Here is a 1153433-nt window from a genome sequence, read left to right on the forward strand (position 1 = left end):
GCAACAGGTTATGTTAATTGTTCACTAGATAACATAACACTATGGAACGTCTGCAAAATAACAATGTCTATTGAAGCTTGTTGTTTGAAACCACTCAGAACTGGATCACACAGTGGATATTGTTGCAGAAGAAACAAACCTTTATTGCCACTGTAACCACAGGAAAATTCATTAGTTATCGGCTGTAATCTGTGTCTTAATAAAAGGGACCGGCTTTGCAGGTCTTTCTTTGTATGGTTTGCTCCACATTCCAGGCAGTGTTTCACCCAATCCCCATGGCTCTGAAAGCCTTCACCACCCATTATTCCAGTATAATTCAAAACACTCAGGGCTTGGTTATCCAATACCACCAGCCAATGAGTGTCACACACGGCATTCTTCATAACGTAGCCATTGAGAGATTGTCTCCTCACAGATTGGACAATGTGTGGCGCTGCCAACAGTGTCAACACCAGCTTGGACAATACCACTTACTAATGTGCCTTGCCAAACTTTAAAGGAGGACTTCCCAATTCTTTTAGCTCCACCCAGACAGATTCCACATCATGATTCACTGAGCCAATATCTTTTCTCATTATTCTATTGATTTCCTCCTTTACAGACCAGTATCATTGGTGAGATTCTTCCAGCCACTCACACTGGTGAGATCTCCCAGTCCTGTCAAGGGCACGTCCCAGCTCTGGGTTTCCCAGTGACGAAGGGTGCATTCAAAACAAAATTCCATCGACAATGGCAGGGCCAGAAGATCCCGCCACTGGCAGGTCACCTCCACCACCGCAAAACATCCGGAGGAACCAACTGTGTGAAAAATCCAGCCCATTGCTCATCGGGTTCACAGGATTTGAGGGAAGTCCCAGATTGACTTGCTTTACGCTGCCCAGAGTTTGTTGTAGCGCAGGGATCAATCCCTCTTTCCTGATGTCCGTGTGCTGCAGCAAGAGCTCACCTTGTATGTTCACTCCAGCTGAGGCAGAGCGGTGGCTTGGTGCTAATGGCACTGGGTTAGTAATTGAAGTAAGGCCCAGGCTGAGGGAGTGAAGTGGGTTCAAATCCTGCTATGATAGCTGGTGAGGTTTAAATTCAGTTAATAAAATCTGGACTATGAAGCCACTCTCAGTAATACTGACAGTGAATCAGTTATTGTTTGTCACTCTTGGTTTGAATGTGCTTTAGGAAAGGAAACAGGTCAAACTTCCCCTGCCTGGGCTATAGGTGATTCCAGACTCACTACAATGTTGTTGACTCATATCTGAAATAGTTTAGTGAGGCACTCAGTTAAAGGACAATTAGGGATGGGCAAGACATCTTCCTGACCTTCCCAGCAATGCCCATATCCCATGGAAGAATTTGAAAACAGGCACAATGCAGTGTTAAAAGTGAACAGTGCTAGATTAATAAAAAGCTACATATTTGATAACTGTCTGAAGTAAACCATTAATTTCCATACCAGTCCCAGGTTATTTTTTTTAATTCTGTCACTGGCTAGACCAACACTTGTAACTCATTCTTAATTGCCCTTCGGAAGGTGGTGCTGAGCCACCTTCTTGAACTGCTGCAGTCCATGTAGTGTAGGTACGTCCAGAGCGCTGTCAGGATGGAGTTCCAGTCACAGTGAAGGAACGGTGACATACTTCCATAGTGTGTGACTTGGAGGAGAACCTGCAGGGGTGGTGTTCCTAGGTATCTGCTGCTCCCAAAGGAACTTTTCTGCAGTGCATCTTGCAGGTGGAATATTCCTGCTATTGTATGTCAGAGCTGGAGGGGGTGAATGTTTAAGGAGGTGGAAGGGGTGATAATCAAGCAGGCTGCTTTGACCTGGATCTGACTTTGTGCGTCCCCAGTGAGCCCAAATAGAGTGATTCTGGATCCGCTGCCCATTTGACACCCCATCACATGTTCGTTTTTGTTCGAGACATGGAATACTGAAAACACTCAGCAGGTCAGACACCATGTTGGAGAGAGAAACAGAGTTAATACTTCAGCTCTGTGACCTGTGATCAGTGATTAAGTCACAGGAAAAGTTAGAAATTAGTTAACACCTTTCCTGATTTTTAATTCCATGTCTCGAAGTAAAATTAAAATGTGATGAGCTGATCCGATATTACTCTACTTGTGCTTACTGGGAAGGCAAGGGGAAATGGTACTGTCACTGGGCTAGCAATCCAGAGACCCTGGGCAAAATCTAGGGACCTAGGCCAAATCGCCACTGCAGATGGTGAAATTTGAATTCAATGAAAATCTGGAATTCAAACATCTTTTTATTGTGAGAGAAAACCATGCACACGCGGGGAGAATGTGCAAACTCCACACAGTTGGCTATCCAAGGCGGGAACTGAACCCGGATCCCTGGTTAACCGTGCACTGCTCTTACCCAATCTGGCTTATGTGTGATTCCGGACCCACGGCAATGTGACTGACTCTTAAATGACCCTCTGAAATAGAGGGCGATTAGGGCTGGGTAATAAATGCTGGCCCATCCAATGACACTCATGTCCTGTAAAATTGAATTTCAAAGAATTGCTGAAAGACAATATTTACTCTGGTGTGGGTATCAGTGCCTAATACTCTATCCAAATTTTCATCAACTTTGCAATTCATGGAAATAAAATTATGGAGAGAGGCAACATAGCCAGCACCTCACTAACATCTAATTTACATGATCACAGTCAAAACTACCCCAGACTGTGTGATGCTGGAAGTTTGAGTTTCATGATGTGTTCCTTTGGTTAATAACTGTTAATGGATTTCTCTCGTTGTGTAATTAGACTACTCCTGTTGTTCGGGAGTGTGTTACCTCATGAACAGACAGGTAACAATGGTTATTATGGAATGTTGAGTGGTTAATAACTGTTTCAGAGATCACTTAACAGAATAAGAGTGTCATGTTGTCCCCGGCTTGTGCTCTGGTGCAGGATCTCTGAAGCCTGCTTTTTCCTGATTGTTATATCAAGCTCTATTGTCTGTTGGTCTGCTCACAATGTGGAAAAACATAGCACAGCAGCAGTTTTCAATTTCATCGCTTCTCTGTGCTAATGTGACCTCTTTAAAAGCATCCAACCCCAGGAAGAAATGTGCTAAGACCTCTAAAGGTCTGTGTTGTGCCTTTCTGTGGAACCTCAGCCTGATCCAGTTGCTGCATCCACGGGGATGTGTTTTCTGATTGGCTGCTCAAGTTATTTCCAATAACGATGGTCATCAGACACTGACTTTAGCTGCAGCATGAACGCTTTACTGAATTCAAACAACATTTCAGGATCTCTGCAGCCAGAGAAAGGTTATGTGTTCAAGTGTAATGGCCCATAGTAAAGTTAAATGACAGAGTATTTCACAAAAGTAGATATCAAATGCAACTTCAGAGACATAAGTTTGAAGGATGAAAGACAAAGACTTGCATTTATAAAGTACCTTTCATGACCTTAGGATATCTCAAAAGTCCTTGACAATAAGTCACTGTTGTAATATTGGAAATGTGGCACCAGTTCAGGCATAGCAAGCTCTCATAGACAGCAATATATGTGTTCATTTTAAAAAATATATTCATTTGTGAGACATGGGCATCGCTGGCCCATTCCTAGTTACCCTTGACAAGGTGGTGGTGAGCTGCCTTCTTGAAATGCTGCAGTCCACATGTTGTGGGTTGACCCACAATGCTGTTAGGAAGGGAATTCCAGGATTTTGACCCAGCGGCTGCAAAGGAACGGCGATATATTTCTAAGTCAAGATGGTGAGCGGTTTTGAGGGAAACTTGCAAGTGGTGGTGTTCCCATGTATCTGCTGCCCTTGTCCTTCTAGATGGAGGTAGTCATGGGTTTGGAAGGTGCTGTCTAAGGATCTATGAATTGCTGCGGTGCATCTTATAGATAGTGCACACTGCTGCTACTGAGATAGATTGCAGTATTTTCTAAATGGAAAAAGCTTAGAAACGGCACAGGTTCAAAGAGACTCAAGAGTCCAGATACATAAATTATTTGAGTGCCATTTTCAGATACAGAAAAGAGTCAAAAAGACAAATGGAATGCAGCTCAGTGAAAATACAAGATTTCCAATGGGGGTACCATAAGCATAGACATGGGTCAAGGGTGGAGGAGAAAAAACACATTGTTAAGATGGCGGCGCGGGCTTGTTGGGCCGAAGGGCCTGTTTCCCATGCTGTGTTGTTCTTTGTTCTCTTTGTTTTATCATGCTTCAGATGTACAAAGCCCTGGTTAGACCACATTTGGAGTTACTCTGAACATTGTGCGCGCCAGTCCTTAGGATCAATATACTGACCTTGGAGAGAGTGTCGAGTGTCAGGATCACCTGAACTCGAAGGGTTAAGTTCCACGTAAAGATCACAAAACTGGGCTGAGCTCCTTGCAATTTAGAAAGTTAAGATTGACCAAAGTATTTAAAATAAGCTGGGTTAAATTGGCTGTTTCTGTTCTTTCCCTCTGGATCGTACATATAGGAAAAGGAGCTGATAGGTGGAGAGAGAAATTATTCCCACTGCTTAGGGAATCTAGAACAAGGGGGCATAAGTCTACAAATTAGAGTCAGACGTTTCAGGGGAGCAGATGGGAAACACTTTAACACAGAATAAAAACGATAAAAATTTGAAATGGTCTTCAGCAAATGGCAATTGATGTTTGATCAACTGTTAACGTTAAATCTGAAATTGTTAGATTCTTATTAACCAGAGGTATAAGAGAACATCGGGCTAAGGCAGGTGTATGGATATAGGTCGAGATCAGAAACAAACGGCAAGACAAGCTTGAGGGGATAAATGACCTTCTCTTGTTCCTGTGTTCCGGTGTTCATTGAAGTTCATTAGCTGTGAAATACTTTGGGATACATTGGGGCCATGAAAGATACTATAGAAAGACAAGCTTCTCCTTTCAAATGTATGAATAATTTTGAAGCAGCCTGTCCTTGACTGATGATAGTGAAGGTGAACACTTCCATTATAATTTATATTGCAGACAATACTTTGAAACTGTGGCTTTGAAGTAGGTTTTGATCTCAAATGACGTACGTGATACATATTCTCAGCAGCCTCTCTGAAATAAAAATTAAAATCTGAACAAACAGCTTTACTTTGAAATCAGTTTAGTTATGTAGAAGAATAACCAACATTTCTGTAACTGAATCTCATCTCAGTAATGTTGAGATTTGTACCTTGGCTTTCAGACACAAGGCCCACAATTACCCCTTTCGTTCTTTACGATGATGCTTTCTTTTTATGAGCTGTGTCACTACTAAAGAATTCTGGGCAAACATTGAGCTTGGTTAGAAATCCTTGTATGTATCCTTGTGGTAAGATCAGGGATAGTGGATGTTGGTGAGGTAATCGAGAGCTTGACAGTTGTCAGGACTTCCATTTCAGCCTCTTTCACCCTCTGACTTAATTGGGGGAGGTTTCCCTGCTGCTGAGAGACTGACATAAGGCCTTTACCATGTGAATCCAACTGATTTGACAGGCTGCATTTCCCATGTACAACTTTTAAAAACATGTAGTTGTTGAGTTGTTGGAAGTAGGAGTGGATAACAATGCAATGAGGGCAACAGGGTAGACAATAAAACAGTGTATCTCATTCAGTAATGTGACTAAAGGATTGAAAAATTAACCGAGAAAGGGCTGAGAAGGTGAATTCGATGTCAGAGCAGGTAGAGGAAGGAAAAAGTGAACAGAAAACGAATGTTGGATTTGTGAACAGTTCACTGTTGGTTCAGTGAACTTACCTGGGGGTGAAATAAAAATGGAAAATGCTGGAAAAGCTCAGCAGGTCTGGCAACGTCTGTGGAGAGAGAGAGACAGAGAGAGAGTTAATGGCCAAAATTTTACCGCCTTGTCCACCCCAGAATCGGGGCGGGCGACACTTGCAGAATGGAATTCTCCATTGGCCTCAGCTGGGATTTTATGAGCCTTGCCTGAGCGAAGTCGTAAAATCCTGCCCAATGTTTTGAGTCCAATATTACTCTTATTTGGGACTAAGAATGAAAGATAAGTCTATTCTCAGTCATTCTGTAATTAGGCATCAATAAGGTGGGGATGAGGTCTGTCAATAATTGCAGAAATTGACCTTGGTTCACGTTCCTGATTTTTAAAGGAATTTTCAGTAGGATAAACATTTTCTGATGACAGAGGATAATTGTTTGTATTGATGCCTAGTTACAGAATGACCAAAAATAGGTAACTTTTCCTTTTTCTGGGCACTGTTGACTCATTTCAGGTCTCAATGACTTGGTTAAGATGAGGACGAATGTTCAGATGGGATTAATCAATGTAATCGACTGTTAATGGGGTAGATACTGATGAATGAGATCCACAAGGGTGACCTTGGAGTTGTGCATTCAACCTTGGTCTTCACCTCTTAAGAAAGTACCTGGTCTTCATTTGATGTTTTTCCATCGGAGCACACAAAGTCATCAATAACGATGATTTTAGTAAGAAATAATGGGGCTGGAAGCTGTATTAAAGTCACAGATCCTGGGAAGAATTTTCGCACCTCAGGAAAATGATGCCCTTTCCACCTGACTTTCACTAACGATAAATAAGAAAGAAGCAATTAAATTAACTGTGATCTGAATGAATAATAGGCAATGGTTTATTGGTCGCACACAGACCATTGTCAATATTTCACACACAGTGATATTTAACATTTAAATTTATACAGTCTGTACATTCAGATTAAGATAAAATATCTGGAGAAATGTAAAGGAACAACATTTTTCATAATATTTCTAAGTGGAACAGCAAAGCAAATCACAAAGGTCTGTTAGTTGGGGTTTAACTTGAATAAATGTGTTCAAACCAAAGGTGGCTCAGTGCAGTATATGCTGGGTACAGCATAATGTGATGTTTCTGTTTAATCTTTAATTTGCTATATGGAGAGAGAATTTTGTTTCACTATTTCTTCCTGTCACTCCACACTCCTTGCTGATGCCATCATGCTCAGCTCTCAAGGTATAGCTGTTCCACAATGATTTGCTGGTTGCTGTCAATGTCCGTCCTTGGTATCCAGCACATGAGGTACTGGAAGGATGCAGAAACCACTGCACCAACTTCTTTTCATTCATTTAGAGTAGGTGAGGCTTATACAGAATACCACAAATACAAACAGCAGGACCATGACTCTCCATTCTTCTGTCCTAAGACAAGACACCTCAGTAAGACTTTGTGTGTTAGTGTAAAATGAGAGTTATCAAATTAGCATTGCTTTCATTTTCTAATGAATTTAACCTCTGAGTACAATTGCCCTGAAAGATTTACATCATATCGATGGGGATTCTTAAATCACATTGTACTGAAGGGTTGAATCTCTATGGGTGGAAATTTGCAATTGTTTCAAATGGATCCAATTCTGTGGCATTGTACAGCGTAGATCCTTCAAAGGTCAAAATCCAGCGAGTGCAGGAAATAAGCCTCCACAGGGGAACTTGCTGTCCGAACTTGTGTAGTAGTCATGATGTGGAGATGCCGGCGTTGGATTAGGATAAACATAATAAGAAGTTTCACAACAACAGGTTACAGCCCGACCAATTTATTTGATAGTAAACTCACAAGCTTTCTGTTATATAACTCTGTTATATGCTCTGTCTGAGGCCAGAACTCTCCATTCACCTGACGAAGGGGCAAATCCCGAAAGCTTGTGAGTTTACTATCAAATAAATTGGTTGGACTTTGATCTGGTGTTGTCAGACTTTGTACAGTACTTGCGTAATCAGGGCTTCTTTCTCTACCACCGGATCTGTCATAAATCTTTCTTTGTTTCTCCATCATTAGTGTGCCTCCTGCTATGCTGTACGCACTTACCCACCCGCAACCCACTTCCCACTCCCACCCAACCCACTCACCACCCATCCGCACACCCCCCCTTCACCACACAAATAATCATTGGCTTCTCTTAGGATGCACTGTTTTGTCAAGATTGTTTAGGGAATAAAAGAAAAGCCTGTATATGAGTTCAGATTTGTGTGAATTTCTTTGTAACATTGGACCCAGCTGGAACACCGCTCAGCCAGTTCAAAGATATGAATCTTGTTTTGAGCAGTGACACAGGCTGATGAGCCTCTGCTGTGACACCAGTTCATTAAGCTAACAGGAGCAAGGACATTTCAAATTAAAATACTTCTTTCAATTTGCTGCTCCCTTTGAACTTTTACAGGAGTCAATTCAAAATTATTTTAATACATATGAATATTAAACAGGCGCAAGTATGAGGAAATGATGTGGGAAAGAATAGATATCTACTCAATCGAATTGCGTTTAACTCCAAGAGAACCAATGAAGCCACTGTACAGTGTATAACATCCACGACAATGGCCTCGAGCAGTGAACATATCCCCAGTGCCCTCTCAGCCCTCCAACTCATTACACCACCAAAACATAGCTTCATGTCACATGCAATGAATGTATTTTCAGATCCCCTGCAGTTACTGCGAATAGATTTAATCCAAACTGCTTTCAGAGGCTGTCACACAGTCTATGTATTTCATCATCAATTGTCTAAAATGCACACAATGACCTAGTTATTGAAGCACAACACTGTGGCACAGTGGTTAGCACTGCTGCCTCACAGTGCCAGAGACCTGGGTTCAATTCCCAGCTTGAGTCACTGTCTGTGTGGAGTCTGCCCATACTCCCTGCCTGTGCTTCCTCTGGTTTCCTCTCACAGTCCGAAAGGCATGCTGGTTCAGTGCATTGGCTGTGTTAAATTCTCCTTCAGTGTACCCGAACAGGCGCCGGAGTGTGGAGACTAGGGGATTTTCACAGTAACTTCATTGTAGTGTTAATATAAGCTGACTTGTGACACTAATAAATGAACCTTAACTTTGAAATCATGGCTTGAATACTTTATTGCACATTGTGATTGTAAATTTAACACCATATGAAAAACATTTCTCCAGATACAAATGGTATATGTAGGTTGTTATAGTATTCCTGGTTCAAACCGTATTCCAAACTATATACCATTTGTGGAGCATACCTGCCATACCATATTAAGCATCCTGGATGCTGAAGGGTTATTGTTGGGAATTTCAAAAACTATGTTCGTACAATTGTAGCCTGTTGGTGTTTTGGTTTATAATTATGCTTGAAAAAATCAATAGGACTTAATTGAAATGCAGGAATGAAATATTTGTACATCATTTGGAATAACCAATAAGATGAGTCTCGTTGTTACAGGACAGGGGAATTTCAGGAGTTGATGTTGAATTACGAGTATTTGAATGTACGTGTAGCTCATGATTTGCTGACCAAAGCAATCTTCTGTAAAACAACAAAAGGTTGGCTCAACAGTGACTTCCATCCCATTAATCACAGGGACAATTGGAGCAATATCAACCCTTATTTAACCTCCAATGTAAAGGATAAAGAATAGGCCTAAAAACAAATCATCAAGAACATAAGAGGTTATTGCAGTCCTTGGTGCTTCAGGTCAGATTGTGAGTTTGAAATGAGCTGTAAATGATCCTATCTTGGACAGCTTGCAGATCAAATAACGTATGGCATTGCAAGAACTTTTCGCATTTTTCATGATACAAACTTTATTAGTAAGCACATGTATAATCAAGGAGGGGAGACGGTGACATAATGGTATTGTCAGTGAACTAATAATCCAGCCATCCACAGCAAGACTCTTTGGACCTGGATTTGAGTCATTCAATGACAGATGGTGAAATATGAATTCAGTAAAAAATCCTGAATTAAAATTCTAAGAATATCCAGGAAACCATTATCGATTGTTGGAAAAACCCATCTGGTTCACTAGAGTCATAGAGTCATAGGGTAATTGAGGTTTACAGCATGGAAACAGGCCCTTCGGCCCAACTTGTCCATGCCACTCTTTTCTTTAAAACCCCTAAGCACATGGATTTGGGCCAATGTCTGCGGGAGTTTGCACATTCTCCCTGTGCTTGCGTGGGTTTTCTCCGGGCGCTCCGGTTTCCCCCCACACCCCAAAGATGTGCTATTAGGCTGATTGGTGGTAATAAATTGTCCCTAAATTAGTTTTCCCTCAATGTGGAACGCCATAAGCATAGATAAGGGTCATGGGTGGAGGGGGGATTCGTAATGTTAAAATGGCAGCGCGGGCTTGTTGGGCCAAAGGGCCTGTTTCCCGGGCTGTTTTTGTTCTTTGTTAATCCTAATGGCTCATATTTGGCCCATATCCCTCTATTCCCATCGAAACCATGTAATTATCTAAATGCTTTTTAAAAGATAAAATTGTATCCGCCTCTACTATAACCTCTGGCAGTTTGTTTCAAACACTCACCACCGTCTGTGTGAAAAAATTGCCCCTCTGGACAATTTCCTTTAGGGAAGGAAATCTGCCATCCTTACCTGGTCTGGCATACGTATTACTCCAGAGCCATAGCATTATGGTTGACTCTTAAATGCACCTGTTAAACAGCCTACAAAGCAACTCAGTTGAAGGGCAATTTGGGATGGGCAATAAATGCCCAGCTAATGATGCCCACAATACATCAAAGAATTAAAAGAAAAAGGATCTAATGTTGAACTTGTATAACCAGCCTCAGATGCACATTACATCCAGGTGTGGGTGGGTTGGAGTGAGATTGCAGAAAAGATTCATGAGAATGATTCCAGGAATGAGGAACTTCAGTTAAGTAGATAGATTGAAGAATCTGGGACTGTTTCTCTGAGAAGGCTGGGAGGAGATTTGATAGAGGCATTCTGAATAATGTGGGGTCTGGACACAGTAGATAGAGGGTAATTGCTCCCACTTATGAAAGGAACATAAACAAAATGACACAGATTTAAAGTAATTAGTAAAAGAAACAAAAATGACTTGAGGAATTTCTTTTCACACTGTGAATGGTTAAGGTTTGGAATGCATTGCCTGTGAGTGTGGTGGAGGCAGGTTCAACTGAAGTATTCGAAAGGGAATTAGATTGTTATCTGAAAAGGAAGAATGTGCAAGGATAGTGAGGAGGCAGGAGAATGGGATTGAATTAATTGTTCATTTGGAGGCAACTGGGGAGCTGATTAGCCTACTTTTGAAGAGTGACTATTCTGTGATATTATACAAAGAACAAAACAGCCCAGGAAACAGGCCCTTCGGCCCAAGGAGCCCATGCTGCCATTTTAACATTATGAGTCCCCCGTCCACCCATGACCCTTGTCTATGCTTATGGCATTCCACATTGAGGGAAGACTAATTTAGGGACAATTTGTACAGCAATCAGCCTAATAACACATCTTTGAGGTGTGGGGGGAAAGCAGAACGCCCGGAGAAAACCCATGCAAGCACGGGGAGAATGCGCAAACTCCCGCAGACACCGGCCCAAATCCATGTGGCTGCACAGCAAACAGTGATAGTCACTGAGCTGTCGTGTTGCCCAGCATCTGGTCCAGTTTAAGCGTACACTAATGACATGAAGTACTAGGCTATTCTTGAAACAACCAAGAGCAGCCCTCGTATGACCCATTGTGTGTATGCCCCTCGTTGGACAACAAGGCGGGCCAAAGCACCTATGGATTAAAAGAGAAAAACATCAGTATCATCCACATCCTTATACATTCCCAGGGACATCCCAAGGCTCCTGAACCTTATTTAAAACAGTGTCCTATATCCCTCCATCTTCATCCCGCTCATGTGCCTGTCTAAGTAACTCTCAAACAACTCCAGCGTGCCTGCCTCCACTACCTTCCTTGGCAGAGCATTCCATACCCCCACTACCCTCTGTGTGAAAAACCTCCCTCTAACATCTGAATTATACCTCGCCCCCCTCATCCTAAGCCCGTGGCCCCTTGTAATGTGCGTTTCCAACATAGGAAAAAGCTTACCACTGTTAACTCTATCTATATCCTTCATAATCTTATATATCTCTATTAGATCTCCCCTCAGTCGCCATCTTTCAATGGAAAACAGCCCCAATTTGCTCAATCTTTCTTCATACCCTAGTCCTTCCATACCAGGCAGCATCCTGGTAAACCTCCTCTGCACTTTCTCCAGGGTCTCCACGTCTTTCCGGTAGTAAGGCGACCAGAACTGGATGCAGTACTCCAAGTGTGGCCTAACCAACATTCTATACAACTGCATCATTAGACTCCAGCTCTTATACTCTATACCCCTTCCTATAAAGGCTGACATACCATAAGCTTTCTTCACAGCCTTCTCCACTTGTGCTGACACCTTCAAAGACTTGTGCACTTGCACCCCCAGGTCCCGCTGCATTTCTATACTCTTTATAGGTCTACCCTTTATCATATAACTCCCCCCTACATTATTTCTGCCAAAATGCATCACCTCACATTTATCAGGATTAAACTCCATTTGCCATATATCTGCCCAATATTCCAGCCTATCTATATCCTGTTGAATTGCCTGACACTGCTCCTCACTGCCCGCCAATCCAGCCATCTTAGTGTCATCTGCAAATTTGCTGATCACACCACTTACTCCCTCTTCCAAGTCATTTATGTATATTACAAATAGAAGAGGTCCCAGTACTGAGCCCTGCGGCACACCACTAGTGACAGACCTCCAGCTAGAAAAGGACCCCTCCACTACTATTCTCTGTCTCCTCTTACCAAGCCAGTTATCAATCCATCTAGATACCTGGCCTTGTATTCCATGAGCCTTAATGAAATTTGCATGTTCTCCCCTTGTCTGCATGGGTTTCCTCCGTGTACTCCAGTTTCCTCCCACAGTCCAAAGATGTACAGGCTAGGTGATTTGATCTTGGTAAATTGTCCCTTCGTGACCCAAGATGTGTAAGTTAGATGGATTAGCTATGGTAAATGTGCAGATTATGGGGAGAGGATGGGGCAGGTGGGCTTGGGTAAGATGCTGTTTTGGAAAACTGGTGCAGACTTGATGGTCCAAATGACTTCCTTCTGCACTGAAGTGAGTCTATGGTTTTATAGCTGGCATGCAGGTCAAATTCAGCAATTTTAGTGGTGGCACAAAAATGAGGTTGAAAGCTCATTTTAGGATCAAGGCTGAATGGATTGTTGCTGGAGAATGGGATGGAGTCAGTAAGGATTTTGAAGTGGGAACTAAAAACAATGGTTTCACTCTTCCCAATATTTGATTGGAAAAAATTTCTATTCATCTGGTAATAAATGTCCAATAAGCAATCGATAATTTAGTAACAGTGAAGGAGTCATGAGAGATGATGCTGAAGTGGATGTTGTAGCATGCAGGTGAAAGGCTGTGTTTTTGGATGATGTTACTGAGTTTATTAGTGAGAAACAGGAGGCTGGCAGGATAGCTCCTTCAGAAACAGCAGAGGTTATGGTGCAGGAGCAGGAAGAGAAACATTGAAGGTAATTCTCTGGTTACAATAAGACAGATTAGAAGGGAATCACAGAGATCTGAAACAAAAACAGAAAATTCTGGAAAAACTCAGCAGTTCTGGCAGCATAGCATCTGAGCAAATAGAAAATAGAGTTGAAGTTTGAGTCTGTATGACTTTTCTTCACAGACTAGTCTTAACCAATTGGAGGACAGAGAGGGGAGTTGAAAGAGGATGCTATGGTCAACTGTGACAACAGATGCTGGCAGGTCAAGAAGGACAAGAAAGGAACGTTCACCTCTGTCACAATCACATAGGATGTTAATTGCGACATCCAGTTCTGGTAAAACTAACTGATCAATGGTGCCCCCCAACCCCCCCAAGGATGTTAATAGTGATGGAGTCAGCAATCATAATGCTGTTAAATGTCAAGGGGCGGTAGTTGGATTCTCTAATGTTGGAGATGGTCATTGCCTGGCACTTGCAACTTTCAAGCTAAGCCTAAATACTGTCAAAGTCTTGTGAATATAGGCACAGACTGCTTTAGTATCTGAGGAGTTGCAATTGGAACTGGACATTGTGCATTCATCAGCAAACATCCCCACTTCTGATCTCATCACAGAGGAATATCACTGATGAAAGAACTGAAGATAGGTGGGCCTAGGAAAATATCCTGAGGAACTCCTGCAGTGATGTCCTGGATTGACCTCCAACAACCTTAACCACCATCCTTTGTGCTGGGTACAATGCCAACCAACGGGAGCGTTTTGCTAGGGCTCCTTAATGACATACTTGGTTAAATGTGGCCTTGATATCACTCTCACCTCTGGAGTTTAGCTCTTCTGTCCATGTTTGGAACAAGACTGAAATGAGGTCAGCAGCTAGGTGGTACTGGTGGAACCCAAACTAAACAATGGTGTCTAAGACATTGCTGCTTCAGTGACACTTGATAACACGTCAGTGACACCTTCCAGCACTTTGCTGATGGGTAAAAGGAGACTGATAGGGTCATAATTGACTGGATTGGATTTTTCCTGCTTTTCTGAACAGGATCTACCGCGGAAATTTTTCATATTGTCAGTTGGATGCCAGTTCTGTTTGTCCTGGAAGAGCTTGGCTATGCTTTCGTAGGCAGTTTGCCAACTTTAATACATTCAATCTCGGGCTGCAGGTCTTGCTAACAATAACCCCAAGTTCAGTCCCAGGAGAGAGCAACTACTGAGGTAAGAATGGTGGGGCTGTGAAATCTGAGCAGTTCTCCTTCATCTCCACAAGATTTCTAAACATTATTTTCAAAGATAAACATCAATGCAACATTGGCTTTTACAGCTGAAGAACTCTGGGCAAAGTTAGCCCCGATTGTGCTTTGAGCATTGCCACTAATTGTGACAAGGGGTCCTAAAATTTGCAATGGGCTCTCATTCACATATGTAATAGTGATTGCCAGGGACACTGAACAAATTTAGCTTGTAGCCTATAATGTAGTTGTAAGATTTGCCATTGACTCTCCTGCCTCTAAATGTGGCATTTGTTATTCTCATCAAACAGCCAAGAAATGGTTGCACTTCATTGCACTTTTGATGCCAAAATCTTTAGGAGGAAAATTGACTACTGCTGTAGTTGAAGAAGATGTTTATCTATGTTACCCAACCCACTTGTGGGGCAAGAATCTGAACAATGCAGATATAAAATTTTCAGCCCGAATAGCGATGACTCGGGAAAAGTAATGAGAAGAACCTGATTTATCTTCTGTTCAGCCAAATGAAGGTTAGGTTCAACTCTTATCAAGTAAAATGCCTGGAAAAGTTAAAAGGAAAATCTACATATGTTAGTTATCTGAAATCATACATTGTGGAAGTACAAAGCAGCCCAAATAGCACCTTAAATACAAGGTGAAGTATTAATTAGTGGCTTGACCTGAAACTCAAATAACTTTTCTTTCTCAAATATCTATCGGTCTACTCAAATTCTGATTAATTTTATAGTATTTGAACCAGTGTATGGAACTCAATGGAGCATCAATTGCAATTAAAAGCAATGGTGGGACAATTAGAATAGAGGTACATACACAGGCACCCAGGAGAGGTTTCATCAGTGCTCCATATACAGCAGAGAAAGACTGAATTGTAAAATCATAGCTAAACCTCAAATTACACAGGGTACAGGAATCAAACTGTGTGCAAAATTTCCTTTCTATTTATGGGATGCAGCTGCCGCTGGCAATCCCAACATTTATTGTCCTTCCTTAATTACCCTTGAGTACGTGGTGGTGTGCTACCACCTTGAATATAACTGAGTGGCTTGCTACACCATTGCAGTTAAATCAACCACATCTTTGTTGATCTGGAGTCACATTGGGCATCAAACTGGGTAAGGATGGCAGATTTTCTTCCCTGAAGGATATTTATGAACCAGATGGGTTTTTACAACAATCTGATAGTCTCATGGTGACAGTTATGGATATGAGCTTTTTAAGTGTGAAATAGAGTTTTTGTAAAAGGACTGCTTTTTAGACAGAATACTAAAGTTGGGAATTTATTGCAAGTGTGATTTTGGTGCAGAGGGGGAACAAGATGATTTTTAAAACTCTTTTTGTTTTATTTCCAGTAGCTTGTGAGTGTTTTTCCTTTGTTTTAAACTATAACTTGCTTATTACTTTACTAAACTGGTAACTAATCATCTGAATAAATATATGAAGTCAGACAGACATGACAGTGTAGTTGATCTGCTGTAGCTGCAACATATGGAAGCTAGTAGAGAGCTGTGTCATTTCAGACAGACATATCTGCGCAAATGTCTGCAGCTTGAGTGACTTTGAACCAGTGTTACTGAACTGGAGAATGAGCTGCAAATATTGTGGGCATCAGGAAGGGGGAAAGATACCTGGATACTGTCTTTCAGAAGGTTAAGTATGTAAAAAGAGAAAGATTAATGAAGACAAGTATAGGTCCCCTATAATCTGAAACAGGAGATCTTATAATAGAGAACAGCAATTAATCAACTACTTTAGTTCTGTCTCCACAGAGGAAGACACAAATAATTTCAGGGAATCAAGGATCTAGTGAGAAGGAAAATGTGAAGGAAATTAGTTTTACTAATAAATAGTGCTTGAGAAGTTAATGGGACTGAAAGCCAACAAATCTCCAGAATCCGATAATCCATGAACTAGGATACTGAAGGAGGTGGGCATGGATATAGTTGGTGTGTTGTTTGTTACCTTCTGAATTCTGTAGATTCTGGAACAATCTTGGCAGATAAGAGTTGTAAATGTAACCCCACTATTTTAAAAAGGAGGGAGAAAAGAGAGAATTACAAACCAGTTAGTCTAATATCAGTAGTTGGGAATCAGTAGTATGGAATAGCAGTAGAAAGGGAAATATTAAGGTGTGTTATAAAAGATGTGATAACAGGACACTTACTAAATAGCAAAAGGATTTGACATGGATTATGAAAGGGAAATCATATTTGATGAACCTACTGGAGCCTTTGAGGGCATACCTAGCAGAATAGATAAGGGAGAACAGTGGCTGCGGTGTACTTGGATTTTCAAAAATTTTTCAAATATTATCAATTTTGATAAAGCCCCACCTAAGAGTTAGTATGCAAAGATAAAGCACGTGGATGGTGGGGGAGTGGGGGTAATATATTGGCATGAATTGAGAATTAGTTAGCAGACAGGGAATTAGTATTTTATGGAGTGGCAGGTGGTGACTAATGGGGTCCGCAGGGATAGTGCTTGAGCCTTATCTATTCTCAATAGATATGAATGATTTGGAAGAGGGAACCAAATGTAATATTTCCAAGTTTGCTGAGAACACAAAATTGGTGGAATGTGAGTGCTGAAGAGGTTGCTAAAAGATTTCAAGGTGATTTGGACAAATTGAATGAGTGGGTAAATGCATAGCATAATGTGGATAAATGTGAAGTTGTCCATTTCGGTAGAAAAATCAAAATGTCAAAGTATTATTTAAATGGTAATAGATTGGGAAATGTTGATGTACAAAGGGATCTGGATGTCTTTGTACATTAGTCATTGAAAGCATGCATGCAAGTGCAACAAGCAGTTAGGATTGTATCATAGAATCATAGGGGTTTACAGTATAGAAACAGGTCTTTGGCCCAACTTGTCCATGCCATCCTTTTTTTTAAAAAAACCAAAGCTAATCCCAATTGCCTGCATTGGCCCATATCCCTCTATACCCATCGTACCCATGTAACTATCTAAATGCTTTTTAAAATATACAATTGTACCCGCCTCTACTACAACCTCTGGCAGCTTGTTCCAAATACTCACCACCCTCTGTGTGAAAACATTGCCCCTCTGGACACTTTTGTATTTCTCCCTTCTCACCTTAAACCTATGCTCTCTAGTTTTAGACTCCCCTACGTTTAGGAAAAGATGTTGACTATCTACTTTGTCTACGCCCCTCATTATTTTATAAACCTCTATAAGGTCACCCTACGCTCCAGAGAAAAGACTCCCAGTCTATTCAGCGTCTCTTTATAACTCAATCCATCAAGTGCCGGCAGCATCCTAGGAAATCTTTTCTGCACTCTTTCTAGTTTAACAATATCCTTTCTATAATAGGGTGACCAGAATTGTACACAGTATTCCAAGTGTGGCCTTACCAATGTCTTGTACAACTTCAACAAGACGTCCCAACTCCTGTATTCAATACTCTGACCGATGAAACCAAGCATGCTGAATGCCTTCTACACCACTTCGAATGCCTTCTTCACAACTCTGTCCACCTGTGACTCCACTTTCAAGGAGCTGTGAACATGTACCCCTAGATCGCTTTGTTCTGTAACTCTCCCCAACGCCCTACCCTTAACTAAGTAAGTCCTGCCCTGGTTCAATCTACCAAACTGCGTCACCTCACATTTGTCTAAATTAAACTCCATCTGCCATTCATCAGCCCACTGGCCCAATTGATCAAGATCCCGTTGCAATTGGAGATAACTTCCTTCACTGTCCACTATGTCACCAATTTTGGTGTCATCTGCAAACTTACTAACCATGCCCTCTATTTCTCATCCAAATCATTAATATAAATGACAAATAACAGTGGGCCCAGCACTGATCCCTTAGGCACACCGCTGGTCACAGGCCTCCAGTTTGAAAAACAACTCTCCACAACCACCCTCTGGCTTTTGTCAAGAAGCCAATTTTGTATCCATTTAGATACCTCACCTTGGATCCAGTGAGATTTAACTTTATGCAACAACTTACCATGTGGTACCTTGTCAAAGGCCTTGCTGAAGTCCATGTAGACAACATCAACTGCACTGCCCTCATTTACCTTCTTGGTTACCTCTTCAAAAGACTTAATTAAATTCATGAGACATGATTTTCCAGTCATAAAGCCATGCTAACTGTCCCTAATCAGTCATTACATCTCTAAATGCCTGTAGGTCCTGTCTCTCAAAATACCTTCCAACAATTTACCCACCACAGATGTGAGGCTCACTGGCCTGTAGTTCTCAGGCTTTCCTCTGCAGCCCTTTTTAAACAAAGGCACAACATTTGCCAGTCTCCAATCTTCAGACACCTCACCTGTGACTATCGATGATTCAAATATCTCAGCTAGGGGACCCACAATTTCCTCCCTAACCTCCCATAACGTCTTGGGATATACTTCATCAGGTCACAGGGATTTATCTACTTCGATGCACTTCTAGCACCTCCTTCTCTGTAATATGCACACTCCTCAAGGCATCACTATTTATTTCCCCAAGTTTCCTAACACCCATGCTTTTCGCAACAGTAAATACTGACGAAAAATATTCTTTTAGAATCTCACCCATCTCTTGTAGATCTGCACATAGATGACCTTATTGATCCTGAAGAGGCCCTACCTCTCCCTTGTTACTCTTTTACCCTTTATGTATTTGTAGAAGCTCTTTGGATGCTCCTTTGCCTTATCTGTCCTCTTTTTTTGCCCTCCTGATTTCTCTCTTAACTCTACTCCTATACCCCCTCTTCAAGAGATTTACTTGATCCCAGCTGCCTATGCATGACATGTGCCTCTTTCTTCTTCTTGACCAGGGCCTCAATATCCTGAGTCATCCAGGGTTCGTGACTTCTGCCAGCCTTGCCCTTCACTCTAAGAGGAATATGTTTACCCTGAACCCTGGTTAACACACTTATGTTGGGCTCATGTTGGGCTTCATTGCAAGAAGACTTGAGTACAGGAGCATTACAGTTGTACACTACACTGCAGTTGTACAGGGCCTTGGTGAGACCTGGAGTACTGTGTGCAGCTTTATTTTAGGAAGGATATAATTGCCATCGAGGGAGTGCAGCGACCAGACTGATCCCTGGGATGGCACGATGGCACAGTGGTTAGTTCTGCTGCTTCACAGCGCCAGGGGCCCAGATTCGATTCCTGGCTTGGGTCACTGTCTGTTTGGAGCTTCCCTGTGTTTGTGGGGGTCTCCTCCAGGTGCTCCAGTTTTCTCCCACAGTCCAAAGATGTGCAGGTTAGGTGGATTGGCCATGCTAAATTGCCCCTTAGTGTGAGGAGGACTAGCTAGGGTGAATGCTGGGGCTGTGGGATAGGGGTTGGGTGGGATTGTGGTTGATGCAGGCTTGATGGGCTGAATGGCCTCATTCTGCACTATACGATTGCCCTATGAGGAGAGATTGGGTCGACTCGGCCTATAGTCACTGGGATTTAGGATCCAATTGAAAATTATAAAATTTGGACAGGACTAGACAGGCTGGGTGCAGGGATGTTGTTTCCTCTGGCTGGAGGTATCTAGAACGAGGAGTCACAGTCTCAGGATATGGGGGCAATCAGTTAGCACTGAAATGAGGAGAAATGCCTTCACTCAGACGATGATGAATCTGTGGAATTCTTTATCTCAGGAAGCTGTGGAGGCCAAGTCACTGAATATATTTAAGATGGAAACAGATAGATTTCTAGACCCTAAAGACATCAAAGGCTATGTAGAGGCCATGGGAATATGGTGTGGAGATAAAAGATCAGCCATGAGCGTAGAGAATGATGCAGCAGGCTCAACAGGCCAAAAGACCTAGTCCTACTCATATTTTCTATGCTTCTAGAACTTGAGGGTTCGTCAGGGACAGGAGAATGCAACTGTGTGTCAGGCAGGTATGGGAATCGAGGATATGGTGAAGGAGGAACCTCATCCTTTGGCTCTGACTAACAAGTCTGACATATTTGTTATGCGTGTGGATGAGAACAAGGACTATAGATTGGATAAACAAACTGACAAAAGCACCAAAGTGCAGAAACTCATTCAAATAAGGAGAATGAAAGGGAATGTGGTGGTGATAGGAGAAAGTATAGTCAAGGTTATAGATAATGTCCTCTGCAGCCATGTTTGGAAATTCTGAATGGTGTATTGCCCGCCTCAGTGCAGTTTTGATCTTCATATTTAAGGAAGGGTATATTTGCATTTTAGAACGTTGCATTGAAGGTTGATTCGGTTGGTCTCTGTGATGAGAAGATTATGCTATGGTGAGGTGCTGAGTAAATCAGGTGCACAGTCTTTGGTGTTTGGAAAATTGAGAGGTGATTTTATTCAAATCATTCGAGATTGTGAAACAGCTTACTGAAAGGTAGTTTCCCCTGGCTAGGTGGAGAATCTAGAACAAGTGGGTACAGATTTAGGATAAGGGTCCAATCATTTGGATAATTGGGAGTCATTCTGGGGTAGGTGGGACCTCTACACCTGAACCTGAAGGATACCAATATCCTGGGGGGAGAATTTTCTAATGCTCTGTGGGAGCATTTAACCTGATTCAGCAGGGAAATGGGAACCTGAATTACAGCTCCAGTGTACAGGAGGTTGAGAGTGGTGAGGTCATGAATAAGGTTTCAAGATTGCAGGAGTGTACCGGCAAGCAGGAAGATGGTTTGAGATGCCAGGAGCATCCGGAATAAGGTGTGTGAACTTGCAGCATCAGTTGATACCTGGGACTTCAATTTGTGGCTATTTTGGAGACATGGATAGAGCAGGGACAGGAATGGTTGTCAGGAATGGTTGTTGCAGGTTCTGGGATTTAGATGTTTCAGTAAGATCAGGGAAGGTGGTAAAAGAGGGGGAGGTGTGGCATTGTTAGTCAGGGAGAGTTACGGTGGTAGAAAGGATGTTTGATGAGGACTCGTCTACTGAGGTAGTATGGGCTGAGGTTAGAAACAGGAGAGTTCACCCTGTTGGGAGCTTCTATAGGCCTCCAAAACATTCCAGAGATGTAGAGGAAAGGATTGCAAAGATGATTCTGGACAGGACCGAAAGTAACAGGGTAGTTGTTATGGGGGATTTTAACTTTACAAATGTTAACTGGAAAAGCTAAAGTTCGAGTACTTTAGATGGGTCAGTTTTTGAACAATGTGTGCAGGAGAGTTTCCTGACACAGTATGTAGATAGGCCAACAAGAGGCCACATTGGATTTGGTACTGGGTAATGAACCAGGCCAGGTGTTAGATTTGGATGCACTTCGGTGATAGTGACCATAATTCGGTTACGTTTACATTAACAATGGAAAGAGATAGGAATAAATCACAGGACAAGAGTTGTAGCTGGGGAAAAGGAAATTATGATGCGATTTGACGAGATTTAGGATGCATAGGATGTGGAAGGAAACTGCAGGGGATGGGCACAATTGAAATGTGGAGCTTGTTCAAGGAACAGCTACTGCGTGTCCTTGGTAAGTATGTACCTGTCAGGCAGGAAGGAAGTGGTTGAGTTAGGAACTGTGATTTACTAAAGAAGTTGAATCGTTTGTGAAGAGGAAAAAGGAGATTTATGTCAAGATGAGATTTGAAGGCTCAGTTAGGGCATTTGAGAGTTACAAGTTAGCCAGGAAGGACCTAAAGAGAGAGCTAAGAAGAGCCAGAAGGGGACATGAGTAGTCTTTGGCAGGTAGGATCAAGGAAAACCCTAAAGCTTTCTATAGGTATGTCAGGAATAAAAGAATGACTAGAGTAAGATTAGGGCCAATCAAGGACAGTAGTCCAAAGAGATAGGAGAGGCGCTAAATGAATATTTTTCGTCAGTATGCACACAGGAAAAAGACAATGTTATTGAGGAGAATACTGAGATACAGGCTATTAGACTAGACGGAATTGAGGTTCATAAGAAGGAGGTGTTAGCAAATCTGGAAAGTATGAAAATAGATAAGTCCCCTGGGCCTGATGGGATTTACCCTAGGATTCTCTGAGAGGCTGGCGTGAAGATTGCAGAGCCTTTGTCTTTGATCTTTAGGATCATTGTCTACAGGAATAGTGCCAGAAGACTGGAGGATAGCAAATGTTGTCCCCTTATTCAGGAAGGGGAGTAGAGACAACCCTGGTAATTATAGACCAGTGAGCCTTACTTCTGTCGTGGGCAAAGTTTTGGAAAGGATTATAAGAGATATGATTTATAATCATCTAGAAAGGAATAATTTGAATAGGGATAGTCACAAAGTTTTGTGAAGGGTAGGTCGTGCCTCACAAGGGCAGCATGGTAACACAGTGGTTAGCGTTGCTGCTTCACAACTTCAGTGACCTGGGTTCGATTCCCGGCTTGGGTCACTATCTGTGTGGAGTCTGCACATTCTCCTTGTGTCTGTGTGGGTTTCCTCCGGGTGCTCCAGTTTCCTCCCACAGTCCAAAGATGCGTGGGTTAGGTTGATTGGCCATGTTAAAAAAATTGTCCCTTAGAGTCTTGAGATGCATAGGTTAGTGGAATTAGTAGGTAAATACGTAGGGATATGGGGGTAGGGTGTGGGTGGGATCGTGGTCGGTGCAGACTCCATGGGCCAAATGACCTCTTTCAGCACTGTAGGGTTTCTATGAAAAAACCTTATTGAATTCTTTGAGAACATGACCAAAGAGGTGGATAAGTGTAAAGCAGTTGATGTGGTGTACATGGATTTCAGTAAAGCATTTGATAAGGTTCCCCATGGTAAGCTATTGCAGAAAATATGGATTGAGGGTGATTTAGCTGTTTGGATCAGAAATTAGCTAGCTGCAAGAAGACAGAGGGTGGTGGTTGATAGGAAATGTTCATCCTGCAGCTCAGTTACTAGTAGCGTTTCGCAAGGATCTGTTTTGGGGCCACTGCTGTTTGTCATTTGTATAAATGACCTGGATGAGGGTGTAGAAGGATGGGTTAGTAAATTTGCGGATGACACTAAAGTCGGTGGAGTTGTGGACAGGGCAGAAGGACTTTGCAGGTTACAGAGGGACATAGATAAGCTGCAGAGCTGGGCTGGGAGGTGGCTATTGGGAGTTTAATGCAGAAAAGTGTGAAGTGGAAGGAGTAACAGGAATACAGAGTACTGGGATAATGGTAAGTTACTTGGTAGTGTGGTTGAGCAGAGAGGTCTCGGTGTCCATGTGCATAGATCCCTGAAAGTTAGCACCCAGATTAATAGGTTGTTAAGAAGGCATATGGTGTGTTAGCTTTTATTGGTAGAGGGATTGAGTTTTGGAGCCATGAAGTCATGTTGCAGTTGTACAAAATTCTGGTGCGGCCGCACATGGAGTATTGCGTACAGTTATGGTCACTGCATTATTGGAAGCATGTGGAAGAGGTGACTTAATAGAGGCATATAAGATGATTAGAGGATTAGATAAGGTGAACAGCGTGACCCTTTTCCCTCGGAGGGGACATAGCTTTAAATTGAGGAGTGATAGAGATAGGACAGATGTCAGAGGTAGGTTCTTTACTCAGAGGGTAGAATGCCCTGCCTGCAACAGTAGTGGATTTGCCAACATTAAGGGCATTTAAATGGTCATTGAATAAACATATGGATGACATTGGAATAGTAGGTTAGACAGGCTTTAGATTGATTTCACAGGTCGGCACAACATTGAGGGCCGAAGGGCTTGCACTGCGCTGTAATGTTCTATGTTTTGTTTAGGACTGAGATGAAGAGAAATTTCTTGACACAAAGGATTGTGAATATTTTAAAAATCTCTACCCCAGGGACCTGGGATGTAGCATAATTTAATACATTCAAACAGAGCTAGGCAGCCTTTTAGTCTCAGGGAATCAAGGCAGATGGATGGGGAGTGGGAAAGTGGATCTGAAGGCCAAGATCAGGCATGGACAAATTGAGCCTGCTCTCCTGCCAATCAACCAGCTGTATGTCTTCCACCACGCTGATTTCTTATGTTCTAGAAACCAGCAAAAGACAACTAAAAATTGATTTAAAAAAATGAAAAAACTGAGAAAATGAAAATGAGGTATGCAAAATGGAAAGTAGCTAACATAAATGTTGTTCCCTTCGAGGCAGAGACAGGAGATATTACCATCAAAAGTGTTGAGATGGCAGAGGCATTGAACAAATATTGTGTGTCTGTCTACACAGCTGCAGATACAAATTATATTCCAGAAAATAGGGGTAACCAAGAGGTTAATAATCGTGAGAAACTTAAGGTAGTTCATATCAGTAGAGAAACTATTAGGGAAACAGCCAATACCCAGGACCTGATGGTCTATATCAAAGTGTTCTAGAAGAGGTAGCTGCAGAGATGGTGGTGCACTTATGGATACAGCTTTTCAAAATTTCCTACGTTCTAGAATGGCCCCAATGGTTTGGAAGTTATGAAACGTAACTCTAACATAAAGAAAGAAGTGGGAAAACAAGGAGTTACGGACTCATTAGCCTTCCATCAGTTGTTGGGATAATGCTGGAACCTAGTATTAAAGAAATCATTTGGTGATACTGAAAAAATAGACACGTTATCAAAGCTTTTCCTTTTGCACTCATCAGGACAGATTCACTAGTACACCAATTCTAAAGAGAACAATAACTTACACGACATGACAACAGAGTGCTGATTGGTTGTGTCTTGGATCTGCCTAGTGACAGCAGATCCAGCGTTCAAAGGGGATGACAAGATGTGACCTTTCCCAGTAACGGGATGAGCAGACAGAATGAGGTGTGTACAGCTACCATTATGAAACAGCTGACCAAGATAACTAAGAGATCAGTTTAGGTATGCAAATGATAATTTCAAGATTCACAGATTGTGAGAGATGCAGACAACCCAAAATACACAAAGGCAAACCAAAGTATAATTTCCAGCAAAAGCAGGCAGATTAGTTTGACATCTCACATCCGGTTGCCAGCTTAACATTGAGCAGCCAAGAAAGCATTATTAAATTTGATTTAATCTAATGTAATTTATTATTGTCACATGTATTGGTAGGCAGTGAAAAGTATTGTTTCTTGCATGCTATACAAAGCACATCATACATAGAGAAGGAAAGGAGGAAGTGCAGAATGTAGTGTTACAGTCATAACTCGGTTGTAAAGAAAGATCAAAATGTGAGTAAGGTCCATTCAAAAGGCCGATGAGAGCAGGAAAGAAGCTGTTCTTATGTCGGTTGGTATGTGTCCTCAGACTTCTGTATCTTTTTCCCAATGGAAGAAGGTGGAAGAAAGTACGTCCAGGGTGTGTGGGGTCCTTGATTATGTTGGCTGTTTTATGAGGCAGCAGGAAATGTAGACAGTGTTAATGGATGGAAGGCTGGTTTGAGTGATGGATTGCGTTTCGTTCACGACTCTTCGCAGTTTATTGCGCTCTTGGACAGAGCAGGAGCCATACTATCTGTGATAAAACCAGAAAGAATGTTTTCTATGGTGCATCTATAAAAGTTGATGAGAGTTGTAGCGGGCAAGCCAAATTTCCTTCATCTCCTGAGAAAGTAGAGGCGTTTCTTAACTATAGTGTGGTGGGACCACGACAGGTTGTTGGTGATTTGGACACTTAAAAATTTGAAGCTCACGACCATTTCTACTTCATCCCCATTGATGTAGACAGGAGCATGTCCTCCACTATACTTCCTGAAGTCGATGCCTTTGTTTTATTGACACTGAGGGCAAGATTACTGTTGTTGCACAATACAGTATTGTAGACAGAGAAAGAACAACTGCAGCAATGATTTAACAACAATAATGGCAATAATGGCTTCAAAATGGCTATTCTGGTGAGAGTTAAGCAGGCTGAGATTTTTGGTCAACTTATAATTAAAGCCAGATGCAGGTCGTAAAGTTACTGAGTCAGTGCTCTGGACTGGAAACTGTGATTTGGAGATTCCTGCGTTGATTAAATAAGGGTAGTTGTTAACTTTTGAATAGACACGGTGGCATTGAATTTTATTGCTGTTCTGTGAGGGACATTTCACCTGAACTGAGCATAATGGCATCGTTTACATGTAATTTCATTGACTGTTTGAACCATCTGATCAGTTTCTAGTTACACAATTGGCTGGATGACAGAGAATCTTCTGGGAGCAAGTGAAGAATTTGTAGATAACAGACATGGGCAGTCCTTTGTTGCCAGCGACAACTCTAAGAGATCCACCGTCACAGAAAAATGCCCTGAAAGAATCTTCAGAGAAGAGATAGATTCTACATCGGGGATATTCTTGGCCCAGCTTTTCCCTTAACCCAGTTGTATCTATTTTCAGTTAAACAATTAAAGTTAATATTCAGTTAGAATTAAAGTTCAGTAAAAGAGTTAATAACTTGCAACTGTTTCAATTTAAGTCAGTACCTGAAGTGCTAAATAAAGAAAGAAATTGTTAGATTAATTAAGAATCAACTCATGTTCATGTTTGTCTCATTAAACTGGAATGTTTGGTGGGTGTTTAGATTAGTAGTTGAATAATAACATCTAAGAGCTGGGGAGGCCGGCTTTACAGCTGAGAGTCTGAGCAGCCATTTTAACTTCTTAGAAGAAGTCTTATAGTGAAGATAGTGCAGGAACCTTTACAAAGGCAGTTTTATTATCTTTGCTGGACCATGAAACGATGTTCCCCAGATCTAAGCTGGATTTGAGTTACTGATTTATTTCATTTAGATATTGTTTGGTAAGGGGATGTCTTCAGGAGTTCAGGGACCACAGATATTTATATTTTGGAACAAGGGGTAATTTCTATATAAACTGTGTGTGTGTTTAGTAATTCATGTATTTAATTATGGGAAGGGAATTAGAATAGGTCTTATGAGGAAAGGTTGAGGGAGCTGGGGCTTTTCTCTTTGGAGCGGAGGAGGATGAGAGGTGACTTAATAGAGGTTTATAAGATGATGACAGGGATTGATAGAGTGGACATGCAGAGACTATTTCTTCAGGTGGATGTAGCTGTTACTAGGGGGCATAACTATAAGGTTCATGGTGGGAAATATAGGAGGGATGTCCGAGGTTGATTCTTTGCTCAGAGAGTGGTTGGGGTGTGGAATAGACTGCCTACTGTGATAGTGGAGTCGGACACTTTAGGAACTTTCAAACGGTTATTGGATAGGCACATGGAGCACTCCAGAATTATAGGGAGGGGATAGCTTGATCTTGGGATTGGACATAGCTCGGCACAACATTGAGGGCTGAAGGGCCTGTACTGTGCTGTAATGTTCTATGTTTCTATGTAATACAAATATAAGAAAGTCTTGATGCAATTATCTAGGGGTTTGTTGAGACTACATCTGGAATCTGAACAGTTTTGGCCTCAGTGCCAAAGGAACAATATACTTCCCCTGGAGAAGATATAGGAAATGTTCTCTAGCTTGGTTCCTTGTATGACAGAGTTATCCTATAATGAGAGGCTGAGCAAATAGGCCCTATGCTCCTTGGCATTTAGAAGAATGAGAGGTGATCTCATTGAAGCTTGGAGGATTCTAATAGGGTTTAGGAAGAAAGATATTGAAAGGTTGTTTCCCCTGGGTGGATAATGAAGACATTGGGCAGAATTTTACTGGCTCTACCCTGCAGGGCGAGTCTGAAAAATCGTGAGTGCCGAGAAATCAGGATCAGGTTACCTAACAGAAAGCAAAGAGTGGGGGTAAATGGGTATTTTTCGGGTTGGTGATCAGAGTAGTGGTGTGCCTCAGGGTTCAGTGTTGGGACCGCAATTATTTACAATTTACACAGATGATTTGGAGTTGGGGACCAAGTATAGTGTGGCAAAATTAGCAAATGACATCAAGATGGGTGGAAGAGCAAAGTGTGCAGAGAAAGTCTGCAAAGGGATATGGATAATCTAAGTGAGTGGGCGAGGGTCTGGCAGATGGAGTACAATGTTGGTAAATGTGAGGTCATCCATTTTGGTAGGAATAACAGCAAAATGGACTATTATTTAAATGGTGAAAAGTTGCAGCATGATGCTGTGCAGAGGGACCTGGGTGTCCTTGTGCAGGAATCTCAAGGAGTTGGTTTGCAGGTGCAGCAGGTATTTAAGAAGGCAAATGGAATTTTGTCCTTCATTGCTAGAGGGATGGAGTTCAAGAACAGTGAGATTATGTTGCAGCTGTATAAGGTGCTGGTGAGACCACACCTGGAGTATTGTGTACAGTTTTGGTCTCCTTACTTGAGAAAGGATATACTGGCACTGGAGGGGGTGCAGAGGAGATTCATTAGGTTGATTCAGGAGTCGAGAGGGTTGGCTTATGAGGAGAGACTGAGTAGACTGGGGCTATAGTCATTGGAATTCAGAAAAATGAGGGGAGATCTTATAGAAACATATAAGGTTATGAAAGGAATGGATAAGACAGAAGCAGGGAAGTTGTATCCACTGGCAGGTGAAACTAGAACTAGAGGGCATGGCCTCAAAATAAGCAGGAGCAGATTTAGGACTGAGTTGAGGAGGAACTTCTTCACACAAAGGGTTGTGAATCTGTGGAATTCCATGCCTAGTGAAGCAGTTGAGGCTACCTCATTGATTTTTTTTAAGGCAAGAATAGATACATTTTTGAACAGTAAAGAAATTAAGGGTTATGGTGAGCAGACGGGTAAGTGGGGTTGAGTGCACGAAAGGATCAGCCATGATCTTATTGAATGGTGGAGCAGGCTCGAGGGCCCAGATGGCTTAGACCTGCTCCGAGTTCTTATGTTCTTTATCACGCTGATTTCTTGGCTCTTGTAATTTTATGAGCACCGGATTTCCTGCGAGGTCAGCTTCTTGCTGGAAATGAGCAAAAGGCTGATTAATTTATTTAAATGCTGATTATGTCTGTCTAGCGAGCCTTGCGCTCAATCATCTGGACTTGCCTGCCTTTATGGCCTTGCTGGGAGAGGTTACCTCCAGCGAGGAAAGCACCCGCTCCCCATGAATGAGGAGCAGTTGTGTTGGCCTTGCCAGTGGAACTGGAGACCAGTGAGCCCTCCTAGGAGGCCGAGGGCAAGGTGGTGGTGCCCCTGGGGCAGTGCCAGACTGGCATTACCACCCAGACACCTTGGCACTGCCAGCCTGGCATCCAGGCAATGCCCATTGGGTCCCTTGGCACCATCCACCAGGCAGTGCAGGGGCAAGGCCAATTTGGGGGGGGCGGGGAGGAGGTGGTTGAGGACTGGAAGTAGGGTCAATGGTGGGACCAATGGGGGACAGGGAGGCCTGCTACCACTCTGCCTGTGATCGGTAGGGGAAGGAATGGGACCTGTTGCCACTCTGCCTGCGATCAGTGGGGGAGGGAACGGGGACTGCGATCGGTCTGGACACAGGCCTGCTGGTTGAGGCTGTCTGTAGTAGCATGAGATCGACAGCTCTCTCTCTGTCTGTCAGACCCCTGCTACTGCTAATGCGCATGTGCAGCATCAGAGGTTTGTACATGCGCAATACCTCCCTCTATAGGCTGTCTGGCGAATTAAGCCCAACCTACAGAGTCCAGTGGCTCGAAACTGATTAGCTCATCTTTTCAGAGACTATGGGCATAAGATTGGGCATGAAAACTCACCCCAAAAAACAGATCAGAAACTCTCCCGTTTTCACGCTAGCTGGGCACAGAATCAATCTCATAAAATTCTGCCATAATCTCAGGATAAAGTTTCCGACATTTAGGGCTGAGATAAGTAGTAATTACTTCACTCAGTGTGACTCTTTGGAATTTTTAAACAATTTGGTTTTGGATGCTCCAAATTGAATATATTTGAGATTGGGATAGATAGTTTTTTTATGTACCTGGGGAGCAGGTGGGAAAGTGGGGTTTAGGTGGATGATCATCTATGATTGTATTTAATGTCAGAGCAAGCTCCAGGGACCATAAACATAGTCCTGCTGTTACTTCTTATTTTCTTATTCCAGATTTATTTAATTGAACTTAAATTCCCCAGTTGTCTTGGAGTTATGAACTCACATCTCTGGAGCATCAGTCTAGACCTCTGAGTTACAGGTCCAGTATAACCACTATGCCGCTCTACCCCTGATGTCTGAAGGAATCGTGAAATTGCACGCAGGTTTCACAATTAAAAAGGAGACAAGCTTTTGTTTAATCCAAATCAAAATATTCTCCATTGGTACAAAAAGCTTTCCCATGGGCAATCATTTATCCTTTCTTTTTAAAGTAATCAACGCTATTCCTGTAGTGATCCAATTTACTTTATTGCATTAAGAAATCTAAAATACCACACAGTCAATATCCTAATATTTTCCAGTCTTCAAACAATATTTCTGGAGCAATCTAGTTTACTATTTCTTCAAAATTATCTGAAACATACCAAAAAGATTTTCTGTTTTTCATTCCACATCAATTGTTCTTGACATCAAATCTCTCTCTCTCTCTCTCATTGTTATATATATGAAAAGGTCTTGCATGTTACACAATTTCTCTGTTACACTTTGGGTGTCACCTGTCAGGCACGTCACCGGCACAGGTGCGCATTTCTGTCATACCTGCATCTGATTGGCTTGATTTTCACATTCATAAACAAACAAAATATAACTGAACAGGTAAGAATTATACCAAGCAAAAGCAGCTACTTATTGCTGTATAAATTACTGTATGAAAACCATCGAACAATAATGAGCACTCAGCAAAAGCTAGCAATAATAAAAACTGGGTGGACCAACTAGCTGATGAAAATGTTTGAACTATTTTTTAAATCACTCCTCAGGATGCAAGACCAACTTTTATTGTTCATCTCTAATTACCCTTAAGAAGACGAACTTTCTTGAATGGTTACATACAATAAATGGCAGAACCCTTAAGAGTATTGATAGGCAAAGGGAACTGGGTGTACAGGTACACAGGTCACTGAAAATGGCAATGCAGGTGGAGAAGGTAATCATGAAGGCAAAAGGCATCTTGCCTTCATCGGCTGGTGTACTGAGTTTAAAAATTGGCAAGTCATTTGCAGCTTTATAGAACCATAGCCCACATTTGGAATATAGTGTTCAATTCTGGTTGCAACACTACCAGAAGGATGTGGAGGCTTTGGACAGGATACAGAAAAGATTTATCAGGGTGTTGCCTGGTATGGAGGGCATAGCTATGACGAGAGGTTGGAGAAACTCGGTTTGTTCTCACTGGAGCGACAGAGGTTAAAGGGAGACATGATAGAAGTCTACAAGATTATGAGAGGCAAGGATAGGGTGGATAGTCAGAAGCTTTTTCCCAGAATGGAAGAGTCAATTACTACAGGACACAGATTGAAGGTGCAAGGGGCAAGGTTTAAAGGAGATGTATGAGCCAGATATTTTACAGAGAGAGTAGTGGGTGCTTGGAACTCATTGCCAGGGGAGGTAGTGGAAACGGATACGGTAGTAACTTTTAAGGGGTGTCTTGACAAGTACATGAATAGGATGGGAACAAATGGATATAGTCCCTGGAAGGTTACTGGGTTTTGGTTAAGTCAGGCAGCATGGTCGGTGCAAACTTGGAGGGCCGAAGGGCCTGTTCCTGTGCTGTAATTTTCAGTGTTCTTTAGTTAGTGAAGATAATTCCACTATTTTGGAAGGTAGGGAATACCAGGATATTGCCCCCTCAGTGATGAAGAAATGGCAATACATTTCTAAATTAGGCTAGTGTGTGACTGAAGGGGAACTTTGGAGGTTGTAGTGTTTCCATGTACCTGCTGCCCTTGTCCTTCTACATGGTGGTAGCTAATGTTTTGTGAGGTGTTGCTGAAGAAACTTATTCAATTTGCTGGAAGGTCTTCTGTAGATAACACACCACAGCCATGGCACACCGGTGATGGAAGGAGTAAGCATTAAAGATGATGGATGGGTTGTCAATAAAAGTGGCTGCTTCATCCTGGATGGTGTTGAGCTTGTTGAATGTTGGTGCACTTGCAGTCATCCAGGCAAATGGAGAGCATTCTATCACATCCTGACTTGTAGATGAAAAAGAGGGAAGTCCAGTGAGTATCTCACCAGAAAACCTACTCTTTTGGATATCATCTTGATTTTTGACTAAACTGAGAAACCTAGCCCTATGAATAATGTTTATGATATAATAAAAGGCAAGAACATAACTTTTACAGAAGGGTTATATTTTTCTCATCCACTGCAACTCAAAATACAAGTTAAAAATTGATTGGTTTCACAGACATAAAAAGGCTGATCGCTCCAAAACAGAACATTTGATGCGTGAAGACAAGGAATTAAACTGAGTGAAGCAGCTTAGTGCCTTGTTTACCTTTTAGTTGCTTAAGTATATTAATTATATGATGGAATGGGCAGCTGTGTGAAAAATGGAGTTAAGTGAGGGTACGTTTGGTATGAGTATTATGAAAAGCTAAAATACTATAAATGGTACAACTTTGAAAATTGCAGATGAGCAGAGAGATCTTGCTGTCAATGAAGACAACTCATTAAAAATGTGGCAGGGCAAGTTAAATAAGCAGATAGTCTACTTGGGCTTATAAACAGAGGCTTGGGAATAAAAACAAAGAGATCATAACCATATAAATCAACAGTTAGGCCACAATTAGATAACTGTGGACAAATGGAGAAGCATACTTCAGGAAAGGTGTAAAGACCTGAGAAAGAGCCAGGCTCAGAAAGAAGGCTTCCAGGATATAACAGGCATGATAGACTTCACAAATGAGGGAGTTAAAAAAAACTTAGGCATGTTCTCATTGGAGGACAGAGGGCTAGGAAATGATCTGATAGAAGTTTTCAAGATTATGAGAGTTTTGAAAGAGTATCATAAATCATAGCATTGGTACAGCATAGATGAAAACCATTCGGCCCATGGTGTCCATACTGGCTCTACTAACAGGAGCAGTTCATGTAGCCACTTCCCTTACTCACTCCATATCTAAGCACATTCCTCCTTTTAAGGTACTTAGGAAATTTAGGAAATGTGCAATTACAGAAAAAAAATTCCCTCTGCAATTGAGTCAATAACTAGAGGTCATTGATTTAAGATCACTGGCAAAAGATCCAGAAGGGTGAAGTGGAGAAATGATTGTACTGGGGGAATTGCTAAGATCTGGAAAGCTTTACCTGAAAAGGAGGTAGAAGTTGATTTCTAATAATTTCAAAGGGAGTTAAACAGGTATGTGAGGATGAATAACTGGCAGGGCTATAGACAAAAAGTTGGGAAGTGGGACAAAGTATGATTGCTCTTCCAAAGTACCAGCACAGTCAACACAAACTGAATGCTTTTTTAATTCATTCATGGGACATGGGCATCACTGGCTAGGCCAGCATTTATTGCCCATCCTTAGTTTACATTGAGTAGATGGTGGTGGGCTGCTTTCTTGCATCACTACGGTCCATGTTCTGTGCATTGACCCATAATGCCATTATGGAGGGAATTCCAGGATTTTGACTCAGGAACGGTGATATGTTTCCAAGCTTGGAGAGGAACTTGCAGGTGGTGTATTTCCATGTATCTGCTGCCCTTGTCCTTCTAGATGGAAGTGTTTGTGGGTTTGGAAGGTGCTGTGTAAGGATCTTTGGTGAATTTTTGCAGTGCATTTTGTAGATAATACACACTGCTGCTATTGAGCACGGTGGTGAAATATTTTTGATGTGGTACCAATCAACTGGGTGGTGTCAAGCTTCTTGAGTGTTACTGGAGCTGCACCCACCCAGACAAATGAAGAGTATTCCATCATACTCCTGACTTGTGCCTTGTAGATGGCAGGTAGGTTCTGGGGAGTCAGGAGGTGAATTACTTGCCATAGTATTCCTAGCCTCTGACCTGCTCTTGTAGCCACTGTGTTTATGTGGCGAGTCCAGTTAAGTTTCTGGTCAATGGTAACCTCAAGGATGTTGACAGCAGGAGATTCAGTGATGGGGTCATGAGCTGAGTGAGTAAAACCCAAACTGGGCATCATTGAGCAGGTTATTGTGCCGTAACTTCAATGATTCTAAGAATATTAGACTGGATAAAATAATATGAAGCAGACAGAAGCAGCACTGCCTCAGCCATTTTGGGGAGCTTAACCAGATTTTATGTCCATCAGTTAATGAGCTGCTGACATGGCCTGTTAAGGGACCAGAGTTGACCTGCTGGTGTCATGAGAGGTTTGGGAGCTCTTCACTCTAACATTGCCAGCAGGAGCAGTGACCACTACTGACACTGTACCTAGGTAAGAGAAGGAGCATTGTTTTATCTGTGAATAAGTAGTGTTGGGGTTACCCTGACCAGTCAGATTGGGCTCTGAGCCTCCTTGTATGACCAGCAAGCCAGGTCTGTGTTAGCGATTCCCACTGGTATGACATCTTGCCTGAGAGCATACATGTTGAACATCCTAATGATAATGAAATTCTGTCAATATCAAGCTGATAAGCTTTGTGCAAATCCTTTTAGCTTTGCACGCTGTTTTCCCAGCTCGCTGTGCTGACTGCCTGGCGTGGCGAGGTGGGAAAATCATGCCCCTCAATAGCTGTTGGAGGGGTGGGCCACCTTTAACCTGGGCAGACGAACCTCGCCTGGGATGTGATGGCAGCAGCAGTCACTGCCAGCAGCTTGACAAGGAGGACCTTGTCAGAAAAAAATGAGTGATCTCATATAAGCTGCAAAGGTGAGTGACTATCTGTCTCCTCCTGACATCAGTCCCATCCGTCACCCCTGGAATATCAACACTAATCCACTCCCTGCTACCTCTCAACCAATCAACACATCTTCCTTAGAAGCCCCTTGGTATGCCTCATCACAACCACTTCCTGTTTCAGCACGGTGCTCACATATGTCATTTTTCGTAGACCTCAGACATGCCAGTCCAGCTCACAATGTCATCCTTGTGTCCCACAGGGGAAGAAGCCTTAATGAAAGGGAGAGGGAGAGTTGCAAGTCCTTACCCATTACAAGGAAAGGGTGCTGCAGATGGTGAAGGACCAGGAGTGAGTTGTGACTGACAGTGGGGTTGGCCTGTGCTAGAGAAGTGAAAACCCACTGCACCTTCATCTAGATGACCAGTCTCAAGTGAGTTGTCTATTTCTTTAACTCTTGTCCCTCCTAGTCTTTGTATCCATGTCCGTAATCTTGCAGGATCACCATAAGATGAAGCAGGGCCATCTGCAGTCATTGCTCCCCCTGCAATCCTGGACAGCATCTTGGAGGAGGACATCAGTCACTCATCAATGTTTTCACCCGCAACAGCTACCAGCTCAGAGACACGCACCTCAGTGGGACATATTCATGAATAGGCTTCTGGGTCACGATCTGGTGCATGTCACACTGATGCACATCAGGTGGAGGCAGAAACTTCCACAGGATTAGGAGACATTAATTTGCAGGACTCCAGCAGACAATCTGGCCCCCAACCAGATGCCGAGCCTCTGGAAAGGTTTCTCCCAGAGCTGTTGGCGGTGCAAAGGCAGAGCTGGGAAATCCAGATGTGGATGTCAATGACATTCCAGCAACTGCAAAGCCACTTGGAGGAATCCCAAGGATGTCATTCGCAGGAGATGTCACCAGTATGGTGTGGCACCCAGGCCAACACTGCAAGGCAGGCATCCGCAGTGAAAAGCCCGGTCAATGGTGGAGTCCAAGGCATGGATCAGTCTTTGAGGACCATTGCTTAAGGGCCTTGAGAGCATTGTCCAGACACAGATTGCTGAGGGGCTCCAGAGCTTGGTCCAGGCCAACAGGGACATTGCTTAGGGCTTCAACATCACGGTACAGACAATTTTGGACCTCCAGGATGTCCCATGGAGTAGCCTGGGGCCCATGAGCAGGAGGATGAAGTGCTGGAGCCAATCCTGGACTCTTCCACCCACGCGGCCATGGCAGTCTCTGCCCTTCTGAATGTCTCCTTCCTCACACTGGCACATCTCCTGGGCAGCAGGTAGAACAAGGTGATACCAGTGACATCCAAAAGTTGAATGGGGCTCTCAAAGTCTAGGTCCCCAGAGAATACGTGCTAGAAGAACTCGTAAGCTACAGGGTGTGGAAGGCAGAAGACATCTCCACTTCTTTTGTGCAGCCAGGGAAGACACCCATACACAGCATTAGGCCAAGTTACTGGTGCATCAAGTGGGCACAGGCACACACTATCGTTTGGGGTGGTACCTACCTGTCTAAATGTCTAATGTGGAAATAATCAACATTTATAAATCTTTCACCTCAGAGCCACAACTCTTCAGTGTTTGACCTCTCTCCCACAGGGAGTTCATCCTCCATCTGAACTCAGATCCTCCTACAGATTACCCAACAAGGGGAATTAAATTGAATGTAAAATAAGCAGTTCAAAGATTTCCACCACATCAGGGGAAGACTTACACACACATCTGACAGATCCTTCAGCTTAACACGTTGGGAGACAAATCAAAAGGTTTCAAGGCTACACAGGGATGACTTGCCATACAACACTTGGAAAAGGCCCTTGACCCATGCCCCTCCACGTCAGCCCGAGCACATCCCATGACAGCCACTTCCTTAGAGGATCCCCTAGGCACCTGGGAGGTAAGTGTAGGGACAATACTCGCCCCCTCCACTGATTCTCAGAGTGCATCTCGTCTGGTCCAGACTCGTCAGGGCCAGTTGTAAATGGCGCCCCGTTGGTGGTTTGGAAAATTGCACGAGGGCAGAAGATTTGACTTTAAACTTGCTAATGATATTTAATTATATTAGAATGCAATCAGGTGCATCACTCTGTCACCCATTCTTGGCGCATTCCAGTTCACGCTAACGGGAACGGACAGGAAAATTGCAAACTTGTTTGCGGCTAGTGTAAAATCTCCTAATTAGGCTCGCATGGAATTTTCTCAACTTAGTGGGATTGGAGCTGGGCGCAACACTGCCAGAAAATTGCCCCCTTTATGAGAACAAACCTTTATTGACAAGCTGATGAAAGGGATCATATCACAATGGTCAGAAACCTGTGAAAGGATGCCTTTTACGAATTGGTCACTTTGTGGGCAAAATAGGTGTTCGGTCTGCTCGATGCAATCTTTTTTAATTACACCAGTGGTTACTGACGCAAAGTGAGTTTTTGAATTAGAGCAAGGAGGAGCAGAATAAAATGGATGGATTAAATTTCCCCACTTGTATTTTTAGGACATAGAAAAACTACAGCACAAACAGGCCCTTCGGCCACAAGTTGCACCAATGATATCCATACCTATAACCCTTAATTCTATTAAATCCCATGTACTCGTCCAGAAGTCTCTTGAAAGACCCTATCAAATTTGCCTCCACCAACACCGACGGCAGCTGATTCCATGCACCCACAACCCTCTGAGTGAAAAACTTACCCCTCATATCTCCTCTGTACCTACTTCCCAGCACCTTAAACCTGTGTCCTCTCGTAGCAACCATTCCAGCCCTTGGAAATAGCCTCTGAGAATCCAACCGATCTATACCTCTCAACATCTTATACACTTCTATCAGGTCACCTCTCATCCTTTGTCTCTCTAAGGGGAAAAGACCGAGCTCCCTCAACCTATCCTCATAAGGCATGCCACCCAATCCAGGCAACATCGTGTACATCTCCTCTGCACCCTTTCAATAGCTTCCACATCCCTCCTGTAATGAGGTGACCAGAACTGAGCACAGTATTCCAAGAGAGGTCTGACTAGGGTCTTATAAAGCTGCAACATTATCTCCCGACTCCTAAACTTAATCCCTCAATTAATGAAGGCCAGTACACCATACGCCTTCTTAACCACATCCTCCACCTGCGAAGCCGATGTAAGAGTCCTATGGACCCCGACGCCAAGGTCCTTCTGATCCTCTACACAGGGTCTTACCCTTGATATTATACTCCTTCATCCTATTTGACCTGCCAGAATGGGCCACTACACATTTATCTGGGTTGAAGTCCATCTGCCACTTCTCCATCCAGCCTTGCATCCTATCTATGTCACGCTGCAACTTCTGACATCCCTCCAAACTATCCACAAAACCATCAACCTTTGTATCATCAGCAAACTTATCAACTCATCCCTCCACTTCCTCATCCAGGTCATTTATGAAAATTACAAACAGCAAGGGTCCCAGAACAGATGCCTAGGGCACTCCACTGGTGATTATGATTCTGATGTAACCAACAAATCACGTGACTATTCAAAAAAACTGAAAAATGTTTTTGAAAGCATTGGTTTTGCTTTTTATTGACAGCTAGTTTACGCCTGCTGTGTCTTGATTGATAGTTCTTGTTCCTACTTACTACTTGTTGGTTTGTATGCTTAAAGACTGTTCAGTTATGATTTGTTGGTGGTTTGTGAAAATCATATTGCAATTAATTAGATACATTTGTGATGTACACTTTCATATGTGACACTTGGAAGTGTGACAGGCGTGCTAAATGCAAGACCTATATATATACATATATATATTTATAATATGGAAATGTGTTGCATTCATTTGTGTTCATTTAACATATCTATGAAATATCTGCACAGAACGAAAACCTAATTGGATCACATTTTCTAAGAACAAATAATAAAAATTTACTTTACCATCTTTGAGCACATCTCTCATAAACATCATGCGAAATCTGTTCACTGGTCATATGGTCCAGCTCCCATATCCAAACCTCTGCACACACTCCTCTTCTGAAAGCCTGATCTCCTATGAGCAATGCTACAGAGGATCTGTGCATATTTTTTAAGTGTCAAGAACTTGTGGAGAAAAAAAGCTCTGCATTTATTTATAAAAAGGACACAATATTTCTGACCATGAACTCCTTTAATGGGAAATCATTAATAAGGTTTAACAATGATTTTACGATTATGATAGAGTATGCTCTCCAGAGACACCTTCACTGGGAGTCAATTTAACCTAACTGGCAGGTCAGAAGTGCACAGGATCAGACAGAATACTGGTTTTACTGTCCACTTGCTGTTCTCTTGTTTTAATGTTGGGCTATAAAACTAGGACTGTATTTTATCTCATTAGTTTATTGATGGGCAGATTATGTAAACATTTCCCCCATAGTTTTACTGATGCTGTACCAACTAGTTCTATCTCCAACATGAATGTACGCAAATAATTTTGAGAGACTCTTTCCTCAGAAGAAAAAAGCCTCAGGAGACATGAATATGTTCAAATAAATTGCACTATAATGTCACTGATCTCATTGTGACCTCCGCTTGTGTCTAGTGTGGCTTCACACTGAGCACAGAGCCTCACACAATTACCCCCCTTAATCCATTTTCAAAACAGTTGGACACAAAAAGTATTATTGGATATGGGGAACAGCAAGAGACAACGGAAAAGTCAACAGAAAGAGCAGCCATTGCAAAATCCAGGTCATAAGTCACAGTCTTCACAAAACAGAACTGCTGCAAAGCTGTGACTGACAAAGCAAATACAAAGTATTCTTAAAAATAACTGTTGCTTGATTGTCTTTTCCAACATAAGATAGTGAGACAAAAACAATATAGCCTGACTGAAAATAAATTTCATCTTAAAACTTATTTTTGCCAACTAGAGATTTAGTGCCTGAATCCTTTTAGTCTCAGTTGTGGATTTCACACAAGCACATCAAAAGAAAATCATATGGGAAGCAGAGTCTTCAGTATGTAGATCTGGGATGTTGTTTCACTGATTCAGTCTTGCAGTCTCACCTAGCAGTCGTATTGAGAAAGTTGAAAATAAGAACAGAGTGCAGGAGAATTCCACTTTCTGATTGAGAAATGAGGATTTGTTCACAACAATTCAAAGAATAGTCAGGGATTCAACACAGAAAAAATTCTTCTCAAAGCATCAGTGTGAAAATATATATTTCAAGCTTGTTGTTTCTGTTATTTAGTTTGTTTTTACCTCTGAATCCTCTTTAAACTTCGGTTTGAAAGTCTCCTTCAGATGTATCCAGAGGAATTGAGGCAGATGTTTCCCACTCTGGCGAATGAAGTTCTAAATTTTCCTGGGTATCTAAATGAAGTGTGTTGGGTGCTGTGGTCTTGAAGTTGTCCCATGATTGTTCCACAGGTGTAGTTTGCTCCTGTGAACAGAATATTTGTAACTCAGTCTTATTTCAGTGATCCTGATTTTGCCCAGTTTTACTTTTTTTTCTATACGTGCCTATCCTCATTGAGATTCCTGTACGTGAGCAGAAAGGCTACCTAATTAATAATGAGCTTAGCCGTACCAAGGTCAATTGCTTCACTTCCTAATACTTTACTAGCTGAGACCAGCTAATTCAGCAGACTGGTCCAGACTAGCTTGCATGGCACATGGTGCCGTTTTCCACTGGACCATAAATAAAATTAGCTTTGGTGTTTTGTTGACTAGTTCAGCATTTGAATAATCAATTTGTTCATTCCAGTATAAAAGTGTGATGACAGAATTGGAGGAAGGTTTGACAATTTCTAAAAAAAAAATCATTAAGCTGGTAGGTAATGCATGGAGATGACAGTTTTAGAATCAAGTTAAACTAATCAGGACATTCTGTTATTGTGGACAATTGGGCTGGAATTTTCAGACCATTCACACTGGCTCAGCTAAATCGCCATCCAGAGAATCCCACTGGCGTAAAGGGCTGGTAAATTCCGGCCTTGATATCGGGTTTTGCTTTTTTAATCTCTATACTGAATTCTGGAAAATTCCACATTTAGTTTTAATTTGAGATTTGACAATATTATTCATTGATGCTGCTATGGATGAAGAACAAGTCATCAAACTTCAGCTGCATCTGAAAGGCTTGAATGACTCATTCATCTTATTCTGCTACCTGGACTGGCATTAGTAAATAGGGTGAAAGGCACTATCCCAACAGCTTCACCACAATTACTGATGCTTCCAATTGTTTTAAGGTTAGACATTCACCCCTATTTTGGGAGCTGTCTTGAGAGCTGCCATTCAAAAGGATGGCCAGCAGCCCTATAGTTCCAGCAGTGCCCACTGCAATCAGTGGCCACTTACACTACAGGCAGTCCCATCATGTTAAGGACTCCAGGTAAGTATGGAGTCAGGAACCTCAGAAAAAGGGGTGAACTGGATGGGGTTTGGGTACAAGAGGCCAGGGGAGGGTTAAAAGGGGAAGGATGGAAGACCTTGGGTGGATGCCTCTGATGCGCCCAGGAAATCCACAAAGGAGGTCCTTTCCACCTCGTCTGACACCAGTTCATACAGCTAAAGCTATTGAGGTTCCTGCATGGCATGAGTTTCTTCCTGTTGTAAGTAAAATGCTGGCAGGGTGGGATGAACATAGAACATTACAGCGCAGTACAGGCCCTTCAGCCCTCGATGTTGTGCCGACCAGTAGAACCAATCTAATGACCCTCTAACCTAAACTATTCCAATGTTATCCATATGCCTGTCCACTGACCATTTGAACGCCCTTAAAGTTGGCGAGTTCACAACTGCTGCAGGCAGGGCATTCCACGCCCTTACTACCCTCTGAGTAAAGAACCTACCTCTGACATCCGTCCTATAACTACCACCCCTTAAATTAAAGCTAAGTCCCCTTGTGTTAGCCATCACCATCCAAGGTAAAAGGCTCTCACTGTCCACCCTATCCAATCATCTGATCATCTTGTATGCCTCAATTAGGTCACCTCGTAACCTTCTTCTCTCTAATGAAAATAACCTCAAGTCCCTCAGCCTTTCCTCATAAGACCTTCTCACCATACCAGGCAACATCCTGATAAACCTCCTCTGCACCCTTTCCAGTGCCTCCACATCTTTCTTATAATGTGACGACCAGAACTGTACGCAATACTCCAAGTGCGGCCGCACCAGTTTTGCACAGTTGTAACATGTAGGATGAGATCCTAAACTTATCATTACTTGGCTAGTTCAGCGACTTTAGGCCCAAGGTTGGATGGCCACCCGATGCCTCCTCCGGCCACCCGATGCCTCCTCCAGCCACCACCCCCCACCCGCTCCCCACCCCATTGGTCTGGGTGTGTAGGTAGTGGGAAGGTCACCTGCTGGATTTTACATGCACGTCACCTTCAAATCAGTGGCAGGGTAGTACAAAAATCCATCCCAATAGGTACATCCTTCTCTGGGTAACTCCTTTTATAATTAATGCTATATTATAATAACCAGTTTGAATAAACACTGCACCACTGTAACGTGAGTACCCATTAACACTCTCAATTATCTAATTCCTGCATTTCCTGTGACTTTGTACAATTTCACTCACTATTTTTCCTGTGTAGGTCAACTATTTTTATAATGCCCTGCATGCTGATCTTTGTACTTTTGTGTATTTACGCAGAAATGTTCATCAAATTGCTTGGAGTACCCAGCCTAGCTCCTTCAAATCACCAACTGCCCAGTATTCATTCCTGCACAGTAACTGGAATAGCTGCCCTGTTATACTTACAGTTGGCGTGCTCTTTTCAGCTTCTGCTGAGGAAATGCTACATTGCTTCTCTTGCTGTGAAAAGAAATAAAACAGAAAATATTGTCATCTATGAATCACACTGAAGTTAGAATGCAGAAGCCAATTGGAATTATGTGCTGCATTAGATGGTGTCTTTCTATTTCCCCTCTGTGTTCCCAAATTGAATCTAGACAGTGAATGTAACTGCAATGGGCATCACAGTCAAGCCCATCTGATGTGGTTTTCAGTCGGGTTGCAAGATCATGAACAGGAGAGCAAAGTCTGAAGGGTTTCACCTCCCTAACTCAAACTGAAAAGACTAATGGAATACTGGCCTTTATCTGAAGGGATTTGGAATACAAGTATAGATACAGAGAAATAATTCTCTCTAGTGAGGAAATCAACATCTGAAAATTACACCGAGGAATTTTGGAGGAAAATGAGGAAGAACCTTTCACAAAAAGACTAGTGGAAGAACTTACTACCCAAAAAGGCTGTTGACTGGAGATTTCAAGATAAGATTGATAGTGTTTGCTTGATCAGAACATCAAGCGATATGGAACTAGTGCAAGTAAATGGGGCAAAATTCAGTTATGATCTAATTGAATGATTGAGCTGGCTCGAGGAGCTGTATGTATAGACAGTGAGGAAAATTTTATCACTATTAAAATTACTATAAGGAGATCACTGAACTCAATACAAACTTAGCATCAAACCAAGGGTCGGGGGCTCTGAGGGTGAGCTGTGTACTGTCAGACCCAGTGGCACCCTCAGCACATAAATTCTGACAGCGTTATATAATTGTCTTTTCTCAGACAAATAATGGCTGCCTGACTCTTGGAAGGTCAGCAGGTATGCCATGAACCATGTGAGTAGAACACTGACTGCTTGTCAACAGCATCTGGACTTCTTGATTAAACTAAAGCTTTGATATGTTCCCTGCTATATTTTGCTACACAATGTATATAATTTGTGGTACCTGCTGCTGTGCGTACATAATAATTTTAATTGATATGCTTACTGAACACTTTCTCTATGTTCTGAAGGTGAAGTCACGGGATTTTCTCACATCCTGTGGAACAACCTGTGTGCACTGCTAAGCAATAAAAAAGATCAGGCAATCACACTGGGACATATGTTCTGCCTGTTGACAATGTGGATTTGGACACGTGTCAGATTGGACAGGTTGGGCTTGCATTGCCAACCATCTTAAGCCATGCAGTGGGATTTACAGTTAAAGTCAGGTAGCAGCATACTCTCTGAAAAAATCCTCACAAGTGACCAGTGGACTATTTTGTAACTTCATGAATATTGTGGCACAACAATGAAAAGTACACAGACTGAAAAATAACCACCAACACTATCAATTTCAACAAGTTTTACTTTTATAGTACTTTTATGTTAGAAAACATCCCATGCACTTTATAGGAGCACGATAAACAAAATATGACATAACCCACACAAGGAGATGATAGATCAGATGACTCAAAGCTTGGACAATGAGGAAGGTTTTAAGGAAAAAAATGAAGTAGAGAAGCAGAAAGATGTCAGGAAAGAATTCAAGAGCTAAGAGCCTACGCAGCTAAAGGCACAGACACCAACAGTGAAGAAATTGAACTGAGGTATTCAGGAGACTAGAATTAAATGAGTGTAGCTATCAGGTCACAAATAGTGACATATGATGGCCAGAGCAGTTTACATATTATTTAATGAAAACAATCAATGTCAGATGCTTGAAAAATATATCCAATATGTAAGCACAATTTTACTGTGAAGGAAGGATCATATCAACATTCATGGTCAAATGTATAAACTTAGTAATAAAATTTAGTTTTGTATCATGTAAGATTAAACCAATGTTGGCAAACATGTCAGTGACATGTGGATAACTGAAGTCAATGCAAATAAAAATTGGGAGAATCTGCCACTTGTTTTACATCATCATATAAGATAGATAGATAGATAGAACATTACAGCGCAGTACAGGCCCTTCGGCCCTCGATGTTGCGCTGACCAGTGGAACCAATCTAATGACCCTCTAACCTAAACTATTCCAATGCTATCCATATGCCTATCCACTGACCATTTGAATGCCCTTAAAGTTGGCGAGTTCACAACTGCTGCAGGCAGGGCATTCCACGCCCTTACTACCCTCTGAGTAAAGAACCTACCTCTGACATCCGTCCTATAATTACCACCCCTTAATTTAAAGCTATGTCCCCTTGTGTTAGCCATCTCCATCCGAGGTAAAAGGCTCTCACTGTCCACCCTATCTAATCCTCTGATCATCTTGTATGCCTCAATCAGGTCACCTCGTAACCTTCTTCTCTCTAATAAAAATAACCTCAAGTCCCTCAGCCTTTCCTCATAAGACCTTCCCACCATACCAAGCAACATCCTGGTAAACCTCCTCTGCACCCTTTCCAATTCCTCCACATCTTTCTTATAATGCGGAGACCAGAACTGTACACAATACTCCAAGTGCGGCCGCACCAGAGTTTTGTACAGTTGTAACATAACCTCATGGCTCCAAAATTCAATCCCTCTACCAATAAAAGCCAACACACCGTACGCCTTCCTAACAACCTTAACAACCTGGGTGCCAACTTTCAGGGAGCTTTGCACATGTACCCCGAGGTCCCTCTGCTCGTCCACACTACTAAGAGTCCTTCCATTAGACCTATATTCTGTACTCCTGTTATTCTTAACAAAGTGAATCACCTCACACTTTTCCGTATTAAACTCCATTTGCCACCTCTCAGCCCAGCTCTGCAGCTTATCTATGTCCCTCTGCAAACTGTAACATCCATCCTCACTGTCTACAACTCCTCTGACCTTGGTGTCGTCAGCAAATTTACTAATCCATCCTTCTACACCGTCACCTAGGTCATTTATAAAAATGACAAACAGCAGTGGCCCCAAAACACATCCTTGAGGTACACCACTTGTAACTGCACTCCAGGTTGAATATTTCCCATCAACTACCACCCTCTGTCTTCTATCAGCTAGCCAATTCCTGATCCAAACTGCTAAATCACCCTCAATCCCATGCATCTGCATTTTCTGCAGTAGCCAACCATGGGGAACCTTATCAAACGCTTTCCTAAAATCCATATACACCACGTCAACTGCCTTACCCTCATCCACCTCTTTGGTCACCTTTTCAAAAAACTCGATAAGGTTTGTGAGGCACGACCTACCCTTCACAAAACCGTGTTGACTATCTCTAATCAATTTATTTCCCTCTAGATGATTATAAATCCTACCCCTTATAATTCTTTCCAAAACTTTGCCCACAACAGAAGTAAGGCTCACTGGTCTATAATTCCCAGGATGGTCTCTACTCCCTTTCTTGAACAAGGGGACAACATTTGCTATCCTCCAGTCTTCCGGCACTATACCTGAAGCCAATGACGACATGAAGATCAAAGCCAAAGGCTCTGCAATCTCCTCCCTAGCCTCCCAGAGAATCCTAGGGTAAATCCCATCCGGCCCAGGGGACTTACGTATTTTCACACTCTCAAGAATTGCCAACACCTCCTCCTTATGTACCTCAATCTCATCTAGTCTACTACCTGGTATCGCAGTATTCTCCTCGACTACACTGACTTTCTCCTGTGTGAATACTGTTGAAAAATACTCATTCAGTGCCTCACCTATCTCTTCAGGTTCCACGCACAACTTCCCACTGCTGTCTCTAACTGGCCCTAATCTTGCCCTAACCAATCTTTTATTCTTAACATACCTATAGAAAGCTTTAGGATGTTCCTTGATCCTATCCGCCAAAGTCATCTCATGTCCTCTTCTGGCTCTTCTTAACTGTCTCTTTAACTCCTTCCTGGCTATTTCATAACTCCCCAGTGCCCTAACTGAGCCTTCACGTCTCATCTTTACATAAGCCTCCTTCTTCCTCTTCACCAGAGATACAACTTCCTTAGTACACCATGGTTCCCTCACTCTACCACTTCCTCCCTGACTGACAGGTACATATTTATCAAGGACTCGCAGTAGCTGCTCCTTGAATAAGCTCCACATTTCAGATGTTCCCAGCCCCTGCAATTTCCTACTCCACCCTATGTATCCTAAATCTTGCCTAATAGCCTCATAATTACCTTTCCCCCAGCTATAACTTCTGCCCTTCGGCATAAAGTCATGATGTATCCGGTAAATCAAATACACCAGTTTATAAGGCAAAAGCAATTGGTCATTTTACATATATATTGTTTTTCTGCCAAATTTAATCATTAAATAAATTCTGTATGAGAAAGACTGAATATCAGGGATTCCAGATAGAATTTTCCGCTCTGAGGTTTAAGTTCAATAGCAGGCACGGAAGTGGGAGTGATTGAAGATCTGAGTGCCATATTTAAACGCCATCCAGACAGCCATTCACAACCAGCAACTCCAGACAGAAACAGCTAAAAAGAAATCAACCTTTAACCCCAGCGGCTCAGCAAAGCCTCCCTTGGAGACTTTCCTCCAGCAATCCAGAAAAAGCTGGAGGTGCTGTTTCCCAGCATTCTTCCCATCTGACCATGACAGTCTGGGAACAGGTTAATGGGGTGGTCAGTGTACATGGGGCCCAAAAAAAGAACCAGCCAACATTCTGTGAGGTAATGAATGACCTGCTGTACCACCAGGTTAAGTGCACTGTCTGTTCATTGCAAACTAACATTCTCATAGGGGTATCAAGTAGTCATAGAATCAGAGAATCACAGAAACCCTACAGTACAGAAAGAGGCCATTCAGCCCATCGCGTCTGCACTGACCACAATCCCACCCAGTCCCTACTCCATATCCCTACATATTTACTCACTAATCCCTCTAACCTAAGCATCTCAAGACACTAAGGGTAATTTTAGCGTGGCCAATCAATCTAACCCGCACACTTCTGGACTGTGGGAGGAAACAGGAGCACCTGGAGGAAACCCACGCAAACACGAGGAGAATGTGCAAACTCCACACAGACAGCGACTCAAGCCAGGGAACTCAGGTCCCTGGAGCTGTAGAACATAGAACATTACAGCGCAGTACAGGCCCTTCGGCCCTCGATGTTGCGCCGACCAGTGGAACCAATCTAATGACCTTCTAACTTAAACTATTCCAATGTTATCCATATGCCTATCCACTGACCATTTGAACGCCCTTAAAGTTGGCGAGTCCACAACTGCTGCAGGCAGGGCATTCCACACCCTTACTACCCTCTGAGTAAAGAACCTACCTCTGACATCCGTCCTATAATTACCACCCCTTAATTTAAAGCTATGTCCCCTCGTGTTAGCCATCACCATCCGAGGAAAAAGGCTCTCACTGTCCACCCTATCTAACCCTCTGATCATCTTGTATGCCTCAATTAGGTCACCTCGTAACCTTCTTCTCTCCAATGAAAATAACCTCAAGTTCCTCAGCCTTTCCTCATAAGACCTTCCCACCATACCAGGCAACATCCTGGTAAACCTCTTCTGTACCCTTTCCAATGCCTCCACATCTTTCTTATAATGCGGTGACCAGAACTGTACGTAATATTCTGAGTGCGGCTGCACCAGAGTTTTGTACAGTTGCTACATGACCTCACGGCTCCAAAATTCAATCCCTCTACCAATAAAAGCTAACACACCATATGCCTTCTTAACAACCTTATCAACCTGGGTGCCAACTTTCAGGGAGCTATGCTTGTCAACACTACTAAGAGTCCTTCCATTAGCCCTATATTCTGTATTCCTGTTACTCTTACCAAAGTGAATCACCTCACACTTTTCCATATTAAACTCCATTTGCCACCTCTCGGCCCAGCTCTGCAGCTTATCTATGTCCCTCTGCAAACTGTAACATCCATCCTCACTGTCTACAACTCCTCCGACTTTGGTGTTGTCAGCAAATTTACTAACCCATTCTTCTACACCCTCATCTAGGTCATTTATAAAAATGACAAACAGCAGTGGCCTCAAAACGCATTCTTGAGGTACGCCACTTGTAACTGAACTCCAGGTTGAATATTTCCTATCAACCACCACCCTCTGTCTTCTATCAGCTAGCCAATGCCTGATCCAAACTGCTAAATCACCCTCAATCCCATGCATCTGCATTTTCTGCAGTAGCCAACCACGGGGAGCCTTTTCAAACACTTTGCTAAGAGCAGCAGTGCTAACCACTGTGCTACTGTGCCACCCAGTCAGATGGTTCAGGTGCACATGGATGTCATACAAGATCAGCAGGTGGAATCAGCATTGAATGTGTGCCAGCCATTCAATGTTCTCAATCTCCTGTCAGTTAGAGGACACAGGTTCCTAATCAGTAACTGACTGGGCAGGGCTCAGAACTGCCATAGACCTGAGTGCTCCAAAACTGCTCATGACAATCCATTCTTTCATCCTTCTGCAGGAAAACAATGTCCACAACAAGAGGGAATTGACCAAGGCCAGACGGGAAATGGCAGACCTCCAAGTTTGCACCCCTTATGAGGAACAGGCCACTTACATAGTCAGTGAAGACCATGACTGTGCTTGTTCTGAAGGCAAGATAGGATTCCCCCAGAAGCCAGTGAGGATGCACCCAGTCAGCAGTTGTAATTTGCTCACACTGACTGTGAGATCTCTTTAATTTATGAGCCTGCTTAGTCAATTACTAAATCTTTTATTTCCTTATTTCAGGGACCAGAAAGAGAAGAGGGAAGACTGCCAAGTGCACATACCATAGCCTCAGCCCCAAGCCCACTTTTCAGGGAGATCCCTCATCAGGGTGTTCACCTGCACCATCCACCAATGCAGGTACAGTCATCTTGGTGAGTCCAGGTTCTAGGGTAGGTTTGGAGGTTGCAATCTGGGGAGCACATCACTGACATGGGTCCACAGCTGGTACAGAAAATGACAGCCGAGGTCTCTGATATTGGCTTTGCTGGAGACCAGACCCCAGCTCAGCCCGAGCAGGTGATGAGTCTCTGGACTCAGCACTAACATACCTGTTGGAAATGCAGAAACAAGCAGGGAAACATCAGGCAGGACTGCCAAAGGCCATGCGTAGCCTGGACTGAGGGCTGGAGGAGTCCTTCCACATTCTGTCTCCAGCACGTGAAAGCTGGGCTGCCACCAAAGAAGGTGACATGACTGCTTTGGAGACCCAGATCCATTAGAATGCACAGTGGCTGCTGGATGTGTACTTGGACTGCACGCCATTGCTCTAGACATGGACGCAGTGCAGCAGTGACTAGGCAAGAGGGGAATAGGACTTCTTGACCTTGCTCCAGGTGCCCATTCTCAACGAGTCACAGAGATGCTTTCAGGCACCCATAGGGAGGGAAAGCGCTTGTCAGACACTCTGGGTGCTTCATCCCAGGCACTCCAATAGTGCCTTGCCACTCCACTCCCCTGTGCCAATGATCCTATCACCTCCTGCAAGTCAGACCAGAAATGGTGCACTTGTGGCAGAGGAGGCACTCAGCAGGCAGAGGTCCTCAAGAACTTGAGCCACCAGTGGACTCTCCACTCACCTGATGAAGGAACAGCATTCCGAAAGCTAGTGGCGTTTACTACCAAATAAACCTGTTGGACATTAAGCTGGTGTTGTGAGACTTCTTACCATGATTAAGATGTTCAGGGATATATATTTATAATGTGCAAGTGGTGATTGGGATGCAGGGACATGATAACCCTTATCAGTCTGCATTGTGGAGTGATTCCAAGGAGACAAATGGTACTCTCATGTTGCTCCTCCCTATGAATCCGTATTTCTTGTTCTGTCTTTGGGGACAGGTGTGAGTGTGACATGAGTGCATTCATGGTGACTTCAGAATTTAAACAACTTTCAAGCTGTTTTGGGTTTAACTGCTCCTTGACACCAGTTCTTCCTCTACACTCTATACAATCAGGATGACTGCAGAGACTCCTAGAATGCTCCCCGGTGAAGTCTCTCTGCCACGTCTGCTGGATGTCATTGGACATTGGATGTTATTGAGTATCAAAACCGCAAGAGCATTATTCAGTTGAGTCTGGTTTCCCATGGAGTGACCTAATAATTAATAGGCTGCACCTTCACTTGGCCAAATGATGAGTCAATAAGAGCTCCCACTTGTTCTGAGGACCCTCCCCTATTGATTGCTTATGAAGTTTCAGTAACAACTCAACAACTTTTAGATATTGAAAGTAGTGCGTTTGAGGTTTGGTAACACTTCAAACACATTCTACCCTCCCTCCGTTACCCAACAAACTGCCCCTATCTTGCTCCACAATCACTAGCTCCTAATTCTTTTCTCTCCTGTAATCATACAGACACCACGCACCCTGCATTAGCCTGGATCCTATTATTATTTATGCTGACACTCTTGATCTCTGTGCTGTTCTCTTTCCTGTTGACTTGCCCATGTCCCTCCTGACCCTTGCTGTTAAGCCCAGCTGTATCCTGAATTTCTGAGACCACACCATCTTTTCAAGGCCATCCATTACCCGCCACCCCGCCCCCTACACCACCCCTCTACCACAGCCTGTTGCATGAGCCTTGCACTTCCACCAACTTTCTCCTTTGATTGTGACTGTACCCTGTGACAATAGCCTCCTTTAAACTTCTACCAGCAAATTCAGTAACTCATAGACCAAATCTTTTGACACATCTCTAAGAAACTCACTGCCCAGAGAATACTTTGTATTAGTAATAGAAAGGTTTTTTTTAGCAGTGGCAAGGCTAATTAATAAATAATAATAAATAATAAATAAGAATGGCTGGCCGCTCCAACCTCAAAAGTGCACATCATGTGCAATGTGGGATGTCCAGGACACTTCCCATGCCCTGGACAACCATTTGTGCAGGAAGTGTCATCAGTTTCAGTAACTTCATCTCTGGGTTTTGGAACTTGAGTGGCTGCAGGTGTCACTATGATGCATCCATGAGGCTGAGAGCTATGTGAACAGCACATATGTAGAGATGTAATCACCCCATAACCTAAAGTATGCAGGAAGGGGTGGAAAGGGGAAGGGGGAGTGTGTGGGAAAGGGTGAGCACTAAGCAGTCAAAAAGAAACAGGCAGGTAGTTCATGAGTCCATTCAGTGCATCCAATTCTCAATGAATATTCAGTTCTGAATACTGATGGGAGTGTTGGTTATTCTGAGATCTGCAGCTAGAGCCAGGTCCATGGTATCACGAGTGGCTCAGCTGCTTAGGAGGGGTACAATAAAGTCTATAAGAAAGACTAGGTGATTTGATAGCTGGGGGCAAACTAGCCATTTCAGTGGCTACAGGTGTGAACCCAGGATGGTTCGTTGCCTCCCTGGTGCCAAGGTCAAGGGTAGCTGTAGACCACATTGACAGGGGAGGGTGAACAGCCAGCAATTGTGGTCCGCATTGGCACCAACGACATAGGTAGAAAGTCCTATAGTCAGACTTTAGGGAGCTAAGTAGAAAATTAGCAAGCAGGACTTTAAATGATTTAGTTTTAGATTATCCCCAGTCCCATGCATGAAAGAGTATAGCAATAAGAAGATAAGAAGGTTCATGTATGGCTGAAAAGGTGGCATAGGAGGGAGGGCTTTAGATTCTTGGGACATTGGGATTGAGTCTGGGAGAGATGGGGCCTGTACAAATCGGATGAGTTGCACCTGAACAGAGCCGGGACTAAGTTTCTCACCTTTTATGATGAAGTGCTGAAGGATCAGTAGACCAGGTCATGTGTGTAAACTATTTTTTATTATTATTTACTGCTAAAAAGCAAAGCCTACAACAATTTGGGAAGCAGATAGCTGCAATTAGTTGAACAATGGAGCTTTCTACAATATAAATTAAACTTTAGGATGTAAAACTGAGCCCCGGTTACGAATAGTGAGGAGGTGTAATTATGGTGTGACAAGTTGACATAGGTAACATCCATTAAAAATGTAGATAAAGAATTTTGAAAAGGAAAATTTGGTATGAAATATGAGGATACACAAGACTTTCAACATATTTTAGATTTTCATTCCTGCTTTATAAGGCCAAAGAAAACAATTTGCATGAATGTTTGAAACATTTGTTCAAGAACAGTGCTTATTGTAATGTATACCTTTACTTATCTAACATTGTTGTTTTGTCATGGTTTGGAATCTGGATTTAAATCTCAATGATCATGATTCAAAGCAGGCCTCTGATATCATTTAGCAAAACAGTGCTAATTAAAATTAAAAAAAAACAAGGACATGCAGAATTCTGAGGTACATTAACTTTCCTCACCTTAAATCCTGAGTGTTCGGGATCTCGGAATCTGTCCAAGGTGTGGAATTTCTGATTTAGTTCATGATAGAGTTCTGAGTGACGCTTCCTTGTGTGCATGACTTTCTGCAAATCAGAATGTTAAAGAATTAAATTGATGACTGAAAATCAATGAAACAATTATGAGAACTATGTTCTTACCTTTGGTATAGGTAGATTATGACGTGGAGATGCTGGCATTGGATTGGGGTGGGCACAGGAAGAAGTCTCACAACACCAGGTTAAAGTCCAACAGGTTATTTGGGAGCACGAGTTTTCGGAGCACTGTCTCTTCATCAGGTGAGTCATCAGGTGACTCACTTAATGAAGGAGTAGTGCTCCGAAAGCTCATGCTACCAAATAAGCCTGTTGGACTTTAAACTGGTGTTGTGAGACTACTTACTAGGTAGATTATAATGGAGAAGTGACAATAATGGGATAATTATAAGTGAACTCACTGGGTGGAAGGCCAATTTTATACTCCCCTCCAATACTCTTCCATGATAAACAAAACCAGGAGTAAAATCAGCATTCTACCCAATCTTGTCACTTCCAATGGACAGGTTAAAAATGCTCCCTTAAACTCTGGAGCTGAATCTTACTGCATCAGGCTGTGTGAGAATACTCTGCCAGCAAGGACACCTCTCATTACTTGGGTTTGATATTGTACAAATGAAGATTTTAAGTGTAATGAAATTGTAAATGTTTTTAATGAACCAGTTACAATTTTATTATACAGCACAGGGGAATACAATTCCATTAAACAATTTAGAACAATGCTTTAGTGATCCAGTGGATCTCTGGGGAAGTGAAGCTGTGTGCTTTCCCACTGCCATGAGTGTGCAGACATTCCACTTGCAGTTTCAAAATATGAAACATGTATTATATTGGAATGAAGACCCAAGCTTGATTTTAATTCCTTGTGGCATTTACTTGGGGGCCCCTGTGTAATTCACATCCATCGGCTGCCCATGATGTAACACAGCATTGCCAGTTGCAAACAGTATGCTGCAGCTACAGGATCAAACTGGCAGCACAGGGTAACAGCGCCCTAAGACATCATCATACTGACAAAAATGCACGCTTATTCAAAACCGTAGTTTTCACAATGAAAGCAAATCCAAATTGTCACATTCTTTCCTTAATATTATTTCCCCCCCCATCATTGTTCAAACTAAAGTTCAAGGGCTTGTTTCAACAATCAAAATAATTTGTCTTGGCTTAGCCCTCAACTCAAATAAAAGTAACTCTTTTATTGGGCTCTTGGTGGCCCATTTAGATTGAAGGACACCTGGTAACATATCCCTTTCCCCTCAATCTGTCCTATTTTCCAAAATGTACTTGTTTCTCCAGTACAGGAATGGGAAATACAGACAACAGCTATGCTGCAAGCATTTTCTGAAGACTTCATCCATCATTTTTCTCCGCTCTCTCTGTCACTTATTTATATGTGTGTATCTTGAGTCTAGAAAACATAATGGAGAAGAAAAAGAGAGAGAATGAAAGTGCTTGGAAGAGATAGAAGTGATGAGAGAAGAGGAGATAGGATGAAAGAGGCAAAAATTGGAAAAAAGGATTAGAAAGAGAATGGGCAATGGGGAAAGGAGACAAGATAGAAATAATGAGAAGGAAAAGAGAAGAGGATGCAGAGAGAAATAACAGGAAAGAGAGACATGGGAGGAATTTTGACCTCAAGGATCCCATTGATTTAGGTGCATGTGAAAACATGCGAGTTCAACTGGAGCCATATTGGGTCTGGTAACTTGCGTGCTTAATTAGACTGCTGTAGGCTGATTGCATTCCCTTTGGAAGTGCATTGTTGTCTATTTATAGATGCTAATCACTCAATTGGTGCAATATTTAAGCTGATCGTTAAATTTAATGGCCTGTCCACAGGTTTCCAGGCTCCTTGAAAATTATTAGTGAAAGTAAGGTGAGAACTTAAATAGCAATTGAGGACCATGATTAAACTCATAGACAGACTACACAATCTGTACTCACATCTGTTTTCGATCATCTTTGTGGGAAAAGGTTTATTCATAAGAGTTTTGCTAAGATTTATTTTCTTCACTTTAGAGGTTTTCTGAATCTTAATACAAGAGATGGTACTTTGGCTGCCTTAGACCGGAGCAACAGCAACAGGCTGCTTTTGAGAGAACTGTTTCTGGGAACACAGATGGAAGTAGTAGCATAGTGCAGTTCAGAGAAGATCTATTTGGAGCACAGTTTCCTTGACATGTTGGAATAGTTGAAAACATAGGAAATAGGAGCTGGACTATGCCTTTTAGCCTTTTGAGCCTGCTTCACTGTTCAACAAGATATTTGATCATTTATCTTGACTCTACCTGGCAACATTATTCCCATATTCCTTAATTGTCTTAATACAAAGAAATCCAACACCCTGTCTTGAATATGCTCACAACTGAACATTCAAGATAGAGAATTCCAAAAATTCACAACCCTTTGCCAGTGAAGACAGTTCTCCACAACTTGGGTCTCAGGGATTTGTCACCACATAGACATTTTTCTAGCCTTATTTCTTTACTTATTCTGATTTTTTTTTAGTTCCTCACCCTTCTTGGACCCTTGAAGCCTCACTTTTGCAGGAATATATTTTGCATCCTCTACCATAAAAAAGATACAAAATATGTTTAATGTTTCCTACAGTTCTTTATTCTTGCCTCTGCCTCTCAATGATCCACTTTCACTGAAGCTAATCTATTTCATTAATCGTTCCTAATATTAATCTATCACATACCTGTAGAAACATTTACAATCTATTTTCTGTCTCTTGCTAGTTTAGCTCTTCCATCCTTATCGATACCTTAGTCCTACTTTACAGAACTGTAAAATCCTTCTAATCCTCAGGTTTACCATTCTTTTTGGCAAAATTACTAGCCTCTTCCTCTGATCTATCATTATCCCTGATTCTCCTTGTTAGCTACTTTTAACCTTTTTTTCCAGTAGAATTTTTGTGACTGTCTGTCTGCCATCAAATCTCTCAATGCAGTTTCCTGATCTGTCTTAGCCAATTTGCTCCTCAAATTTGCATGGATTGCTCTATTTAGATTTAAGACACCAGTTTTTTCCACCTGCTCTTGGTCACTTGTGAAGTGTGACTCACCAGTTGAAACCAAACTAGCATCTTACTGGTCCCATTGAAGTGTGAGTATCTGAGATGATGTATGTATGATAAGTATGAACCCTGTGATAGTGTACCTTCAGAGGAAATTAGCTCCATTGAGAATTTATGACTGCTAGTGCAAGTGTGGAGATTCTGACAGAGGTGTTGGTGAGCTTTCTTAAATATAGCATCGGCATGGAAGGACCACGACAGGTTGTCGTAACCTGAACACCCATAAACTTGAAGCTTTCAACTATTTCCACTTCATCCCCATTAATGTAGAGAGGGGCATGTTCTCCACACCACTTTCTGAAGTTGATGACCAATTCCTTCATTTTACTGACACCAAGGGAAAGATTATTGTTGTCATACCAATTCACCAGATTGCTTATCTCTTTCCCATACTCTGTCTCATCATTGTTTGAGATCTGACCCCTACAGTGGTGTCATCAGCAAACTTGAAAATTGAGTTGGAGGGGAATTTGGCCACACAGTCATAAGGGTGAGGAATACTGTAGAGGGCTGAGGACACAGCCTTGTGGGGCACCGGTACTGAGGATGATCATGGAGGCGGTGTTGTTACTTATCTTTACTAATTGCAATCTGTGGGTCTGTGGAAGTCTAAGATTCAGTTGCAGAGGGAGGACACTCGTCCTGACGCTCGTTGTGGCACAAAGGACCACTACATTAATTGCGATGTTGGAGAGCCATTGCCTGTCTTTGATTTTGTTCAATTCACTAGGCAGTAACATAAACATATACACCGACATTTCAGGGGCAGAGTTCAGCAAGAAGACTTAACCTTCCTTGACTGCAACTATTAGTCTTACATTGTTTTCAAGCTGTACAAGAAATATTTAGAAAGAGGTGTCCAGCCTGGTGCAGCACCATCAAATATTATTCCATATTTCAAACTATGATCTAGAACATTATGCAGTAAAAATTAAAAAGCATGGTAATTCAGAACAACAGTATTTACTCGACCATGCCATGATAGTCTTCATCCTACTTACTGAAAGGAATCAAGTTCACCTACATGTTGAACATATCAATCGTATTCTTCCATATTTGTAACTTATGAAAATATGGTGTGACAACAAATCTCGGGGTAGAAACTAACCAATGTTTAAATGTATCTTTACATGAGAGCTTAGAAAAAATAAGTCATTCATAGAACACCTTGCCACATCCTCTGAAATGCCCCAAAGGAATTTGCACATAATGCATTCTTCTGAGATGCTGACACTGTTACAAAGGTGAATGCAGCAGTCATTTTGTGAACAGTTAATATCCCACACATTAGATCAATTGCCAGCAAGTCTGTTTTTGGCTTAATATTTGAGGGAAAAAGATGATCAGGGCATTGGGAGAACTCTACAATCATCTCCAATTAGTGTCATGGGATCTTTCACAATCAATTTAACCACTAGAGCAAGGGGAAAGGCTTTGCTTTAACAAATGACGAACTCCTCAATGCTGCACTGGAATGCACAAGCTTTCTGACTGAGAGACCAGAATTCTTGTAACTGAAACAAACTAACAACTTTACAATAAATATGATTAAAAAGAAACAAAACCTGCTCAACCTCTTCTTGCGTAATGCTCAGTTGTTTAAAGTGCCTGTGCTGTACATTGTTAAATATATCATAATCAGCTGATTCACTGGCACTTTTATTGGTTGAGTCATGAATCACAAGTGTAATAGAAAAGACCTAGATCTATATAGAAGTTTTCATGATCACCAGATATCCCAAAATGCCTTACAATCAACTAAGTGCTTTTGAGGCTGTAGTCACTGTTACAAGGTAGGAAACAAGGCAGTCAATTTCCATAGAGCAAACTCTCACAAACGGCACTGTGATGATGACAAGAAAATCTCAAGAAATGCCCGTTGAGGGTTAGGTATTGGCCAGATAACGGGGTTCTTCTGTTCTTCGAAATAACGCCATGGGACGTTTTACATCCTCCCAAGCAGGCAGATGGGTCTCAGTTTAACATTCATCCAAAAGGTGAAATTTCTAATGCAATGCTCATTCAGTGCTCACTGAAATGAGTGCCTTGATTGTAGTACTCAAGTCCTGGATTGGCAAAGTTCCATCACAAAACTTTGTGATGGAAAAGAAAGAGTTTTACTAACTGAGACACTGCTACAATTACCACAACTGCAAATTCTTTAATGCAATGTCCTCTTCACTTTCACTGGCTGAAATCATAGTTTAACTGAAAGGGATAATCAACTGATGATTGAAGGATTGTACTGGAACTTGCCATTTTATGGCTGCTGAAAACTTGAGGAGGGGAGCGTTAAGACTGCTCTTGTGAGGTTATGGCTATGAAGTTTGGATTCAAAGTGCCACTGGATATGGTGCTGCAAAAACTAAATGCTCTCCTGGGGGCAAGTGTGTTGTATCATCAGCCACTTTTGGCATGGGCTGCATAGCAAAATGAGAAGGGCAGTCAAACAGGTGCCAGAAGCATCTGAAGTGGTTCTATCATGAAGTTGCACAGGTGCATTAATTGACATGATATTCAAGTACCAAATAATTCCATTGAATAACTTTCATTCACCAATCATCAAGCATCTGGCTGCTGATGCAAGAAGCCAGTGCTACTGATGCAAGTGCCAGCCAACAAGCTGCAGGTGAAGGTGTCATACTTTTTGTACTCGTGCTTAAGCAGAATTTGTCCAAAGTATTGCGCTATGCCTCCAGAGGTGGATTTTGTCAGTTGGTGCTTATGATCAGGGAGGACAGAAGAATTTGTGACTGAGATACAGGGGCAATGGTGAAAGTAATTACTGATCTAGAGTATGACCACAAAATTTGAGCAAAAGAAAGAACTCTCCACAGAAGACTCTCTTCACCATGAGTTTTCCCGAGAGCAGTTCTCGTACCTAAATGTAGCAAACCACAGGTACCAGTGCCTGAAATGATGCAGATTCAAAAAGGCAGTCATGAAGGTAATCTATTCTAGACAACAGTAATAGGTTATCTTTATGCTGAAGAGCTTCAAGCAGGATGAAGGTATATATGACTTTGCCAGGATAGCAGGATTCTGGATGGTGCAGGATGCCATCATTTGCAAATATGTGACTCTGCTGTGTGACCCTACCAAAACCATCATTTCAGTCAATGTCCACTATTCTGGCAGCAAACGTGAGGCTTTTGTCTTGTACCAGCCTAGCCATTGTACTTGGCCCTGCTACTTGAGGCAGAGGCTGACGTATCAGAGACAAGGGCTCTCCCCACTCTTCTATATATGGCTGATGACAGCTCCCTGCCATCCACCATATGGGTAGTGTGAACATTCAGTGAGAGCCAGGAAAGCCCTCTGAAAATCATTGAAAATGCAACTGGACTCCTCAAATAATGGTTCCTCTGCTTTGACTGCCTGAAGTGAGGGTTAGGGATATGGTAGCAGGGAACCAAACAAAGTCTCAAAGCTTGTGACAGTCTGCTGTGTCCTCCATAACCTCAGTGACCATGATGAGGGCACAAACAGTGAAGTCTAATCTTTCTTTTTGATAATTCATATCTGTTACTGTTTGTCACAATCATGTCTCGGATTCTTTGTAGACTATCTTCTGTCTGCCATAATTATTGTCACAAAACGGCACAAAATTAGGATACAAGGATTGATGATATTATATCAGTTTTGTGCTCCAGAAATAGTTTTACTCTTAGCCAAGCTGTTCTAACATAGCTACAGTACTGGCATCTACCAGATAATATGGAAAATTGCCCAGGAATGCCATGTCCACAAACAGCAGGATAAATCCAACCCTGCCAGTTACAGGCCAATCAGTCTACTCTCAATTGTTAGCAAAGTGACTGAAGCGGTCATTGACAGTTCTGTGGCACTTACTTGACATTAGCCTGATCACTGAGTCTCAATTTGTGTCCATCAGAGCCACTCAGCTCCTGACCTCATTATAGCCTTGGTCCAAACATAGACAAAAAAATCTAAACTCAAGTGATGAGATGCAAATGGGATTTTCCCAGCTGATAGGCGCTGCTAATGCCAGGTTTCTCGCTGGCATGGGGCACCTGGAGAATTGCCCCCAAAATATTTATTGGAACCTCTTTGATGGGAAAAAGACACATTCATGAAAGCCCATTCAAAACATGTGATGGCCTCAAATACTTAATTATTTATGAAAACAAACAGACTTCTGGATCCAGGTCCCACCTACCAATTTGGAACCTGTGTGAGTATTCAGGCTCTAGAGTCTGGATAGTATGGCTCCTTTGTCCATAGTTTCAAAATTTAGAGAAATTGTCAATAAAACCATTAAGTAGTTGATAATCCCTTGTTAATAGGTCATGACAAGGATTATTTAGTATCTCTAATCATGTGAAGGACAAACTGAAATTAAAGTATGAGGCAAAAAGAGAGGGAAAAGAGAAAATGTTCTTCGAGCCTCATAATGAATGAGATGAAAAGACTGAAATCATTGTCAAGTACAGTACCACAAATAGTACTGCCTGATAGTCAAAACAAAATACTGTGAGTGATTCTACCATTTATGAATCAAATGTTATTTCTGGATTGTGTATACCCAAACCACTTAATATTCACAGTTACAAGACAACAAAATGATATAGATCACATGCTTCACAGATGCTTTCTATTAATCTCAGAGGGATGCTGATTTGTGGTCTCACATAAGATTTGGGTTCCACAATACTTTTATTAGCATAGAACTCATAGCATAGAAATACATACTGATATAACTGCAGGGGTCGGTATCCCTTCACCAGATTCCCTTTATTTACAAACTCTACTCCATTCATAAAGTGCTTCTGGTACACGGTCACAGTCCAGAGTACTAGAAGACCTGACACTCCCATTTTTATATACAGATGAGACTTGCTGGTTGGCAAGCAATTCTGATGTCAATCAGGGAACTCTTTTTATTACAAAACGGTACAAACTACAGATGCAAATGTACATTACAAGTTATAAAGATTACATTTAACAATCAATTAATAACCATGTTAATTACATTTAACTACAATGGTACAAACAAAGCACCATGATAGACAGCTGGCATGTGTTGCAAGTTGTAGACAACTCACAACAGCATATAAGCCAGCAAACTTCTGTACAAATTATTACCGATGGCTAATGCCATCTATGAGCCAATAACAGACAAGTACTACCCTTTGTTAAGAAAGGGTTCATTATATGCTATCTTTTGCAGTATATTGCCCTCTAAATACACCCCTTAAATTATAACCATCAAATAGTTTCATCACAGTATAGCAATTAACTATCAACCAAAAAAAGAATTAAACATTAAAACTCATTTGTTACGCTCCAGGGCATCGCCTCCCAGATTTTTACCCTGCCGGGGGAGGGAGGGGGACAGCCCTCCGGATCTACTTGTATCTTACGGATGTTCAGCCGGAGGGGGAAAACTGGAGGGGAGGATGGGGGGGTGTGCCACCCCGAACATGCTCTGTCTGGACCTTCCCTTCTGGATTTTTAGGCCGGGGTGGTGAAGCGGGGGGGTGGGGGTGGAATGGGCAGCTCTCTGGGGGACCTCAATTAGGGCACTCATACTCCAAGAGGCCAAACTCCTGAGCCTCGTTGAAATCAATACATATACAGCTCAGGAACAAGCTATTCAGCTCAACCAGTTCATGCATACACACGTTTCACTTGAACTTTCCGCCAAATTCTTTAACTCTATCAGCATAATTATCTATTCCCTTTCTTCATGTTCTTTTTTGTTTACCTAGCTTCTTCTTAAGAACATAAGAACATAAGAAATAGGAGCAGGAGTAGGCCATCCAGCCCTTCGAGCCTGCCCCGCCATTCAATAAGATCATGGCTGATCTGTCGCTGCTCAGTTCCACTTTCCCGCCCTCTCCCCATAACCCTTAATCCCCTCCCCTATCAAAAACCCATCAACCCGTGTCTTAAAAATATTTAGCGAGGCAGCCTCCACCACTTCAACGGGCAGAGAATTCCAGAGATTCACCACCCTTTGAGTGAAGAAGTTCCTCCTCAACTCTCTTCTAAACCGCCCCCCTTTTATCTTGAGGCTGTGCCCCCTAGTCCTATTGTCTTTTTTGAGCGGGAAGAGTCTTTCCACCTCTATCCTATCCATCCCATTCATCATCTTATACGTCTCAATGAGATCTCCTCTCATTCTTCTAAACTCTAACGAGTACAAGCCCAGTTTATTCAGCCTCTCCTCATAGCTCAACCCCCTCAACTCCGGTATCAGCCTAGTAAACCTCCTCTGCACTCCCTCCAAGGCCAAAATATCTTTGCGCAGGTGCGGCGCCCAAAAATGCACACAGTACTCCAGTTGCGGCCTCACCAATGCCCTATACAGCTGCAGCAAGACCTCCCTACTTTTATATTCAATCCCCTTCGCTATGAAGGCCAGCATCCCATTCGCCTTCCTGACCACCTGCTGCACCTGCAAGCTGGGTTTTTGCGACTCATGCACAAGGACCCCGAGGTCCCTCTGCACCGTCGCCTGCTGCAGGTTTTCGCCTCGTAAGTAATAGTCCTTCCTACCATTTTTCCTACCAAACTGGACCACCTCACATTTGCCAACATTAAATTCCATTTGCCATTTCCTGGCCCATTCGCCCAGCCTATCTAGATCCTTCTGCAGACTCTTCACACCCTCCGCACAATTTGCCGTTCCCCCAATCTTGGTGTCATCAGCAAATTTCGACACTCTACACTCGGTTCCCTCCTCCAGATCATCTATATAAATGGTAAAAAGCTGAGGCCCCAGCACCGACCCCTGGGGCACTCCACTAGTCACCATCCGCCAATCCGAATAGCACCCGTTGACCCCCACTCTCTGCCTCCTATTCTTAAATGCATCTATATGAATCACTATGGTCTTCCTCACTTCCAACACTCGATGGGTAAAAAGTTTCTTCTGGATTGCCTATGTGATTTATTGGTGACTCTCAGGTTCTGATGAACTTCAGTTCTGCTCATTGAAATAGGTGAGGTATTAAATGAATACTTAGACTCAGTATTCACCAAAGAGAACAAACTGGTGGACGATGAACTGGGGAAGGATGTGTAGAGTTTAAGTCATGCTGAGATCAAAAAGGAGGAGGTATTGGTGTTCTTGAGGAACATTAAGATAGACAAATCCCCAGGGTCTGATGGGATATACCCCAGAATACGGAAAAAATCAAGGGATGAAATTACTGGGGCCTTGAGAGAAATTTTTGTATCCTCATTGGCTACAAGAGAGGTCCCAGAGGATTGGAGAATAGCCAATGTTATTCCTTTGTTTGAGAAGAGGAGCAAGAATCATCCAGTTATTACAAGCTGGTGAGCTCAACGTCAGTGGAAGGGAAATTATTGAAGAGGATTCTTCGAGACAGGATTTACTCCCACTTGGAAATAAGTGGACGTATTAGCGAGAGGCAATATGTTTTGTGAAGGGGAGATCATAAGAACATAAGAACATAAGAAATAGGAGCAGGAGTAGGCCATCTAGCCCTTCGAGCCTGCCCCGCCATTCAATAAGATCATGGCTGATCTGTTGTGGCTCAGTTCCACTTTCCCGCCCTCTCCCCATAACCCTTAATCCCCTCTCTTATCAAGAACCCATCAACCCGCTTCTTAAAAATATTTAGCGAGGCAGCCTCCACCACTTCAACGGGCAGAGAATTCCAGAGATTCACCACCCTTTGAGTGAAGAAGTTCCTCCTCAACTCCGTTCTAAACCGCCTCCCCTTTATCTTGAGGCTGTGCCCCCTAGTCCTACTGTCTTTTTTGAGCGGGAAGAGTCTCTCCACCTCTATCCTATCCATCCCATTCATCATCTTATACGTCTCAATGAGATCTCCCCTCATTCTTCTAAACTCTAACGAGTACAAGCCTAGTTTATTCAGCCTCTCCTCATAGCTCAATCCCCTCAACTCCGGTATCAGCCTAGTAAACCTCCTCTGCACTCCCTCCAGGGCCAAAATATCCTTGCGCAGGTGCGGCGCCCAAAACTGCACACAGTACTCCAGCTGCGGCCTCACCAATGCCCTATACAGCTGCAGCAAGACCTCCCTACTTTTATATTCAATCCCCCTCGCTATGAAGGCCAGCATCCCATTCGCCTTCCTGACCACCTGCTGCACCTGCAAGCTGGGTTTTTGCGACTCATGCACAAGGACCCCGAGGTCCCTCTGCACCGTCGCCTGCTGCATATCTCACTACCTTGATCGAATTTTTCGAGGAAGTGACAAAGATGATTAATGAGGGTAGGGCAGTGGATGTTGACTTCAGTAAGGCCTTTGACAAGGTCCCACGTGGCAGTCTGGTGCAGAAGGCAAAGTTGCTTGGGATCAGAGGTGAACTGGTAAGGTGGATACAGAACTGGCTCGGTTATAGAAGACAGAGGGTAGCAGTGGAAGGGTGCGTTTCTGAATGGAGGGCAGTGACATGTGGTGTTCCTCAGGGATCTGTGCTGGGACCTTTGCTGTTTGTAATATATATGATTTGAAGGAAAATGTAACTGGTTTGATTAGTAAGTTCGTGGACGACACAAAAGTTGGTGGATTTGCGGATAGAGATGAGGACCATCAGAGGATACAGCAGGACATAGATCAGTTGGAGACTTGGGCGGAGAGATGGCAGATGGTTTGATTTGTAAGTTTGCAGACAACACAAAAGTTGGTGAATTTGCGGATAGAGATGAGGACCATCAGAGGATACAGCAGCACATAGATCAGTTGGAGACTTGGGCGGAGAGATGGCAGATGGAGTTTAATCCGGACAAATGTGAGGTAATGCATTTTGGAAGATCTAATACAGAGAGAAAACATACAGTAAATGGCAGAACCCTTAAGAGTATTGATAGGCAGAGGGATCTGGGCGTATAGGGACACAGGGCAATGAAAGTGGCAACGCAGATTGAGAAGGTAATCAAGAAGGTCTATGGCATGCTTACCTTCATCGGCTGGGGCATTGAGTTTAAAAATTGGCAAGTCATGGTGCAGCTTTTTAAAACCTTAGTTAGGTCGCACTTGGAATATAGTGTTCAATTCTGGTTGCCACACTACCAGAAGGTTGTAGAGGCTTTGGAGAGGGTACAGAAAAGATTTACCAGGATATTGCCTGGTATAGAGGGCATTAGCTAAGATGGGAGGTTGGAGAAACTTGGTTTGTTCTCACTGGAACGACAGAAGTTGAGGGGTGACTTGATAGAATTCTACAAAATTGTGAGGGGTGTGGACAGAGTGGATAGTCAGAAGCTTTTTCCCAAGATGCAAGAGTTAATTACTAGGGGGCATAGGTTTAAGGTGCGAGGTACAACGTTTAAAGGAGATGTACAAGGCAACTTTTTCTTTTACTCAGAGGGTGGTGGGTGCCTGGAACTCGCTGCCAGGGAGATAGTGGAAGTAGATACGATAGTGACATTTAACATTTGGCATCTTGATAAACATATGAATAGGATGGGAATAAAGGGATATGGCCCCCGGAAGAGTAGGAGATTTTAGATCAGTCAGGCAACATGATCGGTGCAGGCTTGGAGGGCAGAAGGGCCTGTTCCTGTGCTGTAATTTTCTTTGTTCTTTCTCACAAGTTGAAAATCTCACTCTTTGTTTAATCTATGAAACGTTTCAGAATCTTAAAGACCTTGATTAAGTCACCCCTCAGCCTTCTTTTTTCAACAGAAAAGACGCATAGCTTCTTCCTTCTTCCCTGATTATTATACGTTGAAGTTCTGGTTAACTCCAAGTTGAATCTTTTATTTGCAACCTCTCCAATACCTTTATATCCTGACATAATGTGGCACCCGCAACTGTACGGGATATTCCAAGTGTGGCCTCAGAAGGTTCATGAGTTTAGTTTAGCTTAATGTTATAACCTTTAAACTCAAAGGGTTAGATTTCCATCTTCCAAAGATGATGTAAATCATGTAGTGTAACACTGAACTTGTTTTCTTACTGCAAAACAATTTTTCTTTGCCTCCCAATCCTATGCCAATTTTGCAGTACCTTTTTTTGTGGGTTGGGAAAGCCTTGGGTGCAAAACACCCATGCAACTCTTCTGAGTTCATGGTCCACATTGTGAGAACTACTGGAATTTGTTTTCTTCTTGTGCTGTATTTTCACATGCTGGTGTGAGTTTTGGAAGCTCTAAAAAATTTAGCTTGGAGGAGTCAGTGACCACTGGACAAGGTCTGATGGGCAGTCAGCAACATTCAGCATTTAAAATAATTCCCACTGATTTGAATTGCTCCTGAGGGCTGTAATAGTGGATACCAGGTGAATGTCTATAGAACATATATGGGGATATGATGGCATGGGAGTCTCTGTGGTCATGGAAGGGGTATGGTGTCGTGTGCTGGTTGAGGAGACATAGGGAATTTAAGGTGGTGGTGCAGTGGTATACAGTTGAGAGAAAACTGCCCTGGGGGCCCTCAACATGGACTCAGGATCCCATAAAGTCTCATGGCATCAGATCAAACAGGAGCAAGGAAACCTCCTGCTGATTATCATGGAGCAGGAAAGAGGAGGAGCAAGTGGGTAACTAGGTAACTGAGAGATAGGCTGGAGGGAAAGAGATCCGGAGGTGTCCAGAAGCAAACATCGAGTTAACTTATATCATGGCTGTTTGTATATACATGATTATGTATTAGCAATAAACAGTTAATGTTCACCATTAGAGACTAAGAACGTCACCATGATGTCTACTGAACATACATGTCAGATGTTAAATCATAGGTACTTTGAAATAAAACTTGCCATTATGTTTCATAGACTCAACAGATGTTCATAAGGGACTTTAGCTGGACCTGTTTTTGACATCATCTGAAACTCTTCTCTGAGTTGTGAATTTCTGATCATGTGATACTGAATTTCACTTCTCTGTTCTGTGCAGTCTCAGAACACTTCAGGATGTTATTGCCAAACAAGTGGTAACATCATTATTTTACTAATTGTGGTTAATTATGATAGTTCATACCTCAAAATCAAGATCGGAGTACCTCAATCTTTTCCTCTGTGAAAGTAATAAACAAATGAAATTAGTTAACACAAAAGAATTTATAAAGGTATTTCTGAATTTATTAATTACACTCTCCCTCCCATGAAGTCTCCTCAGGTTTCCTTGCATAATGCATAAATTCCAAGACAGCACACAGACAATCCATGACACTGGGATATGAATAGGTGCATAGGCCTGAAACCTTTTCAGCACCTGCTCCTGATGGCAGAGGTAAGGTCGAGAAGCTTAATATACAACAGAGCAATAGTGTGCATCACAAGGTTTTAGAAGTGTTGAATTCAGTTATACATTTTGCCTGCTTTCTCCTTGCTTTATAATGAATGGACTTCCTCATTAGATTTGTTTGCAACAGCCTTCTGAAGAATATGTCTCAGCTCATCACAACAAATTCACCTGGTGATATTTTAAGCTGTGTCACCTGCAGCACAGCAGAAACTGTCTCAAGGGGAAGAATACAATGCAGTGGATGCTGTCTCACAGCTGTATAGAATCTATGGTGAAACTTGGGTTGGGGGGGCTAAAGGAAATAAAATCAACTGGAACAACTAAAGTTTATTTAATGCAATATGCATATTAGACAACAAATTAGCTGGGTATAGTGAAGCAATTATGTTGTAGGAAGACCTGTAACAATGCTAATCTTACCATGTTCCTCCCTTTAACTGAACACATCCAGGAACTCACTTCCTAACCACCTGCCATTTTTCAGACTTTCTCCATTCTATCCCCAGTTTCTGGAGTTTTGCCTTTCCCACTTGAAAAGCACAAGTAGGAAACAGAAAACTCAAGAGCAGGAAGAGGAGAAACACAGAGAGAAGGAAGCAACAGTGAAGGATGGAAGAAATAAAGATGGAGAAAGAAAGAGAAAAACAGGCATAGAGAGAAGAGCAAAATATTGGCAATGTGGTTGCCACAAAAGATATGACTGATTTTCTGTTAGTGTTTCCTGTGATATATGTGACATTCTGACCATCACTAATCGATACTTTAACAAGACTTTAGCATGACACAATTGTACTTCTCCTGTACTATACTTGCTATAATGACTGTAACAATTGGAGTTGTCAGTTCTCCAAACAAACATTTGTGTTAATTAATATTTGATTATTCAGATGGAATATGTTATATCTGAATGAAGTTCCATATTGTTATTGTCATTAGCTTTTCTCATATTACCTCCCGGGAAGCATACTAATCGACTGGTGCAAAGGCAAGTGACAGAGGTTGAGGGGGACACTGAACAACGTTTGATTTTGGAACATTCTTCGATCTATTGATTGGTGATTGTTCCTAGGTGATTGCTAATTCTTCCCTTAAGTGGCCGCTCTTCATTTGTCTGGCTATATGTGCTGAAAGGTTTATTTGGTAGCGTTTTTATGTTATCATAAAATAGCCTGATACTTTTGATAATAGACATTGAGGCAATCTAATTTTCCAGAACAGATCAATGAACCGCGAGCTGGAATGCAAACCCTGAGTTTTTTTCCCACTTTATATCAGGAACACTGAGGCTAATTGCAGCATCCTCGCTGATACCAAGATCAGCTATTGCAGCTACAAATTTCAACTTTTACCGACCTGCATAACATGACGTTGCACATGCCAGCTTCTTAACCATGGAGGGACAGAACGATCAATAGTCTTAAATATTCCCTAACAGTGAATTTCATTTATGAAAAAGCACTTCAGAGGAGTGAATCAGGGGAAAATTGATAGTGAGGAAAGATAACTAAAAACTGGGTCAAAGGTTTCAAGCAATATCTAAAAGGAAGAAAGCTGAGGAGGGAAATAGGTTTGGAAATGGAGTTCCAGGGTTTAGGGCCTACACTGCTGATGACACTGCCATTAATTGTGGAGAAAAAGAAGTGGGGGATCCACGAGGGGCAAAATTTAGAGGAGCACATAGATCTTGAAGAATTGTGGGGCTGCAGGTGGTTACTAAGATAAGGAGCTAAGACCATGAAGGGATGTGAATATGAGGGATTAACTATTATTGTGAGGGTCCCCTAACCAGTAGGATTGACGTGGTAAAGGAGAAGGAGTACCGGCAACTTCTCCGGGCAATGAGGAATGGACAATAAATATGGCCTTACCAACGTCAGCCACATCCCAAGAACAAACAAAAAGTCACACACACTCTGCAGCTGTGAACTGCTCAAGTTGAGAATGAGAGATTGGATCGGCTGACGTGCCCTGCCCTCTCCACCCACCCCATCCCCATGATCGCCAGCCTCCCGATTGCTGGCCCCAACTTCTGATGGAGGCCTTGGCCTATGATTGCCCCACCCCCCCATGCAGTGTTCCCCATTCCCATTTGGCTCCGCCCCTTCTGATACCCCTCCCCTAAGACCCCACAACCAAGGTAGGCAGTTCCAGGATGCACAGCCCAAGGGGCACAGCTCCTCCTGGAGGGCCTCAATGGCCTCTGGTCCCACCAGCGAGGTCATCACACCTGGTCTCCTGTTGTTGGGTAGCATATCTGATCCCTACTGGTAGGGGTTGGAAACAGAAATGAGCCTGGATGGTAATGTCTTGGGCTCACTGAATAGATTTAAATGAAGCAATGAATATTGTAACCAGCCTCATGCTGTTCCATGGCACGATTATGTCAGAAAAAAGAGCCCAGGTCAACGGCCAGAAACAATTCCTATTTTTGGCCTCCTGCTTAAATTTCCTGCCCCACTATGCTACTCAACCGGCGTAGTGGGATGAGAAAATCTTGTCCACAGTCTCCTGAGTCACCAGCAGTTGCTGAACTGAGGCAACAATTTTAGGCAAAGTTGAAAACTATCTCAACAGTACTGGAGACAGCACTTTGCCTGAAGATCACTGCAGAATATTTCAGTCTACCTGGATCATGGAAGGACGGGCTTATCCTTACAGCTGGCACTGCCTTTCTGGTTCAAGCAAGCTATGTCATGAAAAATGGAAAATGGTTTGTGCTTCAAATAGTTTAGAGGAGAGACCAAGGGTGGGATTTTCAGCTCAACTGGCCACCTGTTTTGCATCAGCAGCCCAGCGTGAAGTTCTCGATCCACAGTTGCCAATGGGGTTTCCTGCTTAATCATCACACTGCAGGGAAACCCATACTGGTGGTGCGCTGTCAGCTACATTGGAAGATCCTGCTGAAAAGATGGCTGGGAAATTCTGGCCAAAGTAATTGAATCCTGGTAAAATGGTGAGAGTGAAGATCAGAACTAAAGGTCACTGCACTCAAATGGACTCAATAAATTCATGTAATTCATCATTAGATCTCAGGGTAAGCACACCTGAGAAACACAACACTAGAATAAGGTATTTCCAATCAACAAAAACATTGAATTTATATAACACATGTAGCAGTGAAATTCCCAAGGTGTAATGTGCCAAAAATCTATCACAAAGAGAAGTTAGGACAGGTGACAGAAAGAATGGTCAAAAAGGTAGGTTTTAAGAAACAGCTTGAAAGAGGAGAATGAGATAAAGAAGCAGAGAAATATTATGATTCCAGAGTTTAAGACTTTGGGAGCTGAAGACATGATCACAAATAGTGGGAAAATTGGGAGTGCCATGAAACCAAATTGCAGGTGGTCATAGATCCATATGGGTGGTTGGGCTGAAAGCATTTATTTACAGAGACAGGGAGAGCTGAGGCAATGGAGGGATTTAAAAACAAGGATCATTCCCACTCCAAGAAGGATAAAGAATGATGGGCACAGATTTAAAGTAATTAGTAAAAGAACCAAACATGATATGAAGAAAAGCTTTTTCTCACAGTGAGTAATTCGACCTAGAATGCAGTGTTTAAGAGTGCAGTGGAGTAAGTTCAACTGAACCATTCAAAAGGGAATTAGACTATTACCTGAAATGAAGAATATGCAGGGTTATGGGCAGAAGATTGGTGATTGCTCATTTGAATTGCAGTAACTAAACAAAAATCCAGTTGGGGTGGGATGGTTGGTGGGGAAGTAGGACATCACTGGTAGGAAAACATTAAGGATCTGCTGTAAATAAGAGGCAAGGAACTGAGAACAAATTTTACAGTGAGGCTATATACAGAGGAAGGGCAGCAGGTTATTTGGACTCTGCATAATATGTTTCTTAAAGGGCTTGTTACATAAACGACACACAATAGGCTGAATAAATGAAGAAATGTCATTAAGTGCTAGTTGAACTTGGCCATTTGACTCTTGAAGATCTAACTGTGGGGATCCAAAAGTGATGGCAAATACCACTTACTCCAATTTACTATGAAAGTCACAGAAGTATTTGGTTTTGTGGGTATATGAGATCCCAGTTTCGAGGAGGGGCTGATTGTGGACAAGTCCCCAGGACCGGATGGAATGCATCCGAGGGTTCTGAAAGAAATGGCGGAGGTTATAGTGGATGCCTTGGTGGTTATTAGTCCCCAGGACCGGATGGAATGCATCCGAGGGTTCTGAAAGAAATGGCGGAGGTTATAGTGGATGCCTTGGTGGTTATTTTCCAGACGTCGCTGGATTCCGGGGAAGTGCCGGAAGATTGGAAAACGGCTAATGTTACGCCGTTGTTTAAGAAGGGTGCCAGGCAAAAGGCGGGGAATTATAGGCCGGTTAGTTTAACGTCTGTGGTAGGTAAAATGTTAGAATCCGTCATTAAGGAGGAAATTGCGAGGCATCTTGAAGGGAATTGCTTGATAGGGCAGACGCAACACGGTTTCATTAAAGGGAAGTCGTGTCTGACAAATTTACTGGAGTTCTATGAGGATGTGTCTAGGGCAGTGGATAGAGGAGAGCCGGTGGATGTGGTCTTTCTGGATTTTCAGAAGGCGTTTGACAAGGTACCTCACAAGAGGTTATTGCAGAAGGTCAGGGGACATGGAGTTGGGGGTAGGGTGTTAGCGTGGATAGAGGATTGGTTGTCAAATAGGAGGCAGAGAGTGGGGGTCAATGGGTGCTATTCGGATTGGCGGTTGGTGACTAGTGGGGTGCCCCAGGGGTAGGTGCTGGGGCCTCAGCTATTTACCATTTATATAGATGATCTGGAGGAGGGAACCGAGTGCAGGGTGTCGAAATTTGCTGATGACACCAAGATTGGGGGAAAGGCAAATTGTGCGGAGGGTGTGGAGAGTCTGCAGAAGGATCTAGATAGGCTGGGCGAATGGGCCAGGAAATGGCAAATGGAATTTAATGTTGGCAAGTGTGAGGTGGTCCACTTTGGTAGGAAGAATGGTAGGAAGGACTATTACTTACGTGGCGAAAAACTGCAGCAGGCAACGGTGCAGAGGGACCTCGGGGTCCTTGTGCATGAGTCGCAAAAACCCAGCTTGCAGGTGCAGCAGGTGGTCAGGAAGGCGAATGGGATGCTGGCCTTCATAGCGAGGGGGATTGAATATAAAAGTAGGGAGGTCTTGCTGCAGCTGTATAGGGCATTGGTGAGGCCGCAGCTGGAGTACTGTGTGCAGTTTTGGGCGCCGCACCTGCGCAAGGATATTTTGGCCCTGGAGGGAGTGCAGAGGAGGTTTACTAGGCTGATACCGGAGTTGAGGGGATTGAGCTATGAGGAGAGGCTGAATAAACTAGGCTTGTACTCGTTAGAGTTTAGAAGAATGAGGGGAGATCTCATTGAGACGTATAAGATGATGAATGGGATGGATAGGATAGAGGTGGAGAGACTCTTCCCGCTCAAAAAAGACAGTAGGACTAGGGGGCACAGCCTCAAGATAAAGGGGAGGCGGTTTAGAACGGAGTTGAGGAGGAACTTCTTCACTCAAAGGGTGGTGAATCTCTGGAATTCTCTGCCCGTTGAAGTGGCGGAGGCTGCCTCGCTAAATATTTTTAAGAAGCGGGTTGATGGGTTCTTGATAAGAGAGGGGATTAAGGGTTATGGGGAGAGGGCGGGAATGTGGAACTGAGCCACGACAGATCAGCCATGATCTTATTGAATGGCGGGGCAGGCTCGAAGGGCTAGATGGCCTACTCCTGCTCCTATTTCTTATGTTCTTATGTTCTTATGAATAGGATAGCACTCTCATTGCCAATGAGAGATGGACCATCATCTCAATATCAATGCCTTCTTCCTCTGTATTCTCCCTGATACATTTGAAAAATGTGACCTGATCAGCATTACCATTTTAACTTACTTCTAAGGAACCTGTGGACACTGCTGAACTTGGTTTGTTGCGTGGCATGGTTCTGCTCCTGTCAGCAAGTTCTGATGCCAGAATGTGCCTCACTGAAGGGTGCTGTTTGAGGGGTACACTCCGTGGATGATTCAGAGTTCCATATGGTTGATTTATGTTAACGTTGATCTGATCGACTGCAGCAAAGTTAGGATAAACCTCTGACTCGACTGGCTGATTTTCAACAATATTGTGCCTGTTGTCATCCACATTGATATTTAACTTGCTGTCCTCTTTAATGAAAGGCTTCAAGCTGACTGTGCGTCTTGGGAGCACCATGTAGTCACCTTCCAGTGGCTGCTCCTGTGCCCGTCTCCACTTCACATCCACTGGTTTCAATGTGTTCTCTGTGCACAGATACAGTGTTCCCCTCAACTCACTGTTGGTTTCCTTTTTGGCTGGCTGCTCATTCAGTTCATTTATACCAGACATCATGTTGCGCAGCTGATGCATAGGAGGCAACTGAACCAAGACATTTCCTGGTGGGATGTTTCCTGGAAGGGTTGTGAAGTTCATCCCTTCATTACTTATATTCAGCTTTTCCTCTTCCTCATCATCCAGTGAAATGCGAGACAATGTTCCGGTAATTGTTGCAGGATTACAAGTGTTAACTTCTTTGAAGAGAACTAGGGATGTAGAAACAATAAAAGAAATGTCAGCTGCTAAGAAATGCTTTACGTCTTTTTCAGTTTGTTATATTTTTAAGTTCATTCATTTAAGTTGCTTGGACCTATACTTGCTTGATTCAGTAGATGCATTTATTCAGTTTAGAGGTCAACCATACTTCAGCAATCACACTTTCACCTGTGCATCAGGGTATAGGAGATTGTTAAATAAGAGCCCATGGTGTTAAGGATAAGATCCTGGTATGGATAGAGGATTGGCTGACTGGCAGAAGGCAGAGAGAGAGGGTAAAGGAATCTTTTTCAGGATGGCAGCCAGTGGCCAGTGGTGTGCCTCAGGGATCGGTGCTGGGACCACAACTTTTCACAATATTCATTAAGGATTTGGAAGAAGGAACTGAAGGCACTGTTGCTAAGTTTATACAAAGATATATAAAGGGACAGGTAGTATTGAGGAAGCAGGAAGGCTCCAGAAGTACCTGGATAGGTTAGGAGAATGGGCAAAGAAGTGGCAGATGGAATATAATGTAGAAAAATGTAAGGTTATGTGCTTTGGAAGGAGGAATGGAGGCATAGACTATTTTCTAAATGGGAACTAAATGCTTAGGAAATAAGAAACAAAAAGGGACTTGGGAGTCATTGTTCAAGATTCTCTTAAGGTTAACGTGCAGGTTCAGTTGGCAGTTAGGAAGGCAAATGTCGAGAGGGCTAGAATACAAGAGCAGGGATGTACTTCTGAGCTCTAAAAGGCTCTGGTCAGGCCCCATTTGGTATAGTGAGCAGTTTTAGGCCCCCTATCTAAGGAAGGATGCGCTGGCCTTGGAAAGAGTCCAGACGAGGTTCACAAGGATGGTCCCTGGAATGAAGAGTTTGTTGTACGAGGAACAGTTGAGGGTTCTGCGTCTGTACTCATTGGAATTTAGAAGAATGAGGGGACATCTTATGGAAACTTACAGAATACTGTGAGGCCTGGATAGAATGGATGTGGAGAGGATGTTTCCACTAGTAGGAAAAATTGAACCAGAGGGCACAATCTCAGGCTAAAGGTACAATCCTTTAAAACAGAAATAAGGAGGCATTTCTTCAGACAGAGAGTGGTGAATCTGTGGGACTCTGCCACAGGAGGCTGTGGAGGCCAGGTCATGAGTGTCTTTAAGACAGATAGATAGATTTTGATTAATAAGGAGATCGGAGTTATGGGGAAAAAGGAGAATGGGGATGAGAAAAATATCAGTCATGATTGAATGGCGGAGGAGACTCAATGGGCTGAGTGGCCTAATTCTGCTCCCATGTCTTATGGTCTTATTGAAGCTTCAAGATCTTCACCAGTGATTTGAGCATATAATCGAGGCTTATATTTCAGCACAATACTGAGAAAGAACTGCAATTTAGAGATACCATATTTCAGATGAGACATCAAATCTTGGCTCCATTTACCCTCTCAGGTGTACAAAAGGAGCAGAGGATATAATCCTTCAGTCCTGGCCAACATGTATCCCTCAGCCAATATCTCTAAACCAGGTTTATTATTATTGTAGTTTGTAGGATCTTGCTATGTGTAAACTGAGCCATTGCATTTCCTACATTCTGGGCTGTTCTTTTCACTGAGCTGGGATGTCTGATTTTGAAGTACCTTTTCAGGTTGCGGATAGATTTCTGTTAAAACCTGCATTTGGCACTCTTGACTTGGCCAGCTACATTGCAGAGATAAGTATCTTGATGTTTGTGAGGAAGTTAGATGTGGTGGCAGTAACGGAGACGTGGTTACGTGAAGGGCAGGATTGGCAGCTGAATGTTCCTGGGTATAAGTGTTTTAGGTGTGACAGAGGAGAGTTGAAGAGCGGTGGTGGGGTGGCGTTGTTAGTAAAGGATCACATCACAGCAGTGCAGAGGGAGGACAATATGGAGGAGTTAGGGATTGAGTCGCTGTGGGTGGAGTTGAGGAATAAAAAGGGAGAGATTACGATGCTAGGGGTATACTATAGGCCACCGAACAGCCCGAGGTCAGTGGAGGAAGGTATTTGCAGAGGCATTTTAGATAGGTGCAGAAAGAATAAGGTGGTTGTAGTGGGTGACTTTAATCTTCCTGGAGTGGATTGGAAGGTGCCTAGAGCTGGGGGTACGGAGGGAGAGGAGTTTGTAGAATGTGTGTTGGAAGGGTCCCTGGAGCAGTATGTAACTAGCCCGACTAGGGAGGGGGCTATACTGGATTTAGTGTTGGGAAATGAGCCGGGGCAGGTGGTTGAGGCTGAGGTAGGCGAACACGTGGCTAACAGTGACCACAAGTCTGTCTACTTTAGGATAAAAATGGAAAGGGATGAGTGCCGTCCGAAGGGGAGGGTGCTGAACTGGGGGAAGGCGAGCTATAGCCGGATTAGGAGGGAGCTGAAGGACACTGATTGGGAGGGGTTGTTAGCTGGCAAGTCCACGGTTGGTAAGTGGGAGGCTTTTAAGGGCAAACTGAAAATGTTGCAGGAAAGGCATGTGCCGGTAAAGAGGAAGGATGGGCAAGGCAGGATTACAGGGGGTATCGAAGACTTGGTCAGGAAGAAGAGGGAGGCATATGTTAGGTCGAAACAACTGGGAATGGAGAGTGCGCTGGAGGAATATAGAGAAAGTAGGAGGGAGCTAAAAAGGGGAGTTAGAAGGGCGAAAAGAGGGCATGAAATGGCTTTGGCTGATAGGGTTAAGGAAAATCCAAAAGCATTTTACTCTTATATTAGGAGCAAGAGAGTGGTTAGAGGGAAAATTGGTCCTCTTCGGGACAAAGGAGGGGAGCTATGTATCGAGTCTGAGGGAATGGGGGAGATCCTGAATGAATACTTTGCGTCGGTATTCACAAAGGAGAGGGGTTTGGTGTCGTGTAATGTCTTGGAGGGAACTGTAGATCAGTGAAAGGAAATATCCATTACGAGGGAAGAAGTGCTAAGGTTTTTAGGTAGCAAAAAAACGGATAAAGCTCCAGGGCCTGATGGTATTTATCCCAGGCTGCTTAGGGAGGTGAAAGATGAAATTGCTGGGCCTCTGACGCAAATCTTTGTCTCTTCTTTGGACACAGGTGAGGTCCCAGAAGACTGGAGGATAGCTAATGTGGTACAGCTGTTTAAAAAGGGTAGTTATAGACCAGTGAGTTTGACATCAGTGGTAGGAAAATTATTGGAAAAAATTCTTAGGGATAGGATGTATGAGCATTTGGAGCGTTGCGATCTGATTAGGGATACGCAACATGGCTTTGTTCGGGGGAGGTCTTGCCTTACGAATCTGGTAGAATTCTTCGAGGAGGTGACAAAAACGGTTGACGATGGGTGAGCCGTTGATGTCATCTATATGGATTTCAGTAAGGCGTTTGACAAAGTCCCTCACGGTAGGCTGGTAGAAAAGGTTAAGGCACATGGGATACAAGGACAGGTAGCTAGGTGGATTGAGAACTGGCTGGGCAATAGGAGACAGAGAGTAGTTGTCGAAGGGTCCTTTTCTGGCTGGAGGTCAGTCACCAGTGGTGTGCCGCAGGGCTCAGTACTGGGACCTCTCCTCTTTGTAGTATATATAAACGACTTGGAAGAGGGCGTATGTGGTGTGATCAGCAAGTTTGCGGATGACACCAAGATGGCAGGATTGGCAGATACCGAGGAGGACTGTCAGGTGACACAGCAGGATATAGATAGGTTGGTATATTGGGCAGATAGATGGCAGATGGAATTTAATCCTGACAAATGCGAGGTGATGCATTTTGGAAGGAATAATGCAGGGAGGAGTTACGTGATAAAAGGTAGACCGATTAAGAATATAGAAATAGAGGGACCTGGGAGTGCAGGTGCACAAGTCTCTGAAGGTGTCAATACAAGTAGAGAAGGTTGTGAAGAAAGCTTATGGAATGCTAGCCTTTATAGGAAGGGGTATAAGAGCTGCCGTCTAATGCTTCAGTTGTACAGAACATTAGTTAGACCACATTTGGAGTACTGCGTCCAGATCTGGTCACCTTACTACTGGAAGGACGTGGAGACCCTGGAGAGGGTGCAGAGGAGGTTTACCAGGATGTTGCCTGGCATGGAAGGACTGAGTTACGAGGAAACTGGGGCTCTTCTCCTTAGAAAGACGGAGATTAAGGGGGGATATGATAGAGGTGTATAAAATACTGAAGGGAATAGATAGAGTCAACAGTGGTAGGCTTTTCCCTAGATTGGGGACAATTACGAGAGGTCACGATCTAAGGGTGAGGGGGGAGAAGTATAATTTGGATATGACAGGAAGGTTTTTCACACAGAGGGTTGTGGGGGTATGGAACGCGCTACCGAGTAGGGTGGTGGAGGCAGGCACGTTGGACTTGTTTAAGGTTTACTTAGGTAGACACATGAGCGAAACAAGGATGGAGGGTTATAGTAGAGGGTGTTAAATAGGGTCAGAGCCTCGGGACAACACCGGAAATGTAGTATTACATGTTAACGTTTTGTCTTTTTATTCCACAGGTGTCGGTCCACCTTGTTGTCAAACGAGGGGCATGCACATGGTGGGTCGTGCGTGGGCTGCTCTTGGAGGTTCCGGGAGTGGCCTAGCACTTCGTGTTGTTGTGTGTGCTTAATCCTGGACCAGCAGATGGGCACCACAACAGCTCAGTGACTATCACTGCTAGCCGTGCAGATACATGGATTTGGGCCAGTGTCTGTGGGAGTTTGCGCATTCTCCCTGTGGTTGCGTGGGTTTCCTCCGGGCACTCCGGTTTCCTCCCACACCCCAAAGATGTGCTCTTAGGCTGATTGGTGTACCAAATTGACACTATTCTCCCCTGAACCTGGCTACATTAGGGGTTCCACTCACATACACACAGGACAGGGTAGGTGTAGGAAGATGCGGCGGCGCGGGCTCGTTGGGCCGAAGGGCCTGTTTCCCGTGCTGGGTAGTTCTTTGTTCTATCTCCAACTCCTCTGCCACTTTTGATGGAAGCAGACCGGGTTTTTAAAGCGTTTCGGTCTACATCCCCTCAGAGGCATCATGAATCCTCATCTGCTAAAGGGCACCTTTTAAAATGCAAGGTAAAAATGTCACCCTCATGCCCTCTATGCTAAGTTCTGCCCTTTCACACATCCCCATGTCCCTCATAGCCATTGACTTATGGCACTTCCACACCCATTGACTCACTACATTTTCTAGAACCCTATAGTATATGTGGCACCTGTAAAAAAATGCTTTGCAAAATAGTAATGTGATACGAACTATGTTTAAAAACAAGTCTAGATGGCAAGCTAATAAAGGGAGAAGGGTGGTATTCTCCAGGGCTGCTAGCCCCTGGCTGGAATTGTGGTCGCCTATTGAATTGGGTGTAATGGCAAAAACAGGATTCTTGCTGGGTGTCTAATCCGTTGCGAGTCTTCCTGCCTGCTGCATCAGCTCCTATCAGATTCCTGAACACAATGGCAGGAATCTGATAAGTCTGGATGGTCCCTTCTTGCCCTGGGAAAAGCGGAGATCACTCTTAGCATGGTGATTTCAGGCAGCTTTCTGTTCAAAATTTTCGTTCTTGTCTGTGTACTGTAAAAACATTGAATTGGCCTGGTCATTTTAATACCCATGTCCCTGGACACCTGGAAGCCATAAAAATCACAAAAGCACCCTGTTCTACTCTCAGAAGCACCAGGTGTGAGCAGACCCCTTTGAAGTTCTCTGACTAACAGGAGAAGGCAATTTCACAGTGGGGATTCCCTTTTGTAAACTTGATGAGCTATAGGTGCAGCCTGGAGACTTTGAACTGCTCTGATTGACAAGGTAATGCTGACAGACTGATTGACAAGGCCGGAGCAGATCAAACAGTTCATTGTTGATCTGATCCAGTAAGCCTCAAGTACTTCCTCTTTCACCACAGCTGGTCACTTAAACTTTCCTGCCCTTTAAATCTTTGAAAACAATAGCTGGAAATCTCTAGCAGTTCACCACACTAACACCCGCCTCCCCCCCGCCCCCCACCCCTCACCCCCCCGCCCCCACAACATTCCACCGCTGAAATTGAGGACAGAGAATTTGGCACTTAGCCAAATCTCTGTTCACTGCAGAGGGACCAGAGAATTGCACTGGCATGAAAAGCCAGACAATTTTGGCCAATGTCTGGAACTTAGCGTGAAACAGCAAACAATCATTTTTTCAATCTGTTGACAAAAGCCTGAGGATTTCTATTACTAGTTTGGCACTGCATAACTGATTTCAAGCCATCCATTATCATAGCAGGGTGGCTGGCATTTCACGGTTTGATCTACAGCTACATGTGGTTAGATTCTTTGATGTGGGACGATGAATTCCAATACTCGCCATAACTGTTTGAGCATTTGAATAAAACGTTTGTTGGGTTTCATTTAGTTCAAGGAATGTAAATGTAACAAATGAAATTTCTATGAATGAGAATATGTTTTAATATAGTGAGGTCTGTACTAAAAATATACAACTTTATTTCATCGGACTTTATCTCATCTTTGCATGGATCCTAAGGTTTGACCATAGAGAATGCTAGGTGAAATGACATGATTGGTGTAAGGACAAAGGGTCATGGGTGTGAGCACAGATTGTAATGAATTTGCACTGCTAGCATGGAGCTTTATAAATGGGATGGTGCATGGGCATTGGTTGGCATAGGGCATGAGGAACTGCAAGTGTTGCTTCTGGCATACCTTGGCATGAGAGGCCATTTGGGTGGATGAGAACATAGCTAAAAGTGTGTGTGTGTTGGTAGTGGGGAGGGGGGGGTGGTGTTGCTGCTGAAGCGATGTTTCATGCTTTGTTCTTTATTGTTTGGATACCTGTCGGTTCCCCAATGCAGGTAATCCATTTCTGTTCCTGGCAGTCTCCTCAGATCTTCCAGGCTTGCCCACCTCCATTTCTAATCCAGCCTGCCACCATTCCCATGGCTGAAAATTCAATGTTTGGTCATAATGTTCAGTTACATCTCTGATTTTCAGATTAAGTTAATAAAGTTTGAGCTGTGAAATTGCTATTTCTTTTCACGTGTGATTGATTTTTGTTTTCCATGCTTGACCGACTTGTAGCTGATTTATAGACCAGTAAAACTGCAGTTAATTCAGTCCTCTGTTCTGTACTACTTTATGACAGTAGGCAGTTGCTAATTGTTACAGGTGGACTCTGGAGTTGCAGATTGAAGACATTAGGACAAATCACACAAAATAGTTGTATATTCAGATAAAAGGTTTTAGATGTGGCAAGAAGCTATGAAGTGTAATGTTGTTCCAAAAAACTGGAGAATCATTTATTCATTTCTGAATAATTTTCCCCTTCTGAAACTATATAGCTTCTAAGAGCAGATAGCACATGGGATGGAAGGTTGGAGAGCAGCTTATGCATTTTCAGCAGGGACCAATTGCTTTTTCCCAGGCAGGCAGCCAGGGAGCAAGAGAAAGAATAAACAGAACAGATTTCTGGGAAAAGTAAATGTCAGAAATACATAAATGTTAGCTCAATTTCTGGAGCTCTGCCAATTATTCTGGGGCAGCCAATTATTGCGAACAGCTTCTGCCAATGAAAAGAGCAGAATTGAAACAACATCACTGATGGGGAAAATGTACATTGTGCTGTTACTGTACCCATTGAAAGTTACATTTTGTGTGTTGCATGGAGGAAGACTTGCATTTCCATAGCACTTTTCACAGCCACATGGGTCTCAAAAGTCTTTACAACCAATTAACTACTTTTTGACACTGTAGGAAGCTCAGCATGCAATTTGCACACAGCACAAAAAACATGATAAATGACCAGAAAATCCATTTCTGCTGATGTTGTTTGAGTGATAAACTCTAACTTTTTGGTTAGCGTACTGGGGAGAATTCACCTGTCCTTCTTCAAAATAATGCCACAAAATTGTATATGTCCACTTGAGAGAGCAAACAATTCCTCAATTGCCATCTCATCTGAAAGAGGACTAAATCTTTTGCCAAGTTTGAAAGTTGTGTGAAATCTTCTTGTTTCAAACTGTATTTTAAATGATCGGGTCTTGAGATTTTTGTTTACCTATTTGGATCAGAAGGTATTTTAAGTTAATTTTGGTTACAGAGATGGAGCAAAAATCTTACTAATTGTCATGATCGCTATCGAATCAGTCGGGGGGGGGATTTTCTATCGGTGTTCGAGTGAATGAAAATGGTGGTGTCAGCAAAAAATCCTGGGAATGAGAATTTTGGTGGTGAGATCTTACTTGAAATACAGGGGCCAATGTATTAGACTAAGAGGTTAGGACTAAGATGAGGAGGAACTTCTTCATTCAGAGGGTAGTAAATCATTGGAATTTTCTACTCCAGGAGGCTGAGTTGTTGAGTATGTTCAAAGCAGAGGATGATAAAGGAATTATGGGGATAATGAAGGAAAATGACATTGTGATAGATAATTAGGCATGATCTAGTTAAATGGCAGAAGAAGGCTTCATGGGCCAAATGGCCTATTCCTGTTTCTACGTTCCTCACTCATTTTTGACCCAAGACTTAATGATGAATGACCAGACACAAGCAGGAGGCCAGAGGACTGATGGAGAAACAATCTTTGGGACGTATCATTTGGCTTGTTCTTACTGGCCATTGGTCTAAAGACAGTTTAGTTGAGCAAAGACATCAACATCAAAGCTCATCGATGGTGATCCTCAGGTTGTCCTAGAAGGTGGAGGAGAGATTAGTGCCTCTTGTGGAGTTAGAGGATCATTCCACAGAATGGCCACTTTACTTTCCTTATGCTTCTCCTACACTTCACAACAAGTTTTGTAAGTTGGCTCTTCAACAGGCTTTAGGCTCCTATCTTACATATTGGGGTAGCTTAAAATAGGATGGCATGAATCATTTGCGACATGACTTAATCAGCCAAATGGTCCAGTCCTATGTTGGGACCAATTCCTGCGAGGCATTTTATCTTCTGTCATATTTGAAATAGAGGTACCCACATGTGCCAATTTCTACTTCACAGTCTTATAAGTAAGTGCACGGGTAATGATGTAGCGATGGTAATGATAAGGAGAGATGATAATAGCATAAAAATAGATGATAATAGGATCCAAGGCAAGTTGGCAAATTGGATCCAAAATTGGCTTGTTAATAGGAAGGAAAGGGTGATAGTGGAGTGTTGAATTTGCGATTGGAAGCAGTGGTGTACCACAGGGATCAATGCTGAAACCCTTGTTGTTTGTTATCAACTTGGATGTGAATGGAGAAGATATAATTAGCAAGTTTCTAGATGACACGAAAATTGATGGTGTTGTTGATAATGAGGTGGATACTCTTAGTCTACAGACTGATACTGATGAGCTGGTAAGTTGGGCAGAGCAATGAGAGATGGTATGTAATCCTGAGAAGTGTGAGGTAGTGTATTTTGGGAGGTCTACCAAGGGTAGGATATAAATAATGAATAGTAGATCCCTAGAGAATATTGAGAAAAAAGACCTTGATATACAAGTCAATAGATTCCCGAAGGTGGCAGCACAGGTAGATAGTCTGGTGAAGAAGGCATATGGAATGCTTGCCTTCAGTAGCCGGGGCATAGAATACAGGAGCAAGGAGGTCTTGTTACAACTTTATAAAATGCTGTTTAGGCCACAGATGGAATATTAGGTGCAGTTCTGGACATCACACTATCGGTAGAATGTGATTGCACTAGAGAGGGTGCAGAGATGATTTACCAAGATATTGCCTGAAGTGAAAAGTTTGAGCTATGAGGAGACACTGGATAGGCTGAGTTTGTTTTCTCTAGAGCAGAGGAGGCTAAGGGATTTGATAGAGATATCCAAAATTATGAAAGTCATAGATAGGTTAGATTGTAAGAATCTTTTCTCCATGGCAGAGATGTCTAAGACTAGAGGACATACGTTTAAAGTGAGTAAGGAGTTTAGAGGGGATCTGAGAAAAAAAAATCACCCAGAAGATAGTGGAAATATGGAAAGCTGCTGTCGATGGTGGTGGAGGCAGGTACTCTCGCAACATTTAAGAAGCATCTGAATGAACACTTAATCACCAAGGCACGTTTGGCCGTGGACCAAGCACTGGTAAATTGAATTAATATAGTTTGGTACTTGATGGTCAGCACTGATATGGTGGGCTAAAGTGTCTGTTTCTCTGCTGTATGACTATATGATTCTATGACACTTGAGAGAGGCTGTTGCTCTTGTGGCTATTTGTGATGATGTGAGAATCGTGTGGGCTACTGACGTGTTGTGAGATTGCGTGCAGTTGGAAAAATCATAAGTTGCTGACATATGAGGGAATTGAGGATTTTAGTGGGGTTAATTAGGAAAGAACTTACATGTTAAAGTAAATGGAGAAATAGCGAGGTGTTGAGGAAAGTTCTATGGATAGTGAGTTTTTGAGGAAATTAGGGTCCCCATACTTTATGTGGGCTGTGTTGAATAGTCGTAATTTAAGCAGGGACTGTGAGCACTTGTTCATGAAGTAGTTAGTGGGATAAGGTAGAGGGTGTGACTGCAGTGAAAGTTGCGGGAGTGAGAAATGAGCATTGAAAGATAGGACGGTCTGGGAAGCAGTGGCTATCAATGATGTAATATTGGATATTTGGAAATTAGGAAATTGGTTGAGGCAGTTTATAAGATGAAATTTATATGAGGACTGCTCTCTGAAAAAACAATACATGAATAGGAGCAGCTGGAAGGAAGAGTGAATATAGTGGAACAAGAAAAAGTAGAGAGTCTAATTTTACCTACAAAGCTGTCATTATTTAATTAATCATTTTGAACACTCACCCCTCCCCCTGAAGCCACAGACGAACTGTTTAGTTTATTTAATTAATTCAAAAGCCCACGCTTCCAAAGTCTAATTTCATGTTCTCAGCCACTATTCATTTACTTAATTAATTTGTCAAAGCTCAGTTTCATCTCATTAATATAGTTGCTTGCTGTCCAATTGCAAGCCAAGAGGTCAAATAAAATTGACTTGTAGTTTTAAAAATACTTAAAACATTAGAAAATACCCTACAGCTAGCAGGAAAAGAGCTCGCTGAACTCAGGGAGCAGAAACGTGGGAGCCAGAGTTCAGAGGCACCGCAGTGTCATCAACCAGTAGGAGGTATGAATAACAACTAATACATCAGTACAGGAAAATTTTCAGGCATTTACACAGAACTGACAATATCACAACATTAACCTTGATAAAGTCTTGTTGATATTGGAATTGGGTGTGATAAACAGTGGGTGCATCCAGATGCAAAACTTATAATAAGCCACTCGCGACCTTGGGCAGGCTGCAAATTGGAGGTCGCTGATCATGGACTAGAGACATATTCTTATCATCACAAAGGAGACTAAAAATTCTTTAAGGGAGTATGGGATGCACTCCAGTTCCTCTGGTCTACAGGAGGTTTATAAAAGGCACTTACCTGCTGCACTCAGTACTTCATGCCACCTTTTTGCTCCTGCAGTTCCCAAGCCCTGGGAAGCTGATGTGACAGTTATTAACTGTGTAGTGGATTTAAATATGTTAATGAAGTGTCCTGTCACTCCAAAACTTGCTGTAAAAGGTGATCGCAGTTTGGGTCTTGTATCATGTTATTTAGGGTTTAACTTCTAATCTATTGAATCCAAATATTTAAAAGCAGGAGACATTTAGAGTAACTTGATTTTTAAGGAGGCTGATGGATACGCCTTTGAACTCGGGTGCCAGTGACTCTTTAACCTCCGTATCAGTTTGAATATTTCCAATAAAGAAGAAAACAAGGAAGCTGCTACATTACTGGGAAATTTATAGAAAAAGTTCCATAGCTACCTTCGAGATTGTTAAATATTTTAAAGGATTGCAGGACTGAACATAGAACATAGAACATAGAACACTACAGCACAAACAGGCCCTTCGGCCCATGAGTTGCGCTGATCACATCAACACCTACCAATCCATAGACCTATCTATAACCCCCAATCCCACTAAATCCCATATACTCATCCAGAAGTCTTTTAAAAGGCCCCAGCGAGTTCGCCTCCACCACCACTGATGGCAGCTGATTCCATTCACTCACCACCCTCTGAGTGAAAAACTTACCCCCAACATCACTTCTGTACTTGCCTCCCTGCACCTTAAATCTGTGTCCTCTCGTAGCAACCATTTCAACCCGGGGAAATAGCCTCCGAGAATCCACCCTATCTATTCCTCTCAACATTTTATAAACCTCTATCAGGTCGCCTCTCAACCTTCGTCTCTCCAGGGAGAAGAGTCCCAGCTCCCTCAACCTATCTTCAATAAGGCATGCCTCCCAATCCAGGCAACATCCTTGTAAATCTCCTCTGTACCCTTTCAATAGCTTCTACGTCCTTCCTATAGTGAGGCGACCAGAACTGCGCACAGTACTCCAAGTGAGGCCTGACAAGGGTCTTATAAAGTTGCAGCATTGCCTCCCGACTCCTAAACTCAATCCCTCGATTTATGAAGGCCAGTACACCATACGCCTTCTTGACCACATCCTCCACCTGCGAGGCCGATTTAAGAGTCCTGTTGACCAGGAACCCCAAGATCCTTCTGCTCTTCAACACTACTAAGACTCCTGCCCTTGATAGTGTACTTGTTCATCCCGTTGGTCCTGCCAAAATGGACGACTACACATTTATCCGCGTTAAAGTCCACCTGCCACTTCTCCGCCCAGTCCTGCATCCTATTTATGTCCTGCTGCAACTTCTGACATTCTTCCAGACCATCCACAACACCACCGACCTTCGTGTCATCGGTGAACTTACTAACCCATCCCTCCACTTCCTCATCTAGGTCATTTGTGAAAATGACAAACAGCAAGGGTCCTAGAACAGATCCCTGGGGCACTCCACTGGTGACTGACCTCCATGCAGAAAAAGACCCATCCACAACTACCCTCTGCCTTCTGCAGGCAAGCCAGTTCTGGATCCACAAGGCCAAAGCCCCTTGGATCCCATGCCCTCTCACCTTCTCAAGAAGTCTTGCATGGGGGACCTTATCAAATGCCTTGCTGAAGTCCATGTACACCACATCTACTGCACTTCCTTCATCAATGTGTTCAGTCACATTTTCGAAGAACTCAACTAGGCTCGTAAGGCACGACCTGCCCTTGACAAAACCATGCTGACTATTTCTGATCAAGCCAAACCTCTCCAAATGCTCGTAAATCTTGTCCCTCAGAAGCCTCTCCATCAGCTTACCAACCACTGAGGTCAGACTCACCGGTTGGTAATTTCCCGGGCTATCTCTGTTCCCTTTCTTGAAAATAGGAACCACTGCTTTAAGAGGAGATCACAAGATTGTGCTTAGGCAGTTGTTTTGCTTTCAGTTTTATATTCTGCAGTGTAAAGAGAGCTGCTCTTCAATAAAACTTGTTGTTACTTTGAATCCATGTGTACAAACCACAGCTTTCCTTTCTGTGAAAAACCTACAACCTCTAACATAGTTTGGACATTAGACAGATATTGATCCCAAAGTGTATATTAGCTTATAACCAAGGAGAACAATTTTGGCCCAGTCTGTCAAATGGCCCAGACTCACTTCTGGGATTGGCAGGGAGGTAGGAATTGTGATATCGGTCAGGCTGAGCTTATTATCAAGGTAGGAAAGGGTGACAGTTAAGGAAAGGAACACGAGGTAAGGGCACGGGCCCTAGAAACAGAGAGATGCTGGAAAGTTATGGTTATTGAGAAGCAACGAACTGGGTGGGGTCAGATAATGAGGGATTGTAAAGAAAAGCTTGACTTATGGCTGCAGTTCCTGTGGTACTGCAAAAAGACTTGGGGTAACAAAGAAAGAAGTAAAATGAGAGTTAAAGTGATGAACCAGTCATGGGACTGAAACCATCCCTAGGGATTTAGAGCATATGTAAGTAGATGAGTAAGAATAAGGATGTAATTTTAATGAATTGGCAACGTTATAAATATTTATTTTGATTTGTATCATAATTGTTCAAAAGCAGTGTTTTAAAAAAGCTTTAAAAATTGCTAATAAGCTAATCAGTGAGGGAAATGTACCTGTGAGAAATGTACCTGCATTTACTAACACACAGAATTGGATTTAATGGGGGCAATCAGGATCTCATTTATTAGCTGTCCAACAGGTGGGATTGTCCTGTTACCTCTTTTAGGGGAGACCCACTGAATTAAGTGCCACTCAAACAGTTCCTTTGGAATAAAGGAACCCAGGGGTTGCAAGTCCCGCCTGTTTAAAGTTGAGATGGCAATTCTGCTGAACAGCAGAACCACTGGGGGGGCGGGCAGTGACTGTTGTTGCTTTGACACCTCCACCCTCCCACACTATCCCAAAGCCATTTATCATCACTGCATCTCAGGCCTCATGTGAGTAATGACTGGTTGGGGGGGGAAGGGGTCCACATTTGTAGGGTAGCGGCTCACCCTTCCCAATAGCAGACCCTTCAAGTGCCTTAATGAGGGAATTCCCACTCCTGGGAACATGGGTTTGCTTGTCATGCTGCCCACATGGTGAGCCCCTGTCCACTGCTGGACTAATACCAGCGACAGCAGGATGAGGCACTTAATTTTCACTAAAGGGCCTCAATTGGTGGCAGGACAGCAAGACTTTACTGCTCCAGACTTAAACTGAGCGGAGGCAGGAAGATGGCAGGGTCCCCACCTGCTCACCTGATTAAATTCCCTCCCCCGATTAAATTGCCTCCCCAGCTTCAAACCCGCTGAGAAAAGGATATTCAATTTTGCCCATGGAGTGCGAAATAATAGACGACAAATGTATCCACATATATTATTTTATATTAAAAATGAATCCATGAAAGCCTTTACTGCAAATGGCTGTAGAGATTGAGTCACTAAGTATGTTCAAGCTGAGATAGATGCATTTTCAATCAGTGAAGGAATCAAGGGTTATGGGGATAAAGCGAGTAAGTGGAGTTGAGGATTATCACATCAGGTCAATCGTGATCTCATTGAATGATGAAGCAGACTTGATGGGCTGAATGGCCTACTTCTGCTCCTATGTCTTATGGGCTTAAAAAAAATACAATAGATATTGGTTAATGCATATGAGTACCAAAGTTAACTCAGTCTTGTTATCACTCGTATTAATACTCAGTTGTTGACTTTTTCTACGGATAGTATTAATCAGAGTGACAGTAGGACAAAGTATTAATTGCTTGTGCTGGAGAGAGGATTTGTGAGTTATGCCACTCTCGGATCTAAAGCACTTCTTACCTGACTGGCAGGCCAGGTCCACGTCCTTTTCAAAATCTGTCTATAAAAATGCAGCAAAAAACAAAAGAATATAATAAATTAGAAAGAGAAGTTTTCAGATGAAGGAAATAAGACTATTCCTAAGTACCCATCCCTGGTTTCCAGAATAGACACTTGAATGAAAAGTCAGTGAGAATCTGTCTGCTTGATATTTGAGAGATTTGAAATTCTAGCCCCCTCCCGCTGGCTCTGAAACTTGCTAACTGCCATCTGATAATGGAACATGGTCGATTTGGCCTTGTGTCCTGCTGTTCTAGCTCTGGCCACTGGATGAGGGTAATCCCTGTAGTGTGTAGTGTTACAAATTCTAAAATGCCATTTGTCGCTTTATAGACCAAACAGTGGCATGTTTGTGCCAATTTGGAGGCTACGTGAGACAGCCTAATAAATTTATTTTTATTCATTCTTGATATGTAGGTATTGCTGCAAAGCTTGCATTTATTGTCAAACTCTGTTTGCCTTGAGAAGATGATGGTGAGCCAGCTTCCTGAAACATTGTAGTCCTTGTGGTGAAGTTACTCTAACAGCACAGCCAAGGAGACTCTTAGCAATGATATTATTCTTTGCAGCAATTTGGTACAACTGATTGGCTTGCTAGGTCACTTCAGAGAGCTGTTCAGAGGGAATCACATGAATGAAGAACTGGAGTCAATCTCTGTAGTTCAGACCGAATATTCACATTAACGAACAAGGAAAAATCTGACATGCTTAACTTTTTTGCTATTGGAGTCTCAAAATTAAACTTCTCCGTGACAGGTGGCAGAAGATCAGAGGATAAAAAACTGAAATGTGTGATCTCTACTCCCATCTATCACATGCTACCATTTTTACTTTGGCACACATTAAGGTGTCCGAGTCATCTGACGTGGAGATGGGAAACTTACTTAAAGGCTTGCACACTACAAAAGGAACGCTGATTCAAAATTGACTGTTGTGTGGATTTCTCGGGGGTCAGGAAACTTGGCAGTGAAAGGACAGTGGGAGTTACTGACTCCAGAAGGCTAACTGCAATCCAGATGACCAGGCTTATGCTCTGAGGACACAGATTCAAGTCCCACCATGCAGCTGGTGGAATTTAAATTCAATTAATAAATTAATAAATCTGCAATAAAAAGCTAGTCCCAGTAATAGTGACCTATTACTATAGTCAATTGTTGTAAAAACCCATCTGATTCACGAATACCTTTAGGGAAGGAAATGTCCTGTCGTTATCTGGTCTGATCTACATGCCCAGACCCACAGCAATGTATTGGACTCTTAAATGGCCCCTGAAATGACCAAGCAAGTCACTCGGTTTTATCAAACAGCTATAAAGCCTAAAAAGGAATGAAACTGCACCACCCAGCACCAACTGAGACACTGAGAATGACAACATCAAACCCAGCTCTGCCTACCCTTCAAAGTCCTCCTTACTAACAACTGTGTGCTTGTGCCAAAGCTGCCAAGTAACAACCTGACATAGCCATACTTTTAGAATCATACCATAGAGTTAATATCCCAGATATCACCATTATCATTTCTGGGTTTGTCCTGTCCCAATGGCAGGAGAGACCAACAGAGTTGTGAAGGATGGGAGTCTTCAACGTTGACATCAGACCCCTTGAAATCCCATGGTATCAGGTCAAACAGGTCAAACCTATCTTCACCTTTGCTTTTAAATTGGAACTCCTCCATGTTAAACACTAATTGGATTGTTTACCCTCAAATCTCCATTGGGTGTCAACTAACGTTGTAAACAAAGAGACACTATACACCAAAGTCTCAAACAACTGAACTTTTATTGATAATCTAAACATAAGAACAATTAGCATTCGCTCAGCTGCTTTCTACTCCACCACCATAGAACCATAGAAAATTACAGCTCAGAAACAGGCCTCCTGGCCCTTCTTGTCTGTGCCGAGCCATTTTTTGCCTACTCCCACTGACCTGCACTTGGACCATATCCCTCCACACCCCTCTCATCCGTGAACCCATCCAAGTTTTTCTTAAATGTTAAAAGTGACCCCTCATTTACCACTTTATCCGGCAGCTCATTCCACACTCCCAGCACTCTCTGAGTGAAGAGAGATAGCCGGAATAAGGTTGGACTTAGATATTACTCTTATGAGGCGAATTGATCAGGCTCACATCAAAGGGTTTTGGTTTTTTTGCAGCTCAGCGCCTTTGTACTTATTCATGGTGTCTCAAGCCCCTCATAACCTAAAGGTCTGACTGTTGGTTCGGTGCCTCTGGTTAACAGCACACATCTGCTCTGTTGTTCCTCTTTTCTTTGTTTAGTAACCTTGCTAACTGCAGGGTTTCATGCTGAGTGTCTCTGACTGCATGAAGTTTTGCTCAACCAGACAGATAATCCATTACTGCAATCACAGCTCTTTCCATAGGTTTAAGATCAACCACAGGTTGACTGCAAGACTGACTATTAGAACATAGAACATAGAACATAGAACATTACAGCGCAGAACAGGCCCTTCGGCCCACGATGTTGCGCCGACCAGTTACAAAACAATGACCCACTAACCTAAACCAATCCCTTTTCGTCCATAAACCCATCCACGGATCTCTTAAACGTCCCCAAACTAGGCGCATTTACAACTGCAGCAGGCAGGGCATTCCAATCCCTCACCACCCTCTGGGTAAAGAACCTACCCCTGACATCTGTCCTATAACTACCACCCCTTAATTTAAAGCCATGCCCCCTCGTGCTAGATTTCTCCATCAGAGGAAAAAGGCTATCACTATCCACCCTATCTAAACCTCTAATCATCTTATATGTTTCAATAAGATCCCCTCTTAGCCGCCTTCTTTCCAGCGAAAACAACCCCAAATCCCTCAGCCTCTCCTCATAGGACCTCCCCTCCATACCAGGCAACATCCTGGTAAACCTCCTCTGCACCCTCTCCAAAGCCTCCACATCCTTCCTGTAATGTGGGGACCAGAACTGCACACAGTACTCCAAGTGCGGCCGCACCAGAGTTGTGTACAGTTGCAACATAACGCTGCGACTCCTAAATTCAATCCCCCTACCAATAAACGCTAAGACACCGTATGCCTTCTTAACAACCTTATCTACTTGATTCCCAACTTTCAGGGATCTATGTACACATACACCTAGATCCCTCTGCTCATCCACACTATTCAAAGTCCTCCCGTTAGCCCTATACTCGACACATCTGTTATTCCTACCAAAGTGAATTGCCTCACACTTCTCCGCATTAAACTCCATCCGCTACCTCTCGGCCCAGCTCTGCAACCTGTCTAAGTCTCCCTGCAAACTATGACACCCTTCCTCACTATCTACCACACCTCCGACTTTGGTGTCATCAGCAAATTTACTAATCCACCCAACTATACCCTCATCCAGATCATTAATAAAAATTACAAACAGCAGTGGCCCCAAAACAGATCCCTGAGGCACACCACTCGTAACCGAACTCCATGATGAATATTTACCATCAACCACCACCCTCTGTCTCCTATCCGCTAGCCAATTCCTGATCCAATTCCCTAGATCACCCCCATTCCCATACATCTGCATTTTCTGCAGAAGCCTACCATGGTGAACCTTATCAAACGCCTTACTAAAATCCATATACACCACGTCCACTGCCTTACCTTATTCTGCCTTATTCTGTCAGCATGCTCCGAGAAACCTAGCAGTTTGACCATATGGTTACTGACACTAAGGGTGGCAAGAGCACAGAATTTATGGGTGGGCACTTTAATGCCTGTCACCAAGAGTGGCTCAACAGCATGAATGCTGAGCAAGCTGGCCGAGTGCTTAATAATGTAGTTGCTAGATTGGATTCTGGATAGGGTGATGAGGGAACCAGCAAGAGAGGGGAAACCTTGTTGCAGATGCATCTGTGCCCGACAGTTTTGAATATAATATAGCACTACAACCAAGTGAATAGATAGGTTTTGAAGTGATTGAGCAACTCAAAACTGAGCATCCATGAGGACTGTGGGATCCTCTGTAATGGTTTGCCCAGTTAAATGGCGTCATTTAATGGTATTTCTGCCTAATTGAACTAATTGTGCTATGCTTTAAGCTAATTTGGCCACATTTTAAAACTCAGCTTGAAATTCTGGTCGAGCCTGGAAATTTAGCTACATTCTCTGAAAGTACAACGTAAGATAAACAAGTTTTCTCATAAAGTAAACAGAAACTTCCATGGCCACAGCTGCAAGTGTTTTGATGCAGCTAGAGACTACTTGCACCCAGCTCTTTAATAACATAAGTATTCTGTTATATTGTAGACACAGATCGATGTTTAGTTTGTTTGATTCAGACTATGTTTTGAATTGTTTGATCCAGCATTGGCTTTTGCTACTTTTTTCTCTCTCTCTCTTAAGTAATCCTTATTTCACTTTCTGTAAAATGCAAAGCATAAAGGACACTTAATAAATAAGTTTCCACTTTGAACCAGTCATGCTCAAGTTTATTCTGATACTACAGGCACTGTGGGCCACTAACCCCAGGATCATGTATTCTAGTTTTCAGCCAATTTGATTCACTCCACATTGTATCAAGAAATAGATAAAGGCACTAGATGCAGAAAAGGTTATGGATCCTGACTACTTTCTGGCAATAGTACTGGAATCTATGTAGCAATGTGGAAAATTGCCCAGGTATGTCCTGTGCACAAAAAGTAGGACAAATCCACTTACCAACCATCAGTCTACTCATGTTCACCAGCAAAATGATCGAAGGTGTCATCAAGTGTTATCAAGTGGCACTAACTCATCAATAACCTGCTCACTGCCACTCAGTTTGAGTTCTGCTAGTACCACTCAGTTCCTGAGCTCATTACAGCCTTGATCACAATACAGACAAAAGAGCTGAACTCAGGAGGTGGAAGTGAGGGTAAATGCCCTTGACATCAAGGCAGTATTTGACTAAATGTGACATCAAGGAGTCTTAGCAATACTGAAGACAGTGGGAATCAGGGGAAATCTCTCCACTGGTTGGAGTCATACCTGACACAAAGCAGGTGTTGGGGATAGCAAGCATCTGAGTCTGAGCCATTGCGTCATGATGTGGATATGCCGGCGTTGGACTGGGGTAAACACAGTAAAAAGTCTGACAACACCAGGTTTAAGTCTAACCGATTTATTTGATAGTAAATTCACTAGCTTTCGAGGTTACCCTCTTCGTCACCTGACGAAGAGGGTAACCTCGAAAGCTAGTGAATTTACTATCAAATAAATCGGTTGGACTTAAACCTGGTGTTGTCAGACTTTTTACTCTGAGACATTGCCGCAGGAGTTCCTCAAGGTAATGTCTTCGGCCTACCCGTCTTCAGCTGCTTCATCAATGACATTTTCTCTATCATAAGGTCAGAAGTAGGGATATTCACTATGATTCCACAATGTTCAGCACCATTCATGACTCCTCAAATACTGAAGCAGTCTGCATCCATTTGTAACACGATCTCGACAATATTCAGGCATGGACTCTAACTGGTAAATAATATTCACTCCACAGCTGCCAGGCCATGACCATCTCCAACAACAGAGAATCTAACCATCTCTCCTTTACATTCAGTGGCATTGCCATTGCTGAATCCCCACTATCAACATCCTGGGCATACCATCGACTAGAAACAGAACTGGACCTGCCATATAAATACTATGGCTACAATAAGTAGGAGGTTGTGTACCCTGTGGAGAATATAAGTCAGAAGCGTAATGGGACACTCTTCATTTGCCTGAATATAGCTTGCTATGGCTACTGCTTTATCCAAGACTGCAAGAACCTACGAAGTGCCGTGAATGAAGCCCAGTCCAACACTCAAACCAACCTCCCAGATATGGACTCTCTACACTTCTCACAGCCTCAGATAAGAAGCTAGCATAGTCAAGGACCACACACATTCTGGACATACTCTCTTCCACCTTCATCTGTCGGGAAAAAGATAGAAAAGTGTAAGACCACATACCAACTAATGGAAAACAGCTTCTTCGTTGATGCCATCAGACTTTTGAACGGACCTACATCACAGTAAATTGATCTATCTCTACACCTAGCAATGACTGTAACATTACATTCTGCACTCTCTCCTTTCCTTCCCTATGCACAGTATACTTTGTTTGTGTAGCGCGCAAGAAACAATACTTTTCACTGTATACTAATACACGTGACAATAATAAATCAAATCAAATTAAAAAAGTGCAGCTCCAATACTCAAGGAGCTCAACACCATTGAGGACAAAGCAGCTTAGTTCCCCCCCACCGCTGCAGGAGGCAGCCCTCAGCAGACCCCCCCAACAGTCAGACTCCCTCTTCCCCTAGAGACAGCCCCCCTGTGATCAGACACCCTCCCAGGAGGCAGGGCCCCCCCTCGGTAGAGCACATCCTCCAACCTACCTCGATTGTTGCTGTCCCTCCACCATGCTTCTGACCTGCACGCGTTGATGTGGGGATGCTGGCGGTGGACTGGGATGAGCACAGTAAGAAGTCTCACAACACCAGGTTAAAGTCCTGTTGGACTGGTGTTGTGAGACTTCTTACTGCACTCGTTGGACAGCCTGCAGCACCTTCCTGGCCTTCCTCTGGCGTCCGTCAGAAGCGGGGGCGGGCTTAGATGGATCTCTTGTTGGGGAGGGGGGCAGGCTCAGATAGATCTTTGGTTGGGGAGGGGGGCGGGGTCAGATGGATCTCTGGTCGGGGAGGGGGGCAGGCTCAGATAGATCTTTGGTTGGGGAGGGGGGCGGGCTCAGATGGATCTCTGGTTGGGAGGGGGGTGGTGGTGGAGATTCTCCCAAGTCTACCCTCACCTCGTCCTCCCATACGCACGCCCCCCCTCCCCTCCCCCCAACCAGAGATCCATTTGAGCCCGCCACCCCCCTTCCGGTAGACACCAGCGGAAGGCCAGGAAGGTGCTGCAGGCTGTCCAACGAGTGCAGTAAGGAGTCTCACAACACCAGGTTAAAGTCCAACAGGACTTCTTACTGTGTTTACCCCAGTCCAATGTCGGCATCTCCACATCAACGAGTGTAGGTCAGAAGAATGGTGGAGGGAGAGCAGCAATCCAGGTAGATTGGGGTGTGGTCTGCCGAGGGGGGCCTGCCTTCTGGGGGGGATCCGATCGCGGCTCATCCTTCCCCCATTCCACCCCCTCCCCCTCACAGCTTTCTCTGTTTTGTCTTTCGCACCCTGGCGCGCTGTTTCAGTTTTTTTTCGAACTGCGCATGCACAGTTCAGAGCTCCAACTGCTCTGGCAGTGCTAAGCCCAGTCCCACAGCGTGGACCGGACCGGAGCTGGCAAAAAACGTATGCGTGCGCTGGAACGAGGATTCGGATCAGTCCGGATCCGGCACTCAGCCTCCGATTGGTAAAATCTGGCCCTTTACCTCATACATTTTTTCACAAAAGCTGATATCGCTGGGCATATCCTCAGGAGCTGAATGACTGATTGTGCAATATCCTTCAAAAACACAGGTTAAGGACCTCTTAAATATTGGTTCTTCTGCTATAATGGAGATAGAGATTACTCAGTTTATATTGAAGCTAGCACAAAGCACATTAAAAGCAATGGCATAGAAATATCCAGTGTCTATTATAGCTCTTTGCTATAGCAATCCAAAACTAATTCTGATCTATCTTCATAGCCTGGTATTTTTCTCTGCTTTAAATGTTTGTCTGACTTTCCCTTAAAAAACTTGATGGTTTGTTATGCCTCCTTCAGTCCCTGTGGTAAAACAGTTCATGCTCTAACAAATATTTGAATAACTAATGTCAGATGTGAGCCAGTTTTTATTTTTGCTTATTTTTGACCAATGTGAATTGGTCCTTTACTCACCATAATCTGGACTTGTCCATTTTTGTAAGAATCAGGTGAGTTTTCATTCTCTTCAGTTTTGCAACTTCCTGTTCGACATTTTACAACATCCTGAATCTGTAATGAATTGCAGAAAGCAGACTTAGAAACATGTTAATATAAAACAATGATAAGGTAAACAATGTGCATTGATAATAACCAGTAAGATGCAGATGCCAACTCTATGTTCCTCTCCACTCTTCTCTGGCCATGCCTTTTTAATTTTTCCAGTGTTTGCTGTGTCCTCTCCTATCCATTATAAAATACAGTAAGATTTTCTTCCATGTGCGGAGTACTGTCCTAATACTATCTGTGTCTGACTTTATTTCTTTTTCCATGAATGAATAGGTCCCTTGCTTTTGATAACCTCTACTTTCCAACAGCATGAATCTTCCTCCATTTTGATCTGATTATGGCTCTACTGTTTACATCTGGCCACTTCTCTCTGGTAACACCTGACTTTCTCATTTCAAAGGATACTTTTCCCCACAATGTTTTTTTGTTTTTTTTCTATGTTTCCTGGACTTTTGTTGGTGACCAAGCAATCCAAACCTATATTCCCATCGACACCACTCTATTGTAGCTGCTCTAAACAGTGCCAATTTGCTACGTTTGCTAACTTTCACCTGAACTACCTCCCCCTTTGTACTCATTCATGATTTGGCCTGCTAAGAAACTGCACTGATACAGAACAGGGAGCAGAAGGGCATAGGTATTCAGACTTGGGCTGATATGTGGCTACATTTGCACTTCACAGATAACAGGCAATGACCAGCTTCAACCATCGAGAATGTAACTATCTCCCTTTGACATTCTATGGTAGTACCAGCAGTGGATGCACACTATCATATTCTTGGGGTTACCAATGACCAATCAGACCAGAAACTTAGCTGGACAATTCATATAAATACTGCAGCTGCGAGAGTTGGTCAGAGGCTGGGAATTCTCTGGAGAACAATTCAGCTCCTGACTCTCCAAAGTCAGTCCATTACCTCATAGATAAAAGTTAGAAGTGTGATGGAATACTCTCCAATCCCTGGATAAGTGGAGTTTCAACAACCTTCAGGAAACTCAACATATCCAGGACAACATGCTTGATTGCCATCCCATCCACACCTTAAACATTCACTCTCTCCACAGCACACATGATTTCTAGCACACAGAGAAACAAGTGCAGTAGACACACGGGAACCATATTATGCGCAAGTTCCCTTCCAAATCACACAACATTCTGACTTGGAACTATATCATCATCCATGCACCATCACGAGGTCAAGATTCTGGAACTCCTTAATAGCACTATAGGTGTAACTACATGATATGGTACGAGAAGGTAGCTCCCTATCACTGCTCAAGGGAAATTTAGAATGGAAAATAAATGTTGTGCTTGCCAGTGGTACTCACATCCCATGAATGAATATAAAACAAAGCCGCCAGATTGAACATTTCTGCATTGCTCTAGAATTCTGCTGGTAGCTATATTGTTGACTCTGACGAACAGCACTCAAGATTACTCCACCATTCCCCAATATAATTCAACGTGGCCAACAGGATCCAGGAGTCTAACAGTAGCAGTCCTGATATAAAGAACTTACCTGGAATATCAATGCAGGTGAGAAACTCTGGTGAGATAGTACAAGATTAACCTATATCCAAAGCTGACAGTTCAGCAACATTATTATTGTGTGAGTGTATAAGGAGTTAAGAGTACTGAACTGAAGGCCCAGACTACAAATACTACCATATTATCCAAGAACAGCTTTTATAGTAAGCATACATGTCATCACTATTCAATTTGAATAAACTAGGCTTGTACTCGTTAGAGTTTAGAAGAATGAGGGGAGATCTCATTGAGACGTATAAGATGATGAATGGGATGGATAGGATAGAGGTGGAGAGACTCTTCCCGCTCAAAAAAGACAGTAGGACTAGGGGGCACAGCCTCAAGATAAAGGGGAGGCGGTTTAGAACGGAGTTGAGGAGGAACTTCTTCACTCAAAGGGTGGTGAATCTCTGGAATTCTCTGCCCGTTGAAGTGGTGGAGGCTGCCTCGCTAAATATTTTTAAGAAGCGGGTTGATGGGTTTTTGATAAGAGAGGGGATTAAGGGTTATGGGGAGAGGGCCGGAAAGTGGAACTGAGCCACAACAGATCAGCCATGATCTTATTGAATGGCGGGGCAGGCTCGAAGGGCTAGATGGCCTACTCCTGCTCCTATTTCTTATGTTCTTATGTTAAATGTTGAAGGAATTAATTATTTTGATACAGTAATCTCATGATTAGGAAAAACAATGCAACTTTCATCTCATGCTAGGTGTGCAATAAAGAATAGAGCAACAATGGGGATGTCCAAATTAGAAAAGAACAGTAAAGTGAAATTAAATCACTCCTCAACAGGCTCACACTCACCCCATGGATTCTGTTAGCAGTTCAGCTATCGCCACCCATCTCCACAGTTCCTCCTAGAATGCCTATTCATAAGTGAACAAGGACCAGGTCACCCATTTATTGCAAGGGGGATTGAGTACAAGAATAAAGAAGTTTTGTTGGAGCTATATGGTGCTTTGTTGAAGTACTGCTTTTGATCTCCTTACATAAAGAAAGACGTACTTGCCTCCTTAAGTGGAGCAAGAAAGGTACATTGGATTGATTCCTAGGATAGGGGGGGATTGTCCTATGAAGAGAGATCAATTAGAATAAGTATTGGGGTTTAGAAGAAAGATAGGTGATCTAATTGAAACATCTAAAATCCTTCAAGGACAGAACAGATGTTGAGCAAATTTTTTCCCCTGGTTGGAGAGGCTAGAACTAGGGATTATCATCTCAGCATAAGGGATCAGTCACTTATGAATGAGATGAGCAGAAAGTGATTCACCAAGAGGACTGCAATATTTGAAATTGTCCACCCCAGAGGGTGGATACTCACTCACTGAATATATTCAAGCATGAGATAAATATATTTTAGATACTAAGGGAATCAAGGGATGTGGGACTCAGGCAGGTGAGTGGAATTGAGCTCTCACTGAATGGTGGTGCAGCTTTGAAGGGCTGTATGGCCCACTATTGCTCCTATTTCTTGAGTTCTTATGAGTTTATTGTGGTTGTATTGGTGGAAACTTGACTAAGGCATGATGACACCCTTAATGAAGCCTCACTGCCTGGCTAAAACTTCCACTATTTGCTGCTGTCAAACCACGTGGGCGTCTCATTTTATTCTACCTCTCTCCCCTTGCATCTAAAAGTAATTATTTGCCGCCCAACCATTTGGCACACCAAATTTCTCACAGATTGTCTTGGATTTCCTCCCTAGCTAACTGCAACCTCCATCCTAACTTGTGCTGTCTTTCCTCTGAGTTTATTGGCCTCCTGTTATCCCTTAATCTCTCCCTCCATATAAACTCTACCCATATTCTCATATAATCCCTTGGCCTTGCCATCTCATGCAATATTCATTGTTCAATCACATATAAGGCTATATTTGACCACTTCCTTGTAGTCCTCTCCACTTGCACCCTCCCTTCCCAACCTCACTTCCTCCTGTGTACACCAGGGAAAAACTCTCCCCAGTCATTGAGAACTGCATGTTCAAATTCCCAACTATCTGGCTTTTGGTCCTCCATTCACAGCATTTCTGCAGCTATTGATTTGTTCAGTCACACTCTCACCTCTACTTTGTTACTCTATTCCCCAGTAAAGCCATTACAGGAATACTCTTTCTCACTTTGAACATTTCATACAGTACAGCCCTTACCTTTGCTCCTTTCAGTCTCAGGAATACAGACTTGAAAGCCTATTGCAGATAGGCCACCAATCACCAGATAGCCACCAATCACCAGATCTGGCTGGACCAGAAAAAAAACACTATCGGGTAAAAGCCGATGTCACTTTAAGCTAACGTGAACCGGGTGCTCCAAGATTCTTGTGTACCAGTTAGTTGATGTTGAAAGGAATTTTTTGGTCTATGCTAATGAATAATAAGTATGAACCCGCCACAGGCCTGCATGAGGCCTGTATGCCACAAAATGACTTCATTTTGGCATTTCAACTTGCCATTTGGAAATCAAAACTTCAGCTCTTGCCTCATTCAGTCCATCGCATGGCAAATTTGCCTCTCTTGCAGTCTCCATAAAATCTCTGCTGTGAGTCTCTCCTTTCAGCTTTTAGTGATCTTCACTGGAAGGTTGTTGCCTCTCCTCACAGGTGATTTCAGAAAAACAGTGATGCTAGTTTTCTATAAAGCCTAACTTTCTGCCAAGTTGAAGTTAATATTTTTCAAGAATGAGAATTGGAGATTGGTTTTTAAATGGATAAATTTAGCTTTTTTATGGCCTTGAAAGCTGATTTAAATTTTATAATTCAATAAATGTAAGCAAGTATTCTAGCTGATGTCAGTGGTAATGACAGTGAAGATGAATTGAAGGCAAATCTATTGTGATGTTCATGCTTTTAGAACAACTGTTTTTGCCAACTCAGTATATGATGTGAAGTTCATATCACCCTGAAAGTCCCATCCATCACAATGTGAACATGGAAGAAAATGGCTGTATTGCTTATTCTAGCTTATCCATTAAGGAAAGGTTCACAGTTTCTCTTCACAGCACCAGCACTTTAAGCAATTCCATGATTTATGTCTCCATTACCTTATCCAGAAGTCAATTCCATATGTTGATCACTCATGTATGAAGAGCATCCTGACATCCATCTTAAATTTCCCTTACAGTAGTTTGAGATTGTGTCTTTCTGAGTCCTTTAATCTTTTGATTTCTCTCACAAGAAAGTGGGGCGGCATGGTAGCACAGTGGTTAGCACTGCTGCTTCACAACTCCAGGGACCTGGGTTTGATTCCTGGCTCGGGTCACTGTCTGTGTGGAGTTTGCACATTCTCCTTGTGTCTGGGTGGGTTTCCTCTGGGTGCTCCAGTTTCCTCCCACAGTCTAAAGATGTGCGGGTTAGGTTGATGGGCCGTGTTAAGTTGCCCCTTAGTGTCCTGGGATATGTAGGTTAGAGGGATTAGTGGGTAAAATATGTGGGCATGTGGGGATAGGGCCTGGATGGGATTGTGGTCGGTGTAGACTCGATGGGCTGAATGACCTCTTCCTGCACTGTAGGGTTCTATGAAAAAAATCTAATATATCTTTGAGACTCCCACTCAGTTGGCTCCATTCTAAGATGAAAAGCCAAGGCTGAGAATTTGCACCTGTGTTCGCGACAGGTGCAAATGGCAACATGGGCACAAGATCTTGTGAGAGACCAGGAACATTTTAGACTTTTAACATTTAAGAAAAACTTGGACAGGTTCATGGATGAGAGGGGTGTGGAGGGATATGGTCCAAGTGCAGGTCAGTGGGACTAGGCAAAAAATGGTTCGGCACAGACAAGAAGGGCCAAAAGGCCTGTTTCTGAGCTGTAATTTTCTATGGTTCTATGGAACGCAACACTCACTGGTGAGATCTCAGGACATGATGGTCCTCAGTCTCAGACAGTGAAAAAATGAAGTTTCTGCCCAGAAACGTTGAGAATTTCACTTGAACACATCGAGGTGGGATTTTACCACCACTTTACACCTGTTTTGCAGTGTGAAAATGGCGTAAAAATCGGGCGTAAAGCAGCTAATGTGAATGGCACCGGTTTTCGCTACTGATGAGAGGCTGGTTGTTTTATTGAACTTTATTTAAATAGTGTTTTGCATCTGTTTAGTGAGCCCGGGGCGCAATTGTTTGGGCTCGCTTGCCTTTGTGGCCGTGCTAGGAGAGATTCTCTCCAGCGAGGAAAACACCTGGGGAACAATTATGTTGGCCTCACCAGTGGAACCAGAGGCCAGTGAGGCCCCCCTTGTGAGGCTGAGGGCAAGGCGGTGGTGCCCCTTCGGCGGTGTGAGACTGGTTATGCCACTCTGGCACCTTGGCTATGCCACCCTGGCACCTGGGCAATGCCCACTGGTCAGTGCCAGGAGCATGGGGCCTGTGGGGGACAGTGCCAGGCATGGGTGGGGTCAACGGGGCAAGTTCCCGCTGCCACTCTGAATGCGATCGATGGGGGAGAGCAGCTGGGCCACGAATGGTCTGCATGGCAGTAGGTGCGGGGTCTGCATCTTGGGCCATGGACGTCTGCAACTGGGGGTGGAGGGGTAGCGAGGAGCGAGTTGAGGCTGCTTGCAGAAACAAAAGTCTGACAGCTCTCTTCTTGTCTGTCAGACGCCTGCTCTGCACATGTGCAATACCTCCCTCTACAGCTCCACCCACAGCCTTTTGAAGTGGGAAACGGGCTCACCCAAAATTTTACAGCGTGCATAAGACTGGGCCTGAAAATGCACCCAAAAAGTGGATCTGGAACTTTCCCAGTTTCTCGCCTGCCCGACACTTAGAAAAAAATCTCTTAAAATTCCACCTATCATTTAATTAGCGGATAGTTCCACCATAATTGCCTCTCCCCACCCCCATTGCAATTTCTAATTGCACAGCGTGATGGAGTTCACAACAGGATTTAAAAATGGCAACTTGGCAACCTCACCTTTGAGGAAGGTATTGGAGGCCAACCTGTTAGTGGCCTCTACTATCCATCAACGAATCCATGGGGAGAGCGGATAAAGATGGGGGGAGGTGTTAGGCAGAGCACCAGCTAAGGGGGCTGTGTTGCATGGAGGGGTGGGGGTGGATGTTGGGAGTGCCACGAGGTTGCAGTGGGGCCACAAGTTTGTGGGGGGTGAAGCCTTAATTTGGGGGAGGGGATGACAATGTCAGGGGGAGGCACAAGAAGCTAGCCACACAATGGGGCAATGGGTGTTTGGGAGGGTTGAAAGACTAGCAGGGCACCACGGGGTTGAGGCCATTTCAGCACTGACAAACCAGAGGGGTAAACAGAACTGGGAGGGGAGAATGGGGCAGGGTGTCACCAGGGCAGCATAGTTGGGGAAAGGGCAATATAAATAAGTGGGGATGGGGGGTGCAGTTGTGCGCGGTCCACCATTGGTCTGACTCTGAGAAAGGGGGTGGTTTGGCCCTTTCAACGGGTAATGACCTAGTGACCAGAGGACAACGATGGCACTTGTAAAGCTCACCCACCCTGAGGCTGCAACCCCCAGCTGAAGGGCCTCAACCTTCTCCAAGGACCCTGGTACTTTCTTCCCATGCAGTTAGTAGAGAGATACAATCATGGAAGTAGCAGAATTGGCAGTAATCTTTCTTGTTGTGTCAACATCAGGATCCTCAAAGATAGAAAGATGGCAGGGCCTCCTCAGCTGCCAGAAACAGGGGCACAGAGAGTGACTGTGCAGAGATGCTATCATTGGCCCCCAGTATATAGCTGGCGATTGATTTTTCTTATTAATGGGTGAGAACCAGTGCAGGAGGAGAATCTGGATAATGCAGGGACACTGTTGTGCACCTTTGCCAGGTTCTTCAAGGTTTGGTGTCACATGAACTGAGAGGTCACTCACTGTCTATCACCTAAAGGTCACAGCCACCCTAAACTTCTGTGTCAGTGGTTCCTTTCAGGGATCCACTGATGACCTTTGTGGTATCTCCCAGGCTTTCACACACAAGTGCAATAGGAAGATCCAGGGCACATTCTTCACAAAAGTTGCAAAATTGAGCATCATGTGAGCATTCTTACTATCCGTGCTAAGCCTGGAACAGAGGTGTATGTCTGCAGGGTGTTTGTGTTGGAACAGGTTTTTTTTGTTGTTAAAGTTTATACTACATCCTGGTTGTTTTGTTTTCTTGTTTGCAATTGGTAAAAGTTATTGTTAATTGTCTTATATATTAATAGTATTCTTAAATAAACTTTATTTGATAAAAGCTCCCTAGTGGGTCATTTGAATTATACCTGGAGCGAAACATTTTATGCTTGCCCGTACCAAATTCAAAGTGCAAAATTTGTGACTTTGGCTGACTTCATAAAACAACTTGGGTTATCACACTTTGATGTGGAGATGCTGGCGTTGGACTCGGGTAAGTACAGTAAGAAGTCTCACAACACCAGGTTCAAGTCCAACCTGTTGGACTTTAATCTGGTATTGTGAGACTTCTTACTATAACAGTTTGACCAGGGTAATATTGGGGTATTGATGCACAATCAGACCCATCTCCCTGACGCAGGCTCCTCCTTAGTTTAGACTGTCAGTGGGGATCTGTTTTGTCACTGGTGCCACAGAAGCAGTTCTCACAAGTGTGAAGCCATTGGGTTCCTCGTGCTGAGATCAGACTTACCCAAGTGACTGGGGTTGAGTAGCGCGCTTGACTGTTGGGATGGGGTTAGGGTTGGGAAGTGGGGGGGAGGGAGTTTCTTGTTACCAGTATATCCTGGCATGACGTGTCCTGTTGCTGTTACGGAACACCAACCAGTAAGTTGACATCCTCACAGACAAATGATGGATTTGGTGCTGATTATCAGCATCTAGCATTTACATGTTAGATGGACACTGCTGTATATGCCGCAGGTTTAACACAGTACAAAGGTGTTCAATGCTTAGATATGTACAAATACTCGCTATGTACAAATAGCTAACAACACCCATGCCCATGCTGTCCAACTACAATTTCTTAACCTTCCTACTGCAGCCACTACATCTTGGTGTATCCCCAGCATCTTTAGCTGAGGTGGAGATGGTCTGCTGCCTGCCACGCCCTGTTGTCCGAGATGACCTTGACAGGTGTCCCCTAGAAGACCGAAAACTGGAAAGCCCGGGCTTGCTTGCAGGCTGCACAAGTGTGGTGGTGCCACTGTCTTGAGCTCTGTCAATCACAGGAAGAGGGCATTCAGGTGGGTTGGACACCCAAGGTCTCCTGCATGGAAGTGTCTTGGGCTATGCACCAGCTGACCCTCCTCCCTAAGTGTGCATAATGGTCCCTGGGTTCCACCTTGGGAGAGAAGAGCAGCTGGAGTGAAATCCAGAAGCCCCGTTGTGTTCTGATGCTGGCACTGTGGAAGCCCATAAGGATCTGATGCCCTGAACCATGGAGTTCATGCCCAGAACAGCCCCCATCATGGAGTGAACATCCTGCACCAAGATTTCCAATGGGGACACCACCCTTGCTGCGTTGGCTTGGTTGCCTCAGAATGTAAGGACAATCTACTCAGACATAAGGTGATGGGACTCTTGACATTCCGAGGAATACAGCAGACATCCCTTCCTCAAGGTTCTGTTTCTGCCTTTGCAGCTATAGCAGCTGAAGGCTGACTGAGTTCAGAGGCATAACATCTGACTCGGGCTCTGCAGTGTTGTCACCTCCAGTAGTCCTCTAAGACCAGGTCCCTGGGATATTCCAGCCTTTGCCTGCTGTGGGTCATCAGAAGTGAGGTGTTCACCAGTTAGTGACCCAGAAGCCTGTCTGCTAATAATTTCCATTGAGATGAGTCTTTGCGCTGGTGGAGTATACAGGTGACAGCTGTGAAGGCTGTTCCATTGGAATGTCCAAAAACACATTAGAGTTGCTTCTGTGGCTGCTGTTCAAATGTCATATTGGTCGAGGGCTTCACCTCACAACTGTTTTTTCCTGCAAGGAAAGAGGGATGGCAGTACATGGCAGGGGCATAAGGACGGCAGAGATGGATGATTGTGTTGTGGGTCCCCACTTTATTCTCTTGTGCTCCCCTTGCCTTCAGCTGAGAAGGGTTCTCTTCCTCTTCAGTAAGCTGGAAGACCCTCTCCTCAAATTTCGAGAGGAGTTTTAGTTTGGATATGCTTCCACCCACCTGTACTGATTCTTTTTTGTGAGCCAGCTTGTCCTACATGGAGAAGAATGGGGAGAGTGTAAACAGGTTACACATCAAGTCAGATGGTAAGAATGCAAGGCATGGGAGCTGAGATGTGATGTGATGAGGAAAGGAGCTGCAGGGAATCTGAGGAAGCGTGTGGGAGGGTGAGTGGTGGGGCTCTGTGGGGTGGTAGTGGATGTGCGGCAAGTGTGAAAGTGGTGACCATTGAGAAGAGTGACTTATCCTGGTTGCACAGATGAGGTGAGTCATTTTATTCCTGTAATAGATGGCTGTCCTCTTGTGTAGGGAGCTGGTGCTTACCAACACAGCCACCACTTCCCATGCAGCTGGAGGGTCTTTGTCCCACTTGAGGATACAGGGTGTCCTGCCTCTCCTGTACCCCATGCAGCATTCTGATGAGTATTCCTTCAGAAAACCTCAGGCCAGTCTTCCAGCAGCCATCCTCTTAACTGGACTTGGAACAAGTGTGGGGAGGCGTTTAAATGATTGACCCCCAGATTGAAATGCTGAGGTGATACCTGCGCAGGCGAATCAAAGTCAGTTTGCCTAAAAGTTGCCAACAACATCAGCAGATTACTCACTGCTTTCCTTACCCAAAAGGAAACAGCCAAAAAGGGGGAAAACTCCACCTGAAGTCTTTCCTCATGATTCAGTCCTCTGACATTACCATTGCTGAATTACCCACTATCAATATACTGATGGTTACAATCAGCCAGATGGAACAACATTATGGTCATTTTGGCTATAAAAGCACACCAGAAGCTGGAACATTTGTCGAGCGTGTAATCCATCTCCTGACTTGAAACTATCCACAATCTACAATGCACAAATAAGGAGTGTGATGGAATACTCTCAATTTGCCTGGGTAAGTGCAACTCCAACATTATTCACAAAGTTTAATGCCATCCAGGAGAAAAGAGCTGCCTGATTGGCAACTATTCCACCAATTGAAATGTTTCTGTCCCTCATCACTGGCATACCGTGGCAGCAATGCGTGCTATCTACTGGCAGTACTGCAACAGTTCCCAAGGATTCTTCAAAGGCCTTCAAACCTGCAATCTCTATTAACTAGAAGAACAAAGGATACAGGTGCATGGGAACACCTGAAAATTCCCCGTCAAGTCACGGGGCGGCACAGTGGTTAGCACTGCTGTCTCACAGCGCCAGGGACCTGGGTTTGATTCCTGGCTTGGGTCACTATCTGTGTGGATTTTGCATGTTCTCCCTGTGTCTACGCGGGTTTCCTCCAGGTGCTCTGGTTTCCTCCTACAGTCTGAAAGATGTGCTGGTTAGGCACATTGGCCAAGCTAAATTCTCCCTCAGTGTACTCAAACAGGCACTGAAGTGTTGTGACCAGGGGAATTTCACAGTAACTTAATTGCAGTATTAATGTAAGCTTCACTTGTGACTAATAAATAAACTTTACTTTTACTTTACACCATCCTGATTTGGAACTATATTGCAGTTCCTTCACTGTCTCTGGGTTAATATTCTGAAACCCCCTCCTCTCCCGGCAGGACCATAAACGCGATTCAGCAACGGGCTCACTAAAAAGATAGAAATTCACATTTAAATATTTTAAATATTTCTGGCGAGAGGCTGACCTCATCAGAAATCTGGCTCTCGTAAAATTGTGAGAGCTGAGAAATTAGGCATGATCCTGATTTCTCGGCTCTCGTGTGATTTTACTGGCTTTAATGGGCAGGGCGAGCCAATAAAATTCTGCCCATAAAGTCAGCTTCAATGTTTCAGTCTTGCCACTGGCCATGGTCTCAGTCATTGCTGCTCTCATATGGTGACTACCATCTCTTCCATTAAGGTGAGGATATATGGTTGTTAAGCATTGCTGGCTTTGATTATGCACCACCTTGTTTTGTGAGAGAAAGGGAAGTGTGTCAGTGAGGGTGGTGCAATCTGTTTAGAGATTGCACGTTGCTTGCATTGCAATACATGGGTGAGATTAGTCATGCATCACAACCCATGCACTCATTTTATCCAATCTTTGTCCATTTAATTTCATTAGTGACCCAAAAACAGGACAAAAATGGTGCACAATTTGCTTCGTCCCTTTGTCTATTGCATTCCAATGTAAATTTCCCATGATTGGAATTCCTTTGGAATTACTGTTTCACTGCTGAGTGCATACATTACAATTAGAAATGCACTGCAAGCTTAGTTGGTAAGTCATAGAATCCCTATAGTGCAGATGGAGGCTAGTCAGTCAATCGAGTTTGTATTGCCAACAATCCCATCCAGGCCCTATCCCCGTAACTCCACATATTGCAACCAAATTGGAAACTAGATGCAGGAGTAGGCCATTCAGCCTTTCGAGCCTGCTCTGTCATTCATCATAATCACAGCTGATCATCGCATTAAATATCCTGATTCCCCCTTCCTCCCATATCCCTTGATCCCTTTAGGCCCAAGAGCTGTATCTAACTTCTTCTTGAAATCAGACAATGTTTTGGCCTCAAGCACATCCGGTGATAGTGAATTCCACACATTCATCACCCTCTGGGTGAAGAAATTTCTCCTCACCTCAGTACTAAAAGGTTTATCCTCTTATCCTAAAACTATGACACCTAGTTATGGACTCCCAGCCATTGGGAACATTCTTTCTGAATCCACCTGTCTAACCCTGTTAGAATTTTATAAGTTTCTATGAGGCTCTAAGAACTCCTATAAATATGCCACTGTAGTGGAGTGACATTCTCAGATATTAACCTCCTTCAGGTTTAAAGGCTTCGCCACAATATTGGATTTCCCTTGCCTTAATGTATGATTCAGACCTTTCCAACCCCATGCCTGGTCTCAGGGCAGGAGACAAACAACCTCAACTTCCAATCCCTGTTCACCAGCTTGAGCCACATGGGACATACTTGTGCACCAGAGAGCTCCACTGTCAGCCAGCCTTAGCACAGGCATTTTTCAAAAATGTTGCTTTCATGGTTATACCTCTGAGGAGTGCAATTGATTTGTAGAGCAGAAGTTTATCATGTGACTGTACATACCTCTCGCCTCAGGAAGCAGTGGACTGTGATAATAACAAAGCCTTGAATGGAGTCAAAAACAGCAAACAGTATTTGAAACAAAATCGATCTCCTGTCAGTCATTGCCAGAACTGCTGACATCCAGGTCAGTGCCAGCAATGGCAGAACAACGCACGAGCTCCACAGGGATGCCCTTGAGGGAGAGAGAAGAACGGTAGTCTTAATTAAAATGGTAAATGTGATCAATTATATTCAGTATAGACAGTCACCAGCTCACAGTTTAGAAGAGTGAGATTTGAATTCTGTGCCCAAAGTTTTTTTGAGATGTAGTGTTAAGTTCTTAACTTAAACAGCAAATCAAACTGGACTTTCAAACTGGGATTCTCACAGGGTAGCAGTTCTGCAAGATGATTCAAGAGGTCACTGAGATCATCAGAGTGCTGTATATGCTGACTTTCTAGTTCATTTTTTTCTGGCAGCACTGTGGCACTGTGGTTAGCACTGCTGCCTCATAACGGTGACCGGATTCAACTCTAGCCTTGGGTGACTGTCTGTGTGGAATTTGCATTTTCGCTCTGTGTCTGCATGGGTTTCCTCTGGTGTCCCAGTTTCGTCCCACAGTCCAAAGGTGTAGTGGATTAACCTTAGCAAATGCTTGGGGTTAAGTGGATAGAATGTGGGAAAAATGCTCTTTCAGAGACTCAGTGCAGACTTGATTGGCTGAAAGGCCTTTTCCTGCACTGTAAGGATTCTAATATTTTCTGCAATAATTATCCTTCAAGTTGTTGATGCAGTCTTTCAGAAACTGGCATGTCCCCTACTCACATTGTAAGATTGTGACTGTATTTCCTCAGTAATATGGGGCAGGATTCTAAGGCTGTTCATGCCAGTGAGATTCTCCCATCCTGCTGCAGTGAACAGAGATTTAGCTGAGCACCAAATTCTCCGTACTCTCTGGCAATGGCAGCTGGCATGAATGGCTGTAGAATTCTGGTCATATTGTCATTTGTTGGTTCCTGAGAGCATGTCAATACTATAGGTGTCTCATTATTAGGATATTTCATTATTTCCAATGATTCCTTCAGCTTTGTCAATGTTACCAGATTTCCAGTGGTGTGACAATATTAACAGAGGTCCCTCACAGTGTAAATAATGGCAGGAGGTCCCTGGACAGTCTGTTGCCAGAGGGTTCCTGAGAATGTTACTATTCAGACAGAGACCTGAGAATGTGCTGTTATATGCAGGAAGTATATAGAGATGATTTCAGAACCACTTAAGCAATTTAGGACTGTGCACTAATCATTGAACTTTCCCGCTAACTAAAACAGCCTATTTTCACTTCCACAAAAATGTCCCCTTCTACCCTGCCCAATACCTCCTTATTGTGGTTCGCTGATATATTTTGTTTGATAATACATCTCTGAAGTGTCCTGGAATATTTTACTATGTCAAAGACATCAGATAAATACAAGTTGTTGATTTCTAAAGCTCCATGATGTCAGGGCATTTGTTTCTCACAGATCAGGTCTCTTAACAACCTCACTCTAATTATATACTTGCTTCAGCCAGTTTTCATGGTTTAATTTGAAGTGTTGTGAAGACTAAACTGTAATGCTCACAGCTGTGCAGTGTAAAGGCAATAAGCTGCCAATATGGTAAGCTTCTCTGTAAATGCCTTTTGAATGATCTTTAGAACTCTGACTTGCTCCAAAACTTCCTCTAGTGCAGTAGATATCTGGTTACCCAGACCAGTGGATATGTATCTGGTTTCATGGATAAGGATATATTGCAGAGTATTCTGGCCCTGGGGCCAATTACTGATGTATCATTGTGTTAAGTGCCAGTTTGGTTCAGTAGGCAGAGCTCTGAAATTTGATTTGAAATGTCATGGGCCAGAATTTTTCAGCCCCATTGTGGTGAGGATGAGACCTGAAAATGCAGCGAGCTGTTCAAAAATCTGTTGACTTTGGCAAGACTGGAAAATCCCACTCACAGGAAGGGCCATAAAGTGCAGCTCATGGGTTTAAATCCCACTACACAGCTTAAGTCCATAATGTAGGCTGACAACTCAGTGCAGTATGGTGACAGTACTGCATTATCAAAACTGCTTCTTTCAAATTAGAATGTTTTCTGTCTGCCCAGATGGACATATACTACCCTCTGGCACTAAAGAGTAGGGAGTTATGCTGGTGTGTTGTCTAACATTCCTTCCACAATCAGTGTCATCAGAGTAAATTTAACTGATAATTTAACCATTTGCTTTTGTGTGACTTTACGCACAACTGGCAAAGTTACTTATATAAAAATGAGTACAATTCAAAAACAATACTTTGGTTCTGAAGTGCAGTGGGATATTCTGTGGACACAATAAGGAGCTATATAAATTATTTCTACGCATGTGGAATCAGCAAGATTGCATTTACGTTACTGTTTGCAACTAGAATTATATGAAAGCAGTAGTTCTAAGAATTATTGCAGAATTGTTAGAAATAACAGTTTTGGAAGAAACGCTAAAGCAATAATTCTTAGTCCCAAGTTTACAAAAATCTGTAGCCATGGTAGGAGATAACAAAGACTCAAGCCAATTATCCATTGCTATCCAGAAGGATGTTAGCTATGTCACAAGCCTTCATGTACGTATTCCTGTGCCAGGTAAGATGAAGCGTCATGCCCTCTTAATAATGTTATACAAGAGAAGCAATGGAGTAGTGTAATGGTCTAGTAGAGCAGAGGTCCTGTCTAATGCTTTGGAGATACAGGTTCAAATTCCACCATGGAAGCTTGTAGAATTTTAATTCAATAAATTCCGGATCATAAGACTGGTCTCTGTGAGGGTGACGATGAAACTATCATTGGCTCGTAGAAAAAACATCTGGTTCACCAATGCCCCTTTAAAGAAGAAAATTGCCATCCTCATCTGCTCTAGTCTACGTGACTTCAGATCTGCAGTAATGTGGTTGACTCTAAACTGGCTTCTGAAATAACCCAGCAAGCCACTCGGTTCAAGGGCAATTAGGGATGGACAACAAATGTTGTCCTTGCCTGTGACACTCACATCCAGGAGCAAGCTGAGGCTGGAAAAAGAAAGGTATATACAAGGATACTTGTATATTGTATATACTTGTCTGTTGCTTAGTAATTGGAGATTTGGTGAGAAAATGTGGTTTAATGACTGATTAGTTTGAGAGGTCCACAAGCCCTCTGTAAACAAAGTATTGGGTAGTCAAAAAGAAAAAAAACACTTTGGGCAGAAGCCTGAAATGGATCTATGCTGGCTCCAGTTTAACGTTCTACTCTCAAGAGAACAGGAGAGACTGACACTATCACCCTGCTTCATTTGCCCTTGCATCTGATTTGGAACTGGTAAACCATCTCATCTATTATAGGTTCTATGTCTTTCCTGTCTATTAAACTGATGGTTCTTAATAAATGGCTTTAAACCACCACTTGTGACTTCAATCCCCTTTTTAGTAGTGTGCAACTCTTGGATTAGTGTTCAATGGAAAGAAGTGTGAGGTGATTCATTTTGGCAGGAAGAATATGGAGAGGCTGTAGAAAATAAACTAAAACAAATAGTAGGGTGGCACAGTGGTTAGTATTGTTGCCTCACAGCACCCAGGCCCATGTTCAATTCCAGCCTTGGATGACTGTCTGTGTGGAGTTTGCATGTTCTCCCTCCATCTGTGTGGGTTTCCTCCAGGTACTCCAGTTTCCTCCCACAATCTAAAAATGTGCAGATTAGGTGGATTAGCTATGCTAAATCCCAAAATGGGTAAATTTGGGGGATTAGTAGGGTAAATATGTGGGGTTATGGAAAGGGCCTGGATGGGATCCTCTGTTGCTGCAGACTTGATGCCTGCATGGTCTCCTTCTGCATTGTAGGAATTTTGTGATTCTAGAGGTGGTGCAGGAACAAAAGGATCTTAGTGTATACGGACTGGTGTAATTGAAGATGGCTGAGCAGTTGGAGAGAGCTTAGATTTTATTAATAAGGGCATTCAGTACAAGAGCAAGAAGTTATGTTGAACTCATATGAGACACTAGTCAAATTTCATGTGGACTTCTGCATCTAATTACAGTGCCATACTTGAGGAAGGATGTGAAGGTACTGGATAGAGTGCAGAGGACATTCACAAGAATGATTCCAGGGCTAAAGAATTGTAGCTATGAGGATAGATTGGAGAGGTTGGGAATGTTTTCCTTGGAGGAAAGAAAGCTGTGAGGAGACTTGATAGAGGGATTCAAGATCCTGAAGGGATCATTCAGCCTCTTAATGAAGCTTTGAGAAATGCACATGTGCAGAATTTCTGTTTGTCTGTCACAAAGTTCACACTTTTCTCATAGAAACACTCACCTTACTCAAATCCAAAAAGGAGAGGAGCAGATTGGCAGAACCAATGCTTTGGTAATGCTGGTGTTTGTGGTATACTGCTGAAATTTAGCCAGCTAAAATTGCACAGATGTAGCACTACAGAGCATGTTTCTTGTCCAAGTTGACACTGGTTTGCAGATTTACCTGAGTAATAAGTCCATTCCTCCCAAATGCAGCAGTGTTAGACCAGCTGATCAATGATTTACAGTGCTTGGCTTAGTTATCAGATTATCAAGTCTATCATAACAGTTGTTTTAGTTTAAATTTCAATCACTGAAAGTGTCATCTTGACACTACACTAATTCCAAGAAATACCTTAGCTTCCTTGCCTCTCACTCAGTGGATATCACTAGGCAATAGCCAATTGTGGATTTGAGCCCCAGATAGGAGGACTAAAGTCTCCTCAGAGCAAACATAATAGTAGAACTCACCATTAAAAATAAATCCAGAAACATTGTCCATCTGACATCAACATGAAAAAACATGATCCTACTTCAGCTATGTGATGGATATTTGTCTTCAGTGAGGTGAGACAACCAATCCATGAACTTGCATCATGCGAGATATGATGACTCCTTTTATGCTTTATGATTCTATACCCTATTTCAGTGCTGTACACTATCCTTCTATTTTATGATGAATTGGGTAGGGTAGTTTTCTTTTCTTTAAAAAAGATTTGCCTCACAGAACATTTCCAGGACAGCGAAAATGATCCAGACGTAAGTGAAAAACAAGATCTCACCAGTGAGATTCTTATCTTCCGAATCTCATGATGTTTTGCATCCGCATTCGCTTCGAGCTCAAATGGCATATGTAGGCGCAGTATTGCAGTCTTTACTTCTCCATACCAGACAGCCACATCCAAGCCTGAAGCGAAGCCTGTGGTGTTCTACTTTAAGCTATCTCCTGAAGGTTTAGATTTGGAAGAGCATCTATCCTATAAACGTTCCCTCACTGAGGCCTCTAAGAGACTTGTAATTTCTGGTCTGTAAAGCTGTCTTTTCTCAATCACTAACACCCAATTTCACAGCAGTTTTAAGAAGTAAGGAGAAGGCTTACATCTATGTAACAATGTTCACAATCTTGAGATGTCCCAGAGTGGATTACAGCCAATTAAGTACTTTTAAAGTGTAATCACTGTTATCCTGAAGAACATTTTGCATAATAAACTGGAGGCTTTTTCAGGTATTTTAACAGTTTATCTCTTGACAATTCAAAAGATTGAAAGTATTTCAATTTCAATAGCTAGCTTTGTGTTGGAGATGGCCCACATTTACATTAAATCTAGAACAGTTAGCCTCAGGACAAGGGGTTCATAATTTAAGACTCATTATAAAAAATTTCTTCATGCAAAGGGTTGAGTATCTTTGGAATTATCTACTGCAGGAATTTGTAGATGCTCCTTCACTTACTATATTTAAGGCTGTGATAGATTTTTGATCTCTCAGGGGAATGAAAGAATAGTGAGTGGGAAAGAGAAGTTGAGGCAGAAGATCAGCTATTGTCATAATGAATGGAAGGACAGGTGTGAGGGCACATATGGTCAACTCCTGATCCTATTTCTTATGTTCTGAAAACTGGGCACAGAAATTGGTGCACCAGATTTGCATTGATTCCAGTTTTCTAAATCAACAGCTAATCCACTGAACCACAGAAATCCCCTCAAATGCAACTTCAAATTGTACTTGTCTGATAAAACTAGAAACAGAAAACAATGTGATTTATGCAAGTGCACCTTATCAGTACATTTTACAACATTGATAAAGAAGTGCAATAGAAAGCTGTGGAGAGCACTTTTCATTGGAGCTGAAACATACAATGATATATCTTGCATTGTTAATCACAAACTGCTGTAGAAATATCATCTCATACAGACTTACAGAATAAAGATCCAGTATCCCTTTGAGGTGGGTCTGCACCAGTCTGTGCTTTAGATACACTGAGAATCATGAAGTAATATATTTAATAAAAGCCTTAAACAACTCATTTGCCTGCCTCTCTTAAGCAACAGGTAAAATACATGTATCTTTTTAAGTCAGGCATATCTGACTTCAAAATAAAACATTTTTTTTTCCAAAAAAAATCAAAGGTACAAACATATAGTTGAAAACACAGAGGTTTTGTCAAAATTTTTTTTTACAGTACTGAGGGAAGTGATTATTTGAATTATGAGACTCAAAAATATGGCTAACATAACACACAAGGGAAAGGGAACAATATATTACTCAGGCCAAAGGAAAGCGACTGGTTCATTAATGGAAAGATGGAAAAGTAAATGATTCATACATCAGGACGAGAAAAGGTAATCATTCAATGCAGAGAACAAGGAAAGGCTACTGATTTAACACTGAGGATAAGGAAAAGTGATTTGATTTAATCACAGGGCATCCTCACTGGAGGTGGTGGTACAATGGCACACAGTCAGAAAGGATTGGTCCTGCGAGCCCTTAACATTGATTCTGGACCCAAAGAAATCATAAAATCCCTACAGTGCAAAAAGAGTCCATTCAGCCCATTTAGTTTGCCCTGACTCTCCAACAAAGCATCCCATCCCAGGCCCTATCCCTGTAATCCTACTTATATATCCCATTAATTCCCCCAACCTACACATCTTGGGGCATTAAGTGACAATTTAGCATGGTCAATCTCCCTAATCCTCACACCTTTCGACATTAAGGGGTAATTTAGCATGCTCAATCTACCTAACCTGTACATTTTGGGACTGTGGGAGGAAACTGGAACAGCTGGAGGAAACCCATGCAGACACAGGGAGAACTCAAGGCCAGAACTGAACTTGGGTCTATGGCACTGTGAGGCAGCAGAACTAGCCATTGTGCCGCCATGCACATCTCATGACACTAGATCAAACATGGACAAAGAATTTTCCTGTTAATTACAACTTCTGCTTTCCCTCAGCTGATGAATCAGTGTTTCTCCATGTTGAGCACCAATTGAAAGAGCATTGAGAGTAGTAAGGATGCAGAATATACACTAATGTCTATCACTACTACTGAGAGTGCTAACTGAGCCCTGAAGATTATATCTGCCAGACTGGACCTGTGGCAGATGATGATATAACCAACAATGGGGAAAAACCCATTTGATCTCTATCAGTCACAAATGCATGTGTCCATGACTGTAATGGTAGGGGTGACCATCACACAGTCCTTGCGGAAGCAAAGTTGTGTTTTCACACTAAAGACACCTTACAAATGTTGTGTGGCACTATCGCCATGCTGAATGGAACAGATTCAGAACAGATCTAGCAGCTCAAAGCTGGGCATCAATGAAGCATTTTGGGCCAGCCATCATCATCAGCAGCAGAATATTATTTCATTATATTTTTAAATCAATCTGTAATGTCATGGTCCAGACTATCCCTCATTCTACGATTATCATCAAGTCAGGGGACTAATCCTCATTCAGCTATGAGTATAGGAGAGCATGCCAGGAACAGCAACTGGTATACCTAAAAATGTGTTAACCTGATGAAGCTGCAACAGAGGAAAACATGTAGATTAAACAGCAGAAGCATCATGTGATAGACATGACATCATTCAAACTAATGGACCATATCTGACCTCCGCAGTCCTGTCAGATCCTGTTGTGAATGGTGGTGGTTAATTGAACAACTGACTGGAGGAGGCGGCTCTACAAACATCCTAGTACTCAGAGATGGGGGTCCGAGTATGTCGGTGCAAGAGACAAGGCTGAAGCATTTGCAATCATTTTCAGTCAGAAGTGTCAAGAAACTGATACGTTTTGGCTTCCTTCTAATGTCTTCACCATCATGAATGTGAATCTTTAGAAAATCTGATACACTCCAGATGATATCAAGAAATAGCTAATGGTATTGAATATGGCAAAGGCTTGGGTCCTGACACCATTCTGACTGTAGTAAGAAGACTTGTGCTCAAGAAATAGCTGTACAATTCGCCAAGTAGTTGGAGTACTGCCAAAGTAGAGGAAAATGTGGTAAATTGTATCGGTATGTACAGTCCACAAAGAAGGAAAAATCCAAAGTGATCAGTTACCCATTCCTCAATTTTCTCGCAATTATCAGCAAAGATGTCATTGACAGTGTTTTCAAATGGTGCTTTCTCAGCAACAACCTGATTACCTATGTTCTGTTTGGTTTCTGCCAGGGCCACACAGGTCCAGATGTGGGCTGCACAGTGGCAAGCACTGCTGCCTCATAGCGCCAGGGACCTGGGTCCAATTCTCAGCCTGGGTCACTGTCTGTTCAAATCTGCAGGTTCTCCCTGTATCTGCGTGGGTTTCCTCTGGGTGCTCCGGTTTCCTCCCACAGTCCTTAAGACATTCTGGTTAGGTGCATTAGCCATGCTAAATTCTCCCTTAGCTTTTTACTTCTTTTTTAGGCTTACATTAACACTGCAAATGTACCTGAACAGGTGCCAGAGTGAGACGACTAGGGGATTTTCACAGTTACTTCATTTCAATGTTAATGTAAGCCTATTTGTGACACTACTAAATAAATTTTATATCCAGACACCACTTGCTCCAAACGTGGAAAAAAGAGCTGAACTCAAGGGCTGAAGTGAGAGTGACAGTACCTGACATTAAGGGATCATTTGACTGAGTGTGTGGCATCAAAGATTTCAAGAAAAGTGAAAAAAATGGGAATCAAGAGGAAAATGCCACACTGGTTGGAGTTATTCCTAGCACAAGTTAAGTTGGTTGTGCATGCAGGAGGTCAATCATTTCAACCCCAGGATGTAGTTGCAGGAGTTGCTCAGGGATGTGTCCAAGGTCCAACCATCTTCAGCTGCTTCATCAATGTCCTTCCTTCCAACATGAAGTTAGAAGAAGGATGAATAGTCTGTGCCCGCAAGTAGCAAGAATTGGATAATGTTCAGGTTTGGGCTGATCAGCAGCAAGCAATATTGGTGCTACAATGCCAGACAATGATGGTCTCCAACAGAGAGAAATTATTTATTATTTGGCCTTCAATGGTATGGCCATGCCACCACCAACAACATCCTGGGGGTTGCCAGAAACCTAACAGGGTCAGCAATATAAATAAAGCAGGTCAGAGATTGGGAATTCAACAGACAGAAACTAACCTCCTGACTCCCTGAAGCCTGTCCACCATCTACAAGGCACAAGTCAAGACTGCGATGGAATACTCTGCTCTTGTCTGGATGAGTGCAGCTCCAGATAATATTCAATAAGATTAATACTATCGAGAATAAAGTAACCTGCTTGATAGGCACCCCATCCACCATCTTTAATATTCACTCTCTTCACCACTGACATGCAGTGTGTATCAGCGTACAGCAGAGTGTACCATATACAAGATGCACTGCAGCAACTTGCTGAGGATCCTTTGACAACACTTTCCAAACCCTTAACCGCTGTCACCTTGAACGACAAGAGCAGCAGTTGAATGGGGACACCATCACCTACAAGTTCCCTTTATGCGCTATCCAAATTTGGAAGTATATCATCATTTCTTCACTGTTGCTTAAACAAAATCTTGGAACTCCTTCTCCAAAATCAGTGGCTGAAGAAGGCAGCTCACCACCTGCTTCTCAAGGATAATTAGGGATGGAAATTAAATGCTGGTCTTGACAACAATGCTCACATCCCAAGAACGAATGAAGATAAACTACTGGGAACAAGAAGTAATTCATTAAATTCTGGGAGGAAAAATGACTGATCGGTTAATACCCAGTAAAGTGAATGAATAGCAATGGAAGTGGAGCAAGTGTCAGGAAAGTGAGAGTGACAAATTCAAGGCTTGAGACAAAGGCTCACCATGTCTAGGCAAAGAAAATGGATCAATTCAAGCTAGAATTGGATGATGCCACTGACTGAACAATAAGGACAATAGCAATTGTTTCAACACCCAGGATGCAGGTTAATTACTTGAACAACAACTAGAGCAAATGGAAATGATTTAGTGCCTGCACCAAAGGATATCAAATAAAAGGGAAGTTGCCAATTTATTGGTCATGAAACTTTTGAATAGTCAATGTTTCTCATATTAAAATGCAGTGCAGTCCAAAGGTGCACACAGAAATGACAGAATATGAAGACTGAAGAGGTGACATGCCTTTTTAATAAAAAGTAACTTGGCAGATAATTTCACATATAGTGGTGTGCTGTCACTAAAGCAGCATCATTGTTAACAAAAATGTTTCTGACTGAGCTATCCTTGAAAATGAGAATTACTCAGGTGAATAACCACTATGAAAGACAGGCATGGAAAGTGGGACAGAATAAACTAATTAAAACAGATCTTCTTCACTAAGTAAAATGGGTAGTTTTATTCTGGTTTCCACCCATTCTCCAGAAGATGCTGAATCATGCTGAGCTATGGATTATGCTGACACAAGCATAATCCAAGTGTCCATATTACTCCTGAACCTTATAGGAGGCTCTTTGACAGTGGGTGGCACCACATGCAGATTTAATCCTGTCAGCATCAGGTGATCATGCAAGGGTCACTGGATAGTGATCAGGAGCAGGAATGCGGACTGATTTAAATAAGGAGTACACGCATACAGACATATGGGGAAAGAGTGGGGAATGGGATTAGGATCAATTCAATAGCTCTTTCAAAGAGCTGACACAGGCACAATGGGCTGCAAGGCTTCTTCTGACATTTAATATTCCAAAGTATATACATTATCACATATCTATTATAGTTACATTTATTTTTTGACATTTGAAACAGGCCAAGAAAAAGGGATACTTTCTCTTTTAAAGTTACCCATGATGCAAGAGTTAGAGATCAAATGGATGAGACTAACATGGCGTTACTGGTGATGGTGGCAGATAATGCTGTAGTTGAAACAACTCCACACTTGGAACATTTGAGCATCAAACCGCTACGGGCTTCACTCGCCTGACTTGAAACAAATGCAAAGCAAAAATGAGGACAAATAAAGACTCCAAGTTTAAATGCAGAGAAAACAAACAGTTGAGAAAAGCAGCACAGATGTAATTAGCTTGCAAAATTTAGAATGCGAGGAGTTGGAATACAATAATTAATCAATTCCAATCTTAAAATCTGTAAAGAAATTTTAGTTTACAGATTCAGGCTTCCTTTTGCAAGATGGAATCATTTTCCTTGACCCATCTCTGAACTGCACTAGTTTTGACTGCAGCCTCATAATTGTGTCCATTGTGTCCTCAATTCCAGGGATACAAGGCATGTCCATGTGTTGCTGGCACGCACCATTGCTGATAGTTCAAAGTGGACAGAATTCATTTTTAAAAAATTGGTTCCCTTGCCACAACTGATCAATAAACCAACACATGCAGAAAAGAAATGCTTAGAAAAAAACAAGCAGGTTTTCTATTCACAACCCATGTAGTCTTGTGCTGTGCAAAAACGCTACTCTGTCCCATCCTCCAGGGGGAGATGTCCCAAATTGACTCTTCATGGATTGGGAGATCCTTGGCCTTAAGTAGTGTAAGGAGTGAGACTGTGGATGGCTGAAAGTCCTCTCATCTCATAATTTTGCCATTGGAACAGAACAAGAGGAAATCTAGAATCTTGATGTCAGCAAGTGTGATCAACTGCAGATAACAGATCAAACAAGCCCAATCTTTGTGTCATGATATCCATTCAACCCTTCTAGCAGGTGATCGTTGGAAGCCACCTGTACTATTAAACAGGAAATGGGGTCAGAGTCACTTTCCAAACAGTTTGTGAAGAGAGGTCTTTATGACTTTGCTATTCCTGCTATACAGGGATGGAGTAAGGGCGGCTGTGACATTCTTCCATGGATTGAAGTATCACCATTTCATGAAATGTAATCAGTGAATGTGGCACAATTGTTCTAGTGCAGAAATACCTGCCCATACTGACATCTATGTCATATGAAAATCAGCAATACGTTTGTACATTCCTCAGTTTAGGGAGGAATTACAGAACTTGATGAATAAAGAGAATAGAAAATAAAGGTGATATTTAAATAAAAATAGTTGTACCAAATACTGTTGAGTCAGAATATGTAGCTGAACATCAGTCAATTCCTGACCATGATTCCATCTTTCAAATTAAAGCCTTACTTTTTATTTTAGTTCTGACCTAAATAAAAATTACGGAAAATTTTCCAGGAAAATTTTTCAATACCTCTCATTCTGAGATTCAATACATAGACAATACAGAATTTAAAAAGTAAGTTTAGTAATTTCTAATTCTATTTATTCAATTAATCAGGGTGAGGGAACCAGTCTGATTGAGGATTCACCTTTTCCCTGTATACTGATAAATATTAAAATAAGCATTTTGTTTAAGTTATGTAAAATAAAGTTTTTTTTGAAGTTAGAAGTAAAAGTTCATCTTTTGCATTTGTGTGGCAAGAAGACATCAGGAAATCAGGGTAAAGCACTCCATTCAAGCACCTTCTGATCATAAAAATTAACCTAGCTGAATTCCCATGAATATAGTACATCTCAATCTCAACCTTCCTCTTTGATATTGTGCAGCTATTTAATACAGTATGTTCTACCCTATAGGTCACCCTTAAATCTGTCACATTCCTTACCCATCTAATCCCCCTGATAAGTCACATTCTTCACTAGGCTGTACATCTTTAATGTGTCATATTGCATATTTGATATTGGGAAGCAAAATATGGGTATGATTTACATTGTGTTTGCAACAATGTTATTTTAGATGTAACTAATGTTATTAATTACAGAATCACATAAGTGATTACTCTTCATTGATAAGATTTATTGGGATTTTCAGAAGGCGTTTGACAAGGTACCTCACAAGAGGTTATTGCAGAAGGTCAGGGGACATGGAGTTGGGGGTAGGGTGTTAGCGTGGATAGAGGATTGGTTGTCAAATAGGAGGTAGAGAGTAGGGGTCAATGGGTGCTATTCGGATTGGCGGTTGGTGACTAGTGGGGTGCCCCAGGGGTCGGTGCTGGGGCCTCAGCTATTTACCATTTATATAGATGATCTGGAGGAGGGAACCGAGTGCAGGGTGTCGAAATTTGCTGATGACACCAAGATTGGGGGAAAGGCAAATTGTGCGGAGGGTGTGGAGAGTCTGCAGAAGGATCTAGATAGGCTGGGCGAATGGGCCAGGAAATGGCAAATGGAATTTAATGTTGGCAAGTGCGAGGTGGTCCACTTTGGTAGGAAGAATGGTAGGAAGGACTATTACTTACGTGGCGAAAAACTGCAGCAGGCGACGGTGCAGAGGGACCTCGGGCTCCTTGTGCATGAGTCGCAAAAACCCAGCTTGCAGGTGCAGCAGGTGGTCAGGAAGGTGAATGGGATGCTGGCCTTCATAGCAAAGGGGATTGAATATAAAAGTAGGGAGGTCTTGCTGCAGCTGTACAGGGCATTGGTGAGGCCGCAGCTGGAGTACTGTGTGCAGTTTTGGGCGCCGCACCTGCGCAAGGATATTTTGGCCCTGGAGGGAGTGCAGAGGAGGTTTACTAGGCTGATACCGGAGTTGAGGGGATTGAGCTATGAGGAGAGGCTGAATAAACTAGGCTTGTACTCGTTAGAGTTTAGAAGAATGAGGGGAGATCTCATTGAGACGTATAAGATGATGAATAGGATGGATAGGATAGAGGTGGAGAGACTCTTCCCGCTCAAAAAAGACAGTAGGACTAGGGGGCACAGCCTCAAGATAAAGGGGAGGCGGTTTAGAACGGAGTTGAGGAGGAACTTCTTCACTCAAAGGGTGGTGAATCTCTGGAATTCTCTGCCCGTTGAAGTGGTGGAGGCTGCCTCGCTAAATATTTTTAAGAAGCGGGTTGATGGGTTCTTGATAAGAGAGGGGATTAAGGGTTATGGGGAGAGGGCGGGAAAGTGGGACTGAGCCACGACAGATCAGCCATGATCTTATTGAATGGCGGGGCAGGCTCAAAGGGCTAGATGGCCTACTCCTGCTCCTATTTCTTATGTTCTTATGTTCTTATGTCCCTGATGGTTCATCCAATAAATAGTTGGTCCATAGAGACTGGAATGACTACAGTTTGATCTCTGAGCTGTACAAGTTCAGTTGACTTTACAGGGATATGGGTGGCATTCCTACACTAGGATTCAATGATCCCTAGTACAGTGAAAGGAACAGTCAAGTTTCTTTTGATCACCATCCAGTCAAATCTGCTGGAGTACACGTGTGAATGGAATGCCTACTGCAGATCAGCAATCTAACAGCATTCAGCACCTTGGCTCAGAAACAAAAGTTCACTTGAACGAGCTATCAGAGCGTCCCCAGAACCCACAGAACTATAACTATATCAAAGCATATGTATTGTTCTAACAGAACTGGTGAAAGTAAGTTTTAAAAAAAAATCAAAAAAGCAACAGCGATTTTAACCATTGTCTGTTAATATATCTCCTTTGGTAGTAGAGGGGTTAATTTATTTCAGCATTTCAAAATATATTCAGAGATCAAAACTTGTCTATGATGTTAATAGCCACCAGTTTGATATGTATTACTTCAACAGGATGATCAATAACCACTTATTTCTCATCAATAGTTCATTCAATAAAAAGCCTGAGCACTACCCTACGGCTTGGCTTAATGTTCAATCTTTAATTAAACATCCATAATTTATCTTTTTAAAAACCACAGAAGATCTTTCTCCACAATTACATGATTATTTATACACTTAATCATCTGACAAGGAAGCATTAGTCCTCTTTGAAAAATGCATACTAGTTTCTACTCTTACAGCATGTCTGAATTGTGAATTTTACAGATGTTAGGAACAATTTGCAATCCTTACTTAATAACTGAATTAAATACCAGCTGTCAAAGGGAAAGAATGTCAATAATGTAATACCACTTAACATCCACCTGTCTGGCATCCATTTTAAATGTATTTTACTGACCTGGCTTTCAAGTTAGTTGTTATATTTTGTAATGACACTGACCACAATTAATATTATTCTGATCATAGAGACATAGAACATAGAACATTACAGCGCAGAACAGGCCCTTCGGCCCACGATGTTGCGCCGACCAGTTAAAAAAGAATGACCCTCTAACCTAAACCAATCCCTTTCCATCCATAAACCTATCCACGGATCTCTTAAACGCCCCCAAACTAGGCGCATTTACAACTGCAGCAGGCAGGGCATTCCAATCCCTCACCACCCTCTGGGTAAAGAACCTACCCCTGACATCCGTCCTATAACTACCCCCCCCTTAATTTAAAGCCATGCCCCCTCGTGCTAGATTTCTCCATCCGAGGAAAAAGGCTATCACTATCCACCCTATCTAAACCTCTAATCATCTTATATGTTTCAATAAGATCCCCTCTTAGCCGCCTTCTTTCTAACGAAAACAACCCCAAATCCCTCAGTCTCTCCTCATAGGACCTCCCCTCCATACCAGGCAACATCCTGGTAAACCTCCTCTGCACCCTCTCCAAAGCCTCCACATCCTTCCTATAATGTGGGGACCAGAACTGCACACAATACTCCAAGTGCGGCCGCACCAGAGTTGTGTACAGTTGCAACATGACGCTGCGACTCCTAAATTCAATCCCCCTACCAATAAACGCCAAGACACCGTATGCCTTCTTAACAACCTTATCTACTTGATTCCCAACTTTCAGGGATCTATGTACACATACACCTAGATCCCTCTGTTCATCCACACTATTCAGAGTCCTACCGTTAGCCCTATACTCGACACATCTGTTATTCCTGCCTAAGTGAATTACCTCACACTTCTCCGTATTAAACTCCATCCGCCACCTCTCAGCCCAGCTCTGCAAAATGTCCAAGTCTCCCTGCAAACTATAACACCCTTCCTCACTATCTACCACACCTCCGACTTTGGTGTCATCAGCAAATTTACTAATCCACCCAAGTATACCCTCATCCAGATCATTAATAAAAATTACAAACAGCAGTGGCCCCAAGACAGATCCCTGAGGCACACCACTCGTAACTGAACTCCATGACGAATACTTACCATCAACCACCACCCTCTGTCTCCTATCTGCTAGCCAATTCCTGATCCAATTACCTAGATTACCCCCAATCCCATACATCTGCATTTTCTGCAGAAGCCTTCCATGGTGAACCTTATCAAACGCCTTACTAAAATCCATATATACCACGTCAACTGCCTTACCCCCATCCACCTCTTTGGTCACTTTCTCAAAAAACTCAATAAGGTTAGTAACGCACGACCTACCCGCTACAAAACCATGCTATCTCCAATCAATTCATTACTCTCCAAATAACTATAAATCCTATCCCTAATAATTTTTTCTAAAACCTTGCCCACAACAGAAGAAAGACTCACCGGTCTATAATTCCCGGGGAAGTCTCTGTTCCCCTTCTTAAACAATGGGATAACATTCGCTATCCTCCAATCTTCCGGCACTATACCTGAGACCAACGATGACCTGAAGATCAGAGCCAGAGGCTCTGCAATCGCCTCTCTTGCCTCCCAGAGAATCCTAGGATAAATCCCGTCTGGCCCAGGGGACTTATCTATTTTCAAACCCTCAAGAATATCCAGCACATCCCCCCTATCAACTGCAATACTGTCTAGTTTACACCCCTGTAACCCAGTGTTCTCCTCAGCTACATTTATGTCCCCCTGCGTGAACACCGAAGAGAAATATTGGTTCAATGCCTCTCTAATCTCTTCCGGTTCCACACACAACTTCCCTCTGCTGTCTGTAACTGGCCCTAATCTTGCCCTAACCAACCTTCTATTCTTAACGTATCTATAGAACGCCTTAGGATTCTCCTTAATCCTATCAGCCAAAGCCTTCTCATGTCCTCTTTTAGCCCTTCTTAACTCACTCTTCAACTCCCTCCTAGCCAATCTAAAGCTTTCTAGTGCACTACCTGAGCCCTCAAGTCTCATCCGAACATAAGTCTCCTTTTTCCTTTTAACCAGCGAATCAACTTTTTTAGTGCGCCACGGTTCCCTAGCTCGACCAATTCCTCCTTGCCTGATAGGGACATACCTATCAAGGACTCGCAGTAGCTGCTCCTTGAAAACACTCCACATTTCGGACGTTCCCAGTCCCTGTAGTCTCCTAGTCCAACCTATGCTTCCTAATTCTCTCCTAATAGCCTCATAATTACCCTTCCCCCAGCTAAAACTACTGACCTGAGGTTCATGCCGATCCCTTTCTATCACTAAGGTGAACGTAACCGAATTGTGGTCACTATCACCAAAATGCACACCAACTTCCAAGTCTAGCACCTGGTCTAGCTCATTTCCCAGCACCAAATCCAATATAGCCTCACCTCGAGTTGGCCTATCTACATACTGAGTCAAAAAACCTTCCTGCACGCTTTGTACAAAAACTGACCCCTCTAACGAGCTAGAGCTATAGCAATTCCAATCAATATTAGTAAAGTTAAAGTCCCCCATAACAATTACCCTATTACTTTCACTCCTAACCAGGATCGTCTCCGCAATCCTTTCCTCAACCTCTCTAGAACTTTTAGGAGGTCTATAAAAGACTCCCAACAGGGTGACCTCTCCTCTCCTATTTCTAATCTCCACCCATACTACCTCAACAGACGAGTCCTCATCAAACTTCCTCTCTGACACTGTGATACAATCCTTGACTAATAATGCTACCCCTCCCCCCCTTCTACCTCCTTCTCTGCTCCGACTGAAGCATTTGAACCCCGGGACCTGCAACAACCATTCCTGACCCTGCTCTATCCTTGCCTCTGAAATGGCCACAACATCAAAGTCCCAGGTACTGATCCACGCTGCAAGGTCATCCACTTTATTGCGAATACTCCTCGCATTAAAGTATACGCATTTCAAACCCTGCTCCGCCCCACCCCACGATGCCGTGCATTGCAGTCCCCATCTATGCCCCCCTCACTTTCACCCCCTCTACTCAGGATCCCACCCCCACTCCGAATCAGTTTAAACCTCCCTGCATAGCCTTTGCAAATTTACCCCCCAGGATATTGGTTCCCCTCTGATTCAGGTGTAGACCATCACTCTTATAGAGGTCCCACCTTCCCCAGAATGAGCCCCAATTGCTCAAGTACCTGAACCCCTCCCTCCTGCACCATCCCCTCAGCCACGAGTTCAAACTTTCCCTCTCTCTATTCCGCTCTAAACTATCCCGTGGCACAGGCAAGAGTCTGGAGATAACCACTCTTTCTGACTTGGCCTTTAGTTTCCACCCCAACTCCATAAATTTCTGCTTAATATCCCCTTCCCTTAACCTCCCCATGTCATGCGTCCTCACATGAATTATGACTTGGGGTTGATCTCCCTCTCCCCTAAGAGTCCTGAATACCCTCTCCGCTACATCCCGGACCTCAGCCCCTGGGTGTCAGTATAGCATGGGTGTCAGTATAGCAGTATACATGTCAGTATAGCATCCAGCTTCAGCTGTTCTTTAGAAGATCAAAGTGTTTCTATTCTTTCAGAGTGCAGAATGGAGATTTTTGAGCATTGAAGACCCATAATGGATGAGGTCACGTTTTTCACATGCCGTAAGATAGTCAAGGTTCATTTATCATAAAAACAGAAGCAAAAGGTTGAAGTGACAACAAATAAAGTACTTCATCATATGTATTACATATATGTTAGACTCTTAATTCCATGCTATCGGTGTCACAAAATCACCGTAACATCAGGCACGAATTCTACAATGGGGATGGGGCCTCCCCACTACCAGTGTAAAAGTCAAAGTAAAGTGTGAGCCCACTTGACCTGGTAGACCTGCCCTTCAACAATTTAAATGTTGTCAGAAAAGGTATGTGAGGAGCTAGAGAAACAGGGCAGTGGGGAAGGGGAGATGAGTGCAGGGGAATACCTGGGTACCCCCAATGAGCATAAAAGGCCTGGAAAGGAGGCACCAGGCAGGCAGGACACATAGTGCTTCCCCCATCTACCAGCCTATTCCTAGAGCATCGAGGGGCTGTAGAGTTACAGCCATCATTCCTGAATGTAATAGGATATAAAACATAGAATACATTATGGTATGTGAGGCCATTTGGTCCATGATGTCTGTGCTGGTCAAAAAAGGTCCATAAAATCTAACACCACTTTCAGCTCTTATTCTATAGTCCTACATTTTCTCAACTGAATATTCAAGCATTTTTTAAATGCCACTGCTAACCTTTAAAGCAATGAGTTCCAGACTCCCACTACCCTTTGGGTGAAATATTTTTCCTCAACTCCCCTCCAGTTCTTCTGTCAATTACTTGAAATCTATATTCCTGTATTGACCATTCTGCTAAGGGAAATTAGTACTTCCAATCAAATCTAGGATCCATTATCATGAGCCTAAGCTGCTGCTAAATTTATATATCTCTGTTGGGGTATTGCATCAGCTTCAATAGAGGGCAAATGATTCAATGCACGTCTCACAGTGCTTTTAGTATCTGCATAGTATACAGTTCAGTAGTGGAGGGGAGATTCAGTGTCTTGAGGTAGCACTTTAAAAAACTGACATTACACTGGGGTATTTGGATTGAATTATCCCATGTTATTCACCAATCTATGAGCTCTTAAGTTTAGATAAGAAATTTGAAGAGGTGTGAGGGCCACGGGCACAAATCTGTGAAGGAGTTGCTTCTGATATGTATAAGAATAGCACAAGGTGTATGGAATAGTAAAAGCAGGAGATAACAAGTTAAGTAAGGATAAAAGGTACAATACAAAACAGTAAAGCATCACATTCATTCAGATTTGGGGGAAGAAACTGTCAATCCCCAAAAATGGACAGTGTAATCTCGCTGTTTGATTAACCTGTGCCTGTTGTTTCCAATGCAGGCAACAGACAAACCTCATGGTCCCCATTAATTTGTACTGTGGGGAGGGGAGGCGAAGGCTTAGGGGTTCATGAGGGTCCAACACCACTTAAAGCCGTCAACATATTTTAAAGGCAAGGTGCATTCTGAACGTAGCACTTATTGAAAGTGGCTGCAATCTTTTCAGGCCTGCAAGAAAGATGACTAATGGCACAACGGGGAAGAGCAAATGTTCCAAAGTTCTCGGGCATTGCAAGAGAATGAATGACTAGTGCAGGAAAGTGTGACAAAAGAAACACAAGGCATACCTAAAAATGAGGTATCAACCTGCTGGACCTACAACTCAGGACTACTTGCATCCAACAGTGAAGGCAGCTTGCAACTGACAGAAATAAGTGATCCCACAACCAATCCATCAGGTCTAAGTTCTGCAGTCCTTCCACATCCAGTAATGAATGGTGGTGGGCATTTAAACAACCAACAGGTTGGGAAGGCTACACAAATACCCCATCCTTAAAGATGGAGGGGCACAGCAGATCCTTGAAAAAGATAAAGCATTCGCAATCAGCTTCCACCTGAATTTGTGTGTGAATGATCCACCTTGGCCTCCTCCTGAGGTCCTAGCATCATAGTTGCCAGTTTTCAGCCAGTTTCATTCACACCACATGATTTCAAGAAACTGCTGAAGGCACTGGAAACTCAACAGCTATAGGTCCGGACAACATTCCAGCAATAGAGGACTTGTGCTCCAGAGTGAATTGTGCCCTTAGCCAAACAGATCCCTGACTGCTACAACACTGACCTCTACCAGAAAATGTGAAACATTGTTCAGGAATGTTCTGTCCACAAAAATCCAACACAGCCAATCAGTCTACTCTTGATTATCAGCAAAGTAATAGATGGGGTCATCGACAGGGCTATTAAATAGCACTCATTCAACAATATCCTGCTCACTGATGTTTAGTGTGGGTTCCGCCAGGGCCACTCAATTCTGGATATCATTACAACCTTAGTACAACATGGGCAGAAGAGCTGAACTCAAAAGTGAGGTGAGAGTGCCTGCCCTTGACATCAAGGCAGCATTTGACTGAGTGGGGAAGCAGCCTTAGCAAAACTGGAGTCAATGAGAGTTGGAGGAAACTCATCACTGGTTAGAGTTATACCTGACACAAAGGAAAATGGCTGTGGTTGTTAGAGATCAATCGTCTCAATCCCAGGACATCATTGCAGGAATTCCTCAGAGTAGTGTCCTAGACCCAAACATTTTTAGCTGCTTCATCAATGATGTTCCCTTCATAATAAGGCCAGAAGTTGGGATGATTGCTGATGATCACACAATGCTCAGCCCTATTCACGAGTCCTCAGACAATGAAGCAATCTGTGCTCATATGAAGAAGAACTGGACAACAGTAACTCTTGAGCTGATAAGTGGTAAATAATGTTTGTGCCACACAAGTGCCAGACAATGACCATCTCCATCAAGAGAGATTTCTGCTGTCTCACTTTGACATTTAATGGCATTACCATCACTGAATTTCCTGCAATCAACATACTTGGGATAACAACTGACCAGAAACTGAACTAGACCAGCCGTATAAATACTGTGGCGTCAGGAGCTGGTCAGCAATTAGGAAATCTGCAGAGAATGATTTTCCAAAGCCTGCCCACCATCTTCAAGGCACAAGTCAGGAATGTAAGGAAATACCCTCCGTTTACCTGGACCAATGCAGCTCCAACAACACTCAAGAAACTCAACACCATCCAGGACAAAGCAGTCCTGAATGGTGCTTAATTAATACTGCATCCGCCACCTGCAACATTCACTCCCTCCACCACTGATGCACAGTGGCAGCTTTGTGTAGTATCCACAAGATGCACTGCAGCAACTCACCAAGGTTCCTTCAATCGCACCCACAGCCTCTACCACCATGGAGGACCAGGGCAACTGATACATGGAAACACCACTGATTGGAAGTTTCCTTTCAAGCCACACAATATCTTGACTTGGTACTATATCACTGTTCCTTCACTGTCAAAATCCTGGAACTTTCTCTCTGTGGGTATATCTACACTACACATACTTCAGCGGTTCAAGAAGGCAATTCACCACCACCTTTTCAAATGCAACTAGGGAACTGGTAATGAAAATACTGGCTTAGCCAGTGACATCCATGCCCTGCTAAAGAATAATTCCAAAAAGGCCTTGGTGCAAGAGGTTGAAAATAAGTCAGAAATTTTTTTTATTACTCCATCCTTAAAGTTATAAAGCCAATGCTCAGAGTGGACTGAGCAAACCCAAATCTATTCCTTGCTTGCTCCAAGAACCAAATTCAAAATCCAGTTGAATCCAATTCATGATCCACATAAAAGACAACCAAGATCCAAGCTGATAAGATAAAGCATTGCCTCCATTTTGGGTTTGATCTGACGCTTGCTCTTAGTCAACAAGCTCAGAAACAAAAGCAGCTAAGGGGTCCTTTATCCATAGGAGGCTCAAGAAAGAAGACCTGTATCCACAGAGCACCAGGAGCCTTCCAGATACACATAGAAAGGCAGTGGGAGCAGACAGCGGGAGCAGCCAATGCCAGGTTTCTAGCCTTGGATGCGATGCTGTGAGATGGTTATCGACATCAAACAAATGGTCATGGTCAATAAATTAATCTTCCAATGTCATATTTTACCAACTGCACATTTAGCCTCAGAGACTGCTCAATTCACTACACCCCAATTTCTCAACTATCAACAATCTCTCTCAATCAGATCTCATACCTAACATTTATATAGTGTCATTTCACTCTCACATCCTAACACTGACACAAACCACACTTAATATATCTAACAGCCCTTCATACAGAACCAGATATTCAACCACGTCTAAGGAAGGACACACTTGCCTGAAAGGCTATAGACTGGAGGTTTGCAGGAATGGTTCTTGGGATGAGAGGCTGAGCAAATTGGGCCCATACTCTGCGGAGTTCAGGATGAGGTAATCCCATTGAAACATCCAAAGTTCTTTGCGCATTCTTCTTTTGTCTGCGTGGGTTTCCTCTGGGTGCTCCGGTTTCCTCCCACAGTCCAAAAATGTACAGGTTAGGTTGATGGGCGGCATGGTAGCACAGTGGTTAGCACTGTTGCTTTACAGCTCTAGGGTCCTGCGTTCGATTCCCGGCTCGGGTTACTGTCTGTGTGGAGTTTTGCACATTCTCCTTGCGTCATATACTGGAGATGAGGGGGTTGGGCTATGAAGAGAGACTAAATAGACTGGGTCTGTACTCGTTGGAGTTTAGAAGGATGAGGGGGGGATCTTATAGAGACATATAAGATAATGAAGGGGATGGATAGGGTAGAGGTAGAGAGATTCTTCCTGCTCAGAAAGGACAGCAGGGCTAGAGGGCACAGCCTCAAGATAAGGGGGGGGGTGCAGTTTAGAACGGAGTTGAGGAGGAACTTCTTCACTCAAAGGGTGGTGAATCTCTGGAATTCTCTGCCCGTTGAAGTGGTGGAGGCTACCTTGCTAAATATATTTAAGTCACGGGTAGATAGGTTTTTGGTAGGCAAGGGAATTAAGGGTTATGGGGAGAAAGCGGGAAAGTGGAACTGAGCCACGACAGATCAGCCATGATCTTATTGAATGGCGGGGCAGGCTCGAAGGGCTGGATGGCCTACTCCTGCTCCTATTTCTTATGTTCTTATGTTATGTTCTTATGTTCTTATGTCTGCGTGGGTTTCCTCCGGGTGCTCTGGTTTCCTCCCACAGTCCAGGTTAGGTTGATGGGCGGCATGGTAGCACAGCGGTTAGCACTGCTGCTTCACAGCTCCAGGGTCCTGGGTTCGATTCCAGGCTCAGGTCACTGTCTGTGTAGAGTTTGTACATTCTTCTCGTGTCTGCGTGGGTTTCCTCCGCGTGCTCCGGTTTCCTCCCATAGTCCAAAGATGTGCAGGTTAGGTTGATTGGCCATGCTAAGAAATCACCCCTTAGTATCCAGGGATGCGTAGGTTAGAAGCATTAGTGGGTATAATATGTAGGGATATGGGGGTAGGGCCTCGGTGGGATTGTGGACGGTGCAGACTCAATGGACCGAAGTGCCTCTTTCTGTACTGTAGGGTTCTATGATTCTGAAGAGGTTTGAAAGAGTGGACACTAAGAAGTTGTTTCTTCTAGCTGGGGAATCTAAAACAGGGCACAATTTCAGGCTTAAGGGCTAATCATTTAGGACTGAGATGAGGAGAATTTTTTTGAAAAGGCTGCGAACCTTTGGAAATCTATCCCTCAGGGGATTGTGAATGTTCCATTGTTAAGTATCGTTATGGCTGAGACAGACAGATTTTTTGTTTCAGGGAATCAAGAAATACGCTAAGCAGTGGAAAAGTGCAGCTGGGGCACAAGATCAGCCATGGTTGTACTAAATGACGAAGCAGGTTTGAGAGGCCATGCACTCTATTCCTGATCTTTATATTCTTATGATAGCCATATGATCCAAACAGACTGCACCACACTTGCTGACACACTTGCTTCTCTCTTGCAGGACAAGGTGGCTTTTAACTGATGCAAGATTTACCTAAGTGGCAGGGGATAAGGACAGCTACCCTGTCCTCATTTACCCTTTGGAGAAGATGCTAGTTGCCAATATTGCAGCAGCCAAAGCAGTGACAGGGAAAAAAGTATTGAAGGTGATTTCCCTTCATCTTTTAATCTCTCCTGATTTACAAACTTCAGGTGGTATAAGCATGCACTTCTTGTTTTCCATACATGCTGTTATCATAATCCTATCTTTGTGCATTTCTCCATTCAGCTGGTGAAGAATTACAACCAAAGGGTAGAAGAGAAACTAGAAAAGCAGGAAGACAGCAATGAAGTAGAAACACATGCAGACATCAGTTCAGATGCCGTATTGCATGTACTTTAGAGGATAGCTTAAAGGTGGAATCTGCATGTGCTGATACACTGGGCACGAGTATCTAGGGCTGGGATAGGGTAAAGGTAGAGAGATTCTTTCCACTTAGAAAGGAAACCAGAACTAGAGGGCACAGCCCCAAAATAAGGAGGGGGGGTGGGCAGTTTAGAACAGAGTTGAGGAGGAACTTCTTCTCTCAGAGGGTAATGAATCTCTGGAATTCTCTGCCCATTGAAGTGGTGGAGGCTACTTCATTGAATACATTTAAGTCAAGGGTAGATAGATTTCTGATCGATAATGGAGTTAAGGGTTATGGGGAGAAAGCGGGAAAGTGGAACTGATCCACTTCCGATCAGCCATGATCTTATTGAATGGCGGGGCAGGCTCAAGGGGCTAGATGGCCTACTCCTACTCCTATTTCTTATGTTCTTATGGAACAAGGTTAGTACAAGAGCCAGCTTGCTGGAGGATCAGATTGACTATTATTTCTGCTGTAATGGCAGAGCATCATTGGAGTGGCCTGCAGCAGGAGGTGGATTGATAGGCCTATAGAAATGTTTTGTGCCTGGTAGGCATTCTGGAAAGTCTGCGCTCAATGTCAATGAGCAGGGAGGAGTCTGGAGCACGGGCAGAGAGCCTGGAACCCACCCTCAGTAGTGTGGAAGTGGTTACAATATCCATGATAACATTTGCTGATCCATTCATGACTTACAAATTTGATCGTATGGTGGTGGGGGGGGTTGGATCCCAGTAAACTTTGTTTATTTAAGCAAATTCCAAAAATCTTTTGACAAGGGTACTACAGAAAAATCATCCCTACAAGATTGTATCTCAGATATCAGGGCATTAGCGATAATATATTGGTCTGGATTGTGGTTGGCTTGTAGATCAGGAAGTAGTTAAAGACGTCTTTGGATTTCTTTGGAGACCTGTTGCCAGCAGTGTTCCATTGGACCCAACACTGAGCTGTTGCTCTTTACTTTTTTTAATTAATGGTCTAGTTGTAGGTGTAAAATTGTAAAAAATATACAAACATCATGTGGGAATGTTAGGAATGTAGATGGTGCTCAGGTAGGTCTTGATGTGTTGGGAGATTAGGTTTTTGTATGATCAGTGAAATTTAATTTGGAAAAATGCAGCATTTCACGCATGTGGGCAGTTGAATGCTAAACATAAATACACCTCCAAGGAAAAGCATTAGAACATAAGAACATAAGAAATAGGAGCTAGAGTAGGCCATCTAGCCCTTCGAGCCTGCCCCGCCATTCAATAAGATCATGGCTGATCTGTCGTGGCTCAGTTCCACTTTCCCGCCCTCTCCCCATAACCCTTAATCCCCTCGCTTATCAAAAACCCATCAACCCGCGCCTTAAAAATATTTAGCAAGGCAGCCTCCACCACTTCAACGGGCAGAGAATTCCAGAGATTCACCATCCTTTGAGTGAAGAAGTTCCTCCTCAACTCCGTTCTAAACCACCCCCCCCTTTATCTTGAGGCTGTGCCCCCTAGTCCTACTGTCCTTTCTGAGCAGGAAGAGTCTCTCCACCTCTATCCTATCCATCCCATTCATCATCTTATATGTCTCAATGAGATCTCCCCTCATTCTTCTAAACTCTAACAAGTACAAGCCTAGTTTATTCAGCCTCTCCTCATAGCTCAACCCCCTCAATTCCGGCATCAGCCTAGTAAACCTCCTCTGCACTCCCTCCAAGGCCAAAATATCCTTGCGTAAGTGCAGCGACCAAAACTGCACACAGTACTCCAGCTGCAGCCTCACCAGTGTCCTATACAGCTGCAGCAAGACCTCCCTACTTTTATATTCAATCCCCCTCGCTATGAAGGCCAGCATCCCATTAGCCTTCCTGACCACCTGCTGCACCTGCAGGCTGGGTTTTTGCGACTCATGCACAAGGACCCCGAGGTCCCTCTGCACCTTCGCCTGCTGCAGTTTTTCGCCATTAGAGCTGCAGGAGAACAGAAAAAGAGATCTGCGTGTTCTAGTGCATAGATCTCTAAAGAAGCAATGCTGTGAAGCATCAATTAGGGTGAGACGAAAACTATTTTATCCTTGCATCCTTGGTCAGGCTTGAGTGAGAGTATATATCCGGTTTAGGTCTTCTCGTGTATATCAACAAAAAGCAGAAGAAATCCTATCTAGCCAATTATTGTCCCCTTAATCCATTCTCAATCATCAGTAATCAATCTCATGGAGGATGTAATTGACAATGGTGTCAACTGGTACTTATTCACTAACAACCTGCTCAGTCAAGTTTCTGCTAGAATGACTTGGCTGCAGGTCTCCTTACAGCTTGGGTCCAGAATCAAATGCTAGAGATGAGGGGAAAGGAACTGGCCTTGTCTCCAAGGCAATATTTGACCCAATGTTGCATCAAGAAGCCCTTGTAAAATTGAAGTCAATGGGAATCGAGGAAAAAACTTTCCACCGGTTGGAGTCTCATTTAGTATGAAAAATGCTGGTTGTGACATGTCCAAGTATAATCATCTTCAGCTCAATGATCTTCCCTCCATCATAAGGTCAGAAGTAGGGATGTTCACTGATAATTGCAGTTTTAGTTTCATTGACAACTCCTCAAATAATGAAGCTATTAACATCTGGACATTATTCAGGCTTGGTTTGTAACATTTGCGACACAAGTGCCAGGCAATGACAATCTCGAACAAGAGAGAATCTAACCATCTGCCCATGATATTCAACAGCATTACTATCACTGAATCCCCTACTATCAACATCCTGGATGTGATGTGAAAGGGTCAACAATGACCAGAAACATTAGTGGACCAGCCGCAGAAATACTGGGACAAAGGAACAGGCCAGAGCTCAAGTAACCCACTTCCTGATTCCAGAAAGCATTTTCACCATCTACAAGGAACAAGTTAGGCGTGTGATCGAACAGCTGGGTGAAGCTCCAAAAACATCTTGAAACTATCCAGGATAAAGTAGCCTAATCCCTTAGTTACCAACTTAAAGACTTGCTCTGTCCACCACCACTCCAAGTGGCAGCAGCATGTACAATCTAAAAGATGCACTGCTGTAACCCATCAAGGCTTCTGTGACAGTACCTTCTAAACCTATATCCTCTACCACCTAGAATGGCAAGGGCAGCAGAAACATGGGAACACTACCACTTGCAAAATTACACACCAACTTGGCTCAGAACTACATCGCCATTCTTCCAATGTTGCTGAATCAAAATCCTGGAGCTCCATTCATAAAAGCACTGAAGGTGTAACTAAACATGCAGACTGCAGTGCCTTTCACCACTTTCTTGGGGTAATACGGGATGGACAATAAAGGCTGTCTTGTCAACAATGCTCATATCATGTGAATGGGTTTAATTTTTACCTTCATCCCATTTCCATTTGTTTTACTTTATTTTGTTTCTTACCATTCATCCATTTTATCATCCTTCTTTCTCATCTCCATTTTTCCACTTTCCACTCCAGCTCTCCTTCTTGCACCCATCCTGGCAATCCTTTAACAATCTGCACCTCTGTCCTGCTATTCTCGCATTCTGATCACTGAATGAACACTTTTTAGCACCTTCTCAGCCTTTTATATTTCTGTACCCTCATTTACATTCCCTTTGTCCCATTCCAGCCACACCCTGCCCCACATCCATCCCCCGAACACCCCATGCTCATCAAGTTTTACTGACTCTCTTTGCTCTCAGCTTTGACAAATGGTCATCCAGACTTGAAACATTGGCTTTATTCTCTTCCCACAGATGTTATCAGACCTGCTGAGATTTTCCAGCATTTTCTGCTTTTGTTTCAGATTCCAGCATCTGCAGTATTTCGCTTTTACATTGCTCAGCAAGTGCCACTTGCTCTTAATGACCACATTCATCATTTAACGATGACTGAGAGGTTGGTATTGTTGAGGTTTTTGAAAGGATACAGAGAAGTGGTACTAGATTAATTCCAAGCAAATGAAGAAAAACATCTTTGTTACTCATAAACATACAGATGGAGCTGAGGAGGTATCATGTAGAGGTGTGTAAGATAATGAGGTGAATAAGGGAATTTGCTTAGTTTGAATTAATAGTTAAATATTAGAAGTGGATACATTAAAACTTGTATGAAGTCAGATCTAGGTGAGGTGTCTGCAGAAGGTTCAATTAGAACATAGAACATTACAGCGCAGAACAGGCCCTTCGGCCCACGATGTTGCGCCGACCAATTAAGAAAAAAGCAATGACCCTCTAACCTAAACCAATCCCTTTCCATCCATAAACCTATCCACGGACCTCTTAAACGCCCCCAAACTAGGCGCATCTACAACTGCAGCAGGCAGGGCATTCCATTCCCCCACCGCCCAATTCCCAGAGAAGAGTGGATTTCTGGAAGAGGTTGCCCCTTCAGAAGAGAACTAAATCTCTTTCTGGTTGGGTGAAGATGATCTGGTGAAAAAGGTAGGTACGGCATTGAGTTGTCAAGGTTAGTGTTGTAGTGTGGACTTGGTTTGGTCACCTCGTGAGTATCAGAGAGGAATTTACTAATCAGGCCTAATTTAAAGACAACTGGAAATTTGTTCTTGCTTGTATTTTGCTGTCACACAAGTTGATTATAGACATCCACCCTGCCCAACCACCACCCTCCTGAAATCATCACAAAGAGAGAGGCCATTGGAGTGGTGCAAGCTCCACACCTGACCCACATCTGACTTAACTACTCTAATCGCTTTCTCCTGCCATTCTTTATTCTGTACAGTCTAATTGTGCACTTGTACTATTCAGTTCAAGAAAGCTCTTTGATTTCTGGCAACTTAAGAATGTCAGACATATCCTTAACTTAACTTTAATTGTTTTTGTTCAATGTGACTTGGTTCACGGTTTGCTAATAGTTGTAATGACAGGTTGAGACTGCATCATTAGTTTACTAAATTAGGAATGAGTCTTGTTGGCTTTTTCAAAGCTTTGATTGATTTAGTATTTGTCATGCTCTGTGGGCGTTCATTCTGTAAATTCACAATTTAAACTGTGAAGGAGATATGCTTTATTTTTGTGTTCTCTTCTAAGCAAAAAAAAAAAATTCCTCAGGTCCTTTTTCAAAGCTTTTCCAAATAGGGAACACACACTCTTGTTATGTTGCACCGTTCCTAACCTATCGCTGCCATGTGGTTTCCGGATATTAAAGCTTACATGATACTTCCAGCCTTCACTATAACAATTCCATGTGTTGTACACAGGTGGTCACATTTCTCCATGACTGTACTTTACATGGCAGTCTGCAACTTGTCTTGGTGACATCATTCATCTGTATTGTTCTCTGCTGGGTGAAAGTCATGGTGACTTTCAGTTGGTTGTTTACCCTGAGCATGCAGCACAATTTTCCAATTGTACAGTTCAAAATGGGAAGTCAGTTGAGCTTGCGATTCCTGAAAATTCAGTCATCCTCAAAGACCTCATGGGTTTGTATTCGTTGGAGTTTAGAAGGATGAGGGTGGCTCTTATAGAGACATATAAGATAATGAAGGGGATGGATAGGGTAGAGGTAGAGAGATTCTTCCCACTTAGAAAGGATAGCAGGACTAGAGGGCACAGCCTCAAGATAAGGGGGGGTCTTCTTCACTCAAAGGGTGATGAGTCTCTGGAATTCTCTGCCCGTTGAAGTGGTGGAGGCTACCTCGCTAAATATATTTAAGTCACAGGTAGATAGGTTTTTGATAGACAAGAATTAAGGGTTATGGGAGAAAGCGGGAAAGTGGAACTGAGCCACTTCAGATCAGCCATGATCTTATTGAATGGCGGGGCAGGCTCGAAGGGCTAGATGGCCTACTCCTGCTCCTATTTCTTATGTTCTTAGAAATGGGGTCTTTATAAATTTTGAGCCATTCTAAGGGACCCTGGAGTAAGGCAATTAGGTATAAACATTACTCTTGAAATCAATCTGATCGGTTTCAAATGAATATTGAGGAATTTTAATTAACAGAATTACAAACGAGAAAATAAACTTTACAGACAGTAAAAAGATAGTTGACAGGTGCAGTGTAGTGGTCATTTCAAATGTGACATTCAATATCACAAAATAAAGTGCAAGCTAAACAAAATAAAATATGTCACATTACAGTAAAAACACAAAAGTCAATACCTACCCAGCTCGCTGCTTTTTGGACTTATCTGAAATTCCATCACGGGACATAAGTTTGTTGAATACTATGATCCCAATGAGCATGTTTACCTTGTAAATGAAAACCAAGAGTAAGGAGGCAATGCATTTCAGACAGTTCTAATCAAGAAGCATTTCTCACAATTGAAGCGAAGTCCACATTTTCTCCAGGGGAAAACAAAATTAAGCTCATTCAGGCTTTAATTCAGTTTACAAAAATTGCATTGCTCTGCGTCACTTGAAGATTTGACAAACATGTTGTGTTCTGGAGAATCATCAGTTTGTAATGTAATGTGCGAGAGTAGGAGGCGGTGGTAGTAGTATTGTTATTGGGCTTGTAATCCAGAGACTCAAGGCAATGCTCTGTAAACCTGGGTTTCATTCAGTCAATGGCAGATGGTAAAATTTGAATTCAATAAAAATCTGAACTTAGAAGTCTAATAATGACCATGAAACCGTTGTTAAAATTGTCATAAAAACCCATCTGCTTAACTAATGTTCTTTAGGGAAGAAAATCTGCCATCCTTACCTGGTCTGGCCTACATGTGACTCCAGTCCCACAGCAATGTGGTTGATTCACAAATGCCTTAGCAAACCACTCAGTTCAGTGGCAATTAGGAATGGGCAATGAATGCTGGCCCAGCCAGCCACATCCACATCTAATTAATAAATAAAATTATTTTTGAGCTCCATAAATTGAGAGGTTTCACAGATGGTGTTTATATAAAATTGGTGGTTTATTGATCAACTACTTTGAATCAAATTGATAAAATAATAATTAAAATATTTGTCCACATTCTCAAAGACCAGTTAGTTCTAAAAGATCCTAATGGAGGTAGTCTGACTTCCTTTTGTTGCCTTGTGTATCAGTATGCTAAAGAACTGCTAGTAAATTTCCTCTGGTCAATAACCTATGCTTTTTTAACATGTTTGTTCAAAATACAGAACGCAAGAATTGCTTAATAGAAATACTGATAAAGCAACACATATTCATTTGTGTATAAATGAATCCAGAAAAGCCAACAGTTGACAAAATTTGGGGATCAGAAACTCAGAGTTAATAACTTGTTCCTACAATTTCCAAAATAAAGCAAGTGCAAAGCACAGATTTCTATAAACGATCTCCATGACTTATGGCATGCATCCATGTAAAACTGTTAATATTCAGTTACATGATCTGGAGATGCCGGTGTTGAACTGGGGTAAACACAGTAAAAAGTCTCACAACACCAGGTTAAAGTCCAACAGGTTTATTTGGTAGGAAAAGCCACTAGCTTTCTGAGTGCTTGCTGCCCTTTCAGCAGGTGAGTGGGAGTTCTATTCACAAACAAGGCACTCACCTGACGAAGGGGCAGCAAGTGCCTCGAAAGCTACTGGCTTTTGCTGCCAAATAAACCTGTTGGACTTTAACCTGGTGTTGTGAGACTTCTTACAATATTCAGTTACATGACATTTGTCCAAGTCATGTAACATGCATCATTAAAAATACAATTTACCAATACAATGATTGCAGCCGGTCCAACAAATGCGTAAAGGAGGCCTCCTTCCAAAGACAACCAGCAGCTGGAAACAAGCAAAAAACATAATCAGTTTCAAAGGAACATATCTGTTATTGATAAAAAGCAAAAAACGGTGTTTTATTAAACTGTAAAGAGAAACATGAGGGATATGGGTTGACTCCCAAGTCCCTTTCTTCATTTCATTAGAGGGCATTGTTTCCTGCTCGGTAATCCACTCCCTTTGGAAAAAAAACTGAAATGCCATTTGCCTTCTCAATCTATGCTGTATCTGCTAACTTGCTGTGATCCTTGTACATGCCCACCCAAGTATCTCTAAACATCACCACTGATAAGTTCATGACTTGTAAAAAGTATTCATTTTTCTATCCTTACTACCAAAATGAATAATCTCATGCTTGCCCACAATATATTCTGTCACCTTGTTGTCCATCTATCAACATCCTCTGTCAGCCTCTTTTTGTCCTAGCTTTTCATGAACACCTTTAGGTATATTGCTCTCAATTTCTCTTTCACAGCTGAAGCCCCAGCACTCATCCTTGTGACCTAGTTATATCCAGCCAATTTGAAAATGCCACAATGTGCCTGTACTTTGTTTGCTGTCCATTAAATAATCATCCACCCATGCTAATATATTGGCTTATCTCCGGAAGCCCTTATTTTACATACTAATCTTTTGTGCGACAATTTATCAAACTCCTTTTGGAAACTGACATATATTGTGTCCACTGATTCCCATTTATCTACTCTATTAGTAACAAGAATCACAGAGTGTAGATTTGACCAATCAAATTTACACTGACACATCAGAACCACCTGACCTACTTACCTAATCCCATTTACCAGCATTTAGTCCATAATCCTGAATGTTATGATGTATCAAGTGCTTGTCCAAATACTTTTTAAAGAATGTGAGACAAATGACCATCACCCTCACAGGGAATACATTTCAGACCATCACCACCCTCTGGGTGAAAGAAGATTTTCTTCACATCCCCCTAAACCCCCTGCCCCTACTTTTAACCTGTGTCCCCTCATGACTGATCCTTCAACTACAGGAAGAATGCCGCCATGTCCATGTCCCTCATAATCTTGTACACCTTGATCAGATCGCCTCTCAGTCTATTCTGCTCCATCAAAAACAACCCAAGCCTATCCAACCTCTCTTCATAACTTAAACATTTCATCCCAGACAACATCCTGGTGAATCTTCTTTGCAGCGCCTACAATGCAATCACATCTTTCCTATAATGTGGTGACCAGAACTGCACACAGTACTCCAGCTTTGGCCTCAGCAAAGTTCTATACATAAGAAAGTAAGAACTAGGTCTGCTCTCCCATTCAACAAGATCATGGCTGATCTTTTCGTGGACTCAACTCCACTTATTCTTCTGCTCACCATAACCCTTAATTCCTTTACTGTTCAAAAATTCATCCATCTTTGCCTTAAAAACATTTAGCAAGGTAGCATCAACTGCTTCACTGGACAGGGAATTCCACAGATTCACAGCCCTTTGTGTGAAGATGTTCCTCCTCAACTCAGTCCTAAATATGCTCCCCCCTATTTTGAGGCCATGCTCCCTAGTTCTAGTTTCACCCGCCACTGGAAACAACCTCCTTGCTTCTATCTTATAAGAACATAAGAAATAGGAGCAGGAGTAGGCCATCTAGCCCTCAAGCCTGCTCCGCCATTCAATAAGATCATGGCTGATCTGATAGTGGTTCAATTCCACTTACCCGTCTGCTCCCCATAAATCCTTAATTCCCTTATTGGTCAAAAATCTATCAGTGATTTAAACACATTTAACGAGTTTCTTTACTGCTTCAATGGGCAGAGAATTCCAAAGATTTACTACCCTCTGGGAGAAGAAGTTCCTCCTCAACTCTGTTCTAAATTGACTCCCCTGTATTTTGAGGCTGTGCCCCCTAGTTCTTGTTTCCATTTTAAGTGGAAATAACCTCGCTGCTTCTACCCTGTCTAGCCCCTTCATTATCTTATATATCTCTGTAAGATCGCCCCTCAACCTTCTAAACTCCAATGAGAACAAGCCTAGTCTACTCAATCTCTCCTCATAAGTTAACCTCCTCATCTCCGGAATCAACCTGGTGAACCTTCTCTGCACCCCCTCCAAAGCCAATATATCCTTTCTTAAATAAAGGGACCAAAATTGTACACAGTACTCCAGATGTGGCCTCACCAGTACCATGTACAATTGCAGCAAGACCTCCCTGCTTTCACACTCCATCCCTCTTGTGATAAAGGCCAACATTCCATTTGCCTTCTTGATCACCTGCTGCACCTGCAAACTGAGCTTTTGTGATTCATGCACAAGGACCCCAAGGCTCCTCTGCACAGTAGCATGTTGTAATTTTTCACCATTTAAATAATAGTCTATTTTACTATTATTCCTTCTAAAGTGGCTAACCTCACATTTACCAATGTTATACTCCATCTGCCAGATTCTTGCCCATTCACTTAGCCTATCCAAATCTCTCTGCAGACTTTCTGTGTCCTCCACACAATTTGCTTTCCCACTCATCTTTGTGTCATCAGCAAACTTTGTTACCCTACACTCAGTACCCTCCTCCAGATCGTCTATGTATATGGTAAACAGTTAAGGCCCCAGCACCGATCCCTGTGGCATGCCATTTGTTACCGTCTGCTAACCGGAAAAACACCCATTTATTCTGACTCTCTGCTTTCTGTTAGATAGCCAATCCTCAATCCACACTAACACTTTACCCCCAACTCCGTGGACCTTTATTTTATGCAGCAACCTTTTGTGAGGCACCTTATTGAATGCCTTCTGGAAATCTAAATATACCACATCTACCAGTTCCTCTCTGTCAACTGCACTTGTTATATCTTCATAAAATTCCAGTAAATTCGTCAAACATGACTACCCTTCATGAATCCATGCTGTGTCTGCTTGACTGAAGCATTCTTTTCCAGGTGTCCTGCTATTTCTTCCTTATTGATGGATTCCAGCATTTTCCCAACTATGGATGTTAAGCTAACCGGCCTGTAGTTATCTGCCTTTTGTCTACCTCCTTTTTTAAATCGTGGCATTATATTAGCTGTTTTTCAATCAGCTGGCACCTCCCCAGAGTCCAGTGAATTTTGATAAATTACAACGAATGCATCTGCTATTACTTCTGCCGTTTCTTTTAGTACCCTGGGATGCATTCCATCCGGACCCGGGGACTTGTCTACCTTTAGTCCCAATAGCCTACCCAGCACTACCTCTTTAGTAATAGTGATCGTTTTAAGGTCCTCACCCGCTACAGTCCCATGATTGTCAATTATCGTATGCTATTTGTGTCCTCCACTGTGAAGACCAACACAAAAAAACTTGTTTAAGGCCTTGGCCATTTCATTGTTTCCCATTATTAAATCCCCCTTCTCATCTTCTCAGGGCCCAACATTTACTTTAGCCACTCTTTTCCATTTTATATTTTATATATCCATTTGTAAAAACTTCTCCTATCAGTTTTTGTGCTATCATATTTTGTGCTAGTTTACTTTCATAACCTGTCTTTCCTTTCTTTATTGCTTTCTTAGCCGTTCTTTGTTGTTTTTTAAAGCTTTCCCAATCTTCTCGTTCCCCACTAATTTTGGCCACTCTGTATGCATTGGTTTTTAATTTAATACTCCCCTTTATTTCCTTAATTATTCATGGCTGGTTATCCCTTTTCTTACATTCCTTCTTTTTCACTAGAATATATTTTTGCTGAGTACTGAGAAAAATCTCCTTAAAAATCCTGCACTGTTCCTCAACTGTCCTACCATCTAATCTGCGTTCCCAGTCTACATTAGCCAACTCCACCCTCATCCTATTGTACTCCCCCTTGTTCAAGCAGAGGACACTGGTTTGGGACCCTACTTTCTCACCCTCCATCTGTATTAGAAATTCAACCATATTGTGACCACTCATTCCAAGTGGTTCCCTCACAAGGAGATCATTAATTTTACCTGTCTCATTACACAGGACCAGATCTAAAATAGATCGCTCCCTCATAGTTTCCTCGAACAGTATATTACAGAACCTATCTCAACAGCATTCTAAGAACTCTTCGAGTCCACTGCGTCCGACTTGAGTTGACCAATCAATATGAAAGTTAAAATCCCCCATGATTCCGTTTTTACACGCATCTGTTATTTGTTTGTTTATAGCCCGCCCCACCTCAAGGTTATTATTTGGGGGCCTATAGACTACTCCCACCAGTGACTTTTTCTCCTTACTATTCCTTATCTCCACCCACATTGATTCCACATTTTACTCCTTAACGCCTATATCGTTTCTCACTAAAGCCCTACTCTTATCCTTAATTAACAGAGCCACCCCACCTCCTTTTCCTTCCTGTCTATCCTTCCGAATTGTCTGATACCCCTGGATATTCAATTCTGTTCTCTTCAGAATTTTATGTTTCTATAAGATTCCCCCCTCATTCTTCTAAATTCCAATGAGTATAGTCTCAGTCTACTCAGTCTTTCTCATAAGTCAACCCTCTCAACTCCAGAATCAACCTGGTGAATCTCCTCTGCACCAATAACAGCACATCCTTTCTCAAGTAAGGAGACCAAAACTGTACTCAGTACTCCAGGCTTGCCTCACTAGCACCTTAGGTGCAACATAGCCACACTGTTTTTAAACACTATCCCTCTAGCAATGAAGGACAAAATTCCATTTGCCTTCTTCATTATCTGCTGCACCAGTAAACCAACTTCTTGTGATTCATGAACAAGGACACCCAGGTCCTGCACAGCAGCATGCTGCAATTTTTACCATTTAAATAATAGTCCATTTTGCTGTTATTCCCACCAAAATGAATGATCTCACATTTACCAACATTGTATTCCATCTTCCAGATCCTTACTCATTCACTTAAACTATCTATATCCCTCTGCAGACAAACAACAAAGAAAATTACAGCACAGGAACAGGCCCTTCGACCCTCCAAGTCTGCACAGACCACTTAATCAAAATCCCTTAAACTTCCGGGGACCATATCCCTCCATTCTCATCCTATTCATGTATCTGTCCATGCCTCTCAAAACTCACTATCGTATCTGCTTCCACTACCTCCCCGCTAACGAGTTCCATAACAAACAATAGGGAGCCCAACACAGATACCTGTGGTACGCCACTGGACACTGGTTTCCGGTCACTAAAGCAGCCTTCTGTCTCCTACAACTGAGCCAATTTTGAATCCACTTTATTTAATTATTCTGTATCCCATGTATGTTTGCCTTCTTTACAAGCCTCCCATGCGGGATCTTGTCAAAGGCTTTGCTGAAATCCATATAAACTACATCGACTGCACTATCCTTGTCTACACACTAGGTAAACTCCTCTAAAAATTTAATTAAATTTGTTAGGTGTGACCTCCCCCTGATGAATCATGCTAGCGAATCATGTTAAAAACAGTGTGGCTATGTTGCACCCAAGGTGCTAGTGAAGCAAGCCTGGAGTACTGAGTCCATGATCAAGTTTTGCCTCTCTATGTTAAGATAGATGCTCTTCTTTAGAAGGTTCTCTAATAGTTTCCCTGTCACTGACGTGAGACTCACTGGTCTGTAGTTCCGTGGTTTATCTCTACAAGCCTTCTTAAATAGTAAAACCACATTAGCTATTCTCCAGTTGTCTGGCACCTTCCCATGGCCAGAGAGGATTAAAAATTCGGAACAGAGCCCCTTCAATCTCCTCCCTTCACTCCCACAGCGGACAAGGGCAAAATTCTGGACCTGGAAATTTTTTCACTTCTAAGGCTGCCAGCACCTGCAATACCTTGTCCTTGCATACATCAACTTGCTCAAGAACCTCACACACTCTCTCCAAATTCCACACCATTGTCCTCATTCTCTGGGGTGAAGATAGATGTAAAGTATTCATTCAACACTCTACCAATGTCCTCTGGCTGCACCCACAGCTTGCCCCTTTTGTCCTTAATGGGCCACACTCTTTTCCTGGTTATCCTATTCCCATTGAAATACTTATAGAATATCTTTAAATTTTCCCCACTTTTACCAGCCAGAACTTTAATCATATTCCCTCTCTGCTCTCATAATTGCTTTCTTAAACCCTACCCTGTATCTTGCCTCTGCTGATTGGTTCAAAAAACTCTAATGAATTTCTCGTACACGATGGGTGGGATTTTATGGCTTCGCTTGAGCGAGACCAGAAATTCCTGCCCAAATACTACAGACATTTCCATTGCCTGCCCTTCGCCCGCTCTGATTCTGTGGTGGGCAGAGCAGTAAAATTCCAGTGGATTTTTCTTTTGTAAAACCATGCTGACTCTGACTGTGTGATGATTTTCTAAGTGAATTGTTCAAATTTTCTTCAGAACAGATGCCAATGATTGTTGTCAGGTTAACTGGTCTGTAGTTCTGCTCCCCCCCTTTCTTAAATACAGATGTTAAATAAAGTTTAAAGTATATTTATTATTGTCACAAGTAGGCTTACATTGACACTGCAATGAAGTTACTGTGAAAATTCCCTAGTCGCCACATTCCAACACTGTTCGGGTATACTGAGGGAGAATTTAGCATGGCCAACGCACCTAACCTACATGTCTTTTGGACTGTGGGAGGAAACCGGAGCATCTGGAGGAATTCCACGCAGACATGGTAAAAACGTGCAGACTCTGCACAGACAGTGTCCCAAGCCAGGAATTGAAACCGGGTCCCAGGCACTATGAGGCAGCAGTGCCACCATGCCATCTAACTTCCAAATTGTTGGGACAGTTTTAGAATCGAGGGAGTTTTTCAATGTATGTGCTTTTCTTCGTGCCAAGGTTATTGACCTAAACATTACTTGGAGGGGGGGAGTCAAGGGGTTGGTTGGGTCAGGTCTGAGGGAAAGGGGAATCTGCTTGACTCAGGTCTGTGGTGGCCTGGGGGAGAGGCGGGGGGGGGAGGGGAGCTGCTGTCAGGTTGGGAGTTGAGTGTGGAATGGGAATATCCAATAGTCCCAGTGGCACGGTGGAGGTAGAGATGCCAAGACATAATGGGGGAAGATCCTAAGTGGGTTGGGAGGGGTAATAGTGAGGTAATTAGTAGCAGGGTGGTGGTGAAGTCATATGGGTAGCTGGAAGGGTTATGGGGAACAGGTGGAGGCAGTCCTGTAGGCAGATGGTCAGAGGGCCTGGTGTGGAAGAGGAGACACAGGGGTGGTGTCAGTGGTGTTAGTGGGTGGCAGGGGAATTCTATTGGATAGTGTGGAGGAGGTGGCAGTAGGGTGCAGGGACTTGGGGGTGACATGAGGAGGGAGTGTCCCATAGGTGGTCAGGCTGAATCAATGTTAGAGTCACACAGAAATAATTATAATTCTTCCAACCTTTTATGGGTAATTATTGGTCTAGGACAGTCCGCATCATTCAAAATTTGCCATTTGAACTGCATCTTCCCAAAGCATGGCAACTGCCCTCCGGAAGTTTAAAGACTGCTGGGTAGCTGCTGCCCTTCTCCCAATGTTTGTTACAACAATGTTTGTTACAAACTCCAATTATTTTTTGCTTAATGTCCTACTCAAGAGCAAAGCTACTGTTCGGAGGCCCTATAAACCATTCTTACCGACATTTTATGACCTTTGTTATTCCTAATCTCTGTCCACATTGATTCTATTTCCTGATCTTCTGAGCTAAGGTCCTTTTTTAAGACAGTCCTTATGTCATCATTTACTATCAACCTTTTCTTCCCATTCTCCTCACTTTCTGAAAAGTTTTGTACCTTGGAATATTTATTTCCCAGCTTTAGTCACCTGGTCACCATGTCACTATAATCCAAACCATTTATTTCTACTTGTGGCATGAGTTCACCCACCTTAAATAAATGCTTCACACATTCAGATAAAGAATACTTCACTTTATTTTTACTACCAATTTTTGCATCCTAATTTGCTATTACACTTTTACTGGTAAGTCTAGTAAGGTAGAGACATGTTTGGCACAACTTTGTGGGCTGAAGGGCCTGTACAGTGCTGTAGTTTTTCTATGTTTCTATGTTAAACCCTCTGACTCTTCCTGTCCACTCCTTTTTCTTTATCCAAATCAAAAATCTGATCTTCGCCTCTGCCTTTCCTTTGAAATTTCTAATTTTTGGTTTAAAGCCCTTCAATTCACCAGGACATGTATCTTTGCTCTATTTAAGTAGATCCCATTCCAATGTAACAGCTCCCCCTTTCCCCAGTGTTGGTGCCATGTCCCATGAATTGAAACTTCCTCTTCCCACAATACTCTGTGAACCAAGTGTTTAATTCTCTAATTTGTTTCACACTTTGTCAATTGATGCATGGTTTAGATGATAATCCAGAGATTATTATCTTTCAGTTTGTGTTTTAATTTGGAACATGACTTTTGTAGCTGAATGTCATTACTGGCTCTTCCTATGTTGTTAGTTTATATTTGGATCACTGGATACTCCCCCTCCCATTCCAAGTTAATTCCAACCACAAGGATATGTCATTAATCCTGGTACCAGGCAGCATCACAGTTTTTGGAACTCCTGGCTGGGGCTGCAGAGAACAGTATTCTATCCCACTAACTATACTGTACTCTATCAGCACCACATTCATGTTCACTCCCCCAAAGCAGAAAAATGAGGGAAAAAAACATACTGGAAAAAGATGTCGCCATTTGACTCTCTCCAATCTGTTTTACTATTCCACTATATTAGAAGCTGATCTGTGCTTCAATTCCATTTACCCAATCTTGTCCTATAGCCTTTGGTATTCTTGCCTAATATAAACCTGTCAATGTCATTATTTTCTAAAATGCAGGGGTTTAGGTGGCTGAATGCATTTTCAATGTTGGCAGGAAAGGAAGAGAACAGTTGTTAAGAGTTGGCAGGGCAAAGTGTTTGTGCTGGGATGTAGATTTGGAGAAGATTGCAGTACCATCAAGTGGTTTGAAGATAATGCTGATGATTTATTAGATGACCTTCTTGGGGAGGGGGAACAACTGAGATGGTAAAGCTCATGCATAATTAGACATGTGAGATAATAGATAGGCCTTGGAGTTCTGTCCATGTAGGTTGCAGCTGGAGAGGTTGGGTAGAAAAGTGAAGAAGTCAAGCTTTGAGGTGACAAAGGCAAAGGTAAGGATTTCATGGTGTGTCAACATCCTTTGGGTTACCACTGACCAGAAATTCGACTGGACTCACCACAGAAACACAGTGGCTACAAGAGCAGATCAGAGGCTAGGAATATTGGAGTGAGTAACTCACCTCCTGACTCCCCAAAGCCTGTCCACTATCTACAAGGCACAAGTCAGTGTGATGGAATACTCCCCTAATTACCTTAATGGGTGCAGCTCCAACATCACTCATAAAGCTTGACACCATCCAGGACAAGCAGCCTGCTCAATTGGCACCACATGCATACACATCCACTCTTTCCACCACCGATGCTGAGTAGCAACAGGATGCACTACAAAAATTCACTAAAGATCCTTAAACAGCACCTTCGAAACCCGCGACCACTTCCATCTAGAAAGACAAGGGCAGCAGACCACCCCACCACATACAAGTTGGTATCAACTGAGAACAACTGAGATGGTAAAGCTCATGCATAATTAGATATGTGAGATAATAGATAGGCCTTGGAGATACCCATTGGTATCAATGGGTGCTATCCTGATTGGCGGTTGGTGACTAGTGGAGTGCCACAGGGATCGGTGCTGGGGCCTCAGCTATTTACCACTTACATAGATGATCTGGAGCAGGGGGCTGAGTGTAGGGTGATGAAATTTGCTGATGACACGAAGATGAGTGGAAAAGCAAATTGCGTGGAGGGTGTGAAAAGTCTGCAGAGGGATCTGGATGTTAGATCGGAGTTGAGGAGGAACTTCTTCACTCAAAGGGTGGTGAATCTCTGGAATTCTCTGCCCGTCGCTAAATACATTTAAGTCACGGGTAGATAGGTTTTTGACAGACAAGGGAATTAAGGGTTATGGGGAGAAAGCAGGAAAGTGGAACTGATCCACTTCAGATCAGCCATGATCTTATTGAATGGTGGGGCAGGCTCGAAGGGCTAGATGGCCTACTCCTGCTCCTATTTCTTACGTTCTTAAGTTCTCCTCCAAGCCACTATCCTGACTTGGAAATATATTGCCATTCCTTCGCAGTCGCTGGGTCAAAATCCTGAATTTCCCTTCCTCGCAACTTTGTGTGTCAACCCACAGCACATGGACTGCAGTGTTTCAACAAGGTATCTGACCACCCCCTTCTCAAGGGCAACTCAGAATGGGCAAATTGTACATGGGTGTGCAGTTGAATTGTTCCTTTTATTGAATTCAGCTGTGACATCCGTGGGTGGAATGCAATCACTACCCAAAGGCAAGGGAGCATCATTCCATGCACCTCTTGTTGTCTATTAGCAGCCAGTTTTCGAGAAGCCTTTGTAAATTCTTCAGAATCAGACTATCATTCACCTCTGAGAGACCCAAAGAAGGGAATGAGAAGGAAGTATTTTACTATTTTGTCCTCATTATGTTAATGAACAATAGAATATGAGTAGTGAAGACATCTAAAATTAGCAATAACATTTAAGGTTGCCATTTAAAATGCTGTACCTTTGAAGCTACATGTAATTAGGGCTTTTATCTCTGAGCATGAGTTTCTCTGTTTAATTTGGATCGGAGATCTTGTTTAACAAGCTTTGGCATTAATTAATGGCCAACAAGGATATCTGATTGCAATTCAACAAAACAAAGTGAGATTCTTTATTTTCTAAAACATACATCATTCTCTGCACTTTAAAGAGGAGAATTCATCGTTAGTGATCTTTTAAAAAGCTACAAATAAGTCTATTAATTTACTAATCCCCTTTTGATTTCTCTTTATCTCTGATAATCATGAACACTATCATTGACTCTGGAGTGCTTCAGTGAGTGTGTCATTTCAGGGTTGTGTGTTAATTGAGGCTCATGTTGTTAAACTCAGTAATTCTTCCACTGAAGATATTATTAAATCAGGTCATTTTGCCCTGAGAAGAACTGTACTGTGTTGCAGTACCACTTTCAATGAGTGCAACTAATTGAGAATATACATACCCAAAACTAGGAAACTGAGAAAATAACAACGTCAAGGATCTCCTGCTGAAGATATCTTATTAGGAGAAGTGTTGTGGGACACAGTAATGATGTGAAGTGAACTAGACAAAAATGTCAGAGCAGGCACTGGCAGCTGGTTATTCGGTCAGATGAAAAGAATGCTTTATAATTGAGAGGTTTTATTGATGTAAGCTAGAAAAGGCAATAATAGGCTTCCTCATTAACATGAGGTTTTAGCATAGAGCATTTTTATCGTAAAATGCACTCTTTAAAAAAGGTTTCAAAGGCAAAACAGCCTCTATAAAAAATTAGAAAGCACCTGGAAATGTGAAATGGAAACATCCTTAAAAGAACTCTATTGGGGAGAAATTGTATTGGTGAGACATATTTAAAAGAAGCACTGGAATGAAAAGCTTCACCATGAGAAAGAATCCTAATGGTGAGAAACATTTTAAAAGGAGTCCAAAACTTTGATTTTATAAAGTGTTCATGTGAGAGGAATCTCCCAATTTCTGCATCCCATTTTTGATTCTAAATACTTAGATACTGTATTATTTGATAATTCTCTTCCTGATTGCACAGTTACCTACGAATACATCAGGATTGATCCGAAATCCAATCTTATTTCTCATCTACCTGCTTCCCCTTCTGATACTCAATCTTTCTCTTTTGGAAGGTAGGCGTACTCTGATATCTGCTTGAAACTTGTTCATCTAAACAAGTTACAGATTGGGATATTGTTCCCAGCCACAATTTAATTCTCTCTCTTGACTCTAATCCATACTGAAAAGTGTCAGTGGTACATGATCATCTATTGCATACACTCCATCCCTCACCGTTTTCCCGCTCGTCACGTTCTCACTCCTGCCTTCACCCGTTCTTGTCCAAAGATGGCCGCTTTGCCTGCTCTCCCTGTCACTCCCGCCCATTCTCCCCATCGCTCCCACCCACTCAACCCATGGCTCCGCTCTCTCCGTCACTCCTGTCCTCCCCATCACGCCTGCCCCCTTTTAAAATTCCTCTTCATCTTTGTCTTAAGTGATTGACCTCTTATTCTGAGATTATGTCCTTTGGTTCTAAAAACTCCCCAACCAGGGGAAAGATCCCACCTGCATCCCCTGTCAAGCCCTGCAAGAACTCTATAAACTTCAATTAACTCACCTCTCATTCTTCTAAGTTCTAGAGGATACAGGCCCAGTCATTCAACCTCTCCTCATAAGACAAACCCAACATCCCAGGGATTAATCTCATGAAACTTTCTTGAAGGCCAATATAACCTTTGGCCAGTATTTCCTTCTTTACATAAGATCAAAATTTCACTCAATACACCAAGGCTCAAGGCAGCTGCAGCTAGACTTTCTTATTCCAGTACTCAAATCCCCATGCAATAAAAGCTAACATACCATTTGCCTTCCTAATTGCTTGTTGCACCTGCAATGTTAGCTTTCAGTGCCTTATGAACGAAAATATCCAGGTCCCTTTGGATATAAACACTTCCAATTTCTCTCCATTTACTCTGCATTTTGATTTTCCTGCTGTAATGTAATAACTCAGGAAGCCTGACAGGAAAGGAATGGTATTTATTGTTAAACACAAAGAAAAAGCCGTCACTCTGTGGCGTGCATACACAAGACCCTGCTAGGATAAAGGTTCTGCAGACCCTTACCAGTGTCTGCCATATAAAGGGCTCCATCTGGGCAGATAATTGCCTGTTACCAAGGGAACAAGCACAAGGCAATCCCAGGGAGATAATTGGAAATTCCCCATGGAACTCATAGGGACTATCATACCTGCCAAAGTGGATAACTTCATATTTTTCCACATTATAGTCAATCTACCATCTTCCTGTCCAAATCCATTGAATTCACTTTGCATCCTTCTCACACTCACATTCTCACTAAGTTTTGTGTCATCAACAATCTTGGAAATATTACATCAGTTCCCCACATCCAAATCATTGCTATAGATTGTGATCAGCAGGGGACAAAGCAATGGTCCTTGTGGTACTCCACTAGTCATAGCCTGCCAATCTGAAATGATCCATTTATCCTTAAGTTTTGTTTCATGTCCAGTGGAAAATCATCATCAAATATTAGCATATCCTATTTGTCCACACTTTATACTATACCCCTCAGGCACATCATCCAAAGGCAAGGTGTTCACACATGTACACTGATGGCAACCAGTATCACCTTAACTAGTCTAATGTTGCGAAATCGTGAGACAAGTGCAACATGAACAGAAATTTCCTTCAATTAAATATTGGAAACGGTGATGCCCTTGCTTCCGGTCACTGCTCCACATTCGACTCCCGAGCTACTGGCTCCAGCCCTCTCCCTGCAACAGCCCAAGATTAAGGCAGTCTGTTTACGGGGTCACACTTTGATCCTGGGATGAACCATTCACGAGGTCGCCTAATTCCATCTCCAAATCATCATGTAATTTTGCCCTGTCGCAGCTCACCTGCTTCCTAAACTTTGATTCTTTCAACCCTTCATTACCTCTAGACTTGACTATTCTAGCACCCACCTGGCTGGTCTTCCACATTCAATCCTCTCCTGTGAAAAATTGAGGTCATCCAAAATTCTGCCGCCAATGTCTAAACTTGCAGCAAGTTCCGTTCCCTATTAGCCCAGTGCTCGTTGACGTATATTGGTTCTTGTTCAAGCAACATCTTGATTTTAAAATTCTCATCCTTGTTCTCAAATCCCTTCATGGCTTCACCCCTCCCTATTATTGAGATCGTCAACCCCACATGCTTCCAAGGTATCTGTGCTCCTCTAATTCCGGTCTCTTATGCATTCCCAATATTAACTGCTCCCTCACTTGCGACCATGCCTTCAGTTACACTAGCTCAAAGCTGTGGAATACCCTCATTACATCTTTCCACCTCTATGTGTTACTTTTAAGATACTACTTAAAACTTACCTCTTTTGGTCATTTACCCAATGTCTCCTTGTGCAGCTAAGTATTGCAGCTAGGTATCATACTTCGTTTTATAGTGCTCCTGTGACATTTCATTATGCTAAAGATTCCACACAAATATAAATTTTTGTTGTTGCTTATTCAATAATAAAACGCTTCATTTTCGTCTCACTATTCCTCTTCATTTGTGCTGTTGTGCACACCATTGATATGAAGCATTCTTGGAAAAATCAGGTTATAGCCTTCCATAGCTGGGACTGTTTGTGAGCATGTACAAAATCACCGATGGAAGTGAACAAAAGATTGGCCTGTTGACCTGGATAGAACCAGAGACCACTTTCTGTATTATTTATCCCTTTATACACATCGCTTCATTTACACAAATTGGTGTCATTTATAGATTTTCAGATGATATCAGATAACAAACAAGAATAATTGGTGAGAAAGTATTTGTGTGCCACTCAAGTTCATTTAGCCATCTAAAAGGTGAAAGCAACACTAAAGAACAATTAGAAAGTTAAAAGCTGCAGGTCATTAACTTCTTCGGTCTCAAGTACTACTTTTGAAATAGTTTATATCTCAGCTTCCTGTAGCTCAGGGAATAATCTGTGTGAGTAAACAGGGCAAAGTAAGCCTAGATGTAATATTACAAGATCAGCATTGCAGCAGAACCTCTGGGGCTGAATTTTACATTGCAAAACCGAGTATGTCATCGACCTGCAGAACTGTAATATCTGTATGATGTTGTTGGGTGGCTATTCCAATGTCATCATGTCAATGCACATGAAACAGTAGGGAGAGGTTCCAAAATCGCCAGCCCATCTAACATTTTGAAATTATTCATTAAAGGTCACGTAAACACATTAATAATCCAACTGACTATAATAAATTCCAAAGCAATAAGGTACGTGTATGTTTTATGTACAGTGGGAAGCACAATATTTTCTGGGTTCTCATGAAACTTTAAATCAGGTTTATGAAACATTCATTTAAGGATCATAATCAGGGCTATCCCTCCGGGGAGGGTCAAAATAATTGGTGCTCTGGTCATCTTTGAGCATGGCAGCATGTAGGACAAGAAGGGGAAGGAAGAGGCTACTGTCCAGGGACAGGAGTGACATGAGGTGCAGGAAGGTGGGCAAACTGCTGAGGAGTGAGAGGCTGCAGAGGGTAGACAGCAAAGGCAATCAGATGAGGGCGAACCCTGTCAACCCGATTTATAGGGGGCGAATGTCATATCTTCAGGTAACAAGGTGATCAGATATTGACTTTCACAAAAGACTGTTACATCAATTTGTGACATGTTTGCGACAGCATAGTCTCCAACTCTGTGGGTGACTACTTGATGCTTGTGGTATTCAAAGTGACAGCTGCTTTAACTTCTTTGCCTCAGGATCATTTCAGGGTACCCGTGGAGATTTGAGTGGGATCCTCAGCCTGCAGCACATCACAGCATAAAGATCTTCATAGATGTCATGAACATAACATAAAAAAAGGAGTAGATCACACAGCCCATCGAGTCTGCTGCATCATGTTTTGGTGTGCACATTGATATATCTCCATTACTACACACAACAGCAGTCAACTGAAAAGAGCCAGAGGATTTGCTAGTTTCCCATATGTGCAAAGGGTCATTAATTGTATCAATGCAGCCATCAAAGCATCAGCAGGATAGCCAAGGACTTCTATCAACTGCAAGCATACTATTCCACAAATATGCAGATTGTGTGCAACCACAGTCAAAGAATCATGCAGGTTTCTGTAAGGTACCTGGGGAGCAACCACAAAACGTACAATCTCAGACATTTCCGTGTGCCAGGCATGCTTTGGATCGATTGCAGCTCAGAGGCAATGGAATTCCCCTGATTAAGTGGCTGATAACACCAGTTCAAAGTGCAAGGACGGAATCTGAGCACCATGGATATGAAAGCAATGCAACAACCATGTCCATTTGTCTGCTCTTGTGATTGAGATGCAGTACAGATCAGGTGCAGTGTCCTGATATGCAGCAGAGTCTCAGTTATGGTAGCAGTCTGGTCAATGCTGCACAACCTAGTCCATCAAGAGGGGAAACCCTCCAGAAGTGGAATTAAGGGAGACTGCCCAGACCTCTGATGAGGAGTCAGATAAAGTACTGCATCAGGTAGATGTCCAAGCCAGTCTCAGTTAGAGTCTGATGGCTATGGCACAAGGAAAGCTCTGATCATCAGGAGATTCCAAAGGATGAGTGTCTCTGACTTAATGCACTACCTGTCCAGCAATATCTTATCTGTGTAGCTCCATGACATGAACAACAGTGCTGCATGTGGGCAATGTTACTCAACCAAACAATGCCAATTGCAAGAATGCAATTAATCACAGAATCAAACCAGAGCAACATTTGAATCCTTTTCCATACATGCACACACAATTAAGGAATGAATGCAGCCAGATAATATTTTGAAAATGCAATCATTGATGTACCATGAAAATGTGCAAATTGCAAAAATAAGGAAGAAATTCATGTGTAAACAAATGTGACTAATGTGGGGTTTTCTTGCATATTCCCCAGGTGCTATAGTGTGATTTGATTTATTGTCATGTGTATTAACATACAATGAAAAGTACAGTTTCTTGCGTGCTATACAGACAAAGCATATGGTTCATAGAGAAGGAAATGAGAGAGTGCAGAATGAAGTGTTACAGTCATAGCTAGGGTGTAGAGAAAGATCAACTTAATGCACGGTAAGTCCATTCAAAAGTCTGACAGCAGCAGGGAAGAAGCTGTTCTTGAGTCGGTTGGCAGGTGACCTCAGGCTTTCCTATCTTTTTCCCGACGGAAGAAGGTAGAAGAGAGAATGTTCGGGGTGCATGGGGCCCTTAATTATTCTGGCTACTTTGCCGAGGCAGCCGGAAGTGTAGACAGAGTTAAAGGATGGGAGGCTGGTTTGTGTGATGGATTGGGCCACATTCACGACCATTTGTAGTTTCTTGCAGTCTTGGGCAGAGCAGGTGCCATACCAAGCTTTGATACAACCAGAAAGAATGCTTTCTATGGTGCATCTGTAAAAGTTGGTGACAGTGATAGTTGACACGCCAAATTTCCTTAGTCTTCTGAGGAAGTAGAGACATTGGTGGGCTTTCTTAACTATAGTGTTGGCATGGGGGAATCAGGACAGGGTTTTGGTGATCTGGACATCTAAAGACTTGAAGCTCTCGACCCTTTCTACTTCATCCCCATTGATGTAGACAAGGGCATTTTCTCCTTTACACTTCCTGAAGTTGATGACAATCTCCTTCATTTTGTTGACATTGAGGGAGAGATTACTGTTGCCACACCAGTTCACCAGGTTCTCTATCTCAGTCTCGTGGTATTCTCCCTTGCTGCTAGCTGCATTGGAGACAGGCTACTGACCCTTATGCCTCCTTGTCTGCAATGACTTTGGTGGCCATCCTCTGGTCACTTGAAGCTGAGGGCTCTAGCGTGCTGGGAGTCCTATGTACAATTGCTGGACACCATGAAGGAATGTGTGCCAATGGCAGAGGGCAGTAGTGAGGTTGTTATCATCAGAAGAGTACTGAGACTTGTCCCCTATGACATCAGTTGCTGTTCATCCACTATCATGAGGTTCAATTGGCTTTCCCTGCTTTCCTGAGAGTGACCAGGAACAGCATGTGACTCCACATTCCTCATCTCTCTCTTTCATCATGATGCTGGGCCCTAAAGCTGAGAGACAAGGCAATGGAGTGCATTTCAGGACACAATATCACTATCACATCAGCAATTTGCTGAGTTTGGCCCTCCATGACAGTTGCCAATTTGTCAAAAGAGGAAGCCATACATTCTGGAGAGTGGGTGATTGCAGCACTCATGATTGCATGGTCTGGATGTAATCCTCCAAAGTCCATGTCAGAGTGCACAACCTTTTTCTGCCACATCTTCACAAACCTCACATCGTATGTCCAGCACCCAGAAACTCACCATCAGTATCTAGGTTGGCTCCAGCAGCTCCCCCCAGTGCCAGATGCCTGTCCCATCTCAGTCTCTAGCAGCTGTATTTGCGACTGTGATGTGCTTTCACCAGTGTGCCTTTCCCTTACATTCGAGGCCCATATACCCACCGAGGTGCATGTATTTGTGCTGGTGCTGGGGTGCAGATGTGACACTGCACTCCCTGAGGCATCCCCTTCTTCCTCAGTGGTCAACATCAGTTTCTTGGAGCAGATGCATGTAGTTGCCAATGTTGCATCTGTGTAGGAAACAAAAGAAGGAGTGTTAGGGACTCCTTCAAGGTGAGTGCTCTGAGACAAGTTTCCTCATTGCAAGCACTGAAACCTCTGGGAGATGTGACTCAGTGTTTGAATCTTACTTTATTCAACATAGTGTACACATCCCTCCCTGATGCAAATAAGCCTTGAAGTCACAAATCATCAATGCTTCATTCTGAAGAAGAATCATACAGACCTGAAACATTAACACTATTATCTCTGGACAGATATTACCAGACCTCCTTAGCTTCTGCACCATTTTCTCCAACACCTGCCGTATTTTGCTTTTATTTTAATGTGTCATTCTTGACAGCTTCCCCACCCTCAAGCACCTTCCCTTCCCGAGCCCTCCTAATAAATGTTTAGTGGAATTATAAAAGTGCTGCCTTGAAATCTCATCATTCCAGGGCCACCCTCCTATTTTGCTTTGACTAATGGCCCAGCTCCACTCATTGGCAGCCATCTGCAGCACTCCACTTTAATGAGAATCAATATGGCTAGTCTTGGCACACCACCTCTGGCCCTCTTTATCTCTTTGTCCTGTAGTCAAAAAGGGAAATTGTAATAACAAAGATGCTGTGTGACAATCCTGTCTCACATGTAAGGTCACTATGTACTCTGTCAGCAGAAAACTTTTCTTAATGCTCTTTGCCAATTAACAGATGTTGCATTCTGTCTCCCACACCCTCTTCAGAAATCCTGTTGCCATGATGAATGTCATGGGGACATGCTGCCTTAAACACTTGGGAAAACACAGAACAATCTCAAAACGGACCCAGAACATAACGTTCTGTATATGCACATTTCAAGAATGGTGACAAATTCACACTTGCAGATCTCAGAAGATCACTGAGCCTTTTGTAGAATGGAAGTCAGGTTCAATGAACGACCTCAAGGCTGCACATCTCTTCCGTGTCCAGGCTACTCTGGTTGAGAGATTTCTGCCCATCAGTTGGCATGAGGGCCCCCTACCTATCATTGATAGTCTGGAGGAGGGAATCAATGCCAAACTTTGGGCCATCCTTGATTGTTTTCACTTCCCAGCTCCTGGCTCTGTTCTCTCAGTCATCTTTGGAGAGACACAGAGAATTAACAATCTGTTGTTCGTTATCTCCCTAAACATTCATTGTTCATCAGAGTAATTACTCAGCTGTATTCCAGTGCTGAACGCTGAATACTTCCCAACTGAAAAAACGATCATATATATTTAAAAATTAACACTTACCTATGGAAATGATTGAAATTAATTCAAAATCTCCACCACAGAATTCTAATGTGCTGAACAATTTTTCCTGATGCAGATGCCACATTTCCATGTTGGGGGCCTTTTAAATGAGTGGCTGTGATTACCTTTTGGATACAGCTTGCACCCTTTGTTCCAGGACGTACCATCTTCAGTGGCTAATTAGGTGTGCTTCCCATCATTGTCCGATGCTGCTGGCCTGTTTTCCACCATGCAGCTGTTAATTGGTTGCTACAAGTATTATACAGGATTCTATAAAGGAGTCAGCATTTTTTTGACTTCTGGAATGGACTCCCACCCATTACCTAAATGTAAAATTCAGCCCTCAGTGTTAAACTGAAAATATCTTGTACATTACTCATTGCATTACAAACCTTGTTATTCTTATCATTATATTAAAACTATCAGATTTTGTCATTGTAACTGGTGAATGTGAACTGGCTGAGCAGAGTCAACAGCTCAGAAGAACTATAGCATTACGTTATGTACATACCTAACTTGGATGAGAAAAGACCACAACTGTATGTTAGAATAAATAATTCAGCATCAAGTCTTGGATGGTACAGTCATAATACAGCAATATTTGGAGGGAGTGCTTTTCTACATATACTCACTAATTTGCCGTTCCATATCCTTTGGCTTTTGTAAATCCTACAGAAATGGCTACAATCAGGGCAGGTAAACCTGAGGAATAATAACACAAACATTTATGAAAGCTAGTTCTTGTACCATACAATTCCACAGCCCCACACCTAGAAAGAAAAAGATGCAAATCATTCTGACAAAATGGATTTTAATTCTCTCTAGTAAAAAAAATGGAATCTCTATGATTGATCTGCAACGTCCTCGAACAGAAATTTTATATACTCTCGTACTATTATATAAACTAACATAAAGAAACTAGATTTTCTTAGCTGTGTTTCTCTCTCCACAGATGCTGCCAGACCTGCTGAATTTTTCCAGCATTTTCTGTTTTATATGAAATATGAAAGACCCCACTTTGCAGATGTCTTCCATCATCTGATTCTATAGTAATTCCTATCCAATCTCACTGGCCCAATGTAACATACCCAACCCTTGAGTGTGCAATTGAATTGATGTGCCCAAATCATATTATGTGGTGAAGACACACTAAGGTGGAATTATATGTAATAGCTAAGGCTGACAACATCAGGTATTTTAATGAATGGTGCAATTAGTGGTAGAATTGATTACATTGCTCAAAGTACCCCAGCATGCTTTATTTTAACATTTTAGCTCAATAATTGCTGTGCAAATGTGTGAGCAAAGCCAGTTTGGAAACTAGATGAAGGATGATAATCATCCAGAACAAGAGATGGCCCTTATCAATATAAAGGGCTTTCTGAGAAACCACAGTAAGAGATGGTATCAAGCAGTCGAAGTTAAACAAAGTTGTAGATCAGGGATGAAGGTTGAAAGATTAAAAATGGATTAACATCTGAATACATGACCTTAGCATCCTTGCTCCTAAGCTGTTGTACATATTCACTACTCAAGCTAGCTGAACAATTTAAGAGTGGAACATTTTTCTTTCAAAAAGTTGATGACAAGAAGTTAGAAAGTTCTCAGGGCAGTCAAGAAACATGCAGCTGGGCAGATGACCTGGGGTCTGGTGCTGGGAACTAGGCTGTGTGGATGTCGTGAAGGGGTGTGTAGCATTCAGAGGTTAAACAAACATCACACAGGCAATCGAGAAAGCCAAAAATGATTCTCCGGACCTAGGAACCAGTGTGCCTTATTTGTATGATATTCTTGATCTAATTATGCCAGCACAGAATATTCATGAGGTGTTGAAATAAAGAAAACTCTGATATTAGCAAGAACCATCTTCGAGTCGCTGCAATTTGCAATGAGGTCTACAAGAGAGAGCAAGATCATGTAATGTTGCATCACTTCACTGTGTGGTATATTGGGTGGAGCTTTATGACTCGATTGGGCAAGATCATAAAATTCCACCTGAGGCCAACGGAGATTTCCGTTCTGCGAGCCTTGCCCGCCGCCGATTCCAGGAGGGCGAGGCGGTACAATTCCAGCCATTGTGTTTCATAGAACATAGAACATTACAGCGCAGAACAGGCCCTTCGGCCCACGATGTTGCGCCGACCAGTTAAAAAAAAAACAATGACCCACTAATCTAAACCAATCCCTTTTCGTCCATAAACCTATCCACGGATCTCTTAAATGCCCCCAAACTAGGCGCATTTACAACCGCAGCAGGCAGGGCATTCCAATCCCTCACCACCCTCTGGGTAAAGAACCTACCCCTGACATCCGTCCTATAACTACCCCCCCTTAATTTAAAGCCATGCCCCCTCGTGCTAGCTTTCTCCATCTGAGGAAAAAGGCTATCACTATCCACCCTATCTAAACCTCTAATCATCTTATATGTTTCAATAAGATCCCCTCTTAGCCGCCTTCTTTCTAGCGAAAACAACCCCAAATCCCTCAGTCTCTCCTCATAGGACCTCCCCTCCATACCAGGCAACATCCTGGTAAACCTCCTCTGCACCCTCTCCAAAGCCTCCACATCCTTCCTGTAATGTGGGGACCAGAACTGCACACAGTACTCCAAGTGCGGTTTCATCAGCATATCAATTAAAATTAACCCTTGTATATCTTCCCCCAAATCCATGATTCTCCCCATTATATTATACTTCTCCCCAAGTATCTGACTTCAATTTATTTTGTTATAGGGACAACCATTGTAGTGGTTTCACTGTTCTACATGAATGGATCTCTGCTCCTTTGGGGATTAAAGCTAAAGTTTAAATTTATTTATTAGTTTGACAAGTAGGCTAACATTAACACTGCAATTAAGTTACTGTGAAAATCTCCTAGTTGCTACATTCCGGTGCCTCTTCGGATATGCTAAGGGAGAACTTAGCATGGCCAGTGCACTTAACCAGCACATCTTTCAGACTGTGGGAGGAAACTGGAACGCCTGGAGGAAACCCATGCAGACACAGAGAGAATGTGCAAATGCCACACAGACTGACACCCAAGTTGGGAATCGAACCCAAGGCCCTGGCGCTATGAGGCAGCAGTGTAAACCACTATCCTGTAGGATTGGGGTCCCACAGGTGATTCTCCAGATTCTGTTGAGCAGAAAGAGAACTAATAAATAAATCAGGTTTGATTTGCATCAGTAGCTGAATGCAACAACTCTGGTCTGTCTAATGTGATAGAGAACTGTTTTGACTAGTGCACATCTGTTCCAACTCAGCATACATGGAAACACGCATAGAAAATAGAAGCAGGTATAGACTATTCGGCCCTTCCAGCCATTCATTATAATTATGGCTGATCAAATTCCATATCCTGATCCCGCTTTCCCCCCATATCCCTTGATTCTTTTAGCCCCAACAGATATATTTAATTCCTTCTTGAAATCACACAAAGTTTTGGAGTTCAACTATTCATTCCTTGAATGCTTGCCATATCCTGTCCACTGTCTTTCCTTTCAGTAATGTTTGCCAATCTATCATAGCCAATTCACGCATAGTTACCTTTATTGAGACCCTGGTCTCAGAGTCAACTTTCCACTATCCATCCTGATAAAGAATTCTATCATATTAAGGTCACTCATTTCCAAGGTTCACAGCAAGATTGCCAACGAATTCCTTCTCATTGCACAATACCCAAGATGGCCCGCTCCCTTGTCGGTTATACACTCCAATTTCACCCTATTTTACTGTGACTATTTGATTCATCCAATTTACATGCAGTTTAAAGTCACCCATAATTGGAGATGTTCCTTTATCACATGCATCACTGAGTTCCAGTTTAACGATTTTCCCAACATTACCACAACAATTTGATGGTCTGCATACCACCCCCACAAATGTTTTTTGCCCCTTGGCGTTTCTTAACTTGACCCATACAGATTCCACATTGTGCTAATATCTTGCCTCAATATTGTGTCAGTAGTCGAAATTTGGCAACTTCCTGCACGCTGTGCCCAGAATACTTTCTAATTTTATCTTTTACTCTTGTTCTATGCTTCTCAGCATTCCAATTCTTTTAAACTCTCTCATGAAGCTGATCTTTCTCTACACCCTATGACTGTAATAGTACATTCTGCACTCTCTCCTTTTCTATGTACAATACACTTTGTCTATATAGCACGCAAGAAACAATACTTTCACTATATACTAATACATGTGACAATAATAAATCAAATATTTAATCTACAATGCAATGCCACCATCTTTTCCTTTCTGTCTGTTCTTCCTAAACACTGAATAGCTCTCAGTTTTTAGTTCCCATCCTTGGTCACCTTAGAGCCATGCCTCCGTGATCCCAACTATATCTAACTTTGTATATCTAGCTGCACAACTAATTCATCCATTTTATTTTGAATGCTTTGAGGGTTCAGGTACAAAACCTTAAGGCTAATCATTTCAATGCTCTTTTTCCCATTCCTATTATTTTTACTGTGCCTTATCTGTTTCTGGACCCTGATTTCTCTGCTTATCTCTTTTCTTATTTTCCTTGTTGTCTTTTTCTCTTGTTCTTGATTCCACCTGCTCCTTACATAGATTCCCATCCCCTGCTACATTAGTTTAAACCCTCCCCAACCACTCTCAAAAGTACCATGCTATTATCTTTTTAGGTGAGTTAGGATCTTGGATGTGGTGTTTGTTCAATCATCCATTGTGAGCTTGGTCTCGGATCCAAACCGTCTCTCCTGGTTGGGAGGCTGGCAGGTAATGTCATATCTGGCTGAAAGGTACTTATCCTCTTTCTCCCTCATCTTGTCCAAAGACATGTGGGTTAGGCACATGACTGGCCATGCTAAATTGCCACTTAGTGTTAGGAGGACTAGTACAGTAAATACGTGGGGTTACAGGAATATGGCCTGAGTGGGATTGTTGTTGGTGCAGGCTCAATGAACTGAATGGCCTTCTTCTGCACTGTAGGGATTCCATAATTCTAAGTTATCAGTTGTTTAAAATTCTTATATGGGATGCAGGTGACGCTGGGCCAGGATTTACTGTCCATTCCTAACTGAGTGGTTTGCTAGGTAATTTCAAAATGCATTTAAGAGTCAATATTGTCTGGAATGCCCTGCAGACCAGGCCAGATAAGGACAGCAAATTTCCTTCCCTAAAGGACATTGGTGAACCAGATGGGTTTTTTTTAAATAACAATCATAATCACTGGATTTTTAATTCCAGATTTTTAATTGAACCTGTGTCCCCAGAACATTTTCGTATGTCTCTGCACTATTGCCTCCCCTCAGCTGATACACTCAGCATATGCATGTGTATGGGAGAGATGGGAGTCACATTCACAGTCTTCTTCTTCTTGAGGAATTCAAATGATGTTAAGTCCCAGCCAAAATCCTACCCACTTACCTACCCTTTGGCTTGTTAAAGACCTTTAAACCTGGCTGGAACTTTAAACTTGCCTGACAGGATCAAAAAAAGTTAAAGGTAAGACATTGATTCTGATTGCCACTCCGTGAAAGTTCAAGCCTAATACCAATGATTCTTTTGTCTCCTGATGATGAATAGCATAAGTAATACAGTTTTTTATAACTTCTTCCAAAGACTGAGACCCATAGCCATTAAAGAGAGTAATTTTCCCCGGCTCGACAATTTGTGATGTCTAAATGTCCTTGGTGTAACTGTTGCAGTATATTAGGTCTCAGAACTCTTGGCGCAACCACTCTCTCATCATAGGTGTCTAAGTCATCAACTACACTGAAGTGTCTTCTCTGTTCAAAAGTGCTGCCTGGGAAGGGATTCTGGCACGTATGCTGGCCATTCTTTGATGCAATACTCTCAGACCTGAGTGCATTCTTCATTAGATTTTGGCACATCTTAGATTTAATTCAGTCACTGAGTTGTAGGTAGAGCTGTGGTTGTTGTTGATGTCAAAGTTTTTACCTCTTCAACAAGGGCTGTGTCACCTTGTTCAGGCCTTGTTACTCAGATTTAGGACAATGCATCTGCAATGAAGGACTTTTTAGCAGTTGAAGGCTCTCAGTATAGTCGTGTCACTACACAATACTATTCTTCGTGATCTGCTTGTGCTCTTCAGTGTCTAAGATCACTTACAATTACATAGCAATTTTCAATACCAATTAATTCCCACATATGAGAATAAATGTTTTGCAAAACTAGCATAGATCAGAAGATTGTGGACTATGCTTTTTCAATAATGATGCAGCAGGTTGTCACAAACTGGTGCTTTGTGTTACATTTATATTGCAGTGAGTAATGTATAAAATTGAAGCACATGGGATTGGGGGTGGTGAATTGAGATGGATAGAAAACTGGTTTCCCAGATCATTCTCTGGTTGGGCTTTTCCAACCCTCCTGCTGGTGGGGACTTTTGGTCTCTCTGAAGGCAACCCAGCAGCATGGCCAGCAGGCAACAGAAATGGCCTCAACTCCAAGCAGGAACACAAGATCTCACCAGCAGCCAATGGTGAATTACTTCCACATCTGGGGCGGGGGAAAGACAGGAGAGCAGAAAATCCCAGCCTCTGCCTTTGCATCAAACATCATCATCTGAAGTCTGAAACTTCGTACTCATTGGGGCATTTTTGCCAACTAGGGTTTGTGGTCAGTCTCTGTGTTGAATTGAGAACACAAATGTAATCTGCAAACATTTCACATGCACTTGTAGCAACCAATGCTTCTTTCTCTATCACTACATATCTCTGTTTGGTCATTTGTCAATTAACGGTATGCATAGTAAGCTGGTCAATACTTTCCATCAGTGTGTAACTGAAAGATTCCAGTCCTTTTGAAGTTTGCAACAATGGGTCATAGTAAGCTAAAATGTCAGATGATATCAGCACCTCTTTGATTTTCTAATAACAGCTGTATAGTGGCTCCTCCCCATTATCTTGTAACAGCTGACATAGTGGCTTATTGATAATGACTAGTTTAGGCAAGGGCTTTCCAACTTGGTTCACCATATTCATGAATCTCTGGAGCTCAGCCACATTGGGAGGAGCTGGAAACACCTTATTGCTCTTGTCTTCTATGGATGAACTCCAGATCTATAATATGCCCAAGGAACTTGACAGTTGGCTGTGACAATTCACATTTGTTGTTAAATGTAATACCTACTTCTTGTAGTCAACACAGGAATGTTCTGTCTGAGTGGATCAGGATATCATCCATGAGACTAATGACTCCATCCAGTCTTTCTAGGATGTTCAACATTGTCCTCTGGAAGATTTCTGGCCTGATGTAATGCCGAAGGGTAATCCGTTGAAACAAAAGTTCTCAAAAGATGGAATGAAAATTGTGAGCAACTTAGACACTTTAGTGAAGCATAGTTGCCAAAAACCGTTATTTGCATCTAGCTTCATGAAGATTGAAGTCTTTCCCAATTTTGCGGAGCTCTTATCCAGACGGCAGAGAATGAAATTCACATTCATCTGCTTTGTTTAGCTGGATAAGGTCTATACAAATTCTGCTAGACACATTGGGCTCTGGCACTGATACTATCCTCAGTGGGAACCAACCAGCTTGTTTGCTCTATCACAGGTGAAATAGTCTCTTGCTTCAAAAGAGAGTAAAATACCTTTCTTATCTTTGCAAGAGTGGATGAGAAACTTGCATGCAAAAAGGCATACTGGCTTTGTTTCTGGACATAGAGTGATGTGGTATGCGGTCTTCAGCTTTCCTGTGAACAGCTACGGAAATTCAGCTCTGAATTTTTTAGGCTGATCTTGACTTTTCTTTCCTTCTGCTTTGCAAGTCAGATGTAAGTTGGCAAGTTTTCCTGTGTAAGAAGAAATGACTCTGGTACAGGATCACATTTAAGGTCTCAGTGACTTTTCTCTCTTTATGTTGGAAGGTTGCATTCAGTTGTCTTACAACCATAGAGCCATAGAATCCTACAGTGCAGAAAGAGGTCCTTCGGCCCATTGAGTCTGCACCGACCACAATCCCACCCAGGCCCTACCCACATATCCCTAAATACTTTACCCGCTAATTCCTCTAAGCATCTCATAGCATCTCACCTTGAGTGCTGTACCTCTTAGCTTCTTGTATTACATCTGAGGAAAACTTTTCTTTAACTATGGTTCAGCATCAAGAACCACCGAAACTGCTACACCTGTGTCCAACTTAAAATGAGTCTTATTCCTTTGACTAGGATATCGGTGCTGCAACAATTCCCGCTTGGTTCCTGGATCTCTCTAAGGAAAGGTATGTCAATATCATTGATATCTTTGACTTCTCCCAATTATACTGCAATTTGCATGTCATTTCATATAATGCAATCGCATAAAATCTAATATTGCCAGCAGTTAGTATAAATAATGTTTATTTGGGCTAGAATTTGAGAGGACTAACAATCATTTGTTGCAAATTGGAAAAATCTACTAACACTAGGGTGAACCCCTTTGTCATCTCCATTAAAATATTTTAAAATAATAAGTGAATTCTAACAATTATAGAAAATACAATACCAATCTCAATAGCTACTTTCTTTTGTAACAAATATAGGGTTTGCAACCCATGTCACAACATCACTAAACACAGTATTACCAAAGGCTCAAGAGTAAGAATGGATGATAATTTAGTGTGTATTTGCGCAGTAGTGATGATGAAGGCCATGTTTCCATTCTTTTATTTTTAGCAGTTGAAGGCTCTCAGGATAGTCGTGTCACTACACAATACTATTCTTCGTGATCTGCTTGTGCTCTTCAGTGTCTAAGATCACTTACAATTACATAGCAATTTTCAATACCAATTAATTCCCACATATGAGAATAAATGTTTTGCAAAACTAGCATAGATCAGAAGATTGTGGACTATATTTTTTTCAATAATGATGCAGCAGGTTGTCACGAACTGGTGCTTTGTGTTACATATATATTGCAGTGAGTAATGTGTAAAATTAAAGCACATGGGATTGGGGGTGGTGAATTGAGATGGATAGAAAACTGGTCGGCAAAACAAATGGCAGGCAGTAGTGGGGGAACCACAGGAACCCAACAATTCACTATGTATATTAATCATTTAGTTGAGGAAACTAAATGTAATGTCTTCAAATTTGCTGAGTGCGCAAAACTAGGTGGGAGATTGAGCTGTGAGAAGGATGCAGAGATCCTTCAGTGTGATTTGGAAAAGTTGAGTGAGTAGGCAAATGCATGGCAAATGCATGATAATTTGGATAAAAGTGAAGTTACTCACTTTGGTAGTAAAAACAGGCAGATTATTATCTGAAGGGTCATAAATTAGGAGAGGTGAATGTGTAACGATACCCTTGTATACCAGTCACTGACGGTAGGCATGCAGGTGCAGCAGCCAATAAAAAAAGGCAAATAGTATGTTGGCCTTCATAGCAAGAGGATTTGAGTGTAGGAACAGGGATATCTTGCTGCAATCATACCGGGCCTTGGTGAAGCCACACCTGGAATATGGTGTGAAGTTTTGGTCTCCTTATCTGAGGAGGGAAGTTCTTGCTCCAGAGAAAGTACAGAGAAGATTTACTGATTCCTGGGATGGCAGGACTGATATGAATCGGTTTGGATTGTAATAACTGGAGTTCAGAAGTATTAAGGGGAATCTCATAGAAGCTTATAAAATTCTAACAGGACTAGACAAGGTACATGCAAGAAGAATATTCCCGATGGTGTGGGTGTCCAGTACCGGTGGTCACAGTCTAAGATAATAGGCAGATCATTTAAGACAGAGATGAGGTGAAATATCTTCACCCAGAGAGTGGTCAGCCTGTGGAATTCACTACCATGGAAAGTAGTTAAGGCCAAAACATTGTATATTTTCAAGAAGCAATTAGATATAGCACTTGGATGAATGGGATCAGGCAACTAAATTAGATGATCAGCCATGATCATAATGAATGGTTGAGCAGACTTGAATGTTGAATGGCCTCTACCTGCTCCTATTTTCTATGTTTCTATGTGACTGGTTTCAGCTGTGATACCTATCAAATTAAAGCTCAGAGAAGGTAGGCGGCAATGTGAGCACTGCCTAAGCTCAAAATTAACCATCTCAGCTCCAGTTCCACAGGCCAAAGAGGGTGGCAGTACCACACAGTAAGACCCCAAAAGCAGGCTGGAACCCTTCAGGCCTTGGCCCTCTAGAGATTATCACAGTCAACACGGATGTAGCAGAAGGGTAAGAAAGGTGAAGAAGGTCTAGTTGGACAGCGTGGACACACATGTTAAGCATCTGTGAATTGCTTCCACCTCTGTAAATAAACTTATTTATTGCATCTTGCTCCTTGCTTTGATGAAATGTTTTCCTCTAGTGCTGACCAGACAACTTTGAGGATCTATGCATTATCCCCACTGCAAATTGTCATCATCCTCCTGCAATAGGACGATGGGAAAACGCTCTCTCCTCATGGTGTGAGCCTTATCAAAGAACAAAGGAGATGTGAGAAGCAAGTTTTTTTACAGCACAAGAATCAGCCCTTTGGCCCATCACGACTGCACCATCACATGACACCTTTCTTAACTAAAGACATTTTGTGTCAATGTGGTCCATCTCTCTCTCTTCACCACCTCTTCATTTATCTGTCAAGATGCCTCTTAAACATTGCTATTGTACCTGCTTCTATTAAGTCCTCTGGCAGTGCATTCCGGGCACCTCCTTTAAACTTTCCCCCTTTTTATGGTAAACTTATATCGCTTAGTAATTGATGTCTCTACCCTGGGAAAAAGACTCTGACTAGGCATTCTATGTCTTTCATACTTTTGTAAACAGGTCGTGTCCTTAGTCTCCAACGTTCAAGAGAAAATAAACCAAATTTGTCCAATTTCTCTTAATACCACCTCAGGGTGGCACGGTAGCACAGTGGTTAGCACTGCTGCTTCACAGCTCCAGGGACCTGGGTTCGATTCCCGCTCGGGTCACTGTCTGTGTGGAGTTTGCACATTCTCCTCGTGTCTGCGTGGGTTTCCTCGAGGTGCTCCGGTTTCCTCCCATAGTCCAAAGATGTGCAGGTTAGGTTGATTGGCCATGATAAAATTGCCCCTTAGTGTCCTGAGATGCATAGGTTAGAGGGATTAATGGGTAAAATATGTAGGGATATGGGGGTAGGGCCTGGGTGGGATTGTGGTCGGTGCAGACACGATGGGCCGAAGGGTATCTAATACCGACCAAGCCAGGCGACATCCTGGTGAAGCTTTTCTGTATCTTCTCCAAAGTCTCCATATCCTGCTGGTAATGTGGTAGCCAGAACTGTACACAGAATTCCAAATGTGGCCTAACTAAAATTCTATACAGCTGCAACATGACTTGCCAACTTTTATATTCTATGTCCTGACTGATGAAGGCAAACATGCCATATCTCTTCTTGACCACCTTATCCAATTGTGTTGCCACTTTCAGGGAACTGTGGATCTGTATGCCTAGATTCCTCTGTATGTTAATGCTTTTAAGGACCTTTCACTGTATTCTTCCCTCCTGCATTAGACCTTACAAAATGCATCACCTCTTTTGCCCAGATTAATTTCCATCTGCCATTTCTTCGCCCAAGTCTCCAGCCTATCAGTATCCTGCTGTATCCTCTGGTGATCCTCCTCACTCCCTGCAGCTCCCCCAGTCATTGTGTCGTATGCAAACTTATTAATCAGACCACTCACATTCTTCTCCAAATCATTTATAAATATAACAAACCACAGGGGTCCCAACACTGACCCTGCAGAACACGACTGGTCACAGGTCACCAGACAGAAAAACATCCTTCCACTGATGATCTCTCTTTTACGACTAAGCCAGTTCTGTATCCATCTTACCAGCTCACTGCAGATCCCACGTGACTTCACCTTCTGCATTTGGCTGCCATCTTGTAAAAGGCCTTGCTAATATCAATGTAGACAACATTCACCACCCTGCCCTCACAAATCATCTTTGTCACTTCCGTGAAAAACTCAGTCAAGTTTGTGAGACACGATCACCCCTTGTACAAAGCCATTCTGCCTATTGGTAATAAGTCTATCTTTTTCCAAATTTGAGTAAATCCCTTCCCGAAGAAATCAGTGAGGGTATATGCTGTCGGCAGTCAGATAGAAGAGGAATGTCCATAGAAGGGGCACAAGAATGATAGGATGTCCTCAGTCGTTCATCTCATCACTCTCCATGAATCACATGGCAATGAGGAGACCCAAAGTCATCTACCCCGTCTGGCCATTGTCACTGCCCCAAGGCTAATATCCTCTCCCTCTGGGATCTTCTCTTCCTCATCCATCTCAAATTCCTCCTCATTCTAGGAAGTGTACCACTTCTCCAAATCTTCCTCAGGCAGTTCCTCCCCCCGGTGAAGCACCAGCTTGTGAAGGAGCAACAGATGACCACGATGCACAATACCTTCTGTGGACTGTACTGCAGACTGGTATTGGGACCAAAATGCCAATGATCTGCTTCAACAAAGTATGAGTAGCAGTATGAGCCTCACTGTATCTACTTCATTGCTGCATTCTGCAGTCTCTACAAAGGTGACATCAGCAACATCCTCAATGGTTATTGCCTGTCTCTGAGAAGCCAACCCATAGCCGCCATGGACCCTCAAACACGCCAGGGATCTGAGAGCAGTTTGGAGTATGTGAATCGTGTACCCTCAAGACACGCCTGGAAGATTCGCTTTGTGTGGCTGCAGACCAGCTGAATATTCAAGAAATGGGAGCCCTTGTGTTTCATGAAATGCATTTCTTCATGCCACAGGAATTGGAGAACATGTGAATTCAGACGATGGTACCTGCACCTGTGAAAAACCAAATATCCGCACGAATCCTCTGGTTCTAGCCTGATCCAGCTTGAAACAGACAAAGCTTTCTGCCCTAACAAAGAGCGCATCTATCATCTCCTGGATACATTTACACATGAAGGTTTATGGGATCCTGCAAAGGTCACCCATGAAGCCAGGGAAGGATCCAGATGTGTAAAAGCTAAGGTGTTTGAATTTCAACACCACAGACAGTTGATGTCCTCCAGTCCCCATGCTGCCAAATCCTGCAGAAGGATGAATAGAACATAGAACATAGTATAAGTGAGCCATCAGTTTCCTTGCCAGATGTCTTTGGTGACACTGTTTCTTGCTCCTTTGCATAAAGGCCAGGTGCTGTAAGTAGTCCATGGGTCAAGAAAGGTGGTCTGAGCAATCACTATCGGGGCTATCTCCTGTGCCTATAGAGAAGCCCTGCTACACCTTCTTCCTCAAGGTTCTTCTTGGGCCTGTGGAAAGTCAAGTACCTTTGCTGATGTCTTCTCTCCTCTCTGAACCAGAACAATGGTAGTCTGTTCCACAGACTCCATTTCTCCCTCATTCAAATCATTAAAAAATAAAGCAGACACTTCACTCGAAGCTTGTGTCTCCTAAGTTGCACTGTTTGCCCAAACCCCTTCAGGAGCTGTGTCTAGATGACCAGTAATTCATATGCTGGCTATCACATTGAAATTCCCACCCCACCTTGATCAAGTGGCCATAGCTTTGGTTGTGCTGCGGCATCTGGGGCTCTCATCTCAATATCCTAAGCTTGTCTCTAAGGCCTTGTGTACAGCCTAATCGAAAGGGAGCACCTGTCAGAACACACACAGCATACTGGCTGGAGCAGTCACCTCAGCCAGTGTGCTCTTGCTAACCGTCAAAGGGAATGTACGTACTTACCCAGTTAGAAAATGGTGCAAGGAGACCTTGGTAGTCACTGAATTTGGTAGTTACTGCACCAGGTGCAGAGTGGCATTCAGTGACATTCACTCATCAGTGGTGATTTAGTGGGCACAGTTGAGTGAGCAGTCAGACTATAAGCATGTTAACTGACTAAGAAGGAAGTTACTGCATAAGCTGGAATCTGAAACGTAATGAGAAAATGCTGGAAAATTGTAGCATGTCTGACAGCATCTGTGAAGACAGAACAGAACAGGCGTTCAGTTTGGATGACTCTTCATCAGAGCTGAAGACAACTGGAAATAGGATGACATTTGTGGGGGCAGGAGTGTATGTTGAAGCTGTGGGGCTTGATAGAGGGCTACTGATAGGTGGAGGCAAGTGAGAGATGGACAAAAGGACGAAGAAATTGATGATGATCATGGCCAAGAAGTGTTTTGATAGTGGCACATTAAGAGATCAGAATGTATTACTGGCAGAATAAAGCTGAGCAGTGTGACAAAGGACAACCTGAAACAGGCAACAGATGGCCCTAGTTGGTGGAATGGTGGGAGGGGAGACAGTGCTAAAGGAAAAAAGATGGAAAATGATTTAAGAAAAGGGGAATGGAAAAATTTATGGAAGTAATGAAAAAAATTGATGAAAACGGGGCAAAGGGAGAGGAGAGAGTTCACAGTCTGAAGTGCAGGCAAGGGAACTCAACGTTCGTTCAGAAAGCTGTAAAGCGATGAGGTGCAGTTCCTCCAGTTTGTGTTAGGCTTCACTGGAACATTGCAACAGGCCAAGGGTGGACATATGGATACGAGAGCAGGATGGTGTGTTGAAATGGCAAGTGACAGGAAGGTATGGGTCCTGCTTGCGGATGGATTAAATGTGTTCTGCAAAGTGGTCACCGAATCTGTGTTTAGTCTCTCCAATGTAGAGTAGATTGCATTGGAAGCAGCAAGTGCAATAATGATAATTCTTGTGTGGAGGCCCGATAATGAGATGTTGATGTATTGAAATAAGGGACCCAACTTGCATGGTGGGAAACATGGCCCGCCACTGACAGGGGGAGGGGACAATCATAACATTCTGGCCAATGTAAAATGCAATCTGGGCTTCTCGTGAGATTTTCCTCTCCTGTTGCCAAATCTATCCAAAAAAACTGGAATGGAAAATCTTGGCTATAGTGTCCAACATTAGACGTAATTCTGTCATTGGACAACATTTGCTACATACTCTTCAGAGTGCTAAGAATTACTTTGACAATGAATTTAAAAGCTTAAAGTTTCTTTATTATTGTCACAAGTAGGCTTAGATTAAAACTACAATGAAGTTACTGTGAGAATCCCCTAGTTGTCACATTTCAGCACTTGTTTGGATACACTGAGGGGGAATTTAACATAGCCAATGCACCTAACCAGCAAGTCTTCTGGATTGTGGGATGAAACTGAAGCACCTGGAGGAAACCGATGCAGACACGGGGAGAACGTGCAGACTCCACACACACAGTTGGGAATCGAACCTGGGTCCCTGGCACTGCGAGGCAGCAGTCAGGCTTGCATTATGGCATGTATATGTACTGAAAGCTACATATATTAATACAGAAGATCCTATCCTTTGCACACTGATAGAACATGTTTACACACTGCATCTGTTTCAGCTGAACAAAGTAGATGACGGCCATTATTTGATTCATTCCTCAGGGCAATTCCTTGATCAATTGGTCAAATCGCCCAGTTTAAATTTCAAACGAAGCTTGGCCGTTATTTGTCAGCCACATCTGCTGGTGCGTTTTTCATCATAGCACCTCTACTAATCAGAGTCCACCTGCCAATCCAATCAGCATTCTCTTCTCACAGTATAAATTGTTGCTTTCCCCTTTTATTCTGTATATTGTATTATCAAATGACAACTGTCTCTTACATCAAGCATTTAATGGTCAATCAAGTAACTAGTTTCCTGATGTCATACTTGTTTCTTTTCTCTTAGTTTGTTCAATCTCAGGATCCTGCTTTATAAGCCTTCTCTTTGAACTCTGTGCTACTTGATGTACTCTCTTTCTCTCTCTGAATTTCATGCTGCATTATGGCTCCTCTCACTCTCTCTCCGAATTGCTTCATGGGCTTTTGCTCTTAAACGTCTTTATAGGCTCTGTACTCTCTCCAACTACTCTTTGTTTCATGGACTTGCTCTCTCCAACTCTATGCTGCTTTATTGGCTCTCTCTGTCTCCAAATTCCGTGCTGCTTTACGGACGCGCTCCAAACTTCATGCGGTTTTATGAATTCTCTCTCAAAACTCCATGCCACTTTATGGACTCTCTCTCTCCAAACTCCATCCTGCCTAAAGATCTCTCTCTCCGAATTCCACGACGCTTTATGGTCTCTCTCTTTCTCCAAACTCCACACTGCTTTTTGGGCTCACTCTCTCTCTAAACTCCACGCTGCTTTTTGGGCTCACTCTCTCTCTAAACTCCACGCTGCTTTTTGGGTTCACTCTCTCTGAACTCCACACTATATGTGCTGTCTCTCCCATCCAACTGTATGTTGTTTTATGGGCTTTCTACTCTCTCCAGCTAAGCTTCATTTCATGAGCTCTGTCACAAAATACACAAACTGAATTGTAGCTGTTCTCTGATCTACACTGTGGGCAAGAATTTCTAATTCGATTATGCAATTCACCTCACATTAATGTAACGTGTGCAACATATTGTGGAATTTTAAATGCATATTGCATTCAGCATAACTTGAGCTCTGTTGTGCAACCTTAAACCTTTGCATACTAGAAGCTGCCTCCACCCATAAAATTGAAGATGTCCCGAGGTTGACTTAATCACCATTATGAGTTTCTGCAAAGTGTTGTTTGTAGATCTTCATGGAGACTGCAGATATTAAGCTTATTCTTTTGGGCACAGGGATGATAAAAAGGGGACATTTTAAAAGCTTTTGAATGTAAATTTACATTTAATAAAATGACTATTGCACCACAGTATGACTAGCAAACGGTTTTGAAGATGCTTTAGAAATTAGGTTACTTACAAGTGGTGGATTGACATTGAATAATTAATCCTTTTCTTATATAAACCGATTTTCAGTTGGATTAATCAATCTATACAAAGATCCATTTCTATAGATATGAAAGAATGTACTTGAAAGCAATTTGCTTAAAAAAGCTATGTTTAAAATGCTGCCCAATTTGTGCTGGTTGATGGCACATAAGAACATAAGAAATAGGAGCAGGAGTAGGCCATCTAGCCCTTCGAGCCTGCCCCGCCATTCAATAAGATCATAGCTGATCTGTCGTGGCTCAGTTCCACATTCCCGCCCTCTCCCCATAACCCTTAATCCCCTCGCTTATCAAAAACCCATCAACCCGCGTCTTAAAAATATTTAGCGAGGCAGCCTCCCCCACTTCAATGGGCAGAGAATTCCAGAGATTCACCACCCTTTGAGTGAAGAAGTTCCTCCTCAACTCCGTTCTAAACCGCCCCCCTTTATCTTGAGGCTGTGCCCCCTAGTCCTACTGTCCTTTCTGAGCAGGAAGAGTCTCTCCACCTCTATCCTATCCATCCCATTCATCATCTTATACGTCTCAATGAGATCTCCCCTCATTCTTCTAAACTCTAACGAGTACAAGCCTAGTTTATTCAGCCTCTCCTCATAGCTCAACCCCCTCAACTCCGGTATCAGCCTAGTAAACCTCCTCTGCACTCCCTCCAAGGCCAAAATATCCTTGCGTAAGTGCGGCGACCAAAACTGCACACAGTACTCCAGCTGCAGCCTCACCAATGCCCTATACAGCTGCAGCAAGACCTCCCTACTTTTATATTCAATCCCCCTCGCTATGAAGGCCAGCATCCCATTAGCCTTCCTGACCACCTGCTGCACCTGCAGGCTGGGTTTTTGCGACTCATACACAAGGACCCCGAGGTCCCTCTGCACCGTCGCCTGCTGCAGTTTTTCGCTGCGTAATAGTCCTTCCGACCATTATTCCTACCAAAGTGGACCACCTCGCACTTGCCAACATTAAATTCCATTTGCCAGTTCCTGGCCCATTCGCCCAGCCTATCTAGATCCTTCTGCAGACTCTCCACACCCTCCGCGCAATTTGCCGTTCCACTAATCTTGGTGTCATCAGCAAATTTCGACACCATACACTCGGTTCCCTCCTCCAGATCATCTATATAAATGGTAAATAGCTGAGGCCCCTACCAGCTGTCCAGCCCATTGATCAGTGTGGTGAGCTGGGAAGTTGAGAGGCTAAAAATCTGATTTGCACCTTCTCTGTTTTACCAGTGAGAACGACTTCCCACCCAGAAAGGATGCAAAGCTCATTACCATTTGATTTGATTTGCTTTGATTTATTGTCACACGTAATTGTATACAGTGAAAAGTGCAATTCAGACAAAGCATATAGTTCATAGAGAAAGAAAGGAGAGAGTGCAGAATGTAGTGTTACATTCATAGTTAGGGTGGAGAGAAAGATCAACTTAATATAATGTAGGTCCATTCAAAAGTCTGATGGCAACAGGGAAGAAGCTGTTCTTGAGTTGGTTGATACGTATTCTCAGACTTTTGTGTCTTTTTCCTGAAGGAAGAAGGTGGAAGAGAATATGTCCGGGGTGTGTTGGGTTCTTGATAATGCTGGCCGCTTTGATGAAGTGTAGACAGAGCAATGAATGGGAGGTTGGTTTGCGTGATGGACTGGGCTTCATTCATGACTCTTTGTAGTTTGTTGCAGTCTTGGACAGAGCAGGAGCTATATCAAGCAGTGATACAACCAGAAAGAATGCTTTCTATGGTACGTCTGTAAAAGTTGGTGAGCTTCGTAGCTGACATGCCAAATTTTCTTCGTCTTCTGAAAAAGTAGAGGCATTGGTTGGTTTCTTAATTATAGTGGCAGCATGGGGGGACCAGGACAAGTTGTTGGTGATCTGGACACCTAAAAACATGAAGCTTTTGACCATTTCTACTTCATCCCCATTGATGTAAACGGGGACATATTCTCCACTGCTTCTTGAAGTTGATGACTATCTCCTTTGCTTTGTTGACATTGAGGGAGAGATTATTGTCGTTGCACCAGTTCACTAGATTCTCTACTCATAAGAACATAAGAAATAGGAGCAGGAGTAGGCCATCTAGCCCTTCGAGCCTGCCCCGCCATTCAATAAGATCATGGCTGATCTGTCGCTGCTCAGTTCCACTTTCCCGCCCTCTCCCCATAACCCTTAATCCCCTCTCTTATCAAAAACCCATCAACCCGCGTCTTAAAAATATTTAGCAAGGCAGCCTCCACCACTTCAACAGGCAGAGAATTCCAGAGATTCACCACCCTTTGAATGAAGAAGTTCCTCCTCAACTCCGTTCTAAACCGCCCCCCTTTTATCTTGAGGCTGTGCCCCCTAGTCCTACTGTCTTTTTTGAGCGGGAAGAGTCTCTCCACCTCTATCCTATCCATCCCATTCATCATCTTATACGTCTCAATGAGATCTCCCCTCATTCTTCTAAACTCTAACGAGTACAAGCCCAGTTTATTCAGCCTCTCCTCATAGCTCAACCCCCTCAACTCCGGTATCAGCCTAGTAAACCTCCTCTGCACTCCCTCCAAGGCCAAAATATCTTTGCGCAGGTGCGGCGCCCAAAACTGCACACAGTACTCCAGCTGCGGCCTCACCAATGCCCTATACAGCTGCAGCAAGACCTCCCCACCTTTCATTCCTGTACTCTGTCTCGTCATTGTTTGAGAGCCGACTCACTATGGCAAACTTGAAAATCGAGTTGGCGGGGAATTTGTCTACACAATTATAGGTGTATAAGGAGTATAGTAAGGGGCTGAGGACAAAGTCTTGTGGGGCACTGGTGTTGAGGATGATCATGGAGATGTTGTTGCCCATCCTTACTCATTATGGTTGTGGGTTAGAAAGTTCAGGATCCAGAGGCAGAGGGAGGAGCTGAGCCCCAGGCCATGGAGTTTAGAGGTGAGTTTCATAGAAATAATGGTGATGACGGCTGAGCTGTAGTCAATAAACAGGAGTCTGACATAGGCATCTTTGTTATCTAAGTGTCCCAGGGTTGAGTGTGGGGTAGTACTGTTAGATTATCTGGATGTCCATGAAATTATTGAGTCTATCACAGCTGCTTCTGCCCATCTGGAGGCTTCCCACCTTGCCAGCGATGCGTCAGACTGATGAAAATAACTATTGCTCCTCAGTTGCAGTGACCATGTGCCATGGCCATGTCGGGGGTAAACTGGAGGACATTGAAGTCTTTAGGTAGTTGGGCATGGCCAGATACTGCCCATCAGGCACTGGGGGGGATGGGGTAGAAAGAGATCTCCCGGTTCACTGGCAGATTGGGGTGCCCTGCGGAATGGCGCCCGAATGCTCTGAAGCTAAATTCACTGATGTGCGTAAGTTCCGCACCCCATTGGCGGAAAGATCCCAGTCGTCAAAAAAGTGACGGAGTGTTGGAAGGCTGTCAATATCGCTGAAAAAACCGGCGCAGCAGGCTCCTGTTTTCTTGCCATCATGACACTGAGTTTTTTGGTGAAAATTCCACCGTTTAGGTCAATAATATGCAAATTAGCTTGTGGAAATACGAGAAGAAGGTTGGGGAATCATTTCAAAGCAGGCAAAGTATAATAGGGGGCTGAGGACACAGTCTTGTGGGGCACTGGTGTTGAGGATGATCATGGAGATGTTGTTGTTGCCCATCCTTACTCATTGTGGTCATGGGTTACAAAGTTCAGGATCCAGAGGCAGAGGGAGGTGCCTGGAGTGCTGACAAAGCCAAAGTGGAAATTCCACTCCAAGTGAACAAGATTTGACCTTGCGACAGAGACAATATATATTGGCAACCATTAAGGCATCAAACACACAAATAGCTGCAGTTATGAACAGTGCCAAAACTACTTACAATTTTCCTTCACTGCAGCCAATGGTCCCCTCAACGAGTGCTCCAAATTGCCACCGGCCAAATTCTACTGCCCAGGTTTGACTGGTGGGTGCAGAGACTCATGGAAGCAATATAAGCCAAGATGAAAATGAATTTGGAAGGTCATAATTATGTCATTTTAAGAATCATATGTTTACAGGGTATGTGCATTGCCAGGGAGGCCAGCATTTATTGCCCATAACTAACTGCCTTTGAGAAGTTGTGTTGAGTCACCTTCTCGAATTGTGGCAGTCTCTGTGGTATAAGAACATCCACTCTGCTGTTAGGGAAGCAGCTCCAGGACTTTGACCCAGTAACAATGTAGCAATGAAAATATATTTCCAAATCAGTGGAAATCAGCTGCTGTCCTTGCCCTCGTAAATAGTGGTGATTGCAGATATAGAAGGTTCAGTTGATAAGAAAGTTGTGCCAATGTTAAAGGAAGTGAATATTTTAAGGTACTGAATGGGATGCTAATCAAGTGGACTGCTTTGTCAGAGCTCCTGCAGTTGTTCAAGCTGTGCTCATCCAGACAAGTGGAGCATATTCATGACACTCCTGATTTTTACCTTGTAGATGATGGAAAAGCTTTGGAGAGTCAAGAGGCAAATTACTTCCTCAAAATGCACAGATTGTGTCCAACTCTTAAAGCCACAGTATTTAACTTCAGTTAAGTTTCCGGTCAATGGTGACCACTGGAAATTATAGGTTGGCGATTCAATGGTGGTAATTCCATATAATTTCAAGAGAAATATTGGAGAATAGATGAGAGGTGACCTTATTGAGACATACAGGATTCTCAGGGGCGTGACAAGATAGATGCTGAGAGATTGTTTCTTCCATTTTACATATACTTAGTGATTTGGCCCTTCCACAGCCTTTTGTTGATCATGGGCTCTGTCTATTGCATGCTACGTCTGTTGTTTAGTTTGTCACCTCAATTTCAGTTATGTCTTGTGCTGCCCCGTCACGCACTCCTACACTGTACATTGTAGCGGGGCAATGATGAAGTGAGGAATATGCTGGGCCCTAAAGTGATGTAGATTGTGGTGGAATACGATTTTGCCACTGCAGATGGCCCAGAGCGCTCATTCATACCTAGTTCTAAGCTTTTATTACAATTGTGAATATATCCAACTGAGCACAATGATAATGCCAGATAACTTGTTGGAGGGTGTCCTCAGTGTGAAGAAGGATCTTTGCCTCTACAAGTATTGTGTGACAGTCACTCCTATTAAAAGTGTCCTGGACAGATGTATTTTTGACAGATAGGTTGGTGATGACAAGGTCAAGTAGGTTTCTTCCCAGTATTGCTTTATCACTATCACAGGTCTGGATGGTAGGTATGCCCATCAGGACGTAATCAGCTTTGTCAGTTGTGCTCTGACTGAACAACTCTTGGTGAAGGAAGATTCAAATCTCCCATTCAGACTACATTCTGTGCTCTTGCTATCCTCAAGTGGTTGAGTGGTAGGTGGAAGTTAACAGTAAGTTTCTTTGTCCATATATGACTTGATACTGTAAGATTTTATGGGAGCTGAAATTACTATTAAGAATTGCCTGGACATCTCCTTTCCAATTATGCCACAATATCCACTGAATATTTCCTACCGGTGGGTTAGGACAAATCAAAAATGGTGATCGAGGAATCTGGAATGGTATCTAAAGAGTTGGATTTGGTATCTAAAGAGTTGGATTGGAGAATAGATGAGAGGTGTCCTTATTGAGACATATAGGATTCTCAGGGGCGTGACAGGATAGATGCTGAGAGATTGTTTCTCCCATTTTAAATGTACTTAGTGATTTGGCCCTTCCACAGCCTTTTGTTGATCATGGGCTCTGTCTATTGCATAAAGTCAGAGAATTTGGTGTCATGGGACGAGAGACAGAATGGATTGCCAGCTGTCTTAAGGGGAGAAGGCAGAGGCCAGGATTTTGCGTTGCCGCCACAGCATGTCTCCCCTGGGAGATGCATACGGCCATTTGAATTGCCATTTACTTTGGTGGGATAGTAATGTCCTGCTAGATGAGTGGGGCCACAAATTCCTGGCTAGAAAGTTAGGGGAGTGCATCTGGAATAAATACTGCACTATCTTACTGGAGAATTTAAAGAACTCACCAGGATAAAAACAGTATTTGGTCAGGAAATTTTGCTGAGGTCCCCTGTCCATAGAATCCCTACAGGGCAGAAGCAGACAATTAGGTCCATAAAGTCTGCATCGACTGCCTGAAAGAGCATCCTACCTCCATAATCCTGTGCATTTACCATTGCTAATCCATCTAACCTGTACATTTTTGGACTGTGGGAGGAACTTGGAGTACCCAAAAGAAACCCATGCAGACACAGTAAGTACATGCAGTCTTCACACAGTCACCCAAGGCTGGAATCAAACCCAGGTCCCTGGCACTGGGGCAGCAGTGCTAATCCCTGTGCCACCGTGTCACTTTTTTTTTTACACTGAAGTCAAGCTTGACTGATGAAACCTGACAAAGCCAGATTGCATAACTTTGAATTTAAAACATAAATAGTCCAGAACAGCAGGAATGGGAACATGGTCATGCAATAGTAATGATCTGATTAGCACTTAGACCTATGCTGAAAGTTAAAAGTCACTGTTGACTTGCAGTTTGGCATCAATCACTGAAGTGATTCCTCAACATTGATCACAGCTCATTTCAGGAAACTGCTGACTTACACATTTGTCCCTGACATGAGTTGAGCCGTTCTTTTTACTCTTGAATCTAGGAAGTTGGGCTTCTACAATGTTACAGTGAAATGGTAATATTTCTTCTATTATAAGAACATAAGAAATAGGAGCAGGAGTAGGCCATCCAGCCCTTCGAGCCTGCCCCGCCATTCAATAAGATCATGGCTGATCTGTCGTGTCTCAGTTCCACATTCCCGCCCTCTCCCCATAACCCTTAATCCCCTCTCTTATCAAAAACCCATCAACCCGCGTCTTAAAAATATTTAGCAAGGCAGCCTCCCCCACTTCAACGGGCAGAGAATTCCAGAGATTCACCACCCTTTGAGTGAAGAAGTTCCTCCTCAACTCCGTTCTAAACCGCCCCCCCTTTATCTTGAGGCTGTGCCCCCTAGTCCTACTGTCCTTTCTGAGCAGGAAGAGCCTCTCCACCTCTATCCTAGCCATCCCATTCATCATCTTATATGTCTCAATGAGATCTCCCCTCATTCTTCTAAACTCTAACGAGTACAAGCCCAGTTTATTCAGCCTCTCCTCATAGCTCAACCCCCTCAACTCCGGAATCAGCCTAGTAAACCTCCTCTGCACTCCCTCCAAGGCCAAAATACTTCAGGTTATCCAGCATACAACATAAAAGGATATTATAATCGACTCAAATGCAGTGAACGCTTTAAGTTTGAAAGAAAAATAGAAAATGCTGGAGGCAGCAGGACAGGCTGAATTTGTAGAGCAGGGTGTCAGCTCTGATGAAGCATCAGCTGAAACTTTCTGCCTTCACAGATGCTACCTGTGCTACCTGAACCACTGAGCATTTTCAACATGTTCTGAATTTTTATTAGTGTTCCCTTTAAACTAGTTATCCTCAATTATAATCTCCTGTTCTTTTGAACATTCATTACTGCTTATAAAAGGCATACAAATAGAGTTTAGATTTTGCTCAATGCTTTAAGAAGCTGTTACTTGATACATTCAAAGAAGCTTTCCTCAATCTTAGCTTCTGTACAGCAGGAATCCAGAGGTAATTATTATTACGTTAGAATGACAATAAAAGATTTTCAATGAAAATATTAATTTGTCTGATTTCTTCAGGTGTTAAGGAAATTGCTGTATATTTCTAAACATTGCTAAAAGGGCACTGAAACATGGACACTGGTGAAAGAAGTGTCCAGGCTCTGAGATGCATATTGGAGACACATGCAGAAGGTAAAAGGGATAAAAACTAAATGAATAAAGTGCTGTTGGCAATGATATCAGAAAAATCAAGTTTGTTTGATGTTATTAAAGAGGAAAATTAATTACATTGGGGATGTTTTGACATGGAATAAGATGTTGACAGAGGAAAGGAAAAAGACCAAGTCGATTCTAGATTTTGTGAAGGATAGATCATGCAAAAGTCAAGCAGAATACAGAACACTTTGGAGAAGTGACCTAGAACCTTCCTCAGGTGGACCACTGGTGGTAATGATATAATAAAACTGATGTTCGATTTCTTTTTGTTGTGCTAATTAGGTTGTCCAATTTGTTAATACTGATAATAATTGAAATGTCAACTATCCACCAGATATTTGGACTGGCAGGTTAATGTTTTATCCCATTTTGAACCTGTTATTTTAGCTGATAAAAATACATTAAGTTATTGGTGGCAGATAGCAATTGCAGAAGAAATCATTGTAATGAGGAGATATTTGTAATATTAGCACTCTTTTCACTGGAGCAAAGAAGGCTCAAAAGGCAGTGAATGGAAATGAAGGTGAACATTAGAAAGACTATTTACTTTAATTTGGGAGAAAGATCATCAACTTTGAACTTGAGAGTAAGGAGAATTTAGGAGAAATTACAGTTCTTAGAATTAGAATCCTTTGCCACAGAGAATGGTCTGATGAATTTGTTGAAGGTAAAAAATAGATAAACAATTGAACCAGGAGTAAGTACAGTTTTATTAGGCAGAAAGAAAGTCAATAATTTAACTTTAGCTAGCTCTAGTATACAGAAATTTTTAGCCAAATCATTTTTCTGTGCTGCAAACTTTTATGGTTCAGTATTTATTTGCATATGAGTGTGACAGGATGATAGCCAAAAACAAAACAAATTCATTATAAAAACAGTGACCGTGTTGAATCACATATTAACTGACAGATAGTTGCTTCATTCGTGGATTTTCTTATTGAAGCATGAATATAATAGAGCATCTCCAAGGGAAACAAAATTTGCTGCAGAGTGATTTTGACAATGTAATTAGTATCAAAAAACAGTCAATGTATTTGGTCAGATCTGAACCATTTGCTTTGAGTTTAGAATTTTAACAGTTCCTTTGCAAATTGCACATGATATGCATTTTATTTGTAAAGACAGTCACATACCCCAGCCAAGGCAGAGAAAGCGTTTCCTTATCAGCCTGGTCCTAATTTTTCCCAGCACAGCAAGATAGGACTGCCAGGCTTCTGTCAACACCCAACAGAAGGATGAAAGGAAAAAGAAATGCAGAAAAGCTGCTGTCATCATACACACACCCTGGAGAAAAGCAGGAAAAATGTTTTAAAGAACATTTGAAGCAGAATGACAACGCCTTACAAAGCCAACAAGGGTATACTCTGTGGGGATCCTGTACAAAACAGGCAGAAATCACCAAGACTTTTTTCATATCTTACTGAAACACAAGCTGGTTGATTATAATTTGCAAATTCAGTTCAAAGTACTACAGAGTGAATTTGAGTTTACTCCCAGTTAGAACATTTACTTCTGCCACATTTAGCCAAATGAAGGAAGAATTATTTTGAATATTTTGAGTATTGCACATATAATGGACTCATGTGAACATATTAAACAACTTCTATGTCCATTTATGTATAAATTGCTATCAAAATTCTATAGATACAATTTTGGCTAGCATTATGATATTTCACCTACCTATTTAAGGGATACAGAACTAAGTAAAAAAGCACCAAATCTTACATTTTACACCTGTGTCAACATGATAAACAGAATAGGACTTGGTGATGGGGAAAAGTGATATTTATCTAATAGCTCTGGTACAGTACTGTAGTATAAATAGATGTTACCTGCACGATTATACCATATGTCTTATTCAAATGTCACACAGACAGGGCAGTTGATTTGAGGCAATATGACAATCCATGTCAATTCCCATAAATTGCAATTTAGTGATTGTTCTGTCACACTTAACCTGAAGTTTAAACATGTAATGTATTTTACATAAAATCTGGTTTCAATGTTTCCTGTTCTTTCTTGTCAAATTGAATTGCTGCATGAAAACACCTGTTAGGCAGAATGAGAAATCGACTTCTTTCAAGGGCAATTCACATAAATTCCACAGCAGAACAACAGACCAATTCTTCCTATCTATGTATTATTCAGAATTCACCTTTGTTCATGTATTAAAGGATTTGCAATATCCACCTTACAACAAAACATGTTTCTAATCCCTCAATATCATCTTGTTTACATAAGATTAACACTGCACACATTTTGTTTCCTTTTAAAATCCTGTACAATTCTACAATTTAAATAAATCTTTAAATATATTTAAGAACTGTTTAATTTTGAAGCACTTGCAGCAAATGTCATGAGTCGGCCAGTATGTGAAGACACGTCCATCTTGCATTACAAAATTGGAATTAGCTGCAACATACCCACTGCTGGAGTATTCATTAACAGGAAACGTCATTGACTGGATTTTCAACAAGGGCCAGCAACCCAACACCCAACTAAATTCTGGGCCTTGATACTGCACCTGAACTATGTTGTTCTTGTAACACCGTTTTTAAATGTAAATGGACTGATTGGGCAAATTGGACCTCCTGCCCAATTAGAAACACCTTGAGGAGCTGGAAGCTACCAGGCTGACAGCAGCAGTAAAGTCAGGAGGCAGTCATATTGGTGGCTGCTACTGCTGTGTCAAGGACAGCAGGCAACTCATGAAGCGACAAGGAGGATAAAGGCAGCGCAAAGTGGCCATGAATGATAAGTTGAACAACCGTGTTCGACCTTGGCACGGATTAACCATTCAAATTTCAGAAAAAAGCACCAATGGAAACAGACTTCCTTTTGCCCCGTGTCAGCACTGACATCTGCGTATTAATGTGCATTAGACAATCTGGCTTCATCCGCAAAAAGACTGAAAATCCCATTCTGTAGCAGACAGGCTGCTTAACATACTCCTTAAGAAACTTAAGGGGCTGTAAATTGGTAGAGAACTGGTTTCCTGTTCCCTCCACCTGCTGGCCATTTGAAAATTACAAACACTTTGAGGTGGTGGAATCCAGTGCCGCCCTTTTCAAATTGGACCTGCATCCTTTCCTTACTCACTGGCAATTGAAAATCCAGCCTCGTCAATTTAAGCACTCAACATGCTTAACACCTAAGCAGGTGTTCTATAGAAAGAAATTACCACATTTTAGAACATTAGTTGTCTCTATAAAAGAAAACAAGCACTTGCAGAGAAGCAATTACACTTTATAGATGTGGCCCACACAATCTGAATCGGAGCAGCTGGTCAATTTAATAAGAAGGCTGCACTAATGCGGTTCCACTGGGGTACTTAATAGCTACTTGTGTCACACCACATTGAAACAGCTTTCTCAACACATCACATTATTTTTCTATTCTGGATCTTTGTAGCCAATGGTGAAGAGGAGAATCTGACCGAATGCATTACTTTCAGAAAATGGTAGTTGGGAACCAAATTGGAATTACATGGGATGAGAAGGCACCATGAGCGATATTCAGTTGAACACAAAAATATACTAGGTTTATTGTCTTCAGTACTGGCTACATACGAGTAGAAAAACAATGTGTTTGTCTCAGTTGCCAGAAGTTTCCCTACATTGGGAACCAATTATATTCTACATCACAGATCATCTAAATTTTGATAAGGAAAATGTGAATTTGGTTGCAAGAATATTCACAGTGTAAAGATTCAGGTCTACACTTGCGTGTTTATTAAATCTGAGAAGTGAACCATGTCGTGTGTAAACAGCACTAATAATTACAATCTAGTTTTTTAATGGTTGAGGCTAAACCATCTTCTACCCCAGACTGTAATTGAGGCCTTTACCAGCATGCTTACTCTGCGAGGAGGAATGTAAGAGCAACCAACCAGCCAGTTTTCATCTCTTCATATAGAGATACAACTAATCATTGCTTACTTCCTCCCAGCATGTCTGAGCTTGAGAATGAATGGTGTGAGAACTGACACTGTGCCACTTCATTGCTGTTCTAATTCTAGCTAATGCTAATTCTAACTCAAAAGATATGACCAAACTGCAATCATTAAACGTCAATTCAGGTGTTAATCAATTTATTGTACTTGCAAAATTACAGGTTAGTGTTATCAGTGTTCACTAACTAGCAGGGTGAGATCTACCTTACCTAACTGCATTCCCATCTATGTTGTCATGGAGAAGCTCCTGTAATAACTTCTCTTTCCACATCTAGATTACAAAGAACAAAGAACAACACAGCACAGGAAACAGGCCTTTCGGCCCAACAAGCCCACGCCGCCATTTTAACATTGTGAGTGCCCTCTTCTAACATGACCTTTGTCTACGCCTATTGGACTCCACAATAAAGGAACCATAACCAGATTGAGGGACGACTAATGTAGGGACAATTTGTAACACCAATCAGCCTAAGAGCACGTTTTAGGGGTTTGGGAGGAAACTGGAGCACCCGGAGAAAGCCCATGCAAGCATGGGGAGAACGTGCAAACTCCCACAGACACTGGCCCAAATCCATGTGTCTGCACAGCAAACAGTGATAGTCACTGAGCTGTCATGTTGCCCGTCAGCTGGTCCAGTTTAAGCGTACACTAATGACGTGAAGCACTAGGCAACTCTCGAAGCAACATCCAAGAGCAGCCCTCGCACGACCCACCGCGTGTATGCCCCTTGTTGGACAACAAGGCAGACCGAATCACCTGTGGATTAAAAAAAAGACATCAATCAACATGCACAACTTATACAGACATTCACGGAATCCCCAGAAGCTCAGGCGTAAGTCAAGTGAGCCATAAAATATGTTGGACAGTCCATAGGAATCAATTGATTCCCAGGAATGTCCTAAGGCTCTTGATGCTTATCTAGAACAATCTTTTGTATCCCTCCATCTCTAGTCCGCTCATGTGCCTATCTAAATAAGCCTTAAACAACTCTAGCATGCCTGCCTCCACCACCCTACTTGGCAGTGCATTCCAGGCCCCCACAACCCTCTGTGTGAAAAACCTCCCTCTGACATCCGAGTTGTACCTCGCCCCTCTCACCCTAAGCCCGTGGCCCCTCGTAATTTTTATATCGAACCTAGGAAAAAGCTTACCACTGTTCACTCTATCTATACCCTTCATTATCTTATACACCTCTGTTAGATTCCTCTCATTCTCCGTCTTTCTAAGGAGAACAGCCCCAATTTGCCCAATCTCTCCTCATAGCTCAGTCCTTTCAGACCAGACAGCATCCTGGTAAACCTCCTCTGCACTCTCTCCAGGGTCTCCACATCCTTCCGGTAGTAAGGCGAACAGAACTGGACGCAGTACTCCAAATGCGGTCTAACCAACGTTCTTTACAACTGCGACATTAGACGCCAGTTTTTATACTCTATACCCCTTCTTATAAAGGCATGCATACCATAAGATTACTACCCCTCCTACTTGTTAACTGCACAATGTCGCTAGCCTCATCAACTGGATACTTGGAAATAGTTATACGATTGGGTAGAGGCAACATGGATTTATGAAGGATAAATTATACCTGACAAACTTGGGAGTTTTTTGGGGCTGGTGATCTGTAACATCGATGAAGGAAGACCTGCTGATATTGTGTATTTTGATTTTCAGAAGGCTTTTGATAATATCTAACTCGAGATTAGGAAACAAAATTGGAGCACATGGGATTGGGGGTAATGCACTGTTTGGATTGAAAATTGGTCAACAGACAGAAAACCGAGGAGGAATAAATGGGTCATTCTCAGGTTGGCAAACTGTTACTAGTGGGGTAGTGCAAGTACAGTGCTGACAACAGCTGTTCACAATCTGAATAAATTATTTTGATGTGGAGACCAAATGTAATATTTCCCAAATTGCTGATGTAATTTTAAGTGTTTTTACTGTTGGACATTAGAAATGAATTTGCATATATGGGGTTTTTTTGGTTTTATTTTAAACTATCTCCATTGCGGTGAGTTTGTGGCATGAATTGAAAACAAGCGCTTGGAGAAGGAATGAGTTGTTGCTAGCAACCATGGGTCACCTTTTAGATTGGAGTTCAGTTTTAAACTGAATTTATAGTAGAAGAAACTTAGCAGCAAGACAGAAAATAGCTCTCAGCTTAGCCATATGCAGAACAATGAAGTAATGGGCAAGAAAACAAGTTCCAGATAAAAGACAGTTAGTTCTAGAAACTAGAGAACGATGATTTCAGGATTTCCAATTGTCCTTTTAGTAATCTCTTTGTCTTGAATCACCACGTGTTTTGAAGATTTTCACAGTCTCTAAGATACTCAGTCCCTAACCAAACACTATTGAATAAGGAAAACAGAAAGTGTAACTTGAATAGAATACTGTTCACTAAATCTAAAGGCAGAATATTTCTTAAATGGCGATGTTGGCTTATTTCCAAAGTTAGCATGCAGTTATAGCAAGTCATTAGGGAAGCAAATGGTATGTTGACCTTCATCACTAAGGGAACTGAATATAGGAGTAAAGGTGTCTCGTTGCAATTGTATAGAGCTTTGGAGAAAATATTGTGTGCAGTTTTGGTCTCCTTATTTGAAGAAGGGTATATTCTTACAGAGGAAGTGCAATGGAGGTTAACCACATTAATCCCTGATTGCACTGAGGAGGTCTGCATAAAGTAGTCTGTATTCTCTATTTGGAAGAATGACAGGTGATTTCATTGAAACTTAAAATTAATATAGCCTGACATGGTATAAATAGGATGTCTCTTGCTGGTGAGTCTAGAACCAGAGGACATGGTCTCAGAATAAGGTACAAGTCATTTAGGACAGAAACGAGGAGGAATCTCTCCACTCAGAAGGTGGTGAATCTTTAGTATTCTCTACCCCAGGAGGACTGTAGAAACTTAATTATTGAGCAGATTGAAGGCAGAAATCGATTTCTGAACACTAACATTATTAAGGGATATAGAGATAGTGTATAAAATGGTGATAGAACAGATGATCAGCCATGATCTAACTGAATGGTAGAGCAGTCTCAAATGGCCAACTCCTGCTCCTATTTCCCACTGTTCCAACTTCAGATTCCATATTTACGCTCAAAACACCCAGCTCTACCTAATCATCACCAATCCAGACCCCTTTGTTGCCTATTGTTACAGAATGTCATTTTGAGTACAGTGTGTTCTTATACGTCATTTTTCCCCCTATGTAATTGTTTTATTAGCATCTGATGAGGGTTCTGAGCGTACGGGGCTTTTGGAGGGTTTTTCAGTCTGCAAATGTTCTGCAAATGAGACTGTTTTACCTGTGTTTCTGTTTGCATAATTATTATTATTCTGCTGAGTTAATGTTATTGTTAAATTCAGTTATTTATATAAAGACCATTCTTTGAACACCACATTCAAATATCTTACGTATCCAGTATTGATGAACAGAAATTTCCTCCAATTAAAATTGGGAAGACAAAACATGATATTTACTCCCCTGCAGAAATTCTGGTCCCTAGTCACTGCCTTCCTTGGCAATGTTTGAGGCTGGACTAGACTGTTCCCAATCTCAGAATTTGATTTTACTCAAAACCCTGATCCATGCTTTTGTCACCTTTGGACACAGATATTTCCAGCGCCTGCCAGGACAGTCATCTACTTTCTAACCTAAAAACTTGAGCTCATTCAAAACTCTCCCTGTACTCAATCTCATACTAATTCTCAGTCACCCAGTATCCCTTCTCTCTCACACCTATATTGGATCATGATTCAGCAATGCCTTGATTTTAAAATTAACATTCCAGTAGGAAACTCCCTGCATGGCATCTTCCTCCCTATAGTCTCGCATAGCTCTATGATTCTCTATAAACTCTGCATTTCTCTATCCTGGCCACTTTTGCATACTCAATTTGAATAATTTCAGCATTGCTGGTGTATTTTTAGTTGTCTTGACTCTATACTCCGGAATTTCTTGCTGGCACCTCTTTGCTCACTACACCTCACTCTCTCCATAAGATGCTCCTTAAAATTTAACACTGACCTAACTTTTGGCCACCAAAGCTAATAACGCCCTGATGACTTGATGCTGGATTTTGTCTGATAACGCTACTGTGAAGTGTCTCAAGATATTTTAGTAGGGTTTTGACCATTTAAAGACAGTCTGAATCAAGTGCATCCTGATTTATCCTCACACTCAACTGAAGAGATTTTGAGGATTTGATTAACTTATGCACAGTTGACACTTGGATCACAACCACCTCCCTCGGCTCTTAAACTTTCAGACTGTTTTATCTGGATAAAATCCCTACAGTACAGAAAGAGGCCATTTGGCCTATCGAGACTGCACCAACTCTCCAATAGATCATCCCGCCCAGGCATGATCCTTGTATCTAATGTAGTTACCTCACTAACCTACACATCCTGGGACACGAAAGGGCAATGGCCAATCAACCTAACCTACACATCTTTGCATTGAGAGGAAACCCATACAGACACAGGAACAACATACAAACTCCACACAGTCACCCAAGATCAGAATTGAATCCAAGTCCCTGGAGATGTAAGGCAGCAGTCTCCACTGTGCCATTGTTCCGCCCAGCCACCACCTCCCGCCCCCCCACCCCCGATGTCATTAGTATTATACTGAAGGAGGCATTCAGCTCAATGAGTTCATGCCAGCTCTCTGTGCAGCAGCTTATCCGATCTATCCCTACAAGTGATCATCCAATTTCCTTTTAAATAATTCAGCTGGCACTGGAATTTCTCTTGTTGTTTCCTCATATTTGCCATATCCCTATATCCCTTGTTATCCAGGAAATGTGGCTTTGATTTCTCCACCTTCCCCCTCGTGGGGCAATATTAGGATGGCCAAAGCCATTGTCTTTGGTCCCAGCTATAAAAGTATTTTTCTACCTCCTGACTCTATTGCTCTCCCTAGCAGTTATCAAAGGCTGAACCAGACGATGCAAAATGTTGGTGTCATACTTGACAACTAGCTTAGCTTCTGATCACTTATGTGCTATCATTAAGACTGCCTATTTCCACCTTGAATCATTACCCAATTCTGTCTCTGCTTCAGTTATCTGCTGCTGAAACCTTATAGATGCTTTTCTTACCTCTAGACTTGACTAATCAATGCATTCCTGGCCAGACTTCCACATTATTTTCAATACCTCAATTTTAAAATCTCTTCCTTGTTTCCAAGTCTTGCCCTTTCTATGTCTGTAATCTCCTCTGGCCCCATGTTCCTCTGAAATATCCACGTGCCTGTAATTCTGGTCACTTGAGCCTCTCCCATGAGGGCCTTCAACTGCCTAGTCTCTGAAAGTCCCTTCTTTAACCTTACCAGCTCTCTAACTATCTTTCCTTCTTTAAGGCTCTCCTTAAAACATATTCCATGGACCACACTTTTATCCATCTGCCAAAATATTACCTTGGCTATCTGAAAAGCACCTTGAAAAATTTTGTATAATTGGTCATTGTTGTTGATGGTTTATTCTTCCAAATGCAAACTTCTTATTGTAAAACTTTCACCTTGATTCATTTTAAAACATGTAAGCTGAACCCTGTATCCAAAAGCACCACTTATCGGAGAAGGTCGGTAGATGCAATCCTCCAATCAAATCAGGATAAAACTCTACAATTTGAATTTTGCAATGATCTTGGATCGTTATGTTGGTTAACACTCCTTGACTACAATTCATTTCTCTGAACCACAAATACTCCCCTTTGGTCTTACCTTGCTGTGTATCTGTGTTTGACCAACCAAAATTAGGATGTTAGATGCCATTATAGATAAGCAAAAGTTGAGTAGAATAATGGATCGCTCTGATTTTATGAATCTGTGGAAACATAATTCAAAAACCACACAAATTATATAATATGTGCTGCATACAATTACAAACCTCTATGCAATTGAATATTTACATAGAATTATGTTGATTTTACAGCATAAAAAGAGATTATTTAATCCAACAAGTCCATGCTGATATTTGCGCTCTATTTAAGTCCAATAATGGTAAATGAAAGAATGAGTTTGAAGCTTGCCTTTAATCTGAAACAAGTTTATTCTCAGAACATAACATAAAGCTTTGAAAAGTAATGCTGACACAAAACATCAACTTGGTTTATCTCGCCACACATGCTGCCAGGCCTACTACAGAGCTTAAAGGCACGATCCTACCCAAAAAATCTGAAACAGGTTTCACACCTGGTTTTTGGGCGAGTTTGGCACTGTGATCTCACTACACGCTGTCAGATTTTTTGACGACAAGGAGATTCACATCGGCTGGAGGGGTGGGCATAACCTAAGCTCACTGGGGAAACCAGCTTCAGACTGCTTGGACACCATGGACCCAATTTTACCATTCCGCACTTGCCTTCACACCGGTTCTCCCTTTTCCAAGGTGCGAAACTAACAGTGATTGGCTCGATTGGGTGCGACGGTCATTTAAATGCATTCATTTAAATTGCCTTAATGAGCTGCATGCCCAACTTTAACCATCACGTTCACCCATCCGGAATTGGCACGAAAAAGACATGATCCATATAAGTCTGATTTGGGTGCTCCGGTCAGTGAGGAGGTAAAGGCTGAGCGGGGGGAGCAGTGGGGGGAAGCACTCCTGGTTTCAAGTCTGCCCAGCACTTAGAGTCAAATTGTATAACAGGACCCCATAGCACAGGATGTCCTGCTCTCTGAGGAACTGGGAGACTTCCTCCCAACCCCCTCCCCACTGTGGACATTGAACTCCCCCCTCACCACCATTGGCAGCAAGTTCTAACCCACATCAACATGTATCACCAGCATCAGGGCATCAGGAACCTTGTGATAAGATCCCTGTCAGAACCCCTATGCCTTTCCCCACATGGTCCCACTCCACTCATTACATAAGAACATAAGAAATAGGAGCAGGAGTAGGCCATCTAGCCCTTCAATAAGATCATGGCTGATCTGTCGTGGCTCAGTTCCACATTCCCGCCCTCTCCCCATAACCCTTAATCCCCTCTCTTATCAAGAACCCATCAACCCGCTTCTTAAAAATATTTAGCGAGGCAGCCTCCACCACTTCAATGGGCAGAGAATTCCAGAGATTCACCACCCTTTGAGTGAAGAAGTTCCTCCTCAACTCCGTTCTAAACCGCCTCCCCTTTATCTTGAGGCTGTGCCCCCTAGTCCTACTGTCTTTTTTGAGCGGGAAGAGTCTCTCCACCTCTATCCTATCCATCCCATTCATCATCTTATACGTCTCAATGAGATCTCCCCTCATTCTTCTAAACTCTAACGAGTACAAGCCTAGTTTATTCAGCCTCTCCTCATAGCTCAACCCCCTCAACTCCGGTATCAGCCTAGTAAACCTCCTCTGCACTCCCTCCAAGGCCAAAATATCCTTGCGCAGGTGCGGCGCCCAAAACTGCACACAGTACTCCAGCTGCGGCCTCACCAATGCCCTATACAGCTGCAGCAAGACCTCCCTACTTTTATATTCAATCCCCCTCGCTATGAAGGCCAGCATCCCATTCGCCTTCCTGACCACCTGCTGCACCTGCAAGCTGGGTTTTTGCGACTCATGCACAAGGACCCTGAGGTCCCTCTGCACCGTCGCCTGCTGCAGTTTTTCGCCACGTAAGTAATAGTCCTTCCTACCATTCTTCCTACCAAAGTGGACCACCTCACACTTGCCAACATTAAATTCCATTTGCCATTTCCTGGCCCATTCGCCCAGCCTATCTAGATCCTTCTGCAGACTCTCCACACCCTCCGCACAATTTGCCTTTCCCCCAATCTTGGTGTCATCAGCAAATTTCGACACCCTACACTCGGTTCCCTCCTCCAGATCATCTATATAAATGGTAAATAGCTGAGGCCCCAGCACCGACCCCTGGGGCACCCCACTAGTCACCAACCACCAATCCGAATAGCACCCATTGACCCCCACTCTCTGTCTCCTATTTGACAACCAATCCTCTATCCACGCTAACACCCTACCCCCAACTCCATGTCCCCTGACCTTCTGCAATAACCTCTTGTGAGGTACCTTGTCAAACGCCTTCTGAAAATCCAGAAAGACCACATCCACCGGCTCTCCTCTATCCACTGCCCTAGACACATCCTCATAGAACTCCAGTAAATTTGTCAGACACGACTTCCCTTTAATGAAACCGTGTTGCGTCCGCCCTATCAAGCAATTCCCTTCAAGATGCCTCGCAATTTCCTCCTTAATGACGGATTCTAACATTTTACCTACCACAGGCGTTAAACTAACCGGCCTATAATTCCCCGCCTTTTGCCTGGCACCCTTCTTAAACAACGGCGTAACATTAGCCGTTTTCCAATCTTCCGGCACTTCCCCGGAATCCAGCGACGTCTGGAAAATAACCACCAAGGCATCCACTATCACCTCCGCCATTTCTTTCAGAACCCTCGGATGCATTCCATCCGGTCCTGGGGACTTGTCCACAATCAGCCCCTCCAGTCTGTCGAGCACCACCACTCTAGTAACAGTAATGTCATTAAGACCCTCCAGTCCTACCACCTTTCCATCGCTAACACCCGGCAAATTATTCACGTCCTCCTCCGTGAAGACAGAAACAAAAAAGTTATTCAAGACCTTAGCCATATCCCCATCTCCTACCACTAGGTCCCCTTTCTCATCCTCTAAAGGACCAACGTTCACCCTAGCCAGCCTCTTCCTTTTTATATATTTATAAAAACTCTTGCTATCCTTTTTTATATTAAGTGCTAGCCCAGCTTCATAGCTTCTCCTACCCTCCTTTATCAACTTCTTTGTCAATCTTTGTTGACATTTAAACCTTTCCCAATCCTCTTCTCGCCCACTGCTCTTAGCTACTCTAAATTCCTCCGCTTTTAATTTAACACTTTCCTTCACCTCCTTCGTTATCCACGGCTTATTACCTCTCCTCCTACGGTCCTTTTTGACCATCAGAATAAATTTCTGCTGAGCACCAAGAAAGATCTTCTTAAAGATCCTCCACTGCTCCTCAGCAGACCTACCTTCCAACACACTCCCCCAGTCCACATTCGCCAATTCTTCTCTCATCCTAGCATACTCCCCTCTATTCAAACAAAGGACGCGTGTCCGGGAACCCACTTTCTCCTCCTCCATCTGCAACAGAAACTCCACCATACAATGATCACTCTCCCCAAGAGGATCCTTCACCGCAAGGTCCCTAATTCTACCCGCCTCATTACATAACACCAGATCCAAGATAGCTCGCTCCCTCGTCGGCTCCAACACACACTGTTCAAGGAAATTATCCCGGCAGTATTCCAAGAACTCCTCCTCGAGCCCACCTCGTCCAACATGGGTCGATCAATCAATATGCAGATTGAAATCCCCCATAACTACTGCCGTCCCATTCCTGCACGCCGCACTTATTTGCGTGTTAACAGCCCGCCCCACCTCCAGATCATTATTCGGGGGCCTATAGACGACACCCACCAGCGTCTTCCTCCCTTTGCTGTTCCTAATCTCCACCCACAACGATTCCACTTTCTGCTCTTTGGCTCCGATATCATCCCTTGCTACCACCTTGATACTCTCCTTAATCAGCAGAGCTACGCCACCCCCTCTTTCCTCCTGCCTATCCTTCCTAAACACTTGATAGCCCTGTACATTCATCTCCCAGTCCCTGTCACCTTGCAGCCACATCTCTGTAATGGCCTCCAGATCGTATCCATTTGTGTCGATCTGCGCCACCAGCTCATCCACTTTATTCCGAATGCTTCGTGCATTCAGATAAAGCGCTTTCATCCCGGCCTTCACCTGGACCCTATTTGCCGTAACGCCACCAATTGGGACACCCTCGGCCTCTTCCCTTACCTGTACCCTATCCTTAACTTTAGACCTCGTAACGTCACCTACCCTTGCACCCTCCCCCCCCCCCTTAATTAGTTTAAAGCCCTGTCTACAGTCCTCTTTACTCGATTCGCCAGCACTCTGGTCCCAGCACGGTTCAGACCAACCCCATCCCGCCCGAACAAGTCCCACCTACCCCAATACTGGTGCCAATGCCCCATAAATTCGAACCCATTCCTCCCACACCAATCCCTGAGCCACCCATTCACTTCCTTTATCCTGTCAACCCTACGCCCGTCTGCACTCGGTTCAGGCAGTAGCCCAGAGACGACCACCTTGTCGGTTCTACTTTTTAATTCCATTCCCAGCTTCTCATACTCCCTCCCCAGATCCTCAGTCCGCACTTTGCCTACGTCGCCGGCACCCACATGTACTACAACGACCGGGTTCTCACCCTCCCACTCCAGATTCCTCTGCAGGCCAGCTGCGACATCCTGTACCCGAGCACCAGGCAGACAACACACCCTTCTGTGCACTTTGTCATTGTGACAAAGGACAGTGTCAATACCCTTCACCCCACTATCCCCAATCACTACTACGCTCCTTTTCCCCTTCTCTTTGCCTATGTCCTGCTGCATCACTGTACCGTGTGCAGTTTGCTCACCAACCTCACCTGCCTTGTCCTCTTCCAGAGTGGAAGCAAGAACCTCAAACCTGTTATGCAGATTAAGAGGCTGAGGCCTCCGCTCCTCACCCCCCTTCCTCCTCCCAGCAGCCCCCTTTTGTCCCTGACCCTTAGATTTAGCCAGTCTAGGGGGGGTGGATGTCACTTGCACCCCATTGACAATGGCAAACTCTCTCCCCCTGATGAGCCTCAGTGTCTGTAGCTCAGAGGCCAGCTCATCCACCTTGAGCTGGAGCTCTTCCAGCAACCTGCACTTACTGCAGACATGGTCACTGGGAAGGACCCTGGGGTCCACCAGTTCCCACATCATACAGAAACCACACATCACATGCCCCTCCATTATTCACTGTAATTTTTTATGGGGAAAAATTTTTTTCCTTGTTTCCTGCTGTAGTAGTTTTGAAGAAATTTTTTTTTCCTTGTTTTTTCAAAAAATCTCACCTGGCCTTTTTTCCTTCAAGCCCTTTTTGATATTAAGCCCTATTAGCTCACTCTGCTTCCCACTCACTCCGCTGCCCTCCACTTAGGCCATGCCCCTTGACAATGCCTCTGGCACACTTAAGGTGTTCAATCAGAAAGAGCCAGGCTGGCACTTTCCAGCCCAACCACCCGGGGATTTCAATGGCCTTCAGTCCCCCCGGTGTTGCCATTACACTTGGTCTTTGCTGATGGTCGACTGGTGCAGTGAGCCGGTAAGGCTGCGGTCTAAAATGGAAAGACTTTAGGAGATAAAGATTAAAACGGAAAGACTTCGGGAGATAGATTTTAAAACTGTGGGTCTGGGGGATAAGAGGTTAAAACAGCAAGACATGTGAGGGCGAAGGAGGGTTTAAGACAGCAAGACTTAAATCCGAGCAACTTCGGAAGAGAAAAGTGGTTTCTCTTCGCAAGAGAGAAGTGGTTTCAGTGAGTTTAAATGATGGTGAGAAGAGAGGAACTTCAGAGTTGAAAGGAACACAAGAGGAGAGCGGCTTCAGCAAGATTAAAGGAGTATGAGAGGTGAGTGGCATCAAAGAGTTTAAAAGAGTGCAAGATGTAAATGGAAAAATGGCTTTGGTGAGTTGAAGAATATGTGAGAAGAGAGTGGATTTGGATAGTTTAAAAGAGTGTTAGATGTGATTAATGTACGTAAATGATATGTATGCATATTGTGTTTTTTTATGTTTCAGGAGAATGTTGTGAAGTTCAGCTTTTTTCCCACAGAAAGCCAATAAGTTTGGGAGGAATACAGATCAGATGCTAGAAGAGCAGAATAATTACTCAATTCAAACTTGCAAGTAGTTATGATAAGTAGAGTTAATGAACATTTTACTCTTGTTCCCATGGGGTTTCAGATTAGAGTTAATGTGATGTTGGATACTGAATCCATAACAAAAAGAAACAGGCTTTTGTGGAAAAGAGTAAGAATTTGGCTGTTGTGATTGAAGTTAGGAGAGTTTTGCAGGTTTCTGAAAGCTCTATTTTTCTCAGAAAACTCCAAGGCTGTTTACATTCATTATAGCAAGTATATTTGTGATTGCTAACTATATTAAAGTAGGTTTTAGAATGTTGCTGATTTGGAACTGAAATATTGATAAGTTAGAAATTAGAGTTGTTTATCTTCATGTTTTAAGTTTGTTCAACTATTAAGAGTTAAACTGCTTCACAGTGGCACAGTGGCTAGCACTGCTGCCTCAGAGCGTCAGGGACCTGGTTCAATTGTGGCCTTGAGTCGATGTCTGTGTGAAGTTTGGGCGTTTGCCCCATGTTTGCTACAGATCCATTATCCAACATCACATTAACCTGTCAAAAGAATGGGTTTCCTCAGGGTGCTCCTGTTTTCTCTCACAGTCCAAAAAGCAGTTTCAGAGAGTTTAAAAGATACTAGGGGACAATGGTTGGTTTTAGTGAGTGTGGGAAAGCAGTTTTGGAAATTTTAAAAGAGTGCAAGAGGACAGCGGGTTCAGACAGTTGAGAAGAGCAGCTTCAGAAAGCTGGAAACAGCCGAAGAGGAGAGTTGCCTTCACAGAGTGAGGAGAACAGTTTCAGAGAATATAAAAGAAGCGAGAGGAGAGTCTCTTCAGTGTTTAAAAGAAAGGTGTCAGAGAGTTCAAACAATGAGAGAGGAGCATGAAAAAGGTTTAGAAGAGCAAGGGAAAGCAGTTTCAGGGAGTTTAACAGAGCATGAAAAGACAGTGCCTTCAGAGAGTTTAACAACACTAGACGAGAGCAGCTTCAGAAAATTTAAAAGAGAGCTCATGAGAGTGGCTTCGGTAAGTTTAAGAATGTGAGATGAAAGTGGCTTCAGAAAGTTTAATGGTGCGAGCGGAGAGTAGCTCTGGAAACTTGGAAATAGTGTGTGAGCAGAGCAGCTTTGGTACACTGAGAAGAGCGCGGCTTCAGAGACTTTAGCAGAATGCGAAAAGAGAACATCTTCAGAGTGTTTAAAAGGGAGCAGGAGGAGAACAGCTTGGAAACCTAAAGCAGAAATTTAAAATTCCTTGCTGCAGCAGACATTCTTTTGGAAGGCTAACTTCATATGTTAGAGTGTAGTGTCAGTAGGGTGAGTCAAATCTTTTAAAATTCAGGCTACAGTAAGTTGTGAGAATTCTTTATAATTCGGAATACTAAGTACAGTTTGAAAAAACAAACTGGTGAACTGGCTCACCATCTTGAAATCCAAAAAGCTTTTAAAGCAGAGTCTACACATTTAAAATTTTGAACGCAAATCAAACTTCCACATTTACAAATTAATTCAGACTAATCCCAGGCCAAAACCAATCACAAAATTGGGGACTTTGGAGGAAAAGATTTTTAAGATAGAACTTCACTTCAGGTTTAATAAAACTGTGAAATGGACAGAAGGCTCAGAGATTATTCACTTGGTCAAGATTGCAAACCCAGAAGATACATAACCATGCTCCTTGCGTGAGATCAAATACTTGGGTTCTCATTTTGGCATATAGACACTTCAGTCAATGGCCATTTAACAACTTTTTAAATTAGACACAGGGGCCAGCCTAAAATTCCTGTTGGATAAAGATTCCTTCTTTACTGTAGGGATTCTATGATTTGTGGTTAGAAGACCTGTGGCTTCAAACAACTCAATTCTGTGGGCTCAGAGGCATCCAACTTCCAGTCTTTGGTATGATCCTGGAACCACTCAGCACTCATCTCTGAGTTGATATATGTCATCCATAACCAGCCTTTCATTCTCCTGAGCAAGGGTGCCTGCATGGCCTTGGATCTCATCAAAACTGTAAGATGAGGTAAAGCCATCTTTTAATGGACATTAATACAATATGTGGAATGTGGACCAAACTGGCTGAAATATAGATAAAAATTCTGCGTTTCAAAACACATGGACTTAAAATGGTTGCAGACAAGACAACAAGACATCGACAAAGAGATACGCAGCCTTATCAAATCCATCTAGGAGTTGCTTGAGCAGACAAAGGATGATGAGTCATGGCAAAACTAACCTGCTAGTTATGCAAAACTGGCCCTTCTGTACCTGGCTAACAATGCCACCCATTACAACATCTATGGATAATACACATTATAGACTCCAAGTTGTCTGCGAAATCCAACAGGTTTGAACACAGGCTGTCTTGCAAAACCATCTCAATGGGAAAGCGATCAACAAGTCCTGGTACAATCAAACCCATTTCGCACCTCGTCAGCCGCAAACACTCATCTAAATTCAACTGAATGTTGTGAGAAGTCTGCCAGAAATTCAAAGGCTGCATCTTTTTAAAATTGGAAAAAGACAAAAGACAAGAAATTCTTTTAGCCTGAGCATATGGGCAATTCACTTCTCCTCAAATACAGCTACTCTTCTCCAAGCAGAAAAAAACAGCTTTGATTGAGCCGCAGCCTTGTTCCTTATCAAAAGACTCTAAAACTACTCTTGAACTACCAAAGAAAGAAATTCAACAAGTATTTACTAGCAAGGGTCCAGGATACAAGAAATTGCATTTTCAGACACAACCCCAGGCTGAAGGCCTGGGCTGCAATGCAAAGATTTTTATACCTACCTGACTACACGACCAAGGCGAGTGTCCCTTGAAGGCAAGATGGCCCTGACCTTTTCTTAAAGACAGCACTGCTTCTTTGACTCCAGGAGTGGTGATTATAATCTACAGTCTCCAGAAATTCCTAATTGGCCAAGTGTTGAGGAAGGGTGGTTGGTATTTGTATAAAATTGTGTAAACCTAAAAATATTTGTGCGTCATTATATCTTTTTCTTCCATAGCATAGTAACTGGTTGTGCGTGCATGTTGACAAGTGTGATTAATTTCATTCCCTCCTGAATAAAACTTGGCATTCTGTGTCACCCACTCATCTCTTTTTTCTTGCTGGTGTATCACCAAGTTAGAATATCATTTTTAAATCTAGAGCTATGGGGGTTCAGGCACCTCACGTGCTCACTCAGGCTGGTTCGCTGGTCAGGTATAAACATTGGATCACTTTCTCTCTCCTGCAAAGTTGTCCCAGTGTGACATTCCACCATTTCCTCCTTTTGCAGGAGAGAGACACACATCCAAGAGTGGTAGAGGAGACCCCCTACAAAATGGTATTAGATAGCAAGACAACCACTATCATTAACCAAACAGAACTGCAAGTTTCTGAGTACTCAAAGTGATACACACCCTCTGTCAAAATCAAACTGAAGAGGTGGGAGTCATCTGACATATCCCCTTAGCTATAATATTGCCTTGTTGTACTAAGAAACCTCAGGGTATCATTTTTATGATCTGCAAGCAGCAGCACAGAAAAAAGAGTCTGTCCAGCTTGCCTGCCCATATCTACATACTTTCAACTGGAACTTCTGTACTATTACCCGAAAGGTTGATACTTCTTTATGTGCCTTTCTTAATGTGGAAGTCAACTCTACTGGAGATATGAATTATCCAACATCAGTTCAGCCTGCCAGTCTCTGTGAATGAAAACACCAATGGACTTTGTCTCTGGACACACGTGAAACAATACTCTTTTCTCTGTGAACTTTGCCTTGTTCTACCTCTATCGCCCTATTATTGGGTGAGTGCATAGGGGCAACATAGCAACCCACTGCATTTTGAGTGTGTGCAAATAAAGTATCCCTTAAAGGAGAAAGCAACTCAAAACATCTTTTTGTTTTCTGAAGGGATTATGAAAGCAGAAATCAGGGCTGTTTAAATTAAGCCCCCCTTTTGTATCCTCTTTAGACACAGGTGAGGTACCAGAAGATTGGAGAGTAGCTAACATTTTCCTCTGTTTAAGAAGGACAGAAGAGGCAATCTGGGAAATTACAGGCCTTTGTGCCTTCCATCAGTGGAGGGGAAATTATTGGAAAAGATTCTTAGGGACAGGATGTCCTCACATCTGGAAGAGAATAGGCTTATTAGTGACACGGTTTTGTGAAGGGGAGGTTGTGTCTCACAAACTTGATCAAGTTCTTTGAGGAAGTGACAAGAAAAATTGATCAGCGCAAGTCAGTGGATGTTGTATACATGGACTTTAGAACATAGAACATAAGAAGTAGGAGCAGGAGTAGGCCATCTAGACCTTCGAGCCTGCCCCGCAAAAGCAGGTAAAGCCTTCGATAAGGTCCCTCATGGCAGGCTGATACAGAACATGAAGTCATATAGGATCCGAGGTGAGCTGGAAAGAGGGATAGAAAACTTGCATGGGCACAGAAAGCAGTGAAAGGGTACTTTTCTAAGTGGAGGTCTGTGACAAGTGGTGTTCCATAAGGATCAGTGCTAGAGCCTCTGTTTGTAATATATATGGGAGGAAAATGTAGGTGGTCTGATTACTAAAACTGGAGGAATAGCGAATTGTGAGAATTGTCAGAGGACATAGCAGGATATAAATCATCTGGAGATCTGGGCTGAAAGATGGCAGATAGAACTTAACCCGGACAAATGTGAGGTGATGCAATTTGGAAGGTTTACTGCAGAAAGCAGATATACAGTAAATGTTAGAGTCCTTAGAAATATTAGCATACTGAGAGGTCTAGGCATACAGATCCTCAGTTCTCTGAAGGTGGCAACTCGGGTGGACAACGTGGTCAAGATGGCGTATGGCATGCTGGCCTTCATCAGCCGGGGCAATGAATATAAGAATTAAAAAAATCATGTTGCAGCTGTATAAGACTTCGGTTAGGCCGCATTTGGAGTATTGTGTACCATTCTGGTCGCCACACTATTGGAAGGATGTTGATGCATTGGAAAGGGTGCAGAAGAGATTTACCAGGATGTTGCCTGGTTTGGGAGATATGGTCTATGAAGAAAGGTTGAACAAACTTGGATTGTTTTCATTGGAGCATCAGAGGATGAGAAGGGGGACCTGATAGAGGTTTTCAAGATTCTAGGCTTGGATAGAATGGATGGTCAGAGTCTTTTTCCCAGAAGGGTCATTTACATAGGTTGAAAGTGAGAGGGGGAAAGGGGCAAGTTTTTCACATAGAGGGTGGTGAGTGCCTGGAGTTGGTGGTGGAAACAGATTCTATAACAATGTTCATGAGGTATTTGGATAGATACATAATTGGAAGGGAATAGAGGCAATAAAATATTAAATTAGGGAGATTAGATTTAGCCGACACAAACTTGGTAGGCCAAACGGTCTGTTCCTGTGCTGCATTGTTCTTTTGTCCCCTGAGGAGTTTCATGTGAGGTTGGATCCCAACTCCATTAATGTCACACTGGTTACAGTGTCACTTTCTACTGGACAGACTTGGTGGTTTATTGTGGACATGACATCCCATTAATAGTAACAAGTACCAAATCTGGCAGCTGCTGCCCAATCATGGGAGCTTGGCAGAGATAACACAGCTCCTCACTGCATGAGCTCTGCTCCCTACAATGGCCACTGGTCAGTGGGTGAGAAGCACAAGGGTACTTCTCCATTATTGGCCTGAACTTCAAGCTATCCCAAGAAGGCAGTGCATCAGATATCTGGGTGCATGCAGGTCAATGCTTCAAGGGTTTCCAGTGGGTTCCATCTTATAGCCACCCTTATACTCTGTGAGACGAGCGGAATGCAGAGCCTAAACTGCACATGTTGCAGTGGTCTTGAGGATCCATATCTGGGGGGCTACCCATCTGAAGGGGCAGGCTCATGACTCACACCAATGACCACTGTGCTGGGTATGCAGAATGGATTGTGCATGATGCATTTGTGATGGTGCCTGGTTGGCAGCGTCCAGGATCTTGGGTACACAGGTTGTTGGAAGAGATTGAAGGGATTGGGATGAATAACCTTATGTACTATCTTACACTTCCTCTTGGTGACTCTACAATGTTTTAATCCTATGTGGCCTATTGCTACGTCTAGGTGCCCCCCCCCACCCCTCCCCACCCAGGAAGTGGTCGGCTGTATTTTACGCACCATGGCCTGTGATGCCCTTGATGGGCGTCCCCTGGAGGGTTGGCACCTGGAAGACCTCAGCTAAGATGTAGAGTCATATAGATACACAGCATGAAAACAGACCCTTCAGCCCAACTCATCCATGTCGAACTAATCCCATTTGTTTGCATTTGGCCTATATTGCTCTAAAACCATTTTTTCATCCATGTACCTGTCCAAATGTCTTTTAAATGTTGTATTTGTACTCACCTCTACCACCTCCTTTGGCAGCTCACTCCATGTACAACCATCCTTTGTGTGAAAAGATTGCCCCTCAGGTCCTTTTTAAATCTTTCCCCTCTCACCTATCTCAGATATTGGTCCCTCCCTTACACTGAACCACATGTCTTCTTTTGCAGGATCAGAACCTGATGAGATCAGGCCCTCAGAAGTCAGCTCCTCTTGTGGCCCCAATCAACTCCTTGGAGGAAAGCACTGAGTAGGCATCACCAGCACCATCCACCAGCTCAACTACAGCCACCTTGGTGGGTCACTTGTTGATGAGCATCATATAGCCGTTGATGTACATCAGGTGGGGGCGGAAATATCTGATGGATCAAGAAAGCGGAGGTCTGCCAGAGCCAAAGAAACAGCTGGCCCCCAGCCAGATGCTGTGCTGCTGGGAAGTTTCCCAGAAGCTGCTGGAGATGCTGAGGCAGAGCTGGGTATTGCAGGACTGGGGGTGAGCTGCATTCATAAGAACATAAGAACATAAGAAATAGGAGCAGGAGTAGGCCATCTAGCCCTTCGAGCCTGCCCCGCCATTCAATAAGATCATGGCTGATCTGTCGTGGCTCAGTTCCACTTTCCCGCCCTCACCCCATAGCCCTTAATCCCCTTGCCTATCAAAAACCTATCAACCCGCGTCTTAAATATATTTAGCGAGGCAGCCTCCACCACTTCAACGGGCAGAGAATTCCAGAGATTCACCACCCTTTGAGTGAAGAAGTTCCTCCTCAACTCCATTCTAAACTGCACCCCCCCCCCCCATCTTGAGGCTGTGCCCCCGAGTCCCACTGTCCTTTCTGAGCGGGAAGAGTCTCTCCACCTCTATCCTATCCATCCCATTCATCATCTGATATGGCTCAATGAGATCTCCCCTCATTCTTCTAAACTCTAATGAGTACAAGCCTAGTTTATTCAGCCTCTCCTCATAGTTCAACCCCCTCAACTCCGGTATCAGCCTAGTAAACCTCCTCTGCACTCCCTCCAAGGCCAAAATATCCTTGCGTAAGTGCGGCGACCAAAACTGCACACAGTACTCCAGCTGCGGCCTCACCAGTGCCCTATACAGCTGCAGCAAGACCTCCCTACTTTTATATTCAATCCCCCTCGCTATGAAGGCCAGCATCCCATTCGCCTTCCTGACCACCTGCTGCACCTGCAGGCTGGGTTTTTGCGACTCATACACAAGGACCCCGAGGTCCCTCTGCACCATTGCATGCTGCAGTTTTTTGCCATATAAGTAATAGTCCTTCCTACCATTATTCCTACCAAAGTGGACAACTTCACACTTGCTAACATTAAATTCCATTTGCCAGTTCCTGGCCCAGCCTATCTAGATCCTTCTGCAGACTTTCCACACCCTCCGCATAATTTGCCGTTCCATCAATCTTGGTGTCATCAGCAAATTTCGACACCATACACTCAGTTCCCTCCTCCAGATCATCTATATAAATGGTAAATAGCTGAGGCCCCAGCACCGATCCCTGGGGCACTCCACTAGTCATCAACCGCCAATCCGAATAGCACCCATTGACCCCCACTCTCTGCCTCCTATTTGACAGCCAATCCTCTATCCACGCTAACACCCTACCCCCAACTCCATGCCCCCTGACCTTCTGTAATAACCTCTTGTGCGGCACCTTATGAAACGCCTTCTGAAAATCAAGAAACACCACATCCACCGGCTCTCCTCTATCCACCGCCCTAGACACATCCTCATAGAACTCCAATAAATTCGTCAGACACGACTTTCCCTTAATGAAACCGTGCTGCGTCTGCTCTATCAAACAATTCTCCTCAAGATGCCTCGCTATTTTCTCCTTGATCACGGATTCCAACATTTTACCTACAATAGACGTTAAACTAACCGGCCTATAATTCCCTGCCTTTTGCCTGCCACCCTTCTTAAACAACGGTGTAACATTAGCCATTTTCCAATCTTCCGGCACTTCCCCAGAATCCAGCGAGGTTTGGAAAATAATCATCAAGGCATCCCCTATCACCTCCGCCATTTCTTTCAGAACCCTTGGATGCATTCCATCCGGTCCTGGGGACTTGTCCACAATCAGTCCTTCCAGTCTGTCGAGCACTGCCTCTCTAGTAACAATAATGTCATTCAGGCCCTCCATTCCTACCATCTTTCCATCGCTAACACCCGGCAAACTATTCACGTCCTCCTCCGTGAAGACCGAAACAAAAAAGTTATTCAAGGCCTCAGCCATTTCCCCATCCCCTACCACTAAGTCCCCCCTCTCATCCTCTAAGGGTCCAATGTTCACCCTAGTCAGCCTCTTCCTTTTTATATATCTATAAAAACTCTTACTATCCTTTTTTATATTTAGCGCTAGCCCAGCTTCATAGTTTATCCTACCCTTCTTTATCAACTACTTTGTTATTCTTTGTTGATATTTAAACCTCTCCCAATCCTCTTCTCGCCCACTACTCTTAGCTACTCTAAACGCATCCGCTTTTAATTTAACACTTTCCTTTACCTCCTTCGTTATCCACGGCTGATTATCTCTCCTCCTACGATCCTTTTTAACCATTGGAATAAATTTCTGCTGAGCACCAAGAAAGATCTCCTTAAAGATCCTCCACTGTTCCTCAGCAGACCTACCTTCCAATGCGCTCCCCCAATCAACATTCGCCAATTCCTCTCTCATCCTATCCAGCAACTGCAAAGTCGCTTGGAGAAATCACACACCTTTCACAGATTGTGCCAACACTGCAAAAATGATGACAACAGTAGAAAGCGCGGGGCAGGAAATGGTAGATGTGGGCTATAGGGTCCAAGACATGGCCAAGTTCCATGGCTGAGGGCTCCAAGAGCATGTTCGAGGGTCATGATTGTGAGCTTCAAGAGAATAGCCTAATCAGAGGACTGTTGCTGTACGCTTCAAGAGATTGGCCTAGTCTCACAGGGCACTCCAGAGCTTCGTACAGACTCAGAAAGCCATAATTGAGAGCTCACATAGTATGGTGTAAACACAATTGGGCCTCCCAGACTGCCAGCACCAGGTGACAGAGGCTATTGGAGCTCACTTCAACTGCTCTGCCATCCCATGAAGTGACCCAGGGACTAACAAGCATCCTGAGAAAGGAGTAATTGCTACAACCCATGCCTTTCAACCAGGAGACCCCACCCATCCCAAGTCCTTCTGAATTTCCCACTGCGTCCCAGGCTACAATGCTGTTCTGACTCTTAGGTTGTCTGTCCTCTGAGATTCGTGGCATTCATCAGTCATCCAAGCCCTCCCACTATAAAAATGGGCTGATCTATGCAGTTTCATTCACCTGGCATGACTTTGTGTACATTATTAGTACAAAGAACAACAAAGAACAAAGAACAGTACAGCACAGGAAATAGGCCCTTCAGCCCTCCAAGACTGTGCCGCTCATTGGTCCAACTAGACCATTCGTTTGTATCCCTCCATTCCCAGTCTGCTCATGTGACTATCCAGGTAAGTCTTAAACGATGCCAGTGTGTCTGCCTCCACCACCCTACTTGGCAGTGCATTCCAGGCCCTCACCACCCTCTGTGTAAAAAAACGTCCCTCTGACACTGAGTTATATCTCGCCCCTCTCACCTTGAGCCCGTGACGCCTCGTGATCATCATGTCCGACCTGGGAAAAACCTTCCCACCGTTCACCCTATCTATACCCTTCATAACTTTGTACACCTCTATTAGGTCTCCCCTCATTCTCTGTCTTTCCAGGGAGAACAACCCCAATTTACCCCATCTCTCCTCATAGTTTCCAAATATAGCTCTTTCCCCTTGCTTAATGGTGCACGGCTGTGGCCACTTGGGACTACTCATTCACCTGGAGCCTCCATTGTGCCATGTTCCTCGTAGAGGCTCTTTCAGTGGGCGAAGTGTTGAAAGATTGCGATGTGGAGCTCTCCTGAAAGACTGGTGCAGAACACTCCATTATTCTTTCCAATTTGGCACATAATGCTGAATTAAGTCTGGCCATCCTTCAATTATGATTTCCCACAGTTTCTGTAACGTGGAATCTTTTGCTGTTTTTGCTTTGCACAATTAACAGATGTGCTTTTGCCTGTAAGCCTAATTTGAAACTGCCAATTTTATCAAAACGTTCTTGATATGCAAAAGAGAAACAGAAAATGCTCAATTAACTCAGCAGGTCTGTGGAGAGAACACAGCATCTGTGAAGAAAAAACACTCTGGACGGGACTTTCCAGCTGTGGTCACCCAAGACTGGAATATCCCACCCAAGTTCTTTAGACCTTTGCCTGGTCCGCCCTCATCTGCTATGATTCTCGTGGTGGGTGGGACAGAAAAATTCCCCTTCAGTTTCTCTTCACAGATGCTGCCAGACCTGTTCAGCATATTCAACATTTGTGTTTTTATTTCAGTTCTCCAGCTGCTATTGCAGTATTTTGCTATAGATATTTTCATGTTTGGTTTTGATTTGATTTATTATTGTCATATGTATTTGTATAAAATGAAATGTATTGTTTCTTGTGTGCCATACAAAGCATACCATAAATAGAGAAGGAAAGGAGAAAGTGTAGAAAGTAATGTTACAGTCATAGTTGGGGTGTAGAGAAAGATCAACTTAATATAAGGTACGTCCATTCAAAAGTCCAATGGCATCAGGAAAGAAGCTGTTCTTGAGTTGGTTGGAACATGACCTTAGACTTGAATCTTTTTCCTGTTGGTGGAAATGAGTATGTCCAGGTGCTTTTCCCAGTCAATGGATGGGAGGCTGGTTTGAGTTATGTACTGGCTTCGTTCACAACCTTTCATAGTTTCTTGTGGTCTGGGACAGAGTAGGAGTCATACCAAGCTGTGATAGAACAAGAAAGGATACTTTTCATGGTGCATCTGTAGAAGTTAGTGAGAGTTATAGCGGACATGCCAAATTTCCTTAGCCTCCTGAAGAAGTAGAGGCATTGGTGGGCTATCTTAACTATAGCATTGGAGGGACCAGGACAGGTTGTTGGTGATCTGGAGACATAGAAATTTGAAGCTCTCAGTAAACTGAGATGATTTCTGTGGTTGATCTGCCTTGTGATATCCAGCTATTTCCATGGATTGTTACTAGTGCAAAGTCAAGGCATGCCAGTAGACCTACAATCACTGGGTCTTTAGTTTCCACACTATAGAATATCTGTGATACGCAGGACGATTAATCACACACTAGCAATATGAATCCTGCACATGGAATTAATGAACTGTTGTATGTTTTAAGTTGCGCCGCGACAGGTTTCACCATGCTGGATTTGCATGTGTAGTATGTTGGCAGTTGCCCCTATGCCAATCTTTATCAATAATGAATAGCTGACAATTTTCTTAGGATAGATTATTTGAATTCTAACAAACATCTCGGATGGTGTCACGGTATCGAGATTTTCCATGAGACTGACAGTGTGAAACATGTGTTCATTGCTCTTTCTTTTGTCATGCACATCACCATCACTTTCTGGTTTCTCAATTAAATGTTTCTGACTGCATGCCAGTGTTCATTCTTATTGTTTGAAGATACCAGTTGTGTACAAACTGTATCAGTTCACGGTTCTTTTGTAGTTGCATCAGACTTTACTGTGGTTCACTGCTGCTCCAATGGCCTTTTCTTTCTGGGCATTTCTTTGTGCATGTAGAAGACCACATCTTCCACATATCTTGCTAGGTTTAGGTGTTCAAGTAATTGGAGTTGTACTTTGAGTCTGTAAGCTTCATCATCATGCGAGGATCACTTTGTACTTTTATCCATCCTTGACTAGCTCTTCAATGCTAAATATTTTGATTTATCTAGCAGATCTTTATGGAGTTCTTCCATGCGAGTGGATGCAATCACCGACTCAATTTTGCCTGTTAGCTCTGCGTTTGAAAGAAAATCACTGTACCAAGTGTTTTCACTGGATCTGCCCAAAGTGGTCTGTAGATTCTGTACGCTATTATCGAAGCGCCATGAATACAGAAATTTAACCTGATACAAGCTGGTCTTCCAATGCAGTCTGTATCTTTAGGGGATCCTTTAGTTTTTCTGTTGTTAACCCTGATGTATTCAGCCTGTGCAGACCTTCATTCCCATTCACTATTTGGCATACTTGAATCAAGGAACCACGGGTGGGATTTTAAGGCCTTGTTCAAGCGAGACTGGGGATTCCTGCCCAAAGTCAACAGACATTTCTGTTGACTGCCCCCTGCCCACTCCAAATCCTTGGCTCCATGTGCTGTTTAAAGCTTTTTAGTTCAGGTTATTGGTCCGATGCATCACAATACAAACTAAAATTTTGTAGACATTTTAACAATATCCCTTTTACTTTCTTTCATGTTTTATTCAACTTATTGTTCAGCAGCTCTCAAAGCTACCCATAATGATCACAACTTACACAATTTTGTTTGTCTTTTTGTTTGACCTCCACTCAATTGCTATTGATACAGCCAAAATCCTGGTCACTTGCCTTTACCAACTGAACTAACCCAGTGCTGGTCCTCTCGTTGCGCTGTTCCACTCACTGAACTGACAGGCTATGCACTGCAGTGTCACCATGAGGATTCTTTATCTGGGAACTATCCCATCACTGTGCACTCACCATGCCGAATTCCAACACTCTCCGACACTAAAGACTCATTGTGCTCTGACCAAAAGGTCATGACACTTTTTATGCCATGTAGCACAATCTAAGGCTGTTCACCAAGTCTTGCTGCCAGGTCTTTTGACCACCGCTAAACACCATGTTTTTGTAATGGTATAAACACTCAATACATTGTAGGTTCATTTATTTAAACGAGGCACATGAGAACATATATAAACGGATTAAAAAAAAAGGTGAACACATCAGCAGCAGAGGTTTGTGTGTGTTGCGTTTTGCTCACAGGCCAAAAGGAAACTGAGACTGGATCAGATGATACACTTCCCTTCTAAAGGAATACTACATCACTGCTATCAGGAATATTGCTATTCAGGATTCCTTTCAACACAAGCAGAAAGAAAATGATCTTATCAGGAGTTACTATCTTAATTGGGATTGTCAAAACTTAGTTTTGTGAATTTTTTTAATTAAAATACTGTCTGTGGATGAAATTATCAGAAAAAAGCGGTTGGCAAATGTGGCCAGGTTTATTGATGTGAGAGAACTGAAGCAAATGCAGAGATAGAATGAAATGATCGTTGGAGACTTAAGTTACCAACCTTCTCTTTATTGATGTTAATTAAATTGTTTCATGCTTCTAGTCTCAGAAACTGTTCTCAAACAATTGGGCTCAGCTGTCGGCTGTCCAATTTTACCAAGTAAAAAGTCCGACAACACCAGGTTTAAGTCCGACCGATTTATTTGATAGTAAACTCATTAGCTTTCGAGGTTTCCTTCTTCTTCACATTCACCTGAAGAAGAGGGAAACCTCGAAAGCTAGTGAGTTTACTATCAAATAAATCGGTTGGACTTAAACCTGGTGTTGTCAGACTTTTTACTGTGTTTACCCCAGTCCAACGCTGGCATATCCACATCAATCTTACCAAACCAGTACTGAACTCTGGAACTCAATGTCCCCTGATACCAAATTGTATGGTTTAGCTATCCATGAGATAACTATGCAGAATCATCAACAGAGCTTATTGTTCAAATGTAGAATGAAAATGCATTGCATTTTGCAATTTCTTGCAGCTTCCTTAGAGCCAATGCTGCTGAATTACCTCAGGTAATTTTATTTCTGCCCTTTTTCATGCTTGTCAAGTAACCACCGAAATGAATATTTCCTTCTGGCAGGATGGTCAGTAGTTTTCAGCTATACAGAGACAGCAGGAGGCACCAATTTGTTGGAGCACCTCCCACTTACTGAGAACTTGGCAAGTTGCCCAATAGGCTTAAATCTTTATCTTTCGGATACACAAACTCATTTCCCATTGCATAATTATTACCCATTTAAATAAATGAATCTACATGATATATTTGGATATCTATAAAAATACACGATCAAATTTTGGTCCAGATTTTGCTACTAAAGCCACAAGGCTAAAAATAGAATGGCAGAATCAATCAGCAACGTGGTGATTTTTGATTTGATCTAATATTGTCACATGTATTAGTATACAGTGAAAAGTATTGTTTCTTGCACGCTATACAGATGAAGCATGCCATTCATAGAGACATTGAATGGCACCAAGACCACAAGAAACAACATGAATGTAGCCCAATCCATCATGCAAACCAGTGTTCCATTCATTGACTCTGTCTACATTTCCTGCTGCCTCGGCAAAGCATAATTAAGGACCCCAGGCACCCAGTTGGGAGAAAAGTACAAAATTTGAGGGCATGTACCAACCGACTCAAGAATAGCTTCTTCCCTGCTGCCATCAGACTTTTGAATGGGCCTACCTTGGGTTAAGTTGATCTTTCTCTCCACCAGAGCTATGATGGTAACACTACATTCTGCACTTTCTTCTTTCCTTCTCTATGAATGGTATGCTTTGTCTGTATAACTCGCAAGAAACAATACTTTTCACTGTATACTAATACGTGACAATAATAAATCAAATCAAAAATCACCACATTGCTGGTTGATTTTGCCATTCTATTTTTAGCCTCGTGGCTCGCCACCACATACTTTGGTTATGTGCTCACAAAAGAGAGCACAAATAACCTCCCAAAAGGGTTTAGAGAGAGGACAGAATTGAAGGAAATCAGTATTAGTAAGAAAATGATCTTATCAGGAGTTACTATATTAATTGCGATTGTCAAAACTTAGTTTTGTGAAGTTCTTTTAATTAAATACTGACTGCGCATGAAATTATGAGAAGAAAGTGGTTGGCAAATATGGCTAGGTTTATTGATGTGAGAGAACTGAAGCAAATGGTGCTGGGGAAATTAATGGGCTAACAAACTACCAGGGCCTGATAATCTACACCCTAGAGTATTAAAGGAGGCGACCCTGGAAAGGTTGGATGCACTCGTGGTCAATTCTATAGACCCTTGATTAGTTCCTACAGATTGGAAGGGGGCCTACTATTTATAAAGGGAGAGAGGAAAAAAAAGGGAGAAACGCAGACCAGTCAGCATGATGTCAATAGTGGGGAATATGCTCAAGTCTATTATAAAAAACATCAGACATCTGTTAGTGGGTAGATCGGCACATGCACCCCAGCCACCCATTACCAGCCTCCCAATGGCCTCCCCAATGTCCAGCCCTGACCTACCCCACCGCCAAACTTGATTGCCGGCCTCCTCCACCCCACTGGCTCACCCTTCTCACCTCCTCTCTCCCTCTCCCACCAATCCCTAATGCAGGGTGTGCTGCATTTCGCTGCCATCACTGAGTGCCCTGCCTCCACAGGCCCCACCGTCTTGGCGCTGCCAGGATGCCAGGCTGGCATTGCACAAGGGGCAACTATCCTCCTAAGCGGCCTCATCATGCCTGGTCCCCGTTGATGGGAGCCAGCTTTAATACCTGCTAGTGGGAATCTCTCCTGGTGTGGTGGTGGTGGCAGGCTTGCTAATGACATGGAATCAGCCTTGAGCTGATTTCCGACACGAGGCTGAAGTTTAAAAAAATGGTTTAGGAAAGTTGTGATCCACTGGATGCCGGTCGTGAATCCCACTGACATTTCCTACCCCACTGCAGTACTCGAGCAGCACAGTGGGAAAACTGTGTCCATAAAGTTCTAATAGGGCTAGACAGACTAGATACAGGGACGATGTTTTCCCTCGTTTGGCAGTCTAGAACGAGGTGTACAGTCTCAGGATATGGGGTAGACCATTTAGGACTGAGATGATGAGGAAAAATATCTTCACTCAAAGGATAGTAAACCTGTGGAATCATTGAATATATTCAAGAAAGAGAGGTATTTTAATGGCATGGGGAGAAAGCTGGAACATGGCATTGAGATGGAGGACAACCATGATCACCCTGAATGGCAGAGAAGGCTCAATGGGCCAAATGGCCCACTCCAGCTCTTAGTTTTTGTTTTCCATCTGTTTTATGAAATTGCTGTATTTGCATACTAATCACCAATTAAACTTTCTGCAGCATTTAGGGCAGTTACTTAGAAGCGTTAAGACCCTTTTTTATTTACAAGATTTATGTCCCTGCAATATAATCTCTTCATTCCAGAATAGGAGTTGAATTCCGATAGTGAGTAAATTATTAGAGATTTGTCCATTTTTATCTTATTTTCTTTTTTTTGCTAATTCAAATCTTTTCTTCTCTCTTTGCATTTTTCTTCTGTACTTGATTTGACTCTGAATCACCCTATCACTCTTTCAATTCCTCTGTTCTTTCTCAATCTCTGAGTTTTTTATTAAGCATCACTGGATCCAGTGTTCACTAAAGTCCCCAGATATCCTATCAGCTCAAATTTCCAGCAAAAAATATTTGAGAGAAGAAGTCTAATGGGGCATCACTGAGCAAATATCTGGGCCAATATGCCTTGCAAACTGATACAGCTATATTTATTTAACTTGATGATCCATGTTGTCCGAGTCAAAGGAAAATAAAAATTCCAGTTGATTTGACATGAAGTAATTCAGCCTCAACTGAGATTATGCATTCATTTCTGAATGCCACAATTCAGGAAGGATTGAAAGGTTTTAGAGAGTGCAGTAAAGATTCTCAAGATTGGTTCCAAGGATTAGGAACTTCAGTTACATACAGATTGTAAATGTTGGGACTCTTTTTTCCCTTTGAGAAGAGAAGATTGAGAGATTTGAGGTATTTGTGACAGGTCTGGCCAAAGTAGATAGGGAGAAACCTTTCCCACTGGTGAAATAACCAAGAACAAGAGGACACAAATCAAAAGTAATTGGCAAAAGAAGCAATGGGGGTAAGAAACATTTTCATGCAGCAAGTGGTTAAGATATGGAATCCATTGCCTTTGTGATGGAGACAGGTTCAATCGAGGCATTCTAGAGGAAACTGGGTTGTTATCAAAATAGGAAGAATCTAGTTAGCCTCCCATATGTTGGTTCTACCTCACTGACTACGCAGTATTCTCAAGTTAGTGGACATAGAAGTCCAGTGCCCACCTGACAACCTGGCATTGCCCATTTGCACACAAGTGGGCCAGGGATAGTACCAGAGTATGGTGGGAGAATGATGGCGGCCTTATGCAGAGGGTTTGCTCGACATAGGTGCAGGTCGGCAAGGGGGGTGGTTAGCAAAGGGAGAGGTCAATCTTCGACTGGGGCATAGCATACCAAGCTGTAATACAATCAGAAAGAATGCTTTCTATGGTGCATCTGTAAAAGTAGATGTTGACCTTTCAGGACAATATGAGAGATGGAATTTTCCCCAAAAACAGCAGGATCTTACAGAGTAGTCACGCCGGTCTATCACCATAGCAAGCATGGAAGATCGCGTGTGAGGTCAAAAATCTGATTCGTATCCTTGCTATCTTCCCCACCCCATTTTGCTGGGGAGAACAGCTTCATGTCCTTTCCAGGCATGAAGCCTATTAGCATAGAATTGACTATATTTAAATGTGGTTATTGAGTTCAGCATAGCTCCTTCCACCCTTGTCAGTGAGATGTCTTGCTGGCAAGATTCACTACCACCCTGCAGTAGCAGAGACCAGGCGCCATACCCGAGCTGGGGAGAGTTGGAGGCCATTGAAGTGCTCATTGGGTGATGCCAATCTGGCAGTGTCCACCTGACACCCTGGCATTGCCCAGTTGGGCACAAGTGGGCCAGGGATGGTACCAGAATACAGCGGGACAATGATGGTGGCCTTATGCAGAGGGTTTGCTCGACAGAGGTGATGGTCGGCAAGGGGGGTTGGTTAGCAAAGGGAGAGGTCAATCTTTGACTGGGGCATCCTGTGCAATGGCATCTGAATGCTCTGAAGCCAGCTTCATCGGCAGACATAGGGTCAGCTACTCCACCAGCACAAAGCTCCCAGCTGTCAAAAAAAATTGACAGTGCCAAAGGTTGCAGTGCCAAGCTTACCCAAAAGGCTGATGCTCCTGTTTTCACACTACTGTGATATGTAGGGCGCGATCCTACAACCTCATCCCACCAGTTGCTTGGTGAGGCAAGGTGGCAACGATATTTCAGAAATGTACCTGTTTACAGCCAGTTCCCATTATTATCAGCCATTTTTTCCAGGCTTGATCAGCTTCATTCCCAAAATGTCCGAAGATGGCAATTTGCATGCATTTGAATGTCATTAGTGAAGTGTCAGAGGGTGGATCGAGATTTGTAAGCATGACGTACGGGACTGATGGCAGGACAGAATGGACACTCACCTTTGCACCAAATGAGATCATTTAGTATCTTCCAGCACTGGCGGCCAGGCCTCTGTGCCAGTATGGGCACTGACTTCTGCCGCCAACATCGTCTCCAATGACTTGTTGCCAGCACGATCCCTGGCTTGTTGCTCATCCAGAGGGAAGAAAAGGTCCCTTCTCACCTCCAAAGCATTTAGCAGATGGCCCAGTTTTCTCCATGAACTTTGGGGCTCTTCATCTAGCAGCCATCTTCCTTGCATGACAGTTAGCGTTTATATGCAGCTCTCTATTGTTAACGGTATAGTCACTTTGGGTGAGTCACAAGCCCAGAGAGTCCATGATGATGAGAACCACATTGAGGTTCTTTTATTGCACAAAGTGCCTTAAGATTGCAACTCATCTTACCAAATAAAAACAGTGCCATTCACTCCCGTTTTCTTGCTCCTTTGGCATGTAGAATTTTTTTTATAAGATCATGCCCTCAGAATTTTTCTGGGAAAATCCCACCTTAATGGCCTGATTTAGCAACACTGTGCAATTTCAGAGTGCTAGCACACATCATACAGCCAGCTGGAAGGGTGAGGCCTAAACACATTGGCAATGTCAGGATTCTGAGACTGGGGCATAATTTTTAAAGAGCATCCCAATCTTGAAGTATAATTAAAGACACCCTGCAGCCCCCAACGCCCCCCGCCCCCCCTTCCACAACAAACACACCCACCTCCCCCCACCCCACCATGCAGGCAAACTGTTCCATAGACAGAAGGGAAAGCCCGCCAATGGAGGAGGATAGTTCCACATCACTGTCCAGGGGGCAATACCCAGGCATTTCAACTTGAGGGAGCTTCCGCAGTCCCTTCTCTGCTCATTATCACTGGTTTTAATTTTTGAAAACCAGCAATGAATCGTGCTAGCATCCACACCACCAGGAGGGTCGGATACTTCATGGTGGACATTATAGCATCAACCCTTTAATAACGTTAAAATATTATCATATATGGAAATCAGGTTTATGCATTTGGGGACTCAAACAGATCTTGCTGCCTGCTAAATCCTGTTCCGGCTGCTCACGGGATTTAATAGCCATTATGGGATTTGCGCTGGTGGCTAGCAAGGTCACTAGATTGTGGTCATTGACTCAAGTGTAGTTCCTAACCATCCTTGGTCCAAAGTGACATTCGACCTTTCACATCCATGGCATTGGCTTTATTGTCATCATCACTATTTTACCATTATTCGATAATTGTCGTGCACACTTTAAATTCTATTTCAGTTTTTTGGTGCGCCCAGACAGATCATTGCGGTCTGCAACCTACTGGTAAGCCATTTCAGGATGTGTGAAAAGTGCAATGTTGATCACACTATTTCTCCTCATTACCCTAGGTTTAACAAATGCTGAACATCCTGAAATGCCTCATTCCCCAGTGTTGACAGACCAAGCAAGACCTACACATTGTGATTTTACATTTGAAAATGACACCTTTAAGTACAACAATTCCTTTAGCGGCAGCACTCCATGTTCAGCAGAGCAATGTGGGCTGACTTAGCTACTTTTGCCCATTTCTACACCCTCAGAAGCTAATGATCAACTTCTGAAACTACAAGAGAAGACAAGTTTTTACAAATATATAAAAAGGAAGAGGCTGGCTAGGGTGAACGTTGGACCCTTAGAGGATGAGAGGAGGTCTTAGTGGTAGGGGATGGGGAAATGGCTGAGGCCTTGAATAACTTTTTTGTTTCGGTCTTCATGGAGGAGGATGTGAATAATTTGCCGGGTGTTAATGATGGAAAGATGGTAGGACAGGAGGGTCTCAATGACATTATTGTTACTAGAGAGGCGGTGCTCGACAGACTGGAGGGACTGATTGTGGACAAGTCCCCAGGACTGGATGGAATGCATCCAAGGGTTCTGAAAGAAATGACGGAGGTGATAGTGGATGCCTTGGTGGTTATTTTCCAAACGTTGCTGGATTCCGGGGAAGTGCCGGAAGATTGGAAAACGGCTAATGTTACGCCGTTGTTTAAGAAGGGTGGCAGGCAAAAGGCAGGGAATTATAGGCCGGTTAGTTTAACGTCTGTTGTAGGTAAAATGTTAGAATCCGTCATCAAGGAGGAAATAGCGAGGCATCTTGAGGGGAATTGCTTGATAGAGCAGACGCAGCACGGTTTCGTTAAGGGGAAGTCGTGTCTGACAAATTTATTGGAGTTCTATGAGGATGTGTCTAGGGCGGTGGATAGAGGAGAGCGGGTGGATGTGGTCTTTCTTGATTTTTAGAAGGCGTTTGACAAGGTACCTCACAAGAGGTTATTGCAGAAGGTAAGGGGACATGGAGTTGGGGGTAGGGTGTTAGCGTGGATAGAGGATTGGTTGTCAAATAGGAGGCAGAGAGTGGGGGTCAATGGGTGCTATTCGGATTGGTGGTTGGTGACTAGTGGAGTGCCCCAGGGATCGGTGCTGGGGCCTCAGCTATTTACCATTTATATAGATGATCTGGAGGAGGGAACCGAGTGTATGGTGTCGAAATTTGCTGATGACACCAAGATTGGTGGAACGGCAAATTGTGCGGAGGGTGTGGAGAGTCTGCAGAAGGATATAGATAGGCTGGGCGAATGGGCCAGGAACTGGCAAATGGAATTTAATGTTGGCAAGCGCGAGGTGGTCCACTTTGGTAGGAATAACGGTAGGAAGGACTATTACTTATGTGGTGAAAAACTGCAGCAGGCGACAGTGCAGAGGGACCTCGGGGTCCTTGTGCATGAGTCGCAAAAACCCAGCCTGCAGGTGCAGCAGGTGGTCAGGAAGGCGAATGGGATGCTGACCTTCATAGCGAGGGGGATTGAATATAAAAGTAGGGAGGTCTTGCTGCAGCTGTATAGGGCATTGGTGAGGCCGCGGCTGGAGTACTGTGTGCAGTTTTGGTCGCCGCACTTACGCAAGGATATTTTGGCCTTGGAGGGAGTGCAGAGGAGGTTTACTAGGCTGATGCCGGAATTGAGGGTGTTGAGCTATGAGGAGAGGCTGATTAAACTAGGCTTGTACTCGTTAGAGTTTAGAAGAATGAGGGGAGATCTCATTGAGACATATAAGATGATGAATGGGATGGATAGGATAGAGGTGGAGAGACTCTTCCCACTCAGAAAGGACAGTGGGACTAGGGGGCACAGCCTCAAGATAAAGGGGGGGCGGTTTAGAACGGATTTGAGGAGGAACTTCTTCACTCAAAGGGTGGTGAATTCTCTGCCCATTGAAGTGGTGGATGCTGCCTCGCTAAATATTTTTAAGACGCGGGTTGATGGGTTTTTGATAAGCGAAGGGATTAAGGGTTATGGGGAGAGGGCGGGAAAGTGAAACTGAGCCACGACAGATCAGCCATGATCTTATTGAATGGCGGGGCAGGCTCGAAGGGCTCGATGGCCTACTCCTGCTCCTATTTCTTATATTCTTATGTCCTTATGACCAATGTGGATGATAAAAATGAGGGTACAGAATTGCCAAGTTGACAGTTGGACAACAAGTTAACATCCAGGATCCCACAGAAGGTTAGTGGCAACCAGGCAACATGACAAGGATTTTTCCAGAGCCAAGATCCTATGGAATCAATGACGGGAATAATTAAATGCATTATTAAACTGCACTGAACACAACTCAATCTGCTACAGTGAAAAGAGGGCAAATCAGGTCCTTCTAGCTCCTCAACAACCATGCAGTCCTTCTGCATGTGGACAGGATCCAAAATGCAATCAAGAAAAACTTCCAAAAATGACAATTCCACAGCTGAGCAATTACAGACACCTCCAGACAAGGTTGCCATTGTAAGATCTCGGCTTACCAGCAACTCACCTCTGCACTTTAGAAACTCAGTTTCATCAGTTCTGTACACCTACATAATTATAACTGTATATGAAATGTATTGGAAGGTGGGGAGAAAATATCTGTTGAAAAAAAGAAACGAGGATGTTGTAACATTCCTTGATGGCATAGTAACATTTCATCACCAAAAGGGAAATTTGTCATGTGATCCAGTCTCAGTTTCGCTTTGGCCTATGAAGAGAATACAGCACACAGCTTCCGGCTTTCTATCCAAGAATATATGTTTTCGCGTGCTTAATTTTAAAAAATGAACCAACAACAAGTTTACAAGATTGGTGTCTTTATATCATTATAAAAACACAGCAAGCAACATGTACTCTTTAAAGAGATTAATAGCAAACCGTTGCTTAATATCCTGATGGTCAGACAGCAGTTATGTTTTTGCACAACGGGATTGTTATATTACTTTTGTTTAGTGGCAATGACCATTCCTACATGTCCTACTTACCTTATCTGCTCATTGTTTAGGTACATGTAGTGAGAACCAGAGTCATTGAACATAAAATACTTATCCCTGTATTCTGTTTTATTGCAATATACATCTGTCTCCAAAGGCCAGATAAATAAACACTCTTCTCAAACTGAGGCATAGACTCTAAATCCAGAAACAAATCTATTTTACAGTGAGCAGATAAATGAGTTGCATTCAGTGCAGTTTTAATGATGAACTTAATTATTCTCCTGAAACATAATCACTCTCTACATCTCTCATGAGTACCTTGGCTGTAATTGATAGCTTGGCTCCATTCACTTTGCAAAATCTATCATGGTTGGAAATAGTGCAAACAGCTATCAAAAACTGTGGGCTAGATTAAAACCAGTGAATCTGCATTCGATATACGTGAGCATGTTAAACTCTCTTTGTTGCAAAGAAACCAACCGTCAGGCTGTAATATATATTCCTGTAGGTTGAAGGAAAGTAATAACTAGATAACAAAATAAGAAAAAAATTAAACTTCTTTTCTGTCATGAGTGCATAAAAACATGACTTCTGGTTAAATGAACAACTATAACATTTGATAGCAGAATTAATGAATACTCCACTGCCTATTTTGTAATCAGAACACAGTGAAGAGGACTGCACAGAGCAATATTATTATGGTGCAGTTTTAACAATTGCTATTTTGCATGTAATTACAACATTGATGTACAGTACCTCCAAAAAGCAGCATATACAGCCAGCAATGTCAAAAGAGCCATGCAGGCAATTCCACATCCAATCATTAGTGGGACAGATGGCACTCCTGTAGATTCCATGCTCTGAAAAGTAAATCAAAGATTTTCTCAGGATACAGCAACACTGCTACTGTTTCTGTGTTTGCACAATTGTAAATACAGAATATAAATATTTGCATTATATGGCAATTTATCGCGTTGACACATCTCAGAGTACATCACAAAATTCATTTATTTCAAAATGCACTGATTTTTATGAAGTAAAATGGAATAACATACCAATTCTGTGCATGCACAATTGTGCACAAGGTTGCAATCTTTATGAGGGAAGTGTGTAACAGGGCGCATGCACGATCATCACTGGCCTTTCAATTGCTAAGATTACAGCACTGGCAACATCAATCTCATCCCAAACCTCACAGTCAGGGCTGGAAAGAGCAAGTGGCAAATGGAGCACACTTCCTCTGCTGCCACCCATCCTAACCCCCAATCCCAAATTAAAATGACACATCTCATTGGTGCATTTGTAGAAATTTATTACACAAGAAATATTGAGAGAATTGGCAGGGGAGAGAAATCAGGAGAAACAAGACAGGGAAATGGCTAGGCCCCAAGTGCTCCCCTGCTCAGGGCTCAAGAAGTGTGGAATTGTTGAGGATTGGGATGCTAGTTGTCTAGTTAGCCAGGTGTTTGGTGAGGGTTTAATGTATCTAATATTTCCTGGGTAACTATCGAAATAAGTAAGTTGGAACTATTTGGAGTCTACCCAGTATGTGGTATGCAAATTTAAAGCAATCAGATAACTAGACATGAAATACATAAAGATCTTCTAATAACTTGAAATAGGGTAGGTACATTGGAACACAGCTGAGTATTTTACACCTTGAGCCTGTTCCTTATTCATTGAACATAAGAACATAAGAAATAGGAGCAGGAGTAGGCTATCTAGCCCTTCGAGCCTGCCCCGCCATTCAATAAGATCATGGCTGATCTGTCGCAGCTCAGTTCCACTTTCCCGCCCTCTCCCCATAACCCTTAATCCCCTCACTTATCAAAAACCCATCAACCCACGTCTTAAAAATATTTAGCGAGGCAGCCTCCACCACTTCAACGGGCAGAGAATTCCAGAGATTCACCACCCTTTGAGTGAAGAAGTTCCTTCTTAACTCCGTTCTAAACCGCCCCCCCTTTATCTTGAGGCTGTGCCCCCTAGTCCTACTGTTCTTTCTGAGCGGGAAGAGTCTCTCCACCTCTATCCTATCCATCCCATTCATCATCTTATATGTCTCAATGAGATCTCCCCTCATTCTTCTAAACTCTAACGAGTACAAGCCTAGTTTATTCAGCCTCTCCTCATAGCTTAACACCCTCAACTCCGGCATCAGCCTAGTAAACCTCCTCTGCACTCCCTCCAAGGCCAAAATATCCTTGCGTAAGTGCGGCGACCAAAACTGCACACAGCACTCCAGCTGCGACCTCACCAGTGCCCTATACAGCTGCAGCAAGACCTCCCTACTTTTATATTCAATCCCCCTCGCTATGAAGGCCAGCATCCCATTAGCCTTCCTGACCACCTGCTGCACCTGCAGGCTGGGTTTTTGCGACTCATGCACAGGACCCTGAGGTCCCTCTGCACTGTCGCCTGCTGCAGTTTTTCGCCACGTAAGTAATAGTCCTTCCTACCATTATTCCTACCAAAGTGGACCACCTCGCGCTTGCCAACATTAAATTCCATTTGCCAGTTCCTGGCCCATTCGCCCAGCCTATCTATATCCTTCTGCAGACTCTCCACACCCTCCGCACAATTTGCCGTTCCCCCAATCTTGGAGTCATCAGCAAATTTCGACACCATACACTCGGTTCCCTCCTCCAGATCATCTATATAAATGGTAAATAGCTGAGGCCCCAGCACCGACCCCTGGGGCACTCCACTAGTCACCAACCGCCAATCCGAATAGCACCCATTGACCCCCCACTCTCTGCCTCCTATTTGACAGCCAATCCTCTATCCACGCTAACACCCTACCCCCAACTCCATGTCCCCTTACCTTCTGCAATAACTCTTGTGAGGTACCTTGTCAAACGCCTTCTGAAAATCAAGGAAGACCACATCCACCGGCTCTCTTCTATCCACCGCCCTAGACACATCCTCATAGAACCCCAATAAATTTGTCAGACACGACTTCCCCTTAACGAAACCGTGCTGCGTCTGCTCTATCAAGCAATTCCCTTCAAGATGCCTCGCTATTTCCTCCTTGATGACGGATTCTAACATTTTATCTACAACAGACGTTAAACTAACCGGCCTATAATTCCCTGCCTTTTGCCTGCCACCCTTCTTAAACAACGGCGTAACGTTAGCTGTGTTCCAATCTTCCGGCACTTCCCCGGAATCCAGCAACGTTTGGAAAATAACCACCAAGGCATCCACTATCACCTCCGTCATTTCTTTCAGAACCCTTGGATGCATTCCATCCGGTCCTGGGGACTTGTCCACAATCAGTCCCTCCAGTCTGTCGAGCACCGCCTCTCTAGTAACAATAATGTCATTGAGACCCTCCAGTCCTACCATCTTTCCATCGCTAACACCCGGCAAATTATTCACATCCTCCTCCGTGAAGACCGAAACAAAAAAGTTATTCAAGGCCTCAGCCATTTCCCCATCCCCTACCACTAAGTCCCCCCTCTCATCCTCTAAGGGTCCAACGTTCACCCTAGCCAGCCTCTTCCTTTTTATATATTTATAAAAACTCTTGCTTTTTTTTATATTAAGCGCTAGCCCAGCTTCATAGTTTATCCTACCCTTCTCATTGTGATCATGGTTGATCTGTATTCTAACTCAGGGTACCAGCCTTGGTTTCAAATATTGTAACTATTAATTCCACTAGCATCCACTGCTTTTTGTGTAAGACATTCCACACTTCTACCCAACTTGGTGTGAATATGTGTTCCCCAACTTCTCCTCTGAACGTCCTGGCTCTGATTTTAAGGTTATGTCCCCTTTTTTTTACCTAACATTGTAAGAGAGTGTTCCAACTTGAAACATTAGTCTCATATGGTGTATTTCTTTTGTATTTTGTTAGGTAGAAACACTTGTGGAAACTGAGAGAACTCAGACCTCTTTTTCTTTCAACAATAAAAATATTTAGTAAAGTAGCAGAAAGATCTTGAAACATGATCAAGCACTTGGTTGCTCGCAGAAGACAAACCCAAAAGCATCTAGTTCCCCTGTAATCTTGAACACCACTGAGATCCGTCCGTTCCCAAACAACATCCATAAATCTACTGGTCAAATCTAGCCAGTGACTATCATGCTGTACAGCTTAAATGACCAAGACTTGGGAATGGTTTTCAGTTCAGCAAAGAAAATGATCTTTTGTCAAGTGCTTCAACTCTGACTGAGCTGTTTCCTGAGATGGCTGCCCTTCTCTCTTCTGCTGTTGCTTCTTCAGCTCAATCTGTTTACTGCTTCCTGAACACAACCCTCTGACGATTGAAATGTATCAATTGCAGAGAACACCCTGTTCCCTTTGTCGTTGCCCAGGTATGGTTTTAAAACATAGATTTTGTAGTTCGATTTTACTTTTGCACAAAATACAATTGTTTTGTGCAATACAATACAAAACAATTTTAATAGCATTCTAACATCTTGTGACAACTTGTCCTAGACTCTCCACTAGTGAAAAAGGTTTATCCGTATCTATTTCATCTTTAACAAACAGAATCAGATTACCCTTAACCTTCTATATTCCAGGTAAAACGAGATGAACCTAATTTATGGAATATCTCATCACAATCATATTGAAATATTGTGGGGAACTTGAACTGTATTATTTTCTAATGTGTGTTGTTCAGATCTAAAAAGAGTATTCCAAATGTAGTTTAACCAGGGCTTTGTATAGCTTTAGAAAGACAAGGCTCTACCATTTTGTGTTCTAGCCATCGAGCTTTAAAGTTTAATTTTCCAATTGTCTTTTTTATCCATTTTTGTATCTCACCAATACACTCTTGCGATCCATACACATGGAACTCCTTAATCTCTATAGATCGCCATAGTTCCTGGCTTTTCCACTTTAAAAATTACATCAGATATTTCCTTGATTCTAAATCAGGCTTGTTCATCCTGCAGTACACAAATTCTCCCAATGTGGCCCCTGAAGGCACTTTACAAGCTGCTGGCAAATGGAGTGGAAGAGTTTGAAAGGAACTGTTTCTCCAATTATTTGTGATCCTATCTGCAGTAAATGTGAAGGAGCAGTGAACACCAGCATCACTGGTTTGCTACAAGGTTTTCGGGATGGGGGAAAGAGTGACTAGTTGGAGGACACGTTGAGGGGGAAGATGGTGCTCAACTGGGCCAGGCAGGTTGGATGGGAGAGGAAGGGAAAAACTGTCAGTCCTGGTGGGAAGAGGCTGACTATGGTGTTGGGGTAGTGGCGTATAGACTCACTGCCTTGGGTGTGACTGTGGGAGATAGAGGGAGTAAGAATGTGTGCATGATTTTTCAGTCGCGCTCACCCCAAGACTGGAAATTCCTGCCCGAGGTCAACAGACCTTTGTATGGTCTGTGTCCTGCCTGTGGAGATTCCCATGGTGGACAGGATGTAAAAATTCCACCTGTGTCTGGTTCACTTGCAATCTTACTCAGTGACTCAGCCTCACACAACTACAGTTGCGTCAGGAGATTGGGTGTGAACAGATCACACACACTCTTACCTTCTATCTTTCAAATGGTCATCTTTATTAATGGCACTTTTAAAATTATCAATTTATTTCTTGGACATTGTAATATATTTTCTCAGCAAGTTGTTTCTTCATTCCTCAACTTTATTTTGAAATGCATGTTAATATTGTGCCAAACCTTATTTTTCCAAAATCTGCCCATTGGCCTCTTGAGTGAGGAAAAAAATTGAAATGTCACATGCAAAAAAGGTATGACAAGCTTATTATAAATGAATGGCCTCACACTTACCTATACTGGAACTTATCTGCCAAAGTTTTGCCCACAGTCACACCCATGCAGGTGTACCCATAAATGCATGGAAACAGAATACTTTAATTTGTTTAAGAACAGCATGGTGAATTAATAATTTGCATTCTAAAAAGATGGAATAAAGGGCATTAGGTGACCCTCCTCCTTGCTGCAAATATATTTGAAACTGCAAAACTTGCAAAATCTCACTAACTGTCCTGTTTGGAGACAATACACTTCTCTTTAACCTGTGCTTAACCCTCTCTCCACTTACATTAGCTGTACCTTTAAGACTTGATTACCTGTGAAGACTTGTATTCCAATCATTATTTTGTAAATTGAGTTTGTGTCTTTATATACCCTGTCTGTGAACAGAATTCCTACTCACCTGATGAAGGGGCAGCAAGCACTCTGAAAGCTAGTGACTTTTGCTACCAAATAAACCTGTTGGACTTTAACCTGGTGTTGTGAGAATTCTTACTGTAAATGCTTTGTTGTCAGGAGAAGGCACTGTGAATTCATCACCAGAGCCCTCCAACCTATGTTTTCTCAGTAAAAGAAATTGTCAGGCTTGTAGTATTTCCAGCTTTTATCTTAAAAGTCAAGAGTAATGGTAACTTTTTGAATACTTTTAAAAACCTAAGTACATGTCACCTCTTTAGAAATCACCTTCTCTTGTGTGAGTCTGTTATTATAATTACATTTGGGTATTAAAATTAAACATTTACTTATTTTTTAAATTCGTGATAAAATACTTTTTCTTTAAAACACGACTTGTTACGGTTAGTCAAGATGGAAAAAATGGGAATCATTTTATCACCCTTCCCCTGCCCGTAACACCACTCACTTAATCTATCAACATCACAGTAATTTTAAACTGCTTTCTACATTACTCTGCCACTAAACCATGTACCATCATTAAACTTTGATAAATGGCTGTCTGATGCATTATCTAAATCACTAAGTATACTGATTAGTTGAAACATCTACATCGATCCTTTAGTAACACCACAAGTCATTTCCAACCAATTCAAAAATATAACCATAACCTTTAATCCCTGTCAGTAGGGGTGGCACATTGGTTAGCACTGCTGCCTCTCAGCACCAGGGGCCTGGGTTTAATTCTGGCCTCGGGCAGTGTCAGTGCAGTGTCTCCATATTCTCCCTGTGTCTGCGTAGGTTTACTCTGGGTGCTCTGGTTTCCTTCCACAGTCTGAAAGACATGCTGGTTGGTGCACTAGCCATGCTAAATTCTCCAGCAGTGTATCTGAACTGGCGCCAGAGTGTGGCAACTAGGGGATTTTCACAGTAACTTCATTGCAATGTTAACGTAAGCCTACTTGTGACACTCATAAATAAACTTTAACAAAAAAATTGTCTTCAATTTTGTGGGCGTTAATTTTAGCTCATGGTGTCTCATGTGGAACCCTTACTGAATATCTTCTGGAAGGCCATGTAAGGCTACATCCAGAGGCATTTCCCTAACTACTACTTCATTTAGTTTCTCATAACATTCAGACAGCTTTGTTAGGGGTGACCTATGTTTATAAATCCATGTTGCCCTTACTAGACTGCTTAAATTTCTCCAAGAATGCAGTACCCTATTTTTAATTATAGATACAAAGAGCATCCCCAAAACAGTCATTGACTAACAAATCTATAATCTATCTACCTTTTCTTCTCTTTTACTGTACTTAAATAATGGATTTACATTTGCAATCCAAACAGACAATTCCTAAATTGAAAGAAATGTGGAAGATTATGGTTGAAATAATTACTATTTCACTATCTACAGCCTACAGCCTTTTAAACCATAAGGTCTTGGAGCTTTGTCAGTATTTAGTGCTATCATTTATTTTTAAAACTGCTTTCTTGCAAAGTTAACTGTACTGAATTCCAGTCCTTGACTCATTATTAGTTTCCCCTAAATGTCATATAGCCTCTTCGTCCACTGTGATGACTGATGAAAAATAATAATTTGACAACTCTGCCACTTTATTTTCAGTTATTTCAGCCACATTTGTTTTTAAAGGCTGCACATTACAACTGCTTCATCTTTTTCTTCTAATGTATTTGTAAGAAGCCCTTGTTGTTCAGTTTCAGCAGTCCCTACCACTGGACCAGAAGCTCTAGGTTCAAGTCCAATAAAAAGTCTCACAACACCAGGTTAAAGTCCAACAGGTTTATTTGGCAGCATTAGCTTTTGGAGCCTCAAGCTTCTTCTTCAAGTGAGTGAGGACTTGTGTTCACAAACAGGGCATAAACATGCTCTGATTGTGAACACAAGTCCTCACTCACCTGAAGAAGGCACCTGAGGCTCCAAAAGCTAGAGCTGCCAAATAAACCTGTTGGACTTTAACCTGGTGTTGTGGGACTTCTTACTAAGCTTACCCCAGTCCAACACCGGCACCTGCATTTCAAGTCCAATGCCAGTACTTTTTATTCACAGAAGGAGAGTTCACTGCAGTTCAACAGGCTGACAATGTGCTTGGTAATGCTTCCACCACTTGCCCCACTATTCCCCAAAGGGTGTGTGAAGATATACTATATTTATAACTCTTTTGCCTGTGAAATTGGACAGGGTCTGAAAATGGGTGAAGGTATTGTAATGTGTCATTAACTTGTGCCCATTACTTCCAATCAGGTAGCTTGGCAGGCTTGGTGCTGCCTGCTCATTTGAAGAGTTGCTTACAGCAAGCACCAAATGTGCTACTGAGTGACTCACCAGGGTGCCCAAGTTTGTGTGATACAAGCACCACATGAAGCCAGCCTGCACATCTTAAAGTATTCTGACTGGTATAGGTGCTGGAACCGGTTACAAAAGGTAGTCAGCAAGAACACTGAATTATAGCACAGTGGGGCACAGCATATGCTCCAAGGTTCTCTGACATTTTGCTGATGCCTTTGTGGAGCCGATAGACAGTAGGTAACATGTCTTCTATCCACAGGGGGCACAGGAGGCCCTCCAAACTATGCAAAAGTAATGCAAGTAGATAGCAATGTCAGTCAATGTTCAGAATGTACATTAAAAACATTGATGTACTGCAGAAAAACTTGAACAAATTCACCAGTGGTGTAGATGTGCAAAGTCATTCTTTTAACAACCACATCCATACAGACATTGGAACACGCTGTTGGACAAGGGGAACACTCCGAAACCCCAAAACGCACAAATGGATCCATCCCACCAAATTCTTCCCACCCATAGAAAAGGAGAACAAACTCCCCCCCAAAAAGAATAAAATTTCCTCCCTGCCCAATGGAGGAGAATTACCTCCTGCCTGTGCGCCTGGAATGCCCATTTACCGTACCCCTTGGCATATCCCTCAACCTCCAGGACTGAAGGAACCTCCATGTCCCCTGAATGGTCATCATGAATAATTTTCACTCTTTAAGCCAGTAGTGGTTTGCTCTGGCATGATTTTATGGTGTCAATTTTTGTATGGTTACACTTCTGAGAAACAGCTTGGGACATTTTTCCATGATAAAAGCCATATATGTGGCAATTGTTTTCACCGAACACACAGATACCTTTTTCCAGGAAAGATGCAAGTCACGCTACCTGAACTCATGCTATTAGAACATACACTAATCAACATGGAGGCGTTGTACAACAGATAGTGATTAAATTGACTTACAAAGGTCCATATCTTGGGGTTAAATGCTCAGCAAATATGTATTCCTTTACAACACAGCATGGAGAAAAATTTTTATTTCCCAGAACAAAGAACATCTCCCAAGCAGGATTTCACCCGAACAAACATTACTGTTTTTTTCCTGCATTGATAATACCAAAATTGTACCCAAGATTGCTTCTCCTTGAAAAGATAGAATACACTGCAGTACATCATCATCACAGCATCCTAATAATGATATCCAGTAGCAGTTAATGAGACTGAATTAACCTTGCATCTAGCCACTGTGCGTATAATACGATGTCAGGAGCTACACTTCGCATTAGCAAACCAATTAGCCAGAATGTGTTTTATACTGTTGCTAATGTTCACACATTAAAATCATCAAGAATCATGCAACAGCTTTCAGGAATTTTTGCAAAGATTCTAAATGGTACTGTTGTTAAAACAAAACTTGTTAACTTCAGATCTAGGGCCCGATTTTACCATTTTCGTTCTAAGTGCTGAATCTGGGTGCAATTCAGATCTGACTTGGAAATCTGTTCTCAGGCGCCTCTATACGCACTTAGCTGGAAAAAAAATTGCAGGTCTGAATTGCGTGTGAGCTGGGCTTATTGTACCGGAAATGATTGGAGCTCTGAACTGCACGTGCGCAGTGAGAAAAAAATGTGAAAAACGCGTCCCTGTCAAATCACTCCCAGGTCGCAAAAAGCAGATAAAGCGGCCCAGGAACAAAAAGCGGGGGCAATGGCCCTCACAGGCATTGCCCCACCCCCACAACATAGCTGCCCCCCCTTATCCACCCAACACCCCATCCCTGTTACCCAGACCGATCTTGACCCTCTATCCCCTTTGCTCCCACCGATTTCCCGCAGAGTGGCAGCTCCTCCTCCCCCCCACAAACGCCACCCAATCTCTATCCGCACCAGAGAGCGATCTGGCCTCCCTCTGTCCTTTCTCCCCCCCACTAACCAGACAACAATCTGGCCTCCCTCCCGCTCCCCAGAGAATGAACTGGCCTCCCTCCTCCCCATCCACCACAGAATGATCTGTCCCTCCCTCCACCACCACCCCACCCCCCGACCAGAGATTCACCTGAGTCGTCTCCTCCTCCTCCCACCCCACCAGAAAATGATCGGGCCTTTCATCTCTTCCCCCACACCCCCACTCTCCTCACCAGAGAATGAACTGGCCCGCATCCCCCCCTCCTCACCACTGATCCAACAGAGAGCCGTCGGAAGCTCTGAACCTACCTCTTCAGAAACTGGAGCGCTCAAAACAGACCTTTGCTGAGCAGGTCTCTTTCGCGCCAAATCTAGGTGCGCGAACGTGATGGTAAAGGGGGAAATGCTGGTAAAGTTGGACGGGCAGCCCATTATTTCAATTTAAATGCAGCAAATGCATTTAAACTGTTTCAGGCGCGAATCAGATCGTGGCCATTTTCGGGCATTGATAAGTTGGGCATCTGTGTGGAAGCCAGCACTGATCGCATTAATGGCCTCATGCCCAACTTTACCACGTTTTTGCACCTGCTGCAATGATAAAATCGGGCCCATAGTGTACAAATGAACATATTATTTTATGAGGATTAATAGAATGGAAAGTGACCAGTACAAATTCTGTAAATTTTTCTGACAACCCACTCAACTTCATGTCTAAATACAGGAGATATCAGTTGTTATGAAGTTCTACTTCAGCTTATTCTTGCCCCAGGAAATGGAGTTCTTCCTATCTTCTTCCTTTTCTTTCCCTCTTGCTCAGTCTCTTCACACCTCAATCTGCAACTTTTCTGACAGCCTTTATCATTTTAACATTTGCCAGTTTCCTGGAATGAACAACATATTTTTTGCAATGGGCATTTAATTTCCCTGTCAAGATAGTGTGAGGGCCCTCAACATCCCTTGAATAGAAGTACAACCAGTCTCCATCCACAACCACTCTCCTTTACATGGTTGAAATTATTCTTAAATTGAAGTACTTGCACTCATTTTCTTCGAATGAAAAAAATTCATTTTTCTCATTTACTTGAGAACCCTATTTATGGGCCCTATTTATGCTTGCCTTCCTGTGGAGTATGTAGAACCTTTTCTTGTAATCCTGACTAGCCCTCCCTCTTCCATCTCTTCTTCAGGTACATTGATGACTGTATTTCCTACGTTCTTTCTATCAGAAAATCTAATCAAATTTTCTTCCTATTTCTATCTTTCTCCCATTCTTCATGTGCTCAGCTGCCAACTTTTCCCTTCCTCAACTTCTAGTGAACTGGTTTCTACTTGAACTCAGTTTCACTGAATACACTTCACCGCACCCCACTTCCTGTAAGAACTCGATGCCATTTTCCCAGTTGCTCCATCTCCATTCTCTATGTTCTGATGGCATCATCTTCCATATCAATGCTTCCAACGTTTTTCTTTTTTCTTCAGTTGACGAATTCTTTCCAACATAGGACACCATGGGCCTGATTTTACCATCATGTTGTGCCCATTTTCAGGTGCAAAAACTTGAAGTCAGGCATGTGGTGAGTAGCACGATCCGCACCCACCTCTGCGCCAATTCCCCCTTTAGCAAGGCCCAAAAATGGCTGCGATCAGGATAGTGCCCATAATGGGCGTGACGGCCATTTAAAATGACTTAATGGGCTGGACATTCAACTTTACCAGCACTTCCCCCTCTTTACCACCGCGTTTGTCCATCCAGAATTGGAACGAAACAGACATGTTCCACAGCAGTCTAATTCGGGCTCTCCAATTATGAGGGGAGGGGGTATCCGCTGCCATTCTGCCTGAGATCAGTGAGCAGGGGGTGGGGGGATCCACTGCCACTCTGCCTGAGATTGGTGGTGGTAGAAGGGGAAGGGAAGGGGCCCGCGGTTGGTCTAAGTACTGGGGGAGGCGGGGTGCGGGGGGAGGAGATGTCTGTGGGGACAAAGGGACACATTATCTGGCATGGGATCAATGTAGAAGTTTTTTATTTATTTGTCACAAGTAGGCTTACATTTATACGGCAATGAAGTTACTGTGAAAATACTTTAGTCTCCACATTCTAGCACCTGTTTGATGTGGCAAGAGAGCTGCATTCTATCATTTTTCTTTCTGCACATGCTCAGTTGGAGGCGGTGATTGAAGCTGCAGGATTTCAGGTATGTTAAGCCCCACCCACAGTCTTCTGCAGCATGATTCGGAATTGCTGATATTTTCAGGCAGGGTGTGTATGGGGACGCCTGAGTACGAGTCTAAAAGTCAGATCTGAACCACTCCCAGTTTCCAGTCACCCAGCACTTAGAATCAAAATGTTAAAATAGGGTCCAGGTCTTCAACTGTGTCCATCCTACTAACTGCAATTATACTTTGAACTCTTCCCCTTCCTCTGAGAATCAACATTTCCCTTGTCCTTACCTTCCTTTCCAACAACCTCCACATTCAGTTGATCATTCTCCACCATTTGTTGGAATCTTCAGTCTGATATTACCATTCAGTACCTTTCCCTCCTCTCTCAGCATTCTAAAGTGAATACTCCTCCTGAACATCCAAGACTAATGGTATTCAGACATTTTTGATTACACATCATTTAGGCAGGGCCGATCTTGTAATACTTGCTTGCCATTGCAAAAGAGCCTCAACAGAATTAATAGGAAGGCACGCTTTTGATGAGGCACTGGTGAGGTGATGTCTGGTTCAAAATTGGAGAACTTTAGTCTCATATCAGGTTCCATGTTGTTTGTTCCTCCAACATTTAATCTCACAGTTGTATGTCATTGAGGATGGTAGCAGGTGCTTCAGAGCTGCATTGGTGAGTCTCCAATATTTGGACCATACTTGGAGACAAAGGTTTAGAACATAGAACATAGAACATTACAGCGCAGAACAGGCCCTTCGGCCCACGATGTCACGCCGACCAGTTAAAAAGCAATGACCCTCTAACCTAAACCAAACCCTTTCCTTCCATAAACCTATCCACGGATCTCTTAAATGCCCCCAAACTAGGCGCATTTACAACTGCAGCAGGCAGGGCATTCCAATCCCTCACCACCCTCTGGGTAAAGAACCTACCCCTGACATCCGTCCTATAACTACCACCCCTTAATTTAAAGCTATGCCCCCTCGTGCTAGCTTTCTCCATCCGAGGAAAAAGGCTTGTCAAACGTTTCTCTCTGGAGACTAGTCTCAATGCTTTGCATTGTACAGCAGTCTACAAACCACTTGGAAGTCTCATCAGGACCACAGACCACTGCCCTGGTCTGCTCTTTCAATACTTCCAACATCCTCTGTGTTGCACAGCCCTTCCCAAGCAAGCACAGGTGATGCAGAGTCTGTTCTTTTACATCAATATTGTTCTTTCCTCCTCAATCAATTTCTATAGGTGTACACTTACTTAAAACCAGTCACATCGCTAACTTGTACCAGCTTTGTCAAAAGTCATTTTTCTGAATTTGTTTCTCTTCTGCCGATACTGCCTCAACTGCTGAGTATTTCCAATGGTGTTTGTTTAGGCTTTTGAGCACCCACAGTATTTTGTTTTCCGATTAAGTCATGAATGAGCTGTTTTTAAATCAATGTTGTTGGAACTGAAGTAATTTTATTTAGCTCGTGTCAGTCAATATATTCTTCCAGTGTTGTGACAGTTTTCTTTACATTCACAGCATTGTCTCCCGAACTTCCCTGCACTACTGCTCAAACCCATATCCACATCAGGAGATAGCTTTCAGCAGCTGTGCTACTCCATTCTGAAATTTCCCTTCAAACACATGAACTGGAGCAGGGGTATATCACTTGAACTTTTGAGCCTGCTCTGCCATTCAGTAAGATCATGGCTAATCTGACTGTAACCTACTCCCTTGTTAATCAAGAATCTATCACTTCTGTCTTGAAAATATTCAAAGACTCTGTTTCCACTGCCTTTTGGGGAAGGGAGTTCCAAAGACTCCCTATACTCTGACAGAAATCATTTCTTCTCATTTCTGTCTTAAATAGACAGAGAAGAAAACAGTGACACCTAGTTCTAGATTCTTTCATAAGAGGAAACATCTTCTCCATCCTGTCAAGTTCCATCAGGATCAATGAAGTCACTTTAGCAGATACAAGATTAGCCCATCCAGTCTTTCCTCATAATTGGCCCATTTCTTGTATAACTTCAGTTAACTTTCTCTGAACTGTTGCCAATGCATTTATATCCTTCCTTAAATGAGGAGGCAAGTATGGCACACAAATGCGGTCTGACCAGTCTCCTGTACAACTGAAGCATAACTTCCCTATTTTTATATTCAAGTCCCCTCACAATAATAGTTTGTTAGCTTTTCTAATTACATGCTGTACCTGCATACTAGCTTTCTGTGATTCATGCATGAAGTTTGCAAACTCACTATTGCCTAATATGCATATTTTTTATTATTCGCGCCAAAATGCAACAAGTTTACATTTTCTACATTATGCTCGATTTGCAGGATCTTTGCACATTTGCTAGATGAAATCGTACCATTGAATAACAGAATGTTGTTTCTGGTATGTTTCTCTCCAGATTCTACCACACTTTGCCAAAGCTAATCAATGTAGTGAGATTCATGCCATCAAAGAACATAGAACATAGAACATTACAGCGCAGAACAGGCCCTTCGGCCCACGATGTTGCGCCGACCAATTAAGAAAAAAGCAATGACCCTCTAACCTAAACCAATCCCTTTCCATCCATAAACCTATCCACGGACCTCTTAAACGCCCCCAAACTAGGTGCATCTACAACTGCAGCAGGCAGGGCATCCCATTCCCCCACCACCCTCTGGGTAAAGAACCTACCTCTGACATCCGTCCTATAAGAGGCTTAAACATGCCAGTAAAAGCTGGCTGCTCAGAGATTGGGGTGCCATCTTTAAAGGGCGCCCAATAAAAACACCAATAAACTTACTCCACCCTGCCACTGAGGCCTTGTGTCCCCCTTCACACCTCCAATCGGAGTGAGCTATAAATCTGAACCTCCATTCACCCCAAATTCCATTTGCCTTTGTAATTACTTGCTGCACCTGCAAATCAACTCCTTGAGATTCTTGCTCAAGGACACCCAGATCTCTGCACAGCAGCATGCTGCAATTTTTTACTATTTAAATAATAGTCCATTTTGCTGTTATTCCTACCAACATGAATGACCTCACATTTACCCACATTGTTCTCCATCTGCCAGACCCTCACCCAGTCACTTAGACTATACCCCTTTGCAGACATTCAACATCCTCTGCACACTTTGCTCTTTCACCCATCTTAGTATCACCAGCGAATTTTGAAACTACACTTGGTTCCCAACTGCAAATCATCTCTGTAACTCGTAAACAATTGCAGTCCCGACACTGATCCCTGAGGCACCTCACTAATTACTGATCGCCAACGAGAAAAACACCCATTTACCCCCATTCTTTGCTTTCTGTTAGTTTACCAATCCTTTATCCATGCTAATATATTACCCACAACACTATGCACCATTATCTTATGTAGCAGTCTTTCGTGTGGCACCTTGTCAAATGCCTTCTGGAAATCTAGATACACCACATCCAGAGTCGTTGAGCTGGAGACTGAGCTGCAGACAGTGTGAAGTGTCCACTGTGCACATACGTTCTCAAAGAATTCCACCCAATTAGTCAAACATGACCTGCCCTTTGTGAACCCATGCTGCGTCTTATCAATGGCACAATTTATGTAAGAACATAAGAACATAAGAAATAGGAGCAGGAGTAGGCCATCTAGCCCTTCGAGCCTGCCCCGCCATTCAATAAGATCATGGCTGATCTGTCGTGGCTCAGTTCCACATTCCCGCCCTCTCCCCATAACCCTTAATCCCCTCGCTTATCAAAAACCCATCAACCCGCGTCTTAAAAATATTTAGCGAGGCAGCCTCCACCACTTCAACGGGCTGGGAATTCCAGAGATTCACCACCCTTTGAGTGAAGAAGTTCCTCCTCAACTCCGTTCTAAACCGCCCCCCCCCCCTTTATCTTGAGGCTGTGCCCCCTAGTCCTACTGTTCTTTCTGAGTGGGAAGAGTCTCTCCACCTCTATCCTATCCATCCCATTCATCATCTTATATGTCTCAATGAGATCTCCCCTCATTCTTCTAAACTCTAACGAGTACAAGCCTAGTTTATTCAGCCTCTCCTCATAGCCAAATTACATTCTCCCCGTGTCTGCAGGGGTTTCCTCTGGGTGCTCTGGTTTCCTCCCACAGTCCAAAGATACACAGGTTAGATGGACTGACCATGCTAAATTGCTCCTTAGTTTCCAAAGATGTATAGATTAGGGGAATTAGCAGAGTAAAAATGTGCTTTTATGAGGATACGGAGTGGGGGGGGGATGGGCCTAAGTGAACTGCTCTGTCGGATAATCGGTGCAGACTTGAAACAATTTTGTGATAACCCAGAAATTATTTGTTTTTGAAGTTCTGTTTTTCCAATTTGGTGCTCAACTTTTCATTCAATGCAGAACCTCTTTCCGAGTTCTACCTATGTCATTGTTATCTATGCGGATCACGACAACTGGGTATTCCCCCTCCTTTGCAAGTTCCTCTCCAGCCTGTGGAGATGTCCTGAACCCTGGCATGGTGCAAAAGCATTCTGGATTCTCGCTTGCAAAGAAGTGTCAAGCCTCCGCAGCGCACTGTCCCCCACTACCACTCTAGTGCTTTTTACTCCTGCCACCTGAGTGGCTTCCATGGTATCATGGTCAGTCTGTTCATCCACCCTACAGCCACCACTCTCATCTGAACCTCAAACCTGTCAGACAATTGCAAAAGGCTGTGTTCCTGCACTCCTTACCCCTTTCACTCACAGTGGAGTGAATACTTCTTGGAACAAAGCAACCAGGTAACTTTCCCCCTCCCTGATGCTTCACAGTGTCTGCAGCTCAGTCTCCAGCTCAACGACTCTGAGCCAAAGTTCCTTGAGCTGCAAAAACTTACTAGAGACATGTTTGCCTTGGATCATACTGCCATCCAGGAGCACCTCCATGCTCCAGACTTAGCACATCACCTGCCATCACAATGTGTTTTAATTAATTACGTAATTATAGTTTTCACATATTTATAACTTCTGTATAAAATATACCTCTACTACTAACTAGATTCTTACCAGTTAGCTTCTACTCATATTGTTAAGCAAGAACCAATTCCTAAAGGGTGAAAAAATTAGAAGAGACAAACGCAAAGAGCACCTGTTTCCCCTCTGACCCTAACTTTCCAATCATTCAACTCCCAGTGCTCTCGCCAAAGCTCCATCTGTACTAAAGTTATCACTCAGCATTTATGGCCAGAAATCAACCTCAAGTCCTAAAATGACTTAAGAGGAGGCAGGAGAGATTCCTTAGGAAACTAAAACAGATAAAGAGGTGATGTGGGAAAAGACGGGACTGTAGTGTTGGGTCCAGCAATTCTGTGTAGGGATTTTGATGCAGTGATAAGGATGTTAAATTTGATAGGTTAAGGGGACACAGAGTCATGGTAGATCAGTTACAACAGAGCTGATGGATGAGTGGTATTTACTGAGGGGCAGAATACATAAGCAAAATTAATAAAAGTTGAACTACATGGCATAGTGATTGGAAGAGGAGTGGAAAACAGTGGAATTGGCATTATAATTCTTTCCAATTATAGACATATTACTTCTCTGATGTTCCTCCTCTCCCTAAGTTACATGTACTGTTCCCCTCTCTACACTGTTTGTCAAGAACTATTCCCTACCAAGATGACAGAAAAGTGTCCTATTGCAAATATCCACTGATTTGTAAGGAGTTGCTATGGGACATTCAGGAACATACACAATAACCCCTCAGGTAATCTCACCTACTCGCTGTTTGAGGATCTGCCCTCCACTCACCACCACAATCTGTTGATTCAACTGGCACTGAGATCATTTTGTACAGATGTTTCAAATTCTCCCACTCACTATCTTGTGTAGCCAGGATATTACCATTCTGTAAGCCTGCTTTTCAGTGCACTTTTTCCAGCTTCCACAGACTTCGCAAGTGGCAAAAGATTCACTGTTGCCATCAATAACAATTAAACATGGCTTAGGATGCTCGTTTCCTCCTTTCTCTCTCTCACCTCTGCTTGAGTAAAAAGGTTAGTGATTCCTTACATCTAAGACAACATTACTTCCCCCTCATAATGTAGTAGATTGAAAAGACATCATTAAGTTATCTATTATTCCTCCACTAAGATCCACTTCATCCAAGAAAATTCCCATTTTGTTTATTCTCAATATGCCCACGTAGAATATTGGAACATAAATGAATCACCCATTATTGCTTGAATGACAGAATGACATTGCTTAAAGGGCTTTTGGAGATGTGTAAATCATTAACAGAATGAACCAATGATCAATTCAGTTTACAGCTTATTACTATGTCATTAGTGCTAAGACAATTCAAGCTACTGGGAAGTGATTTTGTACGACAATGGTCAACAAGCAACCTTGAGGGAGCTGGGAGAAATGGGAACTGCATGAGGGCACTTCTACTCGTCGGTGGATAAATAGAGAGTGAGGCTTGGGGCCTTCACTATCTTCAATCAAGAAGAAACTGGATCTACATGGTCCACGGGGCGGCATCGTGGCACAGTGATTAGCACTGCTGCCTCACAGCACCAGGAACCTGGGCTCAATTCCCAGCATGGGTCACTGTCTGAGTGGAGCTTGCACATTCTCCCTGCGTTTGCATGGGTTTCCTCCAGGTGCTCCGGTTTCCTCCTACAGTCCAAAGATGTGCAGGTTAGGTGCATTGGCCATGTTAAACTCTCTCACTGTATCCAAACTGGTGCCGAAGTATGGCAACTCGGGGATTTTCACAGTAACTTCATTACAGTATGAATGTAAGCTTATTTGTGACTAATAAATAAATTTTACTTTACCTTTACATGAGGGTATCTCCACTTGGCAGCAGATAAATACAGGGTGAGGCTCAAGGACATCACTATTGTTACGGATGTCTGTCACTTTAGGACAGTACAGCAGAAGTGAGTCACCCGACTGGAGAGACCAATGGAAACTTAGATTGAGTGATGGATAGTCTCAAGTGGATGTATCTGGCAGTCATGTAGTAAATATGAAAAGGCTGGAGCGTTGTGTCTGGCAGCCATTGGGCTGCAATCAATTGTACATAATTTCTTATTACTACACCTTAAAGAATATATTTTAGTCATGTTTCTGTGCAGGATGATCCATTTTATCAGTGCCATTCTGTTTAAAATTGACATCCTCTCTAGTTACTGCAGCAGCATAATTGATCTTAATTGCTACAATGTTTGTTTCAATCTGGACTAATGCTATTCTGTTGTTTTATTCTAGGATTTTGCAGAGTAGGATTTGACTAAGGTTGAATGACAGATAGGATCATATGACTGGGTAAAACTGGGCTCACACAGAGAATTCAAGCTTAATTACTTTTTAGATGCTGCTTGGAGTTGAGAAAGAGCAGTGTCTCTCTTTTCTCCCCACTCTGAAGGTGGAATCTGCCAAGAGATAAATCTCAGAATCACATACAGATTCTGCTGTATGAGAGTGTTTCTTTCCCTGAGAGTTATTGTTTGAGGATATATCCTTCTCTGGAAATTGCTGCCTGGATCTCTGTCCAAAAGTGTTAAAAGTCTGGAAATCTAGCACCACATTGATTTTGTGCTAACGAATTCTGAAGTAGAGTGTATGTCCATGGAGATATTGTCTCAAATTGGAACCATAGAGATTGCTGGCTGTTAAGAATACTTTGTCAACTTCAAGTATTTGAATTGGTAAAAATTATACTAATTGTTTTTGTTATATTCTAAATTGTGTTGTTAAATAAAGTTTGTTTTGGGAAAATTTCCTTGTCAGTTAATTGCATCATACCTGAGCAAAACACTTCTTGCTCACCTTAATGCCAAAATCAATTGAAAAAGTTGGGGTCTAGACTAACTACATAATATACCTTGGAGCTTCTGGTTGATCCCTAACATTATCAATAAACATATTTTTTCTGAACAAATCCTGAAGTCTTTTGGCAACAATCAAAGTGCACCAAAGTATTACAACCCATCTTCAGGGATCTGGGGAGCTGGACCTCTGCGAGGGAACATCTACTCGGCAGCTGGCTGAGTTTGAAAGAAATCTGCAACAATTCTAGGAGCCCTCACTAACATCATGAGCCATTTCTTCAAAGGGTAGGTAACCCTTATCATACAGAAGCCAACCATCCAGGACATGAGGTCTATTAAACATGTCAGGCACCTGGGAATTCCAGAGAATGTAGGCATTGTGGCTGTTGCCTAGTACCTAGTGTAAACCTGCATGTGATAGTGGTCACATACCAAACTGGACTGTTCGACATTCCTGTTTATACATGAAGAACTGCCCTTCTGGAGCCTTTGTGGTGATATGAGTGCAACCTATTGCTCCCTGAAGCCTGGCAAAGTCTGCTATTGTCGGAAAGCCTCAGACTCATTCAAGTTGAGTATGGAAAATGTACGTCCTTTTATGACATAGCATTGGTAAAAACTGTGATGCAGTGATTGATGTTTAATGGCCACTGAGCTCTCTACAGACTGTCTGAAAAGATCTAGTTGCAAAGAAATTCAGTGACATGGTGAATTTGGCTACTGGCATTGGAGGAATCCTCATGTAGTTGAAAATTATGTCCCCTGCCAGCACCTCATGGGAGAGGTCATCATGGCTCTGAGTCTCTTCCGGCACTGTGTTTCATATATTTGAAGTTAACTTATTCTCTGTCTATATACTCAATTGGGTGCATAGGTTCCTTGCTCTACACCTCCCTTGTTGCAGTCTCCTGCCTCCTTCAGCTATTTGCTCCAGTGCAGGGTTGCTATCCTCATGTTTCTACATCCGGCTTTCTCCCTCTCATTCTTAATATCCTCCTCCACCACCACCTCCTCACTTTAAAGATATATCTCTCATAGGCACCACTATTTCCATCTTCTTAAAACCAAACAGACTGAGATGCAGATAAGGCACTAACTGCACATTTTTGCAGCCTCATTCAAGTCTTAAAACCACAAAGATACAGCCTGGAACCACACCTTCCAATAGAAAATTACAGGAACACTCACAGCAGCCAGGTCTGTTGTGGTCAAACAAATAACCCAGCTGCTGCCTTTAAACCTACCTTTACATTAATTAATTGCAAAAAAATGATTCTTTGCCTGGCATGCTTAACAGCTTTTACTAGTATTACAGCATCCAGCACTTTTTACTGCAGTCATTTGCACTATTAATAAGCTTAACTATTCAATTGTCAACAATTTGAATATGTGGGCAGGCTTCCAATTTCCAGGGCTGCCCACCTCGTATTATTGCATTCTGGTGTGATGCTGTTAGGAATGTCACCAGGCATCATTGCACTTAATAATGTTGGCACTTAGGTGCGATACAGGCCAATTTTAATCATGTAAATTCAGCCCCAGGTCTTGTAATGGTGATTCAATTTAAATCATTTACCTCTATTTGTGGCGTTAGTTCATCTATCTTATTGCAGATGCTTTTTGCGTTCAGATAGCGAACCTGTAGTTTACACTTTTACTTCTATTCCCTGCAATGTACTCATTTGTTGATGTAAAATTTTTGTTCAACTCTGTACCTCTCTTACTGTTTGTTTTCATGGAGCAGCCTCAAAGGGTCGAATGGCCTACACCTACTCCTATTTTCTATGCTTTCTATGTTTACCCACATTGTTAGGCTGTTTGGATGCCCAAACCTTCCTCTTTCGATTTTTAAACCACCCCCCCACCAACCCCGGCCACACCATAGCCCTAGTTACATCATTGGCCAGAACACTAGTTCCAGATCTGTTCAAGTGGAGCTCATCCTCACTCTTCCCTGAGTATTGATACCAGTGCCTTATATATCAAAACGTCATCTTCCCACACCACTCTTTAAGTGCTGCTTTAATTCTCTAATCTGCCTGACACTATATCAATTGCCACATGACTCAGGTCACAATGCAGAGATCATTACTTTTGATACTGTGTATTTTAATTTGGTACTTAACTCAAATTCCCTCAACATAACATTATTCCTGGTTCTAACTATGCCTTTGGTTCCCATGTGGTTCCTTCCCGTCCCACTCCAGGTTCCTCTCCAGCCAGATGGCTTTAACTCTGGCATCACGCAGGCATCACAATCTTCAGAGCTCCTGGTTGCAGCTGGAGAGAATAGTATCCATTCCCTTAAATAAACTGTTTCCTTTCACTGCCACCTTTCTCTTTGCTTCCCCCACTTGAATGGTATACTTCACTATGGTGCTATGGCCTGTCCACTCATGCACCTTGCAGATCTTCCTCTCATCTACACTTGCAGCAAGCCCCTCCTACCTGTTGACAAAGTCTGGGGCTGAGACTCCTCCATCACTGCATGCTTGCAGAACTCCCACTGCCAAAACATGCCCCATTTTGATTTGAGGAGACACATGCGAAGCGGGGAAAGGAGGATTGGCAATGTTGGGGCAAAAGCAGGGTAGTGTAGGCTTGTATAGAAAGTAAGAGAGATGTGCAAGGGACTCTTTGCTTGGAAATCCTATTCTGGCGTTGCAGTCAAGCCTTTGGAACAATGCTTCTGGCATTGCTCAACCTACTCAGCCTACTCCATTTCTTCTGGCTCATTTAATGGGAAACCTGTTACTGAACCAGAAGTCCTTCTTGTTTCTTAGTTTGTCCATGAGTACGCCTATAAGTGAAATGGACAAATAGATAGATGATGTCATGCTGCCTGCATTACTCCGATTTGGATCAAAATCCTGGAACTTCCTCCCAAAGAGCACTGTGGGTGTTCCTACACAACATGGACTGATGTCATTCAAGAAGGCAGTTCACCACCACCAAGAGCATTTAGGGACGGGTGATGACAATCCTAGCCTAGCCAGTGATTCACACATTCCATGAAAGAATTAGTAAAAAATTGTCCATTAAAAACTGAATTTCTCTTTAAATACTTAAGTATTACTGCCTGCCATTATGCGATGACCACCTTCCTATTTGACAAGTTTCATATAGCGAGCATGATTAGCACTGTCAAGTTGCTTGTATTCAAAGGTGATGCTATAAAAATAAAGGAGTCTCTTTCTGCTGCAATACACTACTATATATCCAATGCGTCTCCGCTTGAAAATTCACTCTTGGGAAAATGAAAAGATTTCGTAGAACCTGACTTACAGTAAAATCGCACGCCAGTCAAATACTTATGCCCCAGTGAACAGTACATACCCCAGTGCCTGACAGCAGCAAAAACCCTCCAACAAGGCCTTGGTTGCTTACTTTTGGGACAGAAACTGAGTCAAAGCACAGCATGTCTTGTTTCATAGAATCATAGAATCCTACGGTGCAGAAGGAGACCATTTGGTTCACCAAGTCTGACCAACCACAATCCTACCCAGGCCCTATCCCATAACCCCATGCATGTACCCTAGCCAGTATTCATAACAAGAAGGGACAATTTAGCATGGCCAACCTACCAAACCTGCACATTTTTTTGCAATTTGGGAGGAAACCCATGCAGACACAGGGAGAATGTGCAAAATTTACACAGACAGTGACCCAAGTCAGGAACTGAACCTGGGAACCAGGTGCTATGAGCCAGCATGCTAACCATTGTGCCACCATGCTGCCCTTCTGGGTGAACATTTAATAATAAACTGTGCTGTAGGCAAGATTAGAAATTAAACAATTTTCTGTGTACTGATTAATAGTGTATAAATCTGTGACTTGGAGGGGAGTGCAGTATTCGAGGAGGGTGCTATATTATCTAAGACAGTGCACTCCATGCTTGAAGCTTGAATAAATGATTGTAACCTGTACCTTTGGTTCATTCGTAGAAATTCACATAATGGCCTGTTTGTTTTTTAAATTATTCAGAATGTAAAATTACATTTGTAATGACTTAATACACAGATGCTGGAAAGCTGCACATACGCAGAAAATGCTGGAAATACTCAGCAGTCAGGCAGCAATTGTGGAGAAAGAAATAGAGTGAATATTTCAGGTTGGTGAACTATTTTTAACATTTTCTGTTCCTATTTTTGCCTAATATATCATTATTATTCACCCCTGTTCACAACATTGTAAAGCTCAATGTATATGTGAATAAAACTAAACAAAAGATATGATTTAGGTACGTAAGTAAGATCTACAGAACTCTGTAGCATTGTCCTGGTTAACTAAGCATTGGGTAGTTCAACTGGTTTTCGACATTTTCAGAGAATCTATTCAAGTGGGAATGTTATCAGTTTTTTTCCTGAACGGTTTGAATTTTGCACTATCGTTGCTTCCCATTTATACAGAGCCAAGAGATTTGCCAGTAATTATAACAATATTGATTTATTCAGTTATTTTGTAAAAATCTGTATAATTAGAGTAATTTGACACCAGCCTCTGGAGGAACAGAGTCTGAAGATGACCATTAATTAATCTATCAACCATGCAAACTCAATTTGTTGTTTTGCAACAAATTGCATACATATTATCTGATCTTGATGAAAATGTCCTCCGCCAATGCAAAGTGTGAAAATCCAATGGGAGTCCCTAAATGGCTTTTATGCCAGCAGGATTTCCAGCTGAAATTGTTCCTGCCTTTTGCTAAGGATGTTCTTGCCATGAAAGATCGGGGATCCCATTACCACACACTATAGTAGCAGGCGTCCCATTACAGGGTTTACAACAGTTCTGGAGAAATGGGGACATGGCGAATGGCCTCTGCTGCGTTGCATAGACAAGTGCAACCAGGGAGGAGAGATTATGTTGAAGCAGTACCCTGGCACTCCTCCTTTTCCCACCTGACTTGACACATTGTCAAATAAGAGAAAATTCAGCCCTTTACGTATACAAGTTAACATCTCCGTTGTAATCCTTCATCAGGACTCACACATTCAGCAGGTGTACCTACCCTACAGTGGGGATCTTAACGGCTTGTCAAGACAGTCAATCAGGGTGGCAATCTGGTAAGATCGCGAGAGATTCACCCCCAGTTGCAATCTTACTGGCACTGAATTGCCAGCGTGATCAATTTTAACGTTTGAATTTGTGTTTAAATACATTGTGAGCCCAAGATTCTATTGTCTCGGCTCACTTGCTTTAACGGCCTCACTGTGGAGGTCCTCACCAGTGAGGATCATGTATGGTCCCCAACAACGGGGACCAGACATGATGGCTTCACCGGTAGGACTGGAGGCCACTGAGGCCCCCCTGGATGGTCAGGAGCAGGGGGGCAGTGGCCCTTATGCAGTACCAGCTGGATCCCTGGCAGTGCCCAACAGACACGGCAGTACAAAGAGGCGGGGACTTGATGCGGAGGCGGGGGGCTGCATACTATGTTGTGTACACATTTGTACACAGGACACTGTGAGATCAAGATGCATGCAAAACAGCACCCCTTACTTCAGCAACTGGCTTCCTAGCGAGAATAGACTCTGTCCACTCCCCCTAGTGGTGAGAATCACACTTTGCCTCTTTTTCTGCACTAAGCAGCACAAGATTTCATTTGGGAGCTCGCTCAAAAAAATGGGTGTGATTCTCTCCTGCTTTCACGTTTGTTTGGTGCTGAGAATTGCTTTGGTAAGATCACCCCCAACATGTTCTAAAAGGCAGATCACCTCCATTTCTCAAGGCAAATAGGGATGGGGAACAAATACTCTCACAGCCAGCAATGCCCACGTGGGGTAAAATTAAAAAGTCTGAAATTCCAATGCGTTATCAGAATTGATGATTTTCAGCTGTTAAACAGAGGCTCAATTTCCCCTCTCAAGTGGACTTAAAATATTACTTTTATTTTAAACAGGAATGTGGGCGACACAAATGCACAGTGACTGCTGCAAGAGACCAGGGTTCAATTTCAACCTTCGATGACTGTGGAGTTTGCATGTTCTTCCTGTATCTGTGTGAGTTTCCTCCAAGTGCTTCGGTTTCCTCCCACAGTCCAAAGATGAGCAGGTCAGGTGGATTAGCCAAGCTAAATGTGCACAGTTATGGGGTAGGGCAGGGAGGGTCTGGTGGGATGCTCTTCTGGGGATTCAATGCAGAGTCAGTGGGCCAGATGGTCTCTTTCTGCATCATGGGGACTCTATGTTTCTGTGGAATACGGGACTTTTCCCTGGTGTTCTGGCCAGTATTTATAGAATCATCAAGGGTTACAGCACAGGAAGAGGTCATTCAGCCATTATGCCTGCAAAAGCAACTCTCTGCAAGAGCAAGCTTCTTCCACTCCCTTACATATTCCCTTTGGGCTGTAAATAGTTTTTGGTTAGGTTGTTAGCAAATTCCCTTTTGACAACAAAAATTTAATCTGCTTCAACCACTCTGACTTCCAGACATTATTTGCATAAAAAGCTTTTACTCACATTGCCTTTGGCCCTTTTACCAATTTATCAAGAAGTTCTGGTTCTCAAGCCTTTTTACGATGGGAGCATTTTCTGTAAAATCTATCTAAACCTCTTATGATTTTAAACACCTCTATCAAATCTCCTTTCAATCATCCCTAAGAAGAATGAACCTCAATGTCTCCAATCTATCCATGTAACTGAAATGCCTCATTCCTGAAATCTTGTCGTAAATACTTTTTGCACCCTCTCTCCAGCATTAATATTACTCAAGTGTTGTCCCCAAAAATGGGCACAGCACTCTGGTTAAAAAGAATTCATGTTTTATAAAGGTTCATCAAAACTTTCTTGTTTTGGTATTCTGAGCCCTGATTTATACAACCTGGGATTCCCCATACCTTTCAAATCCATTCTCTATGGCTATACAGATATTGTGCCAGGTCTCTCTTTTCCTACCCTCCTTTAGAATTGTGTCCTTTATTTTGTATTGTATGTCTGATTTAGCTTGCCATATTTTGCAAGCCAGTGTATTATGCATCGCAGGATCTGTGTTGTTGCAAATTTGGTCGTTGAGGCAAAGTAAACAGAAGCTGGAATGTTGAATCACCTCCATGCCTATGATATCGATTAATCCACTAGTATTAAAACATAATCAACTGGTGATGAGGATGACAGACCTTTGCAGTAATGTCACTCAAAAACAAAACTAAAGTAAGGAAGCTTTAATTTTCAACTGTGAACATGTTGGATTTGAACTGTACTGCAGAAAAAAGGTGGCAGAGTCAAATAAGTTTAAAACAAAAAGAATCCTGCCGTTTTAAAAATGAAAGGAAACCGCAGAGTATAATAAAGGTTTAAAAAATATTTGGTGCTGTTCAGAAGATTTGGGGGAAAAAATGGCAATCAGAAGCATAGTGCTTCAAGTTAAAAGAAACATTAAAAGTAAAAATTGCATTGTAGTCAATTTCCAAAGCCCAGAGAGCAAGATCAGTTTTTTTAAAAGGAGAAAACCTTTAAAAACAAAGCACCCACCACTCTGAGTGAAAAATTTACCCCTGATATCTCCTCTGTACCTACTCCCCAGCACCCTAAACCTGTGTCCTCTTGTGGCAGCCATCTGCCTCTGAGAATCCTCTCAACATCTTATACATCTATCAGGTCACCTCTCATCCTTCGTCTCTCTAAGGAGAAAAGAATGAGCTCTCTCAACCTATCCTCATAATTCAATCCAGGCAACATCGTTGTAAATCTCCTCCGCACCCTTCCTATGGCTTCCACATCCTTCCTGTAATGAGGCAACCAGAACTGAGCACAGTACTCCAAGTGGGGTCTAAGCAGTGTGGGTGAGCCCACCAAAACCCGAAAATCCAGAGACAGACAAGTGAAAAAAAAAATCGATGACGGCATAGACAGCTCTTAAAGTGGCAAGCATTTGAAGCAGCAATACAGTAACTGATGGAGCAAAGAAAAAAGCTGGAAAATTACTATACTTATGACTGGACCCACAAGATCTTTCGGTGAAACATGGAAGTCCTACACTGAGTGTTTTGAGTTTTTGTCCTTACAAACGGAATTGAAAATTATAAAAAAGTTTGCAACTTTCTTAGTGTGATGAGAGGTAAAACATTGTATAAGGATGTTGTAAAGGTCTTGGAGCCACTTACCATAACAAAAAGATTTAAGTTTCACAGAGGAAATCAAAAAGAGGGATAAACAACAGCACATGAATGTTGCAGTATTGAAAAAAGCTCATCAAATATTGTAAATGCAACGACATACAGAATCATATCCTCTGTGACAGGCTGGTCTTTGGTCTTTTTGGTGAAGCAATCCTGATAGAGGGTAACCTCACTTTGCAGAATGTCATAGTGATTGAAGTTTCCATGGATCTGGATTCAAAAGAAGCCTAGCAGCAAATTGCATCACCTGAGCATACACAAGATAGCAAATAGGCAAGAATGAAATCCAGGTCATCATCCATTTGAATATTGATGCAGTGACGTTGAATACCAGTAGTGTGGCAAGTAGGGACACATTGAGCATGCTTGAAAGAATAAAAAAAAGCAGTGAAGCAAACTAGAGAAAAAGAAATCTGTAGTCTGGCATAACAAGAATAAATGTTGCACAGCAAGAACAGGAGGATCAGAATGACACCAAGTCTGAAGAAGTGCCACTCCACATCTTGTCAATTGCAGGGCTAATGGGTAACACCACCGCTGGAGGGCAAACTAATACATATGGAACTTGATGCAGGGGCAGCAGTTTCCCTGGTCCCTGCTGTGTATAATCTGTTTATATATTTGTATATATATGTGTACATTTGTTTCTTCAAGAACACAGAGATTCAAAGTTAAAAAAAAACATTGTGGGTCTCATTCTTTGAATATTGGAAGGCTGATGAAAATTAACAACAGGATTAAAGACTGAGGTGCCAATGAAGGAACACCAAGTAAGAAGAAAATAGAAAAAATAGAAATATCGCATTTCTTATCAGAAGAAAAAAAAATCGGGGTTGGATCCTTTAAGTTGCACGGTCCATGCAGTGTGTAGTAGCAAGACAGGATACTCACGATGTGGTTGAAAATGAGCGGAAGCTCTTTGTGTGGTTTTATAAAAAGGGATTTTCAGCTCAAAATAATGTGAGATTCTTGGTAGTATTTGGCATATTTGAAAATGAGGGACGCTCTGCTCTGTGGTTGGTGCCATTTGAAAAGAAGGATAATTATGTCAAAGGTCTCCATGGTAAAAATGGAAGTACTGGGAAGACAGTAAAAAATATATATGCTCAACAGTCTCAAATTGCTAGTGCCTGCAAGGGAAATGGCGAATTCTGTAGTAATTTTCAGCACTATTTGGGAGATCATGGTTGGAGAAGATAAAGCTCAACTTCAGCACTCTCAACAGACTGGTTGATGCCAAAGCAGACCTACAACACCTTCTGGTTTAATACATGAGTGGATTCGAAGATGCACTTGGGTCAATGAAGAGAGATCAAGTGAAACTCAAAAAGAAGCCTATTTGTGGTGATTTTAGAACAAGGGAGGCGAGGGAATAGATTGCAGAGCCTCTGGCAATGATCTTTGCATTATCAGTGGAGACGGGAGAGGTTCTGCAGGATTGGGGGATTGCGGATGTGGTTCCTCTATTCAAGAAAGGGAGAAGAGATAGCCTAGGAAACTATCGACCGGTGAGTCTAACCTCTGTGGTTGGTAAGCTGATGGAGAAGATCCTGAGAGACAGGATTTATGAACATTTGGAGAGGTATAGTATGATCAAAAATAGTCAGCACAGCTTTGTCAAAGGCAGATCGTGCCTTACGAGCCTGGTTGAATTTTTTGAAGATGTGACTAAACACACTGACGAAGGAAGAGCAGTAGATGTGGTTTATATGGACTTCAGCAGGGCATTCGATGAGGTCCCCAATGCAAGGCTTATTAAGAAAGTGAGGGGGCATGGGATCCAAGGGGACATTGCTTTGTGTATCCAGACTGGTTTGCTCACAGAAGGCAAAGAGTGGATGTAGATAGGTCTTTTTCTGCATGGAGGTCAGTCACCAGTGGAGTGCCCCAGGGATCTGTTCTGGGACTCTTGCTCTTTGTGATTTTTATAAATGACCTGGCTGAGAAAGTGGAGGGATGTGTTGGTAAGTTTGCCGATGACACAAAGGTTGGAGGTGTTGTGGATAGTTTGGAGAGATGTCAGAACTTGCAACAAGACATAGACAGGATACAAGACTGGGCAGAGAAGTGGCAGATGGATATTAACATGGATAAGTGTGTGGTGGTTCGTTTTGACAGGTCAAATGGGATGACGGAATATAATATTAAGGGTAAGTCTCTTAGCAGTGTGGAAGATCAGAAGGATATTGGGGTCTGTAGGACGTTCAAATCAGCTTTGCAGGTAGAGGATGTGGTTAAGAAGGTGTATAAGAACATAAGAAATAGGAGCAGGAGTTGGCCACCTAGCCCCTTGAGCCTGCCCTGCCATTCAATAAGATCATGGCTAATCTGATAGTGGTTCAGTTCCACTTACCCGCCTGTTCCCTATAACCCTTAATTCCCTTATTGATCAGAAATCTATCTACCTAAGACTTAAACACATTTAACAAGGTAGCCTCCACTGCATCAATGAGCAGAGAATTCCAAAGATTCACTACCCTCTGAGAGAAGAAGTTCTTCCTCAACTCTCTTCTAAATTGACTCCCCCTTATTTTGAGGCTGTGCCCTCTAGTTCTTGTTTCCTTCCTAAATGGAAACAATCTCTCTGACTCTACCCTGTCTAGCCCCTTCACTATCTTATATATCTTATATGTCTCTATAAGCCTTCTAAACTCCAACGAGTACAGGCCCAGTCTACTCAATCTCCCCTCATAAGCCAACTCCTCATCTCCGGTATCAACCTGATGAACCTTCTCTGTACTCCCTCCAAGGCCAATATATCCTTTCGCAAATAAGGGGACCAAAATTGCACATAGTACTCTAGTTGCGGCCTCACCAGTCCCTTGTACAATTGCAGGAAGACCTCCCTGCTTTTATATTCCATCCATCTCGCGATAAAGGCCAACATTCCATTTTCCTTCTTGATCACCTGCTGCACCTGCAAACTGACTTTTTGTGATTCATGCACAAGGACTCCCAGGTCCCTCTGCACAGTAGCATGTTGTAATTTTTCACCATTTAAGTAATAGTCCATTTTACTATTATTCCTTCAAAGTGGATAACCTCACACTTGCCAACGTTATACTCCATCTGCCAGATCCTCGCCCAATCACTTAGCCTATCCAAATCTCTCTGCAGAATTTCCGCATCCTCCACACAATTCGCTTTCCCACTCATCTTTGTGTCATCCGCAAACTTTGTTACCCTACACTCAGCCTCCTCCTCCAGATCGTCTATGTATATGGTAAACAGTTGAGGCCACAGCACTGATCCCTGTGGCACGCCACTAGTCACCAACAGCCAACTGGAAAAACACCCATTCATTTCAACTCTACTTCCTGTTAGATAGCCAATCCTCAATCCACGCTAACACTTTACCCCCAACTCCGCATACCTTAATCTTTTGCAGCAACCTTTTGTGAGGCAGCTTATCGAACGCCTTCTGGAAATCTAAAAACACCACATCCACCGGTTCCCCTCTGTTAACCGCACTCGTTAAATCTTCATAAAAATCCAGCAAATTTGTCAAACGCAACTTTCCCTTCATGAATCCATGCTGCGTCTGCTTGATTGAACCATTCTTTTCCAGGTGGCCTTCGTCAATTGAGGAATTGAGTTTATGAGTGGGGAGACAATGCTGCAGCGTATAAGATCCTGGTCAGACCCCACTTGGAATACTGTGCTCAGTTCTGGTCGCCTCATTACAGGAAGGATGTGGAAGCCATAGTAAGGGTGCCGAGGAGATTTACAAGGATGTTGCCTGGATTGGGTGGCATGCCTTATGAGGATAGGTTGAGAGAGCTTGTTCTTTTCTCCTTCGAGAGAGACGAAGGATGAGAGGTGACCTGATAGAGGTGTATAAGACGTTGAGAGGATTCTCAGAGGCTTTTTCCCAGGGTTGAAATGGCTGCCACAAGAGGACACAGGTTTAGGGTGGTGGGGAGTCGGTACAGAGGAGAAATCAGGGGTAAGTTTTTCACTCAGAGGGTGGTGGGTGCGTGGAATTGGCTGCCAGCAGTAGTGGTGGAGGCGGATTCGATAGGGTCTTATAAGAGACTTTTGGATAAGTACATGGGATTTAGTAAGATAGAGGGTTATAGGTAAGCCTAGTAGTAGGGATATGTTCTGCACAACTTGTGGGCCAAAGGGCCTGTTTGTGCTGTAGTTTTTCTATTTTCTATGTTCTATCTTACATACTGTGTATCTTGTCCAGCTTTGTGTTATTTTCAAGCTAATGCATTATGGGATTGCAAAGTCTACATTTTTGCTAGTTCGGTAGCTTTGCAAAGTAAACAGAATCGGCAATGTTGAATCAATTCCTTACCTACACATATTGATTAATCTACCTGTGTTAAAACACAACAGGTTGGATTTTCCGGCTGTGCCTCCTGGTGAGACCTCCTGGATCGACCAACAGCACCCTCTGCCGCAGGCTCTCAGCATTGGAGGGTATGAACAATAGGAAACCAATTGCCAAAAGCAGGCTGCCTCCACTGCCAGAAAACAAGTGGAGGCAGGGGATGGAAAATCCTACCCAACATGTTGCTTCCCCCTTCTTTGCATTAAATTTCATCTGCCACATGTCTACCCATTCCACCAACCTATGGTTGTTTTCTTCATGTCTATCACAGTTTACAGGAAGATGTTGGCTTAGTGGAGGGAAAATAGTGGTACAGTGGTAATGCTGCTCTTCTAATACTCCAGGGGTGCAATCGAATGTCCTGAAGGTATGGGTTCAACCCTCATCATCTGCTGGAATTCAAATTTAATTAATAAATCAATGGACGAATAAAAATCTGGAATCTGTAATTGTGCTTTGAAGTTATAGAACATAGAGCATAGAACATTACAGCGCAGAACAGGCCCTTCGGCCCACGATGTTGCGCCGACCAGTTAAAAAACAATGACCCTCTAACCTAAACCAATCCCTTTTCATCCATAAACCTATCCACGGATCTCTTAAACACCCCCAAACTAGGCACATTTACAACTGCAGCAGGCAGGGCATTCCAATCCCTCACCACCCTCTGGGTAAAGAACCTACCCCTGACATCCGTCCTATAACTACCACCCCTTAACTTAAAGCCATGCCCCCTCGTGCTAGCTTTCTCCATCCGAGGAAAAAGGCTATCACTATCCACCCTATCTAAACCTCTAATCATCTTATATGTTTCAATAAGATCCCCTCTTAGCCGCCTTCTTTCTAGCGAAAACAACCCCAAATCCCTCAGTCCCTCCTCATAGGACCTCCCCTCCATACCAGGCAACATCCTGGTAAACCTCCTCTGCACCCTCTCCAAAGCCTCCACATCCTTCCTGTAATGTGGGGACCAGAACTGCACACAATACTCCAAGTGCGGCCGCACCAGAGTTGTGTACAGTTGTATCATGACGCTGCGACTCCTAAATTCAATCCCCCTACCAATAAACGCCAAGACACCGTATGCCTTCTTTACAACCTTATCTACTTGATTCCCTACTTTCAGGGATCTATGTACACATACACCTAGATCCCTCTGTTCATCCACACTATTCAGAGTCCTCCCGTTAGCCCTATACTCGACACATCTGTTATTCCTACCAAAGTGAATTACCTCACCCTTCTCCGCATTAAACTCCATCCGCCACCTCTCGGCCCAGCTCTGCAACCTGTCTAAGTCACCCTGCAAACTACGACACCCTTTCTCACAATCTACCACACCTCCGACTTTGGTGTCATCAGCAAATTTACTAATCCACCCAACTATACCCTCATCCAGATCATTAATAAAAATTACAAACAGCAGTGGCCCCAAAACAGATCCCTGAGGCACACCACTCGTAACTGAACTCCATGACGAATATTTACCATCAACCACCACCCTCTGTCTCCTATCTGCTAGCCAATTCCTGATCCAATTTCCTAGATTACCCTCAATCCCATACATTCGCATTTTCTGCAGAAGCCTACCATGGTGAACCTTATCAAATGCCTTACTAAAATCCATATATACCATGTCAACTGTCTTTCCCCCATCCGCCTCTTTGGTCACTTTCTCAAAAAACTCAATAAGGTTAGTAAGGCACGACCTACCCGCTACAAAACCATGCTATCTCCAATCAATTCATTACTCTCCAAATAACTATAAATCCTATCCCTAATAATTTTTTCTAAAACCTTGCCCACAACAGAAGTAAGACTCACCGGTCTATAATTCCTGGGGAAGTCTCTGTTCCCTTTCTTAAACAACGGGACAACATTCGCTATCCTCCAATCTTCCGGTACTATACCTGAGACCAACGACGACCTGAAGATCAGAGCCAGAGGCTCTGCAATCACCTCTCTTGCCTCCCAGAGAATCCTAGGGTAAATCCCGTCCGGACCAGGGGACTTATCTATTTTCAAACCCTCAAGAATATCCAGCACATCCCCCTTATCAACTGCAATACTGTCTAGTTTACACCCCTGCAACCCAGTGTTCTCCTCAGCTACATTCATGTCCCCCTGCGTGAACACCGAAGAGAAATATTGGTTCAATGCCTCACCAATCTCTTCCGGTTCCACACACAACTTCCCTCTGCTGTCTGTGACTGGCCCTAATCTTCAATTGCTGTAAAAAACATAGGGTGCAATGTGGTCTCTGGCAGCAAGACTGGCTTCTCAGAGGTCAGGTTGCCCTTTTTAAACACACCCCGATCTCAAAGAAAAGTGACAGACCACACCACCCCCCCTCCCAGTCTATGGTTATCATGACTGTCCCCATGGAGAAAAGGAAAGCCCCCAACCTTTGACCGCAGTGGGGCAATCTGACCCCCACCAATAAATGTTCAGGTCAAACCACCATACCACACAGGCATCAGGATGTCCTGACCCACCCTCCTCAATCTTCACCGGTGGAGTGGGGGGGAAAGGCCCTGACGAGAGCACTTCCAGCCTAGCCCTAGCCTCCCCACAACTCCCACCTCCCTCTTTGCACCTTGGAAGCAGATGCCTTGCATTTGGACAGCCTGGAGGTAAGTGGAAGCGTACTTACCTCCTTGCTCCCCACTCAGAGTCCATGACACTTACTCTCCACTTTTAAGGACCTATAGTGATTGGTGCGCCAGTGATTTCCCGCTGTGGGGGGAGGGTTGCGGGGAGTGGTACATACTGGGAGATTGCTGCATTTGACTTTACTCTAATAAGATTAAAGTGAACACAATGAGTTTGGATCATCTTGATCACATCAGGTAGAAGGGCAGGAAGTGTCAGAAACTGTTTAATGCCCGGGGAAAATCCCCAGGCCTTCTGCCAAATTTACCAGCCCTAATGGGACCAGAGAATCGCTCACATAATGTCCTTCAGGGAAGGAAGGAAGTCTGCCGTCCTTACATGGTCTGGTCTCTGTGTGACTCTAAATTTGCAGCAACATGGTTGGCTAGTAATGGCCCTCTGAGACGGCCTAGTAAGCTTATCTGTTGTTCTGAACTGATACATAAAAGTTGAAAAGGAATAAAACGGGGGGAACCATCCTAGGCATCAACTTAGGCACTGAAAACAACAACAGTCCAGCCCTGTCAACCGCACAAAGTCCTCCTTACTAACATCTGAGGGAACCAACAAGAGGGAAAAATTAATTAGACCTTATCCTCTCTAATTTACCTATTGCAGATGCATCTGTCCATAACAGTACTGGCAGAAGCAATCACTGCATAGACCTTGTGAAGGCAAAGATCTGTCTTCACACTGAGGATACTTTCCATCATGTTATATGATGCTCATAGAATCATTGAACGCTACAGTGCAGAAAGAGGCCCTTCGGCCCATCAAGTCTGCACCGAACACAATCCCACCCAGGCCCTACCCCCATATCATACCCACTAATCCCTCTAACCTATGCAGCCCTGGACACTAAGGGGAAAGTTCTTAGCATGACCTATGAACCTAACCCACATATCTTTGGACTGTGGGAGGAAACCAGAGTACCCAGAGGAAATCCAAGGAGAATGTGCAAACTCCACATAGACAGTGATCCGAGCCAGGAATCGAACCCAGGACCCTGGAGCTGTGAAGCAGCAGTGCTAACCACTGTACTACCACGCCACCCATGTTATTGCCAATGGAATAGATTCAAAACAAAGCTAGAAACTCAAACTTGGGAATCTATGAGATTTAGTGAGCTATCATCAACAGCAGTATTGTATTCAACCATAACCTCATGGTTCCACATGTCCCTCACTCTACCATTACTAGTAAGCCAAGGAACAAACCCAGCTTCAATAAATAGTGCAGAAGCACCAGGCAATCCTAAAAAACAAAATTTTGATTTGATTTATTATTTTCAGATTTATTAGTATTTAGGATATACTGTATTGTCTTTTGTGCGCTATACAGACAAAACATACCATTCTTTGTGTACAGAGGGGAGAAGGAGAGGTGCAGAATGTAGCGTAACAGTCATAGCTGGAGTGTAGAGAAAGATCAACTTGATGCTAAGCAATTAACTATAACACAGGAGTGTAGGTTTGAATAAGAGTGCTGAGAGTTGAATAAGTGAGGGAGTTCGGAGGAGGATATGTTCCTTTGCTTTTTCTAACTTGATCACTCTGAGGAGTTGGTTCTCTAATTTAGGGGAAAAAGCTAGCTGCTTACTGAGGAGTTGGTAAGTATCAGTTAAGTGGTTAAGGTCCTCAGGTTCTATTCCTCAGGTTTAAAATAAGTATGAGTGGCAGGGGAATAAAATATATTTTAAAAAAGGGAACAAATTAATTGAAAATAATTACGTAGTTAATTAAAACACATAATAAGATGTAGGACTGGTGATGTTTCAAGGTTTTGACATTGTGATCCAGGGCAAATATGTCTGCAAATGTTTGCAGCTCAAGGAGTTTCAGCTTCAGCACAGAGTCATTGAGTTGAAGGCTGAGCTGCAGACACTGTGAATCATCAAGAAGGGGTAAGTTACCTGGAAACTTTGTACCAGGAAGTGCTCACAAACCTTAGAATAGGGTTTTCTGATTTGGTCAATGGTCACGGACAGAAGAGTGTGACTGTGAGTGAGGTTGGTAAGGGGACTCAGAAGGCACCCTTTGCCATTGGCCCACAGGTCAGAGATTCCTTCAGTTTATTGGGATGAGAGTGGGGCTGTAGGGTGGATAAGCTGACTGACATCAGCCGATCTGTACAGGAAGCCATTTAAGTACTAGACAGGTCAGGCAAAAAACAGGCCAGAGAGCGAGGGAAGTCTAGATTAAACTGCATTTATTTCAATGCAAGAGGCCTGATGGCAAAGCAGATGAACTCAGCGTATATGCGATTGGGATATTATAGTTATTACTACAACATGGCTAAGGGAGGGACAGAACTGACAACTCAATGTTCCAGAGTACAGATGCTAGAGGAAAGACAAAATAGGAGTGAGAGGGGAGAGGGAATTGCATATTTGTTTAAGGAGGACATCACGGCAGATTGAGAGGGGACATTTCTAAGGGTTCCCCCACTGAGTCTATATGGGTAGAACCGAGAAATAAGAAAGGGAAGATCACTTTGACAGAGTTGTATTATTGGTCCCCAAATAGCTAGCGGGAAATTGAGTAATAAATATGTAAGAGGTTATTGACAGCGTCGAGAAAAATATGGTGGTAAGTGTAGGGGAATTTAACTTTTCCAACATTAACTAGGACAGCCATAGCATTAGGGGCTTGAATGGAGGAAAATTTGTTGACTATATTAAGGAGGAATTTCTCATTCAATAGCCCAACTAGAGAGGGGGCAAAACTTGACCTCCTCTTGGGAAGTAAGGAAGGGCAGGTCACAGAAGTGTTAGTGAGGGATCACTTTGGGATCAGTGACCATAAATCTATTAGTTTCAAGATAGCTATGTAGAATAGCAGGTCTGGCCCAAAAATTAAAATTCTAAACTGGGGTAAGGCCAATTTTGATATTATTGGCCAGGAACTTTCAAAGGTTGATGGAGTAATCTGTTGACAGGCAAAGGGACATCTGGTAGGTGGGAGGCTTTTAAAATTGTGTTAACCAGGGTTCAGAGTAAGCATATTCCTTTTAGAATGATGGGCAACGTTGGTAGGTATTGAGAACCCTGGATGACTTAGGAATATTAAGGCCCTGGTCAAAAAGGAGGAGGAGACAAATGATATGCATAGGCATCTGGGATCAAGTGGATCCCTTGAAGAGTATAGAGGATATTAGAGTAGAGATAAGAGAGAAATCAGGAGGGCAAAGAGGGGACATGAGATTGCTTTGGAAGACAAGGCAAAAGATAATTCAAAGAGCTTCTACAAATATATAAAGGGCAAAAGAATAACTAGGAAAAGAATAGGACCTCTTAAGAACCAACAAGGTCATCTATGTACGGATCCACAATAGATGGATGAGATACTCAATGAATATTTCTCATCAGTATTTACAGTTTAGAAAGGCATAGATGTTAGGGAACTTGGGGAAATAGTGACATCTTGAGGAGTGTACGTCTTACAGAGAAGGAGGTGCTTAAAGCGCATCAAGGTAGAAAAATTCCCGGAACCTGATGATGTGTATCTCAGGATGTTGTGGGAAGCTAGAGAGGAAATTGCATGTCCCCTAGCAGAGATATTTGAATCATTGATAGCCACAGGTGAGGTGCCTGAAGAATAGATGGGGTGGCAAATGTGCCATTGTTTAAGAAGGATTGCATGGAAAAGCCAGGAAATTGCAGGCCAGTGAGCCTAATGTCTGTAGAAAGTTGTTAGAAGGTATTCTGAGAGATAGGATCTACAGGCATTTATAGAGGGAAAGATTGATTAGGGATATTCTGCATGGCTTTGTCAGTGGAAGATCATGGCCCTGATTTTACTGGCATGGCTGTTTGAGGCTTGTAAGATCTCACCTGAGGGGAATGCCGTTCTGCGGCCGTCCAGTAAAATCAGGGCCCATGTCTCACAAATTTGATTGAGTTTTTTGAAGGGGTAATCTACAAGGTAGATAAGTGCAGTGCAGTTGTCTACATTGACATGAGCAAAGCCTTTGACAAGGTGCCACATTGTAGGTTTTGCATAACGTTAAATCTCAGAGGATCCAGGGTGGGGTAGCCAATTGGATACAATGTGTGGAGTCTGCACGTTCTCCCCATGTCTGCATGGGTTTCCTCCAGGTGCTCTGGTTTTCTTCCACAGTCCAAAAAAGATGGGCTGGTTAGGTGCATTTGCCATGCCAAATTCTCCCTCAGTGTACCCGAACAGGTTCCGAGTGTGGTGACGAGGACAATATTTTCATACAGAGGGTGTGTCCAGAACAAGCTGCCAGAGGCAGTAGTAGAGACAGCTACAATTTTGCCCTTTAAAAAGCATTTAGAAAGTTACATGGGTAAGATGGGTATGGAAGGATATGGGCCAAACATGAGCAATTGGGATTAGCTTAAATGTAAAAACTGGATGGCATAGACAAGTTGGGCTGAAGGGCCTATTTCCATTCTGTAAACCTCTATGACTTTAAGTGGGGGGAGCAAAATGGAATATAGAGTGAGAGGCATGAAAGCTGTGCTGCCTGCCCAGTGCCAGGTTTATGGATATCTGCTTACACCTGGAGATGAACCTGATGTGGGAGGCGGAGGATCCAGTCTTGGCAGTCCATGTAGGTACCAATGACACAGACAGGACAAGCTTCTGCATAGTCTGTATGAAGACTAGGCACTTTACGTGTACCTCAAATATAATAATCCCAAGATTATACTTGAGTCACGTGCAAATTAGCATAGGGCAGATGAGAAAAACAAATGCACGTCTCAATGACTGGTGTGGTAGGAGTGAGTTCCATTAGTGGGCTGCCAGTGCTGGGAAAAGAGGGGCTGTATCATTGGGATGGTCTACACTTGAACAGTCCTGGGACCAGTGTTCTAGTAAGCGGCATAACTGGAAAAGTAGAGAGGATTTTAAATTAAATAGTGGGGTCCAGGGATCAAATTTGGCAAAATGTAGTAGAGGAAAGAGTAGCGGTATGGCAGGGGAGAAAGGTACAAAAATAGGAAATGTGTGATATTAGCGTACCTTTAAGAAATGTTTGTTCTCTGCAGTTTGTTAAGAAGGCCTTTTGGTTTCATTGTGGCACCTGCTGTCTGTTAAACATCCTTTCATTGCGACTTCGATGGCTTAAATGGGATTTTGTTTATTTTTACTCTGGGCTTCAAGTACTTTCTGGGATTTGTTTTTTGACCCTGCATTGTTAGGAGAAAAACTGGTTGGTAGGTCATGCGTTTTGGATAGTTTTTTTCTTCACAGCGAATTCACAATTTCATTTTCAGTTTGGCTTCTGGCTGCAGTTTTAGTTTAGAAAGGGGTGGACATCAGGCTGAAAAGCAATGGTTTTTTTCCCTCTCTTCCTGGTATTGGCAATTCTGCAGTCCAGCTGGAAACAAGGCTTCTTGCCTTCCTGGGGTGAAATTACTGCTTTTGGTGGTTTTGCTAGCTTGTACCTAGAATTTTTTTCTCTCTTCCTGACGGTTTGGGAAGCTGTTCTGATTTCAAGCTTGGTTATGTATGTATGTATGTCAAGAGAACTGCAGCATCCAACCAAAGGACTAAGTTCCAACATTACATGAGCATTCATATTTTCTGTGCTAAGCCTGTGGCAAGTGTTTTGTTTGATTGAAACATTTCATATATTTTGTTTGTAATTGGTAAAAGTTATTGTTAACTTTCTTTCCATTCATGTTAACTATATTTTTAAATCAACTTTGTTTAATAAAATCTCCCTCATGGGTCAGTCGAATTGTACCTTAAGTGAAACATCTCATGTTCACCCTAGCCAAATTCAAATTACAAAACTTCTAATTCAGGCAGACATCATAGCACGCTTTGGAGTTTCTGACCTGAATTATAATAAGTGATAAACCAATTGTGACAGGAAGGGATAGAGAGTAAAAATCTAGAGTAATCAACAGAAAGGCGGGAAGTTACAAAAGTAATTAAAAAGACAAACTAAAGGCTCTTTGCCTGATTGCATGTAGCATTTGAAACAAAACAAATAAACTGATAGTTCAATTAAATATAAGTAAGTACAAGTTGACAGCCATGACAGAGACAAATGGCTAGAGGGTGACACAGATTAGAGTCTGAATATTGGAGGCAACATAACATTTAGGAAGACAGGAAGCTAAGAACAGGTGAAGGGGTTCGATTAGCAACAATGATATGAGCAGAATAGGAAGGGATGACCTAAGTTCAGGAACTGGACTGCACTGGATGACCTGGATGATTGCTGGCAATGCACTGGAAGTAGTTCAGGAATAATAACTGGAATGGGCCATTTGTCTTATGAGAAACTAGCTAAGCTTGTATCCACAGGAGTTTAGAAAAGTAAGAGGAGTTGATTTACACAAATAAGATTCTGAGGGGTCTTGACAGGGTGCATATGGGAAGGATATTTCCTCTTGTGGGAGAACTGAGAATTAGGAGTCATTATTTAAAAGTAGGCCCCATTTAACCCAGAGATGAAGAGAATGTTTTTTCTCTCAAAGGATTGTGAGTTGTTGAAACTCTCCTCTTCAAAAGCTGGTGGAAGCAGAGTTTTTGAATATTGCTATGTCAGAGCTAGACAGATTCTTGATAAGCAAGGGGGAGAAAGGAATTCAGGGGTAGTTGAGAATGTGGAGTTGTGGTTACAATCCGATCATCATGGTTTATTGACTGGCAGAGTAGGCTTGCGACGCAAGGTGGCCCACTCATGCTCGTATGTTTATATATGTTTATTTGCATGTCACACAGTGGAATTTGAGTCTGATGAACAGATCCCACATCCAATGGATCAGATCAAAGTTTATCCACATCCAGTTATGAATGATGGTGTACAATTAAATCATTAACTAGAGGAAGAGCCTCCACAAATATGCTCATCCTCACTGATGGGGGAATGCAGCACACCATTGCAAATTATAAGACTGAAGCACAGCCAGCCACTTCCGGCGAGAAATGCTGAGGAGATTATCTATCTCAGCCTCGTCCTGAGCTTTGCAGCCTCACAGATGTCAGCCTTCAGTCATTTCAGTTCATTCAAAATGGTATCAAGAAACAGCTGGAGACACTAAAGACTGCAAAGCTTATGGACCGTGACAAGATCCTGGCTGTGAAAGATATTGGGCAGAATTTTGTTCAGATGTCAGATGTTTCACCTGTCAGCTGCAGACCTGAAAAGAGACCCAAGCTGCCTCTTTTCGGGAAGGCTCGGTGAAACACACTGATCAAGCAATGGTGAGGCCAGTAGCTGGCCTTCCCCAGGGTCAGAAGTCTTACCTTCAGAGAGCTATCAACCAATCAGTGTTGCTCAGCAGTGCAATGGAGGAGCCATATCTGCTACCAGAAGGATGGACACTAGAATCCCAGCAGCATGGAGCAACCCAGACCAAAGTTATATAATGTGGACAGAATCAGCAATAAGGACAGGGTGGTGGCTTAAAATGGCCCCACCTTCCTCCCGACACCCAGTCTCTCAATCAGACATTGTCTTTTGACTGAAGGGATCCTTCCCTCAAGATGGTGACAATCTGATCTCACAGTTTTACCAGTCCTGGACTGGCCACCAATGTGCCTCAATTGACGGTGTGGCAGGAAGGTTGACCATGAGACTTCTCATTCAGAACTTAATTCTGGTGGAGGTGGGAAGATGACAAGGTTCTGGCCTAAGTAAATGACCTTCTTACCTCCAAGCTCACCCCCAGTGAGAACAAAGGATTCCAGCCGTTATATAAATGCAAGCCTTTCTTTCTTCAATGCTTACAATGAAAGAGAAGAATGAACTTGTAGTTCATCGCCCATTTAATAAAACATGTACTTACCAGATTGTTCATGCCTTATTATTGAAAGTACATTAAGGCATTAAAAAGACACAAAGATAACTGAAACAAGCAATGAAGAACTTGAGTTTTTTTTAAAGTTAATCAGTCCTACAAAAAAGATATATTAAATTACTTCACGAATAAAGAGGGAAGTTCAAAGACATTTTTACATGATTTATCAGAGAACGAAGCCAGTAATGTTCTGAGCATGAACTAACCGTAGAGTCCCTCTTTTTTAAAGAACATTGACAGATTATAGAGGAAATAATTTAACTCATTCTGATGGAGACAATGGGTGGAATTTTCCCAGGTGCAAGGCTGATCATGTCACAAGAAAATGGTCCAGGTGGATCATGACTGGTTGAATGCCAGGCGCAATTTGGATTTTTTGTCTCTTGCTGAAATTTCCCGCTCCGGTACTGGACCAGCAGAGCAGTCATGATGTGGAGATGCCGGCATTGGACTGGGGTAAACACAGTAAGAAGTCTGACAACACTAGGTTGAAGTCCAACTGATTTATTTGATAGTAAACTCACCAACTTACTATCAAATAAACCAGCAGAGCAGAGCAGGAAAATAGACTTGAATGAAACTAACAAGCCAATATTCAGCCCAAACTATTTTTTGCTAACTCTAAATTTGTTGCGTTAATGTACTGTGAGGTGATGTTGGATATCCAAATCCAAATGCACTGTCTTCTATCAATTACGCCACACTGCGCAGTTGAAAAAATGTAACAGAACACTTACAGTTGGAATAAAACCACAAGAATCCATGTCAGAAATATGACGCTGGAGAAGAACTCAGTGGTATAATTTGAGACCAAGGGCGGTGGGGGGAAGGGAGGCCAGACCAGCTAGGGCCACATGCCTCCCTCATTTCCAAAGCAGTTAAATGACCCAATATGCTCAATTATCCTGACAGCACAAAAATATGGAGGGAAGCAAAAATATCAAAAGATGTGCAAAAGCTTATAGATCATTGACACAATTGGAAGGCTTGCGAGAAATGAAATTTAATACTGAGAAATTTAGAGTTCAAATACAAAAGATAACAAAGCTTTTAAGTACCACTTGATGTGGATCTGAGAATAACGGTAGACATTGTCAATGGTCAGAAAAAGCGGCAAAGCAAATTTACAGAATACTTGTAGACTGCTGCAATAAATAGGCAGATCAGGACACTATAAATGTGTAAAAGTTCATAAAACCTCAAAATAAAAAAGACTTTATATGGTATCCTTCACAACTCATTTCAACGTATCCAGATAAGTGGATAGTTAATTGATCAGTGTCAGACACAGTGGTTCTGACTCCAATTGTAGGTGTTTGTCCAATGCCTCCCAACAGTGAAGCATCCTTTGTGTATGGCAAACCCTAAACTCAAATTCTGGACTGGGAATCAAATCCATAGCTGCTAAGTTAGGAGTTGGGAGTGATTCCAACTGAGCCATGGATGACATGCACTTGTCAGGCCATGATACATGTATACTGGTCCAAAATACCTGCAGCTAGAGAGAGCATCAGTCACTGTTATACTTGAGCTTTGATTGGAAAATGGGTCCAATCTGGACTCTACTATGTATAGTGAACTCTTTTTCATTTTTTGCTGTTCCCCTTTAATGTACTAAATAGAATGGCAACTGCATCCCTAATCTTTTTCTGCATCTTGTTAACAGAGCATGCAAAATGAATGCAAATAAGCATATCTGAACTGAACTGTAGTCAGGTAAATTAAGTCAGCTAAATTAAGTTACGCAGGCAGGCATGATAATCTGTTTTTTTGTGGATGAAAGCTTTGAACCAATTCAGTTTAAAGATGATTGTTCAACACGGTCTGTTTTTAAGAGTCACTAAAATCTGTTTATTGCTTTATTGATTATAAGAAAACTGCTTAGAAAGACTGTCCCTGGTAAATCTCAACTTTTTTTTAAAGAAGTATTGTTTAGATTTAAAAAACATTTAGATGTACAAAGCAACAGATAGAATGAATTGTAGCATAAACATAAATCTGGTAAAGCTGCATGAATGACTGATAAATAAATCTGACTAATCCAGGAGAGATGGTAATAGGACATAACTAACCCCGATTAAAGTGATGTGGAGATGCTGGCGTTGCACTGGGGTGCGCAAAGTAAGAAGTCTCACAACACCAGGTTAAAATCCAACAGGATTATTTGGAATCATGAGCTTTCAGAGCACTGCTCCTTCACTCACCTGATGAAGGAGCAGCAATGGTATACCTCCAGAATCAAGTCATCATATGTGAGCATTTTGACAATGAGTGCCAGTAAGGTATTTGATCACATGGACATCACAGCTAAATTATCAGGAGTAACAACCCTGATTGATTTCTCCTCTTTAACTTTTAGTGATTTATTATTGTCACATGTATGAGGATACAGTGAAAAATATTGTTTCTTGCATGCTATACAGACAAAGCTTGCTGTCATAGACTACATAGAAGAGAAGAAAGGATAGGGTGCAGAATATAATGTTGCAGTTACAGATAGGGTGAAGAGAAAGGTCAGCTTAGCATATGAGGTGGCATGGTGGATAGCACTGCTGCCTCACAGAGCCAGGGGTCCAGGTTTGATTCCCGGCTTGGGTGACTGTCTGATGTTGAGGGAGAAATTATTGTTATTGCACCATTTCACTAGATTCTCTATCTCTTTCCTGCACTCTGTCTCATCATTTTTTGAAATCTACAGTGATGTCATCAGCAAACTTGAAGATGGAGTTGGAGTGGAATTTGGCCACACAGTGATAAGTGTATAAGGAGAATAGAAAAGGGCTGAGAACACAATTAGCTGTGTGATACATATGCTTACTGATTGTGGTCTGTGGGTTAGGAAGTCGAGGATCCAGTTGCAGAGGGAGGAGCCAAGCTCTGGGCCCCAGAGTTTGGAGCTTAGTTTTGTTGGGATAATGGTGTTGAAGGCTGAGTGTTAGTCAATAAATTGGAGTTTGACATAAGTGTCCTTGTTATCCAAGTGTTGATTTGATTTATTATTGTCACATGTATTAATGTACAGTGAAAAGAATTGTTTCTTGCACACTATATAGACAAAGCAAACTGTTCATTGAGAAGGAAACAAGAGAGTGCAAAATGTAGTATTACAGTCACAGCTAGGGTGTAGAGAAAGATCAAACTGATGCAAGGTAGGTCCATTCAAAAGTCAGATGGCAGCAAGGAAAGCTGTTCTTAAATCAGTTGGTTCGTGACCTCAGACTTTTGTATCTTTTTCCCGGTGGAAGAAGGTTGAAGCGAGAATGTCCGGGGTGTGTGGGTCTTTAATTACATGGCTGTTTTGCCAAGGTAGCAGGAAGTATAGATAGAGTCAATGGATGAGACGCTGGTTTGCATGATGGATTGGGCTACATTCACAACATTTTGTAGCTTCTTGCGGTCTTGGGCAGAGCAGAAACCATACCAAGCTGTGAGACAACCAGAAAGGATGCTTTCTATGGTGCATCTGTAAAAGTTGGTGAGAGTTGTAGCTGATATGCTGAATTTCCTTAGTCTTCTGAGAAAATAGAGGCATTGGAGGGCTTTCTTAACTATAGTGTCAGCATCAGGGGACCAGGACAGCTTGTTGGTGATCTGGGCACCTAAAAACTTAAAGCTCTTGACTCCTTCTATTTCGTCTCCATTGATGTAGACAGGGGCATGTTCTCCTCTACGCTTTCTGAAGTGTTCCAGAGTTGAGTATCAGGCTCGTGAAGTGGCGTCTGCTGTGGACCTGTTGTAGCAATAGGTGAACTGTAGTGGATCCAGGCAATCTGGGAGACCGGACTTGATGTCTGCCATGTACTGTCCTTACAGTTCACCTGGTTTCTTATTCCTTTGCATTTTCATTGTTTTGTTTGGTATTACTTCAATTGGTTTTCAGCCAATCATTAACTAATAATGACAAATCAGGTAACTGCTACCATTTGGACTGTGGAACTTATGCAATTCACAAAGAGATGATGGGAACTGCGCTTTGTACTCACATGACTTGGGCACATTCCATTCCAACTTCAGGGCAGGACTGTGACTTCTACATATCATCATCTCTAACCACTTTCCTTGCTACCTACCAACCAAGCAATCTCCTGAGAGGTAAAAAAATAAGATTAAAATAAATGTTAACCAATTTAGGAATCAGCATTCATTGCATATGACAGAATGTGTCCCAGAAGCCAATGACTCTCTAAATAAAGTACTTCCTAACATCTAACTATTTTATCTAGTTAACGTTCATATTCCCATGTCCTTCTTAAACCATCTAACTCAAATATCCTTACTTTCCATTAATTCAACGATTTCAATTCAATCTGTAAATCTCCACTTTTCACCAGTAAGAGCACAGCTCACTAAACCTATCGCAACCTATCACCCTTTAAATTAGGAATGATTCACGTGAATCTCTGCTGAACCATTTTTCAGAGTTTTAATGCCACCTATCATGAAAAGGGATCAAAACTGAACACAGAATTCAAGATCAAGCTTAACCAAGGCCAAAAAAGCATTTTTTTTTTGTTTTGATATTTAAATGTCCTGTCAAACATTCTAAGACTCTTTGCATAAGAACCATGCAACCTCGATCACTGACCTTCAATAACTTGTGCACTATAAAAGTTAATTGCTTTGCCCTCTCAGTAGCTTTGAACACACAACCTTGTTTTGTGTTCTAGGGCAGTAAAGTTCATGGAACTTACACACATAAAGAAGGCTCTATCTTAACCATTTTCATCTTCTGGAGTCATTAAATACTGTGCATAACAATGTATAAGATTGAGTAGCGACTGTGGCGGGACTGCTAACTGCATCTGTGCATCACAGATAACTATATTTCTGAACTGCAACCCATCAGGTATGTGCAATACAATGCTCAGTGCCAGGCAGATTTTGTGCAGAGACTGCTCGCACTGTGAGGACAGCCCTACCAACAGGGGGAGACACAGAGGACAACTGAGACATTTTCCAACAACAACAATGACAAATAGTAACTTTCCTCCAAAAAAATGTGCCAAGGTGCCAAAGGGTTAGCAATAAAAAACCTGGCATGAACCACAGAAAGAGCTAAAAAGGTAAACTTTAAGCAGCATCTTAAAGGAGGATAGAGAGATAAAGAAGCAGAGAAGTTTTGGGGGAGGAATTCATAAGCTTAGGGTCAAGTCATTTAAAAGCATGGTCAGCAGAAGTCAACTGACGAACTTCAGGATAGGCAACATGCCAGAATTGGAAGATTATAGAATTTCAAAGTCCGGTAGTGCTGGAGGAAGTTTTAAAGATAGAGACAGTTAAAGAGGGACACAGAAATAAGGATGTAAACTTTAAAATTGAATGATTGTTGGGCTGACAGCCAGTGCAGGTCATGCATCCAGTAGGAAATAATGAAGCCTATTTTAAGGAGTGGGTTTTAACAAAAAACCCAATTTGTGGGTTTTAACAAAAAAGGATGTGGTTTGCACATATAGACCGCAATTCTCCCATTGCGACACACACTTTTCTGGTGGGTTGGAGTGGGAGGTGTATGTCGCCGGCCTTGTTCCGGGATTTGTGCATGAGCCGGGAATGCATGTGCATCTCCCAAAGCTGGCAAACATTCATAGGCCAGACCACACTGGAAACCAGTGGAAAGGCAGTAAGTAATTTGAATCTGTTTTTAATATGCTTTAAATGTAGTAGCAATGCCCAGGGGGTACTTTGACACTGCCCACCGGGTATGAGGTAATGCCTACTGTGGGCAGGGCCTATTGTGGGCAAGGCCTAGGGGCAATCGGTGGGGTGGTGCTGCTGCCAATGGATCAATCTGGGATGGAGGGCTGTGGGAGGTGTTGTCTTGATGTGGATATGCCAGCGTTGGACTGGGGGAAACACAGTAAAAAGTCTGACAACACCAGGTTTTAGTCCAACCGATTTATTTGATAGTAAACTCACTAGCTTTCGAGGGGATTCCCTCTTCTTCACCTGAAGAAGAGGGAATCCCCTCGAAGAAGAGGGAATCCCCTCGAAAGCTAGTGAGTTTACTATCAAATAAGGAGGTGTTGTCTGTCAGGGGAGTGAGAGATCAATGGACAAACTCACCAAGGTTCCTTTATTCCACAGAAATTCTTAGTGGCATGCCATTTATTGAATACTTCCTTGTCAAATTATTCCTTCCAAATGTATAACCTCACACTTTTCAGCGTTAAATTTCATATGCCACTTATCTTGCTATCTGACCATCCATCTATATTTGAATCCATGTAGCTCAAGACACTCAACCTCATTGTTAACCACTTGGCCAATCTTGTGTTATCCACAAACTTATTAATCCTACCCTCCACACAGACATCTATGTTGTTTATATAAATGCTGAATAATAGGCTACCAGCAGAGATCCCTATGGTATGCCACTAGACACTGGTTTTCTGTCTCTAATGCAACCTTCTGTCATTACCCTCTTCCTCTTACAACTGAGCCAATTTTGAATCCGCTTTATCAAATAACCCTGAATTTCACATACATTTGCCTTCTATACAAGTCTCCCAAGTCAGACTTTGTCAAAGGCTTTGCTAAGCCAATTTAAACTATATCAAACGCACTACCCTAATCTACACCTTGCCTCTCCAAGAGTAGATAGACGCTCTCCTGTCGAATTTTCTCCAATTATTTCCCTATAGAGTGATGTGAGACTCACTGGTTGTAGTTTCCTTGCTTAACTCCACAACTCTTCTTAAATAGAGGAACTACAATTGCAGCTCTCCACTCCTGTGACACCTCCCCCTTGGCCAAAAAGGAATTAAACATTTGGGTCAGAATACCTACAATCTTCTCCCTTGCCTCCCACAGCAGCCTGGAACACAACTCATCTGGAGCAGGAGATTTATTCACTTTTAAGCCTCCAATACCTTGTCCTTCCCTGTGTCAATTTGCTCAAGAACCTCGCAGTCTCTCTCCCTGAGTTCCATACCTTCATTCTCATTCTTTTGGGTGAAGATGGATGTGAAGTATTTATTCAACACTCTACCAACGTCCTCTGGTTCTACCCACAGATTGTCCCCTTCGTCCCTACTCTTTCCCTAGTTATCCTCTTCCCTTTGTGGTGGCAGGGTGGCAGTGTGGTTAGTACTGCTGCCTCACAGCTCCAGGGACCTGGGTTTGATTCCCGATTTCGGTTATTGTCTGTGTGGAGTTTGCACGTTCTCCCTGTGTCTATGTGGGTTTCCTCTGGTGCTGCGGTATCCTTCCATAGTCCAAAGATGTGTGGGTTAGGTGCATTGGCCGTGCTAAATTGCCCCTTAGTGTCCTGGGATGTGTAGAGGAATTAATGAAGTAAATATGTGGGGTTATGGGGATGGGGCCTACGTGGAATTGTTGTTGATGCAGACCCAATGGGCCAAATGGCCTCCTTCTGCACTGTAGGGATTCTATAATATGCTTATAGAATATCTTGGAAATTCCCCAACTTTCACCAGCCACAGTTTTCTCGTATTCCCTTTTTGCTTCTCTAATTGCTTTCTGAAGCTCCAACCTGCACATTCTGTACTTCACTTGCCTTCACTGATTGAAATCACTTACTATAATTACTCCATTATTGTTATTTTACACACCTTCTGAATTGTGCACATATTTGCTCCTCAATATCCCACTGACAATTTGGGTGTCTATAATAAACATTTAGCAATGTGGTTGTCCCTTTTTTATTTCTAAGCTCCAGACACAAATGTTCATTCAATGCCCCCTCCAAGGTATAATCTCTCTTTACTGCAGTAACTGATTCCTTAATTAATAATACAATGCCTCCTTCCCTTTTTACCCCTTCCTCTATATTGCCTAAAGATTCTATATCCCAGGATGTTGAGCTGCCAACCAAGCCCCTCCTCAATCACATCTCTGTGATGGCAGCTATATCACAATTTCATGTGTCAGTTATCACCCTTAACTTGTCCAATTTCCCTGCAATACTCCTGGCATTAAAGTAGAGGCCAACAAGTCTTGCCTTACTCTCTTGAAACTTATTACAGCTGTACTGCCGTTGACTTAATTGTTTTACAGTATGTTCTTATGAAGCTGTGCCCTTATTCTGCTAACAGACTATGTTCCCTTTCCCTGCCAAATTAGTTTAAACTCCTCCCCACAGTACTGGCAAAATGTCCCGCTAGGATGTCAGTCCTGCTCCGGTGCAGATGTATACTGTCCCAATTGTACAGCTCCCACCCTCCCCAGAAATAATTCCAGTAACCCAGAAATCTAAAATCCTCCCTCCTGCACCAACTCTTAAGCCATGCATTCATCTGCACTATTCTCCCATTTTTGTGCTTGCTAGTACATGGCACTGGGAGTAATTCAGCGATTACAACCCAAGAGGTCCTGCTTTTTAGTCTACCGCCCAGCTCCCTGAATTCTTGATGCAAAACCTCATCCTCCTTTCTACCTATCTTGGAAGTTATAATAAAATAAAAACTCTTCACATCTTTAATGAATTTTGAACGCACAGGCAATTCTTTTGTTATGCAATGTGAAATCTTCAGCCAATTAATCAAATCTGCTTAACAGACTTGTTATGTTGCTTTTCTTAACATGTCACACTTTTGAACTTTACTTCAGCCAGCATGTATGGTCTTTGAGCTCTTATATTTTCCTTTAAGAAGTACTGTAGTAGTGATTAATAATCTCTCACACACTGTTTATAGTAATTAAAAATACATTAAATATTCAATATGAATAAAAATCCACATTTTATGACATAAGTGTTATACTTAGTACCTTTTATTTTGAGCACTAAGTGAAATTTTTAACACAAATAACACAATGTTTTCCTAGTGGTAGTCTGTCATTTGTGAATTGAAGAGTATAAGGAATTTTTAAAAATTGGCAGCGAGAAACTGAGTTATTCCATTAAATGATAATTTCCTGGATATTAATTTATTTTCTTTTTGAATTTACTTTCTATAATTCCTGGTATAACGCTCCTCTCTGTCAAAATTTCAATTCAAGACCATTATGTTCAGCCATTTAACAATCAGCCTTTTGGCTCAAGGTGAGATTTCAGTACCCACTGGGGAGGAAGATCCACCTTTGAAAACTGCTGACCAGTTAAATGATCTGCAACTTTCTGATCCCAACAGTGGGGGATGGGGTGATGGGACTGGTTGGGGAGCAGATCTTGAGAGGGGTTGGCACTTTGATGGCTCAGGGGCTCAAACAGGAGGTAGCACTTCTCCTTCGCCCACCAGCAGTGAAAGTTTCTGGGCTTCCCACTTGGCTCTGGTCTTTGCCCACCAAGAGGAAAGTTGACATTAAACTGTATGAAATTTAGTAGGTTTGCATTGATATAAAACCAGTCCAAAATATAGAAACAGACCATTTGGCCTAATTTGTACATGCAGCATTTATGCACTACATGAGTCTCCTCCAACCCCTCTTCATCAAAACCCAACAGCAGACTCTCCTATTCTTTTCTCCCCAAAAGATTCATCCAGCTTCCCTTAAGTGTGTTCATCTCAACTATCTCAGGTGGTAGGGTGAGTGCCACCTTCGCACCAATCTGGGTAAAGAAGTGTCTCCTAAATTCTCTACTGGATTTATTAGTATATTATATTAAAGATTTGCAGATTTGAACTTCCCTTCAAGTGGAAATATTTTCTTTACGTCCACCCTATCAAACTCTTTATTTTCAGGGCCTTTGTCACTGATCAACCATCCGTTTTCTGGAGAAAAGAACTTTCTTTAGCCTGTTCATCCTTTCCTAATAAGTCACTAAGTGTTGGTATCATTATTGTGCATCTTTTCTGCAGTTTCTCAACTGTCACTATATCATTCTTATAACACGAAAATCACAATGTGCTCAGTCCTCAGTATAGTCTAACCAGCTGGCCAATTTTCTGATTACGCAAGAGATAGCAACTCACAAGGTTATCTACAGGAATAAGTGATTAAAAACTGCAGAATAGAACAACGGACCTAGTCCTGCTGGTTCAAGGAGGAATATATTTGGTCAATAGAATATGTGGTCACATTAAATGACAGCAATTATAAAGAACAAAGAAAATTACAGCACAAGAACACGCCCTTCAGCCCTCCAAGCCTTTACGAACCATGCCGCCCAATTGAACTAAAACACCCCTATCCTTCTGGGGACCATACCCCTCTATTCCCATTCTATTCATGTATTTATCAAGACGCCCCTTAAAAGTCACTATTGTATCTGCTTCCACTATCTCCACCTGGCAGTGAGTTACAGGCACCCACCACCCTCTGTGTAAAAAATCTGCCTTGTACATCTCCTTTAAATTTTGCACCTCACACCTTAAACCTATGGCCCCTGGTAATTGACTCTTCTGATTATCGACTCTGCCCATGCCCATCATGAGCTTGTAGACTTCTATCAGTTCTCCCCTCAACCTCCGTCATTTCAGTGAGAACAAACCAAGTTTCTCCAACCTCTCATCATAGTTAATGTCCTCCATACCAGGCAACATCCTGATAAATCTTTTCTGCACCCTCTCCAAAGCCTCCACATCCTTCTGGTAATGCAGCAACCAGAACTGAATACTATATTCCAAGTGTAGCTAACTCAGGTTCTATAAAGCTGCAACTTAACTTGCCAATTTTTAAACTCAGTGCCCCGGCCAATGAAGGCAAGCATGCCATATGCCTTCTTGATTACCTTCTCCATCTGTGTTGCCACTTTCAGTGACCTATGTACCTGCACACCCAGATCCCTCTGCCTATCAATATTCTTAAGGGTTCTGCCACTTACTGTATATTTCCCATATGTATTAGACCTTCCAAAGAGCATTACCTCACATTTGTCCAGATTAAACTCCATTTGCCATTTCCCCGCCCAAGTCTCCAACTGATCTATACCTTGCTGTATCCGTTGATGGTCCTCATCGCCATCTGCAGTTCTACCAGCTGTTGTGTCATCCGCAAACTTACTAATCAAACCAGTTGCATTTTCCTCTAAATCATTTATATATATTATGAACAGCAAAAGTCCCAGCACTGATCCCTGAGCAACGCCACTAGTCAGAAATCTCCGTTCAAAAATGCACTCTTCCACTGCTACCTTCTGACCTCTATGACTGAGCCAGTTTTGTATCCATCTTGTCAGCTTACCTCTGATCCTATGCAACTTCACCTTCTGCACCAGTCTGCCATGAGGGACCTTTTAAAAGCCTTACTGAAGTCCAGGTAGACAACATCCACTTCTCTATCCTCATTAATCACCTTCGTCACTTCCTCAAAAAACTTGATCAAGTTAGTGAGACACAATGTTCCCTTCAGAAAACCACGTTGCCTATTGCTAATACGTCCATTTATTTCCGAGTGGGGGTAAATCCTCTCCAATAATTTCCTTACCACTGACGTAAGGCTCACTGGCCTGTAATTACCTGGATTATACTTGCTACCCTTCTTAAACAAAGGAACAACATTGGCTATTCTTCAATCCTCTGGGACCTGTAGCTAGTGAGGATACAAAGATTTATCTCAAGGCCCCAGCAATTTCCTCCCTTGCCTCTCTCAGTATTCTGAGGTATATCCCATCACGTTTGGGGATTTTGTTTATTTTAATGTTTCTTAAGAGCCACAAAACCTCCTCCTCTTTGATCTCAACATGACTTAAACTATCTGCGCAACCTTTGCCAGACTCACCACCTACCAAGTCCTTCTCTTTGGTGAACACTGATTCAAAATACTCATTTAATACCTCGGCTATTTCCTCTGGTTCCACACATAGATTCCCTCCCCTGACCTTGAGTGGGCTAACCCTCTCCATAGCTACTCTCTTGCTCTTTCTACCTATAAAAAGCCTTGGGATTTTCTTTACTCCTGCTGGCCAGTGACTTTTCATGACCCCTTTAAGCTCTCCTGATTCCTTGCTTAAGTTTCTTTCTCCTTTCCTTAAATTCCGTGTTTGCTTTGTGTGTTCCCAGCCTCATAGCCTTGACAAATACTTCCTTTTTCTTTTTAACTAGGCTCACAATATCTCTTGTTATCCAAGTTCCCAAAACTTGCCATACTTATCCCTCATCCTTAAAGGAATGTGCCAGTTCTGAATTCCTAACAACTTACACTTAAAAGCCAGATGTTGATTTGCCCTCAAACATCTGCTCCAATCTACATTTTTCAGTTCCTGCCTAATATTGTTGTAATTAGCCTTCCCCAATTTAGCATGTTCATCTGAGGATTACGTTTATCTTTATCCATCAACATTTTTACAGCTTACTGAATTGTGGTCACTGTTCCATCTGAGCATGAAGTAATTTTAAGTTACATTTAGACTGTAGAGCTTTTTCATTAAGTGGTTTAAAATGCTGTCTACAGTTCCAGGAACATCCAGTTTCAATTATGCATTTGATTTTGCAGCATCAGATTCACACTTAAATTACTGCAATTTTTAGACTGTAGAGGTGGATGGTGACTTTGTATCAACCAGCAAAAGTGAAACCAATTCATTGCTGTAGGGCAGGTAGTATAATTACTGCTACACAACTCATTACATCTTAAAAACATGGCTGTATCCAGCAATAACTAGTTACATTGCTATCATAAATGGAGCTATTGCTTGTTATTTGAGTGGACCCTAACTTGAAATGCAGAGTAAGAAGTCTCAGAACATCAGGTTAAAGTCCAACGGGTTTATTTGGTATCACAAGTTATCTGAGTGCTGCTCCTTCATCAGATGACTTGTGTTCATAGGTCATAGAACCCTACAGTGTAGAAAGAGGCCCTTCGGCCCATCAAGTCTGTACCAAACACAATCCCACCCAGGCCCAACCCCATATCCCTACATATTATACCCACTAATCCCTCTAAACTACACATCCCTGAATACTAAGGGGCAGTTTCTTAGCATGGCCAATCAATCTAACCCACACATCTTTGGACTGTGGGAGGAAACCCACACAGACACAAGGAGAACATGCAAACTCCACACAGACAGTGACCTGAGCCAGGAATCGAACCCAGGACCCTGGAGCTGTGAAGCAGCAGTGCTAACCACTGTGCTACCGTGCCGCCTGATTAATATGCAGAATAACACAAGCCAGAGCACACTTCACTCTTGTAGTGAATTTTCAGTCCAGGAACATGGTTCTGTCCCCTGACATTAGCGAGACAAAAAGATAGATAGGAAAATCTTCTTAGTGCCGGTGCTTAGACCCCTGCTGCTCGTGAGCCAACCTGAGTTGGCTGAGAACAAAGGCCGAGCAAGTTAATAATGCAAACCTGTGTAAGATAGGGACATACATAGGTATGTGGGTTTAAAATAGTTAGAATCGTCTGAGAATTGTGAACACCTAAAATCTTGTTACAGGAGGGCAGTTAAAGAGCGATGATTGTCTGAGAGTAGACAATTAATATTCATCAGAGTTCATCTTTGATTGTTAACAGGCTATTAGAGTTTACCTCCAGCTGCATTGTAATATGAACTTGACTATGTACAATAGTTAATATGATGGGAAACAATCTCCATTATTTTTTAAAAATTTATTTATTAGTGTCACAAATAGGCTGACATTAAAACTGCAATGAAGTTATTGTGAAAATCCCTGGTTGCCACACTCCGGTGCCTGTTCGGGTACGCTAAGGGAGAATTTAGCATGGCCAATGCATCTAACCAGCATGTCTTTCAGACTGTGGGAGGAAACTGGTGCAGCTGGAGAAAACCCATGCAGACACAGGGAGAATGTGCAGACTCTGTAGAGTGACCCAAGCCAGGAATCGCACCTGGGTTCTTGGCGCTGTGAGGCAGCAGTACTAGCCACTGTGCCACCGTGCGGTCCCTGTATAACTGTACTGTTAGCCATTGCAATGAGTGAAACTGTCTTACTCTATAAAAAAGCTAGATACATATATGTCTTCGTTAGATGTGACTCTGATACAGTCCACATCTCTCATTGCAACAATAATAAAATCAACTGTCTTCACCTCCAGCTGGGATCTCATGGCGTTCCCTCGTTTTCTCAGAAGCACACTAATTTGAGAGGAAGCCCTCAGCAATTAATAGACACTAAGAAGTGTAACTGAGAAATCCTCGTGACACACATCTTAACCTATGAATGAATTATTGTCTCATAATAGGTTCCAGTTCTATTGGGCATCTGTTATTTTCTGTGGTACAAGTATGTTTTTATCAAAGGAATGACTTATTACAGCTCTATTCACATTGGATTAATTACACTACCGATGCTCTGCATGAGATTACCAAAACAGCGATCATACTGTGTCCTATTTATTATGCGGAGATGCCGGCATTGGACTGGGGTAAGCACAGTAAGAAGTCTCACAACACCAGGTTAACCTGGTGTTGTGAGACTTCTTACTGTCCTATTTATTGTGCAAGTCTTCGTAATGTACATTTTACAATATACCAGGATTCTCTTAAGGGATTATACAATGATAGATATGCTTTTTGCTCCTATTGAAAAGAGCATAACATCAGTGGACTATTATGCATTTTTAAATGAACAGTGCTAACAAAATGAGATAGTGATAAGCATAGAAAATTTGTGATAGGTAAATGACTTGGCAGAGATAAGGGGGTTAGTATTCCTCTGGTCTTTGAAACAGATATAAAGCATGCTTTGCAATATTTTAGTGAAATATCGATGAGTCACATTTGGATTTGTCCTTCCTAAATGACAACTGTTTTGAATGCCATTTCATTAGTGGCAGTGAAAAGTGTCAGCCAATCATTGTGGAATGACAGACATATTTTGAATGGGGATGTGAGCTTCCCCCATGCTACTAAGGAACAAAGCACAATATCATAGCAAGCATTAGCACAACAAAGAATCTGATGGGCCACATGACTTCAGCAATAAAATAACACTAAGTTTGAAGTTATAAATAGTAAGTTGATTAAAACAATATTTTACTTTGCCATGGTGGAACAGTGGATGCATTACAGAAAGGAACTTCCACAGACCATATCACTGCATCTAATTCTTTTGCTTTTTGCAGGCAAAACATGCAGTGAAAGGTACAGCATATCACAGATGAATTTTTTAGCTCATTTTTGACAGATAGAAATGCTTTGAGGTATGTTACTTTCTTCTGTCAGTCCATCATTCTTCTCCCTTTTACTATAACAGGCAGATGGCAACTCTGGCCCTCAAAGGAGTCTGTAGATTTGTGGATCTTGAGAATCTGTGAATTTTAATTGCTCCAACGTTGGTGGCTGTACATCCAGTTTCCTAGGCCTTAAACTCTGTAATGCCCACCCCAAAACTCTCTGCCTCTTTAACTCTTTCAAGTCACTCCTCTGACCAAGCTTTCCTTTATATGGTTTCGTGTCACATTTAATTTTGAAAACGATGATCAATGATCCATGCGCATAGATCCATAGAGTCCCCACAGTGCAGAAGGAGATCATTCAGCCCATCAAATCTGTAGCAACTCTCTGAAAGATATCTTAACTAGGTCCACTCCTCTCTCTATCCCCATAAACCTATGCATTGCACAGTGGCACAGTGGGTAGCACTGCTGCCTCACAGCGTCAGGGGTCTGGGTTCAACTCCAAGCTTGGGTCACTCTCTGTGCGGAGTCTGCCTGTTCTTTCTGTGTCTGTGTGGGAATTCTCTGGGTGCTCTGGTTTCCTCCCACAGTCTGGAGGGCATGCTGATTAGGTGCATTGGCCATGCTAAATTTTTCTTTAGTGTATCTGACCAAGTGCTGGAGTGTGGTGACTGGGGGAATTTTCGCAATAACTCCATTGCATGTTATTGTAAGCCTATTTATGACACTAATAAATAAACTTCAAACATGATTACCTACACACCTTTGGCCTCTGAGGGGCAATTTCAGCATGGCCAATCCACCTAATCTCCACATCTTTGGACTGTGGGAGGGAGCCCAATCACCCGGACGTAATCTATGCTGACACGGGGTGGGGGGGTGGATTTGCAAACTTCATTAGGGGGAGGCACTGTGGTTAGCACTGCTGATTTGCAGCACTAGGAACCCAGGTTCAATTCCAGCCTTGGGTCACTGTCTGTGTGGAGTTTGCACATTCTCACCGTGTCTGTGTGTTTCCTCTGGGTGCTCCAGTTTCTTCCCACAGTCTAAAAATGTGTGGGTTAGGTGGATTGGCCATGCTAAATTTCCCTTTCATGTCAGGAGGACTAGCAGGGTAAATGCATGAGGTGACAGGGATACAGCCTGGGTGGGATTATGGTCTGTGCAGACTTGATGGATCAAATGGTCTCTTTCTGCAGAGCAGGGATTCTATGATTCTATACAGTCACCCAGGGCCAGAATCGGACCCAGGTCCCGAGTGCTGTGAGGCAGCAGTGCTAACCACTGTGACTCTGTTTACATACATTTGCATGTGTGAGCTAAGGATGATCTTCCATTTAGAATGGGTGGATCAAAGAGGACACAGTTGTCTAATTATGATTAAATTATTCAATGAAATGAAACAGTTACGCAGGTCAACCAGTATGGAGAGCTGCACAATACCCAGAATCAAAAGGGATCCAGCCAGATTCCACATTGTACTATTCCTGGCAAACACAAACCCAAATTTGCTCAAGATAACAATCCAACCCGTAAGAAAAGTAGGTCTAAAAATGGCTCTGAACAGAATAATTTGGATATCTTTTTGATAATATCACTGACTTCAATGTGAGGCATGCACTGACTCATTGAAAATTAATAGTATAGCAGCAGGAGATATTTATAGTTACTGAATCCTCAGAGGGCTTGTTCAGTATAACCTTTGAAAGTTTTATTTGTATGGAGTTATGAATAATATTCCATTATGATTTCAAAATGTGGTTTCCAAGAATGCTCGCTATATTTTTTCCTCTTTACCACTGTAGCCATTGAAGTTCTCAGAGCTTGAGCACAGCAGAGTTGGGAACAGAATAAGCTTCGAACAGAGTGAGCGGCAACACAATGAAGACTGAAAATTTGTGAGTTGCAATTTATTGTAACACGAACACCAATAAATTTGAAAACTGTTTGAGCATGAAATACTTTGTCCATTGTAGAAGTAGTGAGGTATTGAAAGGTCAGCTGGGTGCCTTCGTCAACAGGAAGGGGTTTCACTCTACAAATGTTCAGATTGCATGTGACCACAAGACCTCGATTCTGTACATGTGTTAAAGGGACCAGGGAAACTTGCACAATAAAAAGTCTGACAACACCAGGTTTTAGTCCAACCGATTTATTTGATAATAGACTCACAAGCTTTCGGGTTAGTCCCTTCGTCAGGTGAATGTCTGAGGCCAGAACTCTCCATTCACCTGACGAAGGGACTAACCCGAAAGCTTGTGAGTCTATTATCAAATAAGTCGGTTGGACTAAAACCTGGTGTTGTCAGACTTTTTACTGTGTTTATGCCAGTCCAATGCCGGCATACCCACATCAAAACTTGCACAATGCATATTTTCTTCACCACTCACAGGCTCTTCTCTGCTCCAGCTCATCTCAACATGTGACTGATTGATGATAAAAATTAATTGCTGAGAAAGCAACTGATGACAGCTTTAGGCACCCAAGAAACGGGGAGAGATACAACCTCTGCCATGTATCCAGGTGCGGAGATGCCAGCGTTGGACTAGGGTAAACACAGTAAAAAGTCTCACAACACCAGGTTAAAGTCCAACAGGTTTATTTATAGCGAAACCACTAGCTTTCGGAACTGGCAGTTCCTTCGTCAGGTGGGTGGGAGTTCTGATCACAAACAGGATCACAATGCAATAAAGCCACCAACTCAATTATATGCCCTGTTTGTGATCAGAACTCCCACCCACCTGACAAAGGAACAGCCAGTTCCAAGAGCTACTGGCGTTTGCTACAAATAAACCTGTTGGACTTTAACCTGGTGTTGTGAGATTTCTTACTGTATATCCACAAGGACAATGGTGGAGAGGTCCATTGGGTTAAGGTTCAGATGCATCAAACAGTGTGGGGAACCCCGCAATAATATTCCATCCCAAGTGAGTGTTGCTCACAGTAGTTGTCTGCTGCATTAACGACCTTTTGTCTCCAGGAGGCAACCTCTTGATCAGGAGGATGCTGATGCTACAGTACTTGCTTCATATTTAGACACGAATGAGGTCTCAGATGCTGATGCCAGACAGAGGGCAAGGATGATGAAGTTGCAATTTGGGGGAAGGGGGCAGGGACACCAGGCATGCCCTGATTCAGCGGTTCTTCAGATAGGCTGGCATGCCCTGTCTTCCCACATCACCAATGGATACTCGAATCATCCCAAACACAACACTCATCTATTCCATGAGTCCATTACATTTCAAATGAAGTTTCACAACCTGAGCATCTCTCAGCAGGTAATGATGAATCTGACACCAATGTGGTACACAGGACATTTCTAGCTTGAGGCAGTAAGTTACTTACGGTGATAAAATCAAAGCAAAATAAATGAAAGCAAATTCGTCAAAATTATAAACCGCTCTTTAAATGAAAATAAAGCAATGGACTCAGAATGCAATAAAACAACCTAGCATGGACTCACCCAGAGGGTTTGCTTAAGTGGCCATGAACTCAGAGGATAGAGCAATGACTGCTAGAGAGAGGGAATAGCTGCTGCTCTTATCCAGAGCTCTTTAAGAAGAGTACACAAAGACAACAGTCACCTCATCCATTATCCTGAGGTGAGTCCTCACTTCCCTGCTCAGTAAAGAATGGCCAACCATCTGTGACTTGTTGGTGCCTCCTTCTCCCAGACAGGAACTGACCTCCTGAGGTCAGTGCCTGTGTGACAGCTTGCAGATCCAACCCTAGTTACAGGTCATTGCGTTCCTGGAGCTGCTTCTCCATGACAGTCTACATTTTTATAACGGATAAGGCACTCAGAACTCAGGGTCATTGCAGTGGTCATGACAAGGGACCACTGGCTCCACAAGGATTCCTCCAAGATAAAGATAGGGCTCTCTGCCAGATCTCCCATGTATCCTGCTGAACATCCATTTGCTGCCTTATGGTCGACTCCAGAAGCTCATCATCTTCCTCAGACTCAACATGGCCCCTGTCTCCAACAGTCAGCTAATTGCTACTGCATTGGTCATTCCCTCCCTCCAATATCTTCCCCACTGAGCAGGATATGCTCCAACTGCTCTGCCCTAACAACACATCCAACACAGTCACGGTCACTGGTGTACCAGTGTCTGTACTGGTACTCGTGTTAAGATACGATGTGTTGCACGTGCATTCTTTGATGTCTCCAGTGTCAAGGGCAGATTGTTTGCCTCTTGGATGGTTCTGGTGGATGGCTCATCTGCAGGATGAAAAAAGAGGGTAAGGTTCATAACTCATATCACAGATTAAAGTCTCAGCACATGCTGACCATTGGCCTCTGTTGGACTGAGGTTTCTCAATGACAACAAATGCATAAATGAGATTGTTCTGATGGACAAAATCTCATTCATTACTTTCAGCTTGTATCTGTCATATTTCAGCCCAATGGACTCTTATCTTCTTCAGAGACACCAGGCAGCCTCTCTGTGACCTGGTGATCTGCTGCCTCACATGCCATTGAACGCCACAGTTCTTAGCCCATGGTTGGTGAAGATAGCCAGGCTTGCCATCAGTGGTAGATCGTTCCCATTGTTTGGCTTTGTTACTCCTGCAAGTCAGTGCAGAGCTCCATTGAGTGTCAAAATCTTCACCCTCAATGCTATACCACGCTTCCCCTTCCCAAACTCAAAACACTTTTCTTCTCGGCCAGCTGAGCTTTGTTTCTCCTTGCCTCTTTCAATGCCCCACAAACAGTCAGCCTCCCAATACCCGAATTGTTGATAGCTGGCTTATAGTTTTCTATGTCGATGTCCATTATCTTTATACCTCCCCTACATGTAGCAGGAATATGGACATCCAGCAGGATGTGACTCCAGTTGTCAGTTCACCATACAGAAGGTCATAGGGTATATGGCTGCTAATCAATCTTCTGATGAATGTGGCTGATCCAGAGCAGATGTCGCTGGCTTAATAATTAAGTTTCTGCTGATAGAATGCGTTAAGTCTATCTAGGTCGAGGACCTCTTGAGTTGATGACCTTGTTTTGTCAAGATATGCTGAGGATACATCTGAGACAGTGAAGGTGGAAAATATTCACCAATTTCTCCTGTCCAATGTTGTCTGGGTGTCACTACTATAGAAGAGTGTTCTGTGAACGCAACTTGGTAGACTTGCAGTTAGTGTCCTTGGTCAGGTCACTCCCCGCTCTATAATTTTTCAGTTTGGACATAACAGCTGCAGCTTTTGAAAATCATGTGTTGATTTCAGCATCAGGTAACAGATTGCTGATGATTATGGAGCCCGGATATCTGAAGCTATCAACAATCTCCAGCAACACATTGTCAATGCTGATTGATGGCAGTATGGTAATGTCCGGTGCAATGATATTTGTCTTCTGGATGCTGATGGCCAAATCAAACTCTTTACAGAAGTGAGAGAGTCTGTCTATTTGCATCTAAAGTTGTTCCTCGGTATGGAATGCTTATGGCATTATCAACAAAGAGCAACTTTCTGATGAGGCTTTTGTCTTGGATTCCAGGTAGACAGGTCAGAACAACTTTCTGTTAATTCCTGTATTTAAGTCAAACTTGGTAGATGAACTGAAGGCATCTGAGAACAGCAAAGAGGAGCATATGCCAGACTGTCACCACCAGAATGCAATCATTGCTGATCGCATTGCAGATACAAAAATATTACAATGTTGCCCCCTCATAGCTGACCTTACCCATCTGGTGTTATGGAAAGAGCAGGCCATACGAGCAGGGTGATTGTCAATGAATTATATGCAAGTTCTTATAATTTCATTGATTGATGTTTAATATACCAGTGGACAATGTAAAATGCAAATATGAAGGCTCCCATCATGAAGTTTTCCTGAAAAATCTCTCTCACCTAATCCTATTTAGAATATTGAAGGTTCACACATGCTCTTCAAGGGTTGCTCAAGTCATTGATAATATTATTGGCATCCTAATCAATAGTGGTTCAGTTTGTAATACTATAAGTTGCTGCAAGTAACTGGTAATTATGTCCACACCTCAGTTTTGCTCTTTACAATTTCCTCTTCATGAAGGTACCATGAATCAAGGGGCACATTAAAAGCTCCTTGAAACAAAATTTAAAACAAAAGGGATGTCAGAGTCACAGTGCAGACATCAAACTACACCCGAGTGAGACATTGGAAATTTGTTTCAAGTGGAAATTTCTGGTAATATTTTCTTTAGTATAAATTTGGATTAAGACTTAGATTCTTACTTTCAAATGTTGTTAGCTGAATAGCTTAGTTAATTTCACTCCATTCTTAAAGATACAGAGCAATGCTCAGTATGGACGGCACGGTAGCACAGTGGTTAGCTCTGCTGCTTCACAGCTTCAGGGACCTGGGTTCGATTCCTGGCTCGGGTCATTGTCTGTGTGGAGTTTGCACATTCTCCTCATGTCTGCATGGGTTTCCTCCTGGTGCTCCAGTTTCCTCCCATAGTCCAAAGACGTGCAGGTTAGGTTGATTGGCCATGCTAAAATTGCCCCTTAAGATGCTTAGGTTAGAGGGATTAGTGGGTAAAATATGTGAGGATATGGGGGTAGGGCCTGGGTGGGATTGTGGTTGGTGCAGACTCGATGGGCTGAAGGGCCTCTTTCTGCACTGTAGGATTATCTTCTGTGATGACTGGGCAAACCTGAATCCATCTCCTTGCTTGCTCTAAAACCCAAATTCAAATTTCAGTTTAATCCAATTCATGGTCCCCACAAGAGAGATAAACAGAATCCAAGCTGATAAGGCATTGCATCCCATTTTGGTTTGATCTTACACTTGATCTTAGCTAAAAGGCTGAGAACAAGGAGCTGCTTAAATGGACAGTTATCTATCAATCAGTTAAAATTAGTCGCCCTAAATTGGTATTACCTACTGCAGCAGAAAGCTGTGATGGTTTCATTAGAGTCTCTATAAGAAGGGGAGGCAATGGGCTAGTGGTATTGTCACTAGACTAACAATGCTCTGGGGACCTCGCATAGCAGATGGTGAAATTTGATTTCATTCAAAATCTGGAATTACAAGTATGTTGATGTCATTAATGTTCACTAATGCTGTCCTTACCTGGTGTGGCCTACATATGACTCCAGATCTACAGCAATGTGGTTGAGTCTTAATTACTCTGAAGTGGCCTAGCAAGTCAAGGGCACTTAGAGATTGGCAATGAATGAAAAAAACAGTGATTTTAAACACACATTTAGAAAGGGACATGTGAGACAACAAGCTATGCCTGAGTAAGACATGAACTGAGTCAGGAGTTGGTAATTTGGTTCAGGTGGGAATTCAGTGTATTTTTTCAGTGGTTGCTAAGCTTTCTTGATTGTCTTTAAGCTGAGTGAGTTGAACTTTATCTGTGTAAATTATCAACTAATCTACTTCCGAGATCGGTAGAATTGAGGTGTGCCATGATTGCAGCATGTGGGAATCTGTGGGTTGCAATCCTGGACAACCATATTTGCATTTAGGCAGCTTTGTCTCCAAGTTGCTGAGATGGAGTTTGTGTTGTGGGCATTGTGGGGCATCAGGAAGGGGAAGAATTACCTGAACATTTTGCTCCAGGAGTTGTCATTCCCCTTGGATTAGGCAGAACTTTTGATTTGGTTAATGTCAGGGACAGGAGGACTTGGTTGGTTAAAGAAGCTGGTAAGGAAAGGGGAATGTGCAACAAGATCTGGTTGTCCTTGTACAAAAGTTGCTGAAAGTATGCATGCAGGTTCAGCAGGTAGTAAAGAAAGCAAATGGTATGTTGGCCTTCAAAGCAAGACAATGCGAGTACACAAACAGAGATGCCTCGCTGCAGTTATACAGAGCCTCGGTGAGACCACACCTGGAATAAATACTGTGTGCAGTTTTGGCTTCCTTATCTGAGGAAGGATGTTCATGCGAGTCAAGGTTTACCAGATTAATTCCTAGGATGGCGGGACTCACATTTGAGAGATTGAGTTGGTTAGGATTATATTTGCTGGAGTTTAGAAGAGTAAGGGTGATCTCACAGAAACCTATAAAATTCTAACTGTAGGTGTAGGAACAATGTTCTTGGTGGTAGAGAAGTCCAGAACCAAGGGTCAGTCTGAGGTTATGGGGTAAACCATTTAGGATCCAGATGAAGAGAAAAGTTTCTTTATTCAGAGAGTGGTGAACCTGTGGAATTCACAACCACAGAAAGCAGTTGAGACCAAAACATTGTATATTTTCAAGAAGGAATTAGATATACCTTGGGGCTAAACAGAACAAAAGGACATGGGGTAAAGCAGGGAAGGCAACTGAATTGGATGATCATAATGAATGGCAGAGCAAGTTCAAAGGGCCTAATGGCCTACTTGTGCTTCTATGTAACTTGCAGGAAGAGGGAGGATCCAGTGGTCCTTGTCCATGCATGTAAGAAACAACACAGGTAAGACTGGGAAAGACATTCTGTTCAGTTTAGTTTTATTTTCAGTTTATTTATTCGTGTTACAAATCGGCTTACATTAAGATTGAAGTGAAGTTACTGTGAAAATCCCCTAGTCATCACACTCCGGCACCTGTTCGGGTACACTGAGGGAGAATTTAGCATAGCCATTGCACCTAACTAGCATGTCTTTCAGACTGTGGGAGGAAACTGCAGCACCCACGCATACATGAGGAGAATGTGCAGATTACACACAGACAGCTACCCAAGTTGTGAATTGAACCTCAGTCCTCACTGAGGCAGTAGTGCTAACCACTGTATGATCATGCAGAGAAAATCAGGAACTAGGCCTAAAATTAAAAAGCAGATCCTCGGCTAAATGCAAATTGGCATAGGGCAAATAAAATTAGACAGACGAATGCATGGATCAAAGACTGGTGTGGGAGAAGCAAGTCCTGGTTCGTGGGACACTGGCACTATAGGGGCTGTACCATTGAGCCATGCTACACCGGAAACATGCTGGGACCAGTGTTCCACTGAACTGCATAACTATGGGAGTACAGTGTGTTTTTAAATAAATGATGGGGGCAAGGGTTCAAATTCAGAAAGGTATGGTGAACAAAGGGCATAAACAAGGCAACAAAGGTATTAATATGATAAATCCCACATCCTACAGTCATAGCACATTACCTCCCTGCTGACCCAATTATACCTTAATGAACTAATTTCATAATTAATTTTAAATTCAATTTATGCTGCTTCAAATGCCACTTCACATGCTATCAGTTAAGAATAAAGAAATGATGAACTCACAAGTTTCTTACTTCCCTTCTGTTAATGTCTCTAAATTAATTATAGGGTAGGTATTTCAGGGTTATTTAAAAGTTTACAATTTTCTAAATACCAGCTCTTCACAGACAGTCCATAACTCACCAGCCAATCAGCCGTGATGTCACTGTTCACTTTTTAAAAACTTTTGGCACTCATGGATTTCTCTCTCTATATCTCTTGCAGGTTGGCTCCTCTCTCTGTCACTCTCTCCAGGCCTGACTACTCAGCCTATATTTATCTTCTCTGACAAAGGGTCATCCAAACTCAAAATGTTGGTTCTATTCTCTCTCCACAGATGCTGTAAGAAGTCTCATAACACCAGGTCAAAGTCCAACTGGTTTAATTTGGTAGCACGAGCTTTTGGAGCACCGCTCCTTCATTGGGTTGACAAACAGGGCATATATAGACACAAACTCAATTACAAGGTAATGGTTAGAATGCGAGTCTTGACAGGTAATCAAGTCTTTACAGATACAGACAACGTGAGTGGAGAGAGGATCAAGCAGAGGTTAAAGAGGTGTGAATTGTCTCAAGCCAGGACAATTAGTAAGATTTTGAAACCCCAGACAAGTTGTGAGCATTACAGATAGTGTGACATGAACCCAAGATCCTAGTTGAGGGCGTCTTCATGTGGAACTTGGCTATCAGTTTCTGCTCAGCAATTCTGCACTGTTGTGTGTCTTGAAGACTGCCTTGGGAACTATTACTCGAAGATCAGAAACTGAATGCCCTTGACTGCTGAAGTGTTTCTCAGTAAGAAGTCTCACAACACCAGGTTAAAATCCAACAGGTTTATTTGGTAGTACATGCCACGAGCTTTCAGAACGCTGTTCCTTCGTCAGGTGAGTGGAGAGTTCTGATCACAAACAGGGCATATAAAGTGTTTCTCGACAGGGAGGGAACACTCCTGCCTGAAGACTTTCAAGCAGTGTCCATTCATCTGTTGTTGTAGTGCAAACATGCGACTCGGCCAATATTATCTATCTCATACGCTGCAGAAAAGGATGTCCCGAGGCCTGGTACATCAGCGAGACATGCAGATGCTACGACAACGGATACATAGACTATCGTTGTCTAGGTCAATGCCAGATGCTCCATCCGGTTTCCATTTTAGATGTCATTGTCATTCGGTATGAGTGAGTAGGTTTGATGGACTAGTTAAGAGTCAACCACAGAGTCTGCAGTCACATGTTGGCCCGAGTGGGTAAGAGCCGCAGATTGTTTTCCGTAAAGAACATTAGTGACCCAAATGTTTTGATTTATTTAAATAACAATCAACAAGTATTTTATGATCACCATTAGACTAAATTTTATTCCAGTGGTGGGATTTGAACTTGTGTTCACAGATCATTAGCTTGGGCCTTTGAAATGCTCATCCAGTGATATTGGTTCCCCCTTCAGACTTGGGCATCCAGGTGGTAGGAAGAACATTGTGCTTGAGGAGGATGCGTAGAGCTTTGTGCCAAGAAAAAGCCAAGTTGAGCACGGCACCTCACATGAGGTGTAAAAGCAACTTTGTGCTGTAAAAGCAACTCAACATGAACAACCCTAGGCCAGAGGGAGGATACCAGTCCAGGAATTAGTGACATAGCCATGGGCACCAGGAAGGAAGAGGAGGTAAGGGAGGACAGCCAGGAATTATCCTGTGGGAAGGGTGTACCAACTTTGGAGGTGACCTTAACATGATGGGAACCAATGCCAAAGATGCCTAAGTTTAAGCCGTGAAATGACTGTGAACATATGCTGAATGATCCAGCAACATCTTGAACTTGAAGTAAGGAAAAGGTGAATGCATTTTGTACCTGAAGGAAAAGGGTTAATGGATTTTGTATCTAGAATACGTCACAAACATAACCCTTCATCATGGCTGATCTTCCCAGGCTTATACTGTTCCTGGCATTAATATAAGTTATTTGTTCAAGTCTTACACACTTTAACTCTCATTTTTATAAAGACAGATAGCTTAATGTGGCTGTTATTTTGTTGCTTTGTAAATCTTACCTATTTGTGTTAGTTGGACATCGTTACACAGATGGTAGTTTACGATAACGGCTTTTGACAACTGCTGATGGCAGATTACGGTACCGGCTTTTAACAGGAGGAGTCCTGCTGGAACAGCTGCAATTGTACAAGTAACTTCAAAGACAGGGATGTCAGTCCTGATGCAGAAGGGTTTTGAATCGTGACCGTGTGTCATGACTGCAGCTGCCAGCTGGACTGTAATTCCTGATTAACTCTGGGGCTGCATCACGACCCAGGAAGGAAGACCCAAAGGTCTGGCCAGAATTGGAACTTTGAATTGTGACTGACACTAAGACTCATGATGTATAAATGCCCACGTGTGTTTGTGTTCTATGAGTAGTCTGTAGTCCTACTTCTCCCAAAATTCTGGAATAAACCCCAGAGTTTTGAAATAAAAACCACTGTATTTTGACTCACTAACAGTCTGAGGTACTATTTTACCTACAACAAATTGCACTCTATCCTCTCCCATGCCCTGTCTGTGGCAGTAAAGGTAACCAGGATGCTCATATTTTATGCCTCTAGCTCTTTTCCAGACAGCAGAAGACCTGTCTGGTATATCCCAGTGAGCAGCACACAGCTGCATAAATACAATAACAGATTCCCTGCTTGCAAATGTGGGAGAGCACATTAACTTCCCTGGTGATGAATTATCTCAGACACAGTGTCCCAGCTTCTACCAAATTAGAGGCGATCCCTCAGGTGGAAGGTGCTATTGATTGCACCCACATCACCAAAATGTTTCTACATCAGCATTTGGAAACCTTCGCCAATCACAATCCTTCCACTGCTTCATGTGTAGGGGGTAACACATTGGTATGTACAAAAGATTGCCTGGCTAACAGGAAACAGAGTTGACATTAATGGGTCTTTTTCTGGTTAGCAGGATATAACATGTGCCATGCCACAGGGATCAGTGCTGGGGCCTCTACATTCTACTATTTATAATGAATGACTGATGAACAGCCTGAAGGTTTCGTTGTAAAATTTGCTGAAGGCACAGATAGAAGAGAGAAATCAGGAGGACAAAAAGGGGGGACACAATTTCTTTGGCAGATATGGCAAAGGAGAATCCAAAGAGTTTCTACAAATACATGAAGGGCAAAACTGTAACTGGGGAGAGAGTAGGGCCTCTGAAGGTTCAACAAGGTCATCTATGCGCAGATCCACAAAAGATGGGTGAAACCCTAAATGAATATTTCTCATCCATGTTTACTGTTGTAAAAAGCATAGATGTTAGGGAACTTGGGTAAATAAAAGGTGATGTCTTGAGGAGTGTACATATTACAGAGAAGGAGGTGCTGGAAATCTTAAAGCGCATCAAGGTAGATAAATCCCTTCGACCTGATGAACTATATCCCAGGACATTGTGGGAGGCTAGGGAAGAAACTGCGGATCCCCTAGCAGAGATATTTGAATCATCGATAGTCACAGGTCAGGTACCTGAAGACTGGAGGCTGCAGAGAAAAGCCTGGGAACTGAAGGCCGGTGAGCCTCACATCTGTGGTGGGCAAGTTGTTGGAAGGTATTTTGAGAGACAGGATCTGCAGGCATTTAGAGAAGCAAGGACTGATTAGAGACAGTCAGCATGGCTTTGTGAGTGGAAAAAAGCATGTCTCACAAATTTGATTGAGTTTTCTGAAGGGTAACCAAGATGGTAGATGAGGGCAGTGCAGTTAATGTTGCCTACATGGACTTTAGCAAGGCCTTTGACAAGGTACTGCATGATAAGTTTGTTGCATAAATCTCATTGGATCCAGGGTGAGGTTCCTAAATTGATACAAAATTGGCTTGATGGCAAAAGACAGAGGGTAGTTGTAGAGGGTTGTTTTTCAAACTGGAGACCTGTGACCAACAGTGTGCCTCAGGAATTGATGCTGGGTCGACTATTGTTTTCCCTATCGATGTATCCACCCAAGTATATATCTCTGTGGGAAACAGAATGAACTTGATTGTTGAGTCGGTTAAAATACAAATACTGAATTACATCAGCATCTTTAATTTCAAAGGTGTGTTGTCTTTTTAAGAAATTATTTTTGCAAAATAACAGGTTTGCCTTGGGAGAGATAAACTTCTGCTTTGAAACTTCAAGAGATCTGGCAGGAATCCAATTCGAACTTTAAGAACATAAGAAATAGCAGCAGGAGTAGGCCGTCTAGCCCTTTGAGCCTGCCCTGCCATTCAGTAAGATCATGGCTGATCTGAAGTTGATCAGTTCCACTTTCCCGCTTTCTCCCCATAACCCTTAATTCCCCTGTCAATCAGAAACCTACCTACCCGTGACTTAAATGACTTTCAAAATACTTGTAGTATAGTTTTAAAAAAACTTAAAAACAATAAACTGAAGACGTATTTTACGGACAGTTCCTTTAAAAATTAAATATCAAACATCAAAAAATGAAAATTAGTCTAAGGGGAAGACGGCTAAATATAAAAACATAAAAACTAGGAGCAGGAGTAGGCAACTCAGCCCCTTGAGGTTGCTCTGCCATTCAATACAATCATGGTTGATTTCATCTTGGCCTCATCTTCACCTTCCTGCCTGCTCCCCATAACCCTTTATCGTGCTGCTAGTTTAAAAACCTAGCTATTTTCTGATTGAAATTATTTATGTTCTGCTGTCCACTGTACTCTGGGGTAGAGAATTCCACAGATTCACGTTCCTTGGAGTGAGATAATTCCTCCTCATTTCTGTCTTAAATCTGCCACCCCTCAGTCTAAAACTATTGTGTCATGTTCTAGAAAGTCCAACAAAGGGAAATATCTACCTTGTCAATCCCCTTTAGCATCTTATATACCTTAATTAGATCTCTCATTTTTCTAAACTTCAGCATCTAAAGACCTAAACTGCTCAATTTTTCTTCATAAGATAAGCCCTTCATCCTTGGAATCAATCTGGTGAACCTTCCATGAACCATCTCTAATGCATTTACGCCCTTCCTTTAGAAAGGACATAAATGTGGACCAAAACTGTGTTGCGGTCTCGTCAATGCCCCATATAGTTGCAACAGCAATTCCCTATTTTGATGCTCAATTTAAGTAACAATGAATGCCAAAATTCCATTTGCCTTCTTTATTACCTGCTGCACCTGCATACTAACTTGCTGCAATTCATGCACGAGGACACCCAGATCCCTCTGTTCTGAAGCATTTTGAAGTTTCTCTCCATTTAGATAATAAGCTACCTTTTCATTCCTCCGATCAAAATGGATAAGCTTACAGTTATCCACGTTAAATTCCAGCCGCCACATTTTGGCCCACTTACCGATTCTATCCATTTCCACTTATAAATTTCTTATTTTCTCACTGCAACTTGTTTTTCCACCTATTTTGGTACCATCTGAAAATTTGGCTATAGTACTTCTATCCCTGTGTCCAAGTCATTAACATGGATTATAAATAGTTGGGGTTTGAGGATCAAACTCTGTGACACACCTCTAGTTATAGTTTGTCAACCAGAAAAAGATCAATTTATCCCCACTCTTTGCTTTCTGTTGGTTAGAACATAAGAACATAAGAAATAGGAGCAGGAGTAGGCCATCCAGCCCTTCGAGCCTGCCCCGCCATTCAATAAGATCATGGCTGATCTGTCGTGGCTCAGTTCCACATTCCCGCCCTCTCCCCATAACCCTTAATCCCCTTGCCTATCAAAAACCCATCAACCCGCGTCTTAAAAATATTTAGCGAGGCAGCCTCCACCACCTCAACGGGCAGAGAATTCCAGAGATTCACCACCCTTTGAGTGAAGAAGTTCCTCCTCAACTCCGTTCTAAACCGCCCCCCTTTATCTTGAGGCTGTGCCCCCTAGTCCTACTGTCCTTTCTGAGTGGGAAGAGTCTCTCCACCTCTATCCTATCCATCCCATTCATCATCTTATACGTCTCAATGAGATCTCCCCTCATTCTTCTGAACTCTAATGAGTACAAGCCTAGTTTATTCAGCCTCTCCTCATAGCTCAACCCCCTCAACTCCGGTATCAGTCTAGTAAACCTCCTCTGCACTCCCTCCAAGGCCAAAATATCCTTGCATAAGTGCGGCGACCAAAACGGCACACAGTACTCCAGCTGCGGCCTCACCAATGCCCTATACAGCCGCAGCAAGACCTCCCTACTTTTATATTCAATCCCCCTCGCTATGAAGGCCAGCATCCCATTCGCCTTCCTGACCACCTGCTGCACGAGCAGGCTGGGTTTTTGCGACTCATGCACAAGGACCCCGAGGTCCCTCTGCACCGTCGCCTGCTGCAGTTTTTCGCCACGTAAGAAATAGTCCTTCCTACCATTCTTCCTACCAAAGTGGACCACCTCGCACTTGCCAACATTAAATTCCATTTGCCATTTCCTGGCCCATTCACCCAGCCTATCTAGATCCTTCTGCAGACTCTCCACACCCTCCACGCAATTTGCCGTTCCACCAATCTTTGTGTCATCAGCAAATTTCGACACCATACACTTGGTTCCCTCCTCCAGATCATCTATATAAATGGTAAATAGCTGAGGCCCCAGCACCGACCCCTGGGGCACTCCACTAGTCACCAACCGCCAATCCGAATAGCACCCATTAACCCCCACTCTCTGCCTCCTATTTGACAACCAATCCTTTATCCACGCTAACACCCTACCCCCAACTCCATGCCTCCTTACCTTCTGCAATAACCTCTTGTGAGGTACCTTGTCAAACGCCTTCTGAAAATCAAGAAAGACCACATCCACCGGCTCTCCTCTATCCACCGCCCTAGACACATCCTCATAGAACTCCAATAAATTTGTCAGACACGACTTCCCCTTAACGAAACTGTGCTGCGTCTGCTCTATCAAGCAATTCCCCTCAAGATGCCTCGCTATTTCCTCCTTGATGACGGATTCTAACATTTTACCTACAACAGACGTTAAACTAACCGGCCTATAATTCCTTGCCTTTTGCCTGCCACCCTTCTTAAACAACGGCGTAACATTAGCCGCTTTCCAATCTTCCGGCACTTCCCCGGAATCCAGCGACATTTGGAAAATAACCACCAAGGCATCCACTATCACCTCCGCCATTTCTTTCAGAACCCTCGGATGCATTCCATCCGGTCCTGGGAACTTGTCCACAATCAGTCCCTCCAGTCTGTCGAGCACCACCTCTCTAGTAACAACAATGTCATTGAGACCCTCCAGTCCTACCACCTTTCCATCGCTAACACCCGGCAAATTATTCACGTCTTCCTCCGTGAAGACCGAAACAAAAAAGTTATTCAAGACCTCAGCCATTTCCCCATCCCCTACCACTAAGTCCCCCCTCTCATCCTCTAAGGGTCCAACGTTCACCCTAGCCAGCCTCTTCCTTTTCATATATTTATAAAAACTCTTGCTATCCTTTTTTATATTTAGTGCTAGCCCAGCTTCATAGTTTCTCCTACCCTTATCAACTTCTTTGTCAATCTTTGTTGACATTTAAACCTCTCCCAATCCTCTTCTCGCCCACTACTCTTAGCTACTCTAAACGCCTCCGCTTTTAATTTAACACTTTCCTTCACCTCCTTCGTTATCCACAGCTTATTACCTCTCCTCCTACAGTCCTATTTAACCATTGGAATAAATTTCTGCTGAGCACCAAAAAAGATCTCCTTAAAGATCCTCCACTGCTCCTCAGCAGACCTACCTTCCAACGTGCTCCCCCAGTCAACATTCGCCAATTCTTCTCTCATCCTACCGTACTCCCCTCTGTTCAAACAAAGGACGCGTGTCCGGGGACCCACTTTCTCCTCCTCCATCTGCACCAGAAACTCCACCATACAATGATCACTCTCCCCAAGAGGATCCTTCACCGCAAGGTCCCTAATTCTACCCGCCTCATTACATAGCACCAGATCCAAGATAGCTCGCTCCGTCGTCGGCTCCAACACACACTGTTCAAGGAAACTATCCCGGCAGCATTCTGAGAACTCCTCCTCGAGCCCACCGCGTCCAACATGGGTCGACCAATCAATATGCAGATTGAAATCTCCCATCATTACGGCCGTTCCATTCCTGCACGCCGCACTTATTTGCGCGTTATCAGTCCGCCCCACCTCTAGATCATTATTCGGGGGCCTATAGACGACACCCACCAGCGTCTTCCTCCCTTTGCTGTTCCTAATCTCCACCCACAACGATTCCACGTTCTGCTCTTTGGTTCCTATATCATCCCTTGCTACCACCCTGATGCTATCCTTAATCAGCAGAGCTACACCCCCCCCTTTTTCCTCCCGCCTATCCTTCCTAAACACTTGATACCCCTGGACATTCAGCTCCCAGTCCCTGTCACCTTGCAGCCACGTCTCTGTAATGGCCACCAGATCATATCCGTTTGTGCTGATCTGCGCCACCAGCTCATCCACTTTATTCCGAATGCTTCGTGCATTCAGATAAAGCGCCTTCATCCCCGCCTTCACCTGGACCCTATTTGCCAGAACACCACCAACCTTACTCACGCCCCCTACTCCCTTTATTATTGGGACATCCTTGGCCTCCTCCCTTACCTGTACCATCTCCTTAACTTTAGACCCCGTAATGTCACCTACCCTCGCACCCTCTCCCCCCCCTAATTAGTTTAAAGCCCTGTCTACAGTCCTATTTACACGATTCGCCAGGGCTCTGGTCCCAGCACGGTTCAGACCAACCCCATCCCACCCGAACAGGTCCCACCTACCCCAATACTGATGCCAATGCCCCATAAATTCAAACCCATTCCTCCTACACCAATCCCTGAGCCACCCATTCACTTCCTTAATCCTATCAACCTTACGCCCCTCTGCACTCGGTTCAGGCAGCAATCCTCTGTTCAAACGAAAAGAATACATGAAATCCTATGGTATTTTGAGTATCAACATATTGTGCAGCATCTTACCAAACGCCTTCTAAAAGTTCGGACACACTACATCTGCAGGGCCCCATCATTTACATTGTTTGTTACATCTTCAAAGAACTCTGTAAACTAATCAAACATGATTTACCCTGCATAAAGCCATGCTGATTCTGATAGATTGCATTTTTACTTTCCAAACATCCAGTTACTACTTCCCAATAGTTTGTTCAGTACTTTTCTGTCCCATTTCTGTCTGTAATAGACTGAAAGATTGTAATCTTATGTCTTTAAGAAGCTGTATTTTCATCAGAGGTCACAAACTGTATGAAGCTGCACTCTCAGGATCTCACAAAGTTTTATAGCCAAAGAAATGCTTTTAAAATGTAGCCATGTTTATTCTGTAGAAAAATGGAAACATCACTAAGTCTACTCTATCAAACCCTTACATAACCTTCAAGACCTCCATCTGGTCACCTTTCTGACTTTTTGCAAGCGCAACCTTGTTTAATTTTTCTTCATAGACCTCAATGGTAGTATCATTCCAATAAGTTTTTTTCACACCTTCCCCTCTACATCCTTTTTATAATGTGGAGACTAGAGAAGTTCACAGTAGTCAAAGCAACGTTCTATTGAAATTTAAGATAACCTCTCTGCTTTTTAATTTTATTCCCAGAAATGAACCTCAGTACATTGTTTTTTAAACAATCTTATTAATGTCTGTCACCTCTTGTACAGATTTGGGTATCTAAACCTTTGCTCTTTTCTACTATTTAGACACTTACTTTTAAAGTTGCACATGGTTTTAATATTCATCTCGTGCTTACCTATGTTTTTAAATTTAACCTTTCATGGCATGTAGACATGACTGGTAGATCAGCATATGTTGTCCATCCCTAATTTTCCTTGAGAGGGTGACCATGAACCACCTTTTTGAACCACTGCTGTCCATGTGGCATAGGTATACCTACAGGGCTATTAGGAAAGGAGTTACAGAATTTTGACCCAATAATAGTGGATAGTCTGTGGCTTGAGGGAACTTTGCAGATGGTGGTGTTCCCAAATGTCTGTTGCACTTGTCATTGCAGGCTGTACAGCTAGCAAGTTTGGAAGGTGATGATTAACAAGTTACATAATGCATCTTGTACATAATACACTGCTGCCACTGTGCATTGGTGGAGGATGGAGGGAACGTTAGAGGTAGATGGGGTTCCAATCATATATGTTACTTTGTCTTGGGTGGTTAAAGTTAAAGGTTACTTATTAGTCACAAGCAGGCTTACAATAACACTGCAATGAAGTGTTGAGCTTCTTAAGTCTTGTGGAACTGCACTGATCCAAGCAAATGGACATTATTCCATCACATTCCTGACTTGTGTCTTGTAGATGGTGATCAGGTTTTGAGGAGTCAGGAGGTAAGTTACTCAGTGCAGAATTTCCAGCCTCTGTCATGCTCTTGTAGCCACTGTATTTATATGACTGGTCCAGTCACATAAATGGCAATGTTGATAATAGGGGATTCTGCCATTGAATGTCAAGGGAAAATGGTTAGATTCTCTCTTCTTGGAGATGGTCATTGTGTGGAACTTGTGGGCATGAATGTTACTTGCCACAAATCAGCTTGTTCCTGAATACTGTTCAGATCTTGCTCTATACGTACAGAGACTGCTTCAGTACTTGAGGGGTCACAAATGGACACTGAACATTGTACCATCACCATCAAACCCCACCGGGCACTGTGTAGGGCATACTGGGGGCAGGCCAGGACACACTGCGGGATGGGGTCTACTGGGGTGGCTAATCGGTGGTGGGGGTGGAGACCCGCTGTCACTCTCCAGTAGAATCAGTGGGGGAGGGAGTGCGGGGGGTGATCAGGGCTGGGAGGGGATTTGGGGCAGGCCTGGGGCGGGGGAGGGTGTCCAGTAGACTGGTGATCGGGGGTTGGGCTCCAGTAACAAGAATAGAGGTTACCAGGTAGATGTCTTAGTTCTTCAGATTTTCGATAGACCAGAAGGTCAAGGGTTATATCGGAGGACCCATGGTCAAATGGACCAGAAGGTCAAGGGTTATGTCGGAGGACCCATGGTCAAGTGGAGATGAGACGACAACTATATCATCTATCATCTTACTGAATGGTGGAGCAGGCTTGAGGGATGAACAACTCTTAAATCCTATGTTTCTTATTGATGATGGATTAGATTTAACTCCTGGTTTTGCTTTGGCAATGAATATTTGCCTGGCGCCTAAATGTTGTGAAGGAGAAATTGAAATACATTTCGTTTCATTTAAGAAAACTGCTACAAAGTTATAGTCGCCACAAGAAATTTAGACAATCCTTCTGCAAAATTTTTCAGTAAGAAAAGCACTGAAGGATTATTTGACTTTTAGATGAACGGTCTGTAGGTTATGATACAGTTAAAATTGCTGTATGTAATGTCTGAGTTTGTTCCAGAAGTTTAGACAAAAATGTAGTTCCTTGAGGAAGAGACAAAATCAAACTTTGATGGCATTCGCGAGCAAAGAGGCCGATGAAAATCAAATAGGTTCTCTTAGAAGTCATTGTTGGAGGAATCAAATCCCAATTATGAGGCCTTTAAGCTTCTAATATAAGGGGGGCAGCTATTTTAGTTGATAGCTATGACTTCTACCACAAATACATAGGAGGCAGCAAACCTTCGTTTGTAAACTTACACAGAAGCTGGAGAGATGAGTTGATAATGCACAGGATACCAATGATCTTGTTAGTATAGTTAACTTCCTCATTAGTATTGCGATTAGTATCCCCACCTATCATGCAGGAGACCGGGATTCAATTCATCGCAAAGTGGCATGACTCAAAACTTGATGTTGGTAAAATTCCTGAACTTCTTTTCACATAGTTCACAAAAAAATGACCTGTACAGGACACTGATGAAACTTGCTTACCTACTGCATCGTGTTGTGTGAATTTTAACTGCAAGTTTGTCAATGGGTCTGCCATTGTAAGAGTGACGTATAAATTGACTTTAAAGTATGATTTTAGGAAATATCGTCACAGATATGGTGTTGCCACCTCCTGGGATGGGAGGCAAATCTACTGAAACTGACAATATACTAAAATAATTATAGACTATTTGTAATCTTGTTCTAGAAAATGCTGTTTTGATTAAAGACGTATCCAGAAAATAAAAAGCACAGCCTTCTAAATGTAAAGGACCTTTGAAACCTCCAACTAACAATGAAGAGTTAAAATCAAATGCAAATAAACTGATTCTGTTAGATTTGAATATGCCTGTACATCCTAAACCACAGGAATCAAGACAGAATCGAGCAGCAGTGCTCCAGACTAATGAGAAAATAAAGAAAGGCAGTGCAGTTGAAAAAATGAATCTGGCTCGTACTGTTATTTTGGAACCACTGGCATATATTAAAGTTTTGAAAAACAAACTGAAACTTCGGAAGGGGATAAAGTATTGCTCTTGTAAAGGGGGAGTTGAGCAAAGTATGTGTCAACTGAGAACAAGAGTTATAAGGGAACTTGCTAAAAGAGAATAACAGGATCTTTTAACTAATCATCGATATCACTTCAGTTAACTTCTTAAAACAGCAAAGGAAAACCTCAATCCTGTGTTTAATCATGGAGAAAAGACTTGGGTTATTGCCTAGCTTAAACATGTTTTTTGAATCTAGACGTTAAAAATCCCTGCAGCCATGGAAGAAAATGGAAATCAAACATGACAGTTTGGGCTAAGTGATTCACAAACTTATTCTAAAAGAAAAAAATATAGAGGGTAAAAAGACAGATCTTCTCAGTCTACAGTTTAAACTTGCTAGCATTCAAAAGCTAGGATAATAAGAAATCAGCAATATTATTCTTGATAAATTTTTCCCGACTGAATCAATTGTTCCATTTTTTAAGTAAGTATATGGATACAAAATAGATTTTAGTCATTATGCGAAAGGAACAACAAAACTATTTGAGAGGAAGGACTTTAATAATTTCCGTAAAAGGAACTTAAAATTGTATCTGTTACATGTATTTGATTTTTTTGGGTTAAAAATCATTAAGTCGGGATGGACTGTTTAATGGACAATGTTACAGCATGGGGGCTCATTGTACTTTATGTAGCAAGTTAATTGTAAGCTGTTGAAGTATATATAATTTTAAAAGTTGTTATATTTTGCAAAATATTTATGAAAACCACCATGATGGTGATGTTTTAATTGTCAGGTTTATAAGATTATTATGTTTTAGGTTAAATGAAAGGGGTCACGTGACCTGTTCTACAGTCTGCCTGACAGTAAGTGTGGGTGACTGTTAGAGATCAAAGGAGGATTTAGATTATTTTACTGAGAAGTGCAAGGTATTTGTGCTTGATGACAATGGTAATAGTCAAGAGATTTACAGTGAGTAAACTGTGAATCTCCAAAGTCCCAGAAAAGTGTTGAGAATGTTGGGTTGTAAACAGTTGTGCTTTAAACTGGTCATTTATTTTTCAGATGAAAAGAAGTTTGGTCAAGAATAACTAACAGTCCTACTGGATACAAGGCTAATGTGTTTCACTTTGCAATGGAATGAAGATAGAAGGATCCATTTCTGGGATCAGGTAACAAGCTTCTCTACAGTAAACATGGCAGACACACAGCCAAGGTTCTGGAGGCGATCTTACTGTTGCACCCCACAAGCCGAAGGGTGGGGCACGACAGTAGGATCGTGAGAGAGCCGAGAAATCAGGTTCGCAGCTGATTTCCCATCTCTCGCACTTTTACCAGCACCAGATATCCGATGCAAGGCTGAATAATTTATTAAAATATATTTAATCTGTTTTGCATTGACTACTGAGCCCAGGATGCTATCTCCAAATGTGCAGATAATACAAAGTTGGGTGGGAGATGGGCTGCGAGGAGGATGCAAGAGATGCTTCTGCATGATTTGGACAGGCTGAGTGGGAATATGCATAGCAGATGTATTACGTGGATGAATGTGAGTGAGCAAACTTGGGTAGAAAAAATAGGAAGGCAGATAATTATTTTAATGGGTGTAAATTGAGAGAGGTGGATGCTCAGCGAGATCCTGTAGCCTCATGTCTCAATCACTGAAGGTAAGCGTGCGGTACAGCAGGTAGCAAAGAGGGCAAACATTTTGTTGGCCTTCATAGAAAGAGGATTTGAGTAAAGGAGTAAGGATGTTTTACTGCAATTGTACAGGACAGTAGAGAGGCCATACCTAGAGTATTGTGTGCAGATCTGGTGTCCTTATCTGTGGAAGGATGTCCTTGCTGTAAAGAGAGTGCAGGTTTAGCAGGCTGATTCCTGAGATAGCAAGTCTGTCATGTGAGGAGAGATTAAGTTGGTTAGGATTGTATTCATTGGAGTTTAGAAGAGTGAGGGGACCTCATAGAAAGTTCTAACAGGATTAGACAGAGTAGATTCAGAAAGTATGCTCCTGATGGTGAGTCCAGAACTAGGGATTTGAGGATAAGGGGTAAACCTCTTAAGATTGAAGTGAGGAGATATTTCTTCACCCAGAGTGTGGTAAACCTGTGGAAGAAGTTGAGACCAAAACATTGAGGGTGATTCTCCCATCTGCTGCACTAATTTTTTAATGCAGTGGGCTGTGAGAATTGGACAGCGGGTTATTTGGGGAGTCCCGCTAGCATCTCCCAGCCCCGGATTTCCGATGGGGTCAGACCACTAGCTCCCCAAAAGTGGAGAGCTAGGGTAATCCCCGCTAGAGTGAAACACTCTGGCAGGCTGGGAGAGGCTACTGGGCCCAGAGAATTAATGAGTCCTAGGCTCATTAATAGCATTTAAATGCAAAATATCACCAGGCATGGGTCAGTGCCAAGGGGTAAAGCCTAATGAGGGCAGGCCTGGGGGTGGGGTGACTGAGCTGGCCAGCAAATGGGAGGCTGACAGTTCGGAGATACCGCATATGCAGAGGTCCGCTGGTTACAGCCTCTTCGGCCAGAATAGTCCCGTCCCCTGAAATCGAATGATATTCACGCTGGTGGCCTCTGTAGTGCACAGTGTGGGAGATTCTAGTCTGAACTCCCACTGAAAAAAAACAACATGAATTACTCCAGTTTTCCCATGAATTCAATGCTTGGAATTTTTTTGGGGAGAATTCTGCCCATTGTGTGATTTCAAGAAGAAATTAGATATAGCTCTTGGGGATAAAGGGATCAAAGGAGATGAGAGGAAGGTTGGATTAGGATGTTCGTTTTAATAATCAGCCATGATCAAAATGAATGGCGGAGCAGGCATGAAAGGCTGAGCAGTCTACTCCTGCTTCTATTTTCTATGTTTCTGTGAAGTGGGAACCTATTGAACGTGGGAACCACTGTGGATTGTTTAGTCATTAGTGTTTCAGTCATGTGTTACAGTTAAAGTTTTAAAGCATGAAACCATTCTTTCATCTAGTAACTGGAAATTCGAATGTATTTTTACAAGTTATTGGTCTTTATGGATATTGTAACAATACTTTTTGTTTCAAGATGATTTTCTGTTACATCTTTGAGTAAGGATGCAATTATCTTTTCTACCACTAATGGTAAATTCATTGGCATATATTTTCCTGGACTTGTTCTATCTCTCTTTGGGAATCACATGAGTTGCCTGGCAGTTCACTGGTCCCTTTCTAATTAATTTATATATTGAAATCTTTCCATCTTGTTTTGATCTCATCTTCCACTGTCAGGTCACCATGTTAATCTATGTAGTAAATAATTGGCAAAATGTATTTAATATATATGTCATTTCACTGTTATTACCTGTGAATTTACCATGTGGTCCTATTTTTGATTTGTCCTTTATGGGTTTTCAGAATATTTTAGTTTTTCATGCTTATTGATAATTTAGTTCTGTAGTATCTCTTTGCCTAACTAGATGTTTTTGATTTATTTACTAATCTTTTTATTTTTCTACATCCTCTCATTTGTTGTCAATGTACAAACTAAACATTAATAAAAAAAACTAAAGCACAACAAAAATCCAATGTGATCTACTTATTCAGCAGCCATGTTCCAATATATTATACAGAATCCCCAAGGCCACAGATCTGGATAATCACTACAAACAGTTTCCATAAGGCGGTCCTTAAAATTCTTCAAGCTAAATTTATGCATCCATTTTAGATTGATCAAACTACCATCACTCATTTAAATAAGGAAAAGACCCAACTAAAGGTGGCACAATCTGTTACGTGCTTAGGTTCATTGGCTTAACTGTGGTACCGGGACACTGTGATTACCTCTAACTGAAACAAATTATTCACAAATTCTTATTCAGCAAATCTATGTTAAAGTCAGAATATTAAAAAAATCTGACTCGAGAATGTCACCGTTAAAAAGTATTTTATTTCATTTTTACTAAGCCTTTACGGCATTTTCAAGTTCTAATCTTTGGTCTATACGTAAATGCCATGTTTCATCGCCAAGCTCAGAAGCTCGCCTCAGGCCATCAAGAGCACACCAAAGGTGTGAAGGTTCATGGTCAACTAGGGTTAGAACGCAAACTGCTACCAGTAGGATGCCAAACATTTCTAACTGCACAATAACCTTTATTGATAATGTTGAAATAAAAACTTAATCCCATGTAACAATTTTGCATGAAATATCTTACTTCGTGATTGTAAAACAGAGATCGTGGTATATACAAAACATGTAATGCAGTATTTGTATAACAAACCCTCAGTAAAATTAATTGTTATTTACGCAGAGACTTTTTATAAGACACATCAGCTAAATCTCACTGTAATCTCTGCAGTATAGGAGACAATATGAATTCCAAAACCGCTTGTAGGTGTGATATGCAATCAGGCATTTTATTTTTTGTTACAATACTCACCGAATCCCTCGGTTTCTGGGCTAAGATGGCGAAAGTGGCCAGTTGATTACATAGACATTTAGTGTGTGCTGCTTGTGTTTGCACTGTTTCACAGCCCTGAGGGTTCCAGCTCCCTGGACCAGAGTCCCTGTGATAAAAGAGACAGGAAGGGAGAGACAGAAACATAACATCAGACTGCAGCTTGCTTAAATGAGTGACCACCTATGCACTGCTCAATGATACAGAGAAGGGAACGGGCAAACGCACATACACTGTGGTGTTTTTCTGTTAATCAAGAGCGGACATGACCCCCACAATCCCCGTAACACCGTAGGGATCGCGCACACGCTACCCTAAGGTAAAAGCTCTTTAATGAAAAAAAATCCTTTCGGATTATATTTCGTCTGAAGATCGTTGTCATTTTTTTCTTCGGTTGCCCACCTCACTTCTCGCAACAACTTCTTTCCCACGTTGACCTCAATGTGAATGAACGCACCGCTTGCAATGCGAACATGTTAGCCGGCATTCATTCAACGCTCAGCGGCAAGCTGCCAAAGCTGCTATCGCTTCTAGTCATCTCCCATCTGGGCTATGGATCGCGCCGCTAGATTAATTCTCAACGCATCCCCCCCCCGCCCCCCCAGCAAATAAATGTCTTTGCAAATGGCCTAGATTCTGGCGCCGCTCACGCTGGATTGAACCAAGTGCTCACGAATTGAAATATCAACAGCGGCAGCGAGTTTGGGGGTTAAATCGAGCAGCTACCGTGCAAGCAATCACCTGTTTCAGTGACGAGGGGTTTCCTGCAACAACCCAGAATATCCGACAGAAGCGAGCTTTTTCTAAACTCGACACGTATTGATTCGTTGACAATAAAATCTGCCCGATTTTAATTTAGCCCTTTTGAAAAACAACGGATTGCGAAGGATCAGGCATCCTTCATTTAGTTTTAACCATGTCAAGAGAAAGACCATGATGAACTTCCAGGTCAGAAATTTCCCTGACCTTTTGTGGTTCAAAGTAATAAACCCACAAATAATTGAGGATGGTACAAAAAATGTCTACTCTGTTTTGGCAGAGGTCCAGTAAAGGTTAAAGGCCAACAGGTTGATTTGGTATCAAAAACCACCAGCTTTCAGAGCGCTGCTCCTTCATCAGTTAAGTGGAAGTTCTGTTCACAAACAGAACACAAACTCAATTTACAAAATAATGGTTGGAATGTGAGTCTTTACAGGTAATCAAGACTTAAAGATACAGACAACGTGACTGGAGAGAGGGTTAAGCACAGGTTAAAGAGATATATACTGTCTCCAGCCAGAACAGTTAGTGAGATTTTGCAAGCCCAGGCAAGTCGTGAGGGTTACAGATAGTGTGACATGAACCCAAGATCCCAGTTGAGGCTGTCTCCATGTGCGGAACTTGGCTATCAGTCTCTCCTCAGCGAATCTGCGCCATCGGGTGCTGAGCAGAGAATGATAGCCAAGTTCCGTACACATGAGGACAGCCTCAACTGGGATCCTGGGTTCATGTCACACTATCTGTAACCCTACAACTTGCCTGGGCTTGCAAAATCTCACCAACTGTCCTGGCTGGAGACAGTACACATCTCTTTAACCTGTGCTTAACCCTCTCTCCACTCACATTGTCTTTAACTTTAAGGCTTGCTTACCTGTAAAGACTCGCATTCCAACCATTATTTTGTAAATTGAGTTTGTGTCTTTATATGCCCTGTTGTGAACAGAATTCCCACTTACCTGACGAAGGAGGAGCACTCCAAAAGCTGGTGGCTGTTGCTACCAAATAAACCTGTTGGACTTTAACCTGTACTGTGAGACTTCTTACTGTGCTTACCCCAGTCCAACGCTGGCATCTCCACATCTTAAGACAGTAAGAAGTCTCACAACACCAGGTTAGAGTCTACATCATCTCCACATCCTGGCAGAGGTCCCCAGCTCTTCCCACTAAGTTAGAATGGACACGCAGGAATCAGAGAGCTAAGGTGGAAACTAGAACAGCATACCCAACACAAAGAGGCCTTTTTTACAACTGTTGATTTCCAAACTTATGATTTCCAAACTTTCAGAATTGTCCTGGAGCATGTTTTGAGGCATTACTGGGAGTGATATTGGTGAATAAAGCATTCAAGTCAATGCAAAAAGAAATAGCAGAAAGTGCTGGAAAAGCTCAGCAGGGCTAGCTAGCAGCATCTGTGGAAAGAGAAACAGAGTTAATGTTTGGAGGTCAATCAGAAGCAAATCATTCTCCTGATGTGTACTGCTTCAAGAGTTCCAAATACAGTCATATTGGACTGGAAACGTTGATTATAATTCGCTGTCCACAGACACTGTTGGACCTGCTGAGGTTTTACAGTCATTGAATATGTTTAAAACAGAGATGGACGGATTTCTAAATACCAATAACATAAATGGATATGGGAAGGTGTAGGGAAAAGCCATTGAATCTCATGATCAGCCATGATTGTACTGAACAGCAGAGAAGACTCAGTGAGCTGAATGGCCTATTCCTGTTACTATGTTTCTCCCGGGTGAGGGGCGAAAGTCTCGCTTCTAGCCTATTATTGCTGGTTAACCAAAAGGGGTGCATTCCCCACCAACTCTTCAGATGAGGAACCTGCTACCCATTAAATTCTGCCCGTGACATCGTCTGAAAACTGCCAGGCCTGGTTTGTAGCCCCTAATGGAAAACTGAGAAACTTCCCCGGCAGTAGAACGTCATTGGATAGCCATCCTGATGAAATGCCTGCCAATTTGATCACCTCCAACCCCAGGAACCCTGATGATACAGCAATCACTCATGGAAGGGGAATATGGAGGGTGGGGCGGGGGGGGGGGGGGGGGGGGAGGTGGGGAGGAGACAGATAGCTCAGTAGGCACTGGGACTGGGAGTGAGTTGGGTGACAGGGTAAGTCTAGATGATAGGAAAATCTCCCAGGAGAAGGAGGATCCGAGTGGGCCTGTAGGTCTTCAGTGCATCTGTTTTAATGCGAGGAGTGTGACGGGTAAGATGGATGAACTTAAGGCCTTAATGTTCACGAGGAATTTAGATGTGGTGGCAGTGACGGAGACGTGGTTCAAGGAAGGGCAGGACTGGCAGCTAAATATTCCTGGATATAAGTGTTTTAGGCATGACAGGGGAGGGTCAAAAAGAGGAGGGGGAGTGGCGCTGTTAGGGAGCACATCACAGTGGTGCAGAGGGAGGATAATATAGAGGGGTTAGGAATTGAGTCTCTGTGGGTGGAGTTGAGGAACAGGAAGGGAGCGATTGCTATGCTAGGGGTGTACTACAGACCGCCCGACAGCCCGCGGGCAGTGGAAGAGGGTATATGTAGAGACATTCTGGATAAGTGTAGGAAGAACGGGGTTGTAGTAGTGGGAGATTTTAATCTCTCTGGGGTGGATTGGAAGGTGCCTAGAGCCGGGAGTTCGGATGGGGAGGAATTCATAAAATGTGTATTGGAAGGGTCCTTGGAGCAGTATGTAGATAGCCCGACTAGAGAGGGGGCTATACTGGATTTAGTTCTGGGCAATGAACCGGGTCAGGTGGTTGAAGTTGCAGTAGGTGAACATGTGGCTAACAGTGACCACAACTCTGTCTACTTTAGGATACTAATGGAAAAAGATGAGTGCTGTCCTAAGGGGAGGGTGCTAAATTGGGGGGAGGCTAGATACAGCCGGATTAGGCAGGAGCTTCGGGATACAGACTGGGATAGGCTGTTGGAGGGCAAGTCCACATTAGGCATGTGGGGGTCTTTCAAGGGAAAACTGAAATGGGTGCAGGAAAGGCATGTGCCGGTTAAGAAGACGGATGGGAAAGGTAGGATTAGAGAGCCGTGGATTACTAGAGATATTGAGGACTTGGTCAGGAAGAAACGAGAGGCATATGTTAGGTCTAAGCAACTGGGAACGGAGAGAGCGGTGGAGGAATACAGACAGAGGAGGAGGGATCTCAAAAGGGGCGTTAGGAGGGCAAAAAGGGGGCATGAAATGGCTTTGGCAGGTAGGATTAAGGAAAATCCAAAGGTGTTTTACTCCTATGTTAGGAATAAAAGGGTGGCTAGCGGAAAAATCGGTCACGTCAGGGACAGAGGAGGGGAATTGTGCTTAGAGTCTGAGGGAATGGGTGAGATCCTGAATGAATACTTTGTGTCAGTATTCACGAACGAGAGGGGCTTGATGTCTGGTACAGTCTTCGAGGGAGCTTTAGACCAATTGAAGGAACTATCCATTACGAGCTTTTAGGTAGCATTAAAACTGATAAATCTCAGGGCCCGATGGCATTTATCGTAGGCTGCTTAGGGAGGCGAGAGATGAAATTGCTGGGCCTCTGATGCAAATCTTTGTCTCTTCTTTGGACACAGGTGAGGTCCCAGAGGACTGGAGGATAGCAAACGTGGTACCGTTGTCTAAAAAGGGTTGGGGGGATAACCCTGGTAACTATAGGCCGTTGAGTTTGACGTCAGTGGTAGGCAAGTTGATGGAGGGGATTCTTAGGGATAGGATGTATGAGCACTTAGACCGTTGTGATCTGATTAAGGATACGCAACATGGCTTTGTAAAGGGGAGGTCTTGCCTTATGAATCTGGTAGAGTTTTTTGAGGAGGTGACAAAAACGGTTGACGAAGGACAAGCCGTTGATGTCGTCTATATGGATTTCAGTAAGGCGTTTGACAAAGTCCCTCATGGTAGGTTGGTAGAAAAGATTAAGGCTTATGGGATACAGGGCCAGGTATCTAGATAGGTTGAGGACTGGCTTGCTAAGCGGAGACAGAGAGTAGCAGTGGAAGGGTCCTTTTCTAGCTGGAGGTCTGTCACTAGTGGTGTGCATAATGTGGGTATGCCGGCGTTGGACTGGCGTAAACACAGTAAAAAGTCTGACAACACCAGGTTTTAGTCCAACCTATTTATTTGATAATATACTCACAAGCTTTCGGGGTTAGCCCCTTCGTCAGGTGAATGGAGAGTTCTGGCCTCAGACCGAGCATATAAAGCACAGACAGTTTAGAGATTACTGATTAGAATGCGAATCCTTACACCTAACCTGAACAGCAGGTTAGGTGTAAGGATTCGCATTCTAATCAGTAATCTCTAAACTGTATGTGCTTTATATGCTCGGTCTGAGGCCAGAACTCTCCATTCACCTGACGAAGGGGCTAACCCCGAAAGCTTGTGAGTATATTATCAAATAAATAGGTTGGACTAAAACCTGGTGTTGTCAGACTTTTTACTAGTGGTGTGCCACAGGGCTCAGTACTGGGAACTCTTCTCTTTGCAGTATATATAAATGACTTGGAAGAGGGAGTAAGTGGTGTGATCAGCAAATTTGCAGATGACACTAAGGTGGCTGGATTGGCGGGCAGTGAGGAGCAGTGTCTGGCAATACAATGGGATATTGATAGGCTGGTATATTGGGCAGATATATGGCAAATGGAGTTTAATCCTGATAAATGTGAGGCGATGCATTTTGGCCGGAATAATGTAGGGGGGAGTTATATGATAAAGGGTAAGCCTATAAAGAGTATAGAAACGCAGCGGGACCTGGGGGTGCAAGTGCTCAAGTCATTGAAGGTGGCAGAACAAGTGGAGAAGGTTGTGAAGAAAGCCTATGGTATGTTAGCCTTTATAGGAAGGGGTATAGAGTATAAGAGCTGGAGTCTAATGTTGCAGTTGTATAGAATGTTGGTTAGGCCGCATTTGGAGTACTGCGTCCAGTTCTGGTCACCTTACTACTGGAAGGATGTGGAGACTCTGGAGAGAGTGCAGAGGAGGTTTACCAGGATGTTGCCTGGTATGGAAGGACTGGGTTATGAGGAAAGATTGAGCTGTTTTCCCTTGAAAGATGGCGACAGGGGGGATCTAATAGAGGTATATAAGATTATGAAGGGTATAGATAGAGTAAACAGAGGTAAGCTATTTCCTATGTTAGAGACACACAGTACGAGGGGCCATGAGCTTAGGGTGAGGGGGGACAGGTATAACACGGATATTAGAGGGAGGTTTTTCACACAGAGGGTAGTGGGGGTATGGAATGCTCTGCCAAGTAAGATGGTGGAGGCAGGCACGCTGGAGTTGTTTCAGAGTTGCTTAGACAGGCACATGAGTGGGTTGGAGATGGGAGGATATAGGAGATTGTTTTAAATAAGGTTCATTAGCATTAGGACATCCCTGGTAATGTAAAAGGATGTGCAATGATACTAATGTTTTTCTCTTTTAATTCACAGCTTTTAAGTCGGTCCGCCTTGTTGTCCAATGAGGGGCATACACACGATGGGTCGTACTTGGGCTGCTCTTGGATGTTCGAGAATAGCCTAGTGCTTCATGTCGTTAGTGTGTGCTTAAACTGGACCAGATGCTGGGCAACACAATATCTCAGTGACTATCACTGTTTGCTGTGCAGACACATGAATTTGGGCCAGTGTCTGTGGGAGTTTGCGCATTCTCACAGTGCTTGCGTGGGTTTTCTTCGGGTGGTCCGGTTTCCTCCCACACCCCAAAGATGTGCTATTAGGCTGATTGGAGGTAATAAATTGTCCCTAAATTAGTTTCCCTCAATGTGGAATGCTATAAGCATAGATAAGGGTCATGGGTGGAGGGGGGACTGGTAATGTTAAAATGGCGGTGCGGGCTTGTTGGGCCGAAGGGCCTGTTTCCCGGGCTGTTTTTGTTCTTTGTAACAAGAGCCATTTACGTTAAGTCCTGAACTGAGGGATGAGGCCACAGTCAGTTTGAACCAGAGGTATGTTGGCGAGACCAATGGATGGATGTGTGGAAGGTTGGAAAGGGGTGGGGAGTTGTGATTGATTTTACTCCGTAATTCATTGGTATTAATTTTGGCAATTTGTCAATGATGTTGATGATAATGTATTTGTATTTCTGGAAGTCAAATCACACAAACTCCCAGACAGGCAGGCTTTTCCCCATCTCCAATACTTTCAGAAGTGATAAATAAAAGTACTCTTTTTTTGTAAAAGCAAAATACAGCAGATGCAGGATATCTGAAATAAAAACTGAACTTCTGTAAAACCTCAGCAGGTCCAACTGTGTCTATGGGAAAGAAACATAATTAATGTTTCCAGTCCAATACGACTCTACTTGGAACTCCTGAAGCAGTACATGAGAACATAAGAAATTAAGATCTCGGAGCACGAGTAGGCCATCTGGCCCCTCAAGCCTGCTTCACCATTCAATAAGATCATGGCTGATCTTTTTGTGGACTCAGCTCCATTTACCCGTCCGCTCCCATAACCCTTAATTCCTTTACTGTTCAAAAATTTATCTATCCTTGCTTTAAAAACATTCAATGAGGTAGCCTCAACTCCTTCACTGGCACAGAATTCCACAGATTCACAACCCTTTGGGTGAAGATGTTCCTCCTCAACTCAGTCCAAAACCTGCTACTATGAGCAACAAGCCCACTTGACCATTGTGGACACCTTATAGTTTATGACCATCATGTGGTAATTTCCACAGAGACCTTAATACAACAATATACTTAAAGCAGCAACACATATAAAACTACAACACTGCAACTGATAAAGAGAAATAAAAGGCTGAAAACGGCCATATTTTCCAGAACTATGGGACATCTTAATGAGACTATTGACACATGGAGTTCCTCCACTGAATTCTTTGAATTTCATGTCCTTACAAATGGAATTGAAAATGATAGAAAAATGGCAAACCTGACACAAAATCATATAAGGACATTGTAAAAATCTTGAAAATACATTTTTCCTTGAGCCACATCATCACAGAAAGATTTTAGGTTTCACAAAAGAAGCCAAAACTAAACAATTGTGCATTATGTTGCAGTACGTAAATAGCTCACTGAACATTCTCAATTCAATGAAGTACTGAATGATATCCTTCTCACAAGTTGGTCTGTGGACTTTGCAGTGAAGCAATCGAAAAAATTCTCTTCCTGACTGAGGCTATCCACACTTTGCAGAAAGGCATAGCATTTGCAGTTTCTAAGGAGCTGGTTGCAAAAGAAGCAGAGTAGTTGAATGCATCAACCCTACTGCCTAATGTGAAATTTGAGCATGCTCACAATTATAGAATCACAGAATCCCTGCAGTGCAGAAGGAGATCCATCAAGCCTGCATTGACAACAATCTTACCCAGACCCTATTCCTGTAATTCCATGTATTTTCCCTAACACCCCTCTGACACTAAGGGGCAATTTAGTTTGGCCAGTCCACCTAACCCACACATGTTTAGATTGTGGGAGGAAACCAAAGCACTCCATGGAAAACCCATGCAGACATGGGAAGAATGTGCAAACTCCATGCAGACAGTCACCCAATGCCGGAATCAAACCCAGGTCCCTGGCATTGTGAGGTAGTAGTGCTAACCACCGTGCCGCTCAAGATACCAAGAAACCCAGAATGCTCCATTGTGGAAAGACTGATCACCATCCATCTTCATGTTGGTGCAGAGATCCTGAATGCCGTTGGTGTGGCAAGAAGGGACACATTGAGGATGCATGTAAAAACAAAAAAGAAAAACTGAATCTCAAATGCAGAGAAAAAAAAATCTGCCATAACAAGAAGAAGAGTTTGCATGTTATATAGCAGGAACAGGAGGACCAGAGTTACACATCTTGTCTGTAGCAAGCACTTCACAGGGTTACTGGAGAACTGGATGCAGGGCTCCAGTTCGTCTGGTCCAAGATGTATAGAAAGAAAAGCTTGAACATCTTTCTTACTCCTCTAACTTTTTTAGGGTGGTAGCCACGTTTTTGAGCTGATCCTCGTCAGTCTAGCCCATTATCAAGATATAATTAAGGTAGCTCTGAACTCCAGGCAAGCCACTCCACTGCCCTTTGAAACAGGACTTGAGTTGGTGCTATTCTAAAAAGCAAACAACAATATTTGTACAGTCACTTGCGTGTTGGAATGGTAAGATATTCTTGTGACTTCCCATCCATGTGCATTTGTAAGTAGACCTGGCTTAGGTTTGCGAAAATCGTTCTGAAAACGCAAGGGAACCTGTACTTATGATGAGCAGAATGGAAGTTAATACGAAATTAAAAAGACGGACTGCTTAGTTACCACTGTTTGTGGTGAAAAACAACCATCCAGCTTTTATAGGACGATCATGGCTGGAGAACATCTGGTTAAACTGGGATGAGGTATATAACATTGCAACAGAAGAAATTGATCTGGCAGCTTTTATACAAAAACATGCTGTTATTTCCAAAGGAGATTTAGGAAGCAATAAGGAAATACAGCAAAACTGAATATCAAAGCTGATGTTCAACTACAATTTCTGAAGGCCAAAACGGTGCTTAATGCCATGCAATAAAAAGTCAAAGCTAATCTAGAGCACCCGATCAAAAGGGAGTCTTGGTACCTGACCCCACAGTGAATGAGCAACACCCATTTTCCAGTGCTCAAAAGAAAGATGGCTCCATACGCATCTGTGGGAATTTCAAGGTTACTATCAACCCCGTGCTGTGTGTTGAACAATATCTATTTCTCTGGATTGAAGACATTTTTGCTTGCTTATCTGGTAGACAGAATTTCAGCAAACGTGATCTCTTTTTTAAATCATTTTACATATCTTTTATGCTTACATGCTGGGCTCTCCCATCATTGAGGGTGGGTATATTTGTGGAAACTCCTGCAGTGAGTTGTTTAGTTGTCCATCGCCATTCATGGCTGGATATGGCAGGGCTGCAACTCTTAATTCTAAAGTTAAAGTTTATTTATTAGTCACACTGCAATGAAGTTACTGTGAAATTGCCCTAGTCGCCACAGTTTGGTGCCTGTTCGGGTCAATGCACCTAACCAGCTCGTCTTTCAGAATGTGGGAGGAAACTGGAACACCCGGAGGAAACTCACACAGATACGGGTAGAATGTGAAAACTCCACACAGATAGCGACCCAAGCGGAAATTGAACCTGGGTCTGTGGTACTGTGAAGCAGCAGTGCTAACCACTGCGCTACCGTGCCCCCCAATCTAATCCATTTGTTGTGAAATCTTTTAGCGTGTCTATTGCTTGCTGTTAATGCTATTTAGCACACAAGTAGTCCTATGTTGTAGCTTCACTAGGTTGACAACTTACTTTTAGTATGTCTGGTGCTGGTTCTTGTATGCCCTTCAACACTCTTCATGGAGCCCCTGGCTTGGTGGTAAAGTATTGCCACTCTACCATGGTACTGAATTCCAGCCTAGCCACTTAGGATCTGCTCCACTGCCCTTTGAAACAGGACTTGAGTTGGTGTTATTCCAAAAGGCAAATGGCAATAGTTGTACAGTCCCTTGTGTGTTGGAATGGTAAGATATCCTTGTGACTTCTCATCTATGTGCATTTGTAAGTAGACCTGGCTTAGGTTAGGGGAGTATGCTGGGTCATTAAGTTACAGATTATGTTTGTGTACAATTCTGCTGCTGATTGTCCACAGTGCCTCATGGTTGCCCAGTCTTATGTTACAAGGTCTTTTTGAAAACTATCCGATTTAGCTCTCTGTGGTGCCAAACAACACGACTGAAAGACATTCTCAATGTGAAGACAGGATCCCGTCTTCACAAGGACTGTGCGGTGGTCACTCCTACCAATACTGTCATGGACAGATGAATCTGTGGAGGGCTGATTGATGAGGATAAAGTCAAGTATGTTTGAAATTGTGAGCTCCCCAGTTACCTGCAAGCCTTCAGCCACATATCATTGCCACTGACCATACTACAATGAAAGTGAAGGAGTTGAACCTTTGAAAAAAACAACGCCAATGCAACAATCCCAAATACACAGCATAGCTGTTGCCATCTTTGAGACCAGACCAGTGAGTCTGGATCCAGGACCAAAATGCTAAAGGCATCATTCCCACTAGCATGGAACAGCCCTGCTCGCATTTGGTCGAGGTGATGTCTGGTACTATCACAAAGCAGAAGAAGCTTCATTGCGCTCACTTCTGCCAGACCACAGGGTTTGGACTACCACAAGATGTGGCCAGACAATGCCTACAACATTGCTGATGTTGGCTGAATATATGGTTGCTAAATATGGTTGATAACATAAAGGTAGGAAGGAAAGTAAATTGTGAAAAAAATGTAAGGAGACGACAAAGGGATATAGAAAGGTTAAGTGAATGGAGTGACCAAAAATTTGGCAAATGGAGTATAACATGGGCAAATGTGAAATTATCCATTTTGGCAAGAAGAATTAAAAATAAGTATTATCTAAATAGTGATAGATTGAAGAAATCTTAGGTTTATGCACTGAATCCCAGTGCATGAATCACAAAAGTTCAGTATACAGGTGCAGCAATTAGGAAAGCTCATGGAATGTTATCATGAGGGGAATTGAATATAAAGTAAGGAAGTTATGCTTCACTTGTACAGGGCACTGGTGAGACACATCTGGAGTACTGTGTACAGCATTGGTCTCCTTATATAAGAAAACATGTAAATATGTCAGAAGCAGTTCAGAGAAGTTTAGTACACTAATACCCGGAATGGGCGAGTTGTCTTATGAGGAGAGGTTGGAGAGGTTATGTGTATTTACTATAATTTAGGAGAGTAAGATCAAAACCTTTAAGATCCTAAGCGGTATTGACAGACTAGATGTGGAAAGGATGGTTCCTCTTGCCAGAGGATCTAAAACTACGGGTCACTGTTTAACAATAAGGAGTCCTCATTTAAGACAGGAATGTGGGGTTGGAGTTACAATCAGATCAGGATCTTACTGAATGATGGAGCAGACTTGAGGAACCAAGTGGCCTACTCTTCCTCCTAATTCATATGTTTGTGTGATACTCCAAGGGATGCTGAGCAAGTTTTACTCGTGTTAGTTATGATGGTAACATATTGAGGTCACTAAAAATGCTGGTGCATCCATGCAACCTAGTGACTAAGACACTTTATCATTGCTGATGTCATTTCTAGTGAGATTCCCTCACTGTTCAGGAAACGGCCATGAAAAAGACACATATGGGCATGGTGTATAATGAGGCAAATAATAACTTTTTGCAAAATCAATGGATTTGCAGTTTACTTTATTCGGGCATTATTACATGCCTGTAATAAGACCTAATGCATTTAATCAGTGTGTTAGAAATATTAGTGTCATCAGATGATAAGAATGAGAGAGAAAAGGCAGAGATGGTGATCTAGTGGGCATAAATCCCATAATAGCTGCTAAATCTCATGAGCAGCTAAAAACGAGGTTTGCGCAGGCAAGTTCTCAGTTTGAGATCATCCCTATGTCCTGCCAGTGACGTAATCAGGTTTATGCCAGTGAGGACATGAATTTCCATAAATTGCCATAAATGTAAATATATTATAATATAATTAATGGGCTTGACTCCATAATGGCCATCCACAATATCTCTTCCTCTCTCCAGCAGAGTGAATCATGAAAGTGCAAATTACTACTGTTTTTCAAAAACGAAAACAAAGTGGGGTCATGGAAGTGCCTGCAGACACCAGGAATTGAGGGACATGTCTGGGCATTGCCCGTTGGCACTGCCAAGGAACACCATCATGGAACATGGACATGGGCTCTGCCATGGGGTATAGCCATGGGGAATTCCTTTCTGCATGTGGGAGTTGGGGGGATGTTCCACTTGTCTGCTTGGGGTCCCGATGATGTCCGTGGGTAGGTGAGGTGGAGGTGGGGGGGGGCGTTGGGGATGGTGGGGACTGCTGAGGTGAGTGTTTAAATGTAACTGTGAGATTAAGGCTTTCTTTGAAAAGTGAATCCTGATCTCAGATTCCTGCATTGTTGGTGTGCTGAGGGCCCAGCCCTCCAACGACCTGTATGATTCTTGCCAGCGCTCTGAAATTGCATAAGGTGCCATTTCATCAGGTGAGAATAGGTGACGGTGAAGTCAGTAAATTTCTCCTGATCCAACACTGCGCAATTTTGGAAAGATTGCACCCAAAGTTTTAATTTTACACAGACCAGTTGCTCACCCTTCTGTTCAAATATTAAAAATCTTGCTAAAAATGTAAGCATGGCTGATGAAGAATACATGAGTCTCAGAAGAGATTAGTACAAGTGTGCAATCTATGAGAAGTGCTAGAGGATGCCACCACATCGTATTGTAAGCATGTGACTTTAATAAGCTAGTTGAAATGGATCTAAAGATGTGGGACCAATAAAAAATATTTTCATTCAACATCTGACAGACATGGCAATCATATTTAGGCTGGGATTCTCCCAGCCCGCTGCATTCCAGGAGACTTCAGCAAGGGGCCTATTGTGGGATTCACAACCGGCATCTCCCAAGCTAAGTATTTTGATGTAATCAGTCCTGTGCCGGAAATTGGTGTGGAGCTGATTACCATATGAAAATCATCATTTTCATATGATTAGCGAGCCTGGATTGGGAGAGGTTCCCACAGCAGGGTTTACATCCATTCTCCACCAACGGGGACCAGGTGTACTCATCCCATTGGTGGGGATAGAAGCCATTGAGATCTCCTCGGGAGATTGGGATTAGGGGCGTGCCCCTTGGGCAGTGCCAGCCTGGCACCCTGGTATTGCCCATTGCACTGGGCAATGCAAAGGGGATGGGCGGAAAGCAGTGGGGCCTATTGGGGGTCAGCGGGGCCTATTGGGGGAGTGATTAATGGTGCAGGGGTGGTGGGGGACTTGTTGCATACACTGCAATGGGATAGTTGGGGGGACGGAGAAATTGAGGCTGGCTATGGGGACAGATGTTGTGTCGGGACTGGTCATGCGGTAGGCCAGTGTGCATGCGCTGATCTTCCCTCTGACAGATTGGAGCATGTTCCCACCTCCCCACCCCTTCCACAATTTTCCGGCATGAATCTCTCCGAGGTACTGTATAAAGTACAGAGTGCCAGAGATTCTTCCGACTAAATACACCCGTTTTCCCATCTTTTGGGCAATTTTTTTTGGGAGAATCCTGGCCTTAATCTTTCTCTATTTAGCACAGTAAGGTCAAAAGGATGATTATAGACAAAATCATGGACAAATGGATAGAGAACCAGACTTGGAACATCTGCTATATTTCTGACTGATAATGGAGGGGAAATCAGTAATGACGAGTTCAGACACATATGTGAAAACATGAACAATATGGTCATGAATACCACAGCTGAAAATCCTGATGAACCGTGCCAAGGTGCCCCTTGGGCATGGGCACTTTGCCCCTTGGGCAGTGCCAGGGGCACAGGCTGGTACTGGCAGGATGCCAATGCCCAGGAGGCACTGCCTCCACACCCGATCCTCTGGGGGCCCAGACTGACCCCATTCACTCCAGCGCGATCAGGCCGCTAGTGGGGAGCTACTCTAAACCCCACTGGAGTGAACCACTCTGGCAGGGGAGGAAGATGTTTTTGGGCCTAGAGACTTCAGTCCCGGGCCCATTAACCACATTTAAATTCTACGCCGATGACCATTTAATGCTTTTTGCACCTCCCCGCCGATTTCTGGTGCGGTTCTGACACTGCCGGAAATCCCGCACTGGGGAATGCTTGCGTGGTACCAACTAGGTGAATTGGCTGATATGAGAATCTCTCAGCCTGCTGCGCTAAAAAATTAGCCCAGCAGGATGGAAGAATCTTGGCCAGTGCATCTTCTCTATAAGATACTACAAATAGTTGCACTTTTTTCTGCAAACTTGAATGGTTTACGAGCACAAGAGTTTTCATCGAGACTGAGGAAGAGCTCGACACCATCTGAGGAAGTATTTAACTCAGGAGAATATGTGTATTACAAAAATGAATGCTATGTGGAATAGAAACACCCTGATAAGATCATAGGTTGTGTAGGAAAGACATTGCTTATTCAACATGACAGTCGAAATGTTAAGATTCATTCCTCATCGTTAATTGGGAGTGATTACAAGAACTCAGAATCTGAGCAGGTGACAGAAGGCAATGAAGCATCTTGTATCTCACGTACTTATGTGTTTTGTCATCATAGTACTGAGGGACAGAGTACAATAAATCAAGGACTCAATCGTGATAAGGTGAGTGACTATGATGTACTGAACAGGGCTATTACATACACAAGCCACCTGCCTGGAGTTGGAACTCAGGTAACATGTATTGCAGAGGGATCCAATGAATAGAGAGTTGCAACAATGGTGGGAATATAAGCTATTGACAAGATTAAATATTGGTTAACTGTTAAGACTGATGGCCAAGAAGTGAAGTCCATGGACTGGCAGAATCAAGAAAAATCATTTTGTTTAATCTATGGAATGTGGATATCATTGTCCAGACCCGCATTTATTGCCCATCGCTAGTTGCTCTTGAGAAGGTGGTGGTGAGCGGCCATCTTGAACTGCTGTAGTCCTTGAGGTGTAGGTATAGCCACAGTCTGTTAAGGAGGGAATTCCAGGATTTTGACCCAATGACAATGAAGGAACAACAATATATTTCCAAGTCACGATGGTAAGTGTCTTGGAGGGGAACTTCCAGTTGGTGGTGTTCCCAGGTATCAGTTGCCCTTTTCCTTCTAAACGGTAGCAGTCATGGGTTTAAAAAGTGCAGATTAAAGAGTGTTGGTCATTCCTGCAGTACATCTTGCAGATAAGACACTCTGCTGCCCAGTGCATTGAGGTATTGGAGTGACTGAATGTTTCTGGAAGGGACAGAATCAAGTATTCTGCTTTGTCCTGGTTGGTGTCGAGCTTCTTTGGTGTTGTTAGAATTGTACTCACCCAGGCAATTGGAGAGTATTTCATCACAGTCGTGACTTGTACCAGGTAGATAGATGGTGGAGAGGATTTGGGAAATCAGGAGGTGAGTTACTTGCTGCAGAATTTGTAGGTTTTGACCTGCTCTTGTGCTCACATGGCTAATCCAATTCAGATTCTAGTCAGTTATAAGCCCAGTATATTGATAGTGGGGGAATCAGTGATGGTAATGTTATTGAATGTCAAGAGGCGATGGTTAGATCCTCTCATGTTGGAGATGGTCAATGCTTGACATTTGTGCAGTGTGAATGTTAATTTCCCCTTGATCAGCCCATGCCTCTAAACTGTCCAAGTCTTATTGCATTTGGACATGAACTGCTTCAGTATCTCAGGAGTCATGAACGATGCTGAACATTGTGAAATCATTTGTGAGCATCCTCACTTCTGACCTTATGGTGGAAGGAAGGTCATTGAAGAAGCAGCTGAAGATGGTTGTGTCTAGAACACTGCTCTGAGAAGCTCCTGTAATGATGCTCTCGTACTAGATAATTGACCTCCAACACAACCATCTTTCTTTGTGCTAGGTATAACTTCAACTAACTGAAGTGTTTCCCCTCTGATTCCATATGACTGCAGTTTTGCTTGGCCTTCTCGAAGCCGTACCCAGTCAAATGCTCCCTTGCTGTCAACAGCAATCACTCTCACCTCTGGAGTCAGCTCTTTTGGCCTTTTTGAACCAACACAGTAATGATATCAGAATCTGATTGACCCTGGCGGAACCCAAGCTGATTGTCAGTGAGCAGGTTATTGCTAAATGCATTTTTAATATCCCCTTCTATCACTTTACCATAATCAAGAGTAGATTGATGGGGCAGTAAATGGCTAGGCTGGGTTTGTCCTGTTTGCTGTGCACAAAACATACCCAGGCGATTTTCCATATTGGTGGGTAGATGTCAGTGTAGCTTGGCTTGGGGCACAGCTAACTCTGGAATACAAACCTTCTGTACTTTTGATAGAATGTTGTCAAGGCCCATAAGCTTTGCAGTATCCAGTGCCTTCTGTTGCTTCTTAATATCACTCGAAGTGAATCAAATTGGATGACGATTGGCATCTGTGATGCTGGGGGTTACTGGAGGAAACATAGATAGATCATCCACTTGGACCTTCTAGCTGAAGATTGTTGCAAATGGTCTGACCTCAGTCTTTGCACTGATGTGCTGGGTTCCTCCATCATTGAGGGAGGGATATTTGTGGAACCTCCTCCTTCACTGAGTTGTTTATTTGTCCAACACTAGTCACAGTTGGATGTGGCAGGACTGTAGAGCTTAGACCTGATCCGTTGGTTGCAAAGTTGCTTAGCTCTGTCGATTACTTGCTACTTTTGTTGTCTGGCACTCAAGTAGTACTGTGCTGTAGTGTCATCAGGTTGACACCTCATTTTAACGTATGTCTGGCTTTGCTCCTGGCCTGCCTTCCTGCACTCTTCATTGAATCACAGCTGATCTCCTAGCTTGATGGTAATGTAGAGTGGGGAATATGCCAGGTTTGAGGCTACAGATTGTGGTTGAGTACAATTCTGCTGCTGATGGTAGATGGGACAGGACATATTCAGGAATGTATGGGACATCATGTAGGCGTGACTCTATTGGTTCGACTAATCTGTGGGACCGTCCTCCCAATTTTGGCACAAGTCCCCAGATATTAATGAGAAGGACTTTGCAAAGGTTGATATAGCTGATATCCCTTGCCTAGCTTGATGCCATGGTGAACCTGAGTCCCCACAGCATTACCCTGGATCTCAGGATTACTAGTTCAGTGGCAAAACCACAACACCACCACCTTACCCAGAGCAAAAGTAAGAAAACACAGTGCGAGTTCTCATAGTGGATCTATGAGTGACACTTGTGTTAGGAAACAATCACACTCTGGATAAAAAAGCCTTCGAATGTGTGAGAGATATCTTATAGTATTAGTTCCAGATGACATTGAAATGCAAATACAGCTCATAGTTTGAATTGATTACCTGATGACATGAGAGCAACAGAACAGCCTTGAGATAGGACCAGCAGTCAAAGTCATCAGGACCATGAAATTTTGGTAGCTGCTAATAAATTGAGAGGCAAAATGAGAGGAAGTAGAGAGTTGGAATATATTTGGAATTTATTCTGAACTCTCAGAAAGGTGCCAGCCAGCCTGGTTGTTTGTTCTGAAAAAGGTCCTTGCAGATGGAACATGCAAGGCTCGTTGTTGGGAGTTTTGAAGAGTGACTGGGGGTGCAGATATTAGAATGGAATCTCCCACAGTGGAAAAGGAATCCTGAAAATATTTTAGCTCTTTTAGCACATTCAGAAAAATCTAGATCAATTAACATAAAAGTTTCTGAAGCATGATAACTTTCAATAAAGTAGTTCTGAAACCACTGAAGGAGGTAAGCAATATAGAAGGAAACTATAGAGATTAAACAAATGCATCGATGGCCTGAATGATGCTTTGAAGATGTGGTAATTTTGGTGAAATCTGTTGCTATAAAAATAGACTGTGTTCAACTAAAGGTATATTCTGCAACATTTTACTGGTGGCATAAACTTTACCTCATGTTATGGTTCAGGTCAGAAACTCCAAATTATTTTATGGATACCTGAATCATAAATTTTGCCTCTTGAATTTGGCTGGGATAAGCATGAGATGTTTCACTTCAGGTATGATTCAAATGACCTACTAGGGAGATTTTATCAAACGAAGTTTATTTAAGAATATAGTCAACATGTATCGCAAGAAAATTAGCGAAAGCTTTTATCAATTGCAAACAAGAAACAGAACAACCACAATAAAGATTTTAATAATTATCATTATTATTAGGGCGGCATGGTAGCATAGTGGTTAGCACTGCTGCTTCACAGCTCCAGGGACCGGGGTTCGACTCCCAGCTTGGGTCACTGTCTGTGTGGAGTTTGCACATTCTCCTCGTGTCTGCATGGGTTTCTTCCGGGTGCTCCGGTTTCTTCCCACTGTCCAAAGATGTGCAGGTTAGTTTGATTGGCCATGCTAAAATTGCCTCTTAGTGTCCTGATATGTGTAGGTTAGAGGGATTAGTGGGTAAATATGTAGTGTTATGGGGGGGTAGGGCCTGGGTAGGATTGTGGTCGGTGCAGCCTTGATGAGCCAAATGGCCTCTTTCTGCACTGTAGGGTTTCTGTGATTTCTATGATAATGTATAACCTTTAACAAATATATCTAATGTTCCAATCAACACCAAGCTTCCTTTAAACAAACCCCTTTAAACAGGTTCAACACAGCAAAGACTAATGTTCACGTGATACTGGCCTTGAGATCTTTGGAGAAGTCTGCAGTTCTCTGGATAGCCTCAGAACAGTTTGAATTCAGAACAGCTTCCCAGACCAGGGACTCTAACCAAGCCACCAACACTGAATCCCCCTTCAGAAATGCAAGACATTGTTTTCAGCTAACTCGCACAATTTTGAAAACCAGGGAGAAAGAGAATTCTTTTCAGCTTGATGTCCCTTCTAAAACTAAAACTCAAAACTGCAGTCAAACAGGAAAAAACCTTAAATTTCCTAGGAAGGGAACAAAAAAAACCCAATCAGAACCCATGACTTTCCTCCTAACAATGCAGGGCCATGAAACCAATCCAAGGGTAAACATAAACAACCTCCATTTCAACCACGTAAGGAACAATAAAAGAATTCATCACAGTCAGCCCGGCAACAATGAAAATACAAACTGAGGCTGCGAGGGGAGAAAAATTGAAGCTGCGAGAGCTGCAGGGATCATTACTTAAAAAACAAATTTTTCTTACAAGTACATTAACATCATTCTCTATTGAGAAAATGTAATGCACATTCTGCTAATTATGATAGATCAACACAAAAAATGATTTAACATCCAAAGAACAGACACAAAGTTACGGAGCTTCATTGGTCAGTTAAACAGGTTGTACAGTCAAGCCAGATAGATGCTAGGTTTCATCTACTGGAATTAAGCGTTATAATAAAATACTCTAAAGTTAAGGATATTTCAAGGGCATTGAAAGGATTGACATTGAATGACAAATAGTCAGAATTTCCCAAAATTGCACAGAGTGCTGGATCTGGCAGAGCAGCAGACTTACAATGAAACACATTGGGCACGATCTTACTGGCCATTCATGCCACATTCTTGCTGCAGCGAGGTGAGAGAATGTGATGGCTAGCCAAATCTCTGTTCACTGCAATGCCATGGGAAAATCCTGCCAGCATGATTTCAGCCATTGTGCCGAGACATAGGGCCCTGGCAATGGAGGGGTCCCATGCTGGCCAGTGGCTTTGGGGCATCAATCATAGCCAACTACAAATGAGCCTATCAACAACCAATACAGAACAACATTGGGCTGTATTAGTGTGCTTCAGCGAGAGGTTTTTAGTGAACTAATCTTAAAATGTCTGCCTCCAGAAGAAGATGCATGGCATGGTCACATGATTACAGAAAGCTTGAGCTGTCAATCAGATTCATTACATTTCAAAACCCAAACATTCATGATTCCATCTCCCATAAAAGTTTTCTTTATTTGGTTGAGTTTTTCAAACAGGATGCACACATTTCACTCAGAATGAGGAAGAATGTGTTATTCTGCGGTTTTGACTGTTTACCATAAGCAGGATGTTTCATGCACTGCAATACAATCATTAATGATGTCATAGTGAAAATGGTTTAATGTTCTTGCCTGCCTAGATTTGTTGTGCCCAAGACTGAATAATCAGCATCCAAAATCTCATAAATCACAGCTTACTGTTGTATGGACTGAGGGATTCTATTGATTATAACCATCTTTATTACTGATATGAACTGCCTGTGGAATCATAAAACATTGCACCTCATAAGATCATGAACATGTCAGTTGAAAATATGGCATTTAATCAATTCATTTAGTAGTCAGGGTACACAGATTACCTATTCAGTTTCGTAACTAATTGTATGAAATGTAGTTTGTACAGATGCCACATTTACCTGGGATCCTTTCAAATAATTGCATAATAAATTCAAAGCCTCAAAACAATCACCATTAGCTTAGAAACTAGTGCAAGTTAGTGAATTCTCCCACAGATTTTATAGCCAGGAAAACAGAAATTACATTAAAACATGGAAGGCTTTATCTTTCTTGACTTACTCATCACCTTTACACCGTTTGGTGAAACCCTGTGTGGCATTGCTTGTTGAATTAACTGAATATATTTTGTATTTATTCAAGAACAGCAACTGAGTCTTGATGAAACAAAATTTTACTTTTTTAGACCAAATTAAACAGAGTACAGTTAAAAATAGGGAAAACTGTTTCCACATGGCTTTTTCAAGCACACAGGTAAGATCCTTCCCAGTACAGTTATAGAACATAGAACAGTACAGCATAGTACAGGCCCTTCGGCCCTCGATGTTGTGCCGAGCTATGTCCAAACCCAAGATCAAGCTATCCCACTCCCTATCATTCTGGTGTTCTCTATGTGCCTATCCAATAACCGCTTGAAAGTGCCTAAAGTGTCCGACTGCACTATCACAGCAGGCAGTGCATTCCACACCCCAACCACTCACTGAGTAAAGGATCTACCTCGGACATCCCTCCTATATCCCCCACCATGAACTTTATAGCACTTTATAGCTCTTTCCATGTTTTAAATACATGTAAATTCCATGCATTGGGTATTTTCAGGCCAGTTTTAGTGTTGACTAGTTGCAGAACAATACTGTATCAGCTCTGCCTCAAGAATGATGCGTAATTCCAACTTAACATGGGCCCCTTCTATATTCCATTTCCACTTATTGCATCAATCACCCTCTGGCTTCAGTGAGATTTCTACACATTGACAAATCATGCTCAATTTGGGCTTTGGACTTGGGTGTTAAAGTGGAATTTATTAAGAAAGGGTAGTCAGCTACAGTCTTCTGTAATTGTGGGCATCACCACTGTATATTTCAGCCATAAGCAGCAGGGAAATGGGACTAGGGCTTTATAAATTTCTAAAGATAATTGAAAGAACTTGGAGGTGATAGTGTCCCCATGCACCTGCTGCCCTTGTCTTTCCATGTAAGGTATTGATCTGGGAGGTGCAGTTGAAGTAATCCTCATAAGTCATTGCAGCTCATCCAGTAGATGCTGTATACTGGAGTTAAGATACTTCTGTATTCAAGGAGTGGATATTTAAAGTTGTATATTGACTGATAATCAATCAGACTGCTTTTTCCTTGTGTAATAAGTCCAGGCAAGTGGAGTGTATTTAATTGCACTCTTGGCTTGTGCCTTCAAATCATAGAATCCCTGCAGTACAGAGGGAGACTATTTGGCCCATTGAATCTGTACCGACTCTCCTGACGCTGCATCTTATCCAGGATATATGCATCTTACTTCAGAATATAAAGTGACAAGATGTGTTCACCCTTGCAACCACTTGTGACCAAAACTTACTAATTTTTCTTGGGCTGCCACCTCTTCTAGGTGCTGCCCTGATACCTGCAGCAGGGGTGGAAACAGCCTGTGAAGTGGTTGGTGCTGTTGCCTTTGATGATGTTGTTGTGTGCTCTCTGGAGGGCCAATGTCTTGAGGGCCCTGGCTTGCAGAAGCTGTTCACCTAAGGGTTGGCTGCAATATCTGCGGTTAGAGGATGAGATTGAGGGGGTCACAGGCAAAATGGATTCCAAGGGAGATTCCTCAGTGGATGACCCATGGCTGTCCAGCTGCCACTCCTCTTCCCTTTGGGTGCTCAAATGCCCCAGCCCGACTCCTTGAAGGGAAGAAACAGCTGGAGGGGTGTCAATTCCCTTTCACCTTACCATTGTAGGAATTAGTCCATGGTTACCATAAAGGAGTGCAGGTATGCACACATCTCCACATTCTGCTGGACCAACATCTCCATGGCATCCACCATCCTTCCCATGGAGACTACCATGAGTGCACATGTAAACACCATTTCATCAGAGAGCAGGCAGATGCACTCCTCCAATTTCACTCTGCTGAGGACTGCCAACAGCTCTGCATGATGTGAGGGTGTGTCTGAGAATTAGTGGTGTTGTCCCTTGAGATGCGAGATCCCTATGATGGGTTTGGGAGTGTGCGTTGATGTTGAAGAGGTTGTTGACTTACCCTAGTGGAATGGATAAGATCATTCATCTTCTTGCACTGAAGGCATGATCTCTTGCTGGCATTGACCACCACTGACACCACTTCCCAGGCCAGACTGGTGACTCTGGTGGACCTCCTGCAGTCAGAGTGAGAGTGAAGGACATCATGGCAGGGTTCAATAGTATCCAAAAAGTGTTCCAATAAGTAGTCACTGCATTTGAGGGCTGGCATCTTTTTGGCTTATAGAGCCATCTGTCATCGAGACCAGTCCTGATCTATGAACTGGTGTGCTTTAAATATTGCACCCAGAGCAAAGAAGAACAACGTTCATGGCATGGAAGGAAAATCAAAACCCACCCTATGTTTCTCCTGAATGCATTATTAATGAGGTGGGACACATCGACAAGCAGACAATATGGGGCAAAAACGTGCCTTTGAGGCCAGCGGGAAATTTTGCAGGGCTGCAGGGAAGGGTACATATTTGGGACAAATTAGTCTTTTTAAAGAAGTGGGCACTAAAGATTCTGCAGCATTGTTCAAGAGCATGAAGGTCAAAATTTATCAACTGTCAACATCAAAATAGATTAAATCATTATTTATCTCATTGCTTTTTATGGGCTTTGCTAATTGCAAATTGGTTGTTGCATCTGACAACAATGATGTAATTCAAAATTAATTCATTGGTTGCAAAGCACTTTGAGATATGCATAAATGCATGCTTTTATATTTTTCTGTGATTGAAAGTCCAGCTGTTACAAGTAATTTACTATACTGTGGCTGTTTAAGGTTTGACAAATCAATTAAATAACTTTATCTTTTGTGCACTGCCTTTCATTCATTATGCTCAAGTGTGAAAATTGCAGCTGATTTTCTGAATGTGTGCTCCTAGTGAAGAGCCTCATGGAGGCAGCTGTTATGGTAAATTGTGGTATAATTTGCCAACATTTAAAATTTAGAGCCTCTGATCACCTTCACCAGTAGCAGCATTGAGAAAATCAGCCAATGGTGAGGTTCCAAACTAATAGGAGTATTCAGGAAATTGGCCCAGTGATGCCTGAAGAATTCTCAGTGAAAATGTAAAATGTGTTATGCTGAATTTTCACATGCTCTAAATATTGTAAAGGGAGAACTGAATACACTTGTTAGTGGTTATCAGTTATTCCTTGTTAATCGTGCTTAGAATGAAAGTTGCTAATCACAGATAGCATGTTAACAGCACTCTCAATTTATACTGTCACTGGTGACAGTATTCTGAACAAATGTCTGCTCCCAGGTTGCCTCTGACCAGTAGTGTTAAGCAGGTAGCAGAGGAAGAAGGGAAGACATAGATACACTAATAAGTGAAAATTTATCTCACTTTATAGCAGTTAGTATTGTGTGCCAACAATTCATCAGAATACCTTTTCGCAGTAAACTTGTTTACTGCTCTCAAACAGGGCAAATTTATCATTTATTTATGATTTAAGTTATCGCTCTGAGATACAATTCTGAAAGTTAACAGCTCCCAGTGCTGGACGGTTGAAAATTTCAGCCTGCACTCAACATTTATCAAAACAATACTCCTTTCTGCTTTCCATACAAGTGGTTCCAATGATCATCATCAAAAGCCAAGCTGACAAAAGTGCAGCTCTAGATTAACATATGAAATCAAGAGTTGAGAAAGCAATAAAAATATGGCAATGCAATCAACAGTAAATGCACATCTAAGTTAAAACCATTCTGTTGGTCTGACATGCAAAGACATCAATGTATTTAAGAATGCCCAAATCAATTTACTGAGAAATCAACGCAAGTAATTTTGCCATTAAGAAAGTGTAAATCTCTTCATAAGTATACATTCCACCGAACACCACATAGATTAGGTGCAAAGTCGTAACTGCCAAGACTTGAGAACATTGAGTTTCTGAGTTATCTGCAGTTGTGCAGTCATAAATCTTCCTCTCCAAGTTTCATTAACAAGCCACGCCAGCTGCTGAAGCAACCGTGCCTCAGAATGCTGCAGGCCTGCACAACTTGGCAATCAACTCCTGACTCCCCAAAGCTTGTCTACCATCTACAAGGCAGAAATCAGGAGTGTAATGGAATACTCTCCACTGCCTGGATGAGTGCGACTCCATCAACACTCAAGAGGGTCGACACCATCCAGGTCAAAGCAATTCACTTTACTGGCCCTCCAAACACCACATTAACGTTCACATCTTTCACCACCACTGCAAATTGTACCATCTACAAGATGTGCTGCAGCAATTCACCAAGGCTCCTTTCTCCACTGCCTAGAAGGACAAGGGCAGCACACGCATGGGGACACTATCATTTGCAAGCTCCCCCTCAAGTCACACAGAATCAGAATCACAGAATCAAAATCACATTATGTTGATTTGGAACGATATTGTTATTCTTTCACTGTCGCTGGGTCAAAATCTTGGCACTGTCTCCGTGACAACACTGTTAGAGGTCTCTTGGGTAACAGAAGTTCAGTTGACTCCTTATACAAATGGCACTGGGCACCATGCATCCAATGAAAGGTCTTTAATTACTTATGCACAAAGAGAACTCTACGACCAACACGGAATAGGTGGAGCAGTTCTTAGGTTACAGAGAAACAGCTCAGCAGTTATAGTCAATTACAGCAAATCAGGAAAAAGAGATTTTTCACATCTTTCATTGACATATATATCCACCAATCACAACACAGCCTTTTGCAATTTCTTATCCAACAGAAAACAACTCCTTTATTAGCATGGTATGTCCCCATATCTTGCTATTTGGCAATCACCACGGTAACTTGTTCTTTGTTTTCATTCTGCTGTCCTAACCTAGAATGCAGTGTTTATGAAACAAAGTTTTAGGTATACTCGCTTATTTTGCGTATGTCAGCTTTGACCTTACTGAAGGCTGAGTTTGGCTAATAATCATTTTCCATTACTTGACAGAGTGTTTTTTGACATTTATAGAACTTTAATTTTCACAATTGTTGTAACTTAACTTCCACAGCACTGTGGGTGTACCTGCAACAGACAAACTGCAATTGTTCAAGATGGCAGCTCACCACCACCTTCTTGAAAGCAATTAGGGATGGGCAATAAAAACACTGGCCTAGGCAGCCATGCCCATTTCCTGTGAAAGAACAAAAAAAACTTAATCTCAAAGAAATCCTGCTTACTAACTCTCAAGGAAGATAGTCACCACTGGTCTTTGGACAATTGAGGAATTTGAATGTAAGTTTTTCCTGGTGAATATCAGGTATCAGGAACATTGATAAGACAGACACCATAACCCATCAAGAAGTTACATCACCAGCTGTATCGAGATATGGAGATTCAGCGGTCTGAGATACCTAGCCATGGACATCTGGGTGCACATTCTCATGCTTAACCTCAAGATTGCTGCTAATAACACAGATTTCAGAGTATCGATTATACACTGTAAATTTAGTGTCTGTGTGAAGAAACTATATCTTGTGACATGGCAATAACCTGAACGTTCTAGTCATCCATGCCCAATACTATGTAGTTCATTGTCTTTCACTGTTATCTGAAAAGGAAGAACGTGTAGGCTTATGGGAGAAAGTGGGGGAATGGCATTAGGTGGTCTGCTCATTCAGAAAGCAGGTGCAGATACGACCTCCAAATGGCTTCATGGCACAATGGTGACACAATAGTTGGCACAATTACCTCACAGTGCAAGGGACGTGGGTTCAATTCTGGCTTTAAGTGACTGTTTGTGTGGAGTTTGCATGTTCTCTCCGTGTCTGCGTGGGTTTCCTCCGGATGCTTTGGTTTCTTCCCACAGTCCAAAGATATGCAGGTTAGGTTGACTGGCCATGATAAATTGACCCTTAGTGTCTCAAGATATGTAGGTATTAGCAGGATAAATATGTGGAATTATGGGGCCAGGTCATGGGTAAGATGCTCTGCAGAGAATTGATGCAGACTTGATGGGCTGAATGGCCTCTCTCTGCACTGCAGAGATGACATGATTCTGCACTGCAATAATTCTGTAATTCAGTGAACAATTTGATCCAAATTTTCATGTGAAGGATCTTGACAGAGACACACCTGTTATGAGACTTCTTTGCTGAAAGTAAGCGTGTAGGTATAGCAGGTAGTAAAGAAGGCAAATAGTATGTTGACTTTCATAGCGAGATAATTTGAGTATAGGGATAGGAATGTTTTGCTGTAATTGAGTAGGGCGTTGGTGAGGCCATACCTGGAGTATTGTGTGCAGTTTTGGTATCCTTATCTGAGAAAGGATGTCCTTGCTAAAGAGGGAGTACAGCAAAGATTTACTAGACTGATTCCAGAATGTAGTTGAGGCCAAAACATTGTATGATTTCAAGAAGAAATTAGATATAACTCTTGAGGCTAAAGGGATAATGGGATATGGAAGGAAGGAGGGATCAGGATATTGAATTCGATGATCAGTCATGATCAAGATGAATGGCGGAGCAGGCTCGAAAGGCAGAATAACCTGCTCCTACTTCTAGTTTCTATGGTTTATGAGTACTATTCTCAACATCAGTGGTGTCCAACACACTTGAGTAAGGAACAACTGAAAAGTGTTCCTGTCAGTAGTAGCAGTCCTGGAGAGTGAGAAATCCTGTCAGCAGTATGCACTCCCGGAGTATGAAAGTATCGGTGAGCAGTGTGCACTTCTGGATTGAGGGTATCCGTGAGCAGTATGCACTCCTTGTGACAATACTGAGCCTTTCGTAAATATATTTGTGCCATGTTTCTTTAGCAGGATTTCTTCTAACAGTTACTTCCATTTATTGGTGCTGCGTTGTCTGTAGCCGGTATCCTCTGTTGTTACAATAAGGCATTATTGATCTTAATTGCTCAAATGTTTGTTTTAATCTGGGCAAGGTTGTTATGTTAGCTTTTTCCTCTAGGGTTTTTCAGAGTGGGATTTGATTAAAGTTTGACAGGAAAAGTCATGTGACTGGATGAGGCTAACCTCACACAGATAAACCCAGTTCAATTGTTACTTGGGTTCTGCAGAGAAGGGACATAGCTCTGTGATCTCTGAAGATTAGATACTGGGATCTGCCAGAAAATAAATTTCTTTCACTGAAATCCTGCTGTTTGAGGATTATCCTTCTCTGCTGTATGGGACTTAGACAACAGGTGTGTTCCTGAACCTCTGTGCAGAGGGATTAAAAGGCAAGAAATCTAGCATCGATGCGAGCATTTCTATTTTGTGCCAATTGATTCTGAAGAAAGATTTATATTTGTGGGGATATTGCTTAAATTGGAACTATGTAAATTGCTGTTAAGAATTATAGCTTGTCATATTTAAGTATTTCAACTGGAAAAAGTCATACCGATTCTCTTCATTATATTTTAATTGTGTGATAAAGTTTGTTTTAATAAAATCGAGCTTGTAGGTCAATAGAATCACAGCTGAAGCAAAACACCCAATGCTTGCGCTAATGCCAAAATCAAATAAAGTTGGGCGTCTAGTTTAACTTCATAATAAACCTTGAAGTTTCTGATCTAGTCCCTGATACCTAGTGAGAATCTGTGAGGAGTGTACACTCCTGGAGTATGAAGGAATCTGTGAGCAGTGTACACTCCTGGAGTGAGGAAATCTGTGAGCAGTGTGCACTGTCAGAGTGTGAGGGAATCTGTGAGCAGTGTATACTCCCAGAATGTGAGAAACTCTGTGAGCAGTGTATACTCCTGGAGTGTGAGAGAATCTGTGAGCAGTATGCATTCCCAGAGTGTGAGGGAATCTGTGATCAGTGTGCACTCCCGGGGTGTGAGTGAATCTATCAGCAGTGAACAATCCTGCAGATTGAGAAACCTTGTTCGCAACAAACAATGCTGGAGAGTGCAATATCCTGTTACTGTTAGAAACATCGTTTGGTTTTTAGTTTAATGCATTTTGTATTTGAGTCTAAAGAAAAAGGAAACCTGGATTTTGTTTCACATAGAGGCTTATGTGAGCTGGATGCAGGAATGTCTCAAACCCTGTTTGTATAATGCATTTTTAATAATATTTCATATCTCTTGAAATATAGAGATGGGTTACCAAGAGGATAGTTTAGTGAAGTTAAAAAGATATAAAGTATAACAAACTGTACTGTTGCCTAATGACATGTCCGGGGACACATAGAGAAACAAGGAAGCAGAGTGAGTCATGTAGCATGTATATATACACCAATGCAAAGGTCTAATCCTTCTAATAAAAAATCCTGCAAGCCTGCTGGGGAACTGAATTTAGGGAACTTATGTGTTTGATCTGAAGTTGAAGTAATCGTGAGCTTAGGCTGCGCTTTTTGGAGTCTCAGGGAGATATGGCAGCTGAAGGAAAACATCTAGTGAATGCTGAGCCAACTCAGCATGAAACTTCAGAGTTGAGACAGTGGTAAATCTTCACTGGTGTTTTGTGCCTCTGAAGGTTGTTGGGATGGAAGGAATGTGATGAGTTTGAATAGTTCTTGGGTATCTTTATTTAAATCTTCCCCATCCTTTTCTCTAGTGTAATATAGTTCATTTTTTTCTTGGTTTCATAAATGTTTTTTCTTTGAGTTAACAGAATACTGCTTGAACTGCAAGCCATTCCTTGGAGCCACTGCACCAGACATCCAGGTGGTTGCATCCATGCTTATGCTTCAAGGATTTTCAATGGGGACCTCTGCACACCGTTGTATGCTTTCTGTGCACCCCCCAAGGTGAGGCTGCAATGACGGTTGCCAACTGTCAAAGTGGCGCATGGCACTGGGGATGGTGTAGGGTTGCCACCATCCATAGTCATGGGGACATGGTTGCTGGGAGGGAGTGCAAATCCCAGGATGGATAACGTCACAGACTGTCGCTCTCCTTCTGTTCCCCATCCTCCCCCACAGAGCAAAGATGGATTTTGGCATGGAGCCAATAGACCTGGCTGTCATTCTTCTGGCTGCTAATGCAGAGGAGGAGGAAGAGGAGGTACATGGCTGCCCACTGCAAAGCCAGCCCAGGCCAGAAGTTGCAGCAGGAGGACAAGGGGCCGTTGGTCAGAAGCAGGATGCAGGCATCTATGGGCCTGAGGGAAGGGGAACAGAAAAGAGGAAATGGAGACCCTGGCTGTTCAGAACATGCAATGAGCTGACGGATGCCATGACGCAGCCTCTGGCTAAGCATGGAGATGGTACCTGTGTCAGATTGTTACAAATGTGCCACTTTGATGGACAAGGGGACATCTGTTCCCAGTGGTGATGAAGGTTATGGCGACTGTCAACTTTTTCGCTATCAGGTCCTTCCAAGCTGCCAGCAGGGACCTCTGTGGGATGTCCGAGTTTTCGGTCATAAGGAATGGCTTGCAGTTCATACAGTATCCGGTTAACTCAAAGAATAAAACATTTATGAAACCAAAAAAAAGAACTATATTACACTGGAGAAAAGGATGGGAAAGATTTAAATAAAGATATCTGAGAACTATTCAAACTCATCACATTCCTTCCATCCCAACAACCTTCAGAGGCACAAAACACCAGTGAAGATTTACCACTGTCTCAACTGGAAAGTTTCGTCGAGGTGACGGGTGCCCTGTTTGCCCGGGCAAGCGAGTACATCAATTTGGACATGGCCCAGGCCTAGCAGGAAGCGTGGGCTGCAGGCTTTTCCACCATCACCAGCTTGCTCCATGTTCAGGAGACTGATGCACATTTCCCTGCGGTCACCAAAATGTCAGGCACTGTACTTTGTAAGTGGGAAGGGGTTCCACTCATTGAATGCTCAACTGGTTTGTGACCATGACATGAATGTCATGCAAGTGTGTGCAGATCACTCAGATACTGTGAAAGATTGCTTCTTCTGTGGAGCTCTGACATTTATAGGATCTTCGAAGACCAGCGAAGGCTGCCGGAATGGCTCGTGGGGGACAAGGGCTACGCACGAAGGGCTTGGCTGATGATGCCAGTGCGGAGGACAGAGACTGATGCAGAGACCCATTACAATAAGGCCCATGCCACTACCTAGTCCATCAACAAGTGACGCATCAGGCTCTTGAAGATGTGATTGTGCTGTTTGGACAGATCTCTACTGCCTCCTGAAGATACACAAGGCCAACACACCTGGCCATCCCATCGTATGAGGTAATGGGATCCTGTGTGAGAACCTCTCTGGCTACATCAAGGGCATCCTGAAACCCATTGTACAAAGAACCCCCAGCTTCTGTTGCAACACTATGGACTTCATACAGAAACTCAGCACACATGCAGCAGTCGAGCCAGGAGCACTCCTCATCACACTTTACACCAATATCCGCATGATGAAATCATAGAAAGAAATCATAGAAACCCTACAGTACAGAAAGAGGCCATTCGGCCCATCAAGTCTGCACCGAACACATTCCCACCCAAGCCCTACTCCCGATATCCATACATATTTTACCCACTAATCCTCTAATCTTTGCATCTACGGTCAATTTAGCATGGCCAAACAACCTAACCCGCACATCTTTGGATTGTGGGAGGAGCACCCAGAGGAAACCCATACAGACATGGGGAGAATGTGCAAACTCCATACAGACAGTGACCCAAGCCAGGAATTGACGATGGCATTGCTGCAACTGCCTCAGTACTCAACGCCGACACCTGCCAATCTCCAGATGCAATTCTACAACTCGAGCTTTGAGAGCATGGTCCAGAAACAGTGGCACATTGTTGAGGGGCTGCAAAGCTTGGCCCAGCCTCAGAGAGCACTTTCTGAGTTTTGCCCAGACTCGGAGGGTCATGCCAAGGGCTCGCACTCCCTGGGACGATCATAGTTGGGCCTCTAGGACTGGCAGGGCCAGGTGATACTGAAGCTTCTGGAGCTCAGTCCAGCTGCTCCGCCATTCCATGAAGTGGCCCAGAGACGACTGGCACCTTGAGTAAGCACTGTACTGGGGCCTTCCACCCAGAAGACTCTGGCCATCATTATGCCTCCTGAATCTCCCTTCCTAATACTGATGCATCTTGTTGGCAGCGGGATGAACAGGCTGGCATGGATACCTTTGAAAGTCAGCTGGGGCCTTCCAATTTCTGGCCCTCGGGGACAACTGCCAATGACATCACATGCCATGAGGCACAGAACGCAGCTAACCGCCTCGACCACTGATGTGGAGGAACAGCTAGACATAGTGATAGACTATGTAAGACTAAGAGCTTCTGAATCACCAAGAAGGCATGGTTGGAGGACTGCAATAGGTTGAGGGAAGTAGATGCTGTTTAGAATCACGTATACCTGTTTTATTGCACTATTAAATATCACCACTTGTCGTAATTGCACTGTCAGTTTCATCAATAAATGTAATTTCACTCCACAACTGTGACTAACCCGTTTGTAATTCGACTCTCAAAGGGATGACAATACCCAAACCACTCTCAGAGGGGCTCAGAGCATTGTTCTGCATGGGAGATGCCCTTTGACCCACTGAGTATGCGATCTCCATTTCCCAACATCTGTGCCAGACCCTTGACTGGCATGGGATTCAAAATGCTCATGCCATACTGTCCCAGCAGTGGGTGTCCTGCAGGCTCACTGTGTCACACAGCTTGCCTTGGCATCCCCAGCAACAGCCGGATTTGGGAATGTCTCCCCTATACCCCCCACGCCACCCCACCCCTCCCCCCGCCCCCCCACCCCCTGCCCAAACTGGCCCACCACCTCTGGGGCATTGAACCCTAGTTGAGCCCTGAGTCTCATTCAGTTGCTGCCCCAGGCACCAGTGTGTGGTCAGACAACAGGTAGGAGCCAGACCAGTGTTGGCACCAGGGCCACATAGAGAGTTTTCATCACCCTCCTGCCTGGACCAGTAACTCGGTAGCACAGCCAACCCAGTCCCATCACCTTGGCATGATGTCAATGGGACTCATGGCATGGGATGTGGATAAGCGTTGGGGAGGGGTGGGATTGCAGGCTCCCTGCCGCTATGCCCTGCTGGAGTCTTGCTGCTGTATTTCCACTGACTCCCTCTGTCCCCTGGCCCCTTCTTGGCCCCTTCACATCCTCATGGGCTCTCTCTTCTTCAGGGGTGTCCACTTGGTCGCCGCCTCTTCCTCCTCCTTCAGGAAGTCTCCCTGCTTCTATGCCAGGTTGTGAAGCACACAGCAGACCACCATAATGCAGGAGATCCTCAGGAGGCTATACTGGAGGGCCATAGTAAGAAGTCTTACAACACCAGGTTAAAGTCCAACAGGTTTATTTGGTAGCACAAGCTTTGGAGTGTTGCTCCTTCTTCAGGTGAGTGAGGAGTTGTGTTCACAAACAGGGCATACATAGATACACCCTCAATTTACAAGATAATGGTTGGAATCAAGGCTTTACAAATACAGACAGTGCAGGTGGAGAGAGGGTTAAGCACAAGTTAAAGAGATGTGAACTGTCTCAAGCCAGGACAGTTTGTGAGATTTTGCAAGCCCAGGCACGTCATAGGGGTTACAAACAATGTGCTGTGAACCCAAGATCCCAGTTGAAGCTGTCCTCGTGCGTGGAACTTGGCTATCAGCTTTTGCTCAGTGACTCTGCAATGTTGTGTGTCGTGAAGGCCTCCTTGGAGAACGCTTACCTGAAGATCAGAAGCTGAATGCCCGTGACTGCTGAAGTGTTCCTCAACAGGAAGAGAACATTCCTTCCCGGCGATTGTCGAGTGGTTCATCCACTGTTGTAGTGTCTGCATGGTCTCCCAGTGTACCATGCCTCGGGATATCCATTCCTGCAGCGTATCAGGTAGACAATATTGGCCGAGCCGCAAGAATATGTACCGTGTATGGTGGATGGTTTTCTCACTGAGATGATGGCGTCTGTATCAATGATCCAGCACATCTTGCAGGGGTTGCTGTGGCAGGGTTGAGTGGTGTTGTGGTCACTGTTTTACTGAAAGCTGGGTAGTTTGCTGCGGTAAGAAGTCTGACAACACCAGGTTTAAGTCCAACCAATTTATTTGATAGTAAACTCACAAGCTTTCGGGGTTTGTCCCTTCGTCAGGTGAACAAAGGGACAAACCCCGAAAGCTTGTGAGTTTACTATCAAATAAATTGGTTGGACTTAAACCTGGTGTTGTCAGACTTCTTACTGTATTTACCCCAGTCCAATGCCAGCATCTCCACATCATGACTAGTTTGCTGCGGACAGTGGTCTGTTTGAGGTTGTGCGGTTGTTTGAAGGCAAGAAGTGACAGTGTGGGGATGGCCTTGGCAAGATGTTCATCTTCATCAATGACATGTTGAAGGCTCTGGAGAAGATGTCGTAGCTTCTCCGCTCGGGGAAGTACTGGACGATGAAGGGTTCTCTGTCAGCCATGTCCTGTGTTTGTCTTCTGAGGAGGTCTGTGAGGTTTTTCGCTGTGGCGTGTCAGAACTGTCATTCGATGAGTTGAGCGCCTCATCCTGCTCTTATCAGGGCGTCTTTCAACGTCTGTAAGTACCTGTTGCGATCCTCCTCATCTGAGTAAATGGCAACTTAGAATTTTTTTGCGAGAATCTCTTTGGGGAACTCCTATGTTTGCTCTGAAGTTGAAAATTTTTTTACACAGAGGGTGGTGGGTGCCTGGAACTCTCTGCCGGGGAGGTAATGGAAGCAAACACAGTAGTGACTTTAAAGGGGCAACTTGACAAATAAATGAGTAGGATGGGAATAAAGAGATATGGCCCTCAGAAGGATAGGGGATTTTTGTTGAAATCAGCAGCATGGTCAGTACAGGCTTGGAGGGCCTGTGCTGTAATTTTCTTTGCTCTTTGAAATAATGAGCTTCGATTATGGTTTTTGAATGCCTCAGGGAGATAAAGCAGCTGAAGGAAAGCATCTAATTAATGTTCTGAAGTCTGACAGCAAAAAACTGTTCGACGCTTAGCTAACCTAAGGTGCTGAGAAATGTAAATTTTTAGTAAGATTTTTGACTGTTAGGGTTGCTGTGATTAAAAAAAAGTAAAAGTAGTGAGAGCCTGAATGCTGACCCAGTCTGTAAAGCCCACATCCAATTAATGAATAAAAACAAAGGATCTACCAAGCCAGGTATCATTCTTGAAATTGACTGGTCCAGTATTAACATCAGCTTGGATGTTAACGTAGCAGTACATGCTCCTGGAGAGTGAGGGCTCCTTTCAGCAGTACATACTCCTGGAGAGTGAGGAGTTTGTTAGCAGTACGACCATTTTGAGGATTGGGATCCTCGAGCAGTAGATGCTGCGGGCAAATGCAGGACCCTGCTGGCGTGTGTACCTGGTGGGTGAGGATCTCACCTGGCACAATGTGCTTCTGGAAAGCGAGGTTACCTGTTAGAGGTGAGCATTCTGCTGGCAGAACACACTCCTATTAGGAAAAGGTCCGTGCTGTTAACAGATATTTCTGACTGGGGAGAGTCTCTGCTAGTGGTATATCTACAGAATGCATGCCTAAAATGCCAACTTAAAATCACAATATCTTTCTGATATCAGTTGGCCAGGTTCACTCTTTAACAGGACTTTTGATGATCAAGTTCTATTTCACTGTTATCACCTCAATACTATTCAAATCATATGAGCATCTCAATTGGTACCTGTGAATTCCAGTGAAAATTGAAGTTGAAAAGATGCTTATCAGGAATAATTGAAAGGTGCTTGAAGAACAACATAACTGATTGCAAAAGTATAACTTTAACATAATTAAAAGACACTTCACAGGACTGTAACCTGAGTATAAAAGGAGAGATTGGGACATGTGATCAAATGCTTGGGCAAAGACTGAAGTTTTAAAGAGTATCTCAAGGGGGGAGAGAGGAAACGGAGGTGAAGAAGTTGAGGGAGAGGATTTCAGAATTCAGGGCCTAGGCGGTTGAAGACAAAGTTGTCAATAGTGAGATGAAAGAAATCAGAGATGCACAAGAGGCCAGAATTGGGTGAAAAGATCACAGAGGGATGTTGGAGTGGAGGAGGTTATTGAAATAGGGATGGTTGAAGTCATGGAGCAAGTTGAATACAAGGCTAAGAATTTTACATCTGAGGCATTGTTTAATTGGGATCCAAAGTAGAGCAGCAAGCATAGGGATAATGTGTGAAAGAGACTTTGTGAGTATGAGCAGCAGAACTTTGGATAAGCTTATATTTGAAGATTGAATACAAACAGAAGGCATTGGAATAGTCAAGTCTAGAGGTAATGAAAGCATGGATGAGATTTTCAGCAGAAGTGGGACTGAACCAGAGTTGTAAATGGGCTACATAACAAAGATGGAAGTTAGAGGTCTTTGCGATGGAGATAATATCATAGAATCACAGAATGATTAAAGCACAGAAGTAGGCAATTAGTCCTGCTGAGTGCATACAGTAAGAAGTCTCACAACACCAGGTTAGAGTCCAACCAGTTTATTTGATAGTCATCCCACAAGTGTTCGGAAACAGTGTCCCTTCGTTAGGTGTGTGGAAGAACGCTGGCATCTCTACATCATGACTGCTGAATGCATGCCAGGTGTTTGAAAGTGCAACTCAGCTTGTCCCACTTTCCTTCCCTTTCCTCATACTTTTTTTCTCTTTTCAGATGCTTATCCAATTTCCTTTTGAAAGGTAGAATTGAATACACCTCCATCAATTCTCAAGCAATACAAATGCAAGTCTGATGGAGGATAATATAGAAATTCTAGTATAAAGGCCTTTGTTTTAAATTTGCTATAGTAAGTAGACTAAGTTAAGGAGGAGATTATAGGGTGCCTTATATATAGAGCAAGGATTCATTATATGCCTTGTACAACAGTCAGAAGTCTCACAAAACCAGGCTAAACTCCAACAGGTTTATTTGGTAGCAAAAGCCACTAGCTTTTGGAGTGCTGCCCCTTCATCAGGTGGTTGGAATGCAAGTCTTTACAGGTAATCAAGTCATAAAGGTACAGACAATGTGAGTGGAGAGAGCATTAAGTACAGGTTAAAGAGATGTGTACTGTCTCCAGACAGGACAGTTATGAGATTTTGCAAGCCCAGGCAAGTCATGGGGGTTACAGATAGTGTGACATGAACCCAAGATCCTGGTTGAAGCCATCCTCATGTGTGAGGAACTTGGCTATCAGTCTCTGCTCAGCGACTCTGCGTTGTCGTGTATCGTGAAGACTGCCTTGGAGAATGCTTACCCAAAGATCAGAGGCTGAATGCCCATGACAGCTGAAGTGTTCCCCAACAGGAAGAGAACATTCTTGCTTGGTGGTCTGTGTTGGAGATCTCTACTGCCTCCTGAAGATACACAAGGGGAACATACCCGGCTGTCCCATTGCATCGGGCAATGGGACCCTGTGCAAGAATCTCTCTGGCTACGTCGAGGGCATCCTGAAACCCATCATACAAAGAACCTTCAGCTTTTGTCGCGACACTATGGACAGAAACTCAGCACATATGGAGCAGTGAATCAGGAGCACTCCTTGTCACAATGGATGTTTTGGCACTCTATACCAGCATCCCCCGTGACGATGGCATTGCTGCAACTGCCTCAGTACTCAATGCCGACAACTGCTAGTTTCCAGATGCAATTTTACAACTCATCCACTTCATCCTGAACCACAATGTCTTCACCTTCAACAACCAGTTCTTCATCCAGACACAAGGGACAAATTGCACCTCAATTTGCCAACATCTTCATGCACAGATTCGAAGGGTGGAGGAGTTTCAACCTCACACAAAGTACTCAATATGTATACAGTAGCTACAACCTAACAAACTACGGTCTTAAGCAGCTTATTTTAGGAGAATAGACAAACGCAACAATCCAGTTGAGAGCCTGAACACATAATGAAATTGAAGAACAACGATAGAGAAACCACTGCACTTCTGTATCTCATCAAGAATCAAGGATCTTCTTTACTGAGCAGGAAGGCATGCATAAAATTGAAGCTAATCTATAAAGTTGATAAAGTTAATGATGACCATTGCAGCATACATTCAGGAATGAACTTCCAAGATTATTTACAGGGTTGGAAAGACTGAAGGGCAATTGCCATATTACCCTTACAGCTGATGTTAAACCAATATGCCTCTTCACACTGAGGAGAGTACCTCAACCACTCTTGGAAAAGTCAAGGATAAAAGTGAGGACACACTACAGCAAGGGGTTATCTCGCTGGTAATCATTCCAATAAAATGATGTCCATGAATTGTCACGGCCCAAAGCCAGATTGCTAAATTAGAATCTGTATGGATATAACTCAATTAAAAACAAATCAGCAGAACAGGAGAACCACCCAAAGCCTCAGTGGATGAGAGTCTTGCCAAACAAACCAACAGTACTCTTTTTACCAAAATAGATGTAAACAGTGGATTGTGGAAGGTGCTTCTGGACAAAGAATCCGGATTGCTGACAAATTTTATTACACAATTTGATCATCATTGCTTTAATAGATTACCATTCAGAATTTTGTCTGCTCCCGAAAATTTCCAGAGAACAGTGTCTCAAATTCTAGAAAACATTGAAGGAGCAATTAGCCAGAAGGATGTCATACTTTTACACGGGTCCATAAGAGAAAAGCATGACCCTGGGATTACAGCAGTTCCGAAAGTCTTGCATAATGCAGGCCTAAGACTGATTAAAAATGTGAGTTCCCCAAAGATATGATTCAATTTTTAGGTCACATTAATTTAGCCTCCGGAATAACAGTCAACATACAAAAAACGAATGTAATCTGAGTTTCCACCACCTAGGAACATTATAGAACTTCAGACATTCCTCAGGCTAGAATATCACGTCTCAAGATCACTCACTGAAAAAGAGAAGAGATATGCTAGCAGCGGTGTAGTGCTACTGGAGCGCACCAGAGTTTCATTTTAGCACCTACTCCTAAGGTTCAGGAATGGGGAGTACAGACAGCTTCAAACATTGGGGCTCAGTGTTTTAAACTGAGTTCTCATCAAGTAATCAAAGGCGGAACCACCTTTATCAATGCCATTAAAAGTGAGTATTTTATGATAGGGATATCCAAAACAGAGTGGGGGAGTGGTGGTGGGAACATAGATAACGATATTTTTAGAGAGAGGGGAGGGGTGGAAGGGAGACATAGAAACATAAGAAGTGCGAGCAACAGAGGCCATTCAGCCCTTTGAGCCCACTCCACCATTCATTATGATCATGGCTGATCATCCAACTCAAAAGCCTGATTCCACCTTCCCCCCACATTCTTTGATCCCCTTCAGCTCAAGTGCTATTTCTAACTGCTTCTTGAAAACATACAATGTTTTGACTTCAACTACTTTCTGTGGTAGTGAATTGCATGGACTGACCACTCTAAGGGTGAAGAGACTTTTCCTATCTCTGTCCTTAACAGGAACTCCAGGAAATACAATCTTAACTGACTCAATCTCTCCTCATACGTCAGTCCTGCCATCCCAGGAATCTGTCTGGTAAGCTTTCTCTGCACTCCCTCTAAATCAAGGGCATTTTTTCTCAGATAAGGAGACCAATATTACAAACAGTATTCCAGATGTGGCCTCACCAAGGCCCTGTATAACTGTATCAAGATATCCATGTACCTGTACTTGAATCCTCTTGCTCCGTAGTCCATTTTCCCCTTAATCAGTCCCTTGGTCAGCCTTTGCTGAATTCTAAACTGCTCCCAATCCTCAGGTCCATTGCTTTTCTTGGCTAATTTGTATGCCTCTTCCTTGGATCTAATACTATCTCTAATTCCCTTTGTAAGCCATGATTTGGCCACCTTTCCAGTTTTACTACTGTGCCAGGCAGGAATAAAGAATTGTTGCAGTTCACCCATGCGCTTCAAGAAGGTTTGCCAATGCCTACCTACTGTCATCCCTCTAAGCATCGTTTGCAAATCTATCATAGCCAATTTGCGTCTCACTGTAGTTTTCTTTATGAATGTTCAAGAATCTAGTCTCAGAATCAATTACGTCACTCTCCATTTTGATGAGAAGTTCTATCATGTTATGAACGCTCATCCCCAAGGGATCTTGTACAACTAGACTGCCAATTATTCCTTTCTCATTATATATTACCCAGTACAGAATTGCCTGCTCTCTATTTGGTTCCTCCATATATTGGTCCAGAAAACCATCCCATGTACACTTGGAGTTAATATCCTTCCTCAGTGCAGTATTAATTTTCTCTTCAACCAACAATGCAACTCCACTGCCTTTTCCTTTCTGTCTGTCCTTTCTAAATACGGAATAGCACAGATTATTGAGTTCCTATCCCTGGTCACCCTGCGTCCATGTCTCTGTAATCCCGACTATATCAGAACCATTTACATCTACTAGTGCGATTAATTGATCCACTTCATTGCGACTGCTCTGTGCAGTAAAGCACAAAGTCTTCAGGTTTGTCTTTTTTAACATTACTGGTCCCATGCCCACTTTTCACCAAGGCCCTGTTTCAATTTCGTCCTTGGTTTCTCTGCCCATCACTTTTCCTATTTCTCTTTCTGCCTATGGTTTTTGTCTTTGATTCCCCCTCCTCTGAATCTTTGCGTAGGTTCCCATCCCCCTGCCATTTTAGCTTAAAGACAGCACAAAGCTTCTTGAATGCCAGAAGAAAACTATACTTGTGAATTGGGTTTCTAGCTTTAAAAACATTACTGAATTTGAGAATTGGAGAAGCCCATTCCAGTACAGTAGTAGCCTGCATGGTAGCCTAGCCTTATTGCTCCAGATGAATGTATCCACTGCTGTTTACACTTCCTGGTAGATCTCATTTTCATCACACATTTTTGTGCTGACATGGGTACGAGAGCAGGGATGGCATGTGTGTATGATCACACCAAACCTTTCAGTTATGTTGTCAGGGAAAGGTGGTCTTTCTGTTGCTAGGAGCCAAATCTGTTGGTGCCAACAAACAGCAGGCAGATGGGATGCAGCAAGACCTTGTGTTGGAACTGAAGGTCCTTGTTGATGAGAACTGTTCATTAAACCAGTCAGACGGCCAGGCATCTAGCTCCTCTAAGCATCACAGACTCACACCGCAAAGCCAACCTATGGCATGTGACCAATTTCTCCCCTAAATCAGTTGGTGTAATCTTGACTATTGCCATTTGACAACAACAACTTGCATTTATATAACAACATTTATATAGTCCCTTTAAGGTAGTAAAACACCTCAGATATAAGGAGGAAATTCAGCTGAACGCAAAGCCAACAAAGTTGGTTTAAGCACAGGAGAGGTCAGATTTACAGTAATCAGTGTGCTGGAAGGGTTGTAGGGCTGGCGGGGGTTACAGAGATTGGGGTGAGGTTTTCGACAGATTTCAACACGAAGATGAGAATTCTAAAATTGATATCGTGTTGCTGATTGTCAAATTATACAAATTATACTGAGTAATCGGCTTTTCAATTCTTTTTAATGATATTACTGCTGGAAATCTCAGAGCCTTTCAAAAAAACAGAATTCACTTAGCAAGCCAGCTGCCATGTATAGTGATGTTGTTGATGCAATCAGAAAGTACAAGAGTTGCACAAATTACGACAGGTTTGGCTAAGGCAGACAAAGAAAATCGGTTCAATTAGCATATAGTAGAAAGACCAGGGGCCACAAATATAAGATATAATACAGAGGGAATGTGAGGAATAACTTTTTATGCAGCAAGTGGTAATGACCTGTAATTGACTGTCCAAGAGGGTGACAGAAGCAGAGGCAATTAAAGACTTGAAATGGAAACTCGGACACTGGAGCTAAGCTGACAGGATGCAGGGATTCACTGGATTGCTTGAAGGAGAGCCAACATGAACTTAATAGGCAGAATGGCCTCCTTCTGTGCCATAAAAGAAAGATAAAGTTTATTTATTAGTCACAAGTAAGGCTTACATTAACACTGCAATGAAGTTGTGAAATGTGAAATTCCCCTAGTTGCCACACTCTGGCGCCTGTTCGTGTCAATGCACCTAATCAGCACATCTTTCAGACTATGGGAGGAAATCAGAGCACCTGGAGGAAACCCACTCAGAGATGGGGAGAACGTGCAAACAGACATTGACACAAGCCAAGAATTGAACCTGGGTCCCTGGCACTGTGACACAGCAGTGCTAACCACCGTGCCACCATACTGTCCTGTGATCACTTTGTGATCATTATTCTTAGCAAAATCATAATATAGTTAGAGCTATTAGAGATATTAGAAACATTAACCAAATTCTTCAGAAATATTTTTACAATGCTGTGACACTGAACAATCTTGATGTATAGAAAGTATTTAAAGCAATATGGATGGGGATACAATGCAATGTTACTAGATACTTTTACTTATTTTTTTGAAAAAACAATTTTAAGAGCAAGCAGACAATTCAAATCCAAGCTGAAATTTCTGCAGAAGTTAAGTCCTATCTCTGGTATTTTGTTTTCAGCTTGAATGGCTGTGCGTGTCTCTGACACCCGCTGTCCAATTCACCTCTCTTATCTGTTTATTTATCTTGCGTTTGGTATTTTGTGTTTCATTCTGCACCCACTTGATTTTTCATTCCAGTGGATCTCAGTGGAATCCACTCCATTAATTGTCTGATTGGATTTTTAATCTGTAGGATTAAAGTTGATTTTAATCCTCATTGCCTCCAATATTGAAGGTACTTACTTCCAGGAATGACACATGCAAGGGGATTTGGCTCATTGATGGCAACAATCAAAACTGCAAAGAAATTTTCTGTCAACTATATGGGGTTGCATGACTTGAGACATAGAAGTGACCACCGCAGGGTCCATGTAAATCGAATTCTACCATATTATTGTCCTAAGGCTGGAACTCAGGCCGGGTGACAAGAATTGACTGAAATGTCTGGAACTCACAGTACAGTGGGTGAATCTGGACTGGAGAAATCAAGGCGTGGTGGAGTAAAGGCTGTGCCCAGGGATCAGGGCCTTACACTGCTGCTGTTGGATGTCTCTGAGTCAATGTGTAACAGCAGCGATAGCAGTAAACTTGTTGTACAGATCCCTGGCTATAAAATTAATACAGACCGTACAATTCCCTGCGCACAGCTTTCTCATAAAAGGCTTCTCAGGCTCCTTGAAGACCAAGCTTCCCAGGATCTAAAGCAGCATTAATATCCCTGAACACACTGCTGTGTTTGCCTACTGAACATTAATTCCTTGGCTGTGAAACTCAGAGTGGTGTTTGTATTCCCTGCCAGCAGGTTTACAAGGAATTCACAACACAGAAGTAGACTATTTGGCTCACTTCATCTGTGCTGGTGTTTAAATTCCACATATGCCTCCATCCACACTTCTTGATTACAGTATCATGGTGACCCTCAGCTTCTTTCAACCTCACGTATTTATTAGGTTACTTGTAGTACCTGTACTAGGATCATGGAATGGTTACAGTACAGAAGGAGGCCATTCAATACAATGGGGGCAATTTTCCCATCCCACCCACCACAGGAATCATAGCACACACTCGGACCATGAAAAGGTCCGTTGACCTCAGGCAGGATTTTCCGGCTGGGGCAAGCATAATCGGACAATCCCATCCCAAGTCTTTGTCAGTTCTCTGAAAAAGCAACTCAGCTAGTCTCATTCTACTTTTTTCCTGTAACCTTGTAACATCTTTTCTCTTAAGATAATTATCCAGTTACCTTTTGAAAACTCGTTTTTCAAGTTTGCTGATGAAGCCACTGTAGCGGGTCAGATCTCAAATAGTGACGAGATGGAGTAAAGGAAAAGGATAGAAAATCTGGTGAAATGGTGCAATGACAATAATCTCTCCCTTAATGTCAATAAAATGAAGATAGTCATTGACTTCAGGAAGCGTAGTGAAGGGCATGCCCCTGTTTACATCATTGGTGGTGAAGTGGAAATGGTCAAGAGCTTCAAGTTTCTAGGTGTCCAAATCACCAACAATCTGTCTTGGTCCCTGTATGCTGACGCTACAATTAAGAAAGCCCATTAACATCTCTACTTTCTCAGGAGGCTAAGGAAATTCGGTATGTGTTACGACTCTTACTAATTTTTATAGATGCACCACAGAAAGTATCTTTTCCGGGTGTTTCACAGCTTGGTATGGCTCCTGCTCTGACCAAGACCACAAGGAACTACAAAGGATTATGAACATAGCCAAGTTCATCACATAAACCAGCCTCCCATCCATTGACTCCATCTACACTTCCTGCTGTCTCTGAAAAGCAGTCAGCATAATCAAGGACCCCACGCACCCTGAACATGCTCTCTTTCACTTGCTTCTGTTGGGAAAAAGATACAGAAGTCTGAGGTCACATACCAATTAACTCAAGAACAACTTCTTCCCTGCTGCCATCAGACTTTTGAATGGACCTCCACATATTAAGCTGATCTCTCTCTACACTCTAGCTATCACTGTAACACCTCTACCTTCTCTTGCACTGTAACACCTGCACCGTCTCCTTTCCTTCTCCCCTTGTACTCTATGAACTGTATGTTTTGTCTGTATAATGCACAAGAAACAATACTTTTCACTGTATCCCAATACACGTAACAATAATAAATCAAATCAGAACAACTCAGCTAGAAAGGAACTTCTAATGGAGGCACTTCACTCCACAGCCCCAAATTCCTGCATAAGATCTAGAATGTAAACTTTTCTATTTCCCACTCTGATCAATCCAAAGCCTTCCAGCCTAAAAATTGAGACTGGGCAGGAAAGATCCTTAAGTGGCCACTTAAGGGCCTTAATTGGGATAAAGGTGGGCTTCCCTTCCAATGCCATGCCTGACCCACTGAAAACCACGTCAGAGTAAGTGGGATCCCAAAGAGAATGCAGTCCATGCAAGTTCCTTTTCCTTTCCTCAAAGCACAGGGAGGTGATTATACAATTGAGGCCCTTTTGTCTTTTTCACAACTTACTTTTCTATTTATCTTGGTGTCAGCAGCAAATTTAGCAACTATACGATCAGTCCCATTATCCGAGTCATTAATATAGATTATAAATAGTTGAGGCCACAGAACTTATTCCTCACACGTTACATCTTGTTAACCTGAAAATGACCCATTTATGCTTAGTTACTGTCTGTTAGATGATGAGTTCCCTATCTGTGTTAATATGTCATTCTGCAACCTTAGAATACTATGTTGCTCAGGCAACCCGGAAACGCATGAATTTGTATGAGAAGACATTGGGCGTGTGTCTTGGCTTTGCCACACACTTGAACAATGTTTCAGCTGATGGATGCAGAGAGTCGGAAGCCTGACCACCAACAATCAGTCACACAAGTCTATCTATTAAGGGGCTAATTAAACACAATTTCACCTGCCATGTCTCTTTTACAGTTGGCAGGCAGGCCAATTGGCCAAGTAGCCTTTATGTTTTAGACCCAGGGCAGGATGAGCTGTCAAAATTGAAATAAAATAAAAAATGACATTTGAACACTGAGGTTTCTATTTGAATGTGCTGACTAGGCACTCTTTGCATAGCTTTTCTGTTGCTATTTATTTTTCACAGGTTTGCAGTTCCCTGAGACAGTTTTGCAACAGCTCATCTCTTGAGGGAGCACAATGGAAAATTACGTACATTTTAGCAGAACCCATCTCTTCCTACCCTTCTCAGCAGTGCTCAACCTTTCCCAGAGCAAATCTGACACTTGCTAGCCGTTAATTGGCCAGCCAATGTGAAATTGCACTCTGGGGCCAACAGCTACCAGGAACATGTTTCATGCCAACCAAATGTGCATGCCTGACACATGAAAAATTCAGGCCCTTGTTTGTGTAGTGGCTATCCTATGATATATACATATTTTTCTATTTGAACTGTCAATTCATCTATTTTGATATGAATGTTATATGCATTCAGATATAGAAATTAGCCACCTTCCTGTCTTCTTATGTAACTAAACTAAATCTCAGGAGACTATGATCACAGTTTCCTGAACATTCCCGTACTGACACTTGATGCACTTGACTGACCCCATTCCCCAGAACCAGTTCCAGCAATGTCACCTTCATGTTCGGCTAGAAATATGCTAATCAAGAAAATTCTTCTGAGTACATTTTAGAAACTCTTCTCTCTCCACACTTTACAGTATTATTACCCCCAATATTAGGGGGTCTATATTAGGATAATTAAAGTCCCCCCTTATCTCTGCAAATGCATTTTTGTATATCTTTCCCACATAGCTGATGGCCTTTTGAATAAACCCAGCACTGTAATGGTATCTGTATTGTTTAACTCTTAGCAAATAGATTCTGTGCTTGACTCCTCTTGGACATTTTTGTCCAACATTATAATATTCTCTGAAATAATATTGCGGGCTCTCCTTTTTTTCCATCCCCATCTTTCCTGAATACCTTGTATCCAGAATATTTAGTACTAAGTTCAGGCTCTTTTTTGAGCCTATTGGACTACTATTGGACTGGACTGCTTATCTCCAGAAGAAAAGATGGATGGCAACTGAAGCACCTGAAAGAAGCCTGCCATTCAGTCAGAGCACTCTATGGGTAGCTGAACTAGTTGAGAATGTACTTCTTGATTTGATCTGATTTATTGTCATATGTATTGGTATACAGTGAAAAGTATTGTTTCTTGCTCATGATACAGAAAAAGCATACCGCTCATAGAGAAGGAAAGGACAGTGCAGGATATAGTGTTATAGTTATAGCTAGAGTGTAGAGAAAGATCAACTTAATGTGAGGTAATTCCATTCAAAAGTCTGATGGCAGCAGGAAGAAGCTGTTCTTGAGTCAGTTGGCATGTGTCCTTAGACTATTGTATCTTTTTCCCATCAGCAGGATTTCCAACCTGAAGAGTTGCTGGCTAATTAATAATCAGCACTACACGAAGTACATATAGGCCCAGGGAGAAGAAAAGATGGTGTTGGCCCCAGGTAAGTACATTTTTTTGGGGGAATGGGGGGGGGGGGGGGTGGTGGCGGGGGGTGCGTTGCCATTGTTGGTCAGGGAAAATGTTACACCGGTACTCAGGCAGGATAGATTAGGGAGCTTGTCTACAGAGGCCCTATGGGTGGAGCTGAGAAACAGGAAAGGTATGACCACATTAATGGGGTTGTATTATAGATCACCCAATAGTCAGTGAGAATTGGAGGAGCAAATCAGCAGAGAGATAGCTGGCAACTGCAAGAAACAGAAAGTTGTGATAGTAGGAGATTTTAATTTTCCACATATAGATTGGGACTCGCATACTGTTAAAGGTTTAGACAGGGTTGAGTTTGTTAAATGTGTTCAGGAGAATTTTCTACATCGGTATGTAGAGGTGCCAACTAGAGAGGATACGATACTGGATCTCCTATTGGGAAATGAGTTAGGGCGGGTGATGGATGTAAGTGTGAGGGAACACTTTGGATCCAGTGAACATAATGCCATTAGTTTCAACCTGATCATGGATAAGGATAGATCTGGTCCTCAGGTTGAAGTTCTGAACTGGAAAAAGGCCAAATTTGATGAAATGAGAAGGGATCTGGGAAGTGTGGATTGGCATAGGCTGTTCTCTGGTAAGGATGTAAATGGAAAGCGGGAGGCCTTCAACGGAGAAATTTTGAGAGTGCAGAGTTTGTATGTTCCTGTCAGGATTAAAGACAAAGTAAATAGGGCTAAGGAACCTTGGTTGTTGAGGGAGATTGTAACACTGATTAAGACGAAGAGAGAGTTGTATGAAATGAACAGGCAGCAAGGAACAGATCAGATGCTTGAGGAGTATAAAAAATGCAAGACGCTATTTAAGACGGAAATCAGGAGGGCTAAAAGAAAGCTTGAGGTTGCTTTGGCAGACAAAGTGAGGGAAAATCCAAAGAGCTTCTATAGGAATGTTAGGAGTAAAAGGATAGTGAGGGATAAAATTGGTCCTCTTGAACACCAGACTGTGTACGGAACCAAAAGAGATGGGGGAGATACTAAATGGGTTTTTTGCATCTGCGTTTACTGAGGAAAAGAGCATGGAGTCTATGGAAATTGGGCAAACAGGTAGGGAGGTCATGGAACCTTTACAGATTAAAGAGGAGGAGGTGCTGACTGTCTTGAGGCAAATCAGAGTGGATAAATTCCCAGGACTGGACAGGGTATTCCAACGGACCTTGAGGGAGGCTAGTGTTGAACTTGCAGGGGCCCTGGCAGACATATTTAAAATGTCAATATTCACGGGGGAGGTGCCAGATGATTGGAAGGTGGCTCATGTTGTTCCATTGTTTAAAAAAAGTTTCCAAAAGAAATCCGGGAAATTACAGGCCAGCAAGTTTGATGTTGGTGGTTGGCAAGTTATTGGAAGGTGTGATAAGGGATAGGATCTACAAATATTTGGATAGACAGGGACTTATTAGGGAGAGTCAACATGGCTTTGTGCATGGTAGATCATGTTTGACCAATCTATTAGAGTTTTTCAAGGAGGTCACCAGGAAAGTCGATGAAGGGAAGGCGGTGGATGTTGTCTACCTGGATTTCAGCAAGGCCTTTGACAAGTCCCTCATGGGAGGTTAGTTAGGAAGTTTCAGTCACTAGGTATAGATGGGGAGGTTGTAAATTGGATTGGACACTGGCTCAATGGAAGAAGCCAGAGAGTGATTGTGGAGGATTGCTTCTCTGAGTGGAGGCCTATGATTAGTTGAGTGCCGCAGGGATCAGTGTTGGGTCCATTGTTGTTTGTCATCCATACCAATGATCTGGCTGATAATGTGGTAAATTGGATCAGCAAATTTGCTGATGATACAAAGATTGGAGGTGTAGTGGACAGTGAGGAAGGTTTTCAAAGCTTGCAGAGGGACTTGAACCAACTGAAAAAATGGGCTGAAAAATGGCAAATGGAATTTAACGCAGACAAGTGTGAGGTATTGCACTTTGGAAGGACAAACCAAAGTAAAACGTACAGGCTAAATGGTAGGACTCTGAAGAGTGCAGTTGAACAGAGGGATCTGGGGATACAGGTACAGAATTCCCTAAAAGTGACATCACAGGTGGATAGGGTCGTAAAGAGTGCTTTTGGTACATTGACCTTTATAAATCGGAGTATCGAGTATAAAAGTTGGAGTCTTATGGTAAGGTTATATAAGGTATTGGTGAGGCCAAATTTAGAGTATTGTGGACAGTTTTGGTCACCTAGTTACAGAAAGGATGTAAATAAGGTTGAAAGAGTGCAGAGAAGGTTCACGAGGATGTTGCCGAGACTTGAGAAGCTGAAATACAAAGAGAGATTGAATAGGTTAGGACTTTATTCCCTGAAGCATAGAAGAATGAGGGGAGATCTGATAGAGATGTATAAGATTTTGATGGGTATAGATAGAGTGAATGCAAGCAGGCTTTTTCCACTGAGGCTAGGGGAGAAAAAAACCAGAGGGCATGGGTTAAGGGTGAAAGGAAAAAAGTTTAAAGGGAATATTAAGGGGATCTTCTTCACACAGAGAGTGGTGGGAGTGTGGAATGAGCTGCCGGATAAAGTGGTAAATGCAGGGTCACTTTTAACATTTAAGAAAAACTTGGACGGGTTCATGGATGAGAGGGGTGTGGAGGGATATGGTTCAAGTGCAGGTCTGTGGTACTAGGCAAAAAATGGCTTGGCACAGACAAGAAGGGCCAAAAGGCCTGTTTCTGAGCTGTAATTTTCTATGGTTCTATGGTTCTATCTGAGGGAGGAACACTGAGGGATGCTATTTCTGTAGGCCAGGTTGGGAAGGAATGAAGCAAACAGGACAACTTTATAGGGGGGCTGGCTTGCTCCCAATGTGCATAAAGCCATCCCTAAAGGATACAACACATTTTCCCACCTTGTAAACACTTTTTTTTTAAATGTGGCCTACCCATTCCCGTCAGCCCGCCATGTCAACAATGTGATAATGGGGGCTGGTATTATCTGGGTCAATTGGTAAATTAACAAGCTCAACTGCCTCTTAATCAGTTATTTAAAAATGGTGGGTGTGTTGTCAATTTTGATGCCCGCCCACTTACTGTGTTATGGGGAATAGCTTATAAGAACACAAGAAATAGGAGCAGGAGTAGGCCATCTAGCCCTTCGAGCCTTCCCCGCCATTCAGTAAGACCATGGCTGATCTGAAGTGGATCAGTTCCACTTTCCTGCTTTCTCCCTATAGCCCTTAATTCCCCTGTCTATCAGAAACCTATCTACGTGACTTAAGTATATTCAGCGAGGTAGCCTCCACCACTTCAAGGGGCAGCGAATTCCAGAGATTCACTACCCTTTGAGTGAAGAAGTTCCTTCTCAACTCCGATCTAAACTACACCCCCCCCCCCACTCATCTTGAGGCTGTCCTGGACCTCCAAATGTCCTGGAATTTAAAGTTCAATTAATAAATCTGGAATTAAAAAGCTTGTCCAAAAGTGGCCCCAAGACCATAATCGATTGGTGTAAAAACGCATCGGGTTCACTAATGTCCTTTAAGGGAGGAAATCTGTTGTCCTTACTTGGTCTGCCCTAAAAGTGACTCCAGACCAAAGCAATGTGATTGACTCTTAAATGCCCTCTGAAATGGCCGTGCAAGTTATTGTGTCAAAACACTAAAAAGTCTACAAGGAATGAAACTGGACAGATTGACCAAGGCACCTGAAATAAGAATGGCATATGCAGCCCTGTCGACCTGCAAAGTCCGCTTTAATAATTCTCAGGGCTTGCACCAAACTTGAATTAGCTGTCTCACGTACCAGTCAAGCAACAGCCTAATGTAAACATAATTATGGAATCATAACTTATAGAAATTGTCCCAGATACCACCATCACCATCCATCTCCCGCCATCAGAAAAGACCTGGCAGAAGTTGCAAACAGTGGTATACAGTTGGGATCCCCAATATTGATTCTAGTCTCCATGATGTTTTATGGCATCAGATCAAATATGGACAAGGAAACCTTCTATTGGTTATTACCTACTGTCCTTTCTCAGCTGATGAATTAATACTCCTCCAAGTTGAACATCACTTGGAGGAAGCACAGATTGTACTCTGGGTGGGGGACTTCAATGTTCATCACCAATAATATTTTGGTGGCACGCTACTTACTGAGCCGACTGAGTTCTAAAGGATAAAGCTGTTAGACCAAGTTTGCGGCAAGAGGTGAGGAAACCAACAAGAGGAAAAAAAGACTTTATTTTAATCAATGTACCTGTGAAATATGTGTTTGCTCATGACAGTATTGGTAAAAGTGACCACTTCACAGATCTTTTGGAAACAAAATCTGTCTTCAAATTGAGAATACCCCCCATCATCTTGTATGGCACTACCACCTTGCTAAATGGAATAGATTTCGAACAGACCTAGTAACTCAAAACTGGGCATCCATGAGATTCTGTGGGCTGTCGGCAGCAATAGAATTGCATAGAACAATAACCAGCGACCTCCGACCCGGCATATGACCCACTTTACCATTACCGTCAAGCCGAGGGATCAACGTTGATTCAACAAAGGGTGCAGGAGGGTATGCCAGGAGCAGCACCAGCCATACATAAAAAATTGTCAACGTGGTAAAACTACAACACAGGACAACTTGCATGCCAAATAGCAAAAGAAGCATGCTAAGCAATCACACAACCAACTGATGATATTTAAGCCCTGAAGGTACTGTCACATCCAATGCTGAATGGTGGTGGGTAATAAAACAACTGGAGAGGAGGCTACACAAATATACCCATCTACAGTGATGGGGGAAGCCTAGCACATGAGTACAAATGACTGAAGCTTTTGCAGCCATCTTCGGCCAAAATGGCCAAGTGGAATTTCCCAGCATCTCAGATGCCAGTCTTCTGCCAATTGTATTCATTCCACGTGATATCAAGAAATAGTTGAAGATACCGGATACTGCAAAATCTATGGTACCTGACAAGATTCTGGCAATAGGCTTGTAATCCAGAACAAGCCTTGCCCCTAGCCAAGCTGTTTCAATTGATGAATCAACTGGCAATGTGGAAAATTGCCCAGGTATGTTGTGTACATAAATGCAGGACAAATACAACATGGCCAATTACCACCCCATCTGTCTACACTTTTTCATTAGCCTGGTGATGGAAATTGTCATCTGCAGTGCTATCAAGCTGAACTTACTCAGCAATAATCTACTCACTGATACTCATTTTGGGTTCCACGAGGCCCCTTTCTACCAGGCCCCTCAGCTCTTGAACTATTGCAATTACGGTCAAAACTTGGACAAAAAAACTAAACTCAAGAGGTAAGTGAGAGTGACTGCCCTTGATATCAAGGCAACATTTGACTGAGTGTGGTAACAAGGAGCCCTAGCAAAATTGAAGGCTTTGAGGATATGACTCCACTTGTTGGAATCATACTTAAAAAGATAGTTGTGGTTGTTGAAGGTCTACCATCTCAGTCCTGGAACATTGGTGCAAGAGTACTTCAGGGTCAGATTCTAGGCCCAAACAATCTTAAGCCGTTTCATCAATTACTTTCCCTCCACTATGAAGTCTAAAGTGGGGATATTCACTGATGATTGCACAATATTCACGCTACTCAGTTACTGAAGCCGCCTGTGTCCAAATGCAGCAAGACCTGGGCAATATCCAGCTTGGATTGATATATGGTAAAATAGCAAAGTGCAAGTACCAGGCAATGACCATCTTCAACAAGTTCCATTAAAAACAGGATGTGACATTTCCCTTTGACATTCAATCGTGTTACCATCACTGAACTCCCACTATCAATATCCTGGGTGTTACATTAACCAGAAACTCAAACAAATGAGCCATATAAGTACCATTGCTCCAAGAGCAGGTCAGAGGCTGGAAACTCTGCAAGGAGTAACTCATCTCCTGAGTCCCCAAATCCTGTCCACATCTACAAGGCAAAAATCAGGATGGTGATAATACTCTCCACTTGTCCATTGCAGCTCCAACAACACTCAAAAACCTCAACACCATCCAGGAAAAAAACAGCCCACTTAATTGGCACCCATCCACCAACTTAAGCATTCACTCCTTTCACTATCAATGCATAGTAACAGCAGCAGGCACCATTTACAAGATGCACAGCAGCAACTCATCAAGGCTTGTTTGACAGCACCTTCCAAGCCCACAACCTCAACCATCTAGAAGGACAAGGGCAGAAGATGCATGGGAACACCACCACTTGCAATTTCTCTCCAAGCCACATGCCAACCTGACTTGTAATTACATTGCCATTCCTTCAATGTTGCTGTGTCAAAAACCTGGCACTTCCTCCTAAACACAATGGGTGTCCCTATACCACATGGATTGCAGCGCTTCAAGGAAGTAGTTCACCACCACATTTTAAAAGGCAATTAGGATGGGCAATGAATGATGCCTTAGCCAGCGAAGCCCATGTCTGATGAATGAATGAAAAATAGGAGCACTGTAAGCCTGAATTAGATCTTCAGTATCCCCTCGTAGTCTGACCCCGTCATTTTGTTTTATTCAGTTATGTGGTGTGGGCATTGCTGGGCCAGCATTTATTGCCCATCGCTCGTTTTTTTATTATGTTTTTTATCCATTCATGGGGCATGGATGTCTCTGGCTGGCCAGCATTTATTTCTGATCCTCGTTGCCCGAGGGCAGTTGAGAGTCAACCACATTGCTGTGGCTCTGGGGTCACATGTAGGCCAGAACAGATAAAGAGGGCAGATTTCCTTCCCTAAAGGAACATTAGTGAAACAGAGGGTTTTTCTGACAATTGACAATGATTTCATGGTCATCACAGATTCATAACTCCAGATTTTTTAAAATCAAATTCAAATTCCACCATCTACCATGGCGGGATTCGAACATTAGTTGAGTTTTTGGATTGGATTGGTGACAATATCACGATGCCATAGTCTAATGCATTTTATAGATGGTATACACGACTGTCACTGTTGTTAGTGGTGGAAGAAGTGAATGTAGCAATCAAGCCGATGCTTTCTCCTGGATGGTGTCAAGCTTCTGGAGTGTTGCTAAAGTGATCCAGATAAGTAAACAGTATTCTATTACACTGCTGACTTGTGCTTTGAAGATGGTGGACAGACATTGACGAGTGAGGAGGTGGGTTTCTCTCAGCAGGATTCATAGTCTTTGACTTGCTCTGGTAGCCATGTGTATTTATATGGCTAGTCCAGTTAAGTTTCTGATCAATGGTACCCCCCCGCCAGGATGTTGATAGTGGGGGAATTCAGTGATGGTAACGTTCAGGGTGATGATTAGATCCTCTTTTGCTGGACATACTCATTGCCTGGCACTTGTGCGGTGCGAAAGTTAGTTGCCACATGTCAGCCCAAGCCTGGATATCATCGAGTTCTTGCTGCATTTGGACATGGACTGTTTCAGTATCCAAGGAGGCATGAATGCTACTGAACATTTTGGAGTCATCATCAAATATCCCCACTTTTAACATTATGATAGAATTACCTTATTATTTCTTTTTCTAGTGTTATCGGTTTCTCCCAATTCTTTGTGCATCTTTTTTTCCTGCCGAATACTACATCCTCATTCTCACCCCCTTGCCAAATTGATTTAAACCTTTCTAAAGGTACTACCAAACCATCTCCTTTTAAGATTCAACCCTTCTGATCTCATTCAGTTCCATGTCCCCTGGATTCAAGGCCAATATCCCAAGAATCAAAATGCCTCCTCATGAATCATTGCTCCAGGCATGCATTAATGTATCCTCTTGTTTCTATACTCACAAATAGGTAGTACTGGGAATAATCCTGGCATTAATACTATTGGATTCCTGTGTCCTATTCTCTCTCCTAGTTCTCTACAGTCTGTCTGCAGGATCTTATCCCACTTTTTATCTTTGTCATCAGTACCAATTGAAACCACACTTGATGGATGCCCCCTTATAATGTTCTGTTGCACTGTGTGACATCCTGATCCTGGCATCAGGAGGCAACATTGTGCCCTGGAATCAGGTCTGCAGCTACAAAAATGCCTGTCTGTTCCCTAACTATAGAATCTCTTATTAATATTGCTTCCCCAAACTTCCTGCTCTACACAGCTGAGCCAGCCATGTCTGCACTTTCTCCCTATGTCTGCATGGGTTTCCTCCCACAGTCCAAAAGACGTGTCAGGTGTATTGGCCGCGCTAAATTCGCCCTCAGTGTACCCAAACAGGTGCTGATGTGTGGCAATTTTCACAGTAACTTCATTGCAGTGCTGATATAAGCCTACTTGTGACATTAATAAATAAACTTTAAACTGAGTTTCTGTTTCACAAGGATATGTGCTTTCCAAATCAAAATGTATTTAACTATTTATGCAGTGGGTAATAATGAGCGAAACAAAATTTACCCAAGTTAAAAAGAGCAAACTTATTAACCAATAACTCACCCCCTCAAAAAAAACAAACAATATCATAAGTTATCATAAAGAATGTTAGAATCTAATAAAAAGCACCAGAAGAATATATGGTTTAATGTTCTTTGATTTTCCTTGAGGCATATATTTTTACATGTTACAGCTGATTTGAATTAACTTTAAATTTAATGGATACAGTCAGATGCAGAAAACATTGCAATTACCATGAGATCTCTGGTCACTGGTAGAATTTTAGTAAAGTTTGCTCCTGTTTCCGTGCCATATATCTCTATGACTTTATTTACCGGATGTGGGCATTGTGTTGCTGGCTGGCCAGCATTTATTACCCATTCCTAGTTGCTCTTGTTCAGAGGGCAGTTGAGAGTCAACCACATTGCTGTGGCTCTGGAGTCGCATCTGCCATGGTGTGATTTGAACCCAGGTCCCTTGAATATTAGTTGAGTTTCTGGATTAATAGTCTCGTGATAATACCACCAGGCCATCGCAGGCTCTCAGCCTGGTTCCTATGCTGAAAACTTTGTTGCAATCTTTCTGTAGTGCTGTAGCCTAGCCTGTTATACATCACCCATTTAGTATTTCCAAGGGGTTTTGAGTGGGTCTGCCTGTGGCAACCACTGTTTCAATATCTAGCACTTTGTGTTTTATTGTCTCTACCTGTAGTGATTGCTTCGATGGGTCTCTGGTTTGTTTTTTAACCTTCACCTTAGAAGGTAGTCTTGCATTTCTGAGTAGTTCTGCCTCATTTCAAATTGCAAAAGTCTCATTCTGTCGAAAGCTGAAAAATCATTTTTTCAAGATGGCGTATAACTTTGTGACAACTTAAGGGACTCCCCCACTGCCTACCATACCTCCTCTACTGCCTGGGGTCACACACTCCCTCTCTGCTTTCACAGCTTTAAGCTGCATGACGGCCAGCTCCAGAAACTTGCTATCTACATAGCTCTTAGCCTCATGAGTTTAACTCAGGGTCACACTAGACACCCGTGTTGCAAATGATACAACCTCAGAGAGAAGCCAAGCAGGGGGATGTAATTGGTGGTGAGGGACCAGTCTGTCTTCAGACCCTTACTAACATGTAAAGAAAGGTCCCATATTTCCTAATTTTACAATAAGACAAGTGATAAACTATTAACACACTTATAGTGATTTACAAAGTAATTACTAAATGATTTCAAGAACTGACCTATAATTATCCTTCTTATAATTACTTTTCATCAAACAATACATTAACTAGTAGCACAAGATTAATCCTTTGAAGTGCTCCATTCTGCTCACCCATGTTCTTTTCTTTACTTATTCATTATTAATTCGTATTTAGTTTACATTATGAAGTCAGATTTTTTTCCATGATTTGTATCAGGTTTATTAAAATAACAATGAGTAAGAACAAAGTAATTAAAATATTACATTTTCTAAACCAAAGAGGTGTAAAGAGACATCAATTTGATAAAATGTGTTAGGGTCACAATAAAAGATTTAGTTCACTTTGGAGTATGTTCCCTCAACCATGCTGATTATGTGCCTCAATTATTGTAGATATCGGTTATGCAGAACAAGATTGTCAGAATGACCTCTACCAGTCATATCAACAAACACACATCAGCACCCAACGTTTAAATTTTATACTGTCTTCTACAGGGGGGGAATGTTGGCTGGTGGGGGCGGTGTGCAAAATTGAATGTCACGTGCACTGTTCCGGGCCTTCTCTGTCTGCCTCACCACTGCAAATTTACACTCGGTGGGGCAAACACTGGAAAGCCTAACTAATCCTGGGTCCACTGAAACCCTGAAGTGGCTACTCTTCCCAATTGTGCCGCAATTGTTCTAATGGTGTGTGGAGGTGGTTTCAGATACTAAGTCCAGCAACTTTTACTGCTTGGGCTGGTGGCAGGACAGTGGGGATATATTCTTTACAGGTTACCTCACCCTCATCTGAAGGGGCCTAGCATCATAGATGCCAGTCTTGAACCAATTCGAACCACTCCACATGATATCAAAAAACGGCTGAAGGTACTGGATACTGGAAAGGCTATAGACCCTGACAATATTCCAGAAATAGTGCTGAAGATTTTTGCTCTAGAACTTACCACGTTGCCTAGTAAAGTTGTTCAAGTACAGTTACAACATTGACATCTACCTAGCAGCGTGCAAAACTGCCCAGATTTGTGCTGTACACAAGAAGCAGGACAAATCCAACCTGGCCAGTTACTGTCCCATCAGTCTGCTCTTGATCATAAGTAAAGTGATGAAAGAGGTCATCAGCAGCACTATCAAATGGGTTTACTCAGCAAAACCTGCTCACAGGTGCTCAGTTTGGGTTCCACCTGGGTCACTCAGCTTCTGACCTCATTGCAGCCATGATTCAAAAATCAAAAAAGAACTGAATGCTAGAGAAGAGCACATCAAGGAGTCCTGGCAAAAGGGAACCAATGGGAATCAGGAGGAAGACCCTCCCTTGGTTGGAGTCATGCCTGGCATAAAGGAAGATGTTCGTGGTGACTGGAGGTCAATCACCTCAGCTCCAGGACATCAGTGCAGGAGTTCCTCAGGATAGTGTCCTAGGCCCAACCATCTTCAGCAGCTTCATCAATGACCTTCTTTCTATCATAAGGTCAGAAGTGGGGATGTTTTCTGATGTTTGCACAATGTTCAGTACCATTTGTGACTCCTGAAATACTGAAGCAGTCCATGTCCAAATGCAGCAAAACCAGGACAATATCCATGCTTGGGCTGGCAAGTGGCAAATAATATTCACCCCATAAGTACCGTCTCATTCTTAAGATGGGCGGCACTATGGTTAGCACTGCTGCCTCACAGTCTCAGGGTCCTGTTTCGATTTTCATGAGTTTCCTCCGGTTGCTCCAATTTCCTCCCATAGTCCAAAAGACATGCTGGTTAGATGCACTGACCCAAACAGGTGCCGGAATATGGTGACTAGGGAAATTTCACAGTAACTTTATTGCAGTGTTAATGTAAGCCTTACTTGTGACCAATAAATAAACTTTAACTTAAAACTTAACCAGGCAATGACTATCTCCAGCAAGAGAGGATCTAACAATCTCTCCTTCTCATTCAATGGCAATACCATCACTGAATCTTTCACTATCAACATCCTGATGGGGCTACCATTGACCAGAAACCATACTGAAACACACATAAATACTGTGTCTACTAGACCAGATCAAAGGCTAGGAATCCTGCAGGGAGCAACTCACTTCCTGACTCCCCAAAGTCTGTCCATCATTCACAAAGGACACAAGTAATGGGATATTCTCCCCTTGCCTAGATGAGTGAAGCTCCAACAATACTCAAGAAGTTTCACATCATCCAGGACAAAGCGCCTTTCACAAATATTCAATCCCTCCACCACCAACGAACAGTGACTGCTGTGTGTACCATCTACAAGAGGTATTACAGGAACTCATCAAGGTTGCCTCGGCAGTACATTGCAAACCTCTGGCCACTACAATCTAGAAGGACAAAAGCAGCAGATACCTGGGTACAGACCACCTGGAAGTTCCCCTCCAAGTCACGACTATTGTGACGTGGGAATATATTGCCATTCCTTCACTGGCGCTGGCTCAAAATCCTGGAATTCACTCCCTACAACAACTGAATGAAATTGCAGATCACAGAGACTATTAAGGGATATAGATTGGCAGATGGGGGTAGAATATGAAATAATGTCAGGTTGGCCCCTTTGAAAAAATAATGGAGAAGCAGAATATTATTTAAATGGTAAGAGACTACAGAATGCTACAGTGCAGAAGGATCTGGGTGTCCTTGCATATGAATGACAGAAGGTTGGTATTCAGGTACAGCAAGTAATTAAGAAAGTAAAGGGAATGTTGGCCATTATTGCAAATGGAATAGTGTGTAGAAGGAAGGAAGTTTTGCTAAAGCTGTACAAGGCATTGGTGTGACTATGCCTGGAGTACAATTTTAATGCCCTTACTTAAGTAGGGTCATATTTGTATTCAAATATGTTCACCAGAAGGTTCATCAGGCTGATTTCTGAGGTGCAGGATTTCTGAAATGAAGGTCTTTCAAGGAAAGTTTGTGCAGGACAGGCCTATACTCTGGACCTTAAGGAATAGTTTTATTCATTCTTATCCTCACATCCATGAAGTACAATTACCGTGTAACAACCTGAATAGTAATCTGTCAGTCTATAAGAACAATCCACTTATAACATGTAACTGTCTATGAGTGAAGGTAAAGTCACCATAGTCTCAGATGACCATACACAGTGACTGGTGGTGATGGGGTAGGTTTCCTGACACAGTATGTGGATAAGCCTACAAGAAGAGAGGTTGTACTCGAATTGGTATTGGGTAATAAACCTGGACAGGTGTCAGATCTCTCAGTGGGAGAGCATTTTGAGGATAGTGATCATAACCCTGTCTTCTTTACACTAGCATTGGAAAGGGATAGGACCAGGCAAGCTAGGAAAGTGTTTATCTGGATTAAGGGGAAATATGAAGCCATCAGGCAGGAAATTAGAGACGTAAATTGGAAGGAGGTATTCTCAGGGAAATGTATCGAAGTAAGGTGGCAGATTTTCAAGGAATGTTTGTCTGGAGTTCTGCACGACAATGTTCTGATGAGACAGGGAGGTTTTGGTAGGTTACAGGAACTGTGGTGCATGAAAGTTGTAACGAATCTAGTCAAAAAGAAAAGAAAAGCATACAAAAGGTTCAGGGAGCTAGGTAATGTTAGGAATCTACAGGAGTATACGGCTTGTATGAAGGAACTTAAAAAGGAAATTAGGAGAGCCAGAAGGGGTCATGCGAAGGCCTTGGCAGGTAAGATTAAGGAAAACCCTAAGGCGTTTTGCAAATACGTGAAGAGTAAAAGGATGAGATGTGAAGGAATAGGACCTATAAAATGTGACGGTGGGAAAATTTGTATAGAATCGGTGGAAATAGCAGAGGTGCTCAATGAATACTTTATTTCGGTATTCACGGTGGTTGTAGTGCAGGCTTGCGGCGGACTGAAAAGCTTGAGTATGTGGACATTAAGAAAGAGGATGTGTTGGAGCTTTTGAATAGCATCAAGATAGATAAGTCATCGGGACCAGATGGGATGTACCCCAGATTACTGTGAGAGGCGAGGGAAGAAATTGCAGAGCCTCCGGCAATGATCTTTGCATCATCGATGGAGATGGGAGAGGTTCCGGAGGATTGGAGGATTGCGGATGTGGTTCCTATATTCAAGAAAAGGAGTAGAGATAGCCCAAGAAATTATCGACAGATGAGTCTAACCTCAGTGGTTGGCAAGTTACATAGAACATAGAACACTCCAGCACAAACAGGCCCTTCGGCCTACAAGTTGCACCGATCATATCCAGACCTACCGGGCCATAGAACTATTTATAACTCCCAATACCATTAAATCCCATGTACTCATCCAGAAGTCTTTTAAAAGACCCCAGTGAGTTTGCCTCTACCACCACCGATGGCAGCTGATTCCATTCACTCACCACCCTCTGAGTGAAAAACTTACCCCTAACATCTCCTCTGTACCTGCTCCTCAGCACCTTAAACCTGTGTCCTCTCGTAGTGACCATTTCAGCCCTGGGAAATAGCCTCCAAGAATCCACCCTATCTGAAGGGCCTGTTTGTGCTGTAGTTTTTCTATGATTCTGTGATTCTTAACCTGAGGATGACTACAACTCAGGCAAGGATAAGAAAGTGGGGCCTTCATGAATACCCTCAGTTAGAACAAGAATACGCAGAAAAGAAGGGTGATGATAAAAGAAGTACTGATAAAATTGCAACTTTAACCAGTTGCCAACCAACTAGGCTAAACTGACCCCATACTCCATGATTGTTTTATGCAGAATCCCATTCTTAAATTAGTGAAATAGACACATGTACATTGATCATGGCAAGTGTGAAAAATTGTTAGTGGCACTTACGTTTTGGAGTCATCCCAAACAACACAGTGCGAGTCAGATGTTCCCTATAAAAAACAGAATTTTTAGAATATCAGATATGACAGAAAACTAAAAGCTCAGAACAAAAATAAGTAATTCTGATGGTTTCATAAACTACACAAGCACAATTAGAATAATCCATGAATATAAGCACAATCCTAACATTCAATTACAATGTTTAATTATCTGTTCTATTTCTCAATCAATGATAAATTGTGCATTTATTATTTTGCCCTTGTCAAGATGAGAGATGCCAGTCAGTGTTCAAAATTAAAATTTTTTGAAGTTTGGCATCTTATGTTAACAAGTAGTGAGGGCTATGTTCAAACCTAGTCCCCAGAGATGGAAGGCAAGATTTTCTAATGCATTTAAGTTCATCAGTTGTGGATGGAAATCTTTCAATATTCATTCATAGTAAGGAATGTAGAGCGTAGGATCCCACCAAATTCAGAACTTTAAAATTATATATAGAGAGGGGATAGCTTGATCTTGGGATTGGACATAGCTTGGCACAACATTGAGGGCTGAAGGGCCTGTACTGTGCTGTCATGTTCTATGTTTCTATGTCTATACCACAAGCCAACTGTGCACATATCAACACAGAAAATAAACAGAAGGGTCGAAGGAAATCATTAACTCAAAAATAATCCTGAATGTATCTATGACAGGTAGAGCTAGATTTTTAAATCACCCAGTGACTGGGAGCAGAAGCAGACAGGAGATAAAACTAACCCTGATAGCTGGCACGCCAATTTCCTGGTTCTGGTCCACCACAAGACAATTCCAGCAGAGATATGTGACCGACAAAGCCCTCGCTTGCACATGGCATGGCAGGTAACTACCAAGACTCATTAAAGACCATCCAGGCCACAAATTGGATTGTGAAAAAATGGGATTTTCCAGTCAGTCTCCAGGATCTTTGGGAGTGGGGATGGGGATGGGGGGGGGCGGGGCGGTGGCAGCTTCAGGTTGCTCTGCTGAGGCTCCCAATCATTGCTGGCCCGACTGCCAACATCTATTTGTTAACTTAAATTTCAAAATGTTGGAGACAGGGTGCATTGCCTTTCATCCTGATGCACGGTCTCTCTTACTTACCTCCCATTGCAATCTTTTTCACCTTTCAAGTCCCCTGATTGGCCCTTCAGTTTGAGAGCATGCCGCCCCTCCTTAATTGAGAGGCGAGTCTGCCCTCTAGCTACTAATTGGCTGCTCCAGAGAAAATTAGAAACAAAGGCTGTTTCGCACACAATGCAGGATTCTAACCCACTTTTCAACCTGCTTTGGAGTTTCAATCCTCGGAGTAGCAATATTTGGTAGGATACAGGTATTGAGTTTCATCTGTGAATGTAGGCACGCAGACCTGAGTCAAAAAATGTTCACTGTGTGAAGCATGATGTAGTGGGTATCCTATTGATCATTTTTCTAACACCTTCTTGGCAAAAGGAACGTTTTTATATGCAATAATAATTTGATGTCACAGTCATAATCAGATTCACATCTAATATAGTGAATGTGTCTGACGTCACATATCATATTGAAAATTCTTGACTCAAACACAGTTTCTGAAATGCATCATTCTCAAATCCTTGACCCAATTTTGTCTTCTCCAAAGCAATTAAATTGTACTCAAGTATGTATCCATCCTCTGGTAGCCTTCCAATTCATCGCACAGGTATCCATTCTTCAAAATGGTGCATTTTCGCTACCTATTCAAGAATGGGGAAGTACCAGAGCAGAAGCCAGTTCTGTCTTCACCCAACACTCACATAAGAACTTTTGACAAGTGGTGGAAGTGCAAAGCCTTGCATAATTTTCCATTTCCTCCGATGGATGCTTATGATGATTGCAGTCCCAATTGCAGCTCCAAAAATGTCAGGATAGGCCTTGGGCTTTTTTGCTTGCTGCTGTGTTGTACAGGATGGATGCAATATTAAGTTGCCTACCAGAATTAGCAGCACTTTTCTGTTACTAATGTATTATGATAGCACAAACAGAGTTACAAATGAATGAAACTATTCATTGTAGCAATAGGATGAGTCTTTCTTACTTACTGAAGTTAATAACCAGTTGGATTAATTTATTGAACAATTTTTCTGCGTTTGAACCTTTGGATTCATAACATTTCATTTTGAAATTTTAATACTAGCACTGTTTTCAACATGCACTTTAATTAAAACAAATTCAATACTGTTCTTTTACTTAACACTTCCAAAGGTTCTGTTAAATCAATTTTTATAGGAGGTGAATTGTCATTGGGTTCAGAAGGTCAGTAATAATGCAATTCCAAATGTGGGTTGAATGTGATAACAAAATTACTTACGTTAATAAGATGAGACAGCTCTACAACAATTGGTTCTGAGGCCTTGGGTTGTGGCCTTACTGTTACTGTCAGTACTTTGGAATTTATTGCCATCGACTTTCTGGAAAAAGATATATTTAACGTTTAAATTAACAAGCAAACTTATTCAGATACTGTCAGGATTAGGCCTAATGCTTAGAATTCAACCACATACAGATTGTGTTACAGATAATAAACGTAACTAAAGATGAACAATCTAATTCATTCAATATCCCCATCCACTGCCGGAGTATTTTACTGAAAACTAGTGCGTTTCATTTTGTATTTGACTCATACTATACATTCACTTATTTTTTGAGGTTATTTAGGCTACATTTTGTTTTAAATATAGAAATAAGCTAACAGCTTCATTCTGTGGGAATTGCCAAGGTACTAGGCTGCTTGTCTGAGAATTTGGAACTTCAAATGTAATAAAGCAGAGGCACATTATTTCTCCAAATTTCCATGTTGCATATTGGCTGCTGTACTAATTTAGCCACATGCCAGTTTCCGTCACCAACATCTTTTATAATGCGCCAAAGAAAAGGCTGCTCCCGTAGCTTACAGTCAGGTAGTTTTCACCTCGGGTTCCACAGCTCCAGTTTGGGTAAAGTTACAGGCTTAAATAAACTCCTGTTCACTCAATATGGCAGCTCGCATTTTGCAAAGCCCATGGGTAGATACTGAAACTCCGAAAGCTAGTGCCAAGTAAACCTGTTGCACTTTAACCTAGTGTTGTGAGACTTCTTACTGTGTTTACCCCAGTCCAACACCGGCATCTCCACATCATAGATACTCGTGAACAGTTTATCCCCAGAAATGGGAACAGCGAGGTCAAGGAAGGGAAGAGAAGTGTCAGACATGGACCATGTGAAAATGATTCACATGGGTTGAAATTGGAAGCAAAATTGATCAATTTTTTTCAAGTCCAGACGAGATCCTGAAATGGCACCGAAATAGTCATCGATGTACTGATAAAGGAGCTGTGGGAGGGGGCTGGAATAGGACTGGAACAGGGAATGCTCCAAATAACCCATAAAAGGAAGGCATAACTTGTACCCATGCAGGTGCCTATAGCTGTCTACCAATATCCATTACAAGCCCACTGACTCCCACAACTACCTTGACTACAGCTCTTCACACCCTACATCCTGTAAGGACTCCAGTCCATTCTCTCAGTTCCTTCACCTCAAACGCATTTGTTCTGATGATTCCCTTTCCAAAATAGCACTGCCAATAGGTCTTCCTTCTTCCATCCTTGGCCTTTTGCAATGTTCTAGTGAACCCAATGCAAACTAGAGGAACAGCACCTTACCTTTTGACTGGGTACTTTACAGCCTTCTGGACTGAACATTGAGTTCAATAACTTCAGAGCATGAACTCTCTCCACCTTTACCCCATTTTCATTAATTTTATTTCATTCCATTTTATTTCATCAATTTTATCATCCTTCTCACTCACCTCGATTTTTCCACTTTTCATTCCAGCTTTCCTTCTTGCACACTACCCCCGTCCCCTACCCTTCCAGGGCAATTGTCATATTCCCCAGGTGGTCCTTTAACAATCTGCACTGCTGTTCTGCCATTCATGCATTCCGGTCACTTAATGGACACTTTTTAGCATCTTCTCAGCCTTCTATATCCCCACTTATACTCCCTCTCCCTGCTATGAAACCTGCTGAAATTTTCCAGCATTTTTTGTTTTTGTTTCAGATCCCAGCATCTGCAGTATTTTGCTTTTAACCTGTCATGATGTGCAGTGTGGTCCTGTAATCAAATAAAAATTGTGCCAACTTAGTCTCCATGGATGCCACTAGCTATTTCTACATGCCAGTTTTAAAAATTTAAACTGCTCGTTCTGCCATTCCATTTGATGATGGTTGATAAGGTGATTCTGGACATGTCAGATACCATTGGAGACATGAAGTTCTGGAAAACGTTGCCCATAAAGCCATGCCATCAGGACTTCCTGTATTCCATGTGTGCTGAAGCTCTGCCGCAATTTCTCAATTATAGCCTGAGTGGTTGTGGAACTCACGCGGTGCACCTCTAACCGCTTAGAGCATGCACCCACCATGATTAAAAACATAGAATCTATAAAGATACTTGCAAACTCTACATATACGTGCACCCATGGCCTTCCAGGCCACTTATGAGTGTAGTGAGGCTGAGGATCTGAGGTTTTGATTTTCCTGGCACAAATCACATTGCTTTACCAAGTCTATCATGTTGGAATCAAGACCAGGCCACCATTTGTAATTCCTGCATTTTTAACAATCCTGGTGGCCACTATGGAGTTCTGTTAAGGTTGGACATCATCCTGGGGACAGAACAATTACTCAGAATCCCCAAAAAATTATCCTGTCTTCAACAGAGTAGAAAGGCAAAGTTTCATTTCTTCAGAAGGACACCCTTGGAATTCCCCATTTAGGATCATGTGCCTAATTTTGGATCAGATTGGATTGTTTTGGGTCCAAGTTTTGATCAGTCTTACTGACTCTGGCAAGGTCTCCAAAACGTTCAGGGTCATCACAACTTCTTTGACTGCTGGTAAAGGAACCAGGCTTGTGGGCACGATGCATATGCATTAACTATTTGGGCCTCAGAATATATTTGTAGGTTGCCAATGGCAAGGCCCAGCGTTCTGAATGCAAGTAATGGGGAATTGCCTCTTTGAAGAGGCCCAGTAAGGGTTTATGGTTGGTTCTTATAAAAACCCATCAACTGTGGACATGGTGGTGGAATTCCTTCACACCAAATATGACCATCAATCCTTCATTGTCAATTTGAGAATATCATCACTCTGTATATGAAAGCGTCCTGGAGGCATACATGATGGGCTTCATTGTCCCGTCTCTCCAGCAATGTGACAGCACTGCACCAAACACGTGTGCCAAAGTGTCGCAGGTTAAAGTAAGTTATTTCTTCAGATCGAAATGAACCTTTTTGATCTCAACATGACTAAACGTGCCCAGACTCATCATCCACCAAGTCCTTCTCTTTGGTAAATACTGATGTAAAGTACTCATTTAATCCTTGCCCATTTCCTCCGGCTCCACGCATAGATTCCCTCCCTTGTCCTTGAGCGGACCAACCCTTTTTGTGGCTACCCTCTTGCTCTTTATATATGTATAAAAAGCCTTGGGATTTTCCTTAATCCTGCTGGCCAATGATTTTCTGTAACCCATTTTAAGAACATAAGAACATAAGAAATGTGGAGCAGGAGTAGACCATCCGGCCCTTCGAGCCTGCCCCGCCATTCAATAAGATCATGGCTGATCTGTCGCTGCTCAGTTCCACTTTCCCGCCCTCTCCCCATAACCCTTAATCCCCTCTCCTATCAAAAACCCATCAACCCGCGTCTTAAAAATATTTAGCGAGGCAGCCTCCACCACTTCAACGGGCAGAGAATTCCAGAGATTCACCACCCTTTGAGTGAAGAAGTTCCTCCTCAACTCCGTTCTAAACCGCCCCCCTTTTATTTTAGCCCTCCTTATTCCATTCTTAAGTTTATTTCTACTTTCCTTGTATTCCACACTTGTTTCATGTGTTCCCAGCCTCCTAGTCTTGACAAATGCTTCCTTTTTTTCATTGACTAGACTCACAATATCTCTCATTATCCAAGGTTCCCAAAACTTGCTATACACATCCTTCATCCTTAAACGAATGTGCCTCTCCTGAATCCCTATCAACTTACACTTGAAACCTCCCACATATCAGATGTTGATTTGCCCTCAAACATCTGCCTCCTATCTACATTCTTCAATTCTTGCCTAATATTGTTTTAATTAGTCTTCCTTCAATTTAGCGCCCTAACTTGAGTACTACACTTATTTTTATCCATCAGTACCTTAAAATTTACTGAATTGTAGTCACTGTTCCTAAACTGCTCCCATACTGAAACATCAACCACTTGGCCATGGTCATTCTCCATTAACAGGTCCAGTATTTGCTTCTTACCTGGTTGAATGATCCACATACTGTTTCAAGAAGCCCTCTAAAAATACTTATTTAAATCAATCCTGATCCATTTTGGGTACAGTGTTGGCACTGATTACTGCTAGCATACAGCTTGAAGCATTTTTAATCTTGAGCATCACTGAAAAAAATGTCAAAGCTTTTCTTCTTGCACATATTGGGACATGCACAAGAATACAAAATGTAAAGGGGACAACTAATTACACATCATTAGAAGACAGTACTGATTGGGGGGCAGGTGGACTCTGGTAGGTGTGTTGCCATGGAAAATGCACCAGTTAACTAATAACTGACAGTTGACTGCCAGAGTTTGTTTAAATTCAAACTCTGCAGGTTGACTCTGATTGGTCAAGGCATTGCCCTGAACCTGACAGAATTGCTTATTTTGTTCAGCAGAAATAGGCATAATGTGTGTAAATGTTTTTTTTGTTTCATTCATTCCAGTGCACTACTGAAAGAGTTCTGCTGCTGTTTTTTGGATGGGATGTTCAATTAAGGCAGTGCCTGCCCTCTCTCTGCTGGAAGATCCCACAAAAGAGCAGGCATGTTTTCCCTTGTGTCCTGACCAATATTTATCCCACAACCATCACCACAAAACAGGTGATCTAGTCAATATCACGCCACTTTTCTAGGAACTTGCTGTGTGCCTCTTGGCAGCTGCATTTCCTACATTACAATAGTGACCACAGCAAATGAACTACTTCTGAAGTGTAAAGCATTTTGGGACATCTGTAGTTGTGAAAGATGCTATAGAAATGCAAGTCTTTCCTTCATCTTTGGATTTGGTGTGTATTCATGCACCAGTTATGAGAATGGCGGCATTATTGTGCTGCTTGTATGGAGCACCTGATTCCTGGTAACTATTTAGTGACAGCTCACATCTGTGCTCTTTAGTTTAACCAACATTCTACATTCTATCTTTAGAGCATGGGGGAGAAGGTTTATAGTTAGTGGTGTTGTTAGCTCTAAGATGGCAGACTAGTGATGGGATTTGGGAACAAAATCATCCTTCTGAAGTCATCTGAAACATGAATTGATGAGATCCAGTGGTCCAGAACAGTGTTCCAGAACAGCATTCATCAAGGATTCAATCCTTCTCACAGAGTTCTAGGTAACACTGAAAACCAACAGTCCAATTATTAGGGTGGTCCAAAGTGAACAGGGTCCAGGACCTTTTTTTTGCCATTAGATACCATATTATTTTCTCCAGTTAGTCTCTATACTGTGATCTATGTGGCTTTATGGAGATAAACTCTATTGCCCCTGATCCTTGGCTTTGCAAGTAACATCTGAGATGGTTGTATTTGGATAAGTGGATTTTTTCCTAATAAAATGTTTTGCCCAAACTGAAAGCACTGCAGAGGTTACTGGAGGCTCGATTTGGAATCTGTAGCATGTTGGTAATACCTACACAGGTCAGACATGTCGCTTATTCAAAAATACACCCTCAATCCGAACAGCTGGACTGTAACAGTGTAATGCTTTCCTATCAGGCATCCATCTGCTCCCTCTGAAGTTGCCAATTTAAGCCAGTAAATGCCAAGCTTCAGAATATTTTTGTTTTGAGCTTATGACTACTGGAAGCGAACTTCAGCCTGTGACAAATTCAAATTAGGTCTCAGAAGTAAAGTGACAGAATGCTTAATTCACTATCTCTCCTCTGCATAACTTTACATAAAACTGTTTTAGTTCTGCAGCTCTAATTTATGCCATAGGTTTAAAGATTCTGAAATTGGAACAAGTTTTTAGATGAGGAAGCTAATTTAGTTCCACAGAGGAGTGAAAATACTTAATTGAAAGCAAGCAATACTTCGAAGACATTCTGTGAATCTGCCAGTCTTTTTCTTAAGTCCAATATGAAAAGCTTCCTGAAATTATTACATTTCCTGGTTTGTAAAAATTTCTCTGGTCGAAATTTGCACCATCTTGTATTGTGGTTAATCATTCAAGGTTTAAAGTAATAGATTTAAAGTTTGGGATCACAGAAGTTGTTGATATGATCCAGTCTTGCCATAAGGAGAAGGTGAAGTATCCTCTAGGCTAGGGAATAGCTGAATCAAAATGAAAAGTAGTGGACAATGGGGAGAGGGCAGCAAGATTTGGATCAGTTTAAAGCAATATAGTAGCTGGTCTGATTGGCCTGTCCTTTGGTTTGATCAGAATTAATATTGAGTTAGTTTAACTACTGTGAATCAATTTACTTCGTTTTGGAAATGCGCATGCTAACCTCCTACTCTTAAATAATGAAATACAAATACGCGGTAGCACATTGGTTAGCACTGCTGCCTCACAGTGCCAGGAACCTGAGTTCAATTCCGGTCCCGAGTGACTGTGCGAAGTTAGCACGTTCTCCCCGTGTCCGTGTGGATTTCCTCTGAGTGATCCAGTTTCTTCCTATAGCCCAAAGATGTGCAGGATAGGTTGACTGACCATACTAAATTCTCCCTCATCTTTGGGGGTAAATAAATAGAGTTATGGGGATAGGGCCTGAGTGGGATTGTGGTTGGTGCAGACTCGATGGGCCAAATGACCTTCTTCTGCACTATAAGGATTCTATCGATGTAAAATAAGCCAACTGTACCATGATTTTCATGAATGAAATTGTCATGATCACGTGGCAGCACTAAGGGCAACTTAGCATGGCCAATCCAACTTATCTGCATATCTTTGGAATGTGGGAGGAAACATAAGCACCCAGAGGAAACCCACACAGACAGATGTGGAGAATATGCAAACTCCACACAGTCACGCAAGACTGGAATTGAACTGCAGTGCAATCTTCAGTCATGCCATAGGCTCTCACTGTTGCTAAGGGTTTGGTATCCAACCTCACAGTTGACTGGAGAATAATTTCTAATGAAGGAGTGACTGTGAGAATGCATAGATGTCCAGTGCTCTGTGCTCACACGTATCAGGAGGCTGTGTGCGGAGCTGCCTTTCAACAGTGTCTGACAGGATCAGTCAGTGCCAATCACGTCAGCTTGTTATCTACCTGAAAGTAAGTATCATATAGTGAGATTGTACTTTGCATTTTTATTATTGTTGTAAACAATTTTTTTTGGAGGCAGAACATCACATTTATATTATGCCTTTACTAGAAATGACAATCCCAGCCAAGTTTTCTCATGATCGATATGTTGCTGAAGTTTTTTTGTTCGATTGACTAATTGTTCACATAGCACAGTGCTGTGACAGAGGATAGATTAACTACTTTTGTATCAAGCTGAGGGAATTTGTCCGCAAGCACTGAAGTCAGTTTAGATTCAATGGTGTGGAAATCTCAAGAAACAATGGTCGTAAAAATTAAGGGGGGGTAGTTATAGGACGGATGTCAGGGGTAGGTTCTTTACCCAGAGGGTGGTGAGGGTTTGGAATGCCCTGCCTGCTGCAGCTGTAAATGCGCCTAGTTTGGGGGCGTTTAAGAGATCCGTGGATAGGTTCATGGACGAAAAGGGATTGGTTTAGGTTAGTGGGTCATTGTTTTGTAACTGGTCGGCGCAACATCGTGGGCCGAAGGGCCTGTTCTGCGCTGTAATGTTCTATGTTCTATGTAATTCCCCATTTTTTTTTTAAACATGGTGGCGGGCAGTCCCAGCTGCACAGTCCTTGCTAGTGGTAATGGTGTGACCACGCACCCGATTCTGCACTTGTTTATGCACAAGTGAGTATCTCTCCAATTCAGAGCGGGGTGGCACAGCAGCGCAGTGGTTAACACTGCTGCCTTAACTGCACCAGAGATCTGGGTTCAATTCCAGTCTTGCGTGACTGTGTGGAGTTTGCATATTCTCCACATCTGTCTGTGTGGGTTTCCTCTGGTTGCTTGTGTTTCCTTCCACACTCCAAAGATATGCAGATAAGTTGGACTGGCCATGCTAAGTTGCCCTTAGTGTTTCAAGGTGTGTAGGTTAGGGGAATTAGGGGGTTAAATATGTGATGTTTAGGGGATAGGATCTCGGTAAGATGTCCTGATACAGACATGATAGGCTGAATGGCTCCTTCTGCACTGTAGGAATTCTATTGTTCTATGAATCACATGGCTGGTCTGGAGCAGTTTTGGCAAGCTACCGTCAACTGGCAGGTTTGAAGGTCTGCAACACTGATCTAGCACACTGACATCACTTTCTCTAGCCTGCCAGTCTTCAAGAGACCAGGAAGATTGCCTGGAACACAGAGGCAACCTTCTAGCAGTCCCTAGAAGTTGGTACCCTGATTCAATCATCATGCCTTTAAGACTGAGATTACAGGAGTCTGGATGCAGAAGCATGTACTCTACCCTGGGAAGGCTGCAGGAAGCACAACAACCTCACCTCGCTGGCTTGCAAGGCTGACGCCCAAGAGGACAGCAACCATGCCAGAAACATTATGCAGTGCAGAAAGTGGATGTATGATCACATCCGCTACACCACAATAAGTCCTTTTGCAGCTCCCTCCATAATGAAACTATCAACATAGCATCATGTACTCAAACAATGACTCACTTCACAGATCTCACACACCCATTAGCAGGAGACACATTTCCTCATGGACACTTTTACATCTATCATGTTGATTACACTCCATCATTTGGTCCTCCTGGAGAGGAGACAGCCAGGCTGTGAAAGGCACAGCAAACTGTGATCATGCATATTGCAGAGGGCCCCTGTGCGGGCAAAGGATTTTGAAATGCATCTTCAGATGTATGGTGGTCCGCTCTATGAGGGAGCTCGTGTAGCTGTGAGCAACATTGTACCTCTCCTTGGCCTATATCTGAGAATGATGCATTAAAGTAATCAACCACTGTTTAGCCACCCCGCCTCCCCACGTCTGTGAACATTTTGTGCAGGATTATCTGGTCCAGCTTCCCTCCCCCTTGTCTTTCCCATGCATTCCATTGTTTGTCATCCTCATTCATCTCCTTACACCTCATGCAACCTCACCATCCACCCCAATCTCATCCCATTCCCCCCACTCTACCATAGGTCTCCTTCATCAACCCACACTCTCATCTTGCACCCCATTCCTGGTCAAACTTCAGTCCGTAGGAGTGGAGGATCCATTTGTGCCCAACACAGCATGGAACTATAAGGCACAAATCAGTCTGCCTCAGCAGAGTGACATTCAGTGCAATAGGAGTGGTGGCAGGCTAATGGCAGGTGGCCTATCTATATTTCACTCACCTGGAAATCTTCAACAAACAATGCAGACCATACATTTTCAAATGGATTTGATGTTGACGTGATTTCCCGCGAGATTGGAAAGCTTGACGTGATTTTGGTGAACATGATGTGGATATGCTGGCGTTGGACTGGGGTAAACACAGTAAAAAGTCTGACAACACCAGGTTTAAGTCCAACCGAATTATTTGATAGTAAACAAGTAAGCTAGTGAGTTTAATATCAAATAAATCGGTTGGACTTAAACCTGGTGTTGTCAGACTTTTTACCTTATTTTGGTGAACAGCAGTTTTATAAAGCATACAAAAGCTGCAAATGGCATTGACATTACCAGGCAGCAGGGGAACAGACCACCATTAACCCAACGTTGGAAGAATTTCAAACTGTTCTTACTCTGTAGTTTCTAACTTTTCGGCTCACATTGGATTTTTCACTTCCACCCACGACCAAACTATTACAGAAGGGAAGAATTCTGCCCAATAATTTGTGATAAAATTAATAGTCACATGTATAAGTTGGATTAATTAAGGAAAGTCAACAGGGATTTCTTAGAACGTAGAATTCCTACAATGTATAAGGAAGCCATTTGGCCCATCGAGTCTGCATCAACAACAATCCCACCCCAGGCCCTATTCCCACAACCCCACACATTTACCCCACTAATCCCTCTAACCTACACATCTCAGGACTATGGGAAATTTAACATGGCCAATCCACCTAACCTGCACATCTTTGGACAATGGGAAGAAACCGGAGCACCTGGAGAAAACCCATGCAGACATGGGGAGAATGTACAAACTCCACACAGACAGTGACCCAAGCTGGGAATTGAATCCGGGTCCCTGGTGCTGAGAGGCAGCGGTGCTAACCACTATGCCACCATGCTGCCCTCACTCCCATAAGGAGTAATCAGCCCTATCCCTATAACACTGCAAATTAACCCAGCGTATCTACCTGACCTGCATGTCTTTGGACTCTGGGAGGAAACTGGAGCCCCAGAGGAAATCCATGTATGTACAGGGAGAATATGCACTCTCTACAGTCACCAAGGCCGGAATCAAACCTGAGTACATAGTACTGTGAGGCAACATGGTAACCACTGTGCCACTTAGAGGGAGAGTAGCCTTGATTTTTTTTTCTTCATTCTTTCATGTGATGTAGGTGCCACTGGTTAGACCAATACTTATTACCTATCCCTAATTGCCATTGAAATGAGTAGCCTGCCAGGTCATTTCAGAAGGCAGGCAAGAGTCAAGCACATTGCTATGGGTCTGGAGTTATGTGTAGGACACCCAGGTAGACCAGGTAAGGATGGCAGGTATCCTTCCCTAAAGAGTATCAGTGGACATTAGCAGATAAGTTAGGTTTTCACAACAATCGACAGTAATTCCATGTTAACCATTGCGAGATTAGCTTTATATTTCTGATTTTAATTGCATTCAAGTTCCACCAGCTGTCATGGTTTGTGTGACCATATGTCCCAAAAGCCTTTGGATTACTAGCTCAGCATCATTACCACTTCAACGTCCTCTCCAGTATTTGTTAGAGAATGTTGAGTCAAAGTGTTTTAGGGATGATTTGTCTGTTGTTAAAATCTAAGAAATCATCAATGATGGTGAGGTATTTTCTCTGTTTGAACTATTGTCAAAGTGTTAGGAGTATAATTCGGCCATCTGTTCTGGCAATATTCTTTTATTTGAATTCATTTGTCATCCTGTCGTTGTGCACGCTTGATTCCTTGAAATTTCTTTTCTCTGGCTGAAAACTGTTTAGCTATGAGAAAAGTACATTTTATTGAAGAAGTATTGACTTCCTCAATAAAAATGTAAGTCTATCACTTGCATTCTTGATGAAGTATCTGCAGCCATCTGGTCTTCCACTGAACATACTCAGTAACAGAATTGTACTTCATAAGTCTCAATCTAAAATGTTGGATTCTTGGTAGCATTGTTGCAATTTCATTTAGGTTAAGAAGAAGAACAAAAGGTTGATTTCACTTTTAAATCTTAACCTCATCGTGACATAATCAATGCATGTTTTGTCTGTATAGAACACAAAACAATACCTTTCATTGTATACCAATAAATGTTAACATATCAGATCAAGTCAAGGAAGGTATGGAGCAAAGTGTTTACTGACTGCATTACAGATGCCTTAAATAGGGAAGAAAGTTTGCAGCTCCTGATGCAATATCTGATAAAAAAATGTGTGCTTTTGGAGAATTATGAAGGGTGGATTACTTTTGACGGGATTAGAAGACAAAAAAACAGTCACTGGAGGAATATATCATAGAATTCGATAAAGGCCATTACAGATGAATGAGATTTAAATTGGAGATTTCAGATGCAGTTTAAGTTCTTGGAATGTGTCTGCTGGTCTCTGATGGATTATGTTCTGATAATGACAGGAGTACAATTTATGGAGACAGAGTCCCTCTTGATCAAATGGTAACATCTTTAAAAATGTTTTTTTGGGAAACAATAACTTGCCACCATTTTTTTCAATACAAATTGGAATGCCAAAGCATCAAGAGTAGAGGATTAATTGGAGCTCAGCTGCATGCTCGATCAAATGGTATATGAAGGCCCCTAAACAGAGACAGTCACATTAATAACAGACCTTATAAAAGCAAATTACTGCAGATGCTGAAATCTGAAACCAAATACATAATGCTGGAAAATCTCAGCAGGTCTGGCAGCATCTGAAAGGAAAGAAAAGAGCTGAGGTTTCAAGTCCAGATGACCCCTTGTTAAAGTTAAAAGGCATAGAAAGTGGGAGATATTTATATTGTAGGGTGAAGGAATGAAAGATGAGTCACAGCTACAAAAACAAGGGGAAAGGCTAAGAGATGCTAATAGCAGTCCATAGAGACATGGCAAGGGCTGGAGCTAGAAGAGTTGGGATTCAAGGGATTGCGACTGGTTGAGGGCTGAGGATGGGCTGATGAGTTGTTGAAGCTTGCATTCCTTAACATCTGTAAGAAACAGGAAAAGTTTCTCATTAACACTTCGAAATGATATGAAGGATGAAATGAAACTGGGGACAGGGCCAGCTGTCTCCTCCATATCGGAGACACCGAATGTAGACTGGATGATCGCTTTGCTGACCACTTTCGGTCTGTGCGCAGTCAGGACCCTGAACCTCCCGTTGCTTGCCATTTTAACACATGATCTAGTCCTTAGCCTGCTGCAATGTTCCAGTGAAGCTCAATGCAAACTGGAGGAACAGCACCTCATCTTCCGGCTAGGCGCTTTACAGCCTTCCAGTCTCAACATCGAATTCAACAACTTCAGATGACTAGCTCCACCCCACCTAGATCCCTTTGTTTTCATTGTATTTAACTGTTCTCTACCCTTTATTTCTTTATTTTTCTTTTCCCTCTCCACTCTTTTCCCCTATCTTATCTCTGTTTTCTTATCTTCTCTCCTCCTTTGCTCCCCTTTTTCTCAATTTTACCCCTCTTCCACCCATCTCCCCCCACTCCCCACATCTTCATCTGTCACAGCTTATGTCTGATTTCAGGTTCTCTGCCATTTGGCCATTCACATCTTCTATTCTCTCTATGGACTGACTGCCATTAGCCTTTCCCCTCATTTTTGTGCCTGTGACTCATCTTTCATTCCATCACCCTACAGTATAAATATCTCCCACTTGCTATGCTTTTTAGCTTTGACAAAAGGTCATCTAGAGTCAAAACATCAACTCTTTTCTCTCCTTGCAGATGCTGCCAGACCTGCTGGGATTTTCCAGCATTTTCTCTCTTCGAAACGGATCTGAAATTGAAACTGGCTATAACTGGTTTGATCATGGAGAAAGAGATGTACATGAGAGGATGATAAAAAACATTTGAACCAAAGAAATGGTAACGGGATGGTGAATCACTGTTTTCAATGCAATCTCCCATATCACGACATAGTGAATCGTCCAAAAAGAAGAACCCATGTCTTTGAAGCCACACGTGAAGCAGAATATATAGAAACGGACAGTGAGAAGAATAAGGACCATTAAGCCATTGTTTTGGTCACAGAAAATTTGAGTCCAATAATGAGTTTACTGATGATAGACTCTTCTAACTGTGCTATGTTGGGTGTGGATGTTGTTCGTCCATCGTCACGAAGAGGACCTCGGCACCATTAGTCATTTTGAGGCTGGATGCGGTGTGTCTGAAGATGACTGATCAGGCCAATTCGGGCACGGAATGTCCTGGCACATATTGGACAGACTTGTATAGACACTGTTGTGTGCTGGTGGCTCTGGACTTGCGCAGCTCATGCTTAAGTTGCGCTTCAGCAATACACCTTGCTTCATAAGCTTGACAGCCTTTGTGGATGAGGCAGTGCCAGGTAGGGCAGTTTTGTGCCAGTGTTTCCCAGGTGGTCGTGTCTATGTCAAGTGACTTCAGGGAGGCCGTGAGTGTGTCTTTGAAATGTTTCTTCTGCCCTCCATGTGAGTGTCTTCCAGCAGAGAGTTCCCCAGAAAGGAACTGCTTGGATATGTGCTCGTCTGACATATGGATGACATGGCCTGCCCACCGGGTCTGCGCTCTCATCGGCAGTGTGTGGACTGATGGTAGGCTTGCTTGAGAGAGAACTTCAGTGTCTGGTACTTTGTCTTGCCATCTGATGCGTAATACTCTGCGAAGACAAGTCATGTGGAAATGATTGAGCTATCTTGCACGCCTTCGATACACAGTCCACGTTTCACAGGCATACAGGAGGGTACTGAGTACCGCGGCCCTGTAGACCTTCAGTTTTGTTGCTGGGCTGATTCCTCGACGTTCCCATACAATGGATTGCAGACTACCGAAAACAGAACTTGCCTTTGCTATTCTGCAGTTAACTTCAGTATCAATAGTCACTGCTTGGGAGAGGGTGCAGCCAAGATAAGTGAACTGGTCCACTGCCTGTAGTTTCTGCCCTTTGACTGTGATTATGGGTTCTGTGTACGGTGCATGAGGAGCAGGCTGGTGCATGACTTCAGTTCTTTTATTGTTGATGGTGAGACTAAAGTTGTCACAAGCCGTGGAAAATTTGTTCATACTGACTTGCATCTCTGGCTCTGAGCCAGCATACAGGGTGCAGTCATTGGCAAAGAGGAAATCTCTCACAACAGTCTCTTTCACTTTGGTAATAGCTTGAAGTCTCCTCAGGTTGAAGAGCTTCCCATCCACTCTGTACTTGAGGCTGATTCCAGCAACACTGTCCTGAAAGGCATTATTCAGCATGGCAGTAACATCATGCTGAACAGTGTGGGTGTGAGCACACAGCCCTGTTTGACACCACTGGTGACTGGGAATGCTTCAGAGGATTCTTCGCCATCCAGTACTCTGGCCATCATGACATCATGGAACTGGCGTACCATTTGAATGAATTTGGGGGGCAGCCGAACTTTGACATGATCCTTCACAGGCCTTGTCGGTTTACAGTGTTGAAAGCTTTCACGTGGTCAACAAAGGTTGTGTAGAGCTCGTGATTCTGCTCCTGACACTTCTCCTGAAGTTGGTGCGCAGCAAAAATCATGTCAGTAGTCCCACGACCTTTGCAGAAGCCACACTGTGACTCTGGAAGCAGGCCCAGCTCCAGATGAGTGACCAGACGATTTAGCAGGACTCTTGTGAGGGTTTTTCCTGTGATGGAGAGTAGCAAGATCCCTCTGTGGTTGTCACATACTTGCTGATTGCCCTTCCTCTTGTAGAGGTGTACGATGGAAGCATCTTTAAGTTCTTTAGGAATGGATCCTTGCTTCCAAAAGGACTGTAACAACTTGGTGAGCTTCTCGATAAGTACAGGACCAGCAGCTTTGTAGATCTCTGCCGGTATGGCATCTGCTCCTGGGGTTTTGCCACTGGACAGCTGGCTGACAGCTTTCGTGACTTCGGCTACTGTCTGTGGGTCATCCATGGCGCTGTTGATATCAACCTGGGGAATCCTGTCTATTGCTTCATCGTTAATAGATGACGGTCGGTTGAGGACGGCTTCAAAGCCTATCTCTGCAGGATCTGAGCATTCTCTGGAATGAGAGTTGTACTACCTGTACTCAGGAGGGGGGAACTCCTGAGAGATTGAGATCCATAGAGAGTGTTGAGGGCTTCATAGAACCATTTCCTCCCAGGGGGTTCTGATCGCGGGAGGGGTGGGGGGGTCTGATCCAGGGTAGGGGTGTCTGCCGGGAGGGCCTGTCTCCCGGGGGAGTCCGATCGCAGCTCATTCCACCCCCCCGCCCCCACCTCTATTTTTCTTTCGCGCCCGGGTGCACTGTTTCAGATCTTTTTCGAAAGGCGCATGCACAGTTCAGAGCTCCGATCGTTCCGGCAGCGCTAAACCCCGCCCACAGTGCGGATTGGATCAGGGCCGGCAAAAGTGTATGGGCGCGCTGGAATGAGGATTCTGAGCTGGGATCCATTTTACACCTGGATCCTAGCTCCGATTGGTAAAATTACAAACAACAGCTTGATGGACAAAAACAAGATTACTTTGAAGCTTCATAAGCAGTTTGCTCATCCAGCACCAAAGACTGAAAGCACTGCTTCAGGGCTCCGATGTGCTAGATAATGGCTATACTGATCTCATGGAGCAAATGTCAGCCCAATGTGAGATTTGTACAAAATACAGAAGGATGCCCCCGCATCCAGTCATGAGTCAACCATTGGCTCAGGATTTCAACGATTTTGGATTTGATGATTTGGGATAAAGAGAAAGGCAGCTGCCTTTACGACACTTTGTGTATATGTCCACCTGGTTCAGCATATCTATGGTGGATTTATAGCAACAGAAAAAAGACTATTGTGGACAAAATTATGACTTATTGGATTGAACAGGGTTGGAGGACCATCTAAATTCTTGATGAACAATGGGGGTGAATTTGCGAATGATAAGTTCCAAGATATGTCTGAAAACTTAAACGTTGTGATGATGATGTACACTTTAGCAGAATGCCCATTCAGCAATGGTCTCTGTGAACGGAATCATGCAGTAATAGATGCTATGGGCATAAGGTTTTGACCGATCAACCAGGCTGTAAATTGCAAATTGCGCATTAGCGTGAGCAGTGCAGGTGAAAAAAATCATTGTCGATGGTGGGGAGGCTATAGACTCTACCAATTGGCGTATGGGAGAAAGTCAAAGTTACCATCAGTATTGACAGATGTTCCTCAGGCATTAGAAGGGAGAAGCATAGCTTCAGTTTTTCTCTGAATGCCACGTACGCAGGGAGAAAGATTTTTGTTCAGGTTGTGGTTTCAAAGTGGATATTATAAGCCCTAAGGAATCACATAAGACCAACATGGGTACATTTTAAAAAAAATGATCTGGTCTACTATAAAAAGGAGGGCCAAAAAGAGTGAAAGGAGCCAGGTAAAGTGATGGGGGCGAATGACAGGGTAGCCATACTACAATATGATAGCCAGACCGTGCAAGACCACTCTTCAAGACTACTGGGAATTGATTATGAATTTGGAGCACTTGAGCAAGATGTGGAATTGACAACTATAAATGAGAGGCAATCTGATGACCAGCTAAACAACAGTGAGGCAGAATATGAAGCCGCTAACCAAAGTGGTTTCGTATATACTTGGGTCAAGTGAGTGGAGGGATGCCACTACAATTGGAAGAACAGGAAATTCTCAGAAAAATACAAATACTGGTTCAAAGTTCAAGTGCAATGACAGAAAGTTAAATAGGTTGGGAAAATAGGGTGCAAGAATGAGATTTAAATTCTGATGGTGAATCAGTGAGCACTTGTGAACCCGGAAATGGTTTTGTGATCAAAATTATGTTAACACAGAACAGCTCTGATAGTAACAACCCTGATAGGGGCAGACATGGCAGTAGAGGCCAGAGTATAATGAGGAAACCACCGACAGTATTAGCAGCAGAAGCCCCTATGATAGGGAAGTTTTAGTAGTTGTCAATAAAATGGAGAGAAGACCATAAGACATAGAAGCAGAATTAGGCCACTAGCCCATCGAGTCTGCTCCGCTATTCAATCATGGCTGATATCTTATGGAAGTAAGAGAGGCCAAACAAAGAGAATTGGACAACTGGAAAGAGTTAGGAGTGCATAGTGAGATGCCAGATGAAGGGTAGCACTTTTCCATTCGTGGGTTTGTACAGAGAAAGTTTTGCAAGATGGGATTTATGAAGCAAAGGCCATATTCGTAGCCCATGGGTATGAGGAACGTTTGGACGGGCAAGTCATTAGGGTTGACTTGCTCACAGTGAAGACAGTGACACTGATTTTTTTGTTTAGCCATCCTAGCCCTAATAATTGCGAATGTAAGTGTTATGTAACGAGGCGGGTAGAATTAGGGACCTTGTGGTGAAGGATCCTCTTGGGGAGAGTGATCATTGTATGGTGGAGTTTCTGCTGCAGATGGAGTAGGAGAAAGTGGGTTCCCGGACACGCGTCCTTTGTTTGAACAGAGGGCAGTACAGCAGGATGAGAGAAGAATTGACGAATGTTGACTGGGGGAGTGCGTTGGAAGGTAGGCCTGCTGAGGAGCAGTGGAGGATCTTTAAGGAGATCTTTCTTGGTGCTCAGCAGAAATTTATTCCGATGGTTAAAAAGGACTGTAGGAGGAGAGGTAATAAGCCGTGGATAACGAAGGAGGTGAAAGAAAGTGTTAAATTAAAAGCGGAGGCGTTTAGAGTAGCTAAGAGTAGTGGGCGAGAAGAGGATTGGGAGAGGTTTAAATGTCAACAAAGATTGACAAAGAAGTTGATAAAGAAGGGTAGGATAAACTATGAAGCTGGGCTAGCGCTTAATATAAAAAAGGATAGCAAGAGTTTTTATAAATATATGAAAAGGAAGAGGCTGGCTAGGGTGAACGTTGGACCCTTAGAGGATGAGAGGGGGGACTTAGTGGTAGGGGATGGGGAAATGGCTGAGGCCTTGAATAACTTTTTTGTTTCGGTCTTCACGGAGGAGGACGTGAATAATTTGCCGGGTGTTAGCGATGGAAAGATGGTAGGACTGGAGGGTCTCAATGACATTATTGTTACTAGAAAGGCGGTGCTCGACAGACTGGAGGGACTGATTGTGGACAAGTCCCCAGGACCGGATGGAATGCATCCGAGGGTTCTGAAAGAAATGGCGGAGGTGATAGTGGATGCCTTGGTGGTTATTTTCCAAATGTCGCTGGATTCTGGGGAAGTGCCGGAAGATTGGAAAACGGCTAATGTTACGCCGTTGTTTAAGAAGGGTGGCAGGCAAAAGGCAGGGAATTATAGGCCGGTTAGTTTAACGTCTGTTGTAGGTAAAATGTTAGAATCCGTCATCAAGGAGGAAGTAGTGAGGCATCTTGAGGGGAATTGCTTGATAGAGCAGACACAGCACAGTTTCGTTAAGGGGAAGTCGTGTCTGACAAATTTATTGGAGTTCTATGAGGATGTGTCTAGGGCGGTGGATAGAGGAGAGCCGGTGGATGTGGTCTTTCTTGATTTTCAGAAAGTGTTTGACAAGGTACCTCACAAGAGGTTATTGCAGAAGGTAAGGGGGCATGGAGTTGGAGGTAGGGTGTTAGCGTGGATAGAGGATTGGTTGTCAAATAGGAGGCAGAGAGTGGGGGTTAATGGGTGCTATTCGGATTGACGGTTGGTGACTAGTGGAGTGCCCCAGGGGCTGGTGCTGGGGCCTCAGCTATTTATCATTTATATAGATGATCTGGAGGAGGGAACCGAGTGTATGGTGTCGAAATTTGCTGATGACACCAAGATTGGTGGAACGGCAAATTGCGCGGAGGGTGTAGAATGTCTGCAGAAGGATCTAGATAGGCTGGGCGAATGGGCCAGGAAATGGCAAATGGCAAATGGAATTTAATGTTGGCAAGTGCGAGGTGGTCCACTTTGGTAGGAATAATGGTAGAAAGGACTATTACTTACGTGGCGAAAAACTGCAGCAGGCGACGGTGCAGAGGGACCTCGGGGTCCTTGTGCATGAGTCGCAAAAACCCAGCCTGCAGGTGCAGCAGGTGGTCAGGAAGGCTAATGGGATGCTGGCCTTCATAGCGAGGGGGATTGAATATAAAAGTAGGGAGGTCTTGCTGCAGCTGTATAGGGCATTGGTGAGGCCGCAGCTGGAGTACTGTGTGAAGTTTTGGTCGCCGCACTTACGCAAGGATATTTTGGCCTTGGAGGGAGTGCAGAGGAGGTTTACTAGGCTGATACCGGAGTTGAGGGGGTTGAGCTATGAGGAGAGGCTGAATAAACTAGGCTTGTACTCGTTAGAGTTTAGAAGAATGAGGGGAGATCTCATTGAGACGTATAAGATGATAAATGGGATGGATAGGATAGAGGTGGAGAGACTCTTCCCACTCAGAAAGGACAGTAGGACTAGGGGGCACAGCCTCAAGATAAAGGGGGGGCGGTTTAGAACGGAGTTGAGGAGGAACTTCTTCACTCAAAGGGTGGTGAATCTCTGGAATTCTCTGCCCGTTGAAGTGGTGGAGGCTGCCTCGCTAAATATTTTTAAGACGCGGGTTGATGGGTTTTTGATAAGCGAGGGGATTAAGGGTTATGGGGAGAGGGCGGGAATGTGGAACTGAGCCACGACAGATCAGCCATGATCTTATTGAATGGCGGGGCAGGCTCGAAGGGCTAGATGGCCTACTCCTGCTCCTATTTCTTATGTTCTTATGTAAGTCTGTGGACATTAAAGTATCATTTCTGCAGGGTGAAGCATTTCAAAGTTTTTTTGAAGCAGGTAGTACACAGTGGAAACTGAACAGATGTATAAACGGATTGAATGATGCATCAAACGTTTGGTATGTTCTGTATAATCCATACTACTGAAGACTAGCTGTGTCCAGTTAAAACCAGATCCTGCTATGTTCTACTGGAAGTCTGAAGGAAAAATGGCAGAAGTTTTCATGATGTTGACTTCATATGGGGTGGCACAGATTAAATTAGAAAGAGGTGATTAATAGGTTAAAGATGTAATTTAAAATAGAGAGTCAAACTGCTGGTGCTTTTCACTATCTTGGTCTTGGTATATGACAAAGCAAATCTAGGGTAACAATGAATCAACAGGGATATCTGGACAGCATTGATCCTATTCCCAAAACCAGAGAAAGGTCAATTCAAAAAAATAGGAACCGGTCAACAAAAAGAAACCAAATTTTTGATGAGTACGATAGGAGAAGTCATGCACGCAGACAAGACCACATAAGAGTTATAATATTCCAGAACTAAGAAATATTTTGAGACATTCTTCAGATCGAGAGATCTTGCAGGTAAATAAAACTTGAAAAAAGATGGAACTAGGTGATGTGTAATTAAATTCCTGGCACGGGGAGAACCAGAGACATGGGGGCGAATTTTCCCATTCCGCCTGCCATGGGAATCTGGGAATCGTAGTAGGTGAGGAGCAGACCATAGAAAGGTCCATTGACTTCAGGTGGGATTTTCTGGTTTCAGAGCAAATGTGGCTGGAAAATCCCGTTCATGAAGTTAGTTGTGTTCAGCGATGCTTCACATGTCAATTCACCAGATAGACACTCAAGCAGTGCCAGTTTCATTATATTCTTGGTCAGTATGAAGGGAAAATGTTGCCCCTTGGCCTGGGAAGCAAAGAAAATAAAAAGGGTAGTCATAAATCATTGGCAGCTGAAACCCTAGCACTACTGGAAGTGGTGGGTATGGGAATATATTTGTCTGACACATCTACAGAAATATTTTTAAGGCAATGTTGGAAAACAAGGTATCAATTCAGTGTTATGTGGGCAAGCAATCTTTATGGGACAATGTTCACTCGACAAAAAGTGTAGCAGAAAAGTGACTGAGAATTGATTTGGTCAGCATTAAACAAATACTGGAAAACAAGGAAGTTTGAAAGCTAAACTGGCTTGGTGAAAATCCATAATTATCTATCTGTTTTATTCAAAGAAGTGTGGGAACAGGAAATTTGTTGAGAATATTGGAGGATGGTTACCTGAATTAGTTTGAAAGAAAAGGGGGAAATCTGCTGTAATGGAACCAATAATAACAGGTTGTGAGGGTCAGCTGACCAGATGGACAAGGTAACCAATGGCATCATTGCTATGGTGGTCAGCTGACCCAGTAGAAACAGGAAGCAGATGAGGATGGGCAAGCACTTATGGTGGTCAAAGCTTTGACAAAGGGTCATCAGGACTCAAAACGTCAATTCCTTTCTCTCTTTCCAGATGCTGCCAGACCTGCTGAGATTTTCCAACATTTTCTCTTTTGGTTCAGATTCCAGCATCCACAGTAATTTGCTTTTATTCCTAGCTTCTGACCTGCTCTTGTAGGTACAGTATTTATATGGCTAACATAGTTAAGTTTCTTGGTAATCCCCAGGACGTCGATCATGGAGGAATTCAGCAATGATAATGCTGCATAGTATCAAGGAGCAATGGTTAAATTCTCTCTTGTTGGAGATGGTCATTGCCTAATGTTTTTGTGGCACAATTGTTACCTGCCTGTTCTTCGCCCAAGCATGGATATTGTCCATGTCTTGCTGCATTCGGACTGCTTCAGTACCTGAGGAGTGCTGAACTTTGTGTAATTAGTAGTAAACATCCCCACTTCTGATCTTAAGTTGGAAAGAAGGTCATTGATGGATCAGCTGAAGATGGTTGGGCTAAGGTCACTACCCTGAGGAACTTCTGCAATGATATTATGGAGATGAGATGACTGACCTCCTAACACCACAACCATCTTCCTTTGTGCTAGGGACAATTCCAACCAGCAAACAGTCCCCCTCACCAATTTGCATTGACTTCAGTTTTGCTAGGGCTCCTTGATACCACATTTAGTAAAATGCGGACTTCAAGGGTAGTGACTCTCACCTCACTTCTACAAGGCACGACACTGGAATGTGATGGAGCGTGCACAAGAACACAAAAATTAGAATTTCTTGAGCCTGCTGCTGCATTCAATAAGATCCTGCCTGATCAAATTGTGGCCTCAACTCCACTTTCCTGTTCTCCATATTTGCCTGGATTGGAGAAGCTCCAAGAATTCTCAAAAGGCTCTACGCCATCCAGGATAAAGCAGCCCACTGGGTTGGCACCTCATTCATCACATTAAATATTCACTCTCTCCACCACTGGTACACATTGGAGGCTGTATGTTTCATCTATAAATTGCATTGCAGCAACTCGTCAATCCTCCTTTTACATCTTTGAGAGCAAACTGTGATTTTACCATCCAGAAGGCTAAGTGCAGCAGATTTATGAGAAGCATGGCAATACTACCACCTAAAAGTTCCCCTCCAAACCACACACAATCGTGACTTGGAACTTCTTTGTTGTTCTTTCATTACTACTGGGTTAAAATCCTGGACCTCCCTCTATAACAGCACTTGGGGTGTACCACTAAAAGGTGGCTCACCTTCTCAAGGATGATTAGGGATGGATATTAAATTCCAGCCTTGCATAACGTCTGGGCAAGTATAAAAAGCACATGCAATTAAATGGTGTTGGCATAAGTGAATAAACACAATTTCTTCAGAAAAGGTGAAGACAACTTTTGATTAACATTTCATGAACAAGTTGTTCTTCGGGATACTTCACGAAAAGTAAATCGTTGTATTGTTAGAGCACTACGTGAAATAAGTACTTGCATTTGCATGGCACCATAACATGCCTCAATATATTACTACAAAATAAACTAGTTTATTTAGAGTCCAGCTTTTATAAATAAATAGGCTAAGCTTGACTGCTCAGGAAATATTCATGTCTTATGTGGTCAGCTCCACTTTCTGTTTAAATGTTAGCTGGTGCTTGCACACTGATGTAGTGTTCTCTATTTCCTTTATCTTCTTACATGTATTGAAGAAAACTAACAAGGCTTGAAAAATCCACTTGGCATAAAGCCCAGAGAAACTTAACAATTTAATGAGCTGAAAAATAAATCAAATTTCTGACTTGAAATAAACAATGGTGCATTTTCCACACCCTTTCCAATATTCAAGCTTTTCTATCTTTATCTCTAACTGCTAAGGGTTTCTTATCTCTCCTGTTTTACCTTGCTATCTTCAATCTGATTTTCTCTATGCTTTCAATTTCTCCCATCTCTTGCCAATCTATCATAGAAACCATAGAAACCATGGAAAATTTGCAGCTCAGAAATAGGCCTTTGGCCCTTCTTGTCGTATAAGATGATGAAGGGGATGGATAGGGTAGAGGTGGAGAGGTTCTTCCCGCTCAGAAAGGACAGCAGGATTAGAGGGCACAGCCTCAAGATAAGGGGGCGGGGGGGCAGTTTAGAATGGAGTTGAGGAGGAACTTCTTCACTCAAAGGGTGGTGAATCTCTGGAATTCTCTGCCCGTTGAAGTGGTGGAGGCTACCTCGCTAAATATATTTAAGACACGGGTAGATAGGTTTTTGGTAGGCAAGGGGATTAAGGGTTATGGGGAGAAAGCGGGCAAGTCGAACTGAACCACTTCAGATCAGCCATGATCTTATTGAATGGCGGGGCAGGCTCGAGGGGCTAGATGGCCTACTCCTGCTCCTACTTCTTATGTTCTTATGCTGAACCATTTTTTGCCAAATCCCACTGACCTGCACATGGACCATATCCTTCCACGCCCCTCTCATCCATGTACCTGTCCAAGTTTTTCTGAAATGTTAGAAGTGACCCTGCATTTACCACTTTATCCAGCAGCTCATTCCACACTCCCATCACTCTCTGCTTGAAGAAGCCCCCCCCCCCTAATATTCCCTTTAAACTTTTCTCCTTTCACCCTTAACCCATGCCCTCTGGTTTTTTTCTCCCCTAGCCTCAGTGGAAAAAGCCTGCTTGCATTCACTCTATCTATACCCATCAAAATCTTATACACCTCTATCAAATCTCCCCTCATTATTCTACGCTCCAGGGAATAAAGTCCTAACCTATTCAATCTCTCTCTGTAACTCAGCTTCTCAAATCTCAGCAACTTCCTCGTGAACCTTCTCTGCACTCTTTCAACCTTATTTACATCCTTCCTGTAATTAGGTGACCAAAACTGTCCACAATACTCTAAATTTGGCCTCACCAATGCCTTATATAACCTTATCATAACACTCCAACTTTTATACTCGATACTCCAATTTATGAAGGCCAATGTACCAAAAGCACTCTTTAAGACCCTATCCACCTGTGATGTCACCTTTAGGGAATTCTGTACCTGTATTCCCAGATCCCTCTGTTTATCCTCAGAGTCCTACATTCACCCTGTACGTTCTACTTTGGTTTGTCCTTCCAAAGTGCAACACCTCACATTTGTCTGTGTTAAATTCCATTTGCCATTTTTCAGCCCATTTTCCTAGTTGGTCCAAGTCCCTCTGCAAGCTTTGAAAACCTTCCTCACTGACCACTACACCTCCAATCTTTGTATCATCAACAAATTTGCTGAGCCAATTTACCACATTATCATCCAGATTATTGATATAGATGACAGCAACTACAGACCCAACACCGATCCCTGTGTCATAGGCCTCCACTCAGAGAAGCAATCCTCCACAACCACTCTCTGGCTTCTTTCATTGAGCCAGTGTCCAATCCAATTTACTACCTCCCCATGTATACCTAGCGACTGAACCTTTCTAACTAACCTCCCATGAGGGACCTTGTCAAAGGCCTTGCTAAAGTCCAGATAGACAACATCCACCGCCTTTCCTTCATCCACTTTCCTGGTAACCTCCTGGAAAAACTCTGATTGGTCAAACATGACCTACCATGCACAAAGTCAATAAAAGCCATAGAAACCAGAGATATCCATCTACCTCCATTCATGCTATCTGCAGCCAAAATATTTCCTTGTTTTTTACTTTCCTGCTGCACTCGAACTGTGATGACCTGTTATGTGACCCTTGCCAGTCTCTAATTCCACATTTAGTTAATGCTAAAATTTGTAAGAATTTAAAATCTATTCCAAATACAGATGTCATGAATATGTTTCCAGTACTCAGAACTTCCATCGCACCATCAACATTGTTTAAGAACTGGAGGCATGTTAGATATTGTCATATCTAATACATATTTATGTAAGAATTGCAGGGTGACAAACACATGGGAGTTGGTTAGCTCTGTGGGTTGGATAACTGGTTCCTGATGCAGAACACTGCCAACAACATGGGTTCAATTCCCACATGAGCTAGGTTATTCATGAAGGCCCCATCTTCTCAATCTTGCCCCTTGCCTGAGTGTGGTGATCTTCAAAGGGGAGAGCAGTCTATGGTCATCTGGGACTATGGTGATTTTATAAACATATGGCACATTCTAACAATGACTGATACCTGACAAACCTTGTTACTAATGATATTGGAAGTAACAATAATGTTTATCTGGCACCACCATTGGTCAGGACTATCAATGATTCATCTACTAGTTCGTGGAATGTAAACAGTATCCACTTACTTTGCAACAGGTAAGATGAGACCCAGCGTCCGGTAAAGCACAGCTCCAATGATGTAATAGGATGAGTCATCTGTCTCTGAAATACATTCAAAAATCATAGTGATTAAAGCTTTCAGGTTTTAAGTCTAACTTATCAGGAAGTTAACTGTTTATGTACCTATAAGCAGTTGAAACATTGCTGAGCAACACATTTTGATCATTTATATTTTGATTGTAGTACTTTAAAACACAACTGATATTCTTATTAGTGAGAGGAGCAATGAGGACCTACATGATTAAATATTCCATATAAAACTCATGAGACCGTGGGATCTGTAGCATGAGATTGATGTGCTCTTTGGGGAGGTTCAAGGAGGAAGTTCAGGATTGTCAATGTTTGTAATCCCTCACAAACCTCCTTTAGGGGGTCAAACATATTCACAAAAACACAAAATATCAATGTGTAATGTGCTGTATGTTCAAAAAAGTATTCATAATCTTACTCTAAATCCTATTAAAAATTAAAAATAGATTTGTGAAATTTGGATTAATTCAAGATAAAGTACTATTATGGGAATGAAGTATTTTTGGCTTTTACCAAGCACCACAATGGTAGAATATAGTGTAGATCAGCTGCAGTAACGCTCCCTCCAAAATTGTCTTTACAATGCTCCAATATAAGAAAGAGCTTGTGTTTATATAGCGAGTTTCATGTTCATTCTAAATTACATACTTTTGACTCTACAGTCACCATTATAATGTAAGAAAACATGATAGCCGATTTGCAGGGAGCAAAGCAAAGTAGTGATAAGGTGAATGTCCAAAGAATTATATGTTGGATGAGGGCTAATTGTTGGCTGGGACCCATTTACGCTTAGAAAAGTGCTATTGGATCTTTTATGCACACCTGAGAGGATACATAGTGACTCACATGTGCTTCAATGGCCTATATTATCTCAAGAGGGGCTGTCATCTAACTCTGCAGGGCGACTTCCAACTGATTTATTAAGACTATATGCAAGATAGTTTACAAGATCGAATAGATATCTTTCACATAAGTACACATGGTTCCTTCTGCTATACAGGTTCTCTATCACATGATTGTCCCTGTCAGAGAGCCTGCATATGCCAGTGGGAGAGACTGCAGCCGAAGTGAGATTTCAGCCAGACTGAGGGCATCGGGAATTTGGAGCTGAGTAGGAATTTAGTGCTGAAGGGAAAGAGGGGATCATCTTTGGGAGAGGAGGATCTGTGAGGGAGACTCGAGGGCAAGTGAGAAGTAGAAGGAAACTGAACTGTGCCATCACAGCCACGAGGTAAGTGATTGGCTGGTGACTGGTAAGTTGTTCTTTCTTTTCTTTTTTTCCTCTTGGCATTATAGTTACTGTAGTTGTACACTACATCGGTGTTTCTGTGTAACTTCTGTGGTTTATAGTTTGTAAAGGTTGTATTTGGCAGTAATGAGGAGCAGGAAAGAAGGGCCTTAGAGATTTGGATATCATCTGAAACAAAACATTGTTCAAAAGTTTAAGTTAAAGGGTACGGCATTACAGGAGAGGTTTATTCATCTTGTTCCATGTGGCAGGCTGGGAACAGTTCCAGTTCTCTGGGTCAGCATCTGCGCAGGAAGTATCCCCAGCTACAGTTCCTGGAAGCTCAACTTTCAAAATGGGAGTGGTAGGGAGACACTGGAGCATCCGTGAATCAGAGAGTGTCGTGGTCACGCCGCAAGCTCAGACTCCGCAGGCAGGCAGGAAGGGAATGGGTGACCACTAGACAGAGCAAGATAGGCAGGTAGTGTAGGAATCTCCTATGATCATTCCCCTGCAAAACAGATATACCACTTTGGATACTGTTGAGGGGAATGACCTCTCTGGGGAAAACAGCAACAACCAAACTGATTGCACCACATTTGGTTCTGCTGCAGAGGGGAGGGGTAAAAAATGTGCCAGTGCAATAGTTATAAGGGGTTCAACTCTACGGAGAATAAACAGGCATTTCTGTGGCTTCAAATGAGACTCCAGGATGGTATAATGCCTCCCTGGTGCTTGGGTCAAGAATTTCTTGAAGCGGGTGCAAGACATTCTGGAGGGGAGGGTAAACAGCCAATGGTCGTGGTACACATCAGTACAAACGTCAAAGGTTAAAAAAAGAATGAGGTCCTAAAAGCAGAATTCTGGGAGCTAGGAAGAAAGTTAAGAAATCAGACCTCAAAGGGAGTGATCTCTGGATTATTGCCAGTGCCATGTGCTAGTCAGAGTAGAAATGACAGAATATATCGGATGAATACGTGTCTGAAGAGATGGTGTCGGGGGAGGGTTTCAAATTCCTGGGGCATTGAGATTGGTTCTGGGGGTGGTGGGACCTGTATAAATCAGACAAGGTTATACCTGAGCAGGACTGGGATTGATATCTAGGGGAACTGTTTCCTAGAGTGGTTGGGGAGGGTTTAAACTCTTACGCCAGGGGATGGACACTTATGTAAGGAGTCAGAGAAGGAAGGAACAAGGACAAAAACAAAGGCAGAAAAGGGAATAAGAAAAGTGATAGGCAGAGAAACAAGGACAAAGTTCAAACAGGGTTATAAAGAAAAATATTGGGAGCAAGGCAAACAATGTTAAAAAGACAAGTTTAAAGCTCTGTGCCTTAATGTGCAGAGCATTTGCAATAACGTGGGTGAACTAATTGCGCAGATAGATATAAAAGGATATAATATAACTGGGATTAGGGAGAATGGCTGCAGGGTGACCAGGGGCGTGAATTTAATGTTCCAGAGTATTCTTATTTAGGAAGGACAGGCATAAAGGAAAAGGTGGTGGAGTGGCACTGCTGGTTAAAGAGGAAATTAACACAATAGTGAGAAAGGATATTTTGCTTTCTGACAACGTGAAGTCAGTATGGTTAGTTGAGAAATATCAACAGACAAAAAACATTAATGGGTGTCATTTATAGACCCCCAAATTGCAGTGATGATGTTTGGAATGGCATTAAACACAAAATTAGAGATGCATCTCATAAGGGAATATCAGTGATCATGGGTGATTTTAATCTGTATATAAATTGGGCAAATCAAATTACCACAATGTCATAGAAGAGGAATTCCTGGAATGTATATGGGATAGTTTTCTTGACCAATATGCGGAGAAACCAACTACAGAGCACGCCATCTTAGAATGGGTACTGCGTAATGATAGGGAATCATTGCCAATCTAGCTGACACCTTGGGGAAGAGTTATGAGGGTGCTGAATCTTAATAAAGGAAACTGAGGATATGAGGTGTGAGTTGGCCTTGATACATTAGGGAGAGTTACTTAAAGGGGTGACATTGGATAGGCAATGGCAAACATTCAAAGAACTTATTGGGGAACTGTGCTGTCTGACACAAAAGCAAAATGGGTAAGAGGGCCAATCCATCGATTACAAAGGAAATTAGAGAGAGTATCCGATATAAGCAAGAAGCATACAGATCAGCCAAGAAAAATAATAGGTCTGAGGATTTGGAGCAGTTTAGAATTCAGCAGGACTTAGAATTCAGAAGGACAAAGGGATTGATTAAGAAGGGGAAAATACAGTACAAGAGTAACCTTGCAGGGAACATAAAGACTGATACTAAGGGTTTCTGTAGATTCATGAAGAGAGAAAGATTGAAGATAAATGTAGGTCCTCTACAGACAGAAATGGGAGAATGTATAATAGGGGACAAAGAAATGGCTAAGCAACTGAATATATACTTTGGTTCGTCTTCACGAAACAGAACACAAATCAGATGCCAGAAATGTTGGAGAATTCAAGATTTAATGAGAGAGAAGAACTGATGGAAATCAATATTAGTAGAGAAACGGTGCTGGGAAAATTGATGACATTGAAAGTGGATAAATCCCCAGAGCCTGATAATCTACATCTCAGAGTACTTAAGGAATTGGCTCTAGAAATAGTGGATGCATTGGTGGTCACCTTCCAGGATTCTATCGATTCTGGAACGATCCCTGCAGATTGGAGTAGTTAATGTCATTCCAATATCCAAAAAGGGAGGTGGAGAGAAAACAGGGAATTATAGACGAGTAAGCTTAAGATCGGTAGTGGGGAAAATTCGCAAATCCATTGTGAAGGAATTTATAACAAGCATTTAGAATGCACTGGCAGGATCAGACAGAGTAAGAAGTCTCAAAACACCAGGTTAAAGTCCAACAGGTTTATTTGGTAGCAAACGCCACTAGCTTTCGGGGCTTTGCCCCTTTGTCAGGTGAGTGGGGAGTTCTGATCACAATGTTGTTTGTCCATTGTCATCGATGAGGACCTCGACACCATCAGTCATTTTGAGGCTGGATGCGATGTGTCCGAAGATGACTGATCAGGCCAATTCGGGCGCGGAATGTCCTGGCACATATTGGACCTACTTGTATAGGCACTGTAGTTGTTGCGCTGGTGGCTCTGGACTTGCGCAGCTCGCACTTAAGTTATGCTTCAGCAATCCACCTTGCTTCATAAACTTGATAGCTCTTGTGGATGAGGCAGCACCAGGTAGGATGTTTTGTGCCAGCATTTCCCAGGTGGTCGTGTCTATGTCAAGAGACTTCAGGGAGGCCTTGACTTTGTCTTTGTGATGGTTCTTCTGCCCTCCGTGCGAGTGTTTACCTGCAGAGAGTTCCCCAAAAAGGAGCTGCTTGGGTATGCGCTCGTCTGGCATACAGATGACATGCCCTGCCCACCAGTTTCGTGCTCTCATCAGCAGTGTGTGGACTGATGGTAGACTTGCTGTAGAGAGAACTTCAATGTCTGGTACTTTGTCTTGCCATCTGATGAGTAATATTCTGTGAAGATAAGTCATGTGGAAATGATTGAGCTGTCTTGCACGCCTTCGATACACAGTCCACATTTCACAGGCATAGAGGAGGGTCGTGAGTGCCACGGTGCTGTAGACCTTCAGTTTTGTTGCTGGGCTGATTCCTTGATGTTCCCATACAGTGGAGCATGGTCTACCGAAAGTAGAACTTGCCTTTGCTATTCTGCAGTTAACTTCTGTATCAATGGTGTGGTGGGGAAAAACCCATAAAGTTGGATACCTGGCATAAAATAGCTGCCCGGCATGGTAGCACAATGGTTAGCACTGCTGCTTCACAGCTCCAGGGACCTGGGTTCAATTCCCAGCTTGGGTCACTGACTGTGTGGAGTTTGCACATTGTTCTCGTGTCTGTGTGGGTTTCCTCCCACAGTCCAAAGATGTGTGGGTTAGGTTGATTGGTCATGCTAAAATTGACCTTAGTGTCCTGAGATACATAGGTTTGAGGACTTAGTGGTAAATATATAAAGATATGGAGATAGGGCCTGGGTGGGATTGTGGTCGGTGCAGACTCGATGGGCTGAATGGCCTCTTTCTGTACTGTAGAGATTCTAAGACACATGAAGGGTTAAAAGACATTGAGCAGGAACTGACTTTTAATGAAGCCAGCTACTTGAAATTTAAACGTACAGGACAGACAGTCATTTGAATTAAACATACAGGGAACAAATACTGCAGGAAGCCGGGCACCTGAAAAGATAAAGTCCTGGGACAATAGGGTCTGATAAGGAGATTACCCACAAGTGTGAACGTGAATACATAAATGCAGGAAAACCAATTACTGTATGAATAGACTGAAACTAAGTCATTGATAAAGAGCAAATGTATCCATTCATGGAACAATGCGATATTGAAATGCTCATGTCTGTATCTGTCTATAACGATGTGTTAAACAATCATTCTCCTACTCGATTACAATGATGTGTTAATGATGTCCGATCCATCTATTGTGTAAAAGATATAAAGATGAACCGCTCCTATTGTATCATTGAGAGAAGGTAGCTGCCCAGTACTGCGGAGTGCCAGTGCCTTTTCTCCATGAAGCTTTGTTAAATAAAACTGCCAGTCTGACTCCAAAGTGGTAATTTCCCACAACAATAGTCACTGCTTGAGAGAGGGTGCTGCCAAGATAAGTGAACTGGTCCACTGCCTGTAGTTTCTGCCCTTTGATTGTGATTATGGGTTCTGTGTACGGTGCATGAGGAGCAGGCTGGTGCGTGACTTTGGTCTTTTTAATGTTGATGGTGAGTCCAAAGTTGTCACAAGCCGTGGAAAATTTGTCCATACTACTTGCATCTCTGGCTCTGAGCCAGTATACAAGGCGCAGTCATCAGCAAAGAGGAAGTCTCTCAGAACAGTCTCTTTCACTTTGGTAATAGCTTGAAGTCTCCTCAGGTTGAAGAGCTTCCCATCCACTCTGTACTTGAGGCTGATTCCAGCAACACTGTCCTGGAAGACATCATTCAGCATGGCAGTAAACATCATGCTCAACAGGATGGGAGCAAGCTCACAGACCTGTTTGATGCCATTGTTGACTGGGAATGCCTCGGACGATTCTCTGCCATCCATTACTCTGGCCATCATGACATCATGGAACTGGTGTACCTTTGGGTGGGTGGGTGGGTGGGGTTGTTGGGTGTGGGGGGGGGGGGAGCGGGGGGTGTAGTGGTGTGGAGGAGGAGAGGGCAGCCAAACATTGACATGATCCTTCACAGGCCTTGTCGGCTTACAGCGTCGAAGGCCTTCACAATGTCAACAAAGGTTGTGTAGAGCTCGCGATTCTGCTCCTGACACTTCTCCTGAAGTTGGCGTGCAGCAAAAATCATGTCAATAGTTCCGCGACCTTTGTGGAAGCCACACTTTGATTCTGGAAGCAGGCCCAACTCCAGATGAGTGACCAGACGATTTAGCAGGACTCTTGCGAGGGTTTTTCTTGTGATGGAGAGCAGCGAGATTCCTTGGTGGTTGTCACATACTTGTCGATTGCCCCTCCTCTTGTAGAGGTGTACGATGGAAGCATCTTTAAGTTCTTGAGGAATGGATCCTTGCTTCCAAAAGGACTGTAACAACTTGGTGAGCTTCTCAGTAAGTACAGCACCAGCAGCTTTGTAATCTCTGCGGGTATGGCATCTGCCCCTGGGGCTTTGTCACTGGATAGCTGGCTGACAGCTTTCGTGACTTCGGCTACTAGCGGTGGGTTATCCATGACGCTGTTGATATCAACCTGGGGAATCCTGCCTATTGCCTCAATGTTAATAGATGACAGTCGGTTGAGACTTCAGCGTGTTCAGTCCATCTCTGCAGGATCTGAGCCCTACTCTGTAATGAGAGTTGTACCATCTGTACTCAGGAGAGGGGAGCTCCCGAGAGATTGAGTTCTGGAGAGAGTGATGAGCGCTTCATAGAACCGTTTCCCTGTATTTCATCCACCTTGGCGCTCAGCCAGGCATCCTGCATTTTACACAGTTTATTCTGGACTGTCCTGCAAGCACCGGTAAAAGCATTTTTCTTGGCAGCTGATGAGGGGTTGCTCTGACAGGCCCAATGAAGACGGTGTTTTTCAACAAGTAGAGCCTGTATCTCCTCATCATTCTCATCAAACCAGTCATGCTGCTTGCGGGTAGAGGGCCCGAGTATCTTCAGTGCAGATGAATGAACAGCATCCCTCAAGCATTCCCAGTCGTCCTCAGTGCTGCCTGCGAGGTGTAGGTCAGCAAGCATGATTTCTAAGTGCTGAAGCTATGCTGGCATTCTTTAGCTCGGCTGCATTGATTCTTTTCATAACCTTGCTTCCTTGTGGTCGTCTCTTGGATCTGATGCGGAGCGTCATTTTGGAGGTAGACAGAGGGGAACCGGTGGAGGTGGTGTTTTTAGATTTCCAAAAGTTTGGTAAGGTGCCTCATAAAAGGTTGCTACAGAAGGTCAGGGTGCACGGGGTTGGGGGTAAGGTGTTAACGTGGATAGAGGATTGGCTGTCTAACAGGAAGCAGGGAGTTGGTATCAATGGGTGCTATTCTGGTTGGTGGTTGGTGACTACTGGAGTGCCGCAGGGATCGGTGCTGGGGCCTCAACTATTCAACATTCATATAGATGATCTGGAGGAGGGGGCTGAGTGTAGGGTAACGAAATTCACTGATGACACAAAGATGAGTGGAAAAGCAAATTGCGTGGAGGGTGTGGAAAGACTGCAGAGAGATCTGGATAGGCTGAGCGAGTGGGCAAGGGCCTGACAGATAGAGTATAATGTTAGCATGTGTGAGGTTATCCACTTTGACAGAAATAATAGTAAGAGGGATTACTATTTAAAAGGCGAAAAGCTGCAGCATACTACGGTGCAGAGGGACCTGGGGGTCTTGTGCACAAGTCGCAAAAACCCAGTCTGCAGGTGCAGTAGGTGATCAAGAAGGTGAATGGAATGCCTGCCTTTATAGCGAGGGGGATAGAATCTAAAAGTAGGGAGGTCTTGCTGCAACTGTACAGGGCACTGGTGAGGCCGCAGCTGGAGTACTGTGTGCAGTTTTGGTCACTGCACTTGCGGAAGGATATTTTGGCCTTGGAGGGAGTGCAGAGAAGGTTCACTAGGCTGATACCGGAGATGAGGGGATTGGACTATGAAGACAGACTAAATAGACTGGGTCTGTACTCGTTGGAGTTTAGAAGGATGAGGTGGGATCTTATAGAGACGTATAATGAAGGGGATGGGTAGAGTAGAGGTAGAGAGATCCTTCCCGCTTAGAAAGGATAGCAGGACTCGAGGGCACAGCCTCAAGATAAGCGGGGGGCAGTTTAGATCAGAGTTGAGGAGGAACTTCTTCACTCAAAGGGTGGTGAATCTCCGGAATTCTCTGCCCCTTGAAGTGGTGGAGGTACCTTGCTAAATATATTTAAGTCACGGGTAGATAGGTATTTGATAGACAGGAGAATTAAGGGTTATGGGGAGAAAGCAGGAAAGTGGAACTGATCCACTTCAGATCAGCCATGATCTTATTGAATGGCGGGGCAGGCTCGAAGGGCTAGACGGCCTACTCCTGCTCCTATTTCTTATGTTCTTATGTTCACAAGCAATGAAGTTGCTGAGAACAGTGATTTCAACAAATTAAAAGTTACAGATGAAAGCTTATAAATTTAAATTATTAAATATAAATGTAATTATTTTGGAAAGTTTCAATATTAGGGCAACAGTAAAAATATTGGTTAGCACTGCTGTCTCACTTGGGTTCAATTCCTACCACGGGTGACTGTCTTGTGTGGAGTTTGCACGTTCTCCCCATGTCTGCATGGGTTTACTCCAGGTGCTCCGGCTTTCTGCTACAATCCAAAGATGTGTGGGTTAGGTTGATTGGCCGTGATAAATGGCCCCTTATTGGGGGGGGTAGTGGTTTACAGGGTAAATACATGCGGTTACCGCAATAGGGCGTGGATGGGATAGTTGTCGGTGCAAGCTTGATGAGCTGAATGGCTTCCTTCTACACTGTAGTGTTTCAATGATTCTATGAATTTAATGCAAAAGAAAAAAGACTTGAAAAAAATGCAGAAGTGAAACTGTGCTGAAAGGTGTGATGTGAATAGGCAATGCTAGACAAATACAAAGCATCATTTAACATTAACTCAACAATATTGTTGATTAGAACACGATGATTAGAATTTGCGCTCCTGTTTGTATTGGGTGTGAATGGAGATGGGAGTGGGAAATTCCGCAGGAAGCCCAACAGCTTTTTACGTCAGTGAGCGTTCTCACTGTGATTGTTCCTTCCCTCCCCCAATAAAATAATAAGATTCCTGTCGTACTCTGTTAGGAAGCTCATAAGTTTGCATTACCTGCCTCGGCACAGCAATCATTCCCTCATGCTCACAGTACTGTGATGGTGGAATGGCACCGTTCATGACTCCTTGGGAAGATGTGGGTGTACCAGCAAGACGTCTTGGGCTGAGTGTGTTCTGGCAAGATGCCTCAGGGTGAGGGGAGTGTACTGATGCATGGGAGTAACAAAGGAGGAGGGCTGGTGTAGGTAGCAAAGGAGGAGGGTTGAGTGGGTAGCAAAGGAGGAAGGTGAGGAGGGGGGATAATAGCAGCAGAAGACCAGTGCAAAAGATGCCAATGCACTGGGCCAGAATTCTGAGGGCATGGGGCTGAAGGCACAGTGGTTGCAGAGGCAATGGAGCCAGGGCAAAGAGGCAAAGGCCTCAGTGCCAGAAGAGGTGGCTCCAGAAAGCCAACTTTTAAACTGACCCTTCCTGAGGCTGCATTCTTCTGCTGCTGGGCCTCTGCCTCTGAGGACATGACACTGAGAAGGAAGACTAATGAGGATGAGGTCAAATAGCTTTTTCCTTCTTGTTGGCTTCCTCACCACCTGCCTGAGATCTGTCCAACAACGATGTTCTTTAGGATCCAGCAAACTCAGTCAGTCGTGGTGAAACTGAGCCTTTCTTGGTGATGGCTGGAGAAAATCCCCCAGCCAGCGTACATTCTGTGTCCTTGCTGTCCTGACTATTTCCTCCAGGTGGTGTTCAACATAGAGGAGTACTGATTCCTCAGCTTGGCGGGGTGGGGGGAGGGGCAGTAATTTGTAACCAGGAGGTGATTTCCTTGCCCATGTTTGACGATGTCACAAGACTTCATGTGGTCAGAGGCAATGTTGAGCATTTCCAGGGCCATTCCTTCCCAACTACATACCACTGAACCACCACCTCTGCAGTGCTGTCCCATTGGTGGAAAGGGTCAAACCCAGGTATATTGATGTTGATGTCTGGAACATTGTCTGTAAGATATGATTTTGTTAGGTTGATTATGTCTGGCTGTTGCTTGACTAGTCTGTAAAACAGCTCTCCCAATTTTGGCATAAGCCCTTTTATGTTAGTCAGGAGGACTTTGCAGCATTGATGGGGCTGGGTGTCCATTGTCATTTCCAATACCATGGTTAATGCTTGCTGGTCTGTCCAGGCTTATTCCTTTTTGTAGGCTTTGTCTTGGTTCGATACAACTGAGTGGCTATTTAGAGGACATTTAAGAGTCAACCATATTGCTGTGATTATGGAGTCACAGGTAGGTGAGCCCAGTAAGGACAGCAGTTTAAAGGACATTAGTGAACCCGATGTATTTTTACAACAATCTGCAATGGTATTATGGTCAACATTAGACTAACTTATTGAATTTAAGTTCCACCGGCTTCTGTCATCGGATTTGAGCCCATATATCCAGAGCATTAGTCTGCCTCTGCATTACTAGTCCTGTGACATTACCACTAAGCAATCACCTTCTTCCTAGTTGAGTAACACAGAATCACTGTATGCAGTTGTAGTTCTTACAAACCCATGTCATAGCAATCCTTCCTTACCCAGTCACAACCAACATACAACATGGTGCCCATGATGGCGGCAGCTGTGAAGGACCCAAAATTTTTAAAAATCAACTTCAAAGAATTTTTCAAGTCTGTCCTGAGAAAGGGTGTTTAAAGCTGAAGACTTTGGTTGGGCAGTTATAGTTCTCCTAAACAGCTCCATAGTAGATAGAAAGTCAAGGAGAGACAGAAAATGAACTGTTCAACTCAGTAAGGGACCCACCAAAGGACATGACGGTCCATGAAAAAAAAACCCAATCCAACAACATCAGAGAACACAGCGATGATTGAGGAATGGTGAGAAGCCCTTTAAAGGACAAAAATCTACAATTTAATGATGCAGTAAGCAAGACCCACTGGGCAGATTCAATTGTTAGTGAGCCCGGGTTTGCATACATCCCACCAGTCTAGGTTCAAGTTTGCTGTCGTTATCCTTGGCAACTACAAGGCAGCAATAAAAAATATTAATTGAATAGACATGATTTCCTACTGGGAGGAAAGCAGACATCAATAGTAACTTCAAAAAATAGTTTTAGAACTATAAAGTTTAAGCTGCAAAGGGCAAAAGGAGTTAGTGACTGCAGCAGGTATTCATAATTTAAAAAAAAATTAGACAAGCCTCCTAGATACTTAGAGCAGCTATGGATTCCAAATTCACATTGCCTGAGAGATTTGGCTATATGGAAGGACCAGATCAAACTCAAAATTGGGCACTTTGGAGAAAAAGATCTTTGAATCTGAATTGAACAAAGAACAACACAGCACGGGAAACAGGCCCTTCGGCCCAACGAGCCCGCACCACCATTTTAACATTATGAGTCCCCTCTTCACCCATGACCCTTGTCTATGCTTATGGCATTCCACATTGAGGGAAGAATAATTTAGGGACAATTTGTTACACCAATCAGCCTAACAGCACATCTTTCGGGTGTAGGAGGAAACCGGAGCACCCAGACAAAACCCACGCAAGCACGGGGAGAATGCGCAAACTCCCACAGACACTGGCCCAAATCCATGTATCTGCACAGCAAACAGTGTTAGTCACTGAGCTGTCGTGTTGCTTCAGGATTGGATGGTAAGTCTGAGATTGAACAAGTCAATACATTACTCTCTTGGAATAATTGTGATGTTACTGCAAAAACAGGCATTAATGAAACATCAGACAAATTTGATAATTATTTTAATATAAAACCATAGAATCCTACTGTGCAGAAGGAGGCAATTCGGCCTACTGAGTCTGCATCGACCACAATCTTACCCAGGTCCTATTCCCATAACCTCATACATTTACTCTAGCTAATCCCCCTGACACTAAGCTGCACATCTTTGGATTCTGGGAGGAAACCAGAACACCTGGAGAAAACCCACACAGATATGGGGAGAATGTGCAAACTCCATACAAAGAGTGACCTAAGCCGGGAATCGAACCTTAGTCCCTGGAGCTGTGAGGCAGTGCTGCATGCCACCATGCTGCCTTTATGAACAAACAGATCTAGTACAAGCCAAATTCGACAAAAAGATCCAGAAAAGTGGAAGAATCAGTAGATGCTTTCATTAATGAATCGTGTGGGTTGGCTGAAGGTTGTGAGTATGGAGACCAAAAACACAGAATGAATATTAGACCATTTTGCATTTGGTGTTACTAATGATTCCCTATTTGACCTTCTGACTCCCTACTGACCTTTGACCAAGGAAAACATAACCTTGGAGAAAGCAAGACAGTTGGTGAGGCAAGCAGAGGTTCATAAACAGAATAGGGTCATACTCGGAGCTGAAGAAAAACCTTGGTACAGAAAACCTCATTTGACATAACAAAATAATGCCAAAGAAATTTCAGAAATCATCATATGGAGCAAAGGTAAGACGCCAGCAAGCCATGCCAGTGATATGGTGCAAAAATGTCCCCAAGGCATGAACAGTTTCTAGCAAGCAATGCAGAATGCTTTTAATGCAAAAGATTTGGATGCTTTGGCAAGATGTTCAAAACTAAAACATCTAAGTATAGCAAATAATGAGAACGTCTTTATAAACATGGCTATCAATAGAGAAAAAAAGGGTTCTGGATTAATAGGGGATCAGGGCTTATGGGGAAAAGGCACGAGAATGAGGATGAAATAAAATCAGCCATGATTGAATGCTGGAGCAGACTCAATGGGCCCAGTGGCCTAATTCTGCCCCCACGTCTTATGGTCTTATCAATGAAATTGAAGAATCTGAAGAAGACAAACAAAACTGCTTCCTGGATGAGTTCAAAGACCCTGGAGACATATTCTGGAAAGTTTGTATCAATGGACATATCAGCAATTTCAAACTACTTACAGGAGCAAGTGTAATGGTCTTATCAGACAAAGAATCATGGCAAGTAACATCGTGCCTGAAGCCAAATGGAATTTTCTGTAAAACATGCAAAGTGTTGCAGTGGGCAAGAAAAGTGGCATCCAGCTGATTTAAAAAAAACTGCCCCAGCAAGATAGTTTTTTTTAAAGATCGGGGCATCCTTTTTAAAGGTCACCTCACTATAAAAGGTTAAAAAGAGATCACCCCCTCCACCATATCCCTCTACATTTCTTCATCCTGCACCCCAACCTTGCGCCACCCTCTGGGGGCCACAGGGAAGTGACCTGGACACGATCCTTTCTTCTCTGACCTATGCACTCACCCCAGCTCCTCTACAGCGTCTATTCGCCAGGTGCACACTGGAGGTGCCCTTATGTCAACATAAACAGCTAATGTAATGAGAGGGTGGTTATCAGGCTTGGAGGCCTGATAATCAGATGTTTATTTATTCTAATGGGGATCCTGATATTTAATGTGGAGAATCCCATTACATCACTGGCGGGGAGGGGGAGTGGGGACAATTGCCTTTATGCCTGCGTGAAACATGATTTGCAATTTTCTCACAATTTTCCGCTCCCATCGCCAATCCTGCTTGACGAAAACAGAAGTATAAAAGTCTCCCTCAAGTTATACAAAGAAAAGTGCAGCACAGGAACAGGACATTCAGCCCTCCAAGCCTGTGCCAATTATGATGCCTGCCTAAACTAAAACCTTATGCACTTTGGAGTCTGTATCCTTCCATTTCCATCCTATTCATGCATTCGTCTAGTTGCCCCTTAAATGCTGCTATTGTACCTGCTCCCACTACCTCCCATATTCCGGACATTCAGCACCCTCTGTGTAAAAAAAACTTGCCTTCCTCAACTCCTCTAAACTTTTCCCCACGCACCTTAAACCTATGTCCCCTAGTACTTCCTTTTTCTACCCTAGGAAAGAGTATCTGAGTATCCACTCTGTCCATGCCACTCATAATCTTGCAGACCTCTATCAGTCACCCTTCAACCTCCGTTGTTCCAGTGAGAACAAGCCGAGTTTATCCAGCCTCTCCTCATAACTCATACTCTACAGACCAGACAGCATTCTGGTAAACCTCTCTGTATCCTCTCCAAAGCATCCATGTCCTTCTGGTAGTGCAGCGACCAGAATTTTACACAATATTCTAAACGGGGCCTAACTAAGTTTCTATACAGCTGCAGTGCGATCTGGCCAATTTTTATACTCAATGCTCCAACCAATGAAGGCAAGCATGTTGTATGCCTTCTTGATTACCTTATCCACCTGCGTTGCCACTTTCAGTGATCGGTTGACACATATGCTCAGATCGCTGCCTGTCAAAAGTACTAAGGGCTCTACCATTTACTAGATGGTCCCAACATGAATTGGGCCTTCCAAAATGCATTATCTCATACTTGTCCAGGTTAAAATCCATCTGCCATTTCTCCCTCTATTCAAGTCTCCAATGGGTCTTTATCTTGCTGTATCCTCTGACAATCCTCTTCACTATCTGTAACTCCACCAATTTTTGTATTGTCTGTGAATTTACTACTCAGACCACCTTCCTCCAAATCATTTATAAATACTATGAACAACAAATGTCCCAGAACTGATCCCCCCTCAAACTATCCAATTGCACTACAGGTCTGGATTGGGATTTCGGCACTGATTTTCTGACACTCTTTACAAAGGCCAATAAGCCCACCAAGAGGAAGAGAGTAAACTTGTTTTCACCAAAAATATAGTGAACCAATTAGACCAACAAGTATTAAGTATGCCCACAATCCTTAATCACTCTGTGGTCCCGCTGAGAGTATTGAAGAAAAACCCCAAACGATAAAATACAGCATTACTATACCACATTCATCTAACAGTGGTAACTCCTTTGTAAGTGCATCCACACCAATCCATCACCAAAAGCAATAGCCAAGGATGCTAGCAGTTAGACAAGTCCAGAACAATACATAGGACCATGCAATGTCCACCTCTTCCATGTTCCAAGACACTGACCTTACTGCGACAACAGAGCTACTTGAATTTGAGGAAAGCCAAGATGCCAAGTGGTTTCTTCAGTTTCACATTCTACCCAAACAATTATTTTCAGACACAGAAGTCCCAGACCATCAAAGAATTCATGAACGAGATGCTATATGTAGTGATCACTTCAGAAGTAAAGAAAATAAACAAAATCGTTAAAAAGAACAAGGATAAACTCAACAGATAAGGATAGAAAACATATGAAATGCAGAGAGGAATAAACCAACAAAATCCAATCGAGAGAGAGAAGTGATCAAGAAAAATATAATGGCAAAGAGAGAAAGAAAAGATTAAAATCCAGGCCCATGTAAGGGACAAGACAGAAAAATAGCAACTATCCAGAAGGATGACAACCAACATACTCCAGAGGTACTCCAAGGAGGAATGCATAAATCTTCTGTTCATCTCTCAAAGGCACCCATCCATCTTATATTTGGAAGAAACAGATGTTAAGTCACAGACTAACAAAGCAGCAGATTCTGTAACTGTCATTGAGGACCAACCATGTCAAAGCAAATAAGTCCAAAGACAGACCACTGATCTTCCAAGTCTCACAAGAACATGGTCAGGGAGAGTCATGAAGCCTCCATACTGATTGAATCTTTAAATTCAGATACTTGGAAGGAGATGGGATTGTATGTAAATACAAACATAAAGCATATATGTGCAAAGACTTGGGGGAAATGCAACATTAGGATGATCAGGTTAAAAGAGTTAATATGTGGGACTGGAGAAACAATATTCACATGATGATGTAAGAATGACATGGCCAAATGTTGAAAGAAAAAGTATTCAAGCATCGTTGGAGTGACAGCTAGTCATGTATATTTACATATAGTCATGTTTATCCAATAAACTAGTCATAGTTCAGACATACCTATTTCTCAGCAATTGTTCCTTAGCCAGTCACAACCAACACACCACACACTTTCTATTGGAGTCAGTAGGAGGAAAGTAGGCTATCTAATGGGCAACCAATTTGACATCCTCGGTTTCACACCTGTATCTTAAATTAAAATGACACTTGATTGAGAACTCTGACGGATTTTCCTCACTATAATCAAGGGCAACTGAAGCTAACTGTAATGTCCCGGAGATTGCCCCAAACAGTTACAGGTGGGATTGAGGCACCTTTAGTTTGCACCTTACTGAATCTAAAACTGCTATTATTGTAGTAATATTGCATAGTGGGGTGAGATTTTCTGGCTGTGCTCATCCCAAAACCGGAAAACCCTGCCTGAGGTCAATGGACCTTTCCATGGCCCATGTCTGGCCCTCTAGATTCCCACGGTGGGCAGAATGGGAAAATTTGGCCCTACGGCTCTAAAGTGTTCATTTCTTGTCTGCTGACACATTTCACTTAACGAGAGGTAAATCATTAACAATTTTAAAGTAAAGTAAGTTGTAACTATCTTGAATAGCTGGACCTCTTGTGGGCCGCAAAGTAATTGCAGGACTCATTCCCTACTTCTTACAACGAGGAGTAGGTAATATGTTACACAGAATTATTGGGCAACTGAGCCAGCAGCAAAATGTGATTCTGATGATCCTTATTCATCTGGGTCACTAAACCATAAGTTTTCCAACTGAATCCTGCACCTCCGGGGGTACTAAAGTCATTTGATTTCTCTCAGTCTGTCATCATGTTTGTTGGCTAGGCAGCAATTTTTCCCAGATGGTCTGTATTAGTGAAGAAACAGTTTCTGAAATAATGGGAACATTTTCCATTATATAAATGCTGTCAAGCATTTGGACCTTAGAACATAGAACATAGAACATTACAGCGCGGAACAGGCCCTTCGGCCTGGGGGACCTAGTCATTATTTGAAGTGTATTTTGAAGAAAACATTAATATTGGGAGGGGTGTCCCAGCAACGCCTTAATATTTGAGGGGTGACCCAACGGTGTCTAAGCATTGGGTGAGGTGACCCAACAGTGACCCAATTCAAGCATGCTGGGGGGAATGGGGCACTTCAAGAGCAATATTTTCCGGGAGTGTGGTTCACAGGCAGTCCTTTCATTTCAGAAATATACATGGTGTACTTTTTAATGTCAGCTTTAAGCATTTTAATTTGCAAATAATTAAAACCTTCCACATCCACAATGTGTACACAGCAGTTTGTTATTATAACTTACAAAAAAAGACAACCATTTCCTGAAGGGTTGATGCAGTAGGTTTTGTTAAATGTCAAATCTTACTGCATTTTGCTGTTAGTTTTCTCTAAGGCTGATACTGATTACATTATTTCTTTAAAATGACATAGTCATTTCAAAAATGCTCTGACTTACTGTCTGAAAGTCACATTGAAGGTTTTTTTATTATTGAAGAAGAAGCTTACTGAAATCCGTCTGTTTCAGTCATAAAATCTCTTATGGTCATCACCATGAAAGTTTAATGTTTGGAGTAGAAAGACAAGTGAAGCTCAACATGCAAATCAGTCTAATTGCTTTTTCTTTTTAGTATTAGCTCAAATTTAACACTCAATAGACTTTGATTTCTCCAGTCTTGAGCACTAATTTCTTTTTATGCTTCCAACTTCACAGTTTCTTTTTGTGTGACGGTCCTGCACTCTGATCAGGTCCTAAAGACAAATGCCTAGTAAAGAAATATTCCAAATTTGTCAAGTTTTTCCTTATTTGGAGTAAGACTCGTTTCTCCGGCCTATTCTGATAGCAAACACATTTAAGTTTAATCACAACTCCACTGGGATGATTTTTCAAATGTATGTGCTTGCCTTGGGGTCTCATTGCTGAGAGCACAAATCAAAAATCAATAGTATATCCACCAAAATATCTGATTGTTCACTGGACACAAATTCCCAATATGCAGTTTCAATGGCCAAAGCACTGCATAGTTGAAAAAAAAACTTTTGATTAAATTGGTTTATGTATATTCTCCCTTCTTTTGATCATTAGTCTTACCATTGCCATTTTCTAAATATTGATCACTGAAAACAAAATTTAAAATGTGTACATAAAGTGGATGGATATGGGTGAATCACTGAAGTCCATGCACATTTGGAAGCTGTTTGAATTCAGTCCAGGCTAATGGATTGGCAGTTCTCTCTCTTGGCTGGAACATTCAGGATGGTTTTGGTATTATTTTAATCCAATTACTCATGCTGCAGGGTCACAGCATAAAACATCCCATAATCTGGACAAATTCACATATAGACTGCAAGCTGTGCAGCTGGATTTTCATCTTAGGAAAATACTTAAGTAAAAAAATGGCACAGCATAATTCATGCCCACCAAATGGAGTTTCTGATCACCTTAACCAGCATCATGGCAGAAAGCACCTGATATTCAAAATGTACCTCATTGCAAGTGTGCCATCTTGTGCAAAAACCTGTGTTTTTTTTCCTAAGCTTGTGTAGCATACTGGATTTAAAGGTCTACAATAACTTAATGTGGTAAAATCCTGAATTTCCAATGTCTCAATTTTTTCAAGATAAGTGTATCTTTAGGCCTCTGGGGTAAACAATAAAGTTTGAGATGTATTTCTCTATGAAGCAAGGCATCAGAAAGATTGCTTGTTTGAAACCCTGCTGTGTTATCCTACAAGGATAAAGCACAACAGGATTAGCAGAGGTGGCCTGGGAAGTCATTACTGACATGACAACATCATGCGTGACATATCAGAGCCATAAAAAATTAATAAGGAAGCTGATACATGCTTGAATCGCTTTAATCCCAGTAAAAGCCTTGTATGTAATTCCTTGGTTCTGCATCTCCATTATGGTCTGTATAGTGGCATCTGAGTTTGAGGCTGCATCTTTTTGACTTTTCTTCAAATGAAAGGACTGAAGACTGGCAATAGATCTTGTTTTGAGTGATTTTGCTTCAAAGCTGAGCAAGTTGGTTTGGGAAAAGACACTGCTGTTGGACCACCTTTCTCACTACCTGATTTGGAGGAACTTGCAAAGACAAATGTAGTATTACATGTTAACGTATTGTCTTTTTATTTCACAGGGTCGGTCCACCTTGTTGTCAAACGAGGGGTCGTGCTTGGGCTGCTCTTGGAGGTTCCGGGAGTGGCCTAGAACTTCGTGTCGTTGTGTGTGCTTAATCCTGGACCAGCAGACGGGCGCCATAACAGCTCAGTGACTATCACTGCTAGCTGTGCAGATACATGGATTTGGGCCTGTGTCTGTGGAAGTTTGCGCATTCTCCCTGTGGTTGCGTGGGTTTCCTCCGGGCGCTCCGGTTTCCTCCCACACCCCAAAGATGTGCTCTTAGGCTGATTGGTGTACCAAATTAACACTATTCTCCTCTGAATCTGGCTACATTAGGGGTTCCACTCACATAAACACAGGGCAGGGTAGGTGTGGGAAGATGCGGTGGCGCAGGCTCGTTGGGCTGAAGGGCCTGTTTCCCGTGCTGGGATGTTCTTTGTTCTTTGTTCACTGCTTGTGGTACTTTCATAGAATTATACAATGCAGAAGAGGCCCATCTAGTCTGCACTGACTTGCGAGAAACTCCTGTCCTTTACTAGCACGTGACCTATAGCCTTGAATGTTACGTCATGCCATTCTGAGATATTGTTGTTTTAGACGAGACAGAAAGGGAAACACAAAGGATTGGAGAGTTGCATTGCTGATTAGGGAGCACATCACAGCTGTGTTGAGAGAAGACATGTTGGAGAGATCTTTCAAGAGATATTATGGGTGGAGCTCTGGAATAAGAAGGGTGAAGTTACAATGTCGGGAGTGGACTATAGACCTTCCAACAGCAGGAGACACCGGAGCAGATGTGTAGTAAGATACTGGAAAGTATTGAAAAAAGCAGGGTAGTTGTGGTGGGTGACTTTAATTTTCCCCATATTGACTTGGACTCCCTTAGAACTAGGGACTTGGCTGGAGAGTAATTTATTAAATGTATCTAGGAGAGCTTTTTGATATGGTATGTTGACAATCCAACCAGGGAGGGGACCATATTGGACTTGGTATTGGGAAATGAGCCAGACAGGTGATGTTTCTGTTGGGGAGCATTTTGGGTTTAGCGACCATAATTCCGTAAGATTTCAGTAGTCATGGATAAGGGCAAGAATGGCCTTCGGGTGAGGGTGCTTAATTGAGTGAGGGCCAAATACATCCAAATTAGACAGGGGAATGTGGATTGGGAACGGCTTTCAGTGGGAAAATCCATGCCGGCATGTGGAGGCTTTTGAAGGCCAGTTGACTGAAGTGCATGACTGGTATATTCATGCAAAAATGAAGGCTAGAAATGGCAGGATTTAGGAACCATGGATGACAAAGGAAATTGTAAGCACAGTCAAAAGGAAAAAGGAAGCATACGATATGTCTAGGCAATTAAAAACTGAAGAAGCCCTTGGGTAGTATAGGAAAAGTAGGAAGAAACTTAAACGTGGAATTCAGAGGGCGATTAGAAGCTTTTAAAGCAGGGTCAAGGAGAATCCCACGGCTTTTTATGCATATATTTGGAGCAAGAGGGTAACAAAAGAATAGGCCCACTCAAGGACAATGGAGGGAAGTTATGCATGGAGCCACAGGAAGTGGGTGAGATCCTTAATGAATATTTTATATTAGTATCCACCAAGGAGAACGACATGATGGATATTGAAGTCAAGGATAGGTGTTTGATCATTCTAGAGAATGTCAATATATTGAAGGAGGAAGTGTTGGGTATCCTAAATTGCATTAAGGTAGACAAGTCCCCAGGGCTGGATGGGATTTATCCCACGTTACTATGGGAGACAAGGGAAGAAATATTTGGGGCCTTAACAGATATTTTTCACATCCTCTTTGGCCACAGGCGAGGTTCCAGAGGACTGGAGAACAATCAATACTGTTCTCTTGTTTAAGGAAGGAAGCAGGATGGCACAATGATTAGCACTGCTGCCTCACAATGCCAGGGACCTGCGTTCAATGGAGCTGCACGCTCTCCCTGTGTCTGCATGGGTTTCTTCTCGGTGCTCCAGTTTCGTCCCACATGTCAAAGATGTGCAGGTGGGCTGATTGGTCATATAACATTGCCCCTTAGTGTCAGGGGGACTAGCAGGGTAAATGCATAGGGTTATGGGGATAGGGCCTGGTTGGGATTGTTGTCGGCGCAGGCTTGATGAGCCAAATGGCCCTGCACCGTAGGCATTCTATGATAATCCAGGAAATTATCGATTGGTGAGCCTGACATCAGTGGTGGCAAGCTTTTGAAGAAGATACTGAGCGACAGGATATACGCACAGTTGGAAGAAAATGGACTAGTTAGTGAAAGGCAACATGGTTTTGTACGGGCAAGGTCATGTCTCACCGACTTGACTGAGTTTTTTGTAGAGGTGACAAAGATAATTGATAACAGAAGGGCTATGGATATAGTTTATGTGGACTTTACAGTATGTGACAAGGTCCCACATGGCAAACTGGTATAAAAACTAAAATCACATGGGATTCAGGATGAGCTGGTTAGATGGATACAGGACTGGCTTGGTCATAGAAGACAGAGTGTAGCAGTAGAAGGGTATTTTTTTTTGGAATGTACGTTTGTAGCTAGTGGTGTTCCGCAGGGATCAGTACTGGGACATCTGTTGTTTATACTGTATATATAAATTACGTGGAGGAAAAAGTGGCTGGTCTGATTAGTAGATTTGTGGATGACATGAAGATTGATAGTGCCGGGGATTGTCAGAGGATACAATAGGATATAGATAGAGTGGAGACTTGGGCACAGAACGGCAGATGGAGTTTAATCTGGACAAATATGAGGTGATACATTTTGGAGGATCAAATTTAGGTGTGAATTGTACGTAGATGGCAGAACCCTTAAGAATTTTAACACACAGACAGATCTGGGCGTGCAGGTGCACCGTTCCCTAAAATAGAAGCCAAGGTGATTAAGAAGGCATAGGGCACACTTGCCTTCATCAGCTGGGGCACTGAATACAAGAGTTGGGAAATCATGTTGCAGTTATGTAAAACCTTGGTTAGGCTGCATTTGGAGTATTGTGTGCAGTTCTGCCGCCACACTACCAGAAGGACGTGGAAGATTTGGAAAGAATGCAAAGAAGATTCCCCAGAATGTTGCTTGGCCTCAAGGGCATTGGCTATGAGGAGAGTTTGAATAAACTAAGGTTGTTTTCAATGGAAAAATGGGGGCTGGGGGGAGACCTGATTGAGTCTAAAAATTAAAAGGCATAGAGAGGATGGATAGTCAGAGGCTTTTTCCAAGGGTGGAAGTATCAATTACAAAGGGAGAACAGGTTCAAGATGAGAGGAAGAAAATGTGCAAGGGAAGGTTTTCATGCAGAGGTGGTGGGTTCCTGGAATACACTGCCAGAGGAGGTGGTGGAAGCAGGTACATCAGCAACATTTAAGAGACATCAGGATGGGTACATGAATATGGAGGGAAATAGTCCAATTCAGGGCAGTAAGTTTTTTTAGTTTAGTTCTGTCATCGTGATTGGCTGTACCTTTTTTACTTTGTTCAAGTACTTATTTGGGTATTTTTTCAAAGGATGTGAGGCAATTTTCCTCTACCACTAACCAGGCAGCGCATTCCAGACCATCACCAACCTCTGGTTTAAAACAAAACATTTCCTCACATCCCCCTAAACCTCCTGCGTCTCAAACTTGTATTCATTCCCTTGTCACTGACCTTTCAACTAAGGGGATCAGCTGCTCACTATCTACTCTGTCAATGCCCCTCATAATCTGGTACACCTTGATCAGTTGCCTCTCTTTGCTCCAACGAAAACAACCCAAGGCTATTCAACCTCTCGTCATAACTTAAATGTTCCATTTCCAAGCAGCATCCTGGTGAATCTCCTCTGTACCCTTTCCAGTGCAATCACATCTTTCCTATCATATAGTGACCAGAACTACACTTAGTACTCTAACTGCAGCCTCATCAAAGTTCTATACAACTCCAACATGACTTCCCTGCTTTTGTAATCTATGCCTCGATTTAAAAAGTGTCATATGCCTTTTTCAACACCCGATTAATATGCCCTTCAATCTTCAAAGATCTATGCACAAGCACACCAAGGTGCCTTTAATCCACAGAACTTCTGAGTGTCATGCCAGTCATTGACTACTTCCTTGTCAAAATACTTCTTCCAAAGTGTATCAACTCAGATTTTCCAGAGTTAAATTCCACCTGCCACTTATCTGCACATTTGACAATTCCGTCCATATTTTCTTGTACTTCAAGACACTCCCACCTCACTGTTCACTACCTGGCCAATCTTTGTGTTATCCACAAGTTTACTAATCCTTTCCCCCTACCCCGTACTCCTCAACATCTATTTTGTTTATATAATTAACAAATAATAGGAGACCCAACACAGTATCCTGTGGTACGCCACTGGACACAGGCTTCCAACCACTAAAGCAGTCTGCTGTCACCATCCTCTGTCTCCTACAACTGAGTCAATTTTGAATCCACTTACCAAATTACTCTGTATCCCATGCACGTTTACTGTCTTTGGGATCTTGTCAAAGACTTTGCTGAAATCCATATAAACTACATCAACTGTACTACCATCATTTATACGCCTAGTCCTCCTCTTAAAAAAAAATCTATTTAATTTGTTAGGCATGATCTCCTCCTAACAAAGCCATGCCTCTCCAAGTGGAAATCGATGCTCTCCTTCAGAATTTTCTCCAATAGTTTCCCTAACATTGACGTGAAACTCACTGGTCTGTAGTTCCCTAATTTATCTCTACACCACGTCTTAAATAGCATTTTGAGGTGTATGCTGTAGGTTGTCCAAATCTCAAAAGCACATAGGAGCATAGATATCACTGCTGCACAGTAAATCATGAATTGAGATTGGGTTTTAAATCTTGATCCTCAAATATTGTTTTCTTCAGTCAGCCCAGGGCAGAGCTGCTATCTATTGAGTGCAGCAAGGAACTTTGTCACCTATATCTGTCTTCAAGAGGAGCTCCCAAAATGTGGAAAATGGTCCATATTTTCACTAATCTCACCACTGATCTTAATCAATGGGGGAGTATTTTGCTGTGGGAGCTGGTTGGACGTGAATCTAGTTTCCTGGTTGATTACAGAAAGACCCATTTTCTCATATGCTTCGGAGAAGGTGTTGACCAGCAATTCCAAACTTGTCAGTGCTTCATTGTAAACAATGTTGATTTCCCTTTTGCCCCAACAGCAAGCCAGTGATATTCTCCCTTGGAAGGGGCATGTAAGAGTGGGATCGAGAGAAATTCATTATCTCAAATATGTAACATGATTGGGCAGGAAATCTTGGTAGATGTTACTGACTGGATGGGTTGGCCCTTAATTGATGAGCTTTGCTTTAAATCAAAATCCCTGATCTGGATATCAAAATTAATGGATTATTAGCTGGAAGACCGAACTTTCTGTTCTTGTTCACAATGGATCTGGCCATGAACAAGACTGGAGAATGCTGCCTGTTAACTCTCTTTCTCTGCAAAGAAGCTGCCTATGCTGCTGAGTATTTCCAAAATTTTAAATTTTTTTCAGATTTCCAGTTTCTTCAATATTCTGCTTTCTATTGAAATGTAGTCCAATAAACTGCAAATAAATTAATTATCTAAGAACCTGTTTTTGTTGACAGCCACTATATCATGCCTGTTCTTACTAGCTACAGCACTGATTATGTGAAATGTAGGGAACAGTATTACACATGCTGGCAGCCTTGCATGAAAATAAACAGTGAAATACTCTCATCTGATTTGAATATGAAACATATCACTGGGCAGTGCCTTTGGACTAACATTTTTCTACAGATTAATGCAGAAGATGTTTTATGAAACAGACTATTTAATAAAAATGAAGAAAGATTTCAACTGATTACGGGGTCTATGAAGTTCTGAGAGACAGGGACAAGGATAGGCTCATCAGCCCATGGTATCACAGTAACAATATTGGTTAGTAACAACATGAATTGCAGGTACCTGAAGAAGAAAGCATGAAAACCTCCTTTGGAATATAAAGTTTGTCTTCTGAGTTTCTTGCCCAATCCTTCATTCCTCTCCTGCCTTTCATTGGGAAGCTGATATCACTTGACACAGCGGACACAGGTTCTCGTTGAATACTAGTAACTGAAAAGAACAGAAACAAAGTTACTGATCCCATCTCACTGAAATTGTATTAATTGGCATCACAGATTCTTATGCAGTGACATTGTGGTATTGTCAATGGATTAATAATCCAGAGGCCGGGTTCAAATCCAGTCAATGGCAAAAGATAGAATTTAAATTCGATCAATAAAAATATGGAATTACTAGTCTCATGATGACCAAGTTGTTAAAAACCCATCCAGTTAACTAAGGCTCTGTGGGGAAGGAAATATGTTGTCCTTACTGATCTAGCTTGTGTGCAACTCCATGGCCCACAGCAAAAATAATTGATTTGTAAATGCACTCAGAAATGGCTTCACAAACCATGATACTGTGCCTTTTAAGAAATGCATTTTAACCATGTTCTTTGCGGCTTTTTAAGCTGGTCTGACATTTTTGGTTTTGGCACCATGATGTCCGTACCCATACGTTTTATTGTTGCTGAAGCAATATAATGGGCATCTTGTTGATTTTCAATCTGAGTATAATGCAGTGTCCTGGAGTTTTGTGACCCTTTCTGAATTACTGGGCGAAGAATCATTGATTGTTCAGATGATATCCTGGGACTGTATTTTTTTCCTCAGGGAAAATCCAAGGGTTAGCTTTAGTTTGTTAGAAACCATTTAGACTGCAGACAGGAAGCAATCCTTTTTGCCTCTCTCTTTGGAAGATTCTGCTGTGGGTGGTTTGATAGCTAGAAACTAGAGGCAAGCAGTGGCTGTCTCTCTGCCTTGAGGTAGAATCATAAGATCCTACAGTGTGGAAGGAGGCCAGTCAGCCCATCTTGTCTGCACTGACCACAATCCCCCCAGGCCCTATCCCCATAACACAATGCATTTACTCGAGCTAGTCCCCCTGACACTAAGGGGCAATTTAGCATTGCAAATCAACCTAATCTGCAATCTTTGAAATGTGTGAAGAAACTAGAGCACCCAAAGGAAACCCACACAGACATAGGGAGAATGTGCAGACTCCACATAGACAATGATCCGAGGCTGGAATTGAACCCGGGTCCCCGGTCTCTGTGAGACAGCAGCACCAATTAGTGGGCCGCCCCGTATGCTGGAAGCTCCAGGACTGGAAAGTCAGAGTTTCAATTCGCCATCCATAGGACTGATTCACAGCAGGTGTTGCAAAGCTGCAAAATCAAACATCACATGAGCACACTTGCTTTCTGTGCTAAGCCAAGAAAGGGATGTATATTTGTAGGCATGTTTGGTTGGAACAGTGTATTTGGCTGTCAAGGTATATACTATATCATGGTTATGTTTTCTTTCTTGTTTGTAATTGGTAAAAGTTACTGCTAATTGTTTTGTTATATGTTAGCTGTATTTTGAAATAAACTTTGTTTGAGAACAGCTCCCTAGTGAGTCACTTGAAACATACCTGAAATGAAACATCTTATGTTTACATGTACCAAACTAGAAGTGCAAAACTTGTGGTCTAGGCCGACTTCATAAAACACCTTGAAGTTCTGACCTGGCTCATAACAGGTCATATGACTAGAAAATCAAATAGGAATTAAACCTGATGGACCACCAAGCATCTGTGTAAGTTAAGAAGTTCAGATTGAAGTTTCAAAGTTTGGAAGTTAAATTGTGCAGAAGTTGTGTTCAAATTAAAAATGCATGCCTTTCTGTACAGTAGTGGAAAATGTTTACCAGCTTAGGGACCTTCGAAAGAAGTCAGTCTCTGCTAAGAGTTGACTAAGTGTGCCTTTAGATTGCTGTTACCCAAGAGAACGCTAACAGTTTTTGGAGGTTCTGCTGACATTGCAAATCCCTGGAGTGTCTACATGGAAGGAAGTGTGGTGCCTCACCGATCAAGGGCTCGGAGACCGCAGCTGCCTGATTTTTGAGTATTGAGTCAACTTGACTAGGGGAATACATACGCTGTCCTGTGTGGATGTTACCGGGGTAAGCAGGTAGTGGCGAGGGTTCAAGTCCCTTGAGGGTACAGCTAAGGTTTGGAGATTGTAGCCCCTGTATAGGCATTTTTTTCAGGGTTCAGGTCCTTGGAAAACTGCAGTCCCGATTTGATTGATTAACTAATTCCAAATTGATTCAAATCTTTTTGCTGTTATACCCTGTTCGGCCACATGATGGTGCTGAGCCAGATGATCTCACGCTGCTAGAATCGTAATGTTTTAACTCTTTGTTAGCCTTTTTTTATTAGTTTGACTGTTTTGTTTGTGTGATTTTATTTTTTATCTGTGTGTCTCACGTCGGCCGGCAGAATAGAACAGATCCCCTCTTTGATCATGGGAAATTCGTTAGGTAAGGCGCATGAGTCTCCTTCAAAAGGAACACCTAGTGCATACATGTGTGTGCACTATGGGCATGAGCCACATTCTGAAATGGGTGAAGTGGGCACAGAGTCAAGGAAAAGAAAGGTAAGAGAGACGTGAGGTAGTCTGCATATATCCAGTGGCGAATGGAGATGCAGAAGAGTCCAGGAGAAGGGGTTTAGAGAATGTTAAAACATTTGAGTAACTAAGGAATTGTTGGTAACTAAGGAGATGTTAATGCCAAGTTTTTGGTTGCAGAGCGTCCTTACAAACAAACAAAAAAAAATCACTCCCTGCTGAACAGGATGATGAGGAGGAAGATTGGTCGCCCCCGTACCTTCCTTTACCAGATCCACAGTCAAGTCCAGCTGAGGCCACACAAAACCCCCTCACTTCCATATGGGTCGACTTCCCTGCTGATGTCCCTGACAGCACTATCACCCCCACCCCGCAGCTGCGAGCCCCTCAGGATTCGTCGCAGCTGCATCTTCAAGAATCCCCGTCTCATCCCAAACCACCCTCCCCCCGATGTGACAACTGCCCCTCTGTGCCTTTCCCAGACCCCGAGGAACACCCTTAGTTCCCTTAGTTTTTTCTTCTGTAGGCTGTATTTTAATAGTCTGCACTCTAAATGTAATTGGCGTAGGATACATAGCATGGTACAGGAATCTGATAAGAATGTATATGTAGAGAAGTTTTGCACAACATTCATGAATTGTTTGGGTATATTTCAAAACGCTGGAATGTCAGTGCTTGTGAATACTCTTATACCAGGTTTGCTGCATCCTGATCTGAAGAAAATGTTTGCAATGACTTGTGTTGGATGAGGGGGAAGACAGGATCTGACAAAGCTTGTTAGAGCCCTCCAGCACTGCAAATGCCAGCTCCAAAAGCAGAAGCTAAAATCGAGAAATAAAGTTACAGATATGCCGGCCAGTTGGGCAGAGGTGGAGGACACGGGCTGGGATAAGGCAATCAGCTGGCTGAGGCAGCGACACAACTGCCTGTTTCACCTGCAGTCTCCAGGGACACTGGTCCCGGGACCAAATCCATAGACTTCAGTCATACCGCCCTGCCTCCCCCACTAACTCCCTTTACCATGCACTGGCATTTAGTTTAGCCATAAATGTCAATATGTGACTTGCTGCTTAAAATATTATCGAATTTATTTGTACAATTTGCTGTGTAATGTTATTTCTGTGATGGCATTTTTTTGCTTGTTTTGATTTTCTTGGCCTTGTAAAGCTTCAGTTTTGCTGTGTTGCTATCAGTAGCCAGTATTATTTTGGAATGTAATTTTCATTTGCTAGCTATCAGCGAAGTCTGTCTTTATTTTCGCAACAGTAACTCTTGTAAGGTTTATGAAATTGTAATTTAATACAGCTGGTAATTTACTTTGTTGATTATTTTAATTCTTGCATTTGATGTATATAATTTTATCTTTATGTGTGAACATTTAATGTGTGAACAAATGTTTATAACTGCTATTACAGAAAAGACGATTACAGTAAGAAAAAATATGCAGTCATTTGGGGAACGGGATTGCTCAGTAAATTGGCTATTCAGATCCCCATGGGAATCAAAACTGTATCCTAATCTTAAACATCAAACATAAATACAAAAATAAATAATCAGAGTAATAATTTAGTTTTAAATGTATAAAATCAATTAAATGGAAAACACCAAAATTAAGAGAATGAAATAAATATTTGGTGTGTATAAATAAATACAATGAAACAATCTGAGGAACAAATGTGATAGCATGATAAGTACAAAAATGTTTCCTCTTGATGCTCAATATTGAAAGATTGGGAGCAATTTGACTTTTGTCATTTGCCTAAAATGAGTGATGTTGGATTTGCTGCTCATTTTACCGCCCTCTCAAAGTCAGGAGAGAGATGTAACTGGTGGTGAACTGTGAATACCCATTTTACACACTCCCCATAAATTCATTTCATTGATTATTTAATTTATTCAGGTACTTGTCAGTCTTGTTGCAGTTGAAATTATAAATAGTGCCAAATTGTGTCACGTATCAAATCAATTGAGTTATATCTTTTTAAGTGTTAAAATAAGCTCCTGTTATTAGCATATTAAGGGTTAATCCAAATAGACCATAGTAGGGACTGGGTTAATGAACTTTGTAATACGTGGAGAATGGTAAAAAGTATTGTACAACTTGTATCCGGCTTGTTTTCATGTATCTCAGATAGATGCAAGATCTAGGTAGAGACATCGAGGCTGTAGCTGTCCTTGCTGTTGTACACAAGTTTATGATAGTACATTCAGAAAACGCTTGTGTCTTTAATTTCGTGGACTTCTGCCTAACATAGTGAAGCTTGCATGCCATAAATATATTCATATATATTCTTTATGTACTGCTTATGTGTCATGTACCAACATATTATATGCTATACAACTTATGAACATAAAATTGCTTTGCCAGCCTGTATGTTAGCTAAGGCTAATCACATCACTGACAATTACGTCCTTGAGATAACCATGAAGAAACACCGAGGCAGCCATGTTCCCACAATGGAGGACAAACCACAGCCTGGGAACCTTCTGAGAATGAGAAGATGCATACGTGAGGGGGGGGGAGAGAGAATATAAGTATGCGCTCTTAATTTGTGTTCAGAGAGAAGCCTGGAGAAGCACTGTTAGGTACCAGGTATATCTCCCAAAAGCTTTTGAATAAACTTGTACTTTAACTTACAACTGGTCTCAGAGGTATCTTTTACCAACAACAAGACATTCTTGAGATCATCCAGGATCCACAATAAGAGCTATATGGTGTTAATTTCAGTTGTTGCCATAATGCTTATCAGTTTGTGTCAAAAGTTCAGTGCCACTGCTACAAAGATTCTATGAAATACATATATAGGTTCATGCATGGATTCCACGCAGTGAAATCAGCCATCCCCTCCAGGACCTCGCCCTCCCCTTGGCCTCTGACCACATTCTTCGGGACTTTCTTTCCCCAGTGAAATGGGGATTACTTGAGAGACAGAGACAGAGGTGACACCAAAGGCCAGCACTGGATTGAACAACTCAAAACATCAATCTGTGTCGATAGTAACTGAATGCTTATATTGATGAAAATTGTGTGCAGGCACAACTTGCTTTGGTGGCCATGAGCAAGCTTGTATACCTTACATTGTACTTCCAAAGAATGCAGCTAAATTCTTAGGCTGGACCCAGAATTCCAGGTTGAGATGGCCAAATTAGCTTAAATTAGCTTAAAGCATAGCACAATTAGTTACATAAGGCAGAAATGCCTTGAAATGAAACCTTTTAACTGGGCAAATCATACAGAAGATCCCACAATCCCTCCTTGATTCAAAGGCCGCTGTAGCCTCTGTACTTGTATTAGTGCTACTAAACTATGATAAGGCCTTGTATCTGTCATGTCCATGAGTAAAATGGGTTCTCCCAGGCTGTACCCACCCAATTTCAGAGAGTGAGATCCTACTGTAGCACTCCTGCCATTGTTTGCCCGCATGTTACATAAGTTTACCAAGCTGGAAAAGGGGGGATAGTGCAGCAGCCAAGGTTAGCACCAGGATTTTCCACTTTGGCAGGAAAAGTTGCTGCTCAATGCCTACTCTGCCATTGCAATAAATCTGGAAAGCTGTCACCAGTGGCTGCAGCAGTAGGCCCACACTGTACACTTTTATGCAGCTGCAAATTGACTTTATACAAATGCCCAAATGTATGGGATATAGCTATGTACTTGTCATTGTATGTTTATTTTCGCAATAGGTAGAAGCATGCCCAACTAGAAAGAATGACGCTGTTACTGTAGCTAAGGTACTGTTACGTAAATATGTTCCTTGATCCGGGGTTCCTGAGACACTATCTAATGACAATGTCCTGAAGCCCTGCCTCTGGCCCGCATGGTCATGCGCTCTCATCCCAATTCTACTACCTCTTTGATACTTTATGAGATTGTAATGGGACTGTCCATGCGCTTATCTATCTCTCCACCTCTCACTATTAAACAAATGAATATCCATTCCATGGATGAAGGAATGATAGACTATTGTATAGCGCTAACCAACTCTCTTAAAGATTTGCATTCCCAGGTCGTCGAGGCTCAGAAGCAAGTCACCAGTGAGGGCTGCCATACCAACCAAGCAAGAGACTTAGTTTTCATTAAGACTTTCCGAATAGCTGCCTGGAACCTTGGTGGGAGGGATCTTAGCATGTCCTGCTGACAACTCACACAGTCGTGAAGGTGGAAGGGAAATCTTGGTGGATACATGCAAGCCACAGCAAGTGGGCACCCTCAGAAGAAGAAACTTAAACAAGACTTGATACTGTTTGAAATGTGATTTTTTAAAAATTGTCACTGATTGTACTACCCTCTGCAGAGACATGGATTAGCAATTCCTTGAGTTGAAGAATGCAGGCTGTTGCTTCACAGGGCAACCAGATCCAATGTTGGATCTGTACTCACCTCCCTGCCCCCCTGCCTGATCAAAAATGCATTTTTGTGCTCCCACTTCAAACCTTGAGTGGTCTGTGGAAGCTACGGTGATTCTCATCGAACATGTGCCTATCTGGAGGCAACACCCTACCCCTGTGGCCATTAAGACACCAGCTTGGTTGTGTGTAAGGAGAAATTATAGCCATGGGGCTATTTGGATGGGTAGTCTTCCACTGAGCTCCGTAACTTATCTTGCTGACTATGACTACCAGGAAGCCTGTTGGTTTCGCTTCCACAATTAGTCCGGTCCTATAACATCCTTTAGGGATTGCACGACTAACAATCCTTCATGCATCGCTCAAACCCCCCACATCCGAGGCTGAACTCCACTGTCCCAAGGATGAGTGTGATTGCCAATGGTCACACAACCTCCCCCTCAATGGTCTTGTTACCATCTAGCCTTCTGACAGCATCTATCCCAAGGGATTAGGACTTAGTAACCGTGGGGATTGGTCCAGGCGTGCAGACCAAGTAGGCCTCAGGGGGTCCACATCTCAGTCAGACTTGTCATGTCCGTTGGTATGCCCCGGAGAAATCTCCCAATACCCAGTATTGGCTTATCTTTTGCCAAAACTCCACATTCTGGTACCTGACCCTTGTTCGCAATGGCTCATTCTGGCTTTGTGGGGATGGAGCCTACAAGAATTTCCTCATCTTGGGTTGATAGGGTTGGCACCTGCACCATAGGTCACATGATCCTTGAGGCCTTGAAGGGTCAAGCGCCTGATCATCCACTTCCTTCACAACCATCTAAGCTTTGTGAAGTGGTCAGTTCCAAATCGCTGGTCACCTGTAACACTGGCTTTCACCTGTTTGTCCCAGCTCTCCTCCCAGGTCTTGACATCTCAGAATTAGAAAAGGCCATTATTAACATTTCTGCTACTATTGAAATAATTGAAAACAGCACCATGGATGCCATTCAGTGCTTGCAGTTGGAGATTCAGTTCGTTTCTAAAATGGTGCTTCAGAACCACATGGCCATTGATCTCTTGTAAGCGACACAATGTGGAATGTGTGTGGCTGTCAATGAGGCATGCTGCTTCTACATCAATGAGGACTGAGACCGATGTGCATACTATTCAGGAACTGGTGCACCTCCTGCACTCAGTTGTTCAGGAAAAGCCCTTTAACTGATGGGGTTGGCTCCCTAACATTGTTAGCGGTTTAGAGGCTTTCTCAAGATTCTTCTCAAATACCTTGTTGTGGGCCTGGCCTTGCTCATTGTCCTGCATGTAGTTGTCCCAACGTGTCCCTTGCAATGTCCGTTCTATTTGCCGCCCTTGTGACCCTATCCACAGCCCAGTTCCCCATCTCTTCCCGGCCTACGAATCGGCTGAGGAAGAATTTTGAAAACTAATGTGCATAGAGCTCATGGAGGGCCCAAAAGATTGTCCTTAGAGGACAAAAAGGAGGGAAGTGTGGAAGTTAAAAAGCACAGATTGAAGTTTCATAGTTTGGAAGTTAAATTGTGCAGAAGTTAATTTCAAATTAAAAATTCATGCCTCTCTGTCCAGTAGTGGAAAATGTTTATCAGCTTACTGACCTTCAAAAGGAGTCAGTCTCTGCTATTTCTTCACAGGCCCCCATAACATTTTCCTTCAGCAGAGGCTGAACAAGACCAGATTTTTTTCCATAACAAATACCAAAGGCAAGATATGAGGATATACTATGCAAATGAAGGATTAGCAGAAGTCAAATTTTTAATCGAATGAGAAAGGGTGAAATTTAATTGACAAGTATGTATCTCAATGAAAGATGTGAAAAGTCTCTTGTTCCTGATTTGCTGTAATTGACTATAACTGCTGAGCTGTATCCTCAGAACTGCTCCAGTCATCCTGTATTGGCCATTGAGTGTTCTCCTTGTGCACAAGTAATTAAAAATTTTGCATTGGATGCATGGTGTCTAGCACTGTTTGTGTTAAGAATCGCTTTTAGATTACTGCTACCCAAGAGAACGCTAACACATCGACCTAGGCACCAGCAAAGATAATAGCAAACTCAGCCCTATTGATCCTGAACAGTCCTTCTTGCTAATATCTGGGGGCTTGTGCATAGGAGAGTTGTTTTGTGGCCTAGTGAAGCTCAACCTTGTATAGTAATACTCAAGGAATCATAACTTGCAGATAGCAACCCAGACACGACCATCACCATCCCTGGATGGCACCATGGTACGTACACACTTGGATGGAGTCGCCCTGGGAATCCTCAACATTGAGTTTGGACCCCATGATGTCTGATCGCATCAGATCCAACATGAGTAAGGAAACCTCCCGCTGATTATCAAGTACCACTACCTCCTGTCAGCTGATGAATCAGTACCGCTCCAGGTTGAAGATCACTTTGTAGAGGTTCTGAAGATGGCAAGGGAGCAGAAAGTACTCTGGATGGAGCGCTTCAATGTCCATCACCAAGGGTGGCTCGGTAGCACCATCACAGACTGAGCTGGCTGAATCTGAAAGGACACAGCTGCAAGACTGCGTTTGCACAGTTGGTGAGAGAACATGGACATCCTCATCAACCTGCCGCAGATGCATTGTCAATGATAGTTTCAGTAGGAGAGACCACCACAAAGTCTTTGTGGAGATGAAGTTCCATCTTTACATTGGAGACAACTTTCATTGTGTTGTGTGGCACTGCCACCATGCTAAATGGGATTTGGTGCACATCACACAACTCAGATTGGGCAACCATGAGGCACTGTGGCATACCAGCAGTAGCAGAATTACACTCAAACACAATCTGTAACCTCTTGACCTGGCATGAACCCCCCCTCTGCCATTACCACCAAGCCAGGGGAACAATCCTGGCTCAATGAAGAGTGCAGGAGAACAAGTTAGGAACAGCACAAAGCATATTTAAAAATGAGGTCTCAGCCTGGTGGAAAATGGAATCTAATCTTAAAATGTGAGGTAATACATAGGACTAACATGGCAAGGGAATACACAATGAATGGCAGGATGCATGGAGGATCAGAGGGACCTTGGGATGCAAGTCCAAAGGTCCCTGAAAGCAGCAAGGCAAATAGATAAGGTGGTAAGAAGGCATATGGGATACTTGCCTTTATTAGCTGAGGCATAGAGTATAACAGCAGGGAGGTTATGATGGAACTGTATAAAGTGCTTATTGGACCACAGCTAGAGTTGTGTGTTTTGCTCACCATACTATAGGAAGCATTTGATTGCATTATAAAAGGCGCAGACGAGATTCACTATAATGGGCTGGAGTGTTTCAGCTATAAAAAAAAGTCTGGGGCTGTTTTCCTTAGAGCAGAGAAGGCTGAGGGGGGGCCTGATTGAAATCTCAAATTATGAGGGACATAGACTGGAAGAATTTTTTCTCCTGGTCGTGGTGTCAATAGCAAGAAGGCATTGATTTGAGGTAGAAGCAGGAGGTTTAGAGAGGATTTGAGAAAAGCTTTTGCACCGGAGGATGGTGGCAATCTGGAATTCAATGCCTGAAAGTTGGTAGAAGCTGGAGCCCTCAGAAACACTCAGCAGTTAGATGAACATTTGAAATGTCATAGCAGACAAAGTTCCAGACTTGAGTAGATATATCTTTGATGGGCCGAAGGGCCTCTTTCTGTGCTATAGAACTCTTAAATGTACAACACTTATAAATAATATCAAGCATGACAGGAGTACCTGTGTGTGCCAAACAGCTTAAGCAGCAAGCAATAGATAGAGCTATGTCATTCCACAACCAAAGGATTAGATTTAAAATCTTCAATCCTGCCACATCCAACCATGAATGGTGGTGGATAATTGAACAAATGACTGATGGAGGCTCCACAAATTACCAAAGCCTCAATGATTGCAGGGGTGGTGGTGGTGGTGGGAGTACTTCAGTGCAAAAGATACTGCTGAAGCATTTGTAAAATATGTCAGCCAAAATTGTGGAGTGAACGATTGATCCATTTCAGTGTCCTCCTGAGGTCCCCAGCATCCCATATGCCATACTTCAATTCACTCCACACAATAGGAATGGACACTGAAAAGACTATGGACCTGACAAAATTCTGCAACAGTGCTTAACACCTGTGCTACTGAACGTGTATCAAGGAATCATACATCACCTATAGTACAAAAGGAGGCCATTCTGCCCATCGAGCCTACACCGATGACAATCCCACCCCGGCCTGATCCCCATAACACCACATATTTACCCTACTAATCTCCATGACACCCCCTTACACTAAGAAGCAATTTAGCGTAGCCAATCAACCTAACCCGCACATTTTTGGACTGTGGAAGGAAACTAGAGCACCCGGAGGAAACTCACGCAGACACAAGGAAAATGTGCAAAGTCTACACCCAGTCACCCAATCCCGGAACTGAACCCGGGTCCTGGTGCTGTGATGCAGCAGTGCTAACCACAGTGCCACTGTGTGTAGTCCGGTATAGCTCCAATACTGGCACCTACCTGGAAATGTAGAAAATTTCCCAGGTAGTGTAACACACAAAACGCAGGATGCCAAATATGTGGTGTTGTGGGGATCAAGCTTGGGTGGGATTACCACCCCATCAGTCTACTCTCAAACATCAGTAAAATAATGGAAAGGGGCCATCAGAAGTGCTATCATGTGGCACTTCCTTCCATAGCCTGCTTGCAGACACTCAGTTAGAGTCCCATTTGGGTCATTTAGCTCCTGACCTCCTTACAGCCTTGCTTCAAATATGGACAAAGCAGTTGAACATGACCTGGTGTCTTGTGACCACTCATCTTGTTCACCCCAGTCCAACACATCCCCATGTCAGCTGCTGAGGTGTGATGAGAGTAACTACCCTGAACATCAAAACAGCATTTGACTGAGTGTGGCATCAATGAGCCCTAGCAAAACTGGAGTCAATGGAATCAGGTTGAAAACTCTCTCCTGGTTGGAGTCACACCTGACACAAAAGATGACTGTGGTTGGAGGACAACATCTTTGCTCCAGGACAACACTACAGAGTTCCTCAGAGTAATATTCGTGGCCCAACCATCTTCAGCTGCTTCATTAATGATCTTCCTTCTATCATAAAATCATGACTGCGGTTGTTAGCTAATGATTGCACAATGTTCAGCACCATTTGCAACACCTCAAGCAGTCCATGTCCAAATACTCATGCTTGGTGATTGGACTCCATCCACAAACATTCATTCCCTCCACCACCAACAAACAGTGGTAGCAGTGCATAATATTTACAAGATGCACCAAGGTTCCTTTGACAACACCTTCCAAATGCTCGACTGCTACCATTTAGATGGGTAACAGATACATGCATCTCGAAGTACCCCTCCAAGCCACTTACCATTCTGACATGGAAATATATCACTGTTCCTCCACTATCGCGGGGTCAATATTTGGAACTCCATCCCTAACAGAACTGTGAATGCACTCTAAACCATCTGGAGTGCAACGGTTCAAAGAGGCAGCTCATCACACTACCTTCACAAGGGCAATTAGGGATGGGCAATAACTGCTGGCCTAGCCAGTAATGTTCACATCCCATAAACTTAGCAATGAACGAATTCTGTGTGACTTCTATTGATGGCTCAGAATGTAATACTTTACAGAATAGTAAAGCCTATGTTTGAATCTTGATTTAAGGCACATTTGTTAATTTCATCCACGCAGCCATCAGACAGAGAATTTCTAAGATGTGGAAGAGAAAATTGCCACCTCTTCCCACTGCCACTTGTTACTTAAGTTAAAACAGTATTGCAATTCACAAAGAAAGAAAGGGTAGGTTTTCCACACTGGCCCATGCATGTTTCACAGCGGTGGAGGCAGCTGGATCAGAGGTTCCCAATGCTGACAGAACCAGAAGATCTTGCTGCAAAGAACAACCAGAAAAATCTAGCCAAGAGTCTTGAGAAGGCTGCCCCATCTGTGATCAAAGAAAGAGAGGATGATATCAAACAAAAAGGTGTATATTGCTGTGAAGATTAATGGTGGGCAAGATAATTTAGAAAATTTTAGAAACCAGCAAAGACTGATAAAAAATATTAGAGGGAGAAATTAAACTGAGAACAAAATAGCAAGAAATATATAAGAACAGACAGTAAGCCCTTCCAGAGCAAAAAAAGGAAAAGAGTAGCTAAAATAAATGTTGGCCCCTTAGTGGGGAATTTAAAATAGAAAACAAGGAAACAGCAGAGTCTTTGAACAAGTATTTTGTATATGTTTTCTCAGCAGAAGACAAAAAAACACATCCCAAGAATAGTAAAAAACCAAGTGAGAAAGAAATGGAAGATCTTAAAATGACCAATTTCGTGAGATAAAAGGTACTAGGTACAAGTCCCACAGACCTGATGGTTTGCACTCTTGGATCTTGAAAGAAATTGTGAATGTATTGGTTGCAATTTTCCAAAATTTACTAGATTTTGGAAAGGTCCCAGCAATTTGGAAAATGACAAATGTAACACCTCTGTTCAAGAATGGAAGAAGACGGAAAGCAGGAAACCATTAGCCAGTTAGTCTAACATCTATCATTCTGCTACATTCCATTACTAACAATAAGCAGCAGGGCATTTAGAGAATGTTAAGATTATAACATTGACTTAAATGGTTTTGTGAGAGGGAAATTGTCTTTGACTAAATAGAGTTCTTTGAGTAAGTGATAAGCAGGATGGCTAAGTAGAATAGATGTACGGGGTGATTCTCCTGGAGTGCTGCGCTGCTCTAGCAGCATAACGGATTAGAGATATCAGTGGAGGCCACTTAGCAGGCTCCCCACTGGGTACCACAGCCTCCATGCTTATCCGTGCCAAAATCTTTTGGAGTCATCAGCTCCCTGCCAGAAATTTCCAGCTGCATCCCATTAGTGGGCTTGGGACTGAAGTCTCTGGGACGTCCAGCATCTCCACCCTCAGTTCCCCCCTCCTCCTTCGCACCAAAGGAATGGTTCACTCCAGTGGAATTTACTGCTGTACCCCATGAACTGGAAACAGGTGCCTCTCCAGCACGCACCCCCTCCCCCCAGGAGGCTGGGGATTAAGGGGAGGGGGAGTGGGGTAGAGGGGGTGGGGCCTATTGGGGAAATCAGTGGGGGAGGGGGTCCCATTGCCACTCCGCTAGAGGATTGGTGGGAGAGGGAGGAAAGAGGATGAGGAGAGGGAAAGGGGAGGCTGGTGATTCAGGTCTGCAGCATGGGGTGGGAGAGAGTGGTGGAGAGAGTAGGGCCATCAAGGCTTGCCCAGAGAGGTTCAGGAGGCCAACAATCGGGGGTTGGTGGGGGTGAGTGTCAGCGATGTGGGGTCATGGAGCCGTGGGGCTGACCTCCAATCGAGCTCATCAGCGATCGAAAGGCCGGTAGTGCAGGGCCATTGCATCGATCTCCGCTCTGACAGATTGGCGCATATGCAATGGTCCATTCAGCACTATGCTGGCAGCCTCTCCAGCAGGAATAGGCCCCACCCCCTTATTTTCAGAGTAAATAGCAATGAGGCACTCTACAGTGTTCAGTCTCAGATTCATTCTGAAAATCCCACTAAAAGAAAATCAGCGGGAGTTACTCCAGTTTTAATGCAAATTCGGCACTTTGAATCTTCTTTGGGAGAACTGTCCCCATAGTGTATCTGGATTTCCAAAAAGCATTTGATATGGTGCTGACTGATTCTATGAAAGGTCAGTGCACAAGTTGGCTGGGCTGATATTAGCACGTAAAGAGGAGTGGCTAATAGGGAATGGAGAGTTGGGAGAGGTCGGCAAACTGTAGTGAAGGGGATCAGCCAAAAGGATCGGTGTCAGACCCTCAACTATTTCTCTACATTATTGACTTGGATAAAGGGACTTTTGGTAGCCAAATTTGCTTATGCTAGAAACATAGCTAAGAAAACAATTCATAGGAAAATACTACAATATCTGCAATGGGAAATAGGTTAAGTGAGTGAGCAAACATCTGGTGGTGCAGTATAACGTTGGAAAGAGGGTGATACAAAAGCAGAACATTATTTAGATGGAGAGGGGCTGTAGAGAGCTGTGGCACAGAGGGATCTGGGTGTTCTTGTACATGAATCACAAAAGTTAGCATACAGCTCCAGCAGGTAATTGTGAAGGCAAATTGAATATTCATCTTTATTGCAAGAAGGATGAAGTATAAAAATAGTAACATCTTGTTACGACTGTACATGGCATTGGCTAGACCACACCTACAGTACTGCACACAATTTTGGTCCCCTTATTAACAGAACAATGTACTTGCATGGGAGGCAGCTCAGAGAAGATTCACTCAACAGCTTCCTGGGATGAAGGGGTTGTCTTATGATAAAAAGCTGAGAGGTTGACCCTATACTCACTGGAGTTTAAAAGTATGAGAAGTGATCTTATTGAAACATATGAAGGACACTTGATGGGATGTTTCCCCAGGTGGAATTTAGAACTAGGGGACACAGTTTCAAAATAAGAAGTCTTTTAAGATTGAGATGAGGAATGATTTTTTTCTTCTCTGTTAATCTTTGGAATTCATTACTTCAGAGAACAGTGGATGTTATTCAATATATTCAAGGCTCAGTGAGCAGACTTTTGATCCACAAGGGAGTCAAAAATTACACATAATATGAAAAACAAAATACGATAGATGCAGGATACCTGAAATTAGAAAATAGAAAATACAGGAAAGACTCAAAAGGTCTGGCAGCATCTATAGAGAGAGAAACAGAGTTAATGTTTTGAGTCCATATGAATCTTCTTCAGAGGATTATGTTGGGAATGGGGGGATTGTGATTTGGCAGGAAAATGAGTTGAGGCCACAGGCAGATCAGCCATGGTCTTATTGAGTGTGGAGTAGATTTCAGTGGTCAAATGGCTTATTCCTGCCTCCATTTCTTATGTTGCATTTGCTATGGTATTTTCCATAGTTAAACTGCCTGTCATCATTAATTATATTACATGACAAATCCCAGCAAAGAACACTTTCACCAGAGGAAAAGGAGAAAACTGAATAAATCAAAACTTATAATTGGAAATAATAATAGAAAAGTGAATGGAGGTGTGGGAGGGTGGGTGGATGGAGTGGGGCAAGACATTGGTTTTCTTTAAAGCAGTGGATGAACTGATAAATGTGTGGGAGAACGCTATCTTATCAATAGGCCAGTTAGTGAACAGATCGGTAGAATGCTATAATCTCCCTCGTACACAGGTCTGTAGATCAACAGATCAGAGTCAACAGACCTTCATGAACAGAAATCAATGGGTGAATAACTATTTCTGCAGCAACTTCTTTTAAAATCTTCAGATGCAAATGATCAGGCCATGGGACTTGTGAACTCTTTATGCCACTAGTTTCCCAGTACTTGTTTCCATGTGATTTTGGTTGTTTTAAGTTCCTTCCTGCCTTTTATCTGTTTATTTTATGCTATTCATTGAATTTTTTTTGTGTCTTCCCTTGTGAAGACAAATAGGAAATATTTGTTCAAATCATTATGGACAGGGGACAAAAGATAGACTGCAAATCCCAATTTCCTTCCATTCTGTACACAATTATTGCAGTTTACTTTTGAAAAGGTAGAAGTGTGTGTTTTTCTAAATCCCTGTTAGTGTGTACGGTCAAATTTAAAATATCAGCAGCAGACTTTTATGGGTTTAAACAAAGAGAATTATTTATATACCCACTTACCCCGAAAGACCGAAACACTGTGTTAATCACATAATATAGCCAAGAAAGATACAATTAAAGAACACACTGCAATACTCTAATTATGTTAACAATCACATATATTTCCAAGTGCAGCAAAGAAGGAAGCTTTTTTCCTCTATTCTTGAATTGGAATTCCAATAAGATAGCTATTGTTGGATGTCAGGAATATTGCAGGATTTACTTGGTGAGAAAGTTGTTTAGCAGATGATGAAGTCGGGCACTTTTGGCTATTGAATCAGGTCCAATTACTTTTAGGTGAACTCAGCATTGAAATCAGGCTGGGAAGTTTTTTAAAATACGTTTCAGTTTTTCACTTCTTAAAAGGAACAGGTCACATAAGCTATTTGCTGCAGCTACTGCCTTGTGGGTGTTATTCCACAGACTGTCCCCAGGTCTCCACTGAATTTTGAGATGAAAGGATTTCAGTATTAGAGAATCTGTTTCAGTCATGTGGTCAATGACATAAACTAAAAGGCAGGTGATCTTTCAGTTTCACAGAACAGTTCCTCTCATTTGTTCAATGGCTATTTCTATACAATATAAGTGTTGTATAGTGTTTCATACTGAACTTGTGGCTAACTGGTCTTGACAGCTTTCCCTTTTTACAGGACTCTAAGTGTCAGATCTGCTGGAAAACTGGAGTAAAACACACAATTTTTTCAGTGGGAGTTCACACTCAAATCTCCCAGCTGGGGCCGATTCACACTGGAAAGGCTGAAATTAGCGGGCCTCTGCACGTGCGCAGTGACTCCAAACTGTCAGCCTGCAGGTTGCTGGCCAACTCAATTGTTGGCCAGCCCAGAACCCCCCTGCAGTGCTGGCCTTCCATGGCCCGATCGCAGCTCTCCCCATTTATTCGCGGGCCAGCCCCTTCTCCCCATCAATGCACTCCCCCCAACGCACCCTCCCCAAAATCCCAGACTGCCCGATCTCCAGACCAGCCCCACCCCATCCCAATCACTGGACTCCCTCCTACCATGACTGGATCCCAATGCAGAATGGTCCATGCCATGGGCAGTGCCAAGATGTCCCTTGGGCATGGGCACTTTGCCCCTTGGGCAGTGCTGAGAGCACAAGGTAGCACTGCCGAGGGGCACCACACCCTGGCCGACTACCTAGGGGGCCCTGATACTCTAGGGGGTCAGGCCTCTAGCTCCCTGAAAGTGAGGAGCTAGTCTGAGCCCCGCTGGAGTGAAATACTCCTAGTGGGCTGCGAGATGCTAGCAGGCCTGGAGAATTCAGTTCTGGGTCCACTAATACACATACTATTTAAATGCCAGCCCCGCCTCCCAGCTGATTTCCAATGCCGCACAGATGTCACCGGAAATCTGAGCCTGGGAGACACAAGTGCAGTGCGAATGCCGTGGGAATCTCACAAATGGGCTGACGTGCGATTCTCCAGCCCACTGTGCTATCCTTTAGCTTTGCCGGATGGGAGAATCACCCCCACAGAATCTAGGAGTCCATTGGTTCTGCGTTTTAGAGTAATGCTCAAGCAATGACAAGCTTGAATTCCACAAAATAATGGTGTCTAGGCATGTCCATTCAAGGGAGAGACCCTCATCCAATCTGTTTTAATTCAAGCTTTCTGAAAATTTGATGGTCTGGGTTCAAGTTACAAGATCACCTGCTGCTTTGGCAGCCACTTTAGTTCATCATTTTCCATTTTTAAATAAATAATGGCAGTTTCAGCAGCTTCCATAAAGGCATAGTCCATGTTAAAAGTTATGAATATGATTGTTTTACTGAGCATGTCAAAAATCTCTACCATTTCCTTATTTCTCAACATTAATTCCCCAGTCTCATCCGCCAGGGGGCCTAAGTTCAGCTACTTTCTTCCCTTTTATTCAGCTAAACAAGCTGTGCCGAAGCGCACAAGTTACTGTCAAAGTTTCCGCTTTAGTTGGGGATAAACAAGCACACTGCTGGAGAAGGACCTACAGTTATTTAATTAGGTATTTTCACTAGCCATCAGTGAATGATTTAGGTCTATAGAATTTCAGCTGGTGAATACAAGTAAAGTAAATCTCTACTATCACTATCCATAGTTTCAGGCTACAACATGTATGTTGCCACAACAACGCAGAGTCCTTAAGAGGCCGGATGTTTCAGTTGGTTGGATGACTGGTGTGGACCAGATTGGTCCACACCAGTGTTGTCTCCAGTTCCAGCTGGGCTGGATTCAGGAAATGCCTCCTTGCCTTATATGTAGTGGAGATTACAGTACTGTGGGTCAGACCTCCATTCAGGCAGAGAACTGGTAGCTTTGACAAGTGCACAAGTAAGCAAGCATGGAGAGAGCAATTCCTGACTGAGTCGAGTTTGAGACAGTGTAAGCTTGAGAATTTGATAAATGAGGGAATTCGGTGCAATTAGGGATGAGGTGCTATTATGATGACCTTTTACAAAAAGGAGTCGTCCATGAGAGGAAGCCAGAGAGCGACGGTGGGATATGGGAACTGAAGTCTGTAAGGATAATTAGGTGAACAGATTGGTGAGTGGTTGATGAGTTTTAAGGTTTCTCTCTAATCTGGCTGGGAGAGGGGTGGGGTAGTAGTTTAGCCTGGTTCTGGGGGAGATTCAAGTACGGTATTGAATTTATAGCTCAATTAGTTACAGCACTTCATATAGCTATAAATAATAATTAAATCATATTTTTAAACCTAACTTTTAAAAAAAAGACAATGAAGATGGCAGGGTAGATGATGTGTTGCAGCTGCAGCATATGAGTCCTGGTGGATATCTGTATGATATACAGCAATTGTATTATGTGGAATTGCCAGTGTTAGACTGGGGTGGGCACAGTAAGTGGTCTCACAACACCAGGTTAAAGTCCAAAAGGTTTATTCGGTAGCACGAGGTTTTGGAGCACTGCCCCCCTCATCAGGTGAATGTAGGATTTGTTTCACAAACAGGACATGCATAGACACAAACTCAATTACAAAATAATGGTTGGAATGCAAGTCTTAACAGGTAATCAAGTCTTTACAGGCACAGACAATGTAAGCGGAGAGACGGTTAAGCACAGGCTGAAGAGGCATAAATTGTCTCCAGCCAGGACAGTTAGTGAGATTTTGCAATCCCAGGAAAGTTGTGGGGGTTACAGATAGTGTAACATGAACCCAAGATCCCAGTTGAGGCCGTCCTCATGTGTACGGAACTTGGCTATCAGTTTCTGCTCAGTGATTCTGCTCAGTGTGTCACAAAGGCCACCTTGGAGAACGCTTACCCGAAGATCAGAGGCTGAATGCCCTTGACTGCTGAAATGTTCCCCGACAGGAAGGGAACACTCCTGCATGGTGATTGTTGAGTAGTGTCCATTCATCCATTGCTCGTAGCGTCTGCAGGGTCTCGGCAATATACCATTCCTTGGAACATCCTTTCCTGCAGCGTATCAGGTAGACAATGTTGGCCAAGTCACAAGAGTATGTACTGTGTACCTGGTGGATAGTGTTCTCACGTGAGATGATGGCATCCATGTCGATGATCGGGCATGTCTTGCAGAGGTTGCTGTGGCAGGGTAATGCGGCGTCGTGGTCATTGTTCTCCTGAAGGTTGGGTAGTTTGCTGCGTACAATGGTCTGTTTGAGATTGCGCGGTTGTTTGAAGACAAGAACATAAGAACATAAGAAATAGGAGCAGGAGTAGGCCATCCAGCCCTTCGAGCCTGCCCCGCCATTCAATAAGATCATGGCTGATCTGTTGCTGCTCAGTTCCACTTTCCCGCCCTCTCCCCATAACCCTTAATCCCCTCCCTTATCAAAAACCCATCAACCCGCGTCTTAAAAATATTTAGCGAGGCAGCCTCCACCACTTCAACGGGCAGAGAATTCCAGAGATTCACCACCCTTTGAGTGAAGAAGTTCCTCCTCAACTCCGTTCTAAACAGCCCCCCTTTTATCTTGAGGCTGTGCCCCCTAGTCCTACTGTCTTTTTTGAGCGGGAAGAGTCTCTCCACCTCTATCCTATCCATCCCATTCATCATCTTATACGTCTCAATGAGATCTCCCCTCATTCTTCTAAACTCTAACGAGTACAAGCCTAGTTTATTCAGCCTCTCCTCATAGCTCAACCCCCTCAACTCCGGTATCAGCCTAGTAAACCTCCTCTGCACTCCCTCCAAGGCCAAAATATCTTTGCGCAGGTGCGGCGCCCAAAACTGCACACAGTACTCCAGTTGCGGCCTCACCAATGCCCTATACAGCTGCAGCAACACCTCCCTACTTTTATATTCAATCCCCCTCGCTATGAAGGCCAGCATCCCATTTGCCTTCCTGACCACCTGCTGCACCTGCAAGCTGGGTTTTTGCGGCTCATGCACAAGGACCCCGAGGTCCCTCTGCACCGCCGCCTGCTGCAGTTTTTCGCCCCGTAAGTAATAGTCCTTCCTACCATTCTTCCTACCAAAGTGGACCACCTCACACTTGCCAACATTAAATTCCATTTGCCATTTCCTGGCCCATTCGCCCAGCCTATCTAGATCCTTCTGCAGACTCTCCACACCCTCCGCACAATTTGCCGTTCCCCCAATCTTGGTGTCATCAGCAAATTTCGACACCCTACACTCGGTTCCCTCCTCCAGATCATCTATATAAATGGTAAAAAGCTGAGGCCCCAGCACCGACCCCTGGGGCACTCCACTAGTCACCATCCGCCAATCCGAATAGCACCCGTTGACCCCCACTCTCTGCCTCCTATTTGACAACCAATCCTCTATCCACGCTAACACCCTACCCCCAACTCCATGTCCCTCGACCTTCTGCAATAACCTCTTGTGAGGTACTTTGTCAAACGCCTTCTGAAAATCAAGAAAGACCACATCCACCGGCTCTCCTCTATCCACCGCCCTAGACACATCCTCATAGAACTCCAGTAAATTTGTCAGACACGACTTCCCTTTAATGAAACCGTGCTGCGTCTGCTCTATCAAGCAATTCCCTTCAAGATGCCTCGCAATTTCCTCCTTAATGACAGATTCTAACATTTTACCTACCACAGACGTTAAACTAACCGGCCTATAATTCCCCGCCTTTTGCCTGGCACCCTTCTTAAACAACGGCGTAACATTAGCCGCTTTCCAATCATCCGGCACTTCCCCGGAATCCAGCGACGTCTGGAAAATAACCACCAAGGCATCCACTATCACCTCCGCCATTTCTTTCAGAACCCTCGGATGCATTCCATCCGGTCCTGGGGACTTGTCCACAATCAGCCCCTCCAGTCTGTCGAGCACCGCCTCTCTAGTAACAGTAATGTCATTAAGACCCTCCAGTCCTACCACCTTTCCATCGCTAACACCCGGCAAATTATTCACGTCCTCCTCCGTGAAGACAGAAACAAAAAAGTTATTCAATACCTTAGCCATATCCCCATCCCCCACCACTAGGTCCCCTTTCTCATCCTCTAAAGGACCAACGTTCACCCTAGCCAGCCTCTTCCTTTTTATATATTTATAAAAACTCTTGCTATCCTTTTTTATATTAAGTGCTAGCCCAGCTTCATAGTTTCTCCTACCCTTCTTTATCAACTTCTTTGTCAATCTTTGACAAGGTGTGGGAATGGCCTGGGCGAGATGTTCATCTTCATTGATGACATGTTGAAGGCTCTGGAGAAGATGTCATAGCTTCTCCTCTCTGGGGAAGTACAGTACGACGAAGGGTACTCTGTCCGCCGTGTCTCGTGCTTGTCTTCTGAGGAGGTCTGCGCAGTTTTTCACTGTGGCATGTCGGAACTGTCAATTGATGAGTTGAGCACCATATCCTGTTCTTACAAGGGCATCCTTCAGAGTCTGTAGGAAACTGATAGCCAAGTTCTGCATGCATAAGGGCGGCCTCAACCAGGATCTTGGGTTCATATCACTATCTGTAACCCTCACGGCTTGCCTGGGCTTGCAAAATCTCACTAACTGTCCTGGCTGGAGACAATTCACACCTCTTTAACCTGTGCTTAACCCTCTCTCCAATCGTATTGTTTGCACCTGTAATTAATTAACTGTTAAGACTCGCATTCCAACCATTATCATGTAATTGTGTTTGTGTCTATATATGCCATATAGCTACAAATAATCATTGAATCATATTTTTATATGAAACAAATCCTACACTCACCTGATGAAAGGGCAGTGCTCCAAAAGCCATACTACCAAATAAACCTGTAGATGTTGTGAGACTACACACTGAGCAATTACATCAGCTGTAAGTATCTGCAGATTGAGGAACTTCAGTTCAGAGTTTATGAACTGCAGCCTATGTGTCAGACTCTGTAATTTGTCAGGAAGCAGAAAAGTTACCAGAGCACTTTGCTCCAGGAGGGTGTCACACTCCCTTAGGCTAAGATTTGGTCTGTGGTCAGGAATATTTTGATTTGATTTATTGTTAACATACAGTGTTAATTTGGCTATACAGCCAAAGTATACCGTTCATAGAGAAGGAAATGAGAGTGCAGAATGTAGTGCTACAGCCATAGCTAGCATATAGAGAAAGATCAACTTGATGCAAGGTAGGTCCATTCAAAAGTCTGACAGCAACAAGGAAGAAGCTGTTCTTGAGTCAGTTGGTACGTGACCTCAGACTTTTCTGCCTTGATCCCAAAGGAAGAAAGTGGGGAAGAGAATGTCCTGAGTGCGTGGGGTCCTTAATAAGGCTGGCTGTTTTGCCGAGGCAGTGGGAAGTGTAGATAGAGTCAATGGATAGGAGGCTGCTTCGCGAGATGGATGGAGCTACTTTCACCTTCTGTAGTTTCTTGCGGTCTTGGGCAGAGCAGGAGCCATACCAAGCTGTGATACAACCAGAAAGAATGCTTTCCATGGTACTTCTGTAAAAGTTGGTGAGAATCATAGCTGACATGCCAAATTTCCTTAGTCTTCTGAGAAAGTAGAGAATAAGAAGATATGACAGGTTTTTTCCACTTATGTGGATGAGAGCAGAAACTGCAGGAAAGAGGAGCAAACTGGCCAAGGAACTGTATTTGCAGGTACCATTCAAGTGTTGACATTCTTAAGAGGGTGAGCAGCCAGAGGTCATTGCATACATTGATAGTAATGACATAGGTGGGAAAAGGGATGTGGTCCTGAAGTGTGAATATAGAGAGTTAGGCAGAAGGCTGAAGTGTAGGACCTCAAGACTGGTAATTTCTGAACTATTCCACGTGTTAACAAGAGGAAGAATAGGAAGATTAGGCAGCTGAATGCATGGCTTGAGACCTGGTGCAAGGAGCAGGGAATTTAGGTTTGTGGGTCATTAGGATCACTTCTGGGGCAGGGGTGACCTGTTCAAGAGGGACGGGTTACACCTGAACTGGAGGGGGACTAATATCCTGGCGAGGGGATTTGCTAGAGCCACTCAGGAGGGTTTAAGCAAGTTTGTCGGGCCGGGGGGGGGGGGACTCAAAGCAGTAGGGAAACAGAAGAGAAGGTTGAGGACAGCACGGAAGTTAAAGAGAGCACATTAAATAGTAAAGTAATCCTCGTACTTGGCAGGTCAGGCAAGAGCAAGGTAGAGCAAGGAAAGTCTCGATTAAACTGCATTTATTTTAATGCAAGAGGCCTGCCGGGCAAGGCAGATGAACTCAGGACATGGATGAGTACATAGGACTGGGATATTATAGCTATTACTGAAACGCGGCTAAGGGAGGGACAGAACTGGCAGCTCAATATTCCAGGATACAGATGCTATAGGAAAGATAGAACAGAAGGTAAGACAGGAGGGAGAGTTGCATTTTAATTAAGGGGAACATCACAGCATTACTGAGAGGGGATATTTTTGAGTGTTCACCCTCTATATGAGTAGAACTGAGAAATAAGAAGGGGGAGATCACTTTGATAGGATTGTACTATTGGGCTCCCAATAATCAGCGGGAAATTGAGGAGCAAATTTGTAAGGAATTACAGATAGTTCCAAGAAAAATAGGATGGTAATAATGGGGGACTTTAACTTTCCCAACATTGACTGGGACAACCATAGTATTACAGGCTTGGATGGAGAGAAATTTGTTGTGTGTATTTAGGAGGAATTTCTTATTTAGTATGTGGATGGCCCGACTAGAGAGGAGGCAAAACTTGACGTCCACTTAGGAAATAAGGAAGGGCAGGTGACAAAAGTGAGGAGTTGCTTGGGACCAATGAGCATTATTCCATTCGTTTTAAGATAACTATGGAGAATGATAGGTCTGGCCCAAAAGGTAAAAATTCTAAATTGGGGCAAGACCAATTTTCATGATATTAGACAAGAAATTCCAAAAGTTGATTTGGAGAGTCTCTTGGCAGGCAAGGACATCTGGTAAGTGGGAGGCTTTCAAAAGTATGTTAACCAGGGTTCAGGGTAAGCACTTTCCTTTTAGACTGAAAGCCAAGGCTGGTAGAAGTAGGGAACCCTGGGTGACTCAGGATATTGAGGCCCCGACGTGTCAGCCTGATAAAGAGTCATCTGGACTCGAAATGTCAGCTCTTTTCTCTTCTAACAGATGCTGCCAGACCTGCTGAGCATTTTCTCTTTTGGTTTCAGATTCCAGCATCTACAGTCATTTGCTTTCATCTTTGATCTAGAGGGATATAGGACAAATGTGGAAAATTGGGACTAGCTTAATGGTTAAAAACTGTGAGGCATGGACAAGTTGGGTCGAAGGACCGTTTCCAAGCTGTAAACCTGTATGACTCTATGTGGGGGAGATGTAGTTGTAGTAGGGGATAATATAGTTGGGAGATGGATGCGATTCTGTGCAACTCATGTGGAAGCTTGAGTCCCAATAGCTTTGTTGTCTGCTGGCTGTTAGAGTTAGAGCTGGGCTGCAGAGGAACTTGGGGGTGAGTGGGGAAAGGTTGTTGTTGTTGTTGTTGTCCATATGCGTACCAATGACATAGGCAGAGTGACTAAGAAAGAGATTCAGCTCAGGGAGGATGAGCAGCTCAGTGGTAGATTAGAAAGCAGAACCACAAAGTAATCATTTCTGGATTATGAGCTGTAAACAAACTGGCAGATACTAAATAATATCAGAAAATTGAGTGTGTCACTTAGAAATCGGTAAGAAGGTAATGCATTTGATTCAAGGACCACTGGCACTGTACTGGGGAAAGAGGAAGCTGTATTGCGGGGCCAAACTTCATCTGAACCCCACTGGGACCAGAGGACTGACCAACCATATAACTAAGGCTTTAAGCTAATGAGGGGGCATTAAATTAAGTAATGGGGGGAGGATTTATAAATAATGGGTCTTTGATTTAAGACTTACAGGAGGAATTTCATCTGAGGATTATTAATCTTTGAAATTCTCTTGCGCAGCGAACCATGGAGGCTGGGTCATTGAATATATTCATGGTTCAGTTGGACTAATTTTTGATTGACAAGGCAGTCAAGTGCAATGGGGAAAAGCAGGCAAGTGGAGTTAAGGCCATAATCAGATCAGTGATGATCTTATTGAATGGTGGAGAAGACTTGAGGAACTGAGTGGCCTACTCTTGTCTCTATTTCTTATGTTCTCTTACTGTCTGTTTTTATATTTCTTTATTCCCTCTTATGCTAATGTCTTCCTCTTTATTATTTGTTAATCATCTTTTGCTGTTTGGAAGGTTTTCCCAATATCATCAACCTTCACAATATTGTATATCTTCCTCTCAATTTGATACCATCCTTAATTTCCTTTGAATGCCACAAATGGTGCATCCTTCTTGCCATCTTTCTCCCTCAATGGAATATATCTTTGTTGAGATATTTTAATATTTCTCCTTAAATGTCTGTCACAGCTTTGCCACTCTTTCACCTTTCAATCTATTATTCCAGTCCATCATCATCAACTGTCTTTATACCTTTGTAATTGTCTTCATTTAAGTTTAATTCACTAACTTCAGAGCCAAGATCACCAAAGGGTGAACTTAACGTATGTAAGAGAGGTACAATCTCAGCCAAAAATAGGCATCAGTAGGTGAACTGGCTAACATGTGCGAGAGCGGTACTCTTTCAAACCAAAGCTATTGGCAGGTGAACTGATCAGAATCTAGAAATCCATTTCAGTCCAAGACAAGTATCAATTGATAAACAGATCAAAGTGTGAGGGAGTGCCACAATCTCAGCCAAAGGCATGTATTCAAGAGTATCTGTTTATTTTCTCCAAGAAAGTCACAGTAGCCTGAAAGTCGCATTGACATTCCAATTTAGTTCAAAAACAAATCACTTGCAACTTATGAACTTACCAAGATTATCTGTCACAATAAGGGCACTCTGAAACACCTTTAGTCCATGACCCACAACATGGATGAAGTCTTCAACCACCTTCATCAAGTAGATTGATCCAGGTGCAACCTATGCGAAATGAATCAACATTATTGCATTAACAGTACTACAGTGAATAATTAGAAAAATTCTTTCATTGAACAAAACATTATTCCAATCGCAACAGTCAAAATATAGTGTAACTCAATATTCATGGGCAGTGAACTGCAAGCAACTCTAACCCAAGTCTGGTACCTAATTTGAACTTCAGAACTTTAGTTAAGTTTTTTGAGTTAAATGAAACAGTTATCTTCAATCCATTGCATTGTTAATTAATAAAAATTTTTTAAAAATTCCATAACTGTTAGATAACTCTGTACAAAGCCTTGATGCCGAAATCAGCACCATGAGTGCCAAGGCTGCAGGTGTTATGTCAAAGTGGAAATGTTGACCATGGACCAACAGCAACTAACTGAAAATACAAAACTCTATGTGTACCTAGCTTGTGTTCTCAGCACCCTTTTTTACGATAGTGATGCACTTACAAGTTATGCAAGAAGCAACTGAATGCTTTTCAACTCCACTGTCTCAGAGAACACTGGGAATCTCCAGGCTGGACAGTAACAAATATAGTAGCACATGAGCATGTGAGGATCATAAGCATATTTGCCCTCAAGTCAGCAATGACTCTATTGGCTGAATCATGTAAACTGGATGATAGCCGCATCCTTAAAGACATGCTCCATGCTGGGCTTATTATCAGCACAAGACCAACAGGTTGCCCATGTCTACAATATGCAAGTGTCTACAAACAGGTTCACAAGATAACAGGATCAAAGTCATAGGAAGTCCTTGCTGCTGACTGGAGTGCCTGGAGATAAGCAGTCACTAAGGGCATGGAAACAGCAGAGCACAAAAAAAACAACCAGATGGTGGAAAAAAGAGCCCAGCAGATGGAAAGAATATCAGCCAATATTCATCTATTCTACATCATTATTCATCTGTGAAGGAACATCAGTCACGAATCAGTCTCTACTGTCACAACAAACGATGTTCCATCCAGAAGTGACATACACTCTAAGTGCAGTCGATCAGCTCCTGAGAAGGAAAGACGTCAGAGTGAGATCTACCGCCAGTTCTCATTGAATTGCAAACAACTCCATGGGAAGTCAAAAACCACTCCCCTGTGCTCTCTAAGCTATTGCTCCCAAAACCATTCAAATTTAAATTTCTCATCCATATGTTAAAATCTATGGTCTTCCTGTAACCTTTGCCCACTCTACTAGCCTGAAAGAACTCTGTGTTCCTCCAAGTTTATCTCTTTGTGAAACCCAAATTTCCATTGTCCCACTTAGCCATCATGTCTTCAGCAAATAATCGCCACCCCAGGTTCTGGTATTTCCTCCTTAAATATCTCCATCGCTCCTTCCCCCTTTAAGATGCTACTTAAGATTAGTTCCATAAACATCACTGCCTCTTCACCTCTCTCTTCTCCCTTAAGCTGCTGCCTCACCAGGGACTGGGGTTTGATTCCCGTCTTAGGTCACTGTCTGTTCGAAGATTGCACGTCCTCTCCATGTCTGCGGGGTTTGCTGTGGTTTCATCCCACAGTCTGAAAGACATGCAGGTTACGTGCATTGGCCATGCTAAATCCTCCCTCAGTGCAGCCGAACAGGCGCCAGAGAGTGGCGCCTAGGGAATTTTCATAATAACTTCATTGCAGTGTTCATGTAAGCCTACTTGTGACACTAATAAATAAACTTTAAACTTTTCAAAATCTGCCTCTTTGACTAAGCTTTTGGTTACAAGTCCTGTAATTTTCTTCTGTGATTTGGTTTCAAATGTTTTCATTGGTATTTCTCTTGTTAAACAACTTCAACGTAGCCAAATATTCCAGTCTTTTTGTCCTTTACTGAGTCTGCCCCTGCATGGGTGCAGGCAAAGCAATCTTTGGTAGATCACTTATGGAATCAATAATAGCTTGGAGAGCTCAAAGAAAAGCCCAATGAATGTAGGCCAAAAGCTCCTTGGTAGTTAAAGGAAGGATCTGAGTAACCTCTGCTAAATCAGCTGAGGTTGCACCATGCAGAGCTGGTAAGAAGGGCAAAGAAATTGTAATTGACTGAGGATATGCATATAAATGCTTGAAAAAATGTCATTGTTAAGTTTCCTTTTTTAATCATGCCACGATTTTTGCAACTTCACCATTTTTGCATTATGAGTGCCGACTCACCCTTTCTCTTAATTCATTATGAATGGTAGTACATGGCTGGAATGGGAGGATGCGCAGTTGAAGGATTGATTCATGAAATGTGAGAACAATGGGTGTCGGTTGGGGGCAGCAGCTGGGACTGGTGGTGACTTTCTTTTTTGTCATAATCAGAATATTTATTTCAACCTTCTGGCGACAATGTCATCCCTGCAAAGCAAAATACCTAGTTGGTCCGGTGAAGGGTGCCTCTCCATCTGCTTCAGTGTTTCCATTCCAAATATGTGTGATAAAAGCCTTTGTGCTCCTTCATCTGTAATGTCTTTTGTTTTGTAATGTTGTTTAGGATGCAGCAGATCACTATCCTTTTGGAGACACTTGCCAGCAAAAATTGACAGGTGCAAAGAAGAATCCAGTACTTTCGCTTTTTCAATGTGCCAGTGGCTTGTTCTACAACACAACGAGTTGTCACGGCTCTGCTTGAAATGCTTCCGTGTCTGACTACTAGGGTTGCCCTTAGGTGTCACGAGCTAAGTTTGAAAAGTATATTCCTTGACTGCTTCAAGCCAACTCTTAAATCTTAAAACTTAAAACTGGAATGAAAATATTTGAATTGTTGTATTGCCACAGTACAAAAGCATCATGACAGCTTGAGAGGAACTTGGCACAGACCTGCATGAACCACTTCAGTGTCTTTACATTAGTGGTATAATATCCTTCACTTATTCTGACTATTGTGTCTCTTAGTCATAAGTTGGCATAACTCAACACCTTGGCAAAAAAATCCATTCATCATCTGTTTCATACATTTATAGACTGCTGACTGAGAAACCCTGGATCTGCAGCTGGTGGTGCTCTTAAAGGAGCAAAAAGCAAAAAAATCAGAGGTTATGGTGACTGTGATGGTGACAGGAATGCATGATCACCAGGTGCAACAAAGAACAGCTCTCCTTGAAGGATGCTGCAGATGTTAGCAATTTCTTTTATTCTCTTCAGTCTTTGGAAGCGCTGTTTTTCAGAAAGGTCTAGGAAGCTGAGCCTTTGTACACCCTCTCACATGGGTAGTGCATCCTGTGGTCTCACCCACTGTGGTCTCCTCCCTACTCTCCTCTTGTCTGTTGTTCCTGCATAGCATGTTATCACTGCTGTACATGATGTCTGTCTTCCTCATCTGATGTGATGTCAGAAACATCTCCTGTCATGCTGAGATCCATTTCATAAACCCTTGCATTCACGATGACTGTCTGCTAAAGGCATCTGACAAAGAGTTAATTCCTTTCTGAAGTTTGACAGTATGAAGTTTAAAAACCTCAGACTGCATCTGAATATTCCCATTCATTGATGGATTTCTCAAGTCCTGTTTTGGGGCTGCTAATTCAAAAAAATGTCATTAAAATGAACTTAATGTCACCTCAAGTAAATTGGTAACCTGCCTGTGCCAATGAACATACGAACTATGGAAAATAAATTACTTGCACATACTCAAACATCTCAATTAAACCAGGAAATCTGAACATTGGATCCAGTTAGATTTCAATCTCATTTGAGTTTTGCTACCCACCTGACTCCAACACATTGCTGCTGAAATATCCTCAATATCCCTGACATACAGCACTGTTTCTGTACCCCACTGAGTGTCAAGTCTTGACTATGTGTTCAAATGCTTGGCATGGGTATTGAACATCCTTCCGATTCAGGGCTGACAATGCTGCCAGCTGAGTTAAACTGACTTGCAGCATTGCTTTATAAGATGAGAATGCAATCTAACCAATCTCTTTGTTTTTGTGGAAACTACAATGAGTAATCTGTAGTATAAATATCTGCATTATCACAGTGGGAGCACTCTCACAAGTTAGAGAGTCATGGGTTAATGATCAACAGTGAGAAGTCTCACAACACCAGGTTAAAGTCCAACAGGTTTATTTGGTAGCAAAAGCCACTGGCTTTTGAAGCGCTGCTCCTCCATCACGTGAATGGGATTTCAGTTCTCAAACAGGGCATATAAAGACACAAACTCAATTTACAAAATAATGGTTGGAATGGAGTCTTTACAGGTAATCAAGTCTTAAAGGTACAGACAATGTGAGTGGAGAGAGGGTTAAGCATCGGTTAAAGAGATGTGTGTTGGCTCCAGACAGGACAGTCAGTGAGATTTTGCAAACCCAGGCAAGTCGTGGGGGTTACAGATGAACCTTGGATCCTGGTTGAGGCCGTCCTCATGTGCGGAACTTGGCTATAAGTTTCTGCTCAGCGACTCTGCACTGTCGTGTGCCAATGAACATACGAACTATGGGAAACAAATTACTTGCACATGCTCAAACATCTCAATTAAACTAGGAAATCTGAACATTGGATCCAGTTAGATTTCAATCTCATTTGAGTTTTGCTACCCACCTGACTCCAACACAGGCAGTGAGGAGCAGTGTCTGGCAATACAGCGGGATATTGATAGGCTGGTTGATTGGGCAGATACGTGGCAAATGGAGTTTAATCCGGATAAATGTGAGGTGATGCATTTTGGCCGGAATAATGTAGGGGGAAGTTATATGATAAAGGGTAAGCCTGTAAGAAGTATAGAATCGCAGCGAGACCTGGGGGTGCAAGTGCACAAGTCTTTGAAGGTGGCAGTGCAAGTGGAGAGTGTGGTGAAGAAAGCCTATAGAACATAGAACATAGAACATTACAGCGCACGATGTTGCGCCGACCAGTTAAAAAAAACAATGACCCACTAATCTAAACCAATCCCTTTTTGTCCATAAACCTATCCACGGATCTCTTAAATGCCCCCAAACTAGGCACATTTACAACTGCAGCAGGCAGGGCATTCCGATCCCTCACCACCCTCTGGGTAAAGAACCTACCCCTGACATCCGTCCTATAACTACCACCCCTTAATTTAAAGCCATGCCCCCTCGTGCTAGCTTTCTCCATCCGAGGAAAAAGGCTATCACTATCCACCCTATCTAAACCTCTAATCATCTTATATGTTTCAATAAGATCCCCCTTAGCCGCCTTCTTTCTAGCGAAAACAACCCCAAATCCCTCAGTCTCTCCTCATAGGACCTCCCCTCCATACCAGGCAACATCCTGGTAAACCTCCTCTGCACCCTCTCCAAAGCCTCCACATCCTTCCTGTAATGTGGGGACCAGAACTGCACACAGTACTCCAAGTGTGGCCGCACCAGAGTTGCGTACAGTTGCAACATGACGCTGCGACTCCTAAATTCAATCCCCCTACCAATAAACGCCAAGACACCATATGCCTTCTTAACAACCTTATCTACTTGATTCCCAACTTTCAGGGATCTATGCACACATACACCTAGATCCCTCTGTTCTTCCACACTATTCAAAGTCCTCCCGTTAGCCCTATACTCAACACATCTGTTATTCCTACCAAAGTGAATCACCTCACACTTCTCCGCATTAAACTCCATCCGCCACCTCTCGGCCCAGCTCTGCAACCTGTCTAAGTCTCCCTGCAAACTATGACACCCTTCCTCACAATCTACCACACCTCCGACTTTGGTGTCATCAGCAAATTTACTAATCCACCCAGCTATACCCTCATCCAGATCATTAATAAAAATTACAAACAGCAGTGGCCCCAAAACAGATCCCTGAGGCACACCACTCGTAACCGAACTCCATGACGAATATTTACCATCAACCACCACCCTCTGTCTCCTATCTGCTAGCCAATACCCTAAATCCCATACATCTGCATTTTCTGCAGAAGCCTACCATGGTGAACCTTATCAAACGCCTTACTAAAATCCATATATACCACGTCAACTGCCTTACCCCCATCCACCTCTTTGGTCACTTTCTCAAAAAACTCAATAAGGTTAGTAACGCACGACCTACCCGCTACAAAACCATGCTGACTATCTCCAATCAATTCATTACTCTCCAAATAACTATAAATCCTATCCCTAATAATTTTTTCTAAAACCTTGCCCACAATAGAAGTAAGACTCACCGGTCTATAATTCCTGGGGAAGTCTCTGTTCCCCTTCTTAAACAATGGGACAACATTCGCTATCCTCCAATCTTCCGGTACTATACCAGAGACCAACGACGACCTGAAGATCAGAGCCAGAGGCTCTGCAATCACCTCTCTTGCCTCCCAGAGAATCCTAGGGTAAATCCCATCCGGACCAGGGGACTTATCTATTTTCAAACCCTCTAGAATATCCAGCATATCCCCCTTATCAACTGCAATACTGTCTATTTTACACCCCTGCAACCCAGTGTCCTCCTCAGCTATATTCGTGTCCCCCTGCGTGAACAGCGAAGAGAAATATTGGTTCAATGCCTCACCAATCTCTTCCGGTTCCACACACAATTTCCCTCTACTGTCTGTAACTGGCCCTAATCTTGCCCTAACCAACCTTCTGTTCTTGACATACCTATAGAACGCCTTAGGATTCTCCTTGATCCTATCAGCCAAAGTCTTCTCATGTCCTCTTTTAGCCCTTCTTAACTCACTCTTCAACTCCCTCCTAGCCAATCTAAAGCTTTCTAATGCACTACCTGAGCCCTCAAGCCTCATCCGAACATAAGCCTCCTTTTTCTTTTTAACCAACGAATCAACTTTTTTAGTGCACCACGGTTCCCTAGCCCTACCAAATCCTCCTTGCCTGACAGGGACATACCTATCACGGACTCGCAGTAGCTGCTCCTTGAAAAAACTCCACATTTCGGACGTTCCCAGACCCTGTAATCTCCTAGTCCAACCTATGCTTCCTAATTCTCTCCTAATAGCCTCATAATTACCCTTCCCCCAGCTAAAACTACTGACCCGAGGTTCATGCCTATCCCTTTCCATCACTAAGGTGAATGTAACCGAATTGTGGTCACTATCACCAAAATGCACACCAACTTCCAAGTCTAGCACCTGGTCTGGCTCATTTCCCAGCACCAAATCCAATATAGCCTCACCTCTAGTTGGCCTATCTACATACTGAGTCAAAAAACCTTCCTGCACACTTTGTACAAAAACTGACCCCTCTAACGAGCTAGAGCTATAGCAATTCCAATCAATATTAGTAAAGTTAAAGTCCCCCATAACAATTACCCTATTACTTTCACTCCTAACCAGGATCGTCTCCGCAATCCTTTCCTCAACCTCTCTAGAACTTTTAGGAGGTCTATAAAAGACTCCCAACAGGGTGACCTTTCCTCTCCTATTTCTAATCTCCGCCCATACTACCTCAACAGACAAGTCCTCATCAAACTTCCTCTCTGACACTGTGATACAGTCCTTGACCAATAATGCTACCCCTCCCCCCCCTACCTCCTTCTCTACTCCAACTAAAGCATTTGAACCCCGGGACCTGCAACAACCATTCCTGACCCTGCTCTATCCATGTCTCTGAAATGGCCACAACATCAAAGTCCCAGGTACTGATCCACGCTGCAAGTTCATCCACTTTATTGCGAATACTCCTCGCATGGTATGTTAGCCTTTATAGGAAGGGGTATAGAATATAGGAAGCCTATGGTATGTTAGCCTTTATAGGAAGGGGTATAGAATATAAGAGCTGGAGTCTAATGTTGCAGTTGTACAGAACGTTGGTTAGGCTGCATTTGGAGTACTGCGTCCAGTTCTGGTCGACTTACTACCGGAAGGACGTGAAGACTCTGGAGAGAGTGCAGAGGAGGTTTACCAGGATGTTGCCTGGTATGGAAGGACTGGGGTATGAGGAAAGATTGAAGAAATTGGGGCTCTTTTCCCTTGAAAGGTGCCGACTGAGGGGGGGATCTAATAGAGGTATATAAGATTATGAAGGGTGTAGATAGAGTAAACAGAGGTAAGCTATTTCCTATAATAGAGACACGTAGGACAAGGGGCCATGGACTTAAGGTGAGGGGGGAGAGGTACAACACAGATATTAGAGGGAGGTTTTTCACACAGAGGGTAGTGGGGGTATGGAATGCTCTGCCAAGGTGGTGGAGGCAAACACACTAGAGTCCTTTAAGAGTAACTTAGACAGGCACATGACTGAGTTGGAGATGGGTGGATATAGGAGATCCTTTTAAATAAGGGTCATTAGCATTGGGGCGGCCCTGGTAATGTAAATGGGTATAGTATGATAATAATGTTTTTTCTCTTTTCATTCACAGGTTTTAAGTCGGTCCACCTCGTGTCCAACGAGGGGCATACACACGATGGGTCGTACTGGGGCTGCTCTTGGTTGTTCGAGATTGGTCTAGTGCTTCATGTCATTAGTGTGTGCCTAAACTGGACAAGATACTGGGCAAGACGACAGCTCAGTGACTATCGCTGATTGCTGTGCAGACACATGGATTTGGGCCGGTGTCTGTGGGAGTTTGCGCATTCTCCCCGTGCTTGGGTGGGTTTTCTCCGGGTGCTCCGGTTTCCTCCCACACCCCAAAGATGTGCTGTTAGGCTGATTGGCAGGAATAAATTGTCCCTAAATCAGTTTCCCTCAATCTGGATGGCCATAAAACATTAGACAGGGGTCATGGGTAGAGAGGTGGATGGGTGGTGTTGAGATGGCGGCGCGGGCTCGTTGGGCCGAAGGGCCTGTTTCCCGGGCTGATTTTGTTCTTTGTTCGTGTGTCGTGAAGGCCGCTTTGGAGAACGCTTATCTGACGATTAGAGGCCGAATGCCTATGATGGTTGAAGTGTTCCCCAACAGGAAGAGAAGACTTGCCTGGTGATTGTTGAGCGGTGTTCATTTATCTGTTGTCATACCGTCTGCATAGTCTCCCGAATGTACCATGCTTCGGGACATCCTTTCCTGAAGTGTATCAGGTAGACAACGTTGGCCGAGTTGCAAAAGTGTATGGACCGTGTACCTGGCAGATAGTATTCTCATGTGAGATGATGGCATCTGTGTCGATGATCCGGCATGTCTTGCAAAAGTTGCCATTGCACGGTTGTGTGGTGTCGTGCTCACTGATCTCCTGAATGCTGGGTAGTCTGCTGTGGACAATGGTCTGCTTGAGTTATGCGGTTATTTGAAGGCAAGAAGTGGGGGTGTGGGGATGGCCTTGGAGAAATGTTCAATGATATGTTGAAGGGTCGGAGAAGATGTTGTAGTTTCTCCGTTCGGGGAAAGTACTGGACAACGAAGGGTACTCTGTCCGCCATGTCCCATGTTCAGCCTCTGATGTTTGGGTAAGTGTTCTCCAAGGCGGCCGTCATGACACACGACAGCGCAGAGTCGCTGAGCAGGTGCTGATAGCCTAGTTCCGCACACACGAGGACGGCCTCAACTGGGATCTTGTGTTCATGTTACACTATCTGGGCTTGGAAAATCTCACTAACTGTCTCCTGGCTGGAGGCAGTACACATCTCTTTAACCCTCTCTCCACTCACATTGTTTGTATTGGTAAGACTTGACTACCTGTAAAGACTCACATTCCAATCATTATTTTGTAAATTGAGTTTGTATCTTTATATGCTCTGCTTGTGAACTAAAATCCCACTCACTTGATGAAGGAGCAGCACTTCGAAAGCTAGTGGCTTTTGCTACCAAATAAACCTGTTGGATTTTAACCTGGTATTGTGAGACTTCTTACTATGCTTACCCCAGTCCAACACTAGCATCTCTACTTAATGATCTATTCCAGAGATTCAACACAGGCTACCACTTCAGTGAACTGCTGAGGAAATTCTGTACTGTTGTGAAGCAGTTTTTAGTTCAACATTAAAGTGAGGCCCCATCCGCTTCCTCGGATAGATGTAAAGGATCCTAAAGTATTAGAACATAACATAAGAACAGAAGAAATAGGAGCAGGAGTAGGCCATCTAGCCCTTCGAGCCTGCCCCGCCATTCAATAAGATTATGGCTGATCTGTCGTGGCTCAGTTCCACATTCCCGCCCTCTCCCCATAACCCTTAATCCCCTCGCTTATCAAAAACCCATCAACCCACGTCTTAAAAATATTTAGCGAGGCAGCCTCCACCACTTCAACGGGCAGAGAATTCCAGAGATTCACCACCCTTTGAGTGAAGAAGTTCCTCCTCAACTCCGTTCTAAACCGCCCCCCTTTATCTTGAGGCTGTGCTCCCTAGTCCTACTGTCCTTTCTGAGTGGGAAGAGTCTCTCCACCTCTATCCTATCCATCCCATTCATCATCTTATACGTGTCAATGAGATCTCCCCTCATTCTTCTAAACTCTAAAGAGTACAAGCCTAGTTTATCCAGCCTCTCCTTATAGCTCAACTCCCTCAACTCCGGTATCAGCCTAGTAAACCTCCTCTGCACTCCCTCCAAGGCCAAAATATCCTTGTGTAAGTACGGCGACCAAAACTGCACACAGTACTCCAGCTGCGGCCTCACCAATGCCCTATACAGCCGCAGCAAGACCTCCCTACTTTTATATTCAATCCCCCTCGCTATTAATTGATGAAGAAAAGGGATAGTGGCCTGGCCTATACTTACCCATCAATCAACATGGTCAAAACAAATGATCGAGTCCTCATTGCTATTTGTAGGATCTTGACTGTTTGAAAAATGGATCAGGTGTTTTTTTTAAGCAGTAACTACACTTCAAAGAAAGTTCATTGACGTTAAGTGATACCTAGAGGACAGGGAAGATACAAATATACTTTTTCTCTGTCTTTAAACCTTACAATATTGAGTTCTTGGGCTTTCAAAAGACACTTGACAATGTTCCACATTAGTAGGTTGAGCAATGGCAGATGAAATTTAATGACAAGTGTAAAGTATTGGATACAGATAGGAGAAATAGGAAGCATACATTTTCTACAATTATTGTTGCAATAGCTGAGGAAGTTGAAAGAGAGACCTAAGAGTCTTCCTAAACTTCATGCTTAACATGTGCAACTGATGCAGAATAATAGTCAATAAAGCTAACAGAATAGTGTTCCATGCCAAATCAATATGTAAGTCAGAGGAAGTCCTGAGCAAGTGTGCAATTGTTAAGACAGACCATGGATTGAGCACAGTAATCTGTTCCATTCTATCAGGAGACAAAGCAAACATTAAAGTGCTGGAAGCAATGAATAGCAGAATTGTATTGGTCTATGTATTGCATGCTGAGAAACTTGATGCTAGATTTTACTTTGGATGTGAACATGAGGTGCTGGGGCCAGGGATCACTTGGTAGTGTCATTGTGAGGCCTGAACCATTTTAATTCTTGGCTTCATTATCTAATGACAATAAATAGATGGTCAGCATGAATAAGCCCTATATCACATGGGAGAAAGCTGATATTGAGCCAAGGGAACGGTTGCTGGCACTAAGGTAAGTGGTACAGGGGATTCTATTGATAACGGATATCTCATCAGAAATTGGGAGCCGTTCAAGGTTCTTCAGTGAAAGCTCACCAATCTGACACTATGTAACCTTATCATTTAATATAGTCATTGACAGAAGTGCTGAATTAAGCTTTATTTGACCTCCATTCTGATGCAAATAACACTGGCCAGTTAAATGCAGTCAGTTGGAAATCTTGAATGATATCCAAGTAGTTTTGCATAGAAAAGACTTACCTGAAGTGCATCATCCCATTTTGCTCTGTTCTCTGCTTCAAGCATGTAGCTGACAATCTGAAAGAACTTCTGGGTGAATAAAAAAGAATGGAAATTATATAATTCCTTCATTTTGTTTTGCAAATTATTTATTTAATAATTTGGTCATTTACAGAACTTTTAGAATATGATGTGAAATAAAAGATCTGCAATTTCTTAAAGGTGTAAAAGATTTTCCACTACTTGGTGGCTTATCGGTGTTAGTGAGCTTTGTGGTGATAAATCCATTGTGCCGTTCAAATAATTCATAACTTCTGACTGAAGTTGCAATGGGTTATTGCTGTTAAAAGGATAAGATTCGCCTGATTCTACTTATTTGCTTGAGGTCATTGTCTTGTCAGGGTGTCATTTTATCTTCACTGATATTCAAGTCAGTCAAGCATGTCACTCTGGGCAGGCGAGTGCCTGCTTTACAGTCAAAAATGATTTTCATGGGAGGCGGTTCTCTCAGCCCACTGCGCTGCTAGCTGGAGACATCAGCAGAGACCGTTTTGTAGGATTCCTGCTGGGCGTCTGGGCGCATCTCCATGACAAAAATTTCTGACATAATCAGCTCTGCACCGCAAATTGGTGCGGAGCTGATGACAATATGGAAATGAGTATTTCATATCATTAGGGGGCCTGCGACTGAATTCTTTGGGCCTGCCTGCGTCCTCTCCTCCCCCAGCGGGGTTTACAAATACTCCCCACTAATGGGGAAGACGCAGCCCAACCCCACTGCAGTGAAGAAAGGCCATTAAAGCACCCCCCAGGAGGTCAGGGGTGAGAGGGGGATTCCCCCCTGTCATTGCCAGCTTGACAGTGCCAGCCTGGACCCCACACACTGCCTAAGAGGCAAACTGGCAATGACCAAGTGGCACCTTGGCACTGCCCACTGGGCATCAGGTGGGGTCAGACGAAGTGCGGCTGATCAGTGGGGCGGTCCTACTGCAATCTGCCAGAGGATCGTTGGCAGAGGGAAGGAAGAGGAGATCAGGGCAGGCCGTCCGGGTGGGGTTTGGGACGGATCAGGAAATCGGGTCTGGTGGGATGGAGGGGCAGGGAGGCCAGAGATTTGGGATTTGGGGGTGGGGGGGGAATCAGAGGAACAGCAATAGTGGATCACAGGGCTGGCCAGTGATTGGGCTGGCCAGCAATCAGAAGGCCAGCAATGCGGGGCCAGTGCACATGCACCAATCTTGGCTCTGACAGATAGGTGGTCAGCACTCTGCTACCAGCCTAGCAGGAGGGAATGGGCCCTGCTCCCTGATTTTCAGAGGGAATCCTGGTCCCACTGACTCTGCAGTGTTCAAGTGTTGGGGATTCAATTTAAAAATCCTGGTAAAAAGTTGGCAGGAGTTACTCCCACGAGAATTTTTTTGGGCGAATCCCAGCCATCATAAGTCATGGGGGAGGCCTGCACTGTATCCACAACAGCTGAACCATAAGGGAAGCAATGATTGGCCAGAAGAAGCCATGTTAAGTTTTGAAATTGATAGGAGTCTTTGCACACGCAACCACAATTTCCAAACTTTTCTCCTCTTGCTGACACATTTTCCCAATTCTGAGGTCGGAATGCTTTGTGCCTGTTTTGTTTTACATCCATAGCAGCACTTAAATCAGTCCTGGATTTAAAATGGCCCGGGCCTCATGCTAACACGTTAGGCAAACTGATCTCTAATTCCCTGGCTTTTTGCACACTTTTATTAAATAGCAGGGTAACACACTCATTTTTTTTATTTTAAATAATTTGTGAATCAAGGAAACATTGGAGGATTATATTTAGGGTATCAGCAATTTTCTCGCCAGACAAGGAATGTCACAGCAGGAGAAAGTGAATAGTAGGATAAGGCTGGTTCTCAACAGCACAGCAATTGTAAGAAACAATATTATAGGAGAAAATAGAAATTCTTAAACCCAGATAGAAAAAAATAGGTATGTCAGCATCTAATTTTTTAATGCTGCATCCAGGACTGAGCAGTTTCTTGACTGACCCTCATGCCATTTAATTTAATAAACATTCTTTCATTACCAGGGGATTTTGGCATCAGTTTGCACAATCCATAAGATGCACCATAGCAACTTGTCAAGGCTCCTTCGACAGCATTTCCCTCTACCACCAAGGAGGACAAAAAGCAACAGTGTCATGGAACATTCAAATCGTTGATCATCCTGACTTGGACATATCTGCTTCTTTAATGTCACCGAGGCAGAATCCTATAATTCTTTACATTGGAAATGCAACACAGGAAAAACCTTGGAAAACCATTCAACCAGTTCATGCCGATGTTTATGCTCTATCTTTCCTGATCCAAATCTATCAAAACCTTGATTTTCTTCTCCCTCATTTACTTATCTAAGCTTACCTTAACTGCATCTAAATTATTTGTTTCAACCAATCACTGTGGTGATGAGATCCACATTCTTACCACTATCAGGCTAACGAAGATTTTTCTGAATTTAATTTCTGGGTGACAATCTGGGTGACTGCTAGTTTTGGTCCTTCCTACAAGTGGAAATATTCTCTGTCTCTCCACTCTATCAAAACCTTTTAAAGACTTAAAAAAACTCAATTTGGTCTTTAAGTTATCCTTCAGCCAACTTTTCAAAAAAAAAGACTTCCATCTAATAGGTAATGCCTCTGGGATTTTTTTTATTCATTTGTGGGACATGAGTATCGCTGGCTGGCTGACATTTATTACCCATCCCTAGTTGCCCTTGGAGGACAGTTGAAAGTCGACCACTTTGCTGCGGCTCTGGAGTCATATATAGGCCAGACTAGGTAAGGACGGCAGTGAACCTGATAAATTTTTCTGACAATCAATAATGGTTTCATAGTCATCAGTAGATTTTTAATTCCAGATTTTTTTTCATTGAAATTAAAACTCCACAATCTACCGTGGTGGGATTTGAATCTGGGTCCCCAGAATATTAGCTGGGTGTCTGGATTAATAGTCTAGCGTTAATACTACAAGGCCATCACCATTCCGCCCCCCACCAAATTATTCCTGTAAATCTTTTTTGCATCCTCTCCAGTGTTTCGATGGGCTGGATTTTCATTCTATCCTGAATGCCTGTGCCTTCCCACTGTATTTTCTATGTCTCAGAATCAGGATGGGTTAAAATCAGGGCTGCAGCCAAACAAGGGAGACAGAGGCAGGAACAAGAGCAGAAACTGTATCGAAAGTGGAGGTGGGACTATCCCCTCTTAGGCCTGATAAAAAGCCCACCTCCTGTGCCACGTTTGTTAAACTTCAATGCATGGAAAACTGTTCAGAAAATGGCTGCAAAAGTTGGTGAATATTCATGAACTGACTGGAGATCTGCAGCAGCATCTTTGACCTAAATATATAGAACATAGAACATAGAACGTTACAGCGCAGAACAGGCCCTTCGGCCCACGATGTTGCGCCGACCAGTTAAAAAACAATGACCCTCTAACCTAAACCAACCCCTTACTATCCATAAACCTATCCACGGATCTCTTAAACGCCCCCAAACTAGGCGCATTTACAACTGCAGCAGGCAGGGCATTCCAATCCCTCACCACCCTCTGGGTAAAGAACCAACCCCTGACATCCGTCCTATAACTACCCCTGCTTAATTTAAAGCCATGCCCCCTCGTGCTAGCTTTCTCCATCCGAGGAAAAAGGCTATCACTATCCACCCTATCTAAACCTCTAATCATCTTATATGTTTCAATAAGATCCCCTCTTAGCCGCCTTCTTTCTAGCGAAAACAACCCCAAATCCCTCAGTCTCTCCTCATAGGACCTCCCCTCCATACCAGGCAACATCCTGGTAAACCTCCTCTGCACCCTCTCCAAAGCCTCCACATCCTTCCTGTAATGTGGGGACCAGAACTGCACACAGTACTCCAAGTGCGGCCGCACCAGAGTTGCGTACAGTTGCAACATGACGCTGCGACTCCTAAATTCAATCCCCCTACCAATAAACGCCAAGACACCGTATGCCTTCTTAACAACCTTATCTACTTGATTCCCAACTTTCAGGGATCTATGTACACATACACCTAGATCCCTCTGTTCATCCACACTATTCAAAGTCCTCCCGTTAGCCCTATACTCAACACATCTGTTATTCCTACCAAAGTGAATTACCTCACACTTCTCCGCATTGAACTCCATCCGCCACCTCTCGGCCCAGCTCTGCAACCTGTCTAAGTCTCCCTGCAGACTATGACACCCTTCCTCACAATCTACCACACCTCCGACTTTGGTGTCATCAGCAAATTTACTAATCCACCCAACTATACCCTCATCCAGATCATTAATAAAAATTACAAACAGCAGTGGCCCCAAAACAGATCCCTGAGGCACACCACTCGTAACCGAACTCCATGACGAATATTTACCATCAACTACCACCCTCTGTCTCCTATCTGCTAGCCAATTCCTGATCCAATTTCCTAGACTACCATATGGCACTGTTACATTGATGGCTGATAAGTTGTTGTCCTTTGAGGGTTAGCCCAAAATCAAGGGTCCCAGAGTGATCTCCCAGCCTCATCCAATCGTCATATGCTGCTTGGGAAAACCTCATTCTGATGAAACTGCTAGACCAGCCTTTTGCTGCTTCTAAATGTGTAGTGGTCCATTTTGCTTTGCTGCTGCTAAAGGCCTGCAGCTAATTAACTGTCTATGTAGCAGCTCACAACACAGCTCCGTAAGTGGAAACAACAACTAACTCAGGTGCTGCATCCCACACTGAGACTTCCACTCCACCACCCTCCTCTGACCTCCTCTGACTGCAACCTCAACAGAAGAGACTAGACATTGAGCCTTCCCATGGCTACTCCCAACCTGATTCACCAGGGCACATATGCCCCTCAAGGAGTTCTGGCTCTTTACAAAGCAGCTGTACAGTCTTAATACATGCTGAGTTGCCCTGCATCCATCAACGATGGTGCCAACAAGCCACTACACAGCAGACTCATCATTAATATGTCAAATGGTTAAGTGCCATTCAATCTGTGTCATGGAATCTTTCTAAATTGATGATGCTCCACATATTTGGACAAGATAGAACACATTGACGAAGGAAGAGCAGTGGACGTGGTTTACATGGACTTCAGCAAGGCGTTTGATAAGGTCCCCCATGCAAGACTTCTTGAGAAGGTGAGAGGGCATGGGATCCAAGGGGCTTTGGCCTTGTGGATCCAGAACTGGCTTGCCTGCAGAAGGCAGAGAGTGGTTGTGGATGGGTCTTTTTCTGCATGGAGGTCAGTCACCAGAGGAGTGCCCCAGGGATCTGTTCTAGGATCCTTGCTGTTTGACATTTTCATAAATGACTTAGATGAGGAAGTGGAGGGATGGGTTAGTAAGTTCGCCAACGATACGAAGGTTGGTGGTGGTGTGGATAGTCTGGAGGGATGTCAGAAGTTGCAGCGTGACATAGATAGGATGCAAGACTGGGCGGAGAAGTGGCAGATGGACATCAACGCGGATAAATGTGTAGTAGTCCATTTTGGCAGGACCAACAGGATGCAGGAGTACAATATCAAGGGTAGGAGTCTTAGCTGGGTTGAAGAGCAGAAGGATCTTGGGGTCCAGGTCCATAGGACTCTTAAATCGGCCTCGCAGGTGGAGGATGTGGTCAAGAGGGCATATGGTGTACTGGCCTTCATTAATCAAGGGATTGAGTTTAGGAGTCAAGAGGTAATGCTGCAACTTTATAGGACCCTTGTCAGACCCCACTTGGAGTACTGTGCGCAGTTCTGGGTCGCCTCACTACAGGAAGGATGTGGAAGCTATTGAGCGGGTGGAGAGGAGATTTACAAGGATGTTGCCTGAATTGGGAGGCATGCCTTATGAAGATAGGTTGAGGAAGCTAGGTCTCTTCTCCCTGGAGAGACGAAGGTTGAGGGGCGACCTGATAGAGGTTTATAAATGTTGAGAGGAATAGATAGGGTGAATTCTCGGAGGCTATTTCCCAGGGCTGAAATGGTCGCTACGAGAGGACACAGGTTTAAGGTGCTGGGAAGCAAGCACAGAGGAGATGTTAGGGGAAAGTTTTTCACTCAGAGGGTGGTGAGTGAATGGAATCGGCTGCCGTCGGTGGTGGTAGAGGTGAATTCACTGGGGTCTTTTAAAAGACTTCTGGATGAGTATATGGGATCTAATGGCATTGGAAGTCACAGATAGTTCTATGGCTTGGTAGGTATAGATGTGATTGGTGCAACTTGTGGGCCGAAGGGCCCGTTTGTGCTGTAGTGTTCTATGTTCTATATGTTAAGAAACATACTGGCCCAAATACTCCTTCCTATCCAATGTCAGGATAGCTGAAAGAGACAATAGCCAGGAGAATTGGTATAGTAACCAGCATCTGGCGGATGGTGAATGCAAGGAGGGACACTCTCTTCCCACCTGGCCAGAAGATCTCATCCACTATTACCAAGAGGGAGTGGTTGGAGAGCATGAATGTGGTGAGCATCTCAAGGAAGCACTGGCATAATGGGTGCAGTGTCACAAGCTCTTCAACGATCTGCTGTATTCTGGCAAGGTGACTTCCACCAAATCATGAATTCTGTTGATTGCAGCATGCAACGTCTCTGGTTGCAAAAGGGTACATGCAGTTCCCCTGCCTTGGAAGAGTCCATGCCCAAATTACTGTTGCAACAGCTACTGCCAAAGTGTGTGGATGCTGAAGAAGAGGTGGTGTTTCAAATCAGATAGTGGAGATTCCTTTCTCCACGCAGCAAAGAACCACCTCATAACACTCGCCCTTGACCATACAGGAGAAGTAGGTGCACAAAGATCTAGAGAGGGAGAGTACATGGGACGTGAACCTCCAACATTGCATTCCATAAGAGGCGTGGAAGGCACAACCATAGAAATCAACAGTTTTCAAATACTTTAAGATGTGGTTGATGATAAATCACAGTGCACTGGTTCGTGGCAGAGGCATTTTCAGGAATAATGTAGTGTTGGTTGTGAGTGATGGATGTTGGGAAATGGTTCTGTTTTGGGAGAGAAGGGGTTGGAGGGTGAAGTGTTGGATGTCTTTGGAAAGTGGAAGGGTGCACTGAATTGGTGAAAAGATAATCTGACAGTGGGCCAAGCATTGGGTGAGGTGAATTCCTTAACTGGTTACCCTCAGGGGCCAAGATAGCAAGATACCTTGTAAGAGGGAAACTTATCCAAGGAAAAATTGTCAGACAAGAATAGCTCACCAGGCAGCAGTGCAAATACATGCACTTTGGTGAATCAAGGCATGGGGTTAGATTTGGGGACATAGGCTGTGGAGCACAGCATCTAGTATGCAGGATGAGGTGTCTGAGGCAGAAATATTTGTGACAGTCCACCTCAGAGTGGGGATGACAGTTACAATAATGCTCTACTAGGAAGTGAGCAAAGGCCTTAAACATCACAGTTGGAGGTTCAGTATTTGGACCTATGGTAGTAGATGTGTGGCAATCTAGCATAACTCCCAGAGGTATTGAGATTTTGTGTTGTAAATTGAGGAGATCATGATGTTGAGGAACTTAATGATGTCTTGGGGTTGCAAGCACATGAGCATCACCTATGAGAAAGTAGCGAAATAAGCAGGAGCATTGAGATTTCCTGTGCAAACTACATGACTGTATCTGGAGTATGTGTGGAATTAGAGACCCTTAACAGGACAATCTTGTAGGTTGTCGAATGATTGAGGCAGGGGGTACCAGAAGCCCCCAGCAGCATATCAAGGGTTGAGGATGATCCCTTATCCTATTTCTCTTCGAGTGCCACATCTCTTTACTGTGCAGCATGGAGCACAAGACCATCTGGCATCCCATAGCTGCTGAGTATTGGACCACCAGAGTAGCCAGGCATTGTAATCTCTTTTTTTAGCAGATATGTGGTCTGCTCAGTGAGTGTCATGGTGTGGAGGTGGCTCTCATTGTTTGTCTGCGAAGGGTCTGTCTGAGTCCCTGAGTGTTGTTAGAAGCTACCTCGTTAAAGGATATAAAAACAGAAAGTGCTGGAAATAATTAGCTTCTTTAGCTTTGATGAGTCATATTCCACTCAAAATATTAACTCTTTCTGTCTCCACAGAATCTGCTAGACCTAGGGAATATTTCCAGCACTTTCAGATTTCCAGCATTACAATATATATGCTTTTTACTTCTTCAGCGTGCATCCAAAAAGTTGTCCAAAATCCATTGTGTAGCAGGCGGTGTGATCGAAGAGTTGAGGTAGTCTGAAGTCCCAAAGTAGCAACTCCCTGAAAAGCAAGCACAGATGTATACATGGTTTTTTTGATGGTTGCGTACCAGCTACTCATTTATTGAATGGTACACTTTCCTGTTGATGAATCGGTCTACTATCTCTGTTGGTGCCTTGATGGCAATCCGAGATGCCTGGATCTGGGAGGATATGACTAGATATAAAGCTAATAACCCTGTGGGGCTGTGAGGCTGCATTTGTTTAAAATCAAACTGTGTGAAGAGGACATTTGTAACAGCATGGATGTATCAAAGGTGTAATTGGGGTATTCCACACAAGTCAGCAGCAGAGCCCTTCAAAGGAACCTGAAGCAAGGAAGTTAAGGGGCAAAGTGACCCTAAGTGCAACTGGCAGCAGATGGCGATGGATGAATCTAGGGACCAGGTTATCAATCAGGAGGACACGCAGGTTAACCACCATCTCCTAGAAAGGTGAAATGACCTCCTTCACTGGCGTTCTGACATCTCCAGCAGTTTGAGTTTCTTTGCAGTACACGTATGTATGTCCAAGGTGATGGTCACATATGAGAATATGCCCAAGGTGCTCTGGGTATTCCTTGTTTGTTTCGTCTTCAGCGTTGGCTGGTGAGGTTGTCGCTCATGTTACCTGGAGAGCCTTTTTTGTGGTACCTGTGGCAGCTGCCATTGTGTCTGAAAGACTTGCAGGTGTAAGGATCCTGTACTCATATCCTGAGGTAGACTTCTACTTGGAGGAAAGACTAGTTAAGCCTGGCTAAAAGAACTGTTCCCCACCGGTGGCAGATTAGATTAGATTTGATTTATTATTGTCATATGTGTTGGTATACAGTGAAAAGTATTGTTACTTGCTATACAGACAAACATGCCATTCATAGAGTACATAGGAGAGAAGGAGAGGGTGCAGGATGTAGTGTTACAGTCATAGCTAGGGTGCAGAGAATGACCAACTTAATATAAGGTAGGTCCTTTCAAAACTAATGGCAGCAGGGAAAAAGTTTTTGAATTAGTTGGTATGTGACATCAGATTTGTGTATCTTTTCCCGACGGAAGAAGCAGGAAGGGGAGACTGGCTAGAGTGAATGTTGGACCCTTAGAGGATGAGAGGGGGGATTTAGTGGTGGGAAATGAGGAAATGGCTGAGGCCTTAAATAAGTTTTTTGCCTTGGTCTTCACGGAGGAGGACGCAAATAGTTTGCCGGATATTAAAGATAGAAGGATGGTAGGGGTTGAGCGCCTGAATGTGATTACTGTCATTAGAGAGGTAGTGCTTGATCAACTAGCGGGACTGATGGTGGACAAGTCCCCAGGACCGGATGGAATGCATCCCAGGGTTCTGAAGGAAATGGCAGAGGTGATAGTGGATGCCTTAGTGAGTATTTACCAAACTTCGCTGGATTCCGGGGAAGTGCCGAAAGATTGGAAAATGGCTAATGTTACACCGCTGTTTAAAAAAGGGAGCAGGCAAAAGGCAGGGAATTATAGGCCGGTTAGTTGAACACCTGATGTTGGAAAAATGCTGGAATCCGTCATCAAAGAAGAAATAGCGAGGCACCTAGAAAAGAATTGTTTGATAGAGCAGACGCAGCACAGATTCGTTAAGGGGAAGTCGTGTTTGACGAATTTACTGGATTTCTATGAGGATGTGACTAGTGCGGTAGACAGAGGGGAACTGGTGGATGTGGTGTTTCTCGATTTTCAAAAGGCATTTGATAAGGTGCCGCACAAAAGGTTGCTTCAGAAGGTTAGGGGGCATGGAGTTGGGGGTAAGGTGTTAGCGTGGATAGAGGATTGGTTGTCTAATAGGAGGCAGAGAGTTGGTATCAATGGGTGCTATTTTGATTGGCGGTTGGTGACTAGTGGAGTGCCGCAGGGATCGGTGCTGGGGCCTGAGCTATTTACCATTTATATAGACGATCTGGAGAAGGAGGCTGAGTGTAGGGTGATGAAATTTGCTGATGACACAAAGATGAGTGGAAAAGCAAATTGTGCAGAGGGTGTGGAAAGTCTGCAGAGGGATCTGGATAGGCTGAGCGAGTGGGCGAGGACCTGGCAGATGGAGTATAATGTTAGCAAGTGCGAGGTTATCCACTTTGGCAGGAATAATAGTAGGAGGGGTTACTATTTAAAGGGCGAAAAGCTGCAGCATGCTACGGTGCAGAGGGATCTGGGGGTCCTTGTGCATGAGTCGCAAAAACCCAGTCTGCAGGTGCAGCAGTTGATCAAGAAGGCAAATGGGATGCTGGCCTTTATAGCAAGGGGGATAGAATATAAAAGCAGGGAGGTCTTGCTGCAACTGTACAGGGCTTTGGTGAGGCTGCAGCTGGAGTACTGTGTGCAGTTTTGGTCGCCGTACTTGCGGAAGGATATATTGGCCTTGGAGGGAGTGCAGAGGAGGTTCACTAGGCTGATACCGGAGATGAGGGGGTTAGGCTATGAAGAGAGACTAAATAGACTGGGTCTGTACTCATTGGAGGGTGAGGGGGGATCTTGTAGAGACGTATAAGATAATGAAATGAATGGATAGGGTAGAGGTGGAAAGATTCTTCCCGCTCAGAAAGGACAGCAGGACTGGAGGTCACAGACTCAAGATGGGGGGGCTGGGCAGTTTAGAACGGAGTTGAGGAGGAACTTCTTCACTCAAAGGGTGGTGAATCTCTGGAATTCTCTGTGCGTTGAAGTGGTGGAGGCTACCTCGCTAAATATATTTAAGACACGGGTAGATATGTTTTTGGCAGACAAGGGAATTAAGGGTCATGGGGAGAAAGCGGGAAAGTGGAACTGAGCCACTTCAGATCAGCCATGATCTTATCGAATGGCAGGGCAGGCTTGAAGGGCTAGATGGCCTACTCCTGCTCCTACTTCTTATGTTCTTGTTGTGCTCTTAAGAGAGTATGTCCAAGGTGCATGTGGTCCTTGATTATGCTGGCTGCTTTTCTGTGAGAAGTGTAGACAGAGTTAATGGATGGGAGGCTGGTTTGCATGAAGGACTGGGCTACGTTCACAATCTTTTGTAGTTTCTTACAGTCTTGGTCAGAGCAGAAGTCGCACCAAGCTGTGATACATCCAGAAAGGATGCCTTCTCTGGTGCATACGCAAAAACTGGTGAGGGTCATAGTGGACGTGCGGAATTTATATAACCTCTGAGAAAGTAGAGGCACTGGTGGGCTTTCTTAACTATGTGTCGGCGTGGAGTGACCAGGATGGGTTTTAGTGATCTGGACACCTATAAACTTGAAGTTCATGACCATTTCCACTCCATCCATGTTGATGTAGACAAGGACAAGTCCTCCACTATATTTCCTGAAGTCAATGACTATCTCCTTTCTCTTACTGACATTGAGAGAATGATTATTTGTCACACCAATTCACCAGGTTCCCTGGGGTGATTCTCCCATTGTGCCATGCTAATTTTTTAGTGCAGTCTGCCAGGAGAATTGCATGTGGGCTGATTCGTGGGATTCACATATGCATTCTCACTGCACGCGCATCTCCAAGCACTGGGTACCTTGTGGGGTTGGGCCAAGCAGGAAACAGGTGGGAACAGCAGGTAATTTGTTTAAATCTTATTTTAAATGTTATTTAAATGTGATTAGCAGGCCCTGGACTGAAGTTTCCAGGCCTGCTAGCATCTCCCACCCCATCAGTACAATTTCAGTCTGTCGGGGTTCAGAGTATCTCCTCACTTTCAGGGAAGAAGCAGGAGACCCCACTGGAGTGAAGGGGGGCAATAGGTGCTCCCCAGGAGGGCTGGGCAGCGGAGTGTGGTGGCCCCTGGGCATGGGCACCCCTGGCAGTGCCAGACTGTACCCCTTTGCACTGCCCAAGAGGCAAAGTGCCCCCGCCAAGGGGGGCACCTTGGCACTGCACAGGCATGGGGCAGTGCCAAGGAGGCAGGGCCTAGGGGGCGAGGCTGATGTGGGCAGGGTCTATGATGCTATCCATGGGGTGGGGGGTCCCACTGCCACTCTGCATGGGGATTGGTCGGGGCTGGAGGGAGCCCAGGCTGGGGGGGTGGAGGTGTCGGCTGTGTGGAGGGATGGCGACTCCTGGGGTGGGGGGTGGGGGGTGGGGAGGGGGGAGAAGGGAGAAGGGGGGGAGCTGGAAATCGGGGTGCTTAGGACGGGGGGGTTTGGGGCTGGCTTGAAAATGAATGGGGGGGGCCACGGTCAGGCCATGGGGTGGAGTGGGAGTTGGGGATGCAGCATTGTGGGCGTCCCGGGCTGGCCAGCAATCGAGCTGGCCAGTAAACTGCAGCCTGACAGTTTGAGGCCTCTGCACCGGAACTGTCAAACTCTGGTGTGAATACTCCGAGCTTTTAATTATATTCCTGATTGTGAACTCTGCACTGCACAGAGTGTGGGAGATTCGGGTCTGAACTCCCACTAAAAGAACAATTGTGACTCACATGAGATTTTCTGTGAACTTAGCACTTAGAACTTTATTGGGAGAATCACTCCCTCTACCTCTTTCCTGTACTCTGTCATTGCTTGGGATCTCAGCCACTATGGTGGTGTCATCAGAAAACTTGAAAATGAAGTTGGAGGAAAAATTGTGCCCAGATTGTGCATTCAGGAACCACATCACTGCTTCCACCTCCTCCCTAGTGCAGATTCTGAGCCTCTCCTAAAGATTTTTTCATCAAGGCTATGCAGGCTATCCTTACTTTCAGGGGTTAAAAAAAAAATCTGAACTTACATTGTTCACGATCTCCCTGAGCACACATGGTTCGTACAACCTTCCAAACTCCACCTGATCACTGAAACTCTCAATTGTTCTGAAGCTCCCAACTACTCAGTGGAAGTCCTGAGGTCTGTCGGCATGTGTATCAAGTTATGACCCACCTCATTTTCCATACCAAAATAGCAAACAGCGGAAGTGACATTGGGAAGTGTGCAATGTCAGGATCTGACATGCTCCGCGTCAAGAGAAGATAAGTAATTTTCTCAGTAATATGGAATCCCTTATTTTTCTTGCCAAAATGTTGTCTCTCTATATTGATTTTTTTGCCAATTTATATTCCTATTCTGCAAGTTTGTTAATATTTTCTTACAGTTTTTTGCAGTTCTCCCGTCTGTATTTAAATATTCCCCAATTTAATGTCAACTGCAAATTTCGAAATTGTGTTTTTGATTCCAAAGTCTATGTTGTTAATATGTACTGTGAACAACAGTGGCCCCAGCACTGATTCTTGTGAAACACTTTATGCCAATCTGAATAACTACGCTTTACCCTACTGTTTGTTTTTTGTCTTGAAGCGAGCTAGCAACCCATCCTGCTCCTTGTCCTGTGACAATACATCTGATGAAAGCTGTGTTAGCACCAATGTGTTACTAACAACTACTACAAATGGAGTGCAGCAGTTAACATCCACTTACAATCACCTTCTTGGGTAAACTGTAATGAGAAATAATGAGCAGACTATATCAATATCACCTACATTCGCAGCACATTATGTGTGATTGCACCTTGCAAGCTCTATTGGTCATCCTGATATGTACACCTTGGATACAATTGGAATGTAAAAAAAATCATTGGTTATTAAGCACAATCCTTACTTGTACGTCACCCGAAGCAGGAATATAGCTGGCTCTCTTGAATGTGTCTGTCACGTTCCGTAGTATGTCTGCAGAGAACAAGAGATCTCCACTGTAGAAATTCTTTCTCTCCATTAAGCCCAGCATAGTCCTTATGACTTGGATCATGCCCTCTCCTGCCAACATCCGCTGTCCTTTAGCCAGGTGCTCTCGGATCTAGATGAAACACACATACAACATACTGTTTCTCAGAACAGTTACATTACCTGAACATTTGCTGACATTTAATTAACCATTAGCAAGATACAAACAGTAATTAGTAATCTATTCACTTTTTCATAAATGATTTTCTCCAACACTGAGAACATATTCATGTTAATTTATTTGCACAGTGATAATCTGCATGTTTACCCACATCTCCACATTTCATTAAGTTAACCCATAGCATTTCTCTGTGAGTCCCAGAGATTATTATATCCTGCCTTTAGCTGCAGTGCTCAAAGTATGCCAAGCTTCCAATTTCACATAATTAATATTTCAAATGCGCTAAATAAAGTGCAGAATAAAACTTGTTTTTTGAAATAACTTCTGAGAGGCTGGTGTTGACTTCATGAAATTCCCAAATTCTTGGCTGATGAAAGACGGTCAATTGTCAGAAACACTTCTGGGATCCTGTGTGTAGCAAAAGAGGTGCAAAGTTTTTCCACTGTTGTCCTTGTACTTGGTGATTCACCCTGTGTACGTCCATCCATTTTGAGTGGGCGTCTACCATTATCAGAAACACTGACCCCCATGAACAGAATGGCATAGTTGACATGTAACTGTGTCCACGCCTTTCCTGGCCATTCACATGGGTGCAGAAGAGCTGCTGGTGCTAGCTTCTGCCCTTGTTGGCATTGCCGATCCTGACCCATGAGCACAGCTATGTCCATACAATCCTGGCCACCAGACATAGTTTCTTGTGAGGATTTTCATTTTTGTCACTCCTGGATGGCTGTGGTGAAGTTCGACTAAGATGGCCAGTGACCCTAGTCTGGGATGACAACTCTGGAGCCCCATAGGAATATGCTGTCCTCCATAGTCAGCTGCTCTCTCCGGCTCCAGTCTGGGTGAAATTCTGGTTGTAATGGTCTTTATTTTTCCCGTCAGTACTAGCTGTTTTAATTTCACAAGGACTGGGTCTTTTTGTGTCCATAACCAAATATTCTTTGCTGTCACTGGGACTGTCTCCAAAAAATTAATCATCATCACTGTCTCTTCTAACGAGGGTACCACTGGTCTGCTAATGGTAACCGACCCAAAGCATCTGAATTGGCTACTCGGTCTGCTGGGTGATATTCCAATCAATAATTGTAAGCAGCCAATAATAAAGGCCATGCTGGATTCGGGCCAAATCTATTGATGGGATCATCTTTTCTTCCTTTAGCTGTCCAAATAGTGGCTTGTGGTACGTGATAGTGACAAATTTTCACCCATATGGGTGTGAATGGAATTTCTGACCCTAGAATATCGCTACCAGATCTCTTTTGTCAATGTGGGCATATTTGCGTTTCGCGATAGCCAAGGTCCCAGAAACTTATGCAATTGGACGTTCATCACTGCTTGGACACCAGTGTGCCAATACCGCCCCAATTGCATAAAGAAACTCATTGCAGATCAGCAGATTTTCCTTGGGATCGTAATGTGCCAGATTGTTTGATGAGGAAAGCTGTTGTTTTACTTTGCTGAAAGTCAAGGATTGTCTGGAAGTCCACTCCCAAGATTGGTCTTTTTTAAGTATTTGGTGTAATAGGGTTAGGATGGAAGCAAGATTGGGTATAAATTTTCTGTACAAAGTTACCAACTCCAGAAATGATTTTAGCTCCTGGATGGATGCGGCAGCATTTGATCACTTGCACCTTGTCTTCCAAAGGTGCAGTCTGCCCTTGTCTATTCTATAGCCCAGATAGATCACTTTGGGGAACTGGAATACATGCTTTTCCCTTCTTAGACGTACTGCCTTGGAAAAATCAACTCAAGGCTTTCTCCAGGTTCTTTAGGTGTTCCTTTCTCGGTTTTCCTGTTATGAGAACATCATCCACAAAAATAAACACCTGAGGTGTTCTCAGATATTTTCCATCATCTGTTGGAAAATTGCACAGGCTGACAATATCCCAAATCTTGTGTATTGGAAAAGGCCTTTATGCATATTAATTGTTGAATATCTCTCAGAATTCTCACCTAGCTGTAATTGTAAGTATGCATGGCTCATAGCACAATGTAACTCACACCCAGGAAAGAACCAGTAAATGGCCTGAATATGGGAATAGATTCAAAAGCTCTGGTGAACTGCTGTCCCACCAGCACATTCACACTGAGGAGAGATCGTTCAGCTGCTCTTGCTGCATGAAGAGGTTTAGATAGTCATCCATATTGCAGCTACATCAGCAATTTCACATTGGGGAGAGGTATTTCACCTGCTCTGACTGTGGGAAGGGATTTGGTAATTCATCCAACCTAGTGAAATACCAAGAACTTCACAAGTGATTACAGGGGTTGGGTCTGTTATTGTTTCTGCTCTCAATTACATCCAGAATTGCATTTTGTTCATTCTCACAGTTGGTCAATGATTTGTTTTATTTGTTTTTTAATACTTGTTGTCAAAGCACAGTGGTTAGCACTGCTGCCTCCCAACGCCAGGGGACCTGGGTTCGATTCCTGGCTTGGGTCACTGGCTGTGCAGAGTTTGCACATTCTCCCTGTGTCTGCACGGGTTTCCTCTGGGTGCCCTGGTTTCCTCCCACAGACCAAACATGTGCTGGTTAGATGAATTGGCCACGTTAAATTCTCCCTCAGTGTACCTGAACAGGCAGCGGAGACTGGTGACAAGGGGATTTTCACAGTACCTTCATTGCAGTGTTAATGTAAGCTTTACTTGTGATATAAATTTACGTGCGATACTAATAAATAAGTTTTTAACTTCTCTCTCACATTCGCTCTCCTTCATTCTCTCCCACATATTCTCACACTCTTGGTCCCCCCAGTCACTCACTCTTTCCCTCTCCCACTCTCACTCACTCTCACCAATGCTTTCTCTCCCACACTTACTCAGTCACTTTCTCTTTCCCACACACACTCTCTCCCACACTCACTCTCTCTCTTGCATGCACTCTCAAACTCATTGACTTTTTCACTCTCCCACACTTAAACATTCACTTTCTTTCCCAGAATTATGTAATTCATAGAATCATAGAATTCCTACACTGCAGAAGAGGCCAATTTGCCCTATTGAGCCTGCACCGACAACAATCCCACCCAGGCCCTATCCCCATCACCTCACATTTTTACCCTACTAATCCTCCTGACACTAAATGGTCAATTTAGCATGACTAATCAACCTAACCCGCACGGCTTTGGGGCGTGACAGGAAACCGGATTGTGCAAACTCCCCATATATAGATATCAGAGGTCGGAATCAAATCTGAGTCCTTGGTACTGTGAGGCATCATTGCTAACCACTGTGGAATCCAATTCCATCTGGATGGAACAATGAGTTCTTCTCTGAGATTCCTTCAGTTTATCAGGATGCTCCCAGTAAAGCCAGTGGTTCCTCATTTTGATTTTTGGCTGGCTATTGAGATGGCTTCTTGTAAATAGCTTAATTGAAACTGATTTATCAGGGCGCTAGATTCTGCTCTACAGATGCTAATCTCTGCCAGTAGAAATTTTGCTCAGAAAATCACATTTAGTTCTTTTGAAACAGCACTCAGCATATCAATGACCTGCAGATATAGCATCTAGAAATCATAGAAAGAATCACTGAAACCCTACAATACAGAAAGAGGCCATTCGACCCATCGAGTCTGCACCGATCACAATCCCACCCAGGCCCTACCCCCATAGCCATACATATTTTACCCACTAATCCTCTAACCTATGCATCTACGGTCAATTTAGCATGGAGGAAACTGGAGCACCTGGAATAAACCCACGCAGACACGAGGAGAATGTGCAAACTCCACACAGAAGTGACCCAAACCAGGAGTCAAAGCTGGGTCTCTGGAGCTGTGAAGCAGCAGTGCTAACCACTGTGCTACTGCACCACAATTCGTTAGGTATACAAACGATGAAAGAGGCCAAAGTGAACATAGGCCCATAAGAGAATGAGACTGAAGAAATAATAATGGGGAACCAGGAAATGGCTGAGGAGTTAAATAAATGCTTTGCATCATTGTCTTTACAGTTGAATACAAGAATAATATTCCAAAGACATGAAATAACCAAGGGACATAGTAGATTGGGGGGGTGGGGAGTAAATAAAACAATAACCATCAGCAGAGAAAAAGTATTAGGGAAACTAATGGTGATAATGGCCAATAAGCCACCCGGACCTGATGGATTGCAAGCAGGGATATTGCAGGAAGTAGCTACTGAGATAATGGATACATTGCTAGCAATTTTCCAAGAATGCTTAAATTCTGAAAAGTCTCAACAGGTTGGAAAACTGCCAACGTGACATCCATATTCATAAGGAGAGAGACAAAAAAAACATAACTATAGGCCTATTGGCTTAACATCTGTCATTTGGAAAATGTTAGAGTCCAATGTAAAGGATTTAATATTGGGCATTTAGAAATACATAACACAATCAAACAGAGTCAGCATGGCTCCATAAATGGCAATCATGTTGGACAAATTTATTAGAATTCTTTGAGGTTGTAACAAGCAATACAGATAAAGGGAAACCAATGGGTGTAATATACTTGGATTTGCAAAAAGTATTCAACAATGTACCACACGAAAGGTTCCTTAATAAGGTAACAGCCTCTTCTCTCAGAGAGTAGTGAATCTGCGGAATTCTTTACCGCTTAGAGCAATGGAGGCTAGGTCATTAAGTAGGTTCAAGGCTGAGTTAGACACATTTTTAATCAATAAGGAAATCAAATGTTATGGAGAGAAAGTTGGAATGTCAAATTGAAGATTATCAGATCAGTCGTGGTATCATTGAATGGTGGAGCAGACTCGATGAGCCGAATAACTGACTTCTGCTCCTAAATCTTATGGTCTTCTGGACCCATAAGTGAGAAGAAAATGAAAATGTTGCCTCTCCCCCTTAGTGAAAAGGTTAAACAAATCTGTTTCATGTCCACCTGATCTGGTAGGAACTTCCATTATGTTTCATGAAAGAGATGCCACCACTCCTTTGATATGCTACTAAATTATCAATTGAAGTTCATTGTTCAATTACATTGCAGAGGTTGGACCTACAACGTTCAGACTCTGAGGCAAGAGTATTGCCAATTGTGCAACTGCTTGTTGTGTACTGAGACAATTACTATTAATTCTTAGTTGCAACATGCTCATTGGAAATGTGATTTCCTAAGTGGGTTTTCCACAAGACAGAATGCCAGCTGAAAACACATTCAGAATAGTTTTTGAATATCATTGAGATGCCGTTCAGTCTGCCAGACAGCCACTCAACAAAATAAAAATAGTATATATGAATATGAATGGTAGAATCGAGATGTGAAAGACACCATTTGGAGAGCCCCTTCAAAATAATACGAAGATTTCAAATGGCTCACCATCTTTGGGTGAAGAGATATCTCTCATCGGCATCCCCAGATATACCGTTTTGATACAGTTGAGGGGATGGTCTATCAGGAGAAAACAGCAGCAGCCAGGGCAGTGGCACCATGACTGGCTCAGTTATTCAGGGAGGGCAAGGTGTGTTGCTTCCCTGGTGCCAGGGCCATGTCTCTGAATGGGCATGGGATATCCTGAAGGGGAGGGCGAACAGCCAAAGACCGTGGTGCACATTGGTACTAACAGCATAGGCAGGAAGAGTGACAAGGTCCTACAAGGGGAGTTCAGAGAGTTAGTTAGTAAGTTAAAAAGAGAGGACCTCTAGGGTTGTAATCTCAGGATTACTTTCTGTGAAATGTGCCAGTGAGGCTAGGAATAAGAAGATAATGCAATTAAGCACATGGCTAAAGAGCTGGTGTGGGAGGAAGGGATTCAGGTATCTTGATCACTGGGACAGGTGTGACCTGTATAAGATGGACAGGTTCCACCTAAACTGGAGGGGCACCAATATCTTGGCAGGTAGATTTGCTACAGTCACTCAGGAGGGTTTAAACTAGTATGGCAGGGGAGTGGCAACCAGAGCAGTAAGTCAACAGGAGAAATAACTGAGGGAGAACTACAGACTAAAGCCAGTACAATTTAGAGGAAGAGCAGGCAAGGAGTAGTTGTTGAACACAATGGGACTGGTGGTCTGAAGTGCAGTTGTTTCAACGTGAGGAGTATAACAGGTAAAACAGATGAACTTAGAGTTTGGAGTTGTATTTGGAACTATATTGTTGTTGCTATTACAGAGACTTTGTTCAAAGAGGAACAGGATTGACAGCTCAACATTCCAAGATTTAGATGTTTCAGGCAGGATGGGGGGGGGATGTAAAAGGGGTTGGGAAGTGGCATTACTGGTTAAAGAGAATACCACAGCTGCACTAAGGGAGGACGCCTCGGAGAGTTCAGGCAGCAAGGCAATATGGGTAGAGCTCAAGAATAGGAAGGATGCAGTGACAATGTTGGGAGTTTATTACAAGCCTCCCAAAGCCAGTGGGTGATAGAGGAGCAGATATGCAGACAGATTTTGGAAAGATGCAACAACAACAGGCTTGTTATAGTGGGTGATTTTAACTTTCCCTATATTGACTAGGACTCATTTACTGCTAGAAGCTTGGATGGGGCAGAATTTGTAAGGAGTGTGGCAAGTATCGGGCCTGGATAACTAGGGATATTATAAGCCTTGTCAAAAAGAAAAAGGAAGCACTCATAAGGTCTAAAAGGCTTAGGACAGATGAAGCCCTTGAAGAATATAAAGAACGTAGGAAGGAACTTAAAGAAGGAGTTTGGAGGGCTAAAAGCGATCATGAAAAGTCCTTGGCAAACAGGATTAAGGAAAATCCTAAGGCATTTTATTATTATGTAACTTGCAAGAGTGTAGCTAGGGAATAGGTTGGTCCAGTCCAGGATAGTGGAGGGAATCTATGCTTGGAACCAGAAGAAATGGGTGAAATACTAAATGAATACTTTGCCTCAGTATTCACCAAAGAGAGGGACTTGATGGATGAGGAGCCTAGTGTAGGATGTGTAGATAGTCTAGGTCATTTGATATCAAAAAGGCAGTGGTGTTGGGCATCTTAAAAAACATTAAAGCAGATAAGTCCCCAGTGCCTGATTGGATCTACCCCAGAATACTGAGGGAGGCAAGGGTGGAAATTGCTGGGGCCTTGACAGAAATCTTTGTATCCTCATTGGCTACAGGTAAAGTTCCAGAGAACTGGAGAATAGCCAATGTTGTTCCATTGTTTAAGAAGAGCAGCAGGGGTAATCCAGAAAATTACAGGCTGGTGAGCCTGATGTCAGTGGTAGAGAAATTATTGGAAACAATTCTTAGGAACAGGATTTACTCAAATTTGGAAACAAATTGACTTATTAATGGTAGCGTGATTTTGTGAAGGGGAGGTCGTGCCTCACTAACTTGATCAAGTTTTTCAAGGAAGTGACAAAGATGATAGATGAGGGAAAGGTAGTAGATGTTGTATATGTGGACTTCAATGAAACCTTTGATAAGATACGTCATGGTAGACTGGTACGAAAGGTGAAATCACACGGGATCAGAGAGCTGACAAGATGGATACAGAACTGGCTTGGCCATAGAAAACAAAGGGTATTAGTAGAGGGGTGCTTTTCTGAATGCAAGGCTGTGACTAGCAGTGGTCCAAAGGGATCAGTTCTGGGACCTTTGCTATTTGTAGTATATATAAATGATTTGCAAGAAAATGTAGCTGGTCTGATTAGCAAGATTGCAAACAACACAAAAATTAGTGGAATTGCGGATAATGAAGAGGATTGTCAGGATACAGCAAGATATAGACCAACTGGAGACTTGGGCAGGAAAATAGCAGATGGAGTTTAATCCGGACAAGTATGGGGTAATGCATTCTGGAAGGTCCAGCGTATGTAGAAACTATACAGTAAATGGTAGAACAGTAGTAGTGCTGACAGGCAGAGAGATCTGACCGTACATGTTCACCAATCTCTGAAAGTGGCAACACAGGTGATAAGGTAGTCAAGAAGGCATACGGCAAGATTGCCTTCATCGGTCAGGGCATTGAGTATAAAAATTGGCTGGTCATGCTGCAGCTGTACAGAACCTTAGTTAGGCCTCATTTAAAATATTATGTACTATTCTGGTCGCCACGCTAGCAGAAGAATATAGATGTTTTGGACAGGGTACAGGGGAGGTTTACCAGGATGTTGTGTGGTCTGGAGGTATTAGTTATGAAGAGAAGTTGGATGAACTTGGTTTGTTCTCACTGGAATGACGAAGGTTGACGGGTGACCTGGTAGAGGTTTACAAGATTATGAGTGGCATGGACAGAGCAGATACTCAGATTCTCTTTCCTAGGGTAGAAAAGCCAAGTAATAGGAGGCATAGGTTTAAGGTGCATGGGGTAAAGTTTAGAGGAGATGTGCAAGGTAAGCTTTTTACACAGAGGGTGTTGAATGTCTGGAGCGTGCTGCCTAGGGAGGTGGTTGGAGCATGATAGCGAAATTTAAGGGACAACAGGACAAACACATGAATAGGATGGGAATGAAAGGATACGGACTCCGTAAGTGCATTCAATTTTAGTTTAGGCAGACATCATGATTAGCGCAGACTTGGAAGGTGGAAAGGTCTGTTCCTGTGCTGTATTTCCTTTGTTCTTTATTCATCCCTGTCCTAAATGGTCTATCCCAAGTCCTCACACTGTTATCCTTGATTCTGGACTCCCTTACTATCAGGAACATCCTCCCTGAATCTACCCTGTTAGAATTTTGTAAGTCTCTATGCGATTTCCCCCCTCATTCATCTGAGCTACAATGAAAACAATCTTAACCTAGTCAATCACTCCTCATATATCAGTCCCACCTTCCCCAGAATCCGCCTGGTAAACCTTCACTGCGCTCCCTCGAGAGCAAGGATATCCTTTCTCAGAAAAGGAGACTAAAACTCCCCACATTACTCTAGATGTGGCCTCACCAAGGCCTTGTGAAATTGCAACAACACATCCCTGCTCCTGTACTGAAAACCTCTCACAATGAAGGCCAACATACAATTTGCCTTCTTTATTGCCTGCTGCACCTGCGTGCTTACCTTCAGTGACTGGTGCACAAGGACACCTAGGTCCCCTCTCCCAACTTACAACTATTCAGATAGTAATCTGCCTTCTTGTTTTTGCGTTGCACAACTAGTTTCTCATATGCCTCACATAGAAGTAAATGCACTTGTAATTAACAGTGAATCATCAAATTGTTACACATTGGTCTGAATTTTCACAAAGCTTGAAATAGTGCCAGAGCCTTTGATTCCAAAAATACTACCTGCCTCCTCCACCTGGAAATCCACTGTATTTGTGCTGGAAGTTGGATTTGGGGGAAACGGTGGGGGGAGGGGCGGAGAGGGGAAAATGGAGACATGGGTCAGCATGTGTTGTTGCAAAGTTGACATGGAGTTATAAAGGATCATATGATGAGTGTGAAGCATGGATTGGTATCGAGGATATTAGAGGCCATGGGAGATGAATTAGTTAATATGGGAAGTGTGTAGGAGGTGAGGGCTTAAACACTGATTTTGGTTTTTATTGTTCTTTTTAACAACTACACAAAGTCCTGGAGCACCGAGGCAGTCATATTAACCAGTCTGCAACTGACAGCCCTCACGGCTGCCTCCAAACTCATTCTGGACCACTTGGGACACTTTCTCCCGAGATGGGTTTGTGAAATCGTAATCTTCCTGACTCCCTGCTCCTAACTCGACAGTGAAACTATGGCCTGTTCACCACACAGTTTATGCATTACAATTTAAGTGAAAAAAAAATCAATGTCATTATTTATCAAAGAATTGATCTATACTTAGATAATTTTAAACTTCCATTTGGGCAACATGGTTTGTTTTGTTTCAGGACTCATGCGAAAGGACCAACTTTTATAGATTGTAAAGTTCTTAAAAAATATATATATTGTGGAGAATTGTCCCATCTGCATCAGAATATCCATGCAGTACAGATTTGGATAACTTGCTAATTTCAGTGGAAAAGCTCATTTAGCTAGTTACTCTGCTATTTAGTCTGACTCTCAACAGGAATGTTTATCTGCCGCAAGCATGATAAAACTTCTAATATACACAGCTGTCCCTCAATAGCACTGGAAATTATTTTATTTAATGTGCTGAGCAATATGATGTTCTAATTGAATGGCTTCAGGGTCTGAATAGTATTCTTTTGTTCCGATGTTCTGTGAATTGGAAAATATGTCATTTCTTCTGAATTTTATCAATAATCATAAGAGCTGAATTCAGAATTTTAGCAAATGGGAATTATTGTGAACTAGTTCAATGCAGTGGAATGCCATGCAGTGGAAACACGTGAAAAAAATTGAATCATTGGAATTATATTATCTGAGGTTGACAACTTCAAAAATGTAATGCTGATTTTTCAGTAGGGGATTCTTCCCGCTCAGAAAGGGCAGCAGGACTAGAGGGCACAGCCTCAAGATAACGGGGGGGGGGTGCAGTTTAGAACGGAGTTGAGGAGGAACTTCTTCATTCAAAGGGTGGTGAATCTCTGGAATTCTCTGCTCGTTGAAGTGGTGGAGGCTACCTCGCTAAATATATTTAAGGCACGGGTAGATAGGTTTTTGGTAGACAAGGGAATTAAGAGTTATGGGGAGAAAGCAGGAAAGTGGAACTAAGCCACTTCAGATCAGCCATGATCTTATTGAATGGCGGGGCAGGCTCGCAAGACTAGATGGCCTACTCCTGCTCCAACTTCTTATGTTCTTATGTTCAGTCACTTTAAACAGTTAAGGAAAATATAAGCTACCTGGCGCCAGTAGAAACAAGGTACTACAATTAAAAATACAGCAAAGTTGCATTCTCTAATAAACATTATAAGGTTCCAGCTGGACTAGTCCCATCCAATATATTTTCAAAACATAGTAAACAAAGTTAAGTATTTGTGAAAACACGCAATACGGATCGGTGTCACGTTTCATGAAAAAAAGATTTAAAATATACACCACAAAATAATCAATGCAAATAGCTTTTATTTATGAAATACAGATTAGAAATTTGATGAGGCCCATGAATGGGAATGTGAATCATAATGCGTGAGGACCTCATGCCCAATCGAAGTGATGCAGATAGCATATAAACAGTCTGCTTTTTTGCATGATTATGCTGTGCAGCTTAGTGCGTATTCAGTAGGAGATCCCAAGCTTGCGTGAGGCTAGTTTGCATTTCTTACAGCCACTCTGTGCCACTTAGAGTGAAGATGTAGTAGCTTGTCTAATTGACTGGGAAACACATTAGGAACAGGAACATGAATAATGGGGCAAAAGATCAAAGACAGAGCTTCCAGAGTGTCAGATGCAATGTTGGCATCTTTAGTGCAAAAGAAGGGGAGAGAGTTGGTTCCACAGGGATCTGAGAAAAGTTTGCTCTGAAGATTGTGAATATGGGCCCGATTTTACCATTGTGTCATGCCCGAAAACATGGTAAAGTCGGGTATGAGGCCATGGATGTGATCCACGCCCATGTCCATGCAGATGTTCACTTTATAACGGCCCGAAAATGGCCATAATCCGAATCCTGTCCAAGGCGGGTGCAACAGCATGCACTTAAATTGAATTAATAGGCTGCCCGCCCAACTTCACCACTATTCCCTCTTTACCACCACGTTCATGCGTCCAGATTCGGCACAAAACAGACATGTTCAGCAAAGGTCTGTTTTGGTTGCTCCAGTTTCTGAAGAGGTAAGTTCAGAGCTTCCAACAACTCTCTGACTCAGATTGGTGGTGGTGGGTCAGATCATTCTCTGGTGGGGAGAAAGGAGGACAAGGCGGGTCAGATGTATCTCTAGTGGGGGGGAGGGAGGCCCGATCATTCTCTGATGGAGGGGAGGGGGGAGGAGGGAGGAAGGTTGATCACTCTCTGATGGGATAGGGAGGGGAGTGGGGGGTAGGGGAGGCCTGATCATTCTCTGGTGTGGGTAGAAGGGTGGGCCCAATCATTCTCTGTGGGGGAGTGAGGGGGGCTGGGAGGAGGAGGGAGGGACGCTCGATAATTCTCTCATGGGGAGAGGGAGGGAGACCCGATCATTCTTGTTGGGGGAGGGCCCAATCACTCACTGGTTGGGGTGGGGAGGAGAAGGAAGGCCAGATGGATCTCTGCTGGGGTGGGGAGGGGGGTGGATAAGGGGGACAGTTGAGTTGTGGGTGTGGGGTGATGTCTGTGGGGGCTTTTTGCTCCCAGGCACTTTATCTGCTTTTTGTGGCCCAGGAGCAATGTGACAAGGGCGCACTTTTCAAATTTTTTTTCACTGCGCATGCCCAGTTGAATGCTCCGATTGGAGGAGCAGCGTTTCAGGCGTGATAAGGCCCACCCACAGCATAATTCAGACTCGCAATTTTTTTCCAGGCTGAGTGCATATGGGGATGCCTGAGAACAGGTTTCCAAATCGGATCTGAATTGTGCCCACATTCAGCATTTAGAATGAAAATGATAAAATTGGGCCCTATGTCTCTCCATGGGCAGCTTGTTTGCTCTTCTGTCTCTATTTCATTTCTCTATAATTCAGTGATCCAAGGGGCACTGTCATTATAGTTCCAATGACTGTGAGTAAGTGTTGTATCAGAGGTCTTTCAAAAACATGTAATTACTTCCAAATGTCCAGCATCTCCCCATTCTGCTTTATAAAACCTCTGTCAGCATGTCCAGGAACACAGTGCTTTCACCAACTTTGCAGCAGCAAATAAATACTCAAAAGTACCTCACCCAAAAGCTGACTGGTGTTAGTGCTGGTGGGTTAGTTGTGCAGCATTTCTATGTACATGAAGAAGGAATAGTAACAGGGGCAGTGTGATCCAAGATGGCAGTATGGGCGTGAAGTCAGCATGAGACGCTGACTCTTATTATGAGTTGCTCACTCTGCAAAATTTCCAGAAAATGCAAAAATTAACTTTCAAAGAAAGAGGAAGTAGAAAGCTGTAGGCCTGCACCTTGTCTAATCCTGTTAGAAATTTAAAAGTTTCAATGAGATCTATTCTCAGAGGGGAATGCTGCCATGTGAAGAAAGCCATGGGCAATATTTCGATGTAGTTCATAGTGATTAAAATGCAAGAAAGAAATAAGGCACAGAAACCTACCAGAATTTTGTCTGTAAGGGGAAATGATCCCGAGTTGTTTCTATAGCTTCAAGGGATCAAGGGATATGAGGGGGAAGGGGGATCAGGATATTGAATTTGATGATCAGCCATTACCAAGATGAATGGTGAAACAGACTACAAGGGTCAAATGGCTTATCCCTGCTTCCAGTTTCTATATTTCTATGAAAGAATCAGGAAAGAAAATTAACATAGTTTGAGAGACTGGTTGTTTGCAGACACTGCTAGCAGGGAAAATTAATTTCCCATGCAAAAGCAGGACACATTCCAGATGATAATGTTAGGGTGAAATCGAAGTCAAAGGCACAAAATGGTTATCTGGCACACAAAATGGACTCTGGGAAGGGACATTAAGAGGCACTGACTTTGGGCACAGACATTTACACAAAGAGTTAAACCTGTAGTGTTTAAATCGCTGCAGGAAACTGGTCAGACCTTAAGACACCTTAAAACTTGAGATAAGAGCAGACCAGAACAATGAGTTTGATAACGAGTTCAGCCACTGATGGGGACACAAGTGCATAAATGTATGTAACAAAGCCAATCATTAATAGAGGAAGGGGTATTATTAGTACATCAGTTACCGGGACTAATTGAACAAGTAGTTGCTTCCACCAAAAAGTGGAGCGAAGATAAAGAGAAGATTAGAGAGTTCGAATCCAGAGTAAGGGAACTGAAGAAACAAAACCGAGTGTTAGAGGAGAATCAATAGGGAGGGGAAACTGTTCCTCTATCCCTTTATGAGTCAACAACAGGGACCAACCGGCCTGCCAGAGGAATTGGAAGTGCTAGAACACAAGTTAGTGCCAGTAACCTGAGGGGAAACAGATGCACAGCCAAAAGCAAATTATAAACCATTCACCCCAGGCGATGGACAGCAGATAATGGCTTCCCTGAGTAAACTACAACCTAGAAGCGCAAACACTAAACTCTGGGAAGAATTAGATACAGTTTGGGTAGGGCACCAACTACACCTGAGAGACATACACCAACTGGTCAGGACAGTCTGTCCAATGGATAAGTGGAGGCAAGTAGCAGGAAGACCCACCACTCCCCCAGCACAGGATGATAGTGGGGGTCGTTGGACACATGTAGTCGCCCTAACAGCAGAAGTAGATGCCCAACAGGCACCCTTCACCCAGTTTAAAACAGAATCCCGAGAGTTTTAGAAAATGTTCCTACTAACTAGAGCAGAGTTACAACGACCAAGCAGCTAAAGGGAGAAGGAGCTTCTGAGCACGGGGAACGGTTGTTCCAAGTATACCAGGAACGCTCAGGGCAAGGGAACCCAGGCCATGGGGATCGAGTGTTCATCCAGGCTTTCAAGGTGGGCTCTCTAGTGCTCACCAAATCATCCTAAAAATGGAAGCGATTATGTCCCAGGATTATGATGAACGAGTGGAATGGGCTAGTGGCATACTGGGAGGCTGAGAGGAAAAATTCCAGACAAGAGTAAGACAAGAAAGAGTAGCCGGTTTTGGTAGTGGGAACAGAACTAAGTCCAAACTGACCTGTCACAACTAGTCACTTTGCAAGGGATTGCGGGGTCCCAAGAAAACAAATTTGGAAGCAGTGGGAAACATTGTAATCACTGTAATAAAAATGGACACACAGAAGCAGCGTACTGGGACAAACATGGGAATCCCCCGACCCGATCCATGACCACAGCAGAATCGGACGAACTAAGGAACCTCTAAGGTCAGCAAGATTGACGGTCTGCAGCCCTCATTCATTAGGGTAAGAAGGAGGGAAGGATTTATGTCTCTGCACTAGTAGGGGCAGGCAATGTGAGATTCTGGTGGACACAGGAGCATCCATGTCTGTCACTGACCTATCCTTACCCACTACATGTAGGATGATTTACCCAACAGGACTAGGAGGGAACAAAACACCCGCCTACCTGGGCGAGACCACATTAGAAGAAATAAATAATTTGTATATACCAATGACGTCGTATGTGTGGAAAAATAACGAGGGTACAATAATGGGAAATGATCTAATGAAGGAATATGAGATTCTGATAGACTATGGAAAGGAAGAATTAATCTCGCCAAGACAGGACGGTCGGAAAAGTAGAATAGGGAACTCACAAATCACCTTGAAACTATTAAGGTGGCCACAGCCACCGCCAGAGATTTGGAATTAGAGACAGGAAAGTTCGGAGCCATCCGTGCCTCCGTCCCTGGAGAATGGGTTAAAACAAAATTAGATACTGGTTTAAGTAAAACGGAGCCAATAAAGATACCTGGACCGGAGCATAAGCCCCACCAACAATACCCAATAAAACCAGAAGCAGAGGCAGTTGTAGTGGAGATAGTTAAAGGGTTAGTGGAAAAAGGAATTCCGAAGGAAACCATGAGTACCACCAGCTCCCCAACATAGCCGGTGCGCAAACCTGACAGAAGCTATAGACTCACAATAGATTACACCGGATTCAATAAAGTCACACCCCATTCTAACAAGCCTCTCGACAATCCTGAAAGGACTGTCAATGGAGCATAAAATATTTATGGTATTGGATATAGCCAATGGATTCTGGTCCCTACCCTTGGATCCCGAATCTCAAGACAAACTTGCCTTTACAGTGGGAGACAAACAGTACACTTGGACTCACCTACCACAGGGATTCCACAATAGCCCCGCTATCTTCCATCAAGTAATGAGTGACATCCTGAACAGGGTAGAACTGCCAGAGGGTAGCACGATCCTACAATATGTAGATGATATCTTAATAGCTTCAGAATCTAAGTCAGGGCATCAGGAAGCACTGTACCTAGTGCTGAATGAACTAAAAGCTGCAGAATTAAAGGTGACACCCAAAAAGCACAAATTGGGAAAACACAAGTCCTGTTCCAAGGACACCTAACATCCTGGGTGCTTAAAGAAATGCCGAATGAAGGCAGTATAACAAATGTCACGGCCCGTCACCGTAAGAGGAATCAGGAAGGTGCTGGGACTGTTTAACTATGGCCGAAGTTTTATTCCGAGATTCACAAAATTGGCAGAACCTATACAAAGACTAGTCGAAGGGGGGAAACCAGCTTTAAGCCCCATAGAATGGGGACCTGAGCAGGAAGAGGCTTATAGCAAATTAAAAACAGAACTGATATCAGCCCCTGGACTAGGATTACCAGATTCCAATAAAGACTTTCACATACATTGTAGTAATGAAGGAGGGTTCTATTCCACAGTGGTAACACAAGATCATGGCGATAAGAGGAGCCCCATAGGCTACTATTCAACAGCAGAAGGACCAATAGTCACCAAACTGCCAAGTTGAATTGCACCACCTGGGCCGTAAAGGTTAGCAAGCTGATAATAATGACAGGGAATATAATCCTCCACACCAACACACCTTGATGGAAATGCTGAACACTGGAAAGCTCAGGTCCATCTCAAATATGAGAAGGGCTAAATGGGAAGCTGTCCTCCTAACCCAAGCAAATCAGGTATAATGATAAGGGACACAGGAGATGATCCAGCTGAAGGAATTTTAGACACAGGAGAGCCACACAATTGTGGGGATATAGATATGGATGTAGAAGAAGGTAGGATAAAGGATGTACCTTTAACAATAGCTGAGGAGACCCTTTTTGTAGATGGTTCATGCAAATATGTGGAAGGATCACCCCGGACCGGGTGGGCAGTAGTAAATGACAGCATAGAAACAGTAAAATCACAAAGAATTGACTGAGGTCCATCCACACAAGTGGCAAAACTAGTGGCACTCACAAAGGCACTAGAGTTATTTGATGGCAAGATGGTAAACATACATATAGATAGCTGGTATGCATACGGGGTAATACACAACTATATGACAGCATGGGGTAGAAAGGGGTTCATAACCATGGGAGGAACTCCTGCTAAACACCAACAAAGGATCGAGGCATTGCTAAAAGCCAGTGAGAAACCCCGAGAAGCCACAGTAATAAAAATTAAAGTGCACCAGAAAGAACCAGGAAGCGATAACCCAGACTGGTTAAATTTCAAAGGGAACCAAGCCACAGTTAGAGCAGCATAATTTGACTTAAAGCAGGAGGCAGTTGGTGAGCTGCCAATAGCAGTAACAGGACAGACAGGAGACAAAATAGATATTCGGGACTTACATGAAGATATCTCGAAAGAGGAAAAGGGGAAGTGGGAAGCACAGGGAGTGAGCAAAGGGACTGATAACGTTTGGAGACAAAATGATAAGGTAATGGCACCGGAGTGCATACAAAACATCCTCTTGGAACTACACCACGGACTCTCACATGTGGGAAGAGAGGCCATAACAACTAGCATAGGAAAGGAATGGTGGTGGAAAGGAATGGGAAGGGACATAGCCCAGCATTGTCACCGATGCATGACGTGTGCGCAAACAACCCTGATCGACCCATAAAAATTAAGATGGGACACCAGCCCCGACCAAAGGGACCCTGGGAACATCTGCAAATGGATTTCACAGGGCCACTACCACAATTCCATGGCAAAACCTATTGTCTGGTTATTATAGACCAGTTCATCAGGTGGGTAGAAATGTTCCCTACTAAAAATTGTACTACTACCACGGTAGCTAGAATATTGGCAGAGGAGGTAATCCCTAGATGGGGAGTACCCCTACGAATTGACTTGGATCAAGGGACGCACTTCACCGAAAAGGTGGTAAAAACAGTGTGCCAACTGATGGAAATAAAACAAAAATTCCACATCCCTTCCCTTACCACCCACAGAGTTCTGGAGTCGTGGAACTATGAACAGAACCCTTAAGAATGCCCTGGCTAAAACCATACAGGAAAAATGTGGAGAGAAGTATTGCCCACTGTATTAATGAGGCTAAGTGCTACCAGAAACCGGACAAACGGATTAACTCCTTATGAACTAATGATAGGAAGTGTAATACAATTACCAGGAAGTATCATAACAGATGGGACCAATGTAGGTCCTCTAAAAGGCAAAATCAAAAGATATGTTTTCAAACTAAGCACCCAATTAAAAGGGATGCGTAAATTAGTAAAAAATAATGAGGAAGAAAGAGAGAGCTTGAAATGCTCCCTGCTGTCCCAACAGCGGGAAGTCGCATCCTAGTAAAAACATTACCCAAAAAAATCAGAATTTGCACCAAAATGGAATAGGCCATATGAAGTTATAATTAGTAGAGACACCTGTGCCTGTCTAGACATAAGAGGGAAAGGTGTATGGAAACATTGGACCCAGCTGAAATTACACAGAGAAATGAATGAATGAATTAAAGTGACCAGAGTGCTTTCCCCAAAACAGGTGATGACTGCAAGGAAGAGTAACTGAAGCGTTCGGGTTGACAATATAGCTTTTGGAAAATTGTATAACTTAAAGAAATAAGATTGACACTTGCTTGTTGCGGACATGTATAAGATCGTAGATGTAAGTGTATTACTTTGTGTTGTCGCAACTGTAAACTTGACAGGGTTAAAGGATAACCTATTTTACAAGGCTCATATACATTTACACGGGAATTGAACTGTATGTTACCCGTTAGCCCAATCTGTAGAAGCCCTATTTGTGACCACCCCTGGATGGGCTCCCCATGACTTATATACAGTAGATACTTCAGATGCATGCTGTAAGGGACAAATTGGCAAATATAAAAGAGGTATACAGGGAAGATGCGTGGAACTTGTAAATCCCACAGTTCCTGTGTGCAGGGGGCTCTGGGGGGTGGGAGGAAGAGCATGTCTAGATAACACAAGCTATCCGCTTTGCTTTTTGGGGCAGAGATAGGGATGTGCATATGCCTTGGTCCCCAAGAATGATTCCTGTGTACAGACACAGTATTTCCGTCAGTACTGTTGGGTAAATGGGGTCAATTTACTTGCACCTGTGATGGGCAGAGATGCCTGAATGTAACTGTGGGGAGGCAACTCATTTGTGGACAGTGTAATAGACTCGTATCAGCTCAGCCGAATGACATACCCGTTTGATACTTACCAAGTGGTGGGATCAAACGGGGAGTAAAGTAAATCGAGCAATTGGCAGTATACACAAACGAATAATCAGGACACTAAATGCTACAAGGCTAAGAAGGAATTTGTATTCCTCTTCAACAGCACCTACACAACAGCAACACCAACCCTCCCGATCCTTTTTTGCAGTAAGAACAATAGAATCACTCACTGTTCCATGTCCTCAGAAGAGGCATATCCGGAGAAAGATAGTAACCCTAACCATCAGCAAAGAATTCTGTGCTAATTGGGAAACCCCGGGCACACTGGAATCATCACTGGAACATGGGTTCCTTGGAGTCCTATCTCTCGGGGGGGGGGGGGGGGGGGAGAGGGCAGCAGGAGTAATTAATGCAAACAATATTAATCATACTATCTGTGGACTAACAGTCCTGGGAACACGTTGTCAACCAAGAAATGGCTGAATTAAGATTGTACGCACAGCAGATCCGATATGCTGTAGGCTACCAGTTCACCCAACGGGGGAGAGGGTATATACAATCATAAGAGACAAATGCATAACACATGTCACAGGCGAATCCTATAATATCACTCAAGTCATTAAAACAAAAGAGAACAGCTTGATAACTTCAGACAAGGACCCAAGAAAGGGAGTAGCTGGTTGGAATAACTAGTGGGGGGATCCTGGGGATCCTATTTAATGCATGGACTGATCATTCTCATTGCAATAGTAATTGTCTGCGCCTAATTGTTGGATGCCTTAATGTCTGTTTCAAAGTAATGGTGACATGAATTGTGCCAACAGCCAGTGTAACCATCAAGGAAGAATACATGATGGGAACACCCGAAGATATCAAAAGCTATGGGGAAGGAAAGGAGAAGGCAGACATCTACCTGTGAAGATGCTGCTGTTGTTGGTCTGCGGATTATTAAATAATAAACCTGAACAAAAGGGGGAGTTGTTAGGTTGAAATCGAAGTAAAGGACACAAAATGGCTACCTGGTACACAAAATGGACTCAGAGAAGGAACATTAAGAGCACTGACTTTGGGCACAGATATTTACACAAAGAGTTAAACCTGTAGTGATTAAATCGCTGCAGGAAACTGGTCAGACCTTGAGGCACCTTAAAACTTGAGATAAGAGCAGACCCAGAACAATGAGTTTGATAACGAGATCAGCCACTGCTGGGGACATAAATTCATAGATATATATAACAAAACCAGTCATTGATAGAGGACATAACTGCATAAATGTATCTACTCTGTGTACAGTGATGTGTTAACTACCGATGTCCATATCTGTCTGCTTATAACGATGTGTTAACTGTCAATGTCCCTAACTGTCTACTCAACTTGTAACAATATGCTAACGGCTGATGTCCGTACTGTCCAGTATCTAAAAAGTATAAAAGATGCTCAGCTGCCATTGTGTAGTTGAGAAGGTGACTGCCAATACTGTGGAATGCCAGCGCTTCTTCCAAAGCTTTGTCCAGATAAAACTGTTTTGTTGAACCTCCAAGTCTGACTCCAAAGTGGTGAATTTCCCACAACAACAGCCAAATAGTTGGAAAAATGCTTGAATCCGCCATCAAAGAAGAAATAGAGAGACACCTGGAAAGGAATGGTTTGATAGAGCAGACACAGCACAGATTCGTTAAGGGGAAGTTGTGTTTGACAAATTTATTGGATTTCTATGAGGATGTGACTAGTGCGGTAGACAGAGGGGAACCGGTGGATGTGGTGTTTCTCGATTTTCAAAAGGCGTTTGATAAGGTGCCTCACAAAAGGTTGCTTCAGAAGGTTAGGGGGCATGGAGTTGGGGGTAAGGTGTTAGCGTGGATAGAGGATTGGTTGTCTAATAGGAGGCAGAGAGTTGGTATCAATGGGTGCTATTTTGATTGGCGGTTGGTGACTAGTGGAGTGCCGCAGGGATCGGTGCTGGGGCCTCAGCTATTTACCATTTATATAGATGATCTGGAGGAGGGGACTGAGTGTAGGGTAACGAAATTTGCTGATGACACAAAGATGAGTGGAAAAGCAAATTGTGCAGAGGGTGTGGAAAGTCTGCAGAGGGATCTGGATAGGCTGAGCGAGTGGGTGAGACCTGGCAGATGGAGTACAACGTTAGCATGTAGGAGGATAATAGTAGGAGGGATTACTGTTTAAAGAGCGAAAAGCTGCAGCATACTACGGTGCAGAGGGACCCGGGGGTCCGTGTGCATGAGTCGCAAAAACCCAGTCTGCAGGTGCAGCAGGTGATCAAGAAGGCGAATGGAATGCTGGCCTTTATAGCGAGGGAGATAGAATATAAAAGCAGGGAGATCTTGCTGCAACTGTACAGGGTACTAGTGAGGCCACAGCTGGAGTACTGTGTGCAGTTTTGGTCGCCGCACTTGCGCAAGGATATTTTGACCTTGGAGGGAGTGCAGAGTAGGTTCACTAGGCTGATACCGGAGATGAGGGGGTTAGACTATGAAGAGAGACTAAATAGACTGGGTCTGTACTCGGAGTTCAGAAGGATGAGGGGGGATCTTATTGAGACGTATAAGATAATGAAAGGGATGGATAGGGTAGAGGTAGAGAGATTCTTCCCGCTCAGAAAGGATAGCAGGACTAGTGGGCACAGCCTCAAGATAAGGGGGGCGCAGTTTAGAATGGAGTTGAGGGGGAACTTCTTCATTCAAAGGGTGGTGAATTCTCTGGAATTCTCTGCCCGTTGAAGTGGTGGAGACTACCTCGCTAAATATATTTAAGTCACGGGTAGATAGGTTTTTGACAGACCAGGGAATTAAGGCTTATGGGGAGAAAGCAGGAAAGTGGAACTGATCCACTTCAGATCAGCCATGATGTTACTGAATGGTGGGGCAGGCTCGAAGGGCTACTTGGTCTACTCCTGCTCCTATTTCTTATGTTCTTATGTTCAAATGACAAACTGGACAGTGTCAAGGCGTGATCAGTGAAACTATTAGTTAACTTGTTGCTAGGCTGGTGATGGTGTGTGTAATATCAAAATATCAAGCTTGCTCATGCAGGACATCGACCTTTTACTAGGTAATATGCATCAGAAGGTGTTACCCCAAAAACATTAAGAATGGTCCAGCAAGGCTGAAAAAAAACTGATAAAAAAGCAAATTATGCTTTATACTATAGAACCATACTATACAGAAAGAGGCCCTTTGGCCCGTCCAGTTGCACTGACCACAATCCCATCCAGGCCCTAACCCCACATATTTTACCCATTAATCCTGCTAACCTAAGCATCTCAGGACACTAAGGGGCAATTTTAGTACCGCCAATCAACATAACCTGCACATCTTTGGACTGTAGGAGGAAACCGGAGCACCCAGAGGAAACCCATGCAGACACGAGGAGAATGTGCAAACTCCACACAGACAGTTACCCAAGTGGGGAATTGAACCCAGGTCCCTGGAGCTGTGAAGCAGCAGTGCTAACCACTGTGCTACGTGCCGCCCACCGATTTATGCTGAAATCTGAAACAAAAACAGAAACAATGGAAAATCTCAGCAGGTTTGACAGCATCTGAGGAGAGGGAATAGAGGTAATGTTTCGAATCTACATGACCCTTTGTCAGAGCTGAAAAAAACTGAACAGTTTCAGCATGATTCTGCAGGTGTGCAGACAGCTGAAAAGCCCTATAAAGATCCTGAAGGTTGAAGTGAATCAGCAAAAGCTCATAGAATTAAACAAGTTGGAGGGAAGTCAGGGGTTAAAACTCAAGTTCACCTCAGAAAGAATTCAGCATAAGAATGGTCCTAAATAGTTAATGGCAGATAACATTGATTTTAATGTTAATTTTAATATGCGGAGACAGCTTAGCAGCTTAACAGACTGAACAATGTCGAATCTCAGAACACAGCGGCAGAAATAGAATTCACTGAACTTAGTTTGAAACACAACTTTGATTTACTGATTTGAGAGTTTAGGGGTTGACTCAAAGGGCAGAATTTTCCTACTTTTGTTGAAGTGTGATAGCGGGCAGTTCCAGTGATGCCAATCCTGCTAGCTGGAATGGCATGAACTTGTGACTTGATTCTGTGCTTCACTAAGTATGCACAAGTGAGTATATCTCCAATTACCTGGCAGGTTTGAAGTTGATCTGTCCACCCACAATCACCTGGCAGGCTTGAAGGTGCAACACACTCAACATTATTGTCTCCAGCCCCCATGCCTCCAATAGACAGATCAGAATGCATGCAACCACAGACAAAAGGCCACCTCCCTCAGAAGGAAGGCCGTACTCCACTTCAGCCACTGGAACTTCAAAACCTTGATTCAAGGTGTCTGGGTGCAAAGGTATGTTCTCTACCCCAAGGAAGCACCTAAATATCACCTCTTTGGACTGGGGGTTGGGGGCGGGGGGGTCGGGGGGGGGCGGTGTCATTGCATAGGTCAGTGTAGAACATAAGAACATAAGAAATAGAGCAGGAGTAGGCCATCTAGCCCTTCGAGCCTGCCCCACCATTCAATAAGATCATGGCTGATCTGTCGTGGCTCAGTTCCACATTCCCGCCCTCTCCCCATAACCCTTAATCCCCTCTCTTATCAAAAACCCATCAACCCGCTTCTTAAAAATATTTAGCGAGGTAGCCTCCACCACTTCAACGGGCAGAGAATTCCAGAGATTCACCACCCTTCGAGTGAAGAAATGCTTCCTCAACTCTGTTCTAAACCGCCCCCCCTTTATCTTGAGGCTGTGCCCCCTAGTCCTACTGTCCTTTCTGAGCGGGAAGAGTCTCTCCACCTCTATCCTATCCATCCCATTCATCATCTTATACGTCTCAATGAGATCTCCCCTCATTCTTCTAAACTCTAACAAGTACAAGCCTCGTTTATTCAAGCCTAGTTTATTTGTACCTAGCAGCCACATCAGAAATACAATGCAGTGCAAAAAGCGGATGCGTGAGCTCATCTACTCTGGCAGGGTAATTCCTCTCTCAGCTCTCTTCACTATGAAAATTTCATCACAGCGTGGTGTACTCAAATACCTACTCTCTTCATGGATTTCACACATCCATTAATGGGGCACATACATCAACATTTGTTCTTTCACAGCCACTTTCACATTACCACCATCCCATCTGTCAATTTTGTTCACAATCTATCCTCTGGCCCTTCTGGGATGGGCTTACCACACATACAGGGACATACATTTCACCCATCCTCTCTGATCACATGCTGTTCCTAACTCTTCATTCAGGCCAACCTGGTGCACAACTGGGATGGATGGTGAAAGGTACTTACATTAACTGAATATGAGGCTGCAGCCAGCCTTCCTGAAGAGGTCAGGATCGCCCCTTTGGAAAACGGAAGGTTGGCCTCTCCCAACAACCTTGTATGGATAAGCTCTATCACTTCATCAGATTCTGACAATGACAGTGAGTCAAATGGACTCTGACATAGCTTAAATGCATCCACCAAAACTCTTTTACATTATTTGCAGACATTAGCAGACTGCAGCTATCCATACAGCTGAGCAGCAGCCACAGCCCCCAAAGCACATCTGAGGTTGAGGGTGCTCAGAAAGAACAATCACACATTCACAAGCACCCTCCACAATCACAGAGGTACACATCTCAGAGAGGTGTTGCTCTAGATTAGACTCATGGGCCTGGTCCTCTGATCGCACCTGCTGCTGTGATTCACCACTCCTGCTGCAGTGAATGGAGATTTAGCTGAGTGCCAAGTTCTTGCTGGCAACAGTGGCAGAGTGTGAACAGTCAGAGACTTCCAGCCAGGGTTACTTCCTGGAGAACACGTGTTCAGGTACCAGATCAGAAACCCCAAGGTATGTTATCAGGCCTGACTCGGCCCTAATTTTTTTTCTATTTTGGCATTAATGTGAGGACAGAGTTTCACTCCAGCTACTGACAAACTAAGGACTTTTGATCAAAACATACTTTATTTAACAACACAGTTTAATTATAACTAATGAACTAGCTTAACAATTGAAAAATACTGTAACATGACAAGTTATAATTCTGAACTATTAACCTATCATTATTAGTTCCAATCAAGCAATATTTCTCTTATAGACTTAAACCCCTCTTTAAAATTAGTTAGCGAAACACAGGCATACTTGCTTGTGACTTAGGTTAACTGTCTTGGAGCTTCTAGAAAGCCCCTGGTTAGAGAGAGAGAGAGAGAGAGACTCCTTTCTTCTACCAGCGCTCGGAAGTAACCACTCTTGGTTTCTAAATGAAAATGAAACTGTTCTTTCCTGCCAGCTTAGCTCCTTCCATTAACCACGTTACACTGTCCCTATCAATCAACCCTAATCAAAAATCACATGACTCTGAATAACATCAACCTAGTCAAAATCTCACATTATTCCAAACATCAGCATAATCAAAAACTCACATGACTCCGAATACCTAACCTAAAATCTCAGGAGAATGTAAGTAAACAAAAGATCCATTAACTTTACAAATTAACACATTCATAGCTAACATCAGTTATTATCCTGCACTCTCAGCATTTGAGCTGCATGTTTTCCCAGACAAATTAACTCTTGTAACAAAACACCGTTGCTTAAAGTACTCCACCTAAAACATAAAATATAACATAATAGCAGGGTCTCATCAAGCATCTCACAGACACATCATTGCAGCAGTCTGAAGCCCACATCTCTGGCACTTAAAGGGTTAATGGAGACCAACCACGTGCTCAGTCCCAGGCAGATGATGAGCTTCCAGAAGCAGCTGTCAGTGAAATGATGGAGATGCAACTGTAGGCAGCGGGACAACAGGCAGAAGTTCCAGAGTTTTTCAACAGACAACAGCAAAATGATGGAGGATTCCATCCATGTCCTGTCTGATGTTATGGTTCCAAAAATTTCCATTTTTTTCCTCTAAAGCAGAAGTTATGTCACAGGTCTGTAATTGTGATATGAGAAATTTTTAAGGTCACCTATTTTAAAGGTACACTTTTCACTTATAAACTTTTAATTGGAGGTTAAAAGTCTTTTCCAAAATGCAAGTATAGGCAGACATCCTGACACCTTTTTGTGTTTGCTGATTTACTTTGTCAGACTCTGTTATCTTTACAGCTTACAATTGGTTATGATGAATCATTAAAATGTAAAGACTCCTCCAGAAATGTCCATTGAATCTTCTATACATAAATAAAGCCCCCATGCTTTCTGAGAGAACAGGAAACATAAAGAGACTTCAAGGACCTCAACACAATTAACTTCTTTGCCTGATGGAACAATGAATCATCTAAATTAACATTGCAGCACTTTTGTTTTGTTTGTGATAAACACAGGCTGCAAAGGCCATTTTTGTGCAAAACCCCTTGAAGAACCTTGAAAGATGTCATCACAGATGGTTCTCAGCCAAGGGAGAACAAAGAGGAAGGAACCCAGAAATAAACTACTGTTCTGCTGAAATGTCATAACAGCAGAACTAGTGAAGAGCAGACTCCCCTTCTCTCTATCCCAAAACCTGTTTGACCTATTCAGTCCACTTGAAAAGACAAACACTAATGAATCCGCTACAGAAGCCATTGCAGCTACTCAAGACAACAATTTAACTTCAATCTCTCACTCGAGACAACAAGTATTTCAAATGCAAGCCATTGACTGACCTGCAACAACATCTTAAATGACTGAACTAAATTACATCTTTCTAAGCATCTTTTAGCCTTATCTGCATTTATTCATTGTATGTATGCAGTTAGTAACTTTATTACTATTACTTAAGTAACATACAACAGTTGTTTTATAATAAACAAACCTTTACATAAGAACATAAGAAATGGGAGCAGGAGTAGGCCAACTAGCCCTTCGAGCCTGCGCCGCCATTCAATAAGATCATGGCTGATCTGTCGTGGCTCAGTTCCACATTCCCGCCCTCTCCCCCTCCGCCCTCTACCTTAAGATGAACGCTTTGCTGCTGATTATTTTTAAACTGAATTACTTGCAAAGAGGCAAGTAATTAAGAGGAGGCTACAGAAACACACAAATTCTTAGCTCATGGGCCACTTTGAGGAAATGCCTTTTACACAGTTGTGACAACGGGTTAATGCCCAAATTAATAACAACACACAGAGGGATCTAGTAGATTAAATAGTTGCCTGGAAGCAACACCAACTAGAAAACATACCTTCATAACAGCAATTTCAAATTGCAAATAAAGGAATAGTAATAAAATCAGAAGAAAATTATATAACTGCTTTTCCTCTCTGTTGTTTTACTCTTTCATTAAACTTCACAAGCACACCCCCTGAAAAAACACAACGTTCTTCGATTGCCAATGGACAAGAAAATGTGATGTTGCTATTACGGCTCTTTTAAGAATTGCTAATAAGTTCAAGCTTGAACACCTGCTAATGAACTATATTAATCAAAGAAAAATGCTGTAACAAAATTAATTTTCTCTGAAGTTCAAGCTTTGTTTTTGGGGGAGGATGTAGTGTGGCAGTCAGGTTGAATGATAACTTGAGTGAGTCTAAAATCTAATTACTGTTCAGGTTAGATTGCACTGGAGTCAAGAAATGGATTGGTTGTGAGGAGGGAGAGGAGATTGTGAGGAGCTGCAAGAAGGTAAAGTTATATCATTTTCCTGTAACACACAGCAGAAAAGTGTTATGATCACTGAAGTAGTCTCAAGTAATAATGTTCTAAGTAAAATTAAAGGATGTAACCCATTTTATAGTGCTTTAAACAAAGAAATTGGAGACCGCTGAGAAACATTCATATCCATTATGTAAAGAGGATGAGTGATGGCTCACTAGCAAACTCTGCTTCTCCATTGCAGACTAGAGTAAGGCTGAGAAATGAAAATAATGTTGTCCCTGGTGAGAAATAACACTTGTACTAAAACAACAAGACAGATGTTGAAGTTATGAAAGTGATGTGCAGTTGAAACCATGAGTTGCAGAAGTGCCATGTCATACAGAGAGGCACAGATTTTTCATTTTCTTTTCCAGCTAAGTTTCAACTTTTTCTGCAACCATTACACCTTCCTCTTTATCTGTCAGGTCTAATAACTTATCAGTCAAGGGGAGAATGCATCCTATTGCCAATGTAGGAAGTCTTTGCATTCCTAAGAGTGAGAAGGAGGTACCTCATTCACCAGAAGTACACTTTCAAAATGTGTATGTGTAATTTTTCAGATCTTTATATAAATGGTCAGAAAGTCTGATATGCAGCATTAGCTTGAATCATTGTTGTGTACTCCCTCTGGGTTATGCTTCTCCCAGAAGAGTAATTTATCCCTGAAGTTCCATTAGTAGATGCATATGTTTGAGAGCCAGGCATGACAAGAGGCATTGGAAACATACATACATTTGAGAGAGAAGACAGACAAGTGAGAAACTGATAGATAGTGTGAGACAAAAATAATAGTGATATAAACTCCTCTGTCCTCTGGATCAGGGATGACCTGCTTGCGCTTTGTTTTGATGAGTTTTGAGATGGCTGGTAAGTCCAACGTGCGATTGGCAGACTATGCGACATAGGGACAGATAGTTCTTGAAAAGTTGGATGGATGAGTTGTATGGAATTTTGTGCAGTTGCTGCAAAGCCTCAACTGCATCTCTGCATGTTCCAACAAAGTCTCTCAATGCGCTTGGTGTCTTCTTGAATGAACCTTCCCCACACTGGTCAGTTAGAGGGCAGGGACTCCCCTGAGTTAGTGGGAATCTTTGATCTCATTAAGGATACTTGGAAAACAACACTAAAATATTTCTGCTGTCATCCTGGGAGTCCCTGTCAGGACTGAGTTTTGGATAGAGCAGTCGCTTTGGGAGTCTGGGGTCTGACGCATGAATGATATGAAATAAAAGCAAAGTGCAGAATAAACTCAGCAGGTCTGACAGCATCAGTGGAGCGTGAAACAGAATTAACGTTTTGAGTCCAATATGACTTTTCTTCAGATTCTGCTTTTATAATAATGATTTGTCCTGCCTAGTTGAACTGGTTTTGAGTGATTAACTTCAGTATTCGGCATTTTGGTTTGAAAGAGGATACTGTTGTTGGACCATTTTTCTTGTCACCAGATTTGGGGGATTTTGCGAAGATACAGCTGGTGGTTCTTCTCCATTGCTTTAAGGACCTGCTGTAGGTAGTTCAAGTCACTGAAGCATGCAGGAGTAAAGTGATCACTGCTGCCTGGTAGACCATGATGCTAGTCTTAGGATTGAAATCCTAGGCCTCAAATTTTTTTTTCCCTCAGTTGACCAAAGGCTGAGCTGGCAATGATGAATTTTGTCATCGATGTCTGCATTGGCCAAAAGGGGGCTTCTAAGACATGGAAAATGCTGTACATTTTCCAGGGTTTACCATTCATCTTCTTTGAGGGGGAGAACTGTTGTGCTTTAGAAGCTAATTGGAAGAGAATCTTAGTTTTCTGAGTGTTTAGTGAAAAACCCATTTTCTCATATGCTTTGGAGAAAGAATTGGAAAGACTTTGAGCTCAGTTTCTGAGTGAATGCATATACAAGCACTCCGCTGTATACAGGAGCTCAATGACTGAGGTTTGGTGATACAAACATCCCACCAAGTAAAAGTGCAATGACATGGTTGCTGAAAGCAGCAATGTAAAATCATTCAAAGTGCACGGAAAAGAGCTTGCAGTATCATTGCTGGCACTAATTATCATTGCTACTCACGTTTTAGACAACTGCAATCTGAAATCACTAAAGATCAGTTAATTCACAAGATATCAGTAAAAGTCAAGATTTCATAATTTTTTTGCCCTCAAGCAAGTCTCATTATGGCTATCAGCTATGGAACCCAAAACAACTAACTGAACTAAGATGTAAAATAAAATGGATGCGATTCCCCCAGCGCGCTGCATTGCTCAAGTAGCTTAGTGGGGTGGGAGATATCGGGGGAGGGGTTGGGGGAGGGGCAGTATTCTCCAGGCTTGCTAATGTCTCCCAATTCGCCAGGAGAGGTTCCCATCAGTGGGGATTAAAGCTGGTCCACATCAATGAGGACTACGCATGATCATCCACTGGTGGTGGCAAAGACCACTGAGGCCAGGTGGGGGTTCCCTTGAGTGCTGCCAGCCTGGCACCCGGGCACAGCCCAACAGGCACAGGACAGTGCCAAGGGGGCATGACCCAAGGATGCGAGACCTACTGGGAGCTGGACTGATCGGTGGTGAAGGGAGGGGAACCTGCTGAGTATTTTGCATAAGGAATCGGTGAGGCTGGTTGGGAGGGAGGGGGCCATCAGGGCTGGACATGTGGGGGTTCAGATTGAACATGGGGAAGGGGATTGGACTGGCCAGTGGGTTGGAGGTCAGGCTGTACATAGGGGGTGGGTCACAGAGGCCAGAGATCAGGGATGTGTGTCATGGAAGCTGCCGATCGTGGGAGGTGACAATGTGGCAGCGATTGGAAGTCTGACGTTGTGTGGGTGGGGGGGGGGGGGGGGGGGGGGGTGCCAATGTGCTTATGCTGATGTCTCCGCTGACTGATGGGCACATGTACAGTGGCCCACACAGTGGTCTGATGCTGGCCTCTTGAGCAGGATTAGGCTCTCCCACCCCCAACCACTGGCGTGAATCCCCTTGCAGCACTCTGTGATTCATCCAACTAAATACACCAAATAATGAGTGGGAAAAACTCCCGTTTTCTCACCTGTTGGGCACTTAGTTTCTTTTGGGAAAATTGTTCCCAAAATGTTTTCACTTTTTTTTCAAAAATATACTTTATTCATAAAAATCTCAAATTAACTATTGCAAATCTACATGGCTTTCAATTGCAAACAGTGCAGAATCAAAACATTTTTACATTTTTATACAAATTACAATCAATACATTTCAATGCTTAAAGCTATATACATACCTCAATAAATTACTGTGTACTTTTATTGCTCAGGTTGGCACACAGTTACGCAGGTCGAGTGTATTCTGCAGTTCCCGGGCCCTCGGTCTACCTCTGTTAAAAGGCCTTGTAGTGTGGCCTTTCCCCATTGTGCCTCTGCGGCGGCTGCCTCAAGCTTCAGCGCGTCCCTCAGCACGTAGTCCTGGACCTTGGAATGTGCCAGTCTGCAACACTCGGTCGAGGACAGTTCTTTCAGCTGGAAGATCAGCAAGTTTCGGGCGGACCAAAGTGTGTCCTTCACCGAGTTGATGACCTTCCAGCAGCAGTTGATATTTGTCTCGGTGTGCATCCCCGGAAACAGCCCGTAGAGCACAGAGTCCTGCGTCACCAAGCTGCTCGGGATGAACCTCAACAAATACCACTGCATCTCACTCCAGACCTTCTTTGCAAAGGCACATTCCACAAGGAGATGTGCGGCCGTCTCATCAGCCCCGCAGCCGCTTCGAGGGCAGCGTGCGGTGCTGTTGAGACCTTGAGCGTGCGTGAAGGATCTGACGGGGAGTGCCCTTCTCACCACTAGCCAAGCCAGATCTTGGTGCTTGTTTGTCAGTTCTGGTGATGAGGCGTTCTGCCAGATGAAACTGACAGTCTGCTCAGGGAACCATCCAACAGGATCTGCCATCTCCTTATCTCTCAGGGCCCCAAGGACGTTACGCGCTCACCACTGCTTAATCGCCATGTGGTCAAAGGTGTGTTTATGGAAGAATTTCTCCATGAAGGACAGGTGCTGCAGTACGGTCCAACTACTTGGAGTGTTCCACGGCAGCGTGGCCAGACCCATCCTTCGCAACATTCGGGACAGGCAGAACCTCAAAAAGTAGTGGCACTTGCTGATACCGAGGATCTATGCACAGCTTGATGCAGCCGCACACAAAGGTGGCCATCAGGATGAGGGCGGCGTTGGGAACGTTTTCCCTCTGTTCTCTGGAGATTTGTGCATCGCCTCCCTCTGGACGCGATCCATCTTTGATCTCCAGGTAAACTTGAAGGTGGCCCGCGTCACTGCTGCAGTGCAGGATTTGGGGACAGGCCACACTTGCGCCACGTACAACAACACAGACAGCACCTCGCACCGGATCACCAGGTTTTTTCCTGTCATGGAGAGGGAGCGTTGCTCCCACAGGCCCAGTTTCTGCCTGGCTTTGGCGATGCGCTCGTCCCAGTTTTTGGCACATGCCCCTGCCGCTCCAAACCATATCCCCAGCACCTTCAGGTAATCTACCCTGATGGTGAAGGGGACAAAGGATTTGTCAGCCCAGTTCCCAAAGAACATGGCCTCGCTCTTACCCTGGTTGACTTTGGCTCCCGAGGCCAGCTCAAACTGCTCGCAGACCTGGAGGAGCCTGCGAACAGACGAGGGATCTGAGCAGAAGACAGCCATGTCATCCATGTACAGGGAGGCTTTGACCTGCGTGCCTCCGCTGCCTGGGATTGTCACCCCTTTGATGCCTGGGTCGCTTCTGAGGGCCTCGGCAAAGGGTTCAAATGTTTTAAAATTATTTCATGGGATGTTGGCATACCTGCCCTTGAGGTAAGTGGCTTAGTTAGGTAATTCCAGAGGGTAATGAAGATTGAATCACATTACTGTGGGTCTGGAGCTACAAGTAGGCTAGGCCAGAGCAGCAGGTTTCTTTCCCTGAAGGACATTATCAGATGGATTTTTATCACGATTATTTCATGGTCATCAACAGACTTTTAATTCCAGATTTTCATTTATTCCACTCTCCACCATGGTGAGGTTCAAACCCAGGTCCCCAGAACATTTCTTTGGGTCTCTGGATTACTGGTCCAGTGACAATACTATTACGCCACCACCTCAATGCAATTCAAACACTCATCTGCACACTGAATTAATTCTAAGGTGAATAAACTCTAATAACTCTAAAATACTCATGGCGGAAGACACCAGTGGTATGCCAGAGCTCTAGGAGTGTCATGGGGCACAGATGAGTGTAGTGGCCGTCAAAAAGGAAAAGGTTCTGGGGAAAATGAATGGTCTGAAGGTGAATAAATCACCTGGACCAGATGGACTACACCCCAAGATTCTAAAAGAGATAGCTGAGGAAATTGTGGAGGCATTGGCATGATCTTTCAGGAGTCACTGGAGGCATGTAGGGTAAACACGGTAAGAAGTCTCACAACACCAGGTTAGAGTCCAACCAGTTTACTATCAAATAAACTGGTTGGACTCTAACCTGGTGTTGTGAGACTTCTTACTGTGTTTACCTGAATCCAACACTGGCATCTCTACATCATGGCAGGCAGGGTCCCAGAGGACTGGAAAGTAGCTAATATATCACGCTATTTAAGAAGGGAGGGAGGCAGCAGATATGAAATTATAGGCCGGTTAGCTTGACTTCAGTCATTGGCAAGATTTTAAAATCCATTATTAAAGATGAGTTTGCAGAGTATTGAAAATGTATGATAGAGTAGAACTGAGTCAGCACGGCTTTGTCAAGGGGAGGTCATGTCTGACAAATCTGTTAGAGTTCTTTGAGAAGGTAACATGGAAATTAGATAGAGGAGAACCAGTGAACATGATTTATTTAGATTTCCAGAAGGCCTTTGACAAAGTGCCACAGAGGAGACTGTTAGGTAAGTTAAGTGCCCATGGTGTTAAGGTAAGATCCTGGCATGGAGAGAGGATTAGCTGATGGCGAAAGGCAGAGAGTGGGGATAAAGGGATTTTTTTCAGGATGGTAGCTGGTGACTAGTGGTGTGCCTTAAGGGTCAGTGCTGGGACCAGAACTTTTCACAATACACATTAATAACTTAGAGATAGGAACTGAAGGCACTGTTGCTAAATTTGCAGATGATACAAAGATATGTAGAGAGATAAGTAGTATAGAGGAAGTGGGGGGGGGGCGGGGTGTGGTGGTGCTGCAGAAGGACTTGGAGAGTGGGCAAAGAAGTGGCAGGTGGAATACAATGTGGAAAAGTATGAAATTATGCACTTTGGAAGGAGGAATGGAGGCGTAGACTTTTTCCTAAATGGGAAAATGCTTAGGAAATCAGAAACACAAAGGGGCTTGGGAGTCCTTGTTCAAGACTCTCTTAAGGTCAACGTTCAGGTTCAGCCAGCAGTTTGGAAGGCAAAATGCAATGTTACCATTTCAATTTTTTGGCTGGGGGGGTGTCCTGTCTTCAACCGTTGAGATTGGGGTCCTTTAAAAAAGTCTCTCAAAACACTGAACAGCCAAATTGTCTAGTTGCTCAGGGTGCATAAATTTGTATCCATCAGGTGGGAGAATCACACCTGATAGATGCTCCAAGTACCAATGGAAAACACTCTGGTTTCCCTGCTGCCATGGGCACTTAGTCAGAATTTGCAAGAATTGTGGCCTCTATTTTTATTGAATAATACACTTGTCAAGAATGGAATTTACTTGATTCAGACAGCTGTTTCCTTTCCATCAAGTTGTGGGCATGACAACATAAACAGAGGTATAGACTCATCCCTTATCAGTTATGTACAACTTTGCTTTAGTGCATTTATCAGTGAAAGGTTATGATGAGGTTTGTAGTTTAATTGTTAGACCTTTGGTATTCTTTCTCACCTCCTGTATATTAATCAGGGATTACCCAACATTAGATAACCCATCCAGTAGTTACTCAAAGGATTCAAGTGGTAAGCTAACTCAAACTTTTTGTAAAAACATGCATCCGATCCACCAGTTTCCGCTGAGTCAGTTAGTTTTAAATTAATTTTATAAATGCCATAAAAGTCGTTCATCGTAATCCAATCATCATAAAATTGCCTGCAGTACATACTGAGGCCTGAGGAGCTGTTTATGGGTAATGTATTTTCATATATTTTTGCGTTTGCTAATGTTGCAGAGAAGTCTACAGTCTGGAGTTCTAATGCACAGGCCAGCACTATAATTAATTAAACAACAACTTGCACCTTTGACATAGCAGAACACTCCAGGGCGCTTAGCAAACACTATCATGTAACAACTTTAATTTGTTTATGTAATGTGGGCATCGCTGGCAAGGTAAATGCCCAAATGTCCTTGAGAAAGTGTTGGTGAGTCACCCCCAAAAACTGCTGCAATCTCCATGCTGTTTCATGGGGAATTCCAAGGTTTTGATGAAGAAAATTTGACAGTAAGCCACATGAAAGATGTACTTGGTATAGAATACCAAAAGCTTTTTTCAAGAGGAGCGTTCTCATGAAGGGGGGAGAGGTAGTGAGATAAATAGGTTTGGGAAGGGTGTAAGATAGGGAAGGACAAGGCCATAAAAGGATTTGAAAATAAGGATAAGAATTCTTGAATCTAGGTAGTAAGGCTTCAAGAAGCAGAGAAAAGTTAATTGTTCTGTTTCAAATACACTGTCAACAGAAAAGTGGTAATAAGAACTGCCTAGCAAGAGGCTGACTACAACACAATATTTTAGTTTATATTTGCATACCAATGATAAATGTTTGCATCCATATGCAAATCTCCACAGTCTTACACCTCTTCTAATGATTGCCACAAACATTCTAACTGCAGGGTAACACAAAAGAAAAAAATCTAAGAATTTTATGTCAAAAATTATCTACATCATACCTGTTCATTGCAAACATACATACACACAATGGGCTATACTTCAAGATATTCTTGATCTTGGTCCAGATAGCGCTAATGCCTTATGTTTAGGAGGCCACAGAGCTACATACATCAGGCTTTTGGAAATCATGGAATAAGGATGTATGTTAGTGGTCTATTATTTTATTATTAAACTGCTGAGTGATTTATGTTACAATTGTGCCCTATTACAGCCACACGGAGGAAAAGCAGTGTTGGAGGATGGTTTGATCAATTGTGTTGAACAAAGGTGAGACACTGAAGTTGGTGAATACACAACAGTCAGGCTAAGAGGATATGAAAGTGGTCCCAGTGCCCTGAGCAGAGTAAAAACTGGACTGGAAGGATTCAAAGAGGAAATTGTGGGAGAACTCAGCACAGAACAGCAAGGACATCAAAAAGAAAGAGATGTTAGGAATGGGGCAGCAATTAAAGTGAACAAAAACGGTTAACAGTGAATGCTTTGAGAAGTAGTAGGATGACTGTGATTTTCATATCAAGAGGAATAATCCCTAAACAAAAGAACACAAAATGTAGAGGGAGATTGGTGAGAAGTAGTACAGTAATGTAAAGTTTGGCTGAGTGAGGACAGATTGAGGTTTTAAAAAGAGGCAGGAATAAATAATTGGTGCAGCAATTATGAGAATACTTCAGTATACAGGGTGAAGACATCCATGAGTTTTTTCAAACAATGATAAAGGGTTAGATGGAAGGGGATTTTATGAAGTCAACTGTCAGACAGAAATGCAAGTTCTTCCTTTTTTTGAAGACAGAACATGTTTAACATTTCAGCTGTGACAGTCATATCTCAGCAGATGAAAGTCTACAACAGGGGAGAACTTACAGAACCTATTGGTGATGGAGATGAAGGGAGGGATTTCCAAAACAGAGGGTGGTGGTATTTGGAATTAAGTAGGTGGTAGGGAGATGAGAAAATAGATACACATGATTGAGACCTGACAGCAGGAGACCAGATGGCTATAGATATAGAAGATATGAGATTTTAATAAATATTTTATGATTTAAAAAATGGTTAAGAGACAAATATAGATGATCTGAAAATAAGTAACAAAATAATGACAGATACATTATTAACAAATACTTTAGGGTGGATTTTTGCTATGAGGCAGGTACCTTGAGCCAGGAAATCTGACACAGCAGACCTTCCTCGGTAAGGTGCCCCTTTACATGCTATTTTCACTCTGAGGATGCAGGACAGAATATTCAGGTACACTGCTCCCTAATGCAGATCAAAGGGCATCACATGTGGGATGGTTAAAAGGCTTGTTGCAGCTCTTGGGGATTTAATACCAGTTGTTCTTTTACATTCTAGGCCCTCTAGCCTTCACCCCTCATCTCTCCACTCACATGCCATCTCCATGTTCCTATGCCAATTCATGCTCCCATCTGATTCCCAACGGCCGTTCAAACTCTTAGTGCTAATTCATGGCCATTCTATAGTCATTCATCTACTATACACTACATACAGAACCAATTAATCCATAAAAATGTCAGTCAAATAGAACATGAAACTATCAATAACAGAAGGTTAAACATTTTACACCTCTTAACCTTGTGTGAATAACAATTCAGTCATTGACACTGACAAAAGAGCTCACAGAAAATAACTAACTTCTTATCACCTCAGAGAGATGTCAATCAAGAAAAATCAACACTTTTTGCACCTGTGTGAACACACCAACTCATATATTCTGAGAGTTTTGGCTTGCATGTTTAGCTAGTATGCTAATAAACAATTGAAGATAATGAATTGAGCTTGTAGGGTTACATTGGGTAGAATTTAATGACACACGGGAACAAACTGGGAGGAGGCGGGGGCTGTTCAATTGACAGAAAGGCATCCAGAGGAAACCCTATCACCTTCCCAACTCTCCCTGATGTGGGGCATGAAGGCTTAATGTCAGCTTTCCCATTCCTTGGCCAATTGCGGCCCTTAAGTAGCCAACTGACAGCCACCAGGTATACTCTGGACAAGCTGTTAGGTGTGCCCCGGCAGCCTGTGTGCAGGCTTGGGTTGGCAGTGAGGGGGAAGCCCCTTCTGATCAGGCACTCTTGCCTCATGGAGCACTCTGCTGTGCCTTCTGTGGAAAGACCGCCTACTGCTTGCCATACTGACCCACCTCCCTCAAATTTTCAGGACCTGTCTGTCTGTCTGATCCCAGCAAGCCAGCTCCATTTACATCAACTTCTGGGCCTGCAGCACGGCTACTGCCTTGTTCTAATGCAGTCCCAGCAGTGGCCACCCGACCCTGTGTCGCGGCCGGGACTGAAAAGCTGTTGACCATCAGATTGACTGGCAATTTTCAGAAGGGGGATCTCTACCTCCAAAGGCACGTGAACCCTGACAGCAAATAATGAAATGCTTGAAAAGGATTCAACACCGTTGGGCTCACCTGAAATGGTTGTGACCGTGTTTCCACCAACTTCCCAGCTGCTGGATGGGGGGACTAACACACCTATTAAGGTTTCATAAGCTTGGCTTGTCTTATCTTGATTAATTGCAGAGATACTGAGCGGGATTCTCCCAAAGATTTTCTAAGTGTCACAACAATGAGAATAATGGAGTGATCTGCAATGGTCTCTTCAGCGAGCTCCGCACTGTAAACGCTCAGTTCACTGAAAGGGATGTTACTTGAAAGACATTGTTATGCAGTCTCCAGACACTTGACTCACCAAAGTGGCTGCTGTTATGTGCCATTAACAAGGCGGAGATGCATTTAAATACTCTTCCTGTACTCACAGCCAGTTATGCCAGGCAGATGGCACCATATAGACCAGGAGAAGATACTGCATAACTGCAGAGAGCAGAAGACAAGTGGTGGAACCCCTGAGTTGCATTAGCTCACACGCTTTGAAGAACACAAGGCGGATCTCACATGAGAGCCACCTAAGAGGGCTGAGAGGATTGTGATGTTGCAGTGTGCCATAGAAGTGAGGAAATACAAAACCTTTATCCATTTATATCTTTCTCATGTAAGTGCCAAGTTGCCCAGATACTCATCTCTCCCTAAAACCTACTCACTGGATGAGGCCAGTTCCTCAGGAGTCAGTGCTCTCCCCTCCTCCAAATACCCCCGCGACCCACCACAACCGAGCAAACCACCAACCCTGGAATCAGAAGCATCGTGATGTGGATATGCCGGTGTTGGGCTGGGGTAAACACAGTAAAAAGTCTGAACTGAGGCTAGAACTCTTCATTCACCTGACGAAGGGGGTAACCTCGAAAGCTAGTGAGTTTACTATCAAATAAATCTGTTGGACTTAAGCCTGGTGTTGTCAGACTTTTTACTATCAGAAGCATCAGCATTGGGGAGGGGTTGTGCAAAATTGGGGAGTGTGGACAAGGGTTCTGGAAGAGAAATTGCAGGGTTGCTGCTAAGGTTTGGAGGTGCCAGCTCCGCACCTCCTTTTGAGTGAACCTAGCAGCGATGAGGGCCTCCCAGGTCCTCTTGGCATTCTGAGCCATTGTCACCATCACCGGTCCAGCTCCCTACAGGTCATCCTTAACCTTGTCCTCCACACCATCCTGGTTTGCCTCCTCCTCAGGGGCTTCTAGTAGGAAGGGTCAAGAGCTTCAATTTTTAAGTGTACAGATCACCAATAATCTGTCCTCATACCCCAATGCTGACACTATAGTTAAGAAAGCATAACAACATAAGAAATAGGAGCAGGAGTAGGCCATCTAGCCCTTCGAGCCTGCCCCACCATTCAATAAGATCATGGCTGATCTGAAGTGGATCAGTTCCACTTTCCCGCTTTCTCCCCATAACCCTTAACTCCCCTATCTATCAGAAACCTATCTACCCGTGACTTAAGTATATTTAGCGAGGTAGCCTCCACCACTTCAACAGGCAGAAAATTCCAGAGATTCACCACCCTTTGAGTGAAGGAGTTCCTCCTCAACTCTGATCTAATCTGCACCCCCCCCACGCCCCCCCCGCTTATCTTGAGGCTGTGTCGTCTCGTCCTGCTATCCTTTCTAAGCGGGAAGAATCTCTCTATCTCTACCCTATCTATCCCCTTCATTATCTTATATGTCTCTATAAGATCCCCCCTCAGCCTTCTAAACTCCAACGAGTACAGACCCAGTCTATTTAGTCTCTCTTCATAGGCCAACCCCCTCATCTCCGGTATCAGCCTAGTGAACCTCCTCTGCACTCCCTCCAAGGCCAATATATCCTTCCGCAAGTGCGGAACCCACCAACCCCTCTTTTTTCTCAGAAGATAAAAGAAATTTGGCATATCAGCTTTGACTCTCACCAACGTTTACAGTTGCACCATAGAAATTATTCTTTCTGGTTGTGTCACAGATTGATATGGCTCCTGTTCTGCCCAAGACTGCAAGAAACTACAAAGGATCGTGAATGAAGTGCAATCCATCATGCAAACCAGCCCAAACCATTGACTCAGTTGATATTTCCCGCTGCCTCAGAAAAGCAGACATTATAATTAAGGACCTCACACACCCCAGACATACTTTTTTCCACCTTTTTCCAGCAGGAAAAAGATTCAACAACTTGAGGTCATGTACCAACTAACTCAAGAACAGCATTTTTCCTGCTGCCATCAGACTTTTTTGTGGACCCACCTTGCACTAAGTTGATCTTTCTATACACTCTAGCTGTGACTGTAACACTACATTCTGCAGTCCTTTCCTTCTCAAAAATTGTATGGTTTGTCTGTGTAGCATGCAAGAAACAATTAGGGGAGGGATTAGTGGGTATAATATGTAGGCATATGGGGCTAGGGCCTGGGTGGGATTGTGCTCGGTGCAGACTCAATGGGCCGAAGGGCCTCTTTCTGCACTGTAGGGTTCTATGATTCTATGATTCTGTGAGTACTTTTCAGTATTCAGTAATATATGTGACAATAATAAATCAAATCAAATCAAAGGACGGAGAATCACTTAAAGAATAAAGGCAGAAAGAGATAAGACATGTTAATATTCCCTGTGGAGGTTGTTTGCCAAAACTAGTTTAGGAAGGCAGGACAGCTCCTTTATTGAACTGATAAAAATAAAAAGAGAAAATAGCAGAGGAGTCCTAAATATACAAAATACACTCACAATGATAGCAAAAATGTAGCTAATGACTTATTACTCTGTAAATTGATCTCGAAAATGTGGAAAGAAATTATACAATTGCTGAATTATAATCAATGGTCAGCCAGTGAAAGGCTGTTCGGAAGACAAGAGATGAAAAAAGCAACAATGTTGAAGGGAACATGTCGGAAAGGAATAGAAGGCAGCTGATGCCCAAAGTTCTAAAAAGCAATGTTCAAAGTGAAGGATTGAAGAAATCCCAAAAAGATTAGGTAGACAGGTAAACTTAGTGACAGTGAGCTTCTGAAGTTGACACTGCAGCACCACAGCTGTGATTTTCAGGCATGAGAGGCAAAACTTTGCAGAATAGTGTTAATTTGATTAGACAGCATAGAAAATGTATGAGTGAGAAAGGGGAGAGTAGTTGATGTAATTGAGCTACAGGACAATCAGAATTATGCTTGTAAGCAGAACAAAAATAGTTGTCATGCCACAGAAGTGTTAGGCAATGGTCATTCCCAACCAAAGAGAAACTAATCTCTGACAGTCAATGGCATGATATGACACGAGTGTACCTTTAAGGAATTTTTTTTTAATCTCTTTCGTATGTAAGCTGGCCTTTTAGTTTCATTGTGGCACTGGCTGTCTGTTAAACACTCTTTTATTGCTGCTTCAATGGCTTAAATGGGCTTTTGTTCAGTTTTACTTTGGGCCTCAGGTATTTTCTGAGATTTGTTTCATGGCCCTGCATTGTTAGAGGGAAGACTGGATGGTAGATCATGTGTTTTGGACAGTTTTTTTTTCTTCATAGTGAATTTAAGGTTTCACTTTCAGTGAATGGCTGCTAGCTGCTGGTTTAGTTAGAAGCTGTCCTGGTTGTCAAGTGGAAAGCACTGTTCCTCTCTCAGATTACAGAGTCTGCTGGCTACCTGGAAGCTAGGCTTTCCTGGAATGGAAAATCTGCTGTTGGTGGTTGGCCTGCCTGGAGTCTCTCATTCTCTCTGGTGTTTTGGGAAGCTGTTCTGACTTCAAGCTATTCTGGGTGTATATCAAAAGTGTTGTTAGAAGTTATAAGTCAGAGTTTCAATTTTTCAGTCAAAGGACTAAGTTCTAGCAAGAAGTGAGCATTCATATTTTCTGTGCAAAACCTGTGGCAAGGGTTTTATATAGGAAAGTTTGTTTGATTGGAACATTTTGTATACTTAAGGGTTTATACAATGTCATTTTTTTTGTTTGGAATTGATAAAATTATTGCTAATTTTCTTTCTACACATGTTAGCTGTTTACTTAAATAAACATTGTTTGCTAAAAGCTCCCCAGAAGGTGAATTGAGTCATACCTGAAGTGAAGCATCTCATGCTCACCCTAGCCAAATTCATAAGTGCAAATCTTGAACAGCTTAAAGTCTGAACAGCTTCCCAAAATATCAGGAAGAGTGAGAGACTCTAGGCAAGCCAACCATAAATAACAGATCTTCCACTCCAGGAAGGTGAGGAGACCTGCTTCCAGCCAGCCAGCAGACTCTATAACCTAAGTGGACTTCATAAAACCCTTTAGAGTTTCTGACCTGAGTTATAACAATGACCATAATTAAATCTTCTGCTATTCAAATCCTGGGGGGGAGGGGGGCAGGTCCCATGGAAACTGAACTGGACCTGCCATATAAATACTGTGCAGGTCAGAGGCTGGGAACTCTGTGAGGAATAACTCACATCCTGACTACCCAAAGCCTGTCCACAAGGCAAAAATCAGTCATGTAATGGAATACTCTCCACTGGCTTGGATGAGTGTAGCTCCAACAACATTCAAGAAGCTCAATACTATTCAGAACAAAGCAGCCCATGTGCTTGGCAACTAATTCAGCACCTTGAATATTCACTCCCTCCTCCACCTGAACCTCCAATGACAACCTCATGGGTGCCATCCACGAAACATACTGCAATACACTTCGGCCCCTTCCAAACCTGTGATTTCCACAATCTAGAAGGACAACGGCATGATGCAGGAGAATACCATTATCTGCACAAATCCCACTAAATCAGGAAAATTCAGTGAAAGCCCAAAAACAGGATTTTCGTTGGTTGCAAAGCAGCTTGTAGTCTTCCCGTACCCTTCCCGCTGGCATGAACTGGATCGCACCCAGAAAAGGCGAGAAGGTGATTAGTATGAAGTTGAATGTTCTACTAACATAATCAGCCTCGCGCCTGGCTAGGGTGCAAGGCTGATTTAATTATGTATAAATTTATTTAAATATGATTAGTTGCAGAATGTAATTGTCTGAGCTCACGTACCTTAATGGCCTCACTGGTGGAGGTCTTTGCCAGTGAGCATCATGTACGGTCCCCCACAAACGGGGACCAGGCATGGCGGCCTCACCAGTGGGGCCAGAGACCACTGAAGACCGTTAGGTGGGCAGGAGTAAGCAGTGTCCCTTGGGCATTGTCAGCCTGGCACTGTCAAGCTAGAACCCTGGAAGTGCCAACCTGGCATCCTGGCAATGCCCAACAGGCACTGGATCGTACCAAGCAGCAGGGCGAGGTGGAAGCAGGGCAGAAGGAGAGGAGGTGGGGCTTAAGAGAGGGGCAGATAGGCTCTGGGGAGCTGCAAAATCTGCATCAGGGAGTGCTGGGGCAGCGATCTGCCAGTGGCGGGGGTGGGGGAGGGGGTGTGAGTTGGGAATGCTCCCACATAGAGCTGATCACAGGACATTTGAAGTTGCGATTCAAATGCCTGGACTGCTCAAGTGGCTCTCTGCATGCACGCACGCATACACGCACAGAGGATTTTCTGCATGATCTTGATTCACAACCTGGCTATGCAAAGAAGTGAGCCCTTTCCAGAGGGTGAACTAGGGGAGGATGAGAGTTTCTTGGAAGACGAAGAGTTGCAGGAAACCCAGGGAGCTGTTAAGGGACAGTATGAATACATTGATGCCATTGAGGAGGGAGAGACATGCTTGTGATACATTAATAGCAGAGAGGTTCCAGGAGTTGTAAAATTAAGTTGAATCATCTAGATATATCTCTCTGAGCCCTCCGAGCCATTCTGTGACATTTCTGGAAATAGCTAAACCATTGCTGAGAATGGATCTTCCGTTTACATATTCTGCTTAGAATCATAGAAATCATAAAAACCCTACAGTGCAGAAAGAAGCCATTTGGCCCATCAAGTCTGCACCGACCATTATCCCACCCAGGGACCACCTCCATATCCCTACATATTTACCTGCTAATCCCTCTAACCTATGCATCTCATGACACGAAGGGGCAATTTTAGCATGGCAAATCAACCTAACCCGCACATTTTTGGACTGTGGGAGGAAACCGGCACACCCGGAGGAAACCCAGGCAAACATGAGGAAAATGTGCAAACTCCACACAGACAGTGACCCAAGTCGGGAATCGAACCAGGCCCCTGGAACTGCAAAGCAGCAGTGCTAACCACTGTGTTACTGTGCCGCCCTTGCTCAGATCTCATGACTGCCAGGATTTGATCAGATCTTTGGTCAGTGGTGACCAGCTAATGTGTTCACTCTGTCAATCTGAAGTCCATTGTGGAACAACAACAGCAAAGTAAGACAAGGCTTAATGTTTTTAATGCCATACAATGATTCAAACAGTGCCGTGAATGAGATGTGGACGAGCCTTAGGCTTTCATCTTAAAGTGCAGGTCAGGGGTTTGGATACAGATGCTGCTGTAGTATCATTATTGACAAACTATCCTCAGCCATTTCTGTCTGTTGAGGAATAAGGGTTCAAAATCTCCATGTCCACCATGCTTAGTAAAGATTTAAACATCTCCGAACAATGCACAAGAGTCTGGAGACAAGTTGCACTGTTCTGAGAGGAGGCTGCCAGGGTGTCTCGTTCGCAGTCAACCTCCCTGTGGGCATCATAGGATCTTGACTTTACTCTTGCAGGAATTGGGACACCTGAAGAGAGGTCAAGGTGCCTCGTTACTATGTTGCCTACATCATGATGGTGCCCACCAGGGTATGTGGTCATGGAATGCAGGGCCAACTGCAAATTCAACAATGCCTGCTGGATCAAGGTCTCCATGGTGGTCACCAACCTTCACATGGTAGCCTTGAGGTCAAATATTGAAAGCCACGTCAGACCGAACGCGGATGGTCTTCTCCATCATTCACTCCATTCTGCTGAGACACTCTTGATCCTCTGCCTGATGTTCTGCTGCTTGCCTTTGCCTCTCCACTACTGCCAGCCATTGAATTTAGGAGTCGCAGCGTCATGTTGCAACTGTACACAACTCTGGTGCGGCCGCACTTGGAGTACTGTGTGCAGTTCTGGTCCCCACATTACAGGAAGGATGTGGAGGCTTTGGAGAGGGTGCAGAGGAGGTTTACCAGGATGTTGCCTGGTATGCAGGGGAGGTCCTATGAGGAGAGACTGAGGGATTTGGGGTTGTTTTCACTGGAAAGAAGGCGGCTAAGAGGGGATCTTATAGAAACATATAAGATGATTAGAGGTTTAGATAGGGTGGATGGTGATAGCCTGTTTCCTCGGATGGAGAAATCTAGCACGAGGGGGCATGGCTTTAAATTAAGGGGGGGTAGTTATAGGACGGATGTCAGGGGCAGGTTCTTTACCCAGAGGGTGGTGAGGGACTGGAATGCCCTGCCTGCTGCAGTTGTAAATGCGCCTAGTTTGGGGGCGTTTAAGAGATTGGTGGATAGGTTTATGGACGAAAAGGGATTGGTTTAGATTAGTGGGTCAATGTTTTTTTTTAAAAATAAGACTGGTCGGCGCAACATTGTGGGCCGAAGGGCCTGTTCCGCGCTGTAATGTTCTATGTTCTATGTTCTTGTTTGCTTGCCAGCTTGATTGTGGCCAGCCCTGCAGCCCCCATCGCTAGCCTACTGACCTCCCCACCCTCTGATCACTGGCCTTCCAGATGTCTTAGGGCCAGCCCTGACACTCCAGCTTCCCTCCCCCAAAGCCCACTCGATTCCACACACCCCCCCCCACCCTGCCCCCCGGCCCCCAACCAAAAACCCCAACATATTTTAATTTGCTCCATGCTGATTTCTGGAACGGAACTGACAACGCCATAATTCCGCCGGTCAGAGGCACATGAAAGACATGGTGCCTAGGGGACATCCTGCTAAATGGTCTCTGTTTATGTTTCCCAGCCCGCTGCACTGTTCTAAAAGCGCAGCAGGCTGGGAGAATTGCCTCCAAAGACTCCATTAATTTTTAAGCCAGTGCTTCCAATTGCTCCAAGTACACAACACATACTATGTGTGCTTTCTCTTAGTGGCATAAAGTCCAACATTTAACAGTTGTATCTGCAGAAATATAAATAAATATTGCTAGTTGCGGGAACAAGATCAACGTTGAATGCTAGAGAAATCTTCAGGTCTTTCTCAAGTTCCAACGACTTCAGAAATATTTTTCTTTGCAAATTTATCATCAGAGAATGTACAACTAATACAGCAAAATTCCATGGCCAGCATGGCTAGTTTGTTTTTTGCAATTCTGACTCAAGAGGATATTCAGAAATTGTTTTGTGGTTTGTTTGAGGTGACGTTTCAAGTTACTAGTTTTGTTGTGAATGAGTGAAACATTACAGATAAGACAGATAGGTTTCCTGCCTTCAATAGCGAAGGCAAAATCTTCTATTCTTGTTTAAAACTTTGATTATTTTTCATGCTTGTGATCTTATATTTTTTGATCTTAATGTCATATGAAGACAAACATCTCTATTCTGTAACTAATTGGAGCGATCAATCAAACCACTCACTGAACAGGCACCTCACTATGATAATGTTAAAATCAGTGAGGCAGCATAAATCCTGCAGATGATGACCCTCAGGCACATGTTACCAAATAGTAAAACGACCAGCACTGAGCTTTTTTTCCTCCAGATTTTCTTCTAAAATTTAAAGCCCAGCAGAGTTAAATTCCATGGCATTTTTGACAGTTCCAATTGTAAGTGTGTGTGTGTGTGTGTGTGTGTGTGTGTGTGTGTGTGTGTGTGTGTGTTGGAGGGGTGGGGGGTGGTGGGGAGGGGGGAGAGGCTGGAGGGAGGGATACTTTTTGTTTTCTTTTTCAATCTTTCACATAGGCATAATTTAGGATAGCCCACCTCCACATCCGACAGCCTCTGTACTTGTTCCAGGGCTGACGAGCCTGATGTCCAGCTCACCTACAAGGACAGAAATCCAATCTTATAGGCCTCTTTTTCCTGGTTTGGATCTTGGAGCGGGGAAGTGATCCAGCCCTGTCAAGTGACCCAGGAGCAAAAATCCGGGATTAGTTTAAAATTGGGATAGGGTCAAGCAGTTTAGATAATTAAATGGGTAGCTCAAAAAAGGATTTCAATCATGGGGCACTGGCACCAATAATAGGGAAAGCGGAAGCTGTGACATAGGGATGAGCTCCATTCAAACGATGCTTGGATCATGTCCTGCTGAATCATATATCTAAGATTGAGGATAGGACTTGAAACTAAAAAGGAGAGCTCAGGTGAGTCAAGAGAACAGTGTATCACTCTGGGTAAAAGCAAGCTGAGTGGGTCAGGCAAGGACTGAAAATTTATCAGTGAATAAGGTCCAGATCAATAATAATAAAACAATAAAAATAAAGGCTTTTTATCTGAATGTGCGAAACATTTGTAGGAAGGTAGATGATCTAGGAGCACAAATAGACGAAAATGGTTGGTACTTAATCACCATTACAGAGACATTGGCAGCAGCTGAACATTACATTGAGTCGGCCTGCTCTGGCCCTGGAAACCGCAATGTAATTCTGCGTGGCTCAGCAAATTAATTGCTTAAAAGTCACGGTGTCAGAAGGGAGGCCACAGTTGGGACTGAAGCCAGTCCCTAACTAAAAAGTTTAAGCTTAATTGTTGTCACAAGTGGACCTACGTTAACATTACACTGCAGTTACTGTAAAAATTCCCTAGTCAGCACACTCCGGCATCTGTTTGGGTATACTGAGGAAGAATTTAGCATGGCAATGCACCTAACCAACACGTCATGCAGACATGGGGAGAATGTGCAAACTCCACACAGGCAGTGATCCAAGCTGGGAATCAAACCCAGGTCCCCGGCACTGTGAAGCAGCAGTGTTAATCACTGCGCTACCGTGCTGTGATAGAACATAGAACATAGAACATTACAGCTCAGAACAGGCCCTTTGGCCCACGATGTTGCGCCGACCAATTAAAAAACAATGACCCTCTAACCTAAACCAAACCCTTACCATCCATAAACCTATCCACGGATCTCTTAAACGCCCCCAAACTAGGCGCATTTACAACTGCAGCAGGCAGGGCATTCCAATCCCTCACCACCCTCTGGGTAAAGAACCTACCCCTGACATCCGTCCTATAACTACCACCCCTTAATTTAAAGCTATGCCCCCTCGTGCTAGCTTTCTCCATCCGAGGAAAAAGGCTATCACTGTCCACCCTATCGAAACCTCTAATCATCTTACATGTTTCAATAAGGTCCCCTCGTAGCTGCCTTCTTTCTAACGAAAACAACCTCAAATCCCTCAGTCTCTCCTCATAGGACCTCCCCTCCATACCAGGCAACATCCTGGTAAACCTCCTCTGCACCTTCTCCAAAGCCTCCACATCCTTCCTATAATGTGGGGACCAGAACTGCACACAATACTCCAAGTGCGGCCGCACCAGAGTTTTGTACAGTTGCAACATGATGCTGCGGCTCCTAAATTCAATCCCCCTACCAATAAACGCCAAGGCACCGTATGCCATCCTAACAACCCTATCTACTTGATTCCCAACTTTCAGGGATCTATGTACACATACACCTAGATCCCTCTGTTCATCCACACTATTCAGAGTCCTACCGTTAGTCCTATACTCTACACAGCCGTTATTCCTGTCAAAGTGAATTACCTCACACTTTTCCGCATTAAACTCCATCCTCCACCTCTCGGCCCAGCTCTGCAACTTGTCCAAGTCTCCCTGTAGACTAAGACACCCTTCCTCACTATCTACCACACCTCCGACTTTGGTGTCATCAGCAAATTTACTAATCCACCCAACTATACCCTCATCCAGATCATTAATAAAAATTACAAACAGCAGTGGCCCCAAAACAGATCCCTGAGGCACACCACTCGTAACTGAACTCCATGTCGAATACTTACCATCAACCACCACCCTCTGTCTCCTATCCGCCAGCCAATTCCTAATCCAATTTCCTAGATCACCCTGAATCCCATACATCTGCAATTTCTGCAGAAGCCTTCCATGGTGAACCTTATCAAACGCCTTACTAAAGTCCATATATACCACGTCAACTGCCTTACCCCCATCCACCTCTTTGGTCACTTTCTCAAAAAACTCAATAAGGTTAGTAAGGCATGACCTACCCTCCACAAAACCATGCTGACTATCTCTAATCAATTCATTACTCTCCAAATAACTATAAGTCCTATCCCTAATAATTTTTTCTAAAACCTTGCCCACAACAGAAGTAAGACTCACCGGTCTATAATTCCCGGGGAAGTCTCTGTTCCCCTTCTTAAACAATGGGACAACATTCGCTAACCTCCAATCCTCCGGCACTATACCGGTGACCAACGACGACCTGAAGATCAGAGCCAGAGGCTCTGCAATCGCCTCCCTTGCCTCCCAGAGAATCCTAGGGTAAATCCCGTCTGGCCCAGGGGACTTATCTATTTTCAAACCCTCAAGAATATCTAGCACATCCTCCCTATCAACTGCAATACTGTCCAGTTTACAACCCTGTAACCCAGTGTTCTCCTCAGCTACATTTATGTCCCCCTGCGTGAACACCGAAGAGAAATATTGGTTCAATATTTCTCCCCATAACCCTTAATTCCCTTGTCTATCAAAAACCTATCTACCCGTGACTTAAATATATTTAGCGAGGTAGCCTCCACCACTTCAATGGGCAGAGAATTCCAGAGATTCATCACCCTTTGAGTGAAGAAGTTCCTCCTCAACTCCGATCTAAACTGCGCCCCCCCCCCGCCTTATCTTGAGGCTGTGTCCTCTAGTCCTGCTATCCTTTCTAAGCGGGAAGAATCTCTCTACCTCTACCCTATCCATCCCCTTCATTATCTTCTACGTCTCTATAAGATACCCCCTCATCCTTCTAAACTCCGAGTACAGACCTAGTCTATTTAGTTTCTCTTCATAGTCCAAACCCCTCATCTCCGGTATCCGCCTCGTGAACCTTCTCTGCACTCCCTCCAAGGCCAATATCCTTCCGCAAGTGTGGCGACCAAAACTGCACACACTACTCCAGCTGCGGCCTCACCAGTGCCCTGTAAAGTTGCAGCAAGACCTCCCTGCTTTTATATTCTATCCCCCTCGTGATAAAGGCCAACATTCCATTCGCCTTCTTGATCACCTGCTGCACCTGCAGACTGGGTTTTTGTGACTCGTGCACAAGGACCCCCAGGTCCCTCTGCACTGTAGCATGCTGCAGCTTTTCGCCTTTTAAATAATAATCCCTCCTACTATTATTTCTGCCCAAGTGGATAGCCTCACACTTGCTAACATTATACTCCATCTGCCAGGTCCTCGCCCACTCACTCAGCCTATCCAGATCTCTCTGCAGACTTTCCACACCCTCCACGCAATTTGCTTTTCTACTCATCTTCGTCTCATCAGCAAATTTCGTCACCCTACACTCAGCCCCCTCCTCCAGATCATCGATACAAATGGTAAATAGTTGAGGCCCCAGCACTGATGCCTAGTCAGCAACCGCCAACCAGAATAGCACCCACTGATACCAACTGGAGGCTGTCGAAGGAGATAAATGGGACAGTTTGCAAATCAGTTAGGCAGGGACCATAACAATCAAGAGGCTGGCTGCATGATGGTGATGGGGGGAGCCGGGGGTGGGGGGGAGATGGGCCTGGTCACCACCTACCACAGAATACCAGTTCTGGTGGGAAAAGGGCATAAAATGGTCACTGATTGGTCACTTAGGAGCCTCAATTAGCCCGAAGGGAAACGGGCTGCCCAACATCTCCCCCACTGCTAGTAAAATTCTATCCGAGGCAGACAGGCACCATGTTGCCTGCTATCACACTCAATTTTATGTTCCCGCCAGGGCTATAAGGTGACTGAGGTTCAGAAACACATATTACAGCATATGCAACATTTCAAAAAGTCAGAATAGAAAAGGAGATTAGGAAAAACAGTGTCAGAAAATGCTGGTAGAAGTAGTTCATTGGCCCCTAACAGTAGATATACCACTGGATGGAGCATTAGGCAATAAATAACTGGAGCCCGTAACAAAGGTAATGTAATAATTGAGAGGAACTTTAATGTGAATATAGTCTGGACCAAAAAAAATGCTAAAGATGGTTTGAAAGAAGAGTTTGTAAAATGCCTTGGTGACAAGTTCCTGGGGTAATACATTGTGTCACAATATGTTAGAAACTGAACATTTAAAGAAAAATTAGCTGAAACAGCTTTGTCAAAAGATTTCACATTTTTAAGTGAAAACAAACTTTGTCTAGAAATAGGAATTAAACCCTGCCACAGTGATGCCCATGCTGTCAACTGGTCTGTCATCAAGTGGTGCATCAGGCTCTTAAAGATATGGTCCGCTGCCTGGACTCCTCTGACAGCTCTGATGGGACCTTCCAGTACAGCCCCTTGAGGTCTCTTGGATCATTGTGGTCTGCTATGCGCTCCATAGAAATACAACTGGTGCAGCAGTGGGGAGACATCCTACAGGAAGAGGAGGGGGACTGCTGAGGAGGGGAAGGCGGCTCAGAAGGATGTGAAGGACAAGGCCGAGAAGGAGTCAGAGGCTGGAAGGCTGGGACATGGCAAGGGTTCATTAAGGCAGGATGGCAAACGAGGGCTTAATCACCACAAGATACTCCTAATAGTGGACGCGGGATCCATAAGTTCCAACCCTCACCGTCCCACAAAGACCCCGATACACTTCAACCTCACCCCTTGTTCACACCATCTGCCTTGGGTCCCACTGACATTACACCAGAGTGATGAGCTAGGGTTGGCCGGGTTAGCGAGTTACTGGCAGTCCAGGCAGGAGAGTGATGATGACTCGCTATGTGCATGCTGTGAAGCTACCCTGATGCAACACAAATCTGATTCTAACCTGTTGCCTGAGTGCACACTGGCACCCAGGCCCATGTCACTAGATCACTGTATGATCCAATGTCCCAGGATAGGCCGGGGATGGGGGGGTAATGCCAGAGGGGGAGCAGTCTGAGGATCTGGTAATGAGGGTGTCATGCCACGCTGTCTGTCACTACTGGGCCCCCATTGCTGGGACTGCTCTGGATGAGCACTTAGAACACCACGGCAGTCAGGGGTTTGGCACAGGTGCTGGGGGGGATTAGCAATCATGAAATTGGTGGACCGAAGGGCCTCGCTCTTGGCGGGAGATGCAGTTGAGGGCGGGGGGGGGTGCGGGATGAGGAGAGGGGAGCAGGGATGCTAGATGGGCCAGGTGCATTGAGGGTGGTTTCCTGAAGCAAAGCACACAAGATTGAGTGCAAGATGTGACAGGTATCTGGGCAGCATGCCACTTTCTTCAGATATGTCATACGAATTAAGGGTTGGCAGATGTTCATTGCAATGTCCAGTCACAGCCCTGTCCTCCTCCCCCGCCAGATCCAGGGCACTTTCCTCAAAAGAAGTAAGGATTCACAGGTCCGATACCCAACCCCTTGACATTTCCTGTACCCAATGGTTTTGGGCCATCTTCTCCTGTGAAGACAGAAAGGGGGATTTAAAGCTTATTGGCTAGAAGGCACAGAGTGTCAGGGGTGGAGTCAGTTGGGTGGGGTTTGTTGAGGATGTGCCTCAGCAGGGAGGACTTGTGACGGACACGCCAGAAGGGTTACAGCAGGCATCATGGAGTCAAGTGCTGAAAGGCTGCGGATGTCAGAGGGTGGCTTGAAATTTTAGGCATGACATATGGGACCGATGCCAGGATGGGATGGACAGATCCTTACTACCCAAATGAGGACACTCACTTCCTTCCAGCCGGAGTGGCCCATTCTATTTGCCAGTGCTTGGGCACTACTGCCAGCACTACCATCTCCCAGGCCATATTGTCATCCTGATGCCTGGCTCGGTCGTCCGTCCTGGGAGGATGGGTGTGGGAGAGAATAATGTGTCCCTCCTTCACTCGACTGCATTTGAGCTCTTCCTCAGTACACCTTGGTGCAATTCTTCTAGGTACCATCTTCCAAGTGTGACTGTCTGTGCGTCCATCATTAGAGCTTATATGAATCTCTCCCTTAAGGGAATTCAGTTGTAGGTAGTTTGGGTGAGTCACCCACCAGGGGTTCCATACTGATGAGAACCACTGGAGGCTGTTTTGTTGCATTGGGTCGGGGAAGGCAAGGTGAACACTGCAGGAGTGCTGATAGGATTAGAAGGGGAAGAAAGGGGAACTCTGCAGGGGTGGTGATCGGTGGGGGGCAAAGGGGGGGATGCTGCAGGAGTGGTGATTGGGGAGGGGGGAAGAGGGGAAATTCTGCATATGGGTGATTGGGGTGGGGGAGAGAGGGAAGAAACTCTGCAGACGGGGACAATTGGTGTGGGAAGGGGGGTTCCAATGTCTATGGGGGCAGGGGAGGGCAATATCCAGATGGCGGTGGTTTCCCAATATCTGTGGGGAGTGCTGAGGTGGTGGTGGGGGACAACAATTCCCACTATTCATTCACAATCCGAGCGGGATCTGCAGCAAGCAGGGACCTGATGTTGGATCCCGAGGGTCAAGTCTGCACTAGTTGTCCCCCTGACCGCACACAGACATGAGTCTTAACTGACCCAGTGTCACACTCAGCCATCTTCCTCTTCAAACCTCCCACTTACATCCCTTGAGATCCCCCACACAGCCACCTTCCTCCGCTGTCAGGTGGACAGAGCCAAAGTTCAAGGCTCTCAGTGACAGGCTGGTAGTGCCAGGCTGGTACTACCCAGAGAACACTTCCCATCCCTGCTCCCGACCACCAGCGAGCAGGTAGGGACAAGTGAGCCTGAACGATTGCATCCAGACTCATTAATTGGATTTAAAATACTGACAGAGTATCTAAATCAGCCTTGCCTCTTTTCCAACCTTACTGACTCACTACACTGATCGACCAGTGTGACGAACCAGTAAGATCGACCCCAAAGAGTAGGAATAAACTGGTCTTTTACCAAATGGCAGGCAGTGACTAGAGGGGTACTGCAGGAATCAATGCAGGGACCCCAGCTACTCACAATATATATTAATGATTTAGATGAGGGAATTAAATACAATATCTCCATATTTTCAGATGACAAAAAGCTGGATGGGTGGGTGGGAGAAGGATGTAAAGATCTTTCAGTATGATTTGGACAAGCTGAGTGAGTGGGCAAATGATTGGCAGATGCTGAATGATTTGGATAAATGTGAGATTATCCTCTTTCATAGCAAAAACGGGAATGCAGATTACTATCCGAATGGCTATCAATTAGAAGAGGGGAATAGGCAGTGAGACCTAGGTGTCCTTGAACACTCCTCGCTGGAGGTAACCATGCAGGTGCAGCAGGCAGTAAAATAGGCAAATGATATTTTGGCATTTTTAGCAAGGCAAGTACAGGAGCAGGAATGTCTTGCTGCAATTATACAGGGCCTTGCTGAGGCCACACCTGGAATATGGTGCGCAGTTTTGATCTCCTTATGCGAGGAAAGATGTTCTTGCTCTGAAGGGAGTGCGCATTAGGCTTACGGGACTGATTCCTGGGACGGCAGGACTGACGATAAGAAACTGAGTTGGTTAGGACTATATTTGCTGGAGTTCAAAGGAATGGTGGGGGGTTGGGGAGAGTTGGGGAAGGGGGTCTCATAGAAACCTATAAAATTCTGACAACACTAGACACGGAAATGTAAGAAGGATGTTCCAGATAGTGGGGGTGTCCAGAACCAGGGGTCACAGTCTGAACATACAAATGGTTTAGGACAGAGATAAGGAGAAATTTCTTCATCCAGAGACTGGTCACCCAATAGAATTAGCTATCCAGAAAGTAGTTGCGAGCAAAACATTGAATGTTTTTAAGAAGCGGTTAGATATAGCATTTGGGGTGAAGGGGAGCAGAGGATATGGGGAGAAGGTAGGATCAAGCTGTTGAGTTAATAATCAGCCATGATCATAATGGCAGCGTAGGCTTTAAGGGCTAAATGGACGACTCCTGCTCCTACCTGAGCGGGGAGATCAAGGTGCTCTTTAATAAGTGCAGCCCAATCATGGAACATCAGGACTGATCGGCGGGTTGTTCACAATGAGCTCATTAGCATCCCATTTTCCCACCAATGTGGCACTTACTCCCAGTTTGGCAGAATCATGGCCTTAGTCACTTTAGGAGAATGGTGAGTTATGCACCAGTTTTGGGAGAGACAGGACCTAAACATGCAGGTGAGCCTGGCTGCAAAGCTATCTGGTGCCATTTTGAAAGGGCATTCCGATCTCACAGTGCACAGTAAGATTCCTTCCTACCCTCTCCATGGGCATTGGGATCACTATCCCACCCCCAATCAGCATGTTCCCCCTTTCCAGACTCAGATTATCGGCATCAGGAAACTGGAGCCCTCCCAAAGGATTTCCCCTTCAGGACCCCTAACATGTCACCCATCATGCACCACCACTTCATCGCCTCCTCTTCACGCCTCACCCTTTCTGCCTTCCCTTCATGTCCCAATCCTTCAAGATCTCCCTTCATAGCCCCCCAGCATAGGGCTCAACACGTGCACCACCCAATTCAGGTCCCACGCCTTTGGCACTTACTCTGGCACACTAACCCAACCATGGCCCAGACGCCTAGACCTTCAATGACCTCTGAGTCCCCAGGCACGGCCATCATATCTGGTCTCCACCAGTGGCAAACAGCAGTGATTCTTACCAGGTTCATACCACACCCAAGGCTGGGAGCTAGGTGAATTCAGCGTTGATTGGGCTAAGCATATTTAAGTACTACTTTAAATATGCTAATCAGCCTCATGCCACTTCTGGGTGAGATCTGGTTTGCGCCTGCGGCGAGGAAGCAGGATGTTTGCAAACTATCTGGCGCCAGGCGCAAAACCCATGTTTAGGTCCATGCACAATTATCCTGCATCAGGCGCAGCGAGACCAGAAAATTGCCCCAATCTGTCAAGAAAGCTTAAGTTGACTGTCCAAGGTGGGTGCCCACTGCAGGAAATCTGAGTTATCATTCCTCTCAGTCTGCATGGATGAGTTCTTGAACAACTACATGAAGGACATCCTGGTATAGTCTGGATGAAGGAATTAGCATGTAGTTATTTCTGGTAGCTGGGTCTGGGTGGTCAGATAGAAGAAAACATGAGGAGTGTCAATCCTCTGCACAGATATGAAACACACCACCCTGACTCCTTTACACAATTAGGAGTGCCTAAATTGCTATGATAATCATTGCTTGTAGGTTTTTCTGGTCTGTTTGAAGATTATATGTCTTTAGTCATAGTTGATGCATACTCAGAGTAGCCAGAAGTTATTAAGAGATCTACTACAATTAAACAAACCATTGAACACCATTGAAAAACTTGACAAATTTTGACCAAGATTTTGTAAACTGTAAGCATGTTAGCAATAATAATTCACAGATTACTTTACAAGAGTTTGAGGATTATCCTAAAATAAATGGCATTCAGCAAAGAAAATCCATGCCTTATCCATCAACCAACTGAATAACTGAAAGATTCATACAATCTTTTAAACATTTTTTAAAAATCTTCTAAAGTGCAAGGTTTGCTATCAAGTTGTGTGAACAGCTTTTTGGCATCTTTTACAAACACTATTCATGTGACTACCCAAAGTTCACCTGCTTTACTACTCTTAAAGAGAAAGTTGAGAACTATGTTTGATTTATTACCTCCAGAAGCATCAGAGATGGTAAAGTGTCAACAGCAATCTCAAGTTGCTGGAGTAAAAGTGAGGGCAAAACATTTCAACAAGGAGACTGAGTTAGCACGTAATTATGCCACAAGGGAGAAATGGGTACCTGCCAGTATGAGCAAAACAGGTCCAATTTCTTACACGGTTTAAACTGCAAATATGTTAGTTTGGCAAGACCATGCTATCCAATTGTCATCACAAAATAATTTCTTAGAATCATCCCTAGAAGTACCAACTTCCTTCGCCCCTAATGCTATGAATACGACGACAGAAGACTTTATTGAATTGGAGTTGCCTGATGGTTGTCTCTTTGCTATTATACTATGTGAGAATGATGTAGAATTGGGTCTAAGAGAAGAAGTGTCTACTGGGCTTCCAAATTCAAGGGCAATTCCAGACCAATGCCAAAGGCCAATTCCAAAGAGAATAGACATCCTCCTGATCGACTTTCTTATTGACAGTGTACAGTGATCTGTAATATATAGTACTAGAGTTATTTGCTAGAGCCACACAGGAGACTTTAAACCTCTGAGTGGTTCCCAATCCTTCAAGATCTCCCTTCATAGCCCCCCATCATCGGGCTCAATGATGGCAGTTTGGCAGGAGGATCAGATCCAAAGCAGTAGGGAGACTGAAAAGAAGTTTGAGAACAGCACAGAAGTTAAAGAGAGCGCATTAAGTAGTAAAGGCAGTGTCAGTAATAGACAGATCAGGCAAAAGCAGGACAGAGAGCAATAGGAGTCCAGATTAAGCTGCATTCATTTCAATGCAAGAGGCCTGACGGGCAAGGCAGATGAACTCAGGGCATGGATGGGCACATGGGACTGGGATATTATAGCAATTACTGAAACATGACTAAGGGAGGAACAGGACTGGCAGCTCAATGTTCCAGGGTACAGATGCGATAGGAAAGAGAGAACAGGAGGTTAGAGAGGAAGGGTAGTTGCACTTTTGATTTGGGAAAGCATCACGGCTGTACTGAGAGGGGATATATCCGAGGGTTCGGCCACTGAGTCTATGTGGGTAGAACTGAGAAATAAGAAGGGGGAAATCATTTTGATAGGGTTGTACTATAGGCCCCCAAATAGTCAGCTGGAAATTGAAGAGCAAATATGTAAGGAGGTTACAGGTAGCTCCAAGAAAATAGTTGGAGATTTTAACTTTCCCAACATTGACTGGGACAGCCAGAGTATTAGAGGGTTGGATGGAAAGAAATTTCTTGAGTGTATTCAGGAGGAATTTCTCATTTAGTATGTGGATGGCCCGACTAGAAAGGGGGCAAAACTTGCTCTCCTCTTGTGAAATAAGGAAGGGAAGATGACAGAAGTGTTAGTGAGGATCACTTTGGGACCAGTGACCATAATGCTACTGGTTTTAAGATGGCTATGGGGAATGATTCTGGCCCAAAAGTTAAAATTCTAAATTAGGGCAAGGCCAATTTTGATGGTATCAGGAGAAACTTTCAAAAGTTAATTGGGGGAGTCTGGGGGAAGGCAAAGGGATGTCAAGTAAGTGGTACACTTTCAGAAGTGTGTTAATCAGGGTTCAGGATAAACACATTCCTCTTAGAGTGAACAGCAAGGCTGGCAGAAGTAAGGAGCCCTGGATGACTCGGGATATTGAGGCTCTGGTCAAGAAGAAGAAAAAGGCACATGACATGCATAGGCAGCTGGGATCAAGTGAATCCCTTGAAGAGTATAGGGAGAGTAGGAGTAGAGTTAAAAGAGAAATCAGGAGGGCAGAAAGGGGACACGAGATTGTTTTGACAGATAAGGCAAAGGAGAACCCAAAAAGCTTCTTACAAATACAGATAGGGTCCTTCAAAAAGGGTCCAGATAAAGGCTGGGATAAAGACACTTTACCTGAATGCACGAAGCATTTGGAACAAAGTGAACGAGCTGGTGGCGCAGATCAGCACAAATGGATATGATCTGGTGGCTATTACGGAAACGTGATTGCAGGGTGATAGGGACTGGGAGCTGAATGTCCAGGGGTATCAAGTGTTTAGGAAGGATAGAAGGGAGGAAAAAGAGCGGGGGGGTGGGTAGCTCTGCTGATTAAGGATAATATCAGGGCGGTAGTAAGGGAAGATATAGGCTCCAAAGAGCAGAATGTGGAATCGTTGTGGGAGGAGATAAGGAACAGTAAGGGGAAGACGCTGGTGGGTGTGGTCTATAGGCCCCCAAATAACAACTTGGAGGTGGGGCAGGCTATAAACAAGCAAATAAATGATGCGTGCAGAAATGGAACGGCGATAATTATGGGGGATTTCAATCCGCATGTTGATTGGTTGACCCAAGTCGGATGCGGTGGGCTTGAGGAAGAGTTCTTTGAATGCTGTAGGGATAGTTTCCTTTAACAGTGTGTGATGGAACCAACGAGGGAGCGAGCTCTCTTAGATCTGATGTTGTGTAATGAGGCAGGAAGAATGAGGGATCTTGTTGTGAGGGATCCTCTTGGGACGAGCGATCATTGTATGGTTGAGTTTTTGATGCAGATGGAGGATGAGAAAGTAGGGTCCCGAACCTGTGTCCTCTGTTTGAACAGAGGGGAGTACAATAGGATGAGAGAGGAATTGGCGAATGTAGATTGGGGGCACAGATTGGTCAGTAGGATGGCTGAGGAACAGTGGAGGATCTTTAAGGAGATCTTTATCGGTGCTCAGTAGAAATATATTCCAATGGTAAAGAAGGAATGTAGGAGAAGGGATAATCAGCTGTGGTTATTGAAGGAAATAAAGGAGAGTATTAAATTAAAAGCTGATGCGTTTAGAGTGGCTAAAAGTAGTGGGTGAGTAGAAGATTGGAAGAGGTTTAAAAATCAACAAAGAATGACTAAGAAGTTGATAAAGAAAGGAAGGATAGACTATGAAGCTAAACTACCACTAAATATAAAAAAAGGACAGTAAGAGTTTTTACAAATATATAAAGAGGAGGAGACTGGCTAGAGTGAATGTTGGGCCCCTAGAGGATCAGAGGGTGGATTTAGTGGTGGGAGATGAGGAAATGGTGGAGGCCTTAAATAAGTTTTTTGCCTCGGTCTTCACTGAGGAGTACGCAAATTGTTTGCCGGATATTAAAGATAGAAGGATGGTAGGAGTTGAGGGCCTGAATGTGATTACTGTCACTAGAGAGGTAGTGCTTGATCAACTAGCGGGACTGATGGTGGACAAGTCCCCAGGACCGGATGGAATGCATCCCAGGGTTCTGAAGGAAATGGCAGAGGTGATAGTGGATGACTTAGTGATTATTTACCAAACTTCGCTGGATTCCGGGGAAGTGCCGGAAGATTGGAAAACGGCTAATGTTACGCCGCTGTTTAAAAAAGGTAGTAGGCAAAAGGCAGGGAATTATAGGCCGGTTAGTTTAACATCTGTTGTTGGAAAACTGCTTGAATCCGTCATCAAAGAAGAAATAGTGAGGCACCTGGAAAGGAATGGTTTGATAGAGCAGATGCAGCACAGATTCGTTAAGGGGAATTTATTGGATTTCTATGAGGATGTGACTAGTGCGGTAGACAGAGGGGAACCGATGGATGTGGTGTTTCTCGATTTTCAAAAGGCGTTTGATAAGGTGCCGCACAAAAGGTTGCTTCAGGAGGTTAGGGGGCATGGAGTTGGGGGTAAGGTGTTAGCGTGGATAGAGGATTGGTTGTCAAATAGGAGGCAGAGAGTTGGTATCAATGGGTTCTATTCTGATTGGCGGTTGGTGACCAGTGGAGTGCTGCAGGGATTGGTGCTGGGGCCTCAGCTATTTACCATTTATATAGATGATCTGGAGGAGGGGGCTGAGTGTAGGGTAACGAAATTTGCTGATGACACAAAGACGAGTGGAAAAGCAAATTGTGCGGAGGGTCTGCAGAGGGATCTGGATAGGCTGAGCGAGTGGGCGAGGAGCTGGCGGATGGAATATAATCTTAGCAAGTGTGAGGTTATCCACTTTGGCAGGAATAATAGTTGGAGGGATTACTATTTAAAGGGCGAAAAGCTGCAGCATGCTACGGTGCAGAGGGACCTGGGGGTCCTTGTGCATGAGTCGCAAAAACCCAGTCTGCAGGTGCAGCAGGTGATCAAGAAGGCGAATGGGATGCTGGCCTTTATAGCGAGGGGGATAGAATATAAAAGCAGGGAGGTCTTGCTGCAACTGTGCAGGGCACAGGTAAGGCCGCAGCTGGAGTACTGTGTGCAGTTTTGGTCGCCACACTTGCGCAAGGATGTTTTGGCCTTGGAGGGAGTGCACAGGAGGTTCACTAGGCTGATACCGGAGATGAGGGGGTTAGACTATGAAGAGAGACTAAATAGACGGGGTCTGTACTCATTGGAGTTTAGAAGGCTGAGGGGGGATCTTATAGAGACGTATAAGATAATGAAAGGGATGGATGGGGTTGAGGTAGAGAGATTCTTCCCGCTGAGAAAGGTCAGCAGGACTAGAGGGCACAGCCTCAAGATAAGGGGGGGGCAGTTTAGAACGGAGTTGAGGAGGAACTTCTTCACTCAAAGGGTGGTGAATCTCTGGAATTCTCTGCCCGTTGAAGAGGTGGAGGCTACCTCGCTAAATATATTTAAGTCACGGGTAGATAGGTTTCTGATAGACAGGGGAATTAAGGGTTATGGGGAGAAAGCGGGAAAGTGGAACTGAGCCACTTCAGATCAGCCATGATCTTATTGAATGGCGGGGCAGGCTCGAAGAGCTAGATGGCCTACTCCTGCTCCTATTTCTTATGTTCTTATGTTCTTAAAGGGCAAAAGAGTAACAAGGGAGAGAGTAGGGCCTCTTAAAGATCAACAAGGTCATCTATGTGCAGATCCACAAGAGATGGGTAAGATCCTAAATGACTATTTCTCATCAGTATTTACTGTTGAGAAAAGCATGGATGTTAGGGAACTTGAGGAAATAAATAGTGATGACTTGAGGGGTGTACATATGACTGAGAAGGAGCTGCTGGAAGTCTTAAAGCACATCAAGGTAGATAAATCCCCAGGACCTGATGAAGTGTATCCCAGGACATTGTGAGAGGCTAAGGAGGAAATTGTGGGTCCCCGAGCTGAGATATTTGAATCATCGATTGTCACGGGTGAGGTGCCTGAACGTTAGAGAGTGGCAAATGTTGTGCCTTTATTTAAAAAGGGCTGCAGGGAAAAGCCTGGTAACTAAAGGCCAATGAGCCTCACATCTGTGATGGATAAAGTATTGGAAGGTATTTTGAGAGAAAGGATCTACAGGTATTTAGAGACACAAGTGCTGATTAGGGACAGTCAGCATGGCTTTGTGAGTGGAAAATCATGTCTCACAAATTTGATTGAGTTTTTTTGAAGAGTAACCAAAAAGTAGATGAGGGCAGTATAGCTGATGTTGGCTACATGGACTTCAGCAAGGCTTTTAACAAGGTACCGCATGGTAGGATGTTGCATAAGGTTAAATCTCACGGGATCCAGGATGAGGTATCTAAATGGATACAACATTGGCTTCTTGACAGCAGCCAGAGGGTGGTTACAGAGAATCGTTTTTTAAACCGGAGGCCTGTGACCAGCGGTTGGCCTCAGGGATGCTGGGCCCACTGTTATTTGTTATTTATATCAATGATTTGGATGAGAATATAGAAGGCATGGTTAGTAAGTTTGCAGATGATACTAAGATTGGTGGCATAATAGACAGTGAAGACAGTTACCTCCAATTGCAACGGGATCTTGATCAATTGGGCCAGTGGTTGATGAATGGCAGATGGAGTTTAACTTAGACAACTGCGAGGCGATGCATTTTGGTAGATTGAACCAGGCAGGGCTTACTCAGTTAATGGTAGGGCACTGGGGAGAGTTACAGAACAAAGAGATCTAGAGGTCCATGTTCATAGTTTCTTGAAAGTGAAGTCACAGGTGGACAGAGTGGTGAAGAAGGCATTCAGCATGCTTGGTTTCATCAGTCAGAACATTGAATACAGGAGCTGGAATGTCTTGTTGAAGTTGTCCAAGACATTGGTAAGGCCACACTTGGAATACTGTGTACAATTCTAGTCACCCTATTATAAAGAAAGGATATTATTAAACTAGACAGACTACAGGAAAGATTTACTAGGATGCTACCGGGACTTGATGGATTGAATTATGAGGAGAAGCTGGATAGACTGGGATATTTTTCCTCTGGAACGTAGGAGGCTGAGGGGTGATCTTGTAGAGGTCTATAAAATAATGAGGGGCACAGGTCAGCTCGATAATCAATATCTTTTCCCAAAGGTAGGGGAGGCTAAAACTAGAGGGCATAGGTTTAAACTGATAGAGGAGAGATACAAAAGTATGCAGAAGGGCAATTTTTTCACACAGAGGGTGGTAAGTATCTGGAACAAGCTGCCAGAGGTAGTAGTAGAGGTGCGTACAATTTTGTCTTTTAAAAAGCATTTAGATAGTTACATGGGTACAATGGGTATAGAGGGACATGGGCCAAATGCGGGCTATTGGGATTAGCTTAGGTACTTTAAAAAAGAGGCAGCATGGACAAGTTTGGCCGAAGGGCTTGTTTCCATGCTTTAAACCATGCTGTATGACTCTACTGTATCTAGAGTATTACTGATCCTATGTATAATACAATAATTTGCTGTCATGACCACAGAAGTAAAGGGTGAGGGATACAAAGAACAAAGAACAACACAGCACGGGAAACAGGCCCTTCGGCCCAATGAGACCGTGCCGCCATTTTAACATTGTGAGTTCCCTCTTCCACCTATGACCCTTGTCTACACTTGTGGCACTCCACATTGGAAACCAGATTGAGGGGGGCACTAATTTAGGGACAATTTGTTACATCAATCTGCCTAAGAGCACATCTTTGGGGTGTGGGAAGAAACCGGAGCACGCGGAGAAAACCCACGCAAGCACGGGGAGAATGCACAAACTCCCACAGATACTGGCCCAAATCCATGTATCTGCATAGCAAACAGTGATAGTCACTGAGCTGTCGTGTTGCCCATCAGCTGATCCAGTTTAAGCGTACACTAACGACGTGAAGCACTAGGCTACTCCCGAAACATTCAAGAGCAGCCCTCGCACGACCCACCGTGTGTATGCTCCTTGTTGGACAACAAGGCTGACCAAAGCACCCGTGGATTAAAAGAGAAAAACTGTTTTGTGTTTAAGTGGTTGCACAATTGCTTTAAGAGCCAGTGACATGATTTGATTATGATGTCATCGTGATAGTTCCTGTAAACATCCTTAGCTGAAGTGTTTAAGTTACTGCAACAACCAATGCCCAATATTACCACTATTGAAGCTCTTGTTGATTTGAAGTGAATTGTACCTACCGACAGATGTAAGTGCCTGTAATCATGTGAGACACATCTGGCAAAACTCGGTGGTCCCCAAAATGCAATTCCACGAGAATTTAATAAACACTTGCGGCTGGCTGAACCTAAACATTAACAAACACAAAACCAAAACAGTTAATATTATCATAAATTTCTGCCCTGCATACCCTCGTGTCCTGCCAATCCTTTCAGCAATTTGTAAAAGGCTTGCACTCAAGCTGATAAGCAAATCTTGAAGGACCCAACCCTCTTCTTATTATAGGCAATGCAGAGTTGCATAGAGGATAGAGATCCATGTTTTCAGATCTGTGGCATGCTTCTGTCAACTATTTAGGTCAACATAAAGTGGTTTCAGCAAAAACAGGAGTGACACTATTTAAATATTCCAACTCAGAGAACCGCTTTCTACCTACTTAGGATGGATTTGCTACGAATAATTCTTTTTCCCAAATGCAGAATCCAGCTTTTTAAATGACAAGATTTTTTCTACTTCTGTTTACTTCCATTTTTTAAATCTTATGTTGTGCTTTTTTTCTTTTTTTTAAGAAATCTGTTCTTTTAAAAAAATAAGTAGCCCACAACACCATAAATATTTCAGTGGAACTAGAAATTGTTAAATATTGTCAGCAAATTAATTTGAAAGCTGAATACAGTTAATGTAAGTAAAACTTCAACAAAACTCAGAAGAATAGGGGCATAAAAATGAACACATAATATAAACTCCCAAGGATTTTGAAGTTTTCAAATTTCTGGGTTGAAATCTAAAACTCCCTGCCTCAGAGTGTGCTGCCACTGAGCCAAAACTGAAGTTAACATCTTTCAGTTTTGACGTATTACATATAATAGATATAGTGTAAACAGTTTGGAAATAAATAGTGCCATCCATGATTTTAAAACCGAACAAGACCAAACCTAATGCATGTGATTTACATCCAATGTTAATTTTGAATGTAATCAATGAAATAATACAATCTAACATTAATGTCACTTTAAGATAACATCAAATAAACATTTCATAGTTAGGTAGCATAACAAACTGATTAATATATTGACTAAGATGTATACAGACACTTAGCCAACACTGAAATGTCAGCCTTGCAGCTCTCAGCAGCAAAACGGCATTATCTGTGGGATCAAATTTTGAAGGTCAAGTTACTGTTGTAAAGAGCTTTTTCTAATGGATTAACTCATGTTTGCCAAACATTTTCAAGCGAGTTGGTTGAAACGGTTTAACACAAACAGCATGCAGCTTCAGTTCTGATGTTCTTAAAATATCCTCAGGGCAACCTTCCTTATTGCTCGTTTTAAAGAACATACACAAAGCAGTCGTTATTGCCATCCTGGTATTCTATTTGGAAGACTTTGCCCTGCAACATTTCACTCAGAAAAAAGTATAACAGCTTGGAACCAGAGGCTGAGATATTCGATATTCAGGCAATATATGGGAGGTTGTGTTAGATTCCAGAAAATGGCAAGCATTTACCACTATTAACAATTCAACTGTTCAAACGACCAACCTGTCCCGTCATATTAAATAAAGAGAAATTAATGAAGGGAATCAACTGTGGTTGACATTAACTCTCAAAATGAGCAAGGTGTCAATCTGAGCGAAGTTGCTAGACAACTACCATATGTCAAATTTGCAAAGATTGGCAAATTATAAGGGCACAAATTATTCACTTTCTATGCTTTTCATTCACAGTAAACAGCAATAGGCATGTGTACCTCGGTCAAATGCTTCCAAACAACAGCCAAGGTTTTCCATTTCTCATACAATGGGATCAATCTCCAAACTCTGTCGCCTGGGGCTCAGCCCCTCCCTCTGCGACTGGATCCTGAACTTCCTAACCCACAAACCACAATCAGTAAGGATAGAACAAGAACAAAGAACAACCCAGCACGGGAAACAGGCCCTTCGGCCCAACGAGCCCGCGCCGCCGCATCACCCTACACCTATTTTACCCTGCATGTCTACGAATGGGACCCTACTCAGTCAGATTCAGGGAAGAAATAGTGTCAATTTGGTGGAAACCGATTAGCCTAAGAGCACATCTTTGGGGTGTGGGAGGAAACCGGAGCGCCCGGAGGAAACCCACGCAACCACAGGGAGAATGCGCAAACTCCCACAGACACAGGCCCAAATCCATGTATCTGCACAGCTAGCAGTGCTAGTCACTGAGCTGTTGTGGCGCCCGTCTATCGGTGCAGGATCAAGCACACACACCGACATGAAGTACTAGGCCACTCCTGGACTTCCAAGAGCAGCCCACGCACGACCCGCCGTGTGCATGCCCCTCGCTTGTCACGAGGTGGACCTCCACCTGTGGAATAAAGACAAAAAATATTAATCATACAGCCTGCCCTTCCGGTGTCTCCCGAGGTTTAACCCTATTTAATAGCCCCTACCATATCCCTCCATTCTCGTTTCACTCATGTGCCTATCTAACTGCATCTTAAACGAGTCCAACGTTCCTGCCTCCACCACCCTACTTGGTAGCGCATTCCAGACCCCCACAACTCTCTGCGTAAAGAACCTTCCTCTTACCTCCAAATTATACCTCCCCCCCTCACCCTTAAGTGATGACCTCTCGTGTTCGTACCCAGTCTAGGGAGCAGTCTCTCACTATTAACTCTATCTATTCCCTTCAGTATAGAACATAGAACATAGAACACTACAGCACAAACAGGCCCTTCGGCCCACAAGTTGCGCCGACCACATCACCTACCAACCTACAGACCTATCTATAACCCTCAATCTCATTAAACCCCATATACTCATCCAGAAGTCTTTTAAAAGACCCCAGCGAGTTCGCCTCCACCACCACTGACGGCAGCCGATTCCATTCACTCACCACCCTCTGAGTGAAAAACTTACCCCTAACATCACTTCTGAACCTCCCTCCCCGCACCTTAAATCTGTGTCCTCTCGTAGCGACCATTTCAAACCGGGGAAATAGCCTCTGAGAGTCCACCCTATCTATTCCTCTCAACATTTTGTAAACTTCTATCAGGTCGCCTCTCAACCTTCGTCTCTCCAGGGAAAAGAGTCCCAGCTCCCTCAACCTAACTTCATAAGGCATGCCTCCCAGTCCAGGCAACATCCTTGTAAATCTCCTCTGCACCCTTTCAATAGCTTCTACATCTTTCCTATAGTGAGGCGACCAGAACTGCGCACAATACTCCAAATGAGGCCTGACAAGGGTCTTATAAAGTTCCAGCATTACCTCCCGACTCCTAAACTCAATCCCTCGATTAATGAAGGCCAGTACACCATACGCCTTCTTGACCACCTCCTCCACCTGCGAGGCCGATTTAAGAGTCCTGTGGACCCGGACCCCAAGATCCTTCTGCTCCTCAACACTACTCAGACTTCTGCCCTTAATAGTGTACTCGTTCATCCCGTTGGTTCTGCCAAAATGGACGACAACACATTTATCCGCGTTGAAGTCCATCTGCCACTTCTCCGCCCAGTCCTGCATCCTATCTATGTCCTGCTGCAACTTTTGCCATCCTTCCAGATCATCCACAACACCACCGACCTTCGTGTCATCAGCGAACTTACTTACCCATCCCTCCACTTCCTCATCCAGGTCATTTATGAAAATGACAAACAACAAGGGTCCCAGAACAGATCCTTGAGGCACTCCGCTGGTGACTGACCTCCATTCAGAAAAAGCCCCATCCACAACCACTCTCTGCCTTCTGCAGGCAAGCCAGTTCTGGATCCACAAGGCCAAAGGCCCTTGGATCCCATGCCCTCTCACCTTCTCAAGAAGTCTTGCATGGGGGACCTTATCAAACGCCTTGCTGAAGTCCATGTACACTACGTCCACGGCACTTCCTTCGTCAATGTGTTCAGTCACATTATCGAAGAACTCAACTAGGCTTGTAAGGCACGACCTGCCCTTGACAAATCCATGCTGACTATTCCTGATCATGTCAAACCTCTCCAAATGTTCGTAAATCTTGTCCCTCAGAAGCCTCTCCATCAGCTTACCAACCACTGAGGTCAGACTCACCGGTCGGTAATTTCCCGGGCTATCTCTGTTCCCTTTCTTAAAAATAGGAACTACATCCGCAATCCTCCAATCCTCTGGAACCTCTCCCGTCTCCATTGACGACGCAAAGATCATCGCCAGGGGCTCTGCAATCTCTTCCCTCGCCTCCCACAGTATCCTGGGGTACATCCCATCTGGTCCCGGCGACTTATCTACCTTGATAGAATTCAAAAGTTCCAACACATCCTCCTCCTTAATATTCACGTACTCAATCCTTTCCATCTGCTGCAAATCCATAACAAAATCTCCCAGATCGGCTTCCACCGTGAATACTGAGGCGAAGTACTCGTTAAGCACCTCCGCCATTTCTTCTGGTTCCACACAAACCTTTCCCCCCTCACCTTTTATCGGTCCTATCCCTTCTCTTCTTATCCTTTTACCTTTCACATATTTATAGAAGGCCTTGGGATTCTCCTTAATCTTACTCGCCAAGGTCTTCTCATGACCCCTTCTGGCTCTCCTAATTTCCCTTTTAAGTTCCCTCCTACAGTCCTTATACTCCTCAAGATCTTTAACATCTCCTAATTCCCTGAACCTCTTGTACACCTTCCTTTTCTTCCTGACTAGGTTCAACACATCCTTTGTGCACCACGGTTCCCTCGACCCACCAAAACCCCCTCGTCTCATCGGAACGTTGTCATTCAGAGCTCCAGACACACATTCCTTGAATATCTGCCACCTTCCTTCGGTACTTTTCCCTAAGAACGCCTCCTTCCAGTTTATTTGTCCAAGTAACTTCCTGACTTCTTCGTATCTCCCCTTACCCCAGACAAACACCTTCCTAGCCTGCCTGATCCTATCTCGTTCCAACGCAATTGTGAAGGAGATAGAATTATGGTCACCATATCCAAGATGCTCTCCTACCGAAAGATCCATCACCTGCCCTGGTTCATTCGCCAGTACCAGGTCAAGTACAGCCTCTCCCCTCGTAGGCTTGTCCACATACTGCGTCAGGAAACCCTCCTGAACACACCTAACAAACTCCTCCCCATCTATACCCCTTACCCTAGGGATATTCCAGTCGATGTTTGGGAAATTGAAGTCTCCCATCACGACAACTCTGTTATTAAAACATCTCTCCAGAATCTGTTTCCCTATTTGCACTTCAACTTCCCTGTCACTATTGGGCGGCCTATAGATTACACCCAGCAAAGTTTTTGACCCTTTGCTGTTCCTAACTTCCACCCACAGAGATTCTGTAGACAATCCCTCCACGACATCCTCTTTCTCTGTAGCCATGACACTATCCCTGATCAACAGTGCCACGCACTGTAAGATATAAGTATCTTATATACTTCTATCATGTCCACTCTCAATCTCCGTCTTTCCAAGGAGAATAGCCCCAGTCTCTTCAATCTCTCCTCGTAACCCAGTCCCCCCATGCCAGGCAACATCCTGGTAAACCACCTCTGCACCCTTTCCAGAGACTCCACGTCCTTCCGGTAATAAGGTGACCAGAACTGGACGCAGTACTCCAAATGCGGTCTAACCAACGTTCTGTATAACTGAAGCATTAGACGGCAGCTTTTATACTCTAAGCCCCTTCCTATAAAGGCTAACATCCCATAAGCCTTCCTAACAACGTTCTCCACTTGTGACGCAACCTTCATGGATTTGTGAACCTGCACTCCCAGGTCCCTCTGTACGTCTATACTCCTAATCGGCCTACCTTTTATCACATAGCTCCTCTCTGCATTATTCCGTCCAAAATGCATCACCTCGCATTTGTCAGGATTAAATGCCATCTGCCACCTATCTGCCCACTGCACCAACCTATCTATATCCTGTTGTATCACCTGACAATCCAGTTCCGTACCCGCCAACCCTGCCATCTTGGTGTCATCAGCAAACTTGCTGATCACACCACCTACGCCCTCTTCTAAGTCATTTATGTAGACTACAAAGAGGAGAGGTCCCAGTACCGAGCCCTGCGGCACACCACTGGTCACTGGCCTCCAGCCCGACAAGGTACCCTCCACAACTACCCTCTGTCTCCTATTTCCCAGCCAGTTCTCAATCCACCTAGCTACCTGGCCTCGTATCCCATGCGCCTTAACCTTTTCTACCAGCCTACCGTGAGGGACTTTGTCAAACGCCTTACTGAAATCCATATAGATGACATCAACGGCTCTCCCATCGTCAACCGTTTTTGTCACCTCCTCAAAGAATTCCACCAGATTCGTAAGGCAAGACCTCCCTCTAACAAAGCCATGTTGCGTATCCCTAATCAGATCGCAACGCTCCAAATGCTCATACATCCTACCCCTAAGTATTTTTTCCATTAACTTCCCTACCACCGACGTCAAACTCACCGGCCTATAATTCCCAGGGTTATCCCTACTACCTTTTTTGAACAACGGGACCACATTTGCTACCCTCCAGTCTTCTGGGACCTCACCTGTGTCCAAAGAAGAGACAAAGATGTGCGCCAGAGGCCCAGCAATTTCATCTTTCGTCTCCCTAAGCAGCCTGGGATAAATACCATCAGGCCCCGGAGCTTTATCCGTCCTTACGCTACCTAAAAGCCCTAGCACTTCCTCTCTCGTAATAACTATATCCTGCAACTGAACCTCCGCTCCCTCCAAGAGACCGCACGATTCCGAACCCCTCTCCTTCGTGAATACCGACGCAAAGTATTCATTCAGGAGCTCCCCCATTCCCTCCGACTCAATACACAACTCTCCACTCTTGTCCCTAAGAGGACCAATTTTCCCTCTAACTACTCTCTTGCCTCTAATATAGGAATAAAATGCCTTAGGATTATCCTTAATCCTACCAGCCAAAGCCATCTCATGCCCTCTCTTCGCCCTTCTAATTCCCCTTTTTAACTCCCTCCTACTCTCTCTATATTCCTCCAGCGCACACTCCGTACCCATTTGTTTTGACCTAACATACGCCTCCCTCTTCTTCCTGACCAAGTCTTCAATATCCCCCATAATCCACGGCTTTCTAATCCTACCTTTCCCATCCTTTCGCTTAACCGGAACATACCTCCCCTGCAACCATTTCATTTTGTCCCTAAAAGCCTCCCACTTGCCAACCGTGGACTTGCCAGCTAACAGTCCCTCCCAGTCAGTTTGCTGCAGCTCCCTCCTAATCCTGCCATAGCTCACCTTTCCCCAGTTCAGCACACTCCCGTTTGGACGGCACTCGTCCCTTTCCATTTTTATCCTAAAGTAGACGGACTTGTGGTCACTGTTCGCCACATGTTCGCCTACCTCTACCTCACCCACCTGCCCCGGCTCGTTTCCCAACACTAAATCCAGTATAGCCCCTCCCCTAGTCGGGCAAGTTACATACTGTTCTAGCGACCCTTCCATAACACATTTCACAAACTCCTCTCCCTCCGTACCCCCAGCTCTAGGCCCCCTCCAATTCACTCCGGGAAAATTAAAATCACCCACTACAACCACTCTATTCTTCCTGCACCTGTCCAAAATGCCCCTGCAAATTCCCTCCTCCACTGACTTTGGGCTGTTGGGTGGCCTATAGTACACCCCTAGCAGTGTGATCTCTCCCTTTTTATTCCTCAACTCCACCCACAGCGACTCAATCCCTATCTCTTCTATATCGCCCTCCCTTTGCACTACTGTGATGTTTTCCTTGACTAACAGTGCCACCCCTCCACCTCTCTTCAACCCTCCTCTGTCACACCTAAAACACCTGTACCCAGGAACATTCAGCTGCCAGTCCTGCCCTTCCCGTAACCACGTCTCCAGCCACCACATCCAACTGCCTCACAAACATCAAGGCCCTAAGCTCATCCGTTTTCCCTGCCACACTCCTAGCATTGAAACAGACACAGTTCAACCCACAAGTGTCCCTCGGAACCACCTTCTCCCTTATAATTTTCCTTTCACCTGTCTCTCTCCCAGCCACCTCCCCACCCCCCCTCCTTATTAGTTTAAATCATTCCTGAACACCCCAGCTAACCTCCCTGCTAAGACACTAGTCCCCCTCCCGTTCAAATCCTCCCCACCCCTCCTGTACAATTGCCTTTCTCTCCTAAACACCTCCCAGTGATCCACATAAGTAAACCCCTCTACCCTACACCAGTCCCTCAACCATGCATTCAACTGCATGATCTCGTCATTCTTAGCCCTACTCGTACTGGGCAGCAACCCAGACAGTGCCACCCTAGAGGTCCTGCTCTTTAGTTTGGCCCCCAACTCCCTAAATTGCCTACGGACCTCTCCCCTACTCCTCCTTCCTATATCCCCCTCCCCTACGTGTACTATGACCTCTGCCTGGGTCCCCTCCCCTTTCAAAATTCCCTCTACCCTTTCCATTATATCTTTTACCCCTGCTCCAGGGAGGCAGACCACCATCCTGGAGTCGCGCCCTTGCCCACAGAACCTCCTATCAATCCCTCGGACCCTCCCATCCCCTACCACTATCATCTTACCAGCCCCCTTCCGTCCCTCTAAGTCAGTCTCCCCTTCCTTCCTATTTTTCTGTGCCCCTGCCGACGAACCTTGGGGGGCCTCCGGGGAGGCCGGGGGACCCTGACTACTCTTCTTCTTCCTCTTTCCCCTCCTAACAGTCGTCCATCCTCCCTTCTCTTCAGCCCTTGAGACCTCCTCCTGCTCATGTTTCCCAGCCATTATCTCCTTGTTCTCCCTGACTAGAAACGCATCTTCCAGTCGCCCCTCGAGTTGCCTGACCCGGGCCCTCAATCGCTGCAGTTCTAAACATTTACTGCAGATGTGTACCTTGGGGACCCGTGACACCACCAGGAACTCCCACATGTGGCACCGGACGCAACTTACATTCCTCCCTATATTCCCTGCCATGTCCCAACCTCCTGTAAGTGCCCAAAGGTAAAAATCTGTCTCTCACCTTCTCCAAGCCTGCACTCGCCTAAGCCCAGCAAGCCAAAGCCCTTCTCACTCAGTTCCCACTCACTCCGCTGCCCGCTCCCGACGCTGCCCGCTCTATGCTGCTACCCCTTTTTTATACCCCCCGGCTCCCCCTTAACGACAATCCCCTGGCCTAACTTCCGGTACGGAAGTAAACTACACTCTAACAAGCCCCGAGAACCGGAAGTACAGGAAAAAAGCGGTTTTTACTTTAACTCAGTCACTCACCACAGCCACAGCCACCAGGTTCAATGCTCCGGAGAACAATGAGGTGGGTCCCCGGGTGAGTATCCGATTTATACCCCCCGCTCCCCCTTAACGACTATCCCCTGGCCTAACTTCCGGTACGGAAGTAAACTACACTCTAACAAGCCCCGAGAACCGGAAGTACAGGAAAAAAGCGGTTTTTACTTTAAATCAGTCACTCACCACAGCCACAGCCACCAGGTTCAATGCTCCGGAGAACAATGAGGATAGACAACAAAACTTCCTCCATGATCATCCTCAACACCGTTGCTCCATAAGGCTGTGTCTTCAGCCTCCTACTATACTCCTTATACACCTATGGCTGTATGGCCAAATTCCTCTTCAACAAGTTTGCTGATGACACCACCATTTTGAGTCAGATTTCAAACAATGACGTGACAGAGTACAGGAATGAGACAAAGAATCCAGTGAACAGGTCCAACACAATAATCTCTCCCTCAATGTCAACAAAACAAAGGAGATTGTCACCAACTTCAGGAAGCGTAGTGGAGAACATGTCCCTGTCTACAGCAATGGGGACTAAGTAGGAATGGTCGAGAACCTTCAAGTTTTTAGGTGTCCAGCTCACCAACAACTTGTCCTGGTCCCCCCATGCCTATACCACAGTTAAGAAAGTCCATCAATGCCTCTTCTTTCTTAGGAGACGAAAGAAATTTGGCATGTCACCTACAACCCTCACCAACTTTTACAGATGCACCATCAAAAGCATTCTTTCTGGTTGTATCACAGCTTGGTATGGCTCCTGCTCTGCCGAAGGCTGCAAGAAATTGCAAAGGGTCGTGAATGAAGCCCAGTCCATCATGCAAACCATTCATTGATTCTGTATACACTTCCTGCTGCCTCAGAAAAGCAGCCAGCATAATAAAGGACCCCAAGCACCCCAGGCATACTCTTTACTACCTTCTTCCATTGAGAAAAAGATACAAAAGTCTAAGGTCATGTACCAACTAACTCAAGAACAGCTTCTTTCCTGCTGCCTTGAGGCTTTTGAATGGACGTACCTCACACTGAGTTGGTCTTTCTCTACTACACTGGCTATGACTGTAACACTACATTCTGCAATTTCTCCTTTCATAAGAACATAAGAAATAGGAGCAGGAGTAGGCCATCTAGCTCTTCGAGCCTGCCCCGCCATTCAATAAGATCATGGCTGATCTGAAGTGGATCAGTTCCACTTTCCCGCTTTCTCCCCATAACCCTTAATTCCCCTGTCTATCAGAAACCTATCTACCCGTGACTTAAATATATTTAGCGAGGTAGCCTCCACCACTTCAACACGCAGAGAATTCCAGAGATTCACCACCCTTTGAGTGAAGAAGTTCCTCCTCAACTCCGATCTAAACTGCGCCCCCCCCTTATCTTGAGGCTGTGCCCTCTAGTCTGCTATCCTTTCTAAGCGGGAAGAATCTCTCTACCTCTACCCTATCTATCCCTTTCATTAGCTTATACGTCTCTATAAGATCCCCCCTCAGCCTTCTAAACTCCAATGAGTACAGACCCAGTCTATTTAGTCTCACTTCATAGGCTAACCCCATCATCTCTAGTATCAGCCTAGTGAACCTTCTCTGCACTCCCTCCAAGGCCAGTATATCCTTCCGCAGGTGCAGTGACCAAAACTACACACGGTACTCCAGCTGCGGCCTCACCAGTGCCCTGTACAGTTGCAGCAAGACCTCCCTACTTTTATATTTTATCCCCCTCGCTATAAAGGCCAACATTCCATTCGCCTTCTTGATCACCTGCTGCACCTGCAGACTGGGTTTTTGCGATTCGTGCACAAGGACCCCCAGGTCCCTCTGCACCGTAGCATGCTGCAGCTTTTTGCCCTTTAAATAATAATCCCTCCAACTATTATTTCTACCAAAGTGGATAACCTCATACTTGCTAAGATTATATTCCATCCGCCAGCTCCTCGCCCACTCGCTCAGCCTATCCAGATCTCTCTGCAGACTTTCCACACCCTCCGCACAATTTGCTTTTCCACTCATCTTCATGTCATCAGCAAATTTTGTCACCCTACACTCAGCCCCCCTCCTCCAGATCATCTATGTAAATGGTAAACAGTTGAGGCCCCTGCACCAATCCCTGCGCACTCCACTAGTCACCAACCGCCAACCAGAATAGCACCCATTGATTCCAACTCTCTGCTTCCTATTCGACAGCCAATGCTCTATCCACGCTAACACCTTACCCCCAACTCCGTGTCCCCTAACCTTCTGCAGCAACCTTTGTGAGGCACCTTATCAAACGCCTTTTGGAAATCTAAAAACACCACATCCATCAGTTTCCCTCTGTCTACTGCACTGGTCACATCCTCATAGAAATCCAATAAATTTGTCAAACACAACTTCCCCTTAACGAATCCGTGCTCCGTCTGCTTGATCAAACCATTCTTTTCTAGGTGCCTCGCTATTTCTTCTTTGATGACGGATTCTACCATTTTTCCAACTACAGACGTTAAACTAACTGGCCTTTCCTTCTCTATGAGCAATACGTTTTATCAGTACAGCATGCAAGAAACAATACTTTTCACTGAATACTACTACTTGTGATTTTTAATAAATCAAATCAAAACAATTCTGTCCAAAGTGAACAGGCAGAAAATTGCAGCTGGCGACTGCATCAATGGTAAATCACAGCTTTTTCCGCTTGAAGCTACACATTATTAATGCCGATATTAGGTTGTTTCATTAGCATAACCACATCATGAATATTCTGGAGTCTTTGATAGGATCCAGTTCAATTCTCAAATCATGGTGGTTCAGGTGTTACATCACAAAAGCCCACAAGTACTGATATTCTTTCAGTCTTATTGCATAGCTAAATATAAAGTATTCAATCCTCTGGAACTGTTTACCAGCTCTGATATATAAATGGTTACTGCACAAGACAAGGGAGCATGGAATCATTGAGCCCTTTAATGTGCCAATATGGCGGGGGCTTGTTGGCCTAGGGGTATGATACTCGCTTAGGGTACCTCAGCCCAATATGCGAGAGGTTCCAGGTTCAAATCCTGGACGAGCCCTTGTTTGTGTGCAGCACGGTAGCACAGTGGTTAGCACTGATGCTTCATAGCTCCAGGGACCTGGGTTCAATTTCCCGGCTTGGGTCACTATCTGTGTGGAGTTTGCACATTCTCCTTGTGTCTGCGTGGGTTTCCTTCGGGCGCTCCGGTTTGCTCCCACAGTTCAAGGATGTGCAGATTAGATTGATTGGCCATGCTAAAATTGCCCCTTAGTGTGCTCGGATGCTTAGGTTAGAGGGGTTAGCGGGTAAAATATGTAAGGATATGGGGGTAGGGTCTGGGTGGGATTGTGGTCAGTGCAGACTCGATGGGCCGAAGGGCCTCTTTCTGCACTGTATGATTCTATGATAAAATAGATCCAAGAGATGGAATTGTCAATCAAGCAATGTTTTCCTGTTTGTACAGCTGCTTCAATAGACTAATGGATGCCCGGGCTGTCAGCCAAGCCTTTTGCATGGTTACAGGAAAATATGGCAATAACATACACAATTCAAGTGACAATAAGTAAAAGGGAAGGAACAGGAAACAGGGTCTGGATAGATGGGTTATTTTCAGGATGTCAAACTGTCAGAAATGGTAAAGATGATGGGAACCAACTATATGGGCACCAAATCTACTGACAATACAGAGATAAGTGAGTGGCTGACAATTTGGCAAATGGAATATAATGTGGGAAAATGTGATACTGTTTACGTTGGAAGGAAGAATTACAAAAGCTCTCCATGGAGAGAAACTGTGGAACATTGCATTGCAGAGGGATCTGGGTGTCCTTGTATATGAATCACAAACAGAGACTGCAAAGAATTCGGAAGCCAAATGGAATGTTGGCTTTGCATGCAAGTGGGATGAAGTATAAAAGTAGGGGAGTTTCACTACAACTCTGTAGGGCATTGGTGACACTGCAACTGGAGTACTTTGTGCAATTGTGCTCTCCTGGTTTAAGGGGGACATATTTGAATTGGAAGCAGTTCAGAGTGGGTCTGTTGGGCTGATTCCTGGAGTGAAGAGATTGTCTGATACAGAAAGGTTGAGCAGAATGACCCAATACCAAATGGAATTCAGAAGAATGAGTGATAATCTTATTAAATATATAAGATCCTAAGGGAGTTAAGGATCCTAAAGGCAGATGCTGAGAATCTAGAACTAGAGGGAAACAGCTTAAAAATAAGGGATCTTTCATTTATGACAGCAATAATGAGGAATTTCCTCTCTCAGAGGTTCATTAGTCTTTGGAATTCTCTTCCACTGAGAGCAGGGGAGGCTGGTCATTTACTATATTTAAAGTCTGACAAATTTTGATCGACAATGGAGTCAAGAATTATTAGGGAAAGGCAGGAAAGTGGAATTAAATGCTCAATCAGGTAAGCCATAATCTTATTGAATGGTGGAGCAGGTTACATGAGCTGATTGGCCTACACCTGCTCATATTGCTTATGATAAGAACTACTGGCAATTTATCTTTTGTGGTATAGTTGTGGCAGTGTTTGATCCTTTACTTAATGTATTTGGTTTCTCTACTGAACATTTTTTTTCAGTGTTTTAACAGATTTTTAAAAATTTAATATCACTTTAATTTTCTATGTTATTGCCATATTTTCCTGCAGAATGTGGATGCAAAAGGCTTAGCTGAGAGCCCAGATATCCAGTACTTTGTTGAAGCAGCTGTACAAAAGGGAAAACGTTGCTTGATTGACAATTCATTCTCTTGGATCTACTCTGTCATATTGACACTTTAATGGGTTGGATGATTGACATTTTAATCAGGCTATAGTTTTTTTTAAACATGTGAATGAATGCCTGGTTCCGCAAAGCTTTTCCACGCATGCCACTGTTACTGTAGGGTTTAATGTTCTGTACAGTGTCTTCTGGGTGAATTCGTGCAGATGCCAGAGGTTAATGTGGTGAGTATGGGGCATTTCAGGCAGATGAATGGGCATAGGTTGGCATGGTAGGTCTGGGGGCAATTGAGGGTGGGTAGAGGGGCCTCCATTAGTGTGACTGAGGCATGAGGAATGATCTTGGTAGGAGGCTGAAATTTGTGAAGGATAAGGATTAGTTAATATTAAATAAAACAACTGGAATGGAGTTCCAGATCAACAAGGCTGGCTTTTTAACTAGCCTACCTTGGTACTTGGCAAGCCTTGTGGGTGCCTCAGTCTGCAAGGATGGTGTGCTGATTCTAGTTAGCACCTGACAACCCCTCCCGAGCAAAGAAAATCTACCTTTTCAGGCAGTTTCTCCCAAGGGGGCAATGTTGAGCCAGAAAATTTCCTGACTCCTGCCAGCAGTCTGTAGGATGAAAATCAAGGCAATCAGAGCTGTTTAGCTACTAAACTATTTGAGAGTTATTAAAGCCCAGGTGCTCTTGCCCATTAAACCCTCAGGGAATTAGAACAAAAGCTATTGTTCTTACCCAGTAAACTATTAGGGGGTAAAGACAGACCATGCATCACTGTACTCGCCATCAAATAATCAGGTCAGACCTTTATTTACTTATCAAATAGTGATCATAACATGATCGAATTCAATGTGTCATTTGAAAGTGAAAAGCAGTTCACAGAAATAAAAACAGCCATGGACAACTAAAAGAAAGAGCTTACAAAAGTGCAAAAAAAATCACACAGATCATATTGAATGGGAAAGATATAAGGATACCAAGCAAAAAGTCACAAAGTAACTCACAGAGCAACCAAAAGGGATTGTGATGTGGAGTTGCCGGCACTGGATTGGAGAAGGCACAGTTAGTAGTTTCACAACCCCAGGTTAAATGAGCTTTTGGAGCGCTGCTTCTTCATCACCTGATGAAGGAGCGGTGCTCCAAAAGCTTATGCTACCAAATAAACCTGTTGGACTTTAACCTGGTGTTGTGAGACTACTTAAAAGGGATTGTGAAAGGAAACTTCATCAATATCAACAAAAGGAAATGCTATAGTTACATCAAAGTAAAGCAGGTTGGCTCAGTAAAAATCAAATGTGATGTCAATGACAATAGCAGACTTGGTGAATAATTACTTTGCCTCGGTATTTACAGTAGTAAAGAAGTCCAGAGAAAATCAATAGTGGATTGGGGACAGGGTCTAAATAAAATTAGCATAAGTAAAACATTGATAATGAGGAAATTATTGGAATTAAAGAGTGACAAATCCCCAGGACCTAACAGTTTCCATCAAAGGTTATTAAAGGAAGTAGGGGACCACATTGTAGATGCCCTAACAAAAATCATTCAGAGCTCTCAAGTTATGTCCCTGAGGATTGGAAAATTGCTCCGGTCACTCTGCTGATTAAGAAGGGTGAAAAGGAAAATTAGGGAACTACAGACCAGCTAGTCTGACATTGATGGTGGGGAAATTATTGGAGTCTCTAATCAAAGATGGGTGACAAGATGGCATAGTGTTTAGCACTACTGACTCACCCAATTACCCTGGTTCGATTCCAGCCTTAGGTGACAATGTGGAGTTTGCACAATCTCCCCACGTCTTTATGTGTTTTCTCTGGGTGCTCTGGTTTTCTCCCACAGTCCAAAGATGAGCAGGTTAGGTGGATTGGCCATGCTAAATTGCCCCAGAGTGTCCCAAGATAGTGGATGTAAATGCGAAACGTTACGAAAAATAGGGAGGGCTGGAATAAGATGTTCTGTCAGAGCGATGGTGCAGACTCGATGGGGCAAATGGCCTTTTTCTGCACAGTAAGGATTTGATGATTCATTGATACTCGGGGTAGCTGAACACCACAAAAAATTTTAGTTCCTCAGGGAGAGCAGCATGGACTCATGACAGATAGGTCATGTCTCACAAACCTCATTGAATTTTTTGAAGAGGTGACTACGGTGGTAGACAGGTGAATGTCTATGAAGGTTGTTTATATGGACTTCCAGCAGACACTATTAACTTCGCTAGAAGCCCATGAAAATGAGGGCAAACTACTGACATGGATGGTAATTGGTTGAGTGACAGAGTTATAGAAAAATACAGCATGGATACAGGCCCTTTGGCCTAAACCATTCATGCTGACCAGATTTCCCAAACTGAACTAGGGCCATTTGCCTGCATTTGACCCATATCTTTTTAAAATTCTTCTCCATGTACCTGACCAAAAGATACAAAATTCTGAGGTCATGTACCAATTGACTCAAGAACTGCTTCTTTCCTGCTGCCATCAGACTTTTAAATGGGCCCACCTCACATTAAGTTGATGTTTCTCTACATCCTAGTTATGACTGTTACACTACATTCTGCACTCTCTCATTTCCTTCTCCATGCTTTGTCTGTACAGTACACAAGAAACAATACTTTTTCACTGTATACTAATAGATGTGACAATAATAAATCAAAATGTCTTTTAAGTGTTATAATTATAGCCACCTCTACCACTTCCTCTGGCAGCTAATTCCATATACGCACCATTCACTGTGTGAAAAAGTTGTTGCTCATTCCTCTTAAATCTTTCCTCTCTCCTTATAAACCTATGTTCTCTAATTTTGGATTCCTCTACCCTGGGAGAAGATCTTGGCTATTCGCTTTATCTATGCCCCTCATGATTTTATGAACCTCTATAAAATCATCCCTCATCCTCCCATGCTTCAGGGAAAAAAGTCCAAGCTCATCCAATCTCTTCTTATAATTTAAACCTTTCAGTCCCAGCAACATTTTTGGAAATCTTTCTTGCACCTTTTCCATTTTAATAACATCCTATAGCAGGGTGACCAGAATTGTACACAGTATTCCAAATGAGACCTTACCAATGTCTTGTAACCTTCCAACTCTTGTACTCAGTGCTCTGACAGATGAAGGCAAATGTGCCAAATACATTCTTCACCAAACTGTTTATCTGTGTTGCCACTTTCAAAGAACAATCTATCTGCACTCCTAGATCTCTCTGTTTGACAACACTCCCCAGGGCCCTACCATTAATGGTGCAAGTCCTGCTCTGGTTTGTCTTACCAAAATGCAACATCTCATATTTATCTGAATTAAAGTCCATCTGCGATCCCTTGGCCCACTGGCCCAGTTGATCAAGATCCCATTGTAGTCTTAGATAACCTTCACTGTCCACTACACACTAATTTTGGTGTCATCTGCAAATTTACAAACCATAGCTCTTATATTCTCATCCAAATATTTATATAAATTACAAACAACAGTGGACCCAGCACCGATGGCACACCGTTGGTCCCAGGCCTCCAGCTGGAAACTAACCCTGTACCACCACCCTGTCTTCTGCCAGTAAACACAGTAAGAAGTCTTACAACACCAGGTTAAAGTGTTGCAAGACTTCTTACTGCGTTTACCCCAGTCCAATGTTGGCATCTCCACATCACCTTGCCAGGAAGCCAATTTTATATCCAATTGGCTAGTTCTCCCTGGATCCCATGTGATCTAACCCTACTGACCAGTCTACCATGAGGTAACTTGTTGAAGTAAACAACATCTTCTGCATTGCTCGCATCTATTTTCTTAGTCACCCTTCTAAAAACTCTAAAACATGATTTCCCATGTCTTTGTACATGCTGACTATTCCTAATCAGTCCTTGACTTTCCAAATACATGTAGCCCATGGGAAGTGGAGGAACGGATATGTAAGGAGATTCTGGATAGGTGCAGAAAAAATAGGGTTGTTGTTGTGGGAGACTTTAATTTACCTGGCATAGACTGGAAAGTGCTTAGGACTGGGGGTCTAGACGGGGAGGAATTTGTAAAATGTGTACTGGAAGGTTCTTTGGAACAGTATGTAGATAGCCTAACTAGAGAGGGGACTATACTGGACCTAGTTCTGGGAAATGAGCCTGGTCAGGTTGTCAAAGTTTCAGTAGGGGAACATGTGGCAAATAGTGACCACAATTCTGTTAACTTTAGGATAGTAATGGACAAGGATGAGTGTTGTCCTACGGGTAGGGTGCTAAACTAGGGGAAGGCTAACTATAGCCGGATTAGGCAGGAATTGGTGGCCGTTGATTGGGAGAGGCTATTCAAGGGTAAGTCCACATCTGGCATGTAGGAATCTTTTAAGGAACAATTGATAAGGCTGCAGGACAGGCATGTGCCTGAAAAAGGAAAGATAGGAAAGGTAGGATTCGAGAGCTATGGATAACCAGGAAAATTGAGGATATGATCAAAACGAAAAGAGAGGCATATGTTAGGTCCAGGCAACTGAAAACAGATGGGGCTCTGGACGAATACAGAGAGAGTAGGAAAGAACTCAAACGGGGAGTTAAAAGGGCAAAAAGAGGTCACAAAATGTTCTTGGCAGACAGGATTAAGGAGAATCCTAAGGCATTTTATTCATATGTTAGGAACAAAAGGGTTGTGAGGGAAAAAAATCGGACCTCTCAGGGACAAAGGAGGGGAATTATGCTTAGAAGCCAAGGGAATAGGGGAGAACCTAAATGAATACTCTGCATCAGTATTCACAAAGGAGAGGGACGTGTTGACTGGGAGTGTCTCAGAGGGAGGTGTTGACCCGTTAGAGAGAATCTCCATTACAAGGGAGGAAGTGTTAGGGTTTTTTGGGGAACATTAAAACTGACAAATCCCCAGGGCCTGATGGCATCTATTCTAGACTGCTCAGGGAGACATGAGATGAAATTGCTCGGCCTCTGACGGAAATCTTTGTCTCTTCACTGGACACAGGTGAGGTCTCTGAGGATTGGAGGAGAGCGAATGTGGTACCGTTATTTAAGAAGGGTAGCAGGGATAACCCGGGTAATTATAGGCGGTGAGCTTGACGTCCGTGGTAGGGAAGTTGTTGGAGAGGATTCTTAGAGATAGGATGTATGCGCATTTAGAACAGAACAATCTCATTAGTAACAGGCAGCATGGCTTTGTAAGAGGGAGGTCGTGCCTTACAAATTTGGTGGAGTTTTTTGAGGAGGTGACAAAAACGGTTGACAAAGAAAGGCCGTGGATGTCGTCTTTATGGATTTCAGTAAGGCGTTTGACAAAGTCCCTCATGGCAGGTTGGTTAAGAAGGTTAAGGCTCATGGGATACAAGGAGAGGTGGCTAGATGGGTAGAGAACTGGCTTGGCCACAGAAGACAGAGGGTAACAGTCGAAGGGTCTTTTTCCGGCTGGAGGTCTGTGACCAGTGGTGTTCTGCAGGGCTCTGTACTGGGACCGCTGCTATTTGTGATATATATAAATGATCTGGAAGAAGGTGTAACTGGTATTATCAGCAAGTTTGCGGATGACACGAAGATGGTTGGATTTGCGGATAGCTATGAACATTGTCGAACAATACAGCAGGATATAGATAGGCTGGAAAATTGGGCGGATAAATGGCAGATGGAATTTAATCCAGATAAATGCGAGGTGATGCATTTTGGAAGAACTCATGTAAGGGGGAGCTATACAATAAATGGCAGGGCCATCAAGAGTATAGAAACACAGAGGGACCTAAGTGTGCAAGTCCATAAATCCCTGAAGGTGGCAGCACAGGTGGAGAAGGTGGTGAAGAAGGCATATGGTATGCTTGCCTTCATAGGACGGGTATTGAGTATAAAAACTGGAGTCTGATGTTGCAGCTGTATAGAATGCTGGTTAGGCCACATTTGGAATACTGCATCCAATTCTGGTCACCGCGCTACCAGAAGGACATGGAGGCTTTAGAGAGAATGCAGAGAAGGTTTACCAGGATGTTGCCTGGTATGGAGGGTCTTAGCAATGAGGAGAGATTGGGTAGACTGGGGTTGTTCTCCCTGGAAAGACGAAGAATGAGGAGAGACCTGATAGAGATGTACAAAATTATGAAGGGTATAGATAGGGTGAAGAATGGGAAGCTTTTTTCCAGGTCGGAGATGATGGTCACGAGGGGTCACGGGCTCAAGGTGAGAGGGGTGAGGTATAACTCAGATATCAGAGGGACGTTTTTTACACAGAGGGTGGTGGGGGCCTAGAATGCACTACCAAGTAGAGTGGTGGAGGCAGACACACTGGCATCATTTAAGACTTGGCTGAATAGTCACATGAGCAGACTGGGAATGGATGGATACAAACGAATGGTCTAGTTGGACCAATGAGCGGCACAGGCTTGGAGGGCCGAAAGGCCTGTTTCCTGTGTTGTACTGTTCTTTGTAGATCTTGTTTCTCTGAATCTCCTCCAATAACTTAGCCACTACTCACCAGTCTGTAGTTCAATTTTTTCCCTAACTTCCCACAACGTCTTGGGACACACTTGATCAGGTGCCGGGAATTTATATATCTTTATGTGTTTTAAGACCTCCAGTCTCCTCTGTAATATGGACGTTTTTCAAGATATCACTATTTACTTCCCCGAGTTCACTAGCTTCCATGTCTTTCTGCATGATACTGACGAGAAATAGGATGGATCAGGATATTTTCTAGATGGTATGAAGTTAAATATAATGGCTATCCAAAGAGACTTGGGCTCTGGTCTTTAAAATACCACAAATAGGTGCGGACAATAATCAAAACGGGTAAGGAAATGCTGGCCTTTATATTGACAGGACTGTAAAATAAGGACACTGAAGTTATGCTGCAGCTACATAAAACCCTGGTTAGACTCCACATGGAGTACTGTGAGCAGATCTGGGCACCACACCATAGGAAGGATACACTGATCTTGAAGGGAGTACAACATAGGTTTATAAGAATGATTGCTGGATGGTAGAGATTTGCAACTCACTTCCACAAATGTCAGTTGATGCTAGATCAGTTGTTAATTTTAAATCTGAGATAGATTTTTTTGTTAAGCAAAGGTAATAAGGGATATGGGTCAAAAGCAAGTATGATCTTATTGAATGGCAGAACATCTTCGGATGGCCATAGGGCATACCCCTATTCCTATGCTCCCCATCTTCCTATAAACTATTGGAATGTCAGGTTTGGGGACTTTGCTTGGTAAACTATTGAGGAATGCATAGAATTACTGCATATACTCCTGCAGAAGTTGATCTCATGTGAAGGTTGACCCCAGGACTTTTGACTAAACAAAATGTAATTTTTCACATACCTTGTGTAAGCATCATCACTAGCTTTTCAGAGATCAAACCATTTTGCGATTATTAAAAATTACCAGTAATTACTGTAGTTCATTAATGTAAAGGTACGCCTGAGAATCTTTATTTTAACAGCAATCTCGCATCTAAAGAAGACAGCCAATTTGTATGAGTTATCATGATGTCTTCAAGGAAGAATAACAAGTATGTATTGCGATATAGAATGTAAGTTGTAGCATTTATGGAGAGGACTAAAAAATGTGCAGCACCAGTTGAGTTTAGTGCTTCTGAGAAAATAATTCGAGGATATTGTGTAATGAGAAAGAATAATTGTCAATCTAATCGTGCGAGGCCTCTTGGGGATGAGCAGCCATAACATGATAGAATTTGTCATCAAATGGAGAATGACGAGGTTGATTTTAAGATGAGGGCCCAGACTCTTAATAAAGGAAATTACGATGGTATGAGGCACAAGTTAGCAATGATTGATTGAGAAACATTACTTAGAGGGATGACGGTAGATAAGCAATGGCAAATTTTCAAGGAGCGTACGAACGAACTACAACAATTCTTAATTCCTTTCTGGCACAAAAATAAAACTGGAAAGGTGGCTCACAAGGGAAATTAGAGATAGTATTAGATCTAAGGGAGAGGATACAAATTGGCCAAGAGAAACAGCAGAGCTGAGAACTGGGACCAGTATAGAATTTAGAAAGGAAAACCAAGGGATTAATCAAGAGGGTAAAACAAAGTATGAAAGCAAGCTTGCAGGAATATAAAAACTGCCTGCAAATGTTTCTATAGATATGTGAGAAGAAGATTTAGTAAAGACAGATGTAGTTCTCTTACAGTAAGAAACAGGAGAATTTAAAATGGGAACAAAGAAATGGCTGACCAACTGAAAACAAAAACTTTGGTTTTGTCTCACGAAAGAGAACACAAATAAGATACCAGAAACGTTGGGAACCACAGGGTTTAATGTGAGGGAGGAACTAAATGAAATCAGTATTAGTGGAGAAATGGCATTGGGGGAAACTGATGGGATTGAAGGCCAATAAATCTCCAGGGTCTGATAATTTACATCCCAAAGGTATTTGAAGAAATGGCCAGAGAAATAGTACATGCATTGATTGTCATCTTCCAAGATTGTACAGACTCAGGAACAGTTCCTACAGAATACACGGTAGCTAATGTAACCCCACTATTTAAAAAGCAAGGTTGAGATAAAACAGGGAATTATTGACTAGTAAGCCTGATGTCGGTAGTGGGGAAAATTCTAGAATCCATCAAAGATTTTATAGCAAAACATTTTGAAAACAGTGGCAGGATTGGACAGAGTCAGCATGGATTTATGAAAGGGAAATCATGGTTGACAAATCTATTGGAATTCGTCAAGGGTGTAACTAGTAGAGTTGTTGAGAGGGAGCCAGTGGATTGTGGACTTTCAGAAGGCTTTTGACAAAGTTCCACAAAAGAGATTAGCTTGTAAATTAGAGCACACTGGGTTGGGGGTAGTGTATTGAGATGGATAGAAAACTGTTTGGTAGACATAAGCAAGTCCTTTTCAAAATGGCAGGCAATGACTAGTGTGGTAGCGTACGGATCAGTGCCTGGATCCCAGCTATTCACTACATACATTAATGATTTAATGAGGGAGCTAAATGTAATATCTCCAAATTTGCAGATGACACAAAGCTGCATGGGAGGGTGAGCTGTGAGGAGGATGCAGAGATCCTTCAGTGTGATTTGGGCAAATAATTGCCACATGCAGTATAATAAGTGTGAGGTTAACCACGTTGGAAGCAAAAGTGGGCAAGTAGATTAATATCTGAATGGTCATAAATTAAGTCAAGGAAATAAGACCTAGGTGTCCTCATACACCAATCACTGCAGATAAGCATGCAGGTGCAGCACACAGTAAAAATGGGAAAAGATATATTGGCCTTCGTAGTGAAAGGTTTCAAGTACTGGGGCAAGGATGTCTTGCTGCAATGATAAAAGCTTTGGTGAGGCCACATCTGGAATATTGTGTACAGTTTTGGTCTCCTTATCTGAGGAAGGGTATACTTCCTCTAAAGCGAATGCAGACAAGGTTTACCAGACTGATTCCTGGAATTATGTGACTGACGTAAGAGAAGAGATTGAGTAGGTTACGATTGTATTCTTTGGAGTTCAGAAGAATGAGGGGAAGCTCATAGAAATCTATAAAATTCTAACAGGACTAGAGGGTAGATGCAAGAAGAATGTTGCTAATGGTGGGGGTTTCCAGAACCAGGGGTCACAGTCTGGAGATATAGGGTAGATGGTTTAGGACAGAGATGAGGAGACATTCCTTCACCCAGAGAGTCATCAGCCTATGGAATACCTCAAAAAGCAGCTGAGCCCAAAACACTGAACGTTTTCAAGAAGCAGTTAGGTAAAGCACTTGAAGTAAAGGGGATCAAAGAATATGGGGATACGGAGGGAAGGCAGCATCAGACTATAGTGTTGAATGATCAGCCATGCTCATAATGAATGGGGATATGCCGGCGTTGTACTGGGGTAAATACAGTAAAAAGTCTGACAACACCAGGTTTAAGTCCAACCGATTTATTTGATAGTAAACTCACTAGCTTTCGGGGTTAGTCCCTTCGTCAGGTGAATGGAGAGTTCTGGCCTCAGACAGAACATATAAAGCACAGTCAGTTTACAGATTACTGATTAGAATGAGAATATTTACACCTACCCTGCTGTTCAAGTCTTAAACGTGAGTGGAAGGAGCACTGATCACAGGTTAAAGAGATGTGTATTGTCTCCAGACAGTACAGTAAGTGAGGTTTTGCAAACCCAGGCAAGTCACGGGGGTTACAGATAGTGTGACATGAACCCAAGAAGTTCTCAGCCGAGGGCTCAATTTCTGCCCCACCACCAAAATGGACCCCTTCAGTCTCGCAGCAGACACAGGGGAATTCATCAGGCGAATGAGGCTGCGGGAGTTTTTCCACAAACCCCAAGAGGCCAACAGCGAACACAATGAGACAGCCGATGAACCAGAACAGCCGACAGAGAGGTCCATAGTGCAGCAACCTAAGAGGAAGGAGACCAACTGGACTCCTCCAGAAGGCCGCTGCCCTCGACTGGACTTGTATGCCCAAACCATCAGGAGGTGCGTTAACACCAGATTCATCAGCCGCACTCACAAGACAGCCCCGAACATCACCCAAGCACAACGCAAGGCCATCCATGCTCTCAAGACCAACCGCAACATTGTCATTAAACCAGCAGACAAAGGAGGGGCCATCGTCATACTGAACAGAACGGATTACTATAAAGAAGTATACCGACAACTAAACAATGAGGAACACTACAGACAGTTACCCATAGATCCGACCAAAGAACACACTCAACAATCTGATCAAGACCTTTGTTCCGGACCTTCAGAGCACACTCCGTGCCCTCATTCCACGTAATCCCTGCGTTGGAGATCTCTACTGCCTCCCAAAGATACACAACGCAAACACACCCAGCCGTCCCATCTTATCAGACAATGGGACTCTGTGTGAGAACCTCTTCGGCTACGTTGAGGGCATCCTGAAGCCCATTGTACAAAGAACCCCCAGCTTTTGTCGCGACACTACGGATTTCCTACAGAAACTCAGCACACGTGGAGCAGTTGAACCAGGGACACTCCTCGTCACAATGGATGTCTCGGCACTCTACACCAACATCCCCCACAACGATGGCATTGCTGCGACTGCCTCAGTACTCAATGCCGACAACTGCCAGTTTCCAGATGCAATTTTACAACTCATCTGCTTTATCCTGGACCACAATGTCTTCACCTTCAACAACCAGTTTTTCATCCAGACACACAGAACAGCCATGGGGACCAAATTCGCACCTCAATATGCCAACATCTTCATGCACAGGTTCGAACAAGACTTCTTCACTGCACAGAATCTTCAACCGATGCTATACACTAGATACATCGATGACATTTTCTTCCTTTGGCCTCATGGTGAACAATCACTGAAACAACTGTATGATGACATCAACAAGTTCCACCCCACCATCAGACTCACCATGGACTATTCCCCAGAATCAGCTGCATTCTTGGACACACGCATCTCCATCAAGGACGGTCACCTCAGCACCTCACTGTACCGCAAGCCCACAGACAATCTCACAATGATCCACTTCTCCAGCTTCCACCCTAAACATGTTAAAGAAGCCATCCTCTATGGACAAGCCCACCGTATACACAGGATTTGCTCAGATGAGGAAGATCGTGACAGACACCTCCAGACACTGAAAGATGCCCTCATAAGAACAGGATATGGGCGCTCGACTCATAGATCGACAGTTCCGATGCACCACAGCAAAAAACCGCACCGATCTCCTCAGAAGACAAACACGGGACATGGTGGACACAGTACCCTTCGTCGTCCAGCACTTCCCCGGAGCGGAGAAGCTACGACATCTTCTCCGGAGTCTTCAACATATCATTGATGAGGACGAACATCTCGCCAGGGCCATCCCCACACCCCCACTTCTTGCTTTCAGACAACCACGCAACCTCAAACAGACCATTGTTCGCAGCAAACTACCCAGCCTTCAGGAGAACAGTGACCACAATACCACACAACCCTGCCACAGCAACCTCTGCAAGACATGCCGGATCATCGACATGGATGACATCATCACACATGAGAATACCATCCACCAGGTATACGGTAAATACTCTTGCAACTCGGCCAACGTTGTCTACCTGACACGTTGCAAGAAAGGATGCCCCGAAGCATGGTACATTGGGGAGACCATGCAGACGCTATGACAACGGATGAATGAACATCGCTCGACAATCACCAGGCAAGACTGTTGGCGAACACTTCAATGGTCACGGGCATTCAGCCTCTGACCTTCGGGTAAGCGTTCTCCAAGGCGGCCTTCACGACATGTGGCAGCGCAGAGTCGTTGAGCAAAGACTGATAGCCAAGTTCCGCACACATGAGGACGGTCTCAACAAGGATCTTGGGTTCATGTCGCACCATCTGTAACCCCCGTGGCTTGCCTGGGTTTGCAAAACCTCACTTACTGTACTGTCTGGAGACAATACACATCTCTTTAATCTGTGATCAGTGCTCCTTCCACTCACACTGTCGGCCACTTTAAGACTTGAACAGCAGGTTAGGTGTAAATATTCGCATTCTAATCAGTAATCTGTAAACTGTCTGTGCTTTATATGCTCTGTCTGAGGCCAGAACTCTCCATTCACCTGACGAAGGGGCTAACCCCGAAAGCTAGTGAGTTTACTATCAAATAAATCGGTTGGACTTAAACCTGGTGTTGTCAGACTTTTTACATAATGAATGGCACAGCAGACTCGAATGGCCTCCTCTTGCTCCTATTTTCTATATTTCTACGACTCAAAAAAGATATCCAATAAATTATAAAAGATGCTGTCGAATAAATGCGTCAGCAGAAGCAGACCGAGCAAGTTACATCTCACTGAGAAAAAAAATGGCAGAATGGGTTATGGAGCATTGACAAAATAGTCATATTATCACCGGTAAAACCATCTGACACTACACAGTCAGACAAGTGAAGAAAGATGGCGTTCCAGAATTGATGGCCAGTGCCTGATGCTTCACAAGATTCATTACATGGAACAATCACAGAATTTAGTATTCCATCAGAAAACAAAAATTTCACAGCATCAGTCACCTAAACTCAAATCAAAATAAAATTCCAGCATTTTATCATCCAACATTGAGAGAAGAATGCATCTCAATTGGCTTGCACTGAAAACATGCCTAAAACATGATCAACGTCCACATGCCAGCAAACAAGACTGTTATCAAGATTAGTGAAGAAAACCATATGACTAGAAACAAGGAGACGTGATACGCAGTGGTTTGTTTTTGTATAGTGGATGGTATAAAATTAGATGGTAATATTCAAGCAAAAAACTCTCTCTAAAGAGAAATTTCAAAAAGGCATTGCTGTCAATGTTCATGAGAAAGGCTGGATGGATTGCCGTTGTAAGAAATGGATCAAAGAAGTGTGGAACTTGAGACCAGGAGGATTACATAAAGAAACAAGTTTGCGTATCAGTGACACATTCAAATCCCACGTTGTTGATGACGTAGTCAGTGATGTAGGATCTACCAACATCATTGAGAAAGTTATTGCTAGCAGTGTTATGAGTGCTGTTCAGTTCTTGGATGTGTGTCTACATAAACCTCTCAAGGATAGTATCTGAAAAATGTACTCCAGTAATTTGTTTCATCAGATATTTACATAGCACTAGGTGAAATACATATAGGTTGCAATATTATAAATTAAATAAATGCTGGAAAATTAATTTCTTCTTTAGAGTTTTGAAGGCGATTTTGAGCTTGCGGTAGCGGTCCGCAGGATCGTCGATGCAGGCAAATAATCTGTAGAGAATCATGAAACACGAGAATGATCGTGTTCCCATTTTTTCATGTCCTTCACCAATGACATCATGAGCTTCACACCCACAACGGGTGAGAATCTAATTTTAATGAATTTTAACGCATTTATATATAATCAATAAGCAAGCCATTGTACAACTGGGCTGTGTCAATACCTATGGTTTGATTTGGTTTGTTATTGTCACATGTATTAACACACAGTGAAAAGTATTGTTTTTTGCTTATTATACAGACAAAGCATACCATTCATAGGGAAGGAAACAAGAGAGTGCAGAATGTAGTGTTACAGTCATAGCTAGGGTATAGAGAAAGATCAACTTAATGCAAGGCAAGCCCATTCAAAAGTCTGACAGGAGCAGGGAAGAAGCTGTTCTCGAGTCAGTTGGTACATGACCTCAGGCCTTTGTATCTTTTTCCTGATAGAAGAAGGTGGAAGATTCACAAGTGTTCTTCCATCCTACTTCATATGGCGTGATCAACCTATCCTTCCATTCTTTTTTCCCCTCATACATTTCTAGTTTCTCCTTAAATGCACCAATGCTTTATACCGCAATTATTGCTAGTGTAATAAATTCCACCTTCTCACCTCATTAACATTGAGGGGTACATTAATATTTCCTTGAAAGTGGAGTCACAGGTGGACACGGTGAGGAAGAAGGCATTCGGCATGCTTGGATTCATTGGTCAGAACACTGAATACAGGAGTTGGTACTTCTTGTTCAAGTTATACAAGACATTGGTAAGACCACACTTGGAATACTGTATACAGTTCTGGTCCCCCTATTATAGAAAGGATATTATTAAACTAGAAAGAGTGCAGAAAAGATATGCTAGGACACTACCTGGACTTGATGTTTTAAGTTATAAGGGGAGGCCAGGTAGACTGGGACTTTTTCCTCTGGAGTATAGAAGGCTGAGGGGTGATCTTATAGAGGTCTATAAAATAATGAGGGGCATAGGTAAGGTCAACATCTTTTGTTGGTAGGGGAGTCTAAAACTAGAGGGCATAGGTTTAAGGTGAGAGGGGAGATACAGAAAAGAGTTCAGAGAGGCAATTTTTTCATGGAAGGTGGTGAGTGGAATGAGTTGCCAGAAGTAGTAGTAGACAGGGGTATAATTATGTCTTTTAAAAAGCATTTAGACAGTTACATGAATAAAATGGGTATAGAGGGATATGGTCCATTTGCGGGCAACTGAGACAAGCTTAGTGATAAAAACTGGGTGGCACGAACAAGTTGGGCCAAAGAGCCTGTTTCCATGCTGTAAACCTCTATGACTCTATGATCTCTCTTTAGGTAAATACATTTCTACTGAAATCTTTATTGCATTTATTACAGACTATTTCACATTAATATCCCTTAATTTTGGACTCCTCACAAATAGAAACATCTTTTCTCTGTCAACCCTGTTAAATTATTTCATAATGTTAAAGGCCTTTATTAAATCACACCTCAGTGTTCTGTTTAAGGACCAAAGCCTTATTTGTTTCATCATTTCTGATAGCTATAATCTCTTGCTTCTGGTATAATTCTTGTAAATCTTTTTTGGACCTTCTGCAGTGCCTTTATACTGTGACCATAACTGTCCACAGTATTCTAAGCGTTGTTTAACATTAACTTTCTGCTTTTCATTTTCCTCCCTGAGAAATTAATGTCAGAATTTTGTTTTTCATTTTTGTAACCTTGTTAAACTGTGATACTATTTTAATGACATGTGACTCTGTACCTCTAGATTCTAACCTCTACTCATTATTCTGCAAAGCCATTTCCTGTGATTTCTCTATTCTCATAGACTATCACTGACAAGGTCATCTCCAAATACATCTCTTTAGATAAATAGCAGCATGGTGGTACTGTGGTTAGCACTGCTGCCTCACAGCTCCAGGAATCTGGATTTGATTCCTGGCTTAGGTGACTATGTGGAGTTTGTATGTACTCCCGTGTCTGTGTGAGTTTCCTCTGGACGCTCCAGTTTCTTCCCACAGTCCCAAGATGTGCGGGTTACATGCATTGGCCATGCTAAATTGCCCCTTAGTGTCCTGGGGTGTATGGGTTGGAGTGATTAATAGGGTAGATATGTGGAATTACAGGGGTAGGGTCTGCATGGGATTGTCATTGGTGCAGACTCGATAGGCTGAATGGCCTCCTTCTGCACTTTAGTGATTCTATGATTCTAAGATCTTTGCATTCCTCATCACCTTTACCTCCCATGCTTTTCCATGACAATTGTTCATGTCTGCACGAGCAGAAAAAACACTCCTAGGTTATTTACAATTTGAAAACTATGTCACCTATGACTTCCATTCCCTATGAAATGGTGGGAGCTATCTAAGTGCATAATTACTTCCTGACCAATATCTCTGATCCATAAGAACATAATAAGAACATAAGAAATAGGAGCAGAAGTAGGCCATCTAGCCCTTTGAGCCTGCCCCGCCATTCAATAAGATCATGGCTGATCTGAAGTGGATCAGTTCCACTTTCCCGCTTTCTCCCCATAACCCTCAATTCCCTTGTCTATCAAAAACCTATCTACCCGTGACTTAAATATATTTAGCGAGGTAGCCTCCACCACTTCAATGGGCAGAGAATTCCAGAGATGATCCAGAGATCCATCATCTCCTTCAAATTTTTTATTCTATACCTGAGCAGAGATTCTTCCTGGTGTGTTTCTATCTTTGTTCCTGAAGTCCAAGGTGTGAGAAAAGAATGTGAATAATGTTTCAGCCACCTATCATGAGATCTTGCTGGGCTAAGGCCTCCTTCTCCTTTGCTAAAACTACTGACAATTCCAGGAATGCAAAGATAAGCTTCTTTTCTCAATTGTATTGGGGACATTTTAAGGCAAAAGAAAATAAAATCACCAATGGAGTTAGGCTGGCCAAAGGCTGTGATGCATGGGAGAAAATCAGTAGTGTAATGCTAATGTCACTGAACGAATAGTCATCCAGAGGCCCAAGCTAATGCTGTGTGGGGACAAGCACTCAAATCCCACCATAGTGGAATTTAAGTCCACTTAAAAAATGTAATATAAAACTGGTCTCAGTAATGGTAACAATTTCAGCAAGCAGTTAAGAATCAACCACATATGCAATGGGTCTGGAGTCATATGAAGGCCTAACTAGGTAAAGAACAGCAGATTTCCTTCCTGGGTTTTTACAATTGATGAAAGTTTCATGATCATGACCACTGAGACTAACTCTAATTTAAATTCCACTAACTGCCTTGATGGGATTTGAACCTGTGTCCTCAGAGCATGACCCTGGGCCTCTGGATTAACAGACCAGGCATTATTACGATGCCACTGTTTCCCACATCTTTCCTCTCAGCACAAATTCTCAAATGCATGCATCTTTCTGAAACACAACTGCATTGTGCCACGCAAGTTTGTTGTGCCACTCTGTAGAAGAAAGCCAAAATATAAGGGAGGAAGAGAAGTTTATAGGTGGTCCATCACAAATAGTGCAGTTGACATTGCAAAGCAAAAGGTGACAAGACTAAGTGTCATTTTTTTTTTAAATTCTTTCAGGAGATGTGGGTGTTGCCAACTAAGCCAACATTTTATGGCCCATTCCTAATTTCCTTTGTGAAGGTCATGGTGAAGCCATCTTCTTGAATCACTGTAGTCCTTGTGGTGTAGATACACCCACAGCATTATTAGGTAGGAGGTTCCAGAATTTTGACCCAGTTAAAGTGATTGAACAGCATGATACTTATAAGTCCGGATGGTATTTGGTTTCAAAGAGAATTTGCAATTGTTGGCGATCTCATGCCCTTATTGTTCTAGGTGTTAGAAGTCATAGGTTTGGAAAGGTGCTGTCCAAGGAGCCTTAGTGAGCTGCTGCAGTGCATCCTGTAGATGGTACATAAGAACATAAGAAATAGGAGCAGGAGTAGGCCATCTAGCCCCTCAAGCCTGTCCCGCCAATCAATAAGATCATGGCTGATCTGAAGTGGATCAGTTCCACTCACCTGCCTGTTCCCCATAACCCTTAACTCCCTTATCGATCAGAAATCTATCTACCAGTGACTTAAACATATTCAACGAAGTAGCCTCCACCACTTCAATGGGTTTAGAATTCCAGAGATTCACTACCCTCTGAGAGAAGAAGTTCCTCCTCAACTCTGTTCTACTTTTCAAAACTCCCTTGAGAAAGTGCAAAGTTCCTGGCCCAACACCGCCAAAGTGGAAGAAAAGCATCTGGGAAAGAGCTAAACATCTCGGGTTTCATAACCTACAGCAAGCTGGAGCCAAGAGCCCACAGTGAAAGGAATGAGAGGCAACCTGCACATCCTGCTGACCTGCTCCTCCAACTACTGTCTGCACCACCTGTTACAAAGACTGTAGATCATGCATTAGACTCCTCAATCATCTGAGAACTGATTTTAATGTGGAAGTAAGTCATCTTCGACTGCAAGAGACTGCCTAGGTGAATAAGAGAACATACTAAGAGTAGTAGGGATGGGTAAATAAAATCTCTGTAGTTCACTCTATGCACATGGTGTTAATGAAAATGTATTAAGCCCCATTTCTCTAGATATTCTTAACAAAGATTTTTAATTTAAATCTCATTCCAAGTTTTTCATTCCTGCTTGTTGAATATCAACTCAGATTGCCAACTGATTTTTAATGAGTGTGCAGATATGAATTGACAAAAAAAAAATAGATGGATGTGTAATGAGTGAATGGCAGTTTCAGGGCTGCTTTGTGTTATAGAGTCATCAAGGTTTACAACACAGAAACAGGCCCTTCAGCCCAACTTGTCCATACTGCCCAGTTTTTACCACTAAGCTAATCCCAATTGCCCATGTTTGACCCATATCCCTCTCAACCCATTTTACCCTTGTAACTGTCGAAGTGCTTTTTAAAAGGCAAAACTGTACCTGTGTCTACAGCTACCTCTAGCAGCTCACTCCAGTCACTCACCACCCTCTGGACCCTTTTGTATCTCTACCCCTCATCTGTTAGACTCCCCTACTTTTGGGGAAAGGATGTTGACTATCTACCTTATTTATGCCCCATCATTATTTTATAGAGGGTCATAGGTAATCTAGAGAAGATCACTCTTAAGTCTCCTACATTCCAGGGAAATAAAGTCCCAGCCTATTCAGTCTCTCCTTGTAACTCAAAACACTAAGTCCGGTAGCATCTCAGTAAATTTTTTCTGCACTTATTCCAATTTAATAATATCCTTTCTACAATAAGGTAATCAGAACTATACACAGTATTCCAAGTGTTGCCTTACCAATATCTTGTACAACTTCAACAAGATGTCCTAATTCCTATGTTCAATGCTCTGATCAATCAAACCAAGTGTGCTTGCTGTTGGTGGAAGGGATGGGAGAAATGGTGAGTGACATTGGGATGAAGAATGTGATAGTTACTTTGATCCCGTGTGAATGACTATCTGAACTGTCAAGCTATTGAAGCATTCCTAGCATTCTGAGCAGCAATGAGAGCAGCTGGTCTGATACAGGAATTTTCAACTTCCTCCATGTCTCACTCAGAAAGTTCATCAGATAAAGTGTGGTGAGCATATTGTTCCTCTTTCACCGCAGCCTTATGACATCCTTAAAACCCATCCCTTTCACTCACTATTCATTTTCTTCTTCTGAAATGTCTAAGGATGTTTTATTCAATTTAATGATGCTTTACAAATGTGAGTTCCTATTTTTGTTGTGACTGCATATTGTTGTTTTAATGAGCAACAATCATCCATAGTGATCCATTACTTCTCACTCCAAGTACTTTAACCAATTGGCCTTGGCACACTCAATAAAATGCATTAAAATATAACAATAGATACGTAACAGAAACAGGCTTCAAAGCACAAGAGGAAATCATTCAGTAGCACATTAAATTATCAGCTTATGCAGTAAAAACAGGGGCTTCTGATTTTAAATCTTCAATTCATCAATTAACAGACTTTTGTTGTCAAGTAATTGTCCTTTGAATCATTGTTAGCCTGGAATTGCAATAGCCTCTTTTTCATATTTCTAAAATGTGAATGCCTATCAACTGGATTACTGTGATGGAACATGGATTTACGTGCAAGAAATAAACTAAAAAAAGCTGAGGCATTTCCTTGCAAAGAGTGACATTATTGTTGTCATATTACCTGTTGCATTCGGAGGACACTTGTTATAAACCAATCCCCCAGCTGCAGTCCTCTTCCAGGTCATTGCCATGATGTAGTCATCCCTACACATCTCATGGGGAGCTACAGGAAAAACATCCATCAATTAAAATTATTTAAACTCCACTTGTTTAATCTTAAAATTAAAGTCAGAAGCATGCAATAATTTTAGGTTCCTCTGCCATTTTTTGATAGTTTAAATTTCATAATTAAATTTTTGATCAGTCCTAGACATCCTGTAAATTTTAAATTCTGAAAATTGACTGGACAGTGACAACATCAAAGTTTGACACACTGCTATAACTAATGTGAGGAAAGTGCAAAAACTTCTAAATGTTAAAAATAATGACTAACATATAACTTGTCAATGTAAGTAGAAAAACACTTAACACATTTGTGTGACACTGCTGTTATTTTAGTGAGGCATTAATCTATTTAAACTGTTTAATACCCAGCATTCAAACAAATAGAGACTTTTGTGGATATTTACCTATTCACATTACTAATATTGATTTCAAGATTTTAATGTGCATCGATTATAAAAACAGGAGCCACTTCAATAATGAATAAAAATACAATTTTTGGTGGTGGTTAGATTAGATAACGAAAGAAAATGATTCCTTGTTTCTCAGTAGTAAATCATAGAATCATAGAATGATTATAACAACGGAAGAGGCCTTTCATTCCATTCTGTCCATGTTTGGTGTGTGTAAGACCAAATGTAACCAGTCTCAACTTTTTTTGTGACTCTTAATTTGTTTTTCTTCAGGTGCTTATTCAGTTCCCTTTTGACAACCACAATTAAATCTGCCTCCATCGCCCTCGCAGGCAGTGCATTCCAGATCCTTACCACTCGCAGCAAAGTAGTATTTTCTCATGTCACTGCTACATCTTTTGTCAATCCCCATTAATCAGTGTCTTCTCATGCTTGATCCTTCTGCCAATGGGAACAATATCTCTCTGTGTATTTTGTCCAGACTCTTCTTGATTTTGAATTGTAATCTTTCCTTGAAGGAAAACAACCCTGGTTTCTCCAGTCTATCCATATAACTGAAGTCCCTTATCTCTGGAAATCATTCCTGGTCATCTTTTCTGCATCCTTTTCTTGTGATTCGGTATGGCCCCTGGGGAACTGTGGTTTATATCTGGCTCCAGGCTAAAATATGACTCACTAGTGACTACTTTCTGTTTCCTGTCTGACCTGTCCCTTTATTTCATGAGTTTTGCTGAAAAGACCATTATGGGGCATTTTGACAAACACCTTTTGGAAATCCAGAAATATCACATCTATATTCTCATCAATCTTCTCTGTTACCTCATCAGAAACCTCAATTTATTTAAATACAACTTATCTTTAACAAACATGTGCTGGCTTTTCAGTGATTTGTTTATTCTAAGTGACAGTTTATCATTAAAGACTTTCCCATCACTAAGGCTAAAATAGTAATCTTTCCTGCAAACATTCTCAGTCATCCTAGGTATGAATACTATCCGGTGAATATTGCTGGACTGTAGAAAATCAGGTAAGAACAAGAGCAAGTTTGATGGCCCTCATGGTAAATCAATTTGCCAACATTCCTTATTCGCATTATTTTAGGGAATCTATCGGAGTTTGACAACAGAGCAGACTGATCATGAGTGTCAGGGAGCAATATAAGAAAATGATAATTATTGTCAGCTACAAAGGAGAGTGTTGACTAGCAAAGTGTTTGTTTTTAATAAATCTTTGGTTTATTTTTGTTAAGATTAGTTAGTCTAGTAAATAGATTTATTGCTTGGATCCTTCGTCCCACGGAATACACATCCTGGAACAAGTGGGAATTCTAGAATGCTTTGCTTGTCCAAGACAATTGCATGCGAAGAAAATGCCGTTCGCTGGAGAAGTGCCTGCTCCAGTGTTGGAGTTACAGTGGCAGCTGGCATCACTGTGATACATCTGTTAAGAATTATATGTGGAGCATGTTTCTAGATGTGGTTGCCCCTAAGTTTAAGGGGGTGCAGATGAAGAGGGAATGGATGACTGCCAGTCAGTAAAAGGAGGACTAGGCAGGTAGTGAAGGAAAAAAAGACAAGTATTTTGGATGCTGGAAAACTAAAGTAAGCACAGAAAGGGGGGTGATTCTCTCAGCCCACTGCGGTGGTAAGGAGACAGAAGCGGAGGCTGTGTAGAGGGCTTCCAGCTGGGCACCATGGTGTCTCAGGCTGCCAGATTTCCAGCGTCATCAAAAGTGGTCACGGAGCTAATTTAAATATTACAATGAGCATTTGAATGTAGCATTCCACCTCCCACCCCCCGGCCACCGCCACCAGGAGTCTTTAATTCCAGTGGAGTTTACAACAGCTCCCCACTTAGACTGAGCTGGCGGCCCAACCTCACTGGAGTGAAGGGTGGTCCATGGAGGCCCTCCGGGAAATCTGGGGTAAGTGGGGTATGCCCCCAGGCACTGATAGCTTGGCAGTGGGTTGTTGTTGGCAAGATCAGGATTGTTGGGGCAGTTCGGGGGGGAGGGATCACATCCGGGGAGGTTGCACTGCCAGTGATGTGAGGTCGCAGGTTTAGCCCGCAATCGAGCTGGCCAGTGATCAGGAGGTTGGTACTGCAGGGCTGCTGCACATGTGCCAATCTCAGCACTGACAGATCAGCACAATGGACCGCTTGGCACTATGCTGCTGGCCTCTCCAGCAGGAACAGGCTCCACCCCTGGTTTTTCATCTTGATTCAGGCTAGGGCACTCTGTGATGTACATAGTTGGGGAGATTCATTTTGAAAGTCCCACTGAAAAATCCATAAAAATTTTATTCCATATTTTATGCAAATTTGACACTTCAGAAGTTTTTTGGGAGAATTCCACCCCAAGTGTTGAAAATGCATGACAAGGCTGGTAGCATTTGTGCAGAAAGAGATACAGAATTAATGGCTTGAGTTGAATATGACTTCTTCAGAATGTAACTCACGGGCCTTCCCTTTGTTTCCTATTGGGTTGTCCCATTGTCCAAAGGGATATGGTGGCTGCCAAGCAGGCATCACTTTCCAGTTTCTCCATGCAGGATTTGAGTTCAAACAATTGTTGAGTGGGTGCCCTTTCCTGTCAGGAGATGCAAACAGTGAGGGAGGTAGCCACAACAGAGGGGTAGTATTGGGGATGATTATGAGGTCCTGGGGTCCTGTCCTGTTTTGTGAGAGGGCTAGGCTGCAAGGACTGTTTGGGGCATCAATAATGGGGAGCTACCCTCATCATGAGGCATAAAGAGCTTTTCACTTGAGGGAAGGGAAATGCAGTGAAAAAGAAAGCTCATGACTGACACCGTTTTTTGGGGCCCCATCAGGATGCAGACCATGTTATCACTCATTCCCTCAGATGCACTTTGGTGCTATGCAAGGTCAGGATTGATATTATTTTGCGGTAGGTAAGAATGTGGCTGAAGTGTTGGAGGGGATAGTGTGAATGAGAGCAGAAATCCACGTAGGCAATGGAAAGCACTTGGATGGAAGACACAGATGCACGGAGCAATGAGGGTCAGGGCTTTGCGAATCATGAAGCCTATTGAGTTGACCAATGAATCCAAGCATGCCTTCTTCACCATCCTGTCCAGCTGTGACTTCACTTTCAAGGAGCTATAATCCTGTACCCCAGATCGCTTTGTTCCATAACTCTCCCCAGTGCCCTACCATTAACTAACTTGTGCCCTGGTTTGATCCATCAAAATGCATCAATGCACATTTATTTAAATTAAACTCCATCTGCTATTCATCAGGCCATTGGCCCAATTGATCAAGATGCCATTGCAATCCTAGATAATCCTTCATTGTCCACTATGCCACCAATCTTGGTATCATCTGCAAACTTATTAATCATCTCTCCTAAACTCTCATCCAAATCATTACTATGAATGACAACTAACAATGGATCCAGCACCAATCCCTAAACACACCGCTGGTCACAAATCTCCAGTTCGAAAAACAACCCTCTACAACCACCCCCTGTCTTCAGTCATCAAGCCAATTTTGTACACAATTGGCTACCTTACTCTGGGTCCGTGAGATTTAATGTGATGAAGCAACCTACCATGCAGTACCTTGGCCTTGCTAAAATCCACCTAGACAACATCGAGTGCACTGCCCTCAGCTACCTTCTGGGTGAATGGAATCGGCTGCCGTCGGTGGTGGTAGAGGCGAACTCGCTGGGGTCTTTTAAAAGACTTCTGGATGAGTATATGGGATCTAATGGCATTGGAAGTTACAGATAGTTCTATGGCTTAGTAGGTATAGATGTGATTGGCGCAACTTGTGGGCCGAAGGGCCTGTTTGTGCTGTAGTTTTCTATGTCCTTGGTTACCCCTTCAAAAAACTCAAATTCGTGAGACATGATCTTCCACTCACAAAGCCATGCTGACTCTTTCTAATCAATCCTTGCCTCTCTAAATGCCTGTAGAACTTCTCCGTCAGAACACCTTCTAATAACTTACCCACAACAGGTAGTTCCTAGGCTTTCCCTGCAGCCCTTCTTAAACAAAGACATCCTCCAATCTTCATGCACCTCACCTCACCTCAGACATGATTCAAATGTCTCTGCTAGGGGACCTGCAATTTCCTCCCAGCTTCCCACAATGTCCCGGGATACACTTCATCAGGTCTCAGGGATTATATCTACCTTGATGTGCTTTAAGACTTCCAGCACCTCCTCCCCTGTAATATGTACACTCCTCAAGGCACCACTATTTATTTTCCCAAGTTCCCTAACATCCATGTCGAGAGAAATGTTCTTGTCTTGATGAATGGTGGTGGGGGGGGTTTCCTTCCCAACTGGGGCCTCGGGAAGGATTTCCAGGGGTTGGAGGAAGGGATCGCCTGCAGCAGGGTTTCTTTATGTCAGAGACATAGCACAGCCAATCTTACACTCCATGGAAATGAAATGCCAGGTGTGCGCGTATGTTCATCAAGCTTGGTGGCATAAAATGACAAGATGGAGGTTCTGTGAGCGAACAGAATGATTTATTATTTCTAGCTATATACAATGGTGACCTTGCCACACTGGTGCCTACTTTTACCCGTACCAAATAGGTGCCTATCATATCTTACTCTTCCTCACTCTCTCACTATGTCTTTGTGCTTCCTTAGGATCCGCAGCTAAGGTTGAAGAGGTCTGCTGACTTCCACGCCCTGTTGCCTGAGATGACCTTGGTGGGCATCCCACGCAGGACCTGGTCTGCTTTCGGGCAGCATTGGTATTGCAGTGCTGCCCTCATCAGTGTGTTGGGTAGGAGAAGTTTTATTCTCAAGAAGGGGTGACTCAGATGGGCTGAACACTTCCCAGGGTCTCCTGGGTGGAAGGCTGTGACCAAGATTGTCTTCATCCCTTTGTGTGCTGATGGGCCCAGTGGTCTCCCACATGATAGAGAGGTAGCTGGAGTGAGATCCAGAAGCCCGCTGTCCTCTGCTGCTGACTTTTATGGATTCACACCAATGCCTGCACCATGCAGTTGAAGCCCTGTGTGATGGACATGCCCTCAGATATGAAGGTCAAGAGCTGAACCATGGTGTGGACATCCCCTGCCATGGAGTGCACGTCCTACACTAAGCTCTCCAACCCCACAGTGTTGGCCTCATTATGCTGAAATGACAGCAGCATCCCTTTGGACAGAAGGCAATGAGACTTCTCAAGTGCTCTCTCCTCAAATGGCTTGAGGGTTCTGAACTTTGGTATTACGCCAGCAGGGTGTGCTTGTTCATGGTTATTATGGTTGAGTTTGTCCTGCAACGACACAGGTGGGGAATGTGTAGACAGGAGTCCTGACATCTAAGATGGTGATGTGTGAGGCAAGCATGGGATCTGAATGGGAGCTGGATGTGAGTAACATGGCAGTGATTAGGAGTGAACATGGTGATTCACGTAAGGGAGAGAAGGACCTCCATACAGGCAAAGTTCCATGTGGCTGGATGAGAGGTAAGGTTGGAGCTACAAGGAGAGTGTGGGCGGATCCAGAAAAAAAAGTGTGTTAGGCACACTTACCTTGGCTGAGTGAAGGAGATCATTCATCTTCTTGCAGCACCGCTGCAAAATCCTCTATTGCACTGAGTTGGCACTCACTTGGCCGCCACTAGATCCTAGGCAGGGTTATTGACTCTGCTGGAAGGATACCTTCTGGACCAGGGATAGAGTGCATCCTGCATCTGTTGCAATCCATCCAGCAATCTGGTTAGTGCTCCCCCTGAGAAATGAGGTGTGGGTTTGCTGGCTACCATCCCTTGCAGTTGTGAAACAAGTACTGAGGTTTGCAGGGAAGCCAGTTATACGGAGCTCCTCAGTGACTGTAGCAACAAAGTCAAGCCAGGGCAGGCGAATCGGGGGGAGGTCATCGTGAGTATAATGTGATTCTCATGGCCATACCCTCCCAACTCTGTATCTCTCTCCACAGATGCTACTAAACTTAGTGAATATTTTAGCATTTTCTGTTTTTATTTCAGGTAGTTCAGGAGTTGCTTCAGTGCACCTTGCTCTCCAATTAGTATGCAGTTCTGAACACTGGTGAGAGAGATGGTTCTGCTGAGGACTGCAGCTAGAACCAAGTCCATGGTTTAGCTGTATAGGAGGAAGATTGGAAAACAAATCATGATCAGGAATTCTACGTACAGTGGAACATCAATATTGTAGCCATTGATCTGAAACTAGGATGGTACACTTTGGCACTTGTTTGGATACACTGGGGAGAATTTAGCATGGCCAATGCATCTAACCAGTATGTCTTTCAGGCCGTGGGAGGAAACCAGAGTACCCAGAAGAAACCAACGCACACACAGTGACCCAAGTGAGAAAATAAGCCTGGGTCCCTGGTGCTGTGAGGCAACAGCACTAACCAGTGTGCCACTGTGCTGCCTTAATAGGTTCAATCCTGGCACTTAAAAAGAAGTAAAAAGTCTGACAACACCAGGTTTTAGTCCAACCGATTTATTTGATAATACTCACAAGCTTTCGAGGGGACTGCCTCTTCGTCAGGTGAATGGAGAGTTCACCTGACGAAGAGGCAGTCCCCTCGAAAGCTTGTGAGTATTATCAAATAAATCGGTTGGACTAAAACCTGGTGTTGTCAGACTTTTTACTGTGTTTACGCCAGTCCAACGCCGGCATTCCCACATCATGACTTAAAAAGAAATCAGACAGTTTCATTGTAGAGTAACAACCAGAAGGAAGGAGAATGGAACTAAGTGAAATGCTTAGAGAGCCAGTGCAAACACAATAGATCAAATGACCTCCTTCTGTGTTGTAACAGTTCAGTTCTTTTGAGAAAAGGTAAAACAAATAAAACTACAGTAAGAAAGATAGAATAAGATGAAGCAGAATAAAGGTGTTTATGACATGTCAAAATGATAACATAACTAAGAATCAGGCTTATTATTGAAAGCTCAGAGAGGAAGTGAAAAAAGAAATAAGTGCAGCAAAAGTGAGATTGAAAAGAGACATAAGAGGGAATCCAAAAATCCTCTGTAGGCACACAAATAATAAGGGTGGTCAAAACAAGAGTAGGGTCAATTGGGAACCAAAAAGGAGATTTACGCACAGAGGGTTAGACATGGCTGACGTACTAAGTCAGAACTTTCATCTGTTTTTAATCATGAAAGAAGGTGCTTCCAAAATCATTGTGAAAGAGAAGGCAGTTGAGATACTGGAGGAACTAAAAATTGATAAAAAGGAGATAACAGGATGGCTTTCTTGTATAAGTCAGGGTCACCTGACTTGAATGCCTCAGACCTGGCCTTCAGCAAGCATTGGATATCCCTGTTAATCAATGGTTTCCAGTTGGGAAACACACGGATTTGCTTCTTTGGCACACAGTCTTCTACACACTTACTAATGAAGTCAGTTACCGTAGTGGCATGTTCGTTCAGGCTGGTCACAGAGTTTTTAAATACTGATCAATCCACTGATTCCAAGCAGTCCTGTAAGAGATCATCCAATTCCTCAGACCAACATTGCACAACTTTCTTTAATGGATTCTTCCACTTCAGTTTTTGCTCGTAAGTTGGGAACAGGAGCACAGCCTTGTGGTCTGATTTGCCACATTGAGGGTGGGCAATAGGGCAGTAGGCATGTTTGATATTTGTGTAGCAGTGGTCTAGGATGTTTGGGCTTCTAGTGGAACAGGAGATATGTTGATGGTATCTTGGTAGGACGCTCTCGAGCTTGGCTTAATTGAGGTCCACGGCCATGATGAACAAGGCCTCGGGGTGTTGCATCTCAAGGCTAATTGTTGCGTGAATATCTTGTCCTATTTTCTTGACAGCATGGGGTGAGATGTAAACTGTTGTCGAGATTAAAGATTTGAACTCCCACGGAACAGAGTAGCGGTAGCATTTTAATGTTAGTTATTCAAGGTATGGGGAGCAGAAGCTCGTCAGTGTTGCGATGTCTAGGCACTATTAGATATTGATTAGAAGGCAGACCTCACCTTCCCTAGCCTTGCCTGAGGCCACTGTGAGGTCCATTCAGTGGACTGACAAATCTTCTGGTTATAGGGCACATTCCGATAAAGCAGGAGTGAAACAGAGCATGCAGCAGTGCCTCAGCTCCCTTTGAAAAGTGAATCTGGTTTTAAGTTCATCTGGCTTGTTTTCCAGAGATTGGATTTGCAAGGAGTAAGCTGGGGAGGGAGGCCTTGGGATCGCACTGTTTCACTTATACCACTAGTACATGCTGTGCAAGACCAATACCTTGATCACTGGTCTGTCAGATGCCTGAATGGATTGTTGTTTGATAATCTGCAAAATAGTTATGTCAAGACATAATTTCAAAATTTTCAGATGAGGCAAAAATTGGAAGTATTTTGAACTGAGGAGGATAATATTAAACTGCAAAAGACAATGGACAGGCTGGTGAAATAAGTGGATAAGTTTACTGCAATGTGTGGTGACACATTTTGCTAGGAAGAACGTGAAAAGGCAATATAAAAAAAGAGTACAATTCTAATGAGGGTGAAGGAGCAAAGGAACCTTTTTTTTACTCATTGGGCATGGGTGTTACAGGCTGGCCAGCATTTACTGCCCCATCTCCTGTTGCCCAAGGTCAATTGAGATTCAAACACATTGCTATGGCTCTGGACACACATATAGGTCAGACTTCTTTTCCGAAAGATTTCTTTTCCTAAAGGACGTTAGTGAACCAGATGGGTTTCTGTGACAAACAACAATGGTTTCATGGTCATTAGTAGATTCTTAATACAGATTATTTATTATTCAATTTGAATTCCACCACCTGCCATGGCAAGATTCAAATCCAGATCCCCAGAACATTAGCTAAATTTCTGGATTAATAATAGAGCAATAATACCACTAGGCCGTTGTCTCTGCTTGGAACAGGCATTTCCGAATGGTTGAAGATGGCAAGGCAAGTTGAGAAAGCAATAAAGCATGTGGGCTCCTGCACTTCAGAAATACAGACATACAGTTTAAAAGAAAGAAAAACATGTTGAATCTTTATAAAACACTGGCTCAGCATCAACTGGAGAACATTGTCCATTTCTGAGCAATGCACTCCAGGAAGGATGTGGAGGCATTGCAGAGGGTGCAGGAAAGAATTACGAGAATGGTTCCAAGAATGAGATGTTATGGAACAGTTACATAGATTGGTGAAGCTCGAACTGTTCTCCTTAGGGAAGGAAGATTGAGAGGAGATTTGATAGAAGTTTTCAAAATTATGGGATTTTGGGCAGAATAGATAGTGAGAAACAGTTCCCATTGGATCTTTCCATTGTGGATAGATACCAAACAAGATTAGGCACTTCTTCACAGGGACAAATTCAATTAAAGTCAAAGAGAAATTAAGTCAGCCTATATCATTGTCAAACAGTCGTTCCATTAGGATGCTAACATGTATCTTCTCTACTCAAAGGAATAAGAAAATAGACAGTAATACAAACTAAAAAAAAACATTTGTTTCTTGCAATCATAATGTTACGTTAACTCTTATACTACTAGTAATGCTGTGCAAGACCAAGATCTGTAATTTTAATAATGGCTTCCAAAAGGAACTTGGGGCAATGCATCCAAATTACCCAAGTGCTGAATTAATATAGGTCTGTTCCGAAATCTAATGATGTACCATGGATTACAATTGGACAAAATATAATGTAGAGTTTGGCAATTGATCCTTATCTCACTCATTTGTTCTTTGACAATGGCTGAAATGGTTGAAAGCGAATAAGAATTAAGTATAAATTGATGGATGCAATAAGAAACATAATTTTCCTACCTGGGCATCTTTTCTCATTGCAAGTCCTGACCTCTTCACCTGATCCTTCACAAGGATAACCTTTGACACTTGTTCCTTTGCACATTCGGAGGCGTCGTTGCCAGCCACTGTCACACGTCTTGGAACACAAACTCCAATGGTTCCATGGACCCCATTTGCCTTCAGCTGAAAGATATTGAAATACATTTGAGGGATTTTTCAAGATCTGCAGCAGCAGTCTATCAAATAATAAAGCAAGAAACACATGATAATTTTTTTGCAAAGTTCTATCCTTCATATATCATCAAATTCAGGTAATGGTATTGCGCAAAAAAACCTCAGCATTCAACCTGGCAAGGTAACATACACTGAGATGAATGATGAGAATTACTGTCAATACAGTATACAACATTATGAATACTGTAATGTATTCATATGTTTAGAGAATGCCCAGTGCATGTAAGTAAACATATGCGCTGGCCAGCTTGCTGTCTTTACAAGTTCCTCCCAATGTACAACAGATTTTAATAACAAAATGGGATCAAAGGACAAACATTTGTGGAGGAAATGGAGGTAGAGGCAGTGATGCACAAAATAAGTTTGCTCCAAGTGAGCTCCCTGATAGGTTGGAGGAGATTTCCAACCAGATGGCATTGAAACTCATTGGGCCAGGTTTTCATGTCAAAGGTGGAAATCAACAGGAGAGAATAATCCCATCATTGCAATTCTATCGATTTTGAAACTGCCAGCAGGAGGGATCTTCCTTGCAACCAGGCCTAATACATCCTGGAGGCAGGTAAGGCAGCAATGGAGCTGGGCCAAGTCGAAAACGGGCAGGGGGAATAAAGGCCCACCTCCATTCCTAAAATGCCTCAGCTGGGAGCTTCTGAGGCAATCAGCTCCATTCCTGCCTCACCCGCCTCCAGGACCCTACAGGCCTGGGCTTAAGGAATATTCTCCCTGCTGGCCATTTTAAACCTTCTGACCACTTCCCTCACCAAAATCTTTCCGACATTTCTCATCACAAACACTCTCCTCACTCTCACCTCCTCATTCGATATTGACTTTATGAACAAAATTCACAAGCCCCATTATAACAATTAGAAACCATTGAATTGTCCATAAAATCCCAAAGTAAATAAACAGATTTTTCAAAGCAACTATACAAACATGTGGAGCACTGGTAAAAGGATTAGGCAGTTGGATTGAAACAATGAGCCCACAAAAAATCAACAAACGGTTTCTGGGCAGCTCTTTCATTAATTGCCTGAATGAAAACATAAAAGCAATGGAAAAAGAATAATATTTACATAAAATAAGCAAAATGCTGCAGATTCTGGAAATCTGAAATAAAAACATAACATGCTGGAAAAATTCAGCAGGTCTGGCAGCATTTATGGAGGGAAAAACACCAGTTCAAATGACAGAGCTCTCCCTCCCGAGCTCCAAATGAATAAACAAACAAATAAATTAGGAGCAAGAAAAGACCATTTGGACATTGAACCTGCTCCAGATAAGATCAGTCCTACATTAATGCTAATCCATGATAAGCTTTTACCCCCTTGTAAAAAAGAATCTATCTGGCTCTGTCTTAAAAATATTCAAAGGGAACAATTTTACCAGCTTGTCCTGCTAGTTGATCGGCGAAACGAGCAGGTAAGATAGGGTGAGAGGTGAAAAATCAGATTGCACCCGGTTTCTCATGGGCAACACAGTAGCACAGTGGTTAGTGCTGCTTCGCAGCTCCAGGGACTTGGGTTCGATTCCCGGCTCAGGTCACTGTCTGTGTGGAGTTTGCACATTCTCCTTGTTTCTGCGTCGGTTTGCTCCGGTTTCCTCCCACAGTCCAAAGGTGTGCGGGTTAGGTTGATTGGCCACGCTAAAATTGCCCCTTAGTGTCCTGAGATACATAGGTTAGAGGGATTAGTGGGTAAAATACGTAGGGATATGTGGGTCTAGCCTGGGTGGGATTGTGGTCAGTGTAGACCCGATGGGCTGAAGGGCCTCTTTCTGCGCTGTAGGGTTCTATGATTCTTGCCTCTTGTGATCTTACTGGCATTGATTTCCTAGCATATATATTTATATATACACAACATGTTTAGTACAGCGAGTCCCAGATGCTATCGTCCAGGCCCATTTCTACTTACCCTCGCCAGTCAAGGGCCTGCCCGGTGAGGATCATATATGTGCCTCACTAACGGGGGCAAGATGTGACGGCTTCACCAATGGGACTGGAGGCCATTCAAGCCTCCTGGATTGTCGGCGGCAGGACTGCACAGTGCCCTTAGGGCAGTGCTTGCCATGCACCCTGACACTGCCCAGCAGGCAGCCTGTAAATGTCAGTAGGTGGAAGCAGAGAGGATTGGGCCTAAGAAGGAGTTGAGCCATGACAGGGAAGGGAGGGAACTGCATAGGGGTAGGAGGGGTGGCAGTGGGAAGGAAAGGGGTAACTCTGCAGAGAATGAGGCTTGATTGGTGGGGGTAGAGATTTGGGATAGGGGAACTCAGCAGTGAAGCAATTGGCTGGGGGTTGGGATCTCTGGTTGGGGGGGTTGGGGGGGGGGGGGAGGGGGGAGGGGGGGGGGGCATGGGGGGAGGAGACCAGCACAGGGATTGATCAGCGGCAGGCCCCAATGTCCTTAAAGTGGTGGGGGGGGGGGGTGGTGGAGAAAGATTGAAGTGCTTGCTTGTGCTTGACCAAGAGGTCAGCAGCCACCTTCATCGGTGTGACTGAATTCTGCATTTCGGCTTTTTTAAAAAATTAAGCCCCATACAATTGCAATTGGTGCTCACCTAAAGAGTCAGCATAATTCTCTCTCACTTTCAGAGAATTCTTTTCATAAGATTCTGCCTAAAGACTTGACGGGCAATCTGACCAAAAAATTTCTAAGTCCAGAACAAATATGAAAATGGGGGAGTTTAAGATTCATTATTCTGGTGAAGCCACCAGACGAATTTTATGCACTCTGTGCAATAAAGAAAACCCTTGATCTATTTTCTGCCAGTACAGGGAGTGGGCGGGGCCTAAATTATCCAAAAGCTAGCTGATAGCAGCAGAGGCCGCCATTGCGCATTTGCAGGTTTCTGTGCTCAGAACAATCTGGACTCTCCCTCTCTCCTCTGACCAGTGCAGAATACACAGCGCTCCCCACTTCCTGCCCCCACCGATCACTTTGGAGAGTACGCAGTGTTTCCCCCCCCACGGATTGCTGTGCTGAGTGTGCAGCAGATCCCCCCTCCCTCCCTGCACCGATCACTGTACAGAGTGTGCAGTGGGTACCCCCCCCACAATCGACCAGCCCACCTAGTCTAGCTCCACCTCATAGTGGGCCCTGCCAAGGCACCGGGTGGCCACTACAAAGCTGGCGCTGCCCAAGGGCACCCCCTTGCTCCTGGTGTGGTGGGGGGCTTCAATGGCTTACCAGCAAGGCCATCACATCTGGTCCTCGTTGATGGGGTACCAGACGTGATCCTTGCCAGAGAGAATCTTCACAGGCAAGTGAGTCCAGATGATTCCATCCCAGGCTTGCTAATTCTGTTTAAATCAACATTTCAATAAATTTATATATTATAATCAGCCTCTTGCCCGTTCCACGCCGGATATCTGATGCCAATAAAATTGCAAGAGATTAAAAATCAGGCACAAACCTGATTTCTCAGCTTTCCCGCGATCTTATCGGCGCAACCCATCCATGAATGAATGGGATACAATTGTAAGGTCGCCTCCTGTGCCATTTCAGGAACAGACTTTGGGAGACCCACAACCTCCCCTGAGAGAAATAATTTCTCCTCCTCTCCATTTTATAAGTGACACCTCATTTTTAAACAGTGATTCCTATTTCAAGATTCTCTGACAAGAGGAAACATGCGCTCCACATCCACCCCGTCAATACCCCTCAATATTCTAAAGTTGCCTCTTGTTCTCCTAAACTCCAGTGGATGCAAACCAAAGTTTCCCAAAATTTCCTCATAAGACAATCCGTTTATTCCTGGTATTAGGCTAATGAACCTTCTCTGAATTTTTTCTAACACATCTGCATATTTCCTTAGCTAAGAAGACCAATACTCACACAATACCCCAGATGTGGCCTCACCTGTACAACTGAAGTATAACCACCATACTTTTGTAATCAGTTCCCCTCACAATAAACAATGACATTCTATTAGTTTTCCTAATACCTTGCTGTACCTTTTGTGGTTCATGCTCTAGGTCATCCAGATCCCTCTGTACCTCAGAGCTCTGAAATCTCTCACCATTTAGTTAATTAGCTTCTTTTGTATTCTTCCTGCTAAAATGGGCAATTACACATTTGGCCCCAGTATATTCCATTTGCCAGGTTTTTACTCGCTTACCTAACCTATGTTCCTATGTAGCATCCTTACATCCCCTTCACAATTACTTTCCTACCTACTTCTATGTCGTCATCAAATTCAGCAACTATACTTTCAACCCCTTCATCCATGTCATTCAGATAAATTGTAAAAGGTTGAGGCCCTATCACTGTTCCCAGTGGCACACCACTTGTGCCAATCTGAATAAGCCAACTCTGTTTCCTGTTAGCTAGCCAATCTTCAATCCATACTAATATGTTACCCCTGACATCCAGCTTTTATTTTTGTAATAACATTTCATTGGCACCTTACCAAATACCTTCTGGCAATCTGAGTTCATTTCATCCACCAGTTTCCTTTCATCCATCTTTCTTTAAAATATGTCCAATAAATTGGTTAAACATTATTTCCCTTTCACAAAACCATGTTGATTCTGCCTGATTACCTCGAATTTTTCCAAGTGGCCTTTTATAACTTTTAATAGTGGCTTCTAACATTTCCTTCTCTCTTCAGCCCTGGAGAACAGTGATACAGATTTGAAACTGTAACTTTGTTTCTCTCTCCACAGATGTTGTCAGATCTGCTGAAGATTTTCCAGCATTTTCTATTGTTATCCAATGTGTAGGTTAAATGGATTGGTCATGCTAAATTGTCCCTTTATGTCAAAGATATGCAGGGACAGATGTTATGCCAACTGGCCTGTGGTTTCCTGCTTTCTGTCTCCCTCCCTTGGTGAATAAATAAGTTACATTTTCTATTTTCCAATCAAATGGGACATTCTCCAAATTCCCAAATCTAGAGAATTTTGGAAAATTAAAACCAATGCATCAACTGTCTTATTAGCCACTTCTTTTAAGACCTTAAGGTAAAGTCCATCCAAACCTGGAGATTTTTCAGCCCACAAACTCAACAATTTAGTTAATGCCACTTACTTCCCTGATGATTGTAATTTTCCTGAGTTCCTCTCTCCCTTCCATTTCATGATTCACAGCTAATTCCAGGAAGTTACTTATGCCCTTTATAGCGAAGACTGACGCAAAATACCTGTTTAATTCATCTATCATGGCCCTGCTTTCCATTATCAATTCCCCAGACGCACTTTCTGTAGGATCAATGCTCACTTTGCTAACATTTTTCTTATTTTAATATTATAGAAATTCTAACTATCCATTTTTATACCAGTAGCTAGCTTTCATTCAAACTATAGTTTTTCCCTCCTTTTTTGTCATTCTTTGGTGTTCCAATTTGCCCCTCTGTTCAGCAGTATATTTCTACCATCACATTTCTATCTCTCTTCAGCTCTCCAGAGCTGAAGAGAGATAGAAATGTTTCAGACTTGAAACTGTTTCAGTTTCAGACTTGAAACTGTAACTTTGTTTCTCTCTCCACAGATGTTGTCAGATCTGCTGAAGTTTTTCCAGCATTTTCTATTGTTATCCAATGTGTAGGTTAAATGGATTGAACATAAGAACATAAGAAATAGGAGCAGGAGTAGGCCATCTAGCCCTTCGAGCCTGCCCCACCATTCAATAAGATCATGGCTGATCCGTCGTGGCTCAGTTCCACTTTCCCGCCCTCTCCCCATAACCCTTAATCCCCTCGCTTATCAAAAACCCATCAACCCGCGTCTTAAAAATATTTAGCGAGGCAGCCTCCACCACTTCAACGGGCAGAGAATTCCAGAGATTCACCACCCTTTGAGTGAAGAAGTTCCTCCTCAACTCCGTTCTAAACCGCCCCCCCTTTATCTTGAGGCTGTGCCCCCTAGTCCTACTGTCTTTTCTGAGCGGGAAGAGTCTCTCCACCTCTATCCTATCCATCCCATTCATCATCTTATACGTCTCAATGAGATCTCCCCTCATTCTTCTAAACTCTAACGAGTACAAGCCTAGTTTATTCAGCCTCTCCTCATAGCTCAACCCCCTCAACTCCGGTATCAGCCTAGTAAACCTCCTCTGCACTCCTTCCAAGGCCAAAATATCCTTGCGTAAGTGCGGCGACCAAAACTGCACACAGTACTCCTGCTGCGGCCTCACCAATGCCCTATACAGCTGCAGCAAGACCTCCTACTTTTATATTCAATCCCCCTCGCTATGAAGGCCAGCATCCCATTCGCCTTCCAGACCACCTGCTGCACCTGCAGGCTGGGTTTTTGCGATTCATGCACAAGGACCCCGAGGTCCCTCTGCACCGTCGCCTGCTGCAGTTTTTCGCCACATAAGTAATAGTCCTTCCTACCATTATTCCTACCAAAGTGGACCACCTCGCACTTGCCAACATTAAATTCCATTTGCCAGTTCCTGGCCCATTCGCCCAGCCTATCTAGATCCTTCTGCAGACTCTCCACACCCTCCGCGCAATTTGCCGTTCCACCAATCTTGGTGTCATCAGCAAATTTCGACACCATACACTCGGTTCCCTCCTCCAGATCATCTATATAAATGGTAAATAGCTGAGGCCCCAGCACTGACCCCTGAGGCACTCCATTAGTCACTAACCGTCAATCCGAATAGCACCCATTAACCCCCACTCTCTGCCTCCTATTTGACAACCAATCCTCTATCCACGCTAACACCCTACCCCCAACTCCATGCCCCCTTACCTTCTGCAATAACCTCTTGTGAGGTACCTTGTCAAACGCCTTCTGAAAATCAAGAAAGACCACATCCACCGGCTCTCCTCTATCCACCGCCCTAGACACATCCTCATAGAACTCCAATAAATTTGTCAGACATGACTTCCCCTTAACGAAACCGTGCTGCGTCTGCTCTATCAAGCAATTCCCCTCAAGATGCCTCGCTATTTCCTCCTTGATGACGGATTCCAACATTTTACCTACAACAGACGTTAAACTAACCGGCCTATAATTCCCTGCCTTTTGCCTGCCACCCTTCTTAAACAACGGAGTAACATTAGCCATTTTCCAATCTTCTGGCACTTCTCCAGAATCCAGCAACATTTGGAAAATAACCACCAAGGCATCCACTATCACCTCCGCCATTTCTTTCAGGACCCTTGGATGCATTCCATCCGGTCCTGGGGACTTGTCCACAATCAGTCCCTCCAGTCTGTCGAGCACCGCCTCTCTAGTAACAATAATGTCATTGAGACCCTCCAGTCTTACCACCTTTCCATCGCTAACACCTGGCAAACTATTCACGTCCTCCTCCGTGAAGACCGAAACAAAAAAGTTATTCAAGACCTCAGCCATTTCCCCATCCCCTACCACTAAGTCCCCCCTCTCATCCTCTAAGGGTCCAACGTTCACCCTAGCCAGCCTCTTCCTTTTTATATATTTATAAAATTGGTCATGCTAAATTGCCCCTTTACGTCAAAGATATGCAGGTTAGGTTGATTCACCACGGTAAATAAGCAGGGTTGCGGGCATAGAATTGGGGTATGGGCCGGAGGGGTGCGGGGGCGCGGGGGGGGTGGCGTGCAGAGCTGGATAAGACCTTCTTTCGGAGAGTCCGTACAGACTCAATGGGTTGAATGCCCTCTTTTTTGCACTGTAGGGATTCTATGATTCTATTTACACTCAGGGCAGAATTTTCTGGTCGTGTTCACCCCAAGACCAGAAATTCGCACCCGAGGACAACTGATTTTGAAGTGGTCCTTTAAATTTTCCATCATGCTCATAATTATTCTCATGGCAGGCTAACCTGGAAAATTTACCCTTTGGTTATCATAGCTTTCAATAGTGTGAATGTACTCCATGTTTGCATACATTAGATGAACTTTTATTAAACTCATTTGAAGATCCTTCCACATTTATAATCTTGATCTTTCACTTGACAACTTGTCAATTAGCAGAAGTAACAATGTGGCGAATACAATGTTAAAGGAGTAGACATGCCTTCCAATCACAGCACTTTTATAACTCACATTATTGAACACGGATACATGTCATGCTAGTTTTCAGTGATGAACTATAAAAGAGACAAAACCATTTCACATCCCTCCCAACAATGATTCACACCTCCAGATAGCTGTAAGCAAATACAACAGCAACAATAGTCCAGCTGCCTCCATGAAAGTTAAAATATATCTGTGCCAGGCTCCCAATGTGTCTACAACAGTAGTTTCAACTTTCATAGAAGCAAATGGGTTCTGGATACTAAGTTTAGTATCTTTTAAAACAGTCAAAGACAGAACCAGAGATGGAACCTCCTATTGCCAAGGCTAATGGCTATATTTTTCTGGCACTGCCTGTTTGTTACCAATCAAAACCATGAAAACTGCCACATTGTTTCTGAAAATGCATGGCTTCACTCTGTTATTTAGGCTGCTCCTTTGTCCTCATGTCCATTTGATTCAACTATTAACTGCACTAATTTTGATGAGTTTGTACTGATTAGGTTGTCGTAGTTTCTACATCACTGTTACCAGCAGTCACAGTAAAGTGTTTTCTGACTCACTGTAACAACTAAAAATGAGAATATGGCTGCATACACAGGGTATATTAGGAGACTAGGGATGTATGATAGGGTTTGAGAAACATTCAATTCATACACCGAATGGATTGATAAATGTACATATTCTCAAGTATTTGTTCTTCTTTTAAAGTTGTAAGTACAACTATAAATAGTTTCTTGAAGAAAAGGGGAAGCAATGTAATATATTCATATATTCTGAGCAAGCCTGGTATGCAATGGTGTTATAAAACAAGTCTGTCTTTTTAAGTTCCTCTCAATATAAGACAAATACTGAGGGTAATTTAAACCTAACCTAATTGATGACAAACTGAAGAGTGTGCTAGGTTTGCTGCTCATTTCACAATGTATCAAGTCTTTCCCTCTGTTAACTTTGAATATTGAGCAGGATATAAAGGAGTTGGATTGCCCAATCCCATCAGTTTTCCACCAGAGGTAAGTTAGATGAATATCATCTTTCTTTTGGATTACATCTCTCTCAATCCAAGAAGGAGATGTTTTAGGTGAGAAAATTTTAATTAATCAGATTTTCAACTGTGATTTTAGTGTTAATTTTGAAACTCAAGTGTTTTCCTCTATGTTCAGCTTCTCTATTACTATCAGTTACACAGCGTATCCTAAAGTGGATCCGTTGCAATGAGCAAGGTCATTCAAAACAACCTGGTCCCAATAAACCACATCAGGAAGTTATGAAGATGAATCTGAACTCTGAGACACACGTTTTTAGATATTACATAGTCTTCAAATGAATAAGAATGGTTTTTGAGATGTGTGTGCATACTCCTAAATTTACCAGACACAAACTTATTAAAGGGGTTGCATCTAATGACTACCTTCTGTGTAGAGCAGGTAAATTATGTGTTTGACATGCTGAGTTAACATCAATGCTGCCATTTTCAAATGCCATGTTCCAACCTTGCCCATGTGGTTATGACATGAAAGAGAATGAAGAATCCATGACCAGTGTTAGATAAAGGCACCTTGAACTACCATTTACTGGATTGTTTCTTCTAGTTGCAAGTGCAGTCGTACACATTTTTTTAAGCTTCCCCATACCTGTCTTGAAGTTTCAAGAGTCTATTTTAAGTGGTTTCACTGGTTCAATTATACATATTTTTGAAGTTTTCCAATCCTTGGTTCAGGCTTTAATATGTGAGGGAATGATTGATTTAAACGTTTGCGCTGGAACAAAGCTTCCACACTAAGTTAGTGTCAGCCTTTCATCTGGAATTGAGAATGAGTGGCAGAGTAAATAGAAGTCACACAGAGCAGGACGGGCTGAACTGAACAGAAGAACTCCCTTCTTAACAGCAGTGTTGGTGTACCAACTGCTCATGGACTGCAATGGGTCACGGCAGCAGCTCACCACCACCTTCTCAAGGACGATAAATCTTAGCCTGGCCAGGACAATGCCCATATACAATATTGGAATCAAAAATAAGGAGAAAGATTCAAAGGCTCGCAGCAGATGCTGAGAGCCACCTGAAGGTCTTAGAGGTTAACTCTCTTCCCTGAAGTTCAACAATGGCCAATGTTTGACTCATCTGTACTCACTAAAATTGTTGTGACTAACGTTTGCCAACTGCTTCACCTAAAACTGAAACTACAAAGCAAGGCAAGGATTGCATCACCTGCAGCTGTGCAAGTAAATATGGATCTTGACATTTATGCATTTACCTCCTTCAGCTTGCTTCTGGAAACATGAGCCACATTTTGCAATTTGCAATAGGATGCTGCATAAGAGAAACTACCAAGGTTCTCTATTACGGACTTCTCATTTCCTCTTCCTTGCACTCGACCACAGGCAGTGCATCATACAAGCAAATAGCTGAGCATACACCTTAATTGTCCTTTCCCCCACTCTGAGTCCTGTGGACTTGCACTGATTTCTCTCTAATCTAGCCTTCCATTTAAGTGAGTTTATGGCACAGGTCTTTCTAAACGACATTGTTAAGATAGTGAGTGCTGCTTGCTAAGTTTAGTATCTTTTTGCATTCAACATCTGTTTTTGTCTAAAAAATGTGAAATCTATTGGAGCAGTTCTACCAACTAATTATTGGATTTTCAAACTCATTATTTAAGTGTCCATGGTCCCTAATAAGGTAGTCACCAAAAGATGTCTTTAATAGGGTAGTAAAGATATGCAGGTACCTCATCATCTATTTTTATTTTCTTTTCTCACAGGAAGCCAATGCACGTGCCTCCTATAGGGCAAACCTCATCATCTATTGGGGCAGTGGTCTGCAGAAGCTGCGTGAGAGCCCGCTCTTCCGGCCGTGCACACCATTTGTCACATTGTCCTTAAGTTAGTTCGATTTTGTTTATTTGGTTCAATACAAAATATATTAGGGCCAGTCAAGGATAATAGTGGGAACTTGTGCATGGAGTCAGAAGAGATAGGAGAGGCGTTGAATGAATACTTTTCTTCAGTGTTCACTAAGGAGAGGGGACATGTTTTTGAGGATGAGAGTGTAATACAGGCTGATAGGATGGAGGAGGTAGATGTTTTGAGTGAAGATGTATTAGCGATTTTGAAAAACCTGAGGGTTGATAAGTCCCCGGGACAGATGGGATACATCGTAGGATACTTTGAGAGGCAAGGGATGAGATTGTGGAGCCTTTAGCTTTGATCTTTGGGTCCTCACTGTCCACGGGGATTGTGCCAGAGGACCGGAGAGTGGAAAATGTTGTTCCTCTCTTCAAGAAAGGAAATAGGAATGACCCTGGTAATTATAGGCCAGTTAGTCTTACTTCGGTGGACAGTAAGTTAATGGAAAGGGTCCTGAGGGATAGGATTTACGACCATTTGGAAAGATGCAGCTTAATCTCGAATAGTCAGCACAGTTTTGTGAGGGGTAAGTCCTGCCTTACAAATTTGATTGAATTCTTTGAGGAGGTAACTAAGTGTGTAGACGAATGTGGAGCAGTTGATGTCATACACATGGATTTTAGTAAGGTGTTTGATAAGGTTCCCCATGGTAGGCTCATGAAGAAAGTAAAGAGGTGTGGGATAGAAGGAAATGTGGCCGATTGGATAAGTAACTGGCTGCCTCATAGAAGACAGAGGATGGTGGTGGAGGGAAAATTTTCCGGCTGGAGGCCAGTTACCAGTGGTGTACCACAGGGATCAGTGCTGGGTCCTCTGCTATTTGTGATTTTTATTAATGACTTGGAAGAGGGGGCTGAAGGTGGGTCAGTAAATTTGCTGATGACACCAAGATTGGTGGAATAGTGGATGAGGTAGAGGGCTGTTGTCGGCTGCAAAGAGACATTGATAGGACGCAGAGCTGGACGGAAAAGTGGCCGATGGTGATTCATTTTGGTAGGACAAATTTAAATGCGGATTACAGGGTCAATGGCAGGGTTCTGAGGAATGTGGAGGAACAGAGAGATCTTGGGGTTCATATCCACAGATCTCTGAAGGTTGCCACTCAAGTGGATAGAGCCATGAAGAAGGCTTATAGTGTGTTAGCCTTTATTAACAGGGGGTTTGAGTTTAAGAGTCGTGGGGTTATGCTGCAACTCTAGAGGACCTTGGTGAGACCACATTTGGAATATTGTGCGCAGTTCTGGCCACCTCACTATAAGAAGGATGTGGAAGCATTGGAGAAAGTGCAGAGGAGATTTACCAGGATGTTGCCTGGTTTGGAGGGTAGGTCTTATGAGGAAAGGTTGAGGGAGCTGGGGCTTTTCTCTTTAGAGTGGAGGAGGATGAGAGGCGACTTAATAGAGGTTTACAAGATGATGAGGGGAATAGATTGAGTGGACGTGCAGAGACTATTTCCTCGGGTGGATTTATCTGTTACTAGGGGGTATAACTATAAGGTTCACGGTGGGAGATATAGGAGGGATGTCCGAGGTAGATTCTTTACTCAGAGAGTGGTTAGGGTGTGGAATGCACTACCTGCTGTGATAGTGGAGTCGGACACTCTAGGAACTTTCAAGTGGTAATTGGATAGGCACATGGAGCACACCAGAATGATAGGGAGTGGGATAGCTTGATCTTGGGATTCAGACACAGCTCGGCACAACATCGAGGGCTGAAGGGCCTGTAATGTTCTGTACTGTTCGATGTTCTACATACCTTATTGTCTATCGCTTTAATATCTGCAATGAACACCGCCTCAATCATTCCCCATTCAATGGCTGGCTAGAACTGTTCAACAATTGGGTTAAACATGTAGGTGCACCTTTCTTCCTCCAGTTCTTCACTGCCACACCATCCATTGTTACACATCATCTTCTTTTCCAAGAAAAATGAAGGCGTGTCAGTGAGTGTCATGTTTGGATTAGGTGCTTGAATAGCTGCAGGTGTGTGCAAGCTGTGAGTTGTGGGTGCAAGATGAAACCTATGAATGATAGAAGTGTTAAATTTCTGCCTCCATAATACCAATTTCTGATCTCTGTCCCAAAGCTGAACAACCTAGTTTTTTATGTTTTAATTTCAATTCAATCAAATCACGTCCAATTCAGACTCTCAACAAGTTGAGACATTCCCGATCCAAGCTGACAAGACAGGGTTCTCACCTTCTGTCTTGGGCTTGATCTACATGATCCAAGTGATTGGAGTAGGCATAGCTCTTCCTCCAAGGCTTGATCTCATTTGCATTTTAGCCAAAAGACCGAGATGCCACTCTTAAAAATTGCTTCAAATGAAGCTAAAATGTATCCTAATAATTTCAACCAAGTACATTGTGTTGATACTACACTTGGTCTAGCAGCAATTCACTGTTCCTTGACTTGGGAGTGGGGGTCTGGAAAAAGAAGAGCAACAGCAGAGCACAAGGTGTCAATGAGAATATTGTGAGTGAGACCATCCTTAAACCACTGTGAAGAAGGCAGACAGTTTCTTTAGGGTGCCTAGACCCTTAAGAAGCAAGGAGTGTAGGCAAAACTGGAACAATTTGGTGGTACTGGGAGGGAAGAAGGGAAAATGTGAAGTTCTGTATATTGCATTTAAAGTACCTGTGAGTGGAACAAAAGCAATAAGCAGAATCAATTACCTGGAACTGAGCCTTTCAGAAGGATTAATGAAGGGAGAAATGAAAATTATCATGCTTGTCAAAAATATACTAATGCATTGTTCCAATGATTTGATTAGACTGTGTTGCCACGTAGTTAGTGCCATTTAAGACACACTGTACTTACATTACTGATATTTAAGATCAAAGATAGTTTCTGAATTTATTAAAATATTTGCTTATAGGAACACAGGAACTAGGGGCTATTTACTCCCTCAAGTCTGTTCCTCCTTTCAATTACATTATGGTTCATCTGCGATCTAACTCCAAATACCTGCTATTGCTCCATGTCCCTTTGGATAACATAAATCTCTTAATCTTTGATATAAAATTTATAATTGACTTTACATCAATTATAATGCAGTGAGAATTCAAACTCATGCCATCCTTTGTATCTAGAAGTCTTTCCTATTTTCACCAAGGATCTTGCTCTAAAGTTTAGACTCTGTACCCCACCTCACAAACTTAAGACTTCCCAACAATCTACCTATTCCCACTAACATCTTGATAGCTTTCATCTAATTATCTCTCAACTGTCTAATTAGGGGGGAATTGTAAAATTTCTCCTTGTAAATTAACCTTTAAAAATGAAATTCTCCAGTAGTCACGATGTCATTGACATTGAACTCCTGACTACACAGTTCAGATCTATGGGATTACTAGTTTTGTAACACAACCACCAAGCTTTAATTCCCATCTATTTGCCTATGGACGTGAGACCATTTAAAAAAAACTCATTCATGGGTTTTGGGGGTTGCTGAGCCAGCATTTATTGCCATCCTGAATTGTCCTTGAACTGAGCACATTTAAGAGACAACCACGTTTCTGTGGATCTGGAGTCACATATAGGCCAGAATGGGTAAGAATTTCCTTCCATTAAAGACATTAGTGAATTAGATAGATTTTTACAACAATCGATTCATGGTCATCATTAAATATTTAATTCCAGATTCACATTTCACCATCTGCTATGGTAGGATTCAGAACCAAGTCTCCAGGGCTTAATCCAGGGTCTCTGGATTACTAGACTAGTAACAATACCACTACGCCACTGCCTCCCCTAACAACAGTGTACACCAATTATTTATTGTTCCAAAGAACCAAGTTGAAAGCTTAACTTCAACTGTTTGTTATTGAAAGGTGCTACATGCTTTCCAAACAAGTTACAAATGTCACCATGATTGAGATTGACAGATGAAACCATTAAACAGCCTGAAGATTGGACTTTGGGTGACAAAATGAGTTGTCTTCTCTCAAGCAAGTGGGTTGCTGTATTTGCGAGGCAGAAGAATAGAACTGTATATGAGAGGGGATTTATACTTTTGGGAAACTAAATTGAAATGTGCCACCACTATTTACTTTTACTCAACCAAATCACATTTATCTCAAGGAGATCGACATTCTACACTCAACTTTAAAGAAATGTATAAATAATGTGAAATAATGCATCAGCCTTGTCAAGTGATTGTTTCCATTATTGTGCTTCTGCTGTCAGGCATACACTGATTACTGGGTCTAGGCAGCTGCATCACAGATCAGAAAATCACACTTATGCAAAAGGAAGTGTAGTCATCTTCTAAGTCTATGGGTTAAAGTACTTTGCCAAGTTTATTTAGAGAATTCTGTATGCACCACATTTAATGCTTCATGCATCTGACCGTGGACAGCACAGTCACTAAGTGAAAAGCAGATTACTCCATTCCATTATCCTATCAGCCTACACCTTGATAAATGCATAATTACATGGAAAAAATATGAATAGGCCTGGGAAGACTATTTTGGAGGCATAATTTCTAGATTGAGTGTTTCATAATGATCTGTCACAGGCTGGTGATTTCACGGCAAGCAAAAGTAAGAGGCTGAGTACATTATGGTGAACTGGGATGGGATGTGATTGGAAGACGAGCACAAGTTCCTAAATCTACTGCGAAATAGTCAACCTTGGACAATTCTTTGTGAAATATTCAACTCAGGACTGAGCAATATGACATAGTGAGTGTGGGACAAATAACTTGCAAATCTGCTAAAATATCTTATTTTTCACTCAATGCATGCAGAAGAATTTTGGCACTAAGGGCACAAATTTCAGCTCTGTAGCCCCACTCGATCTGGCACTATGTAAGCTGGAGGGTATTTCAGCAGGACACAAAAACTGGTTAATCTGATACAAAGGGCGAGATTTTATGGCCTCTCTCATCCCAAAATCATAAAATCTTGCCTGAGGTCAATGGACCTTTCCATAATCTGCCCCTCAGCCACTCCAATTCCCGTGGCAGGTGGGACGGTAACGTTCCGGCCACAATTTACAAACTTGGACCAGGCAGGCCCATTAAGTCTATTTGCTTGTCACTCACTAAAGAGCGTTTAGACAGCTATAAGAGAAAGACCCAGCAATAGCATCATTTAAAGAACCAGGCCTCCATTTGCACGTAGGGCAAATTAAACTAATTTATGTTGTTGCAAAGCTTCTGGCTATGAGTACTCCAGACTATTTATGAGAGGTGCAATGGGGAGAACCACAAAAGTGTCACAAGTGTCTTCATGATGTGGAGTACCATCTCCTCTGTAGGATTCATGAAATGAAGGCATTCTTGTCCCCCATTGTTTCTACCCTTCTCCTGGTTCAGACTAACGCTATAATTATGTTAATGAAGGGACAGCACTAACTTTTAACTCAAGGGCAATGGATGTGGCTGGATGCATCCCATTAAACTCACATCTGTAATAAATTTTAGTACTGATAGCTGAAGAAAAATCCCAGATATTTCATTGCCAATTATGTGTAGATGATCCAAATCAGCTTTGAATAACATAGAACATAGAACACCACAGCACAAACAGGCCCTTCAGCCCACAAGTTGCGCCGATCATATCCCTACCTACCAGGCCTATCTATAACCCTCAATCCCATTAAATCCCATGTACTCATCCAGAAGTCTCTTAAAGGACCCAACGAGCTCAACTCCACCACCACCGACAGCAGCCGATTCCACTCACTCTCCACACTCTGTGTGAAAAACTTACCCCTGACATCTCTTCTGTACCTATTCCCCAGCACCTTAAACCTGTGTCCTCTTGTATAGACCATTTCAACCCTGGGAAATAGCCTCCGAGAATCCACCCTAACTATACCTCTCAACATCTTATAAACCTCTATCAGGTCACCTCTCAATCTTCGTCTCTCCAGGGAGAAAAGACCTAGCTCCCTCAACCTATCCTCATAAGGCATGCCACCCAATCCAGGCAACATCCTTGTAAATCTCCTCTGTACCCTCTCAATAGCTTCCACATCCTTCTTGTAGTGAGGCGACCAGAAATGCACACAGTACACCAAGTGGGGTCTGACAAGGGTCTTATAAAGTTGCAGCATTATGTCCCTTTGGTTTACTCAACAGAGTACTGGGTTAATAATAAAATGTAGACTGATGAATATAGCATTCACAACTCTGCATAAGATACTGATAGACAAAAAAAACATCAGCATCAAAAGCAAGCTCAAAGAGCACACAGGAGATTTGAGTTAGACATGTTTTTTGCTTTATTATGTTCTTACGTTCACATGTTCTGATCAGTTGGTCCCCTCAGTTCATTATGCCAATTATTCAAACCAATTCCAGAAGTTTCATGTAATCAGTCAAAACTGAGGGAAATGTAAAAAACATAGGGTGGGATTTTACGGCCGTGCTTGTCCTGAAACTGTAAAATCGGGCCTGAGGTCAATGGACCTTCCAATTGTCCGCCCCTCGCCTGCTCCGAGTCCCGTGGCAGGCAGAGTGAGAAAATTTAGCCATAATGTTTCTACAGGACGTAAGTGTGTTAACATATTATATAGCCATATCTGTAATATCTATTTTTAAATGTTATAATGTGGTTGGCTCATTGGTAATCTGAGATCTGGAACATTGTTGCAGCACTGAGCTTCTAAATCAGTCACCATTTTAGAGACATTACTCAAGTGGGAAATGGACTGAATAGGTAAATCTGGATTACCTATCTCCATGTAAACTCATGCAGGGGAAATTTCCTGTTCCAGCCTGCCATGGGGATCACAGCAGGTGGCGGGGGGGGGGGGAGGTGGAGGGAAACCATGCAAAGGTCTGTAGACCTGATGATTAAAGGGCAAAAAGATCACTTAGTAGCATGTCAGGCACTGAATAGGTCTGACATGTAACATCTCCTCTTCAGTCCCTCCCAGGTGCAGACGTCCAACCCAAAGCATCCTCTCTCCCTCTCTGTGCAAGCCCAAGGGAGCAAGACCCTGATGAAAAAGAAGTGTTACACCTTATAAGTACACTTACGTCAGTGGGCCCTTGGACGTGGTTACATAAGGCTGAACTGGGTGATGAGCATGGCACTAATGTCCAGGAGGAGGTGACTGAGGCAAAGGTAGCCTTGATCAGTTCCCCTCGGAGGAGGGAGCAAGATGGAATCCCGCTCAGATGGGCTCTGTCATTAGAAAGGAGGCCACCATAAACAACAATAGGAGATGAGCTCCAACGTGTAAAATGTGAGGCAATGCAGAATCTGGACAGAGAAAGAAGGAGGCCATCCAGCACCATGTTTGAGAGCATCTCCATTGAAAGAGTTTCAAATCACTTGGAAAGCTTCCTAGACACCATTGCGTGCATGCAGAAATTATTCACAGACAGCCACAAGATGCATGAGATGCTGTGTAGTTGCTGAGGCAGAAATCTTTAGAGGGGATGCCAGGTGTGCTCCAGATGGTACTATCATCCAGGCATCTCCAGATCACCTAGCAAGGGCTGAGAATGTCATGGAGGAGAATGAGGGTGCTATATCTCACAGGGCACCTTCCTCATCCTTAGCCTTCTTGTCTCCTCTGAGGTCCCATTTATACAGCAGAGCAAGAAACAGAGTGTGCCATTGGGCAATTGCACAACAAGGATCACTACAACATATATCTCAGCCAGAAACCAAGATGAGCAAGAAGGCTTTCTTATAAATGAAGATACTTTAAGCCACATGTCTGGATCTCTTTTCATTTATACCATAAGAGCAAAAGTGGTAGGAGGTGATTTGCGAGATTACAGGTTCCTCTATGGTGAGGTTAAGATTCTGTGAAGATGCACTGGCTTTATTGACACTAAGTTATAAATGTTTCAGGCTACTTCTTGTATAGATGAGTTATTAAGGGTACAACATACGTAATCTTCAACATGGGGCAAACACAACAGAAATACAGGGAACAGTATCAATCCTTGTACATGTTTGACCTCTCAAAGGACTTCAACATCATCAAGCACAAAGGATTATGGAGCGTCCTTCACCATTTCAGCTACCCTCAAATGTTGGGGACAATCCTCCTCCATTTGTTCCACAATGACATGCAAGACATGATCCTGACCAAAGGATCCACTACAGACCCAATCTGTGTTTGGACTGGGGTCAATCACGCTGTCACTGCACCAACACTCTCCTGGATCTTCTTCACTGCAATGTGTCATCTTAGCCTTAGAAAACTCCCGGGTGGAATGGAGCTAAAATACAGAACAAATGTGAATCTGTTCAGCTCTGCCACCTGCAAGCCAGATCCAAGAATCATCACACCCTTTGTCAATGAACTACAGTATGTAGACAATGCTTGCGCCTGTGCACACTCTCAGGTCGAGCTCCAAGCCATCACCAATACCTTCATCAAGGTGTATAAGAAATGAGCCTTACTAAACATCCAAAAAGCAAAGGTCCTCTTACAGTCTGCTCCCATGACATAGCACTGCTTCTGTAATCAAAACCCAGGGATGATGCCTTCAACAACATGGACTACCTTTCATAACTTGGAAGCCTATAGTCAGCAAAAGCAGACATCGATGACGAGTTTGAGCACCACCTTCAGTGTGCCAGCACAGCTTTCAGTCACCTGAGAAAGAGTGTGTTTCAAGACCATGACCTTAGACCCAGCACCAAGCTCATGGTCTATAAAGCAGGAGTGATACCTATCCTCCTATATGGCTCAAAGACACAGACTAGGTATATTAGGAGAAGTAGTAGCAGCACTTCCTCCGCAAAATCCTGCAAGGAATTGAGAACATCAGTGTTCTCGTTCAGGCCAATACTCACAGCATGAAAGTGCTGAATACGCTTGATCAGCTCTGCTGGGAAGGCCACATCATCCACATGGTTGACAAGAGAATCTGGAAACAAGTGCTCCACTCAAAGCTTTGAGAAGGCAAGCAACCCAGGAGGGCAGACTGAATGCCTCAAGGATACCCTCAAAGCCTCCTTGAAAAAGTGTAACATCCCCACCACCATATAGAAATCCCTGTCCCAAGAGCACCCAAAACGTAGAAAAACCATCCAGAAAAGAGCTGAACAGCAGAGGCATGATTGTCAAGAGCAAGCTGAAGTCAAACATCAACAGCAGAAGGAACAAGTGGCAACTTGCACATCTCCCCATCCATTCCTCCAGCCACTGTCAGCTCCACCTGTGACAGAGACTGTGTATCACATACAACAAAGAACAACACAGCACGGGAAACAGGCCCTTTGGCCCAACAAGCCTGCACTGCCATTTTAACATTATGAGTCCCCTCTCCACCCATGACCCTTGTCTATGCTTATGGCATTTCACATTGAGGGAAGACTAATTTAGGGACAATTTGTTACACCAATCAGCCTAAAAGCACATCTTTGGGGTGTGGGAGGAAACTGGAGCACCTGGAGAAAACCCATGCAAGCATGGGGAGAATACGCAAACTCCCGCAGACACTGGCCCAAATCCATGTATCTGCACAGCAAACAGTGATAGTCACTGAGCTGTCGTGTTGCCCAGCATCTGGTCCAGTTTAAGCGTACACTAACGACAATGAAGTACTAGGCTATTCTCGAAACAAACAAGAGCAGCCCTTGTACGACCCATCGTGTATATGCCCCTTGTTGGACAACAAGGCGGACCAAAGCACCTGTGGATTAAAAGAGAAAAACATCAGTATCATCCACATCCTTATACACACATTCAAGGGAATCCCCAAGTGAAACAAGTGAGCCAGAAAATATGTTGGAAGGTCCATAGGAATCAATTGATTCCCAGGCATGTCCCAAGGCTCCTGAACCTTATTTAAAACAGTCTCCTATATCCCTCCAGCTCCATCCTGCTCATGCGCCTACCTAGGTAACTCTTAAACAACTCCAGCTTGCCTGCCTCCACCACCTTGCTTGGCTTATTGGGCTTCTAAGTCATTTGAGAATTTGGATGCGGTTCTCCCAAAAAATTTCTAACTGTGGTCTCCGGTGGGAAAGGGGGGTGGGGGTGGGGGTTGCTTGATGTGAACACATGAGTGACTGCACTTCCACAGGCTCTGGTATTACTCATCTTTAATCCTTTATTCAATTTTATCATAGAATCCCTATAGTGCAGAAGGACGACATTCAGCCCATCAAGTCTGCACCAACCACAATCTCACCCAACCCCTATTCTCATAGTCCCACATATTTATCCTGCTAATCTCCCTGACACCCTGGGATCAATTTAGTCTGGCCAATCAACCTAACCTGTACATTTTTGGACTGTGGGAGAAAACCTGAGCACCCAGAGGAAACCCACATAGGCATGGGAAGAATGTGCAAACTCCATACAGACAGTGACCCGAGGCCGGAATTGAACCCAAGTCTCTCGCGCTGTGAGGCAGCAGTGCTAACCACTGTGCCACCGTGCTGCCCTAAACCCAATGCGTGACCAGTAACTAATTCACTGACCCCAATATTTATAATGTTTGCAATGTTTTTGGAAAATCCTGGTTAACATTTTTGACTTCAAGGATCCAAATTAAGTCAAAAATATTCTTGTTTGTCAGATGTGGTTGGAGCTGACTCGGGTGGGTCTGGTTCACAGTGACGGTGTCACTGGTGAGCAGGTCCATGCTCAGGAGATGTGGCTGGCAACAATATGAAGACTGTTTTTATGAGTAAAAATACTAAAATGTACTCTGCTCCCCAGCACAGATTATGAGTGCTCACCATTACAAAATGCAAGATATCCTACAGGGGACGAATGATGGGGATATGATAATCATCTCAGTCGAGAAAGAGGTTTCCACATTGTAAGCTTATCTTCGATTGATGAAAGTTCTGCTGCATGGTGTATCAAACGTCTTATTTAAGTCGAGGGGACATAGCCAGATACGGATTTTCCATGAGCTAGTCCCCCCGGGAAGAAGAGGAGTTTTGGGCTGATTTTGAGAACTGGCTGCCATGCTTTCACAATCTTGATTTGAGGGTTCAGCATGTTAAATTCAAAGAAACATAGTTCACCCAATTTACGAGGCCTGGAATTGACTTTTAACCCTGACTACTGGTCTTGTGTTGTCTTGACCTCAATGCTCGTCAAGAGGTTGGAGATGGTCGACCGCGATGGATGTTCCTTCCCACAGGGGGCTAGGCTATTGCTCATCTGGGCTCTGGGATGACAGCATGATGAAGGTGTGGAGACTGGTAATCTGGATGATTCCTCGGTGTTCCTTGATGATTCGGTCATGGCTTTGGGCCTTCTCTAATTCCTTGGATGGCTTATAATCCTGCAGTTTGTTGTTAATCCTGAACTTTGTTCCCTTGTGATTTTATTCCTGATTATATGATGTTGTCTTTGATCCTGATAAGGGCATGTGATGTGCACAGAGGCTTGGGATTTTTTTTTCTTTTCCCTTTCCTGTTATCTTGTAAATTCAGGATCAATATCTTTTATATCCTTGCTGATCACTCTTCCACTGGTGTGCTCTGGTGATGGGAGGCGGGCTCAGTTCTCTGGTTGGAGACACTCTTCTTAATTTTCTTGTCAGGGAACGCTCCGAGTGGGTTGTATGCCTTAAAGGTCATGCTATACATGTTTAATTTTTTTTTAGTGGAGTACTTTCTTTTTCAGTAACTTTGCTTTAGTTATAGAACAGATGAGTAGCGCTACAGCGGAGTAGTGGGTGAACAGAAAGATGTAGATGTGGTTGGTATGGCCTTAAGCCCTCATTTTAATTGAGGAAAGCTCCCCCATTTGAACTATTAGTGTTCTTCATTCTTTTGTTAGCTTACTGGAATATACACAGAATCAGGTGTGGTCTCCGGCAGTGGGAACCAGACATGATGGCTCATCGGTGGGCCCAGAGGCCAATGGGAACTGCCTGGTGGTCAAGGCAGTCCCCTTGGGCAGTGCCAGCCTGGGATCCTGGCACTGTCAGGTTGGCACTACCCACCAGATAACCTGTCACTGCCTACTGGGCACCACATAGTGCCAAGGGGGAAGCCTAAGAGGAGGAGGTCGGGCCAGAAGGGGAGGAGTAGCCCTGAAGGGACAGAGCCAAAGGGAAGGTGGGGCTGTGAATTCTGCAAATGGGGATCAACTGTGGCAGCGATAGGCCAGCAGGGGAGGGGGTGTGGGGGGAGACACATGTGATTCCGGGGGGATGGGGGAGGGACATATCTCCCATTAACTTTGTCAACAATTAGTGCACTGCAAGATCAGCGCTTGCGTAATGATGCCCTTTAGCTGTCAGCAGCTGGCTTCCTGATGAGAATAGACTCCATCCACTTGCCTTACTGGCGTGAATCATAAGTTGTCTCTTTTTTTTGCACTAAGTGACATAAGATCATGTCCAAGAGCTCACGCAGAAAATGGGCACGCTTCTCTCCCATTTTCAAACGTATTTGGCACTTAGGATCTTTTTGGTAAGATCACCCTATTTTGCTCCATAAAAGGGTTTGCCCCATGGTGGCATATTTTTGTGGCCTTTTCCTGTTATCCTGATCCCCGCACTCTCTTTCTGTTATCCTTTTAACATTATACAAAAGGAGGCACTGGCTGCAACATCAGCCATTATGAAGTCTGATTCATTTGAATTATTTGTATTGATCTTTGCTGGTCTTTTCCACGTATATGGTGAAATTATGATATTTGATTTGATTTGAATTATTATTGTCACACTTATTGGGATACAGTGAAAAGTATTGTTTCTTGCACACTATGAAGACAAAACATACCATTCAAAGTACAAGGGGAGGAGGAAAAGAGAGGATGCAGAATTCAGTGATCCAGTCACAGATAGGGTATAGGGAAAGATCAGCCTAAAATGTGGTAGGTCCATTCGAAAGTCTGATGGCAGCAAGGAAGAAGCTGTTCTTGAGTTCTGTACTTACCGAATTCTGGGAATTTGTTGTGTATCATATTGAATATAAAGGTGAAAATTCTCAATACAAACATTATATCAGAAAAAATGAGATTTGGCCTTCACAAATTCCTTTATGACCCCTCTTGTGAGACTCTCCGGTCATAACGGAATTTACACCTGCATGAGCGGGGCCAGATAATCACCACCCCTTCATTTATAGGTTGAAAGCAAACCACCTTTCAACCAGAGGGATTGCCTAAGAAGATGAGCTACTCCTGATATTTCAATGTTTACCATGCCTTTCATCCTGAATCAGGCAGACTTTGGTGAAATGTTCCTGAATCTGATTTTTTAAAAATTAATTTGTGGGATGTGAGCACCGTTGCCTAAGCCAGCATTTATTATCCATTCCTAGTTGCCCTTTAGAAGGACATCCTGATAAGCTCCTGCCACCTCTTTAAGCAATGGGAGGGCCTCTCTATTGAGAAATGAGATCTTGCAGAGTGCAAAGGTTGTAACTATAAAGAGATTTGACCCTACCAAAGGAAGTATTGTTGAAATTTGCAATATGGTTGGAGAATAGAAATGAGAGCTGCAAAGCTCGCTTGATAATAAAGAAACAGGCATGGTTGAAGATGCATCAGTGCCAACCAAGTCCCAGAGGCAGATAGACTTTCCATCCATTACCTCCAACAGGGACATACAGGTAAGCAATGAGTCAATGCAGCTCAACTTTCTCAGTGCTGTTGATCACTCATCAAAATGTGGAGATTGCATACAGACATGAAGTACAGGAAGTAATGGAGATCTCCAAGGAGAACAGAATGGTGGGTTAAATGACAGATTTTTTTTCCAACTTCAAGCTGGAGGAAGTCACCTGAAGTAAACACACAGATGAAGCGCATGACAAACCACTGAACATGGACCCTTTCCTCAATTTATTAGTGACATGGATTGAATGGGAAAATCTATTTGAAAAGTCAAAAGGAAATGAACTGAAAGCAGGTCCAGAACTGGCCACAGTGGTCACAATTCCCAAGAGCTTTGGTCAACAAATTCACCTCCAATAGAAACTAAATCTGGTCAACTGATTCGTCATTGCTCAGAGTTTGCAGATGGCGACGAAAAAATCCAACAGAGGTCACCATCAATCTGTGCAAAATTATCAACCCCAGGCAGTTAAACAGCAATTCTCAATCTGCTGATAATCTTAAACAATGACTTTACTACAGAATCATGTGCAGGACAAAGTAGAACTGATGATCAAGAAAACAGAGATGTGGGCTAAAAGACTTCATAAGTCAAATTACAACTCGTTTGTAAACCTGTCAGACTTTTTGGCCACAGCAGAAATGCAGCAAACAGTGTGATACATGACATAGGAAAGCACTTACAAAGTTTGAAAACACAGCTCTGAGTGCTTCCCAACACAAAGTTCAACTGGAAAAGGAATCCCCTTGATGATGACATTCTCACAAACCTGACCTCAAGAGAGCAAGACTGCCTTGTAGAATTCTGTTTTAAAGCTGGAATTTTCTCAGAACTACCTGACTGATATTTGGCTTGACGTTGCCTCAGCATACCAAGAACTGTCCGACAAGGCAGTGAAGTTTCTAGTCCCTCTAGTCCTGCTGCTCAGAAAGGACAGCAGGACTAGAGGGCACAGCCTCAAGATAAGCTGGGCGGGGGGGGGGACAGTTTAGAATGGAGTTGAGGAGGAACTTCTTCACTCAAAGGGTGGTGAATCTTTGGAATTCTCTGCCCGTGGAAGTGGTGGAGGCTACCTCGCTAAATATATTTAAGACTCGGGTAGATAGGTTTTTGGCAGACAAGGGAATTAAGGGTTATGGGGAGAAAGCAGGAAAGTGGAACTGAGCCACTTCAGATCAGTCATGATCTTATTGAATGGCGGGGCAGGCTCGAAGGGCTAGATGGCCTACTCCTGCTCCTATTTCTTACGTTCTTATGTTCTGATGCTTCTTCTTACAATCCTTCTTTGCAAAACTACATTTTCAGGATTTGTCATATTGAAGACAAAATATCAGAATAAACTTAACGGTGAATCAGATCTTCGCTTGCGATTATCATCCCCGGAACCTGATACACAGCATTTGATGTCTGCAAAACAATATCAGCCGTCTCGAGGTGAGCATTATCTGTTTCCCCTGGCAGGCTTACTGTGCCCTGACGAGTGCAATGTATTTGTGAATGTGCATCATAAACTATTTGAAATAGCTGTGTTTTAATACTTGTTGGTATATAAGTTTGAATCCCATCAGTCGTAGTCTATATAAAAAAAACTTTATAACAGCTTGTATATGTTGTGGTCCACAAAAACTTTTGATGATGATCCAATGATCCGCATCAAGGAAAAGTTGGAGATCACTGTGAGAGTCGTAGCTGACATGCCAAATTTCCTGTGTCTTCCAAGAAAGTAGAGTCGTTGGTGGGCTTTCTTAACTATAGTGTGGGCATGGGGGGGGACCAAGATAGATTGTTGGTGATCTGGACACCTAAAAACTTGAAGCTCTCGACCCCTTCTGCTTCATCCCCGTTGATGTAGACAGGGGTATGTTCTCCTTTATGCCTCCTGAAGTCGATGACAATCTTCTTCGTTTTGTTGAAATTGAGGAAGAGATTATGGTTAGCGCATCGGCTCACCAGATTTTCTATCTCATTCCTGTACGCTATCTCACCATTATTTGAGAAACAATTTTGAAAATCGAGTTGGAGGAGAATTTGGCCACATAGTCAAAGCCGCATAAGGAGTATAGTAGGGGGCTGAGAACAGATCCACCAGATTTTCTATCTCATCCCTTACTCTGTCTTATCATTGTTTGAAATCTGCCCCACTGCAGTGGTCTTCAGCAAACTTGAAAATCGAGTTCAAAATCAATTAATCCCTTGACTTTATGGTATTGATAAAGTGAGGGATATACCAGGCCATGAGCTTACAGACTATAGCTGAGTACAATTCTGCTGCTGCTGATGGCCCACAATGCCTCACGAATGACCAGTGTTAAATTTTTAGATCTGTCCCGAATTGGTCACATACTGGTGATGTCATGCAATATGATAGATGCTATGCTCAATGTAAAGACAGGACTTTGTCTTCACAAAGACTGTGAGAGGTTCACTTTCATGGACAGATGCTGCAATGGGTACATTGGTGAGCAAAGTAAGAAATCTCACAACACCAGGTTAAAGTCCAACAAGTTTATTTGGTAGCAAAAGCCACTAGCTTTTGGAGCGCTGCTTCTTCGTCAAGTTCTGTTCACAAACAGGGCACACAAAGCCACAAACTCAATTTACAAAATAATGGTTGGAATGCAAGTCTTTCCAGGTAATTAAGTCTTAAAAGTACAGACAATGTGAGTGGAAGAGCTTTAAGCACAGGTTAAAGAGATGTGTATTGTCTCCAGACAGGACAGCTAGGGAGATTTTGCAAGCACCTCTCTCTCTCACACACTCCTCAATCACCTCATACACCAGCTCTACAGCAAACGCCACATCCTGAAAACCAAAAATGAGTCCATATTCTCAACTTGTGCTCAGGATGCAGACCAGCTGTGAAACTCTGCCAAGCAGACAAGACAAAGAAACTATGCCTCTACATACATACTAAGAACAGGAAACTTAAGAAACTCAGCATCACCATCAGCAGCAACCAAGCCTCCCCCGGTACCACAGTAGAAAACAGTACCACTGCAGGAAGTCCATTGTCAACTTGTCAGGCTACACACTTCAAACAGATGATATTGAAGTTCTCAGCCAAGGGTTCAATTTCTGCCCCACCACTAAAATTTACCCCATCAGTCTCACAGCAGACACAGAGGAATTCATCAAGTGAATGAGGCCAAGACACTAACAGCGAACACAATGAGACAGCCAATGAACCAAAACAGCCGACAGAGAGATCCGCAGCGCAGCAACTGAAAAGGAAAGAGTCCAATTAGACTCCTTGGAAAGGCCACTGCCCTGACTTGACATGTATGCCCAAGCCGTCATGTATGCCCAAGCCGCCAGGAGGGACATTAACACCAGATTCATCAGCCACACTCACAAGACAGCTCCAAACATCACCCAAGCACATAGCAATGCCATCTACGCTCTCAAGACCAACCACAACATTGTCATCAAACTAGCAAAGGAGGCGCCATTGTCAGACTGAACAGAATGGATTACTGCAAAGAAGTGTACCAACAACTGAACAACAAGGAACACTACAGTTAGCCGCAGATCCGACTGAAGAACACACCTGTCAACTCAACAGACTGATCAAGACCTTTGATCCGGATCTTCAGAGCACTCTCCGTGCTCTCATCCCACGTATTCCCCACATTGGAGATCACTACTGCCTCCCGAAGATACACAAGGCAAACACACCCGGCCATCCCATCATACTGGGGATTGGGACATTATGCAAAAGCCTCTCTGGCTACACAAGGGCATCCTGAAATCCATCGTACAAAGAAGCCCCAGTTTTGACATGACACTACGGACTTCCTACAGAAACTCAGCACACATGGAGTAGTTGAACCAAGAGCACTCCTCATCACAATGGATGTCTTGGCATCCCCCACGACGATGGCATTGCTCCAACTGCCTCAGTACTCAACGACGACAACTGCCATTCTCCAGATGCATTTTACAACTCATCCGTTTCATCCTGGACCACAATGTCTTCACCTTCAACAACCAGTTCTTCATCCAGACACGTGGAACAGCCATGAGACCAAATTCGCACCTCAGTATGCCAACATCTTCATGCGCAGGTTCGAACGAAACCCCTTCACCGCACAGGACCTTCAACCGATGCTGTACACTAGATACATTGATGACATTTTCTTCCTTTGAACTCATGGTGAACAATCACTGAAACAACTATTTGATGACATCAACAAGTTCCATCTCACCATCAGACTTACCATCGGCTACTCTCCAGAATTGGTTGCATTCTTGGACACACGCATCTTCATTAAGGACGGTCACATCAGCACCTCACTGTATAGCAAGCCCATGGATAGCCTCACGATGCTCCATGTCTCCAGCTTCCACCCTAAACATGTTAAAGAAGCCATCCCCTATGGACAAGCCCTCCGTATACGCAGGATCTGCTCAGATGAGGAGGATCACAACAGACACCTCCAGATGCTGAAAGATGCCCTCATAAGAACAGGATATGCCGCTCGACTCATCGATCGACAATTCCATCACGCCACAGCGAAAAACCACACCGACCTCCTCAGAAGGCAAACACGGGACATGGTGGACAGAGTACCCTTCGTCGTCCAGTACTTCCCCGGAGCTAGAAGCTATGACATCTTCTCCAGAGCCTTTAACATGTCATTGATGAAGATGAACATCTCGCCAAGGCCATCCCCGCACCCCCAATTCTTGCCTTCAAACAACTGCACAACCTCAAGCAGACCACTGTCCGCAGCAAACTACCCAGCCTTCAGGAGAATAGTGACCATGACACCACACAACCCTGCCACGGCAACCTCTGCAAGACGTGCCGGATCATCGACATGGATGCCATCACCTCATGTGAGAATACCATCTACCAGGTACATGATACATACTCTTGCAACTGGGCCAAAGTTGTCTACCTGATACGCTGAAGGAAAGGATATCCTGAGGCATGTTACACTGGGGAGACCGTGCAGATGCTATGACATGAATGAGCACCGCTCAACAATCACCAAGCAAGAGTGATCGCTTTCTGCTGGGGAACACTTCAGCAGTCACAGGCATTCGGCCTCTGATCCTTGGGTAAGTGTTCTCTAAGGCGACTTTCATGACACATGGCAACGGAGAGTCACTGAGCAAAGACTGATAGCCAAGTTCCTCACACATGAGGACGGCCTCAACCAGGATCTCGGTTTCGTGTCACACTATCTGTAACCCCCAATACTTGCGTGGGTTTACAAAATCTCACTAACTGTCCTGTCTGGAGACAATACACATCTCTTTAATCTGCGCTTAAGGCTCTCTCCATTCACACTGACTGTACTTTTAAGACTTGATTGTCTGTAAAGACTCGCATTCCAACCATTATTTTGTAAGTTGTGTTTGTGTCTTTATATGCTTTGTTTGTGAACAGAATTCCCATTTTCCCGACGAAGAAGCAGCGCTCCGAAAGCTAGGGGTTTTTGCTACCAAATAAACCTGTTGGACTTTAACCTGGTATTGTGAGACTTCTTACTGTGTCTACCTCAATCCACCACTGGCATCTACACATCATGATTACATTGGTGAGACCATAAGACATAGGAGCAGAATTAGGTCACTATGCCCATTGAGTCTACTCCACCATTCAATCATGGCTCATATTTTTCTTATCCACATTCTCCTGCCTTTTCTCCATAACCCTGATCCCCTTATTAATCAAGAACCTATCTATCTCTGTCTTAAAGACACTCAATGATCTGGCCTTCCATGGCAAAGAGTACCAAAGATTCGTCACTCTCTGGCTAAAGAAATTCCTCCTCATCTCTGTTTTAAAGAATCATCCCTTTGATCTGAGGATCTGCACTCTGGTTCTAGCTTTTCCTGCGAGTGGAAACACCGTCACCACGTCCACTCTATCCAGGCCTCCCAATATCTTGTAAGTTTCAATAAGATCCCCCCTCATCATTCTAAATTCCAATGAGTACAGACCCAGAGTCCTCAGCTTTCCTAATGCAACTAGCTCTTCATTCCAGGCATCATTTCTGTGAAACTCTTCTGGACTCTTTCCAAGGCCAGCAAATCCTTCCTTATATATAGGGCTCAAAACTGCTCACAAAACCAAAGGGGGTCTGACCAGGGCCTTTTACAGCCTCAGAAGTACATCACTGCTCTTGTATTCTAGCCCTCGTGACATGAATGCTAACATTGCATTTGCCTTCCTAACTGCTGACTGATCCTGCACATCAACCGTAGGAGAATCTTGAACAATGACTCCCAAATCCCTTTGTGTTTCTGATTTCCTAAGCATTTCCCCATGTCGAAAATAGTCTATGCCTCCATTCCTCCTTTCAAACTGCATAGCCTCACGTTGTATTCCATTTGCCACTTCTTTGCCCACTCTCCTAACCTGTCCAAGTCCTTCTGCAGCCCCCCTGCTTTCTCAATATTACCTCTCCCTCTACATACCTTTGTACCATCTGCAAACTTAGCAACAGTGCCTTCAGTTCCTTCTCCCAAATCGTTAATGTATATTGTGGGGACAAGGTCTGGCATGTGTTTACCTTTTGCTACTTCCTTCACCAATGGCCACAGACCCAGATAGTATATATGTCCTTTAGCACTTGGTTAGCAGTTGTGCTATTGAGTCACTTTTGATGATCAACATTGAATCTCCCAGAATACATTCTGTGCTCTTGCCACTCTCAGTGCTTCATCCAACTGGTGTGCTTCAGGGAGAAGTACCGATGAAGCTGATGACGGGCAGTCGGTGACAATCAATCAATCAGAGATTTTCCTTGCCCACGTTTGATCTCATGAGACTTCATGAGTACTGGAGTCAATGTTGAGAATTCCTAGTGGAACTCACACCCGACTGTACACCACTATGCCACGGCCTCTCATCGGTTTGTCCTGCTGGTGGGACAGGACATACCCAGGGATGTTGTCCATGTGCTGGGGGAATTGTCTCTAAGTAATTTGACAGTCAAGCTGTTGCTTGTGGGGAAGCTCTCCCAACTTTGGCACAAGCTCCAGTTAATAAGGAGGATTTTGGGTGTATGAAGAACTTTGCAGGTCTTGGAGTGTACCATGTAAAGTTAAATTATTGTACCTAATCCAAAATATAGTATGGAAACCCCTTTAACACAATACTCTAATAACATTTTGTGAAATAGTATATCATAAAGTAACATTTGAGGTGTTAAAAGAGTACAAGATATAGTAGGAAATATCTCCTCTATTTGTTATCTGTACCTTCATATAGTGAACATAGGAAAATTTCTCCCAGGCCGATATTCTTGTTATTCAGATATTTAATATAAGTTTCCTTTGATTATTACTAGCTTTCTGAGAAATCATCTTCATATTTTATCCTTTAACAAAATTTAAGCAATTTCCTTCAAAAGGAAGGGATACAGAATAGATTTTTACAAACCAGAAAACCTACAATGATACCTCACTGAGCTTTCCAATAATGCTCCAGCCAGAACTATCAATAGTTGCTGAGAGCAAGTTTGCAAGAAAATAGAGAAATTTGCAGAACATAAATATTCATGATATAGAAGATAGCAGGACTAAGTAATGGTGTCTTATCACATATGGATTCAGATGATATAATAAATCATCAGAGCAAAGCAGGAATAGTCGATGTCATTTGGTCTTGAACACTATACGTATTCTTGGAAATGTTGTTGTTTTATTTGTGATTATAGTTAGGCATCTTGCTGCTTACAGTTTCAATGTGATGAGTATTATATCCAACAATATTATTGAAAAGATTGTACCATTGCTTATTACATGAAAAGTCAAAGGCACTGTTTATTACACTGTAATTGAGCCTATTGCCAATCACAGATCTTTAGATAGTGAAGTTGCGCTAATGCAGAGGCCACAGAGGCAACAAGATGGTACAGCATGAATGGTTGTCAGTCATAAAGCATAGATTGAAATATTACACTATTTTGGAAACATGCAGAGATATTGTGAGTTATAAATGGAGATTGCTGTCAACTACTAAGATTTAAATAGGCTAATCTGTAGACTCGGAAGCAGCATGTTAAAATCAGAGGCTGTTATCAAACAACAAGGTTTGGAGTGATCAGTTACTCTATTTAAGAACAAAGGAAATTACTTGAGCAGTCCTGATTGAAGCAGTCCCGGGCTTCAGCCTGGTGACCTTTACACTCTGTCCAACCTTGGGTCGAAATGCATTTGCGGGTTCTCTGTTGCGTTCCATTTGAACATGTTACTGAGCACCTGTTCCATGGTCCCCACTGCAGCCACTGTCCTTCAACTGTCAACAGATAAGAGGAACATAAATTCCATAGTCACTACTGCCAGGCCTGGAATATAGCATTGGTCTTACCACTCACTGTATCCTTTTATGGAAGGGATTGGCGCTTATGAGATGACAAATACTGTAGAATTTTTTTTCCATACGTTAAATTGCAAACTGTCCTTCCCACCCTCCCTTCACTATTTTTAAATGTATTTCTGTCGAAGCAAAACAGAATTCATCAGCCAAGGTGGGTGCAGGTAGACTGCAATAGCTTGTCTGGCTTACTTTCACTCGGATTTTCCCTCTTCTTGGTAACATTTCCTGGGTCAGGAGCTAAGGATTTAGGCATAAGCATAAGTACGAATTGACTCTGCACTACCCCAATGTTTGTAAAACAAAGCAATCTTGTTGCAGCAGTTGTTGCAGCTTCTTGATGGCTGTGGCCTATCCCAATACATGTAATAACTATCCTGTTTGCAAAGTGAAATGGAGGCAACAGAATTAGACCAGTTGAGTCCCAGCCCTGATTTATGAGCATCAATTTACCTACAAAAAATAAACATACTTTCAATTATGGCCAATGTTTAGTTTTCTCTGTAGAACAGGAATTAACATGCAACAATATTGTACTAAATTCTAACATACAATTCCCTTTCTGGCAATTAGCATTTTATGTACATTTATTGTTCTCTATATATTTGATCACTCATTTCATCAGAGTTTAATGTGGTCTATATTTTAAAACAGGTAATCAATCCTGTTTTGCATTCTTTCAATGTAACATCATAAAAATTCCAAACAATTGCAAAAAATGGACATACCCAATGCAAAGTGTTTGGGACCAGAGAATATCTGTTCTAATATCGAGGGCCGAAGGGCCTGTACTACTGTACTGCGCTGTAATATCTGGGACAGCATGGTTGCTCTGTGCTTAGCACTGTTGCTTCACAGCGCAAGGGATCCAGGTTCGATTCCCAGCTTGAGTCACGATCTGTGTGGAGTCTGTATGTTCTCCCCGTGTCTGCGTGGGTTTCCTCCGGTTGCTCCGGTTTCCACCCACAGTCCGAAAGACCTGCTGATTAGGTGCATGTCATGCTAAATTCTCCCTGTGTACCCGAACAGGTGCCGAGTGTGGCAACTAGGGGATTTTCACAGTTAATTCATTGCAGTTTTAACGCACGCCTACTTGTGACACTAACATATAAACTTTAAAACAGAATGGGAAGGTCAGGAAGCACCATGATGCTGTCAGTAGAATACACTGCAGGTTTTCTCTCAAGCTACTTTGTTTCATTATCAGTTTCAGAATATTTAATTTATAAAATATGGGATAGTCTTGATTAATTCACAATTTAGGAGGAATTTCTTCAGGTAAATCCAACCACTAACAAATGGGAGGTCACTTTCATGAAACACATGGAAGTGTAAGAATACCCCTACTTCTCTGTAAAAAACAACTAAAGTCATTTCTAGTGACTGTTAGATTCAAATAACAATGCTTACATAAGTACTCTCTTATAAACCATAGCCACATTTAAAAGAATTAAAAAACAAAGAAAAATTACAGTTGTGCATACATGTTGCATAGGAGTACACAGAATCAGTTGTATGATAGCCACTACAGAATCGTGATTATGCAACTTTCCACAAAGAGAGAGTACATAGTGTTTGCCCTTACAATCAACATGGTAATCCAGGAGGTTATGAGAGACAGCAAACTGGACCCATAATGACAAGTCTTGCAAATCTATTTGCTCTTGAGAGATAGAGACAGTAAATGGAACCCTTGGAGATAAGCCTCAGTAAATTAATGTTCGTTATGTTGCTTATGAGAAAATTACAGTTTGGAAAAATGGATGTCACCCATAGAGTCAGAGACTGAGAGTGAGTAATCAGAACTGACAGTAAATTGAAGCAGATTATGTTTGCATATGATAAGCTAAGCCTGAATAAATTATACTCACTGCAACAAGCTCATTAGGGACTGATTATGGTTGTTTATGATAAGCTTACTTTTAAAAAAATCATGGATTGTGGGTATTTCTAGTTGGGCCAGCATTTATTGCCCATCCCTGATTGCAACAGCATGTTAGCATGGTTGTTCCCATTGCTGCCTCACAGCACTAGGGACTTGGGTTCGATTCCAGCTCGGGTCACTGTCTGTGCGGAATCTACACGATCTCCCCATGTCTGCATGGGTTTCCTCTGAGTGCTCTGGTTTCCTCCCACAGTGCAAGGGATCTGCTGATTAGGTGCATTAGCCGTGTTAAATTCTCCCTCAGTGTACCCGAGCAAGCGCCAGAGTGTGGCAACTAGGAGATTTTTACAGTATCTTACTTTCAGTGTTAATGTAAGCCTACTTCTGACATTAATAGATAAAGTTTAAACTACCCTTGAGAAGTTGATAGTGAATTGCATTTTTGAACGCTGCAGTCCATGTCATATAGGTATATCGCACTGTTTTTATGGAGGGAGTTCTGAGATTTTGGGCCAATGACAGTGAAGGAACTGTAATATATTTCTAAGTCAGGAAGAGTTGATGTTAAGTGATTTACATATGTAATGCTGGATGTTAGAAATAAGGTTAATTTTTAAGTGGGTTTAATTTAGTGTTTCTATGTGGGAAAAGGTACAACCCTAGTTCGATTAAAGTTAGACAAAGGTGTTTGCAAGTTTCAGCGTTTTGGTTTTAGTTTAAATAGTGTCTATTGTGCTGAGGGAGATTACCATATTAAAAGTAAACAAGAGATTGCGAAGAGAATGAGCTGTTGCTTAACAACCAGGGGCACCTTTAGGGGAAAAAGTCTTTCCGTGGTTAGTTGTACAATGAACCCTCTGCAGTTGCAGCTAAGAAGCTAGAGTGAACAGCTCTCAGAGCTCTGCTGGAAGCAGGAATGTCATAATGGAGTAAGTAGGCGCAAATGCAAGTCCCAGCAGGGTACTGTTCACTGAAGTCAAAGTCAAACCTGGAAAAAACAGAGACAACAAGGTTGTCTAGAGAAAAACATACCTTGAGGTTTGGTGTCCTTATTTCCAGTTTTTTAAACAACAGTATTTGGTTGGGCATGAAGATCCTGAGATACTGGGCCCGATTTTACCATTGTGTTGGGTGCGAAAACTTGGTAAAGTCGGGTGTGAGGTGATTACCGCGATTTTGCATGCATTTAAATTGAATTAATGAGCTGGATACCCAATCTTACCAATATTCCCCCTTTACCATCGTGTTTGCCCATCCAGATTCGGTGCGAACAGACATGCTTGGCAAAGGTCTGTTTCAGCTGCTTCAGCTTCGGAAGAGCTAAGTTCAGAGCTTCCAATGGCTCTCTGACTCAGATCGGTGATGGAGGGTGGGGGAGGGAGACGAGAGGCAGGACAGATCATTCTTTGGTGAAGGGAGGGGGAAGAGGGAAGGCCAATTACTCTCTGGTTGAGCAAGGGGAGGAATGGTTGCCAGATGGATCTTTGGGGGGTGAGGCGGGGAGGGACAGGGGAAAGGGATTCTGCTGCCACTCGGCGGGTGAACGGTGGGGGGGAAAGGGGCACAGAGGGTCATGATCCATCTGGGTAGCGTGGGGTGTGGTTGGATAAGGGGGACAGTTACATTGTGGGGGTGGGGCGATATCTATGAGAGCCATTGCTTCCACATTTCATTCCCAGGCCACTTTTTCCGCTTTTTGGGACCCAGGAGCAATGTGACAGGGCTGTGTTTTTCAATTTTTTTTCACTGTACATGCTCAGTTCAAAGCTCTGATCGGAGCTGCAGTATTTTGGGTCTGATAAGCCCCAGCCACAGCACAATTCAGACTCGCAATTTTTTTTCAGGCTAAGTGCTTATGCAGGGGGGGAACCTAAGAACAGTTTTCCAAGTCAGATCTGAATTGCGCCCAGATTCTGCATTTAGAATCAAAATGGTAAAGTTGGGCACATTGTGTGAAAAATTTGAATGCACTTAGCTCTTCAAGACAAAAGAATATTGAAAGGGGATGTGGAAACCCTGGAGATGAATCCTTGCTCAAACAGTATGGAAAATGTTGGAGAAAGATCTTAATGCGTGTCTTTCTGAGAGTGAAGTTGGGAAATCATGTGAAAATCATCTGGATAATTTGTGGAGTAGTCTACAGCAGTCCAATTGAGTGGGATCTGCCACTTGGTTCCAGGTGAGGTGTTATCTAACCACAGTTAGTTCATTGAGTTGCAGAGTTGCAGTGCATCCACCTAGAACATTATAACATAAGATATATTGTATAACCTGTGATTTCCTTGAAACCAATGTAAAGTAGGAGTTTGGAAGCATCAAACCTTTTGGGAGTGATCTTATCGGTCTGTCATGCTGTTGATCGGCATAGTGAACCAGCAAGATCAGGTGAGAGGCCAAAAACTGGGTGCGTATCCGGTTTTTCACCTCTCAAAATGATATTGGCATAATCAGCCTTGTGCCCGGGAAGGATGCAGAGTTGACTTAACTTTTTATGAGGTCATTTGAAAATCATTAGTGAGTCCTGGACACAAATTTGCCTACCAATCTCATCGATGGAGGTCCTCATCAGCGACTATTACGTATGGTCTTCACCAATGGGAACCTGACATGATGGCCTCACTGGTGGCACTGGAGACCATTGAAGCCCCCAGGTGATTTGGGGCAGGGGCAGGCAGTGCCCCTTGGGCAGTGCCAGCCTGGCATCCTGGCACTGCCCACAGAGCACCAGGCAGTGCCAAGATGGCAGAGCCTATGTGGAGGGAAAGGACCTGAAAGGGGCATGACCATGATGGGGGCATGGGCATAATAGGGTGACATAGGCAGTGCTCGTATTGGGGAGTGATCAGGGCAATGATCAGTTGGAGGAGGTATATGAGGATCAGTGGACATCTGGGGAGGGGAATGTCAGGGCCAGCAATCGACTGCTTGTGGGAAGGCAAAGGGATGTCTGGAAAGTGGGAGGCTTTCAAAAGTGTGTTAACCAGGATTCAGGATAAACACATTCCTCTTAGAATGAAGGGCAAGGCTGGCAGAAGTAGGGAATCCTGGATGACCTGGGATATTGAGGCCACAGTCAAGAAGAAGAAGGAGTATATGACATGCATAGGCAGCTGGGATCAAGTGGATCCCTTGAAGAGTAGAGGGGGTATAGGAATAGAGTTAAGAGAGAAATCATGAGGGCAAAAAGGGGACACAAGATTGTTTTGGCAGATAAGGCAAAGGAGAATCCAAAGAGCTTCTACAAATACATAAAGGGCAAAAGAGAAACAAGGGAGAGAATAGGGCTTCGTAAGGATCAAAAAAGGTCATCTATGTGCGGATCCACAAGAGATGGGTGAGATCCTAAATGAATATTTCTCATCAGTATTTACTGTTGAGAAAAGCATGGATGTTAACGAACTTGGGGAAATAAATAATGATGTCTTGAGGGGTGTACATATTACAGAGAAAGAGGTGCTGCAAATCTTAAAGCACATCAAGGTCGATAAATCCCCAGGACCTGCTGAAATGATCCCAGGACATTGTGGGAGGCTAGGGAGGAAATTTTGGGTCCCCTAGCAGAGATATTTGAATCATCGATAGTCACAGGTGAGGTGCCTGAAGATTGGAGAGTGGCAAATGTTGTGCCTTTGTTTAAAAAGGTCTGCAGGGAAAAGCCTGGGAACTACAGAGCCTCATATCTGTGGTGGTTAAGTTGTTGGAAGGTATTTTGAGAGACAGGATCTACAGGCATTTAGAGATGCAAGGAATGATTAGGGACAGTCAGCATGGCTTTGTGAGTGGAAAAATCATGTCTCACAAATTTGATTGAGTTTTTTGAAGGAGTAACCCAGAAGGTGTATGAGGGCAGTGCAATTGATGTTGTCTACATGGACTTTAGCAAGGCCTTTGACAAGGTACCGCATAGTAGATTGTTGCATAAGGTTAAATCTCAGGGGATCCAGGGTGAGGTAGCTAATGGATACAAAATTGGCTTCTTGACAGAAGCCAGAGAGTGGTTGTCGAGGGTTGTTTTTCAAAATGGAGGCCTGTGACCAGCGGTGTGCCTAAGGGATCAGTGCTGGGTCTACTGTTATTTGTCACTTATGTTAATGATTTGGATGAGAACGTAGGAGACACGGTTAATAAGTTTGCAGATGACACTAAGATTAGTGGCATAGTGGACAGTCAAGAAAATTACCTCCGATTGCATTACTGGTTCACCCAGTAAACTATGGAACTAATTACAGAATGATGTAGCAGCTGACGCCATCTAGGATTGCAACGCCATCTAGGATTAATCAATTGGGCCAGTGGGCTGACAAATGGTAGATGGAGTTTAATTTAGATAAACGTAAGGTGATGCATTTTAGTAGATTGAACCAGGGCAGGACTTAGTTAATGGTGGGTCACTGGGGAGAGTTACAGAACAAAGAGATCTAGGGGTAGGTGTCCATTGCTCCTTGAATGTAGAGGCACAGGTGGATAGAGTGGTGAAGAAGGCATTCAGCATGCTTTGTTTCATTGGTCAGAACATCGAATACAAGAGTTGGGATGTTTTGTTAAAGTTATACAAGACATTGGTAAGGTCACACTTGGAATACTGTGTACAGTTCTGGTCACTCGATTATAGAAAGAATATAATTAAACTAGAAAGAGTGTAGAAAAGATTTATTAGGATGCTACCAGGACTTGATGGTTTGAGTTATAAGGAGAAGCTGGATAGACTGGGACTTTTTTCTCTGGAGTGTAGAAGACTGAGGAGTGATTTTATAGAAGTCTATAAAATAATGTGGGGCAGAGATCAGCTAATCAATATCTTTTCCCAAAGGTAGGGGAGTCTAAAACTAGAGGGCATAGGTTTTAAGTGAGAGGGGAGAGGTACAAAAGTGTCCAGAGGGGCAATCTTTTCACACAGAGGGGGTGAGTGTCTGGAACAAGCTGCCAGAGGTAGTGGTAGACGTGGGTACAATTTTGACTTTTAAAAAGCGTTTAGATAGTTACATGGGTAAGATGGGTATAGAAGGATATGGGCCAAATGCAGGCAATTGGGATTAGCTTAGGGATTTTGAAAAGAAATGAGCAGCATGGACAAGTTGGGCCGATGGGCCTGTTTCCATGCTATAAATCTCTATGACTCTATGACTGGGGTGGGGCCAATGACTGGCCTGGGGGGTAGGAGGGGGGAATCAAGGCCAGAAATTGGCTAAGTGGGGGAGGGATCGGGTGGGATGATGTCCGGGGGTGGTGATCAGAGTTGGGGGTGATGTCCAGGAGAGTGGGGGAGTGACAGATCTTCGTACACTTGTACACAATGCATTGGGTGCATGCGCAATAGTGTCTCTACAGCTCAGCAGCCAGCTTTCAGCATGAACTGATAAATAATGTTTCTATTCAAAAATATCCATTGGCGGAAGCCCAACTGGACTGCAAACAGGTGCTACAGCCCGTCCTATTGTTGGAAAAGGAAGCAAGTGGGGCACATGAGTTGCATGGTGTACTAATGGAAGTGGATACCCATACCAGTTGAACTGAGTTCGGGGATCACCACTTAAGTGCAAGCAATTAAATAGCCGCCCTCAGGAAGGACTCGAATACAAATAATCCTAGGTCTACATACAGGATAGCTCCAAAGCCAAGCCAAGCCTTGACTAGACAGTCAACAGTCCCTTCAAAATCCTGTCCAGCAAGACATTGTAACTGTTGCAATATGCAGAATTGGAATAGCAAAATAAGTTTTCAAGACCTAGACGTAAGAAAACGACATGTCAGCTGGTGTACCTTCACCAGATTTCCTTTATTTAAAAACTCTATTCCATTCATTGAGTGCTTCTGGTACACAGAATCCAGAGTACCAGAAGAGCCAACACTCCCAATTTTATATACTGAGGCTCCCTGATTGGGCAGGCAATTATGACCTCCATCAGGGAGTTCATTCTCCAAGATGTCAATGTCCTGTGCCTCATTGAAATCATTTCAGCCCTCTCCCCTCTAAATCCAAGGAAGCTCGGAGGTTCATGAGTCTCTTTCGATGGTTCAGCACTGAGCCCAGCATTCGACATGGAAGGAATGTATGTAATCGGACACCGTATCTTACGGCGCGACCACCTGCATTCTAGTTCACTCCCTTCCGCGGGCGGTCGAGGAGTAGCCGCGGCTTCGTCTGCATTGCCCATTTCAGACTCCAAGGTCCTAACTGTGGGTGACGGAGGGACTGAGCTGGCCAGTTTGGGAAGGTTTTCCTCTGTTCTTGGTCCACTGGACAGTGTTGGCTCTTGCTTGAACTGTAATTTCAAGCCTTACGCATGGCCCAGATATTTTTTCAGAATGGCCTCACCCACGCATATCCTGTAGGAAATAGGACCCATCCGCGACTCAACAATTCCAGATGAATGTACGGGATCATTTGTGTAATTCTTTAATCCAATTTTTTTACCAGCTCCAATTGGCTATCCCGGCTATTATTGTCGTGCTCTTTATCCTGGGCTTTTTGTTGTTTTTTCACTACTCCCCACTCTCCCACTAGCTCCCCACTCCCTGCCCACCCCGCACAGGTTTGGGAATAGTAAAGTTAATCTGGTGTGGAATCGGAGCAGCAAAATAAGTTTTCAAGATATAGATTTAGGAAAACAACATGTAAGCCCGTTTCCCTTCACCAGCCTCTGAGGACTTATTTCAAACGGCTAATTTTTAGGTATTCCTGGCGCTACTCCAGAATTTCAGATTTTTATTGAATTCAAATTCCACAATCTGCTGTGCTGGGATTAGAACCTGGGTATCCAGGTCATTAATATGTGTCTCTGCATTTCTAGTCCAGTAACAATACCAATATGCCACCCCTTCCCTGTGAATGAGTTATCAGGGCCTTGAGAAAGGGCTAACTGGAATAAAAATGACCATGGTTTTCTGATAAGCTAAGAGTGAAAAAGAGTACTTACAGCCTTGAAGGCAGCTTCCTGTAGACTACAGCTGGTCAGTACTTTTCTAAAAGAATAATTGGTCAGTATTTAATGATCTCGGTCAGGCAAGGCTCCTAAAATTCCACCCGAGACCAATGGAGAATTCTGATCCACAAGTGTGCCTGCCCCGATTCCGATAAAATTCCACTATTATGTCCAATAGAAATTGCTGGATCATCATAGGTGTGGTTACACTGTTTTAGCCACATTTATTGATTGTAATATAAAACATCCTACATACACACACAATATAGATAAATGTACTTCACATGTATATAGCTGAAGAAATATCTAGCACATCTAAGGAATTAAACAAGAATTTAAAAAGTGATCATAAAACACTCTCATATCTTGTTTTCATCTGCAATATTAACAGCAAATGCACAAAAGCATTCAAGTAACTATGCATAAGATGTGTGAATATAGTAATGAGATTATACGCTCAACATTCGTGTCTATTACTCCTGTTTTATTTACCAATCAATATGCAGCTTGCCACAACTGAATTTCCAAATTTGCCACTTAGAGCTTATAGCTGACATACTGAACAACACCTTGACAGAATTAATGACAAATGAGCTTTCTGGAGACACGTTGAACTGTAGCCTTATATTACTTACAGTTGTTCATGGAAGAAGCAAAGAGAAAGATTAAACATTCTCAGGGACAATGACATCGCTGATGAAATCCAGATTGTTTTCTTTCTTGTGTCTTTCCTGTTGTGATTTCCATTTCTTTTCCAGGTTGGATTTTTTTCACATACTTTATAGTATTTGTTTTTGCAGATGAATATCTTTGAGGTTAGAGGTGATAACTTTCAATGCAGGCATGACTGCTATCACCATATTAACTATGAACAGCAATTGACTCCAGCTATTAGGAATCATAGATACCAGGCTCAAAACCTGTACCCAAAAAAAGAGAATGATATTTGGGTGCAACAACAGACTGCGAATAATTATTTTTACGCAAAAGTTAAAGCTTACATTTGTGACTTCCAGAACTCTGTATCATTAGTGTCTCGATGGGATAATAATTTTTAAAACTTCACTCCTTTTGTGAAATAAAAGCAAAAATGTTTATGATAACTTCATAACCCCATCCCTGATTTTGGTGTGGAGATGCAGTGTTGGACTGAGGTAGGCTCACAATAACAGGTTAAAGTCCAAAAGGTTATTTGGTATCACAAGCTTGCGGAGTGCCGCTCTTTCATCAGGTGAGTTTGATTTTGGTTGAAATATCATGATGGTCCTTTGAAATACTTCAATCTACAAAGGTCAAAAATTGTCTCACTGCATCCCAAAAATCAGGCTTGGAAATATATTGCTGTTCCTTTATCATCATGAGTCAAAATCAGAGAACTGCCTGCCCAACAGCACTGTGGGTATACCAACACCACATGGACTGCAACAGTAGCTCACTTCTACCTTCCCAAGGGAAAGTAGGGATGGATAATAAATATTCGTTTTTGTGAGCAATGCCTTTACTCGAGCAATGAATAACAAGAAATGGTTCAATTGTGCTTTATAATATCTTTACTTTTATCTTTCTTCTAAATTTTTATCAATAAGCACTTTGCAGGACACTTCACCAAGCTCGTAAAAGACTTCAAACAATGTAATTGGCAAGGTGTTCACTGATTATATGTGCCAATGAAATTTACATTTTTGACATTTTGGAGATTACAGTGCAAGAAAATAATGAAATGTTCTTTCCAACTTTTATCATGTCAATAAAAATATAATGCAAATGGCTGGGCTTGAATTGTGGCAGATATTGAATTAAAGGTTCTGCAGCAAACTGTGCCATATAATCAAGAAGTACAAATAATAAGTTTGGAGTTAAAATTAGAGTTCAGCCCTGATGCAACTGCGAGTATTGTTTTTACTGCTGATTTGACAGCAGATCAGATTAATTACATAGAATTTACAGCACAGAAGCAGGCCAGTCAGCCCACCTAGACTATGCTGAATCCTAAACTTCCTAACCGACAGACTACAATCAATAAGAATAGACAACCACAACTTCTCCATGATTGTCCTCAACACAGGTGCCCTGCTGTAGCTCCATTTTCAATTTGCCGGTGACACCACCGTAGTGGGTCAGATCTCAACAATGATGAGATGGAGTATAGGAGAGAGATAGAGAATCTGGTGAAATGATGCAGCAACAATAATTGATCCCTCAATGTCAATAAAATGAAGGAGACAGTCATCGACTTCAGGAAGTGTAATGGAAGACATGCCCCTGTCTACTTCAGTGGGGACAAAGTGGAAATGATTGAGAGCTCCAAATTACTAGTTGTCCAGACCACCAACAACCTGTCCTGGTCCCTCCACACTGATGCTACGGTTAAGAAAGCCCACCAGTGTCTCTAATTTGTCAGGGGGCTAAGGAAATTCAGCATATCTGCTATGGCTCTCGTCAATTCATAGAATCATAGAATCCTACAGTGCAGAAGGAGGCCAATGGCCCATTTGAGTCTGCACCAACCACAATCCCACCCGGCCTTATCCCCATAACCCCATGCATTTACTCTGGCTAGTTCTCCTGACACCAGGAGGCAATTTAGCCTGGCCAATCCCCCTAATCCACACATCTTTAGACTGTGGGAAGAAACCGGAGCACCCAAAGGAAACCCATGCAATGCGGAGAGTACGTGCAAGATCCACAGAGGCAGTGACCCAAGCTGGGAATCAAACCCAGGTGCCTGGTGCTGTGAGACAGCAGTGCTAGCCACTGTGCCGCCCTTTTTTTTATATCTGACTGTCCAGGTTTCTGGACTTTGCCACATCATTGAAAAGAATGAAGTTTTCGTGAAAATCCCCTAGCCACCTGTTCAGGTACACTGATGGAGAATTTAGCATGGCAAGTTCATCTAATCTGCACATCTTTGGACTGTGGGAGGAAACCAGAGCACCTGGAAGAAACCTATGCAGACACGGAGAAAATGTGCAAACTCCACACAGACAATGACCCAAGCCTGGAATTGAACCCAGGTCTCTGGGGCTGTGAAGCAGCATTGCTAACTACTGTGCTACCATGCTGCTCAAATGCATTACAGATGCATCAAGAAAACATCCTTTCTGGTTGTATCACAGCTTGATATAGCTCTTGCTCTGACCAAGACTGCAAGAAATTACAAAGGGTTGTGAACATAGCCCAGCCCATCACGCAAACCAGCCTCCCATCCATTGACACTGTCTACGCTAAGCAACCAGCATTATCAAGGACCCCACACACCCTGGGCATACTCTCTTCCACCTTCTTGCATCAGGAAAAAGACACAAAAGTTTGAAATCACATACCAGCCAACTCAAGGGCAGCACAGTAACACAGTGGATAGTACTGTTGCTTCACAGCTCCTAGGGACCTGGGTTCGATTCCTGGCTTGGGTCACTGTCTGTGTGGAGTTTGCACATTCTCCCCATGTCTAAGTGGGTTTCCACCGGGTGCTCCGGTTTACTCCCACAGTCCAAAGATGTGTGGGTTAGGTTGATTGGCTATGCTAAATTGGTCTTTAGTTTCAGGGGGATTAGGAGTATAAATATATAGGGAAACAGGGATAGGGTCTAGGTGGGATTATTGTCAGTGCAGTCTCGATGCGTCTTTCTGCACTATAAAGTTCCATGAAGAACAGCTTTTTCCCTGGATTTACCATGTATTAAACTGATCTTACTCTATATCCTAGTTACGACTGTAAACAATGTTCAGCACCCGCTCCTTTTCCCTCTCCCTGATGTACTATCTGAATGGTATGTTTTGTCTGTATAGCTCGCAAGAGACAATATTTTACACTATCCCAATACATGTGACAATAATAAATCAAATCAAATCAAATCAAATGCTCCATGTTGTAGGTAAAATAATACCTTGAAGACTGTTAGTGAGTAAAAATACAGTGGTTTTTATTCCAAAGTTTTGGGGAGAAACTGGTTCCTTACAATGGATTACCAGACTTCTCATAGAACACAAACATAAGTGGGCATTTATACATTATGAGTCTTAGTGTCAATCACGATTCTAAGTTTCCCATTCTGGCCAGAACTCCGGGTCTTCCTTCCTTGGTAGTGATGCAGCCCTAGATTTAATCAGGAATTACGGTCCAGATGGCAGCTGTGGTCACGACACAGCCTTAATGCGGTCATGATTCAAAACCCCTCTGCAGCGGTACCGGCATCCCCTGTCTTTAAAGTTACTTGTGCAATCGCGGCTGTCCCAACAGGGCTCTTCCTGTTAAAAGCTGGTATCGTGATCTGCCATTAACAACTGTCAAAAGCCGATATCGTAAACTACTATCTGTGTAACGATGTCCAACTAACACAAATAGGTAAGATTTATAAGTCTACAAAATAACAGCCACATTAAACTATCTGTCTTTTTAAAAATGAGAGTTAAAGCATGTAAAACATGAACAAATAATTTATATTACTGCCAGGAGCAGTATAAGCTAAAGAAGATCAGTCATGATGAAGGGTTATGTTTGTGACATATTCTAGGTACAAAATCTATTAACCCTTTCCCTTCAGGTACAAAATGCATACACCTTTTCCCCACTTCACTCCACAAGCATTTTCTTTGACCCTACTTCAAACACGATCAGATTTTTTTTTACATCCTCGACTTGTTTTTTCCTTAAATGTATCTATGCTATTTGTTAAAACAACCTTTTGATATATTCTACACATAAGCCACATTCTAACCACTTTCTTGGTTTAGATATTTCTCCTGAATTCCTTGTTGGATTTACTGGTGACTATATTGAATTCATGATCCTTAGTTTTGGATTCCTCAAAATTGAAAACACCTTCTCTTCCCGAAAAAAACCTCTTTGACTTTCATTAAATAAATTATACACACCTTCCCCAGGGCCTCTACATTTTTTTGTAATATGGAGAACAGAACTGTATACAATAATTCAGGTATGGTTTCACTAAGTTTCAATATAAGTTAGCTTGCTCTCTCACCTGTTCACCCAAATGCTTTATTTGCTACTTTTAATAATGTATGAACATGTCTCATAGATTCTTTTACTCTTCCATCAAATTTAGACTCTTGATTCGAAGATGTTCCTGTGTATAGGTCTGCCTCAAATTAAAGGACAGTTACTGCCGCCGTAGATTCCATGTCTTCTTCATTGTATATAGACTCTTATTTTTCAAGGAGTACTGTCAGTGATGCTTTTTACCATGATTTTATCAGGCACCATGTGTTGCAGACAAGTCTAATACTATCCTCCAGTAGTATCCACTTTAGTACTTAAGTATTTCTTCAATTGGCAATTACTGGAAAAAATAACTGATGGATTTTTTTTCCCCTTATGCCAATCTGGCAAGAGAAAAGGCCATATAGAAAATTCTGATTATGATTGATAACTTGGAACAGACCATGGACTGAACTTGACACTTTTTGATCTGTATCACACAGTATTGCGCCAGTCAATGCATTTAGTCAAATACTTCTCATCAGACAAGCATTTTGTCTTCTTGCTTTGATCAAAAAAAACACAATTTTCACTCACCATTGAGGTGAATCACGCTATACGAACAGAATCTTGGAACTTTACATGAGTGTTCCACTTCCTGATCCATCAAAGTCTCTCCACCACACCAAAGTTAATTTATTAGTCACAAGTAGGCATATGTTAACAATGCAATGAAGTTACAGTGAAAATCCCCTAGTTGCCACACTCTGGCAGCTGTTCGGGTACGTTAAGGCAGAATTTAGCATGGCCAATTCACTCAACCTACACATCTTTGGACTGTGAGAAGAAACCAGAGCAACCGGAGGAAATCCACACATACATAGGGAGAATGTGCGAACTCTACAGAGACAGTGACCCAAGCCAGGAAATCGAACCCAGGTCCCTGGCACTGTGAGGCAGCAGTGGTAACCACTGTGCCATTGTGCTGCCCCCACATATACAAGACTCATGTCTGAGTGGGATATTCACTATTCACTTGGATGGATGCAGCCATAACATACAAAAAACTCGATACTATCCAGGGTAGAGCTGTATTCATCATTGGCACCCTGTCAATGAACTTAATATTCACTCTCTTCACCATAGCTTGTAGTATGTTCTATCTATGAGCAACATAGCAACTCAGCAAGTTCAATTTGATAATGCTTCCCAGGCCTGTAACCTCTACAACTAAAAGCAGTAACTTCATGGGAACATCAGCATCTCAAAGCTCCTCTCAAAACCAATGTGACCCTGACCTGAATTAAATCTCCATTCACCATTGCTGGTCAAACTTTGAATTCACCTAAAACCATTGTGGGGGCAACTTCAATACAAGGAAGTCAATGATTCAAGAGGATGCCCATCACCACTTTCCCAAGGTGACTGAGGATAGGTGATTAATGTAACCTTGCTAGCATTCCACAAAAGACAAAATCCTATTAAGAATTAACAGCATTTTAGTTAAACATTGATTATATGGTGGAAAGACTCCCCATGACTCTTGGAATATGCCAGATAATTGAGAGCCCTAAAGTTAACTACTGATATAAAAGTATGTGCTTCACTCCAGTTCACTCAATTCAGTTGTCTCCTGTTTAAAGACTAAAACAAACAGGCTGCAGCCCTAAATGAATATTGGACTAAGACAAGCGGGTTGCAGCCTTAGACATTTTAGACAGGAATACACAGAAAATAGATGATCCCGAAGACAATGGACATTCTTTGGTCAAACATATTCGTTTACCAGACGAAGGCGTGCCTTAACCCCTTATTTGGGAGACAGGTATGTGACATACATGCTCCCAGCACTCACAGGCATGGCTGCTTGGTACACACCCCAAAATTGATAGTAGCACCCGACTGGACTCCATTGATCAAGATGATCAACCTGATCAATTGATTGGTAGTGATCAAGGGCCCGCCCTAAAGGGTGCAAAACAATCAAAGGATAAAGGTGCTATACAACATTCTACCAACAGCGGCAACTCTAGAAACCAACAACTGTGAAGCACGGCCCTGGACCATCCAGAGGAGAAGAAGAGAAAACAGGCCAGACCCAGAAGAAGAGGATCAGACCAGACCAAAAATCAGACATACTGGGGAGACTGCAGAGACCAACACGTGGATACAGACCAATATCTGCTTGGGTCCTTGCCAGTCACTCAAAGTTAAGTCAAAGTCCAGCATTATGTTTGAATCTTGACTGTTCTGTAAAAGTAATAACTGTAACTAATATTAATTGTCCTGAATCTCAATAAAGGTAACTATAATGGTATGAACCATGAATTGGCCATGATGGACTAGGAAACACTACTGAAACTAAAGACAGTGGGCAAGCAATGGCAGGCATTCAAAGAGTGAATAGGTGTACTCCAGAAGTTGTTTATTCCTGTTTGGCACAAGAGTGGCAAGGGAATTGCGGCTGAACCATTGCTCACAAGGGAAATTAGAGATAGTATCATATTCAATGAAGATGCATACAAATTGGCAAGAAAAGACATTAGGCTTAAGCATCGGGAGCAGTTTAAAATTCAGCAAAGCAGGACCAAGGGATTGATTAAGAAGGGAAAGTAAGATGGTGAAGGACATAAAAACTGACTGTAAACATTTCTATAGGTATAAAGAGAAAAAGATCGACAAAAATGAATATAGGCCTCTTACAGTCAGAAATGGTAGAATTCATAACGGGGAATAAAGAAATGGCCAGGGAATAAAATTCATACTTTATTCATGTCTTCCTTTGTGAAGACTGAAACAATGTACCAGAAATTCTGAGAGAAACAAGTTTTAGTGAGCAGCTGAAGGAAATCATCATTAGTAGAGAAATGGTTTTGGGGAAATTGGTGGGATTGAAGATGGATAAATCTGTCCTGGTAATCTTCATCCCAGAGTACTTAAGGAAGTGGCCTTGGAAGCAGTAGATCCATTGGTGGTTATTTTCCAAAATTCTTTGGACTCTGGACTGGTTCTGACAGACTGGAGACTAGCTAATGTAAGCTCGCTATTCAAAAAGGTAGGTAGAGAGAAAACAGGGAACTATAGATGAGTGAGCCTAAAGTCGATACTAGGGAAGTTACAAGAGTCCATTATCGAGGAATTCATAACTCAGTATTTCGAAGATAGTGGTATAATCAGACAAAGTCAGCATGGATTTACAAAAAGGAAATCATGTTTAATGAATCTATTGGCATTCTTTGAGGATATAAAGAGTAGAGTTGACCAAGAAGAACCAGTGGATGTGGTTTATTTAGACTTTCAGAAGGCTTTCAACAAGTTCTCACGTAACAGATTATTACGCAAAGTTAAAGCACATGGGATTGCAGGTAATGTCTTGAGATGGATAGAAAGCTGGTTAGCAGATATGAAGCAAAGAGTTGGCATAAATGGGTCATTTTCTGATTGGTGGTCAGTGACTAGTGGGGTACCACAGGGATCTGTGCTAGGACCCCAACTGTTCAAACTATATATTAATTATTTGGAAGAGGGAACTGAATGTATTATCTCCAAGTTTGCAGATGATACAAAGTCGCATGGGAGAGTGAACTGGGAGGAGGATGCAGAGATGCTCCAGCATGATTTGAACAGGCTAAGCCTGTAGGCATATGAATGGCAGACGCATTATAATGCGGATAGATGTGAGGTTATCCACTTTGGTAGAAATAATCGGAAGACAGATTTTTACTTGAATGGGTGTAAATGGAGAGAGGTGGATACTTGTGCATCAGTTGCTGAAAGTAAGCACACGGGTACAGCAGGCAATAAAGAAGGCAAATGGTATGTTGACCTTCATAACAAGAGGTTTTGAATATAGGTGTAGGGATGTTTTGCTGCTATTGTATAGGGCATTGGTGAGGCCACAGCTGGACTATTGTGTACAGTTTTGGTGTCCTCACCTGAGGAAGGATGTCTTTGCTGTAGAGGGTGTGCAGTGGAGGTTTTCCAGGCTGATTCCTGGGATCGCAGGTCTGTCATATGAGGAGGGACTAAGTCGGCTAGGATTATATTCACTGGAAATCAGAAGAGTGAGAAGGGATCTTCTAGAAACTTATAAAACTCGAACAGGATTAGACAGGGTAGATTCAGAAACAATGCTCCCAATGGTGAAGGGGTCCAGTACTAGGGGTCATGGTTTGAGGATAAGGGATAAACCTTTCAGAACTGAGGTGAGGGGAAAATTCTTCATCCAGAGGGTGGTGAATGTATGGAATTCACTGCCACAGAATGTAGTTGAGGCCTAAATGTTGTCTGACTTCAAGAAGAAATTAGATATAGCTTTAGGGACTAAAAGGAACAATAGATATGCGGGAAAGAGGGGGGGAAATCAAGATATTGAATTTGATGATCAGCCATGATTAAAACGAATGGTGGAGCAGGCTCAAAGGGTCAAATGGCCTACTCTTGCTTCTAGTTTCCATTTTTCTACGAGAATGCTGAGTCATCACCACTGTTTTCACCAGCACCATCCACCTTTGCAGAGACAATCAACTTGGTGCAGATGTTAGCACACAGATTTCTGGGTCACTATCTGGTGCACACCACACAGCTGCTGAAGCAAATCAGATAGGCAGTAACATTCAACAGAGCTGGTAGTTGAAAGGTTGCTAGATCCTAGGTAACAGCTGTTCACAAGCCAGATGTCGGGCCCCTGGAAAAGGTCATCCCATCACTGGTCAAGATGCACATGCAGAGCCAGGTTTAACAGGATGGAGTGTCAGCAACTTTTCAGCAAATGCAAGTCCAACTGGAGGAGTCCAGAAGCCTGCTCTTCTAGGAGATGGTGTCAGAATTGCATGGTACTCAGGCCAAGACAGCAAGGTTGGCATTGCAGTGGAAAGCCTTGGGCAAGATGTCTGAGTCATGTCTAATGACATCCAAGGCTTAGCTCATTCTGCAATGTACATGGCTAAGGCACTACAAAGCTTGGCACAGTCACAAGGGGCACCACCACTGAGGGCATCAAATGCATATCACAGTTGCACAGAACTTTGCCACAATGGCTCAGATCTTCGTGGGCTTCCAGGACTAGCAGCGCTAGGTGACACAGACGTCCTGGAGCTCAATTCAGCTGCCTCTCCGACCTAAGGAATAGCACAGGGGCCAGTGAGGACCCCAAGGGAGAAGAAAGCACTGGAGCCCATCTTGGGGTCTACCACCAAAGAGACTCCTGCAGTCTGCAGCCCTTCTGAATAGCCCCTCCCCCTGTCCACGTCATGACACTGTCCCATGTCCTGGGCAGCAGGCAGAACAGGGCGACTCGTTATACCTGTGACACCCAAAAGTCAGTTGGGGCCTTGAAGTCCAGGCTGTCCACAGTATGCCCACAAAAGGCATCACAGGCCAGAGGGCGCAGAACGCAGCAGGCCATTCTAATGTGCATTCTGGGGACACACTTAGAAATTCACTATTAAATACATTTGCACATAGAGACTGACATGCCTCTCGATCTTAATGCTTTCCCATCGGACGGAGAGGAATGGTTATCTCCCCCTCCACACTTTGAATCTCCCATACAGCCTACAGCCTCACCCACAAGTGGGAGCACATGACACCATCAGTCTCAGTCATCCTTGAATGACAGCTTCATCACTCCATGAGCTTAGACCTCATATCCTTTCCCACCCCCTCCATCCCTGGCCCCCTCCCTTAGGGAAGTGAAGTACCCCTATCTCACAGTCAGACATGCGATGGGAGGTCAGTGGGCTGACATCAGAAAGGCAGGAGTCAGACTTCACCAGGTTCTGTGGAGTACAATAGTTTCCCTCACAGTACCTTCATTACTCTTCTGTCTTGAAAAAAGTCGTGCTCACATTGCCAAATGAGGCTCACCCTGGTATGCAACAGATCCTTGGAAGATTGGGGGAGGGGGGGTGAACTATGGCTATGACTTATCTTCCAACCAGGCACTTTACAGCCTTCCGGTCTCAACATGGAATTCAACAACTTTAGATGATTTGTTCTACCCCACCTAGGCCCCCTTTTGTTTTCATTTTTTTTTAATGTTCTCTACCTTTTATTTCTTTATTGTGTTTTTTCATTCCCCTCCCCATTCTTTCCCCAACTTCATCCAACTTCCCTTACCTTTTCTCCCCCCAGCGCTTCCCGTTTTCTACCTTTGCACCCTTTATTCTCTCTGTGGACAGCTATTAGCAGACTTTTCCCCTGGTTTCTATGGCTATGACTCATCTTTCATTCCTCCTGCAATATAAATACTTCCCACTTTCCATGCCTTTTAGCTTTCACAAAGAGTCATGTTGACTCGAAACATCAGCTTTTTTCTCTCCTTACAGATGTTTCCAGATCTGCTAAGATTTTCTAGCATTTTCTCTTTGGTCTCTGTAGAGATATCTGTTTTCTAGCAGGTCCCAGACTTCGGACATAACTCCTCCCACCCTCCCTCCCCCTCTCCCCCATCCCCACCTGATGAAGGTCCCTCTTACTGATCATTCCTTTAGCTGACCTTCCACGCCTACTGCCAATGATCTCTCTTTGCATACATCCACATACCAACCCCACCACCCCCCTGCAGCTCCCCCCTCCCCCCCAACCCCCACCCTCCCTGCCATTCCCTCACCACTGATCACTTCCCCTTGCATGCCTGCTCTATTGATCTTGGTCTGCAGAGCTCCAACTCCTGCAAAGCTCCCCCCTGTTTCTCCACCCTCTTTGCAGAGCTTCATCCCCCTTGCAGAGCTCCCCACTGTCTCCCCTCACTGCAGAGCTCCCAGCCCCTTTGCAGCACTCCCTCCCTTGTCATAGCCCCATCCCCATTCAGACTTTATCCCATTCAGGCCCTATCTCTTGGCACTGCCCCGGCACAAATCATGATGCTGATGGGCAATGAAAGAGTGCTCAGTGGGCATTGCCAGAGTTACAGTGGGCAGTGCCTAGCTGCCAGGTGGGCATGCAAGGTTGGCACCATCTGGCAATGCCTCTGACCACCCGGGGGCTTCAATGGTCTCCGATCTCCCTCAGCGAGGCCATCACATCTGGTCTCCGCTGGTAAAGGCCAGCTATGATTCTCCCTAGCATGAGGTCTGACCAGCAAGAAGATAACTGCAAGGCCAGGCGATGCTGTGCTGACTGTGCTAAACATATCATTAATTTGCAAATTGGCTTTGCACCTTTTGTTTGGGTGAACACGATCAGCATGGCAAACCAACCAGATCGTGCCCTTCAATTTCCAGAGAGGGAGTGAACAAACTGCTCCTTTCAAATTCAAATAGCAACTGCCTACTTTTCACTTTGTAAGCCGAGCTCCGCCTATTCACATGACTTTCTTCTTGTCAATCAACCTAATTAAACCCTACTTGGAAACCCCAGGGGCTAATCGAAAATTTACAAAACTACATTATCTCCGATTAAATCAAACACCCTAATAACAAGGAGCAAATATTCTTCTGCATGCTGACCAAGTGGGTTCAGGGCTGCAGACTATCGGCAATGTAATCAGAGTTGCAGTATAAAATAGTCCTTTCACCAGGACCATGTCACAAATACACTTTTTAAAGGCATAATATCGTCACAGGGATACCCCTCAACCCTGGTCCGGTCTTCCTCCTCTTTCCCAAATGAGGCTGCATGTTCTTCCTCCTTCTTCATGTCACCCCACTGCTTTGCCAGGATGTGCAGGACACAGCATGTGATCACGACCTGTGACACCCTTTTGGGGCTGTATTGGAGTGCCCCACCAGAGCAATCCAGACAAAGGAACCACATCTTGAGACGTCCTATGCAATGCTCGATGACATTCCTGGTGGCAAAGTGGGCTTCATTGTAACAGGTTTCCCCCTTGTTCTTAAGCTTCTGTACTGGAGTCATTAGCTGTGACCTTAATGGGTAACCAGTTTCCCACCCTCACTTTGCCAGGTTTCGCTGAGTGTGTCAAGATGTAGGCATCATGCATGCTCTCAGGCTACGGTATACAGATGTGCATGATGTTCAGCCGGTGATCACAGACTATCTGGATATTGAGCGGGTGGAACCAATTCTTGTTTATGAAGGGCACCTCCTGTCATGTCAGTGCTCTGAGGGCAGCATGGGCCGCAATCGATTGACCCTGCAACTTTGGCATCCCGACAATTGCACTGAATCTTGCAGCTCGCACATTGTGGTGGGCTTGCCCAGGTGAGAGGAGATTAGTCCAGATGGACCTGTGCGCTGATGTCTGCGAAATACTACACAGCTGCTCGAGCCCTCGAAAGACCAGCTGGTGAGTAAGTTCAGGGCAGCAGTGACTTTCACAGGCACTGAGAACTGGTATCCTTCTCCTCTTGGAGCCAGGTATGTAAAAATTGGCACAGGTGCCACACTGTGTCCCAGGGAAGTCCAAATCTGTGGCGGCACAAATTGTCTGACAGCTTGATATAAGACTAGCGCCTCCCGTAGATCTGTAGCCTACAATAGTGCTGTCTTCTTATCCCTCCTGAGCCTGATGGGTGGCTGGTTCTTGAGCCTCAACTCAGCCCACTGGTATTTCAATGCTGGTTCAAATGGTACTGGATCAAGATTGCGCTGGCCCTGGCGCTCTTGCTATAGTCACTCTGCCCTAGCAGCAGTCACCATGGATTAAGCTATCTGGGCAAGTTGCAAACTGAAATTCATCCTTCATTTGTGAAGATACAAAGAAGGAGAGAAAGAGAGAAATAGTAAGATCATCCATCACTGGACTCTCGAGTCAACGAAACTCCCATGGTCATCGTGTCTAAAGGCTGACAAACCCCCACCATTCACGCTGTCCAAATCAGGAGCCACTATTCCCATGAGGGCTCGGTAGCCCTAATGATGGGTTTTCCAGGGATTCAAATGTCGGGGTGGGAATTGCTGGATGGAACCGTTAGAGGGACCAGTATGCATTCTTCTTTGAGTTGTGGCAGATGCTTGTGTAATGGAGCTGTTAATACTGTGCAGACAGACAATTCATGTGAAGCCACTGTCTAAAGATAAATATCCTCAGAGATGAGTGCATTTGTTGGAAGATTAAAGGCCTTGGGAAGAGTCCAGGAAGGATCAGCGTGCCCAATGGTGTGGTCAAACAATAGAGTTAGGCTGACCAGCTGCACTGACAAGAGGAGCACCTCAGGCTTGGTGGAACATGGATTGAGTGTCTCCAGTATGAGGTGCTTGATGGAGTGGCAGAAAAGGTCGCTACGAGAGGACACAGATTTAAGGTGCAGGGAAGCAAGTACAGAGGTGATGTTAGGGGTAAGTTTTTCACTCAGAGGGTGGTGAGTGAATGGAATCGGCTGCCGTCAGTGGTGGTGGAGGCAAACTCGCTGGGGTCTTTTAAAAGACTTCTGGATGAGTATATGGGATTTAATGGGATTGGGGGTTATAGATAGGTCTATGAATTGGTAGGTATTGATGTGATCGGCACAACTTGTGGGCCGAAGGGCCTGTTTGTGCTGTAGTGTTCTATGTTCTAAAAGATTTGAGGTGCTATTGGGCAATCAGGTGTTTGTAATCTTGTAATCCTCTCTTTGATGAGAGCTGGAGTTAAGGTGGGCGATGAGTAGAAAGCCTTTCAGTAGACGACCATTTCTGCCCAGTTTGTTCAGGCAGCAATTCTCCTGTCGTAACCTCAGAGAGGAAAATGTGTTACCAATTCGCTAGCAATGTCCTCACTGAAATCTGCCTCCTGCAGCAACCACAGCACAGCCTCAGAGCAAAATGGGGACAACATTGCCAATGACTGGAAAAGTGACCATCATCAAGAACCAATATCCATCAGGCAGCTGCTAATATGGAGCAAGTGATTTGTCAACTTCTCTGAGTTTGCCATACATCACTATGTAATGTAGGTCACTGAAACTCTCTACTTCAAGAGGACTGAATACATTTCATTGTTTCTTGCCAGAGAGAAGCAGACAGAGCGAAAGCAAGGCTTCATGAAGATTGCATGGTGCAATGTGCCATTGACTGTAGGCACATTGCTTCACAGACACCATATGTCAACTCTGAGATGTACCACAATAGAAAGGGATTCTGCTCCTTCAACATCAAGCTGGTACATGATCATAGGCAGTGAATCATGCCTGTTGCCTGCATTATTAGTAATAATCATGTGTTAATCCTACATTATGATTCCCACATCTGTCTTCAAGCCTACCCAGTTCTATGATGTGTACAGTTTGTTGTGATGATGTGCTTATTAAAGCTACAATTTCTATTTAAAAAAAAGCAATAGACAACACCTGGGATCCTGAGATTAATCAAGAACTATCCCATCCTTGTCAAGGAGCGCAGAAAGTACAAATAAACTTTCTGGGTTTGCAGCGGCCATGAAATTTTGAGTGACCAAGAGACCTCAAAGGTTTCACATGAGGGAGAAAAGCATCAGCATTATTAACGGTAAGGTGCCTGAATGGAACATCTGAAGAGTGACTGCCTTCTTTTTCAACATGAAATGGCACAGCCAGGGGACCATCCCTCCCCCCCAGGGATCACCCAAGATCATGCCATGGCTTGAGCCCCTCTAACCCCAGGTCATTTGAGTGACCAACATTACTCTACACCCTGGAAGAAATTTAAAGAGGGTACTTACTTCCTTGCTCCCACTCAGAGTCCAAGGTACTGGTCCCTGCTTTTCAAAAGTTGTATGAATTGGCAGACTCCCAACTGTGGGGTGGGGGGGGCGGGGAGGAGCATCCCTGGCAGCCGGACAGTCAGGCTTTGGTCATGTTAATGACATTCAAATGAAGTTTCATGCATAATAATATGATTCCCGCCTGCCTGCTGATCGGGGTCGGCATGGTGGGCCACGAAACCTGCGCAGGGAGAATCCCATTTGGGCATCATGTTGGATGAAATAGGCCAGCGATGATCCCACCTTCAGCTGGCAGGAGAATCACTCCCCATAGCTCTGGTCTGATCGATTGGCGGTGAGCTTACCAAAGACATTCTAAGCACCAAACGAGCGTGAAAACGGGAGAATCACACTTTTTTTGGTGAGTTAAAAATTGAATCTAACCTCACTTTGAGGAAAGATTGAAGCAAGAACTGTGTCCCACCAACAGCTGGAGGGAGCAGGGCTTAAGCCAGCAGATTGCAGGAGAAGGAACCATTAAGCATGCGCAGATCCCTCTGTTCTGTGCAATAGCACCAAGCAGACAGATCTGTCAGTCACCTTCCCCCACCCTGGCTATCACTTGGCCTCCATGGTTGATCCATGGACTGACTGTTCGCTCCCCTTCTCGCACGGACTAGCTGTTAAATCCCCCGCCCCGGACAATTGTCAATTGCAGAGTGCATAGTGTCCCCCGCAATGATCCCAGTTGCAAGGGTGCACAGCTTTCCTGCCACCCCCCTCCGTCTTACGTTCCACATCTATCAGGCCTTGCCCTCCCATGGGGTCCCATTCCCCTCAGGACCTGCCCCCTTGGCACTGCCTGGTGCCTGGTGGGCACTGCCAGTGTGCCAGGTTGACACTGCCAGAATGCACAGGCAATGCCAGGGTACTAGGCTGGCACAGCCCAAGGAGCATGCCACCATCCCCGATTGGGCCTTAATGGCCTCCAGTCCTACCAGCGAGACAATCACAACAGATCTCTGTTGATGGAGAGCCTATATGATCCTCACATTCCGGGTTCACTTAAAATATTTACATTCTGCTTTAGATAGAATTTAAATATGAGAATCAGCCTCTTTATAGCAGGAATTCAGTACCAGTGAAATCACGAGAGGCAAAAAATTGGGGCGAACCTGATTTTTCGGCTCTCTTGCAATCTTACCAGTTCAGCCTGCAGGGCAAGATGGTATGATCGCCCCTATAGTGTGTGATGTCTGATCGGATACCAAATACTAAGAACATGCTTAAAGCATCTTATGGTTCGTCTTTGGTTTGATTTGCAAATTATAGATTTTTTTTGATACTATAAGAAATGAAATTTGTCTGTTCAAATGCTATGTGTTTTTTCAACAAAAATGAAAAGGAAATGATATGTTTTGAACTAAAGGAGAAAATCACAAATAAACCAAAAATTGAAGTACTCTCTCTAAACATATAAACTGAAGCATAGCATCACCTTAATTACAACAAATAACATGGAGACTGCGGTTTTGAATGGTGGAAGAGACTGAACCAGCTTTCAGGTAAACAAATCCTTCAAATAAAACAAAAACAAAATATTTCAGATGCCAAAAATCAGGAATTAGAACAAAGAATGCTGAAAATGTGCAGTAGACCAGGCAACATCTATGGAGAGAGAAATAGAGTTGACATGAGAATAGGAAGAATTTAGAGATGTAACAACTTTAAAGAAATACAGATGCATGGAAAGAAGGAAATGATGAGGAGAAAGAACAAAAGGAAAATTTGTGACAAGGAAGAAGGCAGGAATGATAACAAAATGGTTGTTGATGCATGACAAATGGGGGTGGTAATGAATAGGAGCTGAAAATGATACCAACAGAACCATTGCCAGTATCCCTCCTCCCCCTTCAGTCACTTCCTCTGCATTTGATTAAAACTTGTAACATCTCTAACTTCTTTCATTACTGATGAAAGACCATTGACTTGAAATGTTAGCTTTGTTTTTTACGTCTCCAGAGATATTCATAGTCCATAATATTTCCAGAACTTCCTGTTTGTTTTTATTCCATTTAAGTACAAACAGGGTTTGACAAACTATGTGGAAGACTTAAAGCCATTTGGCCCCATTCAAGGAAATCAGAAATAAGAAAAATTACAAAATTATTTTAAAGTACATCAAGCAGCAAGGCAATTTCACACCTAAAAATGAATTGAGAAAATATTATGACAATGAGAATAGAATTGTCAAACATTTTGCAGACCTGGGTTCAGGTCCCTCCCAGAAGGTATTATTCATAATTTATGTAAATGACTATGTGTGGGATAGGATTAGTAAGTTTGCCGACGACACAAAGATTGGCCAGGTGGTAATAGTGAGGCTGTGTGTCTTGAGCTATAAGGAAATGTAGACGGGATGATCAAATGGGCAGAGAAGTGACAGATGGAATTTAACCCTGAAAAGCGTGAAGTGATATACTTCGGAAGTAGTAATTAGACAAGGCACTATTCAATGAACAGCGTGACACTTGGAAGTTCAGTGGAACAAAGGGACTTTCACATGTTTGTTCATAAATCTCTGAAGGTGGACGGGCATTTTAGTAAGGTGAAGAAAAAGGCTTGTGAGATATTTGCCTTTATCAATCAAGGAGTGAAGATGCCGGTGTTGTATTGGGGTAAACACAGTAAGAAGTCTCACAACATCAGGTTAAAGTCCAACAGGTTTATTTGTTAGCACAAGCCACTAGCCTTTGGAGTGCTGCCCCTTCATCAGGTGAATGGGATTTCAGTTCACAAACAGGGCATATAAAGACACAAACTCAATTTACCAAATAATGATTGGAATGTGAGTCTTTACAGGTAATCAAGTTTTAAAGTAGAGACAATGTGAGTGGTGAAAACATCCACTCTCTTACATTGCCTGTACCTTCAAGACTTGATTACCTGTAAAGACTTGCATTCCAACCATTATATTGTAAATTACGTTTGTGTCTTTATATGCCCTGTTTGTGAACTAAAATCCCACTCACCTGATGAAGGGGCAGTGCTCTGAAAGCTAGTGGCTTGTGTTACCAAATAAACCTGCTGGACTTTAACCTGGTGTTGTGAAACTTCTTACTGTGTTTATCAATCAAGGCGTAGATTACAAAAGCAGGGAAGATATATTGGAGTTATATAGAACTTTGGTGAGGCCACAGCTAGAATACTATGTGCAGTTCTGGTCGCCACATTATCAGAAGAATGTGATTGCACTGGAGAGAGTGCGGAGCAAATTTATCATGGGACGGTGCTACCTAGGATGGAACATTTCAGTTTTGAAGAGAGGTTGCATAGGTTTGGTTTGTTTTTGTTGGAAATAATGGGTTCAACAGTGTCAGGTTAGTACAGACAACATAAAAAGACTTTCAATTTATTTCAGTTTTAAAGGAAGGAATAAAGTTCATCAAACATATCCGAATCCAAATTTACCCAAATATAAATGAAATCTAAATTGTCCCAGGTAAAGGCTTCTTATTAAGTGAAATGACTTGTTGCAATAATTCAACCAGCGAGAAGCCTGATTTTCAATTTACAATGCTCTCACTCCCTTCCCTAGAAGCACAGCAAGCAATTTTCCTGCGCACAAATAAACATTCTGAAAAGATATACAATTAAAATAAATGTTTATACCAACCAGGGCAAAGTGCAATGTTGCAGAGCTTGGTTTGGAGCTCTGGGCCCTGACACGCTTTCCCTCCATGTTGTGGAGCAACGCACATCCGAGATCTGGTTCTTGATCCTCTCCCACAGGTAACTGAGCACAAACTCCATGGCGACCATTCCTCCCACAGACCATGTACTACAACACAGTGTAAATCACATGAGGGATCTGTCACCACAGAATGCTAAAATAATAAATACAACTCTTTCTTCCTGAAGATGACAGATCTACTACAGTATTAAGTGTGAAAATGTATTTCTTTGGTCATTTTTTTCTGGAATCTGTTGGCATATGAGGGTTTCTTTGGACTTTGCTGTTCTCTTAGTCTTACCAAAACAAAATTCAAATTGTTTTACTGATAATTTGACTGGAATTATCTTAACTAAAATTTTAATTTTGGTGTAAATTCAGTCCTTGCAGTGGGGAATAATGCTCAGAGCACTAACACTGATTCCTAACGCCTAGATTCCATTTAGGCACAGTTCACTGAACCAGGAGTACTGAATTTACTCTACCAAATTTCCAGCACTTTCTGGGTGCGATCCGGTTCAAACCATTAGAAAATGGCCGGGAGGACTGCAAACTGTTTATTGTCAGACACAAAACTGAATTTTAGGCCCTCAGTTACTTTCCCAGACCAACACGAGCTGCGCCAAGTGCAGCAAAGTGGGAAAATTGTACCCAACCTTTCAATTCAATATGACTAGTCATACTGGATTTGAATCCTTAACTTTGTTTCTCTTTCCACAGATTTTGCCAAACTAGCTGAGATTTTCCAGCACTTTCTTTTTTTTATTTACTAAAGGCAAATCATGTTTGACACTTTTGTTAAAGTTTTTTTGAGGATTTAGAATGGATAAAGGGAAACCAATAGAAATTATATACCAGAATTTTCAAAAAACATCTGATAAGGTGCCTCACAAAAGACAATGGTTCATTGGGTCGAGACAATATATTAGCAGGGTTAACGGACAAGAAGCAAAAAACATAGATAGGAACGTATGAATTCGGAGCAGGAGTAGGTAATTTGATCCCTCGAGCCTGAGATACTATTCAATAAGGTCATGGTTGATCTGACTGTGATCTCAAATCCACTTTCCTTCCTATCCACTATAGTGTTTGACTCTCCTGTCAATCAAGAATTTACTGAATTCAACCTGAATAATGATCAATGACACTTTCTCCACCACTTCTGAGGAACAGAGTTCCAAAGACAGAAGGCACATTGAGACAAAAAAATTTTCCTTCATCTCCATTTTAAATGGAAGACTCCTTATTGTGTCCACTATTTCTCGTCTCTCGCAGAAGAGGGAATGTCCTTCGAACATCCAAAAAAAGAAAATTGGCCCTGTGCAGGGAAGAGCAGGGAAATATGAGGCATTTTCAAGTTGCCAGGCTGTAACTAGGATGCAGCAAGGATCAAAGCCTCAGCTACTCACAATCTATATTAATAAATTAGACAAAGAGACAGAGCATTATCTAACTAAGCGAGTTAATGATATAAAGCTAGGTGGGAATGTGGTCTGTGAGAAGGACACAAAGAGACTGAAAAGAGATACAGGTTAGGTGAATGAGCAACAAGGTGGCAGGTGTAATATAAAATAGGGAAGTGTGAGGTTATTTACTTAGTTAGAAGAATAAAAAAACAGAATGTTTTTCAAGGTGTGAAACTTGGATATAGTGCATTCATGAAAGAAACGCAGAAAATTAGCACTCAGGTACAGGAAACATTTAGGAAGGCAAATGGAATATTGACTTTTACTGCAAGGAGATTCAAATACAAGAAAACATTTAAGTCTTGCTACAGTGCATAGGGTTTTGCTGAAACCACACTTGGAATACTGTGTGCAGTTTTGGTCTCCATATTTAAAGAAGGATGCTGAGATTCTCCCAAAACAATTCTAAGTGTCAAACTCGCGTAAAACCTGCAGTAATTCCTGCTTTTTTTTTGTAGGATTTTCAAGATGAATCTCTGTGCACTGGGCTGGGCCTATTTCTGCTGCAGAGGCCAGCAGCATAACACTGAGCGGGACACTGTGCATGCACTGGTCTAGCACTGATGGCGTCCCAATCACAGGCCAGCCCAATAGCTGGCCAGCCCCGCGACACCGTAGCACTGCTGCTCTGATCCCCCCGACTCCCTGATCGTTGACTTCTTGGACGTTTCCACGCCAGCCCCAATGTGTGCGAACCTCCCCCTCCCCCACATCCGGCAGTCCTGATCTCCCCAATCCCATTCCCCCATCCCGCCCCCACAAGCAGTTCCAACCCATGCCCCACCCCGATGGCCAGGTCCATACAGCCCCTTCCCTCTCTCTGCCACTGATCACAATTGCAGAGTGGCAGCGGGAATGTCATCCCCACCAATCGCCCCTCTGTAGGTCCTGTCCCAATAGGCCCTGTCTCTTGGGCCCCACCCCCTTGGGCATTGCCACTTTGCTCCTTGGGCAGTGCTGGGGCCACGCTGGCACTGCCAGGCTAGAATATTCAAGGCTAGCCGGCCAGAGAGTTCAGTCCCAGGCCTGCTAATGGTATATAAATCAGAATTTTAATATTACTGGACAGAAAATAGTCGAAAAACCTTTCATAAAAAACAATTAAATGTACAGCACAATTCAATTTCAAAGCAACTGCATGGTCATTTTTGTTTAAGAGTTTATTTTGAGTGTGCGAGAGAGGGAGATGCAGCACACATGAGGTTAATTGATTTACTGACTGAAAAGAAACTTTCTTTTCAGTTAGTAAATCAATTAACCTCTGGGGGCAATTATGCCATTTTGATTCTAAGTGATGAATCTGTGCATAATTCAGAACTGATTTTTAAACCAGTTCTCAGGCGCCCCCATGAAAAAAAATGTAAAAAATGCTCCAGTCACATGGCTCTCAGCCGCAAAAAGCTGATGAAGCGGCCCGGAAGCGATGGCCCCAACAGACATTGCCCCACCCCCACAACATAACTGTCCCCCTTATCCACCATCCCCCACCCCCCAACCCGCTATGCAGACTGATCGTGCCCCCTGCCCCCTTCTTCCCCACCGATCACCCACAGAGTGGCAGCGGACGTCCTGCTCCTTCCTCATCCTGACCCCAGCAGGGAACGATCTGGCCTCCCTCCTCCTCCACCCCCACAGCACCACCACCCCTCCCCGCCCGCCCCCCACTGAACCAGAGAACGATCTGGCCAGCCTTCCCCCGCCAACTCCTCACCAGAGGTACATCTGGCCCTCCTCCCGAACCCCCCCCACCGCCTCCACACCAGAGAACAATTGGGCCTCCTTCCTTCCCCCCCACCGCCTCCCACCAGAGAACAATCGGACCTCCCTCCTGACCAGAGAATGATCTCGTATCGCTCCTCCTCCTCCTCCTCTCCCCCGACCAGAGAACGATCTGGCCTCCCTCCTTCTCTCCCACCTCCACCAGAGAACAATGTGACCCACCTCCTCCTTTAAATACATTTAAATTGACATCACGTCCATTTCAGGCACAGTGCCTATCGCGGCCAGTTTCGAGCCTTGGTAACGTGGGAATCTGTGTGGATGTGGGTGCAGATTGCGCTATCCGCCTCACGCTTGACTTTACCAAATTTTTGTGCCTGATAACAGGCCCAATGCGATGGTAAAATGGGGCCCTATGTGTGCTTTTCAGGGGCATTATAATATTTTAGATTTCTGGTTCGGTGCTGATGGCATCAGAAATCCTGGCCCCGGAGATGCACGGAGGCCATGGCATCCAGCAAGGAGTCCACTAAAAGGCCTCCTTTGATATCTCATGGCCCTCTGAGCTGCTAGAGAATTTCCCCTGATATATTTGCATTGGAGGCAGTATATCGAAATGTCACTAGCTTGATCCTTGGAATGAGAGAGCTACTCTGTGATGAGAGGCTGTCAATCAAACAATGTAACAATGTTTACACTTAGGTTCTATTATTCTAATAGATGTCTGGACTCTCAGTCAAGTCTCATTTTGTTTGCTTGGCAGCTCAGGCTCTCTGATTTCTGCGTAGCTCATTTTCAACTGCCTGTGAGGGGGTGCAGAGAAGGCTCACCAGGTTGATACTGGAGATGAGAGGGTTAGCTTATGAAGACAGATTGAGTAGATTGGGCCTGTACTCATTGGAGTTTAGAAGGCTGAGGGTGATCTTATAGAGACACAGAGAAGACAATGAAGGGGCTAGAGAGGCTGGAGGCAGGGAGATTCTTTCCACTTAGAAAGGAAACAAGAACTAGAGGACACAGCCTCAAAATAAGGGGGAGTCAGTTTAGAACAGAGTTGAGGAGGAACTTCTTCTCTCAGAGGGTAGTGAATCTCTGAAATTCTCAGCCAATTGAAGCGGTGGAAGCTACCTCGTTGAATATGTTTAAGTTACAGGGAGATAGATTTCTCATCAATAAGGGAATTAAGGGTTATGGGGAGCAGGCAGGTAAGTGGAACTGAACGATTACAATATCAGCCACGATCTTATTTAATGGCGGGGCAGGCTTGAGGGGCTAGGTGGCCTACTCCTGCTCCTATTTCTTATGTTCTTATGTGATTAGTGGTTTTGAAACTTAAAAGAGCCTGAATGATTGACACTTTAGTTAATTTTCTGTTCAGGCCTTTTCTCTATAGGATAAATTTATCAATGTAGTACATCTTTTCAGTCTTTTTTTACACATCCTACTTTACACTGTGATGTTCATTGGCTCGAGAAAGTGTACAGTTGGTCAATGAGCATGGAAGTCCCAGAGCGTGGCATAGGAAGCCAAAAGGGAACATGGAGGTGAGTGTAAGAGCAGAGTCTGGGATAAGAGACATTGAAGGGGCAGTGTCTGACATATGGGGCATGAAGGGATTTTTTAAGCTTACCTTTTAAAAGATCGCTTCATTCACAGTGGAATTCACGACTCCCTTAAGGAACCACAAGACTTTAAAAACCTACCCTGGCTCCATGTGAATTGTGGAGGATTAATTGGTGCTAATTTCTAAAATGGAATCAACCAGTTTGGGAGTACCAGATGTGGGCTTCTGACAGGAATTAGCCCGTACTCTATAAAAGCACTCCTGAAAATAGTACAACCAGGAAATAGGATCAAGAATTTCAGAATTGGGACCCTCTAACCATTTTTGAAGGGCTTCCAAGTCAATCCAAATAGTTGAAAATTCATCTGTGTACTTTGAATTATCATAATTAGCTTCAGGAGCTATTCCAATCATGCAAATAAAACACGCTGTTACTAAGGTTATCCACTAAATTATTGCTTACTGTCGCTAAAGACAAAAACACGAGGAATACTCTTTGCTCTCAATAATAATGGGCAAAACATACTGCATTGTAACACTCAGAATGTAAGCATGATTTTGAATTTATTTGTTGCTATTGCAGATGACGATTGCATTATGTGTTCAAAGTGTACAACTGACACTAGAAGTTAAAAACATTAGCACATTTGTTCTACCACATAGGAATGATGAACTTTGGTTTTCTTTTCCATAAATCCTGTGCTTATTTCTCTTGTCGGTGTCCCTGCAATCTAGTAGGAAGGTACCTATCATTGTTGTCTTCTATGAAAGATATATGTGGTGAAAAACCCTATGTGAAACACTATTGGTATAAGCCCTCCACCGGAGATCCTTACCTGATTCTTTCCGTATCAGCACAACAATAGAGACTGGATATTGTTAGGGGCCAGATCAGAACTTCTAAGGTATATTATGAAGTTAGCCTAGATCCCAGCTTTATTTGATTTTGGCATTAGTGCAAGCATTAGGTCTTTTGTTCCACATGTGATTCTATTGGCCCAATAGAATTGTATTAAAACAAACTTTCTTTAAGAGCACAGTTAGAAAATAACAAAAGAAATTAGCATGTTTTTACCCATTACAATACTTAAACATGACAAAATATAAATATATCTTTGTAGTTCCAATTTAAGCAATATCTCTATAGACATAAATCCTACTTCAAAACCAATTAGCACCAAAAACAGATATGCTCAGGGGGACGTTAGATTTCCAGCCTTATAAGCCCTGTAGATAGATACAGAAAGCCTTCTGACTCCCATGCAATAGCTTCTAGGTAAAGGTCTACCGTCCAGCAGCAGAACTTCAGAGAAAGGGGTCTATTTTCTGGCAGAGGTCAGTCTCCAATTCCAGAGAGGCAGAGAAACATCCAAGAGGTATTTCTTAACTCTACAGATTCCAAAAAGCACCTGAGTTGGATTTCTCTCTGTGAGACTAGCTCTGCCCAGTCACATGACTTTTACTGTCAAAACCCAAATCAAGCCCAAATCTGAAAAACCCCAGGGGAAAACACCAAAATAACAACCCCGCATCAGTCCAGATTAAAACAAACATTTTTGCAATTAAGATCAATTATGCTTCTGCAATATCAACATGGGCTGCTGGGTACAAACAAAGCGTCATTGATAAAAAAAACAAACTTCTAAAAACAAATCCTGCACAAAAAACATAACACAATATATTTCTTAAAGGCACAGTATCGTCACAATATCTGCATGGAGATTTCCATCTGAGTGAATTTATTTTAATGTTCCATGAAGCACTGGATACCATAAATATGGTTTCTGCCATTAACCTGAGGACTGAAAAATAATCATGCGCTAAAATTAACTAAAGGGTATAATTCTGAAGAGGATGCAGGAAAAGAAAGACTTGAGGATATACGTACATACATCATTGGAGATGGCAGGACATATTGAAAAAAATTTTTGAAAGCAAATGCAATGCTGAGCTTTATGAAGAGAAGAATTATGCCAGACTTTTACCACCTCACCTGGCCAAAGTTCGTAAGATACCGCCTGAGGCCAACGGAGAGTGCCATTTTGTGAGTCTCGCCCGCCCCGGAATCGGGCCAGTAAAATTCCGGGCGTGTCAGTAAAATTTTGCCATAGATTACAAGAGGTTTTAAAATCCTCAATAGGTTCAGCTACAAATGGCATACTGTCAAATTATGGATGGCATACTTTAGAAAGCATGAGAAGGAATTGGAGAGGTTGCAGATGAGATTTACCAAAATGGTTCCAGGGATAAGGAATTTCAGTTAAATGGATAGAATGAAGATATTAGGGTCATTCTCCTCACTGGAGGGAAGATAGAGAGGAAAATTAATAGAGATTTGAGAAATCATGAAAAATTTAAAAAGATATAAATTGACCCCATTGTGGTAGGATGAGGACAAAAGAACAGAGATTTATTGTGATCAACAAAATATGATATAAGGAAAAGCTTTTTACACAGCCAAAGGTTATCTTTGTTCTAAAATGTACAGCCTGAAAGGGTAGTGGAGATTCAATTAGGGCTACATGAAGGGAAAAAATAAATTGCACTACTATGGGGAAAGGAGGCTGAATTGGCCCTGGAGAGAGCTAGGAAGGTCTTGACAGGCTGTATTATCTCCGTCTGTGTTGTAACCATCCGAGGATCCAGCCAGATCCAGCATCCTTTGTCAATGCACCATCGTGCCTAGGGCATTAGTGAGAAAGGGTACCCATCTTCCAGCAATCATTAAGAGTCATAGAGGTTTATTGCATGGAAACAGGCCCTTCGGCCCAACTTGTCCATGCCGCTCTTTTTTTAAAACGCCTATGCTAATCCCAATTGCCTGCATCTGGCCCATATCCCTCTACACCCACTGTACCCATGTAACTATTTAAATGCATTTTAAAAGTTAAAATTGTACCCGCCTCTACTACTATCTCTTCCAGACACTCACCACCCTCTGTGTGAAAAAATTGTCCCTCTGGACACTTTTGTATCTCTCCACTCACCTTAAACCTATGCCCTCTAGTTCTATACTCCCCTACCTTTTGGGAAAAGATATTGACTATCTACCTTGTCTATGCCCCTCATTATTTTATAGACCTCTATAAGATCACCCCTCAGCCTCCTATGCTCCAGAGAAAAAAGTCCCAGTCTATTCAGCCTCTCCTTATAACTCAATCCATCAAGTCCCGGTAGCATCCTAGTAAATGTTTTGTGCACTCCTTCTAGTTTAATGACATCCTTTCTCTATAATAGGGTGACCAGAATTGCACACAGTATTCTAAGTGTGGCCTTACCAATGTCTTGTACAATTTCAACAAGACATTCCAACTGCTGTATTCAATGTTCTGAACGATGAAACCAAGCATGCGAATGCCTTCTTCAGCACTCTGTCCATCTGTGACTCTACTTCCAAGGAGCTATGAACATGTACCCCTCGATCTCTTTGTCCTATAACTCTCCCCAACACCCTATCATTAACTAAATAAGTCCTGCCCTGGTTCAGTGTACCAAAATGCGTCACCTCACATTTGTCTAAATTAAACTCCATCTGCCGTTCGTCAGCCCGCTAGCCCAATTGATCAAGATCCTAGTTGATCAAGAGATAACTTTCTTCACTGTCCACTATGCACCAACCTTGGTGTCATCTGCAACCTACTATCCATGCCCCCTATATTCTTATCCAAATCATTAATATAAATGACAAATAACAGTGGGCAAAGCACTGATTCCTGAGGCACACCGCTGGTCACAGGCCTCCAGTTTGAAAAACAACTCTCTACAACCACCCTCTGGCTTCTTCTATCCAATTTTGTATCCATTTAGCTACCTCACCCTGGATCCCGTGAGATTTAACTTTATGCAACAACCTACCACGTGGTACCTTGTCAAAGGCCTTGCTGAAGTCCATGTAGATAATATCAACGGCACTGCCCTCATCTACTTTCTTGGTTACCCTACAAAAAACTCAATTAAATTTGAGAGACATGATTTTCCACTCACAAAGCCAGGCTGACTGTCCCTAATTAGGTTGTGCTACAGCTGCAAGGAAGGATCTGGGGATGGAATTCCTGGAATGTGAGCAGCCCAGGGCTTCACAATGACTCTCCGGCTTGGCAATGGAAGGTAATGAGTGCAGATAATGTTCAATCATGCCTCTGATCAATTTTTACAGAGAAATGAGGAGCAGTGCACAAAGGAGGCAGCAGGCAATGCTGCCTTTTTTGTGGCTGTCATGCAACTGAGGAAAGAAGAAGGGCCTCCTGCTACCAGACAGAACAAAGTGAAGAGCCTCACCTGAAGGAACATGAACCAGCGGGGCCCCACGAAGACACAGAAGCTGAGGAGGAGAGACCAATTCCATGCAGGTATTTGTCACATCCCAAGTTGTAAGAAACATGCCTCTCATAATTGCAGAGGAGCACAGACGGTATAGCAGACACCTTTGCTTGTTGAGGGATGTGGTGACTCACATCTGCCAAATTCTCCTGGAGGACCAGACACCACACATCCTGTGAAGCCATCCATTGTCAGTTGCTCTAAAGCTGACGGCCGCACTGAACCTTTTTGCGAGAGCCTTGTTTGTGGCCTCTGTAGAATATCACAGTCCTGTGCTCATAAATGCAACCAAAAGATCAGACAGCCTATTCAGTAAAGCACGTAACTACATTCAGTTCTGCCTGGATGAAGTCACGATGTGGAGATGCCAGCTTTGGACTGGGGTAAACACAGTAAGCAGTCTCACAACACCAGGTTAAAGGCCAACAAGTTTATTTGATAGTACACCGACAAGCTTTTGGAATGCTATTTCTTGGTCAGGTGAGTGGAAAGTTCTGATCAGAAACAGGGCATATAAGGGCACACACAGTTTACAGAATACTGATTAGAATGCAAGTCTTTATAGTTAATCTGCTATTCAAGTCTTAAAGGTGCAGACAATGTGAGTGGAGATAGCATTAAGCATAGGTCAAAGAGATGTGTATTGTCTCCAGGCAGGACAGTAAGTGAGATGTTGCAAGTTCAGGCAAGTCATGGGGGTTACAGATAGCATGACATGAACCCAATATGCCGGTCGAGACCGTCCTCATGTGTGCGGAACTTGGCTATCAGTCTCTGCTCAGTGACTCTGCAGTGTCGTGTGTCGTGAAAGCCACCTTGGAGAACACTTATCCGAAGATCAGAGGCTGAATGCCCGTGACCGCTGAAGTGTTCGCCAACAGGAAGGGAATAGTCTTGCCTGGTGATTGTCATAGCATCTGCATGGTCTCCCCAATGTACCATGCTTTGGGACATCCTTTCCTGCAGCGTATTAGGTAGACAACGTTAGCCAAGTTGCAAGAGTATGTGCCTGGTGGATGGTGTTCTCACGTGAGATGATGTCATCCGTGTCGATGATCTGGCATGTCTTGCAGAGGTTGCTGTGGCAGGGTTGTGTGGTGTTGTGGTCACTGTTCTCCTGAAGGCTGGGTAGTTTGCTGTGAACAATGGTCTGTTTGAGGTTCTGTGGTTGTTTGAAGGCAAGAAGTGGGGTGTGGGGATGGCCCTGGCGAGATGTTCGTCTTCATCAATGACACATTAAATGTGAGTGGAGATAGCATTAAGCATAGGTCAAAGAGATGTGTATTGTCTCCAGACAGGACAATAACTGAGATGTTGCAAGTTCAGAATGTGAAGACGAACGCGCCACAGCGAAAAACCTCACCGACCTCCTCAGAAAACAAACACAGGACACGGTGGACAGAGTACCCTTCATCGTCCAGTACTTCCCCGGAGCAGAGAAGCTACGACATCTTCTCTGGAGTCTTCAACATGTCATTGATGAAGACGAACATCTTGCCAGGGCCATCCCCACACCCCCACTTCTTGCCTTCAAACAACCCCACAACCTCAAACAGACCATTGTTTGCAGCAAACTACCCAGCCTTCAGAAGAACAGTGGCCACGACACCACACAACCCTGCCACAGCAATCTCTGCAAGGCATGCTGAATCATCGACATGGATGACATCATCTCATGTGAGAACACCATCCACCAGGTACACGGTACATACTCTTCCAACTCGGCCAACGTTGTCTACCGAATACGCTGCAGGAAAGGATGTCCCAAAGCATGGTACATTGGGGGCACCATGCAGACGCTACAACAACGGATAAATGAACACTGCTCGACAATCACCAGGCAAAACTGTTCCCTTCCTGTTGGCGAACACTTCAGCAGTCACGGGCATTCAGCCTCTGATCTTCAGTTAAGCGTTCTCCAAGTCAGCCTTCACGACACACGACACTGCAGAGTCACTGAGCAGAGACTGATAGCCAAGTCCTGCACACATGAGGACAGCCTCAACCGGGATATTGGGTTCATGTCACACTATCTGTAACCCCCATGACTTGCCTGAACTTGCAACATCTCACTTACTGTCCTGTCTGGAGACAATACACATCTCTTTGACCTATGCTTAATGCTATCTCCACTCACATTGCCTGCACCTTTAAGACTTGAATAGCAGATTAACTATAAAGACTTGCATTCTAATCAGTATTCTGTAAACTGTGTGTGCCCTTATATGCCCTGTTTCTGATCAGAACTTTCCACTCACCTGACCAAGAAATAGCGTTCCGAAAGCTTGTCGGTGTACTATCAAATAAACTTGTTGGCCTTTAACCTGGTGTTGTGAGACTTCTTACTGAATGAAGTCAGCAGGCTGTTCGAGCATTTGCAGCAATCTCCAACTTCTGACAGGTGTAGGGTGCCACTGACTGTAACACGTAGCCTTAAGAGTTGTGGCAGTAGGCACAGCAATTTATCAATGGAAAAAGCTTGCACTCTTTCAACATGCAACTGATCTGTGATCACCAAAAGCAGATTATGAATGTCTGTGAACGATACCCTGGGAGCTTACATGACTGTTGAATCACTTGAAGGTGCAAAAGATTTTCAAGGGAGGTCCCTTGGCGCATTCAAGTTTTGATGATAAAGGCTATTCCCAAAATCAAATGGCTAATGACACCTGTTCAGCAAGCACAGAACGCCTCAGAGGAGAGATCCTCAACATGGTCCTTGATTGAGGAGACCACTGAAAATGTGTTTCAGATGTCTGGACTGGTCAGGTGCCGTTTTCCAGTGCTCCCCCTAGAAGTATCCTGCAACATCATGGTTTGCTGTGCTCCACAAAATCTGGTGTTCCAAAAGGAGGTGAATTGGCATATAGAATGATGGAGGACCTGCACATCTCTTTCGATGAGGAGGATATCGAAAGGAATGCGTTTGATAAGTGCCAAGGATGTTTAGGCCAAACAGGAAGAAGCCACAGCACATTCCAGACCCAGTAGACATGCTTGTAAGACCCTTATAGCCACAGGGTTCTACAACAATGAAGTCAACTAGCTCATACAAGCCTCTTTAACCTGTGCCCTTGATGCAAACTCAACACTAACAATTTTGCTATCCTCAGCCTCCAAATGAAAGCCATCAATCTCAACTCAGTAGTCATAATCTTGCATATTGATGGCCTCACCTTTGGAAGACTAAGTAGCCTATGGAATATGTGACCACTTTATTAAAGAACATCATCAGTGCTCATTATAAAACATGTAGATATGATGCTGTCTTTTCAAATATTCTGCCAACAGTTCACTACTAATGGAAGCCTTCAAGAGGCTCGATCAGCACTGCAATACCATGGTAAGATCATAAAAGGCCATTCAGCCCCTCCAGCCTGCTCCACATTCAATAGGATCATGACCTGACATTCCTCACATCCACTTTCCTACCCTTTCCCCGTAACCCCTGATTTCCTTACTGATCTAAAATGTATCTATCTCAGCTTTAAAGATACACAAGGACTCTGCCCCAACAGCTCTCTGTGGCAAGGAGTTCCAAAGACTCTCAACCCTCTGGAAGAAGAAATTCCTCCTCATCTCAGTCTTAACTTGGCACACCTTTATTCTGAAACTATGCCCTCCGATCCTAGACTCTCTATGAGGGGAAATATTTAGCACCTTAAGGACCCTAGGGATGCAATCTTACTGTCCGTTTGTGCCACATTCCCATTGCAGTGAAGTTGGAGAATCTGGTGCCCAGCAAAATTTCCGTTCACTGCAGTGGGATGGTGAAAACCCACTGGTATGAATGGCCATAACTATTAGATCACCTCTCATTCTTCTAAATTCCAGTGAATAGAGTCCCAACCTGTTTAACCTTCATTCATAAAACAATCCCTCCATGCCAGAGATTATTCTAGTGAATCTTCTTTGAACGGCCCCAATGAAATAATAAGTGGTCGATCAGCATGATAGGGCGAGAAGAAAAAAACGGGTTCACGCCTGATTTCATACCTCTCGTGATCTTGTCTACCCCGTTCTGCTGGTGAAGTCAGCCTTGCATCCTTGCTGGGTGCAAGATTGATTTAAATAGAGACTGGAATGCAATTGGCTGTGCTCACTTACCTTAGTCTCCTTGCCACGGAGATAGTATGGAAGCACCGTAGGGAGCTGGGAAGAGAGGGACGTTGACTGGTCAGGCCACAATAGGGGCGGGGGGTGGGATTGGCCAGGGCTGTGATTGAGGAGAACTAGTTCTGGAGCACAAGTCTTCAGAATATGATTCAGATGTTGTCAGAGCCCATATCCCATATTCCCGTATCCTGTGCATTCAATCTCTTCTTCTTGATGTCACATGCAGTGAATTGAACTGGTTGAAAATTGGGATATGTGGCGCTGAGGATCTCAGAACGAGGGCAAGATGAATCTTCTACTTGACTTCGTAGCTGACAATAGTTACAAATGTTTCAGTCTTGTATTTTGCACTGCCATTCTGGGCTCCATCATCACTCCATTATTCTCAACTCCTCTTGACTAGATTTGCCACTCTGGAATGCTTTGTTCTGATCTGTTCGCTGTAAGATTGGCTAGCTCTATCACATGTTGTAGCTGCTGTTTAGCATACATGTGGTTCTGTATTCTCACTTCACAAGGTTGATATTTCACATTTAAGTTGCTGGATGCAGCTCCTGGAATTCCATCCAGCACTCCTGATTGAACAAGGCTTGACTGTAATGGTTAATGCATCCAGTCAATCATATAACATTCTGATGAATTACCAAAAGTGCATAAGCCGAAAAGCCCCATCCACTAAAACTCCATTAACCACTGGCTGTATGTTTCTTCTAATACCTCTGTATCTCATTGTGACTGTTCCTTACTGAACACTGGTAGTGTCCTATAAAGTCAGCTACTCGGATGTGCAGGAACTATGGAGTTAAGTTTTTTTTGCTTCTTGCTGAGAAATTTCGTAACCTCTGGTTACTGAGGAGGGGTGGATTCAAATCTGTGGCACTAAGCTTTCGTACTTCAAACAATCAGCACCACCAAAGCATCCCACATAGACAGGAAGTATAATTTTAAGGAACATATTGTTTAGCTAGAACATTTAGCTATTTGCTTATTTGTCACTTTATTTTTAGACTGGATGTTACCAGGTATTTCAATAAAGTTTCCCACTCTACTTTTAGATTTCTTCTGATCTACATTCTTTTGTGATAATGTGAAAACACCAATCATTGCATACAATTAGGAGCTGCTTAAGTACTACTCTATTCAGTGTAAATGTATAAAGAACAAAGAACAAAGAAAATTACAGCACAGGAACAAGCCCTTCAGTTCTCCAAGCCTGCATCAACTATGTTGCCCGACTTAACTAAAAATCCCCACCCTTCCGGAGACCACATCCCCTTATTCCTATCCTAATCACGTATTTGTCCAGATGCCCCTTAAAATTCACTATTTATCTGCTTCCACTTCCTCCTCCCGGCAGTGAGTTCCAGGCACCCACCAACCTCTGTGTAAAAAACTTGCCTCGTACATCTCCTTTAAACCTTGCCCCTCACACCTTAAACCTATTCCCCTCAGCAATTGACTCTTCCACCCTGTGGAAAAGCTTCTGACAATCCACTGTCCATGTCCCTTATAATCCTATAGACTTCTATCCGGTTACCCCTCAACTTCTGTTGTTCTAGTGAGAACAAACAAAGTTTCTCCAATCTCTCCTCACAGCTAATACCCTCCACACCAGCTAACATCCTGGTAAATTTTTTCTATACCTCTCCAAAGCCTCCACATCTTCTGGTAGTGTAGTGACTAGAATTGAACACTATATTCCAAGTGTGGCCTAGCTTAGGTTCTATAAAGCTGTAACATGACTTGCCAATTTTTAAATGCCCTGGCCGATGAAGGCAAGCATACTGTACGCTTTCTTGACCATCTTCTCCACCTTCATTGCCATCTTCAGTGACCTGTGTACCTGTACACCCAGATCCCTCTGCTATCAATATTCTTAAGGGTTTGGCCATTTACTGATTATTTCCTATCTTCATTAGACCTTCCAAAATGCATTACCTCACATTTGTCCAGATTAAACTCCATCTGCCATGTCCCCACCCAAGCCTCCAACCGATCTATATCCTCTTGTATCCTCTGATGGTTCTCATCGCTATCCACAAATCCACCAACCTTTGTGTCACCTGCAAACTTAATAAACAATCCAGTTACATTTTCTTCCAAATCATTTATATATATTACAAACAGCAAAGGTCCGAGCACTGATCCCTGAGGACACCGCTTGTCATAGCCCTCCATTCAGAAACACACCCTTACACTGCTACCCTCTGTGATCTATGACCGAGTAAAAAGTCTGACAACACCAGGTTTTAGTCCAACCTATTTATTTGATAATATACTCGCAAGCTTTCGGGTTAGCCCCTTCGTCAGGTGAATGGAGAGTTCTGGCCTCAGACAAAGCATATAAAGCACAGACAGTTTAGAGATTACTGATTAGACTGTCTCTAAACTGTCTGTGCTTTATATGCTCTGTCTGAGGCCAGAACTCTCCATTCACCTGACGAAGGGGCTAACCCAAAAGCTTGCGAGTATATTATCAAATAAATAGGTTGGACTAAAACCTGGTGTTGTCAGACTTTTTACTGTGTTTACGCCAGTCCAACGCCAGCATACCCACATCATATCTATGACCGAGCCAGTTCTGTATCCACTTTGCCAGCTCACCTCCGATCCCATTTGACTTCACCTTCTGCACCAGTCTACCATGAGGGACCTTGTCAAAGGCTTCAGTAAAGTTCATGTAGACAACATCCACTGTCCTACCCTCATCAATCATCTTCGTCACTTCCTTGAACAACTCAATCAAATTAGTGAGACATGACTTTCCCTTCACAGAACCACGCTGCCTCTCGCTAATACGTCCATTTATTTCCAAGTGGGAGTAAATTCTGTCTCAAAGAGTCCTTTCCAATAATTCCCCTACTACTGATGTAAGGCTCAGAGTTCTGTAAATATCTGTTGCTTGAATGCTTGAATCTATCATCAAGGAAAAAACAGCGGGACATCTAGATATAAATTGTCACATTGGTAAGACGCAGCATGGGTTCATGAAGGGCAGGTCATGTTTGACTAATTTGGTGGAATTCTTTGAGAACATTACATGCGCAGTGGACAACGGGGAAACTGTGGATGTGGTGTAGCTGGATTTCCAGAAGGCATTTGACAAGGTGCCGCATCAAAGACTGCTACATAAGATAAAGGTGCACAGTGTTATGGATAATGTCTTAGCATAGATAGAGGATTGGTTAACTAACAGAAAGCAAAGAGTGGGGGTAAATGGGTATTTTTCTAGTTGGCAATCAGTGACTAGTGGTGTGCCTCAGGGATCAGTGTTGGGACTGCAATTGTTTACGATTTACATAGATGATTTGGAATTGGGGACCAAGTATAGTGTGTCAAAATTCACAGATGACACTAAGATGGGTGGAAGAGCAAAGTGGGCAGAGGACATTGAAAGACTGCAAAGGGGTACAGTAGCAGAGATGTACATGTCTGCAACGTTGTAATGCTGTACTTAATTATGTACTTTATAAGACCCTTGTCAGGCCTCATTTGGAGTACTGTGCGCAGTTCTGGTCGCCTCACTATAGGAAAGACGTAGAAGCTATTGAAAGGGTACAGAGGAGATTTACAAGGATGTTGCCTGGACTGGGAGGCATGCCTTATGAAGTTAGGTTGAGGGAGCTGGGACTCTTCTCCCTGGAGAGACGAAGGTTGAGAGGCGACCTGATAGAAGTTTATAAAATGTTGAGAGGAATAGATAGGGTGGATTCTCAGAGGCTATTTCCCCGGGTTGAAATGGTCGCTACGAGAGGACACAGATTTAAGGTACGGGGAGGAAAGTACAGAAGTGATGTTAGGGGTAAGTTTTTCACTCAGAGGGTGGTGAGTGAATGGAATCGGCTGCCGTCAGTGGTGGTGGAGGCGAACTCGCTGGGGTCTTTTAAAATACTTCTGGATGAGTATATGGGGTTTAATGGGGTTGGGGTTATAGATAGGTCTATAGATTGGTAGGTGTTGATGTGATCGGCGCAACTTGTGGGCCGAAGGGCCTGTTTGTGCTGTAGTGTTCTATGTTCTATGTTGAAACTTTTTATAAAAGTTAATATTGTAAATTGTACTTGTATTACTCTAAGTGAGTGGGCAAGGGTCTGGCAAATGGAGTACAATGTTGGTAAATGTAAGGTCATCCATTTTGGTGTGAATAACAGAAAAATGGACAATTATTTAAATGGTAAAAAATTGCAGCATGCTGCTGTGCAGAGGGACCTGGGTGACCCTGTGCAGGAATTTCAAGGATTTGGTTTGCAGATGCAGCAGGTAATTAAGAAGGCAAATGGAATTTTGTCCTTCATTGCTGGACGATGGAATTTAAAACAGCGAGATTATGTTGCAGCTGTATAAGGTGCCGGTGAGGCCACACCTGGAGTGCTGTGTACAGTTTTGGTCTCCTTACTTGAGAAAGGATATAGTGGCACTGGAGGCGGTGCACAGGAGACTCACTATATTGATTCTGGAGTTGAGAGGGTTGGTTTATGAGGAGAGACTGACAGGACTGGAGCTATATTCTTTGGAATTCAGAAGAATAAGGAGACATTTTGTAGAGACATATAAGACTATGAAGGGAATAGATAAGATAGAAGCAGGGAAGTTGCTTCCAATGCTGGTAAAACTAGAAGTAGGGGGCAAGCCTCAAAATAAGGGGAAGCCAATTTAGGACTGAGTTGAGAAGGAACTTCTTCACACATAGGGTTGTGAATCTGTAGTATTTCATGCCCCGTGAAGCAGTTGAGGCTACCTCATTGAATGTTTTTAAGGCAAGGATAGATGAATTTTTGAACAGTAAAGGAATTAAGGGTTATGGTGAGCAGGCAAGTAAGTGCAGCTGAGTCCATAAAAAGATCAGTCATGATCTTATTGAATGGCGAAGCAGATTCGAGGGGCAAGATGGTCTATTCCTGCTCCTAGTTCTTGTGTTCTTATGCACCTGAATGATTCTTGCTATCCTTCTTAAACAAAGGAACGATATTGGCTATTCTCCAATCTTCTGGGACCTCTCCTGTAGCCAGTGAGGACACAAACTTTTCTCTCAGGGCCCCGGCAATTTCCTCCATTACCTCTCTCAGTATTTTAGGGTATAATCCCATCAGGCTCTAGGGATTTGTCTATCTTAATGTTTCTCAAGAGCCCCAATACCTCCTCCTTTTTGATCTCAATGTGACTCTAACTATCTGCACGCCCTTTCCCAGATTCATCATTCATCAAGTCCTTCTCTTTGGAGAATATTAACGCAAAGTACTCATTTAATACCTCACCGATTTCCTCTGGCTCCATGCATAGATTCCCTCCCCTGTCTTTGAGTGGGCCAACCTTCTCCCTGGCTATCATTTTGCTCTTTATATATGTATAAAAATCCTTGGGATTTTCATTAATCCTGATGGCCAATGATTTTTCATGACCCTTTTTAGCCCTCCTTACTCCTTGCTTAAGTTTCTTTCTACTTTCCTTGTATACCACACTTGCTTCGTGTGTTCCCAGCCTCCTTGCCTTGACAAATGCTCACAATGTCTCTCGTTATCCAAGGTTCCCAAAATTTGCCATATTTAACCTTCATCCTCACAGTAATGTGCCGGTCCTGAATCTCTAACAGCTTACACTTGAAAGCCTCCCACATGCCAGATGTTGATTTGCCCTCGACTAGCTGTAGACTCTACTCCACTGCACCACCTCACGGACCCTAAATCACCCCCCTCCCTGATCGCTGCCCATCTCCCCGGTTGCCATTCTCCCCACGTGATCATCAAGACTCTGATCAGCTCCCACCTCCCGATCATCACCCCGACTCCCACTGTTGCTCCCACTGATCAGCCCACACCCTCCAATGCTGTTTCCCCCTTCCCTCCCCTCCTACGCACCTCTCTTCTGCAAGGTTCCACCACGTCAGTCCCTGCCCCCCTCAGGCAATGTCACAAGACGTGAGAAATTGGGGCATGAATCTGATTATTCATTCATCGCTCATATTTTCTGCCCCAGTGTTCTACTTGATTAGCACAGCCAGGTGGAAAAATCCCACTCAATATTTGTTTTTGCTAATCTCACTGAAATGAGGAAAGAAGAAGTAAGCCCTCTCAGATCCAGAAAGACCCAGGGTACTTCCAATTTATGAGGACCCTAGCGATAATAAAAAAAATGAAGATACATGAAAACAAAAGAGAGCACCAAAAAAAAGAGAAATAACAACAATTCTTTTAATTTAACAATTGCTTTTCCAGCCCTTTTCTGTGCAAATGCATAAATTATTAAGGAAAAAAATCTAGCTTTCATGTAATGTCACAGTTGATATTAAGCATGGTGAAACCATTCAAACATTCTTGTCCCATAGTTAGATGATGATAGTTCTTTACCCGCTTCAACACGTTGAAATTGTGTTCACCTGAATTCACTGATACAGATAAACTAACAAAAATATGCAATGCAATTATGAATTTATGTTGAAAACTATTAATTATCAACAGTTACTGCGACAACTTCAACTATGTGCCAACTCTGCAGCTTAAATTATCCATGTAGTTATATCCTCCTTCACATGCCAATAGAATAAGCTGAACTGCCTGATGTACAATACTGATCAGCAAAACTTCGTTTTTTTTCCTATCTTAGTCCCTTATGCACATAAAGACAAATTGTGGAACTACAAAATGCCAAAAAATAAACAAATGTCACAATTAGATGCCCCCTTTGAGTTTGAGGCCCAAGCCAAATGGTCCTCCTAAATCCAGCTATCCATCCACTCCACTCCACATGGCCTCCAATTGGCCCTGTCCAGAAGCATGACATGAATTATGGAGAAGAGCAGATTGAAGATGACCATGATAGTTTAGAGTTTCACAAATGGGACACTCTGCACGTCATTATTTTTCTGGAGATGTACAAATTGTAGTTATATAAAACATAAAATCACATACTTTCAGTAGGAGACAATTCAAAATAATAACCCAGTCACAGAGACATAGGAATTGGGTGGCATAGACATAGAATTTGGGTGGCACAGTGGTTAGCACTGCTGCCCCACAGCACCAGCAGCTCAGGTTCAATTCCAGCTTGGGTCACAGTCAGTGCAGAGTCTGCATGATCTCCCCATGTCTCCATGGGTTTCCTCTGGGTTTCCTTGCACAGTCTGAAAGATATGCTGGTTAGGTGCACTGGCCATGCTAAATTCTCTGTCGGTGTACCTGGACAGGCACCAGAGTATGGTGACTAGGGGGTTGTCACAGTAACTTCATTTCAGTATTAATGTAGGTCTGCTTGTGACACTAATAAGTAAACTCTAAAAACTTTAACAAAATAACCCCTTCATTTTCCAGGGCTGTCCATTTATCATGCAGAGGTTTCTGAAATGAATGACTGATTTCATATTTTTTCAATTAACATGAATAATTATTTACAATGTACCTACCAAAATCACAAGTGGAGGATATCCATAAACAACACAATATATCTTGTTGATGAATCATTTGAAGTTTAAGTTAAGTAAGTAACTGGTTTCATAACTGTTTGCAGTGGACGTAAATCCCGTTCGGCCAGAAACTCTGGCAACAGGCCTAAAATGGGATTCGTGCCAGCCTAAACTCAGATCGTAATCCTTCCGGGCCCTTACAGTTGCTGTGTCCATGGTCTCACAGCGAGAACACGATTTGAATTAATTTGAATGCTATGTAAGTGCATTTCCGAGATTAAAGTCAAATGGTCCAGCTGGACAGAATGTTATCACTCACCGGCGGGATATCACACAGACGCTAATTACTACCAATCCCTAAAAATAGAGACCAGGTGCCATGGACTCGGGGTGGGGGGGTGGCAAAGCAGCCAGATGCCTTCAGAGAGTCCTTCAAATGAGATGGATCTTGGGCTAAGCTGGAGAGGGGCAGGTCGTGCTCTTCCCTGGAATGGGGGCCGCAGTGAGTTTATGCAATCTTGAGGCCTATCTTCTTTCAGGTTTAACACCCTTGAACAGTGCACAAGGAGATAGTCATCGGCTTTAGGCAGCATAACGAAGGACATACCATGTCTACATCAATGGGGATGATGTGGAAATTGTTGAGAGCTTCAAGTTTCTAAGTGTCCACACCACCAATGACCTGTCCTGGTCCCTCCATGCCAACCCTACAGTTAAGAAAGCCCACCAAAGACTCTACTTTCTCAAGAAGCTAAGGAAATTTGGCATATCTGCTCCAACTCTCACCAATTTTTACAGATGCACCGTAGAAAGCATCCTTTCTGATTCCAACACAGCAAGAAACTACCAAGAGTCGTGATCAAAGCCCGTTCCATCACTCAAACCAGTCACCCATCCATTCAGCTTCTTCCCTGCTGCCATCAGACTTTTGAATGGACCCATCTTATGTTAAGTTGACCTTTCTCTATACCTTAGCTATGTCTGTAACTACATCCTGTACCCTGACTCTTTCTTTATGAACGCTATGCTTTTTCTGTATAGTGTGCAAGAAACAAAACTTTTCACAATATACTAATATATGTGACAATAATAAATCAAGTCAAATCATAGCAAAGCTCAAGTACAGCCTATCTATCCTAAAATCCTCTCACAGGAAAGAGTCTTTCTGCAGCTTGTCTTTTGGGGTTTGGGGTGGCATGGTGGTACAGAGGTTAGCAGTTCTGCTCACAACGCCAGGGACCCAGGTTCGAATCTATGCAGAGTGCACATGGGTTTCTTCTGGGTACTCCGGTTTCCTCCCACAATTCGAGAGATGTGCTGGAGAGTGGCGACTAGGGTAAGTACATCCAAAAAATGGGTACTTTGTTTCTCTGAGAGAAGTCCAGTCCACTATAATTTCACAAATTGAGGTTTAATTCTTTTAAGCTGCTGCCCAGGCTAATTGAACTTAACAACACTGAGATTCATGCAGTCTTCACTAGACGCTTGAAAAGAACTGAAACATCATTATGCAGATGTTTAATGATTGCCCACTAGAATTTCATTTCCAAATTCAAAATCATATTTGCTGGAAATTCATGTTTCAATACTGAGTCTCCACAATCAATATGTGCCATTACTCCCCTTTTCTAGCCTCTAAAGAAAGAAGAGAAAATAATAAACAACTCTGTTTATTTCACATTATCTAAAAATACTTCCAAAGTAAAGTATCTGGAACCTTAACGAGTGCTCCTCTTTTATTCCGTTGACAATCCTATTATAGAATCATAGTCACAGTGTTTTACAGCACGGAAAGAAGTCTTTTGGCCCATCGGGTGGGAATTTACGACCTCATTCAAGCGAGACCGGATATTCCCGCCTGAGATCAATAAATATTTACACTGTCCACTGTGATTCCTTGGCGGACGGGGTGGTAGAATTTTGGCAATCTTGTCTGCACCGATCATCAAGCAACTTTCTATTTTAAGCCATTTTTCCAGCATTTGGCCCATAGACTTCTGTGTTGTGGCATTTCAACTGCTCATTTAAATACTTTTTACCTGTTATGAGGGTTCGTATCTCTACCAACTTTTCAGGCAGTGAGTTCCAGGTTCCCACCAACCTCTGGGATGAAAACATTTTCCCTCACATCTCCTATAAACCTCTTGCTCCTATAAAGCTGTATCCCCTGGTTATTGGCCTCTCTGATAAGGGGAAAATTTCCTTCCTATTCACCCTACCTATTCCCCTGATAATTTTATACACCTTAATTAGGTCCCCTTCTCTGCTTCAATGAAAACAACCCCAGCCTATCCAATTCTGCTGATAACTGAAATACTCCAACCCAGGTAACGTCCTGGTGAATCTCCTCTGCACCTAATTGGGGTAACATGGCAGTGCAGTGGTTAGCACTGCTGCCACACAATGGCAGGATCCCAGGCTCAATTCCCGGCTTGGGTCACTGTCTGTATGGAATTTGCACGTTCTCCCTGTGTCTGTGTGGGTTTCCTCCCACAGTCCAAGGATGTGCAGGTTAAGTAGATTGGTCATGCTAAATTCTCCTTTAGTGTCCCAAGGTGTGTAGGTTAGGGCAATTAACGGGATAAATACATGGGGTTACTGTGTTAGGGGTTGGGTGGGAATATTCTCGATGTAGGCTTGTTGGGCCAAATAGCCTGCAGAGATTCTAAATTCATGAGTTCAGTCGGTTCCTTCCTATATTGTGGCAAATAGAACTGCACACAGTACTCCAGCTGAGGCCTAACAAAAATTTTATACAGCTCCATCATAACCTTCCTGCTCTTTTATTCAATACCTAGGTTAATAAAGACAAGTGTTATCATACACCTTCTGGTGTTTCTTTGTATAAACTGTGAGTATTGCAAATTATTGATAACAAATATCAATATTGTTTGTACATACTTGTCTAATACATACAACTACAAAAGGCTTGGCATTATCTTCAGCTGTTTTAAACGTGAGCGCAATATTGATAATAAACTTTGCTGTTTAATTAAACTGATCTTTAATACTTTGAACAGGTTAAACGTTAAATAATAAATGCCAATAAATCAGTGGTGTGGAACATGCCATTTATGCAACATGGAAATATGCCTGACTTTGATCCTCAATATGGACTTAAAAGTGGGAAGAAAGCCAGATGGGGTTAAAAACGATTTCACCATTACACACATGCAGTTACTTTTGCCCAATCTTCTGTGAAGTTTTGCCAGTGAAAGGGTCCCAGATATAACAAACACCATGCCATATTATCATTTGACAAACAAGGATTACATTATATTAAATGAAAACAGAAAATGCTGAAAATGCTCACCAATTTAGGCAGCATTGCTTGATCGAGAAACAAAGTTAATGGGCAGGATTTTGTGTCACAAAATGGTTGGCGATAGATAAGGGTACATCCACTGGAGAAGAAGCCCATAGCTGAGAAGAGGTTTGGATTAGGGCCAGGTTGCAACTCCACATACATGTCCTCTGACATCAAGCCCCAGAGAAATTTGATTTTCCCGTCACCCACTATTTTCATCAGGTTTAGCAGGTTCTTAAAGGATTCTGAAAATCCACCTTTGACAGTTCGTAAAACTTGGGGAAGCCTGCTGAGAAGTTAAGAACATTTTGACAACTGTTAAATTGTTTGACTATGTTAGACATGTTTTTGTGACAGGGATTTATTACAGACCTCTGTCCTGCAAAGGTCTGTTCACCATTAAATTAACCAGTATTGTGAAAGTGGTGAAATGTATTAGAGTACTTTTCCTACTTAGAAAAATGCTATAATGCATTCAAAACTGGAAAATAAACATTCTTGGGAATTCTATTGTCATGACCTGAAGTTATTTAAATGTTCACAGGCCTTTAAATAGAAAAATCATAATGATTCTTTTGATTGGCTTTCTGATGGAGCTTAGAAAAAGTAATCTATTCTTACCATTTCAATAGGTTCAATTGCTTGCATTTTCTAGGGTCTATTTTGAGGGCCGTGGGAGATATGAATGGTTGATTATGTTTCAAAAACTACAGAACCACTTATATCAACAGGGGGCTGTTTTCACAATTTGACAGTTTTCAGAGATTATTAACAAATTAGATGTCTCTGACATGGTTACTGAGTAGTAGTGTGTTTGTTTTTATAACTAAGTGACTACATTCTTTCTTGATTTTCAGAAGGCGTTTGACAAGGTACCTCACAAGAGGTTATTGCAGAAGGTAAGGGGGCATGGAGTTGGGGGTAGGGTGTTAGCGTGGATAGAGGACTGGTTGTCAAATAGGAGGCAGAGAGTGGGGGTCAATGGGTGCTATTCGGATTGGCGGATGGTGACTAGTGGAGTGCCCCAGGGGTCGGTGCTGGGGCCTCAGCTATTTACCATTTATATAGATGATCTGGAGGAGGGAACCGAGTGTAGGATGTCGAAATTTGCTGATGACACCAAAATTGGTGGAAAGGCAAATTGTGCGGAGGGTGGTGAGAGTCTACAGAAGGATCTAGATAGGCTGGGCGAATGGGCCAGGAAATGGCAAATGGAATTTAATGTTGGCAAGTGCAAGGTGGTCCACTTTGGTAGGAATAATGGTAGGAAGGATTATTACTTACGTGGAGAAAAACTGCAGCAGGCGACGGTGCAGAGGGACCTCGGGGTCCTTGTGCATGAGTCGCAAAAACCCAGCTTGCAGGTGCAGCAGGTGGTCAGGAAGGCGAATGGGATGCTGGCCTTCATCGCGAGGGGGATTGAATATAAAAGTAGGGAGGTCTTGCTGCGGCTGCATAGAGCATTGGTGAGGCCGCAGCTGGAGTACTGTGTGCAGTTTTGGACGCCGTACTTACGCAAGGATATTTTGGCCCTGGAGGGAGTGCAGAGGAGGTTTACTAGGCTGATGCCGGAGTTGAGGGGGTTGAGCTATGAGGAGAGGCTGAATAAATTAGGCTTGTACTCGTTAGAGTTTAGAAGAATGAGGGGAGATCTCATTGAGACGTATAAGATGATGAATGGGATGGATAGGATAGAGATGGAGAGACTCTTCCCACTCAGAAAGGATAGTAGGACTAGGGGGCACAGCCTCAAGATAAAGGGGGGGCGGTTTAGAACGGAGTTGAGGAGGAACTTCTTCACTCAAAGGGTGGTGAATCTCTGGAATTCTCTGCCCATTGAAGTGGTGGAGGCTACCTCGCTAAATATTTTTAAGACGCGGGTTGATGGGTTTTTGATAAGAGAGGGGATTAAGGGTTATGGGGAGAGGGTGGGAATGTGGAACTGAGCCAAGACAGATCAGCCATGATCTTATTGAATGGCGGGGCAGGCTCGAAGGGCTAGTTGGTCTACTCCTGCTCCTATTTCTTATGTACTTATGTTCATTAGTAGATTCACATTATGCTTTTATTGGGTCAGAATTTTTTTTAAATATGGATGGTTGTGTTCTTTACATCTCTATTAGTTTATTAGAGGCATATGTTTTTAATATCTATTTCAAAGGATTTGCATTGCTATTACATGAATCCTGAGAACGTTACATAAACGAGTCCACATGGGTGACTATGGAGGAAACTTGCGAGGCCTTCCAATCAGCTCGTCTCAGCACCTGCACGCCATTCTACATTTCCAGGAGATGAAAGTATGGCAATATGGGCAGAGGTGACAAATTCAGTGACAGTAGAGATGATAGCCCATGATGCCTGCCTTGGGGGAGTTAACATAGTGTATATAGCACTAATAAAAGTAGCACTACGTGAACAAATTACTTCCCTGTGTGTACATATGACAGTTCAGTTCAGTACTTTAACTATTGCAGTAACATGCATTTAATTTAGTTGAGTTTCTTTGAACTAACTTTAAGTTTTAATTCTGTTAAAATAGCAAAGGATTGCAAGATGAATACATTAGTATTCCTTTGCTATTACCCATCAGCACTTTTGAGCATTATCCATTCTCAGTAGATCCCATTTTGATAATTCAGTTTGATTCATTTCAAGACATCAATCAATACTGTGATGTGAAATTGTATCGCACAACTAAAGCTACCTGGACATGTGGCTGAATTATTGCAAAGTCGCGTTTCCCTTAGCGGACCACTGCACAGAGTTCCATAGGGGGAGGCTACACAGGATCTTGTTCGCACCTGCCAACCCATGCCACATGTAAGTGAGCAAACACTCCATTGAGACCATTCTTCAGCAGCAGGATCTCCTAGCAAAGAAATAAAATAAACCGGAATTAATAATTTTGGCACTAAACCATCAAAAATTTCACAGTAACAGCCAGATTATGCTGTTCATCGTCCTTCAACACAAGGGCTGCAATTCTCTGGCTGTTCTCCAGTTCCACCAACAGTGCACCCTCTCCTGTGGGTTCCCGTCGGCGTGAATGTGGTCAACGGGAAACCAGAGAATCTCACACAACATTCCAGTTTATTCATTATCATTGATCCTTACATGAATTCACTTAGAACAATAGAATCCCTACAGTGCAGAAGGAGGCCCTTCAGCCTATTGTGTTTGCATCAACTCTCCAAAAGAGCATCCCATCTAGTCCATCCTTTCCATCTGATCCCCCTAACTCCTTGCATTTACCATGTCTAATCCACCTAACCTACACATCTTGAAATGCCAATTTACCTGTTTATATAAACAAATGCCAATATTAGGGTGATAGTAATGTCATCAGATTTTTTTTCTTTTTTTGGTATGATGTCCAAGGTAGATGAAGCATGTGTGGGGCAATAAAACTGAATGCGAAGGAAATAAAAAAAAGTTTCATGCATCAGATTATTTATTTAAATAAAGGCTAACACCTCTGAATGTAAAGTGTCCAATCACCTGATGTGCCATTTTGATACTCATGATAAAGCATGGTGGCACAGTGGTTAGCACTGCTGCTTCACAGCTCTAGGGACCAGGGTTTGATTCTTGGCTTGGGTCACTGTCTATATGGAGTCTGCTTATTTTCCCCATGTCTGCATGGGTTTCCTCCGGGTGCTCTAGTTTCCTCCCACACTCCAAAGATGTGTGGGTTAGCTTGACTGGCCATGCTAAATTGCCCCTAGTGTTCGGGGGATTAGCTGGGTAAACGTGTGGGGTTACGGGAATAGATGGGATTGTGGTTGGTACAGACCTGATGGTCGCCTTCTGTACTGTGGGGATTTTAGGATTCACATTGTCGGCTATTCCTCCATGCTTAATGTAAAGATGCTGATTTATAATGTGGAGTTACATAGGAATGAGATCTCTGGGTTCCTACGAAGGAACAATTCTTCAAGTTTGAGCTTAGGTACTGTGTCCATTTGCGTGCCAGAAAAGTTCAATTCTATCCTAATGTGCTTCCATACACAGAAATATTCCAGCAGCAATCACTGGGTGGTGATCAGTAGCAGGTGTCTGAGATGTGTTTCCAGGCTATGTGATCCAAGAGTACAGCTGCCTTGTAAATTTCTTTTCAATGACCTGAAGCCAGTTGTAGCGCATCAGAGGTTGAAGTCAGCAGCACAGCACAGACCTGAATTTGAAGCTGGCACTTGTTGGTACATCTTGGATCCATGTAAAATCAGGTAATGCATTGAGCAATTGAATCATAGAATCATAGAATCCTTATGGTGCAGAAGAAGGTCATTTGGCCCATCGACTCTCTGACAGAGTATCTTACCCAGGCCTCTCCCCCATCCTATCCCCATAACCCCACATATTTACCATAGCTAATCCATCTGATCTACACATTTTGGGACACTAAGGAACAATTTACTTTGGCCAATACACCTAACCTGCACATCTTTGGATTATGGGAGGAAACCGGATGAAACTCATGCAGAAGTGGCTGAGGTGTCTTATGAGAGCTAAGTTCAAGGTGATAGGAATTTCATTGGAAAAGGAGAGGAAAGGCATTTCAATACTGTTGCAGTAAAGATTCTATCCAAGAATACAATATACTGTATAAAGGATAGGACATTTACTCACAATAAACATAGAACCACAGAATGGTAACATCATATCATGGATCATTTCTGGCTGTAAAATTTGCATACTGTAACAATTTGAATACTCCATGCCTTAACTTTAAAATGATCTTGAATGATTCAGACATTCCTAGCAAAAAAACAACAGCTCAATACAACTAATCTTTTGGCGTGTATGGAATGTCATTAATCTACTGAATTCTGCTTTCTTATGTAGTCAATGCATTCAAATCAAGAAATGATATGCAATTGATTTCAAATTAAATTGTTAATGTGGTTGCAGGATCCAATATCAGTGACTTCTAGTTTACTTTGCATTATTTCGTGTGTGCATAAATGTTTTTTTATGTATCAACAACAAAGCAGCATTGCCAGAAATCAACAGCCAACATCTCACAAAAAGTTACAGGGAAAATTAATAACATATAGTATGGTGTGCAGCAAATGGGGGCAACAGAATATAATGTATATGACAATGAGATTCTTGTAAGGAGCATCTTAACTGGTAATTCTAAAAACATGGCTGTGTACCAGGATCTAATTCTCACTAAACTGTTCTCTTGCGTTACAAGAAATAAAAGGAAACAATTTAGTCCTGTCTGGCAATGTACAGCTCAGTATTAGCTCTGGCATGTGTAAATTAGTTACAGTATAAAATGTAAGAATTCACCCCCCCCATTTGCTATTTTATAGCTTGCACTGCGAGGGCTGTCAGCTTCGAAACACACACAGTAGGAAATGGATAAGAAGCAACAAATAACTTTGACACGGTTCCTTATAGTCTTAACGATGCCATTTGTCATATGTAGAAATATTGTTCATATAGCAAGGATATTTTTCTATGAGTTTTTGAAAAAGTAAAGGCCTACTATTTCCAATATTTTCTGGTTAGAAATCCAGTAGTCTGGAAGCAGATACTCTGAATGAATACTGAAGTGAAACTAATTTTCGTTCACTGAAGATTAGACTAAATCCATGATGTCCCCCGGAGATAGGCTCATTTGAATGATGTTAGTGAATTTTTGGTGTTAAGAACAGCACTCATTGGAAGTTTGTTTCAGCTTTTATAGTCCTACAATTGTATAAGCAGAAGTATGCTAAAGATTGGACTGGCAGCAATCAAAACAGCTCCTTTATGCTGTTGTCGGCACCAGCAACGTTAGCTTACGAGAAAAGTGACAAGGATGTTCAGGGCTATCAGTGTCAACTCAAGAACCCAATACACAGCTATGAAGTTTTGGAAAAATATGAACAATCTGGTAAAGTTCAAAAGAGATAGCCAAATCTTGTAAAAATGAATGGAATTAAAGTTATTCTCAATGTACAATCATCTCTCCATTATTTTACTAGCAGCTAACCAAAGATGCTGATGTGGTATCAGGGATCCCTTAGACTGCCAACCTAACGTCTCAGTGCACCTTCTTTCAAATAGGACTATATGAACAGGTGTAGACTATTTAGGCCCTTGGGTTTGCTCGTCAATTCAATGGGATCATCTTTCTCAATTCACTGGGATCATGTATCATCAGCAATCTAATACCGTATACCAGCCTTTGCCCTACTATATCCCTGAGTTACCTGTGGTTAAAAATGGGTCAATCTCAGGTTTAAATTGACAGCTGATCTACCATCTTTTGCAAAAGTAAGTTGCTATCTTTCCGGCCCAATTTTACTGGTGAGAACAGATTCCAAAGCTCATTAATTTAAGATTGACTGCATCTCCAGATAATTATCGAGTCCCGATAGTGGAGGTTATCCAGAGGTTGCCTCTTCCAACATCTAAAACTGCCCTCAGATTGTTTCTGGGTTTAGTCAGCTATCGACAAAACTTTATTCCAAACTTCACAGAGATGGTAAACCTTTGTACAAACTCTCAAAAGTTAGAGGTAATAACATTCAATCTGAGTGAAAAGGATGCCATACCAATTCTATAGCAAATCTTAAACAGGTGATAATATAAGCTACTAGATTAATAATGCCTGATCCTACTCAACCTTTCCATATATCCAATCTCCAAATACATTGAGCTTATATCAAGGAAACAATTCAGTCCCCTGGTTTAGTTATATTTTTACTCACACTTAAACTATTGAATTTGAAACTACCAATAGTAGTGTATTGCCAGTGGGCAAAGAAACATAATTGGCATTCCTTGCAAAAAGCTATCAGATTTGTGGATCACCAACTGGGAGATCTGAGGTGTCTCCAGCAGAGCCTGGAAGGAGGGGTTCATACTGGAGCCATTCACTGTGCAAAATATTGAACCATTGGGAATATTTTGTTATTTTTATTTTATCGAGGATTTATTTTGTAAGATGTCACACCTAAGGATTCGACAATACCTTGGTAGTGACCCTGACACGAATGCACCCTTTTTGGTACTGTCGCAAATATTAACACTCTCCTTTGCATAAGAACTGGATAGTTAATTCTTTTGTATATTAACTTTGATCTTAAAAGCTGTGTACTTTTCTGTCAAACTGGCAGTACAGCAAAGGCAAAATGTCAAATGGGACAGAGAAATTGATCATTATGTTCCTGTGTCCAGGAACATCAATTACTTAAATAATGTAAATACAGGCACAGTACTTGGAAAAACTCATGATTTTTCTACCTCCCGGTTCACTTGAGCTACAAAAAGGGGGTGGCCATCTGTTTTGTGAAGGCAATAAGAACCCTGGTGTTCATAGAACTTTTAGGACATTCGGTACATTGTGTTCATGTTGATGGAGGGAGATGTCTGGCTGTGGCCAACTCACCACCTCTTCCAACTCTACACCTATTACAATAGATTTAGTGAATCAGGCAAAGTAATTTTTTTCAAAATTTTAGAACAAATCTTCAGGGTACTTCCATCCCTTTTACTAGCTCTTTTGCCTTTTTCCAAGCACTGCATAAACCGTAGTACTGCAACAGTGATTAAATTTTAATTCTGGCATTAGTGATCTCCTCTGTATGCATATGTAGATTCAATCCAAGAAAATGGGTTGGGATTATGATATCAGTAGCCAGAAATCTGCTTTGACACATCTCTAATTCTGCTCCAGAACAAAATTAACCCAAACACTCATCTTTGGGGATTGATCCTAATACTAGCCTTTTTTAGAGCTTGTTCAAATATAGCACAGTACTTTGGATATTGACCCGGAAACTAGCAACGTCCCTTAGGTAGTGATTCAGATCCTAGCAGCTCCCCTGAGGTACAATCACCGACACCTAGGGATTATAGAGATAGATAGATTCTTGATTAATAAAGGGGTCAGAGGTTATGGGGAAAAGACAGGAGAATGGGGATGAGAAAAATATCAGCCAAGATAGAATGGCACACCAGACTCGATGTGCCGAGTGGCCTAATTCTGCTCCTATGTCTTTTTGGTTTCATTAATCTGATACTAAAATTTCCACCTAGGAGCTGATCCTAAAATGAAAATTTCCATTTTGTACTTTACATTAAGATTTCATTTTAGCATTCACGAAGATCTAATATACTGCATACATGCTGACCCTGTATGAACATTCATCGTTGGATACTAACCCTGATAGTAAAACTTCATTTTAGCATTCATCCTGGGATTAACACTCTGCTTTGAATATTGACTTACAATTACAATTATTTATCTTTGTGTAATTACAGAAATTCACTTTTCTAAGGGTCAGTTGTTACTATTAAAAATCCCACAGTCAAAAGTGAAGGAAGAATAATACCATTCCTTTGCTAAGCAATGGAATGTTAGAAAACGGATTGCTTCTGGGCATTATTCAAAAAACAGAACTGTAGATTCCAGTCTCTGATACATGATTAAGTGTATAATATTATTTAGATAGTGAGATACCCTTTGTACATACTTACAATGAACTTGTGAATTGACTCCAGTAATAACACAGAACTGAGAAGTGAGAAACAGCTGAAATGTCATTAGGGAATATTAAATGTTTATTATTGAAGTAATACAGAAATAAATAAGTATATTATTACTCAGCCTATTTTAAAAATATTTCCTTGTTATCAATTCTGATTAATTTAAAAAATAAAGTTGTGCTGATAACTTTCTTTCCTAATTAAAAACTTATATTTAAAAATTAATGGAACATAGAAAAATGAAAATGGTATTGCAACAGCACGTAAAGATATAATGCATAACATTAGATATATTAGCATTTATATTGCTTTCTTTCGAGCTCCCTTAAATATAGCCTCACAGACAATCTGCTATATTAAAATGAGTCCAATGGGTTTATCAGTTCCCAGTTTGACTGGATGCTCGACACCTCAAAATAGCATTCAGCGATTCAGGTTATATGTTAGAAGTTATTAAGCAATAAGTTATATTCAAAATGATAAAAAGATAGTTCCACAACATATTATGCCACTATAGAAGTCTTGTATACTAACAGCAGTGTTCAATGAAATGCTAATATGCCAGTTCATAAGTACGAGGCTAAGTTACTAACTTAAAGACCATGTCAATTTGGTCATTTTAATTGAATCTATCCAGCATGAAATTGGATCACCAGGGATGCGATTTTCCCACCCTGCTGTGCTGATTGAGTAGCATAGCAAGGTGGAAAATAATCATGGAAGCACAAAAACAGGAATCGCACCTGGTGTCCAGTCTTCCGCAATGTTCCCAGGCTATTTTTTCCAGTGGGATCAGGATCACACTAAGAATAAGCCTGACGTCAACTTAAATGTTTTTACATACTTGACCATATCATTTGCAAGTTCGGCAAGACACTTTCCCCTTCCCTTACCATTTCTCCCTCACCCCCCTGACGTCATGCTGTGTAATTTCCAGCTGCTCCATAATAGTCTGGGATTGGCACAGCAGGAGTGAAGGAGAGCAACGTGAGCAGCAGCAGCACCCGGAATGCAGGATGGCCATGGGGGGAGGTTTGGAGACCTGAAGGACCCCAGCTGACTTGTGAATGACAATGATGTAATTGTACCAACCTGTTCAGTCGCTGCCCATGAAATGCCTCAATGTGAGAAAGGGGGAATCGGAAAGTCTCAGGACACCCGGTGCCTCTTGGCTAGAAGGTCCTGCCATGGACTCCAGCCCTTCCTCCCCCCTTGGTGTGCCCTTAGGCTCTGGCAATGGTGGGGATGGTGGGGCAGCTGGACTGGGCTTCAGAAGCCTCGGCATCACCTGACTCTGTTGGGGGTCCAGGTCCATATGTCCCCTGGTGTATGATCCCTTAGCATTGGAACTGGGCCAAGCTCTAGAGATCCCCTGCACTAGCCTCGTGAGCCCAGGCTAAGTTTTCAAGGTTCACAGCCAGGGCCAGGGCTATATCTCTAGGATGCCTCAGACACCTGTGGCAACGGATTTGCTTCCAGAATGCCTGTGACACCCTTGGCAGTGGCTCACTGTGTCTCTGCCATGGCCCGCTGTGTCTCCAGGATGGCCTGCCCTCTGTCACCTATAGGGACAAATTCCTGATCCAGGCTTTCTATTGCGGATGCCACCCTTGCAGTTTTGGCCTGGGTACCACTCTGTGCCTGCTCCACCTCCTACGACGGAAGTCTGTTGGACTCCTCCAAACATCTCTGAAGTCACTGCATGGTTGCTGACAGCCCCTCCAACATTTCCCGGGTCTGTTGATGCATTTCCAGCAACTTCGGGATGACCAATCCCAAAGGCCTGGCACCTGGCTTGGGGCTAACTGATTCCTTGCCTCTGGCAGAACTCCATCTGACCAAGATCTCGGACGTTCCCATCTTCACCTGATGTGAATCCACGGTAGTATTATGCACACCTGTAAGTGCATTAAATGACCCAGGAGCCTCACCACTAACATGTCCCATAGTTGTGACAGTATCTGTACTGCTGGATTGTGTTGTGGATGCCTATGTTGAGTGAATAATGCTGCCCTCGGAGGATTCCTCAGGACCTCCTTCTGAGGTGTCCTGGCGTGTCTCAGCAGGGGGAGTGGTGGTGGTGGGGTGGGTTGGTGGAAGCTGGTGGGGAGTGGTGGCTCCCGATAGACCAGAGACATCAGGAGCATTTCCTGTAACAAGGGATACAAGGTTCAGTGCGGGGAAAGTACAGGTCTCTGGCGCACCACTTACTTGTAATGAGTCATTGGGACTAGGGTTAAGCTGATGCTTACTTCCATGCCAAACGCTGACTTGGCTGACTATCACCATTCTCTCCTCTCCTTTCCCCTCCAGTTCCATGGTTTGTTCCTCAAAGGTGGTGAAGAGGCGAAGCTCAGGAACACCACCAGTTTTCTCCCTCTCCTGCCTATTATGGATAGTCTTATCCTCCAGGGACATAAAGAGGGTTTGAGAACTTGATGTATGGAAGGGCAAGGGGTGTAGGGGATGTCTGATATGGGGGTGATTGGGTGGGTTTATCAGGGCTGTGCTTCAGCAGTCTGGGGTTGTGACAGAGGATGCCACAGGGGTGAGAGGCATGTGCTGGGTGGTCAGGTGCTGGATGGCTGCAGGGTGTCAGGCAGTGGCTCGAGTGAATGGTGCTGCCCTCAGAGGATTCCTCAGGGTCTCCCTCCAAGGAGTCCTCTGAGCTGTCGTGGGGCTTGCAAGTGAATTCAGGATGGGTATGGAATGGACACTCACCATTCCTGCCCAAAGTAGGTTATTCATCTTCTTCCAGCACTGGTCACCAGTCCTCGGGGGGGGGGGGGGGGGGGGGGGGGTGGCGAGGGGGCTGGGTGGGGGAGGGAGGGGGGGATACAACCGGCCCAGCTCAGTATCTGTGAATCTTGGACTGTTTCTCCAATGTGCCAACTTTCTGGCTGTGTGCCCACTGTTCCACCTTATATAGAGCTCTCCCTTGTTAAGGGAATTTAGCTGCAGGCAGGTTGGGCAGGTCATGCACCCATTAGTTAATTCCAAGGAGAATAATGTTCAGACTGCTTGGGAAGGCAAGAACTATTCTGCAAGAGTGTTGATGGAGTTAACTCTGTAAGGGGTTATGTCCAAGGGGGCAGGCTAATGCTGATAGGCTTAGCTCTGCAAGGGGGATAATTGAGGTAGGTTGGCAGCTCAGCAGTGTCCGGGGGGAGGAGGTGGCTGAGAACCCAGCGATGTCTAGGGGGAGGGAGGAGCTAAGAGTTCAGTGATTTGATTTGATTTATTATTGTTATGTGTATCAACATACAGTGAAAAATATTGTTTCTGATGCAGTATACAGCCAAAGCATACCGTTCATAAAGAAGAAAACGAGAGGCTGCAGAATGTGGTATTACGGTCAGAGCTAGGGTGTAGAGAAAGATCATCTTAATGCAAGGTAAGTTCATTTAGAAGTGAAACTGTCATCTGATCCAATCTCCATTGTTTTTGCTCTGATGAAGTGTCAATCAAACTCGAAACATTTGCTCTATTCTCTCTCCACAGATGCTGTTAGACTTGCTGAGTTTCTCTAGCATTTTCTGTTTTTGCTTCAGATTCCAGCATCTGCAGTACTTTGCTTCTATCTCCACAGTTTTCTGCTGGCAAGTTATATTAAAATGGTCTTTCATGAGCAAGACGCACCTACTTTTTAAGGCTAAAGAAGTTTCTTCCGATTGAAACTCTAAGCTCTTTAGCTTAATAATGGCATCCAAAATACATTGAACAAATAGTCATAAAAACTAGGGATTCGGTAAGAAAGTGGGAACCCTTAAGAAAACTCAGAGCCACTTGTCACCATCAGCAACTCTACGGCTGTTGGAAAAGTACTTTCAGCCAGTAGTACACAATATTTGGTAGGCTGCAATGAAAATTAAAAATTTTTGAAGTGATCCACTCCAAACACTCAAAAGCTGCAGCCTTGTCCATCAAATATCAACAAGATGCATGCCAGAAAAAGACAGTTATAATCTCTTGTTGGAGATGGTCACCGTTTGACACTTGTGTGGCGTGAATGTTACTTGGTACTTATCAGCTCCAGCCTGAAAGTTATCGAAGTCTTGCTGCATGTGGATACGGATAACTTCCATATCTGAGAAGTTGTGAATGGTACTTCTGACTTTATGATGGATGGAACATCATTGATGAAGCAGCTGAAGATAGTTAAACCTAGGACACTGCCCTGAGGAACTCCTGGAGCAATGTCTTGGAACTGAGATCATTGAATCATAGAAACCCTATAGTGCTGAAAGAGGCCATTTGGCCCATCTATTCTACACTGATACAATCCCATCCAGGCCCTACCCCCATATCCCGACTTATTTACCTACGCATCTCAGGACACTAAGGGGCAATTTTTGCATGGCCAGTCAACCCAACCCGCACATCTTTGGACTGTGGGAGGAAACCGGAGCACCCGGAGGAAACCCACGCAGACATGAGGAGAATGTGTAAACTCCACACAGGCAATGACCCAAGCCGGGAGTTGAACCCATATCCCTGGCACTGTGGAGCAGCAGTGTTAACCACTGTGCTATTGTGCCGCCCTGATGGTCAATCAGATGATTAATTCATCGCGGCCTACCAAATGCAACAGTGCTATCAAGTGGTACCAGTTTACCAATAACCTGTCTGCTGATGCTAAATTTTGGTTCTGCAGATCCACTCAATTCCTGACTTCATTACAGTCTTGGTTCAAAATGAGCAAAAGAGCGAAACTCCAGAGGTAGAGTGAAAGTGACTGCCTTTGACATCAAAGCAGCATTTGACTGAGTCTGCATAAAAGAGCCCGAGCAAAACTGAAGTCAATGGGAATCAGGGGCAAAACTCTCTGCTGCATGGAGTCATACACAGCCCAAAGGAAGATGATTGTGATTGGTTAAAGTCAATCAGCTCAATTAACAACAATAAAACAGTATGCCTCATTTTATCCAGTGCTTCAGACTGCTTTTCACAAAAGGCTCCAGCCAACATCCCAAAGATCAAAACGTTACAGTATCAGGGGCAGGATGACAGGTAGGGGCTGTCATAACATTGGATGCAATGACAATGGCACCCTTCTGGCACCAACCTGCCTCACCTGTTACTGCTGTAATTTTACCAGATGTCAATCAGCCATGCTCACCAATGGGCCAATTAGTAACCACTTAACAGTCTCCGCCAGCTACTGCTGAGATTTTACCTGAGGCAGGAGAGGCTCAGTAAAACCTGGTGAGCCTTGGTAACAGGCAGAGCTACTAGAGCCTCTCTGAAGGGGCAACCTGTTTCTATCAAAGGCCATTCCTCTAAGCTTCAAATCCCCTTCATTTCTCTACCTATCCTATTCCAACCTTCCCCACTCCCCAATCCCAGTCGACCATCTCTCTGACCCTCAAGGGTTAGACCCAGACTCACCATAAATCCAACAATCAAGACAAAAATGACGAGAGACTCAAAGAAGTGAAGCTCTCAGATTGAAATGAGATGCAACGTTCCACAGCTTTTTCTGCCCTATTTAAGGTGACCTAACAGTTAGATGACCTAACTGGCATTCCAGAAATGTGACATTTGGAGCCCTCTGTGATAAGGTGTAATTGAGATGAGTGACCCAAACTAGTTCTGTGCTCCAATTTCTGATGTGACATACTAATGACCAATCAGGTGTTTGTGGTCAATAAGTGATGCCCTTTGGCCCATTATTCGTGACAAATCTGCTGAACACATGGCTGGCTTACATTGATGGAACACCATATAACTGTGCAACTGTATTTCCTTCACCATTCACAAAGTCTACATTCTTAAGAAGTTTATTTATTAGTTACAAGTAAGGCTTATTATGAAATTCCCCTCCACACCAGGGGAATGGAGGTCACCACCCTATGGCACTGTTCAGGTCAATGCGCATAACCAGCACGCCTTTCAGACTGTGGGAGGAAACCGGAGCACCCAGAGGAAACCCATGCATACACGGGGATAACGTGCAGACGCCACACAGACAGTGACCCAAGTCAGGAATAGAATTCTGGTCCCTGGCACTGTGAGGCAGCAGTATTAACTACTGTCCCACGTGCCATTCCTGAATGTTACTCTTGAAATGCAGTGACTGTGATGTCAAATTGCTGAGTTCTAGGTATCCCTTTAACAGCATAATTAAGGCATTGGTTTTCAGTGACTTTCTTCCCTAGAAGGTCTTCCTCCTTTCTAAGTAAAGTCATTCGTGTTTTTTTGCAGCAATAACAAGTCAGAGAACACCTCCAGAAGGGGCCCTTAGCCCTGCAGTGCGCTCCACCCACACTGCCTCAGACCTCTCCTGATCAGATGTGCTGTTACTTTCGTTCTGAGCCAGCGCTGTTACTATGGTCAAGAAAAATGGTGGGCCTTCATTTTTATTTCTGGGTAGAATTCAATGCTCCCTTTCTCAAAGGCTTCGTCACACCTATAATCTCATGATATGAAGGTTGAGAGTAGTTCCTCCTGTTGTTCTCCAGTCTACCCCAATACTTTCGATCCTATAGTTTTTGCGGTGGACATTCCTATCCTCCACCCTTGAGTCCCATCACTTGTGACATGTCTCTGCCCCATGTGAACCTCTGCCTACCTGTCTGGGGCTGTCTGCATGGTTACTTACTGAGAAGAAACCTAAGTACCCCCTCCCCTTCACCAAGGTGAGCTTCACATTCCTCAACCTCTATCCGTCCTCCCCCCCATCATCCATTTCCTATCTCCACGTGACAAATGCCTCCAGTTACAATCACCATTCCATCCACCACCCTGTACAGAGACAGTCCAGCGAGCCCAGAGACATGACTGTGAGGCAGCCCTGCCACCAAACAATGCTTTTTCCCTCTGGAAGATACAATGCTTGCTCATCCCTGCAGCTAGCTAGAGTACATTATATTCCCATTGATTCCTCCAGCTTCATGCCCTCTGAACCCCTAGATTGTCTCCTGTCTGCCTGTTTTCTGTGATTTCTTTCCACACCACCAAGGGAGTGCCTGTACTCTGTGACTCCTGACTACAAAACCCAGAACAGTTACAGAGTCTTACCAGTTGCTTTTACAGAGTTCCCCATTGCAATGAGAAATAGTGTCCCCTCCTAAAACCCCACTCCACCACATCCCACCTACTGAGTCTCCATGTAACACATCTCTCATATGCCGCGCTAACTACACTCTCCTTACTTGCTATGTCAGAATCTGCATGCATCCTCTTCCAGTTGAAAATGTGGTATCCCATTGACCCCTTGTTTGTCAGCCTTTCATGTACCCTTGTCGTGCTGCAGCTTTCCAGCCCTTAGTCAACCCTCTGCCTTCCAGTTTTCCTCATCCTCCTCCACCTCCTTGCCCTTCTCACAGTCCTTACACAGCCTCTCCTCTCTGTAGGCCTCCTTTTTTCACCCTTCCCCTTTACAGCTGTTGCACAGCCTCCCCTTCCCATTTTCCCCTGGTGTTCATCATCCCCACTCTTCCCTCATACTTCACCATTGATTGCAATGCTTGTGCACAATGCAGCCATACATGCACATCAGGTGGATGTGGGACATTTGAGGGCTTGGGCAGCCAGAGGTCTGCCAGAGCCAAGGAGACAGCCAGCCAGATGCCCCTAGCCAGGTGCTATGCCGCTGGGATCAGTTCAGAAGCTGCTGAAATTTAAGATGCAGAGCCAGGACTGCAGAAGCGGATGTCAGCAACATTACTGAAATTGCAAGGCTACCAGGAGGAGTTCCGCAGCCTTCAGGTGCAAGAGATAGTGCCGGTATTGAGTGGCATCCAGGCCAACACTGCAAGGGTGTCGGCTGCAGTGGAAGGCCTGGAGGAGAAAATGTTAGCCATGGCGGCAGGGTCTAAGGCATGGCTGAGCCTCACAGGATCAAGGCAAGGGGTTTGGGAGCATGGCCAAGTCTCAGAGGGCAATGGTGCGGGCCTCGGGAGCATGCTGGAGACACAGGGAGCCATGCCTGTGGCCTTGGAGAATGTGGCCCAATCACAGCAGGCAAATGTGGAGGGGTCTGAGAACTTGGCCCAGTCACAGTGGGCTATCACTGAGTGGTTCCAGAGCTTGATCCAGACTCAGAGGGCAAACGCTGAGGGGTTCCATAGTTTGATCCAGGCTCAGAGAGCTATCACTGAGGCTTGCGTACCATGTTGCAGGCAATGTTGGACCTCCAGGACTGGTAGTGTCATGTGGAAGTCTCACAACACCAGGTTAAAGACCAACAGGTTTATTAGGTAGCAAAAGCCACTGGAATGCCTCCATTAAATAAACCTGTTAGACTTTAACCTGTTGTTGTGAGACTTCTTACTGTGTTTACTCCAGTCCAATGCTGGCATCTCCATATCGAGTCAAGTGGTGCAGAAACTTCCGGACCTCAGTCCCAATTCCCCTCCATCCCATGGAGTGGCCCAGGGAGCCCATGGCCACCTCGATGGAGGAGGAAAAGCTGGATCCCAAGCTTGAGCCTTCCACCTGGGAGACCCTGGCTGTCCCCAACTCTTCCAAATCCCCCCCCCCACCTTCCTATTACCAGTGCATCTCATAGGCACCAGGCCGATCAGCGTGGCATATCTACGTCCATGACACTAGAAAGTCGGCTGGGGCTCTCCAGGTCTTGGCCCTCTGGAGGACACCTGCCATAGGGTGCGGAATACGGCTGACCACCTCCACATCTGATGTGCATCCTGGGAGATGACATAGATGTAGAAGTAGATAACGAAAGATTAAGAAGTTGCAGGGTCACCAAGAGGGCATGGTTGAAGACAAACACCATAGTTAGGTGTAGGGACTGTAAATAATCTCTGGTAAATGTTCTTGCACCCCACAGCTGTGACTCCTCAGTCTCTGATTTGCTTCCCGCAGGGATTTTCATGCCCAACTGTAGCCATTGAGGGTCAGAGCATTGTTCAGCGAGAGGGAGGCCCTTTGGCTTACAGACTGTGCACCACAAAGCCTCCCACCAGAGTTGAGCAGACCCAAGTATCAAGCTCCAGTACCGTGGTACCACAAGTGCTTAACCAAAATGCTATTGGGGTTATGGGGTCACCGACTCCCACACATGATGTGGGACTGAGTAATCTGAGCTCCTCTACCCCATTCCCCGCCAGGCCGCCAAGTGGTCCCCACAGTGTGGGGTCCTGAAGGCCCACAGTGACAGGCAGCCTACCATTACTTACTCATCACCCACCGGATCCTAAGACTGCCTCCAAGCATCAGCCCCCCACCCCAGGACATTGGACCACATTCAACCGAACCTCACTCAGATATGGGGTCAGGCACCAGTTTGCAGAGAACAGATAGAGAGTCAGACTTGTGTTGCACTAGGGTAGCATAACGGTGTGCCGCATAGCAAGTCATCCTGACCGTCCTGCTTAGACACAAAGACCACTAACAAGGCCAACCCAAGCCCCTCACCCTGGTGTGATTTAAATGGAATCTTGGTCGGGAGTGTGAACAAGGTGTAGAGGTGGAAGTGGTGGTTGTGGGGGTGGGGGTGTTGAAGGACCTCAGGAGGATAGTGGTTGGAGCTGCTGAATCTCAAAACTCGTAGTGGGAGAACCTAGTGGTGATGAGGGACTACCTTGCCGTCCTGCCCTGCCTTGCCGTACTTTTGCAACTGCCTCTTCCGTCACATCCTCCTCAGGGGAGTCCGCCTGGTCCTCCTCCTCTTCCTTCTTCAGGATGTTGCCCCGCTGCTGCACAGGTTGTGCAGCACACAGCAGACCACTACCATGTGGGAGACACTCAGGGGATTGTACTGGAGTGCCATGTTGTAGTCCAATGCACTGATTGATGATGGTCCGGATGGCAGCAAGGGCTTGTTTTTAGCACGTCTCTGCCTGGCGTTATCAGCCACAGTGGGTAACACTTATCCCCCATGAGGAAACCCAGCAGCCAGGAGTGATCCTTCCAGCCAAGTAGGATGCAGCTATTGGGCATGCTCTCTGGGTGCCATGCGCACACTTGCATGATATTCATCCGCTGGTTACAGACTAATTGGATATTCAGGGAGTGGAACCCCTACCGACTGATTCAACAGGGCCCAAAGAGCGATGCTAGTTCCTTCAATAACCCCCTATACATAGCTCATCCAGGCACTGATAATGGGCCCTGTTGGGCCCTGGCGATGTCGAAGTGGTGGCCTGCTCAGACGTTTAGGGCATCCGTCACCTTACAGGAGCACTTGTATGCAGAGGACTGCAAGATGCTGCAGAGGTCACCGCTGGTAGCATGGAAGGATCTGGTGGCATAGCAGTTGAGGGCCGGTGTAACCTTTACTGCCAAAGGGTGTATTCCTGCCCCAAGAGGTGCCAGATCTGCTGTGGCACATGGCATCCCGCAGGTCATTAAAAGACATGAGGGTCCTGCAGGCCGTCTCTGCATACTGGCACTGGCTGGCAGCCCCCGTCCTCCTGCTGCAGCCTCTCGCCTGGGTTGCCCTCGCCATGGGCACCCATATCCTTCCTCTGCCACAACAGCCGCAAGTGGAACTCCAATGCAAATTCCTTTTTTTTGAGGGGTGGGAGGGAGTGAGAGAACATGAGAAACAGTCAGTAAGGTTATCCATGTGGGGTCTCTCATTCCCATCCATCAAACCATGTCCCTTTGGGTCTGGATGATGGCAACTCAACAGCATCCCTTGGAGTATCATGTGCCCCATCAATGGACTGCTGACCATTATCATGACAGCCACGAAGAGCATAAAGGTGGCTGTGAGGGAGTCCCCATTGGAGCATAGACCTGCATGAATCCACTTGGATACCTGGTGCACAGGTTTTGAGAAATGGCTTGGAGTTCAGGCAGCGGAGCAGCACACTCGTGACTATCACAAAATGAATTGCCATTGTAGGCAGCACTGCAGAGTCCATGCAGTGTGAACAGCATGTTAACACCTGCAAATCTTTCTTGATTTGGGCAGCTGCCCGGCCTGTTTCTTGTTACTGTTAGTACAGCATGGGCTGGAATGTCAGCAATACACCACAGAGTCTGTTCAGCAGGCAAATAGTAGGCAAATGATGTGGGTATGCCGGTGTTGGACTGGCATAAACACAGTAAAAAGTCTGACAACACCAGGTTTTAGTCCAACCGATTTATGCGGATGAATGAACATCGCTCGACAATCACTAGGCAAGACTGTTCCCTTCCTGTTGGCGAACACTTCAGTGGTCACGAGCATTCAGCCTCTGACCTTCGGATAAGCATTCTCCAAGGTGGCCTTCACGACACACGACAGCGCAGAGTCGCTGAACAGAGACTGATAGCCAAGTTCCGCACACATGAGGACGGTCTCAACAGGGATCTTGGGTTCATGTCGCACTATCTGTAACCCCCGTGACTTGCCTGGGTTTGCAAAACCTCACTCACTGTACTGTCTGGAGACAATACACATCTCTGTAACCTATGATCAGTGCTCCTTCCACTCACATTGTCAGCCACTTCAGGTCTTGAACAGCAGGTTAGGTGTAAGGATTCGCATTCTAATCAGTAATCTCTAAACTGTCTGTGCTTTATATGCTCTGTCTGAGGCCAGAACTCTCCATTCACCTGACGAAGAGGGAAACCTCGAAAGCTTGTGAGTATTATCAAATAAATCGGTTGGACTAAAACCTGGTGTTGTCAGACTTTTTACAATAGGCAAATGACAGGGTAACCAGTGTGACATGCATGGGAGTTGGGACTCTACCAGAGGAAAAGTGCACGACACAAGCCCCATTTTTAGCTTTGTTCATTGTTTTCCGAGTTCGCCAAGCTGGTTGCTGGGAGCGGCACGGTGGTAAAATCACACCCATTCTCTGACTGATCCCGGCTATAAATAACTTGGCCCAGTTTAACCACAGCTTCTTAAACCAAATTCTTCTCTCCTGGTAGTACCAATAGCAAGTAATCCACACTAACGTCATATTCCACTCTAACTTGTTAGAACACTAACTGGAATACCGTTATTGGAATAATTAATCAGTTTCACAGCAGTTTTGAGTAAAAGAAGTGCACATTAAAGACTTCTTGTATTTTCCTTCCGAGATAACAGACATGATTGCAGTTGCATCAACAATGAAAGTTAAGTTCTGAATTTCCAACTTTTCATAGAATCATCATAGAATCCGTACAGTGCAGAAGGAGGTCATTTGACCTATTGAGTCTGCACCGAAAACAATCCCATCAAGGCCCTATCCCCATAACGACACATATTTACCCCATTAATCCCTGGGACACAATGGGGCAATTTAGCATGGCCAATGCAGCCAACTTGCACATCTTTGGATTCTATTTCTACTGTAGGTGCCTGAATAAAAGCTTCAACCTTATTACTCTCATCTTCTATGTGCTGTTTTTATTGTTCTCTGACTGAGTACAATTTTTGATCTTTCTGCTTCATAACACCAATTTCTGAACATAAATCTATTATAGGCACATTCAAGGATCTCCAAGTGTCAGAACAAGCTTTAGATCTGCCACGTACTTGATCCAGTGTGCGGTTGTTGCCTGGTGCTTTACTGTCTCCTTCTGCATGCCATCTGGACATGACTGACTTTCCCACAGGCATAGCACTTGGTCTGGAAATTAGGGCATTTAAATGTTGGTGGCGACCAGGCAACAGTAGCATCTAAATGTCTGACTCCAGAACTTTCCAGTCCTCCCGCAGCGGGTCTTTCTGCCATTGGCCACGATTGGGATCCTCTGGTCCCATTGAAGTATAAAGCGTTTTGCATGGCATACCTATCCCACCACCAGGGAATCCATGACAGGATCAACCTTGCAGTAGCAGAAGATCCTGCAGGTAGGAAGGACTGTGAACCTGAATGGTCTGGCCTAGATCTTGTTAAAATCTAGGGCGGTACAGTGGCACAATAGTTCGCACTGCTGCCTCACATTGCCAGGTACCTGGGTTCAATTCCAGTCTTGGGTGCCTATGTGGGGTTTGCACGTTCTCCAGGAACTCTTCAAATGCAGACAATGAAAATATAACAAAGCTTACTCTAATTTATAAATCAAAGAAAGGGGTTAATAAAGAAACTTCATTACTCCAATCTTGGGGCCTCACCCTGGATTACTCCAAGCTCCCCACAATTCCAAACAGGTTCTTATTTATAGGGAGTCATAGTCATAGAGGCATCGAGATTTACAGCATGGAAACAGGCCCTTCGGCCCAACTTGTCCATGCTGCCCTTTTATAATCCCCTTAGAGAGTGGTGAAGAAGGCATTTAGCATGCTTGGTTTCATAGGTCAGAATATTGAATACAGGAGCTGGGACGTCTTGTTGAAGTTATTCAAGACATTGGTAAGGCCACACTTGGAATACTGTGTACAATTCTGGTCATCCTATTATAGAAAGGATATTATTAAACTAGAAAGAGTGCAGAAAAGATCTACTAGGATGCTACCAGGACTTGGTGGTTTGAGTTATAAAGAGAGGCTGGATAGACTGGGACTTTTTTCTCTGGAGCTTAGGAGGCTCAATTTTCAAGCGGGAATTGGATTATTATCTGAAAAGAAAGGACACGTAGGACAACCAGAAGAAGGTGGGGGAGTGGCACCATTTCAACTGCTCCTTCAGAGAAAGAGGCACAAAGGGCTGAATGGGCTTATTCAGTGCTGTAACCATTTTTTGAATCTATGATTTATAGCAAAATACTAAATAAAGGAACTCCAACTGTGTCCCTACTGTGCGGTGACAGAAAAATTCATTAAACCCATTTATCCATTAATCACTGAGAGTATTTTCCTTATCTTAAAAAGCAGCTGTAATAGGTCTTTTAGAAAATTAGTTTTCGTATAAGACACTACTATGCATGCCCTTTGAAGATTAGTCTCAAGCATTTTGTAACTTGTATTTCATTAACAAATTGCTTTACACCTGTCACTGTGATTCTCAACTCATCCTAAACTTTTCTGCCTCAAGTCTTTGTAATCAGCCAAAATAAAACTGTTTTAGTTGCTTTAAGTTATCATTCCAGCTGATGATTGCATGTGGCTGTACTGCTTTGCATTGAACTGACTGGTTTATATTAACAGTTTTCTATCCCACTGAAAAAGCTGCCATTTGCTGTGAAACACTGATATGCTAATATAAAAGTTGAAAAGTTAATTATTACCTTAAAAATCTAAAACAAGTGATTTTCTTAAGTATGAAAAATGCTTCAGGTAACTTCAAAACAACCCTGACATATGAACCCAAAAGATAATTAATCATAAGTAGACTTAGCTAGAACTTTAAATGGTGAACACTCAGCCAAAGACTAACAGAGGAAGATGCACTTCACTATTCAATTTCTCAATAATTGTTTCGTAAAGTTTTCCTAATTTCTTGTACCTAATGAAGACAAGCATCTTAACAATGAAATGCCAATTCATCCATATACTAAAGAGGATCGATTTGCATTTATATAATGCTTTTCATGTCAATCTGACGTCTCAAAGCACTTTACAGCCAACTGGGTATTTTTGAAAGGTAGTAACTGTTATAATGCAGGAAATGTGGCACTGATTTTACATAAATAGTAATCCAGTAATGACTAGATAATCCATTTTTATTATGTTGATAAATATTAACCTGGAGACAAGAGAACTCCCCAACTTTTCTTCAAAATAGTGCCATTAGATTGTTTACATGTACCAGAACAGGCAGAAGGAGCCTCAATTTAATGTCTCATCCAAAAAGTGGAACCACTAAAAGTGCACGGTAGCACAGTGGTTGCCTCACAGCGCCAGGAACCAAGGTTTGATTCCTGGCTTGAGTCATTCACTGTCTTTGCGGAGTCTGTATATTCACCCCGTATCTGAGTGGGTTTCTTCCGGATGCTCCTGTTTTCTCCCACAGTCCGAAAGACATGCTGGTTAAGTGCATTGGCCATGCTAAATTCTCTCTTGGTTTGCCTGAACAGACGCCAGAGTATGGCGACTAAGAGATTTTCATCGTGACTTCATTGCAGTGTCAATGTAAGCCTACTTGTGACTAATAAACAAACAAATAAAAAGTGCAGCACACATTCAATACTCACTGTAGTATGAACTGTGATTTTTGTGTTCAGGTCCAAGATTGAAACTTGAACCCATAATCTTGAGACTCAGAGGTGAAAGTGGTATCAACTGAGCCACATCTGACACACTATGATACATTTTGAAAACATCCTTCCAATTCAGCAGATATGTCACACAGGAACTAGTGATAATTAAACAGCCTCCCAGTGTACAATACTTCTTAAAATCATGTCCCTAGTTAGTTTCTAACAGTTGTAATTTTTATGTCTGTTTTGATTGCGCAAAGAAGCAAGAATTAGCCCCAAATCATGGTAGCCATACATCCAGACATGACCCAACATTGCTAGTTGTAGTCTTAACTGTAGATTTCCAAAATGCTTTTCCAAGGATGAAGAATCCAAAAAAGACCACTAACATAAGAGCAGGATTTAGGGAACACAGTGTTAAGTGGTTACAGACATCCCTGATTTCACTAGGCATACTCATCTGATGCCAACAGAATAAAAGCCAATTGGACCTCTTATAAAATCATGGAAGAAGAGGAAAGAAGTTTTGAAATGGTATCAGAGCTGCTTGCATTGTTAGGAGGCCACAGCCATGCAGGGTTAAGAGAACAGAAATTTAAGGTTCTCATCAGGTCAGCCAGCTACCTCCAGAGACTGTGGCGCCTTTGGCACAGAGAACTTCACACTCCAGAATGCCTGCTCCTGCAGGGCCCAGCTCCTGAAACGGGAAACATTGCAGAAGCAGGGCAGGCTGAATAGTCTTCAGATTCACCTAGGATAAATAGTAGATCACGGCCCAACAGTTTTACAGTTTATTAAAACATCAAAAGAATTAACAAACATCAAATTCTTCATCTTATTTGAGAAGGAGACAAAAGTTATGGAGCTGCAAAAAAATTTGAGATCCCAGAGACTCAGCAATTAGTGTTTTTTTTGTTCATTCATGGTCTGTGGGCATTTATCGCCCATCCTCCTAATTGCCCTTGAACTGTGTAGTTTGCTAGGGCCATTAGAGAGGGCATTTAAGAGTTAACCACATGTAGGTCAAACCAGGCAAGGATTGGCAGATTTTGTTACTTAAGCACATTAGTGAGCCCGATAGGTTTTTATGACAATCGCCAATGGTTTCATGATCGTCATTAGACTTTTAATTCCAGATTTTTATTGATTTTAAATTTCACCATCTGCCATGGTGGGATCCAAACCCAGGTCCTGAGCATTACCCGGCGTCTCTGGAATACTAGTCCAGTGACAATACCACTATGTCACTACCACCCTTTTGTTTCTAGGCTCCAATTCTTAACTTGACAAAGAGATCAATTCTTGCAAATGTGGGAGTGTTGCAACCATGAAGAGAGCAACAATTTAACCTACATTAAAAGTAAGTTCTCAATCTTAATTACAGATAGGAAACTGGCAACCTATGGCTTCTTTTGTAAAATCATATTTTGGCAACAAAACTTAAGAGTTGAGTTACAGCTTTGGAACTAATAACATTCTAACACAGTAAATTCAATAAAATTACCAATTTGTGCCATAAATGTTCCAGAGTCATCAGCTGATCTTGGATGCTGCCTTCTAATTTTCCGTTGTATCTTAATTTCACTTCCTGAAAAAAGAAGATAAACCCATTTAACCCTTTGAACTATGCTGACTTAAAATCCAAAAATAAGAGCTTTAATATTTTTAGTAAATTAAAATGTATTTTGCAGGACAATTCACTATAAAATGGAGCATACCATTTCATCCTCGAACAAGACTTTAAGCCTTAGTCAGAGTACTGTCCAATTTTCTCTCCTCAAAGGTGGTATTTTTGAAAGGGTGCTGATGAGGTCCACAAGAAACACTTGCAATTCAAATCATGTTAGTTAGTTTGAGAAGCCTAAAGAGCTTGGACTCTATACTTAAGACAAGAGTTGATTTAGGAATAACATGACTAAAATTCATAAGGAAATGAAGGATTAAGGTGGTCTTTGTTTAGGCTAATTGTTTGAACTACATTGTTTAGGGGGAGACGAGGCTAGGTGGGGGAGCGAGTCAAAATAGGTCTCCTCCAGTCCATCAATTCAACGTTTATACGGTGAGAATATAACGTTCATCAACAAATAGCCACTTCTCTAATTTAACTGAAAAATGATCTGCCCACTAATCTCATTACACATCAACCCCATTTTCCATAACACGGTTCTTGCATAACCTACTTCACGCTGTACCTCCCTCCCATGAGTTTTATACTTGACTGAAATTTCGATAGAACAGATTGTCTTTAGAATATAGCTCTCCTTCTTACAGTATATTTTTTATCATACATCCCTTTCTATTGCATGCCATTTTCAATGTGGGCCCCCTTTAATACATATTTCTCCTTTGAGCACGTATCTCTCTACATAACCTGGTTCTCTTAACGCAACAAAGACTTCCTCTACATTGCTTTACTTTGATACACTGTTAAGACTGTGATGAGAGGAGTGCACTGTCTGCTTCTAGTTCCGTGACTGCGTAGGTCACAACACATATTTAAATGATTTACGCAGCTAGCTACACCATAGTGTCATAGAAAAGTTATGCACAGAAAGTGGCCATTCAGCCCATTGTGTCTGCACAGGTCAAAAAAGAAAAAATAGCTATCCATTCTCATTCCATCTCCCAACACCTGGTCTGCAGCCTTGCAAGTTGCAGCGTTTCAGGTGCAGATCCAGGTACCTCTTTAAGTGAGTTGAGGGTTTCTGCTTTCACCACCAAACCAAGCAGTGAATTTCAAACACCCACCCTCATCTGGCTGAAGGTTTCTTTTTGTTATGTCCCCTCTAATCCTTCTGCCAATCACCTTAAATCTGGAATTGACCTCTGCATCAGCAAGTTGGGGGAAGGGAAGATTAAAACGATGGAAAGTATTATGGTTAATGGAAAGCAAAGCAGCAGGTTAGCATGTGGGGAGAAGGTTTCAACTGCATCAAAAATCAGGAAAAAAATTAAAAGGAAAATTCAGGAGATGTTATTAATGGAGGTGTTAAGATTCAAGAAGAAGGTACAAAAACTAGCATATGGGCACTTTATCTGAATGCTCGTAGCATTCGAAACAAGGTAAATGAGTTGATGGCACAAATCATTGTGATTTGGTAGCCATTATGGTTGCAGGATGATCATGATTGGGAGTTAAATATCCAGGGATATCAGACTGTTTGGAAGGACAGCCAGGAAGGTAAAGGAGGTGGTGTAGCTTTAATATTTAAGGAAGGCTTCAGGGCTTAGAGAGAAATGATATCGGTTCTATGGAAAAAAAGATTGAATCCATATAGGTGGAAATTAGAAATAGTAAAGAGAAAAAGGTCTATAGGCCACCAAATCATAACATCAAGGTGGGGCGAGAAATAAACAAAGAAATAACTGACGCATGTAAAAATGGTATAGCAATTATCATGGGGGATTTTAATCTACATGTTAATTGGTCAAACCAAGTTGGTCAGGGTGGCCTTGAGGAAGAGTTCATGGAATGTATCCCTGATGGTTTCTTGAACAGTATGTAATGGAAACTATGAGGGAGCAAGCTATCCTAGATCTGATCCTGTGTAATGACAGTAAGAAGTCTCACAACACCAGGTTAAAATCCAACAGATTTATTTGGCAGCACCAGCTTTCGGAACAGTGCCCCTTCATCAGGTGAGTGGGAGTTGTGTTCACAAACAGGGCATAGATAAACACAAATTCAATTTACAAGATAATGGTTGGAATGTGAACCTTTACAGGTAATCAAGTCTTCAAGGTACAGACAATGTGAGTGGAGACAGAGTTAAGCACAAGTTAAAGAGGTTATTGTCTCCAGCCAGGACAGTTAGTGAGATTTTGCAAGCCCATGCAAGGGTTACAAATAATGTGATATGAACCCACACAACCTCAAACAGACCATTATGCACAGCAAACTACCCAGCTTTCAGGAGAACAGTGACTACAACACCACACAACCTGCCAGCACACAGCCCTGTTCTGCAAAACATGCCAGATCATCTACACGATGCCATCATCTCACGTGAGAACACTATCTATCAGGTACACGTGTCATACTCCTGCGACTCGGCCAACATTTCTACCTGATATGCTGAGGGAAAGGATATCCCGAGGCATTGTGCACTGGGGAGACCATGCAGATGCTACGACAATGGATGAGTGAACACTGTTCGACAACCATCAGGCAGGAGTGTTCCCTTCCAAAAGGGGAATACTTCAGCAGTCATGGGCATTCAGCCTCTGATCTTCAGGTAAGTGTTCTCCAAGGCAGCCTTCACGACACCCAACAACGCAGAATCGCTGAGCTGAAACTGAATGCTAAATTCCACACACAGTCACACTATCTGTAACCCCCATGACTTGCCTGGGCTTGCAAAATCTCACTAACTGTCCTGGCTGGAGACAATAAACACCTCTTTAACTTGTGCTTGGCCCTCTCTCCATTCACATTGTCTGTATCTTTAAGACTTGATTACTGTAAAGACTCACATTTCAACCATTATCTTGTAAATTGAGTTTGTGTCTATCTATGCCCTGTTTGTGGACACAACTCCCACTCACCTGATGAAGGGACAATGCTCCGAAAACTTGTGCTGCCAAATAAACCTGTTGAACTTTAACCTGGTGTTTGTTGTGAGACTTCTTTTTGTGCTTACCCCAGTCATTCGCTGGCATCTCCACATCCTGTGTAATGAGACAGGAATAATTAATGATCTTACAGTTAGGGATCCTAGTATGGTTGAATTTAAAATGCAGATGGAATGTGAGAAGGTAAAATTCAATACCAGTGTATTGTGCTTAAACAGAGGAGACTTCAATGAAATGAGGGAGGAGTTGGCTCAGGTAGACTGGGAGCAAAAACTTTATAGTGGGACAATTGAGGAACAGTGGAGCATTTTCCAAATGATTCTTCACAGTGCTCAGCAAAAGTATACACCAGTGTTAAGGAATAACAGTAGAAAAAGAGATAATCGGCCATGGATATCTAAGGAAATAAAGGAGGGTATCAAATTGAAAGAAAATGCATACAAAGTGGCAAAGATTAGTGGGAAACTAGAGGATTGGAAAACTTTTAAAGGTCAACAAGAAACCATGAAAAAAGCCGCAAAAAGAAAATTAAGACGGATTATGAGACTGGCTTAATCTCATAATTAGTTTTTATAGTCTGAGCTAGCTTACCAGCTCAGACTATAAAAACAGATAGCAAAAGTTTCTACAAATACATAAAATGAAAAGGAATGGCGAAAGTCAATATTGGTCTTCTAGAGGATGAGAAGGGGGATATAATAACTGGAAATGAGGAAATGACCGAGGCATAGAACATAGAACAATACAGCATAGTACAGGCCCTTCAGCCCTTGATGTTGTGCCAAGCTTTATCCAATACCAAGATCAAGCTATCCCACTTCCTATCATTCTGGTGTGCTCCATGTGCCTCTCCAATATCTGCTTGAAAGTTCCTAAAATCCGACTCCATTATCACAGCAGGCAGTCCATTCCACACCCCAATCACTCTCTGAGTAAAGAACCTACCTCGGACATTCCTCCAATATCTCCCACCATGAACGTTATAGTTATGCCCTCTAGTAACAGCTACATCCATCCAAGGAAATAGTCTCTAAAGTCCACTCTATCTATCCGTCTCATCATCTTATAAACCTCTGTTAAGTTGCCTCTCATCCTCCTCCGCTCTAAAGAGAAAAGTACTAGTTCCCTCAACCTTTCCTCATAAGACCTACCTCCCAAACCAGGCAGCATCCTGATAAATCTCCCCTGCACTCTCTCCAATGCTTCCACATCCTTCTTATAGTGAGGTGACCAGAACTGCACACAATATTCCAAATGTGGTGTCACCAAGGTCCTGTACATTGAACAGGCAGACACAAATAGCATGCCAAAAATTGATGACAAGAAGGATATGGCAGATGAGGACCTAGGAATGATCACTAAAGAGGTAGTGTTGGACAAGCTAATGGAGCTAAAGGTAGACAAGTCTCCTGACCCTGATGGAATGCATCTCTCAGGGTACAAAAAGAGATGGCGGGCGAAATAGCAAATGCACTAGTGGTAATTTACCAAAATTCACTGAACTCTGAGGTAGGTCTTATAGATTGGAAAACAGCAAATGTGACAACGTTTGAAAAAGCAGGTAGACAAAACGCAAGTAACTTTAGGCTGGGTAGCTTAACTTCCGTTATAGGGAAAATGCTCAAATCAATCACCAAAGAAGAAATAGTGAGACATATGGATATAAATTGTCCCATTGCACAACGCAGCATGGGTTCATGAAGGGCAGGTCATGTTTGACTTAGCTGGTGAAATTCTTTGAAAACATTAAGTGTGCAATGGACAATGGAGAACCTGTGAGTATGAGGTATCTGGGTTTTCAGAAGGCATTTGACAAAGTGCCACATCAAAGGCTGCTGCATAAGATAAAGGTGCATGGTGTTAAGGTAATGTATTAGTATGGATAGAGGTTTGGTTAACTAACAGAAAGCAAACAGTGGGGATAAATGAGTGTTTTTCTGGTTGGCGATCAGTGACTAGTGGTGTACCTTAGGGATCAGTGTTGGGACCACAATTGTTTACAATTTGCATAGACAATTTGGTGTTGGGGACCAAGTCTAAATTCACAGATGACTCAGATCAGTACACAGCAAAGAGTACAGAGGATGCTGAAAGTCTGGAAAGGGATATAGATAGTCTGACAGATGGAGTACAACGTTGGTAAATGTGAAATCATCCATTTTGGAGGAATAAAGCAAAATGGATTTTTATTTAAATGCTAAAAAATTGCAGCATGTTGCTGTGCAGAGGGACCTGAGTGTCCTTGTTCATGAATCACAAGAAGTTGGTTTGCAAGTGCAGTAGGCAATTAAGAAGGCACATGTAATTTTGTCTGTCATTGCCAGACGGATGGTGCTTAAAAACAGAGAGATTATGTTGTAGCTGTATAAGGTGTCGGTGAGGCCACCCCTGGAGTACTGTGTGCAGTTTTGTCTCCTTACTTGAGAAAGGATATACTGATACTAGAGGGGGTGCAGAGGAGATTCACTAGGTTGATTCTGGAGTGGAAAGGATTGGCTGATGAGGAAAGACTGAGTAGATTGCAGCTATACTCATTGGAATTCAGAAGAATGAGGAGAGATCTTATAGAAACGCATAAGATTTTGAAGGGAATAAATAAGATAGAAGCAGGGAGATTGTTTCTACAGGAAATGAAAGTAGAACTCAGGGGCAAGGCCTCATAATAAGGGGGAGCAGATTTAGGACTGAGTTGAGGAGAAACAATTTCACCCAAAGGGTTGTGAATCTGTGGAATTCCCTGTCTAGTGAAGCAGTCGAGGCTACCTCATTGTATGTTTTTAAGGCAAGGACAGATACATTTTTGAACGTAAAGAATTAAAGGTAATGGGAGCTGAGTCCATGAAAAGATCAGCCATATTCTTATTGAATGGCGGAGCAGGCTTGAGGGGCCAGATGACCTGCTCCTAGTTCTTATGTAGAAACAGATCTTTCCTGTCTACTCTATCTTGATCCCTTATAAACTTGTACACTCATTTAAAGTCACCCTCCATCCTCCTCTGTTCTAAGGAGAACAACTCTCGCTATCCAATGTTTCCTTAGATCTGCAATTTTCAAATCCTGGCAATATTCTTGTATCTCTCCTCTACGCTCTCTCCAGAACAATTACACCCGTTCTGTAATGTGATGACAAAAACTCTACACACAATTCCAGCTGTGGCCTAACCAGTATTTTCTCCAGTTCCAGCATTACATCCCTGCTTTTGTATTTTATACATTATCCAATAAATGACGGCATTCAACATAGTTTCTTTACCATCTTAGCCATCCATCCTGCCATCCTCAGGGACCTGTGAGCATGCACTCCAAGGTCTCTCATTTCTTCTACCTCTCTCAATGTTTTCCCATTCTTTGAATATTCCTTTACTTTGTTTGTTTTCCCCAAATGCATTACTACACATTTTTCTGGATTGACTTCCATTTGCCACTTTTCCGCACATTCACCTAAACCACTGATATCATTCTGAAGTCAACAGTTGTCCTCTTCACTATCAATAACTACATGACCATTCTTCTGTCATCTGCTTTTACTTTTCTGACTAGTTTGCCATTTGGGGCTTATCAAATGCTTTATTAAATTCTATGTAGCCAACATCCACTGTACTCCCCTCATTAATCCTCCCTGTTACTTTCTTGAAAATTCAATTAAATTAGTAAGACATAATCTTCCCCAAATAAAACAATGCAGTCTATCACTGATTAATCTGTTCCTTTCTAAGTAACAGTTTATCCTGTCAGACTTAATGATCTATAATCATTGTCTTATCCCTCAAATCTTTTTTAAATGGTACAAGATTTGAAGGCCTTGAATCATTTGATCCGTCACCTATAAGTATCTGGTGAGGATCGGAAAATAATCCTCATTGCATCCACTATTTTACCCAGCTTTCTTTAACAGCCCTCGTGATTTATCTAATTTAAAGGATGGCAGTGATGACAGTCCATCCAATACTTCCTCTCTCATTATGCTTATTCTACCTAATATTACACACTCCTCTTCTTTAACTCGAATACCTATGCCATCTCTCTCTCCTTTGCGAAGACAAAGTACTCATTAAGAGCGCTGTTGACATCACCTGCAATCAAACTTGAAGTTACCTTGTATATCTCTGATGGGCCCTAACTTTTCCTTGGTTATCCTCTTGCTCGGAATGTATTGATAATACAACTTTGGGAGTTCCTTGATTTTACCTGCCAATATTTTTTTCATATCCACTCTTTTTCTAATTTCCCTTTTTTACTTCAATCCTATATTTTCTATACTTCTCTAGTTTTCTCACAGTATTAATTTTGTATGACTAACATAAGCTTTCATTTTCTGCTTTATCTTACCCTGAACGCTTCTGGATTATCAAAGGCTCTATTTTCAGGAGAACAGGCTTTTTTATTTGTGATCACATGATGCTTATGTAATCTCCCATTGATCTGTCAATGATTTTCCTTCAAATAGCTATATCCAGTCCACTTTTGCTACAATCGAGAACTTTTATTGTACTTTTGTCCTATTCCACATGATGCTAAATCTAACTATTATGGTCATATCTCCAAAGTGGTGACCCACTGCAGTATCATTCACTTGCCCTGCTTCATTTCCTAATACTAAATCTATTATGTCTCCTTTTGTTGGGCTTGTTACATGCCCTTGAATGCAGTTTAAGAATGTTGTGCCCCCATTGCTTTTACATTGTTAGTATGCCAGTTGATATTCGGGTAGTTGAGGTTTTCAACTATTATTGCCCTATTGTATTGCACTCAGATATTTGCTTACATATTTGCTTTTTTATCTTCTTTTCACTATTTGGGGTCCATTACTACTCCCAGCACTTTGGCTGCCCCTTTTCTAATTTCTGAGATCAACCCATATGGCTTCATTTGATGAATCATACAGTATATCAGCCCTCCTCACAGCTGTAATTGATATCTTAACCAATAATACAACACCCCCACTGCTTTTACGCTTCTTTCTATCCTGCCTGAAAACTCTAAATGCAGAGATGCTCTGCTGCCATTTTCACCCCTCTTTAAACCAAGTTTCTGGTACAGTACTTATCTCATGCTGCCATGTGACTATCTGCACCCTCAGCTCATCAGCTATAAGTCTTTGTATTTACATATACACCTATTGTCACTGCTAAATTCTCATGTTATACATTTTTTAACTTTTGCTTCTTCTTTCGGAGTCACTTGCTAATTTTCTGCCTCCTGTATCCCCACTGAATTTGTCCTACCTCAATCTATCCTCAAGTTCCCATTCCTCTGCTAATCTAGTTTAAACACCTACAAATAACACGAGTGAGCAAACCTCCTTGCAAGGGTATGTTTAGGTATAGGCCAGCCGACTTGTACAAATCCCACCTTCCGTGGAATCCACCTTCCTACACCAGCTTTCCAGCCAGTTGATCAATTGTTTAATTTTCCTATGTCAATGCTTACTAGCTTGATACCCTTTCCTAGCTAAGTCATTGGGACCAATGTGGACCACGACCTCTGGCTGTTCACACTTCCCCAGAAGAATGTCCTGCAGCCCTTTGTGACATTCTTAACCCTGGCACTATACAATATGCCATCCAGGAGTCATGTCCAGTCACAGAAACAACTAAACCACTATCCTTACTCCTCTTTCTTTCTTCTTCCATCCCACCTACGGTAGAGCTGCTCACCATACCACATGATGTAGAGATGCCAGCGTTGGACTGGGGTAAACACAGTAAGTAGTCTCACAACCAGGTTAAAGTCCAACCAGTTTATTTGACAGTAGTCCCACAAGCTTTCGGAACCACTGTTCCTTCGTCAGGTGTGTGGAAGGTTCTGATCAAAGAAGGGCATATAAAGTCACACACAGTTTACAGAACACTGATTAGAATGTAAGTCTTCACAGCTAACCTGCTATTCAAGTCTTAAACATACAGACCATGTGAGTGGAGATAGCATTATGCATAGGTTAAAGAGATGCGTATTGTCTCCAGACAGACGGTAAGTGAGATTTTGCAAGCCCAGACAAGTCATGTGTCGTGAAGGCCGCCTTGGAGGACGCTTACCAAAAGATCAGAGGCCGAATGCCTGTGACCGCTGAAGTGTTCGCCAGCAGGAAGGGAACAGTCTTGCCTGGTGATTGTCCAGCGATGTTCATTCATCTGTTGTCGTAGCGCCTGCATGGTCTCCCAAATGCACCATGCTTCAGGACATCCTTTCCTGCAGCATATTAGGTAGACAACGATGAAGATGAACATCTCGCCAGGGCCATCCCCACACCCCCACTTCTTGCCTTCAAACAATCGCACAACCTCAAACAGACCGTAGTTCGCAGCAAACTACCCAGCCTTCAGGAGGACAGTGACCACAACACCACACAACCCTGCCACAGCAACCTTTGCAAGACATGCCAGATCATCGACATGGATGACACCATCTCACGTCAGAACATCATCCACCAGGTACATGGCACATACTCTTGCAACTCGGCCAACGTTGTCTACCTAATACGCTGCAGGAAAGGATGTCCTGAAGCACGGTACATTGGGGAGACCATACAGATGCTACATCAACAGATGAATGAACATCGTTTGACAATCACCAGGCAAGACTGTTCCCTTCCTGTTGGCAAACACTTCAGCGGTCACGGGCATTCGGCCTCTGATCTTCGGGTAAGCATTCTCCAAGGCAGCCTTCACGACACACGACAGCGCAAAGTCGCTGAGCAGAGACTGATAGCCAAGTTCTGCACACATGAGGACAGCCTCAACTGGGATCTTGGGTTCATGTCACACTATCTGTGACCGCCATGACTTGCCTGGGCTTGCAAAATCTCACTTACTGTCTGTCTGGAGACAATACACATCTCTTTAACCTATGCATAATGCTATCTCCACTCACACTGTCTGCATCTTTAAGGCGTGAATAGCAGGTTAGCTGTAAAGACTTGCATTCTAATCAGCATTCTGTAAACTGTGTGTGACTTTATATGCCCTTCTCTGATCAGAACCTTCCACACACCTGACGAAGGAACAGTATTTTCAAAAGCTTGTGGGATTACTATCAAATAAACTGGTTGGACTTTAACCTGGTGTTGTGAGACTTCTCAGCATACAACAGGCATGGCTCTGATTCCACCCCTCCTAGGAACTGATATGCTTATCTGTATCCAATGAACGAGTGGGATCCAGAGGACTAGCGCATTACCTGCTTCATTCTCTTAGACAAACACCCATTCCCTTTCTACCTCCATGCTCCTAAGCTGTGATGTAACAACCTATCTGAATGTGCTATCCACGTAGCTCAGACGTGGCACAGTGACTCCAGCTATTGCTGGAGCTCTGAAACAAAAAGTTTAAGTTTCTGCAAGTGGTGACATCTCCTGCACATAAGATTGTCTAGGTCAGAGGTAGAGACCCACATATTACTGGACACAACTGAGCTGCGCTGCAATGTCAAAATTTACTTCATTTAGGTTAACTTAATTACACTTTGGTTTATCAATATTACTTCATTTTACTTTTCTTGACTTTATTTCCTTCTTGCTTATGTTTCTTACTTAAATCAAAGTACCTACTTCTTTAAAAAAATATGCTTTTCTAATTTTCAACTTTCTAACAGTAGTTTCTCAACAACCAATGAATTTACAGTTTTCTTGTGGTGTCAATCAGATCTTTTTGAAACTCAGCCAGCTCCCAAATAGGTGAGATCTGGTTTCCCCTGCTCCCCAAAGGTAAGCAAAGGCCCCAGTGTTTGCTTCTCTTTTATCTGCTCCTGACTATTAATGCCTATCTAAGATATAATTCTCTCTGCTCCACAAAGTTGAGCCAAAGGATAAGTTTTAAAAATAAATGCCACCATCCAACCACTTGCTTGTTTTCCTGTGGCGTCACACTATGATTTTTAAAAAGTTGTAAAGCCAATGCTCAGAATGGACCAGGCAAACCTAAATCCAACACTTGCCGGATCCAAAAACCATATTCAAGATCCAATTGGCTCAATTCAAGGCCCTCTCAAGGAAGACAAACAAGATTGAAACTTACAAGATAAGGCACTATGCCCCATCTTGGGCTTGATCTGAAGCTTGACCTTAGCCAAAAGGCTGAGAAGCGATGTCACACTTTGATCTCTGTCAGAAGGTTCTGGGGAGATAGACTAGACCGCTCTTCGAGCTAATATTACTGCTTCAGGGTCTTCTTTTCTACTATTCCTCTAACTGATGCTGATTGCCTCTAGGTCCTCCTTCCTACTAATCTAAACCATCATGTAACCCTTTTGTGTACAGTCCCCAGAGTCAAAAGGTTTCCCGATTCTTTAAAACTGCTTAATTACCTTTTCTTGTAAAATATTGTCTTTTCTAGGAACAGCAGCAGCCAGAGTCCTTGCATTAACCTTTAAGGGAAAGTGTCTTTTAAAAACACAGATCTTTCCAGAATATTCTTCGTCCTTAAAGATAAACCATTTTCCGTGATTAAGTCGGTTTATGTCAATACTATATTTGTAACTCTTAATCAAGTATTTTTAGCAACATCCTTCAATTCCCCACTTATCTCAGCCCATCTTTTTAACATGTCTGATTAATAGTACACCCCTAAATCAATGTTACATTAACAGAGAAACTTCATTATTAAATCAATACCTGTGGGATGTACAGTCTATTATATTGCAAACAGTTTATTCACATATTGCATTTATTTCTGATAAAATCTAAAACAGTAGCAATGCAATATTATGTCAGTTTAGGCACATACCTCATATTGTTCACTGTATAATACAATGATACTAGCAGCAGTCAAAAGTAGCAGTAAAACTATTTTTCAGAGTTTCTGAAAATAATTGTTTTATTATTACATGGGAAGGGACTGCTGCTGGCAAAGGCATCATTTGTTGCCTATCCATAATTATATTGGACAATCCGCCATCTTGAATCACTGCAGTCCATGTAATGCAGGTACATCACAATGCTGTTAAGAATGGAATTTCAGGTTTTATATGCAGCGATAGCAAAAGATTGGAGATAAAGACTTGAATTTTCATCCTCAAGGAAAGTAGTGGGAATCAGAAAAACGCGAAGCTTGACGCATCTGCCTCAGGTGAAACTGTCCCTAATCTTCATTTGGGGGGTGAGTGGGGCTCAGCAGGGGCAGGTTGGGGGTGCAGGCTAGAGTCAAGCCAGTCAACTCAAGGTTAATTTGGAGGCAGCCACAGGGGATGCTGGATGTCGAAGTGAGCAGATTAAAAGGCACAACTCAATAATGTGGAACTTTGTCCCATTTAAAGTAAACACATGCATGCCTTGTTCACACCCCCTCATCCTGCAAAAAAATGCCATGCACCATTGGTGCCACATTGTATCCCCTCACCCATTCTTTAGGGCTTTAGGGCCCTTCATGCCAGGGAGGAAGGGGCGTGGTGGGGTGGTGGAGAAGTAGGGCTGGAATGGAGAAGTGAAAAATTGGAAGTAAGAAAGAAGGATGATAAAATGAATAATGAGATGAAATTAATAACTATGGATAGATTGAGGAATACAGGGCTATGGGGAAATGGCACAGAAAGGAGTTCAGGTCAGCATAGATCAGCCATGATTGTGTTGAATGGTGGGCAGGCTTGATCGGTCTGGTGGCCTATTCCTGCATTTATTTTTGGATTCCCTGAGAGTACAGAGGAATCTTCAGCTTTCTTCTGCAGTTCCAGTCCCTCTGAAGTACAATTTTGTGCAAGACAAAGCAAACTACTATACTGAAGGTTGCCACAGATCAGTGCGGGTAAATAAATTACATCTTCACTCTCTTTTTTAGCATATGCAGTAATCACCAAGCCAAGCAACCGGTTCCACAATGGTTAAGTAGAAGTCTATGAGCCCTCCACTGAACTTTATCAATCTTCAATGATGCAAATCATTGACTGGGGTGCACCACAGGGGTGCAGACCAGGTTCTCTGCATGACCCCACTTGTGGCAATTTGCAGCTTGAGGAATGCCCAATATTGGCATGGCAGATTAAAGCTAGGTGAGCGAGCTGTGGGATCTGTGATGATGTGGTTTTTAATGGCGGAGTGGTTCCTTTTCTGTTGCTATAGAGTCTCTGCTATTATTCCTAGGCATTGTGGTCTTAGCCATACAAGCTGGCGTGATGGGAGCAAGTAGCAGGTGGAATGGTAAGGTCTTTGTGTTGAGGCAGGCTTGGGTTGATATCAAACTTATCCAGAAGCTTTTTTCAGTCAGCCAATGGCTTCCGGCATAAGCACCCTACGCTAATGTAGCTCTAGATTCACCTTTTTCTGCTTCAGTGGTAGAGTTCCTCATATTTGTCACCTACTAGGATTTTAGAGGGTAGCTCTTGTTTCCAAGGAACTATCTGCTGACTCTGCTTGGAAGTGCGAAGACCTGTGGTAGATATGACTTACACACAATTAAGAAGGTATTCTGGCACATTTGGGGAAATGAACAGGTATATATGAAAACATAACAGTGATCAAGTAACAGCTGAACATTGATGGACTGGAATTCCTTCCAATTGACAAAGACTGCTGGCTGATCTGATTGCACATTTATGCAATGACTCCCTGAAATTATTGGAATTCACCAACTACAGCAGAAGCAAGACCATTCTCATTCTGGTTGTCCTCAACAATAGGAAAGTGGACAAAATTGGTAGCCATGGCAAAGATACTACTGATTACTTAGGGTTGCACTTGTGAGCAGCTGCCTGTGAAATTGATGTATGTCATCAACAGATTCCTGAAAGGCAAATAAATTAAAGGCCACTAGCAATGTGTACCTCTCTGATCCACTGGAAAGGACATCTTGCTCCAGGAGACTGCTTTCAGCAATGATTTGCCATGGACATAAGAACATAAGAAATAGGAGCAGGAGTAGGCCATCTTGCCCTTCGAGCCTGCCTTCTCATTCAATAAGATCATGGCTGATCTGAAGTGGATCAGTTCCACTTTCCTGCTTTCTCTCCATAACCCTTAATTCCCCTGTCTATCAAAAAGCTATCTATCCGTGACAAATATATTTAGCGAGGTAGCCTCCACCACTTCAACGGGTAGAGAATTCCAGAGATTCACCACCCTTTGAGTGAAGAGGTTCCTCCTCAACTCTGATCTAAACAGGCCCCCCCCCCCACTTATCTTGAGGCTGTGCCCTCTAGTCCTGCTATCCTTTCTAAGCGGGAAGAATCTCTCTACCTCTACCCTATCCATCCCTTTCATTATCTTATACGTCTCTATAAGATCCCCCCTCATCCTTCTAAACTCCAACGAGTACAGACCCAGTCTATTTAGTCTGTCTTCATAGTCCAACCCCCTCATCTCCGGTATCAGCCTAGTGAACCTCCCCTGCACTCTCTCCAAGGCCAATATATCCTTCTGCAAGTGTGGCGACCAAAACTGCACACAGTACTCCAGCTGCGGCCTCACCAGTATCCTGTACAGTTGCAGCAAGACCTCTCTACTTTTATATTCTATCCCCCTCACTATAAAGGCCAACATTCCATTTGCCTGCTTGGTCATCTGCTGCACCTGCAGACTAGGTTTTTGTGATTCGTGCACAAGGACCCCCAGGTCCCTCTGCACCGTAGCATGCTGCAGCTTTTCGCCTTTAAATAATAATCCCTCCTACTATTATTTCTGCCAAAGTGGAACACTTGCTAACATTATACTCCATCTGCCAGGTCCTCGCCCACTTGCTCAGCCTATCCAGATCTCTCTGCAGACTTTCCACACCCTCCACGCAATTTGCTCTACCACTCATCTTCGTGTCATCAGCAAATTTCGTCACCCTACACTCAGCTCCCTCCTCTAGATCATCTATATAAATGGTAAATAGTTGAGGCCCCAGCACCAATCCCTGTGGCACTCGACTAGTCACCACTAGTGACTAGTGAAAGCCTGGGGTTTCTGAGGCAGTATTGCCCAGTCATGTCGAGAACAATCCTCGGTTTCTACACACTGTGTTGGTGTATTGCTTCCTTCATGCTGAAGATCCATACCATTCCCTCTGCCCTGTACATCAGTATGTGGGTGAGAAAAGGCAACTGATGCTACTGCTGTTTGCATCACTCCAAGGGTTGATGGTGTTATTTTTCCTGTGCTTCAGAAGTCTAAGATAGGGCTGCATAAGTTGCTTATATGCCGATAGCAGGCAAGTTCATATCAAGGTATGTCTAAGGTAGGTAAATTGACTTCCAAAACGTTGGACATCACGTAGTCAGGCTTAACAAAGGTGTATCATACTCATGATGTTAAACATGAACTTATTTGGTACGGAATTTTCTGGAACTACATTTTTATTTTTAAAATGGACACTAAAATACTACTAAAATGGCTGTAGAGGGTCAGGTGACTTTTACAATTTCTGCATAAATTCACAACGTCCTCAATGACCATGGGTGGGGTAAACGTGCCAAGACAAAACCATTTGTGGAAATACCATCTCCTATTATTGTGGACCTACCCAAAATGCAAAATCTATGGATACCCAGCCTCACTGTCTCTGAGCTTAAAATTTAAAAAAAGAGAGCTGTAGAGAAATAAGTTCATCAAAAGTAGGTGTGAATGGTCAAAATTCATTGCCCCCATTCTGTGGCAATTGCTTCTAACTTCAAATCATTCTGGGTGGACAATTGGAGAATTAGTCAGGTGGTTACAGAAACAATATCAGCCCCAGATAGTGGCATGACTTCAATCAGGCCATTAAGGTTGGCCTATTGGAGTATGAACTCTCTGATTAAGGATCCAATTGATAGGCCAATCAGGGAGTCTTTGCCTTGTGCCTAACCAGGAGTGTCAGTTCCTTTGACACCCCCAGAGACAGACTGCTCAGTGATAGCACTCTGTGTGCTGCTGTTACAGTTGTAAATAAAGGGATTTTGGTATAGGGACTTCTTCCTCCGCAGAATTATTACAGATGGTGAATATTATTGCTCCAAAAACCAGGGAGAAACCACGCAATCTGCAAACAACACAGCGAATAAATAACAGCAGCAGTAAAGATATCCAAGTCTTAAGACCAGAGACTGCAATGTTGCAAGGTCCATAAGTACAGAAAAATCACCCCCTTGTAATAATACCAGAACCAACTAACTTCATGAACGACCTTTTCAAGGACTTTGATATATGATTTTGTCTACAAATTTACCTAGCTACATTTCAAGAGTGAAAAACCATCTCTTCTAACATCAGGCCTGCACAGAGATAAGCTAATCATGTGACTTGTTAAATATTCCTTTCTTTGTAACTTGTAAAGGTGTTCTCTTTAACTGTATTTTCCTCAAAGGTGTGTGTGTTTGTCTGAGTGGCGAGTGAGTGATGTAGCATTACGTTTTTGGGGTTAACTTGTGAATGAATAGTCCTCTTTATTTAAACCTATGAAAAGCATGCTGCCAGTTATTCAAACTGACCATACACTTTTGAGTAAGAAACTTACACATTCTACTTTCAAAAAATACACTGATTACGGACAGGGAAAGCAACAGGAGTTTCAATTCTCTCTCTACCTGTCTGTGGCAATGTCTAAAGCAGCAAAAGCGCATTCTCAGAAGTTCTATGAGAGCAAGCTTTTCATGGATTGGGAGACAGCTGTATAGTTTAATTCTTTAATGCTTTCTAGCCTTTCTATTTCAGTCAGCAACAAGTCCACACTGTGCTCTCACCTTGTTGATCACCTTGAGATTCTCACAGTTCTGGAAACCCTTGCACAGGCTGTTAAAGCCACAATGCTGGGTTAAAGTCAGAATGACTTTTAACATATCTAAAGACAACGGGCCCGATTTTACCAAAAATTCACGCCCGTTTTCAGGCACAAAATTGCGGTAAATTCAGGCATCGGGCCTGTAACGCAATCTGCACCTGAATCTGAGCAGATAGCAACTTTACCAACACCCAATTTGGGCATGGATCCGGTCCACGCCTGAATCAGGCGATCCAACGATTTAATTGTATTAGCATGCATTTAAATTGATTTAATGAACCACATGCCCAACTCTACCGCCAAATCCCACTTTACCATCTTTGGGTCCGTTCTGGATTTGTGCTGTAAGCAACCTGCAAAATAAAAATCCAAAGCCGATTTTTATTCTGCAGGAGAACCTCCAAAGCCCCTTCTCAGAACCCCCTTTGCAGAACAGCACCCCCCTCACCCCCCCGATCAGACCCCTTTGGGAGGCAGGCCCCCCTTGGCAGAACCCCCTCCCTCTCCCGGATCAGGCCTCCCCTGGGAGGCAGGCCGCCCCTCGGCAGAGCACACCCCCAACCTACCTCAATCGCTGGTCTCCCTCCACCATCCTTCTCAGCCATCTTCAGTCCTTCAAGAGCCTGCAGCATCCTCCTGGCCACAGACTCGGAGCCATGGTTAAAGTGACCGGGTTTCACACCAAACTGCTGGCGTCCGCTGGAGGAGGAGGGGGCTCAGATGTATCTCTGGTTGGGTGGGGGAGGGGGCTCAGATGGATCTCTGGTTGGGGAGGGCAAGGGACCTGCTCACTCTGCGGACAATGCCTTCTCCCCACCAGAGGAACAAGTCCCTCCTCCTGGAGTGGAGGTACGGCCATGCCATCCCACTAAACCTTCAGGATCAAGCGATTCCTTGCTAAGAAGATGAAGCAGAACTGGCCGATTCCACAATGGATCCGCATGAAAACTGGCAACAAGATCTGAGACAACTCCAAGAGGAGACACTGGAGAAGGACCAAGCTGGCCTCTAAACGGATACACCATCACTGGTACACTATCAGCCACAAATTACTCTTCCCTGCAGGGGCAAGACAGCGGGAGAGATGTGTACGTTTGTCGTTGCAAAGTTTCCATTTAGCCCTAATGCCATTGCATTGCAAGTATGTATGGCAATGTGGCAGCAAAACATACATTTTGTACTAATTACATTTAGAACTACTATTATACTGAAATCCCAATTCTTGAAGCAGCAATCCTATCCAACATATCACATATCATGTAGTATTTCAAGTACACAAGATGGCTCCAGATATCTACACAGGTAGCATCATTTCATATTTTGCCTGGTGTGGCAGTGCACTGGAACTGTATAGCCATGCCATATGAATGTAAGAAATAGGAACTGATCATTTGGCCAATTGAGCCAGCTCTTTCATTCAGTATAAAAATGGTTTATTTTGGGTCTTAATTTCATTCTCCTGCTTGCTCCCCATAATGTGAAGATGTCGGCATTGGACTGGGGTACACACAGTAAGAAGTCTCACAACATCAAATTAAAGTCCAACAGGTTTATTTGGTAGCAAAAGCCACTAGCTTTCGGAGCACGGCTCCTCCGTCAGGTAAGTGGGAGTTCTGTTCACAAACAGGGCATATAAAGACACAAACTCCATTTACAAAAAAAGGTTGGAATGCGAGTCTTCACAGGTAATCAAGTCTTAAAGATACAAACAATGTAAGTGGAGAGAGCATTAAGCACAGGTTAAAGAGATGTGTATTGTCTCCAGACAGGACAGATAGTGAGATTTTGCAAGCCCACGCAAGTCGTGGGGGTTATAGATAGTGTGACATGAACCCAAGATCCCGGTTGAGGCCATCTTTGTGTGCGGAACTTGGCTATCAGTCTCTGCTCAGCCACTCTGCATTGTCATGTGTCATGAAGGCCGCCTTGAAGAACGCTTACCCGAAGATCAGAGGCCGAATGCCCGTGACCACTGAAGTATTCCCCAACAGGAAGAGAACACTCTTGCCTGACGATTGTCGAGTGATGTTCATTCATCCGTTGTCATAGTATCTGCATGGTCTCCCCAATGTTCATGCCTCAGGACATCCTTTCCTGCAGCATTATCAGGTAGACAACTTTGGCCGAGTTGTAACAGTATGTACCACGTACTTGGTGGATGGTGTTCTCACGTGAAATGATGGCATCCGTGTCGATGATCCGGCACATCTTGCAGAGGTTGCTGTGGCAGGGTTGTTTGGTGCCGTAGTCACTGTTCTCCTGAAGGCTGGGTAGTTTGCTGAGGACAATGGTCTGTTTGAGGTTGTGCGGTTGTTTGAAGGCAAGAAGGAGGGGTGTGGGGATGGCCTTGGCAAGATGTTCATCTTTATCAAGGCTCTGGAGAACACGTCGTAGCTTCTCCGCTCCGGGGAAGTACTGGACGATGACAGGTACTCTGTCCACCACGTCCCGTGTTTGTTTTCTGAGGAGGTGGGGCAGTTTTTCGCCGTGGCACGTCGGAACTGTCGATCGATGAGTCGAGCACCATATCCTGTTCTTATGAGGGCATCTTTCAACGTCTGGAGGTGTCTGTTGTGATCCTCCTCATCTGAGCAGATCCTATGTATACGGAGGGTTTGTCCATAGGGGACGGTTTCTTTAACGTGTTTAGGGTGGAAGCTGGAGAAGTGGAGATTCATGAGGTTATCCGTGGGTAGAGTGAAGTGCTGAGGTGACCGTCCTTGATGGAGATGCATGTGTCCAAGAATGCAATTGATTCCAGAGAGTAGTCCATGGTGAATCTGATGGTGGGATGGAACCTGTTGATACCATCAAATAGTTGTTTCAGTCATTGTTCACCATGAGTCCAAAGAAAGAAAATGTCATCGATGTATCTAGTGTATAGCCTGCTCATCGGTCAAGCATTCCTACTTCCACCTGATATACATTTGCAGCTGTGTGGTACTCATCAGAAAGTGACCCTGAAGCCTGTCTGCTAATTTCTATCCACTGAGGTCTGTGTCTCTGCACTGGTGGATAGTGCGGGTGATGCCTATAATGCCTGGTCGATGCTTTCTTCGGAGCTTTACATCAAGGTGCTGGCGGGGTCTCAGGGGGTTGCTGACTTCTGAGGGCCCAGATTCATCAGGTGTTGCTCCTGCAAGGCAAGACACATGGTTCAGTGCTTCAGAGATAACTATCTGGACAGCTTGGAACTTACTTTAGACAGGTAGTATGGATAATGTTTTATGGATCCTCACTTCTGTGGTGCAGGCTGATCCCATAGGCACTCACAGTTCTCTCGTCGCCTCCCCTGAGAGCTCGATTCCTCGCACCTCATACGGGTCAGAAGACGGAACTCAGGAATTCCCTATCTGTCTTCTCTAGCTCTCTTCTATTATGGGCGATCTTCTGCAGGGACAAAAGGAGATGACTGAAAGCCTGATGGCTGGCAGGGGTAGGGGAGCAGCTGGCATATGTCAGCACCATGCCCAGACAGGCAGTGGTTGTGCCAAGGAGTGCCAGAAGAGTTTGAGGACACTGCTGGCGGGTCAGGTGCTAGAAGGCAGCAGAGTGTCCGGGAATGGATTGATGTGGACATTCCAAGTATGACAGACAGGACTGATGCCAGGGTGTAACAGATGGACACCACTGCAGCTTGAGGTCATTCATTTTTTTGCGATACTGGGTGCCAGTCCTAGTATCAGACCTAGGCACTGACTGCTACAGCCACTGCATCCCAAGTTGCAATTGCTTCCAGAGTGGTCCGCCTCTCGTTCGCTGCGATCAGGAGCCTTCTGGGGTCTGCTTCAATGAAGCCTGGCATAGCTGTCCGCGCTGCCATCCTTCTGGCATGACTGGCTGTGAGTGCAGAGGGAGCGTCTAAATGCAGTTTTCCTTTATTATCAGTGCACAGCTGCAAGCCAGTTCGTGTGAGTCACACCACTTATGACTCCAGACTGGTGTGTTTCATGTGGGGGGTTCATTGAGTGCACTAAGTGTGGGATGATTACACTCCAGTCTGTGTGAAAAGACTGGCACAGATTGCTCTGGTTTTCTCACCGTTATGACACTTCATCATTTTTTGTGAAAACTCTACCGCAATGAGACCCAAGTCTCGTTTGACAGCATTTTCCAAAGCTTCGACCTCTGCACCTGGAAGGACAAGGACAGGAGATGCTAGGGAAGACCACCACCAGCAAGGTATCCTGCGAACCTCAAAACTTCCTGACTTGGAACCATCACTGCTCCTTCACTTTCACTGCATCAAAATTGTGGAACTTTCTAACAGCACCGACATTACACAGATTGCAGCAATTCAAGAAAGCAGCTCACTGCCACTTCCCCAAGGACAACTGTGTATGGGATAACAAACGCCGGCCAAGCCATATCCCATCAAAGAAATAAAACAAAACAAATCTAATAGAAAGCACAACAATTCAAGAAAAAGATAAAAGAAAAATTAAATACTGCAGATACTGGAAATGTAATTAAAAACTGGAAGTGCTGGAAAAACACAGTCTGCCTGGCAACAGCTATGGAGAAAGAAAGAGTTAATTGGCGGGATTTTACTGGCTCACCAAGCCAGTCAATCAGCTGGCGAAATCTGCCTCTTGAGGCTGATTTAAATATTATTGACATAAAGAGGTTTACAGCATAGAAACAGGCCCTTTGGCCCAACTTATCCACGCTGCCCCTTTTTTCTAAATCCCAAAGCTAGTCCTTATTGCCCGCCTTTGTCCCATATGCCTCTATACCCATCTTACTCATGTAACTGTCTAAAAGCTTTCTAAAAGACAAATTTGTTCCAGCTTCTACTATTTGTTTCAGACACTCTATGTGAAAAAATTGCCCCTCTGGACACTTTTGTATTTCTCCCCTCTTACCTTAAACCTATGCCCTCTAGTTTTAGACTCCCCAACCTTTGGGAAAAGATATTGACAGTCTAATTGATTAATGCCCTTCATTATTTTAGAGACTTCTACAAGATCACCCCTCAGCCTCCTACGTTCCGGAGAAAAAAGTCCCAGTCTATCCAGCCTCTTCTTATAACTCAAAACATCAAGTCCCGGTCGCATCCTAGTAGATCTCTTCTGCACTCTTTCTACTTTAATAATATCCTTTCTATAATAGGATGACCAGAACTGTACACAGTATCTCAAGTTGGCCTTACCAATGTATTGTACAACTTCAACAAGACATCCCAACTCCTGTATTCAGTGTTCTGACCAATGAAATCAAGTATGTTGAATGCCTTCTTCACCACTCTGCCCACCTGTGACTCCACTTTCAAGGTGCTACGAACATCATACCCCTAGATCTCTTTGTTCTATAACTTTCCCCAATGCCCTACCATTAATTGAATAAGACCTGCCATGATTCAATCTACCAAAGTGCATCACCTCACATTTATCTAAATTCAACTCCATCTGCCATTTGTCAGCCCATTGGCCCAATTGATCAAGATCCCGTTGCAACCAAAAATAACCTTCCATTTTGCCACCAATCTTGGTGTCATCTACAAACTTACCAGCCATACCTCCAATATTCTCATCCAAACCATTAATATAAATGGACAAATAACAGTGGGCCCAGCAGCAGTCTCTGAGGTACATTGCTGGTCACAGGTCTCCAGTTTAAAAAATAACCCTCTGCTACCACCTTCTATCTTCTGTCATCAAGCTAATTTTGTTTCCATTTAGCTACCTCACCCTGGATCCCATGAGATTTAGTCTTATGCACAACCTACCATGCGGTATCTTTAACAAAGTCCATGAAGACAGCATCAACCTTCTTGGTTACCCCTTCAAAAAAACTCAATCAAATTTGTGGGACATGATTTTCCACTCACAAAGCCATGCTGACTGTCCCTATCCAGTCCTTACATCTCTAAATTCATGTAGATCCTATCTCTCAAAATACCTTCCAACAACTTATCCATCATAGATGTGAGGCTCACTGGATTGTAGTTCTCAGGCTTTTCCCTGTAGCCCTTTTTTAAACAAAGGCACAATATTTGCCACCCTCCAATCTTCAGGCACCTCACCTGTGATTATCCTGCTAGGGGTTCTAGCCTCCCACAACGACCTGGAATACACTTCATCAGGTCCTGGGGATTTATCTACCTTGATGTGCTTTGAGACTTCCAGCACCTCCTTTTCTGTAATATGTACACTCCTCAAGACATCCCTATTTATTTCCCCAAGTTTCTTAACATCCATGCTTTTCTCAGCAGTAAATACTGATGAGAAATATTCATTTAGGATCTCACTAATCTCTTATGGATCTGCACATAGGTGACCTTGTTAATCCTTAAGAGGCCCTATTCTCTCCCTACTTACTATTTTGGCCTTTGTGTATTTGTAGAAGCCCTTTGGATTCACCTTTGCTTCATTTGCCAAAACAATCTTGTGTCCCTTTTTTGCCCTCCTGATTTCTCTCTTAAATCTACTCCTACACCTCCTAAATGTTTATCATTTCATTAACAAGCCCGGGGTACAATAGCCTGGGCTCATTTACCTTAGTCCCCTCATCTGTCGAGATCCCCACTGGCAAGGATGGTTCCCACTAATGGGGACTAGATGTGATGGCCTCGTCAGTGGGACCGGAGGCCATCAAACGTCCCTGGGTGACCAGGGCCAGGTATTGCTCATGAGATACCGGGCAAAGCCAAGAAGGTGGAATCTGAGGGTGCAGTGCCATGATGGGGAAGGCAGATGGGAGCTCAATGGAGAGTGGGGGTAGCAATTGCCTGGGGTCATGGTCAGGGTTGATCAGTAGGGGCCACAATAGGTGGGTACATGTGATTGTCCACAGCAGCAATTGGCTGGCAGCAATTGGTGTCCAGAGGGAGCAGAGTAAGACTCCACTCTCCCCCCCCCAACTGGTGTGATTCGCATTATGGCCTCTGTATTGCACAGTGCCATAAATTAACTTCACTTAACTTGCCGTAAAAATGAGTAAGAGAACCTCTTGTTTTCATGCCTGGTTTACAAGTAGCCCTTTTTTTGGGAGAATTCTGCCCAATGTTTTGAGTCCAATATGATTTCTTTGGAACTAGTTCAGAATTATCTTGGATCATTGTTATGCCCAGGTCATGTTATGAACTTTCAGTCAGCACTTGTAAATTTGGACACAAACAAGTGATTAAATAATTTGGCTGTCAAAAATGTGATATTTGACAACTGAAGTACAGACAAGGTAAAGCTGCAAGCGAATACCTCATTAAATATGGATATGGGTGAGGGTACCTCACCACAGCCAATTGTGGAAATCACACATCTTATTGTTTCTAGATGGGCCAACACCTAAAAAATATGGAATTTCCACACTGTCTTTTTGCATATTTATTACTGGACAAAAGAAAAAATTGAAAATCAGTGACCACCATCAACTTCCCATTGTATCACAGTGGCCTCCCCCAACCAAACTAGACTGTGTGCCTAAGCAGTGTGAGCCCAGCAGTAATGTAATCAAATCTGCTGCTGTTTCAGGGACTACGCACATTATTATCCCAGGACACAGTAAATTCATCCGACTCTGCCAGTCTGAGAACCAGACTCTGAACCTGACAAACAATATCCAAGATATTCAACCCCAAAAACCTTGAACACTAACGTGAATCCTTTTCTTTACAAGGTCCTCACTTCAACCATAAATCATCAAATCTATTCAAGGAGTCACAAGCCTGCGCCGTGCAAGACAGGATATAATAAATCAGAGACTGAATTAACTGTAATTTGTAGAAGCGATCTTTATTTATATCCAAATTGTATGTGTTTGTGTGCGCGTGTGTGTGTGTGTGTGTGTGTGTGTGTGTGTGTGCGTGTCCGTCTGTAGAACACAGAACAGTACAGTACAGGCCTTTCGGCCCTAAATGTTCTGCCGAGCTATGGCCAAACCCAAGATCAAGCTATCCCACTCCCTATCATTCTGGGGTGCTCCATGTGCCTATCCAATAACCTCTTGAAAGTTCCTAAAGTGTCCAACTCCACGATCACAGCAGGCAGTGCATTCCACATCCCAACCACTCTCTGAGTAAAGAATCCCACCACGAACCTTATAGTTATGTCCCCTAGTAACAGCTATATCCATCTGAGGAAATAGTCTCTGCATGTCTACTCTATCTATCCCCCTCATCATCTTATAAACCTCTATTAAGTCGCCTCTCATCCTCCTCCGCTCTAAAGAGAAAAATCCCAGCTCCCTCAACCTTTCCTCATAAGACCTACCCTCCAAACCAGGCAGCATCCTGGTAAACCTCTTCTGCACTCTCTCCAATGATTCCACATCCTTCCTGTAGTGATGTGACCAGAACTGAACATGATATTCCAAATGTGGTCTCACCAACGTCCGGTATAGTTGCAGCATAACCCCACGGCTCTTAAACTCCATCCCGCTGTTGATAAACGCTAACACACTATAAGCCTTCTTTACGGCTCTATCCACTTGAGTCGCAACCTTCAGTGATCTGTGGATATTAACCCCAAGAACTCTCTGTTCTTCCACTTTCCTCAGAACCCTGCCATTGACCGTGTAATCCGCATTCAAGTTCATCCTACCAAAATGAATCACCTTGCACTTATTAGGGTTAAACTCACTGTGTGTGTTGTGTGTGTGGTATGTTGTGGGTGTACATGAAATTAGTGTGTGATATTGTGTTAATTCTGTGTAAGTGTGTAAAAATAAATTATTTTGGACTCACAAAAGCTTGTTGTTTAACTACTTAATTGGAATACGTACTCCAAGGATACCAAAAGACACACCTCTTTCCACACAAAACATAGTGATTATGGACAGTAAGTGAGCACATCCTATCTGTTCAAGACAATTGTAATGATTTCCATCCAAACAATAATGCTAATATAATTATATTTATTAGTGTCATAAGTATGCTTACATTGACAAGGCAATCTTGTTTTGGACTGTGGTCGGTGCAGACTCGATGAACCAAATGGCCTCTTTCTGTATTGTAGGGTTTCTATGATTCTATGATTTCTATGAATGAAGTCACTGTGAAAATCCCCTAGCACCACACACCGGGAGAAATTAGGATGACCAGTGCGCCTAACCAGTATGTTTTTCGGATTGTGGGAGGAAACCAGAGCACCCAGAGGAAACCCATGCAGACATGGAGAGAACATGGAGACTCCACACAGTGACTCAAGTTTGGAATCAAACTCAGGTCCCTGGTGCTATGAGGCAGCAGTGCCAACCACTGTGTCACCATGCCACTCAAACATTACATCCAGATGAGGAGATCACTTGCTGAGACATTTGCTGAGAATGTCAGTGCTGTTAGGGGCATGGGAGCAGGGTAGGCTCTCCATTAAAGTTGCTTTGGGATGAAACTTTACTGTCAGTAGCATGCAAGGACTCTGGGGGAGACCAAAACAACAATTGTGGAAATGAGTGGAGTTGCTGGATTCGCTCGGCAGCCAGTCTTTTGTATCCTGCAGTAGAGATAGGACCAACCTGTTGAGGGATTTGACGGCCAGAGGACACAGCAAGCTACTGATGATGCAAATGTGCAAATGTGTACAGCCCCTCATTTGTCAAATGGGGGAGATGATGGTGTAGTTGTATTATCACTGGACTAGAAATCTAGAGACCAGAGAAATGTTCTGAGAATCTGGATTCAAATCATGCAATGGCAGATGGTGAAATCTGAATTCAATAAATACTGTCTGCAATTTAAAAAGTCTAATGATGATCATGAAACCATTGTCGATTGTCATTAAAATAGTGGTTCACTAATGCTGTTCAGGGAAGGAAATCTGCCATCCTTACCTGATCTGGTTGACATGTGACACCAGACCCACAGAAGCATGGTTGACTCTTAACTGCCCTCTGAAACAGCCTAACAAGCCACTCAGTTCAAAGGCAATTTGGGGATGGAAAATAAATGCTCACCCAACAGTGATACCCCTATCACATAAATGAATTTAAAAAATACCGTTTATACTTCCTCCTGCAGGCAGTCAATGTTCGACAAGAGATACAACTGCCAGGTGATACAAAGAGGAAACATCCACATCTAACCAAGAAGGCCTTGACTTGGTGGAAGCAATAATGAGCAGTTGTGGGGACATGCAGAGTCAATGATCTTATCCACTCTTAAAGCGTGAGTAAGGAAGGCACTTTGTATTTTGATCAAATGTCCCCAAGTAACTGAAGTGCTATCTTGGGAAAAAGACTTTGAATATCCATTCTATGCATGCCTCTCATAATTTTGTAAACTTCTTGGGTGGGATTGTGGTCAGTGCAGATTCGATGGGTCGAAGGGCCTGTTTCTGCACTGTAGGGTCCTATGTTCTGTGTTCTATCAGGTTGCCCCTCAGCCTCTGACACTCAAGTGAAAACAAACCAAGTTTGTCAAATCTCTCCTTATAGCTAATACTCTCCAAACCAGGCAACATCCAAGTAAACCTTTTCTGTACCCTCTCCGAAGCCTGCACATGCTTCTGGTAGTGTTGTGACCAGAACTGAATGAAATATTCCAAACGTGGCCCAACTAAAGTTCTATTCAGCTTCAACATGACTTACCAATTTTTATACTCAATGCCCTGACCAAGGGAGACAAACATGGCATTAGCCTTCTTGACCACTTTATCCACTTGTGTTACCACTTTCAGGGGACTGTGGACCTGTATGCCTATATGTTAATGCTTCTAAAATGTGTACTCCCCTCTTGCATTAGGCCTTCTAAAATGCACCGCCTCGCATTTGTCCGGACCAAATTCTATCTGCCATTTCTCTGGCCAAGTCTCCAGCCTATCTATATCCTGGTGTATCCTCCGGCAATCCTCCTCATTATCTGTAGCTCCCCCAGTCTTTGAGCCATCCACAAACTTGCTAATCAGACCACCAACATTCTCCTTCAAATCATTTATATATATTACATATACACAATATATATACACACATACAGCACTGATCCCTGCGGAAAACCATTGATCACAGATCTCCAGTCAGAAAAACACCATTCCACCTCTTCTCTCTGTCTTATGACCAACCCATTTCTGTATCTGTCTTACCAGGTCCCATGTGGCTTACCTTCTCTATCAGCCTGCCATGAGGGATCTTGTCAAAGACCTCACTAAAGTCCAGGTGGAGAACATCCACCACCCTGCCCTCAATCATTTTTGTCACTTCCTCAAATAAACTCAATCAAATTTGTGAGACACAGCCTCCCCCTCAAACAGCCATGTTGCCTATTGCTAATAAGTTCATATTTTTCCAAATGTGAGTAAATTCTGTCCCTAAGAATCTTCTCCAATAATCTTCTTGCCATTGACATATGGCTCACCAGCCTGTAATTTCCCAGATTATGCCTGATGGGAATGCACCTGGTGTATGGTGTCGAAATTTGCTGATGACACCAAGATTGGGGGAACGGCAAATTGCGCGGAGGGTGTGGAGAGTCTGCAGAAGGATCTAGATAGGCTGGGCGAATGGGCCAGGAACTGGCAAATGGAATTTAATGTTGGCAAGTGCGAGGTGGTCCACTTTGGTAGGAATAATGGTAGGAAGGACTATTACTTACGTGGCGAAAAACTGCAGCAGGCGACGGTGCAGAGGGACCTCGGGGTCCTTGTGCATGAGTGGCAAAAACCCAGCCTGCAGGTGCAGCAGGTGGTCAGGAAGGCTAATGGGATGCTGGCCTTCATAGCAAGGGGGATTGAATATAAAAGCAGGGAGGTCTTGCTGCAGCTGTATAGGGCATTGGTGAGGCCGCAGCTGGAGTACTGTGAGCAGTTTTGGTCGCCGTACTTACGCAAGGATATTTTGGCCCTGGAGGGAGTGCAGAGGAGGTTTACTAGGCTGATACCGGAGTTGAGGGGGTTGAGCTATGAGGAGAGGCTGAATAAACTAGGCTTGTACTCGTTAGAGTTTAGAAGAATGAGGGGAGATCTCATTGAGACATATAAGATGATGAATGGGATGGATAGGATAGAGGTGGAGAGACTCTTCCCGCTCAGAAAGGACAGTAGGACTAGGGAGCACAGCCTCAAGATAAAGGGGGGGCGGTTTAGAACGGAGTTGAGGAGGAACTTCTTCACTCAAAGGGTGGTGAATCTCTGGAATTCTCTGCCCGTTGAAGTGGTGGAGGCTGCCTCGCTAAATATTTTTAAGACGCGGGTTGATGGGTTTTTGATAAGCGAGGGGATTAAGGGTTATGGCGAGAGGGCGGGAATGTGGAACTGAGCCACGACAGATCAGCCATGATCTTATTGAATGGCGGGGCAGGCTCGAAGGGCTAGATGGCCTACTCCTGCTCCTATTTCTTATGTTCTTATGGTATGAGGAATGTGTGTCCAGCAAGACTGTTTAGGTGTAAGTAGAATGATAGGCACACCTTCAAATGAAGAGTCCTGCAATGGGTCGGATACATGGACCAACAATGTTGGGAAAGAGTATGTACATCTCAAAAAAGGGACTCACAAATGATCTATTGTACTCACAGGAGACGAGAAAGCCTGGACTCTTCCAATAATGCGCAGGATCATATCCATACAAGTGCTACATTTCTAAATCTGGTAGTACTGACACCAATTCAAGAGGACATTCCAGATTTGGCATGCAAGCAGGGGCGAGATTTACTAGTCGAGAAGAGGTAGGGGCCTTTGAGAAGGGTGAGAGTGAAGGAGGTACACTTTTGAAGATTTTAAGCATTCGACATAGAGGGCTCGGGACAGGGAATGGACGGTTATGGTAATTTGTCTTTAGTTATCCTGCATTATGCTCCTGAGGAATATCATGTCCATGTGTGGGATGCTGCAATAGATAATTAATTTGCTTCTTTAATGCTCATGTATACTCACTGCTGTCTTTCATCAACCAGATCCAGACAGTCCACCACTGACATCAGAGGACAGCCCCTCCGGTGTCACATCCGCATCCTGTCCCTCTCACCACCTCAATAGGGTTGAGCACATCCGTACAGATGTTAGCACAGACTGGGTGCACGACAATTGCATGAGCAGCTGTCTGGGACTGAGAGTTCCCAGGACTCTGACAGTTGGAAAAGTGTTGGAGACAAGGAAGATGCTGAGCCCCAGGTAGATGATAAGCCTCTGAAGTTGCCCATCAGGCAAGAAATGCAGGAGATATGTAGTGATCTGGTGGAGCTTCAAGAGGTCATGCATGTCCTCGTCTGTACAATGGAGGGGTCCATAAGCAGGTTGTAGTGGGTGACTTTAATCTTCCTGGAGTGAATTGGAGGGGGCCTAGAGCTGGGGGTACGGAGGGAGAGGAGTTTGTGAAATGTGTTTTGGAAGGGTCTCTAGAGCAGTATGTAACTAGTCCGACTAGGGGAGGGGCTATACTGGATTTAGTGTTGGGTAATGAGCCGGGGCAGGTGGTTGAGGTAGAGGTAGGCAAACATGTGGCTAATAGTGACCACAAGTCCGTCTACTTTAGGATAAAAATGGAAAGGGACGAGTGCCGGCCGAACGGGAGTGTGCTGAACTGGGGAAAGGCGAGCTATGGCAGGATTAGGAGGGAGCTGCAGGACACTGATTGGGAGGGGCTGTTAGCTGACAAGTCCACGGTTGGCAAGTGGGAGGCTTTTAAGGGCAAAATGAAATGGTTGCAGGGGAGGTATGTTCCGGTTAAGCGGAAGGATGGGAAAGGTAGGATTAGAGAGCCGTGGATTACAGGGGATATTGAAGACTTGGTCAGGAAGAAGAGGGAGGTGTATGTTAGGTCGAAACGACTGGGTACGGAGATTGCGCTGGAGGAATATAGAGAGAGTAGGAGGGAGCTAAAAAGGGGAATTAGAAGGGCGAAGAGAGGGCATGAAATGGCTTTGGCTGGTAGGATTAAGGAAAATCCGAAGGCATTTTATTCCTATATTAGGAGCAAGAGAGTAGTTAGAGGGAAAATTGGTCCTCTTAGGGACAAAAGTGGGGAGATATGTATTGAGTCAGAGGGAATGGGGGAGCTCCTGAATGAATACTTTGCGTCGGTATTCACGAAGGAGAGGGGTTCGGAATCGTGCGGTCTGTTAGAGGGAGCTGAGGATCAGCTGCAGGAAACATCTATTACGAGGGAGGAAGTGCTAGGGCTTTTAGGTAGCGTAAGGATGGATAAGGCTCTGGGGCCTGATGGTATTTATCCCAGGCTGCTTAGGGAGGTGAAAGATGAAATTGCTGGGCCTCTGGCGCAAATCTTTGTCTCTTCTTTGGACACAGGTGAGGTCCCAGAAGACTGGAGGGTAGCAAATGTGGTACCGCTGTTCAAAAAAGGTAGTAGGGATAACCCTGGAAATTATAGGCCGGTGAGTTTGACATCGGTGGTAGGGAAATTAATGGAAAAAGTACTTAGGGGTAGGATGTATGAGCATTTGGAGCGTTGCGGTCTGATTGGGGATACGCAACATGGCTTTGTTAGAGGGAGGTCTTGCCTTACGAATCTGGTGGAATTCTTTGAGGAGGTGACAAAAACGGTTGACGATGGGAGAGCCGTTGATGTCATCTATATGGATTTCAGTAAGGCGTTTGACAAAGTCCCTCATGGTAGGCTGGTAGAAAAGGTTAAGGCGCATGGGATACGAGGTCAGGTAGCTAGGTGGATTGAGAACTGGCTGGGTAATAGGAGACAGAGGGTAGTTGTGGAGGGGACTTTGTCCGGCTGGAGGCCAGTGACCAGTGGTGTGTCGCAGGGCTCAGTACTGGGACCTCTCCTCTTTGTAGTCTACATAAATGACTTGGAAGAGAGCGTAGGTGGTGTGATCAGCAAGTTTGCTGATGACACCAAGATGGCAGGGTTGGCGGGTACCGAAGTGGATTGTGAGGTGATACAACAGAATATAGATAGGTTGGTGCATTGGGCAGATAGGTGGCAGATGGAATTTAATCCTGACAAATGCGAGGTGATGCATTTTGGAAGGAATAATGTAGAGAGGAGCTATGTGATTAAAGGTAGACAAATTAGGAGTATAGAAACACAGAGGGACCTGGGAGTGCAGGTTCACAAATCCATGAAGGTTGCGACACAAGTGGAGAATGTTGTCAGGAAGGCTTATGGAATGCTAGCCTTTATAGGAAGGGGTATAGAGTTTAAAAGCTGCCGTCTAATGCTTCAGTTATATAGAACGTTGGTTAGACCGCATTTGGAGTACTGCGTCCAGTTCTGGTCATCTTACTACCGGAAGGACGTGGAGTCTCTGGAAAGGGTGCAGAGGAGGTTTACCAGGATGTTGCCTGGCATGGAGGGGCTGGGTTACGAGGAAAGGTTGGAGAAACTGGGACTGTTCTCCTTGGAAAGACGGAGATTGAGGGGGGACATAATAGAGGTATATAAGATACTGAAGGGAATAGACAGGGTCAATAGTGAGAGACTGCTCCCTAGATTGGTTACAAATACAAGAGGACATGATTTAAGGGTGAGGGGGGAGAGGTATAATTTGGATATGAGAGGAAGGTTCTTTACGCAGAGAGTTGTGGAGATATGGAACGCGCTACCGAGTAGGGTGGTGGAGGCGGGAACGTTGGACTCGTTTAAGGTTCAGTTAGAAAGGCACATGAGTGAAACGAGGATGGAGGGTTATGGTAGGGGTTATTAAATAAGGGTTAGAACCTCGGGAGACACCGGAAAGGCGGGCTTGTGATTAACGTTTTTGTCTTTTTATTCCGCAGGTGGAGGTCCACCTCGTTGTCAAACGAGGGGCATGCACACGGTGGGTCGTGCGTGGGCTACTCTTGGAGGTTCCGGGAGTGGCCTAGTACTTCGTGTCGGTGTGTGTGCTTGATCCTGGACCGGTAGACGGGCGCCGCAACAGCTCGGTGACTAGCACTGCTAGCTGTGCAGATACATGGATTTGGGCCTGTGTCTCTGGGAGTTTGTGCATTCTCCCTGTGGATGTGTGGGTTTCCTCCGGGCGCTCCGGTTTCCTCCCACACCCCAAAGATGTGCTCTTAGGCTGATTGGTTTTACCAAATTGACACTATTCTCCCCTGAATCTGGCTAAGTCAGGGGTTCTATTTGTAGATACGCAGGGTAGAATAGGTGTAGGGTGATGCGGCGGCACGGGCTTGTTGGGCCGAAGGGCCTGTTTCCCGTGCTGGGTTGTTCTTTGTTCTTTGACATGAGTTCTCTCCTCTGAATGCACACAGCACCCTCAGTTGGAAATGGCACTTAATATGGACAGCTAGTTCCAACAGCTCAATCAAGGGATTTTGGGCTTAGTTTCAGATCTGCAAGCCAACACACTGCCAATGACCTCAGCAAAGGCACTGCCAGTGTGAGAAACGGATAAGGCAGCTGATGTTTCTGCTAGCTTGTTGTCCATTTAGGATAAGCAAGGAGATCCACATAAACCCATGTTGACAGCAGATCAACAGCTTTCTAAAGCTGGGGAATCCTCTCAGATCCTCCACTGCCAATGCAGCTGCCAATGATGGGAGAGCACCAATCAAAGCATTCATAATGTTTTAAGAAATCACAAGTGATATATTTAATATTTTTTAATATTAATTTATAGGGTGTGGGTGTTACTAGCTAAGCCAGGATCTATTGCCCATCACCAGCTCCCCTTTAGAAAGTGGTGATGAGCTACCTTCTTGAATTGTTAAGGTGTAGATATGCCCAAAGTGCTGATTTGGAGGGAATTCCAGGATTTTGACCCAGCGACAGTGAAGGAACGGAGATATATTTCCAAGTCAGGATGGAGAGTTGCTTGCAGAGTAACCTCCAGGTGGTGGCATTCCCGGGTATCTGCTGATTTTGCCCTTCTTGGCAGTAGCGGTCATGGATTTGAAAGGTGCTGCTCAAGGAGTATGGTGAATTTGACATGCATCTTACAGACGTTACATACTGTTGCCGCAGTTCCTCAGTGGTGGAGGGAGTGAATGTTTGTGGAAGGGGTAGCAATCAAGTGGGCTGCTTTCTCTTGAATGGTATAAAGCTTCTTGAGTATTGTTGGAACTGCCCTCATCTAATCAAGTGGAGAGTATTCCACTGCACTCCTGACTTGTGCATTACAGATGTGGACAAGTTGGGAGTCAGGAGGTGAGTTACCCACTGCAGAATTCCTAGCCTTCGACCTGTTCTGATAGCCACAGTATTTATATGGCTAGTTCAGTTCTGTTTCTGGTCAACGGTAACCCCCATGATATTCATAGTGGGGGATTCAGTGATTGCAATGCCACTGAATGTCAAGGGTCAATGTTTAGGTCCTCTCTCGTTGAATATAATCATCCCTACTTCTGACCTTATGATGGAAGGAAGGTCGTTGATGAAGCAGCAGGAGATTGCTCTTGTGACAGATTGGAACTAGAGCACCTCCCTGAGAAACCCTGCAGTGATGTCCTGGAGCTGTGACGATTGACCTTCAGCCATCACAACCATGTTCTGTTGCACCAGGTATGACTCCAGCAGTAAGTTTTTGCCCTAATTCCCAATGACTCCAGTTTTTGTAGGGCTACTTAATGCCATACTTGGTCAAATGCTGCCTTAATATCAAGAACCGTCACTCTCGTCTGACACCTGGCATTGAGTTCTTCTGTCCATGTTTGAACCAAAGTAATGAGGTCAGAAGCTGAGTGAGCCTGGTGGAATCCAAACTGAGTGTCAGTGAGCAGGTTACTGCTGTGTAAGTACCACTTGAAAGTGCTGTTGATAACCCCTTCTGATTTCCATTGACTCCAATTTCCTTGATTCCCATTAACAATTGTTGTGTTACTTGCATCTTGTTGTTTCACTGCACCTTATTAAATTGATATTTCATGTTACATAACCTTCGTGTGGCATGAGTGCCATCAAAATAATGGAAGGGAGTTTTTCAAAGGAGGCACAGATTGAAGAGGTTGGCAGGCTGAGGTTTCTGTGGTCTTAGCAGTGAGGTAACTGCAGCTTTTGCAGTTTACTGGAAGCATCTCTGAATGAGTGCTTCCCTGGCTCCCAAAAGCTACTGGTATGCTGGCTCCTCAACATGGCCCAGTTCATCCTCAGAGTCTACTTCCTCCATCTAATCTCCCTGAGGAAGACTGTGCAAGGCACAGCACACAACAACAATGAGGGACATGGGATCTAGTGTATATTGAAGCGATCCCCCAGACCGTTCAGACAATGAACGTTCATCTTGAGCAATCCTATTGTCCACTCAATTATAGCCCTCACAGAGGCATGATTTCTGCTATATTTTTCTTCAGAATAGGTGTCGTTACCTTTTCAGAGGATTTATTTATCCTCCCCTAATTGTGCAGGGAGACTGAAAAACCTTGAAATTTGGCGTCTTGGACAGCATGACAGTAGTGACAACTCTTACAATTGCTCAAACTGGGAGGATCTGCTGCTGATGATCGCACACTAGCAGGATGTTGAGCAAGCAAAGTCTATTAAAATTCAAAAAGGCCCCCCCAGCTCTCTTGCAGGTGCTTGGATCATCACATGGATGCAATCATTGGTGCCTCCAATCTTTGCTAAGTCTGTAATCGCCACAAACACTTTGCACATTCTGTCTAGGCTGAGCGAGTGGGCGAGGACCTGGCAGATGGAATACAATGTTGGCAAGTGTGAGGTTATCCACTTTGGCAGGAATAATAGTAGGAGGGACTACTATTTAAAGGGCGAAAAGCTGCAGCACGCTACGGTGCAGAGAGACCTGGGGGTCCTTGTGCACGAGTCGCAAAAACCCAGCCTACAGGTGCAGCAGGTGATCAGGAAGGCAAATGGGATGCTGGCCTTCATAAGAACATAAGAACATAAGAAATAGGAGCAGGAGTAGGCCATCCAGCCCTTCGAGCCTGCCCCGCCATTCAATAAGATCATGGCTGATCTGTCGCTGCTCAGTTCCACTTTCCCGCTCTCTCCCCATAACCCTTAATCCCCTCTCCTATCAAAAACCCATCAACCCGCGTCTTAAAAATATTTAGCGAGGCAGCCTCCACCACTTCAACGGGCAGAGAATTCCAGAGATTCACCACCCTTTGAGTGAAGAAGTTCCTCCTCAACTCCGTTCTAAACCGCCCCCCTTTTATCTTGAGGCTGTGCCCCCTAGTCCTATTCTCTTTTTTGAGCAGGAAGAGTCTTTCCACCTCTATCCTATCCATCCCATTCATCATCTTATACGTCTCAATGAGATCTCCTCTCATTCTTCTAAACTCTAACGAGTACAAGCCCAGTTTATTCAGCCTCTCCTCATAGCTCAACCCCCTCAACTCCGGTATCAGCCTAGTAAACCTCCTCTGCACTCCCTCCAAGGCCAAAATATCTTTGCGCAGGTGCGGCGCCCAAAAATGCACACAGTACTCCAGTTGCGGCCTCACCAATGCCCTATACAGCTGCAGCAAGACCTCCCTACTTTTATATTCAATCCCCTTCGCTATGAAGGCCAGCATCCCATTCGCCTTCCTGACCACCTGCTGCACCTGCAAGCTGGGTTTTTGCAACTCATGCACAAGGACCCCGAGGTCCCTCTGCACCGTCGCCTGCTGCAGTTTTTCGCCCCATAAGTAATAGTCCTTCCTACCATTATTCCTACCAAAGTGGACCACCTCACACTTGCCAACATTAAATTCCATTTGCCATTTCCTGGCCCATTCGCCCAGCCTATCTAGATCCTTCTGCAGACTCTCCACACCCTCCACGCAATTTGCCGTTCCCCCAATCTTGGTGTCATCAGCAAATTTCGACACTCTACACTCGGTTCCCTCCTCCAGATCATCTATATAAATGGTAAAAAGCTGAGGCCCCAGCACCGACCCCTGGGGCACTCCACTAGTTACCATCCGCCAATCCGAATAGCACCCGTTGACCCCCACTCTCTGCCTCCTATTTGACAACCAATCCTCTATCCACGCTAACACCCTACCCCCAACTCCATGTCCCTCGACCTTCTGCAATAACCTCTTGTGAGGCACTTTGTCAAACGCCTTCTGAAAATCTAGAAAGACCACATCCACCGGCTCTCCTCTATCCACCGCCCTAGACACATCCTCATAGAACTCCAGTAAATTTGTCAGACACCACTTCCCTTTAATGAAACCGTGCTGAGTCTGCTCTATCAAGCAATTCCCTTCAAGATGCCTTGCAATTTCCTCCTTAATGACAGATTCTAACATTTTACCTACCACAGACGTTAAACTAACCGGCCTATAATTCCCCGCCTTTTGCCTGGCACCCTTCTTAAACAACGGCGTAACATTAGCCGTTTTCCAATCATCCGGCACTTCCCCGGAATCCAGCGACGTTTGGAAAATAACCACCAAGGCATCCACTATCACCTCCGCCATTTCTTTCAGAACCCTCGGATGCATTCCATCCGGTCCTGGGGACTTGTCCACAATCAGCCCCTCCAGTCTGTCGAGCACCGCCTTTCTAGTAACAGTAATGTCATTAAGACCCTCCAGTCCTACCACCTTTCCATCGCTAACACCCAGCAAATTATTCACGTCCTCCTCCGTGAAGACAGAAACAAAAAAGTTATTCAATACCTTAGCCATATCCCTATCCCCTACCACTAGGTCCCCTTTCTCATCCTCTAAAGGACCAACATTCACCCTAGCCAGCCTCTTCCTTTTTATATATTTATAAAAACTCTTGCTATCCTTTTTTATATTAAGCGCTAGCCCAGCTTCATAGTTTCTCCTACCCTTCTTTATCAACTTCTTTGTCAATCTTGTTTGACATTTAAACCTCTCCCAATCCTCTTCTCGCCCACTACTCTTAGCTACTCTAAATTCCTCCGCTTTTAGTTTAACACTTTCCTTCACCTCCTTCGTTATCCACGGCTTATTACCTCTCCTCCTACTATCCTTTTTGACCATCGGAATAAATTTCCGTTGAGCACCAAGAAAGATCTCCTTAAAGATCCTCCACTGCTCCTCAACAGACCCTCCCTCCAACACGCTCTCCCAGTCCACATTCGCCAATTCTTCTCTCATCCTACTGTATTTCCCTCTATTCAAACAAAGGACGCGTGTCCGGGAACCCACTTTCTCCTCCTCCATCTGCACCAGAAACTCCACCATACAATGATCACTCTCCCCAAGGGGATCCTTCACCACAAGGTCCCTAATTCTACCCGCTTCATTACATAGCACCAGATCCAAGATAGCTCGCTCCCTCGTCGGCTCCAACACGCACTGTTCGAGGAAACTACCCCGGCAGCATTCCAAGAACTCTTCCTCGAACCCCCCGTGTCCAACATGGGTCGACCAATCAATATGCAGATTGAAATCCCCCATAACTACGGCCGTCCCATTCCTGCACGCCGCACTTATTTGCGCGTTAACAGCCCGCCCCATCTCCAGATCATTATTCGGGGGCCTATAGACAACACCCACCAGCGTCTTCTTCCCTTTGCTGTTCCTAATCTCCACCCACAACGATTCCACCCTCTGCTCCTTGGCTCCAATATCATCCCTTGCTACCACCGTGATGCTATCCTTAATCAGTAGAGCTACGCCCCCCCCTTTTCCCTCCTGCCTATCCTTCCTAAACACTTGATGGCCCTGTACATTCAGCTCCCAGTCCCTGTCACCCTGCAGCCACGTCTCTGTAATGGCCACCAGATCGTATCCATTTGTGTCGATCTGCGCCATCAGCTCATCCACTTTATTCCGAATGCTTCGTGCATTCAGATGAAGTGCTTTCATCCCAGCCTTCACCTGGACCCTATTTGCCGCAACGCCACCAACTATACTCACGCCCCCTATTCCCTCTATTATTGGGACATCCTCGGCCTCTTCCCTCACATGTACACTCTCCTTAACTTTAGACCTCGTAAGGTCACCTACCCTCACACCCTCCCCCCCCCCATAATTAGTTTAAAGCCCTGTCTACAGTCCTCTTTACTCGATTCGCCAGCACTCTGGTCCCAGCACGGTTCAGACCAACCCCATTCCTCCCGAACAGGTCCCACCTACCCCAATACTGGTGCCAATGCCCCATAAATTCAAACCCATTCCTCCCACACCAATCCCTGAGCCACCCATTCACTTCCTTAATCCTGTCAACCCTATGCCCATCTGCACACGGTTCAGGCAGTAGCCCAGAGATAACCACCCTGTCGGTTCTACTTTTTAATTCCATTCCAAGCTTTTCATACTCCCTCCCCAGATCCTCAGTCTGCATTTTGCTTACGTCGCCGGCACCCACATGTACCACAACGACCGGATTCTCACCCTCCCACTCCAGGTTCCTCTGCAGCCCAGCTGCGACATCCCGTACCCAAGCACCAGGCAGACAACACACCCTTCTGTGCACTTTGTCATTGTGACAAAGGACAGTGTCAATACCCTTCACCCCACTATCCCCAATAACTACTACGTTCCTTTTCCCTTTCTCTTTGCCTATGTCCTGCTGCAGCACTGTACCGTGTGCAGCTTGCTCACCAACCTCACCTGCCTCGTTCTCGTCCAGCTTGGAAGCAAGAACCTCAAACCTGTTATGCAGATTAAGAGGCTGAGGCCTCCGCTCCTCACCCCCCTTCCTCTTCCCAGCAGCCCCCTCTTGTCCCTGACCCTTAGAGTTAGCCAGTCTAGGGGGGGTGGATGTCACTTGCACCCCATTGACAATGGCACCCTCTCTCCCCTTGATGAGCCTCAGTGTCTGTAGCTCAGAGGCCAGCTCATTTACCCTGAGCTGGAGCTCCTCCAGCAACCTGCACTTACTGCAGACATGGTCATTGGGATGAACCCTAGGGTCCACCAGTTCCCACATCATACAGAAACCACACATCACATGCCCCTCCATTATTCACTGTAGTAGTTTTGAAAAAATTTTTTTTTTTTTTTTGTTTTTCAAACGAACTCACCTGGCCTTTTTTCTTTCCAGCCCTTTTTGATATTAAGCCCTAGTAGCTCACTCTGCTCCCCTCTCACTCCGCTGCCCGCTCAGACGCTGCCCGCTGTCTACACCAGGCCTCCTTTTAAACCTGGCGCTGATTTAAATCTGATGGCCCACAACTGCCTGCTAACCACTCCCTCAGAATTCTTAAAGCAGTAAATACAATAACTAAATGCTTTAAACAGTTCTACAAAGGACATAGCGAGGAGGATTGAATATAAAAGTAGGGAGGTCTTGCTGCAACTGTACAGGGCACTGGTGAGGCCGCAGCTGGACTGCTGTGTGCAGTTTTGGTCGCCGCACTTGCGCAAGGATATTTTGGCCTTGGAGGGAGTGCAGAGGAGGTTCACTAGGCTGATACCGGAGATGAGGGGGTTGGACTATGAAGAGAGGCTGAATACACTGGGCTTGTACTCGTTGGAGTTTAGAAGGATGAGGGGGGGATCTTATTGAGACAAAAAAGATGATGAAGGGGATGGATAGGGTAGAGGTGGAGAGGTTCTTCCCGCTCAGAAAGGACAGCAGGACTAGAGGGCACAGCCTCAAGATAAGGGGGGGGCAGTTTAGAATGGAGTTGAGGAGGAACTTCTTCACTCAAAGGGTGGTGAATCTCTGGAATTCTCTACCCGTTGAAGTGCTGGAGGCTACCTCGCTAAATATATTTAAGATGCGGGTAGATAGGTTTTTGGTAGGCAAAGGGATTGAGGGTTATGGGGAGAAAGGGGGAAAGTGGAACTGAGCCACTTCAGATCAGCTATGATCTTATTGAATGGCGGGGCAAGCTCGAGGGGCTAGATGGCCTACTCCTGCTCTTATTTCTTATGTTCTTATGTTCTTATGTCTGGCTATCCTCATCTGTTTGTTGTTACAAGTTGTAAAAGTATTCACACTCTGAAGAGTGTGTCCATGACAAGCTTTATGCAGTAGGGTGTTGCAGAGTGTGATAAATTACAGAAATCCCCTATAGGACAGTAGAATGAATGCGATGCATAAAAATTTAGAACATTCACTTTCAGCACTGCTGGCATTGGATGCCCTTACAAAACATAGGTGCCTACTATTTTGCAGATGATGTGACTAAATCACTTGAGAGGCAGGTCCTTCTGGACTACACCTCAATTATGTCCAGGTGGTTGGATCTTACTTGATATACTCTGCCAGCAGGATAGTGGCATGTTCGCTGACCCCTTCTTCTTGGCAAGTCTTGCTGCCCTTCAACCCTTCAGGTTATGTTACTCACTCTTGTGACAGAAGCACTGAAGCTGTCTCTGGTTAGTTGGTGCCTGTTCTTTTGCCGCTTCATCTGAGCAAGTGCCCCCACCTGACAGAACAATCCCCATATTTATGCAATTTGATTGTGGTGGTGTAGAATGACTGATGTTATTGCCAGTTTGTTATGTGGCTTCTTAAAGACAGAAAGTTTCCTTACCCCTAAAAACTTTGAACAATTGTTCAGGTAACAATCCAGAAGTTAGAAGTTAGGCAATTAATATTCCACACTATTTTGCTTCTTCCGGAGGCTTATATTCCACCCTACATGAAGTAAATGCTCATTGTGAAATCCCTACTTACCTATGTAGCTTGTGTGCCCACATAACACCACACAGGCTGCTTAAAATTACAGTGCATTGTCTCTTTAATTGACTTTGGACTGGCTGCCTTCTCAATATGTTCCAATCCTTCTTGCAATTGCTCATTGAAGAACACAGCAATATGACACAGGACAAAATCATCTCACTGAAAGTTAGGATACACGGAAAGATAAACAGAGGAGGAATAGATCTCTGTGTCGATCTGTTTGTTATTAGCAACCTAATAATACTTAGAATCATAGAATCCCTACAGTGCAGAAGGAGGCCATTCAGCCCATCGAAGCTACACTGACAACAATCTCACCCAGGCCCTAAGCCCATAACCTCAATATTTACCCTGTTAATGCCCCTGACACTAAGGGACAATTTAGCATGGCCAATCAACCTAACTCGCATATCTTTGGACTGTGGGAGGAAACCGGAGCACCCGGAGAAAACTGGGTTTTCAAAAAGGCCCCCAGCTCTCTTGCAGGTGCTTCGATCACCACATGGATGCAATCATTGGTGCTCTCAAACTTTGCTAAGCCTGCAATCACCACAAACACTCCTTCACATTCTGTTTGGCTATCCTCATGCAAAAACATGAGGAGAACATGCAAACTCCAAACAGACAATCACTCAAGGCTGAATTGAACCTGGGTGTCTGGTGCTGAGAGTGCAGTGCTTACCACTGTACCACCTTGCCATAATAGTTGATGCAGTTGGGAGATCATCTTAACCTACTGATTGTAGATATTACGTTCTGGGTAAGACTGCCAGCATCCGTCACCAGGTTCCCAATAGTGCTGCCAAGTGACACACAGCTAACAACCATCTTTGTTTGGCCAAGAGCTCACACAGTGCCCTGTAGTACTTAAGCATGCCACTACCCAGCTAAATGCATAACAGTCTCTGAATCCAGTGGCCCTTCCCAAAAGGAGGTGAGTTGAGGCTCCCCAACAAGTGCCACCATTAAATTCCAGCCTAAGTAATCAGGTTCTGGAGTAGACCTTCAACGTGTGTCCTTTTGAGGGAGGTGATGGTGTCACACAATATGTTAAGCTGGCTGTCACACAATTTGTCTTATTTTAGGCCTCTCATTGGTTATTCAGATCCTTTGCTTCTAAAATTTGGCTATGCCAGCAAATTGCCAGTTTGCTGCTGGTTGAAATTGTTGCCTTTTGAAAAAGAGAAGTATGTAATGACGAACGCTTTAAGCAATAGAATGCATTAGCAGTAAAAGCTGATCACACTGAATCAATGCCAAGACTGCAGGCTCTGTTATTTATGGAACAGTACAAGAAACTTTCATGTTAAGCTCACTGCCTTTAATAAAATTGGGCAATGTTTTGGCAATCATAGGCTGGAATCTTGGAGACTATTAAATTCCAAAGCCAGTTTTTCCTTAAATCTATGAAAATTGGAACAGCAATGCTGCATCCTGCTGCAATAAACAAAAAGCAGAAGAATTGATCAAGTAATTAAATTCATTATGACCAAGGCTCACTCAGTTTATGATTAGATGTATTATCTATTTTTGTTCTGATTTCTGAAATTTTATATCTCCTTTTCAATTAATGCATCATTGAAAGACAGAATGATACAGAGCAGAAAGCCATTAGCCCATCGAACCTGGGCCAGATTTTTGATGAGCTATCCAATTAGCATCAGTTGTCTGCAATTTCCCTCAAAGCCCTGTAAATCGTTTGAGATTTGCTATACACTTCCAACACCATTTTCTAGATCATGACAACGTGTTCTACTTAAAAATATTCCTCATGTTGTCTTTGGCAATTCTGCTCATCACCATAAATCAGTGTCATACTCTGCTGCCAGTAGAAAAAAGCTTCACTTTTTTTACTCTATCAAAATAATTCATGATTTTGAAAAACTCAATCAAATCTCCTCTGGCCCTGGAAGCTGCAGGAAGCCTAGAGGTTCCCACTTCTACCAAACTTTCAGGCAGAGTTCAGATTTCCACTATCTTCTGAGTACTAAAGTTTTTCCTCAAATTCCTTCTAAATCTCCTGCCACTCACCTTAAATATATGCCCTCGATTGCTGACCCCTCTATTCAGGGCAAAAGTTCCTTATGATCTTCCCTATCAATGTCCTTCATAATTTTGTACACCACAATCAGGTCCCCCCTCAGCCTTCTGTGCTTTAAGGAAAACAACCCAGTCTATCCAGTCTCCCTTCTTGGCTGAAAAAGTCCAGCCCAAGAAACATCCTGTGGAAACTCCTCAGCCTTTCCGGTGCAGTCACATCCTTCTTATGTTATGGAAGCCAGGACTGCACACAGTACTCTAGCTCATGGCTCAATCATAACCTCCCTATGCTCTTATATTCTGTGCCTTGGCTAATAAAGGCAAATATTCCATATGTCTTCTTAACCATCTTATCTACCTGTCCTGCTGCCTTCAGGGATGTTTGGACGGGCACCCAAGATCCCTCTAGGTTTCTGTACTTCTTAGCATTCATTATAATCCACTTGCCTTGTTCATCCTCCCAAAATGCATCAGCTCACACTTTTCCATTTGCCACTATTCTGTCCACTTGACCAGTCTTCTATATCATCCTGTTCCTCTTTGCCATTTACTACATCATCAATTTTCGTGTCAAGAGGCATTCTTAAAGACTAATGTTTTAAACACACCACATAATGCAGCTCAGTTCCCATCCCAAGAAAATCTTCAAGGTCATCACAAGCCTGTTCCATAAATCATAGCCATTGAGAAAACGGCAGAGACATTCAACTAATATTTAAAGTCTTTCATAGCGGAAGGCAGAAATTGCATACTAGAAATGGAGGATAATCAACAGGGTAATAAAAATGTAGAACTTAAGGTCATTAATATCAGCAGAAAAAAAAACAGAAAATGAATGACAACTCTGGAAAAAATCATGTCTATCTTTCAACTGCCTTTTTGATATAGTAGCCAGGTGGTCTCATTATGAATGCTCAGCTGAGCTCCAGGAATGGTGAATGGGTTCAGCTCTGTAGAAATACTCATACACTTAGTATGGAAGTGCAAGTGTTATTTGATTTACATCTTTATTGTCTAATAATAACTTGTTTTTTTCTTTAAATAGATTTTTCAATGCCTGTGTGTTGATTTATACAAGATTAAGGGACCAAAATTAAGTGATGGTTTCATTTATTGGACTTTCAACGTCCACCACCAAGAATGGCTTAGCAGCAGCACTATTGGTCGAGCTGGTTGGGTCCTAAAGGATATAACAGCTAGACTGGGTCTGCAGCAGGTGGTGAATGAACCAACAAGAGGAAATAACATACTTGGCTTCAACCTTACCAACTTGCCAGGTGCAGGTGCATCTGTCCATGACAGTATTGGTACGAGTGACCACCGCACAGTCCTTGTGGAGACAAGTCCTGCCTTTACATTGAGAACAACCGTGTTGTGTGGCCCTATCAACGTGCTAAATGGGACAGAGGCGCTGTGGACCATGAACAGCAGCGGAATTGCAGTCTAGCACAGTCTGCCACCTCATGGCCTGGCATCTCCCCCACTCAACCATTACCATCAAACTGGGGATCAACACTGGTTCAATGGAGAGTGCAGGTGGGCATGTCAGGAACAGCACCAGGCATACCTAAAAATGAGGTATTAACCTGACAAAGCTACCAAACAGGACTACTTGCATGCCAAATGGCAAGTGATAGATAGAACTAAGCGATCCCACGACCAACGGATCAGATCTAAGCTCTGCATTCCTTCCACATCCAGTCAAGAATGGTGGGGGACAATTAGACAACTCATTGGAGGTGGAGGCTCCATAAAAATTCCATCTTCAATGATGGAGGAGCCCAGCACATCAGTGCAAAAGATAAGGCTGAAGTATTTGCAGCAATCTTCAGCCAGAAGTGCCGAGCAGATGATCCACCTCAGTCTCCACCAGTGGTCCCCAACATCTCAGATGCCAGTCTCCAGCCAATTCGATTCACTCCATGAGATATCAAGAAACAGTTGGAGGCACTGGATATTGCAAAGGCAATGGGTCTTGATAATATTCCGGCAATATTACTGAAGACTTGCACTCCAGGACTTGCCGCTCCCCTGGCCAAGCTCTTCCAGTACAGTTACAACATGCGCATCTACCCAACAAAGTGAAATTTGTCCACGTATGTCCTATACATAAAAAGCAGGACAAATCCAACCTAGCCAATTACCGCCCAATCAGTCTACTCTCGATCATCAGTAAAGTGATGTAGGGGGTCATCAACAGTGCTATCAAGCAGCACCTGCTCAGCAATAACCTGATCAGTGATGCCCAGTTTGGGTTTTGCTAGGGTCACTTAGCTCCTCACTTCATTACAGGCTTGGTTCAAACATGGATGGAAGAGCTCAGTTCCGGGGTGAGGTGAGAGTGACAGCCCTTGACCTCAAGGCCGCATTCGACTGAGTGTGGCATCAAGGAGCCTTAGCAAAACTGGAATCAATGGATATCAGGGCAAACTCTTCACTGGTTGGAGTCAGACCTGGTACATAGGAAGATAGTTGTGGCTGTGGAGGGTCAGTTATTTCAGCTTCATGACATCTCTGCAGGAGTCTCTCAGTGTCCAAGACCCAACAATCTTCAGGTGCTTCATCAATGACTCTACCTCCATCATAAAGTCAGAAGTAGGGATGTTTGCTGATGATTGCACAATGTTCAGTATCATGTGCAACTCCTCAGATACTGAAGCAGTCCATGTTCAAATGCAACAAGATCTGGACAATATCCAGGCTTGGGCTGACAATGTGCAAACAACATTCGCGCCACACAAATGCCAGGCAATGACCATCACCAATAAGAGACACTCTAACCATCTCCCCTTAACATGCAATGGTATAACCATCACTGAATCCCCCACTATCAACATCCTTAGGATTACCCTTGACTAGAAACTCAACTGGACTCACCACATAAACACAGTGGCTACAAGAGCAGGTCAAAGGCTAGGAATGCTGTGGCGAGTAACTCACCTCCTGACTCCCCAGAGCCTATCCACCATCTACAAGGCGTAAGTCGGAAGTGTGATAGAATACTCCCCACTTGCCTGGATGGGTGCAGCTCCAACAACACTCAAGGAGCTTGACACCATCCAGGACAAAGCAGCCCGCTTGATTGGCATCACATCTATAAACATTCAATCCCTCCACCACCGATGCTCATCAGCAGCAGTATTTACCATCTACAAGATGCACTGCAGCAATTCACCTAAAATGCTTAGACAGTACCTTCCAAACCCACAACCACTTCCTTCTAGGACAAGGACAGCAGATACATGGGAACAACATCACCTGCAAGTTCCCCTTCAAGCCACTCACCATCCTGACTTGGAAATATATCATGTTCCTTTGCAGTCACTGGGTCAAGATCCTGGAATTCCCTTCCTAATGGCATTGTGGGTAAACCACAGAACTTGGACTGCAGCAATTCAAGATGGCAACTCACCACCACCTTCTCAAGGGCAACCAGGGATGGCCAATAAATGCTGGCCAGCCAGCAACGCTCATGTCCCATGAATGGATAATAAAAAATTTAGCAATTACTATAGAAATAGTGGGTGGGATTTTCCAGCCACACTCGCCCAAAATCAGAAAATTCTGCCTGAGGTAAACAAACTATTGCATGGTTTCCCCACCACCCACTTCGCCCCCCGCAACTATGATTCCTGTGGTAGGTGGGATGGGAACATTCCCTCCATTGTCCATTTTAAGTACTGTTCATTTATCTGTTCTTCATATCCGTCAGTGTTTTCTTTTTGGAACAAGATCATGTGGTGCTGTAGCCTGGCTGATATAAGGTTTCAGAACCCACAAAAATTTTGTTGACTCTGAACTGCTCTCTGAAGTAGTCCAACAAGCCACTCAATAGTATCACGACTGTTAAGAGAAACTATTGATAAGAATAAGTTTAAAGAGCTGGCCGACATGAGGTTCCAGAATCCACAGCAATATTGTTGATTCTAAACTGCCCTGTGAAATGGTCTAGCAAGCCACTCAATTGTATCAAGACCATTAAGAGAAACTATTGATAAGAATTAAATAAAAGTAAAATAATCTAGCCAATATGAGGTATCAGAACTCATGGCAATGCTGTTAACTCTGAAATGGCTCAGCAAGTCACTCAACTGTACCAAAATCACTGAGAAAAATGACTATTATGAATAAAATGAAATAAATGGAGCACCCAGCATCTACCTAGGCACTGGATTTGGGTGTGAGAAGGCACATCCATTCCAGTTGACTCTGCAAAGTCTGCCTCACTAACATCGGGCTCTTGTAACAAAATTGGCAGAGCTGTCCTACAGGTTAGTAATTAAGAAGTGACATAAGCATATACACAAATTATTCTCCAATCTCAATCATTCCACCACTATTACCAGCAACTCCAGTAAATTTGGCGCTCAGCCAAAACTCCATCCATGATAGCGGGACCAGAGAACCCCAGCTGCAGGCGAAGTCCAAGAATTCAGGATTATAAATGATCATCTGTCACCATTCTCAGGTATATCCTATCCCACAGGCAAGGCAGATACATCAGAGGCATTACCACATTGATATACATTCAGGAAGGAATGGCCCTGGAAACACAATACATTGACTCAGGGCCTCATTAAGTCTCATGGTGTTAGGTCAAACACGAATATAGAAACCTGCTGATTACCAACTGCGCTCCTTCAACTGGAGAATCAACACTCCTGCATGTTCAGCACAATTTAGCAGAAGCACTGGGGCTAGCTAGAGCATGGAATGTATTCTTTATGGGTGTAATGATTGCAAGGAATTGACAAACAAGGCAGATAAAAGAACAGGAGGTTTATTTTGGAAAAACAACTATATACGTAGGACAACTATAAGTTTGTGAACTCAACGACTCCCAGACTCCAACTGTCAAACAATCGCCTCCCCCGATTGGCCCGATGGGTCATATGATTTTCTGATAATTCCTCACCAACAAAGGGGCACGTCAACACGTCCCTCCTCCTTCAATTTCTTAATTAATATTTTACAATAACAATAAATCTATTGTTGACATTGGGTGACAACTTAACACTGTCCACCTGGAGATTTTCGAATTAGTTGAATGTCGTAATTCTTTAACAGGTGTTTCATCAGTCGATGTAGTTTCATCTGAAATGACATCAGAAAGGCTTCTAGTTTGCAGAGGTGTTCTATACGGGTAACCTTTCCAACTCCCATCAGAATGTTACTCAGCTCTTCCTCAAGGCAACTGGATTCAGTTCCATTTAGATTTGCTGGAGCCACACTAACAGGCGTAACAAGGACAGACTACTCAATTGGTTCTGTACGTAGTTCTCTTTTTCTCAGGTAGTGAACATGCTTCTTCATTCTCTTCCCTTGTATGTCAACTATTCATGACTCTGGACCTGTTTTGGCCACAATCATCCCAGGGGCTCAGTTTGGACCACTATTAATATTTTTAGATAAACTAAATCATTGACCTAAAAACGCTTCTCAAAATTAGTGGAGGCATGGTATCTCTTCTGCGCATCATGTGTTGCTTCTACCCTCTTTGTAAAATTTGGAAATATTACATCGAGTCTAATCTGAAGATATTTTCCCATGAGCAATTCAACAGGGTTAATTCCTGCAGTGGCAAGGTAAGTTGTTCTATATGTTAGTAGAAAACAGACCATTAGAAGTTGTAAATTAGAAGTCTATTAGAAGTAAATTAGAAGGCGACTAAAAATCCAGAGGATTGTTTTATCATGGCAGATTTAAATATCTGGATGAGTTTTTCAGTTCACCCATTTGAGGTTGGATGGTAGAGGGCTGTTCTTACATCAAGAATCCCATTGGTTTGCATGAGGTGTTGGAAATCTTCACCCATAAATGCAGTCCCTTTATCAAGAACAGCACTTCAGGCAACCCACTTGTAGCGAATATCTGCCTTGGTTTATCAATTGTGGCTGAAGATGTCATGGTATTTATTTCATCAACGTCCAGCCATTTTGAACAAGCTTCAATAATGAGGAAAAAACATGCTGCCCATGAAGGAGCCTCTAAAAGGCACCCACTGCTAACCTGGCTATCCCCACAGCAGAACAGCTAAGCGTAGTAAACTTTGCTGTACTTAACACTTGCCACAGCATCCAACGAAGTTTTCACTATCTTTAACGATCTTAGGCCACCAACACCAACTCCAGACTAACATTTTCATTTTTGTTAAACTGGGATGTGCACAGTGCAGTTCTTGTAATAGTGTTTTTGGAGCAGGAACGACCAACGTGACTCCCCGTGACAGTACTCCACCTTCACACTTCAGCTCATTGTCTGTGATTTGGAAAGGTCAGAACTGTTCAAACTTGTCATGATGCCAACTATGCAGTACCATCAATGATTTTGATTTGATTTGATTTATTATTGTCACATGTATTAACATACAATGAAAAGTAATGTTTCTTGCGTGCTATACAGACAAAACATACTGTTCATAGAGAAAGAAACAAGGGAATGCAGAAGGTAGTGTTATAGTCATAGTTAGGGTGATGAGAAAGATAAACTTAATGCAACGTCAGTCCATTCAAAAGTCTGATGGCAGACTTTAGTCGGTTCGTGCGGGACCTCAGAATTTTGTATCTTTTTCTGGACAGAAAAAGGTGGAAGAGAGTATGTCTGGGGCACGTGGGGTCCTTAATTATAGCTGGCTGCTTTGCCAAGGCAGCGAGATGGAAAGACAGAGTCAATGGATGGGAGGCTGGTTTGCATGATGGATGGAGCTACATTCACTACCTTTTGCAGTTTCTTGCGGTCTTGGGCACAGAAGAAGTCATACCAAGTCGTGATACAACCAGAAAGAATGCATTCTATTGGGATTCCTTTGGGTCAACAACGTTATTCATCTTGCTGATATTTATTCGTGCACAAGGTAACATGCCCAGAATGTTAAAAATAAGCATTTCTTAGAGCATTTTGTGCAAGAATACCTTGTAGCAATGGAAGGTGGTTTAAAGCATCCATATTGGCAATGTGTGCGTGTGGCTTATGTTAGAATGTATAGAGTTATATCGCCAACAGCAGGAATCGACTTTGGACCCTTACTGAAGCAGTGGAGAGAGTGGTTCTGTCCTCTCTGAACAACCTTAAAAGTGATTTATGGTCAGTAATTATTGTCAAGTGCCATCCATAAATATGCCAATGAAACATTTTTACCCCAAAAAAATAGTCAAACCTTCCTTTTTGAACTTAGACCTTCTCAGTGTCAGTTAGCATTGTACCTATCTTTGTCAGATATAATTTTCTTGATCATCAGGAACTGTTTCAGCACTCACTTGAAGGTATGCAAAATTTACATTCACGCCCCTGACTTTTTCCAATGGTCAAGTGTCCTCTTGAGAAAGGACAATCTAACATCTAACCTGCCCCTACCATTATGTAGCTTATACATGACCTGCAGTTATAATTACTTTGATGATGTTCTTGAAGCAGGCCTGTTAGAATATGAGCTCCCTGATTGAGGCAATTAATGCTGTCCAATCCAGGAGCCCTGCAATGGTTTGTAATGTGGAGTGTCTGGGTTACCAGAACTCAGGTAAGTATATGCTGTACTGAGAAGTACCTGTTTGAATATTACTAACTATTGTAAATAAATTTGGATTTGGTGAAGGGACACCAGCTTCATGGGAGTTATTTCAGTGACGACGAGGTAAAGCACAATTCTGAAGGAATTTGCTTGCAACAGTTGGCCTAAATTGGGGTAAACAATTCTTATGCATCATGCCTGAAGGAAATGGCGGATGTGATAGTGGATGCCTTGGTGATTATTTTCCAAGCGCCGCTGGATTCCGGGGAAGTGCCGGAAGATTGGAAAACGGCTAATGTTACGCCGTTGTTTAAGAAGGGTGGCAGGCAAAAGGCGGGGAATTATAGGTCGGTTAGTTTAACGTCTGTTGTAGGTAAAATGTTAGAATCTGTGATCAAGGAGAAAATAGCGAGGCATCTTGAGGAGAATTGTTTGGTAGAGCAGACACAGCACGGTTTCGTTAAGGGGAAGTCGTGTCTGACGAATTTATTGGAGTTCTATGAGGATGTGTCTATGGCGGTGGACAGAGGAGAGCCGGTGGATGTGGTCTTTCTTGATTTTCAGAAGGCGTTTGACAAGGTGCCTCACAAGAGGTTATTGCAGAAGGTCGAGGGACATGGAGTTGGGGGTAGGGTGTTAGCGTGGATAGACGATTGGCTGTCAAACAGGAGGCAGAGAGTGGGGGTCAATGGGTGCTATTCGGATTGGCGGTTGGTGACTAGTGGAGTGCCCCAGGGGTCGGTGCTGGGACCTCAGCTATTCACCATTTATATAGATGATCTGGAGGAGGGAACCGAGTGTATGGTGTCGAAATTTGCTGATGACACCAAGATTGGTGGAACGGCAAATTGCGCGGAGGGTGTGGAGAGTCTGCAGAAGGATCTAGATAGGCTGGGCGAATGGGCCAGGAACTGGCAAATGGAATTTAATGTTGGCAAATGTGAGGTGGTCCACTTTGGTAGGAATAATGGTAGAAAGGACTATTACTTACGTGGCGAAAAACTGCAGCATGTGATGGTGCAGAGGGACCTCGGGGTCCTTGTGCATGAGTCGCAAAAACCCAGCCTGCAGGTGCAGCAGGTGGTCAGGGAGGCTAATGGGATGCTGGCCTTCATAGCGAGGGGGATTGAATATAAAAGTAGGGAGGTCTTGCTGCAACTGTACAGGGTACTGGTGAAGCCGCAGCTGGAGTACTGTGTGCAGTTTTGGTCGCCGCACTTACGCAAGGATATTTTGGCCTTGGAGGGAGTGCAGAGGAGGTTTACTAGGCTGATTCCGGAGTTGAGGGGGTTGAACTATGAGGAGAGGCTGAATAAACTAGGCTTGTACTCGTTAGAGTTTAGAAGAATGAGGGGAGATCTCATTGAGATGTATAAGATGATCAGTGGGATGGATAGGATAGAGGTGGAGAGGCTCTTCCCGCTCAGAAAGGACAGTAGGACTAGAGGGCACAGCCTCAGGATAAAGGGGGCGCGGTTTAGAACGGAGTTGAGGAGGAACTTCTTCACTCAAAGGGTGGTGAATCTCTGGAATTCTCTGCCCGTTGAAGTGGTGGAGGCTGCCTCGCTCAATATTTTTAAGACGCAGGTTGATAGGTTTTTGATAGGCAAGGGGATTAAGGGTTATGGGGAGAGGGTGGGAATGTGGAACTGAGCCACGACAGATCAGCCATGATCTTATTGAATGGCGGGGCAGGCTCGAAGGGCTAGATGGCCTACTCCTGCTCCTATTTCTTATGTTCTTATGTTTGACCCTCCCATCAAGGACGGGCCTCAATATGTAGAAAGCTTGCGTTGCTTTCTTTCGTGCAAATGACATTAAGACAGAGGAGAAGCAATGGATGATTGTCTTGACTGCCTGTGAGGCACGAGCATTTTCTGTAATTCAGAGTTTAACTTTCCCTGCAGCACCGGACACTAAAATCTTTCAAGAATTTACTGAACTAGATAGAGAATACTACAGCCCAAGCCACTTCTGATTATGAGAATGATATCGATTTTACTCAGCTCAAGATCCGGGGGAATCAGTTATGGGTTTCCTAACTAGGTTAAGACAACTGGCGGATGGAAACATGTGAATTTGATTTAACTTTTAACGAGATGCTTAGAAACCATCAGGTATGCAGGATTAATAACATAACTATTCAAAAACACCTATTAGCTGAAGATCAAATGGACTTCAAATAGGTGGTACAGCTGGCCTTATCATTGGAAAATTCTGCAAATGGAGATATGAGTTGCAAGGTATCCCAATGGAAATGAACACCAGTGTCAGTTTGACTGTGTTCAGGGGGCACCACTAAAGCATAGGCAATTAGATATCCTCACTCAGGAAGCATCCAGATACACATAACCCCACAGCACAGCCCAAAGCAAAGCCAAACTGTGACCAGTCACAAGTCCTTTCAGAAGCCCAATAATAATTGTTGCCAGTATGCAGAAACTAAACAGCAAAGGAGCCCCACATGACCGAGGTTTAAAGAAGCAACCTGTAGGCCAGTACCCAGGAGAGTTCACACCCTGGAAGGCCCATCTAGATCTGATTTAGAACAATTAATTTGCGTAGCAATATTCAAACTAGACCAAGATAAAGGTATGGTTAAATGGACATCCAGCACTAATGGAAGTTGATACAAGTGCAACTGTATTGAATTGAAGAATCAGTGTTCCATAAAATTCACTCTGAGCTCCAACACTTTAATCAAGACCTCAGCTAGAACTATGCAGGGGAACCTTTGTGAATTGTGTGTGCAACCTCTGTCCCTGACTCCTATGAAAGACAACTGGTCCGATTACTAATTATAGTGATTACTGATTATAGTGGAGGGCTCAGATCCAAGACTAATAAACTGAATTCCAGAGACTGGAGCATGAAGGAACCATCAAAGCCTGATGGATCAGTCCGCTTTTCTCACAGTTGGATAAATACCCGATCACTCGGATTGAGGATTTATATGCGAAGTTGGCAGCAGGACTCTCATTTTCAAAACTCGATATGTCACACGTACCTACAATTACAGATAGATGAAAAATCCAAGAGATTGTCAACAATTCATATTATAAAGGCCATTATCAATATACTAGATTGCCATGTGCAGTATCCTCAGCCTGTGCAATTTTCCAGTGCATGATAGAGAACATCTTACAAGGTCGACCTCAGGTGGCTAGTTATTGGATGATGTCCTCATAACAGGAAAAACAAATAAGGAATACCTAGAGGAAGTTCTAAGTTAATTTTCCAAGTCAGGCATACACCTAAGAAGGGTGAAGTAGATATCTCAAGCCTCTCAAATGACCTATTTGGTCTACTGAGCAGACAAGTCTGGTCTACACCCTTTGGGAAACAGGGTGCATATGACCAAAGATGCCATGGCTTCTATGTCCATCCAGAACCTAAGGTCATTTCTGGGGTTGGTAACTTATTACAGCAAATTTATAGTAAGCCTCACAACACCAGATTAAAGTCCAACACGTTTATATGAAATCACGAGTTTTCAGAGCGCTGCTCCTTCATCAGGTGAGTAGAGGTAGCTTCACAAACATGGCTATATGTAGGCAAAGTAAAAAGTCTGACAACACCAGGTTTTAGTCCAACCTATTTATTTGATAATATACTCGCAAGCTTTCGGGTTAGCCCCTTCGTCAGGTGAATCAACACAATTGCAAGATAATTACAGATTGGAATGTGAAGAATGGTTGGAATGTGAGTCTTTACAAGTACAAACAATGTGTGTGGAGAGAGAGATAATCATAGGTTAAAGGAGTTGTGATTTGTCTCAAGTCAGGACAGTTAGTAGGATTTTGCAAATCCAGGCAGTATGATGGGGGTTACAAGTAGTAAGACATGAACCCAAGATCCCAGTTGAGGCTGTCCTCATACGTGCAGAACTTAGCTGTCAGTTTCTGCTTGGCAATCCTGCACTTTCGTGTTCATGAAGGCCATCTTTGAGAACACTTAACTGAAGATTGGAGGCTGAATGCCCTTGATTGCTGAATCATAGAATCATAGAATCCTACAGTGCAGAAAGAGGCCCTTCAGCCCGTAGAGTCTGCACCGAACACAATCCCACCCAGGCCCTACCCTCATATCCCTACATATTATATCTACTAATCCCTCTAACCTACGCATCCCTAGACACGGAAGTCTTTCCCAATTGGAAGGGAATTTGTGATTGTTGTAGTTTGTGCATGGTCTAGCCAATGTACCACGTCTCAGGACATCCTTTCCTGCAGCATATGAGGTAGACAACACTGGCCAAGTCGTGTGAATATATACCATGTATCTGATGGGTGGTGTTCTCACATATGATGGTAGTGGCCATGTCGCAGATCTGGCATATCTTGCAGAGATTGCCGAGGCAAGGTGTTGTGTTCTCCTGAAAGCTGGGTAGCTTGCTGCGAACAATGGTCTGTTTGAGGTTGGGTGGATGCTTGAAGGCAAGCAGTGGGGGTATGGGGATGGTCTTGGCGAGATGTTCATCGTCATCAATGACATGTTGAAGGCTCCGAAGAAGATAACATAGTTTCTCCGCTTTGGAGAAGCACTGGACAATGAAGGGAAACTTATACCCAACATTGTCTTCATCCTGGCTCCATTATATCAACTGCCAAAAAAAAAATCAGTCTTGGGAATGGTCTTTCAATCACTCCTTGGTTTTTAATAAAGCAACAGCTTTCCTAGCCGAACAGTCTCATAGAATCCCAACAGTGCAGAAAGAAAGCATTCGGTCCATCGAGCCTACACCGACCACAATTCCACCCAGGGATTGTGATTGGTGCCCTATTCCCGCAACCCCACATATTTACCCTGCTAATCCCCCTGAACTGGGGTCAATTTAGCATCAACCTAATCTGCACATCTTTGTACTACGGGAGGAAACCCATGCAGACACGGAAAGAATGTACAAACTCCGCAAGACAGTGACCTGAGGCTGGAATTGAACCGGGGCCCCTGGCACTGTGAGATAACCACTGTGCCACCCTTACTAGCACGCTAAAGGAATGCAAGGCAGTGCTATCCATAGCATTGGCCCAAATCCAGCTGTGGGCTTTATTACTGGCTGCCTACAATTATCAATTGGAACACCATCCAGGAGGCCTATGCAGATGCCTTGAGTCAGCTACCAACAGCAGACACTCCACTGTGGTACTTCCAATGGAAGAAAGGGTGATGGCAATGAACTTTTGGAAACTCACCCAGTAGCAGCAAATAATATTCAGCTGTAGATGCAAAAAGACCAAGTTCTCATGAAATTGAAACAGCTAGCACTGACAAGAGGAACAAAAAGGCCATCACAATCTGCATTCTACCCATACTGGAGCCAGAGATGGCATAGTCCCATGGGGCTCCAGAGTTGTCATCCTGAGCCAGGGCTGCTGTCCTATCCTGGCTGAACTTCACCATGGCTACCCAGAAATGACAAAAATGAAAATGCTCGCAAGGAGCTATGTCTAGTAGCCAGGAATGGATATGGACATAGCTGTGCTCATGAGTCAGTGTTGGCAATGTCAACATAGGTAGAAGCTAACACCAGTAGTTCCTCTGCACCAGAAAGGCCATGGATGCAGCTACTCATCCACTATGCCAGTTTGTTCACGGGGCCGATGTTCCTAGTAATGGTAGATGCTCACTCAAAATGCATGGACATAGGGTGAATTCATCAGGTATAAGGGCAATAGTGGAAAAACGTTGTGCCTCTTTTGCTACACACGGGATCTCAGAGGTGCTGGTTTCCAACAATGGACCATCTTTCGCCAGCCGAGAATGTGCACATTTCATGAAGTAGAGCAGAATTCGATACATTAGGACCACGTCCATAAGCACTGATCATCTAATGGCCTGACAGAAAGAGTGGTCCAAGGGTTAAAGACAGGTTTAAAGAAACAGTGTGCAGCAAACACCAAACTATCCAAACTCTTCTTCAATTACAGGATGACTCCTCATGCAACCACCAGAATAGCCCCAGTTGCGTTGTTCATGGACAGACAATTACACACTTGGTTAAGCCTGATTTTCCTAAATCTGGTGGAGAAGGGTGGGAAGGCATCAAGAAGTTCAGTGCAAGCCCACAACATCATCAGCTGGGAGAGACACCTAAAGGCAGGTAGTAGGGTGTTAGTAAAGAATAATGAGAATGGCCCTGTATGGTTTTGAGGCACAGCTGACTCAAGAACAAGTTTCTAACAAAGTCTGCATGGGAGATACCATCCTACAAAAAAAACTAGACCATTAAAGAGCCATTATGTCCCAGGCTGCGCTGGAACAATTTTTACCCAGCACATCAGGAGCCTCGGAAGATCCCACCAGCTCCCGCTCTCCATCTCTAGTCATTGGAACCTCAGAATCCAAAATGGATACCGCGGACTTGTTGCCCAATGATGAGAGTGAACCTGGATCGTAACGCTTGGGACAAAAGAGAGCTCCAATTCGTTAGACCCCGCCGGCGTCTTACGCAGCTGGAGGAATCAGACCTGCCGTTGAAACGCAAGAAGTTCACAAGGTGAATGACTGCCAAGATTCCTCGGACCGAGATGGAGAGTAACAGAATGACTTTAACAAGGCCCACTGGGTGACCTGTTAGCGTATGAGCTCCTGATTGAAGCAGTTAACACTGTTTAATCCAGGAGCCCTGCAGAGGTCTATATTGTGGAGTGTTCAGATTATCCCGGTACTCAGGGTGCATACTTTGTACTGGCAAATATCTGTCAGAGTATTATTAACTATTGTGAATAAATCTGGATTTATTTATGGGTTACCGGCCTCATGGGAGCTATTTTACTAGTCTCCGATACAGCTGAAACAGCCTCTCAAGAGGAACACAATCAGATGATTTTGTATATCTCTATCAAGTCACTCCAAAATGTACACATTTCTGAAGAATTCAAACTCAGCCTCTGTTTAACCCTTTCTGAATAACTGTCTTTTTTATTAGAGATCATCCTCATGTGCCTCCAAATTTGCAGAGCTCGACACCAGTCTATATTTCAGACAAACAAAAGCTGGATGCAAATTCAAATATATACAACATTTGTTGTAACCAACACAAGCCCAAGACCTTGCTTTATATTGAATAATTCTAATTATGCAACTCAATGTTCTGTTTGTTTTGGCTGGAGGTTTCACTGTTGACCATAAACCTTTAACAAGTCTGACAATACCAGGTTCAAGTCCAAAAATACTGTCAAATTACTATCAAATAAATCGGTTGGACTTAAACCTGTTTTTGTCAGACTTCTTACTGTGTTTACCCCAGTCCAACGCCAGCACCTCCACATCATAAACCTTTAGAGTGATGAACAATAATAAGAACATAAGAACATAAGAAATAGGAGCAGGAGTAGGCTATCTGGCCCTTCGAGCCTGCCCCGCCATTCAATAAGATCATGGCTGATCTGTCGTGGCTCAGTTCCACATTCCCGCCCTCTCCCCATAACCCTTAATCCCCTCTCTTATCAAAAACCCATCAACCCGCGTCTTAAAAATATTTAGCGAGGCAGCCTCCACCACCTCAACGGGCAGAGAATTCCAGAGATTCACCACCCTTTGAGTGAAGAAGTTCCTCCTCTGTTCTAAACCGCCCCCCCTTTATCTTGAGGCGGTGCCCCCTAGTCCTACTGTCCTTTCTGAGCGGGAAGAGCCTCTCCACCTCTATCCTATCCATCCCATTCAACATCTTATACGTCTCAATGAGATCTCCCCTCATTCTTCTAAACTCTAACGAGTACAAGCCTAGTCTATCCTGCCTCTCCTCATCGCTCAACCCCCTCAACTCCGGCATCAGCCTAGTAAACCTCTTCTGCACTCCCTCCAAGGCCAAAATATCCTTGCGTACGTGCGGCGACCAAAACTGCACACAGTACTCCAGCTGCGGCTTCACCAATGCCCTATACAGCTGCAGCAAGACCTCCCCACTTTTATATTCAATCCCCCTTGCTATGAAGGCCAGCATCCCATTCGCCTTCCTGACCACCTGCTGTACCTGCAAGCTGGGTTTTTGCGACTCATGCACAAGGACCCCGAGGTCCCTCTGCACCGTCGCATGCTGCAGTTTTTCTCCACGTAAGTAATAATCCTTCCTACCATTATTCCGACCAAAGTGGACAACCTCAAACTTGCCAACATTAAATTCCATTTGCCATTTCCTGGCCCATTCGCCCAGCCTATCTAGATCCTTCTGCAGACTCTCCACACCCTCCGCGCAATTTGCCGTTCCACCAATCTTGGTGTCATCAGCAAATTTCGACACCATACACTCGGTTCCCTCCTCCAGATCATCTATATAAATGGTAAATAGCTGAGGCCCCAGCACCGACCCCTGAGGCACTCCACTAGTCACCAACTGCCAATCCGAATAGCACCCATTGACCCCCACTCTCTGCCTCCTATTTGACAACCACTCCTCCATCCACGCTAACACCCTACCCCCAACTCCATGTCCCCTGACCTTCTGCAGGGGTACCTTGTCAAACGCCTTCTGAAAATCCAGAAAGACCACATCCACCGGCTCTCCTCTGTCCACCGCCCTAGATACATCCTCATAGAACTCCAGTAAATTTGTCAGACACGACTTCCCCTTAAACCGTGCTGCATCTGCTCTATCAAGCAATTCCCCTCAAGATGCCTCGCTATTTCCTCCTTGATGACGGATTCTAACATTTTACCTACAACAGACGTTAAACTAACCGGCCTATAATTCCCCACCTTTTCTTTAAGGAGATCTTTAAGGAGATCTTTCTTGGTGCTCAGCAGAAATTTATTCCGATGGTCAAAAAGGATAGTAGGAGGAGAGGTAATAAGCCGTGGATAACGAAGGAGGTGAAGGAAAGTGTTAAATTAAAAGCGGAGGAATTTAGAGTAGCTAAGAGTAGTGGGCGAGAAGAGGATTGGGAGAGGTTTAAATGTCAACAAAGATTGACAAAGAAGTTGATAAAGGAGGGTAGGAGAAACTATGAAGCTGGGCTAGCGCTTAATATAAAAAAGGATAGCAAGAGTTTTTATAAATATATAAAAAGGAAGAGGCTGGCTAGGGTGAACGTTGGTCCTTTAGAGGATGAGAAAGGGGACCTAGTGGTAGGGGATGGGGATATGGCTAAGGTATTGAATAACTTTTTTGTTTCTGTCTTCACGGAGGAGGACGTGAATAATTTGCCGGGTGTTAGCGATGGAAAGGTGGTAGGACTGGAGGGTCTTAATGACATTACTGTTACTAGAGAGGCGGTGCTCGACAGACTGGAGGGGCTGATTGTGGACAAGTCCCCAGGACCGGATGGAATGCATCCGAGGGTTCTGAAAGAAATGGCGGAGGTGACAGTGGATGCCTTGGTGGTTATTTTCCAGATGTCGCTGGATTCCAGGGAAGTGCCGGAAGATTGGAAAACGGCTAATGTTACACCGTTCTTTAAGAAGGGTGGCAGGCAAAAGGCGGGGAATTATAGGCCGGTTAGTTTAACGTCTGTGGTAGGTAAAATGTTAGAATCCGTCATTAAGGAGGAAATTGCGAGGCATCTTGAAGGGAATTGCTTGATAGAGCAGACGCAGCACGGTTTCATTAAAGGGAAGTGGTGTCTGACAAATTTACTGGAGTTCTATGAGGATGTGTCTAGGGCGGTGGATAGAGGAGAGCCGGTGGATGTGGTCTTTCTGGATTTTCAGAAGGCGTTTGACAAAGTGCCTCACAAGAGGTTATTGCAGAAGGTCATGGGGACATGGAGTTGGGGGTAGGGTGTTAGCGTGGATAGAGGATTGGTTGTCAAATACGAGGCAGAGAGTGGGGGTCAACGGCTGCTATTCGGATTGGCGGATGGTGACTAGTGGAGTGCCCCAGGGGTCGGTGCTGGGGCCTCAGCTTTTTACCATTTATATAGATGATCTGGAGGAGGGAACTGAGTGTAGGGTGTCGAAATTTGCTGATGACATCAAGATTGGGGGAACGGCAAATTGCGCGGAGGGTGTGGAGAGTCTGCAGAATGATCTAGATAGGCTGGGTGAATGGGCCAGGAAATGGCAAATGGAATTTAATGTTGGCAAGTGTGAGGTGGTCCACTTTGGTAGGAATAATGGTAGGAAGGACTATTACTTACGGGGCGAAAAACTGCAGCATGCGACGGTGCAGAGGGACCTCGGGGTCCTTGTGCATGAGTCGCAAAACCCAGCTTGCAGGTGCAGCAGGTGGTCAGGAAGGCGAATGGGATGCTGGCCTTCATAGCAAGGGGGATTGAATATAAAAGTAGGGAGGTCTTGCTGCAGCTGTATAGGGCATTGGTGAGGCCGCAGCTGGAGTACTGTGTGCAGTTTTGGGCGCCGCACCTGCACAAAGATATTTTGGCCTTGGAGGGAGTGCAGAGGAGGTTTACTAGGCTGATACCGGAGTTGACGGGGTTGAGCTATGAGGAGAGGCTGAATAAACTAGGCTTGTACTCGTTAGAGTTTAGAAGAATGAGGGGAGATCTCATTGAGACGTATAAGATGATGAATGGGATGGATAGGATAGAGGTGGAGAGATTCTTCCCGCTCAGAAAAGACAGTAGGACTAGGGGGCACAGCCTCAAGATAAAAGGGGGGTGGTTTACAACGGAGTTGAGGAGGAACTTCTTCACTCAAAGGGTGGTGAATCTCTGGAATTCTCTGCCCGTTGAAGTGGTGGAGGCTGCTTCGCTAAATATTTTTAAGACGCGGGTTGATGGGTTTTTGATAAGAGAGGGGATTAAGGGTTATGGGGAGAGGGCGGGAAAGTGGAACTGAGCCACGACAGATCAGCCATGATCTTATTGAATGGCGGGCCAGGCTCGAAGGGCTAGATGGCCTACTCCTGCTCCTATTTCTTATGTTCTTATGTTCTTACCTTTTGCCTGGCACCCTTCTTAAACAACGGCGTAACATTAGCCGTTTTCCAATCTTCCGGCACTTCCCCGGAATCCAGCGACATCTGGAAAATAACCACCAAGGCATCCACTATCACCTCCGCCATTTCTTTCAGAACCCTCGGATGCATTCCATCCGGTCCTGGGGACTTGTCCACAATCAGCCCCCTCCAGTCTGACGAGCACCGCCTCTCTAGTAACAGTAATGTCATTGAGACCCTCCAGTCCTACCACCTTTCCATCTCTAACACCCGGCAAACTATTCACGTCCTCCTCCGTGAAGACCGAAACAAAAAAGTTATTCAAGACCTCAGCCATTTCCCCATCCCCTACCACTAAGTCCCCCTTCTCATCCTCTAAGGGTCCAACGTTCACCCTAGCCAGCCTCTTCCTTTTTATATACTTACAAAAACTCTTGCTATCCTTTTTTATATTAAGCACTAGCCCAGCTTCATAGTTTCTCCTACCCTTCTTTGTCAATTTCTTTGTCAATCTTTGTTGACATTTAAACCTCTCCCAATCCTCTTCTTGCCCACTACTCTTAGCTACTCTAAACGCCTCCGCTTTAAATTTAACACTTGCCTTCACCTCCTTCGTTATCCACGGCTTATTACCTCTCCTCCTACGGTCCTTTTTGACCATCGGAATAAATTTCTGCTGAGCACCAAGAAAGATCTCCTTAAAAATCTTCCACGGCTCCTCAGCAGACCTCCCCGCACACGCGTCCTTTGTTTGAACAGAGGGGAGTACGGTAGGATGAGAGAGGAATTGGCGAATGTGGACTGGGGGAGCGCATAATGCCAAACTCCTTTTCCCTATGGTGTTAAGACAAAGGAACTTACCTTAATCAAGGAGGAATCTGAAAAATTAATTTCCTGACAGGCCACGAATTTCCACAGAAACATGAATCTGTAGTTGCGCAGTTCAACGTTGTTGGAACTTCAGGTTGGGGACAAGTGCCTAGGTTGTCTGCATGGAATAATGTGGCACAAAAACCTGATCACGAGACCCAGGAGTTGGACACCATAATGAGAAGACTCCTGGGACAAGGGATAGGGAGAGGTCCCATAGACAGCGAAAGAGAGAGAAGACGAAAAAGGAGCCAGAAGGAGGAAGAGACCATCAGGAGGAGGAGACCACAGGGAGGAGACTACAGTAGGAATCATAACTGGTTCATAAGCTCCAAGTAGTGAGGGCTCAGGAAATGCCCTGGAGAGCACAAAACGCACTAGAAGGCTGATGACTCCGTGCTGTGGGGCCTTGGGGCAAAAATAACCCAATGGAGCAGTGGTGTTTTGCTAACTGTGGTTAAAGAGCTGAAGGTGTGCCTGTGAATTGGTGCTGGAGTGCAGTCTCAGGAATCCAGGGAAATACTGTCTCAAGAGATAAGCCATGAAAAGTGAGGAGTCATTGAGTCAGTTTGAATCAAAGTAATTTTTGGAGGAAACATTTTCATAAGACATGTCAGAGAACATAAACTGTTTAAATCAAACCTTACTTTCTGCTTATTTAAAAATGGACCTTGCTAAACCAAAAACATGACTGTTACAGGTCACATCACAGGCAAGTTCTGGAAACTTCCAATAGTAATTAAAGTTCAAAGTTCAACCCACATCCTTGTGGAATTTCACATTTATCATTGTGTGGACCCATTATAATCTACACAACAAAAGAGTCACAGGCATTCCATTTCCCCAGCCTGGGATTAATGAGAGAGAAAGCCATCAAAATTTGTTTTACTTTCAGGTATACCAGTGGCCACCAACCACATTCTATTGTGAACAACAGATTTTAATCAGAGATGTTGAACGGATTTTAAACCTGAAACTGACACATCATAGGCAACATCACATGATTTCAGCCTTTGGAAAGTTTTAGTATTAAATTCCTGGACTCCCTGGCAGCCTGCTGTTAACATCAGCCTGTTAACACTAAAGCTGGACTCCAGGCTGAGAAAGAAGTCTTGGGCTTGTGTTGATTATAATTGACGTTGTATATATAGAACACAGAACACAGAACATTACAGCGCAGAACAGGCCCTTCGGCCCACGATGTTGCGCCGACCAATTAAAAAAGCAATGACCCTCTAACCTAAACCAATCCCTTTCCATCCATAAACCTATCCACAGATCTCTTAAACGCCCCCAAACTAGGCGCATCTACAACTGCAGCAGGCAGGGCATTCCAATCCCTCACCACCCTCTGGGTAAAGAACCTACCTCTGACATCCGTCCTATATCTACCACCCCTTAATTTAAAGCTATGCCCCCTCGTGCTAGCTTTCTCCATCCGAGGAAAAAGGCTATCACTGTCCACCCTATCTAAACCTCTAATCATCTTACATGTTTCAATAAGGTCCCCTCTTAGCTGCCTTCTTTCGAACGAAAACAACCCCAAATCCCTCAGTCTCTCCTCATAGGACCTCCCCTCCATACCAGGCAACATCCTGGTAAACCTCCTCTGCACCCTCTCCAATGCCTCCACATCCTTCCTATAATGTGGGGATCAGAACTGCACACAATACTCCAAGTGCGGACGCACCAGAGTTTTGTACAGTTGCAACATGACGTTGTGGCTCCTAAATTCAATCCCCCTACCAATAAACGCCAAGACACCGTATGCCTTCCTAACTACCTTATCTACTTGATTCCCAACTTTCAGGGATCTATGTACACATACACCTAGATCCCTCTGTTCATCCACACTATTCAGAGTCCTACCGTTAGTCCTATACTCTACACACCTGTTATTCCCGCCAAAGTGAATTACCTCACACTTTTCCGCATTAAACCCCATCTGCCACCTCTCGGCCCAGCTCTGCAACTTGTCCAAGTCTCTCTGTAAACTATGACACCCCTCTTCACTATCTACCACTCCTCCGACTTTGGTGTCATCAGCAAATTTACTAATCCACCCAACTATACCCTCATCCAGATCATTTATAAAAATTACAAACAGCAGTGGCCCCAAAACAGATCCCTGAGGCACACCACTTGTAACCGAACTCCATGACGAATACTTACCATCAACCACCACCCTCTGTCTCCTATCTGCTAGCCAATTCCTGATCCAGTTAACTAAATCACCCCCAATCCCATACATCTGCATTTTCTGCAGAAGCCTTCCATGGTGAACCTTATCAAACGCCTTACTAAAGTCCATATATACGTCAATTGCCTTACCCCCATCCACCTCTTTGGTCACTTTCTCAAAAAACTCAATAAGGTTAGTAAGGCACGACCTACCCTTCACAAAACCGTGCTGACTATCTCCAATCAATTCATTACTCTCTAAATAATTATAAATCCTATCCCTAATAATTTTTTCTGAAACTTTGCCCACAACAGAAGTAAGACTCACCGGTCTATAATTCCCGGGGAAGTCTCTGTTCCCCTTCTTAAACAGTGGGACAACATTCGCTATCCTCCAATCCTCTGGCCTATCTACCTGTGACCAACGACGATCTGAAGATCAGAGCCAGAGGCTCTGCAATCTCCTCTCTTGCCTCCCAGAGAATCCTAGGGTAAATCCCGTCTGGCCCAGGGGACTTATCTATTTTCAAACCCTCAAGAATATCTAGCACATCCTCCTTATCAACTGCATTACTATCCAGTTTACAACCCTGTAACCCAGTGTTCTCCACAGCTACATTTATGTCCCCCTGCGTGAATACCGAAGAGAAATATTGGTTCAATGCCTCTCCAATCTCTTCTGGTTCCACACATAACTTCCCACTGCTGTCTCTAACTGGCCCTAATCTTGCCCTAACCAATCTTCTGTTCTTAACATATCTATAAGAACGCCTATTGTTTGAGTTTGCATCTAGTTTTTGTTGGTCTGAAACGTAGACTGGTGTAGAGCTCTGCAAAATTGGAGGCCTATGAGGAAGATTCCCTAATAAAAAAGACAGTTATTCAGAAAGGGTTAAACAAAGGCTGAGTTTGAATTCTTCAGAAATGTGTACATTTTGGAAACTTCAAGTTTAAACCTCCTCGAAGCCTGGTAGTTCTCTGAAAGATTACTGCCATGGCCTGTAGAGCTGACAAAGTCTCAGTATCACCCTCATTTTGCTGTGTCATCACCAACTTTTAAGGAATTCAGCAACTTCTGATTTCAGCTAACCCGTCTGAACTTTAACTCCCACATAAACAAACCATCTGGACTCTAACATTCTACAATCTGACATTCATTAAATTAATATCATAACTAAGCTTCTTTTATTTTAAGTTATTTTTATTTGTAAAACTCTTTTCTTTCCTATCTCCTTCCTGCGTGCTTGGATATGTTGTGACAACGATCCCCTGGGTTTGAATATAGAATAAACAATATTTCTGATTTAAACCCAAAGAGAGTTTGCTGTGAATCACTTTAATATTGACTTCACAAAGGGTTTGCGCAAATACACTGTAGTCTATTTCAAAAATTAAAACATCTCTGCTTACAGACAAATGGTGAGAAAAGTGAAAGGAGTTCAGTTTGCCTCTCTCTGCTATCTATAACAATGCTAATTCCAAGGCTGTATCTCCAAAAGGGACCAGCAAAGAATTGCAATCCCTCATTAGGGAGACAAAGTTTTAATGAGATTATGCAACCTACAGTGAATATTGGTGTTTGTTAGAAATTTGTGGGATCTGTCTTCGACACATTCCCAATGTAGTGTGATCAATCACAATTTGACTGTTAGTTCATTTTACTCCATTAATACTTAATGTTAGATATTGATGGATATTGTACATTAATTTACATTTCTGATTTTGCACAATAAAAATTATGTCGCTTGTTCAAAAACTGTGGAATCTTAAAGCTTTATTCTTTTAGTACTCTTTGGTATTTCATCTAATGAACACTACTGGTCCTTAATAAGGTTGTAACAAAAATGTGGGCATCTGATCCAGGAATAAAACAATGTCCAGATAGTTGCGACTTGAAGCATAGACAAGGGTGATTGGTTAATAATGCACACAGCATGACCACCTCAGATACAGAAGCACTTCTATTTATTCCTACCCAGATTCTCCCCTTCCTCCTCCAAAAGCAGCAAATAAAGAGTTATAGCCAGCAGAATAATCACCTTCAATAATGTGGTCATGGTAATTTAAATAGTGGCTACCACAAATCACAGATGAGTAAGTGGAAGCTACTCAGTGTTTCTATGACTGAAAGATTGTTTCTAGTGGTGTTCTACTGACCTCAATACTCAATACTTTGCTGGTTAGAAACATAGAAACATAGAAAAACTACAGCACAATATAGGCCCTTCGGCTCACAAAGTTGTGCCGAACATGTCCCTACCTTAGAGATTACTAGGCTTACCTATAACCCTCTATCTTACTAAGTTCCATGTACTTATCTAAAAGTCTCTTAAATCCATCTCCACCATCGTTGCCAGCAGCCCATTCCACATACCCACCACCCTCTGAGTGAAAAACTTACCCCGACATCTCCTCTGTAGCTACTCCCCAACACCTTAAACCTGTGTCCTTGTGTGGCAACCATTTCAGCCCTGGGAAAAAGCCTCTGACTATCCACTCGATCAATACCTCTCAACATCTTATACACCTCTATCAGGTCACCCCTCATCCTTCGTCTCTCCAAGGATAAAAGGCCGATCTCCCTCAACCTACCCTCATAAGGCATGCTCCTCAATCCAGGCAGCATCCTTGTAAATCTCCTTTGCACCCTTTCTATGGCTTCCACATCTTTCCTGTAATGAGGTGACCAGAACTGAGCACAGTACTCCAAGTGGGGTCTGACCAGGGTCCCATATAGCTGCAACATTATCTCTCGACTCCTCAACTCAATTCCTTGATTGATGAAGGCCAGTACACCATATGTCTTCTTGACCACAGCTTCAACCTGCGCAGCTGCTTCGAGTGTCCTATGAACTCGGACCCCAAGATCCTTCTGATCTTCCACACTGCCAAGAGTCACCTGCCAAAATGAACCACTTCACATTTATCTGGGTTGAACTCCACTGCCACTTCTCCGCCCAGTCTTACATTCTATCAGTGTCTTGCTGCAACTTCTGACATCCCTCCACACTATCCACAACACCTCCAACCTTTGTGTCATCAGCAAACTTACCAACTCATCCCTCCACTTCCTCATCCAAGTCATTTATAAAAATCACAAAGAGTAAGGGTCCCAGAACAGATCCCTGGGGCACTCCACTGGTGACCGACCTCCACGCAGAATATAACCCATCTATAACCACTCTTTGCCTTCTGTGGGCAAGCCAGTTCTGGATCCACAAAGCAATGTCCCCTTGGATACCATGCCCCCTCACTTTCTCAATAAGCCTTGCATGGGGCACCTTATCAAATGCCTTGCTGAAGTCCATATATACTACATCTACTGCTCTTCCTTATCAATGTGTTTAGTCACATCTTCAAAAAATTCAATCAGGCTCGTAAGGCATGATTTGCCTTTGACAAAGCCATGCTGACCATTCTTAATCATATTATATCTCTCCAAATGTTCATAAATTCTGCCTCTCAGGATCTTCGCCATCCACTTACCAACCACAGAGGTTAGACTCACTGGTCTATAATTTCTAGGGCAATCTCTACTCCCTTCCTTGAATAAAGGAACAACATCCGCAATCCTCCAATCCTCCGGAACCTCTCCCGTCTTCACTGATGATGCAAAGATCATCACCAGACGCTCAGCAATCTCCTCCCTCACCTCCCACAGTAGCCTAGCGTACATCCCATCCTGTCCTAGCAACTTATTTAACTTGATGCTTTTCAAAAGCTCCAACACATCCTCTTTCTTAATAGCTACATGCTCAAGCTTTTCAGTCTGCTGCAAGTCTGCGCTACAACCACCAAGATCCTTTTCCATAGTGAATACTGAAGTAAAGTATTCATTAAGTACGTCTGCTATTTCTTCCAGTTCCATACAAACTTCCTCACCGTCACACTTGATAGGTCCTATTCTTTCATGTCTTATCCTCTTGCACTTCACATACTTGTAGAATGCCTTGGGGTTTTCCTTAATCCTGCCTGGCAAGGCCTTCTCATGACCCCTTCTGGCTCTCCTAATTTCCTTCTTAAGATCCTTCCTATGAGCCATATACTCTTCTAGATGTCTAACATTACCTAGTTCTCTGAACCTTTTGCAAGTTTTTCTTTTCTTCTTGACTAGATTTATTATAGCCTTAGTACACCACGGTTCTTGTAACCTACCATAACTTCCCTGTCACATTGTTGCTGTGCAGAACTTCAGACAAATAGTCCGTGAAAATTTGCCACATTTCTTCCGTACATTTGTTGAGAGAACCTCTTTCCAATTTATGCCTCCAATTTCCTGCCTGATCGCCTCATAATTCCCCTTACTCCAATTAAATGCTTTTCTAACTTGTCTGATCCTATCTCTCTCCAATGCTATTGTAAAGGAGATAGAATTATGATCACTATCTCCAAAATACTGTCCCACTAAGAGATCTGACACCTGACCAGGTTCATTTCCCAATACCAAATCAAGTACAGCCCCTCCTCTTGTAGGCTTATCCACATACTGTGTCAAGAAACCCTCCTGAATACACCTAACAAACTCCTCCCCATCTAAACGTCTTACTCTAGGGAGATTCCAATCAATATTTGGAAAATTAAAATCTCCCATCATGACGACTCTGTTATTATTATACCTGATGTATTGATGCCGGCGTTGGACTGGGGTAAACGCAGTAAGGTGTCTCACAACACCAGATTAAAGTCCAACCAGTTTATTTGATAGTAATCCCACAAGCTTTCGGAATTGCTGTTCCTTCGTCAGGTCTCTGGAAGGTTCCTACGTGGAACCTTCCACACACCTGACAAAGGAACAATCATTCCGAAAGCTTGTGGGATTACAATCAAATAAACTGGTTGGACTTTAACCTGGTGTTGTGAGACTTCTTACTATTATTACAGCTTTCCAGGATCTGCTTCCCAATCTGCTCCTCAACATCCCTGTTACTATTGGGCGGACCATAGAAAACACCCAGTAAAGTTATGATGCCTTCCTGTTCCTAACCTCCACCCATAGAGACACCGTAGACAATCCCTCCATGGCTTCCATCTTTTTTGCAGCAGTAACACTATCTCTGATCAACACTGCCACTCCCCCACCTCTTTTGCCTCCCTCCCTGTCCCTTCTGAAACATCTGAAACCCGGCACTTGAAGTAACCAGTCCTGTCCCTGAGTTATCCAAGGCTCTATAATGGCCACCACATCACATTTCCAAACAGTGATCCCCACGCTCTAAGCTCATCCACTTTGTTCACAACACTCCTTGCGTTAAAACCAATGTGGCAGGGGAGTGGGGATCAAAATAGTAGGTCAGTAAGCACAGAGGCTGGGAACGAGCTTGGGGCCAGGACAAGGCTAGCTAAGAAGAAGAGCATTCTGGGGGAGGATGACCTAAGTGGGCCTGGAGGTCTGGAGTGCATCTGCTCCAATGCGAGGAGCGTAACAGGTAAGACAGACGAACTTAGGGCCTTAATGCTTACACGAAATTTGGATGTGGTTGCGGTGACGGAGACTTGGTTAAAAGAAGGACAGGACCGGCAGCTGAATATTCTGGGGTGTAAGTGTTTTAGGCGAGACAGAGGAGGGGCTAAAAGAGACGGGGGAGTAGCAATATTAGTTAGGGAGTATATTACAGCAGTGCAGAAGGTGGACAGTTTAGAGGGGTCATGTAACGAGTCACTGTGGGTGGAGCTCAGAAATAGGAAGGGAGCAGTCACTACGCTGGCGGTACACTACAGGCCACCCAACAGTCCACAGGAAGTGGAGGAATGGATGTGTAAGGAGATTCTGGATAGGTGTAGAAAAAATAGAGTTGTTGTTGTGGGAGACTTTAATTTCCCTGGTATAGGCTGGAAAGTGCTTAGGGCTAGGGGTCTGGACAGTGAGGAATTTGTAAAATGCGTAAAGGAAGGTTCTTTGGAACAATATGTAGATAGTCCAACTAGAAAGGTGGCTATACTGGATCTAGTACTGGGGAATGAGCCTGGTCAGGTCATCAAAGTTTCAGTAGATGAATAAGTGGCAAATAGTGACCACAATTCTGTTAACTTTAGGATAGTAATGGAAAAGGATGAGTGTTGTCCTACAGGTAGGGTGCTGAATTGGGGAAAGGCTAACTATAGCCGGATTAGGCAGGAATTGGTGGCCATTGATTGGGAGAGACTGTTTGAGGGTAAATCCAAATCTGGCATTTAAGGAGCAGTTGATGGGGCTGCAGGACAGGCATGTGCCTCTGAAAAAGGATAGGAAAGGTTGGATTCGAGAGCCGTGGATAACCAGAGAAATTGAGGATCTGATCAAAGATAAAAGAGAAGCATACATTAGGTCCAGGCAACTAAAAACAGACAGAGCACCAGAGGAATACAAAGAAGGTAGGAAAGAACTCAAACGGGGAGTTAGAAGGGCAAAAAGGGGTCATGAAATGTCCTTGGCAGACAGGATTAAGGAAAATCCTAACGCATTTTATTCATATGTTAGGAACAAAAGAGTTGTCAGGGAAAAAATCGGATCTCTCAGGGACAAAGTAGGGGAATTATGCTTAGAGCCCAAGGAGGTAGGGGAGATCCTAAATGAATACTTTGCATCAGTGTTCTCAAAGTAGAGGAACATGTTGACTGGGAGTGTCTCAGAGGAAAGTGTTGACCCGTTAGAGAGAATCTCCATTCCAAGGGAGGAAGTGTTAGGTTTTTTAGGAAACATTAAAACTGACAAATCCCCAGTGCCTGATGGCATCTATCTTAGACTGCTCAGGGAGACACGAGATGAAATTGCTGGGCCTCTAACAGAGATCTTTGTCTCTTCATTGGACACAGGTGAGGTCCTTGAGGATTGGAGGATAGCGAATGTGGTACTGTTATTTAAGAAGGGTAGCAAGGATAACCCGGGTAATAATAGACTGGTGAGCTTGACATCCATGGTAGGGAAATTGTTGGAGAGGATTTTTAGAGATAGGATGTATGCGCATTTAGAACAGAATAATCTCACTAGAGATAAACAGCATGGTTTTGTAAGAGGGAGGTCATGCCTCACAAATTTGGTGGAGTTTTTTGAGGAGGTGACAAGAATGGTTGACGAGGGTCGAGCCATGGATGCCATCTATATGGATTTTAGTAAAGCATTTGACAAAGTCCCTCATGACAGGTTGGTGCAAAATGTTAAATCTCAAGGGATAAAAGGAGAGGTGGCTAGATGGGTAGAGAACTGGCTTGGCCACAGAAGACAGAGGGTAGTAGTGGAAGGGTGTTTTTCCGGCTGGAGGTCTGTGACCACTGGTGTTCCGCAGGGCTCTGTACTAGGACCTCAGCTATTTGTGATATATATAAATGATTTGGAAGAAGGTGTAACTGGTGTGATCAGTCAGTTTGCGGATGACATGAAGATGGCTGGACTTGCGGATAGCGATGAACATTGTCGGAGAATACAGGATATAGATAGGCTGGAAAATTGGGCGGAGAAATGGCAGATGGAATTTAATCTAGATAAATGCAAAGTGATGCATTTTGGTAGGACTAACGTAGGGGGCAGCTATACAATAAATGGCAAAACCATCAAAAGTATAGACGGACAAAGGGACCTGGGTGTGCAAGTCCACAGATCCTTAAAGGTGGCAGCATAGGTGGAGAAGGTGGTGAAGAAGGCATATGGCATGCTTGCCTTTATAGGATGGGGTATAGAGTATAAAAATTGGCGTAGAACGTTGGTGAGGCAACATTTGGAGTACTGCGTCCAGTTCTGGTCGCCGCACTACCAGAAGGACGTGGAGGCTTTGGAGAGGGTGCAGAGAAGGTTTACCAGGATGTTGCCTGGTATGGCGGGTCTTAGCTATGAGGAGAGGTTGGGTAAACTGGGGTTGTTCTCCCTGGAAAGACGGAGAATGAGGGGACACCTAATAGAGGTGTATAAAATGATGAGGGGTATGGATAGGGTGAACAGTGGGAAGCTTTTTCCCAGGTCAGAGGTGACAAACATGAGGGGTCATAGGTTCAAGGTGAGGGGGGCGAGGTTTAACTCAGATATCAGAGGGATATATTTTACACAGATGGTGGTGGGGGCCTGGAATGCACTGCCAAGCAGGGTAGTGGGGGTGGACATGCTGGGATCGTTTAAGACTTACCTGGATAGCCACATGAGCAGACTGGGAATAGAGGGATACTGAAGAATGGTCGAGTTGGACCAATAAGCAGTGCAGGCTTGGAGGGCCGAAGGGCCTGTTTCCTGTGCTGTATTGTTCTTTGTTCTTAAAATAGACACATCTCAAACCTTTGGTCTGAGCAATCCCCTTCTCTATCACCTGCAATCCTCCCTCTCACACTGTCAACAAGCTTTCTCTATTTGTGAACTAACCTTCTCTCTCCCAGTCACTTCAATTTGATTCCCATCCCCCAACCCTTCTAGTTTAAACTCTCCCCAGTAGCCTGTTGTGGTATATATATATATATCAGTGATTTAGACGTAACTGTAGAGAACCTGGTTGAGATGTTTACAGATGATACAAAAATTAACGTTGTGGTAAATAGTAAGGAAGAAAAGTAGGAAAATATCAATGGACTTATCAGATGGACAGAAAAGAGGCACATTTGGAAAAATGTGAGATAATATATTTCGGCAGAACAAGCAAGTTAAGGGAATTTATAGTAAATGATAGGGTTGTGAAAAGTGCAGAAGAACATAACTTGGAGTGAATGTCCACAGTTACTAATGGTAGCAGGACAGGTAACTATAGTAGATAGGTCAAGGAGGCATAGGAGATCCTTTCCTTCATTGGATTATGCTTAGAGTATAAGAGCAAGGGAGTCATATTAAATGTATAGAAAACAGTAGTTCGACCTTAACTAGAGGATTCAGTTTTGATTACTGCATTGCAGCAAGGTTGCTGCCATGAACAAAGGATATTAGCGATAAAAAAGTTGGGTTAAGCTGAGATTGTTTTCTTTAGAACAAAGGAGACTGAAAGAAGCTTTAATTGAGATGCATAAAATTATGAGGGACCAGTATCATGGATAGACTCCTTTACAATTCATAGGAAAGTCAATAACTAAGGAGCATAGATTTATCGTAATTAATAAATGGATTAGAGTGGAGCTGCGTAGTTTTTTTTACCCACATAGCCAGGCCCGAGCAGGAAAATGCAGCAAGCCATTCAAAACTCCATTGTCTTTCGCAGAAAGGAACAACCTATCGGCAGGAGGATACATAAAATTCCACCCATGTAGAATCATAAAATCCTACAGTGCAGAAGGAGGCCATTTGGCCCATTGACTCTGCACTGACCACAATCCCAGCCCGACCCTATCCTCATAACCCCATGCATTTATCCTAGCTAGTCCTCCTGACACTAACGGGCAATTTAGCATGGCCAAACCACCTAACCCGCCCATCTTTGGAACTCACTGCCTGTAAGGACTGTCAAGGCAGAAGCCCTCAATACACTCAAAAAATACTTAGATACATATTTGAGGTGCTGTAACCTACAGAACCACAAACCAAGAGCTAGAAGATTGGATTAGGCAAAATAGCTCTTTTAAAGTTGGGATGGGCACAAAGAGCCTAATGGCTTCCTTCTTTTCTACAAGTGCATTAGTACATTGTAGGTGAAACCAATGCCAAGAAAAAAATTGGAAAAGAAAACTGAATAAATCAGCGGTACTGCTGCTAAAATAATGAACTCTCCTTTAAAACTGTGTTGCAAGTTTAAGGACAGGAATTTTCATTTGTGTGTGTTAGTGAGAGACTTTATTCAACTGATCTCAAGATGTTTGCCTCCTGAGGCAGACTCATGGCATGGTACTAGTCTACATAAAGCCTGAAGTGTCTATCAGCTTGGTTATATTTCAAACCCCAAACAAAGGGCCAAAATGATTTAATTAAGGAGTATTCAATACAATGCGCTTCATAAATTAGCACTCAACAACTACAGTACAGTCCTGGTTATAAACTCAAGAAATGGAGCCTTTGGTTTATTATCATTATTTTCAAACCTTTGTTGTGAATTGTGATTTTTTAAATTCTTTTATGATTACAAAAAGGAAATAAAGTAAACATTGCAATTATACTGCATCTTTCATGACTGCAGGATTTCCCAACGTGCTTCTTAACCAATGGGGTACTTGGAGGATGATGTAAGATCAGAAATTAGTGGGGGTTCATTGGTATAGATTCATCAGTGTAATATAGGAAAATGGCTATTGGTTATTATGCAATGGTACTGTGCACTTTGGGCACATTTTGACATGTATTTTGAAGATGCAACACTAATTTTGAAAGTAAATTGAGCAATGATACAATAAGGCATGGGGCATTTGATCATTACTATTGACATCTTCTTTGATTATTTGTCTATGCCATTTCTATTAATTACAGCCTTTCCCAACCTTCCCCCCACCCCTCTCCCTCACAGTATGAATCTTGTCCGATTTTCCTTGTCTTCAGCTCTAACAAAGGATCATCCAGTTTTGAAATGTTGGCTCTATTCTCTCTTCACAGATGCCATCAGACCTGCTGAAATGTTCCAGCATTTTCTGTTTTTGCTTCAGATTCCAGCATCCACAGTATTTTGTTTTTATCTGAAAGATTATAGTTAGGATACAGGCTGTGTCTTCTCCTCCCTCCTTTAACATGAGTGGATGGAACCATCAGGTTCTGGGGATTTGTCACTCTGTAGTTCCATTAGTTTCCCCATTACTGATGATTCACTTAAGCTAATTCTATTTAGACCCTGTCCCTGATCCTCTGTTGGTTTCCTTGGGACTTCTGGCGAGTTATCCTCCCTTTCTACTGTGAATACTGAAGCAAAATCGTCGTTCAGCAAGTCTGCCATTTCTCCATGGTCACTGACAACATTCCTGCCTTCAATCTTCAATAGGCCAATAGTGCTTTTAATCAGTCATTTCCCCTTTATATAAATATAAAATCTCTTATTTATGTCCCTTGCAAATGAGACTTTACTGTGCCTTTAAGAAATGTATTTTAATCATGTTTTTCTGCAGTTTTTTTCAAACAGGCCCTGGTGTTTCATTGTTGCTGTAATGTCTATAAGTGGTGACCTCCAATTGTTACTGAAGCAATATAATAGACAACATGTTTATTTTAATCTGGAGTAATGTAGAGTCCTGGGGTTTTAATGATACCTTGGGATTGCTGACCGTGGCTTGTTTTTCGGGATAATTGACAGCTCAGGTGCTACCTTGGGACAGCTTTTTTATACAGCAAATTCTAAGGTTTTGATTTCAGTTTGTTTGCTAGCTAAAAGCTGGTGAAGGCAGGTTGTGTCTCTGCCTCTCTCTCTACAGTTGAAAATTCTACTGCCTGGGAGGCAGTATTTTTCTGTCTTTCACTCTCTCCAAAGGAATGCTGAAAGTTCCAGGACTGGAAAGTCTCAGAATTTTAATTCAACATCCAAAGGACTAATTCACAGCAACTGTTAAAAGCTACAAAATCCAGTATCATGTGACCAACCGCAGAAAGAGGTGTATGTTTGTGGGTGTTGTTTGAATTGGAACATTATAGTTAGCGGTTAAGTTTTATACAATATCATGATCATAATTGGTAATAAGTTATGCTAATTTTCCTTATTATAGTTTAACTACATTCTTAAATACTTTGTTTGATAAAAGCTTCCATGCGGGTCACATGAATCATATCTATAGTGAAACACCTTCTAAGTACATCACTTGAGTCATACCTGGAATGAAAGACCTTATGCTCATCTGTGCCAAATTCAAAGATAAAAACTTAGGGTTCAGGCTATCTTCATAAAACACCTCAGAGTTTCTGGCTTGGATCTTAACACAAGTTTCATTTCATAATCCCTTTTTGCTGCTCTTATAAAGCGGCTTTGTGGCCCTTTGTTGTTCTTTATATTTGTCCCATTGTGTGACATCTGTAATATTCTTTTCATTCTTATAAGCTCTTTCTTTAAGTTTTATGCAGTGCCTTACATCCTTTGAAGTCCATAGCTTTTTTTTTGTGAGATGGAGCTTTTTCTTCTCATGGGCACAAACCACTTCTGAATAGCATTAAATGTTTCTTTGAATGCCCTCCATGTTCATTAGTTGTTCTACCCAAGAGCATAGTTTCCCAATCTATTGTGAGTCTTTGCCTCATCCCATATGTTGCAGAAATTCATAGCAGGTTAGAGAAATTTCAGATAATCAGGGATTTAAGTCACTAATAAAACTACTAGCAATAAGTGAAATGACCTCAGATCAGATGCACAGGGGAACTGTCTGCATGGAAACAGTATGGACACAGTAAGAGATTTCTATAAGTATGAGATTTAAACAAGTATTTCTGATTTAAACATGTATTTTGGATTTTAAAATGTATTTTAGCTGTATTTTTAAAGTAATTGTACACTTCAGCCAAAGACAGGCTGATACAAGGTATCACGGGATGAAGAGTTAGCAGACAAACCACATTCTTTGGAACAATGAAACCACAGAATGTGCACAGTTTTATCAGCAAAAGTTACGGACAATATAGTTCACAAAGCCATAGGGCTGTTCAAGTTGTCCTGATAAGTCAATTCTTCTATGACATGAAAATGCCAGCTGTCTGTTTAGCCATTGACATGAATGACATGAATTGATGGGAACAGTAACTTTGACCTTTATAGCTAAATATCCGGGTTGCTAAGCGACGGGAGAAGAAGTGTGCAGATTCTACCGGCCAATGAAATCCCCTGATGTCAGAGGATAGAATGCAATTGAGTAAGATGTATGATAACTGTTAACAATGATTAATTTGTATTAATAATGACTGGTTCACAACTATCGGATGGGTGGGAAAAGTGTAACTTGCAAAATGTTTAATTGATCTGTCTGATGCATTGTAACTTCAGAATGGTATTGGAATGCTCAAGGTCTTCTCTTCTAAAAAGGCATTGGGCTGCCCAATACTAACCTCTCTCATCAATTGTTGGTCAAATCAAGGTAAGTCTTTAACTGGCTTTGTGAGTCTTCGTATTAGTTGAAGTTTTTGGCATTATCTAGTCTCCAAAAAGATCCTGCAACACCATTGAAGTTTTTCTTGCTTAAATCCAAAATCTTAGAGTACAATCGTTGCTTATCTTTTACAAATGCTACACTAAACTCAGTCATGTTATGATCGGGTTTGACAAGTGCTCACAAACAACTACGTCACTAATTAAATCAGGTTCATTGCTCAGTACTGGACCCAGTAATGCTTGACCCCTTGTTACAACCAAGACATGCTGTCATAGGAAATTATCTCAGACACATTCCAGAAATTTGTAACTTTTCTGGCTGGTACCTGTCTGTCCTTCACAGTCTATGTTAAGAGTAAAATCACCCATTAGTATTACTTTATTTTTACTATATAGTAAACTAATTTCAGTATTTATACTGTCTAGCACTGCTGGGCTATTACCAGGTGCCAATGCATGACACATATTGTGGTTTTGATTCCTTTTCTGGTTCCTCAGTTCCACCCATTATTACATCCTCCCTTACCATAGATTCTGTTTTTGATCAGAATTGCTACTCCACCCCCTTTGCCATTTTCTCTATCCCACCTATATACTGTATCACTGGTATGTTTAGTTCCCAGTCCCAACTATTCTACAGCCATGAGACCTAAATGAATATTTCTCATCAGTATTTACTTTTGAGAAAATCATGGATGTTAAAGAACTTGGGGAAATAAATAGTGATATCTTGAGAAGTGTACATATTACAGACAAGGAGGTGCTGGAAGTCTTAAAGCGCAAAAAGGGAGATAAATCCCTGAGATCTGATGAAGTGTATCCCACGACACTGTGGGAGGCTAGGAAGGAAATTGCGGGTCCCCTAGCAGAGATCTTTGAATCATGGATAGTCACAGGTGAGGTGTCTGAAGACTGAAGGGTGGCAAATGTCGTCCCTTTGTTTAAAAAGGGGCTGCAGGGAAAAGCCTGGTAACTACAGGCCAGTGAGCCTCACATTTGTGGTGGGAAGGTATTTTGAGAATCAGGATCTACAGGCATTTAGAGGCGCAAGGACTGATTAGAGACAGTCAACATGGCTTTGTGAGTGGAAAATCACTTGATTGAGTTTTTGAAGGGGTAACAAAGAAGGTAGATGAGGACAGTGCAGTTGATGTTGTCTACATGAGCTTTAGCAAAACCTTTAACAAGGTACCGCATGGTAGGTTGTTGCATAAGATTAAATCTCATGGCATCCAGGATGTGGTAGCTAAATGGATACAAAATTGACTTGATGACAGAAGCCAGAGGGTGGTTGTAGAGGGATGTTTTTCAAATTGGAGGTCTGTGACCAGCAGTGTGCCTCACGGATCAGTGCTGGCTCCACTATTATTTTTCATTTATACCAATGATTTTGATGGGAATATAGGAGGCATGGTTAGTAAATTTGCAGATGACACCAAGATTGGTGGCATGGCAGACAGTGAAGAAGGTTATCTCAAATTGTAACGGGATCTTGATCAATTGGGCCAGTGAGCTGACGAATGGCAAATGGAGTTTAATTTAGATAAATGTGAGGTGATGCATTTTGGTGGCTTGAACCAGGGCAGGACTTATTCAGTAATGGTAGGGTGTTGGGGAGAGTTACAGAGCAAAGAGATTTAGGGGTCCAGGTTCATAACTCTTTGAAAGTGGAGTCACAGGGGGACAGAATGGAAAATAAGGCATTCAACCTGCTTTGTTTCATTGGTCAGAACATTGAATATAGCAGTAGGGACTTCTTGTTGAAGTTGTGCAAGACAAATGTAAGGCCACACTTGAAATACTGTGTACAGTTCTGGTCACCCTATTATAGAAAGGATATTATTAAACTAGAAAGAGTGCAGAAAAGATTTACTAGGGTGCTACCAGGACTTGATGGTTTGAGTTATAAGGAGAGGCTGGATAGACTGGGACTTTTTCCCCTGGAACATAGGAGGCTAAGGAGTGGTCTTATAGAGGTCTCTAAAGTAATGAGGGGCATAGATCAGCTAGGTAGTCAATTTATTTTCCCAAAAGTAGGTGAAGGAGGAAAAGAGTTTATGAATTTTGTACCTCGAGTAGATCACAAACTAGCTCTTCATCATAGCTGATCTTCCCTGGCTTATAATGCTCCTGGCATTAATGTAAATTATGTGTTCATGTTTTACATGCTTTAACTCTCATTTTTAGAACAGCAGATAATTAAATGTGATTGTTAATTTGTAGACTTTGCATGCTTTAACTCTTGTTTTTGTATAACAGCTAATAGTTAAATGCGATTGTTTTTATGTGGACTTTGCAAATCTTATCTGTTTATACTAGTTGGACATTGTTACACAGATGGTAGTTATGATACCGGCTTTTAACAGTTGCTGATGGCAGATCATGATACCGGCTTTGAACAGGAAGAGTCCTGCTGGAACAGCCGCGATCGCACCAGTAACTTCAAAGACAGGGATGCCGAAGGGTTCCAGAAGGATTTTAAATCGTGACCAGATTAAGCCTGTGTCCTGACTGCAGGACTGTGATTCCTGATTAACTCTGGGCCTGCATCACGACACAGGAAGGAAGACCCAAACTTCTGGCCGGAATTAAGGATTTGTATCGTGAGCAACACTAAGACCCATAATGTATAAATGCACACTTGTGTTTGTGTTCGAGAAGTCTGGTAAGCCTTAATCGGAACCAGTTTTCTCCCAAAGCTTTGGAATAAAACCCACTGTATTTTGACTCACTAACAGTCTCCGAGGTATTATTTTACCTACAACAGTAGGGGAGTTTAAAACTAGAGGGCATAGGTTTATGGTGAGAGGGGAGTGATACAAAAGTGTTCAGAGGGGCAATTCTTTCACACAGAGGGTGGTAAGTGTCTGGAGCAAGCTGCCAAAGGTAGTAGCAGAGGCGAGTACAATTTTGTCTTTTAAAAAGCATTTAGACAGTTACATGGATAAAATGGGTATAGAGGGATATGGGCCAAATATGAGCAATCGCACCTAGTTTAAGGGTTTAAAAATAAAGGGTGGCATGGAAAGAAGGGCTGAAGGGCCATTTGCATGCTGTAAACCTCTATGACTCTATAATGATTACTACTTCAGTTACCAATTTGAATCTGTGCCTGCAGCTCATTCAGTTTGTCCCTTACAGTTCGTGCATTAGTATAGAGTTCTAATTTTGGCTGTACATGCTAAGTTTATCCTTCAACACCTTTTTGTTGTTTCTCCCTGCTGACTCACTCAATACACCGTTTGTATTTCCACCTTAAACTGACCCTGCTTGATTGTCTTATTGACCTCTATCTTCTCTTGACATACTGACCTGTCACTCTGGTTCCCACCCCCTTGCCATATTAGTTTACACACTCTCAAGTTGTACTAGGAAACCTCACTGCCAAGATATTGGTACCTCTTCTGGTTTAGGTGCAACCTGTCCTTCTTGAACAGATCCCACCTGCCCTGGAAAAGATCCCAATGATTTGAATCTCTCCTCCTAAGCTGGCTAGTTAGCCATGTGGTCAACTGTACCTCTTTCTCATTACTAGCCTCACTCGAATATGGCACAGGCAGTAACCCTGAGTTTACAATTTTCAAGGAATTGCTTTTTAACTTTCTGCCTAACTCCCTAAATTCATTTCGCAGGACCACATCTCCCATCCAATATGGGGCACGTGCTCCATCTGTTCGTCCTCCCCTTTCAGTATGTCCTGTACCCACTCAAAGACATCATTGACCCTGACACCACAGAGACAACATGTCATCCTGGAGTATCATTGTGGCCACAGAAAAGTCTGTCTGTGCATCCAATTATGGAGTCCCCAACTACCATTTCTTGCCTGCACTTCAATCTTCCCTGTTGTACAACAGCGCCAGTTATGGTGCCATTGTTCTGGCTACTGCTGTCATTCCCCCAACAGTAATAAAAATGCTATACTTGTTTGAGAGGGGAAAGCTGCAGGAGTCCCCTGCATTGACTACCTACCTTTGGTGACTGTCACCCATCCATCTGCCTCATCTTTGAGTGTGGTCACATCCCTGAAACTCCTATCTATCATGCTTTCCACCAACATCTGCATGCTCCTAAATGTGTTCAGCTGTTGCTTCAACCAATCCATAGGTGTTGTTTAGAGCTGCAGGTGGACACACTTCCTGCAGATATAGCTGTCAGGGACTTCCAAAGATTCCTTGATTTCCCACATCTGACAGGATAGGCATGCATCTGCATAAACATCATTTCTGAGCCTCTAACGACCACTAGAATAAACCAGATAAACAACTAAATGAAGTCTTAAGAAAATGGGGAAAAATCACAGCTGATATGACAGCATTTGTGGAGAGAAAATAGAGCCAACATTTCATATCCGAATCCAGAGTGTTTCTTTGCAGCAAGAAAGCTGGTTTGCCTAGTTACCAGATTTGAAAGTGCAATCTACAATTAGGCATTCCCTATACAGCAACAGTGAAGCAGGACATAACAGCCACCTTTTTCCACAAGGGTCCAGTGAGCCAAACCAAATAACAACTGTAGCAAGCGATACAAAGTTATACTTCCTCTGTCCAACTGTACTCTAGTATTAACCTGCTCATTTTTTCTTTATTCCTGCCTCATTGTTTTCAGCTTCTGGGTATTTAATTGACATCTATTCCTTTCTTCCCTATCTCTTTCTGATTCAATATGCCACATTCAACTGAACATGAGAAAATGTTATTAACTTGTTCTCTTGAATCATCATTCTTGAGCGGAAGGCAGTAGGAGTTGACCTAAGGAGGAGCTCCACTTGATTAACCAGGTGATACATTTCTCAGTAGCCTTGTAAGTCTGAGCCTCAGGTACTGTTTATCCATAAGGTATTCCAGTTTTGAGAGTTGTTTGTGTTTGGTATGAATGAGATCTACAAATGGAAAGGCAGCTTAAAAGGGTCACTTGATTCATTTTCCCAAAAACTACAGATTGCACTCTGCTGATGCTTACACTGCTGCCTTTTGTTAAATTAACTCAAGTTCAACAAGCAATCTGGTCAGTATCATTTCACACAACACAAAATGGTTACAATTTGTCATGATCCATAATTACAAAGGACATAGTAATTATAGTGTTTTATTTCTGCCATTAATAAATACACTTGGCACCTGAAACGGGTGGGAAACTTGTCCTTAGTATTCACAAGTAAATATAAATAGCTACATTGGTTAAAAAAAATTGTTAATCACAGTTCTGAATTCTATTATCTAAGCAAACTGTACCGTTTCTAAAAGAATTAACTGTGTACAATACTTTCTTTCTTAGTCATTCATGAAAATCGGGCATCACAGGCTAACACCAATTGCTCTTGAAAAGGTGGAGAATGTTCTTGTACTACTGCATCAACTGGTGAAGGTAGTTCCACAGCGATCTCAGGTGAGGACTCCCAGGATTTTGACTCCGCAACAATGAAAGGATAGCAACTTATTTCCAAGTCAGTATGGTGTGTAACTTTGGGGGAAACTTGCAGGTGGTGTCTGATGTTCTCAGGCATCTGATGCCCTTGTCCTTCTATGTGGTAGAGGTCATGGGTTTGGGAGGGGCTATCAAAGAATTTGCAAATTGCTGCACCATATTCTGTAAGTGGTACACAATGCATCTGCAGTGCTCCAATGGTGTGAATGTTTAAGATAGTGAGTGAGATGTCTGTCAAGTGGACTCTTGGTCCTGGATAGCGTCAAACATCGTGAAATGGATTTTATGACCCCATTCAGGCAACGCTCTAAAATCTCGCCGAGGCCAATAGAGAATTCCGTTCTGCGAGCCTTGGCCGACCCAATTCAGGGGTAGGTACACAGGTACAATTCCAGCCCTTGAGTATTGTTAGCGTTGCACTTACCCAAACATACAAAGGTTATTCCATAGCACTCCTGACTTGTTTCTTCTAGATGGTGGAAAGGCTTTTGGGAGTCTGATGGTGCATCATCTGCAACCAAAAGCCCAGCCATTAACCTACTATTCTAGCCACAGTATTTATGTTACTGCACCAGTCAAGTTTCTGATCAAGGGTGACCCCCAGGGCTTTGATTGTGGAGGTCCACTTCAGTAACGTCGCTCAACTTTGCCACTGTCATCTGCTGCTAAAATCATCACTCATTAATTTGTTACCTCATGACTTCGCCATTCCAATGCACTCCTACATTCTTCTCCCCATGTGATAACCAGCATGTTTTGGGAATGGCATGTCCACAACAAGTCTCACCAACTTTTATAGATACACCATTGGAAGCATTATTTTTGGTTGTTTCACAGCTTGGTATGGCTCCTGCTCTAACCAAGACTGCAAGAAACTACAAAGGGTCGTGAACGAAGTCCAGTCCATCACTCAAACCAACCACCCATTGACACTGTCTACAGGTAAAGCAGCAGCATAATGAAGCACACCTTGTGCCTGGACATTCTCTCTTCCATCTTCTTTCATCAGGAAAAGGGATACAAAAGTCTGAGGACGTGTACCAACCGACTCAAGAACAGCTTCTTCCCTACTGCCATCAGACTTTTGAATGGACCTACCCTGCACTAAGTTGATCTTTCTCTACGCCAAACTATGATTTTAACACTACATTCTGCACTCTCTCCTTTCCTACTTCCTGCCTCCGAATTTTCCTGGAGAAGCATCTGAGATCTCAGCAGGTGTATTCCGGACTCAAGGTGCTCCCAGAGATCTATCTTCATTTCCTAAGAGGTCCACTTTCTTTCTTCAATAAAAAGTCAATTATGCTGGACATCTTTTCAATATGACACCTGGGCACTACAGCGGACTACATGCCATCTAGGTCTGCCCCATCACTGAATATTGTGTAAAACACCCGGATACCTAATTGATTAGGTTGCGGCCACAGGATTTAACATTTTTTCCCATTGGATGGTGCAGTGGGAAACATGATATTCCTACTCCCACCACAACACTTAAGGCAGAATCTTACAGCCATTCATGCCGCCAGGATTTTCTGGTCCAGCTGCAGTGAATGGAGATTTGGTTGGGTGCCAAATCCTCAGTCCTTGCTGCAGAGGCAGCAGGGTGGGAACAGACAGTAAGATTGTACACCTAGTCTCAAAGTAGCAGAACTTTGTCCACAAAAGCTGCAGAGTTAAAGGTGTTTTGGGAGGAGAAAGCAAGAGAACAGTAGCACAGATAGCCAGAAATAAATGAAAAACACATATTCTAAATATCAAGCAAAAAAGTATGTCAAAAAATCCAATCATTGGCTTAACTTTTCTGACTTGTGTTGTTTCAGCCAAGAGTCTGCAATAATTTTGTCCCTATTCACTGAAAATTGAAAATGACTACAGCCTAGAAAACTTAATTTAGAACTTGAATATTCTTTAAATACCCTACATCAGCAGTTATGACAATGTTAGGAAGGATCATGGAAAGAAGACTAATCCACAAGGGGCCTGGTATTTCCCCAGATCCAAACTTCATGCCCCAATCTCAATAGCCAATGACAGCTTTCTCCCACTTGCCACTGCCCTAGCTTTATTCTTTAACATTAATCTTCAAAATAGATTTTTCTGTGTCAGTTACCAAAACAGAATATTTAGTAGCAATGAAAGCAGAAAAGGAAGGGTAAATGGGAGAAGTGATTTCCATATATAAAATTCTTCAAAGCTTAAGCACTCATTAATGAAATCAAACTGACAAAATTGGATAGTCGCACACTGACGGATAAATCTTTGGAGAACAAGTCTTGTTTCAATTCTTAGCATCCAAATTCTTAATAGGATTGAGAGTTATAGGTAAGCCCGTAGGTATGGATATGATCGGTGCAACTTGTGGGCCGAAGGCCTGTTTGTGCTGTAGTTTTTCTATGTTCTATGTTCAAATACACAAACTGAACTTTTATTTTAGCTATGATATTTTCAACTGAGGTTTCATTTCTACTTCATAGTTCATTTGCTTTGTACCCACTTGTAATTTTAATAATGACTTTCAAACTTGCACAGTGCTTTTCAATTTTCATTACTAATGGCAACCCATTCAAAAAATTCATAATTCCACAAACCAAGTAGAATAGCTGAAAGCTTCAATTCCCAAACAGGTTAGCTCAATCTCAAAATGTCTAATGCTTAGCTCCAAAAGGCTGAAAATAGCATTTAATAACACATCAGATAATGAATCACAATTCTGCAAGTACAGGGATCAGAAAGCATAAAGAAACTTTGCAGTGGGAAGACAATATATTGATCTTAGTTTTCTGCTTGTCGTCTAATTTTATAGTATTTTATGTCCTCAGGAGAGACATTCAAAACTGCACTGCAAAGATATTCTAAAGATGAATTACACTTCCAGTTGGCTAGCGTCTTTTAATCACTGATTTTGTCAATTGAAGCAAGAAATTAGTTTGGACAGTTTTCTATTAAATTGGTAGGAGGAAGTTGGCAAGAAGAGTGCTCAGAAATCAAAATTGTAATGAATTCCACTGGGCATGAGTGGACAAACACTGTACAAACTGGTAGTGAAATAGAACTCTATAACATCCAACGCGCTAACCATAAATTTTCACATATTTTTATGACCTCCACACAATTGCAATATCTGCAATCATAACAGTAATCTTTTATAATTAGCACTCAGCTGCCTGATATAAAACTCAAAACCATTATACTTATCCAAACAATTCAGAATTGCTCACATAAAGTTTACCAGAAAGTTATTTTTGAAAAAATGAACACTTCAAAGGAAAGAAAGGCAAAGGAAACATAGTTAGGAATGAGGACAACAGTAAAGTCACACCAAAACATGGCTTCAGAAAGGCAATGCCAATGTAGAAGATATTGAGACACAGTTTCAGAGGGTGACAGCTTAGCCTCAAATGACACCTGTTAACGGTGAAATGCAAAAAAAAGTTAGATGATATCAGAAGAGCAGAAGATACTTTAAAGACACACAATGAGTTGACAGAGGTAGCATGAAGCAATTAGCAGAGGCAAGAATCTTAAATGTGATGCATCAGGACACAAAAAGTTTCTAAAATTTGTCAGGTTATTGTGAGATTTATATGGGAGGAGATAAATGCAACAGAGGTTTTAGGAGTTAAAGGAAGTTGGTATAGAGAGAGTTCAGAAACCAATAACAATTTGCATTTAAATAATGCTTTCAGCCTAGAAAAAGACACTGTTTGGAGACATAACAAGGCAAGAATGAATGGCGAGAAAAAGGGGGAAGGGAAGTGGTCGTGGTGGTAGTGATGATGGGAGCAAAAGCTTGGTCAAAAAGATAGGTTGCAAGGAGAGTCCTAAAAGGGAAAAGGGGGATGGGGAAGCAGAGTAATCTAGGAAGGAATTCCAGGGGTAAGGCCTAAACAGTAGACAGCACTGCAGAGTACTCTAGTTCTGCATGAAACTACAGAGGCAGAAATAATATTTGAATAAAAAAGATGAGCATTTTAACTTGGCGTCTTGCTAGACAAGAAGACAATATCGATCAACAAGGAAAAAGATGATAAAAGAGTTTAATGCAGAAACAGGCAGCAAAGTTTTGGATCAGCCAAAATTAAAGGAGGGTAGAATATGAGAAACTGGCCAGAAGAACATCAGAATAGTTGAGTCCAGAGGTAAAAAGAGCATGGATTAGGATTTCAGTAACAGATGGATTAAGATGGGGTAGATAAGGACATTACAGAGTTGAGAGACGTTATGGATATGCCCATACACATATGCATAAAGGTGAAGTTATGGATGCTGGAGGTCAACTCAGAGTCATATAGCAGGCACTACTTCCAATTCAGCATTCAGCACAAGACAGACGCCACGGAAGAGTCTGAAATCATAGAAAGTGTAGAGTGTTTGTGGTGGTATTAAAAGTTGATGGTTTTGGTCTTACTAAGAACTAGCAAGAAGCAATTGTGATTTATCCAAGACAACGTCAGGCAAGCAGTTTGGCAAAATAGAGAATATGGAGGCATTGAAATGGTGTACAGTCAAAGGCAAAGCGTTCTTGAAAGAACAGTATTTCTGGAGGGTAGGGTTGTCACATTAATTGGTGGCAGTTATCTGCAATCTCCTAGAAGATACCGTGCTGGACTACCAAGCAACTTCCACCTCTTACACTGTTTCCCAGCATTCTGGGCATTCCCTTAATGTTACAAGTTGAAGACCTTCATCTGATGAAGTGATAACTATTGTTCATCTCTCTTCAGCTGCCGCAAAATCTGCTGAGTATTTCCAGTTTTTTCTGTTTCTATATAGTATTTCCAGCACCTTCAGTACATTGTTTTCCTTTATAAATGTAAGGTTCAGTTAGATATCACAACTAGACTGATGTGACAATCACATCATTCCTCTGTTGCCACTGGTTGCATTAACACAAAATATTCATGAAACCAATCAACACCCGTATCACATATTCTCTCCGCCACTTTGTCCCTATCATTTCATGTTTTCCCATTCTTACCAGGCAACTAAAAAGGAAAGTTGCTATTCTGCAACTAACAACACAGGATAGTGGTGAGAATAAATTAATTCTAAGTGATTATACTGAACAACAGCAAATTAATAGCATAATATTTTTCATACACCCAAGTTCTTACCCTTGTACAACTATACAGTTTTACATTTCCATTTCCTATATGGTTTCAACGCCTTGTGATTTGAACAGAGGTACAGCTAGGTTACTCAGAAATTTGTATTATGTTCTCCAACTTGCAACATCATATGGGAGATATCCTGGTAAACATCCCCTATCCACTTCCTTCACGTTTCCAGGGTAAATTTTCTGTTTCATGATTAACTGCACTTTTCTAAGGCCTAACCTAATGCGACAACTCAGAGATAAGTGAAGCGAATATATTCAATTTAGTAAGTTCTTTATTTTCATTTTTGCTTAGCATAAAGTGATGAAAAACATCCCGGACAATTATTTTTCTGAAGCTTTTAAATATGCATTATGCCAATCTTCCAGTCCACTGCCAACTGCACAAAGATCAAGTGGATGATTTCACCTGGATACTTCAGGGGCTAAAGAACCTCCAAGAAAGCCAAAATGGGGCTTAAATTTCTGGGGAAGCAATGGCCTGGTGGTATTTTCACTAAAATACTAATCCAGAAATTCAGTTAATGTTCTGGGGACCCAGGTTCGAGTCACGCCATGGCAGATGGTGGAATTTGAATTCAACAAAAAAAACCTGGAATTAGGAATCTACTGCTGATCATGAAATCATTGTTGATTGTCAGAAATGTCAGAACATTTAGTTCACTAATGTCCTTTAGGGAAAGAAGTCTGCTGTCCTTACCTGGTCTGGCCTACACGTGACTCCAGAGTCATAGCAATGTGGTCAGCCAGTGATGCCCATGTCTCACAAATGGATAAAAAAAATGCATGTCTGGCATGTGTTTAGTGCAACGCACCATCTGGGAAGTTGAAGACTGCACTTAGAATGGCTGCATTGAAGCTTGTTAAGCAGCTAATTGTTGATGAGCATTCATTAGGAAGGCTGCACAGCATTTGAATGGTTTTGAAAAGTGGTTAGCAGACTGGGAACAAATAGGTTGTTTTGCGATAGATTTTGCGCGAACCTATTGTTCACTTACTGCTGAAGGTTTGAAGAGGATTTTTGAAACACCCGTCTGGAGACTTTATCAAGAAATCACTGGATCCAAAATTGGCTGAGAGGCAGAAAGCAAAGGGACAGGAATGTTTCTGTAACTGGAAATCTGTTTCCAGTGGGGCACTGCAGGGCTCAATGCTAGGGCCCTTGTTATTTGTGGTGTACATTAATGATTTGAACTTAAATATAGGGGCTATGATCAAGAAGTTCGCAGATGACATGAAAATTGGTAGAGTGGGTAAAAAGTGAGGGGGATAGCTGCGGACTACAGGAGGATATCAGTGGACTGATCAGTTGGGCAGAACAGTGGCAAATTGAATTCAACCAGGAAAAGTGTGATTTATTGCACTTGGGAGGGCTAACAATAAAGGATTAAGGTAAAGGATTACACCAGGAATGGACCCTGGAATAAACTTAAAATCAGGGGGACCTTGGAGTGCATATCCATAGATCTCTGAAGGAAGTGGACAGATAAGATGATTAAGAAGGCATATGGGATATTTGCCTTTATTAGCCAAGGCATAGAATAACAAGAGAAGGGAGGTCATGTTGAAACTGTATAAAATACTGGTTAGACCACTGGTTAGAGTACTAGGTGCCACATTATAGGGAGGATGTGTTTGCACTGGAGAAGGTGCAGAGGAATTTACCATGATGCTGCCTGGGCTGGAGAGTCTGAGCTATGAGCGTAGATTACATAGACTGGAGCTGTTTCCCTTGGATCAATGAAGGTTGAGGAGGGACCTGATAGAGGTGTATACGATTATGAGGGGAATATATAGGGTGGATTGGAAGGCACTTTTCCATTAGTAGCATGGTCAATAACCAGAGGGCATAGACTTAAGGCAAGAGGTAGAAGAGTAAGAGGGAGTTGAGGAGAAATGTTTCCACTCAGAGGGTGGTGGAAGCCTGGAACTCTGCTGAAAGGGTGCTGGAGCAGAAACTCCTGTAACATTTAAGAAATATTTAGATATTCACTTGCACTATGAGCCAAGTGCTAAGAAAACAATTTGTGTAGTTGGATTTTTGTCGACCAGGGTAGACACGATAGGTCAAATGGTCTCATTTTATGCTGTAAACATCTATGCATCATCAACACTTAGCCACATTTATTTGGTTAATTTAAGTTTACCTAAATGGACATCTTACTGGGGTCATCAGAAGAAAGATAGTGCTTGGTCAACTAGCAAAGAAGGACATGAAGCCCAGCAAAACAGCATCAACTGCTGACAGCAGATAGAAACAAAGTCAACTATCTCCCCACTATGGGTACAGGATATCCTGTAACAATTATTGTTAAGTCAATAATTGATCACTGGCTAAATGTCCAAAAGATTATAAATGAACACAACTGGAACAGTTTTTATTATTTATTCATGGGATGCGGATGTCGCTGATTAGGCCAGCATTTATTATTAGTCAAGAATTACCTTTGAACTGAGTGGTTTGCTGACCATTAGGGCATTTCAGAATCAACCATACTGAGTGGATCTGGAGTCACATATAGGACAGTCCAGGTAAGGATGACAGATTTCCTTTCCTAAAGAATAACAATGAATAAGATGAATTTTAATAATTGAAAATAGTTTTATGGGCATTCAGGTTTTTTTGATTGAATTCAAATTTTACCATCTGCCATACTGGAGTACAAACTTCTATCCCCAGAATATTCCCCTGGCTGTCTGGATTACTGCTCCAGTGACAATACTACTGAGCCATTTGGGTGGCAGGGTTCCATACAAGTTTGTAATTCTGAGCTGTATGTCAAATAAACTTGCTAAAGGTAAAAGACAAGCTACTGTTTTATTCCTCCACTACTATTAATGGAAATTTACACTTATAGGAACAAATAAAAATCATTGAAAACACAGGGCGCGATTCACCCAAATCGGCTTATAGTGCTCATACCAGCAGGAAAACCAGACTACTTCCTGCTGGCTTTGGCAGCGCTGAGCAGGCCCTATTCTATTCAGACTGCCCCGATGTAAATCAGACCGATTTTTTTATTCCTGCGACAATTGATTTGCTGGAGTCAGAATCAATCCTAACAAGTCTGAGCAGCATTTAAAGGCTCCCTGCACTACCCAACCTCATTTCTGCCAGTACCATGGCTGCAAGAAGACCTGCTCCAAGGTTCTTGGATGCTGACATGAGCTGGATGCTGGACACCTTCAAGGAAAGAAAGACCACCCTTTTCCAAGGATTCGAAGGAGACATCCCACCAACCTGGTGACTGCTTCCTGGGATATGGTGCATAGGCAGTCAGTTGTAGCAGCATCACAAGGAGGACCACACTTCAGTACCAGAAGAAAACTTTCACTGTGGTAACCCTCAGCACTGGGCGGTGGCAGCACTGGCTCGTGAGCTTCTGTCTGCAGCTCAGACCTCTGACCATCCTATAGACCTTAAAGCCTTATTCTCAAGCCGAAGGCCATGACAACCGGAGTTAGACATTCTGCATTGACAGCATCACCATTCTATGAGCCAGAATCTCTCTTTCTTCCCAGCTTCACTCTCACCCCCCCCCCCTCCCTCTCCTCCATCTGCCCTAACTGTGGGCCCAGATAAAAGCACCCCCATCACAAACACTCAGGAATGAGCAGGGAGATCAGGAGTATTTTGTGAGAAAGACAGGAGACAGAGATTTTGTGATCAGGAATAGCACCACAGCTTTACTCACAACGAGTCATCATTAAGAACATAAGAACATAAGAAATAGGAGCAGGAGTAGGCCATCTAGCCCTTTGAGCCTGTCCCACCATTCAATGAGACCGTGGCTGATCTGAAGTGAATCAGTTTCACTTTCCCGCTTTCTCCCCATAACCCTTAATTCCCTTGTCTATCAGAAACCTATCTACCCGCGACTTAAATATATTCAGCGAGGTAGCCTCCACCACTTCAACGGACAGAGAATTCCACAGATTCACCACCCTTTGAGTGAAGAAGTTCCTCCTCAACTCCGATCTAAACTGCGCCCCCCTTATCTAGAGGCTGTGCCCTCTAGTCCTGCTATCTTTTCTAAGCAGGAAGAATCTCTCTACCTCTACCCAATCTATCCCCTTCATTATCTTATATGTCTCTATAAGATCCCCCCTCATCCTTCTAAATTCCAACGAGTACAGACCCAGTCTATTCAGTCTCTCTTCATAGGCAAACACTCATCTCCAGTATCAGCCTAGTGAACCTCCTCTGCACTCCCTCCAAGGCCAATATATCCTTGCGCAAGTGCGGCGACCAAAACTGCACACTGTACTCCAGCTACAGCCTCACCAGTACCCTGTACAGTTGCAGCAAGACCTCCCTGCTCTTATATTCTACCCCCCTCGCTATAAAGGCCAACATTCCATTCACCTTCTTGATCACCTGCTGCACCTGCAGACTGGGTTTTTGCGACTCGTGCACAAGGACCCCCAGGTCCCTCTGCACCGTAGCATGCTGCAGCTTTTCGCCTTTTAAATAATAATCCCTTCTACTATTATTTCTACCAAAGTGGATAATCTCACACTTGCTAACATTATACTCCATCTGCAAGGTCCTCACCCACTCACTCAGCCTTTCCGGATCTCTCTGCAGACTTTCCACACTCTCTATGCAATTTGCTTTTCCACTCATCTTCGTGTCATCAGCAAATTTCTTTACCCTACACTCAGCCCCCTCCTCCAGATCATCGATGTAAATGGTAAACAGTTGAGACCCCAGCACCGATCCCTGCAGCACTCCACTAGTCACCAACTGCCGACCAGAACAGCACCCATTGATTCCAACTCTCTGCTTCCTATTAGACAGCCAATCCTCTATCCACGCTAAAGCCTTACCCCCAACTCCATGCACCCTAACCTTTTGCAGCAACCTTTTGTGAGACACCTTGTCAAATGCCTTTTGGAAATCTAAAAACACCACATCCACCGGTTACCCTCCTGCCTTGTGAACGGAATCGCTGACGATGCCAACCTAAGCCCATTATCGGGCTGTGATGTAACATTGACCCTTAGAGGGCGGGAGATGAGAAGCACATTTCATGGGATGGGGGAAAAGATTGAAAGGAAGATGGGAGGAGACAAGGGGTTGAGAGGAAGGGAGAAAAGACAAGGGTTGAGAGAAAGAGGGAGAGACAAAAGACTGGGCAAGGAAAAATGTGAAGATAAGTGGAATGGTGGGAATTGAGTTGCCAAACATTTCTACCCCTAGGAAACAAACCTGCAGGCTATAAGAGCCTCCCTAGTCTCCAACCCTGTAGCACTCTGGTTACTGCATGCCCAGCATCCTTTGGATTCTCAACATTATCCTGATTCTCCTTCTCCACCGATGAAACTGCCTGTCCTTCCCTGCTGCCATCAAACTTCTGAATGAGCTACCTTGTACTAAGCTGATTGTCCTCTATACCCTAGCTATGACTGTAACACCACATTCTGCATCCTCTCCTTTCTTTCTCTCCATGTAATCTATTAATGGTATGTTTTGTCTGTATAGCATGCAAGAAACAATACTTTTCACTGTATATCAATACTTGTGACAATAATAAATCAAATCAAATCCTCCTCCTCCAGCATGTTGCCCCACTGCTGAACAAGATTGTGTAGCACATACAAGCAACCACAATCCACACAACCCTTTGGGGTTGATTGGAGAGCCCATCAGACTAGTGCAAACAGTAGAACCACATCTTTAGGAGGCCTGTGCACTGCTCAGTGACATCTTGGGGGATAGAATGGGCCTCACTGTAACAGTTCTACGCCTCAGTCTCGGACCTCCACACTGGCATCATTAGCCATGACCTTCACAGATAACCCTTGTCTCCCACTAGCCAACCCCTTAGTCATGGGTGATCCTTTGCCAGGGTGTAGGCATCATGCATGCTCCAAGGACCTGCATGATTTTGAGCTGGTGGTCACACACCAGTTGGATATTCAGAGATTGGAACCCTTCAAAGGGTACTTGGTGTTCGGAACGCAATATGAGTACCATCAATCAACGCCTGGACATTGGGCATTCCAGTGATGGCACTGAATCCTGCAGTAGGGTCATCCTGGTGGCCTGGTCCAAGTTCAAAGCAATGAAGCCCAATGCTTTGGCATACAGACATCCGTTACCTCGTGGATGCACCTGTGCACAGAGGATTCTGAAATCCAGCACAGGTCCTTGCTCAAGCCCTGGAATGATCCTGTGACATAAAATTTCTGGGCAACCATAAATTCCATAGTCGCCAAGAGTGGCTGTCCACCTCCTCCTCTTGGAGCCAGGTGTGTAAGTACCTGGCACAGGTGCCACACTATGTCCCTGTGAAGGCAGAGTTGTTGGCAGCACATATCTGACAGCTCTTGAAAAGACCAGCATCTTCTATAGACACATGGTCAATGGTACTACTGTCTTTTTAACCCCTACTCAGCCTGATGGGCAGCTGGCACTTGAGCCTCTGCAGCACATTCTAATGTTTCATGGCCAGCCCCTGTGTGGAGCTGGGTCAAACCTGGACTGGCCTGACCACAGCAACCTCTGCAAGGCATGCCGGATCATCGACATGGATGACATCATCACACATGATACGGTAAATACTCTTGCAACTCGGCCAACGTTGTCTACGTGATACGTTGCAAGAAAGGATGTCCCAAAGCATGGTACATTGGGGAGACCATCCAGACACTACGACAACGGATGAATGAACATCGCTCAACAATCACCAGGCAAGACTGTTCCCTTCCTGTTGGCGAACACTTCTGTGGTCACGGGCATTCGGCCTCTGACCTTTGGGTAAGCACTCTCCAAGGCGGCCTTCCCGACACACGACAGCGCAGAGTCGCTGAGCAGAGACTGATAGCCAGGTTCCGCACACGAGGACGGTCTCAACAGGGATCTTGGGTTCATGTCGCACTATCTGTAACCCCCGTAACTTGCCTGGGTTTGCAAAACCTCACTTACTGTACCGTCTGGAGACAATACACATCTCTTTAACCTGTGTTCAGTGCTCCTTCTACTCACATTGTCGGCCACTTCAGGACTTGAACAGCAGGTTAGGTGTAAAGATTCGCATTCTAATCAGTAATCTGTAAACTGTCTGTGCTTTATATGCTCTGTCTGAGGCCAGAACTCTCCATTCACCTGAAGAGGGAAACCCCGAAAGCTTGTGAGTTTACTATCAAATAAATCGGTTGGACTTAAACCTGGTGTTGTCAGACTTTTTACTGTGAAACCTGAGTGAGCATTAAGCCACCTTATTCCAGTCAGATTGGCAGACTCCAAAGAGCTGGGCAGCAACAGTATGACCTACCACATAATGTTTGACTGCCAGTACATTCAGGTGGCACAGTGGTCACAGCACCAGAGACCCGGGTTTGATTCCTGGCTTAGGTCACTGTCTGTTCTCCCCGTGGGTTTCCTCTGGGTGCTCCGGTTTCCTCCCACAGTCTGAAAGACCTGCAGGTTAGGTGCACTGACTATGCTAAATTCTCCCTCAGTGTACCCGAACAGGTGCTGAAATGTGACAACTAAGGGATTTTCACAGTAAATTCATTGCTGTGTTAATGTAAGCCTACGTGTGCCACTAATAATAAATAAAATAAACATTGCCACCACCAAACCGCCAGCATCTTCCAGGAACTGAGGTTGACACTTCAATGCCTGTAGTCTTCAGGGAGTTGCTGCAGTCCTCACAATCTCTCTCTCACATATAGAGAGCCTGTGGGCGTTACACTGGTTGTTAGCAAGATGCATTGTGGATCTTCTCCTAAGTTTCCCAAGGAGTTCAAGGGGGCCTCCTCAATGAGGGTCCCTTGTGGCTTCTTGTCAGAGTTGTGGCAGCTGATTGTGTGATCCAGATGTTAATTGTGTGCAGGCAAGCATCTCCTTCTGAAGAACATGAAACAGTGCCACAGACTGAAGATTTTGGTCAATGAAAGATGCCTTTGCTGGAACCTCAGCTGTACTGATGATAAAGCCACTGGTTAAGGTGGGAATCTTGTTAAAAAGCACTTGTGATCTACAGCAAACTTCCGAGAGTGTTACTGTAATCCAGTGCGAAAAGGGTGAAACCATGGGAGCAGCTGCAGGGCATGGACAGAGAGCAGTAGCCTTCATGGAGCGTTTAATGAATGTCTCAGCAATGCAGCTTTTGATGTGAAATGAACTATCTGCCAGCACATCTTTGACCTGCTACTGGGGCATCTGATTCTCATGTGTACTGACCTCAGTGATTTCCCCTCCTCATCTGTTGTGGGACTGTCAATGAACATAGTTCCATGAACTATGACAACAGGTTGCACTCATTCAAGCTTACAAGGCAGAGAGCCTTTGGAGCACTAACATCCTGTAAATGACAGTAGTTCTGAGAAGACTGGCAACAGCTGGCTGTCATTTAATATATAAACCCACTGCTAGGCCAGATTGTGAGTGGATTGTTGATAGAAGTTGGGCATTGTGCATGGATTAACACTGAGCAGAAACCTCAGAGCGGTTGCAGGACATAAAGAGGAACGAACAGTCAGGTGCCTGCAACTGGCGGGAGTTAGTTGTTAAAGCTTAAACATACAATGAAGCTGGTTAGCTAAGGCACTCCCTTGGTGGGGTGGGGAGACATTACATGGCAGGAGGCCACTGAACTGGCTGTCCAGCCCACTAATGATATTAAACAGAAGTTCTGAGTGAATATTTATCTGTTATGTAAGATGACAAGTATAGTGCAAATGGTTATTGTTCAGCCTCTAGCTCTTGCCAGGCATTGCATAAGTAAAAACACATAGAAAGGACACCCAATATTATTTATAAGAGCAGTCAATGACACTGAGTTCAAGAAGAATTTCTAACATCAAGCCTAAAAATGAAATGGTTATCTGCTTATGTCCATGTATTTAGCCATAAACTGGTGATCATTTCTTCCTTCCTGGATCCATTCAAGACACAATCACAGAACTGGACTACAAGCAAAATAGACTGAAGGCCTTGCTGCAAATTGCCAATTTTCTGATCAACTATGTCTGATTTATATCCAAAAATCACACATTTTAGATCAGAAAATATGCTCAAATGTCTAGTACTATATATGTGCAGTATCAGTGATAGTTTCAACTTTGCTCGCAGCATGTGGGTCCCCATCCACAAAACTACTGAAGCAGTATAAATAAGAGTGAAAACAATGGGAAAAGCTTTTATTTCAGCCTTGCATCTTTGGAAAGGAATCTTCTAGGCAATCAAATTGATGTTTACGAGGTTATGAATGAAATCAGCAGAATTATCCAAGCAAGATTAAAAATATCAGGAGAGAGATACAAGATTCAGGCAGATCACTCAATGGGTAACATAGTTGAGGGCACATGTTCCCAGAAAGGCCATTGGAAAGGAACAATATGAATTGGTTCGAGAAAACTAAAATACATTTCTGAAAAAAGTTGGAAAATAATAAAAAGGCAGGTATTTTGGGTTCTTCTCTGAAACAAAATGAACTTATTTGAGCCAAATGTTTAAAATTCTTATGCTGGTAGTTCTGGAAAATATTTCAACATGCAACTCATAAAATCCACTGGTGTTGTTAAAACAATAATAATTCATTATATTATTTAAATAATATAACCTCCAATTTTTAGTTCAATACCCAATGGTGGCCTTAATGATAGAACACTGAAGGAGCCCATTCAGCCAATCAAATCCATGGCAGCTCTGCAGGAGCAACTCTGTTAGTCACACACCCTGCCTTTCTCATAGCCTTGCGATGTTTTTTCTCTTTAGTTGTTGATCTACTTCCCTTCTGAAATGCACAACACAACTTGCCTCTGCTTCAGAGTGTGCAATCTAAGGCAATGCATTCCAGATACTGCATAAAAATGTTTTTTTTCATGTTGCCATTGGTTCTTTGACCAACGATTTTAAATTGATATTACCTGGTTCTTAACACTTTTGGCAACAGGAACAGTTTATTTTTATCTTCTGACATGACTCCTCATATCCCTTTCAACTTTCTCCTCCTTAAGGAGAATAACACCATCTACTCCATCTAACCACATGACTGTTGCCCCTCATCACTGGAACTTTCTTGTAAGTCTTTTTGATACCCTGTCTAAAATAATTCTACCCTTTTTAAAGTGCAGTATCAGATACAATAATTTAGTTGAATCAAATCACTCGAATCTCTTTCTAGGGTTTAAGCACAAAAATCTAGGCTAATACTGCACTGCAGTACTAACGGAGCCCTGCACTGTCATAAGTGCCATTTCCAGATGCAATATTAAACTGACACCCTACTTAACTGCTCAAGTGGATGTAAAAATCTCATGGTACTATTCTGAAGAAGACCAGGGAAGTTATCCTTAATGTTCTAGCCAATATTCATCCCTCAATCAACGTCATGGATCATTTTGCTGATTTTGAAAGTTTGCTGAGTGCTTTTAGATTGCTGCATTTCCTACACAAGTAAAGGTTCAATAAGTTTATTAATAATAACACTATTATCCCTTAAATTATCCGCATAAAACAAGTGGATACCCCAGATTCAAGTACACTACCCGCAAAGACAGTTTAGTTAAACTGCAGGTTCGATTCTCTGAGTTCCTGTGGTCCGTTGTCACGAAGGTGAGTCTTAATGGCAACTTCTTCCTTCCTTCCTTCTTTGGTCAGTCTTCCGGATGGTCAAGGTCGCCTCCCTCATCGAGTCTTCACTGTCTGAAATGTGTACCTTTATCCCCCTGCCTGCCTTTCCAGAAACTTCACTGGTTTCCAGTCAATGAGGTCCCAGGAGGAGGTTCCAATACCCAGTGAGTTTCTTGATGTCTGCCTGACAGGACACAGGAGCCCTCCCCCATCTCCATGCTGATACTTACGTGTAACCTGTTGCCAGATAACGTAACTGCAGGAACTCTAGGTGACAGAAAGTCTGGCCTTAGCTGGGCTCCTAACAATAGGCCAGTGCCTTTCAATGGGCTGCAATGATCTCCTGCTGGGTCTCAGTAGAGAGCAATGATCTTTGATGGGTCAGGTCAGACATGTTTGTGTATTTGTATATCTGGCCTGCCCGAGGTTTGACTGTTTGATTTTAATATGCCCAATTCTTTAATGTAGGACATCCAATTTAAGCAGCCTTAAAACTAGACTCTGATTATATTACCACAATGCGACACTGGCTGTAAAGTTCTTTGTGACATCTGGTGGTCGTGAAAAGCGCTATTTAAATGCAAGTCTTTCTTTCCCTCTTTGCAAACATTCCGAGGTTCCTTGCTGGCACTTTATCAAATGCCTTCAGCAATCCATATGCATCACATTACCCTAATCAACTCTCTACTATATAGGAACGTAAAAAAGAGAAGCAGGGATAGACCATTAGACCTCTTGAGCCTGTTCTGCCATTCAGTAAGATAACTGCTGATCTGATTGTAGCTTTAACTCAGTTGGCCAGATGGCTGGTGTGTGATGCAGTGATGCCAATAGCGTGGATTCAATTCCCATACCTGCTGAGGCCTGCCTTCTCAACCACATCTAAGATGTGGTGATCCTCAGATTAAAATCACCACTAGTCTGGTCATCTGGGACTATGTTGAATTTACCTTTGAACCTTTCCTGTGGCCTAGTGATACAGGTAAACCAAAATCTAGAGCAATGCTCTGTGGCTCCAGGTTTGAATCTCACCAGGCTCATTGGTTAAATTTGAATTCTAAAATAAATCTTTCGATGAGACTAGAAGGGAAGTGTTTTCAAAGCAATAGCACAAGCTCCAGGTTTCGTTCGACTGAACTGAGATATTAAAGAGTTAATGTCCACTGTAGAGGGCAAGGTGAACTATTGGGCTTGCAAGAACGACAGAGAACCAGCTCATGGGAGCAAACGAACAAAACAGGTTAACCACAGGCTCCAGCTTGCTGAGCCCAGCCGGGGGTGCAAGTTTGGCTGAGTATGTGATAATGTTCTCTTTTGCGCTAACAAATGGCGTATCCTAAAGACACTATGCTTATGTTCTGATAGGTGGGGGTTATAAGTAGTACATGCGTATTTTAATAGAATATTCTTCCTTATGCAGCAATTCCTGTAGCTACTCGTTTTTGATTGAATCGGGTGATGTGTGCTTAAGTCTTGACATTTTTGATTGAATCACATGATGTGTGTTTAAGTCTTGTTTGAAATCATATCTACCTGGTGGGATTGTAAACTGTATAAAAGGGGTCAGCCTTGTTGCTTTGTGTGCTTTTTACGAACTGACTTCCAACACTGAGTGGAGATTAAGTAGTAAAGGTTAACCAGCCTACATATAGAATCCCTACAGTGCAGAAGGAGGCCATTTGGCCCATCAAGCCTGCACCAACAACATTCCCACCCATGCTCTATCCCTTTAACTCTATATATTTATCCTGCTAATCCCCCTGACACTAATGGACAATTTAGCATGGCCAATCCATTTAACCCGCACATCTTTGGACTGCGGGAGGAAACCGGAGCACCCGGAGGAAACCCACACAGACACGGAGAGAACATGCAAACTTCACACAGGCAGTGACCCCAAGCCAGGAACCGGACCCGGATCCCTGGGGCTGTGAGGCAGCCATGCTAATCACTGTACGCCCTTTGATTTGATTTATTATTGTCACATGTATTGGGATACAGTGAAAGGTATTGTTTCTTGCGTGCTATGCAGACAAAGCATACCGTAGATAGAGTATATAGGGGCGAAGGAAAGGAGAGGGTGCAAAGTATAGTGTTACAGTCATAACCAGAGAAAGATCAAATTAATCTAAGGTAAGTCCATTAAAAGGGAAGAAGCTATTCTCGAATCAGTTGGTAAGTGACCTCAGATTTTTGTAACTTTTTCCCGATGGAAGAAGATGGAAGAGAGAACGTCTGGGGTGCATGGGGTCCTTAATTATGCTGGCTGCTTTTCCAAGGCAGCAGGAAGTGTAGACGGAGTCAATAGATGGGAGACTGGTTTGCGTGATGGACCGGCCTTCGCTCACAACCCTTTGTCTTGGTCCTACTGTGTTTGACCTTAGCCAAAAACGTTGGATCAGTTCCCTCAGCCGTCTGGGGCGCTGGTGTCTGTTTGACTTTGGTACCTTCTGCCAAAATCCAGATTTCATTCATTGAATTTGAATTCCATCGGTTTCTGGGGTGGCGGGGGTGTGGTGGGGGGAAGGAGGGGTTGGATTTGGAGTCCTGTCGCCAAAGCATTAGCCTGATGACTAGCTCAGTGACATTATTGCTGTGCCACCACCTCCCTCCCTAAACCAATGGAGCACGGCTCGAATATTCAAATTACATTTACATCTGTGGAATCAGCATTGGATAATTGGACTGAGCAGTTCAGAAGACCCAGGTCTCCTGACCAAAGTCGAGTTTGTTTATAACTGCTGTTTGAACTTGGGGATTGAGTTTCGGCCTCGAACTCAGTCCCTGTTAACAGTCTTCATTTAGAAAATTCACTGTTTCTGCATCTGTGCTGCTTTCAATTGATTTTTTTTAGAAGGTTCGGGGCCATCAGTAAGTTCCTGAGGATAAGAAGCCAGAGATTAATGTCTATGGCATCGATACTGCAGGCTCACTATCACTGGACTAGTTGTGCTTGAAAACAGGAGTATTGAATGTCTAAAAAATTTAATTGCTTCACAGTAGTGACTGGGGTCGAGATGAGGTGATGGCCTCGTGGCATTATTGCTAGACCATTAATCCAGAAACTCAGCTAATGTTCTGGGGACCCGGGTTCGAATCCCCACCACTTGGGTCACCCCCGCAGTCACGAATGCTTCCTCTAATCCCCATTGGTTACATTGTCTACCAGGTCAGCTGGTCCTCACAACATGTTAACATTGGTTCCATTATAACATGGTAGCTTGTCTTCTACATTCTGTAGGATTTATGAGGAAATGGAACAAGATAGATTGGAAGGGCACTTTAACATACAGAGATGTGCTTACTGTTCTTCACCAGTAACCCCTGGGTTAGCTTTATATCAGGCATATGCTTTTGTGATGGTATGTTCTGGGTAAACCCTGACAGCCGTTCCAGCAGATCATGAAGGTGGCAACAATGGCTCACATTTAGCTTACGAAGAGAGATTAAATAGACTGGGCCTGCGCTCGTTGGAGTTTACAAGGCTGAGGGGGGCTCTTAGTAGAGATTTACAAGATAATGAAAGGTCTAGATAGGGTAGAGGTAGAGAGATTCTTTCCGCTTAGAAAGGAAACCAGAACTAGAGGGCACAGCCTCAAAATAAAGGGGCGGGGGGGGGGGCATAATTTAGAACGGAGTTGAGGAGGAACTTCTCCACTCAAAGGGTGGTGAATCTCTGGAATTCCTACCCATCGAAGTGGTGGAGGCTACCTCGCTGAATATATTTAAGTCATGGGTAGATAGGGTTCTGATAGACAAGGGAATTAAGGGTTATGGGGAGAAAGCGGGAAAGTGGAACTGATCCACTTCAGATCAGCCATGATCTTGTTGAATGGCAGGGCAGGCTCGAAGGGCTAGATGGCCTGCTCCAGCTCCTATTTCTTATGTACTTACAAAGCAAATTCCACACGGTCACTCAAGGCTGGAATTAAACCCGGGTACCTGGCATTGTGAGGCAGCAGTGCTAATCACTATGCCGGTTCGAAGCTCCCACCCAGGACTTTTGCAGAGTTTACAGCTGATATTTGCCGATTTTTAGCTTTCATTGTATTCCTTAAAAAGGCAGTGGAACAAAATTAAAATTCCAATGATCCAACCTCAAGCACAAAAAGCCCCTGTGAAAGTGTCTGGAAGGAGTTCTGTGGTATCCATGTGCAATGCTGTTGGCGATATATTGACATGGAGTATATATGCTGATGTTACAAGTAGGACAAATAAACTTTGATTCTGGCAACGGTTGGTGCTTGCCTTTGTAGCAAGGATGGAAGAGTCTCACGAAAAATGAACTTAAGAGAACAAGGTGTGAGCTCCAGGTTTTGTTTCACAGAACAAGGTGCGGCAGCATGGCAGTAGCAATACCGGTGAATTTAAACAATGAGATGCTGAGGGACCTGTTGTGTGTTTCAAGGAATTTACTGCAAGGAACTTAATTACAAGATAATTTACATTCTGGATAGGAAATAAATCAAAGATTTTGCCAATAACTATTAGTCAGATGTCATCTTTCATTCAACCCAAATAAGTTTCTGATATCTCTGAAAAAAAACATTCCTCTTTCCTGCCTGCCATCCCTTTGAGTCCCTTGACAATCAAGAATCTGAATAACCCAACCTTGAATATATTGAATGATTAAACTTCCCCAGCTCTCTGGGGTAGAGAATTTCAAAGATTAATGACCTTTTGAGAAGAAATTCTCCTCACCTCTGTCTTAAATGGGATATCTGTTTTTCTGAAACCGTGCCCTAGTTCCAGATTCCATCATGACAGTAAACATCCTTTCAGCATCAATCCTGTTAAGCTCCCTCAGAATCTAATATGTTTCAATAAATTCATTCTTCTAACGTGTGGTGAGCATAAGTCAACTCTGCTCAACTTTTCCTCATAAAACAACTGATTCATCCCACTTCTGTGAACTGACCCCAATGTAAGTATCCTAGTTCCAATTCTTCTCGCACAAGTAGTGGTGCACTGAGGCAGACTTTTGTCAATTTCAGGAGCAGATCACTCGTCTGTCACCAGCTTGAGGGGCACCACTCCACATCAAGTCTGGCTGACCAGGAGTATCTCCTGCTCTTACCACCAGCCATTGGCAATGTTGGAAGGATTTACGGGGTGACACTCTTAACCTATTTGACCATGTTATGAATGCGTCTTCCTTGGCCATCAAGTCCTGGAGTGGGATTTGAACATAGAGCTTCTGGCTCAAGACAAGGATGCCAAGTACTGTGCCACAAGACTTTCTCCAATGCAACTATATCCCTTCTTAAATAAGGAGACCAAAACTGTATGTAGTACTGAAGGTGTGGTCTCACCAAAATCCTGTATAGCAGTAACAACACTTACCCTACTTTTTTACTCCATCGTCCTTGCAACTAAGGCGAACATTCTATTTGCCTTCCTAATTACATATTGTATTTGCATGCTAACTGTATTTGATTCAAGTACTTGGGTAACTAGATCCCTCTGTACCATGACATTCTGAAGTCTCTTTCCATTTAAGTAATATTCTGTTTCTACTCTTCGCAGATTTTACGACATTAAACTCCACCTACCAAATTTTTGCCCACTCACTTAACCAGTTTCTGGAAACCTCTTCCTCAAAACGCAGTGGAAGCAGAGCTAGACAGATTCTTGATTACCAAGGAGATGAAAGATTACTGGGGTAGGCAGGAATGTGGGGTTGAAGTTTCAATCAGATCAGCCATGATCTTATTGAATGGCAGAGCAGGCTCAGGGGACTGAGGGCCCTACTCCTACTCCTAATTTGCTTGTTCATACATTCATACGACACTGTTCCTTATATTTTATGAGCTTCAGCTTTGCAAATTCTTTTTCAAATGTCTTTTGGAAGTTCACGGACACATAAACAGCATTGCCCTCATCAACCTTTTCTGCCACCTCATCAAAAAACACAATCAAGTTATTTAAATATAATTTGCTGTTAACAAATCTGAGCTTAATCTTAATCCACACTTGTTCAAGTGACTGTTAATTTTGTCCCAAATTATCATTTCCAAAAGGTTAAACTGACTGGCCTGTATTTGCTGGGCTAATCCTTGCACTCATTATGAATAAGAGTGTAATGCTTATAATTCACCCATGTACCTAAGAAGGATTGAAAGGTTCTGGCTAGTCCCTCTGTAATTTCCTCCCTTCTGTCAGTCCTCAATGCATCTCATCTAGTCTTGGTGGTTTATTAATTTTAAGTGCAGCCAGCTTTTGATTACCTACTGTTTTGTCAATTTTTAGTCCACAATTTAATTCTACCTATAAAAGACTTTTGGATTCTTTTTTATGTTGGTTGGCAGTCTCATCTCATACTTTCTTTGCCTCTTATTTATTTTTTCATCAACCCAATCCTTCAAACTACAAAAGATGATGGGCATGCATCAAATCATGGGGAATGATGAGATAGCTTCATATTGTTCCCTTCTGCCAACAGCTAGAAATTATAAGAACATAAGAAATAGGAGCAGGAGTAGGCCATCTAGCCCTTTGAGCCTGCCCCACCATTCAATAAGATCATGGCTGATCTGAAGTGGATCAGTTCCACTTTCCCGCTTTCTCCCCATAACCCTTAATTCCCTTGCCTACCAAAAACCTATCTACCCATGACTTAAATATATTTAGCGAGGTAGCCTCCACCACTTCAACGGGCAGAGAATTCCAGAGATTCACCACCCTTTGAGTGAAGAAGTTCCTCCTCAACTCCGTTCTAAACTGTCCCCCCTTTATCTTGAGGCTGTGCCCTCTAGTCCTGCTGTCCTTTCTGAGCGGGAAGAATCTCTCTACCCCTACCCTATCCATCCCCTTCATTATCTTATACGTCTCTATAAGATCCCCCCTCGTCCTTCTAAACTCCAACAAGTACAAACCCAGTCTATTCAGCCTCTCTTCACAGTTCAACCCCCTCATCTCCGGTATCAGCCTAGTGAACCACCTCTGCACTCCTTCCAAGGCCAAAATATCCTTGCGCAAGTGCGGCGACCAAAACTGCACACAGTACTCCAGCTGCAGCCTCACCAGTGCCCTGTACAGTCGCAGCAAGACCTCCCTGCTTTTATATTCAATCCCCCTCGCTATCAAGGCCAGCATCCCATTTGCCTTCCTGATCACCTGCTGCACCTGCAGGCTAGGTTTTTGCAACTCATGCACAAGGACTCCCAGGTCCCTTTGCACCGTAGCATGCTGCAGCTTTTCGCCCTTTAAATAGTAATCCCTCCTACTATTATTCCTGCCAAAGTGGATAACCTCGCACTTGCTAACATTGTACTCCATCTGCCAGGTCCTCGCCCACTCGCTTAGCCTATCTAGATCCCTCTGCAGACTTTCCACACCCTCCGCACAATTTGCTTTTCCACTTACCTTTGTGTCATCAGCAAATTTTGTCACCCTACACTCAGCCCCCTCCTCCAGATCATCTATATAAATGGTAAATAGTTGAGGCCCCAACACCAATCCCTGCGGCACTCCACTAGTCACCAACCGCCAATCAGAATAGCGGTTGGTGACTAGTGATAGGCAGGTTCTGCCACGAGTGCCGTAAATAAAATGGTTATCGGCTGACATTGTGGGTTATTTTCGACGTTAGCAACTGTTGCCAAGCTGCTGTAGTCACTGATCATCATGGTAGTACACTGGCCCACAAGTGATGTTGCCATCACCCTCTGTCATCAGCCAGCTGTGAAAACTGATGTTTAGGGTCTTCATGCCACGCTGGCAAGCATTCTTGAAGTAAGGCTTTGAATGTGCCATTGGTCTTCTGGTTCCATTACCTTGAACACAAATATTTCCTGGGAATATTTCCAACCTTGAAACACATCCACACCACCGAAGTTGGCTTTGCTTGATGAATGCCAACATATTTCAAAGATATCCCTATGAGAGAACTGTCACATTCATATTTTCTTCTTTCGTGAGATACCCAAAATGTAACACAAACAGCAAAGATGAAAATTGGCTTGATTTCTTGACAGCTTTAAGTCTGCATGTTTCACAGCCATACACAAGGTACTGGAAACACAGGCCTCATAGACCAACAATGCCTGCTTGATACACAACATAAACCCAATAGCTAGAGAACAGCATGACTTGAAAGTAGCCAAGATAGTTGTATAAAAGGAAGGGAGGTACTGCGTGAATATCGACTTATATTAACAATCCAAACTGCCAGTGACAATGGAAATCTATTTGTTAATCTATTTGGAATCAAGAGGGTGCTTTAGTTCTGTCATAACAAAGTCACCCTCTGAAATCATGGTGGGATACTCAACAATAGGAGTAAAGAGATGTTTTACTGGATTTGCCACTACTATGAGCTGGACTGCCCTGAGACCTGAGACATTTCCCAGTCTGAGTTTTCCACCGCTTCCTAATTTGGCTGTCAGTTGAAGAATCCTTATCACTTGAGTATGAAAAGATCACTGTTTGCTTAACAAGCAAAAAGGCACCACATTGAGTTCCAGGTGAACTACTCAAGCATGAAAAGTCCTCTTTGTCTACTGGGATATAAGATCCGTTCTATGGGAAATGCATGATGCAAAAATCATCTCATTATGCAAACCACAAGCAACAGAGGAGATTGTGGCAACCACAGAGACATCTAACGGCAGACAAGTCCTCCATTAGGGTAAGACTTACAAGATCCAACTAGTTCCAGAAGCACAGTACGGTTTCTGTGCTGGCAGATCTCCAGTAGACATAAAATTCTCCTAACTCCAGCTACAAGGGAAGTGTAGGATATGTTATTGTCAATTTCTGAATCTCTAAAGCATTCAACACCATCAGCAGGGCAGAACACAACAGGATTTTGCTCAAAAGTGACTATCCACCAAAGCTCCTCAGCTTTGTCTGCTCCTTTACTGTACTGTACAGTTTGACAGCAGCATGTCTGCCATGATAATAACTGATTGCAGTTATGGACTCCAGTATTAAGATAATATGGTACACTCTGTAGTACATACATAGAGACTGAAGGTCAGATGGTGCAAGTTAGACATAATCTGGAGAAAGCTTCAGATGCATTCCAGTTATGTGTTCATGTTATGAAAATGTGCTATCAATAAAGTCAATTCAAAAGAAATTGTATCAGTTGGCAAGTATCATTAAAACAAGATACATGTCCCAAGTTTCAGACTGAAAAATGCAGTGAAAAAGGGATATCCTAGCCTCACTTTGTTTTGTAACTTCTTCTCCATGTTCCTGACCTTTGTCTTCCCTGCAGATGGGGAAGGAGCTTAGCTGTTTACCGGATCAGATGTTAGCTCTCCAGTCTGTCCAGACTGAAAGCAAAGACAAAAATATAGCACATCTTAATCATCGAATTCCTCCACGTAAATGATGTTATGTTAGTAACTCACATGGAAACTCAGTTACACAGGCTCAAGGGTTTTCTTGCCCATGCCTGTAACTTGTTCTCCCTTTACGTGAGATCAAGAAAACCATGGTTATGGGATAAAGTTCACATCCCTGCCCTTGATCCTCTAAATAGCACCCCACTGGAAATGGGAAATTTGCTATCTTGTGCCCACAGTGAGAGACCATCTGTCCCTTGATGCAGAACTTGAACTTGATACCTGCATATAGAAACCAGCAATTATCTTTGGCCAACTTACAAAACATGCATTGAATACGAACATATAAATTAAGAGCAGGAGAAGACCATTTGCCCCCCTGCTGCCCATCGAGTTTGCTCCATTTTCATGGCTAATCTGTTTCTAACTTCTACCCCACATTCCTGCCAAATGATAACCTTGCACATCTTTGTTAATCAAAAATCTAGCTAGCTCTGCCCTAAAAATATTCAAAGGTGCTGCTTCCACTGCCTTTTGAGGAGAAGAGTTTCACAGACTCACAACTCTGAGAGAAAAAAATTCTCAGTGACTCCTAGTTCTAGATTCTCTGACAAGAAGAAACATCTTCCCCACGTCCACCCTGTCAATAACCCTTCTGGTCCTTTCTAAAAAATGGAGTGGTGCAAGAGAAGGAAGAGAAGGACCTGACAGCTGATGTCCAGAGGCACAAAGTGGTTAAGGAGGTAGGTGATTGGTTCGTAAGTTTGTTGTCTAAACATGAGCAATAATTTAAACTAGTAATGATATAACTACAAACTATCATTGAGTGGTATTTATAAACTTGAAATCCTAATTAGTTAAAAATGCAATAAGGACAGCAAGGCAGGTGATATGTTGTACTTGTAGCGTGTGAGCTCTGGCGGACATCAGTGTGATCCATGGCAACCAGATCTGCAGTAAGTGGTTGTGGCTTGCAGAAATTCAGCTCAGATATGATGAGACAGAGTCTGAGTTTCTGACGTTATGCTGCACCAGGAGGGAGAATTTTTTCTGGACATTTTGCTTCAAAAAGCAGTCACACCCCTTAGATTAGGTACATACAAAATAGAAGCAGAAGTGGGCCATTAGGCCCCTCGAGCCTGCTCCATTAATCATTAAGATCATCTCTGATCTGCTGTGTTTCAAGTTCCCATTCACTCCTGATAGCTAACGTTTGATTCCCTTGCTTAACAAGAATCTATCTACCTCTACCTTAAAAATACTCAATGATGCCGCACAACCCTTAAAGAAAACATTTCTTCTCATCTCTATCCCATAAGAGCAACCTTAGTTTCAAAAGACTTCCCCTAGTTCTGGACTCATCCACATTTCCACCTTGTCAAGACCTTTCAGGAGCTAATTTTTCTGTCTAGTCACTCCATGGCCTTCTGAACTCCAATGGAAATAAGCCTAGCCTGTCCAAATTATCCTCATAAGACACCCTACTCATTCCAGGTATCAGTCTACTAAACCTCCTCTGAACCACCTCCATGCTTTTACAGCTAGAATTTTCCAGCCTTGCCAGCAAATGGGATTCTCCAGTCCCCGCTGCAGTGTATGAATGCCAAATCTTCCATTCTCATTGGCAGTGATACCGGGGTGTTCAAGACCAGAGAATTCTAGCCTATATCTTCCCTTAAGTAAGGAAACTAAAACTTCCTGCTGAAATGAACAATTTTACATTTTCCTACATTGTATTCCATTTGCCAGATTTTTATCCACTCACTTAACATTTCCATATCTGTCTGTAACCTCCTTATGTCTTTTGTATAGAACACTTTCCAATCTATCCTTGTGATATCTGTAAATTTATCTACCATACGTTCAATCCCATCATTTAAATCATTGACATAAATTGTAAAAAGTTGAGGTCATAGTACCGACCCCTGCAGAACACCTCATGTCTTCTCCTGCCAATTAGACAAAGACCAATTTATACATACACTCTTCTATGTTACCCACTACACCATGAGCTTTTATTTTCCGCAATAATGTTTGATGTGGCACATTATGAATTGCATTTTGGAAATCCAGATTCCCCTTTATTCACGGCACATTATAATCCTTCAAAGAACTCTGATAATATAATTGATTCTTAAATGCCCTCAGGGATGAGTAATAAATGCTAGCCAAGCCAAAGAAGTACACATACCCCAAACAAATTTTAAAAATTGTTAAACATGAATTCTCTTTCAGAAAACCATGTTGACACTTCCCGATTACTTTGAGTTTATCTAAGTGCATAGCTATAACCTCCTTAATCATTGATTCTAACATCTTTCCCATGACAAACATCAAGCTAACTGGCCTATAGTTTTCTGTTTTCTGCCTCCTTCCTGTCCTGAATAGGGGCTTCTATTTGCTACCTTCTAATCTGAAGGAACCCTTCCAGAATCGAGGGAATTTTGGAGTACTTTCGAGCATATTACTCTTCCAGTTCCAAATAAGCCCCATTCATCAAACCCACTTTTAAATAGATACAGTTAGTAAACCCAGACATAATAGTTTTAATTTTTTTTGAAGTCTTGAGGCTTTCAGAGAGAGATAGAGTTCCAGAAATTTGCAAAATCCTTCTAACTTCAACCAGGTTTCAGCTACAACTAACATTCTGCAAAAGCCTTTTTCTCTCTGCTGCAGATCAAGCTGCAGTTTAATCACATCATCACATGAGTCTGTCAATCACTATAATCAGAAATCCCAGGGAAACTTAAGTAAACAAAAGTCCATGCCCTCTACTTATGTGACTAATAATCCTGCTCTCCCAAAATCTGAGCTACACTCCCTTCAAACATGCCGACTGCCTGTTGCATAAAGCTGATTTTTTTCAAACACTCTGCTTAAAAATATATATTTATATATGTCAATTGCATTACTATCATCAAACTAGTGCCAGAGACTGTATATAAGTAAAACTCACTTGAAAGCTTCAAGAATAACGTTGATAACATACACGGGTGAAGTGATTCCACTGAAGGGCTGCACTGAAGTAGCTGTGCAACTGAACAGGCAAGCAGCAGATTTATCTCTATATGTAGTGAAGGGTTATTATCAAGGCTTAAACATGGTTAGAATAGATCTGACTGAACTGGACCGAAGTCAACCTGATGACGAATGGAGAATCAGGCCTCACAAAAATTCAAAAGAAACACACGGTTGTGTTTGATGGAGAACTGGAGAAATGATTGGTTCGTAAGCCAAATTCGGAATGAATTTTCCATCGCTGTTTATGAGACTTAGGAAAAATATAAACTCCGTTGAGTTGCTTGGAATCGAAGTTCCTTTTATGGCCTTAACCTTCTCTTCGACAGGATGTAATCCATCCTTGTCAACTCTGTACCTGAGGTATGTTATCCCCTTAACCCAGAACACAGCTTTACACTCTTCAATTGGACATCAGCATCAGAAAAAAATCTGTAAGGCCTCATCCGAACTCTTCAAATGTTTCTTTTCAGTAGCCTGAGATTAAAACTTCATCCAGATAGACTGCCACTCTGGACACCCCTTGAAGGATGTTCTTCATCATCCTTTGAAGAATGGCACAAGTCAAAGGCACCCCAAAAGGCAAGTAAGTATATTCATACAGTCCTTTGTGAGTATTTATAGGGACGTTCATCTTGGATGACATCTTAAGCTCCAATCGGAAGTAGGTGTGACTCATGTCTAATTGGGAAAATATGTAACAGCCCAGTTAGCCTCGGATACAAGTCTTCTATGCATGGCATATGGTATCTGTCTAAGACGGAGGCTCTGCTGACCTTCATCTTATAATCCCCATGATAATGGACCAAATTATTAAGCTTTAAAACTGACACTATCGACACGGCAAATTTTACTGAACATATTGCTAGGGACTACATTAAATTTCTGGTGTACATTCATGTGTAAGGATGCCTAGCTTAGGTTGATTTTGAAATACATCACAGTTAAACTGAAGATTAAATAAAGAATCCAAGCAAAGGATTAAAGGAAAGGTTGGCACACCATGCTATTACATTGAAAGTGGAAGCTGACCTGAAACAACTTGTCTTGGAAACTATCAACATTAGTGAATGGCCACAACAATAGTATCAATCATCAAGAAAGATAGATCCGTAAGGATTCAAAGCCACCCTAAATCCAGTATCATGCATGGAACAGTACCTATTACCCCACACTGATGATGTTTGCAGGATTGGTGGGAGGTCAACATTTTAGCAAAATCAACCTAAGCTAGGCATCCTTACACATGAATGTACGCCAGAAATTTAATGTAGTCCCTAGCAATATGTTCAGTAAAATTTGCCGTTTCGATAGTGTCAGTTTTAAAGCTTAATAATTTGGTCCATTATCATGAGGATTATAAGCTGAAGGTCAGCAGAGCCTCCGTCTTAGACAGATACCATATGCCATGCATAGAAGACTTGTATGTGAGGCTAACTGGGCTGTTACATATTTTCCCAATTAGACATGAGTCACACCTACTTCCAATTGGAGCTTAAGATGTCATCCAAGATGTATGTCCCTATAAATACTCACAAAGGACTGTATGAATATACTTACTTGCCTTTTGGGGTGCCTTTGACTTGAGCCATTTTTCAAAGGATGATGAAGAACATCCTTCAAGGGGTGTCCAAAGTGGCAGTCTATCTGGATGAAGTTTTAATCTCAGGCTACTGAAAAGAAACATTTGAAGAGTTCGGATGAGGTCTTACAGATTTTTTTCTGATGCTGATGTACAATTAAAGAGTGTAAAGCTGTGTTCTGGGTTAAGGGGATAACATACCTCAGGTACAGAGTTGACAAGGATGGATTACATCCTGTCGAAGAGAAGGTTAAGGCCATAAAAGGAACTTCAATTCCAAGGAACTCAACGGAGTTTATATTTTTCCTAAGTCTCATAAATAGCGATAGAAAATTAATTCTGAATTTGGCGACCTTGCTAGCACCCTTCCACATACTGTTTAAAAAAAAATCAGAAATGGTCATGGCAAATGCCACAAGGGAAAGTCTTTGCAAACGTCAAATAATAATTGCTGTCAACCAATGTATTAGTCCATTATGACCCCTGAGACCATTTATTGTAACCTGTGACACATTTCCCTATGGGATAGGAGCAGTGTTATTGCACTGTTGGGACAATGGAATGGAACATCCAATTCTGTACGCAGCACCAGCCCTGGCAGATGTAGAGCAGAATTATGCCCAGATTGAAGAAGAAAGTTTGGCAATGGTGTTTGTGGTGAAAAGATTCCATCTGTCTGTCTAAGGCCAGCATTTCACCATAGTAACAGACCACAAACCTCTATTGGGTCTCTTCAAGGAAGATAAGGTGATTCCTCCCTTCGCATCAGCCTGGATCCAATGTTGGGCACTGATATTAGGTGCCTATGACTAGCCATCCTGGATGCCTTGAGCCACCTGCCACAACCCACCAGCCTATTTTCTTCTCCAAGGATGGATGAAGTCATCATGAATCTGAACTTCATGGACACTCTGCCAGTTTCCATCAAGCAAATTCAGGATGGACCCAAAATTATGTCATAGCATCCTACGGAGAATTTGATATCTTATTTCTCTCTCCAAGTATCAGAAGTTGAGTATAGAAGATGGCATCATCTTATGTGGAGCCCAGATGGTTGTCCTGCATTCAGGCCACCAACCAATACTTCAAGAATTGTAGAATGGCCACCCAGGAATTTCTAAGATTAAAATGTTCACAAGGAGCTATGTCTGCTGGCCTGGCATAGAGAGTAATATTGAAAACGTGGTTGAGCGGTACAAAATTTGCCAGGAAAACTGGAAGGCCTCCCAGCAGCCCCACTGTACCTGGGAGTGGCAAAGAGACCCCGAGTGTAAGTACATGCAGACTTTGTAGGGCCATTTATGGGCTTCATGTTTTTAATTCTCATCGATGCCCATTCAAAATGGATCGACATGTACCAGATGGCCTCTATTATCTCTTATAAGACCATGGAGAAACTTGATAATATGTTTGTACCCATGATATACCTGAGGTTCTTGTGACAGACAAAACTTGCCAGGAAAACCAGATAGCCCCACCAGGTTATCTTTGGGAATGACGAGGAGACCCTGAGTGCGGGTACATGCAGACCTTGCAGAGCCATTTACTAGCAAGGAGTTCCATATTTTCATGAGTATGAAATGAGTAAGACACATCCTTTCAGCACCCTACCGCCAGTCCTCAAATGACCTAGCTGAGTGGGCAGTCCAGACACTTAAACACGGCATGAAGAAACAAATGAAATGTTCTCTAGAAACAAAGCTCACACGTTTCCTTTTTAACTATATGACGATGGGAGTAGCCCTGGTGGAGCGACTGATGGACCAATGCCTGTGGACTAGATTAGGCCAGCAACATCAAGTTAAAACAAAAAGCCCAGAAAAGCCCAAGATGGTCAGGCACCAGATAAAGACTTCAAACTGGGTGATATGGCCCACATGAGGAACTTCGGCAATGGCTCTTCATGGATCCCAAGGGTTATTCTCAAGACAACAGGACTGTTTGTTTATAAGGTAAAAACCAGGGAGAAGATTTTAAAGAACATATATCACCTCCAGCACAGGGAACCCTCTGCAGAGACAACTGTTTCCATGGACGTGCCATTGCCAGCATTCTTCATACGTATTTCAACAGGAAAGTCAGTCCTCTGAAAACTCAAGAGCCAGTCATCTGGAAGATGAAGATTCTGGCTTGGACATGAAGAAAGAGACAGCAGACCCCTAGTCAGAGGTCAGCACTGGGAACAAGACCCCTGTAGTGGCTCTTTGGCGCTCTTCGCAAAAGAGGCATTAACCAAGCTGTTACACATCCCTCAGCCAGACCCTTCAAGTGATAGAGATGAGGCCACGGGTGAAGTGACAGAAAAGGCCCCATCATCTTGGGATCAAAGGGGAAACCTCAAATCCAAGCGGAGTGGGATAGGTGTGTGTGATAACCCCACAATGTCTACTGGAAATCTCTGATTGGTCTCCCGTAGGGCTCATTAAATATGAGCTCCCCTGATAACAGGTAGTGGTCTGCCCAGCTGCAACACATTACTTGAGCCTTTTATAAAGTAGGCCCAAGACTGGATCTGCTGAACAATAGTTCCAGGAAGGGCCTAGTATCTGTACATCAAGGTGATGGTTTTACTTTGCATTCTGTAATAAACTATGTTCCTTTCTAGTCAGGTTTCCTGAGTCAGTACATGTATATTAATTCGGTGTATTCAGGTGGCAGGCATTAACTGGGGATCCAACCTGCTATTGACTGAAACCTAGTTGGATTGGAGATTCATGATTCTCTGTTAATGAGAGTTTCTAAGTGTATAAAGACTAGGCTCCAGTTCTATCCATCTGACTATCTGGGTTATAATAGCCCTTGTGCTGTTTTCTGCATCAAAAACCATAAAATGACTGGAGTTAAAGAATTCTGGCGTCATCTCAATGTCCATGTGTCTGTGAATGTTGTAACCTACTGTCAGATTCCTCAATTCTAAGTTTTAGCCAGAGAAGGATGCCAGGCAGCAAAGAAAAAACGTAATATACTCAAAAGCAGACCCATTCCATACAAAGGCACTTAGACTTGTCAAATGCTAAAGTGGTGTCTGTGTAACACTTAATTTGTCTCAAAATGCTTTACCATTTTTATTCAACAGGGACACAAGGTACTGACATAATATGACAACATTTTAACACCACAAATACTTCTAAACTTTCTAATATAAACACTCATCTGACTAAGGGAGATCCCTAGTCAGAGGTCGGCACTGGGGACAAGACCCCTGTAGTTCACTGAGGGAGATACATGCATGTTGTATTCTGGTGCTATGATTAGTGACGAGGGAGGAGCTAATTCTCTTTCCATCAAAATGACTGGGAATCTATCTTGTCACCTGAGTTCGAAAGGTTTGCAGGCTGATGCTCAATCTATTTGGTTAAGAACCACAAATACCTTGGCTATTAAATCCCGGGGTAGCACTTGAAACTTGAGCTTCTGGTTCAGAGGCAAAGAATGCTATCACTGTGCCACACAACCTCCTTTTTAAAGTGTATGTATTCAGAAATACACAAGTAACTCCTTCAGCTTCAAAAATAACAGAGTATGATTTCATCAACAAGATTTGAAAATGTGTTCCTGTAAAATTCTGCTTGAATGTTTAAAAATGTTTAGATTTATATACTCCTAAATGAGTCAGAAATGCTCAAGTGCATCATATTTCAAAACACAAATTCCTTTTGGAAAATATTTACAGAACTATAGACTTGAATTTTATCAAAGCCCTGCTGGGACGGAAGATAGAATCTGAGTTTATGACAATGGATGGCAGGTATATGCGAACCTAAAAAGCAGAAAAAGGGCTCTGAGTTCAAGACACAGCTGCAAGAACTAGATTTAAAGTTGGCTTAGTGAGAAACCAGATATCTGAAGTGATCAAAAATTTGGTGACACCTTAATACAGGCTGTGAAGTAGCGGTGTTCAATTGGTCTGGCTAGCTACCCAAGAGATGGCCTGGAATCTTCAGTGTACATTACAACCCCTGACCCCCAAGCACCTTCTTCCTAGCCCTCCACCCCTCCCCACAAAGAGTAGCACTGCACTTGCCCTCTAAGGGCCACCACACTGGCTTCTTCTGTCATCACAGGACAAGACTGACCATAAGATCCGAGAGAGAGCGAATACAGGAAGTGCTGAGCCAGACCTCCAGGTCATCACCCCCTTGGAGGAGTGGGTTCTGGAGCTGTCCAAGGAAGGGGAGATGAGGGCTGTCAGCAACAGCATGGTTGAGCTGGAGTCAAGAAGTGAACACCTGTCCATCCTCCACTTAATTTAAGGCAACTTCTAGGGGGCATGGGGTTTTGGGTGTGAGGGACAAAGTTCAAAGGAGATGTATGAGGCATGTTTATTTGCACAGAAAGGGTGGTGGGTGCCTGAGACTCGCTACCAGAGGAGGTGATGGAGGCAGATACAAGAGTGACATTCAAGGGGAGTCTTTACAGCTACGTGAATGGGCTGGGAATACAGGCATATGGTCCCCAGAAGGGTAGGGGGTTACAGTTCAGATGAGCAGCCTGGTTGCTGCAGGCTTGGACGTCCAAAGAGCCTGGTCTTGAGGTGTAATCTTCTATGTACTTTGTTCTATGTTCCATGGAGAAATGTGAGTCAAATTTTTTGCATCCCAGGTTCCTCTCCCTCTCTTGTACTTTACCTTGTGTCTTGTTTTGCAGGAACAGATCCAGACTCCCCGCGGCTTTTTGGCATCGTGCCCTCTACTATAAGTACATATTCACATACTTTTAAAATCAATGAGGGGTCTTGCTTCCACCACCCTAGGAAGTGAGTTCCAAACCCCCACCACCATGTGAGTGAAAAAAAATCCTTCACTGTCCTCTTGTCCTTCTTACAATTACTTCATTCTATGCTTCCTGATATTGATCCCTCTGCTCAGGAAAATAGATCCTTCATAACCATTCATAGGATTCCTCATTATATTGTACACCTCAAATTTTGTAATAACTGCGTATTTCTTAACCACATCCCCTATCTTTAGTTGGAAACATTAAAAAAGGAGGGGAGCTAATACTGAACCCTATACAATTCCTTTGGAAAGCAACATTCCCCCAGTCATAAAAACACCTATTGACCATTACTCTTAATTTCATGAAAACCACTAAGCCAATTTTGCACTCAACTTGCCATTTACCCTGCTCCCACGGGATTTTATTATGGGTGGTGATGGACGAGGACAGCTCAGAGCTCTGCTTAAGGAGGAGAGTGCCCTCAGGCTGTTCAGGGAATGACTGTTGAAAGGGGCGTGAAACTTAAAACTGTTAAAATGACAGAGGGTGTTGAAAAGTGTAGGTGGGAAGAAGCTGGACAAGGGGGGGGAAAAAAAGTATTGAAATAGGAAGAAGGCAGTTCTATGGAATAATAACAGGTTGAAAGAATGGGCCTACAAGGGCACTCCTGTTTGTGCATCCTCAAGGGTGTTGTGAGGACTAATCATTCAGGGTCACTGAGGGCAGATTGGAGGGCTAGTGAAAACACAGCAGATAGGTGAGAATGGAAGAAAGGGGGGCAGTGAAAGAGAAAGTGAAAACGGATCCATTAGGGGTATTGATATCAAATGGTTATTAAAGCTTACAATCCTTGATACTTGAAAAAAGGCTTGTTGTTGAAGCACCGTTGGGGCAAAGGCTAGAAGTGATCCTTGGGCTAGGACAGCTTTGAGATAAAGTTGGTAATGCTGAAGAGAGATTTTGAAAGCATGCATGTAGTAACGCATGGTGTGCGGCATGGGTCTCAGAATGTGATAAAGATGGTGGCTTGGGGAATCCTGAATATCTTGGAGATATCTGTAATCATGGACAGAGCAAAACATGAAGGATTAGAATTCACATGAAACAAATCAGAGCCAGAGACAGTTCATAGAATCCCTACAGTGCAGAAAAAGGTTATTCAGCCCATTGGGTCTGCACTGACCACAATCCCACCCAGGCCCTATTCCCATGGCACCACACATTTACCCTGCTAATGCCCCTAACACTAGGGTCAATTTAGCATGGCCAATCAACCTAACCCACACATCTTTGGAATGTGGGAGGAAACCGGAGCACCAGGAGGAAACCCATGCAGACACAGGGAGAATGTGCAAACTCCACACAGACAGTAACCCGAGGCTAGAATTGAACCTGGGTGCCTGGTGCTGTAAGGCAACAGTGCTAACCACTGTGCCACTATGCCACCCCCAATGTTGCTGAGGAAAGATAAATACTAACAGAAATTGCTGAAATTTTGTTCATAAAACTTCTGTTTTTATTTGAGATTTCCAACATTCTGCTTTTCACCAAGAAAAAAGATGTGGTTGTGAAAGTAGATAAATGATCAATAACAAGAAAGGAAACAGGAAGCAATGAAGATAGCCAATATACAAGGGACAAATGCAAATTCTGTTTAACATTAGAAATTCTTCAAGATGTATATTCCTCAAATGGAGGCAGCATGAATTAGGCATTACTACCTGATAATTTGATGAAATGGGAGAACGTTCACAATTTATTAGTTATAGCGAGTAGTCAGATTTATTGATTGTACATTAACTGAGTGTTTAATAGTATTCAGAGAGTTTGCATTAACTGGGCATTCACTTGTCCTATATTTATATAGGAACAGATAAAGATTCTAGTATTTGAGGTTGGAGGTGCATATTTATAGTATGTCACTGTAGATAGATGCTTACAAGTGTGAAAAGATTAAGATCCAGTTCTATCCATCACCAGCTGGCTATCTAAACTAGCTCCATTCAAAATCATTGCACTCAACACCAACTGAAACAGAGGTCAAAGATCCCTAATCAAGTGTAGGTGCTACATTCATTGCTTCTTCCTGTAATCAAGCTAGATAGTCTGTGAGCTCAAAACAAATGCTTTAAAGTGCCATTAACTGATTATGCAATGTGTCAACAGTGTTTCTAATGACTTAAAATACTGATTTTCATGTTCTTTAAAACACATTTTCTTGCACTTTATGAACAAAAAAAGGAACATTAGAGTTTAGACTGTTCCTGTCAGTAGTTAGCTATTTATCATTCCACTCCATTAGAAAGAAAATAAATGGCGACACTGATATACTCGCTCATTGTTAACATTATTTTACCTCAAAGCCTCCCTGATGCCTCAATGGATAAATATATTGCTCAATAAGAGAACATCCTTAAATGGTACTTCACCAATTGTATAGCGTAGTGTTTGAATTTCAGTTACCTTTGCCAATTGTTCACCCTTTTTATTTAACCAACCTCATAAAACTGTATGGTATAGACAACAGTTTCAGCAGCATACTGAGCCGCGACCATCAAATAATTCCATGTTGTAAGCGACATGCATATTCTGCGAACTCATGAACCATGTGTATTTTAAAAGGTTTTTACTTGAAGAAGCAACATACTACCGTTCTGCTGCAACAACATCTCAGACAGCAACAACACATTATCAATGGCATTTACAATGTGTTTTGAACTGTGCTTTTCACGTGATGCATGCTTCTCAAATGAAAGCCCATCTTTCCTGGAACTTCATGTTTGAATCCTACCAATCAGGTTTCCATCTCTTATACAATACAGGAACAGCTCTTGTCAATCACAAATGACATCCTACATGACAGTGACAAAGCCAACCTACACCTCCTCATCCTTCTCAATCTGTCTTCAGTCTTCGACACAGTTCGTCATACCATTCTCCTCCAATGCCTCTCCACTATTGCCCAACTGGATAGACTATACTCATCTGATTCTAATCTTGCCTGTTTAATAGTAGTCAGGGAATGGCCATCAATGGCTGTTCATCCCATTCCTAAACAGCTATCTCTGGTGTTCTCCACGGACCTATCCTTGAATCACCACCCCTCACCCCCGACCCCTCCATTGCTCATCAACTGCTGTTCCTTGGCAACATCATTTGAAAACGCAAGCCAGTTTGCAAATATATGTTGAAGTCATCCAGCTGTATCTGAACACCATCTCTCTCAACCCTTCCATTACCTTTAGATTTTCAGATTGCTTATCTGGTGTCCGGTATTGGATAAGCGGAATATTTTTCCAATTTAATACTGGGAAGATTAAAACCACTGGCTTCAAAAGTTAACTTATTAATCACAAGTAGGCTTATGTTAACACTGCAATGAAGTTACTGTGAAAATCCCCTAGTCGCCACACTCCAGTATTTATTTGGGTACATTGAGGGAAAATTTAGCACGGCCAATGCACCTAACCAGCATGTTTTTCAGACTGTGTGGGAGGAAACCGGAGCACCCAGCGGAAACCCATGAGAAATGGGAAGAACATGCAAACTCCACAGTAACCCAAGCTGGGAATCGAACCTAGGTCCCTGGTTTGTAAGGCAGCAGTGTTAACTACTCTGCTACCACTCCACCTGTAGCTGCTCCACTCTCAGTACCTGCTCCATTCTCTCACCACCTATTCCATCTCTCTCCCTTGTTAAAGGGCGAACCAAACTGTTCGCAAACTCTGCGCCATACTTTACCATGGGATGAGCTTTCAACCTATTTTCACCTCCACAACAGTGCCAATCTCTATATCTATCTTAGTTCTTCTCTTGCTGAAACCCTTATCCATATCTTCATCACCTCCAAACTCAACTATGTGAACGCACTCCTGGTCAGCCTCCTACTGTAAACTTCAGTTCATTCAACACTACAGCCTATGTCCCAACAAACACCAAATGCTGTTCACACCATCCTTAGTTAAACAATACCTCAATATTAAAATTTGTAACTTTGTTTTCAGATCTCTCAAACAGCCTGGCCCCTCGCTATCTCAGTAATTTCATTCAGCCCTATAAGATATGTGCATTCATCTAATTCTTGTCTCTTGAACATTCTCAATTTTAATTGCTCCAACACTGGTGATCTTGCCTTCAATTTATTGAGCCTGAAGCTCTGCAATTCCCTCCATGAATTGCTCTACCTCAAGCACGCTCATTAAAAGGCCACCTTGCTGGAATTAAATTCCCCCACCAGATAAAGTTCCCACCCAGCGAAAAATTAAAATGTTCACATTTATAACTGTACATAAGCGCCATGTACCTGATGAGCTTGACTTCTTCCATGACTTTGAAGTAAGTTGACACTGCTCTAGCTTTCTTGGGGACCACATACAAACCTCAGCCTCATGATCCAGTGCCATTGGCTTGACATCAGAGGCAGACTAAGAGTAAAAAGATGGAGCAGATGCTAGGCATGGGAGGCAAGCTAAGGGTGAAAGGATGGAGCGGCCAACGTGGAGTGGAGGCTGAACACAAGAGACAGGCTAAAGAGGAAGGGAGGGAGACTGTCCTGGGAAGGAAGACAGATTGTCCAGAGTACGAAGGGAAGTTGTCTGAGGAAGGAAAATGCTCAGAGCAGAAAGGCAGGCTAACATTTAATTGCGGAATGGACCTTGCTTCATGTGCCTGGGAATCCTGTGGTTGGTTGTGGGCAAAGGTTTCCAGGCAGGGATGATGGGGCAAAGATGGTCTGAGAGAGTAGGGCCCATGCTGTCCATAGTGAGGTCCCTGGGTTTGAACTGAGGCGAATGGTTGGTGGAGGGAACATTCACAGGGATGGGGGATGTGGGATACAGTACTGTGGCAAGTCCACAGAAAATGGAGTGCTGAATGCAAGCAGAGGAGGCTAATATGAGTTTGCTGAGCGGGAAATTTTAAGCATTAATATATTTCTGAAAATCTGGTCAGTAGTAAGCATTTAACTGGTATTGCTTAAAATAAGTTAATAAACTAAAGTAAGTTTAGTTTCTTCCAGCCTGAGAGAGGGATAGATGAGTTGTACTGGAAGATCGCTGATTAATTCATTGGCTAACTCGTCCAGTCTAGTTGTTATAGTCTCACCTTCAAAGACTAAGTGTTGAAGTCAGGGTGCAAACAGGGTGCAGATTGCAAGCACAGTGTGGTGACGCAAGTTTGGTGAATGGGGAGTTAGGGTTAGGGTGGAGGAGGTGCTGATTTCTTTCTACTTTTTTCTAGTTTGGTGCAGTGGAAGGAGCTGGATGGTGTGTAACTGTTTAGCTACTTAGAAATTTAAAAGACATATCAATTATTTGTTGAAGAAAGTACTAGCATTTAATAAGTACAGTAAATTGTAATATACACAGGAATTATTCTAAGTTAATTGTTCAATATTGTAAATGGGTGGAAGGTTGCTTTAAGAGCTGATCACATGATTAAATGTGACGTCATGCTCAGGCTGCTGTTTTAATTTCACTTCTATATTCTGAAGCAGAGCAAAGGACAACTCTTCAATAAAGCAAGATGTCTGTTTGTTTGAATCTGTGCAAACCAAATATTCAGCTTTCTGTTGAAACTCACAGAAACCTGTAGAAGGTAAAAGCATCTCGAAGAATTCCAGATCAGCATTACTGATCTCTAAGGTGATCTGGAAGAGGAGAAATACCTAGACATTTGTACCTGAGGACATTCCATACCTCTTCGAATAGCGTCATCAGCTTTTGTCAGTGGTGAGGGACAGGAGGATGTGATCATGAGTGAGACAGGTAAAGAGACTGAGAAGACAGTAGTGGAGGAGCCTCAGACTTCACAATTATCAAACAAGGTTGAGATACTTGCAACCTGTATGAAGGAAAGAAAGGTCTGCAGGATGAATGTGCAAACTGGCCATGGCAGCATGGTACAGACAGCCATTCAAGCCGGGGAAATAAAAATTAGTAGGCAACAGTGTAGTCAGGGGGTGAGACACTGTTCTCTGCAGCTGAGAGCGAGAACCCAGAAGGCTGTGTTTTCTTCCCATTGCTCAGGTTCAGGATATCTGCGCAGGGCCGCAGAGCAGTTTGCAGTGGGAGGGGGAGGATCCAGTCCATCCAGTTACCAATGACATAGGGAGAAGTAGGGAAGAGGTTCTGCATAAAGAGTAGGAAGAGCAAGGCACTCAATTAAAAAGGAAAGCCTCGAGTATAATAATCTCTGGATTTTTACCTGAGCCACGCGAAAATTAGCAGAGGACAAATGAAATTAGAGATTAATATGTGGCTCAAAGACTGGTGTGGGAGAAGTGGGTTCTGGTTTGTGGGGCACTGGCACTCGTATTCGGGGAAGTGGGGGCAATACCATTTAGATATTTTAAATTTGAACCATGCTGGGACCAGTATTCAAGTGAGCTGCATAACTAGGGAAGTAGAGAGGGTTTTTAATAGGGGCAAGGGATCAAATTTAGGAAGATGTGATAAATCATAAAGTCGAGAAAGGCAAGACAGAAAAGTATTAATGTGGAAAATGAAAAACAGAGCACAACAGGAAGAGAAAGAGAGTACAAATTTAAGAGTAAATCAGCAGTTAATGCTATAAGTTACAAAACTAACACAAGGAAGAAACCAAAGGCTCTGTATCTAATTGCATATAGCATTCAAACCAAAAAGTTAGCTGAAAGCACAAGTGGAAATAACTTCAGTACAATCTGATAGCCATTACAGAGATTTTCCCAGAATCTTACTGTGCAGTGGTGGGTGAAGAAAATGGTGCTGATCCAGCACCATACTGTCCCCAACCCACCTCATTAATTATGCATTCTTGTATAAACCACCAATTTGATGACCGTATTAGGGGTCATCAGCCCCAACATGACCTCACCGCTTTCTCAAAGTGGACGCACATTTAAAAGCACACAGTGTGCATAATTCTCAATGCTTGCAGCATAAGAGTGCCCCACTGAAGACAGGGCCGCAAAAGTAAGGAAATGTGCTGTCCCAGATTCTGTGATGCCTCACTTGAGTGTCTTTTGGACATCAGAAAGGTGCAGCCGTGATGTCCGTTACTCTGTTCTGGTCAGCAGGAAGGGCATCAAAGTGCCAAATCTGGTTTGGGGGAGGGGTCAATGGCAGCAATTGGGAGTGTGATTGCTGCCTAGAAAACATATGCCACTCAGTGCTTAATGAGGATGAATGATCTCAGCCATTTCACCAGGCGAAATCAGCCATCCAATCACTCTCAACTCACAAGACTATCATTCATCCATGGATCTCACTCACTCTCAATTCAATAGGCATCACCACTCACTTTCTCCCACACACATATCTGGACCTGACATCAGCCCCTCTGCTCATCTCATCCTCATTCTGTCCATGTTTCCATTAACTACTCACAAACGCTAGCCACCTTTCTCATATACATCTTTCTTACCCTCACCATTTGTTTTTACGCAGGACAGGATATCCCAGAATAAAAGGGAGAGGTTCTGGACCAGCAGAGGTGGGGCAGATATCAAGGGCCTGAGCAACTTTGAAAACAGAGTCATTGCTCGCCGGAGATAATTCTTGTGGTGACAGTAAGGTCAGCGGCAAGCATCCATTGGGGATCTTCCACCAGATCATCCCTGTCAACACTACTGCCATGCACTAATAATTTCCACTTTCTCTCCTAGGCACATCTACCGCAAGCCCAACAGCCTGAGGCGACCTGCAGCCTACATTCAACACCGAGAGCACCTCAGATGAGAACTCTTAGAAGGACAGCACCCAAGTCGACTGATAAACGCACTCACCTATATCCTCCAAGCACCAAGGTCAAAACCGGCAGAATGGTAACTGCCATAGAGAGCTTGATCCAGGATATCGGGTCTGCACTGCTGCATGGGCTGAATTCCTTAGTTGGCACCAACAATGTCAACATGAGAGGGTTGCAGGGCAGTTCAATCTCACTCCTGCTGCCCCTTCTCCTTGAGGAGTCAGCCAGGGTGGTGGTGGCACTGTGGGACTGTCACTAGACTATTATTCTAGAGATCCTGTATATTGGTCTGGAGATGCTGGGTTTGAATCTCACCACAGTAGATGTTGAAAGTTGAATTCAATAGAAATCTGGAATTAAAAAAGTCGAAGGGCGACCATGGACGGCATGGTGACACAGTGGTTACCTCTGCTGCCTTACAGCACCAGGGATACGAGCTTCATTCTCACTTCTGCACCTGCCACTGAACCTAAACTCCAGAAGAGAAGGTTTCAGCTAAGGACTCGATTTCATTATTCCAGATTCTCTGTCTCTGTTGCATCGGCCCTGACAATGTCACCTTCCATGTCAGTTCTTCCAATGTGTCTTTCTTTTTTCACAACCAGGGATTCCTCTCAACTGTGATTAGCAGGGCCATCGAACAAGTCATATTTTCTCAACTGCTTTTCTCTCCACTTCCCATCTCCCAGAAGCACAATGGGATTCCCTTGTCCCTACCTGTCTCTCCATCAGTCTACACATTCAACCAATCATCCTTTGCCACCTGGAATGCGATGCCATCATCAAACACATTTTTACCTCCTCTTTCGACATTCCAAAGGGTGCAACCTTCATTTCCCAATCATCCTGACATGAATTTCCTTCTGTCATTTAATCTGCCCTGCCTTCCGGAGCATTGTTCTCCGGAGCATTGAACCTGGTGGCTGTGGCTGTGGTGAGTGACTGATTTGAATTAAAAACCGCTTTTTTCCTCTACTTCCGGTTCTCGGGGCTTGTTAGAGTGTAGTTTACTTCCGTACCGGAAGTTAGGCCGGGGATAGTCGTTAAGGGGGAGCGGGGGGTATAAATCGGATACTCACCCGGGGACCCACCTCATTGTTCTCCGGAGCATTGAACCTGGTGGCTGTGGCTGTGGTGAGTGACTGATTTGAATTAAAAACCGCTTTTTTCCTCTACTTCCGGTTCTCGGGGCTTGTTAGAGTGTAGTTTACTTCCATACCGGAAGTTAGGCCAGGGGATTGTCATTAAGGGGGAGCGGGGGGTATAAAAAAGGAGTAGCAGCATAGAGCGGGCAGCGTCAGGAGCGGGCAGCGGAGTGAGTGGGAACTGAGTGAGAAGGGCTTTGGCTCGCTGGGCTTAGCAGAGAGCAGGCTTAGAGAAGGTGAGAGACAGATTTTTACCTTTGGGCACTTACAGGAGGTTGGGACATGGTAGGGAATATAGGGAGGAATGTAAGTTGCGTCCGGTGCCACATGTGGGAGTTCCTGGTGGTGTCACGGGTCCCCAAGGTACACATCTGCAGTAAATGTTTAGAACTGCAGCGATTGAGGGCCCGGGTCAGGCAACTCGAGGGGCGGCTGGAAGATGCGTTTCTAGTCAGGGAGAACGAGGAGATAATGGCTGGGAATCATGAGCAGGAGGAGGTCTCAAGGGCTGAAGAGAAGGGAGGATGGACGACTGTGAGGAGGGGAAAGAGGAAGAAGAAGAGTAGTCAGGGTCCCCTGGCCTCCCCGGAGGCCCCCCAAGGTTCGTCAACAGGGGCACAGAAAAATAGGAAGGAAGGGGAGACTGACTTAGAGGGACGGAAGGGGGCTGGTAAGGTGATAGTGGTAGGGGATGGGAGGGTCCGAAGGATTGATAGGAGGTTCTGTGGGCAGGGGTGCGACTCCAGGATGGTGGTCTGCCCCCCTGGAGCAGGGGTAAAGGATATAATGGAAAGGGTAGAGGGAATTTTGAAAGGGGAGGGGACCCAGGCAGAGGTCATAGTACACGTAGGGGAGGGGGATATAGGAAGGAGGAGTAGGGGAGAGGTCCGTAGGCAATTTAGGGAGTTGGGGGCCAAACTAAAGAGCAGGACCTCCAGGGTGGCACTGTCTGGGTTGCTGCCCAGTACGAGCAGGGCTAAGAATGACGAGATCATGCAGTTGAATGCATGGTTGAGGGACTGGTGTAGGGTAGAGGGGTTTACTTATGTGGATCACTGGGAGGTGTTTAGGAGAGAAAGGCAATTGTACAGGAGGGGTGGGGAGGATTTGAACGGGAGGGGGACTAGTGTCTTAGCAGGGAGGTTAGCTGGGGTGTTCAGGAATGATTTAAACTAATAGGGAGGGGGGGTGGGGAGGTGGCTGGGAGAGAGACGGGTGAAAGGAAAATTATAAGGGAGAAGGTGGTTCCGAGGGACGCTTGTGGGTTGAACTGTGTCTGTTTCAATGCTAGGAGTGTGGCAGGGAAAACGGATGAGCTTAGGGCCTTGATGTTTGTGAGGCAGTTAGATGTGGTGGCTGTAACGGAGACGTGGTTACGGGAAGGGCAGGACTGGCAGCTGAATGTTCCTGGGTACAGGTGTTTTAGGTGTGACAGAGGAGGGTTGAAGAGAGGTGGAGGGGTGGCACTGTTAGTCAAGGAAAACATCACAGTAGTGCAGAGGGAGGACGATATGGAAGAGATAGGGATTGAGTCGCTGTGGGTGGAGTTGAGGAATAAAAAGGGAGAGATCACATTGCTAGGGGTGTACTATAGGCCACCCAACAGCCCAAAGTCAGTGGAGGAAGGCATTTGCAGGGGCATTTTGGACAGGTGCAGGAAGAATAGAGTGGTTGTAGTGGGTGATTTTAATTTTCCCGGAGTGAATTGGAGGGGGCCTAGAGCTGGGGGTACGGAGGGAGAGGAGTTTGTGAAATGTGTTATGGAAGGGTCGCTAGAACAGTATGTAACTAGCCCGACTAGGGGAGGGCTATACTGGATTTAGTGTTGGGAAAAGAGCCGGGGCAGGTGGGTGAGGTAGAGATAGGCGAACATGTGGCAAACAGTGACCACAAGTCCGTCTACTTTAGGATAAAAATGGAAAGGGACGAGTGCCGTCCGAACGGGAGTGTGCTGAACTGGGGAAAGGCGAGCTATGGCAGGATTAGGAGGGAGCTGCAGCAAACTGATTGGGAGGGACTGTTAGCTGGCAAGTCCACGGTTGGCAAGTGGGAGGCTTTTAGGGACAAAATGAAATGGTTGCAGGGGAGGTATGTTCCGGTTAAGCGAAAGGATGGGAAAGGTAGGATTAGAGAGCCGTGGATTACAGGGGATATTGAAGACTTGGTCAGGAAGAAGAGGGAGGCGTATGTTAGGTCAAAACAAATGGGTACAGAGTGTGCGCTGGAGGAATATAGACAGAGTAGGAGGGAGCTAAAAAGGGGAATTAGAAGGGCGAAGAGAGGGCATGAGATGGCTTTGGCTGGTAGGATTAAGGAAAATCTTAAGGCATTTTATTCCTATATTAGAGGCAAAATTAGAGGGAAAATTGGTCCTCTTAGGGACAAGAGTGGAGAGTTGTGTATTGAGTCGGAGGGAATGGGGGAGCTCCTGAATGAATACTTTGCGTTGGTATTCACAAAGGAGAGGGGTTCGGAATCGTGCGGTCTCTTGGACGGAGCGGAGGTTCAGTTGCAGGATATAGTTATTACGAGAGAGGAAGTGCTAGGGCTTTTAGGTAGCGTAAGGACGGATAAAGCTCCGAGGCCTGATGGTATTTATCCCAGGCTGCTTAGGGAGGCGAAAGATGAAATTGCTGGGCCTCTGGCCCACATCTTTGTCTCTTCTTTGGACACAGGTGAGGTCCCAGAAGACTGGAGGGTAGCAAATGTGGTCCCGTTGTTCAAAAAAGGTAGTAGGGATAACCCTGGGAATTATAGGCCGGTGAGTTTGACGTCGGTGGTAGGGAAGTTAATGGAAAAAATACTTAGGGGTAGGATGTATGAGCATTTGGAGAGTTGCGATCTGATTAGGGATACACAACATGGCTTTGTTAGAGGGAGGTCTTGCCTTACGAATCTGGTGGAATTCTTTGAGGAGGTGACAAAAACGGTTGACGATGGGAGAGCCGTTGATGTCATCTATATGGATTTCAGTAAGGCGTTTGACAAAGTCCCTCACGGTAGGCTGGTAGAAAAGGTTAAGGCACATGGGATACAAGGACAGGTAGCTAGGTGGATTGAGAACTGGCTGGGAAATAGGAGACAGAGGGTAGTTGTGGAGGGGACCTTGTCGGGCTGGAGGCCAGTGACCAGTGGTGTGCCGCAGGGCTCAGTACTGGGACCTCTCCTCTTTGTAGTCTACATAAATGACTTGGAAGAGGGCGTAGGTGGTGTGATCAGCAAGTTTGCTGATGACACCAAGATGGCAGGGTTGGCGGGTACGGAACTGGATTGTCAGGTGATACAACAGGATATAGATAGGTTGGTGCAGTGGGCAGATAGGTGGCAGGTGGCATTTAATCCTGACAAATGCGAGGTGATGCATTTTGGAAGGAATAATGCAGAGAGGAGCTATGTGATAAAAGGTAGGCCGATTAGGAGTATAGACATACAGAGGGACCTGGGAGTGCAGGTTCACAAATCCATGAAGGTTGCGTCACAAGTGGAGAACATTGTTAGGAAGGCTTATGGGATGTTAGCCTTTATAGGAAGGGGCATAGAGTATAAAAGCTGCCGTCTAATGCTTCAGTTATACAGAACGTTGGTTAGACCGCATTTGGAGTACTGCGTCCAGTTCTGGTCACCTTACTACCGGAAGGACGTGGAGTCTCTGGAAAGGGTGCAGAGGAGGTTTACCAGGATGTTGCCTGGCATGGGGGGACTGGGTTACGAGGAGAGATTGAAGAAACTGGGGCTATTCTCCTTGGAAAGACGGAGATTGAGAGGGGACATGATAGAAGTATATAAGATACTGAAGGGAATAGATAGAGTTAATAGTGAGAGACTGCTCCCTAGACTGGGTACGAACACGAGAGGTCATCGTTTAAGGGTGAGGAGGGGGAGGTATAATTTGGAGGTGAGAAGAAGGTTCTTTACGCAGAGAGTTGTGGGGGTCTGGAATGCGCTACCGAGTAGGGTGGTGGAGGCAGGAACGTTGGACTCGTTTAAGATGCAGTTAGATAGGCACATGAGTGAAACGAGAATGGAGGGATATGGTAGGGGCTATTAAATAGGGTTAAACCTCGGGAGACACCGGAAGGGCAGGCTGTATGATTAATATTTTTTGTCTTTATTCCACAGGTGGAGGTCCACCTCGTGTCAAGCGAGGGGCATGCACACGGCGGGTCGTGCGTGGGCTGCTCTTGGAAGTCCAGGCGTGGCCTAGTACTTCATGTCGGTGTGTGTGCTTGATCCTGGACCGGTAGACGGGCGCCGCAACAGCTCAGTGACTAGCACTGCTGGCTGTTGTAGCCAAACAGGCCAACTAAAATGGCGTTTTGTAAAGCACTCTGGGATAACTGGGCAAGAAACTAAACCGACAGGCTGCAGTTTAAAGACAGACAAACAGGCTGCAACCCTGATGAGTGAATACACAGGATATGGGCCATCTCCAGGATGAAAGAGGCTTTCTGATCACACTGGGTTGTGTGCCAGACGTAAAGGCACCGTGAATCCTTATTTAGGAGGGAGGTATGTGACCTATGTGCCTACAACACCTACAGGCATGGCCGCCAGGGACACACCCAGAGATCGGTGTGGTAGCACCTGATTGGACTCTTATCGATCAGGGTGATCAAGTCCTGATCGATTGATTGGCAATGGCCAAAAAAAGGGCGTGAAGCCAAATGGGGTATAAAGGATGCTGCACAACCAGGAATCTCTCTCTCTCTGACCCCACGAACGAGCTACAACAATGGTGAACATCGCCAGCAAGAGGAGAGCCACCACACCCAAGAAGGAAGAAAGAGAGACTACAGCCAGAATGCCAGACCAGAGCAAAGGACCAGACTACACAGACAACTACCAAGACCAGCACACAGATAAAGGCCAGTATCTGTTTGGGTATTTGTCAGTCATGTGAGAAACACAGCTCACAGTTAAACAATTTAGTCAAGTCAAGTTCTGAAGGAGCAAGATTTTATTTGACGTTCTTGCAAGACCGGGTGTCTAGCGAAATAGGCACACCTCACATAGATTTACAGCACATTTTATACCTTTTTTACAAGCATTGTGATGGCTTTGCAATGTGATGTTCTCTCCTAATTGGTGGTCCCTGTCCCATCTATGTGTTGACATTCTCCTATTGGCTCGAGGTGACCCAAGTTCCCATCCCCTCTACTCTCCATCTAACCAGGTCTCCTGTTATCACAAGAGTGCATTAGCAAACTCATCCATCTTATCCAATACTGTTACATGTCCAGTTCAGATTGGCGGTAATCAATCCTTTGCCAACTTAATCACTGCTGTCCCAACCATCTCAGTGACCTTTTCCCCTTTTATGCTTAGTTGTAGAAACAACACATCTTGCAGACCATTTGCTTTTTATAACGTGGGCCTCTTACATTCCTGCAGGATGTGGTGTATGCTTCACTGCACATCACATCTCTGATGTTATCTCTACATTACAGGCAGTCTTTTTATTATCCCTAATTATTGCTGTGTTAGCAGCATCGAACCCTATGTCCTATGTTTGTGACTAAACTCACAGTTGTTTCCATAAAGTGGGTTATCAATATGCCTAACTATATCCAATCTATTTAACTTCAAGCTATTTCTTTATGCTCTACAAATATATGTGTTAACAACATCTTTACCTATTGCTCACAATTCCCCCCTTTTCTTTTTAATTTGTTGTTGACACATCCATCCATCCTCACATTTCAAATTCCTGGAGCATTTGTTCTGCTATTTTATTTACTTCATCATCCAGTTCATTTCCAATTTTCAATAAATTCATTCTCTCTCCATGATCTACCGTAGACATTTTCTTTGTTAGTGTTGTTTCAATAAGCCTTTGGACCAGTCCCCTTACACAGGGGATTATGCAACATCCCACGGTTATCAATATCCTTGCCATTATTATTAAGGAAGTTAGTACTGACACCACCATTCCTTTCCATTTTCCAAACCAGGATTCTAACCAGACAGTGAATACGTTGTTTACCCCAGAGTTTTCTGCTATTTCCTCTGCTAAGGTTGTTAGTCCTCGTAAGGCTCGGGTTATAGAGCCATCAGGAGCCGTATTATTTGGGATAAAGGTACAACACTTTCCCCCCAACATTACACATACACCTCCTTTTTCTGCTAACGTCATATCTAAGGCTATCCTATTTTCCCACGCCATTCTACTAGTGGCGTCTAGTTGTTCCGCCAACTCCTTGACAGCATCCCTGGTTTAGTTAATGAATCTCTGTTGGTTATAGTATATATAATTTATCCAATCTACGTTCTTATTTATTGTCACCCACCAAAACAAGGACTCAAACCCAGCTGTAATTTGATTTCGAGCTTTAAATTCATCTGGGACTCCCCGAGGCACTCCTATGGGATCTAGATATATCTTTTCATCAAAAGAAATTCCTATCACTGATCTCTTATTTTTCCTTATCTTTTTCGATTCTTCAAATGCCAGGGTAAATGGTATAGCCAATTGGACAATTGCACATGTACCTTTCCACTGGGGGGGTAGAGTTGGCCTCAGTACCCTTCCTCCACAATACCACCATATATCTGCTCTGGGGATTTTCAATGATGAATAGTTCCCTCCCATTCCGTTCTCTGTAATGCTCCTGATCTCTGAGCATGATTCTAACTCCCCCATATTATGAGTTAACTCTGCCCCTTGTCGGTTCACACATGAAGTGTGATTCACAACAGCAGTGAGAAACTGAGGGGGAGTTTTTAAGTTCTTTGCTTCCACGGGAGGGAACATCAGGGATAGGGATGTGCAGTTCGGATTGCCCCATGCTTCCTTTTCTTGATACAGGGCTAACATGCACTCCACACCTCTTCTGTCGCGTTTCCATCCCAGAGGGAAGGGTACTATTTGAGCCACTGGCCTCCCAGACGCACAGGCATAGCAATTGCTTTTATTTAAGCTTTTTACAGTGTATTTGACCCATTCTACCCAGGCATTGGTCTCCTCATACCCAGTCTCTATTTCAAGGGTTTGTTTTAGGTTGTTTACTTCTACCACTCTTACTGCCCTTGGGTCATTTTGGGGAACCTGATCATTTCGGTCGGGTGTTTTCAAATTTTTATCTACATAGATTCGGAAATAGCATTTCAATTTGCTGTCTTTTCCTCCCTCCTTTACCCTAATTCCAAATACTGCCTGGTGCAGTTGATAGTCTCTGGTCCAATTAACCGTAAGGAAGGGTCCACCAGCTATGGAGTACCGGGAGAGGTTTTTAGGATCTAGAACTGGACCGTTTATTTTTTTTTTCGGTCCATTTGGTCCCTTTTATTGTTTTATATATATAGGATTGCATTTCTTATCTAAGCATTCTGATCTGGACTGCATATTTTTCTGATGAAGGGATATTATGGAAGGGTGTCCACCCCAAGGATATTTTCCATCAGCATAAAATTGTAAGGATTCTACCGAATATTTTCGCTGGCTCATCAGATCTCCACACACTACCAAAGAACATAGGTCAGTTTCTACCACCTGTGTTGTAGGGAGATCCAGAATCGTAATTGAGCTTATAGTATCTTTCCTTTCCTTTTCTAATTTATCTGAATTATATCCCATACTTGTAAGTACTTTCTGAGACAAGAGGAAGGAAATCATTATCCAGGTTACCCCTTCCATTCTATCCCTTTCTCGTTACCTTTTAGGAGAGAACTTATTCAAAACAGTTTCTTTCCCGCGCTCACGCCGCTACTAGAAATTGATTATTTAGAGTCTTTTAAATTTCAGCTTTAAAGGTTCTTCAGTTGGTTCGACCTTCCACGTGTCGGAATTATCTGGAGGTTTTACCAGTCCTTTTGATTCTAGTATGATGTGTCCACCCCTTTTCAGCAGTCCTGATTGCTGTCTCGGTTGTTAGGAGTGCTTGATATGGTTCCTCCCATTCCAGTTGCAGCTTAGTTTCTTTCCATGACTTTACCAGGACCCAATCTCCCGGTCGAATTGTATGTACCGTGAAGTCGAGGGCTGGAGTCTGCGACAATAATCCTTGTTTCCTAAGGGAAGATATCGAGGAGGACAGGCCCAGTATATATTTCTTTACAAATTGATCATTCATTTCAGGAACCGGTAACTCCCCGACTGCTCCCATATAAGACAGTCCAAATAGCATTTCATAGGGGGATAAACCCAAATCCTTTCGAGGAGGTGTACAAATATGCAAAAGTGCTATTGGTAAGCACTTAGTCCAAGGGAGTTTCGTTTCTATTATCAGCTTAGATCCTCTGTCTACTCTAAAACATTAGGTTCTTCTTCTAACAGTTTCAAATATAGTTGTTTAGTTTTCTGTGCGTACCCTTCGATCCACAATCTACAGTATCCTACTAATCCCAAGAACCTCCTAAGTTCCTTTTTAGTCCGTAGTATATTTAGATCTAGGATTCCTTGTATTCTTTCTGGATCTATTCTTCTCCTTCCCTCACTGATTAGGTGTCCAAGGTATTTAACTTCCTTCTCTACGTACTGCAGCTTTTTCTTTGACACCCTGAATCCCTGTTGTCCCAGAAAATTCAATAAGCTATTTGTGGTTTCTATTACCTTTTCCTTTCCTCCTCCTGTTACTAGTAGGTCATCTACATATTGTAGTAACGTGATTTCATCAGGCTTTTTAAATCTTTCTAACACCTGCTTTAAGACTTGACCGAAAAGATTTGGGGACTCTGTGAACCCTTGTGGGAGCACTGTCCACCTGAACTGTTGTTTCCGTCCTGTGATAGGATTTTCCCACTCAAAAGCAAATAAGTCTCGACTTTCTTCCACCAGTGGGCATATCCAAAATGCATCTTTTAGGTCTACTACACTGAACCATCCATGATCAGGAGGAATCTTGCTTAATAAAGTATAAGGATTAGGGACAACGGGGTGTCGTGTCTGCACTATCTGATTCAGGGCCCTTAGGTCTTGTACCAGGCGGTACGTTCCATCAGGCTTCTTTACAGGCAATATAGGGGTATTATAAGGGGACATGCAGGGTTCTAACAGTCCATCTCTAACCAATCCTTCAATTACTGGCTGTAATCCTTGTTTTCCTTGCAAAGGTATAGGGTATTGCTTAACACACACCGTCTCTCCTTTTTTTTAAATTTATTTGCAGAGGAGGAACGTCTAATCCCCCTCGGTTTTCCTCCCCTGCCCAGACTATCGGGTCTATTTGCTGTTCCTGTTCGTCTGTTAATACTGCCAATGGTTACTGTTAATTGGTTCTTTTCTACTCCAATTGCCAAACTCAATTTAATTATTAAGTCTCTGCCTAATAAATTACTGCCAACTGCTGGTATGTATAAGAGTTGATCCTCCATCCTCTCAGTCTGATATTTAAGCATAATTGGTTCAAACATGGGGACTGTAAAACCTTCCCCTTTCACTCCTGATACCGTTAATTTTTTATCGATTAACTTTATTCCTCTCGGTATATAATTCAGAGAGGATCTAGTGGCCCCCGTATCCACCAGAAACACCGCATCTTCTTGTTGGGGACCCACCTGCAGATTTATCAAGGGTTCCCGGTGGATTCCCGGGGGTAGGAACCCCTGACCTCCCTAATCTTCATCCATACTCATGAGAGGCACTACCCTCTCTTCTCTTTGTAATTCAGGGCACTGTCTTCTAAAATGTCCAACCATTCCACAGTGATAACACCCCTTTTGGGTTTTTTTTTGTGTTACCCCACCTTTTAGTGCCCCACCTTTTCTACTTCCGCGCACCTTCCGTTCAACATACTGATACCCTCGTGTCCTTTCCTCAGTTAGGGGATTTACCCTCTTTCTCACAATCTCATCTACGGTCGCTACCATTATCTTTGCCTTCTGTTTCTCTGTCTCATTATCTCTCTTCACAAATACCTTCTGTGCTTCTCTTAACAATTCATCAAGTGGCTTCTCACTCCACCCTTCTATTTTCTGAATTTTTTTTTTATCCCCACTCCACTTCTTAGTGGAAGTGACTACTTGTTCAATTAGTCCAGCTAACTGATGTATTAACAATACTGCTATTTTCTTTGTTTGGTTTCTCTTTTCTAACTCTCTAATCTGTGATTCTGACGTTTCAATTCTCTCCTTGTCGTCAGCCCAATTTTTTTACCCAAGACTGAGATGTGTTCAATTAATCCAGTTTAAACCTGTTTAATTAATTCAAACTAAGAGAATTCCAATTATCTTAGTTCCGTCCTTTTTTTTCCCAATCATTTCCATTGTTGATCTAGTGGGTGAAATGGATCCCACCCCTAGGTCGCTCTTATCACAGTCCGGTGATACCTATCAGGGGTGATCAGTCCCCTCCGTACCACCGCTTACACTCGTGGGCTTACACCCTTAAGCTCACACTATTAAGCCGGCTTTCCCTTCTACTCCGGCAATCTCTCAGACAGATTCTTTCTTACTCTCATCTGAACATCACATCCCAGGCATCCTTTTCTAGCCTTTACACTCACTTCAAACTTCTGAGCTTCGCATAGGGGGCTACCCCTCTTAACAACTGGTCTAAGGCTGGGTGTAAAGACAGACACCTCCTTATCTGCACGTGCTCAGCTCAGACCTCTCACACACTCACACTCTTTCATCACAGATGAGCACCTACTGTACTTTGATTCACTCCCTTAAATTCGGTAATCTATTCCGGAGCTCCGGTTGTGGCCATTCAACCGGACCCGTAAACAGATCCCGGGTTTCGGCACCAATTCTTGTAGGTAAAGATACCTCTGAATCCAATTGTGAGTCAAAGTACAGCAGTTTATTTAACAAAAGCCTGATTCAGAAAATCCAAAATAAGATTTATTTTTATCACCTTTAAATATCCTCACTAAATCAAGACCCTTGCACATTCTTACAATTCTGGTACAATAAAACAAAACATCACTTGGAACACAGATGCACGAAGAAATACTGAAAGCATTCTAATGTGCAATCTACATGTTTAATTATTTCTACAGCTCTGCCTTTGTAACCAACACAGGCAAGTACAAAATCAAATCTACTGTTTGCCTAACTGGTTAACTCTCCTCACAACTTTAAGATGCAATGTAATGCCACCTTTCCCACTTGGCAGAACTCAAATCTCTGTCCGATCCCTACATAATTTAGTAAACTTAAAGCAATTCACTTTGATTGGCTATACCTATTACATCACGTGAGGGTCTCAATTACACAGTTACACCCTCTCTCTCTCTCTCTCTCTCTCTGTACCATACAGAGTCAGCCTGCTTGTCTCTTTTTTTAACCCTTTACTGGTGGGAGCTCACTGGCCTCTAATAAATTTGACCTGTTTGATTTGGGTGCCCCATGCCGTGACAAATCCCCTTCTCTCTCAAACAGTCATATAGTCATGCACAATTCCAAATACATAACTGCTATTAGCGTTCACCCCGCACCTCAGTAAAAGCCTATGTCAGGGTTCCCAGTTCCACTGACATACTTCTCTCTACTCTTTCTGCTCCCTCATCACATAACCTCCCCCGCAGCCCCGAAATTAACATTATCCAGCAACTTGCATAGTCAATTCCTTTCTGGGACACCGGCTGCTTCTGTCTCACATATTCATTAAGAATATGACAAACCCAATCCTCCTCCGATCCGTACTTTGGCCAGAAGACAGACGGACTCCGGATTGCTTCTTTCACCCAAACAAGACAACAATATCCTCTCATTGTCGTCTTGTTTTTATCCCTAGTACAGCTACTAGTGCTCCAACCTTCCAACATCCTTCCCAACGGACTTTCTGGAGGGATGTTACCTGGGGCCCCAATCCTGACACCTTTCCCGGGGGACTTCTTCCAACTACCCCCATTTTTCCATGGTTTACCGACCACGACCCGGTCGCCAAGGCAATACTTAAAAGTCACTTTTCTTACCTTGGTCCGTGCACAGCGTTGCCCGACCACACGACGGTGCCTATCGTATCCCACTTACTCGTTCAGAACAACTTTCCTAGGATTCTTAACAGTCAGTGGCAGAGAAGCCCACCGATGAGCACCTGGGACCGTTCAATTTGGAACGGGACGCGTCTTCCCAGTTGCTACCGGCAACCTCCCTACCAGGGATGTTAGGATCCCGGACGAGCCCCCAATTGTGAGAAACACAGCTCACAGTTAAACAATTTAGTCAAGTCAAGTTCTGAAGGAGCAAGATTTTATTTGACGTTCTTGCAAGACCGGGTGTCTAGCGAAATAGGCACACCTCACATAGATTTACAGCACATTTTATACCTTTTTTACAAGCATTGTGATGGCTTTGCAATGTGATGTTCTCTCCTAATTGGTGGTCCCTGTCCCATCTATGTGTTGACATTCTCCTATTGGCTCGAGGTGACCCAAGTTCCCATCCCCTCTACTCTCCATCTAACCAGGTCTCCTGTTATCACAAGAGTGCATTAGCAAACTCATCCATCTTATCCAATACTGTTACATGTCCAGTTCAGATTGGCGGTAATCAATCCTTTGCCAACTTAATCACTGCTGTCCCAACCATCTCAGTGACCTTTTCCCCTTTTATGCTTAGTTGTAGAAACAACACATCTTGCAGACCATTTGCTTTTTATAACGTGGGCCTCTTACATTCCTGCAGGATGTGGTGTATGCTTCACTGCACATCACATCTCTGATGTTATCTCTACATTACAGGCAGTCTTTTTATTATCCCTAATTATTGCTGTGTTAGCAGCATCGAACCCTATGTCCTATGTTTGTGACTAAACTCACAGTTGTTTCCATAAAGTGGGTTATCAATATGCCTAACTATATCCAATCTATTTAACTTCAAGCTATTTCTTTATGCTCTACAAATATATGTGTTAACAACATCTTTACCTATTGCTCACAGTCACACAAAGTTAAGTCAAGGTCTTGTATTGTACTTGAATTCTAGCATTTCTGTAAGATAACTTATTGTTGGTCGGGTGGGTGATTATTGATTGTGTGGGTTTAATTAAATATTGTTTGCACTAATAAGACGTCTACTCAAAGTTATTTGTCCATTGTAAGAACATAAGAACATAAGAAATAGGAGCAGGAGTAGGCCATCTAGCCTTCGAGCCTGCCCCGCCATTCAATAAGATCATGGCTGATCTGTCGTGGCTCAGTTCCACTTTCCCGCCCTCTCCCCATAACCCTTAATCCCCTCTCTTATCAAGAACCCATCAACCCGCTTCTTAAAAATATTTAGCGAGGCAGCCTCCACCACTTCAACGGGCAGAGAATTCCAGAGATTCACCACCCTTTGAGTGAAGAAGTTCCTCCTCAACTCCGTTCTAAACCGCCTCCCCTTTATCTTGAGGCTGTGCCCCCTAGTCCTACTGTCTTTTTTGAGCGGGAAGAGTCTCTCCACCTCTATCCTATCCATCCCATTCATCATCTTATACGTCTCAATGAGATCTCCCCTCATTCTTCTAAACTCTAACGAGTACAAGCCTAGTTTATTCAGCCTCTCCTCATAGCTCAATCCCCTCAACTCCGGTATCAGCCTAGTAAACCTCCTCTGCACTCCCTCCAGGGCCAAAATATCCTTGCGCAGGTGCGGCGCCCAAAACTGCACACAGTACTCCAGCTGCGGCCTCACCAATGCCCGATACAGCTGCAGCAAGACCTCCCTACTTTTATATTCAATCCCCCTTGCTATGAAGGCCAGCATCCCATTCGCCTTCCTGACCACCTGCTGCACCCGCAAGCTGGATTTTTGCGACTCATGCACAAGGACCCCGAGGTCCCTCTGCACCGTCGCCTGCTGCAGTTTTTCGCCACGTAAGTAATAGTCCTTCCTACCATTCTTCCTACCAAAGTGGACCACCTCACACTTGCCAACATTAAATTCCATTTGCCATTTCCTGGCCCATTCGCCCAGCCTATCTAGATCCTTCTGCAGACTCTCCACACCCTCCGGACAATTTGCCGTTCCCCCAATCTTGGTGTCATCAGCAAATTTCGACTCCCTGCACTCGGTTCCCTCCTCCAGATCATCTATATAAATGGTAAATAGCTGAGGCCCCAGCACCGACCCCATTGTATAAGGGTTAAAACAGGCTGATTTTTTTTACAACACTGTGCAGACACATGGATTTGGGCCTGTGTCTGTGGGAGTTTGCGCATTCTCCCTGTGGTTGCGTGGGTTTCCTCCGGGCGCTCCAGTTTCCTCCCACACCCCAAAGATGTGCTCTTAGGCTAATCGGTTTTTACCAAATTGACACTATTTCTTCCCTGAATCTGACTGAGTAGGGTCCCATTCGTAGACATGCAGGGTAGAATAGGTGTTGGGTGATGCGGCGGCGCGGGCTCGTTGGGCCGAAGGGCCTGTTTCCCGTGCTGGGTTGTTCTTTGTTCTTTGTTCTTCCACACTACCACAGATCTTCACTTTGTTTTTAACTTCCTCTTCTCCCATTCCTGCCTCTGTACTTGTTTATAAGCTATTATACTTTGATCTTTGCTCAAATGAAACGCTGGTGCTGATACGATGGGCCAAATGGCCTCCTACTTGTCATAATAACTCTGTGATTACATAAGAACATAAGAACATAAGAAATAGGAGCAGGAGTAGGCCATCTAGCCCTTCGAGCCTGCCCCGCCATTCAATAAGATCATGGCTGATCTGTCGTGGCTCAGTTCCACCTTCCCGCCCTCTCCCCATAACCCTTAATCCCCTCGCTTATCAAAAACCCATCAACCCGCGTCTTAAGAATATTTAGCGAGGCAGCCTCCACCACTTCAACGGGCAGAGAATTCCAGAGATTCACCACCCTTTGAGTGAAGAAGTTCCTCCTCAACTCCATTCTAAACCGCCTCCCCTTTATCTTGAGGCCGTGCCCCCTAGTCCTACTGTCTTTTTTGAGCGGGAAGAGTCTCTCCACCTCTATCCTATCCATCCCATTCATCATCTTATACGTCTCAATGAGATCTCCCCTCATTCTTCTAAACTCCAACGAGTACAAGCCTAGTTTATTCAGCCTCTCCTCATAGCTCAACCCCCTCAACTCTGGTATCAGCCTAGTAAACCTCCTCTGCAGTCCCTCCAAGGCCAAAATATCTTTGCACAGGTGCGGCGCCCAAAACTGCACACAGTACTCCAGCTGCGGCCTCACCAATGCCCTATACAGCTGCAGCAAGATCTCCCTACTTTTATATTCAATCCCCCTCGCTATGAAGGCCAGCATCCCATTCGCCTTCCTGACCACCTGCTGCACCTGCAAGCTGGATTTTTGCGACTCATGCACAAGGACCCCGAGGTCCCTCTGCACCGTCGCCTGCTGCAGTTTTTCGCCACGTAAGTAATAGTCCTTCCTACCATTCTTCCTACCAAAGTGGACCACCTCACACTTGCCAACATTAAATTCCATTTGCCATTTCCTGGCCCATTCGCCCAGCCTATCTAGATCCTTCTGCAGACTCTCCACACCCTCCGCACAATTTGCCGTTCCCCCAATCTTGGTGTCATCAGCAAATTTCGACACCCTACACTCGGTTCCCTCCTCCAGATCATCTATATAAATGGTAAAAAGCTGAGGCCCCAGCACCGACCCCTGGAAGTCTATGTCCAGTGAGATCCCGCAGGGATCAGTGTTGGAGCTCTTGCTACTTGTGGCTTATGTAAATGATTTACACTTAAAAGTAGAAGGGTTGATCAATAAGTTTGCAGTTGATACAAAACTTCATTGGGTGGTAAACAGTGAAGTGGATACTCTTAGATTACAGGAGTATATAGAGGGGCTGGTCAGAAGGGCTGATCGGAGCAAATGAAATTCAATCTGGGTAAGTGCGAGGTGATGCACTTAGACAGATAAACAAGACAAGGGAATACAAGATTAGTGGCTGGATCCTGGGAAGCACCAAGGATCCATTTTATCCTAGGCTGCTTAGGGAGATGAGAGATGAAATTGCTGGGCCTCTGATGCAAATCTTTATCTCTTTGGACACAGGTGAGGTCCCAGAGGACTGGAGGATAGCGAACGTGGTACCGTTGTTTAAAAAGGGTAGTAGGGATAACCCGGGTAATTATAGGCCGGTGAGTTTAACATCAGTGGTAGGGAAGTTGATGGAAAGGATTCTTAGGGATAGGATGTATAAGCATTTAGAGTGTGGCAATTTGATTAGTGATAGGCAGCATGGCTTTGTAAAGGGGAGATCGTGCCTTACGAATCTGGTAGAATTTTTTGAGGAGGTGACAAAAACGGTCGACGAAGGACGAGCCGTGGATGTCGTCTACATGGATTTCAGTAAGGTGTTTGACAAAGTTCCTCATGGTAGGTTGGTGGAAAAGACTAAGGCTCATGGGATACAAGGACAGGTGTCTACATGGATTGAGAACTGGCTTGGTAACAGGAGACAGAGAGTAGTAGTGGAAGGGTCCTTTTCAAGCTGGAGGTCTGTAACTAGTGGTGTGCCGCAGGGCTCCGTATTGGGACCTTTGTTATTTGTAATATACATAAATGACTTGGAAGAGGGAGTAAGTGGTGTGATCAGCAAGTTTAGAGATGATACGAAGATGGCTGGACTTGCTGATAGTGAGGAGCAGTGTCAGTCAATACAGCAGGATATAGATCGGCTGGTATATTGGACAGAGAAGTGGCAGATGGAATTTAATCCAGATAAATGCGAGGTGATGCATTTTGGAAGAAATAATGTAAGGAGGAGTTACACAATAAATGGTAGGCCTATTAAGAGTATAGAAATGCAAAGGGACTTGGGAGTGCAAGTACACAAGTCCTTGAAGGTGGCAGTACAGGTGGAGAAGATGGAAGAAGGCCTATGGTATGCTTGCCTTTATAGGGAGGGGTATAGAGTATACAAGCTGGCGTCTAATGTTGCAGTTGTATAAAACGTTGGTTTGCCGGCATTTGGAGTGCTGCATCCAGTTCTGCCTTACTACCGGAAGGACATGGAGACCCTGGAGAGAGTGCAGAGGAGGTTTACCACGATGTTGCCTGGTATGAAAGGACTGAGCTACGAGGAAAGATTGGGCAAATTGGGGCTGTTCTCCTTAGAAAGGCGGAGAATGAGGGGAGATCTAATAGAGGTGTATAAGATTATGAAGGGTGTAGATAGAGTGAACAGTGGTAAGTTTTTTCCTAGGTTGGATACAATAAATACGAGGGGCCACGGGCTTAGGGTGATGGGGGGGCGAGGTATAACTCGGATGTTAGAGGGAGGTTTTTCACACAGAGGGTGGTGGGGGCCTGGAATGCACTGCCAAGTAGGGTGGTGGAGGCAGGCATGCTAGCGTTGTTTAAGGCTTACCTAGATAGGCACATGAGCAGACTAGAGATGGAGGGATACAGGAGACTTTTCTAAATAAAGATCAAGAGCCTTGGGACGTCCCTGGGAATCAATTGATTCCTATGGACCTTCCAACAAATTTCATGGCTCACTTGCTTTATTTCTGCCCTTCTGGGGATTCCGTAAATGTTTAAGTTTTGCATGTTTATTGATGTCTTTTCTTTTACTTCACAGGTGATTTGGTCCACCTTGTTGACCAACAAGGGGCATACACGTGGTGGGTCGTGCGAGGGCTGCTCTTGGATGTTGCTCCGAGAGTTGCCTATTGCTTCACATCGTTAGTGTACGCTTAAACTAGGCCATCTGACGGGCAACATGACAGCTCAGTGATTATCACTGTTTGCTGTGCAGGTACATGGATTTGGGCCGGTGTCTGCGGGAGTTTGCACATTCTCCCCGTGATTGCATGGGTTTTCTCCGGGTGCTCCGGTTTCCTCCCACACCCCAAAAATGTGCTCTTAGGCTGATTGGTGCAACAAATTGTCCCTAAATTAGTCTTCCCTCAATCTTCCCCAATAGGTGTAGACAAAGGTCACAGGTAGAGGGCACTCACAATATTAAAATAACAGCGCAGGCTCGTTGGGCCGAAGGGCGTGTTTCCCGTGCTGTATTGTTCCTTGTTCTTTGATCAGTAGGAACTTTGTGTGCAGGTGCACCATTCCTCTAAAAACATAGGACCGGTGGATAAAGTGCTTAAGAAGACATATGGTATGCTTGCCTTTATTAGCCGAAGAATAGAGTTTAAGAGTAGAGAGATAATGCTGGAACAATATAATATATTGGTTAGGCCACACTAGAGCACTGGGTGCAGGTCTGGAATTCATATTTTGGAAGAAATGTGATAGCACTGGAAAGGGTGCAGAGGAAATTTATCAGGACATTGCCTGGGCTGGAAAGTTATAGTTATGAAGAGGGATTGGATAGACTGAGGTTGTTTTTCTTGGAGCAGAGGAGATTGAGGGGGCACATGATTGAGATGTACGAGAGGTAGAGATCGAGTAGACAGGACTAAACCATACCTCTTGGTGGAGGGATCAATGACCAGGGAGCAGGAGGTAAAGTAAGGAGCAGGAGGTTTAAAGTGTGTGTATGGAAAAACTTTTTCACCCAAAAGAAGGTAGGAGTCTGGAACTCACAGCCTGAAAGGGTGGTGGAGACAAAGATCCCCATAATGTTTAAGAAGTATTTAGATGTGCATCTAAGTTGTAGGCCAAGTGATGGAAATGGAATTAGAATAATTGGGTGGTTTGTCTTTGACCAGCACAGACCCAATGGGCTGAAAGATATTTTCCTGTCGACCTCTGTGACTTGGGAACCCTTTAAAAATGGTGGACAGGACCTGGTTCCAGCATTCCTACCACATTCCATGGGTTTCCATGGGTGCTTTATAAAGGTTCAGGCTGGTTTGGGTCAGGAGCCTGCATCCTGCACTTCCAACCTGGCTGGTTCCATTTGCAGGGATAGGCAAGTCCTCATCCTCTGCAATTTTCATGCAGTTGAACACGGTTTTCAAAGGAGTTAAAACTCCCAATATTTGAAACCTCTTTATCTTGTGCAAATCAACACTGCGAAATTGATAGAAGAGATCAGAGAGCCAGGGTTGTCAATCAAACAATGTTTTCTCTGAGGCTTAGGTGTTTTAGTACCCTAATAGATGTCTGGACTCTCAGCCACAAATACATGCCTGAGAGCTCCGAAATCTACCCATGAGTAGTTGTTTCTCCTTTTCTATATCATAAGGTCAGAAATTGGACGATATGCTGAAGGCTACAGTGTTCATCGCTTTTCACAATTTCTCAAATAATGCCAACATCAGCTAGGAGCTGGATTGTATTAAAACTTGGTCTTATAAGTGGCAAGTAATATTTGAGCCACACAAATGCGAGGCAACTACCATTTCAAGCTAGAGGGAAACAAACCACCTCCACTTCGCATTTTATAGCTTTGCCATCATCTAGATCATGACCGTCAAAATCCTGGGCTTACCAATAACCAAAAATTCAAGTGGACTCGGCACATAAATACCAAGGACAATAAAGCAGATCAGAGGTTAGTTATTCTACAGTAAGTAATTCACCTTCTGATTCTTCAAAACCTTAGCAGTGCCGACAAGTCACAATTCAAGACTATGATTTACTTTCCACTTTTTGCCTGCATGGATGTAACTACAGCCCTCAAAGAAGCTCAACATCATATAGGAATAACCAATCTGCTTGATTTATACTTCATCCTTTAGCAAGGTCTTAGATTTAAGCTCTGATACAGTCCTCTGCTGCTCCTCTACCTACAAATTATCTATCGCGCAAAATGAGATTTCCGCGAGAATTCCCATTTTGCAGCCTTTGAATGTAGATGCCTCTTTTTCTCTTGTAGAAAACTTTTCCCAAGTTGTGTACATTATAGTTGAATACCTGAAAGACATTCCAAACCCCTAGAGACAATCCAAAATTATCATTAGAACTCTGCAAATTAAAATAATGCGACAACAGTGTATCTCTAACACTTATACCTTAATCAACTGGCTCTGGCAAGTGTGCCTATGTTGTTCAGAGAGTCACTTAGAAATCTAAGTAGGAAGGCAGAAGTAACAGAATTTTGAATGCCTTTGAGCAGGCAGCTTCTTCAACCCACTGTCATATTTGCCAAAAATAAATGAACATTACAGATAGGGCCAAATATGTTTAGCGCCCTTAACGTTCTTCACCTCCTTCAAAACCTGAATTTCACAGCTTTTATTTATTCTATTTAAAAGGACAGTCTACAAGCCAAATTAATAAAAATTCATTTTTTTGTCATATCAACTAACAAGCACAGTATCTGTTCTAAGAGGAAGTCTAGAATAACTTGGGATTAAAAGACTACCAGATTAGGGTGGATTAGATCATAGTGAATAGAGTGTAGAAAAGTCACAAAGTGCCTGGAATATAGTTTACAAAGGTACTGTTTGCAAGGGACACGCATAACCACTGTTAGAGAATTTATGTACGTATTTTTGAAAACATATTATATTCTGTATTGAAAGCGTATACCTTGGCTAATGACACAATGCTCGAAGGCATGATGGGACATAGTCAAGTAAAAAGAACCACATTTCTTGGAACAATGCAGCTACTGAGCGAAGAGAACACCTTATTAGATTCTTATCAGTGTCTCTTGACAGCCCTAAGGAATAGAGTATTCACTAGCCAAGGACAATGCCAGACGTCTCAGACAGTTTAATGAATAGGACATACATTACACCAGCAGGTCTGGGAAGAGCGTCAGATGACCATGAGAAAGACTTTCAAAGTCTGCAAACTCACATAATCCCATGCTGTCAGACAGTAAATGTTATTTGTCAAGGTCGATAATTAATATTAATAATGATTGGCTCATACCTGGCTGGGATGAGCAAGGGATGGGCAAATGGCTTTTGAAAATTGTATAACTGTAATCTAAGAGTGATGCAATTTCAGAGTGATTTGGAACTGCCCCATATCTCTCTCCCTCGTACATTGAAGCAAGCTTGGGAAATAAAGAAAACTTCTTTAACTAGAATACTTATCTCCGCAGGTCTGTGTGTTAGCTGAGCCATAATTAAAAAGGGAAAAATGCTCTACACCTGCCACGTGCAGACTCATCTCTGATGGCATTACAAACCTCCTACACAGATCTCAGAAACATTTCAAGTACCACATAACTTCTGATATATACTTTGAAATGACATACGTGCACAAAAATATAATTCAATACTATCAAAGCGTAACAATCTGCAAACATTGGGTCCGATGAAGTTAGTAACTTTTGCAACTATCTACTCTCTTTTGCTTCACTGCATTCCATGAATTAATCTGTGTATGATAAGCAACAAAGCGCTGCTATTTATTTAAATGTAATTCTGGTGGTAAGTATTTGTTCTGATGAATAGCATGCAATTGAAATGTTAAACACATTTTTTCCATTTATTGATGCTGGTGAACCTATATAGAACCATAGAAAATTACAGCTCAGAAACAGGCCTTTTGGCCCTTCTTGTCTGTGCCGAATCATTTTTTGCCTAGTCCCACTGACCTGCACTTGAACCACATCCCTCCACACCCCTCTCATCCATGAACCCGTCCAAGTTTTTCTTAAATGTTAAAAGTGACCCTGCATTTACCACTTTATCCGGCAGCTCATTCCACACTCCCACCACTCTCTGCGTGAAGAAGCCCCCCGCTAATATTCCCTTTAAACTTTTCTCCTTTCAGCCTTAACCCATGCCTTCTGGTTTTTTTCTCCCCTAGCCTCAATGGAAAAAGCCTGCTTGCACTCACTCAATCGATACCCATCAAAATCTTATACACTTCTATCAAATCTCCCCTCATTCTTTTATGCTCCAGGGAATAAAGTCCTAACCTATTCAATCTTTCTCTGTAGCTCAGCTTCTCAAGTCTCGGCAACATCCTTGTGAACCTTCTCTGCACTCTTTCAACCTTATTTACATCCTTCCTGTAACTAGGTGATCAAAACTGTACACAATACTCTAAATTCGGCCTTATATAACCTTGCCATAACACTCCAAGTTTTATACTCAATACTCCGATTTATAAAGGCCAATGTACCAAAAGCACTCTTTACGACCCTATCCACCTGCGATTATAGATATCTAAAAAAATTATTTTTGTATCAGATTTCTAATACTTGTAGTTTCTGTTTTGGTGAACTCCAAAAGCTTTTTACAAGGAGAGCTAATTCACTTTGTACTGATCTATGGGAGTGGTGGCAGTTAAAGGAAATGCAATATGTTCTCAGATGTATATCACATTAGATGCAAGGTAAATGGCAATGTCAGTTCAATTCCAATAGAAGCTCACTAACAACATAAAATTACTGATTCAGTATTGAATTAAGAGTCTTGCTCAACGAGTACATAAAAATTAAAAAGTAACAGTGGTAGAGTACATTGGAGTTAAGCAATATTGTTTACCCCACATCTGAAACAAGCAATACTTAATCTGGAAGTACTTGATGATACAAGCTGGAAAAAGCATCTTTGTCCTGCACCTCACTTGCCAACTACCTGCCATGGATGCATTTTTAAAAATATTTCAGTCCTCAATATGACATTGCTCACTTTGACTCACACAAAAAAATTACTCTTTTGGAGCATAAAATATCCCTGTAACATGATAAATTTAAATATCGCCCATTCCCTCAAGGGAATTGCACTAGAACAAGGGTTCTTAACCTTTTAGTTTCTGGGGCCCCTGCCAGCCTCACCCCCGAGTTATGAAAATTCCATGAACATTGTCACACACACACTTTTAAGAATGGTATTTGTCTTGGTAAAAACCAGCTCAAACATGCACACAGAAAGACTCCACAAAATAAAATCAGGTAAATCACTATATACAAAATGCACCTAAGCTTTATGCTCACTCCCCCTGTAGTTTTGTTGATGCTTCTTGCAGAACTTATTTAATTCTTGAAAGAAACTGATTTGATGGAGTCCTTGGCAACTCCTTGTGGACCTTTAGACCCCTCCCATTTGAAAACCTCTGCACCAAAAGTGGTTTGGGTTTGAAAATTGGCATTATAATATTTAAACTCATTTCCAATATATACACACATATAGGATGATGATCTTCCTGCTTGCAATATAAACATTCCTGCTATGCAGTGAAATATAAGTAAATACATATGGTTCTGCAATGAAAACTAGAGCAATTTTAAATGCCACTTCCTCCACTGCAGTGCCATATTTGTACATGACAAGTACATGATGGCAGTCAGGAATGAACAGGGTGCCTGTACATTTAAAATTATGCTGCAGCCAAGCTTCACTGTCAACCCCATGTTCGTTTTCCTGACAGTGATCAGTAATTTCAGTTTTATTGCTCAAGCCTATCTTACAACTAGTTTGTATGAGATGACTACTGACAGCTCAACAATGTGGACATAAGAATTAACTCCTGAGCAAATGCGCTGGTTTGTGCTCGATGCACAGATATAGAAGATTGCACTGTTTCTGTAATGCAATCAACATTTGTTGCAGTTTGTAAAACATCCCAAGGCACATTACAATAATATTATCAAACAAAATTTGCCACCAAGTCACATGAAGGGATTTTCAAGAAAGAAGATTAAAAGTGTTAAGGGGTATCTTAAGGAGTCGATGGTAGCCATGATGTGGAAATGCTGGCGTTGGACTGGAGTAAGCACAGTAAGAATTCTCACAACACCAGTTTAAAGTCCAACAGGTTTATTTGGCAGCACTAGTTTTCGGAGTCTCAGGCTCCTTCATCAGGTGAGTGAGGACTTGTGTTCTCAAACAGGTCACATACAGACACAAACTCAATTTACAAGATAATGTTTGGAATGCAAGTCTTTACAGGTAATCAAGTCTTAAAGGTACAGACAATGTGAGTGGAGAGAGGGCCAAGCACAGGCTAAAGAGGTGTCTCCAGTCAGGACAGTTAGTGAGATTTTGCAACCCAGGCAAGTCGTGGGGGTTACAGATAGTGTGACATGAACCCAAGATCCTGATTGAGGCCATCCTCATGCATGTGGAACTTGGCTATCAGTCTCTGCTCAGTGATTCTGCATTGTCATGTGTCGTGAAGGCCACATTGGAGAATGCTTACCTGAAGATCAGAGGCTGAATGCTCGTGACTGCTGTGTTCCCCAACTGGGAGGGACCACTCCTGCTTGGTATTTGTCGAGTAGTGTTCATTCATTCATTGTCGCAACATCTGCATGGTCTCCCCAATGTACTATGTCTCGGGACATCCTTTCCTGCAGCCTGTCAGGTAGACAACGTTGGCAAAGTCGCAAAATTATGTACCGTGCACCTGGTGGATGGTGGTCTCACGAGAGATGATGGCATCCGAGTCGATGATCTGACACATCTTGCAGAGGTTGCTGTGGCAGGGTTGTGTGGTGCCGTGGTCACTGTTCTCCTGAAGGCTGGGTAGTTTGCTGCAGACAACGGTCTGTTTGAAGGCAAGAAATGGAGGTGTGGGGGTGGCCTTGGCACGATGTTCGTCTTCATCGATGACATGTTGTTGTAGCTTCTCTGCTACGGGGAAGTACTGGATGATGTCCATGGGACCCTGTGTGAGAACCTCTCTGGCTACGTCGAGGACATCCTGAAACCCGTTGTACAAAGTGCAGGTTGAGAAGCACAAAGAGGGATAGTGTATATTAGCTACGTAAGATTTTATTTGTGACTTTGATAAGTGTAGTTTTGCTACATCAAGTGAACAGATTAAGACCAAAAAGTCTTATTTGTAGCATCTTACTGTTTGGTTGGTCGCATTTTCAGGAAGTTTAAAGATGAGATCAACACTTAAAGCATTCCGCAAATATTTTCAATCAAATCACTATTACAGATCCTGATCCATGGTAGATTTGGCATTCTTAATATCACCAGACAAGCGAAGAAAATATATGGCAATGATTGTTGAGGCCAGCAAGGAAGATAACAAGGCCGATAGGAAGATTCAGTTTGCACTTAGTTATGGTTGAAAGCCATTTCGATCAGACAGATTGATGCCTTGAAAACACTTCCATTATGTTCAGTCATGATCCAGTGGCCCTCCTACAATCCACCCACCAAGTTGTCATTAACTTTATTTGCAAATGTAAAAGCAGTAAAGTTCTGAGCTGTCATACCTGACTAAATACTCAAGTTTTTGTGATAATATATAGCTGTCTTTGGTCATTTCCAGAAAATTTATGATCTTCCCATCACGGAATGAACAAAGATCTTTGTACTTATTTGCTGTAGTGTACTTACTTCCATCAGGGGGCCATCTAGTGTTGAGTTAACAATATGCACATGGAGCGCTCTTGCAGTGGACCGAGTTCAATGATGTGCAACAGCCAGGATTAACTAAAAAATGTGGAAGTGAAAAGTTCTGGATAAAGAGGAATATGGAGATCTTCAATATAGATCTCCGAAAGGAGGAAATTGTTTTTTTGAAACAAGGACAACTTTATTTTTAAAAATCAATACAACAAAGACTGGTGGTATAGTAAGTGGTCCACTATAATCCCATAGGACCACGGGCTGCTCTCCCCTTTGAGGGGGAGCTGACGGTTGGTGATCTAACCTGAAGGTCACTGCACCCTGGCAAGGGGCAAGGTTGAGAAAGTGGGGCCTTCAAGGATAACCTCAGTTAGTACATCAATTGAACTTGCACTGTTGGCATCACTCTGTATCAAAAAACCTGCCAACCAGCCAAGCAAGCTAACCAACCCCTGGTGTAGTAGGTCGTGTAGATCAGAGCATTAAAAATCACAAAAAGAAATTGCTAGATTAAGTGAGCTGATAAAAATCTGGCAAGAGAATTTCAATACAGATAAGGGTGACATCATCCATTTTGGGCCAAAGAAGGACAAATGCAAATGTCATTTAAATGGTGAAAAGCTAATAACAGTGGAATTGCAGAGACTTAGAGGTACATTTTCAAGAATCACCAAAATATAATAAAAAGGCAAATGGGGTTTTGGCCCTTTATAACTAGACAGCTAGAATTTAAAGGGAAAAAATGGTTTACACCAGCAATCCAAAGATTTTCAACCTGAGAGCAGGAAATACTTCCCCACTCACCCTGGGCCCATGAATGGCATGATCTTTGTTCTGGGGAGGAGGGGTGTGTGCAGGATGGATTTTGGCCCACTGCCCCAGACGCAGATTAGAACATAGAACATAGAACATTACAGCGCAGAACAGGCCCTTCGGCCCACGATGTTGCACCGACCAGTTAAAAAACAATGATCCTCTAACCTAAACCAATCCCTTTCCATCCATAAACCTATCCACGGATCTCTTAAACACCCCCAAACTAGGCGCATTTACAACTGCAGCAGGCAGGGCATTCCAATCCCTCACCACCCTCTGGGTAAAGAACCTACCCCTGACATCCGTCCTATAACTACCCCCCCTTAATTTAAAGCCATGCCCCCTCGTGCTAGCTTTCTCCATCCGAGGAAAAAGGCTATCACTATCCACCCTATCTAAACCTCTAATCATCTTATATGTTTCAATAAGATCCCCTCTTAGCCGCCTTCTTTCTAGCGAAAACAACCCCAAATCCCTCAGTCTCTCCTCATAGGACCTCCCCTCCATACCAGGCAACATCCTGGTAAACCTCCTCTGCACCCTCTCCAAAGCCTCCACATCCTTCCTGTAATGTGGGGACCAGAACTGCACACAATACTCCAAGTGCGGCCGCACCAGAGTTGTGTACAGTTGCAACATGACGCTGCGACTCCTAAATTCAATCCCCCTACCAATAAACGCCAAGACACCGTATGCCTTCTTAACAACCTTATCTACTTGATTCCCAACTTTCAGGGATCTATGTACACATACACCTAGATCCCTCTGTTCATCCACACTATTCAGAGTCCTCCCGTTAGCCCTATACTCGACACATCTGTTATTCCTACCAAAGTGAATTACCTCACGCTTCTCCGCATTAAACTCCATCCGCCACCTCTCAGCCCAGCGCTACAACCTGTCTAAGTCTCCCTGCAAACTATGACACCCTTCCTCACAATCTACCACACCTCCAACTTTGGTGTCATCAGCAAATTTACTAATCCACCCAATTATACCCTCATCCAGATCATTAATAAAAATTACAAACAGCAGTGGCCCCAAAACAGATCCCTGAGGCACACCACTCGTAACTGGACTCCATGACAAATATTTACCATCAACCACCACCCTCTGTCTCCTATCTGCTAGCCAATTCCTGATCCAATTTCCTAGATTACCCTCAATCCCATACATCTGCATTTTCTGCAGAAGCCTACCATGGTGAACCTTATCAAACGCCTTACTAAAATCCATATATACCACGTCAACTGCCTTACCCCCATCCACTTCTTTGGTCACTTTCTCAAAAAACTCAATAAGGTTAGTAAGGCACGACCTACCCGCTACAAAACCATGCTGACTATCTCCAATCAATTCATTACTCTCCAAATAACTATAAATCCTATCCCTAATAATTTTTTCTAAAACCTTGCCCACAACAGAAGTAAGACTCACCGGTCTATAATTCCTGGGGAAGTCTCTGTTCCCCTTCTTAAACAATGGGACAACATTTGCTATCCTCCAATCTTCCGGTACTATAACTGAGACCAACGACGACCTGAAGATCAGAGCCAGAGGCTCCGCAATCACCTCTCTTGCCTCCCAGAGAATCCTAGGGTAAATCCCGTCCGGACCAGGGGAATTATCTATTTTCAAACCCTCGAGAATATCCAGCACATCCCCCTTATCAACTGCAATACTGTCTAGTTTACACCCCTGCAACCCAGTGTTCTCCTCAGCTACATTCATGTCCCCCTGCGTGAACACCGAAGAGAAATATTGGTTCAATGCCTCTCCAATCTCTTCCGGTTCCACACACAACTTCCCTCTGCTGTCTGTAACTGGCCTTAATCTTGCCCTAACCAACCTTCTGTTCTTAACATACCTATAGAACGCCTTAGGATTCTCCTTGATCCTATCAGCCAAAGTCTTCTTATGTCCTCTTTTAGCCCTTCTTAACTCACTCTTCAACTCCCTCCTAGCCAATCTAAAGCTTTCTAGTGCACTACCTGAGCCCTCAAGTTTCATCCGAACATAAGCCTCCTTTTTCTTTTTAACCAACGAATCAACTTTTTCAGGGCACCACGGTTCCCTAGCTCGACCAATTCCTCCTTGTCTGACAGGGACATACCTATCAAGGACTCGCAGTAGCTGCTCCTTAAAAAAACTCCACATTTCAGACGTTCCCAGTCCCTGTAGTCTCCTAGTCCAACCTATGCTTCCTAATTCTCTCCTAATAGCCTCATAATTACCCTTCCCCCAACTAAAACTACTGACCCGAGGTTCATGCCTATCCCTTTCCATCACTAAGGTGAACGTAACCGAATTGTGGTCACTATCACCAAAATGCACACCAACTTCCAAGTCTAACACCTGGTCTGGCTCATTTCCCAGCACCAAATCCAATATAGCCTCACCTCTAGTTGGCCTATCTACACACTGAGTCAAAAAATCTTCCTGCACGCTTTGTACAAAAACTGACCCCTCCAACGAGCTAGAGCTATAGCAATTCCAATCAATATTAGTAAAGTTAAAGTCCCCCATAATAAGCAACATTCTTCTTACAGATGTAAAATCCACTTTAAATATAGCTAAATATACTTGCTATCATGACTGCAGACTGTTGTCCCTTTGTTCAAGAAGGGGAGTAGAGACAACCCTGGTAATTATAGACCAGTGAGCCTTACGTCTATTGTGGGTAAAGTTTTGGAAAGGATTATAAGAGATAGGATTTATAATCATCTAGAAAGGAATAATTTGATTAGGGATAGTCAGCACAGTTTTGTGAAGGGTAGGTCATGCCTCACAAACCTTATTGAGTTCTTTGAGAAGGTGACCAAAGAGGTGGATGAGGGTAAAGCAGTTAATGTGGTGTACATGGATTTCAGTAAAGCGTTTGATAAGGTTCCCCATGGTAAGCTATTGCAGAAGATATAGAAGTGTGGGATTGAGGGTGATTTAGCGGTTTGGATCAGAAATTGGCTAGCTGCAAGAAGACAGAGTGGTGGTTGATAGGAAATCTTAATCCTGGAGTTCCGTTACTAGTGGTGCACCACAAGGGTCTGTTTTGGGGCCACTGTTTGTCATTTTTATGAATTACCTGGATGAGGGCATAGGAGGATGACTTACTAAATTTGCAGTGACACTAAAGTCGGTGGAGTTGTGGACAACGTGGAAGGATGTTGCAAGTTACAGAGGGCATAGATAAGCTGCAGAGCTGGGCTGAGAAGTGGCAAATGGACTTTAATGCAGAAAAGCATGAAGTGATTCATTTTGGAAGGACTAACAGGAATACAGAGTACTGGGCTAACGGTAAGTTGCTTGGTAGTGTGGTTGAGCAGAGAGATCTCGGTGTTCACTTGCATCGATCCCTGAAAGTTGACACCCGGGTTGATAGGGTTGTTAAGAAGCCATATGGCGTGTTAGCTCTTATTAGTAGAGGGATTGAGTTAGGAGTCATGAGGTCATGTTGCAGGTCTACAAAACTCTGGTGCAGCCGCACTTAGAGTACAGTTCTGGTCGCCGCATTATAGGAAGGATGTGGAAGCATTGGAAAGGGTGCAGAGGAGATTTACCAGAATGTTGCCTGGTCTTGTGGGAAGGTCTTATGAGGAAAGGCTGAGGGACTTGAGGCTGTTTTTGTTAGAGAGAAGAAGATTAAGAGGTGATTTAATAGAGGCATATAAAATGATCAGAGGATTAGATTGGGTAGACAGTGTGACACTTTTCCTCGGATGGAGATGGCTAGCACGAGGGGACATAGTTTTAAATTGAGGGTGACAGATATAGACCAGATGTCAGAGTTGGTTCTTTACTCAGAGAATAGTAAGAGCGTGGAATGCCCTGCCTGCAACAGTAGTGGATTCGCCAACATTAAGGGCATTTAAGTGGTCATTGGATAAACATATGGATGATATTGGAATGGTGTAGGTTAGATGGGCTTTAGAATGGTTTCACAGGTCGATGCAACATCGAAGGCCAAAGGGCCTGTACTGCTCTGTAATGTTCTATGTTCTATACAGCATGCCGTTAGCTTTCCTCACTGCCTGCTGTACCTGCATGCCAACCTTCTATGACTGTTTTACCGTGACACCCAGGTCACGTTGCACTCCCCAGTTCCTAAACTGTCACTCTAGTGTGGGCTGCTGGCTTTCTGGTGAACATAGGCCCTGCCCCTCCCCCTACTGGTTGGAATTAGATTATGCATCATTTTTTGCATTAAGTGCCATAAGATTTCATTTGTTGCCACACCGAAAAATGTCTCTAAAACTCTCTCGTTTTCATATTTGTTCAGCACTTAAAATTTTTGTGGTAAGATTGCCCCCAATAAACATATATATATATCATTTGCACACTTTCATCACACTGGTATAAGAAGCCACTGATCAAGCATTGTACTGATTTCTTGGTTTTCACTTGCCACTGGACACCCAGCTCATTAAGTCATTAACTTAAAATCCAAAGTTTCTCATTATAACTACTCTGCTTTAGCAAATGGCTCCCTGATCTCCCAAATATTTGCAGACAATTCTCACCAAAGTTTTTTCAGCTTTTTTTATTCCTTAATTCCAACATTTTGCTTGTTCATTCTTATCTATACTCTCTTCTTCTAACGATGTCATAATGTGCAGAATTTTCTTAATGCTCCTATTTCTCTACTACTTCCTTGTCCTTTTAAAGGCCTTACAATTTGAAAAAGATGGGCCGGATTTACGGCCTCACTCGTCCTGAAACTATAAAATTCTACCGAGTTTAATGGACCTTCCCAGATTCCATTCCTCACCAATTCCGATTTCTGTGGTGGGACAGCTGGTTAAATTCCAGCCGATATCATCCAGTTATCAACATCTTGCACTCAGGTGTCAGTGATGGCCATTATGTCATACTTCTAAGCTGAATTTGTGTTTTTAATTTATTTCTTTTATTCTTTTTCCATATGCATTTTTGTCCACAACCCCTACTTGAATGACAGACCCTACTCTATCCTAAGTTGTCCTTATGTTATTTTCCTCACACAATCATTTTTTTTACTTCTGTTTTATTTTTGTTATTTTATTATATCTTTAACATTATTTATGACCTGGACTTTATTTTGCATTTTATCTTTAGAGTGCTTTTTCACTTTTACTTTTATTTCTGTCTGAAGCCTTCTCTCTTTTATTGGTTTAAAGTACTTTATCCTGTCTCCTAACACCATGATTACAGTCCTATCAGGTGCAGCCCATCCCAGCAGTACATTTTTTGTTAATCTTTACTGCTGCTACTTCCCATAAAATGGTAGCCCACTTCCCTAGTACGTTAGCGACATATTTACGTTTGCGGTCTTATACCAAAGAACATGCATAATTCTCCTGAAATCATTACCTTTTAGGTCATGATATTTATTAATCTCCTAACTCTTGGTAATCTCTTGGTGGGACTTTCCTTCTGTCGTGATTTTATTAGGTAATCCATTAAATTAAATGGATAGATCATCACTTCTGAAGAACCTGGTTGAGCCCTTTGATCCGGACCTTCAGAGCACCCTCCATGCTCTCATCCCACGTACTCCCCACGATCTCTACTGCCTCCCAAAGATACACAAGGCAAACACACCCGGCCGTCCCATTTATTAGGCAAAGGGACCCTGTGTGAGAACCTCTCTGGCTTTGTCGAGGGCATCCTGAAACCCATTGTACAAAGAACCCCCAGCTTTTGTTGTGACACTACGGACTTCCTACAGAAACTCAGCACACATGCAGCAGTTGAACGTCGTCACAATGGATGTCTCGGCGCTCTACACCAGCATCCCTCACGACGATGGCATTGCTGCAACTGCCTCAGTACTCAACGCCGACAACTTTTTACAACTCATCCGTTTCATCCTGGACCACAATATCTTCACCTTAAACAACCAGTTCTTCATCCAGACACATGGAACAGCCATGGGGGCCAAATTCACACCTCAATACGCCAACATCTTCATGCACAGGCTCAAACAAGACTTTTTCACTGCACAGGACCTTCAACCGGTGCTGTACACTAGATACATCAATGACATTTTCTTCCTTTCGACTCATGGCAAACAATCACTGAAACAACTATTTGATGACATCAACGTGTTCCATCCCACCATCAGACTCACCATGGACTATTCTCGGAATCGGTTGCATTCTTGGACACACGTATCTCCATTAAGGATGGTCACCTCAGCACCTCACTGTACCGCAAGCCCACAGATAACCTCACGATGCTCCACTTCTCCAGCTTCCACCCTAAACACGTTAAAGAAGCCATCCCCTACGGACAAGCCCTCCATATACACAGGATCTCCTCAGATGAGGAGGATCGCAACAGACACCTCCAGATTCTGAAAGATGCCCTCATAAGAACAGGATATGGCACTCGACTCATCGATCGACTGTTCCTGACCTAGATTATTGTGTGCAGTTTTGTCTCCTTTTCTGAGGAAGGATCTTCTTGCTCTCGAAGTTTTACAAAGCAAATTCTGGAGATGGTGAACTAATGTATAAGGAGAGATTGACTTGGTTAGGATTGTTCTTGCTGGAGTTCAGACAAATGAGGAGGGATCTCATAGACACTTATAAAATTCTAACAGGACTTGACAGGGTAGATGCAGAGAGGGTATTTCTGATGGTGGGGGAATCCAGAACCAGGGATCACAGTCTGAGGATTCAGGGTAGACCATTTAGGATGGAGATGAGGAGACATTTCTTCACAAAAGAGTGGTGAGTCTGTGGAATTCGTTACCACAGGAAGAACTTGATGCCAAAACATTGAATATATTCAAGACGCGGCTGGATATAGCACTTGGGGTGAATGGAATCAAAGACTATGGGGAAAAAGCAGGATTAGGCTACTGGGTTTGATGATCCGCCATGATCGTAATGAATGGTGGAGCAGGCTCAAAGGGCCAAATGGTCTCCTCTTGCTCCTATCTTCTATGTTTCTATGCATTGGGAAAACGCGTAAACTCAAAAACTCGTAAAAAAGGGACCAATGGTATGGACTAGTAATCCAGAGGATGAGATTACCGCTTTGGAAAAGTGAGTTCAAATCCTACCATGATGGTTGATGAAATTTAAGTTTGATTAAATAATAGGGAATTAAAAGCTTATCTGTGCAACTACTACATTGTTGTAAAAACCCATCAGTTCACCATTGTCTTTCAAGGATGGAATGCTGTCATCCTTGCTTGGTCTGGAAAAGATGCCCTCCTAAGAACAGGATATGGCGCTCGACTCATCAATCGACAGTTCCTGACCTAGATTATTGCGTGCAGATTTGGTCTCCTTTTCTGAGGAAGGATGTTCTTGCTCTCGAAGGTTTACAAAGCAAATTCCGGAGATGGTGAAACTGATGTATAAGGAGAGATTGACTAGGTTAGGATTGTTCTTGCTGGATGAATCCAGGCTCACAGCAATGTGATTAACTCTTAGCTGCCCTCTGAAATGACCCAGCAGGCTGTATCAAACTATTACAGAAATCAAATAAGAATAAACCGCATAAACCATTGACATGAATCCAGGTGACAAAAACAACAAAAGTACGCTTGGACACTCAACTCTGCAAAGTGATCTTCATTAACATTTGAGGACCTCTGCCAAAATTGGAGGAATTGTCCCACAGAGTAGTCAAGCAAAAGCGTAACATAGGCATACTTAATGAATCATGCTTTACAAACAATGTCATAGATTCTTCCATTATCATCCCTGGGTATGCCCTGCTCCAACAAGACAGACCCACCAGAGGTGGAGCTGCAGCACTAAATGGTCAGGAGGAAGTGACCCTTGGAGTCCACAACCTTGACTATGGATCCCATGAATTGTCATGAGATCAGACCAAACATAGGCAAAGAAATCTCTACTGATTACAACCTTCCCTAGCTGCCATGTTGACCACTTTGAAGTAGCACTGAGGGTGACAGGCACAGAATCAAGCCATATCTTCACTAGAGGGACTCATCTGCACTTCGACTGGAGCATTGTGGCAACTTAGTGGAGACTTGTAGAAATTTGTTGCTGGAAATTTCAATTTCTCACTGAAGTAAAAAGGGGTCACCAGGCATGAATTATCTCAAGCTTCCATCTCAAAAATCTAAGTATAGCATCAAATTTTTCAACTTTTTAAAAAACAAAGTGCATACTGCCTCTTTGTAATTACCTCTTCTGTATGAGCAAAAAACCTGACTTTTTCATGTTCTTGAGAATCACAGCATCAAGGAATTAAAACATTTTTTTTGTAAACTAAATCTGTTGTCAGTAGACAGCTGGAAAAATAGAAAACTATCCTACCAACTTTCCCCTATCTATAACTGTAGTAAGCCTGAGGATTCTGAAGATTTTATAATTCAACAAGGAATGAGAAAGAATGAGATAAAGAATAAAAATCGATTATGTCAGGAAATTGTTAAGAGACGTAAGTAGATTGTAAATGCTTTTGTAAAAGTGAAGAGATCAGCAAAGGTAAATATGGGTTCCTTGAATGCAGAGACAGAGACAGAAGACTAATGTCTTCTAATTGGGAATAAGGGAATAGCTGAGAATTAAATGAATATTCTGTATCTGTATTCATGTCGAAAACACGATAAACAGTTCAGTGATAGTGGGGAACCAAAGGTCCGGTGAAAATTAGCAACAGTATAAGTAAAGAAATAGTACTGGAGAAATTAATGGGACCAAAAGCTGACAAAACTCCTAGAACTGGTTGTCTACATCCTATGATTTTACAAGAGGTAGCTACATAGTTAATGCGTCGGTTAAAAAATTTGAGAACTCCCTGGGTTCTGTTCAGATTCTCATGGTTTTGCAAATGTAACCCCTGTTGAAGAAAGGAGGGAGAAAACAAAACAAGGAACAACAACCCACTGACACAAATGTTAAAGCAAATGGTAGAATCTTTTGTGAGAGACATTAGACAAAATCATCCAGTCATGAAAGCCCTGCTACCGCTGCTAGCGAGAATGGAGAATTTCTCAGCCGAATCTCCGTTTATAGCAGCAGAATAATCCAACAGCAGGTGAGATTGAAGAATTCAAGCCAATAATAACACACTTTGATAAGACATCACACAAGAAGGTATTGCATAAAATTTAGGCTCATGAGATTTGGATAATACATCAGCATACATTGAGGATTGATTCACAGGCAGAAGACAATGATTAAGAATAAGCGAGTAATTTTTGGGTTGGTAGGCTAGTGAGGTATCTCAAAAATCAATGATTGGGCCTCGTAGTTACAATCTGTATCAATGAATTAGATAACTGAGTACAGTATAGTATATATTGGAATATAGTATTCCAATAGAATCACTTCTATTCTAAGTGATATAGAAAGGTTTAATGAGTGGCCAAGTATATGGCAAATGGAGAAGTGCAAAATTATCCACTTCAGTAGAAAAAAAAAGATGGCTTACATCCTATGATTTCATTTTAAATGTTGAGAACTAGAAATATTCTGGGTAGTCTTGCATGCAAATCAAATAAAATGAACATGCAAGCACAGTAAGCTTTAAGGCAAATTGCATGCTTGCCTTTGTCATAAAAAAAGGAAACAAAAGTCATACTGTGATTATATAGGGCCTTGTTGAGACAACCTGGAGTACTGCGTACAGTTTTGGCCTTCGTACTTAAGAAAGGATATACTTGCATTGGAGGGAGTGCAACAAGGGTTAAATAAACTGATTCCTGAGATGGGAGGATTATACTACAAGTTCACGGTGAATAGATTGGGCCTGTATTTCACAGAGTTCAGAGGAATGAGGGGTGATCTAGTTGAAACAAACTGGTAAAATGTTACAGGCCCCTACTGGCAGGGCTGGTAAAATTCCTTAATGGCTTTCCTAACACCTACTTGTTCGCTCCAATTTGACTGCAATTTACCAGGTGAGGCCAGAAATCTCAACTGGGGCAAAGACAGGTGGGCTCCCTTTGGCCACAACGAGCCCTATAAAATATGGACAATTTTGCATTCCTAAATGCTTGCTACTGGTGTTAACTTTATATGAATCATGTACAGGGCCATCCAGGATATTTATCAGTTTCAACACTTAAAGAAAAATTCTGCTTTTTATATTTTTCCTATGAAAGTGGATAATTTTGCATTTCTCCTCTGTTCTTGGGGCCTGCCCTCATCTTCGCCACAAGACTCTGAACTTCCATTGTCTTGTGGACTCAGGCACTTAAACTCGGATTTAATTTAATGCCAGTAGTGCCTACGGCTCCCAGTGGCACCACTGAAAGTAGAGAGTCGCCACCTAATCAGATTGTGAGGGGAAGAATTTGTGACTCCAGCAACATAACATTCCAGGAAGCATTAAATTGCCATGTGGCAGCTCTGATAAGCAGGATGTGTTTCTTGCTGACTGCTCCCATGGCAAATTGGGTAACCCATCAACATAAAGATTTTTGTCATAAAATTCTTAACAGATTTAACAGGATAGATGCTGGAAGAAAGTTTTCCTTGGCTAACAAGTCAAGAACTAGAGATCACAATCTCAGGTCAGCCATTGAGAACCAAGATTAGGAGAAATTTATTCCCACAAAGCATTTGGAATTCTTTGGAATTGTCTATCCGAGGAAGCTGTGACTCTCAGTGTGTTCAGTATGTGCAAGACATAGATCAATAGTTTTTTTATGATCTTACATTCTTCTTCTATAATGTTCATGTTTTTAAAATCTAGGCTGAGCACTTCCCAATTTTTTGCTACTTCCTGACTTTACCATGGCCTGAATTTTGTGCTTGTCAGATATGCTTGATCAGTAGGCCTGGAAGCATCAGTGATTTTGGCCGCGATGGACCCTGAATGCAATTTATCACAAGTCAATGTAAAACGTGTCCAGGAACTGGCAATGAACTGGTGGCAGGGGCAGTAGCGTAGAGGTCACTAGATCAAATGAGGCACCAGCAGGGCCCTTCAAACAGCAAAGGTAGCTCCCTGAAGGCTGCCAGCTGTTAAGGATTCTTGGAAAGAATTCTGAAATTTGCAGGATTTGTGGTCTCAGCACTTGCTGGCAACACAAGACAGGAGTACAATGCCGATGTGCACTCTGCCCGTGGGCAGTTTTCAGAAAAGTCCATTCATACTCTATTATAGACATTGGGTGTCAGACAGGATATTCTGATGCTATGGGATACAAAGAGGAGACTACCGCCCCAAAGACCTGGTCAGAGGTGGCAATCCAGGTCAGCAGGGATGACATAGTGCATCAATCCTGGATAAAGCGCAGGAAATAGTTTAATAATCTTCAGGTGAGTAGCAACTTCAGTATCTGTTCTGGGACCCTTGCTGTTTGTAATTTTCATAAATGACCTGGATGAGGAAGTCGAGGGATGGGTTGGTAAGTTTGCCGATGACACATAAGAACATAAGACATAGGAGCAGGAGTAGGCCATCTCGCCCTTCGAGCCTACCCCGCCATTCAATAAGATCATGGCTGATCTGAAGTGGATCAGTTCCACTTGCCTGCTTTCTCCCCATAACTCTTAATTCCCTTGTCTATCAGAAATCTATCTACCCGTGACTTAAATAAATTCAACGAGGTAGTCTCTACCACTTCAATGGGCAGAGAATTCCAGAGATTCACCACCCTTTGAGTGAAGAAGTTCCTCCTGAACTCTGTTCTAAACTGATCCCCCCTTATTTTGAGGCTGTGCCCTCTAGTTCTGTTTTCCTTTCTAAGCCGAAAGAATCTCTCTACCTCTACCCTATCTAGCCCCTTCACTATCTTGTAAGTCTCTACAAGATCCCCCCTCAGCCTTCTAAACTCTAACGAGTACAGACCCAGTCTATTCAATCTCTCCTCATAAGCTAACCTCCTCATCTCCGGTATCAGCCTGGTGAACCTTCTCTGTACTCCCTCCAAGGCCAATACATTCTTTCGCAAATAAGGGCACCAAAGCTGCACACAGTACTCCAGTTACACCAGTGCCTTGTACAGTTGCAGCAAGACCTCCCTGCTTTTATATTCTATCCCCCTCGCTATAAAGGCCAATATTCTATTCGCCTACTTGATCACCTGCTGCACCTGCAGACTGAGTTTTTGCGATTCGTACACAAGGACCCCCAGGTCCCTCTGCACAGCAGCACACTGCAGGTTTTCACCCTTTAAAGAATAATCCCTTCTACTATTATTTCTACCTCACATTTGCTAACGTTATACTCCATCAGCCAGGTCCTCGCCCACTCACTCAGCCTATCCAGATCTCTTTGCAGACTTTCTGCGCCCTCCACGCAATTCGCTTTTCCACTCATCTTCGTGTCATCAGCAAATTTTGTTACCCTACACTCAGCCCCCTCCTCCAGATCGTCTATGTATATGGTAAACAGTTGAGGCCTCAGCACTGATCCCTGCGGCACTCCACTGGTCACCAACTGCCAACCAGAACAGCATCCATTGATTCCAACTCTCTGCTTCCTGTTAGATAACCAATCTTCAATCCATGCTAACACTTTACCTCCAATCCCATGTACCCTAACCTTCTGCAGCAACCTTTTTTGAGGCACCTTATCGAACGCCTTCTGGAAATCTAAAAACACCACATCCACCGGTTCCCCTCTCTCTACCGCACTAGTCACATTGTCATAGAAATCCAGTAAATTTGTTAAACACAACTTCCCCTTCACGAATCCGTGCTGCGTCTGCTTGATCAAACCGTTCTTTTCTGGGTGACACGAAGGTTGGTGGTGTTGTGGATAGTCTGGAGGGATGTCAGAAGTTGCAGCATGACATAGATAGGATGCAAGACTGGCTGGAGAAGTGGCAGATAGACTTCAACCTGGATAACTGTGTAGTGGTCCATTTTGGCAGGTCCAATGGGATGAAGGAGTATAATATCAAGAGTAAGACTCTTAGCAGTGTAGAGTGTGGACGTTAAGAAAGAGAAAAAGGATGTGTTGGAAATTTTGAATAGCATCAAAATAGATAAGTCGCTGGGACTGGATGGGATATACCCCAAATTACTGTAGGAGGCGAAGGAAGAGATTGCAGAGCCTCTGGCGATGATCTTTGCGTCGTCAATGGAGACGGGAGAGGTTCCGGAGGATTGGAGGACTGCAGATGTGGTTCCTATATTCAAGAAAGGGAACAGGGATAGCCCAGGAAATTACCAACCAGTAAGTCTAATCTAATGATGGAGAGAATCCTGAGGGACAGGATTTCTAAACATTTAGAGAAGTTTAGCATTATCAAAAGTAGTCAACACGGCTTTGTCAAGGGCAGATCGTGCCTTACGAGCTTGCTTGAGCTCTTTGAAAATGATTAAACACATTGGCGAAGGAAGAGCAGTGGATGTGGTTTATATGGACTTCTGCAAGGCATTCAATAAGGTCCCCCATGCAAGACTTCTTGAGAAGGTGAGAGGGCATGGGATCCAAGGGGCTGTTGCCTTGTGGATCCAGAACTGGCTTGCCTGCAGAAGGCAGAGAGTGGTTGTGGATGGGTCTTCTTCTGCATGGAGGTCGGACACCAGTGGATTGCCCCAGGGATGTGTTCTGGGACCCTTGCTGTTTGTAATTTTCATAAATGACCTGGATGAGGAAGCGGAGGGGTGGGTTGGTAAGTTTGCCGACAACACGAACGTTGGTGGTGCGTATAGTGGATAGTCTGGAAGGATGTCAGAAGTTGTAGCGTGACATAGATAGAATGCAAGACTGGACGGAGAAGTGGCAGATGGACTTCAACCCAGATAAATGTGTGGTGGTCCATTTTGGCAGGTCCAATGGGATGAGAGAGTATAATATCAAGAGTATAATATCTTAGCAGTGTAGAGGATCAGAAGGACCTTGGGGTCTGGGTCCGTAGGACTCTTAAATCGGCCTCGCAAGTGGAGGATGTCGTCAAGAAGGTACGTGGTGTACTAGCCTTCATCAATGGAGGGATTGAGTTTAGGAGTTAGGAGATAATGCTGCAGCTTTATAAGACCCTAGACAGACCCCACTTGGAGTACTGTGCGAGTTCTGGTCGCCTCATTACAAGAAAGATGTGGAAGCTATTGAAAGGGTGCAGTGGAGATTTACAAGGATGTTGCCTGGATTGGGTGGCATGCCTTATGAGGATAGGTTGAGGGAGTCCAGTCTTTTCTCCCTGGAGAGACGAAGGATGAGAGGTGACCTGATAGAGGTTTATAAGATGTTGAGAGGTATTGAGCGGGCGGATTCTCAGAGGCTATTTCCCAGGGCTGAAATTGTCGCTACAAGAGGACACAGGTTTAAGGTGCTGGGGAGTAGGTACAGAGGAGATGTCAAGGGTAAGTTTTTCACTCAAAGGGTGGTGGGTGAGTGGAATCGGCCGCCATCGGTGGTGGTGGAGGCGAACTTGTTGGAGTCTTTTAAGAGACTTCTGGATGAGTACATGGGATATAATGGGATTGAGGGTTATAGGTAGGCCTAGTAGGTAGGGATATGATCAGCGCAATTTGTGGGCTGAAGGGCCTGTTTGTGCTGTGGTTTTCTATGTTCTATGTAACTTGGCATGGGACTGTGTGGAAATGTAGTGATGGATAGCCCTTGGCTCAGATGGGTAAGAAAAGTTACATATATTCGTGTTGGCCAAAGATTGTGTGTGTCGGGGGTGCTGTTTGTATGTTGTTGAAGGTAAAGGGCGAACTAATGAATACACTTGGCTCAGATCAAGAGAAGACTAAATGATCTGGAGCATACATGAACAGGTGGTGAGATGCCCAACCTGCTCATGCCATGCAAATTTAAGATGGACACCCTTGAACTAGAGTACTAAAGAGCAGCAAAATCCTTAGGTTGTGGAGAGGTGAGGTTATTGGAGGGAAGTAAGAATCCAACTGGAAGATGTAAGACTGGCAAAGAGTACAAACCATGTAGAGTTGTCTCATCCTAAATAAGAATCCCAAGTGATTAAGCAATCATAATGCCACCATGATGCAGATGTCCATAGTCCCACCCAGCATGCAGTTTGACAACGTGATGATTGATTGATACAATCAACATATGATCTTTCTCCCTTAGATGAGCCATCATTCAACTGATGCCAGCACACCGAGGATGCTCCCTTGACACCTGAGGAGGAACTGCAGACAGACCCGCCAGCACCAGACATCTGTCTCAACAACAGACACAAGCATAATGCAAGCAATGGGCATTATTTTGTCGGGTCAGATAGTAGTGCACAGTTGAGAGGGCATGGCACACTTGCATGAGGAACTTATGGAGGTTGATATTGCCCAGATGCTAGCTGTCAGAGAATTCTTGGAGACTCTGTAGGCGGAAGGACATGTTTGTGGGGTGCTGAAAAATGCATATGGGCGCTTACCTTTATCAATTGAGGCACAGATTAGAAAAATAGGCAGATCATGTTGGAGTTGTACAGAACTTTGGTGAGACCATAGCTAGAGTACTGTGGAAATCAATCAGATGATCCTGGGGTTGCACTAGGACCTGCAAGCCCACATACCAGCACTTAGACTCTCTACTCGTATTCATCCATAAGTGATGAGCAGGGAGGTCCAGACTTGCCTTAAGCTGATGGGCAAGCTCCTGTTCATCTCTGTGGGCTCTTCTCAAGGCATTCTGGACTAGGGCAATAGCCCTTTTGCCTCTCTGCCAGTGACCATGGCATCTGGTGAGGCCGCAACAACTGAGGGGTGCACACTCTTGTTGGTCACACTGTCCCAGGCAGAGATTGTTCAGGTCCGACCATCAGGATCATATGAATATACAAACATGAAAATTAGGAGCTGATGTTGGCCACTCAGCCCTCCGAGCCAGTCCAAACGATCATGGCTGATCTGCTTGTAACTTCAATCCCACATTCCTGCCTACCAGTAGCTTTTCATTCCATACTAATCAAGAACCTATCTAGCTCTGCCTTAAAAATATTCAAAGACTCTGCTTTCACTCTCTTTAGAGAAGCAGAGTTCTGTAGATTCTCAACCCTCAGAGAGAAAAAAAACTCATCTCTGTTTTATTTTAAAACAGCGAACCTTAGTTCTAGATTCTCTGACAAGGGGAATGAATCATCTACTTCACATTCACCCTGTCAATACACTTCAGGATCTTAAAGGTTTTGATCAAGTTGTTCTTACTGTTGTAAACTCTAATCGATACAAACCTAATCTCTTCAACCTTTCCTTGTAAGACAATCCACCCATTACTGGAAGTAGTCCAGTACACCATCTCTGAAATGCTTTTTACACATTTACATCTTTCCTTAAATAAGGAGACCAATACTGTAACAATATTCCAGATGTGATCTTGCCAATGTCCTGTACAACTGAAGCATGACCTCAACACATTTGTAATCAATTTCCCTCAAAATAAACAATAACATTCTATTTGCTTTCCTAATTACTTGCTGTACCTGTATGTCAGCCTTTTGTGATCCAGGCACTAGGACACCCAGATCCTTTTGTACCTCAGAGCTCAGCAATCTCTCCCCATTTAGATAATAAGTTTTTCTTTTTTTCTGCCAAAATGGACAATTTCACATTTGCCCACATTATGCTTCATTTGCCAGATTTTGTCCATCACTTAACCCATCTACATCTTATTGTAGCCTCCCTATTTCCTCTTCACAACTTATCTTCCTACCTGTCTTAGTGTTGTCATCAAAGTTAGCAACGATACATCAGTCCCTTCATTCAAGGTATTTATATAAATTGTAAAAAGTTGAGACATCATCATTCATCCCTGTGGTACACTACTCATCACATCCTGCCAACCAGAAGAAGACCCACATCTGCCAAATCTCTGCCTCCAATCTTCTATCCATGTCAGTATGTTTCCTTTACACCATGAGCTTTTATGTTCCACAATAACTGTTGATGTGGGACCCCCTTAAATGCCTTCTTGAAATTTAAATACAGTACATCCACCAGTTCCTCTTTATCCACTGCACATATGAGTCCTTCAAAGAGCTCCAATAAATTGGTTAAACATGACTTCCCTTTCAAAAAACCTTGTTGACTCTGCCTGGTTGTCTTAAATTTTCCAAGTGTTTCTTCCCATGACAAATGTTGGGCTAACTGGTCGATTTCTTGCTTTCTGTCTTCCTTCCTTTTTGAATAAGATATTTGCTATCTTCCAATCTAATGGAACCTTCTCCAAATCAAGGGAATTTGGAAAATTAAAACCAATGCATCAACTGTCTAATTAGCTACTTCTTTCAAGAAAGGTGAAATCCATCCAGGCTCGGGGATTTGTTAGCCTGCAGGTCCAACTATTTGCTCACTTCACTGGTGATTGTAATTTTCCTAAATTTTTTCCTCCCTTCCATTTCCTGATGTACAGCTATTTCAGCAATGTATTCTGTATCCTCTATAGAAAAGACAGATGATAAATACCATCTTAATTCATCTGCCATAACCCTAATTTCCACTATCAGTTCCCAGCTGTAGTTCCTGTAGGACCAATGCTCACTTAACTCTTTTTCTTATTTAACCACTTGTACTGTCTGTCTTTATATTACTGGCTAGCTTTTAATTGTACTCTAGTTTTTCCTTCACTATTCATTTTTTTGTCATTCTTTAGTGTTCTTTATATTCTTGCCAATCTGCTGACCTGTCACTCATCTTTCTGCAAATCTGTGCTTTTTCTTTAATCATAGAATCCCTACAGTATAGAAGGAGGGCATTCGGCCCATCGAGACTCTACTGACCACAATCCCACAAAGGCTTTATCCCTGTAACCCTCATTTACCCTGCTAATTCCCCTGACACTAGGGTCAATATAGCATGGCCGATCAATCTAACCCGCACATCTTTGGAATGTGGGAGGAAACTCATGCAGACATGAGGAGAACACGCAAACTCCACACAGACAATGACCCAAGCCGGAATGGAACCAAAGTCCCTGGCATTGTGAGGCAGCAGTGTGAACCACTGTGCCACCATGCCAAATGATGGGCTCTCCCCTTAGAATTTTTCTTATTATAATTTTTTATTCTTTCGTGGGACATGGGCGAGCATTTATTGCCCACACCTAGTTGCTTTTGAACTGAGTGGCTTGCTAGGCCATTTCTGAGGGCAATTGAGAGTCAATCATGCTGCTTTGGTTCTGGAGTCACATGTAGGCCAGATCGGATAAGGGCAGTAGATTTCCTTCCCTAAAGAGACCTTAGTGAACCAGATGGGTTTTTCTGAGAATAGACAATGGCTTAATGGTCATCAGTAGAATCTTAATTCCAGTTAATTTTCAGTGAATTCAAATTCCACCAGTTGCCATGGCAGGATTCAAACATGAGTCCCCCAGAACACAAGCTGAGTTTCTGGGTTAATATGTCAATTCTGTATATTTTGAAAAATCTCTTTGAATGTCTGCCACTGAACACCCATTGATCAATCACTTAAGCATATTCTGCAGTTCATTTTAGCTAGCTCTGCTTTTATGTCCTCATAGTTGCCCTTATTTAAGTTTAGAATACTGGCCTTGGATGCATTGTTCTTTCCCTCAAACTAAATGTAAAATTCAATCATATTATGATCACTGTTCCTTAGAGGTGTCTTCACTATAAGGTTATCAATTAATCCTATCTTATTGCACAATACCAAGGGTGGAGTTCTCCACTGTTTTTTTCAGTGGGATTTTCAAAATGAATCTCCCATTCCCTGTGCATCATAGAGTGCCCTGCGTGAATCATGCTAAAAATCTGTGGACAGGGCTTATTCCTGATGGAGAGACCAGCAGCACAGAACCGAACGGCTCACTGCTCATGCACCGATCGTTCATAGCGGAGATCGGCGCATGCTCAGTAGCCCCACATTGCTGGCCTCCCGATCACTGGCCAGCTCCGCACCCCTGCACTGCGGTCATTCCAACCCCGTCATGTCCCTTTCGTTGACTTCTCAGACTTGCCCAGGCCAGCCCAGTCACCCCCCACCTTGATCTCTCAATCCTCTCCACCTCTCCAACAGGCCGACTCTTCACTGTGATGTCAGCCCTGATCGCTGGCCTCCTTCTCCCTGTCACTGATCCCGGTGCAGAGCGACAGCAGGACCCCACCACTCCCACCAATTGCCTCAGAGGCCCCATCCCCTCATAAGGCCCTTCCCCCTCTGACCCCACCCTCCTTGACACTATCCGATGCCCAGTGGGCAGTGCCAAGGTGCTCCCTGGGCATTGCCACTTTACCCTTTGGTCAGTGCTAAGGGCTAGTGTGGCAATGCCAAGTGGCAGCCCCCCCAACCCCTGACCTCCTGGGGGGCCTCCATGACCCCACCATCACTCCAGTGGGGTCAGACCACTAGCTCCCTCAAGAGAGAGCCGTTATAAATCCTACCAGAGTGAAACACTCCTGGCAGGGGGGAGACGAGAGCGGGCCCAGAGACTTCAGTCCCTGGCCCGCAAATGATATGCTAATGGTCATTTGAATAATTCAATCAGCTCCATTCCAATTTCTGGCCCAGAGCTGACAATAACAGAAATTCATTGCACCCAGCAGGAAGCCCTCTACAAGGCCTCTGCTGATGTCTCCCAGGCCGAGAATCGCTCCCAGGTCTAGTACAACTTATCCTCTGGTTGGCTCCGCAACATACTGTTATAAGAATGTATCCTGAAAACGTTCGATGAACTCATTATCCATACTAACTTTGCCTATCTGCTTTTTTCAATCTATAGATAGATTAAAATCCCCCATATTATCACAGTACCCTTTTGACAAACTCCTACTACCTCTTCTTTTATACCCTGACCTAACATGTAGTTACAATTAGAAGGCCTCTGTACCACTCCCACAAGTGACCCATCTCAACCTAAACTGCTTCCACATCCTGGTTTCTTGAACTTATATAACCCTCTCTAATGTGATCATACGATAAGTAATTAACAGAGCCACTCCTCCACCTATTTTGAATTTCCTAAATATCATTCAGGCCGACATAACAGCAAAGTCAGCAATTGGCTCCAATGCCCCTGCTCGCGAATGGGGAAGCACCAAAATACAGCACTTGCAAGAATAAGTTTACGCACTGTGAGCTCAGTATGGCATTTTCACAGGTGATATTCTTTCATTTAATCAGTGTTATGTACTGTTTTTCTGTGATAGTAGCAAACAAATTATGTTATGTCCCTTTTTTGAAACTCTGGCAATTGCATAAACATAGATTTTGTTTCAATGCCCTCAGTGTCCTTCGTGTTGTCTATAAGTGCAGGATGCATCAGTGCTTTCTGAAAAATGGCAGGGACAGCAAACTTCATTACAAAGGTTGTAAAGCAAAACTGGGGTCATGGGATTGCCTCTCACAAACGGAGACAGCCACCTTTGTGTAAGATCAAAGTCATACTTTGGCAGTCAAACTGAAGGTGGTTTGCATCAAAGCCTTCTTGTGTGCCTGCCTCCCTGATAGTGAGGATGTGGAGACAGATTTGAGAAACTATCTGCCTGCTGGGCACCTCATCAGATCCATCAGTACAATCATCCTTTGGGAATAAGGAAAAGCAGGTGACAGAAGTGTTAGTGAGGAATCACTCTGGGACCAGTGATCATAATTCTATTAGTTTTAAGATAGCTATGGAGAATGACAGGTCTGGCCCAAAAACTAAAATTTCCAAATTGAAGCAAGGCCAATTTTGATGGTATCAGACAGGAACTTTCAAAAGTTAATTGGAGGAGTCTGCTGGCAGGCAAAGGGACATCTGGTATGTGATAGGCTTTTAAAAACGCGTTAACCAGGGTTCAAAGTAAGCACATTTCTCTTAGAGTGAAGGGCAAGGCTGGAAGAAGTAGGGAACCCTGGATGACTCGGGATATTGAGGCATTAGGGTTAGGGTTAGAAAAAGGAGGCACATGACATGCATAGGCAGCTAGGATCAAGTGGGTCCTTTGAAGAGAATAGAGGGTGTAGGAGTAGAGTTAAGGGAGAAATCAGGAGTGCAAAAACAGGACACGAGATTGCTTTGGCTGATAAAACAAAAGAGAATCCAAAGAGCTTCTACAAATATTAAAGGGCAAAAGAGTAACTAGGGTGAGAGTAAGGCCTCTTAGAGATCGACAAAGTCATCTATGTGCAGATCTACAAGACGTGGGTGAAATCCTGAATGAATATTTCTCATCAGTATTTACTGTTGAATAAAGCATGGATGTTATAGTGAATGTCTTGAGGAGTGTACATATAACAAAGGAAGTCTTAAAGTGCATCAGGATAGATAAATCACTGAGACCAGATGAAGTGTATCCCAGGATGTTCTGGGAGTCTAGGGAGGAAATTGCTGATTCCCTAGCAGAGATATTCTTGTTTAAAAAGGGCTGCAGGGAAAACCTGAGAACTGCAGGCTGGTGAGCCTCACATCTGTAGTAAGTAAGTTGTTAGAAGGTATTCTGAGAGACAGGATCTAATGCATTTAGAAATGCAAGAACTGATTAGAGACAGTCAGCATGGCTTTGTGAGTGGAAAATCATGTCTCACAAATTTGATTGAGTTTTTTAAAGGGATAACCAAGAAGATAGATGAAGGCAGTGCAGTTGATGTTGTCTATGTGGACTTTAGCAAGGCCTTTGACAAGATACTACATGGTAGGTTCTTGCATCAGGTTAAATCTCATGGGATCCAGGGTGATGTAGCTGAATGGATACAAAACTGGCTTGATGACAGAAGACAGAGGTTGGTTGTAGACAGTTCTTTTTCAAACTGGAAGCCTGTGACCAGTGGTGTGCCTCAGGGATCAGTGCTACGTCCACTGTTATTTGTCACTTATGTCAATGATTTGGATAAGAATTTAGAAGGCATGGTTAGTAAATTTGCAGATGATACCAAGATTGGTGGCATAGCGACAGTGATGAAGGTTATCCAGGATTGCAATGGGATCTTGATCAATTGAGCCAGTGGGCTGACGAATGCCAATTGCAGTTTAATTTAGATAAAACCTCACAAGACGTTATTGCAGAAGGTAAGGGGGCATGGAGTTGGGGGTAGGGTGTTAGTGTGGATAGAGGATTGGTTGTCAAATAGGAGGCAGAGAGTGGGGGTTAATGGGTGCTATTCGGATTGGCGGTTGGTGACTAGTGGAGTGCCCCAGGGGTAGGTGCTGGGGCCTCATCTATTTACCATTTATATAGATGATCTGGAGGAGGGAACTGAGTGTATGGTGTCGAAATTTGCTGATGAAACCAAGATTGGTGGAACGGCAAATTGCGCGGAGGGTGTGGAGAGTCTGCAGAGGGATCTAGATAGGCTGGGCGAATGGCCAGGAAATGGCAAACGGAATTTAATGTTGGCAAGTGCGAGGTGGTCCACTTTGGTAGGAAGAATGGTAGGAAGGACTATTGCTTACGTGGCCAAAAACTGTAGCAGGCGACGGTGCAGAGGGACCTCGGGGTCCTTGTGCATGAATCGCAAAAACCCAGCCTGCAGGTGCAGCAGGTGGTCAGGAAGGCGAATGGGATGCTGGCCTTCATAGCGAGGGGGATTGAATATAAAAGTAGGGAGGTCTTGCTGCGGCTGTATAGGGCATTGGTGAGGCCGCAGCTGGAGTACTGTGTGCAGTTTTGGTCGCCACACTTACGCAAGGATATTTTGGCCCTGGAGGGAGTGCAGAGGAGGTTTACTAGGCTGATGCCGGAGTTGAGGGGATTGAGCTATGAGGAGAGGCTGAATAAACTAGGCTTGTACTCGTTAGAGTTTAGAAGAATGAAGGGAGGTCTCATTGAGACATATAAGATGATGAATGGGATGGATAGGATAGAGGTGGAGAGACTCTTCCCGCTCAAAAAAGACAGTAGGACTAGGGGGCACAGCCTCAAGATAAAGGGGGGGCGGTTTAGAACGGAGTTGAGGAGGAAATTCTTCACTCAAAGGGTGGTGAATCTCTGGAATTCTCTGCCCGTTGAAGTGGTGGAGGCTGCCTCGCTAAATATTTTTAAGACGCGGGTTGATGGGTTTTTGATAAGCGAGGGGATTAAGGGTTATGGGGAGAGGGCGGGAATGTGGAACTGAGCCACGACAGATCAGCCATGATCTTACTGAATGGCGGGGCAGGCTCGAAGGGCTAGATGGCCTACTCCTGCTCCTATTTCTTATGTTCTTATGTTCTTAAATGCGAGGTGATGCATTTTGGTAGGTCAAACCCAGACAGGACTTACTCAGATAATGATTGGACATTAGGGAGAGTTATAGAACAAAGAGATCTAGGGTTACAGGTTCATAGTGCCTTGGAAGTGGAATCACAAGTGAACAGAGTGGTGAAGAAGGCATTCAGCATGCTTAGTTTCACTGGTCAGAACACTGAATTAAGGAGTCGGACATCTTGTTGAAGTTGTACAAGACATTGGTAAGGCCACACTTGGGATACTGTTTACAGTTCTGGTCACAAAAGACATTATTAAGCTAGAAAGAGTGCAGAAAAGATTTGCTAGGATGCTACCAGGACTTGATGGTTTTTGTTCTTAGGAGAGGCTGGATAGACTGACTTTTTTCTCTGGAGCATACGTGGCTTAGGGATGATCTTATAGAGGTCTATAAAATAATGAGGGGCGTAGATCAATTAGACAGTCAATATCTTTTCCCAAAGGTAGAGGAGTCTAAAGCTACAGGGCATAGGTTTAAGGTGAAAGGGAGAGATATAAAAGGGTCCAGAGAGGCAATTTTTTCATATAGAGGATGATCAGAGCCTGGAACAAGTCACCAGAGGTAGTACGAGAGGCAGGCACAATGTGTCTCTCAACAAGCATTTAGACGGTTATTTATTTATTTATTTATCACAAGTAAGGCTTATATTAACACCGCAATGATGTTACTGTGAAATTCCCCTAGTTGCCACACTCCGGCACCTATTTGGGTCAATGTACTTAACCAGCATGCCTTTCAGACTGTGGGAGGAAACCAGAGCACCCGGAAGAAACCCATGCAGACACAGGGTGAACATGCAGACAGACAATGACCCAAGTCGGGGATCGAACCCAGTGCTATGAGGCAGCAGTGCTAACCACCGTGCCCCTTGCTGCTTCAATGGGTAAGTCCCCAATGTGCCTTACATGGGTAAGATCGGTATACAGGAATAGGGGCCAAACACGGGCAATTGGAACTAGCTTAGTGGTTAAAAAAAGGGGACCACATGGAGAAGTTGGGCAGAAGGGCCTGTTTCCATGCTGTAAATCTCTATGACTCTATGACCCGTGGAGCTGCCACACTAGCCTCATCCTTTTGAGTGTCCCCTCTTACTGGTGCCAAATTGTACAGAAAGCAGCTTACAATGACAGTAAGCAATCCCTGATCAGGGCAGGCAGCAGAACCTGATATTCAGCAGTCCAATGGTCCTCTCAACCATAGCAGTTGTGCACACGTGGAGGCATGATTTCTCTTGTCTCTCTCTTCCCGCCTCTCTCCTTGAGTATCGGAATGACATCACAGTACACCTTTTCAAGGGATATCCTTTGTTACCCAGTAGCCAAACAGTCAGCCAAGTTGCAGCCATGAACAGCCTGAGAGTGTCACAAGAAATATGCATCAAGGGAGCTACCAGGGTACCTTGAACAGGCTTGCAGAATTTGTGTCATGTGGTCACAAACAAATGCATGTTCAGGTAGTGGAAGTTCTTCTGTTCAAGAAGGCACCCGGCTAGCCTGCTGACACCTTGATTGTCACGAGTGTAGTCCAAGCTTCCCTTCATGTGGAGGAACAGCCCAACTAGACTTCTATTTTGGCATTACTGGGAGGATAAGGTGTTTCACTCCAGCTGTGATTCCATTGACACATTAGGAAGCTCTTATCAAAACAAACTTCATTTAACAATACAGTTTAACTATGCCAAATGAATTTGCTTAATACTTACCAATTCAAATACTTAAATAAAAAGATACACTTTTTAACTGATAATCGATATCTATTCGCTCCAACTCTAGCAATGTTCCTTCTAGAGACTTAAAACTCCTCTTCAAAATCAGTTAGTACCACACAGGCTTATGTGCTTGCACTTGTTAATAGTTCTAGAGCATCTGAACACTTCAGGGGAGAGACAGAGAAAGAGGAACACCTGTCTTCTGACAGAACCCAGCAGTAACAGCCTGCTTTTCCCTGTAAGCTTGGCTCCTCCCCTTAAGCACATGACCTTGTCAATCAACCTATTCAAAACCCAACTCTGAAACTCCAGGGAAAATAGCAAATAAATAAACATGCATTAACTCAGAATGAAACAAAAACATCCCAAGCTAAAATCAATCATTATCCCATATTCTCAGCATGTGACCTGCTTGGTGCCCAGACAAATCAGCACTGTGTAAAACAGAGCTGAATTTTAAACATACCTCTTATAAATAATGTGATTTGGATACATTTCTTAAAGACACAGTATGACACATGGTGTCCCTGAATAGGCAGAGACCCCTGTGACACTGGACTTCAGAATTATAAGGTGGCTGGATCACTGCCTCTATATTATGGATCGTGCCATCTTTTGCATTGTCTGTTGATGTGCTTACCTGCACGCCTTGTGCTTAGGCCTCACCTCCCACAGATCTCTCCCAAGGGACACCTCCCATGGACAGCTGGTCTCTTCTCTTTCTGCCCTGCCATCCACTTCAGATGAGGTCCTACCAGTAGACTAAACAACCCCATCTGCTGAAGTGCTGATGGCACTGTCTTGTGCATTGAAGGGTGCACTCAGCAGAAATCCTCCACAAGACCTGACAAACAAGAGTCCTCAAAACAAAGTTAGCAAAGAAAATACTAACAGAAACCACAGCGACAGGTATGAAATCTCAGCATTAAAGCAGCAGCACACTCTCATCTGAACTCCAAACAACTCACAGAGCCAATGCTCCTGTCCCCTTTCATCCTGCCCTTGGGTGAGAAATGAGAAAAGGCGCACTGGCCGCTTGCTGGTATTGTCCATGCAACAAGTAGGCAACATAAATTCAGGTCAATTAGGTTATTAATGGGCTAATTGTGTGCTTCTGACATCTGCACGCAAGCACGAAGATGTTGAGATGCATGCCCAATGTCTTTTCATACTATTTCATGCGAATTCAGGTCAGGTTGCATGCCTGCTTACTCAACATAAGATTCTCATCCATGTCTTTTTTAGCTCATTACACTGTGATTGATTAACGGTGGTTAACTGATTCGCTCCTTAGTATAAGGTAAAAAGAAACATCAGCATTGAAGTCTCAGAATTACTTCATGATCGGTTTGGGAGTAAGTTGGATAAACAGCACAGAATTTGCATGAGGAAAACAGAGAATTTCTAATAAGAATGCAATCACAAAGACTGTCACTGCATGGTAATAATACAATATTACTTGGAATGAACAGTTTTCCTACAGAATGCATCTGCAGTAAAACAGGCATCCTGTTACAATCCACGGTAACTAACTAATCCTTTAATCTATGCTGATGAAGAAATGGAAGAAAATGAGCAAATTAGGAGATACAAGCTGAATGTCATGCAACAATGTACAACATTTTTGTGCTGGAATAGGAGACAGAAAGACAATAGCTGATAAGAGGCTTCAGCAGATGATCCATCAGGACCTATGCTAAAATAAGGGACAGAATTCTTCAGAATTTATTCTACTTTTTCCCCTAGACAAGTAAAATCACTTCTATATAATTTATTATAGCCAGTGGATATGGTTGTAATTTATCCCTCAATTTAATGATGACATCAACACCAATTCATGAGTTTCTACCACAGGTCTTCATGTGACTGAACAAATGGATCCTTGACCCACAGATCCTTAGGCACAGAAGGCAGGGTGTTCCATGAGGCAGTGGGATCCAGAATTCAGGATTTGCTTCCTTTTCTGTCCCACTCTACGACCATTCTGACTCATAATTAAAGCATTCTGACTCAATGCATCATGGACAATGATTGGTGGTAAGTTCCTCCCAGTCATTTATGTTAGTGCTACCATGTTTCAAGGAGAGATTCAGAGCAGACAGGTCACAATGCAATGTTTAAAAATATATTTCAAATAAGATGCCATATGGAAGAATGCAGCTTATGCTTGGTGAATTAGTTCATGCTAATTTCCATGTGTCCGTAAATGAGTTATCATGTGCATAAAAGTGCTCACAGTAAAGGAGTGCAGGTGCAGATGTTGGAATTGTATTTCATAAATTAGAATTTCAAGTCTTTACTGTTTACCAAAATGTTCCAATTTGATATGAGCTTTTTTTATTTATCTGTTAGGGTACAGATCAGGAAAACCAAGGTACATTACAAAGTTAGAATAGACTCCAACTATTTGCTATTTTGGCATTAATGTGAGGATATGATGCTTCATTCTAGACACAATTTTACTGACAAACTAGGAAGCTTTTTACCAAAACGAACTTTATTTACCAATGCATTTAACTATAACAAGTTATAGTTAACACCCAACATCCGAAGAATACAGGACAAAATATAATTCGTAACTGCTAATCTATCTCTATCAGTTCCAATTCAAGCAATATTCCTCTTACAGACTTAAAACAAAATCATAAGACCATAAGACCATAAGACATAGAAGCAAAATTAGGCTACTCAGCCAATTGGGTCTGCTCTGCCATTCAATCGTAGCTGATTTTTTCACATCCCCATTTTCCTCCCTTTTCCCCATAACCCCTGATCCCCTTATTAATCAAGAACCTATCAATCTCTGTCTTAAAGACACTCAATGACCTGGCCTCCAGCGGTCAAAGAATTCCATAGATTCACCAATCTCTGGCTGAAGAAATTCCTCCTTATCTCTGTTTTAAAGGATCGTCCTTTTAGCCTGACGTTGTGCCTTCTGGTTCTAGTTTTTCCTACTGGAACCATAGGGCACAACCTCTCCATATTCACTCTATCCAGGCCCACAGTATCCTGTAAGTTTCTTAAGTCCCCCCTCATCCTTCTAAACTCCAACAAGTATAAACCCAGAGTCCTCAACCATTCCTCACACGACAAGCTCTTTGTTCTTGGAATCATTCTTGTGAACCTCCTCTGCACCCTTTCCAAGGCCAGCATATCCTTCCCTAGATATGGGGCCCAAAACTGCTCACAATATTCTCAATGGCATCTGACCGGAGCATTATGTAGCCTCAGGAATATAACGTCCCTGATGTTATATTCTAGCTCTTTCGATATGAATGTTAACATTGCCTTTACCTTTCTAACTGCATGTTAACCTGAAGAGAATCTTGAACAATGACTCCTAAGTCCCTTTGTGTTTCTGATTTCCTAAGCATTTTCCCATTTAGAAAATAGTCTATGCCTCCATTCCTCCTTCCAAAGTGCATAACCTCACACTTTTCCACATTGTATTCCATCTGCCAGTCTTTGCCCATTCTTTTAACCTGTCCAAGTCCTTCTGCAGTCCCCCCACTTCCTCAATATTACCTGTCCCTCTACATATCTTTGTGTCATCTGCAAACTTAGCAACAGTGCCTCTACCTTCTTCCCCAAAATCGTTAATGTATATTGTGAAAAGTTATTGACCCAGCACTGACTCCTGAGGCACACCACTAGTCATCAGCTGCCAACCTGAGAAAGACCCCTTTATCCTCACTCTTGCCTTCTGCCAGTCAGCCAATACTCTATCTATGTCAGGATCTTACCTTAACACCAGGGGCAATTAACTTATTTAACAGTTGCCTATGCAGCACCTTGTCAAAGGCCTTCTGGAAATCTAAATAAATCATGTCCACTGGTTCTCCTTTATCTAACTTCCTTGTTACCTCCTCAAAGAAGTCTAACAGATTTGTCTGACATGACCTCCCTCTGACAAAGTCGTGCTGACTCAGTCCTACTTTGTCATGCGCTTCCAAGTACTCTGTGATCTCATCTTTAATAATGGACTCTAAAATCTTGTCAATGACTGAAGTCAGGCTAACCGGCCTATAATTTACCGTCTGCTGCCTCCCTCCCTTCTTAAACAGAGGTGTTAATTAGCTACTTTCCAGTCCTCTAGTAGCCTCCCTGCCTCCAGTGATTCCTGAAAGATCACCGCCAATGCCTCCACAATTTCCTCAGCTATCTCTTTTAGAACCCTGGGGTGTAGTCTATCCAGTCCAGGTGATTTATCTATCTTCAGACCTTTCAGTTTCCCCAGAAATTTCTCCTTAATGATGGCCACTACACCCACTTGAGTCCCCTAACTTTCCTGGAGCTCTGGCATCCCACTGGTGTCTTCCAACATGACAACAGATGCAAAGTAACTATTCAGTTCCTCTGTCATTGCTTTGTTTCCTATTATTAGTTCTCCAGCCTCATTTTCTAATGGTCCAATTTTTTGCCTCTCTCTTGCCTTTTGAAAAAAACTCTTCCCATCTTCTTTTATATTACTAGGTAGCTTACATACTCATATTTCATCTTTTCCCCCCTTATTGCTTTTTTGTTGTCCTCCGCTCGCTTTTAAAGGCTTCCCAATCCTCTGGCTTCCCACTAATCTTTGCCACTTTGTATGGTTTTTCTTTTGCTTCTATGTTGCCCTTGACTTTTCTCATTAGCCTTGGCTACCTCGTCCTCCCCTTAGTATGTTTCCTCCTCCTTGGGATGAATTTCTGTTGTATCTCCTGAATAACTCTCAAAAACTCCTCCCATTGCTGTTCCATTGTCCTCCCTGTTAAGTTCCCTTTCCAATCAACTCTGGCCAGCTCCTCCCTCATGTCTTTGTAACAAAAATCACAGGCTTACATGTACATGTTAACAATCCTTGAGTTTTTGAACACTTCCAGAGAGATCTTTTCAGAGAAAGACAGAGGTTTCCAGTGAGAGAGAGAGACTTTTTTAAACAGCTGTGGTCAGCAACTTGATTGTTGCTCTTAATTCTAAAAATGAAATTAAAACATTGTCTTCTCTGCAAGCTTAGCTCCTACCATTTATCACAGAACTCTGTCAATCAACCTAACCAAAACCGTACACTGAAACTCCAAGGGAAACCTAAGTTTAAAACAATGCATTAATCTATTTAAACAAACAGATCCCTAGCTTAGTCATTCCCCTGCATTCTCAACATTTGAGCTACTTGCTATCAAAACAAACAGGCACCAAATAAAACAGCTGATTTTCAAACATACCTAACAAGAAACATAAGAAAAATATATTTCTTAAAGGCAGAGTATCATCACAAATCTTAGGTGTTCAGGTCAGAAAATAGGAGCTATAATGCTATAATTCTACGTCCAACGTAGGCTTCCATGTAGCAAAACTCTGTTTTGGAAATTAGGTTTGATAAGGATTTATTGCTTCATTCAGACTGGCAGTCACATGTCAATGATTTGGAATGCATTGGCCATAAGAGTCAAAGTCAAAAAAAAGCCAAAATAGCCTATGCATTCCCTTGTAAATATTACAATAAGAAACAAACTGGCGCAATCACAATATCACACCCTCCTGTAAGGGGACCCGTTAACTCAGACGGCTAGCAGGTTGTGCAGAATAACGCCAACAGCATGGGTTTTATTACTATTTCAGCTGAGGCAGACTTGTGACCTTCCTCCATGCCCCACTCCTAGGAGTAGAAGACAATAGCAAACCACTATTGACAAAAGTTGCCAAGAAAACAGTTCAGGGTGAAGCATCAGCAGAAAATGAGCCAAGGACCTGCCTTTGGGAAGAGCACAGGTGATGATAATGATAATCCTATGATCTTCCTGCGTACCGTGTTAAATTATTTGTCCTCATAACCCTAAATGAATGTGACTGATTTCAGTTTGATCCTTAATTGTCACTAATTTCATTGACACTATAATGCATATATCATAGTAAAATAATATATATATAACTATATATAAAATATATAATACATATATAATATATATAATAACAATATATAATAGTAAAAATTGATGGATGGTGGAAATCGGAGGTTGTAAGTTAATTTTGGTATTTTAATAAATGATATTCAACCAATAATAACTGCTTTCATTCCATGTATTAAGCAAACATCAGTAATTTATAACAGAAGTTAAAGAGAACTTTCAGCGAATCACACAATAAAGCTGCACAAAACAGCAATCACACTTACCAGCGTTTGAAGCAACATTCTCAACATTAAAATCATTTGCATTTCTGGAATGTAATTTTGATGCTATGAACTCATTCTTGATGAAAGGCAGTGCCGTACTTGAGTCGGACTCATTTTCATGCATGTCTGGGCACGCACATCCTGAGTAATTAATTCCACATGGTTCATAACGATTTTTGTTGCTCAAGCAGCTTTGAAACCAATGGCACAATATTCCACAGCCAAACTGACTAGAATTCTCATTATTCAGCAAAATAACCTCCAAGAGTTGAAATTCCATTGCATTTTTCCCGAGGTGTTCATTCAAAACTGATTCAGAAGTCAGACAAAATTGTACAAAATCTTTATCAAATTGTAAAAATGTAAACAAATTCCTTGTTTCACACAAGTTAACAGCATCATAATCAATGTAATCCAATGTGCTACAGGTCTGGTTCGGAATGTAGTGATCCAACTGCAGTACCATTAGAGAGGTGTGGGAGCAAATCTGCTTCACTTTATGAAACTTTAGGTAAATGGAATATTTCGTTGGATCTGGGTTTTCAATGGTCCAGAAGCAGCCAGACAAGGCTTTAGGGAATATGTCTTGTAGGGAGAATGATCTGTACAGAACTCCAGAAACCAAGGTGGAACATACGTTCTCACTGACATCAAACCCCAAAGTGAGCAGAACAAGGGACAACAACACAGATAATATCAGACGATGAGCAGTGTTCATCCTATGTCATATGTCCTGAAATGAAAAGGAATGAAAATAAAGTTATGATATAATTGTAACATAACTTAGATTTTTTTGTATTGCACAACATAATACTACATAAATGTGGCAAATAGACCTGCTGTTCTCAACACTAATTCTTAAAAAATAAAATTCTGACATTGTCTCAGAGTCAATACCACGCCTCAGTGCAAATCATTTTACTACCTTTTTCTAGCAGCACTGCAGACACCTGCAACAGACTGGCTACGAACTTCAAATCTGAAAATGCCAGGTAAACCAAAATTATAAGGAGTCAAGGTAGCATACAAAACGAGAAACTATTCCCATTGACAGAAGGCTTGAGAACCAGACGACAGCAATTTAAGACGGCTGGCAAAAGAACCAATGGCAACATAAGGAAAAACTTTTTCACATAGGGTGGTTTCGTGTGGAATGTATTACCTAAGAATATGATGGAAGCAGACACAGTTTGCGCTTTCAAAAGGACTTGGATCAGTTCAGGAAGGGAAAATATCTGTAGGGCTATGAAACTAGTTGAATTTCACTTGCAGAGAGCCACTCAAGAGTTGACAGGATGGAAACCCTTTTTCTGTATAATTATTCTACGATTCGATGTAATGCAAGAACATATCATTCTCCCCGACTTCAGTGGGCCACAATATAAAACACCTTTAAAGAGTCTTGAATACTTCTGGAAAGTAGTGTTAGATCTGGAAGATTAGCTCAAATAGACAAAAATAATAATCTCTCCCTGAACATATCACTTTCAGAGCTGGTATCTAACAAGCAAGTTGGAACCTCAAAGGGTGAAGCTGCATTCTATCACAAATAACAGAGTTGCATTCTCAGCACAGGCTATGTCATTAGCCACTATAACCCATGCAAATGATATCATAATAATCATGTTGCATGTTTATAAATAAATGAAAAGTTAGCATTTGAAGCACCACAAATAATTTATTAGCAAAGCTGCTGTGTATCTTCATATCTTGATGGAGAAATCACTTCTTTCAAATTCAACCAGGATAATGAAATAAGTGGGATGAACAGAGGTCATTGGAAATTATTGCAATTATTGATTCATTACAATGCAAAGAGTATGCTGATAAGGACACAGGGCATACATCATAGAAAGAGGCCATTTGGCTCAACCAGTCAATGCCAACCTTTATGTCCACTTGAGTTAGTGGCTATTTTTCCTCACCTAAGTGCACTGCCATAACACTCTAGTCTCTTTCCCTTCGTATGCTCGTCTAGTTTTCCCTTAAATGTACCTACGCTTTTCACTTCCAATCCATATTTTCACACTTTCTGGATAAAAAGATTTTGTGTGAATTCTGAATTGAGTATGAGTATGAAATAAGCCTCTAGACTGAGCCTCGACAACAGGTGTCAAAGTAGATAACAGCAAGCTAGTGATGAAATAAAGGAAAATATTGCTTTGAAACTAAGATGCAGCCACAATCAACAATGATACAACATCGTTCTGCTGTATGATGTGTTCCAGAATGTAAATTAAAACTTAACAACAAAGTTGTTGCTGTTGAGGAAAAAAATTAAACAAAACTCATGCCGGAAAGATGAAAGAATTTTTTTTTGCGAACTGACTAAAACGGAGGATTTGAATCTTTTTAACCTGATAATCAATACAACTTTTATGAAGCTCTTAAAGCAGCTAAGGAGGATTTTACTCGGCAAAAGATCAAACTGCTTGCACAAAGGGGGAAGTGATAAACCTGCATCTGCTGGAAAAGAATACTGAGGGAGGGATTTTCCGGCCAAGTTTGCCCCAATTTCAGAGAATCCCAACCGAGGTCAACGCAACTTTGCATGATCTGCCCCCACTCACTACAATTCCCGTGGCAGACGGGATGGGAAAATTCCGCCCTGACAGTTTAAATCATGGGAACTGAATTGAAGGCAAAATAAATCCTGAATTTAAACAGCAGTTTGACAGTTTGGATGCTTGACTGGTTGAAACTTTCTTTACGGACTTGGACATGAAATAAAACTACAGTCATGAAAGAGAATAGAGCTTGAGAGTTAAAACCTGAATAGGACAGTTCAAAGAATGTGTTGAAAGATCAACAACTTGATAACAACGTAGGACGCTATTTTCCAGCCCGCTGCACTGCTTGCTTAGCATAGCAGACCAACAAATGTCAGTGGGAGGGAAAAACGGGATTTGTGACCAGGGTCCGGCCAGTCACAATCTTCTCAGTCCATATTTTACAATGTACTCAGCCTCACGCTGTTCCCCAGTACGAAGCTGATACCATATGCAGATGGACCACTGCATCTCTTTAGCGAGCTCGGGGCTCAATTGTCCAGGACCGCTGAAGTTTCTGTCCCTGCCAGTGGAGGTCCACACCGCTGGGGGATCGTATAGTCTCCATCAACAGGGCCAAGCGTGATGGCCTTGCTGGTGGGACCAGAGACCAGGATGTCGGCAGCAGGGTTCCCCTTGGGCAGTGCCAGCCTGGCACTACCAGCCTGGTACACTGGCAGTGCCTACTGGGCACCCTGGCAGTGTCCATCAGGGATCCTGGCACTGCCAATCTGGCACAGCCAGACCAGAGGGTGGAGAGAGGAAGTAGAGGAGGGAATGGGGAGAACTCTGCATGAGGGACAAGGGTTGATGGTGTGGTCGGGGCTCGAACGCCGGGTCTGGCCATGAGGAGGCTGCTCAGGGGTCAGGCGGGGAGGGTGGCAGTCAGAGCCGCCAATGTTCGGGAGGATGTCAGGACTGGCAATCAGGAGGCCGGCCATCGGGAGGCTAGACGTTGGGAGGGCACTTGTTAACTGATCTCACAATATACTGGGAGATTGGTGCATGCACCCTGGCCCACTCAGCAGTCTTGATGCTATCCTCTCAGGTGGGATTAGGCTTTGCCCACTCCCACCACCAACACCATTCCTATGATGGACTCGGTGATACATAGAGTGCCGTAAATTAATTTAACTTGGTTCATCCAAAAATCAGGCAGGAAAAACTCCCGTATTCCAGTCCATTGGGCACTTCAGCACTTCGATTTTTTGTGGGAAAATAGCACCCATTTAAAGAAGGTTTAAAGGTTTGAAAGAAGAACAAAAGGAATTACTGAAGCCAGAGAATAAAAAGGTTTGTGACAGAGCATTTCTTTTGGTCTACAATTTATTCCAGGAAGTACTTGAAACCTCAAGGAATTGTCAAAAAACAGCAATGCTATTCAAAGTGTAATGGGAAAAAAGCCATAAAGATGGATACCTGGCATAAAAATAGCTGCCCGGCACATGAAGGGTTAAAAGACATTAAGCAGGCACTGACTTTCAATGCAGACAACTACTTGAAATTTAAACCACAGGACAGACAGTTATTTGAATTAAACATAAAAGGAACAAATACTGCAGGAAGCCAGGCACCTTAAAATATAAAGATAGTCCTGGGACAATAGGGTCTGATAGGGAGATTAGCCACAAGTAGGAACAGGAATACATAATTGCAGGAAAACTAACTATTGTATGAATAGACTGAAACTAACTCATTGATAAAGAGGAAATATATCCATTCATGGATATTGAAATGATCATGTCTGTACTTGTCCATAATGATGTGTTAAACGATGTTCACCTATTTGATTACAACGATGTGTTAACAGTGCCGGTCCACCTATTGTGTAAAGGGTATAAAGATGGACCGCTTCTACTGTATCGTTGAGAGAAGGTAGCTGCCCAGTATTGAGGAGTGCTAGTACCTTTTCTCCACAAAGCTTCATTAAATAAAACTGTATTGTTGCACCTCCAGTCTGACTCTGAAGTGGTAATTTTCCCATAACAAAAGTAAACTAAACCAATATACAGATTTCTAAACCAGGGCGTGGAAAAGCTGTCAAAACTATGCAAAATAAGAGTTTTGCTCCAATGAGTGGCAGAAAGCAAAGCCACCAGCAGTAAAGCCAATTCTCATTTGCAAGAAAGTTACAATTCCAAGAACTCATACAAACTGAACTTTAAATCCTAATTGTCACATGAGATTCGGCGTGATGGGGTAAGCCTTATAATGTAAGACAGGCTGTTTAAGGGTGGAATGTGAAAAAGGAGGAAAAGAATATTATAGTACTGCACAGAATAAGTTAGATTGTTACAATGTTATTTTTGAAAGTGCTCAATCTTTTGGGGGAGGGTGTTACGAGTGTGAGATTCTATAAGATGGTTATATTTCAAACAGTCTCTTTTAATTCAAGATAAGATGGAACATGTGACTATCTACTGGTTCTGCTCAGCAGTATGTTAATGTGACCTGGTTGCCATAGGATTGGCATTCCAAGTCAAATCCTCAATTTAATAACTGAGCACAAAGGCTGAAGTGGTTGCTCTGGCTTTGTGGATATTTACAGACTCTCATATTTATTGGCTCAAAAAATCTGGACAAAGGAAAGGAGAGAAAATAGCAGCAGAAGGTTATTCTCTGCTAAGATATCAGAGAGATTGGTGGTGGGAGTTCATCTTGTGGTCGAAATGAAGGAACCCGCAGAAATTTAAGGTCACTGGAAAATTCACCCTGACATGATCAGGAGAATGAATCACTGCTGGAAGTCAGTTCACTGTTAGAGCGACATAAAAGTGTGACAATGCTGTACTTTTAAGAAATTTGTTTTAATCATATTTTTCTGCAAGATGTTTCTAGTGGTCCCTGGCATTTTGTCGGAGACATTTTGTCTGTAGCCAGTATTTTCTGTCAGGACTGAAGCAATATAATGGATGTGGTCACGAGGTTGGGCATAGCTGCATTGATGACCTATAACAGGATTCAAGCTGCCAAAAGGAGAATGATGTCCCACTGAAGCAATGCTTCCACTATCTGGGTTGTTCATGACAAACTTTGTAGTGAAGTCTTGCGCAAGTATTCGAAGTTTAGACTATATGCTGCAGGTTCCATAACTTTGTCATCACAATGGACTAGTCCTTACCACCAACATTTTTTAAAAATTTGTAATGAGACATGAACTTCATTGGCAAGGACAGCATTTATTACTCATCACTAATTGTGAAACTTGTGGTGAGCCTCCCCTATGGACCAAATCCATGAGCTGCAGATACAGCAAGAATGCTGTTGAGTAGGAAGCTCCAGCACTTTGACCCACTGACAATGAAGAAACAACAACATGGTTCCAAGTCAGGATGCTGTACAGCTTGCAGAGGAACTCTTAAGCGGGTGATCAGATGTGCTTCCTGACCTTGTTCTTCTAGTCGGCAGAGGTGCAGATTTGGAAGGTTTTGCCAAAGGAACCTTTGCAAATTTGACACATAGGCATCCAAGGTGTAGTTGTGCTACTAGATGGGTGCCAAACAATCAAATTACTTCAGCTTGGATGACAATATTATCCTGGCTTGACTTGAATGTTGCTGGAGCTGCAGATATCCAGGCAAATGGGGAGTATTTAATTATACTCTTTTCACTTGAAGGTAATGATGTGGAGGTGCCGGCATTGGACGGGGTAAACATATAAGAAGTCTCACAACACCAAGTTAAAGTCCAACAGGTTTACTTGGTAGCAAAAGGCACTAGCTTTCGGAGTGCTGCTGCTTCGTCAGGTGAGTGGGAGGTCTATTCACAAACGGGGCATATAAAGACACCAACTCAATTTACAAACTAATGATTGGAATGAGTCTTTACAGTAATCAAGTTTTAAAGGTATAAACAATGTGAGAGGAAAGAGTGTTATGCACAGGGTAAAGAGATGTGTATTGTCTCCAGACAGGACAGTTGGTGAGATTTTGCAAGCCCAGGCAAGTCATTATGGGGGTTACGGATAGTGTGACAAGAACTCAAAATCCTGGCTGAGGCCATCCACATGTGTGTAGAACTTGGCTCTGCTCAGCGACTCTGCGCTGTCGTGTGTCATGTAATTCAAGAACTTTCAACCCTTACATCTGCAATGGAGGGTCTTTTTGGGTAATTTCCAACTGTCTTCAATTCGGGTGCACTTATCAAAGGCCAGAACGCGTTTCTTTAGTTTTCATGCTTTCGGGATTTTGTGATCTATGCTTCACTGCCACCGTGTCACAAGGCTGTTTGGTATCTCACTAAGAGATCTGGGGCTTGTATGGTTGAACATACTGTTTAATAATAATTCAAAGCTTTATACATCTCTACGGTACAGTCCTGCATGGGTGCTGTCTCCATGATGGCATCATCCAGATTTTTGCACATACAGTCTGCTATCACATGACTTTCTAATCATACCATGGAAAATGCTGTTTCCCCAGTCCCACATTAACCCTTGGTATGCCCGAATACCTTTATATTACAGCCTCCTGCTCCAGGACTGGTCTGAATTCACCAAGAATCTAAATACTCATTTAAGCATGCTTTGATCTTTCCTACCTTTCTATTTCTGTTCTTGCAGTCAGATGGTACTAGGAGTATTTCAGATAATTGCACCTTTGTGGTCCTAATTTATTACTATCTCCCTAGCTCCTGAAAGTTTGACGATAAAACCTAAATTCATGCCCTCTCTATGTCACTAGTACCAACATGCACCATAATATCTGGTTTGTTTCCTTATCCTTACAGAATAACCCATATGTTCTCTTTGATGTTCTTTATCCTGAAACCAGAACTTCTTGTGAGACTCAAAATAATGGTTACAGAGATAGCTTCCCGTCCCCCTAACCGTGAAATCTCTTATAATTACTGCATCTCAGTGGCACAGTGGCTCGATAGTACTGCTGCTTCACAGTGCCAGGGTCCCAGCTTGGGCCATTTTGCAGAGTCTGCATATTCTCTGAGTCTGCTATTCAGGAGACCTGGGATCAGAGCAGGTGGGAGCGGTCAAGGAAGATATTGGGAGGCCGGTGATGTGGGCAGGGAAGGCAGGGCGGGGGGGAGGTGCGGGGGGTGGGGGGGGGGGAGGGGGGGGGGAAGGTGCGGTGCAGTGCACATGCACCAATCTCTCTACTGACAAATCAGTGCATGCACAGTGACCTGCTCAGCGCACGAGATTAGGCCGCTTCTCCCTTACCAACAGGAATCCTTGGCATACTCTGTGAAGATGTGGAGATGCCAGTGTTGGACTGGGGCAAACACAGTAAGAAGTCTCACAACACCAGGTTAAAGTCCAACCAATTTATTTGATAGAAAACTCACAAGCATTCGGGGTTTGCCCCTTTGTCAGGTGAATGGAGAGTTCTGGCCTCAGACAGAGCATATAACAGCACACAGTTTACCGATTACTGATTAGAATGCGAGTCTTTACAACTAACCTGCTATTCAAATCTTAAAGATGCAGACAATGTGAGTGGAAAGAGCATTAGGCATAGGTTAAAGAGACATGTATTGTCTCCAGACAGTACAGTAAGTGAGGTTTTTGCAAACCCAGGCAAGTCATGGGGGTTATAGATAGTGCGACATGAACCCAAGATTCCGGTTGAGACCGTCCTCATGTGTGCGGAACTTGGCTACCAGTCTCTGCTCAGCGACTCTGCGCTGTCATGTGTCATGAAGGCCCCCTTGGAGAATGCTTACCCGTTCTCCAAGGCGGTCATCTGTAACCCCCATGACTTCCCTGGGTTTGCAAAACCTCACTTACTGTACAGTCTGGAGACAATACTCATATCTTTAAACTATGCCTAATGCTCTTTCCACTCACATTGTCTGCATCTTTAAGACTTGAATAGCAGGTTAGTTGTATAGACTCACATTCTAATCAGTAATCTGTAAACTGTGTGTGCTGTTATATGCTCTGTCTGAGGCCAGAACTCCCCATTCACCTGACGAAGGGGCAAACCCCGAAAGCTTGTGAGTCTTCTATCAAATAAATTGGTTGGACTTTAACCTGGTGTTGTGAGACTTCTTACTATGTACACCCTGTGAAGCACAGAGAGCCGGAAATTCATTCAACTGCGTGCACACAAAAAACAGGCAGAAGTAGCTCCCATTTTTCTGCCCATTGAGCACTTAGTTTCTTCTTAGGAAAATCAATGCCCCTCCTCCTCCCCGCCCACCCCATATCTTTTAGGAGTAAAACTCTTAGCTTGGATGCAGTCGTCTTTAACTGTAGGATCTTACTTTGAAAGGCTAGCAGACAAAGCCAGGGTATTTACAAATCAACATGTTTATTTACTGGGGAAATGTTGAAAACTAAACAATGAGTTTTTTGATGGAGACAGTATGTCTGCAGCTCGCAATAAGGAGTTTAAATTATTCATGCAGTTTCCAAGAACAAAGGGAAGGTTTGGGAATTGAAGCTAATTAGTTTAAATTTCTGTCTGGATTTACACCAGGTATATCACATTCCTTTGGAAATAGGTTATCCAGGGAGTTACCCTGTTGTTTTGGGTTGTCTATGTTTTCTTAGAAAGTGTCAGCTCATATTTGAAAGGCATTGGAGTCAAAAGGGACTGCCAGCAGCTGGTGCTTTGAAGCAGCTGGCAGAAATAGCAGAGGACTATCAGGTGCTACGGCTTGTTCACGATTTGAACGAAACAAAAATGCAGCCAGACCTATGCCCAAACTGGGAAATCCACAATCATGAGGTGTTGAAGGAGAGTTGAGAAGTTCACCTGAGAGCTATACATTGGTTTGTTCCCAGAGGTAAAGGAGCTCTCAAAATCCAGTAACGTACAGAGGAACTCGTGGCTGGAAGTAAAGGGAGAACAGGGAATGTTCTGTTGTGATTTTAGTATTTACAGTATAAATGATTACAAAATAAAGCATTATTTAATCAAGGGGCGATTCTTCAGGGCCACCAACCTGTATGGATTCAATGATGGCCTGTTGAACTGGATGAGAGAGCCAAATCAGGATTCTTGTTAGATATCAAACCTGTTGCAAGTCCCCCAGCTCACTGCGCCTGGACCAATCAGAGCAGGCGAGAACCTGATCACAATTGATTTAAATACATTTGCATGTCATTACCGGGTTTCAAGCTGGATGCTCTTACCTCCCAGTAAGCTTGCATCCTCCCAGCTAGAAATCCTCCTGGTCCCGACAATCAGGGACCAGGCACCGTGGAGCCCGTGGTAGAAGGAAAGGAGGTAAGTACTGCGTCCAATTGTGCCCATGGGTTCCTCTGTTGCCGCCAGACTGCATAAGTGGGGGAACCATCATGGCATCTGGAGGTCTAGGGGGCTCAGGCCGGAGGGAAGGAGTTGACTTTAGGGCTCTCCTTCAGGGTGGGCTCTCATGGCTGAACCACTGCTTGTCACCCTGGAAAACTTAGAAATCACTCCTAAGATGATGACTTCAGGTACCTTTCTGCTCAAAATCTTTATTACTGTCTGCATTCTGTAAAACCTTTGAAGTGGCCTTGGCTTATTAAAGCCCATGCCCCCTGAACATCTGGAAACCTTCAAAATGACAGTAACATTTTATTCTACAGTAGGCATTGCCCTTGGCTGATTTCAGGGTGTTACCAAACCTCTTTTGAAGTGCTTTGAATGACAGGAGCCGTCAATTTCACCCGGAAGATCCCTTTATTTTCTCTCATAAATCCAAGCTGCTCTGAAACCTCTTTGAAATGCTGTGATGGAAAGGCACCTTCAATTTCAATAGGGAGATTCCCCTTCCTTGCTTGAATGAGCCCCAACAGCTTTGAAAGCTCTTAGAACTGCTTTGATTGACAGATTCAGCACAGATCAAAGAGGTGATGTGATCTGCTCTGAAGCTATCAAGGCCAAGGTTTGTTTACACAAGGAACTAACTGATGGTCTATTCCCTTCTAAAAGCTTTCTGACTGATAGTTCCAGAACAGAATAATCAGTTCATGCCAAATTAAGCCGAAAGTGCTTCTTTTCTCACACCTCTTCTGTTTGAGCAATTTCTTAAACATTTTTTTTCAAGTCTCTTGATTCTTCCTAGGAAGCATATATGCTTTCTAATACAACTTTCCTTTCCATTAGCCTGCAAAGCTTCTCACTGAACCCATGAGTTTAATATTATGGCCTTTGTCTCTAACTGTGTTTTTTAACGCTGCCCAAGCTTCAAGATTGTATAGGTTGGGGTTTTATCTTTGAAATGGAAGAGGCTGAGGGAAGATTCAGTTGAAGTACATAAAATAATGAGGGGCCTTGTCAGAGTGGAAACGGAAGGACCTATTTGTAAAGCAGAGGTATCACCAGGGGCATAGATTAAAAGTGATAGACTGAAGGATTAAAGGGGGCTTCAGGGGAAATTATTTTAACCAGAATGTGCGGGAGGAAACAAGGGGCTGTGGAGGGTAGAGGTAAAAAGCTTTTAAAACATGTGGTGCATGGATATCACCAAAAGTATCATCTACAGCACTATAGACAAGTGCTGAAAAATGAATCTTTCAGCAGGCAAACATCTGATGGGCTGATTGGCTGCTCCTCTGCTATTACTTCTGAGAAATCTATAGCCAGACTCCTCACTTCATCCAATGAGCCCTCAGAAGGACCACTAATGTCAGTTAAATAAGACATTAAAACAATTTTTGATATATGAAATGAGAATGCAAAAACCAGTCCATTTAAACATTGGTTTTTGTTGTAGCTACCTTGGATTTGAAATTGACCCTTAAGTTACGACAATACCATGGTTCCTATATGTGACAACTGTTAATTACAGCACCAGACTTTTTCTACATGATTTTGCTTTCTTCTCACCAATGCTTGCCTTATTAAGAACAGTTATTAATACTTAAAGGTAATTCATTGTGTTATAATCCAGATCAGAAATTCCTACATTGTTTACTTTGAATTTGGCACAAGTAAGCATAAGGTGCTTCGCTCCAGGTATGATTCAACTGACTCACCAGGAAGCTTTTATCAAACAAAGTTTATTTAAGAACACAATTAACATATAATAAGAAAAAAAACTTTTACCAATTACAAAGTAAGACAACCATGATATTGTATAAGTCTTAGTAGCTAAACAACCCCATAAACACTCACCTATTCTAGGCTTCGCACAGAAAGCAAGTATCTCACTTGATGCTGCATTTTTCAGCTTTGTAAACTTGTTGTGGATCAGTCCTTTGGATGGGGAATTGAAGCATTAAGGTTAGGTTGATTGGCCATGATAAGAAATCGCCCCTTTGTGTCTTGGATGTGTAGGTTAGATGGATCAGCAGGTAAATGTGTAGAGATATGGGGGTACGGCCTGGGTGGGATTGTGGTCGGTGCAGACTCAATGGGCCGAAGGGCCTTGAATATAAAAGTAGGGAGGTCTTGCTGCAGCTGTATAGGGCACTGGTGAGGCCGCAGCTGGAGTACTGTGTGCAGTTTTGGTCGCCGTACTTACGCAAGGATATTTTGGCCTTGGAGGGAGTGCACAGGAGGTTTACTAGGCTGATGCCGGAGTTGAGGGGGTTGAACTATGAGGAGAGGCTGAATAAACTAGGCTTGTACTCGTTAGAGTTTAGAAGAATGAGGGGAGATCTCATTGAGACATATAAGATGTTGAATGGGACGGATAGCATAGAGGTGGAGAGGCTCTTCCCGCTCAGAAAGGACAGTAGGACTAGAGGGCACAGCCTCAGGATAAAGGGGGGCGGTTTAGAACGGAGTTGAGGAGGAACTTCTTCACTTAAAGGATGGTGAATCTCTGGAATTCTCTGCCCGTTGAAGTGGTGGAGGCTGCCTCGCTCAATATTTTTAAGACGCGGGTTGATAGGTTTTTGATAGGCAAGGGGATTAAGGGTTATGGGGAGAGGGCGGGAATGTGGAACTGAGCCACGACAGATCAGCCATGATCTTATTGAATGGCGGGGCAGGCTCGAGGGGCTAGATGGCCTACTCCTGCTCCTATTTCTTATGTTCTTATGTTCTTATGTTTTCTGCACTGTAGGGATTCTATTCTATTCTATTCCCAGTCTGGAACTTCCAGCACACATCAAGAGACAGAGACACAACTTGCCTCCAGCTTCTAGCTAGCCAGCTTCCAACAGCAGAATTTCCAACACCAGGAGAAAGACAAAAAAGCACTGCTTTCAACCTGTAGTCCAAACTGCTTCTGCCAAAAAGAAAGCAAAACCCTTGGATTTCTCTTGTGAAGCAAAACTGTCCATAGGTATCTGACCTGTCAATTATTCGCATATCAAACCCCAGGCAGCAATTCCAAAAGGACCATAAAACTTCAGGACATTGCATTAGGCCAAATTAAAAATAAACATTGCTTCAATTATCCTGCTTCAGCAATCATAAAAGATACTAGCACAGACAGCACGGCATCAGAACAAAAATGCCAGGCCTGCTTAAAAACCTGCAGAGACACATAATTAAAATATATTTCTTAAATGCACAGTATCATCACAATTGGCACTCTGGAACATTATGCGGACATGATAAGTGCTATTCAAGAATGCGCGTCCTTCTTTCATGGTTTTCTCATCAAATTCGTCATCCAGGAAGGAGATGGTGAGTAGCTGGTCAATAGGAGATATGCAAGGGCTGCTGTTGGGGTAACACACCCTCCCTGTGTGGAGAGTGTTCGCCTTCCAATAATGATCTGAGACTGGTAATTTATGAGGCATTACATGTGCCATTCTATATCTTTGCTTATTACACAAAAACTCAAAATCCATGTGCATTGTGCCACATTCCGGTTCCTGTGCCAGGTACAACTTTAGAAATACATCTCATGCTCTTATCATGGGTACATATAAAGATGGAATCATTGAGATTGAATTCTATTTGGGAAAAGTGCAAGTTTGATTCAGTGATATCACATATTTTACATGTGCATTATGTGTAATATTTACATAGTCTTATAATGAACTAACATTTTGGGGTGCAATTCAATTATAGTTTTCAATGAGTTTTTCTGGGATCTTGCTGCAGTTGAGACTGTTAGAAGTAATTACATAATTATAGACCACAAAGATTGGTTTTATAAAAGGTCTAAGATCAAATGCTTGTTTCATTAATGTGAGACTGTGACATTCTTCCTTTAGTGAATCTCAAAGAAGGTAGTTATGGAACTGTTCTTGAATGTCAACTGAACAACTGATCGCTGATTCAAGAGCCTCATATACTTAGCAGGTTTGGCCTGACATGAATCACATGGGGCAGTTTTTTCACTTTGAAAGTCGTTGGACATGATCATACCAGCTCATCCACAGGACGATTGGTGAGGTGAGTCAGTAAGATATTGCGAGAGGTGAAAGGTTGGGCAGAATTTTCTCAGAAAAATTCTAAGCATCAAACGGGCAAGAAAATATGAGGTTTTCTTGGCTGTTTCTCCAGTGAGGTAAGTAATTTAAGTCACTGTGCAATACAGAGGTCGCAATGTGATTCCCGCTGGTAGAGGGAGTAGGCCAGCCTATTCACTCCAGGAAGCTGCTTGCAGACTGCTAGGCATGGTGCCCCAATCTCCCAGTAAATTGTTTACACAGTCTACTGGGAGATCCAACAACCAATCTGCCTCCTCCCCCATAACAGACATTGAACATAAGAACATAAGAAATAGGAGCAGGAGTAGGCCATCTAGCCTTCGAGCCTGCCCCGCCATTCAATAAGATCATGGCTGATCTGTCGTGGCTCAGTTCCACTTTCCTGCCCTCTCCCCATAACCCTTAATCCCCTCGCTTATCAAAAACCCATCAACCCGCGTCTTAAAAATATTTAGCGAGGCAGCCTCCACCACTTCAACGGGCAGAGAATTCCAGAGATTCACCACCCTTTGAGTGAAGAAGTTCCTCCTCAACTCCGTTCTAAACCGCCCCCCCTTTATCTTGAGGCTGTGCCCCCTAGTCCTACTGTCCTTTCTGAGCGGGAAGAGTCTCTCCACCTCTATCCTATCCATCCCATTCATCATCTTATACGTCTCAATGAGACCTCCCCTCATTCTTCTAAACTCTAACGAGTACAAGCCTAGTTTATTCAGCCTCTCCTCATAGCTCAACCCCCTCAACTCCGGCATCAGCCTAGTAAACCTCCTCTGCACTCCTTCCAAGGCCAAAATATCCTTGCGTAAGTGCGGCGACCAAAACTGCACACAGTACTCCAGCTGCAGCCTCACCAGTGCCCTATACAGCTGCAGCAAGACCTCCCTACTTTTACATTCAATCCCCCTCGCTATGAAGGCCAGCATCCCATTCGCCTTCCTGACCACCTGCTGCACCTGCAGGCTGGGTTTTTGCGACTCATGCACAAGGACCCCGAGGTCCTTCTGCACTGTCGCATGCTGCAGTTTTTGGCCACATAAGTAATAGTCCTTCCTACTATTATTCCTACCAAAGCGGACCACCTCGCACTTGCCAACATTAAATTCCATTTGCCAGTTCCTGGCCCATTCGCCCAGCCTATCTAGATCCTTCTGCAGACTCTCCACACCCTCCGCGCAATTTGCCGTTCCACCAATCTTGGTGTCATCAGCAAATTTCGACACCATACACTCAGTTCCCTCCTCCAGATCATCTATATAAATGGTAAATAGCTGAGACCCCAGCACCAACCCCTGGGGCACTCCATTGCCCCACAACCTCCTCCATGGCCCCCTCACCTCGACTGCCACCACCATCCCTATGGACCCCTCCTCCGATCACCATCCCCACGACCCCCCGACGAAAGCCCCGATCACTAACCCCAATGCCCGATCACCAGCCCCAATCAAACACCTGATGCAGAGTTCACCCACTCAATTCTCTCGAATGGAACTCCCATCCCAACCCTGCCCCCATCAGCCCCGCATGTCAAGCTTTGCTCTCTTAGGCACTGTAAGAAGTCTCACAACACCAGGTTAATGTCCAACAGGTTTATTTGGTAGCAAACGCCACTAGCTTTTGCAGCGCTGCTCGTCAGGTGAGTGGCAAGTGACCTCTTAGGCACTGCCAGTGTGCCAGGCTGATACTGCCCAGCCCTGACCCCAGCCACCACCAAGGGGGCTTCAATAGCTCCATTCCCACTGGCTTGGCCATCACAACTGGTCCCTATTTGTGGGCACCATTTATGATCCTCGGTAGTGAGGACTTCCATCAACAAGATTTGTAAGGTAATTGAGCCTGGACTAATGTGTCCCAGGCTCACTAATTATATCAAAGTTAATAAATATTTAAGTCAGCCTTACGCCTTTCCCTCATGGGGAGAGGGGTTGATTGGTAGGGATGGTAATTGGCGGGTGGGGGAGAACTCTGCAGGGGTAGCGATCGGGGGGGAAGGTGCAGTGGGAACTCTGCAGAAGCTGCGATCGGCGGGGGAAAAGGGTGACACGAGAACTCCCAGTGCACTGGGAGATTAGGGTGCTTACATAATACCTTCCCAAGTAGCAGCTGGTTTCACCAGCAAGATTAGGCTGAGTCTCCACCCCTCCCACCAGTGAGAATCATATCTGGATTGTTTTTAACTAAGTGTCAGGTGATTGTGACTGGGGCTTGCCCAAAGAAAATTGGCACAATTCTCTCCTGTTTTCTCATTCATTTGAGGAGAATGTGCAAACTCCACAAAGACAGTAACTCAAGCCAGGAATCGAATCCAGGTCCCTGGCTTTGTGAAGCAGCAGTACTAACTACTACACCACTGTACCACCTGTAAATACTGTGGCAACAAGATCAGGTCAGATTCTGGGAATTCTGTGGCAAGTAACTCACTACCCAACTCCCCAAAGCTTTTCCACCATTTAAAAGACACAAATCAGAAGTGTGATAGTATACCCCCCATTCACCAGGACAACAACTCCAGCTCCAACACTCAAGAAGCTCAACACCATCCAGGATACTGCAGCCCACTTGATTAGCATCCCTTAAAACATTCATTCTCTCCATCACCAATGCACAGTGGCAGCAATATGTGTCTTCTAAAAGTTGCACTGCAACAACTCACAAACATTTCTTCAACATCTTCCAAACCCGCAAGCTTTACCACCTTGTTGGACAAGGGCAGCAAATGTATGAGAACACCACCACCTGCAAGTTCCCCCCACCAGGCAATGCACCATCCTCATGTGAGGATTGTATCACCATTCCTTCACTGTTGCTGGGTCCAAATTCTGAAATTGTATTATGGATGTACCTATACCACATTGACTGCAATAGTTCAAGAAGGCAGTTACCAGCATTTTCTCAAGGGAAATTAGAGATGGGCAACAAACCTGGTCTAGCCAGCTAAGTCCACATCCCTAAAAGTATTTTAAAAATCTAGACTCTAAAATCACCAGCAATCTGTAACTTGAAGATGAAATCAAAACACACATCCACAAAAGATGCAGTAGTATGTCCAACCTGAGGAAGAGGTCCTGGAGTGTTCCAATTCCATCAGTGTACACCCAATGCTAAGCCAAACAAGTCAGCCCTGATAGTCCACATTCATCAGATAGATGATGACCTTATTTATCCCCAAATAACTTCTATACAGTAAATTGGGCACTGGGTCACATCTCAACAACCAGGACAACTGCAAGCAAGAAACTAAGAAGGCAATATTGACATAGCCGACTGCAATACAGTTGCTGACAATCATGACTTCTGGAGGCTGACTTTTTGAAAGAGCATTGGAAGAGGCAAACAGAAACAAAGAGCTCAGCTGGCTGAGAGGAGGGTCCAAAGAAAACAGAGGCCAGTGAGTCATGCACTTTCTCAGCCTACTGCCTTGCTCTGCAGTGAATGCAGCATATCAGAGTGGGGAATCTGAGTCACACCAGGCAATATGTAAGACAGAGTTGACCACCATGGCACAAATCATTGTCTTACAAGACAGAAGGCTGCCTTAACAGTCTAATATGTGAAAGAACCAACCGATTCAACAACAGCTTTTTCCCTGCTACCTTCAGACTTTTGAATGGACCTACCTTGCATTAAGTTGATCTTTCTCTACACCCTAGCTATGACTGTAACGCTATATTCTGCACTCTCTCGTTTTCTTCTCTATGAACGATATGCTCTGTCAGTATAGCGTGTAAGGAACAATACTTTTCAATGTATGCTAATACACGTGACAATAATGAATCAAATCAAATGAAAAGAACGCGATTCTCCCATCCCACTGCGCTGCTTTTGTAGCACAGTGGACGGAGGGACTTGAGTGCAGGCCGTTTTGTGGGCTCGTCGTTGGGTGCCACAACCTCCACGAGTCTCCAGGCCCCAGATTTCTGGCGTAATCAGCTCTGTGCCAGAAATCGGCGTTCAGTTGAATAATTATGTAAATAGGTGTTTTCATCTATTTTAAATCTCATTAACAGGCCTAGGACTGAAATCTCCAGGCCCGCTAGTGTCTGTCCCCACCCCCCACCTCCCTCTCTCTCTGCCAGGAGTGGTTCAATCCAGCAGCATTTAGTATAGCTCCCCACTTGTGGGAAAAAGGAGGCTCGGCCCTGTTGAAGTGAAGGGGAGCCATTGAGGCCCTTCAGAGGGTCAGGCACTAGGAGGGAAGTACCCCCTGGGCATTGCCAGCCTGGGCTGCCAGCACTACCCAAAGGGCACCTTGGCACTGCCCACTGAACGATGTCAAATGGACAGGCCCTAGCGGAGGCGGGCCTCTGGGAAGAGATTGGTGGGGGTGGGGAGGTCCCGCTGTTGCTCTGCAATTGGGCTGAATGACAGAGGAAGGGAGGCCAGTGATTGGGTCTGAGCATCAGGATAGGGGGTGGGGTTCAGCCTGCCAGGGGGTTCAGGGCTGTGGGGGGGGGAGGGGCGCATGGGGAACAGAACTGCAAGATGGGGGGGAGGGGGTATATTCAAACCTGTGGTTTAAAAAGAGGCCCTCAAACAAAGAAAATTCCCCAATATCAACATTCTAGGGATTACCATTGACCAGCCACAAAAATGGTGTGGCTACAAGTGCAGATCAGAGACTAGGAATCCTGCAGCAAGTCACTCATCTCCTAACTCGGCTGTGCACAATCTACAAGGCACAAGTCAGAAGTGTGATGGAATGCTCTGCATTTGCTTGGATTAGCGCAGCTCCAACAAAAATCAAGAAGCTGAACACCATCCAGGACAAAGCAGCCCACTTGATTGGCACCCCATCCCCAAACATTTACTCCATCCGTCACCAACGCACAGGAGCAACAGTGTAAACCATCTACAAGATGCAGTGCAGGAATTCATCAAAGCTCCTTAAACAGCAGCTTCCAAACCCACGACCGCTATCATCCACAAGTCCAAGGGGCAGCAGACATGGGAACACCACCACCACTAGGGAAGTTCCCCAGAAGCTACTCACAATACTGACTGGGAAATATATTGTTGTTCCTTCACTGTTGCTGGGTCAAAATCCTGGAACTACCTTCCTAACAGCACTGTGGGTGTAGCTACACCAAAAGGGCTGCAGAGGTTCAAGAAGACAGTTCACCCCAACCTTCACAAGAGCAATTAGGCTCGGGTAATGAATTCTGACCTGGTCAATGAAGACCACATCCCATGAATAAATTTTTCAAAAATTCCATGTAATTCAGTATACGTGCCAAGTCAGAAATGATATTCCAGGTACATAATGTATTAAGGTTCTTAGTTTGCTCAGCACAATTTAAGGAAGTGAAAAATTGTGACTAGATTATTTGGAAAATCTACAAAATAAAATGGACTTTTAAGACTAGTTGTACTGCAATTAAGTAGCTGGAAATACTGCCAATGCTGTTCATTTAACATAATGCTTGCTAGTTTTCTTTTTCAAATTATTAGTTCAGCGAACTGTAACTAAAGCAAATTGTCATATGAGATACTGATTTCATGCAAATGACAAAATATCAATGTTTCACCAGGGATTGCACATGTCCCATGGAAACAGAGATACAAACACAATTAGCTTACAAAAACCTAATATTATTAAGCAACCTCTGAATCATTTACACAAAAATAAGTTAGTCCAGTACCAGAATCCAATGTTAGTCAGCAAGCCCAGGGGTGAGAAGTGAATGATATTTGCTGCGAGTTGGGATACAAACGGCCGAGTTTTGCATGAGCTCAAATTTATGGAGTATGCAAGGTGGGAGAGGGAAGCTGGCCAATGGAACATCATACTTGTGGAGTATAGAAGAAGTAAGGACATGGATTGAGGAGCATCGTGTAGATGAAAAGCAAGTGGACTCCAAAGAAAATGAGTCAAAGTTAAAGTTTATTTATTAGTCAAAAGTAAAGCTGACATTAATACTGCAATGAAGTTACTGTGAAATTCCTCTTGTCGCCAGTCAGGCACCTGTTCAGATCAACGCACCTAACCAGCACATTTTTCAGAATGTGGGAGGAAACCGGAGCACCCAGAAAAAACTCATGCAGAGATGGAGAAAATGTGCAAACTCCACACAGAGTGACCCAAACTGGGAATCGAATCCAGGTCTCTGGCGCTGTGAGACAGCAGTGCTAACCACTGTTCCATCATGCAGGAGAGCAAGATAACCCATTGCAGATAATTCTCTGGCTATGACTGAATAGGTAGGAATGAAAAAAGAAGTCTGACAATTGAGGGAACACATTGAAGCAGGAGGGTGTAGCCAACCATGTCAATGATTGCAAAGTCTCAAAGGTTAAGCAGGGGGATACTTACCACAATAAGAATCACATCGGAAGTGAAACAATATCAAACGAATGTATAATACAAAAAATATAAAAGCACTACGCACTTCAGTAGTTACAATTCTTAAATATTTACCAGATAAGCGGGGAAAGTGTCTCGAAAGTTGGGCTAAAAAATGTGGGTGAAGGACTAATGAATTCATAAATATCAGAAAATAAATGGTCAATTTTTTGTTTATTGTTTATATACTCTTAATTGCCACAGTTCAATTAAACAGAGAAGATTGTGGGAGCAATTTTGAGCCTGCACTGTCTATTTGCAGGAATGGTGGCATATGATCGAAATCCAGAGAGGCTGATTCACACCGGTGAGTTTTTGAATTCCAATTTTCCAGGCCCCTTGTCAGCGGAGTGGCCTGAAAGATGCTGCGGGACTGCAGAAAGCCTATTTTAATACATTAGCATGTCATCAGCAAGCAATCTCCTGGGATGCCCCTCCTCACCAGATATTCAGTGAGTACCGACATGACATAACACCAGTGCCACTTGCAACAGGTTTACAGAAATGTGAGCCTGGCACTTTCATCTCTGAGGGGGGATTCAGAGGTGAGCACTCAGGCAGCCAGTAGTTTCAACAGGTACACTATTCAGGGGCACTGGAGAGATCTCAGGGGACATGGATAGTAGGATGACCTGAAGGCTGGAGGTGAGAGTCCCAGAATTGCCATTTCAGGGGAGGAATCAGGAGGAGTCATATGCAAGCCTTATCTAGCCTTCATGTCAGGGTGTCCCTTGCTTTAAAGAGGATCTGAAGGTTAGTATGCAGGCTTCACGTGTCCTCCTTCCTGGGTTTCTGTCCATATTGCAGTTGAGGGATTGCCCTTCCTTAGTTGGGGCTGGCAAGTGGGTAGGAGGGACATAGCACTGCCATTTTCACACTCCACATGGATGAGGTGCCAGATGAGGGTAGTGGCATGAACAGATATGGAGGAGGTTCTTTGGGTGAACACAGTGAAATTTATTGACAAACATTCAGAACAAAACAAAAGTGACCTTTCTTCAATATTGCCTATATTCACCCATGCCCACGGTCTCTTAACCTTCCTTACTCTGCCACTATGTCTAGGTGTCTCTCCAGGATTCGCAGCTGAGGTTCAGGTGGCCTGCTGACTTCTATGCCTTTTTCCCTGAGATGACTTTGGTGGTGTCCTTTCTGGCTGGGACCTTGAGGGTCCAGGCCTGCTTTCAGATGGTAAGCATGATGGAATGCTGTCCTCCTCAGTGTCAGGGGCTGGAGGTATGTCACTCACAGGGATAGGGGTGTGAGGTGGGCCAGAGATGCCCAGGGTCCTCTGGTTCGTGGGCCCCGGGCTACACTCCTGCTGATTGCTTCTCTGCGGGCTCCTGGGAACACCAGTTCTCCTCTATGGGACGGAGGGACACTTGGAGTGAGATCCAGAAGCCCCGCCATCCTCTGGCACAGACACTCATGGATTTCCACCAGTGCTTGCATCGTGCCGTCAAAGTCCTGCATCCTGGTGTGGGCATCTCCTGCCATGGAGTGCACATCCTGCATCAAAGTCTCCATAGTAGATGCCAACCTTACAGTGTGGGTCTCTGTGCACTGCAGTGATGGCACCATCTCCTCGGATAGAAGGAAAAGGAACTCCTCCAATCAGCCTTGCACTGAGGAGGACTGTTGACACCCTTCCTGACACTCTTGATTCTGCCTTTGGAGCTCCACCAATTGTGCAATGACCAGGCCTAGGGGCACATCACTGATCTGGAGAACAGCAGAATCCTGGGCTCTGGCATCCTTCCGAGTACCTGTTCCCTGGGACTTCCCTGTCTCCATCTGCTGTGGATCACCAATTGTGAAGTGTGCACCAGTGAATGATCCAGAATCCTGCCTACTTATTGAACCAACAAAGGTCTATCTGCTCTGGTGTTGGATGTGGGTGACAGCTATGATGCATCATGCACAGTTGAGGGGGGGTCGGAGAAGTCCCCCTCTGCTCTATTAGAGTCTGGTAGTTCCAGGAGGCTCAAGGATAGTCCAGCCTGTTCAGTTGGGTGACCTGCAAGAGAAGGTACATGGCATCAGTGCATGACAAGGGACACAGAGGGAACATGGTTTACTCAATTGAGACTTGAGGAATGCCAGCACTTATGCTGAGGATCCCCACGTTTCTGTGCTGCCCTTGCTTCATCACCAGTACAGACGTGCTCTTCCTCCTTCGCAGCCAGCTGAAAGGCCTATTCCTCAAAGCGAGCGACTATGGTCAGCTCGGGCATGACTCCAGCTGCTTACACCTGATGATTCCAGTTTGTTCTACAATGACACAAGTAGGGAGAGTGTAGGTATGAATATGGACATTTAAGGATGGTGATGTGGTAAGGCAAGCATGGGGCTTGAGTGGGACCTGGACTGTGCAGAGCATAGCAGCTACGAGGGGAACATGGTGATTGTGGGAAGAAGTCCTGGTGCCTGGTGTTCGCAGAGGCCAAGGTGGCTGAGTGAGAGAAAAGGTTGGGGTGCAAGGGGTGTGCGAGGGGGTCCAGTGGAGTTTGCACGTGGCTCACTGACCCTAGCTGAGCGAAGAAGATCATTCATCTTCCAACACTGCCGCCTTGTCCTCTTCTGGAGTATGTTTGCACTTACCAGGGCTGCCACTGCATTCCAGGCGAGATGTTCACCTTGCTGGAGGCCATCTACTGGAATGTGGATATAGGGTTTCCCACTAATAGGGTTTTGCCACTCATCCAGTAGTTTGGTGGGGTCCCCCTCTGTAAAGCATGGTGCTGGCTTCTTGGCTGTCATCTCCTGCAGTTGTTGTAGAATAAGTGCTGGGGGATGCTGGGAAGTCACTTATATGGAGTTCTCCAGTGTCTGCAGCAATGAAGTTGTGACACGGCAGGTGAACCAGAGGGAATGTGCCTCTGGAGTGGTGTGAAACCCTTGGGAATACAAGTTAATACTAATAAGCTATAAAATTAGCCTGAACACACTCCAGAGCTGTCAGCAGGAAATACTCATTTTTTGCACCAGAACCAACACTGCCATTGTTTGGTAAGATTTTACCCAGTGTTGCTAAATGATAGCTATAACATCAGAAGCTAGTCAAATTAGTAACAGCAGTCTTATTAAGGGGATCAGGAATTATGGAGAAAAGGCAGTAGAATGGGGATGAGAAATCTATCAGCCATGATTGAATGGTGGAACAGACGCGATGGGCCAAGTGGGCTAGTTCCGCTCCTATGTCTACGGTCTTAAATGGCAGCATCCCACCCTCTGGGTTCAAGTCCCACTTCAGCACTTGCTGGCCACAGGCAATCGTAACAAATTAAGATGACACGGTGGCACAGTGGTTAGCGCTGTTGTCTCAAAGCACCAGGCATCTAGGTTTGATTTCGGTGTTGGATGACTGTATGTGCGGAGTTTGCATATTCCCACATGTCTCTATGGGTCTCCTCCTAACACTCCGGTTTCCTCCCACAGTCCAAAAATGTGTAGGTTAGGATTGCACACGGTAATTGCATGCAGTTACGTGGATAGAGTGAAAGGAAGGACCTAGGTGGGAAGCTCATTTGGAAAGTTGGTGCAAACTCGATGGGCAAATGGCCTCTTTCTACATTGTAGGGATTCTATGGTTCTAGTTCAATACCTCAATAAATCTGATTGCCAAAAATTGCAAAAGGACAGCCTGAATGGTAACCCAAATGTACTTTTGCTGTCTATGAGGAAGCAAATTGATCTTACTAACAGAACAATTAAGATTAGGAATTCATAAGGAGATGCAGTGTAAATATACATCATGTCACTTTACGATTATGGGCCTTAAAACGAGTTGAACAGTATTTAATGTTTTAAGCAATTAACTCAAATCATTCATCATAATTTCAGTTTGAAGGTTCAGGATAGTAAATCTGTTGTGTAAAATTTAGGCATATGGGTCTCAAAATTAAATTGTTCCAATTTTTGGAATTGGAGGCCTCACATCCAGATATGCACACATCTATTTAAAACAATGGATAAGACATAAAATTTGTCTAACCACTTAATGTCTTGTCTTATGAGGAAAGGCTAAGCAAGTTGGGCTTATACTCAGCGAGTTTAGAAAACTGAGAATGATCTTACTGAAACATAAGATTCTGAGGGAGCTTCACATGACAGATGCTGAGGATGTTTCCTTGTGTGCGCACATCTAGAACTAGCAGGCAGTTTAAAAATAAGGGGTGACCCAATTATGGTAGAGATGAGGAGGATCTTTTTCTTCCAAAGGGTCGTTAGTCTTTGGAATTTTCTTCCACAGAAAGCAGTGAAGGTTGGGTCATTGAATTTATATGAGGCTGAGCTGGACAGGTGTTTGGTTAACAAGCAAGTAGGGGGTGCAAGCAGGAAAGTGGAATTAAGGTACAATCAGATCAATCATGATTTTACTGAATGGCAGAGCAGGCTCAATGGACCAAATGACCATTTTTTTATCTAATCTTCTGGCATGCAGCCCCAGTGCTTATTTTTGTGAAGGCGTCTTCTGCACATTCTACGGGGCTGAATAGCATTCTGCAGGAAACGTGTGTTAAAGGGAGCCTTCCCTTTTTAAACATGAAGCCCCTTTAAAACTCCCTGGAGTAGCTAAGAGAGAACTAGTGGGTGGTTTTTGATAAGGTCCCTGATAAGAGGTTACTGGGCAAAATTAAAGTATACGGGATTATTGGTAACGTATTAGCATGAATCAAGAATTGAAATCAGAGAGTGGGAATAACTGGCAGTGACTGGTGGGGTACTGCAGGGATCAGTGCTGTTCAAGATATACATAGTATATATATAAAATGATCTGGATGAGGGAACAAAATGTAACATTTCCAAGTTTGCTGACAATATAAAACTGGGTAGAATTATGAATTGTGAGGATGATGCATGGAGACCTCAAGATGATTTAGACAAGTCGACTGAGTGGGCAAACACATGGCAGATGCAGTACAATGTGGCTAAATGGAAAGTTTGGTGTGAAAAACAAAATGGAAGAGTATTATTTAAATGGTGATATATTTGGAAGCATGGATACAAAAGCAATCTAGGTGTGCTTGTATACCATTCAGAGAGACAGCTGTAGAAAACAATTAGGAAGGCAAATTGTGTATTGACCTTTATATTAAAAGGATTTGAGTTCAGAAATAGAGATGCCTTACTGCAGTTATACATGGCCTTGGTAAGACACACCAGGAGCAATGCATGCAGTTTTGGTCTCCCTACCTAAGAAAGGATATACTTACTATAGAGGAAGTCCAGTGGAAGTTCACTAGGCTGATACCGGGGTTGGTGAAGATGTCCTATGATTGGTTCAACTGGTCTTGCATTCACTAGAGTTTGGAAGAATGAAAACTTCAACAACTGGACAGCCTAGTTGGGGAACCTAGAACCAGGGACATAGTCTCTTGACACATGGGAAATAACTTAGGACTGAGATGGAAAAAAACGTATTTACTCAAATGGTAGTCAGCCTGTGGAATTTTCTACCTCAGAAGGCTATGAATGCCATCAGTAAATGTTTTCACAGAAGAGATAGCTAATTTTTTTGATTTTAATGGCATCAAGTTGTATGGCAAGGAAGTGGGAATATGTCATTGAGATCAAAGATCAGCCATGATCACACTGAAAGGCACAGCAGGCTCGAAGGACTAACTTGCCTACTCCTGTTCCTAGTTTCCATGCTTAAAAGGTGGTTGCGACAATGCCATGCAGACTGCTGGATAATGACTTTTGTAACTAACATTCCTTGGCCCATGTCAGACCAAGGAAAGGAGATGGCTCCTATATTTAATGATGCTGCCTTGACCACACTCTGCCAGGAGACTACTTTTCCAGTAGGGAGCAAGAATCCCTCCAGAATGACCCAGAGAAGGAAGTGGGAGAACTCATTAAGGTAGTGAAAGCCCAAAGTGTAGCATTAGGGACCCATGAACAGTGCAACTTAGAAGTTAAATGATCTGGTTCAGATGGTAAAGATAAATAAACCACATCTTGGAATCACAACACACAAATCTCACACTGCTCAATGCACCACAGCACTCCATTGCTCACCCAGTACCACCCCATGACAACCAAGACTCGCCCCTTATACTGCAACTCATTGACACATACCTCTCAGTGTCTCCAACTGTTCAGTCATGAAAGATATCACCCAAACACACTGGCAAACAGCAAATGACATTCTGCTCAATCGCTGCACAAGGTTGCCCATAACTGGAAAGAAAACTAGGGCTCCTTGATGCCAGATTTGGCCAAATACCACCTTGAAGTTAAAAGCAAGTCACTCTCATCACAAACAAAGAACAGTCATGCTGAACCACCTAATTCTTCTACTCTTCTGTCCATCATCTAGATAATAGAGGTGTGTTTGGTCAGTTTTTACAAAGTCACTAGCAGCAGCCTTTCATGGATTTTTAAACTAACAGCCTTATTTATTTCTAACACTTTTCCGAGAAAGATTTATCATTAATTCACAGACACTATACACACACAAGAAAGATGTGACAAGAGAAAAGAGTTTCACTTCTACAAATATTGTAACCAAGAGCCTTTTCCACTCAGGAGCTGAAGTTCAGAGGAGTCCATATAGCTGAAACAGGATTTTATGGAATTTCCACAAAATAAGGAATGTGCAGCAAGTAGACAGTTTTGGAAATATTAGGAGCCAGAGAACCAGTTTGTCTTATCCAGGCAAACTCAGGATGTTTTGGAAATAGACTTTAAAGGAGGTTTGAAACTTTAAACATTGTGGCTTAGTTTAAGGCTAGATGAATAGCCTGATTTTAGCAGTAATGTTCTTTCTGATGTCAGTCCTGCATTCTGCAGTATTCTGCAAAAATCAAGCAGAGTTTATTATAATAAAAGGCTTTCAAAATCACAGAGTTTCAGTCATGTGATCACTGGCCTTTGATACACAATGGAAAACAATTGCTAGTCTATTAATGTTAATGAAAGTGTTTCCATTTTCCATGTCAAAAAACATCAAAATGTAATACAGGTAGATAGGGGTCCTCAGCAATTCCCTTGCGCATAATCAGTTTTGTTGGTTCTCCTTCGTTCCCTGATAGCCCTGGAAACAGTATGAGGCCGTATTGTCCATGCTGCTTAAGAGTGAGTCTTGACAAAGGTAGGTGTAATATCCCACAAGGATGTACGGTTGGGGCACATTCACTATAATCCACTTTTTATAGCCTTCAAGAAGCCTGATCAATTTGCAGTAGAACAATAGTCTTTTTTTACATAGGCTTACAAGAATCTAAAAAAATGCAATTGCCTCTTACTTGCTCAGCATTACAGAGTAAGTACTGCTTGGCAGTACTCTCAAAAGCACCTTCCAACACTTTGCTGATGATTGAGAGTAGATTGATGGAGTGGTGATTGAGCAGACTGTATTTGTCTTTCTTTTCACGGACAATTTTCCATGTCGTCAGGTGGATGTTGAGCTAGAACAGCTTGGCTAAGGATGCAGCCAGTCTTCAATGCTAAAGCCAGAATGTCATCAGAACCCACAGCTTTGCCGTATCTAGCGCCTTCTGCCATTTCGTGATATCACATGGAGTGAAGCAAATTGGTTGAAAACTGATATCTGTGATTCTGAAGACCGTAAAAAGTCTGACAACACCAGGTTTTAGTCCAACCGATTTATTTGATAATAGACTCACAAGCTTTCGAGGTTTCCCTCTTCGTCAGGTGAATGGAGAGTTCTGGCCTCAGACAGAGCATATAAAGCACAGACAGTTTAGAGATTAGAGATTACAATTAGAGCAGTAATCTCTAAACTGTCTGTGCTTTATATGCTCTGTCTGAGGCCAGAACTCTCCATTCACCTGACGAAGAGGGAAACCTCGAAAGCTTGTGAGTCTATTATCAAATAAATCGGTTGGACTAAAACCTGGTGTTGTCAGACTTTTTACTGTGTTTACGCCAGTCCAACGCCGGCATACCCACATCATTCTGAAGGCCACCAGAGGGGCCCAAAATGGATCATCTCAAGGCATTTCTGACTGAAGATGGTTGTAAATGCTTCAGCCTTGTCTTTTGAACTAAAGTGAGGGCTCTATGATCATTAAGGATGGGGATGTTTCTTAACCCTCATTTGCTAAGCTGTTATCTAGCTGTTAATTGCTCATTACCATTCATGTCAGATGTGACAGAAGTACAGAGCTTAAGCTAATTCATTGACTGTGGGATCACTTAGCTCTGTCTACTCATGCTGCTTCCGCTAGTCAGCACACAAATCCTGTGTTGTAGCTTCAATAGCTTCAACCTTTTTTAGGTATGCATGAAGCTGTTACTGCACGATTTATTGAACTAGAGTTGGTCCCTTGGTTTAATGTTGAAGTGAGAGTTTTGCAATATGATGAGATTACACATTTTGATTGAATACAATTCTAATGCTGATGATGAACAGCAATTCATGGATGCCCAGTTTTGAACATTTAGATTTTTTTCCCATTCTTTCAAAGGACTTTGGTGTCATAACCAGCATTCATTGCTCATGGCAATTGCCATTGAGAAGATGGTGTTAAGCAGTGTACTTCAACCACATCAGTGCATCTGGTATAGGTATATCAACAGTGCTGATTTGGGATGGAGTTGCAGAATTTTAACCAAGTGACAAAACATATATCAGTCAGGGTGGTATGTGGCTGGGAAGCGAATTTCAAGGCGGTATGTTCCTATGCATCTGCTGCCCTTGTCCTTCTAGGGGTGGTGGCCTTGGGTTTTGAAGGTGCTGTCAAAGGAGCCTTGGTAAATTCCTATACTGTATCATGCAGGAAGATGGTGCACACTGCTGCCACTGTGGGGCAGTGGTGGAGGGCTGTTCTTGTCAAGTCATTGAATCATACGGCTCAGAAACAAGCCCTTCCAATCACCATATTTATGCCGACCATCAAATACCAATCTATACTAATCCCATTTACAAGCACTTGGTCAATTGCCTACTATGCCTTGGCAATTTGTCCAGATGCTTCTAAAATGTTGCGAGATTACCTGTCTCCACCACCCTCTCAGGCAGCATGTTCCATATTTCCATCACCCTCTGGGTGAAAAGATTTTTCCTCTGATCCCTTCTAAACCTTAAACATATGCCCTCTTGTCTTAGACACCCCTGCCATGGGGAAAACATTCTTACAATCTACCCTATCTCTTCCTCTCAAAATATTGTATACCTCTATCAGGTTTCTCCTCAGTCTCCTTTGATATAGGGAATACAAACCCAACCTATCCTGTCTGTCCTCATTGCTAAAACTTGCCATTTAGGCAACATCCTGATGAATCTCCTGTGCACTCTCTGGTCCTTCTGATAGTGTGATGACCAGAACTGCACATAATATTCCATCTGTGGTTTAACCAATATTTTAAGTCGTGCCAAGACTTCCCTGCTCCTATATTCTATACCTTAGCTAATGAAGACAATCACTGTTTGTTTTCTTCACCACCATATCTACCTGTGCTGCCACCCTCAGACCCTGGTGGACTTATACACCAAGGTCCTTTTGGTCCTCCATACTTCCTAGGGATGTACTGTTCATTGTGTACATCTTTCCCTTGTTAGATCTCACAATTAAATTCCATCTGCCATTGTTCTGTCCAACCTACCAGTAAAATAAAGGAGATAGTCAGGACATGACTCTGTCTTCATTAATGGGGACGAAGTGAAAATGGTCAAGAGCTTCAAGTTTCTAGGTGTCCAGATCAACAACTTGTCCTGCTCCCTCCACACCAACACTTCTACTTCCTCAGGAGGCTACGGAAATTCAGCATGTCTGCTACGACTCTCACCAACTTTTATAGATGCATCATAGAAAATATCCTTTCTGGTTGTATCACAGCTCCTGCTCTGTCCAAGCCCGCCAGAATCTACAAAGAGCTGTGAATGAAGCCCATGCTTACCATGATTCTGTCTACACTTCCCTTTCTCTCAGAAAACAGCTGGCATATCAAGAACCCCACGCACCCTGGACATACTTTCTTTCACCTTCATCGGGAAAAAGGTCACATACCAACTGACTCAAGAACAACTTCTTCCCTGCTGCCATCAGACTTTTGAATGGACCTACGTTTTATTAAGTTGATCTTTCTCTACTCCCTGGCTATGACTCTAACACTGTATTCTGCACTCTCTCCTTTCCTTCTCTATGTACAGTATGTTTTGTCTGTATAACATGCAGGAAACAATACTTTTCACTGTATGCCATTACATGTGACAATAATAAATCAAATCAAATCAGAATAAAAAAAGATGGTCAATATCAGTCCGTAGCCTAAGGCTATCCTCCTCACTATCAAAAACACAACCAATTTTTGTGTCATCTGCAAACTTAGTAATTATACCTTCTACATTCACATCCAAGACATTAATATATATAGCAAACAGCAAGGGTCCCAGCACCAATCACAGGTGGTCACAGACTTCCAATCACAAAAATAATCCTCTACCATCACCCATTGCCTCTGATTAACAAACTAACTTTGAATCCAATTTGCTAACTTGCCTTAGATCCTATGTGTTATAAACTTTTGGACCATCCTTCTATTTGGGACCTTGTCAAAGGCCTTACTGAAGTCCATGTAAACCACATCAACTGCGCTACTTTCATCGACATATTTAGTTACCTTTGCAAAAAACTCAATCAAATTAGTTAGACAGGATCTCCCACCAATAAATCCATGCTGACTATCCCTGATCAATCCCTGCCATTCCAAATGTTGATTAATCCTGTCCTTCAGAATACTTTCCAATAATTTTCCTATGACTGACATTAGACTAACTGGCTTGTAATTACCTGGCTTATCCCTGCTGCCCCTCTTGAATAAAAGTTACCACATTAGCTTTCTTCCAATCATCTAGCACTTTACCTGTAGCCGGCAAAGATTTAAGTATCTTTATCAGGGCCCCTGCAATTTCATTCTTTGTCTCCCATAGCAGATGGGATACATCTCATCAGGCCTGGAAATTTCTGCACCTAAAACATCTAATACTTCCTCCTTATAAATATTAACGTGCTCTAGAACTTTATCATCTCCTGAAATCTGTAACTACAATATCTCTCTCCTAGGTAAATATAGATGAAAAATATTCATTTAAGACCTCGCCCACATTGTCTGGCTCCACGCATAGACTGTCCCTTTAGTCTCTAATGGGCCCCATTCTTTTCCTGGTCATCCTCTTGCTCTTAATATACATAAAATGCCTTAGAGATTTTCTTAATCTTATCTGCCAATGATATTTTGTGGCCTCTGTATGCCTTCTTAATTTTTTTTAAGGGGGCAGTTTAGAAAGGAGTTGAGGAGGAACATCTTCAATCAAAGGGTGGTGAATCTCTGTAATTCTCTGCCCATTGAAGTGGTGGAGGCTACGTCATTGAATATATTTAAGTCACTGGTAGATAGATTTCTGATAGACAAGGGAATGAAGGGTTATGGGGAGAAAGTGGAAAGTGAAACTGATCCACTGCAGATCAGCCATGATCTTACTGAATGGCAGGGCAGGCTCGAAGGGTTAGATGGCCTACTCCTGCTCCTATTTCTTATGTTCTTATGTTCACCCCCCACATATACACCTGAAGGACCTCCTCTGTTTTTAATGCTCTATACCTACTATGTGCTTCTTTTTTTCCTTTATCTACACTTCCCGCTGCCTCGGCAAAGCAGCCATCATAATTAAGGACCTTACACACCCTGGACATTCTCTTTTCTCACATTCTTCCATCGGGAAAAAGGTACAAAAGTCTGAGGCCACGAATCAGCCAATTCAAGAGCAGCTTCTTCCCTGTTACTGTCAGACTTTTGAACGACCTTACCTTGCATTAAGTTGATCTTTCTCGACACCCTAACTATGACTGTAACACCACATTCTGCACTCTCTCATTTTCTTTCCTATGAACGGTATGTTTTGTCAGTATAGCACACAAGAAACAACACTTTTCACTGTATGTTAATACATGTGACAATAATAAATCAAATCAAACCAAATCCAAATCAAACCCCCAATGTCCCTAGACATCCAAGGTTCCCTGGGCTTGCCATCCTTGTCATGATGTGGGTATGCCGGCGTTGGACTGGTGTAAACACAGTAAAAAGTCTGACAACACCAGGTTTTAGTCCAACCTATTTATTTGATAATATACTCACAAGCTTTCGAGGGACACCCTCTTCGTCAGGTGACGACACCTGACGAAGAGGGTGTCCCTCGAAAGCTTGTGAGTATATTATCAAATAAATAGGTTGGACTAAAACCTGGTGTTGTCAGACTTTTTACTGTTCTTGCCATCCTTGCCTTTCACTCTTAGAGGAACACCGTGACCCTGAACTCTCATTATGTCACTTTTAAAAGACTCCCACTTTCCAAATGAAGATTTACGTCCAAGTAGCTGCTTCCAATCTATGTTTACCATGTCTTACATAACAATATTGAAATCGGACTTCCCCCAGTTCAAACATTTGATTTCTGGACTATCCTTATCCTTCGCATAATGACTTCGTAATTTTAGAGTAATGGTCACTATCCCCAAAATGCTGACACTTCAACCACTGTCTTGGCTTTACCCTAGGATTAAGTTGTGCACTGCCCCATTAGTAGGGCTAACTACACACATGCACAGAAAGCTCTCCAAGATATACTTCAAAAATTCCACCCTATCTAATCCTTTCATACTAAAACAATTCCAGTTAATATTGGCAAACTTAAAATGCCCCCTACTACTATAATCCTATGCCTCTCCCACCTTTCAGTGATTTGCTTACAGATCTGCTCTTCTATCTCCCTCTGATCTTTGGGAGGCCTGTACTATAATCCCAGCAAAGTGATCGCCCCTTTTTTACTTCTGTAAGTTCCACCCACATAGCCTCATTTGAAAAGCCTTCCAAGACATCCCCCCCTCATTACTGGAGTAACAGCCTTTTATCAATAATGCTTAATAATCAATAAAAAATAATTGTTATTATTTATACTATCTATTCCTAACTACAGTGTCCGCCTACACCGGTGCCCGCTTGATGACCTAATAACTTCTTCATCTTATGTGGCCTGCCGCTATGTCTAATTGAGCCCAGGATGCACATAAGAGGGGGAAGTGGTCAGCTGTGCTCCACGCCCCGTGGCCTTTGATGCTCTTCATGGGCAATCCGTGGATGACTTTCAGGTATCATGGATTCAACCGTGACACCCAAATTAGCATACTGCCTGAAAGATGCGCTGGTGACAGGAAGGGGAGATTCGGAGGGCTGGAGATGGCTGGGGTCTCCTGGGTTCATCTTCTCCCGGCATTGATCACTGGTCCTGCATGTCAGGCCACAGGCACTGAATGCCGTGACAAATGCTTCCCAATGGAGTCCCTGCTCCTGGAAGATCTTCCACACTGGGTTACAGGGTGGCCTGCCTCTCCTCCACAGATGTCCATGCTCTCCTTCCATAAACAGTGGAATAGTGGAGTTGATCTGCCTGCTCCCATCTTCTTGGAGTACAGTGGGCGCATTTAAATACTGCTCTCCCTTGTTAACAGTGTACAGCTGAGGCCAGTTCAAGTGAATCATGCACTTGGAAGCTCTACAACAGGGAGGCAAATTGTTGTGTGGAGGGCGCCAGAAACTGGCACAGATCATTCCATTATTCTTGCTGTTACCACACTTAGAAATTTTTGGGGAGAATTCCATCCTTTGTTGGAGCTTCATTAGAGCAGATCTCTGCCTCAGTCTCAGGCCTTCGCACTGGCATCATTAGTCATGACTTCAGCGGGTAGTGCTTGTCCTCCACAAGCCGTCCCAAAAACTTGTGCTGGACCCCGAGGACACCAGGGATGTCAGAATTCCACAGGATGTAACTGGCATGCATTCTCCCCTGGAAGCATGCACAAACCTCCAAGATATTGGCACGGTGGGTCATACACAATCTGCACATTCAGGGAGTCATAGAACCATAGAGTCGAACAGCACAGAAAAGGCCTATCGGCTCATCAGCCCATCGAGCCTGCACCAACAAGAACTATCACTAAAGGCACGCTAATTTCAGTTTCCAGCACTTGTCTCATATCCTTCAATGTTATGATGCTTCAAGTGCTCATCCAAACATTTTATAAAGGTTGAAAGCTGTTCAGTCCCTTCCCAGGCAGTCTATTCCATATTCCCACCACCTTCCTATGAGGAGAGGCTGAGGGATTTGGGGTTGTTTTCGCTGGAAAGAAGGCGGCTAAGAGGGGATCTTATTGAAACATGTAAGATGATTAGAGGTTTAGATAGTGTGGATAGTAATAGCCTTTTTCCTCTGATGGAGAAATCTAGCACGAGGGGGCATGGCTTTAAATTAAGGGGTGGTAGTTATAGGACGGATGTCAGGGGTAGATTCTTTACCCAGAGGGTGGTGAGGGATTGGAATGCCCTGCCTGCTGCAGTTGTAAATGCGCCTAGTTTGGGGGCGTTTAAGAGATCCGTGGATAGGTTTATGGACGAGAAGGGATTGGTTTAGGTTAGTGGGTCATTGTTTTGTAACTGGTCGGCGCAACATCGTGGGCCGAAGGGCCTGTTCTGTGCTGTAATGTTCTATGTTCTATGTTCTGAGTGAAAAGAAAATCTTAAATCCCTCTGAATTCTCTGCCCATTATGCTAAAACTCTGCCCTTCTTAATTGACCCCTCAACCAAGTAGAACAGCTGCTTCCTATTCACCCTGTCCATACCCTCATGTTATACACCTTAATCATGTCCCTCGTCAGCCCTCTCTGTTCCAAAGATTGTTATCCATGCCTCTCCATTCTCTCCTTATAGCTCAAGTGCTCCATCCCAGACAAATACTGGTGAGTCACGTCTGTACCCTCTCTAGTGAGGTGACAAGAACTGCATAGAGTACTCCAGCTGTGGCCTAACCAATGTTCTGTCCAGCTCCAACATTACCTCCTTACTCTTATACTCAATGCCATGACTGACAAAAGCAAATATCCCAAATGTTTTCATAACTATCCTATTTACCAGCTCTGCCACCTTCAGGGATCTATGAATAAGTGCCCCAAGATAAGAGTCATAGAGTCATAGCTTTACAGCATGGAAACAGGTCCTTCAGCCCAACTTGGCTATGCCACACTTTTTTTTTAAAACCTTAAGCTAGTCCCAATTTCCCACATTTGGCCCATATCCCTCTACCCATCTTAGACATGAAACGCTTTTTAAAAGACAAAATTGTACCCACCTCTATTACTACCTCTGGAAGCTTGTTCCAGACACTCATCACCCTTTGTGTGAAAAACTGGCCCTCTGGAACCTTTTTTATCTCTCCTCCTCTCAACTTAAACCTATGGCCTCTAGTTTTAGACTCCCCTACCTTTGGGAAAAGATATTGACTATCTAGTTGATCTATGCCCCTCATTATTTTATAGACCTCTATAAAATCACCCCTCGGCGTTCTACGCTCCAGAGAAAAAAGTCGCAGTCTATCCAGCCTCTCCTTATAACTCAAACCATAAAGTCCCAGTAGCATCTTAGTAAATCTTTTCTGCACTCTTTCTAGTTTAATAATATCATTTCTATAACAGAGTGACCAGAACTGTACACAGTATTCCAACTGTGGCCTTACTCAACAAGACATCCCAACTCCTGTTCTGACCAATGAACCAAGCATGCTGAATGCCTTCTACACCACTCTGTCCACATGTGACTCCACTTTCAAGGAACTATGAACTTGTAACCATAGATCTCTCTGTTCTGTAACTCTCCCCAACGTCCTACTATTAACTGAGTAAGTCCTGTCCTGGTTCAATCTACCAAAATGCAACGCCTCGCATTTATCAAAATTAAACTAATCTGCCATTTGTCAGCCCACTGGCACAATTGATCAAAATTCTGTTGCAATCGGAGATAACCTTCTTCACTGTCCATTATGTTACCAATCTTGGTGTCATCTGCAAACTTACTAATCATACCTCCTATATTCTCATCCAAATCATTAATACAAATAACAAATAACAGTGGACCCAGCACCAATCCCCAAGGCACACCGCTGGTCACAGGCCTCCAGTTTGAAAAACAACACCCTACATCCACCCTCTGGCTTTTGTCATCAAGCTAATTTAGTATCCGTTTAGCTACCTCACCCTGGATCCCGTGAGATTTAACCTTATGCAACAACCTACCATGTGGTATCTTGTCAAAGGCCTTGCTAAAGTCCATGTAGACAACATCAACTGCACTGCCCTCATCTATCTTCTTAGTTATCCCTTCAAAAAACTCAATCAAATTTGTGAGACATGATTTTTCATTCACAAAGCCATGCTGCCTTTCCCTAATTAGTCCTTGCGTCTCTAAATGCCTGTAGATCCTGTCTCTCAAAATACCTTCCAACAACTTGCTCACCACAGATGTGAGGCTCACTGGCCTCAGTTCCCAGGCTTATCCCTGCAGCTCTTTTTAAACAAAGGCACAACATTTGCCACCCTCCAACCTTCAGGCACCTCACCCATGGCTAGCAATGATTCAAATTTCTCTACTAGGGGACCTGCAATTTCCTCCCTAATCTCCCACAATATCTTGGGATACACTTCATCAGATCCCAGGGATTCATCTAGCTTGATGCACTTTAAAACTTCCAGTACCTCCTTCTCTGTAATGAAGGAGATCCATCTGTTCCTCTTAGCTTCTATTGGGCATGGGGACTTTGCCCCTGGGGCAGTGCCTGGAAATCTAGGCCTGGGAGCACAATGGTGGCGTGAACGTTCACAGGAATCTCTCAAACCAGCTGACATGCAATTCTCCTGGCCTGCTACATTAAAAAATTAGCGCAGCAGGATGGGAGAATCGGCACCACAGTCTGTATTAGTGGGTATAACCATTTTCATTTCCTATAACTGTGCATAGTCATAACATTCTAGAAACCTGAAAATATAAAATTAAAATAAATCTTCAGATTAGCATGCAATCTCAGACTCAAACATATTATTCTGATTAGTTCCAGTTGTTATTATAGAACATAGAACATAGCGCAGAACAGGCCCTTCGGCCCACGATGTTGCGCCGACCAGCTTTTTAAAAAAAAACACTAACCCACTAATCTAAACCAATCCCATTTCGTCCATAAACCTATCCACAGATCTCTTAAACGCCCCCAAACTAGGCGCATTTACAACTGCAGCTGGCAGGGCATTCCAGTCCCTCACCACCTTCTGGGTAAAGAACCTACCCCTGACATCAGTCCTATAACTACCCCCCCTTAATTTAAAGTCGTGCCCCCTCGTGCTAGCTTTCTCCATCCTAGGAAAAAGGCTATCACTATCCACCCTGTCTAAACCTCTAATCATCTTATATGTTTCAATAAGGTCCCCTCTTAGCCGCCTTCTTTCCAGCGAAAACAACCCCAAATCTCTCAGTCTCTCCTCATAGGATCTCCCCTCCATACCAGGCAACATCCTGGTAAACCTCCTCTGCACCCTCTCCAAAGCCTCTACATCCTTCCTGTAATGTGGGGACCAGAACTGCACACAATACTCCAAGTGCGGCCGCACCAGAGTTGTGTACAGTTGCATCATGACACTGCGACTCCTAAATTCAATCCCCCTACCAATAAACGCCAAGACACCGTATGCCTTCTTAACAACCTTATCTACTTGATTCCCAACTTTCAGGGATCTATGTACACATACACCTAGATCCCTCTGCTCCTCCACACTATTCAAAGTCCTCCCGTTAGCCCTATACTCAACACATCTGTTATTCCTACCGAAATGAATTACCTCACACTTCTCCATTGCTACTGTCTGCACTGATCAGTTTCAAAAATCATTCCCCCTTGTCTATCAAGAATAGACAAATGAAATAATTACACCTGAAATCCTAACAGTGATCTGGAAGGTTATTTTGAATTCATAGGATCCATAAAATCCCTACAGTGCAGAAAGAGGCATCAACTTCCAAAAAAGCATTCCACCTCAGCCCACTCCTCCATCCTATCCCTGGAACCCCATGCATTGATAACGGCCAATTTACCTAATCTGTGCATCATTGGACACTAAGGGGCAATTTAAAATGACCAATCCACTTAACCTGCAATATTTGGACTGAGATATATATTGGTCTTAGTTTAAGACTATAAAGTTAATTGTACGGTCAACAGCACTTAGGTGTAACTGAAATCCCTGTCAAATAAAAAGCCAGAAGTATTTGTTTTAGGAATGTCCAACTGTTTGTGCAAATGATATTTCACATTATTTGAGGCTATAATTATGAATATAAAACAGAAAATGGGAGGTCAAAACAACATGGGTAGGCTTTTCTTTTCAGGGCAGGAGCTAGACATCGAAGGTGTTTATTGGTACTGCTCCCACCCCTGGGAGAAGCAGACACAGCCCTTATTTTTTGCTGGAATGGAATGTTAATTGGGTGGAGGGTAAGTTGGGCAGCTAATTAGTGGCTGCAGATGCAGGAACAGAGGCAAATTAAGAGAGAGTGTATTCCTTTCAAAGATTTCTTGGAATAAAGACAGAACAGGAGAGGCAGAGGCCTGGAACCTAGCCTGGTACTGCCTCTTGTTTTGTGCAAGCCGACCTAGAAATCGTCCTCAAGACAGTGAGCGAGAGGAGAGTGACAATCGTCCCAGAGAATGTCAGAAGATGGTTACCTTCCTAGACCAAGTGGCCTGGATCAAGGCCATCAACATAGTGAACAGATGGAGTGTGCTCTGCAGGAAATATGTCCTGTGCAACAAACAAGTCAGCGACCTTATTTACTCCTGAAAGGTGAGTGCAATGCCATATCCTAGGACAGATCTCTGGGCATTCAAACTTCAACATGCCACCAACTGAAGTATCTGAGAATGCATGCTACTCCTGAGCAGGAGACGAGTGTGTGCCCAGCACACTTACTGACCTATCAGCTTGGCTCAGAAAAGTACTTGTCTACAATGATACATGCAGTATCTTTTGAGTATGAGCTGTTGGAATTGGTCATAGAGACTAGCAGTGCTCTTTATCTCTCTCTTTTGTCTTCCTTGTGAGATAAGTGGGCATTTAACACCTGCCTCATGGCCCAGTGAGGAAAAGAGAGCGAGGATCATTGATGAAGAGCAAGTCGGGGGGGGGAAGGGCATTCGTGACTGCAAGTGATAAATAGAAACTGCAATACAATGCTTACATTAAAGTGTTACATTTAATTCCAGCCTGTCCAACAGCATATCATACACTGGGCTGCGTCAGGAAGCCTCATAATTGCAGAGGTTTCTGTTCTGCATGATCTTTTCTTGTGTCTTCCACAGGTACTGACAGTGAGACGCTAAGATTGATTCTAAGAGAAAAAGATTGACAAAAACGAATGTTGGCTCCTTACAACCAGAAACAGGAGAATTCAGAACAAGGAATAAAAAAAGGCCAAGGAATTAAAGTTTATTTATCAGTCACAAGTAGGCTGACATTAACACTGCAACGAAGTCACTGTAAAAATCCCCTAGTCGCCACACTCCGGCACCTGTTTGAGTACACTGAGAGAGAATTTAGCGTGGCCAATTCACCTAATTAGCACACCTTGCAGACGATGGGAGAAAACCAGAGCACCCAGAGGAAACCCACAGGGAGAAAGTGCAGACTCTGCACAGACAGTGACCCAACCAGGAATCAAACCCGAGTCCCTGGGACTATAAGGCAACAGTGCTAACCACTGTGCCATCGTGCCACCCAATTCATACTTTGTTTCAGTCTTCACAAACAAAGACATAAATAACGTACCAGATATTCTGAGAGAAACAAGTTTGAGTGAGGAGCTGAAAGAAATCAGCATTAGCTGAGAAATGGTCTTGGGGAAATTGATGGGATTGAAGACGGATAAATCTCCACGTTCTGATTATCTTCATCTCAGAATATTTCAGGTCCACTTCCTGAAATAGTAGATCCATTGATAGTTATTTTCCAAAATTCTTTGGACACTGGACTGCTTCCTACAGATTGGAGGGTAGCTAAGGTAAGCCTGCTAGGCAAAAAGGAGGTAGAGAGAAAACAGGAAACTATAGATCAGTGAGCCTAATGTCGGAACTGGGGAAGTTTCTAGAATCCATTATCAAGGATTTCATAACCAACATGAGTTGACTAAGGAGAGTCAGTACATATGGTTTATTTAGACTTTCAGAAGACTTTTAACAAGGTCCAACATAACAGTCTACTATGTAAAGTTAAAGTACATGGGATTGCAGGAAATGTCTTGAAATAGATTTGGCCTTCATTGCAAGAGGATTTCAGTACAGGGATAGGGATGTTTTGCTGCACTCATATAGGGCATTGGTGAGGCAACGCCTGCAGTATTGTGCACAGTTTTGGTGTCCTTATCTGAGGAAGGCTGTCCTTGCCATCGAGGGAGTACAGCGAACATTTACCAGGTTAATTCCTGGGATGGTAGGTCTGTCATATGAGGAGAGACTAAGTTGGTTAGGATTATATTCACTGGAGTTTAGAAGAGTGAGAGAAGATCTCATAGAAACTTATAAAATTATAACACAGTTAGACAGCGTGGATTCAGAAAAAATGTTCCCAATTGTGGGGGAGTCTAGAACTAGGGACGTCATAGTTTGAGAACAGGGGGTAAACCTTTTAGAACAGAGTTAAGGAGAAATTTCTTCATCCAGAGGGTGGTGAATGTGTGAAATTCACCATCACAGAATGTAGTTGAGATCAAACGTTGTCTGATTTCAAGAAAAAATTAGATACAGCTCCAAAGGCAAAAGGGATCAAGAGATACGAGAGAAGGGGAGGGGAAACAGGATTTTGAATTTGAAGATCAGCCATGATCAAAATGAATGACAGAACAGGCTCGAGAGGCCAAATAGTCTATCCCTCCTGCTGCTTTCCATGTTTCGTCTACTATCAATGGGCCAGGCACTGCCAAGAGCAGACCTCAGAGTAAGCACCATCACACCAATACAGATTTGATGGGTTCTCGTATTTCCTTAGACAGCATGGCGCAGGTTAATGAGCACATCAGAAGGAAGCAAAAGGAGGTGAGAGAGACAGATGAAATTGTGAGCAGTCCCTTCAGAAGCTGGAGGCCATGCTCAATTGAACATAGATGCAGGTCCCAGATATCACAGGAAAGGAGATGCTACTTAGATCAGCAGCAACAATGTGCTGTCTCATATCAGAGTTCCTTGACGTATTACATGGCCATGGGCTGAGAATGGAGAAGACTAAGCTATGCACCACAATAGCTCAGGACTTTGTGCGTGAGATTCTCCACTGAATGGCAGCCTCATGGGTAGGCATCTGTGGAAGCACTTTATGTTCATGCAAGAATCATGCAGAGATTCACAGGGTGCAGGCTATGTAAGCTTGACCGACCATTTACACCAACAGCACAGGGGTGTTTGGAAGAGATGCTCATTGCACACAAGTTGGCATTCTCTTTCAGACATCTGAAGGACCAGCCAAGGGCTGAATATAAAGATGCCACCTCACGGGTCTGATCATCAACAGGGGCACTTAGATCCCTCTGACTGAGGGTGCATCTATGTAGCAGGGTCCAGTGATGGAGGCTGTCTCCACGTTATCTGATGCCACAATAGAAGTACAGTGTAGAAGTGTAAAAGACTGATCCAGAAGCTGAGATTTCAGGGGATAGGGGTACAGTACTAGATTGGATTGAGAATTAGCTGATTGACAGAAAGCAGAGGGTCAGGATAAATGGGTCCTTCTCTGGATGGCGAACTGTAGCTAGCAGGATGCCACAGGGGTCAGTCCTCAGACCTCAACTGTTTACAATCCATATAAATGTACTGCAAGCAGGGGGACAGTGTAACAAAGCAAAATTTGCAGATGATACTAAAATGGATGGGAAAGCAGGCAGTGAAGAGGAGATAAAGATTTTACAGACAAATTAGATAGCTAGGAAAATGGGCCAAAATGTGACAGATGGAGTTTAATGTGGACAAGTGTGAGGTTATCCTTTTTGGCTGAAAAAATAGAAAAGCAAATTATCATCTGAATGGAAAGCAGATTCAAAATGCTTCTAGGCAGAGGGATCTGAGTGCCCTTGTTTGTGAATCACAGAAAGTCGATATGCAAGTACAGCATGTAATAAAAAAGGCAAATGGAACGTGGGCATTTATTGCAAAAGGACTGGAGTGCTGTAATTTATAGGCTCTTGGTGAGACCACACCTGGAATATTGTGTCCAGTTTTGGTCTCTTTATTTGAGGAAGGATGTGGTGGCATTGGAGGCAATTCAAAGGAGGTTCACCAGATTGATTCTGGGGATGAACGAGTTGATGTACGAGGAGAGATTCCAGTTTGGTCTTATACCTTAGAAGGATGAGAGGAGACCTGATCGATGTATATAAAATACTAAGATGGATTAGTAAAGTGTACATAGACCAAAGGGGGCAATCTTACCAAAAAGATTCTAAGTCCTGAACTAGTATGAAAACGGGAGAAATTCACACATCTTTTTTGGGCGACTTAAAAATCGAATCTTGCCTGATTTGTCAAAAAGATCTTGCCAGACTTGGAATCTGCCAACAGAGGAGTGGGCGGGGCCTAAATCACCCGAAAGCCAGCTGATAGCAGCAGAGGGCGCCATTGCTCCTATTGATGGTCACACCCATGAGTTTGTGTGCACAGAGATCTGTCATTCTCTGCCTAAAGCCAGCCACAGTTGGGCATCTGACCGATTACCACCAACCCCCACCAATCACTACCTCCCCACAATTGCTGTTGCATAATGCACAGTGGTTTCCTCCCCAAACAACCTGCCCCTAGTCTGGCCCTTCCCCTCAAGCCCTGCTCCTGATGGGTACTGCCAGGGTGCCAGGATGGCACTGCCCAAGAAGCATCCCCCCTCTGCCCCACACTCTCTGGGGGGCTTCAATGGCCTCCGGTTATCTGCAAGGCCACCATGTCTGGCCCTCGTTGATGGGGGCCATGCACGATCCTTGCCCGAGGAAGTCTTCTCCAGTGAGGCCATTGAGGCAAATGAGCCTGGACAATTCCGTCCCAGGCTCACTAATAATATTTAAATTCACATTTGAATGGATTTTAATATTACAATCAGCCTTGCACCCTTTTCGGATACGAGGCTGATCTCGTCAGATATCCAGTGCCGGTAAGATCCCTGAAGTTAATTGCATCCTGATGAGACCCTCGAGACCTGCACCAACCCAGCATTTCACTGTGCAGCCAGGGCACCTCTGCATTTTACATCTTTTACTCCTCCGATAAGCTGTGTGTAATCAGGCACTTCAAGATCCATACTTCTCTGGAGGATCGTGTTGTGGAGAGTGCAGCAGGCTACAACTATGCAAAAGACCATTGCAGAAGTGTACAGCAGGACACCACCCTACTGGTCTATGCACTAGAACTACATACTTAGAAGCCCAGTGCCCTGCTCAATGGTTGTCCTAGTCAGCAGATGTCTTTATGCCAGATTCTTGTAGACGGATAAGAATGCATCTCTTCAAGGGCTATGACTTGTCCTCTACAATCTATCCAGAATTTGGGTGGGGAGGGAGTGAAATGAAAATCTTGGCAGAGAAGAAATAAGAAATGATGGTATGTGCCAGGGAAACGAATGCACATGTGGTAAGTGGTAGTCACAAATCAGCTGAATGTCTTTCTGTTGAAGAAACTCACTCTATGCTCAAGCAATGCCTTTTGCTGGCAACTGATGATGCTCTTCAGGAAGAGCATCCTGGAATGGAGGCAAAACTCACTTCCCTCTGTGCCAATGAGACCACATTTCTCTGAAACTCAATGCACTGCTCAACTTTTGTAAAAAGAGCATCAGTGAACTGCAAGATGCAGTGGTATGCAGCCATTTGCAAGATTCCACCAAGGTCCATATCGGATCTTCAAAGAGCTAGAACGAAAGAGGTTCAAGACCACAATGCTCTTCCCTGTGCCAGTCTCCCCTTCGTAGGATGCATCTGGTTCCCCAGGTTAGCCATGACTGTTTCTCACTGTGAATCTGCCTCCACGCACCTGGTCTGCTCCAGATTCAGATTACAACCTGTATGTCAAAATCTGAACATGGTCCTCAACCAGTCTTTAATTATCTTTATTAATAGATCTGGTGGATCCTCTGGACCGCTCTCACCTCCCTTATGAAACTCGCTGATGACAGGAAAACAGCATGCCAACTGGCAATGTATTTTAGTTTCCCACCCGTTCCGTCCCCACCTCAGCAAAACCTAAAATTCCAGTCCTAAATCTTTGGACGTAGGAGTCCTATAAAAATGGAAAAGATGTTTTGCTGCTTAGAAATATATGAATAAACATTTTCTGTGAAACTCATGACTCAGATGAGTCAAAGTGAACTATTTATTATACTATTTTTCAATATTTTATCACAGATACCTCTTTACTCAAACCTACGGGCAACAAGCCTACATTACCCAGTCTCCCTGATGATCATAATGTTCTACAGCACTTCCTATTACTGGTGAAATGCAGCAATATTCATGCAACATACATACATCTTATGGATATTCTTTACCAGGTTTATTTGCTACTGGAGCTACTAAAATTACAAGTTACAAGTTAGCCAGGAAGGAACTAAAGACAGAGTTAAGAAGAGCCAGAAGAGGACATGAGAAGACTTTGGCAGGTAGGATCAAGGAGAACCCTAAAGCTTTCTATAGGTATGTCAGGAATAAAAGAATGATTAGGGCAAGATTAAGGCCAGTCACAGACAGTAGTGGGAAGTTGTGCATGGACCCTGCAGAAATAGGAGAGGCACTAAATGAATATTTTTCATCTGTATTCACGCAGGAAAAAGTCAATGTAGTCGAGGAGAATACTGAGATACAGGCTTTTAGACTAGAGGGGATTAAGGTACATAAGGAGGAGGTGTTAGCAATTATTGAAAGTATGAAAATAGATAAGTCCCCTGGGCTGGATGGGATTTATCCTAGGATTCTCTGGGAGGCTAGGGAGGAGATTGCAGAGCCTTTGGCTTTGATCTTTAGGTCATCATTCGCTACAGGTATAGTGCCGGAAGACTGGAGGATAGCAAATGTTGTCCCCTTGTTCAAGAAAGGGAGTAGAGACCATCTTGGAAATTACAGACCAGTGAGCCTTACTTCTGTTGTGGGCAAAGTTTTGGAAAGGATTATAAGAGATAGGATTTATAATAATCTGGAGAGAAATGATTTGATTAGGGATAGTCAACACGGTTTTGTGAAAAGTAGGTCGTGCCTCACAAACCTTATTGAGTTCTTTGAGAAGGTGACCAAAGAGGCGGATAAGGGTAAAGCAGTTGATGCAGTGTACATGGATTTCAGAAAAGCGTTTGATAAGGTTCACCATGGTAAGCTACTGCAGAAAATACAGATGCATGGGATTGAGGGTGATGTAGCAGTTTGGATCTAGCTGATAGAAGACAGAGGGTGGTGGTTGATGGGAAATATTCAACCTGGAGTTCAGTTACTAGTGGTGTATCGCAGGGATCTGTTTTGGGGCCACTGCTGTTTGTCATTTTTATAAATGACCTAGATGAGGGTGTAGAAGGATGGGTTAGTAAATTTGCGGATGACACTAAAGTCGGAGGAGTTGTAGACAGTGCAGATGGATGGTGCAGTTTGCAGAGGGACATAGATAAGCTGCAGAGCTGGGCTGAGAGGTGGCAAATGGAGTTTAATGCAGAAAAGTATGAGGTGATTCACTTTGGAAGGAGTAACAGGATTACAGAGTATTGGGCTAATGGAAAGGCTCTTGGTAGTGTGGATGAGCAGAGAGATCTCGGTGTACATGTGCATAGATCCCTGAAAGTTGGCACCCAGGTTGACAGGGTTGTTAAGGCGGCGGGTGTATGGTGTGTTAGCTTTTATTGGTAGAGGGATTGCGTTTCGGAGCCTTGAGGTCATATTGCAGCTGTACAAAACTCTGGTGCGGCCGCACTTGGAGTATTGCGTACAGTTCTGGTTGCCGCATTATAAGAAAGATGTGGAAGCATTGGAAAGTGTGCAGAGGAGATTTACCGAGATGTTGCCTGATATGGTGGGAAGGTCTTATGACGAAAGGCTGAGGGACTTGAGGTTGTTTTCGTTAGAGAGAAAGTTAAGAGGTGACTTAATTGAGGCACACAAGATGATCAGAGGATTAGATAGGGTGGACAAGTGAGAGCCTTTTTCCTTGGATGGTAATGGCTAACACGAGGGGACATAGCTTTAAATTGAGGGGTGATAATTATAGGACGGATGTCAGAGGTAGGTTCTTTACTCAAAGGATAATAAGGGCATGGAATACCCTGCCTGCAGCAGTTGTGGACTCACCAACTTTAAGGGCGTTCAAATGGTCACTGGATAGACCATATGGATAATATTGGAATAGTTTAGGTTAGAGGATCATTAGATTGGTTCCACTGTTCGGTGCAACATTGAGGGCCGAAGGGTCTGTACTGCGCTGTAATGTTCTATAAACATTAAAGTTATGCTATTACTGAGCCATTTAGAATTTTCCTTATAAATTCCAAAACGCATCTACTTAGGAGAATGTGACATGAGCCCATGCAACCTTTCCTTTTAATTATTTTGTTCCGATCCAAGGAAAAATAATTCAAGTTTATTCTATCTCATGACTGTAAAGTTCTTAAATGTACAAGCTCGTAGTAATTTCAACTCTGTTCCTTGTCAGTACAAACAAGAGCAAAACTGGAGCAAAAACCTTCACATAACTTAAGAGTGAATAAAGAAAGACTTGCATTTATTTAGCTTCTTTCACAAACTCAAGACCTCCCAAACACTTCACAGTGACTGAATTGTGGTCATTGGTGTAATACAGGAAATGCAACAGTCAATCTGCTGACAAACAAGAACGTGATCGTGACCAGACAAGGGTGTTGGTTGAGGAATAAATATTGCCCAAGACACTCTTTGGCCTCATGGATTCAGCCAGCCGCAGTATGGCACCACTCTGCCAACGCATAGTGGAGCTGATGATGACAGTCCTTGGTTTTTCTCACGTAATCCATCTGCTGGGCAGCCAGTTTTACATAAGGGAGACAGATTCTTAACAAATTTGTATTATTTCAGATTTATTGAAGATTTGAAGAGATTGGTCTGTTAATGCTATCCAGCAAGAAGTGGAAAGGAATAACAGCATCAAAGTCTCATAATGTCTGCCCCATCAACAGCAAAGATTGTGCTGAAAAGCACAACCACAACGTCACTGAACGAGCAGTGAGGCAGGCAACAACATTGCAAATGCCAGTCATGTATCTGATTAGCAATTACAAGATATAAGTGCACAGTGATTTCCAGGGATTCAGCACAGGAGAGCTCTTCCCTTGTATAATGCTGCTCCAGTAGTTGATGGCACTTAAATAAAGCAGTTTTCAGATGCAAAAAAAAAACTTGGGGGGGGAGGAACACTGTTGTTTTTTATGGTGCAAAGCATCACAATTTAACATCTCATCCAAAACTCTGTTTATGAAAAAGTTCTGTTTTTCTACACAGGGAGTGTCAACATAGGTTTTGTGCTCTAAGTCTCTAGGGTGAGACTTGGTTCAGAACCTCTGACTCAGAGGCAAAGGCCCTAAGCCATCGTCAACCCAACAGTGAGGATTCACATAAATCAGCTCTAACTGCTGCTGCACAACTGTCCTTCAGAGATTAAGAAATGCTGTAGGAAGAATTTAAGAGTTTTACATTGCATCTGACCTGCTGTATTTCTGAACGGCCAGCAATTATTGCAAAAAGTTGAGGATATTTCCATGTTCCATCTCAGACATTCCCAATGAAGATGTGTGCAAATAGCTTTACTCTCAATTAAAAAGTAAACAATCTATGCTGCTTCCAACTGAACACAATTAGCATTCGACCAGAAGGTATTACAAGATATTGAGATGTCTATAACATTTAAAAATTATATTAATGAGCATTCAGCATATAATTTTCCTCAAGACTTTTTTCCACTCTGATGAAAGATTACAACCTGAAACATTAACTGTTCCTCTCCCCACAGCTGGTCCCAAATCTGCTGAGTCATCATCAGCTGTTCCTGTGATGTCTACTCACAATCATGTGCTCCTGCTGTGGGTCTTCATGTCATTGTAAGGCTAATCCTTAACCCGTAATTCTTTGGGTAGATCATCAAAGATAACAGGGTCATAAGAAATAGGAGCAGGAGTAGGCCATCTAGCCCTTCAAGCCTGCCCCGCCATTCAATAAGATCATGGCTGATCTGAAGTGGATCAGTTCCACTTTCCCGCTTTCTCCCCATAACCCTCAATTCCCTTGTCTGTCAAAAACCTATCTACCCGTGACTTAAATATATTTAGCGAGGTAGCCTCCACCACTTCAACGGGCAGAGAATTCCAGAGATTCACCACCCTTTGAGTGAAGAAGTTCCTCCTCAACTCTGATCTAAGCTGCCCCCCGCCTTACCTTGGGGCTGTGCCCTCTAGTCCTGCTATCCTTTCTAAGCGGGAAGAATCTCTCTACCTCTACCCTATCCATCCCTTTCATTATCTTATACGTCTCTATAAGATCCCCCCTCATCCTTCTAAACTCCAATGAGTACAGACCCAGTCTATTTAGTCTCTCTTCATAGTCCAACCCCCTCATCTCCGGTATCAGTCTAGTGAACCTCCTCTGCACTCCCTCCAAGGCCAAAATATCCTTCCGCAAGAGTGGCGACCAAAACTGCACACAGTACTCCAGCTACAGCCTCACCAGTACCCTGTATAGTTGCAGCAAGACCTCCCTGTTTTTATATTCTATCCCCCTCACTATAAAGGCCAACATTCCATTTGCCTTCTTGATCACCTGCTGCACCTGCAGACTGGGTTTTTGCAACTCATGCACAAGGACCCCCAGGTCCCTCTGCACCGTAGCATGCTGCAGCTTTTCGCCCTTTAAATAGTAATCCCTCCTATGATTATTTCTGCCAAAGTGGATAACCTCACACTTGCTAACATTATACTCCATCTGCCAGGTCCTCGCCCACTCGCTCAGCCTATCCAGATCCTTCTGCAGACTTTCCACACCCTCCACACAATTTGCTTTCCACTCATCTTCGTGTCATCAGCAAATTTCGTCACCCTACACTCAGCCCCCTCCTCCAGATCATCTATATAAATGGTAAATAGCTGAGGCCCCAGCACCGATCCCTGCGCACTCCACTAGTCACCAACAGCCAATCAGAATAGCACCCATTGATACCAACTCTCTGCTTCCTATTAGACAACCAATCCTCTAACACCTTACCCCCAACTCCTTGCACCCTAACCTTCTATAGCAGCCTTTTATGAGGCACCTTATCAAACGCATTTTGAAAATCTAGAAACACTACATCCACCGGTTCCCCTCTGTCTAGCGCACTAGTCACATCCTCATAGAAATCCAATAAATTCGTCAAACGCGACTTCCCCTTAACGAATCTGTGCTGCGTCTGCTCTAACAAACCATTCCTTTTTAGGTGCCTCGCCATTTCTTCTTTGATGACGGATTCAAGCATTTTCCAACTACAGACGTTAAACTAACCGGCCTATAATTCCCTGCCTTTTGTCTGCTACCTTTTTTAAACAGCGGCGTAACATTAGCCGTTTTCCAATCTTCCGGCACTTCCCCGGAGTCCAGCAAATTTTGGTAAATAATCACTAAGGCATCCACTATCACCTGTGCCATTTCCTTCAGAACCCTGGGATGCATTCCAGCTGAGAATTCCAGCAGTTCTGCACTTGATTTCCACTCTATTTTTCAATTTTCATTCCTGAGCCTAGTCATTACTTGGTATTTTGAGAAGTGTGTGTTTGAAGTTGGAAAGGGCTTTCTTTTTATTGATAGTAACAATATCAGTGAACATCAATAATCGGCACTCCTGTGCATCTGTATGGAAAATGCATTGCTAAAGTTTATGGCTGGGATTCTCCCAGTGCTCTGCACTGCTTGAGTAGCGCAGCAGGCTGAGAGGCATCAATAGAGGATCTTTAGCAGGACTTGGGACTGCCATCAGGCCAATTGTGAATATCCCAGGCCCTCTATTCCGGGTAGTCAACCTCACATCAGAAATTGACACGGGGCTGATTGGCATATTAATTTTGCAATTACAGTATGATTAGCAGGCTTGTAATGGTTTTCTCCAGGCTCACTAGCGTCTTCCCCCCTACCGGGAGAGGTTCCCACCAGTGCCTCCCAACAACGGGGAACAGGTATGCTTACCCTGCTGGTATGTACAGAGGCATTTGAGTCCCCCTCCTGCCCTTCCCCCCTCACTGTGAGGTGGGGTGGATGCCCCTTGGAGAGTGCTAAGGACCCTATTGGGGGCTGATCAGTCATGGAAGGAGCCTGCTGTCATCCTGCAATGGAATCAGCAGGGGAGGGAATGAGGGGGGAATGATCAGAGTTGGCCTGGAGGGGCAGCGATTGGGAGGCCAAGGATGAGAGGGGGTGGGATGGGAGCAGTATGCATGCACCGATGTCCCCACTGACAGATCAGGATGCAGAATGGCCCACTCAACATTATGCTGCTGGCCTCTTAGGGGGGAATCAGTCCTCACCCCCCGCTTTCCAGCGTGAATCTCTCTACAGCATTCTGTGTTGCAGTGTCGGAGATTTGTTTAGATAAGTATGTCCAAAAGACGGGCGGAAAAACGGGAATTTTGCAAACATTTAAGAACTTTACAGTCATTGAGCGCTTCGTTTTTTTGGGGGGAAAATCCCGGCCAAGACTTTAAATTTAGGCTGGCCACTTTGCACTGAAGAAACGTAAATTCAAAAATATGTTATTTGGCAAATAAGTATCATTTTCTATAGTATATAATCCGTAGGGGAGAGATTATTAAAACTTTTTTAACCTAAGTTTGGTTTTAAAGAAAATCATTTTAAGAATGTAGGAAGATGCTCCACATTACATTAATTCCATTTAATATTGTTTAACATTCTAAAACTGCAGCATGTCAGTTTTGGAAGTATTACCTGAAAAGGGGAATGTTTTTACAAAGTAGTCAATGAAACTGTACTTTGTTATATTCATAAGTCAACTGGAAAACTAACAGTTAAATATACACAGTAGCTAATTTACAGGAAGCATCAAATCTGAAGGTTACTTCTCAACTGCAAATACTCAACACATAATCAAAGCTCACACAAGTTTACAGGTTACAAATAGGCCACATAAGGACTGTATGCCAGTGTCAATTCCTAAACATACATGGTGCACTCAAGTGAGTTGTGTTACTCTTCAGGCTTTTAAGATATTTCTTCTCCTGCCAAACACAAAAGCTAACTTCCATAGTCAGACTCTTGACCCCTATTAACTTAAGTGAGAGCTTGCTTGTAAAGCAATCTGAGTCAGAGTGCTCTCAGTGAATAAACCCATTTACTGTTTCTGAATTACTCACAGGACTTCTACTTTGATCCACCATCACTTAAAAAGACGATCAATAGTATTTGGGTCGGATTCTTTGGTAACAGACCAAATTACAAACTAGGTACGTTTGTGATTGGAGGGTGCTTGAATGAAGTGGGGTTAAAAAAAAGTCCCTCACTTTCTGTAATATATATCATTGATTTGGACTTAAATGATAGAGTACATAATTAAAATGTTTGCAAATGTTCTGAAAATTGACCGTGAGGTTGATAGTGACGAAGAAAGCTGTAGATCACAAGGATGTATCAATAGACTGTTCAGGTTGTCAGAAAAGTGGCAAATGTAATTCATTTGGACAATGTGTGATGTATTCGGGGAGGACAAACAGAATACATGCTAGATGAGTAGTGTAGAAGAATAGAGGGACCTTGGAGCATAATACCATAGATCCCTGAAGGTAGCATGACGAGTAGTTAAGGTGTTGAGAAAAGGTGGACAGGATATTTTCATTTATTTGTTAAGTCATAGAATATAAGAGCAAAGATTAAGTAAAAGCAAAATACCACAGATGCTGGAAATCTGAAATAAAGGTATTAAAAAGCTGGGATTACTTACCAGGTCCAGCAACAGCTGTAGAGAGAGTTAACATTTCGAAACAATTATGACTCCAGAACAGAATAGCGGGGTTTACGTTACAGCTGTATAAAACACTAATTAGGACACAGCTAAAGTACTGCCTACAGCTCTGGTCACAGCATTACAGGAATGAAGTGATCACACAAGTTGGGTACAGAAAAGATTTATTAGGATTTTGGCAGGAATGAAAAATTTAAGCAATGAGAGAAGCTTGGCAGGCTGGGATTACTTTCTTTGGAGCTGAGCAGGCTGGGCGTAGATTTAATTGCATAGAATTGCACAGTGTATAAAATTGAAGGAAGTTAGATAGAGTGCCTATTTGCTTTAGCAGAGATGAATAAACCGGAAACAGGTACATTGAGGAGTACTCTTTTCAGCCAGCATGTGGTGGGGGGTCAGAAACACACAGCCTGGAAGAGTAGTTGAGACAGCAACCCTCATGCTTTTAAAACAAAACCTGGATATGCACTTGGAATGCTGTAATCTCATGGGTAGGAAGTGGGATTAGGCTGGATTTATGTCCGCCACAGACAACAACGGCCCCCATTCTGGCCAATAAATTTTCTGTGTTTCTAGATTTATTTATTGATAGGTTTGCTTGCCTAACAAGTAATATTGCTCAATTGAATCTTTCAAGCAAGTCTTGAAAGTATAAAACATACAACCTCATTTTGCTTCCGCGTTAATTGGGACAAAGTCAAAACTGTAATTATCCAACGTATCAACAAAGTATCAAATTTTTAGGACCACAAAACCATTTAAAATCCAGTCCCACCATAAGAATTTAACTGGTAAATTGTTCAGACATTGCCACAAACTAAGAAAAGGTGTGGGCGATTCTCCCAAAAAAATTCGAAGTGCTGAATTGGCGGGAAAAATGGTGCAATTCAAAACTGTTTTTTCAGTGCAACTTCAGACTTGAATCTCCCAATTTCTGTGCAATGCAGAGGTCACAATTGGAAATATCATCAAAAGCTCAGGGGCGGGGCCTATTCACACCAAAGACACTGAAATCAGCAGGACAAGTGGAAACCTGTGAATGCGCACATCTTTGGGAGATCGCTGAAAGACCTCCCAGCATCGGGATCTCTGCCCTCCAACTCCCACAAACATCGCTGATCACATCGCTGCTCCGTCCCACCCCATGCAGACATCACTAGCCTCATCACTGTTCTCCCCTCAATGCAGACATCGCTGGCCTCATCACTGGCCCTTCCCCCATGCAGACATCGCTGGCCTCATCGCTGCCCTCCCATACAGATATCACTTAACCCCCCCCTCCCCATACAAACATCACTGATCTCATCGCTGGCCCCCGCTCACACAGACATTGCTGACCTCATCGCTGCCCCGCTCTCCCCAATACAGACATCATTAGTCTCATGATTCTCCCCCCCTGCCCCTTATAGGCATCATTGGCCTCATCGCTGGCTCCCTCCCCATACGGACATCACTGGCCCTATCGCTGGCTTCCCACCCCCATGATGTGGAGATGCCAGTGTTGGACTGGGTTAAGAACAGTAATAAGTTTCACAACACCAGGTTAAAGTCCAATGGGTTTATTTGGCAGCACTAGCTTTCGGAGCCTCAAGCTCCTTCTTCAGGCGAGTGAGGACCTGTGTTCACAAACAGGGCATATAAATACAAAAACTCAATTTGCAAGATAATGGCTGGATTGCAAGTCTTTACAGGTAATCAAGTCTTAAAGGTACAGACAATGTGAGTGGAGGGAGGGTTAAGCACAGGTTAAAGAGATGTATATTGTCTCCATCCAGGTCAGTTAATGAGATTTTGCAAACCTAGGCAAGTCGTGGGGGTCACAGATAGTGTGACATGAACCCAAGATCCCGGTTGAGGCCATCCTCATTGTATGTGGAACTTAGCTATCAGTTTCTGCTCACCGATTCTGCGTTGTCGTGTGTCGTGAAGGCCGCCTTGGAGAATGCTTACCCGAAGATCAAAGACTGAATACCTGTGACTGCTGAAGTGTTTGCCGACTGAAAAGGAACACTCCTACCTGGTGGTTGTTGAGCATTGTTCATTTATTCGTTGTCATAGTGTCTGCGTGGTCTCCCCAGTGTACCATGGCTCGGGACATCCTTTCCTGAAGCGTACCCTTCATCGTCCAGTACTTCCCTGGAGCAGAGAAGCTACGACATCTTCTCCACAGCCTTCAACATGTCATTGATGAAGACGACCATCTCGCCAAGGCCATTCCCACACCTCCACTTCTTACTTTCAAACAACTTCACAACCTCAAACACACCACTGTTCGCAGCAAACTACCCAGCCTTCAGGAGAACAGTGACCACGACATCAAACAACCCTGCCACAGCAACCTCAGCAAGAACATGCCGGATCATCAACATGGATGCTATCATGTCATGTGAGAAAACCATCCACCAGGTACACAGTACATTCTCTTGCGACTCAGCCAACGTTTTCTACCTGATACGCTGCAGGATATCGCGGGCCATATTGCTGCACCCCCCTCTCCCATACAGACATCTATGGCCCCCACAACCGCATAGAGATATCACAGGCCACACTGCTTGCCCCCACAACCAGCTTTCAGACATTGCTGACTCCCACAACCCCCATACAGACATCACTGGCCTCATCGTTGCCCCCACACCCTCCATACAGACACTGCTGGCCCCTTCCGCCACCGTATACGAATATTGCTGGCCTCATCACTACCCACCACCACACCCCACCACCCCAAACCGTGCCCCCCCCAACCTATACAGACACGTTGGTCGTGATCCTCCCACATACAGACACTGCTGGTCTCATCGCTGCCATGCTCCCCCACACTACAGGCATGGCTGCCCGCTCACCCCATGCCCCCACTGATCCGGATAACGTGGGTGCCCTATCCCTCCATCCCTTGAACATACTGACCTCACTGTTGCCCTGCAGAGAAATCGTGCTGCCATGCACACCCGCAGCTTGCAAGCATTGCCTCTATCGAATGGGAGCCCTGAGTATTGCACCCCTCCGGGACACAGCAGCTTATTGATTGGGAGCCCTGAGTATTTCATAGAACATAGAACAGTACAGCATAGTACAGGCCCTTCGGCCCTCAATGTTGTGCCAAACTATGTCCAAACCCAAGATCAAGCTATCCCACTCCCTATCATTCTGGTGTGCTCCATGTGCCTATCCAATGCCCGCTTGAAAGTGCCTGGAGTGTCCAACTCCACTATCACAACAAGCAGTGCATTCCACACCCCAACCACTCTGAGTAAAGAATCTACCTCAGACATCCCTCCTATATGTCCCACCATGAACCTTATAGTTATGCCCCCTAGTAACAGCTACATCCACTCGAGGAAATAGTCTCTGCACGTCCATTCTACCTATCTATCTCATCATCTTATAAACCTCTATTAAGTCGCCTCTCATCCTCCTCGCTCTAAAGAGAAAAGCCCCAGCTCCCTCAACCTTTCCTCATAAGACCTACCTTCCAAACCAGGCAGCATCCTGGTCAATCTCCTCTGCACTCTCTCCAATGCTTCCACATCCTTCTTATAGTGAGGTGACCAGAACTGCGCACAATATTCCAAATGTGGTCTCACCAAGGTCCTGTATAGTTGCACCATAACCCCACGGCTCTTAAACTCAAACCCCCTGCTAATAAAGGCTAACACACTATAAGCCTTCTTCATGGCTCTATACACTTGAGTGTCAACCTTCAAAGATCTGTGGATATGAACCCCAAGGAATTCTGTTCCTCCACATTCCTCAGAACCCTGCAGTTGACCCTGTAATCCGAATTCAAGTTTGTCCCATGAAAATGAATGACCTCACACTTATCATGGTTAAAATCCATCTGCCATTTTTCTGCCCAGCTCTTCATCCTATCAATGTCTCTTTGCAGCCTGCAAGAGCCCTCCACCTCATCCACAACTTCACCAACCTTGGTGTCATCAGCAAATTTACTAACCCACTCTTCAGCCCCCTCTTCCAACTCATTGATAAAAATCACAACTAGCAGAGGACCCAGCACTGATCCCTGTGGTACACTGCTGGTAACTGGCCTCCAGTCTGAAAATGTTCCCTTCACCACCACCTTCTGTCTTCAATGAACCAGCCAGTTACTTATCCAATCGGCCAAAATTCCTTTATCCCACATCTCCTTACTTTCTTCATGAGCCCACCATGGGGAATCTTATCAAACGCCTGACTAAAACCCATGTACACAACATCAACTGCTCTACCTTCATCTACACACTTAGTTACCTCCTCAAAGAATTCAATCAAATTTGAAAGGCAGGACTTACCCCTCACAAAACCATGCTGACTATCCCGGATTAAGCTGCATCTTTCCAAATGGTCATAAATCCTATCTCGCAGGACCCTTTCCATTAACTTATCGACCACCGAAGTAAGACTAACGGGCCTATAATTATTAGGGTCATTCCTATTTCCTTTCTTGAAGAGAGGAACAACATTTGCCACTCTCCAGTCCTCTGGCACAATCCTCATGGACAGTGAGGACCCAAAGATCAAAGCTAAACGCTCCGCAATCTCATCCCTTACCTCCCAAAGTATCCTAGGATGTATCCCATCTGGCCCAGGGGATTTATTGACCCTCAGGTTTTTCAAAATTACTAATACACCTTCCTTCAGAAGATCTACCTCCTCCATCCTATCAGCCTGTATCACACTGTCATCCTCAAAAACACGGCCCCTCTCCTTAGTGAACACTGAAGAGAAGTAGTCATTCAACGCCTCGCTTATCTCTTCTGACTCCATGCACAAGTTCCCACTACTATCCTTGACTGGCCCTAACCTCACTCTGGTCATTCTTTTATTTCTCACAAAAGAGTAAAAAGCCTTGGGGTTTTCCTTTGTCCGACCTGCCAAGGACTTCTCATGTCCCCTCCTAGCTCTTCTAAGCCCTTTTTTTTAAACTCATTCCTAGCTACCTCATAACCCACAAGCGACCCAACTAAACCTCGTTCTTTCATCCTTACATATGCTTCCTTTTTCCTCTTGACAAGATATTCAACCTCCTTTGTAAATCGTGGTTCCCTCAGTCAGCCATTTCCTCCCTGCCTGACAGGGACATACCTATCAAAGACACGCAGTATTTGTTCCTTGAAAAAGCTCCATTTTTTCATTTGTGCCCATACCTGACAGTTTCTGTTCCTATCTTATGCTCCCTAATTCGTGCCTAATCGCATCATAATTATCCCTGCCCCAATTATAAACCTTGCCCTGCTGTGTGACCCTATCCCTCTCCATTGCAATAATGAAGGACATTGAATTGTGGTCACTATCTCCAAAGTGCTCTCCCACAAACAAATCTAACACTTGGCCCGATTCCTTATCCAGTACCAAGTCCAATGTGGCCCCACCTCTTGTTGTTTTATCCACATATTGTGTCAGGAAACTCTCCCGCACACTCTGTACAAAAAGTGTCCCATCCGAACTATTCAACCTATAAAGGTTCCAATCAATATTTGGAAAGTTAAAGTCACCCATAATAACTACCCTGTGACCTCCACACCTATCCATAATCTGCTTTGCCATTTCCTCTTCCACATCTCTATTACTATTTGGGGGCCTATAGAAAACTCCTAACAACGTGACTGATCCTTTCCTATTTCTAACTTCAGCCCATATTACCTCAGTAGGCAGATCGCCCTCAAAATGCCTTTCAGCAGCCGTTAAACTATCCTTGATTAACAATGCTACTCCTCCATCTCTTTTACCACCTTCCCTACTCTTACTGAAACATCTATACCCCGCCCCTGTTCTAACAGTGTCTCCATAATGGCCACAACATCATAGTCCCAAGTGCCAATTTCACGCTCCAAGTTCACCTTATTCCTGATGCTCCTTGCATTGAAGTAGAGACACTTCAACCCACCATCCTATCTGCCTGTACACTCCTGCGATCTTGATACCTTCCTCAGTACTTCACGACCCTCAACACTGGCTTTTGGACTACAGTTCATTTTCCCATCCCCCTGACAAATTAGTTTCATCCCCTACTGGGCACAGCAGCTTAGTGAATGGCAGCCAATCAGCACCCAGAGGGATGCATGATACTCAATTGAAACCAGCTTTCAAAATTTTTCACAAGGATTTGTTACCATCCTGGCCAAAGTCACCACACCTGCAATCCCCTAATAAGCCAGAGCTGTACGTAATCTGTAAGAATGGACACACAGACAGTCACACCATGAAGGTGTCTTTGAAGAAGCTGGCCCCAAGATTCTCCGAGGCTGACCAGGCTTGCCTGCTTGATGCTGTGGAGGAGTGGTGACAGCAGATCTTCCCCAGTCAAGGCCCTCGCCCAAGTGGTGCAACCACCAAGACATTGTGGGAGGAGGTGGCAGATGCTGTGGAAGCCAGACACCATGGTCCGTCCAGCAGTGCAAGAAGAAATCGTACAATCTTCTTTGAACAACAAGGGTGAGTGAGTATCCCACTTGGAAACCCACGTATGATCGACATGGATCTCAAACGATGACCACAGTGGAAAGTGTGGCTCTGTGACACTTTCATGGGTGACAGTGTCCAGGCCATCCTGGAGACACAGCAGACCTTGGGGCGAGCATGTTGCCGGCATCCAGGAGGTACATCATTCCATGGCCATGGGTGTCAGGGGCATGTGGGAGACACTGCTGGTTATGGCTGAGACTCTTGCTGGCATTCAGGAGACAGAGCAGGGCGTGGCTCTGAGCTTCAACAACTTAGCCCCGTTTCACAGAGCTCATGCTGAGGTGCTCCAGACCTTGACATGCTCACAGAATGCTATAGCAGAAGGGTTCCAGAACTTGGCCCAGTCTCAGAGGGCCAAGGCTGAGGGATCACAGACCATGGGGCAGACACATCTTAGCCTCCAGGACTGGCAGAGTCAGGTGGTGCCAGAGCTTCTGAAGCTCAGTCCAGGCTATCTTGGTGTCCCATGGAGTGTCTGCAGGGCCTCTAAGGAGGAGAAGGGCTCTGGCTCATGCTGGAGCCATCCAGCCAGGAGATCCAGAACATCGCAAAACCTTCCAATTCCCCCCTCTTCCTCACACCAGGACATCTCAAGGCCAGCTAGATGAACAGAGTGGCACAGAAACAGTGCAAGTCAGCTGGTCCCAGCCACCCAAGGAACGTCGCCAAGGGCACCACAGGCAACAGGGAGTGCTTGACAGCTGGACACCTCCACCTCAGATGTGCATCTTGGGGTAGCACCTAGAAGAAGTAGGAAGCCACACAAAGTCCGAGAGTTGTCGGTTCACTAAGAGGGCACAGGTGAAGGTCACCAGTTGTTATGGTTTCTTTGTCACTAATGTTAAGAACACAATAAACTTTTATTTGTACTTCACAGCTATGACTAGTGTGTCTCTGATTTCCTCCCCCCCAACCCCTCCCACAGAGCTGAGTGGTCCCCATTCCCATGCATAGAGGTGCTGTTTGTTGTGCTTTGCGTGACTCAGCCACATGTTACTGAATACCTGCCTTATCTTCCCCAACATCCACCAGACCCTTGATGCAGTGTGCACAACAGCAAGTCGTCATCATCCTCCAGCCACACACAGCCATTGCTAGCCCAGGCCCATTAGCATGTTTGGATATTTCTGGAGGACAGGGTGGTAGGATGAGAAGCTGAGGAAGGGTCATGTGGCTTGAAGGCCCAAGTCAGTTTGAAGGGGGAATGGCAACTGCACTTGATCCTGAGGTGCAATTGATGTGTGTTGGTTGCAGCCCCCTCACTTCCCCGGGGTACCAGCTAGGTGAACAGGGCTGCGATTAAGGCACCCCTCATTGCCCTTCCCAGCCAGACACCTGCCATCGCCTCCCTCCCTATTTCCTCTGGCTCCTCATACAGCAGGATGTGCACTTCGTCCCCATGCTGCTGCTCCTCCTCCTCTTTCTGCTGCTCCAGCTGGTCTGCCCACTGCTGGGCGATGTTGTGCGAAATGCAGCAAACTATGATTATGTGTGAAGCACGCACAGGGTCATATTGGAGCGCCCCCGCCCCCCGCCAGAGCAGTCCAAGTAACGGAACCACATTTTAAGCAGGCTGATGCACCACTCTACTATGGACCAGGTAGCTGTAGGAGCTTCGTTGTAGTGGGCCTCTGCCTCGGTCTCAGACCTCTGCACAGCTGTCATCAGCTATGACATTAGCGGGTAACCTTTGTCACTCAGTACCATCCTGGGAGCCTGGGCTGGTTTTTAGAGAGGCAAGGGATGTCCAACTGCCTAATGACAAAGCTGCTAAGGACACTCCCTGGATAGCGTGCATCAACCTGCATGATCTGCATGAGATGGTCACATACGATCTGCACGTTCAGGGAGTGGAATCCTTTTCTGTTGATGAATGGCTGCAGTGCTGCATGGGGGGCCCGCAAGATGGTGTGTGTCCCATCCACTGTTCCCTGTACTTTCAGCATCCCTGCAATAGCTGCAAAGCCTACAGCCTGGACCTCCTGCTATGCACAGCCCACATCAAACTTTATGTACTGTCCTGCACAGGCATACAGGGCATTTGTAACCTGCTACACACATCTGTGCATAGAGGTCTGGGAGATCCCAGTGAGGTGGGATCTCCACTGGGTGCCTGAAATGACCAGATGCAAAAAGGTTCAGGGCAGGCGTCACCTTAACTTCCTCAGAGCCTTCCACTGAGGCGCCAGGTGCATGCAAGCACCTCAAATAGGTGCTGCACCGTGCTTTTGGCACATCACAGCCGGCGACAGCACATCATATCTGAGGGACCTCAAATGAATTCCAGGGCCTGTACCCCCCTGCCCTCCGCACCCTCCGCCTTCTGTGCACCCTTTCAGGAGACTGGTCACCCACCTCCTGGCCCTCAGCGTCAACTCTCTGTCCTCCTTTCTGAGGGGCTGGTATTGAGGGCTCCTGCGGTGGTCTCCCCATACCCTCCACTCCTGAGCTGAGTCCTCCTCCTCCTCCTCATCCACCACCATAATAGCCAGCTCCAAATCTATCAGTCCAAGGTCCATCTGCACGCTGGTGTTTGGAAACAGCAAAGATTAACAGATTAATGTCATTGGCTGCACAGACCCAGCAACACCCCAATTCCTCACTTGGGCCCGTAGCTCCACTTGTCGGTGCTATCAACACCATACAACCCATGGTGCCATGTGTGACCTGAAATTCCCATCATAACAAATGCTGGCACAGATTATGCAGGTGGGTCTGCAGCCATGCACCCTTGGGCCATTGCTATGTGTGCAACTGCAGCATCCATCACAGTCATGTGTTGCTGGTCAGTGTCACAGGGCAGGGGCAGAGTGCAAATTATCACCAGATGGGTACCCAGTGACAGCAGATTCCATGCAATGTCTGAATCTCAGCACCCCGGCCTGGAGCACCAACTGCTTGATGTAGTTAGGCCTCAGTGTCCTCCCCCAACCCTCCTCCTCACCAGAACCTCAGCAATCAGTGGGAATGGGAGAATCATTCCCGTGATGTGTGGCTGAATTTTTACCATGAAAGCAGGAAACAGCAATGGGAGGTCTGTTTTTAGGTCAGAAATCAACAATTAGTTGTGGGGAGCTGCAAGGTGAATAAAGTTCAAATTTTCTATTGGGGTATCCTAACTGCTATGGAAAAAGGTCACCAAACCTGCTCCTTTCTCAATGCCTGTTTTGGATGCACAGTGAATGCTGCCCCCTTCATCCCCTGCCACATACCATAGGAATTTTAAATAATCAGACGGTGCACGTAGTTTAAAGGTTTTCATCTTTATCAGCTTCAGAGAACCTCAGCAACAATGTTGTAAAACTTCCACTGAACACTTGTAACACACCTCAGGTATTTTATCTGAATAAAAATTATTTATACAATTAAATAAACATCCAGCACAAACACAATTTGATGATTTGTATCCTTCTCTGCTCCAAAGTTCATTACTTTAGTAGAATTTGAGAATAAAAGCTGTCATCCCTCACATGGAAGAAAAATTCTTAGTACTTCACCCAATGCTATTATAAATCAATTTATAAATGCCAGGGTCAGAATTCTCCAACTCTGCCTGTAGCTGAGATTCTCCAGTCTCACTGCAGTGAATGGAGATTCTCCGTTCTTGTTGGTAGCAGGGCTTGTGAGACTGGGGAATTCTGACCCAAGTATATGATTTTGGAACATATGCATAGAAGTCTCACCTCAGCCCACAAGATAATTCAATACAATACCACTAGAAACATGATCAGAATATTGACATTACTTAATGAAAATTCTGGAACATTCCACACACCATGCACCAAATTCTCCAGCAAGACTAGATCTAAAGAACTGGCTTTTCATGTTAGTGTTTATTCCCAAATGTATAAGCAAGGATGTATTCTACACATTTGGATCAGGATATACACATTCCATATTTATCATCTGCTTGGCTTCCAATTCTGAATATTCACAAGTTATGTTGATGTTAGAAGCAAAAGATTGTGATTGACAGGATATTTAGCAGTTTTTTTTTATTTATTACAACTTTGGCAAGCAAACAAATAATGTAAAATAAATTCACTCATCTATTTAAATTATGCACAACTATTAAGATGAACTGGCATATAAGTATATTGATGATCTGCACTTTACAATATAGAACATAGAACATAGAAAAACTACAGCACAAACTGGCCCTTTGGCCCACAAGTTGCGCCGAACATATCCCTACCTATTAGGCTTACCCATAATCCTCTATCTTACTAAGTTCCATTTACTCATCCAAAAGTCTCTTAAAAGACCTTATCGAATCCACCTCCACCACCACCGCCGGCAGCCGATTCCACCCACCCACCACCCTCCGAGTGAAAAGCTTACCCCTGACATCTCCTCTGTAGCTATTCCCCAGCACCCGAAACCTCTGTCCTCTTGTGGCAATCATTTCAGCCCTGGGAAAAAGCCTCTGAGAATCCACCCGATCAATACCTCTCAACATCTTATACACCTCTATCAGGACACCTCTTATCCTTTGTCTCTCCAAGGAGAAAAGACCGAGGTCCCTCAATCTATCCTCAGAAGGCATGCACCCAATCCAAGCAACATCCTTGTAAATCTTGATTACTAGCCATTAAATCTTCTTTACTAATTAAATAAATATTTAAGGTTCCATGCTCCATGGTAGCATCACAATGATAATTGGGAAGTTCGCTTCTTGTATTTGAAAACTTGCTGAAACACCAAACAAGTTGCACCAAGTACAAAGAACAAAGAACAAAGAACAACCCAGCACGGGAAACAGGCCCTTCGGCCCAACAAGCCCGTGCCGCCGCATTACCCTACACCTATTCTACCCTGCGTATCTACAAATAGAACCCCTGACTTAGCCAGATTCAGGGGAGAATAGTGTCAATTTGGTAAAACCAATCAGCCTAAGAGCACATCTTTGGGGTGTGGGAGGAAACCAGAGCGCCCGGAGGTATTACAGCATTCGATGTTAATATTTGTAAACTAAACAGAACAAAGTAAAATTAGAATCGAACATTCGAGGAGGTAGTTTGCAGGCTTGAAGCTGAAAATTTTAGTTAAATGTTTTCAGCCTTTCCAGGAATTTAATCAGGAATAAATGACAGTAACATCAAGAAATGTGATGCCAATATTTCAAACGAAATGCATTTTTACAATAGCTGCATCTTCATGAGGGAAACTATGGTACTGTGACAATGTCTCTGGACCAGTAATGCAGAAGCCCAAGCTATATTTTTTAAATTTTTTACTCCATCTTTAGAGTTACGAAGCCAATGGTCAGAATTGACCAGGCAGACCCAAATCCATTCCTTGCTTGCTCCAAAAACCAAATTCAAAATCCAGTTGAATTCAATTCAAGGTCCACATAAAAGGGACAAACAAGATCCAAGCTGACAAGATAAGGCACTGCACCCCATCTTGGGCCCGACCTGTCGCCTGAGGAGGGATTTTACAGCCTTGCTCGTACCAAAATTGTAAAATCCCACCGAAGGTCACACATCTTACCATTTTCAACTCCACGCCTGCTCTGATTCCATAGCGGGCAGGGCGGTAAAATTCTGGCCTTGATCTTAGCCAAAAGGCCGAAAAGCTGATGTTTTGGGAACGAAGAAATCCCACCATGGTAGCTGGTAGAACTTAAACTCGATTAGTAATCTGGAATGGAAAAGCTAGCCTCAGTAAGATGACTACAAAACTATTGTCGATTGTTGTAAAAACCCATCCTGTTCACCAATGTCTTTTAACAAAGGAAATGCTGTTAACTGGACTTGCCTCCAAATGATTCCAGACTCATAGCAATGTAATTGACTATTAACTGCCCTCTAAAATGGTTTGGCAAGCATTCAGTTCAAGGGTGATTAAGAATGGGTGGCAATTGCCAGTGATGCCATCCCATGAAAGAATAACTAAAAGCTACTGTGTGAACTGTTTAATCATATTGTCTGTCGGGTTGTCCCCACAAAATTAATACACCTGACATTGTAATCCTATTTAAAGTCAGACAGCCTGCTACAACAGTGAAATGATTTGCTCTGACTAGCAAATCATTTCATGGGAATTAGGCCAGCACATAGAATTAAAAACTGCTCTAAAAATGCACTCAATAACAATCACTACAGAACATATCAGATTAAAAGTTCAGTGATGCCTTTGGTATCTCATCAATGTGTTAAAAAAAGATTAATTCCAGAATAGTGCTGGTTACAAGGGCAACATTCACCGATCATCAAAGTTTCTTATCAGTGTCATGGGAAGCTGAATGACAAAGGAATAGCTGGACACACAAAAATGTGTTCTTCACCCGAAGTGCTGCTGGCTGCTCTTGCATAAACAGATCCCTTCATAGAAACATAGAAACACACAAAATAGAAAGAGTAGGTCATTCATCCACTTGAGCCTGCTCCACCATTCAATTAGATCATGACTTATCTTTTACTTCAACACCATTTCCCCACATTATCCCCACTTTCCTAGCCATCACAGTCCTCCAGGACAGAGAATTTCAAAGATTTACCAATCATTAAGTGAAGAAACTCTTCTTTATCTCAATCTTAAATGGCCTACTTCTTATTCAGAGACATGTCACCTGATTCTAGGCTCCCCAGCCAAGGGAAATATCCTTCCTTTATTTACCCTATCAATCCCTTGAAGAATTTTTTATGTTCCAGGAGATTGCCTCTTATTCTTCCAAACCCTAGGGCATAGAGACTCAGTCTCCTCAGCCTCTTCTCGTACGTCAATACCAACATCAGTCTGGTGAACATTTGTTGTACTCCCTCTATGCATGAATATCATTTCTTAGAAAAGGATACCAAAACTGTACAGTGCAGTCTCACTAAGGCTCTATATAATTGAAGCAAAACAGCTTTACTGCAGTACTCAAATCCTTTTGCAACAAAGACCAATAAGGTTGATTGGACATGCTAAATTGACCCTTCGTGTCAAGGGGTTTGGCAGGGTAAATACATGGTATTATGGGGCCTGGGTGGGAATGGGCCAGATGGCCTCTTTCTGCACTGTAGGGATTCTGTGATTCTATACCATTTGCCTTCCTGATTGCTTGCTGCACCAAAATGTTATATTTCAGTGACTCATGAACAAGGACACTCTTTCCCTGTGGACATCAATACTTTTCAATCTTTCACCAGTGATTAACAAAGTTCCAGCCAAAAAAGATCAGGAACCTTTTTTACATAAGGTATCATCACATTAAAGGGCTTCTCTCCCCTATGTTCCATATAAACCATTGCTGAGGTTTATAACCTAGTTGTAAGAGCGACACGGTGACACAGTGGTTAGCACTGCTGCCTCACAGCACCAGGGACCTGGGTTTGATTCCTGGTTTAGGTTATTGTCTGTGTGTAGTTGGCACATACTCTCCATGTCTGCATGAGTTTCCTCCAGATGCTCCAGTTTCCTCCCACAATCTGAAAAACGTGCTGGTTAAGTGCTTTGACTGTGCTAAATTCTCCCTCAGTGTACGGGACACACAGGAATGCATTGCCCACAGGGGGAGAGGGACATGTCCGAACAGTATCCTAGCACTGCCCCGGCACACTGGCATGGCCCATTTCTGTGAAGACAGACACAAAGGGCAGAGTTTTGCGCTCTAGCTCGCATTGAGTGAGAATGGCAACGGGAATGCAAAACTTCGCAACAGATCCAAATATGGGCCACATGGTAGCACAGTGGTTAGCACTCCTGCTTCACAGTCCAGGAACCTGAGTTCAATTCCTGGCTTGGGACACTGTTCTGTGTGGAGTTTGCACATTCTCCTTGTGACTTTGGGGGTTTCCTCCAGGTACTCCGGTTTCCTCCCACAGTCCAAAGATGTGCAGGTTAGGTTGTTTGGCCATGCTAAAATAAAATTGCCCCTTAGTGTCCTGAGATGCGTAGGTTAGAGGGATTACTGGGTAAAATATGCAGGGATATGGGGGTAAGGCTGGGTGGGATTGTGGTTGGTGCAGACTTGATGGGCCGATTGGCCCCTTTCTATACTGTAGGGTTTCTATGATTTCTATGTCATCAGAAAGTGCCCTGGCGATCGGTCCCGTGCTCCACCAGTGATGTAATGGGTAAACGTCCAGAACCTCATTAAGAGAAATTGAAGTTTAATTCCACGCCTCTACATGCCACATTCTATTATCAATTCACAAACATGTGAGGGCATGCTGACTTCAATTACAACTGTTCTCCCCTATGTGTGCATGGCAGGCAGAACCTGCCAGAGGAGCTCAGGTGAGTGCATCACTTAGGAGGGAGACGGTCATACCCTGGCAGTACATGAGTGGGAAGGCGGGTGTGCATGGTAGGAGGACTGAAGGTGTTCTGTTTTGTTTCATTTCATAATTTCAATACATTTTCATTCTCCTATGCCTCTCTTTTGCTCGCTCCAACTTTCTTTGTAAACCTCCCAAACTTTCTCTTCTTTCCATCATTTATAGCTGTCTTCAAGTATATTTCTCATTCCCTATCCTGTCCCTCTGTCTCCACTTTCCTGATTGTCTCTCACTGTGTCTCGATGCCTCTTAAAGATGGAGATATATTACCTATCTACTGAACTTATACTTGCATTATTTTTTGTTAGAAGGCCAAATGGAGTCAAGATGTACTGGAGATGAGTACCAAGACTAAATGGAAAAGCAGCAGAAATCTGAGGGCTATGGTCTGGGCCAAGAAAGAATAGCGACTTAGTCCAGAAATAGGGACTCAGTTTCAGGCCTAGCCTGGGATAAAGTAGTGGTTGTGATACCTAGCAATGCAAGGTTGCAGAGCTAAGCAGGTGTGCATTGTCTCTCTCCTCAACTCTCTTTTACTGTAATTCAAAATAATGTTCCTCTTTTTCTCCATCAGGTTCTAGGGAATGCAGCCTGGGGACAAGGGAAAGCTTCACTATTTACTTTCACAGTAAATAGTACAGTAAATCTGCAGCAAGAGCTCTATGCTAAATTCCTTAGCATAATGCTGATATAGGCAACACCACCTAGTACGTGCCAGGAGTAGAGTGGAAAGGGTAATAAGAAAAGTGCAACTCCTATAATACCTCATTTTCTTCTTGTACATTTGCATTACCTCATGGATGATCGTGCCTTGTAATTTATAAATGGATGTCTACTTCCATTCACACTCCATTCCAATACTTTAACAGACATAACAAGAAACTACCGTGCACAAAGATCATCATAAAGGAAAAGGGCCCTGATAGCATCCTGGGTGTATGTTGAAAGCTTGTACTCCAGTATTAGCTCCACCCCTAGCCAAACTATCCCATTACCACAATAGCACTGGCATTTATCTGTTGTAACGCTGTTGGTTATGCATCAATCTGTTAAGGAGATCTTCATAGTCCTCTGCATGTCAACATCAAGTGTTCATTAACTGCTTGTAATTATATTCATATGTAAAGGGTAAAGACACCAATCTCTAGATCTTAACACATCTCTGCCCAATACCACACTGTCTTTATTAACTGAGGCATAGAGTGTATGTCGGAAGGTTATGAAGGAGCTGTATAAAATGCTCGTTCGGCCACAGCTAAAGTACTGTGTGCAGTTCTGATGGCCAGAGTATAGGAAGGATGGGATTTCACTGGAAAGGGTGCAAAGGAGATTTATCTGGATGTTGCTGGGTTGATGTACTGCATCTATGAACAGAGGCTAGTTGGACTGGAGTTGTTTTCTTGGAGGAAAGAAAGCTAAGGTGGGACCTGATCGAGGTGTACAAAATTATGAGGGACACAGAGAAAGTAGATCGGAAAAAACCTTTTGCCTTAGTAGAGGGGTCAATAACCAAGGGACATAGATTTAATGAAAGGGATAGGAGATTTAGAGGAGTATTGAGGAAACATTTTTTCATGCAGAAGGTGGTGGGAATCTGAAACTCAGTGCCTGAAAGTGTGGTAAAGGCAGGAACATTCACAACATTTAGGAAACATTTAGCTGAGCATTTGAAACACCATAGTGTACAAGACTATGGACCAAGTGCTGGAAAACAAGATTAGGATAGGTGTTCGATGGCGAGCACAGATATGATGGGCCAAAGGGCCTCTTTCTGTGCTGTAAGACTATATGATTCTATAACCCTCCCCCGAGTCATCTGCCTTTTTACATCAGTGTAGGGCAGTACTATACCTAGCCCCACATTAATCCTGCCTATACCAGACTCTTACATTATCCAACAATGGAAAATTGCCCAGTACATCTAATTCACAAAAAGCAGGATAAATCCTCTCCAGTCAATTACCTCAATAGCCTACTCTCAATCACTCATTTGTGATGAAAGTGGTAATCAATCAACAACTATTCACCAATAACTTGCTCACTGATGCTCAGTTCGGCTTCACCAGGACCACTCAACTCCAGACCTCATTACTACCTTGGTCCAAACATGGACAAAAGAGCTGAACTCAAGTGATGAAATGAGAGTGATTGCCTTGACATCAAAGCAACATTTGAAAGTGTGATATCAATGACATTTCATCCATCAAGAGTGGATATGTTTGCTCGTGATCGCAGTGTTCAGCTGTACTTACAACTCCATGTGATAACGAAGCAGTACATCCACATATGCAGCAGGACCTGGGCAACATTCAGGCTTCAGCTTATTAATAGAGAATAACATTTATGCTGCACAAGTGCCAAGGAATCTCCCAAAAGTACTCACCTAACTAGCACCCTCTAACATTAAAGAAAATGTCAGAAATATTGGTTTTTGAATGAAACCTGAGTTTTTTTTTCAATGGACACAAAAGACACTGGCTGAATTGTTGCAAGGCACTTCTCTAAGACAATGGAACCCCAACCTGTTACTGGACAAGGCCCACTTCTAAAAAGCATCCAAAAGCTAATAGCCAGCTCAGGGGGAGACAAAGGGTCATATGGCCATCTCACCAAGAGATTTCCTCTGTATTGCCCAGAGGGATTTTGAGGATTTGCCTTCCAACTTGGAGCATGCATAGAATGAGTTAAAAGCTAGCTGAAAGTTGCCCCAGATTCTCTGTTTGTGTGTGCTCTGTGAGAACAAGTGCTGTGCAGTGCTGAGTGTTGGAGATTCATTCAGAAAATCTGCTAAAAAAACCAGCAGAGTTACTCCCGTTTTCACGTGAATTCTGCACTTAAGATTTTTTTGGGAGAATCCAGGCTCAGATCTTGAACATTTGCAGTATTTTGCTTTTGTATAAGTATTACAATGTTGGAGGGACAAGATGTCCTAGATGGGTCAAGGGCTAAATCAATTTAGTTAGAGATTTAAAAATGGGCATACTATAACAATTCTGAGTGACTTTTACTTGCCGCCAACTGGAACGAAAGGTATAGCAGAACAAATTTTCAATGAAATTACAGACAGATGCAAAAAACCATGGAGCAGTTATAATGAAGAGCTTCATATATACATATATATATGTGATACAATATTGTAGAGGGAGGGCACAGAATGGGTGGAGCTTCTGAAATGCTCAGGAGTGGTGCCAATTAGGGACCAAAAAGGGAAATCACATGGAGACAAAGCGAATGGCTGAGGTACTTTACATCTGTATTTTCTGAGAAAGAAGGTGTTGCTAAAATCATAGTGAAGAGGAGGTAGTTGAGATGCTGGATTGGCTAAAAATTAATGAAGAGGAGGAATTAGAAAGGTAGGTTGTACCTAAAGATGCATCCAAAGATACAGACAGGAGGGGTGAACATTGTATTGGTACTGGTCATAAAATACCAATCTTCCTTAGACACAGGTGTGGTACCAGAGGACCGGAAAACTGCAAATTTAAACCCTTGTTCAAAAAAGGACATTACTAATAGCACTCCTAACGTGTTCCTAAAAAGTGGCACAATAGACAAAAACATACAAAATGAAAATCACTTTCCTATAAGAAAACATGAAAAAAAGGGTGGACAACGTTCATGACCTATAATTCACTAAATATCTATTGGGTGTCTTTAACCTAACTAGTCCAAAAATTCTCCTTCTAACTCTTACTAACTTATTAACTTTTAACAATACTAACTCTTTCAACTTATCTCTTGCTTGCCATTTCCCATTCCAGATCGCCACAGCTCCCAACTCCCCCATCTGCGGACCCATCAGACTTCCCTCTCACTCACCATTTCTCTGATCCCACTGACCCACCACTCACTACTTCCCTCCACCACTCCCTCTGGCTCACCACCTCCATCTCCCAAACACTAAATGTGAGCGAGAATTTTGGCAATGGGCAATAAGAGAGAACAAGCAACAAGAGGAGCTTTAAGTTGGAAAGAGAGAGAGGGAGGTTCAGAAAGATGCAGCAAGCTGGGGTGGAAAGCAAGTGGGAGAGTGAGCAAGTTGGCCAGGAAAGTCAGGAGAGTCAGCAAGTAGGAGAGTTGGAAAGGAGATGGCAAAACATGCTCAGTAACTGTTAAAACAAAAAGGTAGCAGCACTCTTGCCAAACGACTACAATTTCAAACCATGCTAAAATAATAATGCACTTGTAGAACATGTTTGAAACAGCGGAGACCTGCAGAAGGATATACCCAGCAACAGCCAGATGGTTTAATCTTGGTGGTGGGAAGAAACAATACGACAGAATAAAATTAATAGTCACTTGGACATACAAGCATGCGAAGAAGCAGACGACTCGGCTCCTCAAGCCTGCTCCACCATGCTATAGGATTATGGCTGATCTGATTGTAACCTTCACATTACTGCCTGGGTCGCTATTAATCACGAATCTATCTAGCTCTGCCTTAAAAGTATTCAAACATTTCACTTCCATTGCCTTTCCAGGAAGAGAGTTCCAGAGACTCACGACCTCAGAGAAAATATTTCTCCTCAACTCCATCTTAAGTGAGCAACTCTTTATTTTTAAACCGTGATCCATAAATTGAAATTCTGATAGAAAGCGCTTCTTGAGTAAGGTCTCCACAAGCTACATGGAACTGTAGGCCTAGCAAGAGTTGACTGATGGTGGTGAAGCTCCAATTTCACTCAGCTGCCTCACTTAAGTCGAGCAGAGGTGGGTAGGAAATTGGCCAGAATGGTTGCGTCTGCCAAGGGAATTGCCGATCTGAAGCCAGAATGTGAAGTTGGCTGTGACGTTAAGGTTGCCAACTTTGATTGGGCCTACATTGAGGATTTACCTGACAGCCTCTCAACCCCATCTTCCCAAACTATTTACCCCTCACTGAATACTTTTCTCCCACCCCACCCCATCATTAAAAGGTTTATGATAAATTATCGCCAGCCGCTGGTGTGTTTGGAAGGATTTTGCAAGTAACCTCGTTCCCGATTAGCTGCATAATGAATGCACCTTCTTTGGCCATCAAGTCCCAGGGCGAGACTCGAACCCAGAGCTTCTGCCTCTGAGGAAGGGACACTAATTCACTGCACAACAGGACCTCCAATCCCCTGAATGGCTCAATAAAATGGTGGTACTTGCTGCATTAGCTCACAAGTGAATAATGGCTCCCGGGTACAGTATTAGAGGCTGGTAGTGCTTATGGAACTGTACCTGATATGCATTGGTACCTTTTAGCCAGGGGAAGATGATAATTTTAGAAGGGGGGGGGGTTTAATGGAGACTATAAACCACTCTGGCCCAAATTTGCACCAATCACAAAGCAAATTGACCATTTCAATGCAACCTGTCCCTATCAGTAGAATTTAAATGGCTGAAATGTTATGGATTCAAGTTTTCAGTCTTTAAGAGAACATGCTGCATGTTTACAGAAAACAAGTCATTAACACTCTCTTGGCCAGCACCCCAGAAAGTTTGATTTGGGCCTAATTGTGGATCGAATGTAAGAGAAAAACCAGCAACTCCTGTATCCAACCAAATAAAATTTGGAGAGTTGGGGGCAGGGGGAGAAGAATGGTACAGAAACTGTGGAGGGACCGGGTCTCAATCTTCATGTGTGGGGTATCCATAACAGCCGTTTCCTACCTATAGAATGGGTTTAAGGATGATGGCTTAGTGGTGGGGTGGGGGACAGTAAGGGGGCAATATAGCAGCTCATTAAAACCCTAGTAAATCCTGCAAGTTATCTGGAAGATCAGTGCATTGTGTTCAGTGTCTTCAATTTTAACAAGGCAGTGAGTGATTCTCGCACATCCACTGTCTTGCTCTGCTGAGTAGGAGGAGAGAAACACTGTATGACAACCTGATTGCCTTACATTTTTCAAAACTCCAAAAGTAGTCTCACTTTTTTTTGGTTTAAAATTTGTCCTCTCTATAATCTAGACTTTAACTTTAACCAATGTCAAATCTAGAAAATTATGAAACCTGTTCAGGAGATCACATGCATTTCATTTAAGACACTTCCTGAACAATGCAATCTCTACCTCAGTGAGCTACCAGTCCCCAGAAAGCATAATTCCAAAAGAGTTTCTCAAAACTAAACTCAACGACAGTGGACAGTACAGTGGCACAGTGCTGCCTCACAGCGCCAGGGACCAGGTTCGATTCCTGGCTTGGGTCACTGTATGTGCAGAGTCTGTATGTTTTCCCCGTGTCTGCGTGGGTTTCCTCCACGTACTCCGGTGTCCAAAAGATGTACTGATTAGGTGCATTGGCCTTGCTAGCTTCTTCCCCAGTGCACCCAAACAGGCGCCAGAGTGTGGCAACCTGGGGATTTTTACAGTAACTTCATTATGGTGTTAATGTAAGCCTACTTCTGACATGAATAAATAAACTTTAAAAATTCTAAAAACTTAAGATGGTCCAACAAGAGGAAACATCCATTCAGGAGTTTAATGGTTTTGATCAAGTCAGCTCTTACTCTTCTAAATTCTAGAGGGTACAAATCTAAACTCTCCAATCTTTTCCTCTAAGAAAATTTGCCCTTTCCTGGTATAAGTCTTGTAAACCTTCTCTGAACTGCTTCTAACACATTTACATCTTTCCTGAGATAAGGAGACCAATAATGTAGACAATATCAAAGATGGGGGGGGGGGGGGCGCACGCGAGGGGGTGATTTGCCCATCCCGCTGTGCTAATTTTTTAGTGCAGCAGGCTGGGAGATTTCAGCGGGGCCAGATTAGCGCAGTCCACACTGAGCATTTGGTCCTCAGTGCCTCTCCCAACATGAGATTCCTGGAGCTGTCAGCTCAGTGCCAGAAATAGGTATGGAGCTACATCAGGCATGCAAATCTAATTTAAATATCATTAGTGGACCCAGGATTGAAGTCTCAGGGCCTGCTAGCCTCTCCCACCCTGCCAGGAGTGTTTCATTCTTCACTCCAGCAGGGTTTACAGTACCTCCCCATTTCGGGGAGCTAGTGGCCCAATCCCACTGGAGTGAAAGGGGGGCAATGGGGCCCCCCAGAGGATTGGCTGCCAAGGGGTGCCCCCCCCGGGCATTGGCACCTTGGCAGTGCCAACCTGGGCTCCCATGCACTGCCCAATGGGCAAAGTGCCAATGCCCAGAGGGGCAGTGATTGAAGAGGGGGGTGGTGGCTGATGATGCGGGTGTTGGGGGGGGTGCTGGCCAGCAGCCTAGCTGGCCAGCGACTGGGAGGCTAGCCGACATGCGCCACTGCGCATGCTCTGATCTTGGCATTGAGAGATTGGTGCTGCGCAGTGGCCCGCTCAGTGCTCTGCTGCTGGCCTCTCCAGTGGAATAGGCCCCACCCACTGATTTTTAGTGGGATTTACGCTAGTACACTCAGCAGTCCATACAGTGGGAGATTTGGCTCTAAACTCCCACTGAAAAAAAAAGCATGATTTACTCCAGTTTTCACGCAAATTCAAAACTTATAATTTTTGGGGGAAAATCGCCCCATGATCTCATCAATGCCCTGTACAATTGAAACATAACCTCCCTGCTTTTACAAAGGATGAAGGACTTTTACAACAATATGAGGGCGAACTGGCAGATTATCTGTTAGCTCTGTTAGAAGTACTCATTTCCCAAATATCCTCAGGTCTTTTTTGCATGTTACAGAAATGGTTGCTAATGCCTTGCAGTGCATTTAGTTTTATAGAGCACAGTAATGGAACATTGAAAACACACAAGGTTGAAATCACTTCAACTGATGTTATAAAGTTACAACGTGTGGCTTTCATATTAGGTCACAGTACAAAAAGCTTTCATAATACTACAGAGTAACCTGTGTGGGAGAACCATAGTCATAACTATATGCACCCGCAAATCAGAAAAATCCCCAGTTATGCCTGCAATTATGTTAATCAAAATCCTACACTTTTCTGATGAAGCAGAGGATTAATGCCTTGCGCCCAGTACTGTTGACAGAGTTCTTAATCCATTTAGTACAACTATTCCATACATAACGGTGGTTGATTGTACTGTGGTATATTGCTAAATGTGTTTGGTACTCAAGTGAAGTGATTGCTACAATTTACCATTTAAGTAACAGGTACTGCATAATAAAATATTGGTGAATATCGGGAAAGTGGAGCAGCAACCAAATTCAATTCTTTAAAAATGGTATTAAATACTCATCACAACTATTTTACATTTCAGATACAGTAACAACTTACTGACTGCTCTAACCATGTCTGAATAAGAAGGAACAAGAATTTTACACATTCTTACAATTCAAATGGACAATTCTTTCCTGTCTGGGAATAATCCTATGGTAAGAAGTCTCACAACACCAGGTTCAAGTCCAACAGGTTTATTTGGTAGGAGAACTCCTGGCTGGAGACAATACACATCTCTTTAAACTGTGCTTAACCCTCTCTGCAATCACATTGCCTGTACCTTTAAGACTTGATTACCAGTAAAGACTTGCATTCCAACCATTATTTTGTAAACTGAGTTTGTGTCTTTATATCCCTGTTTGTGAACAAAACTCCCACTCACCTGACGAAGGAACAGCATTCCGAAAGCTAGTGGCTTGTGCTGCCAAATAAACCTGTTGGACTTTAACCTGGTGTTGTGAGTCTTCTTACTGTGTTTATCCCACTCCAGCACTGGTATCTCCACATAGTAATCTTTTGGCACACTGGTCTGTGAGTTACTTTTCATGGTTATTCAACAGAAGTATGGAACAACATATCTATAATGCACTCAGTCTCGTTGGTTGCAAATTGATTAAAATGCATCAGATAAGTTAAGCTGAGCTACCTGGTTATCAATGAAACCTATTTCATTGCACAATAGTGGGTCAAGAGGGGCAGCACAGTGGTTAACACTGCAGTTTCACAGCACCAGGGACCCGGGTTCAATTCCAGCCTTGAGTAACTATCTGTGGGGAGTTTGCATGTTCTCCCGTGTCTGCATGGGTTTCCTCTGGGTGCTCCGGTTTCCCCTCTCAGTTCCAAAGTGTGAAGGATGGGTGGATTGGCCATAGTAAAAATTGTCCCTTAGTGTCCCAAGATGTGTATGTTAGATGGATTAGCCATGATTAAATGTGTGAGGTTATGAGGATAAGGTCTGGATAAGATATTCTGTCAGAGTCAGTAATGACTCAATGGGCTGAGTGGCCGCAGCAAGGATTTGATAACAGCCTTCCCTCTGGTTAGCTCCAGAACATGTTGTTCTTAGAAGCTATCCTGAAAACATTCTATGAATTCCTCATCAAAGCTACTTTTTGCCATCTAATTTATTCAATCGATATGTAGATTAAAATCCTCTATGATTATCACTGTATCTTTCTGATAATCTTTTATATTCTGTCCTTCTGTATAGTTATTATTCGGGGGCCTGTACACCACTTCCACAACTGATTTCTTGCCTTCATAATTTCTCATATCAAACCAAACTGCTACTCCATCCTGGTTTCCAGAACTTAGGTCATCCCTCTCTAATGCCATCATTTATTAACAGAGCAACCTCTCCACCTTTTCTTAACCTTCTGTTTTTCCTTGCTGTCACATATTCCTCAATATTCCGGCCCCAAGCCATGTCATCATGTAGCTATATCTGCACTGTCAGTTCATCTGTTTTGTTTTGAATGCTTTATTGAATTTCAATAAACAGCCTTTAGTTTTGTCCTTTTATTATTTTTGTATCATATAGCCTTACCCGCTGATTTATTCTCAGGTTTGCATTCTTTATCCCCTCCCGCCATGGTCTGTTTATCTCTTTATATTAGTCCCTTCCTCTCTTGCCTGTGCTTTTTGGTCTACCATAACCTTCCCTAATTTGATCCCTTACCCACTATTCAGTTTAATATTCTCCCTACTTCCTTAGTTAAGCGACTCGCTAAAACATCAGCCCCAGCGTGGTTTAGATGTAGACCATCCCAACAATACAGATCTGACTTTCCCCAGTACTGGCGACATTGTCCCACAATTGATTCAGTCCGCCTTGTTGTCCAACAAGGGGCATAAATGCGGTGGGTCGTGCGAGGGCTGCTCTTGGATGTTTCGAGAGTAGCCTAGGGCTTCACATCATTAGTGTACGCTTAAACTGGACCAGATGCTGGGCAACACGACAGCTCAGTGACTATCACTGTTTGCTGTGCAGATACATGGATTTGGGCCAGTGTCTGTGGGAGTTTGCGCATTCTCCCCATGCTTGCGTGGGTTTTCACCGGGTGCTCCGGTTTTTCTCCCATGCCCCACAGATGTTATATTAGGCTGATTGGTGTAACAAATTGTCCCTAAATAAGTCTCCCCTCAATCTGGTTTCCAATGTGGAGTGCCATAAGCATAGTCAAGGGTCATGGGTGGAGAGGGGGCTCGTTGGGCAGAAGGGCCTGTTTCCTGTGCTGTGTTGTTCTTTGTTCAATTCGGAACACACTTCACCCAAACCAGTCTTTGAGCCACATATTCACTTCTCAAATCTTATTTGTTCTGTGCCAATTTACACATGGCTTAGGTAATGATCCAGAAATTATTACCTTCTTAATTTGGTACCTATCTTCATACTGACAATGCTGAACTTCCTCCTTTGCCTATATTGTTGGTACCTACATGAACCATGATCATTTGATCTTCTTCCTCCCAATCCAAGTTCGTCTCCAGCACTGAACAGATGTCCTGCACCCTGGCACCAGACAGGCAGCACAGCCATGTGGGCTCTTGTTCCTTGATACGGAGAAAAGTGTCAATCCACCTCATTATACTGTCTTCTATTACCACTACATTCATATGTCCCCCACTTGAATGGCTTCCTGTAATGGTGATGTGGATGTGCCGGCGTTGGACTGGGGTAAACACAGTAAAAAGTCTGACAACACCAGGTTTTAGTCCAACCGATTTATTTGATAGTAAACGCACAAGCTTTCAGGTTAGTCCCTTCGTCAGGTGAATGGAGAATTCTGGCCTCAAACAGAGCATATAAAGCACCGACTGTTTACAGATTACTGATTAGAATGCGAATCTTTACACCTGACCTGCTGTTCAAGTCTTGAAGTGGCCGACAATGTGAGTGGAAGGAGCACTGATCACAGGTTAAAGAGATGTGTATTGTTTCCAGACAGTACAGTGAGTGAGGTTTTGCAAACCCAGGCAGGTGTTGGGGGTTACAGATAGTGCGACATGAACCCAAGATCCTTGTTGAGACCGTCCTCATGTGTGTGGAACTTGGCTATCAGTCTCTGCTCAGCGACTCTGCGCTGTCGTGTGTCGTGAAGGCCGCCTTGGAGAATGCTTACCCGAAGGTCAGAGGCTGAATGCCCGTGACCACTGAAGTGTTCGCCAACAGGAAGGGAACAGTCTTGCCTGGTGATTGTCGAGCGATGTTCATTCATCCGTTGTCGTAGCGTCTGCATGGTCTCCCCATTGTACCATGCTTCGGGACATCCTTTCTTGCAACGTATCAGGTAGACAATGTTGGCTGATGGCTTCTTTAACATGTTTAGGGTGGAAGCTGGAGAAGTGGAGCATTGTGAGATTGTCTGTGGGCTTGCGGTACAGTGAGGTGCTGAGGTGACCGTCCTTGATGGAGATGCATGTGTCCAAGAATGCAACTGATTCTGGGGAATAGTCCATGGTGAGTCTAATGGTGGGGTGGAATTTGTTGATATCATCATATAGTTGTTTCAGTGATTGTTCATCATGAGGCCAAAGGAAGAAAATGTCATCGATGTATCTAGTGTATAGCATCGGTTGAAGACTCTGTGCAGTGAAGAAGTCTTGTTCGAACCTGTGCATGAAGATGTTTGCATATTGAGGTGCAAATTTGGTCCCCATGGCTGTTCCATGTGTCTGGATGAAAAACTGGTTGTTGAAGGTGAAGACATTGTGGTCCAGGATAAAGCGGATGAGTTGTAAAATTGCATCTGGAAACTGGCAGTTGTCAGCATTGAGTACTGAGGCAGCAATGTCATCGTTGTGGGGGATGTTGGTGTAGAGCGCCGAGACATCCATTGTGACGAGGAGTGTCCCTGGTTTAACTGCTCCATGTGTGCTGAGTTTCTGTAGGAAGTCCGTAGTGTCGCGACAAAAGCTGGGGGTTCTTTGTACAATGGGTTTCAGGATGCCCTCGACGTAGCCGGAGAGGTTCTCACACAGAGTCCCATTGCCCGATACGATGGGACGGCCAGGTGTGTTTGCCTTGTGTATCTTTGGGAGGCAGCAGAGATCTCCAATGCGGGGAGTGCATGGAATGAGAGCACGGAGGGTGCTCTGAAGGTCCGGATCAAAGGTCTTGATCAGATTGTTGAGTTGACGAGTGTGTTCTTTGGTTGGATCTGTGGGTAACTGTCTGTAGTGTTCCTCATTGTTTAGTTGTCGGTACACTTCTTTACAGTAATCCGTTCTGTTCAGTATGACGATGGCCCCTCCTTTGTCTGCTGGTTTGATGACAATGTTGCGGTTGGTCTTGAGAGCGTGGATGGCGTTCGTTGTGCTTGGGTGATGTTCGGGGCTGTCTTGTGAGTGCGGCTGATGAATCTGGTGTTAATGCACCTCCTGATGGACAATCTCACAATGCTCCACTTCCCCAGCTTCCACCCTAAACATGTTAAAGAAGCCATCCCGTATGGACAAGCCCTCCGTATACACAGGATTTGCTCAGATGAGGAGGATCGTGACAGACGCCTCCAGACGCTGAAAGATGCCCTCTTAAGAACATGATACGGCGCTCGACTCATAGATCGACAGTTCCGATGTGCCACAGCAAAAAACTGCACCGATCTCCTCAGAAGACAAACACGGGACACAGTGGACAGAGTACCCTTCGTCGTCCAGTACTTCCCTGGAGCGGAGAAGCTACGACATCTTCTCCGGAGTCTTCAACATATCATTGATGAAGACGAACATCTCGCCAGGGCCATCCCCACACCCCCACTTCTTGCCTTCAGACAACCACACAACCTCAAACAGACCATTGTTCGCAGCAAACTACCCAGTCTTCAGGGGAACAGTGACCACAACACCACACAACCTTGCCACAGCAACCTCTGCAAGACATGCCGGATCATCGACACGGATACCGTCATCACACATGAGAATACCATCCACCAGGTACACGGTAAATACACTTGCAACTCGGCCAACATTGTCTACCTGATACATTGCAAGAAAGGATGTCCCAAAGCATGGTACAATGGGGAGACCATGCAGACGCTACGACAACGGATGAATGAACATCGCTCGACAATCACCAGGCAAGACTGTTCCCTTCCTGTTGGCGAACACTTCAGTGGTCACGGGCATTCAGCCTCTGACCTTCGGGTAAGCATTCTCCAAGGCGGCCTTCACGACACACGACAGCGCAGAGTCGCTGAGCAGAGACTGATAGCCAAGTTCCACACACATGAGGACGGTCTCAACAAGGATCTTGGGTTCATGTCGCACTATCTGTAACCCCCAACACTTGCCTGGGTTTGCAAAACCTCACTCACTGTACTGTCTGGAGACAATACACATCTCTTTAACCTGTGATCAGTGCTCCTTCCACTCACATTGTCGGCCACTTAAAGACTTGAACAGCAGGTCAGGTGTAAAGATTCGCTTTCTAATCAGTAATCTGTAAACAGTCTGTGCTTTAGATGCTCTGTCTGAGGCCAGAACTCTCCATTCACCTGACGAAGGGACTAACCTGAAAGCTTGTGCATTTACTATCAAATAAATCGGTTGGACTAAAACCTGGTGTTGTCAGACTTCTTCCTGTAATGGTGCCATGGTCAGTCAGCTAATTTATTTTGCACCCCCAACTGTTATCCAAACAAGCTGAGAAACCTAGTGAACAATTGCAGAGACTGACACTCTTGCCCTCTGAGTTCCCTTACCTGCCTCACCCGCAGTCACACTCTCTTGTCCCTGACCACTGACAAAATCAGAAGACTGTATCCTAAGAGGCGTGATTGCCTCCTGTTACAAAGCATCAAGGTTACTTTCCACCTTCCTGATGTGCTCCAGAGTCTGCAGTTCAGCCTCCAGCTCAATGACTATGAGCCGAAGTTCCTTGAGCCGCAAACACAAACAGCACACGTTTACCCTGAATCAATATGTTACCCAGGAGCTCCCACATGCTGCAACCTTGACACATCACCTGACCTGCCATCTTAATGTGTTTTAAACAATTACTTAAATTATTTACTTATCTATGGTGCTTCTTACATATTTTATTAACTCCATCACCAAGTTATGTACTGTTTAAACCTGACGGATAGAGTGGAACTTACTCACTTACTAACTTGTCACCAAACAGTTAATTCCTTTCCCTGTAGCGAACTAAGAACCAGTCCTAAAGGGTGAGAAGATAGAAAAAGCAAAGGGAAACAAATACCTGCTTCCCTCATTTTCACCAAACTTCCCTACTTACAAAAATTTAAGTTCGTATTGATCTTTCTTACTGCATTCATAAAATAATTAAGCAAAGCCAGTAAAAATTTGTTAAAGGCAAATCTTGTTTCGCTATCTTTATTGAGATCTTTGGTAAGGAAACAGAGTGGACTGATGAAATTAATGTAGTTGATGTTGTGTACAAAATGCTTTTGATATAACACCAAATAACATGTTATCAGCAAAGTTAAAGCCCATGGGATAAAAGGGATGTCAGCATGGATGCAAAGTTGGCTAAATGACAGGAAACAGAGAATATGGTGGTAACCGGTTGCTTTTCAGATTGTAGGAAGCTATGCAAGGGTCTAGACTGAGAAACTATTTCCATTTGCAGGTTTTGAGAACTAAGAAACATGGGTTTAAGGTAACTGGCAAAAGGACCAAGACAGACATGAGGAAAAACATTTTCGCACTGCAAGACTGTGGTGAAGGCAGATTTAATTGTGGCTTTCAGAAGATATTGGTTCATTGTCTGAAAAGGAAAAAGTTGAAGGCCAAGAGAGAAAGGCAGGGCAATGGGACTAGTCAGCATGGACACAACAGGGTGATGACCTCCTTTTGTGCTGTAAATGTTCTATGACACTACAAATAAGAATATATTTAGTATACAGCTAATTATTATATGAATTATAATTATTCATTCTAAAAACTGAGTGCATCAAAGCACCACTGGTTACTCTCTGCTTACCTAGGAGAGTAAAGCTCCAAAAGTACTCAAGAAGATTGACAACATCCTGGACAAAGCAGTATGCTTGAATGGAACCTTTTCCACCACTTTACACATTTACTTCTTCCACAAATTATACACTGTGGTTCCAGTGCGCATTGCTTACAAGGTGCAATGTAGCAACTGTCAAGCTCCTTCAATAGCATCTTCCAAACACATAATCTTTACTACCCAGAAGAAAATGGCAGCAGGGGCATGGGTACACCAATTCCTGCAAGGTCCCCTCCAATTCAGCCTGATTTGGAAATAAATCACTATCCATTCATTATCATTAAACCAAAATCCTGGAACTTCCTCCCTTCTTAACATATTACACATAAGACAGTAGCAGTTCAAGAATGTAGTTCACCACCACCTTCTCAGGGATGTCCCTATTAGAATAATTAGGGGTGGACAATAAATACCGTCCTTGCTAATGATGACAAAATTAAGGACGCATAATAAAAAGTGCACTATGGCACTTTCATCTTGCCGGCTGACAACACTGAGGCCCCAGGAATTTTTCTGAAAATATGAATTTTTCATTCCAGCAATAGGGACAGGCCACATCCGTGAGCCCATTACCTAGCACCTCTCTCTCCACAACTCCCTCAACAATAGCATTGCTTATTTCCTTATGCCCTCAAAAGGACATACACTGTAAGCCCTTATATAAGCTTTGGGTATTTATAATCTAAAAATGGCAGAAGACCTGGAGTGAAAATTGCACATTTTTATATTCTGAAATGAAAAGGAAAACAAAGGGATTCCAAAAATGTATTAAGTAAAATTGGGGATTTGGTTGGTGTTTTGATCCAGAGATGGCTGGCTTTATAATAAAAATGTTTTCATTGTGATGCAAGTCAACAAAACAACTTTCATGTAGGCTGTCAGACATGATTTGTCATTGAAGCATGTAAGGAAATACTTGACAAGTGACCAATACCTGTTGAATGAGGTGAATTTTTCACCGCATTTTATAAGGAAGAAAGGAAAGATCCCTACAGATTAATAATTATTTTGAAGTGATTCTGGAGTCACCATTTTTGATTTTTAGGAGAAAGTCAATGCCCAGTTGCAATCTATTAAAACATTTTGCAAATAAGCTGAAATGCGCACAAGAGAATAATTATTTATTTATAATCATCAATCAAGCTTCCTCAGTTATTTGCAGCTCGTTTATTCCAAACTTTTTAACAGTTTTTACAGGCCTTAGCACTGGTCCTGCTTGATCTGCCTGTCATCATTCTGCAATAGAACTTGGTATCACTCAGTCAATAGAAACTTAATATGCTTAACTGATGGATAAAGATAAACAAAGAAATGTGGCTAAAATGGTGGAAGGGCAGTTAAGAGGCTGAAAGATTGACATGCTGGAAAACAAACTAGGAACAAAAACAGTAAGAATGGGTAGCAGGTCCACCACCATCTACGGCAAGAAGAGTGAATTAACCTTTTGTGTGTAATTCTACATCAGAAGTAAAAACTGAAAAGGTAATCAAAACATTTAGTATGATTATAGGGATCTGTACATAGATTATGAGATTATGAGAGACAGGCAGAGAAAGAGATTGTCAGCTTTAAATTATTGTAGATAATGTGGGAATTTCACACCTGTGTCGCATCGGAACCCTGTCTCTTCAGTACAGTTTATTCCAGGGTCAATTATATCCCGACATTCACATTAACAGCTATAACTTTTCAAACTGTACAAAATAATTATTATGATTAACTATCTACATGAATGTTTTACCAATACTGGAAATCACCTAAAGTAGATTATTTCATGAATACTGCAGAAATGTATCGAGTTCCCACAGAAAGCTAAATAAAATGGTACGCATGAATTTTGGCCAAGACGCTAAATGCGGCCCTAAATAATTCCGTTTCATCTTTAAAAGCATAGCAGTGCGGTCATTTTTACGCATCTGGACACAGAAAATGCAATGGCAAGTTCAGCACGTCCCGCAGCTACCAGAACAGTACGAAAGCTCGATGAAGCTGCAAATAAATTATTTACTTTTTGTTTCAAACCCAAGTTGTCAAACATCATTACTAGTGGTTATACATCTCCATGCCCTTGATATTTATAGCGCGATCTGCCTCCGTTGCCCATTGTTTATTTGTAAAATGAAATCCTCGGACTAAATCACAAAGACTCACCCCTCTCTGTTCCCCAATGCACACCACATTCGTGGCTGATAAACGGATCTGGCACAGGAAATGCAGAAATGTCACCACTGATAAACTTCAAGAGGCAAATCTGGTGGAATTACATTTAGAGGAAGGAAGAGGAATTGGGGGAGCAGATACCTAAACAGCCGAGCATTATTTGGCCAATTAGTGAAAAGATCTCGTTTGACAGACGAGGAAAGGGAGAAGAGAGGCGGAGATACACGTACAGGTAAACATAGAGAGGGGCAGATAGCCTTGAAGAAAGTAAAAAAGGAGAAAAATAAGTGTAAAAACATACGGGAACACATGAACAGGCACGTAAAGGAAAAAGACAGTGAAGAGAGGGAAACGAGAGCGAAAGCCAATAAGTGACACGGGAGCATAAAAAGATGAGGTTCTCTGCGAGATTAGTGTCTTACTGATGCATTGGATCATTTGTGTAAAGTATACAAACATGAATGCGTGCCTGTTCATCCGCAATTACACCGCTCCGGCAAGATACATTTATTCTGGTTAAGGCTGGCTGCTAGTAGAAAGTATACAGAATAAGACATCCCCGCAGTTAACCTGGCCAGCCCCGTCTCCTGGAATGAATACACCGGGAACTGCTGCTAGAATTAACTCCGGAGTTGACACCGCCTGTCTCTCATTTATTTCATACATTTCACAAATTAATTCCCAACCATTATGCCAAAAGAAAAGTGCAACGAAATGTGGCGGAGCCATTCTTGAAAACAAACTCTTTCTGCGGTCCCGTCAGGGTCAGAGAGCGGTTTAATAATTCTGCTTTGATGAGATTTTCGTTCCCTAGTCTCACACCAATTGGCAGAGTGCTCTGCTCCCGAGGCGCCCTACACACTATATATATAAATAAATAATCTGAAGATATGGAGGGAGGGGGGATCAACTCAGAGTAGTTGGAAAATAACTTTCAATGCTGTTCTTTAGAATGAAATGGCGGGCCATGTATTTTGACAAGCAGGGGGGATCAGTGCCGATGGTCAAGCTGCTTTGCAGATTAAGACATGTTTTAAAGCAGCAAACGCACTGATTCACTCCCTGCACCGATCTTCATCATGTCTGTGCAACGCAGTGTGCCCAGTTTGATAGGGGAATGTTAGCACAGGCGATGGATGGATAATATGCACCGCTATCCGGATCGGCCGACACTCTCAGACATTCACCATAGTCGGCGCTAGAGGCTGATTAAAAGCCGCCACCATTAAGCAGTGACAGCCATTTCACAGCGGCTCCTCACACACAACATGCACTTTACAGCGCTTCTGTTTCTAAACAAACTGCACCCCGTTAAAATGAAGTGTGACTAAAAGTACCGCCGCTTTCTCACGACCTGGGTGGGGGAATGTCGTCGCACTTCCAGCCGGGGCTCGGTCCGCCTTACCTTTGCGATCCTAGCAAGAGTTTGGTGCTTCTGCTGCTGACTTTGTCCGGGTGAAGTTTCCCATCCCTGAGACTGCAGCTCTCCTCTATCTCTATTTTTTTTAATTCTCGCGCAGTTGTGTTACTATTCCCTCCCTTCTTTTCTTCTCTTTTCTCTCTCTCTTCGGCCAGTGGGGTTAAAGTGCCCGATGCCAGCCGCCGAGAGCCCGGGTGCCGCTGCTGCGCTGGCAAACGGTGCCGGGATGAGCTGCAATCCCTGTCGTCTCTCTCCCGCTCTGCCTCGCACAGAGCTCGCACATGCTGCTGTCCCCCGCCACACTGATGCTGCTTGCTTGCTTGCTTTGCTTGCTTGCTGCTGCCGGCGCCGCTACTACTGACAAGAGATCCTGACAAACTCTGCAAACACTCCCCTCCCTCCACCCCCCCTCCCCCGCCAACCCCCAAACCAGCGCACGCGCGGCGGCGGCGGCCGCCAACGGCTCAGCTCGCGCGTCAACGGCCAACTGCCAACCTATCGCGTGCCAATCGGGTTGCAGCTGGCTGCCTGCACTTTCCCGCTCTTTCCCCCAGCCGCAGCGGTGGCGCGAGCGGCCCGTCTGCCGCCCCTTCACTCACCTGTACCTGCGTCTCCCCCCACCTCACAGAACCGGACAAATGTACTCGATTGAATTCAATCTGAAGTGGAACCCCACTCCCACACAAAGGTGAGCCAGTCTAGTGTCTGTTGTTTATATATACGAGGGAAAAAAAAATCAATAATTGTGTTGCCAACCCGTCAGGATCGTCAAGGGTAGCACAGTGGTTAGCACTGCTGCTTCACAGCTCCAGGGTCCTGGGTTCGATTACCGGCCCAGGTCACTGTCTGTGTGGAGTTTGCACGTTCTCTTTAAGTCTCCGTGGGTTTCCTCCCGGTGCTCCAGTTTCCTCCCACAGGCCAAAAATGTACAGGTTAGGTTGATTGACCACGCTAAAAATTGCCCTTAGTGGCCTGAGATGCATAGATTAGAGGGAGTTGTTGGTAAATATGTAGGGATATGGGGAATAGGGCCTGGGGGGGATTGTGGTCAGTGCAGACTTGATGGGCTGAATGGCCTCTTTCTACACTGGAGCGTTTCTATGATCAGACTGGAGTCATGCTGTGTGCAACCCCTCTGGTGAAATATCGCAGGGAACCCAGTTCCCCCAGACTATTAGCCTGGATCCCAGTCCAGGGCCATTACCACTATCCCTCGTTCCCCAACCTACCATCTACCAACATTGGAAAATCTTAACAAGTCTGACAGAATTTGTAGAGGGAGAACTGAGCCAACGTTTCAAGTCGTCAGAGAATAATCCAGACTAGAAAAGTTGGTTCTATTCTCTCTCCACAGATGCTGTCAGACCTGTTGAGATTTTCCAGCATTTTCTGTTTTTGTTTTAGATTCCAGTATCCACAATATTTTGCTTTTATCCACCAACATTGATAAACTAAGGAAGTAAAGTACTCAACAACAACTCAAAAATTACTCAATTTCCTTTTCATCTTGTCATTTTACTGACAAACACACAAATGATAAAGTTCGCAATTGCAAGAACTGTCATTTACTCACTTTTCATTTACTGATCGGGAATGTGATTAGCCACATCTGGATTCACAATTAGCTCCATAGTGGGAAACATATTACTCAACACTTTTAACATCTCAGCAGGTTCTCCCCTTCCGCAGTGATGCACTGATCAAGCCATCCTATACTGTGTGCTCACCCTCTAGTATGTGGCTGAGTGAATGTGCAACCTGCTAACCAACATTTTAGAATGCCATCAAAGCTGATTTTTTTTATGGTTATCAGGTTGTTAACAAAACTAATTAGATTCTGCAGTTATATGCCATAAGTCCAAAATGAGTAGTATACGTAAAGTTATTATTATCCATGATTGCAAAGTCCAGCTAAGCTTGGACAATACAATTTGAATATTAGTCCTATTCTCTAAAATAATCATGGACTGTCTAATTTTCTGTCAGTATTGGATCGATTCTTCTACATGATCATGGATTATGTCCTTTCTTTTTAATACTATAACCAATGCAAGATTGAACGATGGACAACAAAATTTATTTTCTCCATTATACCACAGCACTCTAAATGTTATGGATGATACCCTTTGATACAATATCAGATGGTCTGAAATTATAACATAATTATAATATGATTTTCTCTCAATATTGTGCTTAGGTTTACTTTAGGCAGGTTCCTTTCCTTTCAACATCAGACTAATAGCCTATGATAATAACAATATTTGCATAGCATCTTATTTGACTGAAGGCCAGAATGTCAACTGCAGGCTTATGAGGGCCCTGATCCATGGGTAAGAGTGTGGCCCTTTAAGAAATATCACTTTTGTGAAGAATATATCACCTCATGCCTTAAAAGTTAATTTAATGAGAGAAGGAGGATACTTTCACCAGCCAGCTGACCATAAAAGAAGTAGGAAGAAGGTTGAATGTATCTGGGAGTTCTCTAGGATTGTTGTTTATAAGAGGGAGGGAGAGGAGAAAGAGGATGGAGGGGAGAAAGATGGAGGGAGGGAGGAAAGGGAAACAACTGTGATACAGTGGAAGGGAAGAATGATTAAACAACTTGTCCTGTTACCATTTCTTTTGTCTTAGACCACCAATCTTTCTATCATTTGATTATTCTTACCTGCCACTTTTTATTCTTTCTTGCCACCCTGTCCCTGCCACTGCACTTGCTTTAAAATGGTAACATCTCTAATTTCTCCCAGTTATAATGAGAAACCATCAACCTGGAACAGTCCTTATGAAACAGTTGCTACACCTGCTGTATATTTTATGATTTTCAGTTTTTATGTCCAAGGAGAACACCTTTCGTATTTAACGTGAAATCAATGTGTGTAAATAAACCATGGACAGCACCGGTTCCATTCAAAATTAGACCAAACCATCAGAAGGACCATGGACAGCACTCTTCCCACTCAACATTAAACTGACCATTTTTATGTCCTGTTGTGAAAGTTGTTTCTCTGTCAACCATCCATCTATTTCAATCAGTGTGAACATGATCCTTGAATAGCTTGTTGAGGTACACTTCCAATAGTTGAACTACAGACATTAGACCAGCCCACTACAGCTGCAATTTGGGTGTTATTTCTTTGCAGGTGCGTCTTGATCTCATCGATTATATAGCATGTCTCACATTAATAAGCTGTGTTCTTTGAGTAAGCCACAGGGACACTTATTCCATACATTATCTATCCACAACTTCAATCCATCTTCATCAATCCAACCGTTGTCATGGACATGGACAAAAACTTCTGCTGTGAATTTGATTTTCAGCATGTTTTACATTTGAAAATTACCATGGGCTTTAATTTTGTTCCATCAGTCATGCAGGTGACTATCTTGCGAACCGTGGCTTCTCATATCCTGAGGTTTTCACTGGAACGGTTTGTAATCTTCCGCTCCACAGTTCGATTTCCAGGACAAAGTGTATATTGCCAATAAGATATAATGAGTACTTATATTTTTACTGCTGTCTGATGATGAATCACTAGAAACTGGTAATTTTGGCATCAAGATCTTTTGATAATATCTGAGCAATCTCGGTCTTTTGCCACAATACCAAACATTCACATTCCATTAAGTGGTTACACCGACTATCTATTGCTCTGAAATCTTCACTGACTTGATTTAGCCCTCTTAAAAGTGCATTTACACATTATATATCATGTGATAATGTAACTATTCTGACAATTTTAATGAACCTATTCTGATATATGGTGCTCAAAATCAGACCAATAGCCAGCCCCATTCTCATGGCACATTTGGTCTTGGACATCTTATTCAGGATGGATTCCCCCTCCTTCCATTCTCACTCCACTTTTTCACTAACACCGAATTCCCTTAAGCAGCAGAGGAATTTGATGAGTTGGCAAATGTTATGACTTTTACCTTGAAATCAATTTTATACTATATTCTTTTTGCTGGCGGACCTATTTCTGTCCGTTGTTTGCCATGCACAGTCTATTCTGTGTGGGCACAGCTTAAACTTCCGAGAATATTTTGATCACCTTTGTGAGTCAATAAGGAACTACCCTGATTTTAGCTGCCTTGATTTGAACTTTTTTTTCTTCCCTCAGACATCATGGATTATAAAATTGGCAACTGGTGAGGTTAGGGATCATGATGTTGAGGCGCATGATACTCTGGGGCAGGATTGATACTGCAAATCATCTTTTCCACTCTAATATTTCTATTTGTTTTTCTTTATATTGTACTTGTCACATTCTCAGGGTGTCCCAAAGCACATCACAACCAATTAAGTACTGTTAAAGTTAGTCACTGGCAATTTGTACACAGCAAGTTCCCATATAAGGATTGAGACAGATTAGCAGATAATTAATTTTAATTGTATCAGTTGAAAAACAAATGTTAGCTGTGGCACTGGGAGAATAGCCTTACTCTTACCAAAAAAGTATTGCAGCACATATCACAATTAAGAGGGACTTGGTTTAACACCTTAGAAATGACACTGAACTGTCTGCCTAGATTTTGTGCTCAAGTTTCTGAAGTGGGACTTGACTCAGACGCAAGAGAACTAAAGCTGACAATGAGTATTTTTCCTTTCAAGAATGAACTTCTTATTTTAATATTAAGTCAGCATGTTAAGCTAAAAATTGGGAATCCCAATTGTTCAGATAACCATGGTTTAATGGTCATTTTGGTAATTTCTGATAAACATAGCTGTGCTGGGTTACAATTCACCTAAAGTTGGAGGCACGGGGGTCTGTGTTGCTGTAGTGGTGACATGCACATTTATGTGCATTTTGCAGTATGAAATTATGGATAGTGATGGTAGAGTCACATGACTGACCAGGAATCTCTTTCATTCTTACTGCCTGTTATTGCAGTATGTTGGAATTTTACAGGTTGATACTAGAAATTGTTTGGCTAATTTATGAATGTATCTTTCTTTGTCATCAATTCCTGCGGTTGGACTCAATCTCTGAACTCTGGCTCATAGGCAAGGATGCTATCCACCATGCCACAAGACTGCCTTTTGAACCACAGAGAGTACCATTTCCAATTAACATCAGTCCAGTGCCTGAGGAGATCATGGACTGCACTGTTTCATTCCTACACCAAATCAATGCTTTTAGGTGTAAAACGAATAACAGAGATCTGAAATAATTAGGGAAAAGCCATTTTCTGTTATTTCCAGATGTTTCAAAGGGCAAGTTTCAGTTGAAGATATGCCCAGTGCTGTAGGATCAATCTTCAGTATAGCCCAACACTATACATTCTTCTTCATTGCCTTTGTTATCCAGTTCAATTGGACTGCCCGCTTGACTCCACCCATTTAATTGTAGCCAGAGTACTGCTAGCAATTATATCTCTTCCTGCCCCACATTCCACAAGGATCTGTAATTGTCACTTCTTCTGTCTTCTTTATCATTAAGAGTACAGTAGCATATGTTTTTTTTACTGGACTAATATCTAAAGACATGCCTAATGATCTTGAGAAATGAGCTCAAATTCAACTACAGCAACTGGGAAAATTAAATTCAATTGATTAAATAAATCTGGAATGAAAAACTAATGACCAAAACTAACCGTGTAACTCCTGGATAGGCAAAAAAATACATTTCATTCACCAGTATCCATTAAGGAAGAAAATCTGCCTGGCACAGTTTGACCCATATTTGACTCCAGACCCTTAACAACATAACTGATTCTTAAATGTCATCTGAGATTGCCTAGTATGATATTCAAAACTCCTTCTTGACAGTATCAGGGGATGTGTGCCACAATTGGGAGAGTTACCATACCAGCTAGTCAAGCAATATGCTGACATAGTGGGAGAAACAAAATCATTTTTTCAGCAACCATCTCTGAGTTCCTGATGTTCCACCCACGACAGGGCCGGCGGGGGGAGCTTCAATTTCCATCAAGAGTGGCTTTTTAGCACCACTAGTGACCAAACTTGCCAAGTTCTGAAGGATGATTGGGTCAGTGGCATATACTGAGAGAACCAACTCAAGAAAAAAGTCTATTTGATATCACCCATCTACCTGGAACGGATGCTTCTGAACATAACAGTTTTGGTTATAGTAATGTAGTTCCATCTTCACATTGAGAAAGCCCATCATCATGTTTTGTGGCATTTGCACTGTGCCGCATTAGCATTTATAATGCACTGTGGGCAATCAGAAGCAGAAAAATTGTATTCAGCCACAATCTAAGACTCATGTTCTGGCATATCCCTCATTTTACCATTACCATCAAACAGATGATCAACCCTGATTTAATAAGGAGTGTAAAAGAGCATGCCAGAATCAGCACTAGGTGTACAAAAAAAAAGTGAGGTGGCAAACTGATGAAGATTCAACTACCAAACGCGCATACCAAACAGAACCACTTTTCCACAGATAGAGCTAAGCAATTACACAGCCAATGGATTGGGTAAAAGTTCTGCTGGATAATTAGGAACAGGAGGAAGAGTATCCATAAACATCCTCATCCCCAATTATGGTATAGCCTAACACATGAGTACAAAACACAAGGCTGAAGTCTTTGTAACTACCTTTAGCCAGAAGTGTCAAACTATATGATCCTAATCTGCCTTCTGAAATTCTCAAGGTTACAGAAACTCATTTTCAGTCACTTAGATTCACTCCACAGCATATCAAGAAATAGTTAATGATATTGGATACAAAAAAGGAGGTGGTGCCACCTACATCCTGATTATAGTTCTAAAAACCTGTGTTCTAGAATTAGTCAAGCTTCTAATCAAGCTGTATCAGTACAGCTACAACAGTGGCATCTACCCAACAAAGGAAAACATTTTCCATGTATGATTCTATAAGTCTTCTTTAGCAGTGCCTCCCAAACACGGCGGGGGGGGGGTGCAATTCTCTCAACCCACTGCGCTGCTCGAGTAGCGCAGCAGGCCAGAAGACATCAGCAGGGTTGTTTTGCGGGCTTCCCGCTGGGTGTCACGACCTCTGTGAGTCTCCATGACTAAAATTTCCAGCATAACCAGTTCAGCGCAGAGCTGATTGCAATATGGAAATCACAATTTCCACCTGTGGTAATATAATCTGGGCTTAGTTTTAAGGCTGATTATATTGGATATCCTAAATTAAAGAATTGGGCATCTTAAAATCAAATAGTCAAACCTCAGGCAGGCCAATTGTACAAATACACAAACATGTCTGGGCCTGACCCATCAATCACCCAACAAAGGTCGTTGCACTCTACTGATACTTAGCAGGAGATCATTGCACCCATTGAAATGCACCAGCCTATTGTTAGAAGCCCAGATCGGGCTAAACTTTCTGTCACCGAGAGTTCCTGCAGTTATCTGACAACAGGTTACATGTAAGCAACAGCATAGAGATACCCACCTGGGGGCAGATCCTGGTGTCCTGTCAGGCAGATATCAAGAAACCCACTGGGTATTGGAACGCCATCCTGGGACCTCATTGGCCGAAAGCCAGAGAAGTTTCTGGAAAGGAAAGCAGGCAGGGGGATAATCTCAGATACACCAGTGGTGAAGACTCCATGAGGGAGGCAACCTTAACCATTCGGAAGACTGACCAGAGAAGAAAGGAAGAAGCTGCCATGGAGACTCACCTTCATGATGACAGACCAGAGGGACTCAGATAATCGAGCCTGCGGTTTAACCAAACCATCTTTGCGGGTAGTATACTTGAATCTGGGGTATCCTGTTGTTTTATGTGGGTAATTTAAGGGTTAATAGTGTTATTATTAATAAACTTATTGAACCCTTACTTGTGTTTGTCCTTTGTCCATCTTGCAAATAAGGGCATCGGGGTAAAACCTTGGAGTAAGCAACTGGTCAGAAATATTTGAGAATTAACAGGTACACGCACCTGATTAGGCCTTCAGCCAACCTCCTGCCTCTCCAACCATCGTTCATTCCAGCGGGATTTACTCCTTTTCCCCACTAATGGGGGACAGGCAGCCTGACCCTGCTCGAGGGAAGAGAGGTCATCGAAGCCCCTCCCTGGGAAGTCGGAGATAAGGAGAGGGTTCCCCTTGGGCAGTGCCAGTCTGGCACCCTGGTACTGCCCAAGGGGCATCTTTGCACTGCCTACTAGGGATCGGCCAGTGCCAAGGGGCAGAGCTAGGGGGACAGGGACCTATTGGGAGGTGTGATTGCTGAGTTTATTGGGGGGGAACCTGATGTCACTCTACAATAAGGATGACTGGCAAAGGGAGAGAAGAGATAATCGGGGCTGGCAAAGTGGTGGTGGGGGTGTGCGTCGAGAGCCAGCGGTAATCGGGGCTGGCCCAGGGAGAATGAGGGGGCAGTAGGTCAGCAATTGTGAGTTGCGGGGCTGTGGAGAAGGAGGTTGTGGGGTCCACTGCTCAGTCTTGTGCTGCAAGTCTCTCGGAAGGGAATAGGCCCTGCCCCCGATTTTCAGCGTGAATCCCACTCTGTGATGCACGGACTGTTAGAGATTCTTCCTAGAAATCAGGCGGAAAAAAGTATTGGGATTTGCTCCAACTTCATAGCACTTTGGAACCTAGAATTTTTTTGGCCGAATTCCAGCCATGGTTTCTACTGCCTAGAAAAACAGGGGCAGCAGATGCATGGGATCACCAACACCATTAGTCCACTCCATCCCCCACACATAGAGTGCTATTCCAACTTGGAAATCACGGAGACTATTCTTTCATTATCATTGTATCAAATAATGGAATTTCCCATTTGAACCACTGTTCATAGTGACTCAAGAGGAAATGTCACCGCCGCCTTCTCAGGTGCAGTTAGTCATACGTAGGAAATGCTGGTCTTATGTGCATGCTCCTCAGACCAGGAATGAATAAAAAGAAAAATTATATTCTGCCACCTAGCAACACCATTTGCAAACAGTAGTTCGGTTTCATCATGTATGCTGATCACTCCAATCAATGCCATTAAGGGTTTGGCACGTTCAGGATTAATATGGGGTTGAGTACAGTACCACTCACACAATGATGTAAGATGACACATGATCATTTGAGAGATAATGCTGCAGCTGTATAAGGCCCTGGTCATACCCCACTTGGAGTGCTTTGTTCTGGTCGCCTCATTACAGGAAGGATGTGGAAGCCATTGAAAGGGTGCAGAGGAGATTTACAAGGCTGTTACCTGGATTGGGTGGCGTGCCTTATGAGGATAGGTGGAGAGAGCTTGGCCTTTTCTCCTTGGAGAGACGAAGAATACGAGGAGACCTGATAGAGGTGTATAAGATGTTGAGAGGTATTGATCGGGTGGATTCTCAGAGGCTTTTTCCCAGGGCTGAAATGGCTGCCACAAGAGGACACAAGTTTAAGGTGCTGGAGAGTAGGTACAGAGGAGATGTCAGGGGTAAGTTTTTCACTCAGAGGGTGGTGGCTGAGTGGAATCGGCTGCTGTCTTTGGTAGTGGAGGCAAATTCGATAGGGTCTTTTAAGAGACTTCTGGAAGAGTACATGGGACTTAATAGGATTGAGGGTTATCCGACTAGGTAGAGATATGATCGGCGCAACTTGTGGGCCGAAGGGCCTGTTTGTGCTGTAGTTTTTCTATGATTCTATCTATATGTAGGGTCAGTGTGGTATTGAGCAGAGACATGTTAAGACCTAGGCACAGAGATAGTTCGTGGTTTTTACTCTTTACTGTTTAAATGTATGTAGTTATAAATAGTTGATAATGACTTGCTGTTAACCTACTGAGGACTACAAAGATTTCTTTAAGAGAAACTATTCTGTAACCAACACCCACCCCTCCCCCCAACATGGCGTAAGTTCAGGATCAAAAATCCTCAATCTCATAAAATGCTGAAAGAGTAAGAAAAAGCCTTATTAGCTTCTGAAATTCTAACCTGAGAAAAGCATCCAAAAGAAGCTGAAAACACTAAAAAAATCATCAGAAAATACTCCTGAGAAAGGAGCCTGGAAGCTGAAGACTGTGGTTTGCTGCAGCGGAATATCTCATTAAATTACCTGTAGTGCCTGTGGGTGAACACAATCTTTTAAAGTTACAGACTGCAGCAATTCTTGAACACTTTTTCATGAATTTGATCCCTGACTGAGAGTCTTAACATCTGCTCCCCGAAGTTGGATAGGAAGAGAAAATCTCTTGGGAGGGTTGCAATCATCCAACTCAAAAAACGGTAAGTTTACATTTAAATTTGAATACCTTTTTACTCAGAAAAGCAAACCACTAAATAAAAAAAATTGTAAAATTTTTCCTTCAGGAAGTTTTGCAGAATTGCTCAGAACCAGTAACTGTAGGAAATTCTTTGTATCACAGTGGACAGTGACAGCATCTGGAAAGCCTGTAGATTCTTAAAGCTTTATTTTTCAAAACATTTGCAACATAGATCGCAATTTAACATTTCCAACTAAATTTGGACTAACCTAAGGCCCAACCCTGTCACATAATTGGATTCATTGGAGGAAAAGTTTTTTAAGATACAATATCATCTTTAGTTTAAATGAAATGTCAGAAGAGGAGCAAGTGAACACGCTTCTTTTCTGTGTAGGGCCAATTGCAGATTGCATAATTGCAAGGTGGTATCGTTGAATTATCTGCTATATTTGAAGAGGTTTTAAAATCTTTTGACATATATTTCAACATGTGAACCAACAAATATTAGAGACAGCTAAATTCAATGGAAGAGTCTAACTGCCTGGAGAGTCTGTTGATTTTTTCATAAATAATTTGTACCGGATGACGTATGGAGATTTAGAGTCTGAACTCATCAGACACAGCATAGTGGTGGATGTCACAGACAATTCACTCTCTGACATCCTACGAGCTAAAAATTATCCAACCCTAGACAAGGGAATCTAGATAGCTGGATTGAATTGTGCAGGCAATGCAGGTCAATCTTAAGGAGAGACAGTGCAATGTTGAACAGAGGCCAACCCTCAGCCCAGCTCTTCAGGATATTATGACACATGGAGAATCCAAGTCAGAGAATTCCTGAAACTTCCAGCAGAGTGACAGCATTGCCATGTGAAGTGCCCTTACAGAACAGATTAGTGTCCTGTGAATACAGCCCAATGTTTTTCATGCAACAAGATGGGACACTATCGAAAACTACAAATCAAAAACTTCAGAAACACAAGGCCCAAAAATAATCCGCAAGGTCAAGATCAAAAGGCTTGTAGACACATTCTGGTTCTTCATTTTGGAACACGGACATCCTTCTAAATGATCATCTAACAAATTTTAAATTAGATTCAAGTGCCAGCATAACAGTCTTGTCAGACAAGGCATCATGGCTCAAAGACTTCTGTCTTTGAACAACGGACATTCCACTTTATGGGACAGGAGGAATCCAGCTACCAATTAAAGACATGATCCTGGACCTACTGAGGTATGGTGGCAAACAGATCTTTGTACTGATGGATGTCATTCATGACCAACCTTTCTCTTGATCAGGGATGACTGTGTAGCCATGGATATCCTCCAGATGGCAGAGGATGCCTTTAGCCAGTCACAATTGCACTAGAGTGTATTTGGACTTAGACTTCAGCTTTGAACTATCTTCTCTCCTTGTGAAACAGGTTGATCCATTCTCATTTCAGAGTCAATAAAACTTCTGTGAGTAGACCAGCATACCAGTCCATAGGATAACCATGACACCTCCAGTGGAAGCGGTACAACACAGTGGTCAGCAATCCAAGAAGCCTTGACCTCCAATTGATGGTACACTGGTCAACACAGCAACCACCATGCACACCCTCAGTTTCCAGCCGGCATGCTACAATCACAAGAAATGCTGGAATCTTGTGGTGGGCTCAACCATCAACAACAAACAGAGAAGGGCATACTACTAAACTTCTTTTCACTACAGGAACATTCTTCCCACAGAGGGTATTGAAATGGCCTACATGGGATAAAGAAGCACCAAGATGACAAATGCAATGCTCATGCACCCCTCAAGAAATGATTCAGAGTAGCAACCACTAATCAAGGCACCAGCATTCAACATGAATCATAGAATCCCTACAGCGCAGATGGAGGCCATTCAGCCCATCAAGTCTGCACCAACAACAATCCCACCCAGGCCCTATTTTTGCAACCCCATATATTTACTCTGCCAATCCCCTGACACTAAGGGGAAGTTTACCATGGCCAATCCATCTAACCCACACATCTTTGGACTGTGGGAGGAAATGGAGCACCCATAGGAAACCCATGCAGACACAGGGAGAATATGCAAACTCCACACAGACAGTCAACCAAAGCGGGATTGAACCCAGGTCTCTGGCACTGTGAGGCAGCAGTGTGAACCACTGTGCTGCCCATGAGTATCTAAAGTACCATGAATGGAAGAAAAGAAAGAAAGCATACCTTAATGGATTAATGTGGGATCACATGCAGTGCCACCCATATACTGAAGTAAGATAACACATGACCCAGATGTGGGATCAGTGTAGTGGTCAGCAGTGACATCTAAAGACCTAAACATGCCGATAGCTCCTATCTACACCCTTTGTGATAAATGTGTATATTTTTACAAATAATTAATAAAGACTTGCTGTTAACCTATTGAAGACTACCTTTGGCATTAGTTCCATCCTGTTCAATGCCATTTCCTCAGGCTGAACTATATTCATCATATTGGCATCCCTCTTGTCCCTGAGAGAATCCCGAACCTGTAGTGTTTGCATCATAAGAGCTTCCACCTCTGAAACTTCAATTACATCCATTCCTCTGCCATCTATGGATGTAAGTCTCATCTGTGCCTCTTTCATTTCCGGACTCTATTATTTTAGCGTTCTCTTGATTTGTTTACTGTTCTGTACACTTCATACATTTCAGATCTTCTAAAACTCTGCTAGCCTGTGTCAAATCTATTATCTCTCTCCTCATTGACCAATATTGCCTTCCAATCATCTAACACCTTAAATTTTAAGCTGTCATCAGCATGCTTCAATTCTCTCATGGCTTCCCCATTCCTAATGTCTGTGAACCTCACTTTTCTCACCCCCTCTCCTCGTGTAATTACCTGTGTTTCTTTGAATGTAATCTTCTCATTAACCTCCCATTCCACCCACCATTTTCCAACTTTTCTTCCATTGTTAGATTGTGGTGCCAAATAGATCATGCGCTGTGTCTTTCATTTTTTATTGACCCAGCAACAGTGAAGGAACAGTGATATAGTTGCATGTCAAAACAGTGTGTGGCTTGAAGGAGAACTTGCAGGTGATGGTGTTTGCATGCATCTTCTGCTCTCGTCCTTCTAGGTGGTGTCAACAAAGCCTTAGTGAGTTCCTGTAGATGGTACACATGGCTTCCACTATGTACATCAGTCATGGATGGAGTGAATGTTGAAGATGGTGGAAAGAGTGCTCAAGAAGTGGGCTATGGTAGTCAGGCTTTGGAGGGTCTTTAAAACTGATCATACTTCCCAGTTAAAATGTAGGATTCGGCCAATAAATGCTGGTTCAGAAAAAGCACCTTGGGCATGCAGGTGTTCATGGGCACATTTTAAAAATTATTTCCATATCACAAAATACATAAATTTTGAAGAAACTGACAATTATATACCACCAGTATGGTTTTTAAAAATCATTTTCTGTGATTTTAATCAGATTAATCATGGGTGGAGGAGTGGCCACCCTTACCTTGGGTTGTAAATCCTTTTTCAGCTGTATCAATAAGGCTGTAGCAAATTACCATTCAAATTCATCAAAGGATGCTCTTGAATAGTAAGAAACAATTACTTTCTATTATGCTACCCAATTATGTTGATTAATGCATGGTTTTATATTTGGGGTTATTTAAATTCATTTAATTGGAAATTAATGCCTTTCCTAGCCAGTGCAATTGCGAGCACAATTTGACCACATTTTCCTGATTGTACCTAAAGTATAAACTTCCCTTCACCACAGGATGTTCAATCTGTTTTCTACAGGTATTACACCACAGAAAAATGTTAAAATTAACAGCTTATTTTAAAAGTAATCAGACCAGGCATTTTGCATGACATATATTATGTCTGGTTATGTGCACATGACTGAGTAATTTTGTTTTTTTCTGTTATTCATGGGATGACTTTTGTCTCATGCAGATTTCTGATACTGATTCTGTCCATGCAGGAGAAGAAAGACGGACTCAGCGAGCGGAATAGTCTTAGTTCCATAGTGGGTATCAATAGCCCCAGGGACAGTAGCAGTGATGGTGTGTTGAAGTATAGTAGAAGCAGCAACATGCACTGTGTTAGGAAATACATGGAAAGCAGCTGCTGTCTGGTCTGATTAGCAGCAGCTATATCTCTCATTATTAAATAGCCTTCAAACAATTGAATATGTTCTACTTTATAATCATAAATTGCAACGTACTGCCTGCATATGCCATCTGGAATAGTTGTTGCATACAAGAAGGCAAGCTGGATCTGATGTTGAAAAAACAAAACAGGTCATGCTCCAGTGGATACAGTCCATTAGAGTTTCTGAGAATAATGGTTAGTGTACATTTGTATGTCCTGAGGTTGAATTGCATGCACAATAATTTGAATTGTGTGATGCAATATGCAAAAATGTAATTAGCACACTAGAGACTCCAACACTTTTCATTGATTAATATTGTATTGAGCTCAGAGGTACTTGTTCTACCCCAACACTTTTCATTGATTAATATTATACTGAGCTCAGAGATACTTGTTCTACTAAGCAAAAGAACATGAAAAAGAAGCATGTTTAGAAGAAACTATTTCATAAGAAAAGATTTACTCCTCTTCATTTCATTAGAACAGGTTCTTTTTCTACAAATTGGTCTTTTATCTTATGTTCCGATAAACAGACAGTTGCTGGTGAGGAGACTTCATCTAAGAGACCAGATCTGAATGAGATCTAACAGTATGCTATCTGATAGATTTAGCTGCAGCTTGAGATAGGTTTTGCTAGGATGTATAGGTTTCAGCTCTTAGAAATATGATTTAGAAGCAATCTATTTCCATGAATCAGTCCTGACATTCAGAATGATAGTGAAAAGAGCAATTACTAACACAAATATATTTGTTTTCCCTATCAAACTGAACCCATTCTTTGTGAAAATAAACAAATGTTTTTCAAAAATATTATTGCTCAACTCATCAAAACATCTTGATGTAATACCTATAAATCTTAAAGGAAGATGTATTTGAATATGCTAGTAACATAGTGATCATATATATTTAGATTTTTAGAAAAAATTGACAGGGTTTAATTTAATCTCTAATGGCAAAGGTAAGGAGTCATTGAGTAGGAATGGATAGATAATTGGCTTTAAAACAAGGACAATATCTGTTGCAATTATTGGATCAGTTCCATTTTCAAACACATTTATATCCCCGCGGAAAAGTTTTGATTTAGTTAATTTAAAAAAAAATCTCAGCAGGTAAATATCTTGAATAATGCCAAGATTGGTGGCAGAGTGGACAGTGAAGCAAGTTATCTCTGGTTGCAACGGGATCTTGGTCACTTGGATCAGTGAGCTGACAAATGGCAGATGGAGTTTAATTTAGATAAATGTGGAGTGATGCATTTTAGTAGATTGAACCAGAGCAGGACTTACTCAGTTAATGATAGGGCATTGGGGAGAGTTAGAGAGCAAAGAGATCTAGTGATATATGTTCATAGCTCTTTCAAAATGGAGTCATAGGACAGAGTGGTGAAGAAGGCATTCAGCATGCTTGGCTTCATTGGTCAGAACATTGAATACAGGAGTTGGGACGTCTTATTGAAGTTATTCATGACATTGGTAAGGCCACACTTGGAATACTGTGTACAGTTCTGGTCACCCTATTATAGAAAGGATATTATTAAACTAGAAAGAGTGCAGAAAAGATTTACTAGGATGCTACCGGGACTTGATGGTTTGAGTTATAAGGAGAGGCTGCATAGAGTGGGACTTTTTTCTCTGGGGCATAGAAGGCTGAGGGGTGATCTTATAGAGGTCTATAAAATAATGAGGGGCACAGTTCAGCTAGATAGTCAATATCTTTCCCCAAAGGTAGGGAGTCTAAAACTAGAGGGCATAGGTTTAAGGTGTCCAGAGGGGCAACTTTTTCACACAGAGGATGAAACAAGCTGCCAGAGGTAGTAGTCGAGGCGGGTACAATTTTGTCTTTTAAAAAGCATTTAGGTAGTTACATTGGCAAGATGGGTACAGAGGGACATGGGCCAAATGTGGGCAATTGGGATTAGCTTAGGGGTTTAAAAAAAAGGACGGCATGGACAAGTTGGGCCAAAGAGCCTGTTTCCATGCTGTAAACCTTTATGATTCCATGATTATAAGATAATTGTGATGATCTTCGACCCAAAAGCTTGGCTTTAGAAATATGATTTAGAAGCAATTTGTAATTTTTGAAGTGTCTGTGTTTTGAAGTAGCCCTACAATTCTTTTTAAGAATGTTGAAAAAGGACTTTTAAGAATTTGCATTATTTGTAAAGGAATCAATTGCATTGTCTTGTGTGACCTGGTGGTTCTTGACTTGGAAGCAGTACCAACAGGAAATAAATTACAATCAAAGGACATGTGCCTGGCAGACACAAAAGAGAACTAGAGACGTAAAGTAGAGCAACAAGCCAAGGAGCTGGAGGCACAGTTGCAAACGCAAACAGAGAGCAGACAGAGACAGAAAGAGGAACAAAGAGAATTTTTGTGAGGAGAAGAAGTAAATCACTCTGTTCAGCAGAAGGGAGGTAGGAACTCTTGGAAGAAGTATGTGAATTGGCTAAAATGATCTAAAACTTGGAATGCTGTGTGAATAGCTTTAAGATGTTAAAGAGGTTGGTGTTTTCACAGAAGTGGCCAAATAATGAACCAGGGTATTATTGATAAGTTGGTGAAAAAGGAACTCAGGAAAGCTGCACCATCAGGACTGTTGTGACCAAAGGAAGAAAGGGTCCCCAGAAATGTACCATGCTGATGATACTCATTTCCATGAAACTTGAAAGTGAAAGCTGTTATCAAGCAGGACACTTGACCTACTCTGTGTAAATGAAGAACATATTGTGCAACATTGCAACTATGTAGTGCCTCATTTGTGAGGGGAGTGGAATGAATGCTTGCGGCTGCATAAGAAATATTTTTGTTGTCTCACCTGTTTAAAGTGAAATTTATTTAAAGTACCGTTTGCCTGTTAACTTATGTTCAACTTACATTGATTCTGATTTGTGTTCAAATAAAATTGTAAAAAGTGGAATCTTGTTGGTAATTTCTATATTTGGGGAACATTTAGTAAACTTGGTTGTTCTGGTTTACAGTCCTCCATGGGGATTATAACACTGATACTAAGACAAAAGGCAGAGTAACTACGAGGGAACATTGCATCCAGATTCAGATAACTTCAAAAAATAGAGCAGGTAGTTAGGAAAGTAAATGGAGTGTTAGCATTTATTGCAAGGGGAATGGAAAATAGAAGAGGGGAAGTTTTTCTGAATCTGTATAATACGCTAGATGTAGGCTTTAGTGTGACCACATCTAGAGCACTGTATACAGTTTGGGACTGTTTATTCAAAAAGGATATAGGAAGTTCTGAATTAGGTTCACTTGACTCAATCCTGCGATGAAAGATTTAGCATATGAAGAAAGTTCAAACAAGTAAGGCCTATACTATTAGAGCTTAGAAGAATGAGACGCGATCTTATTGAAATATTTAAGATCCTGAGGAAACTTGATAGGATGAATACTGGAAGAATGTTTCCCCTTGTGGGAGAGATTAGAATGAAGGGCAGACTTTAAGAGAAATTTCTGTCTTTTAAGATGAATGTGAGGATTTCTTTATCTCAAAGGTTTGTTAGTCTGTGGGAATTCTCTTCTCCAGAAAGCAGTGGATCACTGAATTTATTCAAGGCTGAGTTGGACATTTTCACGAGGCATACAAGTCAAGGGTTATGGAGGGAAAGTTTGAAACCACAACCAAATCAGTCATGATGGTGGAGCAAGCTGGAAGATCCAAATGACCTACTTATGCTCCTGAGTTATTTGTTCCTAATTTATGTCTTTTACATAATTTAGTTAATATCAGATGCCATTCATTGTGGAAAAATGAGAATTAATTATTAATGAAGTAAAGAAGCAATAGGAAAATTGCATAGTAAAACAAAATGCCAACTGGAAAAGGCATTATTATGAGCATATTGAATAATTTCGGCCAACCAAACATACTAGGCTGCATTAATAGCGGTTAGTGTACAAATCAACTGCTGCTGCACGAACCACTGGCTAAACCTCCATCTTCAACACTATGTAATTTTAATTACCTTCTCATGCACTGTGCACATAGAATTACTTTCTGCTACCTCTTGACAAATATTCCTTAATCCTAATCACAGAGTACAAGACTCTGACATGAAATTGAAGGAAGCATTTAACCATCACATAGCAAATAATTGGCACTGCAATTTCAACTGAAAGATCAAACCAATGAAAGTTTGTGGGTCACAAACCAATCCTTTCCTTTTTATCCATTTGCGAGATTTGAGCATTCCTGGCAAGGCTAGCATTTCTTACCCATCTCTAACTGTCATTGAAAAAGTATGATGAACCATTTTCTTGAACCATGTGGTACAAGGATACACAGTGCCACTCGGAAGGCAGTTCCAGGATTTTGACCAAGCAACAGTGAAGGAATGGTGATATAGTTCGATGCCACGTGCATGGCTTTGATGGATATTTGCAGGTGGTGGTGCTCCTATGCCATTGTCCTTCTAGCAGTACAGGTCAAGGGTTCAGAATATGCTGTCGAAAGAGTCTTGGAGAGTTGCTTTAGTGCATCTTGTAAATCGTACCCATTTCTGCTACTATGCACCAGTGTAGAGTGAGTGAATGTTTAAGGTGGTGGATGGGGTGTCGACCAAGCAGGGTGCTTTGTTCTGAATGGTGCTGAGCTTCATAAGTGTTATTAGAGTTGCACAAATCCTGACAAGTGGAGAGTATTCTCCCACATTCTTGACTTGTGCCTTAATTGTAGATGGTGGATAGGTTTTATGGAGTTAATCATCATAGAATTCCCGGCCTCTGATCTGCTTTTGTAGCCACAGAATTTATATTGTTGGTCCAGTTCAGTTTCTAGTCAATGGTAACTGTCAGGGTGCAACTCTCAGTGATGGTAATACAATTGAATGTCATAGGGAGATGGTTAGATTCTGTCTTGTTAAGACATCGGCATTACTTGGTACTTGTGTGGGGCGAATGTTACTTGCCCCATATCCACCTAAGCTTAGAACACTACCCTGAAAAATTCTTGAAGTGATGTCCTGGCACTGAGATGATTGGCCTCCAACAACTACAGCAATGGTAATGCAATTGGATGTTGTGGCGTGATGTTAAATTCCCTCTTATTGGAGAAGATCATTCTCCAGAACGTTTATGTTGCAAATGTCATCTGTCACTTATCAGCTCAAGCATGAATGTCATTCAGGTTTTGTTGCATGCAGGCTAAAACTGCTTAATTTTCTGAGATGTTGCAAATGGTGTGTACAATGTCCTAACTATGTAAGGGATTGTGAGTTTTAAACAAGAAGAAAAAGGGCCGGAATTATCCCAAAAAATTCTAAGTGTCGAACTTGCGATACTTAATTGGAGTAAATCACATAGGTTTTTCGGCAGAAGTTTCGAAATGAATCTTCCACATTCTGTGCATGACAGAGTGCACTACTGTGATTCACACAAAAAATCTGTGGCTGAGCCTACTCCACTGGAGAAGCCAGCAGCATAATGCTGAGTGGGCTACTCCGCATGCGCCAATTTATCAGCACTGAGATTGGCGCATATGCAATGACTCCTGTCTGCCGGCCTCCCGATCACTGGCCAGCTCAGTCGATGACCAGCCCTGTGACCCCTGCAATGCTGCGTCCCCCACGCGACCCCCCTGCCCCCCCCCCCCCCACACACACACACACACACACACACTCACACACACACACACACACACACACACACAGTCCAACAGTCCAATCACTGTGTTCAATCCCTGGATTGTGTCACTGTCTGTGTGGAGTTTGCACATTCTCCCTGTGTCTGTGTGGGTTTCCTCTGGGTGCTCTGGTTTCCTTCCACAGTCCAAAGATGTGCTGGTTAGGTAAATTGGCCAAGCTAGACTCTCCCTCAGTGTACCCAACAGGCACCGGAGTGCGGCAATTGGGGGATTTCCACAGTAACTTCATTGCAGTGTGAATGTAGCCTACTCGCAACTAATAACTTTAATTTACTGTAGAGGGAGTCCAGCGAAGGTTTACCAACCTGATTTCTTGGATGGCAGGTCTGTCATATGAGAAGAGACAAAATCAATTAGGATTACTGGAATTTAGAAGAGTGAGAGGGGATCTCATAGAAACTTACAAATTTCTAACAGGGTTAGACAGGGTAGATTCAGGCAGAATGTACCCAATAGTGGGGGAGTCCAGAACTAGGGGTCATAGTTTGAGGATAAAGAGTAAACCTTTTGGAACTGAATGAGGAGAAATTTCTTCACCCAGAAGGTGGTCAATGTGTGGAATTCACTACCCCAAAATGTAGTTGAGGCCAAAACGTGCGATTTCAAGAAGAAATTAGATGTGGCCCTTGGGGCTAAAGAGATCAATGGATATAGAAGAAAGCAGGGATCAGGATATTGAATTTGATGATCAGCTGTGATCAAAATGAATAATGGAGCATGCTTGAAGGACTGAATGGCATTTTCTTGTTTCTAATTTCTACGTTTCTATGAATTGCCCTCATGGTTTACACACATTGATTTAAACTAACAAAAGATTTATTTTCGAATGTCTTGCCTGCACAGAGTACAAACTGAAACTAAAATAGCAGTCTGTGAAACATCCTATTGACATTACCATCAAATCATGTGGCTGGCTGTTAAAGCAATCCTGCAGCTGCTTAAATATATAACAGTGCTGAACACTGCAACAATCAGAGATTACCCATATTTCTGCCCTTACGTTGGAGAGAAAGTCCATGTGAAGTGGCTGAAAATGTTTAGGCCTCATGAGGAACTCCTATAATGATACCCTGGAGCTGATATGTTTGGTCTCCAAAACCCACAACCTTCTTCCTGTGCCCTAGGTGTGACTTCAACCAGTGGAGAATTTTCCTCTGGTTTCCATGATTTCAATTTTTGCTTGGACTCGTTGATGCTGCATTTGGTCAAACGCAGTCTTGACATTAAAGGCGGTTACTCTGATATCACTTCCTTAATTCAGCTCTTTTGCCCATATTTGGACAAAGGATGTCAAAAACCAAGGGGCCCTCAGGCAACACAGCTGAGCATTAATGAGCAGGTTATTGCCGAAAAGCCGTCACTTGATGGTATTGTCAATGAAACCTTCCATAACTTTGCTTTTGATTGAGGGGACACTGATGGGACAGTCCAGCCTTTTATGGACATGACATTATCTAGCCAGTTCTTCACATTGTTGAGTCTGTGCCAATAGTGTAGTTCGACTGGAACAGTGTTTCTAGAGGCACAGCTGATTCTGTAGCACAAGTCTTCGGCAGGGATTTGGCAGGATCCATAGCCTTTGCAGCATCATTCAGAGCCTTCCATTGTTTATTGATATCTTCTTTTGAGTAGCATTTCTTTCATGGAATCTCATGTACACTCTATTTTTAAGATTGATGATCATATTGGACTGACACCAACTGAGAGAGTTCCTTTAAAACACATCTATTCATTGATTGTTGGTAAAAAGAAGCTTGGTTTATTTTAGAAATTGATTGTGAGCTGTCTTTTCTTTGGCTCTCTTTGCATTAGATTTGTTAATTAACTAATCACCATTCTTAACATTCATATTGTCATTTCTGTCCCATTCAGGAGACAGCAAGGAAAATACATATAGAACATCAAACACTACAGCACAAACAGGCCCTTCGGCCCACAAGTTGCGCCGATCATATCCATACCTACCAGGCCTATCTATAAGTCTCAATCCCATTAAATCCCATGTACTCATCCAGAAGTCTCTTAAAAGACTCCAGCGAGTTCGCCTTTACCACCACCGACGGCAGCCGATTCCACTCACTCACCACCCTCTGAGTGAAAAACTTACCCCGACATCTCCTCTGTGCCTGCTCTCCAGCACCTTAAACCTGTGTCCTCTCGTAGCGACCATTTCTGCCCTGGGAAATAGCCTCCGAGAATCCACCCTATCTATACCTCTCAACATCTTATAAACCTCTATCAGGTCACCTCTCAACCTTTGTTTCTCCAGGGTGAAGAGACCTAGCTCCCTCAACCTATCTTTATAAGGCATGCCTCCCAATCCAGGCAACATCCTTGTAAATCTCCTCTGCACCCTCTCAATAGCTTCCACATCCTTCTTGTAATGAGGCGACCAGAACTGCGCACAGTACTCCAAGTGGGGTCTGACAAGGGTCTTACAAAGTTGCAGCATTACCTCCCAACTCCGAAACTCAATCCCTCGATTAATGAAGGCTAGCACACCATACGCCTTCTTGACCACATCCTCCACCTGCGAGGCTGATTTCAGAGTCCTATGAACCCAGACCCCAAGGTCCTTCTGCTCCTCAACACTGCTAAGAGTCCTACCCTTGATAATGTACTCCTTCACCCCATTGGACCTGCCAAAATGGACCACTACACATTTATCTGCATTGAAGTCCATCTGCCACTTCTCTGCCCAGTCTTGCATCCTATCTATGTCACGCTGCAACTTCTGACATCCCTCCAGACTATCCACAACACCACTTTTGTTGCATCGGCAAACTTACTAACCCATCCTTCCACTTCCTCATCCAGGTCATTTATGAAAATGACAAACAACAAGGGTCCTAGAACTGATCACCGGGGCACTCCACTGGTGACTGACCTCCATGCAGAAAAAGACCCACCCACAACCACTCTCTGCCTTCTGCAGGCAAGCCAGTTCTGGATCCACAAGGCAACAGCCCCTTGGATCCCATGCCCTCACCTTATCAAACGCTTTGCTGAAGTCCATGGAAACCACATCCACCGCTCTTCCTTCATCAATGTGTTCAGTCACATTTTCAAAGAACTCAACTAGGCTCGTAAGGCACAACCTGCCCTTGACAAAGCCGTGCTGACTATTTCTGATCATGCTAAACTTCTCTAAATGTTCATAAATCCTGTCCCTCAGTATCCTCTCCATCAACTTACCAACCACTGAGGTCAGACTCACCGGTTGGTAATTTCCCGGGCTATCCCTGATCCCTTTCTTGAAAATAGGAGCCACATCTGCAATCCTCCAATGCTCCAGAACCTCTCCCGTCTCTATCGACAACGCAAAGATCATCGTCAGGGGCTCTGCAATCTCTTCCCTCACCTCCCACAGTAACTTGGGGTACATCCCACCCGGTCCCGACAACTTATCTATCTTGATAGAATTTAAAAGTTCCAACACATCCTCTTTCTTAACGTCCACATACTCAATCTTTTCAGTCCGCCGCAAACCTGCAGTACAACCTCCCAGATCATTTTCCACCGTGAGTACCGAGGCATAGTACTTATTAAGCACCTCTACCATTTCTTCTGGTTCCACACATACTTTTCTCCCTTCACCTTTTATAGGTCCTATCCCTTCACTTCTCATCCTTTTACTCTTCACATATTTGTAGAATGCCTTGGGGTTCTCCTTAATCTTACCTGCCAAGGCCTTCTCATGACCCCTTCTGGCTCTCCTCATTTCCTTTTTAAGCTCCTTCCTACAACCCGTATACTCCTCTAGATCCTTAACATCTCCTGGCTCTCTGAACCTTCTGTACGCCTTTCTTTTCTTCCTGACTAGGTTCATCACAACCTTCGTGCACCATGGTTCCTGTGACCTACCAAAACCTCCTTGTCTCATTGGAACGTTGTCGTGCAGAGCTTCAGACAAACATTCCTTGAAAATCCACCACCTTCCTTCAGTACTTTTCCCCAAGAACACCTCCTTCCAGTTTACTTGTCCAATTTTCTGCCTGATGTCTTCATATTTCACCTTACTCCAGATAAACACCTTCCTCGCCTGCCTGATCCTATCTCTTTCCAATGCTATTGTGAAGGAGATAGAATTATGATCTCCATCTCCAAGATGCTTTCCCATCGAGAGATCTGACACCTGTCCAGGTTCATTAGCCAGTACCAGGTCAAGTACACCCTCTCCTCCCATAGGCTTATCCACGTACTGTGTCAGGAAACCCTCCTGAACACACCTAACAAACTCCTCCCCATCCAAACCCCTTACCCTAGGGATATTCCAGTCGCTGTTTGGGAAATTAAAGTCTCCCATCATGACAACTCTGTTATTACTACATCTCTCTAGGATCTGTTTCCCTATCTGCATCTCAACTTCCCTGTCACTAAACTGATATCTACATCAGTTTGGCTACTTTATTAAGTTATTTTTTAATGGACAAATTGGATGAGTAAAACTACCACCTCTGACCATATGAAACCAAAAAAAAAATCTTCATGCAGGCACAACTCCTGGCATCAAGTTATCACCAAGTACACCCCTAGATTCAGACTGACACCCTGGCATCAAGCTGGCAACCCCTGGCATCAAGTTGGCACCATTGGCATCAAGCTAGTACCCCAGGTGCTACCCTGCCACTACTCACCCCCACGAGCATAGCACTCACCTCTGAATCCCCTGGGAATACTGCTCACCAGATACATGCCTTCACATACCAGTCGTGCTTCACACTGTTCTGACATCACACCATGATGGATGGATTTTGATGTGGGAGTATGTTTCCAGCATATCAGCCGGATAATTATATGTTAATTTATTAATATGATTTTCCTGATATTGAATTTTGGGAAGTGCGGCATGCCACTGATGCAGGGAGGGAAAAAATCGCTTCTTGCTTTTGTGTTGTCATGAAACATGACTTTGGCCTTCTCATGGTATTTTTTGCTTCTGTCATTGAACCTGCCCGACATGAACGGAAGTAGAAAAACCCAACCTTTACCAAAGGGCCTTGTTAGGTGAACAATTCAACGGGAAACCACCATGTCACATGAATGAGGCTTAAGTTGTTTGAAGTTTCAATTATACAACTTTTGAATTTTATATTCAGTTGTGGTTTACCTCTAAAGACAACCAAACTGCAGCCCAGCAGCCTGTCTTTGACCTTTATCTCTGTCTGGGACTTATTTCCATGAACAACCCTGCATTTTGTCTGTAGAGTGAACTAATTTTCAGGATGCAAACATACTTGCATCTTCAATGGACTCAGCTTGATACTAATTTCCTAGGACCAAGACGAGGAATGTACTGACAACAATCCCACCCAGGTCCTATCCTCACAGTCCCATATATTCACCCCACTAACCTTTCTAATTTATGCATCCCGAGACTTTAGATGGCCAATGTACCTAACCTGCACATCTTTGGATGGTGGGAGGAAATGGAGCACCAGGTGGAAACCCACACAGACACAGGAAGAACGTGCAGACTCCCACACAGTGACCCAAGCTGGGAATCAGTGATGAAGCTCACAAGTTGGTACACTTACTTTTAATATTTACACTTCGAAGCCAAGTATTACCTGGCCAGGAAACAATTCTCTGCATTTGCATTTGAGTCTTTGGTACTGACATCACGGAAATGCATTGCAAAGTGCCTTTGGCACAGTCACTCCGAGATAGAAATTAAAATTGGATCTGTTCATGTACCAATACAAACATAGATTAAAAATTCCACTCTGTTGCTGTTTCATCCCAAAAATGGTTAATATTTGTGTTCAAATGATGCAGGAAGGAATTTCATATGTGTTAAGAAGTGTCCTGATTGTAATTTTTAATGTTATATTGATGCCAAGACTGTAATTTTAATTAGCACCTAGAGTTAACTATTTTTTGCATCCTTCACTCCATTGAAATTAATTTCTTTGAAACAGTAATGATGTGGAAAAGCAAGTTGATGCAGTCAGGAAAACAGCCAGAAGATATTCCCATCCAGTTTCTAAAATTACAGTGTTTTTAACCTTTCCCCAGTCAGCTCACTATTCTGGTTGATCTCAGTTCTAAATGTTAAATTGAAGGCAAATGGTACCACAGCTCCGATTTGAAGATAAGTATGTGTGAACATTGTGATTAAGGAGTGATGGAAATCTGTGATATAGGAGTGATATAAGCTGATAGACTGGAGGAGGTAGATGTTCTGAGGGAAGATGTATTAGCAATTTTGAAAAACCTGAGAGTTGATAAGTCCCCTGGGCCAGATGGAATATATCCTAGGATTCTTTGGGTGGCAAGGGATGAGATTGCAGAGCCTTTGGCTTTGATCTTTGGGTCCTCAGTGTCCACGGGGAAAGAGCCAGAGGACTGGAGAGTGCGAATGTTGTTTCTCTGTTCAAGGAAGTTAATAGGAATGAACCTGCTAATTATAGGCCGGTTAGTCTTACTTTGGTGGTCAGTAAATTAATGGAAAAGGTCTTCACTTAATGGAAAAGACCTCACTTCTCCTGCAAATTTATGACTATTTGGAAAGACGCAACTTAATTTGGGATAGCCAGCATGGATTCATGAAGGGTAAGTCTTGCCTCACAAACTTGATTGAGTTCTTTGAGGAAGTAACTAAGTGTGTAGATGAAGGTAGAGCAGTTGATGTCACATACATGGATTTTAGTAAGGCGTTTGAGAAGGTTCCCCACGGTAGGCTCATGAAGAAAGTAAGGAGCTGTGGGATAGAGAGAAATTTGGTCGATTGGATAAGTAACTGGCAATCTCACACAAGACAAAGGGTGGCGGTGGGTGGAAAATTTTCAGACTGGAGACCAGTTACCAGCGGTGACCACAGGGATCAGTGCTGGGTCCTCTGCTATTTGTGCTTTTTATTAATGACTTGGAGGAGGGGGCTGAAGGGTGGGTCAGTAAATTTGCTGATGACACCAAGATTGATGGAATAGTGGATGAGGTGGAGGGCTGTTGTAGGCTGCAAAGAGACATTGATAGGATGCAGAGCTGGGCCAAAAGGGGCAGACAGAGTTTAACCCTGATAAGTGCGAGGTAATTCATTTTGGTAGGACAAACTTGGATGCGGATTCCAGGGTCAATGGAAGGATTCTAAGGAATGTGGAGGAACAGAAAGATCTTGGGGCTCATATCCACAAATCTCTGAAGGTTGTCACTCAAGTGGGTAGAGCCGTGAAGAGGGCTTATAGTGTGTTAGCGTTTATTAACAGGAGGTTTGAGTTTAAGAGGCGTGGGATTATGCTGCAACTCTACAGGATCTTGGTGAGACCGCATTTGGAATATTGTGTGCAGGTATGGTCACCTCACAACAAGAAGGATGTGGAAGTATTGGAGAGAGTGCAGAGGAGATTTACCAGGATGCTGCCTGGTTTGGAGGGTAGGTCTTATGAGGAAAGCTTGAGGGAGCTAGGGCTTTTCTCTTTAGAGCGGAGGACGATGAGAGGCGACTTAATAGAGGTTTACAAGATGATGAGGGGATAGATAGAGTGGATGTTCAGAGACTATTTCCTCGGGTGGATGTAGCTGTTAGTAGGGGGCAAAACTATAAGGTTCATCGTGGGAGATATGGGAGGGGTAGGTTCTTTACTCAGAGGGTGGTTGGGGTGTGGAATGCTCTGCTTGCTGTGATAGTGGAGTTTGACACTTAAGAAACTTTCAAGCAGTTATTAGATAGGCACATGGAGCACATCAGAATGTGCTGAGTGATATTGGAGAACACCGAGTAAGACATTTGGCAAGAGAAATGTATTCAAGTTAAAATAAATGGTTCAGGATTATTCAGCAAGTAATTGCTATCATGGGAGGAGGATAATTGGTATGATAACTGGAGTTACAGTCCCCCTCATCCAGATTGCTTTGTGAGGGGCTATTTTTCAAATATTGCTTTAACAGGGTAAGAATGCTCATACACTGGGAGCACAAGGCAAAACAGAGAGATACCTTGATTAATTTGGGGATGGGAGTTGGGTGGTCTTTGGAGAACAGTTCATAGGTAAAGAGAGTGGCTCTCAGTATCAGTGCTGATTCCCTCATGATAGAATAGAATAAGATCCCCATAGTGCAGAAAGAGGCCATTCGGCCCATCGCGCCTGCTTCAGCCACAGTCCCATCCAGGTTGCATCCCCATAACCCCATGTATTTATCCTGCAAATCCCCCTGACAGTAAAGGGTAATTCACCATGGCCAATTCACCTAACCTGCACATTGTTAGAGTGTGGGAGGAAACCAGAGCACTGGAGGAAATCCATGCAGACAAGGGAAGTGTGTACAAACTCCAACCAGACAGTTGCCTGAGGCCAGAACTGAACCTGGGTCCCTGTGCTGTGAGGCAGCAGTGCTAACCACTGCACAAGTGATATTATTGTCATACTTGTTGGCCAGGACACAGAGGAATGTGGAGCTCCTTAAATCAGTTTCCTTGAGGAAGGCTTGCAGGTCTGAGTAGGGAAAATTCAGCAATTTTCTTCTGTGTCTGTGGGAAATGTACTGACGTTCTGTTTGTCTTCTTGATCCAGAGGGTCTTGCTTCAAAAATATGAATGTTAATGTGTAATGGCCTAACTCTGCTAGGGGTTGTGAATTTTAAGCAAAAAGGAAAAGATGTGGTTTGCACACGTAAATTCAAAATAACAACAACATGTTTATTGTGGGAGCTGGTGCCTGTACAGAATAGAAAATGAAGCTAAAGCAAGAGCTTGTGCTACACCCCAATTACATCACCATCAAATCATTTGGCCTGCTCTTCAAGTGATCATGTAATCACTTAAATATATAACAAGCCTCTCCTTTTTACTTCCATGGTCACGAAAACAAATTATTATGATGTTACACATTGGATCAATAATATTCTAGACAGTACTATGCACTATTAATCATGATACACAGTTAATAAGAAAGTCAATTAGGAGGACATCCACTCCTCTGGTTATATGCAATGTTCTCCGATTTGGCTTTCATTGACCCTAGAAGTATGATGTGAAACTTCAGTAGATGCTTCTCGTGGAACTAACTCTGCATCATCTTCCTGTGATGTAGTAGAGGCACAATCATCAGGCAATTCAGATTCAACTAAGCCAACTGTAACAGTATTCACAACGCTAGGGCCTAAAAATTTTGGTACTTCTGGAGATGATTTGGAGAAATCATTTTGAGATGACAACAGTTGGTCAGCATGGCATCTCCAAACTAGGACTGCACGGTGAGTGCTGCCTGACCGTGAGGAATGCTTTTGGTGTTGGATGAAAACAGGGAGTTCAAATGGTAAGTTATAAGGAGGTAAGTAGTCATTAAACCTGTTTTCAACGTGAGCTAAATTAGTTCTTAATTGGGAAGTTAAAGGCTTCACTTGAGTGAATTCCTGCAACAGGAATCAGCTGAGTCAGCTCTCAATTGAACTTGGTTGGTTGTTTGTACAACTAGTTAAAACCAATTCCAGGGCATTGTAAGTTGTGCCTGTAAAAATAAGTCCACATGGTGCTGCTCTGACTGCACAATGAGTGCTGCCTGACTGTGAGGAATGCTTTTAGAGTGGGGTGAAAACAGGGAGTTAGGTGAAACAGGCAGCAGAGGTTACAAGGCAGAGTGCTGGTTAGTAAATAAGTGTTACTCTTGATTTTCTGAAACTGACAGTGAGTTTGGACTAAAAAATAACTTAAAAGTGGTATCACAGGAGGGCTGTGATTTGATTGGCCATCAGGAAGCTGTACTAAATTTGAAAATCCATTTAAATTACAGGTTAAACATTGTGTTGAAACTGAGGTAATAAGGGGATATATAATTTTTTTAAACAAAAATTTAAAACCCAAATTAAAAACTAATTAAATAAAATAAAGTTGGAGGGTCAGGTGATGTATTGTTCATGCATGATGTGAGAGCCGGTGGACCCCACTATGGTTCCTAGTGAGCATGTCTGTAGTAAGTGTTTGTTGCTTGAGGAACTCCAGCTCAGAGTAGATGAGCTGGATTCTGACCTTCAGACACAAAGGGAGAGTGACAGATACCTTGACATTATATTCCAGGAGGCAGTCACACCCCTTAGATTAAATACCCTGAATTCAGCCAGTGGACAGGGACAGGAAGGTGTGGCTGCAAGTGAGGCAGGTTTGAAATTCTTGATACCTGTGTGGATGGGAACGGGTACTGCAGGGAGGATGAGCAAACTGACCACGGCACTATGGTAAAGGGAGCCGATGCAATGGGGGGAGGAAAAAGAAAGGTAGTCATAATTACTATTTACCATTTATATAGATGATCTAGAGGAGGGGGCTGAGAGTAGGGTGTCGAAATTTGCTGATGACACAAAGATGAGTGGAAAAACAAATTGTGCGGAGGGTGTGGAAAGTCTGCAGAGGGATCTAGATAGGCTGAGCGAGTGGGCGAGGACCTGACAGATGGAGTACAATGTTAGCAAGTGTGAGGTTATCCACTTTGGCAGCAATAATAGTAGGAGGGATTACTGTTTAAAGGGCGAAAAGCTGCAGCATGCTACGGTGCAGAGGGACCTGGGGGTCCTTGTGCATGAGTCGCAAAAACCCAGTCTGCCGATGCAGCAGGTGATCAAGAAGGCGAATGGGATGCTGGCCTTTATAGTGAGGGGGATAAAATATAAAAGCAGGGAGGTCTTGCTGCAACTGTACAGGGCACTGGTGAGGCCGCAGCTGGAGTACTGTGTGCAGTTTTGGTCGCTGCACTTGCGCAAGGATATTTTGGCCTTGGAGGGAGTGCAGAGGAGGTTCACTAGGCTGATACCGGAGATGAGGGGATTGGACTATGAAGAGAGACTAAAAGACTGGTTCTGTACTCGTTGGAGTTTAGAAGGATGAGGGGGGATCTTATAGAGACGTATAAGATAATGAAGGGGATGGCTAGGGTAGAGGTAGAGAGATTCTTCCCGCTTAGAAAGGATAGCAGGACTAGAGGGCACAGCCTCAAGATAAGGGAGGGGGGCAGTTTAGTACAGAGTTGAGGAGGAACTTCTTCACTCAAAGGGTGGTAAATCTCTGGAATTCTCTGCCCGTTGAAGTGGTGGAGGCTACCTCGCTAAATATATTTAAGTCACAGGTAGGTAGGTTTTTGGTAGGCGAAGGAATTAAGGGTTATGGGAAGAAAGCGGGAAAATGGAACTGAGCCACTTCAGCCATGATCTTATTGAATGGCGGGGCAGGCTCGAAGGGCTAGATGGCCTACTCTTGCTCCAACTTCTTATGTTCTTATAATTAGGGTAACGTAATTAGGGCATTGATATGACCAGGATCGAGAACCCCAAAGGTTGCGTTGCCTGCCTGGTGCTCGGATTCAGGATATCTCATCTGAGCTGCAGAGGAATTTGGAGTGAGAGGGTAAAGATCCAGTTGCCGTGGTCCACGTAGGTACCAGTGACATAAGCAGCACAGGAACAAAGATTCTGCTAATGGAATATGAACAACTAGGAGCTAATTTCCAAAGCAGAACCAAAAAGGTAATAATCTCTGGATTACTATCTGAGCCACGTGCTAATTGGCACAGAGTCAGTAAGATTGAGGAGGTAAATGCATGGCTCAAAGATTGGTATGGAAGGAATGGGTTTGAATTCATGGGACGTTGGCACCAGTACTGGGGAAGAGGGGACCTGTTCCAATGGAACAGTCTTCATCTGAATTGTGCTGGACCAAAGTCCTGGCGAATCGTATAACTAGGGCGATAGATAGGGCTTTAAAATCAATAGTGGGGGGAGGGTGCAGTTGTATGGAGAATCAGAAAATCAAGGTTAAAGAAGAGGGTGTAAGTGCAGGTTATTGGAGCTGAGGGCTCAGGAGAGGTTAATGAAGTTTCCAGACCATGCCCTAGAACAGAGAGTATAGAAGTGACAAGAATCTAACCTCAGGCAGAACAAAAAAGGTGACAAGTATGAGAAGGGAGGTGGTCAATGCAGAACTGAGGGTGTTGTACCTAAATGTGCACAGCATACAGAACAAGGTAAATGAGCTTGCCGCACACATTGAAATTGACCGATACGATGTTGTGGATATCACAGAGACGTGGTTGCAAATGGATTAGGACTGGGATCTAAATATCCAAGGATAAATGTCCTATCGGAAGGACAAGTAGAGGGGCAAAGGGGACGGGGTTACATTGTCAGTAAGAAATGAAGTTAAATAGGATAGAAGTGATATAGGATCAGAAGACATAGAATCTCTGTAGAATTGAGGAATCGCAAAGGTAAAAAGACCCTGATGGGAGTTATGTACAAGCCTCGTAGCAGTAGTCAGGATATGGGGCAGAAAATAAATCAAGAGATAGAAAAGGCATATAAAAAAGGCAATATTACAATAATCATGGGGGACTTCAATATGAAGGTGGACTGAGAAAGTCAGGTAGGTATTGGATCCCAAGAAAAGGAATTTATGGAATATGCAAGAGATGGTTTTTTGGTGCAGCTTGTGACAGAGCCTACTAAGGAACAGGCAATTCTGGATTGGTGATGTGTAATGAGGCAGACTTGATTCAGGAACTTAACGTGAAGGAGCCCTGAGGGAGCAGTGACCACAATATGATAAAATTTACCCTGCAGTTTGAGAGGGAGAAACTGGAGTCAGATGTAATAGAACATCGAACATAGAATACTACAGCACAAACAGGCCCTTCGGCCCACAAGTTGCACCGATCACATCTATACCTACCAGGCCATAGAACTATCTGTAACTCCCAATGCCATAGATCCCGTATACTCATCCAGAAGTCTTTTAAAAGACCCCAGCGAGTTTGCCTTTACCACCACCGACGGCAGCCGATTCCACCCACCCACTACCCTCTGAGTGAAAAACTTACCCCTAAGATCGCCTCTGTACTTGCTTCCCAGCACCTTAAACCTGTGTCCTCTCATAGCGACCATTTCAGCCCTGGGAAATAGCCTCTGAGAATCCACCCTATCTATTCCTCTCAACATTTTATAAACCTCTATCAGGTCGCCTCTCAACCTTCATCTCTCCAGGGAGAAGAGACCTAGCTCCCTCAACCTATCCTCATAAGGCATGCCTCCCAATCCAGGCAACATCCTTGTAAATCTCCTCTGCACCCTCTCAATAGCTTCCACATCCTTCTTGTAGTGAGGCGACCAGAATTGCGCACAGTACTCCAAGTGGGGTCTGAGAAAGATGCAGCATTACCTCCCGACTCCTAAACTCAATCCCTCGATTAATGAAGGCCAGTACACCACACGCCTTCTTGACCACATCCTTCACCTGCGAGGCCTATTTAAGAGTCCTGTGGACCCGGACCCCAAAATCCTTCTGCTCTTCAACACAGCTAAGACTCCTACCCTTGATATTGTACCCCTGCATCCCGTTGGTCCTGCCAAAATGGACCACTACACATTTATCCACGTTGAAGTCCATCTGCCACTTCTCTGCCCAGTCTTGCATCCTATCTATGTCACGCTGCAACTTCTGACATCCCTCCAGACTATCCACAACACTACCAACCTTCGCATTGTCAGTGAACTTACTAACCCATCCTTCCACTTCCTCATCCAGGTCATTTATGAAAATGACAAACAGCAAGGGTCCTAGAACAGATCCCTGGGGCACTCCATTGGTGACTGACCTCCATGCAGAAAAAGACCCATCCACAACCACTCTCTGCCTTCTGCAGGCAAGCCAGTTCTGGATCCACAAGGCCAAAGCCCCTTGGATCCCATGCCCTCTCACCTTCTCAAGGAGTCTTGCATGGGGGACCTTATCAAACGCTTTGCTGAAGTCCATGTAAACCACGTCCACCGCTCTGCCTTTGTCAATGTGTTCAGTCACATTTTCAAAGAACTCAACTAGGCTCATAAGGCATGACCTGCCCTTGACAAAGCCATGCTGACTATTCCCGATCATTCTAAATTTCTCTAAATGCTCATAAATCTTGTCCCTCAGAATCCTCTCTATCAACTTACCAACCACTGTGGTCAGACTCACCGGTCGGTAATTTCCCGGGCTATCCCTGTTCCCTTTCTTGAAAATAGGAACCACGTCCGCAATCCTCCTATCCTCTGGAACCTCTCCTGTCTCCATTGATGATGCAAAGATCATCGCCAGGGGCTCTGCAATCACTTCCCTCACCTCCCACAGTAACCTGGGGTACATCCCATCCGGTCCTGGTCACTTAGCTATCTTGATAGAATTTAAAAGTTCCAACACATCCTCTTTCTTAATATCTACATACTCAATCTTTTCAGTCTGCCGTAAACCTGTAGTACAACCTCCCAGATCACTTTCCACCGTGAATACTGAGGCAAAGTACTCATTAAGTACCTCTGCCATTTCTTTCGGTTCCACACAGACTTTTCCCCCTTCACTTTTTATAGGTCCTATCCCTTCTCTTCTCATCCTTTTACTCTTCACATATTTGTAGAATGCCTTGGGATTCTCCTTAATCTTACCTGCCAAGGCCTTCTCATGTCCCCTTCTGGCTCTCCTAATTTCCTTTTTAAGCTCCTTTCTACAAGCCTTATCCTCCTCTAGATCCTTAACATGTCTTAGCTCTAAACCTTTTATATGCCTTTCTTTTCTTCCTGACCAGGTTCACCACAACCTTCGTGCACCACGGCTCCCGCGACCTACCAAAACCTCCTTGTCTCCTCGGAACGTTGTCGTGCAGAGCTCCTGTCAAACATTCCTTGAAAATCCACCACCTTCCTTCAGTACTTTTCCCCAAGAACACCTCCTTCCAGTTTACTTGTCCAATTGTCTGCCTGATGTCATCATATTTCCCCTTACTGTAGACACCTTCCTAGCCTGCCTGATCCTATCTCTTTCTAATGCTATCGTGAAGGAGATAGAATTATGACCTCCATCCCCGAGATGCTCTCCCGCCGAGAGATCCGTCACCTGTCCTGGTTCATTAGCCAGCACCAGGTCAAGTGCAGCCTCCCCTCTCGTAGGCTTATCCACGTGCTGTGTCAGGAAACCCTCCTGAACACACCCAACAAACTCCTCCCCATCCAAACCCCTTACCCTAGGGATATTAATTTGGGAAAGTAAAGTCTCCCATCACGACAACTCTGTTATTACTACATCTCTCTAGGATCAGTTTCCCTCCCTGCACCTCAAACATTAGACAGGGGTCGTGGGTGGAGAGGGGCACTGGTGATGTTGAGATGGCAGCGCGGGCTCGTTGGGCTGAAGGGCCTGTTTCCCGGGCTGATTTTGTTCTTTGTTCAACTTCCCTGTCACAATGGGTGGCCTATAGAAAAGTTATCGACCCTTTGCTGTTCCTGACTTCCACCCACAGAGACTCCGTAGACAGTCTCTCCACAGCATGCACCTTCTCTGCAGCCATGACACTGTCCCTGATCAACAGTGCCACTCTGCCACCTCTTTTGCCCCCCTCCCTGTCCTTCCTGAAGCATCTGAATCCTGCACCTAAAGTACCCAGTCCTGTCCCTGAGACATTCAAGTCTCTGTAATGGCCACCACATCACATTCCCAAGCAGCAATCCACGCCCTAAGCCCTAAGCGCATCTACTTTGTTCACTACACTCCTGGCGTTAAAATAGACGCATCTCAGACCCTCGGCCTGGGCACTTCCCTTCTCCATTACCTGGCCGAACTCTCCATTCACCTGAAGAAGAGGGAAACGCCCTCGAAAGCTAGTGAGTTTACTATCAAATAAATCGGTTGGACTAAAACCTGGTGTTGTCAGACTTTTTACTGTGTTTACCCCAGTCCAACGCCGGCATATCCACATCATGACTACTATCGACCCCCCAGCAGTACTCAGACAGGAGTACTTATTTTGAAGGGGGACATCCACCGCCGTGCTCTCCATCACGTGAGCTTTCCCCTTCCTAACCGTTATCCACTTGCCTTCTTCCCGTTGCCCCGGTGTGACCACTTGCCGGTAGCTCCTGTCAATTACCTCCTCATTCTCTCTAATGAGACGAAGGTCCTCGAGCTGCAGTTCCAGTTCCTTAACCTGGTCCCTTAGGGACTGCAGCTCCACACACCGAGCACAGGTATGGATGTCTGGGAGACCAGGAGCCTCCAGGACCTCCCACATATTGCATTGGCAACAACATACTGGCCTCACAGTCATACATTTTTAGAAATACAGAGCGAAAAGTAATAAAAACTTATAAACTTACCTTGCCTCACCCGTTTCGCTTAGGATTTGTGAGCCAAAGCCCTTACAGCTCACACAAAAACAAACTTACCTGTTCTCACTCCGAGCCCCTTACCAGTCTAATTTATGGTAAGGAAAAAAAAACTACCCAAGTCCCTTTGCAAACTGCTTCCGGTTTCCGGTATAAAATTTAAAGAAAAAAAAACTAGCAAAGCTAGCTTTAAAAATCACTTTAATTACAATTAATTAAAGGTAACTACAAAGACATGAAGGAGGAGCTGGCCAGAGTTGTTTGGAAAGGGAGCCTAGCAGGGAAGACAGTGGAACAGCAATGGCAGGAATTTTTGACAGTTATTTGGGAGACACAACAGAAATTCATCCCAAGGAGGAGGAAACATGGTAAGAGGAGGATGAGACATCCATAGCTGATGAGGGAAGTCAAGGACAGCATAAAAGTAAAAGAAAAAGCATACAAAGTGGCAAGGATTGATGGGAAGCCAGAGGATTGAGAAGCCTTTAAAAGTGAGTAGAGGACAACTAAAAAAGCAGGATTGGGGGGGGGTGGGGGGAGATGAAATATGAATGTAAGCTAGCTAGTAATATAAAAGAAGATAGGAAGAATTTTTTTCAATATATAAAAAGTAAGAGAAGGGCAAAAATAGCCATTGGACCATTGAAAAATGAAGCTGGAGAAGTAATAATAGGGAACAAAGCAATGACAGAGGAACTAAATAGTTACTTTGCATCAGTCTTAATATGGAAGACACCTGTGGGATGCCAGAGCTCCAGGAGAGCCAGGGGGCACAGATGAGTGTAGTGGCCATCTCTAAGGAGAAGGTTATGGGGAAACTGAAAGGGCTGAAGGTGGATAAATCACGTGGACGGGATGAACTACACACCCAGGGTTCTAAAATTGAGGAAATTGTGGAGCCATTGGTGGTGATCTTGCAGGAATCACTGGAGGCAGGGAGGGTACCAGAGGACTGGAAAGTAGAGAATGTAACACTGCCATTTAAGAAGGGAGGGAGACAGCAGAAAGGAAATTATAGGCCGGTTAGACTGACTTCAGTCATTGTCAAGATTTTAGAGTCCATTATTACAGACGAGATCGCAGAGTACTCAGAAGTGCATGATAAAGTAGGATTGAGTCAGCGTGGCTTTGTCAAGGGGAGGTCATGTTTGACAAATCTGTTAGAGTTCTTTGAGGAGATAACAAGGAATTTAGATAAAAGAAGACCACTGGATGTGACTTATTTAGATTTCCAGAAGGTCTTTGACAAGGTGCCACATAGGCAACTGTTAAAGAAGCTAAGAGCCCATGGTGTTAAGGGTAAGATCCTGGTATGGATAGAGGATTGGCTGAGTAGCAGAAGGCAGAGAGTGGGGATAAAGAGCTCGTTTTCAGATTTTCAGCTGGTGTGCCTCAGGGGTCAGTGCTGGGTCAACAACTTCTCACAATATACAATAACGATTTGGAGGAAGAAACTGAAGGCACTGTTGCTAAGTTTGCAGATGATACAAAGATATGTAGAGGGACAGGTAGTATTGAGGAAGCAGGGGGCTGCGGAAAGACTTGGAAAGGTTAGAAGAGTGAACAAAGAAATGGCAGATGGAATACAATATGGAAAAGCGTGAGGTTATGCACTTTGGAAGGAGGAGTGGAGGTATAGATGATTTTCTAATGGGAAAATGCTTAGGAAATCAGAACCACAAAGGGACATGGGAGTCATTGTTTAAGATTCTCTTAAGGTTAATGTGCAGGTTCGGTCAGCAGTCGAGAGGTCTAGAATACAAGAGCAAGGATGTACTCCTGAGGCTATATAAGGCTCTGGTCAGACCCCATTTGGAGCATTGTGAGCAATTTTGGGCCCCATACCTAAGGAAGGATGTGCTGGCTTTGGAAAGGGTCCAGAAGAGGTTCACAAGACTAACCCCTGGAATGAAAAGCATATAAGGAACAGTTGAGGACTCTGGGTCTGTACTCCTTGGAGTTTCGAAGGATGAGGGGAATCTTATTGAAACTTACAGGATACTGCGAAGTCTGGATAGAGTGGATGTGGAGAGGATGTTTCCCTAGTAGGAAAAACTAGAACCAGAGGACTCAACTTCAGGCTAAAGGGATGACCCTTTAAAGCAGAGATGAGGAGGAATTTCTTCAGCCAGAGAGTGGTGAACCTGTGGAACTCTTTGTCGAAGAAGGCTGTGGAGACCAGGTGACTTGAGTGTCTTTAAGGCAGTGATAAATTAATAAGGAGATCAGGGGTTATGGGGAAAAGGCAGGACAATGGAGATGAGAAAAATATCAGCCGTGATTGAATGGCAGAGCAGAGTCAATGGGCTAAGTGGCCTAATTCTGCTCCTATGTCTTATGGTCTTATGGGCTTGTTCATTTGCCATGTAAGAAATTGGACTTGTTTTTGCTAAAATATGGGTGGTACTCATTCCCCAATTGCGACATAATTACAGACACTTGATCTTCTTGTTGAAATGAGTGTTGCTTTGCCCTTACACCTCATTTAACAACTTGAGATTGTTGTTCACACTTTACCATCTCTGAAGATAATAGCAAATCAAATGTAGTTCTCAACTTTCTCTTTGGAAGTAGTAATGCAGGTGAACTTTAGGTAGTCACATGAGGGATGTTCCATTAAGATGCCGAAAACCTATTCTCATGTCGTGTTAATAGACCTTGCTGTCTTGAAGCTTTTGAAGCATGTTTCCAGGATTGTATGAAAGTTTCAGCTAATCCATCGGTTGAAGGATGATATGTTTCAGCTAATCCATCGGTTGAAGGATTCCACATGTTCCATACCATTTACTTTGAGATAATCCTTAAATTTTTGTGAAGTCAACTGTGAACCATTATCTCTAACAATCTGTTCCAGTTTATCAAATTTAACAAAAATTTTGTTAAGTTTTTTTGCGAAGTTCAGGTGTAGTAATCTCATGATGATAACTGGCAACTTTGAGTATGTATCATTTATGACTAAGAACATGTAACCCTCAAATGGATCTGCAAAATCGACATGAATTTGTTGCCATTGCATTTTAGGCTACTCTCAAGGGTGTAAAGGGGAAAACAGTGGTGTATTTCTTATTTGTGCACAGTATTGACACTGCCCACCTATTCTTCAATCTGAACTTCCAGGTTTGGCCACTAATGTGCTAATTCCTTCATCCAGACAATAGTAGGATGTTCTTCATATAGTTGTTCAAGAACTCATCCACTCTGAATAGCTGGAACGATCACTCAGATTCCTGATGATAGACAGTCACCTTCCACAGTCAATTCAAGCTTTCTTGACACATATGATATCAAATCAAGATGCATATGATGCATTCCAGCTACTGTTCCTTTCAGTACTATATGTGTTACCTTCCTCATCATGGAATTATTTCTGGTAGGTTTCTGAACTTGAGAAGCTGTCACAAAATGGTCTACCAGTGAAAAATAAAGAATATTAGCAAAACTTGTTGCTGGCATCTGCTCAATAGATTAAGGTAAGCATCATAATGCATTAGCATCATCATGGCACTTTGACTGAACATACTTTATGTCATAGGAGTATACGGATATGATCAGTGACCATCTTCACAATAGGCTAATGATGGTATGCCTTTATATGGCCCAAAAATAGTACTGAAGGATCAATAATCAGTCAATAGAGTGAAATGACAGCCTTATAAATAATGATGAAACGTTTGTACCCCAAAAATTATACGCAATGCTTCTTTTTCTAACTAGGCATAGTTAGATTCAACATTAGTCAGAGCATGAGAGGCAAAAGCTAATGGTCCTCTCCCACATAATATATGAAATGATTGCCCCTACCCCATAAGGCGAAGTGTCGCAAGCAAGCAGCGATGGAAGCTTTGGATTAAAATGAACAAATACTTCAGACTTCTGCAAAGTACCTTTGACATCCTTTTGTGCTTTCTCACTTTTTATTGTCTAATACCATGAATGTTTCACGCATAGTAAAAGATTCAATGTCTTCAGTAATGTAGCTAAGTAAATGTTGTAGGGCTTCTTTGATGTTTCATCTGTTAATATAGTTATAACTTTTGTTTCCTTGAAGTAGCCAGACAAAGTCAAGAAGTGGTTCTAAATGATATAAAATCATTGGCTATAGGACTTTGAATCAGGTCATTAAGGCCAGAGTGCAGAATTCAGAAATACACAAGCAGTTATAATTTCAAATCTGAAGTACAAGTAATTAGCATACATCAATCAAGGTACAGGAGTTATCTCTATCCACTCACAGTTATTGATTAAAGTTATAACACTTATAAGGTACAGATATTTATTGTATGCTTGCTTAATTATAATATCCAACCAGCATTGAATACATCAATAGGTTATTGTTCAAACTATCTTTTGAGACCCCCAGCTGTGTCAGAGTTTTGGATCACAAATCAATCCTCCCATGTCCAAATTTCTGATTTGGTGGCCTCTCCCACCCTGAAACATATACAATCCCGCACCATAGTATCTCCCTTCCTACACTATCTGAAGGTCAGATCAGTCACTTGGACAGTCTTTCTTTGTCCGGAACTACAGCCTATTATCCTGATATACATGTCTCTATAGTTAAACTATGTGCAGGCTTTTTTTGTCTATTTGGTTTGGCTCTTTTAACTCTTTCACTCGAAACATTTATTAATATGCTACTATTCTTCCCCACAATTATTAGTATGGATATTAGTCCTCCTCAGTTAGGAACAAATTTGCCATAATAATTTACTGTTTCTAGAAAGGATCTCAATTGTGTCACATTTACCAGAAGTAGTGCTTCTAAAATAGCTTTGAATCTTTTAGGTGTCTTACGTAGGTCTTTACTATCAATAACATGAACAAATACTGGACTACCGTCTAGGAAAATTCGCACTTTTCTTTCTGGGAGCATGATTTTCTGACCTCACTGCACCTGACGCAGATCACACCAATCCCAGAAAATACCATGCAGGCCTACAAATCAATTTTGCGCCCAGCGCCAAGCAGTATACATTATCCCTGCCCCTTTCTGTCTTCGCAAACCAGTTCGCACCCAGAAAGGGCATGAGGCTAATTAGTAAGAGACTGACTGGATTTCAGTCTCATTAGCAAGTTCAGCATGCAATCGCTGCCCTCTCCAAGAATGTTCCTACCTCTCCAGTCGGAGTTCACAAGGGCACAAATCACTCCTGGTCCCTTGAAGTGCGGTTCAAGTGTCATGCATTACAAGGCTGAGCAAGGAGGTGAGTGCAACTTAGCACTAATCTCAGGGCGCAAAAAGCCAAGTCAGCCACTGCCTTGGTCCGGAGTGAGGTGGGAGGATTTCAACGGTGCGAGGGATTGGAGGCTCAAGCTGGGCAAGAGATCCTCAGGCTGGGGGTCACTGCTGAGTTGGGGCTTGTGTGGCCAGTATTCTCTCTGGCTGCCGAAGGACCTTTGAGGGCTTTCATATGAAGTCAAGATCAAATCCCACTGGTGATTCTGCTGTCTGTCTGCTTGAAAGGCTCGGCAGTTGATTTTTGACATTCCATCCCAGGCCCCGCTAATATAGAACCATAGAACCCTTACGGTACTGAAAGAGGTCATTCGGCCCATCGAGTCTGCACCGACCACAATCTCTCCCAGGCTCTACCCTGATATCCCTACATATTTTACCAACTAATCCCTCTAACCTACACGTCCCAGGACACTAAGGGGCAATTTTAGCACGGCCAATCAACCTAACTCGCACATTTTTGGACTGTGGAAGGAAACCATAGGAAACCCAGTTAGAACTACAGATGTTATAGTCATGCTGGGAGTGCTCTGAGGCCATTGAAACCCTCAGTGGCCTGCCTGATTTTATTCCTGGTAAGAATCACAATTTCTTCCCTTTTTTGCTTGATCTTTCTTCATTGACATATCAATTTTTGACTCTTTTATTGATTTTTCCCAGCCTTCTAATATTTGAAGTGCAAGGACCCAAATTGTTTTTTTCTCTGCTTAGGATCTTTTCTTGATGTTTTCGACGAAATAATATTTCAGTTGTCTTCAATTATCTTTTTTCTAATACCCTAACTATGTTAGGGGTTGTAGGTTTTAAACAAAAAGAAAATATATGGTTTGTAGATTCAGAATAGCAACAAGTTTATTGCCTTTATAGAATAGAAAATTAAATTCAAGCAGCAGTCTGGAACACCCTAGTGGCATCACCATCAAATCATGTGACCACTCTTAAAATTATTATGCAATCACTTAAATATGTAGCCTAATATTTCTGTAGACATCAAACAGGAGCTCTGTAGTATCTTGCAAATATGAGTGATCACCAAGTAGGTTAATGAGTGAATGGTTTATGAAGGTAAATAACTGTACAGAGAATGATACAAAGGCTTTGACTGCAGACTGCTAACTGGCAAAGAAACCCGCGCTCAGCTCCAGAATTCGCATGCTCCAACCTGATTGGCCAAACAGGTCATATGACCCTCTGAGAGCTTGTCCCTTCAAGGGGCACATTACCATAATCCTTCCCCTTTAACTTCCCGATGAACACATTTCAATTAAACTATTTTATACAACAAGTGGAAAGGTAAATCACTCCAGATGCTTTTAGATCTTTTCAGAGCACCATAATTCACTTGCAGGCTCTGGCAGTAGAGGTAAATTCAGTTTGATCTTTAGTGGATGGACTCTCGACTTGCAAAAGTGTGTCAGTGCAGATAACTTTTGCAGCTGCCACTGGAACATTACTTGACTCTTCCTTGGGATAGCTTGCTGCTTGCTGATGAATTTCCTTCACCTGGAGCTATATCACTGACAGGCATACTTGGGGCGGACTGCCTCACTAGTAACGTGTGCGATTCTCTACTTCTCAAATAGTCCAGCTGTTTCTTTATACTGTTTCCTTGGACACTTATTTCATATGACACTGGGATTATTTTGGCCTCAACCATTCCAGGCATCCAGTTTAGACCAGCACCATAATTCTTTTCATATACAAGTCATCCACCTCGAATGCTCTTTCCATTTTTGTTGATTTGTGATGCTTCTGTGTGTTTTGGTTTGCCTCCACCCTCCCTGCAAAATGGAGAAATACGAGATCCAATCTTGTTCTAATACATCTGCCCATTCATAACTTGGTCGGTATAATACATGTGTTGATAAAGGGGTATTGTTCTATAGGCAATCAGAAATGAGCCAGTTTGATTTGTAGAGAGGCTAATGAATGTTTCTTCATAGCAGCTTTGAATGTTTTAACGACTCTCTCAGCCAGACCATTTGAAGTACGGTGGTAGGGTTCAGTTTGAATATATTAATAAGAACATAAGAAATAGGAACAGGAGTAGGCCATCTAGCCCTTCGAGCCTGCCCCGCCATTCAATAAGATCATGGCTGATCTGAAGTGGATCAGTTCCACTTTCCCACCTCCTCCCCATAACCCTTAATTCCCTTATCTATCAGAAATCTATCTCCTCATGACTTAAACATATCCAATGAGGTAGCCTCCACCACTTCAATGGGCAAAGAATTCCAGAGATTCACCACCTTCTGAGAGAAGAAGTTTCTCCTCAACTCTGTTCTAAACTCACCCCCCTCCCCCCTTATTTTGAGGCTGTGCCCTCTAGTTCTGGTTTACTTTCTAATTGGAAAGAATCTCTCTACCTCTACCCTATCTAGCCCCTTCATTATCTTGTAAGTCTCTGTAAGATCCCCCTCAGCCTTCTAAACTCCAATGAGTACAGGCCCAGTCTATTTAATCTCTCCTCAGAAGCTAACCCCCTCATCTCCGGTATCAGCCTGGTGAACCTTCTCTGTACTCCGTCCAAGGCCAATATATCCTTTCGCAAATAAGGGGACCAAAACTGCACACAATACTCCAGTTGTGGCCTCACCAGTGCCTTGTACAACTGCAGCACGACCCCCCTGCTTTTATATTCTATCCCCCTCGCCATAAAGGCCAACATTCCATTCGCCTTCTTGATCACCTGCTGCACCTGCAAACTGGGTTTTTGCAATTCGTGCACAAGGACCCCCAGGTCCCTCTGCGCAGCAGCATGCTGCAACTTTTCACCATTTAAATAATATTCCATCCTACTATTATTTGTACCAAAGTGGATAACCTCACATTTGCTAACATTATACTCCATCTGCCAGGTCCTCGCCCACTCAGCCTATCCAGATCTCTCTGCAGACTTTCTGTGTCCTCCACACAATTTGCTTTTCCACTCATCTTCGTGTCATCAGCAAATTTTGTTACCCTACACTCAGCCCCCTCCTCCAGATCGTCTATGTATACGGTAAACAGTTGAGGCCCCAGCACCGATCCCTGCGACACGCCACTAGTCACCAACTGCCAACCAGAAAAGAACCCAGTTAATCCAACTCTTTGCTTCCTGTTAGATAGCCAATCCTCAATCCATGCTAACACTTTACCCCCAACTCCGTGTACCCTAACCTTCTGCAGCAACCTTTTGTGAGGCACCTTATCGAACGCCTTCTGGAAATCTAAAACCACCAGTTCCCCTCTGTCTACCGCACTAGTCACATCTTCATAAAAATCCAGTAAATTTGTCAAACATGACTTCCCCTTCACGAATCCATGCTGTGTCTGCTTGATCGAACCGTTCTTTTCTAGGTGTCCTACTATTTCTTCTTTAATGATGGATTCTAGCATTTTCCCAACTACGGTCGTTAAGCTAACCGGCCTATAGTTACCCACCTTTTGTCTGCTACCTTTTTTATACTTTTTTAACTTTTTAAAATATTGAACACTATTGGCTGTCATGAACTGCTGGAACTCTCCACTAAAGAAAACAGTCCCATTTTCAGATACTAGCACCTCGGGCAACCCAGGGATGGCAACTGTCTATCGCAATTTCTCGACCATTGTTGATGAGGTAATGGACTTCATTTCATGTATGTGCAACCATTTGGCGTATGCATCTATTGTGAGCAGGATCATGGTGCCTATGAATCATGTTAAGATACCAGATCAGAACCCTAAGGTATATTCTGAAGTCAAACTTGATCCCAACAATTTTTTTTGCATAATTATGAGGATAGTAGGTTTAGCTCCAGGAGTGATTCGACTGACAAATTAGGGATCTTTTATGAAAACAAGCTTTATTCATAACAGTTTAACTATAGCCCAAACAAAATGAAGCAGTTTAACCCTTTTTCATGTTTAAAAATTATTCAACTGTTCAGAGATAAATGACTCTAATTTTTAAGTTATCACTACTTCAGATCCAAATCAGCAACTGTCTCCTTCAACTCAAATGCCACTTTAAATACAGTTAGCAATCCTACGCATATTTGCTATAAATGAGTATAAATAGTCTTGGAGCTGTCAGAGAGACTTTGTGGCAAGAAAGAGAGAGAGCAACTTAACATAGAACACTACAGCACAAACAGGCCCTTCAGCCCAAAAGTTGCGCCGATCATATCCATTCCTACCAGGCCTATCTCTACCTCTCAATCCCATTAAATCCCATGTACTTGATGAGTACATGGGATCAAGCTTGTCGACTTCTGTCTTTAAACAATCCCAGCCAGCAATTAAAACAGAAAGTTGCTTCTCTCTGCTACAAACCTAGTTCCTCCCATTAACAATTATCATATGATCCTGTATACCGACTTTCCATTTCTTTAATCAAAAAAACCCAGGGGAAATCTCCACTTATAAACAAAGATCAATTAGCTCTATCGAAAATACACACTTCATAGCTAAAATGAGTAATTATCCTGTTTTACCAGCAACTGAGTCGTGTTCCTTCCAAACACACCAACTACCTGTAGAAAAACTAAATCTTAAAACATAAACAGAAACATAAAATACATCAATAGCACAATATTGTCATAATGGCCCACAAAACAACATGTAGTCACACCTATGATTGACGTAGCCACTCCCAAGGATCCTTTAGGGTCACAGATAGCAATTATTGCTGCATTTGACATTGATCATATTGTTTGAACTGATTTTCAATGTCAGTATCTATCCCCGACCACCACACGTAATTGCACACGAGCATTTTCATCTTTGTAATCCTAAGATGGGCACAAAATGTAACTATTGTAATAATATTGTGCATAACAAACCATTATAGCAATGGGAGGTCATGGTGGCGGAGACACAGTATTTACCCTTGCCCACATATCCTGAGCGGGCAAAGTGTCCAGAAACTGGCTGAATCTAAAGGACGCATCCCTCAGTATAGCTGAAGCCACATTCATCCATGTCTCCTGGTCCCACAGGGTGGGGGCACACAGTAATATCATTCCTGTGTTTACACCCCACAAGGGAGACTCCATAGAAGGAACTGTTAAAAGATACCTGCCCTGTCTTTAGTATCGCCTGGTGCGCAGGACTCAGTCCCTTTTGGTATAATTGGAGGAAGGATGAAGTTTGCCGATAAGCATTAAGCATGCCGCTATGTGCAAGGAAAGCTTCCAACTTCCTTCTCCCATATTCTTGTACTTCTTCCCCCTTGTTTTGGTGACCCCTACAATGGCATTTCAACTTACAGGAATCTGATCTTGGATATCAGTTTCGTCGGTCTTAAAGGCCAGGAAATATTGCGCCTGTTGTTGGGTGTTTGCGGCCAAATCCGCACACCAAGTTCCATCCTGATGGGCGGCCTGCATTCACATCCAGTAATTTTCAGGCATTTTTATTCTAACTAGCTTGAAACATCCCAATTGTGAAGGTGATGGCAGACCTGCATTTCTTTGAGTTTCTGCTAGAAAACTGCATTACTACTGTGGGGCTTTAACACAGGCAATTTGTCCAGCAATGCCATAGTCTCCTCAGGGGACAAGAAGACATATGTCATCCTCAACTGAGATGGTCGTGCGGGTGTCCCCGAGGCTAGTCCCCACCCTGTTGGGTGGGAATCGCTGGGATGTATTCAATCTCTACAGGAGCCACTTTAATTGGAATCTCTGGGTCATAAGGTGACGGGGCATCCCCCTCCCTCCCTAAACCTTTGCTGAGCATTTCTAGCATCTTGGTTGTCCAATCTACGTCTTCGTTATAAGACGGGGCGCTTGGGATTTGTTCAGCGAATGATGGCACTATCATCTTTTGTCATAACTGACAGCTGTTACTTTCTACTGTTAACATTTGCATTTACCTTTTCTGTCAGAACTACATGTGCACAAAGTATTAATACTAGTGCCTTTTCATCTTTTTCTCTTTTCTCTGCCTTCCACCATTCCCTCTGGTTTTCTGGGGGGGGGGGGGGGGGGTTGTGGGGCTTCCACCCTGATTTTGTCAAAGACTTTCTGATGTTTATCCACTAGTTGGTGGGTTAAGGAGCCTGCTGGCCCCATTTGAACTTACTTTTTTTACTTGTCATTATTGGGCAGGACTAGAACCATTAGGAATTTACTCTCAGGGGTCTGCGGTTATGTCAACGCTACTTGTAGTAGACATGTCTTTTGGCTGATTGTCGGATCACAAGTCAGTTACTTATTCTCACAAGCTCATAATTGTCTTAAGCACCTTTAAACAATACCCCACAATGCCAAGTCTCTTAACGAACTACCCACTGCCGTTTGACTGCTGGTTAGACTTTGTTCACAAGTTCAGAATTCGTCAGCCGCCAAACACCACCCGTTTCCTGGGATAAATCAATACATATGAGTAAATATACTCACGCGGTTCTCTGATGGTATCGGTCGACTGAGGAGTCCGAGTCATGGCACCAAACTGTTAGCGGGAGAGAATCTCAAAGAAATCACTCAATGCTCAGGATTGGTCCTCACATCAAATGGTTTATTTCGCCAGCGGGGATATCTCGTCAGGTAAAACCCAGTGTCTCGCTCCAACGTACAAAGGAAAAACATCCATTCTTATACATTTTTCAGACATCTATACAGCCCATCGCAGCTGGATCTTATCCAACAATGTCGATTACAGATTACATATATTTGTCACATCTATCTCATGGACAAGATTCATGGTACCTTATTAATGTTATCTTGTTTTCTGTCATCAGGAGTCCTTGAGCTTACAATCCTGTGGGCCTGAGAGACTGCTCCAGCCTAGCTACCCATGAATGAATTTACTCCCTTAAATAGCAGGCCTATGACTAAATTTGTTTTTGTGTATCAAAAACAGATAACAGAAACTGCCTTTCTATGTTCCTTTGTATCAAGAGAATTCAGCCTGTCTACCACTGTGTTTCCTCCCATGCTGCATCCAAAACGAAGTTGGCCAAGGTGCACAATACATGACTTACAATACTCTTTGTCTTCTGGACCTCCTTATCCGTGAATACCCTCCCTAATCTTATGTGTCTGTTTTTCATCTGAGACCTTGGGCCATTATGCTGGCACAAGTTGCCAGTATCTCTGTGAACACTCCTTCTATCTGTGGTAACTGTCCCTGCTATTGTACACAAGCTCATGATTGTCCGAACTAATTATGTTCAGGAATGTGGCTAACCCAGCTAGTATCCATTTTGTGTCTTTTAATATTATGAACTTCTGTTAACATGGTGGAGCTGATATACATGCCCTTTGTGATCGTCTAGTAATAAATTCATACACATTCACTACATAATACCTATATAAATTGTTATACAGGCACCTAAACCAACGATACTATTCCCTCAAAACTTATTCTTTAAATCTCCCTTCAACAATAACCTTCTCATGGGACTGAGAACAACTACTCTTGCTCTCCATAATAATCTGCTATCCTCACAATTTTACAAATCTTTTCTTATTTGAGCAAGCCTTAATTTATAGCATAATGTTATGATGTTATGTTGTTATCATAATGCCAGCCATGAAGGATGATGTGCTTAGCTCAAGAAAATATTTGATCTTTCTGGGTGAAAAACCTGCCCTATCTTGCTGACATGGGCAATGTATTGAGAATGTTTAGGGCAAGGACAACTTTCTGTGGTGCCGGCGGAGGCAGTATACTTATAGGTAGGGGCAGGTCTTAAAGTGTCAGCATTTGCAATGTGTGCGCCCAGCCTATGTTGAAAAGTATACTTGTCGGCTGCTAGCAATAGAGCCCAGCTTTGAACCCTCGCTGAAACTATGGAGGAATGGCCTTATCTTCCTTAAATAGGCCTAAGAGGTGTTTGTGGTCAGTAACTACTATGAAATGCCATCCATAAACGTATTGATGGAATTTCTTCACACAAGTGATGATGAATAGTTCCTCTTTTTTGATTTGAAAGTAAGCTGTGTCAGCATCGGTCAGAGTCTTTGAGGCATCACAGGTAAGTATTATCTGTTTTGAGGGATCAAAATGAACTAAGAGACTGGATGACTGCAATAGCAGTTTAACCTGTTCAAAGGCTTATTCCTGATGCCCTTTTTAATACCACCTCTGGTGGTTCTTTGAGCAGTATATGTCGGGGTGCCAACACTATGGAAAGATTAGGAATAAATTTTCCAGGACAGTTCAGCATTCCAAAAAAAGATTTCAATTCCAATACATTTCTGGGGGCTGGTGCTTTCTTAATTATCTTCTCCTCCATAAAGCACAGCCCCTTTGTATGCACTTTGATCCCTAAGTACACTACTTCACGAGACTAAAACATACATTTCTCCCTTTTAAGACTCATTTCAGCCTTCTCAAAGCTCTTTAAAATTTCTTCAAGATTTGTCAGATGCTTCTCTTCAAATGTTCCTGTAATCACTACATCATTTGAATTGACAAACGAATGGTCTAGTTGGACCAATGAGCGGCACAGGCTTGGAGGGCTGAAGGGCCTGTTTCCTGTGCTGTACTGTTCTTTGTTCTTTGTTCTTGACAACCACCTTCAGAAGGTCCTGCAGTAAGCTTTCCATCATGCGCTGGAAAATTGCACACACCATTGAGAATCCAAATAATATCTGGTATAAGCCTTTGTGGGCATTTATTGCAACAAATTTTCTGGATGCTTCGTCTAACTCTAATTATTAGTACACGTGGTTCATATTAAGTTTAGTATAAATTAAGCCTTCTGCTCATTTGGCATACAAATCTGCAATTCTTGGTATTGGGTATTGATCCAATTTTGCTGCTTTGATTCATGGTTAAAAATTTGTGGTCCCCACATAATCTAATGGTTTTATCTGGCATAATCACTGGCATAATAGAAGTGGCCCACTCTGAAAACTATACATGCTTAATGATGCCTAACTCTTCCAGCCACTTGAGTTCAGGCTCAATCCTCTTATGTAAGGCATTGGGTACAAGTCAGGCCTATGGTGTGGCCTCAGGATCTTTGGAAATTTTTGCTTCTGTATTCTTGTATCTTGCCTAACTCACCTTGGAACACATGTTTTTTTTAAAGACATCATCGAAGTTTCTACCATTGATTTTGAAGATTTCTAGCCAATTGAATCTAATTTGGCAAAGTCAATCTTGAACTTTGGCCCCCTACTACTATTAGAGGCATTAAGCTGACTGATGCCAGTATCTTACAGGAGCTGTTATTGTTCCTAGGATGCTTAACGATTCCCAAGTAGATTTTCCAAGGCTGCCCATCATGCTTCTTTACTGTAGGGGCTGAATTCCCCCTTTGTAAATAATGATATATTTGTTCTCCTAGCGGAGGCACCCATGTTCACCTCCATTCTGAATGGCTGACAGTTTACATAACATAATCATAATTGGGGCTGCCTTGTCCACCTTAATGTTGTTAAGTTTGAAAACTTCAGAATCATTTTCAGGGTTATTCTCAATATTATGTACTCGAGTTAAAATTTTTTTCTAGCTACTCCTCGGTAGGCTCTGCTTAGTTTGGCATTTGCTCATAATGCGCCCCCTCCTATTGCAGACATAGCATGTAGCTTCCCTGAATTTACATCTCTCCTGGAGTGATCTCCCCCACACCAGTACCATTCTTCATAGTTCCTGGTCTATGGACCAAATTCCCTATACCTCTTCACTCTCTTTAGCTCAGACTCTTTGCTCATTATTTTCTACCCCCCCCCCCTCCCAACGCCACCCCCTTGTGGCACCTCGACTACTGGTGGCTTCTTGCCAAATTTAGTGGACCTTGCTCGCTTGCACGGTCTGCAGCTCCACTGACTCACTTTTGGTACTTTCTATAGCCTGGACAACCTCTAAAGCCTCAAGGATCTGTTCTGGGACCCTTGTTGTTTGTCATTTTCATAAATGACCTGGATGAGGAAGTGGAGGGATGGGTAAGTAAGTTCGCTGATGACACAAAGGTCGGTGGTGTTGTGGATGATCTGGAAGGATGGCAAAAGTTGCAGCAGGACATAGATAGGATGCAGGACTGGGCGGAGAAGTGGCAGATGGACTTCAACGCGGATAAATGTGTAGTCGTCCATTTTGGCAGAACCAACGGGATGAACGAGTACACTATCAAGGGCAGAAGTCTGAGTAGTGTTGAGGAGCAGAAGGATCTTGGGGTCCGGGTCCACAGGACTCTTAAATCGGCCTCGCAGGTGGAGGAGGTGGTCAAGAAGGCGTATGGTGTACTGGCCTTCATTAATCGAGGGATTGAGTTTAGGAGTCGGGAGGTAATGCTGGAACTTTATAAGACCCTTGTCAGACCTCATTTAGAGTATTGTGCGCAGTTCTGGTCGCCTCACTATAGGAAAGATGTAGAAGCTATTGAAAGGGTACAGAGGAGATTTACAAGGATGTTGCCTGGACTGGGAGGCATGCCTTATGAAGTTAGGTTGAGGGAGCTGGGACTCTTTTCCCTGGAGAGACGAAGGTTGAGAGGCGACCTGATAGAAGTTTACAAAATGTTGAGAGGAATAGATAGGGTGGACTCTCAGAGGCTATTTCTCCGGTTTGAAATGGTCGCTACGAGAGGACACAGATTTAAGGTGCGGTGAGGGAGGTTCAGAAGTGATGTTAGGGGTAAGTTTTTCACTCAGAGGGTGGTGAGTGAATGGAATCGGCTGCTGTCAGTGGTGGTGGAGGCGAACTCGCTGGGGTCTTTTAAAAGACTTCTGGATGAGTATATGGGGTTTAATGAGATTGAGGGTTATAGATAGGTCTGTAGGTTGGTAGGTGATGATGTGATCGGCGCAACTTGTGGGCCGAAGGGCCTGTTTGTGCTGTAGTGTTCTATGTTCGATGTTCTATGTTCTAAAGCCTTCTTTAAAGTAATCTCTGCTAATAATCTATTTTGTATAATGTTGTTCTTAACACCTAGCCTGTCTCTCAACAGGGTGAGTACCGACACAAACTCGCATTGTTCAGCCGTTGGTCTTGGACCCTGGGATTCTTGTTTTGGATTCAGGGGCATCAGGCTCCTTATCAGGCAACAGATTGGAGCCACACAGGCTGTTAATAGGATATTCCGCTGCTTCCACCCTGATTTCATTGATTCATGTTCAACATGTTGCACCCACTGCTCTGCGTTGGAGCAAATGGGCCTATTTACCCAATAAGGGGCATTTTGTCACTCACACATGGCTAAACAAGTTTGCTTCAAAAAGACTTCCATATGAGGTCTGTTCTCCTGACTTCTACAGCAGTAGGAAGGCACTCCGATTAATCCTCATCACCAAAGTAGATTAATGAATGAATGGTTTATTCAGGTAAATAACTATTTACAGGGAATATTAAAAACACTACCATACTCCACGACTTCAGACTCCTAACTGGCAAGGAAAACATGTGTTCAGCTCCAGGATTCGTACGCTGTGCCCACTTGGCCAAACTGGTCACGTGGTCCTCTGAGAGCTTGCCTCTTAAAGGGACACGCTACCACAAGCTCCCTTCCTTCTTTTGGTGGTGTCACATCTAATGTGCTGGAACAGTTTAATTTCAAACAGTAATGGACATAATGGACACAAAGTGGTCTAAAGCTGCTCTAGATCTGCCCAACAGTGGGAAACTATGTTTGCAATTTAGTTTTTCAACCTTTAGCGTTGTTTCCTGAGGTCATGTTGTTTTGGGCGGAACTTTAGACTGATTAAAGATGTGTTTTCTCCAACTCCCCCCCCTTTCTGTTTGCAATGAAGCTACCCCAGAACAAACAGGGAAATCACAAGGATGACCTGACAGAAAAAGGACACTACACAGGAATCCTTAAGTCAGCAAGAAATTTTCTAACTTTATGAAAATGACACTTTATATATTAAGAAATATAGCCAACATCAGATTTTCTTACTTCTTTAAGTAAATTCTGGATGGCTTCACTTGAAATCAGCCAGCAGTTCCTTAGGTATACATATTAATTGAAAAGCAAATAGAAGATGACGTAGAAGAATAAATAGATGATCTACTCTCAGGATTGGTAGGGCTTAATCAACTGAATGACACTGAATATAACACATTGCTTTACATTACAGAAACCACTAGCAACCAATATATTTACATAATCCAACACAATGGATCTATATAAATTATTTTGGAGTTCACTAAGTATAGTAAAACATTTTAGTTTTGACATATACTGGATGATTCACAGAATGGAATTAAAGTGAAGTAATCCTATACATTGTTTAGATGATTTCAGATCATCGATTTGGAGCAATAACTTGGATTTAGGTCAAACTGAGCAAATTATAAGGTAAAAGTGGAGTGCTATTATCTTGTGTGTCATTTTTAAATGTTTTGGTGATAATTTAGTGCAATACTTTTCTTTTCTCAAGCAAAATGGAAATTTCTAATCCAGTAATGAAATTGTGGGAATAAGTAATTTAGCAACACATACTTTGTGCATCAGGCGATAATATTAGCAATGGCGAGAGAAACAACCTATTAAAAGATATCTAAAATAATGATCTATTAATATTTCCTCAGCAACCATCAGCTACTTAACAATTTAAGTAACAAAGAAGTTCAATCATTCACCTGCATATCACAAAACATTCGCAATGTTAGTAACTTTAAAAACCTGATAATGGAGAAAAATTTGAGAAAGAGTACAAAAGTAAGACATGAATGTTAGTGTAGATCAAAATAGAAGTCAACCTGATATACAAGACTGTGTTTTTGGATGACAAAATGTATATTTAAGCCTATACTTAGCCTATGAGTCAACATCCCATATATCATCTCCTAAATGAATGTTTAGGACAATACTTGCATGAGAAATTGGCCTGAATTTTTCAGCTCAGAAATACATGTTTAGCATTAAACTTGTCCTATAAAGCAGCGCATGGGATCAAACAAGTGATAACGGGCCAAGTTGTCAAGATGATGTGTAGGAATGTAAGACAGGCCCAGTCTGCATATGCTGACCGACGAACAAAGCTTTTCACATTTCAGCATGGCAACTGCCTACAGTTCACATTTTGTACTTGGTGTACAAGTCGACCCCTGTTTTTGGAAGAATTTTTCCAGCTTCAAATGCTGACTTGTGCGCTGTGATCTATAGTATTGAAGAGTAGCAACACAATACATGTATAAACATGAAAGAAAGTGACACTTACTTAAAATACGTAAAAAACACTGTACAACACAAAAAAAAATCATTAGAAAGGATGCAGCAAGTGACATTCGAGAAAGCAAAGCAACCGAGTATTACAAATTACATTGTGCATACAATTATGGTGAAGACACTGGAGTGCAAGACAAAATTTCAATCAATCAAATAGTTACCTTTATCTTATTCCTCAATCCTCTACCCAAAGGCAAGTCTTTTGACAAAGTTTTGTGATTGCTTACTGCGGGTAGAGTGAGGGGCAGACCCTGAGTTGACCTCAGCTGGAATGAGAATCAAATTCTATATGATGACAGTAATCTGATTCACATGATAACCAACAAGCCAACTGAGCTAACCAGCCCCCTATGGTCTAAATATAAAAACAAAATGCTCTAGGCACAGAAAATCTGAAATGAAACAGAAAATACTGAAAATATGTAGCAGGACTGGCAGAATCTATAGAGAATGGCCTGTCATCAGACCTGAAGTGTTAACTGTTTCTCCCTCTGCCAGATTCTGCCAGACTTGTTATTTCTAGCATTTTCCATTTTTATTACTGTGAGTAGTGACTGTCCCTATCAGCATACTCTGTGGTTAACAGTAAGCATTCACAACCCAGTTGTCAGATTGGATTCAGAGCCCATGGGGATTCTGCACTTCATCTAGCCTATATATTTTTGACTCTGTGGAAATGCCCTATGTGACTGTGACGAAACAATCTTCCCTCCTTAACTTTCTCAAGCTAGTTGACACAGTTGACCATACCATACTCCTCCAATGCCTATCCACGATCATCCAGCTGCTCCATACTACTGTCACATGTTTTATTCTTATCTACTTAATCAAAGGCAGAGAGTCACTTGCAATGGCTTTTCTTCCTGTTCCCAAATAGTTGCACCTAGTATTCCCCAAGGATCAATCCTTGGCCCCTCCTGTTTCACATCTACATATTTTCCGCTCTGCCATATCATTCGAAGGCAGCACATAGTTTTCATATGTTGTCGGGTGACACACAGCTCGACCTCATCGCATCTCAACTCCTTACAGTATTTGTTGCTAACTCATCAATCTGTTTATCCAACATCTAGTATTGGATGAGCAGAAATTTCCTCCAATTAAATATTGGAAAGACTGAAGCTATTATTTTCTATTCCCACTCTAAACTGTTCCCTAATTATCTACTTCATCCCTCTCCCTGGCAACAGTCTGATATTAAGCTAGTCTGTTCGCAACCTTGATGACATTTTTGACTTTGTTTCCAACCTCGTATTCATACAATCTCTAAAACCATCAATTTTGCAACTCCATAACATTGCTCAACTTCAAGCCTGTCTCAGCTTATATGTAACTGAAACACTAATACATGCCTTCATTATCACTAGGTTCAACTATTTCAATGTACCTCTGACTGGTCTCCCATGTCCCACTCTTCGGAAAGTTGAGATCCTCCAAAATTCTGCTGTCCATGTCTTAACTCGCACCATGTCTCATTCCTTTTTCACCCCTATATTCGCTGACTGATGGTGACTCCTGATCAAATAACATCTTGATTTTAAAATTCACACCCATGTTTTCAAATCCCTCCAGGGCACTGCCCCTGCATACTTCTGTGATCTCTTTCAATCCCAAAACCCTCTGACGTATTTATGTTATTCTAATTCTGACCTCTTGTGCATTCCCAATAAAGTTGCTCCACCATTGGTGGCTATGTTTTTAGTTGTCTAAGCCCAAAACTCTAGAATTCCCTCCCTCACCTCCCTACTTATCTTCTTTAATCCCTTCTCTTTGATTTGTTTTGCTCTTATGAAGTACTTTGAGACATTTCATTATTTTAAAGGTGCTTTAGAAATATAAAACTGATGTGTTGAGTGCCCCCCTCCCTCCCATGCTGACACTATAGTTCACCAATGCTTCTACTTCCTCAGAAGACTAAGGAAATTTGGCATGTCAGCTACGACTCTCACCAACTTTTACAGATGCACCATAGAAAGCATTCTTTCTGGTTGTATCACATCTTGGTATGGCTCGTGCTCTGCCCAAGACCGCAAGGAACTACAAAAGGTCATGAATGTAGCCCAAACCATCACGCAAACCAGCCTCCCATTCATTGACTCTGTCTACACTTCCTGCTGCCTCAGCAAAGCAGCCAGCATAATTAAGGACTCCACTCCATCGGGAAAAAAATACAAAAGTCTGAGGTCATGTACCAACCAACTCAAAACACCTTCTTCCCTGCTGCTGTCAGACTTTTGAATGGACCTACCTAGCATTAAGTTAATCTTTCTCTACCCCCTAGCTATGACTGTAGCACTACATTCTGCACTCTCTCGTTTTTTTCCCCGTTTCTTTCTCTATGAACAATATGTTTTGTCTGCGTAGCATGCAAGAAACAATACTTTTCACTGTATGTTAATACGTGACAATAATAAATCAAATCAAAATCAAATAATTTGTGCTATCATTGTTTTGCATGATTACTGCATGTAGGTAGTGCTACCTGTGCTGTTCATTGGCTGCACACATCAGTTGCTAATGTTATTCAAAGACAGCTTGCACCTGTGAAAGGGGAGATGCATTGTTGCTGCAAATAGTGATGGGAGAAATTTGAAAATTCAATCTGTACTTTGAAACATTAATCAATGGCTAAACGTGTGGGGGAGCTTGTGCCAATGTTTTCAAACACTGAAATAGGGGTCTCAATGAAAGAGGCAGAATGGTGGAGGAACATGGAGATATTTTATATCCATTGGGTTGGAGACGTTGAGTGATGGTGGGGAACAAATGGAGGCCTACCAGACTGAGAGAGTGGGTAGAAATAGCTGCAGATATTGATGCCAGATGTGTTGCTTCAAGAACATAGGTGCAGCCCAGGAAGAAGGACAATAATCTCTCCCTCAATGTCAGTAAAACAAAGGAGATAGCCATTGAAGGAGGGAAAGGGTTAATGAATTTTGTACCTAGAGTATATCACAAACATAGCCCTGCATCATAGCTGATCTTCCCAGGCTTATATTGCTCCTGGCATTAATGTAAATTATTTGTTCATGTTTTACATGCTTTAACTCTCGTTTTTATAACAGCAGATAGTCAAATGTGATTGTTATTTTGTAGACTTTACATGCTTTAACCAATGCTTTTGTAACAGCTGATAGTTAAATGTGATTGTTATTTTGTAGACTTTGCAAATCTTACCTGTTTATATTAGCTGGACATTGTTACACAGATAGTAGTTTATGATACTGGCTTTTAACAGTTGCTGATGGCAGACCGCGATACCGGCTTTGAACAGGAAAAGTCCTGCTGGAACAGCCGCGATCGCACCAGTAACTTCAAAGACAGGGATGCCGGTACTGCTGCAGAAGGGTTTTAAATTGTGACCAGATTAAGCCTGTGTCCTGACTGCGGGACAGTCATTCCTGATTAACTCTGGGCCTGCATCACGACACAGGAAAGAAGACCCGAACTTCTGGCCGGAATTGAGGATTTGTATCGTGTGTGACACTAAGACCCATAATGTATGAATGCGCACTTGTGTTTGTGTTTGAGAAGTCTGGTAAGCCTTAATTGGAGCCAGTTTTGTCCCAAAGCTTTGGAGTAAAAACCACTGTATTTTGACTCACTGACAGTCTTTGAGGTATTATTTTACCTACAGCAGCCATCAACTCCAGGAAGCATAGTGGAAGACATGCCCCTGTCTATGTTAATGGGGATGAAGTGGAAATGGTCGAGAGCTTCAACTCTCTCGCTGTGCAGATCACCAACAACTTGTCCTGGTCCCTTCATGCCAACATTATAATTAAGAAAGCCCACCAATGCCTCTACTTTCTTTGGAGGCTAAGGAAATTTGGCTTGTCTGCTACAACTTTCACCAACTTCTACAGATGCACCATAGAAAGCATTCTTTCTGGTTGTATCACAGCTTGGTATGACTCCTGCACTGTCCAAGACCGCAAGAAACTACAAAGGGCCGTGAATGAAGCCCAGTCCATCATGCAAACCAGCCTCCCATCTATTGGCACTGTCTACATTTCCCACTGCCTTGGAAAAGTAGCCAGCATAATCAAAGACCCGTGTACTCCAGACATACTCTCTTCCACCTTCTTCCATTGGGAAAAAGATGCAGAAATCTGAGGTCACGTGCAGACCAACTTAGGAACAGCTTCTTTCATGTTGCCATCAGACTTTTGAATGGAGCTACCTCATAGTTAGTTGGTCTTTCCTACTCCTTGTTATAACCATAACACTACATTCTATACCCTCGCCTTTCCTTCTCTATGTATAGCGCACAAGAAACAATACTTTTCACTATATACGAATACGTGTGACAATGTTCAGGTAAAACAAAGAAGGTTATTAATCCCACATAAATCATGAATTGTCCAGGTCAATAATTTTATCTTTAAATTATTTTTACTACCATCTGCATTAGTCATCTCATTCACTGCTCAATTACCCCATCACCTCTCTGCCAACAATCTCTATCAATCAGTATTCAACCCTAACATTCATATTCTTTTTCTCACACACTCAAAGCGGAGCATGCACAGGTATCACATACCAACAGATTTTCAACCATGACAGCCATGTCATCCAAATATATTTCAGGGGACTCAATGATGCATTTCTTCCTCTCTTGCAGGTGAAAGTGGTTCATAATGAACCTAGTCAAAAAGAAAAGAAAGGCGTACAGAAGGTTCAGAGATCTAGGTGATGTTAACTCTCTTCCACCTTCTTCCATTGGGAAAAAGATGCAGAAGTCTGAGGTCACGTGCAGACCAACTTAGGAACAGCTTCTTTCATGCTGCCATCAGACTTTTGAATGGAGCTACCTCATAGTTAGTTGGTCTTTCCTACTCCTTGTTATAACCATAACACTACATTCTATACCTTCACCTTTCCTTCTCTATGTATACTCTCGAGGAGTACACGGGTTTTAGGAAGGCGCTTAAAAAGAAATTAGGAGAGCCAGAAGGGGTCATGAGAAGGCCTTGGCAGGTAAGATTTAGGAGAGCCCCAAGGCGTTCTACAAATATGTGAAGAGTAAAAGGATGAGACGTGAAGGAATAGGACGTATAAACGTGAAGGGGGAAAAGTTTGTGCGGAACTGGTAGAAATGGTGGAGGTCCGTATTGAATACTTTACCTCAGTACTCATGGTGGAAAATGATCTGGGTGGTTGTACTGCAGGTTTGCGGTGGACTGAAAAGCTTGAGTATATGGACATTAAGAAAGAGGATGTGTTGGAACTTTTGAATAGCATCAAGATAGATGAGTCACCGGGACCGGATGGGATGTACCCCAGGTTACTGTGGGAGGCAAGGGAAGAGATTGCAGAGCCTCTGGCGATGATCTTTGCGTTGTCAATAGAGATGGGAGATGTTCCAGAGGATTGGAGGATTGCAGATGTGGTTCCTATATTCAAGAAAGGGAACAGGGATAGTCCAGGAAATTACCAGCCGGTGAGTCTAACCTCAGTGGTTGGTAAGTTGATGGAGAGGATCCTGAGAGACAGGATTTATGAACATTTAGAGAAGTTTAGTATGATCAAAAGTAGTCAGCACGGCTTTGTCAAGGGCAGGTCGTACCTTATGAGCCTGGTTGAGTTCTTTGAAAATGTGACTAAACACATTGACGAAGGAAGAGCGGTGGATGTCGTTTATATGGACTTCAAGGCATTTGATAAGGCTCCCCATGCAAGACTTCTTGAGAAAGTGAGAGGGCATGGGATCCAAGAGGCTGTTGCCTTGTGGATCCAGAACTGGCTTACCTGCAGAAGGCAGAAAGTGATTGTGGATGGGTCTTTCTCTGCATGGAGGTTGGTCACCAGCGTAGTGCCCCAGGGATCTGTTCTGGGACCCTTGCTGTTTGTAATTTTCATAAATGACCTGGATGAGGAAGTGGAGGGATGGGTTAATAAGTTTGCTGACGACACGAAGGTTGGTGGTGTTATAGATAGTCTGGAGGGATGTCAGAAGTTGCAGCGTGACATAGATAGGATGCAAGACTGGGCGGAGAAGTAGCAGATGGACTTCAACCCGGATAAATGTGTAGTGGTCCATTTTGGCAGGTCCAATGAGATGAAGGAGTATAATATCCATCATAAAACTCTTAGCAGTGTAGAGGATCAGAAGGACTTTGGGGCCCGGGTCCATAGGACTCTTAAATTGGCCTCACAGGTGGAGGGTGTGGTCAAGAAGGCGTACGGTGTACTAGCCTTCATTAATCGAGGGATTGAGTAGGAGTTGGGAGATAATGCTGCAGCTTTATAGGACCCTAGTCAGACCCCGCTTGGAGTAATGAACGTAGTTCTGGTCGCCTGATTACAAGAAAGATGCGGAAACTATTGAAAGGGTGCAGAGGAGATTTACAAGGATGTTGCCTAGCTTTAGTGGCATGCCTTATGAGGATAGGTTGAGGGAGCTCGGTCTTCTCTCCCTGGAGAGACGAAGGATGAGAGGTGACCTGATAGAGGTTTATAAGATGTTGAGAGGTATAGATCGGGTGGATTCTCAGAGGCTATTTCCCAGGGCTGAAATGGTCGCTACGAGAGGACACAGGTTTAAGATGCTGGAAAGTAGGTAGAGAGGAAATGTCAGGGGTAAGTTTTTCACTCAGAGGGTGGTGGGTGAGTGGAATAGGCTGCCATCGATGGTGGTGGAGGTGAACTTGTTGGGGTCTTTTAAGAGATTTCTGGATGAGTAGGTGGGATTTAATGGGATTGAGGGTTATAGGTAGGCCTAGTAGGTAGGGATATGATCAGCGCAACTTGTGGGCCAAAGGGCCTGTTTGTGCTGTAGTTTTCTATGTTCTATAATAGCAAGCAGCAGCAAAGAACTGGAGGGGGAACAACTGCCTCTGCAAGTTTTAGTGACCAGGCCAATGACAAGAGTGTGACATGGACAAGACAGGGGTCAATGTAAATTGCCTTGATTTCGCTACTCACTACCCATCTATAAAAAGTTTTTTTTTAACTTCTGATTTACCCCCTTTAGAAATGGTGGCATATTTTCCCCAACCCTTAAGTGTTTCAATCTTCAATGGATAACTTGCACAGCAAACTCAAGGTTAAATAAAAAGTGTCAGTGTATCCTTAATGTATGATATATTGCGGATAAATGTGAGGTTATCCACTTTGGTGGCAAAAACAGAAAGGAAGATTATGATTGGAATGGTGGCAGTTTAGGAAAAGAGGAAGTGCAATATGACCTGGCTGTCAATGTGGAACACTCACTGAAGGTTGGTATGCAAATACAGCAGGTGTTGAGGAAAGCTAATAGAATGCTGGCCTTCACAGCATAATTTGAGTTGAGGAGTAGGGATGTCTTGTTGCAGTTATGCAGGGCCTTGGTGAGGCTACACTTTGAGTATTGTGTGCAATTTTGGTCTTCTCGTCTGAGGAAGGACATTCTTGCCATTGAGGGAGTCCAGTGAAGGTTTACCAGACTGATTCCTGGAGTGGCAGGGCTGACATATGAGGTGGAATTTTACCAGCTCGCCCCGCCAATCAATGAGCAGAGCAAATCAGTAAAATCATGCAAGAGTTGAGAAATCAGGATCATGCCTAATTTCTAGCAATGAACAGTGTCAGACAATCCAGCAATAGCGATGAACGGTGTTGGACAATACAGCATGATATAGGTAGGCTGGTAAATTGGGCGGAGAAATGGCAGATGGAATTTAATCCCGATAAATGCAAGGTGATGCATTTTGGAAGAACTAATGTAGGGGGGAGTTACACAATAAACGGTAGGACCATTAAGAGTAGAGAAACACAGACATTGATCCAAACAAGTTCACAAGTCCTTGAAGGTGGCAGCACAGGTGGAGAAGGTGGTGAAGAAGGCATATGGTATGCTTACCTTTATAGGAAGGGGTGTAGAGTATAAAAGCTGGAATCTGATGTTGCAGTTGTATAGAACATTGGTTAGACCACATTTACAGTACTGCATCCAGTTCTGGTCGCCGCACTAGTGGAAGGATGTGGCGGCCTTAGAGAGAGTGCAGAGGAGGTTTACCAGGATGTTGCCTGGTATGAAGGGTCTTAGCTTTGAGGAGAGATTGGGCAAACTGAGGTTGTTCTCCCTGGAAAGACGGAGAATGAAGGGAGACCTAACATGAAGGGCATAGATAGAGTGAACAGTGGGAAGCTTTTTCCCAGGTTGGAGGCGACGATCACGAGGGGTCACGGGCTCAGGGTGAGAGAGGCGAGGTATAACTCAGATGTCAGAGGGACGTTTTTTACACAAAGGGTGGTTGGGGCCTGGAATGCACTGCCAAGTAGGGTGTTGGAGGCAGACACGCTAGGGTCTGCCTCCACTAGTCACATGAGCAGACTGGAGATGGAGAGATACAAAAGAATGTTCTAGTTGAAGATCAAGAGCCTCAGGACGTTCCTGGAAATTAATAAATTCCTATCAGTCATCCAACAAATTTTAAGGCTCACCTTGTCACTTACGTTGGAGCTATTGGGGATCTTCCATTACTGTCTGTATAGCCTGTTGTATGTCTATTTATGTTTATTGATGTCTCCTTTAACATCCACAGGCAATTCGGTCCGCTTTATTGGCCAACAAGGTGCATACATGCAGTGGGTCATGCAAGGGTTGCTCTTGGATGATGCTTTGAGAGTTGCCTAGTGCTTCACGTCCATTAGTGTACGCTTAATCTGGACCAATTGATGGGCAACACATCAGCTCAGTGACTATCACTGTCTGCTGTACAGTTACAGGGACCCGGATCTCCAGCTTGGATCAATGTCTGTGGGAATTTGCACATTCTCCTCGTGCTTGCGTGGGTTTTCTCCGGGTACTCTGGTTTCCTCCCACATCCCAAAAACCTTTTAGGCTGATTGGTGTCAATAAATTGTCCCTGAATTGGATCTCCCTTAATCTGGCATACATGTAATTCCCTAAATTTGCACCCCCTTTACTGTGGAGTTCCACTAGAGGTAGACGAAAACGTCGACAATCAACGAAAGACTTGAATAAGGCACTCACTGAGGGTTAAAATGGGTGGCGCGGGCTTGTAGGGCCAAAGGGCCTGTTTCCTGTGCTGTGCTGTTCTTTGTTCTTTGTTCTCGGCTCTCATGTTTTTATGAATACCGAATTTCTGGTGAAGTCAGCCTCTCACCAGGAATGGGCGAGAGGGTGAAGAATTTATTTAAATACATTTAAATTTGAATTTCCATGTGTTTAATGAGCCTGGCACTCAATCGTTCAGGCTCCCTTGCCTTTATGATCTCACCGGGAAAGGTTCTCTCCAGCAAGGAAAACACCTGCTCCCAGGGAAGAGTCCTGTTTGCATCGCTGGTGGAACCGGAGGCCATTGAGGCTCCCTGGGGAGGCTGAGGGCAAGCGGAGACGTTCCTTGGGCAGTGCCAGCCTGGCACCTTGGCAGTGCCCAGCAGGTACCATGGCATTGCCAAGTCTGGGGAAAGCCCTGTGGGGCAGGGCCTATGTAGGTGAGGCCTTTTGCGGGCAGGGCATGAGGGGGACCCAGCTGGGAGGGGAAGGGGGCCCATTCTCCATATTGCAATGGGATGGGAGGGAGGAACACTTTCTGCAATTGGATTGGGGGAGGGGCCTGTTGCCGCTTTGCAGTTGCAATCGGTTCAGGGAGGGGAACCTGGTCAATCTTAGCACTGGAGACTGGACGCCCATGATTCATGAGGCTTGTGATCAGCCAAAGGCCCTCACAATTTCAGGAGGGGAGGGGCGGCAGGTTCCAGCTGGTTAAGGCTGCCTGCAGTAGCAGGGGCTTGAAAGCTCTCTCTCTCTGTCAGATCCCTGTAGTTGCAATTGAGCGTATGCAGAATCAGAGCTCTGCACATGCGCAATAGCTCCCTATGCACCCTGGCTGGTGAATTAAGCCCAGCCTATGCCTGCAGCAGCTGGAAGCACTATAGACCATTTTTTCAGTGACTAAGTGCAGGACATTGGGCGTGAAAACTCACCCATAAAACGGATCAGGAACTCTCCCATTTTGACACCAGCTGGACACGTGAGGCAGAATTTTACCGGCACGTCCACCGAGGTTCATATGATCACGCCCGAGGCCAACAGAGAATGCCATTCTCCGAGACTCGCCTGCCCCCAAAAACGCCACAGGCGTGCCGGTAAAATTCCAGCATTAGAATCAACCTCGTAAAATTCTGCCCATGAAGAGAGACTGGATCAGTTGGGTTTTTACTCACTGGAATCTAGAAGCATGAGAGGGGACCTTATAGAGAGGTATAAAATCCTGATGGGACTGGACAAGCTAGATGAGGGAAGAATTTTTGCAATGTTGGGGAAGTCCAGACCTAAGGCTCACAGTCTAAGAATTATGGGTAAGCCATTCAGAACTGAGATGAGGAAGAACTTTTTCACTTAGAGAGTTGTGACTCTACCTCAGAAAGCTGTTGGAGCCAGTTCGTTAGATATTTAGCCTTTGAGATGGCACCACCATTCAGTTATGATCATAGCTGATCAGGCACTTTCAGTATCCCATTCCCACTTTCTTTCCATACCCCTTGATCCCTGTAGCCTCAAGGGCCACGTCCAGTTCTTCTTGCGCAGTCTCAAAGTGTCAAAAGGCCTACTCCTGCATCTATTTTCTATGTGAGAGGGGGTTTGCATCCTTTTCGCACGCACACAATGAATGGGGAATAAGGAGAAAGGAAGAGGATTCAAAGGTACAACCACAAAAAAAAGTACAAGTTAGGGCTCCATGTCTGTCCAAAGTCTGGAATCAAGAGTCAAATGGAATACCCCTTCAGAGAGGAACAAAGAACAACCCAGCGCAGGAAACAGGCCCTTCGGCCCAACAAGCCCGCGCCGCCGCATCACCCTACACCTATTCTACCCTGCGTATCTACAATTAGAACCCCTGACTTAGCCAGATTCAGGGGAGAATAGTGTCAATTTGGTAAAACCAATCAGCCTAAGAGCACATCTTTGGGGTGTGGGAGGAAACCGGAGCGCCCGGAGGAAACCCACGCAACCACAGGGAGAATGCACAAACTCCCACAGACACAGGCCCAAATCCATGTATCTGCACAGCTAGCAGTGCTAGTCACCGAGCTGTTGCGGCGCCCGTCTACCGGTCCAGGATCAAGCGCACACGCCGACACGAAGTACTAGGCCACTCCCGGAACCTCCAGGAGCAGCCCACGCACGACCCACTGTGTGCATGCCCTTCGTTTGACAACGAGGTGGACCTCCACCTGCGGAGTGAAAAGACAAAAACGTTAATCACAAGCCTGCCTTTCCGGTGTCTCCCGAGGTTCTGACCCTTATTCAATAACCCCTACCATAACCCTCCATCCTCGTTTCACTCATGTGCCTATCTAACTGAACCTTAAACGAGTCCAACGTTCCCGCCTCCACCACCCCACTCGGTAGCGCGTTCCATACCCCCACTACTCTCTGCGTAAAGAACCTTCCTCTCATATCCAAATTATACCTCTCCCCCCTCACCCTTAAATCATGTCCTCTTGTATTCGTAACCAATCTAGGGAGCAGTCTCTCGCTATTGACCCTGTCTATTCCCTTCAGTATCTTATATACCTCTATCATGTCACCCCTCAATCTCCGTCTTTCCAAAGAGAACAGTCCCAGTTTCTCCAACCTTTCCTCGTAACCCAACCCCTCCATGCCAGGCAACGTCCTGGTAAACCTCCTCTGCACCCTTTCCAGAGCCTCCACGTCCTTCCGGTAGTAAGGTGACCAGAACTGGACGCAGTACTCCAAATGCGGTCTAACCAACGTTCTATACAACTGAAGCATTAGACGGCAGCTTTTAAACTCTATACCTCTTCCTATAAAGGCTAGCATTCCATAAGCCTTCCTGACAACATTCTCCACTTGTGTCACAACCTTCATGGATTTGTGAACCTGCACTCCCAGGTCCCTCTGTGTTTCTATACTCCTAATTTGCCTACCTTTAATCACATAGCTCCTCTCTGCATTATTCCTTCCAAAATGCATCACCTCGCATTTGTCAGGATTAAATTCCATCTGCCACCTATCTGCCCAATGCACCAACCTATCTATATCCTGTTGTATCACCTGACAATCCACTTCAGTACCCGCCAACCCTGCCATCTTGGTGTCATCAGCAAACTTGCTGATCACACCACCTACGCTCTCTTCCAAGTCATTTATGTAGACTACAAAGAGGAGAGGTCCCAGTACCGAGCCCTGAGGCACACCACTGGTCACTGGCCTCCAGCTGGACAAAGTCCCCTCCACAACTACCCTCTGTCTCCTATTGCCCAGCCAGTTCTCAATCCACCTAGCTACCTGACCCCGTATCCCATGCGCCTTAACCTTTTCTACCAGCCTACCATGAGGGACTTTGTCAAACGCCATGACATCAACGGCTTGCCCATCGTCAACCGTTTTTGTCACCTCCTCAAAGAATTCCACCAGATTCGTAAGGCAAAACCTCCCTCTAACAAAGCCATGTTGCGTATCCCCAATCTGACCGCAACGCTCCAAATGCTCATACATCCTACCCCTAAGTACTTTTTCCATTAATTTCCCCACCACCGATGTCAAACTCACCGGCCTATAATTCCCAGGGTTATCCCTACTACCTTTTTTGAACAGCGGTACCACATTTGCCACCCTCCAGTCTTCTGGGACCTCACCTGTGTCCAAAGAAGAGACAAAGATTTGCGCCAGAGGCCCAGCAATTTCATCTTTCACCTCCCTAAGCAGCCTGGGATAAATACCATCAGGCCCCGGAGCTTTATCCGTCCTTACGCTACCTAAAAGCCCTAGCACTTCCTCCCTCATAATAGATATTTCCTGCAGCTGATCCTCAGCTCCCTCTAACAGACCGCACGATTCCGAACCCCTCTCCTTCGTGAATACCAACGCAAAGTATTCATTCAGGAGCTCCCCCATTCCCTCCGACTCAATACATAACTCCCCGCTTTTGTCCCTAAGAGGACCAATTTTCCCTCTAACTACTCTCTTGCTCCTAATATAGGAATAAAATGCCTTTGGATTCTCCTTAATCCTACCAGCCAAAGCCATTTCATGCCCTCTCTTCTCCCTTCTAATTCCCCTTTTTAGCTCCCTCCTACTCTGTCTATATTCCTCCAGCGCACTCTCCGTACCCAGTCGTTTCGACCTAACATACGCCTCCCTCTTCTTCCTGACCAAGTCTTCGATACCCCCTGTAATCCACGGCTCTCTAATCCTACCTTTCCCATCCTTCCTCTTAACCGGAACATACCTCCCCTGCAACCATTTCATTTTGCCTTTAAAAGCCTCCCACTTGCCAACCGTGGACTTGCCAGCTAACAGTCCTTCCCAATCAGTGTCCTGCAGCTCCCTCCTAATCCTGCTATAGCTCGCCTTTCCCCAGTTCAGCACACTCCCGTTCGGCCGGCACTCGTCCCTTTCCATTTTTATCCTAAAGTAGACGGACTTGTGGTCACTATTAGCCACATGTTCACCTACCTCTACCTCTCCCACCTGCCCCGGCTCATTACCCAACACTAAATCCAGTATAGCCTCTCCCCTAGTCGGACTAGTTACATACTGCTCTAGAGACCCTTCCAAAACACATTTCACAAACTCCTCTCCCTCCGTACCCCCAGCTCTAGGCCCCCTCCAATTCACTCCAGGAAGATTAAAGTCACCCACTACAACCACCCTATTCTTCCTGCACCTATCCAAAATGCCCCTGCAAATACCTTCCTCCACTGACCTCGGGCTGTTGGGTGGCCTATAGTACACCCCTAGCAATGTAATCTCTCCCTTTTTATTCCTCAACTCCACCCACAGTGACTCAATCCCTATCTCTTCCATATTGTCCTCCCTCTGCACTACTGTGATGTTTTCCTTTACCAACAGTGCCAACCCTCCACCTCTCTTCAACCCTCTTCTGTCACACCTAAAACACTTGTACCCAGGAACATTCAGCTGCCAGTCCTGCCCTTCCCTTAACCACGTCTCTGTTACAGCCACCACATCTAACTGCCTCACACACATCAAGGCCCTAAGCTCATCCGTTTTCCCTGTCACACTCCTAGCATTGAAACAGACACAGTTCAACCCACAAGTGTCCCTCGGAACCTCCTTCTCCCTGATACTTTTCCTTTCACCCGACTCTCTCCCAGCCACCTCCCCACCCCCCCTCCATATTAGTTTAAACCCTTCATAAACACCCTAGCTAACCTCCCCGCTAAGACATTAGTTCCCCTCCCGTTCAAATTCTCCCCACCCTTCCTGTACAATTGCCCTTCTCTCCTAAACACCTCCCAGTGATCCACAAAAGTAAAGCCCTCTACCCTACACCAATCCCTCAACCATGCATTCAGCTGCATGATCTCTTCATTCTTTGACCTGCTTGTACCAGGCAGCAACCCAGAGATTGCCACCCTGGAGGTCCTACTCTTTAGTTTGGCCCCCAGCTCCCTAAATTGCCTACGTACCTCTACCCTACTGCTCCTTCCTATGTCCCCCTCCCCTACATGTACTATGACCTCAGCCTGTGCCCCCTCCCCTTTCAAAATTCCTTCTACCCTGTCCGTTACGTCCTTTACCCCTGCTCCAGGGAGGCAGACCACCATCCTGGAGTCACGCCTCTGTCCACAGAACCTCCTATCGATACCTCTGACCCTCCCGTCCCCTACCACTATCACCTTACCGGCCCCCTTCTGTCCCTCTAAGTTAGTCTCCCCCTCCTGCCTATCTTTCTGTGCCCCTGCCGACGAACCTTGCGGGGCCTCTGGGGAGGCTGGGGGACCCTGACTGCTCTTCTTCTTCCTCTTTCCCCTCCTCACAGTCATCCATCCTCCCTTCTCTTCAGCCCTTGAGACCTCCTCCTTCTCATGGTTCCCAGCCATTATCTCCTCGTTCTCCCTGACTAGAAACGCATCTTCCAGCTGCCCCTCGAGTTGCCTGACCCGGGCCCTCAAGCGCTGCAGTTCCAAACATTTACTGCAGATGTGGACCTTGGGGACACGTGACACCACCATGAACTCCCACATGTGGCACCTGACACAACTTACATTCCTCCCTATATTCCCTGCCATGTCCCAACCTCCTGTAAGCTCCCAAAGGTAGCAATCTGTCACTCACCTTCTCTAAGCCTGCTCTCTGCTCAGCCCAGCGAGCCAAAGCCCTTCTCACTCTGTTCCCACTCACTCTGCTGCCCGCTCCCGACGCTGCCCGCTCTATGCTGCTACCCCTATTTTTATACCCCCCGCTCCCCCTTAACGACAATCCCCTGGCCTAACTTCCGGTACGGAAGTAAACTACACTCTAACAAGCCCCGAGAACCGGAAGTACAGGAAAAAAGCGGTTTTTACTTTAAATCAGTCACTCACCACAGCCACAGCCACCAGGTTCAATGCTCCGGAGAACAATGAGGAAATTGGCTATTTGCCAAGTGATCCTGTCTTTCCAGAAGTGAGACGTCCACAATGGGACAAGGCATGTAAAGTGAGTAAATTTAGGAAGCACAGGTTCCAAAATTCTTGCCATTTTGATGGGGACCAGATTTCTTTCTGCTACCATGTGCGTGATAGTAGACAGTGCAGCCTGTTTGTCTGGAGTTCTGTTCTTGTTGGAGGTCAAACAGTAACTGACAATAAGGTCCAAAGACTGTATAATCAAAGGACTTCTGACAACCCACACCTTGGTCATGTGATATTCATTTTCAATAATCTGGGCCCTCTGTTGAAACCATTGTGTTGAAGCAGTTAATGCCGATTCAGGCCATTAGCACCATTATTGGCGATTAGGTCTCGCGAACAGCTGTCTTTGTTCATAGCTGGGCCATTGTGTAAGTTTGGCTAGAATGTTTACTTTCCAGATGGTGTTAGCTTTTGTTCAATGTGAAATGGCTGAGGAGCTTCCGGAAACCAGCAAGCGACCAGCTGGAGCCATCTTATCAGCTCAGCAATTGTCAATTTGAAAAGTGCCAAAAAAATGACTTATAAAATAATCCAGCTGATACTCAGCTCAATTGTACGCAGCCACAATCTGTAACCTCATGGCTTGGCATATCTTCCACTCCGCTATTAACACCAAGCCAGGGGATCAACCCTGGTTCTATGAAAAATGCAGGAGGGCATGCCAGGAGCAAAACCAGGCATTCCTAAAAATGAGGAGACAACGTGATGAAGCTGCAACACAGAGCCATTTGCTTAAGCAACAGATAATAGACAAAGCTAAGCAATTTCACAATCAACGAACAGTTCTTATTTATTTATTAGTGTCGTAAGTAGGCTTACATTAACTCTGCAATGAAGTTACCATGAAAATCTCTTAGTCATCACCCTCCAGTGTCTGTTCAGGTACACTGAAGAAGAATTTAGCATGGCCAGTTGAGACTGTGGGAGGAAACAAAAGCACCCGGAAGAAACCCACACAAGCACAGGGAGAACATGCAGACTCCGCAAAGGCAGTGACCCAAGCTGAGAATTGAATTCCTGGCACTGCTAACCACTTGTTCCACTGTGCTACCCCAGTTCTGCACAGGTTTCATGCTGCTTCCTGAGACAGGCTGACTCTAAGTCACCCACCCCAGCATTAACGGAGCACTCTATTTAAACACCTTCCAAACACTCAGTCTAAGTCCAGCAAGAAGATGGCTTCTAGAAAGGCTGCCATGAGGTTGTCAGAAGGAGCCCTGACCTGAATGCAGGATGCAGTGGAGGAGAGGCAGGACATCTTGTACCCTCGGGATGGAAGAAAACCATTCACAAGGTGATCAACCCACATGGGAGCTACTGAGAGCGCAGGTAAGCAACTGTTCCATGCACTGGAGTACGGAGCATCCAGCGCAGGAAGAAACTGGATGATCTCCTCTGATCAGCCAGTGTAAGTCGCTCTTCTTATCTGTCACCACACGCCCATCAACCATCTATTGGGAGCTTACACATTCCCACCTCACGGGCCCAACTATTTACCATCTCATATCCTGCGCTGAAAGCTGCAAAGGGAAAAACTGAGGACCCAGAGCAGAATCATGCCTCTCACCAGCCTCACATGAGTTTTGTCTCTTCTATCCTTTTGCTCCTGCTTTGCACTAATGCCATCTTCCTTTCCTTGCAGGAAAATCAGTGGAGCAGCCTGGTACATCCACCAATTGGATAGCAGCCAGGAGAGCAGCTCTAATGAGTTCTTGGATGTCCCCATAGAAAAAGAGTCGCAGCTATCAACCACACCTACCAACAGCTCAGAGACTCACACCTCAGTGGAGATTAGCAGTAGAGAGGCTTTTTGGTCATTAACTGGTGAGCATCTTACTTCTGCAGATCCACAGCAGGCAGAGGCAAGGATGTTCCAGGGATCAGACACCCAGAGGACTACTTGAGGCCACGAGCAGAGACCTCTGGACTTCGTCATCCCTCAGCTACTGGAGCTACAAAAGCAAAGTCAGAAACATCAGAAAGGCATGTCTGCTGCATTCCTTGGATTGCAAGGCCAACTATAGGCGACCTAATGCCTTCTGTCCGCGGAGATAGCATTGGCATTCTGAGGTGACCAGCCCAACACTGCAGGGATGGCGTCCACAAAGGAGAGCTACATGCAGGATATTCACTACATGGCTTGTTCACTGTATGGATCAGGGCATGAACTCCACAGTTCAGGGCATCAATTCTATGGTTCAAGGCCTCAACTCTATAGTGCATCCATAAATGTCAGCATCAGAGTACAGAGAGACTTCTGAATCTCACTCCAGTTGCCCTTCTATCCCAAGGTGTAACCCAGTGGTCCTCAAGAAACCTTAGGGAGCATAGTCAACTGGTGCATAGCCTGGGGACTTTTAGGTGGCTGTAAGGGTGTCCACACATCTGATTCACCTCTTCCTGTGACTGACACACTCCAGCCCTACAGGCCAGAGAGGGTGGTACCATCCCACTTGTGCAGCATACAAGTAGGCCCAGACCCTTCAGTTTTCAGCCCTCTGGAGGACGCCTGTCAAGGTCATCTGAGGCAACAAGGTATGGTAGATAGCAGACCTCCTCCATGTGGGGATACACTATGATGTAGTAGTTGTGGTAGAAAGTTTAAGAAATTATAGTTGCACAGAATGGCCATGGGTGTTGTTAGCTACTTGTGCATAGTGAGTACTTATCTAAGCGTTTGAACACCCCTGCACTGCACTAAACCTCACTTTTTACTCCCTCCTTGTACTTCCTTGTTATAATTCCATAAACTGCTGCATACACAGCAGTGTCCATCTAACACGTAAATGCTGGATGCTGATAAACAGCATCACCTCCATCACCTGTCTGCGAGTATGTCAGTTTACTGGTTGATATTCCTGCACGACAACAGGACACAGTCATGCCAGTGTCATGCTGGTAATGCAAAGGCCCTACCTCACAATCCGAAATATTGGTCAAGCCTGCCACTCAACCCAGTCATCTAGCTAAGTCTGATTTCAGCACTAAGAACCCAGTAGCTTCACACTTGTGAGAACGATTTCTCTGGCACCAGTGACACACAAACAAATCTTCAACAGCACCTCAAACTAAAGGAAGAACCTGCATCAGCAGAGATAGATCTGACTGTACATCAATACCTCAATATTTTCCTGGTCAAAGGGAGTCAGTGAGCTATCTTCAGCCAGACAGGAGTTGGACATTTGTAGTAGGTCTTTGAGGACCATGCTCTGTCCTCACTGCAAGTTATAATCAACCTCCTGCATTGTTTGGACAAGGGAGCAATTGCAGAGTTGGGGTAGCATACCACCAATTGCTGAGAAAGGGTTAGCTGCCATAATGGGCTTCCATATCCAGCCTAGTCCTGGGCTTCCATGAAGTGTGATGCTACTAGGCCATCTGGAACTTGTCTCCCCAATCAGTCCCACTCCATTTCCAGATGTCCTTGTTCTGCCTCCTATTAAGGGGGGGTAGCTACAGGACGGATGTCAGGGGTAGGTTCTTTACCCAGCGGGTGGTGAGGGATTGGAATGCCCTGCCTGCTGCAGTTGTAAATGCGTCTAGTTTGGGGGCGTTTAAGAGATCTCTGGATAGGTTTATGGACGAAAAGGGATTGGTATAGGCTAGTGGGTCATTGTTTTTGTAACTGGTCGGCGCAACATCGTGGGCCGAAGGGCCTGTTCTGCGCTGTAATGTTCTATGTTCTATGTTCAGGGGTGCCCTTTGTGCCCCCTCCTCATTAGAGGATATATGGTGCTCATCCATATCCCCTCTTTTCATATCGTATACTTTAATGCGAGGAGTATTCGCAATAAAGTGGATGAACTTGCAGCGTGGATCAGTACCTGGAACTTTGATGTTGTGGCCATTTCAGAGACATGGATGGAGCAGGGACAGGAATGGTTGTTGCAGGTTCCGGGGTTCAAATCCTTCAGTCGGAGTAGAGAAGGAGGTAGAAGGGGGGGAGGGGTAGCATTATTAGTCAAGGATTGTATCACAGTGTCAGAGAGGAAGTTTGATGAGGACTTGTCTGTTGAGGTAGTATGGGCTGAGATTAGAAATAGGAGAGGAGAGGTCACCCTGTTAGGAGTCTTTTATAGACCTCCTAAAAGTTCTAGAGAGGTTGAGGAAAGGATTGCGGAGACGATCCTGGATAGGAGTGAAAGTAATAGGGTAATTGTTATGGGGGACTTTAACTTTACTAATATTGATTGGAATAGCTATAGCTCTAGCTCATTAGAGGGGTCAGTTTTTGCACAAAGCGTGCAGGAAGGTTTTTTGACTCAGTGTGTAGATAGGCCAACTAGAGGTGAGGCTATATTGGATTTGGTGCTGGGAAATGAGCCAGACCAGGTGTTAGACTTGGAAGTTGGTGTGCATTTTGGTGATAGTGACCACAATTCGGTTACATTCACCTTAGTGATGGAAAGGGATATGCATGAACCTCGGGTCAGTAGTTTTAGCTGGGGGAAGGGTAATTATGAGGCTATTAGGAGAGAATTAGGAAGCATAGGTTGGACTAGGAGACTACAGGGTCTGGGAACGTCCAAAATGTGGAGTTTTATCAAGGAGCAGCTACTGCGAGTCCTTGATATGTATGTCCCTGTCAGGCAAGGAGGAAATGGTCGAGCTAGGGAACCGTGGTGCACTAAAAAAGTTGATTCGCTGGTTAAAAGGAAAAAGGAGGCTTATGTCCGGTTGAAACTTGAGGGCTCAGGAAGTGCACTAGAAAGCTTTAGATTGGCTAGGAGGGAGTTAAAGAGTGAGTTAAGAAGGGCTAAAAGAGGACATGAGAAGACTTTGGCTGATAGGATTAAGGAGAATCCTAAGGCGTTTTATAGATATGTTAAGAACAGAAGATTGGTTAGGGCAAGATTAGGGCCAGTTAGAGACAGCAGTGGGAAGTTATGTGTGGAACCAGAAGAGATTGGAGAGGGATTGAACCAATATTTCTCTTCGGTATTCACACAGGGGGACATAAATGTAGCTGAGGAGAACACTGGGTTACAGGGTTGTAAACTGGACAGTATTGCAGTTGATAAGGAGGATGTGCTAGATATTCTTGAGGGTTTGAAAATAGATAAGTCCCCTGGGCCGGACGGGATTTACCCTAGGATTCTCTGGGAGGCAAGAGAGGCGATTGCAGAGCCTCTGGCTCTGATCTTCAGGTCGTCGTTGGTCACAGGTATAGTGCCAGAAGATTGGAGGTTAGCGAATGTTGTCCCATTGTTTAAGAAGGGGAACAGAGACTTCCCCGGGAATTATAGACTGGTGAGTCTTACTTCTGTTGTGGGCAAGGTTTTAGAAAAAATTATTAGGGATAGGATTTATAGTTATTTAGAGAGTAATGAATTGATTGGAGATAGTCAGCATGGTTTTGTGGAGGGTAGGTCGTGCCTTACTAACCTTATTGAGTTTTTTGAGAAAGTGACCAAAGAGGTGGATGGGGGTAAGGCAGTTGACGTGGTATATATGGACTTTAGTAAGGCGTTTGATAAGGTTCACCATGGAAGGCTTCTGCAGAAAATGCAGATGTATGGGATTGAGGGTGATTTAGGTAATTGGATCAGGAATTGGCTAGCAGATAGGAGACAGAGGGTGGTGGTTGATGGTAAGTATTCGTCATGGAGTTCAGTTACAAGTGGTGTGCCTCAGGGATCTGTTTTGAGGCCACTGCTGTTTGTAATTTTTATAAATGATCTGGATGAGGGTATAGTTGGGTGGATTAGTAAATTTGCTGATGACACCAAAGTCGGAGGTGTGGTAGATAGTGAGGAACGGTGTCATAGTTTACAGAGAGACTTGGACAAGTTGCAGAGCTGGGCCGAGAGGTGGCGGTGGCGGTGGCGGAAAAGTGTGAGGTAATTCACTTTGGCAGGAATAACAGATGTGTAGAGTATAGGACTAACGGTAGGACTCTGAATAGTGTGGATGAACAGAGGGATCTAGTTGTATGTGTACATAGATCCCTGAAAGTTGGGAATCAAGTAGATAAGGTTGTTAGGAAGGCATACGGTGTCTTGGTGTTTATTGGTAGGGGGATTGAATTTAGGAGCCGCAGCGTCATGTTGCAACTGTACAAAACTCTGGTGCGGCCACACTTGGAGTATTGTGTGCAGTCTGGTCCCCACATTATAGGAAGGATGTGGAGGCTTTGGAGAGGGTGCAGAGGAGGTTTACCAGGATGTTGCCTGGTATGGAGGGGAGGTCCTTTGAGGAGAGACTGAGGGATTTGAGGTTGTTTTCGTTAGAAAGAAGGCGGCTAAGAGGGGACCTTATTGAAACATATAAGATGATTAGAGGTTTAGATAGAGTGGACAGTGATAGCCTTTTTCCTCGGATGGAGAAAGCTAGCATGAGGGGGCATAGCTTTAAATTAAGGGGTGGTAGTTATAGGGCGGATGTCAGAGGTAAGTTCTTTACCCAGAGGGGGGTGAGGGATTGGAATGCCCTGCCTGCTGCAGTTGTAAATGCGCCTAGTTTGGGGGCGTTTAAGAGATCCGTGGATAGGTTTATGAATGGAAAGGGATTGGTTTAGGTTAGAGGGTCATTGCTTTTTAATTGGTCGGCGCAACATCGTGGGCCGAAGGGCCTGTTCTGCGCTGTAATGTTCTATGTTCTATACCAGGTTATGGAGGGTGCAGCGTGCAACAGTGATGCATGACACTCTCTGGGGGCATGATTGAAGGGCTTGACCTGACTGGTCCAGACATCGTCTGCTCAAACAAAGTATGAGAAACTGCATCGGCTTCATTATAACGGGTCTGCTGCAATCTCTGGCCTCTGCATAGGCCGGAGTCAGTACACTTGTCCCCTAGACCAAGACTAGCCGATGAGCTTGCTCAAATATCTGCAGTATCTAAGGTGCATCTTGTTCATCTCACAGGAGAAAAATGGTCTGTCAGGATGCCAGTGCAACAACACCTGTTAGAGCTGGGCAGCCTGATGAGTGCTGAAACCTTTGCGCCTTGATTGCGATGCAGTAATTCTGCTGGCCCTCTCAGAAACTGCTGAAGGCAAGTTTCGGAATTAACAGAATGGGAAGCACATCATGCAAAGGGTTAACTGGTGACTTGCAATCAGTAGCACTAGCGTTCATTGGAAATATGTGGGTGGGTATTATTGACTCATCTATCAAAACTTAAGAATGTTAGTAGATGAATGGGTTCTTGATGTGGCAGGCAAGGATTAGCTCATTGCTATCATGGCTACATATTAATGTTAACATGATCAATCATTACATCACTGGCAGCCCCCCATAAATCGTGGCTGCTACAGGTATTGTATTCTGAACATCCACTCAGCCATCCAGCCCAGCTACAAAGGCTTCCTAGCCCAGTACCACGGCCCTTGACATGTCAAATGTCCTTCAGCTGTGGATTCCAATCTCAGAATGGATAAGCTTTACAAGTGGCTTCATTAACTTTTTGGTGCTGAGTCCTTCATTATACTGCATTATAAGGGACCAAACCATCCTCCCAACTTGCAGAGTCATGCCGATGGTAACACCCACACAAATGCCCTCCACCCCATCCCTGCTTACGAACATTGCCCTTCACCCCTTGTACAGCCCTAGTGCTTGCACCTTCCCACCAGTTCAGCCAACACTCCCCATCCCCCTGGATCCTCAGTCCTGAGGTCAGCTCAACCATCAGCCTTGCCTTGCTCTGTGGTTGATGTCTCAGGCCACCAAATCTCATTCCTCTACTCTGACACTCGCCTCTCAGGCCTCCATTGCCCCACTGTGGGATTGGCCTCTTGGTTCTCCCCAACTCCCAGTGCTCCAGTCTGGAGCCAGCCTCTCAGGGACCCCCACCCGAACCCATGCCCCCCGCCCTCAACACCACACTCCCACCAAACCACCCCCCCCCCCCCCCAACCCAGTCCACAGCATAACCCCTTAGCTGCTTCCCTCCTCCCTGAGCTCTCTGATGCCCTCTCACCCCATGGAATCACTGATGGAAAGTGGTGACCTGTGCACTCACCTCTGAACTCTCCCGCAGAGGAGAAGTCATCATTTCCCATTTTTAAAAACCTGTTGTAAATCCCAAGATCTGACATCACACCGACGGGATTAAAGGTTGCAATGAGGGAGGAGGCTATGGTGGGACTGCCTACTAATTATATTATAATATGGTATAATGAGGTTCCTGACCTTCCAGGGTGCAAACTGCATTATGGCAATACCAGGAAGTGGGGTCGATCACACTGAACGTTCTTGCCAGCAATAATCTTGTTTTTCAGCTCTCATGAGATTTTGCACTCCTGTTGCCATTTGCGCTCATGGCAAATGGGGCTTCAAAATCCCAGCCAATACTTCTTGTGGGTGCAATTGTTCAAGTAATGTTCAAAGTAATTGTTCAAGTCAAATGTTCAAGTAAATATGAAGAATAGTAAAAAGCATGCTGGCTGCAGAGATTCTCTCATTTGTGGAAGGAGTTGACATGGCATTTTTTGTATCTAAAAGTGTTAGGGGAAATACTTCATAGGGGAAATGATGAAAGAAATGTCCACTAGAATGTTATATTGACAATCAATCCCTTTAGGATAACATACATTCCAAAAACAGTATGAGTGAAAAAAGATTACATATTGATATTGCACACAAACAGACAAAAAGGAAATCTCTCAGCTCCAGTAGGTTGATAACAAGCCATCAATTATCAGACTGTTTCACCAAAAGGAATGCTTTTGCAGTGAAAAATTGTTGGGGTTATTAGAAAAAGGATGATTCAGAGTGAGTTTTTTTGAAACAAATTCAGTTTTCTGTTTTTCTGAAAAGTAAATGTACTTGTATTTTTTTAAGATGGGGATCTGTTTTTTTGATGGGCGAGTTGTTAATGGTCTTTATTTTGTAAAATGCACGTCTTCATTTGAAACAAAAATAGTTGATCAATATATTTAAATGACTTACAATAATTTATGGATGAGACACAATACTGACTATCTCAAAAGTGAATGAAGAAGTTCATGACGCTTGAGTTAAAGTGAGAACCATAGGACAACACTGGACATTCCCTGAATTAAGCCAGAACCTAACAATTGCAGTCTTACCCTCGTCACAAATGCAAATGAAGGAGATAGTCATTGATTTTAGGAAGTGCAGTGGAAGGCATGGCCCATCTACATTAATGAACTCAAAGTGGAAATGGTCGAGAACTTTATGTTTTTAAGTGTCTAGATCATCAGCAACCTGTGCTGGTGTCCCCATGCCGACAATATAGTTAAGAAAGCCCACCAGTGCCTCTAATTACTCCAAAAACTAAGGAAATTTGGCATGTCTGCTACAACTCTCACTAACTTTTACAGATGCACCATAGAAAGCATTTCTTGCTGGTTGTATCACAGCTTGGTGTGGCTTCTGCTCTGTCCAAGACTGGAAGAAACTATAAAGGTTGTGAATGAAGCCAGTCCATTACTCAAAGCAGCCTCCCATCCATTGATACTGACTACACTTCCTGCTGCCTTGGAAAAGCATTCAGCCATTCATGCATGCTCCACCATTCATTTTGATCGGCGTTATTAAGGACCCCACACACCCTGGACATACTCTCTTACACCTTCTACCATTGGGAAAAAGATACAAAAGATTGCTTTGTCTATATGGTGCACAAGAAACAACACTTTTCACTGTATTATAATAATACATGTGACAATAATAAATCAAATCAAAATGCAGCCAACAAGCCTCTTGTTGGTGATTGATGGAACAACACGAGGATCCTCCCTGGTGCATGCATACTGTTTCGGTTTGAAGATACCATAGCTCGCAATGCTTTCTACTCGATTCCAATTGATTGTTCTTCATGTTGGAATACCTGCAGATATCATGGGCCTGCTGATGACTCTGGCAGCGGGGATCTTCGATGCTGCCAGGCAGCTCAGGCCACAGGGCAACCAGCTCAACCTAAGAACCACTGCCATTCCTGCATCTCTTAATGTTGAAATTGCACTGCAATAGAATTGATGCTTTAAGTTGATAAATAAACATAGCTGTCCCCACTTGGGGAAGGATTGGGTAATCATTGCAAGCGTATATAGAGTCATAGAGGTTTATAGTATGGAAATAGGTTATTTGGCCCAATTTGTCTATGCTGCCTTTTTCTTTAAAGCCCTAAGTTAATCCCAATTGCCCGCATTTGGCCCATATCCCTCTGTACCCATCTTATCCATGAAACTGTCTAAATGCTTTTTAAAAGACAAAATTGTACCCACTTCTACTACTACTCTGGCAGCTTGTTCCAGACACTCACCACCCTCTGTGTGAAAAAATTGCCCCTCTGGACACTTTTGTATCTCTCACCTTAAACCCTATGCCCTCTAGTTTTAGACTCCCCTACATTTGGGGAAAGATATTGACTATATAGTTGATCTCTGCTCCTCATTATTTTACAGACCTCTATAAGATCACCAGAGAATAAAGTCCCAGTCCATCCATCCTCTCCTTACAACTCAAGCCATCAAGTCCTGGTTGCATCCTAGTAAAACTTTTCTGCACTCTTTCTAGTTTAATAATAGTCTTTCTATAATTGGGTGACCAGAACTTTTCACGGTATTCCAAGTGTGGCCTTACCAACGTCTTGTACAACTTCAACAAGACATCCCAATTCCTGTATTCAATGTTCTGACCAATGAAACCAAGCATGCTGAATACCTTCTTCACCACTCTGTCCACTTGTGACTCCACTTTCATGGAGCTATGAACACATACCCCTCGATCTCTTTTTTCTGTCACTCTCCCCAATGCCCTACCATTAACTGAGTAAATCCTGCCCTGGCTCAATCTACCAAAATGCATCACCTTGCATTTATATAAAACTCCATCTGCCATTCATGAGCCCGCTGGCCCAATTGATCAAGATCCCATTGCAATTGGAGAAACTTTCTTCACTATCCATTACGCCATCAATCTTGGTGTCATCTGCAAATTTACCAACCATGACTTCTATATTCTCATCCAAATCATTAATATAAATGACAAAGAAGAGTGGATCCAGCACTGATCCCTGAGGCACACTTCCAGTTTGGAAAACAACCCTCTACAACTACCCACTGGCTTCTGTCAAGAAGCTTCTGTCAAGCTGCAGGAAAGAATGTCCCAAAGCATGGTACATTGGGGAGACCATGCAGACGCTATGACAACAGATGAATGAACATCGCTCGACAATCACCAGGCAAGACTGTTCCCTTCCTGTTGGCAAACACTTCAGTGGTCATGGGCATTTGGCCTCTGACCTTAGGATAAGCATTCTCCAAGGCGGCCTTCACGACACACGACAGCGCAGAGTCGCTGAGCAGAGACTGATAGCCAAGTTCCGCACACATGAGGACGGCCTCAACAGGGATCTTGGGTTCATGTTGCACTATCTGTAATCCCCATGACTTGCCTGGGTTTGCCAAACCTCACTTACTGAACTGTCTGGAGACAATACACATCTCTTTAACCTGGGCTTAATGCTCCTTCCACTCACATTGTTGGCCACTTTAAGACTTGAATAGCAGGTAATCTGTAAACTGTCTGTGCTGTTATATGCTGTGTCTGAGGCCAGAATTCTCCAATCTCCTGACAAAGGGGCAAACCCCGAAAGTTTGCGAGTCTACTATCAAATAAATCGGTTGGACTTAAACCTGGTGTTGTCAGACTTCTTACTGTGTTTACCCCAGTCCAACGCCGGCATCTCCACATTCTGTCAAGAAGCCCATTTTGTATCCATTTAGATACCTCACCCTGGATCGCGTGAGATTTAAGCTTATGCAACAACCACCTGTGGTATCTTGTCAAAGGCCTTGCTAAAGTCCATGTAGACAACATCAATGCCTTCATCTACCTTCTTGGCGACTCCTTCAAAAAACTCAATCAAATTTGTGAGACATGATTTTCCACTCACAAAGCCATGCAAACAGTTCCTAATCAGTCCTTGCTGTCTCTAAATGCCATGTAGATCCTGTCTCTCAAAATACCTTCCAACAATTTATTCACCACAAATGGGAGGCTCAATGGCCTGTAGTTCCCAGGCTTTTCCCTGCAGCCCTTTTTAAACAAAGACACAACATTTGCCATCCTCTAATTTTCAGGCACCTCACCCATGACTATCAATGATTCAAATATCTCTGCTAGCAGACCTACAATTTCCTCCCTAGCCTCCCATAATGTCCTGGGATACACTTCATCAGGTCCCGAGGATTTATCTACCTTGGGGCATTTTAAGACTCCAGCACCTCTTTCTTTTAATATGAACACTCCTCAAGACATCATTATTTATTTTCCCAAGTTCCCTAACATCCATGCTTTTCTCAACAGTAAATGCTGATGAGAAATATTCATTTAGAATCTCACCTATCTCTTGTGGATCTGCACATTGATGACCTTGTTGATACTTAAAAGGCCTTACTCTATCCCTTGTTATTCTTTTGCCCATTTTATATTCGTAGAAGTTCTTTAGATTCTCTTTTGCCTTATCTGCTAAAATAATGTCATGTCCCCTTTTAGCCCTCCTGATTTCTCTCTTAACTCTACTCCTACACCCCCTATATTTTTCAAGGGATTCAATTGATCCCAGCTGCCTATGCATGTCAAGTGTCTCCTTCTTCTTCTTGACCAGGGCCTCAATATCCCGAGTCTTCCAGGGTTCCCTACTTCTGCCAGCCTTGCGTTTCACGCTAAAAGGAATGTGCTTACGACGAACTTTGGTTAACACACTTTTGGAAGCCTCCCACTACCAGATATCCCTTTGCCTTCCCACAGACTCCCCCAATTAACTTTTGAAAGTTCCTGCCTGAGACATCAAAATTGGCCTTGCCCTGATTTAGAATTTTAACTTTTGGGCCAGATCTATCATTCTCCATAGCTATCTTAAAACTAATGAAATTATGGTCACTGGTCCTAGAGTGATTCCTTACAAACACATCTGTCATCTGCCCTTCCTTATTTCCCAAGAGGAGACCACATTTTGCCCCCTCTCTATTCGGGCCATCCATATACTGAATGAGAAATTTCTCCCGAACAACTCAACAAATTTCTCTCCATCCACCCCTATGGCTGTCCCAGTTAATGTTGGGAAATTAAAATCCCCTACTATTATCATCCTATTTTTCTTGGAGCTATCTGTAATTTCTTTACATATTTGCTCCTAAATTTCCCGCCGACTATTTGGGGGCCTATAGTACAACCCTATCAAAGTGATCTCCCCCTTATTTCTCAGTTCTACCCATATAGACTCAGTTCCCGAACCCTCAGATATATCCCCTCTCAGTACTGCCGTGATATTTTTCTTAATCAAAACTGCAACTCCTCTCTTACCTCCTGTTCTATCTTTCCTATAGCGTCTGTATCCTGGAACATTGAGCTGTCAATCCTGTCCCTCCCAAAACCATATTTCAGTAATTGCTATAATATCCCAGTCTCACGTACCCATCCATGCCCTATATAAACTAGTTCAAACTGGATTTCTGGGAGGTTTATGATTTTACTTTGCTACCTTAGAGAAGTAGAAACTTGAAGCAGGAGTAGGCCATTTGGTCCTTCGAGCATGCTCTGCCATTCATGTTGATCGCGGCTGATCAGCAAATTCAATATCCTGATCCCCTCTTCCACTCGCATCCCTTTAGCCCCATGAGCTATACATAATTTCTTTTTGAAATCAGACAACATTTTAGCCTCAACTGTATTCTGTAGTAGTGAGTTCCACACGTTCACCACCCTCTGAGTGAAGAAATTTCTCCTCGCCTTAGTTCTAAAAGGTTTACCCCTTATCCTCAAACTATGATCCCCCTACTTCTAGACTCCCCCCACCATTGGGAACATTCTTTCTGAATCTACCCTGTTAGAATTTTATAAGTTCCCTCTCACTCTTCTGAACTCCAGTGAGTATAATTCTAACCATCTTAGTTTGTCCTCATGCAATAGACCTGCCATCCCAGGAACCAGCCTGGTGAACCTTTGTGTACTTCCTCTGTAGCAAGCCCGAAGGTTGCGGTAGGGTAGGTGGGGGCGGTCCTCTCTGCCCCAGCAAATGCACACAATGCTCCAGGTGTGGTCTCACCAACATCCTATACAATTGCAGCAAAATATCCCCATACTCAAATCCTTATGCTATGAAGGCCAACATACCATTTGCCTTCTATACTGCCTGCTGTACCTGCACACTTGCTTTTAGCGACTCAGCACAAGGACACCAAGTTCTTGTTGATAATCTACCTCTCTCAATTTATACCCATTCAAGTAATAATCTGTCCTATTATTGCTACCAAAGTGGATAACCTCACATGAATCCACATTATACTGCATCTGCCATGCAAATGTCCACGCATTCAGCCTGTCCAAATCACGCTGAAGCATCACTGCATCCTCCTCACAGCTCACCCTCTCATCCAACTTTGTATCATCTACAAATTTGGAGATAATACTTTCTGTTCCATCTTCCAAATCATTAATATATAATGTGAACAGATTTTACTTCCCTGTTTATAGGTACAGGCTAGCCTCAGACTCATCCTTCCTCAACATATATATTCTTCTTGGTAGTTGAGGTTGCGGGTTGGCAAAGCGCTGTCAAAGATTCGCTAGTGAGTCCCTGTGGAAGATATACTGTATCTTGTGGAAGGTATACACTGCTGCTAATGTGTTGGAGCAGATATTCAAGGTGGCAGATGGGGTGCCAATCAAGCAACCGCTTTGTCCTGATGGTATTGAGCTCATTGAGTATTGTTGGAGCTGCATTCATCCAGGGAAGTGTGGAGTATTCCATCACACTCCTGATTTATGCCATCTAGATGGTGGACAGGCTGTGGGGAGTCAGGAGCTGAGTTACTTTCTGCACAATTCCCAGCCTTTGACCTGCTCTTGTAACCCCTGTATTTATATGCTGGTCTGGTTCAGTTTCTGGTTGATTTTTGTCTTTTTGGAGATAGTCATTACCTAGAACTTGTGTGATGTCAATCTCAGTTGCCACTTACCACCCCACACTTGAATGTTTCTTAGTCTTGCTACATTTCAGTGTGCATTGTTTCAGTATCAGTTGTCACAATGTGCATTCATCGATGAACATCCTCACTTCTGACATTATGATAGCGGAAAGATCATTGATGAAACAGCTAAAAATGGTTGGACCAAAGAGGAACTTCTGGGACTGAGGTGATTGACTTCCACCAACTATAACCATCTTCCTTGATGCCAAATATGACTCTAACTGTGGAGAGCTTTCCAGATTGCTGGATAGATGCCAGTGTAATAGCTGCACTGGAACAGCTTGATTGAAGGAACGGCTAGTTCTGTAGTATGAGATCTTCAGTCTGTTGTTGGAATGTTGTCCTGGCCCACAGCCACTGCTATCCAGTGCATTGAGCTGTTTCATGATATCGTGTGGAGTGAATTCAATTTGCTGAAGACTGGCATATATGATATTGAGGACCTCTGCCTCACTATTCTTCTATTCGATGTAAACATGCCAATCATACAACCTTATTATTTTACGAGTCCTTGTCTCCCAGCCTGGTGCTGCAGCATTGTAAGGGGAAGAGTGGAAGATCAGCTCTCCTCAGATGAGGAGGAATTGTCAGAGTGTATGGATGAGCTCATAAATCCAAATGAGCCTTTCATGGACGCCAGGGCCATGGAGTGACATGCAAGGATGCTAGGGATAACTTGATTTACTCAAAGTTCACATAACAATGACACTTCCGCATGATTATCATCCCATTGCCTGGACGCCATTACCTTCTTGGCATGCAGACCTAACCCTGCTTTCCCTCCTTGCCAAGTTAATTATAAACCTGAGTCCTCACCATCTAGAACAAAATGGGGAGCAAAGCTTTGTTTCACACATTTGCATGTGAGTGCTGGTAAAAAGGACACTTAAGGAATCCATGGACATCCATGTAACAGCCACCCATGCCCAATTATACTGATCTAGCACCATTGTTCAAGTGCTTTGAATGCAACTGCACCTGATTCATCTAAAGCTGCATGTACCAATATCTCCTAGAATATATAGATGGTCAACTGGGTCTATATTTAAAACCATATTTCACAGAATGATCATCACAGAAATAACAATTCACATGAACATTCAATACAAAATGCAACACTTAATTCAGTAATAATGCCTGTGTCCCTATCTCCTCTCCAGCCATCACATTGTGAGAATATTGGGGCATGCCGTGACAATTTCATCTGATACAATGACAGGTCCCAACAATTCTCAAGAATTATGAATAATTACATGGAAACATAAGATACGGTACAGATTTTCATATATTCAAAACAAAATGGAAAAATCTCCTGGGCCACCTTGGTGCTTATATATTTTACTATTTTTGTTTTCTTCCACTATGTCTTCGAGAAACCCTATTATCACCAGCTGAGGGGGATGTAATTTGCTCAGTTCCATGCCTCATTACATGGTTGACCATGTCAGGTGTTCTTTGGAAAAATGAGCCTTGAGGACTGCAAGGAGTCTCCCGCACTGGTACAGAGCCACCTCCTCAGCCTTTCTTGTTGCAGCTGTTGAGGACATCTGCATCCAGTTTTAATTTTACAGTTTAAAGAGTGGGGGGCTTAAAAAAAAAGTTCAAATCATGACATTAAATAGACTTTATCTTGAATTTACACAATAGGTTAAGGCCTTTACTATCGCCAAAATGGAGCCTCTTTCAATTCAGATCTTCTGCTATTGGCAAAATGAGCTTCAGACTGCCATTAAAGATCTAAAAGGTTTTCTCACCGCATGGATAGCTGACCCATTAGGTCAATGACCAAATGCCTGGCCAAAAAGAAAAGCATTTAAGAAGTGCCATAAAGGAGGAAAGCTCGTCAGAGTGATGGAAAGGTATTAGGAATGAACTCCAAATCTTGAGCCTGGGCAACTGAAAGCAAGGTCACCAATAGTGGAACACTTACAACTGGGAATACACAAGAGCCAAGAATTAGAGGAATCCAGACATCCCAGAAGGTTGTAGAGTTGGAGGTGATAACAGAGATAGGGAAGGCAAGGCCATGGAGGGATTTGAAAATAAGGATCAAGGCAAAGTTAGAAGGTACAATAAGGAGTTCAAGAAGTTGCAAAAGGAATAGATTATATGAGTGGACTAAACAATGGAACTCAATGTGAGAGATCATCCAATTTGCACCCAACATAGATAGATCTAACAGGATACTGAGCCTACCAAGTATCTATCCATTGATACATTGGTGGAAATAATAGAATTTTGTCCCAAATATGATGAAATTGGATTCCCCCATGATAATTTTTTTATTACATTTACTAATGGATATTAATAAAAAGATTGATATTATGCTAACATATTTAAATCAAATATATAAGCACTTAATATTGTTATCAGAAGAATAAGGAACAAATCAAAACTAGTTTTCATAATTTCATGATGAAAGAACTAAATTAATATTCATAACAGCAAGACTGTTCTCTTTTTAAGGTTTGCCTTTCACGTAAATGGTTATGTTTACTTTCTGTAATGGTACCTTTTTGTGTAACTGATAAGGAAACATGAATATCTTTACAAGGGGAATAAAAAAGCAACATAAACACCAGCAGAATGAATGCTGTTATGAGGGACAGTTCCTCATTGATATAGCTATGAAGTTTTATGTAACCCTGTGTGTTTAAATTCTTGGCTTACTAAATTTCGCATTTTTCCCTTTTGAATATTGTTATAGCTGTGAAAAGTTGAAAGTGAAGAAATCTTTATGTAAAATCAATACACTTATTTACGACTTTCTATCATTTTCACAAGTTTAAAGTATGTAGGAGACTGAAAGTATGTAGAATACTTTATTCAATATATTGGAGTTCCTTCTAAATGTATTTCACCCTTTTCAGTATTAATCCCATTTACTTGTGCAATGGCTGCTTTAGTATGGGACAAGCATGAAGCTAATGAATTCACCTTTAATTTCAATTTGTATATTTTTATTGGTTAGAATGCATCATCAATGTTACCAATAAAGGGCTAGCCAACTTGAAATGTTTTAGTGACAGTTCTAATTGTAATTGTATTTGCTCAGATACTAATAAATGCACAAATGCTTAAGAATGACATCTCATTAAGTAAGTGTGGCGTTATCATGTGCACTGACTGAGGTACCAAAAGCAATTAGTGGTCTAGCCTTGCATCTCATTAAACAAGCTGTCAAGTTCTAGAAAAGAAAACAACTTCATTAAATATGGTTTCATTGAAACATGTAAAATAGCTGTGAATCCATATACCAGTCAAGGTAGTACAGAACTGTTGACACCCATTTATTAACTGCTGTGAACTCTCACTTGTGCTGAGGTAATACAAAGCTATTCTGATCTGTTCATTAACGTTTCCAGAAATCAGTTCTACTGACTTTGAGAGGCTATTGTTCCAGCTCAAGGAGACATGTCAATGTGTCAAACAGTGGGAAGTAATGGTAGAATATCAGTGTAGAACAGACAAATGTAGCTAAGATAATATGGAACATGAAATCAAAGAGGCCACCAAAATGATAGCTCAATTAAGCACACGTGTACTACAAAGTAAACACTATCAATTATTTGGAGATAAAATAGAGGGATAGATAGGTGGAAATAAATGTCAACGTTCGTGAAGCAAGTTGCTGGATAGGCAGATAAAATGGAATAATAAAGTCAGCACATAGCCAACATATCCACTATCACCACAGGTAGCTCTTTTAGAACCTTAGAATGTGGACCACAGGTCCTCAGGATTTGTTAGTTTTTAATCCTTTAGGTTTTTTCAGTACTTTTACTCTGTTGCATATGACACTGTTCTTGCTTTGAAACTTTTTGGTTGACATTAGGCTATATCTTGAGTTTTGCTAAAAAAAAATCTCTTCAAATACACTCTTGTATTTATCTAGAAGGTGCAGGAGGTCTGTTTTGACTTGATTTATTATTGTCACATGTATTATTATACAGTGGTAAGTATTATTTCTTGCATGCTTTATAGACAAAGCATACTGTACATAGAGAAGGAAACGAGAGAGTGCAGAATGTAATGTTACAATCATAGCTAGGATATAGAGAAAGATCAACTTCATGCAAGGTAATAAGAAATAAGAACATAAGAAATAGGAGCAGGAGTAGGCCATCTGGCCCCTCGAGCCTGCCCCGCCATTCAATAAGATCATGGCTGATCTGTTGTGGCTCAGCTCCACATTCCCGCCCTCTCCCCATAACCCTTAATCCCCTCTCTTATCAAAAACCCATCAACCCGCGTCTTAAAAACATTTAGCGAGGTAGCCTCCACCACTTCAATGGGCAGAGAATTCCAGAGATTCACCACCCTTTGAGTGAAGAGTTCCTCCTCAACTCCGTTCTAAACCGCCCCCCCCTTTATTTTGAGGCTGTGCCCCCTAGTCCTACTGTCCTTTCTGAGCAGGAAGAGTCTCTCCACCTCTATCCTATCCATCCCATTCATCATCTTATACGTCTCAATGAGATCTCCCCTCATTCTTCTAAACTCTAACGAGTACAAGCCTAGTTTATTCAGCCTCTCCTCATAGCTCAACCCCCTCAACTCCGGCATCAGCCTAGTAAACCTCCTGTGCACTCCCTCCAAGGCCAAAATATCCTTGCGTAAGTACGGCGCCCAAAACTGCACACAGTACTCCAGCTGCGGCCTTACCAATGCCCTATACAGCCGCAGCAAGACCTCCCTACTTTTATATTCAATCCCCCTCGCTATGAAGGCCAGCATCCCATTCGCCTTCCTGACCACCTGCTGCACCTGCAAGCTGGGTTTTTGCGACTCATGCACAAGGACCCCGAGGTCCCTCTGCACCGTCGCCTGCTGCAGTTTTTCGCCACGTAAGTAATAATCCTTCCTACCATTATTCCTACCAAAGTGGACCACCTCACACTTGCCAACATTAAATTCCATTTGCTAGTTTCTGGCCCATTCGCCCAGCCTATCTAGATCCTTCTGCAGACTCTCCACACCCTCCGCACAATTTGCCTTTCCACCAATCTTGGTGTCATCAGCAAATTTTGACACCATACACTCAGTTCCCTCCTCCAGATCATCTATATAAATGGTAAATAGCTGAGGCCCCAGCACCGACCCCTGAGGCACTCCACTAGTCACCAACCACCAATCCGAATAGCACCCATTGACCCCCACTCTCTGCCTCCTATTTGACAACCAGTCCTCTATCCACGCTAACACCCTACCCCCAACTCCATGTCCCCTGACCTTCTGCAATAACCTCTTGTGAGGTACTTTGTCAAATGCCTTCTGAAAATCTAGAAAGACCACATCCACCGGCTCTCCTCTATCCACCGCTCTAGACACATCCTCATAGAACTCAAGTAAATTTGTCAGACACGACTTCCCCTTAACGAAACTGTGCTGCGTCTGCTCTATCAAGCAATTCCCCTCAAGATGCCTCACTATTTCCTCCTTGATGATGGATTCTAACATTTTACCTACAACAGACGTTAAACTAACCGGCCTATAATTCCCCGCCTTTTGCCTGGCACCCTTCTTAAACAACGGTGTAACATTAGCCGCTTTCCAATCTTCCGGCACTTCCCCGGAATCCAGCGACGTCTGGAAAATAACCACCAAGGCATCCACTATCACCTCCGCCATTTCTTTCAGAACCCTCAGATGCATTCCATTCGGTCCTGGGGACTAGTCCACAATCAGCCCCTCCAGTCTGTCTAGCACCACCTCTCTAGTAACAGTAATGTCATCTAGACCCTCCAGTCCTACCACCTTTCCATCTCTAACACCCGGCAAATTATTCACGTCCTCCTCCGTGAAGACAGAAACAAAAAAGTTATTCAAGACCTCAGCCATTTCCCCATCCCCTACCACTAAGTCCCCCTTCTCATCCTCTAAGGGTCCAACGTTCACCCTAGCCAGCCTCTTCCTTTTTATATACTTATAAAAACTCTTGCTATCCTTTTTTATATTAAGCGCTAGCCCAGCTTCATAGTTTATCCTACCCTTCATTATCAATTTCTTTGTCAATCTTTGTTGACATTTAAACCTCTCCCAATCCTCTTCTCGCCCACTACTCTTAGCTACTCTAAACGCCTCCGCTTTTAATTTAACACTTTCCTTCACCTCCTTCGTTATCCACGGCTGATTACCTCTCCTCCTACTATCCTTTTTGACCATCGGAATAAATTTCTGCTGAGCACCAAGAAAGATCTCCTTAAAAATCCTCCACTGCTCCTCAGCAGACCTACCTTCCAACGCGGTCCCCCAGTCCACATTCGCCAATTCCTCTCTCATCCTACCGTACTCCCCTCTGTTCAAACAAAGGACGCGTGTCCGGGAACCCACTTTGTCGTCCTCCATCTGCACCAGAAACTCCACCATACAATGATCACTCTCCCCAAGAGGATCCTTCACCGCAAGGTCCCTAATTCTACCCGCCTCATTACATAACACCAGATCCAAGATAGCTCACTCCCTTGTCGGCTCCAACACACACTGTTCAAGGAAACTATCCCGGCAGCATTCCAAGAACTCCTCCTCGAGCCCACTTCGTCCAACATGGGTCGACCAATCAATATGCAGATTGAAATCCCCCATAACTACGGCCGTCCCATTCCTGCACGCCGCACTTATTTGAGTGTTAACAGCCCGCCCCACCTCCAGATCATTATTCGGGGGCCTATAGACGACACCCACCAGCGTCTTCCTCCCTTTGCTCTTCCTAATCTCCACCCACAACGATTCCACTTTCTGCTCTTTGGCTCCAATATCATCCCTTGCTACCACCCTGATGCTATCCTTAATCAGCAGAGCTACGCCCCCAACTTTTCCCTCCCGCCTATCCTTCCTGAACACTTGATACCCCTGGACGTTCAGCTCCCAGTCCCTGTCACCTTGCAGCCACGTCTCTGTAATGGCCACCAGATCATATCCATTTGTGTCAATCTGCGCCACCAGCTCATCCACTTTATTCCGAATGCTTCGTGCATTCAAATAAAGTGCCTTCATCCCAGCCTTCCCCTGGACCCTATTCATACTCACGCCCCCTAATCCCTTTATTATTGGGACATCCTTGGCCTCCACCCTTACCTGTACCCTCTCATTAACTTTAGGCCTTGTAACGTCACCTACCCTCGCACCCTCCCCCCCCTAATTAGTTTAAAGCCCTGTCTACAGTCCTCTTTACTCTATTCGCCAGGACTCTGGTCCCAGCACGGTTCAGACCCAGCCCATCCCGCCCGAACAGGTCCCACCTACCCCAATACTGATGCCAATGCCCCATAAATTCAAACCCATTCCTCCCACACCAATCCCTAAGCCACCCATTCACTTCCTTAATCCTGTCAACCCTACGCCCGTCTGATGGCAGCAGGGAAGAAGCTGTTCTTGAATTGGGTTAGGACGTGATCTCAGACTTTTGTATCTTTATCCTGATGGAAGTGGAAGGGAATATGTCTAGGGCATGTGGGCTCCCTGATTATGCTGGCTGCTTTTCCGAGCCAGCGGGAAGTGTAGACAGTGTCAATGGATGAGAGGCTGGTTTGAGTGATGGATTGGGCTTTATTTATGATCCTTCATAGTTCCTTGTGGTTTGGACACAGCAGGAGTCATACCAAGCTGTGATACAACCAGAAAGAATGCTTTCTATGGTGCATCTGTAGAAGTTGGTGAGAGTTGTAGTGGACATGCCAAATTTCCTTAGTTTCCTGAGAAAGTAGAGGTGTTTCTTAGCTGTTGCATCCGCATGGAGGGACCAGGGCAGGTTGTTGGTGATTTAGTCACCCAGAAACTTAAGAACGTAAGAACATAAGAAATAGGAGCAGGAGTAGGCCATCTAGCCCTTCGAGCCTGCCCCGCCATTCAATAAGATCATAGCTGATCTGTCGTGTCTCAGTTCCACCTTCCCGCCCTCTCCCCATAACCCTTAATCCCCTCGCCTATCAAAAACATATCAACCCATGTCTTAAATATATTTAGCGAGGCAGCCTCCACCACTTCAACGGGCAGAGAATTCCAGAGATTCACCACCCTTTGAGTGAAGAAGTTCCTCCTCAACTCCGTTCTAAACCACCCCCCTTTTATCTTGAGGCTGTGCCCTCTAGTCCTACTGTCCTTGAAGCTCTTGAAGCTCTCGACCATTTCTACTTCGTCGTCATTGATGTAGACGGGGCATGCCCTCCATTACAATTTCTGAAGCCTATGACTTTCTCCTTTTTGTTGATATTGAGGGACAGATTATTGTTGTCGCACTAGTTCACCAGATTCCAGATGAACCAATCTCTAAAACAAATTGAAGGATTTACTTCCTATTGTACTGAGAAAAGTATGTGCAACTCATCTGCAATTTTATTTGCTTGTACAAAATACTGAAAGGGCTCTGCACGGGAACTCCATGGTCCATTTTCTTCATTGAAAACATGCATGGCACTTAACTGATCCACAATTTTTCTGGTAGAAGAAGAATGAGAGGCAACCTTATCACACATAGGGTTCTTAGAGGGCTTGACAAGATTGATGCTGAGAGGTTGTTTCTGCTCATTCAAAAATCTAGAACGAGAGGACATATTCTCAGACTGAAGGGTTGCCCATTTAAGACAGAGATGAGGGCAAATTTCTTCTCTCAGTGGGTAATGAATATGTGGAATTATTTACTGCAGAGGGCTGTAGAGGCTAGATCATTAAGTATATTCGAGGCTGGGGCAGATTTTTAATCAGTGAAGGATTCAAGGGTTATGGGGATGAAATGGGAAAGTAGAGTTGAAGATTATCATATCAGATCAGTCACGATCCCATTGAACAGTGGACAGAATCGATGGACTGAATGGCCTATTTCTGCTTCCACATCTTGAAGTCCGAAAAAAGTGAAGTTAGGATCTGTCATGCCAGAAATCATTCTGTGATCTGACCTGTCCAGTGTTAAAATTAGCTGTGATCGTAACATATGGTTTTCGGCTTTGAACAAAATCCCAACATTCCATGTTGCTATTTTGAACACTGCCTTTGGTTTTCAGAGCCAGCTTTCCTTTCTCATTTGGGCATTATCATTATCCTGATTACAGAGTTGAGTCTTCCATCCTTGTAGCATTAGAGGAGATTATTGCAAGGAACCCAATGTCATCCTTACAATCAAGAATATTTTTGCAACTAAGTTTCATGGCTAACTATGGGATCACACTTAGTAAGGGCCCAACCTTTCTGAGGTACCTGGCCAAACTTTTGCTTCATCAGGTGGGTGCCTGGATGTGTCAAACACCTTGTTGGTGTCTGCTTTCAGAGCCATTGTTCTTATGCTAGAATCATCTGCTTCATCTATCTTTCAGACTTTATAGGAACAGGAGTAGGCCATTCAGCCCATCAAATCTGTTCAGCCATTCAATTCAATCTTGGCTGATTTGACACTTTGATGCCTTTTACACAGTATCCCCATAACCCTTTGTGTTATTGTTAATCAGAAATCTGTTAAATTTCTTCCTTAAACATAATCAATGACTGAGCTTCCACTGGTCTTTGGAATAGAGAATTCCAAAGATCAATGACCCTCTATGTGAAGAAATTTCTCTTCATCTGCACAATAGAGGAGTGAATTCAGTTACTTACACCAGCCAAAGCTGATGATAACTTCATGTTATTCAGTTTGTCAGCCAAGGCAAGGTGCCAGGGTTTACATGCTGGTTGCTTTACCAGTTGCTGGGAGACATAAGCATGATCTGATGACACTGGGATATCAGTGAGTCTCACCTACATTCAGAACCTAAGTGTATCGTTGGCAATGATTCAGAACTTCTAGTCCTGTCACAGAAATTCCTCATATATCCCAACTCAGCCTAGAAGCCTCTAATCTATTTGCTTCCAAGACTTCAATATTGTCTGGCACGGCATAGCATTAAGAGATTCCCAATCAGAAATGTGTTTCCTCGACTAAAAACAGCATTTTTTGTTGGATTGACTCAAAGGTGATGGATGTTCCAGTGCTTTGTTATGATGCCCTTTGATGTTATAACTGGGTGGGAAGATCCCAAAATGGAACCCTGGCTCAAAAGACCATGGGTGGAATTTTCCCCAAAATATTTCTAAACGTCATAGCTGTGAAAAACAGGAATGTTCCGTGCCAGTCTCTCAGGCGTACTCCACGTTGCAATCTTTTGACACTTGGCAATAATACCAAGATGGCTGGATTGGCGGGCAGTGAGGAGCAGTGTCTGGCAATACGAAGGGATATTGATAGGCTGGTATATTGGGCAGATATATAGCAAATGGAGTTTAATCCGGATAAATGTGAGGTGATGCATTTTGGCCGGAATAATGTAGGGGGGAGTTATATGATAAAGGGTAAGCCCATAAGGAGTATAGAAACGCAGCGAGACCTGGGGGTGCAAGTGCACAAGTCTTTGAAGGTGGCAGTACAAGTGGAGAAGGTTGTGAAGAAAGCCTATGGTAATGTTAGCCTTTATAGGACAGGGTATAGAATATAAGAGCTGGAGTCTAATGTTGCAGTTGTATAGAACGTTGGTTAGGCCGCATTTAGAATACTGCGTCCAGTTCTGGTTGCCTTACTACCGGAAGGACGTGGAGACTCTGGAGAGGGTGCAGAGGAGGTTTACCAGGATGTTGCCTGGTATGGAAGGACTGGGTTATGAGGAAAGATTGAACAAATTGGGGCTGTTTTCCCTTGAAAGATGGCGACTGAGGGGGGATCTAATAGAGGTATACAAGATTATGAAGGGTATAGATAGAGTAAACAGAGGTAAGCTATTTCCTGTGTTAAAGACACACAGTACAAGGGGCCACAGGCTTAAGGTGAGGTGGGAGAGGTATAACACGGATATTAGAGGGAGGTTTTTCACACAGAGGGTAGTGGGGGTATGGAATGCTCTGCCAAGTAAGGTGGTGGAGGCACGCACGCTGGAGTTGTTTAAGAGTAACTTAGACAGGCACATGAGTGGGTTGGAGATGGGAGAATATAGGAGATTGTTTTAAATAAGGTTCATTAGCATTGGGATGTCCCTGGTAATGTAAAAGGATATGGTATGATAATAATGTTCTTTTTCTCTTTTAATTCACAGGTTTAAGTCGGTCCGCCTTGTTGTCCAACGAGGGGCATACACGCGATGGGTCGTACTTGGAGCTGCTCTTGAATGTTCAAGATTGGCCTAGTGCTTCATGTCATTAGTGTGTGCTTAAACTGGACTAGATACTGGGCAACACGACAGCTCAGTGACTATCACTGTTTGCTGTGCAGACACATGGATTGGGGCCAGTGTCTGTGGGAGTTTGCGCATTCTCCCCGTGCTTGCGTGGGTTTTCTCCGGGTGCTCCGGTTTCCTCCCACACCCCAAAGATGTGCTATTAGGCTGATTGGAAGTAATAAATTGTCCCTAAATTAGTTTCCCTCAATGTGGATTGCCATAAAAACAATAGCTAAGGGTCATGGGTGGAGGCGGGGACTGGTAGTATTAAAATGGCGGCGCGGGCTCGTTGGGCCAAAGGGCCTGTTTCTGTTCTTTGTTCTTTGAAAGAGCCTCTGCACAAATTAGGCCATCATAACTTGCCCAAAGTGGCAAGGTAGAGCTCTATTTAAATACAAATGATGCATCCACAGTCCAGATCGTGGCCCAGTCTCAGAAGGCCATTGCTGAGGGGATCCAGAGTTTGGTCCAGACTCAGAGGGGCATCGCTGAAGGCTCGCACACCAGGGTGCAAATGCAGTTGGATCTTCAGGACTGGCAAAGCCAGGTGACGCAGAGGCTTCTGGAGCTCACTCCAACCACCCCACCACCCCATTTAGTGCCCCAGGAGACCCCAGCCATCACTAGCCCTTCTGAATCCTGACAACAGTGCATCTCATAGGCAGCAGGCTGAGCACAGTGGCACGGCTACATCCGTGAAACCCGAAAGTCAGCTGGGGCCCTCAACATCCTGGACATCTAGAGGACATAAAGGGCATCAGAGGCCATCTGCATCTCTAATGTAACATGGCAGGGTGGGGGGGCGGTGGGGATGGGGCTGGATGGTGATGGTGGTGCTCCGAGATATAGCATTATGCCATATAAGGTTGAGAGGTTTTAGGGCATCAAGAGAGCACAGGTAAAAGCAGACACTAGTGAGGGTTTGGGTCATTGGCAGTTTAAGTAATTACTAACAAATGTTATTGCACCCCACTGCTGTGACTTATCTGTTGTGATCTGCTTCCCATAGGGAGTCTCATACCCCAACTGCATGCTTACAGGCTCAAAACATCATTCTGCACACCATAGTCCTTTCGGCTTACCGTTGCCTGCGATTCCAAGTTCCCTGAACGTGGACCAGACCAGCGCTCATCTGAAAATACCATTACAGTCACAAAGTCACCAGTCCCTACTTCTGACAGGAGACACAGCAGTATGAGCTCCTCTACTCCAGCCCCGCCCTTCCTCTGAGCTATCCCAGCAATGGGAGTCATGTAGGCCCAAAATGGCAGACAGTCTTGAATTGTATACCCAACACCCATAGGACAGCCCCTGCACCATCTCCACCACCCCTGGGGCCTTGGACTGCACGGTGGTGCCCCAGACCCTCACTCAGACATGGGCCCAGGAGCCAGTGTGTAGTCAGAGAACAGGTAGGACTCAGACTACTGTGGCACTAGGGCAGCATCACAGCATACTGCATAGCAAGTTGTCATCTCCCTCCTGCCTGGACAGGAAACTCGCTAACAATGCCAACCCAGGCCCATCACCCTGGTGTGATGCAAGTGGGACCCATGGAGGGGAATGTTGATAACGGTTACAGGGGGTGGCAGGTGGTAGGGGGTTTGGAGCTGCTGGACCACACACCTCAATGGGAGAACTTGCAAAGATGGGGTCTTGCCTCACTGCCTTGCCGGACTCTTGCTGCCATCTGTCCTCCAGCTCCTCCTCGGCCTTGTCATTCATCTTCTTGATCTGTCTCCTCCTCAGAGGTGTCCGCCTGGTCCTCCTTCTCCAGTATGCCCCTCTGCTGCTATGCCAGGTCATGGACTAGCATACCACAATGACGCAGAGGACCATCAGGAGGCCCTACTACTGTAGGGCACCACCAGAGCGGTCCAAGCAGCAGAGTCACCTGATGCATCCCTTAACAAAAGAGTAGATGGTAGTGTGGGCCTCATTGTAGTGTACCTCTGCATCGGTTTCAGGCCTCTGCACTGGCATCATCAACCATGACCTCAGCGAGTAGCCCTTGTCCCCCACAAGACATCCTGACAGCCTGGGGTGGTCTTCAAAGAGTCCTGGGATGTCTGAGCTCCACGGTATGCAACTACCATGCTCCCTGGGTATTGTGCACACTTGTGCATAGACCGCCATGACCTTCACTGCCAAAGGGAGCAAGTGTCCTCTTGCCTCACGAGGTGCCAGGTCCATGAATATTGGCACAAGTGCAGCTGGACACATGGCATCCAGCAGCTCATTAAAGAAATTGTGGGTCCTATGGAGGTGGGGGTCTCCATCTCTGCTGCCCTCGGGTCCACACTTTGGGCTGCTGGGCAGCTGCACCCTGGTCCCTACTGACAGCTCACTGTCATCCTGCTGCGTGTGGCCTCTAGCCTAGATTGTCCTTGCCACAGCCAGCCATCTCCCTGATCTGCCACGGCAGCCACACGTATAACTGCCAGCTGTGCTAAAATCAGCTACAGAGCCTGTCCAGCAGGCAAATGGCAGTGTAACCACTATGACATTTGTGAGGTTGGGAAACACCCTCATTGAAACTCCTTGGGGATTGTTCAGTGGCTGGGGGAATGCACACAATATGAGTCACAAACTATTGGAATCACCCAACCTAAGGAATGCCCAGACTGGCACAAACCCCAGCCATCCCCCCAAACCTGAAACCATGCAAACCCCACACCAGATCCCATGCTTTGGCAATGCTTGACATTCACGCCTGCACCCCAGAGGTTGGTGCTTAGCAGTACTCATGTCCTATCTCCCATTTGCTACTGCTGCACCTGAGCTACACTTTTAAAGAACTGTACTAATTGGCACCAGCATGATGTCATACCAGAGGTGGGAAGCATCAGGACGGGGGTTTCATGCATGCCCAGCTTGCTAATGATATTGAAATCCAGTCAATCTCACACTAATGGACTTCATGCTGATTGCAAATCGGATCTTTAACTTGGCACATTATTTTCCCAGCATTCCACTCTATTTTAATTTTATTTATTAGTGTAACAAATAGGCTTACATTAACACTGCAATGAAGTTACTGTGAAAACCCCCTAGTTGCCACACTGTGGTCTCTGTTTGAGTATACTGAGTGAGGATTTAGCATGGTCAATGTACCTAACCAGCACGTCTTTCGGACTGTGGGAGCATCCAGAGGAAACCCATGCATACACAGGGAGAAGATGCAAACTCCGCACAGACAGTGACCCAAGTCGGGAATCAAACCCAGCTCTCTGGCACTGTGAAACAGCTGGGAATCACTTAATGCAGTGAGGTGGTAAAATCACATCCCACAACTTTTACCTTTTTTTTAAATCAAATGTGGAAGAACAGAGTCATATGACCACTAATTAGTTTTTACAAGAAGTAAAAACATTTATTAATTGTGGAAAAAATTGGATTATAAACAACACCCCTTTATTCCTCGCTTATCTTAACAATTATGGTTTTAAGATTAACACACCACAAAATACGCTTGAAGCTACAATGGTCTCATTAACGCACAGTCCTTTTTTTAAGGCACACAAATTGATTATGGTCTGATCCCATAATAGTGCCTGTGGCTTTTTCCTCAAACTCCACTCCCAAAAACACACTTTCAAATCTTTGTTCGCAATAATACTTACAATTCGCACTCCAAAATCCAATCCATGTTTACCAAATGGCTCTTTTGAACAGTACTTCAGCTCCACTTATACCAGTGAATCCAATCGAGGATTTTACACCAACCTATTTCAGGACTTCTTTGACTTAAAACTTTCTATGCAAACTGATATCCAGCCAATACTGTCTTTTAATTCCTTTAAACTTTGTTTCACAGACTGTAGTAAGACATTTGGCGGCATGGTGGCACTGTAGTTAGCACTGCTGTCTCGCACGCCAAGGACCCAGGTTCGATTTTGGCCTTGGGTGACTGTGTGGAGTTTGCATATTCTTCCTGTGTCTGCATGGGTTTCCTCTGGGTGCTCCATTTTCATCCACGGTCCAAAGATGAACAGGTTAAGTGGATTGCCTATTCTAAATTGTCCCTAATATGTAGGTTAAGGGGATTAGTGGGGTAAATACATGAGGTTACGTGGAATAGGCCGGGGTGGGGAGGGTGGAGAGCCTGGGTGAGATGCTCTGTCAGGGAGTCAGTGCAGACTCGATGGGCTGAATTGCCTCCTTTTGCACTGTAGGAATTCTATAATATTCCAAACTTTAGAATGACTTTAGAAACGTAGCTTCTCAACAGTAAATTCCTTTTCAACTTTGTCTGCAATGCCCATGAATAGTATACTGTTTTATTTCCATGTTTTATAGAACCAAGCATCCTTTGGTTTCTCTGGAGTTTGCCTTCTTGCACATTACTCCATTCTACAATTTATCCTGCTTCATCAGAGCTGAGAGACTTTTCCTCTCTATCTTTCTACCTGCAACGGCCCTGGTTTTCAGTTAAAACTAAGATTGCAGGTCTCTTTGGGAAGTGGCCTCTTGTTGTTAAGCACTGTCTTTTGGTTTATTTATTTTTCACACTGTAGCCCTCAAAGCACAATAGAATCCCATTTGAAATTGAAACCAATCCCTACACATACAAACACTTCTGTGCAGCATGAATCTAGCTATGGGTCCCTTCCAGGCACAGTAACATTAAACACCAAAAACTATATCTTATTTCTAATGTTTATCCATACAAATATAAATCCCTTAAAACTAACTTTGTTTTCTTAACACCATTGTGCAGCAATAAACAAATTTAACCTTCAATTGTGATAATCAGTTGCAACTCCAGCTATCATTCACATTGTGGTGACAGTAGTTTGAGGTCAGTTTGAACAGAAGTTGGGGAAAACGGAATCAGGATGCATAGCAGGGGATACTGAAACCACTGCTTATTACGAGGTTTTTTAAAAAAAATTAGTCTAAAATAGGAACCACAATGTGCCTTATATATAGCAAAGGTATCACACTGTGCCTCCTACATATATTATATGAAGGTGTTGCCTTAACCACACAATATAATCAAAAATAATGGAAGTATTGTAATTTTGAAATGTAGTTTTCAAGATGTTTATGAGTTTGGTCAGAAGCAACTGTCCAACAGCATAGTAGCCTCTTTTAAGGCCAAACCAGATAAACAAACTCAAGTTAAATCAGGACAAAGTAAAAGGGGCAGCTCCCCAAAAGGAGGAGAAATGGCCCAAACAAAATCAAAGTACAAAGGACACTTGAAAACATCAAATTAAAATGTGATTATTAGAGTCAATAATGCACCCCAGCCCCTGCACTGCCCAACAGGCGCAACAGCATAGTGGCAAAAAAAACAGAACCAGACAGGCCACATTCAAATGGAACAATGAAGTATAGAACTTAATCAGTGAAAGGTTTTTGAAGACTTGCAGCTATGAGATATTAGAAAATGGAATTAATAGAAGGATCCAACTGCTCATTAAGATGAATAGGAGGATTTCATTCCTCAATTGGCCTGTTAAGGTATAGCCAGTTACACAGGTGACTCCCTTAGTTTCCACAGTATGCAGGTGGTGGAACCAAACCTTGCACCCGTCAGATGTGCGTAAACAAGTTACTAAACAATAGAGGAAAGACTTTTGTGTTCAATTAGCCAATGGAATTCCTAATTGTGCTAGGAAGTAGAAGGTTGTTGGCCAAAGTGGATAATGTGTATTAATGTAATTGGACTATCCAGTTTGTGTGACAGATTGGGCAAGGAATATGAATCTTCAAAAGTAGTATGTCAGATGTGCTCGTGTGATGTAATTTTTCAAAAGAAGTTGGAATCCACCCGGCATCTCTCTCCCAATACGTATTGATCAAGTAAAGAACATCTTTTATTGCATACTCTCATAAGTTTTGTATTAGCTGAAGTCAGCTCATGCAGAACCCTCAGAGGGAAATCCCTAGAAATTTCCCCTAACAGGATGGTTAATCATGAGCATATGATCCCATTTAAAGGAAATGACAAAGTTCAGAGAGGGCAGTTTGAGGCAGTAACCATTAGCGCCCTGCACTCTGCAGTAGCATGCCAAAAACTGCAGAAACTTAAGGAAAATCAGGTTATTTAAACCAACCATGCAGGTTAAGAAGCATGCCACGCTAGCTGTCTGGATGATATATTGTGGGGCTCACACCCAGATCGAATACATTGATTCCAACTAATTTCAATCAAGACCAAGAATGAAACCAATTTTATTCATTTTTAACAGTGAGACAGAAACAACAATAGAGTACGTACTTCTCGTTAGAAGGCATAACTTTAACCTGGTTCATTTTAAAGGACTTTTGTATGCTTAAAATGATTCTTCAGCAAATATTAAAAAACACAAATTCAATTGCGTAACACTGGTGGAGGCCTGCTCAAAAGGTGCACCTAGGTGTCCACAGCTTGTATCAAAATATGAGACAGCACTATCCTGGCATCACTCAGGCTGACCTGCTGATGCATGTCAGGATCCAGAATTTGGACAATGCCATATCTGCCAACTAATTTTCATGTCACTTTCGTGATGTCACAAGGGGCTGGGTGCTGGAGGGGCAGTCGTTCATTTCTCACTCAACATGACCACTGAGTACAGCCAGGCCTCACAAAGGGTGGCTGCCAGCAATCCCAGAAGGAATTAGTGACCTTCAAACCAGAAACGCTTCTCTGTCAACCCTGGAACTGAGGTTCAGCTGCGAACACTTAGATAGACTATATAACTAGATGATCAGCAATGGTAAAGAGCAGAAACCTTAGGGTAGAAGCAAGAAGAATGCTGGATTCCTATGTGAACTACTTGCTGTAGGTAATGACCATGTGCTTTGTGTGTTACGACTAGAACTGGACAACAAACTTATAAGTTAACCTGACGTAGTAACTTGAGCCTTTTTCTGTTTATAGAACCATAACTTTGGCTACTTGCCTTCACGTGTGTTAATCAATAAATTGTTTATTGATTTGACTTGGTCTTCTGATTGTTTACTTTGTATCTCTAAACCCCATCCATGTCATCACTGGATACATTGCAAAGTTACACTGTGAAAATAATAAACACAGAGATACATGATATATCCCGTACTAGGGTTATTTGAATTGTGCAATTAGTGCTGGATTGGTGGAACTGTTTTTAGGAATTTGTTAGATACATTTACTGAATGCATTAACAAAAGAAAGAAGAGTTCTTAACCCAGATCTTGTTGCAATGTGTTTTGATCTCCAATATGGTGATGATTGGAATGGAGGAGGCATGAGGGGAGGTAACTAGCTGCTTCATCAATGATCTTTCCTCCATCATGAGTGAAAATGGACTCCCAACATTCAGCATTGTTTCTAATTCCTCAGATACTGAGCCTGTTCATGAACGTTCACAGCTTGACTTGGACAACATTCAGGTTGCCACCTCTAACCAAACAGAATCTAACTATTGCCCTTTGACATTCAATGGCATTACCATGCTGAATCTCCCACAATCAATATTCTGGGGTTAGCATTGATCAGAAACCAACTGGATGAGCAGGTCAGAGGCTAATAATTATGTGGTGAGTAATTCACCTCCTGAGTCCTTGAACCATGCCACCATCTTCAAGGCACAAGTTAGGAATTTGATGGAAACTCTCCACTTGCCTGGTTAAGTGCTGCTCAAGACCATCCCCCTAATTGGCAGACCCCCCCCCCCACCCCCTGATAGAGTGTTTCCTTCTTCCCTCCCTTCGCCCCACCACCAAGGTGCCCAGTGGGCAGTGCAAAGGGTACAGGTCTCCTGACCACCTGAGGGGTCTCAATGGCCTCACCGACAAGGCCATCACATCGGTCCCTGTTGATGGGGACCATCTGAAATCATTACTGGTCAGGTTGGAAAGCTAAGCAAACCTGGACAAATAAGTCCCAGCCTCACTGAAGGATTTAAATTGGCTTATAAATATTTAAATCAGCCTCGCTCCCTTCCTGGATGCGAGGCTGATTATGTCAATAAAAATTACCTGGGAAGATCACGACAGGCCTGATGCAGGCATGATTCCCATTTTTTCCTCCCACTGAAATTTCCTGCCCCGCTACGCTATTTAACCAGTGCAGCAGGGTGGAAAAACCACTCTCAATGTCTGTCCTTCTAACAGCAAATAACAAGGCATTGCTGGATAGTTCTTGATGATCTCACGTCCATGAAGGTGTGTAAGGGTCATTGGGTATAAACATTTGACTAGAATGTGCTTTTATTCCAACTTTTCCTAAATCTATTCATTTCCCCTTACAGTCCCGCTTTTGGCCCAAAGTAGCCAGCTTTGTGGAACTATGCTTTTTCTTTACGCTTCTCTTCTCACAACTAATTTTTTGATAACAGATAATTGAAACAGTCGATTTAATGAATTTAAAATATTCTTCAGCTCTTCCTTGTATTCATCTTGTAATTAATCCTTATTAACTGTTAACGGTCAACACGAATAAAATTATTGTTTTGAAATCAGTCTCTCTATAAAGTATGTGTCAGTGCCTTGTTCATTTAAAAATGTTTTCTAATTCTTCAGGCCATATTAACCATTTCACGTCCCACTGTTTGTCAAGTAGCTGAGCACGTCTGTAAGCTGTTCTTCAGTGCAGCTGCACCATGTGCTCTGATATATTAGTTCACAAGTATCTGGATTTCTTGTATAGGTCAGAATCACCCAACCTGAATACTTCAGACTTAGACTTCAGTAAGCAGTGAATATCCCTGACCATCTATTGTTTCCAGTTGGGAAATGCTCGGATTAGCTTCTTCGTCTTCTATGCACTTCCTAATGAAGTCTGTTATTGTAGTGACATACTCATTTAGGTTGGTCACTGAGTTCTTGACTCATCCACCAACTCAAAGCAATCCCATAGGAGAGCATCCGTTTCCTCAGAACAACCTTGCACGACTTTCTTTATTCGGTTCTCTGGCTTCAGCATTTGCCTGTAAGCCGGGAGCACGAGCGCAGCCTTGTGGTATGAATCGCCAAAGTGTGGACGATGGATGTAGGTATGTTTGATGTTTGTGCAGCAATGGTCAAGGATGTTTGGGCCTCTGATAGGACAGGTGATATCTTGATAGGACGCGCTTAAGCTTGGCTCGGTTGAAGTCACTGACCATGATGAACAAGGCCTCAGGATGTTTTGTCTCCAGGTTATTTGTAGTGGCATATGTTTCATCCGGTGCCATCTTTATGTCCACATGGGGTGGGATGTAAACTGCTGTCAGGATAACAAAGGTGCGCTCCTGCAGCAGGTAGAAGGGGTGGCATTTCAGCGTCAGATACCCTAGGTCCAGGGAGCAGAAACATGCCAGTGTTCTTCGAGCTTGTTTTCAAGAGATTGGACATTTACCAGGAGTAAGCTGGGGAAGGGGTGCCTTGGGACCACATTATTTTGATCCCTTCTGAAGGCCTGTGCTGATTTTCTGCGGGCCTGGGAGTCGGTGTGAGCAGTCTGTGGTCAAGAGTATAAGTGTAACTGGTGGGGTTGTGGTCTGTGGGTAAAAGATTTGTTTCCATGGTCACGGTTCCTGCATCAGCAGTTGGGTCTACACGGATGGACATTCCAGGTCACTGTCGGGCTATGGTTTGACTTCAGAGGTTAGAAGATGTCCAGACCACACTCTGGCGAAGACAAAGGCAAGTAAGTGAATTGGGACTTTATGTCATGGTTGCGGATGAGCCAGTGGCCAGGTCCATGTATGCCAGGTTGGGAACTTCCTTCAGATGTCAGAGAATCTTTAGGTCTGCAAAGAAATTTAAAACAGCAGTATTAGTAATTGATTTTTTTAGAAACGTGGGGCAATTGTAAAAGTGGGGTGGTGGAGGGAATGCTTGGGGCCTGCAAAAAGTTCCAACACTCCAGAACAGCGGATTTGCAGCTGTTGCACCGGCCGTCAGACTCTCATGGGGTGACTTCTAAGTCAGTGGAGGCCTGAGAGGAAGGCCCCGGCTCTCTGGCTGCTGCTCATGCCATCGGCTGTTCCAGCTCAGGATTATTCAGAGTCCGGAGGATCAACAAATTTGTGAGATTTAAGAAGAGCATTATTCGGCAGTTTGAAAGAGTTAAATTTCAGTTTAAGAGCTTTGTACCAGAGTGTAAGATAGAATTAGAAGGTATGCTGTTGGGCACAGCTCACAGGAAACCATCTTGCTCCAGCGCCATCTTGATCTCTGATGCTTTAACAATGACTTGACTTGAATGTACGGTAATCTCTCAACTGGACAAAAATACTCAGGGTAAAGATTGTAGATAATGACAGTGCCAGAGTCATGGGTAACCTCACACACTTTGCATTCACTTCTCAAAGGAGAAGGGGAGGAGAGGGATAAGTGCTTTCAACTGTAGCAGTGATCCTGGATCTGGAGGCAGTAATGACAACTAGATATGTGGTTAAAGACAAACCAAGGAGTGGCTCAGTCTAACCCTGCCAATGATGTGGTGAAACCCATTGATCAGTGCACCACCAGGATTACAAAGTCTCTTGATACAGATTCAAGGTTGCAACTGTGAGATTAGGTTCAAGCCAGGTAACATAATTGTCAAATCTCAACAGATTTCCTAACCCAGTGTAACAGAAGATATGCCATTGAATCTACACATTGACTTCATTGACATCGAACTGGAAGTTGACCTCCAATTTGATCTGGTAGATTTTGAGCAATGCAAATACCAGCAGCTACAAGAAGAAACAGGGAAAGATTTGACACCACATAAAGCTGTGGAAATCCATAATTGAAGGATGGCCCAATTCAATTTAGCATGTCCACAAATACATGAGACTCTTATTAAGCAACCCCCAGAAAGTCATTTTGAAAGGAAGCAGGTCATCACACTTGAATCTTTGCAGCCTGACATTCTTCAACAACTTAATCACTCAAACGTGAGCATAGATTGAATGAGAAGACTCACGAGAAACAGTTGGGTATGAGAAATGACATTGAAGTTGTCATCAAGAAGTGTGAGACATGTCAAGTGCATATGCCAATTCAGCATAAAAAAAGTACCGATTCCACATGAATTTCTTTCTCATCCATAGTTCAAAGTCAAGTCCAAACTCTTGTACATGGAACTGATATCATCTCTATTTTGCCAAGTATACTATTACTCAACAATTGCACAATACATCAAACACTACTGTCGCACAGTTTAGCTGCTATTTTCACTTTATTTGGTCTGCCTAGGGAGATTATTACAGATAATAGTCCACAATTTATTGGTATGTCATTTCTCTATGTGAAAATGAAATATCGATCACATTACCTCTTCTCCTTAGTACCCTGGATATCACAGTCCTGCTGAATGATTCACATGGTAAAATCCATATGGAGTGATTTTGAGCCCACGTTCATCATCCATGCAAATGCCAGCAGACCTTCAAAATCCAGAAGCCGCAGTTATCGCTGGTGAGAACATGATTTCAGATCTTCCCTGCCCTTCGCCAGCGACATCATCAGGTTCATGCACCAATGCTATTAACACGAATGTCCCCTCAACAGATATTGACACCGAGCTGATTTTAAATGATGTTTGTGTGGTTCGTAACAGTTTCACACAGATATGAACCTGTCATGGGGATCTCCCCGGGCAGCACCAAAGTAAGTAAAGCCCTCAGAGGAGAGGAAGATGACTAGGCAGTGCCCTGCAATGCCTCCTGACACTGCCCCCTTGGCAGTGTTAGAAGACTGACACTGTCAGGTTGGCTCCATGCCTCTGTGTAGCCAGGTTTTGCCAGTAATTTTGGGCCTCACGCCTCTGTATGAAAGAGTAACACAAGCCCCCAAAAGAGTACCATAAGATCTGGAGAGAAAATAACCTGTTTCTCTGAGAGAGAAGCATAGTAAGAAGTCTGACAATACCAGGCTTAAGTCCAACCTGGTGAGTCCAACCAGCCTGAGAGAGAAGCATGCCAGTTTACTCATCAGAAACAACATTCTGCCATTGGTAATATTTAGCCCATAATTATGAAAGTTGACAGACCAAACAAGATCTAAGTGTTACAAAGTTACACCTGACAGCGACACTTGGATTGCAAATATTCTATCACGAACAGAGCTCATATTTTGCAAACAAGTGCATACCAATTTACCACTTTTTAAATTAGTTATTTATCAGATGCGGGTTTTGCTGGATTGGCCAGCATTTATTTTCCATCTCTAATTCACCTTGTGAAGATGGTGGTGGGCTGCTTTCTTGAACTGTTATAGTCCATATTGTGTAGGTGCACACAGTGCTGTTAAAGCAGGGTTTGCAGGATTTTGACCCAGCAGCAATGTGGTAATGGTGATATATTTGCAAGTCACGATTGTGAGTAACTTGAAGGGCAATTTGCAAGTGGTGGTGTTCCCGTGTATCTGCTGCCCTTGTCCCTGTAGATCATAGCATTTGTGGGTTTGGAAAGTGCTGCCTAAGGAACCTTGGTGAGTCCCTGCAGTGCATCTTGTAGTTGGCACATGCTACTGCCACTGTTCGTCGGTGATGGAGAGAGAGAATATTTGTAGGAGGGGTGTCAGTTAAACAGGCTGCTTTGTCCTGGTTGGTGTTGAGCTTTGAGTGTTGTTGGACTGCATATCCAGCAAAGTGGAGAGTATTCTATCACATTCCTGACTTGTGCCTTGTGGATAGTGGACAGGCTTCTGGGAGTCAGGAGGTGAGTTACAAGCCACAGATTATTAGCCTCTGACCTGCTCTTGTAACCACAATATATATAACTAGTCCAGTTCTGTTTCTGGTCAGCAGTAACCTCCCCAGGATATTGATAGTGTGGGATTTTTAAAAAAATTATTCATGGGATGTTGGCGTTGCTAGCTGAGCCCATTCCTAATTGTCCTAGAACATAGTGGCTTGCTAGGCCATTTTAAGAGTTAACCAGATGTGGATCTGGAGTCACATGTAGGCCAGACCAGGTAAGGGTGACAGAAAGGATATTAGTGAACCAGATGGGGTTTTACAACAATCGACAATGATTTCATAGTCATGTTTGGACTTAAATTAAAATCCATATTTTTATTGAATTAAAGTTCCAGCCGGGAATTGTGGGATTTGAACCTGGGTCTCTGAATTATGAGTTGAATGATAATACTGTAACGCCACTTCCTCTTAGAAACTAGAGAGCAATTTTTAAAACTGCAAGAGAAGATGGACATGCACAATTAAAATGCTGGTACCAAATTACCAAGTTTACAACTGGGACAAGTTCCTATCAAACATCTCAGAGAAACTATGTAGCAAGAAGCCACTGTGACAATGAATTGCTCAGAACTATGGGCCTATGAAGTTGTTACACATAAAGATGCAATAATGAGATTTAACTAAGGGCAAATGTGTTCTGTTCTCAATTACCATATAGTCCTACTGTATCTCAGACAAGATTCCAAATAAAACCAGGAATAACATCCAAGAATGGCAATCCCACACATCACTTTGAATAATTAAAGACACCTCCATACAAGGTTATCAGGATCTGGGTTTACCAATAGATTATTTCTCCAGTTTCACGGCTCATAGGTTCACCAATTCTGTCTGCTTGTGTAATTTTAACTAAACATGAACATGTCTTATAAGTAGTTATACTTCTTTGCAAGGGATGTTGTAACATGCCTTTACGAAATAGCAGCATGCCAGCACTAGAGAAGAAGTGAGCCATGTGATCCAGCCTCATTTTCATTTCGACCTGTGAGCATAAAACAGCACAAGCAATGCTGCTGATGTTTTCAAGCTTTCTATTCATATATGGTTTTATGTATCTATTCCTAAAGAAGCTAACCCAATGTTTACCCAGTGCCTTATGAATGATTTGTGCTTTCATATCATTATAAAACCACAGCAGCAGGGAATCAATATAAAACAGCACAGAAAAATTGACAGACTCGGTATAAAAGAGAATGAGTAGCCAGTCTGTGGCTTCAGACTGAGTGTTGAAAAAAATGAAGGTGAGACATCAAAAGTGTGGAATTGATTGAGTTGGTAAGTCTTTGTCTCATTTCTTTTTTGAACCTTGACTAATTTAGCAGTGATATGTTTACTGGCAGGAGTAGAGATTATTTGTAGTAATGTTTGTTAATTATAAATAAATGAAGAAAATAATTTAATTGTCACATAATCTGGATGGTTGTGCTGGTGATAAACTGAGCTTACCCAAGGCAACGACATCTGCAGTTAGTACCTAATGCACAAGGCACTTTGACTCAGTTAATGCCAAGCTACAGCCACTGTGATGCATCAAGTGGGGGAGAAAGTTACAATTTGTCACAGGAGGCACAGTCACACCCCTTAGGATAAGTTCTTCTGATTTGGTCAGTGATTAGGGACAAGAGATTGTGACTGCAAGTGAGGCAGGTAATGAGAAGGTAGAAGTGGTAATGAGAAGATAGACGGCCTTAGCCCTTGCAGTTTTCCCACAGGGTTGAGTTCCTTGCAGCTCGTATGGATGAGAACAAGGGCTGAAAGATGGATGAGAAAACTGATTATGATACAGGAAGTCATTCAATTGTGGGGATTAAATAGCTGTGTTGTACTGGTAGGGATAGTGTAGTCTGTGGGATAGGTACAATTCTCTGTGGCCACGAGCAAGAGCCCAGAATGTTTTGTTGCCTGCCTGATGCCAGAGTTTGGGACATTTCCTCAGAACTGAAGAGGAATCTGAGTGGGGAGGGAAGTATTCAGTTGTTGTATTTCATGTGGGTGTCAACCACATAAATAAGACAAGGAAACATATTCTGCTTGGGCATTATGAGCAATACAGAACCACGAGCAAATTGGCATGGGATAAATAGGTTAGAAAGATGAATGTGTAGCTCCAAAGATTGGTGTGGAAGAAATAGGTTTTGATTGATGGAACTCTGGCAATAGCAATGGGGAAAGTGGGTGCTGTACTGTTGGGATTACCAGAGTGAGACAGGAAGGGACAGAGCATACAAATTTAAGATTGCACCAGCATGCAAAGCTAGAGATTCCCAAAGATTGCTGACACTATAGTTTAAGAAAGCCCACCAATGCCTCTACTTTCCAAGAAAACTAAGGAAATTTGGCATGTCCACTTCGACTCCCATCAACTTTTACAATGCAGCTTAGAAAACTGGTATGGCTCCTGCTCTGTCCAAGACTGCAAGAAACTACAAAAGGGTCATGAACAAAGCCCAATCCATCACTCAAACTAGCCTCCCACCATTGACACTGTCTACTCTTCCCACCTTGGAAAAGCAGTCAGTGTAATTAAGGACCTCACGCACCTGGACATTCGGGGTAGCTCTGTTAATTAAGGATGACAGTACAATAGTGAGAGACAACCTTAGCTTGAAGATCAAGAATTGGAATTAATTTGGGTAGAAACAAGAAATTAGAAAGGTAAGAGATCATTTGCAGTAGTAGTTTACAGGTCACCCCAAAGTAGCTACACTTTACAACAGATTACACAAGAGGAAACAAATGGGGTGTGTCAGAAAGTTACTACAATAATCATGAATGTTTCTAATCTCCAAATAGAGTAAACAAATCAGCCTGGGAAATGAGATAGTGTATTTGGGACAATTACTTTGAACAGTACATTTTCGCGTGAACCAGGAAACTGCTATTTTAGATCTCTTATTGTGCAAAGAAACAGGGCTAGTCAATAACCTCATAGTAAAGAAGCCTCTAAATAACACGATAGAATTTTACATTCAGTTTGAAGGTGAGAAGCGTGGATCTAAGAACAGTGTTTTAAATGAACTGGGAAAATAGGTTACTAGGACAGTAGAGAAGTAGCAGCAGACTTTTAAGGAGGTTTTAATAACTCTCAGCCAACATATATCCCAGTAAGAAAGAAGGACTCTGAGAAGGATACATCATCCTTGATTAAATAAGGAAGTTAATAATATTTGATTTATTATTATAACAAGAATTAGTATACAGTGAAAAGTGTTTTATCTTGCGTGCTATACAGACAAAGCATATCATACATAGAGAAGGAAACGAGAGAGTGCAGAATGTAGTGTTACAGTTGTAGCTAGGGTGTAGAGAAAGGTCAACTTAATGCGAGGTAGCTCTTTGTAGTTTCTGCAGTCTTGGACAGAACAGGAGCCATACCAAGCTGTGATACAACCGGAAAGAATGCTTTCTAAGCTGCATTGTAAAAGTTAATGAGAGTGAAAGTGGACATGCCAAATTTCCTTAATCTTCTTGGAAAGTAGAGACATTAGTGGGCTTTCTTAACTATGGTGTCAGCATGTAGAAAGACGAGGACAGGTTGCTAATGATCTGGACACCTAAAAACTTGAAGCCCTTGACTATTTAGTATCAATACCAAGAGTATCAGACTGAAAGTAACACTGTGCAATTCTGCAAATGTAGGTGAATGCTGACACAATGGTTAGTACTGCTACCTCATAGCGCCAGGGACCCAGGTTCAATTCTGGCATTGGGTGACTATGTCTGAATGGAGTTTGCGCTCTCCCCGATCTGCACGGCTTTCCTCCAGGGTTCTTCAGTTACCTCCCACATACAAAGATGTGTGGGTTAGGGGATTGGCCATGCTAAATTGCCCCTTAGTATCCAAAGAGGTTAAGAGAATTAATGGGTTAAATACATGGGATTATTGGGATAGGGCCTGGGTGGGATTGTTGTCCCAGGGTTGGTGCAGTCTCGATGTGCTGAATGGCCTCCTTCTACAGGGGTTCTATGAAATATTATTAATATGTCAGAATGTTGGACAGATTTCTAGAATCAGCAAAGAATGACCAAAAACTAATTTAAAAAAAGAGTAGTGCATGAGAGAAAGCCAGCTAGAATATATAAAAACAGTTAGTAAGAGATTTTACAAGTATTTAAAAAGAAAAAGATTAACTAAAATAGGCAATGGTTCTCTAGAGTGATCTGGGGAACTAACAATGGGAAACAAAGAAATGGTGGCAACATTGAACAACAATTTTGTCTGCCTTCACTTTAGAGGTCTTGGGCCCAGATTTTCGTCATGTCAGAGGCTTTCCATCAAAACCAAAATCCCAGAAATGGACTAAGTTTCTAACCTCTGTCCCTTGCAACTAGCATTTTCTATATTTGCGGGGTGGGATTGGAGTTGAGCTAGGGTTCAAGCATGTGTGTTTCAGAGACAGCTGGTCATATAAATCAACAGTAGCTTGACTGTAAGAAATAATGCAATGGAATCCTCTGGTCTTTGGGATCTTCAGTTAAATCTTGATCACTAAGTTTCACATTGGTTAAAATACATGCTGAAGGTATTAAGAATGGTGTTGAAGGCTGCTAAGAACTCTTCCACCCCCATCTAAAGAGGATGTTGTCAGTTACCAGATCAAGGGAAAACGGAAAAAAGTGCCCTCGTACTTCTGCTCTTTTGCACGAAGGCCCTAGGCTGCTCCTTTTCAGAGGAAGTTCTTCTCCCGTAACTTTTACCTTTGGCCTCTCTGCAGACTTCTCAGACTTTCAAATGAACCGGGTGGGGCAGTGACTGCTCACCAGTCACAGACATCGATTTGTAACTCTTAACAGTTTGTCTCTTTCCTCGGTGGATTTATAAATTAATTGTGTCATTGTTCCATTGATGGCACCAAACCTTGGCTAGATTGGTGTCACCACCATTGCTACCATGTTTTATATATGCCTCGCATTGTTGCTGGCCTCTGCTATACGTAATCCATCTGATCTTGAGAGAGTGGTCTGACTCTGGGATTTGCTTTAGACTGGTTTATTAATGCTCTATATAACACAAGTTGCAGAATATGTATTTCTTTCCTAAAGTACAAAGTGTTTCATCCTCTTCCAAGAATTGAGCACATGACTAAATTAGTCTCCCCTCAATCTGGTTTCCAATGTGGAGTGCCATAAACATAGACAAAGGTCATGGGTGGAAGAGGGAACTCACAATGTTAAAATGGCTGCGCGGCCTCGTTGGGCTGAAGGGCCTGTTTCCCGTGCTGTGTTGTTCTTTGTTCTTCTTTGACTGCTGGTGTCGCTGATACATCATGGTCTACATCACTTATTAGCAAAGCTACTCTATTCTTCCATAATACTGCAATTATGGCACTTCAAGTGCATATCCAAGTATTTTTAAAATGTTATGAGATTTCTACTACTTCAGCCACTGAATTCCAGATCCACACCACTCAAACGTTCTCCTTGAAACCTCTTTAAACCTTTTATCCTAAATTTATGCTGCTGGTTATGGATCCCTCAACAAAGGAGAAAAGGGCTTCCCTAACCACTCTGTATCTAGGCCCGTCATAATTTTGTACACTTCAGTTAGACCTTACCTCAATCTTCCCAGTTCTAAGGAAAAAAGACCCTGGCTGTAATATCTCAGTAAGCCCAACTGCGAAGAATCAGTATTTATGGTTGAACATAAAGTAAGTCACTACTGAGAGGTGTATATACAAAAATCCCAACCAGGAAGTTCTGCAGACCCTTATGCCTTAAAAAGGGCTCAGTTGATAAATTCTGTCTGGGTGTGCCATTACCTTTTACCAATGGAACTCCATATTCAATGAGCCCCACAGGGAGATCAAATAGAGATTCCTCATGGAAGCCCTAGAGATTGTCACACTTGTCTATCCAATCTTTTGTCATAACTAAAGTGACATTTTTAAGTCTGTGATCTCTCTCCCTTGCCCGCTGCACCCTTTGCCTACAGTTCAAGTCTTTCACAGAAACATAGAAGATAGGAGCAGGAAGAGACCATTTGGCCTTTCGAGCCTGCTCTGCCATTTATTACGATTATGATTGATCATCCAACTCAATAACCTAATTCTGCTTTTTACCCATAACCTTTGATCCCATTTGCCCCTGATGCTATATCTATTCTCCTTTTCAATACATTCAATGTTTTGGAGCAACTACTTCCTGCAGTAATGAATTCCACAGGCTTATCACTCTCTGGGTGAAGAAATGTCTTCTATCGTCCATCCTAAATGGTCTACCCTGAATCCTCAGACTATGACCCCTGGTTCTGGACTCCCCCATTGGGATGTTCCCATCAGGAATATCCTCCCTGCATCTACCCTGTCGAGTCCTGTTAGAGTCCTAAGCTAGTCAACCTCTCCTAGTCCCATCATCCCCAGAATCAGCCCAGTAAATCTTCGCTGCACACTCTTGTGAACAAGAACATCCTTCCTCAGAAAAGGAGACCAAAACTGCATACGATACTCTAGATGTGGACCCACCAAGGCCCTGCATAATTGCAATAACACATCCCTGCTCCTGTACTCGACCCCTGCAATGAAGACCAAATGCTATTTGCCTTCTTTACTGCCTGTGGCACCTGCATGCTTACTTTTAGTGACTGGTGCATAATGACACTCAGATCCTGTGCACACTCCCCTCTCCTTTCAATTAAAGCAGACTTGAGTTCACCAGTGTAGTTTCCTTTTCACAGAGTGTGTGTCATTAGAAAGGGAAGGCTTCTTTCACCAAATGCTACTCAATTGCTGCTGGAAACAGCACAAGGAGGATATCAGATGCAGATCTGCTTGGTCCCACACCAAACTATGTTAATGATGTGGGAGACCAAATTTATGGACTGTCCATTGAAATTGGCTCAGGCAAATCATGGCCTTGCACAGAGAAAGGAGGGTGAGCATTTCTCTCCTAAATTCTTTGAGCCCTTCAAAAAGGTGCATCACCCATTCTAAATAGTGTATAGGAAATTTCATATTCATAGCAATTACATTGGAGCTTAAATCTTCACCGTTTTCTACTGGCACTTTGTCACTCTGGTGGACTAAAAGCTTCCAATTAATTGACATAGATTCAATAAACTTTAAAATTCTTAATGGCTACATTATATACTTTACTGGAGTTGTAGGTCACACTCTGGCTAGGCATTAATTTGTTTTATCTCTACTGGAGTCAGTTGAATTTGCGATTTTAACATTTAATATTGTTTCAGAATCAGTGGCCTGAAATGACTAATGTGTATAGGGGCATCAGTACTGATGAATTAATGCACATTGATGTGTGGGTGCACGATGTGGAGATCTAAATGCGCATGTTAGACATAGATACATGTTACATATACATATTCTGTTGCAGATGGAATAAATCAAGATAGTTTCTGCATAAATATATTAATACCATCTGGGTCTCAGGATGAAGGAGTATGACATGTGACTGAACATTGGAAAATGGTTATACAGTTACAACCAACAGTGTGTACAAGCTATGTACTTCAGGGCTCCAATCCACATTTGAACTAAGACTAAATTATTGATGAAGAGGATGCAAAAAAGACATCTGGAGACAAAAGTGTAAACATGTAATAATGGGTCTCAGCTGCAGAGGAAATTTAAGATAAAATGAAAACTATGTGTATCAATAGTTGTCAGAATTGAGGAATTCAGAGCTTTCTGTGCACATAATTGGTAAATCAATGAGCTGAAACAGCATTGAAAAATAGGGTTCATGCGATCTTAGGTTTGACAACTGTAAAAGGTAAATAGTAGCTTAACAGAAAGTAAGAATGGTACTTGGTGGAGGGGTGGTTGCAAGTGAGAGCCCCTTGTTGCCATTTTTTGGGAAGGTGCACTGCATCAAATGCTAATTTTGCACTTGACAGAACAGTGGCAGATCTTCACCAGGATCAGGGAGGTTAGTAGACACCATGGGGTAGAGAAATCAGCAACAAGGGCAGGGATTGGATCTCAGCAGGTGCCTGCTCCACAACCTTTACCATTGCTGGGTTTCTTGTTCAGGCACTGTGTGCCTTTGAATGAGGGACCCTGCACCCACACCTCACACCCAATTGCTGGAAGCTGCAAGCAATCCTGCACAAGTTCATTTCTTGAGCTTCTGCATAGTGAGCCCCCCGGTCCACTGCTAGCTTAATACCAGCTGTGTTGGGATGTTCCCCTTAAGTTGACAGTATCTGTCCATTTTAAGGGCATCAATTGACCACTGGGCAGGAAGGCTGTCCATGGCCTCCCTGTTCCAGACTTAATTGGATTGGTGAGGTCCTCAACTGCCATCCTTCCATCTGATTACATGCCCTTCTTCCTCCCTGCCACCAAACTCACCATGGTGGAAGGTATTAAATTCTGCCCTTAGCATGGTGAATACCAAGCTTAACAGGAAAAATTGTTTGAGATGTTAATTCACTGGAGTAAGTGAAGTATATACTAGGAAACTAATATTAGAGAAAAATGATGATATGGGAGATGGGGGACAGAATTTAATATAGGCGAAGAGGGTCTTCACTGCTGACTGACTGGAGAGCTAATTAAGTGCCAACCAACCCCCTAACAGGTCAGTGGATCAAAGACTGTGGGGGACAGAGAACCTGTCCCTGAAAACTGCTGGCCAGCAAGAGGCCAGCAACTCTGAATTAATTGGCAGTGCCATTGAGAATGCACTCACCCAAGGCCCATCTTTGCTGAAGAACCCAGACCATAGTGAGTGTTGGGAGGAAGGGCATCTTGGGGGAGGTGTGTTAGCACCAAGGGCAGGGTCTGCACTCAGACAGCCTCTCCCCTACCCAGTACCAGATCTCCTTGATCGAGCACTAGGACAAGGATTACTTTTTGAGCTTTCTGCATGGGGAATCCCTTTCCTCCCCAGGTGAATGTCAGTGATGGTACTTAAGTCGGTATTAATTACTTCAGCTGAGGGCCTCAGTGGGCAGATAGGCAGGAAGGCTATCCACCACCACAGACTTAATCAGGGTGGAGGCAGGGCAGCATTAAATTCTCTTCAGTGAGTAGATGTAGTAAAGAAGAACAACAATGGAGTAATACATGGTGTGATAGTGTGGCCCTTTAAGGAGCAACTGTCATGAGTCACATGACTCCATCAGAGTAAAGTACGTGAGCCCCAGCTTATCGAATATTAGGGTGCGGGTCTGGATCAGTGTAACCTGCAAGATGAGCCCAGGAGTTGGTGGGACGAGACCTGTGTCTGTATATAGTTACAACTATCGTTCAATACATCACTATTCTGATTTAAGGCTACCTTGTCATATTACCTAGCACTACAGTATTGGTGATGACAATAAATTGGTCCGCAGTTTCAAAAAAAGTCAACGTTTGCAGGGAGAAGGACAAGTCTCTGAAAACTGCAAGGAAGGTCAAAAGTCATGACACCAACCATAGTTGAATAGCTATGCTATTATTCAGGAACATCAATCCATTTGATCTGGAGGATGAAATTTGGGAGGAGTCCATCGAAAGGCTTTGATATGAAAAAGTAACTTCCGGAAAAAAGCAGAATGATATTTTCCTTGTCATTTGCAGAGGACAGACATATAACGTCATCAGAAACCTCACTTCTCTGGAGGCACTGGGTACAAAACCTTTAACCAGCTAATTGCACCACTGAGGGACCACTGCAATCTCCAACCCTCTATTATAAGGCAGCATGGTAGCGCAGTGGTTAGCACTGCTGGCGCCAGGGACCCAGATTTGATTCCAGCTCTGGGTGACTGTGTCTGTGTGGAGTTTGTATGTTCCCCCCATGTTTGTGTGGGTTTTCTCTGGTGCTTCAGATTCCTCCCACAGTCCAAAGATATGTAGGTTAGGTGGATTGGCCAGATAAATGTGTGGGATTACAGGGATAGGATGGAGGCTTGGTCAACTGGCTGAACTCTGATTTTTGCCTATCTCTAAGTGACATGTTTCATGGCCATCTTGTAAGTGGCATTAATAGTTTGAACATTCACTTCAAACTAATATATCCCTAGACAAGACAATTGAATTGGTTCAAGTAGCTGAAAGTACTGAACAGAGCATTGCAAGGAGAGGTGAATCAACTATGGTGGGAAACAGCAGCTACTGGAAATACCAGTAATATGGGCACAGCGTAGTCTAAGAAAAGGAAGAGGGAGAGAAATTGTTAGCCACGTGGGTTTCATGCATGTTTTATTGTGGGGGAGACATCTCCAAGACAGATGCAAATGTAAAAGAGTTCATTTGTTTCAGATGCAATAGGAATGGTCACATACAAATCAGATGCAGAGTCAAACAGACTGTGCCTAGTCCCCCAAAAAAGTGAGAATTCCAGTAAGTAGGCTTGAGGAAATTTCAGAAGAGAGGTCCAAAGTTTATAAGCTCAACATTGTTAAGTTAAATAACAAGCCCCCCATCTGAATTGTCCTTGTGTTTAACAAGCATCCATTAACTCTGGAGGTTGATACTGGGGCCCCATGGTAGTAGGAGAGCAAACATACAAGTGATTACAGGGAAGTTTGCAACCTTTGAGTCTTAATGACCAAGTTGGCAACCCCTATGAGACTCAGGAGTTACTGGGCATATTGTCAGCACCAATGTCTTGTAGGAAACTTATGGGAAACCTGGATCAATGCAAAAATATTTTAAAGCTGGCAAGTCTCTATGCCCTACATCAAAAGGTTGGGGTGAGAAGCAGTTGAAATGATTGAAACACCTAAGGATAATTAAACCAGGACTTTTCTCCAGATGGGGCTGCGCCAATAACCAGTGTTAAAATCAGACCACAGTGAGGATTTGTCAACAGATGCTTATTAAATGCAAGGACAATTCAGATGGTGGGCTTGTTATTTAACTTTACAATGTTGACCGTGAACAGAATTGATAGATATCCTATCCTAGGATGGAAGAAATTTACACAAAGCTGGCAGGAGGCCTCAAGTACATCATTGAACATCAGTCATGTACACCAACAGCTTAAGCTGGAGAAAGATTTGAGGAAAATTGGCACCATTAATATACACAGGCTTAATCCGATGTACAAGGTTACTCTTCGGTATTTCATCTGTGTGTACTATCTTTCAGCACACCACGGAAAACCTTCTGCATGTATCTGGACAAAATCTTAAGAAGGGAATCACTCTAAGAGCATAGGGAAAGTTTTGAATCCTCAAAAGGTTCATGGAATCTGGTATCCGCTTGAAAAGAGAAAGATGTATGGGACTGGGGAGGGGACAAATCTCCCAAAAAAATTCTAAGTGTCAAATTCGCATAAAAACTGGAGTAAATCAAGCTGGTTTTTCAGTGGGATTTTCAAAATGAATCTCCTGCACTCTATGCATCACAAAGTGCCTTAGCCTGAATCTTGCGAAAAAGCGGTGCGTGTGTGGGTCAGGGCCAAAATTAGTATTAACATAATTTATGCAGCTCTGCGCCAAGCAGAGCCGACGATGCCAGAAATCCAGCGCCTAAAGACTTGCAGAGGCTATGGTACCCAGTGGGGAGCCCACTAAACAACCTTCACTTGACTCTCCAGGCCCATTGCAGCTAGAGACCCAGCAGCACAGTGGGCTGGGAGAATTGGTCCCGTACTTTTCAGGCTGATTAAGGCCATGTGTTTAGGATTTCAAGTCGATGGAGAAGGCTTACACCTACTAGAAGTAGGTGCCTGTGCCAAAGAATGTGACAGAGTTGAAGTCCTCCTTAAGAATGGTCAACTACTATGACTGATTTTTTTCCAAACTTGTCTACCATTTTGGCACCCTTGCACTGACTTCTTAGAAAAATATCAATGTTGGCAATGGGAAGATTCTCAGAAAAACCTTTGACCAAGTGAAATAGACTCTACGATTATTTATCGTACGTGATTGGAATGTTAGGTCAATTTGAGTGAGTGTCTACCACAATGAAAACATCATTCTTATAAAAGAACTGGCAAAGTCAATGTGCAGCCTTGCCCTGGGGGTGGCTGGGCAAGCAGATAATAGTGACACCTAATGGCTTGGAGTTGTAGTATCCCATATGATGGAAGATGACAGATGACCTGTCACTTTTGCTTCCTGGGCCTTGTCTGATGCCAAATGGAAATAATCACAGATTGATAATAACTGTGTGGTAGTCAAATCCCACTAATGTTTATGGCTGCCACTTCTTCATCTTGGACCACAAGCCATTACTAGGGCTGTTCTGTGAGGATAAACCAGTTCTACGAATGGATCAACCAGAAGATGTGCTTGCTTTTGACTACTTATAGTTACACTTTTCAACACAGGCCAGGGATACAGATCTCTAAAGCTGGTGCTCTAAGTTCGATTCCACTTCCACAGCTGGTGTCTTTGTTTCCAATTCCACAGGAGATGGTCTTTGGTTTGAATGTTCTGGTCACTCTGTCCATTTTGTCGGTCCTCATCACAACATGGCCAAGAGGGACCTGATGCTCTCAAAGGTTAAAAAAATGGCTTTAACCAGCTGACATTTTGACAAACCTGAACCAAGTCCAGCCCAACTTGCAGCAAAGGGATGAAATCAACTGTGAAGACGGGCTGCTTTTGTGGGGAACCAAATGATAGTATCACTCCTCCAGGGGCTGCACTTCGCACATCCAGGGCAAATGAAGATGATGGCCAGGAATTGACAAGGAAGTGGAGTGTGTGGTTCATAGTTGTGAGAAATGCCACATATAGCAGATCCTTCTGTACACAGCAAACCTACACTCCTGGGAGTGGCCCAGCCACCCCCCAGGGCAAGGCTGCACATTGACTTTGCTAGTCCTTTCATAAGAATGATGTTTTTGATTGTGATAGGCACCCACTCAAAATAACCTAACATTCCAATCATGTGTTCAATGACTTTTTAACCATCATAGACAAGCTGTGACAACTTTTTGCAAGACACAGCATTATCAGTGGTGATCATTTTTGACATTGGTGCCACTTTCACAGAGTTTCAACACTTCCTCAACACTACTGGCATCCAACCATACCACCCTGCTTACAATGGATTGGCAGAAAGTGCAATGTAAACCTTTAAAGCATCGATGCAAAAGCAGTCTAATGGACCACTGCCACTTTTGCTGCCATGGGTTACACTGGATGAATTATCATAGAACCCTACAGTGCAGAAAGAGGCCCTTTGGCCCATCGAGCCTGCACCGGACACAATCCCACCCAGGCCATACCCCCCTATCCCAACATATTATACCCACTAATCCCTCTAACCTACACATCCCTGGACACTAAGGGACAATTTCTTAGCATGGCCAATCAACCTAACCCGCACATCTTTGGACTGTGGGAGGAAACCGGAGTACCCAGAGGAAACCCACGCAGACAAGAGGAGAACGTGCAAACTCCATACAGACAGTGACCCGAGCCGGGAATCGAACCCAGGACCCTGGAGCTGTGAAGCAGCAGTGCTAAATAACCACTGTGCTACCGTGCAGGTGATGGGCCAATGTTTTGGAACCCATCTTGACTTCATTTTCCTAATGGGTAGAGGCTAAGCAAACCTCACCGAGTACAAACTTACTTGAAACATACCCTCGCCACAGACTTAGCACAGAAAATATGAATGCTCAAGTGATGCTGGAACTTGATCCTTTGGATGGCGAATTGAAACTCTGACTTCCCAGCCTTAACTACCAGCAGCCCTTGGGATAGAGAATGCCATTGCTGGTTTCCAGCTTTCAACCAGCAAACCACTGCAAGAGATCACATTCTCATTTCAGGAAGACAAGAAGACCAGCTTCCAGCTAGCCAACAGAATCTATAATACCATGATGTGGAGATGCTGGCATCGGACTGAGGTGGGCACAGTAAGAAGTCTTACAACAGCAGGTTAAAGTCCAATGGGTTTATTTGGTATCACAAGCTTTTTTGACTGCTGCTCCTCCATCAGGTGATAGACACTCCCCTAATCACGGAGCAACGCTCCGAAAACTCGTGATATCAAATAAATCCATTGGACTTTAACTGGTGTTGTAAGACTTCTTTCTATAATACCATGGAGGGAGGGAGAGAGAGAAACCCTGCCTGCAAATTGACAACCAGGACAGCTTCTGACACTGAACCAAAACTGAAAGTGAATCTTTGGATTCTTCTGGGGAGGAACCACCTGACTTTGACTTGTCAATCAATCTTCTTTCTAACAATTCAAAAGGTTGTAAAATTCAGGACACTGCATGAAGCCCAGAGTGAAAATAAACAAAGCCCCATTAAACCTTTGAAGCAGCATTAAAATGACTTTGATGCAGGCTATCAATGCCACAATGAAACCAAAGGCCTGCTGACAAACTGCGGAGAACATAAAAAATGCATTTCTTAAAGACACACTAGCATCACACTGCTTTTGTAATCCATGCCTTGATTAATTAAAGGCAAATGTCCCATATACCTTTTTCATCTTCCACTAACATGCCTTCTGTCCTCAGAGGTCTATAGATAAACATGTTAAGGTCCCTTTTTTTGTTCCCCCGAACTGCCTAGTGTCATGCCATTCATTTAATATTTCCTTGCGTTGCCTAACACATTTCAGGCCTAAATTCTATTTGACCATCCCATCTATATCTTCTTGTAGCCCGAGACACTTGGCCTCACTGTTAACCATCCGGTCAATCTTTGTCATCCTCCAAGCTCACTAATCCTACCCCCAACCATGCACCCCCCTCCCCCCTCCCCTCTACCTACCCACTACCCCCACCACCACCACCACCACCACCACATAGTCATCTGTTGCTTATATAAATGGCAAATAATAGGGGCCCCAGCACAAATTCCTGTGGTACACCACTGGACACACCTGTCAATCACTAAAACAGCCTTCTGCCATCATCCTCTGTCTCCTGCAACTGATGTGGAGATGCCGGCATTGGACTGGGGTTAACACAGTAAGAAGTCTCACAACACCATGTTAAAGTCCAACAGGTTTATTTGGTGGCAAAAGCCACAAGCTTTCGAAGCGCCGGCTGCCCCTTTGTCAGATGAGTGGGAGTTCTAATCACAAACAGGACATATAAAGAGAAAAACTCAATTTACAGAATAATGATTGGAATGCGAGTCTTTACAGTTTATCAAGTCTTAAAAGGTACAGACAATGTGAGTGGAGAGAGCGTTAAGCACAGGTTAAAGAGATGTGTATTGTCTCCAGACAGGACAGTTAGTAAGATTTTGCAAGTCCAGGTGGTGGTTACAAATAGTGTGACATGAACCCAAAATCCCAGTTGAGGCCTTCCTCATGTGTGCGGAACTTGGCTATCAGTCTGCTCAGCGACTCTGCACTGTCGTGTGTCATGAAGGCCGCCTTGGAGAACGCTTACCCGAAGATCAGAGGCCGAATGCCCGTGATCGCTGAAGTGTTCCTCAACAGGAAGAGAGCATTCTTGCCTGGTGATTGTTGAGCAGTGTTCATTCATTCATTGTCATAGCGTCCACATGGTCTCCCCAATGTACCATGCCTTGAGACATCCTTTCCTGCAGCATATAAGGTAGACAATGCTCTCTCCACTCACATTGTACCTTTTTAAGACTTGATTAGCTGTAAAGACTCGCATTCCGATCATTATTCTGTAAATTGAGTTTGTGTCTTTATATGCGCTATTTGTGATTAGAACTCCCACTCACCTGATGAAGGGACAGCCAGTGCTCCAAAAGCTAGTGGCTTTTGCTACCAAATAAATCTGTTGGACTTTAACCTGATGTTGTGAGACTTCTTACTGCCCTACAACTGAGACAATTTTGAATCCATTTTCTCAATTTACCCAGTATCCCATGTGCATTTGCCTTCTTTATAAGTCTCCCATGCGAGACCTTGTCAAAGGCTTTGCTGAAATCCATATCAACTGCACTACCCTCATCTACATACCTGGTCACCTCAAAAAAAATGGATCAAATTTGTTAGGCATGACCGCTCCCTCTGACAAAGCCATGCTGACTATTTCTGATCAAGTCTTGCCTCTCCAAGTGGAGATAGAGACTCACCTTCAAAATGTTCTCTAATAGTTCGACCACTGATGTGAGACTCACTGGTCTATAGTTCCCTGGCATATCTCAACAATCATTCTTTTAAAAGCAGAACTACATTAGCTGTTCTCCAGTCCTCTAGCAGTTCCCCTATAAGAACATAAGAAATAGGAGCAGGAGTAGGCCATCTAGCCCTTCAAGCCTGCCCCGCCATTCAATAAGATCATGGCTGATCTGTCGTGGCTCAGTTCCACTTTCCCGCCCTCTCCCCATAACCCTTAATCCCCTCGCTTATCAAAAACCCATCAACCCGCGTCTTAAAAATATATACCGAGGCAGCCTCCACCACTTCAACGGGCAGAGAATTCCAGAGATTCACCACCCTTTGAGTGAAGAAGTTCCTCCTCAACTCCGTTCTAAACCGCCCCCCCTTTATCTTGAGGCTGTACCCCCTAGTCCTACTGTCCTTTCTGAGCGGGAAGAGTCTCTCCACCTCTATCCTATCTATCCCATTCATCATCTTATATGTCTCAATGAGATCTCCCCTCATTCTTCTAAACTCTAACAAGTACAAGCCTAGATTATTCAGCCTCTCCTCATAGCTCAACACCCTCAACTCCGGCATCAGCTTAGTAAACCTCCTCTGCACTCCCTCCAAGGACAAAATATCCTTGCGTAAGTGCGGCAACCAAAACTGCACACAGTACTCCAGCTGCGGCCTCACCAGTGCCCTATACAGCTGCAGCAAGACCTCCCTACTTTTATATTCAATCCCCCTCGCTATGAAGGCCAGCATCCCATTCGCCTTCCTGACCACCTGCTGCACCTGCAGGCTGGGTTTTTGCGACTCATGCACAAGGACCCCGAGGTCCCTCTGCACTGTCGCCTGCTGCAGTTTTTCGCCACGTAAGTAATAGTCCTTCCTACCATTATTCCTACCAAAGTGGACCACCTTGCACTTGCCAACATTAAATTCCATTTGCCAGTTCCTGGCCCATTCGCCCAGCCTATCTAGATCCTTCTGCAGACTCTCCACACCCTCCGCGTAATTTGCCATTCCACCAATCTTGGTGTCATCAGCAAATTTCGACACCATACACTCGGTTCCCTCCTCCAGATCATCTATATAAATGGTAAATAGCTGAGGCCCCAGCACTGACCCCTGGGGCACTCCACTAGTCACCAACCGCCAATCTGAATAGCACCCATTGATCCCCACTCTCTGCCTCCTATTTGACAGCCAATCCTCTAACCATGCTAACACCCTACCCCCAACTCCATGCCCCCTTACCTTCTGCAATAACCTCTTGTGAGGTACCTTGTCAAACACCTTCTGAAAATCAAGAAAGACCACATCCACCGGCTCTCCTCTATCCACCGCCCTAGACACATCCTCATAGAACTCCAATAAATTTGTCAGACACGACTTCCCCTTCATGAAACCGTGCTGCGTCTGCTCTATCAAGCAATTCCCCTCAAGATGCCTCGCAATTTCCTCCTTGATGATGGATTCTAACATTTTACCTACAACAGACATTAAACTAACCGGCCTATAATTCCCTGCCTTTTGCCTGCCACCCTTCTTAAACAACGGTGTAACATTAGCTGTTTTCCAATCTTCCAGCACTTTCCCGGAATCCAGCGACGTTTGGAAAATAACCACCAAGGCATCCACTATCACCTCCGCCATTTCTTTCAGAACCCTTGGATGCATTCCATCTGGTCCTGGGGACTTGTCCACAATCAGTCCCTCCAGTCTGTCGAGCACCCCCTCTCTAGTAACAATAATGTCATTGAGACCCTCCTGTCCTACCATCTTTCCATCGCTAACACCCGGCAAATTATTCACGTCCTCCTCCGTGAAGACCGAAACAAAAAAGTTATTCAAGGCCTCAGCCATTTCCCCATCCCCTACCACTAAGTCCCCCTTCTCATCCTCTAAGGGTCCAACGTTCATGGGAGGAATTAAAACTTTGGGTCAGAGCCCCTGAATCTCCTCCCTTGTCTTCCATAGCAGCCTGGGACATAATTCATCTTGACCTGAAGATTTGTCCACTTTTAAACCAGTGAACACTCCAGTGCCTTTTTACTCCGTCCCTCCTATGTCAATTTGCTCAAGAACCTTGCAGTCTCTCTTTCTGAACTCCATACCTTCATCCTCATTCTTTTGGGTGAAGATGGGTGTGAAGTACTTGTTCAACACTCTATCAATGTCCACTGGCTCCACCCAAGATTGCCCTCCCTATGTCCTTAAAGGATCTGACTATTTCCCTGTTTATCCTCTTCCACCCCCATGGATATACTCTTTTCTCTACTTTTATCAGCCAGAGCTTTCTTAAACTCCGCCCTGCACTTTCCGCTCTTCAGTCTTCAGATTTACCTTTCCACTTAATGCCTTCTATTAATTGGATGTACATGTGTTCAGAAGCAGGAAGGGAACCCTCACCAGTGTTGGTTAAATGGTTCATCAATGACTTTTGGGTTAGTTGCTGATGAGTTAGTATAAGTAGGTTGCACTGATACTTACAGGGAATGATGTGGTACATGGTCAAGGCTTTTTCCCCCAGTTCAAACATTCTGGTCAGGCAGCCTATTTCGATTTATAGATGTACCTTGGCGTTCAGCATAACAGGAAGAATGAACAGGGGCTACAAGCTGCTCAAAGGGTGAGGAGGAGGAGAAGCAGGCCAATCCACCTAAGGTAGTAGTGAGCCTTTGTCCTATCAAAATTAAGTTAAGACTAGTAGGTGCAACATTTCTGTTTCACTGAAGTCTTTTACTGTTTACAGAGATTTGCTGTCTCAAACACGGCAAGGATGGCATTTCCAGTGGCCTATGAAGATCTTTGTGTCAGACTCCATCATGCCTAGAGCAGGTGACAACTCCAACATTTTGCTGTCTAAAAGGAGGCACTTGCATGCTGTCTGCAAAGAAAGGAGAACATAATGAAACCTCTCTGGCAGAATGAACACCCGGTTTCACCAGGACAACAGATTTGTCTGTAGTGCTAGATAGCATTGAATGTACACACATTGCTTTTTGGGTTCTGCAAGTACATTTAGAGGTGTACACAACAGCAAATGATTCCACTCCCTCTCTGTTCAGTTTGTTTGCAGTCACATTCAACACTCCACACTTGTCAATGCGTGGTAGCAGTCGTGATGCCTTTATTCTCTGTCAGTCTGCGATATCAAATGCATTTGGGTCATCAGGAGAAAGTGAGCGTTGAGTCATGCAATCATAAAAAAAATTCCATTGATCTGCTTAAGCAGAGTTTCTGCTGCCTGGAACATTCTGGAAGAACGCAAGAACACTCTTAAGAGCACACATCATGATTAATTGTGACCTGTGCATTCTCCACAACTTTGCCACCATGAAGACACAGAGCTTGCCATGAGTTAAAAGTGAACATAAGAACATAAGAAATAGGAGCAGGAGTAGGCCATCTAGCCCTTCGAGCCTGCCCCACCATTCAATAAGATCATGGCTGATCTGTCGTGGCTCAGTTCCACATTCCCGCCCTCTCCCCATAACCCTTAATCCCCTCTCTTATCAAAAACCCATCAACCCGCGTCTTAAAAATATTTAGTGAGGTAGCCTCCACCACTTCAACGGGCAGAGAATTCCAGAGATTCACCACCCTTTGAGTGAAGAAGTTCTTCCTCAACTCCATTCTAAACTGCCCCCCCTTTATCTTGAGGCTGTGCCCCCTAGTCCTACTGTCTTTTTTGAGCGGGAAGAGTCTTTCCACCTCTATCCTATCCATCCCATTCATCATCTTATACGTCTCAATGAGATCTCCCCTCATTCTTCTAAACTCCAACGAGTACAAGCCTAGTTTATTCAGCCTCTCCTCATAGCTCAACCCCCTCAACTCTGGCATCAGCCTAGTAAACCAAGAGGAATGTGAAGAAGAGAACATAGAACATAGAACATTACAGCGCAGAACAGGCCCTTCGGCCCACGATGTTGCGCCGACCAGCTTTTAAAAAAAAACAACACTAACCCACTAATCTAAACCAATCCCATTTCGTCCATAAACCTATCCACAGATCTCTTAAACGCCCCCAAACTAGGCGCATTTACAACTGCAGCTGGCAGGGCATTCCAGTCCCTCACCACCCTCTGGGTAAAGAACCTACCCCTGACATCAGTCCTATAACTACCCCCCCTTAATTTAAAGTCGTGGCCCCTCGTGCTAGCTTTCTCCATCCTAGGAAAAGTGGCAAGGAAATCAATTTGCCCCCTTTCCAGTCAGGTTATTTGTAATTGGTTCATTTCAATGCGGTAGCAGTAAACACAATTCCAATTTTTCCCAACAGCAACAGTCCTACTTCTATGTTTAATCCCTATGTTACTGACCATCTCCGAATCCTATTTCACAGTGCTGAAATAAAAGTTTTGTTTATTTATTATTAGCCACAAGTAAGGCTTAGATTAACACTGCAATGAAGTTACTGTGAAATTCCCCTCATTGCCACAGTCCGGTGCCTGTTCGGGTCAATGCAAGTAACCACATCTTTCAGAATGTGGGAGGAAATCCACACGAACACAAGGAGAACATACAAATTTCACACAGACAATGACCCAACCAGAAATTAAACCTGGGTCCCTGGTGCTGTGCAGCAGAAGTGCTAACAACTGTACTACCGTGCCACCCTCAGAAAGCCATCAGAAAACAAAAATTCCAAACCAACTGATTAATCAAATCAATTAATGTAAAAATTCAACTAATCAATCTTGAGCATTCTCCGAATACTTGCCTTTCATGTGCCTGTGTTTGGCTCTTTCACCATGCTACCTCAGTGGCTGCAGCATGATAACTTCAATTACTCAGAATAAGCCTATTCCTACTGTAAAGAAAAATTAAGTAATTCCATATGTAATTACTAACGAAGTTCAGAAAAGTATAAAACTTAAGGAAAAGTATATAACTTGCACGTAAACAAGTGGCAGCTCAGATAATTGGTCAGAATATAAAGAACAGTAGAAAATGACTAAAAGAATCAGGAGAAAAATAAGGATATGAAAGGAAGCTAGCTTGAAATGTAAAGTTGGATAGTAAGACTTTTTACGGGTATCTAAAAAGGCAAAGACTCTACAGGTTCTCAGAGACTGGGATTTATTATTTTTAAGGAACTGGAGGACGAAGTGACCAATTACTTTGTTTCTGTTTTTACTATACAAGATACAATAATAGCTATAAATTAATAGCTGGAAGGGAAAAGGGACCTTTTTAAATTACAATTAGTAGAGCAGTACTTCTTGGCAGACTAATGGAGCTGTGTGCTAACAAGACATCAGGTCCTGATGGACTTTATTCTCAGATCTTAAAAATGGTGGCTGAAGAGTAATGGATATGTTGCTTTTAATTTTCCAAAATTTTCTAAATTCTGCAAACATTATGTAAGAGTGTATTTATGGATTTGGTAAAAGGGAGGATAGATTAAACATCCCTGCAGTAGAGTAAAATCACATGTTAATCAAATGCTTGTACCTCAATATTCTGACATCAGCAGAACATGTCAGCAAGGTTGTTTACTTTCTAGAAAGCAGGCTGTTTATTTTCTAGCTGGATTACATTTAAAAAAAATAACTGTGTAAGCAGCCTGTATCTGTGACTTAAAGCTGAGAGCTGTATTAGAGTGCTGTCCACATGATTACATGGAGGGTTACCTCCAGAGGTTTCTCTGGGGTAATTCCCTCCACATTTAGTCACGAATAAACTATTGTTAACTGTCCTTGAATCTCCTGTAGTTAGTTGGAAAAGATCCACCACAACAACAGGATATTTGTTTCAGATCATTGGAAAGACTCTGCAAACAGGGTTAGTATATTTCATTCACTACTTGTAGTTAGTGCCACAAGCCTGCTTGTGGATGGTCCAGTCAGGTAACAAAAAGCAGAACTCCAGACAGGAGGCACAAGGGTAGGAAACATTACTATGATGGCAGGTTAGTGGTGCCAAAGCAGGTAGGCCAGATCACTACCACGTGAAGTTAAGGAGGCAGAATCATGTAGTAAGCAGACCCCTAGATAGGTTGAGGGCGCAGAGCTGTGCTGGTGGTTAACAGTCGGGAAAGACCGTGGCCAAAACTGCGGAGGTCAGACTCCTAAAAAGACACCACCTGTAATCAAGTGATAATAACTGAGCAAGTTTGAAAACAAACTGCGCAGAGATGGGCAGTAAAAGAAAACCATCTGGAAGAGAGTACAATGAACTTTGATCAGGGAGTCTGAGAGCTCATCCAAGATTTATAATGGAACGACATCCTATATTGTAGAGTAATAAAAGCAAAGGTAACAATGGCTTTGACATACGCTCAACTGTGACTGATAAACAGTTTAATAATAGAGACAGGAGCAAACAATGCTTGGGGAGCTTTAAAAGAATGTGATGGAGATTATAAGCGTATCCTTGATAGGTTTTCTAAAGAGGTTCAGAGAGAGAACAGCGAGTTGGGAAAAGTCTCGAATAAGTTAACCTACAGTGCACATCAGTGTGCTTTACAACTGAGTAAAAAAATGCAAACAGTTGAAGGAACTGGTTGATAAGCTGCAGAATAGAACTAGAGAGCACATCTGTCCTGAACAATCAGTTGTGTAGACAACAGCAGGAAGACGATAGGTTGTGAGGTGCTAAGGAAAAGAAACTAGTGCTATTAGACCAGTCAAAAAATACCAAACTAAGTGAAGGGTTAGAAGATGCTATGGGGACTTTGAGGACGTTAATTCAGCCACAAAGTGAATCGTCCCCTGGAGCAGATCACTCCCCATGTTTGGCTAAAATCAAACAACCTGATACACAAAGCAGTCATCAGTGAGCAGATGTAGTTGTTGTTTCCAAACCAGGACAGTTTGAAACCACTCCCCCCTTTCTTCCACCTCTCCTGTGTGTTAAGGGAATGCCAGCATGTGTGGTTAGTCATGATTTCTGAACCATCATGACCTGCAACCTTAACTCCAAGTATGTTTGCCCAGTTGAAGGAATATTGTACATTTGAATCATCATTGTTGAAGCAGGGTGTTGTTTGCAAGCATCATAAATTCAAAGAATTTATTTGGAAAAGGAACTAACTTGCATTTTATTTGAACTGTTGTAAGTTCCTGTTTAAAATAAATTTGAACAGTGCTAGAATTCAGAATGATTCTGTTTGAGATTGTGCAGTCCAGTTTGTTCCTGAAACATAAGATAAGCCTGAGTCTGGCAGTGACCCAGTTTGAACTTTTCCCTTATCTTCCAGCAAACCATCAAGCCTGCTTTTAAAATTGGAATGGATAAATATCTGGACAAAGTTATTATTTCAAGGATTTAAAATGGAATTTAACTGTTGTTTAAGTGAAAGAATGGACAAGCAAAATTTGTCAATGCCTGGAATTAGATGGAAATGTTTGATTTCTGTTTTAAAGATATGAGAATATTTTATTTGGTATTTGACTGTAAAGGTTTTCTAGGATTCCTGAAAATGTAGTTTAAAGGAATGTATAAATTTGGGTACTGATAAACAAATGAATGGAAAGTATAGACGAGATGAATGAGATGTTTGCTTACTCTCGGATATATACCTATGACCTTTATATAACAAAAAGAAAACTTGATAATCTGGCCACCATCTTTGACATTGGAACTGTACTGTATTGGGGAAGTAAACAAACAACTTGCAACAGAGATCCCCTTTGACTATTGATTTCTTGACGAGATTCTGGACATGTGCACATACTTGTACATCCTTGTAAAGTTCTATCAAGCATCAACAATCAAGTGTTTATTCTTTTATTCATCCAAACTATTAATTATTGCAGAGCATTTTAGGTTTCTTAAGAGGAATCAGCTAAAAAGAGAAAATATAGAACGACTTATTCTGACCCTGAAGTACCTCACAGAGCATTGTGAATTTGGTGATTCTCTGGATGATACAATCAGAGACCTGGTTTGTGGGCTGAGGAATGAAGTAAAGACTGCTAAATGAATAGTATGTGGGTCTGAAAACAGCTTTAGAGATATCCATTCCAATGGAGCTTGCTCGGAGTAAGCATGCGCATCCATAAAATGGCGACTGTCCAGAGAAGTCTACCCAGCAACGTGTGTCTTTGCCGTGCAAAAAAAAGAGCTATTCACAAGCTGAGTGCTGGAGCAAAGACAGGCAATACAAAAATTGTGCCCAATTGGTCACACAGCACGGGCTTGCTGGCAAAAATCAGCTTTCCCAGAAAAGATTGTCTACAGAAGGACACAGGCCATACCAAAAAGGAAATATAAAATAAATTTCACAAAGAAGATTTACAATGTGGAAGAAAAAAATAATAAAATCAATACAAGACATAGCACATAAATCTGATGAGGAATTGAAATTAAATGTACTTTCAAGGTGAATCACATCAGTCCTTGATAGTTCAAATTAAATGGATAGTCTATCATAATGGAAATCAACACAGAGGCTGCTGTCTCCTGAATTCCTGAGACTACTGAAAAGCAAAAATTGAAATACCTATCATTAAAGCCAGCAGATGTCATCCTGCGGACCTACACTGAGGAAATAGTGCCTCTAAGAGGATGCATCATAGTCAAAGTAGGGTTAAGTGGGCAAATGACAGAGCTGTCACTTCATGTCGGGCAAAGAGGTTTTCCATGTCTTTGGCTGATCTTGGCTAGAAAGATAAAGTTGAATTGGAGTTCCATGAACAGGTTAGTTGATTATAAGACCAATCTACAGAACATCTTGGAGAAATACAGTAGTGAATTTGAAGAGACCCTGAGATCCATAAAAGGAGTACAGATGGTGGCACAATGGTCAACATTGCTGTGTCAGTGCCAGGGACCCAGGTTTGATTCCAGCCTTAGGTGACTTTCTGTTTGGATTTGCACATTCTCTGTATCTGCATGGGTTTCGTCTGGGGGTTCCAGTTTTCTCCCACAGTCCAAAGATGCACAAGGTAGGTGGATTGACCATGCTACCTTGTCCCTTAGTATCCAAAGATGTGCTACTGGGCAATCCCATTTGTGTGTGTCATGAAGTAAGATGGGTCTATACTCCTGGAGATTTCAAAACGACAATCAATCCAGCTGTGTGTGCAGGTCAGTGCATGATTGAGGACTTATTTGCCAGCCTAGCAGGACAACACAAGTTCAGCAAAATCAGCCTATCTGCAAATGAATATTGCAGCTGAATCTCAATACCTGCTCACCATCATTACACAAAGGCCTATTCCGCTATTAGAGATTACTTTTGGGATAACTTCATTATCCACTTTATTCCAACAGTGTATGTATTCCATGGACCAGATTTTAAACAGTCTACAGGAGGCACAATGTTGCCTTGAAGATGTACTGATCTTTGTTGCCAACAAACAGGAACACTTGCATAATCTAGAAGCCACATTGAAACACTTTCTGGCACATGGCCTTCGCATCAGGAAAGATAGAAGTGATTTCTTTCAAACATCAATACAATATTTAGGTCAGATGATCAAAAGCAAGAGTTTACACAAGGCGCCTAAGATGGAGGCACTTCCAAACACAGTTAAGATCAGTACGAGGATTAATTAATTATTACGGCAAATTTGTTTCAAATTTAGCAGCCTTATTTAAGACTTTGCATAATTTGCTGTGTACAAAACAAGCATGGAAATGGACACCAGAGTGCAAAAAAAGCATTTCAATCTGTTAGAGACCCTAACGAAGTCAGAAGTATTGGTACATTTCAACCCAAAGTTACCACTAAAACTTGCCATATGGAGTTGGAGAGGTGGTGTCACACATGACCACCAGGGGAAGAAGGACCAATAGCTTTCGCATCACACACCTTGACAAGTATGGAGTATAAAGTTAGCAAGTGTGAGGTTATCCACTTTGGCAGAAAGAATAGTAGGAGGGATTATTATTTAAAAGGCGAAAAGCTGCAGCATGCTACGGTGCAGAGGGAGCTGGGGGTCCTTGTGCACGTGTCGCAAAAAACCCAGTCTGTAGGTGCAGCAGGTGATCAAGAAGGCGAATGGAATGTTGGCCTTTATAGCGAGGGGGATAGAATATAAAAGTAGGGAGGTCTTGCTGCAACTGTACAGGGTACTGGTGAGGCCGCCGCTGGAGTACTGTACGCAGTTTTGGTCGCCGCACTTACGGAAGGATATATTGGCCTTGGAGGGAGTGCAGAGGAGGTTCACTAGGCTGATATCGGGGATAAGGGGGTTGCCCTATGAAGAGAGACTAAATAGACTGGGTCTGTACTCATTGGAGTTTAGAAGGATGAGGGGGGATCTTATAGAGACGTATAAGATAATGAAGAGGATGGATAGAGTAGAGGTAGAGAGATTCTTCCTGCTTAGAAAGGATAGCAGGACTAGAGGACACAGCCTCAAGGTAAGGGGGGGGGTGCAGTTTAGATCGGAGTTGAGGAGGAACTTCTTCACTCAAAGGGTGGTGAATCTCTGGAATTCTCTTCCCGTTGAAGTGGTGGAGGCTACCTCACTAAATATATTTAAGTCATGGGTAGATAGGTTTCTGATAGACAGGGGAATTAAGGGTTATGGGGAGAAAGCAGGAAAGTGGAACTGATCCACTTCAGAGCAGCCATGATCTTATTGAATGGTGAGGCAGGCTCGAAGGGCTAGTTGGCCTACTCCTGCTTCTAGTTCTTATGTTCTTATGTAAGTGCTGAATCAAATTATGCCCAGTTGGAAAAAGAGGCACCGAGCATTATCTCTGTAGTGCAGAAATTCCCCCAATACCTTCATCATCACTTCAAATAGCTGAGGTACCACCGTCCCCTAACAATTATTTTGGATTCGCAAAGTTATTCCATTGGTTGTCTCAAGCAAACTACCTTTGACTACTGGTCAAGAATCACCTAGTAGTGCTTGCAATATTTTCTATTTTTTTTTGCAGAAAGAACACATTCCAGTGACTGCTGCAAAAGTTCAACAACAGACCAGAAATGATTCAGTTTTGGGGAAGTTCTGGAAATGGTGTTAAAAAGGGAAGATAGTGGGAACACATCCCAAACTAAAACCAAATGTTTCAGGAAAGTTCAATTTGACAATACAAGGCATATGCTTGTTGGGGGGTTGAGGGTAATAATTCCCCAAAACTTGTGATTAAGAATATTGAAATAATTACATGAAGGAAGCCAGGTTTAGTTCAAATGAAAGAACTTGTGAGGATTTGTGTCTGTTGCCCTAGATGCCCAGATCAAGGAATAAGCAGGACCTTGCCAATCATGTGAGCAGGTAAGGAATGCGACACCATTGTCCTCATTACATCTGTGGGAATGGCCTAAGATGCCATGGCAACATCTACGTATTGCTGGTCCATACAAGGATGTTGTCATGCATTTTGCTTGGCTTCCTCCTTTAATGTTCAATTAATTGTGGTGTCTTCCATTCTCTCCAGTTCTCCATCAAACACAACTATGTGTTGCATTTCAAGTATTTGTGAGGCCCGATTCTTCATTAGTCATCAGGTTGACTTCTACGCACTTCAATCAAATCTCCTCCTAGCTGTCCTTTACTACATGCAGAGACTAATCTGCTGTTTGCCTGTGAAGTTGCACAACTTCAATGCAGCCCTTCAGTAGAGCCACTTCATCTGTGTATGTTATCAACATTATTGTTGAAGCTTTCAAGGGGATACGTCCAAGTTTTTCCTTATATACTGTCTCTGGCACCAGTGAGACTACTGTCCAAGTGTCGACTTCCATCCTTACTGCTGTCCATCCGGCAGTGGAGTGACACAATTTCTATTTCTCCAATTTCACAATTTCTCCATTCTATTCTATTGTACCAGCAATGGCTAGCACATTTACTGTGAATTCACCCTCAGTCTGAATTGTTTTGTTTTTCTCGAACCTCTTTACAAAGCATAAATAGTTCAATTTTTTTTTACATACTGTTTGGTTAGTTCTTGCTTCTTGTTATTTTTACTCATAGCTGTGCCTTTTTTTCCATAGCCTCTACATGCCATGTCCTTACAATAACATTCTGCAGCTAAATCCTGGCTTCACACATTGATGATATGTATGAGTTTTAAAAATCTTAGGTGTTGATTGAACCAACATTTTGTGTATCCAAGTACACAAACTTAGTTGCTGAACTTCTTTTGCAGCCAACTCCATCGAAACAACAATTTCCATGGCCTTTCTCAGGGTAAAGCTACTCTCGGTTTACAAACATTTCTGTACTGCTTCACTTCACAGACCACAGATAACATGTCCTGAATTGTCATTCAGCACATTACAGTATTCTGCAAATCTTTTTAACACTCCTTTTCCTTATGATTTCTTTGGTAGCGGAACATTTTGGATTCCACAAAAGCCTTCAACAAAAAATGTACTTGCAAAATATCTACGATTTGTTCATAGCTGTTAGTGCCTTTCTTCTCCAGTTGGAGTAAACTTCCTGAGGCGTTCCTGCCCAATCACCCTCAGAATCATGGGAACCCGAATCTCCTGTTTTTTTTGCCTGTGCAAAATAGTCAAAATGCGTGGTAAAGGAGCTCCATCACTCTACATTTTTCATAAAAAGGATCCCACAACACTGAAAACCCTCACCATTTTTTACTAATGGAGATTCCCAAATACACACTTTCAGTGCATTTCCATCAACTGCTTTTTTTAAAAATTAAACAATGCAACAACCTGAGCTTCAACCTTTTTTTAAACACACCCAGCTTTCTCAATGTTCTGTGGAGGATCATTGCTCATGTCTATTTTGCTTATTATGTCCTTATGTCTGGAGCAGATCCAAGTTGATTTTTTTTCCCCTGACTTTCTGGGCAATTTTTTTACCTCTCTGGCTGCTAACAAGTGCCATTCAGTGTCTTTGTCACCAGTTTTTATGCTTTATGTTGAACAATTAGAACATAGAACATAGAACATTACAGCGCAGAACAGGCCCTTCGGCCCACGATGTTGCGCCGACCAGTTACAAAAACAATGACCCACTAGCCTATACCAATCCCTTTTCGTCCATAAACCTATCCAGAGATCTCTTAAACGCCCCCAAACTAGACGCATTTACAACTGCAGCAGGCAGGGCATTCCAATCCCTCACCACCCGCTGGGTAAAGAACCTACCCCTGACATCCGTCCTGTAGCTACCCCCCCTTAATTTAAAGCCATGCCCCCTCGTGCTAGCTTTCTCCATCCGAGGAAAAAGGCTATCACTATCCACCCTATCTAAACCTCTAATCATCTTATATGTTTCAATAAGATCCCCTCTTAGCCGCCTTCTTTCCAACGAAAACAACCCTAGATCCCTCAGTCTCTCCTCATAGGACCTCCCCACCATACCAGGCAACATCCTAGTAAACCTCCTCTGCACCCTCTCCAACGCCTCCACATCCTTCTTGTAATGCGGGGACCAGAACTGCACACAGTACTCCAAGTGCGGCCGCACTAGAGTAGTGTACAGTTGCAACATTACACTGCGACTCCTAAATTCAATTGGTGTTAAGAAGCAAAGAGGATTAAAGAGAAAGGCATTTTATTTACAGGGTGGTGTTCACTACATGGCGGCTTCTTCACTCTGGCAGTTTCTTGTGTAATGTCACTCCAGGCATACATGAATATATTAATACACAGTGCTTAGTGCAGCTACTAAGAATCAATATTAATACGTAACATACTGTACTTAGATTTCCAACAGGCATCTGATAATGTTCCACATCAAAGGTTATTGAGGAAAGTAAAAGCTCATGGTGTGGAGAATAAAATATTAGCATGGATAGGAGATTGGTTAGCAGAGTATGCACCAATGGGTCTTTGTCTGATTGGTAAGATGTGGCAACAGGAGTCTCATGGGATCTGCACCGAGTCTGGATTGTCCGATGAGGAAAGGGTGAACAGACTTGGCTTGTTTCTGCTGGAGTGTAGAAGAGTAAGGGGTGACTTGTTTCAAATATATAAGATCTTGAATAGTTCCAACCAAGAGACATTGAAAGGATGTTTCATGATACGGTTGAGTCCAGAACTAAGGGACACTGTTTTAAAATTAATGATCATCCTTTTCAGGACGCTGTGTTGAGTGACTTTGGAACTGTCTGCTTCAGATGGTATTTAGGGAGCTTCGCTGAAAATTTTTAAGGCGGAAATAGATTGATCCTTTTTAAGCAAAGGAATTAAATGTTACTGGGATAGATGGGAATTTCGAATTTGAAGCTTAAGCAGATCAGCCATGATCGTATTGAATAGCAGAATAGGTTTAAGAGGCCTCTCTGTGAGAGTAAGAAGTCTCTCAACACCAGGTTAATGTCCATCAGATTTATTTGGAATCACAAGCTTTTGGAGCACTGCTCCTTCCTCAGAATAAATGTGTTGGATTTAACCTGGTGTTGTGAGATATACTGTGCCCACCCCAGTCCAATGCCATCATCTCTGAGAGGACAGTAGGTTTGTGTCTGCCACTCCTTAGTGCAAAGTAATTTAGAAATTCTACTAATCTATTGCAAAACTGCTTTGAGGCTCTGCAAGTTCACTTGAGCACTGATTTCTGCAGGATGATGTCAGCAGTTTGTGTGCATGAGTGCAAACTGACCTTAGATGACTTCAGTGTGGGTTTCCACTGCAGCTTTCAGATGTTGTGTGGTTTTAGACTTGTGCTGTGATGAAAGCTAAGACATCAGCAATCAGATGTTGCATTACAGTTGGGTCTGCAAGTGTGGGAATGGGCTTAACCATGATGGGTTCCAATTCCTGTGCCAAACAGTGTATAAGGTTGGTGCTCCTCCATACTATTTGGCAGTAATCTCAGGTGAGCCTGCCAATGTGTGTGCAGCCAGCTCCATCCCATTAAAGTTCTCATTGGAGTCCGCTGCAGCAACACTTATGTGCATCCTAGCCCTCCAAAGAGCTAGCACCTACCCTGTTCTTCCTGCCTATACTGGTTGCAGGCCAGTTGTGCCTAAAGTTTCATTCAGTGTAGATCCTGTCTCCATGTTAGTGTCTAAGTATGATTATGTCAGTATCTGATCTGGTAGCTATGAATCTGAAATCGAGTGAAGGTCGTTCCTTCGTCAGTCTTTTTTGACTTCTTGTTCCTGCGCCATTTCCTGGCCAGGTTGCAGTTCTTGGGCATCAGAAAGAAGAAAGGCACTGGACCAGGGTTGGGAGAGGTACAGGGTGTAGCAAGACTTGCACGGTTTCACCATGTTAACTAGTAAGTCAAAAACAATTCTAGGATCTGGGAGAAGTGTGTTGAGAAGGAAGGTTAACAATGAACATACTGTCACGTTCGATCATTTTGGCCCATCACTGGCTATAGTCTTGGTCGTGACATTCCAATGGTATCGAGCATTATCCCCTCTACCAGGTTAAGGACATATGAATTGATGCTGGTTAATCATGTGTCCCCATGCCCGATATCATGGGCTAGTCAATTTTTCAATCACTGGCTTGATCTATTTATTATTGTCACATGTATTGGTATACAGTGGAAAATATTGTTTCCTGCATTCTATACAGACAAAGCATACTGTTTATAGAGCACATAAAGGAGAAGGAAAGGAGAGGGTGGAAATGTAGTGTTACAGTCATAGCTAGGCTTCTGGAGTGTTCCACAGATTATAAAATAATGCAGTTGATTTGAATACAGACCAGAACATTGCAAGGGCAAGAAGGTGATAAAAATCAGTGAAAGAATGATTGTCGGAGATGTGGGCCCTGATATTAACCACCCAAGAGTGGAGGCAGAAGTTAGAGTGAGTAATTAAGGAATGAAATATAGGGAATGTAACTCCAACAAATAGTGCCTGCTACCATTTTTATGATTGGGGAATCCAACTGTCGCACTTAATTAACATATTAGCACAGTTGAAACCAGATTTAACATTCACTGTTACTTCTTGTATTTCCAAAAGGGCCAAGAAACTTGAGGATAAAAGTAAGGTTGAACTTCTGGGCACAGGGCACCAGAAAGTAAGTGCTGCTTACTTTTGAGGGCCACGAGGATAGGAAGGGTTACCACCCGGCCCCAGAAGATAACTTTTAATATTGGTGATCCCAGTCGCAGATCTCTCCAATACTACATGCCCTCACCCCCACGTTCCACCAAATTTGTTTCCCACAGCTCCAGAGCCCTCCCATTTGTAGGCCTTTTCTTCTCCAGATACCAGCCCATTGACCATGGCTTGTCATTTATCTGCTCAGTTACAGAACTAGTTCAAACTTCTTCAAGTAATGGCTTTTAGTGATCTCCCTGGTGCTATAAAATTTGATAGGACCTCCCTGCACACCCACAACCCAACCATCCCAATTATGGATCTCTGACCTTCTAGCTGTTGGGTATTCTTCTCAAGAAGCCCTACCTGTGAGCTCCTACTGATGGCATTTCCTTCAGTCCACTGGCCAGCCTGTCCAATTGGCTGATTGTCAGGTGGAAAATGAAGCTATAAAACGCAATTGAGTTATTCCAGGGTTTTTGGACATTTTTGCCAGTAGAAATCGAGGTCTTAAAATAAATGGTCTTGTTATACTTCTTAGTATTCTAATAGTTTATTTAATCAATTCAACACATTCTCGATACAGTGAAAATTATGAGCACTTTATTAGTCCTAATTTTAGTTCCAAGTATTTGTTATGCTTGAATTCCAGTTAAATAATTATAACACAAATTATTTTGACCACTGCTAAATTTTAAAATGGTAAGGGTTAAATGTCTTGTGCCATTTATCTGCACATTTGCAGAACTAATTCAAACCTTCTGTTTCAGCCATGGTTGTTAGTGATCTGCCTTTTAATAGTGCTGTTATCAAATTTGACAACCTTACATTTGGCTTAAAAATCCAGTTTGTTAATGTAGTCTGCAAATTGACCTCTCTAGGCTATCCCTGGTCTGACACTACAGGCATATTTTAACCCCCTACTATGTGGAGATGGACTGGACACAGCAAGAAGTCTGACAACACCAGGTTTAAGTTCAACCGATTTATTTGATAGTAAACTCGCAAGCTTTCGGGGTTTGCCCCTTCGTCAGGTGAATGGAGAGTTCTGGCCTCAGACAGAGCATATAACAGCACAGACAGTTTACAGATTACTGATTAGAATGTGAATCTTTACATCTAACCTGCTATTCAAGTCTTAAAGTGGCCAACAATGTGAGTGGAAGGAGCATTAAGCCCAGGTTAAAGAGATGTGTATTGCCTCCAGACAGTACAGTAAGTGAGGTTTAGCAAACCCAGGCAAGTCATGGGGGTTACAGATAGTGCGACATCTATAACCTGGGATTAATGCTCCTTCCACTCACATTGTTGGCCACTTTAAGACTTGAATAGCAGGTTAGGTGTAAAGATTCACATTCTAATCAGTAATCTGTAAACTGTCTGTGCTGTTATATGCTCTGTCTGAGGCCAGAACTCTCCATTCACCTGACGAAGGGGCAAACCCCGAAAGCTTGCGAGTTTACTATCAAATAAATCGGTTGGACTTAAACCTGGTGTTGTCAGACTTCTTACTGTGTTTACCCCAGTCCAACGTTAGCATCTCCATACCACAAGATGGACTGGAGCCATAGGAGCCAGGTTAAAATTTCAAAAATCTGCAACCTTAATCCTATCTCTACTTTTGGTTTTTATAGAGTGAGGTTTGTGGGGACAGCTATGTGAGTGGCCAGGTTACTAAACTGCCCTCAAGAGGTGCATCCATGATATAGATGTGTTAAGGAGACCACATGCCTTAAACTTTCACAACCTTTTAGATTTAACTGTTGCATGCTAGCTTTCCAAGTATTCCAGAAATCTGGCAGCTGAAGCGAGGCAAGAATGGCAACAACATCAGCTAGTTCCTTTCAAGCAGGAAAGAGGAGCAGGAGCACTGAAATGCCTTAACTGTTCGGGGTTGTGGTTTAGCATAAAAAGCAAAAAATGTGGTTTGGACACAGATTCAAAGTAACACACATCAAGGTTTATGTTAGGAGCTCTTTCTTGCACAAGGTAGAAAATGGAACTAAACAGAAGCCTGTGAAACATCCCAATGATGACATCAAATCATGTCATTAACTCAAAGCAATCATGCAATCACTTAAATAGATAACAAGTTCTTGCCCCATAAAAGCTTAGACTTCTTGATCCTATACGAACTACCTTTTCCAACCCACACATTGTTCTCCTGGCCCACCATCTCCGGGCTGTACCATCATCTCTCTCCTCTTGGATCCATGATTTCCTTAACCTTTTTTTATTTGTTTGTTGGATAAGAGCATTGTGGACAAGGTCAACATTTGTTGTCCATCCCTAGTTGTCCTTGAGATATAGGTGAAACATCTTTCTTGAATTGTCACAGCTCATGTGATGTAAATATATCTACAGTGCTTTTAGGGAAGAAGTTCTGAAATTTTGACCCAACGAAAGCAAGGGAATTAAAGGTTATGGGGAGAAAGCAGGAAAGTGGAACTGATCCACTTCAGATCAGCCATGATCTTATTGAATGGCGGGGCAAGCTCAAAGGGCTAGATGGCCTACTCCTGCTCCTATTTCTTATGTTCTTATGAAAGGTGATGTAGTCTCAAGTCAGGATGGTGTGTAACTTGAAAGAGTAGGTGGTGGTGCCTCCTACAATATATGATCTCTGTCTCTCTGATTAATAGCTACTTAAGTGCCTCATCCAATCAACACTGATCCCATACCATATGGCGATGCTACCAGGTGAATCCTAGTAGCCAGGCTGTGGGCTCATGGAGTATCACTCCTAGCATGGCACCCACAGAGGGTCCTTCCAGTGGAAAGAGCTTCACCCTGGCCTCCTGAACACCACCCTGACTTTATCCCTTGATAGGCTGCCCCACTTGACCTGAACTTCAACATTCGGCAATGCACTTACTTGGGGATGGCTTGCAGACTACTGGAGAGTTATTGGAGAGCTCTTGGTCATGTGATATCCTCCCTCATGTGACAGAACTTGGTTAACTAATTGTCTGATGAGAATTGTTGTGCTTCCTGAACACAGGCCATTCAGCCCAACGGCTTCATGCCAGTACTCCTGCTCCACTCAAGCTTTCTCCCAGTGTTCCTCTTTTAAATCTACTTGTAACCTTTTATACCATTCTCAGTCATGTTCCTGTCTAATTTCCACTTAAATCCATAGACAGTTATTTACTTTAACCAATCCTTTTGGTAGCAAGGTCCACATCCTTACCACTCTTTAGGAGGAAGAAGCATTTTTTTCTGAACTTTTCTGTTGGATTTCTTGGTGACTATCATATACTGAAGACCTTTAGTTAGGCTCCATAAAAGGAAACATTCTTTATCAACTCTTAAAATATTTTAGAATTTTATAAACATAAGAACATAAGAACATAAGAAATAGGAGCAGGAGTAGGCCATCTAGCCCCTCGAGCCTGCCCCGCCATTCAATAAGATCATGGCTGATCTGTCGTGGCTCAGTTCCACATTCCCGCCCTCTCCCCATAACCCTTAATCCCCTTGCCTATCAAAAACCTATCAACCCGCGTCTTAAAAATATTGAGCGAGGCAGCCTCCACCACTTCAACGGGCAGAGAAGTCCAGAGATTCACCACCCTTTGAGTGAAGAAGTTCCTCCTCAACTCCATTCTAAACCGCCCCCCCTTTATCTTGAGGCTGTGCCCTCTCGTCCTACTGTCCTTTCTGAGCGGGAAGAGCCTCTCCACCTCTATCCTATCCATCCCATTCAACATCTTATATGTCTCATTAGGTCAACCTATTAGGTCAACCTTCTTTTCTCGAGAGAAAAGACCCATTCTCCCAGTCCTTTCCTGATATATATATCCCAACATCAGACTTCTGATAAAAAGTCATCAACCTGAAATGTTGTTTCTCGTTTCACAGATGGTGCCTGACTTGTGTATTTCCAACATTTTCTGTTTTTATTGCCTATGATATTATCATGTTTGTTGCTTAATGGCCCTATTCCCATCACAGCTTTCCCTTATTTATTTATGTGCCTGTAAAATATTTTACTATTTTGTTTTATGTTCCTTGATAATTTAATTTCATAGTTCCTCTTTCCCTTCCTAATTGTTTGCTTTGACTTCTTTCCCTAGCCTCTTCATATTTTTTCTTATCATGCACTCCTCTGCTGTCCATGTACTTAATGGATGCCTTTACTAACCCTTAATTGATCCCTTATTTTTATTCATATATGGAATTTAATTTGTTTCCTTTTAGTGGAATACATTTTCCGTTAACTTATTGTCATTACCCATCATGGTTTGCGAATAAACTTGCCAATTTTGTTTTCCAAGTTCTATTCTCAGCCCCTCAGCATCAAATTTTTTAAACACCATTAACTTAGTAGTTCTTCCTCACATTCCCCTCTACATCTCTTGCCCAAAATTTAAATCTGTGTTCCCTAGACATGTATAATCAGCTAATGGGAACACTTTTTCCTTGTCTACTTGATCCAAACCTGTCATAATCTTGTATACCTCTATCATATGTCTTCCCAATCTCCTTTGCTCCAAGGTGAACAACCCCAGCTTCTCCAACCTAACCTTACAACTTAAATTTCTCGTCCCTTGAGCCATTCTAATAAGTCTCCTCTGCACCCTCTCTAGGACCCTCATAGCCTTCTGAAAGTGTAGTGCTCAGAACTGGATGCAATTCTTTAGTTGTGGCTTAACCAGAGTTTTATAAAATTTCAGTGTAACTTATCTGCTTTTCTAATTTATGAAGACCAAGATCCCATATGCTTTGCTAACCACTCTCTCCAAATATATATCACCTTCAAAGATGAAGGCATGTGCACCCCCATGACCCTCTGTCCCTGTACACTCTTTTAGAAGTGTACTATTACATTTATACTGTCTCACTCCATCCCTTCCACCAAAAATGCATTATCTCATACTTCTCTGTATTAAATTCCATCTGTAATTTGTCTGTATGTTATAAAAGCTTATCTAAGTCCTATTGCAATCAATTAGCATCATTCTCACTGTTTGCCAGCCCTCCAGGTTTGATATCATCAGCAAATTTTGAAATTTTACTTTATATTCCAATATCCAAATCTTTAAGTATTGTGTATAATATATATATGTATCAAAGAAAGAAGTGTTCCTAGCACTAACCACAGGTGTCCAACATCTTCCAGTCTCAAAAATGACAATTTACCATGACTTGCTGTTTTCTATTCTTAAGCTTTATTTCATCCAAGTTGACACTCAGCCTTCTATTCCATGAGCCACAATTCTACTAACCAGTCTTCTATGTGATACTTTGTCAAATGTTTTTTTAAAAATCCATAGAGACAACAGCTATTGTGTTTCCTTCATTGATCTCTTCATCAAAGAATTCAAATAAATTGGCCAAACGCGATCTGGCTTTTAACATCCATGTTGGCTCTCCTTAATTAACTCAAATCTTTCAAGTGCTCAGTGATTTTTTTCCTTGATTAATTTTTCTAAAACATTAGCCACTACTTAGGGTAAACTAATTGCCCTGTAGTTGCTATTAGCCTTGCACCTTTTCTTTAATAAAGCTACATTTGCCACTCTCCTATCCTTTGACATCTCTCCTTGTATCTAGGGAAGATTGTAAAATCATGGCAAGCCTTTTTGCTATCTTCACTCCTGTTTCCTTAGCAACCAATGACCAGGTGATTTGTCAACTGTAAGCAGAGCTAACTTATCCAGTACCTTCTATCTCTCAGTTCCACCCACAATACATTATCTCTCGATTAATTTTCTTTAATAAACACTGATACAAAGCACCCATGAAATATTCTAGCCTTGTCCTTTGCATCTCAGGATCTGTTATCCTCTTTAGGGTCCACTCCACCTCTTATTGCCTGTTAATTATATAGTACTGGTAGAAATTTTTTGGATCCCCTTTGAAGTTGACTGCCATTATATTCCAATATTCTCTCTTTGCCAGTTTTATTTTCACTTTTACTTTTCCTCTTGACCTATGAGAAATAGGAACTGAAGCACTGAGTCTGCTCTGCCATTCAATTATGGCAGATCTGACATAATCCTCAACACCACCTTCCCACTTTTTCCCCATAATCCTTGATTCCCTTACTGATTAAAGATCTGCCTTTCTCAGCCTTGAACATACTTGACCCAGCCTCCACAGCCCTCCTGCAGTATAGAATTCCACAGATTCACTAGCCTCTGAGTAAAGAAATTCCTTCTCATCTCTGGTGGGCAACCATTTATTCTGAGGTTATGCATTCTAGTCCTAGATTCTCCTTTACGAGGAAACATCCTCTCAAGATCTACCGTACCAAACCCTATGAGAATCCTATGTGTCTCAATAAGGTCACCTCTCATTCTCCTAAAATCTAATGAGTACAGGCACACACTACTTAATCTCTCTTCATAAGAAAACCTCCTCCATATCCAGGATCAACCTAATAAACCTTCTCTGGAATGCCCCTAACGCCAGTACATCTTTCTTTTAAATAATGGGATTAAAACTGTTCACAATACTCTAGATGTGGTCTAACTAGTGTCTTGTACAGTTTTAGCAAGGCTTCCTTAATTTTATACTCCATTCCCTTTAAAATAAAGATCAATATTCCATTTGCCTTCCCTATTACCTGCTGAACATGCAAGTTTTTTTGCGATTTATGCATGAGAGCCCCCAATCTCTCTGCGCTGTAATTTTCTGCAGTCTTTCTCCATTTAAATAACATTTAGCTCCTTTATTCTTCTGACCAAAGTGCATAACTTCACATTTTCTGATATTGTATACTTACTCACCTAACCTCCCTACATCCCTCTGTACACTCTTTGGGGGTAATTTGAACCCATTCTCTCTGTCTGCAGATATGGTGGCAGTGCTCAAAATCCAGAAAGCGCAATTCACTGGCAAGTTTTCAATTCCACTCTTCTTGATCTGGTTGACGGGGTGATGTGAAACACCACTGGATTGCAAAGAGCTCATTTTAATACATTAGCATGTCCTTAGAGAGCACTCTCCAGGGCTTCTCGCTCACCCGATAATTAGTGGGCGCCAGCATGACATAACACTGGAACTGTTTACAACATCTCTACATAAGCATAAACCTGACATTTTCATTGCCGAGAGAGAGTTTGGAAGCGAACACTCAGGCAGCCAGCCCCCTCCTGTTCGGGCCACTGGACAGGCCATGGTGGACACAGATAAGTGCAATCTGAGGGTGGGGGTTCCCACAATTGCCATATCTTGGTGGTGGGGGGTGGCTCCACGGGGTCAGTTGCAGGCCTTACCTTTCCTTCATTTTGGGGTCACCCTTGCTTTAAAGGTGTTGTGATAACTAGTATTCAGGCAGCAATTCCCATTTCCTCCTTCCTGTGTTCCTGTCCACAATCGCAGTTGAGAGAGCACTCTTCCTTAGTCCGGACTGGCCAGAGGGTTGGTGGGCTTGAAAACAAAAGGCCCAGCACTGGGGCTGACTGTGAGTTTGCCCTGGTGGGGTCTCATGAGAGACCAGGCTGTCAGGCCACAGTAGAGAAATCTGGAATGGGCAGAATCTCCCTCCTGTGACACTGCAGGATGACTGCAGTGTGACTGGAACCCACACTCAAGCAGCAGCGTGAGGACAAGAGAAGAGGCTGCCCAGAAGGCCAAAACCAATTGTCAGGGGTGCTTGCATGCAATAGTGGATTTCAGTTGGTCATGGAGAGCCGCTTAACTTTGCACCTCATGATGAGGGAAAAACGATATGTCCTCTAGAAATGCACTGGACTGCTAATTGCTGGGCCCACATGATTCAGTTGTGCTTGCTTGACTCAGCTGTGTCTTGTCTGCCACATGAGGCAGACACTTGGCTGAATAAGCATCCCAATCTCCCTCACTAGTGATTATGCCACGAATTGGTGCGCAGCCAAAAAGCACCGCCGATTTGGAGGCCAACCGTTAACCCTTCACAAGCCGATGTCTCAGGCATTGAGCTGACATTCCCAGTAAGCTTGTGTTATTTATGTAGTTGGTTGATGCCCCTTTACGAGAATGGGTCAGGTGACCTGAGGAAGGACTGGAACCCATCCCAGGACTTTCCAGCCAGGAGCCACCAGACGCCCTCAGACCTTCTGTTTCTTCTCCTTTGTCACACCAGGGTACCTCATAAGCAGCAGGGTGAACAGGGTGGCGAGATACATCAGTGTTATCCATAAGCCAGCTGGAGCCCAGGGGAAACACCTAAATGCAGCAATAGACCTCATAGGATTAAGAAGTTATAGGGTCACCAAAAGGGCCCTGGTGAAAGGCAGAGCCAGTTGGTGTTTAGTTGATTGTAAATTTTAAAATCACTTATTGGATATTTATTGCAGCCCACAGCTGTGACTAATCTATCTCTGATTCTTCCCCCACAGGGATGACTGTGACTTAAGTGCTTGCATAGAGATGCAAAATGTTGTGTGGTGGGGGGGACAGGGGAAGTGTTGGGGTGGGGCTGGTTTTGGAGTGGGGGGAGGCATGTCTCCGGAGTTGTAATGGGTAGGGGGGTTAGCAGCCGCTAGGGACTAGACAGCAGCTAGTGTGTGAACCTTGTTGCAATAAGTGCCTCCTTTGCTGCCGTGCCCTGCAGGACCCTTGCCACCATTGCCTATCCTCCATCTGGCTCAAAGAACAACAGCACAGGAAACAGGCCCTTTGGCCCTACAAGCCCACGCTGCCCATTTTAACACTCAGTGAGTGCCTCATTCCAATCCATCTTCTACCTATGACTTTGTCTACATCTCGTGGACTCCACAATAAAGGGGTGCAAATTTAGGGAATTTAGGCTCCTCCTCCACATCCTCCTAGTGCCACCCCTTATCCTCCTCCTCCTCCTCCAAGATGTTTCCCTACTGGTGCGCCAGATTGTCGAGTCCACAGCAGGCTACTATGATGCAGGAAACCCTCGCAGGGCTGTACTGGAGGCTAGCTCCAGAGTGGTCCAGGCATTGGAACTGCACCTTCAGGAGCTTGATGCACCATTCCATGGTGGACTTGGTAGCAGCGTGGGCCACACTGTAGCAGTTCTCCCTTTCTATCGCTGGCTTCTGTACCGATGTCATCTGCCAAGTCCATGAATCACTTCTGCAGCCTGGGCTGCTCCTCAAAAAGCCCAGGTATGTCCGAACTCTGGAGGATATAATGGTCATTCATGCTCCCTGTATTTTGTGTGCACACGTGCTTGATCATCAACATGCAGCCGCAGACAATCTGGGAGTGCAACTCCTTCCAATTAATGATCTACCAGGAACCACACTGGAACATGTGTGCCATCCACAACCCCCTGCACATGGGGCATTGTGGCAAAGCTTGCAGCTTGGGCTTCCCATGTTGAAGTGCATGTAATGTCCAGCCCAGGCGTACAAGGTAACCTTGACCTGGTGGATGCACTTGTACATAGGTACCTGCAATATGCCAGAGATGGTCCCCACTCAATTCCTGGAAGGAACCAGCAGCATGGAAGTTGTGGGTCTCTGTGACCTTCACTTACACTGGGAGAGTGTCCTCCTGTCCCTCAAGGTGCCAGGTCTGCGAGACTTCTAACATCTCCTCGAGAGATTTGTGCATCCTGTGGACCCTAGGTCACCATCTCTTCCTTCCCCTGATCCCCTCTGTGGGAGGATGCACTGCCACATTCTTGCCTTGACTGGCTGCCCCTCCTGCTGCACCTGGCTGGCTGGTCAACTCCCACCTCCTCTTCCTCCTTCTCCTCAGCAGTCGCCACAATGATTGCCATCTCCAAGGCTAACAAACCAACATCCATATCTGCAGGGGGTTGGTGACAGAAGTATTTTATATGCTTGTTGGTCCCGAGCTCCCCTCTCCTCACAATTATGTACGCTCTTTTTTTGTATAATCATATTTTCCATGTCAATTGTCATCCACAGAGCTCTTGTTTGAAACCCCTGCCCTGTCCCCTAGTTAGAATGTGCCTAACCTGGACCTGGAGCATCTCATCTTTAGTGAACAACCATTATTCCATTAGTTTCTTCTGTGAAATTTTGGATTTGTTTTATCCCGGCTGGATCCTTTCAATTCTATTGAAATTAGCTGTCTTCCACTTTGGGTATTCAACTTCAGATTGTTCTTTGCTCTTCTGTGCCTGAGCCTCATGATACAATAATCAGTCTTATCCAAGTGATTTTCCCCACAGATGCTCGGACTGCTTGGCAGTCCGAGGACATAGTGATCGTAGTGACACATACAGAAATTCCTCCCATTCCTTACTCCAATGTAATTCAATTGATATTTGGATAATTAAAATCCCCAGAATTAGCATTCAATAGTTTGCTCCATTAATATACACACACACACACTTAATTTCCTTTGTATCATGACTGTTCCCTTTTTACTTCTGAACTCTAACCAAACGGATTTTGTTCTTGTCTCACAATGGTATTTCCCCTTTTCAACAGTATGATATATTCCATAATCAATACTGCCACTGAACATCCTTTAGTCCTTCCCTTTTCAACATCACCTTTGACTTTTATGTTCAATGTTTCTGTGTATAAGACTGAGAATGTATCATCTTTCTTTTGTCATTAATTTCACCATTAAAGATATTTGTATCTGCATGTCTAGATCTATTGGTCCCTGTATTCTCTCAAAACCTTCGAATTTAGGGATATTATCCCCACCTCTTAAAACATTTATACTTAGCAGTGGCAGCAGCCTATTTTGAGCTAATAGTTAACTATTTTTATTACCATAAAAATCAATTACAAAAATACCGTTTATAGCTCTGACTATTTCTGGCAGCTCAGTGAGTACTGACCCTGCACTTAACAATTTTTAAAAAACTACTGATTTCAGCTGCAGTCAAGTCTTTGGGAGTTCAAACTGCTCTTTGCACCTCATTAAAGTGTGATTACTTTTGTGATGAGATTTTGGATACCACTGTTAACAATTTGAAGGAGCAATTGTTAATTGAATTTTCCTGTATTGTTTAAAGATTTGTTGGTGATTAACTGTTTGGTTTTGCTGTTCTCTGCGCTTAGTGGGCAATTGCGTCAACAGTAATGGCGACTGTAGCTTGTTTAACTGCTCTTTCACCCAATGTCTATAACTTCACACTTCATTATATTAAACTTCATCTGACACCGATTTAGAACCTCAATGTATAATGGGAATGAAACTATTATAACTAAAATACAGTCACTTATCATCCAAAACCAATCTGAGAACTTAAATGGACAAGTATCACCACACTTCTCGCAATTATCTTGCCACATTATAGTTAGTATTGGTTTAACTTTGTAGCAAATGTAATCACTCTCTGCTTCTCATTGTTATTTCAAATTTGTCACACAAATCTATGAAAAATGTACAATAAATTCAGAGAGAATTTGCACAATTGACTTTTATTATAGTCAAAAAATGTAATCATTGCATAAAACACATACTTAGAAGTACTAGTTATAAAAACCTACGTAGCAATATTGCAGTGTCCTGTATAGTTTACTACTTAACTGCAAAACAAATAAATAATAGAATTTACTGCTTTGAACTTTCTAAATGAACATTTCACCAAAGACACACAATCACTAAAAGTGGACAAATACAAGGTGTAAATACAATAATGTAGACCAGAGGATTTAAAATGTAGGTAATTGGTAAACAAAATGTTTCTTTCAGTGACAGATCTGTAACAGGAAAGCATAAACTACAGATTTACACCAGAGTGGCTCAGAAAAACTAAGATTAATGTCGAAGAATTAGATATGACAAAAAATCAGAAGTAAATAGCAGAGGCGTCAGAGGGGTGGAGAAGGGAAAAAAAAGAGAGAACTTGTCTAATTCTAATTTATATCTTGGACTCCATGGCCCAGAAATTTAGCTGACCTGTATCTGATTCTTTAGAGGGAAAAGAGCTTTGTAAATTTTCAGTATGATAGACAGGCAATTTTAATCTGACGTTGTTTCAAGAATCAAAAGTGAAGGAAGTCATGGAATGGAATTTTCTGTATTTTCCCCCCAAAGCGTTGGCTCAGACACAAAGATTGGTGTGCCTTTCCTGCCATACTTTCCAACATTTTAAGAAAATAAAGCTGGAGGTGAGACCCACACAGTCATGCTGGCGAGATGGGCTCATCAGCCTTCTATATATTGGGAAATGGCACCCTGATTTAACAGGACAAAAAGTACAACCAAAGATCCCTCCATGCACACAGGAAATCCCTCCTCATGGGCACAGGAAACCCCAACTCCACAGACATAGGGGCTCCATCCTCCATGGATACATGGAACACACCCCCCCGCCATGGATTTTGTATCCCTGTCGCCAGTTATGTCTGCAGCAAACCAGAGCATAAAATCCTGACTGTGATTTATATATTAGCCACCCTCCATATTGGTAAGGATTAAAAATTAGTGTGTGACATTCGTGCCTTAAAGAGACCCTTTTCACATGTAAATATGGGGCCTAATGCTGTTGAAGTTCCTAATGGACAGTAAAATTGGTTTGCCCTGAGGCTTATTTTTAACCCTATGCGGCTCTTAAAGGGAACACTGCAGCTGCAACTGAAAAGGCAAGTTTGAAACGTAGCTCTTAAAAGAGACTCAGATAGCTATGTCTTGTGTCACGGACATGGCCCTAGTGGTATGGCTGTATTTTTGAGTTCTTGCGTAATATTTTCTTTGCTGCCCTCTTTCTTTAACGAATCCTGAAACTTCAGATTAAATTTGTTGCAACACCCATACTGGAATATGCTCAGGAATGAATGACTTGTTGGAATTTTATTGTCATTCTCTTGCTTCGTTGCACTGCAAGGAATACAGCTGCTACCAAATGCCACCTTTTGTTTTTGTGAAGAGTGAAAAATGGAAACAAATCAGAAAGACTGAAGAAGGCATTTGAGTACCTAAATGCACCTTCCATGCAAAATATTCATAGATATCAAGGCCCTCATTAATGCAAAGCTTTATTCCTGGAGCAAGGATAGAAATACCTGACAACATTTTATGCCAAACTCTCCAATTGGCATCACATTATCACAAGCAATTCATTAGCTTCACAAATGAGTAGAACAGTTTGCCAAATCTGTGGAAAATGACTTTGCCTTAAATGACTCAGGGTCAATGAGCTGAAGTGTGAGTTAGAGAGTAAGGGGATATTCTGGATAATTTATTCTGGGTTTAAGTCACATGTGTAGTGAACACTTCGGTGGTCATGGGCACTCGGTCTCTGATTTTTGGGTAAGCGTTCTGCAAGGCAGCCTTCAAGACACATGACAGTGCAGAGCCGCTGAGCAGAGACTGACAGCCAAGTTCTACACACATGAGGATGGCCTCAACTGGGATCTGGGGTTCATGTCGCGCTATCTGTAACTCCCATGACTTGCCTGGGCTTGTAAAATCTCACTTACTGTCCTGTCTGGAGACAATACACATCTCTTTAATCTATGCTAATGCTATCTCCACTCACATTGGCTGCATCTTTAAGACTTGAATAGCAGGTTAGCTGCAAAGACTTGCATTCTAATCAGTATTCTGTAAACTGTGTGACTTTATATGCCTTTCTCTGATCAAAACCTTCCACACACCTGACGAAGGAACACCATTTCTGAAAGCTTGTGGGATTACTATCAAATAAACTGGTTGGACTTAAACCTGGTGTTGTGAGACTTCTTACTGTGTTTAGGTCAAGACTGTTCCCTTCCTGTTGGCGAACACTTCAGTGGTCACGGGCATTCAGCCTCTGACCTTCGGGTAAGCATTCTCCAAGGTGGCCTTCACGACACACGACAGCGCAGAGTCGCTGAGCAGAGACTGATAGCCAAGTTCCGCACACATGAGGACGGTCTCAACAGGGATCTTGGGTTCATGTCGCACTATCTGTAACCCCCATGACTTGCCTGGGTTTGCAAAACCTCACTTACTGTACTGTCTGGAGACAATACACATCTCTTTAAACTGTGATCAGTGCTCCTTCCACTCACATTATCAGCCACTTCAGGTCTTGAACAGCAGGTTAGGTGTAAGGATTCGCATTTTAATCAGTAATCTCTAAACTGTCTGTGCTTTATATGCTCTGTCTGAGGCCAGAACTCTCCATTCACCTGACGAAGGGGGTAACCCCAAAAGCTAGTGAGTATATTATCAAATAAATAGGTTGGACTAAAACCTGGTGTTGTCAGACTTTTTACTTTAGGTCACACAACAGGGGCAAGAAGGAGAAAGTATGGTGGGAGAAATTGGGAGAGGTAGAGAAGAAGATCTCAAAATAACTTCCCCTTTCAAACAGCTGATTTGATTTATTATTGTCACATATATTAGTATACAGTGAAAAGTATTGTCTCCTGTGTGCTATACAAAGCATACCATTCACAGAGAAGGAAAGGAGAGAGTGCAGAATGTAGTGTTACAGTCATAGCTTAGATATAGAGAAAGATCAACTTAATATGACGTAGGACCATTCAAAAGTCTGATGGCAGCAGGAGGAAGCTGTTCTTGAGTCAGTTGGTACGTTACCTCAGAATTATCCTGAAGATAAGGAAGAAGACTCAAGGGAGAGTGGATGAATGCTAACCATGACACCATAGAACAGAATGCAGTCCAAGGTTGAGAAAGAGAAGAATCGAAAGGTTTCAATCAAAAAAAGATTAGATAATTATGCAGAAAGACAGTATCTTCTACAATCATGATTCAGGCCTGATTCTTTGCAGGAAAGAAAGGAATCTCCAACTCAAAGTGCCAGAGCCACAGAACATTGACTAAGGGTCATCTGGACTCGAAACTTCGGCTCTTTTCTCTCCTAACAGATGCTGCCAGACCTGATGAGATTTTCCAGCATTTTCCCTTTTAGTGCCAGAGCCACAATTCCAGTCCTTGATCCTACCACCCACCATTTTTGCTGGGGGAACGGGAACAGGTTCTAGTTTGTACATCCGTGGTTCATTGAGGCCATTCCAAATGTTACAGTGCTTTCCAAGAGATACAGTTTTTGTTCGTGAGATGTTCAAAACACAACTAATAGAAATTAAGAGCAGGAGTAGGCCATTTGAACCTGCTCCACTATTCAATATGAGCAGTCATGACTGATCATAGGTTCCCAAACTGGGGGCTCCATGGAGAGTCTCCAGGAGATTTGCAGAACTGACGGCTGCCAAATGATCAGAAAACGTCGGTTCGAAAGGAACAATGACCAAGTTCAAAAATAATTACAACAATGAAATAGACTAATCAGAACAATGCCTCTTGGAGCACTGAATGCTGATAGGCAGACTAGTCAGCCTATCAGCATCTATTGATTTGAGGCATTTCTCTGATTAGCTCATTTGATTTATTCCATCTCACTGTTGAAGTTATGAAAAGTTCATGGCCAACAGCAAGGATTGATGCTGAGAAAGGAGCCAGCAGCAAAAAGAGGCAACCAGAAGCTGAGAGAGGCCTTGGAGAGTGCTGTGTGGGAGGGGATGATTGATTCAGGTAGGCCTTGGATAACATTGTGTGAGAGAATGGGTGATTCAAGCCTTGAAGAGGCATGTGTCGGGTGGGGTGGCAGTTGGGTATCGTAGAGACATGTGAGGGGGCACATGTGTGTATGTGTGTGTGAGAGGAGGGTAAGTGTGTGTGCGAGAGAGGGATGAGTGTGTGAGTTGGAAAGGGGTGCATGTATCCAATATGAGAGCCAGCGTTCAAGCATCATTCCTCCCATTAAAAATGACAAAAGGTCATTTAAGTATTAATAAAATAACTTTTATAAATTCTATACTATTACACATTATCCATTCCAAAAGTGGATACTACTTCCAAGGGTTAGTGTTAAGGGCCATGTAGCTGGTGGATGTATTTCCGACTGTGCCCAGTATACGCATAGGTATAGTTAGAACTCGTTTACATTTGTTTTTTGTGTTTGCATCTATTTCATGACAAAAAAAGGGTGTCAATATGATGACATGCTCTTGGGAGGTAAGTAGTGTTCCACAACTCTCAACTTTTGGAAAAGCCTGCCATATTCTCACTTTCTCCCAATACCCCTCGATGCCATTAAAGCAAAAAAAAACTCTTTCTTGAATACTTGTCTTCCAAGCTTACTATGGAAGAGAATTCCATAAGTTTGCAAACTTTTGGGTGAAGAAATCTTTCCTCCTCTCAGACATAAACAGTCTATCCCAGTTCCAGATTCCCCAACTGGGGAAAACATCCTACCTGCACCTAGTATGCCAGCCCTGTTAGAATTTTATGGTGGAATTCTGTCTGTTCACGCTGGCAAGATTCTCCAGTCCTGTTGGCAGTGCACCGTGGATTTCCCACAGGCATGGGATGATGTCAATAGAAATTTCCATTGACAGCAGTGGGACCAGAGAGTCTTGCCCCCAGCAAAAAAAAATCTCACCAGCAGGAAACACGCGGAGATCTCAGCCTACATTTTTCAATCAGATCTCCTATCATCCTTCTGAATTTTACTGAATACAGGGCCACTCAAACCAACTTCTCCTCATAGTTCAATCCCACCAAATCCAGTATTAGCCTAGTGAACTTCTGCTATACTCCCTTGATAGCAAGTATATCCTTTCATAGGCAGAGAGACCAAAACTGCATGCAATACCACAGGTGTGGTCTCACTAGGCTCTGTAGAGCTCCAATATGTCATCCCTACTTCAGAACTCAAATCCTCTTGCAGCGAAGGTAATCATATTATTTGCCTTCCTAATTGCTTTCAGTGACTGGTGTACAAGGACACCCAGATCCCTTTGTACATCCACATTTCCTAATATATTGTTAGGGACCAGATCAGAAACTCCAAGGTATATTATGAAGTTTGCCAAGATCCCAACTTTTATTTGATTTTGGCATTAGTGCGAGCATAAGTGTTTTGTACAGGTGCCATTCGATTAACTATTAGAGATCTTTTACGAAAACAAGCTATATTTAACAGCACAGTTAAAATGTAACAAAAGTAATTAGCATAACTTTTACCAATTGAAATGCTTAAACATAGAAAAGGTATAATTCTTTATAGTTCCAATTTAAGCAAAGCCCCCATAGACATACATCCTTCTTCAGAATCAGCGCAAAAAAACCCACATAAGCCCATGTGGGTGCTTCATTTCCAACTTTTTAGTACCCCAGACAGAGATACAGAAAGACACATGTCTTCTGACTCCTGTACAGCAGCCTCCAGGGAAAGATTTAACTTCAAACAGCAGAATATCAGAGAAAAGAGGCTTATTTTCTGGCAGATCCCAGTTTCCAAATCCAGAGAGAGAGACAGCAAGCTACTTCTCTCTAACAATTCCCAGCAGCGCCTGTCCCTTGTTTCTTTCTGTCAGCCTAATACTTCTTAGTAACATAATTTTTACTGTCTGTCAACATAATCAAGCTCCACTCTGAAAAACCCCAGGGAAAATCACTAAAATGACAATACTACATTAGCCCAGGTTAAAATAAACATCCCAGCCATTTTATGATCAATTATGCTTCTGCAGCATCAACCTATGGGCTAGTGGTTATAGGAAAGCGGCACTGGTAAACATAACTGACTCCTAAAAAAAATTCTGCATAAGAAACATGACAAAATACATTTCTTAAAGGCACAGTATCATCACAATATCACTATTTAAATAATACTTTTCTATTTTCCACACTAAAGTGCATAACTTCACATTTAGTCATGTTGCATTGAGTCTGCAATGCGTTTGCTCACTCATTCAACTTGTCAAAAATAACTTTGACAGCTCCTTATGTCCACCTCACAACTCACAATTCTGCCCAGCTTTGTGTTGACAGCAAATCTGGAAATATTACAATTAGTTCCCTCATCCAGGTCATGTATATATAAATTGTGAACAGCTGGGGCCCAAGCACTTGATTCCTGTGGTAACCCATTAGTCACCTCCTGCCACTCAGACAAAGGCCTATTTATTTCCACTCTACGTTTCCTGTCTGCCAGCCAATTCATGTACCATGCCAATACCTTACTCTCTATCCTATGTACTTTGATTTCACCCATTAACCTCTTATGAGGGATCTTATCAAAAGCCTTTTGAAATTCCAAATACATCACATCCACTGATTCCACCTTTTCTATTCTATTAGTTACAACCTCAAAAACTCCAGTAGATTTGTTAAACTTGTTTGATTCTCATAAACCTGCGCTGGTTTTGCCCAATCTTGTTAATGATTTCCAAGTGTTCTATTATCATGTTTTTTATAATAGATTCCAGCATCTTCTCCACTACTGATGTCAGGCAAACTGGTTTATAATTTTCCTTTTTTTTTAATCTCCCTCCCTTTTTAAGTAGTGGGATTAGATTTGCCACCCTCCAATCTGTAGGAATGCTCCAGTGTCGATAAAATTTTAGAAGGTGGCCACCAATGCATTGAATATTTTCAGGGCCACGTCCTTTCACAGGCCCCCTGCAGTGTAGAAGGAGGCCATTTAGTCCATCAAGCCTGCACTGAATCTTTGAAAGAGTATTTTACCAAGGCCATATCCCCATAACGCCACATATTTACCCCACTAACCCCTCCTAACTGACATTTTGGGCCACTAAGAGGCAATTTAGCAAGCCCTATCCACCTAATCTGCACATCTTTGGACTGTAGGAGAAAACCGGAGTACCTGGTAGAAATCCACACAGGCATGGGGAGAATGTGAAAACTTCACAGAGGCAGTCATCCAAAGCTGCAATTGAACCAGGATCCCTGGCACTGAGGCAGCAATGCAAATCACTGTGTCACATGCATACTCTGGACTGTATGTTATCAGGCCCCAGAGATTTGACAGCCTTTAACCCATTAATTTCCTAACACCATTTTCTTACTAATACTGATTTCCTTCAATTCCACCCTCTTTTCTGGGAGGTTATTTGTGCCTTTTTTGTGAAGATAGAATTAAAGTACGTCTTCGATTCTTCTACCATTGATTTGTTCCCCTTTTATAATTTCCCAGGCTTCTGAATATAAGGGATCTACATTTGTCTTTACTGATATTTTCCTTCATATATTTGTCAGTTTCTATGTTCCCTGAAATTTTTTTCCCTTATTCTACTTTCCCCCACTTGATCAAATGGTTTGCCCTGTTTTGCTGAATTCTAAAATGATTCCAATTCTCAAGCCCTTTTTTTGGCAATTTTAGTTACTCCTTTTTGGTCTTGATATTATCCCTAATTTGTTTTAGAAGCCATGGTTGAGCCATCTTTCCTCTTTTATTTTTGTGCCAAACAGGAATGAGCAATTGTTGTACCTTATGCACATGCTTTTTAAGTATGAACAATTGCCTATTTACCATGAATCCCTTTAGTAAGGCTCCCCAATCTATTGTTGCCAATTTGCACCTCATACCCTCATAGTTCCCATTATTTAGATTCAGGACCGTAGTTTCAGGTTCAGCTACCTCACTCTCCATCTTAATGAAGAATTCAATCACATTATGGTTGTTCTTCCCCAAGAAGAACAAGATTGTTAATTAAACCTTTCTCAATGCACAGTACATAGTCTAGAAAGGCCTGTTCTCTGGTTGGTTCCACAATGTATTTGTCTAAAAAATCCATTTCATAAACACTCCAGGAACTCCTCCACTATACCATTACTGGTTTGGTTTGTCCAGTCTATAAATAAAGTCACCCATAGTTACAGTTGTACCTTTACAGCTTTTTTAAAATTTTAAACCAGATACAGGAAGTGGTCATAGGGAGGCCTGGGAAGTAGTTTTTTTTTCCTCTGGACCCCCATAAATTGGAAAGGTGAAGAAACCTGATACTCTACATGTGTAGAGTATCCCATCCTACTCCCCCTCCCAACCTAAAAAAAAGAGAGTGACTTGGAGTGAGAGCAGGTAAGTTTAAGTTTATTTTTGTTTCTTGGTAAGGGAAGTAATAGGGACGGCAGTGCAGGCAGTGCGATGTTCCTCCTGTGGGATGTTTGAGGTGAGGGGCACTGGTAGTGTCCCAGCTGATTACACCTGCAGGAGGTGCATCCATTTGCAGCTCCTCGAGGACCGTGTTAGGGACCTGGGGCTGGAACTGGAGGAACTAAGAATTATTCGGGAACATAAGAACATAAGAAATAGGAGCAGGAGTAGGCCATCTAGCCCTTCGAGCCTGCCCCGCCATTCAATAAGATCATGGCTGATCTGTCGCTGCTCACTTCCACTTTCCCGCCCTCTCCCCATAACCCTTAATCCCCTCTCTTATCAAAAACCCATCAACCCGCGTCTTAAAAATATTTAGCGAGGCAGCCTCCACCACTTCAACGGGCAGAGAATTCCACAGATTCACCACCCTTTGAGTGAAGAAGTTCCTCCTCAACTCCGTTCTAAACCGCCCCCCTTTTATCTTGAGGCTGTGCCCCCTAGTCCTACTGTCTTTTTTGAGCGGGAAGAGTCTTTCCACCTCGATCCTATCCATCCCATTCATCATCTTATACGTCTCAATGAGATCTCCCCTCATTCTTCTAAACTCTAACGAGTACAAGCCCAGTTTATTCAGCCTCTCCTCATAGCTCAACCCCCTCAACTCCGGTATCAGCCTAGTAAACCTCCTCTGCACTCCCTCCAAGGCCAAAATATCTTTGCGCAGGTGCGGTGCCCAAAACTGCACACAGTACTCCAGCTGCGGCCTCACCAATGCCCTATACAGCTGCAGCAAGACCTCCCTACTTTTATATTCAATCCCCCTCGCTATGAAGGCCAGCATCCCATTCGCCTTCCTGACCACCTGCTGCACCTGCAAGCTGGGTTTTTGCGACTCATGCACAAGGACCCCGAGGTCCCTCTGCACCGTCACCTGCTGCAGTTTTTCGCCCCGTAAGTAATAGTCCTTCCTACCATTCTTCCTACCAAAGTGGACAACCTCACACTTGCCAACATTAAATTCCATTTGCCATTTCCTGGCCCATTCGCCCAGCCTATCTAGATCCTTCTGCAGACTCTCCACACCCTCCGCACAATTTGCCGTTCCCCCTATCTTGGTGTCATCAGCAAATTTCGACACCCTACACTCGGTTCCCTCCTCCAGATCATCTATATAAATGGTAAAAAGCTGAGGCCCCAGCACCGACCCCTGGGGCACTCCACTAGTCACCATCCGCCAATCCGAATAGCACCCGTTGACCCCCACTCTCTGCCTCCTATTTGACAAACCAATCCTCTATCCACGCTAACACCCTCACCCCAACTCCATGTCCCTCGACCTTCTGCAATAACCTCTTGTGAGGCACTTTGTCAAACGCCTTCTGAAAATCTAGAAAGACCACATCCACCGGCTCTCCTCTATCCACCGCCCTAGACACATCCTCATAGAACTCCAGTAAATTGTCAGACACGACTTCCCTTTAATGAAACCGTGCTGCGTCTGCTCTATCAAGCAATTCCCTTCAAGATGCCTCGCAATTTCCTCCTTAACGACAGATTCTAACATGTTACCTACCACAGACGTTAAACTAACCGGCCTATCATTCCCCGCCTTTTGCCTGGCACCCTTCTTAAACAACGGCGTAACATTAGCCGTTTTCCAATCATCCGGCACTTCCCCGGAATCCAGCGACGTCTGGAAAATAACCACCAAGGCATCCACTATCACCTCCGCCATTTCTTTCAGAACCCTCGGATGCATTCCATCCGGTCCTGGGGACTTGTCCACAATCAGCCCCTCCAGTCTGTCGAGCACCGCCTCTCTAGTAACAGTAATGTCATTAAGACCCTCCAGTCCTACCACCTTTCCATCGCTAACACCCGGCAAATTATTCACGTCCTCCTCCGTGAAGACAGAAACAAAAAAGTTATTCAATACCTTAGCCATATCCCCATCCCTTACCACTAGGTCCCCTTTCTCATCCTCTAAAGGACCAACATTCACCCTAGCCAGCCTCTTCCTTTTTATATATTTATAAAAACTCTTGCTATCCTTTTTTATATTAAGCGCTAGCCCAGCTTCATAGTTTCTCCTACCCTTCTTTATCAACTTCTTTGTCAATCTTTGTTGACATTTAAACCTCTCCCAATCCTCTTCTCGCCCACTACTCTTAGCTACTCTAAATTCCTCCGCTTTTAATTTAACACTTTCCTTCACCTCCTTCGTTATCCACGGCTTATTACCTCTCCTCCTACTATCCTTTTTGACCATCGGAATAAATTTCTGCTGAGCACCAAGAAAGATCTCCTTAAAGATCCTCCACTGCTCCTCAACAGACCCTCCCTCCAACGCGCTCCCCCAGTCCACATTTGCCAATTCTTCTCTCATCCTACCGTACTCCCCTCTATTCAAACAAAGGACGTGTGTCCGGGAACCCACTTTCTCCTCCTCCATCTGCACCAGAAACTCCACCATACAATGATCACTCTCCCCAAGAGGATCCTTCACCACAAGGTCCCTAATTCTACCCGCCTCATTACATAGCACCAGATCCAAGATAGCTCACTCCCTCGTTGGCTCCAACACATACTGTTCGAGGAAACTATCCCGGCAGCATTCCAAGAACTCTTCCTCGAGCCCCCCGCGTCCAACATGGGTCGACCAATCAATATGCAGATTGAAATCCCCCATAACTACGGCCGTCCCATTCCTGCACGCCGCACTTATTTGCGCGTTAACAGCCTGCCCCACCTCCAGATCATTATTCGGGGGCCTATAGACGACACCCACCAGCGTCTTCCTCCCTTTGCTGTTCCTAATCTCCACCCACAACGATTCCACCCTCTGCTCCTTGGCTCCAATATCATCCCTTGCTACCACCGTGATGCTATCCTTAATCAGCAGAGCTACGCCCCCCCCTTTTCCCTCCTGCCTATCCTTCCTAAACACTTGATAGCCCTGTACGTTCAGCTCCCAGTCCCTGTCACCCTGCAGCCACGTCTCTGTAATGGCCACCAGATCGTATCCATTTGTGTCGATCTGCGCCACCAGCTCATCCACTTTATTCCGAATGCTTCGTGCATTCAGATAAAGCGCTTTCATCCCAGCCTTCACCTGGACCCTATTTGCCGTAATGCCACCAACCATACTCACGCCCCCTACTCCCTCTATTATTGGGACATCCTCGGCCTCTTCCAAGCAGAGGCAGCTATTGACAAAAGTTACAGGGAGATAGTTACTCCTAAAAGTGGTGCATGGGTGACTGCTAGAAGGGGTAAGAAGCAGTCGGAGCAGCAATCCCCTGAGGCTGTTCCTCTCTAAAATAAGTACTCTGTTTTGGATGCTGTTGGGGAGGAAGACTCAACCGGGGTAAGCCATGGAGTGCAGGTCTCAGGAGTAGAGCCTGTCCTTGATGCTCAGGTGGGAAGGGGGAAGAAAAGAACAGGATTAGTGATTGGGGATTCCACAGTTAAGGGGATAGATAGGAGAGTCTGTGGGAATGAGCGAAACTCGCGGTTGGTATGTTGCCTCCCAGGTGCCAGGGTCCATGATATCTCTGATCGAGTGTTTGAGATCCTTAAGGGGGAGGGGAACCAGCCCCAAGTTGTGGTTCATGTAGGCACCCATGACATAGGTAGGAAAAGGGACGGGGATATAAAACAGAAATTCGGACAGTTAGGGTGGAAGCTTAGGGCTAAAACAAACAGAGTGGTCATCTCTGGTTTGTTACCTGTGCCGTGGGATAGCATGGAGAAGAATAGAGAGAGAGAAAACATTTGAACTCGTGGCTAAAGGGATGGTGCAGGAGGGAAGGGTTCAGATACTTGGACAATTGGGGCTCATTCTGGGGTAGGTGGGACCTCTACAAGGGGGATAGTCTGCACCTGACCCAGAGGAGAACTAATATCTTGGGGGGAAAATTTGGCAATGCTATTCAGAGGGGTTTAAACTGATTCAGAGGGGGGATGGGAACCTGAATGGTAGCTCCAATGTATGGGAGGATGAGAATAGGGAGGTCATGGATAAGGTTTCTAGGTCACAGCAGTGTATTGGCAGGCGGGAGGGTGGTTTGAAGTGCGTATACTTTAATGCGAGGAACATACGCAATAAGGTGGATGAACTTGCAGCCTGGATTGGTGCCTGGGACTTCGATGTTGTGGCCATTACAGAGACATGGATAGAGCAGGGACAGGAAGCTGTTGCAGGTTCCGGGGTTCAGATGATTCAGTCAGAGCAGAGAAGGTGGTAGAAGAGGCGGAAGCGTGGCATTGTTAGTCAAGGACAGTATTACGGTGGCAGAAAAGACGTTTGATGTGTACCTGTCTATTGAGGTAGTATGGGCTGAGATTAGAAACAGGAAAGGAGAGATCACACTGTTGGGAGTTTTTTATAGGCCGCCAAAAAGTTCCAGAGATGTAGAGGAAAGGATTGCAAAGATGATCCTGGATAGGTGCGAAAGTAACAGGGTAGTTGTTATGGGGGACTTTAACTTTACAAATATCGATTGGAAAAGCTATAGTTCAAGCACGTTAGAGGGGTCAGTTTTTGTCCAATGTGTGCAGGAAGGTTTCATGACACAGTACGTAGATAGGCCAACAAGAGGTGAGGCTACATTGGATTTGGTACTGGGTAATGAACCAGATCAGGTGTTAGACTTGAAGGTAGGTGAGCACTTTGGCGATAGTGACCACAATTTGGTTACGTTTACCTTTGTAATGAAAGGGATAGGCATATACTGAAGGGCAGAAGTTATAGCTGGAGGAAAGGTAATTATGAGGCTATTAGGCAAGATTTAGGATACATAGGGTGGAGTAGGAAATTGCAGGGGCTGGGAACATCTGAAATGTGGAACTTATTCAAGGAGCAGTGACTGCGAGTCCTTGATAAATATGTGCCTGTCAGGCAGGGAGGAAGTGGTCGAGCGAGGGAAACATGGTGTACTAAGGAAGTTGAATCTCTGGTGAAGAGGAAGAAGGAGGCTTATGTACAGTTGAGATGTGAAGGCTCAGTTAGGGCACTGGAGAGTTATAAATTAGCCAGGAAAGAGCTAAAGAGAGAGTTAAGAAGAGCTAGAAGAGGACATGAGAAGACTTTGGCAGATAGGATCAAGGAAAATCCTAAAACTTTCTACAGGTATGTCAAGAATAAAAGATTAGTTAGGGCAAGATTAGGGCCAGTCAGAGACAGCAGTGGGAAGTTGTGCGCTGAGCCTGAAGAGATAGGAGAGGCACTGAATGAGTATTTTTCGTCAATATTCACGCAGGAAAAAGTCAGTGTAGTCGAGGAGAATACTGTGATACCAGGTAGTAGACTAGACGGGATTGAGGTACATAAGGAGGAGGTGTTGGCAATTCTTAAGAGTGTGAAAATAGATAAGTCCCCTGGGCCGAATGCGATTTACCCCAGGATTCTCTGGGAGGCTAGGGAGGAGATTGTAGAGCATTTGGCTTTGATCTTCATGTCGTCATTGGCTTCAGGTATAGTGCCGGAAGACTGGAGGATAGCAAATGTTGTCCCCTTGTTCAAGAAAGGGAGTAGAGACCATTCTGGGAATTATAGACCAGTGAGCCTTACTTCTGTTGTGGGCAAAGTTTTGGAAAGAATTATAAGGGATAGGATTTATACTCATCTAGAGGGAAATAAATTGATTAGGGATAGTCAACACGGTTTTGTGAAGGGTAGGTCATGTCTCACAAACCTTATCGAGTTTTTTGAAAAGGTGACCAAAGAGGTGGATAAGGGTAAGGCAGTGATGTGGTGTATATGGATTTTAGCAAAGCATTTGATAAGGTTCCCCATGGTAGGCTATTACAGAAAATGCAGATGCATGGGATTGAGGGTGATTTAGCAGTTTGGATCAGGAATTGGCTAGCTGATGGAAGACAGAGGGTGGTGGTTGATGGGAAATATTCAACCTGGAGTTCATTTACAAGTCGTGTACCTCAAGGATCTGTTTTGGGGCCACTGCTGTTTGTCATTTTTATAAATGACCTAGATGAGGGTGTAGAAGGGTGGATCAGTAAATTTGCTGACGACACCAAAGTTGGAGGAGTTGTAGACAGTGAGGATGGATGTTACAGTTTGCAGAGGGACATAGATAAGCTGCAGAGCTGGGCCGAGAGGTGGCAAATGGAGTTTAATACGGAAAAGTGTGAGGTGATTCACTTTGGTAAGAATAACAAGAGTACAGAATATAGGGTTAATGGAAGGACTCTTAGTAGTGTTGACGAGCAGAGAGATCTTGGGGTACATGTGCATAGCTCCCTGAAAGTTGGCACCCAGGTTGATAAGGTTGTTAAGAAAGCGTACGGTGTGTTAGCTTTTATTGGTAGAGGGATTGAATTTCGGAGCTGTGAGGTCATGTTACAACTGTACAAAATTCTGGTGCGGCCACACTTGGAGAATTGCGTACAGTTCTGGTCGCCGCATTATAAGAAAGTTGTGGAGGCATTGGAAAGGGTGCAGCGGAGGTTTACCAGGATGTTGCCTGGTATGGTGGGAAGGTCTTACGAGGAAAGGCTGAGGGACTTGAGGTTATTTTCATTGGAGAGAAGAAGGTTACGAGGTGACCTGATTGAGGCATACAAGGTGATCAAAGGATCGGATAGGGTGGACAGTGAGAGCCTTTTACCTCGGATGGTGATGGCTAACACAAGGGGACATAGCTTTAAATTAAGGGGTGGTAATTATAGGACGGATGTCAGAGGTAGGTTCTTTTACTCAGAGGGTAGTAAGGGTGTGGAATGCCCTGCCTGCAGCAGTTGTGGACTCGCCAACTTTAAGGGCGTTCAAATGGTCAGTGGATAGGCATATGGATAACATTGGAATAGTTTAGGTTAGAGGGTCATTAGATTGGTTCCACTGGTCGGCGCAACATCGAGGGCCGAAGGGCCTGTACTGCGCTGTAATGTTCTACGTTCTATGTTCCATTTATTGCATGCATTTCTGATTTATTGTTTAATACCTTCTGTTAAATCACCACTGTTGTTTGGGGACCTATAGACGTCCCCCAGTAATGTTTCTGCTGCCTGGTGTTTCTTACCTCTAACCAAGCAGATTCCTCATCATAATTTTCTGAGCCAATATCATTCTCCATTATTGCATTGTTCTCCTCCTTTGCTAACAATGCTGCCCCACCTCTCTTCCATTTTTATCTTCTTCCTAAATAATGAATACCCCTGGATGTTCAGTTCACATCCTTGGTAACCCTGCAGCTTTGTCTCTGTGATTGCAATTGAGTCATAACTACTTATACCTATTTGTACTGTTAATTCATCTATCTTATTGTGAATGCTTGGTGCATCAAGACACAAAACTTTTAAACTTGCCTTTTTAACCTTGTTAGTCACCTTAGTTTACTTTACTTTGTGGCCAGATTTGTTTTTCGCCCTTGTTTTTTCTGCATTTCACTTTTTCTTCTTACATTTCTGAATTATTTTTCTCTCTCCCCAGGCTCCTTGTTCAGGTTCCATCTCCCTGCCATTCTACTTAAAACCCTCACTGACAGTTCCAGCAAGTACCTCCGTGAGGACCTTCGTCCCATTCCTGCCCAGATGCAAAGTGTTCTGCTTGTACCTGTCTCACCTTCACCAGAACCAGTTTTAATAGAGTCATACAGTGCAGAAAAGGCTCTTTAGCCCATCCAGTCTGCACCAGCAATAACTACTACTAAAATCGCACTGATCCCATTTTCCAGCACTTGTGCCATATCCTTGAACATTATGATGGTTCAATTGCTCATCCAAATAATTTTGTAAGGTCACAAGGTTTTTGGACTCTACTACCTTCCAGGTTCCCACCACCCTCTGAATTAATCTTGGGTTCATGTCACACTATCTGTAACCCCCGACCTACCTGGGCTTGCAACATCTCACTTACTGTCCTGAATGGAGACAATACACATCTCTTTAACCTATGCATAATGAAGGCGGGGAATTATAGGCCGGTTAGTTTAACGTCTGTGGTAGGTAAAATGTTAGAATCTGTCATTAAGGAGGAAATTGCGAGGCATCTTGAAGGGAATTGCTTGATAGAGCAGACGCAGCACGGTTTCATTAAAGGGAAGTCGTGTCTGACAAATTTACTGGAGTTCTATGAGGATGTGTCTAGGGCGGTGGATAGAGGAGAGCCGGTGGATGTGGTCTTTCTAGATTTTCAGAAGGCGTTTGACAAAGTACCTCACAAGAGGTTATTGCAGAAGGTCGAGGGACATGGAGTTGGGGGGAGGGTGTTAGCGTGGATAGAGGATTGGTTGTCAAATAGGAGACAGAGAGTGGGGGTCAACGGGTGCTATTCGGATTGGCGGATGGTGACTAGTGGAGTGCCCCAGGGGTCGGTGCTGGGGCCTCAGCTTTTTACCATTTATATAGATGATCTGGAGGAGGGAACCGAGTGTAGGGTGTCGAAATTTGCTGATGACACCAAGATAGGGGGAACGGCAAATTGTGCGGAGGGTGTGGAGAGTCTGCAGAAGGATCTAGATAGGCTGGGCGAATGGGCCAGGAAATGGCAAATGGAATTTAATGTTGGCAAGTGTGAGGTTGTCCACTTTGGTAGGAAGAATGGTAGGAAGGACTATTACTTACGGGGCGAAAAACTGCAGCAGGCGACGGTGCAGAGGGACCTCGGGGTCCTTGTGCATGAGTCGCAAAAACCCAGCTTGCAGGTGCAGCAGGTGGTCAGGAAGGCGAATGGGATGCTGGCCTTCATAGCGAGGGGGATTGAATATAAAAGTAGGGAGGTCTTGCTGCAGCTGTATAGGGCATTGGTGAGGCCGCAGCTGGAGTACTGTGTGCAGTTTTGGGCACCGCACCTGCGCAAAGATATTTTGGCCTTGGAGGGAGTGCAGAGGAGGTTTACTAGGCTGATACCGGAGTTGAGGGGGTTGAGCTATGAGGAGAGGCTGAATAAACTGGGCTTGTACTCGTTAGAGTTTAGAAGAATGAGGGGAGATCTCATTGAGACGTATAAGATGATGAATGGGATGGATAGGATAGAGGTGGAGAGACTCTTCCCGCTCAAAAAAGACAGTAGGACTAGGGGGCACAGCCTCAAGATAAAAGGGGGGCGGTTTAGAACGGAGTTGAGGAGGAACTTCTTCACTCAAAGGGTGGTGAATCTGTGGAATTCTCTGCCCGTTGAAGTGGTGGAGGCTGCCTCGCTAAATATTTTTAAGACGCGGGTTGATGGGTTTTTGATAAGAGAGGGGATTAAGGGTTATGGGGACAAAGCGGGAAAGTGGAACTGAGCAGCGATAGATCAGCCATGATCTTATTGAATGGCGGGGCAGGCTCGAAGGGCTGGATGGCCTACTCCTGCTCCTATTTCTTAGTTCTTATGTTCTTATATTATATCTCTACTTACATTGTCTGCAGCTTTAAGACTTGACGAACTGTAAAGACTCGCGTTCTAATCTGTATTCTATAAACTGAGTGTGTGCCTTTATATGCACTGTTTGTGATCAGAACTCCCACTCACCTGACGAAGGGGCAAACCCCGAAAGCTAGTGGCTTTTACTACCAAATAAACCTGTTGGACTTTAACCTGGCGTTGTGAGACTTCTTACTGGATACCCAGGCAGACGATCAGCTCTCTTGACATATCTGACCACCAGTGCCTCAGAAGGCTCAGCCTCTCATGTTGATATCTGCAGCCACCTGGAACATGACCTTTTCCAAGCAGTGCAGATGGGCCCACATTACCAGTGACTGTAAAGGTGTTTGTTACTGGAAAGCCACCTCCAGGCCACCTCCCCCCCATCTCTGCTTTTTGCCATATATTATGCTTTCTTTTTCTGCAAGGAGATAAAGAAGGGAGGTGTGAATGGTTATTGTGTGGAAAGGTGAGATGGATAACATTCGTGGAGGGTGACAGTGAGGCATGAACATGACAGGGTAATAAGCTGAGGATGAATGAGTTTTTTGGGCATTCAGATGAGGACGTGGAATGCCATTTGTTATTTGTTCATGGAATGTGGGTCACACTGGTAAGGCCAACATTTGTTGTTTGTTCCGAATGGCCGTTGTGAGGAAGGTGGTGTGTAACTTCTGAGTGGTTGACTGGTAAAGCTCTGAGGGCCCCTTCTGGCTGTGAACAGGTTCAGAACTTAGCTAAATAAAATGATTAAATCCCCCCATCCCAATGGGCATCTCAGTCAGATTTGCACCAGCAGTTTCCAATGGCCCAGAGGTCAACCAATCAGCATAAAGGTAGTTCTGGTGGAGGTTGTGGTTGCAAGAGTTGGGTAGATGTCATGATCATTAGAGGCCCAATCACAATAATAATTTGAACATTGCCTTTTCGGGATCTCTTAAATGTTGTGTCCTAAAATATCAATCATTGTTGACAGTTTGTCTTAGGATCCATATTTAAGGAATTTCCATGTTAAAAAAGCAGTCCAGTCATAATCCTGATAAAAATGGCAGAGGGCAGAAAGTTACTGCTCAAGGGCAGTAAGTTTACCAACCCCTTTCTGAGGTTGTTAAGACACCTTTCTCTCAGATCTGGACAAGTTACAATTGGCAGCATTAGATTGGTTATAAATAGACTTTTCTATTTCACTCAAATACAGAAATACATACTACTCAAGCAAAGTACCACAATATTTCCTTCTGAGAGGCAGAAAATAATTTCCAAGCTTTATTCTTTCCCCTAACCAATACTCTCTTAGATCTTCTACTCATAATTCATTTACTGCAGTGAGTAGCTGCTATGCATTTATAAGAAGGTGTTTTGAGATCTTAAGTTTATTGCTTGCAGGGTCCCTTGTAATATCAGGATAAAGTTGTTTTATCTCTCTTAACTGAAGATGTGGGATTTTTAAAAAAAAACGTATACTGTGTTGCATTATGTTTCTGGGACTCAGAATCAGAGATCCCTTTGGGAACAAGAACTATATGCATAATGTGACTTTTAAAACATGCTTGCAAGCTATTCACAATGCCTGAGCCTCAAGATGAAATATTCATATCTGCTGGAATTTCCAGTTTTGTTCTCACAGTTGATTTTATTGGAAAAATTAGCACCAAAACTTTGCTGCCATTCATGTCAGTGGGATCTTATAGTCCCATTGATGGCACAGTCCCACCATGGGTTTTTCAGTGGAGAGGGATGTGTTCGATGGAAAATCCCATCATCAATGGCAGGACCATTGAATCCCACCACCAGTGAATGGCACGCCACCTTCCACTGTGTTAAAACATGCCTTGGTGAGGGAAATAAATCTCACCTAACTTTTCTTCCCTTCTATAAGGTAGAAATTATGACGGTATTCTTCTCTTATCAATAGTGAATGTGCTTGTATGAAATTCCTCCCTTTTGCATTTTGATACAGGGCATTTACCCAGAACTTGGTTACAAATGTATTAAATATCGCTATGAAAGCAGTGCTGACAATAACTTTTACTGTTTTAGCTTATCCTACATTTTGTAGCATTGTTATGATCTCCTGGGCAGCAACAAATTAAAATGACCAAATTTGCTGAATGACTCCCAATCAAAAATCAATGGATGTAATTTCACTTCTTATAATTTTCACTTGACAATCAAACCAAATTAAATGTAAATTAAACATGAGCTAACAAGAAAATTGTGCTCAATTTCACTTAAATTGCTGTACAACAAAGATAGATTTGACAGATTTACGAGGCAATTCACTTTGTGCATATGGCACCAATTCTAGTTACCAAGCCCTTCAAAGCCCTAAACTTGCATCAGTAGAATTTCAGCCTCTTTTCTTTAATGCCTTTCTGACCGCAACTTTACTCCACTGAAGTTCCACGGGTACAAATTTCAGACCCCTCTAACTTCTTCCCGCCTTCTTAAGGCAAAGCTTTTCTCAAAATGTGCTGCAGTGGGCAGGTAAAAGGGCAAGGAAATCCCCAGCCTCAAAGGCAGTTTGCCCTACCATATTATGCAGCACAGGACCAAATAAAAGTGTGGTAGCAGGTTCCACAATGCCACACGGGTGGGCTGTGATTGAGCCCCCGCCCCTCTGCCGCCAGCAACTTGGTTTAACCCATGCAAAAACATCCCCCATTCTGGCATAGCCCAGACACTGATCCCTGGTACAGGCCAGGCAAGTGCCCTGTGACCCTGCCAAATGCCTGGGTAGCCCTAGGGGGCAGTGTCTATGGAACTGCTGGGAGGCAGTGCCAAGGGTCATTGCCCACATGGTATCAGGGCACATTGACTAGGCAATACTAAGATACAATGCCAGGATACTGCATGATCTCTGTACTCACCAGCAAGGCTGTGGCAGGTTCTTCTCACCAGGTGCACACCGTGAGGGACCTGTTGTGATTCCGGCATGAATGGGCAATTAAATCTAACTGATGTGGTGGAGGGGTGGGGAAAGAGGCTGGTTGCTATCAGGCAGAAAGGCCTGATAATTATACTTAAATGTATTCAGATGGAGATCCCACGTTTACACATCCAGATTCCTGTTGCATCATTGGTGGGGTGGGGTGAGTGCTGGGGACAATCGGGATAGCAAATCTTGCTGGTGTAACCACGTTTTGGGACTCTGGTGGATTTCCCACCCCTGCTGCCAATCCTGCTCCACTAAAACAGGTGCACAAACCCCCCATCCAACACCCTCCTCCTCCTCATTTCCCAATTGCACCATGAACTCCTTCTTCTGAACCTGGCCACATGATTGCAGGTTTTAAATTTATTTAACTATTTCTGATGTACCCTGTGGTTCTGTCCATTCTCCTATAAAAGGTAGCACTGATGTTTTTCCCAAGGACCAGTAATTGGTAGGTGTTGAATTATTGAAAATCAGCTCCAGGATGAACATAACTACCACACGAAGGTCTGCTTCTGAAAGTGCAACCAACTCTACTTATCTGTGCATATTGACCCTTCTCCTCGAATCCACATGGAATGGCATCAGTTCCAGCTCACCAGACCTCATCACACTATTTATAGGCTGTGACCATAGGCAAATACAATGTTCCCTTAAGCATCGTTTAGCGTATATGTAAGAAATGTTAGTGAGCCAGCATCCCGTTTTTCATGTTTTCACGTTTCACCTGCCTAGTCCTTGTATTTCCCATGCTCTTCCTTTGATAAGCGAACACATTGAAGGTTACTATACATAATAAGAGCTCATGGTGTTGGGCATAATATATCAGCAATTAGCAAATTGGCTAATCAATAAAAAACAGATGTGATACTGCTAATTCATTATACACTTTACTGTGTAAAGCTCAAGTTAAGAAGTAAGCTGGCCAGATCTCTTGATTTAACAAGTAAGGAGTTAGGTTATTATAAAAATGCATGCAGGATAAGATACACATATTAGTAACAAAAAGATTTAGAATGTGCCCAATTTCCTACAAATGCAAAAACATACACATGACTTCCTCAGGTGCACATGAAAAAAAATGCTTTAGAGTTTCAGATGTTAAAACTTGGCCCAATCAAAAAAAGTCAGAATAATTATTCATAGATTGTCCAAATGTCTGATCAATGTTAAAAGTCACTGTCCACAATGGTCACTAGTGCTTTGGTTTATCCCTGAAGCAGTCGTGGCTGGTCAATTTTCTTATTCCTTGAAGATAATAGAATCCTCTTTTAAGAATTCTCAGTTTGCAGTAATAAAATCTTCTGGTGGGTTTTCAAGTAACAAACAGGACTCTACTTCGTTGAGAGAGAAAGAGAAAGAGATTGAGAGCAGATGGCTGCCTCTGGAAATCTCACCCAATAAAGATGGTAGGTGGGCTCTCAAGCAGAGAAGACTCTGAGCAGGCCATCCAACACTGAAAAATTGACAGTCCTACAGCCTGATATATTGTTGATGTATGCGTTGGGGGGTTACAATCCATTCCTTTTCTACTGGCCATAAATAGTGGGTCAAAATTATTAGGGCCACTCTCTTCACCCAGCAGTAAAAGGCACATTTGTAGTTTGAACTATTATTAGCACATTGAATGGAATTTCTAGCACTGATGGCTACTAGGTATGCAGCTGGGAACTTGCTGCTGTTTCACAAATGATCTCCTAGCTCAACAGACACCCAGAATGCTGGTTAAACAATCCAGATGTAATTGGGAGAGTACCCTTCATAAAATGCTCAGTGGGTTTAATTAGCTGTCGTACACAGCAAGTCAGGTAACCACTTAGCGCTTTGTCACTTGCAGAATCTCTTGAAGGTGGCAATGTATTGGGCAACTTGCCGATGGAATTTCCATTCATTTTTGGCCCCTGTCCACAACTCATCTCCAGACTGGCCTCCATAGGTCCTTGAAAATTCAGTCCTCCGTACACAAATTGGTTAATGGTTATGTTAATTATATCATGATTACATCAATGATTTAACTATGGCTTGAAGAGTTAGATGATTGAGAGGTTCCAAGAAAACTAGACATAGAACAGTCTGTGTCCTGAATACCATGTGCTTGTTATGGTTTTTTGTAAATAGTGTAATGAGGTGTCTATAAGACATAAAAGGCATCATCAACCTATTTTCTGCTTATTTAGAAATGGACCAAAAACACGGCTGCAATAAGTCACATCATTTACAAGTTGGCCGCAGTTCTGGAAATTTCCTGCTGCATTTACAGGACAAAGCTCAATCTTCATCCTGATGGAATGTCATACCTATCCTTGTATGGACCCATTTAAATCAATGAAACACGAAAGAAACAGATATTCTGTTTACTCAGCCTGAGAGTCGTCAAAAATCATTATACTTGCAGATACACAAATAGCCACCATTTATCTCCTAAAGGGAACAATGGATTTTGACCGGAGGTTTAGAAATTGATTGTTACCCCGAAACCCATCAATACAACATCACGTGACTTAAGTACCTTTGGCCTTTGGAAAGTTTTACCATTATATTCCTAGACTCCTAAGGCAGTTGGCTGTTAAAAATTCAGGGGGCGATTTTACCATTTTGATTCTGAGTGCTGAATCTGGGTGTGATTCAGATCTAACTTGTAAACCTGCTCTCAGGTGCCCCTCTATGCACTCAGCCTGAAAAAAAAGATGCGAATCTGAATTGTGCTGTGGGCCCGAAATGCTGCTCCTCTGACTGGAGCCCTCAACTGCACATATTCCCTCCACATTGTTCCTGAGCCACAAGAAACGGATAAAGTGACCTGGGAGCGATGGCCCCCACAGACATGTGGGGCTAATGTTACGCCGTTGTTTAAGAAGGGTGGCAGGCAAAAGGCAGGGAATTATAGGCTGGTTAGTTTAACGTCTGTTGTAGGTAAAACGTTAGAATCTGTGATCAAGGAGAAAATAGCGAGGCATCTTGAGGAGAATTGTTTGACAGAGCAGACGTAGCATGGTTTCGTTAAGGGGAAGTAGTGTCTGACGAATTTATTGGAGTTCTATGAGGATGTGTCTAGGGCGGTGGATAGAGGAGAGCCGGTGGATGCGGTGTTTCTTGATTTTCAGAAGGCGTTTGATAAGGTGCCTCTCAAGAGGTTATTATATAGATGATCTGGAGGAGGGAACCGAGTGTATGGTGTCGTAATTTGCTGATGACACCAAGATTGGTGGAACGGCAAATTGCGCGGAGGGTGTGGAGAGTCTGCAGAAGGATCTAGATAGGCTGGGCGAATGGGCCAGGAACTGGCAAATGGAATTTAATGTTGGAAAATGTGAACACTTTGGTAGGAATAATGATAGGAAGAACTATTACTTACATGGCGAAAAACTGCAGCATGCAATGGTACAGAGGGACCTCGGGGTCCTTGTGCATGAGTCGCAAAAACCCAGCTTGCAGGTGCAGCAGGTGGTCAGGAAGGCTAATGGGATGCTGGCCTTCATAGCGAGGGGGATTGAATATAAAAGTAGGGAGGTCTTGCTGCAGCTGTATAGGGCACTGGTGAGGCCGCAGCTGGAGTACTGCGTGCAGTTTTGGTCGCCGCACTTATGCAAGGATATTTTGGCCTTGGAGGGAGTGCAGAGGAGGTTTACTAGGCTGATACCGGAGTTGAGGGGGTTGAACTATGAGGAGAGGCTGAATAAACTAGGCTTGTACTCGTTAGAGTTCAGAAGAATGGGGGGAGATCTCATTGAGACGTACAAGATGATGAATGGGATGGATAGGATAGAGGTGGAGAGGCTCTTCCCGCTCAGAAAGGACAGTAGGACTAGAGGGCACACCCTCAAGATAAAGGGGGGGCGTTTTAGAACGGAGTTGAGGAGGAACTTCTTCACTCAAAGGGTGGTGAATCTCTGGAATTCTCTGCCCGTTGAAGTGGTGGAGGCTGCCTCGCTAAATATATTTAAGACGCGGGTTGATAGGTTTTTGATAGGCAAGGGGATTAAGGGTTATGGGGAGAGGGCGGGAATGTGGAACTGAGCCACGACAGATCAGCCATGATCTTATTGAATGGCGGGGCAGGCTCGAGGGGCTAGATGGCCTACTCCTGCTCCTATTTCTTATGTTCTTATGTACATTGCCCCACTCCTACAACATAACTGTCTCCCCGATACCCAGACTGATTGCAACCTCCTCCCCCACTACCCACCGTCACACATCGCCCGCAGAGTGGTAGCGGAACTCCCCTTCCCCCCTCACCTATTGCCCGCAGAATGGCAGCGGACACCCTACCCCTCCACCCTTCCCACCAGAGATCCATCGGATCTCCCCATCCCTCTCCCCACCAGACAGAGAATAATGTGGCCTCCCTCTTCTTCCCCCCCTCCGCCCCCACAACCAGAGAACAATCTGGCCTCCCTCCTCCCCTGCCCCTCATTACAGAATGATCCGGCATCTCTCCTTCCCCCCCCCCCCAACAGAGATACATCTGGCCTGTCTCCTCTCCTCCCTTACCAGAGAATGATCTGGCCCCTGATCCTCCCCTAGCCCAGCACCAATCTGAGTTAGAGAGCCGCCGGAAGCTCTGAACTTACTTCTTCATAACCTGGAGTGCCTGAGACAACCTTTGCGGACCATGTCTGTTTTGCACTGAATCTGGATGGGCGGTAAAGGGGGGAATGCAGGTAAGATTGGACATCCAGTTCATTAAGTCAATTTAAATGCATGCAAATTCATTCAAATTGACGTCACGCCCATTTCAGGTGTGGTGTCGATCGCAGCCATTTTCGGGCCTTGGTAAAGGGGGGATTGGCGTGAGCGTGGATCGTGCTTTTCACCTCATGCCTGACTTTACCAAGTTTTCGAGCCTGAAAATGGGTGCAATGCAATGGTAAAATTGGGCCCTCAGCCTTTCAATGTCAAAGACCGACTCCAGACTGACGATAAAAACTGCCTCAAGTCCAAACCTCTTCAAAGCCTGGTTCTCTGGAAGATTTCTGCCATTACTTGTAGATTAGACCAAGTCTTTGTTTCCCAACCTCATGTTTCTGTGTCATCACCAACTTTAAAGGAATTCTGCAACTCTTGCTTTCAGCTAGCTGAGCTAGCCCGAATATTAATTCCTATGTGAAGGTATCATCACTGGAACCTGACATTGATGTCAATTCATATCCATATCTTTGTTTTCTTGTTTAAGTTATTGCTAATGATAAAACTGCTTTCTTTTCTGTTTCCTTCTTGTATGCTTTTGTGTGCATATGTTGTTGCAACTATCTACAGGAGGCAGTGGCATAGTAGTATTATCATTAGACTCATAATCCAGATCCAGAGACCCAAGACAAGATCCAAGGATGTAGGTTCAAATCCCACCATGGAGGATGTTGAAATTTGAATTCGATAAAAATCTGGAATTAAAAGTTTAATAATGACCATGAAATCATTGTTGATTGTTATAAAAATGTATCTGGTTCACTAATGTCCTTTAAGGAAGGAAATATGCCATCCTTATCTGGTCTGGCCTATATGTGACTCCAGACTTATAGCAATGTGGTTGATTTCCAAATGGCCCCTGGAATGGAGGGCAGTTAGGGACAGGCAATAAGTGCTGGCCAGCCAGCGACACTCATGTCCCATAAAATGAATAAAGAAAATATATATCTACCATGGTTTGAATGTGTGAATAGACAATACTTTGGATTTAACCCTAAAGAGATTGTTTAGGCTACTTGAAATTTTAGCTCACAAAGAGAATGATTGGGGAAACACATCACAGCCTATTTCAAAAATGAAAACTACTGTGGGGGGATTGTGAGAAAAACAAAAAAGTGTTCAGTTTGCCTGTTTCAGCAAATAAATACTTTTAATAAAACAAAGTAAATCCTCACCAAAATCACCCTCCTCATAACATGCTTTCCAACCTATCTTTGAATCATTAGCGCATTTGTTTGCAAGAAACCTGGCCCATTCATCTAAGACATTAATATAGATTATAAATAGTTGAGGCCCAGCACTGATCCCTGTGGCACACCACTAGTTACAGTTTGCCAGCCTGAAAATTACCAATTTATTCTGACTCTGTTTTCTATTATTTAGCCAATCTTCTAACCATGCTCATATATTACATAGAACAGTGTGAGTTCTTATCTTGTACAGTAGCTGTTTATGTGACACCTTATCGAATGCTTCATTATTGCACCAAGATGTTCTCAGCTTTGATTCTTTGAATCCAATATTGTCCTGAAAATTAGAGAAACCTGAATATAGTCCAGATGACAGACTCTAACAAAAATGGATATCATAACAATCTATTTTAATTACTTCCATGGAGAACGTGACAAATTTAAGCCACAAAAGTTCAATTGCTTCTTCACCACAAATTCATGAGGGATTAATACTCCAGTAGGAGATAAACAAAACAGTTTTGAAATGTCTGGTGGTTTGAAAAGAACAGATGCCATTTATTCAGAGCAGGAATCTATTCCACTGAGTTGCAATGTTTTTTTGTGAAAGGCTGGCTTACCTCTTACTACTTCCTATAGTTTGCTTAGAGGTTGAAATCTGGAATGTTATTTTCTTTTGTTTAAATTCTATGTCTTTCATGAATTATTTTCTCACTTTTCTTTACCTTTCCTCATCTTTGGGTTTAACCAAAAGGGAGGGAAAGCATGTTTTACCCAGTGTTGTTTTTAATCCGAGCAGTAAAAAAGGAGGCAGGAATGTTTCTTGGTGATGACTCTCCTAAATTTTACCCACCTCTATATGAGGTGAAATATCTGGCTTGCAAAATCTAAGCTATGGACCTCAATATATAGGGAATTAGAACTCCAATTTACTACTCCACAGCATAATCCTTAGGAGTTCCAGAAGTCAAAGCATTACTCCACCTTTAGTCCCCATTGTACACAGAAGAGGACTATCTTCTCCTTTCACAAAATGATACAATGGCTACACCACAAAGTGAGGCTATTCATCCCGTCATGCCCATGCCGTCTTTTTGCAAAAGCAACTGAGTTTGTATTAGTCCCCTATTTTTACCCCAGAGTTATGCAATTCTTTTCCCTCTTCAGATAAAGATCTAATTCGTTCTTGAAAGCTGTGATTGATATCCAGACTCTAAGCACTGGGAACATAAAAGCAGCTTTTCCCCATGTCGCTATTGGTTCTTTTGACAATCAATCTTAAATTGATTTTTGCTGGCTGTTTCTCTCTAACCACTTTGCCCAAACACCATGATTTTGAATACCTCTATTAAATCTCCAGTCAAATTTCTCATCCCCAAGAAGAACAGCCCAGAGTTCTCCAATCCACCTATGTAACTGAAATTTCCCATCCCTTAAAACATTCTTGTGAATCTTTTCTTCATCCCCTCCATAATGTTTTCATGTACGTCCTAAAACATAGTGCCTAAAACTGGACACAATACTCCAGCTGAGGCCAAACCAGTGTCCTATGCAGGTTTATCTTAACTTCCTTACTTTAGTAATTTATGCCCCTATTTGTAAAGCCCAGGATCCCAGATGCTTTTTAAACCATGCTCTCAACGTGCCCTGTCAGCTCAATGATTTGTGCACATATGGCCTCATGTTACTCTGCTCCTGCACTTCTTTGGAATTGTACTTCTTTCTTTGATTCTTCCCATTTCTTCTACCAAAATGAATCACTTCACAATTTTTTTCAGTATATTTTACCTGTTACTTGTCCACCAACCTGTCTAGGTCTTTTTGTAGTTTTACACCATCCGCCTCAAGTTTTGTGTCATCTGCAAGTTTTGAATGTGTGCGCTGTACACCAAAGTCGAGGTCATTAACATATATAAAAAAAGAGCAAGGGCCCTAAACATGACCCCAGGAGAACCCCCTTCCCTCAAGTCTGAAAACTAACATTCTTTTCTATCACACAACCAATTTTGTATCCCTGTTGCTAACGTCCCTTTCGTTCCTTGAGCTCTAACTTTATTCATAAATCTGTGGCGCTTTATCAGCAGCCTTTTAGACTTTCTTGTGTAACATCACAAGCATTACCCTCATTAACCCATCCTATTAGTTTATCAAAAAATTCAAGCAATGGACCCATATTTGTCCGAGCAACTAATAAATTTGTCTCAAAATATTGTTTCTAAAGCTTTCCCAACATCGAGGTTAAATTGACTAGTGTGGTTGCTGAGCTTATCCTTACACCCTGTTTTTGAATAAGTGTGTAACATTTGTGATTCTTCAGTCTTCTGCAACCACCCCTGAGCCTAAGGAAGATTGGAAAGTTATGGCCAGTGTCTCTGCAGTTTCCACACGCACTTCCCTCAGCATCATTGGATGAATTCCATTCAGTCCTGGTGATGAATTAGTTTTATATACAGCAACTTTACCCAATACCTCCTCCTTATCGATTTAAAATCCTTCAGATGCCTGAATTACTTCTTTCACAGCAATCACCTTCCTTGATAAAGACAGATACAAGTTTTCATTTCATACCTCAGCCATGCCCATGCCTCCATGCATAAATCTCCTTCTATGTCCATAATTCACCCCACTCCTTTCACCAACCTTTAACTATTTATACGCCCATAGAAGTTTTTTGGATTCTGCTACATTATAATAAAGCAATGCATCTCTGTGTTATTAGTCAGATGATGTGCTGTGACATCGCCAGAGGCATTCACGGGTTTTATCTCTCTTCCATGTTGGACTTCAATCTGGCAGCAGCTCTTAGAGAAATCCACATTGAATTGGTTCAAAACCCACAGTGTGGCACCTTATCATATTTTGTCTTATTAGTACAACTGATCAAAACATCTGATGTATAACAAGATAAAGACTGGTGATGGGGAAGTTTTTTTCAGAAGGATTTTAAACAAACAAGAAGGAACACACAACTAAGGTGTGTTGGACATGACAGACTTTTCCAACCCTGAAGGTGTGCAAACACTTCTAACAAAGGGGTCTACAAAATATCTGATGAGAATGAAAAGTTCCAAGATGATACCAGACTGGAAACATCCAAGAACTTAAACTAAGTGTCCTATCCATGAAATGGGATACCCATTACCCAAAATTGGATGAACAAGAAGATACAAGTAGATGTGGGAGCTGCTGTATCATTTCTCCCAGAAAACATATACCATTTGAAGTTTAAGCACTTACCACTAAAACCTTCAAATGTAATCCTGCAAACTTATACCAAGAAGGTAGTCCCACCAAAGCAATATATTATGGTTTAAGTAGAGGCTAATGGTCAATCAGCAGAATTGCCTCTGCACATGGTAAAGGGAAATTTTCCCGTAGTCTTTGAGTGTGGTTACACTAAAACAAGCTAAACTGGGGAGCAATTAACCAATTGGTTGACAGCAAAAGATGCTTTCAAAACTTCTGGAGAAATATAGGAAGGTATTTGAGAATGCCCTGGGATCCATGACTGTGATTATTTTTAGGCTGGTAGGAGCAATTCAGAAAGAGGGGCAAACATTGCTTGGCAGGTCACCCTGCTTGGCCTTTGGTTGGGAAGGGAATGAAATGCTTCCCTCAAGGTTCCCTTGACATGAAAGACACCCACTTCCCCCTGTCCAATGTCTGCCTACCAAGGGTTACCCCACTCCTCCTCTTCCTCCCCCCACCACCCTGCTCCTCCCCCCCTCCCCTTCCCCCTCCCCCACCCTGCCCCCCTCTCCCCCACACCTCCCACCTCCTCCCCCACCCTGCCCCCCTCCCCCCAATCCACCCACCCCCCCCAGCCCCCCTTCCCCCACCCCAACTCCCCCCTCCCCAACTCCCCCCCGCCCCCACCCGTCACCCCGCTGCTCCTGCCCCTCCAAGCTTCACCTCCATCCTGGACTTACAATCTGAGGCCTGGTTTGCATCTCAGCCCATGTCACTGCTGCCACTGATACTGCTAGAACTACAAATAGATCAGTTGGCAACCCTCTGAAGTGGTACTTTTGCCCAAGTGAGAGGTGGAGGTTCCACCTCCAGCCAATTAATGCTCCAGGTATTAAACGTCCATTGAGTTGCTGTGATCAGTGGGCTTGTATCCTCCACCAACTCTTGGGGAACCATATGCAACAGTGTTTTAAAACGACATAGAGTCACAGTGGTTTACAGCATAGAAACAAGCCTTTTGGCCTAACTTGCCCATGCTGTCCAATTTTTACCACTAGGCTAGTCCCAATTGCCTGCATTTGGTCCTTATCCCTCTATACCCATCTTATCCATGTAACTGTCTAAATATTTTTTGTAAACAAAATTGCACCTGATTCTATGACTCCTACTTCATTGATGCAAGTGCTTGAGATTGTAAAAGGTGCTTTAAAAATGTAAGCCCTTCTTAATGGTCACCATTTTAATGAAGTCTGCCTAATAACTCAAGTTCTCTGCCACCCTTCCTTTTCATCTTTGTTCAGCTTTTCTGATTTTATTTGAGGTGACCAGAATGCTAGTTGATCACACCTCTACATCAGTGACTCATTCCTTTTCCAATCCTGTTGCATTTAAAATTCTCGTCATGCACATCTTCTCATCTGGTCTTAGGCTTCCTCTTCTCCTTTATCCAGGCTGTCCCATCTCCATCACTCGCCTGACCACATTTCCTCTCTCCCTCTGCAACACATAACCATCAAATTCAATCTCTTCTTGATTATTTTCTTTAACGCTCCCACAATCTTCACTGACCCCCTGATGTGCTGGTTCCTGATTTTGTCCTTTCTTGACACTCCACACATTTATCTCAGCACCAGCATTTCATTAGTATTCAGTCATTGTTTCTCTCCTTTTGATGTTGCCCAAGTTTCTGCAGGGCTTGTCTCACAATTGTCTTATAGGTTCTTTCTTTCAGTATCAGTGATATTTCCTATCACATAACACTCCAATGCGTTTCTTCCGAGTACACCAACCAGAGCTAATCCGTTGGCTTCATTTAAATTTTCATACTCCATACTATTGTCTAGCCTTACTCCTCCATACAAAAATTCATAGCCTCCTACTTACGATTATTGTCAAAAACGTCAAGAAACTGTAGTTGCATATTTTTGATTAATTAAGTGTTATTTCGATTGATGTGAACTGACCACCTCTGGAACATTTGATGTGTCTGTTACTCAGCAAACCAGCACTAAAGAGTGCACCTGCTGATTAATGTCCAGCAATAATCAAATCTCTTTACTAATCAGCTTTAACCATTTGAGAAAATTATAATTGTTCCTAAATAATAACCATTGGAATTATTATTGGGATTGAACTGGATTAAGAGCACATCGTATCCAGAAAGATCATCCTTTGAATATCTCTAATCATTTCCAACGTAGGTTTCATTAAAGTGGGAAAAAAAAGCCTTACAACCAAATTCTTTCAGCCATTGAACTATTTGTTAAAATATGGCACTCTGTACTCAAAACTAATTCACATTTTACAACTTAAATATTATTTCTGAAGCATGCAATGATGTCCCTTTTTAAATAAACCATAGCACTAAATGCTATTGTGCATTACTGAAAGGCATGAGTGTCATACAAATATAACCAGACATCTGCAACCTAGTAATTTCATTGATTGCTATCATGCTTTAAAAGCAGCTCCATATGAAAATGCTTTAACTGAATACAGAACAATTTCATGCCTTTTATAATCCAATTTTCTGTAGCCAAAAGTTCCTGGAACATTCAAATATCTTGCCATGATTATCATAATATCATTCCGCGTGTGAATTGCTTGCTATGTAAAATCGATGAGTCTTGCTGAAGAGGCCAGGCCAAATGTTGAGGTATTCCTATGATAGGCACTGAAACCAATGCTGCGCAACAAAGGTAGATGAGTTAAGAAGCTTTAGCAATGCTAATCCACTTCTGCACATTAGTGTCTGCAAAAAAAAGCTCAATGTAGACCTAAGTAATTGTGTAAAATTAAATACATAGAAAATGAGAAAAAGGAAATTAAAACTAATCACAGCATTAAGTTACAGAATGAGATAGCTCAGAAGAAGGCCATTAGGCCATTGTGCCTGTGTTGTATCTCTCAGTTATAAAATGAGTCCCACTTCCAATCTCCCCTCTATTTTTAGTTTGGAGTGTGCAAGTGAATTATTGACGTGCACCAACATTATGAGATGTTTGTGCTGTCAAGCATGCAGCTATGCAGTGACTTAAAGGGACTGATTTGTGTCTGTTCTGTGCAGGAACTTTTGAGTTGCTGCATAAAACAAAGAACACTGCTCACGTTCCTATTCTTTCTCCATACTTCTGCAATCTTTTCCCTTTCAAATATATACAGTGAAACCCCAATTTTTGCTCTCCGATTTAGCGCGAATTCGGATATAACGCAATGAATCATTGGACCCGCAACTCAAAAAGATCCTGACCTACTTCCACCTTTCCCCATCTCTGTTCATCTGTAATAACCTCCCTGAACTAAAGGCAATGTCTACCTAAATGACTGGTGCAGTATCCATTCTCTGTGAACGAGACTCATTGCAGAAGCTTGAATTCATGCTATATTCATTCAAAGAAGCTGCGACTGTTTCGGAATAAGATGGAGGAGGGACTTTATATTTCTGTAATTTGGATTGAGTTTGTTTCCTTTAATCCTATTGACAGATCATGTTGCATTTTTTGCCTCCTGTTATAATGTTACAATGTTCCGCAAAAATGGTGAGATTAATGTTGGAATAAAGCTGTGCAGGTTAGCACCCCGATTTAGCATGACCCCGCTTTTTTTGCGATAACATTTTATGGATCCCCACCATTGCGTTATAACGGGGCTGCATTCTAATTTGCATTTGAAAAATATTATTGAATGTGCTTTCACCCCACTTTCAGGAAGTGCATTGCAGATTACAACAACTCAATGCAAATGAAAATTCTCATTTCCCCTTTAGGTTTGTTGCTAATTATCTTAAATCTGTGTCCTCTGGTTACAAACCTGCCTGCCACTGAGAGCAGTTTCTCCATATTTATTGCATCAAAACTTTTCAACATGTTTATTAACTTTCCTCTCAGTTTGTTCTGCAGCAAAAATAAATATACCGTAAACTCGATCCAGAATGCTTGTCCTTTCTAAGTCCTTTCTAATTTCATAATTTTCTGAAAAATACCATGACTCAGATTGCTTCATCATAAGTGAACTGGAAAACACCATAGGTATAAATATTCACCTGAAGCATAAAACATTATAAGGCAGCAATAAAAATCATTTTGCTTATCTAAATATTGTATCTTCAATGTTTCTGCTTCTGAGATACTGAATTAAAATGAGGTTGTGAGTTGCTTGGATCTGCTCAAAACATTCCAGACATTAGCGAACTACAGATTTTCAGACTCTAGAGTTTTTTTTTACATAATTTTATATATTTTTAGTGCATTTATTATATATATATTTTTAGTGTATTTCTAAAAATTAAAAATAAACTCATGAGCAAACATTTACAATGGCCCTGAAATGTATGTGAAAATGGAAAGAATGTATGATGACTGTCCACATCAAGGAATGTGGAAAGGCAAGAAAGTGTTATGGATGGAAGAGTAAAAGTAAAAAGATCATAGAACCCTACAGTGCAGAAAGAGGCCCTTTGGCCCATCGAGTCTGCACTGAACACAATCCCACCCAGGTCCTACCCCCATATCCCTACATATTTTACCTGCTAATCCCTCAACCTAACTTAAGCATCCTAGGACACTAAGGGGCAATTTTAGCATGGCCAATCAAGCTAACCCGCACATCTTTGGACTGTGGGAGGAAACTGGAGCACCCGGAGGAAACCCATGCAGACACGAGGAGAATCTGCAAACTCCACACAGTGACCCAAACCAGGAATCAAACCCGAGTCCTGGCACTGTAAGGCAGCAGTGTTAACCATAATGCCAATGTGCCATGCAATAACTCTTCCCCTTTTTTCTCATCCCTCAGTTATCCACAACATTTATTTTGGAAAGAGTTTTTGAATGTTATGTCTTTTAGAAATAGACATGAAGCAGCTTTCGCCCAAGTTAAACTCAGAAGAAAAGTTATATTCATTCATACAACACTGCGACATGTAAATGTAAAAAAAACACTCATTCGCCCCAACGATGCACAAGAGTATAGACACAGTCAGACGCATGTGCGCGCACACACACACACACACACACACACACACACACACACACACACACACACACACACACACACACACACACAGATTTGGATTCTAGACACCAAAGGATGCAGCTAGATTATTAATGGAAAAACAAAGAGCAAATCACATGGTTATATAATCACTTAAGCTGCACATGTTCCAAGCCAGAATGGGTTCTCTCTTCTAGTTCTTTGGAAATGAATGGAAATTGGAAATCTGTGGATTTCCGGATGAGGTTATGGCTGGGCTTCTGTTGCAGCTAATCTTTGCAAGTGAAGATGAATTAATCCCCTCACTCTGCCTGCATTGGCATTGGGGCAGCACAGAGAGGGACACAGTGATCAGCACTGCTGCCTCACAGCGCCAGACACATGATTCGATTCCTGCCTTGAGTGACTGTCTATGTGAAATTGCACATTCTCTCCTTGTCTGTGTGGGTTTCCTCCGGGTGCTCCAGTTTCCTCCTACACTCCAAAGATGCGCAGTTAGGTGGATTGGCCATGCTAAATTGCCCCTTCGTCGGTTAGGATTAATGGAGTGAGGTTACAGATAAGGGATGCTTTGTCCATGAGTCAGTGCAGAATCTATGGGCCAAGTGGCCTCTTTCTGCTCTGTAGGGATTCTATGATTCTATTAGGTAGAATTCTGGCTTTCTGGCTGTGGAATGGCTTCCCTATTGTCCTGATGGTTACTAGACTGATCTGTTTCTGCCTGGTTTTTGGGATAATAAGATTTATTTTCAGAAGTCAATTTTGATTATGTGACCACATGATCAATACATCTGTGTGTCCACAAATAAGTTACTAGTTAGAAGCCATTGTTACACAATGGGTGTTTAATGGTGGCTGTTCACAACTCGATGTGACAAACAGGTTTCTCTGCATCGCTTTTTGTTCAGGCTCAGACTCACATTGCATGTAGGCAGCTTTTGAGTTTTGGCAAATACACAAACATTGGGACAATAAATTTCACAAGTTTCATCTCCAACATGCCCGTCCAAAAGGTAAGCACCCCACCTACAATCATTTAAACTTTGAGAACTTTCTGGAAGCATGTTCCGATATGATTCAGTCCATTCTCTGCACAGAAATCCCAGATTGACACCTGACCTCTGTGATTCCCTCTGATGCATACTAACCACTTTTTAAAGGCATTTTCAAAAAATTGACATTGGCTGAAGTCTGTATCTTGAAACTTAGGAATATGATATAATTACTGGGTATGACACGTCTCCACCATCGGAAAGAAAATGTCATCTCAACTCTATTTTTTAACTGTTGTTTTCAGGATAAAGCAAGAGAAAAATGAACACCTCAGCACACATTCTACGCACATTCAGACATATACTCATTAATCTTACAGTTGCTACAACTGGCATGCCTAGTATCACCCTTTTTCAACAAGGCACAATGAATTGAATTCCTTTTGGGTATTGATGTTTGGCCCCAGGAAGGACTTTGTTCAGGAACCTAGTGCCTTCTATTCGTTTTCCTGCTTTTAAATCCTAGTTATGTGCTGTTGAACAATGCTAGATTCTCCCTAGCCTCTGTTTGTCATACTTCGGGAAGTTTAATACCAACAGATATTCGGGGCGAAATCATCCAGTCCTGCCACCAGCAGGAAGTTTGGTGACAGGGGAAATTAATTTTGTGGGAGGTTGCTCGATGGTAGGGTGAACTTTAACAATTATGTTCTTGAGATCCTAAAGGTAGATTAATGATGAGTAGAGTTTCTCAACAAACAAATAGCAATACAACCAATGTGAATTAAGCATGCTTTAACAGATAAATGGAATTTTGATGAAAACTATAAATTTCATTTTAAATAGCCTTAACAACAAGGATAATTCTCATACCATTCTCAGCATCACTCCCAGCACATTTGTGTCAGCTTGGTATGGGCTCCTGCTCTGCCCAAGACTGCAAGGAACTACAAAAGGTCATGAATGTAGCCCAATCCATCACGCAAAATCAGCCTCCCATCAGTTGACTCTATCTACATTTCCCACTGCCTCAGCAAAACAGCCAGCATAATTAAGGACTTCATGCACCCTGAACATTCTCTCTTCCTCCTTCTTCCTTTGGGAAAAAGATACAAAAGTCAGAGATTACGTACCAAGTGACTCAAGAACAGCTTTTCCCCTGCTGCTGTCAGACTTTTGAATGCAATTGCCTTGCATTAAGTTGATCTTTCTCTATACGCTAGCTATGACTGTAACACTACATTCTGCACTTTCTCGTTTCCTTCTCTATGAACGATTTGTGTTGTCTGTATAGCACACAAGAAACACTTTTCACTGCAAGTTAATACATGTGACAATAAATCAAATCAAATCAAACCACTGGCAGCCTCAAACCTCTCACTGGACTTGGCTATCGAGTCACTTTTAAAGGCAACTTTATTTCATTTGAGTTCCCAGGATATGATTAACACCAACACAGCACGCTCCTGCTGAAGCATCTATCTAGGTTCATGATAGTCTCAGTGGCATGGATTCCCAGGGAGCCATTTATCTCATTTCTTTAATAAAGTACATGAAATACCCTGGTTGGCTCTGGAAAAAGACTGAAGCAGTGCCAATACAATTTTCCAACTTATGACATATTATCTTCAACTTCCCATGCTTTTTAACTGTGTCACACACACAGATCCTTGTAAAAGTGCCTTCTCTGTCCACGACCCCCAACCCCCCGACAGAACCGAACACACCAAGAGTTCTGTGTGTCCTCTGCAGCTCAAAGCTGTCAATTCCATAGCAACCTCAATTCATTGGGTCACTTCTCAGAAATAAACACATAGCTGGTAAATCCAATTACACCCACCTTTCCAGCACTTTCTTAATTTCACTTTATTCTTAATGTCTGAAAAAAAACAAACCACAGAGTTCACCACAGTGACTAAAGTAAATTCTGAGGCCCAAGCATTGATCCTACTGACCAAACATTGCAGTATCAAAAATTACCTATTTCTGCCAATTGTCTGATTTCTGTCCATTTAAAAAGCAAGAAAGAATGATTTTCATTTATACAGTGCTTGGCATAAATAGCAGCCATCTCAAAATGCATTACAGCTAATGAATTTGTTTTGGGATGAGGTCATTGTTATAATATAGGGAGTATGTTGGCCAATTCGTGCGCTGAAAACTCTCGGAATTAACAATGTGATAATGATCGGATAATCCAAATGTGCATTGCTAATGTTATGATAAACAATGGCTAAGATATCAGGGATAACACCCCTGCATGCACCGAAAATGTGCCACTGGACTTTTTACACTCATTTAAGCAGGCAGATGGAGCCTTAACAGCTCATCTAAGAGACAGTTCCTCTGACAGATTAACACTCCTTCAGCACTGCTCTGGAATGCAAGCTTTGATTTTGTGCTCAAACTCTAGAGTGGATCTTGGATCTTGAATCTGGAATCCTGTGATGCAGAGGGAAGAGTGCTACCAACTGAGCCATGGCTGACACTGTTAATCATTGCCTAAGTAACCAATCCTCAATATATGCAAACATGAGTCTTACTCATTACAATCTCTTGAATGGCAGCATCCTGAACGCCTTCAGAAAATCAAAATATACTACGTCCACTGGTTCTTCCATATCTGATGTGGGTATGCCGGCGTTGGACTGGCGTAAACACAGTAAAAAGTCTGACAACACCAGGTTTTAGTCCAACCTATTTATTTGATAATATACTCACTAGCTTTCGGGGTTACCCCCTTCGTCAGGTGAATGGAGAGTTCTGGCCTCAGACAGAGCATATAAAGCACAGACAGTTTAGAGATTACTGATTAAAATGCGAATCCTTACACCTAACCTGCTGTTCAAGACCTGAAGTGACTGATAATGTGAGTGGAAGAAGCACTGATCACAGTTTAAAGAGATGTGTATTGTCTCCAGACAGTACAGTAAGTGAGGTTTTGCAAACCCAGGCAAGTCATGGGGGTTACAGATAGTGCGACATGAACCCAAGATCCCTGTTGAGACCGTCCTCATGTGTGCGGAACTTGGCTATCAGTCTCTGCTCAGCGACTCTGCGCTGTCGTGTGTCGTGAAGGCCGCCTTGGAGAATGCTTACCCGAAGGTCAGAGGCTGAATGCCCGTGACCACTGAAGTGTTCGCCAACAGGAAGGGAACAGTCTTGCCTGGTGACTGTCTGGTGACTGGTGCCTGGTGAACAGCAGGTTAGGTGTAAGGATTCGCATTTTAATCAGTAATCTCTAAACTGTCTGTGCTTTATATGCTCTGTCTGAGGCCAGAACTCTCCATTCACCTGACGAAGGGGGTAACCCTGAAAGCTAGTGAGTATATTATCAAATAAATAGGTTGGACTAAAACCTGGTGTTGTCAGACTTTTTACTGTGTTTCTTCCATATCTACCAGACTTGTACAATCTCAAGAACTACATCCTTCATGTATATTTGACAATCATGGTCAGCTTTGCCACACATAGACATTGAGTAGCCCAATTTGTGCTGATCGTTTCCTCCTGTTTACTATTGGAAGTTGTTTTTAGAATCAAGTGTTTAATATATTGTTCCTGAATTTTCAGCAGTGAAGTGAAGGCATTATTATTCTAAAAAAAAATCAAGGAAAACCCACCTGTCAGAATTTCACAGCCTTTTGTTGTTCTATTGTCTCATGAATGTAATGAGATGGTGACTCTTCCTGATTCCGACAAGAAGCACTTTTGGATGAGCTTGATGTATACCTTGGGTAAATTACAAGGGGGTTGAGGGAATAATCTCAGCAACATGTGTTTTCTGGTTCTAAATGCTCTAATTAAAATCCACAATCTCAAAGACCTGCATTGACATTTCCTAGAGCCCAAGTTGCCCACTTTGCTTTTAGAACATAATGATGTCAAAAACATGCAAAAAGTTACATGCAACTCCCTCCTCTGGTGAATGACATGACCTTACAGCATAATAGACATCAAGAAAATTTAGCACCATTAGTTATTAATAAATCAAAGTTCCGAACTCAATCTCTCATCACCTGATCAGAAGCTGCGTCATGAACGTGGAGGCTTTATGTCATATGTTAACATCAGACTGAATGTATACTGTGAAATTATGATGCTGAGAGATATATATAGGAGACAGAATGGTTTCTCTTTGAGTACAGATACATTAGTCATGCTACAGAAGTAAGAGAATAATGAAAATGTGTAAAATTCCAGGCAAATCACAGAATTGTTATTGCACAGAAGGAGGCCATTCAGCCCATTGTGTGTGTTGATTCTCCAAATGAGCAATTCCTCCTCAATCTCCTCGTAACCCTGCACAAAATTTAATTGTTTCTTTTTCCCTTGAATGGAGGCTGATAGGTTCTTTTACTTTTTCTAAAACCAGTGAAAATTGAACAATTAATTTATTTCCAAATGTACATTCTATTCTGAAAACTTGATTTATGTCTAAATGCAGATGTGATGAATTGCCACAGAAATGCCTTGACCATCAACTGATCTCCATTAATCAGATGTGGAGTCTGGGTAGCCATTCAAGAGGACCTTTTACAATTTTATGACCAACAGATTAATAACATTTGTGGCTCCCTTGTCCATTCAACTTTGTCTGAGAAGTATCCATTTACAAAGTGCAATGTTAACATAATGATAGATCTCTTGAGAGTAGTCTACAACAAATGTGAATTCATTAACATGCTGATAACTTGGATGGAAAATGGATTCTCACCAATGCCTATTCAGGCATTGTTTAAAGTTTATGAGCATGTGACTACAGCTTCTATCCACGGCTTAGACACTGTATCACTGAGTCTGATGGATAATTAATTAGTTTCTCCATTTCTATCCAACTTCTAAAATATAAGGGATCATTTATTATTAAACATTTAATTATACTGAAGACCTTAGTGACACTCAGTCCATCAATAAGAGGTAATTCATAGGACTCAATGTCGGATGGGATAGAAAAGACTTAGCAGAAACGAAGAGACAATAAAGATAAAACATAAATTAGTTTCAACTATATGCTAATACTAAAATGAACAGGATAGCTCTAGGAAAAAAAGGCCAGAAAGGAAAGGCTGGCTAAGCTCACATGGGAACCAGAGAGAATGATCTTTTAAAAAAAACACTCGCACAGCACATAAGATTCGCCTATACAAAGTGACACTGATAAAGTAATTGTTACATTCCTGAGGGCTTTTTTTTTGCAATGTTGTAATATCATTCAGTCCTAGGAATCAAACTTGAATAGAGTTGACACAAGCCATTTCTTCAATTAATGAATATTTGCATACATTTCAGAATGTTTGTTTAACAAAGGAAAGACTTA

The 1153433-nt window shown here is 43.3% G+C and overlaps 1 protein-coding gene across 6 annotated transcripts; it reads right to left on the reverse strand.

The window, feature by feature from the left end:
• Nucleotides 1-30598: 30598 nt before the first annotated feature.
• On the reverse strand, nt 30599-960974 carry adgrb2 (adhesion G protein-coupled receptor B2). Of its 6 annotated transcripts, XM_080211624.1 has the most exons (32): nt 960631-960974; nt 875193-875925; nt 692408-692491; nt 670148-670312; nt 643496-643660; nt 615269-615430; nt 582592-582756; nt 572330-572431; nt 538613-538719; nt 474788-474982; nt 461013-461081; nt 449291-449399; nt 422550-422696; nt 397129-397204; nt 371625-371724; nt 369287-369330; nt 308561-308687; nt 225287-225390; nt 195711-195813; nt 187160-187310; nt 162167-162236; nt 142064-142130; nt 140554-140639; nt 120609-120707; nt 109482-109653; nt 96737-96832; nt 88896-88935; nt 73089-73753; nt 66947-66982; nt 52852-52956; nt 42660-42713; nt 30599-40328 (listed from the first exon to the last, which is right to left on the reverse strand). In XM_080211624.1, exons 2-32 carry the CDS (start codon nt 875908-875910, stop codon nt 40161-40163), a joined length of 4551 nt encoding a protein of 1516 aa, XP_080067750.1. In that variant the 5' UTR covers nt 875911-875925; nt 960631-960974; the 3' UTR covers nt 30599-40160. The 6 variants fall into 6 exon arrangements, with proteins under 6 accessions (XP_080067750.1, XP_080067745.1, XP_080067748.1 ...); XM_080211619.1 differs by lacking the exon at nt 643496-643660; XM_080211622.1 differs by lacking the exons at nt 643496-643660; nt 875193-875925.
• Between the last annotated feature and the right edge of the window lie 192459 nt (nt 960975-1153433).

The sequence above is a fragment of the Carcharhinus amblyrhynchos genome, chromosome 24, assembly GCF_965287045.1.
Source record: "Carcharhinus amblyrhynchos chromosome 24, sCarAmb.v2.hapA, whole genome shotgun sequence".
Classification (NCBI taxonomy): domain Eukaryota; kingdom Metazoa; phylum Chordata; class Chondrichthyes; order Carcharhiniformes; family Carcharhinidae; genus Carcharhinus; species Carcharhinus amblyrhynchos.

Coding starts and splice junctions, on each gene's coding strand:
- adgrb2 (XM_080211624.1), bottom strand. CDS start 875,910: ATGAACACTGCTCATCGTCTGATATTATCTGTGTTGTTGTCCCTTGTT. Junction 582,757..615,268: donor CTTCAATCAGGACTGCTCAA/GTAATTTCCTTT, acceptor AATATCTTTCAG/CTGAAGGCAAATGGGGTCCA. Junction 40,329..42,659: donor CTGAAAAGAGCACGCCAACT/GTAAGTATAACA, acceptor TTCTGTTCACAG/GAGCAAACTACACCTGTGGA.